The sequence below is a fragment of the Ambystoma mexicanum genome, chromosome 3q (assembly GCF_040938575.1).
Source record: "Ambystoma mexicanum isolate Mex_15411 chromosome 3q, UKY_AmexF1_1, whole genome shotgun sequence".
Classification (NCBI taxonomy): Eukaryota; Metazoa; Chordata; class Amphibia; order Caudata; family Ambystomatidae; genus Ambystoma; species Ambystoma mexicanum.
Window position 1 is genome coordinate 254214073 of NC_090926.1, and position 1112466 is coordinate 255326538.

The 1112466-nt window shown below is 46.8% G+C and overlaps 2 protein-coding genes across 7 annotated transcripts in view; one reads left to right on the forward strand and one right to left on the reverse strand.

The window, feature by feature from the left end:
* The window catches only part of BAZ2A (bromodomain adjacent to zinc finger domain 2A), a 2136751-nt gene extending 2088237 nt beyond the window's left edge, over positions 1–48514 (forward strand). For all 4 annotated transcript variants that reach the window (XM_069653682.1, XM_069653683.1, XM_069653685.1 and 1 more), the window contains one exon: positions 41397–48514. In XM_069653682.1, the coding sequence (XP_069509783.1) occupies positions 41397–41565 (169 nt within the window). In that variant the 3' untranslated portion in view covers positions 41566–48514. The remainder of the gene's footprint in view (positions 1–41396) is intronic.
* Positions 48515–244244: 195730 nt separating this feature from the next.
* Positions 244245–746462, reverse strand: RBMS2 (RNA binding motif single stranded interacting protein 2). Of its 3 annotated transcripts, none has more exons than XM_069653686.1 (15): positions 746362–746462; positions 512946–513121; positions 442719–442777; positions 428252–428343; positions 377938–378095; positions 351630–351709; positions 347898–348007; positions 346984–347030; positions 316524–316617; positions 297190–297240; positions 296922–297032; positions 279023–279088; positions 271132–271209; positions 270549–270639; positions 244353–244648 (listed from the first exon to the last, which is right to left on the reverse strand). In XM_069653686.1, the coding sequence occupies exons 1-14, from the start codon at positions 746425–746427 to the stop codon at positions 270556–270558; spliced, it is 1272 nt and encodes a 423-aa protein (XP_069509787.1). In that variant the 5' UTR covers positions 746428–746462; the 3' UTR covers positions 244353–244648; positions 270549–270555. The 3 variants fall into 3 exon arrangements, with proteins under 3 accessions (XP_069509789.1, XP_069509787.1, XP_069509788.1); XM_069653687.1 differs by having other exon boundaries at positions 244512–244648; positions 512946–513118; XM_069653688.1 differs by lacking the exon at positions 279023–279088 and having other exon boundaries at positions 244245–244648.
* Positions 746463–1112466: the final 366004 nt, after the last annotated feature.

Genomic DNA, 1112466 nt, shown 5'->3' on the forward strand with positions numbered 1-1112466 from the left:
CCCGTCCCCCTCCCCGGCGGGAGAAGCTCTAATGCGGAGGGGCTCAAGGCTGCTGCGACCCAGGCCTTGGGCGCTGCGTCGACCGTTCCCCAGGTCCCGGGGAGTCCCGGCGCGGTCCCTGATCCATCCCCGGCAGGAGAAGCTCTAATGTGGAGGGGGAGAGGCTCTAAGGCAGCCCGGGCAGGGGGCTCCAGGCTGCTGCGACTCCCGCCCTGGGTGCCCACCCCGCGGCCCGGTGGCAGTGGTCCCCGTGCCTCCTCGGCGGGAGAAGCTCTAAAGTGGAGGGGAGCTCTATGGCGGCCCGGGCCAGAGCTCCAGGGAGGCGGCCGCGGGCTGCTGCAACCTGGCCTTGGGTCCTACAAAGGTCCCCACGCCTGGCGGGGTCCCCATCCCCCCCCCTGGGAAAAGCTCTAATGTGGCAGGAAAAGCTCTAAGGCGACCTGGCCAGAGCCTCGAGGATGGCCTTGTCGGTGTTGGCCCACACCCATGTGCACCTGCCGGCTACAAGGTCCTTTGCCAGGCAGGCTTGGGGCCCCACAGGCACTTCCCGTCCAGGCCCATTGGTGTGGGCGAGGAGAGGGCCTCCACAAATGGTGGGACAGGCCCCCCAATAGATGGGGCAGTAGGGTTTGGGCACCCTGGGGGCAGATTGGCGCACTAATGCGCCAAGCGAAACACCGAAACCGTCGCCAACAACAGATGTCATACCTTCTCGCGTTCCCACAGGTGTCCCGACGAAAAAGGCACCTCACATGTGTGGGTGCACCTACCGGGGGCGCAAAAGGAAAAGGGTAACCAGCTGGTAACCCCAAGCCTTTCGCCACAGCACAATTTGTTCATGTGGGCAACCTACAGATTTGGGCCTAGGGTGTCGAATCCAGCAAGGAAAACAGGGAACCCCCAAAAGAGGACACCCGTGCGAATGCACCAAGGTCTGACTTGCGCGAAGCGGCCCAGAATTTATTACCCAGAACCCCAGACAAAGTGAACATTGTGTTTTTTTCCCCACCAAATATCACACTTTGTCAGGGATTGTGGCTAATAAAAACTGGGGCAATTTGCTCAAGGCATACCTCTGTGGATTCCCACGGGTGTCCTCTTTTGGGAAAAGCCTGGGGTTCCCTGTTTCCCTTGCTGGCTTCGACACCCTAGGCCCAAATCTGCAGGTTGCCCACATGAACAAAATGGGCAGTGGCGAAAGGCTTGTGGTTCCCAGTGGGTTACCCTTTTCCTTTTGCGCCCCCGGTAGGTGCACCCACACATATGAAGTACCGTTTTCATCGGGACACCTGTGGGAACGTGGGACGGTAGGCCATGTGTTGTTGGGGGCGTGTTTCGATGGGTGAGCCAAGCGAAATGTGCGGAAAATGCATTTTATTCCCCACATTTCGGTCTTTGCGGGGGTGTCTGGGTAATAAATTCTGGGGCGATTTGGACATATCATACCTCTGCGGATTCCCACGGGTGTCCTCTTTTCGGAAATGCATGGCGTTCCCTGTTTTCCCTGGTGGCTTGGACACCCGAGGCCCATATCTGTATGTTGTGCCGGTCGGCAGAGAGTCTCAAATTTCGGTCTGAAAACAGACTTGGGGTTACTTGTGTTTTAGGCTTTCCCTTTGGCGGCCAGGTAGGTGCACGTTAGGGAGAATTCTCTGTTAAGGCTAATTTCCCAAACCTAGCGAGTCCCCCAGCAGCTTTGCTGTATTTTTGGTGTTTATTTTTTTCTCCTGCTAAGAGTGAGACTCTTTCTCCCACTCTTAGACATGATTTGAGATATCCTTTGACTTTGTAATGTGTTTTATGGGCTATGGGGTCTTTTACTCCATAGGGTTTCATGTAGTTTTGGTAAGTGTTACACAGCACCCTCAGTGAAGTAACACAGGGGTGTCATAGTGACCCCCAAACATAGACTCCATACCCTGGGACTGACTACTGTCTCCCAGGGCATGTAAAGTCACCATTGACTTTACTAGTCTTAAATTGTGAACAGAACCAGTACAAACCATCATATTGTGGAAGTACTGGTAGGGGTAATTAGATTGCCCCTGGGTCTGTTTTTCGAGGGGGCACTGTGCAGTCCCCCCTCATCGAGTTTCTGGCTGGTGGCAGTGGTTACCACGCAAAATATTCCACTGGAATATTTCCTATGGGATTTTCCCATTCATTTTAAATGCACCACTTTTTGGTGCAATGTTAAAGATACTGCTGGGTTATTTATTTAATATTTATTCCCCGGTTGGGTCTTTTTTCCAGGACTCGGTTTTAAAATGGCGTTTGTGTTCGCCTCTGTAACTCCAACCCAAGTCGAGCCCTTTGTTCCACTTTTTGGCGGGCTTCTCCACAGAAGCCTCCAAAAGTGGTGCCACTCTGTCTGGGTCTACAGGATGTGTGGGAGAGGGGTTTAGGCACGCTGGACTGAGTTGCCTCGGCAACCCATGTCGCACTCTTGTGTGATTGGCCCAGTAGTGAGCCGCCCGGCTCACCACTTAGCATGTTTGAGTGACAGCTAGGACTGATGAATGGGGGTTTTCTGCATAAAAGCAGGGCTTTGCGGACTGGAACTTCAGAAGTCGCCACAGGACCAAAGAATCCGAAGAGGGAGAAGCTGAGCCGACCTGCAACGATGACACCACCGGTGGAGCCTTGCTGAACCGTCTCACCACTTTCCAACGACAGAGAAGATCTTCATCCCGGAGAGTCTTCTTCCTCTGAACTGGTGGGGATAACCAGTCCGCCCTCTTTTCGCCTTCCTGGATCTTCTCGTGGTTGAATCACCCATGCCAAGCACCCCGGCGGCCGGCTAGCAACGCTTCACCACTACCGCGAATAAAAGGGTAGTACCTTTTAACCGGGAAACTCCTCGGCTGGTTTCTTCCCTGGCAGTGCAACGACCTCCAGCTTTCCTCCACGTCGAGACCTTCTCTTCCTCTGGACGAAACACCAACTTGCACCCGCTGCCAGGAACAACTGCCCCCGCTGGAGCTTTCTCACCATTTCAGGTACTGTGTCCCACCTGGTCTCCCTTGCAACAGACTGTTCAAGGTGTCCCGTAAATCCTTGACTTTCTATCCTGGGGTGACTTGGGACCTACCAACTAGCTTTTCCTGACTTGAGCCAACCCTTCCTGAACTATCTGCAACGACTCTTTAAATTACTATTCAACTGTGTGATCTTGGACACATTCCGTCTTGCTCTCTCCAAGAGTGGGCCTGGCCTATGACTTCCTTGCTCCTCAGTAGACTTTGCCTTTTCTGACTTGCTCTGGTTCTCTTAAAGTGTTGGTATTGTGTATTTTCCTAATTCTGCCTTTTTCCTTCCCTTTTTAATTAACTTGTTGGAGTGCCATCTTAGGTTAAGCACTCACCTCTGCCTGAAAATAAGTGGTGTTTTAACTAAGACTTGTTCAATAAGTAATCAGGGATGTATATATATTAATAGTGACTGTGTTTGAACTTGCTTGCCTTATTAGTGTTAGTGTATTTTACAAAGTGTGTTTTTAAATAAATAATTATATACTTTTATACCCAAGCTCTGGTCAGTGTTTGCTTGTGCTACTGTATTTTAGTACCTATCTTGTATACTCTATATACTGTCTAATTCTTCTTGAGAGAAGTCTGGCTGCTCAGCCACAGCTACCAGACAAATCTGGGTGGTACAGGCTGCTACCAATTGGGTTTACTGCCAACACCTGTAGTCTTAAGCCTTTTGCAGTGGTCCCTAAGGGAACTGCACAGGTTTCTGCCTAACAGCAGTGGTCACAGTCCTTCGGCAGGATGTCGGACCCTGTTCAAGTGCTGCCCTTGGTCGCTCAGGACCTTCTGTGGTGGGCCGACGAAGGCACTCTGATGAGGGGGGCTCCATTTTGGCTACCCTGGCCAGAGGTGACAATCGTGATGGATGCATCCCTCACGAGATGGGGAGCTCATGCCAACGAGTTGGCAGTCAGCGGTCGTTGGTCTCCGTCAGAGTCCAGGCTCCATATCAGTCTGTTGGAGCTGAGGGCCATCAGGCTTGCCCTGAAGGCTTTTCTGCCGACTGTGCGAGGAAAGAATGTCCTCATTCTGACGGACAACACAGTGGCCATGCGCTACCTCAACAAAAAAGGGGGTTCTGGTTCTGGCCATCCAGCAGGAAATTTCGATCTCAGCAGTTCATCTGGCCGGAGACGAAAACGAGACGGCGGACGCTCTGAGTAGGCCGAGCGCAATCTCACACGAGTGGGAGTTGGCTCAGGAGATTCTCCTGGAGATCTTCGCCTTTTGGGGGACCCCTCAAGTGGATCTCTTCGCCTCCAATGTCAACCGGAAGTGTAAATGATTCTGCTCGCAGGAATTTCCTCCAAGAGGAGCCTTAGGAGACGTGTTCGTGGTGGAGTGGTCCTTCCCACTGCTGTATGCGTTTCCTCCAGTCCCCGTCATCCGCAGGTGCTGCAGAGGTTACGGAGGTTCGGTTCCCGGATGTTCCTCATTGCTCCGGCATGGGCACGGAGGACGTGGTACCTGGACCTTCTCGACTTGTCCATCTGCCCTCCACTTCGTCTTCCCTACCGAGACTATCTGCTCTCACGGGAGGAGGGTCAGGTTCTCCATCCAGAGGTCCGATGGAGACCTCAACCTTCACGCTTGGCTTCTGAAAGGTTGAGGGATAAGGATTGGGACCTCCCTGAAAAGGTGATGGAGGTGTTGCTTTCGGTCAGATGGCTGGCAAGTGCCTGTACCGTTGCCGTTGGGGAAAGTTCTGCAACTGGTGCAGGGTTAAGAATGTGGATAATTTTTCATGTGACTTTCCTGTGGTTCTGTCTTTTTTGCTTTCTTTAGCCCACAAGGGCCTGCAAGTGGTTACCATTAAAAGGTTACCTGGCGGTGCTGTCCATATTTAAGCGCTCGTCTGAGGAGTGTTCTTATTTTAAAATCCCTTTAATTTCTCAGTTTCTGAAAGTGCTCACTAATGTGTTCCCTCCGTCACCTTTCCAGGTGCCCGGTTGGGATTTGAACCTTGTTCTCAAGTTTCTAATGGGTGCTCCATTTGAGCCTTTGCATTCTTGTCCTTTGAGACTGTTGACCCTTAAAACTGTATTTTTAGTTGCGGTCACATCCGCTCGCAGAGTGAGTTACAGGCACTTAGTTAAGCCCCCCTCACTGTGTTTCATAAGGACAGGGTTGTCCTTAGAGTTCGTCCTTCCTTTCTTCCGAAAGTGATGTCGGAATTTCATTTAAGCCAGAAGGTCATTCTTCCGGCGTTTTATCCTCCTCTACATCCTGGTAAGGACGAGGAGAGGCTCCATAGGTTAGATCCTAGGAGAGCTTTAAGTTCCTACATTTCACGCATGTCCCGGGTCAGAGTGGATGATCAGCTCTTTATAGGTTACGTTGGAAGGCGGTTGGGACAAGCTGTTACTAAGCAGACTTTGTCTAGATGGATTATCTTTGCAATTTCTGAATGTTACCGCATGGCGGGTAAGGACCCTCCGGTAGCCTTACGGGCCCATTCTACTAGGGGTATGGCTGCCTCTGCTGCCCTGCAGAGGGGTGTTCCTATTCGTAACATCTGTGAAGCAGCCACTTGGGCTTCGTGTCCATACTTTTGTACGACACTACTCCCTAGATTCTATCCATGGGCAGGATCTGGCCTTTGGCAAGGCGGTCCTTTACTCTGCAATTTGATTGAGCATTCTAAATTTCTATATTCTACATTCTTTTTCCCTCCTCCACATGTTGGTACTGCGTTGGGAGTCTGTCATAGATATGGAATACGTCGGAGGACCCAATCCCCTTGAAGAACAAGTTACTCTCTTACCTGGTAACGTTCTTTCGATGGGATGGTCAGACGACGTATTCCATATCGCTCCCTCCCTGCCTACCCCGCTACAGAATTTCTTATGTGATTGCAGCTTACGTTTCCGCAAGGCTTTCTGTGGTCCTACTGGCAGAGGATTGGTGCTACACGTTCTGGGGATAAAACTACAACTGAGGCTACGGGCGTCGTGCGTCCTACTTATAACATCCGGTGACGTCGGCTTGACGGAGGCCCTCGAGGACAGCGTATCGACGTCATCGACGCAGGACATAGACGCCGAAAGATTTTCTGAAGCAGCACAGCTGTGGTGATTACTGTCATAGATATGGAATACGTCGTCGGACCATCCCATCAAAAGAACGTTACCAGGTAAGAGAGTAACTTGATCTTCTGTGAAGAGATTATAAAGAACACGAAGACCAGGAGAGCTTGTGAGCGGAATTGGCGCAGCAATCAGAATTCCGAGAATGAATCCCTACAAGGATGCTTCTGCCTGTTATAAACAAGCCATTATTCTGGCAAAACAATCAGATTATAATTTCAGGATTGCTAATGCGAATGCTTTGACTCATTCAGCCTTGTGCTGCCTTTATATTGTACATAACTGTAACTACCTTTTTCGACTTACCATCCACCCCTGTGCTGCTTTTGCATTTTACCTAATTGTAACTATACCTGTATCTCTGATGTAGCTCCTTGTACCATGAGGCGTGGCTTGCCAGACTATGCACATATCAGATTGACCCTGTATATCTGTTGTAGCCCCCGTACCATAAAGCATGGCTTGCCAGACTATGCACATACCTGATTGATCCTGTATATCAGATGTAGCCCCTGTACCATGAGGCATGGCTGTGTCAATTTATACTTCACAGGAACTACCTGTATGCTGCAACCCGTATGATTGGGCTTGCACATTGAAGAATGTTTAACTTTGCATTTACTAGCAGTGTGATGCCTGAATGTTTTGTGTGCTGCTATAGATGTGTAAATAAATGTAAATAAATCTAGCTTGAGGGAACTTTTCTCTACTGAAAGAACTAGAAAGGAAATAGACCTATTATCGTTAATAACAACCTTCCTAATTTCTCCTCTAGGCAGGTCTTCAAAGCTGAGGTTTTTAAGATTGTTAAAAACATGAAGCCAACGTCATGTAAAGGCAATGTTTGTCTTGCAGATATCTTTAAGGAAAGCCATAGATACACAAACCCCATGGATCATAGAAATTGGAAATTCCTCCTTTTTAGCACCCACCCTACAAGTGGGCTTAACAGAGGCATGGATAACATCATTGCTATAAAAAAAGACTCATTGGATCCTGCTGTTGCTAGCAACTATCGTCCAATTACAAAGGCTCCTTTTTTGTTAAGTCTTGGGCCGAATAGTTTACATTCAACCTTCTGGAAACGCACAATCTGCTGGACCGGCGTCAGTCTGGCTTTTGTGCTAAACATGGCAAGGAGACGGTGCTTTTAGATGTCAAAGCGAATATTTCTGCAATTATTGAGAATGGCCATACTGCTCTTCTCATGTTACTTGGCCTCTCAGCTGCCTTTGATTTGGTTGATCGTGCCATTCTGGTCAGTCGGCTTGCTGAGGTTGCCAACATGTCCAGTAATGCCATGTCTTGGATGGAGTCCTTTCTTAGCCATTGCATGGCCAGGGTTTTTGTGGATGACTTCAAAGCCTGTCCAGTCTCACTGCCCTGTGGGTGCCACAAGGCTCTTGCCTCTCATCAATATTATATAACATATATACACCTGTCGCTTGTTCGATCTTTTGGATGCTCTTGGTGTAAGCTATACCAACTATGCTGATGATACCCGGATCATCCTCAAACTCACAGGTGATTATGTCCGGAGGGATTCTGAGGCTATTAATCAGATTTACACTACAATACAATCTTGAATGGCTGTCAACTTGCTTTCCCTGAATGATAAGACAGACGACCTGATCTGGGGGTCAGGTCCGTGGCTGAAAGAATTGGAGCCTTGTTGTAAACAGTTTGTGATTGCTGGCTGTGCTATCTCAGTGGTGTCGTATTTCAAAACATTAGGCATATATCCAGACTCCCAACTGTCTATGCAGAAGCACACACTTCATCTAAGTTCTACTTGTGCTTATGTACTCAAATTGTTGCTACAGATTAACCATTATGCCTCATCGCCCTCCCAGCCTAACCCTCTGACTGTGGGTGAATTCTTTGATATACTTCTCTCTTTCAATGCCCATGCAGTTTATTTAATCCTCAAGTCGGCTGTGCAGGAAGAGGGGAAAAACTAAAAACGGAGGCATTGGGAGCAGTGCATGCTATTTATACTATCATGAAGGCATAGCACCCTCTGCTTTTTAAACACTTTGAGACTGCAAAGCAGGATAGGGATATATCTAAGATGAGAAATCTGTGTTAGGAACATCCAGTCGAAAGAACATTAATGGGTTAAGTAATGTGTTCTTTGTGGGCACCAGAGAACGAGGCCAACCTATTGGATCCTTCAGAAGATGATCAATCTGGGATAGATGATTGGAAAATCTGTTGAATGTTCCAGTAGAACTGGAATCCATGTTTGCATCATCCAGAAAGCTTCTACTAGAATAAACGGAAGAGGATGAGAAATGCATACTGTCTCAGCACCCCAATTATGTAGAAATGCATCTGACCCCATTGCTAGGAGATGCTGCTTCCAAATGAAGAACAGAGAAAGTTGCATGTTAAGTTACGATCCATCTGTAGTGGTTCCCAGAGCGAATTTGGGTGGGTGAAAACATCTCGATCATAGTTGCTGACATCTAAGAAGTATTTGAAGTTCCAATCTGCTACACTGTTGGGCGATCTCAGAATGTATTGTGCTGTCATTAAAATATCTTTCCGGGCAATAATGCTAGAAGGATTTCACCAGCTCTGCTAAGAGTCTTGAAAATGTGCCTCCTAGATGATTTCTTTAGTGCACTGCTGATTTGTTTTCCATCTGCAGCAGGAAACGGCAGTCACGTATGTCCTTGGTGAGTGGCCTTGTTGCAAAAGAACCTGACAAGAGCTCTAAGCAATTTTTGTGAATGCGATGTTCTTCCTCGGATCTTTTGCCTTCGGAGGAGACTGTTTCACAGCTGGCTCCAAAGCTTGCACTGCTCACGTCAGTTCTATCAGCATGTCTTGTGAAAACATGAATATGGCTCTTCTATCTGTGCTTCCATGTGATGGAGCCACCAGCACAATTCTACTCCCACTTCCTGCTACAAGGAAACCTTCTGCAAATATGACCCCCTTCATCAAAAATGTGAGAATTATTAGTCTCGCCATTGCGTGATAATGGATTGACCTTGGTTAGATGAGGTGACAATAGCTATCACTTTCACAAGCTGCCTGAGTGAGAAAACTATTTTCTTCAACAAGAGACACATCTCTCTTGAGATTACATACTCTGCTTTGGCAGCTTCAGAGAAGAATACCACTTCCTGCATGGGAGACAACCTAACTCCTGTAGAGGAGAGACCACCGTTCGGACCAGAAATTCCAGGGTATCTTTATCCTGAGACATGTGTGAGTAGCCAGGAATGAGACGCAGACACAGAATACACATGGTTTTTGGTTGTAAACTTTTATTAAAATCGAGAATGGGTTGGAATATGCCTCACTATACTTAACCTAGGAGGTATTTCCCTACCACAACCAAAAACAATGGTTTCTGTCCTTTGTCAAGATGTCCAATGCAATTATGTCCTTTGTCCATAATCGTATTCTGGCCCTCACATTCTAAACTAACTCAAAGGTGTAAAGGATATTTTCTCTGATTCTCAAAAGTTTTTAAAATGGACAAGGTTTATAGCTCTAGGGAATGGCTCCCTTCCACAGCTTCCATTTCACCAATATGCAAAGGTGCAAGCAATGAATAAGCAAGTTCCTTGTAACCCAAAAGGGTAACTCCCTTGGTGTGTTCACAGTTCCAGGGAATTGCTCCAGTAGCCAGATATACCTCCTTATATTCAAGACAACTTAAAATCCCAAAGGAATGGATCCTCTTTGGGTTTCTCTTTCCAATATTTGCAATTTGGGTGTTGGCCCCAGACTCGCAGGTCACCTGGTATACTCCCCTGCCAGATTTTCTCTCCACCTTGACAACAGCTCACCATCCCAAGGGCATGGGTCTCCCTTGAAATCCTTTTCCATTGTAGTTTATTACACACCTTTTTACTTTGCCTGGTGTATTCTCCTGCCAGGTCTTTGATACAGTCTTTCAAACATTTACCTTTCCGTGGTATACTCTCCTGCCAGGGTTTCAACACTTGACCTTGCCCGGTGTGCTCTCCTGCCAGGACTTCTGTGTAATTTTTCAACCACTTGACATAGTCTTTCTCAAATGCTTTACTTTGCCTGGTATACTCTCTGGCCAGGGCTTATATGCAGTTATCTTTCCTTTTGCCCACAAAGTGATGTTTGCCCACTGTTGGCTTATCACGTACGGTTTCACACAGTTCATCTCAACATTCGTACTTGTATTTTTGTATTTCCTCTTTTCAGGTTTTGGCCCAGTGACCATATGTGGTATTGTTTAAGATCGCCAGGGGAAGGCGCCTGGCAAGGGTTTCGGCTTGTCTGTGCCTGCCTCCCTCCTCCATTCCACCCAGGTGTTGAGGGGGCTGCACTCTGTGGCACTAGCATCCAGCATTGACCGGATTGAAGCCTGATGTCACGTTAAGATGGCCGCTGCCATCATCCACCAGCAAGCACTGGATTTGAGTTGGGAGGAGTGCCTCCACCCATCTGTTCTGACTGGCCAGCCACCAGCCTGCTTGCAGGGCCTGCCCTCAGCCGGCAGACGAAGCCGGCTCATTCCACCGGGGAAGGCTGCTGGGCAAGGCCATAGACCTGTCTGTGCCTGTCTCTGCAGGTATGTGCTATGTTCTTTATTACATCCCGGGGTCACTATGTACATTCGCTATCTAAATGCATCGTCTGTGATTCCCCATATGCACACCTCGAGCTCTGCCTGGGCGGACTCCGCCATATTCTCTATCTTTCTGCGACACGTTTGCTTGTGCTGCCCTGCACCCTCCACAACTCATGCAGTTTCTCATTTGACGTCCGCGCACATTAACACACCCGATGCTACTACACCCCACGCACCACCATTGGTGCTCTACTGGTCTGCGCACTTACCTGATACAAATCAGTTAACCCTGTACGTTGATCTCATTTGCCTATTACCAGACTTCATATGAACTCTACTCGCAGCCATGCATTGTAATAACATGTATCCTGCAGCCTTGTGTGAGATATACAACTTTACCTGCACTGTAACTTACCGGATGGACCTGCTGCCCTGTACTGCTGATGCACCATGAACCTGCCTACATCATACCTGATTTTCCTGAAGCATTGCGCTGGAATTATCTGTTAAATACTTGATTGGGCCACAGCCCTGTGCTGTTTAGCAACCCTCCTATCTTGTCCTTTTTCAACATCCTGCTGCTTATCAATTGCTCAGCAGCTTTTTTGCAGCCTATGTAACATATTTGATCTCAGCCAACGACCATTACTGTAACTTGTTTTTTTTAAACATTGTTTCTGCCTGATGCTTAATTGGTAACATACCTGCAATGACTGTACTCTGCCCCTATGCCTTGCTACTCCTACTGTGTCTCTCATGTTTGCCTATTTACCAGAAGTAGCTCCCTGTACCATGAGGCGAGGCTTTTCCAGTCTGTTTATACACACACACTCTAATTTATTTATTTAATATGCACACAGGGCTTTACATATAAAAACATCATACATAAACTCCAATTTATCATATAAACACCAAGATTACCTCAGATAAAATTGAATATATATAAAACTAATTAAAACAAGGTGCCAGCAGACAATTCCGTTAAAATAGATAAAACAAATTCATAAAACGTCATCATGTGGAACATCAGATTCTGATCATTTACATACAATAATGCTTGCCATGTGTCATACATATTTGCATCCTCATAACTAATAACATACACCTTCAGATATTTGCCTCTTAGGAAATGGCGGCTCTCGCAGTAACATATAATATGTTCAGCTGTCTCTGTGGTTAACATCCCACATAATCTGCAGTGTCTCAAATGCCTAGCAATACACAATTTAGCCATTAAAATCCCCAGCGTATCTTGCATATTAAATTTAAATAAAAGATATTGCCTTATGGTATTAGTCTGGATAGGCTGCTTGATATTTAGGCTTTACCAAATCTCAAGACCAAAACTCCAAGAACAGCCCACAATTTGATTTGGTCGCAAGATTAATCATATCACATTCTTTAGAGTTTTCAATAGACGTTTAGTCTTGGTGTGAGTATTTTGCCACCACAAGTGTGCATTCTCTTTATCCCATTTAGATTACACGCTACCCATCACTGCTTTAGTACAAGAGTCCATCATAATATTTTTTTGTCTCAATACCTCTCATTAGTTCCACAATAAAAGTATTATTGAAGTGCATAATTTCACATATAACATTGCTATTTCATAATCTAAAATGTCTGTAGCACCCATAAGATTACACTCTAATAAACGATATTCTCTGGGTAAGTATTTGGGCATTCTAAATAAAATCTTTAACAATTTTGCCTCAAACTGGTTCTTTTCATTGACAAAATTTGCCCCCCATATTTCCGCAGCATAACGTAGACACGGTAGCACTTTCGATGAATATAGAAGCAACATGGTGTTGACTGAAAAACTGCCTTGTTGGCCAATACAATAGTTTATGGACACAACAATTTTCATACAGTTCAATTTTGTATCTATCCAATGTTGTTTCCAACTAAGCTTCTGGTCAATTATCACGCCTAGATATTTAGAACATCTTACTACTTCAGTTTGTTGATCCATAATCATCCATTTATAATGAATAGACTGAGGACATTCAGCTTTACCTTTAAATGGTATGATTTAGTTTTACTGATGTTAATACTTAGACTATTCACTCTTGCAACATTTTCCAAGGCTTTCAATTTGGTTTGATCTAGTAGCAGAAGATCATCTGCATAACCCAACCATCACAATCTCAGGGTGCCTATTTTGATATCATCTGAAATTATGGCCTTTAGGTCCACCATGAGATCGGCCAGGTACAAGATGCATAGAGTGGCTGCAAGAACACAGCTTTGCTTAACTCCTCGCAGACCTTTTATAGGATCAGATAACTTTCCTTCATTATCAAGGCGTATTGTCACATTTGTTTCCATGTATAATAGTTGGATCATACTTAGTAAACTCATCATGATTGTGTGTCCGCTCCATCTCATCTACAGATGGAGTGGAGACACTCAGCGGGAATGAGTCAGCACATGGGGACAGCAGCAACTCTCCACAGCCATAGGGGGCACCATGGCCGTTGCAAGCATTGCCATGAACCCCATGCGCAGTCGGTTCACAGTCCATAGTACTCGCCACAGAGTCACTTGTATACCCTGGATTTGATGGCAAATATCCCTTCTTTAATCTAATCTTTGCAATGGCACTCAAGGACAAGACCCTCTGTATTAAGACTTCATTTCTTGATTCGCCATGCATATCTGTGCCATTCAGAGGTAGCAGGGCATTGGTTGTCGCACTCTGTGATCTTTCGCTCCCCATGCACACACCACCTTCGATAGTTACGCCATTATTTGTCAGAACATCCTCATCATTTATAGAGACGGTTACACATGAGCACTGAAGTACCTGAGAAATAGGTTTAGAGCTTATACAGGGTAGACTTGCACAGAGGTCCTCTTCAATTTAATTGCGAGAGATGTCTTCCACATTCACAAGACTTGCTGTTACATCATTTTTATGCTCTATAGTGATGAAAAGTAATTTTGGCTAGTTTTGAATCTGGAAGCAGCCCTGGATGACATATCACTTTGCGTCAACAAACTCTACTCGAGCGTAGCGCTCGTTCTACTGGGAGAACCTCAGAGGGCATCAGCAGGGGACGACAGGGAGCCTTAACCACATGTAGCGTGTTCATATTAGCAGCTGATCTCAGTTCCATGAAGAGACCACACACAGTGTTTGCGAGTCGCGGCTCGATGAGACACGAGCACATGAGCCAGCAAACAGCAGCTGCTTGGCAAACTACTTGCTGAAAGCGCGCGCGGCCCAAGGATTAATGGGCTTCTGGGAATTTGGGGGCAGGGCACCGAATAATAACACCTAAAACAGGAGAAATGGGGTCAAATATTAAATATATTAGTATAAAATACAAATCTAACTCCGTCCACTACATAGAGTCTCAGGAGTAGTAAATGGGGACTTTAATTTTTTGGAGAACTTGAAGTGTACCTTTGTCTTCGTATCCAGTATGTCAGCAGTATAGCGACGTCCCAGCAAACAGCCGCTACTTGGCAAGCTACTTGCCGGAAGCGCACGTGCGCCGCAAGCGCATATCCCAAGGATTAAATGAGCTTCTGGGAATGTGGGGGCGGGGCTCCAAATAATAACACTGTTGTTTTCGTATCCAGTATGTCAGCAGTACAGAGATGTCCCAGTGAACAGCAGCTACTTGGCAAGCTACTTGTTATGTCTAATTATGTCTCATTTGTTTGTCTGCACACCTGATGTAGCCCCCGCACATGAAAGCCGGTCCGATAGCACAGCGAGTAGAGTGCTCGCTTTGACACCTGCAGGGTGATTTGCAGATTTATGTGTGCGAGCCAAGCTCCCAGCAAGAGATGGTCCCTGTACATGTGGATGCCTTCCATCTTGACATGGCGATAGACTACCCACTTGACTTATTGAGGTTGCGTAGATTTACAACAGAGCTGACCTCTTTTCTGGAAAGCAGTATCTGGTTGCTTATGAATCCTCTGGAATTTGACCAGCCGTAACGATTTCTTCCTTACAAGGTTTTGCATCCATCTTGACGGCCATGATTTCTTGATCGGCCTGAAAGAAATACATTGCAATGGGGTGCCTCGCTTTTCTGGAGGCAATGAGAGGGGACAATTCTAATTGATAAACCCATGTAGTCTTTTACCACGGCATCGCCTGATAGCAGATCCTAATTGTGTGCAAAAAAGCTGTGTGGTCGCCTACAGCGTCACATACCCTCCTGATATGAGCTGAGGCTGCTTGGCGGCTCTGCTCCATCCTCTGTTCCAAGTTCTTTTGGTACTGATCGGCTCCTCGTCCAGTCTGAAACCATCTGTCCATGTGATGCCGACCGGCAGAGCAGCCTCTTTTTCTACCCGCTGTTTGGGGAAAATCTTGGGCACAAACACTCTTTTCGTGGAGGTTTGGGCCTCCTCAAGGATTGTATAGGTACCTAGTAATTTCAATAGTTATTTAGTGAAGGTTTACGCAAGCAGCAAACCTTGTGCATCTGGACCTGCATTTGATGGTTCCATGTCACCGAATCGGGTGCCATTTCACCTACGTCTTTGTTTTTAGGGCGTACTTTGCATTACCTATGAAGCAGACTGCTCTTTGTGCCCAGCCAGCCTGAAGATGGAGGATCCACAGCCTCTCCTGCATTCTTTGTTCTCTCTGCAAGATCCAGAATCTTTGTAAGGGCACCGGTCTGGTCCAACAATTATTTGTATGGGACTTTAGTGCTTTGTCTCTACCTCTCTTGAAGCCCCTCCTGGATTTCCACTTTTTCACATCAATGTCTAGGGTTGCAGTGACCTTCCCCACGATGCATGCAAGGCCAAGGGAACTGCTCACACTATGTTCCTAACCTCCATGCAGAGGTGAATGGACTCCTATCATGAGGTATTCCAACACTGTGGGCGAAAAATCCCATTTCGCCTACTTTGTGAATTAGTCCCTCTGTTTTGTTTATGGCCTCATTGTCGTCTACCTTAGCCGGCAAGTAGTCATCCTCATGTTCTTGTCAACTATCCTTTGTCTCCACCAGGAGATTCTCTATACTTAAAACTCATCAGAGTCAGCACTCTTTCGACAAACCTGCTTCAAGTGACTCCATTTTATCCTTTGAACAAGAGGGCCTAGAGTTGGGGCACTCTTGTTAATCCTGAAAAAAAGGCCTTCAGCCTAGTGAAGCATCTATTGCCTCTGAGTTTAATATTTTACATGAGGCATAGAGACAAGAGTGTACAGCAGGCGATAAGTGGGCCGATACTAGTGGGGCAGTGGTGTGCATAGCATGTTTCAGTGCTAATTGAAAAGCCATGATTTCGTTTTGGACTTGAATACGTTAAAAGAATCTTCAGATCTAATGGTGATGGGGAGGGCATTCCATAGCTTGGAGGCAAGGACAGAGAAGCTTGTACCCCCCGCTTTTTGCAGTTTGAACCTAGGGATCGATAAACAGTAGGTCTGGGCGGTTCTTTGAGGCCGGGTAGGCGCATGGTGGGATAGCCGACTGCAGAGGTACGGGGGGGCCTTGTTGGCCAAGCATTTGTGTGAGGGCTAGAGATTTCAGCGAGATTCTCTGTTTGACGGATAGCCACTGTAAATTGGTTCTAGATTCAGAGATGTGGTGGTTACGAGGGATGTTTAAGGAAGCTCTGATAGTGTTGTTCTGGGTGATTTGTAATTTATTCATGTTCTCTTGACTAGTTCCTAAGTAGAGGGCGCTACCATAGTCAATTTTGGACATAATGAGGGTTCTGGCTAGTGTGACACTATTCGGGGTAGTCAGAAAAGGCCTGCAGGCTGCAATGAGTTTGCAGGTGTATGCAGAAGCTGATCTGACTGCATTTGTTTGTCAAGATAAGGATAGAGTGGTGTCAAGGTAAAAGCCTAAGGTTTTTGTGTCTTTCGAAACTTGGATTGTGTTGCCATCAATGATGAACGACTGGTAGTTTGCTAAGGCGTTGCATAGTGCCCAGGATGGAGGAGCTCCGTCTTGTCGTCATTGAGGCAAAGCTGGTGTTGTGCCATCCAGGCTTGGATGACCAGGCAGACGTCATTCAGGGCCTTGGTGTCAGCTGAGTAGTCTCCAGTAATGGGAATGAGTATTTGGGTGTCGTCGGCGTAATTTGTGTAGGAGACACCCAGATAGTCAAGTACATCAAAGAGAGGTTTAGTAAAAACATTATAGAGTGTGGGTGACACAAGAGAACCCTGAAGGACGCCACAGTGAATTGGGGAGGGATCTGCAGCTGCGGACTGAGAGAAGACCTGCATAGATCTATTACTCAGAAAGGATTTAATCCAGGCCGTTGCTGACTGAGTGAAGTGGGCGGCAGAGTGGAGGTGCCTGCATAAGATTTGGTGATTGACCAGATTGAATGCCGCAGAGAGGTCGAGGAGAAGTAACATGGCTAGTTTACCCTTGTCCTTCAAGACTTCAATGTGTGTTTTGAGATCTATTACAGCCGTCTCTGTCCCGTGTCTGGGACGGAATCCAGATTGTCTGAGACCTAAAAGATTATTAGATTCCAAATGCTCTTGGATCTGCAGGTATGCAGCATGCTCTAAGATTTTGAGTAGGAACGGGACAGTAGTTATGGGTCTGAAGTTAGTAGGTATGCTTGGGTCTAAGAAAGGTTTTTTTAGCAGTGGGATCACCCATGCATCCTTAAGGTTGTCAGGGACAATACCTGTTTTAAAGGAGGAGTTGATGAAGGCCGTAATGAATGGGGCCAAGTCGTGGGCAGATTCCTTAACGATGGGAGCGGGGCACGGATCACCTTGGCAATTGTACGTTTTGATCCTCAAGATTTTTTTTTCCACCTCAGCAATTGTGAGTGGTTGAAAAGGCAAAAGGTTTAGAATTGGGCAAGTCAGGAGAGAAGGCCCCTACAGGGGTGGTAGGGCGATTGTCCAGTTTCAGGCCATCTTGTTTGTCTTTAATTTTGGATTGTAGCATGGAGATTTTATTCAGTAAGGCTGCCTGAATGTTGGCACACCATTTACTATCTTTAATGCAGGTGTCGGCGGGGGGGGCTGGAGGTTCAAGGTCTTTTAGGATCTTAAAGAGTTCCTTAGTGTTGTAGTCAGCCTGCAGGATACGGTTATTGAGGGAGTCTTTTTTTGCAGCGATAATGGCTTCTTTGTATGTGAGCGATGCAAGGAAGAAGACGTCTGTGCATATCAGAAGGGTGACTTTTCCAGCGATTTTCAGCGCAGCGTTTAGCTTTGCGGAGCACTCTTAACTGTGGTGTGAACCAAGAGTTCAGGTGTGCACGTGGTTTAGCCTTCTTAAGTTTGATGGGGGCGATATAGTCTATAGCGGTGAGCATACTACGGTTGTAGATGACTGCTAGGGCGGTGGGATCATTGCAGGAGTCAGTGGCAGCATTAAGAGATGGGAGTAGCAGAGGCAGGAGTTTCTCCTGCGTTATGTCCCTTTTATTTCTAGTGGGGAGGGCTGGAGCTATCAGAGTCGGGACACGGGGGGTGGCTTAAATATTAAAAGTGATGATGTGGTGGTCGGACCATAAGCAGGGGGTGTTGGCAAGGACATTAATATTGCAGTTGGAGTCGGCTAACCAGTCAAGGGTCCTGCCTTTTGTATGAGTAGGCTCTTGAATGTGCAGGGTGAAACCAAAGTTGGTTAGGGCGTTCTCCATGTCCAGTGCGATATGATCTTTTGGGTCGCCAAGTCCCAAATTAAAGTCGCCTAGGATGATAATTTGAGAGTTGATTTTGTATTGTCGAGGAGGAGGGTGGATATTTCACCAACAAAGGAAGGTGCAGGGCCTGGGGGCCTGTAGATAAGGTGGAGGGTGGCTGTTTGATTGGGCGTTAGTGAGAGTTTGACTGATAGTAATTCCGCTGACTCAAGTTTGGGGTTGGTCGACACTCTTAGATCAAGATTGTTTTTATGGATGATGGCCACGCCACCACCTCTGGCCTGGGTAGTGGTGCGGTCGCATCGCGTGATACTGTAGTCAGGTGGTAAGGCAAGGGTCAGTGATGGCAATAAAGTCGAGATCTGAGGATGTGATGAGGTCTGCAATGTCTAGTGTGTGCGCTGGAAGAGATCTGGCGTTGATAAGGGTGCCCTTGATGAGAAGAGGTTTAGCCTCTGTAGTAGAGGATTTGCTGTTAGTGGTTGGAGGGGGTGAGCACGGTGGTGTATGTAGTGTTCGCTTGGAGATGTTACTACGAGTAGGCCGTATGCGGAATCTAGTGCCTAATCTCTTGTTTCTGAGAGATAAAGAGCACGGTTGATTCGGAGTAGGTTTCCTAGCAAAGTGTTCCAACCAGAGGGCCGGGTCATTAAGATATAGGTTGGTGAGGTTGTTAATGTAGTGTGGGCCTATGGTGGTGGTCACAGGACCCATTGTAGGGATCTCACTGGGCAGAGTCAGGTGGAGAGGGCTTGGGTGAGTCAAGGAGTCAAATGGCTGATTGTCAGCCGTGGGGGAAGTGTGAGTAACTGAGTGGCAATGACTTCTTGAGAGGACAGAACGTGGTACAGTATAAGGAGTGCCCTAAGGAGCATGGTGGAAGTGCACAACACCTAAGTGCAAGATAAGTCACACCGGGTGGCGGAGGAGGAGGTGGGATCACACTGACGCTTAATCGCTGTAGATGAGATAATGAGCACAGGCTAAGAGTGCTGACCAAAGGTAAATTCAATTTTACTGGGAAGTGTAAAGCAGGCTAAATCAACATTGCTAGTAGGATGCAGCAATAGGTAGGTTCGACTTTGCAGATGGTGTGCACTAATGGGCAGGTTCAGTTTTGCTAGAGCAGTGTGTAACAGGCTAAATCAACATTGCTAGTAAAATGCAGCAATAGGCAGGTTCCGTTTTGCTAAGGTAGTATAAAACAGGCTAAATTAACATTGCTTAGTAAGATGCAACAATAAGTAGGTTCGAATTTGCAAATGGTGTGCACAACTGTCCATTTTGGCGGTATTTGGTACCTCGTGTACCTGAATGGTAAAAGGCACATAAAAGTGCTCCTTTTGGCAGAATTTGTACTGATCACAGTGTGATGAACTCCTTAGCGAAGGCTGATATTAGTAAACTGGCAGCCGACTGGAGCGGATGAGGAGTCAGTGTCAGAGCAATACTAGGGCTTATTGACAGAGTACTTGTGACTTGGGACGCCATAGAGTACGAGTACTTAAACATTCGCCATATAGGAATAGGTTGTCCAGAGCATCTTACATGTTCCAAGGTGGCTGAACTAAGTATGAAACAGAAATTGGCGGTACCGTAAGCAAATATTACGGCGTATGCTGGGCTTCAGTGTACAAAGACCTGCTCTAGTACATAAACACCTAGATTGAGTGTAATCAGGGAAATGGGGGAAAGAAAATACATCAGATTGATGCTTACCGACTGTCCAAGAACACGTTTATATGTGGCTGATCAAGTTTGTTCGGAGGGATTTAGGCTGTTGGTTGGCAGGAAGAAAGTTGGGCAGGGGTCCTGGCCTCGGCCTATGACAGTTCTCTGGACAGGGGCCTTCTACGCTGGCCTTACACGAAGCCCGGCTTCGCCTACCGGTCGCCTCGGATTGGCTTCGTAGGCGCGGGGAGCACCAATCAGCGGTGCTATGATGCGTCGTGGATCTGCTGGCAATAGTGGGCAATAATCGACTTTTGCCAAGAATGAGGGATTTTATGAGCAAAATAACTCGCAATATGGTGGGCCAAGCTTCCGGATGGCTTTTTTCGAAAAGCCGTCTGGGCCAGGCGCCCTGGTGGAGCTACGTTTTCTGATATTATACACTATATCAGCCTTGTTAATCACGAGTTGAGCGTCCACGTTAGCAATAGGACAGGTTGCATGATTAGCCCAATGAACATTAGCATACAGTGATTCAGAATATTGAGTCCAAACCTCCTCTGGTACTGCATTAATTTGTGTCACAGATCGTTTATCAGCATGTATTGTCTTTATCAATCCCGATACCAAGACAGAACTTTAGACGCTATAGAATACAACATAACCCGGGCATCTTTTAGTATCATTTTCAGCTTTACGCTGTTTCAGCCAATTTTTATATCTGTTCTTGAGCCTAGAGATTTCTCTAGGTTTTTCAGCGATATGCATGGTCATCAAATTTCGAATTTATTTTCTAAGGTTGGTCTTGTAAATTCTAATCTCTTCATCATACACATGTTAATGCACTTTATTTGTCACCAAACTTTGATATGCATTCTTTTTAAATAGATGAAGAATAGCAACATAATCACCATCCTGGTGGTGAATATGCGGTTCTAAGATGTCTTCAGGGTAAGTTACTGCTACCAATAAGTCATTCAAAGCAGAGGGCATCAATCTAAATCGATTGCCTTTAGATGTGATGGCTAGAGCCGTATTATACAATTGGGCTTTGTCCCGATTAATATCAGTAGGCCATTGCCAATTCAAATGTAGAATATTATGATCGCTCTGAACTTGTTCAATGACTTCAAAGGAACTCACCATGGCAAATAAACTGTTATCAACATATGCATAGTCCATCAGTGATGAATAGTTACCTCGACGCCAGGTGAAGTGAGGCAGAATATCACCCTGCACAGAACCATTAACCAAGTATCTTTCAGTTTTCCACTTTTGTCATCAAGATCTCCGGCTATTATTATATGGCTTATATCAGGAGTTTTAGCAATAAGATCAAAGCAAATATCCATGTCTCTAAAAAAAACAACTGTCTTTGATACTAAGATGGTTCCAATAAAGATTCAAGCAAGCAATAATCTTATGTTTCAGAGTGATTCGGACTAGCTGAATGTGGCCATTGGGGGGAGGCCTAAGGTTCTAAAATCAGGCCACCAGGCGTTTTAACTGCTGTTATAAAGCCAGCCTTCGGTCTCCCCCTAGCTTGATTAGTTGCAGCAATTAATGACACTTGATGGTTTTCCCAGGTCGGTGCAAAGTCGAGCCACCCTTCTTGTAAAAAAATGATGATATATTGAGCCAGAAGGGACACAGAGGTCGAGATCAAATGAACATGACCCTCTGTGTTCCAAGAGGCCAATTGTATTGTTTGCTTGGCAGTATCTTTGCTTAGATATCATTCATTCAACAAAGAGCCAGTTGGTGGATAAGATACGGACCGGGACTGATTTGCATTACTTGTAATGGGTGCTTTCATCCAAGATTCACCCTGCACCAATCCTTGCAGCATTTGGAGGTTAGCATTGCCCACAAGCGGCGTCTCAGATGGATTCAGAAGGAGAAAGCCCAGTTGATATATTTCGGCTCTCATTTGCCAAATTGCATGCTTGACTAAACTTGAAATCATCCATATCTTAACAACCGACCGGTCATAATCATGAATAAATTCTATTTGGGCAATATCGCCAGTCTAGGTGCCCTGTAAGCCAGGGATGTTATTTAGTATGTTTAGTACAGACGACCTATTTAAGTCATATAATCCAAATTCACCACCTCTACGCTGTAGTATTAGTCTGACATGAGTCATTGCGTTTGTCATGTTGATTCATCCAGCCATGCTTCATTTCCGGCTTCTTAAACTGCGGAAGGCCAACAGGACCTGCTTTGGGTACGCAAGATGCGGGTCCCAAGATGTTATGAGATCTCTGTGCTGGAATTATGTTAGGCTTATTATCCCATAATGGCTTGGGATTTTCAAGATTTTCAGTATACATTTTTAGATTAGGACTAGAGTAAGGGCGGGACATGAATATTCCCATTGATTTTTGTATCTCCTCACGCCTGCTCTCCAGTGTCGTTAACAAACAATCTTTCATATGGTTTATCGAAGCTGGTGTGGTATACTTAATCATACCTGCTTGGGGAGCAGGTAAAGTCCTTCGCAACAAGACTGGTTCCTCAACTTTGGCCATCTCATCTACTAGATTGTCCAAGGGGGCATATTGTAGATCTAGCTTCGTTGGTAAGATAGACTCGTTGTTTGTCAAGTTTGTTTGGTGTAAGCTTGTCTTATTTCGTGATAACGTTGCATATTTTCTAACTATAGCCGCACCCTTTTCCTGGACCCGCTTGTCCGGGAGAGAGAGTAATTTAACAAATTGCCTAGAGTTTTTACTCTTTTGCATTTTGGTTACTTTCTGATGTTTGTTTTTTTTTGTGAGTACCAACTTCATACTAGATACATTACTTTTGGTCTGAGCAGTAAAGATGTTGTACGTCGGGTTGTTTAGGGGCACCTTTATGATATGAAGAGCTTCACTCGAAACTTCTACAGAGATCTTATCATGCAGCTCTGTTATTTCATCAGCTGTGCCTTCCTGCCCTGCCCTCAGGTTTGAACGGTTGGTCGATTTATTTCACAACATGCCGCTTTTGGTTTTTCTACACAATCAACTGTTAACTTTTGGGACATCTTCGTACACTGTTTCCATCATGTAAGGGGCAGGTGATCTCTCCACGTGGGGCAGTTAGGACGGAGACTGTCACAGGTTTGTCCAAAGGATTTGGCAATTACCTGCTTTCTAGCAGTTCCCGTAATAAAAAAAATGTTTGGTCAGTTAGCTGCGAGTCTAGGGTTTCATACAGTTTTGCCAATGGGAATAGTGCAGTATTCATGGCTTAAAGAGTAGTTTCAGGAAATAGGGACATTGGGTGCACAGGGGAATTCTGGAGTGGTAAGGTCTTGTGCTTTATCTGCCACGGGGTGGGTTGTGTAAAAGAAATGGACAAAACCGAGGATTCATGAGGTGAGTCAAGAAACATCACTGGAGATTGCGACAAATGCTCGCAATTTTGTTGTTCATTATGTTGATTTAGTTGATTGCCACTAGTATTGTGTGGGGAAATTCTCATTGGTAACAGCGTTGTTAATAGACCCTTGTTGGCACAATTCTGTAAATATTCAGTTAAATCTACTGGTGGAACAATTTGGGGCAGCACTAATTCCATATGAATCTGAGCAACGATTACAGTTTTGGTTCGAGCTGGAAGGGCGTAATCACCCAGCAGATTAGGTTCTGCAAAAGCTGCTAAAATGGAATCTGACGGAGTGCATAAATCAACCCAGGGCACCCGTGGTGCTTTATCATTCACATCCACGATGGCGCGGGTACAAATATGGAAGGAGGGACTAGCACCTCATTAGATTACCCCACGCTTTTAGGTGCCGATATAGAGGGACATTAAGGATTTCCGGATATCAAAGGTATTCGAAGTGAGCCTACAGCATGACGGCGCTCGTTGAGGTCAATTGCGAGCATGGCTTACACGCTTGGGCGTATTTATTTTCAAATTTGTTTATTGGCATTTTCAATAATATCAAACAAGTTATGTGCAGTAATGCCTTACTCAAATAGCAATAGCCATGTGTTTAACTTAACGTCAAGAAAATACAAATACAAAACAAAACAACCATAACTGTCTCCATATTCTGTTCGTATCACATAGCGCCATCTGCTACGGGGAGGGTGGGAACGAAGGGGAACCATCTGGTAACTTCAAAGAGGGAGGGCTTCCGAAAGGTCTCTGTCGTCTGCAGCACTTCAGCTGCTGCTGGCTTTATGGTAGGTCCCTCATGGGCCTATTTTGAGTTCCAATTCAAGGGGGTTTGTCATCCGAAGGGTGGAACATGTGTCTGGTGAGTTCCTTCCATGCCTCAAGTGTCATACTGGAGTCATCCGTGGATCTGGCCACACAGTCCTCCCATGCCACGGTCTCGGCTAGCACCCATTGTTCAGTCTCTTTGTGCCATAGCTTGAACTGAGGGCCCATAGGTTTTTTCCAAGCCATTGCAATAGTTCTTTTGGCCAGTATGCACGATATGTCCATGAGTCTTGTCGCATGCTTGAGTTTGGTTGGTCTGGGGTAGGTTCCCAAGAGGCACTCCTCGGGTGTCCAGTTATATTTGCTCAGGCCTGCTTTTTCGCAGGTTTGTTGAACTTTCTCCCACAGAGACCTTGTTTTGGGGCATTCCCATAGCATGTGGATCAGATCCGCTTTTTCCCCCATGCACCAGTTGTAGGTCGATTGTGCCTGGGGATTGAAGGTGGCTATGCGGCACAGGGTCAGGTAAGTTCTATGCAGAATGTTTAGCTGAATCTGTCTGAATCTATGATTCCTGGATACCGCTTTGGGGAATGTAAGAGCTCTGTTCCATTCCCCTTCAGACATTTCCCGGCCTATGCCCACCTCCCATTTGCTTGTCATTTCCATACTCCGAGGATTCGGCATGTCGATCAGTTGGCCATATATTTGCGATATGGGTCTACCGCCCTCTCCTAAGTTGTACATCAGAGTGAGGAATGGGTCAGTAGCTGGTTCTTCAGGCCACGAGTCCCATCTGCGTCGGGCCACAGCACGGGGTTTTTGATACCATAGAAATTGGCCGGTATGTATGCCCTCCATTTCCTGTAGCGAGGTGAACTCCCTAAAAGTGTTCTCATCATACAGGTCTCCCCAGGTGTAGACCCCTTCCCTCTCCGAAAGCCTGATGTGTTTCAAGTCAGAAAGTGTTGTGCATAAGTCTGCGATCAGGGGAGCTTCTGGGGCATAGGGGTTCCGTGAGTTAGTGAGCGTTTTTACCCTGTGCCAAATTTTTCTCCCTTGGTCAGCCAAAAAGGGTAAAGTTCCCAGCAGTTTGGACAGCGCCCAGACCAGCTCTTTCAGATGGAATTGGGGCAGCATGGCCTGTAGCAGTGGTGTTTCAGATGTGGGTTCATCATCTAGCCATTTGGTCACAAAACTAAGCTGTGCTGCTAGGTAGTACCTTTCCAGATTCGGAAGTTGAATACCGCCTTGACTATATAGTAGGGTTAGCAGCTGCAACGCTATCCTGTGCCTTCCTTTCTCCCATAAGAACTCTCGCAGTATGGTCTGAAGCAGTCGGAAGAAGGGTTTGTGTATATAGTAGTGTACATTTTGGAACCCATAAAGGAATCGTGGGAGAACGATCATTTTGATTATCGAAGCTCTGCCCATCATCGAAAGGGGGAGTTTCGCCCAAAACGTCATTGATTTGCGTAGAGCTGGGAGCGCTGCCTTTCTGTTGCGTTTGTGCATTAACTCGGGGGGGGTATGCATTATGTGCACTCCAAGGTAGCGGAATGACGTATTTTGCCACTGGATCCCCACCTCAGGGAGTGCCTCCAAATTCACATCTTTCAGGGCCGCCAGGGGGAACATACAGGACTTCGACTTGCTAAAGCGTATCCCAGAGACCTTGGAATAATTGTCCAATACTTCTAGCATGGTTGGTACGTTGAGATGTGCGTCCCTGACGTATATGAGAACATCATCCGCATAGAGTGAGATGATGTGGTCCACGTCTCCCAGCCTTATGCCTGCATCGAAAAACTGCTTCCTAAAGTAGACAGCTATGGGTTCTAGTCCCAAGATGTAAAGCATTGGGGATAATGGACAGCCCTGCCTAGTCCCCCTGCATATATCCCAGGCCTCCGACACATGCTTCCTAGATTTTACCCTTGCCTTAGGCTTAGCATACAAGATGTTAATCCACTTGATAAACCCGGGGCCAAAGCCAAACTCCCTGAGCACTTCCACAAGCCACTCCCAGTAGATGGAGTCAAACGCTTTAACTGCATCCAGAGACAGCAGTGCGTATGAGTCCTTGTCCTCATCGGTTTGCGCTATAATATGTTGTAGCCTGCGTAGGTTCATGGATGTGTTGCGACCTGGTATGAAGCCGCACTGATCTGGGTGAAATATATCCCCTATTATTCTAGACAGCCGTTTTGCTAAAATCGTAGTCAGGAGTTTAACATCATAGTTTAACATTGCAATCGGGCGATATGAGTCACATTGGTCTGCCGGCTTGTTGGGCTTGAGGATCGGGATCACAAGCGTCTCCCTCATACTTTCGGGTAGTATCCCTTCTTCGTATGCCTCCTGGTATACTGCGTGTAGTAGGGGGGTCAGGGAGGACTCATATGTTTTAAAAAACTCTGTGGGTAACCCGTCAGTGCCAGGTGCCTTGCCTGTGGCCAGGGATCTAATTGCTTCAGTAATGTCTACGGGTGTGATTTCTGTTTCAAGGGAGTTGGCTTGTTCGGGGGACAGCCTAGGGAGCCCCATCTCCTCTGTTTCTACCAACCGTTCATGGGGGACCAGCTCCTCATGCGAGTACAGGTGTGTGTAAAAACAAGTGAAAGTGTCATTTGTACCCTGCTGGGTGTAATGTGTGTTCCCTTCCTCATCCTGTAGTGAGGTGGTGGGGTGTTTGGGGTGTTCTTTTCGGCAGAGCCAGGCCAGTAATCTGCCCGGTTTGTCCGCCTCAACATGTGCTCTGTTCGTCCTGGCAGTATAGTCAAACTTTTCCAGCCTGTTCCACGCAGTTATGTTTCTCTCTCTTAGTTTTACAAGCTCCTCCTCTCTCTGTTGGTTATCTACGGGGGGTTGTTTCGAGTCGTTCAGTTTGCCGCTCCACTAGGTCTCGTTCTTTCCTGAGAAGCTTCTTGATACCTCCTGCCTTTGCGATGATTTCTCCCCTGGTCACCACCTTTAGAGCCTCCCACACTGTGCTATTGTATGCTACACTACCGGTGTTAACTTCTAGGTAGGCATCAAGGCTGGGTCCTTCAGGACGTCGGTAGGCATTTTCCACATGGGAATGGGGGTCTAGGTCCTTTGTGATTCCATGTCATCAGGAGCGGGGAGTGATCCGAGATAGTCCTCCCCAGGTATTGTGCTCCCTCCACTCGGGGCAAGTGTTCCCTGTCTGAGTATATAATCTAGTCTCGTGTGTAGCTTATGCGGAGATGAGTAGTATGAGTATTCGCGTGCTTCAGGATGCTTTTCCCGCCACACATCAGCCATGTTCAGCCTCCTCCCCAACATAGCGGTCAGTGCTGCCGTAGCAGTCGATAGGCCTCCCAGCTGTGGTGTGGACCTATCCAGCATTGGGTCGTGCACACAGTTAAAATCTCCCCCCCAAATAAAAAGATTGTTCCTATACTGTGCAACTATGGGGTACAGTGTATTCAGGTAGGGCGGTATATTATTATTAGGGAGATAGGAGTTCATGATGCACACTGCTACCTGTTCAATGAATCCCCAAATTACGACAAACCTACCTTCCGGGTCTATCTCTGTTTTGTCCACCCGGAATGGGAGCTGTGGGTGGATCCAGGTGTAGACCCCTCTTGCGTATTTAGAGTAGGTGGTGCCAAATCCCTGTCCTCCCCAATGCGTTTGTAGTTTGGTCACAGAGTCCGTCGTGCAGTGGGTCTCCTGCAGTAATGCTATCATTACCCCTTTTCTGTGCAGGTAGGTTTTAATCTTGTTTCTTCGGAGATAAGTCCTCAAACCCCTTACATTCCATGTCATTATTTTTATGGTGGTCGCGGCCATAGGGGTTCAGTAACGGATCTGTTGTCCCCCCCTCTCCATGTCCCTACCGCACCTGGGCTTGGACTTACTATCCAGGGGTCGGTCTGCGTTTGGGTTGGGGCACGAGCCACCTCCTTTCCTCCTTCCCTTCCTCCTCCTCCATCAGTGTCACTTGGAGACTTATTAACATTAACAATCCTCATTCTAGTGAATGAAGGCAACAAACCTTTCAACTCAGAACTGCCCCCAGCAGTTGCCTCAAACTTGCAGCGCTCGGGGGCACCCGATCCTTCCAGGCCTTTCCGGGCCTCCTGGTGCGGGTGGTGTGTCGGCAGTCGGCCTTCACGTGTTTCAGGGGGGTGCGTCGGCTTCGTCGTTGTACGCATGGGTCAGTGCGCTCCTGCCCGTCGTAGCATTCGTGGAGTTGTAAATCTCAAGCGGTCCGGTGTTCATTCGGCAGTTGCGCGAACCTTTATTCTTTCCTGTTGCTTGGAGCATTCAGTGGCCTGTGACTTCTTGCGCAGTGCTTTCCTTATCTGCAAGGTTGTTGTCCTCAAGCCACATATTTGCCGCCGCCGGGGTCTCAAGGAAGATGGCTTTCCCTTTGTATAGTACCTTAAAGGCACGGTCTAGTAAAAAATGTTATTTAAAAAATAGATAGGCAACATAAAAAAAAATACTAGCATTCTCTTTTTTAAAACTTCCTATGTAAAATTTTGAGCTATTGAAGCTCAAAATTCGCAAAAGCAAGCACACGGGCGCATCCATTTTGTGAAATGGATGCCCTCCTGTGCTGGCTTTTGCGGCACTAATGAAGGAAAAGCCAGCCAGCTGTAGTAAACAAAAGCTACCGCTGGGTGGCTTTCCCTTCATTAGTGCTGTACGCGGAGGACGGGGGCCGGAGACCAGAGCAGGAAAGCTGCAGCTGAATCTCGGTAAGTGCTATTTATTTTTTTTTTTAAATTAAGCACTAGCTGCGTTTTTTTTTCTAAGTTTTCCGGGCTGGAGGAGCCCGGAAAACTTAGAAATAAAACAGCAGCTCTAAAAACGTTGTATTTATGTTTGCGGTCGCTTTTGAAGCGACCGCTAACATAAATACAACGCGGTTGTGTTGGAAAACGCTGCGGTTTTTCTTTCCAAGTTTCTCAGGCTCCTCCGGCTCGGAGGAGCCTGAGAAACTCAGAAAGAAAAACCGCAGCGTTTTCCAACACAACCGCGTTGTGTTTCTGCCTGCTGTGGCTATCACTTTCGGTCTCCGGTACTCCCAGAGCACCGGAGACCCAAAGTGAAAGCCACAGCAGGCAGAAACACAACGCGGATGTGTTTACATGCCGCGTAGTGTTTCTGCCTACAGCTGATTTCCCATTTGGGGCTCTCGGGCTCCCCGTGGGGAGCCCGAGAGCCCCAAATGGGAAATGCTAAATGCTGCGTTGTTTCTGCCTAAATCTGCTTTCCCATTTGGGGCTCTCGGGCTCCCGGTGGGGAGCCCGAGAACCCCAAATGGGAAAGCAGATTAAGGCAGAAACACAATGCGGTTGAATAGCTCAAAATTTGACATAGGAAGTTTTAAAAAAGAGAATGCTAGTATTTTTTTTTTATGTTGCCTATCTATTTTTTAAATAACATTTTTTACTAGACCATGCCTTTAAGGCAGGACGGGTACATTAGCATGTACTTAAGGTTTAGTTTGCGAATGAGTTCCGTGTTCGCTGTACCGCGGGGTTATAGTCTGGAAAAATGACTATTTTGGCGCCATGTTTGGGCGCGGTCGGGAGCCCGGGGAGTGGGGGGGTCTTTTACTGTAGTGACCTGTGGGCCCGCTCTACCGAGAAGCTCTGGGTCAGTTTGCCAGCCCCAATTTCTTGCAATAGCATCGTTTCTACAAATTCAGTTGGGTCAGGGCCCTCCATATCTTCTGGTACCCCCAGGATTCGAGTATTGCCGCGACGGGCGCGCCCTTCTGCATCTTCTGATCGCGCTTCTAGCCACGCTACTTGCAATTCAAGTTCTTTGACCTTAGATTTAAGTTCTGTGGTGGTGTTAACATTGTCTTGCTGCGTTGCCTCCGCTGTAGTCACCCTTTCAGTAAGGTTACGGGCATATTGTCTCATCAGTTGCATGTCCGACTTGATTTCAGCAATCCTGGTTTCGATGGACGTTCGTAGCGCTGCTATAGCTTGTAGTACTTGCATATTTGTGGGATCGTCCTCCTTGGCCGTCGGGTCGTCTGCTGCTTCTGTTCCCTCTTGTTGTTTAGCCTTGACCGTGGTGAAGGAGTCTATGGTCGTGGTTTTTAGTTTACCTTTTGGGGGGTGACATCTCTTGCCTTTGAGTTTACTCCACGACCTATTCCCGTTCTGCGGGGGATGTTTATGTAGAGTCGATTGTGAAGGTGACCGCCACTAACGGGGAGTCGTCAGCTTGTGGATGTCCCAGACTCGGCTCCCGGAGTGAACCACCCGCCGTCTACTTCCTCAGAGCCTTCTCCGTGTCTCTCGTAGTCTCCCGCCAGCCAGCACCGTTCGGGGCCCCTCTTCCTTGCTGCGTGCGGGGGGTCCCGGCAGACGGCGCACCCAGCGGCCACGCACGGAGGGTCCTCTCCTCCGTCTCCTCCTCTCTGCTGCCGCGGGGCTCCCCACCCCACGGCTGCGGCGACCGCGGCTCGCAGTCATGGAGGCAGAGAACCAGGTTGCAGCCAGCAGCGGGGGTCGGTCCTCCCCGGGGTGTCGACGGATTGCCAGGCCGGATGCGGCGGCCCTCACTCTCTTCCCTCCGCAGGCTATCCGCTCTCCAACCGTGCGCCTCATATAGGAACCGCGGGCGCCGCCATCTTGTTGGACGGGGGCTCCTCTCTGCTCGCCTCGAATAACAGTTATATTGGTCCGATTTTCGTGCAGAAACTTCGTCGTGGGTAGGAAAACGGTTCTTCTTCTCGTAGCTACTTCAAGTATGCTTATTCAACTTGAGTTAGCCGAACAATTCGGTCCGTTGTAGGATCTCGGGCAGGAGCGCAAGGAAAGCACGTCCTCACACCATGCGCGCTGGCCACGCCCCCTACACGCTTGGGCGTAGTATGAGTCTGTAAAACAATCGGACAACGGCCCTACAAACGGCATATTAGTCCGAAGAGTGTACAGTTTGGCCATTAGGATTACTAAGTGACCAAGTGTATATCCATTTTATTAAAAAAAAAAATCAAGCAATAAAGTATGAACAAGTGGGAATACCACAACTGTGTTTGTTGTTAAAAATGCGGCTTTCCCTCCACACCTCCAGCACGATCAGCAAATTCAGCGCTTACGATGCCCTTGCTCGAATGCGCGTGCGCGGGGCTAAAGTAGGGCTGCTGGGAAGGGGAGGAGGAGCCGAAGCAAACACTACAGGGGAAAATAAAATAAACAAACAAATGATTTAGGCGCTGGAACGCTGGATCCACACAGAAGGCAAACTCTGCTTAAAGTCGTGCTGAAGTACCGTGATTGCAGCAGTTCTAATGTTCAAATCCAAGGTAGATTTCAAAGTCTGCACGAGGAGCAATCACCACAGCCAATATCAGCACAATCATCCCTTTCGATGCCCTTGCTCGAATGCGCGTTAGGGTAGAATTGTATTTTAGGGGTTCTGCAGCCTCATTTAATGGGATGCCTACTCTTTTTTGCTTTTCCTCATTTCTTTTTGGGGGATTCTAATTTACATTGGTGGTCAAGCTTAAGTTCCCTTGCCACTATATCCCTTATTAACTCCTTAAAGGTATATGGTCTTGAGCTGCCCATTAGAATCCCAGGCCCATGGGTGCTCCCTTTAAGTGATAACCTTGTTCCAAACAACCATGAGGCTGGCCTGAAAGGGCCATTCTGCCCACATCGGCTCTTTGTGAGCCCAGTGAGGCAGTATCCATATTGGTTTGAAATGGTCTATACCAGTCCCTGATACTGGCCTCTCTACTACACTTGTTGTGGGGGATGAACTGGGTGTTTGTCGGCCCCAACCTGATTGGCTGCCCACTAAAGCCTTTGCTTTAAACCTCCTAGTTGAATTGGTGCGCTGCCCCTGTGAATGAAGGTACATATAGGGCAAACCCTGTTCCTGCACTCGGTTCTGCCAGATGTGTATAAAGCGAGCAGGTCTGCTGATACGTCTTGCCATAGCAGTGAGACTGTGCTCTGATTTGCATTCTCAACTGCTGCGCACCCTTTCCGCGTCTTCCTCGTCCTGCTGCTCCTGCTCCTCCTTTTCTGCCGATGTAATGCTTTTCATCTAGAGACTGTTATCCGGTCTGTTCTACTGCAATTTACTGCCTTGATGTTGGAAGCTGCTGTGGCCTGGAACTGTGTTGCAACCTTGAAATGCAGCCAACTTGTCCTGCTTTGGGGGCTGTTTTTGCTGGTGTCCCATCCACATTTGCCTGCTGAGCTGCCGTAATCTTCCATTTGTAGGTTCATCTGTCATCTTGGATCCATTGCAGTCATTGATTCCACCTCTGGATGGTGGACCCCACTCCTGTGAAGGATGATTGTTCATTTGGGCTGGCGGGATCCTCATTGTGTCAGGGATCCAGGTTTCCTGGTTCTTGCAGGTTTTTATTTTTCCTTCAAGTCCCTGGGGGACCGGGCTCTTCATTTCATCCTGTACAAACAAGCATTCACTTACCAGGTGTTTGTTCTCCCCTGGATAGTGTAGTCCAGGATCCAACACTGTAAGTACCTACCTCTGGGCCATTGGGTGGCAGATTATTCAAGATACTCACCCTCAGGGGTCCCCATGGTCCGTGATTGTCTGGTTCTGCAGATCCCCTTTAACCGCATTTCCCCATTGGTCTGAAATCTGAATCGTGCTGTTTCTCTGCACCTAGGGCTCCTAGATCACAAACCCTTCATGGGATCTCTTATTCTGGGTCTCCATGGGTGTTTCCTGGGTTCGATTTGCTTTCTTCTGGGTAGCTATGGGAAGGAACTCTGACTTACATGGCATCTCATCAAAACCACAGGAAAGCCTGCAAATGTTGTCCTGTTGTTTTCCTATAGGGCGTTTTTCTTAACACTAGAACCTTTGGCATTGTCTGGACTCCTAGCATTTGTCAAGGTTCCCTCCTAGATTCCCTAGAGTTCTCCGCCAAGCCTTGGAATGTTATTGACTCCCTACAATGTGTTAGGCATTTTGAAATCTATGTATTACACCCCTATCTAAGATATACTTTGTATCACAAAGTGCTGCTGCTCTTTCTCTCCTTGGATCATAGAATGCCCTTCTGGGTCTCACTAAAATATATCTTGCACTTTGGTAGCCCTCCTGACTGTTTATCCTACTTGTCCTTAGACTAAAGTGGAAAACTGTAGCTAAGTTCTGTGTGCTACTCTTGGATCCTGAGCATGATGTAATTATTGTATATTGCCTAGGTTCTACTCGCCTCAGAATGTCTGTATGTTGTCTGCCACAAGGTACGGGGCTTGCATGAGTCAGTAAGGCCTTAACTGGCCATTTATTCTTTTATATTTACACTGTGCAGTGCTGTGTGTTCTGTTTCACCACAGTGCTTATTTTGGCTAACAGATGTTTTATGTGTGATCTTGTAATAAGTGTGTTTTTTGCAGTGTGGTGTATTCTTGACCTCCCTGTTAGCCTTCCTCAAGTTTGACTGCTCTGCTACAGCTACCATGTCAGGGTTTGATCTTTCCTTGTAGGTGACACACGGTTATACCGTTGGGATAGGTGGTTACACAGTCCTCACAAGAAGGATGTGCAGAAAAATCTCACTCACACCTAGCTTCAGTGCTTGATTGTCGTCTCCCAGTCTCAAAGACATTGGTGGCATGTTTTTTAGAGGTGAGGTTGTGTGCTCAATTATTAGACGGTTTAACTCTGAAGTACATCTGACTTCAGTGCCCTTTAAAGTTGTGGCACTGTCCCCTGTTTCTGGATGTTTTAGGCCTCTTTGCTATCTTTAGGGTGAGGTCAGGCATGCACCAATCTCCGTCTCAGTGGCAGACCGTTATTTGGGGTGTTTTTTTGACCAGTCTGCCACTCCCAGCCATTTATCTGCCATGATGCGACTTCGGAGATGCCCCGTCTTTGTACTTTGTAATAAATGGAGGGCGACTGACTTGTGGACTTTCCTTCACTTTTTAGTCTATGGTTAGTGTCTTCTCAGGGCCCTATTTCTCCAGCATGGGGTCTGGCATGGATTCACATGCTCATGAATATTCCCCGTCGTCAGGCTGGGAATCCTCGGTAAAGAAAAAATCAGTTTCCGTTTTGTTTCTGAACTGTCTTTCTTAGTAACCAATCACTGGTCTCTGGGTCATACTGCCCCCAGGCAATGACTGCCCTCTCCCTAAGCCCCTCCCTTGGCAGCCATCCTCAGATTTATACTGCACGTTCATGTGTTGGGAGTCCTCGTGCTATAGCTCCCGAGCTTTTACTGCTTTTTGCGATTTTTCTAAGCGTTTAATCTCATTTTTTCAGTCAATCGAGCCTCAAGCTCCACCGTTTCTACTTCTGATCAGCGGGGACCCGTTTCGGAAGTTTCTACACCCCTCAAGGGCAAAGTTCTCATCGAGTTATGCTTCTTGGAGGATTCCAGAAGACCTTGAGGCCTACCCCGTGGACATGGCTCAGGACAAAGGAAACTCTACGCCTGGATCCAAGCTGTTCAGGAACTGCCCTGGATGCGGATTGCAAAATGTCTTCAGGGAGGACGAGCATTCTAGATGCCTCTATTGCCTGCACAAAGACAAAACGCATGTGAAGAAGGACTGTGCGTTTTGCAAGAACATGTCGGAACGGACCATGAAGGATCGGCGTATCCGCCTCACCAACTGGGTGGAAGGAAAGAGCCCAGCAGGTGAGAAGAAGAGGTCCGAGCGGTCTTCTAAGTCCTATGAGGGCGCCCCGGGTGCGGGGGCCTAAAAAAAGGCTAAGCACTGCGAGTCCGCGGGCACCGGGAGCGCCGAACGGTCGGGCTCCTCGGCTGCCAGGCAGGGCACGCTTTCACCGACGCCATCAACCACAAGCCAATGCTCTGGCTCAGGGAAGAGGAAATCGGAGAACCTGGGTAAACTTCTCGAGAAGCCCCGGTCGATCCCGACAGAAACAGCCGAGGGCGAGCGAGGCAGTGACCCTCCCCCCCAAGGTGAAGGCCTCAAGCGCGCCTAAAGTCGTGAAGGTCTTGATTCACCCGGCTAAAGCCTCTATCTAGGGAGTCGTGGTGGCCCTGGCGAAGCCTGTGGAGGCTACCCCAGTGGAGGCGACCTTGGGGCCCAGAGTTTCCCTGCTACCGCAGAGGGAATTCCCTTTTCAGCCCATCAATAAGACCCCCTTGAGAACCCCAGTGGAAAAAGAGGGGGGGCGGTGGCCATCATGGACATGAATTCAGCCTCCGAGGAGGAGCTGGCTGGGGTCGTGAAGATCCTCAACGAGAAGTTCAAGGAGGTCCAGTCCCACGGGAGGGATCCCGACGAGGCGGACGAAGAGAGCGACGGTGGTGGCGATGAGGTTCCCGTGGAGGCAGAGGATTCCACTCCCCAACCGTCGCGCCCGTTGCAGCCGGTACCCGAGCCTCAGGACAACTCGGGAGCCATCTTGATGGGGATCCAGGCCTTATGTACGGAGATAAGGACCAGGTTGCCCTTACCCCCAACGGACGATCCAGCGGAACCTGGCCCGTCAGGGAGCCCTCCAAGCAAGAGGAGGAGAGTTCATCCCCCCCGCCCTTCCAGCCTTCGCTGCCCTCGCAGCCTTCATCTCCCTCCCCTTATCCTAGGGAGGACACGGAAACGGAGATGGCCACGACGGGGACGGATGCCGACGGTGGTGATGACGGGTTGGACCTTCCATCACCACCACCACCTCCTCGGGCCTCCCCGCCCGACGAAATTGGCTCCTTCCACGCCATGAATGCCAGGGCATCCGAGCTCCTCCCACTCTGACCCGAAGAACAGAAGAAGGAAGGTTTCCTCTATCAATGGCGTGAGGCCAAAAGGAAGACGGTCCTCTCGGTCCCGTTACTTGACGACATCTGGGGCGAGGGGCTGTTGCTCCTGAAGAACCCATCCACGACCCCTGCCAAGAGAGACTGGTATGAGAAGTAGTACCGGGTCCCTGATTCTGCCCCTCTGTGCCTTAGGGCTCAGTCGACTCCGGATTCAGTCGTCTCGGTGGTGGCCTAGAATAAGGCGGCAGGGGCTACGGCATCGTCTTCCACCCTCCCTCCCCCCAGACGGTGAGGGGAAGAAACTGGACGCCATGGGGCAACGGGTCATCCCGTCAGTGGTGACGATGATTAAAGCGGCCAACGCCTTGGCGATTGTCGCCCGTTACGACAGGGAGCTTTGGTTTAAGATAGCTCCTCTGCTGGACTTCCTCCCAGATGACAAGTGGGCGGAGGCCCTAGAAATCTTGCAGGAGGTCGAGGTGTCGTCGGACCACGCCATAACAGTGGCCACTGACATTGCTGACACTGGCTTCCGCCAGTTGGGCAACAGTGTTTGTCTTCGACAGCGTGGTTGGCTCAAGGTGACCGATTTCCACCAGGATGTGCAAACCAGAGTTTTGGACATGCCCTTCGACGGGAATAACCTATTTGGCAAGACAGTGGACGAGTCGCTGCAGGCCATCAAGACCGACAAAGAGACGGCCCGGGCCTTGGGGGTTTTGCAGCAATGACGGCTGCCCTTTCGGAACTCCGGAGGCACGCAAGGTGCCTCCAAAGGATTTGGCGGTGGCCCCTCGACGTACCGCCAGGCAGCCCGCTCCTCGTCGCAGGAGGCCTACAGAGGGTGCAGCAAGTCAGGAGGATCTTGTTGTTTCCAAGGCGGCAAGGCCGCTGCCAAGCAGGACTGAACCGGCCACAGCGCCGGGCCCCCACCTGAGCACCCCGGTGGGAGGCCGGCTGGCAAAGTTCGTCAGCGTGTGGGAGTCAATCTCCACCGACAAATGGGTGCTGGACGACCTGGCCCGCGGGCACACTCAAGTTTCTAAAGAAGTGCCCCCGCATTCCACCCATGGCCAGGAAATAAAACCACGCCCCCCAACTGCTGCTGAAAGTAAGGACGATGCTGAAGAAAGGAGCCATCGAGCTCGTCCCAAAGAAACTCCGGGGCTCCGGAGTGTACTCACGGTACTTCCTCGTAAGAAAGAAGACCGGCGGCTGGCGGCCCATCCTGGACCTTCGTCGTTTAAACAAGTACATCAAGGCCCAGAAGTTCCGGATGGTTACCCTCCAGCACGTGCTGGGGCAGCTGGAGAAGGGCAACTTCCTATCGTTGCTGGACTTGGAGGATGCCTACTTTCACATCCCCATTCTAAAAGGATATTGAAAGTTTCTCAGATTCGTAGTACAAGGATTGCACTACCAATTCAAGGCCCTTACCTTCGGATTGAAGTCGGCGCCCAGGGTATTCACCAAGTGCCTAGCACCTGCGGTGGCGCAGCAGCGCCTGCAGGGGATCCACGTCTACCCCTAGCTGGACGATTGGCTCATCCGAGCAAAGACAAGAGAACTCGCAGTTGGGCACACAGCGAAGACCGTCCAACTGCTCACGGACCTGGGTTTCTCCATCAACTTCACCAAATCCCACCTGGTTCCGTCGCAGGTCGCACTGTTTCTGGGAGACAAGCTCGACACAGTGGCGCGACTGGCCTCCCCGTCGGAGGAAAGGACGAAGGCCATCATGGGCAAGGTTCAGCGGCTGTTGGCCATGGATGTGGCCAGGGTGCTGTTCCTCGACGCCCGGTGGATGCAAGCGGCGGGCAGCTTCAAAGACACGATCCTGCTCAACGAGGCCTTCCGCCGCGCGATCCAGTGGTTGTTGCGCCCAGGCGCATCTGGCGGCGGTTGCAGACTTCCAGACCCCGGCACATCAGGAGACGGTGACGACGGATGCCTCCCTGGAGGGGTGGGGAGCGCACACCGGAGATCTCCACACAAGAGGCCTTTGGCTCCTGGAGGAGAGGTCACTACATATCAACATCCTGGAGCTCCGAGCCGTGTTCTGGGCTCTCAGATCGTTCCTCCCGTCCTCCAAGGGCAAGGTGGTGAGGATCATCACCGACAACACCACCACAATGTTCTACATCTGGAAGCAGGGAGGCACCAGATCCCCAGCCCTATCCAAGGAGGCACAGGATCTGTGGCACTGGGCCGTCGCCCAGGGGATGTTTCTGGTGCCCTTCCACCTGGCAGAAATAAAGAACACCATCGCCGACACACTCAGCAGGGAGCTGCGCTTGTGCCACGAGTGGGAACTGCGTCAGGATCAAGTGGATCTACTCTTACGACGATGGGGAAATCCCCAGATCGACCTATTTGTGATGGCGACAAACACCAGTGCCGGAGGTTTGCCAGCAGGTTCCCCCAGCCGGGGAGCATGAGCGATGCCTTCTCATTCCCCTGGGACGGCCTGTTCCTGTAAGCGTTCCCACCGTTGCTGCTGCGACTCATCAACCAACTCAAGAGGTTCCGGTGCAGGATGATCCTCGTTGCACCGGCGTGGCCGAGACAGATCTGGTTCCCGGACCTTCTGGACTTGTCAGCGTCCCCACCAGTCAAGCTGCCAACGTACGCGGATCTCCTCACCAGAGAAGGAGGCGCCATCCTCTATCATGACCCGGAGTCGCTGATCTTGCAGGCCTGGCTTCTGCAGCACTAGAGTTTGGAGGGTACGATATCCCGGCGGACTGCAAGGAGGTACTTGCAAAGGCCAGGGCGTCCTCAACTCTCAAGTGCTATGAACACAAATGGAAGAGGTTTTCTGTCTGGTGCGGCGCACAGAAGATTAACCCTTTGCGGATTACGGCCCCTCAAGTGCTGCTGTACTTATTGTCGTTGGCCAAGGTTGGGCTGGCCCATGCCTCCATCAAAATCCATCTGGCTGCTATCTCCTGCTACACCAGAACTCTGGGGCGCTCATCCCTGTGGTCCCATCGCCTGGTGAAGGTGTTCATGAAGGGACTGTTCCGATCGTTCCTGCCGGTGAAGGCTCCGGCCCCGGCATGGGAGCTTAACGTGGTGCTGACCAGGCTCATGGGGCCGCCATTCGAACATCTGCATTCCGCACCGTTGAAGTTCCTGTCGTCTTGTGGCCATCACCTCCGCATGACGAGTGGGAGAGATCCAGGCCCTCTCGTGTAAACCTCCATACCTGACTTTCCACGAGACGAGGGTGGTGCTGAGGACGCACCCATCCTTCATGCCCAAGGTGCCGTCGGACTTCCATCTCAACGAGCCCTTTGTGTTACCTGTTTTCTTCCCATCGCCTTTGTCGCCGGCCTCGAGGACTTTGCACTCGCTGGATGTAGCTAGAGCGCTGAAGTTCTACGTGGACCGCACAAAGAGTTTGAGTTTTCGGAAGACATCACAGCTGTTTGTGAACTTTGGACCTGTGAACCAAGGGAAGGCCCTCTCGAAGGCTTCCATTTCCAGTTGGATCTCCGGCTGCATCATGCTTTGTCACCGGTTGGCAAACTGACCGTTGCCCGGCCGTCTGAGAGCCCATTCGACCAGAGCGATCGCTGCTACCACGGCGTTCCTATCTGGTGTGCCCCTGCTGGACATCTGCAGGTCTGCTACGTGGAGGTCGACACCCACCTTCAGGAGATTCTACTGCATCGACCGGGATTCCAGGGAGGAGTCCAGAGTCGGCCAAGCAGTGCTGTGCAACCTGTTCGCCTGAAGGCGGGCCTGGTGAGGAGGTAAGAGATGCTTAATGTTGAGTTGATGAAATGCTTAATGTTGAGCCTTGCCACCTCCCGTGGTTGTGCATGTGTACTGCTATGTATTCTTGTATTCATGAGCATGTGAATCCATGCCAGACCCCATGCTGGAGAAGGAACAAGTTACTTACCTGTAACTGTTGTTCTCCAACATGGGTCTGGCATGGATTCACATGTGAACCCTCCCTCCTACCCCTCTGCGGCTCTTCACTTGGTCCTACTGCCACTTTACGTGCTACCAAATCTGAGGATGGCTGCCAGGGGAGGGGCTTAGGGTGAGGGCAGTCATTGTCTGGGGGCAGTATGACCCAGAGATAAGTGATTGGTTACTACTAAGAAAGACAGTTCAGAAACTAAAGTGATTTTTTCTTTACCGAGGATTCCCAGCCTGACAACGGGGAATATTCATGAGCATGTGAATCCATGCCAGACCCATGCTGGAGAACAGCAGTTACGGGTAAGTAACTTGTTCCTTGTCCAAGCTTGAGTACTTCTAATGGAGCCGACTCTGTGCTGTTCAATTTATCCTTAGTCATAACATAATAATAATAATAATAATAATAAGCGTAATAAAGCGTAATAAAGCGTAATAAAACATAAGCGGCCCGGCACTGCTGCTTTCAGCTTTTTGACGGTTTGGGCTTTAACATTGTGCATGTATGACAGTCCGCCCTCTTTATGGTCCCTCAGGAGTTTGCTGTTATACACGCTGTGTGTATCCACCCAACGGAACTTGGAGTTTAAAGTGGGTGTTCTACCCTTTTGGGGTAGGAACAAGCCTGATTTGCATATGGTTTTGCCCCTTCTGTAATGGCAGGCTGAAAAACGATGGTCTGGAGGGTTGCTCAGAGCTGTCCCCGTGGTTATGATTGATTCAAAAACCTTCCAGCCATAACCTTTCTGTTTTGCTAAAGTTACCCCGAGTGGGACAGGTATGCCCAGATGTGGGTCCCGAGTCTGCCAGGCCTAGAGACCCAAGCTACTGCTCACTGATGACTCAAAACAAGGCTGAAACATGTCTGGGGATGCTTGCGGTCTTGTGCAGAAGGCATGTGACCTAGCAGTTCGGGTTGGATTGCCCCCTTTGGGGTAGGACTAAGCCTGACTTGCAAATGGTTTTTCCCCTTCTGTAATGGCTTGGCAGGCTGAAAATCGATGGTCTGGAGGGTTGCCCAGAGCTGTGCCTGTGGTTATGATTAATTCAGAACCTTCCAGCCATCACCTTTCTGTTTTGCTAGAGCAATAGGTATGTCAAGACCACTGGATTATATTTAAATGCCTGATATCAGCTATTCTTCTGCATGACCCATCCCTAAAACCTCCTCTTGCCAGGTCTCTGCAGCGTCTGGGCATCAACCTTTGACGTTGAGATTGGCTTTTGGTTGGCGTCGCCGTATTTTTAAAAATAATGTTCTGCTTTTACTTCTGCTATCATCCGATGGCAGGAAAAAGCAACTGAGGAAATGAGCACCACAGGACTTTGTGGGTATCTGCATATATAGTATAGTGATAGTGTAATAATAAAGCCCCTGTCGACGGCTACTTTTACTTGTAATGCTCTGGACCAATTACTTGGTTTGCCGAAAATGCATAGCATTTGCATCTAAACCGGTTTCCAATCCCCAGCAATATATATGTATATCCTGCACACTCCAGTATTCCCCTTCATGATATGGTTTATTAAATGTGCCTGTTTCTCATCCACCTGTTAATCCACTGTCACAATTGTCATCTCATTTTGCCCCTACACTACAGGTATTCCTGCTGTGAAGAATTTGCTGCTGATGCCATGCTCGTCTTCAACAACTGCCAGATGTTCAATGAAGATGACTCTGAGGTGGGCAAAGCTGGCCTGGTCATGAAGAGTTTCTACGAGAGCCGTTGGGATGAGTTCTATCGTGGCAAAATGCAAGAGAATCATTGAGAAGCAGGGGTTAGGGTTGAAGCCCCCTTACTATGAAAAAGAACTGCTGGACATCCAACCCTAACCTTTCCCTCACTGTGTGCCCTCTCCAAACGCTGACCAAGCTTCTTGTGCGACTGCACCATGGATAGCCCTGTACTTTGTACACAAAGAGAGCTTTTACGCAACCTCCTGAAACATTAAGGGAGGGCACAGACTTGCCCGTTTGGATGGGTTGGAGGCTTGAGGATTGTCAGAAAAGTCAGGCAGAGACTAAGTCATCCCTTCTTGCCTTACCCACCAGAATGACTCTTTGAACCAAGAAGCTTTTTATGGCCTGTGGGCACAAACAAAGGTTTCCTCTTATTTTATTTTTAAATTAAACAAAAGAAATAGCTGGGAATATGTAAAATAGCAATAGTTCATAAAATCAAAACAGGAAAATGACAAAAAAAAACATGTGACGCTGTCTCCACTCTTCTCTGCTAACACTTTAATGGCCAGTTGCACCGGCTTTCGGGGGTTGAAGAAATGTACACCTTTCCGCTTTTCTTTTGCTCCCCTCTTCTCAGGATAGCAGCCACTACTGTTCTTTCTCTCGCCCCATGCTTTTCTTCATAGAAAACCACAGTGAATTAGTGACAACCACTTTTCTGGTGACCTCTCCAGAACTTTTTGAAGAGAAACTTTTCAATCCATCGCTTTTCTGGTTTGTCCGGTTTCCATAGTTTGTTTACGTTACTAAGCCAGCGTAGCCTAATTTTAAAATGTGCCTATCGTTGTTTTCCTTCTACCTACAGTTTGTTGTGTTTTGCTTTATTTTCTGCAAAGCACAGAACTTTCTTTGTAGTATTGAAACATATAATGTTCCAGAGAGATTTAAGAGTTGAACATTTTTGCTAACATAATATTCCTTTAGTTGTGTGCTTTTTGAAGTCAGGTTAATGTTGACAAAGCAGTCTCAAGTCAGGTTTCATTCTGATCTTATTCCTGAAGTGATGTTTCTTTTTAACCCAGGTTCCTGAAATGATGTCCGCCTAATGGCAGGATTCTGGGGTTGGTGTCACAAACTCCTATCGTATCACTATGGCAGTGTCACAGTTTAACCTGAGGTACATGATCTATCTGCTTTCTCTACCCAGTGTCCACTCTGTTATCTCTCTTCAAGAATCAGACTTCCTTCTCCCAGAGAAGTGAGAGGGCTTTTTGTTTTTCTACGTGTATAGCTTTTCATATTTAAAGCAAAAGCTTCAATGGAAGTAAACCTAAAAAGGTAGTAGGATCTGCCATTAAATCAATTAGCGCAAACTAGTAAAAGGCACATTTTGAGTTAAGTCTAGAACTGTGCAATAAAAGCCCAGATGCGTTAAACTAATCACAATCTCTTGAACACGTTTTGTAGTCCTTACATCTTGAAACAGGTTGGGTTTATCTACAAGTTGTTCCTTTTGAAGAGCTGAAAGGCTGCATTTTCATATACAGTAGACGTGTGATGAAAACGCTGCCTTTTTGATGAGGAGACTAGGCATTTGCCATGCTGCTCTTCTTGTTTGCTCCTTCCTAATAAACCAGGTCGCAAAGACTGCACTGGATTCCTCTGTACATCTCTAGTATCCTGCTATCACTGTAGGGACGACAGGGTCTGCAACCCAGAAACTGGGCAGCAGCTACTGGAGCTGTCTTTCTGGGCAGTAGCTGTTCAACCAAGATAATTCTTTTTTTTTGACTAAATAGTATTTATAATGGGATGGATATCTACTTGGAGAATCAGTTAACAAAAACAAGTCAGTTATAGAGAAAAGAGTAATGTACGTGTCCGTCCTGGCCCCGAGAAATCTCTCTGGTCCAGTGTTTTATGGTTATTTTCAGCAATTCACATTCATAAGAAGAAAAAGGTAGGATTCTCTTCTTAACAATCCTTCGCACTTTGCGGGTTTCATGCTAGACAAGAACCATATTTACATGATTTGTTGGGGTCTACAAGTTTTTACATGGCACTGCTCAATGCAACCCTTCCTATAATTACTGTAGATTTGCCTGCAAGTCATGCTCAGGATTTGAATATTTCTTAATTACTGAGACGTATGCAGGTAGACTTTGTCAAGAGGACTTGAATGATGCAAGGCCTAAATAAGTGGCATTACATAGCTAAACCCTCTGACTAAGCATATAGATTTCGTCTAGGTTTGGGTCTGGAGGACAAGCTCTCTTCCATCATTAAAATGAACCGGTAGGTCTGATGATTTTCCACAACTACAGGTGCACTACACAGTTCATCTTTTTGAATGTCGTTTTCCTCTGAAAACCACTGTAGGTTTAGTTCTCTTCTGCTTTTGTTTGTCTCTTATAGGAAGGCATGCTCGGTCTGTGATCACTGGAATACGGTTTACTTGGCAGGAATTATTTTGCCTATCTAAACAGGACAGTTTGCTGAAGTCTGCTAAAGATACAGCTGTGAGAAGCTGTCCATTCTATGTACTTACTGTGTTATTGAGAGCAAAGCTTGCATGAGATGGAAGGGGTGATCCCTGAATTCAAACGTGGGTGTTTGAAAACTAGACATGGCATAGTTATACCTGCATTTCATTTCTCTATGTGCTCACTATTACATTAGAATGAGGGTCTTTGTGGTTAGGTCTTTGTGGTTATGTTGTTGTATTCAAACGTTATTTCACCCATAGGGGAGGAGTTTGGCAGTTTAAAATGTGTTGACCCCATTCATTTTCTTCTTGCCAACAGTCATGTACACGCAACATACCCTCACCGTCACAATCTGGGGTGTATGCAAGTAGTTTAATGTTTTGAAAAACCTGTAAACCGCTCTGCTGGCGGATGCCTTTGATCGTTTGGGTATGATTTATTTATTTATTTATTATTTTAGCAAGTTTCGCTGGTATTTTGGCAATTCATGCCATTGTTGATGCCATCTTTCGACATGGGTTGATTCAAGGGTAGGATTGTTCTTTGTGTGAAACTGTACATTGCTGTTTGGTCCTGATTTTCTTTCACTGCACTCCGTCTATTTGGGATCTGAATGGCGTTGATGCAGATGGCCTTGTGTGTTTCCTGCCTTGATGGCACACTGGCCAGGTTCGCCACACCTTACGTTCCACATGGCGCAATCTGCAATGAGTGCCATGCAGTTGTTATTGTCTTCAGTTAGGAAATTACACAGTGCTTAACCACACACAGGACATTCTGTGATGTTGCATTTTCTTTTTTTCCTGTGTTTGGTTTCTGCTCATATTTTGAGAAAATTGCTCTCTAAGCAAAATGGATATCAAAATGATACATTCTAAACTTACTGTGCACATGTACCATTAGTCAGAAAGCAGATTTGTAGGAGTTTGTATCTAAAAATCCCTGAAAATTCTCATATTCCACAAAGCAACATGGATGCCTTCAAATTCTCTGTTGGTCTTTTCACGCCTTTCAGAGGAAAGCGCCCCACCCAGTACAATCGTAATAAGGATAATATGGATTGGCTCCTTTAAGCCCCATCGCTAAACTAATGTTGCCACACCAGTTTATATTATTAACTCTTATAAACACCATATTGTTTGCAGCTAGGATTGGCCAATGTGGTGGTATGTGTGGGGCAATTATACATTACAGCATGAATTTTCCCATCTGTTTTGTTTACATTTCCATTTTTTTCAAGCATTGTGTCCGCAAGATTATCCTTGGAATTTGTCATTTTTCACACTTGTATAGTTCTTTAATTATGTATGGATTACGAGAGGTATGTGTAACGAAGAGTATATGGAATATTCATTCAAAATAGATGCTTCTTGTAGTTGCAAAAACCTGCTGTAAAAAGTATGCCATGACTTCTAGACATACTGTAAAATACTGCAACAATCTGTCAGATTTCCAAATCCAAAAAGCAGCATTTTTCCATTTGTTATGGATGTGTACAAAGGGTGATTTTTAGAGAGCTGGGAATGTGTTGACTGTTACTTGAACGCAGCAGCCAGTGTTCGAAGGCGGTCTTCATCAGGAGATCTTCTTTCTCTTTCAGCATCCCGGAAGGCAATTCAGTAACTGTAAGAACCCACTTTACTTCTTAAATATGTATTTCCTTTTGCTACCATACTTTCCTGTTGAGTATCTATTTTCTTATTTGGGCACTCAAAAGGTTTTTGTGTGAAAGATCAGGGAGTGTTTAACAGCTACATTGTGCTGTGGATTTCCTTTATTCTCTTCACTTTTCTGACTTGATTATGCCACTACTTCTCCATAAAAAAAGCAAGTGCTGTTCCGGTTCTATGTAGTTTTCCTGTTTTCTGGAGGTCGCCGATTTTTTCCGGTCATTTTTTTCCGGTCCTCAGAAAACGGGAAAGGGACATCACTGCTTGGCTTTCTTTTCAATTCCGGAGTTCCCACCTTGCTCCCTGCCACCCCCCAAACGCCCCTCCTCATATGTTTTGTCACACTCACGCACATACAGACTTACCTCTGACTCCCACAGTTCGTCCTCTCGTTCTTGCCGTGCCTTTTTGCGGCGCAGGGGCTGACAGTTTGTTTTAGAAAGACTGCTCTGTGCGGTCACAGAACTGTCTTTCTAAATCAATCTTTTTCATTGTTTTTTTTATTAATAAAGTTCTTTTGACCTAATACTGCTATTCCACCATAATCCTGCCTGGGATCTATGTTTAGTTGGACCAAAGCAATGTTTCAAACTGTCCCAATTCCACAATAGACATCTGTTATCTTGCCCCCAAATTGTGTGTTAGTATGCAAAAAGACTGCATCACTGTTGGTAGTCTAGACCTCCTTGGCTTGTATTGAATGGATGCTTAATGTAGTGTGGTCATGCCCATATGCTAATGCTCTGTAACTCCGCTATTACAGTTTGAAGTATTGTTTACTTGATGATGAAGCTATAGTTGTTTACAACGGGTTACCCAGTGAATGGTGGTTGCTTGACACTGGTAGCTAAAAAAGCTTGAGCTCTTATTTTCTCCCAACATTGGAATACGGCATCCTGAGTCAGCTTTGTGACATCTGCATGAGAAAGTGGGAGTTCAGGGATTGATTTTGTTTTGCATTAGCACCAAATTCTCATCAAGAGCACTGAATATAATCTTTGGTGGGATTGTCGGGCTGTGCTTGTGTTGTGTTCGGACCCAGTGAAGATGTAAGGGTGTTAGGAAACTGTGTAGTCCCCTCCATTACCGCAGCAAAAGTACTTCCTGTTTCCTGGTTTGGGTAGCCTTTTTTTATATAAAGATATATTAAATAACCTCATACCTTTCGTTTCCCCTTTTAAATAGAATTTGTTTAAAAAATACACTGACTTTATTACATGCATAAATATTTATATTTTATGTAAAGAAAACGGCGCTGTAACAATTGTTAGAAAATGTGTTTCATGTTGTTACTTTCTTTTCTTCAGTATTGCTCTTCTTGTGGGGGGGTGGGGTTGTTTCTACAATGTCGTTGGGAGTTTTTGTTTCCGGACTTAAGTTCTTTGGGTTTAATCTTTGATTCCTGTTTTGCTTGTTTAGTGCCCATGTTGGGACTAGAAAGAATAGTCGTTTGGCATTCCCCAAAATGCACAACCCTTGATTGTTTTCATTTACAGGGACCTCACAGATAGCGATGGCTTTTCTTTAGTGCTTCAATCAAAAACGATAGAACGCTTTACTGCCTCCCCATCCCCAAAATGTACCTGTGGTGGACTACAAACTGTGAGACGTGTATACTGGAACATTTGAAGATCACCATTGTTTAACACAGGAACCGTTTATGAGTACATTTTGCCACCATGGACAGCCAACTCCAAATAATTGGAATTGAAGTCCATAGTTTATTTAGAAATTCTTCTTAGTACATTGTGGCATCTGTAATCCTCTGTTTTGCTCATTTTTTGCAATGGCCTGTGAAAGCCTCTGAAATAGTGAGATGGGATTTGAAACGAAGGCCATGATTTGCTAGGTCTCAATGTGTCATCTTGTGAGCCAGACTTGAGCGTGTGTGTTATCAGTTAGAATAGTTTAAGATTAAATGGGTGTCTGCGTTTTCAAATAGGAAGAGTTGTTATAGTAATGTCCCCACAATTTTCGAGTGGTGACAAGATTTTACTGGCAATTGTTCAGATTGTGAAGGCTTTAACTAGCTGTGATTTTAAGATCCAAAACCATGTAGCAACAATTAAACATCAGAATGTTTAGACCGCGACAGGCCTTATGTAATCAGTATTAGAAGTACAAGTAAAACGGAAGCCACTTTGCTTGCTAAGCTCCTTTTGAGTATACACAAATTAGACCAGGCAGCGGGTTTCACAAAAAAGGACTATGCATCCCACGAGATTGCATTTCTCAGCCTGTTCTCTCAGCCCAGTCTCTGGTTTAGAATAAAGATAATAATGAAGCTGTTCTGAGATGTGTCAGTTTGCTCCAGGTGAGAATATTTGGTGTCCCTGTGTGGTTTTTAGTGCTGGAAAACTCATTTAAGTAACACATGTGTCAACACAGCACATGGATTTTATCTTTTCAGTTTTGTCATGTTTTGGTTAGTTATGCCATCTGTCAAATAAGTGTTGAATTGGAACTTCCTTTAGGATAGAGCTTTTAAGAGAAAGGTAGGAGTTGGGGGGACATAAGGGCATGTGTTTGCTAACAGGGTGGCACATTCTTCAGAGTCAACCATTGCTCCTCCTCCCAATAAAATAGTCTACTTTCTGTTTCCATCTCATCACAGAATAAAAACTTGCTTTTCTGTCACCAAACATAGTGTTTGTGAACTTTTGATAAATATGTGTACAGTTATTTTTTTCTTCTTTTTGGTGGATTCAAATTGTCTTTATATATTTTTAGGACCAATCACCTTTTTAAAAAAAGATATTAAAAAAAGTAAGTTCTGAGATGTTTATCGCTAAGTGTGATGTCCCCAATGTGCACCCCTGGGCTGTGCTTGGGCAGTTCAATAAACAGAAACACCTTTGTACAAAAAAGAAATGACCATCTGTGTGTGTGTGTATCAGTTTTTTGTGAGTGCCCAGTGCGGTGCTGGCAGTCCGGATAAATTGAGTTTCTTCGTATATTATGATATGATATGGCATTTATAACGCACCTGTACACAAGTGTTTCTTGCAATAGTCTTCGTATTTACAATGTTAAAATGTGTTCCTCCCGTCTGAAGCACAATTAATGGTTTTTAAAGCTGCATATAACATTTTAAAAACCTCCTTTGGTGGTAAGTAGAGGAAGAATGTTTTTGTTTGTTTTATAATGCAAATTTTAATATAAGGCTTCAATTAATGAAGGCCATTAATAGCAGGAACATAAACGCCAAAATCTAAGCTTTCCCAAAGTAGCATGGTGCAATGACTAATTAGTGAAATCCTGTTCCTGTAATACTCCTCAAAACATTACCACATCCGATAGTAAAACACAGAATGAGTCATAATTTTCACCACACAATACAAATATTTTATCTGGCTCTGACATAAAATTCAACCCATGCATTCTAAAAGATGGGCCCACGACCTCTTGATGAAAGCTTCCCCTTTTCATGGTATTAGTTTCCCCATTTTCTACAGCCAGTCATCCACCAGAAGAGGTTTGTATGATTTTCAGTTCCACAAAATCATAATTTTTTCCTACTGCCACACGTTTTTTGATCCACAGTCTTAGATGTGTCTTGTGAACTTAGATGCCAGATAATAAATGGAATAAGTTGGGGTTCCACTTTAGGTGAATGTCTGTTCCCAGAACCCGGTTGGCCTGTCAAGGACTTTCAGACCTGTTCAGACTTTGCCACATGTATCATGGGTACCCTTACATCCCTTTCTCAATGTCTTACTCCCAACATGTGTCAGGGTCATTTAACTTTGCCCTCTGCATGTGTTGTGGCATCCAATGTAATGTGAAAACATTTTTTGCTGCCTTAGCTTGTCTGACTTGTAAACATTGATTTATTTCATACCTTTCAGAATATTTATGCATTGTGATGATTTTATTCATAGATTCAGCTCTCTACGTGTTCAAGCGATTCACAAACCGGGTTATGTTGTTTGCCTTCAGATATTTGTGTATTATATAAGAGGAGTCTAGCTGAGTCTTTGTTGGTAGCAGTACAAGCAGAGACCCTTGCTGGTTCACGGAGAGAAGATAGAGTATTTCTTCCCATTTCATTGAAAGAAGGCAGAGCAATTTCATTAAGGACTTGCTACTCCGCGGAGCGGCACAGAATCTAGCTGAGTCTTTGTGTGTCTTTGTGGGGCTGAGAGCAGTGTGCGGTGTGTGTCATCCGCCGAAGTTTGCTACACTTGGAGAAACGAGATGGTGGTGAGCTGTTTGCACTTGCAACCCCCGTCTTCAGCAAGAAATGCTTAACAACTAAAGCTGCCCCTACTTCCTACATGTGGCCGTGTTCATACTGAGGCTCTAGATTTATGAAAGTGACATTTGCGTAACTTGAAACGGAGCCCAGAAATTAACGAGCCAACCTTATTTCATTAGTGACTGTAACTAATATTGCCCTTGTGTGTACTTGAGGCGAAACATACTTACCTGCTTGCTGGGAGTGACTGTTGGCCTATGCCTTTGAGCTCCCAGCAGCTGGCATTTTCAAGTAACTTTACAGGTTTGGACTCAGCCCTGTACCGTGCGGTGCGACTGTGGGCTTGCCTTTGAGCACCCGGCGGTACCTTAAGTTGAGCGGCACGTTCTGTAAGACGTGTGTGCCTGTTGGCTTGTGCATCTGAGGTAGCAAGCCTGGACAGTAGTGAGAATTAACTAGTACATTTGTAATTGTTTGGAATTCTTTTATTGAACTGCATGGTGTGCTGGTGGTCACGCTTGGTGGTCGGTCATCTAGCAACACTGTTATTTTCACTTTGTTATTAACGGATGCTGGTACAACTTCTAAGCACTAACCTGAGTTACTGAAACAACTAGTCGGAAAATCCACAATTGTGTAGACGAAGCGAAGTACAGGAAGAGATGATTTTAGGTTTGTGACCGCTAGCACACCTGTAGTAAGGCCATGCGCAACTCAGCAGATAAAGAACCACTCAAAATTAAATTGACGAGCATATACATGTTACGGGTCGGGTATGCCTTCAAAAAAGGAGGTGCTGAAACTGGTTGAAAAATTAAAAAGCACCCCTATGAAATCTTACACGACCAACAAAAACACTAAAACAACTCTGGCTCGATCCCGTGAGTGGGCAGTGTCACTATCAACAGACATTAGGTCTTTCTATGCCGCAGACCAATCAAAAGAACCAAGCAAACCAGCAATTAATACAAATGTGGCTGATGGAACAGAGCCGTTACAAGCGCCTGAGCAAATAACCAATATGGTTCCTCCAACTAAGACATCTAATATAGTATTAATAGATTTAGATTCCCCTAATGTGAAAGGAACCCTAAGTGACCAGACGATGGCAACGGCGGATTTGAGCATCAGGTCTGTGCCAATAAACGAAAAGGGAACGACGGAGGAATGTGAGGAGTCGCCCAAAAGGGAAGCACAACAAGAAGCCGAGAATCTGCAAAACCATCAGAGCATGGAACCAAATGTACCTCTATGTATCACAACAAAAACGGCTCAAAATGTAACAAACACCACATCTAGAGGAAAAAGAAACGAAACGGGACAAAACATTCATGACTGATAATTTACACAGTACAGCTTGCGCAAAGCAGATGAAAAGAATGCAGACTCCCCCTCAAATAAATACAATTGTTAAAGGAAAAAAGACACTCCACTTTATCGGAATCCCCTTTAATGTGTGACCAGACGTCACAGAATTCATTGGTTCTTTCAATTTCATTTTCAAATCAGACACCAGAAAGAGCCTCACAGAATAAAGAGTAAACATTGCCACTCAAATGTCAATAATACAGGCTAATTTAGTTGAAATCTCTCTACGAGCAATTACATCCTTGACTAAACTGTATGAATCAATCGATCAAAAACTGATTGAACAAAATAGCTTGCTGAAACAGCTAGTGAACGGCGACAGAAGAAAGCTGTTCCTCAAGTCACAAGTCAATGAACAAGGATTAACTTGGCGTCAAACTGTTTCAGACAATAATACCAACTGCAGAGCCAGGAAGAAATAGAACTGCAAGAGCCTTCAGCCCAAAAACCCACTACACCGGAAATATAATTAATAGAGATTGATGTGAGAAAAACCAAAGAAGCTGAACGCAAAATGAACTACACAATAAAAAATAAACCAAAGGATAAAACAAAAACATTAAGCATCAAAGTGGAAAAAAACCAAAGAATATGAATTAGTTGGCCAATCAGCGCCCTACAAACTCCAGACAATTTTTCAAAGCTCGAACGACTCCGAAATCTTGTAAACCTAACGCTATAACTCAAATAATGGAGAAATACAAAAAAAGAGCAATATTAAAAAACTTAATTGCAAATAAAAGATTACCCAAAGTGGTATTCAAAGAACCTCTGGGCGAGTTACCAGAGGAGATTGAGCTGCAGAGACAACCTTCGGAGCGAGATTTACTCTGGACATCTACTCAACAGAGAAAGGAGAGAGTAGTAGACAAGGGTGAAAAAGAGAACGAAATGGTGGTTACCTTAGAACAAAGAAGAAATGAGCTGGAGAATCTTCGATATATGGCAAATGTACACAGTACTCAAATCAACAAAAAGAGGAAATCCCAAAGAAAGTCTATAGGAAACAGATGGTGCAGAGTAACAACAAAAGTTACCCGAGCAAGCAATTTCAACAAAAGAACGAAAGAAGCATGCCAGGACAAGTAATTACAAAAAATAAAACAAAGGGAGATGAACAACTCCATAAAATTATCATACAGACTAGAGGTGGAAGCTTTCCAAAATACCATCTGAATAGAGCCTCTATATTGAACATATTTGGAGAAATACACAAATTGGAAGATCTTGCCTCGACTGATATAAACAGAGTGGACTTTCCTCAAGCGCCAGACCTCACTGTAGCTATGCTACATATCAAATCTGACATTGTTTTAAATACGATTTGGCTTGCCAAAAGTGCATTGTGGAAAATGGGATTTGACATCACACCGGCCTTCCTGTCTCAGGAATCTCAGAGGGAGGAGAATTTATATTCCCCAACCTGTGAAGAACAACAAAAATCTATAACAGAGGAAGTTGACACTGAAACTGACTTTGGAACACAGTGACTGTTTTAACAGAAACAAGTCACAGAGAGAAGAATGCATTGTTTACAAAAGCAAGATCAGATTTTAGAATAACAAAATACTTAGAATCTGGTAATGCCAAACAAACGATGCAATGCCCAAGTAAAAAAGAAGCAAGTTATATTTAAAGAAACTGACCTAAAAAGACGTTTTAACAATTAACTAACCAAGGATTAACTTTGTTCAGCTGGAATACTCGTGGTCACAGCCACCTGGTAAACTCTAAACAAAAATTTGCACCAAAGCGATATCCTTTTACAGGAGACCTGCTTACAGTCATTCCGGTATGGCACCACTTCATAATCATATGCGCCCCTGCGGTAAAGAAGACACGTGGGCGCCCTATGGCTGGTCTATTGGCTGCTGCAAAAATCTCCTCAGAATGTAAAATTGAAGCATGGGAACAACCCAATGATAATATCCAGCTAATCAAAATATACATACAAGAAAAAACTCTTGCAGTGATTAATATATATTGGAATCACTTAAGCATCCAAAGTAAGGAAGTTTTTGAAACTATTGAGAAATTGATGGACAAGATTTCCACTGATCACACGATCTATGCAACTATCATTGCAGGAGATTTGAACATTCAATGTTTAAGCATGAAAAAGAAAAAGAAAACTTCCAAAACCCGCAGATGGACACGACTAATGAACGAGAGAGGCTTCATCATAGCCAATGGTACCATTGAAACTGATATACCTCCTGCAGCCACATGGATGAGAGGTACACAGAGTAGCATCATAGACTACATATATCTGGACAATAGGATGTTAACTTATTTTGAATCCTTTAAGGTCACAAAGCAAGACACTAGTGATCATAACCAACTTGTGCTGAAATGGTCATGGCCCTGCAGACCTGAAGAAAATCAGTGGGTGAAATACTCTGACTGTCACGGTAACAAACGGACGTAACCGCCTTAATTGGTCTCATGAAAAAGGAAAAGAAAATACGGGAGTGTGCGACTATGTAAAAACTTTGCAAATATTTAAACAAGCACCAGGGGCCCATACGAAACCTACTTTTAAGAACAAGAACCTTTTTTATAGCAAAATTCAGAACCGGAAAAGGCAACTCTGTAGAGAAATAAGAAATGTGCGACTGTTGCCACCGTTAGAAAAAGCCACTTTCATAAAAAGGTTAACAATTATCTTCAAGAACTGGATTACTGGCAGGAAAAGTATCCTGTATCAAAAAAACAGTCAATCCATGGTACAAGTGGTAAGGAACAAAAACTTGAAGGAGATTTGGGAGTTGCTCAATTTTGACAGCAGAAAGGAGCAAATGTCAATACAGATCAACAGCGTTTCTGAAACCTGCTGAAAGACTCATCTTTCTACCTCAATAGAAGAAGAGCAATTTTGTATTAATAAACAATGAAACTAATGGACACCATCTCTCTTGACCGTCAAGACATTGAAATATTGATAGCAAATTTGAGTAATTATCGAGCCCCGGAGCCAGACGGGCTTTCAAACTTCACATTGCAGCAAGATTCTGAGACATGGGCTGGTGTGATATTTGAAATTTTCAGGAAAGTGCTCAGTCTTCAAATTATTCCGACGACATGGCGGACTTCTATAATTATCCCCCTCTTTAAAAAAGGCAATAGGCAAGATCCCATTAACTACCGGCTATAGCCATACTGGATGTGGCAGGAAAGTTATTCACGAGTTTGATTATGAGGGAGTAAAACAAATGGCTGACGGAAAACAACCTTCTTCACCCATATCAAACTGGCTTTAGGAAACGCCTGAGCCACCTCAATTAACTTAATGACCATTGCAGCCATAAGATCACATACGGCCGAAACTAAACAAGTTCTATACATGGCATATGTAAACTTTAAAGCTGCTTTCGACTCAGTTTCACTGAACAAACTACTGAATAAACTGAAATCAGCAGGCTGCCCTGAACAACTGTAACACTATATTCATCAGTTGCACCAGAAAACGATGATTCAGATAAGATTAACCCAAGAAGGCCACTTAACAGAACCCATTAAGACGTACCGCGGCCTGAAACAAGGTTGCTTGATGAAGGCTATTCTGTTTAATTTTATTATTTCTGACATGACAAAGGAATTTGATGATACAAGAGCTGATGCGCCTTGCTTAGGCACTGCTGTCAAAAACTCTCGTTGGACTGCAAAATCTCCTTAACACCTTAGAAAATTACACCCAAAGAAATGATTTGGTGATAAGTGTCCAGAAAACCAAAATGCTATATATACATCTGAGGAAGACATTAAGGAAAAAGAAAACTAATAAATGGTTCTTGGAAAACAAACCCCTGGAAGAGGTGGATGTATACAAGTACCTGGGAGTCAACATAGGCAACGGTAATAAAGATCAACTCTACCAAGAGGACATTCGAGCTAAAGTAAGCCATGCCATATCCCAAACAAAAATCATGTTACATGAATATGGAAAGTTTTCAATTGAATCGGCAATCATTTTTTATTTACCAAAAACGGTTCCTATAGTTTTATATGGATCCGAGATGAATCTGGCCAATCGAGATCAATGGTTAAAAATTGAAAGCCGATTCTGGAAGTCTGTTTTTAAACATGCCTTATTCTGTGCCTATAATTCAACTGTGGTATGAATTGGGTTTACCATCTTTGTACGGAATGCACAAGTGGAGGATTTGCTCTATGTACAGGAGGTTCATGGAACCCGAGCATTGTCCGACGGTTCCCACGATACTAGCTGAGCACATGAAAAAAGCGGTTCATCCTTTTGCCCAGGCCTCGCGGAAAACAACAAAGCAGACTCTAGAAGAAGCTGACATAAAGGAAGAAATGCTCGTTTTTAATCCAACACGTGCTAAAAAAAAGATTCTTTTGTGCGATTGGATTAAAACCATGAAGAATGAAAAAACATACAAATGTGGCCAAATGCCATCTCTATTGATAAGAAGTTGAAAGTAACAGAAGGTTATCTGCTTAAAGCTCCGAGTGCACACTACCGACAGACCATCTTACGATTTCGGCTAAACATTCTCTATACTACGCCGGAAACAAATAAACTTTAAAGACAGTAGTTACAGATTTAACTGCGGTTGTACGGCAGTTGAATCCCTTCAACATTTGATAACTGAGTGTCCTAAATTGGGAGACAAGAGAACTCTATATTTGAAACATCTGTTTGAGAACTGCTTTATAACCACGCCACAGGAACTATGGAACTTGATACTCCTGACAAGAAATAACAGGATCCAGATGGCTATTGTAAAATGTGTTTGTTTTCTTAATTTGACATAGTTCAGCCGAACGGTTAGAAACATTTAGAGATATGTAAATATATTTTTTAAAGATTTATACAAAATCAAAAACAAATAAATTAAAAAAAAGCTGTTGAGCAGAAGACAATTACCCAAACAATCTGTTACGGAGGACAGTGTCCCCGTCACCCTCCAAGAGATATTGTGGTTTTTTTAGCAGGGCACTTTTTAGAAGAAAGAAGCCCATGTGGAATTTGCAAAGTCTGTATTATATGATGATTTCAGGACACTTGCATCGTATAATTGGTGGATATACTCAGTCTGTCAATCATTCCAACTTTTTCTCTTCATCATCCTCCCTCCAACTTTCCACACCAGTTGTGTAGGACCCCTGTTTGTCCGTATAGCAAGCCTTCTGCTATATTACACTCAGGTGCTGAAGATTATCTAATCAATTGTGTATGTGCTTGTTCCCACAGACTTCAGATGCCGCCCAACTTTCTCACTAGGGACACAGTCCAATTCTATGTCTACTCAGTCTTGATTCTCACTGGCATCTTTCTGTGAGAAACATTTCAAATGCGATAAAACTACTTTTTCTTGAACGGTTGAGTCGTACAGTCTGGACCCTCCCAACTGAACTGATTTTTGTAGTCTGTACCAGGAAAGCAAAAGTTGCTCCATGTCACAAAGAATGCCTGACATTATTTTCCACCTTTCATAAAGTTTTAATATCGTACTTGAGGACCATGCAGTACTTCCACGAGTGCAGCCCCAGGTTTATTTTTAATGCACTTGTACTTTTGATTTCCAAGTCTGTCATTAATTGGCTTATGGAATTTTTGGATGTTGCCATGACCTTAGCTTTGGACCAGTTGAACCTCTATCTAGCAAAAGACCTTCCTTAAGTACTTGACAGTTTGTATGGCAACATCACATGTACAGATTGTCTTGGCCCAGCAGCATACATCTGCAACTCATACGACCATTGTCTAATCATCATTTCTTTAGCATCAGGGTTTTCTGTAAGAGCACAGGCTAACGTCTCAACTGCCAAATGTATTAAGGTCGGGGATAGAGAGCAATCATTTTTTATTCCTTTTTTCAATGGTGAAAGTTTGATTACTTTTCCCACCGCTCTGAAGAGTGTACACTAGACAAACAGTTTCTGCAAGTTTAATAGTCGTATCCGGTTTAGGTTTGGAGGCTGGAATATCCATCTGAACTGTCCCTGAATTGATTTCACACTTCTGTGTCGGAACCAAATTCAGATCATGGTTAACACACAGATTGGTAGCTTCCACCCATTGGATTATGTGCTGATAGAAACTATGTCAATCAGGATACTTCCTTATCCCCTACCCCTTTTCTCAACCCCGCGACCAGATGGGTTTCAACGCCGCTCAGTCTCCGCTGCAGAAAGACATATCGCTGGAGGGAATTGTGGACCTCTTTTGAAATAGTTTCTTTATACATGTTCAGGAAGAGCAGCCATTTCAATTCTCTAGTAGGAGTTAGGTCGTGGAGGATCCCTGTTATGTTTTCCGTTTCGAAGATCTCGTTGGCCTTCTGAGACCAATTTTTTTGGGCGGGAGCTCCTCTGCTTTCCATCTCATTGTGAGGCATACTCCTGCAGGTAGTAACAGGTAATGGGGCGTGTGCGGGAGCCGCACCCATCTGTCCTCTATCTTTTCTAGTCCAAACAAGATCAGCCAGGGATGGAGATTCCGCATCACCCCTTCTAACTCCTTAATGCGCCCCAGGACCTCCTTCCAGTATGCTTTAGCTTTCGAGCATGCCCACTACATATGCCAAAAGTCTGCCTGTTCTCCGCATCCTCTCCAACATAGGGGACTTGCCCCTCTGAACATTTTGGACAGACGCATGGGGTCATACTGTCATCTGTAAAGTAATTATAGTCCATGCAGCTTATATTGCTATGAGATGGCTGTTTTGTGGGCGTTCCTGCATTGCTTAGTCCAAAGATCTTTGTGAATTGGGCCACCCAAATCCCTTTCCCATCTCTCTTTGAGTGGTGTATTAACGTTGGAAGTCTTGGCCAGAAGCATTAGATATAACTGCGAGATAAGGCCCCTAGTTGATGTGGCCTCACTGCGTATTTTTTCCAGTGGTAGGTCGTCTCTCTGCAGGCTCTTTCCAGTGCGAGGACATCAGTACCCCCCTTTAGCGTCAAAAACTGCTAAATTGGAATGGGATGAAGCTTTAGACCTGCCTCATGCTGCTGGGGGAGAGGCATACTTCTCTTTTCATGAACTGACCCACTCTTTCTAATCCTGCCTCAAACCGAAGCATTTGGGTTCGAGGATTCTCGGTCTGATTGGCGGGCCCAGATGTGGCTCATTGGGGACGGCTATGTTATGTGTCCCTCCATTTCCACCAAAATTTCATTAGGGGACCTAGTATTTGGTGATTTATCGCCTTGTTTGGGAATGCTTCTTTTGGGGCCCATAGCCATTTGCCTGGTGTCACCGGCCTCAATATGTAGTTCTCCAAGTCCACCCACTGTTTATCTTTGTCTCCCCTGAGGTGTGGGATCAGGGCTCTAAATTGGGCTGCTCGGTAGTAAGTATAGAATTGTGGAAGTCCCACTCCCCCCCACCCCCTTTTCCTTGGGCCGCGTTAGAGTGTTGTATGCAATTCTCAGTTTTTTCCCCTGCCATAAAAACTTGTAAAGTTTGATTCTGAGTTCGTTAAAGTGAGTCTTGAGGATTTCTATCGGGAGTAATCGTAGAGAACCCTTGGTAGGATAGCCATCTTGATCGCATTGAGACGCCCCATCCAGGAGATTGTTAGTTTTCCCCACCTATTCAATTCTGTGCTTAACTCTAGCATAAGCGGGGGGAGGTTGGCCTCATAGAGGTCTTTTGCTTCTTTTGTAATATTGATGCCTAGGTATTTCAGCATTTTTGGAGCTATTGGGATTCCCAGTCTGGTCAGTCCCTCTTCGATTCCATCCTTAGGGACATTATATGGAAAGACGATGGATTTCCCTATGTTGATTTTTAATCCTGCCCATTGCCCATATTTCTTTGTCTGGACGACTTTGGGTATGGGGGTCTTCGGGTTGGAGATGGAGAGTAGCATGTCATCTGCGAACATTCCCATCTTATATTCTTTGTTCCCAATCTTAATTTCCTCTATACCTGGGTCGTTCCTAATATTATTTCCAAGGGGCTCTATGGATGAAGCATAAAGGAGGGGGGAGAGCAGGCAACCCTCTTTGGTCCCTCTTGTGAGGCTGAATTCTCTGGATATTTTCCCATTTACTACCAGCCTTGCTTTGGGCAGCTCGTAGATTGCTTGTACCCCCTTGAGAAACCACTCCCCGAATCCCCCGTTCTGCAGTGTCACCCAGAGAAATTCCCAATCGACCCGTTCAAACGCCTTCTCTGAATCTAAACACAGCAAGACCTATTCCCCCTCCCTGTCCTTTGTGTGCTCCCATTATGTTCAGGGTTTTGCGCATAACATATGTGCCTTGCCTACCTTTTTATAAAACCTACTTGGTCTGGGTGAATCAGTCGGGGCAGTATTCCCTCCATTTGAGTTACCAATGCTCTTGTGTAGATCTTTGCGTCCGTATTTAAGACGGATATTGGGTGATGTGAATTACAACTGGTGGGATCGTTTCCGCTCTTTTGTATGACTACTATATGCCTTGGTGAATGAGGCAGGGGGGCCTTTCCTGTCTCCCTTATGGAGTTAAATAGTTTGGTCATGTGTGGGGATAGCGTGCTTGCAAATGTCTTATAGAATCCCATTGTGTACCCGTCTTCCTCTGGAGTTCCGCCTGGGGGGCGGGGGGCTTCTAATTGCTGCTTCTATTTCTTCTGGGGTAAATGGGGCCTTTAGGGTGTTTCTTTCTTTCGAGATGATGTCCCTCAGCCCTGTGCCTCTAATGTATTCACGCATCACTGGTGTTGGACCCGTCTGTTCACTTTTGAAGAGCCTCTCATAGTAATGTGCAAAGTGGTTAGCTATTTCGTCAGGGGACGAGGCTATGCGACCTTCCTCCCCATGTAGCTGCTCCATCCATCTCTCTGCTCTTTTCTGCTCTGTAGGCTAGCATCCTGTCTGCTTTGTCCCCCTTCTCATAACATTTTTGCTTTAGGAATTTCAATTTCTGTATTGTGTGCCCTATTCCCAGCTTTTTCAATTCCTCCCTTAGCTCCATCTCTTGGTATGCCCCTCTTGGAGCCTACATTCTCTTTTCTTTCGTGCCCCTTCTCTTATTAAGGCCCCTCTCCATGTTGCTTTACCCGCATCCCATAATGTGAGTTCATCCACCTTCATGTTACTGTTGTTTGGAAATATTCTTCTACCTCTTTAGTGAGCTTTTTGGCAAAGATCTTGTCTTTCCATAGATGTTTGTTACACCGCCATCTAGAGTCGGTCCTATTTATGCCTTCCAGCTCGAGGTCCATGGTGACCATATCATGATCAGACCAGCCCACTACTCGTATTGGGCTGTGTATCATTCTTGACCTGTGTTCCCTCTTTACCAGAATGTAATCTATTCTGGTGAAGGTTGTGTGAAGAAGAGAAGAACGTATACCTCTTAGTGATTGGGTGGATGGTCCTCCACACATCAAGGAGGGTCCCCTTTTCTAGGATCTGTTGGAATTTGCCTCCGACCCGTTGATGCACCTCTCTACTTCCCGGCTTTGTCCCCTACCTGTCTGTCTGCTTGAGGATCGGCCCATGTGTTAAAGTCCCCACCCACTATAAGTATCCCACTGCTCCTTGTTAATATGGTGGCACTGGCTTTTTCATTGAAGGCTTCTTGGCCCTGGTTGGGGACGTAGACTCTTGCTAAGGTGATTTCCATCCCTTCCCATTTCCCCTGGACCATCAGGAGTCTGCCTTTCATCAGTGAGTGTACTCTAGGTTCTGTCAGTCAGATGCTTTTGTGCAATATCAGGCCCACTCCCACTTTTTTCTGCGTGGCTGATGCCCAGAAGGTCTGTCCCACCCCTTTTCCTCTCAGCAGCCTCTCTTCCTTCACTTTCAATCTTGTCTCTTGAATAAATAGGACGTCTGTTGCTGCTCTATCGAACTCTCGCACTTTTAGGGATCTTTTGCAGGTATGTTTAACCCCTTAACATTTAATGTTCCCACCCTTAGGAGGCTGCTTCCCTTCCTTTCCCCTAGTTTCCCTTCCATTCTCAGGTTGCTGCTTTTCTTTTACCCTTTCGTCTTTCAAGTCCCTCCTTTCTGATCCCATGTGCCTCCCTCCTGTTTTATTCCCTTGTCCCAAACCCATCTGTTAACAATAGCGAAACTGAACCGCTCTCCAACATGTGAGTACCTTTACATGGTACCTTTTTAGGGAGACGCCGTCCTTAAACTGAGGGCACTAGGGTGGAAATTCCCCATTGCTGGGGGTTTCTTCTTCTGTTACATTTGTTTGTTTTAGTCATGTTGTTAGTTTGCCCCTCTGCGTGAACCAGTTCTGTAACCTTCCCCCTGGTTCACGGTGGCTTCAGTGGTGAGGGGGAGTTTAGCTTCATGTACTTCCTGCCAACCTTTCTTCTTTTACGCCTTTGGGATTGTGAAGCTATTTGTGTTGATCTGGGGGAATATGTCCCTTGTGGGCCTTTGAGCGGTCTCGCCTCTGCACTTTCTGTCAGATTTTGTAGTATTTGTTTCACTTTTGCAGCTGTGGTGGCTCTGTATTCTTCACCTTGCACCTCGAATGTTAGCGCAAAGGGGTATCCCCACCGGTATCGAATTCCATTTTCTGTGAGGCATGTGGTGAGCAGTCTGCATTCTCTTCTCCGTCCCAATGTGAGTCCTGACCGGTCTTGATATATTCTCACCTTGTAGTTTTGGTATTGTATCTCCTGCATCTGTTTGGCCCTCAGGAGAATGTCTGCCTTTTCTTTATATTGTAGGAATTTAATCACTGCTGAGCACGGGCCTCCGTTGAGTGCTCTCTCTCCTCTATGGGCTCTCTCGATGTGCAGTGCTTTCCCTGCTTCTGCCTGGCAGAGGCGGTTGACAATGTCCTGTGCCCTTCTCTCCACTTGAGCTGGGGTCTCCCCAACGGATTCTTTGAGGCCCACTATCCGTAGGTTGGTTCTCCACTCTGTTTTCTAAATCGTCAATTTTCAGCACAAGTTCCTCTTCCCTCAATTCCATGTCAGTTATCCTGGCATTTATCTTCATCTCAACCATGTCGGCGTTGATTTGATTATGTTCCAGGTTTTCAACCTTCTCAAGCATGGGGTCTGGCATGGATTCACATACTCATGAATATTCCCCGTCGTCAGGCTGGGAATCCTCGGCAAAGAAAAAATCAGTTTCAGTTTCGTTTCTGAACTGTCTTTCTACTAATAACCAATCACTGGTCTCTGGGTCATACTGCCACCAGCCAATGACTGCCCTCTACCTAAGCCTCTCCTCTGGCAGCCATCTTCAGATTTTTACCGCACGTTCAAGTGTTGGGAGTCCTCGTGCTATAGCTCTCGAGCTTTTACTGCGTTTTGTGATTTTTAAAAGACTTTACTCTTATTTTTTCGGTCAATCGAGCCGCAAACTCCACCGATTCTACTTCCGATCAATGGGGACCCGTTTTGGAATTTTTTCTATGCCCCTCAAGGGTGAATTTCCGTTGAGTTTTCGCTTCTTGCAGGATTCCAGAACATCTTTGAGGCCGCCCCGTGTGGACATGGCCCAGGACAAAGGAAACACAACGCCTGGATCCAAGCTGTTCAGGAGCTGCCCTGGATTGCGGATTACAGAATGTCTTCAAGGAAGATGAGCACTCTCGGTGCCTCTACTGCCTTCACGACGACAAATCGCACGTGGATAAGGACTGTGCGTTTTGTAAGAATATGTCCGAACGGACAATGAAGGATCGTCATACTCGACTCACCAACTGGCTGGAGGGGAAAAGCCCAGCAGCAGGTGAGAAGAAGAGGAAGTTCAAGGTCTTCTAAGACCTTTGAGGGCGCTCCGGCGATGGGGGCCCAACAAAAAGGCAAAGGGATGGTTCGGGCTCCTTGGCTGCCAGGCAGGGCACAATGTCACCGACGCCATTAACCACGAGCCAACGCTCTGGCTCGGTGAAGAGGAAGTCTGAGAACCCGGGTAAGCTTTGGGAGAAGCCCCGGTCGATCCCGACGGTGGCAGCCGAGGGGGGGGCGAGGCGGCGACCCCCCCCCCAAGGTGAAGGCCTCAGGTGTGCCCAAAGTCGCAAAGGCCTCAGTCGAGTCATGGTGGCCCTGACGAAGCCTATGGAGACTATCCCAGTGGAGGCGGCTTCCGGGCCTAGAGTTTCCCTGCCACCCCAGAGGGAATCCTCTTTTCAGCCTATCGATAAGACCCCCGTGAAACCCCGGGTGGAGAAAAGGGGGGGCACGGTAGCCATAACGGACACAGATACCACCTCTGAAGATGAGCTGGCTGGCGTCGCAAAGATCCTGGACAAGAAGTTCGAGGAAGTCCATTCCTACAGGAGGGATCCTGACGAGGTGGACGTGGAAAGCGACAGTGGAGCCGACGAGGAGCCGCGGACCGTGGAGGAGACAGGGGACCCTACTCCCCAGCCGACGCTCCCGTCGCAACCTATGCCACAGGACTCGAGCAATCTTGATGGCTATGCAGGCCCTGTGTACGGAGATAAGGACAAGGTTGCCCTTACCCCCAGCAGATGATCCAGCGGCGCCTGGACCGTCAGGAAGCCCGCCGAACAAGCGGAGGAGAATCCATCCTCCCCCTCCTTTCCAGCCTTCACCTCCTTCCCCTCCACCGAGGGATGAGACGGGAACGGAGACGATGGGGACAGACGACGGTGGTGACGGGACGAATCTCCCATAACCTCCTGCCCACCCCTCCAACCCCCCTGACGGAATTGGCTCCTTTCATGCCATTATTGCCAGGGCTTCGGAGCTCTTCCAACTTTGTCCCGAAGAACAGAAGGAAGGTTTCCTCTACCAACGACGGGAGGCCAAGATGAAGACCGTCCTCTCAGTACCGTTGCTAGACGACATCTGGGAGGAAGGACTGTCGCTACTCAAGAACCTGTCCACGGCTCCTGCGAAGAGGGACCAGTATGAGAAGAAATACCGGGTCCCAGATTCCGCCCCGATGTGCCTGAGAGCTCAGCTGTCTCCGGATTCAGTCGTCTCCGCAGCGGGCAAGAAGAAATCAGCAGGGGCGACGGGATCAACTTCCACTTCCCCACCAGACAGCGAGGGGAAGAAGCTGGATGTCATGGGGCGACGAGTCATCTCATGGGCGGCGACGACCATCAAAGCAGCCAACACCCTCGCGATCGTGGCACGCTACGACAGGGAGCTGTGGTTCAAGATCGCTCCCCTCCTGGACTTCCTCCCAGACGACAAGAGGGCGGAAGCCCTTGAAATCCTGCAGGAAGGCGAGGTGGCTTCGGACCACGCCATCACGGTGGCCACGGATATCGGCAACACTGGTTTTCACCAGATGGGCAACAGCGTTTGCCTTGGCCAGCGCGGTTGGCTCAAGGCCACCGATTTCTGTCAGGACGTGCAGACCAGGGTACTGGACATGCCCTTCGACGGGAACAACCTGTTCGGCAAGGCAGTGGACGAGTCACTGCAGGCCATCAAGGCGGACACCGAGACGGCCCGGGCCTTGGGTTCTCTCCATCAACAATGGCCACCCTTTCGCACCCCCGGAAACAAGTCTCAAGGTGCCTCCAAAGAATTTGGTGGCGGTTTCTCGTACCGCCAAACGGCCTGTTCTTCGTTGCAAGAGGCCTACAGAGGCTGCAGCAAGGCCAGAGGACGTTGTCGCCAAGGAGGCCAAGGCCTTGACAAAGCAGGATTGAACCAGCTGTGGCGTCGGGCCCCCACCCAAGCACCCGGTGGGAGGCCAGCTGGCAAAATTCGTCAGCGTGTGGGAGTCCATCTCCACCGACCGTTGGGTGCTGGACGCGCTGGCCCACGGACACACTCTGGAATTCCAAAGAAAGTGTCCTCGTCTAATGCCTGTTGCCAGGATGGAAAACCACCTACCACAGCTACTTCTGGAGGTACGGGCAATGCTGAAAAAGGGTGCGATAGAACTCGTCCTGAAGAGGCTTCGGAGTGTACTTGCGGTACTTCCTCGTTCGAAAGAAGACTGGCGGTTGGCGACCCATCCTGGACCCTTGTCTTCTAAACAAATACATCAAGTCCCAGAAATTCCAGATGGTCACCGTTCAGCACGCCCTGGAACAGCTAGAGGAAGGTGACTTCCTGTCGTCGCTGGACCTGGAGGATGCCTACTTCCACATACCCATACTCAAAGGACATCGAAAGTTCCTACGATTCGTGGTCAAAGGACGACACTATCCGTTCAAGGCCCTTCCCTTCCGATTGAAGTCGGCGCCCAGGGTCTTCAAGTGCCTGGCACCGGTGGCGGCGTGGCTGCGCCTGCAGGGGATCCACGTTTACCCCTACCGGAACGATTGGCTCATCCGAGCAAAGTCAAGGGAACTCGCCATCGATCACACAACGAAGGCCGTCCAACTTTTCACTGTTTCTGGGATTCTCGATCAACTTCGCAAAATCCCACTTGGTACCGTCGCAAGACGCCCTGTTCCTGGGAGCCAGACTCGACACAGTGGCTCGATTGGCCTCGCCGTCGGAGGAAAGGACGAAGGCCATCCTGGGCAAGGTACAACGGCTGTTGACCATGCACATAGCCAGGGTGAGGTCCATCAAGTCCCTACTCGGCATGATGTCATCGTGCATCTACCTCGTGCGCCTTTGCAGGTTGTGGATGCGACCACTGCAGGAGTTCCTAAACGCCCGTTGGATGCAAGCAGCAGGCAGTTTCGAAGACAAGATCTCCCTCAACGAGCCTTTCCGCCAAGCAATCTGGTGGTGGGGCAACAGCGCGCATATAGCGGCGGGTATGGACTTCCAGACCCCGACACACCAGGAGACGGTGACGACGGATGCCTCCCTGGAAGGATGGGGAGCGCACACCAGAGATCTCCACGCAAGAGGCCTTTGGCTCCCGGAGGAGAGGTCACTACACATCAGCGTCCTGAAGCTCCGAGCTGTGTTCTGGGCCCTGAGGTCGTTCCTCCCATCCCTCAAGGGCAAGGTGGTGAGGGTCTTCACCTACCACACCACCACGATGTTCTACATCCGGAAGCAAGGGGGCACCAGATCACCAGCCCTATTCAAGGAAGCGCAGGATCTGTGGCACTGGGCCGTTGCCCAGGGGATGTTCCTGGTACCCTTCCACCTAGCAGGAGTAAAAAACATTGTTGCCGACTCGCTCAACAGGGAGCTGCACTCGTGCCACAAGTGGGAACTCTGGCAGGATCAAGTGGATTTGCTATTTCAACGGTGGGGCAATCCCCAGATAGATCTTTTCGCGACGACGACAAGCTCAAAGTGGCGGAGGTTCGCCAGTAGGTTTCCCCAGCTGGGGAGCATGGGCAATACCTTCTCATTCCTCTGGGACGGCCTGTTCCTGTATGTGTTCCCTCCTTTGCCATTGCTGTTGTGACTCATCAGTCAACTCAGACGGTCCCGGTGCAGGATGATCCTCATCGCACCGGCGTGGCCGTGGCAGATCTGGTTCCCGGACCATATCTGGACATGTCAGCGTCCCCCCGTCCCCCCCGGTCAAATTACTGACGGACGCGGATCATCTCGCCAGGGAAGGAGGCGCCAACCTCCACCACGACCCAGGATCGCTAAACCTGCAGGCCTGGCTCCTGCAGCACTAGAGTTCGACGGGTACGATATCCCGGCGGACTGGAAGGAGGTGCTTGCAAAGGCCAGGGCGTCCTCGACTCTCAAGTGCTATAGACACAAATGGAAGAGGTTCTCTGTCTGGTGCCATGCACATAAGATTAACCCTCTGCGGATTACGGCCCCTCAAGTGCTGCAGTACTTGCTATCACTGGCCAAAGCGGGGCTGGCGCATGCCTCCATCAAGATCCATCTGGCAGCTATCTCCCGCTACACCAGAACTATGGGGTGGTCATCTCTGTGGTCTCATCGCCTGGTGAAGAGTTCATGAAAGGACTGTTCCGCTAGTTCCCGCCGGTGAAGGCTACGGTCCCGGCATGGGAGCTCAACGTGGTGTTGACCAGGCTCATGGGGCCGCCATTCGAGCCTCTGCATTCGGCACCGTTGAAGTTCCTGTCGTGGAAGACAGCGTTTCTTGTGGCCATCACCTCTGCACGACGAGTGGGAGAGATCCAGGCCCTCTCCTGTAAACCTCCATATCTGACATTCAACGAGACGAGGGTAGTACTGAGGACGCACCCCTCCTTCATGGCCAAGGTGCTGTCACTTCCATCTCAACGAGCCCTTGGTGTTACCCGTTTTCTTCCCGTCGCCGGCTGAGAAAACTTTGCAGTCACTGGATGTGGCTAGAGCTCTGAAGTTCTATGTCGACCGCACGAAGAGTTTTCGGAAGACATCACAGCTGTTTGTGAACTTTGGCCCTGTGAACCAAGGAAAGGCCCTCTCGAAGGCTTCCATTTCCAGATGGCTCTCCGGCTGCATCATGCACTGTCAACGGTTGGCAAACCGACCGTTGCCCGGCTGTGCACGAGCCCATTCGACCAGAGCGATCACTGCTACTACAGCGTTCCTGTCTGGTGTGCCCCTGCTGGACATCTGCAGGGCTGCTACGTGGAGGTCGACGCACACCTTCACGAGATTCTACTGCATCGACCGGGATTCCAGGGAGGAGTCCAGAGTCGGCCAGGCAGTACTGCGCAACCTGTTCGCTTGAAGGTGAGCCTGGTGAGGAGGTAAGAGATGCTTGATGTTGAGCCTTGCCACCTCCCGTGGTTGTGCATGTGTGTACTGCTATGTATTCTTGTATTCATGAGCATGGGAATCCATGCCAGACCCCATGCTGGAGAAGGAACAAGTTACTTAGCTGTAACTGTTATCAAGCATGGGTCTGGCATGGATTCACATGCAAACCCTCCCTCCGACCCCTCTGCGGCTCTTCTCTTGGTCCTACTACCACTTTACGTGCTACCAAATCTGAAGATGGCTGCCAGAGGAGGGGCTTAGGTAGAGGGCAGTCATTGGCTGGGGGCAGTTTGACCCAGAGACCAGTGATTGGTTATTAGTAGAAAGACAGTTCAGAAACGAAACTAAACTGATTTTTTCTTTACCGAGGATTCCCAGCCTGACTGGGAATATTCATGAGCATGTGAATCTATGCCAGACCCATGCTGTAGAACAACAGTCACAGGTAAGTAACTTGTTCATTTCCTTCAATTCCCTTCACTTTGTCCGTGTGTAGGGCTTTTATTTCTGCCATCACCGCTGCTATGTCTTCCTTTATGGATGCCTGCCCCATGTTGGTATTTGGCCTGGTGATGCCCCCTTCATTCTGACTCTATTCCCTTCTGTATCGCTGCAGGGCTTCCAGTCCTTTCGTGGGGATGCCTTGCATTTGTTAATCTTGTCCTTTTGCGTTTCTACCCTGCAATCCGCTTTGCGTAGGTTGTTGATCTCAGTAGCTCTGCAGCACTGCGTGCGCCGTTGTTTATTTCTGGGATGTGTGGGAGCCGGTTCACGGGTGGGTTTATTCAGTTTCCCCTAGCATGGACCTCAGCTGTTTTTAGTCTTTGTGGAGCCCTGGGCGTAATGCTTTACTCTTTGTGTTGAGGTCCTTCTCTGCAATATTCTTGAATATGGTACCGCTTTCTGGCCTTTGTGTGTCTTATGGGGGGGGGCAACTTTGAGCTGCTCTACTTTCTCCTGTGTGTATATTCTCCTCTTACTTTCTCCGCCTCTCTTTTCTGCCTTTGCTCAGGCTTTTGGGCTCCCCTATGCGTCGCTCCTTAACCTTTTATCGCTTTCAGGGGGCTGTGGATGATGCTGTTCAGATTTTCCCCTTGTCGCCCCGCTTTTGTGTTGGCTTGGCGGTTCACTTCTATGGTCTGGGTTTATGGGGCTGACCCCTCTTGCTGTGCTTGTTGCTGGGGCGGACACTATTTCTGGCCAATGGGGCCTTTCCTGGCTCTTTACTGTTTGCAGCAGCTCTGAAAATGTTATTTCCCCGACTCTCCCTTTGCTGTCACACTTCTATATGGGCTTATGTGCTCCATTTTCCTGCTGTAGACTGCGTGGCACGCCCTTCTCCTTGTGCCTGGGGCTGTAAGGGAGGTTGCTGTGCCTGGCTAATGCTGCAGTTTGTGGAGTTGTGCCTCCCCCTACTTAATGTTATACTTCTCTACTTTCCTTTTGTGGGGGGGAGGGCACTGCCTTCTGCTGTCCTCTTCTTATGGCCCTTATCCCTAATTATCCATGATAGGGGGGGGGCCCTAGGTTACCTGTTTATCCCTCCTTCGAGTCCTGCTACCCGTCCCATGGCGTGGCACTCTGGGGCAACCTCGCCTTGCATGTGCGCGGGACTTCCGGCAACGTGTGCCTTTCCTGTGTCCTACTCCGGGTGACTGCTGGGCTATTCGCCATGGGGGCGGAGCCCTTTGCTCCTCACCGCTTCCGCACTTCTTGCTCTGAGATTTCGGATGGTTGTAAATCAATCGATCCCCTCAGTGGGTGCCGACACTCCCAGCTAGTTCTGGGTCCATTTATGGGCTGCCTCTCCTTGCTTCCCAGCGTCTGCTGTGGGGCAGCTACCTTGGCAGCGTTGAGCTGAGCTCACTTCTTTCGGCTGTGGTGCCCTCTCTTAACTTCCCCGCATGGAGGTTCTTTTATGGTTCTCTCGGTGCGGGTCGCTGAGATCTTTGCGTCACGGCAGGGCGAGAAGCCCCTCCCCCAACATCCACTTGACTCCTGCTCTTGGGAACCCGTTGCTGCCGGCCGAGCCGCTGGCTGGGGACCACTTCCAGTGCTGTTTTCTCGGGAACGCACATGCTGCTTAAACAATAGACCCAATCGCTTCCCTATACTTTCTTTATTCTTTTATGGCTTTGCTGCCGCAAATTGGGGTACGGAACTGCTCTTAACTTTCTCTTCTTTCCCCCGCCGGCTGTAGCACATTAGGCAGCCATTGCCTTCCGCGCCCCTGTTGGTCTCCCGCTAAATTCGATTTTAAACAGCAGCAAGACAGACAAGACGTGCACACAGCTAAATTCGATTTTAAACTGTAGCAAGACAATCAGGATGTGTACACAGCTACATTCGATTTTCTTTTTAGGTCAACAGGTATAGCAGCACAACATTATAGGGGTGTAGTCAGTGGAGGTGAAAGTCCAGGAAGGAAGTGGGTGTTATGGTTTGGTGCTTTGAAACAAAAAGAGAAAATGTCAAGAAAGAAAAATTCCTTCTGTAGATAGTTTATAGAGATCTGTCAGGAGAGCATGATGCAGGCAGCGTAGAAATAGTCCACACTTACGTGATAGCTGAAGGGGCAATCACATAGCCCAAGAGCACCTGGATATGGTCCCCAGCGTCCTGCTGCATATTGAGGGGCTGGCAATAGTAGTGGGGCCCACAACGACCTGTCAAGACCGGTCAAGGAACAGACTTAGATAAGTGCCTTTGATCGGCGGCCTCCTGGTGCAGCAGATTGGCTCAAGAAGGCAAGGGCAGCCAATGGTCATAAGCAGGCTGAAGCCAGAAGAAAAGCATCATGCCCTAAATGGGGCCAGCCACCTTGGAAGGGCTAAGAGCGGAGTGCCAATGCAGGGGAATGAGCCCTATCATGCATACAGATCTGCCCGCATGCTCAATGAAGAAAAGACGTTGTGCAGAGTACCACAAACACAAGTGTGTTTGTACGTTTCATTTGTTGGTGATATTTGAAAAGTATAAAAACGCAGCAAATAAATGCCCAAATGCAGATTTTACAATCTTCAGCTTTTTGTGTAGTGTAGACGGTGCACGCCCATGTGTGAAGCCACAGATAGGCTTTCCTTCTTCATGGAGGTTCGTGAGCCAGAGCAGAAGAAATGCAGGCCTGTTGGAGCACGTGGTTCAGCTGTTTTCAAGGCAAAGATCGGCAAAGAAAGGAACTCCCCAGGGCCTCGATGAGCGACTTTGATTGGAGAGTGATTTTTTTAAAAAAAATTTTATTTTAACGTTTGAATGACACTATGATGCATTTGTTCTTATGCAGATTGAGCTTACTGAAAAGAGTGTGAGGGTGCCCTTATTGTGGGTTCCAATATATTATCAATGGAAGTTCAACATCCTCTTTCGGGCAGAAATGTAGCAAGGTTACCGGGCACTCATCTGTTTTTTCTGCAGATTGTTTCAAATGCTAGCACTTCTTTTTCAGACCATCTTTTTCATGATTTGAATGCCTCCTGTCCTCCCCTTTTATTATTAGAATGTTTCAGCTGCATAACTGTGATGTCCTACAAACTACTGGAACCCTGGCAGGTCCCTGAGCATTTTAAGGGCTTTGAAGGTAAACGCAGAATTTAGCGTGTGGGTAACTCTGCCCCCACCTGTCAAGGTAGTCTGTGTCCCATCATGCGTACTTCCTTTGCTTCATACAGTCATTAGGAAGATTTTTCTTTTAATGCTGGGCATATTTGTTCATACTTTTGAATTGCCCCGTTTATATTTATATTTTGCCTCTTTCCATTTGTTCCTGTTCAGTGTCCGCCTGTCCACAATGGGCCAAAAGGCAATACCCTAATGTTATGAACAGGTTGCCCCCACTGATTGCAGTGTGCTCCCAGCTAATACACCTGATGGGGATCAGTCTGCAACCAGTACCATCTTCTACCTGCAGGGCTGTTGATCTGTCATCTTCAGAGCCTCTGTTACTGTGGGCAGAAGGATGGCACCTTCATTTCAGTCCTTTGGATGCCATGAGGGCATCTGACTTAAAAGCACTTTTTGCCTTCTATGGACTTAACAATAGTGTGATCTGGGAAGGAACATTGTAAATCCCTCCCCTCAACGCTTCCCATTACTACATGTCATACCAGGAGCTGGAGCCACTGAGAAAGAGGAGCTGTGGCAATATAAAAAAGTTGTAGTTGTGTTTGAATAAGAATGTGTGATTCTTCAGTTGCAAAAGTGTACGCTCCTACCGCTGATATGGCACGGATTAGGAATTCCTTCCCTGAAATCACACAATGAATGGAGGATGTGTGCTTTATTTAGAAAATGTATATTAGGTCTCACATCTGACAGACTTCTCGGCATTTTAGCACAACATCTTCTAGCTCAGAATCATGCCTTCACCAAGAGTTGGTTTAATAGTGTTTTCCATATTCTAGCCGACGCTTCCATTACCCTAGACTTAATTATACAGAATCCGAGCCGAGCTAAAAAAAAAATCTTTTTATATGACTGGATAAAAACTTGCAGTCTATCTTTGAAGTACAAGGATTTTGACACTCGTGTCTTTGCTATTAAAGCTTTGCACACAACAGAACTTTATCTCCTGAAATGTCCGAGTTCCCACATTAGACAACAGTATCTCAGATTTCACTTAAACCTGTGGCCAACCGCGGATTTGTTGGCAAAAAGAAATCTGATTCCAAAAGATCAGGCTCATTGTCGCTTTTGTCTAGACAAATCACAAAGAGAGACCCTGGAACATTGCATTTTATTTTGTCCAATGCTAACTAGCCAAAGGATAATCCACTTCACAAAATGCAGCTTGAGTAAATATAATTTTATTTCAATGGACACCATTTGGTCCTATATAACCAATAACCCAGACTTGGGAATGAGAGTGGCGATTATTCATTATTTAGAAGCCATCTTTCCCAGAATTTATTCTGAAGGTTAAGTTTATGTATCTTAAGCTGATCACTTTTCAGTGCATTGCATTTAGTGATTTTATTAATATGCTATCGAGCTTTTATTAATCTTGTTCCAACTCTCCTAATGAAATATGTATTTTAATTATTTTTGTAAATTGTAAACTATTTTGTATTGCTTCATTTGTACATAGCAAAAGGAAAAGAAATTTGAAAGGATGATGATATTATCCATATCAAATAAAAACAAATAAAAAAAAAAGTGTGTGTTTTTATGGTGGATTTCTAGAATCTGGCCTGGTGAAAAATTGTAGGAGGCCACCCTAGTTATGATGACAGGGAGTTCCGAGAGGTTAGCCAAAACTCAATCAAGGAACATGGAGGAGCAGTCTTTGCTTGGTCTCAAGAGAGTGCAAGTGGGGTCACAGGTCCTCAGAGTCCACTCAGTATAGCACACATAATTCATTTTAGACAGTTCTAAAAAAGTCATTTATTGTAGGCCTCATGAATTAATCCAATGGGGAGTATTATCACACATTACTCTATAATACAAATATATGCAAACACCGTAGGTTTTCCTAATAAATATCAGATAACTTAATTAAGCAAAGCAAAGCAGGTAAGTAAGCTAGATGCAGAAAATGATAGGAACGAAATCACAAGAGCAATACCACAACTTGACAAGTCCAAACCCTAGGATGAATGTGTCCTGGTGGCCAAAGGTCACAAGGATCAATAGTGTTTCTCATTCAGAAAGGATGCAATGGGCTTGTGGTGGTGATGGTTTCAAACTATTTCAAAGTGATTCAAGAATTTGCCAAAAGAAACGCAAGTGTTCTCCCTTCTTCCAGACCCCAGGCTAACCCATGGGCAGGATAGCCGACCGAGGTTTAATGACCAGAGGTGAGTAGAGTAGAGTGGAGATAGGCGACAAAGGAGCTTGTTCTCAATGTTATCCAATGGAGGCGCAGGGGGACAGGCACACTGATTTTTATTTAGCCCCCTCCAATTTTTCCAGATGTCTTTGTGGATCGTCTGGAGATCGTGGGGGCTCGATCTTCTGCCATTGGTTCTAGTGAGAGGTGCCAAGGAATTGCCGGTTGGAGGATGTTTCTGGTTGGCCTGTAACGCAAGATGCAACCCTATCAGTGAAGGAATGCAGAATCCACTGGATGGAGGAAGGCGAGTGCCAGCGATGGTCACTGATTGGAGGCGACATGCGTCCTTCTAATCGCTGCCACAACAGCTGCTCCAGGACAGGTTCCTGTGAAGGTGGAAATCTGAAATTCGGGGAGAAGGCCACTTGTGGCACAAGCTGGCGACCACCAAACTTCTGCACTCCAATTTGGAACAGTGACCGGTCTGGCGAGTGTTTTGCTTTTCAGACACATGTTATGACACATGTTATGACCTCACTATTACCCTATTACACGGACTAAAAGTTCTTGGGCTCTGAAAGGCAATAATGTACACTTGGTTTTATTTTTGTTTACATATATGTACTGCGCTCCAATGACCCAAAGGCTTACGGGCGCCAACAAAAACAAAACGGACAAACAGAACAGCTCGAACGCTGCCTTGACAGATTAAACACACACACACACGCCTAAGTGCACTATGAGGTGTAGCCTGAAAGTCCATTTTAATAGAAAATAAATATTTTCAATTTCTTTTTAAAGATTGCCACTGACTTTAGTTCCCTAAGATCTGCCGGAAGAGCATTCCAAGCTCTGGGGGCAGCGTTAGCAAATGAACCCAAGAGGGATTTCGTAGTTTTACAGCTTGGAATCTTTAGTTGATTAGTATTATTGGATCTTAAGACTCTTAAGTTATTCTTTGTAGCCAGTCGTTCCATTAAATAGGAGGGCATAAGTTCAAGGCAACATTTTTGAGTGAACAAAAGTAGTCGGAACTGAATTCTGGCCTTCCCTGGAAGCCAATGCAGGTGTTGCTTAGCGTCTGAGACATGGTCTCTCCAGATGAGTCCAGAGACTACCCTGACTGCACTGTTCTGAATCACCTGAAGGCATTTACAATCTAATTGTGCAATGCCTATAAGCAGGCTGCAGCAATAATCGAGCTTGGAACCGATAATTGCCCGTGCAATTGCCTCTGCATTCTCCTGTGAAATAAAAGGCCAGAGTGATGCCAAAAGTTTAATGTAATAAGAGGACGCAGGGACCAGCCCACTAATCTGTGACCTCATATTAAGGTGTAGAGGAGGAGCCACGTACCCCCACCTCAACCGTTCCGCCCCCGTTTCCTGTATGTTGGAAACCACAGTATGTGACATACACAGAGCAGTTGAAACGACAAAGACCAAAAGGAATCCTAGAGGCAAAATTCCCATTGAGGATACCATACCTGCATACAAGGAAATATGATGGTTGTTTAAATGAGATTCCTGAAGAAGCAGAGCAAATAAATGGTAAGGAAGAATGGTGACGTCACCAACCATCACCAAGTAAACGTCATACAGAGCTGAACTGATGTACCTAGAAGAGATTCAGAGCCCAGAGAATGCAGATATTCTATAAGGAATCAAGAACATATCGAGGATAAGTGACATCTTGGGATCAAGGTGAAGAAGCTTATGTCACAGAAACAGGTGAAGACATCAAGCTGCGTTATACGTGTACAGATGCAAAAGAAATGCAAGCAGATGAAGTAATATTGAGGCTGGCTTTATAGTGAATAGATTGCGGCAAGCACATATATATATATATATATATATATATATATATATGTATGTATGTACAAGTAAAGGATGGATGTTTCCACTATGCATTATAGCAGTTCTGGACTTTAGCAAGAAGGCAGAGAAAGCCTCATTTCCAGAGTGTCGCGGTTAAAAAGCTAATTGAATTACAAAGTTTATCTCAGCAGACAAGGCTGGATGAGCCAAAGAAGCCAAGGTCTTATCAAACTGTAGTAAACTGACATTGGATACAAATCGTGTGAAAGAACAGAACTCCTGTTCAAAATGCATGACCAAAACAAGGAAGACGTCGGAGGTCTGTTAGAAAATAGTATTAAAAAGCACTAGAAGCTCGGTTCCATGGTCTCCAGTCACATGGAAGGATGAAGTTTGACAAACGATATGGTCACACCTACGTACGAGGGCAGAGTGTGCTTTCCCTCCCTGAATTTCTCAGAGCTAAGAACACTCTCAAGGCCGAGCTTCAAAGCCTAATTTACAGTAGACCACTGAGGTAATGATGGATTGATATGCTAATTGGTGAAAAGCAATGGTTAAAGCAAGCTCACCAGCCACCTGGATGGCCAGCCTGCATGCTGATAGACATAGGTGGAAAAGTACTGACGGAGGTTAGAGTGCCAACCAATTGTAGGGGACCACGTAATTAGGGGTCCTATAGTTGTGTAGACCAATGAGACGTTGTGTATTTAGTGAAGTTCATAGTGGTCATTTTTAGGGGACGGCTTAGTTTCCCCACCTGATAAGTAACCAATCACGTATTCACACTTTATTAGACTAGTATGGATCGTATGTTCACTCAGACCCAATCACCCATAATCGTAGGCTTTTGTAGTTTGCCACATAGGATGACGTTAGTACATATGTAGGTTAACGTAATTGATGACGAGTTTTGTGTATAAAATCTGTTTTTCTAGAATGCATTGAGTAAGAGGATCGAGCGAATTCGTTGATGTTCATTGTACTCCCTGTTTTAGATAATATGATACTATCTGAGTCATTTTGATTATTAATGTATGAATACAAATCTGCATCCCCATCCATCTACAGGCTAATTGCTACTCACCTTGTATCCAGTTCAAAGGTTCTGGTCAAGAATTATGCCTCAAGTTTATACTTTACTTTGCACCTCGATTTTGCAGTCTGCAATAGAAAAGCTTTTATATTGTGGTCCTCAGTTTTGAATTTTCTTTGATGAACCAACCATTATGAGCTCAGTATTATCTTTGTTGTGCATCAGCCCATTTTGAATCATCCATACTTGGATGATATCATGAACCAGGTTAACTTTGCGGTCATCCTCCTCATATATTCCCGTGAGCGGGGTGACACATTGCGTGTCATCCGCATGATTCCTGAAACTGATCCCATTACTTTCCAGCATATCAAAGAACGGGACCATGAAGAGGTTATACAATGATGTAGAAACGCAGGCTCCTTGCAGTACACCTAAGACCATTAGTTAGGAAATATTTGGCTCTTTACAGGCCCTTTATTCACACTTCATAAACATTGCTATAACTGTAGATTAAATGCAACTGGTTATACATGAATACATGGACAAGAACAAACATAACAGGTATACATCAATGTTAGGGCAGTTGTAGGACAATGCTTAATCTCAGCCATGACAACACTACCCAGTCCCAAGGCAGGTAGGCAGAGAGATAACGTCTTAACTAACGGGGTCTGAAGCGTAGCGTCCTCCCTCTCAGCGAGACTTCCACAGCCGGGGTTCTAATTCTCTGTCTCCTCATTGGGATTCCTCTCTTCTTAAGGGGGACAAATCCCTGCCCCTCATAGGTCACTTACTGCCTCCGGCCGAAGGACATACAGCAAGAGTGGAAAAATCCAGACAGTGGAAAAACCCTGCTCTTCTCCCGCGCTCTCGTTCCCAGCACCACTTATCAATGCACCTGCCCTTCTCTGACTTCCCTCTTGGTTTGTCCTTTACCGAACAATACGCAAATTATTGTACACAGTGAACTCTCTACTTCGTGCTAAAATATTGCAACCGCTGCATAAGTCATGTCTTCCTCCTAAATGAGCTCGCAGAAATGTAGACTTTGAATGGATTGTGTCCTCCCACGTATTCCTCATCTTATGATAATATATCTCTCCAGTTTCGCTGCTTCCGAAAAAAATTTCGACAGAGGGTGCTATATGCAGTGGTGTCTAGTCGATGTCCCTCATGGGCCTCTGTTGACCTCCTCATCAGCATAAACGGCGCATGCAGCGCCCGTTGGCTTTAGTTCAGTTTTTCCAAGTTTACGCTTCGATCAATTACAGCACGCTTCAGTTTTTGTGAGAAAATGTCTTCTTCATCTACTCCTTCGACAGCCAAATCGGGTTTTAAAAAATGCCACGACTGCGGCTCGAAAATGTCGATTACGGATGTTCACCGCGTTTGCCAGTGGTGTCTGGGCACCGGGCACCGTGCCGAAGACTGTGGGTCCTGTCGGGCCATGACAGAGAAAGCTCTCAGGGAGCGTAGAGGTAAACTTGCGGTGGGGAGGTTAGCATCGAAGTCCTTTTCGAAGCGGAGAAAAAGACTGGTGAGTCCCAGGAACGACTCCTGGTGCAAAATGTCCAAAAGGTCCCGATCGAGGCATCGATCCCGGCAATCTTCGTCTTCCTCAAAGAAGGCAAAGCAGAGACGCCATAGGTCTCCTTCAACCTCAAGCGATTCCTCCACAGAGGTAATCGGATGTCAGACGAAGTCTGATTCCCCCACAAAGTGGGACACATTTCCTTTGGAGATGTTGCAAATTTTCAAGAATGCGGCCACAACCCCCTCGAAAGAAATGCAAAAGAGCCTTGCCCCAGTTGCTCCGAGGGACGACAGAGGGAAATCGAAGGCTACAACTTTGAAATCGAGCTCAAAGCCAGTGTTAGTGTTGAGAAAGTTCTCGATCCGACAAGAAGTAGTCGAGAGTGTCGACGAGTCGAGAGCCGAGTCCTATTTTGGCTTTTACAAAGAAAAGCACAAGGCGTTGAAGGGCTCAACTTTGCCGACTCCATCAGAGTCAGAGCTATTGACATCTTCAATGACTACTTCGACATTGACGAAGTCATTGGTTCAAGACCAGGTTTATAAACCTGTACCTAAAAATATATATATATATATTTTAAATCTATGTCTGCAATTTATGAGGAGGACCAATCTTCTGATGAGGGTCCACCACCGTTTGGTCTGCAGTTTGGCAATGTGCCAGAAGAACTCATTTCCGACGAATCAAGACTGAGAGGATTTGTATGACAATCTCCAGTCAGCTAGTTGCTTAGATACCTCGCCAGAACTAGAATTTGGCCGGCCTGACCCCTCTGAACATGCAGACACATCCTACAGAAAGCTAATGGGAAAGGTCATTAGGTTTATGGGGGGAGGGGGTGTAGGCCTACTCCATCATATGAACAAGATGACATGATGGACATCTTGGACCAGGGTCCTCAGAAGGACCCGATTTTACCATTCCACATGTCGCTGAAGAAAAAGGTTTCTGCTAATTGGGAGACCCCGGAAGCTATGCCTGCAGTTAACAAAAACTTTGCAAGGAAGTACAGGCCTTCCAGCAGTGACCCAAAATACCTTACCACGCATCCCACTCCTGAAAGCTTGGTAGTTCAGGCAGCTACATCAACCAGACAATCAGCTTATCCTTCCTTTCCCCCTGACAGGGACGACAAGAGGGTAGATGCCTGGGCACGTAATGTTTTTACTGCAGGCAGTATGGCCTTAAAATCTACTAATGTGACTTGCACATTGTCTAGACTCACGTTTACCCTATGGGACTGTGTTGCTATGGCAGCTGAACACATCCCAGAAGGCGAAGAAAGAGACGGCTTCCTGTCGATTATTAATGATGGTAAAGAGGCAATGAGTGAATGCCTACAGTCGGGTTTGGATACTGCAGACAGCATCAGCAGATCCATGGCTGCTAGCACGGTATTACGCAGATTTGCGTGGTTGAGGAAGTCTGGGGTTTCACCAGACGTGCAGGCAAGACTACTCAACATGCTCTTTGATGGCTTGAGGTTGTTTGGCAGCAAGGCGGATGAAAGTTTGGAGAAGCTGAAGACCTCAAAGGCGGCAGCTAAATCCCTTAGTGCCGCAATTAGGCAACCCTATTCGGGCTCATCTTCCTGTATGGGTAAGTCCTTTTGTTTCTACTTCTCAATTGGAAGAGGACAATCCGGACAGAGGGGCCAAAGAAGATTCCCTCGTGGTGGACGAGGAAGGGCTGCTAAATCATCCCCAGCAGCGACATCTGTACCCTCAGCCGCTTCTAAGCCACTCTGAGGCCTTGACCCACAAGACCCCGTGGGAGGCAGACTTTCTCAGTATATGAACAAATGGTAGGGCATTACTTCAGATGCATGGGCACTTGAAACGGTAGCCCAAGGTTACTGCCTTCCTTTTCAAAAAAGGCCTCAGGATCATCCACCGGAATACAACTGTTAAAATTCCAGATCTGTTCCTTGTGCAGGAAATGTTGATCCTGCTAGAGAAAGGTGCAATAGAACATGTACCTGTAGCAGAGAGGAACAAGGGTTGGTACTCCCTATATTTTCTAATCCCCAAAAAGGATGGAGGATTGAGACCCATCTTGGACTTGAGAAAATTGAACCAGTTCCTCAGGAAGAACAAGTTCAAGATGATTACCCTTTCTCAGATCCTTCAGGCTCTCCAACTAGACTGGTAGGTATCATTGGACCTTCAGGTTGCTTACTTTCATGTGCCAATCCATCTGAAGCACAGAAAGTACCAGAGGTTCACGGTGGGCGGTTCTCATTATCAGTTTCGAGTTCTGCCTTTCGGGCTGACCTCGGCCCTGAGGGTTTTCACCAAGTTGATGGTGGTGGTGGCAGTGGGTCTCAGGACAGGGGGGGATTCACGGCTATCCCTACCTGGACGATTGTGATCAGGGCTTGTTCACCAGAGCAAGCCCAGGAACATCTCAGCATAAAATGCCACTCGGTCCACAGACTGGGCTTCTCCCTCAATTACAAGAAGTCCCATATGATACCATCCCAAGGACTCCAATTTATTGGAGTAGTCCTGGATACTTTCTCGGGAAAAGCCTTACCACCTGAGGTGAGAGCTCAACACATTCTGCAGATGGTAACAAAATTCCAAAATTCTCCGTGTCTTCCGCCCTTCAATTTTCTGAGCTTGCTCGGTATCATGGCATCCTGCATTTTCTTGGTGCCAGAGGCCCGCTCAAGAATGAAATCCCTTCAATGGGCTCTCAGGACTCGGTGGTCCCATTTCTAAGGAAAGATGTTGGACCACCTGCAAGTTCCGTGCAGAGTTGCTCAGGACCTTCTGTGGTGGGCTTGCAGAGACAACATCCTAAAGGGAGAATCTTTTTGGCAACCATGGCCGGAGATAACAGTAGTGACGGACGCCTCACTCACGGGAGCCCACACCAATGATCTGACAATCAGCGGTCATTGGTCACTATCGGAGTCCAAACTACATATCAACCTGTTGGAGCTGAGGGCAGTCAGACAAGCACTGAAAGCCTTCCTGCCGTCTGCACGGAGAAAGAATGCCCTGATAATGACGGACAGCGCAGTGGCCACGTACTACCTCAACAAGAGAGGTGGTGTAGGGTCACTACGCAATTCAAGAAGGAATCACTATATCAGCAGTTCACCTAGCTGAAGAGCAGAACACGGCTGCAGACGTTCTGAGCAGGCCGAGCACAGTCTCCCATGAGTGGGAACTAGCTCAGGAAGTCCTTCAAGAGATCTTCACCCTTTGGGGAACCCGTCAAGTGGATCTGTTTGCGACCAGTGTCACCCGGTAGTGCGAACAGTATTGCTCCAGGGAATTTCCCCCAAGAGGAGCTCTAGGAGATCCGTTTGTGGTAGACTGGAATTTTCCACTCCTGTATGCGTTTCTTCCAGTCCCCGTCATTCCTCATGTGATCAGGAGGTTGAGAAAGTTTGGGAAATCCATTATCCTAATTGCTCTGGATTGGGCCAGGAGGACGTGGACTTAGACCTTCTGGACATGTCCATCTGCCCTCCAATACGTCTTCCACAAAGAGAGGATCTTCTCTTGCAAGAGGAAGGTCGGGTTCTCCATCCAGAAGTCAAAACACTCAGCCTACACGCATGGTTTCTGAAAGGCTGAGATACAAGGATTGGGACCTCCCGGATGGTGTAATGGAGATTTTGCTTTCGTCCAGAAGGCCAGCAACTAAGTTTATATACCATTGCCGTTGGAATAAGTTCAGCAACTGGTGCAAGAATTAGAATGTGGATCCATTTCTATGCTACACACCTATGGTGCTCTCCTTTCTGTTACATTTAGCCAATTTGGGGCTCACGATTGGAACCATTAAGGGCTACCTAGCAGCGCTTTCCATTTTCAAGCGCTCCTCTGAGGAAGATTCACATTTTCTTTTTTAAACATGTTTATTTTTGATCGACACCCCAGAGAAAAGTACATTACAACATATTCTTTCATGACACTCTATGCAGCTCATTGATCATCTCCTCCCCCATCCACCCCATTCCCGTCCCCCCATAGTTAACATCCAAATCCTGCTCTTCTGTCCGTTGTATCATCTCCGTGCTCCTTGCCGTTAGAGCGTTTGCTACCGCTCGTGGCTTAAAAGTTAGTGCTGGATAGCTCTGGTCATAGTCTATTACAGGGGACCAGATGTTCGTGAAGCGGTGAAGGAGGCCTCTGTTTGCCGCTGTGATCTTTTCTGCGACAAAGATGTCCCAAAGTTTCAGCCACCATAGGATCATCAGGGGTCCCTCCGGCGATTTCCAGGTTCGTACCACTGTGATTTTAGCTGCCAGGATGAGGTGAGTGAGGAGGGTGGCACTTCTACCCGACCTTGGGTATATGCCTGGAAGCGGGGCTCCTAGTAGGATTGATTCTGGCTCCAAGGGCAGCTTTATCCCAGTTATGTCTGCTATGGTGGCGATGCATTGGGCCCAGAGGTTTGCAACCACTGGGCAGGACCACCACATATGGATGAACGATCCCTGTAGGCCGCATCGACGCCAGCATCGAGGGTCCAAGGCTGGGTTGATACGGCATAGTCTAAGTGGCGGGTAGTACCATCTTAGAAGTAGTTTATGGGCACACTCCCGATTAGTGATGCAGAAGGAGGAGGCCCGAGTGCAAGACCAAATGTCTGACCAGACCTGGTCTTCTATTGGGTGTCCTAGGTCTGTTTCCCATTGGTTCATGTAGGTTGCTCTAGCGACCAGGAGATTTGTCTGCAACAGCTTGTACATCGCTGAGATGCACCCTCGGTGTGGGGGATCTGCGATTGTCAGCTCTGTAGGGTCTAGATCTCAGGTCGCTGCCTCGCGTGTTGTTGGATGGGAACACCAATGCCGCAGTTGCACGTATGTGAATCTGTCTGTTTCCGCCAGGTCAAAGGTGTTTTTGCATTGTTCAAAGGTGAGTGGCTGATTCCTCTCAAAGAGCTGGCTTAGGGAGCTGAGGCCACCGGCGATCCAGTTCTTAAAGTTCACTAGGTGGGTTCCTGGGGAGAACGCTAGGTTATGAAATACCGGGGAAGCTGGGCCTAGGCCTCTAGGGATTCCCCTCTGTTTACGAGTCCATTCCCAAGCTTTTACAGTCTGCCTAGTGGAAGTGAGGCTGTTCGGCCATGTTCTTCGGAGGAGGGGGGAAAGGTGCAGGAGGAAGCGGAGAGGGAGGGGTAAGCGGGATTGTTCAATCTTGACCCATCTAGGTCTGTTCGAGGTTATCGTCCAGCCCACAGTGAGCGCCAGCAGGGCTGCAATGTGGTATTTCTGGAGGTCTGGGACTCCTAGGCCTCCCAAGTTCGGATTGCTCAGCATCGTCTTGAGCGGGATCCTTGATTTTTTACCTTTCCAGATGAAGCGTAGTACCTTCCTTTGGAGGCGCAATAGTGGGGACCGGGGTAGCAAAACTGGAATGGCTGAACAGGTGTAAAGCAGGCGTGGAAGGAGGTTCATTTTACATGCCGCTATACGGCCCAATAGTGAGATCTCCTGCGAGAGCCAGCGATTGAGGTCCTCCTCCCAGGTCTTGAACAGTGGTTAAAAGTTCGCTTGGTAGGTATCCTCCGGTCGGGCTGTGATCTGTACTCCTAGGTAGGGGATGGACTTTTCGCTGAGCTGGATCGGGCAGAGGGCTCTGAAAGAATCCTTATCTTCCTGCTCCAGTCTCACCCCCAGTACCGATGATTTCGCGAAGTTTATCGCGAATCCTGAAACTTTACCAAAGCGATGAATTTCTGCCAGGGAGGACCTCAGCGATTGGGTGGTGTCCGATATGGTTAATAACACATCATCCACATATAGTGCTATTTTATGTTGAGTGAGGCCTACTTGGAGGCCTTTGATTCTGGGGTTCAGTCGGATCCTTTGGGCCAGTGGCTCCATAACCAGGGCGAAGAGCAGGGGAGACAAGAGGCATCCTTGTCTGGTGCCGCATGATAAGGGGATTCTACTTTGTCAAGGGCTTTAGTCGCATCTAAAGCTAGCACAGCCAATTTACGTGCATCTCGTTGAGTGACTTCGACCAGGTTTAGGACCCTGCGGACGTTGTCTGCAGGGGATCTATTCAGTACGAATCCTGTCTGGGCTGGGTCGATGATGTCTGGGAGCACTCTCGCTAATCGGTTGGCCAAGACCTTTGAGTAAATGTTAGCGTCAAGGTTTAGTAGAGAGATAGGTCTATACGCTGTGATGTCTCTGGGGTCTTTTCCCGGCTTCAGGGCGAGAACCGTGATCGATTCCTGCATGGATGAGGTGATGGACCCTGAGGTAGCGAAGGAGTTAAAGAGCGATGTGAGGGGGGTCACCAGCTGCGAGCAAAAGACTTTGTAAAAGCGGGTCGAGAATCTGTCTGGACCCGGGGCCCTTGGTTTGAGACTTTTGATGACTTTGTCGACCTCTTTGCTCGTGATCGGGGTCTCCAGCTCGTCTCGCACCGTAGTGGCGATCCGGGGAAGCGCTGCGTCTCGCAGGTACGAGAGCTGCTCCTCAGGTGATCTCGGGGAGGCTGTCATTGTGTCTGTGAGGTGAGTGACTGCGATGTGTTGCTTGTCTCCCTCTGCGAACTGGACTCTGCCCTGGGAATCGCAGAGGCCTAGGATGGAATTTCTCTTTCTGGTCTTTGCCAGTTTTTCCACCAGAAATGTGTTGGCCTTGTTCCCTTTAGCGTAGTAGCTCTGCTTCGTTCTGGCAGGAATCTGAGCTGTCTTCAGCATAATGTGCTTCTAGCTTCTTTCAAGCTATCTGCAGGGCTCGATCGGTTCTGGGCGTCCAGTTTTTTGCTTTACATATAGCTTCTGCTCTCTCTGCGTCCTCCTGTAAGACCTGGCGAGTCTGGCGCTTCTTTTTGTGGTAGGCCGCTCCTTGGGAGATTAGGACCCCTCTCACAACCGCTTTCATTGCGTCCCACATGTTGGCCGGTGAGGTGTCCTCGCTCTTATTTTCTTTGAAGTAGTCTTTGATGGCTTTCGCTACCACATCCCTTAATGACATGTCATTCAAGATCGGGTCGTATAGGGACCACTTGCGTTTTGGGAGCGGATCAGGGTCATGGGCTCTCAATGTTAGCATGACAGGGGCATGATCCGATAAGATTCTGGGACCTATGGTCACCTCATCGGTGTAAGCCAGGACTTGGGGGGGAAGCCAGCAGCAGGTCGATGCGAGAGTAAGTTCTGTGTACATAAGAATAGAATGAGTAGTCACGGACCTCCGGGTGTAAGACTCCATGTATCGACCACATCTAAGGTGCAGAAAAGTTTAAGCAGAGCTGTTGCCACACTGAAGTCTTTACGAGCAGGGGGGTGAGATTTATCTTTGATTGGGTCAGGGGCTCCGTTGAAGTCTCCCGCTATTATCGTTTGACCCTCCACGAATGGCCAGAGGACATCTTCCAGAGCTGAGTAAAACTCTTCCTGTTTATCATTCGGGGCGTAGATCGAGATAAGGGAGTATAGCTGGCCATAGATCCGGCATTTAATTGCTACGAAGCGGCCATCTGGGCAAAGCAAAGTGTCTAAAATTTGTGGTCTACGTGTCTTAGCGATGAGCAAAGCTGCTCCACCTTTTTTGGTGCCGTTCGATGCCAGGAATTGTAACGGGAATTGTCTGTCGCGGAGCCTAGTGAAATCTGCTGGAATCAAGTGAGTTTCTTGAAGGAATACGACTGATGCCTCTTCGTTCTGTAGATGCCGTAGCATAGATTCCTCTTGTGCGGCCCGTTTAAGCCTCCGACGTTAAGGGTTAGGAACTCACTTTCAGGTGTGGTTGAGGCTTTCCTTGATGGCTGGGGTGGGCTCTGTGGGGGAGTCATGAGTTTCAAGCATCCTCCAAGAGCTTGGTGACAATGCGGTTCTCTGGTGGTCTTGTTTTATAACCTCTCCAACGGGAGAGCAAACTGAAACGGGAGGGTGAACATGGATGTGTGTGGGGGGCTGGGGTTTTCTGTGCGACCTTCTCCACTGCCAACAAGGCCAAAACTGTTTTTCCCCACCAACAGGGCCGGGGTAGAACCATTGGACTTGGTTCGCCTCCAAGGGTGAGTTGGTGACATACTCCTCGGAGTGGGGTGTGGGCCGCTCAGGGCCCGCGGCATAATTATGTTCCGCTTTAGTTTCAAGATCGGGTAGATCACGATAGAGGGGTATGACTGGGTCATCGTATCCTCCGGCGTCTCTGTGCTTTAGACCAGGATTGTTGTTGCTGTCTTTGGGGTGATTGGTCCGGTTCTTGTGGCGGGAGATGAGGACTGGAGGAGAGCAAGGCCTCCGGGGAGTTTGGATGCAAGATGGATTTCGCGTCCTCAAGATGGCTGATTTTGAGCAGGGTTCCCTGGTATGTGAATTGGAGAGTGGAAGGGAACAGCCATCGGTAGCGTATCTGCTGGCTTTGGAGGAACAGGGTCAAGGGCTTGAGGGCTCTTCTTTTCTGAAGGGTCATCAGGGAGAGATCCTGGAATATCTGAAGTGGGCTACCCATGAATGAGAGCTCATCCTTGGTGCGGCTTATCGCCGAGATGGCCTCTTTAGTGGCATAGAAATGGACTCTAGTGATTACATCCGGGAGGCCATCTGAGTCTACTCCTCGCCTCGGGTGCAATCTGTGGGTTCGGTCCAGGACGAGTTGAGCTTTGTCCGTGAGCGGGAGAAGGGCCTGGAAAAAATTGCTTATATATTCTGGTAGTTCTCTGTCTTGGACAGACGACGGGACCCCTCAGATGCGCAGGTTATTCCGTCGTACCCTATTCTCCAGGTCCTCCTGTTTAAATTCGAGCACTTCACTTCTAGTCTGGAGCGCTTGAATCTCGCGTCGCATTTCTATTAGCGTTGCGTCATGGCTCTGGGTTAAGTCCTCGACTTCTCCTAGTCTCTGTTCGGCTTCTGCGAGTCGTTGGTCTGTCTGTTCTAGACGTGTGGTGAGCTCGGTCATGCAGGACCTAAACTTAACTTTGATGTCCTGCATGAAGGCCACGATGTCATCTTTGGTGGCCAGCTTAGCTTGTTCTTCCGGGGCCTTCTGTGGGGTGAGCCTAGGGGGAAGGTCCAGCTTCTTTGCCTTATCCGGCGCTAGGAGCATGGTGGAAATGTCCGAGGACTTGGGTGTTTTAGCGGGCTTCGACATCTTGCCAGTACATGACCCTGGGGTTTCTTTTCCAGATGGGTCGCAAAGGGTAGGGGACTGCCTGCCAGGGAGCTGATGTTTCGGGCTCTACACAGGGCTGAGATCCGGGATATCAGGGTGACGGTGGGCAGGGGCGCCCCAGGAATTCGCCAGGTGGCTGGGCCAGCGGAGGATCGAGATTTAGGCTTCTATGGCCGGGTGTCCGGGTTCCTCTGTCGTAGCTGGGATGGTGTTGGGGGAGAGGAAGCCGGAATTCAGCTACTTATCAGGGACTCAAGTGGTTCACCCCCGTTGGGCCGAGTTTAGAGCAAGACCTCGGGGCCCTCAATTAGTGAGTGCCTCGGGAGGCTGAGTGCTTCGCTCACTCCGCAGGGCCGATGCTTATGGGGGATGGGCTCACCTCTCTTTTGTCGCCGCTCTCGGATGCCGCAGTTCTTCCAGTCCTCGGTTCGGATCTGGCTCCAACGCTACTCGCTGGTCAGCCACAGAGAGGGGAGCCCTTCGTTTTCACGGCTCCGTCCACGTCAGTACCCTGGAAATCTTCGGAGCGAGCCGCCGGTGACGGGGCGAGGAATCTCTCCTCTCAGCTCCACCTCCTCAGCAGGTCCCATTCTTGAAAACGTCACTGCCTGACTGCGAGCGCGGGGGAGTTCGATCCATTTCAGTGCTTAATCGGGGAATAATGGAGCCTTACTGCACATCGGTGAGTGCCCCAGCATATCAGCTTGCCATAGCTCCATCAGTCGATTCGATTCCATTGTCGCGCCTTGAAACACTTGTGTATAGGCGCGTTACAAATGCCATATCATATCATATTATTCGCTAGTGGTTGTTTAAATGCTAAATTCCGCGGCTCTCGGGCGGAGGCCCTCAGAGAAGCAGCCGCATCGCTGGCGCTCCAGGCCATGTCCCCCAAGATTCATATTTTAAGATCCCTTTAATTGTCACATTTTTGAAGGGCCTTACTAATGTATACCCACCAGTTCCATTTAATATTCCTGTTTGGGACCTCAATCTTTTATTAAAGTTTTTGACATGTATTCCATTTGAGCCTTTAAATTCATGTCCTTTAAGGCTCTTGACATTAAAAACTGTTTTGCTTATCGCAATAACATCAGCCCGCAGGGTAAGCGAGTTGCAGGCTCTTTCTTGCAAACCACCTCACTCCATTTTCTATAAAGACAGTCACTCTCAGGGTAAATCCTTCTTTTTTACCGAAGGTAGTCTCCGACTTCCACTTCTCACAGAAAATTACCCTGACAACTTTCTACCCACCTCCTCATCCAGGAAAAGAGGAGGAGAGGCTACATCGACTAGACCCAAAAAGGGCTCTAAGTTTTTATATATCCAGGATGGCTAAATTTTGCCAGGTTGACCAACTTTTTATTAGATATACTCGTCCCAAATTGGGTTTTGCAGTCACCAAACAAACAATATCCAGATGGATTATCCTGGCCATTAGCGAATGCTACAGACTAGTGGGAAAGGACCCGCTAGAGGGCCTAAGGGCTCATTCCACAAGCGGCATGGCAACCTCTGCGGCTCTTCAAAGGGGTGTCCCAGTAAATGATATTTGGTCAGCGGCCACTTGGTTATCTATTCATACTTTTGTGAAACACTACTGTCTGGATTCTTCCTCCAGTCAGGGAGGGCTTTTTGCAAAAGCCGCCCTCCATTCGGTTGATGATTAGTTCTAGTTAATTGGTACTCCCTCCTCCAAATTATTACTGCTTTGGGAGTCTATCATAAGATGAGGAATATGTGGGAAGACGCAATCCATTCGAAGAACAAGTTCCTCCCACGTATTCCTCATTGCCCCTCCCAGTCTACCAGCTGTACAATTTGTGTTATTACGCTCTGTGTTTTCTCAGAGCCTACGGTTTAGGGTACGCTTGGTAATTCCTCTTTGGAGATAAAAAGAAAAACGGAACTGACGGCAACAGGCGCTGCGTGCGCTATTCATGCTGATGATGACGTTGACGGAGGCCCTCGAGGGACATCGACTCGACGACACTGCATACAGCGCCCTCTGCCAAAAAAAACATTCTGAAGTAGCGAAGCTGGAGAGATATATTATAGTAAGATGAGGAATACGTGGGAGGAAGAGCCGATCGAAAGAAAGATACCAGGGGTAAGTAACTTGTTCTTTTATGGCGGTTTGGAAGTGAATGTCCAAAATGGGTGCGCACCAGCGCCATGTTACATGTTATTTAGCTCATTTGTGCAAATGCACTACGGTGAGGTAGCCCACAAAGAAGCTGGGCAGTCCATGGACACTTCCAAAGGCTCTGAAAAGCTGCAGAGGTGCAAGGCTTCACTGGGTTGGACACAGGAAGGGATGCTGGGCCACCTTAGGGGTCATCTTCATCAGGCTGATCTTCAAGGGATTCTTGAATCCAGTGTAGATCTGAAGAACATCTGCAGAGGTCCTCTTTTCATCCATGATTCGAGCCGTAAGCAAGTCCACTCCACCAATGGTAGGGTTCTGCCTCATTCAAACAGCCAGGAGTTGTCCAATCGGGGACAACTACTGGTTTCACATCTGCCCCAGTAGTGGACTCTCTAGCACCAAAGATGTGCATTTGTACTAGACAGTCCCACCCCCCTTCCTGGGTCGTACACATACAAAGGTTCACTAGCCTGCGAAAGGAGCAGCTTTCCTCTGTAAGTGCATGACGTAATAAGGACTTTCCTGACCTCTGAGGGCAGGAAGGCAGCCAAACTACAATATAGCCAAAGAACAAGCGAAAAGTAGCCATATACGGTAAACACGAATCTGGACACCAAAAAATAATGCAAAAACAGTACATGTTTAAATGCTGCCACCAGCTTGTCTTTAGGCACATATAAATATAACCAATGTGTAAAGCTAGGGCGATAGCAAACTATCCCCATTGCACTGCATTGTAAGATGCTGTGTGCAAAGTTACAAATGTAAGAATTAAAAAAGGGAAACAATTTCCCAGTACTGATAGTCTGATGAACTGATCAGTTTCCCCATAACGTGAGCAAAAGGCAAGGAAAGTGAAGGCTTTACTCCCTTCAAAAATTAAGCACAGAATGAAAAAAATGGAGTTCAATGCGAAACTATGGGGGGAAAGTTACAATAAGAAAATCTTTTCTAACGTTTTCGTGTGTGTGATGTGCGCATTTAGGGGCGGGAAGGGTGCACAGCAGTATTGGGGAAGAACGTAAGCCTTCAGTGAATTATGTGTTTAACCTTGGCAGTGAGAACTACGTGGGTGGGGGCAGAACCTAGGGCAATGCAAGCCAAATGTGGTAGACTAGTACTAGTGAGAGCCACGTGGGATAGAACTGGAGAGGTCGGTGACAATGGGGCATGCCAGGAGTAATGGCACCTGGCATCCCAAGTAATGGAGTAGACAGGTATCAACATGAATGTATGAGTAACCAGTTGCCTGTATAACATCCATGCCACAAATATGTGCAGAATGTCCTGATCGAAGAATAGGCCTCAGAACCTGCAGGCCAGAAAGTGGACATGGCATAAGCACGTTAGAGACTGAAGCAAATTGATCTAAAATACTATGTGGCGTAGCTTCAATGCCCCGTAATTCAACATGGAAACATCATATGGCCAACATTTCAGCACCTAAAATATTGACTCCCAAAAACCGGAAGAACCACAAAGAAAACCAGGGAACATGCATGAGACGGAAAATGTTAATGCAGCAGGAACTAGAGGTCTAAGAGGATACAGTCGATACTCTTCAATCCCAATTCTGTCACTTCACTACCAAAACCATTACTTTTCAGAAGGCATTACACAATCTCAGCCTGTAGTTGAGGGTGAAAACTATAGAGTCCTAAAAAGACAGGCTACTAACCCCATAGAGGTACCTTGTAAAGTACAATGATTACAGGGCTGCACACCACAGGTTGAGGAGGAAGGTGAGCCAGAGTCCACCTCATTACTTTTCAGAAGATGAGCACATTGCTGATGAGGAGCACAGTGTTTGAGATGGTGATCAAACATTATACCAGGCAACTCCTTGGACAGCACAAGTAGATTCAGTATAATGTATTATGAAGAGGAGGATGACCTAGAGGTTCTGGATGAAATGTTAAGCACTCCTCGCGCACAAAACCTTTTGATACCATCCATGAATCTAATTGCAACACTATGGTTAGGTACTATGCTGCTACCATAGTCAGTAAAAAGCTGTACAATTGAAAATGAAGATGAAACTAGCAATAGCAAGTTCCAATTTGTTTCAATTATTGCCCGATTCAATTATGGTCACAACTGAGAAAGCAATTTCATAGCTTCTTTGGCTTCAGTTGCTGGTCCAGATTGAGAGATCAAGAGGTATAATGTTATCAGATCAGATGTGAAAGAAGCTAGCGCCATTTGCATGTCATGTGTGCTATGTTGCTTCCGGGGCCCCTCAAGTTGATGCCTCTCAACGTAGTCATTCTTTTTTTTTTTCTTTTTCATTCTCGAGTGCCCTCTGATGGTGTTAATTTTGGATCCTGTGCTATCTCCAGTCCTCTGTCCCAGCCCTACCCCCTCATCCAGCTTCCTTGTCTGTCTTCCGATGCTTGATTATCAGGTTTCCTCGCCCTACTCCACAGACTTGCCCTTGTTTTCCCTACTCAGTCTTGGCCTTTCTATGAAGCACCCTGCCCAGTACTGTTTTGTAAGGTGGTCAGCTGGTTTCATGACTATTGCCCCCAATGTTGTATTCGATTGTTTCGAACCCTATTTGCTCTCATCAATCTTTGATCTTTTCTGGTTGTTCTTCTTTGATTGGGAATTAATCTTGGAGTTGCAAACGTTTGTTTCTTTTTTCTTAGATTTCCTGGGCATTGAGGGACCTCTGTGTGCTCTCAGTGGTATTGCTCTTGAAAATCCCATACCAGCGGGATTGTTATGTCCCATACTTTCACTTTCCTTACCTTACCTTGTGCCTGCATTATGTCGTATAGTCTAGGTTTTCTCTGTTTGTTTTGTTCCTGGATTTACCACTTAGTCACTTTAATAGGGAATGTTATTGTTCTTTTGCTGGCATACCAAGTTATTCTTTTTGATTTTATGTCAACTTACTGTGTTGTTTTTTCATTTGGTAGCATCTTTAGGCTGCTGTTTCCTGCAGACCATCTGTGCTTTCCATGTACTGTAAGGTGGTTGACATTCCCTTATAGTGGTGAAACAGTTCAGGAGGTTTGTGTACGCTGGCTACTAGGGGCACATTAACTGCATCCAAAGAGGTGGCTCATTGAAACCTCTTTGGCTGAACATGCATTCCATTTAAGTCATGCATCAACTTGTCTATCTCCCGTAATGCTTATAGCGTGAGTTATCTACCATTGTATGGTGGGAATGTGTCAAGATGTAGGAGTAAGTTACAGTTCCCCAGCATTGGATCTTTTAAATTGATAGATAAACCCTCAATAAAAAATGAAAAGACCTTTCCCCTAGGAATATATGTTACCATCATGTATTAGCCTACGTTAAGCCTTTTCTCTAAGGTCATTTGGGCTTGTTTTATCCCACCACCACGTCTGCTGGCTTATTAGATTCATCCCGATTACCTCAGATTCTGATCATACATGTAGCTGTAGGAAGTCCCTTTTTGAGCTCACCTCTGATGTTATTTTCCTGGCATTGAAAGTCAAGGATTTTAGCTGCCCTGTGGCAAGAGCGGTCTTGTGTGTACACACAATGCAAAGAACAGGTGCAGTGTTATCAAAATGACAAAAATAAGCCATTTCAAGCCCTGCACTAAATGTGGTCACAGAAATCTGCCTGAGGATCCAGGAGAGTGTGTGTAGTTGGTCCTCTACCAGGAACAAAGCGTCCCTTAATATGTAAGCATCCAGAGGATGGAAAACACAACCAGCACCCACTGCATCTGAGACTTGTCATTTGCTGTCCCAGATATTAAGTATGCAGACAGTAGACATCTTTGCGCCTAACTGCTAAAACTGCTGTCCGCTCTCCCCACCATGATGATGCCTTTGCCATCTGGCTCAATAATGCCTAGGTCCGCAGTACTATTGTCAACGTCCCCCCTCATCAACATAAGACCTGAAACGTCAGGCGCATTATCATCAGTACCAATAAACATTGGTCCAAGATGGTGAAGTCACTAACCTCATGGATGTTGGCATCCATTCCTCCTCACCACCAGTGAAGGCAGCTAGATTGCCTGACTCTGGAACAACATATATTACACATTCAAAAGCCATCAAAGTGCAAAACAAGTGTCTTTGTCAGAAAACAAGTCAAATAATGTATACAATTTATATCAAAATTGATGATATTAAAACTATTTTAAAACCACAATTCTCATTTACAAAAGTTGATTTCTATCATTCTCGAGAGGCTTATCACATAATCACATATTACAAATTACAGAATTGTTTCAAGAAATTGATTTTTGATGTTCCAAGCATTGAATATCTATTTCCCCATGTTCAAAACATCAACCGATGTACACTCTGTAAGAAAACGGTGTCTTCTGCCATCCTTCTTATCCCTAAACTGTAAAATGGGGCCAGCCATTTCCTCATTAGACTTCTATATAAGGGGCAAAACAACATAAAACGAGTCTATGATTCACCTTCATCCAGGCAATAAATACATTTATTAGGATTGGTAGGTTGCAATTTTTTAGGCTAACTTCATCACAAAGATTCTCGTTGAGGCAAATAATCCAGTCCAAACATAGCTCAAAACCCCAGGGTTCTTCATATAAAAGAGAAGACATTTTTTTCCCTAGCAAGCTATGTGAAAAGAAATCCACTATAACGCACAAGGCAAACGCGTATTTCACTTCCCTGGTATCTGTGCTGGTGACAATAACATTTTATTCCACAAATCTCCCAAACCAAGTTTAAAAATATTATTTTAAGACGTGTAATCCATTTCCAATTGGAGCCTCCTTCTCATTCTCTAAATACCCCAAAAACATTTTGTGTAAGGATGACTCTACTTTTGAGTTGAACAGATCCAGCATACAAGCGACTCTTCGTACTGGATTGGGTGTAAGTCCAGTTCGGCATAGATCGGAAGGATTGGGGTGCCCATTGACGAGGGAAGTCATTTCTTAATGTATTTTGTTCTGCCATCTCCAAAGACTTGAATGAGATATGACTCCTTAATTCAGCTCCATATTGAGAAGTCGACCAAGTGTTCACTTTATGTACCTCATGGATCGGCTGGATCACTGATTGCTTGAAATCATCCATGTCACCCCAATCTTCTAGTGCAAAATTCCTTCACTTTGTTATTGACATGAAATAGTCAAAACTATTTACCTGATGAATGCGGGTGCCAAATAGTGTAAATGACACTTTGAGAATCTTAACTCGATGATAAATGGAAACAGTTTTGAATAAATTAACTACTAAATCAAACTCTTTACAACATTTTTCCAAAACTTGACATTGACGTCTTTGGGCCATCAGAGATTTAGATAAAAGGACAACGCCATCTGGATACGCCATCTGGATACGATAGAATGCAGAAAGGAGAGCCATTGATTTTTGGTGTATCACACACAAGATCTTGTTAATATTGAGCTAGTCCGTTAATATATAAAGAAAATGAAAGTTAGGAGAGGACCCAGCCCTATCTGACACCAAATTGGATGGGAAACGGGTCTGTAAACTCACCACTGTGGCCAAGATGGATTATCATAATATAAAGATTGAATGGCTTGTAACAAGGCAGACGACATCTTATGATGTTCTAACCCTTTCCACAAAGTCTGCCTGTTCACCCCATTGAAGGCTGTTCTAACATCAATGAGTATGATATAACATTTTTTTTAAATAGTCAGATTATGCATAACTGTACACAATAGGAATACTTTATTGTCCCCTTGCCTTTCCTAAATTCACTCCCCCCTCCCCACACCTCCGTTGTAGGGGAGAGGGAATGTCATGCTCTTCAACCCAATACTCCAGGCGCATCAGCGAAACCGTTGCCAAACAATCTATTTGCGAAATCGGGCAACATCCTATCTCCTCTCTTAAATAAAGGTACTGCGATTGTTGTTCACCAACTTGAAAGTACCACATGCAAATACAGTGTTAAAAGAGGAATCCATATCAATGGTTGGTTCCTAGTCATTGCATCGAATTCCTACCATCGACATACGATTCCATCTAAAAAAAAATGCATCGAAAAAATTGCATCGAATGCGTTTAAAAAAAATGATTTTAATGGGGGTTGGGGAGGCAATGCTATTTTTTCGATGCTATTTTTTCCATGGTAAGGCATTCGATTGTATTGCATTCGATGCAATGACCAGATACCCAATGGTTCATTTTGAAACAAAACGACTGAACTGTTACCAGCACCTGGAGATTTACTTGTGTTTTGAGATTTAAGCGCCAGATCCACCTCTTTTTCACTAAGCACCAGACCAGAATCTAAAGAATTATTCAATTACAAACCAATGTCCTATTATTCATGACACTCAAAGTGCTAATTGATGCGATATAAGCAATTAAAGTGCTGGAATCATACAGAAACGGTTTTATCACAGCCCCTGTATATACTTCATGATTTGCAGAAAAACTACAAATGGTATTTTGATCTTGAATTGATCCAGGTTGTTTTTGTGAGAACCCCTTGATGAATACGATGCAGGAAAGGACCCCTCTAGGCTTCCCCGTGCAACCATTCTTCTTAGACCCAAAAGAGTGCGGACTCTCCCTTCATAGAAGAGCGATAGGAATAGGAAACTGACATATTGCTTTATGGTTCAGCATGTGGCCCTTCCAGAGTAAAGTGAGGAGAATGTTCCGAGAATTACCCAATCCAGGGAGATCCGCCATGGGGAGTACCCTCACCCTACCAGAATGACCCCTTGGGCAATTGCATCAGTCGAAAGATGTAAACATTTCCGATCTGCACAGGGGTACCCCATGTGAGGATTCCATCTAGTAAATCTTCCTCATACAAAGAGTGACAGTTGCCTTTGGCCTTCAGGTGTGGAAGCCGGGGAAAGGATATGTGTTTACGTTTGTGATGGAACACGATCAGAGTCATTGCAAAACCTATTCTTAATGTGTGGGAGGAAGGTCTCCAGACCTACAGAACAATGACTTCAGCCTGCTGGCCCCCCCTGAATGAAGAAGAAATATAAAGCAAGGGAATATGCATTGATGCGCCACAGAGGCCTCATCTCGCCCCACCCCATAGTGGCTACTGTAGCTTAGCATAGATCCACCGCCCAATTGATAACTTCTACCTCACTGGTCTAGGAGGCCAGTGAAATAGAGAGCATGTGCTACAAGATGGGCTTCACAATCACAGTGTGCAATGTGAAAGATGTGACTAGTCTATATGAATGGGGTCAATGAGAAGGAGTGACCAAAGGAAGGTAGAAGAGGATTTGGAAGAGGGCAGGTTTTCCTCCAACCATGATAAACATAGCAGATAAAACATGTGCAATAGACAAGTGGTCAGGGGGCACTGTTGGCTTGAGATGTACGGATTTTAGACCTAAGATACAGGCCACAGTGCAGCACCACCATTGCAGTTGGGACCATCTTTTGGGGAAACGTGTGCACACTGCAGTAGCATTTGTTAACTGATGAGGACGCTGCCACAAATCTGGGATCTATTACGTAGTCTTCTTATGTACCCCTTTTCAAGCAGGTCAATGAACATACTAGGGAGGCACCTCACAATATGTAAGCACACAGCAGACTTTGATAGCCCAGCAGCAGTACAGATGCCAGCACCAGATGCCTCAAAAAGGACAGCAGGGGAACGTATCTCACTCGACAGGGGCAGTTGACAGCTAGGTAAATATAACTAAGCAAATGCAAGCCTGATTCCACTTTGAGAGTGTCCCTGCAATCTCAACATGTGCAAGACTGGGGGGCAGAATATCCCACTTCCCCGCAGTTGGAGAAGATCACTTCAGACCAATGAGTGTTCCAGATTTGAAACATGATGGTTTGCAAGTGTGGTACCGGTTGTTGGGGAGCACAGAAGAACGAGGGTATATTCTCACTACTTAAAAAAGAAATTGTTTCTGTTAAATGCTATTCTTACCACTCCGGTTGTCATCATGTATTTTACTGCATTGAAATGCTCCTTATTGCTGGTCTTTGCTCACAAAACTTTCTGAATGTGGATGCTGATGTTATTCCTATTTCAGACCATGATCCAATGTGGATTGAGGTATCTGTCTTTCTTAATACCTAAATCCAACTACTGGAAGATGAACACTGCACTGTTGAATGACACTGAAACTGTTGGTAAGATTGTGAAGAAAGCAGAATTTGTTGTAGCTGTGAATTGGTTTCCAGATGTGTGCCTGTGTGTGTGTGTGTGTGGAATCAACCTGGGAGGCTTTTAAGTGGTCTCTCCGGCAAGAGGAGTTGGCTGATAGAGTGTGAAATTAAATTGTTGCAAACCGAGGTTCAACTTTTTGAAAGATGTTATATGTCAAACCCGACTACAGATGCTAGTGATGCCTTGGTCAGTAAAAAATATCAACTTAAGCTGGCCAACAAGGGGGCCTCTTCGGAGAGAATGTCCCTAACCCCGTCCAAACTCTGTTTGTCTGCGAATAAGCCGACTAGGGAGAAGTCCGTAGAGGACTCATCGAAGCTGGCTACAGACCTTGCAGCATGCCAGGTCAACAGAGTCAAAGATGGCACCATTGACGAAAGCAAGGACAACCGCATCGTCGACAAAGTCAACAATGTACACGGCGACATCGTTGAAGGAGAATGGGTCTGCTAAGGAAGTGTCGACCACACCACAGGTGTCCTTACCCTTGAGGTGATAAACGGCTGCGGAGGCAGCGACTAAGACGGCGGCCACTCTGGGGTCAGTGAAAGACTCGGCAGCCACACAGACCCAGCAACTTCCTGAGAAGAAGACTGTCCACTCCAGTGGACCAGCAGGCTGCTTCGCACAAGCCTGAGCAGATCTACTCAAGTATTGAGGACAATTAGCTGCAGGACGATATCTATACAGATCACAAAGGGTCCCCTGCTTGCAAAAGAGGAAGTGTCAGCCCAGATCCTCCACTGCTGGGTCCATTCACCCCTAGACATAGGGATGTGTCACTGGACATTCTAACGACCCTGCACACACTGGTCACAGAAATCCAGCAGAGGATGCCTCCCGAACCTAAGCCTTCACGGAACATGCAAGAGCCTCCGAGGCTAAGATCCTCCCTGTGAAAGAGAAAGGCCAAAGGGGGCGCTGGCACTCGCCATCATCCGACTCCACCACCTTGTTGTGAAAAGACACCACCCAGAGCCACAGCCCAGCACAGGGGCACGGACACAGCACCACGGCTACATGCACCGAGAGCGACATTATTGCGGCTGGCAGGGGCACCTTGCATGTGGATGACCTCCATAGGGCCTCCCCACCCGACAGAGTTGGATGCTTTCATTCCATCATGTCAAGGGCCTCTGAGCTGTTTCAGTTAGTACTGGAGGAGACCAAGAAAGGCGGCTTCCTGTACCAACTTTGCGAGTCAAGGAGAAAGACCATCATGTCTGTTCCCTTCCTGGACGACATCTGGGCGGAAGGCCTGGCTCTAATGAGAAACCAGAGTAAGGCCCAACCAAACGGGACAGATTGGAGAAGAAGTACGGGGTTCCAGATTCAGCACCAGGTGCTTAAGGTCTCAGCCCTCGCCTGATTCAGTGGTCTTGGCTGCAGCAAGGAAGCACTCGGCGGCGAACCATTCATCGGCAGCCATGGTACCTCCAGACCAGGAGGGAAAGAAGCTGGATGCAATGGGCAAGAGGATAATTTATACAGGAAAATGGCCCAAAATGTCGCCCTCACAATTGCGACGGCCGAAATGTCCTATTTTTTTTTTTAACACCCCCTTTACACCACGTATGTGGGGTGTTATGGGATATTATAGTAATATGGGAGGCTGCGGGCAGATCTATGTGGTGTAAAGAGGGTTTAATTCTTTTTTTTTATGTCTGCATTTTCGGCCGCCTCAATTATGTGTGGTTGCAGTGATCACATATATCCTTTATACCGCAGCCTCTACCATTAAGGCAGCTAATACCCTAGTAATTTTTTCCCAATATGACCGGGAATTATGGTTCAAGTTGGGTCTGATTCTGTATTGCCTATCCGAAGACGAGAAGGTTGAGGCACTATAACTCTTTCAGGAAGGGGAAGTGGCCTCAGCTCACGCCATCACAGTGGCAGTGGACATTGCGAACACAGGCTTCCACCAGATGGGGAACAGGGTGTCCCTGCGTCGTCAAGGTTGGTTGAAGAGAACAAACATCCGGCCAGATGTGCAGACGTAGGTGCTGGATATGCCGTTCGACGGGGAGAACCTCTTCGGAAAGGCAGTCGACGAGTCTTTACAAGCAATAAAGACCGACACGGAGATGGCGCGCTCCCTGGGAACTTTGCAGCAGCGACGGCTGTCATCCTTTTGCTCTTTGAGAGGAAAACCAGGAAGATCTTCAAAGGGTTACACCCTACCAACAACCTTCGTGCTCCTCCACTCAAGAAGCATACAGGGGTTGCTCTCAAGGCAGCAGAGGACAGCGGCGGTGCCGCCCACAGGGCAGAGCTCCAACCCACAAGCAGGCCTGAACCGGCTGTGGCCTCAGGCCCCCCACTTACGCACCCCGGTGGGAGGCTGGCTGTCAAAGTTCGTCAGCGCGTGGGAAAAGATCACCATGGAACGATGGGTGCTGGATGCTCTCGGACAGGGGCACACCTTGGAGTTCCAACACAGGTGTCCACGTATTCCGGCAATTCAGCAACAAGAACACAGACCACAGCTTCTGCAGGAGGTGCAGGCCATGTTACAAAAAGGGGCAATAGAACCCGTCCCCCAGCATCTCAGGGGCTCTGGAGTATTCTCCAGATACTTTCTGGTTAGAAAGAAAACAGGGGGGTGGAGGCCGATCCTAGATCTTCGTCTCCCCAAGTACTTGAAGTCCCAAAGGTTCTGGATGGTCACGTTGCAAAACGTGCTCGGCCAGCTGGAGCAAGGAGATTTTCTGACGTTGTTGGATCTGGACGATGCCTACTTCCACATCCCCATTCACAAGAAGCAATGCAATTTCCTACGTCAATGTTTAAGTGCTACAGACATTAATGGAAACGCATCTCTGTGTGGTGCCGGACTCAGAAGATTATCTCTCTACGTGTCACGGCTCTGCAACTTCTACCATACTTGCTTTCCTTGGCCAAAGCGGGACGGCTCACGCTATTAAGGTGCATCTCGCCGCCATATCCAGGTACACCAGGTCCGCTGTGCTCACGGGCTCATCAAGGAGTTCCTCAAGGGAATCTTCAGGACTTTCCCACCGGTGAAGAACCCTACCCCAGCTTGGGAGTTCAATGTTGTGCTTATTAAGCTCATGGGAGTGCCCTTCAAACCTTTGCATCAGGCCCTGCTCAAGTTTCTCTTGTGGAAGAGCACTTTACTCATGGCCATCACCTCGGCCAGGCGGGTCTGGGAGATTCAGGGCCTGTCTTGCAAGCAGCCTTACTTGTCTTTCCACGCTTCAAAGGTGGTACTACGTACACACCCCACCTTTATGCCAAAGGTAGTGTGAGAATTCAACCTCAACGAACCTTTGATGTTACCCGTCTTCTTTCCGAATCAGTCGTCGCCAGCGGAAAGGGCCTTGCATTAGCTGGACGTTGCTTGTGCCTTGAAGTTTTCCGTGGCACGAACAAAGAATTTTTAGAAGACTCATTTGTCAACTTTGGACCGGTAAATCAAGGAAAGGCCTTGTCGAAGGCTTCCATCTCCAGGTGGCTCTCTGGCTGCATCATGCACTGTCATCGACTGGCTAGCAGGCCACTGCCAGGCCGGCTGAAAGCCCACTCCACCAGAGCCATCGCAGCAACAATGACTTTTGTCAGGAATCCATCTACCAACATGCAGAATCGGATATGCTGCAGGAACTCTGGTGTGGCCTTGCTTTCTCTAGATGCTGAGAAGGCGTTTGATCATATTTAATGGGGCTTCCTTTTTGCATTACTGGTAAGCTATGGATTTGGGACTGAGACTTGGCAATGGATCTTGTTGCTGTATTTGAAAACAACGGCTGCAGTTAACACAAATAGCTGGTCCCCTGACAGTTTTGAACTAGGTCGGGGCACAAGGCAGGGCTGCCCTTTATCGCCTCTGCTCTTCGTGTTAGCGATGGGACCACTGGCTGTGAGGATTCGTTCTGACAAGGAGATAGATATGGAGATGCACTACAGAAGGTGTTGATGTATGCCGATGATATGCTACCTGTGCTACGGGGCCTGGAATCTTCACTGCCGGCTTTGATGAGGCAAATAGAGACCTTTAAATCATTTCTGGCTATAGAATAAACTGGGCCAAGTCCAAAGCCATGCTGGGCTCCACCACTTGCACCAGGGCATGTGTCACCAGGTTTGGGTTGCGCTGGTGCCCGGATAAAATGAGCTATTTGGGAGTATGGTCCACCAATGAGGTCCGTCAGATGTTGGATGTGAACATGTGTTGCATAACTGCAAAGTTGAAGTTGGAATTAGCAAGATGGCCCGAGCTGAAACTGTATCTTAGGGGGAAAGTCAATGCCATTGAGATGTCTTCTGCTCGGGGCGCTATTCAGCGGTGAACGGATGCAGACATGAGCCTCGCAGGCTCTGCTGAAGTTGCCGATATCCTGTTCCAAATATCCTGATCCTGAGTCACCTAAGAGCGAAACTAGCACTGCTGCTGAAGCAGATACATCGCCACTTTCTGGGCTTGTCTGGGAAGCCAGGAAGCCCTGTAAACCCAGCCTGAAAGTGGGCTGCGGTGCGAGTGGCCTGGTGCCATTTTGGAAGTGTGGCCGAGTGAGTAGAGGCTGCTGCCGTTGCTGAGTGACCCCGCTGCGAAGTGCCCACCGCAAACCATAGGACAGAAGAGTACGGAGTGCGGCGGTGGGTAAGAGCTGAGCCCAACTGTGTGCCTGTGGCAGCAAGACCCATCTTTGGTTGATGAAGAGCGACCCGGCCCGCCGAGGGCGACCCCGGGGTATAGGGCGCTGCATGTCCTTACACCCACCAACACATCTGGCAGAAGACTGCCGGAGGTACTGGACGGGATATGCATCCAGCCCCGCCAAACTGCTCCAAAGAGGAAAAGCGAAGGTATTCGGCCAAGGGATGGTGGATCGGGCCTGTGGGTGCAATCACAGTTGGAGTGCAAACTTGACATACAGCGCGGCCTGGGGTCTGTGGCCAGGTGAGCGGGACGTGGCAGGTGAAGGTAGGGGCCTTCCCCTGAGAGTGCCGGTCCTGTGAGGCACCAGCCCCACATCCACCACTGACGCCGCTATATTGTATTACCTGGGTTGTGGCAGTGAAGCCTGTCAACCGCTGTGGCGGCCAAGCACTACTGGGAGATTCTAGCAGCACAAAAACCCGCTGAGGCGGCCCGGCAGTGCAAGTGGCATTGGAGCGCAGCACAAGCCGGGTCTGCTTCATGATTGCGCAACCTGGGCAGCAGCGGTGAGATTCACGTTGTGAAAATGCAGCTTGGCGTTACTCTGGCTCATACATTGAATAAGAAATTGAAGCGCTGCCTCAGTAAACCACCCAGGCAGCTGCAGTGAGGTTTGCAGATATGTGCTACGACCCAGTGCCACGAGGGATCGATCGCACTGCATGGAGCTGTGCTGTGTGGCTCCAGCATGCTGAAACCAAAAAAAGTGAAGCTAAGTTGAGATACAGGAGCCACAGAGAGGACATACACATTGGGACGTCAGCATGGGCTACGATCGACATTGGTGGCCACGCACCCTATAAAAAAGTGGAGGATGTGGGCTGCGGTCCCCTGGGACTATAGTCCTTTGCCTTGCTGGGTTGGATCTGGAGGCTACAGTGTGGGGCCTCTGATCGGGGACACTGCCCCGCAGGAGGACAGCCATGTAATGAACCAGGTGATCAGACCAGTGGACACAGTTGGCAAATACCACGGGCATGGCCAGTGGGTAAGATTGGGGAATAGGTTGGTGGGTGCTTCCCGGAAGCGCTGGAGGTGGGTGCGCAGCCCATGGACACTGGAGGCAGACGTGCAAGTCTTAAACTATCACTGGCTACTGGGGCAGGCAACGTCTGAGGAACACGTCCCCCTGGGCCAGGCACAGTTGGAGGAGTGAAAGTGAGAGGGACATGCGACCGGGACAGCACAGGCTTCCCTGAACCAGAGGTAACGGAGGTGTGTGGAGGCCACCGAGCGCTGGCAGTGATTAGCAAGGACAGTAGGCGTGGAAGGGGTTGCCAGTGTGTGCAAACCACAAGAGACCTCATGGCCAAGGACAAAGCCAGGAAGGGGGGACCCCAAAACAAAATGGACCAATACACAGTGAGCGCCCCCCCCCCCAATGCTTCAATTCATACCCAGAGGCAGGCAACAGGGGATACCCAGGAAACCCAGCTCTCCCTCAAAGATATTATGCGAGACATCGGAGAGTCCAAACATCGTTGGAAAGTAAAAGTCGACGGCCTTGCATCGTAAATGTCCTTTCTGAGCCAGGACTTGCGGAAGCTTTCCACAAGGGTTGGGGAGGCAAATGAAAACATATCTCCGACTCACAGGCACGCTGAGGCGCTTGGAAAAATAAATGGCCACAGTCTCCCAAAAAACTCACCCAGCTGGAGCAAAGGGCAGAGGAGAGCGAGGGAAGATCTAGATGTAACAACCTATGGATTCTCGGGATGCTCGAGAAGGAACAAGGTTCCAGTATGGAGCTTTTCCTGGAGAAATAGCTGGTGGATCTAGTCGCCCTTAAGAAACTGCTGCAGATGGTAATTGACCCATAACTTACTGTACTGGGGAGAACCCTGGCCAGCCCATAGAGCCGAGGTTTGCTCCGGAGTACTTTAAGATAAGATAGCTGTGCCTTTGAGATGGATGGGGGTGCAGATTTATTACTCCAACACCAATCAATAAGGACAACTCAATGGTTTGGCAAAGGGAGTCAGTTTAATGACAAGTACAAAAAACAGGGAGTCATGGAAATCAACAGTGTTGCGATAGTCCGTCTCGCTTCAACTCCAACGAACTTCATACAAACAGTGATATTTATACTCAAAACTCATCACAATTGACGTATAACACTGCAATTCTATTGGTTAGGTAAAGGTAATTTAATATAGGTACTATATCTGTATATGGTAACAGAGTGAAGGGATTGGATAAACACTATCAGGTGGGTGTCTAAGCCCGTCCTTCAAACATGACTACTGTAGATGTCACTAAGAGTACGACGTCCCATTGCTTCTGCGATCTATAGGACCCTAGATTCTTTGGTCCATTCTGATTGGGTTGTATTCAACCCCATGCATACATTTCCACTTTACTTAGCAGCACGCAGAATGGTCAGCCAGGTGCAGGGTGCCTTACGATTTACCCGTCCTTCCTTCAATCAATCATTACTTTAGTGGCTATGTGTCAATTAGTTTGCTGTGGTTGGTCACGTAACTGCATCTTGTTGTCTGAAAAAGTTATGATACCTCTGTTTGGGCGGCTACCAAGCGTATGTGTGAACCCGTGCTCCTTCTTGCTCGGATGGTCACGTGCTTCTCTCACCGTGAATTTGCCGAGTTTCTCTCAATTTGTGATTTTAATTCTTATTTGGCTTGCCACCTGCCTACGCCTCCTTATCTCGACCTTCCAAAAACAGGATATTCTGTCCTTAAGTTTCAATTATGTGAAGCTACTGTTCGTTCCTTCTATTGGTCTGACCTTGGCTCTTCCTGGTGCACGTTGCATCTGCTGAGTTTCGATTCAGCCATCTCTTCTCATTTTAGCTGGAATACGAATCTTGTCCTGTTTGGCCTCTAGTAACCTGAGTTGATTCTGCTTTTTGTGTAAAGTAGACTTGCAGTTATAATACTTTGCTTCTTTTTGAGGTATATTATGTACAATGGTGCTTGCCGCTCTATTCTTCTACTGTTTTCTTAGCTTTCTTGCGGTTACAAGCATATGTACAGGCGTTAGCTGGTTGAATGTCTTCATCCTGCTTACAGCTTAAGCTTCTTTATATTTCAACGTCGTTCTCTTCTTCTAGGTTCACGATATCCTTATTCGTGGCATTTCGTCTATTGTTATCCTTGAGTCGTCATATCTCCTACCTGCGAGTCCGTCCGGGCCTTCGTGACGTCACCATTCGTCTTCCATCAAGGCCTTTTTGGTTTCTTCCCTGACGGTACTTAGGCAATCTTCATTTCGTCTTATTTGCTGGTAGGGTTTTCTCAATGGATACCTTACTGTCAATGGTTTTCTGGGTATTGGTACTTCAACAGGTGTTGTTCTTCTGAAAGGCACTGGGCAGAGCCCTACTCCGGCTCTCTGCTGGTTTATTTGCTCATCATACATCACGTATTTTGGTGTGAACATTCCTGATACTTCAAAATGGGCGATGGGAGTGCAGGCTTTATTTGGGACCTCCTCTACAGTTCAATGGCCAAAGGATCAGGCTTTTCCCAGATTACAGCAAGGAAGTGCACAGGGCCCGCCAATCCTTTGACTCGGTTAAAAAGAAGCTGGCATTCATGGGGGTTAAGTATGCTCTCTTCTTCCAGGTGCATTTGAAAGTATATCATGAGGGGACAGTTCAAAGTTTAATAACCCTATGCAAGCATGGAGCTGGATGGAAGTCTGGATCCTGTTGATCCCTGGACCCAGACTACCAAAGAGAAGGCCCAGAGTGGAGGTGGGGGTGGAAGTGTCTACGATTATGTTTGACTCGCAGCCTACGGAGCAACATGATGAAGTGGCTGGCGAGACGGACTCCGGGGGCCCCGGCTGAACTAAAAGCAGGAACAATTGTGTCTCAACTCAGTAAGTGCAGGGAACGGGAGTTGGCTTGTTTGTGGGGGTCATGTTTGGGGAGTTACGCAGTGCATGAGAAAGTCTCACATGCATACGGGCGACGCCGGGAGTGAAAAGGGGAGGCAGGGGAGGAACGGACTGGGGCATAAGGCACATATGACAAGGTTTCTCTGGGATGATGGCTCATAATGGGAAGGTCTCGCTGATGACGTGGAATGTCAACGGGCTATGTTCAAGTGTTAAGCGCAGACTGGTGTTCCAATTTCTTAATAGGCAGTCCCCTGACAAAGTATTTCTCACTGAGACACATCTAGTAGGAACAGAGCGCACATTTTTCCTTAGATCCAATTACAGGGTGGCATTCCATGCAGGTTTCTCAGGGGATCCCGGGGGACGCTTATACTCCTGCACAAAAGGATCCCATCTTAGCTTGGAGAGGTGAAGTCAGGCCCTTGGAGGCACTTTGTTTTGGTTAAGGGGAAACTGTGGGGTACCACTTGCGGCACGGTGGCGGTGTATGCGACCTCTCTGCTTGCGCCCGACCTTCCAGAACTTCAGGGGCTCATCCTTCAAGGCCACACTGATGTATGGGTGTTGGGGGAAAATATAATAGGGGGCACTTTAACGAGGTGATGGACCGTGGTCTAGACAGAATGCACGTTGGCACCAGGAACCTGGCACTTTGCACTAAACTGTGTTTCACTACTGCCCTATGCAACAGAAAAGGGGTAGTCACTTTCTTTTTTCCTCTGGGGTTCATGCCTCCAAGTCGAGGATCAACAATTTTTCTGTCCCATCCAACATAACCTATTTATTTGTATGGGTTTAAATAAACCTTTACAAAAAAGTAAAATCAAACATAAAGTTTGTATAACAAGTACAATTTGAACAATTCAACGACAACAACAATATAGAAAATGTAAAACTCCACATTATGAGAAAAAGAGGCCAAAAACAAAGCATTCCAACAAAAACTATTGATATCATAAATCATTACTCATACATACTAAAACAATTTAGTTAAGAGTTTACAAATATTGGAAAAGATTTTCAGTACTGCCAACTTCAAGGACACAGATTTTCCATGCAACATGGACCCCCATTAAAGATCCAAATGTACTCATTCTGTAGAGCTAACAAATTTGCTAAAATATTCAATCCGCTGGGGTCTCAAAGATGTACAATATAGTAATAAATGGGACTGCGTTTCTTTATCAGATGTACAGTTACAAAAACGGCAAAAAGGCTTCACGATTTATTAAAGAGTACAAATTCCCTTCAGAATGTATATAACATTTCCAAAAAAGGGACAATCTACGCCATACAACTAAACTCAGAAGAGAATGCAAACCTAGTTCATATCCAATGGCACTAATTGGGACACATTTTGGAAGAATATAGATCGATCACCATAGCAAGGCCTCCAAGGTACACAATTCGACAAAATCCATTCTGTAAAAGAGTTCCAAACCATTGCTGAACCTAGGTAGGATCTTTGCCATACAGAATTTGCAAGTCAGAATAACAGAAAATGTATCACATTTAAAAAGTAAAAAGTGGCTGATTCTGAGTCGGGAAGTCTGGTAAAGAAGTGCTGGTATCCAAGGATACCAGCACTTTACAGGAACGCCTGACTACAGGGTTGCCGGTGGGGCACATATGCTTACCTCCAGCTAAAGGCTGGAGGTAACCCAGGCGCCCTACCGGCAATAAAAGCCCTCATTACCGCCACCAACAATCCTGGTGGCAGTAATAATGGCAAATCCTCTCATGGAGTCCAGTGACACCATGAATGGGGATTTACACAGCACTGCCAGCACTCGTAATCCGGCGGCAATGCCACGGGACCGAGTTCCGGAACCGGTAACAGCCTTTGCCTTCTGGCATCTCTACCGCCAGGATACCGGCAAGGTCGTAATGAAGCCCAAAGTTCCTATAAAACACTTCTTTGGTTTAGTAATAATTTGGAAACCTAGATATACCATACCATAGTGTAGGTTTCATAAAGTTTTCCAATGCCAAGTGTCCAAGAAAAAGCCTTGGTCTGCTTATGTTTACTGAATTGCTAAATTACTAACTTGCGAGGATTAATACAGAGATTATTTTGTTCCATATAATGATTAAAGGCCACAAGAATCCTCTGGAGTCCAATAGGAGTGTGGTCAAATAAGAGAAAATCAGCATATGCTGACCATATAATTTGTACCCAGCACACCCTTTGTGGTACAAAAGAAGCTGCAGCAAGAGGAACTCCCACATCGGCTACATTAATGTAAAAAGACAGGGAGCCAATATGCATCCCTGCCCAAGTCCATGTTCTATAGGAATGGAGCGAGATTAGACTGTCAATATTCATCATTACTTGAATACAGGACCTCTCTTGTAAATGTGTAATAATGCTCAATAGACCATCAGGTAAACCCAATTTAGCAAGTTTCCTCCATGTCGGATGGTCAACTTTATCCAAGCCATGGAAAGATCCATGGAAGCTAAATAGACCAGGAAGGAGGTTCCATTCCAGGCAAGATGTTGAAGGCTTCGAAGCAGGTCTCCACCACAATCAGTTCCCATAGATTTTCTAAACCTGCTCTGGTACGGACTAAGAATATTATAGTTATGACACCACTCTTCTGTATGCTCCAATAGCAAGGCCACAAATATTTTTGAATAGAAGGATTAGAGTTTACAATCAAACGCTCAATAGCTTCTTCGGACACAGTTAAAGTCCAATATCAAATGTCATCACTGCAGACTCGCTCTGTGAATGGGTCTTAGTCTTGTATAATACAGAAAAATTATTGCACCAAGTTTCTTCTGGTATTGAATTAATTTGAGATACCGTTTCATTAGACTCCATACCATTAATTAGGGACCAAACATTCAAATTATTTTGCTTATTTAATGCATCGAGCATTGCCTCCCCACCCCTTCAGTACAATTGATATCTATAGTGCTGCAACCAGTTTTTTAGTTCTGTTTAATTGTCTTAATGCCTTTACATAGACATTTTAGGGGCTGCCTTAAGCGTATTTATCTCCTTACGCCAGGACCTCTTAATTTTTTGTACCAAGGGTTCAAACTTGTGACGATGTTTCCGAGTGTTTTTCCGCTTCGTTTAATAGCAAGCCAAAGAACCCAGCACAGATTGCAAGTAAGGATCAAGAGATAACACAGTAGTATAAGTATGGAATTTGGTCTCCTAGGAAGAACCCTCAAAGTCATCCAAAATAAACCTATTCAATTTAACAGAAAGCGAAGTAAGGTAATGATCTCTCTCCAATATGGAGTTATTCCCATCAAATCGTACACTCAGCATTCCATGATCACTATATGCATTTGGTAAAATATCCAACTTGGAGGCTATTGCACACAAATTATTAGAGACATATATGTAGTCAATAAGTTGAGACAGAATTACCCCGGCCCCACGTTTGGGCCTATAAATGGTCCTCATATGATTTTTGAGCCTTCGAAATTGTGATGCCACTTCTGGCCCTGAAAAATGTTCCTCCTTGATATGCACAGATATTTACATTGATCTCCCAGGGGATCCCCCCACGCAATACAGACTTATCAGCCAAGTTCACTTATGCAAGGTACTCGATATCAAGAGCACTACTAGATTGACAGTCTGCGTTAAGATCTCCTGCGACTATGGTGTCCCCTCCCGGAAAACATGTAAACTAGGCTTCAAGGGTTTTATTTAAAAGGCCAAGAGTGAGATCCATGTTATCAGTAGGGTTACTATAGATGTTCACCAGAAGTATTTTCCTACACAGTGTCCCAACATCCTCTTAGATTGCCATTGCAAGTGTGCGCCTTGAAACATTCCATTGTTCACAAATCATCTGGCCCCTACCCATCTTAATGGCAATGAACAAGCCCCCCATGGGTCGGCCTCTAAAGACCCTGAGAGGTGGGCTCAGTAATAACAACATAACCATCAAACAGCGGCATGCCAACCATCCAGATCTAGTGTAACAAGATGATGGAGTACGCTTGAAGGTGAGAACAAGGAAAAGGATCCGAACAAAGCAAGGAAACCCCTAGTATTCCAGGACTGTCCTTACTAAAGAGGACCTTTTAGATCCTTTAGTTGTGTGACAGCGTCCTTTAATGAAAGCGCCAACCAATGCCAATTAGTATCCCCCTGATCCTTAGGCAATGGTAATATGGGGGAAGTGTGCTGTTCATTTAAAGCTATCTGCTGGAAACCTCCTTTGACCCCATATGGTTGCAAATGAGACCAAGTCATAGCCCAGCCAATGAAAGTTTGGGGCTTCATTCAGTAAGATCTAATAGACTATGCAAGCCGGAATCGCCAGTCTTACATAGTTGTATCTTCTTAAATGGATGAAGTCGACTAGTTTAATGTCCTTAGACATAATAAGTCTTAGGGCCGGGATTTCATTGAAGAGGGCCAGTAATTTCTTTGTTTAGAGAGCTTGGTACACCCTCAGCAAACATGTAATTGATTACCAAACTTTGTTCTTCAGGAAAAGTCGGATCTCTCAGATATTGATCACTATTTGCCTTGTCCTTAAAACGGCTTCCTTGGTAATATTACTAGGTGACCTATTTCGGATGTGCTACACCAACAGGGCACCTTTCAGTTTCCCTGAAGTGCTTCCCCTAAAAGAACAGGGCACCTTTCGCAAAAACCTAAAAACGTTTCTATTCCGCTGAATGTTAACCAGCATGCACAGCTATGCTTGCACTGTAACCATAGCAAAGCACAACTCTCTGACCCTCTTGTCTCGTACCACCTATCAATGTACTATGGCAACCGACTGTTACTCTATAACTATGTATGTCTAAGCTTAAGTCTGCTGTAACAGCGCCACGATGCCTCAGGGCAGTTCTGCGCGCTTTATAAATGCAAATAAAAAAATAAACAGTTCTCCCCATTGTAGTCCACCCTAGAATGCGAATGAGCAGAGGTAATGGAACAAAACGTTTTCACTGGTGGTTCTTCGGTCAATATGGATTCACAATCTTCATAAAGTCTACTGCTGTTAACCGCATAGTATACAGCCTTTGCATTCCTGATATTTTATTTACAGTAAGATTATGTTTATCTTTTTTTCCGTGTTCTTTAGAAACTTTATCTGCAGCTCTGCTCGAATTATGATCCATAAATACACCACTATCGGAATTAGAATCTTTGATGGGAGAGCATGCAGCTACACAAACCCAGAGGGTTCTCAGTGGTGACTTGCAAACCCTCTTTGACTTTTTTAGATTGGATACAAATTTCAAAAACAGACAATTTTGACTGATTCCTGACAGCCTTTCCTTTATGTTTCATGGCATCAATTAGCTTTGATTCTGGATCTGCCAGTACTGAAATCAGGACCATGTCCACCTGAACCCACTGCTCCCTTAGATTTTTCAGGGGGCCCTGCCCCAGCATAATGGATGTGGAGTCTATCTCACAATCTCCTTCTTTTTGTTCAATCATCAATACATCCTCCTCCAGATGGGTACTCCTGCAGATGGGTACAATCCCTTAGATAATTCTTGCTAGTGTGCAAAGGAATTTACATGAAGACCTGTTTATATTCCGTTGCGCATTATTCCAATGATTTTTATTCTTCCTAGATTTTTTTCCCTTTGAATTTTTACTTGTTGGGTTCTCTACATGAGGAGGTTTCTCGGTCTGAAGCTCACCGCCGCTCAAGTTAGTGTCTTCAGCGGAAGCCCCCCCCCTTTTAGTTGGTTACAGCCCCACACGGAATCAAAGCTGTAGCTAGGATGTAATTTTCTCTCAATGGCATAGACATTAGTCTCAGTAGCTTGGGATACAAAGGTGCCGACCAACTAACCAATTGCGGTAGATATGTGGTCGTCCAATGTGCCCTTCTGAAATGACATCAGGGAGGCCAGATATATGGATATTTGGTCTGTGAATTCAAAATAGCAATAAAGTGAGCGGAAAGATCATGCTCATGATCTGCAGAGTAACGAGCCAATCTCTGACGTAAATTCTCCAGCCCCTTCTTCCCACAGGTGTTCAGATCATGTCAACATAGACACTTTACCTGTTGTGAAGAGGTGGCATGGTGTTCAAAAAGGAGTCAATCCCTGGCTCAGCAGTGCGGGTAAAGTATCACAGGAATCTTTGCCAATTTTCTGATTTTGAATTGCTTGGGTTAAGGCCCCCAAGTCTTCAATAGACGGCAGATTGGAGCTGCAGGTGTTTTGTCATGCCATGCATTACTCGTTACATTCACCACGCTGCAATTTGCCTCGTCCATGCCTTCAGGCTCCTAGATGTTATCAGCCTTAGGAGACTGAAGAAGGGGCAGGACCATAGCACACAATAAACTGTCGCTTCTATTTGAGAAAAGTAGCAGTGCGGCTAATTTTTCTTTTTAGAGAAGATGGCTCTCTCCTTCTTTCTCAATTTGTACACATAACAGCAGAGAAGCTACCAGAGTTAAGATTATGAAGACCACATACCAAAATTTGTTAAATGTAAAATTTAGAGAAAAAATACGATGCCGACCTTAACCGCCCCAACGACGCAAGCCAGCAAACAGCCAAACATCACTCAGAAGGCACTCTGGGACACGTGCACGCGGATGCGGGTGACCTGTGATTTTATAGCTGTGCTCGGCTGACTTGTGGGCTGGGCTGATTTCTTAAACCAAAAAATGTATGTAACTCTGTAAATATAAAAAAAAACCCAGAATAAGGTATCTTGCCAAATATAGTTACAAAAGTCCAAGTATCCAGCAGGTCCGGAGAGTTTCTTAAATACCTCACTGCAAGGGACACAATAAAAAAAAGTCCTTTCAGAATACGGAAAACAGCGTGGAGCAGCCCAAGGCAGCCAAACAGCACTCTGGGATGCGCGCCCATCCAACATAACTCATAGGCTGTTGTCTGCTACGTTCTTGGCCAGAGGGATATCAGACCAATCCCCACTAGTCATTGAGCTAAAAAAAGGAAAATCCAAGCCCACTGGGCGCTGGCACCTAAACACCTACTACCTTGGTTACTTGGATTTTTTGAAAGATCTGTCTACCAAAACTGAGGAGTATTTCACTATAACTACAGAAACTGTTGACAGCCCTTTTATCCTCTGGGGGGGCTATAAGGCTACACTGTGGAGGGGGGGGGCTCTCATTGGTGGTAGATAGGTACAGGAAACATGCAAAGGCGGTGGAGGAGGCAGAGAGGGTGGTACGACAAACAGAGGAGTAGTTCCTTTCCTATGAGTCGCCGGAGGCAAGGTTGGCATTGAATACAGTGCAAGAAACACTAGACAACGCCAAGGAGATGCACTGGGCTAGGCAAGGCCAGATACATGTATCAGGGGACAAGATGGGTAAAATGTTGGCCTGGCTGGAGAGAAGGGACAGGAGTCGCGGACATGTGCGGGTTATACAAGGCCCACAGGGGAGGGAACTGACTGCTGATGCAGGCACTGCAGGTGCCTTCTCCCAATTTTATGAGACACTTTATAATCCCTTAATGGGGTGCTTGGCAACAGGGGGGGTCTGATACGCTGGATCTGGTGCCTCTTCCAAAACTCACCATTCAGCAGGCTTTAGGTATGGAGGCAGACATCTCTGAGGAGTATATCTCTACTGCACTAGCACTGGGACCCAATGGTTTCCTGGTGGAAGTATGGAAGCGACTGGGGGAGAGCGAGTCGTCGGACCACTGCATAGCCTCTTCATGCAGTGCAGACAGGATGGGTATATCCCACCTGATCTCAGAATGGCTAGCATAGTGGTTCTCCCGAAGCCTAGTAAACCTCTGGAACAGTGTGCTTCCCATAGGCCGATATCTTTGATAAACGGGGAGGCCAAGTCCCTCGGCCGGGTTCTGGCTAATCGCTTACTCAGGGTAATCGGTTCTCTGGTTCACCCAGACCATTGCGGGTTCATGCCTTCCAGATCCACGCGGATAAACCTGCGCAGGGTGCAACTCGCCATAGGCTTGGCTGCCGAGACGTCGGATCCACAGGGTCTCCTGGCAATAGAGAAGGGATTCGCTCTGGGAGATCATGGATTGCATGGGGTTTGGGGGAATTTCTTGTCCTGGGTCCACCTGCTCTACACTTCTCCTGTGGCGACAATTAGAGTGAACATAGTCTCTTCTCTGACCTTCTCCCTCGGGTGTGGCACGAGGCAGGCACACTTTACCCACTATTGTTTACGTTGGCCATAAAGCCACTTGCGAAACAACTAAGAGAGAGCCTGAAGTGGGTGGGATTCAGATGTCCATGGTGGGAGGAAGAAAGGGTCTCCCTCTACGGGAACGATCTCCTAGTCTACATGACAAACCAAGGAGTTTCATAACCCGTATATTAACGCCATACTAAAGCTTTAGCAGGCTAAAAATCAGTTAAAAAGTTGGTTCTTTTTCCGGTCAAGTGGGGGGGTGGTGACGATGGGGTTCCATGGGATTGCCCTACACAGTTGTGACTTTGGGCTTCAAATGCCTGGGTATTCATCTAAGTCCAAACGTATCAGATTTCTCCCAGCTTAATCTCTCCCCCGTGATGAACAGGTTTGCACTGGATATAACGCAGTGTCAAACGCTCCCACTGACCTTGTTGGGCAAGGCGGCTCTCTTTAAAATGCTAACACTTCCCAAATTTCTTTGTGTCCTGCAGTACTCCCCCCTCCCAATTCTTAGGCAAGTTTTTACAGAGTTTGAGGGATCCCTGTGCAGGCCACTCCTGGGAGGCAAGCAACTGCTGGTGGCATTCAGGACACTGCAACAGTCAGTATGGGAAGGGGGTATAGGCTTGCCCAATCTTACTGGGCAGCACAGTTAGGGGTAGTAAATGACTGGCTGCATGGGGACCGAGAACTTCCTCACATTGTTATTGAGCATAGAAGGATGAAGGGACGGACAACTGGACAGGTATTGTATGGGGGGACAAGGAACACAGGGGCTCTCCCCGGTTTGGTGAGGCAAATAGGCCAGATATGGTTGGAAGCGCATCAGGACATTGGATGGGGGGGGGGGCAGACCGACCCTAGATCATCCCATCTGGCACAATGCTCACCTGACTGAATTTGCTAAAGGTGGGACATTTCGGGAGCTGGGAGAGCAAAGGATTGTCGCCCTAGCAGATGTGGTGCAGGTGGGCCGACTTTGCTCATTCGAGATGCTGCAGGGGAAATTTGGCCTGCCAGTAAGGCAAATGTTTCACTATGTGCAAATTGCCCCATGTCATGGGTGCCAGTTTCCCTCTCTGGAAGGAATCCTGAAGCGCTCACCCCTGGAGGCTAACTTGTTTTTGGCAGGTATCCCCTCCAAAGTAACGTCCACATTGTACCAGGTGATCAAGGCCTTTGGTACGAAGGATATTACCAACCTAAAGGAGAGGTGGGATCGGGAGGTGGGGTGGTTGGAACCAGAGGAGTTGGTGGAGGCTTAAATGTTTCCAAGAGAAGTGGGAATTGCGGCCAGACTGCGGCTAATACAATTTAAGATACTCCACTGGATGTACTACTCCTGTACTGGCCAAGTGGGACATTGTTGTAAGTGATGCATGTCTCAGATGTGGAAGGTAGGGCAGCACCTTTATCATATACTGTGGCACTGAGCACAGGTCCAAGTCTTCTGGGGAAAATATACATGTAAACTGTCTACCGTTGTGGGTGCTCAGGTGCCTCTTGAACCGAAATTGGCTCTGCTGGGGATCTGGAAAGATGACGGGTTCCTGAAACACGAAAAATTGTTCCTGGCAGTAACAATGGGGCTTACCAAGAGATTGATTGCAGCATTCTGCGGCTCTGCGAAGCACCCGCGACTGAGCAAGTGGACTGCATAAGTGCACCAATGTTTATCCCTAGAGAAGAGAGTGTACATGGTGAGGGACTGCCCCAAAGATTTTTGAGAATATGGGGCAGATGGGTGAGGAAGGGCTCAGGGAGTATGGTAGTCTGTTTTGTTTCAATCCCGGACCTTTAAAATGGTGCAATCATACCGCTGGCGTCTACTGTTTTATTATGTTATTGCATGTATGTCACCCTGCTGTTGTATCATGATCAGACGTACCTATGTTTGTTTTGTTTTTTTCTGTGATGGCAAAATTAACAAAAAGGTGTGATTAAAAAAAAAAGATGACTTCTGCTATGCGTATCAACTATGTTCTCAGCAGGCTACCGCTGCATATTAAGGAAAAGTGTTTTTAATATATTGACAGCATGTTGCTGAGTTTTCTATGGGATAACAAGCAGCCTCGCCTGAAGCTTTGGAAGTTGCAGCTCCCCTGTGAGAGATGTGGTCTGGGAATTCCAGATTTTTCTATGTACCACCTGGCATTTTCTGTAATCCACCTGCTTTGATTCCTTGATGAGTCGCCTAACGAGTGGGTGAGGGCAGAGTCTGGGCTGAGCACACCACTGGCCTCTGAAGTTCTCTTAAAATCTACAAATGTGAGGGAGTACACAGCTTCAGCAGCAACTGATTTTTCTTAAGAAGAGCTTGGGGTAAATTGGAGGACTTCACAGAGGGACAAAATTTAGTTTGGGCTAGGTCTATCTGGCTATGCACGAGTGTGCAAATGGATTTATTTGCCTCACTGGTTTTTGTGTGGGGTGCAGTGGGTTGGGGACTTGGTCCCTTTTCAGACATTGTCTGAAATGATGGATCTCTAGGACTGTACTTATGATGAATACCATAAATTGAGGATGGAACTTGGCGGGGTGGAGGGTGATGTTCTTAGAACACAGTTGATGAGCCTAAAAGTTGCAGGTCACTGTGTACTAAACATGTCTAAGTTCCTGATGGCCTATAGGCGTTAGAATGAGCAGCTTCTCAATGCTTGGTCTAAGTCACTGGGCACAGAGGTGACAGCTGGGAGGTGGGAGAGAATGTGTGGTAATGTGGCTTTACATTCCTGAATCTTGGGTGAAATGGTGCATCAGGTTAAAACTCTGAACAATGTCTACTGCACCCCTGTTAGGATGTGTGTGAGAGAGATGGTTGACTTTGATGCTTGTTGGAGTTGCAGTCACAGGTTGGCTCCTTTGAGCACATGATCTGGGAGTCCTCCAAGGTGAGGTAATTCTGGCAGGAGGTCACTGTGACTATGAACCGTGTCTTACTGATGGACCTCGATTTTGACTTCCAAACTGTGATTTCGGGGGAGGCGTGAAGGCATCATGAAGCAAGACACGGACAACAGATTTCAAATTCAAACAGAATTGTTTTATCAACTCAAATGTCAGGATGGTAGAAGGCCTAACTTGCCCTATACTAAGGTGGGAATTCCCTACCTAAAAAAACTAAGGAAAATCCACGTCAGAATGTTCAGCTAAAAGTCTGGCTGTTACGCTCACCTGGCTCCCACAGAGGCGTCAATCTGAACTGGACAGCTGCGGTCTCCACCAATGTGACGCATAGGGCCGAGATGACAGACTGGACTGGCCCACCTAGTTTCGTTTGCTTAGCCCGTAGGAATATTCTTCTGTAAATGCAGAAAGGGAATTAACCACCAGTGGGACTGAGCGTAAATCCCCCCACCCCCGCTATTCTCTCCACAGATCACCTTTGATGTCCCCTCTTATAGTCTCACCTGATGGTTTGAAAAGATGAGCTCTCCATTGGGCATTGAGCGCAGCAGCGTGTTGATAACCAGTTGCTTCACTGGCTCGAAGGAATTGGTTCCAGAACAATATTGACTCTAAAAAGTATGTAGTTCGTAAGAGTTCACATGTCTGACTTTCACTCTTGTCCGATTCCATGCAGTTTGCTGCTTGACCCCAGCGAAGAGTTCCTTGTGGTAGGTGACGAAGTTCAGGTAAGGATTTGGCTTATCCTACACAGTTCAATAAAATAAGGCCAGAATGTAACCTGTGGCTTGCTCCCTTATTCAGGTGTGGAGAGAAAATATGAAGTTCAGGGAATAATGCCTCCGGCGGTAAAATTAGGTAAGTCTCCGGTGGAGAACTAAGCCGTGTTTTGGATTTCATTGGTTTGAGGAGAGAGACATGAAATATGGGGTGAATTCTCATGAGAGATGGTAACTCCAATTCCATGGCGACAGGATTGATTATGGACTTTATAGTATAGGGGCCGAGGTATCTTGGGCGAAAAGCTCTTGGCCCCTTCAGGGGAACATATTTGGATGCTAACCACCCCTTTTCTCCAAACTGGTAGGCGGGAGCTTCCTTCCGATGTCGATCAGCAAACAGTTTTTGTCTTTCCTTAGCCTTTGTCAGATGCTCTATTGCCTCCTTAAGAACCTGAGTGATGGTTTTATGCAAGTTTGTTTTATGGCTGGCATTTCCAGGGTATCGGGTGTATCAAATACTGATGTCCTCGGATGTCTTCCATGCACAGTGTAGAATGGAGTTTGCCCTGTGCTTTTGTGAACTGAGTTGCTGTATGCATACTCCGCTATCCAGAGTATATTTTTCCAAAAATCCTCGGACTGTTGCAACATACACCTGAGATATTGCTCTAAAGTTTGGTTGGTTCATTCAGTTTGCCCATCAGTTTGAGGATGATGGCTTGTGGACAACCGGAGATAAATTTTGTCAATCATACAACACTTTCTCCAAAAGGCAGAAACAAATTGAGTTCCGCGATCAGATACTAATATTGATGGAAATCCATGCAATCGATCAATTTGCTCTAGGAACACAGAAGCGAGAGTTGACGCAGTTGGGAGTCCCTTCAGAAGGATGAAATGGGCCGTTTTGGAGAATAAGTCCACAACGACTAATATGGTTTTGTATCTATTGCAGGGTGGAAGATCCGTGATGAAGTCCATCGACAGGGTATGCAAAGGTGCTGGCGGTACTCTTAGGGAATGTAGTAAGCCAGCGGGGTTCTGCTTCTGAGACTTGTGTTGTGCACATACGCCGCAGGTCTCAATAAATTGGGCAATGTCTTTTTACCAGGTTGGCCACCAATAGTTTTGTTTTACCTTATCCTGAGTTTTCGCTATTCCTGGGTGTCCTTCCACTAATGAATTGTGGTAATTTGTGATGATTTGCTTTTGCAGTTCTTGGACATATAATCATCCTTGGAAATACGGTAGATTGTCTTTGATGGTGTACTGGTCACCTTTTACCAGTCATTCCTGTTGTGTTGATTGATCCATCAGGGATTGCAAACTGGTTCTTTGGTCATCCACACACGTGGTGGCTTCTATTCTGGTTTGAATCCTTTCCTCTGGAATTATGGCCACGGGGTCGGATTCTGTAAAAGCCTTTTTTTCTTCACTCATGCGTGATAGAGCGTCTGCTTTTGCATTGTGTACTCCAGGTCTATAAATGATAATTAAATCGTATTCCACAGAAAAGAGAGCCCAACGAAGTTGACGCAAGGATTGTGCTTTGGCGGTTTTCAAGTATTGCAAGTTACGGTGGTCTGTGATGACAGTGACCGTATGTTCCGCCCCAAGAAGGTAATGTCTCCAGGCCTTGAATGCTGGTTTAATCACCAGTAATTCCTTATCTGTGATTGAGTAGTTCAACTTGGGGGCTGAACATTTGCGGGACCAGAATGCAACAGGGTTTAGTTGTACTGTTTCAGGGTCTCGTTGTGACAATACTGCTCCAATGGCTATTTTTGAAGCCTCTGTCTCAACTATGTAAGGTAGGTTTGGTGTTGAAGCACTGGTGCTGTAGTGAATGCTGGTTTCAACTTCTGGAAGGCTTCTTCAGCATCTGTCGACCAATGGAACTCTTGATTTTTCTTTAACAAGGGGGTAAAAGGATGTACAATTTGTGAAAACCCAGGTATAAACCGACGGTAAAAGTTGGCGAATCCGAGCACGCTTTGCACTCCTTTTGTGGATGTTGGTGAGGGCCATTGTAGGATTGCATACACCTTTCGTGTATCCATATGTACACCTTGTGGTGTGAGCATGAAACCGAGAAACTCGACGTCGGTTACATGGAAAAAACATTTTTCCAACTTGGCATACAATTGGTGTTGTCGAAGCTTCTCTAAGACTGCCCGGACATGGCCTACATGTTCTTCCATGGAATTTGAGTAGATAAGAATGTTGTCAATGTAAACAAGAGCGCAAACGTCCAGTAGTTCAGAGTACATCATTCATAAAGAATTGAAACGCCGCGGGGGCATTGCATAGCCCGAAGGGCATGACCTGGTATTCAAAGAGGCCGTACTTCGTGCGGAAGGCCGTTTTCCAGTCGTCTCCCTCTTTTACTCTTACAAGATGGTATGCTCCTCTTAAATCCAGTTTTGTGTAGATTTGATCATGTTTCATTTGGTCCAGAAGCTCTGGTATAAGTGGTAAAGCGTATCGATTTTTTACTGTGATCTGATGGATGGCTCTAGTTCTTAAGTCCCCCTCCTTTTTAGGCACGAAAGATAAGGGCGAGGAGGCAGGTGACTTGGAGGTGCGAATGAAACCGTTTGCCAGGTACTGATCCAGGTAAGTTCTAAAATGCTGATTTTCCTGTTCTGTCAGAGCGTAAATTCGGCTGCAAGGGATCTGGGCTCCAGGTACAAGATCTATTTGACAATTTTAGGGTCTGTGCGGGGGCAGAACGTTGACTTGCTCTTTGTTTTAAGACATCCTGGTAATCTTGGTAATCAAGCGGTAAGGAGCTGATGAGGCCCAACACGATTCCTGTCTTCGGTTTCAGATTGGTGTCATCTTTTTTGTAACACGTCGGCACAATCATGAGGAAATGTCAGAACTCGCTTTCGCCAGTCGACCCTAGGATTGTGGGTCTCCAGCCAGGGCATTCCCAATATCATCTGGAACTGAGGAGCACTGATGAGATCGAAAGTAATGTCCTCTTGATGCCCGCCCTGACACAGAAGCTTGACTTTCTCGGTGTATTGTGTCACCGGGCTGGATGATAGCGGAGCACTTTCCACAGCAGTGACGTTTTCCGATTTCTGCTTCTGTCAGAGAGGAAGGCCTATTTGGAGAGCCAAAACTTGGTCAATGTAGTTACCCACATGTAACGCTCACCTGATTCCCACGGAGGCGCCGGTCTTGGCAGGATGGTGTCTGTGACTCGAAAAGTGAAGTGCAGGACTCGATTGGCTTCCGGGGCTGAGCCTCTTCGCACTGTGTGTCTAACTCGAAGAGTGAGATATCTGCAGGTGAAAGAATATGGGGTTAATGATCTGGGGTTGTCGAGTATCTCTCTCCCTTTCCCTTCCTCGCTTTTCCGTGGAGCCCCAAGGTCAACGTGCTCACCTTAGATAGGTGAATGCTGGACTCTCCATCTGCGTCTGGTGCAGGGTGCCGTTGCCAGTTCCTTCACTGGGTGAAACGTAGGCCTCTTGACCTCAGAGGATTGCTACCGTCAACTGCACGAACGGTGAGTTTCCGGACACCTTTTAAGTCCTTACAGTCTTTAGGTGCGTGGGCACGTTAATGTGGAACAGGGCTCTGTATAATGCTTTTTCTATTTGTCTTGCAGGGCTCTTGAGGTAGAAGATGGTGTGAAGAAAGCCGAAGTTCGAGCCAGAGTCTTGGAATGACGCGCTTGGAAATGCGTAAGTAAATGCCGGTTGCCTGCTTTTCAAAAGCTCTCTAACTGTCTCTTTTCCCTTGCAGTTGTGAGTTCGGGGGTTGAAGAGACGCTGGAAATGCCGGAGTATTTGCAGGCGCCCTATTGTGGCGGGCGCAATGGCGCGTAAGTAAAATACCTGTCTAATGTCTCTTCTTTTGTCTTTCAGGTGCAGGATTGCAGCGTTGAAGAAAACCGGAATTCGCGGAGTGCCGGTAAGTAATTCCACACAGGAATAACTATGCTTTTGTCTTCACAGGCGGAGGAGCAGCGTGAAGAGATGGTAGCTGCCGATGGATCAGGTGAGGAAAGCGCTGCGCGTGAAGGTTGCCGTGCTAACCTGTTGTTTCTTGTCTTTGCAGGTGCTACTGAAGACTGGATACAGGAATGGTAAGCGTTTGTTCTTGCAGGTTCAGGATCGGAAAGAAGAAAACTGGAACAGACACGGTGAGCGTTCTGCTGCAGATGCAGAATAACGCGAAGCACGTTTCATCAATCGGGTGTGGTTTAAATAGCCTTGGAGTGATGAGGCGTCTTCCTCCACGGCCTCGCCTAGGTAAGAAAAGAGTTCCCGTTCCAGAAGAGTTCCAGTGTTGTATCCAGGGAGTGGAGCTTGCCCCACCCAGGTAAGAAAGTAGTCCCGGCTCACAGAGGATTCCTATGTGGCTGGTAAGTAAGCAGCATGGTCTGCTGCAGGTAAGTCCACACTGTCAGGTTTCCTTCCCCTATTCAGGCTATCTTTTTCCTCATTTAAGTTTCCTTCTCCTTATTTCACTTTATCCTTTTCAGATTGGCCTTGTGTGGGTGGGAAGTTTTCTATTATAGTTGGTTTGGCCTTAACTTGCTGACTCAGAATCCTGGTTCTGACCCAAAGCAAAATGGAGTCTCACAGTGTCAGCTCTGATTGGTTGGAAGACAATGCAGAACAACAATGAACATTCTAAACTGTCACTCAGTGCCTTTCATCATCAAAACCCCATCTGAGAGGACGTGTTTTGTGGCTGCTCCTGCTTTAGACTTGGGCCTGGTGGATTTTATCCTTCAGGTGTTAGCAGTTGAGTGGCTACTTTCTTGGGGGTTCCGGGAGAAGACATCAGTTGACAGGAATTCGTTTTTGAAGACAGGAGACTCAGAAAATCTTTATGAATTCGCTCAGGAGATAAGTGACTTTATTTGTACAGTAACTCTGTTCTTCCCCATTGACATTTTCCTTGAAAACATTTGAGAAAAGTTATTTTTTGTACTAGTACTATTGAACTTTTAAAGTTCGCGTGTGTTTTCCAGCGCGGTAGCGAGAGAATCTGTTTGTCGCGTGCGTCTTCAAGTGCGCGTGTGTTTCCCAGCGCGGAAGCTCGAAAATCTGTTGGTCGCGTTCGACTTCAAGTGCGCGTTTGTTTCCCAGAGCAGTAGCGTGAGAATCTGTCTGTCGCGTGCCACTTCAAGTGCGCGTGTGTTTTTCCAGCGCAGGAGTTCCGTAGCGCGAGGATCTAAGAATCGCGTGCGAATTCAAGTGCGCGTGTGTTTTTCCAGCGCGGGTGTTCTGCAGCGCGTGGATCTGAGAATCGCGTGCGTATTCAAGTGCGCGTGTGTTTTTCCAGCGCGGGTGTTCTGTAGCGCGTGGATCTGAGAATCGCGTGCGTATTCAAGTGCGCGTGTGTTTTTCCAGCGCGGGTATTCAGTAGCGCGTGGATCTGAGAATCGCGTGCGTTTTTATGTGCGCGTGTTTTCTATAGCGCTTGTGCTTCTATGCGAGAAAACTTTTTGTCGCGTGTGAACTAAAGAGCGCTTGTGTTTTCTGACGCGTTAATCTAAGAACCGCGTGAGATTATTGTCGCGCGTGTGGTTTCTAGCGCGTGTCCTTTTTTTTCCGCGTGTATTCGTTCGTGGGTGAACTTTTTGCGCGCGTTCTTCAATCCAGGAGGATTTCAACGAGAAGCTCATCTGTATGGACATAATTCTCACGTGTATTCTTCAAGGATTAAAAAACTCAACAGAAGTGTAAATAGTTTGAACAGCTTTGAGAGAAAATAAGAAAGAATCTATATAAGACAATCTAACTGGAGATCAGTGCATTTTGGAAAAGAGACAACGAACTAAGCTTTCCAGAATGGCTTCAAGTAAGAAGTTGCTATAAACTTCATGAGTCTCAAGTAAGAGAGATTTTCAGCTTCTTACAAACTTCTCTAAGAAATTCCAAGAGAAGAACCAGGTATGAGTCTTAATTATTAGTTAAGGATTTAATGTTTTCCCATTCATAAGGTTAGTAAGTAAATAAAGGAATTGTATTTGCTTTTCTTATATCCTCTGCAGGTTCAGCTCTGATTAGCCTTGACGCAGTCTGCCTGGTGTTGTTTTGTTATCCACTTCCCCCTTTCCCTTTGGGGTGTAGTTAACAGAGCTGAATTAAGATCTAGTTCTGGGAATTACATTTCAGGGGGATTGTCGGGGGTTCAGCAGCTTCTGCGGACACAGGACCTCTCAGCCTGACACACCCAAGCATCTTCATAGAAATTATGAGCCCGGCGCTTCCAGTGCCGGGACCAGTGACTTTGATGAGCCTGGTGCCACCGGCGCCAGGACAAGGTCCAAAAGGTCCCAGTGGGGACCGGCTGGTGCCTAGGATGAAGGTTAGGGGCCTGCTTCCAAGGACGTTGGGCTGGTCCTAGCTCCTTGGAAGCAGTGATCATGACACCACAGCTCCACAATCAATATATGCCTCCAAGGTATGTATTTTTGATGGTTGCTTGTGATTCACCAAAAGCACTAGAAGCACTAGATGTGATGTCTGTACGGATTCCTTTTTCATGCTCGACAAGGCGTTTCCAGAGTTGTTGTGTTCTTCTCCATCAGTTTTGTCTGTTGCCCCGACCGTTTTCTCGGGTGGTTTTACCGGGCAGTCCCAGAGGAAGTGACCTGCTTGTCCACAATATAAGCAAAGCTGTTGTCTTCTTTTTTCCCTTTCTGCTTTGGTAAGGGGACTTTGTTCGTAATTCACCAATTTGCATTGCTCAGACTGTTCATGTGGTTTAGTCTGATTCTCAGGAGGTCGTACATAAAATGACTGTCCCTCTGATCTAGCTCGATCCATTTTTCAATTCTGCAACCTATGATCGAGTTGTACCATTCAGGTCTATGTAGTCTGCACACCTCTCAGTTGGATTCACCACTTGTGCCAACGCATCCTTAAATTCTCCACGTAACCCTCGGTAAAAGAGTGTAGTCCTCTTCTCTTCTGGCCAGTTGGTCTGGGCTATGAGACGATTGAAGTTTGCAATATAGGTTAATAGATCGTGACTCCCTTGTCTGAGTGACAACAACTCGTCGTCCAGAGCTTGTCCTTGAGTATGACGGGCAAGCATTTTCTCCATCTCATGTTGGAAATTCCCAAAGTTCCGGAGTAAAGGGTCATCTTGATTTACCAAAGGTATAGACCAGTCCGCCGCACTACCTCCTAAATACGAGCGTACAAACACCACTTTGGCTTGGTCATTAGGAAAGGCTCCTGGTCTGCACAAGAAATGAAGGCGACATTGGTTCATAAATAAAGCGAACTTGTTTGGGTTGCCGATGAAGCGTTCGGGAGGGGCTAGAGGCACTGCTCCTGAGAACCACCTGAACTGGTGTTGATTGTTGTGGTGTGGAGGAATGAGAAGAATGGGTCACTCCAGGCAGTGGAACCTGTCCTGCTTGTGCTTGTAGCATTTGTCTTGCCAATTTGTCAGTTCTTTCTCGAGTTACAATAAGATCCCTCCGTAATGCATTGGTTTCACATCTTGAAGCATGTACTTCAGCCCGTAATTCCCTTGGTAAGAGGGCTAACTGATCTGTTTCTGAAGTTTCTATAACAGAGAGTATTAGAGGCTTTGAGTTCTGTTACGCTCACCTGGTCTCTGCGGAGGCGTTGGGGCACGGTTGCAGCCCTCCCTGGACTTGAATCACCCCCTTCAGGCCTCTCCCTCAGTAGAAAAGCTGTGAGCGGTGGTACGTGGTGTTACTGCTCCTGCGTGCAGATAAGAGTCTGTGAGTGCGCCAATCTGTGATTGTTGTACCTCTCGAACCCTTCACCCCAAAGTACAGTTTCTATGAGCATGCACCAGCCCATAAAGCTCACCTGTGAATTATGGAAGATAGGCTCTCCGTCCTGCTACTTCTGGAAGGGGCGCGTCGAATGGGATCTAGTTCCTAAACTGATCCCTGATCAGGATTAGTCCAGTCCAGCTGCGACTATGCTTCTCCTTATGATTGGTAAGTCTTTCTTGAGCTCTTGTAATGCTGTTCGTTCTGTTTAATGTCTTTATATGTTGCTCCTATTTATGCCCACAATAATGTCTCTCTTCTGTTTTCTTCCCTTAGATGGAAATGCGGCCTCAATGCAGCTGTGAGACGCGATACGCGGCCGGATGGAAGATGGATGCTACCGCAATGTTCAACAGCAGGTAAGTGATGGTTTAAGGAAAAGCACGAAGTATGGCGAAGCGCAACCTTAAACTGACTGTTTTTTCGATGTCTAACCTTGTCTTCTGTTTTTCCTTGCAGGCGCTGCTATCGACGAGTGAGCGTGTCGTGCTGCAGTGCCAAGATGAAGATTTCGGCGTTCCAGAAAGTGTAAAGATGAATACTTAATTCACCAAGAGATGTACATGTAAGAACAGCTTCCCCCAGTTGGTAAGTATGCTCACAGGAAGCAGGATGTCCAGGAAGCAGGATCTTCAAGGGTAAGTCTGACCTCAGGCGACGGTGAGCGTTATACTGCTTGCAAGTGCAGATTAACACGAAGCGTCTGTCTTGAGGATTGGGCAGCTTATATAGCTGAGATCGTGGGCACGCCCATTAGGGCTGGCTTACCAGCCACAACCTGCCACTCCTAGAGAGTGAGCACGTGCAAAGGCAATCCATTAACAGCCACACCCAAGAATACACTTGGGGCTGCTTAATGGATGGAATGTTCAAGGTTAATGTATCCTGCTTAATGGGTGGAATCTTCAAGGTTAATGCATCTGAAGTGCTATGTCCATAATAAAAGCTTTTTGGTGTTAAATGGATGTTCTTGTTTACTTTTGTTCATGTGGCTGGCGCCAAAGGCGCCAGGACAGTGTCCACCCAGGTCTCCTGTGCATGCGACCCCTGCATGCCTGTGCCCCTGACTTCATGACCATGACACCACCCTCAGGGTCGGGATCAAAAAGTGATGGCCTTTCCCTGGCCATCCAAGTGGAGGTGGTGTGAGGATACCCTCCGGTTTCTCACAGAGGATGTTCTTTTTGAAGAATTGAGTTATCCACAAGGGTACTGCTTTTTTAGAGCTGCCCTTTCTACTAAGAAAGTCATACTGAGGGATTGGAAAAGTGATGCGTTTCTCTAGGTCAGCTTGGATTGAGGACCTGTATAAAATGTCTCTGTTGGAGAGGGTGATTTTATTTAAGCAGAACAAATGTAATTTGTGTGAGGGAATCAGGAGTAGGTTTTTGGAGTTGGTGTGATTTGTTTGTTTGTAATGTTTTCTTGTGTTATTGTAAATAAGTTAATAAACATGTGAATACAAAAACAAAAAGAAATTGTTGATATTTAGCACCTGCATCTCTTTGAATTGTAGTTATTAAAGTAATTTCCAAATCAATTTAGACCAATGACTCTAAACAGATTGTCCAATCAACTGTCTACTTTTGTTCAAAGTTTTAATATTTGTGCTTAAGAAATAATAATGATCGATATGTAGTTCCAATTGTACATAGGAAGGCTCTCAGCCTCAGGCTTAATGTTACAAGTTTGTGGTTCCAATAAACTTCAAACGTAGTCCAGCACAAGTCTTGCTGCTGAAAGGAGCTTCTTCAGGGCCATGTGCAGTGTTGTAACATGTTGCCTTTAGATTAGTTTAAGAAAGTGTACTAACGTGGTTGTAGTCGCCTGCCCACCACCCTTCCCAACTACCAATGGTGGCATGAGTGGCCCAGAAGCTGAAGACAGTGGTGCAATGCATGATGATCTTAGGAACCTCATGTGGGCAAGGCAGCACTCATTTAAAGGCTTGCTTTACATGCCCATTAAGGGCACCATTCCACTTGTGGTGTGTCCAGTATCGTATCAACTGTCTTTACCGACTTCTTTTTTTTTTAAAGTGGTCACTCTGGTTGTGCACTGTTCTTTGTCGAGAATTCAACCAGTTTGGTTTAATGGGTATGCTTATGTGTATGTATGTTTTAAGATGGATTTCCAAAATCAGCCCATGGTGGGAAGATTTTGGGAGACTACCCTATTAATGGTAAATAGGGAAGAGCCTGAGATGCTAGCTAGCTAAAACCCAATCAAGTGGCTAGGGTTTCACACTGTGACTGCGCCACATATTAGTCGTAGATAAGATTTGTAAGGTAATGGGCCATCAAAAATGATTAACAGAAGCCAGTTGCGTATTTGAAAAACTCCCATAGGAGGCCCTTTTTAATTGTTAACACGTGTTTCGGCTATACCGAGCCTTTCTCAAAACAGGGCATATATCAATGTCATAGTTACATCTCTACAGGGCATATATCAATGTCTTAGTTACATCATTCTGATTACTTCAAGTACTCAACGTAAATAGTAGGTCCCTAGGGCTACAAAGAGTTCCACACAGAGTAACACTGATAACTCAGGTTAGATAGAAAGTATATAAAAAATAGTTATTTCTTAGGCCTTTAGTTACACACTTAGCATATAAAAATCACAGTACTTTGAAAATACGCCTAAGACAAGCTGGTGGCAGTATTATATTTTTACCATTTTTGTGACCTTTTTCTCGTGCACTTTTGCATTTACCGCAAATGGTCATTTTAGGGTGTGTGTAGGCATCATGAAGCAAGCCACAGACAACAGATTCAATATTTACATAAAACACTTTCATTAACTTAAATGTCAGGATGGAAAAAGGCCTAACTTGCCCTATGCTAAGGTGGAATTTCCCTTCCTAAATTAAACTAAGGAAACTCGTAGTCAAAGAGTTAAACTGAAGAATAGTGTAGAGGAGGAGTCAAGTACCCCCACTCCGCCCCCATGCTGCCTACATGTTGGGAGCCGGAAATTGTGACACGTTCAGTACCAGCAAGGATGCCTGTACCGCAGAAAATCATGGAAGCAAGGTATCCATTGAGAAAACCCTATATACATGCACGAAGACATAGTGTTCTTTTGGATAAAGTTCCAGAGGAAATGCGCATTTGAACAAGAAGGAAGATTGGTGACGTCATACAGAGCAGAAGATGACGCGCCTGGAAGAGATGCACGAGGCAGAAGAACATAGACATTCTATAAAGCTCTGAAGAGGAGATGGTAAAGATGAGCAACATTTCAGGCTCGAGATGAAGATGTGCATGCTACCGAAACGCTGAAGAATATGTAACTCAGTTTACACCTGTACAGACGCAGCAACGCAAGTAGACAAAGTGATCTTAAGACTGGCTACACAGTGAATAGTTTTGCAGCGATGCGCCAATATATAATACATAGGAATGTATAGGACCTGGATATTCCACAGTGCACTTTGAGCAAAGCTGAAACCCTGGGATTGGAAAGAGTTTTCAGTATGGCGCAGTTGGAAAATTACTGATGGCGAAAGAGAAATTCAAGAAAGGCTTGACTGGCCCAGCACCAAGAACACAAGGCCACCGTGAGCCTGGATGTCCATCCAGTAGTTACAATGAACGTGAGAAAGAAGCAAACTTCGGTTTGAGGTGGAATGGAAAAACACTGAAGGTGTCAAAAGTTTATCATTTAATAGAAATAAATTCTGCAAAAGGCTTGGAAATGCGGTCCCCCAGACACATGATCAGATCAAAATAGACTTTGGGTCGAGCTACACTGAAACCAAGAAGATACTCCCTTTATTTCCCAGGCACAGAGAGCCTCTACAAGGCCAAGTTCAAAGCCTAATTGACCGGCAGAGTGCAAGAGTGATGATAGATGTGGGGCTAATTGGAAGGGGAGGCATGATCACGCCGACCTTTCATGCACCTGGTCTGGTAGCCTGCGTGCTGCTAGCGTGTGGAATATTCCAGAAGGGTCCAAAGGTGCCAAACCAATGGTAGGGGGCCACGTATTAAAGAGCCCTATAGTTTGTATAACCAATGAAGTGTCGAGTATTAGTATGACATGAAAGATGATTTGCACTTGGGATGGGTTTAGTTGCCCACCTGACAGTAGAGACCCAATCACTTCCCCTGTCAGTATGGAACGTATATATAGATGTTCCTGTAATCCTATCACATCCCCAAGTAGGTTTTTGTAGTTTTCCAGGTAGTGTGATGTCAATTATGACGAGTTTGTTTCCTATAAAAGTTGTGTTTTTCATGATATACTCTGAGAGAAATCGAGCAAACGTCCGTTTATGTCCTTTGTAACTCCCTGTTTTAGATCATTGCAAATAAAACCGCACCCAGTTTTGCAAACTTCCTGAGTCAGTTTGGTTGTTGATGTTCGAGTAACTTCTGCATCCCCATCCATCTCAAAGTATTGCTACCTCGTTTTAAAGGGCCCTAGATCACTGGGTTCACATGGTAGCAGAGAGATGATGGTTCGAGGTCCGTCAACCCATTAGGCTTTTAAAGGTCTCGGAAATATCGGATGTCCTCCGCCACTTAAGTGGAGGACCGCAAGGCTTCCTGTGGATAGCGGCCACAACAGAATCTTGCAAGGAAACGAAGCAGTTGGGACAAGTCCCTCTTTCACAGAATTCCCCTCCCAGTTTCTACAGTCAGCTGAGCGGACCGAAGGCTAAGGTGGCCGGTAAGGAGGAGACAATACCGAGGGTCAGGAGCTGAAAAGCGAATGGTGAGTAGATTGAGAGCTGGCAAAAGCATAACTGTGTATTAAATGGGGAAAGTGATCATGGGGAAAAGAGTAACGGATGGTTGGTTGGGTATCTGAGTTAACAACGAAGAGAATCAAGCAGAAGTGTTTGGTTGTGGACGAGGAGTGATGCATAAATATATAAGCCAAAAATCCTAAATCAAGGACGTCTAGAAGGAATTGTTTTAAAATCCGTAATGGATACATAGAAGACAAACAGATAGATCTGTTAAAGAAAACAATTCACACTACGATCAGAGTAGTTATTAGGGGCAAGAGTAGCCACGAGGAGCGATGGCCGAAGTATATGTGGGCCGTCCAACCCCGTCGGTGTCTAGTCAAATGGTCGACAGACAAATGGTGGACACAATTTGGTCGACAGGACAAATGATCGAATTTTTTTTTTAGTTTTAGTTATATATATTTTTTTAGGTTTTCGTTTAGGGAAAAAAAGGTGTTGGGGGGACCCCCCCCCCCAAAAATAAGTGGAAAAAAAAAGAAATTCAACCATTTGAACTGTCGACCTTTTGGTGTCGACCATTTGTCCTGTCGACCATTTAGATTCGACCAGTTGACCTACAACCCCGTCCAGTCTGTCTTTTTGTATGTGTAATTGTATGTATTATATGTGATAAAGAAATGATGACATGTCAAAGAGCGACAACCTATAGATTGTGGTAAAAGGCTGAGAATAGATTATTTATTTAGTTGATAAAAGTATTGAGTGAATAGGTAGACTGAAGTAAAGTGAGACATAACGGATTGGAGCTGCGACTATTGGTGCACGCTCATATTGTATTTTTCTGAAAAGTATTCTCTTTGTAATATAACGGTAAGTATTGATAGTCGAGTGCGATTTGTCATGATGGAAGATGTTACTCCACTCATGCACCCGTGCAAACAGCTGCCAAAACATGCACCCAAGCTTAAACAATACAGTGCAGAATGGGTGAAGGGTATGGCAGATAAAATGTTCATGCCATGGCCACAAGGGGGATCACTGGCAAAAGCAGTTTTGCAACACATTACCACATACTTGCACGCAGCATACACAGGCAAGAAGTTAGAAAAAAGGTTAGCTAGCTTAGAGTTTTGGAAAAAGTACCAGGTGGAACGGGAAGACCCACCTCCTGAGGACTGGATTCTTAACCAGTGTAAAGAGGGGGGTGTCGAGCCTTCTGCTCCCACCACTGCGCCTGAAGAAAATGAGGATAGTACGAAAGATGAAGGAGTATATCCATTCATTAAGAGAGCTTAAGGCAGCAGCAGGATATAGTAATCCAACGCATGAGCCGCCTGCGTATAGCAGTGACAAAAATCCAGAATAAACTCCAGAAAGGGTTGTGATCTCTAAAGTCTTACGGGACAAAGAAAGAAGTGAACGACCAACTATGACTCTAGATACAGAACGAGAAATATAGAGATGGAAAGGAGAAAAAGACAAAATTGGCGAAATAGCGCTCTGTCATAAAACAAATCTTACAATCCACAACAATTCATCACACACACTTTTGGTTAGAATACAGTTTGAAGCAAATGTCAGTTTCAATTTTCAAGTTCATTTTCATAGTAGTTTCAATTTCTAGCACTGCTTTAATGAATTCATTAATTTTACTAACTCATCAATTCAAAAGAAAGTTCACATGTGTTCACAATTAATGCCAAATGCCACAGTCGAGAATGAAATACAAACCAAGGCTCATCCATGGTGAGGAGATAATACTTCGCCTTTTATAATAACAAAATCCTTGATACCACTTGTAATATGTTCGATGATATACATGCTATTTTGGTGCCAACATGACATCTAAGCCCTTCACAATATGCAAAGAATCGTTTAATAGCGAGAGGTCATCCTCAATTGTGTTCACAAGTCTCACAGTTGCTAACATAATGGTATTACACTGGTCCCACATACACCGCAACCAAACCATGTTGCGCTCAAAACTAGAATTGGATACCAAAAGGGATCCGAAGCAGAGGAGCCTTTGTTGCTCAAAGTGAGTACAATACATAAACAAGTGTTCAAGAGTTTCAGACTCCTCAGTTATGGAGCAAAACCTGCAGTGCTCCCACTTCCCCAGCTCTTTGTACCTTGACCAGTTCCTGATACGAGATCCTGTATGAATAAGGTCAAGGCGGAATCTCATATATGTCCTTCTGGTGTACTTATCAGGAAAACACAATAGATAGGGCAAGCAGGGAGAAATGGCATGTCTAAATTTGGCATAAATGCAAAATGATGAATAGCCTGTGATCATGTCAGAATTGCGGGCCCATGCATTCCTAAAGAACCTTATTTTAGCTTTCCCTGGAGAGTCAATTAGGTCCTGCTGCGACATGTTCAAGTTTCTCAAAATTGAAGACATGCGTAGCTTAAATTCGACAATGGATGCCGGATATTCTTCTTGGAGCATTGACCTAAAGTCCTCATAAAGAGAATTGACTGGAGGCGAGATAATTTTGCTAAATGAGTTAACCATACGCCAGTCACATTTGTCTGCCAAAGGATATAAGCCCAATTTGTGTAGGAGAATTGCATTGGGCAAATAACCAGGGAGACCTAAGACCCTTTTCCAGATTTTGCCCTGCAAAAGATTTAATACAGGACCCAAATTCAGCAGACAGGCATCCAGAGTGTACAGTAGGATGGACTCTACTTTCATGGTATAGTAGTGTAGCAAGGGCATGAGGGAATATCTACAATACCTAGAGAAAATAATTCTCATCTGGGCAGACAGATGGTTGAGCTTGGTGTCGAGTACTGTGCACCACTTGCCGAGAGACATGCCGTTTGATATATGGTAACCCAAATAGATAATCTCTTCCTTAATCATAATTGGTTGTAAATTTACGACATACTTGAATCTCAAGGGTTTCTTCTTTGTCGTAAATGCTATAATGTGAGATTTAGCCGAGTTAATTGTCAAATTATTAAGAACACAGTACTCTTGAAAAGTGTTTAATTTATTTTGTAACCCAAAGGGTACCTTATCGAAAAGAATGACATCATCGGCAAATGCCAGACAGTGCAAACGCAACTTGCCCAAGGTTACTGGAAAGGTATTGGTTCCCTCCCATATTTTCTTGATGTTGGCCAGGTATAAGTTGAAAAGTACTGCGGCCAGGTTGCAGCCCTGCTTCACACCAATTCCCGTCGGGATGCTATCGGATAACAGGCCCTCTGAGTTAATGCGAACCCTGTATGAAGTGTTTTGATGGAGTGCCGCTATTATCGCTACCAACTCAGAAGGGATACCATAAAACAGCATCTTCTGCCAAAGGCGGTTACGTAAAACGCTGTCAAATGCAGCCGATAAATCTAATGATGTCATATAAATGGTACCATTAGCCTGATTGCGCGATACTGACAGTAAGTGGGCAAAAATCGACGCATTAAGCTGCGTACCCATGGCCCTAGGAAAACCCACCTGGACTTTGGAGAGAATACCAGCGGCACTAACATAGGACTCCAGTTCACACAAGACAAGACGTGCAAAAATGTTTGCTGCCATGTCTATTAGGGCAATTGGCCTGAAATTTACAGAGCCATTTAAAGCGCCCTTTTTGTGGATGGGAATTACTATTGCTATAAGCCAAGAGGCAGGTATTTTGGCAGTTTGATGTATTAATTGGTAGCGAGGGAGCAGGTATCTGGCCCAAAAATGAGGGTCATCCTTGAATACACAAAGTGGCAGCCCATCGGGCACTGCCGCTTTTGAGAACTTCAACTGCGCAATTGCCCAGATTATATCTTTAGTTTCCAAGAACAAACAGGCGGAAACTTCAGCTGCAAATTAGCCGACTCCAGCCTTCTATGTTGTACCGGTAGGTCGTATTTTTGTAAAAAGAAATTCTCCCATTCAGGGCCAGAAATAGTCGCCACCATAAGCTGATCCACTTTACCTGTGGGATTTCTTAAAATGGACCACAGATCCCTGGTGTTTCTCTTGCACAGGTGTTGAATCATCTGTTGATTAGCAAGGTTGTGAGCAGCATGGCGCTACGTCTTCAACTTTGACTTAAAGCGAGCCACAATTATGTTTTTTTTCTCTTTTATAAATTGCTGAGCTAATAGCAGCGATCTCTGCCAAATGTATATGTGCAGCTTTTGGCAAATTATTACCAAGGCATTCCTTAGATAAACTCACAAGGTGCCTATGGATCATCTTCAGATTCAGTTCATTGATTTTTTCCACATTACCTGCAGATAATTGGTCGTCGTGTGACACCAACAGGTCCCTATTTACAAGAAACACCATTTTCTGACAAGTGCCAGGGTGCCATCTGACGGACAGGGCATGCCTGTCACTTTCCACCATTACTGCAGACTCCACGATTTCATATGGGTCAACCCCAATGTGTAAACACGTGTGCAACATTCGATGATCGCTCAGGCCCACATTCAAAACTGAAATGGGGTTGAGTAGTCCAGAGCATGCCACTGATGCGAGCACATAATCAATGAGAGACGAGGAGTTCCCGCGCTGCCAAGAGGTTTAATACTGTCTGTCGCAAGTGTAATCGTGTAGATACCCCAGGCTTAAAAAAAAGTAGCCCATCGTTTCCCTCTGCTAATGGCTTGTTGTGCATATGGTTTGGAATAGTAGTTTGGCAGAGTGTTGCTTTCTAGCTCCAAATACGAGTTCAAATCACCACCAATTAAAATTTCGTGGTTGGGGCAGAGCAGTGATGCATTGCCTAAAATTCGGTTTAGATCCACTAATGCTGAGTCCAAAGAGGCAGCGGTTGGATTCCAATAGATAGACAGCAAGAGCAGTGCATGAAACTTACGGCCGATGGTAGTCATTTCCACCACTATGCATGTCTCGGATTTGTCCAGTAAACGTGACGCCACCTTCAGGCCATATTTAATGATAAAAGCGATGCCACCAGATGGGCGCCCTGACTGAAATCGTTGTGCCGGAACATTAAATGCTGTGTAGCCGTCTAACACGAGTTCGCCTAACGCCATAGTTTCCTGCAACAATAAAATGTCAGGTCTATGTTGACTCTTGACCCGTTCATGCCATGCCTTGAGATTACTCACGCCGCAGCAATTCCAAGATGCGACGGTAATCCCGGACAGTTATGATTCTGAAGTTGCGGTTTTCATGGAAACCGCCACTTTGATCAAGGGCTCCAACCATGATAAACCACTTAAAGCCTGCGTCAGCGAGGCCAGTTGTTGTGTTAGTTCTTTGGCATGGGACTCAAGAGGGGCCGATGCTGGACCTTCAGCTCGTTCCATGAGTACTGGCGTTACAAAGTCCAGAAATGACCATGCACTCTCCATGTCCACAATCAAACAAGGGGAAAGACCCAGTAATTCAAAGTCATATGTAAAATCCAGAATCAATTTAGTTTTTATCTGTGATTGGACTCTACACAGCACTCTGATTATTGTGGGTTGCTAATTTTACTTAGTCCAAGTCCTTTGATGTCAGATTTCTTAACGACGGAATCTAAAAAAATGAGTTCATCAAAAAGGACCTGTTGATCCGTGCTAGGCCATTTATGTCTGGGTTACTGACCCATCCAAGTATTTGTTTCATATCCTTGGGGGTCTCTGAAAGGGACAACATATCGAAGGGGGTCTCCCCCAAGGGGACCTTCCGTGCTGGTTCGCCCTCACAGAGGTCATTCCTCGCCGGAACCAAAAAAGGCCCGGGCATCCAATGCCCTTGATTCATTCACCTCATGCACTACTCTACCCGAGGGGTCAGTTTCCTGTGCCACCGGATCATTGGGCTGACCCTCACTGTTTGATACCGAGGGCAAGAACTCATTACCGTTTTTGGAGAGGTTGCACAGTCCGCTTCTACCTGCGGCCGAATAATCACTTTGTTACTTTCAATGCTTGGGAAAAAGCAGTGAAGTTGAGGTTGTGACTTGGCAGATGGTGCCCTGGGGGGGATTAAGAGACGACACCTGCACGTTGCCACTTTTCAGAGCTTTAATCTGAAGATGTTTTTTACTTTCCTCATTCAAGTCTTGAAGATCTAGTGCAAGATCGTCCAGACTTGCACCCGTTTTGCTACTCATTATTGACATGGTTTCTATGGGAACCTGGTACAGTTCTCCGGGATACCTTTTTTGCCACTTTCTTCTGAGTAAAGTTTCCAAGGTTTAGGCGTTTTTGTGCTCTCAGGAAGGACTTCTTCGCCTTATGAGACATGAAGTGCCTTCCCTCTTGCTCTAAGTGACCCACATATGGCTCATATACCAACGGGAGAGCGAGAGACTCTGAGGTGTTCTGAGAGTCAATGATATCCGTCAGTGCAGAGGGACTGTCTGGCATTTGATCAACCCTACTAACGTGCTCCATTCCTCCACGTGAGGAGTCTGTGGATACAAGAGGTTGAGACTTCGCAACCATATTAAAAAGTAGTTGTTCTACCTGATGGAGACGATTGTGATGGAGTTTGGCTACTTCCAGCAAGTCGATAGGCCAACCCTATTTTCTCCTTGCAACACTTGCGAATACAATCTTTGTGGCAAATAGGCGTTGGACGGCCCGTTTTCCGTTTGAGTTCCTTGCGACCGTGAGGCAAAAGTAGAAGGAGCTGGTGTCACGATGGCAACAACACTTGCCATCATTTTTTCAAATTGGGCAAAGTAGAATGCCTTTGATTGCTCCTCCGCCAAAATAAAGCTTTCCAGTCTGGCCATCTTTTCTTTCATAAAGGCTAGAGAGCCCTGCATTTCCCTTAAAGAACAATGGGTTAGCTCGTGGCCCTTATCGAGAAGGTTAAGTATTCGTGAGATCACTGGGAAATTGAAACGGTCATTTGGGAAGGTGCCAGAGGGTGAATCCTCTGGAGTTGATGATGACCGTGTGTCCACTTTGGGAGCAGTAAGGCCAACATCATCATTACCCAGTGTAAAGGCATCCAGTCCGTGAGAGAGAAAAGCCCCAGTTGTGTGTGCATAGCGATCATGGGAGTTGTTGTAACCGGAGGATGTTCCCCCTCTCAATCTCCTAGCTGGAGTACCTGGTAGATCCCTTCCAGGTTCACTGAGATTTTTACAGCTTAATTCATCAGGGAGATGGAAGTGAACTTGAAACGATCTAGAGGCAGGTGAAGAAGGGCCCCGAGAGAGCCGCACACGTTTGCCTAATTCACTCATGATTGTTGGCGCAAGCATAGATGTATCTGGGACATGGGCAAAACCTTCATGTGCTTGCATTGGGGTACAGTTAATGTCATGAACATGAGAAACCTCACAGACCACCTCCCCATCGTTTTCGTTGGCTTCTTGAACAGAAAATGTAGGAGGATTCAATTCCAGTGGGGCCACTTTTATCAGTGCCTCCGTACCGGGAACCGGCCCCTCCACTTGGGGAGAGTCAGATGCCCCTTCTTGGTCTGGTAGAGCAGGCACCACATCAGACGATGTTGACATTGATAATAGTGATTTTTTGTTGGAAGGTAACAGGGGTAGGGTGCTATTAAGCAATTTGTTCCCAGTGTGCTTCCCAGGGACCTTGGGCGGGATACCTGACTTATTGTACGAATACGGCTTGTATGAATACCAGGTAATGCATTTTGGACTTTGCAATGCTCCTGCTGCATTCCAGTACTTTATGAATGATGTTTTGCAGGAGTTAATCGACGTTTGCGCCCTGGTTTAAATTGATGACATCTTAGTGTATTCTACTACAAAAGAAGCCCATGTCAGGCATGTCCGCTCCGTCCTTACTAAACTCCGCCAACATAAACTGTATGCTAAACTCGAAAAAATGATCTTTTCATGTCACCAAAGTGGAGTTCCTCGGTTTTATCCTCACACCAAAAGGTATCAGAATGGATAGGCACAAGGTAGATGCCATTCTTAACTGGATGTCACCATCTTCATTTACAGGAATCCAGAGTATGTTGGGCTTTGCAAACAATAGTGCATCCAATTACATCACTATTGAGAAAAAACAATAAAAAGTAAAGTTCCATTGGACCGAAGAAGCAGAGAAGGCCTTTCAAGAACTTAAGAAAAAATTAACTTCTGCTCCAGTTCTACGGCATCCTCACCCAGACCTCCCTTATATAGTTGAAACAGATACCTCTAGAATGGCTATGGGAGCTGTTCTCTCACAAAGGGACCCAGGAACTGGCCAGTTACACCCTGTGGCCTTCTGGTCATGAAAATTCTCACCTCCCGAACTCAATTATGCTATCACAGACAAAGAATGTGGCTATACAATCAGCTTTCAAGGCATGGCGACACTATCTCCTTGGTGCTAGACATACTGTCACGGTCATAACTGATAATCGGAACCTGCAATACCTAAAAACAGCAAAGGGCTCAATCCTCTTGTCTACTGTGGTGGGCTCTTTTCTTCGCTGAATATGACTGTGTGATCACCTACCGGCCAGGAGTCCGAAACGGAAAGGTTGACGCCTTGTCCTGTATGGGTGTTGATGAAAAGGTATACATAACTCCAGATCCAGTAGCCATCATTCCAGAAGACATACTCCTGGGGCTTACGACAACATTGACACAGGGTGAACTCCAAAACAAGATCCAACTCTTAATGGATCCCACTTTCTCACAAGAGTGGTGTACTCAAGAAGAACATTAGACCATTAAAGACCAGTTACCATATTTTAGGAACCGTCTATACTTGCCAAGTAAAGATTTGCAAGAGCAGGTTATTTTGTGTTATTATGACTCCCTGATTGAAGGTCTTCCTGGAATTGCCAAAACTCTAGCTAAAGTAAAACAAAACTATTGGTGGCCCACATGGCGTAAAGACATCATACAATGTATTCAATCTTGCGGTGTGTGTGCACAAAACAAGTCCCAAAAGCAAAAACCAGCTGGTCTTCTCCAAACATTGGAAATTCCTCTCACACCATGGCACCCACTGTCCCTTGATTTCATTGCAGATAAACCTCCCAGTCAAGGATTCAACACCATCTTAGTAGTTGTAGACTTGTTCTCCAAAATGGCACACTTTATTCCTTTTAAGGGTCTTCCAAATGCATCCAATTTAGCATAGTATTCCTGGAGAAAATCGTACGGCTATATGGCTTTCCATTGGTCTTGATCTCAGATCGAGGTAGTCAGTTCGTATCCAACTTCTGAACATTCGACTATCCACAAGTCATCATCCTCAAACAGATGGCCAAACAGAAAGAACAAGCCAAACCCTTGAGCAATACCTACGTTGCATGTTACATCAAGTGGAAAGACATTGGAAGGACTTGTTATGGATAGCTGAATATGCCTATAATAATTCATTACACACCAGCACTGGAAAACCCCTTTCTACACTATATATCGTAGACATCCACGTACTTCAGAATTGGATCTTCCAACCCCTTTGGAAATGCCAGCGGTTAAAACCATACATACGACTATTTTCCAGGCCTTCAAAGAAGTAGCAGAACATTTACTCCAAGCCAAGAACAGACCAAAGAAATTCGCTGATCAACATCGTAGTAAAGCCCCGACTATCAAATTGGAGTCAAGTTCTGGTTAGCATCAAAATATGTGACCATAAAAGGGACTCCGACCTTTCGTCCTCGAAATCTGGGACCTTATTCTTTTGAATCCATGATAAATCATGTGGCAGTTAAATCAGCCCTACCACCCACTATGCAGATTCATCCTGTGTTTCACGTATCACTCCTGAAACTGGTACAACCCGGTACTCGGGTTACAATACCACCAAAACCAGTATTAGTTGACAGAGAACCAGAGTTTGAAGTAAAGGTTCTCCTAGACTCAAAATACACCAGATCCAAACTATACTATACTACCTAGTTGATTGGAAGGGATAAGGCCCTCAAGACAGATCATGGGAACCTAGTGAATACATCCATGCACCTCGCTTAATTAAAAAGTTCCATCAGAATTACCCAGCCAAACCAGGACCAGGCAGAAGTGCCACCGTGAGAGGGGCCTTACGGGGGAGTGCTGTCATGACCCATGCCCCTGGCCCTCACTGGCAAGTCAGCCTTACAGTTAGGGCCAGGTCAAAGGCCTTAAAACCTCATCCAAGACTCTCTTGGAGTCAGTCCTGGCGCCTTTGGCGCCAGGCTCATAACCAGCATGAAGACCAACATTAGAATGGGACTATTTACTTGGGACTATTTAACTTGGGGGGGGTTCAGCCAACATGGAGGCACAAACATAGCTCAGTTACAAGGAACTGAGCTATGCGGTCCAGTCTTTTGTGTGTGGCAGGCCTGGGATTACCTTACCTGGACTACTTTGGGTGTGGCAGGCCTGGGACTATTTTACCTAGACTACTTTACCTGAAACTATTTAAACCACACCGAAAACAGCAGAACATGCTTTGCGTTATTCTGCTGTGGGCAGCGTAACGCTCACCGTGTACAGTTCTTTGATGCCAGCTTACCTGAAACCAAGGATCTATAGAGAACGAAAGAATACTACGAAACTTACCTGGAACAGTATCCTGTCTTCAATCCATCGCTGACTTCAGTTCCTCTCACCTGAAGGTAAGGACTCCATCATCCGGCACCGCATGCATCCTGGAATACCATAACCTGGAAAGAGGAGAAAGAAAGACAGCATTAGTAAGGGTTTACTCACGTTTCCTCCCGAATGAAGAAAGCCACACAATTCTTACCTGGGTAGTCATCGCCTGGTCAGTATCATTAGTGGAACATTATGGCGCTCGGCGAGGAACATCACAACCTGCAAGGAGAGAAAAGACACAGGTTAGCAATATAAAAGGCGAAACAGCGCCGCGCATCGCGCATTACTCACCGGACAACATTGCGCACACCGCGCTTTCGCCTACCGGCCCATGCTCATCTTCAAACTGCATGACAACACCAAAATACTTTTCCATACCTAAAAGGAAAGAAGCAAGACATTATTATTTGAACTAAACGGAACATAAGAACTACATATAAAGACTGTAAAGCAGCAAACCTACGGGGTCGGAGCAGGCCTGGATTCCCACAGTGGGGCTTGCACCAGTGAAGTAACTTGGTCGCTGCTCGCCCCCACATCTATGCACCTCTGCCACGAGGAGCAGGACAGAGAATCCACCTTTTACAATATTAAGGTGAGGAGAAGGCCCAAAGGGGAGGAAGGAGTTGAGGCCAAGGGAGGTGGGAAAACATAAAGACAATCTGGTATTGAAACCAGCTCTCCTATATTGCAGACCCATCTTTAAACAGAGACATTACCAAGGGACCGGGAGAGGGTTCGAGAGTGCAAATCATCCAACCAGGGCTGGGTGGTGTCCCCGTGGATACCAGGTGAGCATAACACGCTCATACAGAACAAATGGATGGGTGGTCAGATATTGCTCAAACTTGATGGGAGGAGCATTGAGGATGTACGGCAAGGGGAAGATCAAGAAGAGCAGGATAAAAAAGACAGGGAACAAGAGAAGCGATTAAAAGACAAGGCTAAAAAGAAGAGTAGACTAAGGCGAGAGCAACTTTATCAGGAAGAGCAGTTAAGCAAAGAGGAATGAGCGGAAGAACAAAGAAAATATGATAATAGGCAGAGGGCAATCGAAGAACGAGACCGGCTAGAAAAGATAGAAGAAGAGGAAGAGCAGGAATTCAGAGAGATAAGAATGCAAACATGCAGAGACAAAGAGGTGCACAGGGCAAATAAGAGGACAGACATAAAAAGACAGGAGGAGGAGAGGGTTTGAGACGAAGCAAAGAACCAAAAAGTATTCGATGAGGAGATGGAATGAAAGAGAATACAGAGACCATGCCACATTGATCGCATTGAAAGAGAGCTAAGAGAGACAATCCAGTGATAGCATCAGAAGACATAGAGGAGTTCTTTCCATCGCAAGAACTGATGCCTTGGCCCTCCAAGGTAAATCGAGAGGAGGACTTTGAGATAGGAGATAAAATTGACAACGCTTATCGAGAGATGAGGACAAAAGGGGAGTTGAAAAATAAGGGGAAAGATTATCGATTTGAGATTTCCCAGTTACAAGGTAAAGAGGGAAGCTCGTTTAGTTTCGAACATAGAGCTTTGTCTTCGGACGGTATGACTCTAAATAGAGACGAGAAAGAGGATAGCCACACAAGTTGGGGACAAGATATGTCAGACAAAGACAGGGAAACCTTCCGTGGGGAGGAGGGAGCTGGAGCATGCGGTTCCGAGGGATGATTTCCGACAGATAGAGGTTAGATGGTCGGATCTGGACCTACCTAAACCGAGGACGCCAGAGTTTGTGGCGCGGTCAAGTTGACCTAAAGGGCAATCCCATAGTGTGAGAGGGGACTCGCTACCATACGTGAGCAGATTAAGGTCATTGCCAGGAAAAAGGCGATTGGGAACCATTGTCCCTACTATGGATAGGCAGACGATGGAAGTCGATTGCGATTTTGGTATTTCACAGTTTCCCTTGTTAGAAAAAGGAGGGGCCAGACCGCAGCATATTCCATGGCCCCAAATGGACAAGGATAACCTAAGGTGCAAGCTCCCGTGTTTAACTTCGGGTGCCGGAAAATGGATTTATGAATTAGAAAAAAATGACAGGAGGAAACACGTTAGCTATAGGGGACATTAAGTGTCTTCTAGCAGCTATGCTTGAGGAGAGGCCTGATGACAGTTGGACGATAGCAGGATATGCAAGTGTCACAGCACAGAACACAGCGCACGATGGTGCACCGTTCAATAATTGTAGAGCGGCAGACTGGAAAGCGCTCAGAGTACAATATCCTGATAAGTCAGATATGGGCGCTATAATGGTACGTAAGATGGAAGATCCACTTGCTTGCATTCAAAGTTTTCAAGAGCAGTGGTCTTTGGAAACTCGAGAGCCGTGGGGAAAATCTATACCTGTATTTTATCATATATTATATCGGGGGTTGCCAGACTAAATACAGAGACAGCTTAAGAATCTGGTGGGTATGGAAGCAAAACTGTGGCCAGAAATACAGCTGACCACTGCCGATTGTTGCAAGAGAAAAATCAGAAGAAAGAGGATGCTAGAAAGCTTGAAGCAGCTAAGTTAGTGCAGAAGAAACTGTTGAAGTAAGCTATAGAAGGGGCGATGTTAATTAGCGGAGAAAGAACAGGATCGCAGCAGGTATGCCGCAGGTGAATAACCAACAGCAGTCTGATCAAGGAGGGAACGGATTTATGCCGAAAGGCAGAGGAGGCTTCTGTGGTAGAGGAGGCTTTCAAAATAAGCGGGGAAACCTTTAGAGTAATCAAGGACGTTTTCAGGATAGCCAAGGCGGTAATCCAGGCACGCAGGATGGGCAGGTTAGAAGATTCTCTCTTGTGTGTTGGACATGTGGAATGACAGGGCACATCGCGCAAACATGTGGGAGTCAAGGGTATGTACAGAATGGACAATTCTCAAGTGGGGGGACAGCTTGTCCTCCAGCATAAGGCCCACAAAGCAGGGACGGGCTTGCCCAAGATCAGACAGTGTATCCAACACAGGTACCGCCAGCACAGCAGGCTTTGCAACCACAGCAAGCACCACTGAATCTATCACAAGGGCAGTCGCAGCATGCCCCCATACAGAAACAGCTGAGCGGAAATACAGGACAGATATTGACTCCTAGAGTGGGGGGTGTCACTGTCACGGGAGGGAATCCTTTCACAGGTACGGGAAGAAGTATGCACCTGCAATAGGACAGCTCACTGGGTGACTTGATGTGTTTAGTACTATCTGTGATACCCAATCCTCAAGAGGAACTGAGGGGTGACATTAAGATAGGAAGAAAATCCTTTTCTTTTTTAGTAGACACTGGGGCAACTCGCTCATGTATACGTGAAGAAACATTTTTATTGTCTGGTAATGCCATGAATGCTCAAGGATTCTCAGGAGCTACAAGTAGAGTGCCTTTTACTGAGAAATTGCAAGTTTCTGAGGGAGAGTGTGACATGTCTGTTTAAATTGTTGTATTTGAAACAGACACCAGTTAATATACTGGGCAGAGATCTGATGACAAAGCTAAATATGACAATCTGCTTCACTGATGAAGGCATAGTGTGTTCAATGCCAGGAATGCATTATTTAAATGTGGGCAAATGTACCATGCCATTTACAGGGCAAATAGCCATTTGAGGAGCGCCATTAGAACCAGATGTCTTTCACTATGGGGTATGCATTTTGTTAACGTGGCTACCCCGTTTAGTGGGCAAGATTATCAGAATACCTGATAAATCTATGTTTAGGCCACAGATTCCCATGGACGAAGAGGGGGACAGGTTTTTAACTCTAAAGTTACAGGCAGCTGTAGTGCGAGCTGAGTTGGCCATGCTTGAAGGATTTCATGATGATGGCAGACCATGGAGAACAGTGTTTGCTATTGGGGAAGGTTATATATTGACTGATGTCACTGACGAGAATATGTTTAAAGATGAACAGTCAGATGAGGAAGTAGTGTTTGAGATGAGCATTACGTATTACGTTAAGAGACCAGACTTTATTTCACGCGGAAATCAAGCAGCAGACAACGAGGCAAAAAGGATTGCTTATTCATCTGACATAATGAGTTTTGATACGCCTGATGTAAAAGAGAAAGTTTTTGTGATGATTGTGAATTAAAGTTTTAATAATTTATCTAGGATGCAATTAATGGAAGTTCAGGCCCAAGCTCACAGGAAGAGAAAGACCTGTGGACACGGAGGGGTGTTCTTTATCCCCTTCCAAGGCACTGTGGCGACAAGACAGCACTACCCTGCGCATGTCACATGGGAAAGCCTCGCAGCAACCCTTGCGGAGGACTGGTTCGTACCGAACCTCTTCGAACATGTTGCTTTTTATGTAGTAAATTGCATCGTATGTCAAAGTTTACTGCTGGGCACACCTTGCGAACAGTTAGAGGAGTAATTCCTCAAGCAAATGGTCCTTTTCAGCATTTACATATTGCCTGTTGACATGCTGCAAGTCTGTATTGGATATAGGTATATGATAGTGGTGGTGTGCCCCTTCTCTATGTGGATCAAGGCCGGTCCATGCGCACATCCTGGCGGCACTTGTGCTGCAAGTTTTTTAGTCCGAGAAGTATTTCCTAGATGGGGAATATGTGAGGTACTAGATCAGATAATGGCCCCCATTTTGTAAATGTGGTTTTTGAGCAAATTAGCTCATTGCTTGGTATAAAACATACTTTTTCTTCTGCTTAACACCTGCAACCGAACAGGATATGTGAGCGACTCAATGGTCTGCTCAAAGAGAGAATAGCCAAATGGAAACTAACACTGTAAAAAAAGTGGCTGCATTGCCTGCCCCTTGCATTATATGCATTAAGAAATCAGCCTTGCTCAGACCACCGCCTCACACCCCATGAACTAGTTACAGGGAGGTGAATGAGAATGCCTCTAACTCCTCCATCGAGGATTAGGAGTGATGCCCAGACAACTTCAGAATTGTTAGGTGATGAGCTACGTGCGTACTGAATATGTATGACGGCTAATATCTCTGTCATTTCAGATAAAATCAAGCGGCCAGGGTGTCGGTCTCAGAACACAGATGGCGACCATACAGCAACCAAAATTCAAGAATTACCTGCACCTAGACATTTTCCGGTAGATCGTGTGTTGATCAGAAACTTTACATGAAAGTGGCACGAGCCCCGTTTCAGCAGCCCTTTCGTAGTGGAGGACATTTCTCCCTCAGCAGCCAAGGTCTTAGCACAACGAGCTTGGATACACCAAGGTAATGTGAAAGTCAACGCTGGAGAGGCCGCATCACCCCCAACCCATTCGGAAGCAAGTCAAGGTGAAGAAGTTCAGCTCGCGCAAACTAGATCGATGACGAGGAAAAAGGACACAGAGACTGTCCAGTAGACAGATACAAGAGTAAACGTGGTCTGTGGCTCCCTCGAGATACTCTTTGTAGTTGCTAAGCAAGGAGTGAAAAAGTTATTTGCTCTTGAGCCGCAGGAGCTTTGCTGGCATTGGACTGTGGAGTGCAAAAGTAAAATAGAACATGCCAGATCTGGATTTTGTGTTCGCCGACTGGAAGAGAGAGCAGTTTCCGGATTCTTTTGTTACTGGGTTTCTCTTTGGAGGCACCTATGGTTCTTACCGATGCTGATATACATAGGCTACTTCTTGCTGTCTTCATATTTATACTCAGAACGTCCCCTACTCTTGTTGGGAGGAGCACTAACATACGTGCTTTGCTCCAGGAGCCTAAGAATGGTCCGGTTATTAGATGCCTATTGGCAGCAAAAATGGAGCAGATTAGACTATTGCCTGAGCATCTTACTGGAGGTACAGATGGTCCTGTCTAACGATGATGCCCACAAACTACTTGCTATGATCTTTTTTCTATTTGCTTCAAGTTCATCCTTACCTTGTTTGGTGAGACACCAACACTTTTGTGTTCATGCAATATCCTATAAACCGTCCAGAAATCAGCCAGTTACTTGTGGAAATCATTGAGCAGATTCAACAGCTACCAGAGCATCTGACGAGTCTGCCTAAATAAAAAGAGTTTTTCCTTCCTTAAAAAATAATCACAGCAAACATGTTTTCTATAGAGCATATTGCAGGTCCAGATAGTGAGCAGAGTCCATGATGGGTGGAGAGGCGTCGATGGTGGAGCCTCATGTATAGGTGTATAATATATGCCTGTTCTACATTTATCATTGTTTTTCTGATTCACACTGTATATTTCATAGGTCCCAAGAAAGCAGTGGTTCCTTTGTTTCTTCCCACTCCAGTTACCTTGGCGAACTAGACATTGTGAGAAAGCCAAAGCCTTATGTAATTGTCCCTACTCCAATAGTTCATGAGAAGTCACCTATTTCTCTGACAAGTGTCCCTATGATTCCCTCAGTACGAAGAATGTATACTGATGTTTCATAATTTTCTTATACGAGCTCATTTGGCAAGAATGAAGCAGAGACCTTAGAAAAGTGCAAGGGAGAATGATCATGAATTGAATGATTATTTGGGCAGTACAGCATATTTGGAGAACATGTGGTACCAGCACATGAAAGAGGTGGGAAAGAAAACTTCTGAGAAGGATTGCTATGTATGTGCACTCCTGCCTTATGCTATGAGGAAGTCTAAGATATTCATAACTATTGAAATAGATGTTCAAACAGCTCATTGCCTCACTCGTCTTTGGTATGGGTAACAGAATGGTCAGCGCCAGACTACGATGATTATGTTCAAGATTTGAAGACAAGAGCGAGACCACACACCAAGAATCATGTGATAAGATACGAACAGCCTGGTTTGAAGGGAGGAGGAATCAGATGGGAAATCAACAGAAGACTTGGGGGTCAATTCATGGAACAAACGTGCCCCGAAAATCCCAGCGCAAGCAGGCGCAAGGAGGTGCAAGCGTGAGAAATCAACCGCACGTGTGCGATACAAGGAAGGCGCTGCGCTAGTTTCCCGCTGCTCGTGCACCAAATCCATGCATGTCGCACACGGGCACCACATCATCAAACAGCGTGCGCTACGCGCACAGCAAAAGCGCACATAGCGCGGCGCACGCAACAAAAGTGGGCGGAACAGTGGGCGTAACACGCGGAATGGGGAACAACGCGTGAAAAAGAAGGCGTAACTGGGGAAGTACTGCAGGGAACTACACGGAACGCCCACACTCACGCGAACTACTCGTATTCATGGATTCGAATACGGGAAACCCGCGCACGGCAAAAGACGCGCATAGGCGTCAACGCGTCCGCCACACGAAGGCAGGCGGAAGCGTCCCCATGCACAGTATAAAAGTGCGCGCAAACAACAAACACGTATATACAGCTACTATGAATGCCCTATTTGTTGCAGCACTGATCGTGGGACACCGCAGGAGGAGGAGAATAGCCAGGGCATGCATTTTCTCACCACGGACAAGCCTTTTTGGGATGCCTGACGACCAGGTCTACGGCAGGTATAGGGTTCCACCCCACATCATCCTAGACCTGGTCAGGGAGTGGGAAGATGACCTTACATCCCTACCCTTTGCTCCCAAGCATTGAGCCCCTTGGAGAAGGTGCTCAATGTCCTGCATTTTTTGGCCAGTGGGTCATTTCAGCGGACCACTGCCATAGTGGGGGGGGGGGGGGGGTCTCACAGGCCACGCAGTCACGCTGCCTACACCAGGTCTTGGCAATCATGACAGCGCGCCCCTCAGTCCGCAGGCGAATATACATGCCCAGAACACCCGCAGAAAGGCAGGCCGTGGTCCTGGATTTTTACAGGGTGGCACACTTCCCCAAAGTGCTCGGTGCCATAGATTGCACCCATGTGGCCCTACGTCCACCTAGGGCCACTGAGCACATCTACCGAAACCGCAAGCACTGGCATTCCATCAACGTACAGGTGGTATGCGATGCAAAGGGAATCTTCACCTCTGTCTATGCAAACTACCCTGGCTCCACCCATGACAGTTTCATATACATAATGTCCGCCCTGAGCCGGGCCCTGGAAGCTGGGCAGCATGGTGACACATGGCTCCTAGGTGACTACAAATGCCTGTGCACATGCATGCAAGTCACACACAGACAAACACCCAAACCCTAATAATCTCAACTATTATCACCTCCCCAGGGGACAGTGCCTACCCTCTGAGCAACCACATGATGACGCCAATCCGGAACCCCACCACACCACCCCAGGTAAGATACAACGAGGCCCATATTGCAACCAGGGCCATAGTGGAGCGCACATTCGGAGTGCTCAAGTCACGCTTCCGCTCCCTTGACCGCTCTGGCGGGCAGCTACTCTATGCACCCCCAGTAGTGTGCAGGATCATTGTGGCAGCATGTGTCCTGCACAATGTTGCAACACGACAGGGCGTACCGGTGGACATGGTGGTGCCCCCACATCTCCAACCACAGGCACAGGCGCTGCCCATGGGAGGGGATAGGGCATGAGGCGAGGAAGCCCGGACCCAGCTTGTGGCCACATTTTTCACCTAAACTCCCACCCCTGCGGAGTGCACACAGGCCTGGCACATACCAGGTGACAATCGATGATGACAAAGAGACAGTCAACTGTCACAACCTTACTACCCTGAGATTGTTGCCATGGAAGTGCCACATTGTGTGCATCCCTAGCTACTTAAACACAAGCTATCCTGTGTGACCAAAAGGCACACATATGATATATGATATGGCATTTGTAACGCGCCTATACACAAGTGTTGCAAGGCGCAACGAGGCAGGGAGGGGGGGGAACAAGGGAAGACAGACAGCGATCCTACTAGGCCAGGTCTCACTTAGATCGTGCAAGTGCAGGGGTAGGTGGAAGGGAAAAGTGCAAGGGGAAGGGGGGGAGTGCAGTACAGGGTAAGTAGAATAAAAAATAAAGAAATAGGCCAGCTGGTGGCAAGTGCAAAGGTAAGTGCAGACAAGTGCTGGAAAGGGGGGGCTGTAGGGATACAGAGACAGTCCCGCAGTGCAGGGGTTGCCAGGGAGGCAGTGCAAGTGGAGAGTGGCTGGGCCAGGGACCGAGGTCGGTGAGAGTGGCCCAGTTGCAGATTCAGTGCAGTTTCAGTGAAGAAATTAGCAAGGGAGAGGGTGAGAGAAAGCAGAAGCAAAGAGGAAGGTGTTGAGGTGCTTCCTGAAGCGGAGATGGTTCTCCTCAAGTTTCAGGGAGGCAGGAAGGCCGTTCCAGAGGGAGGCCCCTGCCGCAGAGAGAGATCTACCACCAGCTCGTTGCTTCGAGAAGCGGCTGACCCTGACATGCAAGGTGTGAATCACACACACCTGCAAAACAGGCCATGACCATCACTGTTATGTCACTCAAATCCTCCCAAACCACAACATGACATGACATGGCAAGCAATAGCCATACACCAACACAGTACCAATAAGGTACACATTGCCATGTGAAAAATGTAAATTGGCATCAGACAATGATGCCTGACATGGAATCAGATGAAATGACTGACCAACAACCTCCCACCCAAAATAAGTCATTCCCAAATGCATCACAAAAGTAGTAGACGCAACATAACAAAGAATGCCTGTCTACATGCACATTGTGCATTGCAAAATCAACACTGCAGCTTCTGTGTGCTGTGTCCAACTCCTGCAACACACTGCTCAGCGCACAGCACAGTGAACAGCCATTGTGTGATGCACACCCTGAGCATCACATCTAAGCGACAAACCACATCAAAAAGCAAAATAGGCATGTACAGGATCCATAATTGGTCACAGAACATGGGCTGCAGGGACACGGTGGGCAGCAGAAGGCAAACAGAGTGTACATGTGGATACCGAAGGGTGGTTGTACATGTAGTGCATCATAGTGCGAGTGTGCGGGTCAGCAAGGACATGCACTCAACATATGCATGTGCAATCAATTGACCATCAGAGTCCTCTACACATCACATGTGAACATTCACCATGTGCACACCCCAGCATGTCAAACCACAACTATCCCCTCACACCTGAAAGGTAAATACAACACATGAACATGCATTGATCAGCAGAACACATCATGTACATAGGATATCACAATTACAATGTCAGGGTTCCCATCACACTGCAGGTCAAGGCAACTATCAACAACAAAACACCCCCCTCCCTCACAAATGACTATGACCCACTGAACAACGGTACCTGGGTCATGGAGCCTTCAACCCTCAATTTCACCTGGCCACAGGATCACCCTTCCCCCTTCGTCACCATCTCCCACCTTGTGTGTTAAAAGTTGCCTGCACCCTCAGAGTCCACCTTCATTTGCAAAGACACAAAATCCAAGGCAGAAAAACGAACCAGAACAGCCTCCAGTAGATGACTTGAAGTAGCAGTACCTCGCAAAGTCCAAGTACTACCACAATGATGTAACAACCAAGGTAGCACAGTAAAACAATGTCACAACAGGATGTGAACCATGTGTGGTACATAACATAGAATGATGCACCATGAACGGATGTGTACTGTCACAGCTCCTGTGTACAGGCGCAGGAGTCGCACGAAACAACCAACCCCACCGTGGCCTGGGTGCCTGCAAGGTCAAACTCACACAGGCCTCTGAGACCCTGGTGGGGAAGGAGGGTCAGGGATATGCAGTTGGGAAAGCCGTTGGCATACTGGATAACTGGAATGAGGGGCAGGAGAGGGGAGTAGGAATGACATGTGAAAGTAGGGAATGCACTAAAATGGAGTACTTGCATTAACACATACACAATTATAACAAACTTGTACATCATTGTCAGGGCCTTCCGGAGTCCAGGCGCAGGAGTGGCACGAACCAACCACCCCCTCTAGGATTTTGGCGCCTGCAAGCTTGGGGCTTACACAGGCATCCGCAACCCCAGCGGGGAAAGAGGGTTAGGGAACGTTGGTTGGATAGGTACGGGAAGCAGGAACACCGGGTAGAGGGTACAGGGTTTAGAATTGAATAGGACTCGGGGTGATTATGGAAAAAAAAACATACCAAATTGAATTACACATTCATCCATGCATCAGTGCACCCCCCAGCAAGCATATGTAGAGCAGTTTGAAAGAAAAACAACAAGACACTCAGTTCTGGTTTTGAGTGCTGGCCTCCTGCCATGCGCACTCCCAGGTCCGGTTACAGGAGCACTTCACTGCTGCAAAGAGAGACACAGTTAATAATCTGTGCGTGCCCATAACACACAAACACACCACCAAATAATATAGCAACAAACTACTCTACAAACAGACAATCTGGTGTGGATGCTTCAGACCCATACGTAACATTCCTCCTGTGATGGTTCATACACAGTCAATGCAGTAAGTCTGGCGCCGGTGGGTGCGTGACAAATGGACCACCAATGTGTCACGATTCACACAACATGCAATGTTCCCTGGGTAAGCAGACAGACGCATGTAGCAGGGTATGACTTCAGAAAAAGTCGTGTCCCACCATGACCGTAAAAAAATAGGCAGTGCATGTTTCAAAATGTACATGGAAATGAAATGCACTGCACCCGAGTCTGTCCCTTGCTGTATGTCCCTGTGAGCTGCTCCTTTCTATGTCTCGTAAGGCAACATGGGTGATACAAGTGCCTCAATGGCCCATGGTGGACGGGAGGGTATGTGCCACTGCCCCTGCAGGTGCCCCAGACAACGTTACAATCAACTAGCCATCAGTCCACCAACACATCTGAGCTGTATTGTGTGCTTCAACACCAATATTCGTCCAAGCTCACCCTCAGTGCTGCTACTAAGCCTGCATGTGCAACTGGCCTGGTGGAAGCTTTGCTGTGTTGTGGCCCCCCTGTGCTGCTCACCTTGCCTGGAGTTCTAGGATGTATGTCTGCAATCCCTGTGCCTCTGCTTGCGCACACATGGGCATGTGGGCACCAACAAACGTGTCCAGAATCCAGACGTCCAATGGGCCATGTATGCTGGCAAAGGTGGTCTGGAGGCTCATCCCCCTGCAGAAAGGGCATGAAACACATGATTAATGCTTTAGAGTCATCTGTGTGTGTCTCTTCAGGCATCTAATTACTGGACCATGTCAGAGACGTACATTAGAAATCACACCATCAGTCCGTCTTTCACATCCAAAGTGTGGAACACACTATCTACGGCATGAATTTCAACAAGCACATGTACAGTAAAGACAAGAAACATGCTACACAATGCATAGCAATGAATGTACACATTAATCATGAAACACCCCATCTAGCAAAAGCAGAACAGTGGTCAATAATACCGCAATCATCCCCACTAGGGGTGTTAACACAAGTTACACAGCACCAGACATGCCACAGATATGACAGTCCAAAGCCCTTGTGTAATAGGCTGTTACACCGAACCATCCTTGCGAGCCCATGGATAAGGAAGGCAGGAGTGGCATATGTGAGTCAAGGACCCCAAGCAGCAAACACATACACAAGACAAGCCTGAAGGGCCCAGCTGGAACAGACAGTGGATGCTTTCAAAAGCCACAAAGCACCGCACCGTCACATGAAAGCACAATAGACAAGCAATTTTAAACTATATTAACTAATTACACTAACTATGAAAAACCTACATTACCTAATTAAACTAACTATCAAACAGAAACTTAACTAACTAAACTAAAAGAAAAATCAAAAATGGCCACATACGACCCGGGAGAGAGGGGAGGCACCCAGGAGGGGAGAGGTACAGGGTGCTGCTCAACACCCACATGCGATGATGCTGAGCCAAAAAAAAAACCTCCATGGGCTCAACGCCTGCACAGCCCGACTTATGTGGGAGATAGATGGTCGTCTGAGTCTGGCTCATCCTGGAAAGGAGGACGTGGCACAGTAGCCTGGCCATGCCTAGCTGCAGCTTGCCCCTCGACGGCAGCAAGTCTGCCGGACGGGTGAGCCTGGTTCTGTGTGGCAATGTGACGTAGGTCTGCATGCAGAACCTCACTTGATACACGTGCCTCCTCTTGCAAGGTAGCACGTGTAACACGGAGTTCCTCCTGCAAGGCCTGGCTGGACAACCGCTGCACCTCCCGGCAAGCCTGTAGCTCAGCCGAGATGGTACGCTCAAGCTGTGCAAACCTCTCCTCTGCCCGCTGCCTCTGGGACATCAGAAGGACACCAGAGTGGATTTGAGGGAAGCTTACTCCTCCCTCAGGGCATCCATGTGCGCCTCTGCGTGAGCAGCAATTGCTTGACGCAGAGACGACATTTCAGCCTGGCGTGCCCTGTCTGAGGCCGCCATGCCCAGCCTGAGCGAGCGGGCCGTGGACCGTGCCGCCTGCTGCTGGAGAAGCACCTGCCTAACAGGGGGGAGCACAGTTCGGGCCACATGCTCCATGCTCTCAGCGATGTTCTCCATTGCTGCCCCCTGCCGTTCTGAATTGGCAGTTATGTCTTGCTCCCACTCAGTATACTGGGATTGTGCGTGGTGACCGCGTTGCTGGGCTTGACCCCTGCGGGACCCAAGGACCGGGCATCCTCGCTGTGTTGGCACCGCCCGCGGCTGCACGACTACATGCCCCCATCGACGTGATGTCCCAGGCACATCAGTGACTGGTGTGGAGGGTGACCCTGCATCCCGATCCACCACAGGCGGAGAAACCAAGACTGGCTGATCCCTCAGTGCAGGTGTCGCGGACAGAGGAGTGTCCACATCAGAATCACTCACCCCTGACACATGGACTTGATGCTCATCCAACTCGACATGGACGTCAGAGTCGCCATCAGGGCTGGACTCATAAGCAGCCAGAGACAAGATGGACTGTAGCACTTGGGGGTTTTCGTGGCCTACCACCCCACGACCCCCACTTGTGCCGGGTTGATGTAGTGGTAACAACCCTGTGTCTGGCATGACAACACCATCCTCCGCCTCCATTGCGTCATCACCTGAAAAATAGAGAGAAAAAAGGTCACTACACATGTCAGAAGCACACAACACACACACACACACCGACAACAAACACATCAGGCAGACATGTGACACACAAAATAGAACCTGGCATGCATGCTGGGTCAACTTTGAATTGCTTCTGTGATCAGACCTGTTGAAAGGTGGCAGTTTGCATAGAAGTGGGTCTATGCAGTGCAGCAAACGTGTATATCACTCACTACCTACATGTACAAGGACTCCATGGTGTGTTTCAGGAAATGTGAAGGCAGTGCAAGGTCAAATTCGGGCATCACGTGCACTGTGCATTCAATGGATAGCATATCTACAAGCAAAGCACCCCTCCACCCAAGTACAAAAGCAGGGATGCCTAGCATGGTATCAAAAGGCTGACCATAGACCTGTGTATTGACAGGCAGTGTTGACTGGCATCAACAGCTTAATGTGATTCAAGTGACAACACTGCAAATGATGATGGGACAGTAAGCAGGACACATGATGAAAACTCTGGAGGCCACCCACGTGTGAAGAAGACACTACAACAGTCAGACAGAGTCATTGGCCATTAAACAGGCTGAGGCCTGTGACCCACACAGATTGTCAGACCCTAAACATGTGTGCAACGCAGTACTGAGCCACAGTTGACATGGGAAGGCTGATGAGATGCCATGCAATGTATGTCACCCAGGACTTGTATTACAGTGATCATCCAGTCAAGGACACATAGGGTCATGCGTGCAATGCACATGGAGCATGAATGGGCACACATGTCCCTGCGGGGCATCTGACCTATGCACAGTACAAGTGAGATACCCTGCATAAAGTACTAAGGCTGTACCACATAGCAGACGTCTGGCAGATTGTACGCTGGAAGTTAGCATGTACACAGGACGCATGAACAGGAAAGTACCCAATGGCAAGATTGAAGCAGACCAGTGCAAAGGTGGAACTGGGGTGCAGAGTGGCGGAGGAGGGGCAAGGGAGCATGCCTACATGGAGTACCCGCATGCAGGCAGAGGACACATGCACGTCAGTCATGCTATGACATTGTGCCTGGGCTGAGAGGAAGGTCACCCCACGCCACATGCAGAGGGGCCAGTGACCTGGAACATGGACCGGAGGGGTATACTGGTAACCAGCATGTGAGTAGGGTGCAATAGTGGTGATGCGGACAGTCCCCGTCTGCTCCACATGTCCACCATCCAGCAGAGCAGACATGCATCATGGAAGCATTGCATTACTTGCACATCAGAACCATGTACACGTCACATGTAGTGGAAATCATGCACAACACATCCCACAAGTAAAACGCACACGTCCTCAATAAACACGCATCAACACTCACTGGACTGGGCATAAAAGTCCAGCATCTCTCCCACTCATTCGACCGATTCAGGTGGTATGAACTCTGCAACGAGTGACTCATGCGGAGTGAGCTCTTCCTCCTCTGGTGCAGGCCCACAGCCAGTCACCAGAGTCAAGTTGTAATTTGAGGCAGGCTTAGCCTTAGCGCTGCGTTTGAGGTCATTCCAACGCTTTTTGCACTCTTGCGCCGTGCGCACCTCATGGCCGAATGAACTGACATGTTCCGCAACTTGCTTCCAGTGGGTGTCACGGTGGGCAGCCGTAGTCTGACTATTGGCACCCACTAGCATGTCACAGCTGTGGCCCCGCACATAGTCCACGAGGAAGTCCAGTTCCTGCTTGCAGAAAGGCTTCTTCCTCGACGTGCAGGAGGTCGTGGCTGTGTGTGGGGTCCCAGCCTGTGCTGCAGGTGCAACCTTCCTCCTCTTGGAATGTGGCGCAGACCCTGGCTGGCTAATGCCGCCCTGACCAGTATGGCCAGTGGGTTCGGTGGATTGAGCCAAGGGAGTGGCAGGTGGAGGGACGACCAAAGGCCTGACTTGTGTCAGTGGCAGCTGGGTGCCCTCTAATGGACCCTGCGCAGCAACATCCACTGTGGCAGGGTCATTGACCCCAACGGTCCTGGTTGGCAGACTCACAACCGGGGTGTTGTTGGGTGCATCTGCCCCTGCACTTGCCAACACCCGGCTGTTCGGGGCAGCAGATGACATAACTGCCCCAGGGACACGTGTCTTCGTCAGAGCAGCCCTGCATGCCCCTACGGTTTCCCTCCTGGCCTGTTGTAAATCTTCCAAGGGCTCCTCAAGTGCCAACGCAGCCTGCGCTGGCAGACCCTGAGCCTGGGTGGCGGTGTCCACAGCTGCACCTGCAGCTACCACTACCCTTGGGCCCGTGGCAGTCGATGGAACGGACTGCCGGGTCACACGGGCACCAGTGCCAGATGCAGAAGCTGCATCTCCCGGAACCGCAGGGGGTGGTGGCATGACTGCACCGACACATGACACAACATTGTGCTCAAGTGGCGTACCCCTGCCTCTTCCCCCTCTGTGGCCGCCCTGGAAACCCTGGAGTCCCCCTACTCCCTGGTCACCACAGCCACGTCCCCGAACACACCCGCCACGAGGAGTACGCCCAGCTGAGGCGCCCCTCACCTTTGCTGGCCTCCCAACCATGGCACAGATGGAGTAGTGCCAATGGGAGGTGTACAGCACAATTGACCTGGGCAATTGGGGTGAAGGGGGTGGGAAGCAAGATGTTAACAGCCCCCCTGCACCTGCAAGGCTGTATGTGACCCCGGTGATGTAGTGACGGGTCATGCAATGCTCAGGTACCCCAAAACTGCAGTAAAACCGTGCACGCAACCCTGCAGCCTACGTGCGTGGTGGCACCCAGTAACACGAATAACGCGTACGCGTGGGACACGTAGGCTACTATGACCTCGAAAATGGGTGCGATACACAGGGGCACCCGCAGTGGGAAAAATAGTGTGTGCGACTCACCGTCTGACTAGCGCGATGCAGAAAAACACGCGTAGCCAATACCCCCGCCAAAAGAAGAGATACGTCCTTGATAGCTGTGAAGTTGTGATGGCGCGCGAAACAACAGAAAGCAGCAACACACGTCGGTCTCCACGAAAGGCACGTACAACGAACTGCTGCCCCCGCTCACCTTTAACCTGGTCTGAGGGAAACACCCGCGCGCGTCACATCACTTACGCGCATGGGCCCTTTCCTCGGATTACACGCATTCACACGCGGATGTGCAGTTTTTTCACGTGCGCTGAACCACTATGCTAACGTCATGAGGGAAACGCCCGCGCTCGCCCCCGCGTGTCACATCACAGAGGCGCTTACGCTTGAAGGGCCTTTGGTCCAATGAAAGCACGTACGAGTGCTGACGCTCTTACGCGCTAGGGGCCTTTCCTCGAATCACACGCTGACGTGCACATTTTTCACGTGCCAAATCACTTCGTATCAAGCTGGCCATGTGTTCACACACGGAAGACCACGCTCCTGCCCAAAAGGCCGAATCACTGCCCCCCAGAGCCCCGAGCACGCTCCCACCTGCCATCTGCTGCTGCCTGACTGCCTGCTGCCCACGTGCCCTGCTATTTGCTGCCTGCACATCAGCCAGGGGTGCAGTTGCTGTGACCACCCCTGTTGGAACAGAAGACTCCCGACTGGGATACCATCGCTCCACAGCCCAGCCCCAGGACCCAGTTGCCCACCCACTCCTGCCTCTGGGGTTGCCATGTCGGGCACTACACCATCTGGCACCACTGGCAACCCCCAGCCAGAGAGGCAGAGGGCCACCAGCTTCACTGCCACCGAAGTTGGTGTCCTGGTGGAGCAAGTCCTGGGGCAGTATAATGCCCTCTTCGGAAGTTGGCGCGCCGATAAGGAAGGACGGACTCGGATCTGGACCGACATCGTGACTGCCATCAACGTGGAGGGGGTGGCAGTCCACGACTTCCAACATGTCAAGAAGCGCTGGGAGGACTTCAGGTCCAGGACCCTCAACAAGGCCCGGCGCCTCTTGAAGGCAGCGGATGCTAAGGGGCGCCAGGGCCACCTGTCGGAACATCAGATGAGGGTCCTGGAACGCATATGCCCAGTGCTCCAGGTCCTTGAGAGGCAGACCCGTCTGGAGTCGAGCGGTAAGTGCACATGCATACTGATTGGAAGCTGTGCTTGTGGTGGTGTGCCAGTAGTGTGCAGGTTGTACAATTGTTTTTCTAGGGCCATGTATGGATGTGTATGTACAGGGCTGTGAGGCAGACACATGCAAGTCCTTTCATGTGCGAGACACATGGATGGTGTATGTGTGGGTAAGCATGCAAGCCAAATGCAGATGTGTGAGCACACATGTTTGGATTACTGTGTATGTCATTTGGCATGGTTGTGGTGTCACACATGGATGTTGGTTCCAGCTGCATGTATCTGCATCGTTTACATGTGCATGTGTGTCTATTTGACAAGGGTGCAACAGTGATGCAACATGGATGCATGTGACACTGATATGTGGAAGACTGATTGGCAGATGTGACATGGATGCCGATCTCAACACTGCGACAGTTGGCGGAGGTGTACACATGCATGTAAGTGTGGTGGCGTGTGTGCATGTGTAGAGCACTCCCTGTGTTTCATGTGATGTCTGGCTCACCTTTGGCTGCTCATGCTGTTGTATGTGTATGGATGGTGCTGGCTGTTGCAATATGGCTTTGGAATAGCTCATGTGTGTGAGTCAAAATGACATGTGTGTTCGGGATTATGATGCTATGTCTGAAGTTTGACAATGCCACTCATGTACAACTGTCATGTGTGTATGAGTCCATTGTACAGTGCCCTGATGCCTGTGTTTTATTTCTCCCTGTCTGCAGCGTCAACTGATGAAGAGGGCGGAGAAGGTGCTGTGGAGCACAGCGGCAGGGATCGCACCGCCAGCCGGAGACGCAAGGCCCGGCTCCTCCCCAGGTTGTCATCTCGTCAGGGAGTGAGGAGTCCGGTGCTGTGTCCCAGGCCGCAGCTGCTGAGGGGAGGTCCAAGAGGCGGAGGTCGGAGTTGGACTCCTCGGCTGCAGAAGGGGGAGCTGAGACCCCACACGGCCTAATGGAGGAAGATGGCATGGAGTCATCCAGGTTGGTGGGGGGTTTGGTGGAGGAGGAGGCCGTGCAAGGGACAGAGACGGGGTCTGGAGGTGGGGATTCCACTGGTGCTAGTGGTGCAGTGCAGGACCAGGGACAGGAGGCAGCACAGGCCACCGCGGAGGTGCCTGTGTGCAATCCTGTCCCTGATCCTGTCACTGCATCATCTTGCACCAGCAGGGATGCCTACGTCCAGACCCGTTCTCAGGGAGGGGATTGGCTTACACCAACTGGCCTTCCTCTCCCTGCGGATGTGGCTATCCGGCACCAGGTTGAGCCTGTCCTAGGTGGGGTGGCGTTGCGTCAACGTGCCATGCGAGGTGACCTGCAGTCTTTTCATGAGGCGACTGCACGTCTTCTCGCATGGCTCGTTGACCGCGGTGACCCACTGGGACAGCTCACCAGGGCCGATTCCTCCTTTTCCTGGACCTTGTTCCGACCCCCTCCTCAACTGAACCCCCTATGCCCCAGTCATCCTCCATGCCATCTTCCCACCCATGTATCACCTGGGTGCCCTGTGGAGCTGCCTCTGAGCCTGCGGCCAGGCTGGTGGACAACAGATCCCTGCCACAGTCGGGAGTCGGACATCCAGCAGGGGTGGCCACCTCCACAACTGCACCCCAGCTGGAGGAGGATGTGCAGGCAGCAGGAGCCAGGGCACAGGCAGCGGCACAGCAGCAGCAGCAACAAGGTGGGAGCCATGATGGCTCGGGGCCTTCATCATCGGAGGGGCAGGCATTGGCCGGAGGGCAGGAGGACCCTGGACGGGAAGTGTCTTCCGTGTGGCAGCGGTTGGGCCATGCGATAGATGCGGAGCGGCAGCGGGCGGAAGAGGCACGGCTCACGATGGTCAGGGCGGAGAACTCTATGCATAGGGCCCTGAGGCAGGCCGACTGCCTCGAGGCCATTCGCAGGGACCTGGAGTTCCAGGTGTCATCGTCCCTGCGAACCCTCGGGGCCATGGAAGAGGACCGCCTCCGGGACATCGAGCAGGAGTTCGATGATGCCCTGGCCTGGGACATCAACATGTGAGCCGTTGGACTTGCCCGCTGCCCTTGTAAATAGTTATTTGGTTAGTATTAGGTTTCCTTTGGTTTTTTCTTTATTTTGGACCTTTTGAACAATGGACCACATTTTTGTATATAGTTTTTTTTATTAGGTAGGAGTTTTTGATAGGTTTCATTTCTTCAGTTGGGATCATGGACCCTGGATTGTTGATCTGTATATAGTTAACTGTTGGATTCTACTTTTTTGTTTGGATTTCCCCATGGAGCAATGGTTTTCACTTTTGTTTTGCCGTTGGATTTCATTTTTGGAACTGTGACTTTGGACACCTTTCCTTTGGATTATGATTTGTTGTTTTTCATTATTTTACAGACATGCAGCTTTTCTTTTTTAATTTCCATTGTCGTTTGTTTGATTTTAATTCCATTCATGTTGCTTTTAATACATTTTTTTCTTCCAACTTCGATGTGTGATATTATCTCATTTGTTTCATGCATGTCATGATATGGGTTTTGACATTCACTTGCACCCATTGTGTGTGTGTGACGACATGTGTTCATTTAGATACTTGGCATTGGGGTCGCGGAGGGGGGCCGGGCACGCCTGAGTGCCATCCAGGTGAGGGTCCTGGAACGCGTAGGCCCAGCGCTCCAAGCCCAGATCCTTGGGAGGCAGACCCGTCTGGAGTTGAGCGGTGAGTGGCCAAGCATTGCTGTGTGAGACCAGGCATGTTGCAGTGTGCTGGTAGTCTGATGTTTGCCTGTATGTGTGACATAGGCCATGTATGGATGTGTGTGTGTGCAGGGACATCATGGTCATGCATGTGAGACCAGTTATGTGTGAGCCACATGGTTGGTGCATGTGTTTTAAAGCAACATGGGGAGCTCTATGTGGAATGCACACATGAATGCATGGCTGTCTCTGTTCCTGGACATGGAGGGGGGGTGAGGAATGGGTGCTGATGTCATGTACATGTATGGTGCACATGTGTGTGTGTGTGCCTGAGAAGTGTGTGTGTTACTTTGAAACGCCATGGATGCATGTGACTTTGAAGGTAACATCTTGGTTTACAGGGGCCCTTCAACATGGATGTTGATTGCAGACGCCCGGACTGTTTCTGCATGTGTGCTGTGTGCATTCACCCATGTGTTGTGGAATGACAGGATGGAAGTCACATTTGACAGTGCCACTCATGTGTTATTGCTTCCTATCTAGGGTATTTTGTACTGTACCCTGATGTTTGTGTTCTATGTCTCCCTCTACGCAGCGTCAAGTGAAGAAGAGGCCGGAGACGGTGCTGTGGAGCCAAGCGGCGGGGATGCCTCCACTGGGCGGCGACGCAAGGCCCAGCCACCCTCCCAGGAATTACCATCATCCGGGAGTGAGGGGGCTGGTGCTGCGTCTGCCTCAACGGCTGTGGCGGAAGGGCCGGGTGAGCCCCCACAGGGGCTTCCAATGGCGGAAGACGGTGTGGAGACATCCAGGTTGGTGGTCTCCACAGAGGAGGAGGAGCCCGCTACTGAGCCGCTCATGGGGCCTGGTGGGGGTAGTACCACTGGTGCAAGTGGTGCAGTCCAGGGCCAGGGTCAGGAGGCAGCACAGGTCACTGCGGAGGGGCCTGTGCATGTCGCTGTCGTTGACCCTGTGACTGCACCATCATGCACCAGAAGGGAGGCCCCGTCCGCAGGTAGCGGAGAGTGCCATATCACCTGCCACTCCACTACCTGCGGACGAGGGGTCCCGCGACCATATGGGATCCGTCCTGGTGGGTGTCGCGTTGCGCATGCGTGTCATTCGTGATGACGTGCATTCTTCCTGGGCGGAGAATGCACGCCATCACGAAGAGCAGCGTTGTGACGTGGCACTGCTGGGAGGGGCCCTGGTCGGAGGGTTCCTACATGTGACGCACACTCTGGCGGACCTCTCCTCCTTTGTGAGGGCTATGCGCCAGTCGTTCTCCACATCGTCTTCCGGCCCAGATTCCACCAGGGCCCCCTGTGGACCTGGCCTGACCAACACAGCCAGCTTGGTGGAGATCCCATCCCTGCCACAGTCGGGAGTTGGCGGTCCAGCAGGGGTGGACACCACAACTGGAGACCAGCAGATGGAGGATGTGCAGGCACCATCGGACAGGGCACATGGACAGCAGCAGCAGGAGCAGGAGCAGGCTGTAGGTGGGAGCAATGATGGCTCGGGGCCATCAACATCGGAGGGGCAGGCATCGGCCGGAGGGCAGGAGGACCCTGGAGGGGAAGTGTCTTCCGTGTGGCAGCGGTTGGGCCATGCGATAGATGCAGAGCGGCAGCGGGCGGAAAAGGCACGGCTCACGGTGGTCAGGGCGGAGAAATCCATGCGTAGGGCCCTGAGGCGGGCCGAGTGCCTCGAGGCCATTCGCAAGGACCTGGAGTTCCAGATGTCATCGTCCCTGCGAACCCTCAGGGCCATGGAAGAGGACCGCCTCCGGGACATCGAGCAGGAGTTCGATGATGCCCTGGCCCGGGACATCAACATGTGAGCCGTTGGACTTGCCCGCTGCCCTTGTAAATAGTTATTTGGTTAGTATTAGGTTTCCTTTGGTTTTTTCTTTATTTTGGACCTTTAGGACAATGGACCACATTTTTGTATATAGTTTTTTTATTAGGTAGGAGTTTTTGATAGGTTTCATTTCTTCAGTTGGGATCAGGGACCCTGGATTGTTCATCTATATATAGTTCACTGTTGGATTCTACTTTTTTGTTTGGATTTCCCCATGGAGCAATGCTTTTCACTTTTGTTTTGCCCTTGGATTTCATTTTTGGAACTGTAACTTTGGACACCTTTTCTTTGGATTATGATTTGTTGTTTTTCATTATTTTACAGACATGCAGCTTTTCTTTTTTAATTTCCATTGTCGTTTGTTTGATTTTAATTCCATTCATGTTGCTTTTAATACATTTTTTTCATCCAACACAATGTGTGGTATTATCTCATTGGTTTCATGCATGTCATGATATGGGTTTTGACATTCACTTGCACCCATTGTGTGTGTGTGAGGGACATGTCTTCATTTACTTGCCATTGGGGTTGTGTCATGTAATTGGCATTTCTATGTGGGTGGATGAAATACTTGGGTGGGTGTTTGGCATGTGGAGACTGCCCATAAGGGCCAGGGATCGAGATTGTGATGACGTGTTGGCTGGGGGACATGTGTCGGGGCCTGTTGGCAGGTGCCCCGCACTGCTGGGGGGTGGGGGTGCAAGGGGACATGAGTGGGTGCCTGCTGGCAGGTGCCCCGCCCTGCTGGGGGGTGGGTGTGCAAGGGGACATGAGTGGGGGCCTGCTGGCAGGTGCCCCTCAGTGCTGGGGGGTGGGGGTGCAAGGGGACATGAGTGGGGGCCTGCTGGCAGGTGCCCCTCAGTGCTGGGGGTACAAGAGGACATGAGTGGGGGCCTGCTGGCAGGTGCCCCTCAGTGCTGGGGGTGCAAGGGGACATGAGTGGGGGCCTGCTGGCAGGTGCTCCTCAGTGCTGGGGGTGCAAGGGGACATGAGTGGGGGTCTGTTGGCAGGTGCCCCACACTGCTGGGGGTGGGTGTGCAAGGGGACATGAGTGGGGGTCTGCTGGCAGGTGCCCTGCACTGCTGGGGGGTGGGGGTGCAGGGGGATATGAGTGGGACATGAGTGGGTGCCTGCTGGCAGGTGCCCTGCACTGCTGGGGGGTAGGTGTGCAAGAGGACATGAGTGGGGGCCTGCTGGCAGGTGCCCTGCACTGCTGGGGGGTGGGGGTGCAGGGGGACATGAGTGGGACATGAGTGGGTGCCTGCTGGCAGGTGCCCCGCACTAATGGGGGGGTGGGTGTGCACGGGGACATGAGTGGGGGCCTGCTGGCAGTTGCCCTGCACTGCTGGGGGGTAGGGGTGCAGGGGGACATGAGTGGGACATGAGTGGGGGCCTGCTGGCAGGTGCCCCACACTGCTGGGGGTGCAAGGGGACATGAGTGGGGGCCTGCAGGCAGGTGCCCCTGACTGCTGGGGGGTGGGGCTGCTGGGGGTCATGAGTGGGGGCCTGCAGGCAGGTGCCCCGCACTGCTGGGGGGTGGGGGTGCAAGGGGGTAATGCGTTGGTGATCACTAGTGCAAGGTGACATGTGGCTTGGCTGGGGGGGGCATGCCCATGGTTGTTGGGCTGCCTGCGGGACATGCCCAGGGGTGCAGGGTAGTCCCCTGTGGTGTGGTCTGCCTGCAGGGGCCATGGAGGGTGTAGAGGGAACACCTGGGAGGACCCACACTGCCAATTCACGTGTAGGAATCCCCTGCACCCCCGAAATACACGTACCCCACTCGCACAGGGCTTATCGCGTGTGGAACTTCCCCACACCCCAGGAATACATGTACCCTGCTGAAATCGTGTGGTAATCTTGCCCGCACCCCAGAAATACACGTAACCTGCTGAAATCGCATGTGGAACTTCCCGCGCACCCCAGAAATACACGTACCCTGCTGAAATTGCGTGTTAAACTTGCCCGCACCCCAGGAATACACGTACCCTGCTGAAATTGCGTGGTAAACTTGCCCGCACCCCAGAAATACACGTACCCTGCTGAAATCGCGTGTGGAACTTCCCGCGCACCCCAGAAATACACGTACCCTCCTGAAATCGCGTGTTCAACTTCCCCGCACCCCAGAAATACACGTACCCTGCTGAAATCGCGTGTTAAACTTGCCTGCACCCCAGGAATACACGTACCCTGCTGCAATCGCGTGTGGAACTTCCCGCGCCCCCCAGAAATACACGTACCCTGCTGAAATCGCGTGTTAAACTTGGCCGCACCCCAGAAATACACGTACCCTGCTGATATTGCGGGTGAAACTTCCCGCGAACCCCAGGAATACACGTTCCCCGCTTGCTGTGTGCTGTGTGGCGGCCCTGTATACTGGTCCAGGGTTAGCGCAGCCCTTTGCGCTGGATTGGGGATTTTGATGGCTTTTCCTTGCGCGAGGGGCGTTCTTGGGGGCGTTACTTGCTGCTGCAGGGTCGCTGCGCCACTCTGCGCCGCGGCTGCTTTTGGTGGCTAAAATCCATGAATACGCTGTGCGCCGAAATGGATTTTGGCGCATGCGGCTGGCGCAGACTATCGCACGCGCACACTGTGCGCCAGCCGCGTGCGCCACTTGTGCGCTTAATTCTATGAATTACCCCCTCAATTGCAAAGGGAAAATCAATGAAGAGGTTCGAAGCTGTAAGGAACGAGGCCAGATGCAGATCTGGGGAACAGTGCTTTCTCCAGATGGATGGGAAGGAGGTGTGGTCATATGCAGCGGTATAGCAATAACTGGTAAACACAAACCAGTTATCAAACGAGCGGAAAATGAATGCAAACCTCTGTGGCCAAGGCCTGCAAAACTTCTGACATGGGTCGAAGACCGAGGAGGTCCACTGCAGATAGTGCCTATGGCTAGTGCAGAACCATGCTTCAGAAACAATGGCACATGAAAAGTTAAAGAAAATCAGCAATGTGGACGAATCTTTGATGTGCCAGGAATGAAAGACGGAACAGCAGTGATAATGGATTACTACTGGGTCTGTGGATCCAGAGCTTACATAAAGCTGCCCAGAGTTTGGGGAGAACAATGTTCTATAGTGATTGTTCATGTTCCAGCATTAGTGATCCTGTAGAGTGATTTGAGCATTGGTGAATTTCCGAAAGCAAATGCTCACCTGAGGAAGAAGAGATCTGTTCAGCTCCTGAATCAGATGAAGAGGGAGAATTATTTCTCAGCCAAGTCAATAGAAGCCTTTGATTCCATTCCCTATGAACACAGATTGTTTAGCAAGACTTCATTAATATTCACAATAATCTTCATGCACAGGATCCAGACGGAAGCTAACAATAAATGCTTACAAATAACCAGATTGGTGCTTTTGCAGACGATCAATACCACCATAAAAAGATTCAATGCTATCAAGGAGGAGCTGAGCGCCATAAAACTGATGACTCTTCAGAATAGATATGTCCTGGACATGATCACACCTATCGATGGAGGTGTTTGTGCCAAAATCGGATAATCATGTTGCATGTTTATACCTTCATGATGACGAAAATGGCACCTTGACAGAGGCCATAACGTTGCTGACAAACCTACATGTCAAGATAGAAGACGAAGTGGAAGACATTGGCGATGACAGCTGGTTTGGGTCAATCTTCTCATGAGTTCCACAATGGATGGCGAACATTTTCAAGTTACTTGGAGCCCTGTTGGTGATGATCATGTTTGGATTCTGTGTGATCAGGATAATAATCGCGCAATGCAAGAAAACTCCAAAGAAGGCAGTAGGAATGTAGATTGAGATTGATGTTGAATCAGGATTGGAAGCTAAGGAGCTGACAAATGAAGAAATCCAAGAATACGTAAAGGCCAGCATCCATGCACCAGAGGGAACAAAGTTCCTGTATGCTAAGAATCACAAGACGTATGTGGGGAGATGGATCTACTGCAGTCCCAATGGACAATGCATGCTTATGACCTGGAGTTTTGATGAGCATATGAAATCAGCAGGAGGCCCTAAAGGAGTCCTAGAGATATGGGTACCAAAGAAGAATTTCTTCAGACGAGGATGTCTTGATGTGAAAAATTATGAGAGAATGGTTGATGAATCACCCAGAGGGGGGAGTGTAGAGGAGGAGTCAAGTACACCCACCAAAAGCTCCGCCCTCATGCTGCCTATATGTTGGGAGCCGGAAATTGTGACATGTGCAGTACTAGTAAGGATGCCCGTACCGCAGAAAATCATGGAAACAAGGTATCCATTGAGAAAACCCTATATACATGCATATGTATACAGGGATAAAGTTTCAGAGGAAATGCGCATTTGAACAAGAAAGAAGATTGATGACATCATACGGAGCAGAAGATGACCCGCCTGGAAGAGATGCATGAGGCAGAAGAACATAGACATTCTATTAAGCTCTGAAGAGGATATGGTAAAGATGAGCAACATTTCGGGCTTGAGATGAAGATGCTCATGCTACAGAATCACTGAAGAGTATGTAACTCAGTTTATACCTGAACAGACGCAGTAACGCAAGTAGACAAAGTGATCTTAAGGCTGGCTACGTAGAGAATAGTTTTGCGGCGGTGCACCAATGTATAATACATAGGAATGTATAGAACCTGGATATTCCACAGTGCACTTTAAGCAAGTCTGAAACCCTGGGATTTGAAAGCGTTTTCAGTGTGGCGCAGTTGGAAAATTACTGGTGGCGAAAGAGAAATTCAAGAAAGGCTTGGCTGGCCCAGCACCAAGAAGACTAGGTCACCATGAGCCTGGATGTCCATCTAGTAGTTACAATGAACGTGAGAAAGAAGCAAACTTCTGTTTGAGGTGGAGTGGAAAAACCCTTAAGGCATCAAGAGTTCATCATTTAATAGAAACAAATGCTGCAGAAGGCTTGGAAATGCGGTCTCCCAGTCACATGATCAGATCAAAATAGACATTGGGTCGAGCTACACCAAAACCAAGAAGATACTCCCTTTATTTCCCAGGCATAGAGAGCCTCTACAAGGCCAAGTTCAAAGCCTAATTGGCTGGCAGACTGCAAGAGTGATGATAGATGTGGGGCTAATTGGAAGGGGAGGCATGATCACGCTGAACTTTCATGATATGATGGGTTATTTATAACGCGCTTAATACCCAGAGGTTTCTAAGCACGGACCCGGGCATCGAACCTGTGTTTTTCCGTGTCGTCTTGCATTCATGGCGTGCACGCTGCCGCTTGAGCTATCCTCCTGAGGTTTTCATGCACCTGGTATGGTAGCCTGCGTGCTGCTAGTGTGTGGAATATTCCAGAAGGGTCCAAAGGTGCCAAACCAATGGTAGGGGGCCACATACTAAAGAGCCCTATAGTTCGTATAACCAATGAAGTGTCTAGTATTAGTATGGCACGAAAGATGATTTGCACTTGGGATGGGCTTAGTTGCCCACCTGACAGTAGAGACCCAATCACTTCCCCCGTCAGTATGGACCATATACGTAGATGTTCCCTGTAATCCTATCACATCCCCACGTATGTTTTTGTAGTTTGCCACGTAGTGTGGCCTCACTTATGACAAGTTTTTACTATAGAAGTTGTGGTTTTCATGATATGCTCTGAGAGAAATCGAGCAAACATCTGTTGATGTCCGTTGTAACTCCCTGTTTTAGATAATTGCAAATAAAACCGCACCCAGTTTTGCCAACTTCCTGAGTTGGTCTGTTTATTGATGTTTCAGTAACTTCTGCATCCCCATCCATCTCAAAGTATTCCTACCTTGTCTTAAAGGGCCCTAGGTCACTGGGTTCAATATGTCTGTGTCAAGAACCTATCTTGCCCTCACCATTAATCAATACAATGTGTATGGATGTCAGCAACCAAAAGAAAGTGTCCAACATAATGTTCTGAGCGTTTTCCAGCTCTCACTTCCTTTCAGCTCCCTTCCCCAAAAGTCGCAAAGTTACCTCTCTTGAGGTCAGAGTAACACAGTTCCAACCAGTACTCTAGGTTCCGTTCCCCAAGTTCCAAGTAACACTGTTCTAAGCACCAAAAGGATCTTGGTCGCAAGTCAATAAAGAGTTCAAGTCTCAAGGTTCCCTTCCCCAAGGCTTAATTCCAGCAACAAGTCACATGGCTCTTTTCCCAAGACTTAATTTCAGCACAAGAAAAATATCCTTTTTCTCTTTAAAATTGGTTGTCACTCTTGTGTGTGCCTTCTTTGTATGTAGAAATTGTGACTCTATTGAAATAATCTTCAAGCTTTGTTTCAATAATTAGATTTCCTTTCACTTCAGGATACAGCACAACCTTTTTCACTTGTAGGTGAAGTATCATTCAATTTTAAGATACAGCATCTAGTGGTTTTAGTTGAAATGTAAGTTCCATTTTACTTCTGAAATTGATAGGTAACAGTTATGATATGATTTGGTAACGATCCTATGAGGCCTTGTGACATTCAGATCTTGCAAGTCCAGTGAGAAGTGCAGGGGAGAGGGTGTGGGGAGAAGTGCAGGGAAGGGGTTCGATGGGGAGTGCAATCAGGGCAGCAGGGCTCTGAGTAGGTGCGGGGACGGTAGAGGACTACACAGGTGCAGTCCCAGACCCAGAAGTGGTAGGTAGCCAGAAGGTAGTGCGGGGTGACTAGTCAAGGGGGGAGGGATGGTGTGGCCCCTGTGTGACTCTGAGGGCAACCACACCACCAGTCAGGGCAAGCAGACAGGAAGATTAGCAGGGGATGGGAAGAGAGAAGAAAGAAGAGAAGAGGAAGGTCTTGAGCAGCTTCTGGAACTTTAGCTGATCCAGCGCAAATCTGCTCTTTTCTGAGGTTTTCAAGAAATAAAGATTGCACTCAGTTTGATCTTCAATAGGCAAGGCTTGCCCCTGTTAAGATTTTCATTCAGTCCAATATTCAGTAAACACAGTTTGTATACATTTTGGTCTTCAATAAACACGGGTTGCACTGGTTAAGATTTTCCCCAGTTCGATATTCAAAATAAGTACATGGTTTGTATTTAGAATACCTTTCGTTCAACCTGTGTGTAGTATTCCTTTAAATAACTTCAATAGTAAAGTATAACCTTAGGAGACCTTCGAAAACATGTTTTCACCCACACGCGTCCAATCAGATGACAAGTATTCTTGGTTATTCAGTATTGAACAATGGATTGAATCAGAGACCTTTGAAAATGTGTTTCCTCAAACACGTGCCCACTCCGGTACAAAGTATTCCTTGAATAATTCAGTTTAGCACTTGTGCACCGGGTTTCTCACTAGATAGAAACTCACTGGTCGAGTTCAAATGCTTCACAGCAGTCCGGATCGTGCGGCCTTCGGCTCCTCAAGTCAGGGGTCTCACACCTGCCCCTCAGATACCCCCTGTATCCACGACTCAGCACAAGCATCTTGCATGAACATCAAAGGGACAGCCTCTCCACACAGCTCCCTTCTTAGCATGCGGTTTGCTGCACAGAGCCCCAGATCACACACCACACTTGCACCAGTCTCTTTGCTGCTGTTCCTGACACTTCTACACGCATAGGCTTTTGTCTTGTTTCTCATACTGCTGGTCCGTCCACCTTCTATACACCTGCAGCCCGTTAATAGGGCTGATGTGGATGTCCAATCAGCCCTGCCTGACCACAGTCAACGGGACATGCCTGACCTTTGCAGTTTCTAGCAGGCCTCTTCCTCGTCCCAGTACCAGAGTAGTGAATGAGTATGGTCTTCATTGTTCCTAGTTGCCTCTTTGTGTCAGTGCTGGCAAGTGTCAACTGGGGAGAATTTAGGGGAACTGGCTTATAGCAGCCCATGAAGATGAGAGAAGGGTTACATTGGATGCTAACTGGGAAAGAGGGATACCAAAGATCCTCCACCCAGGTGATCCTCCATCGCTTCTCTGCCACCGGGGGCAGGATCCAATAGTGATGGCCTTTCCCTGGCCTCCTGCATAGGGGATCCAAGGGGTTTCGGAGTGAGAATACACTCAGGTGTCTCACAGGTGCTAGCCACCTTTAGTAGCCATTTGTGGAAAATGCAAAAGTGTATGTGAAAAATATCACCAGAAACAGTAATAATCACATTGCTGCCTCCAGCTTGTCTTGAGCATATTGTCAAAGTAACCACAAACCCATTATATACAAAAAGTTATAAGGATACAAAGTATCCTAAATTAAGTGCGCGGTAAGGTGATGTGTACAATTGTAAAAATGCAAGAAACCATAAAGAGAGATATAAGGCCTCATTATGAGTCCGGCGGTAGCTGTGCCGGAAAAAAGGGCACGGCTGCCGCCTGAGTCATTCTTTTTCCGGCGCCCGGCAATAGGGATTACATTACGGTCCTGGTAATTCCTTATTTCCGGGCACCAGAAAATATTACCCCCATTCCCATTCGAGTCCCATTGGACTCAATGTGAATGGGGAGGACGGATGCACCGGCACCATTCATGAATGGTGCCGGTGCATCCGTCATGGTCTGCGAGCAGGTGCCTTTCTGCCCGCCAGGTCAGACCTGGTGGGCTGAAAGGCACCCGCTTGCAGAACTCTTAGTTCGTCGGTCCGGTAACGATGGTAGTTTACCAGCACCGTTGTTACCGGACCGGCAACCTTGTAATGACTGTTTTAGGGACTAGTCAGTTATCCCATAGGAATGAGCAAAACGGGCAAGGGAAGGTAAATCCGAAGGCTTTGGTCTCCTCCAGAAAGTCAGGACAGGATACAAAACAAGAAACAATGGGGTTCCCATAGGAATCTATCTAGGGAATGGTGCAAAAAAAAAAAAACATCTTTCCTAACAGTATGGGAAGGGAAGTATGGGGGTGTTGGAGTGGAGGTTGAGGGGTACTGAGGAGAGGACATGTGGAGACCACCCATAATAATGAAAATTGAATGAATTCTGGTCTAACAAAAGTGCACGGCCAAAATTACCATTTCAAAAAAAGAAGTTCAAACACTTAGAACCATCCAGTGTTGCTCACAATAGAAAATGGCAGAGTCCTCCAATGTTCCCCAGCAATGCCTGAACAAGCACATTTAAGGACTGGCATGACTAAAACAACTTGTTTCCATTCCTCTAGCGAAAGACTTTAGAATCATCTGCGATCTCTGCTTAGAATAATCTTGGCATACCACATTAACCAAGATCTTAATTTTCCAGTATTCTACAAAGTACCTTCTGCAGAAGTGGAGTGGTCACTGCACACATCGGATGTCAAGAGAAGTCTGAGTTACCACATAGACAGAACCAAATAATTTTTGTGATTTTTAAGAGGTTAGGCTGTTTCACAGGCCTCCATTACTAGGTAGATAGTAGACTATCTGATATTGCTACAAAACAGCAAATAAACGGTTGCTGGGCATGGTCACTGGGCAGTCTACTACAGGGGAATTTGCAACAACTATCTGTTCCCAGCACAACATGCCATCTAGCATATCTTAAATGTCAATATCGGTCGGTCATAGGGTCACTGCTGTCCCCCTTCTTAAATATTGGAATTACCACTGATCGCTTCAAGCAAGGGGACGAAGGGTCCCTGTGACTTGTTAATGGTCATTGAAAAGGCTAAACGTATAGGTAACTGTCTTCTTTTGAATTTGAAAGGCATATTTGTATCAGCTGGAATCAGAGGTATGCACATTATAAGAACAGTATCCAAGTTCCATCGATTACACAGGCCTCTATGATGTCTCTTTGTAGATGCATCATTGTCAACCATGTTCCATTAAAGAGTCCCTGTGATGGCATAAGATTGTATATGATATATGACACAGCGCCTATACACAAGTGCTTCAAGGCGCAACGAGGCAAGGAAGGGGGAACAGAGGGAGGACAGAGACAACGATCTTACTAGGCCAAGTGACATTGAGATCGCAGAAGTGCAGGGGAGGGGGGGTAAAGTGCCAGGGGAAAGGGGAGGGGGCAGTGCTGTACATGGGATCAAAACAATAACAAGACGTGCGGCCAGCAGATGGCAGGTGCAAGGGTAAGTGCAGACAACAGTTGTCCAAAAGTGTAGGAAGGGGGATTGTAGGGTTACAGATACAGACCTAAGTGCAAGGGTTGCCGGGAGGCAGTGTGGGTGTGCAACTGGGCGGGTAGGGACCTAGGCCCGAAATCAGAGGGTAGCCAGGTGACCAGTGCATTATCAGACATGAAATCACCTGGGGAAAGGAAGAGAGAAGGCAGAAGCAAAGAGGAAGGTCTTGAGGTGTTTCCGGAAATGGTTCTCCTCAAGTTTCAGAGAGGCAGGGAAGCTGTTCCACAGGGAGGCCCCAGCCAAAGAAAGAGATCTACCTCCAACTCGTTGCTTGGAGAAGCGACTGACTGAGGGAGTTGGAGGTGGATGAGCGAAGAGCTTGAGTAGGAAGGTATTCACAAAGAGAGAGTTGGAGGTATTGAGGACCCATGCCCCAGAAGGCCTTGTGGACAATGCAGAGGATCTTGAACTTAATCTTTGCAGCCATTGGGAGCAAATGCATGGATTTCTTAGAGACATCAGAGTTGTGAGGAGAATGTGGAGTCGACGATGACCCCGAGGTGCTTAGCCTCACAGGTGGGAGCAGGAAGAGAGCCAAGGGTGGCCAGCCAGAGAGTGACAGGAAAGGAGGGTGCAGGTGTGCCGATGAGGAGAATCTCTGTCTTACTGGCATTGAGGCAGAGATCGTTGGTGGCACACCACTCCTGGATAGCAGACAGTCAGAGATGAGAGAAGGAGAAGAGGTGACAGAGGGGAGCCTGAAAACGAGCTGAGTGTAATCCGCGTAGCACTGAAAGTTGGAGTAGTGAGCGGCAATGCGGTGGGCGAGAGGTACCAGGTTTTTGGTTTAATAGCCAGGAAGATAGGTTAGACCCCTGGGGAACACCACAGGTAGAGGGTGAGATATAGGAAAGGAAGGACCCAATGTGAACCAGAGAGAAATGAGGTCAGCCAGGCCATGGCCAGATCGGTGATACCCAGGTCATCATGGAGACGACTGAGCAGGATGGCATGGTTGACCATGTCAAAGGCAGAAGAGAGATCGAATAAGATGAGGACAGAGGGAAGAATAGAATCAAGGTTAGAGAGCAGGTCTTAACAGAAGTTCAGGAGAGCAGTTTCCGTGCTTCTGGCTGCTCTGAAGCCAGACTGATGGTCATGGAGACAACCAACAGGTTCAGTGTGAAGATTGAGCTAGGAGATGGCCAGCTTTTCCAGGAGTTTGCCCAGGAAAGAAGTGATGGAGATCGGGTGATAGTTAGCCAGGCAGGAGTGGTTGGCTGGGGGTTTCTTGAGAAGAGGGTGCACAAGAGAGTACTTCAGGGGGGAAGGGAAGGCTCCTATGGCAAATGAGTGGTTGCAGAAGTCAGCCAGGGCAGGAACGAGGGTGTCAATGTGGTCCTTGATGGTTTTGGCAGAACAGGGAAGAACCTGTTTTGATGAGACTTTCATAGATCAGACTTCACTAGAAACCTCGTCAGGGGAGAACAGAGGAAAGGAAGAGAAAGAGGGAGAAGAGGTGGCCACAGGTTGGCCAGGGGTAGATGAGAGAGTAGAGGGAGGAGCGGACGAGAGGGTGGACAGGATGTTCTGGGTTTTAGAGATGAAATGAGAAGCTAGGGCCTTGCAGAGGGCAGTGTCAGGTTTCCACATTATGTTCTTCACACTTTCAATGGTCTTAGGAAATGTGGGCGTTTCAGGCATTCATTCTGAAGAAATAGAAGTGGAGTTTAGTAGTTTAGTTTTAGTACTAGGTTGAGAATGGATTTAGTGTTGCAGCTTAAGGGTTAAAGTTTGTTTTCCTTAACTGTTCTTCATTCAGCTCTCCCAGGCCAAGATGGTGGAAATATTTTTCAACAGTGATTGGTTCAGACTTGTGTAGTCATCATTGTGTTGTCACTTGGAAATTTCAGTGTAATTCTAAACTGCCTTTCATTAAAGTTATCCTCTGAGTAGGTCATATAGTTGTTAGCTCCAGTAAATAAAGTTTTAAGTTTCCCATTTTAAAGTTGTAGATTATTTACTGTTAAGTTCTAGCCCAATCTCAGTATAGTAGTCGAGAAAGAAGTCTGAGAATTCTGCAGCAGAAGATAAGCCTGAGAAAGCCAGTTTGCTGAGCAACAGATCTGTTATGTCCACAGAATAGACTAAGCGAAGTGATCTTCAATTATCTACAGTTAAACTCGTTATCATCTGTATAGAGTTAATAATCTGAGAACTTGGAACTGTGAATTTAGTATGAAAGACTTGAGAAAGGGTTTGTTAGTATACTTAGCAAGAAACTATGTACTTTTAAGAAATGTATAGAAAGAAAGTTGAGTCATCTTCAAATTCATTTATTGCGTGTTATTTTTTGTGAAATCGTATTAACAGGGCGTGCGGATCAGAATCGCTGTGTTTTTAACATTTAATTAACTCCAGTAAATGTACTAACATTCGTTTTAGTTCTTGTTACGGAGCGAACTTACGGCGCGTAGAGTACAAAGGATTTATTGCGCACAAGTTAGAAAAAAGGACGTTACGACGTCACGCGTGCCTTGCAGCCATTTTGAATTTCATAGACTTTTTCTTTTCTTCGTTGCGCTCCGTTACATGAAGCTTTTGATGAAAGACATTTCTCTTGGAAAGGACGAGTGTTTTTGAGTTTAAAAATAAAAGCTGTCAAACAGATTAAGAGACTTCAAGGATAGCATAAGAGGTAATTAAAATGAAAAGATATTAAAAAAGGATTACACAGGAGTTTACTGAAAGTTTAGTAGTAACAGTAATTCTTTTTTGGGCAAATCATTTTAAAGTACTTGTTCTTCTAGAAGATAAAGAGATTGAAAAAGAGAATGAATTGAAGAGGAAAATGTTAAAGAGAATTTCAGTATTTACAAGTACTATCTGAGAAAATCATTTTAACAGTAACCTGCAGTCAGCACTAGAATTCATTCAGAAGCAGCCTAAAGCCAATCAAGCGTAGGCAACAGGTAACAAGAAAAGTTACTAATTGTAGAGAGTGTTTAGTCAAGTGGTTAGAATTATTATTTAAAATTGTACTTTCTTTTTAGGATCACTACTGAAAAGACCATTCCAGTCAAGACAGACTGAAAACATGAGCAGTAGAAGTTCCTGAGTTTGTTATTTTCCCCATTCCCCTTTCCCTTTGGGTTTGCCTGTCCAATAGTTTTATGGTAACTGGATTCTTGGGCTGGCAGGCTTGGGGGATCTGGAGGGCCAGCTTCACTCCTGCAGGATCCTACAGCATCAGATCCCTGACAGGCAGTCTAACACAAGAAGCAAGGCAGCGAGACCGTAGAGGGTTGCAAGGAGGAAAGTACCCTTGACCTCTAGAAACCATTATTTTCACAAGCCTTGGAAAGTGAGATGCCTAAGAACAGGAACTGAAGCTGAACAATCCTGCACTGTGCATCAAAGGTATCCGGGGCGCTCCTGTGTCCATAGCCCAGGCCGGGAGGAGTGATTGCTGCCATGGTACTGTCCTTGGCTCCTGCAAGAAAGCTGCGCCAGTAAAAGCAGCACAGCCGGTGAATCGGAGAAACTGATACGAAATCAACTTGTGTTTGAGCAAATGTTGCAAGTGGCAATATTGTATGAAGAAATCCACAAAGGACGCTGTTTGAAGTGCATGTAACGAGAGGCACGAACAAGTAGAAACTAAAGGAGTGAATTTACTTTGATAAAGCCAAATAGGATACTGTGTACAGAGTGGTCCAGCGCCACTTGGGTGCTCATTCGAAGGTCTCTCTTAGGTATCCAACTGAATGGCAACTGCATTGTAAAAAAAAGGAACTTTGTTTCGAAGTGGTCATGTGTCATTTCAAGCTAAACCCTATGCTCATTCACAAGTCTTTGTTAAGTATAAAGTTAACTGCAATTGGTCCGAGCCCAGCTAAGGGAGACTAATTGAGAGTGGAAAAGCGGTCTGAGCCCGTATGAGGGGGATCCGCAGTGAACCATGAGTCGCCCGAGAAGGAATATTTTTGCAACCTTAAAATAAAGGGATCTGAGCCCAGAAGAGGAGGATCCACCGTAGTAAGAAAAGGGATCTGAGCTGAGGGGGAGCCAGGGTGAGGCACCCAAATCACATAATAGTAAGAAGAAAATAACTTTGTTTTTGGAGGAATAATTCCCACAGACTTGGTTTTCATACCCCCTCCTGGGTGTTACATAAGATTGGCCCCAAAATCTGTCCTGGCTTGGAAGTTCGGTATAGACGTTCTAGCAGGCGTCATCGATCCAGACTTCCGGGTAGACATAAAGGTTCTCTTACAGAATCATGGTGAAATCCCATTTTAAGTACATCGTGGGGACCAAATTGCCCAAGGAATTCTGGAAAAAGCTCTATTTCCTCATTTTAAAGTAAGTGAACCAGACAAAACAGAAAGTGGTACCTTAGTCTTTGGGGAAGCTGATAAATCTTCTAACATCAAAGGGAGAAAGGGAGAAGAGCCTACCATCTATCCCAACTGGGCCTTCGCCCAGCGAAACGATCCAGCCATCGCTGAAGCTTTTTTACAAGCTATTCCAGGAGGAGAAGGCATAGAAAAGGGGAGCCCTTTTTTCTTCTTAAAGCAGGGGTTGCTATATAGAAAAGAAACATCTGTAGAGGGCTTAGGAAAAACACAATTAGTAATCCCGAAAACCCACCGAAAGATTGTACTAGAGATTGCGCATTCCCATCTGACCGGGCGGCACTTGGGATAATCCAAAACCCAGGCATATATCAGCAGTTTTACTGCCCAGGTTACCCACGCTGATATAAAAACCTTTTTTTAGACATGCAAAATATGTCAGAAAAGCAGCATTCACATCCCATTGCCTGCCCCTCTGAATCCTTTAACAATCATAGAAGTCCCTTTTTCAAGAATCGGATGGACATTATGGGATACCTAGAAACCTCTAGACTTGGCAACAAATATGTCCTTGTGATTGTTGACTACCAGACAACCAGATATCCCGAGACATTCCCTATGCAGAACAATTCCACCCAGCAAATTCTAAAGCACCTCCTATCATATTTTTCCAGGTTTGGCTTTCCTAGGGAAATCCTGATGGATCAAGGTTCAAATTTTATGAGCAAGCTCATGGTTGAAGTCAAAGAGCTACTCCATATTACGACCTTACGAACTTCCGTGTACCATCCCCAAACAGATGGTTTGGTAGAGAGATTCAATAAAATGCTTTAAATGATCCTAAGAATGTTGGTAGATAAAGATGGGAAGGACTGAGACTGAATGTTCCCCTGGGCACTATTTGCAGTAAGGAAAACCTCTCAGGCATCTACTGGATTCTCTCCTTTTGAACTACTCTATGGTAGAGAACCTACAAATGTCCTGAACATGCTCTGGGAGACCTTGGAAGAACGAGAAGAGGCACCCATTCCCTTCTCTCAAGCCACTACCAGATTGCGAGAGCATATGAGACTTGTTCGAGATCTAGTCTGTACTCATATGGAAAAAGCCCATATCCAACAAAAATCCACTTACGATAAAAAGGTGAGCTCAAGATCGTTTTCCATAGGACAAAAAGTACTAGTCCTCTTACCCACCTTGGAAAACAAGCTTGTCTCTAAGTGTCACAGGCCATATGAAATACTGGAATGAACGGGAACCTGTACTTATAAGGTAGCCCAACATGACAGGAAACATAAGGCCCATCTATATCATGTAAATCTCTTAAAAGAGTGGAAGAAAACCCATCAGCCACCCATGCCACCATACTATCCTGTTTGGTGCCAAAAGAGATAGACAACTTTGAATTAACTCCTCCAGAGCTATCTAGTCTACAACAAGAAGATTTAAAAGATTTAGTAACATTGTTTCCCGATGTAATCTCGGAGAAACCAGGAAGAGTAAAAGGCACCTATCGCTACATTAGAACACCTAAGGGAAAAATGGTTCATCTAATACCGTATAGACTCCCAGAAGCCTGAAAACAGAGTGGTTGAGGAAGTGAATAAGATGGTAAGAGCAAATATTATTGTACTGGTCACCAAACCTGACCATTCCTGGAGCTTTTGCATAGATTTCCACCTAGTTAATGCCATTTCTGACTTCGATGCTTATCCCATGCCACACATCGATGACCTTATTGATAAATTCGGAAACGCCACTTTTCTATACACCCTAGATTTAATTAAAAAGTACTGGCAGGTCCCAGTATATGGGCCTGATGAGGAAAAGACAGCTTTCTCAAAGTCCATAGGACTATTTCTGTTCAAAGTCCTCCCTTTTGGGTTACACAGTGGTCCAGTCACTTTCCAAAGACTTATGGACAAAATATCACAGCCCTACCTTGATTTCTGTGAAGCTTATATTGACCATTTTGTCCTTTATAGTAAAACTTGGGAGGACCACCTTTTCCATATTTTTACTATTATGATAGCCCTCAGAGAGGCTCACCTAACTGCCAATCCATCCAAATGCAAACTGGCCCAGTCAGCCGTGAAATACCTCAGCTTCTTTGTAGGGAATGGTAGTGTATAACCTCAACACGGGAAAGTGAAAGCCATCTTAGACACCCCTACACCTAAAACTAAATGAGATCTCAGAGCATTTCTAGGGTTAATCGGCTATTACCGTAGGTTTATCCCAACCTTCTCGGACAGGACAGCAAGGCTGACAGACAAACTAAAGCACGCTGAAGCCCAAAAAATGCATTGAACTGACGAGAATGATATATGTTACAACAACCTAAAACAAACCCTGTGCCATAACCCGATCCTGAAGGTGGTAGATTTATCAGAAGAATTTGTTTTGCAAACAGACACCTCCATTACAGGGCTAGGAGCAGTCGTATCATAAGTCTGCCACCGATTAGAACATCCCATCTTGTTTACGGGTTGCAAACTTTTCCCACATGAACAACATTACTCTGTGCTGGAATTAGAGGCCCTTGCCATTAAGTGGGCCATTATCCACCTTAGATACTACCTGCTAGGAAGACAATTCACACTTGTTACGGACCATTCTCCACTAGTTTGTATTAGCCAATGAAAGGACTCCAACCCTCAAGTCATGCAATGGTTGTGTGAGAAACCCAAAGGTGTCTCACCCGCTAGTCCCCAGAGATCTGTCACCAAGGTGGGTAGGACGCGTCCATTCCTATTGGATCCAGTTCCTGGGGGTGGACCAGTGCGGGAGGATCACCTGGGCAAGGGGTCTTCGGGGAGTGGAAGCGGGACACTGAAGGTTGAGACGAAGTATCGCCTTCCTTGTAACATCTTTCCCCATTCCTACACTATAGGATATTTAGAAACTCTACCCCTTCCCCCATTTCCCACGCAAACACTTTCTTACATGATAACAGACAACGGACTAACACGAGAGCCATTTACCTGACATGTCCCAACATATAGGTAAGGCAGTTTAACAATAACCATGCACACCTGACAGCACTTTACCTTCTCCACAGGGATAAAAGGTGGAGCATGAAAGCACACTTCGAACAAGGCTGAACGCACGAGGAGACAGCTACACTGAACCGGCAGATCAAATGAAGGAGAAAGGCAGCGAGATCGGGAATGACGACGAAGGGGGAACTGCCCTTGCCCTTCTTAACTCAGACCAGCGAAGCTTCTGAAACGGAAATTGTAAGACCAGGAGTTACAGCTGGCGTGCAGAGCAGTAGCTGTCAACAGTACACGGGGGCCTCCTGCATTAATAACACAGGTGGGGAGGCAAGCTGGCTACTGTGGTACTATCCTTGACTCAAGAGATCAGAGAAACCAACGGGTTCAGCACAGCCGGTGAGTCAGAGGAAGCTGATAGTAAACCAAACTGTGTTGAGCCCAAGGTTGCAAGTAGCAAAATTCTGAATGCAAGGAATGTGAAGATAAAGACATGTGTGTTTGTTTGAACTATTAAGAAAGCCCAGACAAGGGCCAGCAGTAGAGTGGCCAGGTGTCATAGGAGTGCTCATTCGAATGACTCTCGCTGGCCCCCTTTTGTTTTTGTGTTGAAACTGCGAAGACCAGGAAAGGGGAGGTGTGAAGTGTTAGAGTGGTTCTACAAGGATCATGACAAATCCCTTGTACAATCGAAGGTCTCTGATTCATTGCCAGGAGAAAGCTAGGGGAAGGGAACCATGCTTTCCGATAAGAATGTGAACTGTGGAATAAGACAAGTGTGAGCCCAACAGAGGGATGCAGAGAGAAAGCTAGGAGAAGGAAAACCCTGCTTTCTAATGAAAATAAGCAATACATTAACTGTGTTAAAGAAGGCCGTAGTGAACCTGACAGAGGGAGGCACATTTTGTAAGGAGGACCCGAGCCCCGCAGAGGGAGATCCTAGGGGTGAAGAGAAATCACCTAGGTACAAGAGTACCAAAGGAACTTTTGTTTGTTTGTCATTGTCAATCAGCAGACCATTCAGGGCAAGAGACATTTGCAGGAAAGAGACTTAGCCTCTGAAGGGTTTGATATTGTTGAACTGGAACTGTGAACTCCGTGCTGATGAGGCCCAGGAGAGTGCTGTGCTCAGAAGTCCCGCCTTGTCCCGTGCTTAAAACGTGGGGATGGGAGACCCAGCCAAACCATCCTTACTTATCATTTTGCTTTCTTTTCTGGTGAGCATTATCCCACATTCTTTTTGCAACATAGTAGTAAGGATTGGCAATAGGTTTTTCTTAGTATAGGCCCTTTTTATTTGACAAGACACCACTAGAACTGCCTTATTATTATGTGATGGTTGTAGCTTGCTCCCATCTTAGATATCCCACACTCTTTTTGTAACTTAGTGGTAAGGATTGGCAATAGGTTTTTCTTAGTACTGTGTAGTACTGTGATCACTTGTGTCCGTCTTTACTGTTGCCACCATGATTTCCTTACAGTTCTTAGACCTGCAACACTAATGTTTCACTGTGGAGCATCAAAAAAGGTAAAGACCAAGGGAATGTAGATTTTCTCTCCTTTTTCCCCAGTGAAACAGATGCGGTTACATTGCATGGGGGAACGATCCAGGGTCATCCAGGGGGCCAGGACACGGCCATCGCTATTGGAACCAGTTCCTGAGGGTGGACCAGTGCGTGAGGATCACCTGGATGAGGGGTCTTCGGGGAGTGGAAGTGGGACACTGAAGGGTGAGACGCTGTATCCCTTTCCCTGTAACACCTTTTCCCCATCCTACCAGGTAGGATACTTAGAAGCTCAACCCCACCAACCCCCCCTTTCCCGACACAAACACTTTCTCATGGACAGTTCATTGTGAGCGACAACAGACTAACACCAGAGCCATATTCTGACATGTCCCAACACCATGGTGAGGCAAGGTCAGGCAATTACTGAACATTACACACACCTCCCTCCCATTACACTTCCCCACACGGATACAAGCGAGGAAAAGCACATGAGGAAGCAGCAGTTCCAAGATGGCAGTTTAACACAAGAAGAAAGGTGCGAGACTGGGGAGGGTTGCAAGGAGGAAAGTACCCTTACATCTAGAAACCATATGATTTTCACGAGCATTGGAAAATGAGAAGCCTAAGACCGGGAACTGAAGCTGAACAATTCTACACTGTGCATCAAAGGTATCCAGGGTGCTCCCGTGTCGATAACCAAGGCCGGGAGGAGCGATTGCCGCTGTGGTACTGTCCTTGGCTCCTGGAAGAAAGCCACGCCAATAAAAGCAGCACAGCGGGTGAGCCAGAGAAACTGATACAAAATAAACTTGTTTGAACCAAGGTTGCAAGCAGCAACATTGAATGAAGAAATCCACAAAAGACACAGTTTGAAGAGCATTTAATGAGCGGCGCGAACAAGTGGAAACTAAAGGAGTGAATGTACTTTGAAAAAGCCAAATTAGATGTCGTGTACAGAGTGGTGAAGCGCCATGTGGGTGCACATTCGAAGGTCTCTGTTAGGTATCCAACTGAATGGTGACTGCATTGTAAAAAAGAAACTTAGTATCGAAGTGGTCCTGCGACGGGTCAAGCTAAACCCTGTGTACATTGGAAAGTCTTCGAGAAGTATAAAGTGAACTGCAATTGGTCCAAGCCCGGCTGAGGGAGACTAATTGAAAGTGGAAAAGGGATCTGAGCCTGGCTGAGGGGGATCCACGGTGAACTGTTAGTCACACGAGAAGGTATACTTTTAGGACCTTAAAATAAAGGGATCGGAGCCCATAAGAGAGGGATCCAGGATGAGGCACCCACATCACATAATTGTAAGAAGAAAATAACTTTCTTGTTTTATTTTGTACATCAGGCCCTCTGATTCAAGAGACTTTGATGATAAAATAGACTTGGGCACAGAAGGCCCTGGTGCTGGAATTGGAACTGTATTGAGAGAGAGAGAGAAGGGAGTGTGGGTAGGGGTTGACAGGGCCAGCGGGAGTGACGGACTGGTAGGAACGCGTAAGACTAACTATATCTTGTATATGTTGTGATATTATTGCATATAAAGTAGTTCATATACTGTTTGAGTTTATGTCTAGTGCCTTGCCATTATATGAAGACAACATTGAAAAATATCATAAGCAGTGGGTGGCAGAGATATAGGGGGAATGCTCCGTCCATAGCCAGAGCAGGGGACAAACAATAGGGGGATACTGGACCACATGTACACATTTCTGGCAGCCAAACATAAAGGTAAAACGCTCCAAAGGAAGAAAGAGATTCTACAATTATGGAAGATGGTGGAGGACATCAAGGACAATGATGAGTGCAAATCTAGGTGTGACAACAGTGTACCATCAGTGTAGTTAAGGTAGAAGTATCCAAGGACAAACAAGCACCTGTGCCCCCAGTAGGATGGTACCCAAACCATCCCACCACAGGATACATGAATCCAACATATGTGCCTTCACCCACCACAGCACCACCCCCATCCATGACACCACCCCAATACCAAACAAAGACTAACTGTTAGGCAGAAACCTGTGCAGTTCCCTTAGTGACCACTGCAAAAAGTTTAAGACTACAGGTGTTGGCAGTAAACCCAATTGGTAGCAGTCTGTGCCATCCAGGTTTACCTGGTAGCTGTGGCTGAGCAGTCAGACTTCTCTCAAGAAGAGTTAGACAGTATATAGAGTATACACATTAGGTACAATAATACAGTAGCACAAGCAAACACTGACCAGAGCTTGGGTATAAAAGTATATAATTATTTATTTAAAAACACACTTGTAAAAATACACTTGTACTAATATGTCAAGCAAGTTCAAACTCAGTCACTAGAAATATATACACCTCCCTGATTAATTATTCGACAAGTCTTAGCAAAGAACACCACTTATTATCAATACAGAGGTGAGCGCTTAACCAAGATGGCAATCCAATAATTATTTTAAAAGGGAGGGAAAAGGCAGAATTAGGAAAGCACACAATATCAACACTTTTAAAAGAACCAAAGCAAGTCAAGAAAGGCAGAGTCTACTGTAGAGCAAAAAGTTCATAGGCCAGGCCCACTCTTGGAGAGAGCAAGGCGGAATGTGTCCAAGATCACACAGTTGAAGTACACTTTAAAAGTCTTTGCAGATAGTTCAAAAGGAGTTGGATCAGTTCAGAAAAGTTAGTTAACAGGTCCCAGGTCACCCCAGGATAGGGAGTCAAGGATTTACGGGACACCTTGAACAGTCTGTTGCAAGGGAGACCAGGCGGGACACAGTACCTGAAATGGTGAGAAAGCTCCAGCGGGGGCAGTTGTTCCTGGCAGCGGGTGCAAGTCACTGCTTTGTCCAGGGGAAGAGAAGATCTCGACGTGGAGGAAAGCTGGAGGTCGTTGCACTGCCAGGGAAGAAACCAGCCGCAGATTTTCCCGGTTAAAAGGTACTACCCTTTTATTTGCGGTAGTGGTGAAGCGTGGCTATCCGGCCGCCGGGGTGCTTGGCACACGCGATTCGACCACGAGACGATCCGGGAAGGCGAAAAGAGGGCGAACTGGTTAACCCCACCAGTTCAAAGGAAGAAGACTCTCCAGGATGAAGATCTTCTCTGTCGTCGGGAAGTGGTGAGTCGGTTCAGCAGGGCTCCACCGGTGGTGTCGTCGTTGCAGGTCGGCTCAGCTTCTCCCTCTTCGGATTCTTTAGGTCCTGTGGCGACTTCTGAAGTTCCAGTCCCCAAAGCCCTGCTTTTATGCAGAAAACCCCCATTCATCAGTCCTAGCTGTCACTCAAACATGCTAAGTGGTGAGCCAGGCGGCTCACCACTGGGCTAATCACACAAGAGTGCGACTTGAGTTGCCGAGGCAACTCAGTCCAGGGTGCCTATTCCCCCAGCCCACACATCCTGTAGACCCAGACAGAGTGGCACCACTTTTGGAGGCTTCTGTGCAGAAGCCCGCCAAAAGTGGAACAAAGGGCTCGACTTGCGTTGGAGTTACAGAGGCGAACACAAACGCCATTTTAAAACTGAGTCCTGGCAAAAAGACCCAACCGGGGAATAAATATTAAATAAATAACCCGGCGGTATCTTTAACATTGCACCAAAAAAGTGGTGTGTTTAAAATGAATGGGAAAATCCCATAGGAAATATTCTGATGGAATATTTTGCGTGGTAACCACTGGCACCAGCCAGAAACTCGACGAGGGGGACTGCACATTGCCCCCTCGAAAAACAGACCCAGGGGCAATCTAATTACCCCTACCAGTACTTCCACAATATGATGGTTTGTACTAGTTCTGTTCACAATTTAAGACTAGTAAAGTCAATGGTGACTTTACATGCCCTGGGAGACAGTAGATAGTCCCAGGGTATGGAGTCTATGTTTGGGGGTCACTATGACACCCCTGTGTTACTGCACTGAGGGTGCTGTGTAACACACTTACCAAAAACACACAAAGCCCTATGGAGTAAAAGATCCCATAGCCCATAAAACACATTACAAAGTCAAAGGACATTCTCAAAGCATGCCTAAGAGTGGGAGAAAAAGAGTCTCACTCTTAGCAGGAGAAAAAAATAAAGCCCAAAAATCCAGCAAAGCTGCTGGGGGACTCACTAGGTTTGGGAAATTAGCCTATACAGAGAATTCTCCCTAACACCAACCCTCCCACCCCCCCACAGACTAAGGGAAAGGAGAATTTAATCCACTCCTGGATGAATCTCATACCTCTAGTCGATGACATACATCCTAGAGAGACCATCAGCATTTTGGTGGTGACACCCTGACCTGTGGTGAAATCAAACCCTTGAAGGCAGATTGACCATCTCAATAGTTTTGGGGTTTCCCCCTTCATTTGCATCAACCATCTCAAGGGTTGGTGGTCAGTCTGAATGACAAATGTAGAACCATACAAGTATGGCCTAAACTTCTTCAGTGCCCACACTATGGCAAAACATTCTCTTTCAATTGTTGCCCACCTTGTCTCAGGATCCTTCAGCTTTCTGCTGATGAAGCAAATGAGGTGCTCCCTACCTTTCTCATCCAGTTGGCTAAGGACTGCACCTATACCTACATTAGAAGCATCTGTCTGCACAATGAAAGTTTGGTGGTAGTCAGGAGCTCTCAGTACTGGTGGTTGGCAAAGAGCTTTCTTCAGGTTTTCAAAGGCCTGATTGCACACCTCATTCCATCTGACCTTCTTAGGGAATTTTGGAGAGGAGATTACATTCAGTGGAGAAGCTATGGTACCATAGTTCTCAATGAAATTCCTGTAATACCCAGTGAGGCCTAGGAAGGCTCTCACCTGGGTTTGAGTAGTAGGTGTTGTCCAATTTTGCACAGCTTCAATCTTACTGAGCAAAGGACTTATTTCTCCACCTCCTACCTCATGCACAAGGTAGACCACCTTACTCTGTCCAATCTGGCATTTGCTTGCCTTTATGGTCAGGTTGGCCTTTCCAAGAGCCTGCAAAACATGTCCTAGGTGGTTAACATGCTCTTCCCAAGAGTGGCTGAACACTGAAATGTCATCCAAGTATGCCATGCAGAAGTCCTTCATCCCAGCCAGACCTGATTTACCATCCTTTGGAATGTTGCAGGTGCATTCTTCAGTCCAAAAGGCATAACCCTAACTTGGTATAAGCCAACTGGGGTAGAGAATGCAGTTTTCTCCTTGGCATGGTTGGCAGGGCTATTTGCCAATAGCCTGACGTTAGATCAAATGTGCTGAGGAACTTGACTGCACCAAGTCTATCCACCAACTCATCTGTTCTAGGCAAAGGGTGGGCATCAGTCTTGGTGACTGCATTAAGAGCTCTATAATCCACACAGAATCTCAATTCTTTGGATCCTGCCTTTGGTACTAACACAACTGGGCCAGACCATGGACTAGTAGAGGGCTCTATTACCCCGAGGTCAAGCATCTTGCTGACCTCCCCTTTGATGTGGTATCTCACATTTTCTGACATTCTGTATCCTCTGCTTTTGACTGGCAGACAGTCACCAGTGAGTAAATCATGCTGGCCCCAAGGGGTCAAGCCTGGTGAAAGTGAGAACAGGGAGGCAAACTGATTTAACATAGATTTGCACTCCTCTTGTTGCTCAGGTGTCAGATTTCAAGAGAGATTTACTCCTTCAATCTTTTCATCCAAGGGTAAGCCTCTGAGGAGATCAGGGAGAGCTTCACTTTCTTCTTCCTCTTCTGTTGAAGCTAGAAGCAAGGCTCCTACTTCAGGCCTGGAGACATACGCCTTTAGTCTGTTGGTGTGGAAGACTCTGGGAGCCTCCTTGGGATTGCCCAAGTCCACCAGATAGTTCACCTCTCCAAGTTTACCCACAACCTTGAAGGGTCCCATCCATTTATCTTGCAAGGCCCTCTCCCTTGTTGGGATCATAACTAGAACTAGCTGGTCTTGAGTGAACTCAACGATGTTAGCTTTTTGATCATGCCAATGCTTGACCAAAGCTTGTCCAGCTTTCAGGTTATCACTAGCTTCTGCCATCATGTGTGACATTCTCCTCCGGAGACCTATCACAGTCACTCTGACTGGCTTGGGGGAAGGAGCACTCTCCAACCCCTCTTTAATCAGGGCCAATGGACCTCTGACTGGATGGCCATAAAGAAGTTCAAAGGGAGAATAACCTATTCCCTCCTGAGGGACTTCTCTATAAGCAAAGAGAAGGCATGGCAGTAGAAGGTCCCATTTTCTTTTAAGGGGATCTTCTAAAGCACCTATCATGCTCTTCATGGTTCTGTTGAACCTTTCTACCAATCCGTTTGTCTGAGGGTGGTATGCGGTTGAGAACTTGTAAGTAACTCCACAGGTTTTCCACATGGCTTTCATGTAGTGGGACATAAAATGTGCCCCCCTGTAAGAGATTACTTCCTTAGGAAACCCGGCCCTGGTAAAAATACCAAGGAGGCCTTTAGCCTCAGCCTGAGCTGTGACAGTCCTCATAGGAATTGCCTCAGGGTATCTATTAGCATGGTCTACTACAACAAGGATAAACCTGTTGCCTGAGGAGGTTAGAGGATCAAGGGGACCAACAATGTCAACCCCTACCCTCTCAAATGGGACTCCCACTACTGGGAGAGGCACTAAAGGTGCCACATTCTTGGAACCAACCTTACCAGAGGTTTGGCAGGTGTGGCAGCTCTTGGAAAACTTATCTACTTCAGCCCCCTTTTTTGGCCAATAAAAGTAGAGTGAGAGCCTTTCTTTGGTCTTCTTGAAACTCAAGTGACCAGCCAAAGGAATCTCATGGGCTAGTTGCAAGAACTGTTGTCTGTTTTCTTGGGGTACTACAAGCCGCTTGTAGTCTCCAGGTGCAGACTCATTCGGTTCACTGTAGAAGAGGCCATCTTCCCAGTGCAACCTACACTTCCCAGGCTCTTGCCCATCAGCCTGAGAAGCTGCCTGTTGGCGAAGTCCTTCCAGAGTTCGACATTCTCTCTGTCCCTTACTGAAGTCTGCCCTGTTGGGTCCACCTTCTGCCAGTAAAGACTGTAGCTCAGGATGGTCAACAGGATCCAGATCTCCAATGAGTTCTTGGCCTTCCACTAGCTCCTCTTCAGAGTCTAGCTCAACCACACAGGGTTGTACCTCCCTCTCAGCCTCAGCTGGAGGTGGAGTTACAGGTGTAACTTTGAACGACCTAGGGGAGGTCCTTGTTGTAAGCACTGGAGTGCTTGTTGCTGGCTGTTTCCTAGAAGTCTTGGGTTTCCCCTTTGCTTCTTGTTGTTCACATATAGCAAGTTGTAACTCCAGTGGAGTAGGAGTGATATCCTTCTTCATCATCTCCTTGGGAGTACCTCTCATGGTTCTCTCCCGTGCAAGTCTGGTGAGCTCCTGTAACCTTTTACTAGGGGGTCTGGGGGTACGTGACACTACTCCAAGAGTCTTCAGGTCATTTCCCAACAGAACCCTTCCTGGTACCTCACTTTGTATGCTGACAGGTATCTTCACAGTGATGTCATTACACTGGATGAGAACTGGTAATTGGGGAAGCATCTGCACAGGCCCTCCAGCTAACTTGGTGAGGCATTTGGGTGCCTTAGCAACGTCCTCTACCTGAAAAAATGATTTATCCACCACAGTTATGCTGGCCCCAGTGTCCCTAATGGCAGGAGTCTCCTGACCATCACCTGGACACTGTCCTTATAATACTCTTTAGTATTATCTGGGATGGAATTATATACATCTAAATTCTGCTGTTCCCACAACCCCAGAGACACTAAAGAAACACTGGCTGAGACTCCAATGGGATCATCAGCCAGTAGTAGAAAGTTTCCACTGGCCATCTATACTTCCTCCTCTGGAGCGAAGGCTAAGGAGACAGTGTGGACCCCTGAAGGTTTACCCTTACATCTGGGATCTCCTTTCACATGTTCAGGCGAGCTACAAACATAGCATTTACCAAATGCTTTCTGGAATGGTGGCTTGCTCTGACCTCCTTCTGGTTTGGCACCAGAAGGTACACTAGCCTGATTCAGTTTCCCTTGTGGCTTACCCTTATTGTTTTGTTTGGGGCCCTCTTTGGGATTGGAATTATTATAATTCTCTTTGGAGTCCTTTTTAGGCTGTTTCCCCTCATCCTTTTTCTGAGTTGCCCCAGAGTCCTTGTGAGGAGCCCTGTTGGCAACCCACAAGTCAGCAGCCTTAGCTAGTTTTCTGGAATCTAATTCCTTTGAATCAGCCAAGTGCTGTCTGCGCTCAGGAGAGCAGGCATCATAAATTGACTCCACCATCACAAGATTCTTCATTCCCTCATAAGTGTTCACCTTGTAACCCTTAATCCATCCCTCTACGTTCTTCAAACTTTCACTCACCCAGGAAGCCCAAGGGGTACCATCATGCTTTTTGAGGGTCCTAAACCTCTTAAAGTACTGGGACGGGGTCTTCCCAAATCTAGCCATCAAAGCTAGCTTCACACATTCATAATCCTTCTTATCCACCTCCCCCAACTCCATTACCACATCAGATGCAACAGGGGGGAGCCTAGAGAATAACCAGGGAAGTACCTCATTCCCTGAGATGTCCTGGAGCCCATGATTATACTCAAACATAGCCAACCAATCCAACACATCAAACTTAGGCTCATACATACCCACAATCTCTTTAGGCATCCGGGGTCTTTTGGGACTGGAACTTCTAGAGGATCCGGAGAGAGAAGCATTTTCAACAGACAATTTCTTCATCTCTAGCTCATGCTTGAGCTCAATTTCTCTGAGCCTTAGTTCCTGATTCAGTTCTTGGTGTCTTTGTTCTGCTTGAGCATTATGTTTTTTAAAATCCAATTCAAGTTTCATTTTCTCTAGTTCAAGACATTGAGGACCAAGTGTGGGACCTGGTAAAGGTCCAGTAGGTACAGCTGGTAGAGCAGACAGAGGCCTAGGGGGGACAGTCACAGCAGCATCACCCTCCTCTTCTGACTCTTCCTCAGGATTATCAATACTTTGATCAATATCAATGTCATTACTGTTATCTACATTCTCTGGGAGAGTGGGTTCCTCAGAACCATCAGCCAGACTTTTGTTTGCTAACAATCTTTCTATTAGCTCCATTTTCTTGCCTTTAGTCAGGAGATTCTTATTCTTACAGAGAACTCTTAAACAATCAGCAGTTTTTGTAGCAAGGGACTCTTGACTATAACTTTCCATAGTTGACAGGTTAGAAAATAAACTTTTTAGTGCTAAGCTTTGTGGTTAGTTGCACTAAGGTATCTATAATCACACTAAAATGTATACTCAATACAAATCCCACCGCTGTACACCAGTGTTAGGCAGAAACCTGTGCAGTTCCCTTAGGGACCACTGCAAAACGTTTAAGACTACAGGTGTTGGCAGTAAACCCAAATGGTAGCAGTCTGTACCACCCATATTTACCTGGTAGCTGTGACTGAGCAGTCAGACTTCTCTCAAGAAGAGTTAGGCAGTATATAGAGTATACACTAACACTGCAGTACCTTGGGATAGAAAACCACAGAAAGAGTGAGAGGAGGCTTGAGAGGCAGTGCAGGCAGAATTAGCAGTGCTGAGGGCCCTCAGTGAAGAAGGGAGCAACTCAAGGTGTGGACTAGACGAATGGAGGGCTGGGGATATCTTGTTCAGATTAGACAGCACTGCGATTAAGGATGTTCATATTAAGAAGGGAAAAAGTGGTGAACGAGGAGCAGGGAGCTTTGACTATAGGACAGTGAGATCAGATGTGGTTACAAACGGAGAGACACCATGGATGAAGTGGAGGATGAGGTGGAGGCTGTGGCAGTTACCTCACGGGTAGAGAGCTTGTGGGGTCCGGAGTTGAGGAACAGATTTGGGCAGGCAGCAGTGGCAAAGAAAAAGGCAAGTGGCGGCAAGAGAGCATGAAGGGGTGTGTAAACGCAGTTGCCATTATTGCATAAAGGCCCGGGAGGGCACAGTATGTCTCCTGGGCCCAGATGAACAAACATAATTTGATTCAAATGCTCCTGCCCCTCACAGCCGGGGCTGGGAAATGGATATACGCTTTTAAAAAGCTTTAGCCGTAGAAGATGTGAAAAGCTTACTCGTAGCAATTGTGGGAGATCAGACAGGGGATGTTTGGGTTAAGGCTGGGTACCCAGGAGTGAAAATAGATGACGATACACATGATGGGACACACTTTAATGGCATCAGAGGGCAGGTGTAGGTTGCAATCTGGCGGGCATACTCCGATGTCCTGGATTTGCAATCCATAATGCAGTACACAATGGGGCATGATGAAGACCCCACTTAATACATTATGAATGTTCTGAAGATGTGGAGGGCAGAGACGGGGGAACAGCGAGACCGCTTTTTTAATTTGTTATCAAAAGAGGATTGCCCAAGGAGGTAGAGAAAGCTCTTGATAAGACCTTTGGCATAGTTTAGTTTAGTTTTTTATTTGATAATGCGCTCCAAACACAGGGGTAGCCGGGTGCAGCAGTAACAAGATTACTTAGGCTTAGGTTACATACAGGAGATACATACAGAGGATACATTCCATGAGTTATTAACAAATGTACAGTACATGACTGCAAGAGGTACAAAAAGTGGGAGAACCTCACACCACAGGGGGCAATGTGAGAGTCTATAGTCACAATTCGGTCATAGCAGGTAATATATACAGGGAACCTGGTCTAGAGCTGAGGATCAAGTTGTTAGTCGTCTTTGGTCCAGAGCCAACTTTTCCCATTGCATCTGAATCTAGAATAGGGTAGATTAGCTCTCAGTGCGGTAGGGAGTGCATTCCAGGCCCGGGCAGCTATAACAGGGAAGCTTGCTCCGCCTGCTTTAGTTAGTCTGAATCTAGGAGTTTCAAGTAGGAGGTGGTTAGAGGCTCTGGTGTTGTCATGATCTCTGCTTCCAAAAGGTCAGGGTTTTCCCAACTCCCTTGGAAGCAGATCCATAACCCAGGTTCCGAGTGCCAACCAGTCCCAATTGGGACCTTTTGGACCCAGTCCTGGCGCCAGTGGCACCAGGCTCATAAATATGCCCAGTCCCAGCGCTGGAAGCGCCGGGCTCATAATGCTTGGGTGGACTTACCTGCAGCAGACCATGCTGCTTACTTGCCTGCCAGTTGAGCCTCTGATCCTCTTCTGTTTGGAACTACTTTTCCTGTTGGGTGGGGCTGGAGCCACTCCCTAGATTCAGAACACTGGAACTCTTCTGGAAGGCAGGAACTCTTTTTTACCAGGAACTCTTTTCTTACTTAGGCGTGGCTGTGGAAGGAGACACCTAAGCACTACAGGAGGCTATTTAAACCACACCCGGTGGATGAATCTTGCTTTGCGTTATTCTGCACCCTCTGCAGCAGAACGCTCATCGTGTCTTCTGCATCCGGTCCTGGGCCTAAGGAAAAAGGCTTACCATCCTGAATCCAGTCTTCAGCAACACCTATAAAGACAAGAAAGAACAGGTTAGCATTCCGGCATCTGAAAGGCAAAGGCTTACCTACTCTTCGTGCGCTCCGGAGGTCTTCACACTGCATTCCGGCATCTGAAAGACAAAAGCTTACCAACTCTTCGCACGCTCCGGAGGCCGTCGGCGCTGCATCTCGCATCTGAAAGGCAAAACAAGGTGCGTTTAAAGACATTGGGGAACTTTAATACTCACGTGCCATTACTCCTTTCCACATCTAACCCAGTGGGTATCCCGGCACCCTGCAGCCGCTCCGAACTTGTACCTGCAAAATAAAAAGACAGTTAGAGCGCTATGTGAAGCTGGCAACAAGCGCTTACTTACGTGCTTCCAGGCGCTTCTATTCATCACACAGGCTCCATCTTCAACTCACTTCAGCCCGTCATCCGCCATCGCCGGAACCCTGCAAAACAAGAGACATCATTATTAAAGACTTTAAAGACATTTGAGTTACTCGAAACTACCGTTCGTGCAGTAAACGACGGACAGCAGTCCTCTGAAGTCAAGAGGCCTGCGCTACCTATCCAGTGAAGAACCTGGCTACAGCACCCTGCCCCGAGGCAGATGGAGAGCTCGGCATTCACTTACCTAAGGTGAGAGCGTTAACCTGTGGGGGTCTACAGGAGAGGAGAAGAGGAAAGAGATAGGGACACCCCAATAACCCCAGTTCATTAACCCCGTATTTTCTATCTGCAGACATCTTACTCTGCACGTCAGGCATACAGGGCACAGAGGTCCAGCCCAAAGAGCCAATCGGGTGCTGCATATCACCTTTGAAGATACGGTAGTCGCCCAGTCAAGACCGGCGCCTCTGCGAGAATCAGGTGAGCGTTACAGAACGCAAAGCCTACCGCAAAACTCTCGCCCAGGCGCTATGGAAACCTCGGATACTGACCACCTAGCCCGGTTACTTGGAGAACTAAGGGCAGAAGTGCATGCAGCTCGTCAGGAAACAAACGCTCTAAGAAGGGAACTAATTATTTCCAAGGAGAGAACAGATGATCTTGCTAGACAATTGCTACAGTCACAAGCCGGACAGACCCCGCTACCCGCATCAGGGGCAAATCTTCCTTCAACATCCTCTATGAATCCAGTGCAGATCAACCTACCTGGGAATGTACCTCTGGCTCCGCCCGAACGATTTTCTGGTGACCCAAAGAGGTTTGCGGTATTTATCAATCAGTGCCGGTTGCACTTCTTATGCCGGCCAGCAGCCTTTCCAACTGATCAAGCTAAAGTAGCTTTTGTACTTTCGTACCTTAGTGGCAATGCGGCAGACTGGTCGATCCCTCTAGTTAATCAAGATGATCCGGTTCTCCATGATTTTCAAGCCTTTCAGCTTAGTATGGAAAAACTGTTCGCAAGACATGCACAGGGGCAGGCCTTGGACAATGAGCTTCTTTCGTTGCGACAGGGTAATCAAGACCTTTTGGCTTATATTGCATCTTTCAATAGACTAATAGTGGAAACTCAATGGCCTGAGGACAAAAGGATTACGCTGTTTTATAGAGGTCTACGTGGAGAGCTCAAAGACGTTTTAGCCCAAGTAGTGAATCCCCCACAAGACTGTTCGGATTATATAGACTTGGTCGTTCAAATAGATCACAGACTGCAGAACAGGAAGGCCGATCGTTCCAAGTTTGATGCTCGAGTATTTTCCAAACCGCCAACTCCTTCCAAAGCAGTAGACTCCGGGGAACCCATGCAAATAGGGGGTCTGAAAGGTCCTCTAACACAAAGGGAGCGGGAAAGGAGAAAACAGTTGCAATTATGCCTATATTGCGGAAACTCAGGGCACTTTCTTCGAGACTGTCCGGTGAAACCTGCCAAGAAGGCAGTAGGAGCTGCAGTTACCACAGTTACAAACTCTGAGCAGGGAAACGACCTCGCCCGACAAGAATAGAGGTCCTCTTGCCGAGCGTGAAAACCAGTTCTGTGACCTCGCATTTCGTGATACCTATGGTCCTCATTAGCCCTGATAATCCGGGTCGATTACATGCAATTGAAGCTTACGTCGACAGCGGTGCCATCGGCAATTATGTGGATCATGAAATGGTTTTGAGGATGAATCTAACTCTTTGTCCCAAGGCTGTAAAGGACGTCATTACTACGGTGGATGGTACGGAGATAGCCTCCGGGCCAGTAACGCACACCACTCAAGAGGTGACGCTAGTAAGTCAAGATGGACACCATGAGAAGATCGTGTTCGATGTGATCAAGGCCCCTCAGTTCCAGATTATTCTAGGAATACCTTGGTTAGAGAAACACAATCCTCTGATCGATTGGCGAGCAAGAACGGTCCAGTTTCCAGAATGTGTCTCTACCTGTCACCCTCCACCTGGTGTTGCACTGGCAGCAATTTCTTCAGAGACTCCCCAGTTACCTCCCGAATACCTAGAATACCAAGATGTTTTCCAGAAGGAGCAGGCTAACTCTCTACCTCCTCATAGGTCTTATGACTGCCAGATAGACCTGATACCTGGATCTACTCCTCCTTGTAGTAGAATTTATGCCCTCACCGAGCCTGAGAACCTTCACCTTCGACAATACCTGGATCAATACCTGGCAAATGGGTTTATTCGTCCCTCCAAGTCCCCTGCCTCTTCAGCTTTGTTCTTCGTTCCAAAAAAGGAAGGAGACCTTAGAACTTGTATCGATTATCGCTCCCTGAACCAGATCACCGTTAAGAATAGATATCTGTTACCTTTGATCCCTGAACTCCTGGACCAAGTCAGAAAAGCATGCATATATACAAAGCTGGATCTTAGAGGAGCTTACCACTTGGTACGAGTAAAAGAGGGCGATGAATGGAAGACGGCCTTCCGCACCAAGTATGGGCTATTTGAATATCAGGTCATGCCCTTCGGACTTTGCAATGCCCCGGCCGCCTTTCAATATTTTATGAACGATGTCCTCAGAGAGCTCATAGATGTGTGTGTTGTTGTTTACATCGACGACATTCTTGTTTATTCTTCATCGGAATCTGAACATCGGAAACACGTGAAAATGGTCCTCGAAAGATTGCGTCAACACAAACTTTTCGCTAAGTTGGAAAAATGTGTTTTCAAAGTGACTGAAGTTGAATTCTTGGGATTCATATTATCACCTGGCGGAGTGCGTATGGATTCAAAGAAGGTCGATGCAGTTCTCAAATGGCCATCACCATCCTCCGTAAAAGGTGTGCAAAGCATGTTAGGCTTCGCTAACTTTTACCGCAGGTTTATCCCCGAGTTCTCTCGAATAGTCCAGCCCATCACTGCTTTGTTAAAGAAAAACAAACGTTTTGAATGGTCTACCGAGGCGGAACAAGCTTTCCAGGATTTGAAGACTAAATTTATCTCTGCACCAATCTTAAAACACCCGCGCCCCGAACTCCCCTATATCGTGGAAACTGATGCTTCAAGCCTTGCCATGGGGGCAGTTCTATCACAAAAGGACCCGGTAACCAATCAGTTGCATCCCGTGGCATTTTGGTCCCGCAAATTCTCGCCTCCTGAAGTCAATTGCACGATTACTGACAAGGAACTTCTGGCTATTAAGTCTGCCTTTAAGGCTTGGCGGCATTATCTGCTGGGGGCCCGACACACCGTTACTGTGATTACGGATCACCGAAACCTGCAATATTTGAAAACCGCAAAAGCCCAATCCTCTAGACAACTCCGTTGGGCATTATTCTTTGCCGAGTTTGACTTCATAATTACCTATCGACCTGGTACCAAGAACGGTAAAGCCGATGCCCTTTCTCGGATGGGAGTGGAAGAACACTTGATCAACCCTAAACCTGTACCAATCATTCCCGAACAAAGAATTCTGGGCGTAATCACCACAGAATCCATAGAGGAAGTTAAGGATAAAGCCAGGCAACTTGTAACTCCAGCAGACATACAGAATTGGCACCTGCAGGGAAAGGACTTTGCAGTAAAGGACAACTTATTGTATTTCCAAGAACGATTATACCTACCCAGCACAGATTTACAGAAAAAAGTAATCTCTTGTTATCACGACTCTTTAATGGAAGGTCATCCCGGTATAGCCAAGACCTCAGAAAAGATCAAGCGCTACTTCTGGTGGCCGTCTTGGAAAAAAGATATCAGAGACTTTATAATGTCCTGTGGAGTATGCGCCCAAAACAAGAGTCAAAAGGAAAGACCAGCAGGCCTCTTACGCCCTATTGACATCCCACCTCGCCCTTGGCATACGCTTTCTATGGACTTCATCACCGATCTACCTCCATGCTCCGGATACAATACGATTCTAGTAATCGTGGACTTATTCTCCAAGATGGCGCATTTCATTCCGCTCAAAGGCTTGCCAACAGCAGCAACTCTGGCCCGAGAATTTCTCGAAAACATCGTCCGACTGCACGGTTTTCCTTCGGTTCTAATTTCGGATCGAGGTAGTCAATTTATTTCTCATTTTTGGCGAAGTTGCTGTCGGTCGGCTCAAATTGATGTGAGACTATCGACCAGTCACCACCCTCAGACCGACGGACAAACCGAGAGGACCAATCAAACTCTGGAACAGTATTTACGCTGCATGCTGCAACAAACTGAAAAAACTTGGAAAGATATCCTTTGGATAGCCGAGTATGCCTACAATAACTCTGTCCATTCGGGAACTGGGAAAACCCCGTTTTTTCTTTTGTACGGCAGTCACCCTCGAACCTCGGAGTTGGATCCCCTCCAAGATCTTGAAACACCAGCAATAGACTACCTGCATTTTACAATCACCCAAGCCTTTAAGGAAGCTGTTTCTCACCTTCAAAGGGCTAAAGAACAATACAAGAAAGGAGCAGATCAACATCGGAAGGAAGCCCCTCACTATCAAGTAGGGGATCAAGTCTGGTTATCCACCAGATATCTATCTCTAAAAGGGCCACGCACATTCAACCCAAGATACCTTGGTCCCTATTCCATCACTACCATAGTAAACCCAGTAGCGGTCAAGTTGGACTTGCCCCCGCGCATGAAGATGCATCCGGTCTTCCACGTCTCTCTATTAAAACCCGTGCAACCTCAAACCCGACTAACCAAATCTCCAAAACCTATCCTAGTTGATGGAGAACTCGAGTTTGAAGTCAAAAGCATTCTGGACTCCAAGATCTCCAAATCTAAACTATTCTACCTAATTGACTGGAAAGGCTACGGCCCCCAAGAGAGATCCTGGGAACCTGCTGAATATGTCCACGCTCCTCGCCTCATCAAAAGATTTCACCGAACATTTCCTGACAAGCCAAAACCCCCGGAGAAGCCCGGTTTGGGAGGGGCCTTGAGGGGGGGTACTGTCATGATCTCTGCTTCCAAAAGGTCAGGGTTTTCCCAACTCCCTTGGAAGCAGATCCATAACCCAGGTTCCGAGTGCCAACCAGTCCCAATTGGGACCTTTTGGACCCAGTCCTGGCGCCAGTGGCACCAGGCTCATAAATATGCCCAGTCCCAGCGCTGGAAGCGCCGGGCTCATAATGCTTGGGTGGACTTACCTGCAGCAGACCATGCTGCTTACTTGCCTGCCAGTTGAGCCTCTGATCCTCTTCTGTTTGGAACTACTTTTCCTGTTGGGTGGGGCTGGAGCCACTCCCTAGATTCAGAACACTGGAACTCTTCTGGAAGGCAGGAACTCTTTTTTACCAGGAACTCTTTTCTTACTTAGGCGTGGCTGTGGAAGGAGACACCTAAGCACTACAGGAGGCTATTTAAACCACACCCGGTGGATGAATCTTGCTTTGCGTTATTCTGCACCCTCTGCAGCAGAACGCTCATCGTGTCTTCTGCATCCGGTCCTGGGCCTAAGGAAAAAGGCTTACCATCCTGAATCCAGTCTTCAGCAACACCTATAAAGACAAGAAAGAACAGGTTAGCATTCCGGCATCTGAAAGGCAAAGGCTTACCTACTCTTCGTGCGCTCCGGAGGTCTTCACACTGCATTCCGGCATCTGAAAGACAAAAGCTTACCAACTCTTTGCACGCTCCGGAGGCCGTCGGCGCTGCATCTCGCATCTGAAAGGCAAAACAAGGTGCGTTTAAAGACATTGGGGAACTTTAATACTCACGTGCCATTACTCCTTTCCACATCTAACCCAGTGGGTATCCCGGCACCCTGCAGCCGCTCCGAACTTGTACCTGCAAAATAAAAAGACAGTTAGAGCGCTATGTGAAGCTGGCAACAAGCGCTTACTTACGTGCTTCCAGGCGCTTCTATTCATCACACGGGCTCCATCTTCAACTCACTTCAGCCCGTCATCCGCCATCGCCGGAACCCTGCAAAACAAGAGACATCATTATTAAAGACTTTAAAGACATTTGAGTTACTCGAAACTACCGTTCGTGCAGTAAACGACGGACAGCAGTCCTCTGAAGTCAAGAGGCCTGCGCTACCTATCCAGTGAAGAACCTGGCTACAGCACCCTGCCCCGAGGCAGATGGAGAGCTCGGCATTCACTTACCTAAGGTGAGAGCGTTAACCTGTGGGGGTCTACAGGAGAGGAGAAGAGGAAAGAGATAGGGACACCCCAATAACCCCAGTTCATTAACCCCATATTTTCTATCTGCAGACATCTTACTCTGCACGTCAGGCATACAGGGCACAGAGGTCCAGCCCAAAGAGCCAATCGGGTGCTGCATATCACCTTTGAAGATACGGTAGTCGCCCAGTCAAGACCGGCGCCTCTGCGAGAATCAGGTGAGCGTTACAGAACGCAAAGCCTACCGCAAAACTCTCGCCCAGGCGCTATGGAAACCTCGGATACTGACCACCTAGCCCGGTTACTTGGAGAACTAAGGGCAGAAGTGCATGCAGCTCGTCAGGAAACAAACGCTCTAAGAAGGGAACTAATTATTTCCAAGGAGAGAACAGATGATCTTGCTAGACAATTGCTACAGTCACAAGCCGGACAGACCCCGCTACCCGCATCAGGGGCAAATCTTCCTTCAACATCCTCTATGAATCCAGTGCAGATCAACCTACCTGGGAATGTACCTCTGGCTCCGCCCGAACGATTTTCTGGTGACCCAAAGAGGTTTGCGGTATTTATCAATCAGTGCCGGTTGCACTTCTTATGCCGGCCAGCAGCCTTTCCAACTGATCAAGCTAAAGTAGCTTTTGTACTTTCGTACCTTAGTGGCAATGCGGCAGACTGGTCGATCCCTCTAGTTAATCAAGATGATCCGGTTCTCCATGATTTTCAAGCCTTTCAGCTTAGTATGGAAAAACTGTTCGCAAGACATGCACAGGGGCAGGCCTTGGACAATGAGCTTCTTTCGTTGCGACAGGGTAATCAAGACCTTTTGGCTTATATTGCATCTTTCAATAGACTAATAGTGGAAACTCAATGGCCTGAGGACAAAAGGATTACGCTGTTTTATAGAGGTCTACGTGGAGAGCTCAAAGACGTTTTAGCCCAAGTAGTGAATCCCCCACAAGACTGTTCGGATTATATAGACTTGGTCGTTCAAATAGATCACAGACTGCAGAACAGGAAGGCCGATCGTTCCAAGTTTGATGCTCGAGTATTTTCCAAACCGCCAACTCCTTCCAAAGCAGTAGACTCCGGGGAACCCATGCAAATAGGGGGTCTGAAAGGTCCTCTAACACAAAGGGAGCGGGAAAGGAGAAAACAGTTGCAATTATGCCTATATTGCGGAAACTCAGGGCACTTTCTTCGAGACTGTCTGGTGAAACCTGCCAAGAAGGCAGTAGGAGCTGCAGTTACCACAGTTACAAACTCTGAGCAGGGAAACGACCTCGCCCGACAAGAATAGAGGTCCTCTTGCCGAGCGTGAAAACCAGTTCTGTGACCTCGCATTTCGTGATACCTATGGTCCTCATTAGCCCTGATAATCCGGGTCGATTACATGCAATTGAAGCTTACGTCGACAGCGGTGCCATCGGCAATTATGTGGATCATGAAATGGTTTTGAGGATGAATCTAACTCTTTGTCCCAAGGCTGTAAAGGACGTCATTACTACGGTGGATGGTACGGAGATAGCCTCCGGGCCAGTAACGCACACCACTCAAGAGGTGACGCTAGTAAGTCAAGATGGACACCATGAGAAGATCGTGTTCGATGTGATCAAGGCCCCTCAGTTCCAGATTATTCTAGGAATACCTTGGTTAGAGAAACACAATCCTCTGATCGATTGGCGAGCAAGAACGGTCCAGTTTCCAGAATGTGTCTCTACCTGTCACCCTCCACCTGGTGTTGCACTGGCAGCAATTTCTTCAGAGACTCCCCAGTTACCTCCCGAATACCTAGAATACCAAGATGTTTTCCAGAAGGAGCAGGCTAACTCTCTACCTCCTCATAGGTCTTATGACTGCCAGATAGACCTGATACCTGGATCTACTCCTCCTTGTAGTAGAATTTATGCCCTCACCGAGCCTGAGAACCTTCACCTTCGACAATACCTGGATCAATACCTGGCAAATGGGTTTATTCGTCCCTCCAAGTCCCCTGCCTCTTCAGCTTTGTTCTTCGTTCCAAAAAAGGAAGGAGACCTTAGAACTTGTATCGATTATCGCTCCCTGAACCAGATCACCGTTAAGAATAGATATCTGTTACCTTTGATCCCTGAACTCCTGGACCAAGTCAGAAAAGCATGCATATATACAAAGCTGGATCTTAGAGGAGCTTACCACTTGGTACGAGTAAAAGAGGGCGATGAATGGAAGACGGCCTTCCGCACCAAGTATGGGCTATTTGAATATCAGGTCATGCCCTTCGGACTTTGCAATGCCCCGGCCGCCTTTCAATATTTTATGAACGATGTCCTCAGAGAGCTCATAGATGTGTGTGTTGTTGTTTACATCGACGACATTCTTGTTTATTCTTCATCGGAATCTGAACATCGGAAACACGTGAAAATGGTCCTCGAAAGATTGCGTCAACACAAACTTTTCGCTAAGTTGGAAAAATGTGTTTTCAAAGTGACTGAAGTTGAATTCTTGGGATTCATATTATCACCTGGCGGAGTGCGTATGGATTCAAAGAAGGTCGATGCAGTTCTCAAATGGCCATCACCATCCTCCGTAAAAGGTGTGCAAAGCATGTTAGGCTTCGCTAACTTTTACCGCAGGTTTATCCCCGAGTTCTCTCGAATAGTCCAGCCCATCACTGCTTTGTTAAAGAAAAACAAACGTTTTGAATGGTCTACCGAGGCGGAACAAGCTTTCCAGGATTTGAAGACTAAATTTATCTCTGCACCAATCTTAAAACACCCGCGCCCCGAACTCCCCTATATCGTGGAAACTGATGCTTCAAGCCTTGCCATGGGGGCAGTTCTATCACAAAAGGACCCGGTAACCAATCAGTTGCATCCCGTGGCATTTTGGTCCCGCAAATTCTCGCCTCCTGAAGTCAATTGCACGATTACTGACAAGGAACTTCTGGCTATTAAGTCTGCCTTTAAGGCTTGGCGGCATTATCTGCTGGGGGCCCGACACACCGTTACTGTGATTACGGATCACCGAAACCTGCAATATTTGAAAACCGCAAAAGCCCAATCCTCTAGACAACTCCGTTGGGCATTATTCTTTGCCGAGTTTGACTTCATAATTACCTATCGACCTGGTACCAAGAACGGTAAAGCCGATGCCCTTTCTCGGATGGGAGTGGAAGAACACTTGATCAACCCTAAACCTGTACCAATCATTCCCGAACAAAGAATTCTGGGCGTAATCACCACAGAATCCATAGAGGAAGTTAAGGATAAAGCCAGGCAACTTGTAACTCCAGCAGACATACAGAATTGGCACCTGCAGGGAAAGGACTTTGCAGTAAAGGACAACTTATTGTATTTCCAAGAACGATTATACCTACCCAGCACAGATTTACAGAAAAAAGTAATCTCTTGTTATCACGACTCTTTAATGGAAGGTCATCCCGGTATAGCCAAGACCTCAGAAAAGATCAAGCGCTACTTCTGGTGGCCGTCTTGGAAAAAAGATATCAGAGACTTTATAATGTCCTGTGGAGTATGCGCCCAAAACAAGAGTCAAAAGGAAAGACCAGCAGGCCTCTTACGCCCTATTGACATCCCACCTCGCCCTTGGCATACGCTTTCTATGGACTTCATCACCGATCTACCTCCATGCTCCGGATACAATACGATTCTAGTAATCGTGGACTTATTCTCCAAGATGGCGCATTTCATTCCGCTCAAAGGCTTGCCAACAGCAGCAACTCTGGCCCGAGAATTTCTCGAAAACATCGTCCGACTGCACGGTTTTCCTTCGGTTCTAATTTCGGATCGAGGTAGTCAATTTATTTCTCATTTTTGGCGAAGTTGCGGTCGGTCGGCTCAAATTGATGTGAGACTATCGACCAGTCACCACCCTCAGACCGACGGACAAACCGAGAGGACCAATCAAACTCTGGAACAGTATTTATGCTGCATGCTGCAACAAACTGAAAAAACTTGGAAAGATATCCTTTGGATAGCCGAGTATGCCTACAATAACTCTGTCCATTCGGGAACTGGGAAAACCCCGTTTTTTCTTTTGTACGGCAGTCACCCTCGAACCTCGGAGTTGGATCCCCTCCAAGATCTTGAAACACCAGCAATAGACTACCTGCATTTTACAATCACCCAAGCCTTTAAGGAAGCTGTTTCTCACCTTCAAAGGGCTAAAGAACAATACAAGAAAGGAGCAGATCAACATCGGAAGGAAGCCCCTCACTATCAAGTAGGGGATCAAGTCTGGTTATCCACCAGATATCTATCTCTAAAAGGGCCACGCACATTCAACCCAAGATACCTTGGTCCCTATTCCATCACTACCATAGTAAACCCAGTAGCGGTCAAGTTGGACTTGCCCCCGCGCATGAAGATGCATCCGGTCTTCCACGTCTCTCTATTAAAACCCGTGCAACCTCAAACCCGACTAACCAAATCTCCAAAACCTATCCTAGTTGATGGAGAACTCGAGTTTGAAGTCAAAAGCATTCTGGACTCCAAGATCTCCAAATCTAAACTATTCTACCTAATTGACTGGAAAGGCTACGGCCCCCAAGAGAGATCCTGGGAACCTGCTGAATATGTCCACGCTCCTCGCCTCATCAAAAGATTTCACCGAACATTTCCTGACAAGCCAAAACCCCCGGAGAAGCCCGGTTTGGGAGGGGCCTTGAGGGGGGGTACTGTCATGATCTCTGCTTCCAAAAGGTCAGGGTTTTCCCAACTCCCTTGGAAGCAGATCCATAACCCAGGTTCCGAGTGCCAACCAGTCCCAATTGGGACCTTTTGGACCCAGTCCTGGCGCCAGTGGCACCAGGCTCATAAATATGCCCAGTCCCAGCGCTGGAAGCGCCGGGCTCATAATGCTTGGGTGGACTTACCTGCAGCAGACCATGCTGCTTACTTGCCTGCCAGTTGAGCCTCTGATCCTCTTCTGTTTGGAACTACTTTTCCTGTTGGGTGGGGCTGGAGCCACTCCCTAGATTCAGAACACTGGAACTCTTCTGGAAGGCAGGAACACTTTTTTACCAGGAACTCTTTTCTTACTTAGGCGTGGCTGTGGAAGGAGACACCTAAGCACTACAGGAGGCTATTTAAACCACACCCGGTGGATGAATCTTGCTTTGCGCTATTCTGCACCCTCTGCAGCAGAACGCTCATCGTGTCTTCTGCATCCGGTCCTGGGCCTAAGGAAAAAGGCTTACCATCCTGAATCCAGTCTTCAGCAACACCTATAAAGACAAGAAAGAACAGGTTAGCATTCCGGCATCTGAAAGGCAAAGGCTTACCTACTCTTCGTGCGCTCCGGAGGTCTTCACACTGCATTCCGGCATCTGAAAGACAAAAGCTTACCAACTCTTCGCACGCTCCGGAGGCCGTCGGCGCTGCATCTCGCATCTGAAAGGCAAAACAAGGTGCGTTTAAAGACATTGGGGAACTTTAATACTCACGTGCCATTACTCCTTTCCACATCTAACCCAGTGGGTATCCCGGCACCCTGCAGCCGCTCCGAACTTGTACCTGCAAAATAAAAAGACAGTTAGAGCGCTATGTGAAGCTGGCAACAAGCGCTTACTTACGTGCTTCCAGGCGCTTCTATTCATCACACGGGCTCCATCTTCAACTCACTTCAGCCCGTCATCCGCCATCGCCGGAACCCTGCAAAACAAGAGACATCATTATTAAAGACTTTAAAGACATTTGAGTTACTCGAAACTACCGTTCGTGCAGTAAACGACGGACAGCAGTCCTCTGAAGTCAAGAGGCCTGCGCTACCTATCCAGTGAAGAACCTGGCTACAGCACCCTGCCCCGAGGCAGATGGAGAGCTCGGCATTCACTTACCTAAGGTGAGAGCGTTAACCTGTGGGGGTCTACAGGAGAGGAGAAGAGGAAAGAGATAGGGACACCCCAATAACCCCAGTTCATTAACCCCGTATTTTCTATCTGCAGACATCTTACTCTGCACGTCAGGCATACAGGGCACAGAGGTCCAGCCCAAAGAGCCAATCGGGTGCTGCATATCACCTTTGAAGATACGGTAGTCGCCCAGTCAAGACCGGCGCCTCTGCGAGAATCAGGTGAGCGTTACAGGTGTGTTGACTAGAGGATTTTCTAGTCACCACACCAGCTGAGAGGATTTTCTAGTCTCCCTACATGTAGCTGAGATGTAGGGAGGTGCAGAGTTCTTCAGTCCTTTATGGGTGAGAGATAGTGTCTTGAGGAGGACTCTGTCACTGATTTTTAGCCAATGATGGTCTTTCCTGATGTTAGAAATGTGCGCTCTGCGTGGTATGTCCAAGGCTGCTCTAAGAGCGTTGTTCTGCAGTATTTGCATTTTGTTTATGACAGTTTTACTGGCACCCGCATATAGGGTGTTACAGTAGTCCAATTTGGACATTACTAGGGCATTGGCTAATGTGATGCAGTTGATTTTGGAGAGGTAGGGTCTGCAGGCCCTAATTAATTTGCAGGTGTAGGCTGTGGAGGAAGCCAGGGAGTTGACTTGTTTTTTTGAGAGATAATGTGCAATCAAGGTAGAAACCTAGTGTTTTTACCTCAGTTGCCACTTTGGTTATATTGCCATCTATGTTGAAGGCGAGGTAGTTAGGGCTGAGTTTTTTAAGGTTAGAGTCGGAACCCAGGATCAGTATCTCTGTTTTGTCGTCATTCAGGCAAAGGCCGTGAGAGGCCATCCATGCCTGAATGAGGAGATAAATCTTGTTTACTAGAGCTGTGTCTTTGACAAAGTTGCCAGATAGTGGTATGAGGATCTGTGTATCATCCGCATAATTAGTATAAGTTACCCCAAATCTGTCAAGTTTGTCGAAGAGTGGCTTAGTGAAGATGTTGTACATTGTGGGAGAGACACATGAACCTTGTGGGACGCCACAGGTGATTTGTATTGGGTCCGCTGAGGCTAGGGGGGAGAACACTCTCATCGTACGGTTGGCTAGGAAGGATTGTACCCAAGCTATAGCTTCACTTGAGAAGTGGGCGGCAGACGCTAGGTGGTTGCATAACACTGCGTGGTCCACCAAGTCAAAGGCCGCCGACAGGTCAAGGAGGAGGAGCATAGCTGTTTTACCTTTGTCCTTCAGCTCGTCGATTTGTGTCTTGAGGTCAATTAAGGCTGTTTCAGTACCATGTAGTGGTCTGAATCCAGATCCTAGAAGTTGGTTCTTCTCCAGATAGGTTTGGATCTGGAGGTAGGCTACTCTGTCAATGATTTTAAGGAGAAATGGGACCGTGGTGATAGGCCTATAATTGGTCGGGATGGCTGGGTTGGGAGTCTGTTTTTTAAGGAGAGGCAATACCCAAGATTCTTTAAGGTTGGTGGGTACAGTGCTGGATCTAAAGGAGCGTTGACTAGTTTATGGATGAATGGTGCTAAATCTCTGGCTGCATCCTTGATAACTTGTGCTGGGCAGCTGTCGCCATGGCAGTTCAATGGTTTATGGGATGATATCACCTTTTCAGTTTCCAGAATGGAGATGTTGGTAAATCTGAATGGTTCCAGTTATTTTGTGCGACTGTTGTAGGTGATTCTAGCTAATGGGTAGTATAGGTTCCAGTGGAACTCAAGGACGCTTTCTTCTTTGCAATTTTGGATTGTAAGGTGGTGATTTTATTAGCTAAGGCGTTCTGGATACTAGTACACCATTGTTTTTCATAGAAGTGAAAGGGCGGGCCAAGATACAGACTATAATTATACATCACTGTATGTGGATCAAAGAAAGAGAAAAGGAAATGGCACAAAGGTTGCAGGCTTAGGAAGTGAAACTGGTACAGAATACATTGTCAAAAATAGCAGTTGAAGGGGCGGTAGCAGCAGTCACCCAAACCGATGGCAATGGAATGGTGGATTGCAACCACAGTACCCAGTGGTACCAAATAGGTCAACAGAGTGGAAGAGGAGTGTTTTGAGGGGGAAGGAGGAGCAGAGGTGGATTGCGAGGGATGGGGCCGAGAGGTGGAGCAGGACGAGTTCAATGGTGGGGATGTGGGAAAATGGGGTCATTTTGCGAGGGAGTGCAGAAGCAGAATGGGAGTAGGGTACAATCCATACACGCCCACGGGCCCAATATGGCAGCAGCACTCCCCTGCAACCTTGATGCCCACATCTATACCATATGAAATACACCAAGCATACGCACTGCTACCACCTCGAGCCCCTCAGGCACAGTTGCCTGCCCTGCCTGGCACCCCAACACAAGCTGCACCGCCAAGTCAATCATACGGTGCCCCAATACCCGGGAGCAATGCCATTCCAAATGGGACAGTGACACATTATCGGGGAGTGAGCTTTCTGGGAGGCAACCCTTTCACGTTCCCAGGTACCAATACATATCCTGACTAGGACAGCCCACAGAGAGCTCCTGCGTGCCCCGTCCTGTCCGTGACTACCCACCCTTGTAAGGAACCCTTGGTGGGTGCTTAGATAGGAAATAAACAATTCATCTTTATGATTGAAATGGGGCCACTAAATGCATTAGAGTAATGAAACTTCCTGTTTTCAGGTGAAACGCTCGACACTCAAGACTTCTCTGGGGCTGTAGCAATGGTTTCATTTACTGAAGATGTTGTCATCAAAATAGGAGGCAAAGTGGAAACCTCACCAGTAAATATGTTGGGGCATGACCTCCTAAGTAAACCCAATTGGTAGCAGTCTGTACTACCCATATTTATCTCGTAGCTGTGGCTGAGCAGTCAGACTTCTCTCAAGAAGAGTTAGGCAGTATATAGAGTATACACATTAGGTACAAAAATACAGTAGCACAAGCAAACACTGACCAGAGCTTGGGTATAAAAGTATATCATTATTTATTTAAAAACACACTTGTAAACATACACTGGCACTAATATGTCAAGCAAGTTCAAACACAGTCACTAGAAATATATACACCTCTCTGATTAATTATTCGACAAGTCTTAGGCAAAGAACACCACTTATTATCAATACAGAGGTGAGCGCTTAACCAAGATGGCAATCCAATAATTATTTTAAAAGGGAGGGAAAAGGCAGAACTAGGAAAGCACACAATACCAACACTTTTAAAAGAACCAAAGCAATTCAAGAAAGGCAGAGTCTACTGTAGAGCAAAAAGTTCATAGGCCAGGCCCACTCTTGGAGAGAGCAAGGCGGAATGTGTCCAAGATCACACAGTTGAGGTACACTTTAAAAGTCTTTGCAGATAGTTCAAAAGGAGTTGGATCAGTTCAGAAAAGTTAGTTAACAGGTCCCAGGTCACCCCAGGATAGAGAGTCAAGGATTTACGGGACACCTTGAGCAGTCTGTTGCAAGGGAGACCAGGCGGGACACAGTACCTGAAATGGTGTGAAAGCTCCAGCGGGGGCAGTTGTTCCTGACAGCGGGTGCAAGTCAGTGCTTCGTCCAGGGGAAGAGAAGATCTTGACGTGGAGGAAAGCTGGAGGTCGTTGCACTGCCAGGGAAGAAACCAGCCGTGGAGATTCCCAGTTAAAAGGTACTACCGTTTTATTTGCGGTAGTGGTGAAGCGTGGCTATCCGGCCGCCGGGGTGCTTGGCACGGGCGATTCGACCATGAGACAATCCAGGAAGGCGAAAAGAGGGTGAACAGGTTAACCCCACCAGTTCAAAGGAAGAAGACTCTCCAGGATGAAGATCTTCTCTGTCGTCAGGAAGTGGTGAGTCGGTTCAGCAGGGCTCCACAGGTGGTGTCGTCTTTGCAGGTCGGCTCAGCTTCTCCCTCTTTGGATTCTTTAGGTCCTGTGGCGACTTCTGAAGTTCCAGTCCCCAAAGCCCTGCTTTTATGCAGAAAACCCCCATTCATCAGTCCTAGCTGTCACTCAAACATGCTAAGTGGTGAGCCGGGCGGCTCACCACTAGGCCAATCACACAAGAGTGTGACTTGAGTTGCCGAGGCAACTCAGTCCAGGGTGCCTATTCCCCCCCTCCCACACATCCTGTAGACCCAGACAGAGTGGCACCACTTTTGGAGGCTTCTGTGCAGAAGCCCGCCAAAAGTGGAACAAAGGGCTCGACTTGGGTTGGAGTTACAGAGGCGAACACAAGCGCCATTTTAAAACTGAGTCCTGGCAAAAAGACCCAACCGGGGAATAAATATTAAATAAATAACCCGGCGGTATCGTTAACCTTGCACCAAAAAAGTGTGGCGTTTAAAATGAATGGGAAATTACCATAGGAAATATTCTGGTGGAATATTTTGCGTGGTAACCACTGCCACCAGCCAGAAACTCGACGAGGGGGGACTGCACAGTGCCTCCTCGAAAAACAGAACCAGGGGCAATATAATTACCCCTACCAGCACTTCCACAATATGAAGGTTTGTACTGGTTCTGTTCACAATTTAAGACTAGTAAAGTCAATGGTGACTTTACATGCCCTGGGAGACAGTAGTCAGTCCCAGGGTATGGAGTCTATGTTTGGGGGTCACTATGACACCCCTGTGTTACTGCACTGAGGGTGCTGTGTAACACACTTACCAAAAACACATGAAGTTCTATGGAGTAGAAGACCCCATAGCCCATAAAACACATTACAAAGTCAAAGAACATTGTCAAATCATGCCAAAGAGTGGGAGAAAAAGAGTCTCACTCTTAGCAGGAGAAAAAAATAAACCCCAAAAATCCAGCAAAGCTGCTGGGGGACTCACTAGGTTTGGGAAATTAGCCTATACAGAGAATTCACCCTAAAACTCGCCCCCCCCCCCCAGACTAAGGGACAGGAGAATTTAATCCACTCCTGGATGAATCTCATACCTCTAGTCGATGACATACATCCTAGAGAGACCATCAGCATTTTGGTGGTGACACCCTGACCTGTGCTCAATGGTGAAATCAAACCTTTGAAGGCAAATGGACCATCTCAATAGTTTTGGGGTTTCCCCCTTCATTTGCATCAACCATCTCAAGGGTTGGTGGTCAGTCTGAATGACAAAAGTAGAACCATACAAGTATGGCCTAACCTTCTTCAGTGCCCACAGAATGGCAAAAATTCTCTTTCAATTGTTGCCCACCTTGTCTCAGGATCCTTCAGCTTTCTGATGATGAGGCAAATGGGGTGCTCCCTACCTTTCTCATCCAGTTGGCTAAGGACTTCATCTATACCTACATTAGAAGCATCTGTCTGCACAATGAAAGTTTGGTGGTAGTCAGGATCTCTCAGTACTGATGCTTGGCAAAGAGCTTTCTTCAGGTTTTCAAAGGCCTGATTGCACTCCTCATTCCACCTGACCTTCTTAGGGAATTTTGGAGAGGAGATTACATTCAGTGGAGAAGCTATGGTCCCATAGTTCATAATGAAATTCCTGTAATACCCAGTGAGGCCTAGGAAGGCTCTCACCTGGGTTTGAGTAGTAGGTGTTGTCCAATTTTGCACAGCTTCAATCTTACTGAGCAAAGGACTTATTTCTCCACCTCCTACCTCATGCCTAAGGTAGACCACCTTACTCTGTCCAATCTGGCATTTGCTTGCCTTTATGTTCAGGTTGGCCTGCAAAACATGTCCTAGGTGGTTAACATGCTCTTCCCAGGAGTGGCTGAACACTGCAATGTCATCCAAGTATGCCATGCAGAAGTCCTCCATCCCAGCCAGAACCTGATTTACCATCTTTTGGAATGTTGCAGGTGCATTCTTCAGTCCAAAAGGCATAGCCCTAAATTGGTATAAGCCAACTGGGGTAGAGAATGCAGTTTTCTCCTTGGCATGGTCTGTCAGGGCTATTTGCCAATAGCCTGACGTTAGATCAAATGTGCTGAGGAACTTGGCTGCACCAAGTCTATCCACGAACTCATCTGTTCTAGGCAAAGGGTGGGCATCAGTCTAGGTGACTGCATTAAGAGCTCTATAATCCACGCAGAATCTCAATTCTTTGGATCCTGCCTTTGGTACTAACACAACTGGGCTAGACCATGGACTAGTAGAGGGCTCTATTACCCCGAGGTCAAGCATCTTGCTGAACGCCTCTTTGATGTGGGATCTCACATTTTCTGACATACTGTATCCTCTGCTTTTCACTGGCAGACAGTCACCAGTGAGTAAATCATGCTGGCCTCAAGGGGTCAAGCCTGGTGAAAGTGAGAACAGGGAGGCAAACTGATTTAACATAGATTTGTACTCCTCTTGTTGCTCAGGTGTCAGATTTGAAGAGAGATTTACTCCTTCAATCTTTTCATCCAAGGGTAAGCCTCTGAGGAGATCAGGGAGAGCTTCACATTCTTCTTCCTCTTCTGTTGAAGCTAGAAGCAAGGCTCCTACTTCAGGCCTAGAGACATACACCTTTAGTCTGTTGGTGTGGAAGACTCTGGGAGCCTCCTTGGGATTGCCCAAGTCCACCAGATAGTTCACCTCTCCAAGTTTACCCACAACCTTGAAGGGTCCCATCCATTTATCGTGCAAGGCCCTCTCCCTTGTTGGGATCATAACTAGAACTAGCTGGTCTTGAGTGAACTCAACCATGTTAGCTTTTTGATCATGCCAATGCTTGACCAAAGCTTGTCCAGCTTTCAGGTTATCACTAGCTTCTGCCATCATGTGTGACATTCTCCTCTGGAGACCTATCACAGTCACTCTGACTGGCTTGGGGGAAGGAGCACTCTCCAACCCCTCCTTATTCTGGGCCAATGGACCTCTGACTGGATTGCCATAAAGAAGTTCAAAGGGAAAATAACCTACTCCCTCCTGAGGGACTTCTCTATAAGCAAAGAGAAGGCATGGCAGTAGAAGGTCCCACTTTCTTTTAAGGGGATCTTCTAAAGCACCTATCATGCTCTTCATGGTTCAGTTGAACCTTTCTACCAACCAGTTTGTCTGAGGGTGGTATGCGGTTGAGAACTTGTAAGTAACTCCACAGGTTTTCCACATGGCTTTCATGTAGTGGGACATAAAATGTGCCCCTCTGTAAGAGATTACTTCCTTAGGAAACCCGGCCCTGGTAAAAATACCAAGGAGGCCTTTAGCCACAGCCTGAGCTGTAACAGTCCTCATAGGAATTGCCTCAGGGTATCTATTAGCATGGTCTACTACAACAAGGATAAGCCTGTTGCCTGAGGAGGTTAGAGGATCAAGGGGACCAACAATGTCAATCCCTACCCTCTCAAATGGGACTCCCACTACTGGGAGAGGCACTAAAGGTGCCACATTCTTGGAACCAACCTTACCAGAAGTTTGGCAGGTGTGGCAGCTCTTGCAAAACTTATCTACCTCAGCCCCCATTTTTGGCCAACAAAAGTAGAGTGAGAGCCTTTCTTTGGTCTTCTTGAAACTCAAGTGACCAGCCAAAGGAATCTCATGGGCTAGTTGCAAGAACTGTTGTCTGTTTTCTTGGGGTACTACAAGTCGCTTGTAGTCTCCAGGTGCAGACTCAGTCGGTTCACTGTAGAAGAGGCCATCTTCCCAGTGCAACCTACACTTCCCAGGCTCTTGCCCATCAGCCTGAGAAGCTGCCTGTTGGCGAAGACCTTCCAGAGTTGGACATTCTCTCTTTCCCTTACTGAAGTCTGCCCTGTTGGGTCCACCTTCTGCCAGTAAAGACTGTAGCTCAGGATGGTCAACAGGACCCAGATCTCCAATGAGTTCTTGGCCTTCCACTAGCTCCTCTTCAGAGTCTAGCTCAACCACACAGGGTTGTACCTCCCTCTCAGCCTCAGCTGGAGGTGGAGTTACAGGTGTAACTTTGAACAACCTAGGGGAGGCCCTTGTTGTAAGCACTGGAGTGCTTGTTGCTGGCTGTTTCCTAGAAGTCTTGGGTTTCCCCTTTGCTTCTTGTTGTTCAGATATAGCAAGTTGTAACTCCAGTGGAGTAGGAGTGATATCCTTCTTCATCATCTCCTTGGGAGTACCTCTCATGGTTCTCTCCCGTGCAGGTCTGGTGAGCTCCTGTAACCTTTTACTAGGAGGTCTGGGGGTATGTGACGCTACTCCAAGAGTCTCAGGTCATTTCCCAACAGAACCCTTCCTGGTACCTCACTTTGTATGCTGACCGGTATCTTCACAGTGATGTCATTACACTGGATGAGAACTGGTAATTGGGGAAGCACCTGCACAGGCCCTCCAGCTAACTTGGTGAGGCGTTTGGGTGCCTTAGCAACATCCTCTGCCTGAAAAAATGATTTATCCACCACAGTTATGCTGGCCCAGTGTCCCTAATGGCAGGAGTCTCCTGACCATTCACCTGGTCACTGTCCTTATAATACTCTTTAGTATTATCTGGGATAGAATTATATACATCTAAATTCTGCTTTCCCACAACCCCAGAGACACTAATGAAACACTGGCTGAGACTCCAATGGGATCATCAGCCAGTAGTAGGAAGTTTCCACTGGCCATCTGTACTTCCTCCTCTGGAGCGAAGGCTAAGGAGACAGTGTGGACCCCTGAAGATTTACCCTTACATTTGGGATCCTCTTTCACATGGTCAGGCGAGCTGCAAACATAGCATTTAGCAAATGCTTTCTGGAATGGTGGCTTGCTCTGACCTCCTTCTGGTTTGGCACCAGAAGGTACACTAGCCTGATTCAGTTTCCCTTGTGGCTTGCCCTTATTGATTTGTTTGGGGCCCTCTTTGGGATTGGAATTATTAGAATTCTCTTTGGAGTCCTTTTTAGGCTGTTTCCCCTCATCCTTTTTCTGAGTTGCCCCAGAGTCCTTGAGAGTAGCCCTGTTAGCAACCCACAAGTCAGCAGACTTAGCTAGTTTTCTGGAATCTAATTCCTTTGAATCAGCCAAGTGCTGTCTGAGCTCCGGAGAGCAGGCATCATAAATTGACTCCAACTTCACAAGATTCTTCATTCCCTCATAAGTGTTCACCTTGTAACCCTTAATCCATCCCTCTAAGTTCTTCAAACCTTCACTCACCCAGGTAGCCCACGGAGTACCATCATGCCTTTTGAGGGTCCTAAACCTCTTAAGATACTGGGAAGGGGTTTTCCCAAATCTAGTTATCAAAGCTAGCTTCACACATTCATAATCCTTCTTATCCACCTCCCCCAACTCCATTACCACATCAGATGCAATAGGGGGGAGCCTAGAGAACAACCAGGGAAGTAACACATTTCCTGAGATGTCCTGGAGCCCATGATTATACTCAAACATAGCCAACCAATCCAACACATCCAACTTAGGCTCATACATACCCACAATCTCTTTAGGCATCCGGGGTCTTTTGGGACTGGAACTCTCAGAGGATCCGGAGAGAGAAGAATTTTCAACAGACAATTTCTTCATCTCTAGCTCATGCTTGAGCTCCATTTCTCTGAGCCTTAGTTCCTGATTCAGTTCTTGGTGTCTTTGTTCTGCTTGAGCAATACGTTTTTTAAACTCCAATTCAAGTTTCATTTTCTCTAGTTCAAGACATTGAGGACTAAGTGTGGGACCTGGTAAAGGTCCATTAGGTACAGCTGGTAGAACAGACAGAGGCCTAGGGGGACAGTCACAGCAGCATCACCCTCCTCTTCTGACTCTTCCTCAGGATTATCAATACTTTGATCCATATCAATATCATCACTGTTATCTACATTCTCTGGGAGAGTGAGTTCCTCTGAACCATCAGCCAGACTTTGGTTTGCTAACAATCTTTCTATTAGCTCCATTTTCTTGCCTTTAGTCAGGAGATTCTTATGCTTACAGAGAACTCTTAAACAATCAGCAGTTTTTGTAGCAAAGGACTCTTGACTATAACTTTCCATAGTTGACAGGTTAGAAATAAACTTTTTAGTGCTAAGCTTTGTGGTTAGTTGCACTAAGGTATCTATAAGCACACTAAAATGTATACTCAATGCACATCCCACCGCTGTACACCAGTGTTAGGCAGGGACCTGTGCAGTTCCCTTAGGGACCACTGCAAAAAGTTTAAGAATACAGGTGTTGGCAGTAAACCCAATTGGTAGCAGTCTGTACCACCCAGATTTACCTGGTAGCTGTGGCTGAGCAGTCAGACTTCTCTCAAGAAGAGTTAGGCAGTATATAGAGTATACACTAACACTGCAGTACCTTGGGATAGAAAACCACAGAAAGAGTGAGAGGAGGCTTGAGAGGCAGTGCAGGCAGAATTATCAGGGCTGAGGGCCCTCAGTGAAGAAGGGAGCAACTCAAGGTGTGGACTAGATGAATGGAGGGCTGGGGATATCTTGTTCAGATTAGAAGGCACTGCGATTAAGGATGTTCATATTAAGAAGGGAAAAAGTGGTGAACGAGGAGCAGGGAGCTTTGACTATAGGACAGTGAGATCGGATGGGGTTACAAACGGAGAGACACCATGGATGAAGTGGAGGATGAGGGGGAGGCTGCGGCAGTTACCCCACGGGTTGAGAGCTTGTGGGGTCCGGAGTTGAGGAACAGATTTGGGCAGGCAGCAGTGGCAAAGAAAAAGGCAAGTGGCGGCAAGAGAGCATGAAGGGGTGTGAAAACGCAGTTGCCATTATTTCATAAAGGCCCGGGAGATGAACAAACATAATTTGATTAAAATGCTCCTGCCCCTCACAGCCGGGGCTGGGAAATGGATATATGCTTTTAAAAAGCTTTAGCCGTAGGAGATGTGAAAAGCTTACTCGTAGCAATTGTCGGAGATCAGACAGGGGATGTTTGGGTTAAGGCTGGGTACCCAGGAGTGAAAATAGATGACGATACACATGATGGGACACACTTTAATGACATCAGAGGGCAGGTGTAAGTTGCAATCTGGTGGGCATACCCCGATGTCCTGGATTTGCAATCCATAATGCAGTACACAATGGGGCATGATGAAGACCCCACTTAATACATTATGAATGTTCTGAAGATGTGGAGGGCAGAGACGGGGGAACAGCGAGACCGACCGATCAGTTCTGCTTTTTTAATTTGTTATCAAAAGAGGATTGCCCAAGGAGGTACAGAAAGCTCTTGATAAGATCGTGGGCATAGTTTAGTTTAGTTTAGTTTTGTTTTTTATTTGATAATGCGCTCCAAACCCAGGGGTAGCCGGGCGCAGCAGTAACAAGATTACTTAGGCTTAGGTTACATACAGGAGATACATACAAAGGATACATTGCATGAGCTATTAACAAATTTACAATACATGACTGCAAGAGGTAGAAAAAGTGGGAGAACCTCACACCACAGGGGGCAATGTGAAAGTCTATAGTCACAATTCGGTCATAGCAGGTAATATATACAGGGAACCTGGTGTAGAGCTGAGGATCAAGTTGTTAGTCGTCTTTGGTCCAGAGCCAACTTTTCACATTGCATCTCAATCTAGAATAGGGTAGATTAGCTCTCAGTGCAGTTGGGAGTGCATTCCAGGCACGGGCAGCTGTAACAGGGAAGCTTGCTCCGCCTGCTTTAGTTAGTCTGAATCTAGGAGTTTCAAGTAGGAGGTGTTTAGAGGCTCTGGTGTGGTGACTAGAGGATTTTCTAGTCACCAGCTGAGAGGAGTTTCTAGTATCCCTACATCTAGCTGAGATGTAGAGAGGTGCAGAGTTGTTCAGTCCTTTATGGGTGAGAGATAGTGTCTTGAGGAGGACTCTGTCACTGATTTTTAGCCAATGATGGTCTTTCCTGATGTTAGAAATGTGCGCTCTGCGTGGTATGTCCAAGGCTGCTCTAAGAGCGTTGTTCTGCAGTATTTGCATTTTGTTTATGACAGTTTTACTGGCACCCGCATATAGGGTGTTACAGTAGTCCAATTTGGACATTACTAGGGCATTGGCTAGTGTGATGCAGTTGATTTTGGAGAGGTAGGGTCTGCAGGCCGTAATTCATTTGCAGGTGTAGGCTGTGGAGGAAGCCAGGGAGTTGACTTGTTTTTTTGAGAGATAATGTGGAATCAAGGTAGAAACCTAGTGTTTTTACCTCAGTTGCCACTTTGGTTATATTGCCATCTATGTTGAAGGCGAGGTAGTTAGGGCTGAGTCTTTTAAGGTTAGAGTCGGAACCCAGGATCAGTATCTCTGTTTTGTCGTCATTCAGGCAAAGGCCGTGAGAGGCCATCCATGCCTGAATGAGGAGGTAAATCTTGTTTACTAGAGCTGTGTCTTTGACAAAGTTGCCAGATAGTGGTATGAGGATCTGCGTATCATCCGCATAATTAGTATAAGTTACCCCAAATCTGTCAAGTTTGTCGAAGAGTGGCTTAGTGAAGATGTTGTACATTGTGGGAGAGACACATGAACCTTGTGGGACGCCACAGGTGATTTGTATTGGGTCCGCTGAGGCTAGGGGGGATTGTACCCAAGCTATAGCTTCACTTGAGAAGTGGGCGGCAGACGCTAGGTGGTTGCATAACACTGCGTGGTCCACCAAGTCAAACGCTGCCGACAGGTCAAGGAGGAGGAGCATAGCTGTTTTACCCTTGTCCTTCAGCTCGTAGATTTGTGTCTTGTGGTCAATTAAGGCTGTTTCAGTACTATGTAGTGGTCTGAATCCAGATTGGCGTGATCCTAGAAGTTGGTTCTTCTCCAGATAGTTTTGGATCTGGAGGTATGTTACTCTGTCAATGATTTTAAGGAGAAATGGGACCGTGGGGATAGGCCTATAATTGGTGGGGATGGCTGGGTTGAGAGTCTGTTTTTTATGGAGAGGCAATACCCAAGATTCTTTAAAGTTGGTGGGTACAGTGCTGGATCTAAAGGAGACATTAACTAGTTTAGACATGAAGGGTGCTAAATCTCTGGCTGCATCCTTGATAACTTGTGCTGGGCAGCTGTCGCCATGGCAGTTCAATGGTTTTAGGGATGATATCACCTTTTCAGTTTCCAGAATGGAGATGTTGGTAAATCTGAATGGTTCAAAGTTATTTTGTGTGACTATTGTAGGTGATTCTAGCTGATGGGTAGTATAGGTTCCAGTGGAACTCAAGGACGCTTTCTTCTTTTCAATTTTGGATTGTAAAGTGGTGATTTTATTAGGTAAGGCGTTCTGGATACTATTACACCATTGTTTGTCATAGAAGTGAAAGGTCGGGCCAAGATACAGACTATAATTATACATCACTGTATGTGGATCAAAGAAAGAGAGAAGGAAATGGCACAAAGGTTGCAAGCTTAGGAAGTGAAACTGGTACAGAATACATTGGCAAAAATAGCAGTTGAAGAGGCGGTAGCAGCAGTCCCCCAAACCGATGGCAATGGAATGGTGGATTGCAACCACAGTACCCAGTGGTACCCATGAGGTCAGCAGAGTGGAAGAGGAGGGTTTTGAGGGGGAAGGAGGAGCAGAGGTGGATTGCGAGGGATGGGGCCAAGAGGTGGTGCAGGACGAGTTATATGGTGGGGATGTGGGAAAATGGGGATGTGGGAAAATGGGGTCATTTTGCGAGGGAGTGCAGAAGCAGAATGGGAGTAGGGTACAATCCATACACGCCCGCGGGCCGAATATGGCAGTAGCACTCCCAAGCAACCTTGATGCCAACATCTACACCATATGAAATACAACAAGCATACACACTGCTACCACCTCGACCCCCTCAGGCACAGTTGCCTGCCCTGCCCGGCACCCCAAGACAAGTTGCACCGCCAAGTCAATCATAAGGTGCCCCAATACCCGGGAGCAATGCCATTCCAAATGGGACAGTGACACATTATCGGGGAGTGAGCGTTCTAGGAGGCAACCCTTTCACGTTCCCAGGTACCAATACATATCCTGACTAGGACAGCCACAGAGAGCTCTTGCGTGCCCAGTCCTGTCCGTGACTACCCACCCTTATGAGGAACCCTTGGTGGGTGCTTAGATAGGAAATAAACAATTCATCTTTATGGTTGAAATGGGGCCACTAAATAAATTAGAGTAAAGAAACTTCCTGTTTTCAGGTGAAATGCTCGACACTCAAGACTTCTATGGGGCTGTAGGAATGGTTCCATTTACTGAAGATGTTGTCATCAAAATAGGAGGCAAAGTGGAAACCTCACCAGTAAATATGTTGGGGCATGACCTCCTAAGAAAATTTAACATGACCATCTCTTTTACAGACCGGGGAATAATATCTGCTACTCCAGGAATGTGTGCTATGAGAGCAAAGGTAATTATAAATGCTAGAGGAGGGGAGGTGGTGGTTCGCGGCATTAATGTTGATCCTGATATGTTTATATATGGATTACAGTGTTACTTGATGCAGTGCCCCAGATTGGGAAGGCATGTTGGCGGATAACAACTGATTTTATATTCAGACCCATTGTGACCCCAGAGCCTGTGGCAGGGGCAATACTTTCACTGGACTTGCAAGGGTTGGTGGTGTCAGAGAAAAGGGTTGTTCTAATTGGGACCGATTCAGACGGGTGTGAATGGTGCACTGTATTGTGCATTGAACTAACAGTACCCCTAAGAGAAGTGACAGATGCAGAATTGTTTGAGGACCGGGTTGATGACGGAGAGATAGTGTTGGCTATTTACATACCCTGTGAGATAATGGTGCAATATCGTAAAGTACAGTACTCTGTGATGGCCCTTGTGACAGTGCCCTCTTTCACTGAAACTGATCTAGAATAGGTTCCTGAGAGGTTATGGACCACCGGTGCCCATGATATTGCCCTCTTGCAGGGGGGTGGCACCCGTTCAAATAACACTCAAGCAAGGTGCGGTGTTGCCCTGGGTGAAACAATTATTGGACAAACTGATCAAAGCACTTTCCCAGCCCTCTGTGATGGCGGTGGTTAAATGCACCACCTATACCAATAACACAGACAAAGTTTTACTTGGCAACACCGCTGGGGATGTAGCGGCCAAACAAGCCGCTTATCTCCCTGTACACATTATCTCGGAATATCCAGCAACACCACAGGGATGACAGCAGTTGCCAGCACCCTACACTTCGCTTCCCACAGCACAAATCATTGAAATACACGGTCGAGCACCACAGGAAGAGAACGATTTATGGCAGAAATGAGAGTGCACTCAGTCCCATACTGATTTATTATGGCGACAAGAAAGTACAGGTAAAGCTGTCATGTCATGTGAATTATTGCTGTTCGCCTTCGAGCAGCAGCACTGTCCTTCTCATTTGTCAAAGCAGCACATCACTGCAGATATACAGGAGACATGGTTTGTTCCCAATCTTCAGGAAATTCTTACTAAATTGGTGATAAACTGCATCACATGTCAAACATACAGTACTGGTCATACCCTGAGAACAATACGATGCACAGTGCCTCACCCTACTGGGTCCCTTCGGGAGCTCCACATTAATTACACTGACATGGGAGAGCGGTTCAATGGGAGTAGGTACTTAATTGTTGTTGTGTGTCCCTTTTCTTTGTGGGTTGAAGCTGGTACTTGTGCACATCCAGGTGCTAAATGCACGGCCAAATGTTTAGTGAGAGGGGTGTAATAGGGTTGCATAACCCTCTGCCTGGCCCTATCTCTAAAGAGGGGAGCACGCTCTACCATAAAAATAATAAATAAAACAGTTGTGTCAGTCAAAACAAAAAGGCCTATACTAAATAAACCTATTGCCTGCCCTTATGCTGTTACAATAAATGGTTGCAGAGCATGGGAAAAGGGTGTATATAAAGGAAAAATCAGGGTTCTAACATAAAAGTTCAAGATGGCTGAGTCATCTCTCCTTCCCACGTTAGACCACGCAGAGTAAGGCGGTCCTTGTAGGCAGGATGACATACTCAAGCTTGGGGTTTAAACAGTTCCAAAACGTGGATCGAGGCCCGTCTGGCCTTCCATGTCAAAGTCTCTCTTTTCCACTTCCAAATACTGTTTCAATAAAAGGTTCATGTAGGTCTCCGTCTGTCTGGCTCAGACCCCTTCAAAACACAGTTCACATGGGTCCCCCTCTGTCGGGCTCACACCTTTAAAAAAAAAAAAACAGTTCACGTGGGTCCCCCTCTGTCGGGCTCAGACCTTTCATAAATACACTTCAACAAAACTTACACGGTGCTCCCTTCCCCAAGCTTATTACACTTTGGATCTCCCTCGGGCTCAGACCACTTTCGGATGTCGAAATCTTTTGAATGTGCGTAGCTTTCTTTACAGACCTCCAGGACCATTTTCACTGAAAGTTCACTGTTCAGCTTTTTACTCTCCCTTTCTTTCAGGGTTAATTCTGCTTATGTCACTTTTGCAGTTCATTCACTTTATCACTACAAACAATGTACCTTTCACAGAGACTTTCGAGTGGGCTACTTCCTTAGCCGGACCACTCCGTTACTCAGTATCGCTGATTTTACAGCTGTCCTTACTTCAAAAATTAATTTGCAGGTTCGCCTTTCATTGCGTCTCATCCACATGTGTGCAGCCCTTACTTGCGATAAAATGTTGCCACTTCAAACTTTCTTTAACACCCACCGGTCTCGCAGGTTGCTTGCCAATTTACCGGCTGTGTAGGTTTCTTTCTTGGTTTTTACGATTCCCATTCATGAGTCAAGGTTGGTGCCACATGCTTGGCCTAGCCTCCCAAACTCAGCCGTTCACCCGGGAGGGTCCCTGGCGTCCTCAAAGCACAGTCCAGTTTCCTTGTTATCTCCAGGGATCTCCATCGATCGGGCTCGGACTCCCTCCTTAAAGTTCACACACATGTTTCCCCCAGCCGGGCTCAGACCCCTCTTTAATTTGCAGGTTTAAATGTCTTTGGACTTCAAGTCCCAGAATGCACTTTTCATTTTTGCTCCTACTTCACCAGCTCCCCTTTTGGCACTCTGGCGGTTTTGGGAGCAGCAAGAGCACCAGGGGATATTCTGTTGAGGTCAGGGTCCTATCACCTGTCCCTCAAAGGCCTGTACTTTTCTGCTTTGCCCAGGGGAGGAGCTCTAGTATGGGCACTGCCAGGATACATCCAGCTGCCCCTGGTTTTGGCTCCCTACAGTAGGTTCTCCGTCACCACATTGGTCCAACAGGCCTTCCAGGGTCTCTCCATCTCGAATTCTCCTCGTGGCCTCTGTGCTCCATCCGCATCCCCAGCTCACTCAGAGTGTGGCTGTGTGCTCTGTCTTTTATACTGTCTAGGAGAGTCAATTGGAATCAGGATTGACTGGTTGCACCTCAACCTAAAATAAAAATCCTCGGCGTAACTCTTGACCAGCTGCTAAATTTGAAATCCCACGTGGGGAATACGGTCTCAGCAGCCATTTATTACGTCAAACTACTGGCTTACCATCACCGTACATTTCACAAGCTAATGTAGAATCAATTGCATGAGCTATAATAGGAGCAAAAAATCGACTACTGCAGTAGCCTTCTTGTAGGAGTCAGCAAAGCATCTATTAACAGACTCCAAGTAATACAAAATGGTGCAGTGAGAGTTGTTATTGGGCTTTCCCATTGTGCTCATGTCTCAGAGGCTAGACGCTCTCTGCATTGGCTCCCAGTGGAGGCACGTATTACTGTTAGACTGGCATTTATAACCTTTAAATGTAGATTGGGCATCATGCCCTCCTACTTGCAAGACTACATTAGGGAAAAACCTAATTGTAGAACTCTGAGGTCGAGCAATCAGAATTATCTTTTATTGCCGAGATGCAGAACCAGGAAGGCTCAGACGGGAGCTTTTTTCAGTGCCGCCCCCTTGACATGGAACTCGTTACTGCTCACTCTGAGAGCCCACTCCTCCCTTCCCCTCTTTAAAAAAGATCTTAAGACCTTTCTGTTTCGTTGACCAGGCTACAGAGATCTAACCTTTGCCCTCTAGTTCTCAGCCTGGTGTCTGTGATGTGCTGCAATCAGACAATGGCACCCATTTCTTTAATGAACGCTTAAAGGAAGTGGAAAAAGAAGTTCAGGCGCGCACTCTAGTTCCCAGTCATTTAATCCTGATGTGAGTAATAACAGAGTTAAATCCCAACACAGTTCAAAAAATAACAGGGTTGAATCCCAGATGCAAATAGTCCAAACAATGTTCAAAAATGACCAGGGTTAAATCCCAACTGCTGCAGTTCAAATGCACAATAGTTCTACTCCTCCAAGTACTTTCAAGACTCAAACTCTCTTCAGGGAGAATGTGTTAGCAGTGTTCCTTTTCAGGTGTTGCTAATTACTTTTTCAATTTCAGTCTCAAGGGATTCTGGTTATTGTAGTGATGGCACATGTGTTTCATTCAGGAGACCAGGAACCAGCTCCCCTCCAAAAAAAACAAATCTTACCCAAAATTGGGGGAGGGGTGAAAACCATGACTATGGCTCTCCAAAGTGGGGGCATAATAACCCTGCTGCTGCTGCCTCTGGAGCCCGGGTCTCCTGCAACATTAAGTAGAAAAAGGATGTCAGGCGTGCACTCTAGTTCCCAGTCATTTAATCCTGATGTGAGTAATAACAGGGTTAAATCCCAACACAGTTAAAGAAATAACAGGGTTGAATCCCAGATGAAAATAGTCCCAACAATGTTCAGAAATTGGGACTATTTGCATCTGGGATTCAACCCTGTTATTTTTTTTTTAAAAAAATATGTTAATTTTGTTAGTGCAAGGGATACAAGCACCAGCTAATACCAAATGGCTGCCAATAGTTAGATACGAACTGATACAGCTGGTGAAAGATCCTGAACAAGGCTTCAATGCGATCAAGGTCAAATTTAGATCAATCCGGGTTGATGATGTTGCAGAGGCGGTATGTGCTTGATCTGCTTACAGCCAAGGAGGGGTGCATTTGTAAAATCAATAGGGGTCCTGCTGCACTTACGTGCCCCCAAACGATGCTGTGATTGGGTCTTTCACGCAAATAATAGAGGCCGTGCTCACCCTCGGAGAACATATGCATACAGAAGCTGGGATCCGGAAAAGTGACTGATTCAATTATCTTTTCTCATGGGCACCATCGTGGATGGGAGGAATCGTCAAGATACTTGTGCCAGTTGGGACTTTGATGTTGTGCTAAGGCAATCCCTAATAGTGCGAAGATGATGTTTGCAATTGGGTTAAGAAGTGCACCTTGCAGTACGAAAGATGGGCAGGTACAAACAGATGACCCAAATAAGCCCTGCATGGTGCGGATAGAGCAAAGTATTGATCCCCCTGGAACAGTTACCACAGCCCCATCAAATCCTGAGAACTATGTGGAACACTGGGTTGAAGGAGATGGGGGCTGTATATATCTTATGTGCACCCCAGAGCAGTACGCCCAAGTGGGAGAAAGTATGCGGTTAGTATGTAGAGTGTGGGTGCTCAAGAAAGGAATATGGAGGTATGAGGAGGCTGAACAAATGGCAAGGGAGTTTGTTAATATAGAATAATGAAAGGGGAGGAATGTTGGGAAGCAGGGGCGAAAGTTCCCGGCCCGCAGCGATTCATAACAAGGCAATTGTAGAAGGGGACACTGCAGGAGAGTTAGGCAGGGTGAAGGTGACCCATTCCTTAGGCTGCTGATGTGCCTCAATGGAATCAGTTCCCACTGGGACACTGGCTGTCCTAATTGGACAGCCACCCACCCCTTTCTGTATGCTGCAGGGAGAGTTTGCAGAGGAATGAATGGGAAATCTTGATAAAGAGTGAGGTTCCTGAGGCAGAAGGCAAGCCGACAACTGGAAAAGAAGATCCGAAAGCAGAGATATTGGCAGACCCTTCCAGTAACAGCAAAGAGACCATTGCTGTCCTGAACCCATTTTTAAATCTAAAGAGGAGCTCCGAAGAGGACGACTCCTTCCCTTTGGCTGTTGGGACCAACGAGCCATAAGACTACCTCCAGAACCAGCCATCCCCTGATGTGCTGTGACCTTTCAGGGCTGCAAACCGCAAATACCATGGGACTTCCCACCCAATTGCAGTGCATCGTTTTCCAGTGAACAAATCCTCCCATAACTTTAGTGAGCTCCAGTTGGACCTCCAGAGACAAGATCGCCCTCCCCAAAGTCCCTTCACCAGAGTGCAGAACTGCAATATCGAGGCGGATCAGCCGGGCAGTAACTGTTCACTGTTGGAGCTTTTAAAAAGGTGAAAAAAACACAGACGGATTACAAATAATTCCTTGCTGAGGGTCCTTTCTTGCGACTGCTTCTGCAACATCCCTTCCAGAATCCCTCCTTTTGTCACCAGGACAGGGGAACAGGAGACTGGGTCCACTGCTGCTGCACAGGATAGAATCCAGCTGCATCTTCTTCAATACTCCTAAGGTACTGTGGGGCTCAAGGTAGTACTTACCTCAAGCCGAATTGTCACTTCTGTGTCTCTGGAGTGCTATATCCAGAGGTTGTGTGTTTACTCATACCACTTGCCCAGGCCTAACAGCTTGTGCACCTATAGGGAGTCCTTTCCAAGGTCCCTATTCACTTTTTTTTTATACCACTAAAGCATTCTGCTTGAAAGTAACTCAAGTATCCTTTTGAGAGTTGCCTTTTCTGCTGCTGCATATGACTTTGCTCCCCTTTCTCAACTGACTTTGAAGAACTTTTGACTAGCTAGGGAATTAGACTCATTGAAAAGTATTACAAGATAGTAGAGTGCTGTTGCTAGTGCTAAATAATCCCTTTTCCTTACAACAGAACATTGTCTGAGTGACTTTACAAAATAAAATGATTTATCCTTGAATTGTGTTCACTGCTGGTGCAAACCACTACTATTGAAGTATTCACCTGAATGTTTTTCTTATGTTTTCTATTTTGCGTTGGCTAGTCTAAATAGTATTTACTTGCCTTGCCTTGTGTATATAACATACATGTATATTTTAATATAACTTCAAGTGTGTGAGAGGGCCTATGCATTTATGTTCATTGTACTTACCTACAGCTCACATCCTCCCCATAAGATAAGTCTGGCTGATCTGCCATTCTACCAAATCTTTGGGTATGATATGATATTTTATTTGTATCGTGCTCGTACACAAGTGTTTCTGAGCGCGACTAGGCAAGGGCGGGGAACAGGGGAGAACACAACACAACAACAACAACTATCTTACTAGGCCCAGTGACATTGAGAATGTGCAAGTGCATGGGAATGGGAAAAGGGAAAAAGTGCATGGAAGGGGGAGAGTGGAAAGTGCGGAGCAGAGGAGAGCAGATAAATAATAATAAATAAAAAATAAATAGAAAATGGCGACAATAAACAGTGGTAGTGCAGCCAGCAAGTGGCAAGTGCTGTGTTTAAGGCAGCATAGGGTAGTACATAGTTGGGGCCTGTATACCAAGGGATCGTTTTATAGAGTCTCACTTGCTGGTAAACATTCGGAAAACTCACCTAACATGGGGAACACTGGAGTAAATATTATCACCAGCAAATGAACATTAATGGAGAAGTTGAAAGGCACAATTTGTACAAGTCACCATAAATGAGAGGCAATGCAGTATAAACAATGAAGGAGTACAACTGTGTTATACTGAAAGAGCACATTGTAGGAGGTCCTGGTAAAAGTAGCACATCAGGCAGTGAGCCTTTGGGAGAAAGATAACTGGCAGGCGAGTATACCAGGTAATCCATTTTGAATCTGAGAAAGAGAACCTTGTAAGAAGTCCTGGTAAAAGAGACACCTCAGCAATGAACCTTTGGGAGAAAGGATCCCTGGCAAGAGAGTATACTAGGGGATTTGCAAACCCCAGAAGGATTCCTAGCAGCACCAGTAAATCATTCTCAAGAAAGTGTTGGGTGAAAGAGACATTTCTACTAATCTTGAGGAATAATTGTTTGAAAAGACACTTTCGCCATTCTTGCCATCTTTGAAATGTTGTTGTTTTACGACACTTTTGCTATTCTTCAAAAGACACTTTTTGCCATCTCTAAGAAAGTGTTGTATGAAAGAGACGTATTCTTCAGACACTTTTTTCCATCTCTACGAAAGTGTTGTATGTAAGAAACATGTATTCTTCAAAATACATGCCATCTCTAAGAAAGTGTTGTATGAAAGATATTTCTGCTACACTTAAGGAAGCATTGTTTGAAAGGGGCACCGTCACTATTCTACCTGCAACAAGTCAGGGGAAGGGAACCACCTTCTGAATTCAGGAATTGTTTGTTATATTTTCAAATTTGATTTTTACACACTTTTTGCTAAATCAAAAACAGAGACACTTATTATACACCTTTCATTGTTCATTTTTGGTGTGAGGGTTAGATACTGTTTGGACACAAGGACAGTTTGCATAATTTTGATGGCGAGACACACACCGATATTTAGTTTTGCTTTCCTAGGATGGGAAAAACTCTTTAGGATAGGGACAGAAAGGCCTGTATCCAACCCCTTTTCTTAAATAAAAATGTCTGTTGTTGAAAATATTGAAAGTTTGTGTCTGCCTCTTATTTCTGACCCCTCACAGAGTTCTACCTGGTGTGGGGATGGTAGAGTATAGTCTTCTGGGTCTAATTCTGTTTCCTCACTATCCCCTACAATCTCTTCCCCCGCCGAGTATATGTCCTCTTCTAACAGTTCCTCGGCCTCTTCCTGAAGTTGTTCAGGTTAGGGGAAGAGGGTACTGTCTTTTGGCTCTTGGGGCTGTATTCCTGGCTCTGTTCTCCCTTTCCCTTTTCCAGGAATCTGTCACAGATCTCCATGAAGCATTCCATCTTTCCCATGAGGAAATTAAACCTATCCTTCACCCAAGGGTTTCCCTGTGGGGTAGATTGCTGTGGGTCTATGAGAATATCTTCCTCCGTGCCAAAATCTGATCCAGTAGACATAACAGAAGAAAGTGTGCCTTTCCCTTCTGGGGATGAGGTTCCCCTACCATCTGATTGTGTAGGGTGTGAATATTGGCATTTAGTCGTCACATCGTTGGACATTTGTTTGGGTATCGTGATTTTCTTAGGTGCAGACGTTGGTTGATCAGACTTGGTCCTATGTTTGTGTGTGACCCGCCCTGTTCAGCCTGTTTAACCAATATGCCTTAAATTATTTTTTGGGAAGTATCTTAGATACTAAGAGATGCACACTGACAAGTACGTTAATGAAATATGTTAGAGAAATAATGCTGGGTACTGATTATATAAACAAAGAAAATGTGATAACCTTAAAACAGCATTTGAAGAAAGGGTGCAACATTGGGATTTTTGCAAGATTATGAATGACGTTGAAAAATGTACAACAGAAGTTCACACTGACTTATATGTAAGATCGTCCTCAACAGTATATCTTACATTTTCCATCACAAGTGATCAGATGTATGTTTTTACAGTTGAGGATGAACATTTTGCCCTGTTTCAACATGATACACACTACATATTCATGGTTAAGATGCTTAAAAGGAGAACTGGCAATGGCAATTGCAACAAAATTACGGATTTTAATAGAAGAACAATATTTTAAAAATAGAATGAAAAGCTTGCTAGTTAGCTAGTTAAGATGTTAAGATTGTTCTATGAAATAGTTTTATATGTACATTTATTTTATATTTTTCTTTGCATCTTTACTTGTATATAACCATATAATGTGTATTTAAACTAGATTGCACTTTAATACACAAATAATAGAGGTTAACCTTCACTAGAAATAACTATTCCTGTATTTTAACCCTTAAACTATGACCCAAAGAACACGAGTCTTGCGACTACCTATTTCCATTTCACTTTTGCTTTTCTAAAAATCTGTGTTTTAAAAATATTCTAAACATTTTCCTTTTAAAACAGGTGGTAAATGTCATGTTTTCTCTTTGAAGAAGTACAATGACCAAGTTTGATAAGTTATATGGTCATATTCAATTCTTGGCTGATTATTTGTGTTGTATGTGATTTAAAGTCTATACCTATTTTCCTGTCTGTCAGTTAGAAACAGGTAATGTTGAGACTCAACAAAGAACGGACCCTTATGGCAGCGTGCCTGACGAAAGCGAGCCTGTGTCCACGATCGGAGGTGGGGCTGATTGATGGGCGCTCTGTTAGGAAGGAGGACACTGGGAACCACATTATTTACTCGGTCAAGACAGTTAGAATATTCAACATCATCCTAGCTGCTGCCTGTGGATAATGTCCAGGCCAGATATTGGTCCGATCTTCTCCATTGTAGGTCAGAGGCATCAAGAGGAAAATCTGTTTACCTTTTAAGCAGTGATCATGTATCTTTCTCTCTGAAGCCCAAATAACGAAAGCAAGAAATTCAATAATTCAAAGACAGATGAACAATTTTATCTTTTTATTTAAAAACATTTTTTTCAAAATGACACATTTGGAGCTCTACACGATGATCAGGGGAAGAGTGAGAAAAGAGCGGCCCTTTCAGGTGAGGGAGGCAAGCAGGTGGGGGATGGGAGGAGGGAATACCAAACTAATAACATTTATTAAAAAAAATATTTTATAAAAGCTTTACAAACAGGTTCCTAAGTATAAATAAAATGGCATCCAGCCAGCATAAGAATAGAGACTGATTCTGAGGTGTTTATTTTGTGTGGTGTGGATTCTCCACGTTCTCTGAATGCCGTTTTCCTCTTAGATGAAGGACCCCTGCAATGAGCTTCTTTCTATGGATCGCTATAAAAGCAGGCGTGAGGAACTGAAAGGGTATATCACAGAAACAAAGCAACAGTCCGGCTGTAGCTCTCCTGTGAACCCCAAATCTAGGCCTCTGTGAGACCCCTATGGCCAACTGCGCCCTAATGCCAAACAAAGGGAGAGTGGGCCTAAATGTAAGATTTATGGGCAACCCAGTTCTTAATCCATGCCTACAGGCAACTCTGCCTTAATCCTGACCTCCAGAGACCCAACCCATGAATTTAGATTTCCATAAGACTTGGCCCTGAATACCGTCCGACAGGAGGCAGAGTCCTAATACAGACCTCCAAAACTCCAAGCTCAGAATGTAGACCTCCAGGAAATTGGGGGCCTTGGGAATTTACCAGTTAATGAGGACATCAAGGTGGGAGGAGAGAGAAGTATCTGGCTGCCATCTTTCATTTGGAACTTTGGCAGTGGACTTGTGGGGTGAGGGATGTAGATATCATGAGCCATGTGGTCCCCAAAATTCTATTTAGGCACCTGGGATGACAAAAGAAGATATTCAGGGCAGCGGAGTGTCATTCCGAAAGTGTAATTAGGACAAAAATCACCAACCCTTCATTCTTGATAGGTGGCAACCTTGGTCAAGTGGTGTATTGACTAACACTGGCGTAGCCACACCCTTCTCGCTGCTTCTGTCTCGTGTCTCATTCACTCATTATCCTTCCAAGATAGAGAACGAAATGCACAAAGACATTTGGAGAACGAGCTGGAGAGTGAGAGAGAGCCACAGAGTATGCTACTACATGGAGTTGCCAAGTGTCTGCTTGAGACTATGGCAAGACAAATAGACACAGAGGTGCACTGGGCTAGGCCTGAAAAGCATATTGCTGTAGGTTTCCCAGGAAACATGGGAAGACACTGAGCTGGTTCTACCTAGTCCTGTCCGCTAGGCGAGAGATGGGTTCTACCTGGATATTTGGGACTTGATTCACTGTGCCAAAACATGTTTTATTACCTCAGCAACGCCTTTGCCGACTCACAGGGAGAAAGCCAGGCTTGCATACAGATAACCCCATGCTAATGTGATTGAGCAGGAATAGGCAATCAAAACAACAAGCCTGTGTTCTAAATCCAAGGCAAGGAACATGCATGCATGTTTGTTGTCCTCCTTCCAGATTCATAACACATGCGCGTGTTTTCCCACACACCATTTACAGAATTATGCGCAGGATGTTTTTTTTTTTTTTTTTTACAATTGCTTGTTCCGCTTCCTCCGACCCATTTCATAACACAATCCATTTGTTTTGATTGACTTGTCCTGATGTCATCCCTTCTGGGTAAAGTGTCCTTCATGGATGGCTGGAAATAATGAAATAGTAACAGTTTGCATAGCTCTAATGGTAACTTCCCTCCACGCAGTGGCCGCCCAACTGCCCCATCCATCCCTTGCCTTACTCTTTGGCTCCGTCTCGGTCAAGAGAGTTGTCTGCTGTGAGGACCTAAATGAGTGGTGTTCGGTGGCAAGATATGGGGACAAATACTCTATGCTGTAGACAAGAAGAAAAAATAATCCTTAAGGTGCTGGGAGTGGGGTAGTTCTGGCTTTCTTCTAGGTACATCCCTCTGTACTCCTATGAGAGGCGACAAAAGTCTGTGACAATCCTACCGCATCCGGAAACTGTGGTGATAATTCTTAGGGACCTGTTGTTATTTCCAAGTCTGTCACACAGACTCACCTGAAAGGTCAAGTGGAGCAGCTCCCCAACAACTGCACCTTGAAGAACACCACCCCCACACAACAAAAAAAAAACATAAAAGCAAAAAAGGAAAAAAAAGCGGCAAATGCAAACATCTCAAAGGACCATTCACACCTCACTCTTTCCGTGGATAGCAGCAACAGAAAGTTTTGCAAACTATGGAATTCACTCAGAACTGTGTGTGCAGTAGCGGGAGCGAGTGGTGTGGTGGCGTCTGCTAATGGACGGCAGACCACCTGCACATTCCGATTTGGTTGTGTTCATTTGTACATCCTTTTCTTTTACATTTACGTCAAACATATTTTTGGTTCTATGAAGAGAAAGAAAATTCTCTGATGGTTTTTGGGGCAGGAGGGCATTGCTGCACAAGCTTATGAGGTAGATGTGTGGATGAAATGCAAGAATGATAACAACGGAACCGTAAAATGTTTAGTAGGCCAACCAGATAGCCGGGGTCAACTGGGAGATGTTGTCGGGTGGTTTGGAAATGAAGATGAGACTGCTGAATGGTGATAGTGGGTGGGGGGCTGATGCCATGCACGGTGGCCATACAGAGCCTAAAACACCTACTTTTTCCTTTTAAGTCTTGGCAAAAATATTTCAGTAGTTCAGCCAAACAAGAACTTTGTTTGCCTCAGTATTCTCCATTTTCTACTCTTTGAAATATCTGCATATATAAATTATTAGCAAGTGATGGCAAAACAGGCACAGCTCCTTCCAAAAGGCTTTGTGCTGACCAAGTTCACTGGTGGCAGTGTGTTCATTGCAAGGTCGTGGAGGACAATTCCTCTGTAATGCTAGAAATAATTCAGCCGCTGACAGTCACAACTTTGTGATAACTTGCCTAGCATGCCTGAAACATTCCATGGGTTTTTGCAAGAAGAAAAATGGACGGCGTTCAGGCGGAGACCAACTATTAGAAAAATGTCCCTCTGCCCTAGACGACTGAACTTAACTTCACATTGTTGCCCTACAAAACATCAAGCGTGGGGTGCTGCAGCAGATTCTGCTCCCACTAATACAAACGCCTGCTGGAGGACGGCTCCCATCCAAGCAAAGGAAATGGGAGTCATAATGCCCCTGTGAGGGATTTCCTCACCTAATTTAAGGCACCTCTCAAATTATTTAGGTGTATTCACGTAGGCGGAAGCATGTGACTCTGCATTTCAGGGGGACATGTATTGTACACACCCGTAGCTCAATGTTTGGACATGGCTTGGAGGGAAGTGATCCGTACAAACCACTTTAGCATGGACCTGACCTTAGGCACGTGCCATGGAGATGGATCGCAAGCCAGGTTCTCCACAGCAGAAGGTGCTGCTTGTTTTGTGTTTTTGTCTTCGGAACACACCGTTTAACAACATTTGTCAAGACAATGTAATGGCATTGACTACAGCAGGCCTTCTACTGATGATTTCGAGCATACCCCTCTTGCACATTGACCCATTTAGGAGCTTGCCGTAGCACAAGCATGAGGTCAGCTATAAGGCACACATTTACAGAGGTCTCTGAAACAATGATGGGATCAGCCTTGCCTTGGGTTCTGCTCTGGACAACTTTCTGGGGGTTTAAACTGCAATTTACGGATTTTTAAAGATATACATCTGTTTTTGTGGTGCAGAGCCATAAAACTAAAGTGAAGATGGGTAGGCAGTGACTGAAGCCAACGGATCCATTGTCTTGCCACTGGAATGTGCAAGCGGCAGCCACCTTCCCTGAAAGCTACGGAGCTCGGGTGTCCCACGGTCAGGTGTGAGTACATGCACATCGAGTCTACTAGTCAAGTTAGTCTCACAAAGCTTCCTTTGCATCTGGCAGGGCACGGACATCCGGTATGTGCAGTCTCGATGGCGCCCTTCCACGCATCGGGACATTCATTTAGGCATGTTGAGGTATAAGGTGGTACCACAGAACATGGATAAGCTCTACAGGAAAAGGCAGCCTTCCATTTTGTCTTATGCAGAGGATCTTTTGGAGTCCGTTGTGACCATTGCAGAACCTGAACAGTTCTTGCCAATATGGAGCAACCGATACAGTCGGGCTCAGCTTAGTCCAAGCATAAGCGTGTGCATACAATCTCTATGCCCACGTGTATGTCATTTGGCCTCTGTTATGCCAGGGGAAGTTCACTGATCCCTTGTACACCGTGAGGGATTTCCGTAAAGGTCCTTCCCTCTGGGCCAATCAATTCCCCGCAACCAAGCACGCTATTTTGGCATTTTTTGATGGCAAGAATGACCCATGTTTGTAATGGCTCTCAAAGCTAAACCCTTGTCGCCCCTCCCTGCCCCCAGCAATAGACACAAATCATCATCGTATTGCTACCAATAAGGGAAATGTGTTGCTTCCAGAAATATTGCTGCGTCCTCCAGCTACAAAGAATACAATTCAATCAAATGTAGCTTTTTTTTTTAAAAAAAAAAACACACACACACACTTCCAAAATATAACATCATAACATCAAAGAAAAAAAAATAATCAAAGGCTTTTAAAAAAAATAGAGCTGTGTAAAGTAAAATAAAATCCGACGCTTGTGTTTCTCTAAAACGGCCTCGCGGGCCCTAAAACTAACTTCAACTACCTGTAGCTTTTCCTCGCATTTGAAACTGTAAAAAATAAAACATTTCACATGAAACTGAATTAAACCTGAAAAGGAAACTTGACATTCATGCTAACATTTTGTTTTAGAAATATAACAATTAAGAGTTAACAGAGAGGCATCCAGACAGTGAATCGGGCCCTTTATAGACCACAGAGCCACAGGGGCGTATAGAGTCGATGTTGACCAAATCATACAATCTCTTATTGTGATATTCCCCAATTGTAATCCAAACGCCAAATTGTCATTTTTCACCTAGTTTCCCATTTAGTTAGTCAGTTTTTGTTGCAATGCAGTTCTTTTTGCATTTTTCCCCTTTTTTGCGCATCTGAAGAGAAAGAGAAGAGGTGACTTCAATCCATTTTTTTGCCCGGTCTAGTCTGGAGCCTTCTGAAAACACAAACATTGAAAATGGAGAGAACCTGGGAAAAGAGGGTAAGTAAGAAATACAAATCACTTTTACAGCAGCTTTGTGGAAAAGCAGCAAACGCTTCACGCCTCCCAAAAAATACAAAACAGAAAACAGTCAAACTCTGCTGCTGTCCACAATTTAAAAAGCACTGGAGGGGGACTCCCTTTCAAGGCAACCTGATCACTGATCAACAAATTCAAAATGATTTTTTTTCCTATTACCACTGTTCCTATTGCAAAATTCTATAGAAAAGGTTTGGGGCACAGTAAAAGAGGTACACCTCAAACAAGGAAGACGGTCCAACAAAAGACCTGGAAACTCTGGCTTGCAACTTCAAATAACTTTTTTTACTGACTTGGATTTCCCCTCTGTATATCTTCACAATGCAAGGAAGAAAATATTTTTTGGGGCTGACTGCTCCAAAGCCATTATCTCCACCCTCAGCTGTTCTTCTACCCCCGGACTCTGTTTGCCAGACAGAAGGGCGGATCCGAGGTTGAACCCTGCTTTGATATCATCAATAAAATACTATTCCATTGAGGGTGGTCCCTGCAGCTTGCTCTTATTGCATGTTTACATTGACCAGTGAGAGGGCTGTGCAAATGCCTTCAGAGGAGGGGGTGCAGCGGGAGAAGTGGGTGAGAAACATACATTTGCAAAATGATCAGGTTTTGGATGGTGTCTGTCCATCTACAGTTTAATAACTCAGACATGAGTTTCTGTTGTTTGGTGGAGAGCAGTTCGCAGGAAAAATTCAATCCTGGTCCACTCCACTGGAGTTTGGGGTTACAGCTCCCACTGTGACACATTATGCCAAGTCGCTGGGATTTCATTTGGACTACTGATTATCCTTGTAGTTACATCTAGAAAAAAAGCCCACATGGCCCAATATCAATTATCTTAGATACAGAGCATGAAGCCTTTCGTTCCGGGTGAATCTTTTTGATGTTTTTCAGTCCTGGGGCCTCATTACACGGAAGGCGGTAGCCATGGCGCTATTAGCGCCATGGCTACCCGCTTACCGCCGTCGGAGACCGGGTTCCCGGAATAGGGACTTACCAGCCTACTCCGACCTTTGCGGGACCGGTAAGCCCCTATTTCGGGAACCATTCCCCATTCCCATTTGAGCCCCCATACTGCTCAATGGGAATGGGGAAGGAGCAAATAACGGTACCGCAGTTTGCGGTACCGTTATTTGAACTGAAGTCCTTCAGCGGGTCCTGTCCTTAACGTGTGGTCTGACCACACGTTAAGGACGGGACCCGCTGAGGGACCTCATAGTAGGGCGGTGGGGATTATCGGCACCGGTGCCTTTACCAGTGCCGGTAATCCCCTACCGCCTTCCGTGTAATGAGGCCCCTGATCTTCACCCATGTGTTGGTAATGCCTTAATAGTTGAGTTGCGCTATCCAAGACCGCTTTGCGGCCCAGAAATGCTGCTTTCTATTCAGCAGCCAAATTAGTTGCAGGTGCCAGGAAATTGACTCTGTGTCTACAATTGTGAAAACCTGCTTTACTTTCCTTTTGAAGCTTGGATTCTTTTGTTGGGCGGTGTGATTTACAAAGCACTTTGTCTAGGTCCCTCTGCTTATCTGCCTCATGCAGAGTTGTGTCTTACCAGGCTTCAGAAGCTGCTGAAGGAAGGAGAATCTTGTTCTTGAGATCCGAGGGTCTGGAAAGCCCAGATCCCAAAAACAAGATTTCTCTTGTGTGGTGCAAGCTTGAGGAATAGTTATTTCACTCTGTTTAGCGCCATTCTTGATGGTTTTTTGTAAGGAAGTTTACACTTTTCTTTTCCTCTTGTTGATTTCTTTTGCATCTGGTGGCGTTGCATCCATTTACTTGTTACGTGTTTGCTGGGTAAAATGCATTAGAGGGGGAAAAATTGTTTCTGCTTTAAAAAAAAATGTATTAAGTCAGTGGATTGTGCCTCCTCTTTTTATGAACATGCATTTTATTTTGTAAACGATGCTTTTAAATTGATGCGAAAATTCCCTGTGGTAAGGTACACAGTCAACAATTGATTTCAATAAAATACATTTTTTACCTGGGATGTCTTAGGAAGATTTTTTTATGGGGGAACAGTAGGGTAAATGTATTGGTAAGATGGTATGCAATGGCGTCACAGATAAGGCCTTCCTAATGTTGGTTGCCGCACCAAAGCGTGTGTGAAAGCGAGGCAGCATGTGTCATGGGGGGGGGGGGGTTGCATTATCAACAAATAACTACCAAAGCCTACATATTCTTTCTCATGCCTATTAAGAGTGTGCAGACTTCCCTCTTGCCACCGTTAATGGTGGCCATGGCATTTTCGATTTCTAGCGGGGATAGAGCAGATCCAAGTCGTCAGGTTGCAAGTACCCCTTCATGACCTTAGTAGTGCAGGAGCAGAATTCATGAACTGGCTAAATAACCCTGTGCTTAAGACCCCTTCCCAAGTCAACAGTTATTACCTCCAACCCAAATAAGGAACAGGAGATCTGGGCTTCCCAGCAAAGGCCTGCACAGGCCTTCCGATTGCCTACTCTCGTCAGATATGCCTAGGCGAATCTTCAGCACTATCGTTTCGTGGCGATTCTGCTCCAGGCAGGTCAACCCTGGGTTGAAAACTGCACTGGTGAATTGATTCAAAGTCTGTTATCTGTTATCATTTATAAAGCGCACGTATGCAGAGGCATCTAGGCGCTGAAGGAGTACAGCAGGGCTTTTACGGCAGATATCAAGGAGTTAGAACAGATGGGTCTTTACAGCGCACCGAAAAGCAAAATGATTGCTTATGGCGCGGAGGGTGAACAGAATGGAGTTCCATCATTTGTCTGCTGCCACTGAGAAGGATCGACCACCAATCCGTTCAAAATGATAGCGCGGTACCGAAAGGAGGCAGGCATCCTGAGAGCAAAGCAAACAGGATGGTTGGTAGGAGTGGAATTTTTCCTGCAGATATTCTGCTCCTAGGCCATAAAAGGCTAGATGCACTATAGTGAGTTGGACTGTACCCGCAGCAGTACAGGTAGCCAGTGGAGTGAGCAAAGAACCGGTGAAATATGAGACCCACATGGAGTACTGCTTTTGGAGTCGTTGTAGCCGGTGAAATGGGTAGAGGGGCTGGGGAAGAAATAAAGATTTACAATAGTCCAGTCGGCTAAGGACCAAAGAAGCTGTCACCATGGGACGAACATGAACCGAAAGGAATGGTAGGACTTTACGTAGGATTCTAAGTTGAAAGAAGCCAGCCTTGCAAATAGCACCTACCCGGGCGCAGGTAGAAAGAGAGGAGGTGAATTTGAATCCGAGATTCCTTACCTCCAGCACACATATGGGGCAGAGACCAAGCTCAGGAGGCCAAAAGGCCAAGGACCAGGCTGGGATGGGGATGACAGGGTAGAAAGGGGACCGTAGGAGGGTTGCACCACCAGGACGTCTATCTTTTCCCCGGTAAATTTCAGTGAATTGTCGCCCATCCACTTACCCACCACTGCCAGGCAGCTCCTAAACTGAGACGCTATGACCGGCTGGGCGGAATCCAGCCGGACGATGATCTCAGTATCATCAGCATAGGAGTAACACCTGAAGCTATGGGCGCAGATGAGTAAAACAAGAGGCTGCATGTAGATGTTGAACAGTGCCGGGGACAAGATGGATAACTGGGTGACCCCAGAACTGAAAGTGATTTAAGATGTCGGAGTAAATGTATATTTTTTTAATGTCATTTGGGCAGTTTCTTTCATTGTTTCTCTTGTGTCCCTTTTGTGTTATCACATAAAGTTTCTCGGTTTTTGTCTTGTATATTTGAAGCTATACAATGATTATTTGGGTGGATGTAATAATTTTATGATGAAGATTTAATGAATGAAATGCACCATGTACCTTTGAAATAACTGTGACAAATGTATGGAGTTTAAATGTTTTTGTTTGGGTGGAACGTCACTATGCTTTGTTAGATCTCTGTCAATGTGGTTGTATTACTGGTTTTATTGATGTGGTCATAAAGGTATTAAAATATGTCTGATTTTTTCGATTATACAGATTATGCGGTTAATTCCATTTGTATTTGAACGTGGAGACGATTATGTTTTTCATGATGTGCTTTGTGTATTATTAGTAAGCAACATGATTTTTAGCACTAAGTGTTGTAGAGTAGGTTATGAGCTTGTTTAAAAAAGAGGATATTTATCATTTGTTTATATGTATATTGCACTTTCCATATTATGCACCTTATTGGGGAAACTCAGGTTAAAGCACTATGCACTTTGATGGAGTTCCTCCTGGGATAAGCACTATGCACTTCATACTTTTGATGAGCTTTTTTGCACTTTAGGTATTTGCACTTTAGTGGAATCGTTCCACTTGAGGTGCAATACATTGAAATGTGTCTGCATGTTTTATCATAGTTTCAAAATATATTTGTATGATATACCGTGTCCCTCTTAAATGTGTACATTTTAGTGGTATAGCACCATGGTATGTCAGCAGCTAATCTGTCTTATTGTAGACATTTGCATTAGGCTTGGACTGCTGTTAATATTAGGATGCACAGGGTCATTTTCGTTTTATTGTGTGGATGATCATGATCAGTTTTGCACTGAAAGCACTAAGCACTTTATATGTTCAGCATATTTATCCAACTTCGAGCCTTTGTGTTTATGTGCAAATTGTTGTATTGTTATAAATATTGGCGTTTGGTCATTATTAGATTGCCACATAGTTCTAAAATAGCCGACAGTTTTACATCCTATATGGCTGTGATAGACAAGGTCTAAACACTAATGAGGGACACAGATTGCAAATAACAGACTGTAATCAACCTTGTTTGTATTGTATATGAACAAGCAATGTGGTTGTTGCAAAACGCCTAATATCCAGCTTCATGTGTTTTCCCTGTTCAGGGATCTGCTAATAAAGCACTGTGTGCCAATGTTCTAGATGCAGTAGCTCCTGCCATTGATTGAGAGGTAGCGGAGTGCATTTGCCACGTGCTTCTGCGCGGTTTGCTGGCTTTTTGATATATATATATATATATATATATATATATTGGTTTGGCCAAGCGCTCTGCAAGCCTGAAACGTGTTACCCCCTTTTTTTTCCCGTGTACCCTGTGCATCCAAGTGATTTCATCTTGGTTGTTTCCTACATCGTTCATCAGCATCTCGAGACCCGGAGTGCGGTGCCGCCTGCAGATTTCTGTTTGTGATATATATATATATATATATATATATGCATGTATATATATAGGGAGAGACATATAAAAATATACCTCCACGGGGGGCAATAGGCGACCATTGTTTTTGGCAGTATAGTATATATATATATATTTGTCATATATATGTCATAAGCACGGTTAGAGCGTTGAAGACCAAGAAACGTGCTGGACCTACTACAGGGACCGCCCTCAATATTGGCTTTACTGACAGGAGAAAGAGTTTGAGGACTAGGGATTTGAGGTGTTGTGGGATCAATGGGCTGAAAGATTTATGGGCTGAGAGACTGAGCACTTGGAGATTGGGGACTAAGAGACCAGAGGTTGAAAGACAGAGTGGGAGGCGGTGCTAAGAAGAAGGGGCTACATTTCTGGGTGTGAAATACAATTGACCTTTCTCGATCATCCTTTCAGCATTTGCACATTGCATATGCGACCTGCCTTATCACCGTGTTCACATACAGTATTGTTTTTATCCTAATTTGTACCGCCTTTCAACTTGGAGGATAATCATATTTGCAGAGTAACACCATTTGGATAACCTTGTGTTGTTTTTGAGACCAGAAATGCCACAATAGCTGTAAAACTGGCTGTGTCACAGGAGAAGGAGCCTGGTTCTGTGCCAGTGATTGTAGACAATTGGAGCCTTTGTGATGGATGGAGTAAGATGGCATGAAGCATATGGAGAGCAGCTTTCATCAGGCAAGTGCCTGAAGGCCTTCTAGGGCATTGGCGGGGGAAGAAGTGTGAACAGGAGAGGATTGACGTCTAAATACAAATCAGGATACTCCAGAGTAGTCATGGCTGGAGCAGAGCCAATAACATCTCAGCCAAAAGCTTGACGTCCATCAGCCCATCAAGAAATGACCTCACTCCCTGAGAGACCAGTACACTGCCCTTGAGTAGGGAATGCCTCCATCACCAAAACAGCAGGCAAACCCCTACACTACACAGGAAATTAAACGGTCTAAATAAAAGGCCCCTTTTGATTTATAAATATAACACATGTTTAATTCATGTGTTGGGCATTTAGTGAAGATATTTGAAAGTTTGATTTGGCACAGGCCTAAGATCTGTGGGCTGTAATGCCACGGCAACGCATCAACCATATAATGTAGTCTTGTGGTGGCGTTTCGGCCCACAGATCTTAAGCCTGTGCCAATTCAACCTTTAAAACATTGATAAATATATTAAACAAGGATATAGATAAAGCTTCTGTTTTATTATATATTATTTTTTTTGCTCTACATGTTTATTATATTATAATTTTCTTGTTTGCTTTATTAAATATGTTACTTTGTGTTGCTCAGATTGTCAAATGCGAGTTATGTCTTCTAGTGGAAATGCTGAAGTATATTGTATACTAAAATAAACCACAATACTGATGTAATTGACTAAATGTGGTATATGGTTGCAATGCCTAGATTTTCTGTGAAACTATTATAAGGAAACGCCAAGTGCCAGATATTGCGCGTGTTGGGAGGGCCGCTGGTTTGTTTGAACAGATGTGTACTTCCTAGCTGCAAAGAGCCATACTTTGGCTCTGCTCTCCAATTGTATGTATTTCTCTCTTTTCCAAAATATTATTTTCTATCCTCTGACAAAGCATACAGCACTCAATTCAATGCACACATTTTCCAAAGCGCACAGAGACATTTAAGAATCCAGGAGCCAAACGTAATAGCCCGTAGAGGGCGGCTCGCTGTTTCGCACTTGCCTCTGAACGGAGCGGTTTCCTCTTCGTTGAAAACCTTGGGAAAACCAGCCTGCAGCTGGACGGATATTTAGGCATATAAGCACAGTGGCTGCTGGCTGGAGATCACGCCATACCATCAATGGATTTCCTTTTCTGGTTCACCCGATTCGCTTTAACCCCAAGGCTAACAAGTAGAACAGGTTGGACAGTTGGGGCAGAACCATTCCGGCCAATGGGTGCCAACGGCACAACAAAAGCTGTGCTGGCATTTTCTCTGATCGCAGACTGCGGCCATGTGTAGGACAACTACTAAAATCTTTGAATTTGACACCTACAATTGGTACGATGTCCTTTCATCGACACCCGTTTTTACGACGGGTGCTTTTACGTAGAGTTTTTGCCTTAAAGTCTATGGGCCTCATTACGAATCCGGCGGTAGCCATGCCGGAAATACTGGTAGTCTGCCGCCGGACCGGTAATACCATTCCGCCTCCGTGATTGCCAGAATCACCGGGGCATTACAAGAGACCCGGTAATTCTGGAGGCGGAATTCTGTACATTCTGTAAATCCCCATTCCCATGGAGTCCGACAGGACTCCATGGGGATGGGTACCATGGAAACACTGGTTCCGTCTATGACAGAGCCGGTGTTTCCATGTCCGCCTGCAGGCGGGTGGTGTTACTCCCGCCAGGTCAGACCTGGCGGGAGGGACACCTCCCGCCTGCAGGACTCAGAATCAGCATAAAAACACCTGTCGCAAAAATGGGCGTCGATGAAATGACATAGAACCCTACAATTAAAGGCAAGTGGAAATAAATAAAGATGTATGAGAGATTACTTATATTCTTTTTTGATTTTTTTTGCAGGGTTGGCGTGCTAACCTAAGTGATAGGAGCAGCCATATTATCTGTGTAATGAGGGGTTCCAGCAGATAGTGTATCAATGGCTTCTGCAAAGGGCAGTGTGGTTAGCGTGCTTAGGGCAGGGTGGGGTGGGTGTGGGAAATTAGGCGATCACGGGATACTGGGTGCTCACTGTGCAAGGGGACAGTTGTTTGCTGCCAGAGAAAAAGTTGTAGCTCCTCCTGGGTGAGAGAGTGGGGTTGGCTGGGAGTTGCGCATGGAGTACTTGCTGTGTGAAAGGATCCGTGTTCGTTGTGGACGAAAAGGGTGGTTTTCCTGTGAGAGAGGATGTGACAAACACTGTGGAAAAGGATGGGTGCCAACTGTAGGTGAATCAATGGGTTAGAGATCGAGTACTTGCTCTGGGAAAGGGCAGTGCTTACGGTGGGAGTCAATGGGCGCTTGCCGTAGGGGGAGGATGTTCTGAGAGCAAGTACCTGCAAGCCTACATACAATACAGGGTATTGGCACCTTGCCAGCAAAGTGCTCTAAGTTGATTGTGACGCAGGTGTATGCTGAAGTAGTCTCCCAATAGGACGGCCTTTTTTAATGGACTCAGGCATCTGGCACTTCTAATGCACTAAACGGGGTTCCATGTAATAATGTCCGTGCAAAAATGTCTCCTGACAAGAAAGTCGCAGTTTTTTACAGAGACATTATCACATTGAACATGCGGCATGCGGGGGACAGCCCCGCAACCCCTGAATTTTTCTTTTTTTTTTACAAAGGGAGCGGGGGACATCCCTGCAACCCATTCCCATGCATACTGCCACCATATATAATGTCGCCAATTGCTTTTCCCGGCAACATTATGTATAGGGACGTTATTACCTGATACCTTAAACAGATGGTAGCTGCACTTCTCAGTGCAGCTTCAATGAGCTAAAAGTACAGTGCTACCCTTTCCAGCAGCACTGCATTATCTTTAATCAGATATTACCTGCAGTTCGCTGTAGGTGTGCTACACATTTATTTGCACAATACCTGCTCTCCTATGTGGGCTGCTTTACTTTTAATGTGACATTGCATGTATCCCTGAGCTGGGTTGTTATGTAAACGTATCTGTGGGTAGCTGTATCTTTTAATGAGACCAGGGCTCCTAGAGGGTTTTTAGGACAATAACAGTCATTTTCAGCACATTTTCCATGCCTTTAAAGGGGCTGTCCCATTCCTTATCTCTAGTGCTGCTAAACCTTTATTTAATGTGAAGCTTCAGATGCTTCTGTGCCGGGCTATTACCCTTTGCAAGAACAATGACTACACAGCTGTGTGGGGCAGCTGTACATTTAATGAGACAGTACTGGCTTCTCTCTGCAAAGCTGTTGTACACGTATTTGGACAGCATTAGCACTTTGCATTAGGGTGCTACGCCGTTAACCATACCAGCAATTACCAATGGGCTGCTGAACTTCGAACTTGACAGTCCTGGCTACTATCAGGACACCACAGGCTCTGTAAGATGAGTTCCTGTGCCTAACTATTTGAATTTCAAGTGCTGCTGTTTTAGGTTAGGAGCCGCTCCTCCAAACTCCCTACCTTCTCATTTGCCAAACCATGTTTCATATCCTGCGGCAGAAAAAAAGTAATTTTAAGTTGCTGACTCATGTTAGTGTTATAACCTTAAAAAATGAATCCAACAAAAGATACCTCAAAGGGCAGGGAAGCTCATGAGCATACAATCTCCTGGCACAAAATTGATGTAGGGAGTGAAATTGGGAGTGATGAGGGGGGAGAAGAGGCCCAAGTACAAACACACAAAGTACCCCTATGTGATGGAAGGAAAATAGATTAAAGAAGAATTAAAAAAAAGGTTTTTGCATAATCTTTTTTCCCCTCCTCAAAAGCAACGAAAAGAGGAGGAAAAAATGTGAAATAGTTTGATGGTTTTGGGGGGAGGCGAGGGGTGTCCATTTCATTTCCCCCTTTTGCATCATGACCTCCACGTTTTTTTTCTGTTTAAATAAAAAAAATCTTGTTATTCTACGATTTACTGTTTGCTTAAAAAACAACAAAAAAGAAAAAAAGCGTTTTTTTCTCTTATTAAAATAGACTTCTGTTCTCCTTTTTTTGTTTTTCTTGTTTTGTAATGTTTTTGCTGTAGTTCTTTTCGGTCCCCCCCAAAAAAAGGTTTAGGGATTGAAGGATAAGTGGGGTTTTCGGAGAGGGTGGGTTGCGGGGGGACTCTGCCACTCCTTTGGTTCCGTGGTACGTAGAAAGTCTATTGCAGTAAAAACGGTTTCTCTTGCACGTGGAAGGGAGGGGTTCTCTGTTCTTTAGGACAACGCAGCGGAACGTGAGAGTCCTGGCCGGAGCTGGGGCCTTGTATGTCCCCGACAGAAAAGGGGGTTTGAGATCTGTGTTCCCAAAGAGACAAATCTGCAGAAAAAAAGAAAATGGCACAATCAGATCTACATTATTATTAGATTATTCTGTCAAAATTTAGACACAGATTAATTATTTAGAACTCCTTAACAATTCACAAGATGTTTACATTCAATAACAATTATTAGCACATGGATTCCATTATAGACCTCCTCTAAGCCAATCGAAATGCAGTCAATTATCTCTGGTATAGACCTAATTCCAAACATTCTTTCTGAAACAGCAGCCTGAATACATTCACTTGCCTTTTTATTTGAGTACTCCATGTGCTAGTAGGCTTATGGATCTCGGAAGGGGTCATGATCTCTTGACATAATGACCCCTCCCCAACTTATAGACCTTGGCTTTGCATTGGGCAATAACTTGGGAGTGGGCTTTTATCCCACTATGATGACACCTGCCTTGGTCTAAAAGGCTTAGTTATAATTTCAAATCAGCATTTTTTTTTAAAAAAGGACTTCAAATACATAATAAACAAATCTGTGTGATTTAATATGCTCATATCAGTGACACTCATTTTTGCAACCCAATCTTAAAAGGATGTTCATACATTCTGCACAGACAACAACTGTGACCCGTGACCAGTTGCTCTGCCCATCTCCAGTTTTCACACCTTCCAAGCCTCTACTTAGGGACTGTAGGCCAGCTCCAGGCAGGTAGCATTGAGTAGGCTGATGGTCAAGTGACCAGGCCCTGCCACTCAGTTGCTCAGCCCACCACCTATTCAATCAATCCTCCTTAGGCGTCCTCATCGCTGGCATCCTCAGCAAAGGACGTCCAAAGACTAAGCCCACACCTGTTTGTGCCTGTTCAGGCAAGGGCCTGACCCGCTATCCTGCATTTCACCCACCAACTAATTGCTACTACTGCTACTAACCTAAAGACATCACCATGTGTCTCTTCCCTCCAAAGACCATTCCCACTCTCACTAGGGTTCGAATGGCCAAGTGCCCTGGGCAGCCCCAGCAAGCTAATGTACCTCATCAATATTGCCCTTCTCCCCATCCAACACCCACGGACCACGTGTACACTCCCTCTCATGTTGATCAATGCTCGCTCAGCAGTCGCTCACGCAGCAGAGAGGATCGATCGCACTCCTGTGAGACATCACCTTAATATCAAGAAAAAAAATCGGTGCTGACTTTCTAAGTATTTTTTGGGTGGGCACAGAGTCACAAAGTGTTCAAAATTCATGAGTAGTCGCTACCCCGTCCTCCACCCACGTGCAGTCTGGGGATACAATTTGCCCGTTTTCAGAGTCATTCGCTTTTGAGTGGGAGGAAATTTAGGTGAACATACATTTATGAAACGTTTAACAATATGTGATGCCCTACCTAAAACAGAAGACAATGCTCTCAACAGATAAGATATTCTAACATACTGGTCCGGTGATGGTTTAATCAAACCCTCGCTACAATCTTCTAACTTGCCAAGCCACCCTTTCTCATTCATTACCTGCTTCGATTCTAGATGACACCCGCAGTTCATAGAGAAAAAAAGCAGATCCTTGTTAATTGACCTGCATTTGAAAGCACAGTTCTACCCATCAATGCTACAGAACCACTGTATTCTATAGTCTGGTATACATCTTCATCACAATACAAATGAACACACTTGGGCTTATGGAAGATCTAAAAAAGACTGGACCCCACATTCTCATCTGAAAGCAGAAACTGGCATCCCTGGTGGTATCTTTGCAACTGCACACTGGAACATCCTTTGTGTTAGTTTCAGAAATGTCGGTTTGCTATATGCCCACATTTCCATTCCATACAAGAGTGACGTAGCAGTCTTGGTCTGAAAGAAATATGTAAACACAAGCTCCTTAATCATAATGATGGTGAAATCTAACTAGGCCACCAAAGGTCTGATTAACATGGGACGTCATATTTTTAATAAAGCAGAGTACAGCCTTGTGTCCATAGTAAAATCTAGCCAGCCTACAAAGCATTTGACTAATATGTGCCATAACGCTATTTTACATTTGTAGAACACAATATGGGCTCCATAGCCATGGGAAAATCTAGCCAGCCCACCAAGAGTTTGATTAACATGAAACGTCACAATTTTTAAACAGGCAGAGCAGAAGACAAGCTCCAATAACTGTTGTAAGGAACTCATGGTGTCAACAGTCAAGACAGACACAAGTGATCACAGTTCAAGGGCACTTTTTAAACTGTACAATGTGTTAGATAAACGCCTACTCTAAACCTAAATCTAAGATGGGAGCAAGCTACGACCATCAAATTATAATAATATAGTCCAAGTGGAGTCTAGTCAAAAAAAGGGCTTATACTAAAATAAACTATTGCCAATCCTTACCGCTATGCTACAAAATAGTTTGGGATAGTGTTCACAAGAAAACAAAGATGTGTTCTCAAAATGATAAATCAGGATGGTGTAACTTGGGTCTCCCATCCCCATGTTTTTAGCACGGGACAAGGCGGGACTCCTGGGCCTCGCCGGCATGAGGTTACAGTTTGTTTCCAAAATATTAGGGCCTTCTGCGGACAAGTCTCTTTCACAAAACGTCTCTTGTCTCAGTGAACCTGATGTGTCACAACAAAAACAAAAGTTCCTTCAACAAATCTTCACAGGCGATTAGTCTTTGCCTTAGGATCCCCCTCTGCCGGGCTCCGATCCTTTGTACATCGTGGGCCTCCCTCTGTCGGGTTCACTACGGTCTTTCATTCAAATGATCAGCAGCTTGTAATATTCAAGAGTCTTAATGGTCTTTTTAAACAACCATTCACAGTGGGCAACCCTCAACCGGGTTCACTCTTGTCAACACAATGATCACAGGTGTATTATGCGTACCCCAATTCACAGGCATCCTCAGCTGGGTTCATGTTTGCCAAATGCACAGTTCACTTTGCTTTCTCACAATGCAGGATTCACTCTCGTTAGTTTTCCCGTTGGCTTCCCTCCGTCAGGTTCACATTTCTAACACAGTTCATGATTTTCTAATACAGTTCATGGTTTGCTCATCTCACCAGATAGTAGGGTTCCCTTCCCCTAGCTCTCTCTTGGCATCTCTCCGTCGGGTTCACACTTGCCACAATTCACACGACAGTTCCTTTAGACCCCTTAGGTTCTTCCTTTTATCTAAGTCCGGATTTCAACCCCCAGTCAGGCTTTCCTTTAAGCCTCGAGCCAGGCTTCCCTTTACTTTCCTTCTTTTCAATGTCTTAGATACTTTCGATTGTACAAGGGTTTTGACTCAACCCTTGTATGACCCCTCTGACTCCTCACGCTGGCCTCTCCTAAGGCCTCCTGGTACTTGTAGTTTCAACAAAGGCGACCAGTCAGAGTCCTTCGAATGAGCGTCCACGGGACGCCGGACCACTATGCATCCAGACCTTCACTGCGGTTTCATTTAAAAGTTCAAATACACAAGTTCTTTGTCAGAAGTTCTTTGTTCAAGTATGCTGACTCTGCCTGACCCTTGTTGGGACATGTCAGGTATACGGCTCTATTTCGAAACTGGGACACCGTGGCGGGCTTTCATCAGGAATTATATACCTCGTGCTCCCCCTGGGGATTCTTTCTACCTCCTAGTTCATTAACCCTCGCCCTAGAGGGGTTGGTAAATTCGGAAGGGTGAGATTTGTAGGGTTTGTGAAATGAATGGGAAAAATCTGTAAAATAATAGTTGGATGGTTTGTCGAGGGAAGGACCGGGATTATTGTCATGAAATGAATAGGGGGTGGGGTGTTGTGAGAGTGGTGGTGTTTGGCTAAAGCAGACTGGGAGTTCGGGAAATAATAATCAGAGGGACGGTGAGAAGAATGAGTGGGAGTACTTGGGTAGGCAACAGGAAAACAGGGGTTCTGGGAGATGCAGCTTCCCACGGCAGCAGGGTTTGGATTCATAATAGGTTTACCAGAGGCAGAGGGGTTGTTGGATTGTGGTATGGGAGATTCATTGAGTGGTAAGGAGGTAGATGTAGAGCAGCCTATAAAAGCCTCAGGGACTTCGTCCTCCTCGCCTTCTTCCCCAGTATAATATAGCGTCTCGCCTGGGGTGCTGTCCGAGCATAACCCTGGGTTCCCCTACCCAGGTGATCCTCCCTCGCTCGTCCACCGCCAGGGTTGGGGTCTAAGTGCGCCAGGCCTTGACCACCTGAATAAGGGATTCCCAAGGTCTACTTGGGAGAATACCCTCAGGTTTCTCACACTGTTAAGATGGATTTCTAAACTCAGCCCTGTGGACAGTTTCTGAGAGGCCACCTTTTAGGGAGATTTATCATTGTTATGCTTCATGCCCTCTCCTAGTAAGACCCCCCCAACACTTTTTGCTGGAACTCTGGACCTTTTCTTAAATCCTGAATGAGTGGAGCCTTTTTCCACTCACTCAATGGCGCTTTTCCTTTCAAAGCACCTTGTTTGTGGAACCAATTACCAGATCATTTGCGTAAACACAAACTCCTTGCAACATTCAAGAAAGAGCTTAAAACCTTTCTTTTTACATAAGGTCAGTATTAGGGGTAGTGCCTTTGTATGCCTTACCTCGTTTAGCCAGATCTTCTTAGGTTAGCTTTAATTGGTCTTCAGAAGAGTAAGCTGCGTTCACAGGTAGCCATAAGTGTCTTGTGTGTCCTGTCCTTCTGTTTAGCGCCTTCATACCTGCGGGCCCATAGTGCGCTATATAAATACCATGTGATGTAATGTAATGTAAATCATTCTTGTGGGCTGTCTTTTGGAACTCTATGCTTTGTATTTTACCTGTGCTAGGAAGCCTGCCTGCTCCATAGCTCTTAGAGGCATCTGTATTTTACTATTGCAGCACACAGCTCCTTTTGGGCAGTGTTGCTGGGGACCCTTAGGGTCCTCCTTTGAGATTCGTTTTCATATCCTCAAGCAACTACCGTTTTTATCTCTCCTAAAACTTTATAGCCTGAGAGATCGGCACACACCACCTTAAGTGGAGTGCTAAGGGGATACCTAGTATCCCCCTTCTCGCTGTTCCTGTGACTTTTAAGTCACACAGACAATATCCCAGTTATGGCTGGTGGCAGTGGACGTGTTCTACCAACTATTGTGTAATTTGTATAACACAGGCTATGTCCATAGCCCCGATAGTGCACAATAGAGGCACCCAAGTACAAACTTGGGGTCCCTTTTCTTTTTTAGTCATTACTAGCGTGGTTGTTCTTTGTCAGCCATTCTTCTACCATTCTGGGAGGGGGAGGCCTGTGTGTGTGTTTTGCCTTTGGTGGGAACCCTTGGGTGTCCCCGCCTAGGCTCCAGAGTGTCTGGGCAGGCAAGAAGTGGGAAAGGACGTTTCCACCCTCCTTGTCCTTTGTCTGCCAGAGTGCCTGTATAGGACCGGCTCTCACAAAGGGTCTGGTTGTCCTGATTGGACAGTCAAATGCCCCTTTCTGTAAAATGCTGAGAGATTGCAGAGGAGTGTGTGTTAGAACTGTAGTAAAGGTGAGACTTCTGGAGTGAAAAGCAAGTTGACCATTGGAAGCTGAAGTAACCGAAGAAGACAACCAGAGACATCTGCAGACCCTTTGCAACACCGTAAAGTGACCAGTGCTGTCCTGACCCCATTTTCTGTGTGACAGTGGAGCTCCGAAGAGGACGACTCCTTCCCTTTGGCTGGTGGGAACGGCCAGTCCCAAGAAGAATTTTGATTTGAGCCATCTCCCGAGGTCCTGTGAGTTTCCAGAGTTGCAGAACCCCAATGCTAGGAGATCTGTTGCCCATTTCGATTGCATCGTTGTGGAAAGGCCGAATCCATCCAGTCTTTGCAGAGCCCTCAAGGACACTCCATAGATCCGATCCAACATGCCCAGCCCCCCTCATCAGAGTTGTCATCAGAACAAGGAATCCGGAGGTCGGGTCCACAGCTGCAACATTGTGGAACATCCAGCATGAATATTCTCTTCTAACCTAAGGTACTGTTGGGAAAAATGTATTGCTTACCTGATTCCAGAAAGTCGCTCCAGAGTGTTGGAGTGCACAAAGAGGTATCCAGGGTAACCCCCTCTTACCTCTGACTCAAGCCACTGCTTTTGTCCCTTTAGACAGTCCTTTCTCAGGGTCTCCAACATTGGTTAAGTCTTCTTGTATTTTCTTTCCTAGAGACTAGAAAGTATCCACAAGAACCTTTGATTTCTTCTGCTTTGCAAGAATTTAAACCCGATACGAACAGCCTTTTACCCAGGGTTGCGCTTTAGACTTTAAAGGACTGGCTCTGCTGTGAAACTGCCCCTGATACCTGAAGCTCTACCAGGATAACACCAACCATTTCCCCCCAAAAATCACTATCTTATATGTGTATGCAGACTAAATGCAATTACCGCAATATTTTGTGGGTACGTGGTATTAGCGATATAACTGTCAAACTCCTGTAACAATTATACGTGTTCAGCAACTACCAACTAAGAAGTCACTATTTGAAAGTATTGAAAAGTATATCGGCGTGCGATAGTTTGATGTGTATTTTATATTGACCCTGGGGTAAATATAATAAATATATATTTTAATGTACATTTAAATTTAAGTATTTCTTTGATGTACTTTATTTACTGAGTACAGACTGATACTAAGAGTTGGGGATCTACAAACCAGAGGGATAGCTTACTAAAGTCTTACTATCAAGTAGTATTTCAGGAAGGAAGCTCCCCTAACACCACCCTATTCGGGAAGTGTGACTGAACAGCATGGCTTAGACTTTGGTGGGCGTGAGTGGTGAAGGGTTCAGTTAAGCGCACACAGAGCACTCTTAATAATACAAATTTGGTAGAATGTATAAGACTACATTAATTTGGGACTTAGACAACTCTTAGCAATGAAATGCCACAGGTAGTAAACACACTAAAACAGTCACTAAATATGTATTCACTGAAAAAAAAACATAATAACGGTGCGGTTAAATTGCTCAGATTTAACATAACAAAACGCTTGGAATTCAGTGGGTGTGGGAAGTTATGACCAGCTTAACTCAGCAAACTCCCGTTGATGTCCCCCATAATGCCATGCAACCCATAATGTCATTGTGAATCCCTTCTTCTATAATATGTATGTGTTCATGGGCTTTGCAACAGGAACATGCCGGGTTGAGCTTGTCATGACTTTCCACATCTGCTGAATTGCAAGGGTTTGTAGGGTTAAATCTGCGCAACTTAATTGCACCTTTACTAAGGTTTTATTCAGTGAATTTCAAGGATTTTGTTATACCATAGTTTTTTTTTTTTACACAGGCCACTAGCCATGGCCTTTGGTTGTGTCCACTGTATATTTTAAAACACTAACAAGCCACTAGCCATGGCCAGTGAGCCAGCGTTTGCCCCTGGCCACATTGCACAAATTCTTTGAACACTTTTTTTTTAAAAGTGTTTTCCTATAACTGCGGTTATATCAGCAATGAACTACAAATAACCCTTACAATTTAGAACATATTCGCTGTTATTTTACATGTGACACTCTTTTAATGTGACAAAAGAACCCTGAATATGCAAAAATGTTCGAGCTCTAAACTTGGTCCCCAGCCCCCCACCCAACTCCCCAATATTTCACATACTGCCCTTTTCTCCTCTCTCCACCTCTAGCCTTTTCGGCCATTCTGCCATTTCATTATTTTTCTTCCTCCAAATGGCATTTTTTTAACTTTCTGTTTTAGGGCAACCTCGAATATTACCCCGAATATTTGCGAATATCTCTGCGCATCGGACCCCCAAAAAAGGGCAGCTTTTTCATTTCTGGAAAGTCTCTGCTGCAATGCACCATGGGAGATATAGCTATCATTTTGAGAGAAGCGGGCACCCCCTTCTCTGTAAAATATTTTTTAAACTACTGGACGCAATAACCCCAAACTCCTCACCCGCCGCCACCACTGGAAATCGAGTCAACTTCATGCCCAAGTTGTTTTGTACATGATCCAATTCCATCCAGCGGTTTTCGTTGTGTGCTCGAGCAAAACATTGCCCTTTTTTGTCTATGGGAAAATTAATGGGGGCTGTGATGCCATTGTAGATGTCCTGGGTGTTAGTCTTAGCAGTGAACGGTGGTGGCGTGAGTTATGGTTGCTTAGCTTGCCATAACTGGTGAATTTTTGAGGTTTTTTGGTTTACTAGTAACCATAACGTCCCTTTAACAACGTTTTTTCATTGAATTTCATAGGTTTTTATTAGTGCAACTTAACCGTAATGTCCCTTTAACAAAGTTTTTTCAGTGAATTTCATGGGTTTTTATCAGTGCATGCTATTTTCCTACAACTTAATAATATCATACCTACCCCAATATAGCAACATTTATGTCCAATTTACAAAGTTTCATCTTAAAAGTCTGCCATTCCCACCTTCTGGCATCATTTTTAACACTTCTATACACTTTTTGCAACTTTTTCCACTGTTTTTGCGTCTGTTGATGTCCGCGAACGTCTGATGGCATTGCAGACATTCCGGACAGTGTCACGTGACCATGCACTCGAGCGTGGCATGATGACGTGTCCACAAATGCGTGCACAATTTGTGATCGGGTCCGTGCTTAGAGGACAGTTCGGAACTGAATTTTCTACCGATCTAGGAACTTTCAAACTCAAAATGTACCTTTGCAGAGCTCCTACACCTATTCTTACTCATTATCCATTAACAATCTAGTACAAAGCAAATACTTGGAAGAATATTAGCAAAACTGCTATTTATCTTAGAAATAGCATCAGCTATTGTCGTCCCTCCTCCCCAAGAGCCACTACCACCAGCTGGAGGACCCACACAACAATAAAAAGCGCAGTACTTCCGAACACAATGAAGATGACCAAGAATATGAGTTAGAGAAAGTGCCTTCCTCTAGCACCCAGAGAGAATCATGGGTGTGGCAGTTCTTTACCACTGTTGGGAATGTACCAAAGTGAAATGCACTGAAATTTGCACTCAGTCGCGTACTACCTGGACAATACTCCTATGGCACCACCTCCATGCACCGTCACACCAAATCCAACCACTGCAATGCTCTCAGAAAGTTTGTTCCTTTCTTAGCAAGTAGTAGGCTGTCTTCCTCCACCTCATCTTCCTCAACCAATTCTGTAACCACGCAGCCTACTTCTGTGGGACAGAAAATCTCAGCAGCTACCTTGCAAGCAATAAAAGAGCCTGTTTTGGTCCATATCATTCGAAGACAACATTCCTCTGTATATACTGCAACACACCACTCTGCAGGGGGAAGCAATTTCAAAGTGCTTTGGAAGCTGTAATCAAGGAGCATGAGAAACACTGCCCCTCCCATAGAGGTAACACATGCGCAACATCTTCCCCTGTCTACCTGCCCTTCCATATTAGTGCTTGGTGCCTCTTCCCTCATTTCCCTCACCACCTTACGTTCTAACCTCTCCTGCAAAAAAAGAAAATACAGCAAACTACAGCAAAAGGAATGTTCCTTTAGGAACCACCTTTCACAGTTAAAAAATAGAACTAAAACAAATATCTTATAGACTTCATCTTCTTTACATATCTCGGTTAAGTACATACACTCAATAAGATTTTGCAACATTTCCATAACCATTTTGTGTTATGCTAATGGGAATAATGTAGCGTTCAACCCCCATTCCAGGGACTGGAACGGGGGATAACGGGCCGGCCCCCAAGTTATCGGCCCAAGCAAATTGAGGGTAGATAATGAGGGCTCCAGACCCTTAACCCCCTGTTCCAGCCTCTGCAATGGGGGAAGAAGACTGTTAGCTTCCCAAAGCGGTAACCCGTGGTGCTAACAAAATAAAGGATTTTTCTTCCTAGAGCGGGACGCTCCGTACAGAGCCCCTCTTCCCTTTCCATGGCAGCCTGCAGAAGGCGAAGAGAGAACCCTATGACCATAGTACCACAAGCACCATGTTTTTTCCCTTTCAAACCTATCCCACTTTTGAATAACTTTACCACACAGCCGGTCCAAGGTGAATGCAGCCACTTTAACTCCATTTGTCATTTCTCGTGGTCATGGCCAGTAGCCAGATTGTCCGGGTCATGACCTTATGTCATGACCCAGACAATCTGCCCACTGCCCATGGCCACAGTCTATATACCTCATTCACCAAAAGTTTACCACCATTGTTTGTACCTACATTATGACACTTGTCAAAAAATACAACACTGGCATATTTGAAAAACCATGCTTTAAGGTCCTCGCCAATGCTCCTTACATGGGTTTGCTAAAAATCAGCCCATGTTTTATTTTTTCAAAAGTGTCAAAATGTCTGTAGATACAATAGTAATATAACTTAGCCCCCACTTGACAAAACCCATTCAGACTTTACACAAACATTCAAGATTGGGTCTATAATCTTCCTGGAAACTTTTGTCAACATTCGTCAAAAGGCAACAAAGTTATAAACCATTTCAAAATGTTGAGACCCCCCCTCTAATTTAGCCCCCTCTTGATGAAATCCCACCAAACTTTACAAAAACATTTATATCTAGATCTAAAATGTTTTTGTAAACCTTTGTGTAGATTGGTCAAATGGCACCACATTTATATGCCTTTACAATATTTTGGGATCCCCCTCTAATTTTGCCCCGTCTTGACGGAATCCCACCAAACTTTGCAAAACCATTCAGAATCAGGTACAGTTTCATTGAGTGGCGCCAAAGTTATAAGCCATCCAGAAACTGCTTTTAACCAACCCTGTAATGCAGAAATAGGCATAGAATCCAACATGGCGGGCGTTTCCAAAAATCTGACGCACTTCATGCTTTTCACCATCCAGTGGGCGCGTCCGATGTCCGCGGACATCACGTCGCCCTATAGGCCAATTGGATGCCCGTCCGCAGACAGAACAAGGAAGTGGGTCCGCTTACCAAACCCAGATTTCACAATTTATTTTGTACCTGCGTTTTCTTAAAGAAAACTACTGGATGGATTTACACCAAATTTAGAAAAGCATGCTTTCGGAACCAAGCCACCGCTCCTGCCGCGAATTTGGTGAAAACCTGTCCAGCGGTTTAGGCTGTAGACATAAGCAAAACGTTTTACCCATTGAGTCTATGGAACAAAAAATATGTCTTTGCACCCCCTTGACGAAACCTCACCAAACTTACCATAAAATTCAGAGAGGGCCATATACTTTTTTTTTGCAAAGTTTGGTAGGATTCGTCCAGGAGGAGCAAAATTATAAGCCGCCCAAAAAGTGCTGTAGTTATGGTTAAGTTGCTCAACCCATAGGAAGAAAACTTTTCGGGCAGCTTATAACTTTGCGTCCCCTGGACGAATCCTCACGAAACATTGCAAACAAAGTATATTGCCCTGTCAGTTCGGCCTGCAAGTTTGGTGTGGTTTCGTCGAGTGGGGTGGGGGGTGCCAAAGTTATAGGTGGGGGTCCCAAAATATACTGTAAGTGTAGAAAAGCAAGTGAATAAAGAAATAGTTGTCAAAGTATTCATTACTTACCTGGTTCTAACAGGTTGAGAATAAAGAAGTTAGCAAACAACATGTAAAACCTTAGCACTAAGGTACTAACCTAAAAAAGTACTTCCCTGGCTAGAATAGAAGGGGCCAAGTGGCTTTAGTATCACATGTCCCAATAAGTCTTTTCAGGAGGTTTGGAGTCTCTTTAGGAAGATTTGATCAATGCTTGAGCCAACAAGAAGTTAGCAATTGTTCCAAAGTTCAGGAAAAACATGCAGAAAGTCTTTGAAATACTCTCTCCCAATACAACCACCTTAGGGAAGACCGAGGGGAGGATAGCAGGCCAGAAGGCCCCCGTTCAAGGCTAAGCAAACAAGAGGTAGGGATATGATTTTAGACCCATAGAAACCTCTGGAGACGGGGGGGGCAAAATAGGTATTTTCACTTGCCCCCGTACTCCAAACAACTCAGGACCACCATGGAAGTTCCAGAAGGGCCGTCTGGATTTGTGCCTTGGTTTTGATGGAGGGAGCACAGTTGCCTCGACTGCAGAGGTTAGTTTGGATGGCGGATTTTGGGTTCAGCTAGATCGTGCTTCCATACTTTCATAGATTGGTACTGGATACTGGGCAGGTGGTCACCCAGGACACACAGACTACTGGACCACCACTGCAACTATGACCTTGGAGGACTCCCAGGGCGGGATGCAGGTACAAAACAGTGATAGCCACTTGAAGAAAGTGGCAGGAGGTGACCTTTGTGGTGGAAAATAAAGAAACTGTACCTGCAAGGCCCAGCTTCTTTATTTTTTGTGCTTGAGAGCTGCAACTTCAGAGAAATGCTTCTGGTTCCATAATGGAGGATATGCACAGTCTAAAGGATCAACTCAGGGGAACGTATGGCTGGCCCATAGGATGGTTCTGGGATTGTTCTTAGTGCTTCCAGCAGCTGGATCTTCAAGCAGGGGTCAGGGCTGGCTGTTCCCACTGTTTGAAGGGTTGAAGTATCAAATAAGGGTTTCTGGAGATCCGCAGAGAGGTAGAGCTTTGCTGTGCAAGTGAAGAAATTAATGCCGGTGATCTTCCAACAACAACTTCCAGATCCTCAGACAGCTGCTCTCCTTCTTGAGATTATTGGCTCATTGGCTCCAACGATGATCTGAAGAATGGCTGCAAGAGTACCCCTTTTATCCAGGACCCTTTTATCCAGGACCCCTTTTCCACCACAAAGGTCACTTGTCCCCAACCCATGAATGGCAAGGATCTAAACATTAAAACTGGAACAGGCTGCATAATCCTGGACAGCCTGTGGCCACTGCATCTGCCCAGCACCAGACACACCTAGCATGCATGTGGTAAAATGCAAAAGTGCACGTGACTATTAAACAGAAAACAATACATAACATAATGGGTGTATTTGTATAGTGCACGTTCACCATCCAAGGGGCATCTTGGCACTATTGACAGATAACAGATGTTTATTGTTACCCAACTTAATGGTACTCATTGTATCGACCTCAGAAGGATGAGGGCTGAGTGGACGTGCTGAAATTCGAACCTGGGACCATGAGGTCAAACACAGGTCCCTGTAGTGAATGCATCAGCCCACTGAGCCACAGACCTGGCAAAGCTATCTACTGCCATCAGCCATCTTGGACATATCATGCAAGTACCCACAAAATACAAAGTTATAGGGACACAAGGTATCCCTACCACACTTCACATAAGGTGGGGTGTGCAGGAAAGATAAACACCCAACTTTACTGTGGAGAATAGATAGCCCTAGAGACTGATCAGTGCCCCCCAAAATAGATGGGCTTAGCAAGGTAAGTGGAGCAAAAAGGCTTCACTTCTCTCCAAAAGTCACAAAAGGTTCAACGCAATAAAATTAATTGGGTGTCCCATTGATGTCTATGGACATTCTAACTGTAAGAATGAAAACCTAGCCAGGCAACCAACTGTTTGACTAACATGGGACATCACCTTTTTTACACTTGTAGAGACAAAGCCAGAGCCCTAAAAAGTACAATCAATATAATATCTCCATTTATTAACCAATGGAATTGTGTGTGCGTCTGGGCACCCATTTCCAAAGTACACCTTACCATTGACTAGATATAACACTAGCCATTTCTATCTGCTACACCCATTCTAATTATTGCTTCAGATAATTTCAGTTAAATCAACAGTAATCATGGTATCTGCATACGTTGGATTACAAATCTTTATGTCCTTTGATTTCAAGGCATCTCTACCAGCTTTGGGGTATTTTGTCACCAAACCCCTCATCAGGCCTCTGTCACTGCACCCATATGAACTCAAATCAGGAGATTACGTAGGGTTGAGAATATCCCCAGCTTGACAAGGTTTAATGACAGCATGTCTCTATCGACAGTGCCAAAAGCCTGAAAGTGATCCAACTAGGCAACAAACAAATGCTTGACCCCGCGGGCCTCTCACATATTTCGACACCTATTAAAACAGTTTTTCTAAAGTCCACCTATCTAAGACTTTATAAGACTAGCCCTTGGGCAATACAGAACTCCAACTCTTAGTATCAGCCTGTACCACTCAGGCTAAAGTAGTAATGGCAGAGCAGTCAGGCTTATCTTAGGAGGGAAGGAGGGCTGTAGGAAGATACAAAGAACGTGTAGCATACATATGGTCCAAAGAGACATGTATACAGTCTAAGACTTATGTAAAAATAATGGTTTATTTTAAATATACACAAGCAAAGAGAATTCTTTAGAAAGGTAAGCACTATCATAAACAATGCACACAATATAAAAAACAACGCAATACTTCTGGTAAATAAACCACAATATAAAAGACTTTTGGAATAGCAGTATGCAATTCAAGGTACGTAAAACACACTTTGTAGTAAAATATTTCACTTATTCTGTTTCAGGAAGGATACAGTTACATTACCAACCTTAGCAAGTAAGTGCTTTGCAACATATGTAATTTATTCTAATTGAGGAATAATATAGTTACAGCACCAACATTAGCAAGTGAGTGTGTTAACACTTGGAAAAGTTCCTCCACAGAGGCCTAATGCTTAAGCATTCCTTCCCTAATCTAGACATGAGTGCTCTCAGAGGCAGAAGAGGGCACTGGTGGTCCAGTGGCCAGCTGTAGGAAAGTCAGAGTTCCAGAGGATTTCTCATGTAACAAGTAAATACAGTACTTTGGAGTTGGCAAAAGGGTTCAGGGACTTCGTAGAAGGCTCCCTGAATGCGCACCAGTGTTAGGCCTGGGCAGCGGTATGGGTGACACCCAAATGTGTAAATCACCACCCTAAGCATACAGGAGCAGCACAACGACTCTGGGTAAGTATTACCTCGATCCCCACAGTACCTCAGCAGCGAAGAAGATGATGCAGGCGGACACCCTCACGATGCAGCAGTTACAGGACCCGGTCACTGGATTCTTGGTCTTCAGACGAAAGAAAGGACACTGGAAGGGATTTTGCAGTAGAAGTTGAGTGGAAAAGCTGCCAGCAAAGGATTCTTTGTTGCTACTCGCGGCTCTTTGATTTTGGTGCCTTTTTGAGGACAGCAGAAGAACAACGGTTGTCGGCCAAATTATTCAACTCGCTTTCTCGGGTCAAGCACTCTTATGAGGGGACTTCAAGAAGTGGACTCTTGCCTCTGGAGGTCCAGAAGGAGTCCACCAAAGTTTGAGAGATTCTTTCTTCAGAAGATGATGCACAGCACTCCGCCTCGAAGTCCCAGGGGACTGGCGGTGTGTACCCCAGGAAGGTCACAGTTTGTTGTGGGATGGCTTGAAATGCAGGTCTTCTTAACACAGATTGTTAACGCAGGTCCAAGGGAAGGAGTCTTCTTCTTCGGGACTCCTCCGTCGCATGAAAGAAAGGGTCAGCACAGCAGCAGTCACTAAGCAGGCATCTCTGGTCGTTGGAAGTAGCTACGACCGCTTTCTTCTCTTCTCTTCTCCCTCATTGGATTTTGTTCCAGTGGTTGACTTGTCTTCAGCCTCAGGGTCCAAGCCATTTATCCAGGAACCCAGCCAATCAGCACTCATGCTACATTCAGTTGGAACTGGTTTCAGGCAGGCATGCCAGAAGACAAAGAACAGAGATGTTTCAGACTCCTCCTTCGTTTCCTGTCTTCACAGACACTCTGGAGTTTCAGCAGGCCTCAAAAAGGATTCCTGCCGAACACATAGGTCAAAACAGGACCTCCCCAACCCAGCACAGCTGAAGAAGGAACAAGAAAGCACAAGCACACAAGAAATTATGAAAAAAGAATGCAGCCACCATTTTCGGTCAATGGTAACCCTTCTGTGAACTACCAGCGCTGTGTCCTGCAGGTCAAAATTACACAAAAGTCAGTAAAACACGTCCACCGCCACCAGCCATTCAGGTATGACTGCCACTGTAACAGAAATGTTACATGAGCAGTTAGACAGAGGATACAGTGTAACCCCTCAGCACTCCACATACGGTGAAGTGTGCTGATCTTGCCATATAAAATGTAGATGGGGTACAAAAATATCCCTCTATCATTGGGACCATTTGTTCTTACAAGGAAAATAAAAAGGGAAGCCCAAGGAGCTCCCCAGCAACACAATGCTGTGTGCTGCAAAAGGAAATTATCGATGCCAATAAAGTTATAGGAAAGTATGACTCTAAAAATAAAGTGTGTTTCCACTCCAATAGTTAGAGTTAAAAAAAGGGTGAGTGGGGTAAAAGGTTCTCACTCACTCCGGAACATAGACAAACAATCGACAAATCCAGCAATAAGTGCTGGGGGGGGTTTCACAGGTGAAGATGATTTGGCATAAAATGAAAAATATACACTAACAAAACTGGTATATCGAGGCGAAGCAGTGGTTCACAGTTGCCAACATCTCCCAACATGGCTCCTATTGTGCCGCTCACCTAGACCCACTGCAGCTTGATACTACCTTTATCTTGGGTTGTCTGCAGAGGAGGCTAGTGTGCTAGTCCTTCAATCATCTGGTCTTTACTCTTTGCCACCGGAGACCAGAACCAGTGGCTAGCCAGACCCAATCCTGACCCGACATCTTACCTCTGCACCCACAATTCCTGGACTGTTTTTGTCTCAGCTATCATTATGAGCTGTTGTTACAGAGGCTTTTGACCCCAATCCAGTCCTACAGGTTATCCTGGCTCCATGTGCACAGTGCTTTCTATGCTTCTCTGGCCACTACTGTTGTATGCTTACGAGCTAGAGCCTCACTCTGCAATCCTCCTTCTCCATGTCTCTGATACAGGAACCTAAGTACCTCTTCTGGTGGAGCCCCACAGACTTTGGGGCCTGATGGTACCGTTTCCCTTGCAGCTATGGTCTGTAAGCAGTATTGACTTGCCTATTAACTATAACCGTGAGATAACTATTTTGTTTATACCATTAAGAAATATGGCCAAAGTTCCTGCAACTCCTGAAACTCTGTAAAAGTAACCATACCGTTTGCTCACCTATACACTGCCATTGTTCCTTTATGCCCCTTGGGGAACTTGACCTTGCAGAGCAATCATGATAGTTTAATGTGGTCCTGTGATTATACATGAATCAATGCAATGTACTGCCAATGTACCTTCTAAAGTAGCTACACTTTGCTCGACTTGCCCATTTGTTCCTACTGGTTTCAGAGGTACCTTGGGTACTTTTTAGACCCAGTACAACATATACCATATTTTACACATGTGATACTGATTTTAAAGGGCTTTGAGAGTGTTGCATCACTGCTACTCACCTCTAGGGATCGTTACCAAGTATGCAGTAAAAACAGCGACTGTTTTTCTGTTTGTGAGTTGGGTTTTGTATAGACTCTTTACTGTTTTTTCTTGAAATACATTACATTATCCTTTACTTACCTCATAGTAAATTTGATCTATGGTTATTTAATGGAATGCTTACATTAAATAGTATGTATTGCTTCTCCTGTGGCCCGATTCATCCTTCTGTGTCTTTGGATATTCTGCTCCGCTGCCTGTGCTTCTCCATCCTATTGCTTGCCAGTACCTACCTGCGTACTGCTTGCCAGCTTCTTCTTCTATCGTCTCCGCTGCCTGCCTCCAGAAATTCTTTGCCTCTTACTCCTGCTTGTTGATGAAGTCGCCACCATCACATTTTGTGGCGTCCAATGTTTTTGCCTGTTGGCTTTTTCCCAGGGACTAATTGTCCCCTAGGTCACCTGGCTCTCTGTGACCTCAGAGGTCAAGGTGGCTTCTGGGACAGGAAAACCTTATCTGCAGGACATTCTCACCAGAGGCAAGGTAAGGGGCTGGGCAAATTCCTAAAGGTTTGCGACGTCCACCTTCATGTGTAGTAGTTATGCCAGATTTCCTGGAACAGTTACAGGAATTGGTGATTGCGGTGCGAGCCCTCACCGCAGAAGTGCAAGTCCTGAAGTCTGTAAATGCCACAATAAAGCAAGACATCGCAGCTAGGCAACGAGTGGAGTCTGCCTCAGGGGTAACCTGTTTTGATGGCAATTCAAAGACTCTGTGTTAGGGAGATGTCTTACTTTTTGCCAGACTTCTCAAACTTTTTTCTTTCTATCCTGATTGAGGGGAGCCTTTTTCCCCTCATTAATTCTTATTTGCCCTGACTTTTGGAACTCTGTTCTTTGTTTATTTATTCATTTATATAGGGCACCAAACCCAAAGGCATCTGAGCGCCATGCATAGTTTACATTTCTGGACGTTGAGATTACATTTCAGGTAATTACATTATGGTACGATTCACATGATTATTTCCTAAACATTACATTTCATACACTAAGGCATACACAGAGTCATTTATTTGCATTTTTTACAGAGCTAGGGTATAGCTAACCTGGTGGTTCAAGTGTTAGACCTCATGCACAAAGAACCTAGTTTTCACCTTTCTGAAGGTCCAGAATGAGGGCGTGTTGTTTTATCTTTTCTATGGAGTCTGCTTTCCTCCATAGCTCTTTAAAGGCATCTGTGTTTAACTTTTGCAGCACACACCACCTTATGTGCAGTGATGCTGGGAACCCTTTGGGTTGTCCTTTAAGAGTCTTTCTCTATCCTTAACAACTACTGTTCTTAAGGTTAGAGGGATACTTTGTATCCTTCCTAAAATGTTATCCTATGAGAGATTAGCACACACCACCTTATGTGGAGTGCTAAGGGGATAACTAGTATCCCTCTTCTCTCTGCTTCTCTGGCTTTTGAGTCACAGGGACAACCTTACAGTTTCTTTTTTTTTGTAATTTTTTAAAATTATTTTAAACAACGCACCAAACATTACAAACAATTAGGACTTCCATGTTTAAGTTTTACAACATTACATTACAGAGTACACTCTTCTGTCCTTCCCCCTCCCAACCCATTAACTCGAGCCCCTGTGTCCATATCATCAGCCTGTTCATCTTCAGACGTATCCGCTGCCTTTGTCTCTTCCATGTCATCATCACTATGGTCAGCCTGGGAGGGACCCGCCATCGAGGCCACCAATTGTCTCCATGCTATCAGGGGCCCCACCTCTCCCCCCCCCCCCTGCTGACCGCCTCGTACCAGGCAGCCGTTTATGCCTCTGCCCACTTCGTAAGGTCAGTCCACCACATCTCAATTCTAGGCCTGTAGGCTGCTTTCCAGCCCATTGCAATCCTCCTTTTGGCCAGGATGTAGGCCAGGTCCTTCATCTTGCTAATGTACCTCAGGTTGCGTGGTCTGGGAAAGCCCCCAAGCATGCATGCCCAAGCTGACTCTACCTCCAGCGTGATCTCTTTCTCTGCCAAGCGCATTTTCATTTCTGTCCAAAACTTTCCCACCTCCGGGCAAGCCCAAAACATATGTAGCATCCCCGCCTCCTCCTCCCCACACTTTTTTTAAAAACAATTTTTATTGTTTTTATTTTCATAACAAATACACCAAACATGGTAACTTTTTAGGAGGTACATGATCAATATCAAACATCACATTATACAGTATCGTTTTCCGTCCTCCCCCCTCCCTCCCCGCGAACTCGAGCCATCTCAGCCACATCATCTACATGAGCATTTTTCGGGAATCTCTGTGTTTGTTGACTCATCTGGGTCTTCTGTATCATGGTTGACCTGGTGGGGGTTTGCTATTGAGGTCACCAACTGCCTCCAGGCTATCAGGGGGCCCACTTCCTCCTCTCCCCCCTTGGTGACAGCTTCAAACCATACCGCAGTTTCTGCTTCCGCCCATCTCAAGAGATCCGCCCACCATATCTCCACTCTGGGCCTGTGGGCCGCTTTCCAACACATTGCGGTTCTGCGTTTAGCCATAATATTGGCCTTGTCCTTCATTTTACTGATGTGCTTTGAATGACGTGGCCTGGGAAAATTCCCCAGCATGCAAGCCCATGCAGACCCTGCGTCCAGTATCACTCCCCCCACAGCCATTTTCATCTTTATTTCCTCCCAGAATCTATGCACCTCAGGGCAAGCCCAGAACATGTGCAGTAGTCCTGCCTCCACCTCCTCGCACCCGGGGCATTTTTGTACAGCCGAGCCTCCAAACCTAGCTATTCTACTGGGAGTCAGATAAGCTCTATGGGTAACCTACAACTGAATCTGCTGGAGTCTCGCATTCCGGGACATCTTTTTATGGTACCTTTCGGCTCCAACCCACTGACCTTCTGTCATGTGTTCCCCCACCTCCTCTTCCCAGTCATGCCTCAACTGGAGCAGCTCGGTCCTCGCCCTCCCCCTCAGGAGCTCATATATCCTAGATATTTCGTGCCCACCCTCCGAGACATCATACATCGTTTCTATGGAGGCATCGGGCTCTTCCTCTAGCACAATCTCAGGCCACCTTTCTCTCACCAGTTTCATGAGCCTGGTATAAGTAATGAATTGGCCTCTATGCACCCCTGTTTCCTCCTGCAGCCTCTGGAATCCTAGCACCTTCCCTTCTTGCCATATGTCTCCAAGGGTGGCCAATCCCACTGATTCCCAGTATCTACGGACCGCCTCTAACAATTGGGAGTCGTCCCCGCATAGCACCGCCAGCGGGACCTGCTGAGAAAGCGGATCTGGGTCACCCAATGTTCTCCATGTCCTGCGCCAGACTTTCCAGCCCAGCTTCAATAATCCCCCCAACCTCGCTATTTTAGTTTTATGCAGCCATACTGTCTCCCTCAAAAAGTAAGGCGCTGATTCACCTTACAAAAGCCTAGTTTCTGTCGAGTATTCCGTAGACAACCACCTAGCCACATATATAACAGCTGTCCCGCTAAGTAATACAGCTCGGAATTCGGCAGGTTTATGCACCCCTTATCACATGTGTTCTTCAGTTTCCACAGGGCCACCCTATTCCTGGAATTGCCCCATATGAAGCCCCTGCACATGCCATGGAGTTTCACAAAAAAGCGTCTAGGGATCAAGTACGGGACATTCACGAAAAAGGGCAAGAGTCTGAGCAAGACCACCATTTTGAGTACAGCTGCTCTCCCCATCATGGCTAGGGGTAATCTAGACCAGAACGCCATGCTATTCTTAACTCCCTCCAGCACTTTCTCTGTATTATGTTTGTGCTCTGTCTCTATTTTGTGGTAAACATTTACGCCCAGATACCTGAATGTCACGGTCTGCCAGGGTATCTGCAAAACGGGCAGCCTCTCCAATGGGATACTCTTATACCTTCCTAGGGGGAACAAACTAGACTTCCCGGGGTTCACCGATATACCCGAGAGGGTGGCGTAACGATCCATCACCTCCAACACATATTGCAGGTTCTCCTCCGCGTAGCGCAAGTAGAGGAGCACATCATCCGCATACAATGATATCAGGTGTGTGCCCCCTGTTGTGCGGATCCCCACTTCCCCGTATTGTTGCCGCAGGCATATAGCCAGCAGCTCGAATGCCAGGATGTATAACATGGGTGATCAGGGGCATCCCTGTCTGGTCCCCCTGCTAAGTTGCCATTTATCTGAGATTGTGGTTCCGGTTTTAACTCTCGCCATTGGGGTACTATATAGCATCTGAACCCATCTAATGTATCCTGGTCCCATCCCGTACCCTTTCAGAGTCGCTTTCAACCACGCCCACCGCACTGAATCGAAAGCTTTAACCGCGTCCAGCGACACGATAGCCAGCTCGCCCAGGTCTCCCTCAGTTTGATCAATGATATGGTGTAGCCTCCTGTGGTTGTCTGTGATGTTTCTACCGGGGACATAACCCGTTTGGTCTGGGTGTATTAACTTGCCAATTACTCTCTTTAACCTATTGGCCAGCACTGCTGTGAGTATCTTGCTATCCTGATTGAGCATAGACAAGGGTCTATAGGATCCAAATTCCACGTCCGGTTTGCCTGGTTTCAGGAGCGGAATGATCACTGCCTCGCGGAGGGACGCCGGCAATTCCCCCCGCTCATAGGCTTCATTTAACATAGCCAGCAGTGGCTGGAGTAGCTCCTGCTTATATGTTTTATAAAACTCGCTGGGTAACCCATCCGGCCCGGGCGCTTTACATGTAGGCAGGTGTTGGATCACCGCATCCAGTTCGTCCGCGGTGATGGGGGCGTCTAGGTCTGCTCGTTCTAGATCATCTAGGGTGGGCAGTCCTATATCCTCTATCGTATCCAGTATTTCTTGACTCATATCTCCTGTGTCCTCGTATAATTGTCTGTAATACTTGAGGAACACCTCATTTAGCCTCTCCTGAGTATTTTGGATTTGGCCTTCCGCGTCCCTAATCTCTCTGATCACAGAGGGTGGGGTCTCATTCTTGTATAACCAAGCCAGTAACCTACCCGGTTTATCTCCCCCTGCATGCAGCCTCTCTGTGTATTTCTTATAGTTTAGTTTGCATAATCTGTCCCAAAGTTAGCTACAAGCTAGCTGTAGGTCCTTTATTTTAGCGCTATTTGCGTGGGTGGTCCCCTCATTTTGTATCAGGCCCTCCAGCTCTCTTTCTGTCTCCTGCAGTTCCCGCTCGATACCCCCTTGGAGCCCTTTGGATTTAGATATAGCTACCCCCCGCACCACTACCTTAAATGCCTCCCATACTGTCCCCACAGAACGTACACTGCCCGTGTTAATTTCAAAGTATTCCTCGATGGCCTTCCTCAAATCCTCTCGAAATCCCGCGTCCCGTAGAGCCTCAATTCCGAGCCTCCATGTCGGGATCCGCGCTCTGGGGGGTTGATGTCGCCACTCTATGACCAGAGGCGAATGGCCGGAGAGTACCCGGCCCTTGTATTCCGCTCCCACCATTTCTCCCACCATCTCGGCAGATGCGAACACATAATCCAGCCTTGTGTGCAGGTCATGTGGCGCCGCATAATGCGAGTATTGCCTATTCATTGGGTGTAGCCTTCACCACACATCCTCCAGGCCGAGGTCCAACAACAGTGTCCTCAGCGCTGTATCTGCTGGCACCGGCTTTTCTGATTTGTCATCTGACCTATCTATCCTGGGATTCAAAGTGCAGTTAAAGTCCCCTCCCCACACCATCGCGCCGCCCACCAGAGGGCTAATTTTACCATATAAAGACCTAATACATGCTGCTGTATCATGGTTAGAGGCATACAAGTTTATGATATTCACTTCTCAGTTCTCCAGGAGTCCCGCCACCACCACCATTCTGCCCTCTGGGTCTATTGTCGAGCTAAGCAGCTGAAGTGGCACATGCGGTGCCACCCACGTGATCACCCCTCTTGCATATGCCGAGTATGTGGCCCCTATGGTTACCCTTCCATTTCCTCCTAATGACCTCCAACTTCTCCTTGGTGAGGTGGGTTTCCTATAGCAGGGCTATCCCAATCTGCATCCTCCTTAGGTACATCATCACCTTATTGCGTTTTAGATAGCTATTAAGGCCCCACACGTTCCAGGTCACAATTCTAAGATTACCCGATGCCATTGCTTTGTTCGACATTTCCATGTAGTCTCGTACACCGTCCCCGTCTATTTAGGCTCATTCTCCCCTTCAAACCTCCCCTAACTACAAACACCCCAAACACCCTTAACACAACAAACTCCCCAACCTCCCACCCTCCCCCCTCTCTATCCCAACCCAACAGCACAATCCGCAACTGTAACTGTTGCCCAGCTCCATCTCTGGATCTCAGGCACCCCGCATCTAGCTCTTTCCGGCCCTTGCCTGTACTCGAAGCTCCGCAGGGTGAGGCCGCGCTATTGGCTAACCTACCGCAACTACCAATAATGTTCGGGGGGTAGGGTGCTCTCGCCCTGCCGCTCCCATCTTGCATCAGTTCAACCGCACATTGCTACACAATTTGTGTATGTATACGCGCTAGTATATTCCAGTTCCTTAAGTTCGTTACAGTCAATGGTATACCAGTCAGATATCAATCCTACTTAGTGGCTCCCCTTAGCCTTAATTTTTATCATAAGCGCTGCTGGGGTGCTCACTCTACGCCATCTCAACATAGATACAGTTTCCCAGTCACTTATCGTGTTTCTCTTGAGACTGCTCCGTATCCCGTTCCGGGCAGCCCTGCAGGTCCAGCCATGTTGTTGCTTCCTCTGGGGTCTCAAAAAAATACATTTTACTCTTGTGCAACATCTTCAATTTCGCGGGGTACAAAAGCATGTAATTTATACCAGCCATGCGCAGCCTCCTTTTGATCGCCACGTAGCTGTACCGTTGCCTCTGGACCAGCATTGTGTAATCAGGATACGCCGTAATAGTGCTTGAAGCCCTTTCAATCGTTCCCCCTTCACGGAAATATTCCAGTATCTTCTCACAATCTTTGTAGTTCAGTATTTTGGCGATTATCGCCCGTGGGGGGAGCTCCAGGTTTCGGCTTCCTCATAAGGGCTCTGTGCGCACGTTCCACTGCAAATCCTTGCTAGAGTTTTTCGGCCCCTATTTCTTGTAGGAGTAGGTTCTCAACGTAGTCTGTGAGGTCTTGTCCTTCTTCCCCTTCCGGCAAGCCGACCATGCGGATGTTATTCCTTCTTGCTCTCCATTCCGCTTCCTCCGCCCGGTTCTCTAGGTTAGCTACCTGTTGTTTCAGCACATGAACCTCCTTAGCGTTGTTGGTGCTAGTGTCTGTGTTGATTTGCACTGCGCTCTCCAGGCTGCTCGTTCTCTCCGCTAACGCCCTAACATCTTGCCTTAGCAGGGTGACTTCTATGCCTACTGTGTCTATTTTAGCCTCGAGTGAAGTGTGCAGGTCTGAAATCACTGTCCCCCATGAATCTCTCAGCTCTGTGATGGCAGCTAATATTTGGTGGTTGTCAGTGCCTACGGTGCTTTCCTCTGACGCTGTCAGGCCTTTGGGTGCTATGGCCGCAGGAGACTGTTGTGTTTTGGCAAATGCCTCCATTGTGGATTGCTTGTTCTTGCTTACGGCCCCTCGCCCCGCCATCTTGCGGCCTGAGTTATGCGCCTTATGTTGCTTATTCTCAGGTGTGTTGATCCTGCTCCTCCGAGTTGGTACGTCACCAGTGCATCTCCCCGGGTCTGGGGCAGCTATCCCAGAAGAGCCCCGGCACAAACTTGCGTTTGCTGGGCTATTCCTGGAATGGATTGTGTCTTCCCACGTTTCGAGTTGTCTTATTTAGTCTTAGAGGCTCCACCTTCCCTTGTTATGATCACCTTGTCTGCCAGGCTCTTTGCATACTGCACATCACTGTTTGGATCCACAAAGTCTCTCTTACATCTACGTCCGCTAGGATTCACTCTGTATCTCGTGCCTTACTGTAGTGGCATCCACTCCTTACCCCTTTAACTCCACAGGGGTCATCTGCTCATCCTCAGCCCCTTGGAGTATCCACTGCTCCCACTGCTGCATTTCTCCTGGTCCCTCGGTGCAATGTAGCATTTTCTTGCTACCAGTTCAATTGTCTTAGATTGTGTCCTCCCGTAGCCGTTTCTACCAGGGGCTCATTTCCGACACTACCAGCCGTTATCACTCCATAAGCAGCCTTCATTTGCCTCTGCTGCCATGCTGCTTGAACTCCACGTTGTGCTTGTTAGCTCGGCTCACACGTTCTATTGTCTCCCGTGCAGCTGTCCCGAGCTGCCGTATCCAGTACAGGCCTCAGCTTTTTGCCTTGCGTCGAGCGCCCGCAACAGTGTTTCTTTAGATATCAAACAATTCCTTATATGAACTTTTCTAATCCTTTGAACAACTTTAACAAAAAACATACTTAGCAAACTTTTCATAGAACCACCCTAAAAACAGTTATAGTTCAAAAACGAAATAAGTATCCGTAACGGCAGTCATCTTGGATTAATTACATCACAAGGTCCTCTGTCGCAAATTCAGACAAAACACCTGGTAGTAGATGATTGTATGCTTCATTATCAATGCATGCCCAGTAGGCATACCCTCCCTTCATTCATTTTCTAACAGATGCCCCTTAACTACATGCTGATCCCACGAGCTTTGCCGGACAGCATAGCAGATGATACTCTGGAGCCGACTGATGATGATTTACGATAACTCTCTGCTATGAGCACTGGGTGACATCTACCTGACAGATATTAAATGCTGGAAAGACTGACATTATTATTTTTGAGGAGATTAAATTGTCCGGCTAACTTCTTTTGGCCCAGTACCCTTCAGGAAAGCATGTACATTATTCATCTTACCCCATGTTTACTTGCTGTACTGGTAGGAGTAGGCAGCATGTTCAGAGGTGTTTTCCATGGCGACTTGCTGTGGCTGCTGGCCGCTGCTGTCCTGCGCATGAAGGAAAGACAAATATAAGTTGTAGAAGCACACAGAAGCCACTCACAAAAAGGGAAAAAGTATGGAAGAGGAGAATGGCTGATGGAGGGCAGGATTCGGCTGCATTGACAATGCAGTGCGCAGCTATCCATGGTGGATTGGCAAAGCTGCATGTGGATTATTAGTACTGAAATAGCATGGTTGAACCTGGTCAGGATCGAGATGCAATAGAGGAACCGTGTATGGTTCACATCATTGGACTATCAGCAGGTATTGAGGTCCACTGGACGAGCTGTGTGACTGGAGCAATACCAGAAGAGCATGGCTTTTTGCCAGTCTGCAATGTGGTCCAATGGCACACCTGTTGGGCCAGAGTACAGAAATAACAGAAAGTGCTGCAGGTGATTTCATCACTGTTAGGGTGAGATCTCCATCCTTACTGTGATTGGTATAGATACATGATGCTGGCCGGGCCATCCGGGACATACAAAGGGACTGACTTACCTCCACGGAGACACTGGAAGGCACAGGTGTGTACTGAGGGATGTATGTCCCCTGCATAGCTGCGGCTGCAGGCAGGTACTGTGGAGAAAAAAAGAAGAGTTGATGGAGGTCAGTCCATGCTAAGACTGTGGGGCTCGCAGGGATGGAACCCACAATAGAGGTGGCGAAAGCGCAGACGGGGGGAGTGTTCCATCGAGGAGCTCAGACTTGGAGCGGGCCTAGGGATGGGCCATCTTGCCTTGCTGTCACCCAACAGAAAGATGCATTGCCACAAAGACTTATTTCACTCCACATTCTGAGGTTTTGGCACCATAGGCCTGGAGATTTGAGAAGACATCAGAAAATGAAAGCAAGCGATGAACATGTACATTCTCTGTGGGGACTATCACTGGCAGCGCTAATAGATTTGATATTAAACAGACTGGTTTCAGTGTTCTTTCTGTGGGTTCGGTGTCTTTTACTGGTGTGTGCCACTTATCTCCTTCAGCCTGTCCCTCTCCAAAGGGCCCCTACGTCCCAGCACTCAGAGGAAGAGAGGCTGTCAAGAGAGCGAGAAAGAGAGAGCTAGGGCGAGAGAGATATTAAGGGAGATTTGATCCCTACGTGATGGTGTGCAATGGCTCTAGGGCTTGATATTTACTACCACTTACGATTCCCACTCCATTCTACTGCAATGTGTGTTCTTGGTGTTGTCTCGGACTCTGCATTTACATTTGTAATTGGTCTGTGACTTGTGTGATCTTCCCTATTCCTCTGACAGGCTCTGCTATTTATTGCATCCAGGAAAAGTGGCCATGATGGTTGATCCCTAGGAGATGGTGTAGAAAGGGAATGGTGCTCTGGAATCTTCTGTCTGACTGCATCCATAGTGAAGCCAGCGTCCCATCACACCAGTGCACAGAGGACCGAGCGAGAGGAAACACACAACTTAGTAAAAGAGTGAAGGTAGCCAACCAGTGGACTCCTACTTCCATTGCTTGTCACTCCGGGGATGTTCTTGACAGCAGGGCCTTCTCTACAATATCTATGTAGAGAATGACCTACGTTGGGTGCTCAGTGGAAGAGGAACATGTAGCTACAGCACCGGGTTCTTCATCGCCCTTTCTGAAAACCCCCTGCAGACTCACCCTGCTAACTTATTCTAGGGCAATTCTTTCCAGCGTGGTTCAGGACAATACCAGAGTTGCTCCCCACCCTGCGTCCCCCTTTAAACTCTTAAACTGAGGCAATGACGCTTGTTTTCTGGGTTTGTAACTGTGTATACTAGATTGTGGTATGGACGTCCCCGTAAAACATTTGTAAATTAGTCTGACATTGTTTAAATGTCTACATGCTTTGATTCAAGAAGTGGGTGCAGTAAAGATGCCGCGATTGTGCCTCTGCAATTCACGGCAGTCTCTGCCTTCTCACCGCTCCGCTCAGTGGGTCTGTTAGAGCAGGCGCGTGGCTCACCCGGCACAACCTTCTTCCAGGAAAATCAGATGAATGCCGAAGCATCGAGTGCAAGACCCATGGCGTTCCCAACAGAAAATCGCAATATAATGCGACAAACTCAAAGTATTAACACTGGGATACTGCCTTCAATTATACCATAGCAGGGTATTGCTGTAATAATTCAACCCTTACTTGCAAAAGGTCCAGCATTATTGCAGCGACTGCACTACAATGCAAACAACCAAGGGCATCGTGATAACAGGCCAAATCCAGAGCATTACTAACGGAATACTGTCTTTGAGTTGCAGCATGGTGCGTATGCCACACTACACGGCATCGGGGGCTCGGAATGCGGGCATTTCACCAGCAGATAACACCCATTCGAAGCCATTTCCTGTGCCACACCTCTGGGGTGCTAACAGGCATTAATGGCGAGGTCACAGGGCTCCACTGACCAATAACGGTCCAGCAGCCCGAGTTGATAGGCCCGAGGCCCAGTGCTTTCAATGGGAATAAAAGAAGCGCAGGTACTCGCCAAGCTAGGAAGCCGGACATTCCGGCATGGCACCTTGGGCACAGGTCCCTCTTACGAACACCCTATCGTTTGCAGGCAATGCCCAGCGAGATTAAATGACGTGCCACAGAGCACACACTGAGCATCTGAGATCTTTTCACACAAACTTCCAGTTTGTTGCTATGCATTGTGTTAAGAAAGTTTGAATATCTATATTAAATGAGACTTTCTTTTTCATGTATCAAACTAGCAGATGATCATAGCTGTAAGGCTAGTTTTAGGAGGGGACGTTTATTATTGCTGGCTTTCATTGCCTAATGAGAAATTCGGTAGGTAACTGGAGCTGTGTGCAAGATTTCAGTCAAAAACGTTCCAGCCCAACTGCAATTACTTAAACATTTACATATAAGAATAGGCACTGCTAATAACAAATAAACGACTTAAAAAAGTAATTTCCCAGGCTTCCCAAATACCTGCAAGTGTGCCCAGCCAGAGAAGCAAGAGTGCCAATGTGTAATGTGAAGCGCCTGGGCCCACAGAAGGATGGTCACAGCCCCCTCTCCCTTACCCCCCTGCTGGCGCAAAGGTCTGGTATTATGTGTGCCTCATTAAAGTCCAGTTGCCTGCAGGCCCGCGGGCGCTTTACACATGCACACATAAATGCACCCCCCCCCACTGTTATAGATGTTGGCGCATTTTAAATCTCAATATAACCCAGTAAATTTAGAAGATGTGGTAACATTTAAGAGACGCATTTGAAGAGGGGTTGGCTGGGTTGTAACTTTGTAAGCTCTCCCATAAAGGATTTTTTGCAAAACATGTTTCAGAAGCTTGCAATTGTAAGACATGTTGGCACGCTTTGTTGTCCAAAATAAACATGACTTTGAAGAGAAGTGTGATTCTGAGAGGGGTTTGTTTGGGCATTTTCCACGCAGACCAAAAATGAATACATATAGTCACCAAATGCTCCCTTTCAGAATAAAACGTTCATTGTAGGATCATTAAAATGCCCCCCAAAACAACAAGAACGTGCCTCCAAAATACGACTGGGCATTCCATCTTTTCATGAAATGCCCAAAGATGGACATCCAATGTTAGCCCTGAATATGAGCATCACGTGACCCCCAGGAGCCACGACCTGCCTCCTAACATATCTCCCCCAGCCCCCACCGCTTCGATTCTTTCCAGTTCCTCGCCCCAAGGGCATCAGTCCCATATGGGCCGGATTTATCTTTCGCTTTGAAGCGTCTCGCTTTATTAGCACTGCTCGCACTCTTGCACTGCCCACCTCTCTCGACATCTCGCCCTGGACCCCTCTGTGAGCCCCTGTATCTCTCTCTCTCCTCCTCAGCCTATGGCTGCTCCTTAAGCGAGTATTTACCACCTGCTCGCAGCTCATCCAGGATATTGCGGGGGCGCCTTAGAAATGGGGCTCCCTCCCAGATGCTTGGGAACGACGCCTCCAATTAACCTCAGCCCGCATAGACAATGGCGGGGGTTCATGTGACTCACAGTGCAAGCCACGGGTAGCAGAGCCCTGGGTTAAGGCGCAGTTACACATATGAAGGGATTCTCTAAAGGCGTCGTTTCTCAGGTGGAAGGGAAACGTGACTATGATAGGGTGGAACCCTTAAGGGAGAAGAGCTCAGGGGCAACGCGCTGGCCTTCGAAGACGACGCGGAGCACCGCATGTTCGATCCCCAGGTTCGCGCATATAAACCTCTGGGTATATTAAGCCGTTATAAATAACCAATTACAAAAAACTAAAAATAGTGCATTGTCTAAGCAAATATAAAATGAATTAGGATTCATGCAAGCTGTTTCTATTTCTTTCATTTACCTAAAGGTAACTTTTGTGTATCCTTTGTAATGCCCTGCAAGGGCCGAAACCTTCGTTTACAGCTAGCGGCAGTGCTTGTTGTATTTTGGTGGCATGTGTGTGCCAGCTCGACCGTTTCAAACGTGGACCTTTATCGCACGGCTCTAATGGTTTCCACTTTAATACCTTTGAAAAGAGGAAAGGGCGAGGCTGTCCCCTGGGTGACATGTCATCTCTTCAGCAGGCACACCAACTTGCTGAGTTACTCTAGAAACGTGCAGATTGGAATTAAGCTGCAACATTGAGAAGCGTGTGGGCCAAAGGAAACATGAAAACAATGCTGAGCGCCAAGTAGTCGGGACACTACACAGTAAGAACACCCCTACCTAACGCAGCAGAAAGTCATCACATTTCCATGCATGCCCGCTACAGAGTAAGGACAGCCCTACCCATCACACTTCCATGCATGCCCGCTACAGAGTAAGGAAAGCCCTACCCAACGCATCACACTTCTATGCATGCCCGCTACAGAGTTAGGACAGCCCTACCCAACGCACTAACGCAGCAGGAAGTCATCACACTTCCATGCATGCCTGCTAGAGAGTAATACCCAACGCAGCAGGAAGTCATCACACTTCCATGCATGCCCGCTACAGAATAAGGACACCCCTACCCAGCGCAGCAGGAAGTCATCACACTTCCATGCATGCCCGCTACAGAATAAGGACAACCCTACCCAACGCACCAGGAAGTCATCACACTTCCATGCATGCCCGCTACAGTGTAAGGACAGCCCTACCCAAAGCACTAACGCAGCAGAAAGTCATCACACTTCGATGCATGCCCGCTACAGAATAAGGACACCCCTACCCAGCGCAGCAGGAAGTCATCACACTTCCATGCATGCCCACTACAGAATAAGGACACCCCTACCCAACGCACCAGGAAGTCATCACACTTCCATGCATGCCCGCTACAGTGTAAGGACAGCCCTACCCAAAGCACTAACGCAGCAGAAAGTCATCACACTTCGATGCATGCCCGCTACAGAATAAGGACACCCCTAGCCAGCGCAGCAGGAAGTCATCACACTTCCATGCATGCCCGCTACAGAATAAGGACACCCCTACCCAACGCACCAGGAAGTCATCACACTTCCATGCATGCCCGCTACAGTGTAAGGACAGCCCTACCCAAAGCACTAACGCAGCAGAAAGTCATCACACTTCGATGCATGCCCGCTACAAAGTAAGGACAGCCCTACCCAACGCATCACACTTCAATGCATGCCCGCTACAGAGTAAGGACACCCCTACCCAACGCAGCAGGAAGTCATCACACTTCCATCACACTTCAATGCATGCCTTCTAGAGAGCACCTCGCTGATCAGGAGCCCTGCTCATCTTGGCGGAGGGACTCCCCATTCCAGAATCTCTCCGACTAAGAATAATCGTATTCGTTTCTCAGGTGCTGTTTCGGAGGGCGGCGGTAACACAGAGCATTTTAGCAACTCCCTTGTCATTGTTAGGTGGCAGAGGGCTGCCCATAAAAGGAAGACGTTGGAAGCTCAGGCAATAAATATTGAGTGCTGATGCTGTGAAATATGTTCAGTAGTCCAGCCCCAGACCACACCGGCTCAAATTAAATAAGTAACCATGCGGTCAAAAGAAATGTTCCGCTCCTGTCTCCTATGCAGGGTCGGCGCTAGGCAAGTGCAGCTGAACTTGGCCTCACGCTCATGCACCCCTCCACCCCCAGAGGCTGACGCTCTTTTTCTCTGGGAGAAAGAGGGTCAGGCTCTGTGAATCTCCAGCCCTGTAGTCAGTGGCGGATCCTCCTCGGCCAGGGCTGGCTTCTTTCACAATGTAAGCGCGCATCAAAAGAGGGTGGGACTTTCGTTCTCAGGTGCGTTTACATTGTGAATGAAGCTAGGCCAGGGGAGAAGGATCCCAATCCCAGTGCCTGCGGTTCCAAAGCTCAGGCTGATTGTCATTCTCATGCAAGCCACACGCAGCGTCCAGAACTGGGCTGCCCGTGGCGTTTAAATGACCTTCAACATGCCCCTTTCTCATATCCAGCACACCCTTTATTTGGCACTGATTGGCTGATTACCTTAGCAAGAAGGTGTTCACTTAAAATAAAGATGCCCTTTTAAAGGGTTGTCCTGATGTCGAACATGAAAAAAGATTGCTTTATATGAGTAGCCAATGCTCTTAACATCTTGCACAGCAGCCTGCTGGAGGTTTCTGACAAAAGTAACCTTAATACTTTTTTTAAAATTTTTTTCAGGCTTGTAATATTTTTCATTGTGGGCCTTATAGCTTTACATTCAGGATGTGGAAAATAAAGCAACAACAATATTCTTTTGCTTTAACATGTGTCTCCAGGGATTAACTCATTGTAATGTTGTTATAATATGTGATATGTGTATTTTATAAGTAAACTCAGGGCCACATGTGAGAAGGCCATGAAATTCCTGTTTTTTTTCCATTTGGATTCTGGGACCTGTAGTTTTATTTCCTCCCGTTTACAGTTTAGGAAAACCTAAAAGTCCCAAAATTCCAGGGAAAATCAGGACTGGATGGCATTCTCGTGCACAGCCATGAGAAACCTGAGAGCGCTACAAGACATTATTGTAGGCCTTGAAATTCAAACTTTAAATATTTGTGCGAAGTGGAGCTTGGTAGGTATGTGTTCAAGTGGTTAAACTGTGCATGGGTTAACATCACAGCTTCTCTGTTTAACCTCGGTGTGTGATCCTGGGCAAATAATGTAATGCCTTGTAGTATAGAGGACTCGCCTCAGCAGAGCCATCATTAACTTTGTTCTCATTCAGCTGCCAGTCACCAACGTGGCATGGGCCATCCAGAGTACTGGCCAACAGTGAACCAGTTAAACTTTTTGCTATGACCTGTTATGCTATGTTATTGAAACTTGCATGGCACATAAACTACCATAAAAAAGCAAGTGTATATGTTCGTGTGTTGTGGTAAAGGGGCAGGTAGACGACAAGAAAGTACCAATATACTCAGTGTGCCATAAGTCAATATGCATACAGCCATTAGGTTAATGTGCCTTCTGCTGGCCACATGTTCCAACCCCCTGACGTTTCACTCTTCTGAGTTCTGGTTGGAGTGATGTCACTTCCTGTGATGTGATATATGCAAATTAAGGGGCCCACAATTAATTTGCCACACTTGGCCCCATAATTCCTAGGGCCGGCCCAGATCCCTTGGGGCCAGAGCCTCTGCTCAATATGCCACATAATCATCAGCCTGAACTCCAGCTGACTATGTCTACAGCACTAGCATATCCTTACCGCAACCACAGCATTTCAAATGATATTACCTTACATCTTGTACTGCAGTTCACAATCCACAGCTTTAACACAGATATACTGCATAAAATTTGCCATGTCCACATCATGTCATGGAACAACAGCATTTCTGTATACAGAAATGTCCAAAGCAAAGCGCCTGACATGCAAACACTGCACATAATGTGCCAAATCCACATCAGTCGCTGTGCTCCTCTATATCCATTACGTAGGAACATGACTGTACACTGTGCTAAATGCTCTGCACTGCCACGGAAATAGTGTACCACTGTGTGGCATTACCATAGTTATATGTGGTTACAATGTGCCAAAGCCCCAGCACTGTAATACAACAACAACATCAACCAGAAAAACACTGCAGCAGGCTAAAAGTGGGCATATGCCTGCTCTGTGGCTCAGTCATGGCAGAAATCAATGGGGGGCAGCTGACTCAGCCGAGAAGAACATTCTCCGGTACTAAGATGGTACTAAAACTGGCGACCAGCTAAGCCCATGGCGGGGTCTTCACCCTGGAGGGAGGGTGGAGCATGTGTGAGATGGTGACAGCAGCTGCAGCATTAAGTCGGATGCTGCAGAACAGTGAGAGACAGAAAATAATGCATGGGGACAGCAATGGGGTCTAGTTCGGCCACCGTCACTGCCATACAGAATCAGTTAATGTGAAGTGGCACAGTCTGTACGATCGATTGCTTAAACTGATTACATTCCCATCGCTTCAGGGTGATGTAATTTATTCAGGACCCTGTCGACCCCCAACAACGTTAATCTGCACACTTAGCCTCCTTACTTGGAAGCTGTGACTTCTCGCCAGTTGCCAGAAGTAATTTCCCCGTGTGCCGTCATGATCCCTTCCCTGAAATAAACAAGAAAATAGACATCAGGGCTGCAAGGACGCTCACGCTCGGAAACAAAAACCCAAGAACAACGGAGAGAGGGGGCATGAAAACAAGGTTGCTAAAACAGTACAACAAACATCACATTACCCGCAACAATATTGCACGGTTTGACATCTGTTAATGATTCACAAAATGCATCTCGTTTTTCTCAAGCTCTAAAGTGTGGGCCCCTATACGGATGCGCCCAGGATGTTTTTCTGCGATATAGACTGGAGGCCCACAATACCCCTGTGTATTCACACAACAGTTAGTGTGGCATTTTCTCATTTTTTTAAAATTATAAATATGTAAAACCTACAGATGTATTTCTACCACTCCCTTGATCTCATTGGGGGCGGGAGGGTTGGATGTGACTCATATAAATCATTAACAGATATACAGCTTAAAATCCTTGGTTACCGGCAAGTACTGTTTCAGTTTTCACAGTGAGTCTGTTATAGGTTCAGACACCATGCATAGACTTCAAAGTAGCACTATCCCCCTAAAACTGGAAGAGGATGTGATGTAGAAGTGATGGGATACAGAGTTTTAGGAACTGCCTAAATAGTGTCTATTGTTTTATGAATGTGTGTATAGATCTCCATGTTGCTGCTCTGCACATGTCCTGTAAAGGAATGCTTTGCAAAATAGTAGTAGGAGTGCTAAACACTTTTGTCCTCGTTGAATGTTTTTTTGGTATATATATAGAACAAGATATTACTGCTGGATGCGTGAAAATCACGAGTGATTAAAACAGATGAGTGCAGAGAGGATGAGTGCGTGGAACGGTTAAGTGCGTGGAGCGGGTGAGTCCGTAGAGGGGGTGAGTGCGTAGAGGGGAGTCCGTAGAAGGGGTGAGTGCATAGAGGGGGTGAGTGCGTAGAGGGGGTGAGTGCGTAGAGGGGATAAGTGCGTAAAACAGGTAAACGCATAGCACGCGTGAGGGCATAAAGCGGATGAGTACCTGGAGCGATCAAGTGTCCAGAGTGAACTGACGCGTCGCATAGAGCCAACGAGCACGTAGAACGAACAAGCACTGACGCATTCAGTACTGATGAGTACGTAGAATGGATGAGTACATTGAGCTACTGAATGCGTAGAGCGTGAAGCAGACAGGAGTGCATGCCTGGGGCAATCAAGAGTGCATACCTGGGGCAGTCAAGAGTGCATGCCTGGGGCAGTCAAAGTGCATGCGTGAGGCAGGCAAGAGGGCATGCGTGGTGTGGACAAATGGACAGTCGTGTGGCAGACAAGAGCGCATGCGCGGAGCAGACTAGACCGCGCAGGGCGGACCAGAGTGTATTTGGACCTGACTGGGGTGCATAGAATGGATAGCTGTTCACGGTACGGACTGGAACGCATAAATACTGCGTGACGTATATAGTATGGTTTAGAATGCAAAGAACGTTTGAAAGAGCATATAACTCATCATATCACACCACCATGCTTACTCTCTCCTTTACATCACCACTCAACTAGAACACAGAGATACTATGACACCATTCGGTATAACTGTTCTCATACCAAAATCTGCCGCTCACCCAACATCATTCTAAGTTGACACTGCTGGTCTCACACCCCCCAGCCAGGCGTTCTCCTCAGGCCTAACGCAGCCGCAGCCGTTCTGGACAAAACCTGCCTGAACGAACAAATTCTCCTGACCTCTCAACCACCACACCTACCGCTAAGAAGCAGCTACTACACGGATATCGCACGAGCTGCACACATACCCGGTGCTCACACGCACCTTTTGACTCTCTCTACTCTCTCTACTGATTTGAACTTCGGTTCCCAAGGGCGTTCAACCTACCAGCACCTTCAGACCATACCAATGGTATATAAGGCGCTATATAAATGCAAAATAACATAACATATCAGCTCTTTGTCTGCCTGTTGGGTGCAGGACGTCTGAACGTGCAGTACAATTCACCTGGCAATCCCGGTCTTTGATTTGAGATCATACTCGTGAGGATGGCTAAAGGCTACAAAAATGGTGTACACCTCTGTTAATTGCTGTTTTTTTAACCACCTAATACAGTACACTGGGGCTTATTACAAGTATGGCAGTGCAGGAAATAATTGGTATCAGAATTACTGCCACATTTCCCGCACTGCCATGCTACAACTAGGGCCTTGGAGTGGGGGATTTACCTCCAGCACTATGCTGGAGGTAAATCCTCTCACTTTCTGCTGAAAATTGGCAGAATTACTGTGGCGGTAATTCCACCAAAAATGCCACATAGAGTCCAACAGACTCAAAAAATGGGGGTTAACTCTGCCACTAATCTGGTGGTAATTCCGCCAGACCAAGTGGCGGTAACAATAATTCTATTGGGTGGTATTACAGCAGACTTACTGCCGGAATACCACCCAACTTGTAATGAGGCCCACTGTCCTTACATCTACAATGTGAGATTACCATTTGAAGAACAAGGTGGTTCACTGGAAGATGCTGGAAATTCAATTGCTTGATTCAAATAAAAAGGTGAGGCACATTTTTGTCAAATTGATGAGTGTTCTTAACAGTACTTATTCACCCTAAACACGCTTTAAACGTTGAACCACTGCCCAAGCATGTGACTACCATGCTGTGCATAGTGAGATTGTAACTATCAGAAAAGATACTGTGCATGACATTTCTTTCATACAGCATAGGTTCAAATGGCAGACTCCTCAGTCCTGTCCAAACTAAATAAGATCCTTACTTGAAGATGGATATCCAGGAAGAGTTGATGCTTTGATGGCGAGTCCTTAAAGAACCTTATCCCTTGGCTTTTTTAAGAACTTAATTCCTTTGAACTTCAGATGTGCATGCCAGTTTGAAATCGGTTAAATTAGGGAGACCTGTCAGTATATCTTCGATGTTTTTAGTGTAACTTTGCACACATTAAATGAGAGATCTCTTCTACATGTCAGAACAACATCCCCTTGATGTAGGTCTTCTAGGTCCCTTATTCAGGATGTGATATCTCTCCCATCTGTCATGCGAGTACATTGTGTTGTAGTAGCAGAAGCATCTCCAGTGTACTAGAGGAGCAAGGCAGCCTCGCTTTGGCTGGAGCAATGCTCTTCACTGCCTTTGAAGTCCTCTTGCAGTTTCTCACCACCTGGCAAATCAAAGGGACTGGAACACAGCATCAACAAACTACTGTTGAGAAGTGGGGTTGGGGGGAAAGCGTATGCACATCTCTCTGACCAGTTCATTAACAGAGCATTGCCTTTGGATTTTTTCTGGGGACCACGACGCATGGGGGATCATGGGTACAGTAGACGTCACACTAGGGATAATATTACAAACACGCCCAGTCAACATCCTTTTTTCGAACTTCGAAAACAACATGTGCAAGGCCCTACTCCTACCACCAGATGTTGGCCTATGCAAAGTATGCGATTCTAAGCAGATCCACAAGCCTCAGAAATATTGTTACTATTTTGTGGGTGGAGTCTCTTGTGTGTTTGGTATTATGTCCTTTCCAGTTGGTCTGTATGTTGGTTGCTGCAGCCTTGAAAGGACTACCCCTTGGCACCTATTGATTATGGTCTTCCTCAGAGAAGGGCAAGGCGCTGTTGTAAGGGTTCCATAGCTTTAGCTGCATCTGTTTATTTGTTCATATGTTCCAGGGCATCAAGCACCTCTTTAGCAGAATGATTATGACATATGCCTCGATAACAATAGGTCAGTTTGGGACAGTTTTGTTCGGCGTCCAAGACAATGGGCTGCGTGATTCTGTCTTTCCCTACTGATATTTAATAATTAATGCAATCCGAAATCCATTTTATTAAATGTTGTGAGTTAGATCAATATGCATTTCCATATGCATGTGCTGATGACACAGGTTATATGGCTATAGAAGGGTATGACAAAAGAAAAGCTTCAGGGTGCCGCCACAGCATTCCTAATTGGCTCAGGGGAAAACTTGCTCAAACGCAACAAAATTAGGAGTCATATCAGGGCCCACCAACAAAAGAAATTTATAAAGATAATCTACCAGTTTGGATTCCCTCTCCCATTCCTGAGGTGACATGTATACGCTTCACTCGGTTAAAGAGCTTGAATTTAATTTTAGTGACAGCTTCACCCCGTCTTACAGGCACAGAGGTATTGTCGAGGCTTGCTTCAGTCCATTGAAACAGATCTGGAGTGCCTTGCATTTATTTCAAGAGAAATATGGACTCCTATGCGCAGTGGAGTAGCAAAACCTACATTTCTCAGAAATCTGAGCATGTAACAGGAAAAGTGAGCAGTTCACTATTTCTTGGTGAAAAGCTGTACCCAGTTTAAGACCGTGGCATTATTTTAAAATATGTGCAATGAGAAACACAGGCCTAACTGACATTAGTACCCGGCGAGAGTAAAGCAGAATGTAACAAAGCGGCCGGGATTCCAGCCGCTTTGTCCACGGCGGGGGTCGTGGCAGCCCCTCAACCAATGAGGAGGTTCGAAGCGGGGCCATTCCTGCTGTGAGCCTCCACACGGCTGGAAGCTGCCATCGTCCCCCGCCGTGGAATCGGGTACGTTTTAAAAAATATATATATTTTCCCTGCCTCCTTCCTCCTCCCACCCCACTTACCTTCTTTTCTGTCATCTTTCGGGAGCAAACGCGCTGGGAACAATTCTGTTCCACCGTGTCCGCTACCGATGGCCACCATGGAAAGGGAAAACGGACTCAGTTTTCACTTCCCGGCGGCCATTTTCTCTGTGTTTTTTTTCTGTCCTGAAATGCTGCAGCGTTTCGGGGGGGGGAAAAAAAAAGCTTTTAGTACCCCGGTCTTGGCCCGGGGTACTAATTAAGCAATATGCCCCGAGCGGCGGGGCATTACCAAGTCAGGTAATGCCCCGGAGCCCATAGTTATAGGAGTTATTGTTGCTTGTGAGGGATTCTTTCTGGAAAAAAAAATGTTGAATTGATTACAATCAAAGGATTATGACTTTAGACAGTAGTTATATTTTTAACTACAATTTATTGAAGTGATGATCACTAATTGAGTCATATTCAAAATCATGTATGGGAATGGTGTATAGTGCTGCAGTTTAATCCGAAACGAGGATTGAAAATGTGAAACGATAATTTTGTAAACATGAGTGCAACAAGTCGACTTTGAGCACATGAATAACTGGCCCGCTGCTTACAGTCTTGTCAAAGGGCAGACTGCCAGAGCAGTCCAGGCCCAACTCTCATGAGGGGAGCAGGGTGTTTAGATGGTACAGCAAATATGTTGATAAATACACAAAAAAAGATTGTCCACACAATATATTCCAAGAAGAATACAATATTTATATATAGAAGGAAAAAGAGCAATATCACTAGAGTTACAGGTCTTATTTGTAAGATCAATGTGCAATTCAAGCAACACGAGTTTAAGGTCTCTAAAAGTTCATGGCAGGTCTGGATGGACTTTTTCAGAGGATGAAGGGAACTTTTACACAGGGAAGCAAGGCATTTTCTCTTTTTCAGAAATGGGGGAAAAGACGAGTTAATGGGACAAGGCTTCATGAAAAACTGTGTTCTATGTGGAAAAGGTCTCACCTTTGCCAAAAGAACAAGCAGTTGAATTCCCAATTTTCTAGTTGGATCTGAGGTATGGCAGACTCATGGATCTGAAGAGGGGACCCACAGATGAGGGTGAGGATGAGGATGAAGAAGAAACCATCTAACGACGCCAGAGGGGGGAAAGATGAATCCTAATTTGTGGGAGCCAGTGCAGCTGCTGTGTGCAGTTCCAGGGAGGATCCAGAGGTGAAGTGCTCCAGAGACCTCTGATGGATTATTGAAGATTCTTCACCAACAGGGCACCCTAGGGAAGAAGGATTATAAGCAATTTGTCCTAAGGGCCACACCGTAGAGAAGTTAGGGGCCGCTGAGTCTTTGGATTGCAGGTTCGGCGATGCAGTCGCATGACTGTGAGCATGTCCAGCAGTCATTGAAAATTGCCTGGTCGTCTGCAGAAAAGATGTGCCTGCTTCTGGGACAGGCGATGAAGACACAACCAGTAATTACCGGGGGATGGGGCCTTTGTATAAGTGAGGTGATCCAGCTTTCCATACCAGGGGTCCTTCTTCGTCACTGCGGAGTGTCGTAGGTCAGAAGAAGTAGGCGGACAAAAGGATGCCTTTTTTTTTTAAAACTTCCCTTTTATTGATTTTCATTCAAAACAAAAATTGACAAAACAACAAAGAATGCAACCAATGTCAAAAACACAATGTCTGTTCTTTGTTCTCCCCCCACCTCTATGCAGAAACATTCCCAGAACAATATCTTATAAAATCCACTGGCCCTCATTAGGACTCCGGTAGAAAACCATGGTGCTATTAGCACTATGGTCGATGCCGGAGTCCGCCATGGCGGAATGGGGAATTACCACCCCATTCCAAGGTTGGCGGGGCGGTAATTCCCCATGCCACCATGGCCCTTCCCCATTCCCATTTTTGCCCCATAGGGCATAATGGGAATGGGGAAGGCGGTGAGTACGTTATCGCAAATTGCGGTACCGTACTTACCTCGAGAGTCCCTTTGCGGGCCCCTACTTTAACGGCTGGTCTAGACCAGCCGTTAAGGTCGGGTCCCACAAAGGGACCTCGTAGTAAGGCGTTAAGGGTTTAACAGCGCCGACACCTTTTACGGCGCCGTTAACCCCTTAACGCCAGGGTCCTAATGAGGGCCACTGACCACATAACAAGGCTGCGGCATAACACTTGGTTTCTTGGTTTCTTAACAACTGAGGGGGTTGGTGAGCCGAGGGAACATCTGGGCAATGCCGTGAACCACACTTCCATTCACATGTCTGGTGGGGTCTTCCCTGGGCATTAGTACTTTATATTTTCCCGAATTTGACCTGAAACATTATTCATTCCCCTCCCATCTCAGAGCTCCCTCCGTGTAGAGCAGCCGTGATCTTCTCCATTAAATAAAGATCTCTGGCCTTAGCAGCCCATTCTCTCACACCTGGTAGATGCTCCCTCTTCCAGTGCACTGCCAAGCACACTCTCGCCGCTGACAGGATGTGCACCATATGTGGCAGTGTCCTACAATGTCCTCCTCCAGCTTCCAGGCCAAAAACAACTAACATGGGATCCAAACTACGCTCCACCCCATCCACCTCCTTTATCCACCCCAGGACCTCGGACTGATATATCTGCACCTCTGTTCAGTCCCACCACATGTGCCAGTAGTTTGCGTGTCTCTCACAACTATGCCAGCTGTATGGACTCACTGTCGGAAACATCTTAGAGAGTCGGACTGGGTCATATTGCGACCGATGTAATAGTTTGACCCACTGTAATTTATATTGACAGGTTACAGAAGTCTGAAAAGCTCTCTTACACATTTATTGATACAAGCAAACATCTATTTCCCTCCCCAAGTCTCTTTCCCATTTGGCCCTCAGCCTCTCTGTATTTCCACCGCTTGCATCTACCGACGATGCATACAGTAGGAAGAGGAGTCCCTTCATATCACTGTGAGAATATAATATCTTCTCTGTCTGGGTGACATCCCTTTGTACAGCCAACTTCCATTTGCCTGCCATCAACACCCAACTTCCCGAACTGTAAAGCGGTCCCCAACCTCTGTATAGCAATGAATCTCCCATCCACCCACAATTGTCCAACTCTAGCCAGGCCTGCCTCAAACCAACTTTTGTATCTCTCTGAGTCCGGGATATCATCCTGTATCAATGGAGCCCACAAGTGACTCATTGGGGATGGCCATGTAGTTTCCCCCACCATATCTTGCCCATGTTTCCCTATACTCCAAATCAGACCCAATATAGGGTGGTCCCGGATCCGCCGTAAAACTCTCTCCCTCGGAATCCTATAACCATTTCCAAACTGTCACTGGTTGCAAATGCTAATTCTCAAGATACACCCATTGTTTATCTCTATCATCCCTCAGATGGGGGACCAGCACCCGCAGTTGTGCCACCTTATAACATAGAGACAGGTCAGTAAACCCCACTCTCTCTCTATCTTTAGGCAAGGTCAGGGTGCTATAGGCCATCCGCGGTTACCCCCCCCTTGCCAGAGAAATCGAAGCATACGACCCTCTGCTTCCCGCAGCATAGCCTCCGGGACTGAAACGGGTAACATCTGGAAAAGGTACAATATTCACAGTAGTTCATTTTAAGGGCATTCAGCCGTCCCATCCAAGAACTAGTTTGCCTCCCCAAATTGTCATTTCCCCATACAGTTTTTCAAGTAATTGGGGATAGTTTGCCTCATACAATTCTTTCAGAGACCTAGTGATATTAACCTTCAGATAACAAATGCGATCCAGGCGAATCTCCATCCCAATGGATTGCAAGGTCGGTATATCTCCCTGGCCATTGTCATAAAAGGGGAATAACATTGATGTCTGCTGATTAACACGAAACCCAGAAAAAGTTCAATTTCCCTCTATTATATCCAAAGCGGTTGGCACTGACATGTGGGGATTCCGCATGTGTAACAGGATATCATCTGCATACATCCATAACTTAAAGACCCTTCCACGCACCTCCATACCTTCCACCTGGTGGGAACCCCCCAGTTTTTCGCTAGCGGTTCCCGAGATAATGCAAACAACAGGGGTGGCAGCGGGCACCCCTGCCTTGTCCTCTCTCTGGAGCCCAAATTCCTGTGAGAACTTCCCATTTACCGCCACCATGTCCCGTGGGGTCTATATATAGTGCTTTTATCCCCTTACGAGTCTTTGTCCCAAAACCATACTGGATCATGACCGCCTCTAAGAAAGACCAATCCACTCAATCAAAGGCCTTTTCGGCATCTAATGATAGCAATGTAGGATTTTGCTCCTTCTCCGATGCGAAATCCATGGGATGTAGGGACTTCCTCAATGTATCCGCCGCCTTGCCTCTTCTGTATAAATCCCACCTGGTCTGAGTGTATCAAGTTGGGCATAGACCTCTTCATTCTAGCAGCCAGTATTCTCGCGAAGATCTTTGCATCAACATAGAGGATGGAAATAGGACGGTATGACATACAAGAACTCGGATCTTTCCCTTCTTTGATGATCGCTGATATCAGAACCTAACCAAACAATCTCGGGGCTTTCCTTGTGTCTAAAATAGAATTATATAGCTGCGCCATGTGACGTGCCAGCAATGTCCCAAATGCCTTATAAAAACCAACAGTATAGCCATCCTCCCCTGGGGCCTTACCCCACTGCATTCTACTGATAGCTATCAGAACTTCCTCCTGTGTAATCAGAGCCTCCATCCCTGCAGCTACCTCCAAACTCAGCCTTGGCAAATTAATCCCCTCCAGATACCCCTTTGAGTCATCTGGATTTACCTGCTTCTCAGCACTGTAAAGGCCCTTATAGAAGGATACAAACTCTTCCTATCCGGGGTGTAGGCTGTCTTTCCCTGTGGGTCACTAATCTTTTCTACCCATCTCTCTGCCCCCGTATTCTCGCTGCCAGGATCCTATCCATCTTACCTCCTTTCTCATAATATTTCTGGCATAGGAATTGCAGTTTCTTCACCACTTTGCCAATCTCCAAGATCTTAAATTCTTGTCTCATCTGCTGAGCCTCCCTTATCGAATCGTCTTCCAATGCATGTCTCCCAGCCCCCAGGGCCATCATTTCCCCACAAAGCTTGGTTACAACAGTGCCTGCTGTCTTTTTTTACTGTCACTCCTCCCCGATCAACAACCCCCTCCATGTTGCCTTTGCTGCTTCCCAAACTGTACAAATGTCCACCTGCGCCATGCTATTAAAGTGGAAGAACTATGTGATTGGTTTCCGTATCTCCCTCCGAAAAGCCTTGACTTTCCATAACGTATCATTACACCACCATTTGAAGTCCTGGACGTGCAGCTCCGCCAATGAGAATTCCATCTACACCATATCATGGTCTGACCATGCCACATGATATAATACACAGGAGATAACCCCGTCCAGAATCTGCCTATGCAGGGACAAATTTGCGTACCATGTAGTGGGGAAAAGAACATTTACCCCCTCACAGTCGGGTGTAAGTGTCTCCACACATCGACCATTCCCTGCTGACCGAAATATTCCTAAAACCCCGCCCGGATCCGTCCCCCTCTCAGACAGTCCCCTTCCTTCATTGCTGATCTATCTAGTCGAGGATCACTGCACATGTTCAAATCCCCACCCATTATCAGAGTACCCCTGCTCTCTCGACAGATGTGCAGCTAATCCTCTTTCGCCTTGATTTGGGCAATACATTGTAGCTACTAGATTGCTGTCCCAGCTATAGTGCCCGACATCACTAATGCTCTACCATCTGATCCTCTCCATACACTTGGGTCCCCCGCACGCAGCCTCTTGTGGAGCAAGATGACCACTTCATCTCTCTCTGTGTTCCCAGATGCCCAATATAGCTACCCCATTTGACCACTGGCTATATGATGTTCATCCCCATCCAGCATCCTCGTCTCCTGAATAAAGAGAATATCCAGCCCGACCTTCAAAACTCCCTAGCATAATGGAACACTTTGTGGGAGAATTTAGAGCTTTACATTGAGCGTTCTTACCCTCAGTCTTTCTGTTCCCCTACCCTCATTCCTACCTGAGCCATAAGTGCCTTAACTACAACAACAACAAAAAAGTTCAGTGGAATAAACTTCATACATTTGAACCGTGGTTCCACACCTGAACCCCTTCCCCAAACCCCAGCACCCACCCCTTTCCCTCCTGCACTAGCACCAACACCTCCCCAACTGTTCCCCTCTTAAGATGCCTATTTGTGAACGGGCCACCATAGATAACTTACCCACACCCGCTCCTCACTGTACAACCCCTAAGACCTCGCCCTTATCACGACTCTTTAGTTTGTAACTAGGCCACGTTCTAGGCCCCAACCACCCTCCTCACACATTATCCTCTTTCACTTCAACCGTGAGGGGGTATTCAGTCTCTTATACTTTCTGGCCGCCCCCTTATGTGGAGGGTGGCCCCCAACATGAGCTGAATCCGCTTTTGCGTTCTCCATCTCTTGTCGCTGGTCCCCCTCAGCTCCATCTCCCTTTAGGTGTTATAAAACCTGCTGGGCCTCTGGGCCAGTAGTGACCCTAAAGTGCATGTTCCCAATCTCAAAAGACAAGCCGAAGGGAAAAGACCATCGGTAGAGGTTTTCGTTCAGCCACTGCGTCAACGGGCAGCAGTCGCTGTAACACTCCAGTGTGAGCCTGGAAAGATCCTGGTAAATGAGGGCCGTGCCCCACTCAAATTAAATATTTCCTAGGCGTTTTGCCTTCTCCAGAACCACCATTCTCTCTCCATACTTAAGGAACCACACCACCACAGATGTAGGACCCCTCCCTCCACCTCCATTACTCAGTGTGCCCGCTCCAACTCTACCTCTTTCCCTCTGTCTGATACAAAGCATTGACCAAGTCGTTAATCATCTGGGTCACATCTCCTTTAAACATAAAATGTGGAGGTATTCTCCATGTCGTCCACTTTAAGAAGGGTGTCTTCCTCCCTAGTTTTCAAGTGCAAGAATATGGCCTTATATTTCATATCCCTGAAATCTGTTTGCAGATGATAGTTCTCAATACCTTCAATCTTATCTTCCTGTGTCCCGACACTCCCTTTCAGATCCATTATTGAGGTTTCTATGTCACTCCTGATGGTCTTTATTGCCTGTAATATATCCTTAATGTCTTCCCTTGTTAATGGCGGCTGACCTCCTTCTGTTACATCAATCCGATGTTGCCCTGAAGTTTCACTGCCAGCCATTATTGGAGATCATCCAAACTTCTGTAGGGCTTGTATCCCACTAGCTGGAGTTTCTTCCAGTTTGGCCAGTCTCTCATACCCAGATCTTCCGTCCTATTCCTCCAGGCGGCCTTGGCTCACCGATACCCTGCTCATCAAACTCTGGCCTGTCACTTTAAGTAACCTGCTCCACCCGACCTCTATAATAGGACCCCGTCCTCTCTGAGGTTTCTTGATGCACTATTCTCAGCTCCCTTTCACCTTCCTGTACTTGTCGCTCCTCCTGGTGTTCTCTTCAAGGTCTCCACAACCACTGTATGTCAACACCAGGCCAGATCAGAGGGGATTTTCACCTCCGTTCCTGGTAACTTCTCACTGTCCAACTTGCCCACCTGCACCCGAGTTTCTCCTGCACGCCTCACTGCTCAGGCACCGTTCTACATGCCGCTCTCCTCTCCTGCCTGATGCTTCGGCCCTATCTGCCTCCTGACCTGGGAGGGTACTGTTCCCCAGGTTCTCTCATATGGCCCACAGGCCTATATTATCCACCAGTATGGTGGGCCTTCGCCTCGCCACACACTTGGGCCATCCTTCTATCTGGGGTCGATATGTGCCGCTCTCGAGGCCGGTATTGCAACCGGCTCCACTTCAAACATGGGCTATATTATCCTCCTGCTCAGGGTTGTTCCCCAACCCGGCCAGGGACACTTTACTCTATTCCGGTAATCCTGCCACCGTTCTTATGGCTCTCGTCACACCCTGGCCGCTCTCTGATGTGCTATGCCACCTCTACTGGGGTTAAATCTGTAGCGGTTACCCCTATTTGGTCCAAGGACAACTTCACAGACTCAGCACAGGCAGCCTTGGCTCTAATAAATGCTGGGCCGGGATCATCTTCTCTACATCCCATCCAAGCCTGCGTTGTGCTGTTACAGCTCACTGCTCTTCGCAGGAAACAGTCCTGCCGGTCCAATAAAAGTTAAAGACACTGCAGCAACACCTCCACTTTCCAGTGGGTCAGTGATCATGCCGTCGCAACACCTCCAGGGAACGAGTCTCTTCACAACTCCGGAGCGGAGTATTTCGGAGCTTGTTAGAGTGCAGCCATCTTGGTTCGCGCCACCTGGTTGTCTCCAAGATTGGCATTTTTAAACAAGACTTTATTGAAATAATAGAAAGAAGTCTTATTTATCCCTATACAAAAGGGTGGTGGGTGGATTCCCTACCTAACAAAAATCTAACTATGCTGCTCATCATCAGTGATGTTGTCCAAATCAAAATAGGCTGTCCTCTATCCAAAAACTACCTACGCTGACCCCACCACTAAAGAAAAAGGTCCAGCAAACAAAAAGGGGTCCAGGAGAATGACTTCCTTCTCCTGGACAAAGTTACTTAGCCTTAGTATCTTATCTTCATATGGTTCCTTGTGATAGTCTTAATCACCCCCTTTAGTTCCTTAAGGGGACTCTTCTAGCCTCTCTTACATGTCCATTGATACTTGCGTCTCAATGTTCTGTGTTTCTCTATGTCAGAATCTTGCTCCTTTCCCCACTCGGTTTCGGTAAGTGTCTCTTTATCTCTTTTCCAGTCTTGACTATGTTTTAATCATACCGCTGCTTCCGACTGTTCCTCCTGATAATCAGAGGTTTTTGCTCTAATCGGACCTGCAACCAGGGTCCCTTCCTCCAATGCTCTTGTATTTATTCTATACTCTTTCCTGCTACTGGGACGAGTGCCACCAGTCTCATAGTCCTCTTGACTGACTTTAGTTACTTTGCTATTACTGGGACGAGGGAGATGCTTCCAGTAGTAGTCTTGATTTTCTTTACTGGTTTTCCAGCTACTGAGCTGAGGGAGATGACTCCCAAAGTCTTCTGGACTTGTTTTAGGGGTTTCTCAATTACTGAGATGAGGGAGATGACCCATGTACTGTTCTTGACTTGCTTTAATGTTTTCCCAATTACTGGGACGAGGGAGATGACTCCTGTACTATTCCTGACTTGCTTTAGTGTTTTCCCAATTACTGAAACGAGAGAGAGGACTCCTGTTGTACTGTTGACTTGCGTTTCTACCTTCTCTGTGCCCCTGTCCCCTCCCGGGTCTCCCGCAGTTCCCATTCCCTTTGTCTTCATGGGTCGGCATCACCGGTTCTTCCTGGGGTTGCAGGCTTACTTCAGGCTGGTAAACGCTCACAGCGTTTCTTGCTTAGTCTTTCTGTGTTTCTCCGCGGCATCCTCTGCTCGGCAGTCTCAGTGTCGTTGGAGGACTGCATGGTCTACCTCCTCGAAGTCATGCCACCACATGGATATTCCAGACCTTCATGCAAGTTTGCTCGCTGCTGGCTTCTGGACTGCTTTTCCTTCTGCTTCGCCACATCCTCTTGACTGAGGACCAACCTGCTTCCACAGGTCTCTCTCTCCCGGGTGTGAGCTTCCCGGGCCCCACCTGCTTGGCGTTGGCTTCCCCTTCTTCAATTATTATACAATCTTTTTGGGCCCTACCCACGGGAGGATTCTTGACTTTCTTCAGTCTCCATGAAGTATTCTTCATTACTCCCTAGTTCCAATCTTCCCAGTGATGTATGTCTCTAACTGAGGAGTGATCATTATTACTCCTTCACTCTTCTTCTTCCCAGTATGATTGGATTCTAACCTGTTGGAACTCTTTGGGCCTCATTATAAGATGTGTGGAATGGGTTTAACGGTGCCGGTAATGGTGCCCCGGCGCCGTTAAACCCACTCCACACTATTACGAGGTTCCCTCGCGGGACCCGATGTGGACGTTTGGTTTATCCAGACGTCCATAGCGGGTCCCGCGAGGGAACCAGGGAGCTAACAACGGGCCCATTATGAGTGGGCCTGTTAGCTGCCTCCCCATTCCCATTGAGCCCTATGGGGGCTCAAATGGGAATGGGGACGGACCGGGCCCGGGTTCCCTGAAGGAGGAATTACCGGTCCCTCCATACTCGGAATAGCCCGGTAATTCCCCATTCAGGGAACCCGGACACGATTTTGGAGACAGCCATGCCGTTATTAAGGGCATGGCTACCTCCAAAGTCGTAATGAGGCCCTTTGTGTTTCCTTCACTCTTCCTCTTCTCGGTGGTTGGGGGTTCTAATTGAGTACGGGAAGGGACGTTACAATAGTTTGTTCAGGTTGAGATACTGATGATCTAAGGGCCTCATAGGAGACAGTGTTAGGGAGTTCTGTCACGGAACAGGAGCCAATAGTTGGATTCCACCCCAGGCATCCCCAAGCACTGAGGGAGGGGTTTCACACAAATTATGTAATCCACATTATCCCCAGACAGAACTAGTTCACAATGCTGAAGCCCCATCTGAGGGAGACACACACTTTCAAGAAGAAGAAAAACAGGACTTGTTTCAGTAAACATAATCCAGCAATGATGTTCAGGTCTTAGAGCAGCTCATAGAAGTGAGTAAGTACACAGAGGAGTGGTATTAGTGTACTCATGCACCCACCTTGAGTCTAAAACCAGGACATTTAAACCAGATATGCCTTCTGAGGACCAAAACGTTTGTCAGTTTTCTTTTGTAGCCTCCACCTAGTGATGCTTTAATCAATTCCTAGAGATAAATGCTTTCCTTCTGTCCTATTTATCCCCTATTGTTTAATTTTGTTAGTAAGGGAACTCCCTTTAGCGAAAGGGTTAGTGAGGCAATTTACTTCTAATGTATATGAAACTACTTCTAAACATGTCCTCTGGTATAAGTCGTCCTCCTTGTTCGCCACAGGTAACATAAGATAAATACCAGCTATACCCCACAGGTGCAGCCAAAGAAGCAACCAACCCCATTTAATACTAGAAGCTCTTGCAGGTTTGAGACCCCAGACATCGGAGAGGGATGGAAGCAGAGCATGAAGGACACAGTGCAAGTCAATGTTGATACTTGGTTGGGGTGGGCCTTTAACACCCCATCATTCCCAGACCAAGGCCACCCTGACAACGAATATGCCAGGTTTCAGGGACAAGTATTCACAGTGCTAGCCACTGTGGATTCGGCTCAGGAATGGTGGGAAAACCGGAAAGTACAGGACTTTATTTGTTTGACCAGTCTGGGAAACAAATCTGGTTCTCAGGGGCAGGAACTGTTCACCAGCGAAGACCCAGATGGATGAAAAGAGGAATAACCTGTGCACCCAAGAGGATGACCCCACCAGGCAGAAACTGCACAGGTGATAGAGTAGGCACCAGGAAGAAAACCAAGGAGATATGCTCAGCTCTAGAAGCAAGACAGGGCAGGCAGCCAGCACCGACTGGTCCCTCGATGGCAGCAAGAAGTGGAGGGGACCCAGGACTGTCCATGGTGAAGCTGAGGTAGAGCAGTGGTGACCTGTTTGGGCAAAGGAGGATTTCTAGCTACAAGTGCTCAGTCCAGGAGGATGTTGCATGGGGGCAGCACAACAACGGGTAGAAAACAGTCCCAGGATCAGACAGGCAGCAGAACCAGCAATGAGGACTGGGAGGAGGATGAGGAAGAGCCCATCAGCCTTAGAAGTCACTGATAACAATGCCAAAGGAGCCACAATGTAGCCAAAATGGTCTAATCAGTACTTTGGCACTGCAAGCCCTTTGTGGCAGGAGTTCTCCAGCAATTCAGACAAGAAACCAAACAATGCCATGGGGCTGCCATGGATACCAGTCACTCGTGGGCTGGCGTAAGCCAATTCTCCAGTCACGCAAGTCAGAAATATAAAGGTCTTGGCAGCCAGACAATTAGCCTGGCCCTATAACTAGTCCACCTATGCAGGGTGTGCATTGGTGGAGTGTCTATGGCTGAAAACCAGGCTAACCCTGTTAAACCAGTTTATCAGGTGCAGGGCTGGGCTTAGAGTGAGCCTACATCAGCACAGCAGGCATTTTCAGCCTGCTTCATGGACCACACAGAACAATAAATGAGTACCCCAATTGCTACCAAATTGTTGCATTGGGCTACCAATGCAGCAAAAATGACTGCACCCATCGTGAAGCCAATACTAAATTACAGCTGCCACTAGCCTACTCCACAAGATAGCTGTATGATGATAGAATCACACTGGGACCAAAGTCAATGGGGGTGTTTTGGCACTTGCAGTGTCAGGAAGGATACAGATATCTTATCAAACAATATAATAAAAGGCCAGATGTATGTCCGATGCAGAAGCTTCATCTGTTGTCACTGCTAGAGGGAGCTATTGCCTTAGGATACATAGAAAAAATGCCAATTTGCTTAGCTTCGCCTGTGGTCACCGCTAGAGGGCGCTGTTGGCTTAGGTTATGTAGAGACAATGCCAATTCGCATAGCTTCGCCTGTTGTCACCGCTAGAGGGAGCTGTTGGCTTAGGATATATAGTGGTCCTACTGTGTCAATGAAAACCTGCACTTTGGCCAGTGGACATGGGCCTGTACACTAGTTGTGTTACTGCTTAATTAAATAAAATGAAAAGAATGCAAACAACTCGCCTCTGTGCCACTAATAGAATCCAGACTCTCTGTCATGATTGCCTTGGAAGAATCGACATTGTAACAGTGTTTAGGCTTCCAGATTAGACACACAAATGGCAGCCAGAAGAGCTTGTATACCACTTGTGTGAAGCATAAATGACTTGCTCTTACTCCAGAATTACTATGCATGGCTGGGATTGATCCATTCACTGAATCCTAAAATGGCACTGGAGAGATGTATTGTATGTATTTAAGAAAGTGCTCAAACCAGCCTCCAAATACAGAATGCTGGAGTGGGGGGATAAAATATACAGCGAACAGCTGGGACTTATAAGAGACGAGAACCAGTCTTGGTGCCGTAGGTGGTACAGAACAGGCAGACACAGAGTCCATCTGGGATAGAAAATAAACCAGATCATGATAAGCATTTTTTGGGGGTGAATGTGTGTTTTGGGTGAATGGCAACTTTTCAAATATTTTACCACATTTTTTACAACACTTTTTTACCACATAGAGGTAGATGTTGAAATTCGACCAAAACACATGGCTCCTTTTTTTTTTTTTTTTTTAAGATAGGCGAGGTCAGGGGCTAGCTCCTTACAAACCTACACCAGTCGCCCTTGCCCAGCCAGTCCATTTCCTGGGAACGATGCTGCTCTGGGGGTGAAGTCTCTCTTACCGTGCCAGCACTGCTGAGGGACAAGTGGCCGAGCTGCTGGGTCAGGGGCCCCATCATCGAGGTTGGCTGGATGGAGATCGTGTGGTCCATGCTGGGTGTCAGCACTGTCCCCTGCAGATGACAAGACAGGTGTTGGAGAGGAACCGAGAGCGCCTTCAGTTTGCAGTAAAAGGGCTCGAGGAAGTTCGGAAACCCTACATGGCGTGTGGACCTCCCAGCCTGAATGGGCCGAGGAGTCTCTTGAGTACAGAACGGGAAGAGGACTCACCGTAGGCTGCATGAGGTATGACTGGTGGTGCATCCAGGATGGGTTGTGAACCTGAAGAGAGACAGAAAGAGACATTTTGTGCTGAGAAAGAGCAAGCGACAAAGACCTAGCTCAAAATGTCCACTTTCAAGAAAGTGGAACAGGTGTGCTATTTGCTCGTTAGAAGGTTCACACACAAACAGATGGCAAACACGACTCAACCAGTGTCGCTTTTTGATCTCAGGCGCTCAAGCCCCCATTGCTCGTTATAACAGTTTCTCTCCTCCCGCTGTTATGTTAATTGCAGGAGAGGAACAGACTCACACCTATGCAAGAAGGATTACTGCTGTGCCAGGGATGGCTGGTCAATCAAGGGGAACGCTTACGAGCGGAGCAGGGTAGTATTCGACATAGTATATAAACAAAACAACATTCTATAAGGGAAGGCCCACACACAGATTTTATTAAGATATGACTTTTGGACTGTAAATAAGACAATGCAGTAATTACCGTAAAAGCATTTCTGATGGTTGTATCTGCTTAGATTCACATGCTGTGCATAGTCCGACATCCAGTGGTCACTGCAGAGTATTGCATTTTGTTTTTGTAGTCGAAAAGGGGACGTCGACAAGGCGTGTCTGTAACACTATCCCTCTAGTGACGTGCATTGTACCCACAATCCCTCACGCGTCGAGGTCCCTCTGTTTGTATTTTTTCTGTCCTGAGGGAGCCTATTAGACGTGAGTGAGTACAGAAAAGAGAGAGATAGATAAAGGATGTCTATGTTCCTTCCATCCGAGCGGAGATGGGCGCATGTGAATCTAAGCAGATACAACCATCAGAAATGCTTTTACGGTAAGTAATGCATTGTCTTCTGATGTTTGTTAATCTGCTTAGAATCACATGCTGTGCATAGACTAGCGAGCAGTACCCGGAGTTGGAGGTGGGTTGTGAGAAGGAACAGTAGAAAAAAGATGTCTTAATACTGCTTGTCCCACCTGGGAATCAGATCTAGTGTGGGCATCTAGACAGTAGTGTTTTGTAAAGGTGTGTACAGAACTCCAGGTTGCCGCTTTGCAAATGGACTCAAGAGGGACATTTGCAATGAATGCTATGGAAGCCACAGTCCCACGACTCGAATGTGCTCTCGGCTTGAAGGGTAGTTCTCTCTGAGCAAGAGTGTAACAGAGAGTGATGCATTGGACAATCCATCTAGATATAGTGGATTTTGAAACTGCATCTCCTTCTCTTCCTGCTGCCACTGAGACAAATAACTGATTAGTCTTTCTCGGAGGTCTAGTTCTTTCCATATAAAACATGATGGCTCTGCGCACAACTAGTGTATGCAGGCTCCTTTCTCCTAAATTTGAAGGGTTTTGAAAGAACGTTGGTAGTTCAATAGACTGGTTGACATGGAATTTAGAAATAAATTTTGGTGCAAACCTAGGATGTGTGCGTAGAACCATCTTATCTTTGTGAACTGTTACAAAGGTGTCTAGTATAGAGAGCGCCTGTAGTTCACTCACTCTCCTAATGGAGGTGATAGCTATTAAGAAAGCAGTCTTAAGAGTGAGGTCCTTAAGGGATGCCTTGTGCATGGGTTCAAAGGGTGAGCCCATAAGCCTGGTAAGTACCACGTTTAGATCCCATCCGGGAGCTGGGTTGGCTATAGGAGGGTGTATCCTCTTTACTCCCTCCATGAAGGCTTTAATAACTGGGACTTTCCACCATGACACTTTGAGTTGAGAAGTGGTGTATGTGGAAAGTGCAGCTAGATGAACTTTAATAGAATTAAAGACCAATCCTGAGTCTAATAAGTGAGTCAGGTAAAGAACAATATGTGTGGGAGAGCAGTCAACAGGGTTGATGCTCTTATTCCTACACCAGATGACGAATCTCTTCCATTTGCTAGAATAGCAGTAACGAGTGTTAGGTTTCCTAGCCTCCCTAAGAATGTCCATGCATTTTGAGGGAGTTGTAAATGTCCAAATTCTATGACCTCAGGAGCCATGCTGCTAAATTCAGGGTCTGTGGGCATGGGTGTAGCATTCTGCCCTTGTCCTGTGACAGCATGTTGTATGGGCAGGGAAGTTTCACTGGAGGAGATAGAGACATCTCCATCAACTGAGCGAACCATGGCTGCCGGGCCCACATTGGGGCCACTAGTATCATGGTGACTGGTTCCTGGTGCATCTTGTGCACTATCTTGTTGAGAAGGGGAGTCGGGGGGAAAAGCGTAAACAAATTTCCCTGACCATGTTATCCAGAGACCGTTCCCTTTGGACTGGTTCTGAGGGTATCTGCAGGCGTAATCTTGGCATAGGGAGTTCTCCAGAGTTGCAAACAAATCTATTTCTGGGAATCCCTATTGTGTGAAAACGTCAAAGACGATGTCTTCTTGTAACCGCCATTCGTACTCTGCAGGCAGAGGGAAGTCTCTGCTGAGTTCGTCTGCTAGCAGAATGAGTTCCCCTGGTACATGTTGTGACAACAGGAACATGTTGTGTTTGAGAGCCCACTTCCAGATGTTCTGGGACAGCTTGGACAGTCCTGGAGAGTGAGTGCCCCCTTGCTTGTTCAGGTAGTGCATGGCTGTGGTGCTGTCTATGAGGACCATCACTGTCTTCCCTTGCATGTGTGCCTGGAAAGTCTTCAGTGCTTTGAAGACTGCTAGCAGTTCCAGAAAGTTTATGTGTTTGGACGCTACACTCGGAGTCCAAACTCCGTGTGCAGTCTAATGGGATAGGTGAGTCCCCCATCCTGTGAGGGATGCGTCTGTGGTTAGAGTGGCCTCCACTGCGGGGGTGGCGAATGGTTTCCCTATTAAAAGGTTTTCCTTCGACCACCACCGTAGTGAGAGAACCAAGGCCTGCGAGACCACCACTAGATCGTCCCATTGTCTGCTGGCCTGACACCACTAGCTGTTGAGCCACTCTTGCATTGGGCGCATGCGCAGATGCGCGTGAGGTACCAAATATATACATGACGCCATCATTCCTAGCAAACGCATTGCTTTGCGTACCGTCACCTCTCGACCGGCCACATATTGAGGGATCTGAAACAGCATATTTTGGACCCTCTCGTTGGAGGGGAAGACGAGGCTGTCCTTTGTTCGAATTAGAGCCCCTAGGAATTGTTTGATCTGGCTGGGGTCTAGGCTGGACTTCTTCTCGTTGATGGAGAAGCCCAGTTGGAACAAAAAGTCTACAGTCTTTTGGGTATTTGAGAAGCATGTCTCGTAAGAATCCCCTGTTATGAGCCAATCGTCGAGGTAAGGGTATACTGGGATGGACAACCTGCGCAGGTGGGCCTCCAAAAGTGGTGCCACTCTGTCTGGGTACCACAGGCGGTGCCGGAGGGGGTTTAGGCACACTGGACTGAGTTGCCTCAGCAACTCAAGTCGCACTCTTGTGTGATTGGCCCAAGTGGTGAGCCGCCCGGCTCACCACTTAGCATGTTTGAGTGACAGCTAGGCTGAATGAATAGGGGTTTTCTGCATAAAAGCAGGGCTTTGGGGAGTGGAACTTTAGAAGTCGCCACAGGACCTAAAGAATCCGAGGAGGGAGAAGCCGAGCCGACCTGCAACGAAGACACCACCGGTGGAGCCCTGCTGAACCGTCTCACCACTTTTCCCGACGACAGAGGAGATCTCCAGCCCGGAGAGTCTTCTTCCTTTGTCTGGTGGGGATAACCAGTTTGCCTGTCTTTTCGCCTTCCTGGACCATCTCGTGGCCGCCTTGCCCGTGCCAAGCACCCCGGCAACCGGAATACCATGGGTTACCACTACCGCGAAGAAAAGGGTGGTACCTTGTAACCGGGAAACTCCTCGGCTGGTTTCTTCCCTGGCAGCGCAACGACCTCCAGCTTTCCTCCACGTCGAGACCTCCTCTTCCTCTGGACGAAACACCGACTTGCACCCGCTACCAAGAACAACTGCCCCCGCTGGAGCGATCGTCCCATTTTCAGGTACTGTGTCCCGCCTGGCTTCCCTTGCGACAGATCGTTCGGGGTGACAGTAAATCCTCGACTTTCTAACCTGGGTCAGCCTGGGACCTGTTAACTAACTTTTCCTGACTTGATCTCAATCTTTTGTGAACTATCTACCAAGAATCTTTGGGCCTGGCATTTGAACTTCCTTGCTCTCCAATAGACTTTGCCTAACCTGCCTCACTGTGGTTCTTTGAAAAGTATTGAAATTTGTGTGCTTTCATAACTCTGCCTTTTCCCTCCATTTTTAATAACTTATTAGAGTGCCATCTTATGTTAAGCGCTCACCTCTGTCTGAAAATAAGTGGCGTTTCTCATTAAGACTTGTCTAATAAGTAATCAGGGTTGTATATATATATAATAGTGACTGTGTGTTGAAATACTTATCTCTTTTTGTGCTAGTGTAATTTACAAGTGTGTCTTTAAATAAATAATTATATACTTTTACACCAAAGCTCTGGTCATAGTTTGCTTGTGCTACTGTATCTCTGTACCTATTGTGTATACTCTATATATTGCCTAACTCATCTTGAGAGAAGTCTGACTGCTCAGCCACAGCTACCAGGTAAACCTGGGTGGTACAGACTGCTACCAATTGGGTTTACTGCCAACCACCTGTAGTCCTAAATCTTTTGCAGTGGTCCCTAAGGGAACTGCACAGGTTTCTGCCTAACACGGAGTCCTCTCCATAGCTGAGGATATACATACGAGTGATAATGACCCCGAAGGAAAGGGGGGGGGAAGGAGAAAGGCATTCTTATAAAATAGAAGAAATGTCCCACAACCCCACTCTCTCTACTGTCTTAGGTCGGCGAGGCCAGGCCACGTGTTCGGCAGCGCCGAAGGATCTCCTCCGTCTACGTCACTGCTGTCGAAGTTCTTACTCGGCAGTGAAACAGCTTTGCAGGTTCAACGACGAAGGAGGGAGGGTTGAGTAAATGTTTTTGCAATTTCTCTCGAGGAGCTCCGCGTTAAGGCGACCAATATCTGGGCGGAAAAAAACAATCTGAGGGACATCGACGTGTGAGGGATTGTGGGTACAATGCACGTCACTATAGGGATAGTGTTACAGACACGCCTTGTCGACGTCTCCTTTTCGACTACGAAAACAAAATGCAATACTCTGCAGTGACCACTGGATGTCGGACTATGCACAGCATGTGATTCTAAGCAGATTAACAAACTTCAGAAACTGATTTATAGGTTGCAGGTAAGAAAATCTTTTGCAGAATAGTCTTTTGAGTGTTCGAATGCCATGACCCAACCAGTTAGGATCACCTGCCATGTCCAATGCCAAGGACATTAACTAATTTATTGTGGTGAGTTTTTCTATCAAACCTTACACAAAGTAACAATTAAGAAACATTAAGCCTTTCACAAAAAAGGGAAATTGGCCGGTATCCCGGCGGTAAATGCGCCAGGATACCGCCCAAAGCTAATAGCGGTACCGCAACTTGGTCCGGCGTTACTAGCGCCGGATCCCGAGTTGCGGGATGGCGGGGCAGTAAATCCCCATTAGCATTGGGTCCAATGGGGCATGTTGAACGCTATTACCGCAGCGCAATTTAATTGCATCGCAAATGGGCGAAAAGGGGCAAGATTTAACTCCACCCCAAAGCTGGAGGTAAAGATCCAACTTTCCGCCCAAATTCGGGATTAGGTGGAGTGGTAATGAGGTGATAACGCTATTACCGCTGCATTTTTACTGCTGTGCCCAACCCGTGATGAGGCCCAAAGTTCTGTCCGCAAACCACCGTTTAGAATTATAAATGAGTAAAATTCTACTATATTAAAAAATCAAAGATCTTTTAAGATAAACTTGGCTCCCGTGCAAGATGAAGATTCATCAGACGACAACGTTTGATCACTATGTCTAAATAAGAGCTGCTGCCTTAAACCTGCAGTTACTGCACATGGAGTCCAAAGAGGCTTCAAAGTTTCAACCACAGCTATCTCCAAGAGAGAGAGAGAGAGAGAGAGAGAGAGAGAGACAGAGGGTGAGAGAGAGACAGAGAGAGAGGGAGGGAGAGAGGGAGAGAGAGAACGAGAGGGAGAAAAAGAGAGGGAGAGAAAGAGAGAGAGATAGAAAGAGAGAGAGAGAGAGAGAGAGAGGAAGAGAAAGAGAGAGAGGGAGGGAGAGAGAGAACAGAGAAAGAGAGAGAGAGGGCGGAGAGAGAGAGAGAGGACAGAGGAGAGAGAGAGAGAGAGAGAGAGAGAGGACAGAGAGAGGACAGAGAGAGAGAGGACAGAGAGAGAGAGAGAGAGGGGACAGAGAGAGAGAAAAAGAGACAGAGAGAGACAGAGAGAGAGAGAGACAGAGAGAGAGACAGAGACAGAGAGGGAGAGGGAGAGGGAGAGAGAAAGAGAGGACAGATATATATATATATATATATATAGAGAGAGAGAGAGAGAGAGAAAGAGAGAGAGAGAGGTGTGTTTTTTTAAAATTTAATTAAAGCGGAAAAACGTATGTTCTTGCAAACCGTCAGGAAGCCTTAATATGTACGGTTGAATGGTACCGCAGTATAATTACATCGCCAGTCCAGTAAAGGATATGACAAGACTTGAAATCAGTCGGCTTAAGGGAACTCAAAAATCTGTCATTAAATGAGTATTGCAGGGCATGATCCAGAGTGAGCTGCTTCTCCAGGTAATGTCTGGCGTATTTTAATTGCAGCAATTTTCAGTGCGGCTATTTTAACTGTGGTGTTTTCCTCCCTGGACGTTTTTGTGATTTATATATTTATTTTATTTGGAAGGTCTGGGGAGGGGAGGGCTGGAGGGTTTCCCCCCAACTCCTCGTCTAACCCACCACCTTACCCTGCCACCAACCATCCCCAACCCCCCTACTCCAACAGACAATACATATTTTTTAAAAAAAAACAAATCATAACAAGCCAAAAACGGCAAGGCTGACAACACGGTAACCGCCAACTACATAGTACAACCTATGCCTCACTCGACATGAATTATTTGAACGTATGAAGTCAATTTCCCAATCATGGCAGAGTTATACATCGACCTTGGTGCTCATTTTGTTCTAGCGGCTTGCATGGGGAGTTAGCGGCTTGCATGGGGAGTTTTCATGCGGATCCACTAAGGAACTCCCTATGTGATCCACCAATCTAGCAAACCAATACAGAGCAAACCCCGGTGAGGCACCTAGGCCATACAGAATTATTGCTAGGCCAAGAGAGACTGCCATGCTGCGTAGCAAGGTTACTAAGCTGCATAGTAAGGGGCATCATTGCATCGAGTGTTCGTTCGTGTAGAGCCACATCCGTTTTAGAGTTTGAAATCATAAAAACGAAGTGTGTGGCCTGACATCTTTCTTCAAGAGAAACCATGCCAGTGTACCAGACACAATGACGTTACATTAGTTCTTTTGTCTTATAAACTTTGCAACTGTCGCTTTCTTTGTAACTATGACTACTAGGCAGTTATCCCTTGAATACATACACATTGCATGCTAAGGATATAAATACTTAGCATTGTGGTGATGCAGGTACGCTTTGGGCCTCATTACGGGTGCGGCAGAAATTCCGCAGAATTACCGCTAAGGCTGTGGTGTCTGGCAGAAGTAACATTGTATCACAAATTGCCGGGAGCATGCAAACACTGTTGGCGGTAACAGTAATTCCGTCTGGCAGAATTACCACTAAAAATCAGTTACAGACGGTAATACCGCCTGAAATCGGCAGAATTACCGCTACCACCTGCACATTCAGCGATTATTCTGCCTACAGATTTACTGTCATCACCCGGAATGGGAAGCCTGCCGGGGGCCATCTTTAAAAATGCAATTCACTTTCAATCTTCCATTTCCTAGTGCCATTCGGAGGCAAGAGTTGGCAGGAACAGGTCCCAGGAAAAGGGTAAAACGAGGATGCCGGAGATGAGGCTGAGGAAGCACAAGTTCGGTGAGGGTGAATTTCAGGTGCTGGTGGATGAGGCTTGTGCACATGGAGAAGAGCTGTCTGGAAGCAGAGGAAGGCTGCCTTATAAGCAATTATGCGTGGCAGTGGCCATTGCCCAATGGGACAGTGAAGACTGCGGCAAGAGAGGAACGACCTGAAGGCAAGGGTCCACAGCCTCTTCGCCAGGCACAGTTGAGAGACATCAGCCACAGGAGGTGGCACCGCAGGACCCCTCGCTGTGACTCCATGGGAGGAAAAGTCCAGCTCAATCCTCCACACGGAAAGGATAGAGGAGATTGGCAGCGCCGAAATCGCAGCAAGCAGCCAAGGGGATGCCAACGAGTCCTTCAGTTCCCACTGTCATGTGAATACACTGGCCAAAAGCATGCGTCCCTGGGCATGGATGAACACAATAGTCAGGGGAATGTCCCACCACATGACAATCTGTACAAAGGCACAGAGACTACACACGTGTGCAAGGAAGGTGGGGTACTGTTGTAATGCACATGCACTGTAGGGGAAATGTGCATTTAAAGCCATGGAACCATGGGAAGCACCAATGTGTGCTATGAAAGTCCATGTTACAACGTGAACCCCCTTCACCACCAAAACAAGCCATAATGGCAGGGCAACAGGTAATGCGCCCATGCGTGTTCTGTGTACACCCTCAGCAGACACTAACCACATCTTGCATGATCTGTACTCATTGGAACAAAATGTGCGTAGGATGACCATACTTGTTTCGCTAGCCCACTTACTAGTATGCATGATGACCTGACAGCCAACAGTTCCAAGGTCGACTCAGGCTGAAGAGGCGGGGACCTCCACTGCCCAAGAGACCTCCACCGCTGGCAGTGCATCTACCTTCACTCCTGCACAGGCTGGCCATGAAAGTAGCGGGAGGAAGAGCAGAGTGTGGCGCCAAGGCCACATGCAACTAGCCCCAAGTCAGCTTTGCAAAGTGCGGAGACATCCACTTACCCCTCCACCTGCTCTGCAGATGGCACAAGAGGTACTGCGCATGCTGCTGCAGCACCCCATCAGCTGCGACTGCCACACCACAGCCAGCCCCTGTGAAGATGCCACTCTCACACCTGCACCCACCATCTGCCCCCTGACCTGGGTCAGACTGCCATTACCAGCACCAGGCTGAGCCTGACACAGAGACTGATGCCACTCCAGATAATGTGGATGACACAGACTTTAGGTTGCGCCGCTGCAGCCCTAGCCCTCTACAAAGTCTACAGCCTGTGCCACAGAACGCACTGGCTGCAATCTGGGTGAGGCTGGACACCATGCGGCAGCGGCAGGTGAGAACTGAGAACCTTATGGACCAGCAGGTGCAGTACCTTCAGGCCATCAGCGGCAGTGCCTAGGGATCATCCAGGAGGATTGCCAGGTCCTTGGACCGTCAGCTGTTCCTGGCAACTGCTGCCATCACATCCGATGGGCAAAGGATAAGGGAGCACAAGGAGGGCATGTCCGCCTTTGCTGATTCAATGCATGCAAGCATGCTCCTTACAATGCAGCATATCTGGGGCCAGGAATCTGAGCCTTCCACCTCTGTCAACCCTACGGCGGTGTCATTGCCTGGGAGCCCAAGGTGGCGCTCACTGCGCAATCTGGCCCATACAGTGCCCGAGCATGCTGGCAAGGGCAAGAGTGACATGAAGTGACATGATACCACTGGGTATCACTGGGCACAAGGTAGGTGGGTGGCAAGGGCTGTTGGGGATTGGGGAGGTGGGTGGCAAGGGCTGTTGGGGATTAGGGAGGGGAGTGGCAAGGGATGTTGGGGATGGGTACCCACCGCAGCTGATAATTAAACATATGTTTACTAGAGGAAATTCAAGGACATTACTTTTTTTGTCAAGTTGATTTGTTCAACATCTGCATATCTACTTAAATGTGATGTATGTGAAAAGTAATGTGTCTAGGAAAACGTTTCTATTGGTTCCTTCCACACCAGACGTTTGTCTTTCTCCCACTCAATGTGCGGCAGCACTGCATCTGTGGACAGTGCATCATTGTGTGCTGGGGTGGCATGTCCAAATCAGGGGGCATGGGGACATTTCACCTGAAGCAGATGTTGTGCAGCTTGGCACAAGCAACGTATGGGCTACCTTCTCTGGCCTGTGCATCAGGGCCCCTCCAGTACAGTCCAGGCACCAGAAACGTGCCTTCGGCAGGCCAAAGATCCACTCAATGGAGAGTCAGGTCCAGATGTGTGCCTCATTGTAGGCCACCTCCTGTGGCATACATGGATTGCACACAGGTGTCATTAGCATAAAAGCTGGAGGTAACCAGAGTCACATGAAAGATCATAGGACAGATATGCCGGTCAAAGTGCACCGAGGATGCGCATCTTGTTACATGTCTTATTGAAGGACTCTCTCCTGAAGTTATGCAGCATTTGTGCGCCACGGTTTAAATTCCCAGTAATTCAATGATGTGTGAAATACTATGCGGATACATTTGCATTATCATTAGAGATACACAATGCACACACCTCACAAGCATGTTGTGCCAGACACGGCCTGTGACAGGATCTTAAATGTGCATGTTGTCTGTGTTGGGACTGTGGTGTGTTGTGCAGCCAAGCAGTGCCCTGCTGGGTTATTTGTTTTACTTGTGCATGCTTATGGTTGGCTCATTCCTGCCAAAATGGATTCAAATGGTTTGTTATGTAAGTACCATCAGTGTCTGGCATGTTGCTTTGTCATTGTGCAGTGTCAAATTGTTGCATTGGCTGTGTAGGTATGTGTGCCCTATGCATTAGGGTTCCTGTAGTCATTTTGTCATGCAGGATTTACTTGTTGGGGCATTATGCATTGCTGTCATGCTACTGCATAGTCCTGCTGGGCCTAGTCCTGTGGGTTGGTGGTTGTCATTTGTGGCTTGAGTGGTCAGGCAATGCATGTACGAGGGCCTGGACAGGGCATGCATTGATCAGTGTAGTGACGTACCACCTCCCCCCCTTTTCACTGCATACAACTGGTGTTGCGAGATTGTATTGTGTGAGGGCACTTGTACTCACCCAGCATCCATGTCAGTTGCCCTCTGTGCTGTCAATATGCATAGGCAGGATGGTGTTACGGAGGACCATGGCATCGTGGGTTGGTCAATTGAAACGCGCAAAGCAGTCTGCTCTCGTCAGCGTAGCACTGCACCAGCCCCTTCATGGAGTGGAACTGCTTCCTGTTGCAGTATGCCTCTTCGGATGCCTGGGTGGCAAACTGCGCTACATGGTTGCAGTCAAGTGCAGTAATCACATTTGACATGTGGGCTGCTGCGTAGACACATGCCCTTGTGGCATTTATCTGTGGCAGGGTGGTGGGCAGGGAGATGTGCTGGGATGCATGGCACAAGAATTTCTCCAGTACCCGCACAAGCGCAAGTGTACAAGCGGGCTGGAACATGCCATGCAGCATGCCCACAGTGTGCTGGAAGATGCAACTGGCAAGAAAATGTGGCATAGACATGCATGTTTTATTGACGGCTGATGGCGGCATCTTGTTTTCAAGTGTGTTTGAGTCAGGTGGATTGGGTGCACCCGTGACTTGTTTTCCATCACCTGTTTGCATTTAACTCTACCTTTTAGGTGCAGGTAACTGCAGTGTGTTTTTGGCGGTATCTCATCTTCTGATGCAGCTGAAACACTGGTTTACATAATGGTGGTAAATCCACCTGATATTGGCGGTGATTCCACTGGCAGTAATTCCACCAGGGCTAATTCCGACGGCGGAATTAGTGCCAACCTCTAATGCGGCGGTATGCTAAAAGCGGCAGTCATTCCGTTATCGCCACTTTTACCGTATACAGCTGAATCCGTAATGAGCCCCTTAGTCTGTAGATCTGCCACCCTTGCAGCTTCTTGAGAAGTCTGTTCCTGCAGCAAGCCATGCTGGGAAACTGCTCCAAAGACACTACACAAGGCAGCCACCGAACTTCCAATTTGGAGCACAAAGGTGATCATCACTTTACGAGCCCGGGTACCCTTCTACCCTACACCTCTGACCACTTTGGTCTAGCCACCAGGTTATACGCTTCTATGCCAAGCTGCAATTCAATGGCATTGGCATATGCACAGGGGGAATAGCTGGGAGGGTGCGAGAGTCATGGAATGAAGAGTAACTGAATCACTGTGAAGGTAGCATCGTGTTACTCTTCTGTCCAGACGCCCGCCCTCCTTCCCACCCTACTGGGACGCATTACACAATCGGAATTTTACTTGGGTGGGGACAGAATATGTCGGGTGGCTTCAAGTGAAAGGTTATGCAGAAACTTCTGGCCAGACGAAGCATCCAGTCTGGAAGAAACATCCAGGGAAAGGGGCTGACACAGCATCTGGGGAGTAGCCTACGCGCCTGCTGGAAAGAGCTCAGCAATGGGCACAAGCCTTCGGAAAGCTACGGATGCTGCCGAAGACCTAGTGCAATATGCACGTAGTATCCCGCCACACAATCTAACCAAAATACTGCCTGACCAGAGGAAAGGTCTTAAATACTGCCCGACCAGTGGAAAGGTCTTAAATACTGCCTGACCAGAGGAAAGGTCTTAAATACTGCCCGACCAGAGGAAAGGTCTTAAATACTGCCCCACCAGAGGAAAGGTCTTAAATACTGCCCCACCAGTGGAAAGGTCTTAAATACTGCCCGACCAGAGGAAAGGTCTTAAATACTGCCCCACCAGACGAAAGGTCTTAAATACTGCCCGACCAGAGGAAAGGTTTTAAATACTGCCCGACCAGTGGAAAGGTCCTAAATACTGCCCGACCAGAGGAAAGGTCTTGAATACTGCCAGACCAGAGGAAAGGTCTTAAATACAGCCCGACCAGAGGGAAGGTCGTAAATACTGCCCGACCAGAGGAAAGGTCTTAAATGCTGCCCCACCAGAGGAAAGGTCTTAAATACTGCCCCACCAGAGGAAAGGTCTTAAATACTGCCCGACCAGAGGAAAGGTCTTAAATACTGCCCCACCAGAGGAAAGGTCTTAAATACTGCCCGACCAGTGGAAAGGTCTTAAATACTGCCCGACCAGAGGAAAGGTCTTGAATACTGCCAGACCAGAGGAAAGGTCTTAAATACTGCCCGACCAGAGGGAAGGTCTTAAATACTGCCCGACCAGAGGAAAGGTCTTAAATACTGCCCCACCAGAGGAAAGGTCTCCAATACTGCCCCACCAGAGGAAAGTACTTAAATACTGCCCGACCAGAGGAAAGGTCTTGAATACTGCCAGACCAGAGGAAACTTCCAAGTCCTGGTCGCCTTCAAATGATGGAGTTTCTCTTCTGCCTGTGCATTGTGTGACCTTTGTTGAAAAACAGATAAATGGTTCAAATGAGAATACGACCTGGCTTTCTCCCTTCTGACAGAGGTGACTGTTCCCAAAATAAATGCTCCCGGACCGGAACTCAAAGACGGGTGAGTCCCTAGGCTACAACTGAACCGAAGACCCACTGAGGGGGATAAATGGGAAACAGGCCATCAAAGTAGCGCTTAGTGCCTACATTGTGCTTGGAGACCCCATTCTCAGCTCAGTTCAAGCAGGCTGCAATAGCTGATAGATGCGGTTTGCATGGGTCTAGTCCGGTGCTGGCCAACTGTACCATGAAAGGCATGATAGGGTTAATGGAGAGAGGTAGATGATTGACACTGTGATCCGGGCTCCAATGATAGAAGCGCATCCATTTGCTTTTGAAGCAATTCCTGGTTGAAGGTTTCCTGGCTGCACACATAACTTGAACCACGCTCTCAAGCTTAGCAATGATGAGGGGTGGGGTGTGGGTCAATCCTTTCTCTTCTGACAAAAGGTCTTTCCGCATGAGAAGATCCAGGGAAAAAGTAACAGATCCGAGAGGCACATCTGCAAGGCCTTTCCAGATGGGGTGCTGTTCCATAGTTCGTTTCTTTGTTCAGACAAGGTTATGGGGTTTTCTCCCAGCACCCCAGGTGGCAGCACCCTGACATGCGCACTGTCTGGTGCCGCTGCTTCCAAGCCTGCGTATTGAGGGGCATTCTTTAAGGGAGAAGTTACGCAGACCATCCCTCGGTTTGCCTCACAGGTTCCACCATCATGACAGCAGAGTGAGGGTTGCAGGCTCTGCGCTCGAAGCTCCCTGCAGCTCACCCCTGTGACACTGATATGATGCAAAGCACTAAGTTATTTGCTGTAAGGTTAAGTGTCTTCTTGTCGCTAAGCTGAAGAGAGAAACATCTTGTAGGAATGTTGCCTTATTCATGGTGGGGGGGGGGATTCCTTTTGATGCAGCTTTACAGCCAGCATCAGAGGGCTCGTTGTGTGGTAGGTGACCCATTTCCAAGCCAGTGGTCTTGAGCTGAAGGCAAGGGCCTGTAACGAAGGCAAAGGCCACCTAGCCCCCAACAGAGCCTGACGGTAAGGCCTCTAATCGTATCAGAGCTTAACAAGGGGGGTTTAGGTTGGGGCTGTGGGGGTTAGGAAGCCTCGCCTTGGGCTTCCTGTGACCGCCAGTTCATGTCTTCTTGTCCAGTGCTCCACGTGCACTGGAAACCATGAGAAGAACCAAGAAAACGCCTGGAACACAGGCTTCTTAGAGCCTGGATTCTATAGTTTCTGATTGTCAAAAATGAAGAAAACATGCTCTCGTTCCGTTGTGTTGCCCTCCTCAGGAGGTGTGCTGGCGTGTAATAGCCAGGAAGACCGGGTTATCGCCCAAGTGATTAGGGACATTATGAGCCGGTAAAGCCCAAGGGGGATAGTTATGAAGCCGTGTTTATAGCCCATAAACACCCCTCCGCCCCCCGGCTCCTCTGAATAGGGCAAAAATGCCTAAATATATTGCTAAATATGCCTGGGTGGTTGCTGTGGCCTGGCTGCAGCTGCACACAGAAGGAGCCTGGCAGGAACGTCAAATGCACGCAAGGGCAGAGGAGCAAGTGAAAGAGGGCACTGAGGGAGTGAGAACCAACGCCGACACGCACAGGAAAGCCGGGCGGCCCAAAAGAGCAGTGCAGAGGAGGAAATGGAGGCTGGCAGACGTTACAGGAAGTCCGATTATAAGTGGGGTAAGAAATCGAGGGGACGGGGCTTATTTGGGGCGCGGCTTTCGGGATGGGCATGGCCTGAAAAGTACACAAACCATAGTAAGGTACGCAAACAAATATATAAATGCTTACATTTGTATAATTATTAGTGTGCCTTACTATGGTTTGTGTACTATGCAAGCCATCTTTTATAAACACAGAAATATGTTACATATTTCTATGTTTATAAAAGATGCTTGAAAAGTAAACAAACCATAGCAAGGTACGCACATAAATATAATGCATTTATATATTTGTGTGCGTACCTTATGGTTTGATTACTTTTCAAGCCATCCTTTTTAAAGATTTTATGTTTGTAAAAGATGACTTGAAAAGTACACAATTCAATCCATCTTTTATAAAGCTTTGACGACGGACAAAGTCTGAGGCATCTTTCTATAAACACAGAAATATGGCACTGAGTTCACAGGTTTGCCAAGGGTCAAAGACGCCTCAGTGACCCGGGGAGGGGGAAACAAAAGGACACTAACTTCCTCTTGTGACCCCTTGTGTGAGGGGTCACAAGAGGAAGTTACAGTGACTGAGAGAAGTGCCAGCCAGCCACATCGGTCAGTTACTGACACCTGTGGCTGGCTGGCACTTAGGTCAGTTTGCCTGACTCGAAAATGGCGGGCACATCTCCCGTCGTGGCTGCGGCAGGGCCCAAATTCAGCCCCACTTTTTGTGTCCCCGGACTTCTGAAAGCACTGCAGGAAGGGCAAAGTGAGTGACAGGAAAATAATCTGCGGAATATGTGGGAATTTTCGGGCTATAGCAGCTAGTACAACCCACAGATTGTCCAATGGCAGCTCAGCATGACACTTGCAAGGGTTTTTTAAATTGTTTTTAAATATTTTCCTTTTTTGCAAGCTTTACGAGCTCTATTTCTTTCGGGTCAGAGTGAAGTTCTTCATCGCACGAGTTTCAACCTGCAAGAACCTCCTCTGCGCCGCAGGTTACTGACCACTTCACATGCCCAGTGTGCTTATTTGAAAGTATTAACCTAGTTGATAGTCATTTTCCTAAGGAGAACTGGTCTCGTGACAAACAGAAGTTACCAACACAGTGATTGTCTATCAATAGGAACGTCCACCTTTACTCAGGGAAAGGCAATTATTCATTTCCAGACAACCCAAAAAACGAAGTAAATCATCTGTTCCTGGTTATGCCTGAACCCGATGTTAAAAAAAAGAAATCTATATATGAAGATGTGTGGCGGATTGTAGTTTTCGGGTTAACGTGAAAGCACTTTTTGTTTCAGAAGTAGCCACTTGCGATGCCCAATTTCTTTTTAATGAAGAGAAGCTGCAATTCTGGAGCGAAGCACTAGGTGGCAGGCCTGCACAGCAAGTGAACCCTTAACAGACTTACGCTGCAGAAACAATTACTGTTTTGTACAACTGAAAAGATGCATTCCCCAATAATATCTTCACATCACACAGCTGCCCAGCTTTGCACTCCAAATGTTCTATATACAAATATGTGACTTGTAGCTATTTAAGTACTGGAATGTCTAGATGGTAATCATGACATGTGGCACTCGTAGTGTGTGTACATGCTAGTGGAAAGTGTTTGAAAGACAGAACAATGGTCCAAATGTGTTCCCATAGATAGCCTTTCATCATTTGCTGCAAACAGATAACATGGGCGTGTTGCAACACCCAGATAACATGGGCGTGTTCCAACACCCAGATAACATGGGCGTGTTGCAACACCCCAAAGAACTCGGGGTTCATAGGCAGTATAGCAGGGCGAGTTTCCACCAAAATGTGCTGCCAGTGTGCATCAAGATTTTTAAGGGATAAAGATCTATACATCAAATTAATAACTCCTGCCCCAGATTTTAGAGTTGAAGCCCCATTCCAGACATAGGCAAGATCATTCCAGACTCCAGTGGTGGAATCCAAAACCATACTTAGGAAACGCCCCATCCCAGACTCCAGAGGACATGTCCCATCCCAGACTCCAGAGATATGTCCCATCCCAGACTCCAGAGGACATGTCCCATCCCAGACTCCAGAGGACATGTCCCATCCCAGACTCCAGAGATATGCCCCATCCCAGACTCCAGAGGACACGCCCCATACCAGACTCCAGAGGACACGCCCCATACCAGACTCCAGAGGACATGTCCTATCCCAGACTCCAGAGGACATGTCCCATCCCAGACTCCAGAGATCATGTCCCATCCCAGACTCCAGAGGACATGTCCCATCCCAGACTCCAGAGGACATGTCCCATCCCAGACTCCAGAGATATGCCCCATCCCAGACTCCAGAGGACACGCCCCATACCAGACTCCAGAGGACATGTCCCATCCCAGACTCCAGAGGATAAGTCCTATCCCAGAATCCAAAGCATAAGTGCCATCCCAGTTTCCATAGCCTACATCCATCCTAGGCGCCACAGCCCACATTACCTCCCAGATAGCAGAGGAAACATATCACCCCAGACTCCACATTATAAGTCCCATCCTAGGCTTCACAGAGGTCACATTACAGACTCCACAGCATAAATTTTCAGCAAAAGTCAGGCCCCAGATTCCTGTGCACTATTTCGACCCCAGACTCCTGAGCATAAGACAGATGCTGGACCACTAAGCATACATCAGATCAATACCCCTGCGCATAAGTCAGTTGCTCGACCACTAAGCATACATCAGGTCAATACCTCTGCGCATAAGTCAGATGCTCGACCACTAAGCATACATCAGGTCAATACCTCTGCGCATAAGTCAGATGCTCGACCACTACGCATACATCAGATCGATAACCCTGAGCATAAGTCAGATGCTTGGCGACTAAGCATGCATCAGATCAATACCCCTGCGCATAAGTCAGATGCTCGACCACTAATCAGATCAATACCCCTGCGCATAAGTCAGATGCTTGACCACTAAGCATACATCAGATCATTACCCCCTGCGCATGAATCTGATGCTTGACCACTAAGCATACATCAGATCAATACCCCTGCGCATAAGTCAGATGTTCGACCACTAAGCATACATCAGATCGATAACCCTGAGCATAAGTCAGATGCTTGGCGACTAAGCATGCATCAGATCAATACCCCTGCGCATAAGTCAGATGCTCGAACACTAATCAGATCAATACCCCTGCGCATAAGTCAGATGCTTGACTACTAAGCATACATCAGATCATTACCCCCTGCGCATGAATCTGATGCTTGACCACTAAGCATACATCAGATCAATACCCCTGCGCATAAATCTGATGCTCGACCACTAAGCATACATCAGATCAATACCCATGTGCATAAGTCAGATGCTTGACTACTAAGCATACATCAGATCAATACCCCTGTGCATAAGCCAGATGCTCGACCACTAAGCATACATCAGATCAATACCCCTGCGCATAAGTCAGTTGCTCGACCACTAAGCATACATCAGGTCAATACCTCTGCGCATAAATCAGATGCTCGACCACTAAGCATACATCAGGTCAATACCTCTGCGCATAAGTCAGATGCTCGACCACTACGCATACATCAGATCGATAACCCTGAGCATAAGTCAGATGCTTGGCGTCTAAGCATGCATCAGATCAATACCCCTGCGCATAAGTCAGATGCTCGACCACTAATCAGATCAATACCCCTGCGCATAAGTCAGTTGCTCGACCACTAAGCATACATCAGGTCAATACCTCTGCGCATAAGTCAGATGCTCGACCACTAAGCATACATCAGGTCAATACCTCTGCGCATAAGTCAGATGCTCGACCACTAATCAGATCAATACCCCTGCGCATAAGTCAGATGCTTGACTACTAAGCATACATCAGATCATTACCCCCTGCGCATGAATCTGATGCTTGACCACTAAGCATACATCAGATCAATACCCCTGCGCATAAATCTGATGCTCGACCACTAAGCATACATCAGTTCAATACCCCTGTGCATAAGCCAGATGCTCGACTACTAAGCATACATCAGATCAATACCCCTGCGCATAAGTCAGATGCTTGACTACTAAGCATACATCAGATCAATACCCCTGTGCATAAGCCAGATGCTCGACTACTAAGTATACATCATATCGATACCCCTGCGCATAAGTGTGGGGCAACACTTTTTGGACGATAATTTAGATATCTGGATCCTGTCCAAAGGGTCAGATACCAAACTCCTGTGCACATGTCAGAGCCCAGATCTTTGATCAGAAGTAAGATCCCAAAAGTGTAATGCGTTTAGCTTCTCAAAATAATCGATATAATGTACCAACTGATGCATATCTACAATGGGCGGAGCCAAATAGACTGGGCCATACCAATGATCAGCAGGTCCTCATGCCCAAACCCTAGTGAGGGCGCAGGAGAATGCTGTTCACATTGCTACCAGGAAGTAGCAGTCCCTTTACCTGGTAGGAAGACACTGGGGAAGGGAGGTAGGGCGAGAGTGCAGTCTGTGCAATCATTCTGTTTGGGGTGAGGTTGTATGGGGTGCTGTAGAACCTGAAAGAGAAGAAAAAGCAGTCACACACTTAAGAACAACGATGCTTAAAAATGTGTCAGTCATTGACAAAACAACCCTCAACCCCTGCTCTTCATTCAAGGTAAGGTCTTAAAAGCCATGTTGTTATTCTCAGGTGTCGAATTGGTAAAAGGTATGAGTTTTGCAAGTGTGTGCGTGTTGCGAGTAGGTGCGCGTGCACACGTAGTCACTGTTTCTAAACTAGGCAATCCTTAAGTGTTCCTAGAGTACTTGACCTCAGACACCATGTAGGTGGGCTAGCTCACCTAGTGCTATCCCAGGCCACGTACTGAAAGCCAGTCCTACCACTTTGAATAAAGGAATTTCCACACAGGGGTATTATGAAAATAGGCTTTCCATCCAGTAAAAGGTAAGTAAGCAGTTAATGTATATTTTTGGGTTTTTTATGTTTGGTTTTATTACAAACCTTTCATAAACATTAGACATCAATACATTATACACAATAAGAAAATCAAATTAACGTCCATCCTTACGATGAAAGTCTTAAAATCTTTACAATCGCATAATCCCTCCTCCCACCCAGGAAAAGTCATTTACAATTTTAAAACTTCTTCCAAAAATGTAATTACTGCAAGAATCCACGAGATATTTTCTCAATTAAAAACCTATTCCACCATTCATCCCGCGATAGCGGGGAAAAATCCTACCCAACCTTCTGCGCATGCTTCATTCTTAGCACTTCCAAACCAGGACATTCCATTATCAAATGTTTAGTTGACTCTGTTATTTCCATTCTAGTACAATATCTACAGAACCCCTCTGATCAGATCTCACTCTTCTTTGCTCTCCACGCTGCCAGTCAAATGTAACCTGTAAGAAGGAAGGCATCTTTTTCAGCCGATTAATGGCCTCTGAGGCAGCCTCCCTCCCCAGATGAGGGCACTCTTTAGCTGGATAAGATAGTTGTTTCACTTGGATCTCCTTTTTGCTCTGGGGAGGGATATTAGCCTCTGGCAATCTATCAACTGTCTTCCTCATCGTTGTTGGCAAACTGGAGGAAGGTGTAATCTCAAAACCCAAGGTTAAAAGATCTTCCATTGCTTCCAGTAGAGTAGTTCTTACCAACCCAGAGCATAAGTTAAGCACAACCCAATCCAATGCGTGTTTCATTAACACATTGTACAAGTTTCATGTCCTCTGATTTGACGTTCCCCAATTTAGGAGCACAATGAAGCAATTTTAGGATATTATCCCGTTTAAAATGAGGCCATCTCTGGACAGAAAAATCATGTTTACAGTTACTAAGTGAACTGAACTCAAAGGCATTTGGCTTGCTACAGAAGACTGTCAGTGAAAAGCAGTGTCTTTTCCTCTCCCCTCTACTTTGTTCACTGATTTGTCCTGTTTTTCATCTCACCAGCGCTAGTCTTTTTGCTTCTGATGGGGAAATAACTATTTTGTTGGCTCAAGGGACAAAGGACTCTTTCTGGAGTTTAGAGTCGGGGCGAGTTTTCCATAGACGTATCTGAACTATCTGTTTCCATTTGTTCCTCTATCCAGGTATATGTCATATTCTCCTTTTCGTCCTCTTCTTCTATCATCTCAGAATAGGTAGATACGTTTTCTAAGGGGATATCCTCAACTTCAATCCCCTCATCCACACCCACTTTATCCTGGCCTTTAGGGATGGACAATGTTTCTTTTGCTTACAAGCGGAGGATCCGTCCACACCTAGTTTCGGCTGGATAGATTTTTTTACTTCTGGTGTTGGGAGATTCCTTAAAGATGATCGAGAGCCACTAGACTTCTGCTTTTTTGCTCCTTGCTTAATCTTCGATTTCTTTTCCATTTGATGCCTTCCCTTGTGATTGTTCCTGGTCCCCCGAATCCCATAGGCAATTTTAAACAGATGAAAGAGCCAGGAACAGCTGTAGGCACAAGGTCAGTTGTTCCGCTTTCAGGCCTCCTCGTTGGAAGTTGGACATTTGTCCTCTTACTCTTTGGGTTCAGGGACATCTTCTCAGGCGGAGGCGATCCCTCCTCGATCTCAATATGCTCCTGCCTCCTTAAACTTTGGCCCTTTTTCTCCTTTTCCTGAAGATCTTTTTCCCGTGCTTCTCTTGACCATGACCATTATCATCATTGTCTTGTCGGCCACCTCGCCTCTGGCCAGGTCAAAGAGCCTTGCTTGCCATTGCGCAGACAATTCAGCTTCTCGATCCAGCCGAAGCTGGATAGCTCCTAAAAGAGATTCTACGTCTCCCATGTTTGTAAGGATCGTTCACAAACGAGCTCCCTTATCCTTTACAGTCTCATACAGGGACTCATACAGCTTAGTGAAAGGGTTTAAGGTTATAGATAATGCAGCCATCACAGTATTCTGGATTTGAACCAGGGGGGAAGGGACATTTGTTGGTTGTCATCAGATTCATTAGTCATGACGTGGGAAGTGTCTCCAGCTGAGGTAGAGGAAGAGGCAGTGGAGGTTTGCTGTGCATCTACAGTCATCCTTAACTGTTCTCCTGATGACAGTTCTCCCACGTCTACTGATGCACTGACCGGAGATAGATGGCGATTACCTTCCTTCCCCGGCTTAACGGCGTCAGCTATTTCCAGTACAGTACTCCCAATCAGCTGTTTCCTCATAGATGTCCCATCGGTGTTGGTACTCCGAGCATTAGGGCTTGAACAAGTTTTGGAGTCACTCAGCCTCCTTTGCCAATCCATAGTAGATTTAATGTCCTGAATATCACGCTGTAAGCGAGCTTCCAGACCAGCATATTGAATTTCCAGAGGATCAGCGTAAACACCCACTTTTGCTGGCTCTCGTCTAAGTTGCTTCGTACTGGACTCAGACCCCTTAAGGCATTCATATACTTGAGACTCCAGGCAAGCAAATACCTCTTCAAGAAACACATTATCTTCACTGCAGTCGATAGACCCGTTTATTGGAGGCAAAACTCCCTCCTCCACCTCCCTCACTGCCTGGTAACCATCCAAATATTCTGAGTATATTGTCGTCGCTTTAAAACTCCCTCTCCTTGGTTGAAACTCATTGATCAAGTCTTTCTTTGGTACCGTTATGAGGGGAGCCAGTGTGTTTAGTCGGCAACCTAAAAGCACCCTCCTGTGCTTTTTCATCAGGCCTTCTGAGGGGCTCTGAGGGCACCTCCCACCCTGATGCCAATAGCGGATCACCGTTCAATGGAGGTAGCCGATTAGGAGCCCCCGGCTGAATTTCAGCTCACTGGGTAGTCTCATTTAGACTGAGCGAGTCCTCGTCTCTTATCTTGACTTGCCGGCGGGTGCAGGGACCGTTAGCCATAATTTGGCCTTCCGAGTTACACAGCCTGTTAGGCTGAGCAGGTCAAGACTGGAATCACAGGGAATAGACAACTCAGTTAGCTGGTGTACTGAAACAGGGAGGGTGAGGGGATGGCTATAACCACCCAGCCAATGACCAAAGTCACAATTTTTCAGCCGTTCACCTACAGTGCAGCCCTTAAAGACTCTTACCTCGCCAAGCTTCAGTCTCCCAGAGTAGCACGCCTTGCTGGAGTCCTCCCTTTCGGTCTTTCCAGTCTACATGGACTGCACAGACTGCTGCACAGCTCACGAGAACAGCTCAGCAGCACAACTCAGCCCTAGGCTGTGGGTTTTGTAGGGTGACTCCGCCTCCTGGAAAAAGACTGAGAGCAAGGACAGACTCTCTGCACAGACTGCAGCACACCTCAGCAGCACAACTCCTGTATAATGTATATTATACGTGAGTACGGTTTCAGAATATCTCTCTGTGTGTTGCTAGATCTTAACCCTATTTTTTAGGGTGAAACACAAAGTCCGATGTCAACGGGGAACAATGGGTTACCACGTTTGACAGGTGACACGCTAGTATTCAAATTGGCTCAAATGAGATTCAGTATCTCATAGAAAAGGGTGGCAGAGATGGCCAGGCTTCTGATTGGCTGAGCCGATACTGGTTCTCATTTTGCGTGGACCACAATGATAAGTATAGGTCTCAATATTAAAGATAGGACTTTGCTTTGGGTCTAACGATGGTGCTTTCCCAAACACCAGCTAAATGGAGAAATTACTAATGGGTGGCAGGGAGAGCTGTGTCCTGGCAAGGTCAGGGGTCATAGGCAGGCATTCATGAGATCCAGTGATCTGGCAACAGACGTGGCGCAGCTCATTGCGGTCTAATCGCAAGAAGGACTTCTGCGAAGCCACAAGTAATGCTCCTTTACTAAAGATAAGAATAATACTGACGTTGGAGTGCTGTGCACCTGTCTGGTTACCCAAAGGTGCAGTTTCGGCAGTACGAGCCGCAGCGATGGTCAAGCCAAGACATTTCTGTTAAAAGATTAACTCTTTGGATTCCTGATCAGATTCATTCGGGTTGTAGCTAAGTTGTATAATTCTGGTAGAAATCACAGATTTCCGGCTCTGTCAGTTGTTGAGGCTCTCCTTTGTTCCACTGTTTATTTTGGATCTGCACAGGGATGGGTCAAAAAGGCTTTTTGTGAGCAGGGGATTTACAGGGGCTTGCAACTCAGCTGGTCATGGGAAAATCGCTAGTTCGTCGATTACTCTGATCTGCAAACCTCGAGCAGAGGTGTGCTCTCAGAACAGCGCGTGAAAGACTGGGAGGACCAGCAGCGCTTGCCCCGAGTCCTTCTTCTAGTTTGGTGTCGTCTTCTGTGGTTCAGGACCTGTCAACATATTAGACACGGTTAGAATGCAGACCGCCAGATTATACAGGACATTGCGAGTTATGGGGTGGGGGTGGGTGGGGCAGAGTTACTCCATTCCCAATCACACGCTGCATTCTTTCAAGTATTTGGTTGCCACCCAATCAGTGAAGTGAAGGGGTGCCACATTCAACTTATTCTGGTTCTTCCTGGAATTTGACATCCGGTGTAGATTGAGGCTTGATGTCCGGGCAGCATTCACAAACAGGTCATATCCGGTTCTGGCAACTATTGCTCTATGAAAGCGATCGGGGCAATGGCCACACATGGTTAACATCCGTGTCCCACCCACACTCCCGTAGGAACAATGTCTGGCTTCTGCACTCTCCTGGATTTACTTCAGAATTCTCTATAGCAACACCCGTGGGCACAAGTGGCTCTGATCATATGAATAGGCTGCTGCCAACCAGGGGTGCCCACACAGCCAGCTGTGCAAGGGGACTCACGCAGGGGACAGGATGCTGTAATGCATCTTCACAATGAGGAACTTGGGAGCTCTCAGGGGGAGGGGGATCCAACTGATAGCCACATCCTTGATGAGGATCTCAGGTGAAGGTCCACCGGAGAAAGCTTAGGTAAACCAAAACTATGCAGAGGGCTGACCAGAGGCTTCGGGAGGAACTTTCAGTCTTGCATCGATATATACACATGAAGCGGCTCAGAGCCATCAGGAATAAGCACAACAATGACCCTGTGGAATTTAGAGCAATACCACAACAGGGATCCCATGCGTGTAGGCTTAAGCCTAGTACCTACCCATGCCAGAAAGGGGGAATTAAGAAATAACAGGGATGTCCTAGGTTTTTCAAACCCACTTGTGCCCCTTTCAGCCCCCTCTGCCTACCCAACGCAGAACAAATGCTTACTGAGAACACCCTAGTAACTCTTTGTCATTGAGTATTGATTTGGTCATGTTCTAGAGTTCTCTATGATCTAGAGCCGTCATCGCTTTCAGTGTCGCGTTTGTCCGTATGTCTGAAGGAGTGTGACGTGCTAACTCTGTTTTGCTGAGTGCCTAGCCCTGCATCTCCACCCTGTAGCTCTACATACAGTGGTCTTTCATGTTTTTTGCATAATGGCACCTGGCATGGCATGAATCACATGTAGCTTGTCAAGGCTTTACTGGTAAATTAACAACACATTTGTGTTTGGCCACTTTTGAATTATAAAGAAATATATGGATAAAGACAGCTGGCTATTAAACAACCTCTCAAATGATTTTGCTGGTTAGCAACTCAGTTCATGGCCCATTTTAATGCTAGTAACACTTGAACCTTACTTCACAGGTGTAAGAGGATTCAATTCAACACTACAGCTAAGTCAATGCCTAGTCTGGGATACTGAATGGAAACCCTTATTGATATATCTTTATGTCCAGTTCATGCGTTCTGGATGACTACCCCTATATAACACCCCTCTCTTGGAATCCCCCTGACCCCACTGAGCCAAGAAGTAGTTCTGTTTTGCAAGTTTAAAGGTTTATTTGATAATTTAAACAATATATATATATATATCACGCTTTATAATAAATTAATAATTGAATATCACTGAATCTGAGCAGTAATCAATAATGGATAGTCTGGCACTAGCACACTTGTGAATAGGAACAGAAGAATAAGGTGGTAGAGAATGCTTTATATAAGTTCAGATGGATGTAATGTTGAATGAAAATGCAATACAGAAAATACTCAATATGATTTCAACAAAACAATGTAATCACTTTTCTCTGGCAATCCCCTCCCCCCTTTATGCAATGCAAGGCAATGGAAGGAAAGCACACAGTTCTCAGAAATGCAATCAAATGTAATTCAGTTCACCCCAGCAAGCTTAGACTACAGAAGTTTGAAACACAGGCCCAAAATGCTTTTATATGTGCTGGCAATGAAGTGAAAAATATGCTAAAATGCTTTTAATTCCCTCTTGAGGTTCAGGGTGAGTGGTATCAAGTTAATATTAGTCCAGGCTCACTCTAGCAATGATTCAGGGATGGTTCTTAAGAGGCAAACGAAATTTTAGCAAGGAAAGCAAGAACTGCTGTTTTCACACGTGGAGAAATTTGCAAATCGCGGCAAATTCGCGAGTGCGTTTTTCGCGATTGCGGCAAAAGTGTATGGAATAGGAATGCGGTTCTAGGTTCGTTGAAAAGCCAAGATTCCCAGCTTTCAGAGGAAAGTTACTGCACGTCTCTAAGACAAACGGTCACGGAGATATGAGCGATATGGTAAAGGTCGTTTTTCAGATTTGAAATTTTAAAGTTCAAAAAGACAAGTGACAGCTAGCAACTAGAAAATGACAGGTGACAGTTTTGCAATTCTACTTAGATTAAAATAGCTTGGATTAGATTATTTTAACTAAGAGATTGGTTCTGCACAGTTCTGCTAGGTACTCACAATATATTTAGAAATAGAATGGGCCTCGCCACGGATCTGGTCAGGTTTTAGACTGGACTCTGGTCTGGTCTCGGCACTTCACAGTGATCTGGGTCAGCTCTCTGGTTCTGCTAACAGTGGTTGGGGTCAGCTCTGCTCTTTCTGGGTACAGCACTGCTTCTGGATCTTTCTGCACAGCTTTCTCTGGAGATTGATGGATTTGAAGTCTGGATCTCTGGATGTGGTATGGTCCGGCAGCATGCTCCGCAGCAAATGGAATTGAATGTTCCTATCTGTCCTGTCTGTCAGCTTTTATGTGTTTTGAAAATGGGTGGAAAGGCTAGCTTCCTAGGCCCTACCCCTCTCCACTTGTCATTGGCCACTTCATCCTCTTCCCCTTGATTGGGGGAATGAAATGAAGTGTCATCATGATGAGGTCTGTTTATGGTACAGAGAACCCACCCCTGTCAAATTGCACACAATCTATATTTTGACCCAAAAGACAGATTTGCACAGGTACACATTTGTTTAAAATTACATGCACCCATCACATATCACAGGAGGTATACCCTGTCCAAATCTGCTCTTCCTGGGAGCTTGCATTCAGAAATGGCAACATTTGCACTTTTTAACTGGTTTCGTAATATCGGACATTACCCCAAATTTATACACATGTGCGCAAGGAGTATGGACATTACTTGATGAAGTGTCAGATTTTTAACATGCATACATTTTAAGTAATACCCTCTTAACTGCTAGCTTGCCCCCAGATCATGCCACCGGTTCTAAAAACCTCTTAAAATGTGGGCAGAAAAATCACAAGAATTATGGTATCATTTAAATAATTATGACAAGTCCGTACTATGAGTTATTCATCTTTTTCTAAAACCATATTCTGGCTACAGGGGTGTGGTTTCCCCCCAGCACAAGGTTGAATTTCTGGTTTTTCCAGTTCTGCCAAGCCAGCTTGCTCTCACAGGCAGTGCTCCTCCCCTTTTCTTCCAGGACGAAGCCACTTTTACGGCCCCCATAATAAAACATTTGCCTGAGTCAGGACAGGGCTTTGTTCAATTTCCTGCAGAGCCCAGGTAATTCAATCAGAGAAGTGTCATATCCCTTTTGGTGGGAGCAGCAAAAGGGCAGCTAGGCCTGGGAACACAGCTGTTGTGCAAGTCTCATCTCCTGTCGGGGGTAGCTGGTGGGCAGAATTCAGTTCCTTAAGCCAGGCCCCAGCTAATGTCACTTTTAGTTACCCAGTTTTCTGCATTCAAATAAAATTAACCATTTTTACATATGCAGCTAGAATGCTGATTCTAAGTTTAAAACTATGACATTTAAACAATTGCAACCTATGTGACACTCAAAAGTAGGTCACTCATTTCTTTTAAACATTTAGATTGTTAGTGTCTTCAGTCCAAATTTACTTAAACTGCTGAAATCCACAGCTCAGCCAGTCTTGTTATAAACCTTCAAGTCACTTTAGAATATAACTTTAGATTGTATCCACCTCTCAGTAAGTCTTTCTTTGGCCTGCTTTGGGTTCATTTATTCAGTTTTACACACAAAAAAAAGTCTGGTGTTGTTTTAAAACGCCGGCTTTCTGTTAGTGGTGAGTACTGGTAATGCACCCATTTTTGGGATTTAAGAAAATGAATTCCCCACAATTCTAGGTTGCTTTTGGCAATCAGCATTGCCATTCCCAATGGTTTCAGACTACTGTGTGGGTAGTCCAATGGTGGTTTTAGGCAGTGCCCTTCTGTGCCCATAACATCGGCTAAATGGGTGGCAGCCTATTCTTCATGCACTTCCCTGGGCATTTTCTGGGAATCTCTGGCCATCATGATGTTTTCCATGTCAGTACTGCACAGTTTTGAGGTAGGGCTCGGATGCATGGATAAAAACATCCCACAAGCCCCCCTCTTGCGATGGCCATTCTGTTTCACTGATGGGACTCGCAAGACCTGGGATGTTTCCTCATCTTCTTCCAATAGATGGCACAGTTCAGCATCTTTTCCTCCATCCGGTACTGATCGATCGGTTCTCCTTGCCGGTCCTGATGGGAGTATTGGGCGGTACCCTGGGCCCCTTGCGTCTCTGCTCCCGGTCTCCGGATCGGCCTCCTTGGCCCGTCTCCAGGTTTTCTTTCTCCTAGGACGACAAAGGAAGAGCGGCAATACCTATTCATGGACATTTCTCCCCCACCATTGATATAGTGGGGTGGCATATAAATTTATAGTCAAAACATATGAGCATGCACATTTCTTTTTGCATTCAAAAACGAAAACACCCACATTGAGAAAGTCAGAATTTGATAGGCGATATGTAGCATCTTTTAAGTTAGAACTGAATTAATCTGAGACAGTACCCTCTAGGATTCCAGAGGATTCCTCCAGTTGTTGCAGAGTGTGCCTGGGATGGCAACACTTCAACTGGTTAATGTGGACCCACTTGTCTTCCCCCTCTGCCAAACCGCCTTTGGGGATGCGGATCTTATAGGCCACAGGGGAGATTTTCTCTATAATCTCAAAGGGTCCCTTCCATGTAGGCATAAATGTTCGCTGTTTGGCCTGGTTCCTTTGGAAATTGTATAGATAGACCCGGTCCCCCACTTGATATTCCTTCCTGGAAGTCTTCAGGTCATAGTGGGTCTTCATGCTATCAGCTGATCTTTCTAGATTCCGCTGAGCATAAGCAAAAGCATGTTGAAGGTGTTTCCTTAAATTCTCCACATACTCATGAGTTGTGGAGGCATTTATCAGTGTCTGCTCTTGGGTCCTGTAGAGCAAATGCTGCGGAAGCACCATCTTGCGTCCAGTCATCAACTCGAATGGTGACATTTTGGTTGCAGATGAAGGGGTAGATCTGATGGCCATTAGGACCAGAGGTAATCGGATATCCCAACTAGGCCCAGAATCTGCCACAAACTTCTTTAATATGCTCACAATGGTTCGGTTATATCTCTCTACTGCCCCAGAAGAAGCTGGCCGGTAAGCAATATGCAACTTCCTTTTGACCCCCAGTATCTCCCACATCTTTGTCATCACTTCACTGGTGAAGTGGCTACCTCTGTCCGACTCAATCCTTTGAGGTAGACCCAAACGGGAAAAGATGTGGTTAATCATCAAGGCAGCTGCCGTTTCTGCCTTGCAGTTTGGGGCTGGGAGACATTCCATCCACTTGGTAAACAAGCATGTAACGGTCAACCTGTACTTGTTTCCTCTAGACGAGCGAATCACAGGGCCTACAAAGTCGATTTGTAAATCTGACCATGGCAGTGTCATCCCCCTCTTTTGGAGGGGTGCACGGTGCGTGAGGGATGATGGCTGAAATTGTGCACACACAAGACACCCCTTCAAGTATTGGTCGAGGTCCTGCCCCATGTGTGGCCAGTATGCAACCTCTCTTAAGATTTCCAATGTTGTGTGAAACCCCCTATGACCGGCGGTGGCCGCATCATGGGTGTGACTTAACATCAGGCTTCGGAATGAGGTAGGAACCACCCACTGATCGTGGCCAGCTTTGGATTTCCTTACCAGCAAACCATCTTGGATCCGGAACATTTTTGGACATTTCATCAACACCCTTAGGTCCTCTTTCCCAATGTAATCGGTATCCGTCAGGGGAAAGTTCTCAGGGTCCTCAAGCTGCTGGTAAAATTTACCAATTATTGGATCCCCCTTCTGAGCGGTAATCAAATCAGCATCAGGGGTCTCCTTACTCCATTGTGCAATTGAAAGGTCGTTGTGAGCATTTGTCTGGGACCTAGTGATAGCAGTGACCTGGATTTCCCCCAACAGGGACTCCATCTCAATTAGATCCCCTTGGATGGCCCCGGTTTTGGCCAGCTGATCAGCTACGTCATTTCCAGTTTTGTCTGGTCCCTCTACTTTGGAATGACCCTTGATCTTTTTCCAATAGATGGTCATCTCATTCGAGGTGACCAGATCATCAATGTTTTGGATCAACTTCCCATGTTTCAAGGGTTTGTTGTTAGCACATAACATGCCTCTGGTTTTCCAATTAACCAGGTGCTCCACGAACCCGTTCCGTACATAATCCGAATCTGTGATTATGACCAGTTTGCGGAGTTGATGCTGGACAGCAGTGAGGATGGCCTGATGCACAGCCATGAATTCTGCCACCCGACTACTTCGGGGACCAATTTTGTATCCAGCGAGGGTTCTGGGGACTCATTCACCCATGCATTCCCTACGCCGGCCACCAGTTCTTTCTCCCCGTTGTTGTCAACATGGTACGAGCATCCATCCACATAGACAGTGGGCATTCCCTCACACTTGTCTTCTTCAAAGACTTTGTGTGGGGAATTAAGGTATGCCTCCGTGTTGTCCTTGATTTTTAGACTTTCGTCCTCGAGACAGTTTTCTCTGGCACAATCATGCAAGTCAGCCAGACCTTGCGCGAGGGGACTCTTCTTGTTTTGGCCATATCTGACCTCCACAGGAAAGCCTTGCATTGACAGAATCCAGGAAGTAATTCGGGAATTACTCACATTTCCGGCCCGGATTCTATCACTTTGGAGATATTGCAGAGGCTGGTGTGGAGTCTCCACTATGATGTGTTCCCCCTGGATAAAGGGGCGGTAATTCTTCAATGCCCACACCATTGCCAGGAGTGCCTTCTCACAATCGTTGAATTTTTCCTCCACAGAGGATAAAGTTTTGCTCGCGTAGGAGATTACTTTATTGACCTTGTCATGCTTTTGGTATAATACTGCTGTCAAGCACGTATTAGAGAACCCCGTCTCCAGGAAGAACTCCTTGTTTCTGACAGGGTAAGCTAGGCAAGGCACTTGTGAGAGGCTTCTTTGAGTTGTTTTACTGCCTCGGCTTGTTCTGGACCCCATTCCCACTTGACCCCCCCTTCAGGAGATGAATCAGGGGTCTGGTGATCTCTGCGTAGCCCTCAATGAACTTTCTGCTGTAATTAGTCAGTCCAAGGAGGCTCCTTAGTTCCCGCAGAGTTGCGGGGTCTTTCAGTTTCTGAAGTGCTTCCACTTTCTTTTCCTGGGGACAGAGACCCTGAGGAGTAATCTCATGCCCCAAGAAATTAACACGGGTTCTACACCACTGTGCTTTCTGAAAGGAAAGTTTTGCTCCGGCGGCCCTCAACTGCGTCAGAACATAACGGATCTCCGCTATGTTTTCCTCCACAGATGAACTTTTGATGAGGACATCATCTACATAAGCCAGGTTACCCCTCGCACCCAGGTCGGGCATGGCCTTATGTAGGAAAATATTGAACTCATTACCGGAGTTAAGGTATCCAAAGGGAGTCCGGGTCCATGTGTACTGCTGGCCCCCAAAGGTAAAAGCCAGTTTGTATTGGTCCTCCCTGCTGACAGGCACGGTCCAGTATCCATTGGTCAGGTCTATTGCAGTGAATACCTGTGACCCCTGAATCTGGGCCAGCCCTTGGTCAATGTAGGGCAGAGGCCATCGGGAAGTATGGACCCGTTTGTTGAGCTCCCTGAGGTCGGCGCAGAGTCTCCACTGGCCGTTTGGCTTCAATATTCCCGGCACCGGATTATTGAAGGTGCTGTGGACTGGACGGATTATTCCCCGGGACTCAAGGTTCTTAATTATTTCAGGAAGGGACTCCATTGATGCGAGAGGCAAGCGATATTGCTTCACAAACACAGGAGTCATGCCAGGGTCCGTGGGGATTGTTGTTGTGTGGATGTCGGTGCGACCACAGTCATATGAGTCTACCGCAAAGAGATCTTGGAAATCCAAGAAAACTTGTTTCAACTTTTGCTTTTGTTCCAGAGTCACACAGGCATCAGTTAGGTTGACTCTCTCTTCCACCATCTGCCTGAAGCCTGGAAAGACTTATGGTTTGGCTATCTCAGCGGCCTCCTCCAGCTGGGTGGAGAAGTCCCTGGTCAGAGTGCTGATTTGGACCGGAGGCTTCAGGTGGGAAAGCAGCCCTCATGGACCTGGAAAATCACCTCATCCCTCCTGAAGTCACAAGTCACATCTTCCTTGCCATAGGGGCAGGAAGTGTACACCAGGAAGTTCCCCAAATACCGGGTAAAAATCCTGTCTGGTGTTGTATTGTCATCACTGTCACTGTCAAAGCAGTCCTTGGGGATTGGCCCTAACAGTTCATTACCTAAATCTATGGAAAAATGTGGGTCATCAACCGCCATTCCAATAATGGTGCCTGCGGCTAGAGTAATACTTTTTAAGTCGCTGTTATCCACCTCTATTAGAATGGTGTCATGTTCTATGTTGACTAATGGAGTTGGGTTTACCCCCAACCCTTGCTGTTGGAGAGAAGCGTTTAGATGTATGTAAGCATCAGGGTTTTGCAAATATTGTCCTCTTTTAACTTTCACTTCCAGGGAGAATTGTCGGGTCCTTTCCCTCTTTGATCTGAATTTCAACTGCATAAGGTAGCAATTGAGCTGACCTAAATGCTTTTTCTGGATCATCAAAGCCCATGGGATATCTGCTAATCGGGACCAAGCTTTGAAGTTTATTAGGTCCAAACTAATGGCAAAGCGATTGAGAATGTCACTGCCTAAGTAAAAAGCGGCAGTGACGTCTCGCACGACCCAACAATTGTGGACTATGCTCTTGTTGCCAATGGAGATTTTGAGCATACACCTGCTTGGCAGGAGATGTTTGGAATTGGGTGCTTCCAGGTCCATTTCCCATTTGTCTATCAGTTTGAATGTGGGAATGGCTGGATCTTTTGGGAGTTGGCGGAACATGGCTTCGCTGATGAAGCTCTTACCGTTGTTCACACACACTCGAGCGAGAACAGAGTCCTTCCCATCATTTAACTGAACAGGGATGAACAACTGCTCTCCAATTTGCTGAATATCAGCCAGGCTCTGAGCTGATTTCACATCTTTCTGGACTATAGGAGTGGGAGTTTCTGATTGTGGATTGGTAAAGAATTTCAGGGTGTTTCCTTCCAGTGTGGAATACCACCTTAAACTGGAAGGAAGGTTGATTTTCAGAAATAGAGAGGACCCCCCATCACCAGTCTGTTGTCCTACTGCTATTACTGTCACGTCTGGAATTTGGTTGTTCTGGAAGTGAAATTCTACTTGGTCAGATTTTTGTTCAACCATGTGGCAGGTGCCGTTTAAACTAACATGGTTGACACTCTGTTTTAATCTTATGGGTCGGCTAGTCTGGGTCCAGAGGACCTTGTTTACGCAATCTATTAGGGGTGACAACCTTCTCAGGAGGTCATTCCCTAGTAAACAAGGGGTTCCCTCTGGAGTCACAACTATGACCGGGTGTTTCAACTTGTGTCTCCCAATTTTAATGTCCAAATCTGCCGTCCCCTCGACGGGAATTTCCTTCCCGTCAAAGTTCTGGAGTTGTCCAGGAAGTGAGGTGAGAGGAATTTGGTAATTCCCTCCCCTTCCTGCATTCAGTTTGTCAAAGGCCCTTCTGGACAGAAGGGTAGCTTGAGATCCAGTGTCCACCAGTGCCAAAATTGTACCCTGCCCCTGTACTTGTACCGGGGCATAATATCTTCCCTCCTTCTCCTCAAGGGGGCACAGATAATGCACATTTTTGGACAACTGGCGGGCTAACTTTCTGGTTTTGGACATCGCTAGTGAAGAGATTTGGGCAGAATTCTGTGGAGAGCCTTGGGAATCTGAAAGAAAAAGTTGGCAACTGGAGATCAGAGCCATTGTGGGTTCCCCTGGTTCCGGTTCTGGGACGCCCCGCCCTTTTTGGAGGCAGTCATCAGGATGGGTTTGAACCAGGGGATTTTCTTGCGGTTGGTTCTGGGATGAGATGGTGGGCGGCGGTAGCTCAGTCTCCACATCTCCCCAGTCTGGATTTGCATCCCTAGGGACCCATTTTTCTTTGGGAGGAGTTCCCCCCTCTCTGAAGGAGAAGATCCTTTTCCCAGGATCCTCTGAGGATCCCTCTCCCTCAAATTGGAAGATCTGTACCTCCTCCTCAAACTGTGTCTGTTTGGGTCTTTTGTTTCTCCTACCCCCCCTCTGCTCCTTAGGAGGCAGACTTTCAGGGGCAAGAGATTTTGTTTCCGGTTCCTGGGTTTCCAGGGGCTGTTTACAAGTGAGGAAGGAAGCTTCCTCCAAGGCTTTACACCCCCCTTCCCTTTGTGCCTCCTCCCTGGGAACCAGTGAGTTATCGGGGTGCTGCCCCCGTCATTGTTCTGGAGCACCAGGTCCAGAGTTGGGTGCGTTCTGCACCGGCATGCCGATCTGAGGGTTCTGCTGAGCCCTCAGTATGTGACCCAGGTCCCGCGCCATGTTTTGAACCTGGCGCTCTAACTGGGAAACCCGCTCAGGCTGATACGGGGCCTGTTTTCTCCCCTGGGCTGATCCCGGGAAGGGTAGCTATCCCTTCTTTGGTAGTACCCCTGGTTGGGAAGATTTGGATACCCCTCCACCCTTGGCCTCCCCTCTCCCGGATTCGGTTGTCTGGGCTCAGGGAATTGGGGAAAGAAGGGTGGAGGATTTTGGGGCTGGAAGTTGGGTGGATACCTGGGAAGAAGTTCTGCCCAGGGTTTGGTGAGTTTCTGCCCTCCTGTGCGAAGTTGGGAGGGAAGTTCTCTGGGTTAGGTGCTTGGCTGGATCCCCCCCCTTGGGCTGGAGGAGTCCACACATAACCCAGGATGGGTCTGTTTCCCTTGTAACGGGGGCTTACATAATCAGGAGAGCGAGGGACCCCATTTGTGGGGCTGCCTCCCTGGCTCCCTGTCTGTGACTGGCCCGAGGACCTTCTGGGCCTAGCATTATTAGGTGCAGGTAGGTTTTTAGGCCCCCCCCATCTCCAAATTTAAAACGGGGGTGACCTTTACCTCTGCCACCTTGGCAGCAGCAGGGGTGTTGTTGGCTTTGGGGTTTTTGGGCGCATTATTTTTATTTTCTATTGGCTTCTGCACCTCATAGATCCGGGTCGCCTGTTCAATGACCCAGTCTAAAGATCTTTTCTCGTGAAAATCCCTCACGAGCTGGGTCATTATGTATTTGGGCAAGGCATGGAAAAACGTATTAATAAATTCTCTGCTATCCGTGCGCACCCTTCTTGTGGTCTGTGCAAAAGCACGCTTTAACTCCTGCACAAACTCTTGTGGGGCCTGATCCTCCCCACATTGTAAATTGTAGGCTGCCTTGCTAGCCTCTTGAGGATTTCTATGAGTAGAAAAATGTTTCAAGATGGCCGCCTTATAGGTGGACCATCTTAAATGATTTTGGTCCTCCAGCCCCGCAAAGAAACTGGAGTATTCCGGGGAGAAGGTCCACTTTACATATTGAATACAGCTTTGGCTGTCCTTCAAATGGAAAGTCTCCATCATTTGCTCAAACAACTCTAAGTGCTCCCAAACAGAATACTTGGCGTTCTTATGATAAGGCGTGATGACACTCCTGATTGCCTTAATATGCTTTAAGGGGTCCTTAAGCAAGGCCCTTTTTGTCTTATTGGCCCTTTTGGTCCGGGTAACCCTGGTCCATTCATCTTCTGACTCAGAGGCACTGCTCCCAGAGGTTCCCGTCTGTTCTTCCAGGTTTTCCCAGATTCTGCGAGCCTGGGAATGGCTGGCAGAATGTGGGGACCTGGTCTCCTGTGACCTTTACCGCTCAGAGGAGTCTTCAGATCCCTCCTTGCTGCCAGGATTTGATGGGTACCCCCCCCCCCCCACTGACCTAACTGGGCAGAGGTTTTCAGGATGCCCTTAATGGGCCTACTCTCCTGGGGTTCCCCATTAAATTGCACTGTGCTTGGGTGCCCATACCCGGATGCTCGCCCCTCCATTCCTGGGTGGTGCTGGCCTATGAGCCCCATGCTTCTGGCTGGATAGTAATCTGCCATCCCTGTGGCCCTGTGCTCATGTGCGCCAGGGGACATGGGGATGGCAGAGTCCAGGGACTGAGAGAGAAAAAGGCCTCTGGTACTAGGGCTCCTGGGGTTATGCTCAGGAGTTTCTCTTTCCCAGCGAACCTCATCTCTATCCGCCCCTGCTCCCTGTTGCAATGCAAGAGCCTGCGCCTTCAGTTCCTCAGTTAAGGCCTTACTAGACTCTATCAGTCTCTCCTGCATCGCTACCTGTTGTTGGAGTCTATCATTGTGCTGGCAGAGAGCCTCATTCTCTCTCTGCGTTTCCTGATTGGTCCTGGAGCACTGGGCCAGTCTTTGCTGCAGGAGGGTTACCTCCTGAGCTGTGTCCCTATTGGCCTGCTCCTGTCTTGCCAGAGCCTCCTCCACCCTCCTGGTGTGCTCTAGCAAGTCCTGGTGTTCTTTTTGGAGGTCACCCAGTCCCTGGTGGGCCAGGTGATTTTCTTCCATTTTTCTCCTTAAGTGCCAGACTTCCTGGCCTAAGGTGTCCCTTTCCTGACCAAGAGCTTGAATTTGTGACGCCAGGTCGTCCCTTTGCCTTTGGAAGGCACCAGCTTTCTGGCGCTCCTGGTCAAACTCTGCCTGGGTATCCAGGTCTTTCAAAATCAGTTTATTGCTCTCTGCCTTCTCCCTATCTAGGTGGCTTTGCAGGGTGACTACCTGCTCAGCACATGCCCTATTGAAGTCTAACTGTTGCTCCAGCTTTTTCTGGCTCTGCAGTACGGAGTCCAAACCTTCTTGGTGCTCCTTCTAAAAGGCCAGAAATCTGGTATCCTGGTCAGCCTTTTCCTGTTGCAGGATGTCCATATCCCTCTTTATTTTAATGATGTGCTGTCTACTCTCATTTTCTGACTTCTGGCTCCCCTGCAGCCTCTGCTCAGAAGAGACCAGGTCAGATTGGACCTTCTCTAACGCCATCTGTCGCTTATTCGCCAGATCTTGGCTTTCAGTACATTTATCCTGCATGTCTCCCATATATAGGTACAGGTATGCCGCTATCCTAACCATCTTGTCTTGTTCATCCTTAGCTTTAGGAGCCATGTATAGTTCACTCAGGGCCACATGTAAGGGACCCTGATCTCTCCATATATCTGACCCTGTTTCCGTGACCTGTTGCGTGATGGCCTGCAACCAGACCATGCGGTCCTGGTGAGTCCACTCACCTCTCACAAATAACTTATGTAAGAAGTGCTCTCTGGCTATTTTCATGTCTACTAAGGTCGTCATTCTGGAATTTGAGTTCCCTCCTGACTTACAGAAGTTTGTATTTTATTTTTGCAAAACAGACCTTTTCCTTAGAGCGTTCCTTTGAGGAGTGCTTTACAGCATAACACAGCGTGGTGATCCGACCGGATATGTGTATCTGGTCAGCTGGCACGCTGTATTAATCTGCACAAATGGTAGATCTAACCCAAACGTCCCGCTCGAGCCCCCAATTTGTAAGAGGATTCAATTCAACACTACAGCTAAGTCAATGCCTAGTCTGGGATACTGAATGGAAACCCTTATTGATATATCTTTATGTCCAGTTCATGCGTTCTGGATGACTACCCCTATATAACACCCCTCTCTTGGAATCCCCTGACCCCACTGAGCCAAGAAGTAGTTCTGTTTTGCAAGTTTAAAGGTTTATTTGATAATTTAAACAATATATATATATATATCACGCTTTATAATAAATTAATAATTGAATATCACACTGAATCTGAGCAGTAATCAATAATGGATAGTCTGGCACTAGCACACTTGTGAATAGGAACAGAAGAATAAGGTGGTAGAGAATGCTTTATATAAGTTCAGATGGATGAACAAGGCAATGGAAGGAAAGCACACAGTTCTCAGAAATGCAATCAAATGTAATTCAGTTCACCCCAGCAAGCTTAGACTACAGAAGTTTGAAACACAGGCCCAAAATGCTTTTATATGTGCTGGCAATGAAGTGAAAAATATGCTAAAATGCTTTTAATTCCCTCTTGAGGTTCAGGGTGAGTGGTATCAAGTTAATATTAGTCCAGGCTCACTCTAGCAATGATTCAGGGATGGTTCTTAAGAGGCAAACGAAATTTTAGCAAGGAAAGCAAGAACTGCTGTTTTCACACGTGGAGAAATTTGCAAATCGCGGCAAATTCGCGAGTGCGTTTATCGCGATTGCGGCAAAAGTGTATGGAATAGGAATGCGGTTCTAGGTTCATTGAAAAGCCAAGATTCCCAGCTTTCAGAGGAAAGTTACTGCAAGTCTCTAAGACAAACTGTCACGGAGATATGAGCGATATGGTAAAGGTCGTTTTTCAGATTTGAAATTTTAAAGTTCAAAAAGACAAGTGACAGCTAACAACTAGAAAATGACAGGTGACAGTTTTGCAATTCTACTTAGATTAAAATAGCTTGGATTAGATTATTTTAACTAAGAGATTGGTTCTGCACAGTTCTGCTAGGTACTCACAATATATTTAGAAATAGAATGGGCCTCGCCACGGATCTGGTCAGGTTTTAGACTGGACTCTGGTCTGGTCTCGGCACTTCACAGTGATCTGGGTCAGCTCTCTGGTTCTGCTAACAGTGGTTGGGGTCAGCTCTGCTCTCTCTGGGTACAGCACTGCTTCTGGATCTTTCTGCACAGCTTTCTCTGGAGATTGATGGATTTGAAGTCTGGATCTCTGGATGTGGTATGGTCCGGCAGCATGCTCCGCAGCAAATGGAATTGAATGTCCCTATCTGTCCTGTCTGTCTGCTTTTATGTGTTTTGAAAATGGGTGGAAAGGCTAGCTTCCTAGGCCCTACCCCTCTCCACTTGTCATTGGCCACTTCATCCTCTTCCCCTTGATTGGGGGAATGAAATGAAGTGTCATCATGATGAGGTCTGTTTATGGTACAGAGAACCCACCCCTGTCAAATTGCACACAATCTATATTTTGACCCAAAAGACAGATTTGCACAGGTACACATTTGTTTAAAATTACATGCACCCATCACATATCACAAGAGGTATACCCTGTCCAAATCTGCTCTTCCTGGGAGCTTGCATTCAGAAATGGCAAAATTTGCACTTTTTAACTGGTTTCGTAATATCGGACATTACCCCAAATTTATACACATGTGCGCAAGGAGCATGGACATTACTTGATGAAGTGTCAGATTTTTAACATGCATACATTTTAAGTAATACCCTCTTAACTGCTAGCTTGCCCCAGATCATGCCACCGGTTCTAAAAACCTCTTAAAATGTGGGCAGAAAAATCACAAGAATTATGGTATCATTTAAATAATTATGACAAGTCCGTACTATGAGTTATTCATCTTTTTCTAAAACCATATTCTGGCTACAGGGGTGTGGTTTCCCCCCAGCACAAGGTTGAATTTCTGGTTTTTCCAGTTCTGCAAAGCCAGCTTGCTCTCACAGGCAGTGCTCCTCCCCTTTCCTTCCAGGAGGAAGCCACTTTTACGGCCCGCATAATAAAACATTTGCCTGAGTCAGGACAGGGCTTTGTTCAATTTCCTGCAGAGCCCAGGTAATTCAATCAGAGAAGTGTCATATCCCTTTTGGTGGGAGCAGCAAAAGGGCAGCTAGGCCTGGGAACACAGCTGTTGTGCAAGTCTCATCTCCTGTCGGGGGTAGCTGGTGGGCAGAATTCAGTTCCTTAAGCCAGGCCCCAGCTAATGTCACTAATAGTTACCCAGTTTTCTGCATTCAAATAAAATTAACCATTTTTACATATGCAGCTAGAATGCTGATTCTGAGTTTAAAACTATGACATTTAAACAATTGCAACCTATGTGACACTCAAAAGTAGGTCACTCATTTCTTTTAAACATTTAGATTTTTAGTGTCTTTCAGTCCAAATTTACTTAAACTGCTGAAATCCACAGCTCAGCCAGTCTTGTTATAAACCTTCAAGTCACTTCAGAATATAACTTTAGATTGTATCCACCTCTCAGTAAGTCTTTCTTTGGCCTGCTTTGGGTTCATTTATTCAGTTTTACACAAAAAAAAAGTCTGGTGTTGTTTTAAAACGCCGGCTTTCTGATAGTGGTGAGTACTGGTAATGCACCCCTTTTTGGGATTTAAGAAAATGAATTCCCCACAATTCTAGGTTGCCTTTGGCAATCAGCATTGCCATTCCCAATGGTTTCAGACTACTGTGTGGGTAGTCCAATGGTGGTTTTAGGCAGTGCCCTTCTGTGCCCATAACATCGGCAAAATGGGTGGCAGCCTATTCTTCATGCACTTCCCTGGGCTTTTTCTGGGAATCTCTGGCCATCATGATGTTTTCCATGTCAGTACTGCACAGTTTTGAGGTAGGGCTCGGATGCATGGATAAAAACATCCCACACAGGAACACCATCACTAGAGTACAATACATGAATATTACCTTCTTGAAGATAGTGCATACCTATTAACTCCAATACACAGGCATCATATGCTAGAAAGGGATACAAATGAACCAACAGTCAAACACTCTGTGCTCATGAGCTATTATGGGTGGAAAGAGACCTCCTTGCTCAAGCCTAAAACCCGCCTAGGAAGGGATATTAAAATAGACCTCTAGTTACAAAGGCACAAACAGCAAATAATGCTTTAAACAGGTTTCCACAGCTGGCTTACTGCATAGGAACATCAGGCTTGCTTGCAAAACAATGTAGTTTGTATAAACCCCTCCACCAAATGTAAAGCATATGTATGCAAAGTATGCATTAGCAATATTCCATTTCAGACAGTGTTTGTAAACATCAGCCATTGAGCATGTCGATATATTTCAAAATGTCCACCTCACAATGTCAGTCTACGAATCAGTCAAATCTATGATAGACAATGTAATATGGGTCCCCCACTTACAAAGCAGTGGATTGGTCTGTGCCCATCTCTATCCAAAAGACATGCTATAAATCAAAATGCAAGTCTATAAGAAAAGAATAACGTTTGTCAGAGTGCCCAAAGCGGCCTCGAGCCGGACCAAAAAGGCATCTGCATTACTGCAATGAGGTTTCAGTCATTTCCATCAAGCAGCTTACCACTAGGTCAACTCCACTCATCTGTTTCACCTCGTCAACTTCAGTGAAGAAACAAAAGGTGAAGCAATTTATTGCAACAAAACCCATGAAATTGGGCAGGGGTTGGAAATGATGACAAAATAAACATGGCGTCCCCTTTGTGGACGTGATCAATGATGTCATTTCTAATGTTACTGTTTATGCCACGTGTAATAATATGTATGTGCTCATGGGCCCAGAGTGAAAGTTGTCGTCGCTTCCAAATCCGCCAAATAGCATTGGTATTGTTGCACTACATTGTTTGGTCTTAACGGTCTCTCAACTAAAGTGTTTTCACTGACTTTCAAAGGTTTTCTTTATGCTATATCGTATCCCACCTATAATAGTAAACAAACATGGCCACCAGTCCATGGGCCATTGCACAGTTTGCACTGATTACAATTAAAAGACCATGGCCCACTGTCCTTGGCTAGTGGCTACGGAATATGGCTTGTGGCCCATATCCTTGTTAGTAGTAATCATGTCCCATTGCCTTCAGTTGTGGCCCCTGCCACTTGGCACCAATTAGGGTGAAATACTGTGACCCACTGGGCATGGACTTTGGCCATGGCAATTAGCCAAGGCTTCTGACCACTTTCCACCAATTAGGGTAAAAGGCCATGGCCCACAGCTTTGCCCCCTATCCCCTTTTGTAGAAACGTACTATGCACCTCTTGAATACCCTTTGGGATGCTCCCTGCACCCATTAGGGTGTAGGAACATGGGCCACTGGCCTGTATCTACCTTAGTAGTAAATAACCATGGCCAGTGTCCACAGCTTACAGCAGTGCCCCCTGCTACTTTGCACCAAGCCAGGTAAAACACTGTGCCATGGCTGGCCTTCCACCATGACTGCTTTCTACTCTCCACCTTTTAGAGTAAAACACTCTGGCCCACTGAACAGTGTTTCTCCTTTTTTTGTTTCCCTTCTTTCCTGCCCAGAGGATTTTCCTCCAAGAGTTTCCCGTGGTAACAAAGCCATGGAGTAGACTTCTCTTCGAGTGGGACATTAAAAGTGTTAAGTGTAGAGCATTCCTATATGCAAAGTGCAATTCACCTTGCAATGCTGGCTTTAGTTATAGGACTGCCTTCTTATCCCACAGCAAAGGGAATAAAGAACTAACTTGGCCTTTGTGTTTTGTTGGTTCTACCAGTGTGGACCATAACAGCCCTACATACATCTAACCTATGCAAAGCCCTTGCCTGTGGCCTTTTAAAGAATTGCAGGGAGTTCAATGCAAGGACTGGTTAACATGCAACTCCAATAAGCATTGCAGAGCGAAGCATGGGTGAGTTCTGCAAAAGCACAGTGTCTTTGTTAATAGTGACAGAATGTTTGTCAACAGAGAAGGCCTATACTCCTAACTGAAGTGCTTGCTGTCAAATGGCGCGACGGTGTTTTGATGAACATTGGTGAATATGTTCAAAAGCTGGAAGTATTTGCCTGTGCAAAACAGTGTTTAGGGCCCAGCAAAGAGCAGGTTTAGCCAGCGGCGCGTGAATACGTTCGACTCCTTCCATAAACGCTTTAACAACCAGACATGTGCACCACAAGACCAGACTTTGTGTTGTGATATGGTGTATGCGGCCAAAGACACCAAATGTACATTTAGGTCATTATACAGTAGCACTGAATCCAACAGTCATAGCAGATAGGAACCGCATGACGTCTTAGTGCCGTGGCCTCTAGTGGGTTAATAGATCTGTGTTTAAACCAGATAGCAAAATGTTTACACTTATTAAAATAGCAGGAGCACACATTTGGCTTGCACGCGTCTCTGAGAAGATCCATGAATCTGGGGGGGTGGGTGGGGTCAGCTGCAAATGACAAAACTCTGCTGCCAACTGCATAGTGTGTGGATTCGGGCATGTTATTTGTGGCCGTTGTTAAGTGAGCATGTTGTGTGTTGACTGGAACTTGATTGACAGGGCTACTGCCAAGTATAACAAGTGCGGATACCCATGTTGGGGAAGTTATTATAGTTAAGTGGTCCCAAAACTTTTTTTGGCACTACTCTGTGTAATAGTGGTGTTAAGGGGAAAAGTGTACGCAAATATCCATGTTATCCATAGCGTATTGACCTTCTTCTGGATACATGGACATGCCCCTCCCCTGGTAAACGTGTTTGTGAGCTCCTGTTCCTAGTCCCCAGTGGTGTTGCTACTAAACTGATCTGTTGAGGTAGTCTGCTGGATAGTGTTCCACTCCCGGAATGCACAGCCTCTGGAGCCAGAGTCACTGTCTTATGTAGCAATGCCAGGTCTTGATGAATTGGTTGGCTGGCGTGCAGATCCAAGACTGAGTGCATCGTAAGGTGACTGTTGGTCATGAAGCAGGAGACTGAGTAGATGCCAGTGTTCAGTTTGTGTTGAGATACTTCTTCAGGGCTTGCAAAATCTCATCGCCCACTCACCTAGTCGAGGGGATTTTAAGAAAGTGGATTACCATTTCATTGGTACTCGACCTTGCCAGTGAGTTTAGGGATGTGCAAAACTTTTATTTGATGTTTACTGCAAACAAACTTTGCATTAAATAACAAAAGACGTTTTACTATGTGTGGTTGGCCTCTGGGAAGCAGCAATGCGCCAAATATGAAGTGTGCTTATGGTAACATGCACCATTAAACAGAAAGCACTTTTAAATTTTGTCACATGTCCCATCGGGCCAAGTGCATTTTGCATAGGTCTACTATGTAGATTAACGAACTCGACCTACAGGTCTAGTGGAATTTTTAGGAATGTGAGAGGCCGGTTCCTCTGCGGCCCTCTTCTGGAACAGTGTTGCTACCTCTGCTCGAAGTGCAGGTGATGGTTTTGTTTTTCTTAGTGGAATGCTGTGAGGCACTGTGTGAAATTCCATGTGATACTCATGTTTGGCAGTGTCTAACACACACTTGTCAATGGTTAGGTTCCCCCATGCAGGGGCATAGAATGTTATCCTACTCCTGATGGGGAAACATGGCTGGGAACCTGGTAAGTGAAGTCATGGTTCAGAGTGACTGCTCCTCCCTGCTGGCGTTGCCTCTGGGCTAACCTCGTCCTTTGCAAGTCTGCTTGTACTGGCTTTGATATGTTTGACTCTGCTGGAACTATTGTTGTGAGTGGCCTTAAGCAACTTGGACAGCTGGGACCCCCCTTCTGGCTTACATTGAGGAATTCCTGCCTAGCATCTCCCTGGGGTCAATTGTAACTGGCCTTTAGTGCAGCAGCATTCGCGATTTAGACATTGTATGCAGCAGTAGCTGTCACATTCCTGCCCACATGGAACAGCCTTATGCTATACTTATCCATTGGTACAACAGCCGGGTAGAGCTTGGCGCACTGTACCTCTTGCGCGGCTTTGTAACCACTAACAACTCAGGAATTAATTGTCCACGCACAGTGCTTTAAGTGGGGTAAAAAATTGAGGGGGGGCCCTCGTTTGGGGGCGTGGCTTCCATTGCGGGCGTGGCCTAAAAGTGCACAAATCATAGTAAGGTGCGCAAACAAATATATAAATGTATTTGAGCATTTAAATATTTGTTTGCGTACTACTATGGTTTGTGATTTTTCAAGCCTTCTTTTATATACATAGCAATGTTACATATTTCTATGTTTATACAAGGTGGCTTGTAAGTGCACAAACCATAGTAAATTACGCACACTTGTGTGCTTACCTTACTATGGTTTGTGTACTTTTCAAGCTGCCTTTTAAAAACATAGACATTTGTAACATATGTCTATGTTTATAAAAGACGGCTTGAAACGTAGCCATCTTTTATAAAGCGTTGAGGACGGACAAAACCCAAGGTGGCTTTGTCCGTCGACAAAGCTATATAAAAGATGCCTTGAATTGTGTACGATTCAAGCCGTCTGTTATAAACATAGAAATATGTCTACGTTTATAAAAGATGGCTTAAACGTACACAGTTGAAGGCATCTTTTATAAAGCCTTGGCAGAGCAGAAAGGCGCCTCGGGCTCAGTGATCTCTGCTTAGAGCAGAGCTCACAGAGCCCGAGGTGTCTTTCACCCTCTGCGAACCCGCGGGCTCCGTGATCTAATCTGCAGATTAGATCACGGAGCCCGTGGGTTCGCTGAGGGTCAGTGACCTGGCGAGGGAAAAATAAGGGACTCTAGCTTCCTCTGATGGCCCCTCAGATGAGGGGTCATCAGAGAAAGTTACAGTGACTGACGAAAGTGCCAGCCAGTCACAGCAGCGCTGTGCCTGGCTGGCACTTCTGTCAGCTTGCCTGACGTTAAAGTGGCGGGCGCATCTCTCGTCGCGGCTGCGGCCGCGGCGGGATAATGTGTCCTGCCATGGCGTGGTGAGGACGGGGGGCCCCGGCAGGGCCCCGGCTCAGCCCCACTTTTTGGAGACTGCCGGGGCCTGGCCCCGGCAGGCCCCGGCCCACTTAAAGCACTGTCCACGCATAAGAAGTGAGTCAAGAGGCAAAATGTGCATTTTTTTAATCCACATATTTACTGGCTTACTTGTAGTCAGTGCCTCCCTGGAGGCGTTTGATTGACACTGAGCTGATTGGATAAGAGGCATGTGCTGTGCAAGAGGTTTGATCTCCTGCAGTGCATGCTCTATGGGTCCTGTTGAACGGTAATCTTAGAGCAGACGGCTGCCACGTTGAAGCCTATGCTGTATGTGCACTGGTCCCCAGGGTTCCATGTAATAATGTCCCTGCAAAAATGTCTCCTGACACAAATGTCCTTATTTTTATTACATGGAACATGCGGGCGACACCCCCGATTTCTTTTTTTTTTTACAAGGGGAGCAGAGGACATTCCCGCAACCCGTCCCCGTACATAATGTCACACATATAATGTTGCCAATGGCTTTTCCTGGCGACATTATGCATGGGGACATTATTATAGAGCAAAATCATACAAAGTCATTTAAGTTACGCATTCTCTGATATGACCTGTCCCTAAAATGCTGGGCTTTGAGTTCTCCTCTGCGGACCGTTGTTACCGTAGAATGGTGCTTCTTCGATGCTGATAGCACTAGATGTCTTTTCTCGTTGAACCAGGTCGACAGCAAAGGACAATATAAATACCTGCACATAAAGTCTATAGATAGCATGACAGGAACACCCCAGCTGATGCCTGCTTGTACTTTAGGATATTAAAAATGCATAGTACTCTGGACCTGTCACTAGATGGTGGAATATGCAGAGCGTGCAAGTCTAAACAGATTCACAAGTGCCAGAAATATATATGAGAGCATATAAATATTATAGCGAGGCAGTCGCCGCAGTATAGCTAAGGTGATTGCCAAGATCCATATGAAATCCAAAAATTCTATTGTTAATAAAATTCATTTTCTCATATAGAAAAAGTCACATTTTTGCACACCGAAGCGCAAAAACCGCTGAATGGAATTGGACCAAATAAAAAACAACTTCGGCACGAAGCACAGACTTCATTTCTGGCAGAGGTTTGGGGTTATTCTATCCAGTAGGTTTTAAAATATTTGACGGGGAAGTGGGTGCCCCCTTCTCCAAAAAATATAGCTATGTCTCCCTTTGTGTTTTGCAGCAGAGAGGCTGAGAGGCTTTTCAGAAATGAAAAAAGAGCCATTTTCCCCCAAAATTCTACTGCTAATACCGTTTGACTTGCTGGATGGATTTGGATGAAATTTTGCAAATGAAAAGTTATTAAGAAAACAAAACACCACAGTTTTCAGACCATTCCTTTTCCCATAGAGAAAAACTGAATTTCTGAAAATCTGTAACACGAATACCACAGGGCAGATTTGCACCAAATGAGAAACAACTTGGGCACAGAGCAATGACTTAATTTCCTTCACTGGCTTAGGGGTAAATCCATCCAGTATTTTTTTTATATTCGAAAGGCTAGGGATACATTCTCCTACCCTATAAAGTCTTCACTGGCTCCTGGTTGCTGGACGGATTAAAGTCAAATCCCTCTGTATCATCCACAAGGCTTTCTGGGGCTGGGGACCCCACTATTTGTAACTCTGTCTTACTAAATACTCCCCTTCTAGACCTCTGCGCTCCACTGGCACCAATTCCTTGTGTGTAATCGGTTCGCTAAGCAGAGGGCAGTTGGTCGATCACTTTACTCAGCTGGCTCCCTTCTTTGGAACAGCCTCCCCCCTCCTTCTTCGTCTTGAGCAGGGCTTTCTTAAATTCTGGAAGACCTTCCTCTTTACCTCCTCCTTCCCTCCCTCTCTCCCCTGCTAAGCACACAGCAGCTTGATTGGTGTGCAAGGTCCTTATACACCCTCAGGGCCCTCACCTCGCACTCTGTATCATCCCAGATGATGTCTCTCCTCAGCACTTGCCTTGGCCCATCCTCCACCTTTGGAGGCTTGCACTACCTAAACAGCACTTCACCTGCTGCCCACCCACAAGCACCACAGCACCTATCCCATTACCTCTCTCTTCTGCACTTGCATGTCCTGAACACTCACAAGGCTTAGTAGGTTCGACTTCCCCTCCCCTTTGTATTCTTATTTATTATTCTTATGTATTGTAAATGTAATTGTTCTATCATCCCCTGACCCCTCCATGTTGACCTGTGGGTGCTTTGAAACATTATTTGTTTCCTGTATAAGTGCCTAACAAGTGAACAATAAATAAATAAATAAATAAATGCCGCCCTGCTGCTTAAAACCCTTAATATCGGCCTTGATGCTTTGCAGCAGAGAGGCTGAGCGAGGCTAATAACTTTGGACTTGCTGGAAGGATTGGATGACATTTTCCCAGCAAAAAGGAGATCAATCCCCTCACCTCTGAATGGACATTTCGGGAACAATTTGTTAAAAAATGAAAAAGTTATTAAAAAACATCAAAACGCAGTTTTCAGCCTACTCCCATTAATTTTCCCATAGAGAATAAGAAGTGTTTTTGAACAGCTGTAGGGTGAAAACCGCTGGGCAGATATGGACCAAATAAGAAACAATTTTGGAACAAAGCACTGACTGAATTCCTTTCACTGGTTTGGGAGTAAATCCATCAAGTCGTTTTTTAGATATTCAATAGACACATGGCATTGCCACCTAATCCTTAAAACCTTTGTATCGGCCTTGGTGCTTTGCGGGAGAGATGCTGAGAGGCTTTCCAGAAATGAAAGGACGCCATTTCTTTCTGCTCGACGAAAGTGATTCCCATGTATTACCGGAAGAATCTGCACATGAAAGATCTCACAATGCTATTGGAAGGAGGAAAAAGGATGCCAGCAAACCTTGGAATGAACTGTCCCACAAACGTACACAGTCTAATAACGTTTTCGACTTCAGAAACAGACTCAAAACTCTTCTGTTTATGTAGTCACTCCTTTGGGAACACAGATTGTTTTGAACGAAGCGCTTAGATGGCCTGGCCGTAGGCGCTATATAAATACCAATAGCAAAAGCAATAATATCATGCTAGGGGTCGGCAGTGGCAAAGAAGACATCATCTGAAGTTGGGGAGCAAGTTACGGGTAGAACATTTTCAGTTTATCTGAGGAAGACCGTGGGAGTCGCAAGACGCGCTTGGAACAAAACGTGTGTCACACGAATCAATGAGTGGCAAGGAGTAATGGGAGAGGGCTAGGGAGGGAAAAAGCAATTGAGTGGAGTGAGGGGACCTGTAAAAAAGAAGGGGGGCACATGTTGAGTACCTGTGAGGACGTGGAAGACTTTCTAATTCAGAGGCAAGAATCTGTGAACCGCCACCCTACTGCAGAAGTTTCTGTTATTGGAAATGATTACAGTGAAATTACCACGGGAATAAGGCAGTCACCAGTGATGCAATCTTTGATGTCATCATTGTGGGGATACGCTGCACAATTGCCTGAATTGTCTACTGAATGTCAAGGGTTTTGTTGTGTTACATTTTCACCTTAACGTCTAACATTAATTAATAGAGTTATGGCGATCGGATTTAATGCAACAAAACCCCTGAAATTCAGCACTCCCATTTCAAGCAAGTCCACCTTAGCTATAAGCCTCCTGGTGCGCAGCACATGACCATAACGACGACACACGTTTTTGGGAGCAGGGGTCAGCCACTTCTCTGTCGAACACTACTAAAACTACTGGACGGATTTACCCCAAACTGGCCAAGAAAATTAAGTCACCTCTGAAAAAAAAAGGAGTCCTCACCCCGAGAATCCATTACATGTTTGGGCGAAGAAGTGGCGCCAGTTGCTAGGAAGACCACTCCTATACAGAAAGGGGCAAAGGCTCCGCTGCACAAGAACTCCCTGGAGATCAGAGCTATGCCACCCTGAAAGCTTGGAAACGCATATGTGCATTATCCTGGTAAAGGTATTGCGATTTCAGAACTGCTCTCTAACAAGATGCTGAACAAAGCAGAAGAGGGGCGTCAGTAGTACCTTGCACAAAAGCAAATGCATAAACACACGCAGCGCGGGTACTCACCCATTTTGCAAGGCCGTCGTGGGGTCGTACGTCAAGGTCATGCCACCCTGTGAGGATCGAAGAGACAAAAAGAGGTCATGGACAAAAGGATGGCTGCGCCTGCTCCGGCCCACGCCAGATTTCATAAAACACGTTGCTTCACTTTGTGGAGCGGCGAGACTGCTGGGCCAGGTTTTCAAAGGACAAGATTTTGGAGGTCGGGGAGAGGGTTCCTCCCGCCTGGATTGGCTGTTCAAGTCTGATCTATGTGTGCATTGGTGAAAATGATAAGGAAAGAATGTGGGTGCCTTTCTCAGAATTTGAGGTGACTCGTGTTCATGGGATTAGCGCATCTCGGGCGGGAGAATTCCCAATCCAACCCGAGAGCCAGTTACCTGCTTCCCTTCATCTTTACTGTAGGGAACAAGACAGCCCTGTGCCAGTCTCCCTCCTCTGTTACCATCCCCTGTTTCAGTGGATGGCCCAGGGTGCTGTGTGTATAATGTGCAACATCACAAGTGTACAGCTCCCTTTACGTTATCTCACTAACCCCTCACAACTTCCCATGCCAAAGTCTTGCCCCGCCAAGCCTCTCCAGCTATATAACCATCCCTCTCATCTTAAATTCTCCCCTTCCCTAATGCTGCACCTTGGCTCTCCCACATTAACATCTGTGCCTGTTTCAGGATCGGGAGGATAGCTCAGGGGCAACGCGTTCTCCTTGGAAGCAAGACGACACAGAGCACCACAGAATCGATCCCCGGGTCCACGCTTAGACACCACTGGGTATTACGCGTGTTATAAATAACCAATCATTTCATATCATTCATATCAAATCATATCATATCGCCCATCCCACCTTCCCTGCCTCCCCAACATCTCTCCCACGGCACTCTCTTGCACCCTCCCTCGCCCAGTGCCCCAGCTTGCCTCACCGTCTCTCCGTCCCGTGACCACGCTCGACCGTTTTGGAGGTATTTGCCCTGATTTTGACGTTTTTTCTGCCCTCCGTCAGCAAACTTGCACAGCAAGGGATCTGGAGGCGCTAGGGAACAAAGACAAGACAAAGTTACTGATGACCGACAGAAGCAGCCGTACACACTGTGGTAGGATGACTTCCCTCTGCCCCGTATTCTGCCTGTGAGAGTAACGGACCCACAAGCAATGCAATAAGGATTCTAGGAAGTCCTCCTGGCAGTAATCGTGCGTGGGAGGAGGCTGCTGTCAGATACAGTAGAACACATTCAACATGTATTGAGGGAGATCCCACCAAAGGTGTTTTGAAACTATTGCTTTATGTACTGTGTAGAGGAGTAATCCGTTGCGCATGTTACAGGTTTTTAAACAGTTCGAGAATGAGTCTTCTAGTGTCCAGGGTTTGTGACTCAATGGGTTTATGTGTTGGACATTTGTATGGCGCTTATACACAAGTGTTTCCCGGTGCCACAAGACAAGATAGGGTGGGGGGGCATGGGAATCAAAAAAGCAGAACAGTTATATTGGCCTCGTGACAATCCTACCGTGCAAGTGCATGACAAGGTGGCAAGTGCAAGGGGGAGGGGGAAGTGCAAGAGTGGGGAGCCCCCTAGGGTGGGCGCGGGCAAGAGCTGGGTGGGCCAAGGCTCAAGTGGCAGGGGAAGCGGGGGGAGGACGAGTAAAGGGCCTTTGGGATAATCAGGTATGTAGTTACCCCTTTCGTTACTTATGGACATCTTATGACGTGAATCTGCTCATGCAGGAGTAAGTGTCCGAATGAATGAGAGAGACAGAGTGGCTTCTGATTGGCTAAGCAAGATTGTGGCCCGGAGGCTGCAGTTCCACCAATGCGAGGCATAGGCACAATGTTAGAGGTAGGACCAATGGCAAGTCTAGGAAGCAAGATGGGTAACTGGCCCTCACACCCTGTGAAACTACCATGATAACCAACACATGCTGCCAGAACGGAGTTTAAACAGCGATGGTTCCAGTGGTGACAACTAGGTGCTGCAGGCAGGCTGATTGATAGAAGCCCCCCAGGAGAGGGCACTGGGCCAAAGAAGAGATGCTCTCCGGCTAGAGTGCAGTGCAGAGGTCTGATTGGTGCAGTCGGAGCCCAGAGGCCACCGTTCAAGTAGGGTTTGGATTCTGCAGAGTCCCCGCAGCACTTTCTCATTCTTGGGCGCCTGTAACTGGCTTCTGCATCTCTTTCGGGTGCTCAGTGTGTCCAGGCCAGGTAGTGTTAGGTGAAGGGGGCGCCACTGCCAGCTTGTCAACTGCCTCTGGTCTCGACAAGTCCGGTGCCCGCAGACACTGGCAGAGCTTCGATGCCACTGAACTTGGCGGGATGCAGCAGCGGGGCTTTCTCAGAGGTAGACCCCAGGTAAGGGTATAGCCTCCCAGGCTACGCGGGGACATTGGGAGTGGACTGTAAACTCAGCTTCCAATGGCAAGGGTGCATCTTTTCAAACTGTTGCCAGGCAATCACTCAGGGTGTGAATGCCAGCCCGGAGCACCAGACAGCCCGGCTATAACCCTGGGAATAATAATCCAGAGTGAAAATGGAAGCGGGGGAAAAAAAACGAATTTTCTACTGAAATTAATGTGAACAGTAAAAATGAAGACACTTTAAATTAAGATAATAAAAATAACTAAATGCGCTTAATGTAATTAATAGTAATGTATGTAAATATGTCCTATGTAAAGCGCTTTAGATGAAAGCGCTATATAAAAAACATGAAAACAAATTATTAGTGTGTGAACCATCGCCTATTCCATACAACCTTCTTGGTTGCATCATCTTACTCCCCGTTTGAAGATTTGTAATGTGCTGCCGAGGAAGGGCCACATGAGGGGATTTTTTTGGTCAGGACCAAGTGCCTCCAGCTTCTCGAGGGTTTAGGAACCACCCCCACAGTAGCCGTGAACCCAACACGTTGAGCGACCCCTATGGGCGAGCGATTGGAATTTCCGGACGCCCCTTTGTGAGATGTAGGCTACGCGGGAGCTTGTCGGTACACGCGGAAAGCGCGATTTGCTTAGCAGAGACCGGGCAAAGGGCACCATGGAGACATCCTCGCATCGGCTCTGCCCAACGGTAGGGCACTCCCTTTTGATAAGTGTTCATGACCAATCTGATCAGGATCTAACGACTTTTGGGCCCGTCTTTTTTCGGGGAATCAAATTTCGATGTTATAGCTGTGCTTAAATCTGGTAAAGTTATAAAATTGTAAACTGACAAAGTTTTAACCAATTTATTAATTTGAAAGCATGTCATGAGCTATATTTTTAGGATACTTTTTATGTCATGGTTGTATGTTTGTCGGTTCCATTTTGTTCTAATGAATTGTGCATATTGTAATTAATTAATTTGTATATTTTCATTGGAACTGATTGTAATTGTTGCGATTTGTGTAAGGTTTATTATGTTTATGTTTATTTATTTATAGAGTGCACCGGGCCGTCAGCCATCTAGGCGCTTGAAAGGTTTACATAGTTACATATACATGGTTACATGTGCATAGGTAGGATAGCAATACAATGTGGGGCAGCATACATAGACAGTTACAGGCATACGTGAATAATGTATATACAGTCCAGTTAGAGGTCAGGAAAAGTACAAAATATACATATATACACTATAGATTAAGGTTGTCAGTGGTCATTTGCGTGGTTAATAAACCATGAACACAATTAATAAATAATAAATAAAGCGATTTGTTTTTTTTCCCTATAGAAACACATTCTGTGCGCATGTTCTAATATTGTGCTTTGGGTTTCTTTTAGATTTCGCAGTACCAGAGAAACCCCCATCATGCCATTCTCAGCATAACCCCTCAAAATGTGGGGCCAGGCAGAGGCACACTCAATGTTCCCAAGAACCATGTAAACATTCCGCTACCCTCCTCACACCAAGCCGATTACAGCCAGGAGATCGTTTCTTTTTGGTCTATTCTATGATTTTTATAAATTGCATTTCAAAGTTGGAACACTTCTATTTTACCGAAGCTATTTTACCTCTTCATTTTCAGTGTTCTTGATTTTTCCTGTGTGCCATCCCCAGAAATGCTATTCACTAAGCAATCACACATCCAGTGCTGACCTGCTGCTGCTGTGGGAGGTCATGACCGGATATGGACCCACGTGTTTCCTTGCACCCAAAGGAAACATGAATGAGCCCTGACAACGTACAATCCCTGACTAACAGAGAGGCGCCCTCTACCGGATCGCTTGGGGAACAGCATCATGTTTTCCAACTCCAGACAAATACACAAACAGGAGGGAAGTAAGTGGCCACCAACCGAAGGGAGAGCAGGCAAACTATGCAAACTGACCTGCAAAAAGCAACGGATGCTTGTTGGACAACGTAACCCCGAGAGGCCTATGGACTCTCAGGGGACACGTCACTGAGCCCTGCCCCTGACGAGTGTTTGGATTAGGACACATCTGGCGACAACGGCCTATACAACATCAGTCAGGACAAAACAAAAGCTGCATGGGGATGTTGCCAAAAGGGCGAAGCAAGAGATGAAGTGGAGGAGAGAGGAAGCAGAGGGGTGTGGAAACGCGAGGACATGCAGCGAGAGGAGGGGTGCCTGGGCATAGCGGGTAGAACGTGCACAGGCAGTGAAAGGGAGCGGAAAAGTGCAGACACAAGGGGAGGGGGCACTAATTGCGGGGTGCGCCATTACCTGGGATGCCTGGAAGCGTCTTGATGTATTTTCCATTAAAGTGCGCAATTATAGCTTCACATTTCTCTGTCGATTCCATTCTGTAAAAAGAAAAGAGGTCACGAAATAGCATCTCCAATGGCAGCCACCCACCCTCATACCGGTGCGCAGACTGCGAACTCCCACTCCCTGACCTCTACCCCAATGTCGCAGATTCTTGGAGACCGCGAAGCTTCTCAGGGCTATAGGGAGCACCCCCAAGGCGAGGCCTTGAACGCCTGCGCGTCTTAGCCTGCAAGCTGCAGCTGTGCCCCCCCACCACCATGGACTCCACGCAGTAGGATTCCGGATTGTGTGAACAGAATCAAGTCCAGAAAAAGTCAATGTGCCTTTCCTTAAGTAAATAAACGTGTAATGCACACGCTTTTCTCACTCCTGAGGAAGCGGCAGCATAGTGAAACATGTTGCAATACAAATAAAAACTGTAGAACAACAACAAGCGAAGAAAAAGCAGACATGTTGGCCTATCTATCCATTCTAACAGAGAGGGAATTGAGTGAGTGCAAGATCCTATCCCCAATCTTTGTATCGCCTGCGCAACAACACAGCGATTGGGCCAGCTCGCGCAGCAACCCTACCCCCGCCCACCACACGCTGACGTAGGCACGGGAAGCACCTTTTTGCTTCATAGCCACACAACACAGTGGAATAGCTTCTGGATCTAGGAGCTGTGGAAGGCCTACAGAGGGAGTTACCAACCTGCAGCTCCCCACATGCTTTGCTCTTTGAACCCCACTGGCCCTCAGCATTGACCCATGCTGCTTGGGTGATGGGAGGTGCATGACAAAACATCTGGCGTGTCCCAGGTTGCAGACCCCTGGACTAGAGGAGCGGGGGCATGCACAGGCTGTGCTTATATCAGCATGTGTTTACACTGTAAATCAGTCAGCAATGCAAACAACGACCATCAGAGCTCAGCACAGTGAAATGGCTAGAGTTTTGCATAGCATCAACACTGCCTTTCAAGGCAAGCTTAAAAGTAGCAGGAAGGGGGTTCTTAAGATTAAAGGGCCAGGTGTAATGTTTTGCGCTCAAAATCAGGTGGGCCGGGAAAGGCTGCTGGAGGATCTGACAGGCTTCCAGCCACCCACGAGTAGCACAGCACCCAAAATCGGATCCGCTGTGTTACCCCAGACGTGAAGATGGTCCCGGGGGAGTGCCTGGACGTCTCGCACTTACACGAGGCCTGCAAATGAAAGGTAAATGACAGAGCTCTTCATTCTTGCCATGTTAGGCTTGAATAGCTCAACCTGTCCTCTTATTAGTATTAGTATTTTTGTTAAACCTTTATTTAGAAAGTGTTTGACATCACAACAGGAGTAAAAAGGACAGCAGCGGCAGAATGAGAAAATACACTACTTTTTCTGGACATTGGCAATTGCTTTACGACGATGAGAACGCAGCTAGTTGTGAGTAGAGTCTTGGGAACCAATAGGTGGCAATGGGAGTAAAGGGGGGGGGCTCATCTGTCAGTGGTTGGATTCTCAACATCTTCTGTACTCGCTTATGCTGACAGTAGGTCGTTTCGGAAGGGTGGCCATATGCCCACCCGCTTACAGTTTATAGGCTGTAGTGAGAACCAGAGTTCCTCTATGTCTGACGGCCATGTGACAGCCCGCAGCCATTGGGGCACCGTTGGGCAGGTGGGACGGAGCCAAAGCATCAACACGCAGTGACAGCTAACAACATGCATAGGCTTGCCAGTCTCCAGAGGCCTCCTCCATATTGTTCGTATTGATGAAACAAACAGTTGGCTGGGGTAGGTCTAGTGTGCAGTTCAATATAACTGACATGGTGTCGAAGACTCCCGCCCAGCATTCCCCCAGCATTGGACAGCTCCAGAGCGTGTGAAGATATGCCGCCGCCTCCATGCGACATCTGGGGCATGAGGGGTGTAGTGGAATCTGTGTAATACTTTCACTTGTATTAGCCGAAAAAGAGTTGAGGGACACAGCTTGGGCCTGCTGGCACAGGGATTCCCAGACATCATCAGTTATATTTACTGCTAAGTCTCTTGACCAGGTTTCTCTCAGTTTCTCTAAGGGTCTACAACCTCAGTCTTGTAGTAAATCATAGAATTTGGCCTCAACCCCGTGCATAGAGGTTCCCCTCATGATGGTATCTAGCAGTGGCTCATCAGGCGGCTTCACCGGGAACGTAGTCCAGGGTCTTTTAGTTGCACGGCAGAGGCCAGCGTATTGCAGCCACTGTAACGACTGTGCAGGGGTTTATCTAGGTCTCGAAATGCTATGACGGATCCCAAGCTGTAAACGTCCCCCATCAGTATGTACCCATCTGTTGCCCATTGATGTGCATCTGCTTTGCTTACCGTAGGGAGCGTTGGAAAAACGTTACACAGCGGCAAGCCTCTATGGTATGGTCTAGGCATATTTAAACTTTTTGCTATTTTACCCCATGCTTGAGTTGTCGCAGCTACTGGGTCATTTGTCTTCAAAATCTCTGCTGTATGGTGGTAATATTAGTGAGCGTATATCACGGGCCCTGGCAGCATATCGTTCAATTTTTAGGTGGGAATGTTGTGCATCAATGTCAAACCAGTAGGCTGCGTAGAGCGCCTGTGCCGCGATCCAGTATCTCTCAAAGTCTGGGATGGCTAGGCCCCCTCTTACACAGGGTCTCGTCAATGTGTCCCATTTAAGTTGTACCGCATCAGCATGCCACATGAAACCATTAATTGCCGTTTTTCGTGCGTCAAAAAACACAGCTCCTGGCCACAGTGATATATTGAGGAAATAGTAGAGAATCTTGGGTAGGATAAGCATTTTGAGTAGCAATACTCAGCCTGCTATTGTTTTTGGAAGTTTTGCCCAGGTTCGCAATTTAGTGTGTAATTGAAGTAGGTATTCGCCATAATTGCGGGTGTACAGAGGGGTCCTGTGCCAATTACCCACAAGAATTTGATTTCTAGTGGAAACCAAGAGAAACGCATTAGGTCTGGTGGAGGTGTGGTTGCGTCAGTTAACGGGAACAGTTCAGACTTTGCGCAGTTGACACAGAGCCTGGACATGGTTCCAAAGAGAAGGATATCGTGCATAATTGGCACCAAGTGTCTCGCTGGGTTGCGTACAAATAGCAGTGCATCATCCGCGTACAACAAGATAGTTTCTGGTTTTCCTGTGAGTCTGATTCCCCCTGCGCGTGTTTACAAAGGATAGCGTCTGCGCTAGCGGCTCCACTTCTATGGCGAACAGCAGGGGTGATAACAGGCAGCCCTGTCGGGTTCCACCGTATATATTGATTGGAGCAGAAGGGGTACCATTTACAGTTGCGTGTCTAATAGTTTTATCCATGATATGAACCTTGGCCCAAAGTTGCATTTTTCTAATACTGCCCACGTGAATTGCCAAGGTACTGAGTCAAAGCCTTTTTGAATGTCAAGAGCTGCAGCGACTGCCTGTACCTTCGGATCTACCTGCACCAGGATTTTGAAAAAGTGTCTTAGGTTAAGTGCCATGGAGCAGCCAGGGACAAATCCAGATTGGTCTGGGTGAATAATATGCTAAATGTAGGGGGCCAGGCGCAGAGCCAGCACTTTAGCACAGATTTTAACATCTGAGTTTATGAGAGAGAGGGGTCGATAGGACCCGCACTGTAAGGGGATTTGTTAGGCCTATGTAAGACTGTAATCACTGCCACACGTAATGTGGGGGGGAATTGGGAGGGGGGAGTATCCCTGATCTACAGCCTTCTGACCATATAGCCGATAGTTCATGAGTGAAGTGGGACTTAAAGTGTTTCAAAAACTCCATTGTTAGGCTTTCTGGACTGGGGGCTTTGCCAGTTGGGAGGGCCTCAATGGCTCGGGATATCTCCTCGGGAGTGATGGGGCAATCAAGGGTTACCTTGGCTTCTTCGGAATGTATTGACACCAGGAGGTCATCCAAGTGTGCATTTATGTCTGAGAGGGTCACTGTTTCAGAGTTAGCAAATAACTCAGTGTAGAATGCGTGGAACACTTGGTTCACTTCTGGTGTGGAGTGAACCAGCGTCCCCGATGCGTCTTGTATGGACGGGATATGATGGCTGCCCTTTGCCTGCTGGACCATCCTGGTTAGTAATCTGCCAAGGCGCGCGCTCTTGCCATTCCTCGCTAGGCTTGGGTTATCTAGAAATCTCAATTCCCTGTCCGCATGAGCCCGGAACCTATCCAGTTCCGTTTTAATGTCTCTGAGGACGGAGCTATTAGGCTCGAATGCTTATGCCTGTTCCAGGTGACGTAGGTAGGTTTCGCTCGTTTATATGTCTCTCGTATTGAGTTTCCATTGCCAGGGCTACACCGTGTACATATGCCTTAAAGGCTTCCCAGAGGGTTGCCCCCTTTATCTACTGTGCTGGTATTTAAATCGAAGTATTCGTCAATACTTTTTGCCATTTCTGTCCTGAATATGGGGTCTAGTAACGATTGTGGGTTGAAACGCCACTCCTTTCTTGCTTTCAGCACCTCTCCCAGTAACAGATGTATTGTGACGGGTGAGTGGTCAGAGAATGTCCTGGGTAGAATATTGGTCTCGTCTTGGTGATTTACCAGCGTGTCAGATATACACCACATATCGATTTGGTAGTTGGAGTCGTGAACTGTTGAATAGTACGAATATAGCCATGCCGTCGGGTTAATCGCCCTCCAGACGTCGACCAGGCCCATTTCTCTGAAGCCTCTTTGCAACACCTGGCCAGCATTGGTCAGTTGCTGGGGCTTAGAACCAGATCTGTCAAGGTTTGGGTCTATTATTGTATTAAAATCTCCCCCCCATAGGACAGGTACCTGGGGATATAGTGCCACTAGGTCTATCACCTCTGTATAAAAGTTGGGATCGTCAATGTTGGGGCCATATGTATGAAGTAGTATTATCTCTTGACCTTGTATCACTCCATGCAGTTGTATGTACCACCCCACCAGGTCTAGGTGTGCCTTTATGTGGGTGTAGTGTATGGACTTATAGATTATGGTCATTGCCTCTCTGCATTGAGTCGAGTACAAGGTGTAGTAAAGCTGCGGGCACAGTTTTTGGCAAAGGCTTCGCTGCACTTGGCCAGTGCACGTGTCTCTTGCATAAATAGGATTTGTACTTTGTGCCATTCTATATATAGCTGTAGGTGTCGCCTCTTAATCGGGTTGCCCAACCCCCGTACATTCCAGCTCATAAAGTGAATTGGTTTAGTTCCCATTAGTTTGATTCGTAGTATAGTAATTAAACACCATTGAGTCTGTTGGTAAGCACATCTGTAAGGTTACAGCCCAGCAATCACGGTTGCTAACAATGATCACGAACATGTCAAACACATTTTTCATAACTATCCCATGACTTTTCTTCCCTCCCCATCCCTCTCCCAATCAGAGAAATTACTTCCCCATGGTGAACACCCCAACTACCTTTGCAACTCTGCATGGGGGGGCTGTTAGCCGACTGCTTCCTGTCCCGGCACAGCTTGCCCTTGCATCTTTCTAATATGGGTAAAACATTTTCCAGTTGCATAACATTCAATGCAGTAAGTGGTTATTGGATTACATAGTTAGACTACATAGTTAAGGCGGAGTGGTACCACACAGGTCACATCCGCCTTTTGCAATATTTCTATTAGGATCTGTAAGTGAGAACTTCAAAGGGTTACAGACTTGCGATTAGGGTCCCCCTGGAAAGTGTTCATCCACAAATCGCATGGCTTTCTCAGGCAAAGTGAAAGTGAAGAAGTACACCTTGTTGTCATGCTCAATGCGTAACTTGGCAGCATGGCGTATTTCACATTATGTTCATGGAGGTTGCCATAAAGGACTTATGATCCTGTTGCACTGATGCTGAGAAGTACGGGTATAGGTCAATCCTGTTGGAGCCTAATAGTAGTTTGCCCTTGCGGCGCAGAGCAGCGTGTCTCTATCACGATAGTTTACCACACGGGCTATTATCAGGCATGGGGGGCTCCGGGTTTGGGTTTAGGGACCAGCGTGCGATGGGCCCGCTCGATGGCAAAGTGTGGTGACATCTTTGGGGTATCTAGCAGTGACATCAGTGTATGTTCCACGTAGTCTTCCACCGGTCCCTCAACGTTGTCCTCCGGTATGCCAATTACTCGCAAGTTGTTGCGACAGGATCTAGATTCGAGGTCTTCGTTCTTTTTGCCGATGGTCTGGACTTGCTTTGAGAGTGCGGCGACATCTCCCCTAAGGGTCACCACCTCGTTCTCCATCATGCCCATTCTGTTTTCCACTTCCGTGATGCGTGCATCAGTTTTGTCCGACCGGGATTTTATGGGGCAGATTATGCCACTCATGTCATCCAATTTGGAGTGCAGTGTGGTGAACGCTTCTCGCATGTACTCCATCATGCGGTGGAGTTCGCTGGGGTCTTGTTGGTCGGTCCCACCACCAAGGGACTCACTTGTGCAATAGCCCCCTGCACCACCCTGGATGGGGGCTTAGCGAACATATTAATGGACCTCTGTTTTTTCCCGGCTCCCTTAGTCATATTGGGAGAGGGGGTCTTTGCGCAGTTTACTGTGGCTTTCTGATTGAAAGTGTATAGGTTCTCAGGAATAACTCAGCGTCGGGCTGTTGGTATGCAGAGGAACGTGGCGCTGCGTGCAGCCAGAGATGCATGGTGGCTGCATTTTTAGGAGGTCCCAGAGGTCTGCTGAATGATGTATGGCAGCGTTTTATGGGTTGCCGGGTGGTTTACGCAGGGTAGGTGGTCTGTCTCCTCTGCCCCGGCACTCCTAGCTGGTTCAGTAGGTAGCAAGAACCGGAGGCAGGGGGAAATCGCACAGGGCCACGCGCCGTATTTGGTCATGGAGGCCTGCAACCATCTGTAGGCTAAAACCTTAGGGTAGGTGGGAGCAGCCCCATAGGTGTGCGTGGAGGCGGCAGCGGCTGAGTAGCATAGCGGGCGGGTCAGGGGTGTGCCTGTATCCTGAGGCCTTCACCGGCAGGAGGATGGCATCCCGCGGGTAGATCCCAGTGTGTTCCAGGCAGGCAGGTCTTGGGGCAAAATGTCTTGGCTGATTTAGTCCAGCAATGGGGGGGCCGCCGCTCACTGTTGTCGTTGTAATCGGCATCAGCGAAGTTCCTCCCAGCGGCTCGAGGAGGTCCAGCAGTGCGCCACGGCCAGCCACGGGCAGCGTCCCCTGAGTTAAAAGCAGTGAGCAGCAGTGCCGCGCGGGGATCGGCAGGGGTCTGCCTCGGCTGCTTTGATGCAGAACATTTTCCTGAGTCTGGAAGTCCGCGTCCAATGTTTATTTCACCCTGGAAGTCAAGATAATTGCTGTGTAATTTTGCTGGGCTGTAGAGCTTTTAACTAAGGCGGGCAACTTTGTCAAGCGCAACAGCACCCACCTGTCCTCTTATTTTCTTTAAAAGCTGAGAGAGATTGGGAAGGAAGGACCGCCTAAAACCATTCCAATTAGCTACACATTATTTACGCTCAACACTTTTTTGGCTTGACATCCGTGTTACAAGTCTAAATGCTTTGCCTAATTATATTAGCATATAGTAAAATCCAGAAACGTACTTGAAACTTTATATTTAATAAAATAAAGAAATGGGCTGACAGATGTTGACTCCATAGCGCACCTGTAACAAGATCCACTTGTGTTGCCAAGTGGAAGCCCCGGTGTTCGTCCATCGGTACTTACACTTGATGTAAGTGTAGTGTACATGCATAACCTAACCTGCTGTGCCTCACTACTGATTGGTGTCCCATGTATGTTGCATTGCTCTTTGCCTGATATGCCCACATTTGCTGCAAGCCTGGTATCTGCGTTGCCTTTTGTACCTCTGCTATGAATGTGCCCACTCATTCACTCAGTACTGCCTAGACTGCCGCATTGCTACAACTGTGCCTTGTGACCTTTTTGAGACCCTTTTGGTCACCTACCATTGCACCCTGTGACCTATCCGAGACCCCTTGGTAGCTTGCCACTGCATCCTGTTACCCATTTAAGACCCTTGGGTCACCTGCCTTGCACGTTGCTAACTACTCTAAGTCATGCATTTTAGTTCATATTGTGATTCTTGAATATCATGATCCCCTCGCTATAACTAGCCACCCGCAATCTATATTGCGACATCCTAGCCAGACATCCTAGCGAAGTAAGGGAAGTAAATTGAACCATTTAACTACTCTAACTACCATGTGTAGAAACCTGACCTCCCTGAACCTCCTAACTACAATCATGGCCTTTGCTACCTACAGCACTAGCCCCCCCACAGACAGAAACCTGAGACTTAGGGCAAGACTACCTTGCATTTATGAACCCAAAAGAAATAGCGCAAACAATACTGTTAGATCCACAACTATACAGACGCACTTGGATAAGCAAACTCAAGCCACGAAACCCTCAACTCTGACCCCGAATTCCACTCACTTTCATAAAAAGAAACACCCGAGTCGAAACAAGCACACAGATAAATCTGCAAGCTATCCTATTCCTAAGAAAACTTTATCACTTACTGGAACCCTTATCAACAACAGATCCATGGTAGCCCATGCAACTGAAATTGCTGACATACTAAACAACAGCAGCATCGACCTCCTTGCCGTAACAGAAACATGGCTCCACGAGGCAGCAGGACCCTCCCTGATGCTAGCCGTACCTGACAATTACCAGATCCACAGAGTAGATAGACCCAATGCTAAAGGCGGTGGCCTAGCCATCATCGCTAAAACTACTTTGCCTATCAGACTCACCACCTCATCTCCCTGTGCTTCCCGCGAAGTTCTCTCAGCAAAATTGCAACTCTCTAATAACCGCACGCTAACTATTCACTTGATCTATAGGCCCCCAGGTCCCTTGGGAACCTTCGAAGATGACCTTACCACCCTTATAGCTAACAATACCGAAAATCACTCGCAAACGCTGTTGCTGGGCGACTTTAACATTGGCTTCAATGAGCCAGATAATAAAAATGCCCTCTCTATAACAGGTATCCTAAACGACCACGGCCTTACCCAAAAAGTCCTCACCCCACACATGTTAAAGGTAGAACCCTTGACTGGGTATCTGAACTTAACTGCAACATAGTCATTACTGACATCATCCCTCAACCATGGACCGATCACTATCTAATAAATTTCACTGCCACACTTGACCTCCTCAGCCCAAAAATTATCAAAATGATACCACCACTCCCCACCAGAAGTAAAAAAGACATTACTACAGAAAAACTCATCCCCCTCCTCCTGCCCACTATTAATGGCCTGAAGAACAATACTGACCCAGACACACTAGTAGACACCTTTAATAAAGCTATGTCTCATGCACTAGATACTATTGCACCACCTAAACTACGCAAAGCTAAACAAGAAGCCCACCTTAATGCTTGGTTCACACCCCAACTTAAGGACCTTAGAAAGCAGAAACGAAAACTCTAAACTATCTGGCGCAATTCGCCTACTGACGACAACAAAGTTAACTTAACCCAATTCACCAAATATTACAAGACAGAAATTATCAATACAAAAAAAATGTATTCAATGACAGAATTACTAATGCCAAATCTAATACCAAGGAACGTTTTGCCATCCTCCGGGAAATGGAATCCCCCATCCAACCAACTGACACGGTCCCCAAGGACAAGATATGGTGCACTAACATACAGAACGCCCTATCTAATAAAATGTCCACCCTCCAGCTTAAAATAACTAATAAAAAGGACGCCCTCTCTCCTACTGATCAACAAGCACCTCTAGTGACTGAACCTAATACTATACCCCCTTTTAGCTTCAAAAATCTCCATCATCGACACTGAAAAGGTTATCCTCTCACTGAAGCCTTCCAACTGTAAGGGCGACAGTTGCCCAGCTCAAATAATAAAGGACGCAGCCAGAGATTTAGGGCCTCATTACGACTCAGGCGGTAAGGGTTTTACGGCGGCGTAAACAGCGCCGACCCTTACCGCCCGAGTACGAGGTCCCTTAGCGCCATGGCGGATTTAACACCTGCTTTTAGCAGGTGTTAAAATCCATGGCGCTAAGGGACCATGGAGTTAATTACGCCACCGTAATTTACGGTGGCGTAATTAACGCCTTCCCCACTCCCATTATGCCCTATGGGGCAAAAATGGGAATGGGGAAGGGTAAATGGGGATTGGGGACTTACCGCCCCGCCGACCTCGGAATGGGGCGGTAAGTCCGCCTACCACCATGGCGTAAACATAGTTTACGCCATGGTGCTAAAGTCACGGCCCAGGCGGTAACTTACCGCCTGGGTCGTAATGAGGCCCTTAGCCCCGTTTATCTCGAAGCTCATTAACTCCTCTTTCAAATCCAACACAGTGCCAGCTAACCTAAAAGAATCCTGGGTCCTCCCCCTTCTTAAGAAACAAACCCTTGATCCATCCATCCCAACTAATTATAGGCCTATCACCACTGTACCTTTCCTACTAAAAATCATCGATAGAGTAGCCTATCTCCAAATTCAAGATTACTTAGAAGCTAACCATCTACTAGGCTCGCGCCAATCAGGCTTCTGCCCTCTCCATGGCACTGAAACAGCCTTGATAGATCTTAAAACTAAAATTGAGGAATTCAAGGATAGTGGGAAAACAGCGCTGCTACTCCTACTGGACTTGTCAGCAGCTTTTGATTTGGTGGATCATGCAGTTTTATGCAACCCCCTCAAGCTCGCTGCCAATTTCACAAGGGAAGCTATAGCATGGGTCCAATCCTTTCTAGCCAACCGGAACATGAGAGTCTTTAACACCTCTACCTGTGCCGATCCCATCCAAGTTACATGTGGAGTCCCACAGGGCTCCTGTGTCTCACCCACTATGTACAACATTTTCACCAAGCCATTGTTCGACAAGTGGGACAGACTGGGCGTCACCTACACAAATTATGCAGATGACACCCAGATCCTCATACCCCTTTCGGGCAACTATGAAGTGGACCTGGCTATCGTGAATAAAATATACATCCTCATTCAGGCATGGATGGCCACCCATGGCCTCGGCCTGAACGACGATAAAACTGAAATCCTGCTCCTCGGATCAGACCTTAACCTAACTAAACTCACCCCGGACTATGCCTCATTTAACATCGACAATAATACTATTAAGGTTATGCTAGAGGTTAAAACTCTAGGTTTTTACCTCGACTCAGCTCTCACCCTTAAAAAGCAAGTGAACTCCCTCGCCTCTACAACCACTTACACGTGTAAACTCATCCGTGCTGCCAGACCATTCCTGTCCAGTGCCAGCTGCCTCACCTTGGCCAATGCCCTTGTCATGTCCAGACTGGACTATTGCAACGCCCTATACTCAGGTGCAAATAAGTCGGTCATTGACAAACTCCAGAGATTACAAAATAATGCCCTAAGAGCAGCTTTGAATATCCCACGTAGAGAGCATATCTCCAAACACCGGACTGAGGCCCAATGGCTAAAGATAAAGGACAGAATCCTCCTTAAAACTATTTCTCTCACATCCAAATGCCTCAACAATCAAGCACCCCCCTACCTAGCTGAAAGAATCAACTGGAGACCCTCAAACTGACTGACGAGATCTGCCAACACCTTCTTACTTAAGTCCCGAGATTCAAACTTACCACAGCGGGTGGATCTAGCTTCCCTGTTAGAGCTGCACAATCATGGAACATACTCCCACCTGACCTCAGACGCCCATTACCCTACACTAGATTTAGATGTAATGCTCTCAAATGGCTGCACAACAATGATATGTAACAATATTCACCCTCATCTAGCTGATCATGCTATACATATGTTAAGACGGTATTCGTCTATGCTTACCAATCTTGATCCTATATGTACTGTATCACTTGTATCATTTGTTGTAAGTTACCTCTGTTTTGTAATAGCCTGTGTCAGGCACTGTAACTAAGTTTCGAGTCTACTTGTATTGTTGCGCCCAGCTGCCCAAGGGCTTGGAGCGCATTATCAAATAAACAAACAAACAAACAAACAAACAAACTCTCTTCAGATAGGTCTCTCACGTTATTGCATAGTCAGCTAGACCTTAATAACTCATGCCCCGTGTTGTCAATCTTCAACAGCAAAACTAGTGTTACAGTAATTTGACTTGTACCTATAGGTATGAGCCTGGCAAGGGTTCACATGCGTCGCACAGAGTAACAAGGGGTGGACTGGAGGTAGAAGGCGGCAGGCCCCGCCTCTGCATCCTATTTTGCAATTGAGTCAATACATTATTGATTTGCAAAAACAAGTTCTTAATGCCACCTTGATGCTTAAATATCTCCTATAAATAAATAGTAACAATAAAAGAGGCTGTTGCTCCTAGGTCCAGTTTGGACTATACTCTTGGCTTGTCATGAGTTTTCCCGAAAGTTGATAGAAGAAGCAAATGCATGACACAAATCATCTGGCTAGGCGCAATTTCACAAAAAAAGATTATGGAACTGCAGCACTAGTGTCTCTTTGTACCAAAGAACTCCAAAATCGTTCTTAATCAATTCTGAAACTGATAGCCTAGCAGCATTGATGCGCAAGTGCACATAGGTGCTGGCGTTCTGCCCCTGCCATTTCACCACCTTATGGTAGCATGCACCTATGTGTATCAGTGCACATAAACCTCTTTAAATACTAGATAATACACGTGATAAGCATCTACTTCTGAAATATCACAAAGAAAAAGTAACACTTTGACATTAACTCATCGGATTACATGCTGTATTCATATTAGTTTCATGTTTCCATCAGAGCTCTATCAAAATGTTCATCAGGCAATTAAAAGATGTAAACATACTCAATATATATAATGTTATTAGTAATATGTTCCACTTATTTATGAACTTCCCAATTGCATTTCCATTTTACACTTAAGTGTCCAACTGAGCTCAATTTTGGTTTCGTCAACGATTGTTTTGTTTATTCTATCTATTAGCCCGGCCAGTTATCTGTTGTGTGTGCCGACACGTGTGTCAACCACTGATCTTTCTCAAGGCCTACAATACAGTCATCAGAAATGCATATTATGTTTTCATGTTGTCAAATAACCATTAGAAATCATATCTGTATTTATGAAAATGCTACATATTTCAAAAATAAGACATTTGTTTTCCTAAATAGTCCAGCCTTTCATACTTGTTTGGTAAACAAATTCAAAGGTAGGAAGAGAAAGGAAAGATGTTTTCATTATATATTAATTTTAATTAAGGAACTTATTTAATAATTGTAATTTATGCTCTATTTCATATTAACATGTAGTCTTACCACGAAGATAGTTTAGTAGGCCTTTTTGTTAAGAACTGTCTTAGTGCCCATATCATTGGGTTCCTTGACTTGATTTATCCAGGACTGCTCTATAGTACCTATAAAAAGATACAGGGAACTGATTACTTTAAGTAAACGAATAACTGTATATTTATCACAAATTGTGTACTTTTGAGTTCTTTCCCATATTAATATGTGTTGATATATCTTATCCACTTTCCCATCTTCAAATGCAAAGTTCATTTCTATGCATGCGTCTTTCTTTTTATGTGTGCTAACATTCTTTCCAAGTTTATATAAACAAATGTTATAGAAATATATAATTATTAGATAATCACTGAAAAAAACGTGGTTAAAGGGACGTTATGGTTTCAAGGAAAAATCAAAAATCCAAAGAAATTTGCCAGTTATGGTAAGCTATGCAACCATAACCCGTGCCACTGCCCTGCACTAACACTCGGCACATCAAAGATGACATCACAAATGGCATAATTGATGAAATCACGTATTCGATGCAGTTGTTTTTGTTCAGTGACAGTGAGAAATTTAAGCAACAGACTTGACAATGTCATACTGCACTGAACATATAATACACAGATTTTAAAGGTGCTGCACATGTGGACCTTAATCTTGTGCTAGATTTGTAAGGTACTCTCTTTAGGGTTTGGCCTGAGCTCATGATGCACATACATGGAACAATAAGCAGGCTGCAACACACAATACATTCTTTATACATGATGATGAACTCTAATCTTAGTGTCATTTTCTGGTCATGGTATTTGTTTCCTCCTTACTAGACTTTGCCTGTATGTGCCTCCGATTTGTATGCATTGATGCTCTCCATATATATTTTTGTACTAACACATGTGTGTAGTCATTCTTGTATAGTTAGGTGTTAATTCCAAGTTTAACATTAGTCAAGATTCAGATAGCCTTGGACTTATGATTCTACTGGCCAAACATACCAGATTAAAAATACTCTACTTCTATGGCCCATGCTGCAGCCATTGCCTATGTGTATGCATCATTAGATTGCTGTATTAACAACACAACTTCAATAGAACGTTTCTGTTTCAATAAGTACATTTTGTAATACACGGATTAGTACATGAGATGTCTCCCGATCACCTTTAATATGTTGCTAGCAACACTCTAAACAGAAGCCCTTGTGGGGACTTTCCATAAGAATTGATGTCATATGTGATGGAAGGTTGCCCAGAGCAATGCCAGTAGTTCAGATTGATTCAGAACCGTCCACCCATCACTTTTGTGTTTATAGTTTGTCTCACTATGTGAGAGAGGGCATATGCCCAGACGTGGGTCCCTTGCTCGCTGCGCCATAGGGAACCAAGCTGCACCTCACTGAGGGGGCACAACAAGGGCGAAACATGTCTGGGGTTGCTTGCGTTTCCGTGCAAGGGGACCTGGCCTAGCCGTTCGGGCTGGGCTGCTACCATTGGTGGCAGTATCGGACTGATTTGCATATGGCTGAACCCCTTTTGCAATGGCGCAGACGGGCTAAAAAACAGTGGTGTGCAAGGTTGCCAAGAGCAGTGCCAGTGGTTCACATTCATTCAAAACCTTCCACCCATCACTTTTGTGGTTATATGTCATCAATGATGTCATCAATGATGTCATCAATTATGCCATTAGTTATATCATCGTTGATGTCCTGGGTGTTAGTCTTAGGAGTGCCTGGCGGTTGCACGAGTTATGGTTGCATAGCTTATATAACTGGTGAATTTCTTTGGCTTTTCAAATTTTACCATGCAACCATAACGTCCCTTTAACAACGTTTTTATCAATGAATTTCATGTTTTTTTTGTTCAGCTTAAAAGAAAGTCCCTTTAACAGAGTTTTTTATACAACTGTCATATTCATAGTTGTTTTTTAAGTGTACTTAACCATAATGTCCCTTTAGCAACCTTTTTCACTGAATTTCAATGTGTTTTTTGTAAGTGAAAATGTTTCATGATATTACATCACTGTATATAAGTTATTAATAGTTCCTCTTTTAACATCTATGAAAGGATAATAAATCAAAGTTTTATCAGTAAAACACAGGACAGATTTGCAAAAGCATGCTTTCAGGTCTTTGCTCGTGCTCCTGGCGTGTGTTTGCAGCAAGCCCATCCAGCACTTTGGGCTATACTCGCGAGCAGTATTTTTTTCCCCGTTCAAGCCTATCCCAATTTTGAAAGGTTTGCCACATAACCCGTCCCTGGTGGCCATGCCCCCTTTACAGGCACCAAAGTTATATCACAATCTTTTTTACCTACATTTTGACACTTACAAAGCTGTATCCGCAAACAGAATTTTTGTCCGCATTCAAGCCCACCCTGATTTTGAAAATATTGGGACACCCCCTACAATTTAGCACCCTCTTGACAAAATCCCTTCAAACTTTGCACAAACATTCAAAGTTGGGTCTATAATCTTTTTGCAAACCTTTGTGCAGATTCGTAAAACGGCACCAAAGTTATAAGCCATCTAAAAATGTTGGGCCGCTCCACCTCTGATTTTGCCCCCTCTTGACGAAATGGCACCAAACATTGCACCAACTTTCAGTCAGGTCTATAATTGTTTTGCATTATTTTGTGAAGTTTTGTTGAATGCTGACAAAGTTATAAGACATCTAATTACTGCTCTTCATCGACTCTGTAATGCAGACATATGCATGGATGTCCTCGAACATTTGTTAAGTTCGAGAACATCACAGCAATGTCTCCAAATATCTGAGATGTTCGCGGACATCAGAGAAGAAAAAAACACCTGATCTTTGGCTTTTTCTGGACATCCTTTCCCATCCTCATCACCCCTATCCTCGCCAGAGATTGTTTCATTTGTTTGACAAGTGTAATGTTGTCTTTTTTAAATATGTTTTTACTGCAATGTTTGCGTACTACGGGCACAGTTCGCAAATCCAACATGGCGTCCGTTTGAAAAGTTTTGATGCACTTCGCATTTTTTTTGACCAATCAGCAGCCACGTATGATGTCCACCAATGTTAAGCGATTCCCTGATTGGTCTGTAGGCATCCAGCGAAGCAAGTGCGTGGATCGGACAGAGATATCACTAATTTTCTTGGCCTACATTTTGGCCATTTAAAAAAAAATTACTGGTTGGATTAACACCAAATTTGCAAAAGCACGCTTTCGGACAGATTGCACACAACTTTCTTGCGCAAGTTGTGTGCAATCTGTCCAGCGGAAATCTGTCCAGCGGTTTGGACTGAAGCCGTGAGCAACATTTCTTCCCATCCATGTCTATCTGGATTTCAAATGTTTTGGGGACCCCCATAACTTTGCAACCCCTTTATTAAACAGCACAAATCTTTGCTAAATGATTCTGAGTTTTTTGTAAACTTTTTAATTGCAAAGTTTCGAACGGCGCCAAAGATATAAGCCACCCAAAAACTGCTCTTTGTATGGGCAGAGCAACTTAACCATAACTACAGGGTTGCTACCGCAGACCCTGTAATGTTGCCTAACCATTCAACCGGATGATAGTGTTAGGCACATAACTATTTAATATGTCAGATTGTATGCACATTTAGTATGTGGTTGTTAATCACCCACGCTTTGTACAGCAAAAGTATCCTCCAATCTTTGGCGACCCGCATGCATTGTAGCCGCCATTTTAAATGTTAATTATGATGTAATTGCATGGGCTCGTGGTGTCAAGTCATCATGTAGGAGAGTATATTGCTTTATTTAGTTGACCACTCTACTAGAAATTTGATATATACTATGAATAATGATTTTTGGTCATGAAAACATGTTCAGTCTATCGAAAGGTTGTGTTAAAAAACATATTACAATTAATCAATTAAAGTGTCTTGTTCCAATGTGACTCCGATGCATATGCTACAATTGTGTTTTGTTCTATACATTATACCGAGGTATAGTAGTCTATGCTTGTTTGTTTAGGCTCAGATAGAAATATTTGAGCATAGGTACAATTTGTCTGCATAAATAATTCATTTGCAATGTGTATTTTTGTTGTTAACCCTTGTAGTACAATATGTTTCCTTATAACAAAATATTCTTAATAACCAATTCTCAAAAGTCAAAATTGTTAAATACTAATATAGAGGACAAAATCTCCCATACCTGTATCTAGCCTATATATCTTGCTTATATTCCATCATAGTCAAAGCATAAACATAACATAAAACATAAAAAAACATGATACATTAACATCCACAAACTAAATGTGAGTACAAGCTGTTCTATTAAATAATGAGGTGCATAACACTATAATCCCCTTGTATGGGTAGGTAATATATCCAATAATTATATGTTTCTATAACCTTTGTTTATTGAAACCTGGAATACACGTTAGCACACAAAGACAGAAGCATACATAGAAATGAACTTTGCATATGAAGATGGAAAAGTGAATAAGATATATCAACGCTGTTTAATAAGTGAAAGACAACTCAAAGGTACCTAATTTGTGACAAATATACAGCTGTTCACATACACAAAGTAATTGGCCCCCTTTATCTTTATATAGGTAGTAGAGAGCAATCCTAGATAAACCAAGGTAAGGAGCCCAATGATACGGGAACTTACACAAAAAGGTCTACTAAACTATCTTTGGGGTAAGACTACCTGACAGCGAGTTGCGGGTCTTCCCCTTCAACACTAACACCTCCACAGCCACCTGCGTAAACCTACTCAAACAGTCGCAGGATCTGCTCCCACCTCACCCACAAATGAAGTACAAATCATAATTATTAAAGAAGTTCATTAATTAAAAAATATATAATGAAAACACACTCCCCTTCTCTTTGCACCTTTGAATTTCTTTGACCAGACAAAGCAAAAAAACAGAGCTATTTCTGTTGAACAAATCTTTAATTTTGGAAAGAGTGAACATTTTCACAAATTAACATTTTTTTATAGTTATTTGACAACATGGATGAATAATATGTATTCCCAATAACTGTATTGTGTGCCTTGAGAAAGAACTTTGGTTCGAAACACACAGTGGAACACAAAACAGAGAGAATGGATAGGATCATAGAAAGATATAAACAAACATATTTAGAGAAGAGACGAAAATTGAGCACATATGGACAATTCTGCTTGAAAACTAAATGTAATAGGGAAGTTAATAAATAAGCAGATCAAATTTATTAACAACATTATATATATTTTCAATGTGTTTATTTCAATTTCATGATGGACTTTTTGCTAGAGCTTTAAATAAAAGAAGAAACTCATGTGAATACAATGGGCCTCATTACGACCCAGGCGGTAAGTTACCGCCTGGGCCGTGACTTTACCACCATGGCGTTTACGCCATGGTGGTTGGCGGACTTACCGCCCCATTCCGACCTTGGAGGGGCGGTAAGTCCCCAATCCCCATTTACCCTTCCCCATTCCCATTTTTGCCCCATAGGGCATAATGGGAGTGGGGAAGGCGTTAATTACGCCACCGTAAATTACGGTGGCGTAATTAACTCCATGGTCCCTTAGCGCCATGGATTTTAACACCTGCTAAAAGCAGGTGTTAAAAGCACCATGGCGCTAGGGGACCTCGTAATTGGCGGTAAGGGGTCGGCGCAGCTAACGCTGGCGTGAACCCCTTACCACCAGGGTCGTAATGAGGCCCAATATGTTTTTAGATTAATTTCAAATTGTTACTTTTTCTTTGTGATATTGCAGAAATGTATGCTTATAAAGTGACCTTGTTTAATTTTTTGCATGGTTTATGCGCACTGACATGCAAAGGTGATATGCTAACATACGTCCACTTCACAATACCTTATTCTTAATGCCGCAGTCAAATCCATATGCATAATTCTTCAAGGAGGTCTGTGCATTTGGTCTCCATTGGGGATTTTTGGCAGAATTACCACCGGTGGAATTATGGAGTGGTAATTTCACCCATTTTTGGATGAAAAGTGGAGGATTTACCTCCAGCATCAAGCGGGAGGTAAATGGTTATTCCACGTTTGGCGGTGTGAGAAAAGTGGCTGCTACTTTTTTTTCACACAGCGCCAGCCTGGTATTGAGGGCCTTAGCGATTCAAGCATACAACCCTTTCTTCACAGGTATATTTGTGAAGTATAATGATTTGTGGTCATTCTTGTTTCCAAAATGCTCTTTGATTTTATGCAAAGCAGCCAGGAACTTTCACTGGGTCAAAATTGCTAATAAATAGGGATCTGAGTTTTGGCCGAGTCGTGGGTGAGGTGGGAGCAGATCCTGCGACTGTTTGAGTAGGTTTAGGCAGGTGGCTGTGGAGGTTTTAGGGCTGAAGGGGAAGACACGCAACTTGCTGTCAAAGTGGGCTCCTACAGTGCGAGTGGACTGGGTAGGTATTGCATTTTTCCAGTGAGGAGAATGCTTTGGGGCCATTGAAGGAGGGGAAGAATATTGCCTATGTTTTGGCAGGGTTTTGCATTGGGTGACGAATCGCTATTTAATGCCGGAAGGCAGAGCGGCAGTTCATGGAAGAAACTACGAGGAGGAAGAAGGAGGCGGCGGGGAAAGATGTGATGGAGCTGCTGAATGGGAAGAAAATGTAGCCGAAGAAGGTGGCGTAAAAAGGAAAGTGGGCAAAGGACGTGGGAAACTGCCTCAGGGTTCCGCTTGTCTATAGAAGGATTAAATGAGACTCGCAGGATGAGAACCAGAAGTCAAATCTAGAGAGACATAGGCCGGGAATTGTGTGCAGAAGGGTATTGTGTGCCATCTTGCCAAAAGCCGTAGAGATCAAGAAAGACAATGGTGGAGAAGAAGTGGTTATTGTGGCAAATTAAGTCTGTTGTCGCCACTGCAGACTTCAGAATGGCAGTGCAAGCCCTGGTCCTCGCCTACCTAGAAGGCGGCAGTGACTTCCGAGCAGGCATCCCAGTAGCCACCCACATTGGATCCGAAAGATATACACCATGGTGCAGGATGCCTCATTGCCGACTGAAAAGAATGTAACCACATTACCCGCACCCTAAAGCAATGACACTGCTACCCCTCCCTGTCTGCACCATCTGCAGGACAACTTGTATCGCCTACCAAGGGAACTTTATATACCATGCCGATAGGCAAGCCATCACGTGGGGGTGTCGGGTAATAATATCGCCATATATATGGTCGCCTTATCGCCATATATATGGTCGCCGTAAATAATATCGCCGGGAAAATGTTGTGGCGATATTATTTGGGTGACCATAAATATGGGGGCAGGGGCAAAAAAAAAAAATTTGAAAAAAGAAAAAAAATCAAAAAATAAAGGTTTGGGGGTTGCGGGGGTGTCCCCCGCATGTTCCATGCAATAATGTCGCCACAAAAAACGGCCATTTTTCGGTGATATTTTTGTATGGCGAGATTTTTGTGGCGACATTATTACATGGAACCCTCTGGGGCCAATGTAAAACCAGATGATGCAACATCGCCATAGGGAAGAGGACCAAGAAATGCAAAAAAGAAAAACAAACAGAAAACAAACCTTCTCCTGCACTGCACCCGAACTTGCCAATTCACACCTGGCCCCATCTCTCCTGCACACCAGGAAGTGCTACACACTGTATTACTGACATTACTTCAACGAACCAAGAATTCCGCAGCCTGACAAATCTCCCCAACTCCCCGCATGCGCCCCCTTCCTCTGCCTGCCCAACAATCACCCGCCGGCTTCACAAACCACTAGTCAGAGGATGGAGAGGGCGGGGAGATGAGTGGGGCTCCAGGGAGGTAATGGAAGGCGGCGGACGGAGGCTGAGAACGGCTTAAAGGGAAGTCCTGGTGTTTGAATTTTGTGGCTAGAAACGTGAGACGTGGTTGGCCAAGGGGTACGGACTGGCTCCAATGTTTGCGCGCGTGTAGACGGAAGACTGAAGCGCTTTGGGTAGCTGCATGGGTGGGTGGGTGTGCACAGAGAATAGAGCCAGAAAGTAAGGATTTTACAAAGTTGAGGGCTGATGAGAACAAAAAGAGTGAGAGTTGGTGGACAGTGAGCAGTGCAGGTGTTTGCAAATAAGCTCAACATCCAAAGTGTAAAGGCTACTTTCAACTGCTGTTTGTCGCTCCTGCATGAATACTAGCAAGTGAAAGGTGTAGCTTTCTAGGTACTCTAAAATGACTTCAGGTAGTCAGGCTCGGACTGGCCTATGGGGCAATAGGCCCATGGCCCAACCAAAAACCCAAAATGCTGGTGTGGGCCCGTTTTTTTGGTCAAAGTGGCCCACTTTTTTCCAATTCGGGCCAATTTGATTAGTTAATTCACACTGTGGCTAGTAGATTCTACCAGTGTTGCTGAAGAAATATTCTTTAAAATGCACAATTTGCATCACACTTTATCAAAAAAGTCACCCTTGGGCACTATTCAAACAGTGTCACAAAAGGAATGAAAACCCATTTGCAACTGTGGGCCACTTTCTCATTGGTGCCTGAGACAATTTTATGGCCCAGTCCGACCCTGGTGTGTGTCCTGTTGGCACCACTTCACGCCAGTGATACTGTGACTTTGCTCGTGCAATAATAACCATGGTAGTTTGGTTACTCCGCGGGTTGACGTGCATGCCACGACGGGTACCCACACTCGTACATGAGCGCAAAATAAGCATGGTCTTTTTCATGATTATTGGAACAGTTGCACTGCTGGTACTTTAAGAAGTTGTTCCGGGTGTACAGATGTACACAAAGTTTGCCAGATAATACAGAGTAAAAATATTGAGGAAAAGGTATCAGAAAAAAAAAAGAGGTCATGATCCGGCCATGGTAGACTGTGATCTGGACACGATTTGGGAGAGTCCATGCCCAGTGCCTGGCACTAAAAACGTACGCCAATACACACATTCTCGAATGCCTGACTGCAAAATGTCTGCTAGCCGAGACACAAAAGCCAGGCACTTCACCTGCCTTCTTTATGCAAGCCTTCATCGCTGCACATCCACAGCATTCATTTGGCTCAGAGGTGCCCACAGGAGAGCCAAACCTAAAAAGGACTCAGCAGTTCTGCAATACTGCGCCTTCATTTCTGAATTAAATGCAATGATGGATATATACAAATAATAATTGGTGTTTGATATAGCACCACATAGCCGTAATCCAAGATTCAGGCCGTTGGTAATTGGCGTTATTAGCTAACATCATTATTACTCACATTTGTGTTACTCAATTTGAAACCGGTGGGGAATCAAACCCTTGTCCATCCAAGCAGCAGCTCGTTCTCATCTGACCATCTATTTGCAGGTATGCCAATGAGTTGATACCATGAAATCTATTTTATTATTTGATTTGAGTCCTCAAATATGTTTGATACATGTTAACAGCCACACACGTTTCTTAAAAGCTTTGAGGATGATTCAACACATAGCCACTAGATGGCACGATTACACAAAACATGTGAAACAAAGCATATTCATGCCGGTACACCCCGTTTTGGCGCGGCCAGTTCGGCGACGGGATGTTTTGGCGCTGGGATGTTTTGGCGCGCCAGTACATGCATATTCTCTATGGCATATGGGTTCTCGGTGCCTTATCTACCTGCAGCAGCTTCTCGAGTGCCGAAATGTTCTGTTCTGTGGTAGGAATGTGAGATGCCTACAGAAATGGTCTGCTTTGCGACTGGTATGTTCTCTGCTCCGCTGTCTTGCACACTGCTGCATCTTGTGGGTAGTTCTGGCTCTGGCGTTTTACCACTCATTACTCCCTGGACAGTGCTTTTATATGTGTGGTCTATGTGCATGTAAACTGCCCTCTTGCTCACTTTTGTTCATTTGCGCATTCCTTTTTCAGTTGTATTCCTTGGTTCCTGGATGGATTCTGAGGAGACAGGGACGTTGCTTGACTGCATATAGTTGTTTTGCTTGCTCATTGTGCTAGCATTGTCAGGGCTCTGGGCTGTGCTGAGCCGTGTCCCCAATTTGGCACATGGAATTCATGAGGTGCAACCGAGCAGATTGGACACCCGCGGCTGAGATTCACCTATGCCTGTTCTTCTTGGTGTGGGAAAATATGCATTTTGAGTTTTTGACAGGTGGGTCCAAGTTGGTTGTAAGGCGGCCTCTACTCTCTGCAGCTGCATCCTGGAGAGCTGACCTGGTTAATAGTGTCTGATGTCACTTTGTCGTTGGATATGTAATTATCACTGTAAGTTTGTTTTCAGGTGCACTCCTAGGAAATGCCACCCAACAACGAACCTACTGGCAAGAAGGGAGATCGGTGAGAAACTTTATGTCCTCTGATCTAGCGCCCCTGTGAAGCCGCTGCATGTGGCTGCGGGAGCAGATCATTCCGCTGCGGGCAGTTTGGTGCGGGCTGCTGCGCCAAACCAGCTACTGTGCCGAAGCGGCCGCGCCAAATCGGCCCATGCCGAACCAGCTGCGCCGAAATGTCCTGCTCCGTATTCATGCTGCAAAACCAACGATGTAGTAGTCTTTCTACCATTACTATTTAATCTCCCTTCAACTCCTATAGTCTCCTCCTCTTTATTTCCCGAAATACTATTTGTGTAAAATATGAAATGAATTGCATCGACATGGTTATACGGTTGTTGCCAACAAAATAAAATCACCTAAACATACACGGTGAGCCTTTGCATCTAGTTAGGTAAACGTGATTGTGTAACTGTACACACATCATATATATGTATAGAGAACGATAGATATCAAGACATTGATGTATGTATACACGTACTTCTATGAGAGACTACTCCGCCTCTCATCCTTGTGAGATCAAAAAACGTAGTACCTTATAGCGCTTCGAAGTCGGAGGAATCCGACATGAAACTCCACTTCAGAATCTGATATTTCATTACCATTACAAAAGCGCTAGTTCCTAGCATTACCGCATAAAGCGTCATGTGCCATGGCGTGTCTGTCGCTCATTCCCCCAGCCCCCCTTGCACTCGGTGTCTGGAGAAGTGTTCATCCTCCCCCTGGCAGTCAGACACTGGTGTCTTCCCACTCCCGGTCTGTGCAGAGAGGCTGCACACTTAGCTGCTGTTTACCTGGACTCTGCCCCAGGGGATGCTACCCCCTCCCCAACCCCCATCCATGTGATTATTCAACTCGTTCCTGGAAAACATCCCTCAGGAGGCTCCCCGAGCCTGTGTGGGAGGGTTCTGCGCTCACACTTCCCCTGCCGGCCTGGAGCGGGAAGGGAGAGAGGGGGGGGGGGGGGGTTGAGGACTATCGGTGTGATATGACATATCTGATAAGGAGACGGGACTCATGGCATTCTTTTAAACATATTTTATACGCATTTCATTGCATTTCTTTGATAATCATGGTGATACACTGGTTATCATCAACCCAATGAACTGAAACCAAACGTGCACAATAAAAAGGACCGAAACCAGAGTAGGAAATGGGCCGGAACAAGACGCAGCTAAATTGGCCTTGCCAAGCGCGGCCGGAGCTCTGCTCTCTACTGACACCCAGGGGCTAATTCAGGGAACTCACAGATATGTCCTCCAGCTGAGCTCTTGCGGCGCACTTTATGGCGAGGAGGGAACTGAAGGCAGAAACAGCCAGAGCCTCACAGTCTGTTTAACGGGTGTCCAAATGGATGGTATGTATTTCTTGCAAAATGCCCACTTTTTTGTTAGGGTGATTATTGTGACCAATGAAAAGTGCACAGTCCAACTTCCATTACTCGCGCAAAAGAGTTACTCGCTGAATCGCTATCAGACATGTTTCAAACTTAAAAGTGTGGCCATTCTTGTCTTCCCATATATAATGCACTTTGCTTCTATGCAAATTGCCAGACTTGGGTTCTATTAGGCCCTGTGTTGCGACACCTGGGGCCCCACCCCTTCCCCACACCCCGCCCCTAAGCAAGAGAGTGTGACCCGGAGTACATGTTTCCCATTTCCAGCACGTATCGATACATAACCCCTCCTCGCCCCGAATCCTTTGGCTTTCCATCCTTTGCCACCAGCTCATTCCCTGCCGTGCCCGTCCCCCCTCACCACCAAAGGTGATGGGCCGTGTCCAAAACCTGTGACTCCTGTTTGATCAGGGAGGCAGGTCCCCTCTTCTAGCTCTGCCCCTCAATTGATGATAGGGTCTCCAGATGTATTTCTGCGGGCACCCCCTTTGCCAATATATACTAACTGCCCCGTCCAGAAAGAAGCCTTCCCCCCATGCACAGAGCCTCGGTACTATGTCCCCATCACAGTGAACTGCAAGTTCCCTTTCGGTGATTAGGGAGCCAGTGGCCATAGACATTTAGTTTGCCTTACAGGATCAGACTCTGGCCAGGCTCCCAACGCTCCCAGTTTAGGATCTGCCTCCTTTTGCTCTTTTTGTTACTGGGAATGGGCTGGAACAAAACAGAGAAGTGCTCTGGCAAAAAATATCATGCCGGAGCACTGCTCCATCCCACAGACCCAGGCGTCACCACATGACTCACCCAGGGGCCAGCACACGACCCTCCCAGGTCCCCAAGCAGCCCGCTTTGAGAGGAGTCGGCAGGGAGCACGAACTAGTCTTCTGAAAGCAGTCTGCTCGTTACATTGCACGGACAAGTAACCCGTTTTTCAAACGAGCTTTCGGTACTCTCAGCACTGCAGGCAGAAACTGCCAACGTCTCACATAGAGGGTTTGAGCTGTCGAAACTAGTATATATGTCTTGCTATTGACAGACATCTCTCTATTAGGATGAATATTGTGACCAATCAAAACAGAAGAGTCAATTATTCACTTAAAAGGGTTTCTTACTGAATCACCACAAGACATGTTTAACATTTCAAATTGGGGACATTATGATGTTCCCATAATGCTCTTTGCTTTTATGCAAATCGCTAGGATTGGGTTGGTGTTGCGCAACGTGGACGGGGTCCACACCCCTTGGCCCCGCCTCCTCCTTCCCACAGCCCCGCCCCTCCAAACAGGTGACAGTTCCCCCAATACCTTTTTTTCATTTCCAGCACTGACTGTTAAAAATACTGAAGATTACCTATAGATCACTTGTGCAAGATATATAATGGCACAACACAGGTTCGCTACTGAATGAAGGATGGGGTTTAACCCTGGTTAATCTGACCAACTCTCCCTTACATCACAGCCTAATCCCCATTTTCCAAAACGAAAACAGCGCATGAATATTGGACTGACCGTGCAAAGCCCACGCCCCGGCTGGTTCCGCTGGCGTCCCGCAGGATCCGCGTGGAGATAACCTGTCCGAAGGGCTTCAGCATCGCCTCCAGCTCCTGCTCGTCCATCGTCACCGGCAGATTGGAGATGTACAGGTTGGTCGGGTCCTGCTCCTGTTGCTGTGGAAGCAGTGACATGAAGGTCAGAGTTCAGAAGAAGCAGTGATGAGTAATGCAACCACAAGACACAACTGGTATGGCAGTCTATGCGCAATTTTAGCAGTAGCTAATGTGCAACATCTTCCCTCAGGAGTTCCACAACAACACATGCCTCTAATGGTGTGACCCTGTCACCCACCAGCAACAGCTGTACCCCAACAGCATCACCCTCTCACCCATCAGAAATAAATCTACTATTGCCCCTAAGAAGTGTCACTCGATAATTTAATAGTACTCTTCGCCGCCATGACGCCCGATCAAACGCCTTTACCATGCTATAACTCACCGGGAACAGCCTGACCCTCGCACCAGGCATCCCAAGGGCTGGGAGATATTTAGCTTCTGTTTGTAGCCTAGAAGATACTTGTCTTGATGGCAACAACTACCAGGCATTTCTCTTGGCTCCCTAGTCCAACTGGTGCCATACAAACATAGCTGTGTGACATATCTCCGTGTCTAAAAGAGCATTAGGAGACCCCTGGAAGACAGGCAAAGCAGAAAGGGGCACATATAATGGACTTAAATGTATATAGTTTGCTTCCTGCGCGCACGTTTGATAGGTGGCACGCAACGTATTCGCTCCTGGTTCCCGGGAGGTGTTTCATGCTGACTGTGAGATGCCAACCCCCGAGCACCCCAAAACCTCACCCTGCACCCTCTCTAGCAGCTTCACACGCCTGCTCTTCAAACCAATATTTCAATCCCTGGAGGGACCACCTCAAGCAGTGTCATGTCACAAATGACAGATAAGTCCCAAACTCTAACACCCACCTCAAATGGTCTCACACAACCACTCACCAACACCATGCCAGGAGGGCAAATTCCACCCTTAAACGCCCATTCCTACCTAATGGTGAATAGTTTCGAGGGCAAAGCGTTGGTCTCTGGCGTGAGAGCCGCCTATAGTCCCCAAGTCCATATCGGCAGCAGGGCTGGCTTATTATTTCCTCTTTCTGGGGTTAGTAACTCAAGTACCACTGAATATGGAGTGATAATCTCACTGCCTAGAACCTTCAGTGCATGGCACGCTTTTAAGAAACACAATATCATTACACTCACTCCTCCCCTGATAGGAGTGGGTAAATTGCTGACCTTGGACGCTAGGGACCCAGCTTTGGCACACAACCAAAAATAGTATGTGCCACAAATGGTAAACATTGATAACGAAAAGACTCCAACACAGGACACTGTGTCGCCAAGTATTGCCGCCATGACTTAAGGTCTCCGTCTCTCCTAAACTGGAGTCCCCGCACACCAACCTGTTCCAGGAGCAAAGCCTCCTCCTGGAGTTCCTGCCGCTATAGTAACTGTGGTCCTTAAAGTTCCCTGTGGCTCCCTGGAGCGAGGACCCGTCTGCATAAACGCCGGCGTAGTAAGGTTACCATCAGAAGATGTGTTACAGGAGGGTATCTCTTCAAAAGAAGCAAACATAATATGTGCAATACATTATATACATTATTTAAAGCTATGACGAGGATAGCTGAACGGCACAAAGCAACACAGGTTCGAGCCCCGGGTCCGAACTTAGAAACCTCTGGTTAATAAGCGCATTATGAATACGCAACTAAGACATATTCCTGTAACAGCGCCTTGATGCCCCCGGGCTGTGTTAGCGCTTTAAAAATGCAAATAAAATTAAAAAAATAATTTGAAATAAAATATGGAGGAAAAACAGTGGAACATTTCTTCTCCCTGTTTGATGACATTTCCATATGTGATCTCTAGAAATGTATTCTTAAGACTAACTGCCTCATCGCGAGTTTGACGGTAACGCTATTACCACTGCATTTAAGGGTCTGCCAGATCACAGGCTTGGCGGATTTACCCCCAGCTCTGAGCTGGTGGCAAATCTGCTGCAATTTTGCTGATTTTCAGCGCTATTACCACCGGCGGTAATAGCGCCGAACATTCCCCATTGGGCCCAATGGGGAATGGGAAATTCCTGAATGGGCCCAATGGGGAATGGGGACTTACCGTTCCGCCAAACCTGTGATCCGGCGCTAATAGCGCAGGGGGGTTTGGCGGTAGGGCTAACAGCCCCGGCGGTATTAGCGCCCAACGCGTGATGAGGCCCTTACCCGACACGAGAAATCATCTCAAATAGATCTAAGAATAATGAAATCTTAAATTCTTGTCACCTATGCCAAAGTAATGACATCGAGACATTGTCATTTGTGTATGGAATGTTCAGCACTGGAAAACATTAATAAACCTACTGGTTCATGAAATTCGCTTATGATGAGATCAGAGGAAGGGTTTTTGGCTTCGTATATTGGCAGGCAAACAAATTGATACTGGCCTCAACGTTGTAAGAATATTTTTTCGGGATATAAAATTATAAAAATAGAAGGTCGATCTGGTGACCTTAATTAAGAGATTGACCACCTCGAGAGCGCCTGGCCCAGATGGCCCATCGAATATCACGCTAAGAGAGAATCCAGATAAATGGGCCCTGATTCTGCATTTGGTGCTTACAAATATACTCCCAAGTTCGTGGAAAACTATTTAATTGAAATATCAGAGTCCTCGGCGGTAAAGACGTATATGACTATCAACACTGCATTGGACACCAAAGCGTTCCTATCGCTCAAGCTCGCCCAAGGTCTTGGTAAAAATTGCACTTAGCACTTTAAATGTCCAATGCACTGGGTCTAGCTGCCATAGTTCCCCACTGCTATGAAGCATGTGGTATTCTAGATTAGTTTAATGGCTAAGAGTGTAGTGTCTGTATTGTAGTTAGTTATAACTATATATATGGAAGGTTTTGTGAAAGGTTTGAATTATAAACTGTCACAATAAATAATATATGTGATAAAGTGCCCCTCTCGAACGTTCTAAGGATTTTGCAAGTCACCAGGGATTTCTGTGACCAGTGAAATGAGTGCAGACGTCGAGTTCCTTTATAAGGTAGCAGAACTCTGAGGTGACTCGCAATATACGTTTTATATAGGGTAGGGGGTATGTTACTCTTTATGATACATGGCATACATGTCCCACCCCCTTAATACCTGGCCTCTTGCGTATATGCAGCAGCAATCAATCAATCAATCAATCCGTGCAGGATCTGTTGCGATTGGAAAAAGAAATAATATGCAGCCCGCCGTGTGCTGCAGAAAAAGAGTTTAAGCAGTTGAATAAAATGCATCTTAAAAGCATGCTCGTTTTGTGCTTTAAAATCAGCAATAGCCTGCAGAGTCTTTCTCTCATGTGCTCAACTCCAGCAGCGAATAAGATACACGGCTCCCGACTGGTTCACAGCAGTGACGCGCCCTAGAAAGCGATTGGTCAAGAAAGGAATATCGAAAGCTTGTCAGAGATGGAATTCATCTGTGTTGGCTCAGACAGCAGGCATCGTGACGTCACAACCGAAGAGTAATAACTGATTACTGAGCGGCTGCGATGTCGGTTTTTTTTATTACAGGAATGTAATTGTAATGGGTTATTTATAACAAGCTTAAAACCCGGAGATCGAACGTGTGTTGGTCCGCATCGTCTTGCTTCCAAGGCGAGCTATCCTCCCAAGATGCCACACGTTGCCGGTAATAGGAACAATATTAATCGGCTTTTATACAGGTATTGCAGACTACCATGTCCATGTATTATATTCATGTATCTACAGAAGAGACGCCCACATAAAGAAATGTTGGGAACAATACTTACTGGGCAGTAAAATATAACTTACCACATATATACATATAAATGCCAGGATTTGCAGTTGTTGCCAACAGGGGCAATAATGCTAGGAAATATGGTGGGCGATAAGTGGCATTGACTGCCAAATGTCCATATCCGTAGCAGGCGTCATAACAGTCCGACAATCCAATATCCACCCAAGTTACCTGACCTCGAGTGACCTCAAATGAGCTGTACAGCGCCCGCCCTCCCCCACCCCCTTTATAGAAACACAAATGCAAATCGAAGAAGCCATGTGGCTTTCTGCAGGTGCCATGATTCTAGACGCTGTGGAGCATTGCAAGGGGCATCACGGGGCGGTGCTGGAATCCAGTGTAAGGGCCCGCCCCGGGACCCCCATGCGGCCAGAAGTCCACCTGGGCAATGCAGCTGTGCCAGAGGTGTGCAGTGCAGTCTCTGGGGCTGGGAGTGGGTTGGCTCCCTATACTACACAATTCAGGGTGCGCCTGCCAGTGTGCAAACTTTATCTTGAAGAAAAATGCTGACGTCCCCTAAAGTCAACATCCAACCCCTCTACAAATAGCCCCAGCGAGGCGCCAGCGAAGGGCAAGGGTGAAGTCAGTGCATCGTATAGTGTGGGTGACACCGTGCCGCTGTCTCTACTAGCCCTCGTCTGACCAGAGTGGATGGCAGGCGTAACACAAGGCCTGGCTGGGGCATGCCACGCCCCTCGTGGTACACACCCCAGCCACACAGGAGAAGAGAGCTAGTGAGATCTTCCCCAAAAGCCCGTAGAGTAAAACAGCCTCCCAGCTCCGAGACAGCAGCTCTCCTCCTCCTGTTGAGCACAGGAGGGCGCCAGGGCCTTGCAACCATTTCAAGTCGTATAGGCTTCCACACTTTGAAGGTCTGGGGAGGCCGTGACTTCGACATAGCTGCCCTGCTGGCTGCCTTTCTCCCCTCTGCTGCTGTACAGAGTGCACTATACATGCCCCTTGATGACCCGCAATCTACATGCATTGGTTAGCCGAGGGCTCACCTATACAATCAGGCTGTGGGTCTGAACAGATCCACGAAGAAAGACACAATGGCAGCATTATCTTGACCTAATAGACGTGTAAACCAGCCACGGAGAAGTTAAGCATGTTGTGGATCATTAGAAACAAAACACAAACGTTCCCAAGTGTTCTACCAATTCCTTATTGTGATAACTGGAGATTCTTGCGATCCGCAGGTAAGTGACTCATAAGTACTTTATTAAGTTACATCCAGCAAGTGATTTACAAATAAGGGAAGGCCCACTGGTGCCCACCACCCATGCTGCTTCCAACTGCCTGCAGTGGAACCACCAGGCTAGGGCATGTCACTTTCACACATACACATGATCCACACATGACAGCACTCACTCAAAGTCACCCACACTCAGCATCAAGCCACAGAGAGCAGTTAGGAGCACACACACACAACACTTATTATATATTAACTACTGTACAGGCCTGTGTACAGGGCCCAAGTGCAGGCCATTAACACAGTAGGGCCACTACATAGCCTAATTCGACAGCTCCCTCTAGCGGTGACAACAGGTGCAGCTATGCAAATTGGACCACTATATATCCTAAGGCAACAGCTCCCTCTAGCAGCCTCTACTGCGAATGGCGGCATCGGACAAACATACAGCGGGTCTTTTGTTATATAGTAAGATATACTATATAAACAGATACGTGCACCGGAGAGGCAAAATTGCACCAATTTTAACTGCATGGGGCCCCAAAAAGCAGATATTTTGTTTTCCCTCTGCACTTTTGAAAACCTTAAAAGGCACAAATACATTTTTGTTGCTGACATATGGAGGTGGGTTTTCCCAGCTGAAGGTAAGAAGACCTCATACATCATTTCGAAATGGGCCCTTGTGTCTCTTCAGCCTGCCCCTAACTCAAGCCAATTCTTTCTTTTTTCTATCTTTACCGTTACCTCTCCTTCTCTTTCCCGCTTCACCCTCTCTCTCCCTGTTCCCACCCTGTCTCTCCCCCTCACACACTCGCTCTCTCATTTTCTACCACTTCTTTCCTGTCCTCCTCCCCGTTGTGGATCTTGCCAGTCTTCTGTCTTTTCAACATCTGCCAATGGCTTCCAGTACTGCCCATCTCTCTACCCCAATTTCACTGTCCTTTTTTTCATTGGCCCGTCCCCTCTTTTCATGATTGCTTATTCCCTGTCCTCTCTATCTCTTAGTCTCATGTCATTCTTTCAACCTTGTTTTCCTCACACTCTCTCTTCTTCTCTTCTGTCTGTATGTTCCTGTCCCATGACACTACGTCCCTTTCTACCAATTCTCCATACATGTCCCCCTTAACCTGCTTCCTCCTCTCTCTCTCTACTGCTTTCCGTGCGATCACTCTTCTAGCACTCCCCTCTATCACTTCATCTTAGTCATCTCCATTTCCACTAAAATAGCTTTTTCCTCTAGTCCTCCTCCTTCTCTACCCTCCTTCCTTCTACACCTCACTTCAATCCTCCTTCCACATCGACCTCTTTCTGCACTTGCACGCTCTCCGTGTGTCCCCAATCTGTCTCCCCTCTTCACTCTCTGTGCCCTCGCCCATTCATCGTAACCATTCTTTCCCTCCCCCATCTACCTTGCCGTACCTCCCCCCTCCCTTTTTCATTCCATTCCTGACTATAGTCTCTTCCTCGCTCCTTAGTCCTTCCTCTCTTTCTATTGCCATCCGCTCCATCCTGTTTCGTTGCTTGATCTTTCTGTAGCCGGCCTCTCCCTCACCCTCGCTTCCTCTTTCTCCATCCTTCTTTCTCTTATTCATTCAGGTTCCTGCTTCCCCTCAATCCCTCTGGTCCATCTCCCCAGTTTCCCAGCCTGCCTCCACCCCGGATGTACAAGCGGGAAGATAAAAATATAAAGCTGAACATATGTTTCGGAGAGCCGGCGCGGCGTGAATTTGGTGCATCAGAAGGCCATCATGGACCCTGCAACGTTCCCAGCCCCAGGGCAGTGCTGCGACCCTGGAATCCAGACAATGGACAGAACGATAGTAGATCACCCTCAATGAGGTGATCTACAAGTAATAATCATTATATCGGCGATCCTGATAACGGCCTCTGTGCCTTGACAGCCGGCACCACTCACTGAGGGCGCTATTGTGAATATGGTGGCAACGGAAAAACACGTGGTATTTTAAACCCCGCCCAGTTTTAAAAGATGGCCTAGTTATGAGCTGGGAATCCACTGGGATATTAACGGCATGAGGTACATAGAAAGCACTGCATGGGTCGAATGAGGTGTTTAAAATACCGCCAATGAGGCCACGCACACATCCTCCTTGAGGTGAATACACATGGTGCCCAGAAGCTCCAACCCCTTGCAAGTCCACGGGTCTTCTCTACAGCCATTACACCACTAGCGAACTGTGAGGTAGACCCAGCCTGGGCCTGAACGAGTGACCTGCAGCTCACACAGGGGGGGGTTCTGTAATACAAACCATGACCCCCACTTACAAGTGAATCAATACCTTTAGAGACCACTGTGCTGTTGGATCTCAGTGAACCCAGTACATAAAGGATAAGTAAGAGTGCGGCTCAACGTTGCGGGGCGTGCCATATGCAGAGATACAGGTTTCGCTTACTCCTTCCGATGTACTCCCCATAAATGGCCCCCTGTGCCTAAGTGCCTACTAGAATACAAGTGTTTTGCTCTTCCTGCTTTCTTTACTTTCGCAACCAAGAAGGCCTAACTTCACATAAGGTTATGTCACCTGTGCGTTTACATAGTGCCTAACTGCCATTGGTTTGGCCTCGAAGAGCTGTGGTCACTTGACCTTCAGTGGATAGTAGTCTGAACAGACATGAAATAAAACAGCCATCAATACATTGTATGGAAATCTGATTACCGAAAAGTGTGTTGAATTAAGGGCAGAGAAGGCTAGCATTATAGTAGCCGAGGTTTAAGGAATGTATGATGCAGCGTCTAGAGTTGTGCTGGTGAAATGTAATTTATCAAAGCCAACAAAAATGTAAAGGCTCTGGGTTACTATAATAATAATAATTTAGCATTTATATAGTGCTACGAACCCTCAGACATCTGAGCGCTGCTTATACCCATGGTGTGTGGTGCTCATTTATCAACCTCAGAAGGATGAAAGGCTGAGTTTGGCCCTGCTGGGATTCGAACCTGCATTGGCAGGCTCTGCACAGATGTCAAAGCGAGCGCTCTACTCGCTGTGCTATCTGACCGGTTACAGTTCTGGGGGGGAAGCCTGCCGCTCACGATCATGCACTCCAACTCTTTAAATTACTGGAATACGGACACAGGATAGTGAAGGGACGTGCACAGGATCACACCATGTGCTCAGATGGGGAAGCTCGGATTGTAGGCCAGCTCTCCAGGCTCCATAGCTAAAGACTTAGCCACTGGGCCAGATCATTTCCACATGTCGAGAGCAAACATCTGCTTCTAGACCCTCCTGGAAACCCCTGGGCTCTGTCTGTGAGACAGACTGTGTGCAACGGCTTAGAAAGCGGATGCAAAGGGAAGGAGAGTTACGGGGAAGTGCGGGTTTGGCAAGCTGAGATGATTTCTACCATGACTCAGAAAATGCCATCAACAGACAAAAACATGTTTTTCTTTCACTTGCAGCGCTGGGGGGTTCTTCAAACGAGATCAGTGGCAGGGCGAGGAAATGAAGCCCTCACACCAACCAAACGTGTGGCGGTGCACGTGGCGGCATGAGAAGCGACAGGGAAACAGCCAGCAGGCTCCAGGAGGGCTCAGTCACCTGGAGGCAGGATTGACACTCAAGACAAAACGACAGACCCTCAATGGGAAGAAGTTGGCCAATGCCCAGCACCAACGGCAGCCAACTTGGGCTTGGTGTAGGAAGAGGCATATCTAGGCGCTCTAATCGCAAATTCGATGCAGAAATGACATCCCCTCCGCCCCCCACAAGTGGTTAGAGGAAGCACTGCAGACGTTTTACAAAAAAATCCTCCCTACCCCGATTGGCACCCTCTGGCCTTGGCTTGCATGGCCTTGGCTTGCATGACTCTCGGCCTCAACTATTGCATGACGTCTCTAAACTAGACCTTTCTGGAGGCAAATGGCGGGAAGGTGGCGAGGTACAGCCAAATGGAGATCTAAAGCAGGCGCAGAAGAAGCCGTGCTTTCCCCAGGACTTTACCTTCCAAGGTTAATTGTTTACGAAACGCTCAGCGTTAGTGAACTACTTCAACCTTGACAGCCAATGGCTGCTCACTGTGATGATGAGAGATAAGGAAGTACAGACAGTTTATCCAATCGGATTCGTGCCGTGATGAGCAGGGACGTCATTTCACCAAAATGGGGGTAGCGGAAGTGACATCCCACGACCCTTGACTTCTGATGACATCACAGGAAGTGATGTCATTTGACCCCACCCAAAGTGATATCGCGGGAAGCGATGGAACTCGACCTTTCACCCCTTGACAAAACAGGAAGTGGCATCACATAGCATTGTTCCTAAGTACAGTACGAAAAATATGGTTATGATATCACTATAATGTGATGTACATTTCATACAAAAATGGATCGCCATATGTATCGTTAGGATCAGTGTGTATAGACCCATATTACCAAATTACTGTGAATGCAAGCAGACGTCCATGGCCCAATGATAATGATGTGTTATTATATAGCACTTACGCTTAAGCGCTTTGTATAGAAAAAGTATACAGCCAATATCGCCCAACCTGTGTAGGTACTCATTTATTGATGACAGGCTGAGTTAAGGTGTTTAAGAACATACTAAATCAGTGACTCACCCCCTGAAGTGTGCCTGAAATAAACCCTTAATGAGTCTAGCAATTATTGTACAGAATTCCAGTAAGACACATTATTTGGTATTCCTATTCTTTCTTCTTCTTCTTTTTTTTTTTTAAGAGGCCTGAACAAGAAAGCCTGCCACTCCAGAAGTAAAGAGTCACATGGTGCTGGCCACAGCCCAGGAGCTTGCATTCCAAAAAACAAAAACAAAAAAATAAACACTTTTTTTTCTTCTTTTCTTTTTTAGGGGTAGCAAGGGAGACCACAGGGTTAGCAAGGGAGACCCCAGAGGTCGTATTTGCGTCCTCTGGCGACCCCTAAATGACATCCCTGGTGACAAGGCCTCGATTTCCGGCAGTAGGTCCGGACCGCCAGGAGAGTCGGGCGGGCTCCCTGCCCTGCGGTACCAGGTCTTTAGGAGCCTGATGATGATTTGTAATCATAAAAGCTAAATACGACAGAGTAGGTTTCAACAAGGGTTTACAGGTGAATGGGTGACATTATAGACAACGAAAGCGGCGCACGTGAACTATCTATGGCTTGTGCATCCTGGCTGGAAGTGCAGAAGACGTTTTCACTGCTGTAGCCAGTGCCCCCCCCTTGCGCCACAACAACTTTGCTAACAACTACAGCCGTTCTAGTGCCCTGCAGGAACGCACCGTGTCCGCTTACTCCTCATTAGTACCCGGCAAGGGTCAATCAGAATGCAACAAGCATTCTGATTGGCCCTCGCTGGGGCATTACCCGGCCGGGAATCCCTCGCACGCACGTACGTAAGTGCCTGAATTTGTTCTCGGAGGGGGGCGTGACAGCCCCATAGCCAATGAGGAGGCTCGAAACGGACCAATCCCCGCTCTGAGCCTTCCCATGGCTAGAGGCTGCCTTCGTCCCCCGCCAGGGACTCAGGTATATTTTTTTTTCCTTCCACCCTCCTCCCCTGTAAACGATCCCCACCCCGCCCCCCACAACTCCACTTACCTTCTTTTTCTTCTTTTCTCAGGAGCGAATGCGCTGGGAACACTTATGTTCCCAGCGCGTCTGCTCCCGATGGACGCCATGGAAAGGGAAAATGTAGTCCGCTTTCCCTTTCCCGGTGGCCATTTTATTTGACTTTTTTTTTCTTTGTTTGTTTCGGAACAGAAAAAAATGCAATTAGTACCCGGGTCTAATGGGCCAGGGTTCTAATGGCAATAAGCCCTTAGATGGCGGGCCAATACCACCCGTGGTAATGCTCCCGGGGCCTGCAACTATGGGCCTTGGGGGCATTACCTGGGGCGGTATTGGCCCTCTGTCTCGGGGCTTATTGCCACAGTAATGTGCACAGCCCATGTCAGGTGTGAGATGCAGGCAGTGCCAACATTTGAGTTCACCTGGTTTTGCATTCCGATTTATATATTTTAATTTTATCCATGTAATAAAACATATATGTTCAAGAATACAGACGGCAGCACCAGGTAACAACATTTGCGTATTAGAGGCACCGCAACAAGGCATTGTACAGCTGAGGATTTAAAGTAATCTACCGCTGAACAGTCCACCTGCCCTAAAACTTAAGTAGGGCTAGGCTTACAAAGTGACATGGATGGGGAGATAAAAGTAAGGAATAGAAAAAATAAACAATCAAAAAACCAGTGCAAGCTATAAATCGAGACAAGGTGAAGGTAAGGTAGTATCAGCAAGGTCCCGACTAGTATTGTAATACCGAAGACAAGGACACGGCTGATAGACTGGAGTACACGTTTGGCCTGCATATCCAAGAATAGACCCCAGATTGCCTTGAATATGTCCGAGTCCCCCATGTTCTTATAGATGACCTTCTCTAATGTTGACAAAGTCAGTAAGTCATGTTATGTTATTTCATTTCTAGAGCGCCAAAGCCCAAAGGTATCCAGGCGCTATCACAGAACATTCAGCAAGTATGGAAGGAATACTTTTACTCCAACAGTCTAGTTTTCAGCAGTTTTCTAAAGACTAAAAGATCCTCCTCCTTATGGAGACTCTCCGGCAGTTCGTTCCAGGTCCTAGCCGCCTGAAACGGGAATGCACGACCATTGCCCCGAGCTCTTTTTATGCAAACAACTTTGAGAAAGCACGCCTGAGCAGAGCAGAGATTTCTGTTTGGATGATGGATAACTACCTTTTCTTTAAGGTATTGAGGGGCGAGTCCAAAAACACATTTATGACATATTGTCAGTACTTTAAAAGAGATCCTTGCGGAAATTGGGAGCCAACGCAGCTCCCTCCGAGCAGTAGATGTAGTTTCGTCCCGACACATTTGATGGACTACTTGGACGGCCTCATTTTGAACATAATGACATTTTTTGATGTTTTGTTTATTGGCCCCACTCAGTAAAGAATTGCAATTGTCCAGGAGAGGAAGTATTACAGCCCTGACTAGTTTGGTCCGATTATCTTTTGAGACTAATGGAGCTACCTGCCTTAAAACTTTTAATTCTTAGTTATTACTTTTTACAATGGCGTCTACATGGGCCCCTGCATTCAAACTGGCCTCCCTGTAAGTGCCAAGGGTTTTTACTTTGGATGCCACTTTCATCTGACTACCTTCGATCTCAAAATGTTCAAACGTTTGCTGCAGACTGTCTCTGGCATGTTGTGATCCATAAATCATCAGCTCCGTCTTTGTAGCATTCATACGCAACTAGTTATGTAACATCAAGCTTTGTATACTCTGGTAGGCCTGATTTAACTTATCTTGATCTGTTACATGGTCTGTTACATGGTTTCCACTCAACTCTACCAGGAGCTGGAAGTCGTCGGCATAATTTGTAAAAAAAAAGCCAAGTTCTTCCAATTTCCGACATAGAGGAACAATACATATATTAAAAAGGAGGGGGACAAACAGGCCCCCTGGGGGACTCCGCAAAGAATGGTTTCTAATTTGGATGATGAGTCACCCCAATAGACCCTTGACTTGCGACCTTCCTAGAAAGATTTTAGCCATCTAATGGCATTCTCAGAAAGGTCACAGCAAAATGTCCAGCAAAATGTTGTGATGAAGGAGATCGAACGCTGCCGATAGATCCAGTAATATCAGCAGGCCTGATCTGCTCTTCTCCAGCATGGACAGCATTTGCGTCTCGAGATCCAGCAATGCACTCTCGGTGCCATGGTAGCGTCGAAAACCTGACTGTTTCTTATGTAGGATGCCAGCTGTTGCCAAGTTAGATTGGAGCTGCATAGTTGCAACTTTGGCTACACATTTTAACAGAAATAACGTATTGGTAACAGGGCGCAAATTGGCCACATCCTTAGGATCTCAACCTTCTTTTTGGCCACATCTTTAAGAACTTGCCGAATGTTACCGGTTTTAAAAGTGGCATTAACAAACCTACATAAAAACAGGGCAAAAATGTATTTATGTTCTAAAATCAACTTGTACAGGAGAAGATCTCCTGGGCAGCTTGTTGGATGCATTTTTTTTAAATATATTTATGGTTTCTGCAATAGTCATCCTGGAAAACCCAAAGCCCTCGTTAGGTGATCTTGGACTTTGATCGCCTACCTTATTTTCCATGTTATTATGTGTAAGGTTTCCTACTTCCCTATTTCTGTCCGCATCAGGGAATTTCTGCTTGTCCAGCTCTTCCTTGATCTTCGTTTGAGCACACAAAAGTTTTTCTGCAAAAGCCTTTTGGACACGGGTACAGTCATTTTTTGTAGGTTTAATGGTCTGACTGAGAACTTTGGGCTTCTCCCAAGATCTAAACAATTTTAAAAGTTATTTTGTTTGATTTCCTGCTGAACTAATGCGATCATTAAAATAGCTGCTTTTTCCTTCAATAATTTTCCATAGTTTTTTTTATTGTTGGGACTTCTATCTTTCAACCAGGAATGTTCTGCCCGTCTTTTGTCAGCTTTTAGGAGTGCTAAGGCTGGGGAGAACCACTTTTGGCTGTTAGGAGTATCTCTGAAATTTTGCATTTTGAACGGGGCAAGAGTATCAAGCATGATCCTCAGATCATTATTGTAATGGGTTATAGAGGTATCTGGGTCATCTAAATTGTCTGCTTTCTCCAACACTTTATTTATGCAATCAGCTATATTGGCTGTCTCGACGGTCTGAAAGTTTCTGCTTTTGACTTTACGCGGGGGTTTGTGTTGTGCTTTAACTGGCTTCGGGAGTTGTCGGTGACAGGAGATGGACGAATGATCTGACCATATACATGGTTCAGTTACAACTTCTGTCAATATAACATATGCCCCTTCTCTGCGCCCTTCTGACCTATTGGGATTCCCTGGCCACAAAAACCCGAGGATAGGATCAGCTAGCAAATGTGATTACTGTGGCTCTACTGTATCTATTGACCTGTATAACCAGCACACTACTGTTTAAGCTCTGCACCTCTTTTAAGCTCAATCAACTACTGCAATACTGTCATGCCTCTTAAACTTGTTACCTGCACGGACGGCACACCCCTATCTTTACTGATCGCTAAGTACCCCATGACCTGTGACCCTATTTTGGCCTGGCACATTAACCCGCTGGTCCAAGATTTCTTCACCATCACTTCCAAAGGTACTGCCGCCGCTGGTCCCTATACGCTATCTTAACCAAATAAGCCTGATGTGCCTGACTTGATTTTTGTACAATGTGCACCCCGGCTTGTAGTTTACTGTACTGTTCCCACCGTGAACTTAACCTATTGCATGAGCCTAATGTATACACCCTCATTGTATTAACATGTTGATATTCATGTCTGTATGCCATTAATGATTCATATGCATAGCCAATCACCGCCACATAGAAGTAGCAGACTCCCCCACGGCCACATCTCACTCAATCCGTGATGACTCCGCTAGCTCCCTGCTCAACAACTCTCTGAACAATCACTCGGATTACCTCAACCACATACTAGCTGCACGCTCAGATGCTAATTACTCTCCCCATCATGATACATAAAATACCATATACTGCGCATAACAAAGGCACCCAGACCCTGTCTCTCACTACTGCGCTCCGCCTAGCCATCCTTTTCACCTATGCCATGTCCGTCACAAACATGGTACATACACCTCCACACCACCCTCATCCGCATATCACACCTTTAGCACAGCACGGCACTCACCTCCCACTCCATTAGACTATGACTTCACACAGTCACAGCCCCATAGTCCAGCTGCTAGACTTCATAGATTCAGAATCCGCACACTACCTAAACACCTGCCATGCTCACCCACACCGCTCCATCTAAGAAACTTCAGATTAAGCACTCGTACCTCACCTACACTATCTACTCACTGTAGCAAGGGCCATAACCCTCTCTGCCCGCAGATCCAATCTTCTGCAACTCTACCGAGCACCAAGCCACACATGACCTCACACATCGGTAAACATAGCACCTCACATCCAAAAATGACAAACTAAAACCGCACAATATCCACCTCTCAAATGTGCACTGTTGAATGTACATTCCCTCCCTACACATGTGTTAGAGATAAACTTAGCATCACTGACACCTGGCTCAATGAGGCCTCCTACCCAGCAATCTCACTAGCCCTACCTCCAGGTTACGCCATCCTTAGACAAGATAGACTTGATAGAATTGGAGGTGGAGTTGCCCTTATCTTCAAAGACTCACTCTCCATTAGGCTTTCAGACTCCAGCACCTGGGGTGGAAATGCCGACATCCTATCAGTTAAACTAATGCTTTCACCCAACAACTCAATTAATATGCATATCCTGTACAGGCCTCCGCCCCCCCCCCGCAGATTTCTAAGACCATCTCTCCCACCGACCCAGTAACAACATCAAAGAATCCTCAAAAATTCTATTACTAGGAGACTTAAACTTAGGCTACAATGACCCTAAAGATGATTCTGCCTCAGCTCTTACTAAAGAATGATCAGACCTGGGCTTCTCCCAAGGAGTACACTCTCCCACCCACTCCAAAGGCTGTACCCTTGATTGGGTCATGGATCACAACTGTGGATACAACATTGCTTCTAACACGGCCTGTCCATGGACAGACCACACCTGCATTGAATTCGACAACCCCATGTCCTCATGCTCCAAAGATCTCACCCACGCACCACCAGCCATAACAAAAAGTTCAAAAAAACTCAAAGCAGACAAGCTCTGACCATACCTGAACAACCCATGTCTAGCTCCCCCTTTCTCACAGGATCCTAATGTGTTAGCAAACATCTTCAATGAGACACTTACCAATGCTATAAACTCAATAGCCCCTCTAGAAAGTAAGAAAGAAAAACAAATCCTTCCATAACAATTTGTGGTTTTCGAATGAACTCCAAACGCTCCGCACACAAAAGCGTCAGGCACAAAAAAACTGGCAAGCCGACCCTAATGACTTAAACAAGAACCTCTTCAAACAAATAGCTCTCCATTACAAAAAACTATTATCACAGCAAAAGCTAACTCTTTTAACAACAGGATCTCCAAGGCCAACTCGCAAGTCAAAGAGATATTCACTATCTTTAATGAAATGGTCACACTTCCGGCTAGCACAGATGAGATAATCAAACACAAAGCCTGGTGCGCAAGCATTCAATCTGCAATGCTCAACAAAATGGACCTCCTCCAAAAATGAAATTCAAAACCACTGCAAAGCCCCCCCTAACAAAAATAATAAACCGCTCACTCAGGCGAAGCACAGCGATCCCCATCACGCCCAATTCGTCTTTAGAAACACTACCGAATCTGAGGTCCTCAATCTCATCAAACACCTTAAACCATCACTATGCAAAGGAGACATATGCCCCCCTAAAATTATCAAGGAATGTGCTAAGGACCTAGACCCCCTGGTTACTGCATTCATTAATGCTTCATTCAGAACAGGCTATGTACCTGACAGTCTCAAAGAAGCATGGGTACGCCCCCTTCTAAAAAAAAAAAACACATTAGACCCAGCGCAGCCCAACAACTCCAGGCCTATAACGACAGTCCCGTTCCTTCTGAAAATCTTGGACAAGGCAGCTCACAAGCAGATCCAATTTTATATTGAATCCAACTCCATACTAGGTAAAAGGCAATCTGGTGACCGTGTAGGGCATGGAACAGAATCCGCCTTACTAGACCTAAAAAATCAAATCTCCCAGATCATCGACAAAGACAAACCTGCCCTTCTCCTCCTCCTCGATCTCTCGGCAGCATTTGACCTGGTTGATCATAAAACCCTAACCACCCATCTCACCCAGGCAGCTCACTTCTCTACACAAGCAGCATCCTGGATCACCTCCTTCTTGGAAGGCAGAGCCATGAAGGTGTTCTCCAACATAGCAAATGCCGACCCCACAACCATACATTGTGGAGTACTCCAAGGCTCATGCACAGCCCCTAACCTCTACAACCTCTTCACTAAACCCCTTTTTTGACCTACTAGACACAATGGGTATAGCATATACTAATTATGCGGACGATACTCAAGTACTCCTACCACTATCTGGCTCCTACCACCAAGACACCACTGCCTTACACGACATCTATGCTACTATCCAAGTATGGATGGCCGTCAATGGCTTGTGTCTTAACGGGGACAAGACTGAAATCCTTATCCCCGGGCAGAAAGCCACAATAGCCAAGTTAAGTCACCAATACAACAACTTTAACATAGATAATTCCACCATCACAGTCTCTTCCTCAGTCAAGACACTAGGTGTCTACATCAATGCAAACCTATCTATGAACAAACAAGTTAGCGCCATAGCCTCAGCGTCAGCATATAGCATCAAACTTATCAATGCCATTAAACCCTACCTATCCGCACCTAACTACCTTGCAATAGCCAGAGCAACCATAGGCGCCAAACTCGATTACTGCAATGCTCTCCTGGCTGGCACATCCTCTAAAAACCTACACAGACTATGAACCACACAAAACAATGCTCTTCAAGCTGCCTTGAGCATCCCCAGAAGAGACCATATATCATAAACCAGACAAGCAGTGCAATGGCTTCAGGTCAAAGACTGCATTACACTTAAAATCCTCACCATTACGCATAGATGCATAAACAACACAGCTCCCACATACCTATCAGAAGCTATCTCAAGAACCGCCTCATCATGCCCTACTAGAACTCAGTAGACCAACCAGTTTCACACCCCCCACATACGGAGAGCTAAAGCCGGAGGGCTAGGCTTCTCATACATTGCATCTAAATTATGGAACTCACTCCCTGCCGTCCTTAGAGCTGAATCCTCCATCCATGTCTTCCGTAAAAAAGTCTCAAGACCACCTTCTTGAGCTAACTCCGTCAGCACACCCACTTCTCCCTAATGTATACTGTAATATAAATGTAATATAAACATAATGTAACCTCTGTACATATACCTTAGGGTGCCCCTTCCAAAGATTTAAATCTCCTAACAATACAGTTGCAGAGTAAGTCGATTGCAAGGGGGATAACACAATGATGAGATTTTCATTGAAATTTCCAGAATCTCCACGTGGCCTATAGATCAGTACGAGGTCTATGCTAAAATTAAAATTGGGTATCAATTTCACATGTAACATTTCATAGCCTTCACAATCTGTTTTAACCTCATAAATATCTAGTTCTTCCTTACATATAATGGCAATTCCGCCCCCCAACCCACTCTCACAATGTTTCCCAATAAAGATATACCCAGTTAGGGTTACTTGATCAATTGTGGGGCCATGCGCATCCGAGAGCCAGGTTTCCGTTACACACATAATGTCCACCTTATGCTCTTGAATGAAGTCGTGAACATCTACTGTGTGTTTTACAAGAGATCTTGTATTTAGTAGAGCTATATTTAAGTAAGAAACATAAAGCCGTGTAATTAATGGGCTCTTTGCTTGTAATGCTTCTTGTTTTATGATGTAAGTGGGCTGATGGTCAGGTTTGCATGGACTGTTCTGTGCTCGTGTTTGAAAGTCCTGAATCCAATCTTCGATTCGTAGACAGAGAGTTGATTTCCAAGCATGTCGAATCATTTTTCTTGCTAGCATGCACCCTCTAAACACCCAGGCTGGGTTTGCTTTGGGCAAGTCCCGTATCATTGTGTCATAGACCGGTAGGAACAAAAAGGCCACCATCAGTATTTCAGCTTCCAGGACAAGGTTTGTTCTCTCAGACACCTCTTTCCAAAATCCATGAGTCTTTTGACAGAACCAGACTAAATTGCTCAATGTTCCACTTCCAGCACACATCATATTCCTCTTGTGCATCCATTCAGGCATCCAAAATATCCAATGTAGAAGTTGGATTTGACTTGTCCTCGAGTTGCAATCCAATGATGCTAAGCGTATGTTGCGGCAACACCTCGTCCAACTGTCTGGTTTAAGGTCTTCTGCAATTTCTTGTGACCACTGTAATATCATCCTCACTTCCTTAACATGTTTAGTTGCCATAAGTTAGTATATCGTAGCTGCTGTACGGTCTCTAACCATACATGTTTCCACAGGAGACCCGCCTTCGTCTTTCGTTGATGAACAGACAATATCTCCAGCATCTTCGTCTAAGATTCTTCTCAACTGCCAATACGCTGCAGAGGTGCAATCTTGCCAATCACGCCGTAACCACAATTCTCTGTATCAGATCCATTTCCCATCTTCATTTGGGTCTTTAACACAAAGAATGCCGCCCAGATACCAATTGGACCAGAATATAGTCCTTCCCTGGGCTTTAAATTCATGATTTAAGAAAATGTATGCATCTAAGGAGACAAAGGGATTTGGACCCATTACATGCAATGCAGATGACCAGCTCTTTCTCAGGAATACTGTGCGAGGGCTCTTTGTAATTGTATTTTTGGATTTAGTAGACAATAAGTTGCTGGGTTCTAAGACTGATGATTGGTTTGATTCAGTCTTGGCGATATGTCAACTTCAGGGTTTTTTGCTGCATTATTTTTATATATGGGATACATTACTCACCATAATCCTATTTCTGGTGCTTGTATCTGCTTAGATTCACATGCTCTGCATAGTATGACATCTAGTGGAAGACGCAGAGTATCACATGTTTGTTCTCGAAAACAGACGTCAACAGAGCATGATTAGAAATACTAACCCTAGTGTGATGTGTACTGTACCCATAGTCCTTCACGTGTCGAGGTCCCTCAGATTGTTTGTTTCTGACATGAGGTTGCATGAAGTATAGCGTGAGTACAGATGTTGTAAAGCAGAAACAGAGAACCCAGAAAACATCTATGTAGCTTCTACTCCAGTAGGGGAAGAAAGGTGGACAAATGTGAATCTAAGCAGATACACGCACCAGAAATACGATTACGGTGAGTAATGTATCCCTTCTGGAGCTTGTGGATCTCCTTAGTTTAGTTTAGTTTATTATTTGTAGAGCACACCAAACCCGGAGGTATCAGGGTGCTTGCTTACATGAAAAGTTACAGGTACATACAACAAAGAACAGAGGACCTGGCTCAATGACCAGGTTACTTATCGATCAATGAGCCCAGGTGAGAAGGTTACATAATGACACTGGAATGTTACAGGTACATAAGAAGAACAGAGACATGGCTTGATGACCAGGTTACAAATTGGTAAAGAGGTAAAGTAACGATTGCAAAAAGATACAGTGGATGGTACAATGATACATAGGGATGAAACGGTGTTACAGGATAGGGGGTGGCAGGTCGAGAGGTTAATGTGTGGGCAGAATGTTTGTGGAGTCTGGGCTGTGGTGTTACACGAGCTGGGAGAAGAGCCAGGCTTTTACTTTGGATCTGAATGTCCAGAAGGAGGGTTCGGCTCTGATGGCTGGGGGCAGGGAATTCCAGTACTTAGTAGCAAGGACAGGGAAGCTGGATCCTACTGCCTTTTTTTAGTTTGTATTTAGGGATATTGAGGTAGTGGGATCTCGTGGGTCTGTCGGAATGGTGCCTGGTGAATTTGCCAGATAAGTATTTCAGGGCTGTTTGCGCATGGCATTTATGAGTGATGACTAATGTGCCTAGTGTGATTCTATCACGCACTGGTAGCCAGTGTGCATCCAGTCTGATGGCTGAAATATGGTTGGAGTGGGGGATGTTCATGGCTGATCTAAGGGTGTGATTTTGTAGCACCTGAAGTCTGTTTAGGTTCCCTGCTGAGGTACTTAATAGTAAGGTGTTACAGAAATCCAACTTCGATAGTATCAGGGCTTCTGCTAGCGTGAGGCAGCTGTTGGTAGATAAGTAGGGTTTGCAGGCATTTATCAATTTGTTGGTGTAAGCCGTGGCTGAGGTGCTAACTTGTTTTTTGAGGGAGAGGGTAGAACCTAGGTAGACACCCAGTGTTTTGACCTCATTGGCAACTTTGATGATATTCCCATCAATGTTAAAGGTCTTGTAGCATGTGTCCAGACTGTTTAGCCAGGCTGGTGAGCCGGTGATCAAGAGTTCGGTCTTATCGTCTTAAAGACATAAGATATGGGCTGCCATCTAAGCCTAGATTTCAAGGTAGACATTGATCAGTTTGGAATCTTCTTCATAGCTGCCAGTGAGCGTGATGAGGATCTGGGTGTCATCTGCATAATTAGTTTAGGTGACACCCACAGTGGATGGGAATTGGGTCAGCAGACGCTGAGGGTGCAAAGACCCTGGTTGTCCTGTTCGAGAGAGATTGGATCCAGTGTGCTGCGTTCGGGGAGAATGCTGCCGCTGAGGTTAAATGTTTGGTTAGGATCTGATGGTCGACCAAGTCAAACGCTGCTGAGAGGTCCAACATTAGGAGTATGTCGTGTTTACTCTTGCCTTTGGTTTCGTCCAATTGGATTTTTAGGACCAAGAGTGCTGTTTCAGTACTGTGTCTAGGTCTGAAACCGGATTGTCGTAAGCCAAGAAGGTTATTATCCTCCAAATGTTTCTGAATTTGGAGATAGGCTGCTCTATCTAAAAATTTTAGGAGAAACAGGACCGTTGTTGTTATGGGTCTATAATTGGTTGGTGTATTAAGGTCTAGGTTGTTTTTTTTGAGGAGAGGCATAACTCAGACGTCTTTAAGATTGTCAGTGACTGAACAATTTTTGAAGGCTGAGTTGATCAATGCAGTGATGAAGGGGGCTAGTTCTTTTGCTAGGGGCTGGGCAGGAGTCTCTTTGGCATTTTGAAGGTTTTAGTCCTATGATGATGTTTTCCACCTCTTTGATGGTGATTGGTGAGAAGTGGAAAGGGTGGCAAAAGGGGGATTGGGTGTCAGATAGTTTATAAGCCCAGATTGTTTTTTTTGTCTCGATTTTGGCCTGTAGTGATGCTATTTTGTCTGAGAGAGCCTTCTGGATGTTGGCACACCAGACACATGCTCTGCATAGATTAGCTAGCAGTATCTGGAGAAAGAGGTGGGAAGTTAGAAGGTACAGCGGCAAAGAGATGTTTTAGGACCGCTTGTCCTACCTGTGAATCTGCTTTAGGATGTGTGTTAACGCAGTAATGTTGTGTGCACCTATGGATGGAACTCCATGTAGCAGCTTTGTATATGGTGTCTAGAGGGACGTTTGCAAACAATCCTTTTTGGATAGGGAATAGCAAAGTTGTATGCATTTGACTATCCATCTGGAGATGGCGCCCTTTGATATGTGATCGCCTCCTCTACCATACGCTATGGAAACAAAGAGTTGGTCTGTTTTCCTTAGAGGTTTTGTTTACATAGTACAGGACCACCCTCCGTACATCAAGCGTATGGAGGCTTCTTTCTGCTGAGTTTGTTGGATTGTAAAAGAAAGTGAGAAGTTCTATGGACTGGGTTACAAGGAACTTAGAAATGAACTTAGGTGCGAACCTAGGATGTTCTTGGAGGATAGCCTTGTCCTTGTTTATGATGAAAAAGCAGTATTGTACCGATAAAGCCTGTAGCTCACTGACTCGTCTGATGGAGTTGATAGCTACCAGCAATGCAGTTTCATAGGTAAGATGCTTTAGGCTGGCCTTGTGCATAGGCTCGGAGGGTGGCCCCATGAGCTTAGAGAGAACAACATTGAGATCCCAACCCGGGGGAGGGTTGGACATTGGGGGGGGGGGGGTATAGCCTCTTTACCCCTTCCATGAATGCCTTGATGATAGGGACTTTCCACCAGGACACTTTGCTCTGTGAAGTGGTGTAAGCCAATAGGGCCACCAGATGTACCTGCAAGGAATTGAATACTAGGCCCGAGTCTAGTAAGTTAAGCATGTAATGTAGAATGTTAGCTGGAGAATATTTTAATGGGTTTAGTGATTGTGATGTGCACCATATCACAAATCTATTCCACTTATTAAAATAACAGTGCCTGGTGTTGGGTTTTCCTGCCTCCCTGAGGATATCCATACACCCTTGTGGAAGGTTTAAGTGGCCAAACTCTATGACTTTAGGAGCCAAGCTGCCAAGTTCATGGATTGTGGGCATGGGTGGAGGGATGTCCCCTTGTGTTGAGTCAACATGTTGTACGGGCACGGGAGTTTGATCAGTTCGCACATTGCCAGTTTCAGCAGATGTGGAAACCAAGGCTGTCTCCCCCACATAGGAGCAACCAGGATTAGGATTACTTGTTCCTAGTGCATCTTGTGCACTATCCTGCTCAGGAGTGGTGTCGGGGGAAAGGCGTAAGCAAATTTCCCTGACCAGTTCATCCACAGGGCGTTCCCCTTGGGTCCTGGCTGGGGAAACCTGTACGCAAAGTCTGGGCATTGAGCATTTAGCTTTGTGGAGAACAAGTCTAGTGGGGGGTGACCCCATAGTGAGGATATTCCGTCTAGGATATCTCTGTCGAGTAGCCACTTGTGTTCTTCTGGTAGAGGGTGTCTGCTTAACGTGTCTGACAGAGAAATGAGTTGCCCTGGAACATGTTGGGATTTTAGAAACATATTCAGCTTGAGTGCCTACCTCCATACATTCTGGGATAGTTTAGACAGAGTTAGAGAGTGTGTGCCTCTGTGCTTGTTCAGATAGGACATGGCTGTGGTGCGTTCTGTGAGGACATGCACTGTCTGACCCCAGAGATGTTGCTGAAAAGCTTGAAGAGCTTTGATGACTGCCAAGAGCTCCAGGAAGTTGATATGTCATTGGGCAGTAGCAAGTGTCCACTGTCCGTGGGCTGTGTGGTGGAGGTAGTGTACCCCCCAACCGGCGAGTGAGGCATCTGTAGTTAGGATCCCTTGGGCTGGTGGAGCGCAAAAAGGTTTTCCTTTTAGTAGGTTGTCCTTGGACCGCCAGCGAAGAGCCTGACCAGGGTTAGTGAAACAACCACTAGATCGTCCCACTGTCCGCTTGGCTGAGACCACCGTTTCGCTAACCACTCCTGCATTGGACGCATGCGAAGGCACGCCCTGAGGAACTAAATAAATGTAAGAGGCCATCATCCGTAGCAAGGGCATTGCTTTGCTTACTGTTATCTGGCGACCGATCTTGCCTGCAGCAGCATATTTCGTACTCTCTCGCTTTAGGGGAATGCTAGCTCCTTTCTTTAGTCTAGAATAGCCCCCCGAAATTGTTTTCTTTGGCTGGGGATTAGACTTGATTTCTTCTTGTTGATGGAGAAACCCAGATTCAATAGAGGGTCTATAGTTTTTTGTGTATGTAGTGTGCAAATTTTAGAAGATTCCCCGGTGATCAGCAGTCACCCAGATAAGGGTATACCGGGATGGACTTTCTGCACAGGTATGCTGCCACTAACTGAAAGCTGGGGGCTACAGGCTCCTAAAGGACATTATCCGTGCGGAAGTTGTACATGCTGTCAACAAACAACAAAAAGCACTGAAATAGATTTGGGACTTACAAACAAATGGAGACAAGAAACACTTGCAAACTGCAATTCGAAACCAGTGGTATATGTAATATGGCACCCCTGCAAAAAGATATATATCGGCAAAACCAAAAGGAAAGGAAAGACACGCATCACGGAACATAGAAGCTGCATTGAAAACAGGACACATGCCGCTCCCTTGGTAGGACACTGTAGAAGAGTTGACCTGGTCAGTAGTCATTAAACCTATCAATGATGCAAATCTGGACAAAAATAAATTATTAAAGAAAGAGAAGGAATTGATATTCTTAACCAAAAGTATGGAGACTAAACTAAACAAGAGACCAGATTAATGAGGAGCCGTGGAATAGAGGATCAATAACGTACCATTAACATTGATAAATAGCACAAGATCCTGCTGAGAGAGGATAGTGCAGTAGAACATTCAAAACATCATAATGAGTTTGTGCCATGATACCATTTGAACAATTGAATCTCTCCGATTGACACTCCAGCTACAAGTGGCACCATTACAAATGGTAAATACAGAATAGTAGAGTTACATACAGTAATGAGAGAAAAGACAGCAGAAATCAATAAAACTTGAGGTAAGAAGAAAGAAAACAGACTCTTTATGTGCAGCGAAGAGACATGACGTGGACTGTACTAGCATACCCATCTTGACCATAAATTAGAACTTAGTCATTGTAGGCACGGATCAAATATAACTAGTTAAACAGCTGAAGTCGAGTTACCAAGACGAGCTAAAGCGATGAGTTAGAAGAAAGTACCTACAAAATACATGACTAAGTATGCGCTGACATAGTACTAAGCACTACAGATTAGATCTGAGTCAATGTAGAACGGAATGAAGGCATACGTAAAAAGCCAAAGCCAAGTTACCAAGACAACAAGAAAACTTAAGCAATGAGCCAGAAGGACCTTTAAAACACGTGACAAAGAACGCGTTGACGTAGTGCCAAGTATGAAGGAGGTGGCCTTTAAGATCTAAGTTGCAACAACGCAGCAACGCGGAGCCTGATGTAGGGAGAGTAAAAAATCCCAGGAGGTCACAGACAGAAGCACTCGCCTTGGACGAAGGACGCCCAGCGAGATTCGAATTAAATGACCAGCCGGTGCGACTACGAACTCAAATTTGCCAGGTAAGATTATGGGAAGCCAACCACTTTTTCGGGTGATACAAGGTGGGTAGAAGATAGAAAAGACAGCCATTCACTAGAATACAGGGGAATAATGTGATCCCCCGTTGTATTGTTTCCTTTCTTTAGTGTGGCACAACTATTCGAACATAGAGAAAGCGCTGCAGAGGGAAGCCCAACAGGACAGCCAGCCTCGTAATGGGATGGGAAAAATGGGCACTTATAAAACCAGCGATTAAAAATGGCAAGGGACATGAAGTGCTGAGTGAGGAAGAAGGATTCATATAAAATGCCCCTAATTTGTACGAGATGTAGAAGGAGACAGCTACTAACTGTCCTCCTCCCAATTTGCTTCTCTTTTAGCAACCTGTACCGAGACAGAGGACAGGGAAACAATGAGAAAAATATTGCATTAAAGCCGTCTAGGACAGAGCGGCAGTGCCATCAGGCTGATTGTCTTCCAGATATGGTAGCAGTGGCTATTTTAGAGGTAAGATCAACGATCAAAATTCATTTATAATAACAAGATAAAGGCCCTCAGACTTAGAAAGGAGAGATATGCGAAGAAGGGTCTAAGTCTTTTCTCGCAACCAGAAAGTGACAATCAAGGGCCTTTATAGACGACGTTTAAGAAAGCGTAATGGAAGCTTTTCTGTGTAATAAAAGTTGGGTTCACAGCTGACTAGATGTATAATTGAAGGTTGTCAAGTCTTCACGAAACCAAACCTAGAAAGAGAGATAAGACAAGAAAACGCAAGGAGGCAGTCATTTCCCTTTCCCTGTGAATAAGACCCAGATTGCAATGTTGTAAGTTTAAGACAACTAGGCTGGTTATAACTAAATCAAGTCCTTTTTTTCACTTGCTTTTTTCAGGCAAACATCTGCACTGGCTCAGAAGTAAAAAAGAAGGGAGTGAGAAACAGGGCCCACCACCCCTCTCTGTTTAGACTAAAGGAAACTGTCTAGCCAAAAAAACAACCTGTACAATCAGTTGTTTTTTCTGTACACCCCATATTACTTTCCTGGTTAGAATGTATTCAAGTCTGAATGAGGAATGAAACATGTTGGCTATGAGAGGTGTGTTGATAAATTGGCTGAACGAGTAGGTTTCACGATCAATATCTGAGAATAAGGACTCTTCTGTGGCTTTCCTGATTTTGAGGTTGAACAGTAAAGAAGATCCGAGGAATTTAGCTCAAAGTTGATGTAAGAAAATGTTTTGTGCAGATTATAGAAATTGATTGTATTGACGTTTTTAATTGAATAATGCATATGTTGAAAACATCTCCTTAAAAATAAAAAAAATACAATATGCATTCTGTGATTTTTTTATTGAACAAATAAAGACATTTTTTTTTTTCAATAAACTGGTCGGATCTACTCATTGAATTGTTGGTGGAAGTACCAAGAACATTTTATTGAATCTACAGCTATGGAGAGAACTAGACGTTTTCCATGAAACAGAAGCTACTAAGGTGTTAGCCTAAAAAAGCAAGGGACCCTCTAAACAAAGTTTTTGTATGATATAGTGTTAAACCTAGAGGGATGTTTAGAGTGGTCCAGATAAATATTCCCTCGAGTCTCCCAAGTGTGTGTGAACCACTACTGTGAACACTCTTGGTGCTGAGGCAATGCCAAATGGGAGTACTTTGAACTGGTAGTGTACTGCTGCCATCTTGAAACGGAGGTATTTTCTGTGCGCAGGGTGCATTGAAATATGAAAGAATGCATCTTTCAAGTCCATTGTCGCCATGAAGTACCCCCATTTCAGGAGTGGAATCATCTCCTGAAGCATTGTCATGCAAAACTTCTGTGGTTTGACATATTTGTTTGCGGGTGCGCAGGTCAAGTGCTGGGCGCATGGTAAGGTTTTTTTTGGCACAAGGAAGTACGTTGAATAGATACCCTTGTTTACCTGGTTCGTAGGATGATTTCTATTGCGTCCTTTTCGAGCAGCGCCTTTATTTCCTCCAGCAGTATGGCTGTTTCTTCTGCTGTTAGTTTCTTCTGTCTTGGCGGGCGGTAAGGTGGTTTCTGAATCAACTTGATGCAGTACCTGCCTGTTATGGTGGACAACACCCATTTGTCCGATGTTATTACCTCCCATATTGTGTCGGTGAATTGAGAGATTCAACCTCCTACTGGAGTTGCATGGGAGAGGACCTGAAATGGCGTGCAATTGTTTGGGAGTGGCTGAGCCTCTCCCAGGTGAGGTTGTGCCTCTACCTCTGCCTCTTCTATTCCCTCTTTGAAAGCTGGTTAAGGAACCTTGGCCTTGAGACTGGTTCCAAGACGAGGACTGTCCTCCCTGAGAGTAGCCCGAGGAAAGTTGACTGCTCTGTCCCCAAAATCTTTTTGAATTTGGGGAACCCCGTTGGGAATAAGGTCTATTAGTCAGTTGCTCAAGGTACTTAAGAGTGTCATACTCGTCATTGGCACTCTTTAGGGCGTCTTCTACGGGCTTAACGAATAGGACGTTTGGTTCTACTGGCATGTTCAGGAGGGTTGCTTGGGTCTCTAGCTTAAACCCTGACTGCCTAAGTCAGGCATGCCGCTTAATGAGGGTCCCTTCGGCTAGGATGAGTCCCGCGTTGTGCTCTGCGTCAAGGTTGTTCTTCTGGATGCAGCTTGACACTTGCTTGCCTTCTGAAACAGTTTTAAGCAGTTGGGACTTCAGTGGTTCTGGGACGGCCTATAGTTGTTGTTTAAGGTCGTCCCATTTGTGGCAGCCGTAACTAGCTAACAAGGTTGTATTGTTGGCAATTCTTGTTTGGTATACTGCAGAGGAAGCTACCTTTCTCCCAAATGTATACATCTTTTTAATCTCCTTGTCTGCCGGGGCATCTGCTGACGCCAGGGGAGTGCCTGCCCTCTACCTACCAGAGAATCCGGTTTGAGATGGCTCCTAATGTACAGTGGGTCAGTGGGTGCAGGCCTAAACAACATTTCTATTCTTGGGTTGACCGGTCTTGTACGTCTCTGTACTGATTGCAAGAGAGGTATGAATTGTGCAGCTGCCTTTTTGTCCCCAGGATGGTTTCCACAAAGTCCTTATCGACTTGTGTCTCCTCCATGTCAATGTTGAAATGTTGCGCCGCCTTCAGTAACAATTTGTTATACTGTAGTTGGTTGTCAACTGGCGAGCCTGATGGTCGGGTGACTGTACTACATAAATGTCGTCATCGTCATCATCGTAGTATTGGTATTGATCCTGGCTATAGAGATCCCCCTGAGATCCTGATTGGTCAAAATAATATGGGTCTTGCGATGGGTCTTGATATTGAGAGGTATCTTGGGGTGCCAAGGCCGGAGTACCTAGAGCAGAAGTGCTGGGCTGTGGCTCAAGACGGGATTTCTTGGCAGAGGGTGGCTCTGCTGATGCCTCTGGCATGCAAGGCATCTCTGAGTACTGTTAACTGATCTGGGTGCCCACAAAACAGGACATTCGCCATTAAGATCAATTGTTCTGGTGTAAAACGACACTGTAGTGGGAAGGGCGAGATGACAGGGCCCTGGGAAGGGATGCCATTTTTAGTAAGGGTGGTTTTTTTAGGAAGGCTGTCTCTATGGCACGTAGCCGCAGAGAGAGTGTCTAAGGGAGTGGAGGACTCTGTCTGGGTGGCCTTGGCAGTTCATGGCGTTGGAATTTTGAGTTTTTTTGGTGACCTTACTTTTAGAAGAGAAGCACTAACATGTTTTTGAATTAGCGCTTGTATTTTCTGTGCTTTTTTTAGGAGACGCTGAGATGCCTTTCGACTGCTGTTTTTCAGCATGCGAGAGGAGGGACTTAATATATGCGGTGTCCGACCCAATCTTTTCTTTTGGTTTTCAGGAGCTGTAATAGGCGAAAGCATGCGTGATGGCCCAGAGGACAGTAAGGAACCTGAGGCTTTATCCACGGTCACTGCATGGGCCTCGACACTCGACGTGTATTCGAGAGTAAGCCATGGGGTATGTCTTTAACAATGTTATGCTTATGTGTGCCATGGCCGCCGGGTGTCTTCACCATCACAGCACCACCGGCCTGCTTCTCAGAGTGAGGGGTCTGCACTTGGGGTCCACAGATCCCGATCACCCTCAGCGTCACTCATGACTCTGTAACTGCCCTTGCTGGAGTCTTCCGTCATGTCTATGGAAACGTCAGCCTATATAGTATGAGCGGGCCAGATTTTCATCCAACAATCTTTTAGGGTTTTCGGCAGTGGTCGAAGTGTCTGAAAAGAAATAGTGGAACTATGGTCCCTGCTGGCCTGCCCTGCTACCCACAAAACCCATTGCTACGCCCCCTCCCACGCAAAATACAAACCCAGAAACAAACTTGCCTGCTGTTTAAGGGAATGCTCAGTGCAGTGCACTGAATTGCAACTTGCTTTCTAGACTTTTGTTTTAAAACAAAACCATTCTGGAACGGTTGCTTTTTAAAATAGAAGTATAAGAACAGTAAAACGTAATTTAAAAAAGTAGAGGAGCACCGCTCTCAACCGCTCCCACCCACTTCGACCACTGGTCTTCGCCCAGAAAAGCTGACAAGATTTACAATGCTTTTCGGCGTGATCCCTCGGGAGACAGTGGTTGCACCCGCGGTGCGTGTCTTTTCACGGAAATGAACGACAGCAGGAGAGACACCATTTAAAAGGGGTTTTATCCAATATGTATAAATGTGGCTGTTGGGCGAAAAGAGAAGAAAGGGGCTAAAAGGATAAACATTCTCTAAAAGGAGTCAGTATAGATAACCTCCTCCCTCTCTCCCTACTGTTCTGGGCCAAAGTCCGAAGAGACCTGTAAGGCCGCATCTGGGCGTTGATCGATCAGTCATGGACCCTGTGGGTGTTCGTCAGAGCCATCGAGCGGATGAGCAGTTGTGCGGCGATGCGAACAATAACATTCTACCAATATAACTTTAGTAAATCAAAGGCATCAGTCTAGAAGAGAACTCTGCATTTGTGATCGACTTCGATGGCAGAAAAAAACAACCTGAGGGACCTCGACGCACGAAGGACCATGGGTACAGTACACTTTCACACTAGGGATGGTATTACTAATCACGCCCTGTCGACGTCCATTTTTGAGTTTCGAAAACAAATCTTGTAATATTCGGCGACTTAACTAGATATCGGACTATGCAGAGCATGTGATCTAAGCAGAACCACAAGCTCCAGAAATAGATCTATGTCTCACAGAGTACGCCACATGATAGTTTGCGAAGTTAGGGACATTCATACCACCTAAATGCATCAGTAACTATAGCTTCCAAAGTGCTTTCTTTGGCGGTTTGCCATCCCATTGAAATGTCTGCATTATAGAATCGATGTTCTTGAAGAGATTTTTGCATTCTGATAGTTGCAGTCTTGCACTCATACTGGGAAAACGACATTTACCACAATGCAAAGTATACAACTCAACATTACATCGTACATCGTGATAGAATAACTCATCACTACGATAGGCACGCACCTCCATCTCACTGGGACATCACAACTCTAACTGTGTCGTTCATTCTGCAAGCAGTGCACTCCTGGAAATGTAGCCTTTGCTGACCTGGGGCTGGAGCGCAGTGCATACTAGGCTGTAGAATGACTGAAATCATGTAGCCAGAGGTCACGATAATCAAGCCATGCAGGTTTTTGGAAAGCCCACTACATCCCCCACCTCTTAGGACACTGCTTGCAGGCCGCTTTTCAATTTCTGAAACGAGCTCAACAATACATAGCAGAAATAAACCACTAGGTGCGGGGACTGTGCGTGTGTGGAGGTTGGGAGTCAGAAAACAGACCACTTTGGCTCTCCCCACTCTGAGCCATCTTTCCCACATGAAGTCACTACACGTCCCCTCTTTCTAGTGCCCCTGCTCGGTGCCAAAAGTTGCTACTTCCACTGAGAAGAAAGGGGCAGAAAACGGGCGCAGGCCCTCCCTGGCTGCGCCATGTTCTTCTCCTGGGCCGCTGCTCCCTCCCTCGCCTTCTGGCAGCCAACCAAAGACGAGAACAATGAACAAAGGTCGCGGGCCCAGCTGGGAGACGCTCCTTCCCAATGGCATTGCGCGATGAAGCCAAACTAACATCTGCGCACTGTGTCTGGTGGAGAGCCGGTCTGAGGGTGTGCGAGAAAGTGCGAGAGGGAGGCACGGGGGGGGGGGAGCACGAGAAAGAGCCACATAGAGGCAGGCAACATGGCCCTGTTTGTGTGTATGCACTGTTCCTAGCGCCACAGGGAGACACGCAGAGCAACGCGGGGCTGCTTGGCGGTGGGAGGGGGGTGGGGGTACGGGGTACACATAATGCTGCACCACTCTTTTCTGTACACAGTACACGGGTACCAGGGATCATATACTACAACGAGGAGGAGATCCAGACTGCAACATAATCCCTGCATTTATTTGGCAGTCAATTAATGATGGCAAGCGCCTGCTTGCTCACACACACACTTTTGAAGATGAGCACGAACGTTGTTTGCAATCGTGTGACTCACCCTAGAATATAGCGTTAAGAACACGAGTTATTATTTATGTACAAATACACATAGTGTGTTTCTCCTCCCTCTTTTGCTCCCCACTTTTAATTTACTTTGCATTTTCACCCGTTTCTATGTGTTTTGCTTTCTAGATTATTGCCAACTTGAGTAAATGAGTATAATTAGTTAAGTATTCACGATTCTCTGTTTTGCACTTTGCTTAGGATGTTGCAATTAGAAAGCAGCCAGAAGTTGGGATAGGAACAGGGAGATGGCACTAACCTGCAGCACATTTATTGTGCTCAACAGCGAGGCCACCAAAGTTGTGTTTAAACATGTGATGTGTATCTACACCAGCTGTCATTATTTACAATTCTACCCCAGGAAACAAGAACATCTTGCACTGATGAGAGCATGAGCTCGAAACACTTGTGGCAAGTTATTGGAGCATGATGTTACATCATAAAGTATGTGTAGTGGAATTTGTTGAAAACAGTAGAAATCGAGAAATACAACTTTTTGATGACAGCTATATACTAGTTACTTTGGAAGTTACTTATGCGCAATTTGTTTACAGGAATACTCAAGTGAAAAAGGCACAACAGCTTTGGTAATGATGCCTAATTATGGGTCATAGGTTTGGAGAAACCTCCTGGCCGACTGCCAACTTTGGCGAGGAACGGCTTTGTGGATTTTGCTAAAAGATTACCATGAGGGGAACCTATTCAGGGCCGGCTGAAGAATTGTTGCAGCTGGTGGACGCCCATTTCATCATAAAGTCTGGGTGGCAAGGCCAGTGCAAGCACTAGGCAAAGCAGGCAGCTGCCTAGGGTGCTGGCCAGCAGCAGGAGCTAAAGAGCAGTTTTTTCCCTCTGCTTTCATGAATTACGAAAGAGATGTAGATATATTTCAAACACAGAGCGCCCATTTCCAGGAGCCTCTAACATGGCTGTGAAAGCAGGGCCATTGTTTATTTATTTATATACAGGAAGGAACAATGCTCTTGGGATCACAAAAGAACGTACAATAGATAAGAAATCCGATTTGACAGGAAGTGACGTGATTCTTATAATGGGGTGAGTTTAAGTGACAGTCTGAGCAGGTTGTGGAGGGTAGTGAATGGAACAGTCACTGGGGACAATATATGGATGAACTTAAAAAGATTAAGGACAATCAACACTAAGCATTGTTAAGTGCAGGCAGGCAGCTGTGTTAGGGATGTGACCATGATGGATGAAGTGCTAGAGCGGAGGCAGAGAAAGTGAGGGACAGAGGCAGGTTAGAGTCGAGGGAACATTTTTAGCTAGAAGGCAGGTGAGAGGTAGGTTAAGAGGGTAACTCAGAGGCGAGGAGATAGGCTTTTATTAAAATTTTTGACCAAATCCGTGTGGACTGTTTCTCGGATGTCCGGGGAAGAGAATTCCATGCAAGCGGAGCAAGAGAGAAAGACTGGAAGCGAGAGGAAGCAAGAGAGGGCGAGGTGCCACAAGGGTAGTCAAGGAGGCAGAGCAGAGATTACGAGAAGGCTTGTAGACTTGGATAGAGGAGGACAGATACAGTGGGGCCTTACTAATGGATAGATTTGTAAACCAGGAGAAGAAATTTAAATCAGGCCCCGTTTTGCATTGTCAGCCATTCAGCCTGGTGACTGTACAAGGAAGTAGGTGTGAAGTGAGGGAGTTCAAAGAGAGTCCTGGCAGTGAAGGGAATGGATCTTGTCGAGATGACAGAAAGCATAGTTGGGGAGAACAAATAGGATGCTGGCACAGTAGTCCAGTTTAGAGAAGACAAGAGTTGTTAAGAGATGCTTATCTGTGTTGAAAGGAAGTATTGCCTACTGACACATTATTTTGAGCTGCACAGTACATGTAAAAGCACAAAGGCCTAGTACCAGGAAATGTTGCTAAAACAACTTGGTCAGGACCTGTGTGCGCCCACCAGTTAAGTCAAGAGTCATGGAAAAACACTCTTGGAACCTCTGGAGGCAAAGCATGGGCTGGCAAAATAAACCTCACCGGTAGGCGCAGGAGGGAGGTCGGGTAGGTGTAGGGGCCTCATGCACATTGAGCAAAAAAAGAGTCAAAGGGCGTTATCCACATAATCTCAGAATAGGTCAAAGTGTGCTGTGCTTCCAGCACATTTACTCTGAAAACTCTTCATTAGCATGAACAACCTGATGGATAGAACTTTTTAAGCGATGCTGACTCCACAATTTGTTGCAGCGTTTGCTGTCAAGCGCAAATAATGGGATACATTACTCACCGTAATCTTATTTCTGATGCTTGTATCTGCTTAGATTCACATGTTGTGCTTAGATTCACATGCTGTGCATAGGCCGAAATCTAGTGGAAGCTGCAGAGTATTACAGTTTGTTTTTTGAAACACGAAAAGGGGCATCGAACTAGGGCGTGCCAGTAATACTATCCCTGGTGTGACGTCCCATGTACCCATGATCCCTCACACGTGTAGGACCCTCAGATTGTATTTGTTCTGACATGAGGTAGCATGAGAAGTAGCGTGAGTACTGAGTATCCAAGCAGATAAGAAAGATAAGACTACAAGCACCCATGCGCCTTCTCTCAGAGGGGAGGAATGACAAGCACATGTGAATCTAAGCAGAAACAAGCATCAGAAATGCGATTACGGTGAGTAATGTATCCCTTCTGAGGCTTGTGGAATCTGCTTAGATCACATGCTGTGCATAGATTAGCGAGCAGTGTTAGAAGAAGGAGGTGGTATGTGAGAAGGGCCATGAGCAAATAAATGTCTTAGAACCGCTTGTCCCACTTGTGTATCTGTCTTGGAATGAGTGTCAATGCAGTAGTGCTGAGTAAAGGTGTGAATAGAGCTCCATGTAGCTGCTTTGCAAATGCTGTCAAGGGGTACATTTGCAATGAAAGCCAGAGTGGCTCCAGTACCTCTTGTAGAGTGGGCCCTTGGCGTAAAAGGCAGTGTTTTATATGAGAGGGAATAGCACAGTTGGATACATCTGACTATCCATCTAGAGATGGCATTCTTTGAGACACAATCTCCTTCTCTGCCTAAAGCTATGGAGACGAACAGTTGATCTGTCTTTCTTAGCGGTCTAGTCTTGTCTACATAGTAGAGGACCGCTCTCTTCACATCTAGTGTGTGGAGTTTCATCCTAGCAGAGCTTTTGGATTCTTGGAAGAAGGCCGGTAGCTCAATGGACGGGTTAACATGGAATTTGGAAATGAACTTGGGTGAAAACCTAGGGTGAGTGCGTAAAACCAGTTTATCCTTATGAATAGTAAAGAAAGGATCCAGAGGGGTTGGTGGAAAAGCATAGGCAAACATTCCTGACCAATTCATCCATAGGGTGCTCCCCTTGGAGCCTGGCTGGGGGAACCTGGATGTGAAATCTGGGCATTGCCTGTTTTTGCTTGTGGCGAACAGGTCTATAGTGGGGAAACGCCACAGAGAGAAGAGGTCTCCTACGACTTCTTCGTGTAGTGTCCACTCGTGTTCTTCTGGAAGGGGATCCCTGCTCAGAGCATCTGCTAGCGAGTTGAGATTCCCTGGGACATGTTGGGATGACCGGTAAATGTTCCGTTTGAGTGACCATTTCCATGTTTTTTGGGCAAGCTTGGACAGATTTGGCGAACGAGTGTCCCCTTGTTTGTTTAAGTAAAGCATCGCAGTTGTGCTGTCTGTTAGGATCTGCACTGACAGGTTGGATAGGAGGGGTTTGAATGCGCGACGCGCTCTGAAGACTGCCAGATGTTCTAGCGGATTGATGTGGTTCTGAGCCACTGTGTGAGACCAGAGACCCTGAGCTGTGTGGTGAAGGTTGTGGGCTCCCCACCCTGGTAGGGAGGCGTCTGTTGTGGCAACGGCCTGTATCTCTGGATCGTAGAAGGGTTTCCCCTTCGTAGGATTCTCTCTTGTCCACCAGCGAAGACTTTGTACTAGTGTTGGTGAAACTACCACTAGATCATCCCACTGACCACTTGCTTGAGACCACTGTTTCGCAAACCATTCCTGCATGGTACACATGCGCAGGCGCGCGTGGGGAACCAGGTAAATGCAAGATGCCATCATGCCTAGCAAACGCATCGCTTTGCGCACCCTTATTTGGCAACCGGCCTGATATTGAGGAATTTGCAGCAACAGATTCCAGATTCTTTCCTCTGATGGAAAGGCCAACCCCTCTTGGGTTTTTAGGACAGCTCATAGAAACTGTTTTGAGGTGCTTGGCACTAGGCTTGATTTTTCTCATTGATTGAGAAGCCCAATTGGACGAGGAGGTAGATTGTTCTTTGACTGTTTAGTCTGCAAATTACGGGGGTTTCCCCTGTGATGAGCCAGTCGTCCAGGTAAGGGTACACTGGGATTGCCTCCCTGCGTAGATGCGCCGCCACCACCGCCAGTACCTTGGTGAATACCCTTGGAGCCGAGGTTATACCGAAGGGCAGCACCTTGAACTGGTAGTGCTGGTTGTCTATTTTGAAACGCAAGAATCTTCTGTGCGCTGGGAACATTGAAATATGAAAATAGGCATCTTTCATATCCAATGTTGCCATGTAATCCCCCTTTTTTAGTAGGGGGATTACCTCTTGGAGTGTAGTAATGTAGAATTTTTGTGGCTTGACATACTTGTTTGCGGGGCGCAAATCTAATACTGGGCGCATTGTTAGATCTTTTTTTGGCACAAGGAAGTAGGTTGAATAAATAGCCCTGTTCACCTGGTTGCTCGGGATGAGTTCTATGGCATCCTTTGCAAGTAGAGTGGTGATCTCCTCGAGAAGAATTTTCTGGTGCTGAAACAAGTGTACCTTCTGTCTTGGAGAATGGTCGTGGGGGCGCGCTAATAGTTCTATACAGTATCCTGCGGACACTGTGGACAGCACCCATCGGTCCGAAGTGCTCCCCTCCCATGCGTGGGTGAAGGTGATAATGCGCCCCCCCTACTGGGGATGCATGGGAGGGGACCCGAAGCGGAACTTCTCTGTTTACTAGGTGGCGTACTACCTCTGGCGGGGCTGCCTCTACCCCTAGTGCGGCCTCTGCCCTGCCCTCTGGAGAAGGCTTGTGATGCTTGGAACTGATAGTTGCCCAATGAGGTTCCTTGATTCTGGTAGTAGTTGGAACCCCTCTGGGAGCTTTGGCCACAAAAGCGATGAAAACTATTATTTCCCCTTTGACCTGGGGGTTTATTTGTGAGTTGGCCGAGAGATTTTAAGGTCTCATACTCAACTTTAGCTGTCTTTAGTGCCTCTTCCACTGCCCTGCAGAATAGAACGTTCGGCTCTACCGGCATGTCTATAAGCATGGCTTGGGTCTCGGGTTTTGAACCCTGACTGCCTTAGCCAAGCGTGGCGCTTTATTACTGTGCCTTCGGCTATCAATCTTCCAGCATTATCTGCTGCATCAAAATTTGTCTTAAGGATGCATTCAGATACAGACCTTCCGTCTGCTGCAATTTGGGCCAACTGGCCTTTTAGTGGTTCAGGTGCAGCGGCTACTAGAGCAGCTACTTGTTCCCATTGATGGCAGTTATAGTTTGCTAAAAGAGTGGTACTGTTAGCAATATGTGCCTGGTAGGCTGACGTGGAGGCAACTTTCCTACCCAGAGCATATATTCTTTTGCTCTCTTTATCGGGAGGAGCTTCTGAAGAAGATAGAGGTGTACCTGCCCTCTTCCTGGTGGTTGTTACTACCAGGGAATCGGGTTTTAATTGACCGCTTATGTACATGGAATCAGAGGGTGCGGCCCGGAATCATTTTTCTACTCGTGGATTCACTGCACGAGTAAGATTTGGGGTTACCAGCGAGGGATCAATTCTACGCTGGATTGATTTTAATATTAGGATAGCCTGGGTAATGGCTCTCTTGTCCCATAGGATTTCGTCTGCGAGATCCCTATCTTATTGGACACCTTGTGTGTCTATTTGAAAATAAGCTGCTGCTTTAGCCAGTACCTCATTGAGGAGTGGCTGATTATCAATTGGTGAGTCATTCACTAGGGGGTCCCTAGGAATTGAGGAGTCAAGATTGTAGGCTTCCGCTTCATCCTCCTGTTCCTCTTCCTGGTCCTCGTCATCCCCATAATAAGAAACCCCTGTCTGGTCTTCCAGCTTCTGTGTTTCTGTCTCCTCTCCATATGACTCTGGATGGTAAGGTTCAATTAGCAAAGGGTCTGAAACCAATCCCTGCGCCGGAGCCTCAGAGCAGAGTCTTTTAGCAGGGGGCAGAGAGGCCTTGGACCCCCGAAGGGGCAGAGGTAGCTGGTGTGTATTTGCATAGCTATGGAAATAGTTAGGGTCTTTTTCATAGAAGTCTACCAAAAAAAGACATCCTTCTCATCACCCTATCAATGTCAGTTGAGTTCCATTCCTTGGAACTGGGAATTAACCTCTCCTGTTCTGGTTCCTCATCCATGCTCATATCGTGAGGAGTGGGAGGGACAATTTTACTCTTAGGAGTAGTGGGGTAGTGTCAGGGACCATGGACTTTCCTATCACTTTAGGAGCTTTCTGTTTTTCTTTATGGTGTTCTGAAGGTTTCCTGTGTTGTTTATCCCCCTTCCTGTGACTAGAGGAATGTTTTCCGGAGTGTTTGGGGGCTTCCGAGGGTTTCGACGCATCGCGTTGAGTTTCGGAGATGGTCTTTGGGAGTACGGCACCTTTTCCAAACGCAGATGGTTGGTCTTTGTCATGTGGCGATCGTGAACGGGAATGCCCAGAGGACACAGAATCGTTGGACTGCTCTCTCGGTGCCTTCTGTTGCAAATCGCTCGACACACGTGTGGAGTCACGGCTGGGGCTGATGTGTTTAGAGGAAGTGGTATGGGTTGCGCTCCTGCCGCCAGGTGTTGTCCCCATAACTGGGCCGCTGGCCAGTCCTCCGAGGTCGGGGCTTGCGCGTGGGTGTCTGAAGTCACCCCTCTGCCCTTGCCGTCCAATACGGCAGCGTTTCTGCCATCGCTGAATGACCCTTCGACGTCCATGGCCTCTAGCTGCCTGGCGTAGTGTGCCCAGCGCGTCGTCGAGCGGTCCTCAAGTGTCTTTGGCTTGAAGAGCTTACAAGCTTGACATGTAGCCTCGGGATGGTCTCGTTGGAGACACAGATTGCACGTATTGTGCTTATTTACCCAGGGAAACTTCCTGTTACACTTAGGGAGAATTTGAAAGGCGTACTCTCCATATGTGTAAATATGGCAGCGGGCTGTGTATATGTAGGAAATAAATGTGGGAAAGTTATGACCACCCCCCACTCTCCCTACTTGTACAGGGCCGAGGCCATAGGCCTTCCAAGGCCCGGGCCGAGGCCAGAGGCTTTCCAAGGCCCAAGGTCTGTCGTGTAGTTTTAGACGGCTGGTTCCCTCGATCTTTGCTGACGTCGATCTTCGGCGTAAGATGGAAGATAACGGGGAAAGTTTTTAACAATATTCAGGTATAATTGGCAAATGCCGAGGGAACTCTGCAACATGCGTCCGACTAGTATGACGGAAAAAACAATCTGAGGGTCCTACACGCGTGCGGGATCATGGGTACATGGGACGTCACACTAGAGATAGTATTACTGGCACGCCCTAGTTCGACGCCCCTTTTTGAGTTTCGAAAACAAACTGTAGTACTCCGCAGCTTCCACTAGATGTCGGCATTTGCACAGCATGTGATCTAAGCAGATTCCACAAGCCTCAGAAGTATATTTACATTTGCAACTTTAAAACTGCTGCATGAATAAATAGACTTTATTTTGGGCACACACATTATTTGAAATTGAAACGTCTTTTTATCTGCATTAATTCCCAGCTGCAAGCATGATCTAGCATTTCTTGGAAAGTTAACAAAGGAAGGACATTTTTCTGTGCTACCGTTAAAAGCAAAACTGAACCTTGCTAGACAAGCCTTGCTGTTTTTGCAGGTATATCTATATCCTGGGTCGGTTATAAATCCAAGATAAGCCTGCTAGCTGAGAATATGTGCACGCTGAGAGTAAATGCATAGCATTCATCCTGTCAAAGGTCTTCTGATGTTAAACTGCTGGTCCAACAATAAACTAGCAAAAATATTAAATGACTTGAGAATTGAAGAGTGTCATACTTGCAACTTAATGATGGAAAAAAGGTTTGAACCTCCAAATTGATGTCTTTTAAAGCAGGGACAGAGCGACCAATAATCCACGTAGGGTGATCGTGAACATAGCTGAAGATGGTGGTGATTTGCCAGCAGTGTACTCTTGCTCCAAAGGGCCACATATGCTCCAGCTAAGTTCCACTATCCTGAAGACCTGCAGCTTGGCTGACCACTACCCCGTCCTTGCACAGCCTGAGATTGGCACCACATCTGCGCTTACCACCCTATCTTCTGCCCCTGACACTGGCACTTCCACCCTCACACAAGTATGTCTGGTAATGAGCTATTGACGAGACAGAGTGCAGAAAGCAGAAAAATTTGCACAGTGTGCTCCCTGTACCTGCCCCACCCCCCAGCTAGCACGAGGTAACGGTTCTTTGAAAGTGAAACCTGTACTGTCGATCTCTATGCTATGCAAATTGTCCATTGAGCGAGCTTGCCCTGGTTCTGGCCATGCGGCACCTGTACTCGTTTATGAGGGAAACCTGCACTGTCCCTGCACATGCTGTACCTTTATCAGTGTGTGTGAGGGAAGCTTGCACTGATCGTATTGCGTCATAAATGTAGAAATCTGAGTGAGGTGTGCACAGGCTTTTGCAATTAGTTTCTCCAATACTGATGCACGTGTGCAAGTCTGAGGGAAACTTACACTGACCCTGGCATGCTGTGCCAGTACTTGCATGCACAGGGTGTGTGCTGACTGTGTCCATGTTGTGCCTCTTTGTGAGGGAAGCTTGCAGTGATTCTTCACAACATGAACGGCGTAAAAGCAAGACTTAATTTATATATTTAATGTCATGTCCAGTATTAAACGAGTATGTTTCTGTGTAATAAGACTGCCAACATGGGGCAGCTACTCGGGGCCCCCCTAGAGCCCATTTGAACTGACAAGCCTGAAAGGCCCCAACGCTGCCTTGCCCATCCTTTTTTGCATTCTTAGTGAGCAAAACGCATGTTTTGGGGCCCATGTCCTTAGTGTGGTATTCTTTACCGCTTACATCGTCCCTTCATTGCATTTGCTGTGCAGCATTTCCATTGGTGAGACTTTTTCATCTCGCGGGGCAGGGGTGCCCCCCCTTCACCCACTCCCGACTTGCCCGCATGTCCCCAGACTAATGTCATTGCACCGGTGGATTTGCACTCCGGTGCAATGACACCGACATAAAGATAGATCAGCATTTTTTGGAAGGATTTAACATTCAATGTATAATGGCTCGGAGATTTAACCAGTCCTCGGCCACGAGGCCCTGGGTGCCAAGTAGTTTATAAAGCTGAAGAATCCAAAGAGAAAAACAACCCAGAATCTCGGCTCTTACCATCGTCGTGTGCCACCTTTGACTTATGGTTGGTGAAAGGAAAAATACATCGTACCTATTTTCACTGTGTGATTTCAAAAGTGACATCACAATATCTTTACTCTGCATGTCTTAGAAAACCTTTGCAAAGAAACCAAATAAAACAAAGTGTGAACAGCACATTCGGCTAGCCACTTTGATGCACTTATTCGCACGTATTGTAGAACACGTTTGATTACATGATCTACTTTAAAAACCCATTGCCATTCCTGGACTAATATACGGATCTACGTGATTTCGCCGACCTATTTTTGGTCGTGGTACTTTTCATCGCCGGATTTTACATCGCCAGAAACCCTGTTTTTGGGGTTTTTTTATTCGGGGGGGGGGGGTCCCCATTACTATTATAATAATACCCCAACCCCAACAAAACACCCCCCAAAATAAAAAATACAAAAACGGGGTTTCTGGCGATGTAAAATCTGGCGATGAAAAGTACCACGACCAAAAATAGGTCGGCGAAATGCGTGTATACCCTAATATACATCTTCTGCACGCACTCGTGTTGTTTTGCACTCCCCCCATTCAAATCAATTGAAATGTTTTAAGCACTGTAGCAGAAACATTCAGCAGTTAGCAGGAGACACGCCGCTGCTCGGGCTGCTCTCACAGCGGCCGCCCCCTATAGTGCCCCTTGCCAGCAGCAGAGTGTTGCCATTCCAACAGATAACTGATGCTGGCAGAAGTCTTGGCACAGGCTCTGACAACACTGGGCCTGTTTATTTTGGTGCCAACAGGCTGCCTTCTGCTTCCGAAAGCAGAGAGCAGAACTGAAGAGTGATGGCTGGAAGGGTTTGCATTAATCATAACCACAGGCATTGCTGCGCGCAACCCTCCCGACCATCACATCCCAGATTGCCATGCCATTACAGAAGGGGAAAGACCACGTGCAGCCAATTAAGATGTTAATAAAGGGGGCTTGCAAACGTCAGCAAACCTAAAATGGTGGTCTGATGAGCATTTACAATCTAGGGCCAGCCAATCAACCTATGTATGGAATCTAGGTCCAGCCAATCAACCTATGTATGGAATCTAGGTCCAGCCAATCAATCTATGTATGGAATCTAGGTCCAGCCAATCAACCTATGTATGGAATCTAGGGCCAGCCAATCAACCTATGCATGGAATCTAGGGCCAGCCAATCAACCTATTTATGGGATCTAGGTCCGGCCAATCAACCTATGTATGGAATCTAGGGCCAGCCAATCAACATATGCATGGAATCTAGGTCCAGCCAATCAACCTATGTATGGAATCTAGGTCGAGCCAATCAACCTATGTATGGGATCTAGGTCCAGCCAAGCAACCAATGTATGGAATTCATATCTTTGCTCCGCTTATGTCCCCAAGCCCAACTACCAACGTAGATATATTTTTCTGTGTTTCTTTTTGTTGCTTATTCTGTAAAAAACAACAATAAAAACAAACACTCAACGGATTTACATCAAACCAGCACTTGAGCGTAACCTGGAAAAATGCGAACCTACTGCCCAAATTTGGTGTAAATTCGTCCGGCCGTTTTTTGGGTACAACTGACAAATCATTTTTAAATATTAACTACTTTAAGGGAAACTTAAACCCCTGGATGTCATTTGGGGGTTGCCAGTGGTCGCAACTGCGACCCCTGAGGTTTCCCTTGCTACCCCTGTAGTCTCCCTTGCTACCCCTAAAAGAAAGAAAAAAAAAGAAACAAATATATTCATTTTGTTTAATATTTCTTTTTTTTTTACATTGAAGCTCTTAGGCTGTGGCCAGTGCCATGTGGCTCTTAGTTTCTGGAGAGGCTGGAATTTATGTTGAGGCCTCTAAAAAAAAAAGAGGGGGTTCTTTGAGCAGTTACCCTAAATAAGAAAGAATAGGAATAACAAATGATTTGTCTTTCTGGAATTATATACAATAATTGCTAGACTCATTAAAGGGGTGAAAGGTCGTGTTCAATCGCTTCTCATGATGCCACTTCAGAGTGGGGTCAAATGACATCACTTCCTATGATGTCATCAGTGGTCAAGGGTCATGTGATGTCACTTCCACTACCCCAGGCCTTTTGGTGAAATGAAGTCCCTGCTTAAACCACTTGATTTTTAGTGGTTTGAGAACCACAAACTTGCATGGGAGTTGAGTCTGCCGCCACGAAAGGCCCGAAAAAATGTTTTGCCACTAGTGGAAGGCACCCGCAGGGCAGTGAGGCATGGTTAACATGGCTCTTATTTCCAGCCTGCAAATAGGAGAGAAAAGATCTATTTTCACTGCGAGCATGTCCAGTGCCCAAAATAGAAAGGAGAATGCAGACTGCGCAAACAAAATGTTTTTACTTCACATTTCTGGTGAAGGCGGCCACGCCCGCGCCAGAAACGCAAAACAAAACACTTTCCACATGTGGATGCTGCTTGCCTGCCTGTTGCAAATTAAATAAGGAGGGGGAAGAGAGGCATATGAGTGTGTTGGTGGGAGAAAGGGAGACATAGTGCTGCCAAGGGTAAGGGAGTGACACAGCGATATTTTAGGGAGTGCCTCTTTAATCCCAGGCTTATTTAAACGAACCCGTACTCACCTAGTGCTAGTAACGGCTGCGCAATCAAGGCCAGCTCTTAGGAGGGAACAGGATGGTTAAGATACAGGGACACAATACTCCTTTATTTATGTATATCAAACCTACGAAGCGGCCAGCCGCCCAGAGGCATCTTGGCACTGCCTAAACAAGTAGAAGAAGAAAGCTAGATGAGATAGATCTTCAGGGATCTTCTCGAGGACACATAATCATCCATCCTCCAACCCTGGACAATCTGAAGCGGGGGACTGCCACCAATAAAGCTCCCGCTAAGCGGGGCACATAGAACTTAGCCTGCAGATAAGCTGCCCTGGTCCCATTCAGCGCACGAAAAACCACACAGTGACTTAACTTGCACGTGCTTCGTCCACCGGCAACCAGTGGAGACTGCGTAACACCAGGGAAATATGGGCCCTGCACGGAGTGGAGGTGGCCACACGGGCAGCAGAGTTTTGTAAAATGTGTTAACGCAGAATCAGATAGGCTGGCTGCGCCAGAAACAGCGCATTACAGTAATCTAAAGATGATAGCACTAAGAAGGAAAGTGGCGGTGCCCACCACCAGTAGCTCATTTTACTCCATGTTCAGTTTCAGCTAATTAGAAGACATTCACTCTCCCACGGCTTCCAAGCATTTCTGAAGCCTGACAGCCGTCTCTGGTACCGGCAAATCGAGGCAGACCAGGATCTGGGTATCGTCAGCATAGGCATAGCCTGAGCGGCCATGGGAAGCGATGAGCTCTGTCAGTGGCTGAAGATAGACGTTAAACAGAACGGGAGAGATAGCGGAGCCTTGAGGGACCCCACAAGAAAGTGCAGTACGGGCAGAACGGAAGGGCGGAAAAGAGAGGTACTGAGAACGATCATATCAAAAACAAGAGAACCAGTCAAGCACTAGCCCAGAGTGGCTGGTCCCAGCGTGGCAACTCAGCATGACAGCATGATCGGTGGTATCAAAGGCGGCTGACGGGTCAAGCAGCATCCATGGGCAGGGCGAAAAAAAGAAGATTTCTCCAAAAACGTGGTCAAAAGATGGCAGACCCGAGATTCAAGCACCTTCACTCCACTTGGTTAAGTGATGTCCAGATTGAGACGTTCAAGAAAATATGCTTCATCTTTTGTAAAAGACAAGTAACAGGTTTGTGCAGGTTACGGTTCTGTAAGTTTGTCGGCTATTTTTCCAGTCGGGACTCTGCTGGCTAGGGTCACTCACAAGTCAAAGATTAAGCAGCTCCTTCAGGAATAACATTGGATAGTTTGGACCTCTGGGATATCATTAGGGATTTATCCACCCAATCATGAGTTAGCCCAAAGGAATGAATGGGCTAGACTGAACTGTTGTCATTGTCGTGTGGGACACTGGTTCTGATGCTGCGGTCCGCACAGTCTGAGGTAATTAGCTCGATGACAAAGATCTCTGTAGTGCAAAAGCTAGGACCAGCCTTGGGAAAGATTCGGCAGCTTTCCAAAGCACATCCAATCCAGGAACCTGGATGCGGGAAACGGTACTTCTATGTATTAGTATTTTTACAAATTTTCTGTGTTTACCCAGAATATTACAACACGTTCCCCAAAAAACTCCTGGTGCCTTGAGTAGATACCAGTCTTCAGAGTGCACTTTTACACCTTTTTAGGTTTATCTTGTCTGTACTTTTACTGTAGTTATTTTCCTTTATGAATATTCACCTCTATGAAAAAAAGTCTTCACACCTAATGAAAAATATTAAGAATAATACCCATGAAAAAAGTAAATATATTCCCAAATATTTTGATTGAGGCATTGCCTTTGTCCCTGCCCGGAGCCCTCCGTAGCCACCAGATGGGCACACCGGCAATTGCCTGTGGTAACTAGGAATGGTGGCGGGTCGGCCATGAGAACCAGCAAGGTGCCCAATAAAGGGCATGGTCAGTGGTGGGTCTTTGGAAATGGCAAGGACATCTGTCCTGCCCTGAAAGCTTGAGCCAGCTAATGTGCAAACTTGGTATAGCTTGCAGCCATGACCAGTGGCTACTTCCCCAGTAACCTCTGAGCCACCCCATAAACCAAAAAGGCAAGGCCTGCTGAGCCATATACAGTGGCCACTTTGACCAGGGCATTCCCAGCCCGAGCTTCTCCACTGGGCCAACTGACCATGGCCACCAGCCATGCCGAGTCATTACCTGGATCAGGACAGGCCATTTGGTCATTCTCAATGACTTTGAAAGCCTCCCAAGACGGCCATTGGCCAAAGAATATTGCCCCCCGCCCGCCTCACCCCACAAAATGGATACCGCCAGGTCTGCAGCAATCGCCAGTGGTGACTTTGGCAGGGACACAGCTTTGGTTGAGCCCCATATTGGCCACTTGCCACCATGGCCTGGACCACTTGCCCCCTGAAGGGCCACTTGTGATGGCCAGCAGCCCTTTTAGCTATAGCATGGCTTTTTGCTGTGCCCCAGGCCCTCACAAGCCTTTCGCTTTGGCCAGTAGCCACTGTGTCCCCCAAAATGGCCATTAACCACTTAGCTTGGTGCATGGCCTTTGGCCATGTCATGTGCCGTATCTCTCCCTTTGAAGGGGAGTGTGAAGCACATGCCAGGGCTCGGACCTGGATGCAGTCCATGAACATAGTGGTGGACCATGGGCTATGAGTGGTCCGGGGAAACACCTGGTGGCCCACAGACCACTGCAACCAAACAGCAGTTTCTTAAAAACATTTTGGGGGCATCTTGAGAGGTCGGGGGGGGGGCAGTAGGAATCTCATGGACTGCATTTTGTGGCGCGGTTGGGAGGCTCTACGTGACCCTGCCTGCAGATGTTAATGTTAATGGACATTTGTACCGTGCACTATCACCACCGAAGTGGTCCCCTGGCGACTCTGAAAAAGGGGAGGAGAGCAGGTGGGTTAGTGGGAATAAGCTGGAAAAGTGCAAGAGAGCAGTGATGTGCTGTTGGCAGCCTCAGCCCTGTCGGTCCGTTGGCTGGGCTTGGGGTGTTTTATGGTCCGTAGTCGTCGTGTGCTGTTGTGCAAGTCTATGTGTGGTTCGTTTTGTTGTTGCATTGTTGTGAAGTTTGTGTGGATTGCTGCGTTTTAGGCTTGTGGTTGTCTTTGGTTATAGTTTGAGAGGTGTATGCAGAGGGATGGAATTGTTAGTTGGTTGGTTAGTTGGCATTGCTGTCCTGGCAATTGTGGGATTCCATCTAGGTGCGGTACATGCTAACAGTCACATTTCTATCTAGATGCGACGCAAGCTAGGGTTCAGAATCCTGAGTGTGGTGCATGCTAAGAATCACATTTCTAGCTAGATGGTGAATGGGCTTGTGGGGGAGATTAATACAGAGGCACTGGGAGTAACAAAGATGACAACAGAGAGGGGAAGCAGCTGCCAGGTTCGTATCCGGGCCAGTCAGGGATAGCAGAGTTGCTGGACCCCCCTAGCCTGAAAACAAAAGGACGGCACACAAAAAACAAGGTACGCCCTCATTCAGGAGTTAGCAACGGCTGGGTGTCAATATAACGCAGGCAACCCCATTGTCTAGAAGTGGAGTGAAGTCATGGCGATGCCGAGCCTTTCAATGTTCAGAGTGGACCTTCACATTAGGAGTTCGATTTCTGATCCAGCAAGCCTCAGGAAAGTACAGATGCTGTACTTACTCCCTGTCCCAGCTGCGTGTCTTGTAGCAAATCATGCGGATGGAGGCTGTATTCCAACATTGGATATAGGAGTGGCCCACTGTAGGAATTGGAAAGGATTGCAGCAGGGCAGGGATCCAAGGGATTTTCCCAGGGGGGCGGCACATTGTGAAAGCTGAACTGCAATGGCCCAATTTGACACATAAGATGAAGAGCTTGTAAGCGGCAAGTAAGGGACGACACGACTTGAAATCGTCATTGCAGTTGGTGCGATAAATCGTCTCGCGGAAGCAGCTGGGAGGTTTCCCTTACTAGAAAGGGCCTCATTAAGGTCACCTTGGTGCTGTAACCCACCCAAAAGCTGGTTGCACTGAGTGAGGGGCTGTCTACCTTTTTTTACGTGCCCGTTGCACTTTTCCCAGTATCTTTGCCAGGATTGGTTTGGTGACAGAACATTGATTAACAGGAGAGTGGTGAATCTTACTGGTTTTCAAAGGTTGGATACTATTCCTTGTTTCAGGGATATAAAAGCAACTGAAGTGAGTGAGGGATGTGTGGGGGCGGGACATGTCTGGAGCCCACCCAGGATTTAAGAGGCGGGGGCACCGCGATGATGCCTGCCGCACAGATTCCACCCCTCATGGTCTTGACCTGATGGGGACGCCGTTTATGGGAAGGCGCTACGGCACAGCACAGAGATTTAGGGTATGTTGGTTCAAGTGGACGCTGCATCCGTTCTTTTGAGTGGTTGTTGGTCTCCAGTTCTCCTCTCCAGTGGTCTGCTCATATGCTGTTAGTGTATTTTTATATTTAATTTTGCAGACGTAGCCAAAAGCGGGAGTGGGGGGTGGTTGGTGGGTTAGTAGGAGGGCTATGTTGGGATTGTCTTCAACTAACATGCAACTATCGGCATGAAGAGCCATCCTAAACTTAGCCTATGGGTTCTAGAACATCAAATAGACCTTAATGGGATTTTTGGTACCAAACCGCTATCCCAGTCCTCAGTTACAGCCGCCACAGAGAGCTGCTCTTCTCACAGTCTACATGCAGGTTAGAGAGGTCCACTGCATCAGAATTACACCGCAGGCTCACCTTCGCCACCTGCGCATGCTCCACACCCCACCACCATCAGTCTGCAGACTCACCTCCGCCACCTGCGCCTGCTCCACACCCCGCCACCATCAGTATGCAGACTCACCTCCGCCACCTGCGCCTGCTCCACACCCCGCCACCATCAGTATGCAGACTCACCTCCGCCACCTGCTCCACACCCCGCCACCATCAGTCTCTAGACTCACCTCTGCCACCTGCGCCTGCTCCACACCCCGCCACCATCAATCTGCACTCACCTCCGCCACCTGTGCCTGCTCCACACCCCCCCACCATCAGTCTGCAGACTAACCTCCGCCACCTGCGCCTGCTCCACACCCCAACATCATCAGTCTGCAGAATGACCTCTGCCACCTGCGCCTGCTCCACACCCCGCAACCATCAGTCTGCAGACTCACCTCTGCCACCTCCGCCTGCTCAACACCCCACCACCATCAGTCTGCAGACTCACCTCCGCCACCTGCGCCTGCTCCACACCCCGCAACCATCAGTCTGCAGACTCACCTCTGCCACCTCCGCCTGCTCAACACCCCACCACCATCAGTCTGCAGACTCACCTCCGCCACCTGCTCCACACCCCGCCACCATCAGTCTGCAGACTCACCTCTGCCACCTCCGCCTGCTCAACACCCCACCACCATCAGTCTGTAGACTCACCTCCGCCACCTGCTCCACACCCCGCCACCATCAGTCTCTAGACTCACCTCTGCCACCTGCGCCTGCTCCACACCCCGCCACCATCAGTCTGCAGACTCACCTCCGCCACCAGCTCCACACCCCGCTACCATCAGTCTCTAGACTCACCTCTGCCACCTGCTCCACACCGCAACATCATCAGTCTCTAGACTCACCTCCGCCACCTGCGCCTGCTCCACCCCGCCACCATCAGTCTCTAGACTCACCTCCGCCACCTGCGCCTGCTCCACACCCCTCCACCATCAGTCTGCAGACTCACCTCCGCCACCTGCTCCACACCCCGCCACCATCAGTCTCTAGACTCACCTCTGCCACCTGCGCCTGCTCCACACCGCAACATCATTAGTCTGCAGACTGACCTCCGCCACCTGCTCCACACCCCGCCACCATCAGTCTCTAGACTCACCTCTGCCACCTGCGCCTGCTCCACACCGCAACATCATCAGTCTGCAGACTGACCTCCGCCACCTGCGCCTGCTCCACACCCCGCCACCATCAGTCTGCAGATTCGCCTCCGCCACCTGCGCCTGCTCCACACCCCGCCACCACCAGTCTGCAGACTCACCTCCGCCACCTGCTCCACACCCCGCCACCATCAGTCTCTAGACTCACCTCTGCCACCTGCGCCTGCTCCACACCCCGCCACCATCAGTCTGCAGACTCATCTTCCCCCTTCTGCGCCGCTCCTTGGTCCACTACCATCACACGTCAGTCTTTCCTTCACCACCTGCACCGGCACCTGCTCTCTATCCCATCACCACTGCACTGCACTCTCCATGGCCATCTGCACCTGTTCCCAATCCCACCATCGTTGCAATGTAGAACCATCTTTCACAACTGCACATGCTCCCCGTCCCACCACCATTGCACTGTAGACTCATCTTCCCCCTTCTGCACCGCTCCTTGTCCCACTGCCATTACACTGTGGTTGTTTCTTCGCCATCTTCACCTGCTCCCCATCCCACCACCGTTGCACTGGACACTCACCTTAGCCATCTGCGCCTGCACGCCGGTTGCCTTCAGGGAGGTCACTGCCTTCTGCGCAGCTGCAGGGCTATCGAAATCTACGAATCCATAGCCTGAAAGAGATAACAGATAGCCTGAGAAGGGGTACATGCAAAAGCACCTTCAAGCGCAGTCCGGAAAAGCACTCAGCATATTCAAGCGCAGTCCAGAAAAGCACTCCAGACTGAGCTGTTCACAGGTGGTGCTTTAACCGCACCTGGATGAGTTTATCACCCTCTGACTGTCCGTACAGCTTTCAAGTAACATACAACATCTCTGCAGCAGGTACATTAACCCAATGAGCTTTCTTACAAGTTCCCATCGTCAGACACCTTGGGCAAGTCTTGGGCCCATGCACTTTATAGCTTCCCCGGAACAAGGTAATGGGGGTAGAACAGAGAAGGAGTGAAAAAGAGACAGGGGGTCTCATTATGAGTACAAAATTCAGCTAAAACGGCCAGTACTACCGGCTCTGGCATGTTTTCCAGACCCGGTTCCTCCGAGTCTGCCGGTAGGGGAAGTGAACAACCGGTGGGCCTGACCTACCGATAGTTCAGGCCCCTACCGGCAGAGAATTCACTGAAGCACCGGCGCCGGGGTCCTACGAGACTCCATGTGAATGGGAATTTACTGTTCTGCTGCCACCCTTAATATCCCAGTAATATTGGGATATCGGGCGGCGGAAATGGTAAGCCGAGATTGCAATCTCATAATCAGGCCCAGTGAGAGTTAACAGAGGCAGAATAGAAAAAAGTGCCAAATGGACAGAAAGGCGCACTAGAAACAGCACAATAGAGATTGGAGCAGGGAGGAGGCAGTGGGGGATAGCAACAGAGAAGAGGACTCAACAGAGTAGAAACAGATATAAAAAAGGGGAGGAAAGCAGACAGAAAATAAGTATACTGAAAGGGAGAAGCCTACAAAAAAAAGGATGAGCGATGGCGAAACAGGCAGAAAAAAGTTAGAAAAAACTGCAGCTAGGTGAAGTATTTGGCAGAATTGTGCTTGTGATGACAGACGCATGAGACTTGGGTCACAATGTAAAGATCAACGTAGGCTAGAGGTCCACCGCAGAACCCCGCCCTCAGCAGCAATGGCAGACTTTCTTTTTTTTCTTAAAGTAGAGCCTAAGAAATGAATCAATCTGCTCCATTGTATGTTTGATGCTCTTTGTGGCAAAATAGAAACGCGTTTTCTTGAATCTGTACTATGAATGCATGTGAAAAGGATATGAAGGCTGATCCTGCCAATTATCGCCCCATTGCACTTTTGGATGCTGATAGAAAACTGTTCTCGTCCATTGTACTTAATAACCCCAGAGGATGGGTAAAGGCAAATGCCATTTAAAATAATTTTCAGAGTCGTTTCCGAAAAGGCATAGGAACTAAGCAACACGGATTGTTTTGAAAGAATTACAATGCTTGGCTCGAAGAACGTCATCCCTCATTTTTGTGGCTATGATAGACCTGTCCCTGGCATGCCACAAAGTAAACAGACGTAAGCAATGTCAGAAGTTACATAAGTTAGGTTTTCCTGACTCTCTTGAGTATTTTAGTCGAGCTACATACTAATACTAACTTGCTGGTTGGTCTAAATTCCCAGGGTCGACTATCTTCTCTCATTTCAACTAACCAATTATGGCAAGGCTGTATCCTTAACCCCATTTTATTTTATTTATATTTGGCGGACTTGCAGGAGCACCTTTTGCCTCCCCAAAAGTGAATTGAGTATAAATGTATCATTTGCTATATGCAGACGATGTGATCTTGGTGGATACAACCAACCTCAGTTTACAAAGACTTCTCATGGCCTTCCAGCATTAGATGCATGGAAATGATTTGGTTATAAACACTCAAAAGACTAAGATCTTGCAATTTGTTGGACCTAAGGACGGGAAGTTTAATCATCAGTGGTGGCTACAGGGAGAGAAACTAGAGATTGTGAACCATTTTAAATACCTGGGTTTCATGATCTACACTAGTGCAACGCAGATGCAGTTAGAGGGAAAGGCTGGCCAACGGCGGATCCAGGCGAAATATTTGAATAAACTATGTGGAACATTTTCAATAAATGCCTTGATTACATTTTACGAGGCAAAGGTGGCTGCTGTATGGGGTGGAAATTTACCAGGAGCTTCTGGGCATCGACTTTTCAAAAATTGAGCTATGATCTGACGTTATGTCTTAGGCACTCCCAATTGTGTCCCAGTTAGCGCATTGCGGTTTGAATTGGGATCACCTCCCCATAATTTCCGTGTCCTATCGAGGAGGCTAACGTTATGTAGAAACATCAAATGACCCCCTCCAAATTCCCTCTACGAGTTGATTAGTAGTAATGACATATCTCACACCTCGTGCTGGATGAAAACACGTGAAGCTGCACTCATTCCTAGCAGTCTACCCTGGGAAAGGATACTTGAAAACTGGGACAGAGCAAAGAGTGCTTTAAGACTTCAAGATTAGTGTGAGACTTGTGAGAATGCTAAATCCTACCAAATGTATTAATTCAGCATCAGAAGCTAGGTATGAGAAATTCACATTTCACACAATCTCCGTCCCCTGGCTTGAGGAATATCGTGTTGAGATGTTGACTGAATTTAATTAAGAGCTGTAAGTCTTGAGGATTCGTTTTCAGGGGGAAAGAGTTGATCTGAGGCGTAGATCTTGTAAGGAGGATAATGAGAATTTTAAACACGTGGTTAGGAGGTGCCCTATTTTAATGAATATCCAAATAATATGTTTTGGCGACATTTTATGTAATCATGCTACTGTGGTCAGAGAAAACATATCGCTGGTAATTCATTGAAGTTGTCCTTTGCTTTAATGCATTTTTTTTAACACAGATCAATTTTAATCCATTAGGTATGTTGTACTTTATGTCTGTGTAACGTTTTTTTTGTTTTGTTATCCGTTTGAGGTTCTTATAATAGATTGTGTCTAACTTCCAAACCCTAACTTGGGTTTAAGTTTTAAGAAAGTTTTAACAATGTGGATTTTTATAGTTTATGAAAAAGTGTTATTTTGTATGTGTGAAGTTCCTTGAAAACCATGAGCACAATACATAACACACTCCAAAAATGGGGACCATCACCACCTTACCACCACTTGTAATCCTGTGGTAAACCCACAGAAGAAGTGGTGGTGACGGCAACATATTTTGGCAGAAATTCAGTGGAATTATCACCGAATTACTGCCAAACTCGGACTGAGGCCCATAATCTGGAATGTGTATAGACCTGGAAGCTTGAAGAGCGACACATGCAGCAGAAGGGGAAAAACGAGTTCAGAAATGCCTTAGCCAACATACCTGGTTCCAAAAAACTGGCAATAGTTTCTTCGCGTTGATGAAAACAAGCCTGAATTATTCTCATTTTTGGCGACAACTGCAGCAGACACTGATACAAACAGGTCATTACCACAACCAATACCAATGTGCTTTGTATAAATCCTCGCGATGTCTTGAGACTGGACTTATACTCACATGACGAAGCAGACACCCAAAACCTGCTCCACTTGATAGATGCTGGGCCGAAAGGGTATAATAAAGGCCTCATGCCAACTTTAGACAACGACATTGTAAATCCAGCCATATCATCGGCACACCCTCTGAACATTGATGAACTATGGGTTGCTTTTGATTGGGAAGAACTTTCCGGTTCTTTACTGCGCATGAGTTAGCAAGAGCTCTGGCGCCCGATCACTATATCCCGTTGACAATGTTCCACCCAATTACCGGCTGCAATACCGAGTCCTTTTTTGGGGACAGAGGCAAAAGAACTGCTTGGAACACCTGGAATACATTTGGAGACATCACCTCAGCATTCTATACAGGGGCCTGCAGGCCAACTCAAGAGTTAGTGGAAGAAGCGCTGTAGCCATTGGAGAGATTCCTAGTTATGCTGTATAGCCATATCAGCAGCGATGAGCATGATAATGAGGAAAGACCGCAACTGCAATGTAGAGCAACTGACCGTCTGCCGCCACATGGGATGCGCTCATTCAGCATATCAAAATAGTTACATACCAGGCTGGCCACGGCTGCCCCAAATGATGACTGCATTACCGCAGCTTCCCTCGCCGAGGAAATGGGGATAGAAGGAGAAGATAGCAGTCGATAGGAAATATGTTGCACAGCCCCAACAGAGGTTACACAAGCTTGTAGGAAACTCATACGCTGCGGCTTCAAAAAAGGCTGCATGAGACACTGCAAGTGTCAGAAGGGGGAGAGAATATTAAGTGTATTTGATTTTTTTAAAAAGTATTTACTTTAATAGGAACAGTAATGACAACTTTGTTTTTACATGGAATAAAACTAACGGCCACTGATTTTTGGGAAATTAACGGTTTCATTGTTCTCTTTCTGTTGACCTCAAAGTCTTTTTTTCTTTTCTCTCCAGCAAAAACGGTAAGAAGCGTGCAGTGGTTCTGACAATGTAAGGATGACCTTGCGCAGTTAGGATTGGCTGCTCCCATCTGCATGGGTTTTACATCTGGTGGAAGGAAGAGATGTGCGGGTAAATTGAACATTTACTAAACACAGTACAGGAAGTGCACCCGACCCCAGATCCCCCGGGTCTTATGTGCCAAATGTGCCCTAGAGAGGAAATATTATGCACCCACTCTGTTGTGGAGTGGCCATTGCCAGGGACCCCTCCTGTGCTGTAAAAAGGGATGTTCTTTCTCTGGGAACCTTGGTACAGGTAAAAAGGCAAGAGCTCCTTCAAGTTGGTCCCAGGAGAATTTGAAGGAGGTGTTTGTGATGGAGACACTTACACCAAGTATGTCCATCTATTGGACTGGGGAGCAGATTATCTTTGAATCTAGATGCAACTTTCACAGGAAACTGACAGATGCCCAGCGCTTGCAAGATGCACCTTCAACTGTTCTTTGGGTGACACATCCATGTTCTCTGTTGTTTTTCTTCCTTCTTTTTAGGTCTGGCTGGAGTGAACTTTGCCTGCTGCCAAAAAGAGCTAACGAAGATACATAAGAGAGGAGCACAGGTGTCAGTCAGCTGCTCGGTCATGATTAACTAGCACACCCTTCTCAAACCTCTGTTACAGCAGCAACCATTCTGTAAAGATCACTGGAGCTGTTTAAGATGGTGAGAGACTTGTGAAAAAAAGTTCTGTTTTCATGCTGCCTGGCACATTGATTTTTTAAAGCATTGTGCTGTTAGTGTAACTGTCTGAAATATACTGTTGAAATATACTTTTGAGGGCATGTTTTTGTTGCCATACTGCTTTTACAGTCCAGTGCTGTTTGCACTGTGCTGTCTGGCACAAGTAAGGCATGGCTAAACACTGCTGAAAATATTTTGTGACCACAAAAACAATGCAACATTGCCCTCCCACCACCAAGGACTAGAATAGCTGATACAGCTAAAGAGAAAGGCCTGTAACAGAAAGGAGAAGCAGGCAAACTCCCCAAGGATTTTCAAAACGGCTTGTGAGAGCACAGGATCGGCCATTTTGTTGACGCCAGGGCTATTGTATAAATTGGTCCGAGATTTGTAGCATATTGCCTGTAAGAGCTCCTTAAGTCTACGTTGCTAAGTACATTGATTTGCATCCATCTTTGTGCTGCATGTAGAAGTATTCTTATCCTATTGTGAAAGGAGCAGGCTGTTCCATGATGCATGGCCAAGCAATGACAAATATTTGGCAACAGGGCCATTGTGATGTGTGTGTGTGTATGCCACCATTTTAATCTATGCACCACAGCGTTGTACAGGAGTACACTATCAGAGGCTTTAATATGGACCCTTGATAGGTTGGGCACCAACATTGGATGTACAAGGAGGTTGTAGGTGATTTCTTAGAAAATATTTCACCTACTGGAGATTTCACTGATCAATTTCACAGAAAAACGAAATTAACTTTTTACTTTTTCTACTTTATTTTATAATGTTGGTGGAGACCCCCCACACACCCCTCACCACCCTAACATAAACCCTTACCCCACCCCCCACCTATTATGCATTACACAATTACCAGTTCCCCTACCATTTTCGGTGCAATACATTCGGTGAAATCTCATTAGGTGAAATGGCATTCGATGAAATCTACGTTAACGTTACAAGGATGCAGAACTGTGGGGTATTGGTTGGAAAATGCGAACTGGCACAGACACATCTCTACAGCAGTCCAGTACCACACATGAATCCGTAGTTTCGCAAAAGTAATGTAGCCGCAGACAAGCTACCATTTTGTAACTTTTGTCCAGAAACACTGGGCTATGAATTTGTGCTTCTTTGAATGTCACAGGTTTTTACACCATCCAAGTTAATCCACTAGTGCATGCCTCCAGTAGGCAGCCCTGCGCACGAACAATAGATGCAAGGGAGTGCAGTACCACAATATGTTCATGGGGGGTGCAGAGCAGTCTGGCATAAGTATTAGGAAGTATTACTGGAGAGCTTCCCCTACACGTAAAGGGACTGGGCTAACAGAACAGTGTAACAGTGGGGTTCCTAGCGGAAGAGTAGGTCTATTTGTATTATTACCCCAAATCACTTACCATCAAATGGAAGCTGCCCTGGGCAGTCCTCCCTACTCATGTAATAAATACATATACCAACGTCCTAGTGTGCTGAAATCATCACTACATAAAAGGTATTTATGAAAAACATCATCATTTTGTCAATCATTGCAGACATAACTCGTGTTACAAATCACACATATCGGCACCAATGCTCGAAGTCCTTTAGTTATATGGCTTCATTCAATGTTTGAATGCATCAATTTACCATATTCCCAAAGTGAGGTTGGGTAAATCTACACCTCGTTGGGAAACGCAAGTCCAGCGTTTCCCAACAATGTATGTGAGCAATGATTGGCTAGATTAGTGTGTGGCACAGGATTTGATCATTTCGTTTTTATTCACATATGCACAAATGTCACTTTCACTGTTTAAGTATATGTCATCATAACTGATTTTGTATGAAAAAAGTATGCTTTCAATACTACAAATGACAAAATGTTGATGTTTTTCATACATACTCTTTATGTATTGATGCTTTCAGCACACTAGGTCATTGGAATATGTAGTTATTACATGAGTAGGTAGGACTGCCCAGGGCAGCTTCCATTTAATGGTAATCGACTAAGGGTAATAATACAAATAGACCCACTCTTCCACAAGGAACCCCGCTGTTACACTATAAGTATTAGGAAAGCAGTGAACAATAGGCATGCCTCTTTTCAGCCTGTCATGGTGAAACATTAGTTTCAATTTTCTGCTTCCTTATTTGTCTTAGGCTTTGCACGATCTTGGTTGCAGATGCATTAGTTGAGCAGTTGTAGAAGTGATGTCCTCGAACAGATTTGGAAAGCACAAGCGCACGCACGCACGCACGCACGCACAGAGAATAGGGACACAAAACATGGGGGGACTAGGGGTAATGAAAGAGAGAATTTGCTACTGACGAATCCCACCCTAATCCAAACCAAAGTACAGTATTTATGTGTGCCTTTAAGGCTCTATGTGCATTGCTATATCTACTTCATGCATGCCAATATTAAAAATATAATTACTCTGCAAACTGCCACTTATACACATATTGCACAATCTACATTGATCATTTCAAACAGATGTTTGTTTCCAGCTGGCCTCTTCTCTTTTACGCACGACAGCACATTCATTACTCTAGAGTCTAGGCCATCGTTACCCACCGGGGATAGCACCCCCACCCTCACACACGCAGAAACGGAGCAGCATGTGGAAGATTGCCGGGAATTCCTACCTGCTTAGTTTAAATTGTAGGCCGATCAATTTGCAAACTCCAAAGGCCCCTCCCGTGCCCTTCTCACGGATAATTGGGTATCAGCTAATTGGCCAGGCAGGAGACAGACAGCCTTCACGTTTCAAAGGCTGCAGCAGCCAATTTTAACTCTTGTGGTTTACTGGAGTCTTTAGGACAGCAGATGATCAAAGAAAACTATTTCAGTCCTTTCACCCTGCATCCCCTGTTCGGGAAAGTCAGGAGGATAAGTGTTCTTCTAGCCCCCCACATCCTCCTCCCCACTCAAACGCTTCTGGTTCCAGTGCACCTACCTGAGTGTCATTTGAGAATGTCAGAAAGGAAATACATGAACTTAAGGGAGTGATCTTTGGTACAGATAAGATGTATGCTATATCCAAATCAAACTCTCAATAATGGGGTACTGAACTGAACGGTGTATTCACATAGACACTTTAGCTGGCGGGAGTCCTTGTAGTGATGGCTGGGCAGTAATGCTCTGCCGACTTTCAAAAACAAGCCAATTTGCAAAGCTAGCCTTATTGGCTTTGCCAATGCTTTTTAAATGTCCTGTCCATGGTGTTTCTGCTCTTCGAGTGAAAGGCTGGAGTCACTGGTGAAGGGGAGATGGGCCTGTGTTACAGACCTTACGGGGCAGCTGAACTGTAGGAACGTGAAGCTGCCCATTGTGCGTTCCTTCAGCTGGAAGAATCTGCAGGCAGGGTGGACTGCTGGAGAGTGGTGGTTTTGTCCTGTCAACTCAAGGGCCACCCAAGATCTTCACTGGGCCCTTGGGAGGCTGCTTGTGAACATCATCTCCTTCCTTCCCTGGCTCCAGCCTGTCCACATAGCCACCTGTTAGCTTTCCGTTCCTCCCAGCGCCTGGCTCTGACCTTCTTGGGATGGAAAGGAAGGTGAGCTGTTATTTAAATGGTAAGAGAACCTTTGCACTCTGGCTGGTCTGCATGAGCTTGGGGGTTTGTGTTGACTTCTGTTGGCACACTGCAGTTTCCCTAATGTGCACATACACTTAGATGAAACATGCTATCCGCCCAAGATACTGGGTTGTCTTCATAACCCCATGACCTGGATATTTCCCACCACTGCTGGCTTCTGAAACCTCTTCCCCCCTTATTTTCCCAAGACTTCTCTGTCTTCCTTCTTTTACTTTTGGAGTCAGTTTGCCCTCTAGCCCGGAACAATTACTGCTAAAATATGGCCTCCACATTGCTCTTGACCACATTCTAATACATTCAAATCCTGGTGTGTGTCTGCCACAATCGTGGCCTTTGCTCTGCCCTTGCTCCATGACACATTGATGTTTAGCCTCAACACTCAACTGGTATGGACTCCAATTCACACCCTGCCAGGCATCACCCCACTCTTGCGTTAGCTCCCAGCACTGATGTTGAGCTTCAACCCCTAATTGCTCCTTGCTGCAATACATTCCCCCACTCCCAATACATCTCCCCTCTCTTATATTAGCTCCCACCTGTGGTCTTTTTGTGCATCCGGACAACACAATAATCCAGCCAATTTCATTATTTTCAACTCATCTGATCTTCTTTTCATATAGTCTCTCCTTGTGCCACTTGCGCAATGTAATGTCCTGCCTTTGGAATTATCCAAAGTCCTTTGGTTCCTTTGCCCCTACCTCAATGTAATTTGAGAATGTCAGCAAGAACGATATGAACTTTAAAAGAGAGCGACTCTTGATACAGATAATATGTATGCTATATTCAAATCAAATTCTCAATAAAGGGGTAAAAATTCGGAATCTGGGAAAATATGACTCTCCAGATTCCCGTATTTGGAAAAACCAAAGGCCCATGCTAGAGCTACCATACAACATTGAACTGCAGTGAGCAGCTGATCCCAGGACTGAAAGCCTTAACCCCTGAACTCCGAAAGAGCTCCACTCCAGTTTGTATTTACATTTAGTCATGATTAACCTTAGATTACTGCTCCCACAGTATTGTGTGCGTAATGGGGAGTGACTATGAGGTGATATGTCCCTTCAGGGGGGTGAATGGTGGGTGATTAGGAAGGAGAGGGTTGCATATAGCCATGTGCAGTGGGGAGGAATTACTTCAAGCAGGCCATTGCATGATGCATTTTCTTTCACTCTGTTTCTTTTAGTCTTAATAGCACAGATCTAAAGCAGAGATTGCTTTGGGTCACATTATTTGTATGCTGGTAAGTATAGGCTACACTTTTGGAGGGTGACAATAAATTTATACTCTTTCTGCTCAATATGTTAGTATAACGATTTATATATATATATATATTGTCAGGTTGGTTTATTACATCATTTATGCACGTTTCACACAATCTCACTAAAATGGAGCTTAGTTTTGCCCTGTATTTTTTTACTTTTCACACGCCTGTCACATTTGTCTCATCACCCCACCCTTGTACCTTCTCCATCGCTCCGGCCACTGACCCCCTCCAGGTGGAATCCCCAAGTAACTTTTTCCATTCCCAGAAAATGACGCTAACCCTAATCTCAGCTCTGCTGCATGCCAATCTGAAGTGCACACGGAATGCCTACCTACTGTTTGCAGAGCAGCAGCAGAGACGGATGAGCATTTGCTTAATCGGGAAGGGGCAGAGTTATGATGCAAAGGAAGAGCATGAATAACTGGGGTCCTGGAACAGATCAGCGATTTGTTGGAGAAAGAAACAGGTCTGCATCATTTCCGGACGCGAAAATGAAAGTACTGTTGCATATACATTTGTCAATGAGATCCTACCTGTTAAATCTAGCAGTCTGCCCAATTGGCATGGGAGGCAAGCTGCAGGGCCAGCATGTGGTTGATAAGCACAATATTTAAATTGTTAGCCATTGAAGCATTTGCATAATTAGCTCGTTGTGACTGCTTGAGGCCATGCAGAATCCACATAATGGCGGCCATGGAGCTTATAACGTTCTTATTTTTTCTTCTAGCTTTGTCTTTGACCTCTGAACCTAGGCTATGTTCTTGGCTTCAGCAAATCTTCCACCTTGCCTCAAATATAAACTTGTGGAGTGGAAGATAAATATGAACAAAATGTACAGTGTGCAGTGCAGTGACGTGCCAATTATATCGTTTAGCGTTACGTTTTCCCTTGTGGGAGCTTGAAATCTTTTGGTTTCCATCCTTCTACAACATTCCGGTATAGACTCCTTTGGGATCAGTGGTCCAGAAAATCCTTAATCGCCTCAAATGGGATCAGCACCTCTTCTTTGGAGATTTTTCAGCCGATACATGTACAGGTTGTATATTATACTATTTTATCTGCCCACCCCTCCTCCCATGTCCTTCAATTTGTTTGCAATGACTCATTACCTAAACCCTCCATAGTATTTATTATGATAACCCTTAAAATGCTGGACCTAAGTTTCAAAATCACTTGCATCTTGATGCTTGTTCCTAGTAGGTTAATCAGATGGGATCCAGTCTCACAAGAAGATGGAATGCAATGATTAACGAAAGTAAAAAATGACCCTCCCCCTTCCTCAAGGAACATAAATGCTATTCTCTGTTGGGGAGCAAGGTCTCCTCCCATGCAGAACTGTTGCAGGATATTTTATGGAATTGCAGGTTGGAGTTGTATGTTGCCTTGTATTTAGCTGTACAGAGTTAAAAGTGTTGGAGTTGGATGACTATATGGTGGACAAGTGAGACAGGGGAGTCTCCATGCGGTCGGGCCTTCTTCCCATGCTGCTCTATTGAGCACGTCTGCAGACCCAGTGTGGCCTTCTCTTCCCAAAAGTGGGGATCAGGACTTCCCAGAAAAGGTGTCACTGAGATGCATGTTGGTGAAAAGGTGGCCATGAGCCTATCAAATGGAGACTGACAGATCACTGCCTTAGCCTTGGGGAACAAACATAATATTTGCATCATATTTGCAGCATTGCCTCCAGGTTGCTCAAGGCAAGCTCATTTTGTTAGAATTGATGTCTTCTCTGTCTTTCTGTACTGTTTGGCAACGAGTGGCACCAGACTGTCACTTATGGCCGGCAGTTGCTCACTGTTTATATAATTGCCACACCATTAGCGTGACGTTATGCACCTATTCTGCGCTGCATCTGGAGGTTATGCCATGAGGTCGTGCAACACCTTCTTTTTCTCTCACATTCTGGGCTAAGATTTTCCGGGTGCGTGTTTGTTTTTGTTCTATAATTGTACCACTTTTTATAGTGCGCTATCCTATGTTTGTTTTCTCCCAGGTTATGGAATACTGATATGCTTTACCACAGTATAATTAATATTACTATACTAGCACACTACATCATGCAGATCAAGCTGGATGTTCATTGATTAGCTTCACCAGTGCAATATATTGCCAAGCATTCATGGTATGTAAATTGGAAGAATCGTAGCACATCCCATTTCTGCCTATACTTAAGGTTTCCCTTCACATTCTGTTTTTACAGCCCACTCCTGACTCTGCTACTTGCAAACAGGCTGGTCAATCCCTACATTTGTGATCCGAGATAGGTTTTCATGTCAGTAATAGCAAACCCACACAGATTAGCCTCCCAGGGTCTGCTTGAGCACATCCCAAGCCGAGCACATAACCAGACAATGCTTCTTCGAGATTACCAATAGGAAGCCGACTTCATGAAAAACGTCACTAACAGAGACGCGATATGACTGGCATCCCAAATCTGCACTCTCTCTGCCATCTTACCTTGGGATCAACATGCATCCAAATGCAGCAGGCCAACGTCCACAATTCTAAGTGTGGCCTATGCAAGTCTTCAGGTTTCGCATAGGTGCGGTCATGCTAACATTCAAAATCCTATCTAGATGCGACGCAGGCCAACACCTGAAGACTTGCATAGGCCACACTTAGAATTGTGGACGTTGGCCTGCGTCGCATCTAGATGGGATTGATTGAGGGACGGCATGCCCGCGCCTGGATGAGACCTGAATGTTGGCATGTGCCACACTTGGAGTTGGGAACACCGGTCTGCGTGGCGTCCGGCTAGAGTTGTGAGTGTTGGCATGCCCACACTTAGACAGATTTCTAAACACTAGCCTGCGCCGCATCTAGATAATACTGTGAATGTTGGCATGCCCACACCTAGATAGAATTCTAAACTTTGGCCTGCACCGCATCTAGATGGGATTGTAAAGGCCAACAAGGGCCTCACTTAGCCAAACTGTGAATGTTAGCATGCTAAAGGTCAGGTAACCCACTAACCAACATAAGATCAAACTCTGCATACTTATCTCACTAAAGAAACTCACACAACCATCTCTCGCACAACAAGCCGCACGCGCTTCACAACACTGCAACAACACATAAGCCGGAGCAACAGCACACGCGGACTGACAGCGATCCAATACCTGCACGAAAGCTCAGCACCCGGTGTACACCGAGTTGAAGCTGTCAACAGAACACCACTCCTCTCACTATCCTACTCCCTCGTCACCTTACTAACCCATCCCACCTTATCATTTACAGATCCGCCAGAGCACCTGGGGACCAATTCCGTTGGTGATGGCGCACAGTACAAATACCTTTAAAATCCTGAATTACCCCCATCCTCTCCCTGTACTGCTACCTCCAAAGTAACCATGCGCCACGTGGAACCCTCAACCCCTTCTTTCATGAAAACCTGCCTCTTCCACTTCCTCTGATACACCTGGGAAGAATTTGGTTTCTCTACTATCTGGGCATTGCTGTGTAAAGTGAGGTAAAGAGGGGCAGGAGTTCTGATCACCACCACAGAGATGTTGGCGAAGTGAATGAGCGAGAGGCAGGAAAGACAGAAAGAGGAGTCCTGCTCTGCTCCATTCTCAACATGCGGGTGCTGGTTGCGCATAGTAAGGATGGAGTCGTAGCACCCAAGGATGCTTCAAGGGTTGCGACCTGTGTGCTTAGAGCATGCCCTGGAATCCCTTCCCCATCCCTTTGTGTCAATGAAACCCTCTCTGCAGAGCTCCCTCTGGCCTTTGGGAAGAAACTCTAGCTCATAAAATACGCAGACTCCTCCACGTTACAACAACACCAACCTTCTGCAATAAGCGGGCGGATGGCTTCAGTGGGGTTCTGGATCCAATTCAGGATAGCTTTAATGGCTAACAGAACATCCACTGAATTGGCAGTGAGAATTGGAAAACTCCAATTATCTCCCAAACAACTGGAACCAATATCTTGGGAGTGGGCCAACGTACGCTCTCACAACCCCTTCTCCATCCGTAAGATCTTCAACCGACTGGGATTTTTCCAGCAGTCTGCAAGGGTTTTCCAGATTGTGCAAAGCCTTCCGCCAGAGGTCCTGAATATACACACCTTCAAAATTAGTGCAAAACACGTTTTTCAATTTGTCTGTTTTGATAGCATTTCTGGTGTGTTTGATTATTTCATGTTTGGTTGTTACATTTCCATACTGCTACCTTTGGTGTGAGCAGGGCCAGCCAAGGTGCAAAATAAATGACGACTTGATGAGGATGGGAAAAGGGAATCAACAAAAAGGTGGGTAAGAAATAGTTGCAGATACACAGTGCATGAATGGGAAAGAACCAGAGAGAAATAGAGAGGTGGGTAGGCAGAGCAAGATGAAGGGATGGATAAAGATGTGACGTAAGAAAGGCAGGCATGCACACAGTGCGGGAATGAGCACCTTGGTACACTTCCTAGAGGCATCATTTGGACATGGACAAAATGAGGCACAGCGGAGGCACATCAGCCCACAACCAGACACAACACTCACCTTTGCATTTATTGGTGGTCTTGTCTAAAATGGCTTTGGTGGAGACGATTTTCCCATACCTGGAACGAGACAAGAGATACTCTGTGATCAAGACAGGTGGGGGAGGGGAAGGAAAGGCAAAGGGTAAGGTACAGAGACACGTTGAGTAGTGGGCTTGCCGGGGCACGAGGCTAGTGCTACCCCAAGGAGAGTTAAGCTTTATGAAGTGGGGGATTCAGTCGCGTGGTAGTTTCTGCTGCGCTTCATTTCAGACTAGGATACTATATTAGAAATAAAGCTTTGGCACAAGTAATGTTTGTGCTTTTCTTATGCAAAACAGTGAATTATACTTCCAGCTGGAATTATCCAATGCCAATAAGCTAAAATAGTTAGTACAAAAAACAGAGTAACTTTATCCTGGCAAATGAAGAATACCTTTTTCCTTTAGTCAATCTTATGTAACAAATCAATCTTATCTTAAATTGGAACAAAAGATATCTAAATTGAAACAAAACAGGCCAACATGTGTTTCACCACGTGGACATCCTTTTGATTAATTGACTACCCACGCTGAGATTTTTCAGGGCTGAAAATTAATTATCGTTAAAATTAGAGTTTGTGTCGCCTCTCAAATGTTTGTCTATATAACTTCAGCTATGTCTAATTTAATCTTCAGTTTATAATTTGTTCTTTAGTTTAGTCAATGTTTCAAGTTCTTTTTATGCCATTCCTAATCATTCTTGTTTTCATATTGCTGTCTCTTTCACAACATATTACATTCAGTACTCAATCTCTTTTCCAATTCACAGTAGAAAAGCCCATTAACATGACATAACATATGTGATCCATGCAAGATGATATATGCAGGCAGATACCCATTTGTTATATTGGTCTGTGAACAGAAAGCAGCACACCTCAAACATTTAAATAATGACGCTCTAAACAACTGTGCTCATCTAGATAAAAGAATTATAACAATTTTGAGTGCATCACCACCGCCCCCAACGTTGATGCAAAACGTCGCAAATGAATCAGGGGAGAATCAGGCCACTGAGAGCCTGCTCACACCTTCCAGTGGTTATGAAAAAAAAACACAAAGACATTTAACAGTTCATAATAAATGGTCAATATAATGTTTTTCCATAAATACTTCCATTTATTGTCTGTTCATCAACATTCAATGATAATATTGCGACTCGGTCCAATTTATTAATGTGCAAAGCATTTTGGACCACATGTCCTTTGCTCAAGAGCAGAAAACGGCATGACTATTAATATAATATAATCAAACTCAAATCAAACTCAAATTCATAACCAACACTGGTATACATAATCACCATTCAACCGATAGGCACCACAATCCAAACATTATAAAATAAAATAAAAAATGAATTGTTGCAATAGATTATTTATTTTATTTATTGCATTTGTTATATGCCCAAACCTTGAGGTGTCACGGCGTAGGTCACAGTAAACTTAATTTTCTGGTTACAGATTTATCTAACTTGATTTCTTACAGCCAACGAGTGAAAGTCAAAGGTCATATCCAACGGAAATGGCCTTTATCTTGTAATAATGGTTTTGAGATTACTAAAATCAACATATGCAAGGGTAAAAAGGAGGAAAAAAATCAAAGGTGGAAAAAAACTAAGAAAAATAACAAAGACACCAAAACCAGATGGACATCAAGGATACCCCACTCTTTATGTCCATTTCAATTAGTATTGGACTTATCAAGCATCTGATATCTTCAGTTGGCACTACCAAAAGTTAAATAGTTTGCTTTGACTTCAAATGTATACCTTGCTTTTGTGCATATTGCTATGAATTAAAGTTAGTACCACAACATGAACTATTTTCTAGAAAGACGGATAAGTCCTGTTCATTTGTACCAATATTTACTTCTGCAAATCACCAACGTTTCCCATGCATGAGATTTCCAAGTGTGAAGAACAGAACCAAATGACTAATTTCTACAACTTTGGGTAGTTCTAATAGGAAAGTAACAACTAATTGTCATTAACTATTTTTATAAATTAGGACAGCTTTGAAACATACATGATATTGGTTTGTTTACAAGTAAGGTACGTGCGGTTCATTATTTTCTTTGGTAGAAACTTTGATATGATGTTCAAGTTAGAAGTGTAGATTTTCTCTCTAATTGTCAGAGAACAACAAGAGTTTACTCTTGCAAGGAAGGGTCTAGTAGATCCTTGAAATGCGCTGAGAGCATACAGCATCTACACAGCATCTTTTGAGGTTTGTTGATAGCTTTTGAAACTTCTTGTCAGTTATTTTGTTTAATGGTGTTACAGTAAATAATGTGAATGTCATTTGTTTTATAACAATGGATTACTATTCAAAATGATTTACTAAAATTAATGTTTATGACTTAATTTTTACAAATTGTTTGTTATAATAATGTAAAATGTTACCACACTATTACTATTAAGCTATGATCAAATAATGAATTTGGTGAAACAAAATATAATATATCATTCAGTCACTATATGATCGTGCGTTTAAGCTAGTTATATATTTTCTGATGGTAGACACCTCTAATGTGATTTTCTAAGGCCCAGTTGCTAGGTCCCCAAATTACCTTGCTTCGATAAATATATTTACCTGATTATTGCTTAGATACTTATACGCTGTGTGGTCCCCAAGCAGTGACCATAGATCATGGGTAGTGTCTGGAGTTAAACCTAAATCCACACATCAAAGAAAACCCAAGAAGTAGACTGTGAAAGTTGAATTTAGAGGCCCCACTGATTGGGTAGCCACCAGAATGCAACCTTGTGATTGGGGCCTGGGATACTTCCCTAGATAATATATACCCAAAAAGAGAACACTCTTTGTTTTAATACCTGGGGATGTAAGACGGCAGCCCAAAGACCGATTGTGAGGCCCTTCCCAGACGGATCTTGGCAAGCGCTACCCACAGCCTGCCAAGACCTTTCCTGATGGCAAAGGTCTACCCAAGTAAGAGAGAGAGTGAGAGACATCTGTAGTGGACCACAGGTGCTCTGACTGCTTGAAGAGTCACCCAAACTGCATAAAAAGTGGCACGGCACCACCAGAACACCGGAATGGCCACTAGTGACCATCCACTTTTAATTGGACTCGATAATTGACTGGCCTTGGCCAGAAATTGCCAAAGATACTCAACCGCAAGGTTCCCAAAACTTGTCTCTTCTTTGAAAAGACTACAGAGTGGCCCCGAAGGAAGCTCCTGTGTTCAAGATTGACACTATAATGAACAGAGAGTATACGATTGCCAGGGGGGGCCGCACAATACAAGGACCAGTATTCTGCTCTCCTAATCAGAGCAGTGTCCATCTCTCTGACATTTGTCTATGAAAGACAGCGCTGGCTGAGTGAAAATATATCCTATAGCACCCTAGGAGCACACATCGATACACGTGTTATATTAAGATACAGTTTGACCTTAAACTTTGAGATTCTAAGTGATCCGACCGCGGCTGATTTTGCCACGGCCGGAAAGTTTGCATGAGAAAGGTGCGACCTACCAAAAGTTTGCACCTTTCTCATGCGAACACACTTACATACTTACACCCCTGCAGTCTTTCTTTTCTTTTTTTTGTTTACTTACCTGCAATGCTACCACCATAGGTTCGAACTTTTGGTGTTAGAACCTTTGGTGGTAGCATTTTTCAGGCTTTTTGTACGGTCGGACCTTTTTTTCGGTCCGATCGTACAAAACCAACCTTGATGCCGAGCTTACCTGACACATAACAGCCAATTACTCTGTATTCCTGTGGACCCCACTCCCCTTCCTAAAAGCTAGCCTTGATCGTTTGAACACAGCTATCACAAGGTGAGCGAAGGCAAGATTAAGGATAGCCTGTTTGCCTAGGTTTGGGAAGGTAATGCCAGGCGCTAAACATAGTACTGGGAGTTCATCCTAACATTGGTCCTTGCCAAGAAAGCTACCACACAGTACATTAAGTAATAAAGGGCACAGCGTGCTTGTGCCTCCCAGGCATACAACTGCATAGATATAGGGAATTCAGGACGAAAGAAGATGGCCCCTCCTATGCATAATACAGTACCATACATTACAGGCAATCCAGGGCCCAACCAGCCTGTCCCTCCCAGTTACCATGCTACGATACAGAGCAGGGAAGCCAGGGCACAAGCAGCCTGCCCCTCCCAGTTACCATGCTACCATACAGAACAGGGAAGCCAGGGCCTAACCACCCTTTCCCTCCCAGTTACCATGCTACAATATAGAGCAGGGAATTCAGGGCTCAGCCAGCCTGCCCCTCCCAGTTACCATGCTACCATACAGAGCAGGTAAGCCAGGGCACAAGCAGCATGTCCGTCCCAGTTACCATGCTACCATACATAGCATAGCAGGTAAGCCAGGGAACAAGCAGCCTGTCCCTCCCAGTTACCATGCTACCATACATAGCAGGCAATCCAGGGACCAAGCAGCCTGTCTCTCCCAGTTACCATGCTACCATACATAGCAGAAAAGCCAGGGCACAAGCAGCCTGTCCCTCAGTTACCATGCTACCATACAGAGCAGGGATGCCAGGGCACAAGCAGCCTGTCCCTCACAGTTACCATGCTACCATACAGAGCAGGTAAGCCAGGGCACTAGCAGCCTGTCCCTCCCAGCTACCATGCTACCATACAGAGCAGGGAAGCCAGAGCACAAGCAGCCTGTCCCTCCCAGTTACCATGCTACAATACAGAGCAGGGAATCCAGGGCCCAAGCAGCCTGTCCCTCCCAGTTACCATGCTACCATACAGAGCAGGGAAGCCAGGGCACAAGCAGTCTGTCCCTCCCAGTTACCATGCTACCATACATAGCAGGTAAGCCAGGGCACAAGCAGCCTGTCCCTCCCATTTACCATGCTACCATACATTACAGGCAATCCAGGGACCAAGCAGCCTTTCCCTCCCAGTTACCATGCTACCATACATAGCAGGTAAGCCAGGGCACAAGCAGCCTGTCCCTCCCAGTTACCATGCATTACAGGCAAACCAGGGACCAAGCAGCCTGTCCCTCCCAGTTACCATGCTACCATACAGAGCAGGGAACCCAGGGCCCAACCATCCTGTCGCCCCCAGTTACCATGCTACCATACAGAGCAGGGAAACCAGGCCCAACCAGCCTGTCCCTCCCAGTTACCATGCTACCATACAGAGCAGGCAAGGCCAGGGCACAAGCAGTCTGGCTACCATACAGAGCAGGGAAGCCAGGGACCAAACATCCTGTCGCTCCCAGTTACCATGCTACCACACAGAGCAGGGGATCCAGGGCCCAACCAGCCTGCCCCTCCCAGTTACCATGCTACAATACAGAGCAGGGGATCCAGAGCCCAACCAGCCTGCCCCTCCCAGTTACCACCCTACCGTACAGATCAGGGAATTCAGGGCCCAACCAGCCTGCCCCTCCCACTTACCATGCTACCATACAGAGCAGGGAAACCAGGGCCCAAGCAGCCTGCAATCCCCCGTCCCCCCAGTTACCATACAATACAGGGAATTTAGGGCACAAGCAGCCTGTCCCTCCCAGTTAACATGCTACCACACAGAGCAGGGGATCCAGGGCCCAACCAGCCTGCCCCTCCCAGTTACCATGCTACAATACAGAGCAGGGGATCCAGAGCCCAACCAGCCTGCCCCTCCCAGTTACCACCCTACCGTACAGATCAGGGAATTCAGGGCCCAACCAGCCTGCCCCTCCCACTTACCATGCTACCATACAGAGCAGGGAAACCAGGGCCCAAGCAGCCTGCAATCCCCCGTCCCCCCAGTTACCATACAATACAGGGAATTTAGGGCACAAGCAGCCTGTCCCTCCCAGTTAACATGCTACCATACAGAGCAGGGAAACCAGGGCCTAAGAAGCCTGACCTTCCCCCTAGCACCCCCCCCTTTCAGTTACCAGTCTACCATACAGAGCAGGCAATCCAGGGCTCAGCCAGTCGGTTGCTCGCAGGCATGGTGCAGACATGTTAATTGCCTGTAGGAATAGCTTTGTAGCTCAGTGTCTTTCATAGATTCGCAGGCTGTTTTGCCAAGAGTTTGGAAAATGTCTGCAGGATGTATGTGCAGCCTCCTGGCGCGAAACAACTCTGAACGATGCTTTAGATTCTAGGGGAACTCCCAGATTGAGCAACCAGGTTTTGTTCAGGTTCAAATGTAGAGGCGCATAACCCTGCCACCTAGTGGCTGGTCAGACAAATACACGAACAGACGCTTTTAATTTGCAAATTGCAAAGGATGCACCAACCCCCACTTTTCATCTGAGCTGATCAACTTTCTGTGGGACGCTGGTAGCACTTGTCAGAATAGCTCTGATCATAGGGCCAAAATGCCACCGAAATGGCGGTAGTGGTGCCTCTCAGGAGCACTTTACATTACACCAGATTATTGTAATGGACGGTGCGAGCATTTCCTATCAGCGCTGCTATACTTTAGATGACACTGCGTCACCATTTCCAAACAAGCGTATCACAATTCTATCGGGACAGGCCAGCCCTTGTCAGCAGGGCTTCTCCAAATTTAACGAGATGGTCCTAAAATGTATTAGTAGGACTGCAATACTCTTTATGGGGGAGTCCGGATACTCAAGGCAGTCTCCGTAGAGATGCAGGGTTTACATAGGCATGCAGGCTGCACTCTTCCATCGGACCAACCATGCAAACCAGAATGAAACAGAGATGAGAGAGACCCTTTTCCGGTCAGCCTTGCCAACACATGCAACAAATTCTGCGCTCACAGCTTCACTCAAGAAACTCGTGGGCCGGACTCAAGTCACCCGCTCAAACGCCTGCCTGCTGGTTATCAAACACAGACAACACCCTATAATTATACCATGGAATATAGAACAGTAAGATCTCGATGGCAACCAACAAATGGCCACTCTCGAACCAACGGCAACCTGGAACGGTTCAGTCTTGCCCTAACTGCCAATAACAGGACTCTCCATTAACTCCAAACTTCCCCTCCCTGCCCCAACTACATGACTCGCCTCTCAGCTACCGGCAGCACCTTTTCTCTGCGCACAAGGAACCCCACGCGCACAGCAGCTTAATGATTACCAGCACCACATTGACCACAGCGCAGCACCACATTCACCACAGCGAAAAACTCATTGCATGACCCGCTAACCCTTTAGCTCCATCACAAAACCACACACCAGCAGCAGCCCTGGTGCCCCAATGCGGTCATCAAATACATCTTGACCCCTCGCCCCCACCCCACACATATAACAAATCCTCGAGTGGCACTGCCAACAACCGCACAGAACCGTACCAGCATTCAGGACTCGGGTTTCCCATCTGCCAGCCTCCCATCTTCTATTGCAGAGCCAAGCCCAGCAAGGCCGCCGACATGGCAGAGGGGCTCTATACCAGACCCAGTTTACCAGTTTACCCTCCATTACATCACTGAACTGGGGTGCTGCACACAGCTATAGATTACACACTGCACCCAACAACCTCCTGCTTGCCTAGTGCGACTGATCGCTCTCAGCCATACCACTCACATATTCTGCTTCAATAGATGCAGACTATACAGACACCTGCTATCTCCTCCATAAGCCCCTGATACGCCTATGGATTCAAATAGACACCTACAGGCCATGTACTGAAATCCTGTGGCACGCACAGCCACACACCCGCCGGGCCCACCCAGCTCCCTCCCTCAAGAGGGAAATAAGGAGGATGGAATGGGACTGGGATTGACAAAGGAAAGGGGATATTTGTATTTATTTTATTTGTATTGCGCACCTGGCCGAGGGGCATCTGGGCGCATTTCTTAGGGAGGGTTAGCATGGGAGGTACATAAAAGGCAGTGGAGGTCATTACAACCTTGGTGCTAAGGGCACCAACTTTACCACCATGGTGTAAACTATGTTTATACCATGGTGGATGGCGGATTTACCGCCCCATTCCAAGGTGAGTGGGGTGGTAAGGAACAAGTTACTTACCTGTAACTGTTGTTCTCCAGCATGGGTCTGGCATGGATTCACATGCTCATGAATATTCCCCGTCGTCAGGCTGGGAATCCTCGGTAAAGAAAAAACCAGTATCAGTTTCGTTTCTGATCTGTCTTTCGTAGTAATAACCAATCACTGGTCTCTGCGTCATACTGACCACAGCCAATGACTGCCCTCTACCTAAGCACCGCCTCTGGCAGCCATCTTCAGATTTGGAAGCACGTGAAGTGGCAGTATGACCAAGTGAAGAGCCGCAGAGGGGTAGGCGGGAGGGTTCGCATGTGAATCCATGCCAGACCCATGCTGGAGAACAACAGTTACAGGTAAGTAACTTGTTCCTTCTCCAGCATGGGGTCTGGCATGGATTCACATGCTCATGAATAAAGAATACATAGCAGTACACACATGCACAACCACGGGAGGTGGCAAAGGCTCAACATTAAGCATCACATCAACTCAACATTAAGCATCTTACCTCCTCACCAGGCTCACCTCAGGCGAACAGGTTGCGCAGCACTGCTTGGCCGACCCTGGACTCCTGCCTGGAATCCCGGTCGACGCAGTAGAATTTCGTGAAGGTGTGCGTCGACCTCCACGTAGCAGCCCTGCATATGTCCAGCAGGGGCACACCAGATAGGAACGCCGTGGTAGCTGCGATCGCTCTGGTGGAATGGGCTCTCGGACGGCCAGGCAGCGGTCGGTTTGCCAACCGGTGACAGCACATGATACAGCCGGAGAGCCATCTGGAGATGGAAGCCTTCGAGAGAGCCTTCCCCTGATTGACAGGTCCAAAGTTCACAAAGAGTTGTGACGTCTTCCGAAAACCCTTCGTGCGGTCCACGTAGAACTTCAGCGCTCTAGCTACATCCAGCGAGTGCAAAGTCCTCTCAGCCGGCGACGAAGGCGACGGGAAGAACACAGGTAACACCAAGGGTTCGTTGAGATGGAAGTCCGACGGTACCTTGGGCATGAAGGAGGGGTGCGTCCTGAGCACTACCCTCGTGTCGTGGAAAGTCAAGTACGGGGCCTTGCAGGAAAGGGCCTGGATCTCTCCCACTCGTCGTGCGGAGGTGATGGCCACAAGAAAAGCTGTTTTCCACGATAGAAACTTCAACGGGGCCGAGTGCAGAGGCTCGAACGGAGGTCCCATGAGCTTGGTCAGCACCACGTTGAGCTCCCACGCCGGGGCCGGAGCCTTCACCGGCGGGAACGATCTGAACAGTCCCTTCATGAACTCTTTCACCAGACGATGAGACCACAAGGACGTCCGCCCCGTGGTTCTGGTGTATCGGGAGATCGCAGCAAGATGAATCTTGATGGACGCGTGTGCCAGACCAGCTTTGGCCAGCGTCAGCAGGTACGGCAGTACTTGGGGAGCCGTAATCCGTAGAGGGTTAATCTTCTGTGCGTGGCACCAGACAGAGAACCTCTTCCATTTGTGTCCGTAGCATTTAAGAGTCGAGGACGCCCTGGCCTTTGCAAGAACCTCTCTGCAATCGGCCGGTATGTCGTATCCTCCAAACTCTAGCGCTGCAGGAGCCAGGCCTGCAAGTTCAGCGACTTCGGGTCGTGGTGGAGGATGGCGCCTCCTTCCCTGGAGAGTAGATCCGCGTCCGCCGGCAGCTTGATCGGCGGGGACGCTGACAAGTCCAGAAGGTCCGGGAACCATATCTGCCTCGGCCACGCAGGTGCGACGAGGATCATCCTGCACCGTGACCTCTTGAGCTGGTTGACTAGCCGGATTAGCAGAGGCAAGGGAGGGAACGCGTAGAGGAACAGGCCCTCCCAGGGGAACGAGAAAGCATCGCCCATGCTCCTCGTCTGGGGAAACCTGCTGGCGAACCTCCGGCACTTGGTGTTCGTCGCCGTCGCGAACAGGTCGATCTGGGGTGTGCCCCACCGTCGGAAGAGGCGATCCACCAGATCCTGCCGTAGTTCCCACTCGTGGCACGAGCGCAGCTCCCTGCTGAGTGAGTCGGCGATGGTGTTTTTTATCCCTGCCAGATGAAACGGCACCAGAAAAATCCCTTGGGCGACGGCCCAATGCCACAGGTCCTGCGCCTCCTTGGACAGCGCTGGGGACCTGGTTCCGCCCTGTTTCCTGATGTAAACCATGGTGGTGGTGTTGTCGGTGAAGATCCTCACCACCTTGCCCTTGAGGGACGGAAGGAAGGACCAGAGGGCCCAAAACACTGCACGGAGCTCCAGGACGTTGATATGCAGGGACTTCTCCGTCGGGAGCCAGAGTCCCCTTGCGTGCAGATTTTCGGTGTGCGCTCCCCACCCTTCCAGGGAGGCATCCGTGGTCACAGTCTCCTGGTGGGCAGGGGTCTGGAAGTCCATGCCCGCCGTCAGATGCGCGCGGGTGCCCCACCACCGTATCGCTCGTCGGAAACTCTCGTCGAGCTTGATCCTTTCCTCGAAGCTGCCCGTCGTCTGGATCCAGCGCGCATCCAGGAATTCTTGCAACGGGCGCATCCGGAGCCTGCACATGGGAATGAGGTAGATGCAGGAAGACATCATCCCGAGGAGGGACTTGATGGACCTCACCTTGGCCGCGTCGGCCACCAACATCCGTTGCACCTTGCCCAAGATGGTCCTGGTCCTCTCCTCCGACGGGGAGGCCAGAAGGGACACTGTGTCGAGCCTCGCTCCCAGAAACAGTGCGACTTGCGCGGGCACCAGGTGGGATTTGGCGTAGTTCACGGAGAATCCCAGGTCCGTGAGGAGTTGGACGGTCCTTGCCGTGTGGACCACGGCGAGCTCCCTCGTCTTGGCGCGGATGAGCCAGTCGTCCAGGTAGGGGTAGACGTGAATCCCCTCGCGGCGCAGCTGCGCCGCCACCGGTGCGAGGCACTTGGTGAATACCCTGAGTGCCGACCGTAGTCCGAAGGGAAGGGCTTTGAACTGGTAATGACGCCCTTGGACCACGAATCTGAGGAATTTTCAGTGCCCCTTTAGGATGGGAATGTGGAAGTAGGCATCCTCCAAATCCAACGACGATAGGAAGTCTCCTTCCTCCAGCTGACCCAGGACGTGCTGGAGGGTGACCATCCGGAACTTCTGCGCCTTGATGAACTTGTTCAGACGTCGCAGGTCTAGGATGGGGCGCCATCCTCCCGTCTTCTTCTTCACGAGGAAGTATCGCGAGTAGACTCCGGAGCCCCGAAGCCTCTTTGGGACGAGTTCGATGGCGCCCTTTCTGAGCATCGCCTTTACCTCCAGGAGAAGTTGAGGGACGTGAAGTTCTTTCCTGGCCACTGGGGGGACGCGCGGGCACCTTCTTTGAAACTCGAGCGCGTGGCCCCGGGCCAGGGCGTCCAGCACCCAACGGTCGGTGGAGATGGATTCCCACACGCTGACGAAGCCCGCCAGCCGGCCTCCCACCGGGGTGCTTCGGTGGGGGCCCGACCCCACGGCCGGTTCAATCCTGCTTGGACGCGGCCTTGCCGCCTTGACCTCCTTGGCGACGACGGCGGGGTCCGCTAGACTTGCCTCGTCCTCTGTAGGCCTCTTGCGACGACGAGCGGGCCGCTTGACGGTAGGAAGCGAAACCGCCGCCGGAACCTTTGGAGGCGCCCTTGCCTCCGCCGCTCCGAAAGGGCATTCGTCGTTGCTGCAGGACTCCAAGGGCCCTGGCCGTCTCAGTATCCGCCTTGATGGCCTGAAGGGAATCGTCCACTGTCTTCCCAAACAGGTTGTTCCCGTCGAAGGGCATGTCCAGGACTCTGGTCTGGAGGTCCTGCCGGAAATCCGTAGCTTTGAGCCATCCACGACGTCGAAGGCAAACGCCGTTGCCCAGCTGGCGGAACCCAGTGTCGGCGATGTCCGTCGCCACGGTGATGGCGTGGTCCGAGGCCACCTCACCTTCCTGCAGGATCTCCAGGGCCTCCGCCCTCTTGTCGTCCGGCAGAAAATCCAGCAGGGGAGCTATCTTGTACCACAGCTCCCTGTCGTAGCGAGCCACGATAGCCAAGGCGTTGGCCGCTTTAATCGTCGTCGCTGCCGACGAGATGACTCTACGTCCCATAGCATCCAATTTCTTTCCCTCGCCGTCCGGCGGGGAAGTCGATGTGGAGGCCGCACCCCCCCCCGCTTTCTTCCTGGCTGCCGCGGAGACGACGGAATCCGGGGTAGGCTGCACCCGGAGGCATAGGGGGGCCGTGTCCGGGACCCGGTACTTTTTCTCGTACCGGTCTCTTCTAGCTGGCGTCATGGAAGGGTTCTTGAGGAGGGAAAGGCCCTCATCCCAAATGTCGTCCAACAGAGGCACTGCGAGGACCGTCTTCCTCTTGGCCTCGCGCCGCTGATAAAGGAAGCCTTCCTTTTTCTTCTCCTCAGGGCAGAGTTGGAAAAGCTCAGAAGCCCTGGAGATCATGGAGTGGAAAGATCCGATCTCGTCGGGCGGAGAAGCCCTGGTGGGAGGCGACGACGGAATATCCTCGTCGTATGCCTCGTCGTCCGTACCCGTCGCTGCCGTGTCAGTCCCCGTATCATCCCCTCGGGTGGACGGGGAGGAGGGCTGGACGGGGCGCGACGGTTGAAAAGGAGGTGGTGGATGGATCCTTCTTTTCTTGGTAGGGGGAACACCAGAAGGTCCCGGTTCTGGATCCCCCGACGGGAGAGGTTCCTCCGTCGGTAACGGTAGCCTCGTCCTTATCTCGGAGCATAAGGACTGTATGGCCAACAAAATGGCCGCCGAGTTGTCTTGCGGCGTTGGCAGAGGGGAATCCGACGGGCGAGCAGGGGCCCCGTCGGTATCCTCGACGATGTCGTCGTCGTCACCTGCGTCGGGGTCCATTCCGACGGGCTGGCCTTCTTCCACGCCTAGGCCGTGGCTTAAGACCTCGATCAGCTCCTCTTCTGAGGTTGAGGCCGAATCTACGACGACGCCCTGCCCCCCCTTCTTCTTCCCCACGGAGGGTTTCACGGGGGTCCTATCGATGGGCACAAAAGAAGACTCCCTCCGAGGAGGCAGGGAGATTCTGGGCCCTGAGGTCGCCGCCACTGGTGCAGCCTCCACAGGCTGAGCCAGGGCCGCCGCGACCGTTTCGATAGAGGGCTTGGTCGGATGGATCAAGGCCTTCACCACCTTAGGTGCGCTCACCGCCTTATCCTTGAGGGAGGGGGCACTGCCACGCTCCTCCTCTGCCTTAGAGCTCGACCGGGGCCTCTCCAGGAGCTTCGCCGGGTGCTCGGCCTTCCTCTTACCCGACCCAGAGCGTTGGCTCGTGGTTGATGGTGCCGGGGAGGGTGCGCCCTGCCTGGCGCCCGTAGAGCCCGACCGTTCGGCGCTCCCGGTGCCAGCGGACTCGCGGTGCTTGGCCTTATGTTGGGCCCCCGTCGCCGGGGCGCCCTCAAAGGTCTTAGAAGACCGCTCGGATTTCTTCTTCTTCTCGCCAGACGGGCTCTTACCCTCCAGCCAGTTGGCGAGACGTTGATGGCGGTCCTTCATGGTCCGTTCCGACATGTTGCCGCAAAACGCACAGTCCTTCTCCACGTGCGTCTTGTCCTCATGAAGGCAGTAAAGGCAGAAAGAGTGTTCGTCCTCCTTGAAGACGTTCTGCAGCTGGCATCCAGGGCAGACCCTGAACAGCTTTCCGGGCGTCGAGCTTCCCTTCTCCTGGGCCATCTCCGAGACCGGGCCTGAGAAGCTTCTGGAGTCCTCCGAAGTGTAGCTCGACGAATCTTCACCCTTGAGGGGCACAGATGAATCCGACACGGGTCCCCGTTGATCGGATGTAGGATCGGTGGAGCTTGAGGCTCTTTTGACCGAAAGAATCGAAGTTTTTTTGTGAAAAGCGCGAAAAAATAGCACTAACGCTCGAGAGCAATAGCACGAGGATCCCAACACATGAACGTGCGGTAAAAATCTGAAGATGGCTGCCAGAGGCGGTGCTTAGGTAGAGGGCAGTCATTGGCTGTGGTCAGTATGACGCAGAGACCAGTGATTGGTTATTACTACGAAAGACAGATCAGAAACGAAACTGATACTGGTTTTTTCTTTACCGAGGATTCCCAGCCTGACGACGGGGAATATTCATGAGCATGTGAATCCATGCCAGACCCCATGCTGGAGAAATCCCCATTTCCCATTTTCCCTTCCCCATTCCCATTTTTGCCCCATAGGGCATAATGGGAGTGGGGAAGGTGCTAATTACGCCGCCGTAAATTACGGCGGCGTAATTAGCACCATGGCGGGTTAGCGCCATGGACTTTAACGCCTGCCAAAAGCAGGCGTTAAAGTGGGAATCCGGTGTTAAGGGTTAACGCCGTCGTTAATCCTTAACGCCGGGGTTGTAATGACCTCCAGTGAATTTACAATAATGCCAATATGCAGCAATATACAGCAGAGTACAGCACATTTACAGTTATTTACAGCGAGGCAGAGTGTCATGGGTAGGGAGAGGTATCAGCGAAAAAAGGCACAGTTCACTACATAGGGTGGTGTGATAGCATGCAGTGGACAAGAGATAATGGCGGTGCAGCAGTTTATGTAAGAGAGGTAAGAGAGGTAGTGTGGTCCTTTGTTCTTAAATGCGAGATATGATGGTTAGCACTAATGATGACATAACAGTATAACTTATCACCTCATGAAGAGTTCCTAAGCTTTGTAGACATTAGGCCTCATTATGAGTGTCCCATTCCAGTAATAATGCTGGAACAAATGACGGTAATATCGGATCCAGCATTTTTACCAGACAGACACACTCCGAGTTTGCCGGTAGGGGCAGTGAACGTCCAGCAGGCCTGACCTGCCAGGAGTTCAGGCCCCTACTGGCAAAGAAGTGCCCCTATCACCAGCACCGGTACTACCAGTGATTGCGGCAAATCCATTCCATGGAGGAACTCACTGCCGTTGTCGCCACCCGTAATTACCCGGTAACACCAGGTTATCGGGCGCCGGTAATGGTGAGGTGGGTTTGCCGGTAACCCGCTGGTATTACGGGCGGGTTACCGGCAAACCGGCAATGACCCCCCCCCATTGTCCAAGGGACGTACCATGAGCCTTGACGGTGGAGTTAAAGGCCAGGGTGCAGCAAGGGCATTTAATAAGGTACTCCAGCACATAATGCTCAGTTAGTGCCGAGGGTGTGGTCTATAGAGCTATTATGACCCACATCACTTTGCATAATATGTTATGTTATGTTAATAAATTTGTAATGCGCACCTGGTACCCAGAGGCTGATGGGCGCAGACTAACAAACATGAAACAGAACTACATATACATCAAGATCTAAAGCAGTCCATGGTTAATACTGACACGGGTCTACACGAAGAGCAGTGTTTTCAGCTTTTTTTAAAAAAGTTCTGTTGAAGCCAGAGTTCTTATGTGAGTAGGGAGGGCATTCCAAACTGTAGGAGCCGCAACTTCAAAGGACCCTTGTCTTGTCTTATTGGTCTTGTGCCGAGGAACCACAAGTATGTTCAAGTTGTCTGATCTCAATGACCTTCGCTTGTCTTTCATGATTATGGCTTCCTTCAGATACGATGGCATTGGACCAACAATGCATTTTTGAGTTATCAGAAGGAGCCTGAACTGAATTCTTGCTCCAACTGGTAACCAGTGGAGACTCCTTCTGGCCTCCGAGACATGATCTCTTTTTCTCAATCCCTTTACTACTCTTACTGCCCCATTTTGGATGACCTGAAGGCGATGAATCTCCGACTGAGGAATGCCCACCAAGAGACTACAGCCATAGTCTAATTTTGAGCCAATAATGGCTCTAGCCAAGGTTTCTGAGTTTTTTTCAGAAATAAATGGGCGAAGATGGCGGAAGAGTTTGAGGAAATAGGAGGCTGACGAGACGAGACTATTTACCTGCGCCTTCATGTTTAAGTGTCTATCCAGACATACGCCCAGCGTCTTAACCTTGGACAGTGTATTAATGACACAATTGTCCAGGTTAATGTTCTTATATTCCTTGACTAGTTTGTCCAGTTTGTTTGGCGACCCTACCAGAAGGAGCTCCGTTTTTGGCACTATTCAGGGCCAGTCAGTTAGCTACCATCCAATTTTGGATCTTCGCATAGATTCTATTAATGGAGGCTTCATCCTTTTGATGTATTCCTGAAATAGGAAGGATGCATTGCGTGTCATCCGCGTAGTTTGCAAACACGATCCCCTCCTCTTCCAGAATCTGGAAGAAGGGGCTCATGAAGAAGTTATAGAAACACGGAGACACGCATGCTCCCTGAGGAACTCCATATAGTAAGAGCACGGGATCGGCTTCTGCTATTTCACTGGCAACTCTAATTTGCCTATCCTTTAGAAAGGATGTTACCCATTGGATGGCCTCTTCAGAAAATAATGCATTCTCTTTTAACCTGGTGGACAGAATCGAATGGTCCACCAGGTCAAAGGCTGCTGAGAGGTCCAGAATCATCAGTAAAGCAATCTGACCCTTATCCATACCCTGAATTGAAGTATATATAAGCATACATAAGTTATTAGTATATAAATCCACCTGGACGATTGCTGGGAATTGGCTGAAGGTACAGTACACGCTGCCGGTAGCCTTGGAATGTAGTGTTCTGAACAGCTGCCGGCCATACATGCCAACATGAGAGCTCTACAGGTTTGCATAGCCTGCAGATTGTCCAAAGGGAACTGTAAATCCACATTCAAAGGGTTATAGCAGGTGTTATGATTATCCAATGTAATGGTACTCCATTTATTGACCATGGAAGGATCAAGGACTGAGTCAGCCCTGATGGGATTTAAACTTGAGAAGGGAGGACTGGCCCCCATGTCTGAAGCAAGCACTTAACGTGTGAACCATCTTTCGAGCAGTACAATGTTGTGGGGTTATCAGTCTGGATGAAAACTGTCTTATTGGAGACCAACATCTCATACGACTTCAGGGTAAGTGACGCCATTCTCAGCTCCAGGAGGTTTATATGGAGCTATTGCATCATGGGGCTTCACTTGCACTTTCTTCCTGGGCGCGAGTTTCAACAGCATGTTAAGGAGGCAACAGTACCAATGGTAAAGTGCGGTTTTAGCTGTTGGTGGAACGCAGAAATCTCATAAGGGCTAAAGCTTTAAAATTGAGAATTTGTTAAATGGACAGAAATGACCACTAGACCCTCCTCCGCCACTTTCCCCAGGGTCCACTTGTCATTGAGCTATTCCTGCAGTAGGCACATCAAGGGCAGTTTTTATTCCATATGGTACCCAGGGCAAAACATTAAAATGCGCCCCCCCCTCCCTCATGCCCATTACCAGGTTTGCTGCCACTCTCTGCTCGCCTCCATGCGCACACCGGCTTTTTGAGCACCAATCCCTCTCTTCGATTCCAACCCAAAGGTTTGCCCGTGCTCCATAGCATCAGGCCACCAGCCTCCCCGTATCAAGCTACCATAGCTTCCAACTCCCCGAACTAGGCCAGCTGAGCTTTCACTGTCAGCTGCATTATCAGCCTCGGTACCTCCACCTCTATAGACCTGGCCAGCTGCCCAATTACCCACCTCCATGCTTCCCACCATCCCAGTACCAAACACTGCCCACATTTCCAGCTTTCTAATCTACTCTCCTTGCAAGCCAATGATCGACTCCATCTTGAAATTGGGTGATTTTTTTTCTAATGATTGTCGGGCAGAATTTTGGGAAACGTATCAGCTGGAGGTGGCTGGGTGTAAAGTCAGAATTGGTGATGTTACAAGTTATACGGGCAGATAACATGGAGATCAAAGGGACTGATGTAATTATAGTCACTTCCGATACTTGTGGAGAAAAACAAATCTGATTTGCTGTAATTCTATCCATTTTAGTCGAAGGAGGTTTGGCCTCCCCACATCGATTTCAAATCAGATTTGGGGAGGTTGCTGACCAATCAGAGATTCTTACGAAATAAGGAGAATCTGTGTTATTGTTATACTAATTCGCAGCAACTTGGTTTAAACCTGTCCATTCAATGGAAATGTTGGTGGAAAGCCGCACTAAAAGTCAATCAGGAAGACAACCATGAACCCAGGGGGGTTTGCAATGTCTGCCGGAACCAGCCAACTTTAGCAAACCTAGGTTCACCCCATTACCAGCACTATTCCCAACTTCCACACAACCTCAAATCACCCAGTCCACTATCACCAGCCTGCAAGCAGCACCGCTGCCACGACACCTGGACCCTTAACAACACCAGACTATGAGTCATTACTTCCTCTATCACCCCCTCCATGTACCATCCACGTCCCGGTTACCAGCCCCCTAATACCAGCACCCTGAAAGCCCCAAGTAACAGTCTCCCTCCATCAACAATCTATCATAGTGTCCTCAGTGTGATGATTTACCAGAATCTTTCAACCTAGGCTGGAGGCATGGCAAGGTCTACAGTGCCCCTTTCATTGGGTACACACTCGCCCACATCCCTTTCTTTGTGTAGTGGAAAGGATAAGATGTATAACAGCGCTCCCTTTTAATCTGCACCAGCACTGTACAAGAGGCGATGGGTAGCATCCCTTTCAGTTTGTTCTGGTAAGAGAAAATCGCTCAACTTCATGAGCAGTCTGGCTCCCTGTGTGCTTGTGTGACCCTGGGCAGCGCTCCACCCATTATTTTCCTTCTCGTCAGAAATTGAGGCCTCTTAGAAATAGGCTTGCGCCTAGCTTATACTGAAAACAAATACATGTGCGATAAACTGTAAACTGTATGTGTGTCGATGCAGCGTGCAAAACTGGGTATGGTGTTTTGGCGATTCCGAACATTGACTACTATTACATTCATGGGCACCAAATTGACTAGAAACTGCCCTGCCAATGTCTACCCATTTCTCCACGAGGCATACGTCAGGACCATTCTGCGTGCAATTCTCTGTGCAAAAGCTGCTCTTAGCTGAAAGTAACATAAGCAGGATCACGCCCCCCCCCCCGAGAAATCTAGGAAGTGGGGGTACTAGTGAGGGCGTCTACACCAGACTTTGCTCTGCCCTCGTGCCTGCACCTGTAGGACACCCAAGAACGAGTGAGTTACTGAACATAAAGAGGTGGGTCAGGGGTTAATCGAACCACAGCTGGAGCCTATGGACGCTGCATTAAGGTCCAGCTGCAGAGTGGCCTAATTCTTCAGGCAGAGGAAATGTGTTTTTAGGTACTTTTGAAACCTGGCGTAGTAATCTGGAAGGAGGCCAATACGAATCATTATTTGTAATTAGCGATCGATCTCGCAGTAGGAAACACTGCGGGTGAACAGGCATCGCCGTGAAATGTAGTGTGTTCTGCAAGTCAGCAATGTGTAAGGGCGGAAGAAGAATAGGGAGCGGAGGCGGCCACAGCAATCGCTGCAGATGTGGCCGAGCACAGCACGATGTCGCTCGGGGAGCGGCACCCTAATGCCGAAGTGATAGCACGAGCTTGAGAACATGTAATCTGCCCGCTTGGAAAGTTTGCAGAACAAGTGCCTGCACCTGGGAGAGGAAGGGGAAGCCTTGGAGGGCAACTCCGCCGGAACAGGCTCTGCACAAACGCAGAGACTCTGCTCAGACTTTGCAGCCGTTTCTGAGCAAAGATAAGGCTTCTAAGCTTTCATTGTTACCTTTGGAAAACACCAGGCACGTACAAGGCCATCAAGCCAAATATAGCACCACTCCTGTCGGAGTAAAGAGCAATTGAAGTTGGGAACGAGAACACCAACTGCAGCCGTCTGTCTTTGTTTCGTCCGTGGTGAGATCCTGCAGGATGGCTGGATGACAAAGACGGCCACCACCAAGAGGTGCGTTTTTATGCCCCCAAGCAGCGCAAAACTTAAAATAAATGGTGGCCCGGGGTCAGAGACCCTCTCTGGCCCACATAACATTGCATCGCGTCCCCCAGGGCAATCACACCCGTGAGAGAAATTTCCCCTCCCAGGGCAATTGTGCTCCCCAGGGCAATTGCGTTCCGGGCATCCGTCCTCTTCGCCCCGGCCAAAAAACGTGCCTGGACACATCCTGTGCAATCTCGCTCGCGGCACTGAGTGTATGTAACATGCCATTATGCCCCGCAGGACCTTACATGCCCTCACTGTCAGACTCGCTGCCATCTGGAATCCAGCAGATCCCTAATCCGGCTAGTAAACTGTTTCCTGTCACTCTGCTCCCCCTCCAGCCCAACTGGCTTGCAATTGCCTACACCACTGACACAGGCCTGGAAAGCACTGATAAAAGAATGCAGTTACTTCAAGCATTTTAGAACAGGCCCCACCCCGCAACTCTCTAAATGCCAATCCCACCGTTATAAATACGACATCACCAAATGCCATATCTGGAACCTTTTTTCCAGACTATGTGCAAGTAAGGAAGGGGCTTCCCTCAGTCGCCGCTCATTGTGGTCCTCTGAGGTGAATTGTGATGTTCCTTTTTGCCTTTTCCGTAGTCTGAGGGGAATATCTTAAGCCTATTTCTCTTTCCAATTGGATATTACTGAACAAGATGTTCATATCAGCCATCTCTCTATCCACAGTTCGTACACGACCGGCTTTCAAGAGATGCGTTGGTTGTGGGAGATGTGTCTCCACTGCTGATCTGCACCTACATTCAATGCCCCTTATACCTTCAGGCTATAGCTCGAGTTCCAGACCAATACAAGTTTTATTCCATCTACTTTGTAATTGTAATTGCTTATTTATAACACCCTTAATACCCAGAGCTTTCTAAGCGCCGACCCGGGGATCGAACGTGTGTTGCTCTGCGTCGTCCTGAGCTATCCTCACAAAGCTTGTAATCCCCAAAATGAATAGGAGGCTGAGGGTAAACCCATCGTGGAGTTTTACTCTCGTGATCAGTTTCTAACTCTGGAACTTGCCAGATGGCATTTTTGGCACAGATTTAGGAGGCGTTGCAGCCAGATGACTGGGTGTCATCAGCAGCTTGCATATTCTGATCCAGGAAGAACAGAGGATGCTTCTATGTTTTGCGATAAACAGTGTTCGTTGCCAGTAAAGATGCTTTCCAATTGGCCTGACACAACTTCAAGGGTACCGTTTGTTAGATTTTTCCACAGCCCTCTGGCAAGGGGTGTGAAACCGTCTACCCTAATGGCAGGGGTCCAACCAAAAGTGAGACAAAACTCTTTCTAGCTAGCTATGGGCGAGCAGTCAGGCTTCACTCAAGGGATGAAGGCTGGTGGACAGGTATAGTTGGTCCCGAAAGAATACCCAAAAGATAACAAGGTATTACCCAAATTGACCTTTTACAATTAACCTTTTGTCCTAATTGGCCTAATTATAGTGGTCCTAATTGACCTTCTGCACAAATGACCTTTATATTATTTTAGTTTTTTTATATACGTATTGGGTTGGTTTTGGATTAAAAATAATATAAGGGGATTGGGTGGAGGGTTTGCAGGGTTTTTTGGATTGGGTGGGGGTTGCGGGGGTTATTCCCTTGCACATATGTCCTAATTGACCTTCTAAATTAGGTCAATTCTCCTGAAGTCAATTCTCCTGAGGTCAATTGTGAAAAGGTCAATTAGTATACAACCAATGACAATACACAGATAAACTGAAAATATATACTCATTATGGGGTTGCATATAAAACACACAAAGTTCAAGTACTTTAGTTTCAATAACCAAGAGCAATATAAACAGTAAAGGCCTTGGAGAGAACCTTCCCACTCCTAAAATAAATGTCTGGTACGGCGTCCTTTCGTCGCGGGATGTTTTTTTGAGGGGTTTTTATCGCGGTAAAATACATCACGCGATGAAATGACATGGAACCAAATGTCTGACCTAAACCTGGTGGTCAATTCAATACATATAAGGGTCAACAGTAGGGAGTAAAAGGGGAACCCTAGAAATCAACAAAAGTCATTTTCAGGACCAAAAAAGCCAATGCATTAAACAGTCACTGTAATCCCCACAAGATCTAGTACACAATAGAGCAATTACTACACATGTAAGACCATATACTCAGTATAGTACCGGTAGGGAGAGAAGGGGTTAACACTTCTAAATCATGCCCCAGAGGGCCACAAAAATTCTGAAAAGGGTTAGACCAATAATGCCAGACCTACATGATCTCTTCACCATCAAAGATGGCCTTAAGAACACTCCCAGAGATGGCTCAAGGGTCTTTATTAAAATCTTTTGAAGGGCGCTCATTGCTGTCCCTGGCTCTCTTGTCTTAGGTAAGCAGTGCCTACCTTAGCCCAGGCATCCAGGCTTCCCTGGTTACTAGATTCCACCTATGTATCCCTACAATTTAAATACTCCATTGCTTGTATTGAGATCCTAAAGGCTATCACTGTGTCTATATAATTTCGCTCAGGGACAGTTTTAGGCTAGTTTTCATGTTCTTGTTAGCTCTAAGAGATGTATAGGGATGTGCCTTGCAGACACTCGAGCCCCATTTGGAGCTCTTCCTATCACACCAGATGCTCTTCTCCCTATGTGTCTCTACTCTCCTTCTCGTCCCGCCATCTGTTCCCTCTAACTCCTCCACCCTGTTCTCCCTTCTCATCCGTCTTCATTATCTTTCCCTCCGATGTGTGTCTCCCTCTCCTAGTCTACTGCCTACTCCACCCTCCGATGGTATGTCCTCTTTCTGCCTCTCCGCACTATTTCCTTCTGCATGCTAATTTTCCGTCTCCCACCCCCTACTTCCACCCCGACACTACTTCTACTCCCCCTCCACACTTTTGCTCCCACCTTCACATCACTGCTCACCATACTACTGCTGCCTCCTCCACACTACTACTCCCTTCTCCACACTATCTTCTTCTCAGTCATTTTCCTTTCACTCTTTCAATCCCCGTCCAGTTACTCCCTTTGCCCCTTCTAACACACTCACTCACCTCATGCACACAATAACCACACAGTAAACTTGCTCTCCTCAACCAATTCCTCATCTTTTCTTCTGAACTCCCCCACACTCCAGTTCACCATCCTTCCTCCTGTTGGTCTCTTGGTCTGCCACTTCCCCCTCCTCTGGCCCTATCTGAATAACCCACACCTTCCAGTTTCCTGTTTCCTTTCTTATCCCCTTCACCTTTTCCCATTGGACTTCTTGCCCTAACCAATCAAGTTCTGTCTTCCCTGCCTGGGAGGTGTTACAATGGCCATTGTTTATTTGAAAAAAGATGGTTAAGCCCTGCCCCTTTCTTCCGTGTGGGGATGTCATGCTCCAACAATTGGCGAGTGTACCAGTTCGTGTTGGTGGGCCACATTTCGGCGAATTCCCAGGTAAGTGTCAGACAATTGGTTGACGCAAGGCGATCTGCGGCAGAATTATATAACGTTCTTTGTGGGGGCTCTGTCACTGCTGCTGAAGCGTGGCGTATGCTGCAGATTCTTGGGGAGGGCCGCGTTCCTTGCGGATGCCTGGATCCTCTCTCTTGAATCGCTGGTTTGTTTACCACTCTTGGTGCATAGAACTCTGCTGACCGGAGTGCTGGTTCAGTAGGCTATGATGGGTTAAGCTCTTCAGGGGGGTCCACCCGGTATCACCATATAATTCTGCGGTCTAAAATACTGAATTTGAAGATGCTGACATCTTAACTGTGCATTTTGGCACAATTATATAGGGGTCGCAGGGGGTGTAGATAATAAGTAATTTAAGGGGAGCATGGAGGACATGCGGGGGGATAGGTGGGTCTTCTCCGACATATAATTGTGGTAAACAAATATTGACATTTTAGGATTCTGCATTTTCATTTGCAGTATTCAAATAGATCTGTCTACCCATGTTTCTGAGATGTGTGGTTGACAGTAATGATAGAAATAAGACTGAAAAGCATTTGTTTTCCAAGGTATGGAGTGATACAAAGTGGTCTCGTTCAGATACAAACAGGCAATTGGGGCAGGGGATAGGAATTGGGCCCCTCTGAACTGCCACCATCCCTCTCTGGAGTAGAACTGGCTTCTACCCTGGGATGCCTCCTACCCCAGGCTAAGAAGGGTTCCCATCCCCTTGTGACAAGGTCTGTTTACTGACCTTGTCACATCACATACTAGAAATGGATAGATACAACATAAGAAAAGTCAGATATAGGGCCTCATCACGAGTTGGGCGGTATCCCGACTGGGATACTGCCAACTTTATTTGCGTTAGCGCCCACCCGTCTGCGGTATTCCTGCTGAATCACAGATTGGGCTCTAAACGTTACTCCCCATTCCCCACTGGGTTCATTGGACCCAAAAGGGAATTTTTGGTGCAATAACCACCTGGAAATTGCGCCGAAAACTTTAATTTTTCTGTCGTGTTTACCCACACGCCAGACTCGAGATTGGGCGGAGTGGTAAAAGCACTGGTAACACTGTTACCGCTGCATTTAAGGGCTACCGCCCAACTCGTGGTGAGGCCCATAGTAACCTAATAAACCTAATACATTTCAATAGGCAGGATATGCAGTGATTTTTTTAAATTAATATCAGTAACAAATTAGGAGTAAATGCCAAATTTCCTGTTTTTGGAGTAAAACTCCAGGGATTCATGGGTGGCCAAGTTCAGGTAAAATCCCTTTTTATTTACTTTAACACAAATCTAGAAACCTGCATAATCAACAGAAACTAGCCAACAGTCAACAAACAGCAGAAACAGCAACACTTGTTCAACCAACTAAAACACACAGACAAACCCTGCGTGAATGCCACACTGGCTCCTGAGTGCCCGTTTCCAAACCAACTCAAGATACTCAGAGAAAGATACCAATACCTAGAATATAACACTTTCAGGCACCGCTAAAACTTTAGAAGAACCCCTACCCTTCTTGTTTAGTAACAGAAATCCAACATAGAACACCAGCCCGCTACAACTATGAAGAAGCTCCATACCTCTCAGCGCAAATCACCCCCCAATGCGCTTGCACCCGAAAAGGAAAACTTTCAGGGCCAACCACTGACCCTATCGACTAATACTCAATTTCACCACCTTAATCACCACAACAAAACCCCAATTAGCCACCTGTACATTGCAGTTTAAAGACCCCCCGTTTTACTAACAAAACCACCAGGAGGGGAGCGGGTCGGGGCCCGATAGCTGATATTTTGGCATTTTGGAGGCTACACCAAAACAACCAAGATAACAGCCTTCAAAATGCAGAAATATCACATAGAACGAGCTACTGCTGCTCTTGGCTCTGATGTGACAATTACCTGCAGGTGTACTGTAATGGGATACCTGGAAGACATGTGGCCATGTTGGATTTTGGTCAGGTAATACAGCTGCCAATAGAATGACCCTGCCTGACCCTAAAATGGTGACACAAATTGCAGCTTATTTACAGAATGTTTCTTTTGCCTATTAAAAGGTATATTGGAGGCCAAGCACTGCTGCGAAATGTATACTTGTAAAGTCTATGTTGCAATAAAGCAATGTTTCTATTAAAACAAAGGAAAACGCACCCTTTTCTTCAAAAGTGTGCGCCCCTGCCACATCCACCAGTTTCTCTTGTGCCTTCAACACCGCACCCTGAGTGCCAATCTAGAATTGTCAAATGAGCCTGTTTAAAATCCTGAATATGCTACTGTTCCCTGGCATATGCTGAATTGTGACTTCCATTGAACCCATGGTTTAGCAAGCACTTCCGACATCTACAGAAATGGAGGAGGAAGTGCCACCCCCTACAGATCACAGCAGGACGTGCAGATGAGTCTCGGGTTTAGAAGGCAGGTCGCGTTGCAAGAGAGTGACAAGTGTCGCTATGAAGACTAGCCAGGATGAGGATACTAGAGTCATCATGACGGTTGCCGCTGTGGTGTGCAGGAAGTACGGAAGCAAGAGTTGAAAGCAGGTAACTTTATTGGCTGCTCCAAGAGTATGGATAGCGCCAGCATCTATCTTCGGCATAGCTTGGTCCGCTTATACTTTGCTCAGTGCATCTCCACACACACACACGCGGCACGCCTATGGGATTGTAGGCTTTGCCCACAGGAGTGGCACAGAGGAGGGGGTAGATAGTCTGTGCAGAGGTAACGCAGGTGCAGGACAGGAACAGTAGCCAGGACGGAAAGGACGGAATGGTCGCAATGAGGAGAGGGGAAGCAGGGAAAGATAGGCCACCAGATTCAGTAATGAGTCATGCAATGACACGAATTCCAGGGACCAACCATCCTGCGCCTCCCACTTATGAGTCATACAGAAACAGGAACCTAAGGGCCCAACCAAACTGGCCCTCACAGACATGAGTCATGCACATAAAGGGGGTGTAGGGTAACACCGGCATGCACCCCTGTTATGAGATATATATACTATTTGGTATTTCTCCAATAAAATGTTTTTGGTGAAAGCAGACTGAGTGCTGGCAGGCAGTTTCTCTGCACACCCCGGGGCTCGGCTATTTCTGCCTCTCTGCTCAGAGCTCAGGGCTATTTTAGGAGCTCTATGAGCTGTGGGATTGTGTGTCTTCCTGTCCAAGGGCTGCCCATGCTCACTGTGGGAGCTCTCTGGCAGCAGGATCCTTAAAGCCATTGCTTTCTGACTGCACTGCTGAATGACACTCCAAGGCAGGCCGACACGCGCAGGCAGAGCCACACCCACAGGCAGATGCACATCAACACACATAGGTACACAAACATAGACTCCCAGAATTATAGGACCAGAGACGTCCACTACAGTGTGACATGCAGCTCAAGAAATGCACCAAAAGAGCACAGACACACTCACACACATTCATGGAGATTCACACCTGAAAGACACATGAAATAGGCACACACACACAAAAACACATACGATGGTACACACGGAGTAATGAACACACCATCCAACAAAGGCGCACGCACACACACACACACACACACACACACACACACACACACACACACACACACACACACACACACACACACACACACACACACACACACACACACACACACACACACACACACACACACACACACACACACACACACACACACACACACACACACACACACACACACACACACACACACACACACACACACACACACACACACACACACACACACACACACACACACACACACACCTTCCCCCCCACCCCCCCTCCCTCCCTCCCTCCCCCTCGTCCCAACACAGCAGGTTTCTGCTGACTAAAAGGCTGTAAAACTCAGCTCATATGATCCTTCAGTACTCTCAATGCTTTTTCCCTATTGCTGGTCAACCATGACTATCTAAACTCCAACATAGAGTGCTGGTCTCCCACCTTTATTTTAATTTTATGAGCTTGTATTTCGCACACAACTAAATAAAATATTTCTAGGTGCTGAGAAAGAGGAGATGGGGTCCATGGGAGGTCAAAAACAGGTGTTAGGGTAGACGACATAGCTAGGTTAGGGACAGTATAGGACTGGGCGAAAGGTCAGATCTTTAAGAGTTTTCTGAATTGTAGCTGCGAGTTGGCATGTGTAACGGAGGCATGGTATCACAGGTATGAAACTGACACAAGAGGTACAGTTTGTAAAACCTTTATTCAATTTTCGGGGTTTGGAAAAACTCCTGCTTTGCCCTATAGCTATGATGGGAGTACCATCAAGTAATAACGTAAAATACAGTCTCAGTCAGCCTCTGTCAAATCACAATGGCCTATAATAACAAAACATAATGCCTGCCCTATCTCTCATACAAAAAGCGTGCAAAGGGGAATATGTATGCAGAAGAAAATCACTGTTAAAATATAAATAATCAGTGTGGCTGAGTCAGCTCTCCTCCCCGCATTGGACAGCACGGAGAAAGGCAGCCCCCGTAGACAGTATGACACACTCTGGCTCAGGTTCTCAAAACAAAGGCAGGTCAAAACGTGGATCGAGGCGCGCCTGGCCTTCCACGTTAAAGTCTCTAATTCCAGCTTTCACAAGATCTTTTGCAGTTCAACAAAAGGTTCACAGTAAAACAAAAAGTGTGCGTAGGTCTCCCTCTGTCGGGCTCGGACCTTATAATCACAGCACTTGCAGGGGTTCTCTTCCCCAAGCTTCATTCACCTTCTTTAGAGGTTCTCTTCCCGTAACTTATCACGCTTTCGGTCCCCCTCAGTGGTGCTCAGAACTTTTTGTGATGTCGAAGAAATTCCAATGTGCGAGGCTTTTACTAGAGACCTCCGCAGGACCACTTCGACTTTCCCTTCAGGTCACACTCTTGTGTTTTTCGCCCCATTGTCTCTTGCTCTAGGTAGTTCAATATCATAAGCACAAAAGTTCAACATTCACCTTTTTACTTCACTTTTTTCCGGGGTTAATATGATTATTACGCCTTTTAGAGTTCATTCACTTTGCCACTTTATAACAAAACATTCCACCTTTCGCAGAGACTTTGGAGTGGGCTACTTCCTTTCGCCGGACCAATCCGCTACTCTCTATCACTGGGTTCACAGTTATCAGTAATTTAAAGTTCACCACAGGTCTGCCTTCCTTCGCGTCTCATCCACACGCGTGCAGCTTTCAATTGTGAAATATAATGTTGCAGCTTCAATCTTTTCTTAACACACACCAGTCTTTCATGTCGATCCCCAAATCAGCGGCTGTGTGCATTCCTTTCTAGTCTTTACTGTTTTAATTCACAAGTAAAGGTTAGGACAACAGACTTGGCCTTGCCTCCCCAACTCTGTTGTATACCTGGGAGGGTCGCTGGCACCCTTGAAACACAAAGCAGTCTTCTTGTCTGGGATGTGGCCTTCTCCACGTATCTTTCACGGCTCTTTGGAGGCAACGGCCCCCTGCAAGGAACTCCTGGGTTTCTCTAACCCTTGCTCTCATCCCTCTGTCCGTTGCTTTATTCCAGTAGGTTCGCCTTCACCCGGAAGTTCAGCTCCTTCTCGTGTTCCACCTTGCACAGAGTGTTTCTCTGTGTTCTGCCTTTTATCCGTGCGGGGATCTAATGGGTATCAGATGTATGTGATTAAAGTCAAGTACCTGACTTTGCCTGACCCGATTAGCGGCACATGTCCAATGAGATGCATAAGGGTTAGCCTTTTTACTTTCAGTCACCCTCTTCCTCATCCCAGTGTTTGTGTAGAAAAGGGGTGGAGGGAGTTGGGACATTGGAGAATCCTATAAAATTGGATGGGTCATGGGTACGGGAAAGGGGGGAATAACGCGTCTCACCATTGGACGCCTCACTCCCACTCCTCGAAGACCTCTCACCCAGGTGATTCTCCCGCACTGGTCCACCCCCAGGGTCTGGATCCAAAGGCGATGGCCATGCCCTCGCCACCTGAGAGAGAGATCCCCGGGGACTAGTAGTTGAGACATCCTTTGGTTGCTCACACATGGCAGATTTGAAAAGGAAGAGTGTTTTAGAGAGGAGCTGCCACAGAAAACGTTCTGTCTCCAGTGCTGCAGCGTTTATATAGGGACTGTGGTGACTTAATTCCCTCATAGGCTTGTGCTAAGTCATGTGCACGTGCGCCATTCAATACCATCCATGACTCCCGTCTCCATGTCTCATTGCGTACTGTGCCCTACGTAAGCGCGGGCTGGCACCCCTGAACTCCATAACAACTGGCAACAAGGAGTTTGAACCCGGCGTGCTGGTGCACACCCTTACATGCGCACGCCTGACGGTGCGCATTTCTGGTCGGGTCTTGCCCGACAACCGTCAGCAAAATCCTGCAGCTGGCGGGCTCATACTGCCCGAGTCCCCGGAGTGTGCTGCAAGAAGATATGACGGAAAAAAAAAGATGAAGTGAACCTTCGGCCATGCCGGCGAGGTCCCATTGCAGATAGGCTGGTGCTGCTGCTGCTGGAGAGCCTGGAGCATCTCTACAGTCGAGAGAGATGAAAGCTCCCGTCGAGAAATCCATGAAGTCAGAGGCTGCAGCCACGCCATGGCAGGTGAAGTAAGACCGCACTACAGGAACGAGTGACTCCCATCCAGGCGAGAGATGGAGCGGCAGCAGCTGCGGTGGGGAATACCGTACCATAAGTGAATGCAGGTTCTCGCTGCTGAATGGAGGGAAGCGGTGCACTGCCACCAGCAGGTAAATCATGCAGAGCCCCTGCCCGGGGAGCGAGTATGAGCGGCATCCACCGCCACTACGAGAAAGAACACTCCTGCTGAGGGGAGAGCAATAGACGTACAGCCACCGCCACAGGATGAATAAAGTGGCCTCTGTTGCTGCACAGGGATATGACTGCTCCCGACCGTGGAGTGTAAAGTGGCGGCCGTGACTGCATCCCTGCGATACCTTCTGTGGCAGTGAGCTGAAAAGAACAGTTTCCCAGGTGTGTAGTGCAGTGACTGTAATGTGTTGTTTTAGAGCTGTGATCATGCAAGTGCCTAATGACGAAAACGGGCACCGCAATAAGGTGGCGACCTGCATGTTCTACATGCTCAAAGAGGACCCAGCAAAAGCTGAGCTTCCGTCTATTCCAAGATGCTTAAAATTGATCCAGTGTAAGCGAAGGTCAGGCATGCTTCACCCATCCTGGACGGATAAAGTATGCAATGGCCAGTGCCCATTGACTGGGTTTTTAAATGAATGTGTTGAGTGTTTGATATCTTGTGACCCATTGCCAATCAAGATGTATTTACCTGTGTACCCAGAGGAAAGTCATGTTGGCTGAACATTTCCCCTTGGCATGGGATGTTGTGACTTAAGCCCCTCCTAGCTCCTGCTAAGTCACGTGCACAGTGACACGCGGGAGAGGTGTCACCATGTTAATAAAAGGCGCACATGGTGACGATGTGCGCCTTTTATTAACATGGTCGCCCATGCGCCAGTCGATACCATCCATGACTCCTGCGTCCGTGTGTCATTGCACACTGGGCCAGCCCAAACACAGGGGCAAAGGGCCTGCGCCCAGCAGAGCCCTACGTAACAAGGACACTGCCAGAAGCATCCTGGAGGTGGCGCACAGGTGCAGTAGGGATTAATTTTGATTTTCAGGTAAATTGGCCACACAGTGAAGTCACTTGAAGCACAGGAAAATACGTTTAAGGTGAGGCCGTGCTTTACAAGGAGCAAGTGGGGTTCATGCAGGAAAGCAGTTAAAAGCGAGTGTATTTGCATACCTGCAATACACTGGACCACTGCATTTTACACCAGTTGTTGTCTCTTAATTTCTTAACAAGCAAGTTTGGCTTGGAGGCTATTAGTGTAATCTAGATGTGAGCTGATGAGCGCGCCGACATTGTAGCATGTTTGTTTTACGGGAGGAGGGCAAGGATTTTCCAAATTGATTGAAGTTGAAAAGTCATGATTTCACGACAGTTAGGTTAGCATCCCCCATGACTGCAAGGTTCTCGGCTTTTGATGAGCAGGAGGTGGCGTGCCAAAGAGGGTGAGATGCGATGAGGTGTCTTGTTGTGTGCTTAGCAGATGTCTAGGGCCAAGAAGGAGACATTCTTATTGATGCCAGCTGGGATTCAGGCCTCAAAGCATGAAAGGCATAGAGACCGATTTTGGACCAGCTTGATGTCAGAGAAGTTTCACAGGTAGATTTGTAGCTTGTTGGCATAGGATTGAAAGTGTATGTTTTGGCTGTGAAGGAGGTCCATGAGAGGGTTCATGTAAATGTTGACGCAGGGAGGTGTGATAAGGGAATCCTGGGTGTCTCCGTAGGGGACTGTACAGGGGGACGAGGTGAAGACTGTCGAGTGTAACTTGTTGGAGGCGGTTTGACAGAAAATCATTAAACCAGTACAAGAAGAGGTCAGAAGGTCAGATACGTCAGCCGGTATTAAGTGAAATGGTCTTTTTAATTTTTTTCGAAAATTAAAAAGACGGATTTAGAAAGACCACTCTGAGACCGCTCAGAGCGGCCTTTCTGAATCTAACTATCATACTCCTGTCACACACGAGTGCGCGCAGGGGCTGACGGGCACCGTCGACCCAGAAGATGGAAGCCTCGGGTGAGGAACGTTAAGTGTGTGTGTTGTGTATGTATGTTGGGAGGCACGTTTGTAGCATGGGAAGGACGGGAGTGGGTGGGGCGAAGGGAAGTGTAGGTGTGTGTGGGTTGAGGAGGAATGTTTGCTGCGTGGAAGTGGGTGGGTGGGCGAATAAGTGTGTGTGTGTGTGTGATTGTGTTTGTGTGCGTATGAATTTGTCTGCTGGTGAGGGGGAGCTGGCGGGGGTTAGAGAATAAAGGTCAAGGTGTGGAGGGGACAGGAGAAGAAAGGGGGATTCGGGATGAAATTCCTTCACCTTAAAGGGTGAGGGCAGGTGAGGGACGGGTTAGCAGAAGGGGTTCAGTGGGGGGGTGAAAGCCCCCTGAAAAATTATATTATTGAATATTGAAGGCCGCACAAAATCGGCCAAGAAAATCGGTCTTTTTTGACTGAGGCCTTCAATATTTGACAATATCACATGGAACCATGTCAGCCACATCCTCCAGTCTCTCTCCGAGACGGGACTGGTTAACTGCATCGAATGCAGTGGACAGCGCAAGAAGAATGAGTAGGGAGGGGCTCCATCATCTGCACCGGCAAGGATGTCGTCGCAGACATTGACCAGCGTGGACTCAGTCCCATGTATGTGTCTGAGGCCCGAATGAAATGTGTCCAATGGGGAATTGTGTTGGATATGGATTTGAAGTTGCTACTTGTTCCAGGATTTTCTAAATTCAACTAAGGCTAGCAATGGGTGGTTAGTTATGCAATACAAGGTGGCTTAGCAAGGACCTTTCGAAGGGGGGTGATGAAAGATTCTTTGAGCGCATCCAGAAAAAGGTGAGTTAGTGGCATGGTCCATCAGGGGCAGCAGGGCAAATATTGTTAGTTTCTTTGGCTGGCTTAAATCTTTCTACAAAGAGCAGCATCTTTTCAGATTAGACAATGGAGAAGTTGCAGGTTTTGGAGGTGCAAGGGTTGACAGTGGCGATGGCAGTAGAGAAAGAGTTCTTAAACTATGATGCAGATATGGTGTTGTCAAATTTGGTTACTTTGGAGATGAGGAAAGAGTTCAACCTCTCGCAGGTATCTTGCGAGTGAGGAATGGAGGAACGAGCGCGCTTATCTATCGTTAGAAAGTTGATGAATTGAGAGAGCTCCGTAGGTTGGTTGATGGATTCACGGATTTGGAGAGAGAAAAATATGTGTTTGAAAATGGCTTTGAGGTGCTATTTCCTGGTTAGTTGGCAGTGGTATATTTTCGCCACCTGGCTTCCGGTTTCCACCTTTAACTTACCTATAATTTAACCATCTCCTGGATCCAGGTTTCCGTACTGATCATGACACTGGCCGCTGGCAGGGCTGGTATCTTTGCCTTTGTAAAAGAGCTCTTGCTCAACGGGATAAAACTTCTGGACTTTACAGTTATTGCGTCGGAATTACTATATACCGCTCATCAGGAGTAGGTTGTCCGTTAACCTTATGAGATGGGTAGCTGGCGGGCCTGTGCCATCATCAACTCCTCCTGGACTTGTACCTTGGTTATGCAAGGCTACATGTGGGTTATACTAGGCACGCCCACTACCACTCTACAATTAAACCTGCTTCTTTCGCATCCCCACCCAGTAACTCTAGGCCAGGCACTTATGCAGAACTGTTGACAAGTCCTCCAGCTTGTAGTGATTGTGAGCACATGAACAGGGACAATGGGGGCAATGTAATGGTGTACCGGCTGCACTGGTATCCTGCCCAGTCTGCTGGTGGCCTCATAGTAGACCACGTCCCTCACACGCCACCATAGCCATTTATGGCAATACCAAAGGCATATCTATCATCGTGGCCATATTGGGCTGTGAACTACCGAAATTCAAAGCAATGTACTTTTCATCCAAACTCTGTGTTTTTTAATAGAATGTTGAAGATTGTCTTTGCTCAGTTACTTTGTCTAATAATGATCTGTATGCCTCATGATAGTCCCAGCCACCCTGTGATGACCTTTGCTGGACATCTGCAAGTAGCTGCTTCACGTTGCAGCAGTGCCGGGGCGTGCACTCCTTAAGGGGAGGCCTAGGATCCATCACCCGAGGGAGTGGAGATACTGTCACTTTAGTGCACCACCTCAGCCCACTGGAAATAGCAAGGAAATGAGGCCAGACATCACATGGCACAGAACATGGTGGCATTCAACTAGGGCACATCAGGGGGTGCACGTTGGCCTTCAAGATTCCTTTCTTGTGCTAGAAGACCGCTTATCTACTTTACGTAAAGTCATCAGTGTGAAACGCCACACAATGCCACCACTGTCTGTGAAACTCATGACCTTGATGTGTCTCATTTCATGCAAGAGGATGTCAGATATTATAGCGATAGAGGTCAGTAACAAGTCCTTTTCATCTTCGGGGGTGACCTTTCACGTTACCACGAGAACAAAAAACGGGAATAGATAAGTGACGTAGCAGGCGTTCCCGGATCAGCCGGAGCTGTGTCCAGTGAAATGCCTGTTAGCTTATAAAGCTATGACGGTACAGATTAGGTCACTGGAGCAGTCCCGGCTACTTTTAGCTTTATGGAATACATTCAAGGCAATATTCTTGGCTATGCTAGCCAGGTGGGTTCGTTGGTGCATGCAGCAAGCAGGCATCGATATTGAAGCCCACTCGACTCGAGGCGCTATGGCGTCCAAGACCTTCAGCGAAGGGGCCCACCTAAAAGATATCATGAAGGAAGCCGATTGGCCTAACAAATCAGTCTTTAAGACCTTCTACTTTAGGCCAATTGAGCAAGTGTCTATGCTGGTGGTAAGTGAGCTTTGAACAAGCATAATCTGAGCCTCCGGTCTTCACATAGAATTCAGATTTTCCTTACTTTCGTAACAGAAAGTCATAATTCTATTAAAGACACAGAGGCAAAGTATTATCCCACCCAGGCAATCGAGTAGGCATACGCATGTGAGCGGCATTTGTGGTGCAAGCGCATTTAATCATGTTGTGATTGCCGGCACTGTGGTTGGCTTTCATTCGGTGTTGGTACATTCTGTTTGTTTACATGTAGGTACAGAGGTCAATCCGACATGCTTGTGAAGCAGCAGGATAGTATTTGTTGGATGCAAGAGTGTTTACCTGTTGGGGTGCCAGTTTGGTTACAGAGGTAGCAGAAGAAAGAGGGGGATGTTCAGTCAGTCAAATGTCTAGCCTCAGGTGGAGCAGGACTGGATGGTCGTGTCACATGGACTTAAACACCCTATCAAGTCTAAACTACAAAAGACATGGGGCCTGATTTCGAGTTGGGCGGTAAGGGTTAACGGTCACCGGTAAGGAGACCGGTGCCATTAAACTCTTTACGCCCAATTCTGAGGACCCTTAGCGGGAGCCGCAAATGACGTGTGGTCTGACCACACGTCCATTACGGGTCCGCTAAGGGACCAGGGCGATAATAACGGGCCCGCTATTTGCGGGCCGGTAATTACCGCCTTCCCCAGTCCCATTGAGCCCTATGGGGGCTCCAATGGGAATGGGGAATGGTTGGTTGAATGGGGACTTAGCGGGTCCGCACAAATGTCCCGGTAAATCCCCATTCAACCAGACCGGAGCCGGTTTTGGAGGCAGCCATGGCGCTAATAGCGCCATGGCTGCCTCCAAACTCGGAATGAGGCCCATGATCTCCTCTGGATGTTGTAGTTTTTGCTTGTTTCGTATTGTTATACAGTTGTTTTAAGGCTGCTCGAGAAGTAACGAGTAGAGTTGAGCATAATCCCTATAGTGGTTGCAACCTATACCAAAAAGAAACTAGGGGGCTCATGCTTCACCACTCTCACATGCCAACTTTGGAATTCACTTTCCCATGAAATTAGAACAATCCAAGGCTTTCCTCGATTTTAAAAAAAACAATAAAACTTGGTTATTTGCTTACTTAAGGGGAAGAGAACTAGCATTTTTCAGAAATCTCAGCATCTAAATTTCAGCGAGGCTTCTGGCCTAGACTTGTTCCGTTTGGAAACATCTCTACACATCACACTAGCAGCTCGGGACATACATAGGTAAGCAACAGCGGATGTCACTTCTGGCTGAATACCCAAGGCACTTACGATATATGGCCAATGAACTGGAAATGTGGGCGCCATGATGCCAACCGTATTTACTGCACGTTCAATCATGTTTAGAAATATCTTTTTGTTGAAGTAGCCCTGCTCTGGCTCGTTTTCTTTTGGTATACAGAACAAGAACATGTTTCTTGTACAGGGTGTCTAGGTTGTCTTATTCCCCCTCCCCGTCCCCTACTAACACACACACACTCTCAGCCCGCCTAAGCATACCCTCTACTTCTGGTGCACACTCCCATATTGCATGGGGTGACCCTAGAAATTGAGGGTTCATAAATGTTTTTTGCTTCCACATCCAGGCAATGGAATCAAGGATGCATGCCTGACATTACACAATCTTAAAGCCTTAGGATAATCTCTTCTGCTTCCCACATCCCTGAAGCATGTGTATACCATTTCTTGTCCCATCTGCACGAGGCCACCCTGGTAATAGTTCGTGGTTGTGAGAGATTCTGTGTTAACTCTCCTTATCGTGCCCTCTGGCACTCATTCTGCACTCAGCCTACTCTTGGGTCTGACGTCACTGGGCTCGGTATTCCCAAATCCCACTCCGGCTATCTGCGTGATGCAATTCATTATGAGTTTTTGGTTTAGAAGGCCTTAGAACTCCCAGACACCCCTACGCGCATAAAAAGGCTCACACTTCCGCACCCTTTCAAACTGCCTCCACGAATGTTGTTTTGCCAGTCAATATAGGTACCTCGAGTCCCTTCTCTTAACCAGATTTTCTATTGGTCATAACACCAAATCCTACTGCACACATCCCACTGATCACTATCTCTTACCCTTAACTTATGTCTTCCTTACATGATATGTTTTTGGGTTTAGTCTTTATGGCCCTCATCATGAGTTGGGGGGTAGCCCATAAATGTGGCAGTACCGCTATCACCACCACATTTAAGGGTTGGCCAAATTATGAGTGTGATGTAAAGTCTGGACTTGTACTTCCATCTTTTTGCTGGCTGTAAATATCTAATTTTCCACCCCTTTTCAGCTGTATTCAGCACTATTTCTGCCAGTGCTATTACAGCCGGTGGTAATTGCACCAAAAATCCTCATCGAGTCCTGTTAAAGAAATGGGGAATTACAGCCTTACCACTACTCGTAATCAGGCACAAATTGCGCCGGACCGAGCAGCGTTAACGCTATTTGCGTTGGCGGTATCCCAGCGGTATTACTGCCGGGATACTGCCACGGCCATGATAAGGCCCTATGTCTTGTCTCCCACTTTTACCGCCCCCCTCACCTTGGACATTTTTTCTTTTCAGCCGACAGACCATGGTCTGGTTCCCACCCTGAGAGGAGTAACAATTCGCCTGTACATGGACATGGCCTGGCGCTTTGAAACCACTATGGTGGCGATGTGGTTAGTATAAAAGAATAAAATAACATAACCACCTACCGTGAATAACAGCTTTTTATCCTTTAAAGTGTTCAAAGTGCACCCGATTGCAGGTGTCTCCAAGGAGATTCCCCTCTACCTCTTACTAGCAAGACCCAACTTGTTCCAAAATCTTATGCTTCACACACAGATGCTGGCTCGTAACAACCCCCCTCCCACCCTCCCTCCCACAAAACACATGCCAATGTGTGTCCTAGGTTTCTTAAAGAGACCTGTAGCCTGCTTGCCAGCAGCTCCTCGATGCAGCCCTTGCTAGATGGATGGACTGACCCATAGGGCAATGCCCGAACCAGAAACGCTAAATGCTAGTGCGGGACCATTTTTGGGTCAAAGTGGGACACTTTTTTCTGCCCATGTGGGCCAGTTTGATATGTTACTTCACCATGTGGTTAGTAGTTTTGATCAGTGTTACTGAATAAGTATTCTTTAAATTGCACAATTTGCTTGTACATTTCATAAATCGCAAATAAAAAAATGTACAAAAAAATGCACCATTTGCATCACATGTTATCAACAAAAAAAACTGGGTACAACTCAATCAGTCTGTCACAAAAGGAATGCATTGCCATTAGCAACTGTGGGCCACTTTTTCATTGGCGCTGAGACAATGTTATGCCCCAGTGTTCGCTCGTTTCGACACAGCACTAGAACCCTGCGCTCCCTACTTGACTCCCTCCAAAAAGACAAGGTCGTGCCCCTCCCGACCTAGCCCCCTTTCCAGGACCAGTGTGCCCCTGGCCGTGCGGGACGTCTTGCCTAAGCGGTGCTCCCCGCCTCTGTTTGCACATGGATTGCACTGGAGGCGACAGCATGCGTGATGTGTGCAGCATAAGCCCATGAGGGAATAATAAATAAACGAGCTTGCGCGCTCATCATATGAACTCGCCCACCGCTCATCCCTTGGGGTCCTCATTTCATCTCTTATTTTTCAGCGCCACAGGGTCGTGGAGGTGGCGGGGGTGCGTACAACATAACACAATAAAGACATGTTTTACCCCCTGAAAAACCCATGTCAGGGAATGGCATCTAACAAAAGGTGTATTGCCACTATCCACTTCTGCTACACACCTTTCATCAGTGGTGGACATGGAAAAAAAGGGGATCTCGCACGGGCCAGGGTGGGGCAGAGTTTGGAGGAGGGGAAGGAGTTGGCATTTGAACTCCGCTCAAAGGAAATGTTCAAAATAATAGTTTTTTTTTAATGGGGCAATTTCTTTCATGCTGCTTCCTTCCAAACTCCACACTGTATATTCATTTCACTATAAATCTCTTCCATGTTGGAGGTGCACCCAAAATACTGTTGGTAATGCAGGGATTTTCAGTACATAAAGGGATCCATAAATACTGTTGGTAATGCAGGGATTTTCAGTACATAAAGGGATCCATAGTACGCTCTACAGTTAAGGCTAGCAGGGGAGCTCAGCAGGTTGAGAGACCATTGCTCAAATGATATATATTAAAAACTGGTTGTTAATCGTATGATTTATTCCTTATAAAACAAGTGCTACAAAATGTGTTTGGCCAGGGCATGGGTTGGGCTGGTCGCTTGCTTATATTCAGGGAGGAGGCGGGGGTATTTCTGCCTCTGAAGTGAAAATCAAAAGTTGGCACCCATGAAGCCAGTTTAATTTCCTAATAACTGCTGCCAGCACAGCAGAAGCATGTATTTGTGATTAAGCAGTTTGACAAGTATAAAGCATCTTTATAAATATAACCTGTGATAAAACACAAAGGGGCACACAAATTACAGTATTTGTGTGGTAGTCTGACAAAAAATAAAACACATTTCAAAGAAAACTAGTGAATGCAAGTTGAAGCAGCGTTTTTGAGTTTTGAAATGAATTTTATTTCCTATGAAAGTGTAAGATGCACGTTTGGAAAACACCAGTGTGTCCAGCATGTAGAAGGACTGCTTTTACCAGTGATGGCCCCCACCCCAGTGACAGTCATGGTCCATTGATTCCCATGGTGTCCCAGAGCTTGCAAACATGCAAATGACTGCTGGGGAAAGGAACACAGGGCAGATTAGACCACTGAGGCTCCAGCTTCCCCGAGGGAAGCTGGGGGCGCAGTAAAGCCTTGCCAGGGCCGAGGCAGGCAGGGTCCAAGATCCCGCCGAAATATGCGATGCAGGATCTCGGGCCCGGCAAGAGACAGCCTACTGACCAGAGCTGCCTCACAGCTGTCACGAGGCTGGAGACAGAGAGGCCGCGGGACAGGAACATACAGGGACACGCAGGGCGGAGGGCACACACACAGTTCGTAAATAAAGATCACCGGAAACGTGTTCTGGGCAGAGGCGGGCACGCATGATTCGCAGACGCTCACAAATGCACACTGGCAGTGCACATTGGTTGGAACAGAGATACTAAGACACATGCAGAAAGCAATACAATAATGCACTTTTGGCAGGGAGTCCAATCGTTAGAACACAATGCTGCCATCCCGGAGGTCAGGGTTGCAAGTAGATCAGAGCAACGCTGGAAAGCAGTCCCCAGTGGCGAGCGGAAGTTTCTGGACGGTCGCTGCCCCTACTCCTTCCTGTACTCCACCCAGGCTGTGCTTCCTGTACAACACAGGAGGAAGCCCGGAAGGAACTAAGTGTTCCCCAAGCTCCCAGAGCAAGGACAGGGTAGACACAACATGGCTGGTCAGCACGCAACGTTACGATCTGAGCCCGAACACAAACAACGTCCCATTAAAAGTATTGCAAGCCAGGCTGATGCAGCATTGCTGAGAAATCTTCGTAACAAGGGGTGTTGCTAGGTCTGGAAAAGATCCGGGGTTATGCTAATTTTGGGACTGTCGAGACTGGGGGCTAGCTAGACTTTTTGGTTGTAACCCCTGAGCTTCCATCCGGGGCTACAACCAAAAGATCCAGGGCTATACCCCCCTTAAAAAAGCCTCTGTTCGTAACTGTAGTGTTGAAATCTGCATAGCTACAAGAAAGAAGTGCAGTGATAATGTAACAGTCTTAAAATCTACTATTTCATTATCTCAGCGACGAATGTCGACAAGCTCTTCGGCTAATCCTGAAATGATTTCAGCCTGTAGGGCGTAATATGGCGCGTTCATGTTGTGAACAGGCACTGCAGTGTCACACTCCACGGAAGGCCTATTCTGCACACCACCAGGAGAGGCAAACAGGGCTCCAAATCTGGAATGGGCACATTGCATCTTGTAATGGAACATAGCAGTCAATGTAATAAGCAGCGAAGATGAGAAAGAGGGTAAGGATTGATTGGGTATTGAGACTAGAAAAACACGATGGAGATCCCCGCTCAATCGCTGGTGGTGATCCCAAGAGAAAGACTCTGCGGAGGGTTCCCATCCGCAAAGGCTCTAAAGTCAGTGTAACAGCAGGGTGTGAGGATCTAGCCGAGAGCTGCTAAAGCTAACACACACTTCAAGTCTGGTATATTTGGTGAGCTCCCATCTGCATCCTATCACTTTTAACTGAGGGGTTGGTGGGGGTTTGGTAATCTACCTTTCACCCTCTCATCTGCCAAGGGACACCTGTAACCTTGTTACTGTCGGTATTTAATCTTTGGAAATGTTGGGGTCTCCCTAGCTACCACCCAACAAAGAAGCCTTTATTTTGTTTTATTGTTAAAAAGCTTAGACCTAGCTTGAGAGGAGTGGAGTGCTAGGTTGTGGGCAGACACATTTGGGCTGGCATCTTTTAACAGTAGCGCAGTACTTTGAGCTGCATTCTGTGTGTCAGTCTGTGCATCCACTCGGATTAGTCCTTGGGAGCTGTTGTCGAAAAAGTCATGCTTAAGGAGATTTGAGAGGATGGGTGTGTGACAAGAGAAGGATTGTTTACAGGTGTCCTCTTTGCGGACTAGTCGTGTTTTGATATGGTTAGCCGACTTGCCTGGACGCAGAGTGTGTACAACCAGATATGTGGAGCTTAGCCACCAGGTACGCAGTTGTGCTACTACTCGTGACTGCTTTGCAGATGATACATGCAGTTTTAGGTAGTATCCTGGCCTGGAGAGGAAGCCAATGTAGTTTGCCTGGGATGGAGGTGATGCTGTCAAATTTCCTCATACCATTATTAAGATGTGCTGCCCCATCAGCACAGCATATCCCCTATCAATGTGTGAGATCACAAAGACCTGCACCACGGTCAGGAAGTACTGCGGAGGGAGGACGCATTTGATTTTGCAAAGGGTGGAGATTTGGAACCAGGCCGTTTGGGCCTTCTTGGGTATGTGCTGCTGGAAGGACAGGCTGCTGTCAATGGTGAAGCCTAAGGATTTTGCTGAATCTGAGAGTTGCCGATCCCATCCTTCTAGGTGCATATTCCGGAGTTGCCAGACAGCTGCCATAGGTGCTCTTGGACTACTATGTTGGTGACTGGTGTAGTATAATAAAAACTTGCCATGACTTGAAATAACACAACACGTGCTGCAGATGGGTGGCTAATAAAACAAGTACAAAAGCATGGACAATGGAAGCCACATCAATGTGGCCATCTCAAAGGGACCTCTTACGCCACCCAAAAGAGTTTGGTCTGTAAAGCAGAGCTATAATCACGACTGTTCTTAGACTATTCTCTGACTCTGTATTAGTCGTGGTGAAAAAGAAAAAAAAAATACTAAAATGTATAGCAAAGGAAAGTTATTCTTGCCACTGAGACTTCAGTGGCATGAGGCAGAGTGACCCGTAGAGGGCATCCAAGGTGTAGTCTGTCTGCACTGTCCAATTGAAGGATGTTTGGTTGGCGAAAACCTAAGGTGGACATTCTGGTGCAGCCATTTTAGTGCCAGCCATTTTGGTGCTGTACCGGCACAGATCCCATTTAAGCATGCTGAATACTGCATTTATTAGTGTTTAGGCTGGCAATGTATTTAATCAAACAGTAACATCCCGGCGCAGATATATATGTCCCTGCGCCCCGTTTGCCGCCAAAGACGCCACTCTGAAATGGGTGGCGCCATTATGGCTGCGCCCAAAGGCGGCGTACTCAACAAACTCTGTGGTAGAAGGCATCCATACATTGGAGCGCCTGCTGGCTGCATTTCCATTCTCATCCTCCTACAGCGGTCAAGAGGAGGGAATGGCCCCTTCACTCCACCTCCTTTCAACACCACTGCCCGGGTCTGACTGTCAAGATATAGGGCGCTGCATTACCAACCATGCCATGCGCTACACAGGAATGGCACAGTGCCACACGCTGTGAGGCCTGTGCCACTGTCTCTTCCCAGATGGGGATCTATTGCCTATGAATATAGAGTTTCTGGCAAAGAACCAACTGGTTTTGGGACAGGGAGGCACCGAATCCTTTTCACTGTTTGTATGACTTGTATTGATTGTTTACGTGTGCTTTTCAATCATTTTAGCTCTGGGGGGCAAAAACGTACAGCTGGCAGAATCGCTACCATGTGCTTTTTGTTTGTAAATGCGCAAGCGCCCTTGAATTGAATGGTCTTCCCTCTTATGCGACTGCTGCTCAGAAGAAGGTCCGAGTGAATGGACACGACCAAGTCTTCACCCCCCCCCCCCCGGAAGTCCCGCCCACCGACCCAGCAGCACACACGCGCACACCGGTCCGGTTCTAGAGGTATTTACTCTGGCGGCATTGTTGACAGAGAGTACAGCCAGAAGTCGCCTGAAACCCGTGCCCCGACTACAGGCACTGTTTTCACAAAGGACCTCTCTGGTTTCACGCTTGCCGTCGCCCCCACGGAGCCATTCATCTTTCATAGGCAACGTGCTGCGATGTTGTGCCAAATACAGAGGGGAGTTTACAAATGCTACGTAACATAATACGAAATACGCACCAAGTTAAACAGCAAACAAGTAATAACTATTCACGTGCTAAAATACACTATTTATGGGCGCTACTGCTGCCCAATTTAATAGTTCCCATGTTACTGATCTCTGAAAGGTTGTTTCTTGCAAGAATAATGAAACTGTTGGATCTGGTGTAAGAGGGGTGCGTACAAAAGGGGGGCGGCACTGCAGAAGGGGGAAGGATGTCGAAAAGGACACTGGTCTAATTAAGGGATGGGTATCCGTCTTATACTCCAATAAGGGGAAAGAAAAGACGGCATTGGATTTTGGATGGGACAAGGAGGGGAGGAGGTGGGGCCTGGGGTTGAGGGCTAGTTCTGTATTTTGCAAATGTTAATAAAAATGTATGTCGAAATAAAAAAGAGTCGGTACCGCCAGGATTAATCGGTTACCAGTATGCTGTTTAAAGATGTCTGCGCTAGGTGCGGCATGGCTATCTGCGTATGCCAAGACGAAGCTCCCACGGCGTCTGCATACTCGATGGCGGGAATGCGAAGCAACGTGTGGTGATGTGCGAGGCACGCCTGTCAGGGGTGAAGCAAGGACAGCTCTGCAGAGCACGCTGCCATGTGGGAAATTACGTTTCTACCATTTGATGGTGTGGGGGAAGGGGACGCGCCCACGAGGAGGCTGGTGTCACCGTTTACACACCGGGGCGGGACCTCTCCGTTAAACATTACACCAGAGGCTTTCCTGTAGAGACCGTTAAGTGCTCACTCAGCAGAAAGCCGTTTCTTGGAAATGAGAATTCACTGCAGATTGTTTCGCTCTCCACTTTCCCTTCTTCGCTTCCTCTCCCCCAACTCCTCCCTAGTTCCGGAATGTTCCAGGCTGTCAGAGACGTTGCTGGCACTCACCTGCCCGTAGGGAGTAGGGCACCATGCTGAAGCGGCCTTGGTGATGGAGGGAAGTTGTGTAAACAGTGCGAGGAGCACACATGGCAGCTTGCCCCAGTGGGATACAGAATCGTGGAGTAGGGGAGTGTGAAAGAGCCTCTAAGCCCAACCCACTGGCACACCACCCAGTGAGAAATCTCCCAACTGACTGGACAGCTGCAACATCAGTTACATCACAACCTTAAACTGCCCGAATTTTTAGCAAATGTTTCCCCAGCCTTGCTACTGGAAAATGTTCCCATTCTACAGATCTTTCAGAATCAGCTGGTGTGATTGGGTCTGCCCAAGACCCACAAAACCTTCAGAGGCAAACGATTCTGATGTGAACCCGACTTTGCACTAGTCCTGTAGTTCTGTCAGGAAATCACCCTATTTCGTTTTAGACCATTTGGCATCGGGTTGCTGCAGTCAGAGCTCCCCCCACCATTGCTAAAGGGGAAGATCTTACGCAGGCTTAAGCTTTATTAACATGGCTTTGTGACTAGAAGGGTACATTAATTGGTCTCTGAAAACTGGTAGTTCTCAGCCCATCAAATTACTTTAGCTCTGCTTGGGTTAAATGTAGTAATATGAATGGAATCCATACTTTGCACCACCGCAATTTTCATGATCTCCAGGTGCACTGGTGGATCTGAAAAGAAAGAGGGGCAGAGGTAGGTTTGTTAGTGGGAGGACAGGGAGAGTGCTTTTGCTGTTTTGTCGGTAGTTTCAGTCCAGGAAACTTCGTTGGACTTGCTCCCAGGTGGTATGGGTTGGTGGGCGTGCAGGTGTATGAGTCTGTGTGAGTCTGTATAGTGGGCTTGGAGTTGAGCGGGTCGTGATTGTGTGAGTTCTTGGGGGAGGTTTGCATTTTGCTGTATGATGTTGTGGTAGCCGTGGGTGGGCATTGTATTTGGTGGGTGTGTGGTGTGTTTGCAGGAATATGGAGATTTTCAGTAAGGGTAATGGCTGGAGGGGGAGATCCCTATGATGATATTGCGCAGATGGCTTGGTGTCAAGACTGAAATCCGTTGTGCAGTGATTAGCAATATTACACTTTCTTTTGCTTAGCCGGCCCAGTTCGGTTGACTTGGTCTTGGAGTCATGAAACGGGACCCCATAATTCGTGGTGTACCTCATTGTATTGAGGTTGCAGGATTCTTTTAAACTGTGTTTTGGCATTTGTGCCGGAAAGACAAGGAGGCATGCTTTTAGTGATTTCCTGAAAGTCATATGTTCCTTTATTGTGTGTATTTCCTTGGGGAGGGAGATCCAGAGTTTTGATGAGTAATATGAGAAGGCGGATGCACCGTATTTCATTTTCAAATATTGTTTATGTTCAAGAAGTATCTAACTGCTGAATCTCAGGGTTCTTTGTTGGTCGTTACATGGAGATTTTTTCTTGCAGGAATTCTGCTCTGTGGCCAGGAATTGCTCTGTGGACGATGCAGCGTGTTTTGAAGTAAATCCTTTTTTCGACTGGTAACAAGTGCAGCGATCTTAGTGCTGGTATAATATGCTCTCTCTTACCGAGTCTCAGGAGCAGCATTACTGGTGTTCTGTATCCGTTTCAGTTCTTTGGTAACGTAGTCTGGCATTCCAAAGGTAGATGCTGTTGTGTAGTCTATGCTTGACATGACGAGAGAGATGATTGTGAGCGTTCTGTGTGGGAAGGTGAGAAAGGGTAGTAACTGTTTGATTGTAAATAGACGGACAAAGCAGTTCTTCCCTACTGTGTTGACGTGGGGTTCTGGAGTTAGGCAGAGATTTTTAACTTTTGTGGATGCTTCCGTGGGTTTCCCATTTTGGGAGGCCATGGTATGTGCTATTGTATGAGCTGGTTGTTGGGAGTGATCATCATTTCTGTTTGGCTAGGTTGAGTTTAAGGCTGTTGCTGCTCATCCATCCCTTAATTTGTCAGAGGTAGTTACTTCGTCAGGGTACATTCCAAAGGGGCGACCAGCTTCATTAACCTATTATTATTATTATGGTATTTATTGAGCGTGGACCTAGCTTCGAGAAGCAACAGAGCGCTTTACAGAGGTGTACACCAACACAGATACATAACAGAGCGCTTTACAGATGTGTACATTACAAATACATAACAGAGTGCTTGTAAGTGGTAACAACAGAACAGATATACAGCAGGGCGGTAGGATGCAGAGGGGGACAGAGGAGGGGTACAGCTCTACCAGGTGGCGAATAGCGTGCTAGGGTCGATATGATGGCCTAGGTGTTGAGGAGGGGAGACTCCTTGAAAAGGTGGGTCTCGAGTTCTTTTCAGAATTTTAGGAGCGCCGGGGCGAGTCTGATGTTGATGGGGAGGAGGTTTCATAGTCTTGGGGCGTAGGCAGAGAAGGCTTGTTTTCTGGTCCTTTCTTTTTTGCAGCAGCGGATTTCAAGTCTGCACGTGTCCTGGCTTCTGGTGGTGTGCTGTCCGCCGGAAATGCAAAGTTTCTCCTTGAGGTAGCTGGGAGACTTGAGGGCGACTGCCTTGTATATGATGCAGCAAGACTTGAAGGGGATTCATGCGTGCAGTGGGTGGAAGTGAAGGTCAATGAAGGCCAGGGTGATCTATTAAAAGAAAGAGAACAGCGTGGACTTGTACCTGACTGCTGCGTACTCAGAAGAATGCACATGTTCTTTGTAAGACAACTATCTTTTAGAAGTGTTACTTTTGTCAACAGCATTTTAACATTAAGCGAGATTATGAGTTTTTTGGGACTAACCTAAAGTGTAGCAATTCGGGGTGTTAAAATTGACTTGTCTGTCAAAGCTCGAAATGGAAAAATAAAAACTCTGTGGGACTGTGTAGGAAGGGTAGTGTCCAGAGGGGTAGAGTCATGGCAGTCAAGTGATATGCTTTAAAAAAGTTTAAATAACAGAACTAAAATACATTTTTTGTTGTTTTATAGAGATGAAGGTAAATCTCCATAAATCACAACGTAAAGCAGAAGACAATACCTGTCAAACATTGCTTACCCAATAATCGTTTTTCTGGAGCTTGTATCTGCTTATAATGTCATGCTCTCCATATTCTGCCACCTATTGGTTAGTCTGTAGGATTACAAGTTGTAACTTCAAAGAGAAACATGGGTGTTGACAGATGTTCCTATTGTATTATTCCTATCTGTGCAAGCACCTACAATGCCCCTACGTACCCAGACCCGCAGCTGCTTGTTTTCCGTGTGATAAAGTTGGGATTGTGTTATGCCGCGTCATCCATGCTCCACAATGGGGAGGCTGGGTGGGCCCATGTGATTATACACCAATACAAACTTCAGATAAACGATTACTGGTAAAGTAAGGTTTGCCTTCTGGGGCTCATGAATGATGCAGACCTGCCTTAACAACCCGTGTATTACCTCGTGTCGGTTTAATCTATACAGTAGCATTTTGTAAATGTGTGTACTGAATTCCATATTGAGGCTTTGTAAATAGGCTCTTTTGTGACTGTATAGGCCATCTTTCTTGACAGGACTGTCTTTAATATGGACTTAAAACAGGCTTCAATAATGTGGGAGAGAATGGCGTCTGCACAGGTAGGTAATCCGAAACTTTTTGTTTCACAATAAATGATGCAAAGTTCCAACAGCCTGTGGCAGTCCTTAACAGTGGGCAACCCTGATTCAAATGATATGATTGTAAATCCACACATTCTTGTGGCAGACTAATAAATAAATAAAAACCTTATCTGGTTTGATATGGAGATTAATGGAATACATAATTATACTGGCCAAAACCCCTTTGTTGTAGTTGTATTGTCAACCTTTTTTTTATTGACACACTCCACTGTAAGAGTTTTGTGCACTACTGTCTGGGCCTGACTTTCACAGAAAACAAACCATTTTGGTACAGCGCTAGATGCTCCCTTTTGTTCTCTCTTGGAGGGCGTCTTACCTTCCATAGAGGACAGGATATATGCACATGGCGTTAGCTGGAATTCAAAGCTTCAAAGGAAGGCACTGCCAGGGCAATGGAGACTTCATGCCACGGTGGTTATTACTGGAGTCTTTTTGATGTAAGGCAAACAGAGGCGGAGGAGTGGGGTTAGACTAGACCAGGAAAGTAGTAATTGACAAGAGATTTCCACCATCTTGGGAATTTCATAAGGCACTCGCGCTCCATGGGCCCCCTACCCACTTCATGCAGACAAAGCACTTTGGGAATTACATCACCAGGCAACTTTTGTTGCAGCAGCCAAGATCAAGATTGGTCCATTACAGAGGGGTGGGCATGGCCCAATCTGCTATGGCAAAATGACTATATGAGGTGGTAAGATTCCTCCCTCGTTAGCTGAATAATTCTTGGATATCAGAAGGTTGTTTCACCTAGAACATTATTAGGGGCCAGTCTGCCCAAAGTCCTCTGTCATAGAGGTGAAGAGAAAGATATCAAAAGGAGGAAGTAAGACCCTCCCTCACCCACTTCAGAGGACCATCTGAAGTGACCTGCTGTCTGGAAAAGGCCTGCCTGCTGCACGCACACTGGTAAACAGGATCCTACTTACCAGAGGTGGAAGCCTCTGCAAGGGCTCTTTGGCAATCGTGAAGGGAGGATAGCTCAGTGGCATTGCGCGGGTCTAGAAAGCAAGACCACGCCGAGCAACACTGGTTCGAATCGCGGATCTGCGCAAAAATAATAAAAGTACAAAAAACAAACATACAAAAAAAGAACGAGTGCGCTATAAATACCTACATTTGCACGATCCGAATGTACAAGGACTAGTAGGATCGTTCCTCCGTCCCCATCCCCTTACCTTGTTGCGCCTTAAGACACACGTGAATAGGCGCATTACAAATGAACTATTACATTACCTTACCTTTCTAGCAGGAAAGGGTAGAAGAATTACTTACCTTGCCCTTAGAGATCCTAGGCGGGATCCCCAGAAGCCAAGGAACATCTCTGGGCTCAGTGTGCCACATCAAACTGCATTATAAACAAACTGCCACATTGAAGACATTTTTGAGGTGCCACAGGCCCCCCCGATCTACTACTTCGACCCACTGACTCAACCATCACTTGCCTGTGCTCCAGCCATCTTCAAGATGTTTGCTGTTGCAGGAACGCATCGATCTCCTGGATCTTGCCAAACTTACTTGACTGCTTCAAGCCGCTGACTCAACCATCACATGCCTGCACTCCAGCCGTCTTCAAGACAATTTCTGCTGCAGAACCGCATAGCATCTGTTGGACCTCATGTCAGGATTCAAGCTCACTGCTGGTCCCTTTGGGACCAAAGGAGAAGATGGCAGCATGGGTGCATTGCTCCAGAACGCTTCTAGGGCAAGCTTACTACGCTGCCTAGTGTTCCAGCGAGGAAGGCTCACCTCCTATGGTAGCAGACAGCTTCCCCGACTGTGAGAAACCTGAGAGTATTCTCATTCCTACTCCCCTTGGATCCCCTGTGCAGGGGCCAGGGAAAGGCCATTGCTCTTGAATCCTGACCCTGAGGGTGGAAAAGCGAGGGAGGATCACCTTGGTAGAGGGTCCTTGAGGATTGGGAGTGGGGTGCCCTTGGGTGAGACAAGGTATCCCCCTTTTCCTATTCACAACCACCCTAACAAAACTCCCCCAACCTTTGTGGGCGATATTAAGCCAGTTCCCCTCAATTTTCCACATGCAACACTTGACAGTACTGAGATGAAGAAGAGGCAACAAAGAGTGATGAAGACTTCACCTTTACACCACTTTGGTGCTGAAATGACGCTCCTGTACACAGGTGTTTCTAGGCACAAGACAAGGGAGGGAAGACTGAGGGAGGACAAAACAAACAATCTTACTAGGCCTTGTGTTATTCAGATCGTGCAAGTGTGATAAGCAAAGTGCAGGGGGTGATGGGTAGGGGGAAGTGCAAGCAGGGCAGCATTGCTCTCAGTAAGTGCAGCCAGGACAGTGCGGCTCTTGGTAATTGCAAGGAGTCAGGGAATTGTAGGGTTCAGCTACTGCCCATATGTGCGCGGTAGGCTCGGAGGCAGAGCAGGGGCTACTGGTCGTGGGGAGCCTGGTACCCAGTGAGACTCTTAGGGTAGCCAGGCAACAAGTCGGCGCAGCAGACAGGTAGGTCAGCAGGTGACAGAGAGAGAGAAAGCAGAAGCGAAAAGGAAGGTCTTGAGCTGCTTTCCGAACTTCTGGTGGTCCGACTCAAGTTTGAGAGAGCCAGGGAGGCTATTCCAGAGGGAAGTACCTGCAGAGGAGAGAGATCAAACCCCCACTTTCTGCCTGGAGAAGCGTCTGACCCTCAGAGCTGGAGATGGCTGAGCGAAGGGCTCGAGAAGGAAGGTATTTAGGAAGAAAGAGTTTGATGTAGTGCGGGCCCCGGCCCCAGAAAGCCTTATGGACAATGCAGAGAGTCTTGAACTTGAACTGGGATGAAGAAGATGCCTGCAAGGAACTGTGAGGGTCAGACATGCCCCTTTAATTGTGGTCAGGCAGGGCTAATCAGATCTCCACACCTGCAGCCTGTAAAGGGGTTGTGGTCAGGCAGGGCTAATCAGATCTCCACACCTGCAGCCTGTAAAGGGGTTGCAGGTGTATAAAGGGATAACAGCCCAGCAGGGCAGTGTGCAACAGGTGAAGCAACAGGGAGACCTTAGTGTGGAGGAGCAGCAGGAGACCCTTCTAAAGAGGCCGCCATGGTAGCCTAGGAAAAGGAACAAGGATGCCGGCAAAAGTCCCAGAGGACTTATGGGACCCGGTGTAATCGGCTACATAATCCCTACAAGCCCGGGAGCCTCCAAAGCTCAGCACGTGCAGCAGGAGCTGCTGAGGAGCCAGGAATGCCGAGGACGCTGTCTGCACCTGGAAACAAGCGTCAGAGGTGTCGGTGTGAAGAAAGGAACACACGGCGAACGAGCGCAGCGTGCAACAGTGGGTTTTCCTGGTTTCAGGAGGCAAAAGGAAGTCGCGGGAACCACCGGGAGGATGCAGGGAAGGCAGGCGAGTGTCAGAGAGGCTCTCAGCACCGGGCAACTCCTAAAGGACCACAAGTGAGTAACGTTCTATGAGAGTAAACAATTAAACACATATTGAAAACCCAATGCATACAGAATACCAAACTTAATATAACTTGAACATTGAAATAAAACCAGTGCATATTGAATGCTGAATTAAATAGCAATTTAACATTAAAGCAAACAAATGTACATTGAATCCTGAACTTAATTAAGCAACATAAGAGAGCATTGAACTTTGAACTGAAATTGAACTTTAAATATATGTGGCTCAACAAATTAATCCCAACCTTGAATGCCAATACATTAAAGGCAGAGGGAAGCCAAAGAGTGAACTTTAATGAGTAAACACAGTGTGGGGAGGCTACTGGTGTCGCAAGGGGTGTGTGATACATGGTGGTAGAGTCACAAGGTGATCAAGGAGAAGCCAGAGGGGCACAAGAATACATCCCAAGCCAAGAACTCAATAAAAGTAATCAAGTGACTTGGTGAACAGAAACAAGTGCCAAGTACCCTGTGTGTGTGGGCTAAGGAGCCGCAGGCCACTGGCTGCATGATCTGTGATGGGTGGACCGTGTGGTCTGACATCTTCGCCTAGACCAGAGAGCCCTGAATGGTGAAAGCTAAGGACACTGTAAAATAAGGCCAACGAAACCACTGCAAAGGAGCTGGCGAGGCAAACCAGAAAAAGAGTCAGGTTGACCTGGTGTTTTGTTAAAGACTTCTGAAAAGACTAAGACAAGTGTAAGTAAAGGCATTGAAGTCTTGAGGAAGAGAATACTGAGACCTAAGGGGTTACACTTGTTGTCTTGGGACCGGAGTCTCAAGACCCCTTTGTTTTGGATAGTGTTATTTGAAACTTGGGGAAGGGAACCCCAAGGATTGGTTCTGAACTATATTGCCTTGAACTGGAGAAAGGTAAACTTTGAGACTTTTTCATGGAACATTCTTATTCTTGGGGAAGGGAAGCTGGAAGCAGCTCAGAACTTCAAGGTAAACACTTTTTCTTTTGACTGTGACATCCCTACACATTGGTGAATTGTAGTTGTGAGGGGAAGGATAGGTTTTGGACACAGACTGACTTATAAGTTGAACTCTTTGACTCAGACTTTCCTTGGTTTCATGCAGGTAGGGAAATCCCACCTTAGCATAGGGCAAGATAGGCTTTCAACCATCTGGACATTTAAGCTTATAAATATATTTTTGTTTTAACTTGTGTTGTCTGTGTCATACTTCATGATGCCTTCAGACCCTGTGATTCCCTGCTGTACTTCATGCATTGCCTTGCTGCTCTCTGCCTAGCTCGCTTTAATGTCTCCCTGGAGTGCTCTGATGGGTCTTGCTCCTTCCCCTGCTGCTTCTCCTCCTGACTCGCCTCGGCACCTCTCTGATCCCGAGTCGCTGCAGAGTATCGCTCTTGCTTCCCTCCTGTGTGTGGTCATCCTTCCCTTCTTCCATCCCCTGCTCAACCTGCCAGCTTCCCACCTCAACTACCTTCTCCCCTGGATACCTCCACATCTGTATGCCACTCCAGGCAACATCACAAGCTCCATGGACACAAACCACAACAACTGCCTGGAAGATACAGTGTTTTTTACTGCTCTGTTTCTTCCCTTTTATAACTTCTCTTTGTGGGTCACCCTGGGTGCCCTGTGTTGTTCTAATCTCTAAGGCACCAGGGTAGCTCATTCTAGGGACTGCTCCGACCTCTTCTCCTGACGCCAGTCCCAAAGAAAAGCAGTAAGTGGGGAAAGTGAGCGGGAGAAGTCCCAAGAAAATGACACCTCGCCAACCAGACTCAACCACTTTGAGCTACTGACTTGACCATCGCCTGTCTATTGTTAAGTTGATTTGAGCCAATCGTCGCTACAGGAACATGCCCAGTCGGTGGACCAAGTTAAACCGACTTGAATGTCTTGATACCAACTCAATTTATTGAAAAGAACCAACCTCGACTGTTTTGATGCAGATTGAACTCACCGAAAAGCACCCGGAAGCCCAGCTGGACTCCGTCAAGCTATCCAAAAAGAAGATGATGGTATATTCAGTGGTCCTGCCTTGAGACTCGGTTTTAAGGGCCCTAGTGACAACATAAGACCCTTCTCGATACCTTCCAAAAGATTACCATTGAATGTGACCATTGCTGTAGAAACTGTTGAATATCTACCCCTATCTTCAGACCCAATGTTCCCCTGTTATCCAAAAGTCTGTATGTTCTTTGGCTTCCTTTCCAGGGTTGAGTTATTAGTGTTTTTATGTTTTTAGTTTAAACACTCCTATTTTTATAGAATCTTGCTGGGTCATTCCCTATTTTGGTGTCACAGTATTCTTTTATGTTTGGAAGCCTATTTGCTAGCTCACACCCATCCTGAAAAGTAAAGCTTGCCCTCATCCCATGCTACCTGAAAGAGTCGGAGGAGGTGAACCGTTCATGTTGTGCCAGTTTTACCCTTATGAATAAGGTCACTGCTGGTTAGTACTAATGTTGAAGCTGAGTAGAATTTTAGAAACCCCTACTCATCCCTGTACTCATGCAGAACAGTAGTCATTTTGTCACTTTATGTACTTTTGTGAGTTTGTGAGTTGCTGCTCAAGTGTCTCAAGATTGGCCCTTAAGTGCATCGCCTTCTGTCAGAGACGGCTGGATGGTACCATGTTTGGACTTATATGTACATGTGGCCTTTCCTAAATGGTGGCCTTGCGTACCAGGCTTTTTATTTATCTCAGCAGCAGGGTTTTCAATGCCAGGTGCTTTGGTGCCAGTGTGCTGGGCCTCGTGGGTGGAGGGGTTTTGCGTTTTGTTTGTAGTACTGGCCTTTGTCAGTTGGGCAATATCCACCTTTTGTGGGTCATACAACCCCCCCATCCCTACTTTTTGCACACCATGAGGAGTTTCCGAAGCTGACCTTGTGGGGTGCTTTTTGGAGAAGGGGGTGGCTGGCTGGAAACCTTACCAGTTTTGTTTGGTTGTGTAGCTGTGGCTGACTCTGTGTCTTCATGTCGGTTTAGACCCAACTGATCCCCCTCCCCTTTTGACTCGTCGGCTACAATTTTCAAAGGACCCTGCCAGTGGAGTAACTTTGCTGAAAATGTTGGGGGGGGGGGCATGACATCAAAATGAAAGGGCCCCCTGCCAAATGAGTGGGACAGAATGGTGGGCCCCAAAAGTTGGGGGGGACAAACACCCTTGTCCCCCCCCTAAAATTACGTCCATGGACCCTGCTGTCTCTGAGGAGCCTTAAGCTTGATCATTTAGCAAGAAGAGTAGGCTTTTTTGTTTTGGTCCCTACGAAGGCAGTGTTTATAAACTGCATGGTTACACCCTTGGGAAATTTGAATCACACTTTGGACAAAAAAAGAAGTTATATTCCACTAAGGTCGGTAGACCAACAAATTATTCGAACATGTGCTTGAGACATTCTTAAATACAGCCCTTCCCTAAGCATCGAGTCTAAGCATCGGGTGTGGGGGTCAGGAATATCCAGACATGTATTTGGTGCCGAATGGATGCCTCTGTATTAGTCAGCCAGGACAGTGCAGGTTTTCAGGTCAGTGAAACAAACTTTTCAATCTGGTTATCCACTGCTACTCCTGCAACCACTTGATGACGGAAAAAGAAAACAATCTGAGGGTTTAGATACTACGGGGCATTGTGGGTGCCTCCACACATAGGATCACAGTGGTGTGACAGGAAGGCCCCAGTCAGCGCCTAAAGTAAACAAATTGTAATACTCTGAACCAACCACTAGGTGGTGGAATATGCATAGCATGCATATGATACCAGTCGCAAGCCAGAGCAGGACGTTTTGGCGCAACCGTTTGGGCACGGGAGGTCCTGGCGCGGCCGTTTTGCCGCAGGTCCCGTTATGGTGCGCCTGGTTCACTGCGGCCAACAGGACGCATGGACCTATAGGCACGAGTATGTTTCTCAGCACAGAAAGATGCCATCAATAGGACATATACTCCCTATACTGGTCTGAAACAAATGTGACCCCCATTCCATGCAGTGTCCTATTAATGCCATGTTTTTCTGTGCGCTGAAACATACTCTCGCCTAAACATGGCGTACTGGTGGAATGTGTTGAAGACACTGCACTGACGCAACACTCTGATAAAGGCAGCCACTGCACATGCAGACCCAAGGCCGCCACTGCACGAAGACAATGACAGACTGCAGGCCACAGACCGTGCTGCGGTCACTCCAGAGGCTACACAGCAGGCCGCACACGCACTGCGCATTACATGAAACAACTCCAGCTGTCTGTTTCAGTGTCCTCTCTTTCTCGGACCATCCGATTCCCGCTCACTTGCTTGTTAGCTCCCTCAGGGATTGTCACTCTCCTCGTTTTAATGCATATATTGTACCTACGGCCGATTGCGCGTCATCGTTGAACTATCTTCACCTTAATTCTGATAAAACCGGAAGTTATGGTTTTTGGGGTAGCTCAATGTCCATGGGATACTCTGTTCTGGCCTTACCGTTTGGGATGGTGCCCTGGACCAATTTCTACGCGAACAAAATTGGCTTTCAAGTTAACACCGCCTTATCGTTTGTACCGCAGATTAATCAAGGTTTTTCCTCTTGCGTTTCTGTATTCGTCTTTTGAATCAAGATTGGTTGTGTCTTTGTCTGCTACTATTCTGGCTGCCTCTGCTTCTGGGAAGCAATAGGTTTGCAGCTGGGTGCACTAACATGTTTGTGTAATACGGTGCAGTGATTCCAATCTAGCCATAGACCCAATGAAAGAATGTCTGAGCAATGGGGAAAGTTGTTATCGTGACATAATGACCCCATTGAGGTCTATGAGGCTATTAACACTTAGCGGTAATAACACAATATGGTTTGGAGAAGGGGCATGCACCCTCCAGACGGAGGTAATCCGCTCTGCATTGGACGGTTGCTCATTCTTGACTGTAGTGCTATGGGAGGGACTTCCACCCTCCAGATTGAGGGTATTCCATGTTACTTTGGGATGTTGCACGTGCAGCAGAATGAGAGACTTGCGCACTCCAGACGGATAGCATTGCATGTTAGTGCCCCGCAGGAGGGACAGGCGCGCACAAGACCTGAATGCACGCTCGGTTTCCACCCTTACACCTGCTTTGATTTCTAGATTTGCATGCACACAATGCATGTACACTATGGATTGATTTACTATGAAAATGAGCTTAGAATGATAATAATTAGAAGCGGTGGCAACGGCTCCATCTGGTGCGCATAATGTCCCTTACTAGAATAAGATGCAATGGGCAGGGGACTACAGTTGCCATCATTACTTGTCTTTTTTGGTGTCATAACTGACGCCAAAAATCATATCGAAGCCATTAATAAACAATTTGCCACTTTCAAAACCAAAACCTTGATGAAAAAAACAAATAAACTACAAAAAGACATTCAGGAATTCAAAACTGAGTTAATCTACCCCTACATGACAGAAGATTATTCAAAAAATCCAATCAGCCAGGGGGCACACAATCGGGGAGCCAGAAAGCAAAGAAAAGAGGAGTAGCCTTTTCTGGATCAAGCAGTAGCTCATCCAGTGGAAACTCCAATCCGAACTATAACTCATATCAATCCAATCAATTTGGCCAACCAATACCATATAATTATCCCCCACCACCATTCCAGCCACCTTTTTTAGGACGAGGAGGAGGAGGATGGGGGCCCCCACCCTGGAACCCAGGCTTCCAAGGGCAATACAGACGCCCCAGGCGACGGAGGAGATAGATTTAGTGGACAACCAGGGTCTCCTAATTTTCAATCTAGCCAAAGTCCAACTCACCACGACACAAATTTCGGTACTATCGAAGGGTTTATCTTTTGTGCCATCTGAAAACACAGATTGGTACACTACTGAAATGGAGGTACGCAGATTTTTTCGAACCATTAGACTACGCACCTTTTTTAATGCCCATGAAGTCAGTGAAGATTTGAACGACACAGGATTACATCCAAAATCCACTTTCACTCCTTCTGAAAACCAAGTACCCGCTGACCTAACTTTTGAAAGATGTGTCCTGCGAGACCTAAGCATTTTGAGTAAAAAAAGGCATATTAACAGAGAACAGAACATCTCTCAGGCAGAAAGAGAAGCCTTGACTGAACTAGCAAACAACTCAGAGATAGTGATTAAACCCGCCGACAAAGGCGGGGTATTATTATAATGAACTCCGCTCAGTACCATCACATCGTAATGGACCTGCTCAATGACACACAAAGCTATAAGCTTTTAAAGAAAGATCCCACGAAGGAACTGACCATTGAAATTGCTTCCATGGTGTCCTTCGCTCTTGAAAAAGATTGGATCTCGGAAAAAGAATCCAACTTTCTCGACAACACAGGCGGTAGAACTCCTTGCCTGTACGCATTACCCAAGATCCACAAGAATCCAACCAACCCACCCGGTAGACCCATAGTGTCGGGTTGTGGCTCGATTCTGGAATCACTGTGTAAATTTGTAGACTATTTTCTTAAACCCATTAGCATCACAACAGAATCCTACATTAGAGACACAATGCACACAATCCAAATGTTTGAAAATTTAGATTTTGACCCTCAAAAACATATCTTGGTGACTTTAGATATTAAGTCACTGTACACGAGTATTCCGCAACAAGCAGCAATTGATTGCGTATATGAATATCTCGTTGAAACCAACAGAGAAACAAAAGCTCTGCCTGAATTCATCATTGAAATAATGACTCTTGCCCTCTGTAAAAATGTCTTTGAATTTGATAAACAATTCTATTTGCAAACTAAGGAGACAGCAATGGGGGCAACATTCGCCCCAAGTTTGGCCATTTTGTTTATGGCCAAATTTGAAAAGAATTTCATTTTTAACCCTGTTAACTTATGGAAAGATAACATCAAACAGTGGCGGCGCTATATTGATGATGTGATCTGTTTATGGGAAGGTACCGAGACACACTACAGAACTTCTTTGTCTGGCTGAACACTTGCAGTACAGACATACAGTTCACTATGGAACACAGCAACATCATGATTCATTTTCTGGACTTAACAATTGGACATTCCCAGGGTAAATTAACTTGCAACACTTTCCGCAAACCGACGGATTGTAACACCTTACTCCATTTTCAGAGTAATCACCCCAAGCACATTAAGGAGAATTTACCCTACGGGCAATTCCTGCGGTTACGCAGAAACTGTACGTCCCTAGAGGACTTATCATGATGCTGATCTACTCAGCAGGAGGTTACAAGAAAGAGGGTATCCCCGGAAGTTGGTGTCCCGATCTTTGAAGAGGGCACGCGTCACATGCCGGGACTCACTCCTCACTCCCAAAGCTCGAGAGGAACCCCAGGACCAAATCACTTGTGTGGTTACGCATGGTCAACATGCTTTCCAAATTAAGAAAATCATTCACAAATACTGGTCCATTGCAGGACTATGTCTTCCTGATCAACGTAAATCAAGATTCGCGTATAAAAGGGCAAGGAACATTAAAGAACATCTGGTGCACTCTATGTACATCAAGAAAACACAACAAAGCAACTTATGGAATCTAAGACCACTAAAAGGGCACCACCCATGCGGGTCGTGTTCAGTCTGCCAGTTTACGCACAAAATTCAACAATTTCAAGTGGGACAAAAAAAAACCTGGTCTCTTAACGACATCTCTAACTGCAAGACTAAGCAAGTGCTGTATTGCATAGAATGTCCCTGCAAACTTCGGTATGTCGGGCAAACTATGCGTAGCGTAGGCACATGGATCTCGGAACATCGGTCACGGATTAGGTGCAAAAACCTCACAACCCCCTGGTACAGCATTATCTGGATAAAAAACACATCACACAAGACATTAGATGGTGGGTCCTTGAAAGAGTGCGGGATGGTCCCAACATTCAAGGACGACTGCTGACCCTTGAATGCAGATGGATTCATAGATTGGATTCGGTGCAACAGGGCCTCAATGAACAACAGATTTTTCCATCCCAGTGAGAGCCAGTAGTTCCCGGCACACTCTCACTTTAAGACATCATTCATCTTTCTGTGAGCACATTAACCACCCTCACAGATCCAAGAGGGTTTTTTTGCCCTTCTTGTGGTATAGTCCTCCTTTGGACTTCCACATGGTAACAAAACAGATTTAAGCCAGAGGAAGGGGCACAATCGATATCCAGTTTGCCAACTACCAAGTGGGAAGATCCTTCTCCCGCATTTTGAATACTCTATGACTAGCATGATTCACTATGATTAAATATTTTTGTGCCACAACACTGATTTGTGGCTCTATATTCTTATCGAGACAGATGCAGATCATAGCTCTGTTCCTCCTGGCTTTGACTCCCAATCGGGTGGAGGCTAAGTCCACCACGATTGGTCCGGAGCCGTACACCCACCGGCTCCATTTCCACAATGGCAGCTCTGAGTGACGGCGACGCCTTCCAGACCGTAGCACTACATTGGCTTATTACACTTGTCTGCGGGGGCCCAATTTCATTAATGCAACCCCGTACAAGTGCTATGGCACCGTCTGTCTCAGGCCGCAGCTCATCTTTACCACGCGACACCCTATCACAGGGGCACATTTCCAGCAGTCCCAGTTCGCCTTACCGTCTCTGATTCGGCTTTCCCACAGGACTTGCAGGGCCTGCACGAATGGGGGACTCCGCCCCCATTGACGCGACGCACCTCATAAACTTGGTTCCGCATTCTCGCATCTGCAACCAATCAGGCTCTGCCACGTAGTGCGCTCTCATTGGCCACCCAGCACACACACCTTCCAGAATAATATATGTCTTGGTTGCAGCCGCCGCTGACCACCAGACATTCGTTACAGCACAGCGGGCGGGCGCTTCATGAACACACTCACCCACTCTGACAGCACCACGATGACAGTGCTTCTTGAAGTATATCCCAGGTAACGCGGGCTTTCGATCGTTTAGCCCAGCATTATGCATCTGCTCACTTTCGAGCTGATGTAACCGGGGAAAACCTTGTCCCACTAAAAATATCCTTCTGCTTTTTACATTAGGATGTACGGGATTTTTTCGTTCAGCCTCTAGAGCTCTGCTCCGGCCATACTCACGGCTTGGTTCCATTCCGGTGCACCCCACGACCGGCATCCGTCACCCAGGAGTCATCCACCTTTTCCGCCCAGGTACATTTGGGAACCGCTATCTTTGGAATTCTCTCCTTTTCCCTAAACATGAGCAGGCCATTTCACATGGTACACTGTTCATGAACGCAAAGCAACGGGGGCCCGGACATAGCCCGGGGTTCCCTCTAAGCTCAAACTGTATCCACCTGTGACTTTAAAACACATAGAGTGCGAGCATGCCCAGCTCTGACTCCCCCTTGTTTGCCTCCACTGTAGAGCAAGCCGTCCATTTGGCTACTCGAGTTCAGAGACTGGTTCCAGCCAAACCCTCTCACATTTAGTGACACAGCAGCGCTGATTGCCCGGCTCGACCTGTCCAGGGAGCCTGCCTCACAAGCGAGATTCATGACAAGTTTTCAGTGGTGAGTCAGGCATATTTTTCCCACCACCACATTAAATTCTAATACCATGTGTTTGCTTCCTTGTTACTGCAATTCTGTGCCCTTTTTTTTATTTAATGTTTCAAACAGAACCACACACACGGTTCTTTTTACACAACATAGTTGTGGGTACTACTTAACCTATTTTTGTCCAGAAAGAACTAAGGTGTTGATACACAAGAGTCTCCTATTTATTACTCTTTTCTTGTGTTTGATTTTTGATTTTTTATTACAGGGGCCACCCATTTGCCCTGATGAAGGCGGTTCATGTAGAGTAATACTGATCCGGCTGATGCATTTGGAGCTGGATACTTCCTCCGCCGAAACGTGTTCCTTATGCAAGGGGGACATTTGCACCAATAAGTACTTTTGGGGTCTATGGACTACTTACTGCCAGGCCTACATTTGATACTAAGAAAATTTAGTACGGTCCCCCTGCCACGTTGGCACCTGTAATATGAGATGCTTCAGGCATCTGAAAGGTGAGAGGCTTTATTGAATACGGTGGATGGGTAGTACCCTACACCTACCCCTGCACTGAAGCATGGTCCCTATGATTTCACCAGTGATTTATGCCATGTTACATGATCAAGGACTTCAAACTGATATGTACTGAAGCAAAACTGTGATTTTTGATTTCTCTATTCATTTATGTTCAGACTATTTGATTTTTTCACATGCAAATTGTCTATAAATGTTTTCTTGTTCATGTCTGAATGCTTTTAATTTTAATACAAACCACGTTTATTCACAATCATGGTTGTATGTGATTCTTCTTGTTTAACCTCTTTCTCCTTTCTGGACATTCTCATGGGGTATAAACTTAGAGTTTTTTCCTATCAGTACCAACAATACCAGGATTCCCATTACTAGGATATAGTTGATTCATTCATTGACAACAAGTGGGAACATACCTGGCCAGTAGCAGTACTAACTCTTCTTGGTTTTTGTATTTTTTATGCCCGAGTCTGCTACGTGTCACGAAGGGCGTACCGAAGCTTTCTGGTTACATCATTACTTGTCTTTTCACGTTGCTAAAACCATTCATATGCTTTAGAATCCGTGTAACTGGCAGTGGTGCCGTAACTGGCAGTGGTGCCGTAACTGGCAGTGGTGCCGTAACTGGCAGTGGTGCCGATGCGTCGTTTCTCTTTTTTTTGGGAACAGAGGCCTGCATTTAAGCCAGGTTCCATTATGCACTCTAGCTCGCACGCGCTGAACGCATTAACGCAGGCAGGCCCATTTGGCACGAGGGCCGTTTGCACATAGGATAATGATATGATAGTTTATTTATATAGCACTCATACACAATGTGTTTCAAAGCGCTTCAAGGCAAGTGGGGGAACAAAGGAAAATACAATGACATTCTTACAGGCCATGAACAGTAAGGATGTGAAATTAACTATCGTACTCGGCCTGACGACATTTCAGATAGTGCAAGAGCTAAGACATAGATAAGGAAGGGAGGGGGAGAGTGGGAATGAAATGGAAACAGACAGGCGACTACCGTACTAAGCCTGAGCTGAAGAAAAACAAAAGGTGAGGGGTGCAGAAAGGGAGGGGAGGAACAAAACAAGTGACTATCGTACTAGGTCTGACAACATTTCAGATAGTGCTGGGGGGGTGAGAAAACAAGTAAGGGGAGGGGGGAGGAGACAGACGAGGTTGCTAATATGCTAGGTCCAGGGACAATTCAGATAGAGTAAGTGCATAGAATAAAGTAAGGGGAGGAGGGAAGGAGATAGGAAAAGGGAGACAGGGAGAGGAGGAGTGAACAGAGAGTAAGCAGTCAAAAAGAGTGGAAAAGCAAGAGGGGAGAGTGACTACAGTTGCAGAAATCAGTAGTAACACATAATGTTGCAAGCCAGGAGGATACAAGATGAAGATGGGAACAGCATGATTCAGGGCTACCATGAGTACAAGATGCAAAGGAAGTCCAGCATGAGTTGAGAAAGGGTGACGCACCGTGAATCAATGAAGTCCATAAAAATCAAATCCAGCATTGGCCACAAGACGGTGATGGTGAAACAAGAATGTATCAGGACAGACTCCTGCAGAAGTAGGCTGGACGGGGGAGAGGGGTGGGGTATTGGGGGAGCAGGGTAGAAGAATCAAGCAAAACAGGCAACACCTGTGTGCGAGAAGGGTGGTGGCACAAGAGAACATCACGAGGGACCAGAGGTGGGATGGCCTGTGGGGACAGAGGGGGTAAACACATGTTGGTGCATGCTTACCTGCTGTCTGAGCAGGGGTTCGGGCCCTGGGTCCTCCTGGTCAGAACAGGTCCAAACAGGAATTGCCCTTTTCTTCGGGTTCTTAGGATTGAAGAAGAGCATTTTTATCAGATTCTAGACCTGGGGAAATATGCTGATTTCCTACACTGCCGACTGCTGATTATGGGTTTAGATTGAAACCAGCCCTTTTGTGTACGAGTTATATCTCTTCAGAGCTGAATGAATGTGTCCATTTTAGTATTCTAAAATAGATTTTCAGTGGTAGTCTATCTATGTTCTGAACCGTCAGACAAAATCTTAGGACTGAGATATTTATTAAATGCAGTCATTTAAAAAGTGGTAATTGCTCAAATGTTAATGTTAAACAATATTTGTACCGCACACTATCACCACCGGAGTGGTCCCCTGGCGCTCTGGCGGATCTGAATCAAAGGGGGTAGGTTAGGCGTGTTAGTAGGATAAAGTTTGAAGAGCAAGGGAGCTGTGGGGTTCTGTTGGCAGCTTAGTTTCGGTTAACACCGTTCGCCAAGCATATTGGTGTGTTATTGTGTTCCGAGTCCGTCGTGTGCTGTTGCTTACGGGTCTGTGTCGTGTGGTTTTTGTTGCGATGTGGTGATGTGCGTGCGCGCTGCTGCGGTTTTAAGAGGTTTGGGCAAAGCAAACCTAAGGGCCTGACACTTTTATAGGGTCTAGCCTTGCATGCTGCTCTGTGGAGTTACAGCCCCCTTTCCGACCATACTGAATGAAAATATAACAAAACAAATGCCTTGATCTGACCAAATAATACATTGCTGGACTTGTTTGTTTTGTTTGTTTTAATATTTGAAATGCGCGCCAGACCCGAAGGTATCAGGGTGCAATAGGCATCAAAAAGGTTGTTCAGCTTAGGTTACATTCCATCATCTACTCCATCAAAACCAATGACTTTATTGGAGCCAAATGGCTCTTTGAAGCCACACCTCATTATAATAAACTCTGGCTTTATAAACACGTGAATTCCTGCTTCCCACTTTGGTATTTTGCCTTTTGATTATCAAAAATGTTACCTTTCTCGTTCTGTATTCCCATCTTATCCTAGTTGCAGTTGTTTGCATCACACAATCTGGTCCCCCCAACAGTGATAATATTTCAAAAATGTTATTGTTGTCTATGGATAACCACAATTTAAGCATGACAATGCCATTCATATTACGTGTTGGTTTTTTAAGAAACTAGTGGGATCATGAGCATTGAGCCGCTGATATGATTCTTGGTCACGATCTTGCTATTAGATTACTTAACAGAAGCATTGTAACAGCGTTTCAATCTATAAAATATGCATCCCTCACACAAGGCATCTTCCTAGAGGAACTGAAAATGGGATAGACCCTCGCCCTGTTGAAAAAACCCATACAATACCTGGGCAACTACCGCTCCATCATGCATCTCCCTTTTCTAGGTAAATTGATCAGGAAGACGGCCGGTATCCAGTCACACGAAGGGATCACTCAGCACAGCTGTCACGGGACCATATTCTAACCACAATGCGGCACAGAGACCAGCACCATCCAAGTTATCGATGAGCTTTCCACATCCTGGCCAAAGTGCACCCTGCTTACTCGTCCTACTCGACCTCTTTGCCGTCACAAATATCATTGACCTTAAAGCCCTCCTCAATGCCTCTCGACTTGCATGTGCTTTGAAGGAACAGTCTTGCAGTGGTTCGACTCCTATCTCTCCGACAGAGAGCAACGTCTACTGATGGGCCCCAAAAGATCCCAGAACCACTGAATAACGTTTGGAATTCCACCAGGCCCAGCTCTGTCCCCTTTTGTCATCCTCATATTTTATGCTGGGGCTCACAGCTCTGCATCCCTTCAGCCTGGTCTACTTTTGTGCTCAGTACCCAGAGATCCCCAGTAGACCATTTATTCCAGCTCTTCTCTTTCCTTGTCGATACATTCAGGACAGTAGTCTATGAAGGTTCACAACATAATATTTAATATTTGCTAACCTACAGTGAAAACTCCTTCAGGGAAACCATAATGGTTGCAAAGGAAAAGCCATTGTTAAGAGTGATTTACTCTGAAGGAGCAGCAAAGCATTCACCCGAGATGCCTGCATTGCTTCAGGTTTATTTTATTTTTATTTGTTTATTTATACCGCACCGAAAGTCTGAGGCATCAGGGCGCACACAAAGTTTAAAGCCAAAAGTAAGAACACCGGACAATGCAGAAGGAAGAAATGAAATAGAGTGATGAAGATTTATGTAAAGAAGCAAGTTTCAAACGTTTGTCAAATTGGAATGGGTTGAGTACCTGTAGCAGAATCAAAGGCAAGTTATTCCATGCTTTTGGAGCCAAAGTGACAAAAGATCTTCTGTTGCCCAAGGCGCGTCTTGCTTTAGGACATGCGAGCTGCCCAGTACTTGAGGATCTTAAAGTTCTACTTGGTTCATATTTAACCAGTCTTTCGGCTAGGTAGGTGGGTGCAGTACCGTGAATGCACTTGTGAACCAAGGTAAGTATCTTGAACTGTACACGTGCTGCCACAGGCGAAAGAGATGCTAGGGGGTCCTCCAATGATAGAAGAAACATAAGCACATAATCATGAGCCTGAGAGCCATGGAGGGCCCCTTTTTCCAGATGGCCGTCAGCGAGCGCGATACCCTGCGATGTGCTGTCAGAAAGTCGAGCGTGGGCATTGCACTTCACAATAACCAACTCAGTAGGTAGCAGAATCGCATTAAGCAGGGCTTCAACATAGGGTGCATTTAGAATGGGAGTACCTTGTGCAGGTAATCTCTCTTTTTCCAGAGGGTCCAGAGTTGTGTGATATACCAAAAGCTTAACGTGAATCAATGTATATAGTGGCTGTGCATCGTGTGGCAATCGTGCAAGCCTGTGTAAGGACAATGAGATAGGCAACTTGTGCCGATCGTACTGATGGGAGATGAAAAGCTTTGAATACTTCAAAGGAGGTGCAAACGGCAAAACCTACCTGTATACTCCTGTTTGAATCTCTAAGACAAAGTCCTTCAACAAAGAGAATGAGGTCTGTATTGGGGAGGAGGATATCTCTGAGGTCTGCTCTTGGTGATGATACAATGTCAACTGCTGCAAGGCAGTCATGTGGGTGACCATCATCTGGTGTAGGATGGGGGCAGGCAGGGTTGAGTGGGGCTTATCTGATGAGTAATATTGGTGGCAGAGAGGAGCAGTTTTTCATATTTGGTGAGACGTGCAGCAGATAGGTGTTGTGTTTTATCCCTGAGGAGGAGTGCTAATACAGAGTGTGGTACTGCTAGGTGTATGTGGTGTGCTAGGGCGATGTAGTAAGCTTTTACAAGCAAGGCAGCAGCAGCTACCTTTCTGAGACATTTGAGAAAGACAGAGGCTACATGGTCTAACTGTGAGCCAAGGGTGTTGTAGGTCCCTGTGCTTCTGTGGGAGTACACCTAAGGCATACCCCACTTTCTCATCATTGAACACAGTGAATGATTTAGAGTAGTCAGGAAGGACAAGTGTGGGAGCAATGGAGACGGCAGTCTTGATCTTGGCGAAGGGGGTGGGAGCAATGGAGACGGCAGTCTTCATCTCGGCGAAGGCTGTGGAAGCATCAAGAGACCATGTGAGTTTGTCAGTTTGGGAGTCATGTAGCTTCTTTTGCATAGGTGCAACCGTGCAGGCATAATCAAGGATCCAGGGGCGACAAAAATTGCTCATCGCTAAAAAAGGAGCACAGCTGCAATTTAGTGGGGGGCATGGGGCATTGTAAGATACAGGACACTGCTTGTTTACTTTGTGACTTTTTTCTGACAGGGGGAAGAGCACTTCGGAGTCGGTGAGGGAGATCTGAAAGGAAGATGATGCCAACAGTAGGTCATCCATTATTTGGATCATAGTGAGCCCCCCGTCAAGGTGACATCCTGGAGGTCTTCCTGCAGAATCTGGGTGAAGAGAGATGGGGAGTCAATAAAGCCAATTGGAGGGGACCTGTGGGTGAGCCGACATCCCTTGTAAGTGAATGCAAAGAGATACTGAGAGTCCTGGTGGATGGGGGACAGAGAAGGCATAGGCAAGATCAATGCAAGTAAAAACTTCGGTGTGAGGCGGGATACAGGAGTGAATGGTCACAGGGTCCAGAATGTATTAGTGCCTTATTAAGTGCTCATAAATCGTGAGCAAAACGGTATTTGCCTGTGCCCTTTTTCTCAATGGGGAGCACCAGAGTATTGCACGGGTTAGTGGTGTAGTAAAGGATGCTCTGATCAATGAGGGAAGAGATGGCAGGTTTGATACCTTCCTCTGCTTGAGGTGATATTCTGTACCGGGAAACACGTGGGAGAGGCACTTCTGGATTGAGAGTGATGCAAACATGTTTAGCAGAGAGAATGTCTCCTACCACATTGGCATGTGCCGCCCAGAGGGCCACTGGCACTGAGTCAATAAGGTGCTGTACCTGTGTAGCTTGTGCGGGTGTGAGTAGTGAAGGAGGCTCCGGGTGAGTGGGCTGTACGAGGAGAAACACACATTCAGCTTGCCTAGATTGTGGAACCTTTAGATAAATACCATTAGAAGAACAATAAATGGTACAATGCATCTTGCATAGCAGATCAATACCTAACAGATTTGCAGGTGAGCAAGGGTTTAACAGAACGGCATGGTGTTCAGTGATGGGGCCAATGGAAACAGACAATTAATTTGATACCAGGTGTGGGATAGTGGTGCCAGATATGCCAACAGCAATGACAATTTCTTTTGAGACATCCACATTTGGCAATTCCGCCGCTCGAAGCGTGGTGTGCCTAGCACCGGTGTCAATCAAACAGTTCACTCTACTCCCTTGGATGACACATTTAAGATATGGACCAGACCGGTCCAGTGGTAGCAAAGCAGCAGACAGCATGGCAGGGCACCTCTGGCAATGTCACTGTGGACCATAGGAGATCAGAATGTCCTGGTAGCCCCCGTTAGGAGAAGGAGGAGGTGGTGTGGGTGTAGGGTAGCAATTAGAACTGGTAGGAGGAATTAAATAGTTGTGAGGAGTAGTGGGACCATATTGCCATGGTCTGGAAGGTTTGGTAGGACATTGCTGGATGAGATAGCCCGTCTGCTTACAATATCTGCAGAACAGTTGCCATGGCAATGGCGGCTGGGCAGGCAAAAATGGGTGTGCAAAAATCCGTTGAATCTCTATGCTGAGCTGTGGCAGCATGCACGTCTGTATCATGCTGCACTGATACAGGGAAGAGGGGGTCATGGGCTGGAGGTGCCTCTGCGAATGCAGGGGCACTGCTCTGCTGCAATATGGGACACCAATATGTTTCTCTATTTGATTGCCACAAACTGTACAATGCCTTGTAATCCTAAATATCTCTCAGCTGATGGCACAAAAAAAATAAATGTTATGCACACGATAGCTTGCGCCACTAATTTGTGGGGATTTCATTTGAGCTCTACACCGAAGCCAGCAAACAGCGCATAGAAACCAAAACAGACAGACCATAGACAAACACGATGAATGCGCTCGGCATAGCTGAAACTCCCAGCCGCACAGCTATCTACTCAGTTACATACAAATATAAACCATAAAACGCCAGGACGTGTAAGGAGAGGGAGCGAGAGAGAGAGCATATACGACATGGCAAATCAACGTTAGTCAAAATAACGTGCAGTGCGGAGAAAAACACAGTGACAGAATATAAGTGGAAGGGTGTGTTTACTATTCAGTCTGAGGGGAATCAAACAGGTTCATGGCAGTGCCCTGCGACTGAGATTTCCTGTGGGCCACTTCTCAATCACACCGCCGAGTTTGGCAACTTCGCAGATAACAGGTGTGCCACGCTTTTAACAGCACCTTCTGGTATGATGAGGACCTTATGTAGTCGGCCTGCAGTAGTGGTAGATTGCAGCCCCCCCAGAAAAACTCCTGCACAGTCCTGGCCAGAGATGACGGCACCATTTCTGTGGTGGCCAAGATAAGGCCACTTCTCAAGGCCCCCCCCCTGCCCCCTCGGCCACCCTCAGTTTGCAACAAATAAGGAGAACAGACACAAACTGGTGGTAAACTAAGCTTCTTGTATTATATAGCAAATACAGAGTGATCAGCTGATCAGCAGGACAAGTGTTCAGGCAGTCGGAACACAGAGCTCTCTAGGGGCCCACCCCTGGAGTGCCGGTTACATAGCATATCAAAGGAAAACACTAATATGTTATAGTACTTTATCAATGGGGGGTATTACTAGGCACGATATTGCAAACATTTGGCAAGCACTGTCGACATCTCACTTGTGACTGTGACGCAGCCCTGCGGGGACATCGTGTTGTATAATAGATATGTGGCATTCACAGAAACCCTACTGTTATCTCTCATATATGGGGCTAATGCTATACTTGTAGAGATTAAGCAGAAGAGAAGGTCTGACGTGTCCTCTGCCGTAGGAGTGGTTTGGGCCTGTCCGGGGTGCTGCATGCAGATGGAAGATCTGAGGCCTAAATGTATGAGAGAGACAGCCTAATGTAGTATACCATAGCATATCATAACAATCCTGCATAGCATAGCAATCCTGCATAGCATAGTTTAGCAATCCTGCCACATCAAAGGTCACTTTAACCTCCTTGATGTCATCAGGCACACTAGTATGTAAGAATGAGGAAAATAAATTGAGAGAATATTTTGATATTGTTCTGAATTAATTTTGTCTGGATAACATCCCCAGAACATGAAGTGGGGCATAGTTTTCTCAGGACATATTCCATCTCAAGCACCATTATTGAATGAAATGAGAATTTGGTGAGGTGGGATAGATGTTTAACACCTGAGAAAGTTTTACCCATCAGAAAATGTCTCGTCTGAGCAAGAGACTGAACGAAAGGCGTTGTTTACTTTATCTGCAAAGGCTTGTTGAGCGCTAGTACAGTCTGCAGTGGATGGAGTAAACGGTTGCTCCTGTGCTTTGGACTTCACTAACGATCTCATAATTTCTCTGGGTTAATTATTTGGGCATTTAAGATGTTTTCTTTTGCTTTGTATGTGGCCAATTTGTAGGTTTTTGCAAGGTCCTTCCACGGTAATTTGTTAGCCTCTGTTTTATATTTTAGCCAGAACCTTTCGGCCTGTCGCTTCATTTTTTTAAGAACCCCTAGATCCAATGTAAACACGTTTTAATGACATGGGCCATCCCCAATAGTCTTTCATCTCAAGGGAGCTAATTAGTCCCATTGGTCAGTCAGGACCGATTGATAAATAGTGGCCAGAATGTCTGGGAGGTCTGCGTCCTTGGTGACTTTCAATACCGCCTCAATTATTTGCCAACATATAGGATAGTGACATGATGAAGACAAGAATAGAGTCAAGATACGTAGCAACAAACGTAAAAAGCTCTCAAACGGCAAAGGAAAAGAAAGTAAGATGGGAAGTAAAAGTGAGAGTGGAACATAGGGGAGACAATGTTCAATAAACGGTAGTGAAAGAGAAGAGAAGGAGGAATGTATGACTAGAGCAAGAAAAGAAGATTTTGACAGAGGACATACTGTGGAGGGGAAGAATGTGTAGATGAAAGGGTAAGAAAGCCAGAAGTAGAGGGGAGTAGAGGTGGGTACAAGAGGAGTGAATAGAGAGATTACAGATCGGTGAAGAACTGGGTGTGGGCAATGAGTAGAGAGGCCTAAAGATGTACAGGGCGGAAGTCACTTACGGCTGACAGAGCTTGACAAGGTCCTGATCGGTGGTGCCTGGGTTCAGCCCGCGGATATAGAGGTTGGTTTTGCTCAGCTGGTCGCCTCCGCCACCGCCTCCACTGCTGCTGTTGCTACTGCTGTTGTTACTGGGACTGGGTGGAGCCATCAGCTGAGCTTGCGATACATAAGGCTGCTAGAAGAAAGAGTAAAGAAAGGAGGCTTTAGAATCAAGTATCTAACAACTATAAAAGAAACAAGGTATGGAGACATTGAATGGCCGTAGAGAAGAAGTATGGAGGCTGTGACCATTCCACATAAGTATGTCAAGGAGGCTGCAGTAATTGCAAGGAGCCCTGAGCTCTTCAAAAGAGACAAAGCACTGTGATTGGGACCATCCAAAGAAAGACAGTTGTTGAGGTCAGGATCGTCCCAAAAAAGGCAAGGCAAAGAGATTAAAATTATCGCAAACAGATCTAGCATGAGAGCACTGGCTGTCCTGTTGAGATAAGGATTGGAGTTTTGCACTATTCTGAAGAGGCAAAGCCTGGAGGCCATACACTTGGGAAACAGATCAAGTGTGCATGGGTTGTCCAAAGAGGTAATATATTACTTGGTGGTGGTAACAGTGAATGAGTTTAGCTGCAATTCTGCAGAAAAATCACAGAATTGTAGCCATACTTGTAATGAGTCCCAATGTTTCAAAACACAAATAAGTAAATCACATTCAAGTGAATAAAAACGATTTCCTAAAAGGTAATTATGTATACATTCAATGAACAAAATTGTTGGATGCCTATAAACTCCCCACCTCCCAATATACTACCACCATATGGGGGCTTTGATGCACAGCCCTTATTATAAGTTTCCTAGTGTATCTTGCACAGTAGTTACACCACCACAAAGAGATCTTCCTACAGGATCACACTGTCTGTTTGTTTTTTTTGCTTATATGGCGCGCTGAACCCTGAGGTAGCTAGGCACTTTAGGCGTGTGGAGAAGTTACATACATACAGATATAGAAATAAACTCAGTTATTCACAACGGTTGATTCCCGTCTCCATCTTACTACCATCTTATAGACATGACAAGGGACAGTTCTAATAAGACAATGATCGGGGATCAAGACTAAGGGGCAATGTCTGGAGCCAGGTACTGTCAAACGAGATCAGGTATGGACACTGACTGCCATAGTTATTTTATTTATTGGGTATTCATAATGCGCCTATACAAAAAAGTGTTTTGAGGCGCAACAAGAGAAGAGGGTGGGGGAACAGGGAGGACAAAACAAAAATGATTCTACTAGACCATGTGACATTCGGATCGTGCAAGTGCAGTAACGAGAAGTGCAGGGGGAGAGTGGAGGCGGCGTGGGGGAAGTGCCGGTCAGGGCAGAAGGGCCCATGAGAAAGCAAATGCCAGGGGAGGCCAGGTGGACAGAGCCAGGGGAAAGCAGAGAGTGCAGGTATTGCAGGGGGTGGTGGGGGGGACCCGGAAGGGCAAGTGCAGGATGAGGGGGGGAGGAGTCAGGGGAGACCAAGTGCAGGGGTAGACTGGACTAAGGGCCTGGTACCCTCTAAGACTCAGTGGGAACCAGACAGCCAGTCAAGGGCAGACAGGCACATTAGCAGGGGAGGGGGAGAGGGAAGGAAGAAGAGAAAAGGAAGGTCTTGTGAAGCTTCCGGAACATAAGGAGATCCAGCTCAAGCCTGAGAGGGGTAGGGAGGCCATTCCAGAGGGGGGCACCTGCAGAGGAGAATGATCTACCCCCAAATCATCTGCTTGGAAAAGCGTCTGATAAGCAGAGAGTTAGACCTACACGACCGAAGGGCTCTAGGAGAGAGGTATTTAGGGAGAGAGTTGGATGTAGCGGGGTCCCAAGCCCCAGAAAGCCTTGTGGATGATGCAGAGGGTCTTCAGCCTGATCCTCGCAGCAACCAGAAGCCAGTGGAGAGATTTTAGGGCTGGAGAGAGGCAGCCCCTGGGCTTGAGGCCAAGGATAAGTCTTGCAGCCCTGTTCTGGATTAGTTGAAGGGGACGAAGGGAGGAGTTAGGCAGATTGAGGTCCCATGCAGGGACATACCTGGGGTCCAGGACTAGCCAGCCGAGACCAACATGGGGCCCAGCTTAAAGATTCTTGTCATGGAGACCTGGGCCATACAAAAAATATAAAGAATAGAGCTAAACAATATCCTAAAAAGGCGAGGAAACAGGAAATTCAAAAATAGGCAAAGCATGGGGACCAAGCCTTTATAAAAGATGCATGGCATAGAGACCATTTCCATCATAAAGGGTCCAGGCGTACACAAGAGACCTAAAGGAGCAAGAGATGGGCCCAAGAGCATCCAACAGAGGCAAGGCGGCAAGACACAGGACACAGTAATGGTGTTAAGGGTAAAAGAATGATGACGTTGACGATCTTTAAGACAGCCAATTTACCATCCCTTGCCTGCATGCCTTTTGTTTGAGAGTCAAGGCTTGATGACCTCAGCTGCCTTAACTAGTTATGAATTTTTTCTTAGAAATCACTCGGAAAGCAATTTTCGCTGTTTTTTTTCAATTCATTTAGCAGGTGCAGTGAAGTCATTTAGCAGGCGCAGGGAAGTCATTTAGCAGCTTCAGTGAAGTTATTTAGCAGGCGCAGTGAAGTCATTTAGCAGCTACAATGAAGTCATTTAGCAGCTTCGGTGAAGTCATTTAGCAGGCGCAGTGAAGTCATTTAGCAGCTACAATGAAGTCATTTAGCTGCTACAGTGAAGTCATTTAGCTGCTACAGTGAAGTCATTTAACAGCTTCTGAGAAGTCATTTAGCAGGTGCAGTGAAGTCATTTAGCAGGCGCAGTGAAGTCATTTAGCAGCTACAATGAAGTCATGTAGCAGCTACAATGAAGTCATTTAGCTGCTACAATGAAGTCATTTAGCTGCTTCAGTGAAGTCATTTAACAGCTTCTGAGAAGTCAATTAGCAGGTGCAGTGAAGTCATTTAGCAGGCGCAATGAAGCCATTTAGCAGCTACAGTGAAGTCATTTTGCAGCTTCAGAAAAGTCATTTAGCAGGCACAGTGAAGTCATTTAGCAGGCACAGTGAAGTCATTTAGCAGCTACAGTGAAGTCATTTTGCAGCTTCAGAGAAGTCATTTTGTAGCTTCAGAGAAGTAATTTAGCAGGCGCAGTGAAGTCCTTTAGCAGGCGCAGTGAAGTCATTTAGCAGCTGCAGTGAAGTCGTTCAGTAGTCGCGTTCCTGTTTCCAGGTATCAACAGCCATGAAATGGGATCTATGCCCAAGTGGCTCTATCGGTCAGAGTGCCATTTTCAGGCAGCCCACACCTCCTGCTAAACCGCCCTCCTCCTCCACCTCCCTTTCACTGTGCTCCAGGTGCTGTCCTGCTTACCTGTTCCCCTATTTACACTCCATAGGCCACCAGGGTGAAGTGCAACATGCTTTTGCACGTCGGCCCACACGCAAGGCTCTTAAGTGCATTGGGCAATTACCCTAGTGACCTCCAGACTGCAAATGATAAAACCACCTTCTCCATGGGCACCCTTCCATGCCATTTATAAAAGAGATGTCAGCCAATGGATGGGCCTAGAGACGGTACTATCTTCTTTTCCCACTAGTATGACAGGTCAGTGGCAGCCTTGAGGCAGAAAAGCGTGCTTTGGGTGAAGTTCTGTGCTTTCTATGTTGGACCTGTGTGCAGGCTTAAAACACATACCTCTTTGTCCCAAGTCTGTCAATCTGGGGACCTGTATTTCTCTGAAGTGCACAGGTAAATCTGTCCATGTGTTGCAGTGATTCTAACACACTCCGAAGCCTCAGGGGGCATCAGTGCTTGGGGCAGCTTGGCATCGGGGCTGGGCCCAGCCCAGAAGCACATGCTTGAATATCATCCAACAGGTTAAGCAGCGTAGTGAGGCCTATCATGTTCTTATCCCTCCACTTCAGCTGACATGCTTGGATCTGGGAGTCTTTCAAGGAGAAGTAGTGATGAAATCTTTGAAAGGGAGCTGTCAGGGTGCAGGGGCTACTCCGGCTCAGAAAAACTTTATTGTTCTTGGCACTGTAGGCCGTCCCCATCTTGAAACCGGAAGGAGTCTAAGACAGGGAATCCCTGCAGTTTTACACAACTGAGCAAAGGTTCACTCCTAAGTCAAACCCAAAAGATAAGGTGCCAAGATAGTCTCTTCTCAACAATTACAACACTGTGAGGGACCTTTTCATAAAGTTCATAAGGTCCAGGGAACTGTCCCATCACTCACAGTCAGAAGCGTACTCCCTCTTCCTGCTCGTCTGCGCTTATGGGTTGAGTATGACCACCTCTGCTTCCCCATGTAGTTCCTTCAGACGTTGCAGTGTCTCCGCCCCAAGCTTTAGGTAGAAGTAGAACTTATCTTCCACTTCTAGACAGAGCTAACTGGTTTTGGCAGTTTCGACAGGCGAGTTTAAGAGTGCTCTGGCACCTCTCTCTCCTAGGGTCCTGACCACTATCTTCACAACTCCAGTTCTGGCCCTGATCCTCGTTGACGACAGGCCACATGCTTGTTACTCGCCAGACCATGGGCTTCACCACTTCAGATCTTGGTTTCAACCGTAACTTGATACAAGTGTGCTCTCTTGTACCTTTGTGAGCTTACTAGTTATAGCCTTGCTATCCTCCTGTACATTCGCTTGACGTTTTCCTGCAACTTCCTCTTGATGTCTGAAACTAAGCTCCTCCTGATGTCTCAATCAAGCGTCCTGCTGATGTCTCAAACTACCTTCCTTCAGATGACTCCAGCTGACTGTCTCTAAAAATGAAATGTCTCATTTATATCTCACTTCATGTTCGATTCCGGCCTCTAAGTGCAAGACCGAGTATTGCCCCTGAGCTGTCCTCCCATCCCGTTGTTCCAACCAATCTCCTTATGTCATGCTCATGTCTCCAACCTCCTCTTCACAATCATTCCCCACTCTCCATCTCTATCCAAACTCCAGCTGCCAGCTCCGACTCCAAACACCAACAATGACCGACTATGACTCTGGGCTTACATAGCCCTGTCAGCTCTCCCCTGAGGTTGGGTTTTCTGCCAGGGTCTGCATCTGAGGATGTGAACGAGTGAGGGATTGTGGTGGGCTGCACTTTATTGATTTCCCTGTGATTACTTTAGAACTTCGGGAAAAGCCAATCCTTTGGATTTTACTTTCACCAATTGTAGGGATGTTGCCACTCCAGGCTGTCCTTAACATTCTTGTTGTCTGCCATCTACTTGGAGCCTATGCTGGCGCTCCAAGGGAGCATCAACTGATGGTGAGCAAAGTTAAGCGTTTTTTAATGTTGTCCCATTTTCCTGTGTGACATCTCGGTGCTTGCACTGCAGGGAACATACTGCAGTGAAATTAATGTGGAGTCTTTTTCTGAAGTGAACCCACTATGCGATTCCTACCGGAAAGTGTTGTGTGCCTCTGATGCATAAACTGAGTTGCTGCACGAGTGCCATAAGAAAATGGGGTGTGCCTTTGATGTCTGAGTGTACTGATATGAATCCAATGGAGTCATCATGCATTCCCCAGCGGTGACCTCCTCCCATGTGGCCTGGGGAAGGCAGGCACTATCCGATCCTGACCCTGGGGGCAGTTACACGAGGGAGGATCATATGTTAGGATCATATGTTAGGAGACAACTGCTGGGGAGGTGTTATGACTTCATTGGATGAGTCAGAGTGTTCCCCCTTTTCCCATGAGGAAGATCCTCTAATACCAGAGTTTTTAATGGCCTATTGACATTCTAGGCCTCACCTTTCACACAAACACCCACAACTCACACATAACACCTTTTGTTTCTGATGCGCCTTTATGTGAAATCCATGAAAAAAAACTATTTAGAAGTTAAAAGTCCAGAGGGAAGCATGGAATCCAACTCCCATAACCACCAAGGTACTGAGACGAGGAGGAGGACAGGGGAGTTTGTTCAAAGTGACAGGAGTTTGAAGAACAACATGCAGACTAGTTGTTTTTTGAAAACTTCAATGACCGGGACATTTGAAGATGGCAACCACAGTATGCGAGAAAGTAGTGCATGGAGCCATGCGGGAGGAGACGTTGCCACCAACGCTGAAGCTCATGAACTCAAAGTTCACCGACGGGGCTGGCGAAACGAAGAAGGCTGCGAGGACAGGAGGAGAGACACTGTGTGCAAGCAAGAAGGGCAGTGGAGACGCTGGGAGCCGCGCAGGAGCTCCTGGAGGTTGGGCTGATCGCTGAGACAGCGTTCTCCATCCTGGGCCAAGTGGGAAAGCTGGCATGTGACCACGGAGCTGCACAGGATGCTGGAGGAACGTCTGCACACTCCAAACTGGAAGGCAGGTGAAGGAGCCACACCGCAGAGGGGCGAGTAGCATCGGAGATGCTGGAAGGAACCAGTGAGTCTGCCCAAAGCAGCTGGGGACCGCGGGGCATTCCGACAAGCGCAGCAACAACTGTTTGAATGGTACGAGATTGCTGATGCAGAAAATATACCAAGTTTGTGTAAATGCAGTCAAGGCAAAGTGCAGATTCAACACCCAATAAGAAGAACGTTTGAATGCAGACAAGGCACAGTACAAAGGCAAACCCCAATCAAGTAAAGATGCATGAGATGCCAGTGTGGGGGAGAGGTTTTGAGCAAATATTACCATAGATAGATATACCAAACACCTCACGGTATATGCTATTGTGGTACATCAAAGAACTATGAAACACATAAGAAGTCCTGGCAGGCGAGTACACCAGGCAGCTGAAATTGTATCAAGATTATTAGCAGGGGAGTATACCAGGGAATATGTGAAACCCTAAAGAGAAGTCCTGGCAGGCGAGTACACTGGGCAGGTAAAATTGTGTAAAGATTCCTGGCATGGGAGTACACCAGGTGATCTGCAAAGTTATAAGGAATTCTACAGAAAGACAGTTGGAGAACATTTTCTTTTTTTAACAAGAACTTTGTGAGTCCAGTGAAGACACAAAGGAACTGTTAACTGAAGAGACACCTTTTCCATCCTGCTTAATCCAGGGGAAGGGGACCACCCTCTGGATCCAAAGGACTTTTTACCTGGGAGAACATTTTTTCGTTGGAATTATTCTTATACTTTTGGTTTTGAACACGTTTTTTGTCAAAATCTAGTTAAAGACATTTCCTTGCACCTTTTGTTGTTTAGTTTATAGTGTGAAGGTCAGGTTAGGAAGTTTTGGATATAAGGACGGCTTTTCCATTACTGACAGCTTGACACAGACAGATTATTTGCTTTAGTTTCTAGGTAGGGAGGTTCCTATTTAGACTAGGACTAGAGGTGTTTCCCCAACCCATTTTTGTTTAATAAAGTGTCTTTGACTAGAATTATAACAACTTTGTGTCCGGCTTTCATTTCTGACCCCTCACAGGACCCATTGAGTGAGTGTCGAAGAAAATGAATTCCTTTGCTACATTTTTTCCTTTGGTTACCAAGTTCAGTACTCCTTAAGGGACAGTCTTTACAAATTCCATCAGGAATACATAAAGTACTTTTATTTGGGAGCGGGGAGCATAAGATTAATGATTGCATTTTGCTTTAGCTCCCCTGGTTTAGGAGCTATCTACCTTAATGGGACTGTACCCTTAAATGGCCTCATGAGACAGTTGTGACTAAGAGTGGGTGACCAGGGGATCCACCCCATAGCACCCATGGACCCATCATCCGCTATCCCGGGAGGAATCCGGCCCTGTGGTCATGCCACTAGATTTCTTGAGAGTTAGGTTGCAGACTTCTTCATGGGAGTCATTCAGTGTTCACATTGCTGCCACATTTACATTTAGGGGGTAAATGAAGTCGAAGGAGGGGGCCATGGAAGAAGTCAAATATGTAGATGATTTTCCAAAGAGCTTAGCACAGGCCCACCAGGTGCCTGTCTTTTCAACACCAGTGGAATCCCAAAAGGGATCTGGCAGGGTGGGGCACTGACCTGTAGAGCAAGAAAAGGGCGCTGAACCTAGTCGAGAACATACAAATTAAAGACCACCCTTTCTATAGATTGTCCTCAGGGACAGTCAGCTATCCTGCCCATAGAACAGGACATTCAGGGCCCCATTAAATGTCCCTATAAGAGGTGTAGGGCCCAGGGCCCCATTAGAAACTCCGATGCTCATCCTGTTTTATTCAGCTGTCTGAACCACGACTTTCTCGAACATGGCAGCATGCTGCAATATCTCAAAGTGCTCATGAGCAGCATGTTGGTGGTATATACAATATTTTTTTTTTTTTAAACTTGACTTACTCCCAGTAAGGATTCGTCTTTATTCCTGATCATTCCCTTGCTCACATACTTCACATTTTGATCTGTATTACCTTTTAATCTCTGTGAGGAACTCATGGTGACAACAAGTAAAACAGACACACACAAGTGATCACAGTTCAAGGGTGTTTATTGAACAATGAATGCTGTGTGCAGGTTGGAAAAACACCTATTCTAAAGCTAAATCTAGGATTGGAACAAGCGTTAACCATCAAATGAAAAATAAGGCAGTCCTACTGGAATTGTGTCAAAATAAATATGCTTATACTAAGAAACCTATTGCCAAACCTTACAAGTAATACAAAAAAGGGGTGTGGGATAGTTCTCAAGAAAAGAAAAAAGTGTTCTTAAATAATATGTCAGGATGCAGTAGCTTGGGTCTCCCTGCCCCACGTTTTGGACATGGGGTAAGATGGGAGCTCGGAGCACAGTAGAGTCTCTGGCTTCTCCAGCATGAGTCAACAGTTTTAATGGCAGCTCTCAGGATACACTATCGAGCTTTCAGCTATCAGGGCCGTCGAGGGCCAAGTCTCGTCTCACTTGAAAGTCTCTTGCCTTCGAGGACCTAACGTGTTCAAATAACAGAACAAAAATTCCTTTAACAAATGAAAAGTTTGTTTCCAATGTTTCGCTGGGCAATGGGTTCACCCCTGCATCCCCCTCTTCTGGGCACTGACCCCTCTTGTATTGTATTCCACAAATCTTAATGTCTTTTTAAACTGTTCAATCACACTGCTTCTTGGGACTTTAGACTTTGCTTCCATTGTTTCTTCTCACTGCAGGATTTACTTCCCTTTCTTTCACTTAGTTTGCAGATCGAAGTCTTTCGATTGTACTGGGATTTTGCTTGACCCTCAATATGGCCACTTTGATCTATTCCACTGGCTATCCTATGGCCTTCTGGTATCTGTATTTACTTTCATATGGGGCTCGAACAGAGTCCTTCGAGTTAGCACTCACGTGGTGCCGGTTTCCCTCTGTAGCTCGTCTCCCTTTCTATACTTGTTACAGTTCTTTAGAAAGTTAATGCTTGGCTTTTCTTCTTCATTAGAGTCAAGGCGGGTACCACGGTCGCAGGAGTTTCCCTCACTCCTGCTTGTTGGTGTAGGCTTACCCCGGGTACTGTTGACATCTGCTTTCACCTGATATAGCTTGATTCTGCAGTATCTTAGAAGGCACATTCCATCTGCAGCCTGTATCTCTTAGACTTTAACTCTGTCTTCAGATGCTCCTTGTTTTTTTCTGGGAGTTTCTATTTGTCTGTTTTTGTCCTGTTGTCTGCGCCTTCATGCCTGCGGGTCTATAGCGCGCATTATAAATGCCTTGTAATGCAATGTAATATAAGATACTTGTGCTATTGTTCGCGGTTTCAGGCTCTCTTCCACGAAGGTTCCATGGGTCTGGGACGAAAAGTGCAAGGCAACTTTTCTCCTCGCCACCCTCTCGATTCCTTACGCCTTTCTTGAACTGCAGCGCCTGATTAGCCGTCTCGTTGTGCTTTCTGCCGTGCTCATACTGTGCTCTCTGGCTCCACCCTTTATCCCTGTGGTGAAGGGAAAGGGCCGTCAGGCGTGTGCAATTCTGATCAATTGCCTGATCCTTGTATTGGGACATGTCAGGTAAACGGCTCCGGTGTTAGTCCGTTGTCCTTTGTGTTGGATAAGGAGGTGGGGGGTGGGGGGCAGTGGTTTAGAATTTCCTATGTGAAAGAAGGGAGAAAAGGTGTCGAAGAAAGGGCGATACCGCGCCTCGCCTGTCGGTGTCCCACTCACACTCCCTGAGGACCGGTCATCCAGGTGATCCTCCCTCACTGGTCCACCCCCAGGAAATGGATCCAATAGCGATGGCTGTGTCCTGGCCACCTGGATGACAGATCCCCAGGGACTAGCTAGGGAGACACCTTCAGGTTTCTCACACTCTCCCACTGCTGTAGATTTCCCAGTGTCTGCACATTGTTTGGTGAGTGTGTTTTCAATATCTCTTCTGACTCATCACTATATCGTCTAACTACAATCTAAGGAGCAGGGGAGACCCCGACCCACACTGCTATGGAGGGCACTTTGCTCACAACGGATATCGATAAGCTTTGCATTCCATATGATTAGCTTTCAACCGCGTCTGCATCCCCAGTTTTGAGGCATGGCTGTACTCACTGTAGGGCATCAAGTGGACATCTGTCCACTGCTATCGCCCCTCTGGGCTATACTTTGACTTCCACTAACATTAAAAAAAAGATTACCGACTTCTTCCAGCATGAAAAGAGTACCATAGATGGGGGTGATCCCTCTGACTTACCAACTGGCTCTCCATTGATGACAGAAGCTCCTATCAAGCCTTTGCTCCTGTCGGCGGTGGGGTTTGTGACTTCTATTTACTGTGATCTGCATATTGTTACAGAGTGCCCGGCCTCAGAGGCATTTCTGGGACATAATATTCTGGATTCTTTGCTGGCAACTCCTGCACTGTCCAACTCTCAGGTTAATAATGTACCTAACAAATCAGCGGACTCGTCAACTCTGTCAAGTTCAATGGAATATTCACATCATTCAGTGAAGGAGCCAAGTTCTGCCACCTTAGCTGCCCTTAACTTCGTACTGAACTCTTTAGTAAAACCTCTTGAACCAATTAGAGCCGAAGTAAAAATTCACTCGACTCAATTAACTGACATTCAGAGTGATTTGGTCTCTTTGGCGGCACAAGTCTTTTTACATGTCCAGGCCCTTGCAGTAGCGCTGGGCTCCCTAATGGCATGTAATCCTCAGCCACCTCCCTGCGACATTAAAGGGCTAGTTTCCCCGACAGCATCCAATCCTCAGGCACCTGCCTGTGACACCCGATTGACTGAAATAAATCATCATTCCTATGATTGTGACACACCCCCTCTCCAGAATTCCTTGAGGTATTTGCAAGGTTAGGCTCCATCATATGTATGGATGACGACCCAGTCCTAGTTGCAACAACAGCCCCTGTCTGTCAGAGCAAAACTGGCCGGAGGAAGCACCAGAAAAAATAATAACAAAGATCTGGATTGCCAACTGAAGAAAAAGAAAAATCAAAAGAACCAGAAAACAAATCAGAGCTACTAATTAAAATGCATTAGATCATTAAACGTGCCAGAATCTATGGTCTATAATGGTTTGGCCAAGCCTGACACTTCTTCCGGAAGTAGGCAAACTCGTGTCGCCCCAATCTTCAAGTCCTCCACGCGCTCCAAGCATAAGAACTGTGACAACCGAGCAACAAGAGTTTGCCAAATGGAGCTTTTGGGTCATGAGCTGCATGAGAAACCTTTAGTGCAGTCTGAGCCTAAGACGATAAGTGTCTCTAAAGCTGCTCAGACTGAATCAGAGTGAGAGAGTCACAGTCGTTCGCTTGACCAAGCAAACAATAATTTGACATGGATAGGATGGTTCCATGTAATAATGTCCCCACAAAAATATCACCATACAAAAATATCGCCGAAAAATGGCAGTTTTTTGTGGGGCCATTATTGCATGGAACATGCCCCAAACCCCATATATATGGTCACCCATATAATATCGTCACAACCTTTTCCCGGCGATATTATGTACGGCTACCATATATATGGGGATAATATTACCTGATACCAATATGATTTAATGGGGCCGGATTGGTGTCAGCTCAGAAGCCCTCGAATGTTGGTACTTGTTCATCAGCAGCTTCTTCTAAGATTGAGCTTGCTGATATGCAAGCTCAACACCACACTGTCTCATTCCAAACTATTATTGAAGAGCGATTTCACACTGGTTTTAATGATAACAAGACATGTTATGCCATGGAAGCTATGTTCCCTTTAGAATGTAATATTTCTTTGAAATATAGCACCATACTTCCTATATTACACGACATTCCAACGGTCAGAATTGTAATTCATCTTATATCGCCTTAGTAGACTGTTTTGATGACACTAGGGTTGATATTGTAGTAGTCACATTTTCCTCTAGATTGATTAGAGTATTTATTTTGTCTTCAATAGATGACCTAAGGCAACATGGATTTGATTTTTATATACTAAATGGGAGGACGGTGGCAGTACAAACCATTGTAAGGAATGCTTCATGTTCTATGACTATTTTGTGCACTACTGGACAACACAATAATCGATCCTTCATCGATGGATTGACACAAATCAGAAGATTGGTCTTGGTTAGCAGAGGCCTTGGCTCGGTCAAGTGCTAAGGAAGTACCAAGGGGTCCAGGATTTTAGCATCTGTACCTGGAACTACAAGGGATTTAAACCTTTGTTTAGGGACAATAGCATCTGCGCCAGTTTAAGTGTGCATGAACTAGTGATTCTGCAGGAGACCTTTTTTTTTTTATAGAGTTTGGGTGGTTTCTTTACTTTTACACAAAATGCTGTCGAGGGAACCAAAGGAAGATTAAGTGGGGCGTACTAGCGGCAGCTCATTCAACTTGGGTTCAAGAAGCCTCTGTTTGGAATTTGGACCTCCAGGGAATATTTGCTGTTGAAAATTTGATCAGAGAGAGTTGGAAAAAAATATTAGCGATTAGTCTTTAAGGTAAATTACTCAGAAGTGGCACTAGAATCATTGTTTGACAAATTAGCAAAGACCTTCTTGTCTTGGGGGAAAGTTGGTAAGCAAGTAGTCTTTGTATGGAAAAATGTGGGGGGAAAATGTTTTCAAAACTGGAATTTGAGGTAAACATTTGTTGGAAAAAAAGACCTTATGACTTGGTACCGCAACAACTGGTCATCTCGGATTGATTTTATTGTCACTTCTGAAAACCTATGGTGGGATTTAATTAATTTTGAAATGATTAATGGTGCCCCTAGTGACCATCATCGCTTATGTGCTACATTTAGGGACATCATACAATCAAAGTCTTCTGTAGTCTCTGTTGGAGTTATGGTCTCTGGTAAGGTCCCTGCACATTATCCATAAGTTTCATAATCACATTAGTAATCTAATGGACCCCCAATAAGAATTTTGTACCCCTATGATATTCCCAGCTTTCGTCAAAAACTCTAATCTATAAAAAAAACAGTGCCAAACAATTACTCAAGACCGTGGCATTTTAAGAAGGAGGCACGGGAATCTAAAACATCTCTAAGACAGACTCTAAAATGGATTAATAAGAGGTTTTTACATTGAGACACTAAGTCAGAACTTCTACGAAAAGCAAAACAAAAACATAAAACAAGGTAAATTCACTCTGCCATCAGTTGAACCAGATCGAGATTGCATGTGTTGCAACCAAATCAGATGTAAATGATCAGAAAGTTGTTAATAACGTGAATAATTTTCAATCATTGGCCCATCCCAATCTAATTGCTGAAATTAGCTGGGTGGACCATTTTGAGAGACTATACATGACTCCAGTGTCTAAGGATAATAATTTCCTGGTGCCTGGGGACATGAATGGTCTCTTTGGTCTAGCTTGGAAGACACTGGATCTCTGATTTAAAAGAGTAGCACATCTGGAGCTCTCAGCCCCAATAGGTTGGGCAATTTGCTTTTTAAGGATAATCCTAAAATGTGGACAAAGTTATTATATGATCTTTTTAAAGCCATTTTGCAACAGAAACAGATGCAAGTGACTTGGAGATTGGCCCAGATTGTCCCCATAAATAAGAAGGGGAACCAGGATGATCCCCTCATTTATAGACTGATCGCTCTGCTAGATGCAGATTCGAATATCTTTGCCTCTCTAATATTGAGAGAGTTACAATCATGGGCAACTCGCAGTGACATTTTAAAATGCATTGTTTTTGAGAAGGTGTCGGCACCTCCTTAGCTGGGTGCGTTATTGATACTATTCAGAGAATGTCCTGGGAAAAATCAACACCTGCTATTTTTGTTGCCACCATAGACTTGTCCATGGCTTTTGAAAGAGTGAATCTGGGCATTCTATGGTAGAAGCTAAGACATTGGGGGCTGCCAAATAAGGACTAAATATACTAATTCATCTGCACTTAGATTCTGTTTTAAAAGTTGGACTAAATATGGATGGCGTTTTTCACTCAGGAAATTCTGACTTATCAGGGTCTTTGCCAGTTGTGTATATTGGCCCCGTTTTTATTCAATATATATTAAGCAAACTTGTGCCAAACATTGAAAGGAGCGTTGTTTATTAACCCTAAGATCCATGGTTTTAAAATGTCATGGATCTCGTATATGCAGATGATTGTAAATGTTTTGGGCACCAATGTTCATTAACTGCCTTCCAGAATTATCCTAATATAAATTAATTACTATTAACAAGCCGTTTTTTGGCACACCCTAGTAAAATTGCTCTTGTAAAACACTTGAAAGAAAAAGGTGTTTGACTTTTCAAATGAAGCATTTTAATTGTAGATACGCAACGTTTAAAAGTTTTATGAGACAAAAGTCGTACCAGCGATTATTTATGGCTTGGAGATTTATCACTCTCTTTTTGATTATGATTTCACTCTCATGGAAGGTATATTTTGGAAAGAAATATTATCTTTATCAAAGTCTATGCCTATGGCTGCGATACGGCTAGAAATTGGACTAGCTCCCTTAAATGTGAGGGTTCTTTGGAAATGTATCCTTTTATTTTTAACATTAGACCCGCCCCACTGGGCTGGGTAGTTATTTGAACATTTCAAATTAAGAGAGCGGAATACAGTAAATTGTCATATTACTAATTGGATCTCACAGTTGGAAACCTGAGGTTTTGATTATTTGTCGGTGATACAGAATCACACTCACCGCTAAAAGCAATTTATGGCGGAATGACTGGTGCCTAACCCGGGATGGCTTAGTACAATATAAAAAAATGCCTGATTTACAAAGAGTGAACAAGAGGCTCGGAGTGTGTGCGCTCCTTGTCAGATTTCCGTCAAGGAAATTTGGTATTACTATGTTGTGGATTAGGCTGAATCTGCTACCTACGAAGAAAAATTGTTTTTTGTGGAAAAAGGTTGACTGTGAAAATACATTAAGTCATCGTTGTGGGAGAGAAGTGGAAACGTATCCTCGGATGTGAATCCTTAGAGGAGCAACGATTAATCTGTTTTGATTATTTTGATAAGGATTCACTTATCTGTCCTAGGAAAACCCTCTGGGATCAATTACATGATTCTACTTCTTGGTTGCTACGAAAGGCCCTGTACCAGATCCTGCTCAGAACAAAATGGACTGAATTTTAATTGCAGCATTTTATGGACTGGTGCTATGAACTTTTTATGAGTTTTTTTTAGGAGTCTGTCCTAACGGAACATTTTGCATTAAGACTTTTATGATGTGTATTTATGTAATTCTATGCATTGTATTTATGTTGCAAATTGATGAATTGAACATTTCTAATTAATGGTTTGATCCGGAGGGAGAGAACTCCAAGGATGATGGCAGTCTTCTGCGTCTGATGATCGGGAGGTCTGCATAGCAGACCAGTGCAGAGTAGAGCTGAGAGGAGGAATGAATGCAGAAGGCAGCCGGGAACTCTGTCGCACAGTCAGATGGGAATGCAAGACACCGGAGAAGCTGAACAGAAAACACCAGCCAACTCAGGAAGCCCCGGCAGCGTGCCCTAAAGCCCAACAAGGTAAAGGGTAGCATGGGAGACCCGGAGGGGACGTGGGTGGCTTTTCAAGAGGGCGCATGCAGTTGTACCTAGGCCCCTTTGCAACCATAAAGCTTGTGCGGCAGAGCAGGGGCAGAAAGCCTACAAACTTTCTCCTCATTTCCGTTCTGCAACAAAGCCCATTGATCACCACTCAAGGGTCGAGGATCCCAAGTACCATAAAAACCCGAGAGGAAGAGTGCCTCATGACAGTGGTGGAAATAAACCCACTAACAGCCAAAGGAGGGTCAGGGACCCTAAACAAGATACAAGTCTTCTTCCTTGTGGCAATACTTGGGAGTAGAGTGAACCAAGTGGGCTAGTTCAAACAAGAAGAGAAACCAAGGTCTGGGGCCCAACGCAAGAAAGGAATACAGGTCATCTTTCTCATGGCAGTACTTGGAAGGGAAGTGAACCAAGTGGGCTAGGTGAAAGAAGAAGAGAAGCCAGGGTCACAGACCCTCCTAACACTCAGAGTTGGGTGTTGTGAAGTCTAATGAAAAGAAGACATGGGGAAGGGAGTCATTCCCCCTGGTTGAAGGAACTGATAACACGATACCAGGAGAAGGGAGTCATTCTTCTGATAACCCGAACCAGAAGTAATGTCCAAAAGGCCTGGGGAAGGGAGTCATTCCCCAGGGCTATCTGAGACTGGACGTCATGAGAAGGGAGACAATCTCCTGGCCCACCAAGAAAGTATTGTGTGGAACTTTAATGGTCTGGGGAGGGGAGTTATTCCCCCGGGGTATCTGAGACTGAACGTCAGGAGAAGGGAAACATTCTCCTGGCCCACCAAGAAAGTATTATGTGGAACTTTACTGGTCTGGGGAGAGGAGTTATTCCCCCGGGCTATCTGAGACTGAACGTCAGGAGAAGGGAAACGTTCTCCTGGCCCACCAAGAAAGTATTGTGTGGAACTTTACTGGTCTGGGGAGAGGAGTTATTCCCCCGGGCTATCTGAGACTGAACGTCAGGAGAAGGGAAACATTCTCCTGGCCCACCAAGAACGTATTGTGTGGAACTTTACTATCAGGGGAAGGGAGCCATTCTCCCTGACAACGTGTGAGACACAAGACAGTTCTAAGATTTGGGAATTGCTTTAACAAACCAGGAGCCATAATCCAGGAGAAGGGAGTCCTTCTCCTGGGGCCAGAACAGTACTGCTTTATTCTTTAGTTTCTAGTGTAAGGGGCAGAAGTAAGGTTTTCTTGACACAGGATGGTGGGCCCCTTTGAGTTGACAGACATCCTGAGAGACACCTTATTTTTAGTTGAGGGAGCGAAACCCCTCTTAGGAATAGGGACATATAGGCTTTCTCTTGCTTTCTTGTTTAAATAAAAGTCTTTAGCCCGAAACATGCCGCATTTGTATCAGCCTCCTTCTTCTGAACCCTTACATATCTCATTTATTTGTCACGTTTTCTATTTCACCTTTTCTTGGTAAACTGGTTAAAGCTTTGTTGAGGCATTGTAGAGCTCAAGTCAGTAACCTATGTCAATGTGATAAATGTTATCACAGATGCAAGATTTGGCGAACACAGCTAGAACTTTTGGCACGCATACCATACAAGGCCAGCTGAGTATGCTGGAGGCATATGGTGTGTATGGGATGGCGGTGAGATGGGCACAGCATGGTCATGAGGTGGATTTATTTGAGGTATAGACTGGTTATCTTGTGGGCAACTTTGGCAGTTGGTATTTGTGCTTTGGATGGTTAAGATTGGGCACTGGTTGTGCTGTTGTGGGCGTGCTTATTGTGGGCATGGAGTGGGGGAAATGGGGATTATAGGGTGGCCATAGGGTAGCACCGAGTATGCAGAGAGGGCACAGGCTCGTGAAAAGTGGGTACAGACAGGGCAAAAGTTTGTAAAACTGTGGGCATCTACTATGCACAGGGAGGTGTGGTTAAGAGCTAAGGGAGGGAGATGCTGGATCTCTATTGTCATAACACTTGCGGCTGCAGGCCGAAACCTCTGTCAACAGCCCACAGGTCTGTGCTAATAATAAAGGCAAAATCCCTGTTACTTGATAGTAGCACCTGCATCTAAGGGTGTTATGGTGATTAACACTCCGTTCACCGGTGCTAATGGGTTCGTAAACAGAATTGCACAAGGAGTGCAGCCTCAAACCTCTAAAACGAAACCCCACACAAAGATGGACGGCATGGAAATGGCACGGGGGGATAGCAGCCCCTTTCTGTTTTCAATGGTGGAAGAGAAGCTTCCAGATAGCTGCCTAAATAGTGCATCTGCCAGTGGTTCTTCAATAATGGGGTAAGTATAAGGGACACAGGGCAACCTTGCCCAATTCCCCTCTCCACTCTCTGGCTCTGCGATACGTGTGATTGCGTTTTGACTAGCCTTTGGCTCTGTATACAATAACGTCACCCATTTGATATATTCCAGTCCTATATTCGTAGCCTGCAAGGTGCAAAATAAAAACTGCGACCCCTTCGAGTCAAACGATTTTTCTGCATCAAGAGACACGATACCATATTCTCCACTAATATCACTAACCTGAATTATATGTGGGACTCTCCCTATATCATCGGTGGTGCTTCACCCTAGAATAAATCCACTGTGATCACTGTGTACCAATGTTGCCATATGCGGTTGCAACCATAGCGCCAGAAACGTACAGAGTATTTTAGAATCTACATTGACATGTGGTCGTGGTCTGGGCAATGCACATGCTAAGCGTTCCTTTCCAGACTTGGGCAATACTGTTACAAAAGCTTCCTGCAAAGACTGCCGTCACCTTGTGGGGTCAGCAAATCATATTAGTAGCCCCTCCCCTCCCAGGGCGTTGGTCTTTACTCACAGCATGAATAGGAGCGCGATTGCCCAACCGGCGCATCCAGCCTCTCTACTACTGGAGGTTGAGTGCACCACTTCTGATAGAACATTCTAGGTACTTGGTTACTTTTAGCTTGTGAACATCAAATATGACCAGACTCTCTCCGTATGTTCGTGAAACATTGGCTACTATCTTGGTTGTTTACAAACCAAGTCAGAAGCAGCGGTCGAAGTGGGCTGAAGCGGTTGGGAGCGGTGCTAAGTGTTATGGTCTTAAACTTTTATTTTAAAAAGAACCCGTTGCAGAATAGTTTACTTTTAAAATAAATGTGTAGGAAGAAGTTTAGTCTTGCACTTCCTTGTATGTTGTGTCTGGCTCTGGGGCACACAGTTGCTGGGGGTACCTAGCAAGACAGTTGATGCCGCGGACACGTGACCTCCAGATAACAGGGGGCCTATTAGGACCGGGATCACCCAGTCACACCACCGTCCAGCAAGGAAGACAGAGTTGCCATGCAGGGGCCCTGCTGTCAGGGACCTAGTAACAGGGTCGCCACGCAGGCGTTCTGCTTTCAGGGAGCGAGGAACAGGGTTGCCACCCAGGGGCCCTGCTGTCATAAAGGGCTCTGCAGGGATGGCTCTCTGCCTGGAAGGCCATGGTGGCACAGCGCAGAATAACGCACACAGCAGGCGGGAGTCTGCTGGAATCAACTGACGAGCAGAAAACTACGTGTCCCTTTTATCAGGGGCATCACATGGTGCACGCCCACGTGACACTGCACGAGCCCTCACCGTTACTTAAAGTGGAGCACACCACAGTGCACTGCAATGGAAGTTCCCTTAAATAGCAGATGTGCTTGTTTGGGGGTTTGGATTGTGTGTGGGAGGGGCTGTGTCAATGGGGTTTGTGGGGAAAGGGGGAATCCGAGCAGGCAGGAGTGTTGCTAGGTCTGGAAAAGTTCCGGGGCTACACTAATGTCGGGGCTGACGAGACTCGGGGCTAGCTAGTCTTTTGGTTGTAGCTTCTGAGCTTCTATCCGGGGCTACAACCAAAAGATCCGGGTTTATAGCCCCCCTGATTCCCCCTGGCAACGCCTCTGCCAGCAGGCAACCAAGTTCCACTACTTTCTTTCGTACACTTCGACCACTGGTCAGAAGCCTACCCGATTTCTCACTTAATTTGTTTCCTATTCATAAGGTTGCATCGCTTTCGGTGTTTCGACATGCTGCTTCCTTACTTCCCTAATCACATATGTGTGATCTGGAGTAAGCCCTTGGTCTGAATCCAATTACCCCAGCCTGTCCACTAACGGTTTGAACTTACCCTGCAGTGCACCCCTGACCTTTACCAATTTGACAATAGAGCACCCCTCATAAATACTTTGAAAGTGTCCCATGACATCCACTTGAAAGTTGTCTATGATTATTTTTAAATCAAAATAAGAAACAATAGGCCTCATTCCGAGTGCGGCGGTCTTCCAAGTGTGGCGGTCCGGGAACAAGGGTGCCTGCAGGAGCTGTTGCGCCTTGCAGGGTCAGACCTGCTGGCCACAACAGCCACTGCTGGCAGACTTTTCACAGAAGCATTGGCACCGTTAGCAACAGTGCTGATGCTTCCGTATCCCCACTCCCATGGAGTCCTATTTTTTTAAAATATTTTATTGGCATTTATATAAATACAACACAACCATCAAACGGTAACACAACAAACAAACTAAAACAAATTAACTAATTAACTACCACAGTCTTCGTAGGTCAATATATTGTTCGTAATTGTGGAGGCGGGCGAGGGGCTGGTGTGCGGCACACCCAAGTTCACGGGGGCTTGGTTATCAGGTTGACCATTCTTAGGGTAAGTCACAAGCAAATCTCTAGTGAGGGTGAAAGCTCAGGGGGGTTTGTGGTCGGAGGCAAATTGGATGTCACGCACCAGGGCCTTCCATGAGTCTAGGGCAGTGGTATTCAAACTGTGGGTCGCGACCCCCTAGGGGTCCGCGGGTGCATCCCAGGGGGGCCCTGAGAGCTCAGCATGAAAAAAGATTTTTTTTTTTTTTTTTTAGATTGGAAGAAATGGGCAGGGGTGGCCCACATGGGCGGGCTGAAGCATGAAACTGTCTCAGGCAACAATGAAAAAGTGGCCCACAGTTGTAAATGGATATTCATTCCTTTAGTCACAGACTGGGCCTCATTACTACTATGGCGGACCAGTAACAACGGTGCTGGTAAGCTACCGGCACCGTTGCTACCGTTCCGCCATAGTAAGAGTTGTGCTCGTGGGTGCTTGACAGCCCCCGCCAGGTCTGACCTCAGCTCGTCGGATGCACCGGCACCGTTATTAACGGTGCCGGTGCATCCGAGCTCCCCATTCCCATTTGAGCCATATGGGGCTCAAATGGGAATGGGGATCTACCGGCACCTTCGAAAGGGCAATTATCATGTCCGCCTAACTCGGCATGACCTAGTAATTGCCCATTCGCGGGTGCCAGACCCGGATGCAACTCCAGTGGCAGCCGTGCCGGTTTTACCGGCACAGCTACCGCCAGAGTAGTTATGAAGCCCACTGTTTCAATAGTACCCAAAGGGGTGCTTTGTGTTAAAATGTAAGTAAATTGTGATATATTCAGCAACAATGGTCAACATTACTAACTGCATAGTTAAGTAACTCATCAAAATGGTCCACATTGGCCAAAATGGTGGCCCATTTTGATTGGCCCAAACTAGCATTTTACATTTTTGGTACAGGCATTGCCCTATAGGCCTGTCCGAGCCTGGCGGCTCATCCATAATGGCAAGAGGCGCCCACCCAGTGGCCCCTCACCCATTATGGAGGAGCTAAGGAGCCAGCCCAGTGAAACAGTGAGCACTCCCTCAGCTGCTTTATCCAGCTAATAGAGTGCTCCTGGGCTGGCTGAACTGTCAAAGGGAAACACTGTTTCCCTTTGACAGTTCAGTTTAGTTCCCCAGCCGCACATGCTCACTGAGCCATGCAAGTGCTGGGGCGTTTTGCTTGGCCAGCATTGCATAGCTCATTGGAAATGCTGGCTGGGGCACTGCATGTCTGTATGTCCGAGGGGGAGCTCCTGCGCCTCCTCGCACATACGGACAGAGCATCTGGAGCAGGCCGTTTCAGCACCCACACACAGGCCAATGCAGAAGGTACGTTTATGTTCATTGTTTTTATTTAAACATGTGTATGGATGTGTTATGAGTGAGTGTATGGTGATGGATGCTCATGTGAATGATAGTGTGATTGCTGTATGAATGTGCAGCGCCTTGCATATACACATAATCATGTTCATTGTGTTAGGACCAGTGGGGCCCAGGGGACAGGGATGGTATCTTTTTACCGGACATCTATCATTCAAAACCCTCTGCCTTGTCCACAAGGCTTTCTGGGGCCTGGGTCCAAAATACCTTCAGCTATTCCTCCGCAAATACCTCCCCTCTCGAGCTCTTCACTCCTCTACCTCCAACTCCCTCAGGGTCAGTCGTTTATCAAAGAAACGAGCTGGGGGTAGATCTCCATCTTCGGCTGGGGCCTCCCTCTGGAACAGCGCCCTGCCACTCTAAAACTTGAGGAGAACCATCTTTCTTCCTGCACTTATCAGACCTACCCTGTCTGCTGCCTTAAACGTAGCACTTGCAAATTGCTGGCTGCACTACCACTGTTTGTTGCCTTTATTATTTATTTATTGTTATTTATCTGTTTCTCCTCTGCTTCGCACTTTCCACTTCTCCCCCCTTCCATGCACTTTTCCCCTCACACTTGCGCGTTCTCAATGTCACTGGGCCTAGTAAGATCGCTGTTTTATTCTCCTCTGTTCCCCTCCCTTGCCTTGTCACGCTCTGAAACACTTGTGTACGAGCGCGATAGAAATAAAATATCAATGCCTGCCCCCTGGACTCCCAGCAACAATTGCAAACTGTTTGGCTATTTACCCATTTTTTGTTAAAAGTATGCTCTACAATGCAACATTTTAACCTATTATTTAAAAAGAAATTCACAGGGGGAAACCCCCCCGAACCTCCCCTTAATGCCCCTCCACTTAAAAAAGATTCACCAGCCGCCACTGGCCCTCAGACTGTGTTGGGAACGGGATGGGGGAACCGAGGGACTATGGTGGGAGCACAATGGGCGGGAACCATGGGATAGTGATGGGAGCAGAGTGGGGAGAGCCCTGGGTGTGGGTTGGGGTGGGGAGAGACCAGCGACTGGGTAGGAGTGGGATGAGGGAGCCCAGCGACTTTGATGGGAGCAGGTGACGGCGCGCAATATATACTGTCCATTTGGCATTTCTGGGGGGTCCCGACCTGCCCAAATTTTGCTCAGGGGGGCCCTGGCCAAAAAAGTTTGAAGACCACTGGTCTAGGGTGTCGTTGGAGTCATCATCGTTTGAGCGGGTTCCATCCTGCCAGGCCCTGGTCTCTGCCTCCGTCCACTTTTCCAGGTCCATAAGCCAACGTCCGTGCCTTGGGCCCCTTGGGGATTTCCATGCCATTGCAATGGAACGTTTTACAAGGATGCAGGCTAGGTCCATCAGTTTGACCAGGTGTTTGTGTTTGCTAGGCCTGGGATGAGCTCCCAATAGGCATTCCTTTGGGTTCCACTCATATCTCGTGAGTCCCGCTGCGGTGCAGGTACGTTCCACCATGGACCAGAAATTTGCTGTTTTGGTGCAAGTCCAAAACATATGGACCATGTCCGCTTTGTCATTTCCGCACCAGGGGCAGTTCGGCGGTGCACGTTTGTTGAAGGTAGCAACTCTTAATGGGGTCATGTATGTCCTGTATAGCACGCTCAATTGAACCTGTTTAAATCTAATGTTCCTCAACACCTCCTTGGGGTATAGTAGTATTCGCTCCCATTCACTGTCGGTTAGCGCGATCCCTAGTTCGGATTCCCATTTCTGTCTCAGGGACGCGCTTTTCGGGTTGGGTCTATCGTTTAGTTTGGTGTACAAGCGGGAGACCGGTTTCCAACCGTCTGCTAGATCGTACATCTCCTGGAGGAGGGGGTCCGGTGGGGGTTCTTCTGGCCAGTCAGGCCACTGTGCCTTTACTGTCCGCTTGAGGCGGTGGTACCACAGGAACTGGGTGTTCGAGATGCCTTCGTTGGCTTGTAGCGATTCGAGCTCTCTGAAGGTGCCGTCTTCAAACAGATCTCCCCATGTATAGATTCCGGCTCTCTCCCACCTCCTGGCTGTCGCCAAGTCCGCCTGAGTTTTACACACATCCACCAGGATGGGAGTATTGGGATTATAGGGGTGTTGCAGTTGTCGAAGGAAGCCAATTCTGGCCCATACCTGCCTGCCCAGGTTGACAATCATGGGGACTCCAGAAGTTTGTTTCGTCGGATTCCAAAGCATTTCTTTAGGGAACAGTTTGGGAGTCGGATGTCGCAGGAGCCCTACTTCTGCTGAGAGGTCGTCAGAAAGCCATTTCGTTGTGTGGCTGAGCTGCGCGGCTAGGTAGTACCTTTGCAGATCGGGTAGTTGTATCCCACCTTCTTTGTACGGGAGCGTGAGTGTGGGTAGGGAAATCTTGTGTCTAGACGACCCCCATATAAAGTCCTTGATCAAAGAGTCTAGTTTTTTGAAGAAAGGAGGTCTGATGTAGAAGCATACGTTCGTGAAGTGGTATAAGAGACGGGGGAGAACTATCATCTTGACTATTGCCGCTCTACCCATAACTGCCAGTGGTAACTTCGACCAGAAGTTCATAGATTTACGGAGGGCTCTTACTGCTTTTTCCGTGTTGTGATCGTGCGTGAGCGCTGGGGTATGGCACACCTCGATTCCCAGGTATTTGAACTGCTCTGGTTGCCATTGTATCCCAACATCTGGGAGGTCGGGCGCAACTAGACCCCTGAGTCTGGCCAGTGGAAACGCACACGACTTTAGTTTGCTGAATGTTATTCCAGAGTATCGAGCATAGTTGTCGAGGATGTCCAATGCGACTTGTGCATTGAGCTGGGGATTGTTCAGATATAGGAGGACGTCGTCCGCATACATGGATATTATGGCGTAATCACTGCCCAGCTCAATGCCCGCGTCGAAGTGTTGTGTCCTGAAATAAGCAGCCACTGGCTCCAGGACCAGTATGTATAACATTGGGGATAGCGGGCATCCTTGCCGCGAGCCCCGCTGTATCGGCCAGGCTTCGGACAATATCTTGCCAGTCTTCACTCTCGCTGTCGGTGTGTTATACAGTACCTCGACCCACTTTACAAAGCTCTCGCCAAAGCCGAATTCTTTTAGCACTTCGATCAGCCACTCCCAGTAGATTGAATCGAAGGCTTTTATGGCATCCAAGGAGAGCACCGCTAGGTCCTCGTCCCTATCATAGGTCTCTGCCATGATGTGTTGGAGCCTCCTCAGGTTCGCGGTGGTGTTGCGTCCCGGCACAAAGCCGTTCTGGTCCTCATGAATCAAGGTTCCAATCACCCTCGCCAGCCTCTTAGCCAGGATTGTCGTCAGGATCTTGCAGTCGTAGTTTAGCATGGCAATCGGGCGGTATGATTCACAGTTATTGGCGGGTTTGTTGGGTTTGAGTATAGGGATGATAATCGTCTCTTTCATGGTGTTGGGTAAGTTTCCGTTTTCGTATGCCTCCATATACACCTTGTGGAGGGTCGGGAAAAGGGTCGCTTCGTACGCTTTGTAAAATTCAGGCGGGAGCCCATCGCTCCCTGGGGTTTTGCAGGTGGTCAGCGATTTAATCGCGTCTGTCACGTCCTCTATAGTGATTTCCGCATCCAGTAACTCTCTTTGGGCTTCCGTCAGTCTTGGGAGCTCAATCTCGGCCAGTGTGGCCTTTATGTCGTCCACTGGTATTTTGGTGTCGTGGGCGTACAATCTGGAGTAGAAGGCCGCAAAAGCTGAGTTGATGTCTAGCTGCGTCCGGTGAGTTATCCCCCTTTCATCGGTTATTTCGGTTGGGAGATGTCTTGGGAACTCGCGCCTACATAGCCAGGCCAACATTCTACCAGGCTTATCCGCTTCTTTGTGAGCTCTGGCCGTGTAGGTCGCGTAGTCAAATTTGGACAGTCTGTTCCAGGCCAAAAGGCACTCCTCCCGGGTGCTCTTTAATTCTATTTCGGCGTCCGGCTTGATATTGATTCCGGATTCCAGGTGGGTGATCTTGTTCTCCAGTTCCTCCAGTTCCAGTCTAAGGAGCTTACGGATACCACCGGCACCTGATATTACTTCACCCCTTGTTACAACCTTCATGGCCTCCCATAGTGTGTTCCAGCTTGACACTGAGCCTGTGTTAATGTCTAGGTATTCCTCAAGTTTGGTGCCAAGTTCCTCCCTAAATGCGTGGTCTGTGAGTGCTGCGGGTGGCATTCTCCATAGGGGGATAGGCGGTCTGGGACCTCTCGGGGCCCATTGCTCCCATGGAGTCCTATGGGACTCCACTGGAATGGTGAGTTACCAAACCCGCTGCCTGACTTCCCGCAGCGCCGAGACTTGTAATGGGACAGTGGCACCGGGAAGTCAGGCGGCGGATTCAGTGTTTCCAGGTCAGAGGCAACCCGCGGGTGGCACCGCGGGTTACTGCCGACCTCGGAATGAGGCCCAATATCTTTATGTATGCCCGCCTCAAACCTTACATCATGCAGTGAATTAGCTCTCAACCTCCACCACGGAACAGGGCGATGACTGCAGATCTTAACAATCCTTTCAGAGGTGAGTGGTCTGTAGTAACTATAGCTACAAACATGTGTTTTGGAGAATTTGTGACAGTGTGCCTTCTTGACAAATATGTCATCTGATCTATGAGTAATAACAGTAAATCCTAGCTTCAGAATAGAATTCTGCAGTCTACAGACAGCTACCATTTAAAGCTGTTTCAGGAGGCATGCAGTGCTCGCACTGATATTACCCTGGCATTCCTCACTGCATTCAACCTACCCAGACGATTATTGAACATACAACTCAAGTCTCCGGTGCATCAGGTCATGACCCTGCCGCGGGAAAAGAGGGAGATTAGGGACCCCATTCTCTGAGATCCCAGTATGTGCCATGTTTTATTAATGGTGGCAGGCTCTGTCACAAAATGCCACCCAGCACTTTTCCTGGCCAGTGTTCTTTCCCTCATTTTCAGGACCACAACTCCCAAAGGGCACTGGAAGCAACCAGGAAAAACCAGTACAGAACCAAACCAGCAGAAAACCAAAACCGCTGCAACTAATTCGGACTGTGAACCGACACCACAACCAGACAAAATCCAGTGCCCCAGAACAGAAAATACCTACTGTGGCAGCAGAAAATGAACTTTCAAGCCCACACCATGCAAGAGAAACAACAGAGCTGCCATTAAAGACTGTTACAAACACCATGCTGAAAAATATGAGGGGGCTAAGGTTTTTTTCAAAGCCTCTCATGTGTGCAACCCAATCACTGGCACTGGGGAAAAGGCAGGCAGGGAATGGATCAGAGAGTCAGGTGGGTGCTGGAACCAGTATAAGGTGTAAGGGGAGTCAGAACCAGCAGAGCCACAGCATGAAAGGAGACAGAAGGAAAGTCAGAGTGTGTGTTGTTTGGTTGCGGTCAGAGGAGCAGCGGCAGCCCGAGTAACCAGGTAGAGGGAGGACAGTTGAGGAGTGTGGAGGCGGATTACTCCAGCAGTGGGCAAGGTGACGTATTTGTGAAGGAGAGTAGTACCAGTTTGTGAGAGTGACGCAGTGAATAAGAGTGTTTGTGAAGCTGAGGGTAGTAGTGAGGGAAGGTTGGGAGACGGGAATAGGAGAGTGACGGTATTAGGAAGAGGGTGAGGATTTTGGGGGAGAGGAAGGATAGTAAAGAGTGGTGTTGGAGTGGGATGCAAGGGGAGAGAGTAGATGAGTGTGGTGGGAGTAGTAGTGTAGAGAAGAGAGAGTAGAAGTAGTGCAGAGAGGGTGTTCTGCTAAGACATGGAGGACATTTACAGGAGCATGGCACCTCCATCGTCAAAGCCGAAGACTTTTGTGGACCGTACCAGACTATTTGCTGAAGAGATCCTCCCACCAAGGTTCTTCTGGATCCGAATAAAGCCCCTCACCTTGATGACTCTTTTACGACTCCAGTGGAACGGTGGGGTGACGGGGGCGTTTGGTTGCTGTAGAGGTATACTGCCCTGGAGCTGATACTTGCTCTCTTAGGTGGCTGTCCTATGTTTTCACCCGTGGCATGTAAATGTTATGTATTTTTCATCAGTGTGGTCCATTACTTGTTGATGCTGTCCCACTTGTTTCAATAAAAAGAAATTAAAAAAAAAACTAGTGCAGAGAGGGGAGAGTAGAAGTATTGTAGCGAGAGAAGAGTAGAAGTATTGTGGAGACCGGAGAGTAGAAGTATTGTGGAGACAGGAGAGTAGAAGTATTGTGGAGACAGGAGAGTAGAAGTATTGTGGAGACCGGAGAGTAGAAGTATTGTGGAGAGAGGGGAGAAGAAGTATTGTGGAGAGAGGGAAGGAGAAGTATTGTGGAGCAAGGAGAGTAGAAATAATGAAGAGCGAGGAGAGAAGAAGTAATGTGGACAGGGCAGAGTAAAAGTAATGTGCAGAGGGGAGAGTAGAAATAATGTGGAGAGGGGAGAGTAGACATATTGAAGAGTGAGAAGAGTAGAAGTATTGTGGAACGAGGAGAGTAGAAGTAATGTGGACAGGGGAGAGTAGAAGTAATGTGCAGAGGGGAGAGTAGAAGTAATGTGGAGAGGGGAGAGTAGACATATTGAAGAGCGAGGAGAGTAGAAGTAATGTGGAGAGGGGAGAGTAGCAGTATTGTGGAGAGGGGAGAGTAGAAGTAATGTGGAGAGGGGAGAGTAGAAGTATTGTGGAGAGGGGAGAGTAGAAGTATTGTGGAACGAGGAGAATAGAAGTAATGTGGACAGGGGAGAGTAGAAGTAATGTGGAGAGGGGAGAGTAGAAGTATTGTGGAGAGGGAGAGTAGAAGTATTGTGGAGAGCAGTAGTAGTGTGGAGAGGGGAGAGTGGTGAGTAAGATCGGAGTGCGGAGGTAAGCAGTTGAGAGACAGAGAGAGGAACATCAGTGGGATAGAGAAGGAAGTGCCAGGGAGTGTGTCCAGAGAGGGTGGGTGAAGTATGAGGGAGGAGAATAGGAAGAGATAAGGGAGAGCAATGGAGACCTATAGGGAGAGCATGGAAGGATAAGAGCCAGTGGGGTCTGAGTGTCTGGAACGCACAGTCCCTTATGTTATACAATCTTTTGAGGAACTGATGACCTAGATTGTTCCCAGAGGGAGTTAAGATAGAGAAGGCATTTGCCTTTAGGCCATCAGAACACAGACAGACATATTTTAGACAGTAGGGGTATTACGGATCACTAGAGACCGTCCTGGGGTTGTGTGATGTCTAGGCTAGTGAGAGAACCTCCCTTACTAGATGAGAGAGAGGGACGGCCCTTAGCAAGCCCCCTGCATTTTTCAATCTCTAAAAGTTCAAACTGAAGCTGTTGGAAATCAAAAACAAACAAAACCCTTGAATGTTCCTGGAGTCTCTGTGAGTTATTAAGGCGACCTGTGACCAGCACCTATAAGCACCCCACCCAACACCCTTATAAACGGGATCTGAAAAAACATGCATCTTCTTGAGCAGGGGCCTCTACACTTACCATGTATATCGTGCAACCATCCAATGAACCGGTCAGCATTACATATGGACCATCAGAGTCCACTGCCACCCGCAAAACAGCACGCGAGGCACGACTGGGGGCTCCCGTCCTCTCCACCACCTATCACGTGAAATTAATTCTTCTTGGAGCTAATGCGTCTTCAGTAAAAATAATAGATGTAGGGTGTGACGTCACAGAAAGGAGCCAATCCAAAAGGTCTTAGTAAAACGCCCTCGTCCTGGAATGTTCCAGGCTAGCACATGCACTTCCCCCATTTCTTCTCATCTCATCTGCAGTGTCCTTAGAACCTGCCCCACCAATGCCATTTAACATGGACCAAGAAACCAACCCAACCTTCCATTTCCCCTCTACCCATCAGACCTTCAATCCCATTGGGTGTACCAACAGGCGTGCCATAAGCAGAGGTGTATCCGCTGCTCCCTGCTTCAGGCCAGGCCACCACCCTCCCCACACATGCTACAATCGGCAGCTAACTTCCCTTGAGCCCAATGTCTTAACTCGTGTGCAGGGACACACCTGTGAAAGCTGCCACATGAGCGCATGCATCCGCACCTCAGGCTGGCCTTCACGGCCTCAGTCGCAACTCAGAGGCTGGGCTCCGGGAAGCCCACACTGGGGCCCTAAAGGAGCCACCCGGTGGGTGGGGGGGGGCTTGGGGGGCATGTGACCTTGAAGCACACGATAAATGGAACCCAGAGGACCATCTTAGTCTCGGAGACACCGACCCCTTGAACCCGACAACGTGTTCCTTAAGTTGAATGCGGACAACATCCCCCGAAAATCACACCACTCCGTTGTGTTATGCATGTACAAACTATCGATGGTGGTCGCTGTCAGACACTACACCTAACCAACCCCAACAGCCTCCATGGTGCACACCAGGCTTGCCGCCACTGCTGTATCCGCTGTCCTCTGCAGCATCAGGACCTGCAGGGCTCAAGCCCCACTGCGGTATCCGCTGTCCTCCACAGCATCAGGACCTGCAGGGCTCAAGCCCCACTGCGGTATCCGCTGTCCTCCACAGCATCAGGACCTGGAGGGCTCAAGCCCCACTGCGGTATCCGCTGTCCTCCACAGCATCAGGACCTGCAGGGCTCAAGCCACACTGCGGTATCCGCTGTCTTCCACAGCATCAGGACCTGCAGGGCTCAAGCCCCACGGCATCGCACCATCCTACTTGTGGACCTTCAAAATCGCAGCATCCCTTGCAACATCTAGCCAAGAGCCCCGGCCATACAAGTCACGCGTAGCGCCCTGCGAGGGTCTGCCTTCCCTGCCACAACCAGACTTACCCGCTGAAGCCTTTAACCACAGTTATCCTTCTGTATTGATCCCGCTTTTTAAATCTGTTCATTATCAGCTCTCCTTGTTAGTTTGGGCTATTAGGTGGCAGAGCCGCCTACCAGCCGAAAGAATTGCTTTTGAGTACAGATGGGGAGAAATGGCATTTGAGATGGGGCACAAAGCTTGAAGTGTTGTTTGGTTGTTTGCCCACCGATTGACTACCCGTGCCATGTTAATCCTCAAAGCCCATCCCACATAGTTCCTGCCCTCCCTGCCCAAAACACCTGCTCATGGAAACTCTTTGAGCTCACTTTAAACAAGCCTTACCATCAATATGTGCACTCGGAGTGCATGCCGGTGTTTTTTTAAAACAGTCTTCTGAGAGTTAATCACTTATTTGGAACAGTAAACGAGTTCTTGGTGCAATAAAAATGTTAACAGGTCGGCCTTCAGCCATTTCATTTATACGCACTATGCGTAACCTTCACTAAAGTCCTGTTAAAAACGAGCATTGGCAAAGCCAACAGTTTTGTAACGTGAATAAGTATTAGGTATTTGCCAGGCACTGCTGTTAGATGCATATGAACTCGCAACATTTTGCACCCACTACCATTAATTAACAGTTAATACCACTACAGCAGTGCCTGGCAAGTGCCTTTGCCCTGCCTACGTAAATGCCCAAACGGTTAGCATTGCCAATGCTTGTTTGTACTTTCTCCCAACATTTCAGTTTAGCAAATAACGCAGCCCTCTTATCCTTGATATCTAAAATGGAGTTGAAATGACTCTGAAATAGTTCTTTAACTGTCCAAATCTTTGACTTGCTCTGAAAGCACATATCCCCTCTGTTTCTCCAAGTGCTTTCAATATTTAGCCTTCCTGTTCAGCCGCTTTCCCTTTGCCTATAAACTGAAATGTCCCCCCCCCCCCAATAAATATGCTGCACTGGTTGCACAGAAAGGCTCAAGTAATATTTCCAAGTTGCCTCTAAACGTCTCATCAGTGTTGCCATGAGTGACATGCCCATGGAGTGGATCTATGCGATTACTGCGACCCCCAGAAGTCTGACGGCCGAAAATGGCCACTTTATTTTTTTAACCCACTTTACACCACATAAATATGCAGGGGGAGCCCCCAAAACCCCCATACTTCTATTATATCCCATACCCACTCCCACATATATATGTGGTGAAAGGGGGGGGGGTCAAAAAAGTCTGAATTTTCAGCAGTCTGAGTTTTGGAGGTGACATTTTGGTATGTTTCCCATGGAGCGCTCTCGATCTTGTTGCTCCCTCCAAGGTCAAAGCAAGCGATGTACCTCATGATCGTAGAGCGCCATTTCATCAATGTCGAACACACCGATCCATCTCTTATGTCTTAAGTCATTTCTAGAGCAGGATTCACGGGCAGGAGACGAGAATCTATCACGACATTAAGGGAGCCATGTCCCCCAGGCACCCAGTGAAGCATTTGTCTTGATAATTGAGTAGGGTTCTCCTTGAAACTATAATGTTGTCCATCCCATGTGGGGGGCACGTGAAGTATGACATTGCGAACCCCGAGGACTCTCCTCAAATATCTTCCTTGTCACCAATCAGTGATTGGGATGTCTCACATAAACCCTAGAAGAAACGGTTAGGGTTGCTCTTGTGGACTGGGGTATCCTCAATACCAATCTCTGCCAACCTGTGCGTCTCTTGCTGGTTGGTCACAACTCTATAAAGACTTTGAATATTACGGGTACAATAACCCCAAAAGGAAAGTGCTGGCAAGATGAGCGTGAGCATGGATCAACAGAACACACAGGAGTCACACAAAAGATTCAGCACTCTTTATTAACAGTGTCAGGATGGGAGGGGAGAACTCCTCTGGGTAACAAAGGAATGGTGCAATGGACAACAAAGGATCATTTGGTAAAGGTGTTCAGGTGCGATACCAAGGTGTCTGAAGGGACTACCTACGGCAACCTTGATCTTTCCAAGTTTCCTGGCCCAAACTTACAGTCGCACAGTGGCCAGCCCGCGTCTTGACTTCACAACCTCAGATTCAGCGCCCAGCTTACTTCTGGTCTTCACAGTGTCAAGGATACGGCAGCAGCAATGCTCACCTTTCGGCTTCTCCTACCAACAAATGCTTATCAAGTTGCAGCTAGCCCCATGGGCTACTATTATCCCCTTCAAAACACTCCTTCCTACAAGCAAGTCTTTGCTTGTTTTATTTGGCTGTGACATTGTAAACCATCAGCCACTGACTCGCCCTCCTAGTTCTTGGGTCTGTCCTCTGCCCATACCTGAGATATAGCCCTCCACAGATTCTTAGGTGTTCCGCTCAAGCTAGTGCCACCCAGTGTTTCAGATACATCCCTCAACAGGCTCATCGCTTGGTCTCTGAAGGCTTTCACACAGGTCTCTCCCAGGATCTGGGTCTCTCCATCAGACTGCTTCTTTCTCTTGTCTGCTCCCAGCTCCACCATTTTACTGTCCGGTGGAAGTTGTGGTTGCACTGCGCTGCCCCAGTGCTCGGAGCAATGGGTTCCCAGCGTCCACTGGCCTGTTTGCAGCTGCCTGGTGAACCTCCAAGAGATGCCGTCCCTCTGGCATATGCTGGTGGCGGATGGTGCGGTGTCTCTCTGAATGGCAGCGTGGGACTCCTGGACAGCAGTTCCAGCGCCTCGAAGACAGTTCCCTCCGTTACATGGTGAGCACCACTCTGTAGTATTGGCTTGAGATGAAAACAAGCCTTCTCAGAGGCCAAGGCTTGGGCCGTGCTCTCGATGGGGCATGTGAAGGAGATAGTGAACGAGAGCAGGCGAGTATATGCTGGGCCTGGGGCCTCTGGGAAGCTCACCTTGAATGCATCCTTGAGACTGATGGATTGCTGGCTTTGGGAGAATGGCACAGCTGCCATCACAGAGGAAAGCTGCAGGCTCGGTGGAGGGGCTCTAGGGAAACCACCAAATGCCACCACACGGCAGGTGGGCATCCCTAGTGCCCAGATCTCCTCTCAACCAAAAAAGAGGCCTTTCCCAATGTGACTCTGTCAGCGTACAGATGGGGTATTATTTTTTATTTGTTTATTGTTATGTTCGTATTTAGTTCCTAGAAACTTCTACAACTGTTACACATTTTTTTCATAAAATTCGCATTTAAATTCATTAAATTCATCACAATACAGACATGTATAGGCAATTCAGTAATGTTATATATCATTTTCCAATACAGACATTTCTGATGATTTAATGACAGCTTGCCATCAAATTCAAATTAGCCGTTCAGAGAGTGAACAATGTGGTGTTGACTATAAACTATATGCTGAGCACCCCTCATTATCTCAGACATATCATACAAAACATTACTTCTGTATGAGCAGGTCTGGTATTTTTGTTTATCATTATTGTTGGTCAAAGAATTTCACAGCATGTAGCCAAACACTATGTAATGTGATGTGCACTGTTTCAGTAGTCGTGTTTATGAGCCAAAAATGCACATGGGGTATTATCACAGGAGATGCGCCTAAGGCAAGGAAATCGTTGAAACACGCTGAACAAGAAATAAAATGTTGCGCTCTCAGGCGGCCCCCTGCGAACCTCCGGATGGGTTAAGGGAGTATGTGTTCCTTCATTCCCATCTTCTGGCTTACTGAGCGTCATTGTGCTGTTTCTGCATTTCTGAGGCATTCATGGCTGTCTGGTGGGCTGGCCTGGCCGGGAAGTGCCGACTAGCCTTCGCTTGGGCCCTCAAGGCGAGTGAAGGCAGTTACTGACCAGCTCCGCCCACCGCAGCAGGTATTGATGGCAGTAGCACACGGGTGATGGCAGTAGCACACGGGTGAGGCTGAGTTGCCGGTGTGGGAAAAGTCTCCGCAAGTTTTGGCTAGGAAGGGATTGGGCGAGGGCGAGCGGAAGGCCATGGTACTGTTGCAGCTTTCCTCAGAGGCCGGCCCTGTCAGGTGGGAGTGGCCCTGCGCAGGCGGGTACGCAACAAACAGACACTGGCACGACATCAGAGCGGGAGACTGCCCTTTGCAGGCTTTTCCCGTATCTTTATAACCTTGCCCATGTGACGTGCGTCACATGGACATCACAGGTACCAGCTCCGACAGCGATCAAAGACAGCTGAGAGGCATGCAATGAAGAAGATTCCAGGTACCAAATGACATACATGTCAACATTCTGTGACCAAAAATCTGTAGGAATCTTAAAGTTTCAAAAATAGTCCGGGGAGGAGGTAATGATAGGAATAGGGCACGTCGGCAGCCCATTGTCATTGAATGAGCCCGCCGCTGCGGGTGCATTCAATGACAATGAGGCGCCTGCCACGCCTTCTGCCACCACGCCAGCTCGGGGGAGCCCTTGAAAGACTCGCCCGAGCTGGCGTGTTAAGGGGCTGATTGGCGCTTTTTGTCAAAGGCACCCGTGGCGGAGGGGTGCATATAGCACGCCGCCATGGGCGCCTTTTACATCAAAAGCCTGCATGCTGCGCCTTCTCCCTCTACGCCAGCTCGGGGGAGCCCTTGAAAGACTCCCCGAGCTGGCGTGGCGGGGTCTAATGGCGCCCTGGGGGGCATGTTGCCCTGGGCGGTCACCTGGCTTGCCCCACCTAAGGCCGGCTCTGCACCAGAGGATGCGGATCATGCTGTGCCGGGCTTCAGGCAGCCAGGACAAAAAATCGGTAGGGTTGACAAGTATGAAATGAGACTCTCTGCCAAGTACACGGATGGACAACGGTGCCGGAGGAACATGGAGTGAATGAGGACGTATCGGACCGCCCAGAACAGAGGAGAGCGGGCAAAGCGGGCAGTTACTGGCAGGTTCAGCGTGCGTTCCGGTTCCTGAAAGGTGGCGCATTCGAAGGGTGATAATGCAAGGTGGTATAACTCCATGTTGATATGATCACCACTTGTAAATCAGAATTTAGCTTTGCCTGTGGGTTAGTGACCAGGTCAGTCCTTTTCCCAGCACCCATCTCATGGGTAGACAGAGTATCACCCCAGTGTAGGGAGGAACTGGGATGAGCCTGTCCACATTTGGTAGGACCCGGGCGTGAACTGGGCTTGCGGCGGGGAACCAGGCTTGCAAAGGGCCACTCGTAGTTAAGTGGCAGAAGATGCAACCTGTGGAAATGAACCACGTGCTAACGTGCTGGGCAGCAATGAAAACTTATTTTTTTAAGTTTGTAACTCATAATGAGAACTATTTTATTTTGTGTTGATATCCAAGGACTAGACACAGGAATGTGGCTAAAATGTTTGTAATAAACGAAAAATGTCAATAAAAATATAATGAGAATTGTGATGGCCAAGATAACGCTGGAGTCCAAAAGCGCTGCAATTGGGGGCAAATGGCGGACTAGATTAACTTGGGGCTCTTTGTCATAAATCAAGGAAAAGACGGGAGGCATTAAAAACAAAATAGGAGCCCGGAACTTCAAGACTTCCATGCATTGAGCAGTGTTTAAAATAAGACGAGCAGCCGAGTAGCCTTCGAATTATTCCTAAAAATGCTAATGGTATTTTATCTTCATTACAAGTCCACATAGTCCTTCCCCTCCACTTCATGTAAAACGCCATTGGATCGTTTGCCTTCCGTTCTGTTCGATGACTTGGTGACCAAAGGTCGGAGAATCCTGCACACTGACCTCCATTTCATTTGTCATGGAAGTAATTTCCTCACCACATTTTAACCATGAAAGTGTTTTAACTTCCCAAAAAACACCGAATGACTTCCACATTTTTAGTCATGGAATTCTAGGACTCCTCCCAAAAAGTAAACCGGAACTGTGCAGGTACTGTGTGAGCCAGACTGGTCCACACCAGACAAACATGAGGTGGGTGCATGGACCGCACCTTCCAAAAATGCATAGGGCTGTTAGATATGTCCTCTCAAAAAATTCACATCACCTTCAGAACACCAAAATAAAAGGTTAGAATCTTACTGCTCGGCAATAAATAGGAGGTGGTGGGGGGTTCGTTTCCGCCTTCATGATTGCTCCACAATGACTAGAGGAGAAAGTGTAATAATGTGATGAAGGACCCCACTTTGATGTCAGCCAAGAATGAGGCCCCGACTTTGATGTCAGCCAAGAATGAGTCTTAAGTGTGCTTCCAGGACAGACACACTTAAATTTAGCTGGGTTCTGTCCCCAAATTGCATTGTATGATGTTCTAGACTGCATTAATAGGCCTCTCTCCCACTATACAGGTCTCTCAAATTTAGAGGGGGTTCTGCCCCAACTTGCATTTTATGATGTCTAGATTGCATTGATAGGCCTCTCAAATCTAGCTGGGGTTCTGTCCCCAAATTGCATGGTACGATGTTATAGGTTGCATTGATAGGCCTCTCTCCCACTATACAGGTCTCTCAAATTTAGCTGGGGTTCTGTCCCCAAATTGCATTTTATGATGTCTAGATTGCATTGATAGGCCTCTCTCCCACTGTACAGGTCTCTCAAATCTAGCTGGGGTTCTGTCCCAAAATTGCATTGTATGATGTTCTAGATTGCATTGATAGGCCTCTCTCCCACTATACAGGTCTCTCCAATTTAGCAAGGGTTCTGTCCCCAAATTGCATGTTCTACACTACATTGATAGGCCTCTCTCCCACTATACAGGTCTCTCAAATTTTTAGCAGGGCCCCTATCTCCAAATTACTTTGTATGATATCTAGATTGCACTGATAGGCCTCTCTCCCACTATACATGTCTCTCAAATCTAGCAGGGGTTCTGTCTCCAAACTGCATTGTGTGACGTTTAAATTGCACTAATAGGACTCCCTCCCACTATACAGGTCTCTCAAATAATCTAACTGCGCTTAGCTCAGTACTCTATCAATCCCAGAAACCCACCACAACCTAACTCAATTAAGTCCTATCCCAGCAGACCGTTAACACCCTAACCCCCCCCCCCGACAGTGCACCCTTAGGAAACACACCCTACCTAACTCAATTAAGTACCATCCCAGCAGACCATTAACACCGTAACCCCCCCCCGACAGTGCACCCTTAGGAAACACACTTTACCCACCAACAGGAAAGCAACACTGAGCCACAGAACACCCCAGCGTATCCAGAGAAGGGAAAACCGAGGGCACTGCGACTGCACAATGTAGCATAGAGGACCAACTACCTTACCACGCCTGCATTTAAACTGGAAAATGGCCTGACCCAGAAAAGGATGCCGAGAAAGAGAACAAGACCGTGCAACAAGAGACGCGAACACACAACGCCGACAGAACCCACAAGAAGCAGCTCCACTGGAAGGAAACACGCCCAACACAGCCATAACCGGAACCAAATCCACAAGAGAAAAATCCTTATACCTCACACCTTACCTCGCAACAAACACGGTACACCAACACCCCAACACGGAAACCTCGAAACATGCAAAGAATTTCCTGAAACACGCGGAAAAACGATGGGAGCACTCAAAAAGAGAGTGGGAGGGCTCCGATCCCATCACACCTTACATCACAAGAACAGAGGGACAACATCGTTTTCCACTACATCCAGCACAATACGGCGAAGCACCGACAACCAGCAATGCTACCTCCCACCCAACAATAGGACTCAATGAAGAAAACACTGCTGATCTCCATCCAAACAGCATCACAGCAGAAACACCAAGAATAATCAGCCCTGTTACCAACTTACTGGACCGCTTCAATGAAGAAGCAGCCATCGCCGTTCAAAACAAAATCTCACCCAGAGAATCCACTGTAATCTAATAAACGCAAGGTCAATGTCCAAACACTCAACTGAAATATACGACCTCCTATCAGAAGGAGGCATAGACATCCTATTTATAACCGAAACATGGCTAGACGAAAACTACAAGATCACCCTCAACAACTGCCTGCCTGAAGATGTCAAATGCATCCAAACAAACAGAAAATCCAAAAGTGTGGGGGGGGGGGGGAACTAGCGATTATCCAATGGCCATCAAAATGGAAGATCCTGTAAACCTCGAGAAATGCGAATCCTTAATACTACGACTTTCAGTAAACCCCAAAACTAACCTGAAATTCATACTGATATGCAGATCACCACCCTACGATGCGACTTTCACAGACGCTTTCATGGAAGTAATCACCACCCTAGCCATCAAGTACAATCATCTGATCATCCTCGGAGATTTCAACATCTGGTTCGACAAAGAAACCACAACCACACAAAAATCCTTAACCGCCCAACTAGCAGCCATGAACCTACAACTAGTCAAAGGAGCAACCCACTCAGCAGGGCACACTCTTGACGCAATCTTCGCCAACAAGGATCTCATCACCATGGCTCCCCCAATCCAAATACTCTGGAGCAACCACCTCATCATTCCATTCATAATCACAACGACCGCTCCAACAAAAAAGCAACAAGAAAAACGACCCATCATGATGAAAAGAAATTGGAGAACCATAAAAAACTCCAACCTAACCGAACTCCTAGAACTCAGCAAAGCACAAGCATCAACCATGGAAGAAGCAGATCTAGACAAAAAAGTTGTCCTACTTCATACCTGGATCGCAACAACCCTAGACGACATCGCCAAAGAAAAGCCCTTCACCCCATCACGTAAGAAAACCACAGCAAAGTGGTTCACCCCACTACTCAACGCCATGAAAAGAAAAAAACGAAAACTAGAATCTGAATGGAGGACCAACAACACCTCTGCAAACAAATTGAAATTCCTACAACAGATCCGCTCATATGAAAAGGAAATACAAAAAGCGAAGAGGAAACATTACGACAACCGAATCTTCAGAGCACCAAACGCTCGGAAAGAACTATTCAAAATCATAAACGAAATAAAAAACCCACTGGGCTGCAACAACACGCCTACTCCATCGATGAAACTCTGAGAGGACCTCGGAGACCACTTCAAAAACAAAATATCCTCCATCCAACACACCATTCAAAACCAACCAAGCGATCACAGCACAAACCCCACCGACACTGACGAGGAACACGCATACAAGCTACGAAACTTCCCAGAAATATCAGTTGAGGCTTTCGTCAAACTGGTAAACCAAAGCAACAAATCTCTCCTGAAGACCCCTGCCCCCCGGACATATACAAAACAATTCTCAAACAAGGAACCCCCAGGAATACCACAAGAACCTCCTCAACCTCTCAATCTCAACAGGTAAAGTACCACAGGCCTTCAAATCAGCCTACATCAAGCCGCTACTCAAAGACACAACAGGAAACGTAGAGGACTTATCTAACTATAGACCCATCTCCAACATACCGTACATAGCCAAACTGCTAGAAACGTACATCTAACAAACAACCCAAGAATTTATAGAAGAGCATTGTCTACTAGACCAGGCACAAGTTGGTTTCAGACCTATGAGAGAAACAGAATCAGCTCTCCTCTCGATATGGGAGGACCTAAAAACAAACGCAGACTCGGACAACACTACCGCCCTGATCCTCCTCGATCTGTCTGCAGCTTTCGACACTGTCAACCACACCATCCTCATAAAGAGATTAGAAGGACTCGGGATAACAGCCACTGCCCTACTATGGATCAAATCCTTCCTAACAAACAGAACAGAAACAGTATGGGTGAACTCTTTTAAATCAAAACCCAGAGACTCCACGTGCGGAGTACCACAAGGTTCATCCTTCTCCCCGCTGCTATTCAACATCTACATGTACCTACTAATCAAACTCATCAAAAAACACGGCCTGACATGCTACAACTACGCCGGCGATACTCAAATAATCTTCAACATACAAGATACCTGAGAAGAAAACACCACACTAGAGAATTGCCTTTGTGACATATTCAACTGGATGAACCTCAACCATCTCAAAATCAACCCAGGCAAAACAGAGATAATGATTGTATCAAAAAAGGGAGGAGGCATAAACTACATCCCCTGGCCAAGAGAGCTCGGCACCATACCAGAACCATCATCAACTGTAAAAAACCTAGGGGTCCTGATGGATAACAACCTCACTCTAGAGCCACAAGTAAACTCTGTAATCATGAAATGTTTCTTCCTCCTGCGAGCAGCAAAAAGGATCCTACCATTCCTGTCATTCGCCAACAAAACACTTACCATCATCACTCTGATCATGTCTAGAGCAGACTATGCCAACAGCCTATACCTGGGCATGCCTGAACGAATTCTAAAAAAACTGCAACGCATACAAAATGCAGCAGCCAGACTCCTTCTCAAACTACCCCGAAGAGAACACATCAGACCCGTGTTAAAAATACTACATTGGCTACCAATAAAACAGCCAGTAAAGTTCAAGTCCATGTGCATCAAGCACAGAGCAATACACAAACAAGGTGCAGAATTCCTAAGCGACAAACTACGCCTACATCAACCGACAAGAACACTAAGATCAAGCATCGACATATGCCTGGAACCAAAACCCTACAACAGAAAAATACTCGGAGGATCGTCTTTTTCCCAACAGGCACCCAAAACCTGGAATGACCTACCTAAGAAAATACGGAACACAACAAACCACCTAGCATTCAGGAAACTCCTCAAATCATGGCTCTTCACAGGGTAACCACAACGGAGACGCACCAGAAAACACAGACATTAAAACAACGATGAAAATAACTCCAATCCCGGCCACTCTCAATCTGGACAAACACTCAAACCAAAGAACTAACCACTCGATAGAGCATAAAATACCATGGAAAATAGCCACAAAAGGAAGACTCCAGAGACTGATCACATACTTAGACCCAGATGAAAGCCCTCAAGTGACTCACCTACTCGCACATACCGGACGCACCATATCCAGACCGGCAGACGCATTTAGATAGAATTGAGAATATTAGCATGGCCACACTTGATAGAATTGTGGACATTGGCCTGCGTCGCATCTAGAGGGGACTTTGAATGCTAGCATGCCCGCCCTCAGATAGAATTATGAATATTAGCATGCCTACATTTAGATAGAATTGAGACTATTAGCCTGCATCGCATCTAGATAGGACCATGAATGTTTGCATGCCCGCACCTAGGTGAAACCTGAATGCCAACATGCCCACACCTAGATAGATTTCTGAATATTAGCCTGCGCCGCATCTAGATAGGACTTCGAACGTTAGCATGCCTGCACCTATGCGAAACCTGAAGACTAGCACAGGCCACACCTAGAGTTGTGGACATTGGCCTGCGTCGCATCTAGATGAGATTGATTGAAAGATAGCAAGCCCGCGCCCAGATGAAACTTGAATGTTGGCATGTGCCACACTTGGAATTGTGAACACCAGCCTGCATAGCATCCAGATAGGGTTGCTAGTGATAGCATGCCCACACATGGACAGATTTCTGGACGCTAGCTTCCGCCGCATCTGGATGGGACTGTGAATGCTGGCTTGCCCACACCCAGATAGAATTCTAAACACTGGCCCGCGCCGCATCCAGATAGAGTTGTGGGGGTCAACGGGTGCCACACTGGGCGAGAACTGCAAATGCCAACACGCCAAAGGTCAGGTAACCCACTAACCAATATAAGCACAAACTCTGCATACTTATCTCACTCAAAAACTCACACAACCATCTCTCGCACAACAAGCCGCACGCACTTCACAACACAGCAACAACACATAAGCCGGACCAACAGCACACACGGCCTGTCACCGATCCAATACCCGCACCAAAGCTCAGCATCTGGTGTATACCGAGTTGAAACTGCCAACAGACCACTCCTCTCACTATCCTACTCCCTCTTCACCTTACTAACCCACCCCGCCTTACCTTATCATTTGCAGATCCGCCAGAGCGCCTGGGGACCAATTCCGTTGGTGATGGTGCGCGGTCAAATACCTTTAACATTTAACATTTAGCCTGCATACGCGTCGTTGTAGGAGGTGACGGGTGATACAGGTGTTTGCCCCACCCCCAACTTCTGTGGCACACCATTGTGTCCCACTCATTTAGCAGAGGCGCTTTCATTTAGATGTCATGCTCACCCACACCCCGATTATTTTGGGCAGTTACTCCACTGGGTCTAGGAATATAGCCTGCCAGGTATTGTCCCTGCCACCTGCACAGGCCCGCCCTGGCGAGCAGCTCCCAGCCTGCGGAGTGTTCCCGGCGGGATCTTCCTCCTTCACCCGCGTGCCAGGGTGCGGGCGAGCGCTGGCAGCAGTCACAGGTCCGATTAAACCATGTGTATCCCCTAACTCCAGCGAGTCTGCCTGTCCGAGGCATCCTGGCACAGGCTTTCGAAAGGATGCGAGCGAATGAGTTCAGCACGTGAGCAGCAGGACAGTCAGACACACACACACACACACACACAATACACCCGCCCACCCTACCTAGCTCTACCTAACTAGGTTTCCCGTGCCACCTGTCAGCCAAACCTACCACGCTTGCTGCACCCTCTCTATTATTTACCCTCTGCTACACTTCTAATTGCTCAAAGATGCGCCATTTTAAATAAACAAACTGGCTAAACAGGATGGCCAGCATTATCAGGATGTCGATATTAAAAGGTCTGTACATGCTTTTGTTATTAAAATTCATAGACGTGTAAATGAACAATGATGCAGTTGTCAAAACTAAAAATAATATACTATCTGCACATACATGCTTGCATGTATTATTTTTAAAAAAACACAGTTCGTTGCTTTCCAGAAATGCAGAATATGATTTTAACATAAAGGGTCAACACGTGCTTCAATGGAAAATTTGCTGGTCAAGAGTTTCCATCCCCAGCCCTGTCTTCCTCGGGAAATTGTCCCGAATTGTGACAGTTCCATTCTGAATATAATGAGCACGGGGGCGATTTGGGGAGTCGTTTCAGAAATCCGTATGCCTCAAGTTACACCCTGGTCACTGTTGCTACTGAGAAGCGGACAGACACATGCGCTCCGTCCAGGACAGATGCAGGTATGCCCATCAACATCTGTATAATGATGGCTGGGGAAGATCCGGCATGGGACGCACCTGAAGCGTAGCTTCTTCAGACTCGATCTGATTCTCAGAAGGGATTTTGTTCAGAGAATTTGTTGAGACGGGATCCAGAGTCGGCCTGCGCAGTTGTTGGCTGCTTGTGCGGAAGCAGCAGGGCACGTGCACTCAGAAGCTGTCAACAGGGATGATGTGGGTTAAGTGGCCAACGGATCTGAGGGCAGGCTTCTTCCTGTCTTAGGAGACAGGGGTTGGCATGTTGATTCCTGTTTGGATCAATCAGAATCCGGTAAAAGGAAGGGGTAGTCTGGACGCTTGGCACACGCTGTGAATAAGTAGCCACGAGCCGTGCAGAGGCTACACACTGCACAAGATGGGGAGGCAAGAGTGTGCTGCAGGGCTTCTTCAGCCCCTCAGATGGTTTTAGGTCTTCAAAGATGCTGGTGATTTTAATTCTGATAATGGTCAAAAAGGTTTATGTTTTCATTGCTTCAAAGATCTTGATCGTTTCAAGCAATATCAAGATGTTGACAATTTCTGCTTATTTGAGGATATTGGCAACTTCTGCCCATTTCAAGTCACTGATCCTTCTGGTTGACCATCGAACGAGTGCACAGGGCCATTTAAATACATTGGTGGGTTCAGGGCCGTGTTCATGCTCTACAACGATGCAGATGCTACAGCCAGTAGGGACGTGATCATGTGCCTTTAGTCACTGGACGCCCGGCCCAATCCTGACGTTGCCCACTTTCTGCCCATTCTGCTGGCATTCCTCTTTCATGTGAAGCCCTTCAAAGATTTGTATTTACGTTATAAGAGTGCCAAGTTTTAAAGTAAACCTTTCATACTACTTAAATAGAAAACACACAAAACGATAGACTATGATTCACCAAACCACACTACAATTCAAATATGAGCACATAAGTAAGATGCCGCTTGTTCTGAAAACGAGCCGAAAACCCCAAAACTGAAGGGGACAAAGAAATCTCAAGACCTTACAGACAATGGAACCAAAACACTTCAGGATGCACCATTCCCCGATCACCCAGAAATTCTCGATCTGCGAATAAAGCTCTATATTCATCACAGTTTCAGTATTGGCCTGATCCACGTGTATTGGCCTGATCCACGCGTAATCTACAAGTTCTGTCTTGTCGCGGGGATACCCGTTATAGCCTACGATATCTCCCAAGAATCCAACAAAATGAGGTGAAATAGCACATTTCCTACACACTTTCCAATCTGGGAAGAGCTAAAGATAGGACTGTAAATGTTGGGTGCAACACTATCTAGTACTCCAGCACCATGCTTTCAGTCAGCAAATATATGTAATTTCAGTACCCATTCCATTCCATGAACTTCGATTCATGTATCCGACATTTGACAAGCAGGTCAATAACCTACTTAATATTGTGTATGGGAGAGGGCGGCTTTAAAGCTGTTGGAAAAACCACCCATTATATGGTTATTACCAACCTTAATGTCGTCTTTCAGTTCACCCAATAATGAGGAATCCTTGTACTTGCTAATGTCAATGCTTTGAACCATCATTCCAGCTTAAGTTAGAGCAGAGAATGAGGTACTACCTAAATCTGCTCTGAGTTACGGAATCTATGCCCGCTTTTGCAACCGCATGGAGGGCCAGAATGACCTTACAGCTTATGAAGCCAGACCTCAGTAGCTCAACCCCAACCCTCTGCCCCATGTAAGTTTGCAGGGCAAATCTTTTGCTTATGAGCCTCATCAATTCAAGAAGGGAATGACCTCCAAAATGATCATTACATTTATGCACCGCTGCTGTTAGCAGGAAGGCAATATTTTGTATGTCTCCTAATTTCATTTATCGTCTATGAGCAGACCGAAATGGCTTAATATCCCAACTGCAATATTAATACCAGGGCGTTCTGCATGGAAAAATCAGCCGCAACATTGGTCCCAACTTTAGTAATGTCCACTAGGACGAAATCTTCGGTGAAGGCCATCCACGTACTATGGTTCTGGCCTTTCCTCCAATGGAAGTTTGCCATATTAAATAAATCAGTGGTGTGTTTAGTATTCCAAGCCAAGCCTTCATATAGAACAAACCAACACCTCACTTTGTTCAGATTCAGGGAAACTTTAAGAGGTGCAGGAAAAATTGAAATCATTGGACCTAATCTTTGGAATAACCTCCCTGTTGCCTTCGGAACAATAAGTAGCTACAAGAAATTCAGAAAAGGGCTCAAAACACTGCTCCACTCCCAGGTCAACAGGACATGCTCGAGGCACCTGTCAAAGAATGAGGAATGGTTTGGCAACTTTCATGTGCCACAATTTAACGCAAACAAAAAGATGCTGAAGGAAATGCGTTCACCTGGGTGATGCCAAATGAGTTGCATATTATGCGGTGCTCTCTGCCGTGTAAAATGCAACACACACACACACACTTGTGTAGCTAATCCGCATTTGCAGCCTCTGCATGTCATCGTTCCCAAGCTGCAACTACAGTCCGAGCATTTCCTGTTTTGCAATGAAGTTGCTACCCCACCATGATTACGATACTAATGGCCGCAAATAACCCCCAAACACTACATGCCTGCCCCGCAGGATAGGCCCCTTTCTGATAGCACAGTTCCCAATTTACAACTCCAGTCCTAATCCTGCATTCCTGGACTTCTAGCCTTGAATTTATAATGAGAGAACAGAAACTGAAAGTGGGTACAGGAAGCAAGGGGTGGTCTCCGCCCGGCTAAGCCAGTTGAGAGCTCTGTGGGAATTAAGGCCCTTGGCCTCGGCAGCTCTTGCTGTGTAGCCGCCAGAATCTGAATCAGGCGGGGCCTGTTTCCTGTAAAGGCAGATGCATGCAAGGACTTTCTGCTCTAAAGCTCTCTACACAGGGGTCTGCAACCAGCGGCTCGCCAGATGTTTTGGACTACAGCACCCATGATCCCTCACCATTGACTATGATGGTTAGGGCTGGTGGAAGTTGTAGTCCAAACAATCTGGAGAGCCAAATGTTGCAGACCCCTGAAGGAACTTGGTGGCCAGGCAGCTGTGAGGCATTGTCGCAGGAAGCACAACAGAGAGCCCAGGAACATGCGTCTGCAGTGCTTTGCTGGTGTGATGTAGCAGACATATTAGACCGTGTCCCTTGCAGTGCAGCAGGAACTGCAGGCCAGATAACTTCTTGCAACCCAAACACCACTCATGGTCCTTATTTACTAGACTAAGGCATTCTGAGAGATGCACAGTTGAGAAATGGTTCCATGTCATATGTGACAACTGAAACCAGTCAGTTTGCCTTTTGGGCTAAACACCCCATCATGCAAAGCCAGAAATGGCTCAAGGTGACAAGTGGCGGCGCTTGTCAGTTTTTGAGATACAGTCCTGATTAGCTTCTACTAAATAATCTTGATTTACACGTCTGATAATCATGGTTTGTCTGAAATCCCAGTGCTGGAAACGAGGCGCCCGGATTGCACGGAGTCCCCTGGCTGCCGTCACTGCAGGCGGAGGCGGACGCAGCGTGGCATCGAAGGCAGCACCGCGTGCACGGCAGGCGCGTGCTGCGGCAAGATCTCGCGCCCTGCAGCAGGGAAGGTCTGCTGCTGCATGGGCCGCGTCTGGTGCAATGCACCCTCGCGATCCCATGGCCCGAGAGGGTAGTTCACGCTGTCCTGCTCCTTCTGGGTAAATGCAGCAACACACGACCCAGAATGCACAGACATTAAAGCAGCATGCCACTGGTTCTGTGATGGCAAGTTACTTAGCATTACTGGTCATTACCTGGGCACAATGCCCTCCATTGTACGATTTGTCAGCGTGAAAAAGCGAGGGCAAATAAAAACGGGTCATTCCGCAAAGGAATGCACGTGCAGTAGTCGTTCAGAAGGGAACTTTTGTTTTAGATATACAGTATAGACAGAGAAAGAGAATACCAGTATGATACTGCCAGCATTTGCCCCAGAAAGAACATTTCTGTCATGGCGTTGACCAACTATTACCAGTATTTGCTCCTGTAATGACACACCCGTGGTGGCCTTGCCCAACATGCAAGCAATCTCGGGAGGATAGCTCAGGAGCAACGTGCTCGCCTTGGAAGCAAGACGACACGGAGCAACACAGGTTCGATCCGTGGGTCTGCACTTAGAAATCTCAGGGTATTAAGCGTGTTATAAATAACCCATCATATCTTATCAATTGCCCATGTAAGAATATGCAGAGAGACTGTTGGGTGCTCCGAAACGGATGTCTTTCTCCTATGGCTATGCTTTATGCAGGCTTTGAAATGGAGGGGATCTGGGAGCTATGTAGCGCCTGCTTGTGGACTAGAAGAGCCTGCTTATCTTGACACCAACTGCTGTCAGGAGCTACTTTTGGCTCCCCAAGCCAGCTGATGCCGAACAAATGCATCAATGTGAATTTAACATTTAAAGTATGTGGGTTCACAAATAATGGCCAACATGATAAGCCTCATCTCATGTGGAAGTTAGATTTCAGGGAGGCTATGTACTAGCTCCTCGTTTCCCAGTGGCAGCTCTTGGTCACTGGTGAATGCTGGATACCCAGGAGCTGCTCGTCGTTCCTGCTTATCCAATCTTAAATTCAATCCCTGTTAATGTAATAGTGTGCAAACCCTGACACATTTTTCAGAGTTAAAAGCTATTCACTGGGAATAAGGGTTTAATTTAAAATGTTAAAGTGTCAATTTACAGTTCCTTCTCAAAAAGTGCTCTTATTTCACAAAGGGAACTTGGAGTTCAATGTAGACTCACTGGGAACCACAGAAACGCGGTTTACTGACAATTATTAAACAGTCACTGACGTCATAATACCACATGGCTATAAAATGAATGTCTCAAATGGAACTAATAAAAGAGGAGCCCTCGCATACAGAGAGACACTAATGATATCCCAGCTGGACACACCTCTCTCTAGTTCTGAAATGTTGGTCAACAATAGGGAGTCCATGACAGTTGTTGTGGTCTCCTGCCCTCCTCGAGCCAACCTCGCTTTCCCGCAAAATGGGAAAGAGGTGCTGCGTAGTATAGACATCTCAATAAAAATCATGCTTCCAATTGGGGATCTTAACCTACGAATCCGTTAAATAAATGATACAAATTCCAAACTATTCACCCAAACCATGAACAATCTGGGTTTTAAACCCTCGATTAACAAGCCTGCGTGAAACGATGGGCATGCCATGGACATCTCCTACTCTTTTGAGCTAGATCTCAAACAGACCACACACATGGAACTGTGATGGTCCACAAGTATGCCCAGACGTGGGTCCTGTGCCTGCTCGGTCTAGAGACCCAAGCTACTCCTCACTGATGCCCCCCAATGAGGCCAAAACATGTCTGCGGTTGCTTGTGGTCTCGTGCAGAAGGGATGTGATCTAGCAGTTCGGTCTGGACTGAGCCTTTTGGGGTGGGACTACGCCAGATTTGCATATGGTCTTTACCCTTCTGTAATGGCTTGACAGGCGAAGAACAATGGTCTGGAGGGCTGCCCAGAGCAATGCCAGAGGTTTAGATTCATTCTAAACCTTCCAGCCATCACTTCTTTTGTTTTGCTGTAGTCACCCCGAGTGGGACGGGTATGCCCAGACGTGGGACCTGTGCCTGCTGGGCCTAGAGACCCAAGCTACTCCTCACTGATAATGGCCAACGAGGACAAACCATGTCTCGGGTTGCTTGTGGTCTCGAGCAGAAGGGATGTGACCTTGCAGCTCGGGCTGGACTGCCCCATTTGAGGTGGGACCAAGCCTGATTTGCATATAGCCTTTGGCAGGTGAATATCGATGGAGGGTTGCCCAAAGCGATGCCAGAGATCAAGATTAATTCTAAACCTTCCAGCCAACACCTCTTGTTTTGCTGATCACCAATAGGCCCGCCCCTTATGTGTGTCATCTTAAATTGACATAATCGCACTGAAATTCACGGCAACAGGCAGCAATATAGGATCCTACATTTCAGGCTGTACATATCAAGTGTAATAGACACAGATAAGTATACAAATCAAACATAATATACTAAATAGCTGCAGCAGAGGTAAGGTTGTAAATAAGGTATTCTATAAAATACACTCCGTCATTTCCCTCATACAGTTGCAGATGGTGAAGCAATGGCCTTAGAGCAGAGACACTGGTTTGCTTCCTGAGACTGGCCTCATCTGCAGGGAATAGGCTATGTTATTTTCCTTTCCTCTAATAATCGAATGAAAGGGTTGTTTTTTGTAGACACGATAATAAAAGATCAGATGGAGGAGATTCCATATCAGTTGGGGAAGGCATCCTAAGAAGGCAGGTTTTCTGTGATGTTAAAGATGTGCGTTTAGACGAATGTAGTGACCTCTGGCAACCACCCACCTGCCCAGCCTCTTTGGCCATGGCACTCAGAGCTGGGGACCCCACCCCCAAATCTAAGACAGTGAAAATCTAGCTGTCAACCTAGACCTCGATATCTCCATAGCTCCTCAGTTCAATTCAGTGGCCAAGTGGCCATGTTCTCATCTGATCTTCTCAAATTCTGAGGGACATTTCCCCCATTTTGAGCTTTTCTCACCAAGTAAAGGCCCCCAAAGCACTTCTATTTTCTCACCTAGATTATGCAAATGTCCTCCATGCAGGTGCTTTGAGTTGCTACTTCATGAAAGGTAGCTAAAGCTAAACTTCAAAGGCTGTTGCCGCACGTATGCTCCACCTGGGCTCGCCAGGCCACATGTCGCCAGTACAGGACGGGCTGCATGCGCTTCCGGGTGCCTGCGGCACCTGTTGCAAAGCTCTATGCATTGCCCAGCAGAAACCACAGGACTCTGCAACTGCCAAGCAAGACGCAGCCTCCGCTCCAAAACCCATCCATGAATGGAGATCCTGTGCATCTCAAAATCTCGCCTGGCCGGCGCTTCTTCCTCAGTCCACACTGCCAAGCCTGGGACCTCCCTCATCCATCCTCCTGGGTCAGCATGATCAAGGACCTTCTCTCCTTCAGGAACATCCTTAAGATCTGGCTGTAGACTCCCTCTGGGCTCTCAGGACATCAATCTAGCTGCAGCCTGGACACTGCAGCCCGGCAACAAGAACCTACACCCCAGCTATCATCAGGCAAACCAACTAAATACACTTACAGTGTAATCTGAAAGGACACACAGCAGTGAACATGAACACTAATGATAATCCTAATCATTACTACTTACTTGCTCCTTGGCACATGGCAATGGAGAATGGCTCCAAGGCTGACAACCTTCAGGCAAGCCTACAGCACTGAGAGGTTGCACCAGGGGCAGGTGGCAGATGGGCATGTTATACATTCCAATGAACAAACTCCACCCATTTCCATTCATGGATGGGTTTTGGAGCGGAGGCTGCGTCTTGCTTGGCATTTGTCGAGTCCTGTAGTGTCTGCTGGGCAATGCATAGGGCTTTGCAACAGGTGCAGCAGGCACCCGGAAGCCCATGTAGCCCATCCTGTACTGGCGACATGTGGCCTGGAGGGTGCAGCAGGCACCCAGAAGCTCTTCCTCCTTATCCTCCACCCCTGTTCATATCCTTTCCTTTCCTCCCTCCAATCTTTCTATTAGTCCCACAGCTCATAATCTTGGGCTTTACTTTCATTCCAATCTCTCCTTTGCCCACCATATTTCTCTTACCTCTCGTTCCTGTCGTTTCCATCTTCCTAATATTTGTAAAGTCTGTCCTTTCCTCACTTTTTCCTCCTTGCGTTCTTCTTCCCTCTTTAGACTCAACGTTCCCCGTCCCCCAAGTGCCCAGCCCCGTTTCCGATCTTTCCATCTTCTTGCTCGTCTACACTGGAATGCTCTCCCACCCTCTCTCCGCTCCATTACGGTCTACTCTCTTTTTCGCCTCTCCTTGAAAACCCACCTTTTTCAATATTCCCGATTGTCGGCTACCAGGATTGATGTTTATTGCCTATCATTCTTTTGTACAGCACTTTGTTTTTAAAATGTACAGAGCTTTGGTTTAAGGCGGTTTATAAAAATAAATAAATTAAATACAAATACACCCCCTACACAACATTGCTTTGCTTTCTGCCCCTCCCTATACCCCCTATTGTTTTTATTTCACCGTTCATTTGTTCATTTATTTTTATTGTTCATTTATAACGCGCTTAATACCAGCTATATGTTTCTAAGGACAGGATCGGGATTCCAACCTGTGTTGCGCAGCGTTGTCTTTCTTCCGATACAAACGCGTTGCCCCTGAGCTATCCTTCCTCCCCTTCACTTTCCTTCTGGCTCCTCATTGTACCTCGACTTTAACTGTGCTCCATAGCCCCATCACTGGTCTACCTGTTCTCCTGCTTGCCCTGGTATAGTCTCTTGTATCTCATACTACCTCCTGTTCCTCACAATAACCCTGTTCCTCAGAGTGTTCCCGGAAATTCACTGTGCTCCCAAACCACCTCAGCTCCTCTTCTGCTCATTATACCCCCTTGCCATTAACTGTGATCCGTGCTCCTCACCTTAACTGTTCTCTCTGCCCCTCACAAGGGTCTGTGCCCCTAGCTCTGCTCATTGCCCCTCACAGTGCAAGCTGTTCTCCATCCGGGTCCTTGCAGCCTACTTGACCGCTCCTAGTAGTGTCCCCTGATTTCTCAAAGTTGCCCCTGTCCCACACAGAGCCCACGGACCCTCAGAGGGCCCATTATCCCTCACTGCGGCCTTGCCATTTGCAGTGCCTTCTGTCCTCACAGAGCCTTCTGCCCCTCACAGTATCCCTGCCCATCACTAAGTGCTCAAACTTTCATTGTGATCCGTGCCCCTCAATATGCCAGTTCTCCAGGCTCTCATTTTAGCCTGGAGTTAAATTGTGCTCTCCACCTATCCGTGTTCTCCATGTTGCGTTCGGTGCTGCCTGCCACTCGCTGTAATCGCTGCCCCTTCCCCGGTCCTTACAGCCCACCCTCGCGAGTGTGGTGGTGTGCCCTGCCCCTGATAGTGTCTCCTACCCATCTCACGGCCACCTGCCACCCAGAGTGATCCGTTCCTCAGCCAGCTCCTTGCCCCACATTCGGCCTTCATCTCTTGCTTCCTCTCACAGACCCCCACTGCCTCTCATCTGTAGTGACCCTCTCCCTCATAGTGACCCTCGTGCTTCAGAGCCATGCCTCTGGCCTTACACATTAGCCCTTCAATGTTGTGTTTCGCATGAACTAACTATTACTTATAATGCCTACACATGGCCACACATAACAGCTATAGAGCCAGACCTTACCTGCTCAATAGTGGCCAAACTTATACTGCCCAGCGGGCGGCGCACCATACTTACACTTATTTTTTAAAAAAATGATTTACTGCATATTAGTTTAATTTAAAACTTTTGCTAAAGAAATTCATCTAGTGTCCAAAGACAGACTCCAGAACGCCGTTCTGTTTAAAGCTTCTGACAGGGCGTTCCAGATTCCTCGTCTCACTTTGCATCCACTCCCTCGTCAGTCGAGTGAGGTGCTTCTCGTATGCATTTTACAGCTGCTGTTGATAGTCTGATGTTCTGTCCTCTTAGCAGCCTGGGCCACCAGTCTCCAGCAGACAGTGCTGTGAATCCTTCTGGAAACCGATCAAAGCACTCAGTGCTTAGCGTTGTCAGAGCCTTGCCTTCCGAAAAAAGGTGGCAGAGGGTTTCAGTCTGCCCATCAGTTCTACAAAATCTGCAGTCCTTATAAACTTCCTTATAAATGATGTGTCCAAAATATAGCGCCTAAGGATAGTCAAAAACAGCTACTTTCTCCTCCACAAGACCATACTGCCGCTTGGGAATCCATTTGTCATTATACACGTTGAGACCATTCATAGACTTCCTGATAGAAAGGACATTTCTATGCTGTCTATACAGCAAGTGTACATGAGCCCACCATAATTTTATGTTTTCACAAAGCAGAGGCCCAAACCATTAACCTTGCCAATGATTCTTTCCAGACAGGGAAAATATTGTAAATGTGCTTCTCAGTCCCCAAATCTAAAGAATGTTTCCAATATTTGGTCCTTTAATGTGCTAATGGGCGACCTTCACGAAAAAAACATCTTAACAGAACAACTAATTATTGGTATCATTTTCATGTATCCGCTCATGTTTACAGATAGCAGCAGCAGCAGCAGTAATTCCAAGCTGCTATTACACAGGTAGGCCCTGGTCACTTGGGTTCATCGTTAAGGGGCTTGACAGGCAATCAACTGATGGCTTAGAACAGGCAACCTGTGGCTCTCCTAATGTTTCAAACTACAATTCCCATGATGTCTGGCTATTGACTAGGCTTGTTACGGATGATGGGAGTTGTAGTCCAAAACATTTGGAGAGCCAAAGGTTGCAGACCCCTAGAACATACATGCTTTATGGTAAAGTAATATTTCTGGATTTTGCATGCTAAAGGAGGGATTCCCACCACACCTGTGCGTGTTAATGTAATATTTGAATAAGAGGTTTTTATATCGAACTCATAATAAATGCATTCGCCCAAATGTAACATCTCAAACTCCACGCCCGAGTCTCCTTGTCAACCACTTAATAATGTCTTTCTGTCTTGTTCTGTGACCACTGTGATTTTTCCGAGACAGTCTTGCTCCTAAAAATCATAAAGACCCATTGACCGGAAGTGTAGGCCACCCTGTCGGGTGAATTGGCTGACCTGTTGGTGAACTCTTCTAGCTGGAAAACATTTTCAATGCTCGTTATCCCGATGCCAACCGTTCGCGCAACAATTCTTCTAGACACCCAGGGTGCATTCGGATGTATTACAGGAGTGGCGGCAATAAACGAAGCCTGCCACTTCCGCAAAGCTGTGATTTACGACATGGCAACAGCCTTGCCAAGGGCTGGCAAGGACTGCATTCGGAGGCCAGAACACCCATCCTGCACCAGCCAATGATGCAAGCATTAAGGGTACCCTTGAAGGTGCCGTTAAAGCCCACAGCACACACACCCCATCCCATTATGTACATTGTAGTTCTCAGACGGCAGCACCACTTTTCTAGTTCAATGAAAGTTTAAGAAAACGTTATTGAATTAGAAAAGTGGCAGTCTTTTCAGAAACGCTTTCTAAGCCACTGGGGCAAAGATAGATTATAGCAGCTTTTGTTTCTGGAAAGAAAGAAATGTCCCCTCTAATATTTCCACCCATCTCAGAATGATGGTGTCGGAAACTAGAGGGGAGAAAGTCGGCTTTCCACGGTATATCTGGCACAGGCTCTGAGTCAGGCCCAGGGGTTTGGAAGCAAAGCCTCACATTCCACCCTGCTAGGGAACAATCAGGCCCAGGGTTATGGAAGCAAAGCCTTGTACACATTTGGCACATCATTCCACCCGCTAGGGAAGGATCAGGCCCAGGGTTATGGACCCATAGCCTTGCACACATTTGGCACAGCATTCCACCCCGCTAGGGAACGATCAGGCCCAGAGTTATGGAAGCAAAGACTTGCACACATTTGGCACAGAATTCCACCCTGCTAAGGAACGATCAGGCCCAGGGTTTTGGAAGCAAAGCCTTGCACACATTTGGCACAGCATTCCACCCTGCTAGGAAACGATCAGGCCCAGGGTTATGGAAGCAAAGCCTTGCACACATTTGGCATATCATTCCACCCCGCTAGGGAACGATCAGGCCCAGAGTTATGAAAGCAAAGCATTGCACACATTTGGCACAGTATTCCACCCTGCTAGGGAACAGTTTGCGGGGAGAATGTTGGCTTTCCACGATATATCTGGCACAGGCTCTGAGCCAGGCCCAGGGTTTTGGAAGCAAAGCCTTGCACACATTTGGCACAGCATTCCACCCCGCTAGAGAACGATCAGGCCCAGGGTTATGGAAGCAAAGCCTTGCACACATTTGGCACAGCATTCCACCCCGCTAGAGAACGATCAGGCCCAGGGTTATGGAAGCAAAGCCTTGCACACATTTGGCACAGTATTCCACCCTGCTAGGGAACAGTTTGCAGGGAGAATGTCAGCTTTCCACGGTATATCTGGCACAGGCTCTGAGCCAGGCCCAGGGTTATGGAAGCAAAGCCTTGCCCACATTTGGCACAGCATTTCACCCCGCTAGGGAACGATCAGGCCCAGAGTTATGAAAGCAAAGCCTTGCACACATTTGGCACAGTATTCCACCCTGCTAGGGAACGATCAGGCCCAGGGTTATGGAAGCAAAGCCTTGCACACATTTGGCACAGTATTCCACCCCGCTAGGGAACGATCAGGCCCAGAGTTATGAAAGCAAAGCCTTGTACACATTTGGCACATCATTCCACCCCGCTAGGGAACGATCAGGCACAGGGTTATGGAAGCAGAGCCTTGCACACATTTGGCACAGAATTCCACCCTGCTAGGGAACGATCAGGCCCAGGGTTTTGGAAGCAAAGCCTTGCACACATTTGGCACATCATTCCACCCGCTAGGGAACAGTTTGTGGGGAGAATGTCGGCTTTCCACGGTATATCTGGCACAGGCTCTGAGCCAGGCCCAGGGTTTTGGAAGCAAAGCCTTGAATACATTTGGCATAGCATTCCACCCCGCTAGGAAACGATCAGGCCCAGGGTTATGGAAGCAAAGCCTTGCACACATTTGGCACATCATTCCACCCCGCTAGGGAACGATCAGGCCCAGGGTTATGGAAGCAAAGCCTTGCACACATTTGGCACAGAATTCCACCCTGCTTGGGAACGATCAGGCCCAGGGTTTTGGAAGCAAAGCCTTGCACACATTTGGCACAACATTCCACCCCGCTAGAGAACGATCAGGCCCAGGGTTATCGAAGCAAAGCCTTGCACACATTTATGATCAGGCCCAGGGTTATGGAAGCAAAGCCTTGCACACATTTGGCACAGCATTCCACCCCGCTAGGGAACGATCAGGCCCAGAGCTATGGAAGAAAAGGCTTGCACACATTTGGCACAGCATTCCACCCTGCTAGGGAACGATTAGGCCCAGAGTTATGGAAGCAAAGGCTTGCACACATTTGGCACATCATTCCACCCCGCTAGAGAACGATCAGGCCCAGGGTTATGGAAGCAAAGCCTTGCACACATTTGGCACATCATTCCACCCCGCTAGAGAACGATCAGGCCCAGGGTTATGGAAGCAAAGCCTTGCACACATTTGGCACATCATTTCACGCGCTAGGGAACGATCAGGCCCAGGGTTATGGAAGCAAAGCCTTGCACACAATTTGGCAGAGCATTCCACCCCGTAAGGGAACGATCAGGCCCAGGGTTTATGGAAGCAAAGCCTTGCACACATTTGTCACAGCATTCCACCCCGCTAGGGAACGATCAGGCCCGGAGTTATGGAAGCAAAGCCTTGCACACATTTGGCAGAGCATTCCACCCTGCTAGGGAACGATCAGGCCCAGAGTTATGGAAGCAAAGCCTTGCACACATTTGGCATATCATTCCACCCCGCTAGGGAACAATCAGGCCCAGGGTTATGAAAGCAAAGCCTTGCACACATTTGGCACAGTATTCCACCCTGCTAGGGAACAGTTTGCGGGGAGAATGTCGGCTTTTCACGGTATATCTGGCACAGGCTCTGAGCCAGGCCCAGGGTTTTGGAAGCAAAGCCTTGCACATATTTGGCATAGCATTCCACCCCGCTAGGGAACGATCAGGCCCAGGGTTATGGAAGCAAAGCCTTGCACACATTTGGCACATCATTCCACCCCGCTAGGGAACGATCAGGCCCAGGGTTATGGAAGCAAAGCCTTGCACACATTTGGCACAGAATTCCACCCTGCTTGGGAACGATCAGGCCCAGGGTTTTGGAAGCAAAGCCTTGCACACATTTGGCACAGCATTCCACCCCGCTAGAGAACGATCAGGCCCAGGGTTATGGAAGCAAAGCCTTGCACACATTTGGCACAGCATTCCACCGCGCTAGGGAACGATCAGGCCCAGAGCTATGGAAGAAAAGGCTTGCACACATTTGGCACAGCATTCCACCCTGCTAAGGAACGATTAGGCCCAGAGTTATGGAAGCAAAGGCTTGCACACATTTGGCACATTATTCCACCCCGCTAGAGAACGATCAGGCCCAGGGTTATGGAAGCAAAGCCTTGCACACATTTGGCACATCATTCCACCCGCTAGGGAACGATCAGGCCCAGTGTTATGGAAGCAAAGCCTTGCACACATTTGGCACATCATTCCACCCCGCTAGGGAACGATCAGGCCCAGGGTTATGGAAGCAAAGCCTTGCACACATTTGGCACATCATTCCACCCCGCTAGAGAACTATCAGGCCCAGGGTTATGGAAGCAAAGCCTTGCACACATTTGGCACATCATTCCACCCCGCTAGGGAACGATCAGGCCCAGGGTTATGGAAGCAAAGCCTTGCACACATTTGGCACATCATTCCACCCACGCTAGGGAACGATCAGGCCCAGGGTTATGGAAGCAAAGCCTTGCACACATTTGGCACAGCATTCCACCCCGCTAGAGAACGATCAGGCCTAGGGTTATGGAAGCAAAGCCTTGCACACATTTGGCACATCATTTCACCCGCTAGGGAACGATCAGGCCCAGGGCTATGGAAGCAAAGCCTTGCACACATTTGGCACATCATTCCACCACGCTAGGGAACGATCAGGCCCAGGGTTATGGAAGCAAAGCCTTGCACACATTTGGCACATCAATCCACCCCGCTAGGGAACGATCAGGCCCAGGGTTATCGAAGCAAAGCCTTGCACACATTTATGATCAGGCCCAGGGTTATGGAAGCAAAGCCTTGCACACATTTGGCACAGCATTCCACCCCGCTAGGGAACGATCAGGCCCAGAGCTATGGAAGAAAAGGCTTGCACACATTTGGCACAGCATTCCACCCTGCTAAGGAACGATTAGGCCCAGAGTTATGGAAGCAAAGGCTTGCACACATTTGGCACATTATTCCACCCCGCTAGAGAACGATCAGGCCCAGGGTTATGGAAGCAAAGCCTTGCACACATTTGGCACATCATTCCACCCGCTAGGGAACGATCAGGCCCAGTGTTATGGAAGCAAAGGCTTGCACACATTTGGCACATCATTCCACCCCGCTAGGGAACGATCAGGCCCAGGGTTATGGAAGCAAAGCCTTGCACACATTTGGCACATCATTCCACCTCGCTAGGGAACGATCAGGCCCAGGGTTATGGAAGCAAAGCCTTGCACACATTTGGCACATCATTCCACCCCGTTAGGGAACGATCAGGCCCAGGGTAATGGAAGCAAAGGCTTGCACAGATTTGGCACAGCATTCCACCCCGCTAGGGAACGATCAGGCCCAGAGTTATGGAAGCAAAGCCTAGCACAGATTTGGCACATCATTCCACCCCGCTAGGGAACGATCAGGCCCAGGGTAATGGAAGCAAAGGCTTGCACACATTTGGCAAAGCATTCCACCCCGCTAGGGAACGATCAGGCCCAGGGTTATGGAAGCAAAGCCTTGCACACATTTGGCACATCATTTGACCCCGCTAGGGAACGATCAGGCCCAGGGTTATGGAAGCAAAGCCTTGTACACATTTGGCACAGCATTCCACCCCGCTAGAGAACGATCAGGCCCAGGGTTATGGAAGCAAAGCCTTGCACACATTTGGCACAGCATTCCACCCCGCTAGGGAACGATCAGGCCCAGGGGGTTATGGAAGCAAAGCCTTGCACACATTTGGCACATCATTCCACCCCGCTAGGGAACAATCAGGCCCAGGGTTATGGAAGCAAAGCCTTGCACACATTTGGCACATCATTTCACCCGCTAGGGAACGATCAGGCCCAGGGTTATGGAAGCAAAGCCTTGCACACAATTTGGCACAGCATTCCACCCCGTAAGGGAACGATCAGGCCCAGGGTTTATGGAAGCAAAGCCTTGCACACATTTGTCACAGCATTCCACCCCGCTAGGGAACGTTCAGGCCCGGAGTTATGGAAGCAAAGCCTTGCACACATTTGGCAGAGCATTCCACCCTGCTAGGGAACGATCAGGCCCAGAGTTATGGAAGCAAAGCCTTGCACACATTTGGCATATCATTCCACCCCGCTAGGGAACAATCAGGCCCAGGGTTATGAAAGCAAAGCCTTGCACACATTTGGCACAGTATTCCACCCTGCTAGGGAACAGTTTGCGGGGAGAATGTCGGCTTTTCACGGTATATCTGGCACAGGCTCTGAGCCAGGCCCAGGGTTTTGGAAGCAAAGCCTTGCACATATTTGGCATAGCATTCCACCCCGCTAGGGAACAATCAGGCCCAGGGTTATGAAAGCAAAGCCTTGCACACATTTGGCACAGTATTCCACCCTGCTAGGGAACAGTTAGCGGGGAGAATGTCGGCTTTTCACGGTATATCTGGCACAGGCTCTGAGCCAGGCCCAGGGTTTTGGAAGCAAAGCCTTGCACATATTTGGCATAGCATTCCACCCCGCTAGGGAACGATCAGGCCCAGGGTTATGGAAGCAAAGCCTTGCACATATTTGGCACATCATTCCACCCCGCTAGGGAACGATCAGGCCCAGGGTTATGGAAGCAAAGCCTTGCACACATTTGGCACAGAATTCCACCCTGCTTGGGAACGATCAGGCCCAGGGTTTTGGAAGCAAAGCCTTGCACACATTTGGCACAGCATTCCACCCCGCTAGAGAACGATCAGGCCCAGGGTTATCGAAGCAAAGCCTGCACACATTTATGATCAGGCCCAGGGTTATGGAAGCAAAGCCTTGCACACATTTGGCACAGCATTCCACCCCGCTAGGGAACGATCAGGCCCAGAGCTATGGAAGAAAAGGCTTGCACACATTTGGCACAGCATTCCACCCTGCTAAGGAACGATTAGGCACAGAGTTATGGAAGCAAAGGCTTGCACACATTTGGCACATTATTCCACCCCGCTAGAGAACGATCAGGCCCAGGGTTATGGAAGCAAAGCCTTGCACACATTTGGCACATCATTCCACCCGCTAGGGAACGATCAGGCCCAGTGTTATGGAAGCAAAGCCTTGCACACATTTGGCACATCATTCCACCCCGCTAGGGAACGATCAGGCCCAGGGTTATGGAAGCAAAGCCATGCACACATTTGGCACATCATTCCACCCCGCTAGAGAACTATCAGGCCCAGGGTTATGGAAGCAAAGCCTTGCACACATTTGGCACATCATTTCACCCGCTAGGGAACGATCAGGCCCAGGGTTATGGAAGCAAAGCCTTGCACACATTTGGCACATCATTCCACCCCGCTAGGGAACGATCAGGCCCAGGGTTATGGAAGCAAAGCCTTGCACACATTTGGCACATCATTCCACCCACGCTAGGGAACGATCAGGCCCAGGGTTATGGAAGCAAAGCCTTGCACACATTTGGCACAGCATTCCACCCCGCTAGGGAACGATCAGGCCCAGGGTTATGGAAGCAAAGCCTTGCACACATTTGGCACATCATTCCACCCCGCTAGAGAACTATCAGGCCCAGGGTTATGGAAGCAAAGCCTTGCACACATTTGGCACATCATTTCACCCGCTAGGGAACGATCAGGCCCAGGGCTATGGAAGCAAAGCCTTGCACACATTTGGCACATCATTCCACCCCGCTAGGGAACGATCAGGCCCAGGGTTATGGAAGCAAAGCCTTGCACACATTTGGCACATCAATCCACCCCGCTAGGGAACGATCAGGCCCAGGGTTATGGAAGCAAAGCCTTGCACACATTTATGATCAGGCCCAGGGTTATGGAAGCAAAGCCTTGCACACATTTGGCACAGCATTCCACCCCGCTAGGGAACGATCAGGCCCAGAGCTATGGAAGAAAAGGCTTGCACACATTTGGCACAGCATTCCACCCTGCTAAGGAACGATTAGGCCCAGAGTTATGGAAGCAAAGGCTTGCACAGATTTGGCACATTATTCCACCCCGCTAGAGAACGATCAGGCCCAGGGTGATGGAAGCAAAGCCTTGCACACATTTGGCACATCATTCCACCCGCTAGGGAACGATCAGGCCCAGTGTTATGGAAGCAAAGCCTTGCACACATTTGGCACATCATTCCACTCCGCTAGAGAACTATCAGGCCCAGGGTTATTGAAGCAAAGCCTTGCACACATTTGGCAATTCATTCCACCTCGCTAGGGAACGATCAGGCCCAGGGTTATGGAAGCAAAGCCTTGCACACATTTGGCACATCATTCCACCCCGCTAGGGAACGATCAGGCCCAGGGTAATGGAAGCAAAGGCTTGCACAGATTTGGCACAGCATTCCACCCCGCTAGGGAACGATCAGGCCCAGAGTTATGGAAGCAAAGCCTTGCACAGATTTGGCACATCATTCCACCCCGCTAGGGAACGATCAGGCCCAGGGTTATGGAAGCAAAGCCTTGCACACATTTGGCACATCATTCCACTCCGCTAGGGAACGATCAGGCCCAGGGTTATGGAAGCAAAGCCTTGCACACAATTTGGCACAGCATTCCACCCCGTAAGGGAACGATCAGGCCCAGGGTTTATGGAAGCAAAGCCTTGCACACATTTGTCACAGCATTCCACCCCGCTAGGGAACGATCAGGCCCGGAGTTATGGAAGCAAAGCCTTGCACACATTTGGCAGAGCATTTCACCCTGCTAGGGAACGATCAGGCCCAGAGTTATGGAAGCAAAGCCTTGCACACATTTGGCATATCATTCCACCCCGCTAGGGAACAATCAGGCCCAGGGTTATGAAAGCAAAGCCTTGCACACATTTGGCACAGTATTGCACCCTGCTAGGGAACAGTTTGTGGGGAGAATGTCGGCTTTTCACGGTATATCTGGCACAGGCTCTGAGCCAGGCCCAGGGTTTTGGAAGCAAAGCCTTGCACATATTTGGCATAGCATTCCACCCCGCTAGGGAACGATCAGGCCCAGGGTTATGGAAGCAAAGCCTTGCACACATTTGGCAGATCATTCCACCCCGCTAGGGAACGATCAGGCCCAGGGTTATGGAAGCAAAGCCTTGCACACATTTGGCACAGCATTCCACCCCGCTAGAGAACGATCAGGCCCAGGGTTATCGAAGCAAAGCCTTGCACACATTTATGATCAGGCCCAGGGTTATGGAAGCAAAGCCTTGCACACATTTGGCACAGCATTCCACCCCGCTAGGGAACGATCAGGCCCAGAGCTATGGAAGAAAAGGCTTGCACACATTTGGCACAGCATTCCACCCTGCTAAGGAACGATTAGGCCCAGAGTTATGGAAGCAAAGGCTTGCACACATTTGGCACATTATTCCACCCCGCTAGAGAACGATCAGGCCCAGTGTTATGGAAGCAAAGCCTTGCACACATTTGGCACATCATTCAACCCCGCTAGGGAACGATCAGGCCCAGGGTTATGGAAGCAAAGCCTTGCACACATTTGGCACATCATTCCACCCGCTAGGGAACGATCAGGCCCAGTGTTATGGAAGCAAAGCCTTTCACACATTTGGCACATCATTCCACCCCGCTAGGGAACGATCAGGCCCAGGGTTATGGAAGCAAAGCCTTGCACACATTTGGCACATCATTCCCCCCCGCTAGAGAACTATCAGGCCCAGGGTTATGGAAGCAAAGCCTTGCACACATTTGGCACATCATTTCACCCGCTAGGGAAGGATCAGGCCCAGGGTTATGGAAGCAAAGCCTTGCACACAATTTGGCACATCATTCCACCCTGCTAGGGAACGATCAGGCCCAGGGTTATGGAAGCAAAGCCATGCACACATTTGGCACATCATTCCACCCACGCTAGGGAACGATCAGGCCCAGGGTTATGGAAGCAAATCCTTGCACACATTTGGCACAGCATTCCACCCCGCTAGGGAACGATCAGGCCCAGGGTTATGGAAGCAAAGCCTTGCACACATTTGGCACATCATTCCACCCCGCTAGAGAACTATCAGGCCCAGGGTTATGGAAGCAAAGCCTTGCACACATTTGGCACATCATTTCACCCGCTAGGGAACGATCAGGCCCAGGGCTATGGAAGCAAAGCCTTGCACACATTTGGCACATCATTCCACCCCGCTAGGGAACGATCAGGCCCAGGGTTATGGAAGCAAAGCCTTGCACACATTTGGCACATCAATCCACCCCGCTAGGGAACGATCAGGCCCAGGGTTATCGAAGCAAAGCCTTGCACACATTTATGATCAGGCCCAGGGTTATGGAAGCAAAGCCTTGCACACATTTGGCACAGCATTCCACCCCGCTAGGGAACGATCAGGCCCAGAGCTATGGAAGAAAAGGCTTGCACACATTTGGCACAGCATTGAACCCTGCTAAGGAACGATTAGGCCCAGAGTTATGGAAGCAAAGGCTTGCACACATTTGGCACATTATTCCACCACGCTAGCGAACGATCAGGCCCAGGGTTATGGAAGCAAAGCCTTGCACACATTTGGCACATCATTCTACCCGCTAGGGAACGATCAGGCCCAGTGTTATGGAAGCAAAGCCTTGCACACATTTGGCACATCATTCCACCCCGCTAGGGAACGATCAGGCCCAGAGTTATGGAAGCAAAGCCTTGCACACATTTGGCACATCATTCCACTCCGCTAGAGAACTATCAGGCCCAGGGTTATTGAAGCAAAGCCTTGCACACATTTGGCACATCATTTCACCTGCTAGGGAACGATCAGGCCCAGGGTTATGGAAGCAAAGCCTTGCACACATTTGGCACATCATTCCACCCCATTAGGGAACGATCAGGCCCAGGGTTATGGAAGCAAAGCCTTGCACACATTTGGCACATCATTCCACCTCGCTAGGGAACGATCAGGCCCAGGGTTATGGAAGCAAAGCCTTGCACACATTTGGCACATCATTCCACCCCGCTAGGGAACGATCAGGCCCAGGGTAATGGATGCAAAGGCTTGCACAGATTTGGCACAGCATTCCACCCCGCTAGGGAACGATCAGGCCCAGAGTTATGGAAGCAAAGCCTTGCACAGATTTGGCACATCATTCCACCCCGCTAGGGAACGATCAGGCCCATGGTAATGGAAGCAAAGCCTTGCACACATTTGGTAAAGCATTCCACCCCGCTAGGGAACGATCAGGCCCAGGGTTATGGAAGCAAAGCCTTGCACACATTTGGCACATCATTTGACCCCGCTATGGAACGATCAGGCCCAGGGTTATGGAAGCAAAGCCTTGTACACATTTGGCACAGCATTCCACCCTGCTAGAGAACGATCAGGCCCAGGGTTATGGAAGCAAAGCCTTGCACACATTTGGCACAGCATTCCACCCCGCTAGGGAACGATCAGGCCCAGGGTTATGGAAGCAAAGCCTTGCACACATTTGGCACATCATTCCACCCCGCTAGGGAACGATCAGGCCCAGGGTTATGGAAGCAAAGCCTTGCACACATTTGGCACATCATTTCACCCCGCTAGGGAACGATCAGGCCCATGGTAATGGAAGCAAAGGCTTGCACACATTTGGCAAAGCATTCCACCCCGCTAGGGAACGATCAGGCCCAGGGTTATGGAAGCAAAGCCTTGCACACATTTGGCACATCATTTGACCCCGCTAGGGAACGATCAGGCCCAGGGTTATGGAAGCAAAGCCTTGTACACATTTGGCACAGCATTCCACCCCGCTAGAGAACGATCAGGCCCAGGGTTATGGAAGCAAAGCCTTGCACACATTTGGCACAGCATTCCACCCCGCTAGGGAACGATCAGGCCCAGGGTTATGGAAGCAAAACCTTGCACACATTTGGCACATCATTCCACCCCGCTAGGGAACGATCAGGCCCAGGGTTATCGAAGCAAAGCCTTGCACACATTTATGATCAGGCCCTGGGTTATGGAAGCAAAGCCTTGCACACATTTGGCACAGCATTCCACCCCGCTAGGGAACGATCAGGCCCAGAGCTATGGAAGAAAAGGCTTGCACACATTTGGCACAGCATTCCACCCTGCTAAGGAACGATTAGGCCCAGAGTTATGGAAGAAAAGGCTTGCACAGATTTGGCACATTATTCCACCCGGCTAGAGAACGATCAGGCCCAGGGTGATGGAAGCAAAGCCTTGCACACATTTGGCACATCATTCCACCCGCTAGGGAACGATCAGGCCCAGTGTTATGGAAGCAAAGCCTTGCACACATTTGGCACATCATTCCACCCCGCTAGGGAACGATCAGGCCCAGGGTTATGGAAGCAAAGCCTTGCACACATTTGGCACATCATTCCACTCCGCTAGAGAACTATCAGGCCCAGGGTTATTGAAGCAAAGCCTTGCACACATTTGGCACATCATTCCACCTCGCTAGGGAACGATCAGGCCCAGGGTTATGGAAGCAAAGCCTTGCACACATTTGGCACATCATTCCACCCCGCTAGGGAACGATCAGGCCCAGGGTAATGGAAGCAAAGGCTTGCACACATTTGGCACATCATTCCACCCCGCTAGGGAACGATCAGGCCCAGGGTTATGGAAGCAAAGCCTTGCACACATTTGGCACAGAATTCCACCCTGCTTGGGAACGATCAGGCCCAGGGTTTTGGAAGCAAAGCCTTGCACACATTTGGCACAGCATTCCGCCCCGCTAGAGAACGATCAGGCCCAGGGTTATCGAAGCAAAGCCTTGCACACATTTATGATCAGGCCCAGGGTTATGGAAGCAAAGCCTTGCACACATTTGGCACAGCATTCCACCCCGCTAGGGAAGGATCAGGCCCAGAGCTATGGAAGAAAAGGCTTGCACACATTTGGCACAGCATTCCACCCTGCTAAGGAACGATTAGGCCCAGAGTTATGGAAGCAAAGGCTTGCACACATTTGGCACATTATTCCACCCCGCTAGAGAACGATCAGGCCCAGGGTTATGGAAGCAAAGCCTTGCACACATTTGGCACATCATTCCACCCGCTAGGGAAAGATCAGGCCCAGTGTTATGGAAGCAAAGCCTTGCACACATTTGGCACATCATTCCACCCCGCTAGGGAACGATCAGGCCCAGGGTTATGGAAGCAAAGCCTTGCACACATTTGGCACATCATTCCACCCCGCTAGAGAACTATCAGGCCCAGGGTTATGGAAGCAAAGCCTTGCACACATTTGGCACATCATTTCACCCGCTAGGGAACGATCAGGCCCAGGGTTATGGAAGCAAAGCCTTGCACACATTTGGCACATCATTCCACCCCGCTAGGGAACGATCAGGCCCAGGTTTATGGAAGCAAAGCCTTGCACACATTTGGCACATCACTCCACCCACGCTAGGGAACGATCAGGCCCAGGGTTATGGAAGCAAAGCCTTGCACACATTTGGCACAGCATTCCACCCCGCTAGGGAACGATCAGGCCCAGGGCTATGGAAGCAAAGCCTTGCACACATTTGGCACATCATTCCACCCCGCTAGAGAACTATCAGGCCCAGGGTTATGAAAGCAAAGCCTTTCACACATTTGGCACATCATTTCACCCGCTAGGGAACGATCAGGCCCAGGGCTATGGAAGCAAAGCCTTGCACACATTTGGCACATCATTCCACCCCGCTAGGGAACGATCAGGCCCAGGGTTATCGAAGCAAAGCCTTGCACACATTTATGATCAGGCCCAGGGTTATGGAAGCAAAGCCTTGCACACATTTGGCACAGCATTCCACCCCGCTAGGGAACGATCAGGCCCAGAGCTATGAAAGAAAAGGCTTGCACACTTTTGGCACAGCATTCCACCCTGCTAAGGAACGATTAGGCCCAGAGTTATGGAAGCAAAGGCTTGCATACATTTGGCACATTATTCCACCCCGCTAGAGAACCATCAGGCCCAGGGTTATGGAAGCAAAGCCTTGCACACATTTGGCACATCATTCCACCCGCTAGGGAACGATCAGGCCCAGGGTTATGGAAGCAAAGCCTTGCACACATTTGGCACATCATTCCACTCCGCTAGAGAACTATCAGGCCCAGGGTTATTGAAGCAAAGCCTTGCACACATTTGGCACATCATTTCACCTGCTAGGGAACGATCAGGCCCAGGGTTATGGAAGCAAAGCCTTGCACACATTTGGCACATCATTCCACCCCGCTAGGGAACGATCAGGCCCAGGGTTATGGAAGCAAAGCCTTGCACACATTTGGCACATCATTCCACCTCGCTAGGGAACGATCAGGCCCAGGGTTATGGAAGCAAAGCCTTGCACACATTTGGCACATCATTCCACCCCGCTAGGGAACGATCAGGCCCAGGGTAATGGAAGCAAAGGCTTGCACAGATTTGGCACAGCATTCCACCCCGCTAGGGAACGATCAGGCCCAGAATTATGGAAGCAAAGCCTTGCACAGATTTGGCACATCATTCCACCCCGCTAGGGAACGATCAGGCCCAGGGTAATGGAAGCAAAGGCTTGCACACATTTGGCAAAGCATTCCACCCCGCTAGGGAACGATCAGGCTCAGGGTTATGGAAGCAAAGCCTTGCACACATTTGGCACATCATTTGACCCCGCTAGGGAACGATCAGGCCCAGGGTTATGGAAGCAAAGCCTTGTACACATTTGGCACAGCATTCCACCCCGCTAGAGAACGATCAGGCCCAGGGTTATGGAAGCAAAGTCTTGCACACATTTGGCACATCATTCCACCCGCTAGGGAACGATCAGGCCCAGGGTTATGGAAGCAAAGCCTTGCACACATTTGGCACATCATTCCACTCCGCTAGAGAACTATCAGGCCCAGGGTTATTGAAGCAAAGCCTTGCACACATTTGGCACATCATTTCACCTGCTAGGGAACGATCAGGCCCAGGGTTATGGAAGCAAAGCCTTGCACACATTTGGCACATCATTCCACCCCGCTAGGGAACGATCAGGCCCAGGGTTATGGAAGCAAAGCCTTGCACACATTTGGCACATCATTCCACCTCGCTAGGGAACGATCAGGCCCAGGGTTATGGAAGCAAAGCCTTGCACACATTTGGCACATCATTCCACCCCGCTAGGGAACGATCAGGCCCAGGGTAATGGAAGCAAAGGCTTGCACAGATTTGGCACAGCATTCCACCCCGCTAGGGAACGATCAGGCCCAGAGTTATGGAAGCAAAGCCTTGCACAGATTTGGCACATCATTCCACCCCGCTAGGGAACGATCAGGCCCAGGGTAATGGAAGCAAAGGCTTGCACACATTTGGCAAAGCATTCCACCCCGCTAGGGAACGATCAGGCCCAGGGTTATGGAAGCAAAGCCTTGCACACATTTGGCACATCATTTGACCCCGCTAGGGAACGATCAGGCCCAGGGTTATGGAAGCAAAGCCTTGTACACATTTGGCACAGCATTCCACCCCGCTAGAGCACGATCAGGCCCAGGGTTATGGAAGCAAAGCCTTGCACACATTTGGCACAGCATTCCACCCCGTAAGGGAACGATCAGGCCCAGGGTTTATGGAAGCAAAGCCTTGCACACATTTGGCACAGCATTCCACCCCGCTAGGGAACGATCAGGCCCAGAGTTATGGAAGCAAAGGCTTGCACACATTTGGCAGAGCATTCCACCCTGCTAGGGAACGATCAGGCCCAGAGTTATGGAAGCAAAGCCTTGCACACATTTGGCACATCATTCCACCCCGCTAGGGAACGATCAGGCCCAGGGTTATGAAAGCAAAGCCTTGCACACATTTGGCACAATATTCCACCCTGCTAGGGAACAGTTTGCGGGGAGAATGACGTCTTTCCACAATATATCTGGCACAGGCTCTGAGCCAGGCCCAGGGTTTTGGAAGCAAAGCCTTGCACACATTTGGCACATCATTCCACCCTGCTAGGGAACGATCAGGCCCAGGGTTGTGGAAGCAAAGCCTTGCACACATTTGGCACAGCATTCCACCCCGCTAGAGAACGATTAGGCCCAGGGTTATGAGAGCAAAGCCTTGTACATATTTGGCACAGCATTACACCCCGCTAGAGAACGATCAGGCCCAGGGTTATGGAAGCAAAGCCTTGCACACATTTGGCACAGCATTCCACCCTGCTAGGGAACGATCAGGCCCACAGTTATAAAAGCAAAGGCTTGCACACATTTGGCACAGCATTCCCTAGCACAGCATTCCACCCTGGTAGGGAACAGTTTTCATAGCACTGTGTCCTTGTGCCATTTTGAATAGCTAGAACTCAAAAATTATTTTCAGCACTTTTTGCGAGACATAAAGTGTCACATATAACGTATAAAACAATTAAAATGTGTATTTCCGCAATAACCAACCTTTTTTTGTAAAATTGCCAAAACCTTGTCCCAAGGTGTAAATCTGTTTTCCCAAACTGAAGCCAAGTATCATCAATATGCCGACTCGTGGAACAAGCAAACATGTTTTCCCCACTTGAAACATGCTGTCACCCTTCTATGAAACAGGACATGACTAAATCAAACTCAAACTGAAGTGTCCTAAACCAAATATAAAAACCTCCAAATCCAAAGTGGAAAACTGTGTCACAGACTTACAAATTGTTTCAAATGTCTCTGGTGGCAAGCAGATAGGAGGAGCCTGCTTCGTATACTACTTTGCTTTTTACAGAAGCAAAACCAGTTCTGATTTAAGCTCCTGAACTCTACACAGTCTTAAGTCGCCTTTGCTTTTTGGTTACCTACAGTAGGTAAACACCTATCATTCAGATTCCTTTGCAGGTTTAGTAACAAGGTCATATAACAAATTCTCCACAATCTTTTCAATTGTGCCCTGATTAAAACGGATACAGTTCTTAACATATATTAGCATCCGGGCGGGGGGAGCCAGCCAATCAGGTAGCTAGGAACCAGGCTTGAACCGCTGGTGTAAGCCCGTGGTTGAAGCCGCCTAACGGCTGGCTTCCCCCCGCTGCCATCTCCCCTCCCCCCACCGTCCACTTTCTTTTTCTTTTTAATCCCCTCACCCCTAACTTACCTTATTGGGGCAGCACTCGCTGTCGCAGCTGCATCTTCCTCTCTGCGCAGAACGGCCGCCATGGAAAGGAATGAGGGGCTCTGTGTGGAGCACCACCTTCCCTTTCCACGGTGGCCATGTTGGTAAAGGGTTTTCTTTTGTACAACGGGACGCTGCATACGTCCTGTTGTAGGAAGGAAAATCCTTTTTTTTAGCACCCCGGGTTGCCAATTTTGGTAACCCGGGTTGCTAATGGCCTTAACACCGTCCTCGGCGGACTGGATCGGGTGTTAAGCGGCCCCAGGTCGATAACACCCGATCCGGCCCGCCGGAGAGGGTGTTAAGGCCACAAGAGTATAGTACTGGGTCACAACTGTAACTAATGCATATAACATCTCAACTCCCCCAATCACATGCTAGACAATGTCATGTGTTAACTACATCTTCTAAAGTGTCAGCTGCAAGCATTATCACATGCTATTCTCTGTAAGGACTGAGAATCATCTGCACCTCTCCCTGTTTCCATTTTACAATTGCTACTCCATATTTAGAATTATATCCCCACACACATATCCCACCATTCCATCCAACAAAAACAACACCATAATCAAACAGGCACTCGACAAAATGTCACCCCTCAAATCACAAAAACCCCACAAGGATCACCACAAACCATGGCTCAATAGTTCCCTCCTTGCTATCAAGCAGGACGCCATGTGCCTAGAAAGAGCCTGGCAATACAACCTATGGCCTGCAACCAGGACACCCCTCAGACACTGCTGCAGCAAATACAAAGCAGCCGTACACAATGCCAAAGCCACTCATTACCTCCAAGAACTCTGATCTGACACCAATCATACACAGAAACGATGCAACATTGTCGAATCCTCACTAAATCAACATCCACAACCCTATCCACTGCAGTATGCAACTCATGCATGGACTACTTACACTCCAAAATACACAACATCAGGCAAGCACTCGCCTCTGCTCTGCCACTCCCACCGCTTGCTCCCAAACATTCCAACACATGGGACACCTTTCAACCCATCGACACACACACACTCATTAAACTCACTGGCAAAACAAAACCGGCACACTTCCCGGATAATGCATAACCACTTGAAGCCGCATTCAATTCCATCACCACTCTCCCTCCCCAGTGGCACAACATGATCAACTCCTTTCTCTCGCATGGTACTATGCCCTCTGCACTCAAATCTGGACATATCTCACCTCTCCACAAAAAAACATCTCTCAACCCCACACTCCCCAAATACGACAGCCCCCTTACCATCCTGCCATACCTCACGAGAATCATGGAAAGCTTTGTCCCTACGCAACTGCAACACCACATCACTATAAACAATGTCCCCAGCTCCTTCCAATCTGGCTTAAAACCTGGACACAGCACAGCGACTGATACATTTCCCACATCCTCTGAATTTCAAGGATTTTTTAGCGTTAAATTTGATCACCTTACTGTCCCTTAACCAAAGTGGTTTCCATGAATTTACCATATTTTCTTCAAGGGCCAATAGCCATGGCCTTCAGCTACACTTCACATCCTTGATGACCTCCCCAATATCACAGACCAAGGGCACACACCACTACTCGTACTCCTCGACCTCTCTGCAGGCTTCGATACCATTGATCACACCATTCTACTAGACATCTTCGCCCACAAGATGAAACTCTCAGGCACCGTCCTCGAATGCTACACCTCACTCCTTACCGACAGTACACACTTTATCTTCATGCCCCCTCATCGATCCATTTTTACTGCTCTCCTCGGGAGAGGTAAACTGGTGCCAGACTACTTTACCTTCTGCCATTATCAGCTTTCCAACCACTTACTGACCTCCAGTCTGTTATGTTTTAATTTCAGAATGCATTGACTTCCGTTTGATGAAGATTGTTGATACACTTTCAAGGAACAACCACATTACTATTAGGATTTGACCTACCTTTTAGTCTAACATTCAAAGATATTTTCAATCTTTGTTTGGAAAGGTAACTTGATTTGCGTGACCATACAAGTCTTATTATTGGAATTGTACATTGAAGAAGCATATCTTCTAAAATACTGATTTATTTACTCTTTATTTAATACATTTGAAACTTGTGCTCCTGATGAAGGGATTGTAGCATGCCGAAATGCATTGAGCTGAATGCATTTTCTGCCTGAAGACAACCTATTGATGATCATTGGATTTTTTAAAGAAAAATGAATCTATTAATTTGCCAAAACTCTTTATCAAGTATATGTTGATTCTAACTCAAAACTATTCGAACTGTAATGGTTCTTTCCCTTGGAATTACAAGGCATAAAATAAGCAGTGCCACATAGTAATTTGCTATGCAGTTCTGCAGTTCTGTAGATTTGCTAATCAAATGGGCACTTGTGTAGCAAAGTTAGCTATCTAAGTTGCCCTCTCCTATTAAATCACAGCTCACCCTGCATTCCTCTCTCGTCCTCTGTGCTCCCTTCAATCTCTTTTTCTCTGGCCACAAGTGCTAATTGAGAGAAAGTGCAGCAGTAATCATCTCCGCCACTAGTGCCAAAGGCTAGGCAAGAATTTCTTTATTTTTCAAATAATTGCAAACCAGAAATAATCGGGATGATACTTTTACCAAGCTTTCAATATCCTGTCTGGCAAAGACCACTATGTGTAACTTTGTTTATTTTTAAAAGACAATCTCGTAATTCCATTCCTAAAATGTAAGTTGTTACATAATGCATAATTACAGTATTGATACTGTAAAACACTGCATCATCTCCAGTAAAGTTTAGGTTGGTGTTCTAAATTTCATAGTGTCAACTACATTTAATTTTGTTGGGGAAGATGCATCATATTGACAAGTGAACACTTGAAAATGTACATGATCACATGATCAAATGCATTTGATGGCAAACCTTGTTCTATAAACTGCAGGTTGAATACATCTTGCAACTGGTGCTCACATGAGCGAACCCATACTCCTTGACATTCTAGCTAATCACCCTGTTGCTTTATACCAGGTACCCTGAAAGTGAGATGACCACAAACTACAATATTCCACCTAGTTCGCTCAGTTCTCTGCCTGCTTTGCAATCCACTCTGCTAAGTCTTTATTGACTCTTACATAACGAATACACTATAAAAACTAGATGCTTATGCAAACTAGTGATCAATAGTTCCATCCAATCTGTACAGGTCTACTGCAATACCAAACACTGTAGTTGGCCTCCTGAGCTCGCTTTGCTTTTATGATTGTATTATATATTGCAACCTGCAGGAGACAGCTGGCCTAACAGTTTTCAGAGCTTTTTTTGTCTGATGTATGTGTGTCCATTCATGCAGCTAACCTTCTACATTTTACAGGCACTCATATAAGGCAGGCACTCATATAAGGCTTGCAAAGTCTTTTCACCCACTCGCATAGTCAAGTTGATTTTATGAAGGATGAGTAGCTTTTGCAAGAGATGTTTGAAACTTTTATTTAACATTTACTTTGTTTGCAGTAAATGTCAAATAAAATGTTAAAGGTTTCACTGTGCATGGCAGCCACTGGGTGGCAGCAGTGTTCTGAACATAAAGTGGGTTTGTAGTGACATGCACTGTTTTACAGAAAGCAGATTTTAAATTTGATGCCCTCCGTTGCTTTGGGTAGAGTGCATTTCTCTTAGGTTAAATAGGTAAACTAAGTAACCCGACCTGCAGGTCTAGCTGAAGATTTTTCAAGGCCTGACTCCTCTCACTAATGTCTTATCTCAGAAGTAGGCAAAACTGCTGTCTTTTTGCTCATTTCATGTCTTAGGTACAAATAACTTCTGGTGACATTAAAAATATGAGTACAAAATTGCTAATCATATGGGTCTGTTTGCTAATCAAAAAAGATTTTTTTGAAAACTAATTTATGCCTTGAATGATTTGAAACACCTAAACTATTCGAAAATACTAGTCGATACTGTGCCAGGATTGTTTCTTCTCCCATGTACCTCTACTGTCCAAAGAATCGATGCATTTTCATTAGATATCTCTTATAACAATGGGTGTGGTTTTAGGATTCTTTCAATCCTGCCATACCATAACAGAATCATGGTACGCTTTGTCCCTACGCAACTGCAATGACACACCACCACAAACAATGCTCTCAACTCCTTCCAATCTGGCTTTCAAACAGGACAAAGCACAGAGATCGCTGTACTTCACATGCTCAATGACCTCCACAACATCACAGACCAAGGGCACACACCACTACTCGTACTCCTCAACCTCTCTGCAGGCTTCGATACATCGATCACACCATTCTACTAGACATCCTCGCCCACCACCGGATGAAACTCTCAGGCACTGTCCTCAACTGGCTCACTTCATTCCTTACTGACAGGACACACTTTGTCTCCTTGCCCCTTATCGATCAGACCCCACCCCAGTGAAGAATGGGAACCCACAAAGCTCCTCCCTGTCCCCACTCCTCTAAAACCTATAGGATGAATTCCTTGCATTTCCACCAAAATGCAGACGACAAAAATATATTTCTAAATCTCATCCCCTTCACAACTCCACACCCTCAAAAGCTGTTTCTCCAGCATCACCAAATAGATAGTCACCCACTTCCTCAAACTCAAGCCTTCCAAAATGGAATCTCTCCACATCCACCCCCAACCCCATGCATAAACCCGACCTAACACCCAGAATCCAAGAACCTGCCATGGACAACTCAAGCTTGCAGCAAGGCTAGCTTGCAGCAAGGCTTGGTAAAGATTAGGGTAGTCGTTATCCTTGTCGCTTCATAAAGTGTTGGTCTAGGGAGTGATAGACACCAAAGGAAATAAGCAACTTCGAAATAAAAACTCACAACCGCTTATCAGTCTGCTCTCAGACAAATTGACACAAAACATACATTCCAGTTCTACAGTCACAATCAATTCTCCACCTCATTCACTCCCCGTGGCCAGATCAGGATACTGCACCTCTCTCGGGGGTCCTAGGGGTGTTGGTAGAACCCAGTCAGATGGTAGTGCAGATGTCGCCTTGCCCGTTGTATGCTGCGACTCTCTTCAGAAGAGATCACACCGAGTAGGATAAGACTGAATGCCAGGAGCAGAGAACCTGTCTACATGCCCCCACCTTGGGCTCTTACTGGAGGAAACACCTCTCCCAAGTAAGAGTGGGGGACTGCCCCCACACACAGTCAATCCTTTGATCCCTATACCCTACCAGCTAGCAAGGACAGAGTTAGGTCCAGTCAGTCGTCACCATCTGGTATGCCTACTTTGCAATGATCCAAGCAATGCCATCTTCCATGGGGGTATTTTGGATCTCTGCCACCCCCTCCCCCACAAGCACCTGTTGGAATGGGCCCTTCATACCTCAAGCCCGGGATTGCTGGGAACTATCACTTCTTGCACCCTTTCCTGCTCCAGATACTGAAGGCTGGAGGGCATCCGACTACCATCCCGCCCAAAGCAGGATCATCCCTTCAGTCACCTACAAGTAGATCGACCTACTGCTTGTTATGTTATGTTTATTTATACCGCACACCACTACCACCCAAGGGCAGTCTCCAGCTGCTCACGTAGTTCTGCAAGAAAGAGGACGGGGTTGGTTAGTAAGGGAAGAGTGATAGGATAGGTCCAGAACCAGGAGAAACTGGCGTATGTGTGTATTGGTTTTCAGATGGTTGGTTGCGTGCGCTGAGGTTATTGTATCAGTACGGGTATGGTCCAATGCCTGCATTGTTTCTAAGTGACTGTTTGTTCTGCTGCCTGACACAACAAACCTAGATAATTCCAAGAGCAGGGACTCTTAGACCAGGTTAGCACATCCGCTGTGCCAGTGCAACATTACACAGCAAGAAAACACCCAGGAGCATCAAAACATTTCTGAAATGTTTCCAGGAATGTAATATGCAATTCTTGGAGTGGGACCCGGGATCCAGAAGCACTTGGTTGTGGCTTTTAGGAATCTTGGAAAATTATAGTTCAGCTGAGCACTCCAATCCCCTCTTTCTTTAAAGCCCATATACTAACAATTCTCCTTCTAAAAACGGGACGTTTTGCCATTACACCCCACTCTAAAAAACTGCCTTGGTACTCTGGGAGTACCTTGCCAGGCAGCCATCTTCCGCTTTAAATGTTCAGCACCATTATCTTGCGTTTTCCCTCTATCCCCACTAACCAAGCTCAACCCCCCTCTCTTTTAGATCCACTAGAGCTGTATAAAACCCAATTACATAACATTATACTCACGCATCCTCCCTTTCCGGAAACAGGAGTGGGGGAAGAGGTAGGGTGACCAGATTTAAAAAGTAAAAAACCGGGACAGGGCAACTAACATAATAGTAGGACTAACTCTTGAAAGTGGCTGTCAAGGCACTACACTTCAGTAGCGTTTGGAGGAAAATGAGGTTTAAGTGTTACTGTTCAAATAAACACATATTATAACTAATTTATCACAAACTAACACTATCTTCAGTTGTAAAATGCAGCATTTCTTCTGTGTGAGATTGTGCATTCATGCCTGTCAGCTATAATGACCGACTACCAAAAACCGGGACCACTGCAGTTTCCAATGGAAAAGTAATCTTGAGAAAAGGGAACAGAGCACCAAAAACCGGGACAGTCCTGGCAAAACCAGAACATCTGGTCTCCCTAGGAAGAGGCTGACGTGATCTTAAAAGAGAAATGGTCTGTTGGGCCTGTGCCAGGGATGTAATTTCACCAAAATTCCAGAGGTAGCGGAAGTGACATCAAATGACCCTTGACCTCTGATGACATCACAGGAAGTGATGTAATTTGACCAGACCGCGAAGTGACATCACGGGAAGCGATAGCACCCGACCTTTCATGCCTTTTATGACCCTAGCAGTTATTGTATAGAATTCCAGAAAGACAAAATGTTTGATATTCCTATTCTTTCTTATTTAGGGTCACTGCTTAAAGTGTTACACTTGTGGAACTCCCTGTTTTTTTTTTAAGAGGCCTCAACAAAAATGCCAGCCACTCCAGAAACAACAAGCCAGAAGGCACTGGCCACAGCCCAGGAGCTTCAATGTAAAAAACAATAATGATTTTTCTTTTATTTTGTTAGGGGTAGCAAGGGAGACCATAGGGGTAGCAAGGGAGACCACATGGGATGTTTGTTCCTTCACATACAGCAGCTAGGATAGATACTAGATGTCTTGCACTTAAGAAACAGCAACAAGTCACTGAAATAGGAAGTTTGACTTGTATTTTACAAAGGATAACTATGCGAGTTGGTTTGAGAATGTATGGAAGTGTTGTGTTTTATTTAATCTGAGGGCTAATTGCCTTCCAATTGCATCAGTATTCCATGCACTTGCGCATTCTTAATGTCACTTGGCCTAGTAAGATCGTTGTTTTTATTCTCCCTTGTTCCCCTCCCTTTGCTTGGTTGCGCTCTGAAACACCTGTGTATTAGCGTGATATAAATAAAATATCATCTAACATCATATATTAAGTAAATGGAAATACAAGACTAGACATACGCTGCCCCCAACCAGTACTTGCAATAGCACCACACTTGGAGACTTAGCACACTTAATTATTTGGTTCTATAGTTAAATCTTTGAGGGAAAAGTATCTAGTTCCGATCCTAGTGTGGGTGAGGAGCCTAATCTTCGAACAATCGCTGATACAAAAATAATTAATACTCATTACATATATTGCATGCTTAAATTGAACGAGAATTAATTTTGTGGGACAAACATTCTACTGCATAATTCGTTTCTTATTGCTTCTAGCTATTTATATTCTGTGTATGTTTGTATTTTTCTGTTATCTACACTGCATGTAATTTTTATTTATGAAGGTTTTTAACTTTCAAATAAAGAGTTAACTAGCATTGTTGGCAGATAAAGGAACGGGGGTGCAGGCAAATAAAGAGATCTGCACAGAGTGTGGAGCCAGGATAAAAACTAAGGCCCCCTGGGACTGTGGCCAACCTAGCCAAGTAGAAGCTAGCTGACCTCTTGGAAAAACAATATGCTGGTACCTTGGGGCTGTGACACATCCAGTCATGCACACCTCCCACCGCAGCAGAAAGGCTCCCTTTTCCCACTGCCACTTTCGGGAGCGCAACAAAAGAGGTGATGGCTGGAAGGTTTGGAATTAATCTTAACCTTTGGCATTGCTCTGGCAACCCCCAGACCATTGTTCTTTGCCTGCCAAGCCTTTTGTAATCAAAAGGGGAAAGATCATGTGCAAATCCGGCTTGGTCCCACCACAAAAGGGGCAGTCCAGCCCCAGCTGCTTGGTCACATCCCTTCTGCGCGAGACCACAAGCATCCCAAGACATATTTCGGCCTTGTTGGGCCTCAGTGAGCACTAGATTGGGTCTCTAGGCCTAGCAGGCACGGGACCCACCTATGGGCATAGCTGTCCCACTCGGGAGCTGGGCAGTACAAGAAAACCATGGTCCTATGCCTCATATCTCAGCCACGGAAAATAAACAGGTCGTCTTGACTCTCAATCTTGTACAGATCTCACTCCTCATACAGCTATCTAAGCATTTGATGGAAACACCTGGCATATTGTGCAAGTATTGGCCATCCAATGGCAACACCTGGCAAACGGTGTGAGAAGTGCACCTGGGCATATGATACTAGAGCATGTCCAAAGTGAAAATATTTCCATGTAGAAAAGCCAAAACTACTGGCTTTGCCAATGCTCGTTTTACACCTTTGCAAGTGGTCTCTCAAGTTCTCTAGATGGTGCATTAATTTGTGCGTCTGGACTGGGCGTGGCTTTAATCTGTATAGTGTGATCGGGCTTGTCTTGGTGGCAGCAATATAATAATGGGTTTCTTCTGCAGCAAAGGATCCCATGCATTGGCAAACCTTCAGTAGATCCACGGCGTTGCACTGCCAGTGTGGCAACTGGTGGTGTACGTCTCTTGGCTGTTTGCTTTGCTGAATGACAGAGTGAAAGTGACATGGACTGTGAGTGAGAGGGACAGGTACGTGTGTGTGTGTGTGTCTGCTTCCACGGAGAAACAGACTTCTGTTGCTCCCTCCAGATATTTCCTTATTGTTATGATTAAAGTTGTGACGCCGTAATCATCTAAGTGACTTTATTGTCCTTAGTTCAGCACTTCCAGGGGAAGACAACATGACACGATGGGACGCCAGACACCGAGCTCCCCACACCCCTTCCAGTCACCTCAATCAACAACTGCCAAACTTGAAGCCGGCCCTAACATTCCACCAGAGCCTACGATGGCATCACATAGATGGCGCGAACGCCCCAATTACGACACATCCTCCTCCCTTACACACAGCAACACAACGAATGCACGGAACATTGACCTGCAATGAACCACACACCATGACAACATTAACACTCCAACACTATCACTAAGTGGCCAACTAAGCAATAGACCTGAAGCACAGAGGAAGAAGAGACAACCTTCACTGAACTAACCACGGACCTCACCCAACCGACCAGAGCAACGGCATCACAATATAACTGCAACACAGTTCCCAACACCACTGAATAACACAATAAGAATCACCAAAAACTACCTAACACCAAGCAGCTAACCGAGCACACCCTGCCTATCTCAACTAATACCTTGAACAACCCCTTGCCCATGCAAATCACAAAATAAATAAGGATAATATCCACCGGAATGGAGAAGGGACCCAGGTATCCCCCAATCTGTCCCGTACTACATGGACCTTCAAGGACCAAAAACAAAAAACAAAGCACAACCACCAGTCCTAAGCTCCACCTTAAGACCCCAGGCCTACCACACCTGGACACTCCACAACCCACCAAGGGGGCACTTAACTAACCAACCTAAACCTGCAAGCACCTACTCCTTCCGCCCTGGTCTGCCCCCCAGGGCCTTAGGCCTGCCACGCCTAAGCACTAACCAGCTCACCACAAGCACACCCAGCACTTCCAACCACGTAAAAAAACGGGAACCCTGCTGCACACCATCGCACCCAGTCAATTCATAACCACAACTAATAACCAGAAGAACACCCAAAATCCTTCACACTCTACCATAACACCCCATTAACCCTCAATATGCCCAATTAAATCCAAGCAACTCATATAGATGGTAAATCGCCCTTACCACTTAAGGCTGAAGACCAACTACAATAAACACCTTTAAGAACAATCAAAAATGATGCCACTAAATCCAACACCACAAATCACACCAAGCCATAAAATCCGTTGTGGCAATTTCTCAGCCACTGCAACTCCACTACTCCACTAAAACATATGGTAAGACTCCCATAATAGCAGTTGCAGAAATAAAAAAAATAAACAAAAAAACAACCTTAGTGGCAACCACCATAGGAACCATAACTACACTGTCAACAGATGCCAAAATACCAAAAACGCCCTTGGGTAGCCACCACCTGAGCCACCCCTCTATTGTGACACGGCACATCCCTGCACCAGCCAACGAAAATACCTTGGAGCAGCTACTAACTGAGCCACCACCCCCATATGTGACACGGCACATCCTTGCTCCAGCCAATAAAATACCTTGAAGCAGCTACACCTGAGCCACCTCTCCACAATGCAACATAGCGCACCACAACGCCAGTCAAACCGGCAATTCAGCAATCCCGCAATGTTAAGCAAAATACATACATCTTACATTGCCACACACTCTGCTCCACACTACCCAGACCTGCATGCAGCATGTAACTTCAATAGAACAGATATATTCGTTAATATAACAGATATATTCATTAATAAAACAGATATATTCATCAAATAAACAGATATATTCATCACCTTCCCAGTGTTGCCCCACACCATGGCACACATCCCACGAAAGTTCGTTGTAGATACCAAGTCCCATGTTCAAAGTCCCAACAAGATTACTTGCAATCTAACAATCTGCTAGGCCTTCGACAATCCGGATTTCGTCCCAGACATGGGACGGAAACTGCTCTAATAGACCTAAAGACCCAAATCGAGGTATTGAAGGGTAAGGGCAGACTTGCAATGCTACTACTGCTTGACCTCTCCGCCGCATTTGATTTGGTCAACCACCAAATCCTATGCAGGCACCTCCACTCTGCCGCCAACTTCTCGTCATCTGCTGCGGCTTGGATCAAATCCTTCCTGAGCAATAGATCTATGAGTGTCTTTGCCCCTTCTGCAGCCGCGGATCCCTCCCCAATTCACTGCGGCGTACCCCAGGGATCTTGCGTGTCACCTACACTTTACGTCTTCACGAAACCACTCTTTGATGTGCTTGACTATCTGGGTGTCTCCTACACTAACTATGCGGATGACACCCAGATACTCATCCCCATCACAGGTGATTATCTAGCTGACACCAAGGCCCTCAACGACGTCTACCTGGTCATCCAAGCCTGGATGGCCCAACACCAGCTATGCCTGAATGACGACAAGACGGAGCTCCTGATCCTGGGCACCGCACAACGCCTGAGCAAACTAGAGCCGCCCTATCATTCATTCACTATAGACGGTAACATCATACGAGTCTCAAAAGATACCAAAACGTTAGGTTTCTACCTCGATGCCACTCTATCATTATCCCGACAAATAAATGCAGTCAGATCTGCTTCGGCTTACACATGCAAACTTATTGCAGCTTGCAGACCGTTTCTCACCACCACCAACAGTGTCACACTAGCTAGAACACTCATTATGGCCAAAATTGATTATTGCAGTGCTCTTTACTTAGGTACCAGCCAAGAGAACCTGAATAAACTCCAAACCACCCAGAACAATGCCGTACGTGCCGCCCTAAACATCCCCCGTAACCACCACATCTCAGAATCTAGAACCAACTTAAAGTGGCTACCTGTCAAGCAGAGAATTTCACTAAAAAACATTGGCCCTCACGCACAAATGCCTGGCTAATAATGCGCCATCTACCTCTGCAGTCGATTGTCTCGTCACTCGTCCTCCCGACCTCTAAGAACTGCCCAGACTCATTGTCTATCAATCCTGAGGTTTAAACTGCAAAAAGCGTAGGGTTCTAGCTTCCCTGTCTTAGCCTCCAAACTATGGAACTCCCTCCCCGCTACAATCAGAGCCGAAATTTCATTCAACACATTCAAGGCCAAAACCAAATCCTGGCTTTTTGACCAGCATTAAGACATGTTCTTGCCTCTGGCTTACTTATCCTTGACCGCTGACATTTGGTACGATTTATTCCTGGCATATCCACTGTTAAGCCGTAACGGCATTGTAACTTCTGTATTATTGTAAATAGAAACTCTGTTAATATCTCTTTCAATGTAATTTCTGCTTTTTATCTGTATATATGCTCTTTTCTCCTGTAACCTGTACAAATTGCGCCCTGATGCCTCCGGGCCTGCTGGTTTGCGCGTTATAAATAAACAAATACAAATACAACAACCTTACCCCTGTTTGACAACAAGCGCTGACTGGACCCTCGGCAACTCCCTAAAACATAGTAAAACTAAATGTGTCCCAATGAATGTTCAGGGATAAACCTTAACTGACCCCGCACCTGAAAAGGAATTAGCACGTTAAATACAGTAAGCCATTTCGTTTTTTTTTATTTTTATAAAACGACCTAACACCCGCGGCTACCACATATATATATATATATATACCACATGCACACACGACACAGGACAGCAGCCGCCACAGCTAACACCCCCGAACCCTGGGACCGAAATACCCAACCCCTAAACAACGGGCCACACACTAACATAAACGTGCACACAGAAATACAGGCCAAACATAAAAACATAACTACGGCCCAAACAACACCTACCTTCCGAGGTCACTTGAGCAATCATATTCCGATAATCCCTCCACCAGGATCCTCACGCCTCCCTTGTATATCCCCAAAACTGTTCCAGAAATCAGGATCTTCGCCAGCTTCCCCTCTGAGGTGTCCTTGGACCGAAAGGTCACGATCCAAACAACCATGGACAACGCCTCCAAAGCACCAGCACGTTCTCGCCGACCTGCTCACGGAACTGTGCACCGACCATTGCCCAGCACCTCCATCGCTGCAACACTCCTTAGCCGTTTTGGTGTCCTCAATGCGCGCTGCCATACACACGACACCGACCATGGCCTCCATTCAGAGTGACAATGCCCTCCATGACCGGCAACATTATCTTCATGCACTGCGCCCTGTAGACACCTTCACAGTACCAGCTGTTGATCGCACACCTGACTGGGACAGTCCTGGGCACTGCAAGTCCCAGAAATCACCGGAGCAAACCACTTCCGGAAACAAACGGAGCCGCTCCCGAAAAAAAAAAGCTCCACTACGGACCTCGACACTCCTGAAGGGTGACGCCCCTTGACTGCCGTTTATTTATTTTATTCCTCCGCCAATCAGGACCAACTGGTATCCAGAATTGCCTCCCCGCCCCTTAACAACATGGGCGGTACATTGTCCTGTTGGGTGAACCGCAGCTCCTCTTGGGCACCATGCAGAGCCAAACCGTACACTGGCTTGACAAATGAAGCGCAGGGCTTCCTGGCAGCGCGGTTGAGCAGAGCCGAACTGTAAGCTCCTCAGCTCCAGGGTGTGGGGACAACACCAGGGGGGACGGTGTCCGGCTAGCTGCACCCCCCCACAGCAGCGGTGGTACCGTCCATTTCAAATCCTCATCGCCAGTGTTATGATTAAAGTTGTGACGCCGTAATCATGTAAGTGACTTTATTGTCCTTAGTTCAGCACTTCCAGGGGAAGACAACATAACACGATGGGATGCCAGACACCATGCTCCCCACACCCCTTCCAGTCACCTCAATCACCAACTGCCAAACTTCAAGCCGGCCCTAACATTCCACCAGAGCCTACGATGACATCAGATAGATAGCGCAAGCGCGCCAATTACGACACTTATCTAGTGCTGCCACTTATTTTGTTAGATATCCAGGGGAACTTATGTGTAGGGATCTCGCGAGATCACGCGCCATGGCGTAGTCTCACGAGACTTCCCGTGCGACCTGGCAGGACCCGCAAAGCGCGCCAGGAACGTGGGTGAAGGCGCCAATGCTACGGAGCAGAGTGCGCTCCCGGCACTCCTCCTATTGAGGTACAAAAGACTACCTAAGGACTGTAGACCAGCCCCAGGACACCCCTGTCCCACACACTTGCCTCATGGACATATGAGGAACCCTTGTCTGAGTTGTTGGCTGTGTGTTACTACAGCAAATAAAGTTGTTGAATTCTGTTGGTTCATCCTCTCATTATTATACTACATTATGGTTTCTGGATATCTGCCGGGAACTGGCCTATAGAACTGCAGGAAGCCACAGATTTCTTTGCAGCCTACACAGGAATCAAAGGCACTCCTGTATTTCTCCACTACTTGATAAAAGAGAAGCGGGATGTCACAAATACAGCAGGGATTGGGGTCGCGGATTCCCAACTACTCCAAATCCACATAGGATTCCTCTAAGATGTTATCGTGCCTGGCACGATATTGCTTTCTATTAACATTGAGATTGAATGTATGAGTCACGACCATAATGCCTCAGAATGATCATTATCCGTTTTTAGTACGAGTTATTACCACATCACCCAGGTGCTCTTAAATTACACTGCCATGTATATCAGGAATTCATCTTGATTGGATTAATGATAAACGCCAGTGGCGATGTAAAGATTACATTTGGAAGCTAGCTATGGAACCTATCATATTCTACATAACTAGTTTGCCACACCAATATGGCCGCCTCCACTACTACATGATACAACTACACTATTATTCGCTAAGCCTGAAATGCAACTTCACTTCATGTGACTAATCGCAAGCAATTTAGAAGCTCCGACATCCACGAGCGACTTCTAAAGCGACAGCTGCAACAGCGAGAAGTACGTGAACGCCGGTCGGACAGTGAAAAGAAGCACTGGAGTAAGTAAAGGCGCCCAGATTTTTGGTGAACATTAGTGTAATTAGTAAAAACAAATGAGTGACAGTAAATTATACCCATGTCCCTGCAGAGCCACAGACATCAATAACAGGAACGTTAGTCCGAGGCAGTCTCGATTAGCAGAAGCGAGGCGCCATCAGAAAACAAAAGTTTCTTCTAAGAAGTAAGTTAATTTAACAGTAGCATGTATAACTTTACAAGCGAATAACTATTCATAAGTGCCTGTGAAGTTAGACAAGGTATACATATGTCATTGTAGGGTCACAACCAGTTTAATTGATCCTCGATACGTACACAACCAAAGGCAGCAATCTTCTAAAAGAAACTGAGCACATCAATTTATGAGAAAGGTGTATATTGAGAAATCAGCGTAAAAATAATTGCTGCAGATGTCATTTTTTCCACCAACACCAATTAGTATAAATCGTAGTGATGGACATGATCTGTTTATGTTATTACAGAACAACTGACCTTCGAGTTTGTATGCCACCAAGCAGCGCAACATATTGTGCTGTTAAAGGATGTTTACATTGTCGAAGGCTAATTACAGTGAGTACTAAGACTATATACTGTTGAAATAATAATTCAGCAAATGTATCACAACCCTAATTTGTTATATATAGATATATTACGATAAAAGTTTGCATTTATTTATTCATTTCCAAGGAAGAACCATTAGAGAAATGAATCTTCTCGATCGCTATCCTGAACCATGAAAGCCATGATGGTAAGCGACCTTAACATTAATTTAAGGCCACATGTTTTTAAAGAACAGCAATTCATTCGAGCGGTTTTGTTTGTTTACAACACAGGAACCAACTACTACCTTATGAATTAACACTGCAAATCCAGCAAAGAAATACGTTAATCACAGAAGATTCCGTCCCAGAAAAAGTGTTTAAACCTGTCTAAATCCAGACTGGTTGGATTACAGGAGAACAGCACATAAAAATCCCGTGAAGAAGTTCCAACAGTTAGAGCAAGAGACCCATTGGAATGAAACATGTTGGGTTACATGAACAGCCCCACTCAATAGGCTGATTAGTAAATTGACATTAGTCTAAAGTGCGTTGTCTGCAACCGTGAAGATATACACATAAACCAGACAATCATCACAGGTTTGTATAATTTTTGTTGCTGTTATAATACCTTATTTAAGAAATATTCTCAATGATTGTGTTATTTACAAAAATGAAATCCGTTTTGTTTTATTAGACACAAGTCACTTTGGGGTGCACTGGACACCGGTGTTAGTCTTTTTTGAATAATCATGTTTCTATGTTCATGAAGGAGAGTACAAATTGAATTCTTTTGACTCTATTGATACTTTATTGTTCATTTATACATTTCATATTCATTATGTTACACTTGTATTTCTACTCATCATAAGCAAACTACAAAGTAGTACCCTGTAAGTGTGATATTGGGATCTCAACCCACCACAAAGAGTGCATGTGAAAAGGGCAGTCCTGAATGGATTATGTGGGACTCGCTATACGAGATGAGCCCATTTGCAAGGCAATTTTAGATGGCTGTCTACGGAACCACCAGCATGTGGGGGCCAAGTGGCAACCGACTGGCACTACAAGCAGGCAACCTGGCCTCACTGCAGGGGTTAGGTGGTTGGCAATTGGCACTTCATCTGAGGTGGGATAAATCCATGCACCAGCCAGCATTGGGATGCTTGGTGCGGTGGCAGCAGATGCAGGGATGTGGGACAGAAACCTCCAGTCCTGAAGGGGCTCCAGGCGGCCTTTGAGGTATGGGGGCAGTCACAGCCGAGAGCAATGTCTCGGAAGTAGATGACTGGTCTGACACAGCACCTCGGAACATCCACCTACACCCTTACAGACCAGAGGTAGTTCACAAGGGCAACAGTGACAACCCCCCCAACCTCACTGGACTTTCTGGATCTCTACAGCACCGAGGAAAAATCCTTGGTTCTCCCTGCTGGGAGACACCCTTCACCAGCATGTACATAGCCAAGGGGAGGATCAATCAAGAGGAGGAATCAAATGGGGGTAACTCGAAAGAGAGCCAGTCCTTTGCAAGCGCCAGTCCCTACACAGCAGAGGGCATGGGAGACAGCCCAAGATGCGGGGATCAAACCGATTCTCAGAGTGCAAGATGAAGAAAGAAATGCCAATGAAACTTTAGGATTGCACTGGGCTGCAAGCGCAGTGCACAAGTGGCGACTACGCAATTCCAAACACTTTCTTTTCATATAACCGGATTAACGACTTTGGAACCGCTTCCAGTACAGAAACATATGTGGGGAAATCACGCTCCGTGGCAGTTTTACTGAGGAAAAGGCGGGACTGCTTGTATGTCATCAGAAGCTAGCTATAGATTAATAGTTTCTATGGAGGCACTGCTTCGTGGCGTGTAGTTCTGAAGTTGTCATCAAGATGGCTACAAATGAAAGACATGAAATTGTCAATATCGCTGGATTTTATTCAGGGATTTTAATTTATACGGTCTCGTTTGAAAGAAATGGTTGTGTTCAGGAATGCGTTCGTGTTCAAGAAATACCCGTACTCAACATTTAAAATGATGCAGGATTACATGGCAACGGTGGGATCTTTGTTGCAAATCAAGTCCGTTAGAGGCAGTGACTAAAATGCTCACTTTTCAACAGTGGTAGCTATCACTGGGTATTTCTTTGGACTCAACTAACATACTTGCTCTGGGATGATGGCATACTATATGGCAGAAATTCGTGTTTTGAAACAGTCGCATCCTGCGATATAGGAAGAGTTAGATAAAGGAAACTGGGTTGTGAGGAAAACTAACATCCACTGTGCACTGTTAGAGCCAAGAAGTGCTTGAATATCAAAACAGATCTATATAGGTTTCTAGAGGTTTGGTATAACCCACCTGCAAGCTATTTTCTAGCAGTACTCGTGCTTGGCCATATATCCAAACAGACATTGGGCATGGGAGGTGTACCAGAGCGACCAGCATCACACAAACAACATTATCACTCTAAAGAAGCAGTAACCGGGGAGGATATTGCAATATACAAGTTACTATTGAATGCATTGTCATATAATGGACCTGGAATTGGCAGCATTGCTTCCAAGGCAGTTTTCAATGACAAAAGAATTTGGTAATTTGCATACTCTTGGTATCAGATTGTATGAGGACTTCAAAATACAGAGACTCATCCCTGAAACTAGGACCATGAATTCATGGGATTGTATTCATGAAGCACACAATGAATTTAAGTTCAAGAACAAAGAAGAAAATAAAAATAAAAGGACCAGGTACTAGTACAGAACTAAGTAAGTTTACCATTTGCCCGACTGGTCCTTTGCTGATCACGATCACAGTGTCACGTAGATTTCTGTGAGCATTGGAGCGCAATGAATTCTCTGCTGTACCAAAACCACGGTTTACTGATGATAGAACTATCCATATATGCCAGCAAAAAAGTAAACTGGTCAGAATCTTGAAGTCAATCTCGCCACCAACTTAATGCAACAGCGCAAAGAGAAAACGAACAACTCCATCAACGGCAATGACCAATACTCCACATGAAAGGATCTTATCTATTGCAATTGTTGAGATCATGGCAGAGGTACACGCTATGGACGCGTCAAAAGGCATTAGTGTTTGACAACTACAAAGAAAACTCAATCAAGAGCATGGCAAGGCATACAGAGGATCCTGGGCATTGTGCCAACCCACTGCAAAAACATGGATGGGAGAACAATAGCCAGCATCACTATGAGGAAGCCAAGTTCACACATTAACACCAAAAAGGAATGAACTGCGGTCCGAGCACTAACAGTACTTTAGCATGTACAACTGGCCTGAAATACATGGTAGTGGCATGGTGTACAGAGGTGGGCACTTCGCATTGTTCTTTGGGCAGTCTTAGTAGAACAATGCACGGTTGATTCCCAGCTAGGTTTACGCTTCATAAATCCCACGCATACGCAAGAAGAGGTACACAGAAAAATTATTCTTCGTGCCGTCAATGCCACAGGCAGAGAGGAGCTACACAACTCTATATTTGCACAGGACACAGATGTTTTCATGTTTGCTATGAGAAGGCACCCAAACACCCCCTCCCCCTTTCAGTCTTACTAAGTGCCTACTGCAAAACACACTGTTTCAATTGCAGAGATATTCCTTTCACTGCACTCCTTGAAGGTTTCTGCATTACCTGCGTTTCACACCTTGTCCGGATCAGACTGCACAGATACTTTGTTAGTAAAAGGTCAAGTGTAATGTGACAGACAGCAAAGCATTCACCACAGCCACTGATGGCGCTTCTCTGGTACAAGCATTCACTAGGAACACAAAGAAAAATCCTGAACAAGCACTGGGTAAACTGGAAGCGTTCATTTGCCAAATCTATCAGTTCCGAACCAACATAACTAAACCTGTAAAGCCGCGCTGGACTATGTTTCTAATAAACAGATGAGCTGGGAACTCAACCTTCAGTGCAGAAACTCAACTAACAGGTCATGTCCTGGAACTAAGATGATCAATCACAGCCGAATAGTCCATCTCCCAATGCATAGGGATTGAACATGGAAGAGAGAGAGAGGAGGCTCCCGTTTTCTGTGCAATGCCACATGCTCCAGACCCCATTCTGCAGATGATAACTTGTTCATGTGTAAAGAACACATGCAGTCCACCACGAAAATGTTTAGCAAACAACATACCATCTACAGACAACACACATGTTTCAGTAAGGAGGAGAGGATCAACTATGTGATAATGGCTCTCACTCTCTATCAAACTTAGCAGACTGTGACAGTGACGATGATTTCAGCAAAGATTATGTTGATCACTGCTAGGGACCTAAAGGTCGATACGTAATTGTTATCTCAAAGTCAGTCCTTTACGCAGCTCAGTCATAGTATATAATCCTATTTCCCAATCAAAATAAGGTAGCAATAGCTAGGTTTTTTTTTTAATATTGGTAGGTTTTAGTTCCTGATAATAATCCAAATAAAAGTACAAATGAGGCTTCATAATTTAAATATGGACTTTTTGAAGTACCATCAATTTCAGAGTAAATGCTGTTAGAAACACTTTTTTAATCTGAAAATAGCCTTCAAGTGAGTTCTTAGAAATTAAAATCTGTCCATTGATACCAGCTATTGGGCCTCATTATAGGCTTGGTGGTAGCTTTGTAGTAAATCTGCTGAGATACCCCCAAACGGAATTAAAGTTACCGCCACTTGGCCCGGCAGTATTAATCGCCGAATTACAAGTGGCGGTGGCAGTGTTAGTCCCCATTTATTTGGGGTCCATAGGACTCCATGGGGCATTTCGGCAGAATGACCACTGATGTAATTCTGCCAAAATCGCGCAGAAAGTTGGTGGATTTACCTCCAGCTCATAGCAAGTGCGGTAATGTCGCAGTATACGATAATACCGCTGCATTTAACCAGCACCGCCCAACTCGTAATGAGACCCATTGAATAGTTTATAAACCTCATTGGCGGCTATCTTGATTATGCTATCAATATAACATGCATACACTGTGTGACATCATGCAAATTATTATTCTGATGGAAATTTCTGATCACACAAGACCAGTCCCACGTTTTTCTCACTTAAACTGATACAAAGTTACAAATGTGCCTCTTCTCACTCTATCGCTGCCAATCTCTAACACACTCTCTTTCTCATTCTCTCTCCCAGACTCACACACATTCTCGCATTATCTCTTTTCGGTTTAATTTTAGCACTTTTTTTTTGCTTTTTCATTGTGCATTTTCCGATTTCTCTCTTAACGCCAATCAGACCTTCCTTCTGTTCACCCCTGATTGACATTTATCTTCTTGTTTCTCTTTTCTTCATCCCCACCCCATTTTAAATTGTTCTTTATTCTGCCTTGGTACACATTTCTCTTTTCCCTTCTTTGCTCCCTATTATTTGTCTCTTTCTTTTCATCATACAACTCTTAATTACTTTGGACATCATTACAAGTGTGGCAGTCCGGAAATAAGGGTGCCGGTCGCACCGTACCGTCATAATTTCCGAACCGCCACACTACAACTCTGCCTTCCTGGGCCATTACGCAACGTCCCCGGTAGGCAGAGTTGTCATGTAAGCACCAGCACCATTAGCAATGGTGCTTCCTTGTCCATTCACCTGGAGATCCATAGGACTATAGGACTCCATGTGAATGGGGACTTACACTTTCCGCCACCTGATATCCCGGGCCGCCGGGACTTGTAACGTCCCCTTGGCACGGGGATCTCAGGCGGCGGAAACAGTGTTACCGGTTCGGCGGCAACCCGCTGGTAGCACCGGTGGGTTACCGACAAACTTGTAATTAGGCCCTTTGTCTTGCTTTTCGTCTATGTCCAGTCAAGCTTTATTTTAAATGTTTATTTTGAATAAGCGCCGTAGGCAAGATATATGGAAAATTAAGAGGGGAAACGAAAAAGCAAGGTGGTCAAGTCTTACAGAAAGAAAGACACCTTGGGTAATAATACCCTTAATGGACATTAGCGGCCAATCACAATGTTTAAGGGCTCTGACCAGTCAACTGTGGCAATTCTAAGGAATGGAGTACGGACATGTATTGCTCATGACCTTTCCAGTTCAAAAGCGCTGTGGAAGAGGGTGAGCTCTAACTACCTGAATGACATCAGTTAGTCTGCTACATGCTTGAGGTGGGTTTGCAGGGCATTCAACATGCCTGATCCTTGAATGTGTAGCATGTGGCTGCCATAGCATGTGTATCTTGTGAAGCGGCTGTCGAGAAGCTTGATGGGAAGATTGGACAACCTCAAAGAGGTAGAAAGGTATATGGACACGCAAGCCTTTATACACACCGCAGAGAGTCAGTGGAGGCCTTCAGGACAGATGTGATGTGTGCACTGTAGAGCCCATTGTAACCATGCAGCAGGCCTGTTACTTGGCCGGACGAAGCGGGCGGCTGCCCGGGGCGCATTTGCCATGGGAGGCGAAGTTTCACTTTTGGAGGCGATTGCCTGTGGGCGAGTAGAGGGCAGCAGGTGCTGCCTCTGCCTCTCTGACCCATGTAAAGTTATGTGTGGCTCTCTAAACACGGGGCACCCTTTTGTTGTAGTGTTGCACCGAAATCTTTTGCGATGGTTTCTGGAATCCAGCCCTATTGATCAGTCCTCCAGCACCAATATGTTCCCTTCAGATGAAGTAAGTGTATGTATGCTTTATGAATAATAATACAGTTTAAAGAGAGAGGGTGGGAGGGGCTACACGTTGGTTTGAAAGTGTGTTTAGATTCCGCTGTGGAGACGACATAACTGAATTGATTTGCCCATTAGATGTCTTCACAAAACCAGTGGTGGTTTCTTAGTATTGTGCACACAACACAAACACTTTTGGTGCTTAAATAATGATTGCTAGAATTGGTCAACTCAATGGTGGTCACTTCATTAGCCTCAATAGAGTGGAAGGCTGTGGTTCAAAACTGACCTATCGTTACGCACAGAACCGATTGCTAGCGAGCACTCAGCAGACAAAACCATCTGCTGGCTAAAACACTGGTGCTCTATTAGAATGGTCCTTTGCAGGGCATACTGCGGTGCCTGCAATGTTGCCTTTCCTGGTGCTTCTTCTGGTGCTTTGTTGCCAGGCAGATAGCCTTTGCTGTCCTTCTACTGCTGTTCTGGCTGGCCCTGTACGGGCCCTGTTGCAGTTTAAGGTGCCACTTCAGGGGTCCTGCTGCAATTCACTGCTTTTGCTCGGGTCCACTGTCGTGCAAAGAACCCTATGGCCGTGCATTAATTTAAAGCACAAGTGCTGTTGGGGCGCTGCTACAGCTCAAGATGCCCATCTCCAGCCCTGGGACAAAGTTTTGTGGGAGTAAAATTGAACTGTGTGAAACAAAAGGGGGGAGGGGCGGTGCGTTTATGAATTGCTTGTTTTCCTAAAGTGGTGAATGTGTTGGATTGCACACACGTTCATCGTGTACTGCGACGAGGGCATGAAGAGATATTCTGCAAACATAACATGACATACCCTGTAAATGTGGTGTGTGCAGCAAGCATGAAAATTATTACACACTGTTGTGCGAATTACCGTAGCTCTGCCCATGACTGCTACATATGCCAGAGCCATACCCTACCTGTAATAATAAGATGTCTCCCACAGGAAGGTGGATGGCTGGTGGGTATGTGGAGCAGTACAGAGAGTTTAGTTTGCATGTGATTTATGCATGTCCTTCATTTACAATGCTGCAGGTCTCTCAACTCAAACCAGGGCTGTTGATACCCATTCTCAACCCACCCAATGCACCAGAGGTCAGATACAATGAGACCCACTTAAAGACCTGGAATACTGTTGATTATATGGGTCTCTAGAAGAGGCAGCTCAGATGTCTTAAGGCACAATGTCACACTCCCATTTTCCTGCAATGAAGATGAAGAGATGAGGAGGAGAAGAAGACGTAACAGGAGTAGGCAACAACCGTGACGGAAATCAGTGTGATCAAAATGAGGGAGTGGCAAAGTGGGATGCGCTAGTGAACAATGTTTCTTAATTAAAGTGATCTTCCGGAACAGTGCAAGTGCACATAACGGCCAGCACCACAGGTGCACATGGAACATCATTCAACAAACCCAGCACCCATGCCAGGCCTCAGAGAAACACATTTTCTTTTTAGTTCCAGGTACATTTTTAAATGTTATCAAAATACAGGGATTACAGGGCCAGGAGGCAGGGTATGGGGAAATCAATAAGGAGCAGAGGCTTGGTGGGGCGGGGGGAGATGTGGGGAGGCTGAGAGGTGCAATAAATGCTTTTGCAGCAGCAAAGTCAAGGAGAGTGCCCTTAACATAGACAAAAAATTGACACAAATCTTTAAAAATCAAGACCAGTATGTACTGTTTGTGTACTCAGCTTTGTCTGAGGAATTACTGCAAAGTTCTTGAATCACAATGTAATAAAACCTGTTTCATTTGTATAGCAATGATTAATTGACGTTTGGTAGGAGTTACTTAACCGTGGAGTGTAGTTAGGTAGGGGCGCGTGTCATGCACGGTGTGGGGGGGGCGCATTTTTAGAGTTTCGCCCTGGGCACCAAATGGACTAGAAACTGCCCTGCCACGCAGCACAGCGTCGGTGCGCTTCTTAAGCATAGACCCGCGTGAATGGTGTAGCACTCGCCTAGCGAGCAGATGGACGAGGGAAGGCTCAGTGGTATACGGTGGGATAGTAAGAACACCACCTCTGGAACCTTACAAGTCTGGGATGGGGCACCAAGCTTCTGTGGACGGTTTACGTGTGGCGTGAAGGGATGCTCATCATCAAACAGTACACCAGGTGTTGTGTCTTCTTTGCCGGTGAATGTGAGAGGCTTGCCAGTTTTTGGTCCATTCAGGCAGAGCTTATTGTAAATGCATCCAATTATGGAAATGCACCCAGCATTTTCTTGGGGTCACAGTTCACCTTCTGCAAATTAAGCTCATATGGAGTATCACTGGCATACATGTAGAAGCCGATTTTGGGCGAGAGTGGCCATGCAAGTGTTGAAGAGAATCGCTAAGAGGGCCGATGTTTGGGGCACACCACAAGACACACAGGTAATTTTGAGGGCCGATGTTTGGGGCACACCACAAGACAGACAGGTAATTGTTGATGCACATGGACCCAATTTGACATGGTGGGTCCTTCTTGAAGGGTAAACCAGTTCAAGCAGAGCTGAGTGGCAGTTTCCAGGAATCCTAGTAAAGCACTTGAGCAATGCCCTAACGTTGATGGTACCAAATGCAACCGCTCGGTGCAAGAAAATGAGTGCGCAAATGTAGCCTTTATATCACCTTTTAGTCTCATACCTTCGTTCTCCATTTCCCGTGCTTCTCTTTGTAATTTGTAATTGGTTATTTATAAAGCGCTTAATAACCAGAGGTTTCTAAGCACAGACCCGGGGATCGAACCATTGTTGCCCCTGAGCTATCCCGCCTTTCTATGGAGTGCTTTTTCTTTCACTGTGCCTTTTAAATTTTTGTTTGTTTTCTTTCACCTTCTTTGTGTTTTTCTCGGTCTTTCTTCCAATTCAGTCTGTGTCTTTACACTTTCAATCTCTTGTACATTTTCTGTGGTTGTCCCTTTTTTCCTTCTTTGTTTAACCATTTTCTATTCCCCCCAGTTAGTTTCTTTCTTTTTCTGTTCTTAAGTCTTTAGGTCAGTGTTTTTCCTCTATCTCTGCCCATTTCTGTTTTCCTTCCATCTCCCTTCCTAGGTTTTGCTGTTTTGTTATTTGCTTTTTCTTAGCTTGTGTGTGTTTCTCAATACATGTTTTACATGCTTGATCCTTTCTGCCTCTTAACACTAGTACCCTGTCTTCCCATATTTCATCTGGTTCCTTGTCATCCACCTTTTTAATCCTCCATCATTTTTTTACTTCGAGCCCTCCACTTCTTTGAATGTTCCCTTTGCTCTGCCTCAGCCAGACCCCCTTTCTTTCTTGACCTTAGATCGTGTGAGTCGTTTTTCTACTCTTCTCTTGTTCTTCACTCCGGCCTGGGCGCCTTCTCCATTCACTGCCAGCCTCCGTGGTCCCTCGGCAGAGGAATGTTCCCTTGAGCAGGTATGCGGAACATCTCTAGTGGCCTTGGCCTGCACCCTCCCTGTCCCCATTGTACCTGCCTACCAAAGATGTGAAAAGCTGCTCCCAGGCCAGGCCCAAAAACATCTACGCACAGGGCGACGCCTTGCGACACACCCGCCACCTAAGGGTGGATCCCGTCCACCTGCATTCTGCCACCCGAGTCTCTGCCTGGTTACGGGCAGGTGAGGCGTGCCCTGTGGCACCTGCGAGAAGCAACGCTCACCAAAGTCAAGTATAAGGCCTCGACCTAGGGAGAAGATGTGGCCAAGTGCTTGAGTTACCAGCATTTTAAGTGTGAGACCGATACTTGATGCACTGTGTGGTCTTGGGCCAATCTCTCCTTGTGCCCCAGTTACCTTCTCCACCAGAAGTGTGAGTGCTTAGAAAAATACTCACGCTCAGAGTTGTATTTGTTCATCAGAAGTGGAGCAGCACAAAACATTAAACTGTTGTAGTGGGCCTGTGATAGCCTTAGGGAGCCATGTGGTGGGCGATGGGCTCAGTTATCCTTCCCTGCCCTTAAATTCAGGATTTCTCCAAATACTGAGATCGGGACCTGGTGTATGCCTGACTCTGCCCCAGTGTAGCAGCCAGTAAGCACATCTGTTTCCCAACAGCCTGGCAGTTGCACATGCTGCCTTCACTGCTCCTAGTGGGGGGCACCTCCATGTCATGAAGATAAGTACATGCTGAGCCTTCCCATGTCACATAAATGCCTTCCAGAAACAGGATATATGCCCTCTTTTAAAAGCAAGTGAAACATGTCCTTTCGCCTCACCCCTTCTTTCCAGCTGCCTACAGGTTGTCCTTCAGGGTGAACACTCTCTGTAAAGCTAGCACCAAGCACCTACTTAGTGCTTAAATGGCACTTGGCAAATCCCCACATCACACCGCCCTAGAATCGGTCATACAACTAGAGTCCAGATGGGGCGTCCAAAACTGGGCATAATACTTCAAATACATGCCCCAGAGCTGCAGCCCCGTGGCTAAGGGCCTTAAGGCCAAGGGCGGCTCCAACAGAGGCGGTTCCAAGAAGTGTCAGCAGGGGAAGCAGTGGCCAGCCATCAACCATCATCTTCAATGGGCCAGTAAGGTAGGAGTGGCCTGGATCAGGAATAGAGCAACCACTCTACCCTAGAATCCGAGCCACTTACCAAACCCATAGCAAACAAGGTGATTACTCCCCAGCGCATCTCTCTCTCCCTCACCCTCAACTTAGACAACATTTAATCACTATTTAATACTGTACCAATCTGACCGGCTAGGCACTCTGTATAGACCTATACAGGTCTCTCAAATCTAGTAGGGTTCTATCTCCAAATTGCATTGTATGATACTCAAATTGCATTAATAGGCCTCTCTCCCACTATAGAGGTCTCTCAAGTCTAGTATAGGGTTTTAGGTCCAAATTCCACTGTATGATATTGAGACTGCATTGATAGGCCTCTCTCCCACTATAGAGGTCTCTCAAGTCTAGTAGGGTTTTGGGTCCAAATTCCACTGTATAATATTGAGACTGCCCTGATAGGCCTCTCTCCCACTATAGAGGTCTCTCAAGCCTAGTAGGGTTTTGGGTCCAAATTCCACTGTATGATATTGAGACTGCATTGATAGGCCTCTCTCCCACTATATAGGTCTCTCAAGTCTAGTAGGGTTTTGGGTCCAAATTCCACTGTATGATATTTAGATTGCATTGATAGGCCTCTCTCCCACTATTCAGGTCTCCCAAGTTTAGCAGGGGGTTCTGTCTCCAAATTGCATTGTATGATACTCAGATTGCATTGATAGGCCTATCTCTCAAATCTGACCAGGACTACTGTGTCCAGACTGCATTAAGTGATATTCAGACTACCTCGATAGGCCTCTCTCCCATTATTCAGGTCTCTCGAGTTTAGCAGGGGTTCTGTCTCCAAATTGCACTGTATGATACTCAGATTGCATTGATAGGCCTCTCTCCCACTATACAGGTCTCTCAAGCTTAGCTAGGGCTCTCTCTCCAAATTGCATTGTATGATACTCAGATTGCATTGATAAGCCTCTAGCCCACTATACAGGTCTCTCAACTCTAGTAGGGTTCTGTCTCCAAATTGCATTGTATAATACTCAGATTGCATTGATAGGCATATCTCTCAAATCTGACCAGGATTACTGTGTCCAGACTGCTTTAAGTGATATTCAGACTGCATTGATGGCCCTCTCTCCCACTATACAGGTCTCTCGAGTCTAGTAGGGCTTGGGTCCAAATTGCACTGTATGATACTTAGATTGCATTGATAGGCCTCTCTCCCACTATACAGGTCTCAAATCTAGTAGGGTTCAGTCTCCAAATTACAGTGTATGATACTTGGATTGCATTGATAGACCTGTCTCTCAAATCTAGCAGGGCTTCTTTGTCCAGATTGCACCAAGGCAGTAAGTCCTATCTGCGCTCCTCTAAGTCACTCCTCAACGAGTGCATGTCCTTCCTAAACCCACATGGCTAACTCACCGCAGTGAACCACGTTCAGGGAAACGGACACTAAAGAGAGCCACCGTTAGCGCCCAACTATATAACTATATAACCCATAATCACCTCCCATACACCCACCTAGACAGCGACTGAACGAATTAGGCAACATCAGCCGGAAATACTACCTAAAGACAAAGACTAAAACCGGTAGCGGACAGCATCACACCAAGTTCTACACCACAAGGCAACCAGACCAAAACAGTAACAACGGGACATTTGCAAACAAACGAAGACTAAACAACTCAGAATCTTATAATGCCGCGCAAACGACCCATCCCGAGGGAAAGAAAAGATGAAAGAAGATACACTCCAGAACTGCAACTAAGAACCGCAACAACAGAACACACCCCCACAGACAGGATCAAAAATCGAACAAACACTGAGAGAAGAGACAAATCCCTCTACCTAACTCTATACCTCGCTGAGAACTGCTCACCAGACCAAACCAATGCAACGCTCGAAGCAGCAAAATTAAACAACGTAACAAAAATCACAAAGAAGGATGAACAAAACCAGAAACAACAAACACACGACCAAAGCAATAACACCTTACACCACAAAAGCTAGAAGCATTTCCAATCGACAAACACAACTCCTGGAAGACAAACTTTTTGAGGAAGCCGACAACCCGAAACCTACACCTGAACAAGATCAGAAGATGACCCTAACAAGAAAAGCCAAACTAAACTACACCTCCAAACTCCACTGTAATCTAATTAACGCAAGATCCATGTCAAAACACTCTACAGAGATCTTCGACTTACTTGATGACAACGGCTTTGACATCCTATTCATCACAGAAACATGGCTGGACGGCAACTACAAAATCACACTCCAAAGCTGCCTTCCAGCAAACTTCAAATGCCTTCAAATAAACAGGAAAACAAAAAAGGAGGAGGCATCGCAATAGCATTCAAAGAGCACCTAAAAATAAAAACAGACAAACCACTCAACATCCTCAACTGCGAATCCATGGTCATACACCTAACAGCGAGCGTAAAAACCAACATCACATTCATCATGGTGTACAGACCACCAACTTATGATGCATCCTTCGTCGACAACTTCATAGAAGCCATCACCAACATAGCCATCAACCACGAACACCTAATCATCCTGGGGGACTTCAACATCTGATTCGAAGACAGTCACGCCAACTCCCAAAACTCACTGATTGAAGAACTCTCCACCATGAAACTACGACAACTAGTAAAAGGGGCAACACGCTCGGCAGGACACACCCTGGACGCAATTTTCGCTGAGGAAAAACTCATCACCACGGCACTGCCGATACAAATACTGTGGAGCGACCATCTCATCATCCCATTCGTGATCACTCTGCCTACTCAAGTCTGCACCCAACCTCCTAAACTCACAACCACCACAAAAAGAAACTGGACGTCAAAGAAAGCAACCTATTCGAACAACTGGAGTTAACCAAATCCTCAACTATAGAACTAGAGCTAGCTGACTTAGATGGGAAAGCAGAGATATTACACAAATGGATTGCAGATACAATTGACAAGATGGCCCCAGAAAAACCATTCACACCATCAAGAAAGAGAACAATGGCAAAATGGTTCACCCCAATATTGGGCACCATGAAAAAGGAAAACAAAAAGATGGAACTGGAATGGAAAGAAAACCATTCACACCATCAAGAAAGAGAGCAATGGCAAAATGGTTCACCCCACTATTAGGCACCATGAAAAAGGAAAACAGAAAGATGGAACTGGAATGGAGAAAAGGATACAACCCAGACAGAAAAACACTGTTCCAGAAACAAATCCGCGCATACAAGAAGGAAATTCAAAAGGCTAAGAGAAGGCATTATGATGACAGAATCACAAATGCCACCAACACTGAAAAAGAAATGTTTAACATTAACGAAATGAGAAACCCACCAGGCTGTGACAACACCCCAAACCCCTCGGAGAAACTCTGCAACGACCTGGCAGACCACTTCAAAAAAGAAATTGATGACATCTGTCAAACCATTCAACAGAGGCCAACCAACAGCAACACACAACCAAACGAACCTAACTCAGAACCGCAGCACAAACTCAAAAACTTTCCTGAAATATCAACAGAAGCATAAGCAATGCTGGTAAAACACGGCAAGAAAGCTGGTTCACCCATGGATCCCTGTCCCCCGGACATCTACAAATAAATCCTTGCACAAGGAACGCCATCAGAATATTACAGAAACCTTCTAAATATATCACTAGCAACAGGAACCGTACCCAGGATCTTCAAATCAGCCTACATCAAACCACTTCTGAAAAACACAAGCGGCGACGTAGATGACCTCTCCAACTACAGACCGATCTCAAACATCCCCTACCCGCCAAAACTCCTCGAAACCTACGTATACAAAATAACCCCAGAACAAGTTGAAAAACACCACCTACTAGACCAAGCTCAAGTCGGCTTCAGATCCACAAGAGGAACAGAAACAGCACTACTATCCATCTGGGATGACCTAAAAACGAACGCAGACTTCAACACAACCTCAGCCCTGATTCTGCTCGACCTCTCTGCAGCCTTTGACAAAGTTAGCAATGACACCCTAACCAAAAGACTAGAAGACATAGGCATAACAGACACAGCACTACGCTGGACTAAATCATTCCTAGCACACAGAACAGAAACCGTATGGATTAAACCCTTCAAATCCACCCCACGAGTTAACGACTGTGGAGTGCCACAAGGATCCTCACTATCACCACTGTACTTCAACATCTACCAAACCCCAGTTATCAGAATCTTCAACAAACACAACATTACATGCTACAACTACGCAGATGATACTCAAATCATCTACAAAATCAAAGACACCCAAGCTGATCATTCAAACGTAATCGACTGTCTAAAAGAAGTCTTCAACTGGATGAATGCCAACAACCTGAAAATCAACCCAGGAAAAACTGAAATCATGATCATATCCAAAGACCAAGAGAATGAAACCGCCATCCCGTGGCCAACGGAAATGGGAACCGCACCATCACCATCTAAGGTAGTAAAAAATCTTGGAATCCTGATGGACAACTCCCTAACCTTAGAACCGCAAATAAATGCAACAGTCAAGAAATGCTTCTTCCTCCTCCACGCGACAAGAAGAATCCTACTTTCCTCTCCTTCACACACAAAACACTCACTATCGTCGCCCTCATCATGTCAAGAATCGACTGTGCAAACAGCCTCTACCTCGGAATACCAGAATACCTCCTGAAGAAATTACAACAGATCCAAAATACAGCAGCCAGACTACTTCTCACACTGTCCAGAAGAGACCACATCACCCCTGCCCTAAAAATACTACACTGGCTCCCAGTAAAACTTTGTATCACCTTCAAAACAATTTTCATAACACACAGCGCAATCTGTGGACAAGGAGCAGAATTCCTACAAAAGAAAATAACAATCTACAAGCCAACGAGACCCCTCAGGTCAAGCAACGAAATCTGCTTGGAACTAAAACCATACATTAAGAAAAAGCTCGGAGGCACCACCTTCTACCACTTAGCCGAAAAAACCTGGAACAACATACCAAAAGAAATAAGAAACACCAGGGATCACCTAAAATTCTGAAAATTACTAAAAACCTGGCTCTTCAATACCACAGACTAAAACCGAAACAACAGAAATTAAAAAGAATGACTAAACCGGAAAAGACAGTGAAAACCTCCCAGAACCGACTAAGAAACATCGACGGCACCTGGACGGATGATGCCGGACAGAGTGGAACACAGACGACACCCATGGAAACTGAGTCAGCAACCCCAGCCAATCCTAACCAACATCTTCAACCGCCCCTTAGTTGCTACTATGTACCACTGGCTTGTGGAACTGTCGAGATACTACCAATCACCACACTAACTGAGATGTGGACACTGGCAGGTGCACTGGCCATATAAGTGGGAGTGAGGAGCATGTGGGGTTGTTGGGGAGGCTGGTGAAGGTGGCAGCGAGATGTGAAAAAGGGCCTCAAATGCAGAACGGGCCCAGACCTAACCAGTGACATAGGGTGCTCACGCACCCCATCTGGAGAGATTACGCAAACCCAACTTTTCAATTCAGGATAGAGATGCCAACTAACCAACTCTACTAACAATTTCATCCTCTGCGTTCACTTCTCAAACTCCAAACCAAACACAACCACAAACCTACAGCACAACAAACCAAACAAACTTCACTACACTGCAACAACAAAACAAAAAATCACACATAGACTTGCACAACAGTACACGACGGCTACCGGCCGCAAACACCCCAGGCCCAGCCAATGGACCCACCGGGCTGAGGCCGCCAACAGCACATCACTGCACGCTTGCACTTTTCCAGCCTCCTCCCACTAACTCACCCTCCCTCCCTCTTTCAGAGCTGCCAGAGTGCCAGGGGACCACTCCGGTGGTGATAGTGCGCAGTACAAATGTCCTTTAACATTCGCATTAACACAGTAACTCCATCTAACAACTTAAGGCGAGGTTAAATGCCTGAGACGAACCATGCTGAACTGGGCACAACATGTAATGCGAGAACAGGCTATAGTCCTGCAAATCAGGCCTTTACTACTAAGCACACCAGCCAAACTGGAAACAATAGTTCAGGTATTGGACTCTCAAAGAGTTGGACACAACCCTCTAGCCGTTACCACAACAGCAGTTTTGCAGAGTGGAATAGTGCCGTACTTTATTTGCTCATAATGCTTTTCCCAATAAACCCATAGGTAGGACTGCTCTTCCCGAGACCTTTACAAATGTATATCCCCTGAACCCTCTCCTCTTTGGATGACTTCCTGAACTTCTTAGCTGGGGCGCTGTCTCCACGTGATTACGTTCCTCTCGATACTAAAGAGCCCATGGTCAATATCGGCCGAGATATTGCCACAAAGCAACAGTCTCAGGGGCTCATTACAAGTATGGCAGTGTGGGAAAAAATTGGGGATAACAGAATTACTGCCACTTTTCCAGCACCGGCATGCTAGGAGTATGGCCCTGAAGTGGGGGATTTACCTCCAGCGTTATGCTGGAGGTAAATCCTCACACTTTTTGCCAACAATCAGTGGAATTACCACAGCGGTAATTCCACCAGCGGTAATTCTGCCAAAAATGTCCCATAGACTTAAACAAATGGGCATTAACTCCACCACTTCCGCCAGACCAAGTGGCGATAACAGTAATTCTGCTGGGTGGTATTCTGGAGGATTTAGCGCCGGAATGTGGCCCAACTCGTTATGAGGTCCTCAATCCTTTCGGTCTGCAAACAAACACAATGCAGCCCGTTCACATATTTTAGGACAGAATTAGCAAATTATTACTGAAACAACCTTGTGTTAACACAGTCACTAAAATTCTAACCTGATTACTAAATTAGGTTCAAGTGAGGTCAAATATAAGCTCTGCATCATGCTCAAGTAAAGTCGAAAAGGGACCCCAATTTAAATACACTTTCAAGTGAGGCCAAAGCTCCGAATTAGATCGACTCAACTCTGTGTGGCAGCTGACTTGCTAAGCTCGGATCTAACGAGGGCAAATCTGAGCTGTGAGATGAGATCAAAATGGATCCACTCGGAGCCCAAATGTAAGTTCAAGTGAGGCCAAAGCTCCGAATTAGTTTGACTCAACTCTGTGTGGTACCTGACTTGCTAAGCTCGGATCAAATGAGGGCAAATATGAGCTGTGAGATGAGATCAAAATGGATCCACTCGGAGCCCAAATGTAAGTTCAAGTGAGGCCAATGCTCCGAATTAGATTGACTCAACTCTGTGTGGCACCTGACTTGCTAAGCTCGGATCAAATGAGGGCAAATCTGAGCTGTAAGATGAGATCAAAAAGGATCCACTCGGAGCCCAAATGTAGTTCCAGTGAGGTAAAATTTGAGCTGCAAGTCAGGTCAAGGTAAAACCCAAACAAAAGTCTGATTTTCAAGTTACACACAAGTGATGTCAAGGAATAAATTAGTTTGCAAAAACTGATTAGCAGAGATTGCTAATTAAATCTTTCTTTATTAGCAAACAAACCCATTTGATTAGCAATGTTGAACTCATATTTTTAATGTCACCAGAAGTTATTCGTACCCAAGACATTAAATGAGCACCAATGCAGCATTGTTGTGTACCAGGGTGGAGAGAGAGCCCTGAGGGCAAGAGACAAATGCAGGGCGAGATGTGCTTTCATTGAACAGGGTACCTTAGATAGCTAGTTTTGCTACACAAGTGTCAATTTAATTAGCAAACCTACAGAATTGCATAGCAAAATGTTATATGACACTGCTTATTTTATGCCTTGTGGTGTCTTGTGTAAACTTCAGTTGAAAGCAAAGTCCCCCCTCCCCTCCCTGGCGTGAGCTCCCTGTGTGACCCAAAAAAGGAAACTACTGAGTGTAGAGGAAGTGAGGTCAAATCTCAACTCTGAGTTAAGAAGGCCTTCATAGGGAATAACGATTGAGCTCTGCAATGTCAATTGGCTCAAATTTGAGCTCCGAGTAAGGTGTTGAGGGGGTTTTAGTGTCGGTGTTCATCTGATGGAGGCAGGAAGGACTCAAGGACCCCCAGGACGCGTGAGTACAAAAGGATAAGGTTCTTTAATATGTTTCAGGTATCAAGCTAGTAGGAAAAAGGGAGCCCAGGGAGGCATTTTTCCAGCTAGGCTGCCATAAACTGGATGAGCAATGGTCACTCATGGAAGCACAGGGCACTCCAGGATCCATGGCATTCCACATTCCCTCTAGGGTAGCTGGTGCAAGCCCATGCTTAAGGGGTCAACTCTTTATTATGATCAAGACATAAACCAGTTCAAATATCCAGTCTTGGACGGGTACAAAAGGGCTCACAGCGAGCTTCATGCTGTATTTCTTTTGCCCCTGGCTGGACTTTATGCACGGCTTGGATTCAAGATGTCTGATTGGGCAAGTACGCGTAAGCATTGAGCTCATCTTGTTTCCCTCTTCCACCTTTTCACAATCGTTCACACAGTACATAGCACAGCCATCCATGCCATGATGGAATTCTTCTTTTACGAAGGCAAGGGAATGTGCAGCTCAGCAAGTGAAGGGTGGAGGGGTAGAATCTGTATCAGAAGTTACTGTAGTCTATATACAAAGGACTTTCCTTGTGATGTGGGGCGAGCTGTGAGCTCTCTTTCCCATAGTGCATCCCCCATACTCTAGTCTTCTGTTATCGTCCCTCTTTAGTCCCCCCGCCCCGGTTTTCTTTTCATCCCTTGATCTCATCTCATGTTTCTCCTCTTCCCCATAGATTCTCTGCATCTGTGCTTTGACTATTCCAGCTCACTGCAGTATGTGGTCGCCTACATTCTTGTTTTTTTTTTCTCTGCTTCCTTAATATAGTTGCTTTCCCTCATTTTCTTTCCTTCTGACCGTATACAGCTTGCTGGGGTTTCCAATTTCCCAAAGTTCAGGACTTTTTCCCCATGTTGTAACCACACTTCTTTTAGATCCCATACACAACAGGTTTTCCAATCCTTGCTACTGTACACTTAATGCAATGGCCCCCTACACACTGCCCTGTTGGAACCCCACAGTGACACGGCACTCTAACCCCCAGCAATGAGCACTCTAACGCCGGAACATAAGGACTGCATTGCCAGATCCCAAACACTGCTGAGACAGACCGCGAACACTGCGGAAGACCACAGACACTGCGCTGTGCCAGGAGGGATGACGTTCAAGAAAGAGCTAGCCAACCCGTGCCCCAAGACATCATGCTTGAGGTTGCTGGAAACTACGGCTGAGACTATGGGCCTCATTCCGAGGTTGGCGGTAAGGGGTTAACGGCGCCATTAATCGTGCCGTTAACCCATTACCACCGCATTACGAGGTCATTTAGTGGGTCCCTCTAAGGGAGGCTGGTTTTACCAGGCTCCCTTAGTGGGAGCCGCTAAAGGACCAGCATGCTAATAACGGGCCCGTTATTAACGGGCCCGTTATTAGCATGCTCCCATTCCCATTGAGCCCTATGGGGGCTCGAATGGGAATGGGGAGGTACCGGGTCTGGGTTCCTTGAATGAAGAATTACCGGGTCCTCCAAGGTTGAAGAATTACCGGGTCCTCATTCGAGGAACCCGGACCCGGTATGCGGTAAGGAGGTAGCGATTGTGCTAATAGCACCATGGCTACCTCCAACCTCGTAATGACCCCCTATGTCTCCATGCTGCTAGGGAGAGAGTACCCGGAGGAATGTGTGTAGATCTTGGCTGGTTGGAAGCCCTATTGAGTACAGGTATCCCTTGACTTTTGTATTAGACTAAGGGAAAAGTAAGATGGAGATCCTGTCCTCTAGACAGTGGCAGTGTGCATAAATACTGAACAGCGACTTGCACAGCAGGCTGGTGGTCACATGCCTGGAGTTAGATGAAGACTGTTAGTGTCCACTGGAGGCAGGACAGGCCATTGGCGGCACTGCAGAATAAGTGTGGGCAACAGCAGCATGGAAATTGGCTGTTCACTACTGATTCAGCTTGCCCAGATCATTAGTGCAATGCGCAGAGGCGTGTCCAGCACCCAAGTTAGTGTTGTTCGCACTCAGTATCTGAACACAGCTTTGAAGTGTATCCCGTCTTGTTCATATATGAAAAGACAGACTGCATTGCGCTGCCTGGCAAAGTGATCGGCACCCTGCGGCCGAGTTCCCATTTATATCCAGGGTACCAAGATACAGGTTTTCCCAGTGGGATGGATTAAGCGTGGTCTCCAGTCGGCGCACTGCCCTGCGCTTCGGAAAAACTGGTGCTTCCTTTGGGACTTCGGTTTTGAAGAAACTTTTAAAAGGTACCAATGCACATTTTTTTTGTATAAGATCTGTATAATGTTCAATCACAATTAGACTCTTTCTATCCTGGAACGAGGCGCCCAGTGTGTCCCATAAAATGTATGCGTGTGTGTGTGTGTGTCCACCTTTGTCATGAACACTGCAAAAGTCAAGATCAGAATACTTACACAACGCACCAACAACGTGTCCACGACAAGCCGAAGACACTGCAATGACTGATTATGAAACCAGGAACAACAGACCAACAAGAGAGCAGAGATGAACCTGCCAAGTGTACAACGTGAATACACTTCCTACTGCTGGTTTCCCTTTTACTTTAAGGGGTCTCCGTTTTCTGATGTATTGATCAATACAAAAAAAGGTTGCATCTCACATGAGTTTTCATGAATACTGAAAACACATCTAAAGTAGGCTCTACGGCACAAGCAACAGCGGTGGGGCTGACTACCAGGCTTGTACCAGTTATGAAGACCATCTATCGTAGGAACCGATGCAAAGGTGGTCCTGACCCCAAAGCAGGTGCCCGCCATGCAGAACCGAGGGGTGAAGCCTACCTAAGGGCTGGAACGGCCGACCGGAGCATCCCTGAACCTAGAGGGGAAGCAGGTAGCAGCTTCATGGAGCATCCCAAACAGAAAAGTGAAAACAGCAGATGGAAGCACCCAGGTAGACTGGAGGTTGTATACTAATTGACCTTTTCACAAATGACCTCGGGAGAATTGACAATTTAGAAGGGTCTTGGAAAGAAGTTTGCCTAATATGGCAAAACAAAGGGGAGGGGCAGAAGAAGGAGCAGGGAACAGAAACAGAAAGACATATGGAGGGACGGACAACAAGTTTACCTGGTAAACCTGGTCTACACTACAGTGATACACGGAGTCTTCAGTGACACAGGAACAGTGCGAGGAGAGCTGCGGAGAGCTGCGGAAACCAGGGTGTATGCCCAAGAGGAGGCAGGCAAGGCAGAAGGAGGAGCATTCGCCAACAGCCGCTGCCAGTGTATGCCAAAAGCGGCCGTCAAGAAGTATTGACGGAGAGGACTAAATAGCCGCAGAGTTCCGGCAAAGGAGAGGAGACCCGGTGGCAGCTACATAACCCACAAGTGGCTGCCGGAGTGAGGGCAGTGGAGTGGTACACAGAGGAGTGTGGCAGCACAAGGTGATGGGAACGAGCATGTTGCAAGGCACACATGTTCCCTTCCCTGGCCTCTAAATGGGTGTACGCTGCGTCCATCAGTGATTCATTGGCTGTGGAGACACCTGCGGCCAGCCTGGCCGGGGATTCCATCATTACCCCTCCCCAAAGGAATAGGCTTCACTGGGTGATGTGCATGAAACAAGCGTGAAGATCTGTAGGCTTTGATGCACGTGCCAGGGCCGCAACCCTTAGAGTGATCGAAACTCTACCCCATACCCTCTACGCCTGGAACCTAGGATGTGCTCTACTACCAGGAGTCCAGAATTCTGACAGGAGCCGAGGGGACAATGAGCCATCCGTGTGACGGCCCAGCTGGTTTTAGAAGCGACACATGCCAGTGCTTTGGTAACTAGCTTCGGAGCCAGTGCAGATACCACTTTCATAATACGAAATCGACCTGAAAAACAAGGTTTTAGTTTCTTGAGCGATTGTGGAAGATTGATTTTCTTGGACGAGAGCCACACTAAATCATACAAATTGTATGGAGGGGCTGTTCTCCTCGTTTTGTTTGTTTGTTCTTGTAAAGCTCCTTGGCTTTTTGAACTTTGTTGTGCACTTCTCCTATTCTACAACCCCTGTGCAGCTAGTACAGGACTAGCGGATGGAGCATGTGCAGGCGGGGCTTGGGATGCACTCCCTTCAAGCAAAAAAACGGAGATACAATGATGGTAATTATTGTACAGAAGTTAGGCCAAAGTAAGCAAATATGTTTACGTGTCCTAAATACGGTTGTTGTCACAGTGTAAATCTTGTTCAATAACCTAATTCACCCTTTCAGCCTGTCCATTAGACTATGGATGAAAAGCAGTGTTGTGAGAAACTTGGGACCCCGACACTCTTCCTAATGCATGCCGCAACTTGGCTGTAAATGGTGGACTTCGATGGGAGATCATCTTGTTAAGGAGACAACATAACTCAACTACATTTTGGATGAAGTGGAACGCTAAGAGTCTCTGCCGGTGCTAGCTTGCTTAACGCAACAAGGGAACCCATCATGGTGTAGGTATCCATAATGGTTCAAATGACCATCTTAGAGCAGGGAATTCTGTCATAAAATTCCTCAAAGTGATCTTTCTACAGGGTCGGGTAGCTTCCTGCACGAATTGAAAGAGACTCGTGGGGTCCTGAATAGTGTTTTTGTGTTGAGCACAGGTGGTACAATCATCTTCGTATTCTTCAATGTCTTTGCATATATGAGACCACCAGACCCACCCCTGAACCATTTTGCAGGTCTGTTTGATGCCAGGATGTTCTCCAAAGGAGAAATTGTGGCACTACTGCAGGAGTTCTGCCCACGCATCTTTGGTCGGAGCATCCAATTGGGCGAGAAATGATCATATTCCGCTGAGGTGGGTTTTTGCATCTGGATACTGCTAGAGTAAGTGTAACACCCAGAATCGGTCAAGTAAAGGCAGATTAAAGGACTCTTGAGGAAGTGGGGCCTGATCTTGGTCAGGAGGTAGGGGCTGGTTGTGGAACAATGGAAGACTTGTCCCTGCAGAGACAACCCCTCCGCGTGCCTCTGGAGCTCTTAGAGAACTCAGCTTTGGAGTTCTCTTGCCACATGGATCTGAGGTTGGCCTTGATTTCAGCCTAAAGGGTGGCCAGCTGCTGTAAGGCGGCATTCAAGTCCATTAACACAAGTGCGTTTAAAAACTGTTCAGAGCAGACTCTCTAGAAGTCACAGAATCCAGACCCTCAAGTAGTGCTGCATTCCAAAGAATAGAGGGGGGGAACCTACCTAAGGGCCAAGAGCATCAACAGGGATATCTCTGAACAGGAGGTAAAGCACTTTTGTCTAAAACCTGAAGAACATGTCAGCCTAAAAGCTTGCTTTGATTTCTTGTTATTGGTGTCGCCTGCCATAACCGCCCATTTTGTTCCACTAACTCGCTGACCATTCTCCAGTCCACTTGGTGACCCTTCCATCCGCTATCCACCACTGGCACTGTTGAGTTTGGGATCCTCTATCCAACAGCTACCAGCAGTTGAATGGAGGATCCCAGGCTGAAGGTTGAGAGCAGAGGATGGAAGGATCTATGGTAGACTGGAGCATGGCTAGAGAGTTAGTGGGGCAAGGTAGGAGGTTATGTCGGGCAACATCATTAACCGGAGAGAGCGAAGCTGACAATTTCTTCAGTCTTGGAAAGAAGTTCACCTAATATGGCAGAGTGAAGAGGAGGGGCAGAGGAAGGAGCAGGGCAGAAAAACAGAAAGGCATAAGGAAGGGCAAACAGCAAGTTCACTTGGTATCCTTGGTCTACACGCTTACACACTGACAAACTCATAAATGCTTGTCAGCTAAGAGTCTGCCAGAAGCAAGAGCCTAGGAGAGGCGAGAGAGTGCGAGGAAATGGAGGCCACCTGTGCCAGAAGCTGGCCCTCTGAGGTAATGAATAGAGGAAGGCTGCCCGAGACCAACTGGCAGAGGCAGAACCCAGGAGCTGGAGCTCGTGCAGAGCAGTGGAGACCAAGAGGTGGCCACAGAACTCTTGAGCGGACGCCAGAGTTCAGGCAAACAAGAAGAACACAGGAGCAGAACGCAGAGCAGTGTGCCGCCCCCAGCGGCAGAAACGAGAAAGTTGCAAGGCACAGGAGCTCACACCCAAGGCCTTTAAACAGCCCCAAGCTGTGCGCGTCAGCGTGCCCCTGGCTGCTGACCACTCGCAAGCCCACATTCTGCAGAAGCACACCACAACATGCACTACAGCCAACCAATGCAGAAAGGGCTTGCTTAAGTAAGCACACTTTCCTGGCAAACCATCCACTGCAATGCAGGCAAATTGCAAGAGAACACAGATTTCTTCTGGCCATGCAGCAATGGGCATTAACCTTCGTTTCTGGCCAGGTGGAGGCAGCCATGTTCTCAGCGATTTACTGTTAGAGATTGTCATTTCTATTTCAATGTTGACATTGCTTTAGTTTAGTTTTAGGGACAGTTTGCTCCTGAAGACATACAATAAGCAGGATAATACTTGCGACGGATCTATCAGAGAAATAAATCCCATAATACCCGAACCTTGCAGTTGTGCTTTCCCAATAGAAATGCAGGACAGGTACCAGACTACAAAGGGACCACTAAGACTGCACGAGGCACTCAAACTATATTCAACCATGCACCAAAAAGCCAAATGTGTAGAAGCGACAGCTCCGGAGGTCCAAGTGTTACTCCAGCAAAATACTCTGTACTATACAGAACTGTAACATTTTAAAAGAAAGCACAGATTGCAAACAGGATTTTCACACTCAACAATATTTCCAGGGAACTGTTTAAAGTTCACGATGAGCTTAAAGCCACAATGAGCTTCAGTGGGTCCGTCAAACTATCCTCCCATTTCTGTAATAATGTATCTAGTTATTTCAATGACAAAGGAAATAAGATTAAGGCTGACACCCATTAAAACAAATTCTGAACTGTTCGGTGTGCCAGTCCTCTGCTAATGTCACTCACCCTATCCTTACCAGTTTGACATGTTTCATCCTTTAGCTACTGGCGAGTCTGATGCTCCATTGGCAAAGGCCAGACCCCCAGGTTCACCCAGAGATGTTTGTTCAACAAATATTACCAAGACCATACATCCTCTGGATGCAGTCTTAATCAGTAACTGTTCAGATAGACTGCTATGAACTGGCATTTTATCATTTGAATTTAAACATGAAGTGGTGTCATGGGCGTAATTCTAGGGGGGGACAGGGGTGTTTGTCCCCCCCAACTTTCATGGCACACCATTTTGTCCCCATTCATTTGGCTGGGGCACCCTTTCTTCACATGTCATGTCCCCCCCAACATTTTCAGCAACGTTACTCCACTGAGTGGTGTTGCCGCTTTTGAAAAAGAACACCACTCGCCCGATGGATCCAGGACATTTCCGTCCCACTTCCAGACTCCACTACTTGGAAAAGCGTCTTGACTCTGTAGCATCCAGCCAATTGCAAGACCACACACAAACGCTAGGAATCCTAGTACCTCCTGGCACTGAGCCGGGTGGTCTGAAAGCAGATGGTAAATGGAGGCAGGCTGGCGTTGGTCTTTTTAGATCTTTCAGGCCCACCAGACACCTTTGATCAGGTGATGCCATCTTACTGGGTTGTCAAATCAACTATGGCATCACTGCTAGCCCTGGCACTCCACTGAAAACAACTTAAATCAAATCTCTCAGACAGCTCCCAAACAGTGGCACTGGAGTCATTTGACTCCTCGCCGCACTCTTGTGGTGTTCCCCAAGAAGCGGCTCCTTCATACTACTTTCAACCTGGACTTCCAGTTACTTGCTAAATTACTCGACTGCTGTGGAACATAGTTCTACACATTACGTAGACGTTACGGAGATCTCACCATCACCACCAATTCTTTTTCCCACTGTATCTCATCTCTGTCGTCAGCAGCTAGATGTGTAAAAACAGACTAAAACGTATAGCATCAAAAACTAAAGATTTTGGCATGTGGAGCGGAATGCGTTCAGGAGAAAATCACCATCTACAAACCAACACGAAAACTAAGATCCAGCAACGACGTCCACCTCGTACACAAGCAATACTCAAAGCAAACATTTGGTGGATCTGCATTTTCCTGCATAGCAGTGAAATTCTGGAACTTGCTCCCGAAGGAAATACGAACGACAGAGGATCACCTCAAGTTCAGGAAATTATTAAAGGCATGGCTCTTTAACACTCCAAGCTGATGAAAACTTTGGAGGAACAAATCATCCACCACCCCACAACGCAAGAGGCTCCATAAGACTGGACCTCTCAAATTCTAACACGAACACACCAGGAACAACACTAAGCAAAAGAGCCAACCCATCACAACAAACACAAACAGCCCCAACCAACGCTACTAATATCTAACCCTCAGCATATCCACCTCATGACACAAACCTCAGATACAAAACACTGAAACTACAAACAACTCTTCCATCGCTCCACAACACCCAACACCCACAGGAATACTTGCATACAACACACAAATGTCAATCTACCAAATCATAATAGCACACAGTGACCGGTTTTTCCCAACTGCAGCTACCAGCAGCATATCAAAGCTCTTGTGCGCGTTTACCTCTTTACCCCACTAACCTTTGAAACTCCCTTCCTTTTCAGGTCCACCTGAGCGCCCGGAGACCATGAGAAATGGCAGCGGTGTACGGTAGGAGTCCCGATAACATAACATGCGGGCAGAGTAACACCATATAGGACACATCTATTTTTGTCCCATGTCATACCCCATTTAACAAGGTCTGCCACTCTCGGGTTGATTCTTGATAATCAATGTGCTATGACATCACAGGGTAAGCAAGCTGTTGGAGCCTCTTCTGCCCCACTGAGGCAGCTAAGGAAACGACTCCACTTTTTTTCTTTCAACCATTGGTTCTTGCCCGCAAATTAATGTATTACATCCAGGATAGGCAACTGCAAGGCAGTCTATATGATCTTGCTGCAGAGAGGATTACGTTGAAGGTGCTTATCAGACTGGTCCTACATTGCTTTCCCAAAAAGAAAAAGAATCAGTCGCTTATTGGAGTTTTAAGCCTTTTACAGCTCGACAGGCCACAATGCGTAAAATGGGGACAACATTCCTCTGTATCCTCAGCCACAGTTCTTTGGAATGCCATTCCATCTCACGTCTGGATACAAGAAAACCAGTCAAGGTTCAGAAAGTCTCTCAAGACTTTATTGCTCCCAGCTGTGCCATTTGAATCATGCAAAAACCTATAGCTTATCATAGTCTGCAATATAGTACCATGGTTCCCCTCTGGACTTAATATGTTAACGCTGAATGACTAATTAGCACCCTTGGCAGGGGAGCCAGCCAAACAGGAGGCACGCAACGCGGACTGGATCTCCTACTCTAAGTCCGCATTCCAAGCTGCGTGATGGCTGGTTCTCAAGTGCATGACCTGTATTGCAGAATTGATTTCCATATGTAATTGGGTATTGTAACACAAGCTGGGGGGATAGCTCAGGGGCAACACGTTTGTGTTGGAAGCAAGACAATGCAGAGCAACACAGGTTCTAATCCCAGTGGTGAGCTTGGAGACGGGTCACCAGTATTGAGCATGTTATAAAGGATTCATTTAATAATTAGAGGCTCGAAAATTGTCATTGTTAACATTCCTGTGTCTGCATACTCTTCGCCAATGGCACCCATATTATTGTGCTTGTGGGTCGCCGCACTACAGGAAACACGGAAGAGATCAAGCAATTGGAAGCTAAACACCTCAAAATGAATAGCAGGGAGAAAATCCTAGAAGAGGCCCATTCTTTCATTAAACGTAATCGCGCCAGTGAGGTTGGCGCCTTGATGGGGTGCGAACTCCGCGAAGTATTTACGGGCAGCCTGCCAGGATTCATAATGCAGATGACAAACTTCAGAGGACAAAAGAGGAACAAAATTTGAAAACTTGGAATGGAAGCTTAAAACACTAGAAAGTGACTATGCTATGTAAGTCCGGCACTACACGGCAGGAAATCGTGAAGAAGAAATAGGCCCTTAACACAAGACCGTCTAATGACACTGAATGCGAGCTCTTCAGAGTAAGACAAACAGACAACGAAGAAAGGGGAACTGTGGTTGTCTATTTCCAAAAAGGCGAGACAGTAGGAGGGCTGGACTTCTTGACCCAATTCCCCCCCAACCCCCCAATCAGAACAAGCGCGAAGCACAAAGACAGGCAACGCAAAACAACTCAGTGCACGAGGGGTGGCTGGCTAAGGGAGTCCAAGATCAAGCCCAAGGGTTAGATGCTGGCTTTTAGGTGATGTGAAACGCATCTGAGACTTAACCGAAACAGCTGCCTGGAGCTGAAAGAGGAGACGGTTTTGACTGGATGCACCTGTGCAGAAAACTAGGAACTGTAAATGGTCGCAGAAACCAAGAGAATGATACTAGAATGCTCTGGGGACAATCCAGGCAACTATCGGGCATACTCTTCGCCAACGGCACCCATGTTATTGGGTAGCCCCCACAATCCGGATGACCAGCTACTGGCTGATCGCTTCCACCGTGAGCATCTGATTTTAAGATGGATAAACTTCTGCCTGAATATCAAATTGACATCCCAAGGCATGGGGAAGGGGAGTAGGTATGGGGAAGGGGAGTAGGCATGACGGATCCAGATGCTCAATAGAGTTTACTGGACCCCAGAGGGAATGTCACGAAGACGGATGAGCGAGGGATCCGTTAGTTGGAGGTTGGTAGCCCAGGGCCGTGGGAGGTTCCGCCCACTTGGGAATAGGGCAGTAGATATAGGGAACAGCAGATCGAGTGAACACTGCCCTCGCTCAGGAATTCCCTTCCTCCTTCTCGCTCTCTATCCAGGCTGGTGGCGCTTCCATCCACCTCGTTCTGCATCATGGGAGAGCATGGCTGCCAAGAAACGTATGCGGAGGAGCTTTGACAAATCCAGAACCCCTCCAGAGCTTCATGGTTGGATAAAAGCAAGCCTTAAACCAAAAGGGAAGGAGGGGGCAGTGTCTGGAAGCATGATCCAGGTGTGCTGCCGTGTGTGATTGAAGGTTGTAGGCTATGCAGCGCTTTTCATTCTATTCTGCAACATTTGCAGGGTTCCGCTATTCAGGCAAAAGTACAAATGTCAAGCTGCAATCTACTTGTCAGGCATTAAAAGTCATTCGCCATCTCAGTTCGCCACATGCCCACAGCACGAAATGGGCCTCATTATGGGTCCGGCGGCAACTGTGCCGGAGATACCGGCAGGTTGCTACCAGACCCGTAAATATTTACCAGCGCCTGACTTCCCGGTGCCACTGGTAGATTACAACCCTGGCCACCCGGAAAGGCAGGTGCCTGTAAAATGTTCCCCCTTCCCATAGAGTCCCATAGGAATGGGGATACAGAAGCACTGGCACCATTGTTAATGTTGCCCATGCTTGCGTGATGGGTCTGCCTACCACGCCCGCTGAGCCCGGTAGGTCAGGCCGACCTGTAATATGCCGGTCCGGAAACAACAGTGCCGGTAAGCCTTGTTTCTGGACCGGCAGGGTCAGAATGAGGCCCAATGGCTTCCTCGCCAAGAGTCAGTAATCACTAGCCAATGGCGGCTAGTGCACATTGTGAAGCCCGATTTGCCTCCTCTAGTGCTAGCAGGCAACACATTATGATCTCAGTTAATGTAGGTATTCCTCCCGAATTCGGCAACGTGCCAGGCACTTTTTGTACAAGTTCAGCGAGTGTTTTTCTGCCATCGTTAGACGGTCAAGGCACAGTATGTTGTTGAGTTACGTAATGTTCTTTCTGGAAAGAAAAAGCAAACCTTTGACCACATAATGAAGGCCTCTTGGTGATGAGAGCTATGCAGTCAGAAGCTACAAGCCCTGGATTCTGACAGCTATGCCGGGGAAGCACCCAATCAAGGCAGGCCAAAGATGAACCGTCCTGCGTCCCGGGCAGGACGTCTGGCCTGTTTGCGCTGCATCTGCCAGAGCCAGTGGCCAGTGTGCAGGGGGGGGTGGAGGGAAAGCAGCACGTGCACTTGCCGGCAGTATGCAGCAGCTAGGACAGCAAAGTCAGCACCTAGTCCCAAGCAGCAGTGAGATTGCTGTGTGCTGCAGCGTTCCACGCCACTGCTTTTTAGTATGTGTCATCAGGCTGCGAGGGGCTTCCCAGTGTGGCTGAGGTTTCAGGAAAGCAGTCTTCTTTCTGGCCCAGTGCAACTCGGGTGCTGGAGGGGGCTGTTTGTGTCTACGCCCCATATACTCGGTTTTCCTGCGCAGTTCGCCGTGCGTATAGGTGCTCTAATTCCGCAGTTTCCCCAACTACTTTCAATGTCCCTGCATTTTTCCTTTTAGCTTTCAGGCTACTTAGTCTTTCCTACACATCTTCCTTGAGTTCTTGGGTTATTGGCTACTTCTGGGAAGCTATGGTTGGTCCTCAGCAACCTGTTTGTTGGCCTCTAGTGGCTGCTAAAAGTGTTCCTGCTCTTTCACAACCCCCCCCCCCCCGCCGCCGCCCTTCCCCCACCCCCTTCCAGTTGGGCTTCCCCTCAAACCCTTACCGAATGTGCTGTGTAGCTGAGAGGTAATTTCCAGGCTATTTGTATTTCTTGCCTGTTTTATGTTTTCATCTATGCAATCAACCATGCAGCAAATACACAAGGCATGCAATCCTTATATCACAGTAGGAATGTGTGCTTACTGTAGCACTTTATGCCCAATTGCTCCCTTCTAAGCACTGTAATAGCACGCATTATTATTACCCGGGTCAAGGATACTTAATTTTTCGACCTCAGAAGATTAAAGGAAGGGCTCATTCGGGCCAACTATGGGGTTAGAGCTTGCCAAATGCATGCTGGCCCCATTCCTAAGGCGAGTGTCTGATTCATGAGTTATCCAGCCAGAATAATAGCAGGTCAAGCTAAGGGCCTCCAGTTTCTACGGTGTCAATGTGAAATGTACTTTATTTTGATGAAATAGCACTTTCTTCATAAAAGCATACACAGAGAAAGATAACAAGTCCATATATAAAACCTAATCGACAGACAAAATCTAATAAAAAAGCTAGAAAAATATGACGTATTTCTCTTTGAAACGGAGAACTGCACACACGTGTATCTAATTAATACTGCTTGCTTACTGCACACAGATAGTCATAGAAGGCCACTTGCTGATCATAAAGTAGCAAAAGATGGCGGCCCACATTGCGTATTGGCAGACCACACTGACCTTAAAATGCCACCGCCTCCCCCACACACCCAACCACCACCTCTCCTACACACACACCCAGCCACCGTCTCCCCCACACACACACCCCGGCCACCACCTCCCACAAACGCCCAGCCACCACCACCTCCCCACACACTCCTAACCACCGCCTCCCCCACATACTCCCAGCCACCACCTCCCCCCACACTCCCACTCACCGCCTCCCCCTACAAGTCCCTAGCCACTGCCTCCCCCACACACCAGCCACTGCCTCCCCCAAACACCTCATCCGCCGCCTCCCCCACACACACTCTCAGCCACTGCTTCCCCCACACACACCCTCAGCCACTGCCTCCCCACACACACTCTCAGCCACCGCCTCCCCCACACACACCCAGCCACCGCCTCCCCCACACACATCCAGCCACTGCCTCCCCCCACACACATCCAGCCACTGCCTCCCCCTACACACATCCAGCCACTGACTTCCCCACACACACCCAGCGACTGCCACCCCACACACTACAAGCCACTGCCTCCCCCACACACACCTAGACATTGCCTCCCCCACACACACCCCAGCCACCGCCTACCCCACACACACCAAGTCACTGCCCCCCCACACACACACCCAGCCACCACCTCCCCCCATCCACCCAGCCACCACCATGCCCCACCCACCCAGCCACTACCACCCCCACACACACACGCAGCACATTTTTCATCAGACTGAAAGCTGGGGTGGAGTGCAAGAGGGTGACACATTTGTGCTACTTCTAAGTCAACATTTCTCAGACGACAAAAAGATTCTGGGTCTGTTTTTTTTTACAAAGAGCAAGCTTTAAGGTTTTCAGGGTTTAGGGCTATAGGACTGCCCTGACAGTAATTTAACCTGTGACTGTGTTTTGCACCTAGCAGGGAGCATGTACTGGGCTGCTAGGTGCTGTGGCTGGCTTTACGCCACCCTCCTTTGTTTCCCAATGGATATGATACGTTGCATGTTCTATTGATGGTTATACTAACAATGCTAGATGAATCAGTTATATGATATGATGCGATAAGTAATTTATAACTCGCCTGTACACACATGTTTCTAGGTGCGACAAGAAAAGGAGGGGGAAACTGAAGGAGGACAAACAACGATCTTACTAGGCCTTGTGCCATTCAGATCGCGCAAGTGATCAGTTTTGTATTTATGTTTTGCCACTGTACAGCCTTGAAAAAGGCCATAACTGCTCGAAACACGTGTCGGCTAGCCTAGGGCATAGATCTTCTCTGCTAGAGTAGTGATTTAACACTAATATCAATTGACTGGTTATATTAAAATGAAGCATTAAGGTTGGGATCAGCGCAGTGTCTTTGGTGTATCATTTTCTATCTTGTGGCCACAATGTATAGCTACGTCATTTCCCATGGTCGCACTTTGATTCCTCCTGGGAGTTGCGTCTGGTATTCAGTGCTCAGGCTCCTGCACGTGCCCTCTGAGTTCTGCAAGGGGGATGGGCGGGGCTGCTTCCATTTTCCTGGCCTCTTGCTCGTTGGAAGCGTGCAATAGGTAGGAGTAGAGCTAGGTAGCTGTTTCTGTGGTGGTGGTGCTGCCGGGCGATTGGAATACAATGGCCTGTGTATGGGGGTAACCTAGGTGTTCGGGAGGTACAGTGTCTGTTGAGGCAAGGCCTGGGCACACCCTGGAGTCGGTATGTTTGGTATAATAAGATCTCTCTTCTTCCTTGCCTCGCAGCAGTCACAAATCCTTACCCTAGCAATGCAAATTGACCTTCCAGTTGTTCGTCTGACAGACAGGACATAACACCTTGAAATGAACAGGTCATCCTCATCTGCTGCTTGTTTGGAAGTAAGTGTTGCATTTGGTGTGTAGGTGTATGCATGTTTTGGGGGGGGGCGGGAAGGGGGGACATTTAAACCTCTGCCACCTTTCTTGAATACACAGTAGTCTGAAAAGCATGCATGCTCCCCTTGGTTCTCAATGGAAACCTCTTGAAGGATAAAGTTGATTGAAATAAAATACATTTCTCTTTTTTGCAGAACCCACGACTGCAATCAGGCGCAGTGGGATAACTGGGCAGCATGTATTCCAGGCCACATTCCTAGATTCACTGAGTGGCTTCGCGTTACCCATATCCTGCGATGTGCTGCCTGATTGTGCGATGCATCGTAGGACCAGACGCCCTCAGCCCTCTGCGGCCACATGAAGTGCAGTTAAGTGCTTCATAAAGTGCCACGTGGCCTAAGAGAACATCTTGCCCTCTGCTGCTGACGATGCTTCACTCAGGAGTAGGCCTTGAAACAGATTCTCGTGTGTGGACGGGTTTTGAAGCAATCTGGATTTTCGTCTGCTACCCAAACACACATATCTCCTTCTACTGGCACAGTGTCTAGCCTGGGAGTCTGTTTTGGTGGAAATTAATTTGTGCTGCTATAGGTTTAAACTTTATTTGTTTCAAGCTTGTAAAGACAATACAAGGGAAAACAAGTAGCCATTACCAACACTATAGCTTCACGCACGTGCATAATACCTCAACCATATATGGCAATAACCGTGAAAGTCCACGTCAGTTTGGGGGTAGGGGGCACAGCACGCCAAACCACCTGCAGCCACATCCGGCACTGTATGGCGCCTCTGGCACGCACCACGAAGGTCCAACAAGGTAAGACCAATCGATCATGAAGGCCGCTCAAAGCTTCCATTTAAGGAAACCCAGCGGGCCCCGACCAGAGGAGCAGACAACCCACACTTTTCAAGAGTATGTCAACTGGACTGCGCAACACATTTGGAGATACTGAATAAATAATAAACCACTCATTTCAACATTATGTCAACGAGGATTCAGGATCCATTTAAATATGCTGAATAGAAAACGAAGGAGGAGGTGGGGCTGAGACTCTCCTAATGAGCGGTCCTTTCACCTTGTGTCTTCTACGAGGGCCCCTTCATGGGAATGGGTCTCGGCATGTTTTCTGCCCCTTCCGCCTCCCATAAAATATATTCCTTCCCTTTCCATGACACTCTAAGCTTGGCAGCGCAGAGAAGGCGCGCCTTGACCCCACGGCCCAGAAACTCTTTCTGAACTACATTCAGGGACTTTCTCTTGTTTTCCATGTCTGGTGAGAAATCCGGGAAGAGATGAATCCTGTGCTCTTGCAAGAACAAGGTGCCCTTTGCCACTGCCGCCTGCAAAATTCTGTCTCTGTCCCGGGAGTCACTGAGTCGCGCCAAGAGCTTGGGACCAACCACAGACGTCTGGGCTGCTTCAGATGTAGCAGCTTTCAACCTGTAGCATTTGTCTAGGTAAATTGGGTCCTCCACCCCCTCAAGATTGAGAAATTCAGGAAGCTAGGTGGAGACAAATTCTATTGGGTCTTTGCCCTCCATTCCGGAAGGAAGACCTGTAATTTGCAGTTGAGGTGCCAGCTGTGCACTTTCCCAAAACTCCAGTCTGTTCTCCATTATTTTGTTACCTCTCACTATCGACTCCACTTCATGTCCGGTTTTCTCTGCCAGGGGCAGGGTTTCCCCGCACTGTTGAGCCAGCTCGCTGGTCCTCCCTTACAGAGTGGAGGTCTTTATTTCTCGTTGGGCCACCCTCTCTGTCAGCTTGTTAAATGTACCCTCCAATCTGGGCATGGATTGCTCTATGCAACTCAGCACCGCCATGACAGGGTCCTTAAAGCTTGCTCTTTGTAAAAAAAAACAGACCCAGAATCTTTTTGTCGTCTGAGAAATGTTGACTTAGAAGTAGCACAAATGTGTCACCCTCTTGCACTCCACCCCAGCTTTCAGTCTGATGAAAAATGTGCAACCACGTTGGCCACCACGGGGTGTACACAAATCAGTGTTCTCCACGCAGGGCTTCTTCTTGGACTTTCTAGCTGCCATGTCCCTGTGTCGTAGTTACAGAAATGCAATCCTGCTCTTCAGGGTGGTCAGTCCTCGCCTCTATATCGCCACGCACAGTGGCTATAGAGCACTCATCGGTTACAGGACCACAGGTATGACCCAGGCCCCGGGCCGCATGAAATGCGGAACGATAGAGGGTCTTGGAGTTTAGGCGCGGGGTGGGGGAAAATGGTGCAAAAGCGTAGGGAGGGGCGTCAGAACGGCGCCACAATAAACAAAAGCCCAGGAAGGGCAGGAAACAGCACCTGGGAAGGTGCAAAATATAACAGCAAGGGGTCAGGGGGGTAACCCGGCCACCCCCAAGAAGAAACAAAAGGCCGGGGGGGTATAAGTAAGCCAGGAAAAGGAGAGGCGGCACAAACCAGGTAAGAGCTCACCTCTCTCGGGTAGGCTCTTAGTGCCTGGATAAAGGGAAGGAAAAATGTTTGCTCTTGCTGGCTCACGCATTTTTCTACCTCTCTGATTTCGTTCTAAACGCAGTGGCTACGAGTCGCCCAATGGTGCCGGAGCAGGAGCGACCCAGAAGTACCAGCTGCAAACGAACAAAGGACTTTCGCCGTGGTCAAACGAGAAGCGTGGCTGACAGAATTCAGACGAGAAGGATGGCGGAAGGAAGAGCAAAAAGGGCCCAAGAATTCTCAGAATGGGCGAGAAACGCAGAGAAGGAATACAGGGCACAATGGGTGCTGGAGATAATGCAGAAAGAAGAAAGGGCGAAGACAACGTCACCTCTGCTGTTCATAGAGCCCAGCAGCAGCGAAGGAGAAGACGAGGTACCGCAAGGACAGAAAAGGTGAAGAGCGGAGTCGAAGAGCTCAGAGGAACAGACAGAGGCACCGACCAAGAGAAAGAAAAAAGATAAAAAGATAAAAGATAAAAAGAAAAGGTACTGTGGATAATAATGTGGGGAATAAAATCGTAAAAATGTTTAAAAATTGCGTCACGGTTTCGGGTAAGTCGCCCAGAACCAATGACAAGAAGAGCAGACGGGGGAAGGGATCCAGGGAGGAGCAGCAGGGGAGTTCCTCAACCAAAGCAAGCAGTGATGACGAAGAAAGGGATCATCTAAGGGCTTGGGTAAAATGGAGAGGAGTGGTGAGCAGGGAAAAACAGAGAGGGGAGGGGGGGCAGGGGCAGAATCCAGGGAAACCCCGGTCCCGGCACCACAAGGTGCACCAGTAGAATCCAGGGAAACCCCGGTCCCGGCACCACAAGGGGCACCAGTAGTCCCGGTGCCGCAAGGGGCACCGGCAGGGCCAAACGTAGTGGCAAGGGACACACCACTGGGGGCAGCACCGACGGTGGCAGCGGCAGAAAATGGGGGGCCACTCATGACAAAATATGGCAGGCCAACCATGGGTAAAGACGCGCAGGGCAGGTCAATGAAAGCGATGGCTTGGTACATAAATGACAAAGTAAAGGAAAAAATAGATTGTCAAAAGAGGGGGATGAATGTGGCCCTAGAGGACATGAAGGAGGACGAGAAAGGTTTACTAAAAAAGGGGCCAGTAGTAAGGAATTTTGACAACTGGATGTCGGCCTTCACCATAATGTCTACAATTATATTACAAAAATTCCCGGAAGACGGGGTAGCATTAGTGGCGTATCAACAGAGGGTGCTGAAGGTACATGCAGCGTTTGTGAGTATGATTACGAGTTCAGAAAGGAGATGGACTGCTTTCCGGATATGGGTTGGGATGAAGAAAACTTTAATCTCTACATATTTAATGTGCTAAAGGAGAAATGGGATTCCAAGGAGCGGAGCACAGGGGGACAGCAGAGAAGGCAGTATTGGCAGAATGATTACAAAGCAGATTATAGATACAATAGCAGAAAGTACAAATCCAGCTATGACAGAAATAGAGACCAGAGTTTTCGGAGCAGAAATTATGGGTCACAGAGAGGGTGGCAGAGACACACAACACAGGGGGGGCAGTGGGAGCACAGGGACAACAGGAGCAGAACCAGGGCAATGTAGGAGTTTTGAAAAGGGGGTACCCTGTAGCTGGTGATGGAAGTGCAAGTTCAGCCACAAGTGCGAGGGATGTAAGGGTGACCACAGCAGCTCTAAGTGCACAAGGGCCGCAGCTCCAAGCGGCAGAAGCGATGAGAATCGGTAATAAGAACTGGGGCGGGAAGGGGGCCACGCCGGTACAAATCGAGAGGATGGAAAGGTGGCTCCAGAAATACCCAGACCAAGAAACGGCAGACCAGATCAGACAAGGCTTTAGAGAAGGTTTTAACATCCTGTTTACCGGGCAGGGAGCGCAAGACATTCCTAGGAATCTAAAGTCGGCAACCGAGAACAGAGATATAGTGACCAGTAAGATCAGGAAAGAGGTAGAACTGGGGAGGGTGGAGGGCCCCTTTACGGCCTTACCATTCGAAGAATGTATATGCTCTCCACTAGGGCTGGTGCCAAAAAAGGAAGAAGGGGAATACAGGCTGATACACCACCTATCCTACCCCACCGGGGGCCTCAGTGAACGACGGCATTGGCCAGAGCGATGCAACAGTATCATATTCAGACTTCGAGGAAGCAGTAGAACTGGTCAGGAAAGCCGGAAAAGGGGCGTGGATGGCGAATGCAGATATTAAATCGGCATTCCGCCTGTTGCCAGTCAACAGCAGATCACAAAGATGGTTATGTATGCATTGGGAGGGGGAATACTTCGTCGACAAATGCCTCCCGATGGGGTGCGCCATCTCATGTGCATATTTCTAGAGGGTAAGTTCATTTTTGCAATGGGCAGTAACAGAAGAGATGAGGGAGTCCTTGATGGTACATTACCTGGCCGATTTTGTATTCGTTTGGCCCAAAGGTTCAGAGCTATGCAGGGCAACCCAGGATAAATTCCTGGAAATAACAAGCGAGTGGGGTTTTCCTCTGGCGGAGGAGAAAACTATGGGCCCAACGCAGATTATCCAATTCCTAGGAATAGAAATTGACTCAAACAAAGGAAGGTGTCGGATCCCGGAGGACAAGGTGACGGATCTGCTGAAGACAATAAAGGAATTATGAGGGAAAAACAAAGCGACAGTGAGAGAGTTGCAAGCGCTAGAAGAGTCATACCACAGGGGAGGGTGTTCCAGAGAAGTATTGAGCTGAAAACGAGAGGTGCTACCAAGGGGCACCACAGAGTCAGGCTAGGGGGAGGAATCAAGAGAGATCTGGAAGTGTGGGCAGAATTTCTGAAATGCTTCAATGGGTCGGTGATATGGCGCTCACCGGTGAACGAGGAAGGTAAAAGGGTGTTGTTCACCAATGCAGCAGGTGGCCTGGGTTTTGTTGCAATACTGGGGAAAGAATGGTGCGCAGGCAAGTGGCCAAAAACATGGCAGGTGGCGGAATGGACAAAAAACATAATGCTGCTCAAGCTCTTCCCGATATGTGTTGCGTTATGCGCATGGGGGGGAACAGCTAGGAAACAAGGAGTTGGCAGTATGGTCAGATAACATGGCGGTGGTGCACGTGTTAAACAAAGGAAGTGCGTCATGCATGATACTGTTGGAATTAATGAGGGCAATCACACTGGAAAGCCTAAAAATGAATACATGCATAAAGGCGAGGCATATCGTTGAGGAAGCAAATGTGGTGGCTGATGCAATCTCTCGCTTTCAGTGGGAGAAATTCAGGGAGCTGAGACCGGACACCGACAAGGAAAGAACGCCCATGCCGCGGATGGCATGGGTCCCGTTGGAGGCACTAGAAAGGAAAGCACTGTTGGCCACAAGGACGGCTCAAAAGAAGTGGGAGAAGAACGGAGAAAGGAAAGGGTCATTGACAAGCTGACCAGGAACGCCCTAACGTACAAAACGGGTAAGCAGTACGAAAAGCATGTAAAAGATGTGTTGGTGGAAACAGGTGTAAAAGAGGTGGAAAAAAATTCTACGGAAAAAATTTGTGAATTTCTAGAAGGGGCATTTGCCAAAGGGAAAAAGAAAAGCTGGGCAGCAGCGAACCTAGCGGCGGTGGTATATACCACAAAAGTGGCGGGCATACCGGACCCGACCGACAGCGCTAAAATAAAATACGCTATGAAAGGATGGGCGAAATTAGAGGGGAAGAAACCGGATAACAGAAGGCCGGTAAATTTTGGGAAGTTGATAATTCTGTTAAAAGTACTGCCAGACACATGCAGCAGCACCTATGAAACCGCGCTGTTCAGGGCAGCATTTGCGCTAGCATACTATGGGGCTTTCAGAGTAGGGGAACTGGTGGCCAGTAATACGGTGGCAGGAGACGGCCTGGCAAGGAAAGACATTAGTATGGGTAACAAGGGGATGTCTATAATGCTGAAGAAATCTAAAACAGACCAAGCGTGGGAGGGGAGAGCAACAGATCTCAATTGCATCAGAGAGAAGGACCACTGTCCCAGATGCATCACCCAAGAATTCCTAGATCTTCGACCAGAGGTTGACGGACAGCTATTAATACACAGGGACGGCAGCGCACTCAGCAGGTACCAGTTTCAGGCGGTATTGAAACAGGCGGTGGCAAAAGCAGGATGGGATCCAGCCGAATTTGGAACACACTCTTTCAGAATAGGAGCAGCGACCTCTGCATGGGCGGGGGGCCTGGGAGCAAAGGGGGTGAGAAGAATTGGGGGTTGGAAGTCGTAATGTTTTAAAAAATACATAAGGGAGGAACTGATATAACACTTATCTTCCCTGTTTCCATAGAGGCTGGACCCTACAAATCGGCATGGATAGTGGGGCACTCTTTCGTGACCCGGGCAGGCAGGTGGCTGGAAGAGGAGAAGCAAGGACTACATTTCAGAAACACAATTACATCCTGGTGGGGCCTCCCGGGGATGCACTGGGAGGACATTCACGACAGGCTGTCGGACCGGATAGGTTTCAGGGACCCTCCCCCCCACCCCCACTGAGTACCTAGTTATACATCTCGGAGGGAACGACCTGGTGAGCACAAATAGGGGTAAATTGCAAAGGAACATTTGCGAGTCACTGCATAGCATAGCCCGCAGCTGGTGGAAAACCGAGATTTTTATGTCGGAAATAATACCAAGAAGGGTCTCGTATGGGGCACAGAAGAGGCACGCAATCGAAATAGCCAGAAAGAAACTAAATAAATCAGTAGAAAAGTACTGCAGGAGCACAGGGCTGCACTTCATAAGACATGGTTTACACCGGAGCAATCCGGACATGTTTCACCAGGATGGGGTACACCTATCAAGGAAAGGGATGGGGTTTTTTTCCGACAACATTTTTAGGGCACTCCAAGAACGAGGTTGTAGGTAGGTTGCTTTTGGGGGGGACCTGAGCGGGCGTAAGGAACACCCGCTCAGGTGTGGCGGCATGTGCCAAGGAACTATGGCCCAGGGATAACAAGGACTCAGGAGGAGCCTTGGGCAACTTCGGGACTGGACACAAGGTGCCCAAAAGCATATGGCAGTGTATTTATTTTGTTGTGTTGTATTTTCTGTAAGAAAATAAAATGCCTACGGCCTACAACTTTTCCATACACATAAGTTGTCTGTGATTTATTACTTAGGTAGGGATCTGGTAAGAGAAGCAAAGTGAACCCACACTACTCAGCCTATGACCCAGGCCCCGGGGTGGGGGCCTTTCGCAACCATGTTGGCCACCATGGGGTGTACACAAATCAGTGTTCTCCACGCAGGGCTTCTTCTTGGACTTTCTAGCTGCCATGTCCCTGTGTCGTAGTTACAGAAATGCAATCCTGCTCTTCAGAGTGGTCAGTCCTGGCCTCTATATCGCCACACACAGTGGCTGTAGAGCACTCATCGGTTACGGGACCACAGGTATGACCCAGGCCCCGGGCCGCATGAAATGCGGGACGATAGAGGGTCTGGGAGTTTAGGCGCGGGGTGGGGGAAAACGGCGCAAAAGCGTAGGGGAGGGGCGTCCGAACGGCGCCACAATAAACAAAAGCCCAGGAAGGGCAGGAAACAGCACCTGGGAAGGTGCGAAATATAAAAGCAAGAGGTCAGGGGGGTAACCCGGCCGCCCCCAAGAAGGAACAAAAGGCCGAGGGGGTATAAGTAAGCCAGGAAAAGGAGAGGTGGCACAAACCAGGTAAGAGCTCACCTCTCTCGGGTAGGCTCTTAGTGCCTGGATAAGGGGAAGGAAAAACGTTTGCCACCCAACCCACCCTACAATAATAACAGAAGAAGAGGGGTGCAGGCAGGAGCCGGTACGCCGAGTACTCTCTCGGTACACGGTTTAAAAAAGAAGGAGCAAGCAGAAGTAAGAACGCCGAGTACTCTTTCGGTACACAGTCCAAGAAAAGAAGGAACAGGCAGAAGAAGGAACGCCGAGTACTCTTTCGGTACACGGTCCAAGACACGTCATAGGCGGCATGTACCCAGGAACGAAGGCCCAGGGATAACAAGGACTCAGGAGGAGCCTTGGGCAACTTCAGGACTAGACACAAGGTGCCCAAAAGCATATGGCAGTGAATTTATATTGTTTTGTTGTATTTTCTGTAAGAAAATAAAATGCCTACGGCCTACAACTTTTCCATACACATAACTTAGGTAGGGATCTGGTAAGAGAAGCAAAGTGAACTCACAATACTCAGCCTAACTTGTATTGGTCTAAGGCAGATTGAGGCACATGCATGGGTGGCCCACTGGCCCCCTTAGGCACGAGAACCTCCCCTACCCCACCCCCAGGAACGTGTGGAGCGCAGTCAGTTATCCGCACCTGTGGCCACCGCGTGAGCTCTGCTCCTCTCTCCTCTGTACTTCACCCCACCACTGCAGCATAACTCGCTCACACGGGATCTGGTTTCCTCTGCCGACCGACAGGCGTGCATACTTCACTCGGCTGCAGTGACAAGGAAACACTGATCACTCTCTCCCTGGTCTCCGCCTGGGCTGCACGGCTCTGAGCGGCAAGCAGTGTGCCTTCCTGTGAGGATCCCGACCCTCGCCCAGAAACCGGGAAAATAGCCCCGCCTCGGTGCACCAGGAGGGTGATGTCACTGCTATCCTCCGGACTGGAGAGGCACGCATCCGAGATGCACTCATGCCGCCTCGCCCTGGTGCCGCCTTCAGTCACATGTGCCTTGGCAGTTTTCTCGGCTGTGAGGCGACCAAATGGTCCATTACTTCCGCCTCCCGATGGGAAGCACAGCCTTTCCCGCATCTCTGCTCCGCGTTTCCGCTCCATTTCAACTGGGCCTAGCATCCGACGCTGAACTTCGCTTTGGCACCGCCATTTTGTCGGAGCTCGCGATGGCCCCTGTTGCTATAGGTTTTAATCAAACCTCGTCAGCATTTATTTTTAAAGGGGTTTTGAAAGGTTACCAATAGCCTAGTACCTACTGCTCAAATCACCAATTCTACTGCTGCTGGGAAAGTACCCATTCCGAGGGTCCGTTGTGTAGCAAACTAATTTGTGTTTTGAAAGTTCTTATCACAATCCTGCTTGTGTTTTTAAATGGTTTGCAAGTGTATCATCTTCCCCGCTGACAATTTCTCTTGAGTTTCAGCCCCATTTTCTTCACTTTGGGCGGGAAGTTCTGTCCTGCTTCTTGCCCATTATTAGACTACTTGGAAATCCCATCACCCCCACAGCATTCGCTTCCCAGAGATTCAGTAGAATATACCAAAACCATTCCCAGGCATTAGGCTGATATCGTCATTGGCAAAGGAAGTTTGGTGTTGCTTTTGCCCCCCACCACCACCAGTACATTTCCTTCCTCTGTATGTCCAGTTCAGTGCTGTATACAGAGACGGTTGTCCAGTAAACTGACATGTTTCCAAAAGTTCATCTGGGTTCACCCTACTATCGCCATCCATTAGCTAGGCCACGGCAGGTCAGGAAAGTGGTTGAAAAGGGGTGGTATAAATGTACATTATGGCGGCAAGGGCCCAGCAACCACTTGTGAGGGGTCCAGTATCCACAGGTCCGCAGATATCCCTAAAGGTTTCTTGATATGGCCTGATGACTACTAGAGTAGCAGCTCAGCAAGGAACCTACGTGCTGATGGCCACCGTAACCTACAAATGTCTTCAGGGTCAGGCACTGATGCCTACTAAAGAAGTGGCCATTCGGGGCCGAGAGGCCCTCCAGTGCAGATCTTTGGGTGCACTAGGACTTGCCATGTTGACCTGCAGCCTCAAAGCACCTCCCTGCTCCTCAGCCTCAATGCCGGGAGTTAGTCGTAATGTGGCATAAAGCAATTTACAAAAAACAAGCATATCCTACTAAGTGGGGATAGTCCTGTAACACGTAGAGCCATCTCTGTAACAGGAACGCTCAGCTCTGCAGCTACGGCACTCTCAGAAAATATACTATCGGGATATTACACTATTCCCTCTCATTGCAGCAGTCCAATGCCACTGTGTGGGGATGGCCCACAAACCCGGCTACTCTTCCCATGTGGGGAGTCCGTCTGATTTGCCTTGCGCACACAGTCCCCTCTGGGCTCACCGAAAGTCAGCTGAGCATCCTCAGACTTCTAACCCAGGCTCTGTCAAGTTACATTCAGTAACACCTAATGGACAAACACACCTCCACGCTTCAAGGGAACGTGTGAGCACATCTCAAGCCCATCACGCAACCGCTCACTGCCTAATTTCAGTACTTCCCGATCAGCAGTGGTAGACGCGTACCCAAAAAAGTAGTGGAACTGGCACTGCGGCGGGGGACCGAGTAGGAAGGAAGGGCGCAACGTGCAACACATTTTCCAAGGGTTGCAGCCAGGCTGGTTGACATCCAACTGAGTTGAGACAGATTTCAGTTTAGCTGTAACTGATATCCGCTGGTAAAGTGGAGAAGCGTGCTTTCACTTCACAAAGAACCGTTCCGTTATGGTGAAAATGGTTGCAAACAGTAGTGGAGCTGTAGTAGTAGAACACTGCTCTTGCTCACTTTGACCACTGCCGATCAGTGCTACACCTGCCCACACAGGCCCACTGTTTGCGGCAGCATCAAGCATTTGTCCTTTTCTGGTTAGCGGTACTTATGCTTTGGTCATTCTAAACCGACTCTATAGGTACATACATTATTAAAACACCATCCCTACCCCTCACTCCCTTTCCTTCTTGTACCAGTATTTCATGTGTGTTCAGCCTTTCTACAAGTTTGCCATGTACCCTCCTCTGTTGCCCTTTTCTATTTCATAGCAGGCAAAGGTGTGGATACCCACGGCAGGGCGGCAATATTTATTTATTTATTAGCATTTATAAAGCGTGCAGCAGGCCGTAGGCATCGTGGCGCTGTTACAGACAATCGTTAATGGTTGCATAAACACACTTAGTTACAGGACAGTTCAGACAGTCGTTGTTGGTTGCATACATGTTTAGTTACATGAGAGTACATAATACATACTCTGTTACAAGAGGCGTGCAGGAGGGGAGGAGGATATGTGAGGGGAGACGGCTGTGTTAGTTGAAGAGTGTGGTTTTTAGCCCTTTTGCAGAATGCCGCGAGGGAGGTCTCAGCTCTGAGTGCGTTGGGTAAGGCGTTCCATAGTTTAGGTGCTAAATGTGGGAAGCCAACCCCTCCACCCCGCTTTAGCCCTTTTGATGGGCGGGATGCGTAGCAGGTTCTTTCTCCACTCCCGCGATTATACGATGGCGACTGACACAGTATTAAAAAACTCTTTAAACAAAGTAACAAACTGTTGATTGGTTTTATAATGCAGTATTTACGTTGGGGTCAGAAATGAAAAATGGAAAACACACTGTCACATTTCCCACCCTGGGGAACATTTGCTACTTTCAAGAATGGAATTTCTGGCCTCTCTGCGGGGCTGGTGCATTTTTCCTCTGTGCGGACTAGAGATGTACGCACACCCTCCTTACTACAGATGCAGCTCCCAGGGCGAGGCGAGGTTTAAGAGTATCATACTAATGTATATGGGACACAAGGCTGATGGGGCTTGGAGCCCCTCAGCCATACCAGGTGTCGAAGATTAATCGGCAAACTGTGCAGTCACTTCCTTTGCACTAGAACAAGGCCGGCCGCCTTTAAAAAGTGTTTTAGGACAACATACAGACTCTTTATCATTCTGTGCATTTCAATGTTCGGGCATATGTCAGTTCACGTTTAGTGCAGTTGTGCATGCTTGTCTTTCAGCAACAATTTACTGACTTTTTAAGACTAACAACAATTCTGCCATGTTTTAAACGAATTCTGCACGCCCCTCAAAAGAATAAAAACGAATTCTGCACGCCCCTCAAAAGAATAAAAACGAATTCTGCACGCCCCTCAAAAGAATAAAAACGAATTCTGCACGCCCCTCAAAAGAATAAAAACGAATTTTGCACGCCCCACAAAAGAATAAAAACGAATTCTGCACGCCCCTCAAAAGAATAAAAACGAATTCTGCACGCCCCTCAAAAGAATAAAAACGAATTCTGCACACCCCTCAAAAGAATAAAAACGAATTCTGCACACCCCTCAGAGGAATACATGCATGATGCCATAGGCTTTAGCACCACTTTGCCACAGAACGTTGCACTTTTATGAAAACTACAATAATGTGTAAACGCAACAGTTGTGGCCTTTGTGTAGACATGGGGTAGGCATTTGCCAGGCACAGGTATTATTGCATTTCCTGGTCATATAATGACAATAGCTGGAAGGGGGTGGGGAGGGTACCTGGGCACTAGCCCACTTCTATCCAATATTGACACAAGTCAACACTCTTGGCTTTGTCCATGCTTGATTTAACAAGCCTTCAGTGCAAGTAACAGGTGTGAAGAGACACAGATTGCTTGTATATCAAATGGCTCAAGACACATATATCACTATTGCAATATTATTACACCAAGAACACATTTACAGCTGAAAATAAGCCATTCGTTCTCAGGAGACTGTTTAGACGTAACACTGGCAGGCCCTGCACAGCACAAAGCTTGTTATTACTGATTGATTGTTTCAAGGCACCACAGTAGGGTGTATTTTGGGCTGGTAGTCGGTTGGTATGGCCAGAGGGAGCTGCATGACCTGGGGTGTTCAATGGGTGGGTTACAAGGGTGAAAAGAAGAAAAAAAAAACACCCTCAAGTTGTTTGTCCATTCTGACATCACATCTCCCTCATATCTGTACTCCCTATGCAACAGTCCCGGTTTATAGGAGGCACAAAAGCACCACACACATAGCCAACTAAAATGTGTGCACGCATTTAAATGCACTCCTCATGCGTTTTCAAAGTACTTGATCAAATGTAACCAGCACGCACTTGGAATCGTGCAAACGGTAAAACAGTTGATTGAACACGTTAAAATGGGCGTGTGCACTTAAAACATGATTCAAACGTGAACATTACTTCAAAACCTCATTGCATGGACTCAACAAGATTGCTTCATAATTATAGGAATAATATATTCGGGGCATTTAAAAAAATACTTTTGGACAGCTGTGAACACGAGTAATTACGACCCATTCACAAAAAGCTCTCTGCCGTTTTTTGTGGCCATTATGCGTATTTACATGACTACTATTAGTTACAAATTAGACTAGTCCCGTGTATACAGCGACCTAATTTCAAACCACCGCCAAAAGTCACTGTTCAGGGGGAGCGCCACCCGTATGGAAACGGGCAGGAGTGCATGAGGTATCTCGTGCGTTTGGAGGGGGCTCGCGCTGCCCCCGCATGCCCTTAGTTTCAGGCATGCGGAGTAAACCCCTCGCTTGCCCCAGTTGGCTGCCGCCATTGTCTCCGTTCACGCATTCCTGGCATTCCGAAGCGGAATATGCGGAGCCCGGGGGAGAACAAAAATAGGAGGACAGGAGGGGCCGGAAAAGAGCAGCTTCCTGGGACTCGGATTCCGCCCTCATCCCCTCCGTCTAAACTCCACACAACTCCGGCCCTTCACCAACGCTGCGCCGCGCCCTCCCTGCACAGCGCTTCCGCCTTCTGGCCTTTCCCGCTGACCCTCCCTGAGGTGGCGCTGGCTGCCCCCTACCTGACTTCCTTCCTTACAGCCCTACTAAAACTGTAGCCAAGCCAACCATGATGCACTTCCTCCAGCACACCACATCCCTCCACCTCCTCCCATATTTTACCCAGACCTCCTCACTGCACCACCCTTCCATGCCCACTGCATGTAGCCCCTTTACGTACTTGCGAAGCCCACTCCCGCTTTCTGCACATTACTCAATGTATAGCCCCTCCAAGCACACTGGGCACCTTCCACTCCCACAGGCTCTCTACGGTCGGCTGGAGGAACCTTTATTGGGGTAGCCAAAACACTGAGCGAGTAATATGTTATGGCAAAAGTTCTTGTACCGCTCACTGTTGAGAACTGCGTGATTTTTCCGTCACGGAAAAGTCAGTGACAGAAAAGTTTGCATGGGAAATGTACGCACCACCAAAGGTTCGTACATTTCCCATGCGAACAAACACTGCAAATCACTACATACTCACACCCTCACCCACACCCACAACACACCTACGACACCCCCCCACCCACACCCCCAACATAAACAAACCCTACTTGCCTTTTCTTCACGCTGAATGCCTGTGGCGCCAGTTCCCTTTCACTTCCGTGAACGGGAACCGGCGCCACAGGGTCCTTTTCTTTTAAAAAACATTTTTTTATGGGCAGATGCAGGGGTTCCCCCGTAACGCTGCTCACTATGCTGTAATGTATAGTGAGCGGGTGTTGCAGGGGACACCCCCGCAGCCCCCGTTGTTTTAGTTTTTTTTAACTTCCCTACAATGCATGCCACCAAAGGTTCAAACTTTTGGTGTTCGGACCTTTGGTAGCATGCATTTTCGGACTTTTTGTACAGTCAGACCTTTTTTTTTTTCGGTCCGATCGTACAATTCCCATTATTGCCCTGGTCTCTTGATGCTCTAGCGAATATACAATGCAAGGGGGGTTGCTGTTTTTTTTGTAGTTCAATTGAGCAGGTGAAAGAGCAAGAGAGCTTTGATGTGCAGTTGGCAGCTTCAGTTTGGAGAAACTGGACATTGAGCGTTGGTGCGTTTTCGGTCGGTAGCCGTCATGTGGTGTTGAGGTGAGATTGTGCATGGTTTGGTTTCATGTTGCTGGGAAAACTAGGGAAACTGCAGCATCTGTGGTAAGAGCGCAAGAAGCCAGGGAAAGCAGACCACCAGAGCTCAGCGTATTGTGCTCTCCGTTTTAGGCTCCTAAGGCCTTTCTGTGTCTCCCAAAGGTAGGGTCCCCAGGAGGAAAGATCTTGAAGCCATACTAAGCCCTAGCGGTGATAACGAAAGAGCATATATACACACACACTGACATGCAGTGTTGTCGCTAGAAGTTTACTACACCGTGTGCCTCTGCGTATAGGGGACCCACAGACACCCACCACCCAGGCCTACACGCTTCAACTGCCTGGAAAGGAGCCAGCTTTGCACACACACACATTCCAACCACTCCCTCAACAGTCACTCAGTGACTTCACTCGCTCATGCATACAGGGAAAGGGGATATCCCCGCCTCCCTTTTTTTTCTCTCTCGAACAGCAACACCATTACTTAGCAAATAACTGCTGAGCGTGAAACCTTGGACGCTAGTAAAGCAGACAGCCCGCTGGCTGGCCACATGTTTCACCTGACTACTTCATGTTTTGTCAACACGCTGAAGCCAGCTGGCAAACCATGTCCTGTTAAGTCCTGGCAATCGGTGCACAAGTCATTTTGCATTCTGCACGTTTCATAGGTAATGGCTACTAGTACCAAATTGCCATATGACGTGAGCATAAAAGCCAAGACTGGTTGATTATTTCACACCGGCCGTGGGACCATTTTAAATCCTCCCCAACTTTCTTACAGTCTCTGTGGTAATCTTAAAATGCCGCCTGTTTTTGCACCTACCATATGGCAGGTCTGTTTGGGTATACCGCTGGCATTAGTCCAAAGGAAAACTGCCAGCGCTACGCCCCTACATTTTACAAGGTTTAACAACGTCACTAAAGTCTGCTCAATTAATCGGAAATAGACGCTTCAAGTTTTCTTCCCGTACAGAGATGAAACACAAGCTCTTGCCTTCCTTAAAAGAAACCATTTTTTAATGAGAATATTTTTAAAGAGGGTGCATTCCTTACACCTTCTCACCACCTTTGCAATGTAATGCATGAAAGGTACAGGTATGAAATTTGGCATTTATAACGCGCCTATGTTGTTATGTTATAGCATTTGTATAGCGCCAAGGCCCTAGGGCGTCCAGGCGCTCACTTAGAATAAGAAACGGAGGCAGCAGTGGTAGACGCCTATACACAAGTGTTTCATGATGCTGTATCCCCTTCGTGTTATGTTACGTTCCTCAGCTTTTATACTGTCCCAGACACCACCAGTGTGGTTTACAGCGGTGAGGTATTTGAGTATTAATGACATGTTCAGTAATGTTCATGAGCCACTGCTGTATACAGTCCATTTCCACGCTCAAAACAAGGGTGGGAACGGAGAGCTATTTCGTTCTAAGAGCGTGCAAGTGGATTTTTCGGATATACTGCTACAATATTACAGTAAATCCCCTACCGCTAGTATAGTGGTACTGCTGTTATTGGGCTGCTTTTTCAGAATACCACCAATTGTAATGCAATGGTAATTCCTGGCGATGGGAACCCACAAAGAAAATCCACTCTGAGGCATCACCGCCCATGTATAAGTCACTTGCTTGTAATCACTTTTGGACACAAGCATGCAGTTTATTTTTGTACATAATGTGCAGCACATTTGCCGTTCGCAAAAAAGTTGAACACGATCGATCATTCCATACCAAACAAGCAAAAATGCACCATGAAAAGCCATCAGGAATAGTTCTTACCATAGCAAAGCTGCGGCCAGAAAGGCAGGTTAGGCCTGGGGGCAATGGTAGTGGGGTCTGCGCATCATGCTACACCCCGTCTATGCCCCTGCTGACATCTTCCCCTCGGTTCGGAAGGTGCACAGTCCTGTTTTTCTTTGCATTCTGGGATTTGTAGTCCGGGCTCCCATTACAAGCCTCAAGAAAAAACAGGCCAAGCAACACCCGAATGGAATATGATATGTATGCAAGAGGGACATTTGTAACGTAACTGAGAATTTAATTTGGCCACTGGTTTGCACTAGGGTGGGGGATACTTTGAGAGTAAGAAAGGAAAGATTTGGAAAAAAACGTGTTTTACCAGATTGGTCTCGAGTCCACCTCCCACCCTGTGGCTAGTCATTGAACAGTGAGGTATGGGGGAATTCATTCCGTCAGACCTACTCAGCAGATCAGGAACAATCGCTCTGCTCCAGAGTCATGTCGTATTGCACAATAAACGCGGCATACTGTACTGCTGGCCTCCTGCCCCTCCAATTAATTAGGCAGTCTCTCAGGCAGCTCCATCAGATACAGTCCCACCATGAGGCACACCCGCCCCTCTGTTAGAGTAACCCAACGCCCAATCAATCAGGTGCACTGTCTTGTATGACCCCACACCCCCATATGGCCCTGTCCACCACACTAGGTATTCCCTGCACGAAGCACAGATAAATACATCGGATATACGTGATTACACCGTAGTGCAAAATTCAGAATTCGCAAATTTTAAATTCGAAATGTGCGCCGCAGTGTAATCGCACATTGGATTACCTGCATCCCCTTACCTGCTCCCTGCCTCCTCCCCCTACTTACCTGTTGGTGGCACATAGCCAGGGGCGTTGCTAGGGGGGGCTAACGGGGCTATAGCACCTGGTCTTTTGGTTGTAGCCACAGATAGAATCTCAGGAGCTACAACCAAAAGACTAGCTAGCCCCCAGTCCCAACAGTTCCGACATCAGCATAGCCCCGGGTCTTTTCCAGACCTAGCAACCCCCCTGCACACAGCAAAGTGTGCCGCCGACTCCCGCGTCTCCTTGCAATGCCAGTTCCCTTCACGTACATGGATGGGAACCGGCGCCGCAGGGTCCTTTTTTTCTTCTTCTTTTAAACAACTTCATTTTGTTGAAAGCGCGGGACACCCCCGCAACTCCCGATCCCATTATAGCGAACAAGGGTGCGGGGGACACCCCCGCAACGCCCGCTCCCAAATCGTTCGAGATTTTCGGCTGTACGAAAAGTTGGTACAGCCGAAATTCGAACAATTCTACCAAAGGTTTTTTTCTCTCTATTATACGGCTACCAAATACATCCACTACAATTGCCCCAACAATATGATGTGGAATTTATAACGCGCCTATAAACAAGTGTTTCAAGAGGTTACAAGAGACAGAGAAAACAGAATTGACAAAACCCACAGATTAGATTTTTTTGTTGTCATAGGATAGGAATTTGCCAGGCACTGGCAAAGCTACTACCTGGCCATAAGATGGTAACAGCTGCAAAAGGTGTGAGTGCCCGGATATCTCCTAAATGCCTATCTGATAACTAAAATTCATATCAAAAGCCTATGAAAAGAGGGCAGGACTAAAGACACAAAGGGGGCGTTTCCACCTGTCAAAATTGACTTGAAGAGGAAAGGGAGCCCCATCTAATACTGAAGCTTAACTGCTGGTTTTGCCAGTGCCTGTTTTTACCAGGATTTTAGTACAAAGCCAGGCATACTGCTTAGAAATGAAGTGGCTTGAGTCACACTTGCATAAGACATTTTAATAAACCAGCAGCTCATTTATAGCTGTAATTAAGCCATTAGCGCTTGGAAGGCTACTTTGATGTACCCTTGCAGCACAAAGCTTTATATGATCGCTTGGGAAAGCTAGAACAAAGCGCTCCCAGGAAGAAGGGCAGGTACTCGATGGGAATGTCTATAAGGTTTAGCATGGACATGGGCAGTCAATGGGCGGGGAAAGAGACTAAAAAGAAAAATCACATGCTGTGTGTCCCTCCTAACATCCCATTTTCCTTCTAGCTGCACTTCAGTGTAATAGCTTCGACTAATAGGCGACCCGTTAGTACCACTTAGTAGACAAAACTAAAAGATCGACAAAAGAACAAAAAAAAAAAAACAGTGAATGATAAAAGACAATCGGCCTCATTACGAGTCTGCGGTAACCATGCCGAAAATTCCGGTAGGTTACCGCCGGACTCATATTACCATTCCCCCTCCGTGATTGCCGGAATCACCGGGGCATTACAACCCCAGTGACCCGGTAATTCCGGAGGCCAGAAATCAGTAAATCCCCATGATGGGGACCATGGAAACACCGGCTCTGTCTATGACAGAGCCGGTGTTTCCATGTCTGCCTGCAGGCGGGTGGTGTGGTGGCGGATTTACCACCACCATTCTTTCCGGACCGGCAAGGTCGTAATGAGGCCCATTGAGAAATAGGACACAAATTAATACAAAAGCAAGCTAGAAAAAAACAACAGTATTAAAGAGAAAGCAAGGTGCAGACAATGGGAAAGAGGGACAGAGAAAGCTAGGAAGGATAGGCAGGAGGGAAAGAGATTTGTATATACAGCAGGTGAGGTGGGGAAGTAGGGGGTCGAGATAGCAGAGGAGTTATCTTTTCGGAGGGAGGAGGGATGGAAGGGGGGTAGAAAGGAAAGCGATCCAGCACATGGAGAGAGGAAAGATGTATAATTGTGGGAGAGGGGCAGAAAGGAACTCACAAAAGGGGAGAAACGGCGGCCCAAAATGGCAGGAAGTGAAGGACAGAGACTGAGAGACATAAAGAGGAGGGGCGCAAGTGTGAGGCAGGAAGTGAGGGACACACAGTGAGAGACAGAGGAGGGAAGCAAGTGAGAAGAAGGACGTGAGGGACAGAGTGAGAGACATTAAGAGGAAGGGAGCGAGTGTGAGACAGGAAGTGAGGGACAGAGTGACAGACATAAAGAGGAGGGGAGCGAGTGTGAGGCAGGAAGTGAAGGACATAGAGTGAGAGACAAAGAGGAGGCGAGAGAGTGTGAGGCAGGAAGTGAGGGACAGAGAGGGACAGACATAAAGAGGAGGGGTGCGAGTGTGAAGCAAGAACTGAAGGACAGAAAGAGGGACATAAAGAGGAGGGGAGCGAGTGAGGCAGGAAGTGAGGGACAGAATGAGAGACATTCAGAGGAGGGGAGCGAGTGTGAGACAGGAAGTGAGGTCACAGAGAGTGAGAAACATAAAGAGGAGGGGAGCGAGTGTGAGGCAGGAAGTGAGGGACAGAGTGACAAACATAAAGAGGAGGGGAGCGACTGTGAGGCAGGAAGTGAAGGACAAAGAGGAGGGGAGAGAGTGCGAGGCAGGAAGTGAGGTACAGAGAGAGACACATAAGAGGGGAGCGAGTGTGGGAGACAGCAAAGGACCGACTGACTGTGCATGAGAGACTGTTTCCATCTAGGCTAAATGGAAAAGCTGGACTTGAAGCCCCGCCCCCTCTGCATAGCCCCCGCCTCCACTTACCACACCTCTTTTATGTCTGCTAGGCAAGGACTGGACCATTTAGTTTATTAAGTCATAATATTGTTGTATGTTTTGTGTGTGACTTAAAAAAAATATTTTCAGACTTTGCCTCCCCCATGCTGTGCTTTGGGCGGGATGGCTTAATTTTTTCCTGCAACGTTCAGGTTTGCTGGACTATCACACTTTGGTTATTCTGGTCCATCATTTTCTTCCGGTTTGGTTTTCTCTGTTCTTTTTCTGTCCTGTGTTGCCAACATTTCTAAAAATGTACCAACTCATTAATTATTTTTAAGTACTTGTGTGTAGGCGCTGCTGAAATGAAATAAACAAACTTGCTAATTATATTTAGGAACCAACTATTGGTATGCACATGCAATGTTTGTGTTTTCTGTGTCGCACTAATGATAATGATTCGTTATTTACATGGCAGAAGCACTGCACATGGAACCTATTAACATACAATTATCACCTAACGAAGTTGGTATTCATGTATCGACCCCGGAAGGATGAAAGGCTGAGTTGGCCATGCCAGGATTCGAAACCTGTGACCTGCAGATCACAAATTGCAGCAGTGAGTGCTCAACCCGCTGAGCTATCTTACATACTACAAGCGACATCTGACGCTCCAGACAACGGTGAAAGCTGCATTCATACCAATGCAATTCATTTACCACTTAGATCAGAAATGACAGCGTCCATTTTAAAATAGTTTTATCAACAGCAATGCACACTTAAAATGTCCTTTAAGTACAAAAACCAATAACAAATTTTGTTAAAAACACATTCTTCAACTATACAATTGTTCAAACGCCCCATTTTAAAATATGTGCTCACTACACAAAACAGGAGTAGCATGTATTTAATAATACTGAACATATATTTAATGTCTTCTCCCTTTCAAATGTCCGTGTTCCTTCCAGCATCTAGCCTTCAATTCAGGGCCAATATGTACCGGTTAATACATTCACGATCGCTTCTTAATGTATGCCAGAGCCTCCTATAATTATAACCGGCTGCCCTTCCCTCTGAACAGATACTGCAAGTGCTTCACAGGTGGGGGGAGGGGTGGGGCGGGTGTTGCGCACCTGCATTGTTTTATCTCGCGACGAGCAAGTGAAACCATCCACGACTGAGCAGCACTTTTAGCCATCTTTGGCAATACACAGGTGACTGTGAGGAGTCATGCGACACCTCCTGGCTCTGGAGGCCCTCTAGCTGCTTCCAGCAGGCCCCATAGCTTCTAGCAGCGTGCTGTATTTTGGTGTCGATGCATGTGTTTGTCCTGCCATCCTTGAGTGTAAGTAGAATGTTGGTGCCTGGGTGTGATTGGCAGCCCAGGAGTATGCTCTCTAACCTTGATTCTAATCTCCCCTCTGTCCTCATCTTACTCGATCTCTCTTCTGCCTTTTGCCACCATGCCATCCTGCTCAATCGTCTCTGTGGTAACCTGGGTATCACTGACCAGGCTCTGGCCTGGCTGACCTTGTTCCTCTCTGATCGAACATCCCAGGTCCACAAGTGCCCTTCCTTTCCTCTATCTGACTCTCTACCTGTGGTGTTCCCCTGGGGTCAAACCTCTCTCCCTGACTATTCAACCAATACCTGGCATCTCTCGCCCACCGCATTGCCGCTCTCTGCTCCAACTTTCAGTGCTATGCTGATGACAGCTCGTTTTCAGGCTTCCCTCTGCCACCTCTTCTCCTTCTCTCATCTCTGATTGTCTGTCTGCAATCCAGGAGTGGTGTGCCGCCAACAAACTCTGCCTAACTGCCAGTAAGACAGAGATCCTCCTCATCGGCACTCTTGCACCTTCCTTTCCTGTCGCTCTCTGGCCGGCCTCCGTTGGCCCTCTTCCTGTTCCCACCTGTGAGGCTAAGAACCTCGGGGTCATTTTCGACTCCATACATTCTATTTCTCCACACATCTCTGACGTCTCTAAGACCAACTACCAACTGCACCTCCTCAGAGGTATTCTTCCTTTCCTCTCCTTCCCCCAGAAGCTCACTGTCTCTAGAGCTCTGGTTCTCTCCATGCTGCACTACTGCAACAGCCTCTTTCTAAATCTGCCTGCTTTTTCTCTCCACCCTCTGGACTGCAAGACTTGCCCTTTGCTTCAAGCCCAGGGATCGGAACTCTACAGCACTGAAATCTCTGCATTGGCTCCCAGTGGCTGCAAGGATTAAGTTCAAGACCCTCTGCATTGTCCACAAGGCCTTCTGGGGCCTGGGTCCTCAATATCTCCAACACTCACTTTGCAAATACCTTCCCACTCGAGCTCTTCGCTCCTCCACCTCCAACTCCCTCAGGGTCAGTCGCTTCTCAAAGCAATGAGTTGGTGGTGATCTCTTTCTTCAGCTGGGGCCTCCGTCTGGAACAACCTCCCTGCCTCTTTGAAAATTGGGGAGAACCATCTCTGGCTCCGGAAGCACCTCCAGACCTTCCTCTTTGCTTCTGCCTTCTCTCTTTCTCCCTTGCTGATCTCCTACCTGATACTGCACTAGTCCCCTGGCTACCCTCTGATTCGGGCCCAGGTCCCTGCCCGCCCAGTTGCACACCTGCACTGCCTCCCGGCAACCCTTGCACTTGGGTCTGTATCTGTAACGCTATAGTCCTCCTACTTGCACTTTTGGACATCTGCTGTCTGAATCTTATCTTTTCACCAGCCACCTGCTGGCCGCACATCTTGTTATTGTTTTGATCCAATGTACAGCACTGCCCCCCCTCCCCTGGTACTTTTCCCCTTCCGCTTCCCCTGCACTTGCGCTATCTCAATGTCACTTGCCTAGTAAGATTGTTGTCTCTGTCCTCACTCTGTTCCCCCTTCCTTTCCTTGTCACGCCTTGAAACACTTGTGTATAGGCACGTTACAAATGCCATGGCAAACATTCTGAGAGTGTCAGTTGGGGGCCTTAGCTGGAAATGATGACGATGGATAGTGGGTGGTCATATGTGTGTGTGTATACACATATTTATGTGTACGTGTACACACACACACACACACACACACACACACACACACACACACACACATTTAGTTAATACAATTTACTGCAGCAAAACCCAGGAAATTCAGCAAATGTGGGAAGTGACTTAACTTGGAGTGCCTATCGCAGATGTCCACCAGGATGTCATTTTTTATCTCATTGTTAATCCCTGGTTTGATGACACACATTTGCTCATACATAGAATAAGGGGGGGGGGGACTCTGAGTTAAGATGTTTGCCACTCCCCCTTCCCCCAAACACACTGAATTTCATGGGTTTTCTTGTGGTAAACTGGATGATCTTAACTCTGTAATAACTTAAGGAATTTGAAGGGTTTTGATATGCTATATCTTCTGCAGGGCCATTGTCCTTTTAGCACCAATTAAAAAACTGATGCCCGTTCCCCTGCTTACTAAGTAACCAGATCCCAAGGGCCATCCCCTTCGGCAATGGCTAGTAGCCACATCCTTTTGCCATGTCCACATTACAACAATAAGGCATAAAGACCACATCCCGCGACCTACAGCTATGACCCATATCACCCTACCCGTAGTAGTGGGCTGATATTCCTGCTGAAGCCCATATCCCCATCACTCAGACATGGCTTGTATCCCCCTGCCTAGTAACTTCCCAGATCCCACTAGCCATGGTGTTTGGCCCTGGCAAGTGGCCACAGCCGTTGTCTGTATCTGCATTGCAATCCTTAGTCAAAAAGAGCATGGGCTACTGGCCATCGCCATAGCCGTTGGCCGTGTCCAATGCCCCTGTTGCACCAAATAGGCTAAAAGACCATGGCCTATGGGCCAGGCATCCAGTCGAGCCCATATCCACATCATAATTAAATTATCAAATCCTATCCGCCTGTACTAATGTTGGTGGTCCCCTGCATGTCTTAGCATACATTGTGAATATAGTCTTCCACTACAACTCACCATGTACCCCCTCCTCCTTTCTAGGTCCCCCCTTTTTTAAATCCTCCCTGACCCTCTCCTATGACCCGCTATCTCTCGCATTATTTTTCCAAGCACATCTTGCAACATTTTCCACAGAATTCCTGCAGAATCTCCCAGTAAACCAAAAATGGCATGGAATAAATGGGCTCCCCAACCCACCCCCATCTTTCTCAGTACATGCGGTCCTCTCTCCCCATCCCCAACTCTACCCAGATATGTATTGGTTATTTATAATGCGCCTATACACAAGTGTACATGAAACTACCTCTTTCCCTCCTCCAAATATAATGTTTGGCACTTTTCCTTTTTGGCTTCCCTCAGGATTACTACGGGAATCACTGGCTTCAAGGAAAAATCATGGTGGCTTTTCACTTCTGAAAAGTCTTACTTATTCAATGCACCATGGGAGATTGATAGATGTTTTTTGGGTCTTGGGGCATCCCATTCTCCATCAAATTATTTAAAAACTACTGCACGATTTTACCACAAACCAACTAAAGGTACATCTACAGTGCCTTGTGCCCAAGTTGATACTTATTTGGTGCAAATCCGTTCAGCGGTTTTCATTCTGTGCGTTCGATGGAAGCACCATCTTGTCTATGGGACAATTAATGGGAGTTGACGAAAGCAACTTTTATTTGCTTAATAACTTTAGAACCGTTTAACACAAGTTTCTCAAAATTTCTAGTTTGGCGGGGCCTGTGACGGGTATTTCATTTGTAAAATTTCATCCAGCGTGTCAAAAGTTATTAGCAATAGAATTTTCAGAAAAAAGTCAATGCAGACTAGTTTTAGCTTAACTATAGGGTGGCAACTACCAATATATATATAATTGTCAAGAGTAACAGCATGCTATACGTGTAAGTAACCTGGATTGCCAAACAAGTGGATCGCAGCTGATCTCTGCCTGGCTGGACTCCATCAGTACCTTTCTGTGATTACAAGTGTCTCTTATCCCTAGACCGCTCCACATTCCTGAGTTTTTTTAGTACTAATACTGTGAGCCAAAAACCAGCGGTCACAAGATCAAAGAAGTGCTCCCAGCATGAAGTGCTGCCTGCATGAAGTGCTGGCTAGTGCGGAACCATTTAAAGCACTGGTACTATGTAAAGCAGTTCCCATCAATGGAAACGTTTCTTTGCATGAAGGCCCACACGTTTTTGAATTGAGTTTTTTTGCAAAGTGCCATCGGAGAAGTACCTTTAGTTAGCTACCCGGGAGTGGCACAGCAGAGGCCCCCAGAGCGAGTTACAGGTCTAAGTTACCAGGGTAGCAATGCACTTTGTGACTGGACCTAGAAAGTTCTGCCAGTCAGCACAAGCCTTCTTACACTTCCTGAGCATCTCTCTCAAAAAGAAGAAAAAAAAAAAGAATGTGCACATGCCTTGAACCCCATTAGCTGGATGCCTTAACTGGAAAGTATAGAAACTTGGACATAACATGAGCCTCCCAGCTCTTCTCCACAGTCTGGGTGACTGAGTAGGGCACTCTCGCGCGGGTCACGTACGCCGCACAATACTCCTACTCAACTACTGGGTGCAAATGAGAAGCGTCATCTTGGCACAGCTGGGCTACTGTAATATATGTTGCTTAGGAATGAGGCGATTTGCCCCAAGGTGGGGGCCGACTCTGTAGGTAACGGCCCGCCGCCCAAGTTAAGGGCTCAAGAGAATGTAATGACCACTACGGGTGGTGCTGAAGGAGGAGCAAGATAAATATTCGACCTTATTTACCCTCTTCGTCCATTGGGATCAGGGTCTACTTACAGTGATCAAAATACCAACTTGGCGGAATTAAGCCCATGAAGGCCCCACACAAAAGTTTCAGTCTTTTGTTCAGAGTGTCCTCTCCATTTTGGAGGGACCCCCCGCTGACCGCTCTGCTGCTCGGTCCCATTACCCCCTTCCCTCCTGCCCCTCTCACTGGTTCTATGATTTTTTTTTCGAAAACACTATCGTGGATTTTTTTACGTAACGAAAACAGCGAAAAAAAACACCCATTTCTTTTTTCTATTTTGGGGGGGTGCCCCTCAAGCCCTCCGTTTCCCTTTGAGTTTAAGGCACCCCAACCCCCCTCCCTACCCCTTGTATCCCCTTACTCCACCCCACCTTGTCAGGTTGCCCACATCGTTGTGTGGGCGGACCCCTGTTGGGTCCCACAGGACATGACGTCCCGGACGTGATGTCAGGGGAAGGGGGAGGGACGAGGGAGGTTTCGGCAGTTCAGCCGACGTTGTTAATAAAGCAGGTTGTGCAAAAGACCCGGCTCCTGCGTATCATTCCGGCGTGCGCCGAATCAGCCGCCTGGGTCCCGCTTCAGAGCAAGCGGAGACCGAACACTGGCGACGGGGCCATAGGATTGACGGACGACACGAGGCTGAAAAATACACTGTTGATGGCAGTAGGACCAGCGGTAAGAAACATCGCGGGGGAGTTGCTGGACGTAGACACCGTCACATATGGGGAACTACATGCCAAGCTGTCCGAATACTTCGCACCGCATACAAACGTGGATTATGAGCGCCACATGTTCCACACAACAAGACAGGAAAAAGGGGAGTCCATAGACAGTTTTGTGATGCGACTACGCATCAAACTGAAACATTGTGAATTCCATAGGTACTCCAATGAAGAGGCGCTCAGGTCCCAAGTGATAGCTGGATGCCTCTCACAGCCTTTCCGCAAACAACTGTTACAGAAACAACGGTCACTAGAAGAAATTCTGGCGCTGGCCCGCATGGAAGCAGCGGTGGACTCGCAACTGGACAACCTCGGCAAGGTGTCCATTCACCAACCCAGTGACAACGCGGAAGTAATCAATAAGATATACACTCACCCAAGTCAGACCAATAAACACCCCGATGCCACGTGCTTCAAATGTGGCTATGAATATCCGCACACTGGTACATGCCCGGCCATAGAACAAAAGTGTGCCGCGTGGGGGGACTGGACCATTACAGGGCCATGTGTAAGAACGCCCCGACCCACTCGACGCCCAAACACCGATACCAGGAAAGGCGCAGGCCCGCACCACAGAGCCCGCCCAGGCCACCAGCGGACAGCGAAAGGCGGCGTAACAGGAAAGAGGAAGCCACCTTCGCACCCACACCGCTGGTCGTGACACATAAGAAGGGTTCTCTGGTCACCGCACAAAGAGGTGACCACTCAACGATAACCAGGAACAGCTCGCACTTCAAACGAGTCAGAAGGGCTCCAGCAGGCCAATGGACCTGGGACCGAGATAGCAATGAGGACAGACCACGCGAAGAAGCATATCAGGGAGACGGAGAAGAGTCAGAAGGCAAAGCGCCCCGCTCCCCACCCGCCAGGGAGGAACCGACCCCGAGTAAGACAACACGACCGCAGAGGAGTCGCATGAAGCCGACGCGACTCATCGAGGAGATGGGGTAAGAAGGGAGCCCCTCAACTAACGTGTTAAAAAGGGGGTAGATGTCAGGTTGCCCACATCGTTGTGTGGGCGGACCCCTGTTGGGTCCCACAGGACATGACGTCCCGGACGTGACGTCAGGGGAAGGGGGAGGGACGAGGGAGGTTTCGGCAGTTCAGCCGATGTTGTTAATAAAGCAGGTTGTGTAAAAGACCCGGCTCCTGCTTATCATTCCGGCGTGCGCCGAATCAGCCGCCTGGGTCCCGCTTCAGAGCAAGCGGAGACCGAACACACCTATTTAAAAATAAAATCTGTTTTTTTAAATCCCTCTCTGAAAGTGTTTTCGAAAAATCACTGAATACCCTTTTCACTTACCTGTGGTGCCCTCTGGCTGCTTTTGTTCGCAGTCTGGATGCAGCACACCCGGAAACCCCACATACAGCATTTTGCGCTTCTGCACACAACCTTTTATACGTCAGGCTTCGGATTCGCCGCAAACAGACTCCGAACAGTTCATTGTTGGCTGGATGCCGAGTTCTTCTAGGTGTACCATGCAACATTTGATGAGCTAATGCACAAAGGGACATTGCTTGCAAATTAACATTCCGCCTTCTACTAGGGCGCCCGGACAGCTTCTGCTTACTAGGTTTCCAGTGGCAGGAAGACATTAATTTTGGCCACTCCATGCCCATGGGGTTTTCATTGTCATTTTCCCCTGTTTGAAACATGCTGTTCCTTTTAGCCAAGGTGGGTGCCTCTTTGTACAAAAACAGAAAGACGCAGGAAAACTCTATCCCCTGGACCAGAGTATTATCATGAAGCGAGGGGGGCGTGGCCTGGAGCTCATGGCGAGTGGAAGCTGAGTCGCCGTGCTCCGGCCGAGGCGCCGTTTCCAGATCCTTTTGCCTACTTAAAATCGCACCTGGGATAAAAAGAATCGGTTCCGAGGAGAGGGGAACCGAGCCCGGACACGCTGCAGGGGTCTTCCCCTGGATCCGGGCCCCCGAGCCCAAGGATTCGGCCCGATAACGGGCCCCCCCCCCTGGCGGGACCCAAGATGGCGGCCATCTTACGAAACTAATGTCGCAGGAGAACTTGCAGCCAAACCGACCTATTAACCTTTGCTGCGACTGCATCGGGGGTGAGGAGCCTCTACCTCTATCCGGCCCTGCTGAGCTGAACTAACCAGACCCCCTGGCCGGGGAAACCAAACCGGGGCTCAGACCCTCACCACCGAGCACGGCCCCGGCCATCGACAACAGACGACGGTGGCGGTGGGGAAAGCGCCGGGCATGAGCGCGAACGACCTGACAAATACCCCACTGTACACCCTCTTGAAAACTTGAGCCTCGACCACCCTGCTTCCGACAAATAACCCCGGCGCCTGTCTCCACACGATCGAGTGACGCCAAAATGGCGTCCAGGAACAAGACAAAGGCAAGCACCATGGACTCCTACGTGTCCGCTAAAGCGAAGACTCCCCTGCAGCCAAGCGCTTCCACTCCTGAATCCCCCCGAGCGCAACCAACAGGTTCCCCAGAAAACCAAGCACAAGTTCTGGAGGCGATTGAGTCATTGCGTGCGTTCATAGACATGAGAATTGGGGAGTTCAAATCTGAGCTGCAGCTGGTGCGCCAGGACGCCCGCAACTTGACGGAAAGGTTGACCTCCGCCGAATCCACCATTAAAGAGATGTCGGGAGACACAAAGGAGCTGAAGGCCAAGGTGACGGACCTAGAACGGAAGGTACTCTCACTTGAAGCCAGGGCCGAAGAGGCCGAGGGCCGAGCCAGACGCGCTAACATCCGAATACTGGGGGTACCGGAGGGAAGCGAGGGCCCGGATCCGACGGCCTATGTGGAATCCCTGATACAACAGGAGGTGGGCGCAGGAAAGCTGACGCAGGGATTCTCGATCGAAAGGGCGCACAGATCGCTGCAGAAGAAACCCCCGCCGGGCTCGCGCCCTCGCCCTATAATTGCTAAAGTTCTGAACTTCCGAGATAGGGAGATTATCCTCCGACACTCCAGAGAGGAGGGCCCTATCGAACGCAACGACTCCAAGATCACGATCTACCCTGATTACACCCCGAAAGTCCAACGGGAGAGGAATTCATTCGTCCCGATCAAGGCTCGGCTCAGACAACTGGACCTAAAATATATGTTGCTCTACCCCTCCAGACTAAAAGTGATCCACAAGGGCAGGGCGATCTTCTTGGAATCCCCGGCAGCGGCGACCATGTGGCTAGAGGACAACAATCTGGCAGCGGACAATGACTCTCAACTTTCCGCGAATTGATGAACCCCCTCGCCCGATGTGAGGATGTCATATACTCAACTAGGACGTTGGGCACTCGACCTAAGAAGAAGGTAACATCACTCAACAGTTTGCAAAGATGAAACGGCCCTCGCTCGGCCCCCGCCGGGCACAGGGCCCCACCCCCCACGAACAGAACAGGTCAGGCCAGTTGCCTGCCCGACCTTCCTCGTGCCCGATACCCGGATGGGTCCAGACGGTACGAGAGCGCCTGAGCACCCGCAAGACTTTGTCGTTGCTGGGCGCACCAGTTTTAGTTTTGTTATTTGTTTTTGTTTATACCACAGCCCTCAGACTACTAATGAAGCAGAAAAATGGGCCCGGAGGCTCTTGGGGGCGGTGGATGGGACATCGCCAGACCCTGAGGGGGACAATGTACCGCCCGGAGGCGCGGGAGGCGCGGAAGATGAGGCTGAAACAATAACTCTATGGCGTCCCAAATCAAGGTGATGACGTGGAATGTGAGGGGCATGGGCACGTACATGAGGAGGAATCGGATCCACTCCTATCTGCGTAGGAAAAAGATATCAATAGCAATGCTCCAAGAAACCCACCTCACGGACGAAGCAACGGCCAAACTCTCTGATAAGTGGGGAGGTACTGGGAAAGGGGCGCCTTATTCCAAATTCGCCAGAGGAGTGTTCACGTGGGTGAGCCCAACTGTTCCCTTCCACCTGTTGGGCCACGAAGCCGATAAGGAGGGCAGATATCTAATAATATGGGGCACCATCGATTCCATACCGGTGTGCCTGGTGAACTCATATTTCCCGCAACAAGGAATACCCTCACACCTCGCAATGCTCACTGCCAAAATCATTCCCAGGAGAGAGAGCGCTTTCATATGGGGTGGCGACTTCAATTCGGTCAGGAACGGCGCTCTGGACAGGTCGGACCCCCCCCGTTCCCCGAACAACCTCGCGTCTAACGCGCTGAACACGGCAATAGAACAGCTCGATCTGGTGGATATTTGGAGGGAACAACACCCCATCGAGAGGAGCTACTCCTATTACTCGGCCCCCCACAAGGTCCACACGAGAATAGACTATCTGTTCATCGATCGTGCGCTGGCTCAGCAGGTGGACGACACACTTTACCTAGGTAGAACCATATCGGATCACTCGCCACTGACCATGCAATGGATCCCTAGAGGACCCAGGCCACCAATCCCGCTATGGAGAATGCCACCCGCAGCACTCACGGACCACGCATTCAGGGAAGAACTGGGTACCAAACTCGAAGATTATCTCGACATTAATATAGGTTCAGTGTCGCGCTGGAGCACACTCTGGGAGGCCATGAAGGTTGTCACAAGAGGCGAAGTTATATCAGGTGCCGGAGGTATTCGCAAGCTACTGAAACTGAAACTGGAAGACAGGATCACCCACCTTGAATCCGAACTCAACAATGCACCCGACGCCGAAACAGAGCTGAAGGACATCCGGGAGGAGTGCCTATTGGCATGGAACAGACTCTCCAAATTCGACTACGCGACCTACATAGCCAGAACTCACAAAGAAGCGGATAAGCCTGGTAGAATGCTTGCCTGGCTGTGTCGGCGCGAGTTTCCAAGACACCTCCCAACCGAAATAACGGATGAAAGGGGGACGACTCATCGGACGCAACGAGATATCAACCAAGCTTTTGCGGCCTTCTACTCCAGGTTGTACGCCCATGACGCCAAAATACCAGTGGACGACATCAGGACCACACTGGCCGAGATTGAGCTCCCAAGTCTGACGGAGGCCCAGAGAGAGTCATTGGATGCAGAGATCACCGCTGAGGACGTGACATATGCGATTCAGTCGCTGACCACTTGTAAAACCCCCGGGAGCGATGGACTCCCGCCCGAATTCTACAAAGCCTACGCTGCGAACCTTGCCCCGACACTCCACAGGGTCTACATGGAGGCATTTGAAACCGGGACCTTACCTGACTCCATGAAAGAGACAATTATCATCCCTATACTTAAACCTAACAAACCCCCCAACAACTGCGAATCATATCGCCCGATTGCCATGCTGAACTATGACTGCAAAATTCTGACCACAATCTTAGCTAAGAGGCTGGCAAGGGTGATTGGAACCTTGATCCATGAAGACCAGAATGGCTTTGTGCCAGGTCGCAACACTACTGCGAACCTGAGGAGGCTCCAACATATCATGGCGGAGACCCACGACCGAGATGAAGACCTCGCTATACTCTCTCTGGACGCCATAAAAGCTTTTGATTCCATCTTTTGGGAGTGGTTAATTGAAGTACTAAAGGAATTTGGCTTTGGAGCGAGCTTCGTGAGGTGGATCGAGGTACTGTACAACACCCCGACAGCGAGGGTGAAGACTGGAACGACGATGTCTCAGGCCTGGCCGATACAGCGCGGCACCCGACAAGGATGCCCACTATCCCCAATGTTATATATACTGGGCCTGGAGCCAGTGGCTGCATACTTCAGGGCACAACATTTTGACGCGGGCATCGGGCTGGGCAGGGACTATGCCATAATATCCATGTATGCGGATGATGTCCTCCTGTACTTGAATAACCCCCGGCTCAACGCACACGTCGCGCTCGATATCCTCGACAACTACTCCCGATACTCCGGAATAACATTCAGCAAACTGAAGTCTTGTGCGTTTCCGCTGGCGAGACTTAGGGGCCTGGCTGAGTCAGACCTCCCAGACGTCGGGATACGATGGCAACTAGAACACTTTAAATACCTGGGAATTGACGTGTGCCATACCCCAGCTCTCACACATGACCATAACACGGAAAAAGCTGTTAGGACCCTTCGCAAATCCATGAACTTTTGGTCGAAGCTACCACTGGCGGTAATGGGCAGAGCCGCAATAGTCAAAATGATAATTCTCCCCCGCCTCTTGTACCACTTCACGAACGTATGCTTTTACATCAGGCCGCCTTTCTTCAAAAAATTGGACTCTCTCATCAAGGACTTCATATGGGGGTCCTCCAGACACAAGATCTCCCTCCCCACTCTCACGCTCCCGCACAAAGAAGGTGGGATACAACTACCGGATCTACAAAGGTACTATCTGGCCGCACAGCTCAGTCACACAACGAAATGGCTTTCTGATGAACCTTCGTCGGAAACGAAGCTCCTCCGTAACCCGACTTCCAAGCTGTTCCCCAGGGAGATGCTTTGGAACCCGTTGAAACAAGCTTCAGGAGTCCCCATGATTGTCACCTTGGGCCGGCAGGTGTGGGCCAGAACCGGTTTTCTCCGACACCTGGAGCACCCCTACAATCCCAGTGCCCCCATCCTGGCTGACGTGTGCAAGACCCGCGAAGACTTAGCGACAGCGAGACAATGGGAGAGAGCTGGAATCTACACATGGGGGGATCTGTTCGAAGACGGCATGTTCAGAGAACTCGAATCCCTACAAGCCAATGAAGGCATTTCAAACGCCCAGTTCTTGTGGTACCATCGCCTCAAGCGAACGGCAAAGGCACAATGGCCCGTTTGGCCGGAGGAACCCCCACCGGACCCCCTTCTCCAGGAGATGTACGACCTAGCAGACGGCTGGAGACCGGTCTCCCGCTTATATGCCAAGCTGAACGACAGACCCAACCCAAAAAGCACGCCCCTGAGACAAAAATGGGAATCCGACCTGGGGGTCCCGCTCACCGACGGCGAATGGGAGCGAATACTTCTATACCCCAAAGAGGTGTCGAGGAATACCAGATTTAAACAAGTCCAGTTAAATGTCCTATACCGGACATACATGACTCCGCTAAGAGTTGCAACCTTCAACAATCGTGCACTTCCGCACTGCCCCTGGTGTGGTAACGACAAGGCGGACTTGATCCATATGTTTTGGACTTGCACCAAGACTGCGCACTTCTGGTCCATGGTGGAATGTACATGCACTGAGGCGGGGCTCACAAGATACGAGTGGAGCCCAAAGGAATGCTTGCTGGGAGCCCATCCCAGACCCAGCAAACATAAGCACCAGGTCAAACTAATGGACCTTGCTTGCATCCTTGCGAAGAGGTCCGTGGCGATGGCATGGAAATCCCCAAGGGGCCCTAGACACGGACGTTGGCTCAAAGACCTGGAAAAGTGGACGGAGGCGGAGACTAGGGCCTGGCAGGATGGCATCCGCTCGAACGATGACGACTCCAATGAAGCTCTGGACTCATGGAAGGCCCTGGTGCGTGACATTCAATTCGCCTCCGACCACAAACCCCCCTGAATTTTTGCTCCTAACAGAATACCGCCTGTGACTGGTTTCTAAGAATGGCCAACACCATACCCAGCCCCCCACGACCACGGACTTGCTGCACACCGAACCCCCCCCTTCGCCCCCCACCACGGACGATACATTGCTCTATGAAGGCTGTGGAAGTTAAGTAGTTAATTAGTTAATTTGTTTTCAGTTGATTGTTAAGTCACTGTTTGTTGTTTGTTTCGCACTTTTACAAATTCCAATAAAATGCTTTTAAAAAAAAAAAATCATGAAGCGAGAAGCTGAAGAAATGTTCAGAGAGCAAAACGATGTTGCTTACAAAAGTATCAAAATGTTTTTATTTACCATAATACCAAAAATTTCAAAAAAGTCATTAATTGACTTTTTTGAAATTTTTGGTATTATGGTAAATAAAAACATTTTGATACTTTTGTAAGCAACATCGTTTTGCTCTCTGGACATTTCTTCGGGTGCCTCTTTGTAGGCAGGAACTCTCCTCGCCTGCCGCTGCCACATCATTGGCATTATTCCAAGGGTTGACAACATTTGTTATGGTTCCACTAGCACCCCGAAACACAGGGCCGAAACGAGGGGCTTACTTTTCTGGCCTTTGAAGTGGCAAGATAAAAGGACCATGCCAGATGGTGTTGGACAAAGTGGCGCTGCGTGTAGCAGAAATGGAAGAGACAACCTGGCAAACGAGCCACCATCTCCGGTGAAGATACAGCAATGTTTGGGTAGGTTGAACTTTACCTCCCCCCTCATGACAGAGGCAAGGGAATTTGCCAGGTCTGCAGGGACTGAGTAGCAACACTACCACAGGCTCACCGCTCCGGTCTGAAAGAGGACCTGTGAACCTGGAGCTCATTCTTGAATGAATGTAGGTTCTGGAAGGCGCCATAGGCATCAAGCTGCGAGTTACAGTTGGTTACTGATGTATTGGGTCAATAAAGTTTTGGGGTCGACCTGGGAGAAGCATGGTGCAGAGAGTATTAGCTTATTGCTAGGCCAAGAAAGGGCAGAACAAACAGCACAGCAGCTCTAGTGTTGCTCACTATTACACTGGCGCTTCTTGTGGGGCAAGCAGGATTGGGCAACGGAAGGATGCGTTTCTGGTCTCACAACATAGCCGGGGAGAAGTCCATCGATTTACAATTAGCATCATATTGTAAAGCATTGGGGGTGCTAAGAAGTGTATAGCATAACATTAAGTTTACACATATCCGAGGTACTTCCTACACTGCCGCGGACGCCCCTGCTCGTTTTCAATGTGGGAAGTTTCTTAAAGTGCGTCACATGGCCTAGAAAGGAGATACCTTCATGACGGATGGTGAAAGCTGGTGTCACTGGTCTGACGCCAGCGGAACCGGGAGAGCAAGCACTAGTGTGAGGGGCAAGGACCACACACCAGCAGAACCACAGAATGATCAGAAGCCTGGCGGAGCAAACAGGTCTGGCCCCTCAGGGCCCTAGAAGGGTCGGTTGGTGAATTTGCAGGATCAGCGAGGAAAAAAATGGAAAATCGAACAACTGAAAGCATTGCCACTTGGAAGCACTGATAGTTTTTGTACCAAATTGCAAGGTGTGCAGAAGCTTCTTAGTGTGAGCCGATCTGAAAGGGTGGGCCCGAGTGCAAGGCCTAGTCTCCATTGTATTCCTCGTACTGAAAAAATGTGCTAGGAACATTGACAGAAATCTGTTTCAACACGTTTGAGGTTACACTGTTCACAGGGGCATCACCTTCACCTTCTTTTGAGCTACACGTGTGGGCTTGGCTTGTAACAAAACACATGTGCCAGGAACAGCATCAATGGGGAAAGACAGTTTACTGCGCTGCAGATTTTGTTGAAGGAGAATTGGTCCCAATTTATTTTGACGAATTCTGCTGCATATATATGTGGGGAGTGGGTTTAGGGAAACCATTTTTATCGTAGGGAATAAAGGGGTGGGTGCGAGGTCTCCCCCTGCATATTTCTGTGGCAAAACCAACCTGTCAAAAAACATGTGACCTATTCTCCCACAACCAAATGTATTCGATGTAATCACCCGAGACCAATGTACAATGGATTCCTATGGATTCGCCTGCAATTGCCAGGTCAAGAAAGTGGCAGATTCCATAGGAATGTGTTGGTTTTGCAAAGAAATTCACTCAGAGCGCAAAAGAAGGTGTCAGACGCGCGGAACGCATTAGACTGTCTTTAGTACCTGTTTTATACTGCAGGACTTGGGAACTGGGCCCCAGGATAGTAAAATCGCCTTAAATGGCCAATGGAGAAACTGGGCGGCGCTGTTATTAGGAAAGGCCCTGAACCTAGCAGCACGGCCTCAGTGGAATCGGATGCAGTACCCTGGCAGCCAAGCAGCGAACACATTCCCTGTGACGTCGTAACTAGAAAAGGCGCCTTTAAGTGGATGCAGAAAGGTTCCATCCAGGCTCTAGCCCTCCCAAGTTCAGCAGACGTCAGAGCGACAAAGGGTCAGTAGCAAAGACAGGGCCAACTGCACAGAGAGGTTTCCACATCAGTAGGCTTCTGAGGCAAGGCTTCTTGCAGAGGTTGACTAATGGAAATACGTCACGAGTCTCTGACTCAACCAGGAGCATGTGGCTGCGCCTATACCAGGAGCACTGCTAGACCCACCCGGTCTCTGAAATGTCTTCAGTGCTGAACTGCACATGCGCAAATCGAATGTAAAAACAAATCCTGCATTTTGTTTGCTCTGCACAGCATGGATTCCAATTATGCTGCCACAACATCCCCCCCCCCCCCCCCCCGAGCTTTGGCATCAATTATGTGTGTACACTTGCCTTCCGCTACATCCAAGCCCCAATGTGATCTCTGCCCTTTCCGGCACTCACGAGACTATCACCAGTAATTCCGTCCCCGTACCACTATCCACCCGGAACCGCTTGCAACATCAGACAGACACTTACCTCAGAAGGGAATAGTTTCTTACCTGTAACTCCATTTCTCCAGCATTGGTATCTTTCATGGATTCACATGCTTAGAATATTCCCCGTCGTCAGACTGGGACCCCTCGGTACACATATATAGCCTTTTCCAATAGGAAAAGTTCTGACACTTTTGTGTCCTATCTACGTCCTTTTAGGACCCGCCTACGCATGCTCCGTAGGCCGTCTCCGTATAAGAGGCCCGCCCCCGCGGTTCCCCTTCAGATTTCGGCCCCTCCAAAGTAGGAAGGGTTAAATTTATCAATTAAATACATTACATTCCGGGGAGGTTGGCGGGCGCATGTGAATCCATGAAAGATACCAATGCTGGAGAAATGGAGTTACAGGTAAGAAACTATTCCCTTCTCCAGCATTGGATCTTTCATGGATTCACATGCTTAGATTAGATTGTATAGCAGTAACACTTGAGACGGCGGTAAGAATGTAATGTAATATACCCTCAACATACTACACAATGCATATGTACAGTAGGAATAAGTTACCTCATATAACCTTACCCACATAAAATAAACTGTCATTAAAAAGGTAGACAACAGATTCTCCACAGCGTGGAGCTTACCTTACTGAAACATATGGCGCAGGACAGCTCTTCCCATCTGCACCTCGTCCGCATGCTGCCTGGCAAGGCAGTAGTGGCGGGAAAACGTGTGGGGCACTGACCATGCCGCAGCTTGCCATATATCCGTCAATGGAATTCCTGCCCATAAAGCTGTTGAGGAGGACATCGATCTTGTAGAATGGGCTCTAGGATGTCCTTGCAGTGGCCTTCCGGCCTTAGAGTGACAAAACGCAATCATCGATGAGACCCATCGAGCCAATCCTTGTTTATAGATTGCTTTTCCTCTCGTCGACAGACCATACGCGACGAACAGTTGTCTAGTCGACCTGAATTCCTGTGTACGATGTAGGTAAAATTTCAGAGCCCTCTTAACGTCCATGGTATGAAGAGCTTTTTCTGCTGCCGATGATGGTGTGGCGAAGAAAGTAGGGAGAACAATGGACGAGGGTTTGTGATACACTGTCAGAACTTTTGGGACGAACGTAGGATTAGTTGCCAGGACTACTTTGTCCTTAAAGAATCTTAGGTATGGCGGGTCTACGACCAGCGCTTGCAGTTCTGAGATTCTTCTAGCTGATGTGACAGCAATCAAGAATGCCAACTTCCACGAAATGAATTTTATGTTGGACGTGGCCATAGGCTCAAAAGGCGGTTTCATTAAGCCTGCCAACACTGTGTTGAGACTCCAAGTCGGGGGGAAACGTTTTTCCGGGGGAAAAGCTCGAAATAAACCCCTCATGAAGTGTTTTACAAGTCTGTCGCTAAATAGAGGAGACGACTGCCTTTTCCTTGTGAACCTCGAGATGGCCGCCAGGTGCACCTTTATCGATGTGAAGGATAATCCCCTCTCCGCTAAGAGGAGCAGGTAAGGTAGAACTTGTTCCGGCGTCACCGACAAAGGTTGTAGGCCCTGTTGTCCCCTACACCATTCACAGAACCTCCGCCACTTATAGGAGTAGGATTTGTTTGTAGAAGGGGCTCTAGCCGCTTGCAGAATTTTTTGACAATCCTCCGAAACGTCTAAAGCACCGAACTCCGAAAAGTCAGGAGCCAGGCTGTAAGGTTGAGACTATCCGGGTTGTGATGCCACACCGTGGCTTTTTCCTGGGATAGTAGGTTCGGGGCTTTGGGAAACCCTATGGGATGTTCCAGCGACAGGTGAAGCAGGTCGGAGAACCACGGTTGCCTTGGCCAGTATGGTGTCACTAGAATTACCCGGCAATTGTATCTGCGTATCCACTGTATTGTCCTCCGTATGAGTGGGAACGGGGGAAAAGCATAGAGGAACATGTCCGTCCATGGAAAGGAGAATGCCTCCCCCCTGGAGCCCTCTTGAGGCCATCTGCTTGCAAATTGCTCGCATTTCTTGTTGTCTTTGGTCGCGAAGGCGTCCAGAGGGGGGTGACCCCATTTCTCGAACACTTTCATCAAGTGAACTGTGTCCATTTCCCACTCGTGTATCTGGGCCATGCTTCTGCTGAGGGAGTCTGCTTGGGAGTTCCTCACTCCTGGAAGGTGATGAGCCATAATGGAAATTTCGTGCTTTAACGCCCAATGCCATGTTTTCTGGGCTTCTATGGAAAGAGTTCTTGATCGCGTCCCTCCTTGTTTCCTCAAATAAAACATGGCCGTTGTATTGTCGGTCAGTATTCGTACTCGCGAGCCCTTGATGTGTGGTAGGAATGCCTTCAAGGCCCATCGTACTGCTCTGAGCTCTAACACGTTTATGTGTAGGAGTGACTCCGTTGGAGACCAGCGACCTTGCGTTTGGAGAGCACCCATGTGAGCTCCCCATCCGGTTAGGGACGCGTCCGTGACTATGGTTCGCTGAAACTCCGGCTCCTGTAGGGGTACGCCGTTGTTCAGATTGTGGAAACTCTGCCACCACTGAAGGGTCCGAAGCAGCTTGTCGTCGTCGATGGTTATCTTGTCTGACCACGATCCTTGAGCCTGCGTCCATCGGTCCACGAGGAATTCCTGGACTGGCCTCATGAATAGGCGACAGTTCTCCACCAGATGGATGCAGGATGCCATGGCCCCTAGGACCGAAACTTATTTTCTCACTGAGATCTTGGTGTTTCGCCGTAGTCGACATGCTTGTTGATTGAGTCTTGAGGTTCTGTCGAGAGAAGGTTTCACTAGCCCTAACCGGGTCTCGAACTGTGCCCCCAGGAATACCAGTGATCTCGATGGCTGCAGAGAGGATTTTTCGAAGTTTATGGCGAATCCCAGCTGTTGTAGAAGCTGCATGGTGGCTTGTAAACTTGTGTTGGTCGACGCTGGGGAGGATCCCCTTACCAGCCAGTCGTCGAGGTATGGGTATACATGGTGGCCTTGCTTCCTTAGCCAGGCCGCTACTGGAGCCAGGCATTTCGTGAACGTTCTGGGGGAGGTCTTGAGCCCAAAAGGAAGAACCGTGAATTGGTAGTGAGTCCGCCCTATTACAAATCTTAGGAATTTCCTGTGTTTCCGACACATTGGAATATGGAAATACGCGTCCTGTAAATCCAGGGACACTAGAAAATCCCCCTCTTGAACGGCGCGGATCACTTCCTGCAGAGTGAGCATCTTGAATTTTAGGCTCTTTAAAGACTTGTTGAGATCGCGTAAGTCTAAAATGGGACGCCATTTGCCGTTCGGCTTTTTTACGACGAAATATCTTGAGTAGACTCCTTGACCTCTCTGTGATGTTGGAACTAATTCTATCACGCCCTTTGCTAACATGAGTGTTACCTCTTGTTGCAGTATCTTCAGATGGGAATGAGCGGTGAACGCAGGTGGAATTTGCGGAGGGCTGTGTTTGAATTGTAGAGAGTGTCCGTTTCTTATAGTATCCAGCACCCATTGATCCGTCGTTATTCGTTCCCATTCGTCGACATATGCTGAAACTCTTCCCCCCAGAACGGTGTGTTGTATGTCACTGCTGATCTTTATTTTGCTTGTCTCTCGACGACGACGACGGATATGATGGTCTTTTCCTGGAAGTCTGGAAGTTCCGGCGACGGTTTGCCGTTTGGGAGGCACGTCTGTAACCCTGGGAGGGGTAAGCTGATCTGCCAAAGGATCTGTCTCCAGATGCAGAGAATCTTGAATTACCTGAAGCCCCTCTAAAGGGACGAAAAGACTTGTAGTTTCTGCCACTCTGGAGGGCACCCAATGAACGTGCCGTGTCCGAGTCCTCTTTCATTCCCTTTAGGGCTTCGTCCACCTTCTCACCGAAAAGAAGGTCTCCCTCAAAGGGCATATCTAAAACTTTGTATTGTACTTCTGGCCTGAAGTAGGTACACTTAAGCCGTGACTGTCGACGTAATACGACCCCATTATTGACTTGCTTGAAGCCTGACTCAGCGAGGTCCACCGCAATGTTTATTGCGTGATTTGAGGCTTCCTCACCTTCTCGGACGAGTAACATCGCTGCCTTCCTATGCTCTTCCGGAAGATGATCAAGCAACGGAGCTAGCCTGTGCCACATCTCCCTATCGTATCTGGCAACAATTGCCAGAGAGTTTGCAGCCTTTACTGTGGTCGCTCCCACGGATAGCACTTTTTTGCCAAAGGCATCTAGGCGTCTCGCTTCGTTCTCAGGAGGAGTCGTGCACTTGTGCTGGGCCTTCGCCTTCCTCGCCGCTGACACCACAGAGTCTGGCGTTGGTTGGGAGGATAAACACTTGGGGGTAGACTCTGGAGCCTTAAACTTTTGTCCAGGCGTCCTTTCACTGCCAGCTCTGAAAACGGGTGACGCATTGTCTGCAACCCCTCCTTCCATACATGGTCTAGTATTGGTATCGAGAACACAGACCTCCTTCTCTTACCCATGTTGTCGAACAAAAAACAGTCCTTTTTCTGTTCTTCCTGGGACAAACCAAATTCTTTGCATGCCTTCTCCATCATAGAATGGAATGACGCAATGTCGTCCGGAGGGGACGGGTGAGCTGGGCTTCTAGGGGTTTCCAACTCCACCTCTGACTCCCAGGTTGGATCCCTGGAGGGGGATGATGAGATATCCGACATGACTCCCCTGTCAGACTCCGAATCTGGCAGCTCACCTTCCTCTTGTGCCAGCGCTGAGATTGGCGTGCGTAGGTGCGTCGGTTGACGGGACCGGCTCGTCGACGGGTGACTGTGGTAGGTTTGTCTGAGGTAGTCTCTGGTCCAACGACTGTAACAACGACTGAAGCGTGGACAGAATTTCCAACGACAAAACAGATTGAGGATTGAGAAGAGGGGCAGATACCGGTATAACGGATCCCCTCGTCGACGACTTGTCAGCCACTCGTAGCCGTAGGTCTGCTGGGCCAGCTATTCTCTCATTCTCGTCCTCCGAGGACAGCAACACAGCCTGTTCTTGTAGTAAGGTATCCGGGGGGGTCGGATCGAAAAGTTCAGGCCTCCTGTAGAACCCGCGTCGACGAGGCCATCGTCAACGTCGTTGTCGGTGGGACGGTGGATGCCACCTGCGTAAGTGGCAGGGTGGATGCCGATGACTGGGCCGTCGTCGACGACGGTGAGTTAGCAGGTGGTTTTGGCGGTCTCGCCTTTTCCACACTTGGCTTGCTTTTACTCGACTCTCGACTCGTGGTCGATCTATGATGATCGCCCGAGGAGGATTTCCTTTCCTTTTCATGCTTTTTTGATGAAGATGATTTCTTTGACGAGGAGTCTCTAGTTGAGTGACTTCCAGACGACTCTTTTTCCGTCGGTCGAGATTTCTTCGCCGGTGGTTCCGACGAGGTAGCGCGGCGTGATGTTTTCGCCGATTGTGTGGTGCCTACCTCCGAAGGGGGGTATGCCCCGCTCCATCATTCAGCCATGCCACCAGTCGTCGACTGCGGTCTTTGAGGGTTTTTTGAGAAAACCCTTTGCATATGTCGCAGTTATCCGCCGAATGATGAGGGTGGAGGCAATATATACAATCCATATGTCCGTCCCCCTCGTAAACTTTTTTCAAGCCGCACGTCGCGCATGGGCGGAACAGCGCTTTTCCTGACCCGGAGGGCATTTTCTGTACTCAAATTCCAGTAATGCAACCTTGTACAAAATAGTCAGACAACGCGAGGAGATCCCACTACTTTGGAGACGGTTGAAATCTGAAGGGGAACCGCGGGGGCGGGCCTCTTATACGGGGACGGCCTACGGAGCATGCGTAGGCGGGTCCTAAAAGGACGTAGATAGGACACAAAAGTGTCGGAAGTTTTCCTATTGGAAAAGGCTATATATGTGTACCGAGGGGTCCCAGTCTGACGACGGGGAATATTCTAAGCATGTGAATCCATGAAAGATCCAATGCTGGAGAAGAATAGGGTCTTTCTCCATGATCAAATGCAGGTGCAATGATGGTAAGTGGGTGTGGGAACCTGTCTGATACCCAGTGGCTGCTTGTGGTCTTGTGCAGAAGGGCGTTGACCTAGCAGTTCGGGCTCGACTGCCACTTTTGGGGTGAGACCACGCCTGGTGTGCATATGGTCTTCGCCCTTTCTGAAAGTGGTGGCAGGTGAAGAACGATGGTCTGGAGGGTTGCCCAGAGAAATTTCCAGTCGTTTAAGATAGATTCATTCTGCACCTTCCAGCCATCACCTCTTTGGTTTTGCAATGATGGTAATAACCTGCATGGCCACAGGATCCACCCACCTTTGCCCTTAGCTTTAAAAGGAAGGGGCTTTCCTTTCTCCTGATTCTTCTTACTCCTAAGTTCCCCGACATTCGCCCCCGGGCCCCATCATTTACAAGTTCTTCCATATCCCTCCACTAGACTGCCACAAACGTAAATATGTAACCAATGCAATGGCAAAAGCAAGGAAATACAAGGGTCTCCAAAGCAAACAAATCCAAAACCTACACGCGTGCCCTTTTCCCAGACTGGGCTAGTCTGTGCATCAGTTCCAGTTTGTTAATTACATTAGACCAGAAAAGCCCCAGCATGGGTCAAGGAGGGACCGGGTGCACCAATTACCCCCCACCCCCCGGGTACACACAATGTTGTGTCTCCGGAGTATAAGAAATCTGTTACACAAAGAAACATTGAAGTCTTAGCTCTGCGCCTTTCAACAATTAATGAATTTTAGCATGGAGCTCTCTCCACGTCCTCAGTTCTATCTTGTCCTGTTAAATACAGTAGAAAACCTTTTTTCCAACATGTCCTTAGGAGCCTGCTTTACACCAGTCAGGTAGGAGCAAACCCTGGACACACACATGTCTTTTGTCACCCGCACACCTGGATTTGAATTGTTGCCTTAATTCCAATCTGAGGATATTTGAGAGATTGGGATGAAACTACAGATTTGTAAATACTTTAAGAAAAGCTTTGGTGCCCAATACCACACTTTACGTAGGTCAAAGCTGTACATTTTGTGTAGCCGGGAAAATGAAAAATTGCAGGAAAGTATTTGCAAGATGTCAACTAACTTATTAATAACAAAACGTTTTAATGTAACCCTGCAGACCTACTTTAACCTTATAAGGACCCCCCTGTGAGAGCTAGGATATACCACTGCCGAAAGATTGGAATTACTAAATCTCTCTGTCTCTAAAGAAGTTCATCAGTCTCTTAACAACTTGAAAAGAACTGACAGCTGGGTCTGTGGCTCAGTAGCCCGTGCTTGACCTCTTAGTCACAGGTTCAAATCCCAGCAGGTCCACTCATCCCTTCATCCTTCCGAGGTCAATAAAAGGAGTACCATTTAGTTGGATAACAATAAACATCTGTTATCTGTCAATAGCACCAAGATGCTCCTCTGGGGGTGAATGTGCGCTCCATACATACACGTTAGGTTATGTTAATACGAGTACTTCACTAGTTCAGGGATTTCCCACCCTACATGATCTAGTGGTGGAGAGTCTGGCTCTGTTTATCCTGCTGGCTGTATTTTCACTTAATTACATTTTTCATTTAATCATTTTTCTGATGCTTGTATCTGCTTAGATTCACATGCTATGGTAGTCGCAGAGTATTACATTATTTGTTTTAGAAACTTCATAAAGGGACGTGGAAGGGGAGTGTCAGTAATACAATCCATAGTGTGACGTCCACTGTACCCATGGTCCTTCAGGTGCAAAGGTAACTCAGATTGTTTTGTTACTGACATGAGGTAGCATGAAGTGTAGCAGGAGTACATATGTAATAAAGCAGATAATAAGCGATAAAGACATCCATGCACCTTCTACTCCAAGAGGGGAGGAAGGGTGGACGCATGTGAATCGAACCAGGTACAAGCATCAGAAATACAATTACGGTGAGTTATGTATCCCTTCTGAGGCTTGTGGATCTGCTTAGATCACACGCTATGCATAGACTAGGCAGCAGTATCTGGAGAAGGAGGTGGGTTGTGAGAAGGTACGGCAGCAAATAGATGTTTTAGCACTGCTTGTCCCACATGTGAATCAGCTTTAGAATGCGTGTCAATGCACTAATGCTGAGTAAAGGTATGTATGGAACTCCATGTAGCTGCTTTGCAAATGGCGTCTAGATTGACGTTTGCAATAAATGACAAAGTAGCTCCTGTACCAATGGTAGAGAGAGCTCTTGTTGTGAAAGGCAGGGTTTTATTTGATAGGGAATAGCAGAGCTGTATGTATTTCACTATCCATCTGGAGATGGCGTGCTTTGAAATGTGATCACCCACCCTGCCAGGTGCTAGGGAGACAAAGAGTTGATCTGTTTTTCTTAGCGGTTTTGTCTCAGCTGAGTTGGATGGATTTTGAAAGAAAGCAGGTAGTTCAAGGCATTGGTTAACATGTAACATGGATATGAATTTAGGTGAAAACCTAGGGTGTATTCTACCTTGTGGATAACAAAGAAAGGTTCTGGCACTGACAATGCTTGTTGCTCACCAAGTCTTATTGCGGTGATGGCTACTAGTAAAGCTGTCTTGTATGTTAGGTTTTTGAGGCTGGATTTGTGCATAGACTCGAAGGGTGGACTCATGAGCTTTGAGAGTACAACATTAAGATCCTAACCTGGAGGCAGATAGGACATGGGGGGGGGTAAAGTCTCTCTACTCCCTCCATGAAAGCCTTAACAACAGGGACTTTCCACCAGGACACCTTGTTCTGTGAAGTGGTGTATGCGGACAGAGCCACCAGGTAAACCTTGATGGAGTTAAATACTAGGTCAGTCTAGTAAGTGGAGCGTGTAGTGAAGAATGTGTGATGGGGTACATTCAATAGGATTCAAATCTTTTGATCAGCATCATATTACAAATCTTTTCAATGTGTTGAAGTAGCAGGGCCTGATGTTAGGTTTGCATGCCTCCTTGAGGATATCCATACACCTTTGAGGTCATTTTAAGTGTCCAAACTCTATGTCTTCAGGAGCCAGGCTGCCAAGTTCATAGACTGAGGATGTGGGTGGAGTGTTGTCCCCCCATGCTGGGATAGCATGTTGTAGGGGCACAGGATTTTGATCGGTTCACACATCGCCAGTTTGAGCAGATGTGGAAACCAAGGTTGTCACACCCACATTGGAGCAGCTAGAATTAGAGTAGCTTGTTCTTGTTGCATCTTGCGCACTATCGTGCTCAGGAGTGGTGATGGTGGAAAAGCGTAAACAGATTTCCCTGACCAGCTCATCCACATGGCTGTCCCCTTGGATCTGGGTTGGGGATCTGGGCATTGTGCGTTTAGGTTTGTGGCGAACATGTCTAGAGGGGGATAACCCCAGAGGGAGAATACTTTGTCTAGAATTCCTCTGTTGAGTTGCCACTCATGTTCCTTGGGTAGAGGATGTCTGCTTTGATTGTCTGTCAGAGCATCGAGTTCCCCTGGAACGTGTTGAGAGACTAGGAACATACTCCGCTTGAGTGGCCACTTCCAAATTTTTGGGGATATCCTGGACAGACTTGGAGAGTGTGTGCCTCCCTGCTTGTTTATGTAAAACATGGCAGTGGTGCTGTCTATGAGGACTTGTACCGTTTGACCTGTTAGATGCAGCTGAAAAGCTTGTAGGGCATTGAGTACCGCTAGTAATTCCAAAAGGTTGATGTGGTTCTGGGCTGTGATCTGTGTCCACAGGCCATGCACTGCATGGTGAAGGTAATGGGCTCCTCATATCGAGAGTGAGATGTCTGTTGTGAGTATCGCTTGGACTATTGGATTGTGAAAGGGTTTTCCCTTAAACAGATTTTCCTTTACCACCAGCAAAGTGCTTGTACTAGGGTTAGCGAAACAAACACTAGATAGTCCCACCGACCGCTTGCCTGAGACCATTGTTTCGCTAACCACCCATGCATTTGGCGCATGCGCAACCGTGCGTGTGGAACTAGATAAATGCATGAAGCTATCATACCGAGCAAGCGCATTGCTTTACGTACGGTTATTTGGCGACCAGCAAGATAATTAAGTATTTGCATTGCAACTGTATGTTCTGAACTCTTTCGTTTAAGGGGAGGACTAGCCCCTCTCTTGTCTATATGATAGCTTCCGAGAAGTACTTGGTTTGGCTTGTGGATGAGCTTGATTTTCTTTCTCGTTGATTGAAAACCCCAAATGAAACAGAAGGTTGATTGTTTTTTGGGTATTCAGCTAGCACATTTGAGGGGATTCCACTGTTATCAGCCAGTCGATCGGATAAGGGTACACTGGAAGTGATTGTCTGCCTAAGTGCGCCCCCATTACCGCCAATGCCTTGGTGAATACCCTTGGAGCTGAGGCTATGCTGAAGGGTAGCACCTTGAACTGGTAATGTTGATTTGCTATTTTGAAGGGCAGGAATTTTCTGTGCGCTGGGAAGATTGAAATATCAAAGTATGCATCTTTCATATCCACTGTTCCCATGTTGTCCCCTTGTTTTAGCAGTGGGATTACTTCTTGTAACGTTGTCATGCAGAACGTTTGTGTCTTGACATATGTGTTTTGCAGGATGCAGTTCTAGGACAGGGCGCATTGTAAGGTCCTTCTTTGGCACAAGGAAGTACATTGAACCGATAACCTTGTTTACCTGGTTTGCCGGGCCGATTTCTATAGCACCCTTTTCCAGCAGTGCTTTGACCTCTTGTAGCAGAATGCGTTGTTCTTCCTGCGTTGTTTATCTATGTCTTTTTGGGTGGTTGGATGGTCTCTGTATGAGTTCCATACAATAGCCCCCGCCACAGTGGATAGTACCCACTTGTCCGACGTGATCCCCTCCCATGTGTGGGTTAATTGAGAAATGCAACCTCCTACTGGAGAGGCATGGGAGGGGACCTGGAGTGGGTTGTCATTGCTTGGGAGTAGGAGGGTGGAGTCTCTGGTTGAGGAGGCTCTGTTTCTACTCCTAGGCCTTATGTGCCGCTGTAAAGACCGGTAGGGGGTGTCTGTACTTCCGCTCTCTATATGGTAGAGGAGAGGCACAGCGGACCCCAGCCAAGATTCTCTATAAGGTAGCAATGGACGAGCAATCAAGGCCTAGCTTCTCAGGAGGTGATGCGGGCTGGTTCCTAAGTACAGTGTAGTCCCCGAACCCCCACAAAGGAATGTCCACACACTGTATTACTGAAAACACAGTCTTTATATAATTAATGTTCAAAGGTATGTACACGATCACAATAACGCACTTTGTACTTGGAAGTCAATAATGATAAATATATACACGTCTAGAGTGGTACCACTAATGTTATCAAATCTCATTAAAGTACATCAACTGTACGGTTAAAATGTCACACAGATCAATAACGAGTAAACCAGCAATAGAGATAGGAAGGAACGCAAGATGGTTGAAACAATAGGCAGAATACTGACCCCTACCGCTAGGCACAGTTCTGTGTGGAGATCCCCCCACCTGGGCAACCTGTAAATAAAGATATATAGCACAAGCCCAGTCCAAATGTTCAATAGTCTTACTTCTTCCTGTTAAGGTTTTACCCCCCCAATGTACCTGGTGGAGTAGAGTTCTCCGACGATATACCGACCGATCCTTCTTGAGTGCCTCCCTTTCAGGCGGGAGCCACGGATCGTAGAGAGGTGTCGGGGAACTTGGCGTTCGGTGTCGGGGAATCGACGGCCCTTCTTGAGTGCCCTCCCTTTAAGGCGGGAGTCACGGGTCGTCGAACGTCCGACGGTGAACAGGGTGAACTACGGCAAGGAAGTGGCAGCTTCGTTCCCAGCGGTGCTCGTCGACGACAGAGCGTTGGCGTCCTGCAAGGAAGAGGCGTGCGGGACACCTTGGTGACGATAGTTCTGGACCGCAAAGAGATGATGAAGAACTGTGGCCCAGCAAGGGCGTCGAGTCGTCGGCGTCTGCGGTCTGTAGGTGGCGGGAAACCCACCGGTGGATGCTCCTAGGCGCATCGACAGTCGGGCCTTCTCCAGCGGGAGACAAGCGGGTGACGATGCAGACGAGAGCGTCCGATGATCAATGGAAGTTCTTAGGCAAACGGGAGCACGGCGGCTCCGGTCGGCGACGGCGGTCGTCGACAGTGGAGGACAACAGTCCGGGTGCTTCTCCTTGGAGTTCCGCAGCAGTCCCCGTATCGGGTCGGCAGCCTGTCGAAGGTCTGTCTACCAGGGAGCGTTGGCAAAGATCCGCTGTGCACGATGGTCCCTCGTAGCTCGGGAAGAGGGCGCCTTACCAGGTCCTCTCTGGGTCAGTCCTTGGAGGCACAGCAGCTTTCAGATTGTGAAGGAGAGCAACAGAAATTCTTCTCGTCCAGCAGGGCTTCAAGGCCAAGCGTCAGTTAATCCAGTTACTCATCGTAGTGGACTTCAGTTTCTGAACACGATTCCTAGCAGTGAGAGGTCCCCAGATATACTGTTGATCTCCCATTCATTCCGCTGGGTCACACTCAAGCATCCAATCACGACTACGGGCATTCATGCAGGCAGGCAGCCAATCAGGCACACAAGGTATTCAGGCCATTCACTTCTCTCCAGACACTCACAACAAGTTATGTGTATTGGGACAAGTACCAAGCCATTCAACACTCCAAGCTGCATTCATACCGGTTTCGGGCAGGGTTGTCTCAGTCATTGTGTCAACCACCAGATACTAGACACCCACAACACAGAATACATATTCTTCACACACTCTATTCACCCAGGTCCCACCCACAGGAGGTACCCACAACATACATCACCGGGAAGGGTCCAGCTAGTCTGACTGGGCCTTCACAACAACACCATATATAGCACTTCCATCCAACAGCCAGTCAGGGGGAAGGGACAGAGTCAGGGCTTCCCAGGACTTTGGGAAAACAAGGTAATGAGTAATAGAAAGCAAGAGGCCACCAGGGCCATCTTGTTTTCCATCAGGAATCAACTGATCCCAATGGCAGGGCCGGGGTATCCCAAAATGGAGGATACTCCGCGCACCTGTCAAATTCAGCATGGAGCTGCCACCAGCCCATACCCTGCTCTGTGGGCCACCCACAGGTGCCCAAAAACATACATTAGGGGCACAGGGTTGTACCCCCACCCATGGGTGCCATAAGGGTATCCCACGAGTCCGTTCACCAAACCAAAAGAAAGAGAACTGCACCACCAGGAGTCCCACATGAACTCCTGCGTGGAAAACACGACAGAACACACGATGAAAAGCAGTAAAGGACAAGGATACGGAGGCCCTGTCCCTCCGATGCATTTCCAGCATCACAGCCGCCTTTGAAAAAATTCTGCTGGGAGGACTGCCCCTGCGAGGAACCCCCAAGATGATGTCTGTCCAAGCTGTTCCAGGGACTTAAGGGCGTTGTGCTCTTCTTTAGAACTTTTCGGTGCGTCCTCGTCTGCTTTCCCAAATAAGGCATTCGGTTCTATTGGCATATTGAGTAGGGTGGCTTGAGTTTCCAGCTTAAAGCCGGATTATCTTAACCATGCATGGCGCGTAATAAGAGTACCCTCTGCTACTATACAGTCTGCATTATCTGCTGCATCCAGATTATTCTTCAGGATGCAGTTGGCCACCTGCTTACCCTCAGCCACTGTGTTCAGGAGCTGTGATTTAAAAGGCTCTGGGACAGAGTTGATTTGTTGTAGTATTTCATCCCATTTATGGCAGTTGTAACGCGCCAAGAGAGTGGTGATATTAGCTATTCTTACTTGGAAGCTACTTTCCTGCCTAGTCTATATATATCTTTTTGCTCTCCTTATCAGGTGGGGGTTCAGCAGAGGCTAAGGGAGTGCCTGCTCTCTTTCTTGTGGTAGTTAAGAGAGAGTCAGGCTTTAGTTGACCCCTAATGTATAAGGGGTCAGAGGGGGCAGGCCTGAAAATGTTTTCAATACTGGTGTTAACGGCCCTCGTAAGATTGGGGTGATTAGAGAAGGCTGAATGCGCCTCTGGATGGAATGCAGGAGTGGTATAAACTGTGTTGCAGACTTAGTATCCCCAAGGATGTCCACTTGTGCCTCTTGTGTATCGATCTTGAAATGTTCGGCAGCCTTTAGAAGGTGCTCCTTATACTGCCGCGGATTATCCGCAGGGGAGTCAGCCACGGGTTGGTCATGGTGGTCCGGAGATTGTATGATGGTCGTCGTCACCATAATACTGGTCCGTGTCATATAGGTCCCCTTGATCTGTTAGTGAACCAGGGCCTTGAGAGCCTGGAATGTCAATGTAATAGAGATCCTGGGAAGTGTCCTGCAAAGTGCATGGCTTGGTGGTGTGTAGTCGTGGTCCTTTGGCAGCAGGTTGGTCTTTAGCTGCCTCCCCTTCTGAGGGCCCTTGGAGGTTGGACAGTTGATCAGGGTGACGATCAAAGAAGTCTACAAAGCATGACATTCTTTGAATAATTTTGTCACATTTTTCAGGGGTCCATTGGGCGGAGCTTGGAAAACCTGTGGGAGCAGGGGTCGAGATACTCTCCGATGTAGAGGATAGTTTATGCTGCATGGCCCCTGAAAGGGTATCCCTAGAGAGATAGGGCTCCTTAGATTGTGAAATAGGGGGCGTCGAAGATTTAGAATTTTTTCGACATCATGGACTTAAGCAGAGTGTCTGGGACATGTTTTTTAATAAGGAAAGGTGGCAGCCCAGCGATGGAAAAAGGAATAATAGGGAAAAAGGCATTCTCTAAAGGAAATAAAGTTATGACCTCCCCCACTCTCCCTGCTGTGAAGGGCAGAGGCTCGTTGAGGCCTAAGTAGGCAGCAACCAAAGATCGTCGACGATGAATCCGTCCTTGAAAGCCGGCACTGAAGTTCTTACGGTGGTAGAGCTGTCGAAAGGAAAGAAAGAAATCTAACTCTTAAAACTTGTATAATTAAAGGCGTTAGCCAGAAAGAAGGAACGCCGCAACTTGCGTACCACTATGATGCTGGAATAAAACAATCTGAGGAACCTCGACACGTGAAGACCATGGGTACAGTGGACGTCACACTAGGGATAGTATTACTAACATGCCCTGTCTACATCCCTTTTGAGTTACGAAAACAAATAATGTAAAACTCAGCGACTACTAGATGTCGGCCTATGCATATCATGATCTAAGCAGATCCACAAGCCTCAACAATATATATACAGACACACATACAATATACAATTAGGTTAGCAGGACAAATCACAATTTTCAAATGATTTGTCTACCTGACCAAATTCAAAAGGTAAGTAAGTACACATCAGGTTTTACAGTTATTGTGTTAAGGTTTGTGGGTGCTGCTTCTTGGTGTGATGTGTGTGTGCATGAGCTAATTTCACCATGTTGTTGAAGTGAGAGGTGTTTGGTATGCCAGCCCTAAAGATTTCAAGTTCCCAGAAAATAACCGGGCATGATGAAATTTCCTCGCCCCGTGGCATGACTGTCTGTTAGCCACATTCACAAAGCACTTTATTCCTTACTCACCAAGAATGAAATATCACTCGCTAATTACTTCAGCAGTAGCCACATACCGAGGGGCCAATTTGGTCCCCTGGGTATGTGGTTCACGTGTAGTTCATTGGGGCTTAGAAAAAACAAAAGGAAAGGAGTATATGATTTGTTCAGTTTTAGGAAAGAACTTGCCATCTGTTGTAAAATGATGAAGACAGGATTTTATTTTGGAGTACAGTGTTGTACATGCTTGAATAAAGATTTTTTTAAATGCTTGACCAGGAACAGGCCTTGCAACACAGTGTACCGTCAAGCATGGACATATCTCCCACCCTCCCAGTATTACAGCATAATAATCGAATGTTCCCTTAACCCCAGCTGAACTAACCCATCAGCTGAATGATCACAGTGAGTAAACAACATGAGGCCGAAGTATCACTTGACACCGTCCACAGAAGCAGCAAGTGCTTTGAAGCGAGAGCAAGGCAGGGTTCACCAAAAGACCTCAATACAAAATACACTAGCTGTACTAGTGTAGACTATGCCAATCTAGCGCCCTCTCCCTCTTTTTCATTCCCTATCACTCATTTTGCTTATCTCTTTTTCTCCCTCTGTCTGCACATTTGTGTGAGGTCCTTGCTGAGCTCCCCCACTCCTCCTCTCCTCAGTGTCCTGGGATGTGAGGGAAGGAGGAGCTGAACCGGCAAGCGGGTCTGTTGCTGTTCAAAGAGCCTTGCTGTGTTTTAGTAATGTTTGTGGTGTTGGATGTTAGAGGTAAGAAATATCTCTGGCTTTTGGACTTGTGGGGCTGAGATGGCGACCCAAGGCTGGAGATGGAGAGTAACAGGTAAGACTACAATTTGACAGTGGCTGCCAAAACAAAATGTGGACTTCAGTAGCTATGGGGCAATAGGGGGTTAAACATAGGATGTTCTCTAGTGTGTAGTGTCATCTCTTTGTTAGCGATTGCATAAGCTGGGATGCTAATGGAGGTCACCTACATTCCAAACATTATTTGTCCAACTGCATGTATTGTTATTCTATGTTAATAGGCTTTTGTACTGCACCAAATCACTACTGGAGTAGGCATGGCGTGGAGCAACATATTGCGAGATAGCCAGGGATATCCGGACCTTAGTCTCCTGAGGAAATACATTCAGCAAGCGGAAGATAAGAGGATGGCAAAGCGGGAAATATATGCAAGTCCGCCCTGTTAGGTGGACTATGGTGCTGCAAAAGAGAGCAGGAGCATGTGTTCTTAAGTGTTATAAAGGGGCTGCACCTCCAAGGCAGACTTGGAGTATTGGAGGTTAGTACACCATGGATGCTTGAAGGGCTCGACAGCGTGCGTAGGCAATCCTGCAAATGTAGCGGCTAAATTGCCCAGGCATCTTTATATGCTGTACCCCAGTTCCAACAACAGACTCTTAATCCTGGGACTGCCACGCCTGACCAGTTTACATTTGCAAGTCTACTTCAGGTATACATTATGGCCTGTGTCCTGAGTGCTGCTCGCATGCATTTATTTATTTTGGTGTTTTGTGATATTGCTACGTACACCTTATGACTGCTTCAAAGCGTTTGACGTTTGAAATGAATGTAAATGCAATTAATGTAAAATGGCATAACGAAGCATGACTTAAAACAACCAGCCATAATACAACCTAACCAGCTAGTTTAACAAAACCAGCATCATGTCCCAAAAAATAAAAATGAAGGGATCAATAAATACATTTAAAAAAAATGAAAACGAAAAATGAGCAAAATCTCTTTAAAAAGTATTTTTCAAATTTGGTTAGAAGGTTATGCAGGGCACAAAGCGATGCCTGTTGTCACTGGTCCAGTTCAAAAAGAGGTGCTAAAGTCAGGACGAGGGATGGGCTGGAGACGACTGTGGTTTGCTGGTTGGCAATGTGGGAAGGGACGCTCTGCCTCCGGCTCCCCTACACATGTCAGACAAGAACCAGGAAAAACTATGCCTGCTTCCCGTCTGCCTGCAGAGTGGGAGTCAGAGGCCTGGATTGAAGACGGAACATCGAGTCCGGCGGTCTGAAGCAGGTAAGAACGCCTTCTTAAAACGTGTATATGTATGGATGGGTATATGCATGTGTGCATGTGAAAGGTGTGTGTGAGTGTGCATGTTGCGTGAATGACAATGCAGTGTGCGCGAATGTTCTGGGTGGGTGTGCATGTGTAGAATGCAGTGTGAACGTTCTGGAGGCACGTGCGAGTGAATATGAGAAAGCGTTAATGGGTGAGTGACGGGTGGGTGAATGGGTATGAATGTGATTCTGTGTGCATGTTAGGTGCCGGTGGGCTCAAGAGCACTGCTGACATTTCCTTAAAGTAACATAAACAGTCATCAAGTTGGCTTTACCCAAAAAGGCCAGTAAAACCTGATATTACACTGTTAGACTGGCATTTGTGTACAGCTAGTCTAGCCATTGCCTACTGCAGCATGACATTTTATTTACTCGGCATCTATGACAAAGCAAGCATCATATTACATGTCTAGAATGGCCTATTTGGTGCAGCTATTTTAGATATATGTTCTTATTGTGACTGCATTTTTAATGGCAAAGCCAACAGGAATATGTTCTTATGTGGGAGTACTGGCATATATTGGCAGAGTCAGCGTGGACAATGCATTATAGTTTAATTGCTGGCCTTATGCGCAAAGCAAACATGAGTATGTTCTTATTTGGAAATACTGGCATATATTGTAGGTAAATGCATCATGAAAATGCATTGGGAAATGCAACTGTACACTGTTGGTGACTTGCAGCTATTGGAATTTATCATAAGTTACCCAACAAAACCGATTGCAAACTGTCTGGCTTTTCACTCTATTTTTCACAGAAGGTGTGCTGTATAATGCACCATTTTCACCCATTACCCAAAGAATTCTCAGGGGGAGTACACCCCTATGCCCTGCAAACTCCCTTTCGTTGGTTCGGGGTGGCTCGCTGCGCTCCGTCGCTCTTGTATATTTGTGGAAAATATTGACACCTCTCCAATTACAAAATTCACTACCCGCCACTGGTGGGTGGTACCTTTGGGTGCCAGGGGCCAGGCACTGCCTCTTGTTTCTACGCTAGCTGAAAGATTTAAGCTTTGATTAAAACAGATACTTAAATCTTTCACCTAGTGCAGTGTGCCCGCGCCCCGGTAGCAGCATGATTCTCATGGGCATTGCCCATGCGTGGTGGTCCAAGAAAGACCAAATGTGGCATGGCCCATGCTTTGTTGAGGAGCTTGGGGTGGCTCAGAAAAAGACTTGCAGGGGGACCTCCAAATGTTGTGATATGCCACTGAAGAGCCTTTCCATCATTGGGCAATTTGACACTTTGCCAGCACAAACCCCAAGTACACAGGTTCAGTTGCGTGTCTACCCTTCGTTTTAACAGGGGTCCATCTTAGCAGACACTTCCACTTCCACTGAGACTGCCAATGCACTACCCCATCCCAGAATTCATGCACAATTACGCAGTGCCACTACATGTGTTTAAAAGACACCAGTGCAACCATGCATCGTGGACAATTATTTTGCATATTAGTAGGGTGCTTTTCTTTAAGACTTCCGGAGTAATGCATGCCCATTGTACCACCTTAAACTGTATTAATTTAATTCACATTTGGCATCAAACCAGCCAAACATTTTGACAAGCCTGCACCATTCAGTGTCTTTCCGAGTGGTGCCCATGTTCCCTTTCCATTTTCTTCTCACTTTGCTTATAGCTTTTAGCTTAAAAGGCTCACAAGCTTTGTACAATGCAGTCATTTGTGTGTCCGCACTCACTAGGGATAGGATGACTTTCTTGATGCATAGTAGGTTCTGCGATTAATCCAATGGAATCATCACGGATTCCCAGGCAATGACCTCCTCCCATGTGGCCAGGGGATGGCAGCTGCTACCTGATCCTGACCCCGAGGGCGGCTTTATGAGAGAAGTTCACATGGGAGAATACAACTACTGAGGAGATGTCATCCCCCCTTTCCCTATGAGGAAGGACATCTAATGCCAAAGACCTTAATGGCCTATTGCCAGCTGTTTGTTTCCCCTTGTAGAGGAAGTAAAGAAACATCTTCCCATTATTCTTTAGGTCAGACTCCCACCTACGACTGGAAAACACAAAGCTCTAACAAAATGTGCTTCTGGTGTACCTTTATGTAAAACATTTTACTGACTTTCTTTTCTTTTTCCTTCTGCCTTTCTCTTCTTTCTCTTGACTTCATTAGTTAGATTTTATTGGCTAATTCATTATTGTTATTATCCAGTTGCATGATATGCTTCTGTTATATTTTAATGCCGGGTATTTGACTGGTTATTGTTATATTTTATTAGTTTGTATTGCAAAATAAAAACCCTATTACCCCTGTGAAACTGTTCTCTCATATAAAACCACTGGAAAAGACTATCTAAATACATTGTACATCCAATGACCACAATGGACTAGACCTCCCATAATCACCCAAGTACTGAGACGAGGAGGATGAAGGAGTTGGTACACAGAAATAGGAGCACAAAGCTCAATGAGCAGACTAATTGTTGTACAAAATCACCAGTGCTCGGGACATTTAAAGATGGCAACCGCACTAATGAGTGTGGCAGTGCAGGAGAAGACATTGGTTCCTCTGCAAGGGTTTACGGGTGCGAAAGATACATACCAGTGTGGCGGAGCAGTGGAGTCTGCCGAGACAGAAAGGGAACCGAAGTGTGCAAGCAGGAAGTGCTGTGGGGATCCCAGGAAATGCAAGAGAGTTCCTGGGTGCTCGGTAGCTTGAAGAGGCAGTGTTGTCCATACTGGGACCTGAAGGGAAGCAGGCGAGTGACCGCAGAGCCACAAAGGAAGCCAGAACGATGTTTGTACGATTCAGAGTGGGAAGCGAGCAGCAGAGCCATGCCGCAGAGCACGAACAGGACCAGAGAAGCTGGAGAGAGCCATTGAGTCAACCCAAAGCAAGTGAGGACTCCGGGCGTTCCGGCAACCGCTCCAACGCAAATTTGAATGTTATGAGAAACTACAAGAAGATTGTTTGAAAGCAGAAAAGGCAAAGTACAAATCCAAACCCCATTAGATATGAATGTATGAGATGTAAGTGTGGGGCAAAGTTTGAGCATACATTACAGCAAACAGCTATACCAAGTCAAGAAAGCTATATGCGGTTTTGCTGATACAGAAGAACTGTAAAACACATAAGAAGTCCTGGCAAGGGAAGGATACTAGGCAATTGAAACACAACAGAAGTCCTGGCAAGGGAAGGTTACCAGGCAACTGAAACATAAGAGAAGTACTGGCAAGGGAGTATACCAGGCAATTTAAATCACAAGAGAAATTCTGGCAGGAGAGTATAACATGTCTTTTGGAAAGCTACAAGAACTATTAAAGAAGGACAGGGTTTGTTATGCAAAGAAGAAACTTGTGTGAACCTGTTGACTATCAGGAGTATTGTGAATCAAGGAGAGACAAAAATGAACTGTTAGTAACGAGGCATTGCCATCCCATTTAAGAATCCAGGGGAAGGGAACCACCCTCTGAATCCAAGGTCTTTTTCCCTTGAAGAACATTTTTGGGGAGCTATTATACATTTTATTTACAAACACTTTTTGCTAATATCAGGTTGAAGACATTTCCTTTTCTGCTGTTTTGTTTGCAGTGTGAGTGTCAGGAATGGAAGTTTTGGACAAAAGGACAGCTTTTCAGTTATTGACATCCTGACACGGACAGATCCTCCGTTTTAGTTTTTTAGGTAGGAAACTCCTCTTTAGAATAGGGCCAGAGAGGCATTTTCCCAACCCATTTTCCTTTAAATAAAAGTAGTTTCCAAAAACGTGACAAGTTTGTGTCCGGCTTTCATTTCTGACCCCTCGCAGTTCCTTTGGAAACCAAACTGAGTGCCGCAGTTTTAGCATATTCTAAAACGTGTGTCCTACCCAGTCCTAATTTGCACTGAATGCATCAAAGCCCACAAACTGCCCTCTGTGATATAGTCTGTCCTTCTTTTCCATTCATAAACTGCCCTGCCCAATCAACAACACAGGTATATACACCTTAGTATACTCTAGAATTGGTGTGTTTTTAGCCAAACCGCATGCTTCATCATTATCGGGGCTATTAAAGCTTCACTCAGTGTGGTGAGGGAGTCCCTGGCATGCACATCAAACTATGGAACCACATATTGGGAGTAACGACGAATATGCCTCAAAACCTGGTGCACGTAAAACACCTTGCTCATATGGCAATTTCAGTATATCAAGAGTCACTGTATGTTATTCCAAAACAGCTTCAGTAATGTCAAATCGACAGCTTTTAAAAAAAAACACACTTTTGTAGCTATTGGAGCAGTTTGAAAAACATAGAGCATGGTAGGTAATGTTATGTTATGTTAAATGTTCTTATACTGCGCACTGTCACCACCTACGTGGTCCCTTGGCGCTCTGGCGGATCTGTAAGGCAAGAGGGTAAGAGGGGTGTAAGTTAGTAGGACTGAGCGGGAGAAAGAGCAAGGGTGCTGTGATGTACTGCAGCTTCAGTTCGGTTTACACTGTTCGCTGAGTGTAGGTGTGTTTTTCGGTTAGAAGCCAACATGTGCTGTTCTGCGAGTCTATGCATGTTTTGTTGTTGTTGTTGCAGTGTGATGAAATGCATGCACTTTGCTGTGCTGTAGAGATGTGGTTGTTTTTAGTTCAGAGTTTGAGAGGTGCACGCAGAAGGGTGAGTTTTGTAGTAGGGTTGGTTAGTGGCGTTACCTTGTCCTACCCCCACTGTTTTGATTGACTGTGGCCTGAGTCCCTTCCCATGTCGTATATTCTGGTGTGCTACACTTACCACTCCTATGTTGTGTGCAGATACATAGGTCCTCAATGGGCAAGATCTTGTCCAATGAAACTCATCCAATCAGTGACATGGGAAATTTGAGCCACTAGACAACCAACCTCCCCAATCCATCCATAAACTTTGTTACATTGCTCTCATAAACCTCATCCCAGCATGCGCGCACCATAATGCCCAGATAAACAAAGCCTTGTGGTAGTAAGTGTAAATCTTTCTAATGGAGCACTCTCCGTACCTGGCATTGGCTGCATCAGTGATGTCTCCCATTGTATCTGCAATCCAGAAACTATACTAAATTTGTCAATCTTTTCTAACATCCCCGAAAGGATGATAGTGGGTCACGAACATATACAAAATGTCATACGCACACAGTAAGATAACACACATTTGACCCGCAATACAGAAACTCCTCTAATCAAATGTACTCCTCATTATGCAAGCTAAAGGCTCCATCATCAGCATCAGCACAAATAATAATGGCGAGAAAGGGCAGCCCCGTCTTGTGCCTCTACCTACCTACCTGCCATCTATCAGTAAAAACTGTTTGTCTTGATCCTGGTCGGGGGCTCAGTATAGAGCAAGGCCCCCCATTTCATAAATACAGGGCACATTTTAAACCTTTGTACACATATGCCCAGTCTATACAATCAAAAGCCTTATTTGCATCCATGTTTACTACTGACCATTGCTTCTGAATCACCTGCATCCGCTCCATCAGTAAAAAAAGCCTGGGTATATAAGACACAGTGTTTCTCTTGGAGGAAACCCCAGACTGATCCTCATGAATACGTCTGTTAATGACCATTACAAACTTCCTTGCCAGACCTTACTCATGATCTTGTCATCCACATTTATCATGGCCAGTGGCCGAAAGGAACCACCGTTAAGCGAGTTCTTACCAGTCTTGGGGAGCACTACAACATACACTTCACTTTGAGACTCTGGTAATCTAGGTCTACTTCGGTCTTCATTATATAGGCCCAGCAGTTTGGGTGCCAATATATACGTGCTGTAAAACGGCACTGGGAATCTATCTCCCCATAGTGTTTTTCCGCAGCCCATCTGTTAAATAGCCCATTTCACCGTCGCTAATTGAAAGGGGAATCCAATAATTCCGCTTCAATCAGGTCAGTGTATGGCAATCTAGCTTCATCGAGCAAGTCATCGGTATGTTCCAGATCTGTCCTAATTTGTTGGGTGTATGGAATACAATGCTTATACCATCTTGATTCCTAATTATAGTCTTGCTTCCTGGCTCTCTATTGACAAGACAGGCCAAAGTCCTGCCAGGCCTGCCGCCCCCGACATGCTGCCTTGAAATATAGGTCCTGTAATCAAGCTAATCCAATCACTTAATGGCACTGTATAGTTCCCACTCTCCAGAGCAACCTCTTTAAGTAATTTGGGAGCTCTAGTTGCCTTTTTCTCTGGATCCCCTAGGGCATACTCCTCCCGTGCAGCTTCCTTCAGTAACACCTTCCCCTATCTACAAGCGGTTGCAATGCATTTGCCCCTTATCATAACCTTAAAAGCCTCCCGAATTGTAGGAAAAGTGTCAATTGAAACCTTATTAACAGTGAAAACGTAATGATTGCACATCTGACACTTTCCAAACATGTGGCATTTTCCAAAGTGCTCATTTGTAATCTCCACATCGATATGGGGCACTATCCGCTGTCCAGTTGTAAACTACTGGCAAGAGGGCATGATGCGACAATGACCTGTCAAAATATACAGTGTTACTGACCAAGAGTACCGAAGACCTCTTTATGATCATATTATCAATTTTACTGTAGGACTTATGTGAAGGAAGGAAAGCCCTGGGTCCAGGGGACTCAATTGCTGGCAAACCTTTAATAGTCCTTAATCGTACATCATATTTAACAAATTCTTCGCAACTATTCCCAGCTTCCTGCCAGAAATCTTTCTAGGGTCCAACTTCCTGCACAAAATGCAATTACAATCCCCCACCCACAATATGCGATAATCCAAAAACATGCACAATATAACAGCTCCCGCTCTATAGAACACGGTTTCATCGTTATTCGATGAATATGTACATAGCAGACACGTGGGCTGTCCAAGCAGTCTTGTCACTACCCCGCCCACCTGCCATTCCGGCCTTGTACCCTTCTGTCAATCGCAAAAGAAATACCATTCTTAATCGATATAAGATAACTCGCTATGCTGATGAGGACTACATTATTTTATAGTCCTTTCCCATTTGCTGCCCAACTTACTGCGTTCTTCTGGGGTCAGGTGCGTCTCTTACAACATCAAACTGTCTTCTCTGGATAGAAGACCATATTCTGGCATTTTTAACCACTCTGTTAATCCCCTTCACATTCCATGTAAGAACTGGTAATTTGGTGATCCCACAATCCTTCATTTGTGTGTTCCTGCTGGGACACCTATTCCTAAATCTAAGGACACAATGCACTGGTCCATCTTAACCAGCTGGATCTCGTATCTTTTCTTGTTTCGTATTCCAAACACAATGATCACATTCTTTCACCACCTGTGCACCCATCACCCAAACGTAGTTGTATGAACGAGTAACATGTGCCTGAATACACAGCCAACCCAATTCCAGCAATAGCTGCCATTTCAAAAACTGCCCCAAAAAGCAAGAGTCCCTCCTCTCTTCCCTAACTTCTAAGTCTTTGCACAGTTGCTGTGATTCCATTTGTATTTTGTATTTGTTTATTATTTGTATCGTGCACCAAACCCTGAGGTAACTGGGCGCTTATATACCTGAAGATATTATCACATTTAATGTAACTACCAGTATCCCAATCATTAACTTGTGGAGCCTCTGTGCCGCTTCTAGCAGCTTGTCACCCATGTCTCGGGGAGAAGCCTGAGAAAGGAACAGCAACTCTCAATAATGAAGAACCACAAGCTATACAACTGCACTCAAATTGTGTATTCATACTTTTTGTCACATATTCGAATACCACACCTCTATATATCTAACAGAATACATATCACCACATTGTTCTGTTATATGGCAAATCAGTGTAAGTAAATAAAGAATCCCACTCTTCCAACCCATCCCATTAAATAATACTTTCAATGTAGTGCTGCACAGCAAAGAGGTAATAAAAAATTGCCTCTTGCCATTACATTCAATTCTCAGTCTAGCAGGGGCAACAAGGCAACCCTCACAAGGCTAAGCTCCACTAGAATAGCAATTGTAACCAATATGGTTAACGTCAGTCAGGGATCCCTGGTCATTCCAACAGTAGAGCAACTAAAAGAAGTGTGTAAGGCCAGGAGTCTCCCTGTTAAAGGAAAGAAAAATGAACTAATTGCAAGATTGTTGAATCATCGAGGTCTGGGTAGTAGGCCTGTCACACCTACTAACCCAGGAAATGTGGAAAATTATATTGGGGATGATAATTCAGAGTCTCAGAGGCAGAGGAGTCTCGGAGAGCCCCTCTTTGCCTCAACAGGCCCTTTTGCCTCAACCTTTAGCCACTGGGACCCCACAAGGTCCATCACTGAGTGCTGTATTCCTTTAAAACGCAGCTGTCACTTGACTTCTTCAAATGTTCTTGGAAGCACTGAAACTCTGAAGGTTAGGAAATCAAAATCTGGATCCAACCAGATTCTGTTCCGATTATACTGCAGCATCCCCTGTTTATGCGCTTCTGCCAGAAACCTCACTTTGTCCTGATATCCTATCAGCCTGATCATGATCATTTGAGACAATGGGCAAGGTGGTTGACTCTGAGTAGGTGTTCTGTGGCCTCTATCCACTTGCACATCCTTCAAGTTCACATTATTCTTGAACAGCAAGGGAAGGAGCCTTTTGATAAGTGCCCCCATGTTCCCTTTCTCTGTACCCTCAGGCAGGCCATGCACATGAATATTACTACGCCTAGACCTGTCTTCCAAGTCACTGAGCTTACTCGCTTGCCTTTTGATCAGTCCTTCAAGCTCTTCCAATTGCCCACCCCGTGTTCTGCTAACATCTTTCTGTCCAGAAATATTTTGTTCCGCCTCTGAAGTACGATTTCACAACTTATCCATGTGTGGTCTCATTTGTGTTAGATACTGAATGAGAATACATGGCTTCAGGATTTGTTTATTGCCCTCCAGTATGAGTTGTTTTAGGTCCACGTTGACGGCATCACCTTCGGTTGCCATTTTACCAAGCACGTTGGTGACAGTCACTAATTTCAATGATCCTTCGGAGAAGCTGCCACGATCAATTTTCTGAAATGTTGTACTTTTCTTCCTTCCTTTGGGGATTGCCAATTCACCAACTTCAATGTATAAGTTGTAAGAAACCAGAAGGTGTCTCACCCACTAGTCACCAGGGATCTGTCATCCAGGTGGCCAGTTCACAGCCATCGCTTTTGGATCCAGTTCCTGGGAGTGGACCAGTGCGGGAGTATCACCTGGATGAGGGGTCTTCGGGGAGTGGGATGCTGGATGGTGAGATGCGATATCCCCTTCCTTATAACACCTTTACCCCATCCTACCAAGTAGGATATTTACGAACTCCACCCCCACCCCTTTACAACACGAACACTGTCTCACGGACAGCCCGCTAAGAGAGAAAACGGACTAACACCCAAGCCGTATACTTGACGTATCTCAATACAATAGTCACGCAAGCTCAGGCAATTAATGACCATCACACACACCTGACTTCCATTATGCTTCTCCACGCAGATAAAAGGAGTAGCACGAGAGCACAGTCCAAGCGAGGCCAAGCACATGCGGAAACAGCAGTTCCAAGATGGCAGTTTAACAAGAGGAGAAAGACGGCAAAACAGAAGGGTTTGCAAGGAGGGAGCTCCTTTGACCTTTTCGACAAGGAACCATTGCTTTCTTAAGCCCTCAAGATTGGAAAGCGTAAAACCAGGAAAACAGGCTGAAGAATCCTGCACTGTGTGTCGGAGGCCCTCCCGCGTCAAGAATCAAGGCAGGGAGAATTCTCAGCCACTGTGGTACTGTCCTTGGCTCCAAGAACAAAGCAGCGTCCATGAAATCAGCACAGCCAGTGAGTTGAAGAGACCGATACAAGACCGGTCTGTGTTGAAGGCAAGGTTGCAAACAGCAACGTTGTATGGCGAGCGCTGGAACGAACATTGTTTGAAATACGTGTGGTAAAAGATGCAAGTAAAGTTGAACTGCTGATGAGTGATTGAACTTTGAAACAGAGATAGGATACCTTTTGACAGAGTGGTCCAGCACCACGTGGGGGCTCAATCGAAGGTCTCTGTAAGGTATCCAGCTGAAAAGTGAAAGAGTTGTAGAGAATTGTGAATCAAAGTGGTCCTACGATGGATCATGCAAGACCTGCGAACAATCAAAAATCTTCAGAGTTGATACAGTAAAGAACATTTGTGGCAAAGTTGATAAAGTTGGTCCGAGCCCAGCAGAGGGAGATCAATTGAAAGCTTTGTGTTAAAGTGGATTTGAGCCCGACAGAGGGGAATCCGGGATGAAGCGAAAATCACCTGACAAGGTTTTGTGTTGATGTGGGTCTGAATGTGTACGTGTGAAATCCTAAGAAGGTGGGTCTGAGCCTGGCGGAGGGGGACCCGGGGTGAACAGAAAATCACCTGAGAATTTGTACATGTGAAACCCTAAGGAGAAAGAAACTTTAAGAACTTTGTTGTTTGTTGTATTGCATTAGGCCCACTGAAAAAGAGACTTTGAATGGCAAAGAGACTTTGGCACAGAAGGACATGATGTAGAAGTTTTGAACTGCACCCTCGTGCTAGAGAAGTCAGAGATTGTGCTAAGCTTGAGTGTGCCACCATGTCCCGTGCGTAAAATGTGGGGAAGGGAAGCCAAAGGCTTGAATATCCTGACCTGTCATCTCTTGAACACTTCTCTTTTGCATAACATTGTTTCCCACACTATTGGTATTTAGAAGTAAGGATTGGCAATAGGTTTATTAGTACAGGCCATTTCATTTTGACAGACACCACTAGGACTATTATTATTTGATGGTCGTACCTTGCTCCCATCTTTAGATTTAGGTTTAGATAGGCATTTTTCAAACCCAATTGAAATTCAATAAACACCCTTGAACTGTGATCACTAGTGTCTGTCTTGCTGTTTGATACCATGCCTTCTTTACAAAGCGCTTTGATGAAGTGCATCTTCTTGCACTGCTCCAATGACTCCAGGAACAGCAGAACTATAGATGTTCAATCGAAAGAATAACCAATCCCTCAACATCAGTGGACAAACCACCAGGTCACCAGATACAGCCACCCATCCGCAGTTGACATGGCTCCTCATATAGCTCCTCCCAATTCTGAAATTCAGTGCCATGGTCTACTTTCCTTCCTCCTAGTGCATCACACCGAGTCCACCTGGGGGAAGTTCCAGCACAAGGGGACAGGTGTTAACGGAACCCCGTGCCCCAGTCTGCATCCGCCAGGGTGGCACAATGACTCTCCATGCCACAATCCTCCTTCTTTTCCCACGGTGCACCAAGCCTCCAGAGCAGGAAGCACAGGTACAGGTCAGCAGGGCCATGCGGGCGAAGGGGGTGAGAAGAAAGGACAGCGCTGGTCCCTCTGGCTCGATGCTGGCAATGGCAGGGAGCTGTTAAGCCCTCAGCCCTGCGTGCAGCCCCTGCTCTAAGTGCCAGGCAGGAGGCTCCCACCAGCCCCCCGCCTCTCCACAAGGCCATCTGCAGTGCCACTGAACCCTTGCTCTCTCGCCCCCTTTGCTACTCCTGGAAGTGCTGCTGCAAACGCAGGTCAAGTTCTCCCCCCCTGCAATGGGGGGCACCACCTCAGCTCAACAAATTATCTGCACGCCCTCACGAGCCATACCATTCTTGTAGTGAGGAATGGTGAGAATAGCACGGACACAGAACACACTTTTATGTTGGGGCGCAGCAGACCTGCAAAAGGTGAGTCTTATCGGTCACCCGTCTTTATCCCTCCCCATATCCCTGTTCATTTTAATATTGTTTTCCCTTAGATTTAATAGGTCCATGTCCTGCTGCTAAAGTGTCTGGGCTGATGACTGTTATCCTAGGCATATTGTGATGTGTATTGTTGCTGGCCCATGTGCCATAAGGTCATGGTGTGCACGATCTCTGAATCGGTGGTGGACTTCAGCAAGGAGCCAGTAATGACATTATGGTACTTCTGGTAGCCTAAAGAAGGAGGCACAATTTCAGGTATTTCCAGAAGTTCAGGTTGTCCTCCTGCATACAAGGTCACCTAGGCATAGTGTTCTAGAGCTTAATGGGCATAACCGCAAAGAAGGACATTTTTCGTGTTACTGTGGGAATGTTTCTCATACTGCATTGGTGGATCGAGCATCTTGACAGGAATACATGGGATGAACCTCTTTAAAATTACTTCTGTGCACCTTCCGTGGATGGCTCGGTGGCAGGGTTGTGAACTGGATCCGGCATTTGACTGGAAGCCAGTGAAGGGCCCAAAGTGACGGTTAATATGCTCACATATTTGTAGCTAGCTACTATGTTATTGTACTTTCAGGAAAACATTTACCAGATAGTCTAGGTGGCATACGTAGCAGCTGTTAGCATCGGGCAGTTCTGAGAGCACCAGTGTGAGGACCACAAGGGTTTTTCCTGGTAAACAATAAGTATGGCATAATGTAATACATCAATCTTAAGGCGGAAGAAGCAGTTTTTAGGCGAAGGGAGTTCTCCATAAAAATCCTAAGGTTTTTGACCATTCCATTGGGCTGAGGAAATTATCCTACCTCTTCTGGCCATTATTTGGGTTGAGCTGGTGTTCATCCAGAATTGTACGAAAGATAAGCTCCTAGCTAGATTTGTATGGCTATTCAGCCCTGATTTAGTTTCTAGACGATTTGACCATCATCTGATTCTGCATAGTTGTAAAAGAGAGCGACCACTATAACTGTGGGGTGACGGAATGGAAATGTGTGGGGTAAAAGGTGTGTTCGAAGATGCCTCTGACGTACATCTTTAAAGAGGCACCGAGGATTTGTGGAGGAAGAGTTTTACACTGGAGGGAGGATGAGAAATGTCCCTTTGTCCTATGCACTATGTCCTCGGGATGATCAGCAAATTCTAGTGGGCAAAGTGGAAGTAGCAGGAGGATAGCGTTAGATCACATCCGAGAGCTACTTGGGGTCAGTGACCTTTGGGCATGTGACATGCTTACCTGGAATAATACGTTATTGGCCAGACCTCTATTGAGTATTTGGTGTACCATTTGAAGCAAATAAATATCCAGATATCCAGATGTCTACAAATAGAAACAACCAACTTTGGTCCTCAACAGTGAAAGAAATAGAGAACCTCTAGTTTTAGTAACTTAATTCCTAGCACCAGTTCATTCATGACCTTTCCTTGGTTATCCATCCCATTGCATTCCTGCTCAAGAAAAGGAAGGCTTTCTGATCTTCTGCAGCAAAGGAAGAGCTGCTTAACCCGTGAAAGAGGGCATTCATCACTATTCCCATATTCCATTGTCCTAACATGCCTATTCCATTCAGTGCAGAAACAGATGTTTTTAATGGAGCGATCGAAGCAAACTTCCTGCTGGGTGACTATTGTACCATGAATACTCATCCACTAACCTACTGCTCTTAGACATCAACTGAATTCTGAACCAAACTACAGATGATAGTTTAAAAGAATCTTCTGGAAGTTAAGGGCTTATACAATTACAATAACAGTATTTGAGAGTCATCCGGTAGACGTAGCAATGTCTTCCATGTTGACTGCAGTTTGACTTTGCCGTTCAATGTGAACAATACTGCATGGCAGGGCAGTCACTCCTTCTCATAGTGCCACCATAAGGTTATTTACTGTGCAATCGAGATGTCAGGACCACACCTATGTGACCATGGCAAGAAAGGGGCTTTGTTCCAGAGTCACTCTTGGTGCAGAGCATTTGAGCTCCTGAAAGACGCAGAATCCAAGCGCATGATATTTTGGAGGTTTGACAAGGATGATATCATATAGTGATACCTGTTCAGTGCGTGCCCAGGTGAAAGACCCCAAGCAGAGACCACTGGCATAGTTAAGAGCATGGTAAATTCTGTCCAGACTGAGGCAGACCTCCTTAATGCACTATTACCAAAACAGGACTGTTAGGATGGCCTGGTAGCTCTAGTGGGCTTTTCTAATATATACTCATTTTATTGGATGCCCAATGGTAATTATGGTGAAATAATGTGATTCTCATTTTGTTTAAACAATTGTTATGTTGCTTTGACCAAAGTATTCTCCGACAGTGTTGTGCAGTAAATTGCCACCTTCCAGGAGGTTATTTGCCAGCAAATGGGCTATTTATGTGTGCTGTTTGCTGTCTGGGTGTCACCCTCAGCCCCGTGGATAACTGAGTGAGCACATCATGCATACGCCAAAAACATCTGCTATCCGAGTCTCACAAGGCTCTTGCTTCCAGCTTGCTGTTCGCCTTTGAGGTTCCTTCTGATTGCTTCCAAGTGTCCCTTGCGTTTCCTCGCCAGGTTTTCAAAGGTTTTTATACCACACGAGCAAGAACTTTTCTTCCCTTTGCCAAAAATGAGTTGATTTTTTGGTAGGAGGGCAGAATATCAGGTCGTTTGGGGCCAGCCAGAGACACCACCTCTGGTCTCCTATACAAAAAACACATGGTGAAGAAAACAGAAGTCTCCATGGGCCCACGATGGGTGTGAGATCGACCAGATAATAAAACAGGGTTTATGTGAGAGATGTCCAGCAAACCTATCCAGGCCCTGCTCCAGAGACTCCAACACAACTGACCAAAATCAGACCAGCGTGTGTTGTGCCAACATTATGGGAACCGTTCAAAACTATTTCTGGAGACCCAGTAACCACACAGCATAGCTGCCACTGCAATGTTTAGATTTCCTCACACACACACATCTTGAAATCCAAAAATGTGCTGAGGAAAGTTAAAAAGGATCCAATTTTACAGACATTGCAAGAACATGGAATTGAAGAAAGAATCTCACTAGCCGTCCACTAAGCAGACATGGAGGGTTGGAGAGAGAACTTCACCCAACATCTTATTGGTTGAATCCATTTAAAGTGCCTAGAGCCGCAAACTGATTATTGAAACCCCCCTCATGGGACTGTTGCATTTCTCAGTAAATATCCTTGAAACCTGCACTACTATCAATGAACAAACCAATACCATCTCCTTTTCCTTTGAGCTGAACTCTTGTTGGGTCTAAGACAGGGAAGCAAATCCTACAATCACCAGCATATACTCAGACTCCCTCAACTAATCCAACCCAGTCTGCATCGACCCCACACAGACCTCCGTCTAAGTCCTCTCAGACCCCAACACTCTCAGCACATATTGAACCCTCGCATAACGAAGACCATCTATTCCACGCCAATCCAGAAACGATAGCACCTCTCCCCCAGACTCAGTGACGGTTGTGGGAAGACATTTGAAACCCTGTCCCTCCAAATCATGTACAGTTTGCAAGTAACTCTGACGTTTCTTTCCCATCTGGGGACCCATAGAGCAGCGTCACCCTGAAAGTACCCAATGTTTCCAGCTCAACCGAACCCACCGAGACACATAGCCTAATAACCCATATCAACAACCCCTTGATAATCGCAAAATGCCCTCCTACACCTCAAAATGAGTCAAATCCAAAACAATGCCTAACTAGAAAAGACTCCAAAAGCCTCTGTGGGCAGAAAGGATATCATGCCTTCAACAAGAACTCTGGCAATAAGGCTCACACCACAGAGGACCAGTATACCCAAGTGGCTTGACAAAAGGTCTTTTACCTTTTTAGTACATAGACCATAGAGTTCAAAATCATGAAACCGTCCATGCTTCAGAACACTGACACTGGTCTACTCAACACCATCCAAGTCTGATTTCATCTTCGCTGCTGAAATAAAACATGTTCACCAACAGAAATGTTGCTCTTGGATGATGTCATTCCACTAAGCCACACCATATCATCTAAAACAGGGAGTGCAAGAATTCAGGCAAGTAGTCGTGCTCTGGAAATAAGTGCACGGAAACCACTGGCATTCCCATTACAGCGATATAGTTGTTTGATCAAACCTAGCCATTCCATCATTGTGGTAGTCGCACACTTGACGCTGAGAGACAATTTTCCTTATTGGTGGCATTCATCAACCTCACTTTGCAATAGCATACCTCATTCCCATCCCCATCATGAAAGACTTCAATCTGTTGGTTGCCAATCAAGATAACAACCATGTCATGTTGCTGGGTTTCATTCAGACTGTCCATCAATAATATTGTGGAACTAGTATTTCCATATGAGATTAGCCTCCACACCCTCCGATTCCTGCCCATATGGCATCACTTGCTGATGAACATACAAGTGACGGGACTCAGGTGTCCACCTTCCTTGCAAAATGTCATTCTCCAGGCCCAACTACAACAGCGTCCATAAAATAGTTAACCGGACTTCACTGGTGTGGTCTATGCAATACAAGCCACGCTTCAAACATTAACTATTAGTCCACAGCTTCTGACTTATCTTCATTTGAGACATTAGTGCAACGTTAAATGTTATCGCCCCATACAACTCGGAAAATAAGAATGAGCCACCAGGTCAGCGAGGCAATGGTTCAACCGGTACCTCAAGAACCAAAAACTACTGACCCGCCAGGAAACCAAGGAATACTTTAGAAATAAATTCTCAAAATACCTTTCATGAAGAAGTCACAACATATTACCCATAATTTCTCTGCATTCTACCTGACCCAATCCTAGGAAGAAGAGTTCCAACTCAATTTGGAAAATACAAGTGGTGACTTGGAGTCCTTCTTTACAGTTTTCAAATTTTATTCAATTAGACCAGAGTAATTATTCACTGTATCTGGTTGAAAACATATATATCTCAATTAGCAGAAACATATGAAACAAACAACAAATATAAACTTAAACAAACAATAAATACAAAATCATAAAAAATACTGAATATGAACACATGACTGGTTTCAGAAAGAATGAGAGGAGTAAATGCAAATAATGTACATACATTTCTAGATAGCTTGGTTCTTTCCAATAATCTACAATGCCTATCGCTACGGCCCTTGCTAACTAAGCTTTACCTCTCAAGTAACCGTAAAAATGGTCTATGGACCTAGTCATGGGACCGGGGTCTACGTCTAAGACAGCTCAACAAGGAGATATGAGCTGTTCTGCCACGCTGTTGGGTGTTGGAAAATTCAACAGCTGGCTCAACTTCGGTGGCTTCGATGGTACAACATCCGGCCTTCCTCAGGACCAAGATTTTATAAGAAGTGGATCCTGGTGAAGTCTTTCAACATTTTGGGGAGTGCCTCTTAACTTGCAGTAATGCCTAAATTCACAGTAGTTACTGCTCTGGTAAAGTTTCTTAGTTGCACTGTGTCTTAGTAAACGTTGTTTCTAAGCGTTATGGTTGTTGCAATGGGGACAGCATGCAGGTCTCTAGCTGCACTCAAGAAGACCTCTCAAACAATTCTGGGCTCTGCACTCCCGAGCGAGCCCTATGTCTACCGCTCCTCAGTGTGTGCCTGTAGCCTGGTCGTAAAAGCAACAGAGAGCAGTACCTCACCAACCTAAAAGAGAATGCAAATGCTGTAAGCGAATATTGCACAAATCAGAGTATGGGACTGCTAGACTGCAATGCAAAATCCACACGTGAGGTTGCCTGGGGGAGGCACATAAGAGCCAACAGAGTCCATTATTAAGCTGCTCAACAACTTGAACAATTAATGTGAATGAAGTGCACAAACTCTGCCACAAAACCTCTAATCCGGTGATCAAATAGAGCCTGCCCATTGCCTACCTTGAGCACAGCAAAGGCATCCCGACTTTCTCCGGCACACGGATGTCGAAGATCAGAGAGGCAATATTCATTGACCCCACTCATCTGACCCGCCACTCCCCACCTTGCCAGCCCCCATTTCACACCTTCTTTTCCTCTTCCAAACAACTGAGTTTAACCAAGGTCATGGAGTCTGCCTGTAAATGTAGTATGAAAAAGTGAATGGATTAGTAAGGCAGCTCCTTAAATAACTATCAGGGACTATGATGTACCCAAGGCGGTAAATAGTACAGTGGGTCTGATTTTGCCAACAGCTTCACTCAGTGGCCCATTGTAAGCTGTTAAAATATCTGAATGCATACCCACGCCCTAGGTTTTAAGCACCCTCTTCAGTGGAACGTGTGATATAGAAGTCAAAAATGGAACCACAAAAATGTCTTGATTCCATCAAATTAAATGTTATTGAACAGTGCTGACATGTATTGGAAGAATATAGCAAGAAATATCGTCATTCTGAAGGAGGTCTGGCCCCGAACTGGAAGTCGCTAATACCGAAGCTTACTTTGGTACATTCATAGAAAGATTTAATTGGCTCATCGAAGAAAACCATGATGTGGTATTGTATTAACCACAGATGGATAATGTGTATTATTGTTATTGTACGATTATCAGTCTAGTCATCCATCTTGTTTGCTTGAATGCAGTATCATGTCATGATGTATGATTGTGTGTAAATGTGTTTAGAGTTGATTCATTCATAAATAATATTTTGGTACCTTTGTGTAAAGGTCAATTACACATATAAAATATCCTTGGGCTCAAGCCCCATGTATTTCTTGATTTTTGAACTGTTGTCGTTTTATATTCGTGATTAAAATACCTTTGCATAAATGTGAAATGTGCAGATTTTGAAGGTGCTTTAGGGAACCTCCTTTCATTATAATGGTAAACATTATTTTGCCTGATGTTAACTGTACATACATTGTAGTGGCAATGTAGTATATTTGCACAACATAAACTTTGTTGTGGTAAAACAATTCATAACATGCCGTTAAGAATGTGTAAGGGCGCAGAAGTAAGACTCGGATACAGAGGCGTCATGGTGATTATTAGAAAAATAATTTCAAGTGCAAAAAGGAAAAGAAAACCTTATCTCGCCCTGACTCTAAGAGGGGTTTCGCTGCCTCAACTGAAATAACTAGTGTCAGAATGTCCAATGCAAAAGGCCCTATGTCAGAATCCTAACGCTGTCCCTCACACTCCAAGTTTAAACTATATGAAAAGAGGGTCTTTCTATCCCAAAGAAACCCGTTCCACTGGACAAGACAGTTCTGTAATCTTCATGGGGGAAACTCCATCCCCTTGATGGCCCTTAGCAGGCTTCTTTTCTGCCCCTGGAACCGCAACCCTGATTGACAGACCTGGCTCCTTTTCATCCGGCACAGTTGTAAAAACAAAAAGGAGTTTGGATGTGTTTCCAAACTGGATTGGGTCCTTGACACTGGTTGGCAGATTTGATTTCCTCTCTACTAGGGACTGCGACGAAGGAGAAGAACACCCTTGATGCCCTCCCTTGACTTGAGGAGAACCATCTCCGGTTCCGGAAGCACCTCAAGACCTTCCTCTTTTCTTCTGCCTTCGCTCCCCTTCTCCCCTGCTGATCTGTTCTCTCTTGACACCGTGCACCTGGCCACCCTCTGTCCTTCGGGCCCAGGTACCTGCTCATCATGCCACCCTCCCGCACTGCCTCCGGGGCACCCCTTGCACTGGGGGTCTGTATCTGTACCCATACAGCCCCCCCTTTTCTTCCTGCACCGACCAGACCTACCCTGTCTGCTGCCTTAAACCTAGCACTTGCAAATTGCTGGCTGCATTACCACTGTTTGTTGCCTTTATTATTTATTTATTGTTATTTATCTGTTTCTCCTCTGCTTCGCACTTTCCACTTCTCCCCCTTCCATGCACTTTTCCCCTCCCCCCTCTCCCATGCACTTGCGCGTTCTCAATGTCACGGGGCCTAGTAAGATCGCTGTGTTTTTCTCCCCTGTTTCCCTCCCTTGCCTTGTCACGCTCTGAAACGCTTGTGTACGAGCGCGATGGAAATAAAATATCAATCAAACAATCAATCTCCCAAGCTGTGGTGGGTCCCTGTCTCTGGTTGGCAGACCTGGTTTCCTCCCACCAGGTACTCCGATGAAGAAGAACAGCCTGGATGCACTCCCAAGCTGTGGTGGGTCCCTGACCCCGCTTGGCAGAGCTGGTTTTCTCCCACCAGGCACTGCGAAGAAGAACAGCTTGGATGCACTCCCAAGCTGTGGTGGGTTCCCGACCCTGGTTGGCAGACCTGGTTTCCTCCCACCAGGTACTGTGACGAAGAAGAACAGCCGGGATGCACTCACAAGCTGTAGTGGGTCCCTGACCCCGCTTGGCAGACCTGGTCTCCTTCCACCAGGCACTTTGACGAAGAAGAACAGCTTGGATGTTCTCCCAAACTGTGGCGGGTCCCTGACCGTGGTAGGCATCACATACAGACTTGACTTACTCACCTGCCAAGTACTGCATGTACTGTATCACTTTCAAAGTTCTCTTTATATGGGTGCGGGTTTCCGTCAATACTCCCTGGGACTTAGTTCACTTTTCTGCCAAGTATTATTCACCGGATTAGGCTTTCTGAATGTCTTTTGACTTTTGTTAGGGTCCCAGATCCACTCCCGTGGCCCTATGAGTTTACTTGCCCCCTTAACTGTATTTGCCACTTTCTAGGGCCCCCAGCACATACCCCCTCGTCTGGATACCGTGTTTTGTGGTCCTCAATCTTCTCAGGATGTCCTCTGTGCCTGCCGTTAGAGGTGGGGCTTCCCCTGCTTCCTTCTCTCTTTTCCAGAGGTCGCTGTCTCCTCCGTACCTACTTCACCCTCGTTGGTGTAGGACCGTTCCTCCACGGGTGCCGACCTTCAGGGATGCCAAGAGTGTCTTTCCTGCTGCTCACTGCGCTGTCCATGCACATCGGACCAGCTTCACAGTAACCCTCTCCTTGTTCGGCTTCCCGGTCTGCACTTCTTTTTCCCTGAGAGTTGTCCGTCTTGTGGTTCCTCCAGGGCGGGCTTGACACTTCATCAAGTCATTCTTTGCTTTTAATGCAGCTTCTTCCAATCAGCTGTCGAGAACCACTACAATGTGCAAAGTGGTTCTGGTAAGTATTCTGTACTGCTCCACGCCTCCTCCTCATCCCAGCAATGATATTGCAACTCACTAGAGATCTTCCTCATCTCAGTACTCTCTACTTTTGTTAGGCTACACAAATACATGGTATATGAGAGCAGGGGTGGAGAGGGAGGAGGTGAAGGAGAGGTGCGTGTCATGTCCCGTTTTCTCCAGCGGTCGTTTTGGAGTCGATGGAGGAGAATATGCTCCTTGTTTCCTGGTTTTTCCCATCCTAGCCGCCAGTGTGCCATGCAACGGTCTAGTGTTTCGGGAGGAGGCGAGCCAGCTGGAGAATGCTGCACCTGCGGCATCTGACAGCGGTGGGAGAAACGTTCAATTACAGGGAAGACCAGGGACATGGGGTGTTGCTATCCTTCAGCTGTATGCTGAACTCTGCTCTGTTGCGCCTTTTTTCGTCTGCTCCATGAATGAGCAATCAATATAGTCCTTCACTTACCTGCAGCTGTTCTCTTCTGCCTTCGAAGACCATCCTTCGCAGAGGAGTCTACACAGTCTTTACCGCTATGCAGGACTGCAGCGTTTTCTACCCAATGTGCGTTTCCCTGCTATTTCTGTGACTCTGAAAAATTCACTTGGGGATAACAGAGACGTTAGGGGGGCTCTTATAAGCATCACCACTGACTGCATCTGAACAGGTTAAGTCTACTGTACAGCAAGGATCTGGTTACTGCAATATCTAACTAAGTTGTCAGAGGGGTTGTTCTAGGGAGGGGGGCTAGGTTCAGGTGATTGGCAGGCTTGCTGCATTCTGTTCAGGTCGTCGCTGGTCCCATAGGGGATCCCCACCCACATGATCCTCCTGCCGAGTACCACCCCCAGGGAGACTATCAGGGAGCAGCCTTACCTCCCTGGCCATAAAGGAAGGGGCTCCGCTCTAGGGAAGAAGGGACGACATCTGGGGATTCGTAACAAATGGTAAAACATTATGGAAGATATACACTGTTATAGCAGGCATGTAACGTTAGGAGTATTAAAACCTATGCTCCTTTACCTATACTACTTCCCCCTCTATCATTCTTCATCAAGTGGTATTTGTAAATCCCCCAAGAAACAAGGCTTTGGGAACTACTGAAAGAGAGAGAATGCTGGGGATTTTGTTCTGACCGGGGTGCAAGAGTTAAGGAAAGTTCAGACAGAAGTCTACTGTCCCCGTCAGTTTCTGGTCAAATCCTTTGAAGGCAACGAGCCCTGCTTACAGACTTATATTTGAGCCATGATCAGTGGAGCTCTACAGCTATACGTATAATAAATTATAATTGTTTTTTATAACCTCCTTAATACCGAAGAGGTTTCTAAGCTCTGACCCGGCATTGAAACCCGTGTTGCTCTGCGTCATCTTGCTTTCAAGACGAGCATGTTGCCACTGAGCTATACTACTATTCTGTCCTCTGTCACAGGATACCTTCTGTGAAAACCATGTGGTTGTTCCGAACAAAGCACTGTTCAAGCTATCCAGAAGACACCTGATGCACCAAAAAGTGCTAACTACCTAAAGAAGAGTTCACTGTATGCTAGTGGAACCTACTCAATTTCTCTGCTCAAGTTGCATTTCCTGTCACCACCGCGATTAAGCGAGCGAGAAAGGAGGTAGCATCCCCTCATAGGGCCTTGGCACACTCTACATAGGTCTACAGCGGTAGTATTGACAGACATATCCACAAACTCATATGCTTCCTTGGGACCCCAGTTCCAGATTTTTTTTGGAAGACTTCAGCTGCCAGGTTACTGTTTGTGTATCTTTCAAAGGCTTAAAAGGATCATTCACTAACTTCAATACAGGTCAAATCTTTCAGCTGGACGTTGGCTGAAATAGAGCTGATGAGTTTATGATTCTGGGATTAGAAACGGATACCACTTAGAAGGTGTGAAGAGATATTGAAATGTAAAATTGTATGGGTCCTTCTTGCCACTATGTGCTATCTATTAATGTTCATGCTTACAAAACCTTTTAAATACACTCAGAAAGAGCAATAACACTTTTCTGGTGACTTGCATGACTTTTCTATCTACTTGTACTCAGAAGTGCTACAGAAGAATTGTTGGGTTTTGCTCAACTTCTTTCTCAACTTCTTCTCATTTTAGAGGGGTGGATTCTGGAGTTTGCCCTAACACCCTGGGTGTAGGCACTTCCAAAGAAATTTAGGTACGACTATGTTTATGTATAATGTGCATCTGGCACCCACTGGCTGTCCCCACGTACTCAGAGGAAGGACATTGGTCACAGCAGCTCATTCCCTGTTTGCCAGACAAGTCGCACCTGAGGTACTATCACTCTGAAACTCCAGTGCCAAGCTACACGCCTCCAACATAATGGTGTGCCACTTTCTAGCTGCACCATGCTCAATCGCATGGATCACGGAACGTACGTGTCAGAGTAGAACCTCAACAATCTGACAAATGATTATGGCATTAATCCCCCATTCCAAGGGCTGAAACGGGGGTTAACGGCCCGGCAGCCCAAGTTATTGACCAGAGCAAAGCGAGGGCTGGAACCGGGGGTTAATAGCGTTAACCCCCGGTTCCAGCCCTTGGAACAGGGGCTTAAAGCTATTAGCACCCCAGGTTGCTAAAGCAGCAACCCGAGGTGGTAAAAAAGAAAGCATGCATCCTGTTGAATGAAGGAACATCCTTTACAAAGATGGCCACCATGAAAAGGGAAGGCAGGGCTCTTCCCTTTCCATGGCAGCCAGCTGGAGCCAGGAAGAAGGAGCAGCAGCCGTAATAAGGTGAGTGGGGGGTGGGAAAAGGATTAAAAAAAACAAAAAAAGAGGGGAGGAGGGAGAGGGGAAGATGGTAGTGGGGGGAGCCAGCCGTTAGGCTGGCTGGAACGTGGGCTTGCATTGGTGGTTAAAGCGGGCATTCCTAGCCACCTGATTGGCTGGCCTCCCCTGCCCAGGTGCTAATACCTCTTATGGGATCACTGCACTCTTGAAAAAGCCTGTAGCTGAAAATCATGAATCTTGACAACTATGGCCCAATTGAAAACTTGCAAGATCCGGCTTAGGGACGCTACTGAACAATTGCAAGAATTATCCACTGTAGTGGATAAAATAAGTTGTCCCGAGAGCCTGCAGATTCTACTCTGCACATTCCAATCCAGCACCTACATGGTCACCTTTGGAGTGATTCAGGGTTCTTCTTTGCCCCAAATCTGTAAGTGAAAATTCGACCACAGGTGAACTTCACTTCCTTCATTCTCAGATGAAAGTCCTTAATGCTCAGGCCTACTAATGGCCGAAGGGATAACCTAGGCAGGCTGAAATCATAGCAGTCTGAAGCTTGAATTCAACAGGGAGGGGCGAAGTTTCCCTTTACCCAAACACAGTAAAGACGGAATTGTTCTTGAGTGGTTGCACCCCCATCCACTGGGAGCAGACCCTTTTGCAGAGCAAAAAAAGTCAAAAGCAGTGGTCATCCTATTTGATGGCGAGAGGTAATTTGGCCCCAGGAAAGTGTGGTGTTGAAAGGCGCATTTCCATGTTGTTCTGTCAAGGAGGGTTCTCAAGCTCCTCCAGAATAACTGTCTGATTGCTGCGCCATCCTATACACTTGCCTGCACCAGAGGCAAATTCAGAAACCGCAGAACCAAGCTACCATTTGTCTAAACCTAAAATAAAAAACATGACTCTGGGAACCCTTAATTATCAACTAGCAGAACTAAGAATTAATATGAAGGGTGTATGAGATATAGCCATGACCTTCTGGAACAGGGGCCTTAATCATCCTCATATAATAGCCCCATGGTCCTCGTCCACTAGAAACCTAAGGTCAGGTAATGCAGCACTGACATGCCATGAGTGAGAAACCGGAGGGTATTCTCCCTAGTGGACCTCGAGAATCCCTTATTCAGGTGGTCGGGGAAGGGCTGGCGCTCTCAGATCCTAACCCTGGGGGTGGACGAGCGAGGGAGGATCACCTGGGTAGGGGAGCCCGGGTTTATACTTGGGAGAACGCCCCAGGTGAGAGGCGGTATGACATCAGAGAGGAAGAAAGAGAGGAGGACGAGATCCCTAAAATCTTTATGGGTTATAATACACCTGACTTGCTTCCTCCCATTAAAACTACCGCGCCTAGATCCAACAACCCCTCCATGCATAACCAATCCTCTAAGGTCCCAAAACCAGTTGCACCCAAAAAGTATATGTCCCAGAATCCCTGCTTCCAGGTTACGTACCCGAATAATCCCGATTCTTCTTATCCATATCCCTCTGGTTATTCTTTCCTGACCACCCAGTATACATGGACTAAACACTACTGTTCCGATAATCCCTCCTGTTTCGTTCATGATAACAATCCCTGTTACTCACCGGACGGGAAGTAAACCAATCGGTGGCCGGAAGACACAGGACTGCACTATTGATTGAAGAGCTAGGTCGGGGCCTCCAACCTAGCCTCCTCTCTGTGAGGGCACAAGACCTTTTTAACGATATGACCCTCTGCTGGGTAGGACCAGGCAGATGGACTGATCGCTCAAAAGGGCGGGGAGGACACGCCGCCAAGAACCCAGCTGTAAAGGAAAAAACAAGAGGTGAGCAATTGGAACTTTAAGAAGAATCCTTTCCCTTGATACTTCTTTCTAGTAGTACCTGAGCTATGCCCTCCACTTGTGTAAGGCAACCGGAACCACCTATAAGTAAGAAAGGAGAATGTAACCTATACTAATGATAGTTGTCGCTAGACTACGAGGTATAGAATCATAAATTAGAGAACCCTTACCACGGATGTTGTTGTTGAGTCTGAGTTATCCCAAAGGAGTCCAAAAACGGAAGTGCAAAATAATAAACGGGGAAGGTTAGTTAGGGAACTAAACCCGGGCGGAACGAGGGCCGCGCTAGAGTCGAGTGGGTGCACTCTCTGCAAGGCGTCCCTGTGCACTATTGGAGGATGTCCAATGGAAGTCTGATTGTGGAGATGATGGGAACAACAACCATAAGAATTGTAGGTGATGGTTTCGGTGACAGGCAAAGGCAGTCCGTGAGGGAGAAAAAGAGGTCTGGTACACAGGTGAGTAGTTTTCCAAAATCGGCAGGCAGAGGCAGACCGTGAAGGAGGAAATAGGTCTGGTACACGGGTCAGTAGTTTTCCAAAATCGGCAGGCAGAGGCAGTCCGTGAAGGAGGAATTAGGTCTGGTACACGGGTAAATATAGTAGGATCGAAGACGGAACTTCTAAACACCGGGATGCAACTTTAATCAGAAGCAACGATTTTCCCGGTTGTGCGGTTTAAATCGGGAAGGGGAAAGGCGGAACCGGACGAAACCGAGGTTCACGCATCATCGCCCATCTGCTGAGAGCGGGAGGCGGAATGCTGGGAATCGTAGTTCAACTCGCCGCAGGGCGCCGCGGAGTTAGCCAAGGCCACTAATTTCCAGGGCAGTTGCCAGTGGGCGTAGAATGGATTTGCAATGTGACGCATGCCCTTCCGAAGGGCTATAATCCTCCTCCGTGCCTGCCGAGGCGTAACAGCATCCACCCCCAAAGGCGGCACCACCCCCCTACGGGCATGAAAGCGGCGAAGCAGGGCCGGAGCATGTATGTTAGATAAAGGCTCCCAAGATCTATCCTCAGGGCCAAAACCTTTCGAGTCAACCAGGTAAAAAGGACGACCCCTCCGAAGTCGGAAATCCAGGATATCTGCCACTTCGTACTCATCATTACCATCCACCCGCACCGGGGCCGGGCGTATTAGCAATCGCATGTTGGCCGGACAAGGCTTCAGCAAGCTGACATGAAACACAGGATGCAGTTTCCAGGACGAGGGCAATGAAAGACGTACAGCAACTGGATTCAAAACCTTAGTGACAGAGAAAGGTCCCACGAATTTGGGTAAGAGCATCCGTTTTCCAGGCATTCTCAGGTTGCGTGATGACAGCCAAACCTTCATACCTACACGGTAGTCGGGTGCCGGTGCCCGATGTTTGTCAGCGAATTTCTTAGCTTTGGCCTGAGCATGCAGCAGGTGTTGACGAACGACCTCATGAATGGACTTGAGGTCCCGAACACACGCATGAGCCGCTGGATTGTCAATTGGAAGATCAGGATCCAGGGGTAAGGACCGTGGATGGTGTCCGTATAGTGCAAAAAAGGGTGATACACCAGAAGCGGCATGCAGAGAATTGTTATAAGCAAATTCAGCAGGTGGTAACAACGCCAACCAAGATGACTGGAAACGAAGTGTGAGGCAGCGCAGATATTGCTCGAGAGTGGCGTTGAGCCGTTCAGTCTGCCCATCAGTTTGTGGATGGAAGGCCGAGCTGAACCTGTCATCAATGCCCAAGGATGCCGTCAGAGCCCTCCAGAAACGTGATGTAAACTGCGGTCCGCGATCTGAAACCACAATAGAGGGCAGACCAAAGAAACGAAATACGTTCCTAAGGAACAACGAGGCCAGAGTTGGAGCAGAGGGCAAACCCATACAAGGAACGAAGAGTGCCATTTTTGTGAAATAATCAATTACCACCCAGATGGTATCAAAACCGTCCACAGGCGGCAGGTCCACGATGAAATCCATAGAGACCATGTACCATGGTTTGTGAGGAACCGGGAGTGACTGTAACAAACCCATAGGTTTAGACCGGGAGACCTTACATTGAGCACACACAGAACAGGAGGCCAGATAACAAACCACGTCCTGTGACATAGACGGCCATCAGGCCCAACGCCGAAGCAAGTCCAGAGTCTTCTTTTGACCTGGATGAGCCGCCATCAAAGAGTCATGGGATAAAGCAAGGGCTTGGAGACGTGCTTTCCCCGGAGGCACAAACAGGCGGCCCTGAATATAAGGAAGTCCTCGTACCACATCAAGGTTTAGGACTACACATTCTTCTTTATGTGTATTCACCCAATCCGAGATTAAAGAACGGAGCAAAGGGCGTGGAGTACATGCACATACGACCCTAGAAGGCAGCAGAAGAGGGCATTCGGGTTTGCTTTGCTCCGAGTGAGAGGGTAGACGAGACAAGGCGTCGGCACAAACATTGAGACGGGCTGGCCTATATGTGATGGTGAAATTAAACTGGGAAAAGAAGAGGTGCCAACGGGCCTGTCGGGCAGTGAGACACTTCATTGATTTGAATGCCAATAGACTCCGGTGGTCAGAGAAGACAGTAACCGGATGACGGGCCCCCAATAGATGATGTCGCCATTCGGCGAAAGCGTCCTTGACTGCCAGCAATTCCCTTTCCGTGATAGGATAGTTGCGCTCGTAAGGTGTCAGTTTCCTCGAAAAGAACGCCACCGGATGGATCTCACCCGAATCCTGACAGGGTTGCGACAGAATAGCCCCGATGGCCGTCCCAGAAGCATCAGCTTCCACAAAAAATGGCAGGAGCAGATCGGGATGTTGTAGCACTGGCGCTGAAGAAAAGGCCGCTTTTAAGGTCTCGAAGGCAGATTGCGCTTCTGGTGTCCATCGGTATGGCTTTTTTGAGCTAGTTAAAGCCGTCAAAGGAGCTGAGATGGTAGAAAATGAAAAGATAAAGCGCCTGTAAAAGTTCGCGAACCCCAGGAATGACTGTAGGGCTTTGGTTGTAGTAGGGACAGGCCATTCCAAAACTGCCTTAACCTTAGACTGGCTCATCCGGATACCCCGGTTGGTAAGGTCATAACCTAGAAACTCAACCTCCGATGAATTGAAGATACACTTCTCGGCTTTGACGAAGAGATGGTTCTCTCTCAGCCTTTGTAAGACGGAACTCACATGTTGGGTGTGTTCACTCTTGGATGAGGAGTAAATCAGTATATCGTCTAGATAGACCACAACAAACCGGTCCAGACAATCGTGAAATACATCATTCATGAAGGCTTGAAAGGTGGCCGGGGCGTTGCACAACCCGAAGGGCATCACTAGGTATTCGAATAACCCATACCGGGTCTTGAAGGCGGTTTTCCACTCGTCCCCTTCTCTTATGCGGACTAGGTTGTAAGCACCCCGCAGATCAAGTTTGGTAAAGATCACGGAGGAACCCAGTTGGTCCAAGAGTACTGAGATCAGGGGAAGAGGGTACTGGTTCTTGACTGTGATGGCGTTTAATGCCCTATAATCAATACAAGGGCGAAGGTCACCCTCTTTTTTAGGAACAAAAAACAGTGGAGACGCTGCCGGTGATCTCGATGGTCTGATGAACCCCGTAGCCAATGCCTTGTCAATATACTCTTTTAGCACTTTGTCTTCTGGCAGTGTGAGCGAATAAACCCTGCCGGCAGGTATTTTATCCCCCGGTACCAGGTCGATAGGACAATCATACGGCCTATGTGGGGGCAACTGTTCTGCTCCACCTTTATCGAAGACGTCCCGAAAAGAAGCGTATTCCACAGGGATGCTAGGTTCAAGGGCATTGGTAATTGCACCAATCAAGGCCATTGAGGCCACCAGGGCTTGACAGGAAGTGCCGGAAATGCTACTAGTCTGAAAACAGCTTTCGTTACAGACAGAGGAAGGAAACTGTACCACCTTCCTGGCCCAGTCAATGTCAGGATTGTGATGTTGTAACCACGGAATGCCCAAAATTACACAAAGCTGGGGGGCCTTAATTAGGTCGAATGTGAGTGTTTCGGTATGTCCATCGTTCGTCTGCATACCGACGAGGGACGTACTTTGAGTAACCAGACCCGAGACCAGAGAAGAGCCGTCTACCACATGTACGGCTTCAGGTTGTGGTTTAGAAACCACAGGAACGTTATTGCTCAGGGCATAATCATAATCCATATAATTCCCAGTAGCACCGGAATCAATTATAGCCTGAGAAGAGAAAGAACAGTCAGTTGAAGTGGTAAATACCACTGGCAGACTGACAGGCACGGTAACTGCCATATTTGAGTCCAAAGATAATACCCCCGGCATAGGGACTCCTGCTATCGCCGGGTTCTGGCGTTTCCCACATTCTTAACGGGTCTCTTTGGACAATCCTTGAGGTGGTGCTCCGACGAACCACAGTACATGCATAAATTGTTGGATCGACGGTGTTCACGTTGTGCAGGAGACAACGGACCGCGTACCGCCCCAATCTGCATAGGCTCAGAAGAAGCAGAGGAAGGAGGGTTAACAGAATCAAGGGGAAGGGGAACTGGAGTCATATTTTTCCGTTCTCCCTTCCGTTCAGATCTTCTAGCATCTATTTGTAGTACTAAATCAAGTAACTCCCCGAATGTAGTAGGAATCACCGGCACAGTAGCAAGGATGTCTTTTAGCTCCTCAGACAATCCTTTGTAAAATACCGCAGATTTCTTTTCTTCCGGCCAATCCGTCTCGGCTGCCAGCTGATTGAACCTAGTGAGGTATGTAAACAGGGAAGACGTACCCTGGCGTAAATTCAAGAATTCTAGATCCGTGGCTTGTGACTTGTACCGGGTATCGAATACCCTATTCATGGCTGTAATAAGAGCATCACAGTCATACAAAACATAGCTATTGGATTCAAGCAAGGGATTAGCCCAAGCTGCCGCCGTCCCTCCTAGGTGCGAAAGGATAAAGGCCACCTTTGTGGTGGGATTGGGAAAGGCCGAGGGGCGGCAAAGAAAATGCAATTTGCATTGGTTGATAAATGTCCGGTACTGCTTTGGGTCACCCGTAAAGCGTTCCGGAGGAGCCAACGGGAATTGGGTGGCCATCAGAACAGGGCCCGAGGAAAACCCAGAGGCGGAGGCCGAATGGGTACCGGAACCTGAGGCAGTAGCACCGGACGGATCAATTCCCAGTGTCTGGGGTGCAGGAAAGGGCCTTATGTTGTCAATCCGTTGGTGTAAGGCATCATGTGCGGCAGACATGTCTGCCCGTAGTTCGGATACCAAATGAACTAAAGTGGCCAACGGATCCGCTTCTTCCATGGCTTCTGATTTTGTTACTCACCGGACGGGAAGTAAACCAATCGGTGGCCGGAAGACACAGGACTGCACTATTGATTGAAGAGCTAGGTCGGGGCCTCCAACCTAGCCTCCTCTCTGTGAGGGCACAAGACCTTTTTAACGATATGACCCTCTGCTGGGTAGGACCAGGCAGATGGACTGATCGCTCAAAAGGGCGGGGAGGACACGCCGCCAAGAACCCAGCTGTAAAGGAAAAAACAAGAGGTGAGCAATTGGAACTTTAAGAAGAATCCTTTCCCTTGATACTTCTTTCTAGTAGTACCTGAGCTATGCCCTCCCCTTGTTTAAGGCTACCGGAACCACCTATAAGTAAGAAAGGAGAATGTAACCTATACTAATGATAGTTGTCGCTAGGCTACGAGGTATAGAATCATAAATTAGAGAACCCTTACCACGGATGTTGTTGTTGTGTCTGAGTTATCCCAAAGGAGTCCAAAAACGGAAGTGCAAAATAATAAACGGGGAAGGTTAGTTAGGGAACTAAACCCGGGCGGAACGAGGGCCGCGCTAGAGTCGAGTGGGTGCACTCTCTGCAAGGCGTCCCTGTGCACTATTGGAGGATTTTCCAGGGCAGTTGCCAGTGGGCGTAGAATGGATTTGCAATGTGACGCATGCCCTTCCGAAGGGCTATAATCCTCCTCCGTGCCTGCCGAGGCGTAACAATCCCGGTCATTCCTGTCTGTCTCACAATTCCTATCAATCTCACCCTTTTAAGTTTATCAAATCCCCTGGTGCAAAAGCTATCATTCCATATAAGACTGTTTCCCCATCCTACCCCACAGAACACAGAAATTCTACCTTTCTCCTTTTCCAATCTGCACACTTTCTTACACTGTAACAGACAAAGGACTTATGATAAATCTGTTTATCTGACATGTCCCCATGCAAGAGTCAGGCAGAGTCAGGCAATTGACCTAAATCACACACACCTGACGGCTCTTTCCTTTCCCCACAGGGATAAAAGGTGGAGCAAGAGAGCACAAGAAGAGCAAGGCAGACTTCACGACGAGACAGCTATCCAGGCCCAGCAGTTCAAGAGGAGGAGAAAGGCGGCAAACATCGAGAGGCTGACAAGGAGAGACGCAACCTTGCCCTTTTTGACTCAAGCCTGCAAAACCTCCAGAGAAGGTATTGTAAGACCGAGGACAATAGCCCAAGTGTGCTGCAGCAGATGTGAATGGTACACAGAGCGTATCGACACTGATAAGCCGGAGCGAGAGAGACTCCTGATTCCGTGGTGCCGGCCTTGACTCCAGTTAAGAAGAAAGCCAAGCGGTTCATCAAAGCCAGTGAGTCAAAGGGAGAGCCGATAAGAACCCGGCTGTAGTGAATGAAAGTCTGCAAGTGACAAATTGCGCATTAGATCTGTAGCTTATGTCCAGGGAGTTATGCTTGCAAAAAGCTAATAGGAAGGCCCATGTGGCAGCTTTACAGATTGCCTTACGTGATACATGCCTTTGAAGGGCCACTGCCATGCCCTTTGCCCCAGTTAGGAGAGCATGAAGACCCGCAGAGGGAATCTTACCCTGCAATATATAGAACATGAGGCAATCCATCTGGCCATCGTTGCCTTTGGCACCCTCAAAAGTGGCAAAGAGACGGTACGAGTACATTTGAGTCCAATGGAAAGTGACAACAATTCTTGGATGTCTCAAATTTCTGGAGAACTTTGGGAATCAGAGCGTCTTTCAGATATCCTTCCCCACTCTCTGTCGGAGACAATGAGCTGGCAGTTTCTGTTTGGTTTGCTTCTTACACACAGAGATCCACCAGTGGAACTGCCTCAACAAGGACCTCTCTCTGTACTTCCCACTCGTGGTTGGTGCGGAACAGTTTGCCTGTTCGTTGCCTGTTTCTGCTACATCGGCAGGGTTCATTCCCAAATATGTACTGTCAGGGCACACAGTGTGACCGAATTGGTGTGCTCCTGTGTGTTTATGTAAAACATTGTGACTGTATTGTCTGGGAGGATCAGCACCCTGGAATCCTTCACCACAGGCAGAAACGCCCGAAGAGCTACAGCCACAGCCTTCAACAGCAAGAAGTTCATCAGGGTTGTTTTATAGTAAAGTCTAAATTGCTTTCCGGGAGACCCCCAATGTTAGCGCTTACATCGTGTGGGGGTCCCCTGCATGCAATTTTAAAAGTGCACAAGGCCTAGGCTAGAGGGAATGAGCAAAAGCCAAGTGAACTTGCTTTTACTCTTTCATTTTCAGATTTTTCAGCTGATTGGTCTTGACCAAGTGCAAATCTGGGGCATATTCCATAGGAATGGATTTGTTGCACACCTGCATGAAAAGGTCATGCAGGCATACAATGAAACGCACTGACTTCATCTCGGCTCCGTGACCCTCCTCCGCCTTATCACTGAATCACAATAGGACAGAGGTAAATCACTCATTCCCATTAAAAACCAGGTCTGCTGCATGTGTTCTGCTGATTCCACTCCCTGCCAACTGTCACGAATCCAGAGGTCCCCCGGTGTGGCCCACAAGCAGGAGAGTGTGGAATCCCTTGTCATGGTTAAGTGATGTGTAATATCTTCTAAGAGGGGGCCCCATTAAGAGGTTCCTCCATCCGACCACCAGCAGGAATCCTCTCAGAGCTAGGCAAAACGGAAGGAAAAACGTCCTGTCAGAGGCAGCTGGAGAAGCACCACCGGTGACTGACACTGTCACTGTGGAAGAATGGTGCAGCCCAGTGGTGGGAACGGTGGAGGCTGTGGAGCACCTTGGGGGGGGGAAGTTGGTGTGCAGGACCTGCCGTTACCACAGGCCCCAGAAAGGCCACAGGTGAAGACCCAGTAAGTGGTGCAGGATGGGCCTCAGGACACATTCCAGAATGAGACGACCCTCTGGAACTATGTTCCCCATATGAGCCTTCACAGAGGCCAAAGCCCTTCAGACCGAAGTATGGTGACAGCTCCGTAGGCCCCTCTGTGTAATCACCCAGCCACCCAAGAGGCCTAAGAGTTTAACCTGATGGAGAGGCGGCTAGCCCCGATAGGCTCAGACCCAGACCTCCCAACCTTGTTGATCCAGGAAGGAATTGCCTGGTTGGGGTGCCGAAGAAAAGAGGGATTTATTTACCTTCTCAATGGTCACAAAGCTCCAAAGGCGGTCCGATCTCCTGCCACCACTACAGTCAGTGATTCAGTGAGCTCTTAGGTGCCCCAGAGGTGAAGAGGGCCCAAACACTCAACACAGAACATGAGAATCCGCCACTGAGAAGGACCTGCAACATCAGGTGCACACAGAAAGCCCAGCTTTACTCAGCATGCAACGGATGAGAGCAAGGGTGAGCAAGGAGGAAAAGAAAAATACCACAGGGAAGCAGGGGCTCAAAAAAAGGAAGGAAGCTGTGTCAGGGGTCCGTCCTGTCTAATGCAGAGAACGGGAATGAGGGGGCGGAGTGTGGGGGGGGGGAAGAGACAAGGGCGTTGCACTGTTCTGCTCCTGCAGCCCGCCCCTGCATGCACACTGCATGCACATTCTTCAAGAGGGAGGCTCGCGTTGCTCTGTTAACGCTGCAATCCGGTTCCCGCTCAGTGGGACCTCCCCATAAGCAGAGGCATTGTTATTGGGGGGCTGACGGGGCCATAGCCCCGGGTCTTTTAGTTGTAGCCCTGGATAGAAGCTAAGCAGCTACAACCAAAAGGCTAGCTAGGCCCGAGTCCCGACGGTCCTGACATTAGCCTAGCTCCTGATCTTTTCCAGACCTAGCAACACCCCTGCCCATGAGTATGAAGGGAAATGGACAGTGAGTAGGAGTATGTCTTTTTTGGTATGGGTTATCTATTATTTCGTTGAGCAAGGCTATAGTGGGCTCATATGCAGCTTTCTTTTAGCAGCTATGTGCTGCTGAGCGGTGGCATTCTGGGTGGACATTATGTGCATTTTCATTGATGCTGAACGAGTGCCCTTGCCCACTCTGTTGCCAGTTTGGGTGGCTTGTGGCACACAGGTGGGAGCGTACTCGCACTTGCCTGCTCGGCCAAGCACATACGCGAGTGCGTGCACCTGTCGCCCAGAGGCCCAGGCATATATTATTTTATTTATTTATTTGGATTTGTTAAGCGCCCCACGGCCCAGGGGCATCGTGGCGCTGTTACAGAATATTTGACTTGGTAACAAGCTGACAACAGTGGTTACAGGCATAGATCATGTCTATTTGCGATAAGTGTATGGAGTTTCATGGTTACAGTGGAACAATGTGAGAACAATTGTTATTAACAATAACAGACAGAGATGGTGTTCCGTGGTTACAGTGGAACTGCTTACTTATTGTAGGGGGTAGTATTGGAGCATAGTTTAGTTGAATAGTTTGGTTTTTAGCGCTTTTCTGAATGTGAGTAAGGGTTCTTCTTTTCTGAGATTAGGTGGCAGTGAGTTCCAGGCTTTAGGAGCTAGGACTTCAAAGCTGGTACCACCAGCCTTGGTTCTGTTGAAGGTTGGGACTGAGAGTTGGTTAGAGTATTTGTTGCGTTTAGGTCTGTGGGATGGAGCTTGGTGTATTCTTTCCACTAGATAGGCTGGTGCTGTCTCGGCGAGGCATCCATGTGTGATCGTGAGGGCTTTGAACGTTATGCGATCTTTGATCGGGAGCCAGTGGGCCTCTTTTCTAGCCTGGGAGATGTGTTCTCTCTTAGGTATGTTGAGGGCTGCTCTGAGGGCATTGTTTTGAGCGATTTGCAGTCTGTTAATGTTGTTTGTGGAAGTGCCAAGGAGTAGGATATTGCAATAGTCCAGTTTTGCTCCGATTGTGGCTCTAGCGATGTTTAGTGGGCTGCATGGACGTCTTGCATGCCCACACACAGTGCATGCATGAATCCCAGGATCAGCCACTGCCTCTCTTTGGGTAGGGTCTATCCCAGACAGGAACGTTTGATAAAGCTGGAGAGGTGCAGAAAGTGTGGAATATTATTGCAAAGACACAAGGCACACTTCCTGAGAGGCCTGCATGCGGCTGCAGGGTTAACCCAGCAGCATCAACGGCAGGCTTCGGCCATGGATGCCAACTTCGGCTGAGTCAACTGAGAGCAGTTTGCATCTAGAGCCTCTGGGTGCACCTCCATATCACTGATGCCCAGACCATGCGCAGAGCAAATCCTGATCACCACTTGTACATCTGATAGGATCTTCAGAACAAGAGCCATACATACCTAGCGCAGAACTACTTGTGGCCAAAATGCCATCTGGCCTTTCACTAGTAGAAAGGTGCCAGCAAACCATGAGATTGCTCCCATAATAATCACTTTTCTAAATGTGCTAATAATTTGATACAGGGCTATATAGGCCTTGGAGGTCATGCCAGGACAAACTAATCAACCTTTTCCATACCTCTCGCTAAGATCTCTAACATGGTGGAAGGAGCTAGGATAACAGGCCAGCAGTAGAGCCGAAGGACCAAGGGAATGGGAAAAGTGTGCCCTTTTATAATGGCAGTTTATGAAATGCAAACTGCGCTTTGTCCATGTAGTGAAGGCGCAGCACCTTAAAAAATATTGATCCTAAATTGGTGCAACTGTCCGGTTCAGAAGCCTGGTAACCCAGGGGATGTTGCCTGGTGACCCACATGTGAAAAAGATGCTGGAGATAGGTGTGTCTACAGGCGACAATAAGGGCCAAACCTCCGTGAGACTTGTCTTCTGTTTTAGTTTTTGTCCAGATGCCCCTTTGATTCGGGCGAGAGGCTCCAAAGTGTGTATGCCAGCTTTAATCACAGACAGGACCCAGAGGGGTGAGGGTGGCATAAACAGCTTAGACTCTGGAACCTTCTCCCGGTCAACGTCAGACTTGCCCCATGACTTCTACAGTTCAGGAAAGAGATCAAGACCTTGCTCTTCAAGGAATGGCTCCTCCTTCGCACCTAAGTCCACAAACCCTGCACTCCCCAAACTACCTAGGACTCGGTGATCTGATCCCCAATGCCCCCCCCATGCTGCCAATTGCCAAACCTCCCCTGTTAGCTCCCCAAAGCAGCTCAGCGCTAAAAAAGTCAAGAATAACAACAGTTCTGGGAGCAACAGATTTTCAATTAATAGATTAATTGAATAAAGGTTGCTTAAGACAATCATGTAACGCCACATTGAATCTTACGAAACACCCTCTAAGGACCAACTCCTCATCCCACTCTTTTTGTCATTACTTGGTACGTGGGCCCCATTATGCGTGCCTGCCATTCTTGACGAGTCCCAGCATGCTGATATAGGTTTGCAGACATAGAGCGAGGTTTGTAATGGTGACCCCTACCTATGACTTGCCCGATTCCTTTGCCTCATCTATCCCTTCTTATCCAAAGTCCAAGGGGCACTTTCCTGGTCCCTCTGATAGGGCGGAGAGCTCCCCCTTGTGGCCTGCACCTTTACTGGTCTCTAAGGAGGGTCCCACGAAATTCGGGACATGCAAAGCCCTTATTCAGAGACTTTGGTACTAGAAAGAGATACAGGGCCGCAGAGGCTGCTTTGGCATTACTATATTTTGAATTCTGTTGCTTGTGAAGTGCTTAATGCAGATCTTGTCCACATACTCAATGTCCTTTACTCCTTGACAGACAAAGGAAGACCGTACCATTCCGAGAATACATCAAACTCAGCTACCTCTTCAAGCAATGCGTAGATCCCAGATACCTTGGTAGGTGAGCATCTGCTGGTACAGTGGCTCCCCGAAGGTATCGAAGACAAAACAAAAGAGGTGATGGCTGAAAGGTTTAAAATTAATCTTAACCACTGGCATAGCTCTGTGCAACCCTCCAGACCATTGTTGATCAGCCTGTCAAGCCATTACAGAAAGGGGAAAGGCCATATGCAAATCAGGCGTGGTCCCGCCCCCCAAACGGCACTGCAGCCCGAACTGCTCGATCACATCCCTTCTGCACAAGATCACAAGCCACCCCAGACATGGTTCAGCCTCATTGCATATCAAAAGTCAGGTGTAGCATGGGTCTAAAGGCCCAGCAGGAGTGGAACACACATCTGGGCATACCTATAACACTTGTGGTGACTAAAGCAAAACAGAAGGGTTGATGGCTGGAAGGTTTAGTTTTCTAACTCTTGGTTTAGCTCTCGGCAACCCTCCAGACCATTGTTCCTCAGCCTGCAAAGCCATTACAGAAAGGGGAAAGGCCAAATGCAAATCAGTCTTGGTCCCGCCCCAGTAAGGGAACTCCAGCCCGCGTGCTTGGTTACATGATTTCTACATGAGACCACAAGCAGCCCGAAGGTATCAGACAGATTACCACATCCACTGCTGCTATGTTCTGGAAATGTACATGTCCCTGTCAACAGACTAACCATGTAGTTAGGATTGGTCTCTTGCAAAACATGTTTTTAATGCGAGAGCTATCAACCTAATAGGTGGAGCAGGCTCCATGTACAGTGCTATGTTTCAATTAAGTACAGGAACTCTAGATTAACATTATGATGTCTCTAACGGACATTCCTAAACCAGCTCAAACTGTGTGAAATAAAATGCCTTAAAGCCAATAAGCAGGCCACAGACCCTAGGTCATGAACTCTCAACTATTGTTTTCTGTTAGGATGTCTCGCATCCCAGTATCCTCCCCTATGATGGCTAGATGGATCAGGGACATTATGGCCACTGAGGACATTGCACGAACGGCCTTTAGTGTAAGGCTTAGTTTGAAAAGCATTCTTTCAGATGGTAGGAGTCATTTTGGAATCACTTCAAAGGCATTTGTTGTCAGGCTGTTTGATAGGTTTTCGTTGAGTTTCAAAAGCAACCTTTAAGCTAGCATATTATAATGTACCTAGTTCTGAAATAGAATGTAGATATTACCTCCTGGTGTATAAAACCAGCAACTATCAATTTGGAATCTTTGCCCGCTCTTGTATATGTGGACTTTGTAGACATGTGCTGGAAGCCTGTTTGGGAGGATAGCTTACAAGGACTTATTAGTAAAGCTGTTGATAAACTTGAACAATGGGATTGGTACAAAAACTATGTACACCTTGCTAAACTCACTAGCTATCGAAACACTGTGGATCAACTTAATCATAACTATAAAACCCCACAAGGTGACATCAAACGTTGTGCCTCCCCTGAACTGCGCAGCTTTATGCTTTTGTTAAGAATTGGTAAATGACCAGTGCTAGCCTTCGACTGGGCCTGAGCATGGAGTTCCGAAGGATGTGAGGAGCTGTCGCTCTTGTGGCCTTGGGTCTAAACCGGAGACTGCGCAGCATGTCCTGACAGAGTATAAAGAACATGGTTCCTTATATATAAAATGCCTGTGGCCTTTTCTCTTCTTTGATCCGAATAATGTTAGGACCAAGTCATTTTAGTTGTATTGCTTAAACTCAGGTCAAGTCCATGCATGTCGCACTATTTAATGTATGGAATGAACTTCTTAAATTGGGAATGGTAGGGAAATATGTCTTAGCGTCTTACCTTAAACGAACTGGGACGATAGGCTCTTTTGGCCTTAGGATGTATTTTATTTTTTATTTTGTATATTTACAAGTATTTTATTATCTGAATGGTGTACTAAAGGATGGATTGAGTGCTTTGGAGCTGGTTAGGCCTATTTAACCTCCATCAATTATGAGTCATCATGAATTGTAACGAATGTACTATGTAGCATGTATAAGATATTTGTTTCTGCATATTATATTTGCATATGATGTCTGAATTAATGTATTCAATTAGATGATTGTTTTTGTACTTGTATTTGCATATTATCAATTGTATGTATATGTTCTGTTTATTTGTACATTATGATAAATGGCTCTTTGAGCAATATCACCTGCACTTGCACAATCTCAATGTCAGCTGACCTAGTAAGATCGTTGTCTCCGTCTTCCCTCGGTTCTCCCTCCCTTGCCTCGTCACACCTTCAAACACTTGTGTGTAGGCGCGTTATAAATGCCATCATAATACCATAATTATAATAAATAAATAAAGAGGATTTTTATTGAATTAAACACACAAGTATTATTGCACAGTCTGTTGTACGATATTGTTGGATTATTAACTGCCAAACATTTTTCGGAGTATGTGTCTGTATGCGAATTGGACATATTAAGAATGAAGTTGCATGCAATTTCCAGTTCCTATGATTAACACTCACAATGGGCTCTCCTCTAGGAGGCAACCAAAATGACTTACTGAAGGGGTCTTACATAAGGAAGGAATAGCAGTTAGATTTATTTATTTACATTTTTGTGTACCACTGGCCCTACCCAGAGGTTCTCAGAGCGCCTTACAGGATTCAAATATTTGTGAGAAACCTGAAGGTGTCTCCCTGACTAGTCACCAGGAGCCGGTCATCCAGGTGGCCAGGACACAGCCTTCGCTATTGTATCCAGTTCCTGGGGGTGGACCAATGAGGGAGGATCACCTGGATGGGCGGGGGGTCTTTGGGGAGTGGAAGTGGGACAACGGGCGAGAAGCAGTATCCCCCTTCTCATGACAACTTTTCCCCAAACTTCCACATTGGATACACAAACACTTTACCCACCCCCCCTTTTCTGATGCAAACACTTTTGCATATTACAAAGGACGACAGACTAACACTCGAACCATTTACCTGACATGTCCCAACAGCAGGGCCAGGCAAAGTCAGGCAATTGACCTGAATCACACACACCTGACAGCCCTTTCCCTTCCCCACAGGGATAAAAAGTGGAGCACGAGAGCACACTACGAGCAAGGCAAACCGCACAACGAGAGAGCTAACTCAGCACAGCAGTTCAAGAGGAGGAGAAAGACAGTGCATACCGAGAGGGTGACAAGGAGAGAAGCGACCTTGCCCTTTCCAAACAAGGCCCGTGAAACCTCCGCAAAAAGAATCATAAGACCGCAAACAATAGCCAACGTGTGTTTCAGCAGATGTCAAGGGATACACCAGACCCTCCTCCACTGATAACCAAGCCGGGGAGGGATGCTGGTCTCTCTGGTACCAACCTTGACTCCAAAGAGAAAGAAAGCCAAGTAGTTCATCACAGCCGGAGAGTCGATAAGAAACCGAACTGTGTTGAACGAAAAACAGCAAATGGCTAATTGAAATGTCAAGGTTTAAAAGAACTTCCTATGAGAAAAGGGGGAAACCAGCAACAGAGGAGTCCGTCACCATGTGGGTGCTCACTCGGGAAACTCTGTCCGATTAACCAATTATTGAAACTACCATTACCAGAAGGCCTTTGGAAAGGCAAGGAGGGGGTCATAGTAGTCATAGTGGGGTCTGGTAAAATCCTCTGTACAGTCGAAAGTCTTTCCCCAACAGATGATTGTGAAGCTAAGGGAAGTGAATCCTGCATTGTAAGAGCTGAATGAGAAATGCACGATTGACAAGAGGGAACACGAAAAAGGGATTCCGGTAAAAGGAGGTGAAGTCTAAAGTCCCGAAATACAGTGTGTTGACAAGAGTGAACCCGGCCGAGGGATGTCCACAGTGAACTGTTTGAAAAGACATTAAGATTCATGAAGAATACAAAGAAGATTGTGTTGAAAGCCATAGTGAACCCGGCGGAGGGAGTCTAACAATTGAGAAGGGTCCGAGTCTGGAAGAGGGTGACCTAGGGGTGGAAAAGGCATCAACCAATGTATATGTGGAAAAGGAGCTCTTTGTTTATTATTTGAATACATCAGGCCCATGGCGGCAAGAGACATTTTGATAGAAGAGACTTAACCACCGAAGGCCCTGATTGCTGAGAGCGGAACTGTTAGCTCGTGCTGGCAAAGCTCGAGCGTGTGCTGTGCTACACTTGTCCCGTGCTGAAAATGTGGGGAAGGGAGACCTCAAGTACCGCATCCTGACTTATCATTTGTGAACACTTCCTTCTTTCTTATGAACATTATCCTACACTTCTTTTTGTATTTAGCAATAGGTTTTTTCTTAGTATAGGCCCTTTTATTTGACAAGACACCACTTGAACTGCCTTATTATTATTTGATTGTCAAAGCTTGCTCCCATCTTGGATTTAGGTTTACATTAGGCGTTTTTCCAACCTACCTTTACAGTTTAAGGAGTCCGTCACCATGTGGGTGCTCACTCGGGAAACTCCCTTGTACTGCGATCACGTGTGTCTGTCTTTACTGTTGCCACCACGAGTCCCTCACATATTGAAAAGGTGGAGTTCAAAAAAGAAGTTACAAAATGTTAGGAAAGGATGGGAAGATTAGGATAGGGAAGTGATAGCAGTGGAAGGGGGTAGGGTTATGTGGGGGAAACATGTTTGTTTTGAGGCTCTTTCTGAAAGTGGTGATGGAGGATGCAGTGGCTATGTGGAGAGGTAGGCTGTTCCATGCCCTGGGTGCCCATGTGTAAATGTTTGTTTTATGTGCATGTGAGTTTGCAGAGTGGAATGTGTAGAAGGTATTGGCTGGTTTATCTGGTGTTTGTTTTGGGTGATGGGTTTGAGTTTGCCGTTAAGGTAGGATGGAGTTTTGAGGTGGATGGCTTTGAATACAATGCAGAGTCCTTTGAAGGCAATCCTTTGAGGTACGGGGAGCCAATAGAGCTGGGAAGAGCAAGGGTGATGTGTGAATGTTTGGCTCCTGCATTTTGTATCGCTTGCAGGGGGCAAGGGTGTTGCTGGGGAGTCCGATGAGGAGAGAACTAGTGCTTGGACTGAAGTGGGGAAGTCGTCAGGAGTATGATTTTGCATAGGAGGTGTAATTGTAGATTGCATGTTTTGGGGCCAGTGGCTATCTGGTGTATGAAGGAAAGGAGGGGGATGAGGGTGAAGGCAAGGGATTTAATAGATGTGGGGAGGGATATGTGTGGATTGTCTGTGTCGAGTTCTTGGATCCAGGGGGTCCGGTTGAATTTGTGTCTTGGGGGGCAGATGAGGAGATATTCCATTTTGGAAGGGTTGAGTTTGAGGAAGTTGGTGACCATCCAGTTGGTGATGGTGGAGAGACAGGTTTTAGGGCCTAGATTTTGAACTTCTGGAAATGTACTATGTCTTGAATTTGGTATATCTTATGCCACTGAAACTAAACCTAATGTCACCACCCTTGGGAACTGCACATGGCCCATGAGACGCTCACTGCTGCCCAAACCTCCTATCACACAAAGAACAGTCTCTCACACTGACCTCTCAGTACTGCCTCATAGTCCTACAAACAAAGCAGGATTGTGACTGTCGCATGACCTAAAGTATTCCAACATACAGAACTTGTCATTGACATTTCTGTTACTAGCCAACAAGCAATGGGACCTTTCCTCCAATAAGAGACCCTCGAGCTCACTTTAAAGAGCTAGTAATTTAGTGGCGGTGAGTGTTACGTTACCACTGCAACGTAAGCAGATTCCCACTGCCAAATTGTGGTCAATTGCACAGTGGAGTGCAAAACTGGAGGGGCACAAAGCAGTGTACAAGCGTGTACACCACCTTTTGCCCAGCACTTTTGTAGTCTGCCATGCAAATGAAGTAAACGTTTTCCCATGTATGCATGGCAGGCAGCATTTACAATGGTTCCCTACGGGGTCTGCTTGCTTTTTGCCGGTATCGGGATCCCTTGCATTTGCACCTGCATGCAGGTGGAAAATGCTGGAGGATTTGTATGGCGGGAGGAAGGGAGCAGCAGAAATGCAAGTTGCATTCTGTCACTCTTCTCCGCCAAACAAATTCAGGAAAATGGAGCGTACTATTAATGAAAGGCATACAAACCTTAATGATTTGACATCTTTAATTAACTTTAGGCTCAGCTGATGATGAAGCCCCCTTTGACTTGGGGAGTTAACACTGGTGAATTTATTCCACCCCCTCACCCCCATCAACAAAAGGACCAGAGAAAAACGAACTGCACCTCTGCACTCTCTCGGCTATGTGGAAACAGTGCTACCAGTATGCAAGGTGGAAGCGTCGAGTGCATGGTGACCAATGAAGTGTTAACGCTTTTCTATACTTCTACGTGCTTCATGGTTAGGGGGTTTATTGTAAAGTGGTTTAGATGCTCGCCTTCGATAACAGAGCAGTCATGGGAGCTGGGCTCGGATCGCAACTCCCCCAACCACATTTTGAATTGGCCTTTTTTTTGTATTTTTGTGTTGCTTTTGTCTACCTGCTGATAAATGGAACTAAAAGAGACATAGGTCATGTGTGGTTGAAGCTTATGTATAATGCATTGATCAATTTGCCTAATGCTTGCTGCAGCCTGTACAAAATTGGTAGTAGTCTGTCTCCAGATCTAAATGCAAAGGTTCAGAGCCCCTTGACATCCGACACCATTCTTTAGTTCCTTCTCCACAAACAGTTGCACCTTTGAATGCAAAAACATGCTTCTTTATTGAAATGTGTGCTACTGTTTGGGACGCCTTTTTTAATTTCTTTCCTTTGAATGTTGTGATGGGTTTGAGTCACGTCAGCGCCCTTGGCACATTACAATGCCAGAGTCACTTAGTGTGCAAAGACTTTGTGCGAAGAATTCTGCATATTTAATTTTGCATGCTTACATCTCTTTTTTTCCACTCATAAGCTACACTTCTGAATATGCAAATGGTTTGTAAAAATGTGCACTTATGTTTGGGAAGCCTTTTTTAATTTAATTTCGTTTGAATTTTGGGTTGGATGCTGTGGGTGGGAGGATGCCCCACTGATATTGAGAAGTTAAACTCCTGTGGAACGCCCCTTACCGTCCCAGGCCTCTTGCAATGCATTGGCAGGTGTTCACTTTACTTTAATAATTTATACCGCGCAAGCCATGGACCCGTAGGCTTAAGGGGAAAAACTAACAACAAATAGGCAGATGAAATCCGAGCGGGACAGAGGAAATCAAAATGGGACAAGTTCAGTTGAATAGCAGAGTTTTTAATTTCTTTCTAAAGAGTTCAGTAGACATTAAGCCTCCGAGTTCTGGGGGGGGGAGAACATTCCAAGCTTGTGGAGCCGCATACTGAAAGGCTCCTTTTGTGGCTTTAATGGTGTTACATCTAGACGGGGCCAGCAGATTGGTGTTACTGGACCTAAGGAATCTCTCATGTATTTTTTCTTTGAGCAGGTCCTGTAAGTAGGAAGGCATCCTGCCCCGTCAACATTTGTGGGTGATTAGCAGCAGGCGATATAAGAGCCTTGATTCGACTGGAAGCCAATGCAAGCCTCATCTCGCCTCTGAAATATGATCTCTCCAAGCTGTACCAGTAACCACCCATACAGCGCTATTCTGAATTAATTGTAATCGATTACAATCCCCTTTGTTGATGCCATACAATAGACTACCGTAGTAATCAATTTTGGCACCCACTATAGCCCTTGCAATGGTCTCAGCATTGGACTGAGAAATAAAGGGACGGAGATGGGCCACATGAGCGATTACTGTCTACTTGGGATGGAAAATATCAACAGGCACCAGGCATTGATGGCTGTACTTAAGAAGCTGCTCTATCAAAAAGCTCAATTACAGACTTTTACATGCATTGTCTGCCACTACCCCCACCACCTCTAAAAGCCCTATATTTGGAGGTTAGCATACACGTATTCGTTGTGCAGTGCAACAAATAAGCAACTACACCTACAGTACCTGCACAGCCACAAATCCTCATGCCAGAGATGAGTGCTAAACTGAGGGAGCTTATTAGCACAGGGTATTCCATTACGGAATTCAATCAATGGCTCATCTCCAGAGATTTCCCTCACATGGTCTTTCATCTACTAAGGAGGGTTCATACATTTTTTACAGTACTGTATACTCTACCTGGTGGAGGGTTTTGTACTGTATCCTGTAGAAGGTGGGGATGCCCATACATGCCACCCATCCCCAGTGAGGAGTGTAGACTCACCATTTCTTAGATACAAGCATTTATATGTTTCATACTGTTGTGCTTTATGCCTCCTTTCCCTCTCCTAAAACAAACACTCATTCCAATGCAAGTTAAAGGGCCTATGTGGTTCTCCCCGCTTCCCTCTCAAAATTCCTGTACATTAGTTGTTTGTTGTACTTTTAGGCACCTGAGTGAGATCATTGACTCCTTGATTAAGGAAGATAATGAGGGAACTGTGGTCTCTCTCTGCTCATTACAGATCAAAATTTATAAATGGAGTCACCTAGGGTGCTTGGTGAGCTCTCGGTTGAAAAAGGCAGACAACGACGTGAGTGAGACTTTTCAGTTGTCCCGGCCAGAGTGTTCTGTGGGTTGTATTGGGTTTATATCCAATATTTGTACCGTACACATTTCCCCAATATGAGCCATTTAATTCCAATCTATAGGCACTTATCCAATCCTGGTTTTTGCTTTCCTTTCGGGGCATGTAATTGCACTAGTACAGAGGAGGTATCTACAGAAATTACCTGGTAAAGGGCCTTTGGCTGCGGTACCCCGCTAACATCTGCTTGCCCTTTACATTCCCCGTAGTCTAGGAGTAAATGAAGAAAATAAATAAACTCCTCAGGGGAAAACTGCCACTGTGATACAAGTTTCAACCAGAGGGATGTGGGAGTTCCAAACTGAGTCCAGAAGAGAAGGGCTTGAAAGGCTCTGCAGAGAAAAAAAGCAGGAGGGGGAAGAAAAAGGGCCAGTTGCGCAGCGAGAGACAACGGTTAGTAGCAGCAGGTGTGAAGACTAATGCGGGGCACTGGTGGCAGGGAGATCCCCCGTGAGCTGCAGTGGCATGAGCGCTGAGCTGTAGAGAGAGCCCTGAAATGGCAGGAGCCGCAAAGACAATGCAGCAGTCAGGGAAACAGGGCAGGAATAGGGAGGCAGAGAGGGGAGACACATAGGAAGCAAAGGGGGAATAAGGAGCGAGGCGGAGGGGCGCATGAGACTGCCGGCAGTCCAACAAAGCAAATCCAAACAACAATATGCAAGGGGCTGGAATGGGACTTACACGTGTTCCACTGATGAACGTTGCCAAGCAACACCTTAACATTGCTCCCAGTTATCTATCATCCCATCCACTCTCTAACAGGTTAGTCCTTCGTTTAGGCTTCCACCTAAGGTCTAAGCATAACGTGTATTTTCATAAACTAACATATTTTATCCTTGGGTCACTTCGATGTTTTACTGCCCATTGTCCATCTTGGACCGATTTTCCACCCTTCTTGTGGTCCTTGTCCTGCCCAGTTCCTTTTTTTGCTTTTCCCCTGTTCCCTGAACCCAGACAGCTACAACCTAAGGAGATATAAAATAGGGTTCTATGTTCATTTATCGACATGCATGTATATGTTGTGATTTTGCTATGCATTGTCAATGTCTGTGTACAGTGCAATAACAGTGTGTTTCTGTTCCATTCTAGGCTGTCGTCTATGTTCTGTGACATTAAAGAGGAGCAGAGGGAGATGCACTCGAAACAGTGAATCGGGACAAGCAAGGACTTCGAAGACCTGTTGTTCACAGATGAGACATCTATTGCGCTTAAGCGCCTCAAAAAGGTTGGGGTTTCAGAACAGTGCTCCTGTCCAGTAAACCACAGCTAAAGCCTCAGTTGAAAGTCAATGAATAGAGGGCCAGTGGGAGAGAGAAGAGCCTTATTCAAGGAGCACATTTTCAGTGTCGCACCGGCAAAGGTTTGATCCCCAAGACACCTAAAACCTAAGAATGATACACGACAACGATCCAAAACATTAATCGACTGCAAGTTGTATGGAGAGTCATGGTCTTTGCTGGATCCCCAGAGGTGAAATCTGGTCGATATGGTTTGGGTGCACTTCAAGGGATATTTGAAGCAGGTTGATAAAACCATGAAAAGGGCAGAGCTAATCAATGGCATCAACAAGTTTGGTACCTAAGCACGACACTTGCAGCCGGACATTTGCCCATATTAAAACGGCCCTACAAGTGGCAGTCCTAAGGAACGGGGCAGCCATGAATATGAATGGGTGCATTTGGTCTGGATTTCATTACATATCCTATGAATTTGATCATTGTCATTTGCTTCCAATGTTGATGAAATAAAAAGAATACATACTCATTTATCATTCTTGCCCAAGAGCCATTTTGGGGTTAAGAGGATGGTGCATGGGGTGTGCCCCCAAAATTCAACCTCTCCTTTTACAACTAAGCCGATAATACCCAAATTATGCTAAAAATTCCCAAAACAAGCACCATGTCCTGACCTTGAAGCATGTCTCAGTGATATTGACCAATGGATGACAAGTAACCACCTCCTTCTGAACCCTGATAAAACTGAAATCATGGTGTGCGGAAATACTGCCCTTCTCCCGCAACTGCTCCCATGGTCCCCCTCTCCTTGCCCCCGCCTTCCAAAATAGTCAAAACCCTTGGCTGCACTATGGACTCAGGCCTAACCCTCTTCCGTCAGATCAATAATGCATCAAAATCCTGTCACTACCATCTCAAACACCTTAGACGCATTTTCCCTTACCTTACCTATCCCAACAGACTCGCCGCTGTTATGTCTATTATTATGTTGAGACTCGACTATGCCAACTCCTTATACCTCAGAGCATCTGCATACCAACTTAAACTCCAAAGAGCCCAAAATGCTGCCTCGAAACTCCTTCTCGCCCTGGGACACAGAGACCACAGCTCCCCCGCTCTACGCACCTTCCACTGGCTCCCTGTCGGACGAAGGGCCACCTTCAAAAAACTATGCATTACCCACCGAGCAGTGCACAAGACCGGGCCAATGTACCTACAAGAGAAGATAAAAACCTACCACGCACCCTAAGATCAAGCACTGCCCTCTTACTAGTGATTCCAACCTCAAATTGTGCCAGAATTGGAGGATCCGCCGTCTCAACCTTAGCCCCAACTCTGTGGAACTCACTCCCCCCACACATTCGGCACACCCAATACTACACAGCATTCCGCAAAGCTCTAAAAACCTGTCTCTTTCCATAATGCGATTAAGACCATCTAAGTTTGCTGAGACCCTGCAACCTGTAGACAAATGTTCACGGAGATACCGAGCAATGACACCTCTGAAGGTGACTATTAAGTCACTAATAAGTCACACTGAATGCAGCAATCGCAAAACGTGTAAATGAAATTCAGAACAGTGGGCTCGTAAGAATACAACCTCCACTCCAGCCACTCGCCTCTCCTATCGCTATGCTCACTCTCTACTCTACATCAACAGACAATAGCGCGCAGCTACACCCCTCGATACGTTTCGCCTAGCTGCTCACATACGAACAATACTCTATGAACACCTCAACATCCTGCTAGAACGCAGCTATACCTCATTAAAGATCGGCCTAGCTGCACACATAGGCATCCTAGACAGGCCTAACGCAGCCAGAATCCAGTCTCGGAGACCAATATCCTGACTGCACACACTCAACTGATCTCAATGCCACCACACCTAATGTTAGGATGCAGCTACCATCAGGCAATCGCATCAGCTGCGCACATATTGAGTGCACCCAAGCACCCTATGATACCCTACTCTCTCGAATGACCTGGACTACGGTCCCCGAGGGCGTTCAACCCACACGCCTTGTAGCTGTGTAGTGATTGTAACACAAGACACTATTCAGTCTATGTATTTTTCTTGATGTAGTGTATGTCAGGTTTTTTTGAGGAAGCCTTTATGTTTCTATTACACTTGAATTAGTGGGATCAACTATAACTACTCTAGTGGTGCCCACCCCTTCCCTTTGTTTCCGATGCTTACATTTCCTCTTTCGTCCTCTTCGTGCAAGGTTCCACATTTGCAAGATGTTCCTATACAAACCGACTGCAGTTAGTACCGACTTTTACCAGGGGCTAAAAACAGGCAGAGCCTGGTTTTATCAGCATGAAAAAGTCACTTATGCATAGTAAAAAAGGGACATCTGTTCCGTGCTCCCGCTCTACCTCCAAAAAATATTAAATGCCACAGAACAGAAAAAGTGGCGTTAAGGCAGGTAAAACACATCTTTAGTACCACGTTTTGCAGTCCAGGGACTGCGAAAATGTGGTCCAATGTCTTCATACAACAGGTGATAGCAGTACGGCCTGGGCCTATCACATCACATAAAGGCAAAGGGAGAGGAACCCAAATCATAAGTCTATTGTCGGAAAAGCCTCTGAGAAGATGGATCATAAAAGATGCAACATGGATGACTTGCCTGGATGACACTGAGTAAGATCACGTCCTGAAGGTGCTCTGGGAGCCACCCGGAAGAGGGAACAAAAGAGATTCAACTGGAAATAAAAGCAGCGGTGGTCAGGGAGATATCTGGGTAAGGGGAGCAGAAGGATTGCGAGTGAGCTGTGCAGGTTTACAGGAGGTAGAGTAGCAATTAACGAACCACATGTGCGAGGAAGAAGACTGTGAGTAAGATACCCAGGGGGCAAGGGAACAGACATACCTAGATGAAGGCAAGAAAAAAAATGAGTTTGATGCGCAAATGCAGGGGGGTGGGGCAATAATTGTGGATGGGATACCCATGGCCAAGGGGTCAGATGGTTGTGAATGAGATGAAGAGGAGAATGGGATGGGGCAACCTGCTCCACGTAACTACTCTCAACTCTCGCTCTGCTGTCAAAACATTCCTCTGACATCTGCCACCTCCTCAAAAACCTTGACCTGGGTGTCCTCGCTCTCACAGTGAGACATGTTTCACAGCCAGCTCTGTCACAAGTTTTAACACTCTCCTCCGTGAGTGCTACAAGATCCTCCCCGAGCCCAGAACCAACCAGCCTGGAGATGGCGTAGCTCTGGTCTTTTTGAAATGGGTCCCTGCTTCTGTCATTCCTACGCAGGCCTGCTTGTTTTCTTTTCTTTTCTCTCTCTCTCTTTCTCTCTCTCTTCCCCCCTCCCTGTTCCCCCCCCCACCTGGACAGGTCACACTCTTCCTCTCAGAATGGGCTGGCCTGTTTTCTTCCCTCCTCGCCTTGACCGCTGAACTTCTCCTCTGAGACCTTAACATCCACCTGGATGCTTCTAATCCCTCTTCTGGGCTCTTCCACAACCCATGCAACTCTCTCCCTTTCCAGTCTACCCTCTGGTCTGACACACTCAGCTGGACACACCTTGGATGTTCTCATCTCCTCAGATATCCCCCCTCTCTAGTCCACTCACCACTCCTCTCTCTTTGACTGAACACTTTGTGCTCTCCTCTCAAGTGAAACTTCTTGCCCCTCAAGCAAAGTCTACCCCAGCACTGCTACCTTCCTTCTCGGGTTACTCGACCTCTGAAGCGAATGTCAGTGGACGCCTTTGGCTCTACATTCTCAGCTCCTCCTACTCCAGTGGCTAACTTGCACTCTAACACAGCTCTCTCTAAACTGCATCTTTCTATCTCCAACACTCTGGACATCCTTGCCCGTCATGAGAATCCGTCTGAAGACTACCTCCACGTAAAACTCAGGTACGTCTCTGATCCCGCCGTCCTGAAACGAAAGTGCAGGTAGGCTGAGAGGAAGTTGAGGGCATCAGGCACATCCTCTGACAAACTGGCCTGCCGCCTGCTCCAAAGGCATTACAGACTCTCTCTCTCCTCTCCAGGGAGAGGGTCCATATCTAAGCCCGTTTCTCTACGGCCTCTAACAACACGGCCAAACTCTTTAAAATCTGCAAGTGGCTGGTCAATCCTACTGCAGTCTCCACCCCTCCTGTTCCCTCCCAGGCCCTCTGTATGGCTCTGGCCTCCCATTTCACCACTAAAACTCAGGAAATCCTTTCCTCACTTTCCTCTCCATATACCTCTCTCAGGCCACCTCTCCCATTCCTCTTCTTTTTTCCTCCTTCGGTCTGACAACACCTGCAATGTCTCTAGGCAAGTCCGATCTATGAAAGTGTCATCCAAACAGGTGCTCCCCTGCTCCTCCAGAACCATCAAGGACCACATTGCCACCCTCGCTCCAACCTTGGCCGATTTCCGCAATTACTCTTTCACCACAGGATCTTTCCCTTCCTCCTCAAGCACTCCCTTGTTGCACCCTCCTAGGAAAAGCCTTCTGCCGGTCCTACATGTCCGGCAACTATCGCCCGATTTCTATCACTCCTTTCCTGGGCAAACTCCTGGAAAAGCTGGCCTTCTCCCAGCTTACACTCCACACTGAATCTGTTGGCTGCCTCCATGACCAACAGTCTGGCTTCAGAGCAGCCAGAGGCATGAAAACTCCTCTCCTGAACACCAGTGAAGATCTACTCTCTAACCTCGACTCCAGCTCTCTCTCTGTCCTCATCCTCCTTGACCTTTCCTCTGCTTTCGAAACAGTCAATCACGCCACCCTGATTAACAGACTCTGTGTGAACCTGGGCACCACTGATCAGGCACCAGCGTTGCTGACCCCCTTCCCCCTGGACCATTCCTCCCAGGTCCAACTTGGGTCCTTTCTCTCCGCCACCTCTCTCCACATGTGGTGTCCCCCAGAGCTCTATCCTCTCACCCTGGCTCTTCAATGTCTATCTGGCCCCCTTGGCCCACTTGATCTCCACCTTCTCTTCTTGCTTTCAGTGTTATGCAGATGACACTGTGCTCTCTTTCAGGCTTCCCTCAGCCTCCTCTCGTCCCTTGCTCATTCCTGTCTGTCTATCCATGATTCAGGATTGGTGCAACTCCAAAGATCCTTGCCTTAATGCTATTAAGACAGACATCCTGCTCATTGGGACCCTAGCTCCTGCTTTCCCTCTCTCACTCTGGCCGCTCTCCTTGGGCCCTCTAGCCTCGCCTTCATGTGAGGCACTACACCTTGGCGTCATCTTCGACTCCACTCCCCTTCTTTCCTCACATCAGGGATCTTGCCAAAAAGGCCCACTTCCAGCTGAACCTCCTTAGATGTATTCTACATTTTCTCACTTTGACCCCAGAAGCGCATGTCTACAGATCCCTGGTTCTCTCCAGGCTGGACTACTACAACAGCCTCTTTCTCAATCTGCCTACCTCTACTCTTTACCCTCTGCAACTAATCCAGAACAGGACAGCAAGACGTATCCTTGGTCTCAAGCGCAGGGACCGTATCCCTCCAGCCCCAAAATCTCTCCACTGGCTCCCAGTTGCTATAAGGATCAATTACAAGACCCTCTGCATCATCCAAAGGGCTTTCTGGGGCTGGGGCCCACACTACATTGAACTCTCTCTTCCGAAATACCTTCCTTCTAGAGCTCTTCACTCAGCTACCTCCGACTCTTTGAGGGTCAGACGCTTCTCCAGTCAGAGAGTGGGGGGTAGATCTCGCTCCTCTGCATGTGCCTCCCTTTGGAACGGCCTCTCTGCCCCTCTCAGACTTGAGCCAGACCACCTAAAGTTCCGGAAGCAGCTCAAGACCTTCCTTTTCTCCTCTGCCTTCTGATTCTCACTCCCTTGATAACCAACCTGTCTGCTGCGCCGACTAGTTGCTTGGTTCCCTCAGTGTCTCAATGGGTACCAGGCTCCTTCCACAACCAGTCTTCCTTTGCACTACCTCTTGGCTTACCGCACACTTAGGGGTGGTAACTGTAACACCTACAGCCCCCCCGCCCCACCTCCGTTCCCTTACAAAGAGCCGCGCTTCCCTGGCTGCATGATGTATCTTCTGGTGGTATCAACTACAAGCAGGACACAGGAACCACCAAGGAGCCAGGGTTATAAAAGGTAAATGCTTCTTTATTGGTTACAGCTTAAGTAGGAAGGTGAGAATAAGGAGATCGATGGCATGCTGCCTCTGCCCTTGGCTCTCTCCCTGCAAGTCCCTAACCTTCAGCCTGGAACCCTCTCACTCACCACCTTCCATGCCTCACACCAACATTCCAAGCTCCACCCACAGACCCACAGCTCTCATACCAGATATAAACCATACATTTACTAGGATACAACACTGCACTTACTCAGAGCCAGGGTACCCTGATTGCACTTTCCCCTTCCTCTCCTTCCCCTTCTATCGTCACACTTGCACGATCTGAATGACACAAGGCCTAGTAGGATTGTTTGTCTTGTCCTCCCTATGTCTTCCCTACCTTGTCTTGTGGCGCCTAGAAATGCTCATGTACAGACCCGTTATAAATGCCATTTATCATATAATGAATATGAGCTTTTTTTTATCATAAAGACTGCTTCCCATCAGGCAGTACTGTAGCCGAGGTCCCCTTTATGGAAGGTGCTGCTGCTCATGCATTGGGCTGATCACGTGACATGAGCAGATCATGTGGTGTGGCGAGTGAGACAAATGCATACCCTGTTAGTCCCTATTTCCTTTGTTGGGGATAGTGCCCTGATTTTAGAATGCAAAATAGCAATGTATTCCGCTCATATGGAGCCATGTCTTTTTCAGGATTAACCTGCAGGCCACGACCACTCTGCAAGCCACCAATGGCCAGTGCACCATGACCTCTTAACAAACAACAAGCATAGTGTAGTCCAAGACCAGCCATCAACCTAAGGCCACCTAACAACCTAATATCCCCAAAGTTCTAAACTGATAAAGAGCTGGGAGCTACTTGCCCAGAGGAGCCTGGTTAACCTGACATCAACAGCTACCAGGAGCTACTTTTGGCTACCCCGGGCAACTGCTGACATAAAAACATAAGTATGTGATGCAAATATTGTGCGTTTGGGAACGTGCATAAAGAAAATGCGTGACACTTCTAGATGACATTTAAAGCAAAACAGATCACATATAAAGCACAGAATGATATAGTTTGTATATCACGCAGAATGTAGATTCTCAGCATGCTATGCACTAGCTCCTAGTTCCCCAGGGGTAGCGCCTGCTTAGTGAGTGATGGCTGAAATCCAGGAGCTACACTTACTTCCCGCTCATCAAATCTTTACTTCAAACACTGTCACCCACCAGTCAAAGGCCACCCAGAAAGCAGCCAGCATGGCAGGGCCATCCAATATGCTACAACAACCCTACAGGCCAAGATCACATACACACTACAACCACCCAATATGGCAAGACCAGACGGGACACAATGGTAGCCTGGTATGCCAGGAGCACCCAATAAGGCATAAGCATCGGAAACATCACTACCACCAAGCGGACACGACAGACATGTCAACACATTGACTGATGGAGCCCAGATAAAATAGGTTTGACAATAATTCGAAAACAGAGATGGGAAGCATTGAGGAGGGGTCAGAGAGGACAGTGCTTTGAAATGTGGTTGATTTCAAGCACAATGAATGGTTTGTTTAAATAGCCAAGTAAAATGCAAACAAGCACTCAGAAAATCGAGTGTTTCTCCAGTGCTAGAAGGCTGCCATGCAATGAAGTCCTTTCACCTCCCATTGAGGATTGCTTTCCTCAACATTGTCTATGGGCAAGGCAGATTCAAAACATTGTCTGTGAGGCTCTGGACATCAACACAGAAGAAAGGGCCTGCAGTAAACTTTCTTAAGTACTTTGATTCACGCTCACAACACACATAAAAGACCTTGGCCAATCCAGCCCATTGGGCCCCATATAAGAAAATGTTGGTGTAACTCAATTATCTTAGGTCTCTTGGACCCATGGAAAGGAGGGTCCGTGCAGCATTGCATAGCCAAGCAGCGGGTTATAACCACCAACCAAAAATTGTCCGAAGAAAAAGACGCAAGAAAATAAAAATGGGGATGAATGAATGTAGAACCTTTAGGTGCTTAGTATTAGCATGGTTGGTGGTTATAACCCGCTGCTTGGCTGTGCAATGCTCCATGGACCCTCCTTTCCATGGGCGCAAGAGACATAAGATAATTGATTTACACCAACATGTTCGTATATGGGGCCCAATGGGCTGGATTGCCCAAGGTCTTTTGGTTCCTCGTTCATTCATCCCCATTTGTTTTTTTGTTAAAGATTATTTGCCAGAAAAATGCATCGAATATTTAAATGTTTTTATTTGGCGGGGGCACGCCCCCAAAACTCTTCCCCTATTATGTATCCCCTATACAACAACCCCCTAACCCGCATATGCCCTTACTCTCCCCCCTTCATATTTTTCGATCTTATTTTCGCCAAAAAATGTTGAGCAAAAAGGGCAGCGAAAATAAAAAAGGGCAATGTTCCATGTCATTACATCGACAGTGATTTACTACTAAGTAATTACTTCCACATTTTACATCAAATGTTTAATTTTTTTATTTTGGACATCTCCCATATTTCTTCCTCTTCATAACTACCCCTGCCCAAAACCCTCCCTGCCCTCTTTTTACTGCTTAACCTATAATTATTAATATGTTTCAATGTCATTTCAAAGTAATAATTTTTTAGTAAATTACCACGAAGTAATTAATGTCGAGGAATGAACGGGATACCCTTAAACATCAATACTCCGCAACCAATCAGAACATTATAACCAGTCAACAAATCACAACACTGGGCACATCATAACAATGTATCCTATTGGCACACTGAAACCATCCAACACTCGATAGATAGCAAGCCAGCATACCATCACTACCCAGCACTCCATAACCTGTCAACACAGCATAAACACCTAAAACCCAATGGCGAATTAGCATGCCATAACCACCAAAGACACCATATCTACCCAACATTTAATAAACAATCACCACACCATAACTAACACAGCATTACCATTCAAACTGCTTTAACAGACCAGCGATCCATAACCAATGAGCTTCCCCCTACCGCCAACACTCAAACACCACACAACACTCCATAAGCAATCAACACGTCATAACCATCCATTGCACACCTCAAGAAATCAGCAATGTCATTACCGACCAGTATGCTACTAACAATGAGCACCGCCTTATTAGTCAATGCCAAATAACCGATGAGTAGTGCAGAGTTGTCTAGCATGCAATTAACAACACGCACTTCATGGTTAATTTGCATTATGTAAAGAATTAACACGTCCTTACCAATCAGCATATCACACCAAACTAATAAATCGTAAACAATTAAAAATGTGTAACTTAATCGCTATCAATAGTCACCATGGTATACCAATCACCACACCTTAATTAATAACTGTGGCATAAAAAATTATCGCTCTATAACTAATCACCCAGACATAAGTAGCTAACTAGTCAGCAAACCAACCAGTCAGCAAACCATAAGGAACCCGCACGTCATTGCCAATGTTCACTCCATAATCCAGGGGTCTGCAACATTTCGCTCGCCAGCTGTTTTGGACTTAAACTCCCATCAGCCCTAGCCAGCAAAGTCAATGGTGGCAGATCAGAGGGGATGTAGTTCAAAACACCATGGGACCTTAATGTTGTGGACTCCTGCCATAATCATTCACCGCACACCCTGACCAATTCACATGTTCCATTCAATCCACACAAGATACACACCAGTAATCACAACATTACCTATCAGCATCCCACTGCCAATCTGCATGAAGTACTAAAGGTGTTTATTGTATATGTATTGTACATAAAGCATGTTATGTCCAGGATACATGACACACACAGCAATCAATACAAATAAGAGGCAGTCTCTGGGTATGGTGCCGTTGCAATAGGTGTGTGTGCAAACTCAGCCACCTAAACCAATTAACATATTTTAACCATACAACACTCCACAACCAATCAGTAAACCATAACAGGCCTTCACCAATTAGAATGTCATACCTAATCAATAAGTCGTAAGCGGTCACTGTGCCACAACCACTCTCCATGCACAGCCATTCAACACGGCACAACTGCGACAATGTCTGCTCTAAGCAACATGCACCAATCAAGGAACCCCTAGTAACCAACCACCAGATCATAAGAAATCAAGTCATCAAAAGCAACTGTCACAACAAATCAAGACATAAGTTACAGCATAGTAATTGGTTATCACCTCGCCATAACAAACTTATGTTATGAGAAATGCTACGCCCTACCCAATCATTGCGCGTTAACAAAAAAACTAATTATAAGCACGTGCTATACCATAAAGAATTAATGCAACAAAACAAAAAAGCAATAAAAAGGTACATTGCAGCCAATTATCAGACCATAACCCACTGTCACAAAATGTGCACTATTGACTAGCGATGTTTACTTCTTGGCAAGAAAGAAGGGGGCGGTGTGTAATTTTTTTTTTATGGGTAACTTGTAGCTTGCAACTTGAATGTTTGCACCCTGGTCATATCATGATCAATTACTGAACAAAATGCAATCAAAGAATCATACCCACTGTGTCATTACGAATCAGTGCATAGAGTCAGTGATCTCAACACCATACCTAATCAGTAAACCATACCCAGCAGCCACACTACTGGCAATCACTGTGCCGTAAAAAACAGATATATCGTAATACAACGTCATGCCTTGACATGCGGACTTGCGTGGAGTGGTCCACCCCAACAACAGTACTCAACATATCATAACCATCCATAATGCAAACCGTCCTGGCCCCTCTACATCACGAACTTCCCAGTGCACCACAATCATTAAAGCTTGGTATGTGATGACACCCGGTAGACCATGAGCAACCAACCAGCTGGGCATTACAACCCAGTCCAAAAAGAAGATAATTAATAAACAGCATTACCAACTTGCACAGCCAACCCACCCAACTTCCCACGACCAGCAAAATCCCAAATGACATGAACATTTAACACAGTTGACCATCCGCCTTTAGCGGCCATGTGACATGCCATAGCCTCCAAACACAACATGAGCAACCAGCATACGAGAATGCAATATGCAACGACTACCCAGCACAACATGCGGGCCCGGACCCCCATGACAATCCAGAAAGCGATCAGCAGCTAAATCTAATAACCAAACAATATGTTATGACTATCAGAAATTGAATAGTCACCCAGCAGCTCTAACTTCTTGTCAATCACCATAACGGCACAATATCTCTGCATTGCCTACGCCTCTGTTATGTTGTGCCCACTTCGATTACCTCTGCTCCCTCGCCACCCATGTACATATTGAAAATGCACAACCATCCACCACCCAAGTGTCACTGTGTGACCAGTCTGCATCTCCTCATGTTGCCATTGCATCAACATTGCTAGTGTTTCCTCCCCTTAAGCAGTGCCTCAAAATGATCGTTCTCCTCCCTGGCCTTTTCACAGGGCTCAGGCATGAATCGAAATGCAAGAATCTGAAGCCCCCAAGATTTCTCCACAGCCTTCTTTCTTGGGATCAGACCCCCAATTGAAAACACATGACCTCTTCCACCAACACCACCTAGGGTGTGCACGCCCTGAACTCCCCCTTGCACAGCCTCACAACCCTCAAGATTATCAGGGACCCTCTCGTCAGGCTGTCGGAAGGGCCAGAGAGACAGCCTGTGTGTGGCATCAGCCCAAAGTCCCCTGAATGTACACAGACGAAGAACATCCCGGCCCCTCTGGATTTGCAATAGTCATGAGAATAGTTCGTACCACTCTGCAGCAATCAGGGAGGGTGTTCAACTTGTATTTCCTGTTTATCTTTTAATTCATTTTCGAACAGGAAAACCCATACAGGCGTTTGGTGATTTGTGGGGAGCTTTGTTTCTACGTAGCTGGTATTCCTACCAAAAAAACGCTATCCGTGTCGGTAAAATCCTGGCGACATTACCCCTCCCCACCCTTCCACTAGAAAATATCACTGATTCATAGAGGGTTTGTTAAAAGTCAGAACAACTTCACGACCTCCAGATGACAAAGTTGATTTGAGAGGAGTGCCATTGGGCTGCCCCTCTCCACCCGTGGAGCATCTGTGTACACTCTCCCCCACCTCCCTCTCTACCCTCGCCCCCGAGGGCAGGTACAGGCAGGCGATCACAAGGGTAGAAGGCATCACCTCTCAGTTGTGCCCTGCCAAGGGCATTGTAGGGGCTGAGAGGGGGAGGGGCTGTGGGGGGGGCACAGGTCTACGACACCACCCTCTGGCTCCCCCCTTACCTTCTTGTGGCTGCGGGGGTAGCTGAAGGAGGCGATCCCTGTCCTTGGTGGTACAGACAACAGCATTTTCTCTGTAAGGCTCAGGGAGGCTGGGGGAGGGAGGGAGGGGGGCAGAGAAGGCCAGGGCTTGGGTGGCTGACGTCACCAGGGGAAGACAGCCTGGAATCCAGGGGGCTGGACCGAGCCGCCGGGTCCTAAACACCACCAGATTTGGCCCATCTTCCTGGGCGCAGGGAGGCGGGGGTCCGGTGGGCGCAAGGAGGCACATTCTTGGGCAGTATAGCTTTTGCTCTGATCTCTTCCCCTCTTAGCGAGATTCAGAATCAGTGACCCGGAGAAAAGGACTTCCGTTTGCCTTTAAGATCTACTCTGGATGAGTTTCACGGCTTCCTGGCACTGCTTAGCATATGCAGTATAGTACATATTACATACACGACCAGGGGCACCGACTTCTGGTTTTTCAGGGGGGTACTCGGCGCCCCTGTACACTACGATACCACAGGGCACTGTACAAAACTCCACTGTATACTATGCTATACTATACACCGCCATGCAATAAGCTACCGGGCTGCTAATAATGCCCAGTAGGGTACAACGATACACACTGTCATATACTGCAACATTTCTACTCCTACGTCACAGACAATGGCCTGCAGTAATGGTTATATGATACACGACTAGTTAATGCATGACAGTACCATACACTATGACAGTACACAAACTACAGGACGATGCAGCATGGCACTGTACTCTACGTGACACCGACATACAACACAATACAATGCAACCCATTACAATGCAGTATGATCCATCCCACCTCAATGCGACCCAATACTATTAGCAAATGTGTACACTGAACATTGGTGCTCGTGACATTGCTCACTCAGAAACACAGAGGCCAAGAAACGAAGATACGAATGTGCAACATAGGCACAGCCTACCACCCTTGCCACGAATCTTGCACGTGACAATATGAGTAAAACATTGGTGAAGCGAAATTGAATGCAATTTAATGGTACCCAATGTATTGTCTCAGGGAGGACGAAGGGATGTACCTGCGCAAATGATGACAAATAACATGGCATCCTGATTGTTATCATCTAGCAACCCCTGAAATGACATTACACGTGACATCATGAATGATAAAGTGGCATGATCTGTGACGTCATTTAGGAAATGGGGATGAATCACAGATCCCTTCTTGAAGGATGACACTGGACCCATCAGCAGGCTCCTCAAAATTTGTTTTGATAATCTGATGAAAATTGTATCCAAAGTAAAAAACCGTGCTGGGTTGGCAGCAAGATCTCAAACTGAGCAAATCTACCAGTATGGGGTAGCCTTCTTATATCATCCTCCAGCTGTTACTGAAAGGCTCTCTCTTTATTGATAGAAATGATCTTGCTGGTGGGTCGGCTCTTTGATAAATTCAAAATTAGTCATTCATTATATTTAGGTATTCCCGATTAGCAACTTTACAGACTGCAAAAAATACAGAATGCTGCTGTTCCTCTAATTTTTCAAACTTCCGGCTGGGAGAAATGTCCCTCTTTGTTGATCTCTACACTAGATGCCGGTAAAATGCACAATTCATTTTAAGGTTCTTTGCCTATCCTTCAAATGTTTCCATGGTTTAGCACCTTTGTATCTTCAAAACACAATCCATGCGTACAGCCCTGCAAGATCCTTACACTCTAATGATAAGATGTTCTTGGCTATTCATGCATCAAAGTTCATCCACAAAAGAGATTGTAGGTTTTCTGTAGCAGCCCCAATGTTATGGAACTCCCTTCCATAGAATATTGAGGAGTTATTATATTTCTATAATTTATAGTTGCACAACTTCTTGCAGTTCTGTAAAGCTATCAAGTCCTGTCTTTTTCTGTTAACTTCAATTAATGATTTAAAGGAAGAACAGAAGGCAGTGTATCATGCCTTAATGGAGTTAATTTTGTCAGTGGCATGTTGCAAATCCAAATTCAAAATTCAAATAAAGAATTCATATATACTTTTTAAAAATCGTCCCTCCCCACTCCCAGCTGGAGCATACAGAGTTCAATCCTACCCATAATCCTTCTTTGTTCAATACCAGAGGAGTTGGGGCAGTCAGAGTTCTAAGGTGGATGAGCAGGGTGTAGGTACAGTGATGAGGAACAGTAAGGCTATGAGTAATAAAGATTACCAGTAAATAATCCTAGCAATACCCTTGCACCACTCTTCTTCATCTCAAACATCCTGGTTATCTTGCAGAAGATGTCTGAGTGAAGTGACATTTCTTCGGAAGTAAAGAAGATCCATTTTAGGGAATTCGCTAAGGTGTTTGCTACTTCCCTGAAGGAGGACAGCAGGGTTAACTCTGCCAATGGCTCAAAGGGCAATGTTTATCTGCTCCAAGGGTCTTATTTTGCTCTGCCCTGGCAGTTTACGTATTCCAGGGCTGTGGTATTTTATGATCTAACCTGGATTGGTAAGCTTGTGACCTAGGTAGCAAAACATTGCCAATCTCTGACAATTGTTTCCAGCTCCCATGAGTTGTTAGACATGGCGTTCTATTAGTCAGTCCACAATTCCAGAGCTCTATACCCCTACTCCCACCCAGGAAGGCACTGTAGCCACTGGGACTGGTGTCTGTAGTCAAGAACCTTGTGGGCGGTAGGATGAGTGGGAAGCCCCCTTAGAGATGTCAGGGGCAGTGCTTCATTTGTGGGGGTGTTTTCAAGGCCTCAGCCCTACCACTTATTTTTTTAGTCCTGGCACTTTCTGTCAGTCAGTAGTAGCCACACAAAAAGGAAGAACAGTGTGCACTGTCCAGGTGTCTCTGCATTCTGAGTCTGCTCATTGTAATTCATGAACCTGATGACCCACTCCTTTATCCCTCACATATTTGATTTAAAAGTGTGTACTGTGGTCCGAAATTCACCAATGATAAGCCAACCCTACTTAAAATTGTCAGCTGTTTCCCTTGAGAGCCTTGAACCAAAGAGGTGGACCATCTGATGACAATAATCAGTTTGATTCAGAATTAAAGAAGCTGTTGCCAGAACACTTCACCCTCATGACATATAAATTGATCCACAAATTCCACTAACTCCAGGTCTCTCGATTCCACCATGTGCAATAGAGGAATATTAATGTTAAATCTGTTTAAGGACTGCAAAAGATTATCTGGAAATAGTAATACAGCAGAATTTACCTTCCACGACGGCTCTTTATTCAGAAATTGACAACATAGATTTTTTTCCACCACTGCCTACAGCAATATTTCCCTCTGCTTTCACCCTTTTGTGGATTACTTCTATTTTTCTATTTTGTCTTTTATTTGTCCAATTGTCTGTGATTTTAAGCTTATTTCTCTCCAAATTTAAGTTAGTACTCCACTTGTCTTGTAATTCTGAGCATCTTCAAATAATGGTGATCCTAAAATACTTTCATTTAGTTGTGCAGTTAAAATCAACATTTTAACTACACAAGCAGCGGTGGATACATCCTATACATGTTCGGTTCAGTTTATTATCATATCGAAATTGCATCACACATAAGACATACAAAATAAAAACAACAATTCATGATTTCTTGTCATTTCTAGAACAATAGATGATTAGAACCATTGCCGTTGTCTCTTGCTTGGGTCTAGCAGAAACGCCATAAATAGGCCCCAAATAACCCAAAATGAAGCGGTCCGAATAATCTGCGGCATTCTAAGGAGGGAGCACATCTCCCATGCTAGAAGAACCCTCCATTGGCTGAATGTGTCGGCAAGAATAAAATTCAAGGCTCTTTCTTTGATATTTTTAATATGACACCTGTCTGGGGTAATTTGTAAGTGTCCTTGCTTTGTATGCTCATTGAGGTCTTCAGTCACCCTCACCCCTCTTGAGACTTAGTCTTGACTACCTGACATAGCTACCCTGATTGGTCTGGCTTGTCCAGAGGTTACCCTGTTCCAAGAAACTAGACTGGCCTTCTGAACCTCTGCCACTCCAAGTCAGAGTTCAGAAATCCTTCTTAACACCTGTCTATCTCAAGGAACGAGCAATCCTATATGGCTCCCTAAAATCACTCTGCTCGAGTAATTGTGGATACTTAACTGCACCAAGATGCAAAAGAACTAGAGGCTCGGGCGATCCTTTCCTGCCCTGGCAGCACAAGCTTGGAACAGGCTGCCTATGGACTTGCACCTCGAACCAGGGTATCTTGCGTTCAGGAAACGTTAAAAAACGTTCCTATTTGAATAATCTTTCCCCGCGCTGCTCCTCTGTCCCCTTGCCTCCATTCTTGGTAATTGCTTTATGCGATGATTTATGTTCTTTCCTGTCGTTTTCTTGGTTTTCTGTGTTCTTGTAAGCACCCTGATGCTTGTGGGCTTTGGTGCTCTATAAATAAATAAATAAAATAAATACCATCCAGTCACTATACGCTCTAGCACATCAGAAACATATAATAATAATACCTGACATGTCAATTTAATATAAACTTTAAAAATGTTAATCATGGGGCCAAGTGAATTAATTTTGACCTTCTTATCCAGGCTACATAGCCACTGGGAAAATGGTGACCATGTCCAATGTTCTGCCACAGATCAACATAACTTGCTCCATGCTTCTAATAGCATGAAAAAAAAATCTGGGCTTCAAGTATAGTTTTCTGAGATTGAGGTACTGTGGTCAAATTGACAAAAAGTGAGTTTCATTCTCCCGTGCTGTTTTGCAATGGCAACACGCATCATTGGCACTCCTGTCCCACTTGTGCTGGCGTCCCGCTAGAGGCAGCCTCAAGCCTGAGCTACATGTATAGCTGCCTCACAAACTTAGCCTTCAATACATCTGGCTAATTCTCATAGGCTAGCATATCTCTAACTTTGTATTCCAGAATGCACTTAAAGCTACTGTACTTTGGGTTTGCACAGACAATAGATCGTGTTCCAAAGCATGGTATTTACCTTTAATGACGTTTTTTCTATTTACCTGAATTAATTCGGAATGTTGCCAGTAATCTTCATGACGCAAGCTACTGAGACTTTTTCTAATGTGTGTACGCCATGGCACCCAGGCACCCAGGCTCGTGATAGTATATTCCTCAATGCGTCTCTGCATGTAATGAGAGCAGGATTACTCTCTATTCTCATCTAATAAAGCAATGGTGTCATGTTAACCCAGCATTGTATGCTGTGCAGGTCAACTTCTACAAGTAGAGGGATCGTGGGTGCTGATGATGAGAAGCCTGTGATTCTTTTAAGGAAACCGTTCTCTATCACAGTAAGTGCTCTACAATTCATCTGCCCTCATAATTCGTCTACATAGAGTGCCGCTTGTCGGGCCTCTAGTCGGTATGCTTATTATTATTATTATTATCATTCTATATATTGAGCGCGGACCTAGCTTCGAGAAGCAACAGAGCGATTTACAGAGGTATACAACAGTACAGATGCAAAATGGAGCGCTTTTCAGAGGTAACACCAGAACAGATATACAGGGGGGGGGGGAGGATACAGAGGGGCACAGAGGAGGGGTACAGCTGTACAGTGTGGCGGGGAACAGAGGGGCGGACAGCATCTAGCAAGACCGGTGTCGCTGGCAGTGATGTGATGGCCTAGGTGTTGAAGAGGAGAGACTCCTTGAAGAGGTAGGTCTTGAGTTCTTTTCTGAATTGTAGGAGCGTGGGAGCACGTGTGATGCCGACAGGCAGGAGGTTCCATGGTCTTGGGGTATGGCAGAGAAGGCTTGTTTTCTAGTCCTTTTTTTGCGGCAGTGGATTTCAAGTCTGCACGTGTCCTGGTTTCTGGTGGTGCACTGTCCACTGGAAATGCTGAGTTTCTCTGTACGATAGCTGGGTGACTTGAGGGAAACTGCCTTACAGAGGATGCAGCAACACTTGAAGGTGATTTGTGGTAGCCAGTGAAGGTCGATAAGGGCTGGGGTCGTATGTGCATAGACTCTTGATGAGGCGAGCGGCCGTGTGTAGGACACCTCTCAGCGGCACAAGGGAAGACAACGGGAGGCCTTCAAGGAGGGCATTGCCCACATACAGGTGGGATAGGACCAGTGCTTGAGCAGTGGATCTAAAGCTGTCCAGAGGTAGGAAGGGCTTGACTTTCCGCAGGAGGGAGAGCTAATACCAAGCTCTCTGAATGTTCTTAGCCATGTGTGTCTTGAAGGAGAGTCGTGTGTCGATGTGGAACCCGAAGGACTTGGCACAGGAGGTGAGCTTGGGTGTGAAGCCCTCAAGGTTCATGGTTGATAGCCAGGTCTGTATGTCAGGGTGTTCAGTGTTTTTGGTGAGGAGTAGGAATTCGGTCTTGGAGGAGTTGAGCTTGAAGTATGCACTGGACATCCAAGACTGGATCAGCAAGTGGCAGGTTTTGAGCCTGTGGATGAACTTGATGGAGTCGATCTTGATGAATAGCTTTGTGTCTTCAGCGTATTGGTCGATGTGGATGTTGTGTGTGGCTAGGAGGGCTCCCAGCAGCTCCAATTATAGATTGAAGATCACTGGCGAGAGGATGGAACCCTCTGGATTCCACAGGTGACGGTCAGTATTGGCGACCTAGAGGAGTCCACCTGAATAAAATGCTGGTGGTTGGCGAGGTTGGACTTGAACCAGCATAGGACAAGGTTGCTGATCCCCATGAGGCAATGCAGTGTTTCTGTGAGTGCCTGGTTGTCTGGTGTGCCGAAATCGTCCAAGATGTCGAGTAGAACCAGGAGGCAGAGGTGGTCATCGTCAAGGATGTTGAGGGTGTCGTCGACCACCTGTATGTTGCTGTCTCTGTGCTGCAAATGGGTCTGAACCCAGATTGGTAGGTTTGTAGGAGATTGTTGGTGTTGATGTGTTGCCGCAATTGCACACCTACCACTTTCTCGATCTTTCCTAGGAAGGGAAGATGGGTGATGGGTCGATAGTTACCTAGTTTGTCTGGATCCAGTGTGAGTTTCTTTAGTAGAGGGAGGATATGTCCTGTCTTTAGGGTCAGTGGGAAGGTGCCTTGAGATAGGGAGATGTTGATGACTTCCAGGTACTTAAGGAGAGCTTCTGTGGGGAGAGTTTTGGGGATGGATGCTGGGTGGATGTCGTCTGTATATGATGTGGCTTTGAGGGTGTGGATACTTCGCAAGGAGGGACATGCGGTGGGTCTGTGGATGCAGAGCTTGTGTCTATGTGCTGGCAAATCTTGCTGATTTTGTTGATGACAGTGGATTTTTCAATGGAGTGTGGTATGGCAGGGTTTTATAGGTGGCGGTTTGGCGGAGCGCTTGACTGCTTTGAAGAAGGCTCTGCTTTTGTTGTCGGCTTCTGCTATGGTGTTCTGGTAGTAGGAGACCATGGATTAATTGATTAGTTGTCTGCGGGTTCCTCGGAGTTCCTTGAGGAGCACTAGGCTGGATGTGATCCTGGATCGATGCCAGGTTTTTTCTTGTTTCCTGAGGACTCTTTTGCTGAGGTTGAGTTTGTGCGTGTAGCAGGGTGCTGATGGGTTCAATTTGGATTTGTGTTTTTCCTGAGGCGTGTGTTGGTCAATGGAGGCTGAGAGGGTGCTGTTGACTACTTCCAGTAGGGAGTCAAAGTTCGGTTGGGGGTGTTCGGTCCATGTGAGGTGGAGGTTGGCAAGGTCTTCCGTGAGGGCTTCCAACAGAAAGTTCTCGAAGGACCTGAAGTTTTGTCTGATGTGTTTCTGCTGGGAATGATTGACTGGGGTTGTGTGCAGGATGTTGAAAGGAACAGACAGGCGGATGGACCAGTCAAGTGGGAGAGGAGAGTTGTAGTGGAGGGAAGGAAGGCAGTGCAGTGATGATTATGTTGAGGATGTTCCCTTTCTCGTGCATTGGGTCTTTCATGTGCTGTGTGAGGCTTAGGGTGCCGAGAAGGCTGAGGATAGCTTCCTTCATCGGTTTGGTGGCCCTGTTGCCTGGGATGTTAAAGTGGCCTAGGAAGATCTTGTTGGTGTGCGTGAAGGACATGGTGGTGACCAGGCCGGTGAAGTCACTGATGAAGGCAGTGTTGGGTTTGGGTTGTCTATAGAGGAGCTGCAAGGTAGGTGTGTCCGTCGGGGAGAGCGGAAAGTGGCAAAAGAGGACTTCAAAGGAGCCAATGTTGTCGGCGTCAAGTCTGGTGCAGGTCCACAAGGTCTTGTGATTGACTGCGAGGCTTCCGCCTGTCTTGTTCGGCCTGTCTTTGTGTTGCATGCTGTAGCCATCAGGGACAAGTACGTCTAGGATGAGGGTGGAGGTGGGTGTCAGCCAGGTCTCGGTGATGAAGATGGCGCCATGGTCGTGTGTAGTGATGAGGTCAGTGATGTCTGCTGCATGGGTGATAGCTGAGCGGAGGTTGGCGAGCATTCACTTCCATGTTGTGGATGGTGAGGGTGTGCTGATGGGCTTGAGGCTGATGTGGGTGAGGTTGCTGTGTTGTTGAGACCATGCCTTAGAGGAGCGATATTGGTGTTGCCTGGTGATGGTCGGGATGGCCTGTGGGGATGGAAGGAGAAAACACATGTCAGTGTGTGCTTACCTGTTGTCTGAGCAGTGGTTCGGTCTCTGGGTCCTTTCGGTCCAAACAGGTCCAAACAGGAATTGCCCTTTTCTTTGTATGCCCTTCACTTTTGACACCCTTGACATGAGAGGTAGGAGCAAGAAAGGAAGAGGCAGGACTAAGAAGATGGGTGGGTCTTAGGCCATATGACCTAAATCCACTTGCAATTTCCCATCAACTGCAAAGGAAAAGAGGCTACAGAGCTGCCTAGGTAGGGAAAAAGGGCGGCAGAGCTGGAAGGCACCAAACGTTTAGCAGTGATTGACAGGTGGGTGGGGATTATCCCACGTGACATAGATCAACTTGCACCTGCTCACCAACTGCAAAGGAAAAGAGGCTGGAGTGTTGTTTAAGTAGTGCAAAAGGACGGCAATACAGGAAGGCACCAACAGTTTAGCAGTGATAGATAGATAGGCGGAGCTTAGGCCACATGACCTACATCCACTTGTACATGCTCACCAACATGCTTCATTGGAGACCTTCAGCACACCATCACCTTGAGCTTTTGTAAACTTCATAATGCCCCACTATACCTTGCTAGAACAAGCCCGGATTTCTCCACTTAGTTGTGCCAAGTCCCATTTGCTCACACTCTCAAACCTGGATAATTGGAGAAATGTACTTACTCTATCCTTTCACCTTCCAGGGTCATGGAAATAATTGGTTTCCTTTTCCTTCTCTTTGTAATGACCATGGTCTTAGACTTGGGCTATTAATCTGCAGGCCATTTTCCTTGCAGGATGGTTTCAATGCTATAAACTGCTTTTCTAAGCCTGTTGGCGTAAGAGAGACAAGCACTGCATCATCTGCAAACATTAGGGTTTGGTATTTCTTCCCAGCCCGAGTCCTGGTATCAGTTGAATAGACAGCCATTTTACAATGACCTGGTGATCATTTTGGGGCCAGGAGGCAGCCTTTATGAGCACCTTTCTGTATTTTGATCGGCCGAGAGGTTTCTCCATCCAGGCCCCATCTCATAGACGGGGTGTTACCATTATACCGCTTTAGAATAGCAGATAATAGTGATGTTGGTATTTCTAATATGCACAAAAGTTTCCATAATTTATCTCAAGGAACACAGACAAACGCTGTTCTCAAATCAATGAATATTAAATAAATATTCATTTTTCTGGAAACTATGTATTCTTCTATTAGAAAGCTTAGTCTCAGGCATTGGTCGGCTGTGCTGACTCACCCTGAAAGCCTGCCTGTAAATGATTGATCAACCCTTTCTTCACAATCCAAGCTTCCAGGTGAGTAAGCACAACATTTGCAAAGACTTTTCCCCCTGAGTCCAATGAACAAATTAGGTGGAAATTATTGAGATCCTCAAGGCCCCCCTTTTAATACATTGGCACTATTTCTGCACTAGTCCATGATTTTATGATTGTATTCATTGTTCTGGCATTAAAAAACCTGATGCCCAGACTCCAGGTTCTGATTTGTACAGATCCATAGGGATTTTGTCAGGACTAGGGACTTTACACCTTTTCCTAGGCAGAAATAGCGACAAATACCTCAGCCAATGTAAATTAAATTATCTCATGGTCTAGTAAAACCTAGGGCTCATGTTCCAAGTGGCGTAACATTCGTTGGAAGCATAAAAGCCTTGACGCCTTCCATTAATGTTACCCCACATTTTCAATCATTTGTATGGGTAGAGGAAGGGCGGAACGCAACTTTAGTATCCACCGCTCCCTTCCTCTCTGCCATACAAATGCTCCAGCATCTACGCCGGCATGCATTTTCATGCTGGCGCAATTGCTGGTGATCCCTATGAAGTCTATGTATAAAGCAGCCGGACCCCATAGGGATCCATTGTACATGCTGCCTGCCATGCATGGCAGGCAGCTTGTACAATTACAATTAAATATTCCCCGGCATGCTTTACTCACTTTGCAATGCGGAGTGCAAATGTGAAGGGCAAAAGGATACGTGCCTGCTTGTACACCACCTTTTGCCATTTACATTTGACGTGCAAATGATGAAAATGTGGCATCAGGGATCTGCTTATGTTACAGTGTAAACGTAATGGCTCCCTGCCGTCAAATTGCGTTTTATAGAAAATGAGCTCCATAGTCTCAATAAGGAGGGGTTTGTTGGTCTCTTGAAGAATCCTCGCAATAACGTTTTAGGAAATAATTTGCTCAGCGGTCTCTTTGAATACTGAACTAGTGATACTCATATTGAAGGAAAGCGAGAGGACAAATATTGTACCCAATATTGCCAAGTAAACAAGGGGCAATATTTGAACACGCTTGTAAACAGCATTGCTAAAGTAAAGAGGCAAGATTGTAACCATCATTGCCAAAGCAAAGAGGGGTCACATTTTGAACAGTGTAACCATCATTGCCAAAGTAATGAGGGGCAAAATTAGAAAAAGTGTGTAACCTTCATTGCCAAAGCAAAGAGGAGGCAAACATTGAACGGAATAACAACCAGCATTGCCTAAACCGGAGAGAGGCAATTGTAAATAGAAGAGGATACCGTTACCCTAACAGTCTACCAAGAAGGAGATTATCTGAAAGGCAAGATGACAACCAGCATTGCCTAAGCCAAAAAAGGGCAATAATAAACAGAAGGGGAACAGGTTTCCTAAAGAGTGAAATGCAAATAGAAGACATTACCAGCAATTCTATTGCAAGACTGGAGGCGAGCATTATGCTTCAACTTCATTTATTACTACTCTTCAGCAGTTTCAACAACTATAACCAAAACAACAACATTGAAATGTCCCAAGTGACTTTCCCACTTTTGAACTACATATCCCATAGTCTGTGTAGTCCTTCATACTCCAGCTCAGCTATGACCACTTCCTGTCCCTGAGCTCCTCCTCTTCTTTTACTGCTCTTCAAGCAGATAAGTAATGTTTTCTTACTCTCCATGATTATAGCAGAATTGGTATATCATTAAGGGGATAAGTAATTAGAAAGCTTAGAGCATGCACGCGTAGCTTTTACAGCGCATTATCCTAGGCTACACAATAATAATAGATCGTAACGTTAGCCAGACTATGCGTGTACAATGAACACACCTTTGCGTTGTACTTGTATTTAGCCGTGCCGCGTAGCACGTTCATTGAATTTGGTGTGGACTGAGGAGATTCCTATGCGGCCGTTTCTGATATGCCGCTGTGTCACTTAGAGAATTCTGTCTGGACCAGCAGACTGTAACGCTCACCTGATTCCCACAGAGGCGCAGGTCTGGCTTCGAGTGCTGATGCTTCTTCAATGGTGAAGCGCAGGACTCTGAAGATGGACAGGAAGGGCCCCTCTACTCTGGCTTCTCTGGCTCGCAGGAATATTCCCCTGTGCGTGAAAAGGGAGTATTACCTACTGACTGAGTTATGCTCAAGCCTCCCACTCTCTTCCAACCCTCCACGATACCCTTCCACGATTCCCCGTGAAGTCTCACCTTAGGGTCAGGAAGGATGAGCTCTCCATCCTGCTTCTGATGCAGGAGCGCATTGAAACCCAGTTGCTTCACTGGATTGAGGATTGATGGGAGTTCAGGCAGGCTTGACTATTCAGGTAAGGCGCTGTAAAAGTTCTGCTGCAAGTTCAAAAGTCCAAGCTTAAAAATAATGTTCATTGTCATGTTGCAGCAAGCGCTAATGCTTATGTCTTTTTCCCCTTAGGGGCCGGGGTTCAGAATGGCGGAGATATGGCGCTGACCCGAAGTGAAACGTGCAGTTCCAGTAAATGACAGGTAAGTTCTGGATGAGCGCTCGGGTAATGTCTTTGCATTTGCTCATTCAATGTCTTTGTCTTTTTTCCCCATAGGGGCCGGGGTCCGGAAAATGCCTGGAAGCGGCAAGACCCGAAATGAAATGGGAATGACCCAACAGGTAAGTCTTAGAAGGATACTGAGCTTTTCCTATTCCTTTCCTTCTCTCACCTTGTTCTTGTCTTTTTTTCTCTAGGCTCTGGGAAGTGGCTGTGGATCCGGATGATCGCTGCTGAAGATGGAGGCGTCCAGGATAGGTGAGAGAAATGCAGCGCTGCAGCGATCGTAGCGAAATGCTTTTAAAAATTATGTCTTCCTTTTCAGGATCGTCGGTGTGATGTCTCCGTGGTGCTGATTTAGCAGGTAAGGTCTTTTGTCTCCCTTTGCAGGTGACCCAGGATACTGACCGGCGTGGCTGAGGTCCAGATGCAGGAGCTGACACGGTGAGCGTCCAGCTGCGAGGAGCAGAACAACGCAAAGCGTGAGTTGCTGATCGGGTGTGGTTTAAATAGCTTTGGAAGGAGTTCCAAGTGTGTATCCTTCCACCGATCAGGTATGTATCCTTCCCCGACCACGCCCGGTTGGAAAGTAGTCCCACAGGTAAAGTAGTTCCATTCAGGCCTCAAGAGGGCCTGGATGTAGCAGCATGGTCTGCATCAGGTAAGTGCACATTAAAACACTTGAACACATGTCTAGCTTTATGAGCCTGGCGCCTAAGGCGCCAGGACAGGGGTCCAACATGAGCCTGGCGCCTACGGCGCCAGGACTGCGTCCAAAGGGCCCCAGTTTGGGCCCGCAGGCACTCCCCTGGGGGAAATGATGCCTGCCTCTGGGGTTGCTGGGTCGGACCTGGCTCCTTGGAGGTAGGCATCATGACACAGACAGAAGAGCCCTTTCGGCGCGCTGTCCCTGTGCCGCATATCCGGCACCTTTGGGGTTCGCCAACGTCGCGGGGCTCTCAGCAAGGACGCAGTGAGATCCCTCGCAGGCCCCCACCATTGAGGGGGTGGAGCAGGTGGGCGCGTGTGCCGACCCCTGTCCCCCACCTTTGCAGAGGCGGAGACTACGCCAGAGCGTAGCATTACGCTCGCACTCGGAACACCGTAGAAGGCTCCGGCCCCCACCCTTGCGTGGGCGGAGTCGGCTGCACTCACTGCGTTCGAGCCGCGTCGCGTTTCATCTGCGACACGACTTGGAACACAGGAGTTGTTCGAGGCAGCGCCGTAACATTGGATAGTTACAGTGCGCGCAGAGCAGAATAGAGACATTAAGGATCTCCACGAACTTGTAAAGCATAAGCAGCCTCACAAAGAGGATAAGAAGGGTACTGCTAAAGCAGAGAGCCATACCCTTCCAACTGACAGACTGCTACAGAGCAGCAGAAGGAAAGGGATGATCATAAGCCACCACAGGCAGAAGAAACTATATTAAAGTCCGGTGCAGCCACAAAAAAAAAAGGGGGTTTAAGACTATATCAGACATCTACCAGGTATTAAGGCACACAGCACACCCTGATCATGTCGTAATTCGAATGGAGCGAGGAGGAGCAGTCGCTTGACTTGCCCGCCAGCTTCAAGGAAGTGCTGGGGAATTCCCTAGTAGATGCAGAGGCATTAGGGGCCAAACCCCTTCAAGAAAGGCTGGGGACTTTAGAAGCAATGCTCCACCAGCCTAAAGAGAGCACCTCGAGGACAAACAGCTTGCCCATTGAACCCTCTGGAACAGGATCTAAGGGGAGTATTCATGCCCGCAAGAAGATAGCCTCTGCAGACCCCCAGGGCCCTATGGAAGAGGCGAAAGACAAGGCCCCGGAGGTCGCCGACGCCTTTGCAAAGCTGAAAGAGGCCTATTTGCAGCGTCTGGCAGTGCCGGACCTCATGACCCCCACTCCTGGGGAAGACAATGAAGGAGGAGAAGACCTAGGAGTCGGAAGAGTCAGGGGAAGAGGATTGGGCAAAGCCCAGCGGGGGAAAGAGAACCCGTAAGGAAAAGCACCTTGAGGAGGAGCAAGATGACATGTTTGATCCGGAGTGCAGTCGCAACCGGAGATCTTCCGACTGGCAGCCGTCCCCAAAAGTAGCACAATATATGACAGCCAGTCTGAGAAAAGCGCTAGACAAGGAGGTTAGGCAACGCCTCCGGGCAGAAAGCCCTCACCCAGACCTGCCAGGAAAGGTGGCCGAAGGCCCCGAACTTGACCCCAAGATGCTAACCTTTGGCTCCAAAACTAGCAAGGACCCCCGGAAGAGCATAGACAGGTCATGGAAGAGCTGCCAGGAGAAGGTCCTGGATCTAGCTGGCCCTCTCGCCAAGATCATGGACTTGGCAGAAAGAGCGAGAGGGGGAAGAAGTGGACCCGGATGCCCTGGCAGGTTGGGCCCAAAGAGCCGTTTGCCTTTTGGGAAACGCTAATTGCGTGATTGCATCGGAGAGAAGGAGAGGGCTACTGCTGAAAATAGATGATAAACTGAGCGACCTAACATCTTACAAAGCGGGAGAAGCAGCTCAGGGTCTGCTGTTCGGAGAGACCATCGGCAAGGAGATGGGCCGCTTTGTGGGCACATACACTTCACTGGAGAAAGCCCAGGCATCTATTCGAAAGATCTTCCCGCACAGAGTTATTGCCGGGACCGGTCGTTACAGGGGTCGCTTGACCGGTCATCAGCAAGGAGGAAGGAGACCCCCTAATCAGAGAGCCCAATACTGGGAGAACAGGCAGCAGGATATGTTCTTCCCAGCCAGAGGTCGTAACACCAAAGGGCAAAGAGGTAGAGCTTTCAGACGGGGACAAGGATTTACACCAGGTAAGGATGATAACTTACCCTCCAGTGGGAGGAAGAACAAGTATGTTCTGGCAAAACTGGTGCGCGCTTTCCAGTGAGGCCTGGATTTGGCAAACCGTCGGAGGTCTGCAGATAAAATTTGTGCAGATGCCAGTGCAGATGAGAATGCCTCAGCTCCCGCGCCTAGCGAAAGCAGAGCAAGAATCCCTGAATACCGAGTTAGCGCTGATAGCAAAGAAAGGAGCCATATAAAGGTGTCCGCTTGCACCGAGTTTTATAAGCAACATGTTTCTCGTGCACAGGAAGGAGAAAGAACGCCCAGTTATAAACTTAAAAGAGTTGAACGGATGGATAGTATATCATCATTTCAAGATGGAAGGGATCCACCAACTCAGAGACTCCCCGAGAGTGGGAGACTGGCTGACCAGGCTAGAATTGAAGGATGCCTACCTGACAATCCCTGTACAGAGGCAGTTCAGGACTTTCTTAGCTTTTCACTGGAAGAAACAGCTCTGGCAATTCAAGACGATGCCTTTCGGGCTTGCGTCAGCTCCTTGGGCTTTCAGCAAATTGATGAAACCCGTAGCAGCAGCCATTCGAGAGAAAGGCATAAGATTGATAATATATCTAGATGACCTCCTGCTTCTAGCAGAGGATCCAGAAACTCTGAAATACCAGACAAAGTGGGTCCTAGATCTGTTGCAGCCCCTAGGCTTCTTAATGAACATAGAAAAGTCGGATACCAAGCCGGTTCAAAGACTAGATTTCCTCGGTTTCGTGTTGGACACAAAGAAAGCCACGCTGGAGCTTCCGGCAAGGAAGATCCGAGACATCAAAAGGGAGATCAGGATGTGTCTGAGGAAGAGAGTGATCTCTCTGAGAGTCCTAGCGAGGATAGTGGGCCTTCTAGCAGCATCCATACAGGCCATTTTTCCCAGTCCTTTGCACTATCGAGCATTACAAAGGTTGAAGATAAAACACCTCCAGCAAGGACTAAAATATCATCAGGCAGTACCATTAGATCAGGAATCAGTGGTGGAACTGGAATGGTGGTTGCAGAATATGGACGCCTGCAATGGGCGTGCCATATTCGGGGATCACCCAGACCTGATCATAAAGTCAGACGCCAGTCGTTTAGGCTGGGGAGCATGATGTGGAGAGTTACGGACAGGTGGAAATGGAGCGAAGAGGAGCTAAATTTACACATAAACTGCCTGGAACTTCTGGCAGGCTCATTCGCAATAAAGACTTTCACGAGAGACACAGTGAAGTCGTGCGTTCTGCTGAAGATGGACAACATCTCGGCAGTTCGGTTCATAAACCTAGGCGGAACAAGATCCAGAATGCTAGCAGAGCTAGCAAAGGAATTTTGGCATTACTGCCTGCAGACAGGGACATCAGTGACGGCAGAATACCTGCCCGGAGAACTGAATGTAGTAGCAGATTGGAATTCCCGATACCTCACAGACTCCAGCGACTGGAGGTCGGATCCTGCAGTGTTCCAGATGCTGGAGCAGAGGTGGGGCCCGATCCATACAGACCTTTTTGCGTCGCGCCTCAACGCGCAGACACCCAGCTACTGCAGCTGGAGGCTAGACCCAGACGCCAGCGATAGAGACGCATTCCTACAGGACTGGTCAACAGGGATGCATTATGCATTTCCCCCGTTCATGATGCTGAGCAGAGTGCTAGCGAAATGGCAGAGGGAGAGAGCAGAGCTAGTGCTAGTAGCACCCTTGTGGAAATCTGAAGTATGGTTTCCCAACGCTGATGGGACTTTTGATGGATCTGCCGAGAGTCCTCCCCGAAGGAGAGCGACTGCTCACGGACCCAGCTGGGCAGTGTCATCCTCTGAGAGTGAAGGGGACACTCCCGCTCGTTCAGTGCAGGATATATGGAAGCGATAGGAACTGCCAGGCATTTTGATGCAAACTGCAAGCCTCATTGCAGAATTCTGGGCTCCATCGACTAGGAGGAGCTACGACGCGGTTTGGGCCAAGTGGACTAGTTGGTGCCGAAGGCGAGATATTCATCCCATTTGAGCACCAGCAATACTAAATTTCCTAGCGCAGCTCTTGCATGACGGGAAAGCGTTCCGCACCATAGGAGTGTACAGCTCAGCAATCTCAGCGGGGCACTTACCAATCGAAGGAGTCCAGGCAGGTGAACACCCGGCAGTTTGCAGGCTCATCAGAGGAGCTAGATTCAAAGTGCCGCCAGAGCCTAAATACAAAGTTCTACGGGACGTGACAATAGTGCTACAACTATTAGAGAGTTGGCCAGCAAACAGATATCTATCTTTCAAGCAGCTGTCAGGCAAACTAGCGATGCTGCTATGTCTCATATCTTGTAAAAGAACATCGGATATTAAAGTGTTAGAGATTGATAGGAGGACATTCGGGCCGGAAGGAGTGACCTTTGTAGTAGTACAAAGGACCAAGACGGGCACTGCTACGGTGCACTACCCATACTTTCCGAATAACACTAAATGTGTGTAGTTAGCTGCATCAGGGAGTACAAGGCTAGAACAGCAAAGAACAGAGCAGTGACTACGAAGCAATTGCTAATAGCACGCCTGAAGCCTTTTCATGCTATAAAGACAGCTACCATCGCGAGATGGGTCAGGGAGATAATGCAAGCAGCGGGGATTGATTTGCAGCGATATGGGGCACACTCCGTAAGAGGTGCAATGGCGTCCAAAGCATATACTATGGGAGTACCCTTACAAGACATTATGGCAGCAGCAGATTGGGCGAATTACCGTACCTTTAGGGAATTCTACTTTAAGCCTGCTGACAGTATAGCAGCGACTGTGTTGGGACAGCTTTAAACAAGCATAATGCTCTGCTCCAGTCTTGCAATAGAATAAAAATTACCCCTGCTAACTGCGCAGGGAGTATTAATTCTATTAAAGACTAGGAGGCGAGCATTTGATCCCACCCAATGTTTGTTAATCATATATGCTGTATGTATATATTGACGTGATAATATGATAACAAACTTAGACACCACCCTGATATTTCTGTTTATTTCTTTTAGGGGAACAGCAGAAGAAAAATTGAGCAAGGTGTTTGCTAAGGAAAAGGCGAGAGCGCAGTGGAAGAGTTAGCATCCAGTTGGGGCAGAAGTCGTCCTCGCTCAGTTGGCAGGACGAAAAAACTTAATGGTTAAAGTACATTGAGAGCGTAAAAGAGAGGAGGAGCTCAGGGACAGGAAGTGTTCATAGCTGAGCTGGAGTATGAAGGACTACAGAGACTATGGAATATGTAGTTCAAAAGTGGGAAAGTCACTTGGGACATTTCAATGTTGTTGTTTTGGTTAAGGTTATTGAAACTGCTGAAGAGTAGTAATAAATGAAGTTGAAGCATAATGCTCGCCTCCTAGTCTTTAATAGAATTAATACTCCCTGCGTAGTTAGCCGGGGTAATTTGTATTAATTGATGTAATAGTAGGAACCCAAAGGCAGAAGCAGAAAGGCCCTCCTTGTAGAAGTTATCAAGGGGGAGAGCAACATAACCTGCATGACAGGTGACAAACAAATCAGTGTACCAAAAAGCACCAATGTGTACTGTAGCATTATGAAAGAAGTTGTGTACTGTATCCCTATAAAAGAAGTTGTGAATCTTAATGATGTTGAAAGTCAAAGAATTTTCTAGAGTGTGAACCAAGCCTCACTACAGTACTTGTAGTAGCGGTAGGAGTGTTATCCAGGCAGGCGAGTATACCAAGAAAGGGACTGTTAGTGGTTAGTCCTGGCAGTTTAGTGGATCAGGAAGAAGACATGGAAGTGCTGCATTGTGGTGGAAGGTTGTGGTGAAGGGAACGTGGCAATGCCACTAATGTGTTATTAGGATGAACAGTGGTAAAACCATCCTGACAAAACATTATTGTTGATGAAGAGGAAATGTGGAAGTAGCTGGTCTTCAAAGATGAGAAGTTATATTCAAATGTTGACTGAAAGTGTGACGACAGAGGCCTTTTGGTTTATTAAGGAAGAGCTTGTGGACACTTTGACAATTATTTTGAAGAGTTTTGAACCTTGTTTAAAAATTAGACACATCAAGTGCCAAATGAAAGACTCATGGACTGAAGGAACTTTATGTTTCAAGCAGAACTTGACTATTGTATGGAACATTCTTGATTGGAACTTTGAATTGGAAAATCCTGCATTAATCCTGGGGAAGGGGATCGGACCCCGGTTACAAGGATACCTGGCTCTAAAGTTTATGTTTGAATATAACTGTTATTTTATTGAGTTTGAACAGCCATATGATACCTGTCTGATCTTGTTGCATGTATACATTTGAGGGACAGATACCTTTTGATATTAGAGTGTTTTCCTTTACTCTTAGTTTAATGGGTGGGGAAATCCTTATTAGTTTAGGGAAAGCAAGACATTTAACACACCCTTGTTATTTCATAAAATGTCGACTTGTGAAAGAACTCTATTTGTCAGCCTTGCATTCTGACCCCTCACAAATAATTCTGCAGAAGGTGAAAGTTCCAAGCACAGTGTCCAGCACATTATCTAGCTCTAGGAGACGGAGATATAAATCAAGTCATTGGGCCTCATTAGGAGTGTTGCGGTAAGGCAACAATGGCGCTGGTAGTGCTACTGGCGCCGTTGTTACCTTGCCGCAACATTCTGAGTATGCTCGTGGGTGCCGCTCTGAAACGCCTGGTCAGACCGTTATTAACGGGACCGTTGTTACCATCCTGCCCATTCCCATTGAGCCCTTTTAGGACTCAATGGGAATGGGCATGTACGGGTCTGGGTCCAGCGAAAAGGAATTACCAGGGCCTCCAAAGTCAGAATGGCCCGGTAAGTCCCCTTTTGCAGGACCCGGACCTGAGTTTGGAGGTAGCCATGCCCTTATTAAGGGCATGGCTAATTCCAAACTCGTAATGAGGCCCATTATATTGGTGCAATCATGGTAACCTAGCTATCCTGTTACCACACATTCAGTGATGTTTTTGATGATACAACAGGAGGGATTTTACCCCCTCACCATAGTCTTTAGGGGCAGACATATCTGCAAACAGGGGCTGTACAGCCACATATATGCATTAAAGAAAACGTAAATGAATAATTGGACACCTATTTGCATGTGTGCATTGAAAAGGGGTTTAGCCGCCATTCAAAGTCCCCAGTATCCTCTCCATTTATATTTTGATGGGAAGAAAACAGGGGACTTTTGGTCATCTATTGCTTACCAGTTGTGACGATTTGCCAGGTATGAACACTTCTCGTCAAGTGGGAGTCCTTTCCCATGAGGCTAGGGAGGTGGGCCATTAACCAATAGTCCCCCTAGGGGTGGTTTAATGCAGGAGGACCTCATGGGGAGGGATTCCCCCTCTGGGGATAAGCAGAACAACCTTGGGGACTACCCATTGTATACTGCCACATTCCTTAGACCTCCCTCCGTTCCTCCTAGGAGTGGTTTAATGCATGAGGACCTCATGGGTAGGGACTCCCCCTAGGGGATAAGGATGACCACCTTGGGTAGCATCCATTGTATACTGCCACAAGCCTTAGACCCCCTCTCCCCCCATTTCAAACCATTAGAATGAAAGTACATCAATGTATTTCTGTAGTGTCAGGGGTATATGACAGAAAGTACTAGGATGAGGAACAGCACAGAAACATGAGGATTACTGACTGTCGTAGTACTGAGACGAGGTGGCTCACAGGAAGCATGAGGAACACCCAGGAGCCATTGACAACAGGTGTTGACGTTACCCAGTGACAGACTAAGACCCATAAAATAGAAAGCGAAGAAGGGCTCGCAGTCTTCACCTTCCCTCCACGTAGGAAAATCCAGGAGTTTGAAAGTCACAGGCGAGTGGCTGAAGGAGTCGCTGCCGAGTCCTGTGTTGGCAGGACCAAGCCCAGCGGGAAACAAGCAAGGCAGTGGCCCGACCTCCAAGAGGAGGTGGACCGCACAGTCCCTGAAGGGTGCAGAGACTGCAAGAAGTCACAACACGTGGAGCCTCTGCAAAAGTAGTGACGAATTAGAAGACGGCAGGAAGTGGGAAGGAGACCGACCCCAATCCATGAAGAGACTGAGGCCATGCGAGTGAGTTCCAGAAGGTGACAGGAAGCACGGGCAGACCGGTAGGGATGTGGGCGGAGGAAAGAGGTCTCTGCTTGATGCTGCAGCAATCGTGAGGGCTAGCAGAGGGCCATCAAAGGTCCAGGACACCAACAGAAGGGAAGAGTGCATCTGAAGAAATCCTCCTCATACCAGTGATGGAGATAAAGCCACTGACCACCAGAGAAGGGTCTCTGACACTAACAGAAGGAAAGAGTGTATCAGAGAAAATCTTTTTCATGCCAGTGGCTGAGATAAGCCCACTCATCACCAGAGAAAGATCTGGAACCCGAACAAAAGGAAAGAGTGCATCCTAGGAAATCTTTATTGTACCAGTAGTGAAAGGGGCCCCTAGGGGACCCTGATGTCTATGGAAACAAGGTGAGTCACCACACACGATAGAGATGCCACGATAGAGGTTGTATTCCCAAAGCTAGGGTTTTATTGCAAAGCAAAAGTCTCAGTTGGCCAACTCGGTCTCAATGCCCCGTGACATGTATCTCTAGACCTCGTGGGACGCAAGAGAGCGAATTACGTACATCAGTTACATATATACAAAATGCATATCAAACAATCAGCTATGTCATGGTTAACACCCCTCTTCATTGGGTTTCTTTGAACTTGGTGTGACGATGGACATCTCCGGCCACTATGACACCTTCAAACATCTATTCTAGGAACAATTTGCAATTTGTGATGTGTAGGCATCTTTTGGTTATTGAATAGAACATGGCGCTTCTGTTCTTGGAAGCGAGCTACATGCAGAGGGGGTTACATTCCGGACCTTGCTATCTATCAGGTGCTATTCACGTCCTGGGAGCCGACATGCTCTTAGCGGGCTCAGCAAAGGGGGGTTGTTAGAAAAGCATAATTCAAGCCTTTAGCGGTATTATTCTAACATATTCTACCATATAACGAGACTGGCTGGCAGCTGTGAAATGATTAAATGCCCTGCGGCTCTGCTTCAAGGCACCATTAAGGAGGGAGCCGGGCATTCTTCCTGGCGCTGCCTACGTTTTTGTTTCAGTGAAACTCTTGTTATCCTCTCGGCCCTGTGGCCTTGTCCTTTACATATACAGACAGCATTGTTCCTCAGTCGAGCAGTGTAAGCGAAAAATATACTGTGAAGCAATAGGAACAGAAAGCAATGAGCAATGGTTAGAAAACAAAATGGCGATTCTTGTTACATCAAAATGGCTGTTCATTAGAACACTTGAAAACCTATATTCTGTCGTATCGTGCATGAAACGGTTTGCCCACAGCCACCAAAATATGTTTGCGGTCTCGAATTAGATTTCTAGCCTGACAAACCCTCCTTTGGCCGTATACCAAATGTCTCATCTATTTATTGAAACCTCCTCTAGTGATGATGAATCTGAAGTACTTATGTCTGAATCTCGCATGCTATCGTGGTCATCATTGTCTTCAGTAATATCTATTGCCATCAACTCTTTCATTACTCTCATCTCATTTGGGTCTGGGTTAGTTCGATCATGAGGTTGTTTTTTCTTTGTTATCATTTGCATGCATCCTTCCGTACATCCCTCAGTTACCTCTGCACAAACTATGGGTAAATAATGTATACAACAACAACACATTAGGAATATTCCGAACACCACTACTAGTATCAAGATCAGCTTCCATCCCCAAGATCGTAGTATTCCCCAAAACCAAGATCCTATTTCCCAGCTCCCTTCTCCCGTGGGGAGTTCAGAGCTTAGAACGTGCATTTTCTTTATTGCTTCAAAGATCGTGGGGGAATAGTCATCGACATAAATGAAACATGCTGATCCCACTATTTTGCAAATTCCCCCACGATCAACCAGGATTACATCGAGAGCCATTCTATTTTGCAGCGTCATTAACCTGATTCCTCTTTCTTCCAACGTCATGTTGAATAATATATCTGTTGTTGTGTTTATTGTATTCTTTAGGATTCTGGACAATTGCCTTATATAATAGGAGTTCACTATCTGTCCTAAGAATCTAACGAATGATTTTGCTACATCAGTTGCTATTAAAACACCTTTGTCAGTCCTTTTGACTCTAGTTCGGGATAATTTAGCCATGGCTGCTGTTTCCAAGAGGAATACTCCTGGGAACAATAGCCCAAGATAACATGTACCTCACCAGTTTCTGGGCAACCAAGGGTATGCTTTCTCTCCACACATAAAATAAACTGGATCACCTACGTATACTGGTTCTATTCCCCATTTTAGTACCACCGTATTCATACAACCAGTATATGTTCCGACCGAAAAAGATCCTTTCTTTTTCAGGCAAAACGGGACAGTTCTTGGGCTATAATTCACTGTGTAAGATGGGGGAATCACATCTTTGTTCCCTTCTGTTCTTGCACGAAACGTCATTACAGATGTTTTTTCTGGTGGGGACAATCTATCTCGTCTATTTTGTCGTGTCATTTTACGTGTGCTTTTCCTTGTGGGCTCTGGGGTTATTACTTGTGTTTTATGGAAAATGGAACAACCCACAGGCTTCATTATTATCTCCTCAAACTCATTCATGTTGGTTCTGTCTAATTGACCCGTATTACTCTTATTCCACTTCCCATAGAACATTGCACCTAAAGATGTACTACATGCAGAACTTAATGGTAACGGCTGCACATACCACCCTATTCCTTTCCCAGCATGCTGTGGTAAATGGGCACATACCCAGCAGTTTGTTTTCTTCAGGATTGCATGTGTCATGTTCATGATTAATAATAATGTATTATTCCCAAAACCTTCCCTGTGTTTTTCTTCCATTGGGGGTAGGGTATAAGTGATCACCTGGACCAGGCTTTCGGTAGTGGATATATTAATTATTGGTAAAAATATTTCTAATGGGTGTATTGTTTCTACCCACCATAATATTAGGGCTGTTAATATTGATGCTACCACGCTCATAAAGCACATTATTATCGTTAGTGTCAGCATACAATTTGTTTTACCGTGCGTTTTTCTTAAAGTTATAGTCTTTATAACTGACTAATTTTCAGCAGTGCTGGTGCAGGAGGAGGCTGGAACCGGTCCCGGCATGTTTCTCGTCGTCCTTCTTCTTCCTTATCACAGTCCGTTGTGGATATCTCTCTTCGTCGCGTTTGCTCTGATGTCTATAAGTTCAATGAAATTCTCCCAGTTCAGTTTTGCCTGTCCTTTTTTGTTTTAGCCTGGATTCGATTATTCGTTTTTAGGCGAGATCACTTGTCTCTTTTTATACTGCTCAGAGGACCTTTGATCAGTTTTCGCCTCAGTATCATGCGCGCCCAGCTTGTTCGCTCTGGTTCCGGACACATGTACTTTTATGATCGCACCGAGGAGCCGCGAGTCTTGAATTGTCTGACTTGCACAATTCTCACACTTCTCTCCTCTACACCCCTGGTTCCTTCTCCGTCCATGAGCTGAACCACAGGTTGACATAAACACCAAAAGAAAAAGAATGCAGATCACCTTGTCTTCCGAGGCCGCAGGTTGTATTTGCCTGCTCCTGGTATCATATGATCCGTGAACAGTGCCGGTGCACTTTCAGATTCAGGCTTGAAGTCAGCCTGCAGGGCTTCTGCAGGTGCTGGTGTGTGCCGCGCCAATAATGCAGATTCGGTCTTTGGCGTGCTGGCAAGTGCTGGTGGGCGCCAAAGGGGTACATGATTTGTTTCTGCTGGTATTTGCAAGGCAGATTTCACATCGGTCAGCAGTGATGCCGATTCTGCTGGGCAACGTTGGGGCACTCTTTGCCCTACCCCCTCTTTGGCAATCGTCTCAGGCTTTGCTTTGAGTTTCACACCATGTTTTGGCAGATCAGGTGGCTGCACACTGGCAACAGTTTCTTTTGTCTCTGCGACCGCTGTCTTTTCCCAGTCATCGGTGTCAGGCAAGACTTTCAGTGCAGTTGGAATCTTCTTGGCATGGGTGGCATGGATCCACAACTTCCTTCCATCCACCCGGATTGCTGTTTGCGTCGCCAAAAGTACTTGATAGGGCCCGCGCCACCTGGGTGCTAATGATGACTTTCTTTTGAAGTTTTTTAGCAGCACCCAGTCTCCTGGCTCCAGCGCGTGCCCCGGACCGGTATACCGCACGGGTAATGGCTCCTGCACCTGCTGATGAATCAAACGCAATTTCTGCATTAAAAGGCCACAATAAGTACTAAGCACAGGATGTTCTATCTCACTGAGTCGTTTTGGCTGAGGTGCGCACCATACATTTGCCGGCCTCCCCATTATGATCTCGTATGGGGAGAGCCCAGTTTTAGCCTGTACAGACGTACGCATGCATAATAGTGCTATTGGTAATGCATCCACCCAACTCAACTTGCTTCCCACACAAATCTTGCTAATCTTTGATTTAAGTATCCCGTTGTGCCTCTCCACAAGACCGGCAGAACTCGGATCCCTTGAACTGTGGAATCTCTTATCAATCTGGAGACCTGCACATATCTGTAACATCACTGCACCCACAAAATGTGGTCCATTATCAGACCATAGGACACGGGGCAAGCCAAATCTGGAAAAATACTCCTTCAACATTACTTTTGCCGTACTCATCGCTGTGCAGTCTTTTAAAGGATATGCCTCCACCCACTTACTGAATGCACAGATTACCACCAAGACGTATTTTAAGTTTTGGCACCTTTCCATCTCTATGAAATCAAAATGAACTACCTCAAACGGCATGGAGGGCGGGCCAAAACTTCCTGTTGGTGTCACTGTTCCCTTTCCTACATTGTGTTGTAAACACGTGATACAGTTCTGCACCAACCTTTCTGCATTATTTTTTATGTTTGCATTCTGCCATACAGTAGAAAGGTGCTGTATCATTTTCTTGGCACAGATGTGCGTAGGACTGTGGGCCATTGTGACCATTGCAGTCACATATGAATTTGGCAACATCCAGTTTCTAGTTCCCTTGTCCACCCAACAACCCTCCAAATCCAACTCAGCAGATCCCTCTGCCCATCCCTGTATTTCATTGGCCGTAGCCTCGGCCTGCATTTCTTTTACAGTCGCAACTCCATCTTCTATCATACAGGGTACTTCCTCTGTCTGAACCGTCATTATCTTGGTATTTAAATCAGTGGCAGTTTGTTTCGCAATCCTGTCTGCAAACGCGTTTACCTCTCCTATTTTGCATGTTACTTTTTTATGTGCCTCGCATTTCACTATTGGCGCTTTGGAAACGTGAGTGCAGACAGCAATCGTACAATCAAAGGGCCATGTTGAATTCTGGCACCATGTGATGTCAGAAAACCTCTCTCAGCCCAGAGCCGTCCAAAGTTATGAACTACTCCAAACGTGTACTGACTGTCCGTATATATATTCACGTTCAAATTTTCAGAAATCTCGCAGGCTCTGGTTACTGCTATTATTTCTGCAGCTTGTGCTGAATTATAGGGGATTCTTTTACTTTCTACAACACTCTCTAGGGTAGTGATAGCGTATACAGCAGTTGTCGTGCCATCTGGTAATTTAAAACATGAGCCGTCACAAAATAACTCTCCATCCGGCTCTTTCTGTGGAATATCACTTAAATCCACTCTCCCCTTGGTTTCTTCCTCAGTGACCATTAAGCAATCGTGGGGGGGTGATTCATTCTTCCCAATTTCTGTTATGGTTAATGGTATTAATACTGCAGGATTCAAAGCGCTACACCTCATAATTTGGATATGGGGCGCAAACAAGATAATCTCATATCTTGTCAATCTAGCAGAGGCGAGGTGTTGCGTCTGTGTCCTATTTAATAGAACGTCTATGGCATGTGGTACCATCAGAATTAAAGTGTGCCCCAATACCATCCCTTCCGTTTGTTTCACTGATGCAGCAGCCGCCGCGACAGATCGCAAACATCGTGGTAGTGCGCGCGCTACAGGGTCCAGCGCAGATGAAAAATAGCCGCACGGCCTATTTCTTCCATCTTGTTCCTGTGTCAAAACCGCCAATGCACATCCTTCACTTTCACACACAAATAGTCTGAAAATGTTCTTATAGTTCGGCGTACCCAAAACTGGAGCCGAGCATAATGCAGTTTTCAATCCATCAAATGCTCTCTGACATTCCTCATCCCACTGCAAAGGCATAACCGCATCCTTTCTAATCAAATTCACTAATGGTTTCACAATCAACGCAAAATTGCCAATCCATTGTCGGCAATATGAAGCCATGCCTATTATGGCTCTGACTTCTTTTTGTGTCTTTGGAATAGGCATACAAGAAATACTTTCTATGCGTTCTGGCGTTAGTATTCTCCGTCCTTTCGAAAGTAGGTAGCCCAAATAAACTACCTCCTTTCGATTATACTGAAATTTCTTCAAACTAGCTTTATCTCCATGTGCCGCTAGGTGTGACAGTAGTAATACAGTGCTTTCTTTACAAATCTCTGCTGTGTCTGCAGCTAGTAATAAATCGTCTATCTATTGCAAAAGTACACAACCCACGGGTAATTCCAGCATGTCTGGACTTTCTGTGTAACCTTGTGGAATCCGTGTAAATGTAAATGATCGTCGTCCTAATGTGAACGCGAACAAGTATCTACTGTCCTTGTTGACTGGAATACTAAAGAATGCGTTCTTCAAATCTATTACACTAAAATATTCTGCTGAAACAGGTATCATTGTCAATATTGTAGTGACGTCTGGCACTAAAGGAAATTGCTGATGTACTACCTTGTTTAATTCGCATAGATCAATTATGAAACTGTATGGTACCTCATTACCTCCTTTTTTATAAACCGGAAGGACCGGGCTGTTACATGTACTGCCTGTTATTTCCTCTATTACACTAATTTCATCAAATCGGTAACAATACTCTTCAATCCTTTCTCACCTTCAGCCGAAATTTTGTATTGGGGTATTCACGGTAGGGTAACACCTTCTTTTAAAATAATCTTTACTGGCTCTATCTTTAAACATCCCACATAGTTGTCATGCATTGCCCATATACAGGTTGGTACTTTACTTAGTTCCCCTGGTAACGCTTCGGACATGAATTCTGACACAGGGGCATCGTGTGGCCATATCGTTAGAAACACTCCGTCTGCCGTGCAATGTATAACAGAACCTAGTTTTTTCAACAAATTCAATCCCAACAAATTGTCTCCACAATTGTCTGTTAGAAGGAAAGGGCAATGTTCAGTGAATGGTCCTATGGTAACTGGGACTGGTTTGGACATTGGGTTTATGACTGGTGTACCTGCGAACCCTACAGAAATATTCTTTTGCCCTGACAGTGGTATATTTGGAACCAAGTGATGGTCTATTGAACACTTCTGTGCTCCTGTATCTACAAGAAAGCGGTGTTCCTCATTCCCGACTCTCATTTCTACGTAGGGTCCTCTCTGATTCACGGGAATAGACACTGGTTCCGACCCCTGTCCTGGGCTGTCCTATTGGGGAAATAACACATCGTCCGATGTGTAATCATTACTATTACTGTAATACGTGTTTGGCTGTGTATCAAAAACATTTCCACTCTTCCCTCTATTTCCCCCATTCTGATTTCCATATTGTTGATTTTGCTGTCCCTGACTCTGGTTTGGGGCGTTTTGGTTTTGGCCTTGGTTTCGATTACCTCCATTATTATGATGCTGCTGCATACTATTCCTATTTGGTCCATTCGCTCCTGGGTATCCTCTATGCTGTCTCCTTTGACCAGACCCATTTCTGTTCTGTAAATGCGGGCATTGCGCTCGCCAATGTCCTTCCTCTTTACAATATGCACACTGATTCGGTCCCACTGTTCCCCCATACATATTCGAACTACTCCTCACTTCTGCGTTCCCTCGCCCTCTATTATGTCCTACTACTTGCTGCATTAATACCAGTGTCTTTAGACTTACCCTATCCCTCTCTTCTTTTTCTTTTCCTGCAGTCACTCTGCGCTCATAATATTGGGCCATATGCAGTACTTCGCCCAACGTTTTTTCTTGCCATGCACTCTCTGATGTCATTATTAGATCCTGAATTGGAAGTCTTAACCCCCTCACATATTTGTCAACAAATAACCTCTTCCCTGCTTCTGAACCCACATCCTGCCTGCTGAAGGCTGTGAATATTTCTTCAAATCTATTAAAATAATCTGTAGCCAACTCATCTTTGCCTTGTACACATGCAGTCAGTTTGTCCCATTGGATTCTTTTCTCTGGAACAATTGTTTTTAACTTCTGTACTATACGTGCTGGTAATGCCACCAGGTTCGGTCCTGGTGTTCCTCCAACCGCTTTATTCCTATCCTCTATCATCAAATCCGCCCATGTGGCGCCAAAGGCAGTTGTGTCATCTACCTTCCTTATTTGTTTCCATATATCTGCTGGCAGGATCACCGGGAATATTAGGTCTATATCACCCATGGTAAGCACGGATGACTGTAGGCAGGACTCTTTCTTATATCCGGAATCGTCTGCTTTATGTTGTTCACCTCTTGTCTGGAAAAGGGAACATGCACGTATTGGGCGGTGTAATGGGCTGGTGTTACCTGCGCCACTACATTTCCCGCTGTGGGAACCTCCACTTTGGGCACAAAGGTAGGTGGGACCTCTCTCATAGGGAATGCCCCACTTACCGTCCCTCCCCTTCTCTTAGATGCAACAATATTCCCAGATCCAATGATAGGGCTGTTTCTCCTGTTCCTCGTTCTAATGCTCTCCTATATACTGCCATTATTTCAGGCGGGCTGGCCTTATCGTTTTTTATATCTTTGTCTAATAAGTATTCAATCTTCGATTGTAGAGCTTTTCTTTTCATAGGCATGGAATACTCATCAAATATCTTGTGTATCTCCATTGTGGGAATACTAGGATCTGACATCCATCTAGACGCTTCTCGCATACATACTTTTAACTTGTCGCCCCTTTGTATTGATGACATCGAATGTCGTCACTGTAGATATGGCTCTACAGTTTCCTTTCTATTTCTCCCAATATCTTTACTCCTATATCCGGGTGCAGTAAACATTTCGGCATAGTCATTATCTAATTCATCCTTTAACTCAAAAAGTCTATACACATGTTCTCTTACTTCTTCATCCCTCTCCCTACAGCGTGCTAATGCATTCAGATCTAACAATCGCTGCGGTGGTAATTTCCCAATTAGCTGTTTCCATCTCTCCACCAAATATTCACCCATGCATTCCAACACTACCTGTCTTTTGTTGCTTCTACGAAAGTCATATATCGAAGCCAATGTTGCCGTCCCATCATTCCCGTCTATATACATTGGTGCCTGTTGCGGCAATTCCACCTTCCACTCCTTGCTGATTGCGCTGCGGGTTAACCTTGTGCACTGCCGTTGGTCAGTCCCACCTCTTGCCCCCGCGATTTCAACTTCAACCCTGGGAGGAACGGACGGTACCGAGTCTGTGTCTAAGGCGGGAGGTGCGGATGGGACAATGGGAACAGCGAGTGTCTGTTGTGGGCCTGGTTGGCTAGTAGGAAGTGTTATGTGCGCAGTCTGTGGCTGTGGGAGGGCTTGAGCTACCGGAGGGGGAGCTTGAGCTACGAGCGGAGTCTGGGCAATAGTTACTAACATATCTGGTCTTTCTTCTGATCTTGGGCCTTGTTTTGTATGAGTGAATATATTTTCTATCAATTCACCTGTCATGTGTAATTCTCGTTGTGGGTATATCTTTTCTAAATTCAACTGGTCACGCCTGCCTGCCCTTCTTAGACTCTCAGTCCACTCCTCCTCTTCTTTTTCTTCCGCTACCTCACCTTTTGATTTATGCCTGCGCTCATGCTTTGCTCTGCTTTTAAATCGGAGCATTGCTTCCTTTCTCCAGTCTTTAATAGTTTCAAATGCCGCAGGGCGCCCTTTCTTTCTTATCAACACCCTTTCCAAGTTATCTATCCTCGCCATCTCAAATCTACCATTAATCGGCCACTGGTGGTCTTGTTGCTTTCTGGTTTGCCTATGCCAAGTCTCACAGAATATTATCGCACTCACTCCATACTTCACATACATCTCATACGCCGGCGTTCCCCCAGGTGGTACAATTTGGCCATCTTCCAAAGATTGTCTACCACAGCGGAAAAACCCAGCTAAGGCGGACAATACCCCAGGCATGTTTCAACCTTCCCCTTGGTTAATCAACCGTGCCTAGGGTGTTTGATTTTGCAAAGTCAACTCTCAACCAATATCAGGATGCTATGAATCGGGGAATGACTCACCTGATAAATCAAGTCGTCTGTATACTGACGCACCAAAGGACGTCGTGTCTGCGTTTCTTGGCTTCTGCCTCGTTTTGGAACCCTCGCCTCCTTGTTCTCTAGCCAGGCATGTCGATCAGGGATCAGATGTGTGCAGATCTGCAAAGGAGTCTCTCATCACTTTTACAGGGCGCCCCGAACACCTCTTGATCCTGGCTCGATCGTCCCGTCCTCGCCGTTCTCTGCCTTTCTCAATTACAACGTTACGTGAAGGAATAAATGGGGGAAGGTCCCTATTCGGGCGCCATCTTGAAAGGGGCCCCTAGGGCACCCTGACGTCTATGGAAACAAGGCGAGTCACCACACACGATAGAGACGCCAGACACGAGGTTGTATTCCCAAAGCTAGGGTTTTATTGCAAAGCAAAAGTCTCAGTTGGCCAACTCGGTCTCAACGCCCCGCGACGTATATCTCCAGACCTCATGGGATGCAAGAGAGCAAATTACTACATCAGTTACATATATACAAAATGCATATCAAACAATCAGCTAAACATTCATCTCTTCTTATTCTTTTGGACCCGTCTGCTGCGTTCAATACTGTTTACCACTCTACTGTTTCCCTGTGGCCACCGCACCTCCTCCCTTCTCTGCCTTTGCTCTTCCCCCTCTTCATTCTCCTCTACCTCTGGCCTCCCTGCGGCCACCTCTCCTCCTCCCTTCTCTGCCTTTCCTCTTTTCACCCAAGAAGGTTTCTAGACAAGTCTGATCTATGAAAGTTTCATCAAAATAGGTTCTTCACTGGTTCAGTGCATGGCAGAGGGGAGGGGGAAGTGCAGTCAAGGCAGCATGGCTTTGAGTAAGTGCATCCAGGGCAACGCAGCTCTGGGTAAGTGCATGGAGACAGAGGGGCTGTAGGAGTTACAGTTACAGCCCTTAGGTACATGATAGGCCAGGAGGCAGTGCAAGGATGACTCATCATGGAGGAGCCTGGTACCCTGTGAGGTTCTGAGGATACCAAGCAACTAGTCTGGGCAGCAGAAAGGTAGGTTAGCAGGGAAATGAGAGAGAGAAAGCAGAGAAGAAAAGGAAGATCTTGAGAAGCTTCCAGAACTTCAAGGGGCCTGGTTCAAGTGTGAGCGGGGCATTTCCAGAGGGAGGCACCTGCGGAGGACAGAGGCCTACCCCACACTTTCTGCTTGGAGAAGCGTCTGGCCCTCAGAGAGTTAGAGGTAGCTGAGTGAAGGGCTCAAGAAGGAAGGCATTTAGGCAGAGAGAGTTGGATATAGTGAGGACGCTGGCCCCAGAAGGCCTTGTGGACGATGCACAGTATCTTGAACTTGATCCCTGAAGCCACCAGCAGACAGTGGAGAGATTTCAGTGCTGGAGAGATGCGGTCCCTGGGTTTGAGGCCAAGGTTAATCTCACAGTCCTGTTCTGGATAAGTTGCAAGGGGCGAAGAGTGGAGTTAGGATGATTGAGAAAAAGGCTGTTGCAGCAGTCCAGCCTGGAGAGAACTAAAGCTCTAAAGAAAGTTGAAAGTAGGGGAAAAAGAGAAAAGGTAGAATAACTTTGAGGAGGTGTAGTTGGAAGTGAGCTTTGTTATCAAAGTCTGTGATGTGAGGGGAGAAGGAGAGAGTGGAGTCGAAGATGACACCAATGTTTTTTGCCTCACAGGAAGGCAAGGGTAGAGGGCCTAAGGAGGGTGTCCAGAGTGAGAGAGCAAATGTGGGATCAGGGGTCCCAATGAGAAGGATCTCAGTCTTACTGGCATCGAAGCAGAGATTGTTGGAAGCACACCATGCCTGAATCGCGAATAGACAGTGAAGAATGAGCAGGAAGGAGAGGAGGCTGAGGGAAGCCTGAAAAAATGTTGGGTGTCATCTGCATTACATTAAAAGTTAGAAGAGAAGTTGGAGATCAGGAGGGCCAAATGGGCCAGTTAGACATTGAAGAGCCAGGGAGAGAGGATAAAAGCCTGGGGACACAAAATGTGGAGAGAGAGGTGGTGGGCAGGAAGGACCCAAGTTGGACCTGGGAGGGTCGGTCCCGTAGGAAGGAGGTAAGCCACGCCAGAGCCTGATCAGTGATGCCCAAGTTCTCAAGGATTCGATTGATCTGGGCGGCATGATTGACCTTGTCAAAAGCAGAGGAAAGGTCAAGGAGGATGGGGACAGTGGACGAGCTGGAATCAAGATTAGAGAGCAGATCTTCACACGAGTTCAGAAGAACAGTTTCCATACCTCTGGCTGCTCTGGAGACAATCAACAGATTCAGTATGTAGTGTAAGCTGGGAGATGGCCAGCTTTTCCAAGTGTTTGCCCAGGAAAGGAGTGATAGAAATCGGGTCATAGTTTGCCATCAGTTAGGATCGGCAGAAGGCTTTTTTAGTAGGGGGTGCACAAGGGAGAACTTGAGGAGAGAGGGGAAAAACCCAGTGACCAAGGAGTGATTGTAGAAATTGCCCAATGCTGGAGCAAGGATGGAAATGTGGTCCTTAATAGTTCTGGAAGAGCAGGGGAGCACCCGTTTGAACAACACTTTCATAGATCTGACTTGTCTAGCAACATCATCAGGTGTTATCAAAGAGAGGGAGGAAAGAGGCAGGGGAGAGGGAGAGGCGGCCAAAGGGGTCGCGAGAGATGTGGGGAGAGAGAGAGGAAGAGGAATGTGAGGAGAGGATGGCAAGGGCTTCCAGCTCGATGACAGAACAGTGCCTTCCCCAGGGAAATAGTTTCCTTCTTATGTAGAGTATTGGATGTTCTAGGCCATCATGATCTTCGGAAAGGAAGGCTCCTAATCCCGCTAGTGAGGCATCTGTCTGGAGGATGAACTCCTTCGACAAGTCAGCTACTTTTAGGATATAGCTCTGACAGAGGGTGTCTTTCAAGGATGAAACACGCCTTGAAACACATTGTGTTTAGGTGTGTTATAAATGCCATATCATGGGGGGCGCTGTTGTGCGGCTAGCAAGATGGCCGTGGCCTGAAAGCGCTCCAGCAGAGACTCAGGCATTCGGCATTTAAATCAACACTAAAAACAGGTTGCCGTGTTGCGGAGACCTGGGGAAGTGAATCGAAACACCTGCTGCATGAGTTGGTGGGAACTCGGAGCCTGAAGTCGGTTTAATCTGCACTTTCTGTGATCCTGCATTTTGGCGCATTCCCATCCCCCGTCGGTGGTTCCTGACGCTGAAGGAGAGGCTCAGTGTCTGGTGGCCGGCTGTGCACGTCCGTTTCATCCTCCCTCTGCCCAAGGAGTGCTCGGCGGGCGTCCCTGTGGCTGGAGGGGCCTTTGTGTTCAGAGACCGGCGCTCCGGTGCCCGCCGGGTCGGGAGATCTTCGGGTCCTCCGCCTCACCACCTCGCCTGGGGGAGGGTGGGGACACGGGGCTTCTGCTCTGGGCGGGGGCTCCGGGGTGTTTGGAGAGGCCACCCTGGCTGCCTGCCGGCTGGTCCACGCCATCCCGGGCTGTGGCGGTGCCTGGGGCTGGACGATGGGTGGCCACCCGGATGGTGTCCACGGCCCCTGTGCCGCCCTGCCTCCTGGCCTGCCTGTGGTGCGGTGCGGGGAGATTGAGAAGCCGGAGCTGCGCCAGAGACTCCTGGCGTGCAGTGAGTGGGGGCTACCTTTCAACCACAATTGCTGGGGTGCCGGGCCCCCGGTCAGCAGTGGGCGAGCTGCCCTCTTTGATGGCCCCCGCATCGCCTTGGCTGATTTGCATGGTGTTGGAGACCCAGCTTGGGTCTTTGTGTCCTTGTTCCAGTGTCGGCTCTCTGAGAACTGTGGCAACACAGAATTTTTTTTTCTTTTTCTCTCCATCGTAACCAAGCTTGTCCTTCCTTTGGCTTGAGGGGTCCCAGATTGGGTGGTTGGGCTGCCACCCCCAACGCTTTATAGTCCCTGCTCCTTCCGCTTGGGATCCTCCATAACTTCTGGCTGGGTGTTACTCACTCCGGTCTGGCTCTCCGGGATCCTTGCAGTCAGAGGCCGCCCTGCCACCTATCTCTTGGTTATTCGTGGTGTGGGGTGTTGGGGGAACACCGGAGATCTTGGTCTAATGGATTATCGGTTGTTATCTGTGGGTGGTCTCAGCTTCTCCCCCTGATTCAACAGTTCCATAGCCCCCTGACAGCTTGGAGCTTGAATCCCTGCCCCTTGGAGGGGGTCTCCCATAATGGGAAATTAGAAGAGACAATCAAAAATGGAACAGTATGCCAGGCCGGCCCCGTCGCCGCAGGGGGATGAGGCAGACCCCCCTCAGCTGGATATTTTGTCCCTAATTAAAACTTTGATGGTGCTTAAAAACAGCACGGACAACCTGGGGGCTAGGATAGATGCGCTGACCTGCAAAGTTGACATCTCTGCGGTCCAAATTGAGAAACTGTGTGGCAGGATGTCAGAGGCGAAAATAGCTGAACAAACTATTAAAAAGGTGGTAGCAAAGAATGACGATTTAGAAGGTTGTCGAGAAGAAACAATATAAGGATAACAGCAGTAGCTGAATCTACCCCGATAGATAATATGGAGTTATTCATGAAGAAACTGCTCAAAGAGATTCTTGATAACCCACCATTTACGGATCTGTTTATGGTGGAGCGGGCTCACCGGTCCCTGGCAGTAAGGCCTCCCCCTGGTGCTCACATATTTAATTATCGAGATCGGGATATTCTGCTATGGTCTGCACAAGACAAGGGAGACCCTCTGGTGGGGAACTGCAGCTATTAGATTCTTTCCGGACTTCAGTCAGCAAGTTCAGGATCTAAGGAAACCCTTTCAGGCAGCAAAAAACGCCCTGAAGAAGAAAAATGTCTGTTACTCAATGTTGTTTCCTGCCAGACTCAGGGTGGTGTATCAGGAGAAAACCTTGTTCTTTACCTCTCCCGAGTCGGCGGAGAGATTTGCCTCTGAAATATCAGGCCGGGTGGTCTCGCCTCCTCATTCTCCACAACTGCCCCTGGGGCCAGTGTCTTTTGGGTACACAGTTTTTGCAGACCCCTGGCTCCATTAGAGGATGCCCAGGTCACCGCTTGATATAAGTTGTTTCTTAATTTGTGATTGGTAATAACAAGCAACATGATATATGTGGTACACAAGCCTCTTGCCTAAGGGAGGCATAGCGGCTGCCGGCACCCCCCCAGGCCCAGCGGCACTTGTTCGGGGCAAAGTTTGGTAGCTGATATTATGTGGGAGGGGGGTGGGTTTTGTTGGCCGGTAGGTTGGTGTTTATGGTGTGGGAGGGGGGAGGGTAGGGTATGTTGGGGTCAGTTGGTTGTGTTTTGTTTTTTGGGAGGGTGGGGAGGGAACCTTCTTTCAGAACCATGGAATTTTGTGCTTGTCATATATTTCTGAAATGCTTTGACTATTATGTACCAGATGCATCGTCCGTGGTTAGATATTGGGACAACACCCACAATCCATGCATAATATGACCCTCCCTCAGGAGCGGTTAGCTCCGGTAAGGTCCACTATTAATTTGCTCACTTGGAACATCCGGGGTTTCACTAACGGAAAAAAGATGCACTTAATCTCCAACTACGTGAAGACCCATCATGTTAATGTTTTATGTGTGCAGGAGACTCATTTAGGCAGGGAGTATAAGCTCCCCCCCTTGGCAGGTTGGGGGGTTCATAGGTACAGATCATCCTATTCCACTTACTCCTGGGGGGTTGCAATTTATATACACCGGTCGTTGGAATTTTGATTGCATAAACAGGTCTCGGATGATGAGGGCTGGTTTTCTCCTGGTGGCTGGGGAGATTGCGGCATGGTCTGTCCTTATCATAAACATATATGGTCCCAATTATGACGCCTCTGAGTTTTTTCAGACATGTTCTGAACACATAAGGCTATTCCCGGGGTATGAAGTGGTATTGGGGGGGACTTCAATTTGGCCCTTTCCTCCCAGCTAGATAGGTCCACGTCATCCCAGAGGCCACCAACCAGAGCCGCCCTAAAGTGGCAATCTATAGCTGAGGATAATACCTTGACTGATGCGTGGCGGATGCAACACCCTAACGACCGAGAATATAAATTCCATTCCAGTGTACATGGTAGCAGTTCCAGAATAGATTATCTGTCCCCCGGGTTAGTCTGTGGTTCCAGCAGGGCAGAAATACTTCCACGTATTCTGTCGGTCCACTCCGCAGTGGTAGTACAGTTTGTGGGTCCGCCTCCCCGTCCTGGGCACCTTAGATGGAGGTTTCGGGCGCGGGCGCTCGAGGATGTGGGGTTCCGGGAGGAGTTGGACAAAGCCATCTCGGAGTTCATTCAGCTGAATAAGGATTCGGTCCCCAGTCAGGGGGTGGTGTGGGAGACCTTTAAGGTGTTCCTTCGGGGGGGGTGTATCGCGCAGGAGGGGGGTGTTTTGAAAAGTATTTGCAGTGCCATCTCATCTAAGGAAAAAGAAATTAAAAGAATGGAGATGCTCCAAGCCGGGTCAGACTCCCCCACGCTTCAGGCTGAGTTGGTGGCCAGAAGGCAGGAGGTCCGCCTACTAATGGAGAGTGAGGATAGATTCCTGGGTGACCCTATCGCGGCTGCTAGGTATGGGGAGGGTGATCGTCCAAGTAGGAGTCTGGAATGGGCCATTAGACAGGACTGGCATTTGGAACCCATTATAGAGGTTGAATCTTCTGAGGGAATTCCTGTTAGGGAAACGGGAGGGATCAAGGAGATTTTCTGGCAATTTTATGAAAGGTTATATGCTACTCACTGCACTGCAGGGCATGATGATATCGCTCAATAGCTTGACAGGATTGTTTTAGGCTGGCTGGAACCTGAGCTTGGGGCACTTCTTAATGTTCCCCCTACAGAGGAGGAGCTCCTCAAGGTAATCAATTCACTCCCGCTTGGTAAGGCCCCTGGTACGGACGGTATCTCAGCGGAACTGTATAAAACATTCCCGGGCCTGCTTATTCCTCATCTACGTGATATGTTTGAGGAGGCGTCCTCCTCGGGGATCCTCCTGGAGTCTGTTAGAACTGCTCTTGTTACGGTGTTGCTTATACCTAATAAAGACACCAAGAAGTGTTCGTCCTATCGGCCACTGTCGCTGATGAACACCGATAATAAGATCCTAGCGAAGTTGCTTGTCGATCGGCTCCTCCCCCATCTGCCTGCCCTGATCCACCCTGACCAGGCTGGGTTTATACCAGGCCTCTCTACTCAAAATAACCTGCGTAGATTGTTTACCCTAATGCATAATGTAAATCCTGAAGTCCCTATCGCGGTGGTAGCCTTGGATGCGGACAAGTCTTTTGATTCTGTTGAGTGGCCTTTTCTGTTCGAGGTTCTCCGATGCACTGGTATTGGCAACCAGTTCCTATACTGGATTTGCCTACTTTATACGGCCCCTCGAGCTCTGATCTATACCAATGGGATCCTGTCAGCTCCTATTTACCCGACTCGGGGTACTAGGCAGGGTTGCCCTTTCTCCCCTCTCTTGTTCGCGCTGGCAATCGAGCCTGTGGCTTGTGCCCCGAGGGAGTTTCATTCCCATCGTGGTGTGATTATTAGATCATACACATCTGTCGTTTCCCTTTACGCAGATGATATGTTGTTATATGTCACAAATCCCCAGGTCAATTTGCGCCCCACGATCGACGAGATCACCTCATTTGGTGTCCTTTCTGGCCTCCAGATAAATTGGACTAAGTTTGAGGTGCTTCCGCTTACGGGGGGAGTGATCCCCTCAAGATGTGGGGGAGGCTTTTGCTTGGAGCCCGCAAGGAATTCGCTACTTGGGGGTGAGGGTTTCTACATCCCCTCTAAACTATACGAGGAAAACTACATGGCAACTCTTCGGCACTTGGGGCATAGGGTAGATATATGGATGTCTCTCCCAATATCTCAGGCTGCCCATATTTCTTTGTCCAAAATGGTGATCCTGCCGAAATTATTATATTTTTTAGCAATGTTCGGATCTGGCCACCTGTGGCTTTTTGGAATCGTATAAAAACTATGATGACTAAATTAATATGGGTGGGGAAACGACCACGTATTTCGCTGAGTACACTGTGCAGCCCATGCTCTCAGGGAGGTCTGGATGTTCCCAACCTCTTCTTATACTACTTAGTAGCTCAGATCCAATATTCCATATGGTGGTGGTGGTCCCCCACGAGTAATCTCCCTCATTCACGACTTGAGCGTGCTACCAGCCAGCCTGATGACCTTAGGGGCCTACTATGGACTGCCCGCGAGCGCCATTTGCGAACAGAGGGACAGCCTTTGGGGGTGACCCTTAGGGCATGGGATCAGTTAGTAAAGTGGGCGGGGTTGGGGCCCTGGTACTCCCCCTCGTTGGCCATGTACAGAGTTTGTAATATCCCTCTTACGCATGAAAATATTTTCATTCAACACTTCCGAAACCTTCAGATCCACACTCTGGACTCCCAAAGTGCAAAGCGTTTGGTTGGCATGGCTTCTGTGGTGGCTAGAACGCTGGTGGGGCGGGCCTGGGGTTCGGCTGTAGCCCCTTCTGTATGGCTTTGGATCAATATTATATCGATCTGTGAGCGCAGGGAGACATTGTACAATGAAGCGCTTCCATGTGGCAGTAGACCCAGAGACTATTGGGTGGCTTTCAGAAGCTATTTGAACAATGAATCGGACCATACAGGTATATCCCCAATACGGGGTGGTGTGGAGTCCACTCTACCTAACCTTTCGATTTTATAATTTGAACTTTCAACATGACTAGCCTACTTGAAAATTTGGGGATGAATCTAGAGTAATAGCCAATTAGTCCTAGAAAAGCCCTAAGATCTTTCTTCATTCTGGGTGTAGGGGTGGCTAGAACAGCTGTAACCTATTCTTGTTGTGGTTGTACCGTGCCATTTCCCCACAGAAAAACCCAAGTATTTTGCAGTAGATTGAGCCAATTTGCATTCTTTGGGATTAGCTGTTAATCTGGTGGCTTTTAAGACTATCATGATGGTATATAAATGATAGAGAAGATCCTCCCATGTCTTACTATGGATCACAATGTTGTCTATGTAGGCCTCACAAAGGTTAGAGTAAGGTTGCAAGATTTTATCCATACACTGTTAGAATGTTGCCGGTGCCCCTTGTTGCCCAAATGGGAGGACTTTGAAGTGGAACAACCCTAGAGTTTTAGCAAAGGCTGTTTTTTCTTTACCAGGACTGTACAATGGAACCTGCCAATAGCCTTTGGTAAGGTCTATGGTAGAAGGGTAGACAGCGTTACCAATGTGGTCAGTACGATCATGGATGCGAGGGATGGGATAAGCATCAAAGACTGATATTGCATTACCTTTTGAGAAGTCAACACACAATCTCAAGCTTCTATTCAGTTTAGCTACTAGCACTATGGGGGAAGACCAGGGACTGGTGGAAGGTTCATTAATATTAGCATCTAGCATTTACTTGACTTCCTAGATGATGGTCGCTTTCCTTGCCCCAGGTAGCCTGTAAGGTTTTAGGTGTGCCACTTTGCCCTCATGGGTGCGGATATAGTGGTAGAATCCCATGACCCTCCCTGGCTCCTCTTTAAACACATCAGTAAATTGGCTGAGTAGGTCAGATCTTGTTTTGATTGTTACTAAAATCCAAAGGATGAGTTCCTTTTTTTCAGAGTCATCGGGCAATAAACATTCCAAAATACTGGTAGTTGACTCTGTGGTGTTTTCTTTGCACTATTTAAGGAAATTTATATGGTATACCTGGGTTTTCAATCACAGGTCAGATTGGGAAATGTTGTAATTACAGGGACTTGTTTGTTCTAGTACCTCATATGGTCCAAGCCATTTAGATGTTAGTTTATTATGGGAGGTTGACAGCAAGACTAGGACATTTTGACCTACTGAGATACCGAGAAAGAGCGCAAGGTGACCTTTCGATTATATGATGTTTTCTGTTGTTCTTGTGCTTTCACCATAGGGGTTTGAACTAAAGATCTTACCGCAGTCATATGTTCTTTAAAACTGTGTGTGGTTTGCAAAAGTGGAATTGGGGCTTCCTCTCTTTCCTCCCAGGGTTCCCTTAACATGTCTAGGATGTCTTGGGGTTCCCGTCCATAAAGTAATTCAGACGGGGAGAAGACTTTAGAAGCTTCAGGGATTTTCCTAACAGCAAATAATGCCCACGGTACCATTTCATCCCAATTCCTTTCATCCTGTTCCACTAACCACCGTAATATTGTCTTTAGTGTCTTATTAAATCTTTCCACAAGTCATTGGTTTGTGGATGGTATACTGAGGTTCTAAGGGTGGTAATATGCAATAGTTGTTTCACTTCCCCCATGAGCTTGTTCATGAATATAGAGCCTTGATCCATTAAGATTTATTTAGGAAACCCTATTCTTGAGAAAAAGGGGAGTAGGTATTTCAGGATCTACTGGGATGTATTGGCTCTAAGGGGAAAGGCTTACCATATGGCATAGTGTACTATGACCAGAATATACTTATTCCCTAACTTTGATGTTTCCAGGGCAACAACAATATCCATAGCAATCAGGGAAAATGAAACTTCAATTATTGGGAGTGGTTGTAAGGATACTAAAGATGGCATATAGGCCCTGTTTTTTTTGCATATTTCACAGGGCTGTATAAAGGTCTTAAAATCAGCATGAATCCCGTGCCAATAGAACATATGCAGAATGTGGGCCTGTGTCTTGGTTTGTCCTAAATGACTGACTTAGTTGAGAGTGAGCTATCTCCAAGACCTCCTGCTTATGACTTTTGGGTATAACTAACTCTGTTCTAGCCAGGCCCTCTGGAGTGGTGTCCCCTCTCTACAATAATCCATGATTTAAAAAGAAAAAGGGTTCTCCTTGCTCATGGCCCTCTCTCTCCGGACTGACCTTTAGGAAGGCTTCCGCTAACAGCGGGTTGTTTCTTTGGGCAAAGCTAGGTCAGGAAGGGTTTCCGGTTCTTCCTCCCTGACTCTGCAGGGCTTGGGTTTTTGTGGGATGTCAGGTGGTTCAACAGCTTCCACAACACTACAGGTAACTTGCTCTGTTACCTCTCTTCCGGCCTCTTCCCTTACCCTAGGAAACATTGCCCTCTCAATCAGTTTCTGTGCAATTTTGTTCCCTTGTTGGATCTGAAAGGGATCCTTCCCATGATTCTGAAGTTATACAGTTATGTCTCTCCTGAAGTCCGTATATTTTACCCCTGCTAATACAGCTATCCAATTCTCCATGCTAACCCCGACTTGGGAGCCAGTCTGATGTATGTATGTGGTGGTGGAATCAAAACCAGATCAGTGGGTATCAATCTTCTTTCACCTGGGGGAATTACTTCTTCCCTAGAACTGCAAATGTCAAACCCAAGAGAGCCTTCTATTGGCTACTGAGGGGTCTGACGCTTTGGGACTTAACTATTCAAACTTTAGGGTTCCCCAAGTTGTATCGGTTTAGTCAGATCCCACTCTGACACCATTTGTGAAGGCATCGGGAAGTAGACACAGACCAACTGAGGAAAGTTTGGGCTACAAACCTTTATTAAAATCGCAATGAGGTTGAATAAGGCCCTATGCTAAGGTGGGAGTTCCCTACCTGACTGAAACTAATGGTAGTCTGTGTCAGGAAGTCCAAAGTAAATGTCTGTCTGTGTCCACGTGTCCCTAAACCTAGAAACAGGCAGGAATACATTTGAACAACAGAAGAAGATTCTAGGTCTTATTTATCAAAGAAACCTTTGTTTGATGTTCCTTTTTTCCTTATAGTAAGTAAATTGTACACTTAATTCAGACAACAAAAAACAGTTCTAAATCCAACAGACATCGCACCATTAGCAAAAGAAGGCTAAAAAATCAGGGAACACTTATAATGTCAAAAAGTACAAGTCATGTACTCAGTGGTACCAATCAACCCATCAACCACTCATTCACACTAAATACTAAAATTACACAAAGCAGACACATAATTATCGATGTAATGTTTCACAAACTCATTTCTTTTGGTCCAGAAGTCAGGGTACCCAAGAAGATTTTTCCTAGGACCCTGTAGTTAGCTCGTCCCAACCGGTTTTGACTTACAGGGATTTCACACCATCTTCATCAGGGGAGTAAACACACACAAAAATTAAAATATATATGAAGACAGACGTCCATAAGGGCAGTATCTATGTACTAAAAAAGCTCTATTTACAAAAGCCATACCTTACAATAAGTGGTATGGGTATTAATAAAAAGGGATTGTGGGGGACAGGATTTTTCCCAGCTTTCGCGTTTTAGTCTTTCATCAATATCACAAAGTGTAACACTTTCAGTTCAGAATGTACAAGCTTTTCTTGACAGTCAACCATAACATTATCAATGAGTTGGGTGGCTTCTTTTAGTTGGGTATATTCAGTCTCTGCGCAGTTGTGACCCATTACAGGTCATGCATCAAGCACACCTTATTGGATTCTCTTCCATAGTTACACTGCTTCAGCTCAACAGTGGCATTGGATGTACATTCTTGCAGTCCTTTTCAATAATTACCTCCTAGGAATGTGCATCCTGTTCACAGGCATCTCAATCACTTTAAAGTTCACTGCTTTTCTGGTCCTTCCACGGCCTTCCTAATTTCAGTACAGTTCGGTATTTACAAACTGCCCCATTAATTAATTTCAACCTCCACGTTATCGTAGTCAGCACTCATATGTACTTTACATATGGCCCAGCAATCCCATTGCCTCCACTGTCTTTCGCTCACTCGCAAGTGCTCCGACCGGAATTCACAACACTGGTCGCACCACAGCATCCCAGTCATTCAGCTTGACTTGATTCACAGGGTACATTGTCTTTGTGTGCTCTCCTACGCTTTGGTTGGCTCTTCGTGGCTGACACTGCTCCCGCTGCTCTTCCAGGGTCTCCGACACCTCAGGTTACAGGCGAGGGAGTCCTTTTGACTCCAGGATGTCGGCAGCCCGACCCTGCCACTGGAGACATTCCGAAAAAAAACTGCTACACTCTGCTTCCACTGCAACAACTCGGCAGCACCTCAGTGATTCGGATTGCGTCTCCCTGCCTTCACCTCCAGCTTCTCCGTCTGCAAGCGTTCCACAGGCGAATTCCTTAGCCTCACCTGAGCGGGCCATTTATACCACCCCTTTGGCATACATTGCAGCCCATTCACTTTAATTGCACAACGGTCTTGGTCCTCGTCCATTATCACTTATCACCCACGAAGAAGCATCAGTAAATCTGATGATTTGTCAAGGCTCCCACATTATCTCCATACAATTCATGGCATCGATATTCAATCATATTGTCAAAATATTCCATCAGAGACAAAAAGAAAGCAAAAACAACATTATTCACGGGTGATGGTATGCAGGAAATCCCTTATTTACTCCTAATTAGAAATTACAAAGAAAGGGTTAAGGATGTGTCATGATTCAAAAATTGCTGGATATCCTAGTACACAAAAAGCACAATAATTAGTCCAGTGAGCCTTGTGGTGGCCTACATTATTAGTTCAAGTACAACAATATGTTCAAAGGCATGCTGAAGGCACCACCAGCAAAAGTGACAGAATGAAACCGGCAAGTGGTTTACGAACGCTACCATGGGTAGAACTGCACAAGGTAAAAGGTTATTGGTTGTTACCGTTCATTTAAGAGGATGGGTAATTGTATTCCTCCACAACAGACTATGCACAGCTTCTCAATTAGCTACAGTATTCCTTATGGAAACCGTGTAATTATAATGATGGGTTTCTCACAATTGTACTATCTGATAGGTCAGCATAATTCATTTCTAGGTTTTAGACAGCATTCTGCAGGATAGTGGTGATGAATGTAAGATTGTCATCCAGTCACAACCCCCAGTCCAACAGACAAACGACACGTCTAAATTGGAGGATTGGTCAAATGCTTTTTCTCTCACTCCATCATGGAGTACTGATTGGATAGCCATCCATTGGTCGGCGGAATTTGCATATACTAACACATCCCATTCCTCTACAGGATTTTCTACATTCTTTGCAGTGGGGGACCACCCCCCTAGAATGATACCGTTACATATCCAAATAAGTGAAAATTCCACAGTAGCTAAGTTACCATATGCATTATATAAAATAGGGAATACAGTAATTGAGCATTAAAAGATTCTAAACTGACATATAAACGGTCTGGAGACCTCAAGAGACGCCCATCACCTGACTGTCAAGTGGGAAAACGAGCCTGCTTGATGACTAAAAATGTAATATAGGGACCTCTGAAAGTTAAACCAATGGCGCAACACACCTTATCAGGTGGAACGTATCGTTGGCCCACTATCAGTTAGATTGGTTTTGCTAAAGCATCTAAACGTGCCCCCTTTGGTTCCACACGGCACTACTCAACGCTGCAACCAAAGGAGCACGAGTAACAGAAAGCCCACCCCCCTATCAATAATCAGGAAACCAGCATATCTTGTCAAATGAATATTAGTTTGCAGGAGAGTACAGGGACAACTAAAGTATCTAACAGATTGGAAAGGTTACGGGCCACAGAACAGGCCTTGGAAGCTTGCAAGTCAGGTGAATGGTCCCTGTCTTGTAGGATGTTTCCAAGCCAGACATCCAGAGAAGCCTGGTCCAGAGGAGGGAGTTTTGCTGGGTGAGCAGAGTGGGGGTGTTCTTGTAGCTACATTCAACGCCATAGATAACACCAATACCAAAAACAATATTGGGGGAAAGCAAGGAGGAGTCCGACACAGACACAAAAGGGATTAGCATGGAGGAGCCCATATGGCTTTCATCCCCGCTGTGGGGGAAAGACATGGCCTTTAACGGCCCACCAGCCTGAGCCAAGGTAGGCTTGAAAGAAAGCCCCAAATACTACCTCTGTCGGCCATCTGTTCGTCTCCTTTGTGGCCTTCAACAATCCTTTAAAGTTTTCAGTGTCTGCTTGTAAAATAATTGCCAACAACACATTAGGGGTTTCTTGCCAATGGGTGAATCAGAGCGGTGTAAGTGATCTTTAGACGCCGGTCTGATGTCTGAAATAATGACTGACTGGTTTATGGACCATTTTACACCAAATGTGCTACTGGCTGCTGACTTTCATTGACACGCTTTGCCTGATGATACAATTGTGATTCAATTGTGAAGCTGGTCTCAGAAGGGTCTTATGGGTGCACTTTCACTCGGCTTGAGGCTTCTCCACAGTTTATGAGTGCATGCCGCATCACAACAAAGAAGACCATGCATGGCACAGGGGGCACAGTAAGTTCGGCATTGATTATATTGTAACAGAGCTTCTCATGGACACTTGTCTTTTGAAATAATCCTCACAGAGTTATGTGACCATTCCAGACTCATCCTAAAACTGGGCTTCCGTGTGCACTAGTGCGAGAGTTGATCTTACAATCAAATTTTGGAGATGGGTGTTTGCGAGAAATAAATAAAATGGCCCGAGAAAAACTCTTACAATTACTAATTCACTGTTGGGTTGGCAGCTTTCTGCAGGCTACAGGGAAATGTGAAGGAAACTGCATCCTGGCTGCTGTAGTGATACAGCAACATTGTGACCAGAAGAAAATAATGGGGAGGGGATTCCAGACTTGGGGGTTTCTCTGCAGGGCCTTTAGCCCCCACACATTACGACAAACACGTTGATTACAAGGAAAAAGAGAAAAGGGAAGCACTGCGAGAGATGAAACGACAGCAAGAAGAGCTTGGTATCAGTTTAGAAAAAGAAAGAACTCAGATTGCAACGCATGCCAAAACCTGGCTAAAATCATACAAGTAAAACACTGGGATACTGGAAAGCCAGGTCATGCTTAGGACAATTAACTAAAATAAAGCTGCCTCTTTTTGGTAACTCGTTAGCAATGAAGCTGTCCCCCAGAGCACTGTGCTTACTAAGTGTATCTGGGCTGAGGCTTGGTCCATGCACTTGGTGATGAGCTATAGATCCTCCTTCTTCTCCTCAATCTATAGGGCGTGCACAATTATTAGCCTTCAAAGAGGCCGTTAGATGAGCATAACGACTGAGCAAGAAGACATACAAAATAAAATGTTATCATTAAAAAGGTCCACGGCCCCAGGACCAAATGGGCTCTGAAATTTAATTTTTTCAAAAAGATCCGGACATCTGGTCAACAATCCAGTGCATTCTCTTTGGGAGCGTTATACGAACTTTAGTTAGTGGGAAACCTATATTATTGTGCATATTTTCCCAAAAGTTCTAAAAGATAAACCAAATAATTATCAGCCCATTTCCTTGTTGGACGATGAGAGCAAGGTTCAAGCCTCTTTGGTTTTAGGCGATCTGGTGTCATGGTCCTCGATTGCTCGCAACCCTTCAACTTTCAAGTTGGATCTAGAAAAGGAATCATACAGTCATGAATGGTTTGATATACTCCCTTTCACATAACACAAGTGTATATAAAGGTTGAAATACGTGCAAAAAGAACTATTGTTTTAATAAAGTCAGCATTTATCCAACAATGTGGAAATAAGTGTCAAAGCAAACACAAACATACTTATAGCACAACATATTTGAAAGAAGTACCAGTACATCAAAAAATAATCGCACATATAAAGTGCATACATTGACCACCAGGAGTCTCCCAACAAAGTGCAAACTGCCTAACGAAAACAATTGAGACAAAAGTCATTTATAGACAAAGTGCAATGTGCTGAATCTTAAAACTATAATCTAGGACTAATCATTTTCATTTAATAGTGAGAGACAAAATGATCAAATTCACAGTCAACTAGAGACAATTCTACTTATGAAGATGTGTTGTCTTCTATGCCATGCTCATATAGGGGCGTCAACTCATCATCCCTATCCTAGTTTCAACAAAACCATGTCCCAATCAGGACTTGTTTTCCTCAGGACTGGCTTCATTTTCCTCAGGACTGGCTTCATTTTCTCAATTTTCCAAGGTTATCTCCTGCAACCTATAATTAAGAATACATGAATTCACTGATGTGTGTGTTGAAAGGACTCTAATTAATTGCCTGTAGAACATGAATAAATGACACACTCACTATATCAAGGCTCTCTGATAAATATCGGGCCTTTTAATCAAATGGAGGAGACTACAAATCACGGCATAAAAGTAATGAAAGTGTTCCATGTTTTGACACCAACCTTATTATCCTCTAATGTAAGGAATGATCATTAAAAAAGCACTTACAGAAATATGTAGTGAGTGCGTAGCCCATCCAATTCTGCCGCTTTCCAGAGATGTAAACTCATATTATGCGGCCAGTGTTTGATATAGTCCCTTTGCCAGAGGGAAGCGTGAACGTCTAGATCCCCTTTGTACTGGCCAGCAGGGGTGTTGCTAGGTCTGGAAAAGATCTGGGGCTACACTAATGTCAGGACTGTCGAGACTTTAGGCTAGCTAGTCTTTTGGTTGTAGCTCCTGAGTTTCTATCCAGGGCTACAACCAAAAAGGGCTATAGTCCCCTCACACCCTCACACCCCTTCCTCCCCTGCCCTAGCAACTCCTCTGCAGGCCAGCCTTGACTTAACAGCAGCCTTTGTCCGGGTCAATAGGCAAATTGGAGTGTGATGGAGGGCCTGTTAAATATCAAGTAGGTCTAAATAACGAGGGCAATGTTTCAGAGAGAATCTCTCGGGTGTGTGGTTTCATGGAGGCTTTGGAAACTATAAAACGTCTCAATATATATTGTCCAGGTCTACATCAGAAACTGACACTGGTTGCCACAGAAGGTTTTTGGGGACGCCTCTTAAATGGTCAACAGAACTCTTTAGCGATTAACTTAATCAAATTCTGTACGCATATTTTTAAATTTGTTAATGAAATATGTGAAGTAAGATCACGTGTTATTGTGCTTTTACTTCTAATTATGGATGCTGCTATTTTTTGCTATGTGTGTATTATATTTGTCCCTTTTTCTATTGTAGAATATATTTTAATTGTGTTGTAATAAATCTGTGTACGGTTTTTTTAAACCATACCACAATAAAACATGTTCTTTGAAAAAGGTAGATGTGGTTTACTGTTGTCTAGGGTTCCCTTGTTCCCTCAACCCCTTATCCTTATATGTGTTGTGCCTACCACCGGGCAGTGAGCATACCTTTACCCTCGGTGAGTGGCCTCGTTAGGAGTTTGGCAGTAAATCCACTGATTTACCAACAAATCGTTTCACACTATTGCCACTCGGTCCAGTGGCATTACCACTGGATTATGAATGGTTGCTCTGCAGCGGTGTAAATCACCCTTTCTGGAGGCCATAGGAGTCCATGGGGATTTTTGTGGATTTACTGCGAGCAGAAATTCCCCACAGTAAATCTTACGATTCCAGGAGGTAAAGTGGAGAATCTACTGCCAACCTTTTGCTGGAGGTAAATCCTCCACTTGACCTCCACACTTGGAATTTGGCAGTGCAGTAATGCAGATGTAAAGTGGTGGTTACAGAATTGCCACCACTTTAGCACCCTAGTTATTGCACAGCCAAACTGATAATGAGGCCCACTGTGTTTTACTATGTTATATATTTAACCTAAAGTACGTATTTAATCTTATAGATATTCTATGTGTGATTTTAAAATGAAGCGTATATTTTTCAACAGGTTCAGTATATTTTCTTAGGCTAATTGTTGGGACTAACTGCACTTAACTACCAGCCTATCTCTTCCCTTAAATTAGGACTGACCTCTCTGCCACAGCCAGCAGTTTAGAGAGGTTGGTTCTTTCTTTTGTTTGGAACCCCTGCCTTGCCTTTAGATCAGATGGTTTTACATCCCTCACCAGAGGAATGTGGACAAACCTCCCTAAGAAGCATCAACAACATCTTTAGGAGAGAAAAGAAAATCTCTCTTATTGACAAGATTTGGGGGAAGTTTTGCATTTGTACTAGACTCTGTTTTGATTTCACTGTGAATCTGGAGGGTTGGGAGATTGGGGGGGCGTATACCAATTTTAATGTACATAGTTTTGTTACAATTTGTAATTGATGTATTTACTTTGATGATTTGTTTTATGCTGAATGGATTTCCTATTTATGAATTCTGTATCTGAATAAACGAAAAACAATAATTAAAAAAAAACATCTTGATGGTCTTGGTACACCACTAGGAGATTATAAATAACTGTCAAAAAGGTTTTCACACTTGGCTCAGTTTCTAGGGAGGTGAGCACTTTAACAGGCACAATTGCTTGAGGCATTGAATCGTCAAGGGGCTCAGAGAAGATGACCTGTAGTTCCTTCCAGTCAATTGAAGGATCATTCTCTTGTAACCAAGGCACCCATACGATCAGCTGGAAGCGCTGGGCAACAATAGCATCAAAGTAAATGTGTTTCTTGGTGGGAAAGAGTTCTCCACATAGCCAAAGAGCTAATGGGAAAAGAAGTTAACACAGAATCATCAACCAAATGAATTGGTATTGTTTGGTCTTTAGTCAGGAGTGGGATTGTGTGGGCGGTGGCACATTCAGTGTGAATAAAATGTCCTGGTGTTCCACTCTCTAGCATGTTACGTATTGGCATCCACTGTATATCCTTATTGAGGTAAGGTAACAGATGTAGATAGGCACACCCATTCTGCACAGTAGCACATAACAGTGGGGCGCATAGGAGGCAAGCCTGAGTTTTTCCCGTCAATCCTCTGATGAACCTTTAGGTACATTGTTGCACAGCATAGCCCACTTCTCTGCAGTAAAAACGTACGTTCATCTTTATTCTTCATCCCCTTTCTTCGGGTGCCAGAGCCCCACTGATGCTACCTAATTGCATTGATTCTGATCCCCACCTGTGTCTCCAGGACTGTCTTGTCTGGGAAGGAAGTGATGGGTTTCATACATGCGTCTCAACCCTCTTCGTCTTTCCGACATTCTTTGACTTAAATGAACCACCAGATTTATGAACTTATGAAACTTATTAGGAAGACAGACAACCTGGTTTAGGGCATATTTTAGGTCATATTTAAGACCACAATACAAACTGTTACCTAAATGTCTTTAGTCGACTTGGTCATGTCGACTAGACTCAAAATTGGAAAAAATATGTCACAGGTTTTTGGGGCCCTTGCCCTATATTGATACGTTGGGGGCGCACTGATTGATATGCACATTGTCTATGAATTCTCTATTTGGAAAGGAGAATAAATTCATCATAGTGGTTTAAGATTAGGTCAATAGTTTCTATGTATTGATTGGGCCAGACGAGCCTGGGTATGATCTAAAGTTTGCAAAAGAAATGCTACCGCCGCTGAGTCAGTTAGATCCATACAATGTATCAGCCCAACATTTTACAGGCCATGGAAGAATGGGAATTGTTGGTGCTATCCCATGATTCTCAGGTGAGCAAGGAAGAGGGGCTGGTGCGGTAACAATGGTCTGTCGACTCATACTTGCTCCTCCATTTGAAATAGTTCCCCAAGAATTCTTCCCTTCAAATCCCCTTGTCAGATGGTCAAGTCAATCCCGGACTGCTAGGGCTGCTTTAAACACTCACTTATTTTCCTGTTGAGAGATGGTCTCCTTGTCCACATCATTTCAAAATATACAATTTGTGTAAGAAAATTCCTTGATGCTGCGAGGTCAAAACAGTTATGTGCACTCTAGTAGCTCCCATGAACTTCAGCAGATGGCAAGATATCGCCCAGGTGCAGAGAATATGCTAAATCCTGACATTAGCGTAGCCCCGGATCTTTTTCACACCTAGCAACACCCCTGAAGAAGAGAGAGGAAAACTAGAGGGAAATAAAAGTGAAAACACCTAAAGAGGCAGCAGGAGACCAGGTGACCTTACTAGCATTAGGCCCCAGTTGGTCCAGGAAAGAATTCAGAGGTGGGAGGAGGTATGAGATGGTGAAATCTGACTAGGGATCAGCAAGGTTACATCAGGAATGGCCAGGAGGGGAGCATACTGGAGACCAGACCCCTAGAAAAGGGAGGCAGTCCAGGGAATCAATCCCCTTATGGCACAGTCGAAACCCTGAACGAGGGTACCGCAATGTGACAAGACCTACGTCAGCCCCGCCAAGGGAAAGATCCTGAAAACGTTTCTGCAGTATCAATAGAAGAGGAATTGGGAAATTCGCAAACCTACAGCCTAAAGGAAAGGGTTCCATGTCTTTTCATCTAAAATGTTTCATCTAAACATTTTTCCATCGAATATTTTCTAACGAAAACATTTTCATCTGATGCATTTTTTTTGGGTGGGTCCCCCCATTCCCACGTTTAGGACCCTTAAAAACCCAACCCAAACATTTCGCAAACAAAATTAACCTTTTACCCCACATACAAAAATGCATTCGATTAACATTTTTCCGTTAGAAAATATTCGATGGAAAGATGAAAAGACTAGATACCGAAGGAAAAGACCAGAGTCATCCACTGGACTGTGTAGGAGGGTCAATAAGAGGTCCAGCAAAGAATAGTGCAAAACATGTCCTTTCTTTTGAACACAGTTTGATTCAGAGGCAGCCGCCTGTTCTTTGTGGGCATTTTCCCGAGATACTCTAGCCTATACTGCTTGAGTTCCCTCCGCCCCTCTTCAGGGGAGAAGTGGGTACAGCCCAACCCACCGCCCCTTTGCTGAACGGAATTGCCCTTTAATTAAGACCTTCATGAGAGTGCTTCCAGACGCTTCCACAACTCACTTCTATCCGAACCACCATATTAGCTTTGTTTTCACCAGTAACACTCCTGTCAAAACAACCTACTCGGCACACTCTGTGACGTTTGTTTGCAAATGGCCAACCAAGATGCTTCCTAAATTTGGTGAGGTATCATAAATGAGGTCATAAATTACAAAGGAAGATGTCTTTTATTTGCATGTCCAATATTTCATGTTACCGTACTGATGCTGCATTTCAAAAAGACATTCGTAACACACACAGGAAACACACTGTGAGAATATGCATCTACTTCCTGTGTGCGTTTCTATGTGCATGTGTAACCCACAAACATGTGTATTTCCATTACTCGGACCTACTGCTCTGGTCGGAATTGTAGATTATTTTTTCTGTACTTTAAAGTGAATATCTCAAGTTTGGTTGATCCACTTTCGAAATTCTTGCTGTGTGCACCAGTCCAGGGTAAGAGCAAGCCCTATGCCAAATATCCTGCCAACTGAAGCAGAGCATTTCTAGTGACGTGCTCAGAAACATGCTTTTTTTTTTACTTTGTTCAAAAAATAATGTAAACAAGTATTTCTTTTGCACATTGATTTTTTTACCTTTCTGTGGGGCCGATTCTGAGCTAATGATGAAAAGAGTGTGGAAATACTTCATTCTCTCCTCCAGTTTCCAGCACCACCATTCTGAAGTGGGTGGAAGTATTGGAGGGAAGATGTCACGCTTTCCAGCAGCAAAAGCTTAAAATCACGCGATGTGGGAGAAAAATGTGCTCCAGTGGCATTGCAACCATTTCTTAAAAGACTGCCACTTTTCAAATTTAAGAAACTTTTCTTAAACTTTCATTAAACTAGAAAAGTGGCGCTGCAGTCAAAGAAATGCTAAAGTACTAAATGCTCAAGTGTGAAGTGGGGTTTAATGGCAAAGGTGCCATATTTTAACCCTTTTTTTCATGGTAAACCTGTGCTGCTGGTAGGAGAAGCCCCTCCAAGTGGCTGCCCTGCATTCCTAATGGTAGGACTGTTGTCAAGCCATAAATCAGGCACATGCAAAAGCTGAAGCTTTCAGGTCCCTGCACCGCAATCTTTCCTTATCAGAATATGGTTTTTGTAAGTAATGTGTTCCTCCTTCATGGAAGAACACTTTCTTACGTGTGCATGCACCTCTGAATCGGCTCCTTTGTCCTTTCAAGTTCACCAAATTTAGTATGTGTTTCAAGGTGGTCAGAACAGTTTGTTTGCTAAATCTGGTGAATTGAATTGCCAAATGTTGCCAGTCCACTACTATTCACATGTGTGTGTTTTGATGTTGTCAGGCCAGTTTGTTTGCCCAATACAGGGCCTGATTCTGGGCTGCATATAAAATAAGAACAGTATAATTCCATAATGCAATGACACTTTTCTTATTTGCTCCATATTGTAAGCCCGATTCTGATCTTGTGATGAAGGCAGCGACGAAAGCTGACATTCCCTCATTCAGTTTTCAGCACCTCCATTGGAGGGAGCTTTCAAGCAGCAAAAGCTGTGAAATGTATCCTTTTTATAGAAACATCTGCACTGCAAGCATTTCTTAAAAGACTGCCAATTTTCTAATTCATTAAAGTATTCTCAAGCTTTCAGTAAACCAGAAAAGTGGTGCTGCAGTCTAGGAAATACTATTTTAATAAAGGGGAAACGTGTGCAGTAGAGTTAACCTGGCACCACACACGTGCCATATTTTAGCTCCCTTTTTTGACATGCAAAAAAAACCAAGCTTTTGAAAGGAGAATTCCTTTGCAGTGCCTGCCCTGCATTCCTGATGGTTGCTAGGGCTATCAAGCCGTAGATCAGACAAATGCAAAATTCTAAGCTTTCATGCAAGGCCATCACATTTTCACTTTGACAGAATATGGTGCTTTTAAGGAAAGTGTTCTTCCTTCATGGAAAGACACTTTCCTATTTTTAAATGTACCTCAGAATCGAATCCTATGTATCAATATAAATGTAAGCACATCTGGGCCTGATTCTGAGGTGCATGCAAAAATAGGGAAGTGTTGAGGCTTGGCCAACCATATGTTTTGGTACATTCGAATGTACATGCCAAAATTGTTGAGGTTTCTTGAACAGTATCACAATTTAAAAACATACAGACACAACCAATAAAATAATCATTTCTGCAGTGTGACCCGAGAGCCCCATATTAGGGTCTCTACAACCTAATCCCACATGTTGGGGTGGGGGTGGATAGGGGGCTGAGGATTGATGACCCAGCCCACCTCGAACAAAGTATACAAACATTATATTACTAATCCATGCCTACCTCCATGAAAACTTACCACACAGAAAAGGTCTACCTGGAGCCACATTATGCCTGAAAGGGACCCGCTTCCAAAGGTCCTGTTGCTGCTGCCTCCCAGCCTGTGATTGTCAGGAGGATGAATATTTGATCCTCCTATTGCTGGGGCTGGTTTTGCTGATGCTGTAGAGCCACAGACGTTTCCCTTTGAGGCATTTTGGTTTCATGGAACCACTGTTTATGCCCTGCTCCTGGTGTTAGGTCCCTCACTTCCGCATTGTAGGGCATATCGGGGATGGTGTGCAGTGCCGCTAATGTGCAGTGATAACGTGTATGGGAGTGTGTGTAGGCCAAGTCCCGCGAGATGTCGGGCTACCGGCTGTCTGTCTCAAGACCTGGGAGTGGTTGCACCCGCGGCTCCCTGCGTACCGGCATTCGAGCACAGGCCGTGCAGTGAGCACCCCGACCCGGGGCTCTTCCTCATAAGAAATAGGAGCAGACAAGCCTCCAAGCCTGAGAGCCTTCTTCCAGCTTCTGTATATATGTATGTGTCTTTGCATGCTCAGGCACGGTGAAGCAAGTGTGTGCTGTTCAGCAGTGTTACAATAGGTCAATACATTAACTGCACATCAGCCTAGCGTGTTCATTCCGATCACAACAGAGGGGCCTGGGCAAACCTTCTGTTTCTGACGCCCATCATTTTGAGGTCAGACGGCTCCACCTGTGGTTAGTCTGTCATCTGTACTACCAAGTAGCCACATTCATAGTGAGCATGTGATCTAACTCTCCTCCCTGATGGCTACAAGATCCTCTCAGCACCCAGATCCTCCCGGTCCGGTGGGGGGGGGGTAGCCCTGATCTTTCCTGAGTGGATTCCTGCCTCTATTATTCCCACTCAGACCTACTTCTCTTTAGAATGCCTTGTCTGTAGGCTTTCACTCTCGCCTCCCTATTCTTTTACTGTGGTTACCATCTACCAGCCTCCTGGTCAAATCACCTCATTTCTCTCTGAGTGGGCAGACCTCTCCTCCTCCCTCCTGGCCTCTACCACTCAACTCCTCCTCCTCGGTGACCTAAATATACATTTAGACTCTCCTTGCTCCTCCTCTGTACTCTTCCATGACCTCTGCGACTCCCTCTCCCTGTCAATCCTTCCCTCTGGCCCGACTCACTCTGCAGGGCACACACTCGATGTCTTGATCTCCTCTGACCTCCCCCTCTCCATCCCTCTGACCACTCCTCTCTCCTGGAGCGATCACTCCCTCCTCTCACCTCATCTCTCCCTCTCTTCCCCCCAAGCCAAGCCTACCCCAACACTGCCACCTACCTTCTCGGACATCCGGCCCATGAAGCGTGTGTCAGTTGAGGCTTTTGCTGCCACTTTTTCTCCCCATCCTCCACCTTTGGCTGTCTCTCATCCTGATACAGCCCTGTCTCTGCTCTACTCTTCAATTTCTGATACGCTTGATGCTCTTGCCCCGGTCATGAGGATCCGTTTGAAGTTCAAAGCCAAGTGCAATTCATGGTATGACTCTGACCTAGCTACACTTAAACGTAAATGTAGGGCAGCTGAGAGGAAATTTAGGACTTCCTGTTCATCCTCTGACAAACTGGCCTGTCGCCTGCTACAAAGGCAATACCAACTCTCTGTCCTCACCAAGAAGAGAGTCCACATTCAAGCTCGTGTCTCTGCGGCATCTAACAACTCGGCCGAACTCTTTAAAATCTGCAATGAGCTGGCCAACCCTGCTGCAGTCTCTACCCCTCCTGTTGCCTCCCAGGCTCTTTGCAATGCCCTTGCCTCTCACTTCATTAAAAAAAAACAGGACATCTTGTCCACCCTCTCCACCGACACTCCTCCTCTTCCCTCTCCATCTGTGCTTGCTGATCCTCCTTTAGCCACCCTCCCACCATCCTTCTCGTCCATTTCTCTTTTCACCCCTGACAAGGTTGCTAGACAAGTCCAATTTATGAAAGCCTCTTCAAAACAGGTTCATCCCTGTTCCTCTAAAACCATCAAGGACCACATTGACACCCTCGCTCCGGCCCTTGCTGATTTTTGCAACCACTCTTTTGCCTCTGGATCCTTCCCCTCCCTTCTGAAGCACTCCTTTGTGCATCCTCTTCTCAAGAAACCCAAAGCTGATCCTTCTTGTCCAGCTAACTATCGCCCAATTTCCATTACTCCCTTTCTTGGCAAACTCCTGGAAAAGTTGGCCATCTCTCAGCTTAACCTTCATTCCAATTCTGTTGGCTGTCTCCATGACCACCAGTCTGGCTTCAGAGCTGCCAGAAGCAAGGAAACTGCTGTCCTAAACATCTGTGAAGATCTGCTCACCAACCTTGACTCTAACATTCCATCTGTCCTCATCCTCCTCGATCTCTCTTCTGCCTTCGACACGGTCAACCATACCATCCTGCTCAACCGTCTCCGTGAAAACCTGGGTATCACTGATCAGGTTCTGGCCTGGTTGACCTCTTTCCTCTCAGATCAACCCTCCCAGGTCCAACTTGGGTCCTTCCTTTCATCTATTTTCCTCTGTACCTGTGGTGTTCCCCAGGGGTCTAACCTCTCGCCCTGGCTTTTCAACCAATACCTGGCAACTCTCGCCCACTGCATTGCCATTTCCTGCTCAAATTTCCAGTGCTACGCTGACGACACAACTCATCTTCAAGCTGCCCTCTGCCACCTCCTCTCCCTCTCTCATCTCTGATTGCATAACTGCCATTCAAGATTGGTGTGCCGCCAAGGAGTCTGAATGCCAGCAAGACGGAGATCCTCCTCATCGGCACACCTTCACCATCCTTTCCCCTCACTCTCTGGCCGGCCTCCCTTGGCCCTCCTCCTACCCCCACCTGCGAGGCTAAGAACCTCAGGGTCATCTTTGTCTCCACCCTTTCCTTCTCCGCCCACATCTCTGAGGTCTCTAAAAAGTCAAATTCCCGACTGCACCTCCTCAGAGGTACTCTGCCTTTCCTCTCCTTCCCCCAGAAGCTCATGGCATCTCAAGCTATGGTTTTCTCTAGCTTAGACTATTGTAACAGCCTCTTTCTAAATCTACCTGCCTCTACTCTCCGCCCTCTGCAACTTAAACCTAGCACTTGCAAATTGCTGGCTGCATTACCACTGTTTGTTGCCTTTATTATTCATTTATTGTCATTTATCTGTTTCTCCTCTGCGCCTCCGCACTTTCCACCTCTCCCCCCTTCCATGCACTTTTCCCCTCCCCCCTCTCCCATGCACTTGCGCGTTCTCAATTTCACTGGGCCTAGTAAGATCGCTGTTTTGTTCTCCCCTGTTCACCTCCCTTGCCTTGTCGCGCTCTGAAACACTTGTGTACGAGCGCGATAGAAATAAAATATCAATCAATCAATCAATCAATGTTAAAATACCCACTAATGGAATAATTGATACCACACAGGAGACAGACATCTTGGCTTAAGACAGGTCTAACGTTGAGGCACACAGGAAGCTAGCATTAGGCTGGCGTGTGTGTATGGAAGATCTGGACATATGACCAACCTGAAGGTGTTGCAGACCATTCGAAATGATGCAGGAAAGGCCGCCTTGAACAGAGCATGTCTCTGAAGCAAGAAGGTCTCTCGATGGGCTCCCTTTTAGACAGAGACTCTGGCAATAATAATAATAATAATGACAGACAAATGTCATTCCGAGAAGGCTCTGCTCTGCGTTACCTGTCTGGCCTGCTTAAAGAAGCCCCCAGGTCAAAGTAACTGCAACCAGATGATGGTAGCAAGCTTTTTCAGCCATGATTTAAGTTGATGTATTTTGTTGGCACAAGCTTTGATGCTTGTGCACCGAGTGCTTGGAACAACGTGCCGCTAGCCCTTTGTGCAACACATGGTGTTATCTGATGTTAAGAAGGCAGTTAAAACATTCTTCTTTGATTCAGAGGAGTGAGAAGTTCGTGTCTGGCTGTATCTAGCCTCTGTACCTCATGATCTTTGCCTGGATTTGGATTAGAAGCTGCCCTTTCCCTGAACTCCCTCTCTTGTTTTTAGTTAAAATGTTAAATGTTAAAGGTATTTGTACCACGCACCGTCACCAAAGGAATTGGTCCCCAGGCGCTCAGGCGGATTTGTAAATGATAAATGTGGGATGGATTAGTAAGGTGAAGAAGGGAGTAGGATAGTGAGAGGAGTGGTGTTCTGTTGGCAGCTTCAACTCAGTATACACCGGGTGCTGAGCTTTGGTGCGGGTATCGGATCATAGTCAGTCCGCATGTGCTGTTGTTCCGGCTTATGTGTTGTTGCAGTGTTGTGAAGTGCGGGCGGCTTGTTGTGCGAGAGATGGTTGTGCGAGTTTGTTGAGTGAGATGAGTATGCAGAGTTTGAGCTTATATTGGTTAGTGGGTTACCTGACCTTTACCATGCTAACATTCACAGTTCTGTCTGAGTGTGGTACTTTTTGGCCTTCACATTCCCATCTAGACGCGGCGCAGGCCAGGGTTTAGGACCCCATCCAGGTGTGGTCATGCCTACATTCACACTTTATCTATATGCGGCGCAGGCTAGAGTTTAGAGATCCGTCCAGGTGTGGGCATGCTAACATTGACAACTCCATCCGAACACCACGCAGACTGGTGTTCACAACTCTAAGTGTGGCACATGCTTGCATTCACGTTTTTCTAGGCGCGGGCATGTTGTCCTTCAGTCAATCCTATCCAGATGTGACGCAGGCCAAGGTCTATCTAGGTGCGTCTGCCAGTCTGGATATGTTCGTCCGGTACTTACGAGTGGGAGAGTCACTTGAGGGCTTTCGGCTGGGTCTAGGTATGTGGTCAGTCTCTGTAGCCTAACTTTGTGGATATTTTCCACGATGTCTTATGCTCTTTCGAGAGTTTGGTTCTTTTGTTTGAGTGTTTGTCCAATTTGAGAGTGGCCGAGGTTGGAGTTATTTTCATCATTGTTTTAATGTCTGGGCATTCTAGTGCGTCTTCGTTGTGGTTATGCTTTGAAGAGCCATGATTTGAGGAGTTTCCTGAATGCTAGGTGGTTTGTTGTATTCCGTATATTCTTAGGTAGGTCATTCCAGGTTTTGGGTGCCTGGTGAGAGAAAGACGATCCTCCGAGTTTTTTTCTGTTGTAGGGTTTTGGTTCCAGGCGTATGTCGGCGCTTGATCTTGGTGTTCTTGTCGGTTGATGTAGGCGTAGTTTGTCGCTTAGGAATTCTGCGCCTTGTTTGTGTATTGCTCTGTGCGTGATGCACATGGCCTTGAACTTTATTCATTGTTTCAGTGGTAGCCAGTGTAGTATTTTTAGCACAGGTGTGATGTGTTCTCTTCTGGGTAGCTTGAGGAGGAGTCTGGCTGCTGCATTTTGTATGCGTTGCAGTTTTTTTAGAAGTCGTTCGGGCATGCCCAGGTATAGGCTATTGGCATAGTCTACTCTGGACATGATCAGAGCGATGATGGTAAGTGTTTTGTTGGGGAACGACAGGAACGGTAGGATCCTTTTTGCTGCTCGCAGGAGGAAGAAACATTTCTTGATTACCGAGTTTACTTGTGGCTCCAGAGTGAGATTGTTATCCATCAGGACTCCTAGGTTTTTTACAGTTGACGATGGTTCTAGTGTGGTGCCGAGCTCTCTTGGCAGGGGATGTAGTTGATGTCTCCTCCCTTTTTTGAAACAATCATTATCTCTGTTTTGCCTGGGTTGATTTTGAGATGGTTGAGGTTCATCCAGTTGAATATGTCACGAAGGCAATTCTCTAGTGTGGTGTTTCCTTCTCGGGTGTCTTTTATGTTGAAGATTATTTGAGTATCGTCGGCGTAGTTGTAGCATGTGAGGCCGTGTTTTTTGATGAGTTTGATTAATAGGTACATGTAGATGTTGAATAGAAGCGGGGAGACGGATGATCCTTGTGGTACTCCGCACGTGGAGACTCTGGGTTTGGATTTACAAGGTTTCATCCATATTGTTTCTGTTATGTTTGTTAGGAAGGATTTGATCCATAGTAGAGCAGTGTCTGTTATCCGTAGTCCTTCTAGTCTCTTTATGAGGATGGCATGGTTGACAGTGTCGAAGGCTGCAGACAGATCAAGGAGAATCAGGGCGGTGCTGTTGTCTGAGTCTGCGTTTGTTTTTAGGTCGTCCCATATTGAGAGGAGAGGCGATTCTGTTCCTCTCATAGGTCTGAAGCCAACTTGTGCCTGGTCTAGTAGGCAATGCTCTTCTATGAATTCTTGGGTTATTTGGTAGACTACGTTTCTAGCAGTTTAGCTATGTAGCTTGTTTGCGTGTTCCTCGTCTGTGTCGGTGGGGTTTGTATTTGTATTTGTATTTATTTATTTATAAAGCGCGGCCAGGCCCAAGGGCATACGGGCGCATAAGTTAGATCTGGTTACAATTGCAGTTGAAGACATTCAATAGGGTTACGTTACATTGCAGTTACAGATGGGTACAAACTTAGTCATGCAAATGCATATATACATAGTCTAGTATAATTATATTAATTACAAGAGTGTACAGTGACAGTTGATCATGATAGGATCAGGCAGTTAGGCTGTCATAGAGTCCATGTTGTGAAGCCAGCACTTGGTGTTGTGTTTAAAAAGGTTAAATGACGGTTCTGCTCGCAAAAGTGCAGGTATTGTGTTCCATAATTTGGAGGCTTGTACAGGGAAGCTAGCACCACCCGAGTTGTGAAGTTTAAATCTCGGTATGGACATAGTGTTAGCTTGTGCAGCTCTAAGTGGTCTTGATGAAGTGTGAGGTGTAAGTTGGTTGGTGAGGTAGGCTGGTGCAAGGTTGGCCCTAGCTTTATGTGTGAGGGCAAGAGTTTTAAGGGATATTCTGTGCTTGACTGGAAGCCAGCGTAGCTTGCGTCTGGTCTCCGAAATGTGCATTTTTTTGGGGATGTTGAGGGCAGCTCTAATGGCATTATTTTGGATTACTTGTAGTTTGTTGATATTCTTGTAGCTAGTACCTAAGTAAAGGGCATTACAATAGTCTATCTTGGAAAGGACTAATGCTCTGGCAAGAGTAATGCAATTGGGTGAGGAGATGAATGGCCTACATGCAGTGATCAACTTACAGGTGTAAGCGGCTGATGATGCTACTGCATTAGTTTGTTTGGAAAAGGATAAGGTGGCATCGATGTAGACCCCAAGGGTTTTGGTGTTATTTGACACGGGGATGAGGTTGCCATCAATGGTGAAGGAGTTAAATGCAGGATTGAGCTTTTTGAGTTTGGCGTGAGTGCCAAGGATGATCAACTCGGTTTTTTCGTCATTGAGACATAGTCCGTGAAGTGCCATCCAAGCTTGAATTACTGAGTAGATTTCATTAAGGGTTATGCTGTCTGTTTCGTAGTTCCCCGAGATAGGAATGAGTATCTGGGTGTCGTCCGCGTAATTGGTATACGTGACACCCAGATAGTCAAGGATATCAAAGAGGGGCTTTGTGAATATATTATAGAGTGTCAGGGACACGCAAGAGCCTTGCGGGACTCCGCAGGGTACTGGAGAGGGTTCAGCAGAATCAGTGGGAGAGAAGACCCTCATGGTTCTGTTCTCCAAGAAGGAGCTGATCCAGGCTGTGGCTGCGTCTGAGAAGTGTGCTGCAGTTTTCGAGTGGTGACAGAGTGTTTGATGGTTGACCAGGTCAAAAGCTGCTGACAGATCAAGCAATAAGAGGAGTGCAAGTTTACCATTGTCTTTCAGGATTTGGATCTGGGTAGTGAGATCTATTAATGCAGTTTCCGTGCCGTGTCTCGGTCGGAAACCTGACTGCCTAAGTCCTAGGAGATTGTTTGATTCTAAGTAGGCCTGTATTTGTAAGTAGGCTGCTCTATCCAATATTTTTAATAAGAAAGGTACAGTTGTTATCGGTCTATAGTTAGACGGGTTGGCTGGATCAAGAGTAGGTTTTTTTAGGAGTGGGATGACCCACGCATCTTTTAGGTTATCAGGCACTACTCCAGTTTTGAAGGAGGCATTGATGAGGTTGGTTATGAATGGTTCCAAGTCGTGTGCTGCAGCTTTGATGATCGGGGCAGGGCAGGCATCACCTTGGCAGTTAGATGGCTTAAGTTTCCTGATGATGTTTTCTACTTCCCAGATAGAGAGGGGTGAGAAGCTGAAAGGTTTAGAAGTTGATTTAACGGTAGGTGATTTGTTAGGTATTTGTTTGTAGTCCGGGTCAGCAAGTAGCAGGGATTTTTTTGCGTTGATTTTAGATTGTAGGCGAGCTATTTTATCTAATAAGGCCTTCTGAATATTACTACACCATAGTGCATCTGTAACACATTTGTCTATGGGGGCAATGGGGGATTCAAGTTCTTTCAGAATCTTAAAGAGTTCCTTTGTGTTGGATTCCGCTTGTATAATCCTTTTGTTATATGTGTCCTTTTTAGCAATAAAGATGGCTTCTTTGTAACTAGAGGAGGCAAGGGTTAGTTCAGTCTTATTGGAAGCTGTGGGATGTTTCTTCCAGTGTGACTCTGCGGTTCTCTTAGCTTTGCGTAATTCTCTTAGTTGTGGCGTGAACCAAGTGTTGAGGTGACGCTGTGGTTTGGGTTTCCGCAATTTTAGTGGGGCAATGGTGTTCAGTGCTTTAAGTATAGCCTGGTTGTAGATGTCCACTAGGACTGTAGGGTCGACCTCTGGGTCGATATTGTTCAGGATGGGGAGTAGTATAGGTAAGAGTTTGTCAGGTGTGATGTCTTTCTTATTTCTCGTGCTGGTGGCTGGGGCGATGATAGGCGCCGGGTGAGGTGTATTGGCTTTGATAGAGAAGGTTATTATGTGATGATCAGACCAAATGCATGGGTCATTGGATAGGAGGTCAATAGGGCAGTTGAGGTGAGTGATCCAGTCCAGTGTTCTGCCTTTGATGTGAGTAGGCTCGTGAATAATGTGCGTGTGACCCAAATCCGATAGGGTGTTAGCTAGGTCATGGGCGTTAGTGTCTTTAGGGTCATTGAAACCAAGGTTAAAGTCTCCAAGTAAAATCGTTTGAGAGTTGGGTTTGGTGTCTATGGTTATGAGTGATGCGATGTCCTCTATAAAGGAGGAGATGGGACCTGGTGGTCGGTAAATAAGGTGTAGAGATGCCGTGTGGTTAGGTGATAGCGGTAGCTTAATGGACAAGGATTCAGCTGAGGGGATTTGAGCGTCCTGGATGACTTTGATGTCGAGTGTGTTTCTGAATATGAAGGCAAGTCCACCTCCCTTCGTTTGAGTGGAGTTTCTGTCGCATCTAATAATGGTATAATCATTGGGTATAGCAAGGGCCAGGGATGGGCCGGAGGCAGCATTGAGCCAGGTTTCCGTGACTGCGAGGAAGTCGAGCTTTTCGTGGGATAAAAGGTCAGCGATGTCGAGAGCATGGGCAGGAAGAGACCTAGCATTCACCAAAGCTGCTTTAATGGGCTTGTCTTTATGGGAAGATTTTTCAAGTGGTACAGGTAGGTCGTGTAAATGGGTAAGGGCTGACTTGGCTGAGTCAGTGGTCAAGTTGGCAGGGTTGTGGCCAGTATGCGAATGTTTCATGCTGCGGACTCTTAATCTAGAGTTTCTGGATAAGATGCTGGGGTGGTGGGTACATGGGAAGGTGGGTAGGCTAGTTCTAGAGTTCAATCTAGTGTTTCTAATGGCCGTAGTACAAGGTTGGTTAGGTGTTGGTCTGGTAGCAAAGTGGCGTATCCAGAGTGCTGGATCATTCAAATACGGGTTAGCAGGTGTCATGGTGATAGGCCACGGGGTGGTGGTTAACGTGAGTAAGCAGGTGTAAGTGTCTTGATAGGGAAGTGGATTAGGTTGACTAGTCCAACATCTAGTGTAGATATACAGTAGGTGAATGACAGCAGATAGGCACCAATACATGATGTGGGCAGTGTTGCTAGTAAGCAAGGGTTGCAAATAAGGTATAAAGGCGACCATAAGGCACAACACAAATCAATCAAATATGGTCTTGTAGGCGACATAAGGCACAACACAAGTCAATCAAATGTGGTCATGTAGGCGACCATAATGCACGGCACAAGTCAATCAAATGTGGTCATGTAGGCGACCATAAGGCACAGCACAAATCAATCAAATGTGGTCTTGTAGGCGACCATAAGGCACAACACAAATCAATCCAATGTGGTCTTGTAGGCGACGTAAGGCACAATACAAATCAATCCAATGTGGACATGTAGGCGACCATAATGCACGGCGCAAGTCAATCAAATGTGGTCTTGTAGGCGACCATAAGGCACAACACAAATCAATCCAATGTGGTCTTGTAGGCGACGTAGGCACAACGCAAATCAATCCAATGTGGTCTTGTAGGCGACCATAATGCACGGCGCAAGTCAATCAAATGTGGTCTTGTAGGCGACCATAAGGCACAACTCAAATCAATCCAATGTGGTCTTGTAGGTGACCATAATGCACAGTACAAGTCAATCAAATGTGGTCATGTAGGTGACCATAGGGCACAACACCTAATGTAGTGTAGCGGCATCAAAGTACACAGTAGTGCGTAGGCTGAATAGGAGTTAGGCATCGCCTGGGTTTGGGTAGGAAAGCCTAGAGTCAATGACAATAGATATAGGGTCTAGTGGGACCACTGGCTGATCCGTGTGTCGTGACAATAGTTGTTTGATAAATCTTAGCCATAATATAATACATCATACTATGTAGATATCACAGTGATCGAATGTTGGTAGGTCATGCTCCTTTGGCAAATACACCTCAGCGGGTAGGTTTTGTCTGATTACGAGCAGTGAGTACATTCACACATTGCCATCACATTAGGGTTGTGCACATGCATACAGGACATGTGTCAATCAGGTGAGGTTTAGCATTAAGAGCAAGTGGATTGTTCATGAGAGTATGCGACGTTATGTTTCTTAATAAGCATGCGCTTTACCCAGATAGACTTGCGCTTAGAGAACGATAGGCAGTAACGATGAAGGGTATAGCAAAGCTAAATTTTGTAGGCCGTGCCGGTCTTAATACGCAGCTTACCGTCTGTGTGGAGCGGCGCTCAAAGTTAGTGTTTGTGCCGATCGTTACTCCAGGTTGGAGGTGCGATAGCTGTATGGGGCATCCAAGCGGTGTAAGAGGTGGTCTAAACAGGTCTGCTACCTGGCATAATCTGGTAGTCTAGTCCTGGCGTCCCGGGGCGAACAGGGGAGGAACAGGGCCTTTCCCCTTGGGCCTTCTCCCGATGCCGGCTTCCGCCTACCGGTGTAGGGGATTGGCTGAAGAGAAGTCAGGTTGCTTAGCAACCAAAGTCAGCCTCGTTTTCGGGCCGCGCTGCGCCCGCCATTTTGAGGTCAGGCCGCAAGAATCGGACAAAATGGCGGATCGTCGCAGAGGATGTGTGCAGGTACACAGGTGGGGCTCTGGTTGGTAACAAGGCTCGTAGGGCAGGCTCAATGAAGGTGAAATGAGGCTGATTAGCAAAGAAATCACCTCACCAATGCTGTGGATTCCGTGGATGCTGCTTCGTGTAGGTCAGGCAGCACGAGGGCATGTGCGGCTGGATGCCTGTGTGGGGCAGGGGAGGGCTCCAGCCCTCTCACCCTTCTAGGCGAGCAGGTGCAGCTGAGTGGGGCTCACTGGGGAGGAACAGGGCCTTTTCCCTTGGGCCTTCTCCCGATGCCGGCTTCCGCCTACCGGTGTAGGGGATTGGCTGAAGAGAAGTCAGGTTGCTTAGCAACCAAAGTCAGCCTCGTTTTCGGGCCGCGCTGCGCCCGCCATTTTGAGGTCAGGCCGCAAGAATCGGACAAAATGGCGGATCGTCGCAGAGGATGTGTGCAGGTACACAGGTGGGGCTCTGGTTGGTAACAAGGCTCGTAGGGCAGGCTCAATGAAGGTGAAATGAGGCTGATTAGCAAAGAAATCACCTCACCAATGCTGTGGATTCCGTGGATGCTGCTTCGTGTAGGTCAGGCAGCACGAGGGCATGTGCGGCTGGATGCCTGTGTGGGGCAGGGGAGGGCTCCAGCCCTCTCACCCTTCTAGGCGAGCAGGTGCAGCTGAGTGGGGCTCACTGGGGAGGAACAGGGCCTTTTCCCTTGGGCCTTCTCCCGATGCCGGCTTCCGCCTACCGGTGTAGGGGATTGGCTGAAGGGGTTTGAGCTGTGAACGCTTGGTCTGTTTTGTATGGTGTGTTGGATGGAGGTTATTTTGTTTTTGAAGTGGTCTCCGAGGTCCTCGCAGAGTTTCGTCGATGGGATTGGCGTGTTGTTGCAGGCCGGTGGGTTTTTAATTTCATTTCTGATTTTGAATAGTTCTTTTTGAGTGTTTGGTGCTCTGAAGATTCGGTTGTCGTAATGTTTCCTCTTCGTTTTTTGTATTTCCTTTTTATATGCGCGGATCTGTTGTAGGAATTTCAATTTGTTTGCAGTGGTGTTGTTGGTCCTCCATTCAGATTTGAGTTTTCGTTTTTTTCTTTTCATGGCATTGAGTAGTGGGGCGAACCCTTTTGCTGTAGTTTTCTTGCGTGATGGGGTGAAGGGTTTTCCTTTGGCGATGTCGTCAAGGGTTGTTGCGATCCAGGTATGAAGTAGGGCAGCTTTTTTGTCTAGGTCTGCTTCTTCCATGGTTGATGCTTGTGGCTTGCTGAGTTCTAGGAGCTCAGTTAGGTTGGAGTTCTTTATGGTTCTCCAATTTCTTTTTATCATGATGGGTTGTTTTTCCTTGTTGCTTTTTTGTTGGAGCGGCCGTTGTGATTATGAACGGAATAATGAGGTGGTCGCTCCAAAGTATTTGAATTAGGGGTACCGTGGATATGAGATCCTTGTTGGCGAAGATTGCGTCAAGTGTGTGCCCTGCTGAGTGGGTTGCTCCTTTGACTAGTTGTTGTAAGTTCATGGCTGCTAGTTGGGCGGTTAGCGATTTTTGTGTGGTTGTGGTTTCTTCATCGAACCAGATGTTGAAATCTCCGACGATGATCAGATGATTGTACTTGATGGCTAGAGTAGTGATTGCTTCCGTGAAAGCGTCTATGAAAGTCGCATCGTAGGTTGGTGGTCTGTATATCATTATGAATTTCAGGTTGGTTTTGGGGTTTACTGAAAGTCGTAGTATTAAGGATTTGCATTTATCGATGTTTAGTGGGTCTTCCATTTTGATGGCCAGTTGTTCCTTGTGGATGATCGCTAGTCCCCCACCCCCTCTTTTGGATTTTCAGTTTGTTTGGATGCATTTGAAGTCTTCAGGCAGGTAGTTGTTGAGGGTGATCTTGTAGTTGTCGTCTAGCCATGTTTCGGTTACAAATTGGATGTCTATGCCTCCTTCTGACAGGAGGTTGTATATTTCCGTTGCGTGTTTGGACATTGACCTTGCGTTTATTAGGTTACAGTGGATTCTCTGGGTGAAATTTTGTTTTGAGGTTATTTGTTATTCGAGTTGGTAATTGTCTGTTCATGAAGTTTCCGCATTGATGTCGGTAGGGTGAAGAACGGCGACAGCTGCTTCTTCATTGAAGTGGCCTAGTAAGTTGATAACAGGGCTGATTAGTCTTGGTGTTTCTGCTGTGCTGCTACTCGGATGAAGGTCAGTGGTGGTTTCTTCATTGGGTCCGATTGTTGGGTGGGAGGTGGCGTTGTTGGTACTTCGCCGTATTGTGCGGGATGTAGTGGAAATCGATGTTGCCCCTCTGTTCTTGTAATGTAAGGGTTAATGGGGTCGGAGCCCTCCCTATTACCCCTCTGTAGTATACAGATAATTAAAGCTGCTGTAGCACAGATTAAACAGAAAATGTCTACAACCAGCTCACCTTGACAGATCAATGGCTCCAAATGGAAGGACCAATGCAGCTGGGAAGGCTTCCCTGCGAGAGCCCTGGCCTCTCCACCCAGGCTAAAATGACCCAGGGGAAAGGGCAGGACTCCCAGGGAAACCCTCTAAGGGAAGAAAACCCTGGACGAGTTCCACTCGTGCAGATCGGGAAGAAGTTTGAAGAGTAAGCGTCTCCGAAGGCAGAACCAGGATGTCACTCGGGAGGCTTCTTCTAGGTACACGGGAGAGGAAGAAAATAGAAGAAGGTTAGAGGAGAGATCAAGGGGAAAGAAGAAAATGGGAAACAGACAGTAATCCTCTCACCAACAAAGGAACCAAGTTGGAGGAATAATGTTCAGTGCTGTAGATCGGAGGAGTAGTGAAGCTTAGGGAGACTCTGGAAGGAAAGCAGCAAGTAAGAATCCTAATCGAAAGGAAGGGGGAGCCCTCATGGATCTGAACTTACTCTAATGGAATTCTGGCAGGAACAGGAATCCAACAGGTCTTCCAGCGATGGCAGACTGAGAAAGAGGTGGGAGAATGCTGCAGTGTGAATCTGGATAGGGGATGCAAAACAGGGTTAGAAGGCACAGTAAGCACAAGAGGAATTAATTACCAGAAGTGAGAAGGAGGTCTCAGAAGCGAACTCACGGAGCGCCAAAGGCAGAAGCGACGTGAAGCACTGTCCGCTTCGATTCTGGATAAAGGATCACGTGAGCAGTTGGCCGTACGTCAAATGAACGTGTAACAACTGGACCGCTACAAGCAGAATGGGGAGAATCACGGTCATCCATCTTGGAACTGTTCGTAAGTAGAGTGCCGCACAAGCGGGTCCGTGCCCACAAAGACCACTTGCGGCGATGTGTAACAGTATGCCCCCTCCTCTGGGAGGGCGCCCCGGGTTTACCCGGATGAAGCAAAAAGAAACGCCGCACCAGACGAGGTGCGTGAACCCCAGAAGCCGGCTCCCAAGTTCTTTCCGCAGGCGAATAACCCTTCCAGTCGATCAGAAACTGCAACCGACCACATCGGAAGCGTGATTCACAGATAGCCGCCACTTCAAACTCGGGACCACTGTCTGTGAGCACCGGAGGTGGTAGAGAACCCCCATTTTGGTGAAAGCGATTCCGCACCACCGGTTTGATCTGAGACAGGTGGAAAACCGGGTGGATCCGAGACCAGGAAGCCGGTAAGGAAAGTGTGACAGCAGCCGAACCTATCTTTGATAGAACTTGAAATGGTCCAAAGTACCTGGGAGACAGTTTAGATGGAACCAAATGATGAGGAAGGAATTTGGAAGCCAACCAAACCGAATCACCGACGGTAAGTTCCATAATGTCACGACGGTGCAGATCAGCATTCCTTTTTGCTCGATCCTGAACCTTCTGTAAAGACTGCTTAGCCAGTTTCTGTCCTTCGTGGATGACAGCAATTAGTGAATCACCACCCGGGCAGCCAGAATCAGAAGGTGACACATTCGGATCAAAGGATGGATGATATCCATAGGAACAAAAAAAAGGGCTGGTCTGGAGTGCCGAATGCTTGGCATTATTGTATGCAAATTCTGCAAACGGAAGCAGTTCTACCCAGTTATCCTGTGCTGCTGAAATAAAGCAACGTAAGTATCCTTCGAGGGTTTGATTTAACCGCTCGGTTTGACCGTTAGTTTGAGGATGGTATCCGGAAGAGAGGGTACGTTTGATGCCCAGAATACGACAAACATGTTGCCAAAAGAGAGAGGTGTGCTGGGGCCCTCTATCCGACACTATGGTATCTGGCAAACCATGGCGAGAAAAGATATCAGAGAGGAAGACTTTCGCCATGAAAGGTGCACTGGGTAGTTTTCGTAAAGGAGTAAAGTGCGCCAACTTGGTGAAGTAATCAATAGTTACCATGATCGTAGTCTTGTTTTCAGATAGTGGTAGATCCGATACAAAATCGGTTGAAATGATTTGCCAAGGCCGGTCTGGAATGGGCATTCTTGCTAATAATCCCAACGGCGGTGATCGAGGAATCTTGGCATGAGCACATATTTTGCAGGCTGCAACGTAGTCCCGGACGTCAGATCTCATGGATGGCCACCAGAAATGTCGTTGGATGAGTTCTAAGGTGGAGAGGACGCCCGATGTCCTGCAGCTCGTGAGTCATGTCAGATCTTTAACACCTCCAGTTGTAAGGAAGAGATGGGAATCAGTACTTGAGTACCATGAAAATAATATTCGATTTCCTTGGTTAAATGATGGTTAGTTGCAAGTCCTTCACAAAACGCTCTGTTAAGGTTGGTGGCCGTCCGTACTTCTTGAAGGAAATCGGTCGAAACTGCAATGAATCGAGCATTGGAGAACATCTTTTCAGAGCAGAAAGAGGAAGTTGGAGAATCCTTACGGGATAAGGCATCCGCTCTCAAATTGTATTTGCCAGGCCAGTAAATAAACTTAATCCGAAAGGGCAAAAAGAAATAAGCCCATCGGGCCTGCCTACTATTTGTGGTATAAGCCTTCTGAAGGACTTTGAGGTTTTGGTGATCCGTGCGCACCCTAACTGGAAAAGGAGATCCCAAAAGTAAATGTCTCCATTCCTCGAAGGCGCGTTCGATAGCCATCAGTTCCTTCTCAAGAACAGAATAGTTTAACTCGGCAGAATTGAAAGTCTTGGATAAGTATGCTACAGGTCTTTCATCCCCCTGTTCTGATAGCTGTAATAGAACGGCTCCCAAAGCATTCGGAGAGGCATCCGTTTCAACAATGAATTGTTTGGATTGGTCAGGGGTGATCAAAACGGTTTCGGAAGTAAATATTTTCTTCAACCTGTCAAATGCCTTCTGAGCCGATTCATTCCAGGAAAATGAGACACCTTTTTTGAGAAGTCGAGTCAATGGAAGTATGATTTCTGAGAAGCAAGGAATACATTTCCGATAGAAATTAGCGAATCCTAAAAACCTCTGGATGTCTTTTATCCCAGCAGGTACAGGCCAGTCCACTAAAGCTGAAACCTTTTTTGGATCCATGGAAATTCCCTGGGAGGATAACACAAACCCTAGATCGGTTACTTGTTTCTGGTGAAATTCACACTTGGAAGCTTTACAGTAAAGACGGTTTGATTTCAAGCGTTCTAGTACAGTATTCACATTATGAATGTGATCCTCCTGGTTGTTAGAATAAACAAGGATATCATCAAGATAGATGATAACAAACTGGAACAGTATGTCAGCAAATAGATGGTCCATGAACCTCTGGAAGATAGCTGGAGCATTTACCAAGCCAAATGGCATGACATGGTATTCAAAATGACCAAAAGGAGTACGAAAGGCGGTCTTCCATTCATCTCCGGGCACGATACGTATGAGATGGTACGCACTACGAAGATCCAACTTAGTATACCAAGAAGCCCCTCGAACTGCTTCCATGATGTCCGTAATGAGTGGCATGGGATACTTGTCAGCTGTGGTTATTTTGTTGAGTCCTCTATAATCAATACATGGATGGAGTTCATCCGAGTCTTTCTTAGGAATAAAGAATAACGATGCTCCCGCTGGTGACACAGATTCAGTAATTAGACCATTCCGTAAATGGGTTTGGGTTGATCAGGAAGTAAATCAATGTGACAATCATCCCTTCTATGAGGAGGGAGAATAGGAAATTCGGGGTTTTCAAATACCGATCGATATAGCATATGACAGTCAGGAATCTTGAGTTGGCTTATGGAGGATACAGCAGATTTGAGTGTCTCTTCGGAAGGTATGCGGATCCCCACTGACTCTTGAGAAAGACAATGATGGACACAATACTCCGATCCTAGAAAAAGGGTTCCAGCTGACCAATTTATGAATGGGTTGTGGAGTCTCAACCAGGGGAGCCCTAACATGATAGGGTAATGGGCGGTCCTAATGACATCAAAGACTAGGGTTTCCGTATGACTTGCCAGCATGCAAGTGAGCGGAATGGTCTGTTCTTTAATGGGACCAGAACTTAGAGGACTACCATCCACTCCCTGAATGGGAGTGACAATAGTTTTTGGCACCTGAGCGATTCTGTGTTTCTTTGCCCACTCCACATCCCCAAAATTTCCAGCCGCTCCGCAGTCAATCAAAGCAGGGATTCCTGGTATGATGTTTTCTGATAATATAACAGACAAAGAGACCACCACCATGGACTGGTGTGTTGGAGAATTATCAAGAGACATACTTGTCTGACATGGGGAAGAATACTTCTGTACGCTTACCGGTCTTCCCCTAACGGTAAGGCTTTGAGGTTTCCCAACTTCGGGTTCGGAGAGCGGCGTGGAGGAACCAAGTGGCAATCTTTCAAAACATGAGCGGATGATCCGCAGTACATGCACAGCTTTAAAGTCCTTCTCCTCTCCCTTTCAGTAGCCGAAATCGGTCCTCGAACGGTCCCGATTTGCATGGGTTCATCGGTCTGAGTAAAAAAATGTTGGGTTCTAGGGGTAAACTCTAACTGAGGTCGTGTTCCTTTGCTCTTTTTTCTCTCGTATGTCCGTTCATGCATACGGTAATCAATTTGCATGGTTAAAGTGATCATATCTGCTAAATTAGCGGGGCGAGGGACCTTAGAGACCTCATCCTTGAGTTCATCCGTTAGGCCTCTCCGAAAAAGCGTGAGAAGGCCTTCATCTGGCCAGCCCAGTTCGGAGGATAGTTGTTTGAATTGAGTAAAGTACCAAAGTAATTCTCTGCTTCCTTGTTTTAGATCGAGGAGCCGTTCTTGCGTGGCAACCGAAATTTCCTTCCTACCGAACATGGTTTTGAGGCTGTTGGTGAAGGCGGAGTAGGAGTCAAGGATTACGTTGTTGGAGGTAACTAACGGGGTAGCCCATGCTAAAGCACGCCCGGAAAGATGTGAAATAACATAGCCCACCTTATCTTTAGCGGTAGGGAAAAAGCGAGGTTTGAAAGTGAATTGGATAGTGCAGCTGTCGAGAAATTCTTTTAATTTGTATGGATCTCCATCGTACATAACAGAATGTAACGACGACGGGGGAGTGTCAGAAAAGGCTCTAGCTACTTGATGCCATAGTTGCGCATTGTCCTGTTTTAGGGATTGCATCTCTAAGGACATGGTCTGCATAGCCGCCATTAGCTGCTGCATTTGTTGTTCCATTTGGGACATCGGCTGTCAATATACTGGCGTCGCTTACTATTATCCCTCTTTAGCATACAGATAATTAAAGCTGCTGTAGCACAGATTATACAGCAAATGTCTACAACCAGCTCACCTTGACAGATTGATGGCTCCAAATGGGAGGACCAATGCAGCTGGGAAGGCTCCCCTGCGAGAGCCCTGGCCTCTCCACCCAGGGTAAAATGACCCAGGGGAGAGGGCAGGACTCCCAGGGAAACCCTCTAAGGGAAGAAAACCCTGGACGAGTTCCACTCGTGCGGATCGGGAAGAAGTTTGAAGAGTAAGCGTCTCCAAAGGCAGAACCAGGATGTCACTCGGGAGGCTTCTTCTAGGTACACGGGAGAGGAAGAAAATAGAAGAAGGTTAGAGGAGAGATCAAGGGGAAAGAAGAGAATGGGAAACACAGTAATCCTCTCACCAACGAAGGAACAAAGTTGGAGGAATAATGTTCAGTGCTGTAGATCGGAGGAGTAGTGAAGCTTCGGGAGACTCTGGAAGGAAAGCAGCAAGTAAGAACCCTAATTGAAAGGAAGGGGGAGCCCTCACGGATCTGAACTTACTCTAATGGAATTCTGGCAGGAACGGGAATCAAACAGGTCTGCCAGCTATGGCAGACTGAGAAAGAGGCGGGAGAATGCTGCAGTGTGAATCTGGATAGGGGATGCAAAACAGGGTTAGAAGGAACAGTAAGCACAAGAGGAATTAACTAGCAGAAGTGAGGAGGTCTCAGAAGCGAACTCACGCAGCGCCAAAGGCAGGAGCGACGCGAAGCATTGTCCGCTTCGATTCTGGATAAAGGATCACGTGAGCAGTTGGCCGTACGTCAAATGAACGTGTAACAACTGGACCGCTACAAGCAGAATGGGCATCCATCTTGGAACTGTTCGCAAGTAGAGTGCTGCACAAGCGGGTCCGTGCCCACAAAGACCACTTGCGGTGATGTGTAACACTCCCACTCTCTTGTTGAGCGCCCCCATCTTTTTCCGCGTGTATCAGGAAATTCTTTGCATGTTTCGAGGTTTCCGTGTTGGGGTGTCGGTGTACCCTGGTTGTTGCGAGGTAAAGTGTGAGGTATAAGGATTTTTCTCTTGTGCATTTTGTTCCGGTTGTGGCTGTTTTATCCGTGTGTTCTTCCAATGGGGCTGTTTCTTGTGGGTTCTGTCGGTGTTGTGTGTTCGCGTCTCTTGTTGCACAATCTTGTTCTCTTTCTCAGTGTCCTTTTCTGGTACGGGCCATTTTCCAGTCTAGGTGCAGGCGTAGTATGGTAGTTGGTCCTCTATGCTGTGCGGTTCGCAGTGACCTCGGTTTTCCTTCTCTGGATACTCTGGGGTGTACTCTGGCTCAGTGTTGCTTTCTGTCGGTGGGTAGGGTGTGTTTCCTAAGGGTGCACTGTCGGGGGCGGGGTTAGGGTGTTAACGGTCTGCTGGTATGGGATTTAATTGAGTTAGGTGGTGGTGGGTTTCCGGGATTGGTAGAGTACCGAACTAAGCACAGTTCGATTATTTGAAAGACCTGTATAGTGGGTGAGAGTCCTATCAGTGCAATCTAAGCATCACACAGTGCCGTTCGGAGACAAGGCCCCTGCTGAGTCTGAGAGACCTGCACAGTGGGAGAGATGCCCATCGGCGCAACCTAAACACCAAACAGTGTAGTTTGGAGACAGAGCCCTTCCTAAACTTGAGAGACCCGCGCAGTGGGAGAGAGGCCTATCAGTGCAATCTAAACATCCTACACAGCAATTTGGGGAGAGAGCCCCTGCTAAATTTGAGAGACCTGTATAGTGGGAGAGGCGCCTATCAGTGCAGCATAAACATCATACAATGCAATTTGGAGACAGAACCCCTGCTAAACTTGAGAGACCCGCACAGTGGGAGAGAGGCCTATCACTGCAATCTGAACATCCTACACAGCAATTTGGGGATAGAGCCCCTGCTAAATTTGAGAGACGTGTATAGTGGGAGGGAAGCCTATCAGCGCAACCTAAACATCATACAATGCAATTTGGGGGCAGAACCCCTGCTAAAATTTGAGAGACTCGCACAGTGAGAGGGAGGCCTATCAGTGCAATCTAAACATCATATAATGCAGTTTGGGGATGGAGCCCCTGCTAAATTTGAGAGACCTGTGCAGTGGGAGAGAGGCCTATCAGTGCAATCTAAACATCATACAGTAAGTTTAGTCCCTGTTTCTGTTTGTGTTTATGTGCGCATTGAGGCCTCTGGGCGTGTTGTGCGCAATAGGTAATAAATGATAATATTACTCTGATGGCATGCAAGCCATCTTCACCGAGCGCATGCAACATCCACGCCACAGTTCAAATGCTCAAAATGGTGGGCCAGCTTCATGGCGCCTGAAAATGTAGAACCCAAAAAAGACATGACTTCAAACCACCGCAAATAAAATGCATTTCCATGGTACCTTTTGCATGTTTGAGCAGCGACTGGAAAGTAGTTTGTGCATCGTGTCCAGTCAGGTTCTGTATCATCCACTAGGAGCAGACAGAGCGTGACACCTGCCAGATCAATCATGTCCTCCCGCCATTTTGAGGGGATCAAGTAGATGCCGCCTAATCGGGTGATCTTTTCTGAAGACACTGCGCAAATGCTAACCAAACTCTGACCACAGATATAAGTAAAGTTCGCCGGTGGAGAGGACAATTCAGGATCCGCGAAGCAGGCCGTTTTGGTGGGGCGCATTCTGCGCGGCTACTTTGCACGGCTAGTAGGGTGCAGGGATCCATGCTGCATCGAGTGGTATCTGACCCTTGGTCTGTGGTCGTCGAGGCCCAGCATCTAGCCACGAGACCAAAAGACGCTTATAGTTAGCACTTGTTTGTGATGTGGGTTAGTGTCGGGCCTTGAAGACTGACGACCAAGGTCAGATACCACTGAGTGCAGATCAATTGTTTTACTTTTGGCTATAAGGTGGCGCTTTCGCACCACCTATAAGCCGAAACCAATGCATTCGAATACAGGTAGGGAGAGATGGCATTTAAGAAGGGACACAATGCTTATAGATGTTGTTTGGTTATTTACCCACTCATTGACTCCATGGCCATGCAAATCCCTATGGCCATACCAACCCGCTTCCTGCGCTGCCCAAAACACAATAGGTTTTCCTTTAGCCACTTGATGTATAAGTGTGTTGTTCACTGAAGTCCTCTGAACAACAGTAGCAACGTCAACAGTTTCGGATCATGTATGAGTTAGATACAGGGTCGGATTGGCCCCTCGGCCGAAATCGTCCCTGGGGAGTGGGGAATTTGAAAAAAAGAAATACAAATGTTCTATTTATTTTTTTTCTTTTCAAAAAGCCTTTCTTCCTTCTTAGGTCGATAAATGAGTACCAACACAGGTTGGGTGATATTGTATGCATATTTGTTCTATAAAAAAATAGCTTAAGCGTAAGTGCTATACATTAACATATTATCATTTGGCCTTGGACGTCTGTTTGGATTCACAGTAATTTAGTGTACTTCGGGAGAATGCTATTTGATGCCACTTCCTGTTTTGTCGATGGATGAAAGGTCGTGTTTCATCGCTTCCCAGGATGTCACTTTGGGGTGGGGTCAAATGACATCACTTCCAGTGATGTCATCAGAGGTCAAGGGTCATGAGGCGAGGGGTGGGACACTTTTTTGAGGCGAGGGGTGAGCCACTTTTTTTTTTGGGCGACCGGGCCTATTTCTTGTCCCAGTCCGACCCTGATTAGATTTGCGTTTGCCAGGCACTGGCACATTTGCCCAGGTGCGTGCACCATTTGCCAGTTGGTACCACTACGGCAATGTCTGGCAAATACCTTTTCTATATCTACACAAAAGACAAAACTGTTGGCACCAATGCTTGTTTTATATGCTTGTTTTATATGCCAAGATTGAGGGCCCATTTGGCAGGATGGCGATTTAGGCACCGCACAGCTGCAAAATGTCAGCAACTGCACCTAAATCACCATTGTGCCGAATGAGCAGCGCCAAGTTGTCTGTCATTCCACTGTGGCCATGCCAAAAGGGGCTCTGCGGCCACAGTGGTGCGGCAGTGGCCGCGCTGAAAGGCTTGCACCAAAACAGGGCGCACTGCAGGACCCACCCTTGATTCTGCTATGCTAGTGTAGCGGAAATGCAAGGGGCCTGTCTTTCATTTGCTGGCGGTGGTCAGCAACCGGAACACAAACCTTGTGACCAATTAGAAAGTCAGACTGGTTCGTAAGCTCTGTTATTAATTTCAGCCAATCATTGCACACAGAAAATGTCATCCTCCCATTGAATAACATTTTTGGCGTGGTTAACACAGACATTTTCTTTATTGCTTCCTAAACTAGGCAAAATTCTACCGAATCTAGAGGCCAAAAAGGTGAACAAATAAAATATTCACTGTGAAATGTCCCTTTGCATTAAAAAAAAGTAAAGGATTCTCATTCGGAACTTATGAATACATAACGAATCCACAACTCTAAACTGAAAAATTACTTTTGAGCTGTGCTATACAATTTACTGTATTTCATTATAGATCACAGTATATTGAACATGAGCCTCACATTTTTTCCTCTGAAAATATTATTTAATTTTAAACTGGTACAACCATATAACCACAAGACAAATTTCTTTGTTTGCATTTTGCCTTCTGTTTATGGACTTAACTGCAAATCATTAATAATTATTCAAATACAAAATGTTTACTTGGATAAAGGTGAGGGTGTTGTGTTTGCGACCCTTTAAATTTCTGTTTCATTGCATATTTATGTATTTATTTATTTATTTATTTATTTATTTATTTATTCTGAACACTGCACTTTCCACCCCATTTCCCCTTTCCCTGCTCCCCTCCCGCCAGCCTCCTAGTTTGCCTTCCCACACCTCCCATCTCGCCCCGAGCCTCTGATTGGGTCTAAGACCCCCCCCCAGACAAAACAGTGAGGGTGCACTCAACCCTGTTCTTGCTGCTAGGCACTTTGCAGCGGCGTGCCCATGGTGAAGTTTTTGGGTCTGTGACCCTTTAAAATCCTTTTTCTTTTCATATTTATTTATCCATTTATCTAGATCACTGCGCTTTCTGCGCAATCTCCCCGTGCCCTGCTCCCCTCCCACCCGCTTTCTGGTTTGCCTGCCCCACCTCCCATCCGGCTCCTGCGCCTCTGATTGGAATTAGGAGCCCTCCAGACAAAACAGTGAGGGTCCACTCTACCCTGCTATTGCTGAAAGGCCCTTTGCAGCAGTGTGCCCAAGGTTAGGTTCTTGGGTCTGTGTCACTTTAAAAACCTTTTTCTTTGTGTATTTATTTAATTATTTCAGATCACCACGCTTTCGGTGCCATCTCCCCCTGCCCAGCTCCCCTCCCGCCCGCTTCCCGGTTTGCCTTCGTCCCGCCTCCCATCCTGCCCCCCGAGCCTCTGGTTGGGACTAGGAACCCTCCAGACAAAGCAGCAAGGGTGCACTCGACACTGTTTTTCACTGCTAGGCACTTTGCAGTGGCATGCCCAAGGTGAGGCTTTTGGATCTGCAACCCCTTAAATCCTTTTCCTTCCCACATTCATTAAAAATAAAAAATCGAATCACAGTGCTTTCCACACCATATCCTCTGCTCAGCTCCCCTCTCGCCTGCTTCCTGGTTTGCATTCCCCCCACCTCCCATCCAGCTCCGAGCCTCTGATTGGGCAGTGATACCCTCTTAATACATCCTCCCAGGGCAGCTTGTGCCGGGGCAGCCAGTCAGCTAAGGGCCACGAGGCAAAGGGTAGCTACTGTCCAAGCAGCACCATTCCATGTTTGCCCATGTTTGCCTGGGACGCCTGCCGCAGTCAACCAGAAGCGACGGATAAGGTAAGCTTGGTGTGGGCAAACACCACCATTCTTATTACCTAGTATCATCCAGCCTAATTGCGTAAGGTAAGCCACTCAGTCTAAGTGTGTAAGATAGCTATACGTTATATGGAGCCTAAATTACATATAGAAGCCATACTTCACATCCAAACTGTCGCCATAGCCCTGTTATATTTTCCTGCTGCACTCAGATATTTTGTGTTGAATGTTGCCACACCCTATAACTAGCCATTGTAAGGAAATACGGGCAGGCAGCACAACCGTTATTGTGCTCCAGAAATCCAGCCACTCTTACTCTACTGCTATCTAAATGGTGCTAAAATAGTTACTCTCTGAGTTGAACTGTGCTGCCCTCCATAGTCAGCCATTGTGATACACTTCATAGTTAGGGACTGAATTGTGGAAGGAAATGTGTTGTGCCCAAGTTTATTTTGGGGGCATGAAATGTATTACAATGGACATATTGAGAAGATTAGCAATGTGTCACATTTGGTTAGATTGTGAAGATTAGCCTTCCCTCACATTTAGATCGAATTGTGAAGATTAGCCATGTGTATCATTTAGATGGAATTGTGAAGATTTGCCATGCATCACATTTGCATAGAATGTTGAAGATTAGCCACACATCTCATTTGGATAGATCTGTAAAGATTAGTCTTGCATCACATTTAGATTGAATTGTGAAGATTAACCATGCGCCAAATTTAGATACAAATATGAAGATTGGACATGCGTCACTTTTTGATAGATTGTGAAGAATAGGCATCCGTCACATTTAGATAGCATGATGAAGATTAGCCACACATCACATTTGGCTAGATCTGTGAAGATTTGCCTTGCCTCACATTTAGATAGAAATGTGAAGATTAGCCATGCGTCACATTTAGATAGAATTGTGAAGATTAGCATGCATCACATTTAGATAGATTTGTGAAGATTAGCCACCTAGAAGAACTAAATACCAGCCAATTTACACATAATCACACAAATACATACCCAACATAACTGACATTCACATACAACAAACAACCTATGCATTGGGCCTCACCCTTAAGGATACAACAAGCCAGTGCACGCAATCAACCCATCTGCAACCCAACACACACAGACACCAGTTTTTCGGGGTTCTGGGCCTGTCCTATCCCTCTACCCTCACAAACCAACCCAGTCCTCTTTCTTGCAGAGCCACGAGAGTGCCTGGAGACTGCCCTTGGGTGGAAGCAGTTTGCGGTATAAGTCAACATAACATAACATAAAATGAGAGCATGTTTGGTAATTGTGAATGTACAATTGCACTCATTAAGTCAATGTCCCTCCTTCTCCTCCCAGCCTCTCCGGTCTCTCTTACAAGAGTTATTTATTTCCTTTGGAGGTATAATACCTTTTACTTACCCATAATCCACTGTTAAAAATGTTTCTGACCCTTTGACCGGAACCGTGGATTATATTTCTCCAGGTCAGGCCTTTGCGGAGCAGCAAAGTGAGCCTCTCTGGACCTCTAGCAAGGTGAGGGGGTCCAATTGATTAAATAAATGTGTACCGTGTGAGTATTTATTTATTTTTACATGTTTGAAAGCACCCAAGCACAAGGGCATCTAGTATGCTCTCAGGCCTCCTGTGGTGTAAGTGGGCCCAACTGAGCAGTGCCCAGGAGCAACGCTCTTTAATAAGCACAGGGACGGATACATTATCTGTGCCCGGATTGACTTGTTGAACATAGTTTCATTCCTTGCTTCATGGCTTGAATGACACAGAGGCTTTTCTTCCAGAAGCTGCAGAAATTGATGACATTCTGGCCAGTTTAGTTGCCAGATCCTTCATCGTGGCAGAGGAGTCGGCCCTAAGGGATCTAGTGGACAGAAAATCAAATACAGCCCTGAAGAAAGTCCATGTGGGTGTTCATCTGGACCTTAGGGCAAACGTTTACGGATCCTAGAGAGCTAAAACGGTTTTGTGAGGTTTGAAGAAGCTACATTAGGCCATGAAGGATGGTGCAGATTGCACACAAATCCGGCCCGATATGTAGAAACAAATAGAATTCCTATGAGACTCCGCTTATGACAGTGTCTGGGGTACCTTGATGCAATGGGGCAGGTATTTTTGCCAGGTGACATATCCACAGCAGAAACTGGAAAACGGAAGCATCACAGAAGGCTACGGCCCTCAAAATTGCTTCTGAGGCAAACAAACTATTTGCGTCTCCTTGAAAGACAAAGCCAATACGGTGTTCCGGCCATACAAGCATGCAGACAGATCAAGAAAGAAGAGCACCTCTACAACATCCAAAACCTTTTCTAGTACATTAGTAAGAATTAGTCTTATTGTTTCTGTGGGATCATTGTCCAAAAGTAGGAAAGTATCACCATCACTCAGGAGATTCATACAGCTTGTTACATATTTGCCACATACATTTAAAGAGATTGTGTTTAGAGTAAAAAAAAACAAGCGTGAGCGTTACGTTACGAAAATGTCAATATTAACATTTTCGATATGACGTTATTGCGTCAGATGTCCGTGACGTACTATATACAGTGGCCATTTTAAGCTGCATGCGTAATGCGCAGCAGCTGCATTGGTTACAGTCAGAGGAATAAGGAACCAGTAAGCTTTTACAGAGTAATCACACCAGACCTGCATTCTGGTATGTATTGTGGACTTACCTTATAGTGCAAGATCAGTAATCCTATTATCCTGATCTTTTCTAGGGAATGCCTGGAACATTTGATATTCGAGAGCACGGCACAAGCATCAATTGAAATTAATGCAAGAAACACCAATTAGTGGTGAGCAATACATGTAGGCTATCAGCTAATAACATTGAGTACAGATGTTGTGCACAATTCATACTAGTAGACGGCTAGTTACAGTCTCTATTATCATATTGGACAGGTGTAACAAACAGATCGGCTCCTGATCTACAATTCCTTATGACAGAAGTAAGGCATATGCCAGTGTATACGCAATTAAGGTACGCCCTAATAGACAGTGATATTTTTTGATATTTTATATATATTTTGACAATTGTCTTGACATCTGTCAACACATATGCAACACAGGTTATGGAGCCTCCTTATTGGTATTGCAGCATTTGAATCTGGACATATTATTTGGCTTCCTGAACACATTACAGAACAGCTGTTACTCAGCAAAATTGTACCAAGGTAATTTAATCATATTACTTTTATTTGACTATACACTCACATAATAGGTGACTACCTTATGTAAGCAAGAGCTATACTAATGAACATCTTATTTGTGGTAATTTCTGATAGGTACGAGTTGACATCTCAACTGAGTTCCGTGGAGTTAACGGACTTGGATATAAAATAAGGAATCTTTCTACCTACCTTGAATACGGAAGTCAACCAGGTGTTCAGTCTTTAATGATGAGTGTGTCCCGAAACATTCTTTTACAACATGTTAATTATGTACATAATCTCCGGATGCATCACACATTGTGAAGAAGTAGAATTCCCCAAAAGATATTTGCTCCTGAGGAAGGGCACAGCCCAAAACGCATAGAGCTCAATATTTTAATGTACTGATAAAAAATTCAGATCTATGCCGCATCAGATGTCTTGTTTTTGTAAACAAAATGTTGATGAAGCAAATCCATTGTAAATAACTGATGTTGTATTATCAGTCATATATACCATTAAGATTGACACAACAAATAGATTCATCATTGACTGATTAGTTCAGTTTAGAAGGTGTGCAGGGGACGGGAGTGCCCATTACCTAAGGACACGTTAAATACAAGTGTTACATTGACAGCTTTCCGTGCCAGAGCTGTGCTTTTCTCTCCTGCACCCACAAATCCATCAGACATTTAGTAAAGTTACCTTTGAATCTGGTGTCCAGGCCACAACTAAGTTTTTACGTTGTTTGGTCGGTGTACCAGACAGAATTTTGCTCCCCCCCCTCATTGCAACCTGATCAGGTACTTTTATTGGAGGGAATTGTTGTTTGCAATTGGCAGGACTCTAAGGAAGGTCTCTTGGATAGTAAGAGGCCGGCCATGGCATATATCAACTGGTAGGTGGGATCAGTGTCATCATCCCTCAACTCCTTATCCAGGGAAATAGGGACATGGGAAGAGATACATCTAAGGTCCTTGAAGACAGTTCACACCTGGGGGATAGAGAATGCTGAGACAATCAGACTCAGCATTGTATTCACAAGTTCTCCCGAGTTGTCCTTGTCAGAATGAACCTTCTCAGAGATTGCCAAAGGTTTGGACCCCCCCTAACACAGAACTGTTTGCCTCTCTGAGATCAGCAAGGATGTTCAAGGTTTCAGACACAAGGGCCCTGAGAGGTGGGTGCATTGGGCCTGGAATGGCTTCATGGGTTTCTGTATGCCTTACCTTGATGCCCCTGATTCCTAGAGTAGTCGAGAAGATCAGGGAGCTCAGATCTGAAGTGATTCGAGTAGTTTTCTGTTGGCCTTGAGGCAGTTGGGTTCCCACTCTCTTACATCTCCATTCTCGGGCTGTATGGAGGCTCCTGAGATGGCTTTGCCCTCTAGAATCCAGTCAGGTTTCAGGGGTGCACATAATGCAATGGTCAGTCTGGCAGTTGAGAGGGTTAGGTTACTGGCCTTAGATTTGACTGATTAGATGCCCACACTGAAGGCATACAATAGACATTGGTAATTGTTTTGAAGTGGTGGGGGAGGCCCGATATATCCCCTCTTTCCTGTGGTATACAGGCAGTTCTGCCGTTCCTGTGGGGTGGGTTTCACAAGGGGTTGTCAGTATCTTTCATACAGGCCCATTGGTCCACCCTAAAAGCTGTGAAGGGTAGACCAAAGAGCAAAATGGAAGGGGGAGTGGTAATGGGCCGATTCTAAAGAGATCGACATATTCTAGTCCTCTTCCATGTAAAGGCGCACCTCCATGGGATTTTCCCCTGGTGCTACGATTCCTTCAGGGCCCTCCCTTTTTACCAATGGACCAAAGGGACGTATAGTTCTGAGCAATTAAGACAGCCTTTCTCATTGCAATTATCTTAGCCCAAAGCTTAGGGGGATAGGAGTTCTGCTGTGTAGACCTCCCTTTCTTTGGGTTCGGCATTGTGCACTTGTCTTAAAATGTGACCCAATGTTTCCCCCAAAGATTGTGTCAAAGCTTCATAACTCACAAGATGTGGTTCTCTGTGCTTTCCTTCAGGACCTCAAGACTGCAGAAGAATAAGCTGGGCATTCCATCAATGTAAGAAGAGCCGTCCTGTGTGTCCTCATAGGACTGAGGACTTTAGTGGATCTGACAGTGTTTTGGTGACTTTGAGGACAACAGTTGTATTCAGACACTTATCTTAATGGCATATGAGCCATCCAGATTGCCCATACCTAAACAAATGTAGGATCGATTGATTGAAGCATGGCAGTCTAGTGGATGAATCCTCAGGGTGTTTCCCCGCAGGTGATCTATATGTCAACCCTCTAGGTGGACCAGTATACCTGCATTAAACACTACAGACTGAATGTAGACGATGCCAGGGGTGGGTCCTTTGAAGTGTGGGTGCTCACAGCTGGGATGGAGTGATTACCAACAGTGTAATGTTTAACAAAGGTGGTGATGGGATACACCTTTGCTCAGTGACAAATGGGTATTTCATTGGGTCCCTTCCACAATGCACATCACAGTACACCTTAAAGCCAAGTACTGGGATGAGAAAGAGGGACATAGAGGTTATGCCCTGATTACTTATCAGTAATCTATATTACTCCTAGTCCTACTCTTTCTCGTCACAGTACAGGTGCCCAGTGCCAAGAGAGAGAGCAGATCCGCAGGTGATAGGGGGAGCGAAGGCAGAAGCAAAGAGGAAGGTCTTGAGGTTCTTCCAGACCCGGAGATGGTTCTCCTCAAGTTTTAGATCGGCAGGGAGGCTGTTCCAGAGGGAGGCCCCAGCCAAAGATGGAGATCTACCCCCAGCTCATTTCTTTGAAAAACGGTTGACCCAGAGGGAGTTAGAGGTAGAGGAGCGAAGAGCTCGAGAGGGAAGTATTTGCTGAGGGATAGCTGAAGGTATTTTGGACCCAGGCCCCAGAAAGCCTTGTGGACAATGCAGAGGGTTTTGAATTTAATACTTGCATCCACTGGGAGCCAATTTGGAGATTTCAGGGCTGGAGAGATACGATCCCAGGGCTTGAGGCCAAGGACAAGTCTTGCAGTCCTGTTCTGGATAAGTTGCAGAGGGCAGAGAGTAGAGGCAGGTAGATTTAGAAAGAGGCTGTTACAATAGTCCAACCTAGAGGGAACCAGAGCTTGGGAGACAGTGAGCTTCTAAGGGAAGGAGAGGAAAGGCAGAGTTCCTATGAGGAGGTGCAGTAGGAAGTGCATGCAGGCATGTGTGATGGTTTGCTATGGGAAAATGTGTTGCACGCTACAAGCTTGCCTGGTTATCATACAGGTTATGAGCGCTATTTGGTTTCTTAACATTGCTTCACTTTAAAGTCAAAGTCGAGTCTTCTCGAGTGTGAATAAACTGCTGTTTATATATTTGTTCCTTGTGACTGGTGTGTCTTCATTTCTTCGCAGTAGCCTCCTATTTCTGGGCTTACAGAATGGCGCTCGGAACGTGGGGCTCTTACGATCAGGACCCATTGCTTGGCGAGGACAGAGAAGACAGAGTAGACGGACTGAGATCGGAGTATAGGGGGCCCCTACACATCATGAGATGCAATTCCTCAGCAGACTGCTGCTTGCGATCTCCGGATGTCACGCTTCACCCAGAGGTCCTGACGGCAAGATACCCGGACTAGATTGGTTGCTTTGATCTTTGATGGGAGATGTTTCCTCCTTTGGAATCAGGTGAGTCTGTTTCAAACCGACAGTGCTGCCTGATGTTGATTTGAGATATTTTGAACGCGTACAAATATTGGCCTGGTAGAACTGCTTGTTTAGACAATCCAGGCTTTAGTAAATTGTCATCCCGTTGGGCTGTAAGACCATATATGGAATAAAGGCACAATAACCATATTCTAATGACATGCCAGTCGTGAATTTTGTTTCCCAAACAGGTCTGGTTTATTTTCAGAGTATCTCAGTCGGCCGACCGGGCATCACGACGTGTGTTCCCAGACACCGTGAGAGGAGAGAGAGCGAGCCGCAGTAAAGCAGTTATATATATACATAATACATCATCATTCTACAGTATTATTCGGTCTGCCCCTATATGTGACATACAAGCTAGGGTTCGGTAATTAACAGTAATGCACGTAACGTCATTCAGTGTAAACATTAGTATTTCTAGCCGAGGCTGCAGAGACAGTTTTCTGTTATGGGGAACAAGGGGCAACGGCACAAGGAAGGATAGCATGTTCTAGCAGGAAGACATTCCAACCAACGTTATCTGTTCGCTGCGCTCATGGGCTAAGGATCAGACAGTTCTGAAGCAGAGAAACACCATCCTCTGTGAAGGAGCACCGTTAGTTGCATATAATTCTCATTTCACTGCCTTTTACAACAGCACGTGCAGGACAGGCTGGCACCTGGAGTTCTAATTAGCCGCAGCTTTTTTACAGCTTCAAGGCTTTACCGAATAAGAAAACAATGTATTTCTGCAGGGTTTCACATTCCTGTCTACGTTAGCATTCAGAGTTCAAGCCATGGCCTTGCGCCGTGTGTGGGTCTGAAGCACAGAATATGTTTGCAAAGAGTTACTGAAAAGAAAATGTCAGGCATTTACAAAATGGACTCCGAATGGCCACATTCAGGTTTCATAGTTTGCAATGTTTTTCACATGATGCGATTTGCTTCTGGCCAACATACTATTCATAATATTCGGGCTATGCGATTACATTAACAGTTTCACAAACCCTCCTTTTGGCCTTAAGCCAATAACATCATCATCCGAACATTGCGTCCTCATCATACCAAGTGTCACTTTCGAACTACCCAAGTCGCTATCATAATCATTATCAGAGACATTGATTGCCATAAACTCTTTGATTATTTCATTTTCATGTTTCAGATCACCATTTATCATATGAGGTGTGGGCTTCACAATCTTTGTACTAATTATCTGTACACATTCATTTGTAATCATAGAGCAAATGGCTGGCAAACATTGTATGCAACAACAGCAGAATATGAAGATACACTACAACTCAGGCGTTAAGGGTTAACGCCACCGTTAACCCTTAACGCCTGATTCCCACCTTAACGCCTGCTTTTTGCAGGCGTTAAGTTCCATGGTGCTAAGGCACCTTGGTGCTAATTACGGCACCGTAATTTACGGTGCCGTAATTAGCGCCTTCCCCACTCCCATTATGCCCTATGGGGCAAAAATGGGAATGGGGAAGGGAAAATGGGAAATGGGGATTTACCGCCCCACTCACCTTGTAATGGGGCGGTAAATCCGCCATCCACCATGGTGTAAACGGAGTTTACACCATGGTGGTAAAGTTGGTGCACTTAGCACCAAGGTTGTAATGAGGCCCACTGTCATGATTCCTGCCCCTCATGTCCCCAGCCCTCCAAGATGTCAGGATGGAGCCAGGCCACGATCACCTACATGGCCCTCAAGGGCCTCTCCATCCCTCCAAAGACCAACTTGGAATCAGACTTGGCGCTTGTGGCACCAGACTCACCCACTCCCATAGGATAACATTGGGGATTAGACTTGTAGTGCATTGATGGGGACAAGATGGATGCCCCCACATATTTTGGTTCCCGGAACTGCATGTGCGGTCTAGTCTTTTGGGTGTGGTTCAGCCCAGAGACACCTGGGATATCCAGAGACTATTTAAGGCACACGTAGGCTGAGAAACATGCTTTGCGTTTTCTGCACCTGCAGTGTGACACTCACTATGTTCGGATCGGTCTCCAGTAGGCCTGCATCTTTCTTCTGCGCTCAGCTCCTGCAAGAACAAGGACACTGTTAGGAACAGCCTTACCTTGCGGCGCTTCTGCCCATCATTCATCGCTCCTTCTGTTCTGCGGGCATCTTCAGCGGTGTCATTCCCATCCCGGCACGCCGCTTCCTAAGGAAAAGGGAAAAGAACAGAAAAAAGGCATTAGTAAGCATTCTGCAAATCTTCGCTTATTTTTAAATACTGTACGAGCGTCAAACGCTTACCTGAATCCCAGCCGCTCTGGGGGAACTCTGTCTCCGGAAATTCTCATCCATCTGCAAGAGGGAAAAGACACTCTAGGTTAGCGTGGAAACATCTAGAGGCGCTGCATACCGCGCTTATCCACCGCATTTGTTCTTCATAACCGGCATCCACGCTGAAAACATCGCGGCACCTAAAAGACACAGAAAAATAACTCAGTTCAATGCAAATACGAAAGGGGTGCATCGCGCATCACACTCTCACTCTCCTTCAGCGCTACTCATCTCAGCAGCACTCCGCCATCCCCGGACGCCGGCCATTATCTAAGGAAGGAAAGGAACGAAGTTAGAGAACTGTTCAATCAATCCGCCCCTGTGCTGAAAGCAAAGCAGGACGGAGAGCACATTATCCAAGAAAACAAGGTGAGCTGTGGATCAAAGGGAAGGGTTGGACCCCGGGGAAGAAGGGGTTCAAGCACACAGAGACAATAGGGAGATAACTCTACCAATCCTGTGTTTCAGGCTCAGTCTCCAGTCGAATAGCCTCCAGGGAAGGGTTCGAGGTCGTAAGAGGTCAGAACAGGCTGAGTGACATCCCCTTGGATACCAGGTGAGCGTTACAGATACTAAATGTCATAACCAAAATTGCAATTAGTTTCCATCCCCAGGTTCGTAACAGTTCCCAGAACCATGTACTCAAATTTAGATTCCAGCCACCTGCGGGAACATGGATTTCAGAAGTTAGAACGTGTAATTTCTTAATTGCTTCAAATATTGTAGGGGAGGAGTCACTTACAAAAACACAGCATGCTGATCCCACTAATTTGCATACACCTCCACGGTCAGCCAAAATAATATCAAGAACCATTCTGTTCTGAAGTGCAACTAATCGGATTGCTTTCTGTTCCAGTGTCATATTGTAAAGTATGTCAGTAGTTCCATTTGTTGTTTTCTCCAATACCCTGGATAATTGTCTTATATTTCATGAGTTTATTGCCTGTCTTCAAAAAGGTATAAAGCATTTAGCTATGTCCCCAAAAATGTGCCCAGCAGCATCACCTCGGCGTGGCCTGGATCTGGATATTTTTTCTATTTCAGAGGTTGCATGAGAAATACACCAGGTAAAAGTATCCCTAAATAATAGGTACCTTCCCAGTTTCTAGGTAACCATGGATAAACTTGGTTCCTGCACATGAAATAGTCAGAACCACCTATATATAATGGCTTCTCTTCGTGCTCAAGTACAACAGTATTCATACATCTGGTAAATGTTCCCAAAGGGTGGGAACCTTTTTTATGCAAACAAAATGGAACAGAATGTGGACTACGGTTGGTAATATAGGAGGGAGGCATAGCATATTTGTTTCCAACCAGAGCCATTTTGAAAGTAATTAGGGACTGGTAAGGCCTAGAGAGTCTATCAATGGGACTGGTCGATACAGTGATCATTTTGCTTCTATTTGTAAACACAGAACAACACAAAGGTGTCAATACCAATCTTTCGAATTAATGTATGTTCGTTCCATCAAAGTTTCCAGTGACACTCTCATTCCAACTCCCAAAAAATAGAGCTCTTAATGATGTATAACAGGCAGTACTGAGGGGTAGAGGATCTATATACCAACCCATTTCTCTTTCCCCATGCTGGGGTAAATGCGAACACACCCAACAATTAGATTGATTTAGGATAGCATGTGCCATATTCATAATCAGTAATAGAGTATTGTTATTGTAACCTTTTCTGTGTTTTACATCTCGTGGAGAAAGAGTGTAGGAAAGTACATGAGCTGGGGTCGTCATAGTGGGAGCATTGACAGTGGGCAAAAGGGTGTTCATGGGATGTATAATTTCTAAGTACCAAAACATTGGAATTAGTGTAGATACAATACAGATAGATATGATAAACAGGAGCAGTTTAGTCTTCGTGGACCATGTCTTTCTCGAAGCAGATTCCATGTCAGTGTCTATAGTTCTATTAATTTCTTCATCAGCACAGGCGCCAGCAGGAGCGAATACAGGCATGATCTATAAGGGCTTATTTCAAAAGTTTCTTACTTTCTGTCGAAAAAGTCTCCCACGGAACACAAGTTTAATCAGCAGAGTTCAAGCAAGTTCAGTTCAGCCTGCTTAAGATGGCAGCAAGCTGGTGTTTACCTCAAAGGCTCTGAAAGGCAGGATCAAGTATCAATATCAATTTTTCATAGTGTTGGTACCTTTGCCCCCGCTTGTTCACACTAGGTTGCAAAGCCCTTCACTTTCAATGATAGCACCGGGAAATCGGTTGTCAGAGCTCTCATCTGATACAGCTCATACACTCCCTTTCCCTAGGCCTCCATTTCCAGCTCTGTCCGTGAGCCAGAAACAAAGGCTGTTTACAATTATTTCCAAATTTGCGGATGCAGATTGTACTTTAAAGCTCCAGGTACAGTTTGATCAATGAATAATGCACTATCATTGTTTGCAGCAGATGCAGAAACAGTGCCAATCGGCGATGCAATTGGTGATGATGAGGCAGCAGCTGAACAATGTTGAGGTAACACTGATGTTTCAATTTTTGTTGTAATCTCCCCAGGCCCCTTCTCGGGCTCAGGAAGTAGTTCCAGCTGAATTTCGGTGATGTCTTTGTGATCAATCAAGGCTGGTTTACTCTGGAAGTCAGGATCTTCTGTTTTTTTCTCATGTGGCAAAAGAAACTGAATTCTTTTGGTGTGTGTTGCATGAATCCAGTGCTTTCGACTGTTTTATTCGAACTGCAGCTTGTGTGGCCAGTAGTATCTGGTACAGTCCCTTCCACCACGGTGCAAGCAAAGTTTTTCTCTCAAAGTTCTTCACTAGGACCCATTCCTCCGGTTGCAGACAATGTCCTGAGCCGGTGTATCTGACAGGAAGAGCCTCCTACACCTGCTGATGAATCAAACACAAGTATTGAGTCAACTGTTTACAATGTTCAGTAAGTAGCGGATATTCTATATCCTTCAATCTTTTTGGACGTGGCACATTCCATACATCGGCTGGTCTTCCCATTATTATCTCATAGGGGGAGAAACCAGTCCTTGCTTGCACAGATGTGCGCATGGACAATAAGGCTAGTGGTAATGCATCAAGCAATTTCAAATTACTTTCGGTGCATATTTTTGCCAGCTTATTTTTCAAGATACCGTTTTGCCGTTCCACAAGACCGGCACTCATCGGGTGTCTGGCTGAATGGAATCGTTTATCAATTTGGAGGCCTGCACAAATCTGTAATATCACGGCCGCTATAAAATGTGGGCCATTGTCTGACCATATGACACGAGGTAGCCCAAGCCTTGGAAAGTATTCCTTTAACATGGATTTCGCTGTTGACATAGCTGAACAATCTTTCAGGGGATAAGCCTCTACCCATTTGCTAAATGCACAGACCACTTCAAGGACATATTTAAAGTTGTGGCGTCTCTCCATTTCTATGAAGTCAAAATGAATGACCTTAAAAGGCATTGAGGGAGGACTAAAGCTTCCTACTGGTGTCACTGTTCCTTTTCCAATGTTCTGTTGTAAACAAGTAATTCCATTTTTAACCAATCTCTCGGCAGTTTTCATAATGTTGTCATTGTACCATACAGAATCAAGGTGCTGATAAATCTTTTTCGCACATATATGTGTTGGACCATGGGACATAGTAACCATTGCCATAACATATGCATTCGGCAACATCCATCTACTGTTTTCTTTGTCTACCCAACAACCCTTGGGATCTAATTCTGCTGGACCCTCAGACCATTGTTTTATTTCCCCAGGAGTGGCTTCTGCTTGCATTTCTTTAACAGTCTCAATTCACTCCTCTATCATGCAGGACACCCTCTCTGTTGTTTCAACATACATTATTGTGTGCAAATCAGTGGCAGTTTGTTTCGTGATTCTGTCCGCAAATGCGTTTCCATGTCCTACGTTACATGTTATCTTTTTATGGGTATTGCATTTCATTATTGCTAATCACTTGGGAAGCGCAAGTGCTGACAACAGTCTCACTATTAAAGTGCCATGTTGAATCTTAGTTCCATGTGACGTCAGAAAACCTCTTTCAGCCCATAATCGGCCAAAGTTGTGGACCACCCCGAAGGCGTATTGACTGTCAGTGTATATGTTCGCACTAAGGTTTTCAGAAATTTCACATCCTCTGGCTAAAGCTATTATTTCCGCAGCTTGTGCTGAGTTATGTGTGATTATTTTGCTCTCTACAATAGTTTTCAGTGTAGTAATGGCATAAGCAGCAGTTGATATGCCATTCGGTAATTTAAAACAGGAGCCATCACAAAACAGTTCTCCATCTGGCTCTTTCAGGGGTATATCCGTTAAATCAATTCTTCCTTTTGTCTCTTGCTCAGTAATAATTAAGCAATCATGTGATAATTGTTTCTCACTCACTTTTTCACTTGGAGGGGACAATAACTTGGCCGGATTCAAAGAGCAACATCTCTTAATTTGACAATGCGGGGCAAATAGGATTAATTCATACCTTGTTAGTCGGGTGGATGTGAAATGTTACATCTGCGTTCTATTTAAAAGAACGTCTACTGAATGGGGTACCATCATGGTTAAAGAGTGACCTAAAACCATCCCCTCAGTTAGTTTCACTGACGCGGCAGCAACAGCAACAGCTCACAAGCAACATGGCAAAGCTCATGTAACAGGATCCAACGTGGAAGAGAAATAACCACCTGATCTATTTCTGCGCCGGTGTTCCTATGTCAAAATAGCCAAAGCACATCCATCGCTTTCATGTACAAACAACATAAAACACTTCTCATAATGTGTCATGTCCAAAACCGGAGTTGAGCATAACACAGCTCTGAGCAGGTCAAAAGCTTTTTGACACTCCATGTTCAATGGCAAAGGTAAGGTAACATCCTTCCTTGTCAATGCCACTATGGTTTTCACAATCATAGAGAAATTGGGAATCCACTGCTACAATATGAAGCCATGCCATTTAAAGCCCTGGCTTCCTTTTGCGTATTTGGAGTAGGCATATCAGGGATGCTTTCTGTACGTTCTGGTCTTCTTCCCTCCTTCGATAGGAGGTAGCCCAAATAGGCCACCTCCTCTCGACAATACTGGAATTTCTTCAATGATGCCTTGTGACCGTGTACCGCTAAATGTGTCATTAGTAAGACAGTGCTTGCTTTGCAAATGTCTTCTGAATCTGCTGCTATAAGCAGATTGTCAATATACTGCGATAATATGCTGCCTGTCGGTAACTCAAGCATATCTAGCTGTTCCTTTAATGCTCTACTGTAAATACTTGGACTTTCAGTGTAACCCTGTGGAATACGTGTGAATGTGAATGAACGCCTCCCTATGGTAAATGCAAACAAATATCTACTGTCTGGATGAACGGGAATACTAAAAAACACATTTTTCAAAAAATCAATGACACTAAAGTGTGATGCAGAATCTGGGATCATAGTTAAAATTGTAGTGACATCGGGGACCAGCGGAAATTGTGGAGCAACAATTTTGTTCGCAGCGCGTAAATCAATTATAAAATGGTAAGGGATTTCCTTACCTCCTTTCTTGTAAACTGGAAGAATCAGACTATTGCAAATACTACCAGAAATCTCCTCAATTACATTTCTGGAAATTAAGTCAGACACAATGCATTTCAAAGCTTTTTCACCTTCAATCGAGATTTTGTATTGCAGATTACACGGTAACGTAATTCCTTCTTTCAAAATAATTTTTACTGGTTTACTTTTAAACATCCCACATCATTATCATTTACTGCCCATATATGAGTTTGTACTTCACTCAATTCAGTCGGTAATGGCAGAGACACAAATTGCAATACAGGAGTTTGTTGTGGCGAAATCGTCAAGTACACTCCATCAGAATAACAATAAATGACTGCATTCAATTTCTTCAATAGTTTCAATTTTCCCCACAGTTTGTCATCAAAAGAAATGGACAAGATTCCGTGAATGGACCTTATGTGATTGCCACTGGTTGTGAAACTGGACTAATTACTGGTGTACCTGAGAACCCTACTGAAACATTTCTATGCCGTGACAGTGGTATATTTGGAACCCGCTGATGGTCGATCGAACATTTCTGTGCACCTGTGTCCACTAGAAAAATGTGCTCCCTATTCCCAACCTTCATTTCTACGTAGTGCCCTTTCTGATCAACGGGAATAGATACTGGTTCCAAACCCTGCTTCCGGCTGTCCTAGTGGAACAGTACATCATCAGATGTAAAGTCTCCAGAGTAATGTGCATTGGAGGGATTATCAAACACATTTGCACCATTCATGGTGTTCTGTTGTTGATTCTGATTAACCTGATTATCCTGAAATTGTGACTGCATCTGACTTCGGTTCTGGTCCGCTATTCCTGGACGACCTCTAAACGGTCTTCTCAAAATAGTCCCATTTAACCTCTGTAATTGCTGGCACTGTGCTCGCCAATGGCCGTCTTGTCTGCAATAGGTACATTGATGTATACCTATCGGACCCCCTTGCATGTTGGATGATAATGCAAATTGGACTCTAGACAGTGTGCTTCCTCCACCTCTATGACCTTTGGCTACCTGCTGCAGTAGCACTCTTGTTTTCAAATCTCCTTTCTTCCTTATTTCCTTATCCTTTTCTGAATTTACTCAGTTCTCATAATATTGGGCCATATGTAATACTAAACTTTGTGATTTTGCTTGCCATGCGCTTTCAGATGTTATTATTAATGTCGGAATTTCCGGTAACAATCCTCGCACAAATTTATCAACAAATAATCTCTTCACAGGTTCGGTACTTAGATCATGACCACTAAAATCTGCAAATACATCATCAAACCGGTTAAAAAAATGCATCGCTCCTTCCGATTTGCCTTGTAGACAAGCAGTCAATTTATCCAAAACTATTTTCTTTTCATGCACTAAACTTTTCAATTTCGCTACTATTCGTGAGGGCAAAGTTAAAATTACTTGTGGAGGTTTCTCCCCAGCCTTTCTCTCACTATCAACTCTGATCAAAGTTTCCCATGTATCGCCTAGCATTGGTGCATCATTTATACTTCTAATTTGCTTCCATATGTCATCAGGAAGAATCACAGGGAACAATAAATCAATGTCACTCAGTGTAAAAACAGATGAATTTAAAACGGATTCAATTTCCTTATAAAAACCAGCACGACTTTTCCTAATGTCAGGGAACGTCTATTTTATAGTGTTCACTTCTTGCCTAGAAAAGGGGACATGTACAAATTGTGCGATATAATGGGCTTCTAACGTTCACGTTGGAATTTGTCCTACGGCAGCAACTTCGATTTTCAAAACAAACGTGGGCGGCACCTCCCTCATAGGTAATTGCAAAGTAAAAGATTCTACATCTGTGTGACTATTAAGCAACAAAGCCAAATCAAGGGAAAAAGCAGCAGTTCCGGTGTCAGACTAAAATGCTCTTTTATAACTCGTCATCAAATCGGCAGGACAACAAACTTTCTTCTTCATGCATTCATCCTGTAAATATTCCACCATAACCTGTAACACCTTTCTCTGCATTTCTGGTGTGTATTGACTAAACGTATCATGCACTTCAAACAGGGAAATGGTGACATCCGTAATCCATCTAAGCACATTTTGCGTACAAATTCGTATCTCTTCACTAACAGGTTTCAACGGCGGAAGAAATTGTTTCTGGACATATGACATGTGCGGTTCACGCTTACTCATTATATCTTTATGCAATCATTCAAGTTCTCCCTTACACACAAATGTTCGCCCTACATGTTCTCATATTTTCCCCGCATAATCTTGCGAATTGGAAAGGACAATCAAATCACACAACTCTTGCGGTACCACTGTATCAGTTAATTCACTCCATACCTTAACAAGATAATCTCCCATATATTCTAACAATACCTGTTGTTCACCAAGGCCTCTATGATCAGATATGGAACTTTGCACAGCCACTTCATTGCCATCATCAATATACGTCTTAGCCTACTGTTTTAGTTCGTCTATTCGTTCCTTGCTAATTGTACTACGAGTCATTCTAATACGTCCTCTTTCAGGCCCCATTGGTGCAAAACTGCCAGCTAAAGCGTATAACTCATGCTCTGTAGGAGGTGGAGGAAATGATGTCATGGGTGTAGATGGGATGGTTACTGCAGGTGCAGATGGAAGCGTGGGAATAGCAACAGGAAGAGACACATAGGGAGGCGGTGCAACTGGGTCAGTACTTGGATGAACATTTCTTCGTTCATTTTAGTATCTTATTTATCAATTCGTCTGATGTATGCAGATCTTGTGAAGGACATATTTTCTGTATGTCTAATTGGAAGGCCCTATCCATGTTCCTAATGGCTTCTGTCTGCTTCTGTTGATCATGCTCTAGCGCTTTCTCTATGTTTGACATGTGTCTATGTGCATGTTTCTCTCTACTCTTCAAGCGTTGATTTGCTTCCTTCCTCCAGTCCCTTACAATGTCGAACGCTGCAGGTCTGGCCTTTTTCTGTAGCAAATGGATTCCAAACGTTCTATACACGCTAGTTTGAAGCTCCCATTATTCGGCCACTATTGCCCCTATACCGTATTTAATGTACATATTTTATGCTGGCGACCCCTCGGTGGCGCGGCCTGGCCAGTTTCCAAAGACTGACTACCGCATTGAAGAAATCTCACTAGACAGGAAGACAATGCCCCATGCATGGTTAACTCTTACCTCTTTCACCTGGGCGTTTGTACTTGCAAGTGCAACACTCAACCAATATTAGGACGTTTAGGAATCAGGGCACGACTCACCTGATCAATCAATTCGTCTCTCAGGACTCAATTCACCCGTATACAGGCGCAATCAGGAATCATCACAACCATGTGTCTGGCACAATTTGCCTTGCTTCCAGGATCCTCGCCTTGATGCTCTCTGGACGCCGCTCGTCGATCAGGGATCGGCTGTGTAAAGATCTGCAGAGGAGTCTCTAATGACTTCTGCAGAGGCGCCCCGAACACCTTCCGATCCCGGTTCGACAGCTTTGTCCTTGACTCATCCTTGCCTTCAATGTACACGTTGGTGCATCACACGGAGGGTCCCTATTCGGGCACCATTTTTCTAAGACCATATATGGAATAAAGGCACAATAACCATATACTAATGACACGGCAGTCGTGAATTTCGTTTTCCAAACAGGTCTGTTTTTTTTTCAGAGTATCTCAATCGGCTGACCGGGTCTCAACGCCTCACGACGTGTGTTCCCAGACACCGTGAGAGGATAGAGAGCGAGCCGTGGTAAAGCAGTCATATATATACATAATACATCATCATTCTACAGTATTATTTGGTCCACCCCTACACGTGACTTACAAGCTAGGGTTCGGTAATTGACAGTTATGCACGTAACGTCATTCAGTCTAAACATTAGTATTTGTAGCCGAGGCTGCAGAGACAGTTTTCTGTTATGGGGAACACGGCGCAGCGGCACAGGAAGGATATCATGTTCTAGCAGGAAGACATTCCAACCAACGTTATCTGTTCGCGGCGCTCATGGGCTAAGGGTCAGACAGTTCTGAAGCAGAGAAATACCATCCTCCGTGAAGGAGCACTGTTAGTTGCATATAATTCTCATTTAACTGCCTTTTACAACAGCACGTGCAAGACAGGCTGGCACCTGGGCTTCTGATTAGCCACGGCTTTTGTACAGCTTCAAGGCTTTACCAAATAACAAAACAATGTATTTCATCAGGGTTTCACATTCCTGTCTACGTTAGCATTCAGAGTTCAAGCTATGGCCTCGCACCGTGTGTGGGTCTGAAGCACAGAATATGTTTGCAAAGCGTTACAGAAAAGAAAATGGCAGGCATTTACAAAATGGACTCTCAATGGTCACATTCAGGTTTCATATATTGCAATGTTTGTCACATGATGTGATTTGCTTCTGGCCAACATACTATTCATACTATTCAGGCTATGCGATTACATTTACAGTTTCACAGGGCAGCACTTTGTTGTAGGGGAAGACAATTGAATGATTTGAAGCATAGTCAGCCAGCGCCACCGCCAGGGTCACCGGTGTATGATATGTTCATAAAATATGGTATAGGAGCTATAGTATTTAATACTATTTGACATCGTCAAACCAGACATGAACCAGAACTTCAGTGGCTGAAATTTGGGAGTTTTGAGATAGCGAGAATTGGGCATTTGCAAACTGTATTGTTGCAAAAGAAAGCGAGACCAGCAGCCTTTGATGTCGTTAGGGATTGACGGAAGGAAGCCATTCAACACCTTAGAAGCAGAGAAAAACATGCACGTAAACACACTACATAGGCTGGTAAAGCCTTAGCACAGGACTAACAAAAAGAGGAAGAGGCCATAAGAAAGATGGATAGGGGTTTCCAATTGGAAGTACAGAAACTATATCCGTCAAAAGATTTGCATGCATCTAATGAATTGATAAATAAATTGTTAAATGAGAGGAGAACGTCTCCTACCGCACCACCTCCATATGTATTGCCACAGCCACAAGCACCACAAGGGCAACCAGCATTGCCTGCACCAGTTACACATGCTGATAGATTTCCGTTGCCTCCCAGTGCACACGGCTTACTTTTACTTTCATTACCGACTACTTCTAGCACTCCACTGTTGACACATGACGATACTGTTAGCGATCAGAGGATTGTAACTCGTAGCACAATATCGCCTGCGCAAAAGAGGGAATTAACGGATTGGGCAGAAAAATATATAGATGGGGAAACAAAGCAGCAACTTTGCATTCGCTATAAGATCATGGGGTATTCTCGAACAAAAGCTATTGATAGAACAAATGGGTTTTTACTTAGCTGAGATTTGGGGTGATTAAACTGATTCAGATGTACCTCAGGAAATGCAGGATTGGAATTTCTTTGCTCGTACTAGATATACCGCACTGAAAGTGCGCCACCATGTGTCGAAACAGTTTTTTTTATAAACATGCACCAAATAGCATTAGGCGAAGGCACACGACTACCATTGTATGTGCAGAAATGATTTTTGCCTCCATCAAAAACAGTTAGTGAAGAAACGCATATATGTACAAGAGACGCTCTTAGATGGATTTCAGACGCCTCCATTACACCTATTGAAGTACATGACACATTTAACCAATATTCTCTGCCTATGCAGAAGAAGGTATTACAAGTTATGGTAGAATATATGCAGGATGAATGTTTGAAAAAGAATTTGTGTTGTGTTGCTGACATTATGCTAATTTATAAGCGTGCGTTTTCTGCTGACACCGTGCTAACCTCATTGTCACTCGATTCGGCTTTACTCCTTAATAAACGCTCGGACATTCCCACTATGCAATTGCCTATGAGGGAGGTTCCTCCAACTCTTGTCCCGAAGGTACAGATACCTGCTGCAGGGGGCCACCTCCCATGACTATTCCAGCCCATTACATTTTACAATTTGTTCATGTTCCCTTTTCACACCAGGAAGTAAACACCCTTAAACAATCGATTCCAGATATTAGAAAGAATCCTACACGATTTTTACAAAGAAATAGAGTCAGTCCTGAATTCGTCGGTTTTCACCTTAGGTGACATCGATTTACTGTACCCTGTAATTTTACCGACAGATGTATGGAAGAAAATTAGCACCATAGATGATCAACCTGCAATGGGAGATACTTGGGTTGCCCTGGAATTGGCTGATCGATCTAGGAACGCTGGAGAAAAACGGCTGCAGAGCATATTAATGTAACTGAATCGCATAGTGACTAAACTTAAAACTTTAATGCCTGAGAAGAGAATTATTTGGGATAAATTGACCACGTGTGTGCAAGGAAAGACAGAGGGAGCAATTGAGTTTTTTAATAGGTTTGAACAAGTGTTTTCAGATTTTAGTGGTCAAGACTTAAGTACGGAGCCTGTAAAGAGATTATTTGTTGACAAATTTGTGCGAGGATTATTGCCAGACATTCAGTCGCAGATCACTGCTTCTGAAAGTGCATGGCAGGCGAAATCTCAATCAGAGGTTTTACACATGGCTCAGTACTACGAGAATAGAGTTAATAATGAGAAAGAGAAGATAGAGAAGAAGAAAGGAGATTTAAAAACTAGGGTACTTCTGCAACAGGTTGCAAGAGGAGCATGGGGTGGGAATAATGGGAATACACAATCGAGAAGCCAGTTCATGCCACAAATAGGCCCAGTACATATGAACCAATGTGCCTATTGTAGGCAAGAAGGTCGCTAGAGGGCACAGTGTCTGGCCCTAAAGCAGAGAGCAGCGAATGGAACGATCGGTAGAAGATTGAGAGCACGCAATGGCATGCCTGGTCTGAGTAGGAATCAGTTTGCGCAATATCAACAGAACCAGCCACAGGATAATAATGCAGGTAATCAGGGAGGTCAGCAACAGAATACTAGCGAATGGAACGATCGGTAGAAGATTGAGAGCACGCAATGGCATGCCTGGTCTGAGTAGGAATCAGTTTGCGCAAAATCAACAGAACCAGCCACAGGATAATAATGCAGGTAATCAGGGAGGTCAGCAACAGAATACTGGTAATACAAATACTTTTGACACCAATTTGCACTTCTATTTTACTGAGGATCTCACATCTGATGATGTTTGTTTCGCTAAGATAGCCTGAAGCAGAGTCTGGAACCTATTCCTATAGATCAGAAAGGACCCTACGGAGAAAGGTGGTAATAGAGAGCATGTTTTTCGAGTAGACCCCGGGCACAGATGTTTTCCATTGACCATCTGCGGGTTCCAGACATCCCACTGTCAGGGCAAAATAATGGTTCTGTAGGGTTCACTGTTACTCCAGTAGTAAGTCCGGTTTCTCGACTGGTACCGATAGCTTTGGGTCCATTCACTGACTCATGTCCATTTTTGTTGACTACAAATTGTGGTGAGAATCTTCTGGGATTAAATTTGTTGAAGAAATTGAATGCAGTGATTTACTGCTCGCTGAATGGAGTGTATTTGACCATTTCACTGCACCTGAATTCCACTTCACAATTTGTGACTTTGCCTTTACCAAGTGAATTACAACAAGTGCCTGTGCATTTATGAACAGTGAACGACAACGATGTAGGGATACTGAATGTTGAACCTGTACGAATAGTATTAAAATTCGGTATTGAATTGCAACGTATTCGGCAGTATAATGTATCTATAGAAGGTGAACAGGCGCTTAACAGTATTGTTTCCGATTTAATACATCAAGGTATTATTGAAGAGATTTCTGGTAGTACATGTAATAGTCCGGTCCTGCCTGTTTATAAGAAAGGTGATAATGCTTTATCCAACTGTTTTGTTATTGATCTTTGCGCAATTAACAAGGAAGTAGCACCACAGTTCCCCATTGTCCCTGACATCACCACGATCTTAACTATGATTCCTGCTAAGGCTACACATTTTTCTGTAATCAATTTGAAAAACACATTTTTTAGCATACCTATTCATCCAAACAGCAGATACTTGTTCGCATTTTCACTGGGAGGATGCTCTTTTACTTTCACGCGCATATCACAGGGATACACTGAGAGTCCTAGTATTTACAGCAGAACACTTAAAGAACAACTCGATATGTCAATATGCTTGAATTGCCTTCCACTTGCACATTGATACAGTACATTGATGACCTGCTTCTAGCTGCAGATTCTGTGAACGCTTGCAAAGAGGGCACTGTTTTATTGTTGAAGCATCTAGCTGAGCATGGCCATAAAGCGTCTTTGAAAAAGTTCCAATATTGTCAACATAAGGTCGCCTATTTAGGCTATCTACTGTCAAATGAGGATAGACGGCTTGCACCTGAACGTATACAAAGCATCTCTGGCATGACAGCTCCAAATACGCATAAAGAAGTTAGGGCCTTTATCGGCATGGCTTCATATTGTAGGAAATGGATTCTGAATTTCTCACTTTTGATTAAGCCAATGTTGGCATTAACTAGGAAGGATGTAACTGTACCGTTACCTTGGGATACAGATTGTCAAGAAGCTTTTGATCTGCTCAAAACCGCGTTATGTTCGGTGCCAGTTTTGGGCACACCAAACTATAGAAAGGAGTTCATTTTATTTGTGCATGAAAGAAATAGATGTGCCTTGGCTGTTCTTACACAGGACCATGTGGGAAGAAACAGACCATGCGGTTATTTTTCCTCCACGTTAGATACTGTTGCATGCGCTTTGCTGAAATGTCTTAGGGCTGCAGCTGCTGCTGCCGCCTCAGTCAAACAAAGGGAGGGTATAGTCTTGGGTCACTCCTTGACTGTAATGGTACCTCACAGTGGATGTTCTGTTAAATAGAACACAGACTCAGCAACTCACATCTGTTAGACTCATGACCTATGAATTGATTCTATTTGCACCTCACATCAAAATTAAGAGATGCTGTTCTTTGAATCCGGCTGAACTGTTGCCTCCTTTAAATGAAGATTGCACTGATAATACGTCTCATGACTGCCTGTACGTTGCTGAACAACTTGCAAAAGGCAGAACTGATTTAAGTGATACACCATTAACATCACCAGAAGGAGAGCTATTCTGTGATGGCTCTTGTTTTAAACTACCTGATGGAACTTCTACTGCTGCCTATGCTATCATCACTTTAGACAACATTATTGAAAGCAAGAGAATTCCACACAACTTTGCCCAGGCTGCGGAGATAGTTGCCTTGAATAGAGCTTGTGAGATATACCAAGGGCTTAGCATTAACACATACACTGATAGTCAGTATGCCTTTGGAGTAGCTCATAACTTTGGTAGATTGTGCGCTGAAAGAGGATTTTTAACAACTCATGGTACAAAAATCCAGCATGGTCCCTTGATAGTACAACTATTATCTGCATAAGCCCTTCCCAAACAATTAGCTATATTGAAATGCGCATCACACCAGAGGTCGACTGACGACATTGGAAAAGGAAATGCCTTTGCAGACAAAGTAGCTAAACAAACTGCTACTGACCCACACTCACGTATGTGTGTGTTAGATTCTGCTAAATGGGTTGCGGAGACTGGGATGATGGAGGAGGGTGTAAGGAGTGTGAAAGAGATTCAGGCTGAGGCTCAGAAGGAAGAGATTGAATATTGGGCTTCAGGACCTGGAGTATTGGACAAGGAGGAATGTTGGGTAGATCGGGGAGAACAGAGATGGATGCTGCCCAACACATACATAACAGCGATAGTTACTATGGCACATGGACCAGCACACATTAATGCAAAGAGTATTTGTAAACACTTAGACACAGTTTGGTATAACAATACCATTGCCAAAGCTGCAGAACAATTAGTTCAGAACTGTATGATTTGCCTACAACATAACATTGGTAAGGGTACACCAGTACACAGAGGTAGTTTTGGACCTCCCGCTATGCCATTTGAAGTGATACACTTTGACTTCATCAAGACGGAGGGATGCCAAAACTACAAGTACGTGTTATCAGTGATATATGCCTTTAGTAAATGGGTCGAAGCTTTCCCTCAGAAGGATAACACTGCCATGTCAACTGCCAAAGTAATGCTAAAAGAGTATTTCCCTAGATTTGGACTACCCAGAGTAATTTTGTCCGGTAATGGACCACATTTCTATAGCGGCTATCATACTACAGGTATGCAAGGCGCTACAAATAGATAAGAAATTTCATTCAGCGAGGCATCCACAGAGTGCCGGTTTAGTGGAACGTCATAACGGTATCTTTAAGAATAAACTGGCAAAATGATGTGCACATAGCAAACTGAAATGGCCTGATGCTTTACCGTTACCCTTACTGTCAATGAGGGCAGCGGCACAGTCTAGAACAAGACTTTCTCCTGGGGAGACCTGCTAATATATGGAATGCCCCCAGACCTAAGATATGATGTGAAATAGAGTATCTGCTATTAACATATTACTGTAATCAAATGACTGAAAACCTGCGTTTGATTCACCAAAAGGTTCAAGCTGCTTTGCCTGAGAAATACGAAGGACCTGGTCATCACATTCAACCGGGGGACTTTGTTTTGGTGAAGGACTTTGAGAGGAAGTCCTGCCTTGCAGCTCGTTGGAAAGGACCATATCAGGTGCTACTGGCTACTCAGATGGCTGTTCGAGTTGAAGGAAAACACCATTAGATTCATGCAGCGCACCTGAAACGAGTGCCCTTGCTTGTACCCTGTGACAAATGGGTTAAGGAGGGGGCTAATGATCCAGATTGCAAAGATATGCCTTTGAATGAGGGCACCCATTTTGATCCTGGGTAGAATTCTGAGCCCAAACAAGCCGAGAATTCTTCACTTTCTTCAGATTCTGTTTCTGTATTCATCAATCACACTGTACCTGGAGTCACGAGGTACAACCTTTGACAACGGATATAGTTATTGAATTACATTTTTGATAGATTAGGAAAGTGTAGTTTGAATACTGCACCCAAAAGAAACCTACAGCCTTCCCTCCAATTCCCCTAAAGATGGTTCAAGGAGTTCCAGAGGGGGACAGGGCAAAAAGAAGCCTACAAGCAAGATCGGCCACGTGGTCAAGTGCCACCTACGGATGAACTTAGAGACCCTGTTTCAGTGAGTCTTCTTAACAGACACTGAAAACTATGCCTATCTTTGGGGCACGTAGACACAAGGACATGGATAGCATTGCTACTGGAAAGCCCATATCTAGGGGGCTATGGTCAACAAAGGAGAAATTAATAATAATCACACTTGCAGCTTGTGTTGTGATCATATTAATACCTGTATTATGGTACGTGGAGAGTTCACAGCCACTTAGTACACTACTTGTTACTGCCAGCACTACTTTGTCTCCTCTCTATGTACATTCTCACACCCTTCGTCCACTTGATTTGAAACATCGAGAAGGGTACCATAATAACACGCTCATACAGATTATGAATGCTACACATGCAATTCTGAACAAGACTAATTGCTGGGTATGTTCTTATCTACCACAACACAGTGAGAAAGATTTGGGATGGAATATCTATCCACTTCCACTATCGACTTCGTGCTATGCATCCTTTAGAGCTCTATTCTTTAGGAAGTGGAACGATAGTGCCACTGGTAAGTTCGATGGGACAAACATCAATGAATTCGATCAATTAGTTTTGCTACCCATAGAATGTTCTGTCTTTGCAAATAAGAGTACGACAAATATTGCCTCCACTGGGAGCACTGATAAACATGCTAGACTCTATCAATCCATGATCTCATTTAAAATGGCACCAGAAGTAAACAGGGAAGCAATTCCTCCATCTTACACCATTAACCATGATCGGGATATAGTACCATTTTGTTTGAGAAAAGAAGGTTCCCGGTATATGGGCACATATGATAAATGTGTAAACACTGCTCTTTTGGTAAATGAAAATAGGCCCTTATACATTGGGGGACCTATTTATTTTGTTTGTGGAAAAGAGGCCTATCCATGGTTGCCTAAAGATTGGAAGGGGACTTGTTATCATAAACCCCTGGAGATTGCTGCCAGGGGTTTATGTCAAATCCACTGCAGACATACTAAAACATCGCCCCAGGAGGGGAATAGATGATGATGCCCCCCTCCAGGTATTGGGTGATGTAGCAAAAGCCATGGTTCCTTTTTGGGGCCAAATCATTAATTCACAAGATATTAGGAGATTGGCTACAGTATTAGAGAATGAAACTACTGACATCTTGTTTAACATGACGTTTGAGCAATTAGATTAGTGGCTCTTCAGAATAGAATGGTTTTAGATGTCATGTTAGCTGAACGTAGCGGTGTATGCAAAATGGTCGGGTCTGCCTGTTGTGTGTACGCACCTGACTCCTCCCCCACTGCGTTCCAAGCGATAAAACGACTGCACATACTTTGTACTGAAGTTCACATTCCCGAAGGGGATTGGGACATAGGAACATGGGCCTGGAATCTGCTAAAAACCTTGGATTGGAAAATCTTCTCAGCGTTTGCTATTATCATTGGGGGTAATACAGTTTTTCTGCTGTTGTATCCAATGTCTGCCCATTTTAGGTTCTCCACTAGGTAATTGTTGTTCTAAATCCCTAATGAAACTAAGACCTGGTCCTCATCTTCCTGTAAATGTAACTAATGCTTTGATAATGCAAGAAGCCACTATCAAACCGTGTATGTCTATCAATATAGATGACAGTGCTGACTCTGGTTGTTCTGATAATGACAATGATATATGGTCACATAATTCTAGCAATGTGTTGGCTTAGACCAAAAGGAGGGTTTGTAAAATCAGAGATATCTCGCATTATAATGTTGGCTTAAGCACTTACACATTGAACCATGTCATTGTGGTTTCCGAAACCGCCATCTTGGCTGATTTGCTCTCATTTCTGAGTTTTCATTCTGAACGCGGTGAGAACTCACAAAGTCACCACTTCAGAAGCTTCCCTAAAACATGCCCCTGCACAGGAATGTTGAAACCGCTGAGCAAGCTGAACTCTGTAACAGAGGAGCCTTGAAGCACTGGCACAAACGTAGCTAATCTGTAAATCACTGTCTTCCCTGACTCTCTTGTTTTCCGCAGCTAATTGTGAATGTGCGATCCAGACAATTAAATCAAAGCACATTTCACAGCATATTCTGTTTCGGAATGATCAAGCTACTGAGTAGAAATACAGACTGACCTTTTAGTCTAGCAATAAAATAGATAAAGTAGCGCGAGGAATGTTACCTCGTGCTGGAGAACACAATATCCTCCCACACCCCTCTCCGCTTTGCTTCCCAGACAGTAAATAGTCTGCAGGGTGACATGGAGTGCTTGAGCACATATTGCCGTGGTAAACTGCCCACGTCCATAGGTCTGTAGGTCACAAACCATTATCATGTGATGGGCTAGTCCGAATCCGACATGGTATTCCAAGATGCATAAAACACAACTACACCCACACGGTTTTGCTCACTTTTCCTATGCCTGTATGTCATGCATTGTCAAAGTCGAGTCCGCTCGAGTGTGAATAAACTGTTGTTTATATATTTGTTCCTCGTGACTGGTGTGTCTTCATTTATTTGCAGTAGCCTCCTATTTTCGGACTAACAACTTGTCTCGCTCACACTATTCTGTTCTTCCTCAATATAGTTCCCAGAGTTCATCAACAGTTCTTTCTTTCTCTTCAGATGTATGCTTTAGATTTTGGTATGTTTACTTAATTTCACTGAATACAATATCACTGGCTTCTCTCTCTCATCCTTTGCTTCCCCTGTGCATATTTCTTTTCCACTTTTTATACCTTGATTACATTTCCCTAAATGTAGCATCAATGTCTTTCTTTTCTCGTACAGTCTCTTTTTCTCAAAACACATGTTTTTGGTTTACTCTTTCAGTGACTCAATGTGCTGTATCCTGCCAACCAGTCATGAGCCTTACAACGCTTACCGGCTTTCACACTTGACAGTACTTTCCTTTTCCAAGAGTTCCATCAAGCATTGCTTGTTCTCATTAGATTGTTCTTCTCCTCTGAGCCTTTCTCTGCCTCCTCATCACAGACTCTGTGCGACTTGTTGAACAGCCTGTCCCTGCTCAGATGTATTTAAGATCAGCACAGTCCTACCCATGCGCCATATGTCTCCACTTAAGTCTTTGTAGTGGGTGTCTCAGCTTCTCTCAGGTCACTCAAAGCAGTTTGCAAATTTGGCTTAGCTCCAAACCAGTCTCACAGCGATTTTATTAAGCTCCGCTGTTTATTGGATTCTCCCAATAGGTTAAGGTTCATGTTCATTTGGTTTAGCTCTGCACTGGTGTCGCTCATCAGCGTTTGGTTCACCTTCATTCGGTTATACTCTACACCAGTCCTTCACAGCGGCTTGCAATTCACCATAGCTCTGCACCTCACTTCCTACTTGTAGCAGAATCTTTGCCACTTGCCCACTGATTTATCCACCTCATTTCCAGGTGCCGGCCTCTCTCTTTATAGATTACTTTATGGCTTTTCTCTCAACACCATGGAAATAGAAGTGCCACAGACTTTGAGTAAAGGACCCATACCATGCACGTATTTCTCTCTCAAATGATGTTGTACTGGAAGTACCGAGAGATTTGTATTTGTAATTTCAAATCATAATAATAATCTCTTAACATAGGGTCTCTAAAAATTTGGTCATAGAAATTTCAGGGTGGATGCCGGTGGCGAAGGGATCCACCTAACTAACCTGATCACATCAATGACATGATCCAATATGATTCTAGGTGCTATCTTGGTTTCCGAAAGATATGGCCTATCCGGGAGTGAATTTGGTGGACAAATAGTGACTATAATCTTGATCATTAGAATAAGCGAATCTCCATGCATCCATCAATCCCAGAAGCCACAAAAGTCTGGCTTGCGTTACTTTATTTTTGTAGTCAACCTGGGACGGAATAGAGGTCTTATCCTTTGAGGGGTGGGTTACTAGATTGAAGTCTCCGCCTGTAATCATGGAAATCCCCCCTTGTTTGGTCTGAAGACAATTGTCATTTCCTGTATTTATTTTTGCTTGAGGAGTGTGGCTCGCCCAAATCATGAAACAGTTTAATCTGTCCATCTGGAAACTGAATAGGTGAGTTCTGTCTCACTGCTTTCATTATATTCCTCTTCACTGTATCAACATGTACTCTGGTGAGCATATTGAGTGTCCGCCTTCTCAAGCAGCCTGATCACTCCTTTGGGTCTGATAGGTTCTATCATGAGCTACCTCTGCACTTTCTAGTAACTGTAATAGGATGCAAAATAAATCCTTGGCAAAAGCTTGTAGATTCTCATTTGTGACTGCTTGGGTATCCCTCGAATGCTTATATTATTGCACCTTGATCTGTTTTTGCAATCTTCTTGTTTTGGTTGCAGATGCATGCATTGCACATTCATCACCTTGACCTTTTCAGCTGGATCTGCTAACTCATGGTTTTGATCAAAGACCGCATGATCTGCTTTGCCGATACTTTTTTACATGGCAAGCACTTCTATGTCCAGCATTGCTCCCTTGTATCTCCTTCTTAATTTCCATGAGTAATATGTTCAAATCCTTTTTAGTTTCCACAGCATTTGGCTTGTAGGAGGTATGTAATTCTCTGTGCACCTGGCAACTTCTGTTATTTCACCTTGTTTTCTCTTTGCCATAGCTCTCATCATTGAGAGGATATCACCTCCCTTTAGAGGCTTTGCCATTTACACTGCCATGTTTGTTGTCGCAGGCTTAAATGTGTTTTTGTACTCAAACTAATTTTGCACCGTGCTCCTCCCTATATTAAGCAATCCCAGACAGAGCACAGGGAGGACAGACCCCTGGTTGGGCTGGAAGGGTTGTTCATTTTGGGACGTGCACTTCATGCAATTTCCCTTAGATTTATTTGAGGCTTTACCTCTGTTTAATGGTGGGACATGCGCCTAGTTATTTTGTGGTTGCCATCCACTGCATTTGCCTCATTATTCTCCCCACATTTAGACTTATAAGTTCATCCAAAGATCAAGAGACAAGCCTTCCCAAGTCTGCCAGTAACCCACAGAGTTCTATTATTGCACTAGTTCTTGCGCATTGAGATTTTCCTCCCCATTTGGCGATGGGAGTCACAGCTCCCTTTGGCAGCACAGCATGCTGGGAGATTCCCAGTCCCTGGCGCTCCCTCTCCCACCATCCTACTTGGTAGATTAAATCTTGGTTTCACTGCTCTCAAGGTTCAGGAAGCCCCAACCGCTTCTGTGGAGTGCTGTTTAGGCTGCTGTGTCTTCCTGTCTGGGCAGCGCTGTCTTGGCTGAGCCTCACTAGTTTCGGAAGGCTTTGTATCACCTGCTTCTAATGAGTAAATTTAGAAGCTCCAAGCGAAGGAGGTCAGCGATTGCCCAATGCTCCTTACCGTATTTTCTCCCCCCCCCCTCTGGCACTCCTGAGAACAGCTGTGTGAGCGATCATAACCCTGAGCCCCCATAGCAAACTGTAGAAGCATTTTACATGTGTCTTGAATTCCATCCAAGTGTGGTGCATACTAACTTTCACATTTCTATCTAGATGCGACGGAAGCTAGAGTTAAGAATTCCATCTAGGTGTGGCACATGCTAACATTCATATTTCTATCTAGATGCAACGGCAGCTAAATTTGAGAATTCCTAAGTGTGGTACATACTAACCTTCACATCTCTATCTAGATGCGACGCCAGCTAAAGTTTAGAATTCCATCTAAGTGTGGCACATGCTAGTATTGTTACACCTGTCTAAAGGTGATGCAGGGTAATCTTGACTGTTCTCTATATGTGTGTCACTAGTTAACATTGGTTAGCACGCTAGTGTGTAGTGGAATGCAGCATTTATAGTTCAGCCAAGAATGGATTTAGGCTGGTGGTCAAGGAGTCTCTCTAGGTACGCAGGTGCAATTCTGTTGCAGTTTGCTATGGAAGGTAAAGTAGAGTGACAAGGGCCTTCTGGAGTAGAGTGATTGCTCTACACCCCGCCCATGCCACACTCACGGTTTTGTTGGTGTCTGGCTTCCTTTGCTTCATCAGTGGACACCTGCAGACACATCCTGGAGCCGCCAATGCAGGAGCCGCCCTTTGCCTTGGGGGCCCCAGCCGCGTGGGCCGCCGGGCAGAGGGCAGCCCAGAAGAGATCCAAGATAGGGAGGGGCACCCCAGGGGCCCACGCTTACCTGAGGCCTGGATGGAAAAGGCTCAGGAAGCGATGGTGCAGCGGGCTAGACCCACGCCTGCATCGTTGTGGAATTGACCAATAGGAGCCAGGCGGAGGGCGAGGGAGGTGGGACAAGGCTGGGGGAAGTGCGGCTGGAGCAGGGAGGCCGCGAGGGACACGCTGGGGGTGCAGGACCATATGATGGTAAAAGGGGGTCATGAGCACCCCAGAGGCGAACACTTACCTGAGGCCTGGATGGAAAAGGCTCAGGAAGCGATGGTGCAGCGGGCTAGACTCACGCCTGCTTCGGTGTGGGATTAACCAATAGGAGCCTGGGGGAGGGGGAGGGAGCCGGGACAAGGCTGGGGGAAGCGACGGCTGGAGCGTGGAGGCCGTGAGGGAAACGCTGGGGGTGCAGGACCATATGATGGTAAAAGGGGGTCATGAGCACCCCAGAGGCCCAAGCTTACCTTGGGCCTAGATGGAAAAGGCTCAGGAAGCGATGGTGCAGTGGGCTAGACCCGCGCCTGCATCGGTGTGGAATTAACCAATAGGAGCCTGGGGGAGGGCGAAGGAGGCGGGACAAGGCTTTGGGGAAGCAGTGGCTGAGCAGGGAGGCCGCGAGGGACATGCTGGGGGTGCAGGACCATATGATGGTAAAAGGGGGCCATGAGCACCCCAGAGGCCCACGCTTACCTGAGGCCTGGATGGAAAAGGCTCAGGAAGCGATGGTGCAGCGGGCTAGACCCACGCCTGCATCGGTGTGAAAAAGGTAACTGCTGCTAGCAGTTTGTACTTAGGCACATCTTAAGTAACCAATAAACCCCTTTGAGTGTAGTCTAGGCTCATACAAAAGAAACCCCATTGCACTGAATTGGAGGATATATTGTAAAATGTTAAAAAGTTGCCCAAACAGGCAGCAAAGTCAAAAGACTCAGGGAAACATGTTTCCCAGTACTCGGTCGGAAAGACTAGTCAGTTTCCACATAACAATGAGCAAAAGGCCAGTGGAGTGAAGCTGAGGGCTTCACTTCACTGTAAAAAGTCAGGACATGGTGTAAAAACAAAAGCACAAAGTTTGGTGGTCCATAGAATATGGAGGGAAATGTAAGGAAGGCATGTTTATCAGAAGCATGACAGACACAAGGAGTATAATCCAAGGGTGTTTATTGAACAGAATATGGGTGAGAAAAACGCCTAATCTAAACCTAAATCTAAGATGGGAGCAAGCTACGGACATCAAAATAAAGAAACGCTGTCCCTTGGTGTTGTGTCAAAACGAAATGGCCAATACTAAAACGATCTATTGCCAAATCCTTACTCTATATAACAAAAAGGTGTGGGACAATGATATGTATAACAAAAGAGTTTAATGAAAACTAAAATGTCCAAAAGGGTTTTGGCAGTTCAAGACTGCTTAAGTAATACACTGCCTTCCCCACGTTGCATCACGGGACAAGGTGGAACAGTGGCATGACTGTCAGCACCCCTTGAGTCTATAGGCATCAGGAAGCCGTTTCTTCCGAAAAGGCAGGATCCCTCGAATCAATGGACCTCATTCTGAGTCTGCCGGTAGTCATGCCGGTAAATACCAGCATGGCTGCCGCCGGATTCATGAATTTACCGGCACCCGGCAATGGGCAATTACCGGGGCATTCCTAGTTGCCCTCTTTATGGTTATCAATTAGAGGATATTTTTTTACCTTTTGTAATGTTCTGTCCTTTTTACTTGCCCATTAGACAACGCACAATCTTGCCAGTTCTACGCAGATGAATTTTGTGCAATGCTGCCCAGCCTTATTCTTTCTTCTGAAGGCAGACACTCCATATGTGGCTTGGGCATTGCTTTCCATTTTAAAGGGAGCTTTGAATGTAAGGAAATGTTGTACAGCTCCCATATATACAGAACCTAAAACATCAAAGTGTTATGGTCCCGTATGTAAAGGTTTATTCTGAATGTGATGTCCATTGAATTTTGTTTATGGGCTGACATTTTCTATTTTGGATACAGATGCTTTGCTAGTGTCCATAAACAGGCAAGTAGTTGTTTTGAATGACATCTATTTAAGTACTTTGCATTCTGCAAATCAATGTAGGACCTACCATCTCTGTAATGACCGGTAGGTACTGCGTGCACATTTTGCATATATTGTTGGTCTACATCCTGTGATGAAATGTTCTTTTTGATCTGCTTCTCTGTTTTTTATCTTTTTATTTGTATACTTTCTAAATGCAATGTTTTAATTCATTCTTTGTAATAATTGTTGACTTTAAAAAAAAAAGAACCACTAGCTCAAAAACTCAGGGACGATAACAGGTTTCATGGCTATCTTTTCAAATTCACAGGATCTGGTTGTTTGCCGACATCCTTTGTTTAGTGCGAAACACACATATATCTTTTCCAGAAATTGCTCAGACTCTGCAGAGCAATGGCCAAGTTTTGGGATTTAATACAAACCTTCAGAAATCCCTCTAAATATCTCTGAACACTCTTTAACGTCCACACACCACCAAGGGTTTTAACCTTTTTTTTAGGCCCAGGACCCCATTTGTTATTCAGATATAAAACTCTCCTCTTCCTCGCAAACATTGTATAAAGGAAATTTTCCACCTTTATTAAAAGATCTTTTTGTAAATCTAGTGAGGTGGCAAACATTTACCTTGTCTTGTTTCTGAAAAATAACCAGTATATTACTTAACTTCTGCCATGATTACTTTAAGCTCTTTAGACCTTACCAATTCCACTACTGCCAGGATTTGGAGGATACATGCAAAACAAATGATTATCCTACATCTGTTCTCAAAAAAGGGTTTCTAGAAAAGTAATGATGTGTGCGGTAGAACACAGTGGTCTAGCAGTCCGGGACATAGACAGGTATATTGTTGCATCCCAACTAAGAGTTTTGATTGATTGGGTCTCTACGAGTGAAAGTAAAAAAAACGTAAGTTCATACAGAGCGGGCTAGTTTTGCGATACCCTAACATAATGTATACTAGATACCCACAAATATACCTCAGACACACAAACGATGTCAAAACTGCTTTATGTGCATTCCCAGTGACACCGATTTTTCAGAATCCAGATTTCGCGCTAGGTGTGGATACAAATATTATAAACTTTCTATCTTGCAAGATGAAATTCAGTGAGCAAGAAAGATTCAGATCCGGCATTGAATTCCCCATCCATTTATGCATAGGGGAGAAAGTAGAGAATTATCACCAATCAAGTATTTGTTCGATTCACACCCATCCTGTAAAGTAGTGTCCACTATGACCAAACAGTTTGAAAATATAGACTCATCTCATCATACTTGGAAGAGCTGCCCAAAGGTGCAGGTATTATGGGAAGATGTAGTTCGAAATATTAAAAATACTAGCGGTACACCCGTGTTGTACAGGTCTGTAGCTGACATGCACGTGGAGGTCTGCTATAGCCTTATGTATGCTTTATTGTGTCATAACTTCCTATTTTGAAAAATCGCTAAATCGTCAATATTCCGAAATCGCTGATACTGATAGCACAGGGACCCCACCCTGTGCAAGACAAATGGGCGGGGTTGGTATCAGCCTACCAACGTGGGGTTGGAGCCAACAATTGCAAAATCGGCAAACTCCTGAAATCGCCTATACTGATGGCACAGGCCCGAACCCCGCCACAGGGCGAATGGGTGGGGTTGGTCAAATTTCACTATCGCCAGTACTCCCCAGACTGGTATGGTGACCTTGGGCCAAAATGTCAGCCACCAACTGTTATGGGGGCGGAGCCAACCCCGAACATACAAACACACTTTCACAAATATATATATATAGATAACTGTCATTGGTATTCCTATGGATCCCATACTGTTATTGTTGTGAGACCCAAGCGCAGATCACACGTAACCCCTTTGCACCTCAGTGGAAATGATTATAGCATATCTACTACCAAGTGCAAAATTGATAATAGCCCAACACATGGATGTTTGTAGACAGTTGCCCCATCGAAATATGGTGGCAGAAAATGTTGTCGATAGTCATCATGGAGAAAAAAACAGCAACACTGCATGAGAAGTTTCACAAATATTTGGCAGTATGGCAGTATGGTACCCTTTTCTGACAATGTTATCTCCCGAACCAAGCTTAGTGTAAGTAAGCCACGATAATTATGGTCCTTTTCCCTTATTAAGGTGGTTAAAGGCAATACTTACTTGATCCTGATTGTAACTGACAATACTTCCACTTGAAGGAGTGTATGAGTGTAGTAGGAAGAAAACGTATTGCTTCACATGCTTCCTGTTCTTCATGACACCTTTATAAGAGCTTTACTTCATTCTGTCAATGATATCTGTTAAAAGCTACAGGTGTAAGCTACTGCTACGCAGCCAACGTAACTATAACTGAAAAATCATATATTTATGTTTTCCCTCTCCCCCTTCTTGTAAATCTTTTGAAGGTTCTGGTTGTGTTACAAAGTTAAACTGGGCATATGGCCAAGTGTTCAATCTTTTGGTATATTCTTAAGTTCTCAACTTGTTCTCAACTTGTTTTCGCGCTCTGAAACACGTGTGTACGAGCGAGATAGAAATAAAATATCAATATCAATAAGCATAATAATAGATATACAGTTAAAATCTTGCTGGTGATCTTGTTATAGATGTTAACATCTAATCTAGTTGACGTTATTTTGAAAGTATTGACCGATATGCAAAAGTTTAATGAAACTAGTGTTAAAAAAGAAACCCTCAAATAATTAGTTTTGTTTTTAAACGAGCTCCACCAGAGAACTTTGGGGTTGAGAGGTGACGACTGACCTTAAGCAGCATGCAGAGTGTCCACCTGCCACAGGTTAACTTGATTTTACCTGGAGCAGTTCCCCCTGCTGCAACTTAAAACTGAAAATGGTAATCTCTGAAGAAGGTACATTAGTTAACTGAGCTAGTGAAATAGTGTGATGATATACTCTAGGTTTGAGGAGTAGAAATGCTGCCTGCCTGTTCATGAACGAGGCTTAATGCTATATGTATATTGTGTGGGGTAGAGCTTCTGTTTCGCTGGTGTAAGAGAGACAGGCAATTATTTACAAATATGTATTTGATTGGTTCTATGCCTTTAGACTGCCCATTTTAGGCCCCTCGAAAAAAAGACTTGGATTTGCCTCTGAAATGCGGGATTTCGCTTCCATTGGGGGGTTCACCGCCAATACCCTGCGTTCCTTGCACCTCCACCCACTCCTCTTCCCTGCCCTGCTACCACCGTCATTAGCTCCATGTCTGCGCAACCCACCCCAAATTTGTGTACACTCCTCATTCTGCTTGCCACATAACTGCTCCCTGATTTCTTTGTTTCGGCTCCAGTGCGAGACGTGCCATCTCTACCCGTTCTTTCTGCTATTACACTGAAGACTTCTCTTGGTGGCGTTTCTTTTAGAGGCAGTCAGGCAGCACCATCTAAAGACTGTACACCATTTCATCTAAATGTCTCATGCATGTCTCTAACTTTCTCTCTAATGCTCATCACTCCAAACTCTCTTCTGTACTCATCCCCTTGGATCTTTCGGCCGCTTTTGATACTGTCGACCGCTCCTCGCTCCTCACTCTTCTAGATTTTGGGTTTTACAATTCTGCTCTTGCTCCGATTGACACCTACCAAGAAGGTTGATATTTTAAAATGTCTTCGAACTCACAAACCTGTGAAATGACCCCTCTCCCTGCACTTCAAGGATCCGTCTTAGGACATTTTCACCCTCTACAACTCTGCCCTAGGAAGACTTATTTTGTCCTCTGGCTATCACTATCACCTTTTTGTTGATGACATTCAGATTTGTTTCTCCTTTCCCACCTTGACCACAGCCATCTCAGAATGGATTATGAACTCTCTCACTGCAACTCGTCACTGGATACCTCTCCTTTGCCTCAAACTGGACTTTTCAAAACCGGAAGTCATCTTTCTCCCAGCTTCCAATGATATCCCTATGCTCCCCTCTCCTATCTCCTTCCCACCTGACCTTCTTTCTCCGTCACCCAAGGATCGCAATCCTGGGGTCCTCTTTTATAGCGACCTATGACTATAACAATTCATCACTACCACTGCCTCTACTGTTTGTTTTAACCTCCTCAACATCCAGAACATTTGTCGCCCTCTCGCTAACCACTCTACAAAAACTCTAATCTTCTCTCTTCTGCTCAGCAAACTTGACCAATGCTCAAGACTACACCTGGGCCTTCCTCTCTGCTCCTTCCTCCCGCTAGACAAAGTCCTCAACATTGCTACCCACACTCTACAACTTACCCAGATCCTCCCTCACTTCTACCTACCGACAACATGCTGGTTGGCTCTCCGGATCTACGTGAAAACATTGAATCCATTACTGTAAATCCGATTTCATCGACTCATTTGTGTGCATTTTACCGGTAATTAATGTGGGGGATACCCCATGCCCTCGCAGCCCTCCTTACATCCCCTCTATGTTATTAAATACTCAAACCCACCCCCCTCTATATTACGATGAAATGCGCAGAAAACGGATCAGCGAAATCTAACTCACAGTAATAGGATCCAATGATTTGCTATGATACTGGCTATCCATGCACAACTCTCCTCTTTTCAAGTTCCTTTTTCTAGTAAACAATGCTATCAATGGTGTTGCTCCTCAGTACATGTCTGATTGCATTTCAGTTTACTCACCATCTCTTTCCCTCCGATCCTCTTCTGCACTCATCCTCACAGTCCCATACCCTCCCTGTGCCTCCTCTCACTTTCTCTCTCTCCCCCTACTCGGCACGCTCCACTGGCACCCACTACCCATAACAATCAAAACCAGCCCAGGCGTGAATCTCTTCAAAGCTCGCCCTAAGCTTCACTTACTTTCTAAAGAGGGAGCGTGCCCTGCCCTCTCCCGCATCCTCTAATGTGACCTCTAATAATGTCATTGTTTATATTTAAGCCCCCTTAGGTTAATGTTACCTTTGTAAGTGGCCTGTTTTCTTAAATACGTACGTGAAGAAGAAGCCTTATAAGCGCAGAAAACACCAGATGGACAATTGCAACAGCAAAGATTTTAAACTTAGCACTTGAGAAACTAGAAGCACTACAAGCCTAACAAAAAAAGTGAAAAATTACGTGACACGCTACCATTCTTCGTCTTGACATTTTCACAACGTTCCTTGTAAAAGCCTATATATGGCTACACACAAGTAAATAAAAAAATATTCAAAAATAAGTATGTTATTCTGTTTGTTTTGTTCTTGGTTTATGTCCCACTTTTTTACACACTCATAAAATTGGTCACCACTTATTCTCATATTTGTGCTTTTGTACTGGCACCCTTCGTGGGAACCCCTCAAACCTTTCCTGGGGAGGGTTGTGCTCGCTTGATTGTTGAACTATGAGGCCGGTATACAAGCCCTACTAGTTTCAAAGTTCACCAAATGGCACTGGGCATAAGAGCAGGACCTGCCTTCATCTACAGTCACTCCCACTTTGACTTCCAGGCCCAGATTCTAAGGCCGTCAGCGTGCCCTACATCACGGCACCCACTCTGTTCTTTCTATACTTCTTGTGTTCTCAGTAAACACAGAAATACAGCTTATCCTCAAACCCTGCACCTTATTTCCATTGCATTCAAGCATGCAGTCTCCACTCTAAAAGGAATTTGCTTTTTATGTGGTTCGATGCCACCTTATTTTGTCAGTCCATATTTTTTTGTTTGATTATTGTAGCAAGAAAACCTGGTGACTTGTTAAAAGGCCTTTTACCTCAATGGCTGTTGATTCGCCCTATGTCCAGAGGTGGCCTGGCCAACAGGGAACTCTGGAGATTTTCCGTTGGGCCTCTGCATCATGGGTATTTATTTTCAAATATTCTTATGGAAAAAAGGTTGGGCTTGCTCAAAATGTGTAATATGGGGCTACTTTGAAAATTATTTCTAGGACCTCTTGTGGTTCCCAGTCCACCCTTGCCTATGCTCTCCCAGGCCAGCCACCAATCTCAACATTCAACCACCTAATGCTCCACCTAAATCAGATTTGCATGCAGCAGTACAAATGGTGGGTGGCACCCGATAATTCGGCCATGCTACCCCTATTTTATTTGAATGATACTGTTTACCATCGCATGTTCCCATTCAGTTCAAGCTAAGTTTGCACAGCTTTCAAGGCACTCGTCCTGTCCCGCCGCTGCAGAGCCACAGAGAGTAGGACATCAGGAGATTGTATTAAGAAACGCCATCTTGTGAAACTGCCTAGGCAATCTGTGTCAGCTGCAGCTCCGCGGTTATGACATTCTCTTACCTTGGTCCTTTGCTGGAATTCCAAAAACGGCTGTAAACCCCCACGTCCAAACTTCTATTCTGGTTTATTGTATTATTTTTATTTGCATTGTATTAGCATTTGTCTTTAATCGGAATTTAGATGAGGTGTTATTTTTGGTATCTATTTTTATACAGCACCCAGCTGACACCGGGAAAGAGGGCGTCTTAAAAGAACTAAATAAATAAATACATTATTGTCTTGAAATGGGACCTGCCTGGTTCTTGATGCGATGCGGGGACAGGTGTGGCGCATTATGCTCGCACACCAGACTCCACTTCGAAGCTTTTCTTGAGCAAACAAAAAGCAGCTGGAAGCTATTCTAGAGGGAGCGGTTAGCAAGACAAACACCGGCTATTAGGAGCACCCCCTGGGGGGCAGGAGTAGGGCACACGCAAGTGAAGTGCGGAGGCAGGGATGCCCGGCCAGGGAGGGGCACGGTGCCAGCGTAAAGCAAACGGGGGAATGGAGGGTTCCCCTACCCAATTCTACGTAAAAACCATACTCCTCGTCCTAACTCCATTTGTGGAGGTCTTTACTTGTCTCAATTCCTATGTGTGTCTCGCTCTTCCTGTCCATTTTTATTTGTCTCACTCCTCCCCCACCAACACTCCAGTCATGTTCTCACCCTCTCTTTTTAGGTCCTTCTTTCTGAGGCCTTGGAATCACGATGACCCGAACAATCTCTGTCAGTGAGTCTAACCAAAATCTGAATATAATGGTTTACTCTTAAGTCGATAACTTCATATTTAATTGTTACACTAATGCACAAATCTCTGAAAGATGCTTGTCAATCACAGACTGATGTTGCCCCGTTTTGGCAGCAGTATTGTGGTGTACAAATGTTTGGAGGTTCTATGAACTCCCAATTTTTGCAGATAAGGCGCAGATTTTTACAGAGGATAATATGATATGTAATTTACAACACACCTGTACACAAGTGTTTCTAGGCGCGACAAGACAAGGGAGGGAAGACAGTGGGAGGACAAGACAAACGACCTAGGCCTTGTGTCATTCAGATCGTGCAAGTGCGAAAACTGCAAGTGGAAAGGGAGGGAGAGTGCAAGGGAGGGGGGAGGGGAAAACAGGGCAGCAATGCGCTGAGTAAGTGCAGCCAGGGCAGCACATCTCTGGTAGTGCAAGGAGAACAAGGGACTGTAGGGTTACATTTACAGCCCCTAAGTGCGTGGTAGGCCCAGGGGCAGTGCAAGGGTGACTGATCAAGAAAGAACCTGGTGCCCAGTGAGACTCTGAGGGTAGCCAAGCAACCAGTCGGTACAGCAGACAGGTAGGTCAGCAGGGGAGGGAGAGAAAGAAAGCAGAGGAGAAGAGGAAAGGTTTGAGCTGCTTCCGGAACTTCAGGTGGTCTGGCTCAAGTTTGAGAGGGGCAGGGAGTCCACTCCAGAGGGAGGGACCTGCAGAGGAGAGAGATATACCCCCCACTCTCTGCCTGGAGAAGCGTCTAACTCTTAGAGAGCTGGAGGTAGCAGACCAAAGGGCTCGAGAAGGAAGGTATTTTGGAAGAGAGCGTTCGATTTAGTCTGGGCCGTGGCCCCAGAAAGCCTTGTGGACAATGCAAAGGGTCTTGAACTTGATCCTTGCAGCCACTGGGAGTCAGTGGATAGACAGTCAGGAAGGAGAGAGAGAGGAGAGGAGGCTGAGGGGAGCCTGAAGGAAAGCTGAGTGTTATCCGCATACCAATGAAAGTTAGAGGAGAAGGTAGAGATCAGGTGGGCCAAAGGGGCCAAGAAGAGGCTGAAAAACCAGGATGAGAGGACAGAGCCCTTGGGAATGACACAGGTAGAGAGAGAGGGGGTGGAGAGACAGGAACCAAGTCAGACCTGGGAGGGGCAGTCCAACAGGAAGGAGGTCTGCCACTGCAGGACCTGATCCATGATGCCCAGGTTCTCACAGAGTCGATTGAACAGGATGGCATGGTTGGCTGTGTCAAAAGCAGAGGAAAGATCAAGAAGCATGAGGACAGAAGGAATGCTGGAGTCAAGGTTAGAGAGCAGACCTCCACGGGTGTTCATGAGAGCAGTTTCCATGCCTCTGGAAGCTCTGAAGCCAGATTGATGGTCATGGAAACAACCAACAGATACAGCGTGGAGAGTAAGCTGGGAGATGGCCAGCTTTTCCAAGAGTTTGCCCAGGAAAGGGGTGATGGAGATTGGGTGATAGTTTGCCGGGCAGGTAGGATCGGAAGATGGCTTCTTGAGGAGGGGGTGCACAAGGGAGTGCTTAAGGGGAGAGGGGAAAGTTCAAGTGGCGAAAGAGTGATTACAGAAATCGGCCAAGGCTGGAGCGAGGGTGTCAATATGGTCCATGATCGTTCTGGAGGAGCAAGGAAGCACCAGTTTGGAAGACACTTTCATAGATTGGACTTGTCGAGAAATCTCATCAGGTGTTGTCAGAGAGAAAGAGGAGAATGGAGGAGGAGAGGGACAGGTGGCCAATGGGTGGCTGGGAGAGGAAGAGGAGATAGAGGAAAGGATGTCCTGAGGTTTAGGGGAGAAGTGAGACGCCAGAGTCGTAAAGCGGGCCTGGGAGGGAACAGGAGAGGTAGAGACTGCAACAGGATTGGCCAGTTCCTTGCAGATTTAAAAGAGTTTGGCCATGTTGTTAGAGGCCGCAGAGACATATGCTTCAATGTGTGCTTTCTTCTTGTACAGGACAGAGAGTCTGTATTGTCTTTGAAGCAGGTGGCAGGCCAGTTTGCCAGCGGATGCGCCCGAAGCCCTCCACTTCCTCTCAGCCACCCTGTACTTGCGTTTCAGGATGGCGAGGTCGGAATCATACCAAGAGTTGCACTTGGAGGTAGACTTCATCCAGATTCTCATGACAGGGGCATGGATATCCAGGGTGTTGAAAATAGTAAGATGCATATTAGAAAGGGCAGTGTCAGGGTGTGAGTCAGCCACAAGAGTAGGAGGAGCATAGAAAGTAGAGGCAAAGGCATCCACTGACACACGCTTCATGGGCTGAATGACCGAGAAGGTAGCTGGCAGTGCTGGGGGTGCGGGGAGCTTTGCCTAAGGGATATAGATTTTCAGATGAGAGGAGAGTAGAATGTGGTCAGTCCAAGAGAGAGGAGTGGTGAGAGGGTTAGAGAGGGGGATGTCTGAGGTGAGGAGAACATCCAAAGAATGTCCAGCAGAGTGTGTCGGGCCAGAGGACAGAATGAAAAGTGTTGCAGAGGTTGCGGAAAAGCCAAGAGGAGGGATTAGAAGCATCCATGTGATTGTTGAGATCTCTGAGGAGGAGAAGTAGAGGTATGGAGAGAAGAGGAGAGGTTGGCCCATTCAGAGAGGAAGATGGTGGCCACCGTTAGATAGAGGCCAGGAAAGATAGAGAGCCTGCAGACCAGGCATTCAAGAGAGGAGTAGGCCTGCGTAGGGATTACAGAGGCCGGGACCCACTCTGGGAAGATCGGGGCTACTCCACCTCCAGGACGGTTGGTTCTGGGTTCGGAGATGATCTTGTAGCCCACAGGGAGGAGAATGTCTAAACTTGTGACAGAACTGGCCATAGATCATGTCTCAGTGAGAGCAAGACATCTAGGTCGAGTGCTTCGAGGAGGTGACAGATGTCAGAGGAGGGTTTGACAGCAGAAAAAGAGTTGAGTGTAGCGATGTGGAGCAGGTTGCCACATTTGAAAGACTTCCGTGGAGCGGTACAGGCTTGAGGTACATCCTGTGGAGGTCGTAGAGGGGACCGAGGGTGGGCAGAGGAGGAAGATGAGGGTACCAGAGAGGTGGAGGAGGGAGTAGCAGGAGAAGGGAGGAAGTGGATAAGACACAGGAAATGCCTATCAACAAGGAAGAGATTGGCTGAGGGCCCTGAACCAAGATGGTGCAGTTCAGATAGACATTAATGATGGTCTTGGAGGAGTGGAAGAGGGCCAAGAAGACCTCCCACCTAGTGCCATCGTTAACGGGAGAGGAAGAGAAAGGAGAACATGACTGCTATAGGGCACTATATGATATGCTAGAGGCAAAGCCACTGTCATAGGGCACCCTATGCCACCCCAGAGACAGGCTCAATGCCATAGGGCAATACATGCTGCTCTGGAGGCAGCTCTACTACCATAGGGCACCAGTATGGTTTTGATGCAGCACCATTACCATAAAGCACTATATACTGACCTGATATCAGCACTTTTGACACGTAGGAAGAACCTGCTGCCCTCTATGCAGTGCAACTGCCATATCATATGATATGATGTGGCATTTATAACACGCCTGTACACAAGTGTTTCTAGGCACGACAAGACAAGGAGGGGGAAACAAAGGTAGGACAAAATAAAAAACTTACTAGGCCTTGTGTCATTCAGATCATGCAAGTGTGGGGAAGAGAGAAGGGGGAAGTAAAATTAACTCACAAGTGCAAATGCAGAGTGCAAAGGATCACACCCTTTGTTAATCCATGGCTACTGGGATTTTAACACACTATGCAAATTAGACACCTGACCAGCAAATTAGACACCTGACCAAATACCGTCTACACTCTAGCTGGGATACATATTTAGGTTTTGGCATTCAAGAAAACAATCATATAAAGTTTACTTGCAAAGTTCAGGAATCATATAGAAAAGCAACCAGACATTAAATACATCCATATTGAAAGCACGTTAAGCCAAAAGAGTAAAATTGCAGCTTTATTTTACATATCTTAAAGAGGCAAACACAAGTCCCAGAATGCAAAGTAATACAGCACTGAACAATCTCTTCTGTTTTACACCACTTTACTTTCAGCACTCAAAGACATGCATGTTAGCATGCATTTTCCAAAATTAGCAAGTGCTGCTCTCTTCAAAATGGGAAGGGATGGGGAGGAGCCAAGATGGCGGCAGTGCAGGAGCTTCCTTGCTGAGCTCCGAGGATGCAAGCTCTGTTCGGTGGCTTTGATGGTGTGATTCTGCCTGAGGGGAGGCTCACGGGATGCCTGATGGTTCTGGGAGGGGCTCCCCCTGCAGTTTCCATGCACCACGCATGACCAGTTTCTCTGGAGGAGGCAGCCATATCCGGATGTTCAGGATGGAGTGACGGGTTGACATGTCTCGTAGAGGAATGGGGACTAGACGCTGAAGTGTGGCCGGCATGTTTTGGGAATGTGGTTGGGCTGTTGAGAGGTGTTGCGCGGATGGCGGATGCGTTTGGAAGTGGCGGGTAGTTGGCGGAGCTGGGGACGGGGTGTGAGTTGGTGGGGGGCGTTTGTTTGCGGTAGGGTAGCTGTTGGTGCGGATTGGTTGGGTGTGGTTGTTTGCGGTTGGGTGGCTGGTGGTGTTGAATTGGGGGTAGTGGTTGTTTGTGGTTTGGTGGCTGGAGATTCGTGTGGAAGTGAGGGTGTCGCTCGGGATGGTCGCGGTGGGTGGGCGGCAGCGCACGGTGCCTCGCCTGAAGCGAATGTGTAGGCGAACGGGCTGGGGTCCCGCGGGTCTGCGCGCCGGTCTCCGGGCTCGCTGGGTGGTGTGAGTTTGGGGTGTTGTGACTGTTGGTGTGGATTGGTGGGGTGTGGTTGTTTGCGGTAGGGTGGCTGGTGGTGTTGAATTGGGGGTAGTGGTTGTTTGTGGTTTGGTGGCTGGAGGTTCGCGTGGAAGTGTGGGTGTCGCTCGGGTTGGTCGCGGTGGGTGGGTGGCGGCACGCGGTGCCTCACCTGAAGCGCATGTGTAGGCGTACGGGCCGGGGTCTCGCGGGTCTGTGCGCCTGTCTCTGGGGCTCGCTGGGTGGTGTTTTGAGTGGTGGGGGGGTGTGTTTGCGGTGGGGTGGCTGGTCGTGTTGGTTTGGGGGGTGTGGTTGTTTGTGGTTGGGTAGCTGGTGGTTTGTGTGGAAGTGTGGCCTGTGTGTTGATTGGTGGGGTTGGTGCACATCATCCTTTAGGATGGGGAAGCGCCTTCGTGGGTCCGCCCACGCGTTCAATAATGAAGAAGAAGAAGAAGGCAGCCATATCCTGGAGCGCTGTGTGTGCCGGCAGGGGAGGTGTCTAATGAGTCCCGAGAGATCGGACCTTCGATGGCGGTCTTACCCCTTGCTTTCCTACTGAGGGACTTGTGTCAGGGCCGAATGGAAGAGGCCGACGGACGAGCGCCCCTGCGAAGCAGCAGGAGCCATACTAGAAGTGGGCAGCACTCCCTACCTCAGGAACTGTGGACCAGAACGGGAAGCGGACATCTTTGCCAAGACAATGCAGCCTTAACCCCTGGGGGGCTGAGACCCATCCAAAGACACTCAAGGACAGCTCCACTGTAAACCAACTGGCAGGCCTGAGAGAAGGTAATACAGAGCAGTCGACAACCCACAACAAACTGTACAATCTTAGTTCCTGCCTTGTATCTAGTAGGCTTTGTCTCTCCCACAGCCCGTACTGTGGCTAGTATAAGAAACAGAAGGCAGAATAGCTACCTGGAAGAGCAAGAAAAAAGATAAAGGGGCAGATGCTAACTTTTTTCACTGTATGGTAGACAACAGAGCTGCAAACCGGCTCGGTCTGCATCACCATCTTGGGATCAAGTACAGGCCGCATTAGGGCGTATTGAGAGATCGATAGCGCGGATGGACAACAAGTTTAACAAACTTAGTGAAAAAGTGGCACAATTGGAAATGAGGACTGCTACGCTCAAGCCGAGAACCGCTGAACTGGATTAACAATCTGCCCAAATATCCCCCTTGGAGCAAAAAATGGGGAGTTAAGTGAAAGCGCTAGTCAAGAGTAACACGCGGACGGAATCCCGGCTTCCACACCTCAGAGTTCTTTTAGTCTTGGCCCTGAGGCGACAATCAGCAGCTCTGTTTTATCCGCATTGAAGGCAAGCAAACTAGTTACCATCCAGGCCTGGATTAACTCATAGATGGAGGATGATAGCACAGGGGCAACATGCTGGTCTTGGAAGCAAGACCACGCAGAGCAACAGAGGTTCGAAACCCAGATCCGCGCTTAGAAACCGAACTCTGGTACAGTGTTAGGCGCTTTATAAAAAAAACAATTAAATAAATGAATGGCCAAGGAGTCCTGTGTATAGATGCCCGATAACTCAAGGACGACCTGAGTGTCCTCAGCGTAGGCGGTGCACTGTACACCCAGGTCATCCAAGAGAGAAAGGAGGGGCATGACATAAATGTTGAACAGCGTGGGAGAAATACAAAACCCCTGTGGAAACCTATAGGTGATGGCAGCTGTTAAGGAACTGGCATCATCCGTAGCAACTCTTGCATTCCGAGGCCCCAGGAAGGATGCTATCCATTGTGTTGCCATGCTGGAACATGCAGCCTGCTCATCTAACCTGGTCACCAACAAAGAGTGGTCGACCAGGTGAAAGGCCACTGAGAGGTCCAGCAGCATGAGGAGGGCAGACTGACCTTTGTCCACAATGCTGGCAAGATTGGACCTAAGATCCAGCATGATGGTCTCAGTGCTATGTCTAGTGCTGAAACTTGGCTGCCGTGGCCCAAAGATGTCATTGCTTTCATTTATTTATTAATTAGATATACATCTAGCCAATAGGCTTTGTATAACACATAAACAGACAACATATATACACAAAATCTAAAAACATAATACATTTCCAATATTTCCTATACAATACATTTTAAAATTGCCACAATCTTCAGATAGAAAACAACAATAAAATATATCAGATTAATATCATTTCCTCTCATAAAAAGAATCCATTGATCAGATATGTCAGTCAACACAATGCCATTATTATAGGATTTAAAACACGTGGTTCGTAGTTCATTTAAGCTTTCACAACACATAATGAGATGGTGAAGGGACTCAACAACATTTACTCCACATAGACGACAATACTTTGACGTAAGTGGAGACCCCATTTTGACACAATTTGTCTCTAATGCAACAGTCGAGTTAAATTTCATCATAAGGTAAGTGCGAAAAGTACCTGTGTTGGGATAGGCTATAATGTATTGAGGAGACGAAACTCTACTCAAATACTCATCTAAAAACCAGCCACTGAACCTTTTAGATGCTAAATTTACCGTATTAAGTTCATGTCAGTAATCATGGACTTTTTTCTTAAGTCTCATTTTGAAGGCAAGTAGAGACATAGTTCCTGGGACAGACCCATTAGACCACATGCGATGGAGCCTTTGGATAATACCAATTGTACCAATCAGCACATTACCTTCAAGACTAAGGTAGGCTTTGACATATAGGACAAAAATTGTATTAGTGGAAAGTGTCACAGCTTTCTCATACGACAAAACGCATTGACAAATATATGCATACAAATAACTTCTGATGTTAAATTCCAAATATAGGTATTCAACACTCACATTTCGGGGTAGACGCAAGAGTTTTCTTAAAAGTTTGGATTCAAAAACCACGCCACGTTTGACAAACTTGTGGCCCCATATTTCAACAGCATAGAGGAGCATTGATCTGATTTTTGACAAGTAGATATTAAGAACTGCAATGGCAGAGAAACAACAATTTCTACCAATAAATACACTCAGAGCATTTGCGGCTACGGTGCAACGGCTTTTGATTGAAGACCACTGTTCATCCCAATTCAACCTTTCATCAATAATAACACCCAAATATTTGTAAGATTTTACCTGTTCAACTTTTTTAAGGGCTAGGTTCCACGAGTGTTTCTTAGTTCTACGTTTATTTGAAAAGACCATTATCTTACTCTTGTCAATATTAATGGTCAATCCATTTTCAGAGGAATAAGTGACCATGGAGTCAAGCATATGTTGAAGACCCGCCGGAGTGTAATCCAGTAACAGCAGGTCGTCAGCATAGGCAAGCCAACCAATAGTCACACCATTAACTCTCACGGGATTAGCCTCTGGGATGAGAAATGCTTTCATCATATCTGACAGGTAAAGGTTGAACAGGATGGCAGCGATCATACAGCCTTGCTTCACACCACAACTAGTGGCCATGGGTTTAGAAAGTTTACCAGCCGCATTAAGTCTTATGCGTACAGAGGTCTCTGAATGTAGTAACATAAGCATCTTTAGGAGACCTTGTGGGATCCCCCATGAGCTGAGTTTTTTCCAAAGTCTATTTCTAAGAGACAAATAAGAGACAAATGCCGCAGAGAAGTCGATGTATGCGCAATAGACATTAAGATTGCGTGTACTCCAGGCATGCTCAATCGATGATGTGAGTAGTAGTAGATTGTGTGTGGTGCTTGATTTGGCACGGAAGCCAATTTGGTTGGAGGGAAGAATATTGTGTTCACTAATCCATACATTAAGTTCCTGGAGCAATACCTTAGTAAAGATCTTAGAAGAAACATCTAACATAGCCAACATTCTAAAGTTTGCCGGGTTGTTCCATGACCCTTTTTTGTGCACTGTTAGAATGTGGCTTGTCTTCCATGATGGAGGTATTGCACCAAGCTTCCCTATTTGTTTGAATAATAGCATAAGTGCAGCACCCCACAACTCAGGCTGCTTTTTCAGAACTAAATTACAGACCCCATCAGGTCCAGCTGCCCGGGAATTCTTAAGATTTTCAATAATCTTGACTATGTCGAGTTCGGAAGATTGACAATCCCATATAACTTCAGGTGGTAGAGAAATATTAGCATCTAATTCGACTTTACCCAGTGTACCATTTATATAATAGGCCCATACTTCTTCAGTAATACAATTGATTGTCAAATCACGTTTTTTGTGTTTCCTGAGCAGGTGCCAGATACCTTGATTGTTGTTAGACAGGGCGACCAATGCGATTTTTTTCCACAAGTTGGTTTCACATTTGCGTTTGTGCATTTTAAGCCAATCTTTATAGTTCTTTTTAAGATTTTTAATATGGCATGCAACCGCGAACTCTGTCAACAGAGAATCATTGTTTCTTACTACATCGCGAATTTCCTTACGTAGGTTCTTTTTTGCTTCATTAATCTTTTTGTCATTCCTAAGCCTACGCGGAATAACCATATTGGAGCGTTCACCAGATGACTTGTATTTTCTACGGTCACCCACTTGTTTCTGTATATTATGCATAATCTCAGTAAAGTTTTGCAAGATTAAATTACCAGCATTCATGCCAGACACCCCCTCCTTAATAAACTCCGGTAGTAAAGTAGATACAAGTTGGGATACATGCTCAATATTACGACTGTGCCAGACAATTCTATTATTACCTTCATTGATGCTAAGCATCCCATTTTCATCATAGTCATAGCTCTCTACTTCTTTTCCTGGAGTAGCAAATAATAAACACAGGGGTAGGTGGTCGCTCTCATCTCTTTCAACAACACCCATATCAATAACGAAGTGAAAACCATACTGATTGGTAAAAATATAATCAAGTGTGGCTGCAGATCTACCCTCCACCCTAGTGTAGTTCATAGGGACATCACTGGGAGTTAGGCCATTAAGTTTCACAAGATTATGAGTCTGTATTACATTTAACCATTTTTTGCCTTGTCTATTGGACAACGGGTGAATTTTAGATTTAGACGAGACGCTCAACAGCTCGTCCGATTGGCAGTAATCTCCAATTTTAGAATTCAAATCACCCAGAAGCCATAAAGGGTAGCAATGGTTGTATAGTTTCAACACAGTATCAACCGTCATAATGTTCTTTGCCGTATTAGCCATATTAGGAGGATCATATATGTTGATGACAATTAGAGCGACCGACAGCCAACTTATTTTAGCTACTAATACATGCTCGGTTGATAGTGAGAGTTTCGTTATCATCCATGGTGAATGCACAGATATCAACAACCCACCTTTCGGACGGCCAAGGGGGCCCTTAGAGGCAAGTTGATGAACGGTGTTCCTATCATCTATCTGTATTTCCACAGTCAACCATGTTTCCTGAAGTGCGATGATGTTGAAGAGTGCCATACATTCGATCAAGCCCTCGTCCTGGAACAAATGCGTGTGCCCACGGGTATTCCAGGAGTAGAGCAACTGCAATGAATCTGGTCATTTGCGAGATTCAGCAAAATGGGTCTTGAAACTCAGAGGCAACCATTGCCAATAACCTTCAGGGATGGCATCAGTATTGTTTGTCACAGTATTAGTGCCTTGAATAGGCGGACGTTTCTCATATACCGCACTTGCTTGTGAGTTGGCAATAGGAACAAATGGGATAGTAATGTTAGGCCTCTGATCTACAGTGCGATTGCGCGTTTTTACAGTAGGTATAAATACTTTATGGATAGCATAGCCAAGACGCAATAGCTCAACTTCAAAACCCATGATATAGTTCAGAGTAGCTTCAGTTTCAAAACACACATTTGTAATGTATCGATTCGGAAGTTCAAGTTGATCAACCAGACAGATATCACTGGAGGTGATTACCCTTAATGGAACAATGGTTTTGAATAGGCTCAATATCGCAGCACGGTTCAGAGGGGAAGGGCACTTTTCCATATGAACTAACGTAATTTGAAGAGCTGATAGCCTTCCAGTACCATCCCCACCACTGCCAATGTTTGCGTTGGATAAAGAAGCATCTACAGTGTTTTTTAAAACCCAGGCATCGGGTAATGTGGATTGATTAGATATCACAGGCATATTGGTAGGTCCTGTTGCCTTTGACGGCCTTGTTAATGGCTCAATTGCCATTACAGAAGACTGCAAGGATTCTACCAGCACACAATTAGATTTTGGAACAATCTGGATATTATTTGAGGGCAACTCATTGACCCGAGTGATATCAATTACTTGGTCACCGATATTCACTGCTTCTTCTACAATGGGAACTTCTGACCCAATCACAGGGATGGCATTTGGTAATCCATCAGCAAATCCGATGGCTTGGTGTTTGTGCTTTTTAACAATACGCTTACTGTACATAATGGCCTGATGGACGGTACTAGGTTTCCTTTTGACCAGGGTAGTCTTTTTCACTACAGTCGCACATTGACCTTTAACGTTTCTCTTAACATGTACTTCAGGCAGGGTTTTTGTGGGAGAAGTACTACGCTTACTTGCACACACTTCACAACGATGCTCTTTCAATGAGGAATGAATTAGTAGGGATTGGACATCGATTTTAGTTTCTAAGTGTGCACATTTTTCAAGTAACATCGTGAGCAAATTTTCAAGGGCATTGAACATTTCATCTGAATTCATACTTGAATCCACATCATCATTTACACGTGAACCTTCACCATAGTCAGTAATAACATTGTGAAAAGAGCAGTGTTTTTCCTTAGGTGATGACATAGTGTTAAAACAAAATATAGATGGGATCTCAACGTCAAAGCCGCCATCATTCTTCGATACGGGATTGCCATTGGGAGCAATAGGATTATCAGGTCCCAATGATAATGCCATTTTAGTTGGCGGAGTATAGAACATTGGGGTAGGAGCGACCTCAGCTAAAGAAATTTCAGGATCAATGCCCATGTACTCAATATCTAGTTCCTCAAGCTCGGAGATGGATATATCAATAGTGCTCGTACCATTATTAATATGGCTCCTATGAACGATAGCGTTAGTACTACCATTGGCAGGTAAGCCACTAATACTTGTAGCCCCAAGCGTTGCGATAGTAGGGTTAATGGCGCTAGAGCTGGCGAGATCAGGCACAAAATCATCAGCATTAGGGTCAAGATGACTAGGGATGACACTAGGATTGGCATTATTGTTACAACCCTTAGCCTCAGATAGATCCTCACAATTGGTATTCGGGTGGGCACCAAAGACATCGCAAAGGAGCTTGGCACTCACACATCCAAGGTCACTTGTCAGGTCAGACACTAAATCAACAGATGCCATATTTCGAAGTTCCTTATCACTGGGCACATGCTGTGTCTTTATGGTAGGGATAGTGGTTGGAGTTTTTGCAAAATAATCAGTAATAGGGTTACCCTGAACAACACCTTTTTTAGGGCGTGTGATAATTTTCGGAACACATACGCGCCTATTGCGCAAATTTTTGTGCATAGCAATTTCATGATCATAATCATCCATTCCTATGTATCAGTAAGGCGCACAACAATAGCTAGCAGGAACAAATGCAATCCTATATCAATCTAATTACAGGACAAGAAAAAGAGAGAGAGAAACAATGCAAATGCAAGGTTAAACGACTTAAACAGAGCGTTAATATGTGTCACTGGCTAAAACCACACCTATCTCAGGACACACTGACTACACAGAGCACACTAAGCTCAGGGCACAGAGCCCAAAGATCAAATCACAATCACAAATCACAGTATTCAAAAAGACCAAAATGCTTAGAGTACATTAAAATTGAGTCCCTTCAGCAAGACACAGTAATCAAAGAGAAAAAAAAAAAAAAACTAAAATAGCAGGCTTTCATGATTACCGTGACGATTAAAACTGGCAGTGATGCAAACAATAGTACATAAGAAATGTATTCTGTTAACATTAGATTTCCAGCCACAATCGACTCACCCCAAAGCTGCTACGAACATAAAACGATGTTCAATCTTAGCCGTAACAACACGGGGGGGAGAGATAACAGAGCCTTAGGGCAAGCGCTGTGGCTCTTGCACGCTTGCAAAGCAGCCAAACAGCACAACAGCCACTTCCGAGCCACTTCTCGGAGCGCGCGCGCAGGAGCGCGCGAGTGGCGAATTTTGAAGACTCGTGGAGAAAAGGGGTGTGGCCAAATCAGCACGAACACAGCAACTGCAAATAGGAGCCTGGAAGTCACGGAGCGTTCTCCCCAGCACAACAGCCACTTCCGAGCCACTTCTCGGAGCGCGCGCGCAGGAGCGCGCGAGTGGCGAATTTTGAAGACTCATGGAGAAAAGGGGCGTGGCCAAATCAGCACGAACACAGCAACTGCAAATAGGAGTCTGGAAGTCACGGAGCGTTCTCCCCAGCACAACAGCCACTTCCGAGCCACTTCTCGGAGCGCGCTTCAATAAACTCCTGTATCTGGATGCATGCCAGACGGTCAATGATCTTCAGGAGGAAGGGGACATTAGTTATTGGACTGTAGTGTTTAGCTATTGATGGGTCAAGGTTGTTCTTCTTCAATAGGGGTGTAATCAATCCTTCCTTTAAAAGGAGAGGGATGTAACCTTTGGTGAAGGAAAGATTAATCAGTTTAGTTGCCCATGAGGCCAAAACATCAATGGTGTTCTTGAAGACACTAGAAGGGCATCTGTCACTGAGACAGAAGGTGGGTTTCATTTCAGCTATGATGTTATGTATTTTGGCTTCGGTGCATTGTTTAAATTCAAATTTTACAGGTGGTTTTTTGTCTTGGAGTGATGAGGAGCCAGAGGGGGCAGGTTGAGGATTCCCAGTGTTTAAGAGCATCTCTTTTTGGTAAGGATTGCTTGTTGGTGTCTGGTGGTTTTGGAGGAGAATTCGTCATGGACCACCTGTCACCAAGCACAGTCTTTATGGGTGCTGGTTTACTGGCAGATTTTCCTTCAAATTCCCTCAGAATTAAAAAAACTCCCTTGAGCTGGATTTGGCGTGGGCAATCCTGTTATTGAAACTGGTTGATTTTGCCTCAACAATGGCTAATTTGCATTTTTTTACTGATTGCTTATATGCCAAGAGGGTATGAGGGGGGGGGGGGGTTTCTGCCATTCCCTCTCTGCAGCTTTTTTCGAGTGGCTGAGTAGCAAGATGGCTTCCTTGAACCCAGAGTTTCTATTAGATTCGGGTGTCATTAGTTTAAATTTTATCCAGGAGGCTTTCACAGCCTTCAGGAGACTCATGGGCAATCATATGAAAGTTAAGCGGTTTGTTAATAAAAAATGCTACTCCCCCACCTCTTTGGACAATTTAGTTAAATTGACCTTTCCACTTGGAAGAAAGTGCACAAGACAAATGAGCATTGGCCTTTCAAATAAATTTATCAACACCAGAAAAATAACAGAGAGGAGATTTTATAATAAATACGCTGCCAAAGTATGAAAGGAGCCCACCTTTTAAACCCAACAATTTATGGTGAAAACAATATCCAAATAAGAGACGTGTGCTTTGATGTCACTTTTATGTAGTCTTGAGGCTGTCTGCACTGAGAACATGACAACCTTGGGGGAAATCCTAGTAGTCGAACAATTGAGCAAGCAAACTTTTGTTTTGAATGCCGGTCTGAAAAGCACACAAAGGAGGTTGCGTCTGCCCTCTGAAAAAAGTTGGGCAGACTCTGTCCACTCACATGTATCCTCGGCTTGTGGCCTCAAAATCAGCACTGGGCCAGAGCTAGGGAAATAACCTCTCCATTCTCCAGGACTGCAACCTCTCTTGCCACATCCTGGGCAAATAGTCTCGGCTCACTTGCTCTCATCCTTTCCCCCTCTAAACCCCACTTTTAGCTTTCAACAATACTGAAGATGAGTTGAAAAATACACAGACCATAATAAAGTGCTCCCACAAATATATAAATCCTTACAGAAAAAGGCTAGGTAAAAGGTGTACAATTGTGGCCTTATTTCCCCCACCTTGAGTGAAAGACTACAAATACCAGAATGCAATTCAGCAGACCACAAACCATTGCCTGTGGTTTTTGAAAATGTACTTTCAAGACATAGACTCATACCATAAGGTAATGTGTGAAAAGGTTACCTTTTGTATTTTAATGTTTGACAAAAACATGCTTCATAGATAATGTGAGAAAAAATGCTACATTCTACAAAAAATAAATGCTTTTTGATGTGTTAAATATAAAAATGAATAAGGCAGATAGTTAAAATTTGTTTTGTGTGATATATGTATTTGTAATTGTTCTGGGGGACGGCATAGATTTATTTAGCTAACTGGTGTTTTGTGTCCGTTTTCAAAACTAAAATGCCCCTCTGCAGTTCTTAACACAGAAACTTTAAGAACGTCTTTTGCAAAAGAAAGTTCTCTTAAATGAGGCACCGCATGCAAATCGTTCCACCCTTTAAATCCTTTGCTAGAAGAAAGAAACGGATCATCACTACTTACAGGGCCCACAGAGTCTGCTGGGCCTTTGGGAGGGAGGTAGTTATCTCTGAAGCATCATAGCAGGAGGTTCAGAGGTAGTGACATAGCACAAACTTTGGGCCCACACCTGTGAGCCATGCTGAGGGCCAGCCCGCCCCCTAGCTCTGCAACCAATCACGGGTCGTGCCAGATTCTGGCTGGCCTAGAATACCACGCTTGCGCAATACACACATTCATGCTGCTGCAGGGGTCGCAGCACATTACTCTAGGTGAAAGATATACATATGTATTTTAATGCATTATACAGCACACTTTCTGAAAAAAACGGGCTAAAAAGCCAGAGTATTTGCAATTGTTTTGTAGGGTAACACCAATCCAAAAATCCAATTCATGCACGTCACCAACAGTGCACAGGAACATAAATGCTTTCATTAATGTAATGCTTTGCTATTACAAATGCCATGCCACAATGAAAACATGTTCAACTGGCTTCACAGTGTTGACCATTCTAACCACGTAATAACATACAGTAAAACATGCCATGCCACATTATGACTTACCTTACCTTGCCTAGACTGGTTGTACCAAAATGCCAGTTGAAGCAATAACACTTATCATGGTTATTTGATCACAGATGGCCAGAAAACAGCTAGATTGGCAGCCACTAAATGCCAGTCTAGCCAGCAAATTACACTTACCTAGCTGGACTGCTTTATCAGAGATGCCCAGTTAAAAAAAGTCAAGCCAAAATATGAAATGATTAGACTGGCTGCACCAAAACGCCTGTCTAGCCACTAACAAAACATATCATGCCTGCTTAGCCTGGGCATGGATGCAGAATTGCTGAACGGAAGTGGCAGACCATGGGTTTACCCTCTCACAAACTGGCCTGCTGCCTGCTCCAAAGGCAATATCACTTCTCTATCTGCTCCAAAAAGCGGGCCCACATCCAAGCCTGCATCTCTGGAGCCACTAACAACACGGCCAAACTTTTCAAATTCTGCAAGGCACTCGCCAATCCAGCTGCAGTCTTCACCTCTCTCCTCCATTCCCAGGCTCTCTGCACTGCTTTGGCCTCCCATTTCACATAAAAAACCCAGGACATCCTGTCCTCACTCTCCCCCACTCCGGTCCCCACTCCTCTACCTGCCCCCTGCCTACCTTGGTTCCTCTCCTCCCACCGCTCTCACTCTGCTCCCTCTGGCCCATAGCGCATGATGAGGTCGCTAAAGTGGTCTGTTCTATGAAGGTCTCCTCGAAACAGGTGCTCCCTTGCTCCTCCAGAACCATTAAGGACAGCATCTCCTCTCTCGCCCCGGCTCCTTTGCCACTGGCTCTTTCTCTCTATCCCCCATGCGCTCCCTTGTGCACCCTCTCTTAAAAAAGCTGTCTGCTGACCGCTGCTGCCCAGCTAACTACCACCATATTTCCCCCACCCCCTTCCTGGTGAAGCTGCTCCTTCCCCAACTGACCCTCCACACTGATCTTGTTCGTTGCTTTCATGACCATCATTCTGTATTCCAGGCATCCAGAGGTATGGAAACTGCTCTCCTGAACACCTGTGAAACCATGCTCGCAATTCTTGACTCCCACTCTCCCGCTGTTCTCATTCTCCTCAATCTCTCCACTGCATTTGACACAGTCAACCACTCCATCCTCATAAAACGACCCCGTGACACCCTCAGCATCACTGAACGGGCACTGGATTGGCTGACCGATTTTCTCACTAACTGCCCTTCCCAGTTGCAATTGGGCCCTTTCTCCTCCACTACCTCACTCTCTACCTGTGGCGTCCCCCAGTGCTCTATCCTATCACCATGGCTCTTCAATATCTATCTTGCCCCCTCTTGTCCACCGGATTTCCTCCTTCTCTCCGCATTTCCAGTGTTATTTCGATGACACACAGCTTTCCTTCAAACTTCCCTCTACTACCTCCTCTTCTTTCTCTCTTATCCCTGACTGTGTGTCCGCCATTCTGGCATGTTGTGCAGCTAATTATCTCTGTCTTAATGCTAGTAAGACAGAGATCCTTCTGATCTGGACACCTGTGCCCTTTTTTCCTTCTACCCTCTGGCCACCCTTCTCCCACCATCTTGTCAGGCCATAACCCCAGGGGCGTCTTCGACTCCACTCTCTCCTTCAGCCCTCAGATCATGGATCTTACTAAGAAGTCCCACTTCCAGCTCCACCTCCTCAGAGGCATTCTTCCTTTTGTCACTTTTCCCCAGAAGCTCAATGTATCCAGAGCTCTGGTCCTCTCCAGGTTGGACTACTGCAACAGCCTTTTTCTCAATCTCCCTCTTTCCTCCCTATGCATCCTCCAGCTAATCCAGAATAGGACTGCAAGACTTATCCTTCCCCTGAAGCCCAGGGACTTTATCTCCCTAGACCTAAAATTTCTCAACTGGCGTCCGGTGGCTGCAACGATCAAATTCAAGACCCTCTGCATCATCCACAAGGCCTTCTGGGACCTGTAACCTCGCTATCCCCAACTTTCCCTATCTAAATACTCACATGCCGGAGCCCTACGCGCCTCTAACTCCAACTCTTTGACTGTCAAATGCTTCTCCAAGCAGAGAGTGGCGGGCAGGTCTCTCTCGGCTGGTGCCTCCCTTTGGAACAGCCTCCCTGCCTATCACAGACTTCAACCGGACCTCCTCAAGTTCCAGAAATTGCTCAAAACTCTGCTGTTCACCACCTCTTCCCTTCCCTGATAATCACCCCACTGCCACTGTGACTGGTAGCCTAATCCTCATGAATCACACAGGATTCCAGGCCCTCTTCCCTAGTCGATACCAGCAGCCCCTTCCCCCCAACTGCACTTCTTGGCGGCTTTGCATCCCACCCTGGGAGTCACCTGCATAAGAACTTAGCCTGATGTTCTCCCCCTTGGCTCCCCTTAGCACTTCACTCCTGGGCCCTGCATCAGCACTTGCCCATTCGTCTGCCCCCCTATCTCCTGCACTTCCCCTCACTGCACTTGCACGGGCGAACGCCACAAGACGTACTAGAACCATGACTGTATTGACTGTTTTTGCTATCGTTATTTTTCCCCTGTTCCCTTCCCATTTACCCATGTGGCGCTTTGAAACATGTCCAATACATTTTCTTAACAATACAAACTCCCACCTACCCCCCACACATCCTCTCTCCTGGGCCACCCCCACCCCAACCCCCAAAATCAGCTCATCTGCCCAGAATTACCTCCACGTCCCTCTTCCTCATCCCACTGCTTATGTGTGAGTCACCTTGCCACATAGGTAAGTACTGGGACGAGGAAGAGTGGGAGTAGGAGTAATGAAGATCACATGTAACTAAGCCAGGCATTACCTCCATGTCCCTCTACCTCGTCCCAGTACTTGTGTATGAGGCACGGTGCCTCATACACAAGTACCTGGACAAGGAAGAGTGGGGCTAGGAGTAATGAAGATGACCAATAAGTAATCCAGACATTAAACACAAGCACACACACCATTCACCATACACTCACACACTGCCAGCCAGACATACATTTATATGTCCACCCTTTCACCACACACTCAAAGAGGCACACACCGGCAGCCACCCATCATGCACTCACTCATTCACACACATTACATAATATACATACACAGACTTACAAGCACGCACACATCTTTTTTACCAAAATACATGTTCTTAACTTTTTGAATCCATTGGTCCAGGGAACGAGGCTCCCTGCAGCAGTGAGGAACGCTTATTCCCGTTATGTGCAGAGGATCTGGAGGTCTCCATGTCATGGGGTAAGGAGAGCCATTCGACTTCAAAAATAAATTATTTCTTTTTGAAATCACTCTAACTTCATAAAGAACTTATTTCCATTATAAGAACGAACCATAATGGAAATAATTGCTTTATGAAGGCAGAGTGACTTCAAAAAGATTTTTTTTTTTTTTGAAGTCATAGGGTTCCAACCCCACTCCCTGACATGGAGGCCTCCAGCCTGGAGGCTTCCATGTCAAGGGGTGAAGGGGAGCCCTCGAACTTAAAAAATAGTTTATTTTTGAAGTCACTCTGCCTTCATAAAGTAATTATTCCTGTAGCAGAAATAATTTATTCATGAAGGCAGAGTGACTTAAAAAATAATCTATTTCTTTTTTAAGTCCGATGGGGCCCCCTCCCAGGACATGTGGCGGCAGAGAGGCTGCGGGTTTCCCGCTATGCCATTGTTGAGAGGTAACAAGTTGCCTCTCTCAGACAAAGTCCTGCTTTGAAACAATATTAGTATAGTCGAGACAGGCACTGGTTCCTGCAGGGCTCCCCTAACAACAGGGCCCTGGGGCCCCACACAGGCTGTTTATGCCTTGGGCCGGCCCTGATTTGAAGGGTGAGCTCAGATCAGGGGAAAGGGTTCATTGACGTGCTGTTTTGGTGGCTCGTTGGCTCGGTTGCTGTTGGCGCTGTGGGTGGCTGTGTGCTCGCCCCAACTCCCCCTCTGTGCTGTGTTATCAGTGTCCTGGCAACACAAGAAAAAACTGCCATACTTGTTGCCTTTTAGAGTTTGTAGTTAAATCAGTGGTCACATGCTGCCCCCATAGCGCTCTCTGTGATGTTTTGAGATGCACGTTGTCCGAGCGGAATGCACCAAGTGCAGACCTGCTCCATGCTACATCCGTAGACAAATGGACCAGTATGAAGTCCTTGTGAGATCGAACATCATGGGCATCGTATATTGACATATAAGGTCCTTGTGCTCAGGAGGGAATAAGCGCCAATCCAAACTGGGTAAATTTGCCACACAATTTCAAAATCTGGAGGCCTCTCAAAACACTGGTGCTGTATTGGGAACATAGAGCATGAATATTCCAGTGGCCCATACTGGATTCCAAGAAAGGGCAGAGAGGATATCTCAGGGGCAAAGAATTTGTTTTGTTAGCAAAACAACTCTACGTAAAACAGGGTAGAAAGTAGCTTAGAAAGTAGTCTCTGGTATTAATCGTGTTATAAAAGGTTCATTAATTAATTAAAGCAAGCCACCTCCGGCGGGAGAAGCAAATCTAAAAGAAATCCTTAAAGGCTCAATTCTGTCCCATGATCATGACGCCCTATTCAGCAGAACTAAAGCCTTGCAACATAAATATCAGGAGCAACTTTGTGGGCTGTGAAAGCATCATGAAGTAGACAAAGACAACAGATTGAAATTTGTACTCAAAGGTTTTATTTAACTTACAATGCAGGATGGAGTAAGGCCTTCCTTACCCTATGCTAAAGTGGGATTTCCCTACCTAAAGAAAACTAAGGATAGTATGTCTTCAAATCGTATACTTGCCCTCACAACTAACTGTATACAATGTGTAGGGATGTCAGCTTCAAAAGAAATAGCGTTCAAAATAAAGTTCTGTGCTACTTCCAGCTCTTGTCTTGTAATCAGTTTCCCCTTCCCCAATTTCAAAACAGTTCACAAGATATTGGGGTTCCCTTCCCCAAGAGTTCAAGTCTTCCAGTTTTTCAAAACAATACCATTCCTTGGGACACTTCCCAGCTCGCTTGTCATCGGTACTTTTCACTGGTTCACACAGTCTGTTTCTTGACTTCAAAATCACATAAGCGGCTGTTGCAAAACACAAGCTTCTTTGTTGATACTTTCATGGTCCATCCATTACAGGTCACGCTATTGATACCCTTTCTTTTCTGTTTTTCATCAACAATTGTCTACTGCATTCCTTTGTCAGTGAAGCTTGTCTTTTTCATCAGTGTCACACTCTTCCAACACTTTACTGCGGCTTGGTTGGCCACCATGCACTTTGTTACACTTTCTGTATTCTTCTGGCTCTTGCTATTACAGGTTTTCCCTTAACCAGCAGTTCCTTGAACTCTTTTTGCTTTGCCCACTACTTGGTTTCTTATCTCATATGCTTCTTGGTATTCTCTTGACTTCAGGGTCGGACTGGGACAAGAAATAGGCCCGGTCACCCAAATAAAAGTGCCCACCCCTCGTCTCACGACCCTTGACCTCTGATGACATCACCAGAAGTGATGTCATTTGACCCCATCCCAAAGTGACATCCCGGGAAGCGATGAAACACTACCTTTCACCCCTTGACAAAACAGGAAGTGGCATCACATGGCATTGTTCCTAAGTACAGTACGTAAAATATGGTTACAATATTACTGTAAAGTGATATATATTTTATACAAGAATGGATCACCATATGTATCATTAATATCTGTGTGTATAGGCCCATATTACCAAATGACTGTGAATGCAAGCAGACGTCCAAGGCCAAATGACAATATGATATTGTATAGCATTTACGCTTGCGCTCTTTTTTATAGAACAAATATGCATACCATATCACCCAACCTGTGTTGGTACTCATTTAACAAACTAAGAAGGATGAAAGGCTTTTTGAAAAAAAAAAAATATTCTTTTCCCCATACCATCCCAGGCATGGCCAGAAACCGGCCCCCACTCCCCAGGGACGATTTTGGGCCGGCCGAGGGGCTAATCCGACCCTGCTTGACTTTGCCACACTTGTGTCTCAAACAATGAATTCTGTGGTATCTGCTACTATTCACAAGTACTCAAGTCTTGCCTTTGTTCTGTGAGACATTCAAAGGTGCTTATAATGTCTTTCAATTAGTTTGGTATTCAAAAGTATCTGTTTAAGTCTTCAAAAGTGCTAATAACAACCTTCAGTTTGTTGGATTTTCTAAAGAACTTGTTTCGGCATTCAAAATTGCTTTTAAGCATTTTCTATTCATTCAGTATTGAAGAGAGCGTGTTTCAGGCCCCCAGAGTGCCCCAGTAGGAGTGTTTTCCTGTTTTCATTCACTGTCTCAACACTGCAGCTCCCTTTGGCTTCCCTCTGCTCCTCGCACTGCTTTCTGGCTTCCGGTAACTCTGCTCTTCCTTCGCGGAGGTAATAGAGAGCACTGATCACTCTCCTGGCCCTTGCTTCGGCACCCCATATCTCCGACTGCGTGCCCCAGACCCTCTTACGGCCAGCCTCTGCTGTTGCGTCCCTATCTCCTGCTCGACACTGCTCCTGGCTCCTGTGTCTCCCTTCCTCTTTCACAGCCAGCTTCTCTCCAGCCCGCTTCTGCAGCCCGCTTCTGTGTTCCCCTTCTTGCCGTGCGCTAGTGTTTTTATACTCATTGGAATTGTAAAATGAGCACAGGTGTGGTTCATTAAGTTCAATTGACTGACCATAGTGAAACTCATTCACTGGACATGCCTGGCTGGTCCATCGGTACAACTCCATAGCCCTCTTTGGGGATATCTGAATTGAATGAAGTGCGCATAACTCTGTTTTCATTCTTCCTCGTCCTGGTACTTGACTGATATATGTCTGTATTAGCAATATAAGGCTGACAATTGTTTTATTTGTTTTATTTATTGGACATTTGTATGGTGCCTATACACAGGTGTTTTCAGGTGCCACAAGACAAAAAAGGGAGGATGCAAGGGGACTCATAAGAACACAATAACAAAGATACAAAGAACTGTTATATTGGCCTTGTGGAAATCCTACAGTGCCAGTGCGTGAAAAAGGTGATAAGTGCAAGGGGGAGGAGGGTAGAGGGGGAAGTGCAGAAGTGGGGTGTTCCCATGGGTGGGGTTGGGCAAGTGCAGGGTGGGCCTAGGCGGCAACTGCAGGGGGGTGGGGTGGAAGAGTGAAGTGGACAGGTGGACGAGTTGCGGTAGTCCGGGAAGGGGAGCCCAAGGGCATTTGATAGCAGAGGATGCTGGTGGGGACTGTTTGGGGGGTGCCCTGGCCCTTATATGACTCTGAAGGGAAACAGGCCCCAGTCCAACGGCAGATGGAGAGTTTAGCAAGGGAGGGGGAAAGGGAAGGAAGAGGAAAAAAGGAATCCAGAGGAGGTGCCAGCCGAGGAGAGGGATCTGCCTGCCACTCTCTGTTTGGAGAAGCGTTTGACCTGCAGAGAGTTAGTGCCATAAGACCGCAGAGAAGTATTTCGGGAGATAAAGCTGGATGTAGTGAGGTCCCAAGCCGAAGACAGCCTTGTGGATGATGCAGAGGGTCTTGAATTTGATCCTTGCAGTCACTGGGAGCTTGTGGAGGGATTTTAGGGCTGGAGAGTTGTGGTCCCTGGGCTTGAGACCAAGGATAAGTCTTGCAGTCCTATTCTAGATCAGTTGGAGGGGCCGAAGGAAAGAAAGAGGAAGATTGAGGTAGAGGCTATTGCAGTAGTCAAGCTTAGAGAGAACGAGGGATCTGGAGACACTAAGCTTCTGGGGGAAGGTGAGGAAAGGTAGAATACCCTCAGGAGATGAAGCTGAAAATTGGACTTCTTGGCAAGTTTTGTGATGTGTGGAGAGAAGGAGAGAGAGGAGTCAAAGATGATCCCAAGGTGTTTGTCTCACACGTGGCTGAGGGGAGGGGACTCAAGGAGTCTGGCCAAAAAGTGAGGGGGGAAACCAGGAGCAGGCATCCCAATGAGAAGGATCTCTGTCTTGCTGGCATTGAGGCAGAGATCTTTGGGAGAGCACCATATCTGAATGGCAGTCAGGCAGTCAGGTATGAGGGAGGAAGAGGAGAAGAAGGAGGAGGGCAAAGGCAACCGGAAAGAGAGCTGTGTGTCATCTGCATAACACTGGAAATTAAGGGGAGTAGGTGGAGATCAGGTGGGCCAAAGGGGCCAGGTAGATGATGAAGAGCCACAGCGATAGGCTAGAGCCCTGATGGATGCCACAGGTAGAGAGTGAGGTGGAGGAGAGAAAAGGACCCATTTGCCCTTGGGAGGATCTGTTAGATAGGAAAAAGGTAAGCCACGCCACTGCCCTGTCCGTGATGCCAAAGGTGCCATGAAAATGTTTTATGAGGATGGAGTGGTTGACAGTGTCAAAAGCAGAGGAAAGATCTAGGAGGATCAGAACAGAAGGAGTGTTAGAATCCGGATTGGATAGTAGGTCTTCTCAGGTATTCAGGAGGGCAGTTTCAGTGCCTCAGACTGTTCTGAAACCGGACAGGTGGTCTTGGAGGCAGCAAGCCTTTTCAGTGTGGAGGCTCAGTTGCGGAATGGGCAGCTTCTCCATGATTTTACCCAAGAAAGGGGCAAAGTCATTATCTCACTCAAAAGAGGATGTGTCCTGCTAGTTGATCTCTTCCTCGTCCCATTGTTGAGGGGTGTTTTTGTGGGACATTTTTGAGGGAAGACAAGGGAAAGGGCTGACAGTAGCCTACAAATGCCTGAGGGATAGAAGCTTTTTTCTTTAATGGGAATGGGGCATACCATGTCGCACCTAAGGATGTCCACTCCCCAGGTTCCCTCCACCCAAGTAATGCTCCCTCACATATCCACCTCCCGGGGTTAGGATCCAAAAGTGATGGCCTTTCTCGTGCCACTTGAGAGGAGGATCCAGGGGGAAAAGAAGTAAGAAAGCCCTTAGATTTCTCAAATACCCTTCCCATATGAAAACGGCCTCCCTCAGAAGGGACTGATGTTGTAGCGCTTCGAGGGTTTGCCTCATATTGTAATCTATTCTCAATCTAAAAATAAGATAAATGGTGGATTCAAAGCTAGAAATCTATGTGCTCTTGATCACCCTCAAATTCTATCTAAAAATTTAATCTAGTAATAAAATATGTGCTAGCAGCAATCACACTAGACCCACAAGCCTATCCACCTAGGTTGGCACAGATAAATGTAGAAATTGGAGGTACGGGATGGTGATGCGCTTCACACCAGTAGTAAAGTGAAATTGATGTCAATCACTGAATTGTGAAAAGTAAATATATTTTAGTTCAAGTTGCGAACAGCCGACAAGTGTTTCGACACGCTGGTCGTTTTCAAGGCTGAATAGTTAAACAAAAAGAATATACAGTATTGTTTGAAAACAGAAAACAGTGCCCACATTGGGTATGATATCACAATGTGATAGTTATTATGTAAAAGCACATTGGGCCATGTGAAGTTAGAGAATTCCATTGGTAAATAATACAAGCAATAAAGATGCAATTAAATGGGCAAATACAATGTAAAAGTCAAAAAACCATACCACTTTTCAGGTTGAGGGCTGGGAAAACAGTAAATTCAATGTTGATCAGAAATTGCAGGACAAAATCATATGATATCTTCTGTTTTCAAACAATACTGTATATTCCTTTTGTTTACCTATTCAGCCTTGAAAACGACCAGCGTGTCTAAACACGTGTCGGCTGTTCGCAACTTGAATTAAAAAATATTTACTTTTCACAATTCAGTGATTGACATCAATTTCACTTTACTACTGGTGTGAAGTGCATCACCATCCCGCACCTCCAATTTCTACATTTATCTGTGCCAACCTAGGTGGATAGGCTGGTGGGACTAGTGTGATTGCTGATAGCACATATTTGATTATTAGATTCAATTTTTAGATAGAATTCGAGGGTGTTCAAGAACGCATAGATTTTTAGCTTCGAATCCACCATTTATCTTATTTAGCATCTTTTTTTTCGACATGTTCTGTGCCTGCTGAAATTCACCTTGTCACCATGACCGAATATATGTCTAATAGAGACGGAGACAGGGCCGCAACTTTTTCTCCAAGAGGTAGCACATCAATGCTTTCAAAAGCAGTTATACTTTAGCTGAAACTTTGAAACAAAAATGTATTAAGTTAGAAAGACTTTCCAAGAAAGAAATGAACAAGTATTGGGAGCAAGCATCCTTAACTAATTATTTGGAAAATTATATAATTCCTAGGGGGTTACGTATTCTTACATTCCCAAATTTTGATCAAGAGGAGGATGCTGATCTCGCAGAACAATGGGTTAACAACCTTAATTAGAGCTCTAAAAATATGCTAGAACTCCTAATACTGCATGCTACTCGTGAACATAAAAGGGTAATTTTCCAAATCAATACCATTAAAGAGGAAATTAAAAACACGTCTAATGCGGAAGAGACCAAACAAAAAAATTATTAGAAAATGCACGACATCTTGATTGAATACCAAGATGAGATCAAGATGCGCAAATTTAGAACGTTTTTCCGTGATGATAAAGATTACAGACAAGATAGAGTTTATACTTTTCAACCGATTCGGCGCATTTGTTAACTGGAGGGTCGTGCTACTTGCACCATCGTTGTGCTGTGATTTTTACTTGCATTTATTGACATTCAGGTATGATTTCCCAATGTCCACTCCTTTCACTTTGGCATATTGTACTCATTGCTAACGGGTCTATTCATGGGAATCATTTTTCTCTCTCCTCATACGACACTGGCCATAATTTGTAATTGGTTCGATGAGATTTCATTACTACTTTTCGAGAAATTCAATCAATGAAAGTTAATCCTGTTACCACTTATTTGTTGCATGTTACACACTGGTGAGTTAGACCTTTCTTATCCATCAGGTGGTCGCTACCAGGTGCTTTGTTGGTGAATCATGGGCCGCCTATAACATTGGAATTAACTTTTCATCATTGAGGGTTCCAATATTAGATTTCTTTTTCTCACTATTATCATTTTTAGTTTTGTACTAAGGGGGTCTAAATCCTCTTTTGAATTATTGCATTAGACTGAGGTGTCATATTATGTTTTCATAATTCAATTTTCTTTTCATATGATTTTGTCCTGCAATTTCTGATCAACATTGAACTTACTGTTTTCCCTGCCCTCAACTTGAAATGTGGTATGTTTTTTTGACTTTTACATTGTATTTGCCCATTTAATTGCATCTTTATTGCTTGTATTATTTACCAATGGAATTCTTTAACTTCACATGGCCCAATGTGCTTTTACATAATAACTATCATGTTGTGATATCATACTCAATGTGGGCACTGTTTTCTGTTTTCAAACAATACTGTATATTCTTTTTGTTTAACTATTCAGCCTTGAAAATGACCAGCATGTCGAAACACGTGTCGGCTGTTCGCAACTTGAATTAAAAAATATTTACTTTTCAAAATTCAGTGATTGACATCAATTTCACTTTACTACTGGTGTGAAGGCAATCACCACCCGCACCTCCAATTTCTATATTCTTAATCTCAGTCCAGTCCCATAGAGCATTGTCTGCTTCCAGTGTATCTTTTCACCAAGTGTTAGATGGAAAAAAAGAGGGTTGGAAAGGAATGACTTTGTGTAATAATGATGAAAAATTAGGAAAGTCAGTTCCGATAATAGTTTCTTCCGGTAACCCCAGGATAATGGTAGAAAGAAAGTTGGTAGTTATACTTTTACTTGAATGGGGACATTTGCTTTAGGATACATTTCCCGGTCCCCATGTAGGCATATTATCTTTGCGAGGGAAGCTCCCTTCAACCTTTCAGGGGGAACTAGGTAAGCCTAGTCAAACTGCAGTAGGTTTACTACCAGAATCCACGAGGGCCTGTACTGGGATTCCATTAACCACTGCTGGTTTATAGGTGGATTGAGCAGATGTGCCACAAAAGAAGTTACTTTGGACTTCTATCTCCTCAATTTTTTCTCGGTAGTCTCATTCTTCCCACATCATACACCCAATCTCCCTGGGTCCCTCTTTTGTGTTTAGGGGCCAATTTCCGGCTAAATATCCTGGCTTTTATGGGAAAAGCATGTCAAAATGTGGGGTTTTGTTCTAATCTCCTCCCTCTTTGGTTCTTCCCAGGGTTTGGAGTCTGGTCTCTTCTCTGGTCTTACTTTATCCCCACTAGGTGAATCCCGGAACCGGTAAGAGGGCTCTACCCTTTCTTTAGGGACAAAAGGAGGTTTAGGATGGCCTTTACTTTCCCTTCTCACCTCAGGTTTAAGACGTCGAAATCTCTGTTGGCATCAGAGACCTTTTGGGTGGCCTCAATGGCTAATGAGAGTGTATATCTGTTTAGTTGTAGAACAGCCAGCTGGAGTGACAGAGGTAAAGAATTAATAAATTGTTCTAAGCTTAAAGCTTCCAATACCTCTGACAGTGTTTTTCTTCCTAGTCATAATGACAAGGTGTTTTTAACCCGTTCTCCAAGCTCAACCGGTGTTTCTCCGGGACACAATTGTACATTTCTGAAATTTTGGTAGAAATTGCCAGTTTGCCCTACCAGTTGTAAGAGCCCTTATTTAATTTCAGAGAAAGAGGGTGTTTCTGGGAGATTCAACAGCTGGTATGATATTTGGAACTCTCCTTTTAAAAGAGGTCCCAAGTAACAGATCTTCAATTTACCTCCCCAATTGAAATGAATGGCTAATCTTTCAAAGTTCAGAAAAAGATTTCTAAATCCTCTCCCTCTTTATACGGCTGTAAGGCTCCCTGGGGAATATGAGGCTTAGTCTTTGTTCCTCCCCGATTTGATAGTTGGCTAACCTGGTCACTACTTCCTCCAATGATGTCATTATATCTTGGGAGGACAAGGTATTACTTGAGCCTTCTCAGATCCATATATAGAGTAGAATTCTGGCTCCTCAGTGGTGCCAGATCCTATGTCAAGTTCCCCAGAACAAACTGAAATTGACTCCTCTGTTGTTAACTCTGTAGGAGGGAAAGGCGAGTAAACAGAAGAATTCCCATACTCTAATTTCAGTGGCCTAACACTCCTGGTCGAATATAGGTTCGGATTCTCTAACTGATAGCGTGATCTTGTCCCTGTTTTTCAAAAGATATGTTGTCAAGGGAACAGTGTCCAACAGAATCTGGGATCCATAAAACAAGTCTTGACACTTAACTGGTAGATGTAACTGTAAGGCAATTGCTCTTTTAAGTGCTGATACCCTATCCTGCTGCTGAACTTTAACATTAACATCCTTCCCCTCTATTTGCTGGATTACCAACCACATACGAGTCCCTGAGTTTGTATCAATTGAGTGCATCCCACCCTTGGCACCATCTGTGAAGGCATCATGAAGCAAGACACATACAACAGCTTAAAAATTCAAAACAAACACTTTTATTAACTTAAATGTAAGGATGGAAAAAAGGCCTAACTCTATGCTAAGGTGGGATTTCCCTGCCTAAAAAAAACGAAAGAAAGTCTGAGCCAAAGAGTTCAACTGAAGACTCTGTCTATGTCTGTAACCTATACTTGCCCTCACAACTAGCCTTACAATGTGCAGGGATGTCAGCAACGGAAAAAAACAGTGTCCAACATGCCGTTGTTAGTCTCTTCCAGCATGCAGCTTCCTTTCAGCTCCCTTCCCCAAGTATAAAACAGTTCCAGGCAAAAGTCTCCAAATTACCTCTCTTGAGTTCAGGTTGCTACAGTTATAACCAGTCCACAGGGTTCCTTTCCCCAAATTCCAACTAACACAGTTCCAAGTACAAAAGCGTTCCCCTGCCCAATACTTAATTTCAGCAGCACAAAATTATCCTTTGTCTTTTTAAAGTTTGTCACTCTTGTGCCTTCTTTTTATGGTTGGTTTTTCATGTACAAATTGTAGCTGTAGCTGTAACTTCAAAGTTTTCATTAATTCTGCTTTCAATGTAATTTTCTGTTATATTGTGTTTTCACGTCATTAATTTTAGAATACATTTTTTTCGACCAACAACCGAAAGGGTAGAAGGACTGCCGTCACTATGGCGACGTCAGTTTTATTATCAATGCGAAGCGCGGCGTCTGTGCTCGCTTCCAGACGCCGACACTTTGTGAAGGAGACCAGCTCTTGTGAGGTAAGCTCCAAGCCCTTCACCTTAGCATTAAATTGCTTTCCAAATGTATTCGTGCTAGCACTTTAGTGCACCACAAGTAGTATGACACGAAATGTGCGTTAACTACGCGCTGTCAGGAAAACAACATTCCCTACTACTGTTTAGCCAAGTTTGACTACTGATTACGTCTAGCTATGTGAACCAATTAATATGGTTAAATAATACATAATTTCAGCTTGTATATTGTATATTTAAGGGAACAGTTGTCTTATCACAAAGCTACCAGAATATATACATTTCAATGTATAGAAATAATGTAAAATTGGCTAATCAGGAAAACCAGCTGAGCACTACGTTGCTGATTAGATTTGACATTAGTACCAGAGCACATATATTGTAACTATTCGTTTGGTGCACAGTGCTCGCTAACAACAGACCAACGTCTAACCAATATCTCAAATGAGTATGTTCACGATTGGGTATAATTCTTTAACAGGCGGGATTGATCCCATGAAATTCACCACCCTATTTGAAAAAGTGAACTATATCTCTCACCAATTAGGTAAGCAATCTCTCCGTATTTTAAAGACACCAATACAAATATAATTTGTATACATAAAAAATCTAACGATTTGTTTCTTTTGCTCTCTCTCTTTTTTGATGTTTTCTTCATTACTCCTAACAATCCTTCCCCTTCCCCCTCCTTTTGATCTCTGTCTCACCAATTAGCCCTGATTGAAAAAGGCGAGTGATTCGCCGAAACATGTGTCTCTATAGGGCAACTGTCTGTTTTAAATATACTTCATGAAAATCCAACAACCCTTTGTACTATCTTTATTGTATGGCGCTTGACCTGAAGTGGAGCAGGGTTCTTTCTGAGCCCTATATACTTACTTATACTTACCGGAGTAGGGGGTCTATCACTTCGTCACTCCACTGTTCAGCTGCCACCTCTGCTTATCCAGCGCAGGACACTGATGGTTGATATTCCAAAACACCCCCCACTGCTGTACTATATAGAATACACCATACACTTGTTTGACTTGGATTTAAAGTTTAATTTAGAATTCTGCATCCAATGGTTTTAATCGAATTTAAAGTTCCATTTTACTTCTGTACTTAATATGTAACAGTTCTGCTCTTTGTGAAGTTGTTTACTCAGTTTGGCATTCAATGTACATTGGTTGTACTTGTTAAGGTTTTCATTCAGTTCGGTATTCAGTAGGCACGGGTTGCGCTCAGAGCACACTTTCCATTCAACCAGCTGTATAATATTTCTTTAATTCACTTAATTCACTTCACACGAAATGCCCAGCATTCAGAGACTTTGAGAACGTGTTTCCTCCAGCACGCTACTTCTCCGATACAAAGTATTCCTTGTATTTTAATATTTGACAATGGATTTAATCAGAAACCTTCGAAAATGTGTTCGCTCAAACACGTGACCACTTCGATACAAGGTATTTCTCTAACAGACAAGTTCAAATGCTGCTCACGCACCAGGTTTCTCAATTGCTAGAACCTCACTAGTCATGTTCACAGGCTTCCAAGCAGCGTGGATTATACGGCCTTCTGCTCTTCAAGTCCGGTGTCCAACTCCTGCCTTCAGTCACTACTGTGGTGACCTCCTGACACAGAGGAACGATCATCTTGACGACAGGGAAAAGGGACAGCCTCTGCACACAGCTCCCTTCACAATATTAGGTTTGTTCCACAGAGCTCCAGCTCCTGTGTCACACTTCCATAGACCACCTCTCTCTGCAAACCTCAGCGATTCATTGTGGTTTCCAATTAAAGTTCCCTGCTGCTTACACCGGCCTTCCTGCTTCTTCTAGTGTCACCCTCTTTGCTGGTGGGCTGCTATCTTTTTACACACGCACAGCCCCTTGACAGGCTGCAGGTGTGGATGTCCAATCAGCCCTGCCTGACCACAATTAAAGGGACATGCCTGACCTGCACTTCTCTTAACATGCATCTTCCTCGTCCCAGTAAAAAAGTGGTAAAAGAGTTTAGTCTTCATTGCTCTTTGTTGCCTCTTCTTCGTTTCAGTACTGTCAGGGTTTACATGTGGGGAAACAAGGGGAACTGACTTACAATAACCTATAAAGGTTGGGGAAGTGTTGGGTTGGTCGTCAGTAGGGAAAAGGGGATACCATGTTTCACCTAAGGGCACCTTATTATTTCTCATCCTCCTTCTAAGTCTTCTAGGCTTGTCATTTTTCCTAATGCTATTGTGACCAAAGAGAATGGGGTGACAATATCCCACAAAGGTTTCTGGTAATAATGGTTCATCACAAAATGGAAAGGGACAATACCGATCTCACCCGACAACCCTTCCTTCCTATTTCCCAAGAACCCTGCACCCAGGTGATCCTCCCTCGCTTCTCCACCACCAGGGTCAGTATCCAAAAGCGCTGGCGTTTCTCTGGCCAACTGTGCACAGGATCCAAGGGAAATAGATGTGAGAAAGCCCTGAGGTTTCTCACACAGGTTTAAAGCTAATTAAGTAATTTGGTCCTCCAGTTAAGAGACCGTTTCAAAGAGGTTGACAACACCCATAGCACAGGAAATAAAGAGCAGCATGGCAACTAGTAATACCCTGCTCTTTCAATAACGGATATTTTTTGTTTTTCCTCATGCTAGAGCACAACAACAAGTGTATATTAGTTTCAACAGCATCAGTAGGAAAAGGGCATCAGGTGTCTTTCACTCTTACTTAAGACCAAATACCAGATACAGAATTAATAGGTAACAGATGAAATCTTAATCTAGTTATTAGATAGTGCAAGCTAATAAAAATCAGAGTTTAACACATAACGCTAAGTTAAATTGGGGACCATCATTTCTTCAATAACTCTAATCCACAACATCTGCCCGTATTTGAAATACATCCTCTACTCCCATGGCAGTACTCTCCGATCCACCAATGCAGAGCTCATTCACGGCCAAAAATCAATAAGAATATCAAGGTGGAAAAGGCCTTCTCCAATCTCAGTGCTCAACCCTGGAGCTCTCTTCCCATCTCCCTCTTCCTGCAACCCAACCTCTTCAGATTCAGGAAGGACCTCAAAACCTCCACTTTCCACTGTAACCGCTCCTCCTCTCACCTTCTTGTGCTCCCCTCTTGCAATCACGCTCGGAGGGCACCAGTGACATGCGGTACAGTGCAAAAATAATAATTAATTAAATACAAGTCTACAAATTTCAAATTGCAAGCTACTAGCCAAACATAAAAAGCCACTTGGCCTCTCAGTTCTCCATTTCCACAAAGCACACATTTTCTTACTCGCCAAGCGACAATTGCCAACCACCAATGACAAGTGGCCTGGGTAAATCCTGATGCCTGATAACTATAAATGGTCACAATAAAACATACACCGCACAAACATACTGCACAGTAGCAGACCTTCCAAACCACTAATTCCAGCCCAACCCCCAGCAAATACTGTCCATTGCACATAAATTGGCATTGATCATGTGATACCACAACAGGATTGGTTCTAGCTGCCAAACTGTCCTCTCGTCATCTTGTTGCAGTGGCTCATGTATTACCTTGCACAGATGTCTAAAGTGAAGGACGGAACAAGAGGATGTTAATGCACTGTAGCCTAAGGTTACATTTTCATCAGGCAAATCAGGGACAGGCTGAATCTATGTGAGTTGCCCGTGCTTTCAAATATACTGTATCTGTGCAACCAATTTAACACTCCTACTCCAAAACAAGCCTTTCACAAAATTCCATATGCCTCAATGAGATCACACCCAGCAAATCTTTGTCATCCTCCCCATAAAAACATTCACTGCACTGACTCCAACTTGAGGTCTGTCGATTTCAAAATTGATGTATTTTAGTAAATTGCCGCTCTGCACTATCCCAGTTTACTTATTTTTCATGATTGCCTGTACTATGTAATCCTAGGTTGACAATGGTCACAGATAGCATTAAGAATATCCAGTCTCCAAAGAATGATTTAGGTGTTTTTATTTGGTATAACTCTGGAAGCTTGCTGATATGTGATTGAAATAGGGCACACTGAGGTCCATTCCACTCTCATTTTCCGTGGGCTTCCCACCGCACTAGCCTAGGCTTCCCTATCCTCTGGGTTGGCAGATAGAGATCAGTAACACTGACTATCTATACGTTTGACTGGAGTGATGGCCTAAAGAGCTCAGCCTTTTCTATCTTACTCCCGCCAGGATTTTCTAGAGATGAAACTATCCTAACAGCTTCCCAAGATGTCTGGTTTCAATGCAATGTGGTACCTCCTGAACTGCCCAGTACCTTGTACTCAGTACTTCCATGCCCTTTTGTTCCTGCCCCTGGTGTGTTTTTCCTCAATACACTATTTCACTCCCTCGTACTCCATGCTTCCTTTCTCTGCACTCCCTCCTCCTGGCCCGCCAATGGTCATAAAACTATAACTAACTCTTCCTTTCTTTATAATCTCTCTGCCTCAGTCTACTCTCTTCTCACCATTCTATTGTACTCGACAATCCCCTCTTTTATACTGTCAACTCTCCTTTCCCCTCTGCTGAACTCTCCACTCCCCTCTTCTCTTCCTTCTCTCCATTCTCCTCTCCACTCTCCTCACACCTCTATGCTATTCTCCACCTCTCCTACTACTTGCATTCAAACTTTTCACTCTCATACACTCTTTTCACTCTAATTCACATATTCTCGGGTTGTACTGCATTCCACCATTCATCCTCCGCCTAGTCTCTTGGTCTGCCTTCTCTCCACCTGACCTCACCCGAACAACCCACACTCAGCACTTCATACCTTCCCTTTTTTAAGGACTCTTTCCTTGGTTCTAATTTCTCCCTTCCACTGGCTGCAGCGCTCACCTAATTCTAGAGAACAAGCTGTACCTGTCTTTCCCCTAAGAGCTGGGCTATACAAGTGAAATGCTTTAAAATGTCCATTCAGCCTCGCTCCTTTTCCCAGTACGGGTCTGTTAACATTCTGTGCTGGCCGCTTGATAAGCTTCTCCTCTGGCCAATAGTTTTCGTTTCACTGTGGCGGAGTATCTGTGTTTCTGATGTGCAGAATGCTGTTTCCTTCAGCTTCTTTGTGTCTCGCTGCATCCCTCTCTCTCGCTCTCTTGGGCCGGGTAGATCATTTTCTGCCACAAGGGTTTCTGTCTTTGTAGTCCTGTAACGGAAAATAGAGACTACTGGCCAGAATGGTGTATGGCAGGCTTTGGGTGATTGATAGTGATACACTCCACTTGTAATTTAGCACAGACAGGGTGGCAGATTCTAGCCCCCTCTCCCCCCAACTCCCTCCACTGACGTCCCTCCTTGGCCAGGACTGGCTCAGATAAAACCCCTGGTGGGCCCTCTGCTCCAGGTTGAGAGGGGTCACTATGCCCCCTGACAGGATCCACTTGACCCTGTCAGACAATCTGACAGTGTATTTTCATTTTCCACAATCCCAGCAGTTGGCAGATACGGGTGCTAATGTAAAATATGAAAATACATTTATATAAATATTCTCTGGGCCTCATTACGACCCTGGCGGAGAACCATGGTGCAATTTGCACCATGGTCCATGGCGCTAAGCTGCCAACTCCGCCATGGTGGTTGGCGGACTTACCGCCCCATGCCGACCTTGGCGGAGCAGTAAGTCCCCAATCCCCATTTACCCTTCCCCATTCCCATTTTTGCCCCATAGGGTATAATGGGAGTGGGGAAGGCGTTAATTACGCCACCGTAAATTACGGTGGCGTAATTAACAACAAGTCCCGTAGCGCCATGGATTTTTCCGCCTGCAAAAAGCAGGCGTAAAAATCACCATGGCGCTACGGAAACTCGTAGTCAGGCGGAGAGGTACGCCATGCACTACGCCGGCGTAAAACCCTCTCCGCCAGGGTCGTAATGAGGCCCTCTGTTTTGTTTCTGTAGCACAATCAATGTGTGAAGGGACAAACCGGTACAACACTTATCTGTCAATATGTTTGATTATCATCTTCACTGGGTGCACCTTCGCACTGGTGTGATCATGTAGAGAAGAACGTGTGAGGGAAATCCCAATAGTGGCAATCCACTGTTGGATGTCTGTAATAACCAGCACTACAAAGCTTGTTTAGCTTGATGCTCGTCTCTGGGCTCATTCATTTAGGCCAGAATGAGGCCCTTTTGAATGAGCCCCTTTAAATTGAATATAATGGTAGGAGAAGGGGCACATGGGGTGCGCACATGTCTGCGGTATATTTGTTTAATAAAACACTGTTCAACATGCAGCCATGAAACCATGAAGCTTTGGCATCGTAATCATAGCCTGCTGACATTTTTCAGCTTGGGAAGACTGATATCGGCATGTGCAAAAGTATGAATATCTTGCAAGTGGTCACAAGAGGGTAACATCTAGAACAAGGTTGTCCAACATGCGGCCCGAGGGCCGGAATGCGGCCCTCTAAGCCATTTTATGTGGCCCTCGAAGCCCAAGAGCACAGACAAAGCATTAGGATTACTTTTGTACGTTTTGTGTTTATTTTATACGCCGCGAGCGTTGTGGCTGCAGTTTCAGGGTAGGAATTTTAGTCCACACGCATTACGATTTCCATTGGCTGAGAAACTGGTTACCATGCAAGGCACGTTGTAGTAGTGGAAATAAATAAAATAAATAACTGCCTTGAATGGTAACAGTATTTCCATTGGCTGTTTCTCAGTCAATGGAAATCATAATCACGTAATGTGTGTGGGTGGGTGGAGTGACGGAAACACAGCGCCACCTTCACACATCTGCGCTGCCGAGCCCAGGGCAGAACCTGCGTGAGCCAGCAGCTCAGCCCAGCCCAGGTTCACAGTGCTACGTGCTGTGCATACCGAGGTCTAGTTCTCCTTGCCTCCGGGAAGTACTGCCGGCCATATTTTCCAATGTATGTTTGCGGCATGCAGTGCTTTTGAGCCTCCGAGCCTCCGAGATACTGCTGGCCAGATACACCGAAACACAATTATCTGACCAGCAGTATCTCGGAGGCTCAAAAGCAGCGTGGGCTACCTTAATGTTTGAACATTCCGCCTTGGGAGGGAGGGTACAATTTGCATCACTTTTTGAAAAAAACCTCCCCCTTGGGTACTTTTCAAATTGCATCACAAAAGTAATGAATTCCCACATGATTTTACTGCATGTGCAAATTAATTCCTTGCCAAAATGGCTAGGCAACACAATCACGCCATACACACAAAAGCAGAACAGCGGGTAAAATGCCTGGGGCTCTATCCAGTTTTTGTTTTTGCAACTGACAAGTGCTAACCCGGACGAGGCAAAACAGCCCTTGGGAGGTGTCCGTGCCCCTGTCGGAGGAAGGCCAGCTGCAGGAGTACATTTTCAGAGCGCATAACACCGTAGCCCACCAGATCCAAGACACTGTGGGCTTTACAGCAGACACCATGAGGTCAATTCCCTCTCCGGTTCCTACAACATGGCCCTCAGCTCAGCTGGAGTGATCTGAGTACCGGTGCACCAGCCACCCCTGGGAGGTGGGAGAGGAGGGCACCCGGCCATGTCTAGTTCTTCATACTCTCCCTTCCTTTGAATTCATGTTCAAAATCTTTAATTCTCCTCATGCAATCTCATTCCTAATCATCTACCGCCCCCTGGCCCTGTCGGCTCCTTCTATGAGGACATTGACTATCTCCTCAGCCTCATTTCCCCCAGCCCCACTCCACTACTTGTGCTTGCCGACTTTAATCTCCATCTCTCTTCTAACCCTCCCTCCTCTCCTCTCTTATCCATCCTTGACTCCTACCTTCTCTCTCCCCTCCCATCCCCTCCTACTCATCAATCTGGCTCCACTATTGACCTAATCTTTACCTCCTCTTTCACCGCCTCTCCTATTTCCACTTTACCCAACTACCTATCTGATCACTCTTTACTCTCTTTTTCCCTCACCTCCTTCTTCTCCTCACCCTTCTTCTTCCACTATTGACCTAATCTTTACCTCCTCTTTCACCGCCTCTCCTATTTCCACTTTACCCAACTACCTATCTGATCACTCTTTACTCTCTTTTTCCCTCACCTCCTTCTTCTCCTCACCCTTCTTCTTCCACTATTGACCTAATCTTTATCTCTTCTTTCACCGCCTCTCCTATTTCCTATTTCGCCGCTCCCTCTGCCTTCTCTCACCTCTTGACTCCATCTCCTCTTCTCTCACCTCCTTAGGCTGGCTCTCATTTCACTTCCAGCTCAAATTAAGTTCCTCTGTCTTGTCTTCAAATCCCTCTATGGTCTTGCCCCCCACCTACCTTTCCTCCCTTCTAACTTTCTATACCCCTTCTCGTTCTCCCCACTCTGCTGATCTTTCTTTTCCTACACTCTACTCCTCCACCACCCTGCGCCCCCTCCCGTTTCCGCTCTTTCCAACTCCTCGCTCTTCTCTAAAATCTTATCTTTTCCATTCCCCTCCCTAACACCTTTCGCTTCCTCCCCTATTTCTTCCACCACCTCATCACTCACCTCCTACTCCCTCTTACTTCTGTACTTCATCACCCTCTCCTTCCTCTCTACTCCCTCCTACCGTATCTCCTGCTCTTATCTAGTCATATTCTTTCCACTCTTCTCCCTCACACCTTCTTGCCTCCCCTCTTACTTCTGCTTCTACCTCCACTCATACCTCCCATTCCCTCTCACACCTCTGTCCCTCTCCACTCTCACCTTACCTCAGCAATAATGTAAATCGGTCCTTGTACTGTTTTCTAGTTGTGATTCAATTGCCATTTTATGCTTGTTGTATATTTCTTGTTACTCATGTAAAGCACTTTGGATTAAAGTGCTATATAAATTCAATCAAATACAAATACTTTAAGATTGTGCTCACTTTGCGTTTCTTCAATTAGGTTCACCTTTGGGTGATCGCTTTTCCCCATTTTATCTGTTGAATTGGATTATGCTTCTTTCATTAACACAGAAGTAATGAATGTGTATTACAGAGATAAGCTGCCATATGTATTGGGCACAACACTGCACAGACAGCATTAATCATTAACACAGAAGTAATGAATGTGTATTAGAGAGATAAGCTGCCACATGTATTGGGCACACTGCACGGGCAGCATCAATCATTTACACAGAAGTAAGGAATGTGTATTACAGAGGTAAGCTGGTATATGTATTGGGCACACTGCACATGCTCAGGCAGCATCAATCATGCTTTGTAAAGGACAATGTGGGCCTACATTGGGAACAGCTAGGATAGACATGTTGCTACAGAAGCATATTTTGGGCACAACTAGCAGGATAATGTGTTACATCAGTGACAGTGCTGTCTTACACTGTGGACACATAGATCATTAAAATGTGTTGTGTTGTAAAATGTTCTTGTCTGCTGTTGGTGACATGGAATTTTCATGTTCCCCTTTAGAACTGATTGTGAAATTATGGCTTTTGGTCAGTTTTTCTGCCGTAAAATGCACCATTTCAACCCCATATTTGAAAATAAATTCTTGGAGAGGGAACCCCCCAAACCCTCTCTAGATCCTTATAGCTCCCTCGGTCGCCCCCACTTTTTCAGGAAAATATGAACACATACACACTGAAAGAAATCACAAGCACCTGACCTTGTATCATTTGATGGAGGGGCTCCCTAAGATACTCACTGCCCCTGACACCAAAAGCTATTTTTGGGACTGCATTGCCGCATCACTGCCTGCTATTGCGTCAAAGGTCACACAAGATCGCTTTTTAATAAACTGCTTTGGGTGAGGTTGTTGACATTTGGCTCGCCGGCCCACTGGGTGACAAAAAGTTAATGCTTCGGCCCCACAGTCAAAAACGTTGGACAAGCCTGATCTAGAACTATCACAATCTTTGCACACAAAACAATCAGGCTTCTGCAGCAATCATGAAACCGAGAGTGCCCTCCTGGATTTGCAAACACAGATGCTGGGCACCTTGGAGAACAGTACGACAGGATTGTAGATTGATTTTTTGGATCATAAACGCCTGCTACACACCTTGCCCGATACAGAAAACTGCTCCGAGAATCCTGGGGGACTGCTTCATCTGAATCATCATACTATGGTGTGCCACAAAGCTCTTGATATGATATGATAAGTCATTTATAATACGCCTGTACACAAGTGTTTCTAGGCGTGACAAGACAAAGGAGGGAAGACAGAGGGAGGACAAGACAAAAGATCTTACTAGGTTTATGTCATTCAGATTGTGCAAGTGCGAGAATGAGCAGTGCAAGGGGAAAGGGAGGGGGGAGTGCAAGGGAGAGGGTAGGGGAAAACAGGGCAGCAATGCTCTGAGTAAGTCCAGCCATGGCAGCGCAGTTCTTGGCAGTGCAAGAAGAACAAGGGACTGTAGGGTTACAGTTAGCCACCAAGTGCATGGTAGGCCTGTAGCCAGTGCAACAGTGACTGATCAAGGAAGAGCCTGGTACCCAGTGAGTCTCTGAGAGTAGCCAAGGAACCAGTCGCTACAGAAGACAGGTAGGTCAGCAGGGGAAGGAGAGAGAGAAAGCAGAGAAGAGGGAAGTTTTGAGCTACTTCCGGAATTCCGGTGGTCCGATGCAAGTTTGAAAGGGGCAGGGAGGCCATTCCAGAGGGAGGCACCTGCAGAGGAGAGAGATCTAACCCCACTCTGCCTAGAGAAGCATCTAACCCTTACAGAGTTGGAGGTAGCTGAGTGAAGGGCTCGAGAAGGAAGGTATTTCGACAAGAGAGCGTTGGATGTAGTGCGGGCCCCGGTCCTAGAAAGCCTTGTGGACAATGCAAATGGGCTTGCCTGCCCCCTGCGCTATTCAACATGTATCTTAAATCCCTATGCATCCAAATGGAACAAATAGCCTTGCAGTTCACAGATTACGCAGAGGGTATTCGGATGACAGTGGAATTAGTGGAAACTACCCTCAGGACTTAGAAAAACGAAACAGTGTATCAGGGCCATCTTAAGCAGTTTTGGGGCCCTGGGTACGGACATCTTTGGGGCCCCCCTCCACCAAACCAAACGAATTAAGGGATCAAGAATAACAGTCGCACCCCCCACCCCCACCCGTTGCGCTCACAACCTAAAGGTTGATATGCTGTCTCGCAGCATAATAAGCACGTTTATTCCCTTTAAGTCCCCTTACCTTCTTCATTCTTGCTCTAATCAGAATGATAAACAAGTAGCATTTGAAGACCAACATTAGCAGTCTACGAATAGGTTACTGCTTAGTGCATACAGGATAATTGTTATCAAAAACATCCAGGAAGGTGTGCAGCCTGTAGTATTAATGCAGGACCATATGTATAAGGTACATGTCACCCATAATAGACAGAGAACTCACATTAGCTGCCTCACAGAATGCAAAAGTGCTCATGGATGGACAGAGGAGATCAATTGGAAGGAAGGAGAACACTACACATACTGTAGCATGGATAGTGGATGCAGATTAGAAGCTACCAGAAAGGTGTCTTTATCCAGACAGATTGAGATTAGAAGTGGGATATGGTTTTCAAATTGTGTTGCCATTAGATATCAAAAGGAACAAATGCCTGTGGTGTGCGATATAAATATGCTCACTATTAAGGTGGAAGCAATCCTATAGCCAGTGAAACCATGAATACATCTATTATAAAGATCATACCATGAGAAGGAAATCACTCTGAAGGGCTGACAATTTTGAAAGGTTTAGGGACTAGCAATATACGATTAAATGAGATGCCCAGGATCACACATTGATTAAGGCTGAAGGGGTGAAGCTGGGATTTGTGCCAACACTGCAATTTCTGCATTTGAACACTTTCTTTTCCAGTTCTTACCATTAACTAATACAATCTCATTTTATCAAAATGGACTTGGAATGTACACAAATCACATTACCAAACATGACCATTTTTAACAAAATATTATAGAAGGCTTCTATGCAAAATGGGAATGGTTCTAGCTTCATTCTCTCCATCATCAAAGGAAGTATATAAGTACCAGCATACCAATTGATGTGATTTAACACATTTAATCTCGGTTTCTGTTTTGTATTTTAAAGCTTTAAATGCTTCCAAAACAATGGCTTGTGACATTTTCATTTATAAACGTGCATAAAAAGCTTTGACTTTTACCAAAAAGCTAACCGTTTTTTGTGTCAAAAAAGTAGACCTTGAAATATGCTTGCCTAAGGGCTGCAACATCTGGTCCGCTCTCTTCTGTCTACCACCCCTTCCACTCAAATGGTCTACATAAGAAGAAAGATCAAGTAATGGGCTAAACGATGCCAGAAGCATGAAAGAAGGCAAACCTCACAGAAGACAGCAAAGTAATGTAAGATATATTAGATGATTTGACCAGGATCACTGTATCGTCTGCTGGCAAAGCCAGGATACAAGCATGAACGCTTTTGTTCCATAGTCTTGAATTTGGATACTCATTCACCTCTTGGACTAACAGTTTATGCCATCGTTGGAGGCGATTGCCTAGGTTTTACAACACCTCATCATAACAAACCAATTTCTAGACCTTCACCATATGGATGACATGTTAGTTTTTATGGCATTCCCTATCTGGTACAGGTACATTGCTGATACCAGCAGATGTGGTTCTGCAAAACCAAGTACATATGCATCCAGTTTTATAAACTTCAGACATAGGAAAGGCTCAGCCAGCCTTGCTGGAAAATGATATTCTAATTTTGCATATGAACACATATCTTTGCAATGGGTGCTCCACACACGGAGCTAACTTCTGAACCATTGTCACACTCAACTTATCAATATGCATTTCACTGTTGCCTATTGCACATGATCAACATAATTCCCACAGGAAGGAAAGAAGAGTATGGAACACACAAACTATGTATACCACAGTGAACTCAGAAAGAAATGCATGATGAATTGATCAAGGCAGAATGTACTTGTCAAAATAGAAAGGCAATGGGTTAAAGGACTCAACAGCACCCCATAAAATATCCTGATGTGTGCTATTTAAGATTGGTTAACAATGTAATCTTACTTCTTCAGATCAGGCAGCCTTTTTGGGGCCCCCTCCATGGTGGGGGCCCTGGGCAAGTGCCCCTTTTGCCCTTCCATGAAGACGTCTCTGCAGTGTATACAGCTGTATTCAAAATTGGATGACTAAAAATTGGCTATGCTTGAATAGCTCAAAAACAGAACTTAAGATCTACTGATCCAAGCAAGCCAGGGCCAAACTAGGACAAGAATATAAGGGGTTTGAAGTGGAAGGTTGTCAAATTCCCAGCCAAAATTAAGACCTTGGGGGTCCACATGAAAACCTCCCTGGGTGCTGACGCCCACATAAACGCTGTGGTGAAAAACGTTCAATATTATTTAAAGATATTGCAACAAATGAGTCCTGTGGTTACTCGCAAAAACAGTGTACCGCTAGTTCGGGCGATTTTCAAGCCGAGATTGGATTATTGCAAATCCTTGCTATGTGGGGCCTGTAAGGAAAGTGTAAAAGAATTGCAAAATATTCAAAATGACAAGGTCAGGTTTGTATGCAATATCCCCAAGAAGGAACATGTGACCATGCTACGGCGAGAGCTTCACTGTTACCAGGGGCCGGAAGGGTTTGCTTTAAGGTTCTTACCTTGGCTCAAAAATGTATTTTTGGGGAAACTCTCCATTACCTGAAAGAAAATTTGGCTGAGTACAAGCCACAGCGTTCCTTGCGTTCTAGTACCGCCAATCGGCTTATAGTCCCCCAGGTCTAAAGAATGAGGGGCAATGGAACATCATTCCCAGTGCTGTCTGCCCAAGCCTGGAATGATCTCCCCATGGACCTACGTCTGGAAGAAAGACATTCTAGTTTCAGGAGATGCCTAAATCCCTCCCATTTGAATAAAACTGACTGAAAACCCATCTCCTCATTGTTGTGTCTCGTTTAGCTGATCGGCATTGGCGTTGTATAAATAGATAAATAAATAAATAAACAACCCTGCACCCGACCCAAATCAAGAATTAAAATGGAGAGAAGAAAAATAAAGAACGAGGTACAGTACTTTTAGAGTCAAAGCATGAGAGAATGTTTTAATACTTGACCGTAGCAATAGGATGGCTTTTTGTTTGAATAGATAGGAAAAAGACAGCATCGGTCGTGACTGAGCACTGAACTGTGCACACTTTGCATGGACCACTGGTGTACAGTATTGCCAATAACACATATAATATTAGAAGTGTAGAGCATGTCTTATTCTGTTTCTGCTGTTTGCAGATTATGCTTTGACTTTATAAAAGCAACAAAATAAAATGTATAAAATAAAAAAGCCATTAAATGAGCTCATCTTATGTGAATGTAGTAAAATTAATTTGGTACAGTAAAAAACAAACAAAAAATAATAAAATCAGTGTCTGGTAGAAAGGAGGTTCAATCTTGGCAATTAATGTGGAATGGGAACTGTCAGCTTTCACTTAACTTTTCCCTTTGCACATCTAAGCCCCAAGATGATTTGCATACTGTATTAACTATGGCACTAGTCAACTTAATTAAATTCTGTACTTCTGTAATAAACACAATTTAAAAAAGCCAATTCCAAAAGGTCATTGGGGCAGGTGGTATTTGAACCCAGCTCACACGATTGACACTTTTTTCGGAGGGCCGTGCCGTATCCATTTGCTTATCTGATTCTGTGTGAGTGAAGTCCCAGAAGCAGAGCTTCACTATATCCCCATACATCACCACAGACTCTGCACTAACGTGCGCCTCAGCATTACTATCTATATGGGATGATGTAAAAACCAATGCAGACTCTGTCACATCAGCACTAATACTACTAGATCTATCAGCAGCCTTCGACACAGTCCATCATGAAACACTCATCAAAAGACGCAGAGATATTTGGAATCGCCAACACAACACTACTATGGTTAAAATTCTTCCTAGCAGAAAGAACAGAAACAATGTGGCTAAACCCCTTCAAAGCAGCACCTCGCAAACCAACCTGCTGAGTTCCACAATTCTCATCACTCTCACTATTGCTCTTCTACATCTGCATGACCCCTCTCATCAATCTCATTAAAAGACAAGGGGCCTCATTCCAAGGTCGGCGGTAACCCGCCGGTGCCACCAGCGGGTTGCCGCTGTCCTGGAAACATTGGATCCACTGCCTGACTTCCAGGTGCGACCGGGACTTTACAAGTCCCAGCGGCGCGGGAAGTGAGGCGACAGATACAGTAACTCCCCATTCCTGTGGAATCCCATAGGACTCCATGGGAGTGGGGAGACAGAAGCACCAGCACCGTTGCTAACGGTCCCTGTGCTTCCGTGAAAAGTCTGCCATCAGGGCAGTTGCGCACGGCAGGTCTGACCCTGCCAGGAGCAACAGCCCCTGCAGACAAACTCGTAGTGTGGTAGTCCAGAAATAAGGGTGCCGGTAGGCTTACTAGCACCCTTGTTTCCGGACCGCCACATTTGGAACGAGGCTCATGGCATCACTTGCTGCAGCTACGCAGACGACACACAAATCATCTACAAAATCAACACTAGTGGAGAACAAGACCAAGCCCCAACTCTTATCAACTGCCTCATAGAAATAAACCATTGGATGGGAACTAGCAACCTTATACTCAACCCGGACAAAACAAAAATCCTGATCACGGCCAACGACCCGTCAAACCAACACAGAATTCCATAAACTAGTGAAATGGGAAATCGACCAGAACCGTCCAAAGTGGTTACAAACCTAGGCATATTAATGGAAAACTAATTAACACTCAAACTGCAAGTCAACACACATACACACAACCAAGATACTACCTTTCTTCACCTTCCCACATAGAGCACTCATCGTCATCTACCTCTTCATTTCAAGAATAGACTACGGATGGCAAAAGCATCTATCTCGGTATGCCGCACTACCTCACCAAACAACTACAACTAATACAGAACCCAGCAGCAAGAGTACTCCTCAGACTCACTAAGAGACAACACATCACACCAGCACTAAATACCCTACATTGGATGCCATTCAAAAAAGAATCTTCTTTTAAAAACTCTGTGTAACCCACAGAGCAATTCATAGCCAAGCAGCACAATTCATGTAGGGGAAAAATTCCATCTCCAAACCAATCCGAACAGTAAGGCCCAGCATCAATATTCACCTCAAAACAAAACAATACTCAAAGCGGAAATTTGGTGGATCAGCATTCTCCTGCATCTTGGCAAAACTTTGGAATTCACTCCCAAGGGAAAGAAGAACAACAGAAGACCACCTAAAATTCAGAAAATTGCTAAAAACATGGCTCTTTAACTCACTGAGCTAAACAGGATACACTGTCAAAGGGAAACAGCCAACACAACACAAGAGAAACACCCAAAACAGTCGAAACCTAATCAACCAAAACCTGGATACCCCAACTAAAGAATATGAACCCTGCCAGACCAACATAAACATCGCATAGAAGGGTACAGTCCATGAACATCATTAATTAACACCACTAAAAACGTTCTGATATCCTGCACACTCATCCTCAAACATCAAACAAAACACACACAAACCGCTACCGAGGTAGAAACCTAAAACCGCCAAAAAATGCACACACCCAACTAAGCACTAAACTCAACACCCCACAGAATAATTAACCAATTACACACAAATCATCCCACATGCACTCATACAATAAATACGACCTAATCCCTACCAACAAAACAAACACAGTGACCGGTTTTTCCGAACTGAAGCTACCAACTGCACATCAATGCTCTGTAGCGCTTTCCCTCTCTATCTCACTAACCACACATACATCCTTCCTTTTTAGATCCTCCACAGCGCCTGGGGACCATGAAAACTACTGCAGTGCATGGTATAAATCACAATAACATAACACATGTTAGGATATGTCTAATAATCACCTTCATTTTGCTGTGCCTAGGAACGGATATTGGCACCAGGAGTGGGCTCAATGCTGTCAACTTGCACATGGCTTCTAGTGAATTTTCTCAAAGTGGCTTCTCTTTTTGAGATTACATCTACTGCTAAACCTAATTAAAAAGTACTGCTTTCCCATTTGATTACCTCCTCTCTAGGTATTCTCTCATCTCTTTCTAGTGAAGAGTGTTGCTGTAACCTGTGTTGTGTCAATATATTTCTGCCAGCCAATGTACAAGCCAGATTGTCTATTGAGGGCTGTTTATTGGTTCTTAGCCACTTCCTTTACACTGATAGAGTGAGATATGACCACAACTTCATCAGTTTAGAATGCCAGGTCTACCTTCCAAACAGCTGGGGCCCCGGTCTGGTGCATTGCCATTTGTGAAGATTGAATAGGAAGAGGTCATATTTTTTTTCTTTTGCCAACCTTTAGTGAGGTGCCGTAAATGCTCCACTATGGAGCAGGAGAGTTGCATATGAGATGCAGGAGAGTTGCACATGAGATGCAGGAGACTTTGAGATGTGGGGAGGGATGAGGGAGCAGAGCACAAAGGAGTACATGTGCCAGGGTGCACAAAAAGAAGGAGAGAGCAGAGACTACCACTCCACACTCAGTATAGCATTCACAACAACTAGCGACGAGGATAAAACAAAAAGAGAACAACGTGTCTACATACTGGCAGTGAGACGCTGTCCTTCCGTGTGCACCACACGTCCTTTCCACTATCTGGTGTCCTTTGGCAAGGGAGCCGTCCTTGCTGTGCGTGACCGCCAGCATCCTTTCTGGTGACCCGTGCCGGCACCCCTGCTGATACTGAGACCGCTGAGGAGTCAGGAGGCTTCACGGGTCAGCCAAGGTAGGAACCAGGCCAGCAGTACACGGCATGCGCAACCTTCTTCAAACGCCAGCACCGTTAGCATTACAGCTGCAAGCCCAGCCCACTACAGCCCCGAATTTGAAAAACAGAGAGAAAGAGCCACACAGGCCGTAAAGCTGCTCTTGCAACACCAGAACCGTTACTAGCACGAACAGGATCACCAGCCACTGGTGCTCCATACTGCCCTTTGGAATTCATCCATGGTTATAAATTCCTGAGTTTTGCCTTCAGGGTTCCACACATTTTGATTTGTTTTCTGTGTTGTTTTCCAAATAAACATTCATTTTTTTATTTGCGTTTTTTGGATTTTGCAACTAGTTAAAATGTAGAGTATTGGACCTGGACCGATAATAGTCGAAGATGACGTCGTCAAAGGTAACTCCTATTTTTTTTGGGGTTCGGAGGTCTGTTTCTATGTGTATGAACTCCGTTCCTCAGTTGATTAAAATGGCGATCCCTTCTTGATACTGGGATCGGAATGCAATCTGATGTAGGGATCTCCCTATCCGTATTTGTCTACTCAGGTCGCAAGAGAAGCCAGAAGGCGGCCGGTTTCAGTGGTATAGATATGAATGTCACCACTTTCTTCAGGGCTGGAGACATGCAGCAATTTTGTGTGCGGTCCGATTTCTTCTTGTTGAATTGGCTGAATTTCTAGTATTCAGGACTAGGAGGTCGCCCTGTGTGGTACATGGGGTGGGTTATGGGAGGGAGAGAGAAACAGGGGAACTTCCTGCTAACATTCTCAAGTTTCCATCCAGCAAGTCTGAAGAATAATTTGCATTAGGAACATGTCCCACAGTTTACCTCAAAAAGATGAATGGATATGGAGTCTACATCTTACCCAACAGAGCTGAAAAAACTCCCATCTATCAGGGTCCTGGATTCGAGCAGGTTTTATTCCTTGCAATGTCCCGAATCCAAAAAGTTTAGCAATTTCCTTGTACACCTACAGAGAGAATATTCTGTAAGTTTTCAGATGGAACACTAGAAGAACTGCCATATCACACTAGTCAAACATAATAGTATAATAGCAAGGTACATTAAAAACTAGCTCAATTATTACACAGGTCAGCTCAAGGTGAGCTTGACCTGGGGTGCACACAAGCCCAAATAGACATCCTCAATGTATTCCCCAATTGGTCGCTATTTGTACAGCGAAAAAATGGAAAGTGCTCTAGCACCGACGTTTACCTCGGATAATAGTAATTGACACATAAGAAACAATTCCGTAACATTAATGTTCTCGAGAAGGATGCTTATTAGTGGCCGTCTAACTGTTCCCTAGTGCAATCGTGGGTGTCAGGACCTCCCCCAGGGCTATGCCGTGACCAGCATTTAGAAAAATATCTACTAATATCATTGGCTTAGTCGACCACGTTATACAGACGTGCCTTGGGCAGCCCTCATTTAAAGAATGAAGCAATGCGGGCATGTATATAGGCAAAAAAAGTCAGCGTAGAGAAGTGCTGTCTATGCTATATCAGCAGGGTGTCGTATCATCGCTTACCTCCCAAACGCTGAAAAAACCGGAGCAGTCGTTCCGCAGCCAGCATTCAAACAACAGAATGCCGTTCTCAGAGCTGTGTTTGTGTCTAGCCGCGATCGTGTGATCCGCATGGCATGCCGGCCACGATCGACAAGCCATTAGGTCAGCCCTTGGAACTAGACACCAGAAAGGGACCAGCACAGGGCGTCCATATTAGAATGGTGTGTGGTGTACGGGGCTTGTAAAGGTAATGCTATTTGCCAGAAAAACAATAAAGAAATAAAGAAATTAAGAGATAAAGAAATAGAAAGGGAACTCGAATGTGAGCACCCACATCTTAATATGTATGTGGGTATAAATATTTGAACTGAATTGTGTAAATCGGATAACTCGACCCCAACGAGGCAAAGTTCCTGAATTGACAGGGTCTGGGGATGTGACCAGAGAAGAATGTAAAGTACTAGTACTGAATGGAAATCTGAAGAGTGAGAGTAGTACTGATCCCAGCCTGTGAGACGTCATGAATTCTAAAAACAGATAATGCAGTGTGTGCACGTAATGCAGGCATTATACAGGTCTGACATTATGTGGATCTAATTACATGCTGTGTACAGGTAGGTGGTATATGAAGAGGCAATGTGTACAAGTGGATGAGCACACTTCAAAACACAGAATTGGTTATGTAAGAGTGAAATGTTGATTGTGTATGAACAAGAAACCCATTCATCCTTATGCAGTTACTTACAATCAATTAGACCTCAATACACTGGGGACACTTATCAAGGATTCTCAGAAATATATCAAACAACTATATCACAACACCAAAAAGCAGGGAGAAAAACTGGTGATTAGAGAGTTGCAAGAGTTTGCCAGCACATGGATTTGTTTAATCCTTCCACGTCTGTTCTCAGTCTGTATATCCACATCTGCTCATGTCTGAAAAGCAGATTGTGGATATTTCCTCCTCTTGTGGGTATCTTGACCTTTTTCAAAATTGTCCATTGAATGTCTGTGGGGCTGTGTTTATTCTCTATGTAGGGTTCTACTATTGGTGCCTTGATCTTCTTTGTTCGTATACACGATGTAGACTCCATATCCATCCTTTTGAGGCAAACTGTGGGACATGTTCCTAATGGCATTTTCCCCTGTTTCTCTCTCCCTCCCATACCGTGCCCCATGTACCACACATGGCGACCTCCGATTCCTGAATACTAGAGATTCAGCCAATTCAGCCAATTCAACAAGAAGAAATCAGACCGCACACAAAATTGGTGCATGTCTCCAGCCCTGAAGAAAGTGGTGACATTCATCTCTATACCACTGAAACCGGTCGGCTTCTGGCTTCTCTTGCGACCTGAGTAGACAAATACGGATCAGGGAGATCCCTACATAAGATTGCATTCCGATCCCAGTATCAGGAAGGGATCGCCATTTTAATCAACTGAGGAACAGAGTTCATACACAAAGAAACAGACCTCCGAACCCCAAAAAAATAGGAGTTACCTTTGACGACTAGTCATCTTCGACTATTATCGGTCCAGGTCCGATACTCTACATTTTAACTAGTTGCAAAATCCAAAAAACGCAAATAAAAAAATGAATGTTTATTTGGAAAACAACACAGAAAACAAATAAAAATGTGTGGAACCTGAAGGCAAAACTCAGGAATTTATAACCATGGATTAATTCCAAAGGAGAAGTAATAACAGAATAAATGTGACTCAAATTCGAGTGTGATACGACGACAGGGAAGATTCGAGGTCTTGATTCCCAATTCAGGTTCTAGTTTTGTGGATACCTCTCCTTCGGACAGCCAGTGCCTGTGAACCTATGCCAAGTGTGGCATTTTTTCGTATCTAGCTCCTAGGTACACACTGGCCCAGCTGGACATTTCTTTCTTCCTATTCCCCCTCACTCCTGCCCCCCCCCCCCTTTCCATCCCGTGTTGACGACAATCTCCAAGACCCAAGACATTCATTAATATGGCAGAGGCAAGATATCTGACTTTCGCAGAAGACCTGGTTGAGAATATTTTGGTGAATCCATCCATCCTAGGCACAGAGGGTATACCAGAAGCAGGAAGCAGCGGCAATGAGTGGAATGAACTTGAAATTCTGAAAAAACAACTCATCCGTACAGAGTTGCACGACACCATAATGACAGAATACCTACGTGCACATGCGGCCCCTATGGGATTAATAATCAGAATTGAACCTAGGATATTCCTTGAGCAGGTCCAATTTAGAAAGGACTGGTCGTACATTTCTAACAAATGTACAAGAGACTGGCTGATACTCATTATAAGCACAGCAAAGACGGTCTCAGAGAAAATGATGAAGGAGATCCAAGAAAAACAAGATACCCTAAAAACAGCCACTGCCATTGCTATCTACAAAAAGAGTATTGAAGATCTCAACGCCACAATGAAAGACTTTAAGGATTTCAACCTAAACAAAAAAGTTGGCAAACTAAGAAAAGATCTTGCAAGCTATACACAAGAAACAATATACCCATATATCACAGAGGCCTATTACGAAGATCAGAGCCAACCATCTGCACAAACTGGCCAACAATATAACCAGTACAACCGAAAGTGAATACAACCATGTCCAATACCGTCCAACTGGACCTTCTCCAGCGGAAGTTCAAGTGGAAGCAACCAGAGCCTAGCATCATCAATGGCTTCCAAAATACACCCAATAGCAATGCCCCCACAGCACCCCAGTTTTTTCATCGAGGCCAGGGAAAAACAAAGAACAGGGGAAAGGGACAATGGAATGCCCAATGGCAGAATCAGTCACCTCGTGTCAAACGCAGCAAGGGACGGGGATGGACCGGCGCCCCGCCCTAAAAAAACTTAAACATTTCAAAAAATTCAAAAAAGAAAATGGTGACATGGCAGATGGATACTGATAGGATTATGCAACCAAATGTAAACACAATGAGAGAAAGATACAGACCAACCCATCTGACACAACCACCTATGACTCAGTTCACCCCTTCCTGCGTGACGTCTCTGGTCAGGAATCTTTCCAAAATTACACTTAGACAGGAACAACATATACTGTTGGAAAAAGGATTATCGTTCATACATACCTCTCAACATGATCCATTTAAAACCAGGATCAAGGCAGCGCAATTGATCCAAAAGATAAAGCTCAAACAGTATTTTGGTACATCTTTGGAAACTGAATCCCCGAAATTGGCAGAAAAATGTGCCACAGATCTAAAAAACAAATCAACCTTTTATTCACCACCGAATGGGATCCCTCCAGAATCTATTACTTTTGAAAAAGCACTTTTCAAAAGTATTGAAAAACTTGAAAAGGAACAACACCAGGTCTTTAACAATTTCTCAAAGAAAGAAAAAGATGCCCTTAAGACACTGGCAGAGAATGACCAGATTGTAATAAAACCAGCAGACAAGGGGGGAGCAACTGTAATACAGGATGTGGAAGACTATAACTTGGTGGTTCGAATCCTATTGGAAGATCAAACTAGTTACAGACAGTTGGGAAAAGACCCTATCGAGGATATCCAGAATTTGATCCAACCCATCCTGGAGGAAGCCATCGCTGAATGCCATATTAGCCTTAAAGAATATGAGTTCTTATCCCCAAAAACATCAAGTAGACCAGCGTTCTACGCTTTACTGAAAATTCACAAAGAAAAAACACCTATCCCAGGAAGACCTATAGTATCGGGAATAGGATCAGTTCTGGAGCCACTTTCAGAATTTGTGGATTTTTTCTTAAGACCTAGAGTGAACAAAATGCGCTCATATTTAAAGGATACAACAGCGGTATTACTCCTTCTGAAGAATCGGCACTTTGACTCCAAAACCCATTTCCTTGTCACTCTGGACATCGAATCATTATATACACGAATCCCCCAAATGGCCACTTTACAAGTAGTCAACAACATCCCTAGAAGCCTGGATCCACCTTTGGAGACCCCAGTAACCCTGATCATGCAACTGGCGGAAATAGCACTCACCAAGAACTATTTTCTTTTTGAACAAACATTTTTTGAACAAACATCGGGTACAGAGATGGGCGCGACATTTGCGCCCAGCCTCGCTAATCTGTATGTAGCAGCATTTGAGGAGGATATGATCTACCCTGACACGAATCCCTGGAAACCCATTATAGAACTGCGGTCACGCTATATTGACGATGTTCTTCTGATCTTTAGAGGCACCGAATTAGAACTTGGGAATTTCATGCTTTGGCTCAACGAACAGAACAGATATCTGAAGTTCACGGAAACACACAGTGAATCTAAGATGCACTTCTTAGACTTACAATTTGAAGTACGCAACAATACCATAGCTACTTTGGTTTTCAATAAACCGACTGACAGGAACTTCCTGCTAACATTCTCAAGTTTCCATCCAGCAAGTCTGAAGAATAATTTGCCGTTTCGCCAATTCCTAAGATATAGAAGAAACTGTTCAAACGTTATAGATTTTGAGTGGCAATCAGAACAGCTGGCAAACAAACTGAAGATGAGAGGATACCCAAAAAGAACCATCAAACAAGCGAAAAAGAGAGCACGTAACATACATCGCGATACCACACTAGAACAACATGCCAAAACTAGAAGCTCTGAGGACAAAAATACAGTGGCCTATTCTAAATGTAGGAGAATCAAACCTGGCTACTCCACAGTTCGCCATGAAAAGGAATACAAATTTGAGAGACTCCCTTGTAAAAACTTGTAAAGAAAAGCGCTTGCCTGTCGAGACCCTCTGGAATCAAGAAAAACCAACAGGACATACCCCATGTGGATCATGCAGTGCCTGCTCTGGAACCACTAGAACAAAAAGTATAGCTATCGGCTGGCGCTACCCATGGACACAAAAAGAAATAGCAAACTGCAATACTAAAAATGTTATCTACCTGATCACATGCCCGTGTGCTTTGAGATATGTAGGAATGACCACCCGTCCAATTAAAACAAGACTGGCTGAACATTGCTCCTGTATACGAACAAAGAAGATCACGGCACCTATGGTAGAACACTACATAGAGAAGAATCACAGCCCCACAGACATTCAATGGACAATTTTAGAAAAGGTCAAGATACCCACAAGAGGAGGAAATATCCACAATCTGCTTTTCAGACGTGAGCAGATGTGGATATACAGACTGAGAACAGACGTGGAAGGCTTAAACAAATCCATGTGCTGGCAAACTCTTGCAACTCTAATCACTAGTTTTTCTCCCTGCTTTTTGGTGTTGTGATATAGTTGTTTGATATATTTCTGAGAATCCTTGATAAGTGTCACCAGTGTATTGAGGTCTAATTGATTGTAAGTAACTGCATAAGGATGAATGGGTTTCTTGTTCATACACAATCAACATTTTATTCTTACATAACCAATGCTGTGTTTTGAAGTGTGCTCCTCCACTTGCACACCTTGCCTCTTCATATACCACCTACCTGTACACAGCATGTAATTAGATCCACATTATGTCAGACCTGTATAACGCCTGCATTACGTGCACACACTGCATTATCTGCTTTAGAATTTATGACGTCTCACAGACTGGGATCAGTACTACTCTCACTCTTCTGATTTACATTCAGTACTAGTACTTTACATTCTTCTCTGGTCACCTCCCAAGACCCTGTCAATTCAGGAACTTTGGCTCGTTGTGGTCGAGTTATCCGATTTACACAATTCAGTTCAAATATTTATACCCACATACATATCAAGATGTGGGTGCTCACATTCGAGTTCCCTTTCTATTTCTTTATCTCTTAATTTCTTTATTTCTTTATTGTTTTTCTGGCAAATAGCATTACCTTTACAAGCCCCGTACACCACACACCATTCTAAGATGGCCGCCATGTGCTGGTCCCTTTTTGGTGTCTAGTTCCAAGGGCTGACCTAATGGCTTTTCGATCGTGGCCGGCACGCCATGCGGATCACGTGATCGCGGCTAGACACAAACACAGCTCTGAGAACAGCATTCTGTTTGAATGCTGGCTGCGGAACGACTGCTGCGGTTTTTTCAGCGTTTGGGAGGTAAGCGATGATACGACACCCTGCTGATATAGCATAGACAGCACTTCTAAATTCTGACTTTTTTCGCCCGTATACATGCCCGCATTGCTCCATTCTTTAAATGAGGGCTGCCCAAGGCACGTCCGTATAAAGTGGTCGACTAAGCCAATGATATTAGTAGATATTTTTCTACATGCTGGTCACGGCGTAGCCCTGGGGGAGGTCCTGACACCTGCGATTGCACTAGGGAACAGTTAGACGGCCACTAATAAGCGTCTTTCTCGAGAACATTAATTTTACGTAATTGTTTCCTATGTGTCAATTACAATTATCTGAGGTAAACGTCGTGCTAGAGCACTTTCCATTTTTTCGCTGTACAATTAGCAACCAATTGGGGAATACATTGAGGATGTCTATTTGGGCTTGTGTGCACCCCAGGTCAAGCTCACCTTGAGCTGACCTGTGTAATAATTGAGCTAGTTTTTAATGTACCTTGCTATTATACTATTATGTTTGAATAGTGTGATATGGCAGTCCTTCTAGTGTTCCATCTGAAAACTTACAGAATATTCTCTCTGTAGGTGTACAAAGAAATTGCTAAAGATTTTGGATTCGGGACATTGCAAGGAATAAAACCTGCTCAAATCCAGGACCCTGATAGATGGGAGTTTTTTCAGCTCTGTTGGGTAAGATGTAGACACCATATCCATACATCTTTTTGAGGTAAACTGTGGGACATGTTCCTAATGGCATTTTCCCCTGTTTCTCTCTCCCTCCCATCCTCCCTCCCCCGCCCCATGTACCACACAGGGCGACCTCCTATTCCTGAATACTAGAGATTCAGCCAATTCAACAAGAAGAAATCGGACCGCACACAAAATTGGTGCGTGTCTCCAGCCCTGAAGTAAGTGGTGGCATTCATCTCTATACCACTGAAACCGGTCGGCTTCTGGCTTCTCTTGCGACCCCAGTAGACAAATACGGATCAGGGAGATCCCTACATCAGATTGCATTTCGATCCTAGTATCAAGAAGGGATTGCCATTTTAATCAACTGAGGAACGGAGTTCATACACAAAGAAACAGACCTCCGAACCCCAAAAAAATAGGAGTTACCTTTGACGACTAGTCATCTTCGACTATTATCTGTCCAGGTCCGATACTCTACATTTTAACTAGTTGCAAAATCCAAAAAACACTAATAAAAAAATGAATGTTTATTTGGAAAACAACACAGAAAACAAATCAAAATGTGTGGAACCTGAAGGCAAAACTCAGGAATTTATCTCCTTTGGAATGAATCCATGGTTAAGTAATAATAGAATAAATGTGACTCGAATTCGAGTATGATTCGACGACAGGGAAGATTCGAGGTCTTGATTCCCAATTCAGGTTCTAGTTTTCTGGATACCGCTCCATACTTCCCAACAAGCCAAGAGCTTCTCCGATGACCAGTCGCATACACCATACACCACCAGTGAATACCAGCACCCCAGCAGCATAGGAGGAGAGGCCAAACACCAAGAGTTCACGCAGACCATCACCGCTCAGGACACACAAGGGCAAACCAAGGGCCCTTAACATCCCCTGGCCCCAGCAACACCCCCACGCTAGAGGCCAGGCATATCCTCTGATAAATTGCCTGCTGCTTGCTCCAAAGGCAATACTGGCTCCTTGTCTGAACTAAGAAGAGAGCCCACATCCAAACCTGCATCTCTATGACATCTAACAACTCTGCCAAACTCTTTAAAATCTGCAAGGAACTGTCCATCCCTGATGCAGTCTCTACCTCTCATGTCGCCTCCCAGGCACTTTGCACGGCCCTTGCTTCTCATTTCATCTCAAAAACCCAGGACATCCTGTTCACCCTCTTGTCCTCTCTTCCTGTTCCCCCTTCTCTCCATGCTGCCTCTGGCCCTCCTGCAGCCGCCCCCTCCCTCTTTCTCTTCCTTTCCTCTGTTGTCCCCTGATGAGATTTCCAGACAAGTCTGATCTATGAAAGTCTTGTCAAAATAGGTTCTTCTCTGTTTTTCCAAAACCATCAAGGACCACATTTACACCCTTGCTCCTGCTCTGGCTGACTTCTGCAACCTCTCCTTCGCCTCTGGGCCTTCCCCTCCCCTCTGGAGCACTCGCTTGTGCACCCTCTTCTCAAGAAACCCAAAGCCGACCCCTCATGCCCGGCTAACTATCGCCCGATCTCCATCACTCATTTACTGGGCAAACGCCTGGAAAAGCTCCCAGCTTAATCTACACACCAGTTCTGTTGATTGTCTTCATGACCATCAGTCTGGCTTCAGAGCTAACAGAAGCACAGAAACTGCTCTCCTGAACATCCGGGAAAACATACTCTCCAACCTCTAACATCCCATCTGTCCTCATCCTACTCAATCTCTCTTCTGCTTTTGACATGGTCAACAATGGCATCCTGCTCAACCGTCTCCGTGATAACCTGGGTATCACCGATCAGGCCCTGGCCTGGCTGACCTCTTTTGTCTCCGATTGACCCTCCTAGGTCCAACTTGGTCCTTCCTTTCCTCTATCTCACTGTCTACCTGTGGTGTTCCACAGGGATCTAACCACTCTCCCTGGCTTTTCAACTAATACCTGGCACCTCTCACCCACCGCATTGCCGCTCTCTGCTCCAACTTTCAGTGCTATGCGGATGATACTTAGCTCACTTTCAGGTTTCCCTCTGCCACCTCTACTCCTTCTCTCATCTCCGACTGCCTGTCTGCTATCCAGGAGTGGTGTGCCGCCAATGATCTCTGCCTTAATGCCAGTAAGACAGAGATTCCCCTGATCAGCACACCTGCACCCTCCTTTCCCGTCACTCTCTGGCTGGCCTCCCTTGGCCCTCTTCCTGCTCCCACCTGTAAGGCTAAGAATCTCCTGGCCATCTTGGACTCCACACTCTCCTTTTCTCCTCACATCTCCGACGTCTCTAAGAAGTCAAACTACCAACTGCACCTCCTCAGAGGTATTCTTCCTTTTGTCTCCTTCCCCCAGAAGCTCACTCTCTCCAGAGCTTGGGTTCTCTCTAGGCTGAACTATTGCAACAGCTTCTTTCTTAATCTGCCTGCTTCTACTCTCCGCCCTCTGCAACTCATCCAGAACAGGACTGCAAGACTTGTCCTTGGCCTCAAGCCCTGGGATCGTATCTCTCCAGTCCTGAAATCTCTTCATTGGCTCCCAGTGGCTGCAAGGATTAAATTCAAAACCCTTTGCTTTGTCCACAAGGCTTTCTGGGGCCTGGGTCCACAATACCTTCAACTCTCCCTCCTTAAATACCTTCCTACTCGAGCTCTTCGCTACTCCACCTCCAACTCCCTCAGAGTCAGTCACTTCTCCAAGCAACGAGTTGGGGGTAGATCTCATTCCTCTAATGGGGCTTCCTTCTGGAACAGCCTCTCTGTCTCCCTGAAACTTGAGGAGAACTATCTTCAGTTCCGGAAGCATCTCAAGACCTTTCTCTTTGCTTCTGCCTTTGCTCTTCATCTCCCCTGCTGATCTGTCTGCTTCGGCACCGGGCACCTGGTTACCCTCTGATTTTCGGGCCCAGGTCCCTGCCCACCCAGCCACATACCCTTGCTCTTGGGTGTATCTGCAACCCTACAGTCCCCTTACCTACACTTATCAGACACCCCTTGTCTGTGCTTTAACCTTGCACTTGCCACCTGCTGGCTGCACTACCTGTTGCTGTTTTTATCCTGTTTTCAGCATTTTCCACTCCTCCCGTCCCCCTTGCAGTTTCCCCCTTCCCTCTCCCCTGCACTTGCGCGTTCCCAGTGTCACTGGGTCTTCTAAGACCATTATTTTGTCCTCCCTTGTTCCCCTCCCTTGCCTCGTCATGCTCTGAAACACTTGTGTATGAGCGCCATAGAAATAAAATATATCGTATCATATCCACGCACACGCCCCACCGACAGAAAAAGGGACCAGACGCCCAGCACACGCCAGGGTGCCTGAATTCCAGCAGCCAAGGTAGACCAGGCAGGAGGACAAGATGCGCCCCTATACACCACTAGCAAGGTTGAATTCTTGAGGAAACCTGCCCCAAGCTCCAACCGCAGACAGATAGAAGACCCAGATGGACGGTGTGGGTTCATGACTTTGCCGGTTTCATCAAGGTGGCAGGGGGAAAAGAAGTCCCTGGTATTGAAGGACATATTTACGAACTTAGCAGGGACGGAGATAAACAGCATCATCGAGACCATCCCGTCTGAAGACCGGAATACCTACGAAACACTTGTGGCTGCCCTGGACAAAAAGCTGGTGGTACAACCAAACAGGGACTATGAACGTTGTGTGTTCTACCAATGCCACCAAGCATCTCACGAGACGGTGGAGGAATTCATTGCATGGCTTTGCCAAAAACTCATCCACTGCCAATTCTCAGCTTTTTCATATGACGAGGCGATCCGTCTCCACGTCATAGAAGGGTGCCTGTCGACAGTACTCCAGAAACAACTCCTGAAGAAACCGCTAACGATTGACGAGGTGATAGCGATGGCGAGAGTGCACGAGAGGGTGGAAATGCAGGCTTCTGCAATTGAGAACAAGAAAAAGAAAATGGACAGAGATGACACAGTGGCAGCTTTTACCAGTGGCAGAGACAGGGGGAAAAACACAGTAGACCACCAGACACCGCCAAGAAGACCACAGAGAGATGGATACCTGCAGCTGAGACCGGGGCCATGCACCCAGAGACTGTGGTACCAATGCGGTCAGCTTTTTCCACACGCAGGGCCATACCCGGCGATGACCCAGAGGTGTGGTACCAATGCGGTCAGCTTTTTCTACACGCAGGGCCATACCCGGCGATGACCCTGAGGTGCTCCAGGTGTGGGAGAGAAGGACATTTCCAGGGGGTCTGCCGAGAAGGGAGACCATTCCGGCCGACACGCTAGCCACAGGTGGCACAATTCAATTGGAGACTGCCCTACAGACCAGCACAGCTCCCCTGCAGTCGAGGCAGGCCCAATCCTACCCAAAGCAGAGAAGAATGGTGAGGGCAATGGAACAAGGCCTGGAATACAGCGAAGCCTCTGTGAGCGATTGACTGACACGATCAGAATACCATGGAGATACCTAGGGCTATCTGGATGACCCGTACGCCAACTGGGATGAGTTCTCATACGGCAATGACCCGGAATTCCCAGACGAATTTGTGAACCTCATTTGAGGGCACAAGACGGCAGTGAGGCACCCAAGGTACTGGTGATGATGGACACAGTCACACACGCTTTTCTCATCGACACAAGGGCAACTGTCAACATTATGGGGGAACAAGAATTCCTGCTCACAGGGAACACACAAGAACTGCTACTGTCCAAATCAAGAATTTTTCAATGGGTACCTAGCGTACCGCTCCCGTCGATAGGTGAATTTGAATACATGTTCTCTTTCAAAGGCAAAAGGATCGACACCACCATTCACATTCTACGAAGCCCAGTCCAAGGCAAATGTCTATCGCTCTGCAGAGACACTTGGCCTGATCGACAACAATATCATGGGGCGACGGGGTCCACGCCATGTATATCACCTCTGGTCGTAATACCCAAGGACGACAACAGACTGCACCACTGTGTCGACATGAGGGTGGCAAATATCGCCATAGAAAAGAGAGTGACGCCCGGTACCCAAGATAGCGGACAGGATCGTCAGCTTAAACTGTGAAACGAAGTTCTCGAAACAAGACCTCAACCAGGGGTACCATCACTTAGAGCTGCACCCCGACTCCGGAGGGATCACAACATTTGCGTCCTACGATGGCCACTTCCGGTACAAGTGGCTGAACTTTGGAATCTCCTCCGCCACAGAGATTTTCCAGGAGACCATCAGGCACCTGCTCCTCCCTGTCAAAAGGACGTTTAACTACTCAGACAATATCCTGGTGTACGGCACCACGCAAGAGGAGCATGATCAAGAATTATTAGAGGTTTGCAAAGTCCTGAAGACAGCGGGGCTCACCCTCAACTGCGACAAATGTAAAATCAGCAGAGAAAAGCTAAGGTTCTATGGCCACATTTTCTCCGGGGAAGGAATGCATCCCGACTCAGAAAAGGTGCGCGCCACCAATGAACTACAGGAGCCCACCCACGTGGGAGGAGTCAGATCTTTCCTTGGGATGGCGGGGTACTGCGCCCGATATCTACAAAAATATGCCATCACCACTGAGCTTCTACAACGGCTCCTGTGGACAGACGAGTCGTTCATGTGACCGAGAGAGTGCCAGAGGGCATTCGACACGATCAAAATGGAATTGGCAAAAGCAACACATCTGGCATACTTCAATCCAAGATGGCACACGGAACTGGTGGTCGATGCCAGCCCAGTCTGCCTGGGAGCCATCCTGGCACAGCACAAGAAGCCAGATGCCTCTGCGAGCTGTGTGGTAGCATACGCAAGTAGATCACTATCCTAGATGGAGAGCGCATATTTGCAGGCAGAGAAAGAGAGCCTAGCAGCAGTGTGGGCGTGCAAATACTCTCATCACTTCATAGTTGGGAAGAAGTTCATCCTCATTACAGATCACCAGGCCCTCCTATCACTGTTTGGCAAACCAAACAAGAATACCCACAGGATCGAAAGGTGGGGATCCGCCTCCAATAATACGATTATACCATTGTACACCAACCAGGAGGTGACAGCAATCTGGCCGATTACATCTCAAGACACCTGGCAATGACAGGTTTAATGCCACGGGGGGGTGATGCAGAATACCTATGCTATGTCACAGAACAGGCCCGACAGCCCGTGCTCTCCGTTGAGGACATAGCCAGGGCAATGTAGGCCGACCCGTCAACTAGATGGGCCAGGGAACTCACTGTATCAAACAAATGGAGGGACTACAAGAGGTTATCGCGCCAATGCGAGGGAGTGAACAAGCTGGAACAGGAACGCATGTCCAAAATCAGCACAGAACTAGCAGTGACTGAACAGGGGATACTGCAGAGAGGATGCTGAATAATCATCCCGGTGGTCAGTCATTTTTTCGAAAAAAAAAATGTCGAATGACAATTTTTTCGAAAAAATAATGTCGAAAAAAAAAAGTCGAATTCCGTTTTTTTAAATTATATATTTATTTTGGGGTCCGGGAGTAAAAAAAATGGGTAAAAAAAAAAAAAAAAAAAAAGTGGGGTTGGGGGGAACCCCCCCATTTGGAATAAAAAACGTATTCAAAAATTGCATTCGAAAAAATGACTATAAACCAATCATCCCGTCATCTCTTCGCAGAGGAGTGGTACAGTTGGCTCACGAAGGGCACCGAGGGATAGATGCAACAAAGAACCTACTCAGGCAATCAGCATTGTTCCCTCTCATGGACCGTGGAAGACACAGTGAGAAATTGCCTCCCATGCCAATGTGCAGCCAGAATCGACCCACCACTTCCTCTGCAATCGACATGTATCCCTGAAGAAGTGTGCAAAGGAGTTGCAATGGATTCCTAGGGGCCATCGAAACAGGGGACTACCTCTTGGTAATCATTGATGAATTCTCCAGGTTCCCCATTGTGACACGCACGCCGTCCACAGCCTTCGCCAAAATCGCCGGAGTCATTGACGAAGTGTTCAGCGAGTGGGGCATCCCCGCCACCGTCAAGACAGACAATGGATGCTGTTCAGCGGTTACGAGTTCCAGAGGTTTACGAGACATCTAGGGTTCAATCACTGGTGAATAACCCTGCTGTAGCCATCAAAAGAACCATACAGAAGGCGACCATTGAAGAAATGCTGGTCCAGCAAGCCTTGTGCCGCATGCTCTGCCACTACTGCAACACGCCACACTCAGTGACCGGAGTTTGTTTGTTTGTTTATTTATATAGCGCTCCTCACCCAAAGGTATCTGGGCGCAAGTTTACATGTTACATTTGAAACACACGGCTTAATATGTTGCAGTTAAAATACAGGTACATTACATTACAATTTGTAGGTAGATCCTTTCACAATACAGTTATATAGAGCATGCAGAGAAGGTGGCAAATACATATTTGTACAGACAGGTTGGTAGTCATCAAGATAAGTTACTCAGTAGATATCAAGAGAGCCGTAGAGTGGAACTCAGAAGGATAGGGATCTGACTCTAAGGGCCTAGATTTCTTGGAGTACCACCCAGAGACCTGGTGAGGGCATACCAAGCCAGGACATGCCTACCCCAAGGAACCAACATGATCCAGAGGGAGCCGAAAGATCGAGTAATGTTGGAAGTTAAAGTGAGAGCACGGAATGTGGTAGGCAAAGAAACGGCAATGGCACGGACCGACCGGACCTGGAGCGTGAGGGGCAAGGAGTTTGATGAAGGAGAAGAGGTGCTGGTAAAACAACGTGTCCAGAGAAAGACAGACGCCCGATATGACAGCAACCCCCTCAAAGTGACTGAGATAAAAGCAACTATGGTAACGGCCGCCAATGTACAAAGGGCTTTCACAAGGAACACGTCATTTTTCAAACACTTTAAAACGGATGAAGACACTGGGCAAGAGACAAGGACGCCAGGAGAAGAAAGAGAGGAGAGCGAGGACAATTCCCCAACTCAAGCTGGAACAGGATACGGAGACATGGCAGAAGGTCAGCGTAGGCGAACCATCAAGAGGCCATGCAGACTCATTGAGGAAGAGTAACATGGCCGTGCAGAGATATGTGAGGGGCAGGTGCTGTGAGGGAGGAGGTGGCAGCAAGCAAAGGGCTAATGGGAATGAGATCCCAGAAGCCGCAAGGAGGAAGACGGGGCAGATGTATTAATAAAGAATTATGAGTGGAACGTATTGTTTCCTCCTTGAGCATATATGAGAGATATAGCATTCACAACAGAAGTGTGCCCAAAAGGGGATGGCTGAAATGTCACTTTAAAAACTACAACCTACACATTTTACTGCCCTTTTCGAGTGCTGTGACATTTTCTTTATCCCCTCCTCCCATGCCAAAAAACTGGTTTAGTAAATTGCAATATGTTAACTTGGTTATTCCATGCACTACTTGCAACAATGCGTTTCTCTTTTTGGCCTTTCTCCCATTTTAGGATCGTTGCAGCGCGATCACAACAGGGTGCGTTCAATATGAAGGTGTTCTCAAGAACCACAATGGTGAAGTACAACGTGTGACCACTAGCTTAGTCAACGTCACTCAGGGGTGCAAGAACTCATGTTGAGAGTGAGGCTAGGGGGGGGGGAGGGGCACTCCTTCCAACCCCAGTTGTGTGGGAGGGATGTTACGCAGAAGTATCTAAGTGAAGAGGTGATAAAAAGTGTAAGTTGAAATATAAATCTGATCTTTAAGTGGCGTATTCCTCACTTGGGGCGCAGCTATTACGCCGGCTCAGTATAGGAAACCAAAGCTGTGACGTTCATGTTAATGGATCACCTGTAAGAAAACTCCTTCCTAATAAAGCAGCTGTGGATCTACCCACTCAAATACTCTCTATACCTGTCATTTCATGAGGGTTGGGAGTGAGCCGTGTGGAATCTGCGGGGGTGGTATATATGCGTATGGTTAAGTGTTGGCCAAACTGCCAAGGATTTTGGTTTTGCCGAAGGGACATGTGTGGGCTGTTGCCGTTAAGAGATGCTCGGTTGACGTGCATGCCACCTGCACTCAGGCCTGCTTATCAGAATACCACCATGAAGAAAGAATGCAGAGGAGAATTTGCTACCTTGGCACCCACTGTGTGGCCCCGACATACTCAAGGCACAGACTAGTCTGGTCGAAGTGAAGGAACGTTTTTGAAGTAGCAGTGCAGGAGCTGTAGGACACAACCACAGGGTTCAAGATTTCTTAATACAATATCCTGACCACTAAAGTTTGGTGCTTTGGGTTCTTGATTGCTTTGAGTTAAGGATTACTTTGGCATGTTTGTTCCAGGATTGCTTGGGATTGCTTTAGGTCCAGATTTGCTGTGGAGCTTTTGGCTGAGGATTGTTTTGTTGCTTTGGGTTAAAGATTGCTTTCGAGCTTTTGCTTCAGGACTCAGTTAGTATATTTGTTTCAACACTGCTTTGGGCTCAGGTTTGCTTTTGAACTTTGGGTTCATGAGCTTTGGGTTTGAAATTGCTACTAATTTCTGAGGTAAGGATTGTATTAAGGTTTTGTGGGATAGCACGGGGTACCTTTTGGGACAGAGTAGAAGGTGGTCAGATGGGGTTTGTATGTCTTCCATTAAATAACTAGACTACATTTGGAAAAAAACTGCATAGCTGATAGGTGAAGCTATTGTGATATAGAAGTGTGATGTTCAGCGGTTATACTGTCACTTGGTTATGTACTTATACTGATGATACAAAGATGTGATTTCATAACCTCCCCACTGACCGTCACTCCAACTTACTGTCACAAGCTTGCTTCTGGGACCAAGAAATATCACCAGGACAAGTTGTTAATGTTTATGTTAATGTTGACGTTGAGATTGTGCCTTCACTTCAATTGCTCTGTTTAATTATTATTTACGTAAACTGTTTGGAAACTGATTTTAATGCTGACTGTTAAAGTGTGTTACTAATTGGGAAAACATTAGTGTGTTTTTATTAGACTTTGGGCATTAGGTTTTTAACAAAATGAAAGCTGCTTTATTTTGCTTTACTGGCGCATAGCATGCTAGTTGGAATTCTGATTAGCAGAAGAGTCTGTCTTCTCTATTACCGGGACAACGCGTCATTGTGCGCCCTTTCAATCCTTACTCTAATGGCATAAAAGTGCTGCAGGGATTGCAAGCGCGACTGTTAAGAGTGAGATTCTACTCTTACTAGTCAATTGCTCTGTTTTATTTTTTGTTTACATAAACAGTTTGGAAACTGATTTTACTGCTGACTGTTGAATTGTGTTGCTGATTTGAAAAATGCTAGTATGTTTTTATTAGACTTTGGGCATTAGGTTTTTAACAAAATTAAAGCTGCTTTATTTTTCTTTACTGGCGCGTATCGCGCTAGTTGAAATCCTGATCGTCAGCAGAGTCTGTCTTCTCTGTTTTTGCCGAAATGACGCATCATTGCGCATCCTTTCAATCTTTTCCTTCAAGGCATTGTAAGGCACTCAGGGTCGCAACAGTGAAGACAGACACAAGTGATCACAGTTCAAGGGTATTTATTAAACTGTATGCAGGTGGAGAACACCTGATCTAAACCTAAATCTAAGATGGGAGCAAGCATCGACCATCAAATGAAAACTAAGGCAGTCCTAGGGGCGTTGTGCCAAATAAAAAGGGTCTATACTAAAAAACCTATTGCCAAACCTTACAACTAATACAAAAAGAGTGTGGGATAGTCTTCAAGAAAAGAAAGAAGTGTTTGCAAATAATATGTCAGGATGCAGTAGCTTGGGTCTCGCATCCCCATGTTTTGAGCATGGGATAAGGTGGGATCATAGAGCACAGCACACACTCAAGCTCTCCCAGCACGAGATGACAGTTCCGTTTGCAGCTATCAGGGCCGTCGATGGCCAAGTCTCGTTTCTCTTGAAAGTCTCTTGCCTTCAGAGTCCTGACATATTCAACTAACAAGACAAAAGTTCCTTCAACAAAATGAAAGGTTGTTTCCTGGCTTTACATATGGTGAGGATTGTTCACCACTGGGTCGCCCTCTTCCAGGCACTGACCCTTGTTCCTATCGATATCAGGGCATCAGTGGTTGTGTTTCCTAGTTCCAAGGGGCTGATAGGTTCTCAAATGACAAAACAACAAACAACCACAAAGTTCCGTTCTATGTATTTCTAGGGTGATAGATTCACCACTTAGTCCCACCCTTTTGGGCGCAGACTCCACTTTGCTTTTAGCCTCCCTCCACCGGGTTCACTATGGCTTTTCTCGGGTGATGGATTCACCCCTGGATCTCCCTCATTCGGGCTCGGATCCCTCTTGACTGTTGGCCTCTCTCCACCGGGTTCACTATGGTTTCAAACAATCTTCTATTGTTCTAGTACAAAGTCATTTCAACAGTTCGCTGTGAACCTCCCTTCCTCGGGTTCACTTGATAAGGGTGATAATGACTCACCGCTGGGTCCACCTCTTCTGGGCGCAGACACTTCTCAATTTCCAGGCTCCCTACACCGGCTTTTCTTGTTCACGATTTTCAATGTCTTTATAAACAGTTCCAGTGGACATCCCTCTGCCAGGTTCACCTTTGTCAACCCACTGTTTCTTGGGACTTTAGACTTTGCCCCCTTTTCTTCAACATCCCTCCACCGGGTTCACTCTAGCCAACTTCACATTTGCTTTCAATGTCTGCAGGATTCACTTCCCTTGCTTTCTCTCATGCAGGATTCACTTCCCTTGCTTTCGCTACAATTCTTAGATCAAAGGCTTCTGATAGTACGAGGATTTTGCTAGACCTCCTGTAGGACCACTTTGACCTTTCATGGTGACTCTCCTACGGCCTTCTGGTATAAGTAGTTTTCGACTTATGGCATAAACCAGGGTTTCTCGAGACAGCACCCACGTGGTGCAGGTCCCCTCTGCAGTTGGTCTTCCTTTTAACAAATTCACAGTTCTTTGAGCTTCTCTCAGTATACCACTTTGCGACTTTCATTCAACACAGCCCGTTTCTTATCGGATCTCCGTTCGACTCACTGGCTGTGATGAACTGCTTGGCCTTTCTTGTATCTCGAGTCAAGGCCAGTACCACGGTCGCAGGACCCTCCCTCACTACGGCCTATCAGCGTAGGCATGCCCTGTGTACCATTCGAATATCCTACGGGTTAGAGAGAGGAAGAGGTGTTGTATGGGAGTATAGTTTTCTTCCTAGGGGTTTGGGTAAGTTAGGAAGGGTGAGATTTGAAGGGTGTGTGGAACAAACAGGAATGACCAAGATTATTGTCGGAAAATAAACAGGGGAGTTTGTGGGAACGATAGTGTTTTGTCAAGGTAGATTGGGCGTTCTCAAAAGAATAATCAAGGGGACGTGAAGAAGAATGACTTGGAGTATTCAGGAAGGAAACAGAGAAACAGGGATTCTGGGGTATGTGGTTTCTAAGTGCAACAGGATGTATAATGGATTCACCAGATGCAGAGGGGATGGTGGATTCAAGAAAAGGAGATTCATTGGGTCAATTGCTCTGTTTTATTATTTGCTACGCAAACTTTTAGGAAACTGATTTTAATACTAACTGTTGAACTGTGTTACCGATTGGGAAAATGCTAGTGTGTTTTTATTAGACTTGGGGCATTAGGTTTTTAACAAAACGAAAGCTGCTTTATTTTGCTTTACTGGTGCGTATCGTGCCAGTCGAAATCCTGATTGGCAGCAGAGTCTGTCTTCTCTGTTGCCGGCGCAACTCATTATCACGTGCCCTTTCAATCTTTTCCCTCACGGCATAGAAGCGCCAGAGGGAATGCACCTGCGACTGTTAATGGTGAGTTTGTGCTCTCACTTAGCCAATTGCTTTGTTTTATTATTTTTTATGTAAACTGTTTGGAAAATGATTTTAATACTGACTGTTAAACTGTGTTACTGATTGAAAAAATGCTAGTGTGTTTTTAGTACACTTTGGGCATTAGGTTTTTAAAAAAACGAAAGCTGCTTTATTTTGCTTTACTGGTGCATTTCGTGCTAGTTGAAATCCTGATTGGCCGCAGAGTCTGTATTCTCTATTGCCGGGACGACGGGTCCTTGCGCGCCCTTTCAATCTTCTCCCTCACAGCATAAATGTTCCAAAGGGAAAGTATGCATAGCGGACTGGCGCAGCGGGCGTGCCTGCAGCACCTCGATGATGCGCTAAAGGCAAGCCCGTCTGTACCCGCCCGTGACCTAGATTGTCCTTGGGCCCCAATAATTTGCCAAAATGAGTGTTTGCTCTCTTTGGGCAGTTAATGTGGGATTCAGTTACGATCAGAATGCATTAACGGATTTGTCTCCTTCTTGCACTATTTGGCCTCCTGTGTTCTGGAGGTCTTTAGGAGTAGATTTTTAGGCTTCTGTTGAAGCAGCTGAACGCAACACAGGGCGGATGACAGATTGTGTTGGTCAAATTAGCTCTCTAAACTTTTTATGGCAACAGAGTGAGGCACTGAGAGGGATTCTGATCAATTCTAGGTCTGCTGTGGCTCACAGTGATGATATTCATTTTTGTTAGTGGATTTGGCTCTGGATTTATTGTGCCTGACCCGAGACGTGGTTTACTCCTTCCTCTGGCCCTAATATTCTTCAGACGCTGTCTCCCTGTATAGTATTGTGCAGGGTGACAGGGCTGCACCCAGGTTTGGGGGTGGACTTGCCCTAGTTTTTTTGTCATCAATTAAATGCACCATTATTCCTCTCATTCAAAATTTGCAGTGTGAAATTTTACTGGCTAGATTACAGCTTTCACCCAATATCTCAGTGCATCTGCTGTTGGTATATCAGCCACCATCTCATTCAATTGTTAATTTGTGTCAGAGTTTGCTCAACTGGTTGCAGATCTGTCCTTGGTTCATCTTAAACATGTTCTCATGGATGATTTTAACCTGCGGCCTAACAATTGCGCTGACTCTTCTGCTAAGAATCTAGTATCCCTCCTTGTCGATTCTTTATTTCATCTATGAAATCATCTCCCAACATATAATTTAGGCAATACTCTCAACTCGTGTCACATATCCTTTTAAGCCTCTTCCTGTTCTGTGGTCTGACCACCTTTTGCTGCCTTTTTCTATTTTGGCTGGAACTCTGCGTCCTACTATGAGAAATAGTTCTCACTTTAGACGCCACTGGGGTAGGATCAGCCTGAGTGCTATTGCAACTTTGCTGATTCCCTTAACGCAGAAGGGAATTGAGGTCAGAAAACAGGATCCCTTTACCACGCCGCTAGATGCTATGACTGATACTGCCAATGCTCTAGCCCCTCTGAAATGATCTACTAGTCGGGTGAAACCCTCGGCATGTGGTATTCAGATACTCTTAGGGTGTTTAAGCAAGTCTGCGGTCGTGCAGAACATAAATGGTGCTTGGACACTGAGATTAGTGCCAAGCTGCTATATAAATTGCCTGTGTCAGAATATCAAGCGGCTATTAAAGGTGCTAAAGCTCATTTTTTTGCAAATCGTATAGTTACAGCCCCCTGTTCGACTCTGGTACTTTTCCGGGTAGCAAAGGAACTCTCAGCGCTGTTGCGGCCAGTGGATGAGACTTTCCATACACAAGCTCAATGTGACCCGTATCGGGTTGTTTTTTTTTGGTGAAATTATTTATAAGATCCGGCAGGCCATTTTGGCCGTCCAACCTGTCTCCCTAAATAGCAGTGACTCAGCTTTGCCCACCACTGAGAACAACTTAGTTCCTTTAAATTCTCACCAGTCACTACGAGTATTTTCTCGACTGCCCTGTCCAAACGGAAGTCTGCCTCCCCCATCGACCCTATTCCCTCATCTGTTATTCAGGCCCTTCCAAATGAGACCGTTATCTTATTTACAGCAGCTCTACACCACTCCTTTTTGGCAGGGTTAATTCCCTAGTGTTTAAAACATGCAATTGTATCGCCATTACTTAAGAAGATCCAGCTTGATCCTTCTCTGGTGGATAAATATCGACCAATCTCTCTCTTCCCAGTTTTTATAAAATTGATGGGGGCTATTGTTACACCTCAATTCTCTCAATTTCTTGAGGACCATTGCCATCTTCAACAGTTTAAGTTGGGATGCTGCCCACTTGTGAGTACGGAGAGAATGATGATTTCTATCCGTGACGACATAGCTTTGCTTCAGGATCGCAGAGAGGTCGGAGTTTTGATTCTCCTTGACCTCTTTGTGGCTTTTGATACTGTCGATCATGGGATACTGGTGCAGAGTTTGGAAAGGATTGGCATTACTGGCTCCCCCTCTTATGGTTCTCCTCATTCCTGACGGACCGTTTCCAGACTGTGTCACTTACCCCATTCAAATCTCTCACTTCTGATGTCTATCAGGGGTCGGCTTTGTCCCCCCTGTTGTTTAATCATTATCTGCGTCCCATGCCCAATCATATTGCTGACCTTGGAGTGACCTTTTACACCTATGTTGATAACATGCAGATACGCCTACGCTTAAATGCCCCGGCAGAAGACCCTCCCTCTAAGCTGAGGAACTGCCTGTCTTAGATTGGAGACTGGATGGCAAGGAACTGGTTAAAGCTCAATGGTGACAAATCTGAGGTCCTGGTTGTTGGTTCTCCCCCTACTGGGACCTCATGGAGTGTTGACTACTGGCCAGTGTCTTTAGGGCCTTGTCCTGAGCTGGTACGGGTGGTTAAGAGTTTAGGAGTGAAACTGCTCGTGTCTGGCTCTAGGGAAGCTCAAATCTCTTCTGCGAATCAGCTTGGTTTTTATTAAACTGAAAGTATTAGGGAAAGTTGTTCCTCTTCTTCCACCAGAGTCCCGGACTATGGTGTTACTTCCTGGATTATGAGCTCTGTTGATTATTGGAATGGAATGTATTTGGGGCAACCTGCTGCTCTGCTTCAGCGCCTGCAGATTCTTCAATATTCGGCAGCTAGATTGGCTCTCGGTCTAAGAGGCTTTTGCATTCCTTGTCCCTGCCTTGGCAGCTGCAATGGCTTCTGATCAGATGCCGAATTAAGTTTAAAACACTCTGCTTGGTACACTGCACCGTTCATGGTACAGGTGCGGAATACCTTTGCGCTAAACATACTCTTCATCAGCCGGGGAGATTACTTTGGTCTTCCTCTCAAGCTCTGCTTAGTATTCTGTGGTTTCATAGGAAACAAACAGGAGGATGATCTTTTTCTGTACTGGCCCCAACAATGTGGAATTCTCTTCCGATGGAGCTCCGCGAGACCGCTAACCATCTTTTTGTAGGAATTTGAAGACATATCTTTTTGAGTTATGAGTGAGTTCTGAGTGAGTCACGTTCATTCCCATAACAGTTGTGTGTCAGCACCTTGATGCCTTTGGGCCACAGTTGTGCTCTATAAATCTTAATACATACATACATATCCTTTATTAGGAGTTTTACTACAAAGTGGGGCAGCTCAAAACAACGTGGGATCTCCCTAAACAACAGGATGGTCTTCTCCAATAAAATAAAAGTGAGAATGTTTTTCCTCAACAGGGATGAGTTACTTCCTGGGCAGGAACCCTCCCCTGTCCAATGTGTCTAGCGCAGGCGGAGAATGGCCGGGCCCCCGCAGCATTAGAAAAGGAAGTCGCCTCAGAGCAGTTACAGCAGGGTTGTTTCACCCTTCCCTGCTGTTTGGGCCACTAGGGTGCTCCAAAACCTTTTTCTTCTTCTTGGACTAATCTATATGCAGGCTTTCTGAGAACTCATGCCCCACAGTGTACTCTATTGTAGATTCTTGTTCATAGGCAGGTTAGTGAAGGTAGCAGCAGGGAGCAGTAGTGAGGGATCTCTTGGTTCTGGTTGGATTCCCTTCTGGTCCTTGCTTTTGCACCTCTCTAACTCATTGAAAACACCCTGGACACGACCTGTACCTCCTCCCACAATATGGCCTTGTCCAGGGCCTACCAAGCTGTCCAGAACTTGCCTGTTCTTACTAGCTCATTTCTTCCACTCATGCTGGCCTCCTTCCTGGTCATCTGATGTCCCTGTCTCAGTTATCCTCTCTTGCTCAGAGGTTATTTCCTTAGTCTCTTTCAAATCTCCTTTAGTCCTCATACTCCCTCCTCCTGAAGGCTGGCCTGCTTGCTTATCTAAACAGTCTGTATATCCTTTTGATGTTACTTCCTCCCTGCATTATCTGAGTCTGCTATCTACATTCCTCTTCTCACTAGCTTCTCTTTTACACCCTGTGGTCCTCTACTCTCCTGGCTTGATGTTATTTTCCCATCTTGCCACCTTCCTTCTCCTGATGCTGTTGCTTCCTCCTCCACTCTTTATTAGTATCACCTCCATGGTCTCTCCTTCTACTTCCAATCATAGTAGCTCTGCCTGTCTGCTCACCCTCTTTGATATCACCAGCTCCTCCTTTAGCTTAATCCCCACTGCTATCCTCCTCTGAGGTTATCACCTCTTCCAACTGCTAGTCTCCCACTATCTTCCTCTGTACACCATCTCCCTTTAATGTTACCCCCTCCTCATTGACCCTCTGCACTCACTACCTCTTTTTGTTTTCCTCCACCTCGTCAGGTCTGTGTTTTACATCACTCTCCAACCTATAGTTGGCTTCACCCCGCTCCTGGGTGCGTCTCCCAGTGAGGTCCCGCACGTGTGGTTCTGCGTGGTTTGTATCTCTATGCGCAGATGGGTTGGTTTTGGTTCGAGTGCCCGGGCCGGGTCTGTAAGTTGCACCTCTGCTATTGTGGATCTTACTTTTTTGTTCTTGACTTTTCTGGGCACTGCTGGGGTTGCTCTGCGTTCCATGGCATTGGCAACGGTCAATGAACGTTCGCGCGAGACTGGGCAAGTTTTGGAGATACTCTGGTTTACTGGGTGTGTAAGGAATTCGGTATATTCCCTCCTTGGCAGGAGATACTCTCTATGGAGAGGTTTGGGGTAGTAAGGTTTCTTCCCACACTGAACTTTCAGCATTTGAGCAGTTGTGAACCTTTAATGCAATGTCTGTGGCCCGCAACATTCCCTTCTGGTCACTCATTGCCAGGGAAAATTGCTCTTTGTGGCATTGGGAGAAGTCGTTACAATGGGCCTCATTACGAGTTTGGAGGTAGCCATGCCCTTAATAAGGGCATGGCTACCTCCAAACTCGGGTCCGGGTCCCGCAAAAGGGGACATATCGGGCCATTCCGACCTCGGAGGGCCCGGTAATTCCCTTTCGCGGGACCCAGAGCCGGTGCGGGACCCAGAGCCTGTACGTCCCCACTCCCATTTGAGCCACCATAGGGCTCAATGGGAATGGGGAGGATGGTAGCAGTGGTACCGTTTTACGATCCTGTACAGCTTGCAGGTGTGGCTCTGCACGCCTGGTCTGACCAGGCATGCAGAGCGGCACCTGCGAGCAGCACTCGTAATGTGGCGGCCCGGTATGAATGGTGCCAGTGCCATACCGGCACCGTTCATGCTGTGGCTGCCACTATCTTGGCCCTCCTCCCACTCCCACCTGCAAGGCAAAAAACCTCAGGGACATCTTCGACTATGCACTCTCCTTCTGCCCTCACATCTCTGACGTCTCCAAGAAGTCACACTACCAGCTGCACCTCCTTAGAGGTATTCTTCCTTTCCTTTCCTTCCCCCAGAAGCTCACTGTCTCCAGAGCCCTGGTCCTCTCCAAGCTGGACTACTGTAACAGCCTCTATCTAAATCTTCCTGCCTCCACTCTCTGCCCTCTGCAACTTATCCAGAACAGGACTGCGAGACTTGTCCTTGGCCTCAAGCCCAGGGATCGTATCTCTCCAGGACTGAAATCTCTGCACTGACTCCCAGTGGCTGCGAGGATTAAATTCAAAACCCTCTGCATTGTACACAAGGCCTTCTGTGGTCTGGGGCCGAAATACCTTCAACTCTCTCTTCCTAAATATCTTCCTTCTTGAGCTATTCACTCATCTGCCTCCAACTCCCTCAGGGTCAGTCGCTTCTCCAAGCAACGAGTTGGTGGCAGATCACTCTCTTCGGCAGGGGCCTCTCTCTGGAACAGCCTTCCTGCCTCCCTGAAACTCAAGGAGAACCATCTACGGTTCCGGAAACACCTCAAAACCTTCCTCTTTGCTTCTGCTTTCTCTCCTCCCCTCCCTTGCTGGATTCTGACTAAATTGCACTGGTTACCTGGTCACCCTTTCTGAACTCTGGCCCACGCCCCGTCAACTGCCCACCTGCACTGCCTCCCTGGCAACCCCTGCACTTGGGGACCGTTTTTGTCTGTATCCCTTCAGTCCCCCTTCCAGCACTTATGTCTGCTCTTCCTTGCACTTGCCACCAGCTGGCTGTTTTATGTGTTTATTTATCTCATTTATTCCACTTCCCATGTACTGCACTTTCCCCTCTCCCTACCCCCCGCGCACTTTTCCTTTCCCCCCTTCCCATGCACTTGCGCGATCTGATTGACACCTGGCCTAGTAGGATCGTTGTCTGTCCTCCCCTTGTTCCCCCCCTTGCATCGTCACGCCTTGAAACACTTGTGTATAGGCGCGTTATAAATGCCATATCATATCATATCGTAATGAGGCCTAATGTCTAAACACACAATTTCTTTGATAACTATATGAAACCTATTGCCTTAAAGGCAAAACTTCCTCTTTCTGTGTCATGAATTTGGGTCTGCTGAGGAGGAGGTTTTGGACTCAAGTGGGCAGGGAGTGTGTCTGGGTTACTCTGCAGGGCTTCCCAATTGATTTGGGCAGGGGAAAGGCTGTCAGGCCTAGGTTGTTTTAATGAACCATGGGGTTGGAGTTGATCTGTCCCCAGGTGTGGCACTGTGACTGTCCCCTGCCATGTGACCGTGACCAAGGTGAGGTGCCTCGGGCATCCTGCCCATACATCCGCAAGGTGTAGTTGGCTGCCCCGAGTACCCACCTTGCTGGTCCTCAGAACCAGGCTGGGAATTTCATCACAGTTCTTAAACTAAAGCTGTGCTTATAACTTTAACAAAAACGTGTTTAAGTAGCTAACAATGTTACATTTTGGAGGTAAAAGAATAGCAAACAATCATAAATAAAATGTATGTTGCCCAAAGAAATCCTGACATGAATAAAAGTGAGTGGGCGGAAAGAAGTGAGAGAACATAGACAGAGATTGCTGAATGGCTACAAAGCAAAAGAACAATAAGAAATTAATTAGACAAATATTTTGAATTTCACAAAATGATGACAAGGAGGTTGGTGATCTTATTTTAAAATAAGTATGCTTACAGTTGAAAGGGATTCTGTACATCCTTTTCAACCGATATCCCGAGCAAGTAAGGAGCCGCACGTTGAAGAATTGCCTGGTAGCTTCTAGTACAATTTTGCAGTTTTCTGTATCAAATGAACACTTTATGCAAAAAAATGTTGTGGTAGAAGTTGCAAACACCACTGCAAAGGGGAGTAAATAAGTATTAGAATAACAAAGGATGGTGGGTGGGAAAATATTCTACAGGTGTTTCACGATCGATTGTATGTTGTGTGCTCTTAGGGCAGTAGGGAATGTTATCCTGTGTCTAATGCAATACCGGCGGTGCAGAGTGTGCCGTGACATCATCAGACACAGTCAGGATGGGGAATGTGGAATAAGAGCACATAAAAAGCCAGACTGTCTAGGGTCAAGCAGGGTTGCTCTAAGGCTTGTTGTACATTTAAGAGAAGCAGGGGGCTTCATTCAGGTCTATCCTCATCTATCACACTATCAAGTCCTGATAATTAAACAGCCTCCTCCTTGCATTGCACATTGGGCACATGGATTCACAATTGTTGGTTGCACTTGGTCATGCTATTATTGTATTTGCGTAGAGCTGGCAGTCTCATCTGCCTTGCTTTAGGGCGTGCCTTTCCTGGTGACTCTGGGGCTTCCAGGGTTTCTTCATTGTAATGTAATGTGAATTGAATTGTATAGCGCCCTTCTGCCAGTAATGCCAGCCTCACTCTGCATGGCTGTGTCCAAGCTGTACTCTTTTTTGAGTGCCATGAAGTGGCTTGAATTTCTAGTTAATGGGTGGTACGATCACTGGTTGAGATCATGGTTACGTTTAAGGTGACCGCTATCCAGAGTCGAGCTTCATATATCAAACATAGCCTGTTTGTTGGGTGATGATTCTTCACCCGCAACCTCTCTCCAGGGGTAGGTCACTGTCAGATTGCGATGCCTTGGACTCTCTTTCTGATATTCCTTTCCTTTCACCCCCATTGTTGCAGATTGATAAATGATAGGCAGGTTGTCGGCAAGTGTGGAGGGAGTCATTCTGTATTCCTGAACAAACTGATGGTGAGCATGTATTATGTACTGTCCCTCTAATTAGTTATGCAAAATGTCTTCTTCGCTGAGCTCAAGAGCTATTGCACATCTCCATTCTGTTGTGGCCCGCACAAGGTCCTTCATCACAGTTTATTCCCATTTCTTGGAATGGGTCGGGGGCATTGTCTGATACCACCAACTCCGGGAGACCATGGGTGGCAACTGCCCTTTCTAGAAATGGAATCAGTGGCTGAGCTGTTGTGGATGGTGTGAATCCCGCCTTTGGGTATCTAGAGTACTCATCTATGGGCACAGGAAAGTGGTCATTGCTTCCACTGTGCCAAAGGACTCTACTATGCAGGGGTGTTACAATGATAGGGGGTTGGTTGGGTCTGCTGGAGGCCTGGCATCAAAGCCGTATACCCACTGTAACTCCCACCTTGATTTCACTGTACAGAAACCATACCTTCTCAGGAAGCTAGGTAAGCTTTCTCCTATCACCCCCAGGTGTCCAATGACTTTGCCATTCCCTGCTAGACCAACTACTGTGTCTATCAATGATGCTGGTACCACTATCCTTGAGTTGAGTAACACCCTCCTTTTCCTGCAATACTGACAGCTTACTTTTATACTTTCAAGAGACTTTGAATAGCTACATGGGCCAAAGGTTTATGATGGATCTACTCTCCGCCCTCTGCAACTCATCCAAAACAGGACTGCTAAATTGTCCTTGGCCTCAAGCCCAGGGATCGTATCCCTCCAGCACTGAAATCTCTGCAATGGCTCACAGTGGCTGCAAGGGTTAAGTTCAAAACCCCCTGCATTTTCCACAAGGCCTTCTGGGACCTGGGGCCTCAACACCTCCAATTCTCTCTTTGTAAATATCTTCCTTTGCGAGCTCTTCTCTCCTCCGCCTCCAACTCCCTCAGGGTCAGTATCTTCTAGAAACAATGAGTTGGTGGTATATCTCTTTATTAGACTGAGGCCTCCCTCTGGAACAGCCTCCCTGCCTCTCTGAAACTTGGGGCGAACCATCTCCGGTTTCTGGAAGCACCTCAAGACCTTCCTCTTTGCTTCTGCTTTCTCTCTTCCACTCTCCTGCTGAACTCCTGACTGAAACTGAAACTGCACTGGTCACCTGGCTACCCTCTGATAACAGGCCCAGGTCCCATCCCCGTCAGTTGCACACCTGCACTGCCCCCCTGGCAATCATTGCACTTGTGGTCTGTTTTCTGTATCCCCACAGTCCCCCTACCAGCACATGTACACTTGATGTCTGCAATTAACCTTTTCACTTGCCACAGTTGGCCACACTTTTTTAAAATTGTTTTACTGTTGATCCCATGTACTGCACTGCCCTCTCCCTTTTCCCCTCACACTTTTCCACTCCCCCATCCCCTGCACTTGCGCGATCTCAATGTCACCTAGCCTAGTAAGAACGTTGTCTCTGTCGTCCCTTTGTTCCCCCTCCCTTGCCTCGTTGCGCCTTGAAACACTTGTGTATAGGTGTGTTTTAAATGCCATATCATATCATATCTGGTGGGCTTGGCAGTCATTTCAAATTTCGTACTTCACTTTGTCTTTGACACAATTGTATCCATTCGTTGTCATGAGTTGTTTGCACCATCTCATGGATCAAAATGGCAACAGGGAATGCTTCCATGGTAATGAGCGATACATTGTTTCCCACCATGCAGCCATTGTTCTGTCCCTGGTTGTTACTGCCCCTAGGTAGCCTGGCAAATAGTCCACTGGGTTGTTCACTCCTGGTCCATAACCGAGTTTCAGCTCTTGTCTGAGAAATAAGAACATACATGTTAGTACCTACTGAAATGTATTATTCACTGATGGTCTCAACTGTACATTTTTCACACTTGGACCATTGCGCTCTCAATCCCCTGTGTAAACAGAGAATAAAATGGGCTAAGTCGAACCCTGTGGACACACAGTCTTCCATATGCAAAGTGAATAGTGAGGAATTCATGCTTATTCTATCAAATGGACATCCCCCAGGTCGCATAATCTTAGCCTCACAGAAAATTTGGGATACCATGTCGAATATCTTCCAAAGGGATTTCAAAACGGGGAGAAAGAAACTGGAAACTTGGTTTGACGAATCTTGTCGGTCAGCACAGAAAAACCTTAAAACGATCCTGGTTGCAAGAAATAGTACCCGGCGGGACATAATTGCCACTAGGGCGCATTACAAATGCGCCCTTGCCACTAGGAAGTCCAACCTAGATGAGCAAGCCTGGGAGGAATTACTCCAGGCTGTACAGTCACGAGATTCCAAAAAACCTTGGGAATTTGTGGCAAATGGGCCCCCCCATAAAAGATTGAAAACATATAAAGAGAACACTAAGTGCTCTGGCTTGGTCTGACCACTTTAGCACCCTATATAAAGCTCCCCCATCTTCTTGCTATGATGGTGCATGTGGTTCTTCCTTGCGTTTCACAATGAAAGAGGTAGAGTTGGCCATAAGCAAGCAACTCCCCAATCGCGCCCCCGGGCCAGATGCTATCCCTGCTGATATCTTTTGTAATGAGGTGGACCTTTGGGGTCCTTTACTGACCAAGTCCTTTAATGCCTATTTAGAACTGGGCACCTATCCGGCAACATGGGGTCAGGCTATAATTTTTCCCATTTTCGAGAAGGGTGATCCTGGTAGCCCTCTTTCTTATCGTCCAATCTCCCTCTTGGACACCTCATTCAACATTTTTGGCAGGGCAGTTTCGGCACAGCTTGAACAGTGGATTTCTGACGCATGGGTACTCACAGAGACCCAATATGGGTGCTTCATCAATAAATGTTAGGGGCGAGCCACTATACTTGTCCTTCATGGACCTGAGCACTGCATTTGATAAAGTAGACAGGGCGATGCTCTGGGCTGTGCTCAGGTACATGGGCTGCCCGGAGGATCTGGTTAAGGTGCTCCAAATAATCCATGAAAACACATCAGCTTGCGTGAGATTTGGTGACCAGGGACAGTGTACAGCTTTTCCCAAGACCTTTTTGGGTGTTCGCCAGGGTTGTGTTGTGCCACCGGTGCTTTTTGCTTTGTATATAAATGATGTATACCAGGCCCTCGTTAACTCTAATCCAGACTTCATTAGAATAGGAGGTGTTCCCCTACCTGTCCTAGGCTACGTCGATGACATGGTTCTTATAGCACGTACCCCTATAGCCTTACAACATCTGGTGGAAGTTTACACTGAATTTATGGACACTCAAACTCTCAGTGAACTCCAAAACAATATATATATCTGCCGTTATGGCTTGCAGGAGAACAGGCGTCAGACTTCTCAAGATGCTGAGGATATTGAGTGGTGGAGAACCCATTCCCAGGGTCACTAGTTTTGTATATTTGGGAATCTGCTTTACCAAGAATTGGCGAGGGTTTGGCCATGTGGACAAACAATGCACGAGGATGAGACAGGCCTTGGGTGGTATATCCCGTTTTCAAAATGATTGTCTAGGGCATCCACTCAAGCTTATCCTTGAAGTCTACAGGGCACAAACCAAAACAGCCACTAACTATGGGGCTGCACTGTGGGGCATTGAAAAGATTCCAGGTATCGAAAAAGTTGAGAATAGTTTCTTTAAAAAACTACTTGGGCTTCTGCAGTCAGCGCCAAATTATGGCATTTGGAACGAGGGTGCCCCCATATTGGTGATGAATGGTTACTGGCCCCCCTTGCACATTGGATGGAGTTATGGTCAAATCAGAAAGCCGTTCTTTCACATAAAATCATAACTGCATTGGTGAAAGGTCCGGCTGCCAAGAAAATACTGTGGCTCATTTATATTGAGAAATGTATGAATCTGTTAAACTGTGCTAGCCTCCAGCCTTTCTGACTCTGTGTGTCGCAAGGGCCCACAAGCAATTGTATACATCCATCCTTGAGTCAAACAGAGAGTCTGTTGCACTAGGCACTTGTGCTAATAGAAGGCATGTTGTTTTAACCATTGCAGACACTATCCAGCCGTACTTGTTATTTAGTAATAAACCTTATGACCGTTGGGCACTTACAAGAGGGCGATTTGACTGTTTATGGCTGGGGGCCCGAACAAAAAACTGGTCTCACAATGCTCAACCTCAGGCTTGTCCTTGCTGTCACTACTCTGTGGAGGACCTTTTGCACTTTGTGTTGTTTTCCCCAACGTATGTGGATTTAAGGAGGAAAACACTTTTGCCATTAATGAGGTCAGCTGGATTGTCCCAAGCCAGACCAGCCCTTTGCTATCTACTCTCAGCTGCCACGCTGCCAGTGGCATGGGGCTCGGTGGACTATTTGAGAAAGGCCTGGCACAGGAGAACTAAAGTCATCTCTCAAAATTTGACTGAACATTGACAATCTAACGACTATTCAGGCATTCCCTTGGAGGATATTAATCGCCATTCACATATTCTACGAGCTTCCTAGTTCCTGTTTGTGAGCAGCACAGAGGAGCCTAGGGTGGCCTGGAGTGACGGACCGAAGCTGGAAAAACAGGTAAGAAGGATTTTTTTTTTAAAAATGTGATGTGTATTTTGCATGTGTGAAGTGCTTGTCAGATGTATGTATGTGCCATGGGTCAGTGAGTGGTGGGTGAATGACAAGAAATGTGATAGTCTGTGTGCTTGAATGTTCTGGGTGGGTGTGGGCCTGTGTGGAGAATGCAGTGACAGGGGATGTAAGAGAAGGTGTATGAGTGAGTGACTGGTGGGTGAATGAGTAGGAATGTGATAGTGTGTGTTGAATGCTGTCACAGCGTCTCCTCCATGGCCTCCCTGGTACAAGTGGAGACTACGCCACCATTAACGCTCCTCCACGTTTTCCTTGTGATAAGGCTTAGTGGTCTATTCATTCCCAAGATGGCCGCCAACACCCGGTTCTTAATCATTCTGGCTCCGGCACTCTCTGCGTTGCAACCCTTCTCCTTTGGGCCATACGCTTAGTTTTTTCCTCCTATGAGCCAACGCTCTGCCTTCCTTCCCTTTCCTCTCTGCTTGCCTTTGACTGCATCATTGCCCGCTCGCTGCTTCCCGCTGTCTCTGCTCAGTGCTTCTCTCATCCTTGCCATCTCGATCCCCTGTGTTTCTCCCCACTGCTTTGCTGCTTTTTCTCTTGCATTGGTGCTTGCAGGATTCCCTCCTGTATGGTATTGGTCTTTGTTTGTTACTCGCCTGTTGAACACTGACTTGGACTTCTACTTTTGATCTGCTGGACAACCTCCAACTCCTAGGTTTTATTTTAGCCTTGTGGCTTTTTCCCCTTACAGGCGGCTCCCGAAGGGGGCCCTGTGCTCAGACACTTGCTCTGTTATCAATCCCCTGCTGATCTGGCATAGTGGCTTTCTACCGTGGTGGACCCTATCTTCACAAGGAGAGAAGAACACCATGTAGAAGAAGAATGTAAGTATTCCCCAGCGAGACCCTTCATCTTCATCATTTGAAGCGCAGATGAGGAGGAGGAAATGGGTTTTGACAGTGTGCAACACCAGAAGATAAGCATGGCTTCGGCCAAACAGGTACAAGAACTGCTGGTGGCGGTACAAGGGCTTACCCTGGAGGTACAGACCCTAAAGACAGTGTAGAGGAGCATCCACATGCCTCTGCAGGAAGTCCCACACCCGACCATCTGTATGCTGAAAGCCTGAAATTGTGCCCTGCTTAACCCCAGCAGTTGTGACCATTCCATTGCGAATCTCCGAGAAAAGGTGTCCATTAAGAAAACCCTATCAAATCTATTCCCGAAGAGATGACAATCTAATGGAAGAGCGCCCAAAGGAATATGAAAATGAGAGCAAGAGGAGCTGGTGACGTCACAAAAGACGAGCGTGATGCACGGAGAAGACTGGCTGAAGACGAAAACATATGGCCATATAGAAACTGATGACGAAATTAAGAATCAAGTGAACTTTGAAATGTGAAAAGAATATTGCATGTGTGTAAAGCACTGCAGAAAATTCAAGCCATTCAAAACCTGTATAGATGCTGTGACACAAGTAGATCAAGTAATCTTAACGCTTAATCTTAAATCAGAGCCACCATTATATAGAAGCTTGACATCAGTGTCACAAATTTAGTAAGCCTAGACCCATGGTGAGAAGAGCTGAAAGCTGTCTCGCAGAGAGGAATTAGCTGGGATTGTTGAAGAGTCTGGAAGGGCTGTCTGGCCTGGTGTAAAGGATGAAGCAGCCAAGACTGGTTATCTATTCTTGAAGGCGGTGAGCGTGAGATGCTGAATCATCCCTTGTTAAGGTGTAAGAAGGAACACCACAAGTGTCAAGTTTTACTCATTTAAGACAATTAAATGCTGCAAAATCGTGGTCTCCTGTCATGTGAGCTAATAATGGAAATAGAGTTGGGCAAGGAGTTCCAGAATGACGATAGTGCATGCTCACACTCCCTTATATTCCCAGAGACAAGAATACACTGCAAGGCCAAGTTCAAAGACAATCTTCATGGCAGAAGGCATGGGTGATGAGAGATGTTGGGCTAATTGGGTGGGGAGGTACAGTCAAGTGCATCTTCTGGCACCTGAGGTATGAGCTTACGTGTTGCTAGTGAGCGGAATGTTGCAGTCTGGCACGAGCATACCAACCAATTATAGAGGGCCAGATAACAAAGGGCCTTATAGTTTGAGAGCCAATGATATACTGTGTACCTAATAATGATGAAGATGACTTGCACAAGAGGTGGACATAAATTGCCCACCTGACAGTAGATATCCAATCACAACCCAACCCCTTGTAGAAAGTATACTTAGATGTTTCCCTTGAATGTATCACAATCCCTCACAGGTTTTTCTTATTTGCCACGTAGTATGACATCACGTATGACACATTTTCACTATATAAATGTGACTTTTTGTAAAATGCATTGAGAGTTTGTGAGACGTCCGTTGATATCCATTGTAACGCCCCGTTTTAGACAATTGATAATAAAACAGCCAACTTTGCCATCTTCCTGAGTTGGTTCGATTATTTGTTGTAAGAGTTACTCTGTTTCCCATCCATTGCATGCACGCCTTACGTTCACATGGTAGCAGAGTTCGATGGTTCAAAGATCCAGACTAGTTCAGCTCCAAAGTTTCAGACAATCAGGAATCCTCCGCCATTAACCCGGAAGATTGCAGGATTTCCTGTGGGAATCTTGCAAGAAGAACCGAGACGGTAGGCAGGTTCCACTTTGATGAAATCCCTGGCTGTTTTCCACAGGCACTCTGCGGACCGAAGGTGAACTGGTCGGTTGGAGGAGGAGACGATACCGAAGGCCTTGAGTCAATTAACAAACAAATACTGGGTAGACTCAGGGGAATGGCAAATTAAGGGCATGGGATTGTGATAATTTTGAGTAATGGGAAATATTGTGTGAAGACAAAATAGCACCTAGAGTCCCGGCTCAAGGGAGTTTTCAGAAAGAGGCGTCTCAAACTCCAGTTGGAGTAGAGTGAAATATATAACGCACAAACAGATTTGTATAAGGTGACGTTTCAAACCCTGAAGTCGAACACGCTGCAGTCCCCGCCACAGCTTCATAAGTGCTGCCTGCCTATCCCAAGAACTACTTCTAAACCGACAGGATCCTTGCATCATGGGGAGTTAGAGCCCAGAGGCGCGTGTCCAAGCCAGCAAGGCCACCACAGTTTGCCTTATCTGCAATACCTAGAAATATGCCGGCAAGTGCATTGAAGCCACAATCATTCAGAGCCCACACCTCATTCCAGCTCTGTTCAAGGGAAACCTGCTAACACTTGGCCCCAGAAGAAGGCTGCCAAACAACTTAGCCGAAACGTCAATGGTCACCATGCCCCCGTTGGGACAACTTTGAACTATGACCATATGAACTTTTACTTGCTTCATCCTGACGTCGAACAGCTTTTTGGTCATCCCTCCAAAACCAGGCTATAGCGGACCCTCATTTTTTAAGGTCTTAACTCCAAAACAAAAGTGGTTCATTTCATTAGACTCCTGTACGCCAGTCACCCCGCCACCACACCAATAAACCCCTACTAAGCCGGCCGAGTCCGTGGTACTATGGTGACACTTTTATACCAAAGATATCAGTGGTCTTTTTGTTGTTGAAAAAATACCAGCTGTAACAAGCTTTTTTGATGCTAACAGCACCCATTGCATGTATAATGAATGCACAATTTATGGACTAATATGAAGCAATATTTAGCCAAACTATGCCAGTGTGGGTACTTGCTTTGCAACTGACTGTATGTATTGATTTGTTTTCACATCTTGCATCAGAACTTTGTTATTTGCACTAAATTGTATTCCTTTTTCTAAAAAAATATATATATGTAGTCTACATGTCTAGCCAAATTAAAAAAGGCAGCAGTAGCTTTAAACCCAGTGGTGGGATCATTCCTTTCACAGTGATACAAACTTGTCAATGGTGTTGCTGTATGTTTCAGAAGGTTTAAAATAAATACTGCAAGAAATTATTGCAATCACAAATGCTTTGAGGACTGGACAACCACCCTGTATATGACAGGGTATTAAGACAGGCGAGGGAAAAGAAAAAGTGTGATCACATTGTTTTTATTAATGGGTAAAGTCGATTAAGTCTCTGTGTTGTTTGTTGTGTAAAGATATTGAAGAATGATAGAAGTTGTGAATTCAATGAGAAATGAATTAAGGAGCTATAAGTAACTACCTAGCGAAGTGGTTGGTACCAATCCAGACGTAGGCAGAGCTAATTGAGAAATTAGAGGCTTGAGTGGCGATTCATGGTGCACACTCATATTTGTTGTTTTAAAGATATTGAAAAAGTGGTGAGTTAAGCAAAGGTAAAAGGGTATTTCATAAAGTCTGCTAAGTATTGACAGTCAATTGAGACTTGTCATAATAGGAGACACTCCTTTGATGCACTTATGCAAGACATTGCCAAAGCACCAAACAGTATACAGGGTAATTCATAGAATTTCGCAGAAAAGTGTCGCAAGCGGCTGGCGCAGAGTGTCCGCGTGGGATTGTCTGCGCCAGGCACGTGCGCTAAAACCGATTTCCGCGCACAGCGTATTCATGGATTTTAGGCTCCCAAACCAGCCGTGGCGCAGAGAATCGCAGCGACCCTGCAGCAGCGCCAGTAACGCCCCGAAGAACGCCCTCGCGCAAGGAAAAGCCATCAAAATCGCTAAATCATCGCAAAGGGCTGCGCTAACCCTGGACCAGTTCACCGGGCTGCCAAACAGCAAACGGCAAGTGGGGAACGTGTATTTCAGGGGTGCGCGGAAAGTTACACACGCGAATGGGCTAGTGCGAGCAGGGTACGTGTATTACATGGGTGCGCGGGAAGTTCCACACGCGATTCCATCAGGGTACGTGTATTTCAGGGGTGCGCAGGAAGTTACACACGCGATTGGGCCAGTGCGAGCAAGGTACGTGTATTACATGGGTGCGCGGGAAGTTCCACACGCGATTCCATCAGGGTACGTGTATTTCAGGGGTGCGCGGGAAGTTCCACACGCGATTCCATCAGGGTACGTGTATTTCAGGGGTTCGCGTGAACTTACTCACGCGATCGGGCCTGGGGGAGCGGGCTACGTGTATTACAGGGGTTCGCGTGAACTTACTCACGCGATCGGGCCTGGGGGAGCGGGCCACGTGTATTTCAGGGGTTCGCGTTAATTTTCACACGCGATCGTGCCTGGGGGAGCGGGCTATGTGTATTACAGGGGTTCTCGTGAACTTTCTCACGCGATCGGGCCTGGGGGAGCGGACCACGTGTATTTCAGGGGTCCGCGTTAATTTTCACACGCGATCGGGCCTGGGGGAGCGGGCTATGTGTATTACAGGGGTTCGCGTGAAGTTGCACACGCGATAGTCCCAGTGCGAGCAGGGTACGTGTATTTCAGGGGTGCGCGGGAAGTTCCACACGCGATAGTCCCAGTGCGAGCAGGGTATGTGTATTTCAGGGGTGCGCGGGAAGTTCCACACGCGATAGTCCCAGTGCGAGCAGGGTACGTGTATTTCAGGGGTGCGCGGGAAGTTCCACACGCGATACCAGCAGGGAATGTGTATTTCAGGGGTTCTGGGGAGTACTACACGTTAATTGGCCGTGTGGGTCCTCCCAGGTGTACACTCCACAACCTCCACGTCCCCTGCAGGCAGCCCACACCACGGGGGACTACCCTGCACCCCTGACCATGTCCCGCAGGCAGCCCATTCACCATGGGCATGCCCCCCAGCCAACCCACATGTCACCTTGCACTACTGATCAACAATGCATGTCTCCCACCACCCCCACCCCCCGGCAGTGCAGGGGCAGCCTCCACCAGGCCCCCACTCATGTCTCCCACCACCCCCACCCCCCGGCAGTGCAGGGGCAGCCTCCACCAGGCCCCCACTCATGTCTCCCACCACCCCCACCCCCCGGCAGTGCAGGGGCAGCCTCGACCAGGCCCCCACTCATGTCTCCCACCACCCCCACCCCCATGCCACCATGGGCAGCCCACACCAGGCCCCCACTCATGTCTCCCACCACCCCCACCCCCCTGCCACCATGGGCAGCCCCCACCAGGCCCCCACTCATGTCTCCCACCACCCCCACCCCCCGGCAGTGCAGGGGCAGCCTCCACCAGGCCCCCACTCATGTCTCCCACCACCCCCACCCCCGGCAGTGCAGGGGCAGCCTCCACCAGGCCCCCACTCATGTCTCCCACCACCCCCACCCCCCGGCAGTGCAGGGGCAGCCTCCACCAGGCCCCCACTCATGTCTCCCACCACCCCCACCCCCCTGCCACCATGGGCAGCCCACACCAGGCCCCCACTCATGTCTCCCACCACCCCCACCCCCGGCAGTGCAGGGGCAGCCCCCACCAGGCCCCCACTCATGTCTCCCACCACCCCCACCCCCCGGCAGTGCAGGGTCACCCTCCACCAGGCCCCCACTCATGTCTCCGCCCACCCCCACCCCCCTGCCACCATGGGCAGCCCCCACCAGGCCCCCACTCATGTCTCCCACCACCCCCACCCCCCGGCAGTGCAGGGGCAGCCTCCACCAGGTCCCCACTCATGTCTCCCACCACCCCCACCCCCCGGAAGTGCAGGGGCAGCCTCCACCAGGCCCCCACTCATGTCTCCCACCACCTCAATCCCCCTGCCACCATGGGCAGCCCACACCAGGCCCCCACTCATGTCTCCCACCACCCCCACCCCCCTGCCACCATGGGCAGCCCCCACCAGGCCCCCACTCATGTCTCCCACCACCCCCACCCCCCGGCAGTGCAGGGTCACCCTCCACCAGGCCCCCACTCATGTCTCTGCCCACCCCCACCGCCCTGCCACCATGGGCAGCCCACACCAGGCCCCCACTCATGTCTCCCACCATCCCACCCCCCGGCAGTGCAGGGGCAGCCTCCACCAGGCCCCCACCCATATCTCCCACCACCCCCACCCCCCGGCAGTGCAGGGGCAGCCTCCACCAGGCCCCCACTCATGTCTCCCACCTCCCCCACCCCCCGGCAGTGCAGGGGCAGCCTCCACCAGGCCCCCACTCATGTCTCCCACCACCCCCACCCCCCTGCCACCATGGGCAGCCCCCACCAGGCCCCCACTCATGTCTCCCACCACCCCCACCCACCGGCAGTGCAGGGGCAGCCTCCACCAGGCCCCCACTCATGTCTCCCACCACCCCCACCCCCCTGCCACCATGGACAGCCCACACCAGGCCCCCACTCATGTCTCCCACCACCCCCACCCCCCTGCCACCATGGGCAGCCCCCACCAGGCCCCCACTCATGTCTCCCACCACCCCCACCCCCGGCAGTGCAGGGTCACCCTCCACCAGGCCCCCACTCATGTCTGCCCCCACCCCCCTGCCACCATGGGCAGCCCCCACCAGGCCCCCACTCATGTCTCCCACCAGCCCCACCCCCCCAGCAGAGCAGGGGCAGCCTCCACCAGGCCCCCACTCATGTCTCCCACCACCCCCACCCCCCGGCAGTGCAGGGGCAGCCTCCACCAGGCCCCCACTCATGTCTCCCACCACCCCCACCCCCCTGCCACCATGGGCAGCCCACACCAGGCCACCAATCATGTCTCCCACCACCCCCACCCCCCTGCCACCATGGGCAGCCGCCACCAGGCCCCCACTCATGTCTCCCACCACCCCCACCCCCCGGCAGTGCAGGGTCACCCTCCACCAGGCCCCCACTCATGTCTCCCCCCACCCCCACCCCCCTGCCACCATGGGCAGCCCCCACCAGGCCCCCACTCATGTCTCCCACCAGCCCCACCCCCCCGGCAGTGCAGGGGCAGCCTCCACCAGGCCCCCACTCATGTCTCCCACCACCCCCACCCCCCGGCAGTGCAGGGGCAGCCTCCACCAGGCCCCCACTCATGTCTCCCACCACCCCCACCAACCCTGCCACCATGGGCAGCCCACACCAGGCCCCCATTCATGTCTCCCACCACCCCCACCCCCCTGCCACCATGGGCAGCCGCCACCAGGCCCCCACTCATGTCTCCCACCACCCCTAACCCCCGGCATTGCAGGGTTACCCTCCACCAGGCCCCCACTCATGTCTCCCCCCACACCCTCCCCTGCCACCATGGGCAGCCCCCACCAGGTCCTCACAATCCCCAATCATGTGCGTAATGGTCAGCCTCCACAGCCAAAAAGCCCTACCAAGTAACCCATTCACCCACATGGAAATGGAAATCACATTTTACACCCCCAATGTTCATGAAGCTAATGAACCCATGTCCGTCACACACTTTTTTTGAAATTGAATGGGAAAACACACAACATGACATGCATGAAACCAATGAGATGATACCACACAGTGAACTATGCCAACAAAATTGTATTGAAAAAAATAAATAATGCAAAATAACGAAAACTAACTACAATGTAAATGTTAAAAAATAAGCTGCATGTCCGCATAAAAACACAAAACAGGAAATCCAAATCCAAAAAAATTTAGTCCAAAGTCAAATGTAAAAAAATCTCCATGCAAGAAAGAACTATGTACAAAAAAAACAAGGGTCCATGAGCCCAACTGAACTAAGGAAACCTCCTTAAAAACCTACCTAAATATCAACTATATACAAAAAGTGGAGCAGTGTCCGTCGACTCCAAATCATAATAAGAACGAAAGGAAACCTAAAACTAAACAACTATATACAAAGGCGGCGGGCAAGTCCAGCGGCTCACTCTGTGGTGTCCCGGGCCAGGGCATCATCGAACTCCTGTTCGATGTCCCGGAGGCGGTCCAGTTCCATGGCCCCGAGGGTCCGCAGGGACGACGCTGTGTCCTCCTCCAACCCCCTGCAGATTGCCTCGAGGCACTCGGCCCGCCTCAGGGCCCTCCGCATGGAGTTCTCCGCCCTGACCATTGTGAGCCGCGCCTCTTCCGCCCGCCGCCGCTCCGCACCTATGGCGTGGCCCAACCGCTGCCACACGGAAGACACTCTCTGTCCTGGGTCCCCCTGCCCTCCGGCCGATGCCTGCCCCTCCGATGTCGAAAGCCCCAAGCCTTCATGTCTCCCGCCATGTTGCTGCTGCTGCTGCTCTGCCTCTGCCCGTGCACTGCCTCCTGCTGCCTGCACATCCTCCGCCGGCTGGGGTGCACTTGTTGATGTGGCCACCCCTGCTGTACCTCCGACTCCCGACTGTGGCAGGGATGCCTCCTCCACCAGCCTGGCCGCACCGTCAGAGGCAGCTCCACAGGGCACCCAGGTGACTGATGGGTGGGAAGATGGCACAGAGGACGACTGGCGCGTAGGGGGTCCAGTTGAGGAGGGGGTCGGAGCAAGCCCCATCAGACAGCGGAATCCGGCCTGGGTGACCTGTCCCAGCAGGCTGACGTGGTCAACGAGCCATTCGAGATGACGTGCAGTCTCTCCATGAAAAGACTGCAGGTCACCTCGCATGGCCCGTTGACGCAACGCCACACCAGCCAGGACAGGCTCAACCCAGACCTGGATGGCCACGTCCGCAGGCAGAGGAAGGCCAGTTGACGTCAGCTCATCCCCTGCCTGAAAACGGGTCTGGACGTAGGCATCCCTGCTGGTGCAAGATGATGCAGGGACAGGATCGGGGAGAGGATTGCACACAGGCACCTCCGCGGCCGCCTGTGCTGCCTCCTGTCCCTGGTCCTGCACTGCACCACTAGCACCAGTGGGATCCCCACCTCCAGACCCCGTCTCTGGTGCTTGCGCGGCCCCCTCCTCCACCAAACCCCCCACCAACCTGGATGACTCCGTGCCATCTTCCCCTGTTGGGCCCTGTGGGGTCCCAGCTGCCCCTTCTGCTGCCGAGGAGTCCAACTGCAACCTCCGCCTCTTGGACCTCCCCCCAGCAGCTGCGGCCTGGGACGCGGCACCGGACTCCTCACTCCCCGACGAGATGACAACACGGGAGGGGAGCCGGGCCTTGCGTCTCCGGCTGGCGGTCGGTTCCCCGCCGCTGTGCTCCACAGCACCTTCTCTGCCCTCTTCATCAGTTGACGCTGCAGACAGGGAGAAACAAAACACAGGCATCAGGGCACTGTACAATGGACACATACACGCATGACAGTTGCACATGAGTGGCATTGGCAAACCTCAGACATGTCATCACAATCCCCAACACACATGTCATTGCAACTGGCACACATGAGCCATACCACAGCCATATCGCAACTGCCACCACCATCCCTACACATACAACAGCATCAGCAGCCAAAGGGGAGCCAGACATCACATGCAACACAGGAAGTGCACCACACATGTACACACACCACCACACTTGCATGCATGTCTACACCTCTGCCAAGTGTCGCACTGTTCAGACGGGCATCCATGTCACATCTGCCAAACAGGCTTCCACATACCGCTGTCACATGCATCCATGTTGCATCACTGTTGCACCCTTGTCAAATACACACACATGCACATGTACACAGTGCTCATACATGCAGCCGAAAACAACATACATGCCTGACATCACGGACATGTCTACTTACATACACATTCATCCAAACATGTGTGCACGCACAACTGCATTTGCCATGCAAGCCCACACACACAAGCACCATCCATGTCTCACACATTACAGCCCTCGCAGCATGTGTCAGGCCCATGGCCCTGTACACCCCCACCCATACTCGACCCCATACAAACAGACGTGCAACCGCCACAATGGCGAATGATCACCAAACGCACTGCTCACAACCAGGATGCATGTACACTCACCGCTCGACTCCAGACGGGTCTGCTTCTCCAGGACCTGGACGTGGAGCGCTGGGGATATGCGTTCCAGGACCCCCATCTGTTCTTCCGACAAGTGGCCCCGGCGCCCCTTGGCATCCGCTGCCTTCAAGAGGCGCCGGGCCTTGTTCAGGGTCCTGGACCTGAAGTCCTCCCAGCGCTTCCTGACATGTTGTAAGTCCCGGACTGCCACCCCCTCCGCGTTGATGGCAGTCACGATGTCAGTCCAGATCCGAGTCCGTCCTTCCTTGTCGGCGCGGGAACTTCCAAAGAGGGCATCCAGGACTTGCTCCACCAGGACACCAACTTCGGTGGCACTGAAGCTGGTGCCCCTCTGCCTCTCTGGCCGGGGGTTGCCAGTGGTCACAGATGGTGTTTGCCCCAACATGACAACCCCAGAGGCAGGAGTGGGTGGGCAACTGGGTCCTGGGGCTGGGCTGTGGAGCGATGGAATCCCAGTCGGGAGTCTTCGGTTCCAGCAGGGGTGGTCACAGCAACAGCACCCCTGGCTGATGTGCAGGCAGCAAATGGCAGTGCACGTGGGCAGCAGGCAGTCAGGCAGCAGTAGATGGCAGGTGGGAGCGTGCTCGGGGCTCTGGGGGGCAGTAGTTCGGCCTTCTGGGCAGGTACGTGGTCTTCCGTGTGCTTACGCGTGGCCAGCTTGGTACGGAGTGATTTGGCACGTGAAAATCCTGCACGTCAGCGTGAAAACCGAGGAAAGGCCCTTAGCGCGTAAGCGCGTCAGCACGCATACGCGATTCTATTGGACCAAAGGCCCTCAGCGCGTAAGCGCGTCTGTGACGTGACCCGCACGGGTGTTTCCCACACAGCACGTGATGACAGACCACACGTGGAAAGACTGCACGTCAGAGTCTCATAGCGTGTGATTGGTGGAAATGGCCGTACACGCAGAAGTCACAAAGCGTGTAATTGGTGGAAATGGCCATACACGCATAAGTCTCAAAGCGTGTAATTGGTGGAAATGGCCCTACACGCAGAAGTGACAAAGCGTGTAATTGGTGGAAATGGCCCTAGCGCGTACACGCCGCGTAAGTGACGCTGGACGTGTGGGCCTGTATAAAAGGTACGTGTAGAACACCATTTCCTTGTACGTGCTTTTCGTGGAGAGCGAGTGGGTGAATTCTGTACTTCTTGTTTCACACGCGATTTACTTCACGGCGTTTCAAGTTCGTATTCCCTGTTACCTCTGACAGATTTTTCTCTTTTTTCTCTTTTACTGGTTTACCTGGGCCTGTTCCCTCAAACAGTGTTCCCTTCTACTGTTGTCCTGTCTCCTCAGACAGCGTACAAATCTTCTTTTGGCGGGGGTGTTGCCAACCAAACACGCTCCCTTTTCACGCTCTTTTACCTGGCAGACGGTGAGTCACGCACGTATCTAACATCTGTGCTTGCCCCGTGTGTAGCCTACCCCTTCAGAGGTCATTCTAGGTTGCGTGTGACACGCATACGTTCATTCTTGTGTTACTGGGTGCCACAGCCCTCTTTCTGCAGGTTTTTCTTTCTGCACACGTGGTCTAGGAGGGGTTGCGTGCACGTCATCTCCCTTTTTTGGGGATCCTGTGCGTAGCGTGACCCGTCATCTTTCCCCAGGGGTTACAATCAGCCTTGCAAGAGCACTAGGGTACAATTACCATCTGGTACCCAACCCCTTTGACCCCCAATTGCCCAGGAGAATAGTTTACAGCCACTCCCATACGCACATCAACATCAGTGCCATGGTTGGGAGGCGAGGATTCCGTAAGGGTGGCAAAGGTGGAAGAGCCACAAGTGGTGGCCGTGGTGGATCCGGTAGAGGATGTGGTCGTTACTTGCAGGGTGAGTCTGTCCCCCCATGTGTGGAGGACCAGTCAAGGGCACTTATTTTCCCCCCACCCCCCGTTGAGGCTGATGTGGCTGACACCATCCATGCTCAGCCCTTGTTGGACCAGCCCATTGTGGCACCAGACCTGGCTGACTCCATGGCTGACTTCCAGGTCAGCAGGCCTATGACACGTGCGCTGGTGCACGTTGATGTCACCATGCCACGTGCATCTGGGGCAGCAAGGTCATCTGCTGCACCAAGTAGGCAGGGCGGAGAGGCTGCAGGGGCAGCTGCGGCTCCATCCACCCCAGCCCTCACACACCCAGCCCGGACAGTGTCGGTCCTAGTCCATGCTGCTGATATTCCCCCTGACACCATCACACTAGAGCCAATGCCTGCGCCAACTCCCATGCTGAGTGTGCAATCCCACACTCCTGATACAGAGTCCACCAGGGCTCCTGCCCCTAGTGTCCAGAGCGGCGCAGGACACTCAGGATCACCACCACCTTCCAAGCGGAAGAGGAAGAGTGCTCGTCCGGCACAGGCTGATGCCCCAGACACGGCTACACAGTCCGGCCCGTCCAGGAAGCCCAGCTTCACAGATGACAAACTGAATGCACTTGTCGAGTATGTGTCCGCACATGACAACGAGATGGTCATTGTTGCAGGATCCAAGACCACACCTGCACAACGCCAGGCACACTGGCAGACCGTTGCGGACATCATAAGTGCCCTTGGAATCGTGAGGCGCACAGCCAATGATTGCTATAAGCGCTGGAATGACCTAAAGCGCAGGGCAAAGAGTAAGCTGGCCTCAAGTCATGCCGCAACTCTAGTGACTGGAGGTGGGTCTCCAGTAGTAGACATGGAACTTACTCCACATGAGTCAGTCGCTGGGACCTACTTCACGGAGGAACAGATCCAAGGCGTGGGAGATCTCCCTGATTATGAGGCATTGTCCGGTGAGTGCACATGCATGTGTGTGTCATCCATGTGCATGTTGTGTGTGAGGGCTTCTGTTTGTGTGCCAGGTGAGAGTGTGTGCGCCTGAGTCGTATTGGTCATCCATGTGCTTCATGCAATACATCCTGCGCAGCTGCATTTGGCCATAGCTGTATCCCTTCTGCCAACAGTAGACATGTAGGCCAACTGCACGCCAGTTGCCCTTGAAGTGTCACCTTGCCACAACATTGTTGCAAAATTTAGCACTGTTAATTTAGTCAGATATTTTCCATTCCACCACTTTTACTAGGCATGTCGCAGTCCTCTAGTCACATGTCTGACATGGCTATGGTAAAGTTGAGTGACTTTGTTACCTGGATATCATTTGTTCAAACATGTCCCTGTGCAATTGCACCATTTCGGACTGGCAGCTCCAGGTGAAGAATCTGACCTGTTAGAATTAGAAAAGCTATTACATGCGGGAACTGGACAGTATGCATAGGTGCTGCCCTCCTCTCCATCTTCACTCAATAGCAATGGTACATGCCATCTGTGTGATGGCATGTGTGTTTCACCTGCCAATCACAGGCCAATGTGTGATGCCACTGCCAGGCAGCATGCAGAAAATGTGTTCATCTTCAATCTTGGTGTCATCAGTGTGTGCCATTTGCCTGACCTTCATACGCAGTGAGGGTGCATGCATGGGAGGGTTTTAGTCATGTGGGACATGTGTCAAACAAGTACTGTTTCTCTTGCTTCTCAGCCCTCATTGTGTGCCATGGTGCTAATGCCTGTTTCCATTTCTTTGTTTTTATGTCTTTGCAGGGGAAGACGCACCTGATACTGCTGGGGTTGTGGAGATGGTGCAGACCCAGGAGGGGCCCGAGGGCCGACCAACCACCAGTGAGGGACGTGGTGTGGTGGTGGGTGAGAACCCACAAGTGCTGCAGGTCGTGCTCTCAAGGGGTGTCTCTGGCTGCACCTCCCCCGAGCTGTACTCAGGTGTTGATTCGGATGAGACCTACGTGCCGTCGCAGGTGAGTGTTCCAGGGAGGGATTCTGTTCTGTCTCACCCACCTGCACCAGGGTCAGAACCCTCAATGGGGATGTCAGTGTTGGCAGCTACGCCTTTGGTGGTTACGGATGCAGGGTCACACTCCGCGACATCTGATCCTGTTCCTGGGCCAGCAGATCAGAGGGGGAATGCAGTCCTGCAGCCTCAGGCAGTGCCGGCACAGCAAGGCGCAGTTCGCCTTGCCCCAGACAGGTGCGGTGCCCGCCGATGTGGTGGCCGTACGCCACCTGGCAATACGGCATGGGAGCAATCCATTTACGGTATGGCAACCCAACAGGCAGCATCATCCGAGATGATGGCTCAGGCCATGGATAGGGTGGTCACTTCCATTGTCCCCCCTGAAAGGCTGATGGAGCGACTAGAGCAGGCAACCGACACCATCTGCCAGTCACACAGGGAGGACATGTTGGGGTCCAACAGGGACAGGCGGGCGGCACTGGCGACTCTGCAGGAGGCCATCTCCATTGAGTCCCAGGGCCACAGGGAAGCCCTGAGGCAGGAGCTCCTTCACCTCCAGACGACTCTTGTTGAGCTTGAGGCTTCAACACACCAAAGGACAGAACAGCAGCTGGAGCGTCTCACCCGTACGCTCTCAGCTGAGATGCAGGCAACGAGGGCGGAGGTCCGGGCATCCCGTGAGTTGTTGCATGGGGACCTCCGCACACTCATCCTCCAGAACCAGACCTACCACACCCGCATGCTTGCAGCCATGGAGGAGCAGACTAGGGCCTTGCGTGGGCTGCCTCCCATAGTGCAACCACCTCCGGATGCAGCTGCACAGGGTGATAATAGCGACAGCAGTGATACTCCCACAATAGGGTAGCCGTGTGGGCCATGAGCCCATGGAGGTGTTTTATTTTCCCAGGATCCACGCAGGTGGGTTCTGGTGTGCATCCTGTCCTAGGACCTCCTGGGTGGCCTCCCCAACCCCCCCGGGCCCTTCAATGGCCATTTTTGTTTTTTATTTTTATTTATTTATTTATTTATTTTTATTTCTTTTATTCACAATTTTTTTGGGACGATTTGTTGGCTTCCGTGGTTCCTGTGGGCATACGCTGCATTGTGGCTGGGCACATGCAGGCTTGTAATGTATTTGGTTCAGATGCTTGGGTTTGAGTCACACACACCCCTCCTGCTTCCCGTTTCCATGGGCTTGCAAAGGGTGTGCCCAAGTGACAGTGAATTACACAGTGACGTTGGACTCCCATGAGCTGTGTGGGCAGTCTGTAGTCAATACTGTGTATACATTCCTAGTGCATATTGCTGTTGTGTTGTACACTGCATGTTGCATTGATGTGTAACTCATCTTCTGTGTCTACCTCCCAATTTGCAGGTCCCTTCCTCATGTCTACACAAGGACCTCTAGTCTGGAGATGTGGTCCATGTTGGCAGCAGTGCACCTACAACTCTACAGGCACCAACACTGCACAGTTGGTAGTGGTGGGAGTGCAGCCATTTCCAGGTGGTGAGACTACTGATATTATACATTAGTGATGTCATGTTAATGGTAGTACGTGCTCAAGTTTGTTGTTGGTCCCGCATTACTGTGGGCATTTCAGGTGTTGCAAGTTTCTAATAGGGACACTGTACATAGTGACACTAGTGTCATGTTGTGGGGATTACTTTGTTTACGTGCAAATAGCATGACATGGCACGGTGTGTCGTGTGGCGGTGCTGGGGTTGGATTGGCTGACATGGCACTGTCCTCTTGTTGCATTTTGCAAGTGGGTATTCATTTCAGCTGCTTGAATGTGTAACTTCACAAAACTGCATTGGTGGTGTCAGTGTGGGTAGGGATGCACACATTGTGACACTTCCAGGTGAACAATCTCAGGCTGATATGGTTTTCACGGTTCTTTCTCCAGACATTCAGGATCAGTGTCAGGTTGAGTCATCATTGATTGTCAGATGGAATGTGCCAGGGCAGTGTGCACTCCACAGGGGTGTGATTTCTATGTGAAGTAATTAGCCACTATCTGTGTACAGGCTGCCTCCCCCGTGCCCTTTCCCCTCCCATGCGCAGCGGCTGTCCATGTGGTTGGGGATGGGGGGGCACCACCATGTCCATGGCCAGGCCCCGGCGTGTTGCAACGTTGTGCAGGACACATGCTGCCACTATGATCCTGCACACTACTGGGGGAGCGTACAACAGCTGCCTGCCAGAACGGTCAAGGGAGCGAAAGCGTGACTTCAGCACTCCGAATGTGCGCTCCACTATGCCCCGGGTTGTAATGTGGGCTGCGTTATATCTTACCTGGGGTGGCGTGGTGGGGTTCCGAATTGGCGTCATCATGTGGGGGCTGAGAGGGTAGGCACTGTCCCCTGTGGAGGTGGTGATTGGTATCATTGGTGGGGTTGTGACCTTGCTCAGTATCTGACATGCATGCATGTGCAGTGGCATTCATACTCACCAAGCAGCCATGTATCGCCATGCCGGCCAGCTTCTAGGTCCCGGCTTAGGGTGGACATTCGGTAAATGAAGCTGTCGTGGGTTGACCCAGGATAGTTGGCATATACTGAGGTGATGATTCCCTTGGCATTACATACTACCTGCACGTTGATGGAATGCCAGTGCTTGCGGTTCCTATAGATGTGCTCAGATGCCCTGGGGGGACGTAGAGCCACATGGGTGCAGTCAATGGCACCTAGCACTTTGGGGAATCGTGCCACAGCGTAGAAATCCAGGGCGGCAGCATGCCTTTCTGCAGGGGTTCTGGGCAGGTATATGTGCCTGCGGACTGATGGGCGTGCAGTGATGATGTTCAAGACCTGGTGTAGGCAGCGTGACTGGGTGGCCTGTGATACCCCACCCAAAATGGCACTTGTCCGCTGAAATGATCCAGTGGCTAAGAAGTGCAGTACATTGAGGACCTTCTCCAGGGGGCTGAGTGCTTGGGAGCACAGGGTGGGTGATGTGAGGTCGTCCTCCCACTCACTCACCAGGTCCAGTATGATGTGTGGTGGAAACCTGTACCTCCCATGCACCTGGTCATCAGGCATCCCGAAAAGGCTGGTTCTGGGTGTGAATATTCTGGCCCTGACTATCCTCCTCCTCCTCCTTTGGTAGGCCACGGCCACTGCTGCTAGGAACGGTATGTTCATCCTGGGTCTGAGCTAGTTATTTTGTTAGCGCGCAAAATAATGCGTTGCGCGTGTTGTAGGCGAGCGTGTGACCCGCGCACCCCTGAAATCCAGTGCCCAGTCCAATAGCGTGTGGAAATTGGCGCGCACACCGGGATACAGGTGCGCTGACGTACTTGCGTGTGTAAGTGTCCGCGCACACCTGATATATACGTACTTAGGCCAATCGCATGTACACGCACTTTTGTCCAATTACACGCGATGAGACTCTGACGTGCTGTCCAATTACACGCGATGAGACTCTTACGTGCAGTCTTTCCACGTGTGGTCTGTCATCACGTGCTGTGTGGGAAACACCCGTGCGGGTCACGTCACAGACGCGCTTACGCGCTGAGGGCCTTTGGTCCAATGGATTCGCGTATGCGTGCTGACGCGCTTACGCGCTAAGGGCCTTTCCTCGGTTTTCACGCTGACGTGCAGGATTTTCACGTGCCAAATCACTCCGTACCAAGCTGGACACGCGTGAGCACACGGAAGACCACGCTCCTGCCCAGAAGGCCGAACTACTGCCCCCCAGAGCCCCGAGCACGCTCCCACCTGCCATCTGCTGCTGCCTGACTGCCTGCTGCCCACGTGCACTGCCATTTGCTGCCTGCACATCAGCCAGGGGTGCTGTTGCTGTGACCACCCCTGCTGGAACCGAAGACTCCCGACTGGGATTCCATCGCTCCCCAGCCCAGCCCCAGGACCCAGTTGCCCACACACTCCTGCCTCTGGGGTTGTCATGTCGGGGCATACACCATCTGTGACCACTGACAACCCCCGGCCAGAGAGGCAGAGGGGCACCAGCTTCAGTGCCACCGAAGTTGGTGTCCTGGTGGAGCAAGTCCTGGGGCAGTATGATGCCCTCTTTGGAAGTTCCCGCGCCGACAAGGAAGGACGGACTCGGATCTGGACTGACATTGTGACTGCCATCAACGCGGAGGGGGTGGCAGTCCGGGACTTACAACATGTCAGGAAGCGCTGGGAGGACTTCAGGTCCAGGACCCTGAACAAGGCCCGGCGCCTCTTGAAGGCAGCGGATGCCAAGGGGCGCCGGTGCCACTTGTCGGAAGAACAGATGGGGGTCCTGGAACGCATATCCCCAGCGCTCCACGTCCAGGTCCTAGAGAAGCAGACCCGTCTGGAGTCGAGCGGTGAGTGTACATGCATCCTGGTTGTGAGCAGTGCGTGTGGTGATCATTCGCCATTGTGCCGGTTGCACGTCTGTTTGTATGGGGTCGAGTATGGGTGGGGGTGTACAGGGCCGTGGGGCTGACACATGCTGCGAGGGCTGTAATGTGTGAGACATGGATGGTGCTTGTGTGTGTGGGCTTGCATGGGAAATGCAGTTGTGCGTGCACACATGTTTGGATGAATGTGTATGTAAGTAGACATGTCCGTGATGTCAGGCATGTATGTTGTTTTCGGCTGCATGTATGGGCACTGTGTACATGTGCATGTGTGTGTATTTGTCAAGGGTGCAACAGTGATGCAACATGGATGCATGTGACAGCGGTATGTGGAAGCCTGATTGGCAGATGTGACATGGATGCCCGTCTGAACAGTGCGACACTTGGCAGAGGTGTAGACATGCATGCAAGTGTGGTGGTGTGTGTACATGTGTGGTGCACTTCCTGTGTTGCATGTGATGTCTGGCTCCCCTTTGGCTGCTGATGCTGTTGTATGCGTGGGGATGGTGCTGGCAGTTGCAAAATGGCTGTGGTATGGCTCATGTGTGCCAGTTGCAATGACATGTGTGTTGGGGATTGTGATGACATGTCTGAGGTTTGCTAATGCCACTCATGTGCAACTGTCATGCGTGTATGTGTCCATTGTACAGTGCCCTGATGCCTGTGTTTTGTTTCTTCCTGTCTGCAGCGTCAACTGATGAAGAGGGCGGAGAAGGTGCTGTGGAGCACAGCGGCGGGGATCCGACCGCCAGCCAGAGACGCAAGGCCCGGCTCCCCTCCAGTGTTGTCATCTCGTCGGGGAGTGAGGAGTCCGGTGCCGCGTCCCAGGCCGCAGCTGCCGGGGGGAGGTCCAAGAGGCAGAGGTTGCAGTTGGACTCCTCAGCAGCAGAAGGGGCAGCTGGGACCCCACAGGGCCCAACAGGGGCAGATGGCACGGAGTCATCCAGGTTGGTGGGGGGTTTGGTGGAGGAGGGGGCCGCGCAAGCACCAGAGACGGGGTCTGGAGGTGGGGATCCCACTGGTGCTAGTGGTGCAGTGCAGGACCAGGGACAGGAGGCAGCACAGGCGGCCGCGGAGGTGCCTGTGTGCAATCCTGTCCCCGCATCATCTTGCACCAGCAGGGATGCCTACGTCCAGACCCGTTTTCAGGCAGGGGATGAGCTGACGTCAACTGGCCTTCCTCTGCCTGCGGACGTGGCCATCCAGGTCCGGGTTGAGCCTGTCCTGGCTGGTGTGGCGTTGCGTCAACGGGCCATGCGAGGTGACCTGCAGTCTTTTCATGGAGAGACTGCACGTCATCTCGAATGTCTCGTTGACCACGTCAGCCTGCTGGGACAGGTCACCCAGGCCGGATTCCTCCGTCTGATGGGGCTTGCTCCGACCCCCTCCTCAACTGCACCCCCTACGCGCCAGTCGTCCTCTGTGCCATCTTCCCACCCATCAGTCACCTGGGTGCCCTGTGGAGCTGCCTCTGACGGTGCGGCCAGGCTGGTGGAGGCGGCATCCCTGCCACAGTCGGAGGTCCAGCAGGGGTGGCCACATCAACAAGTGCACCCCAGCCGGCGGAGGATGTGCAGGCAGCAGGAGGCAGTGCACGGGCAGAGGCAGAGCAGCAGCAGCAGCAACATGGTGGGAGACATGAAGGCTCGGGGCTTTCGACATCGGAGGGGCAGGCATCGGCCAGAGGGCAGGGGGACCCAGGACAGAGAGTGTCTTCCGTGTGGCAGCGGTTGGGCCACGCCATAGGTGCGGAGCGGCGGCGGGCGGAAGAGGCGCGGCTCACAATGGTCAGGGCGGAGAACTCCATGCGGAGGGCCCTGAGGCGGGCCGAGTGCCTCGAGGCAATCTGCAGGGGGTTGGAGGAGGACACAGCGTCGTCCCTGCAGACCCCTCGGGGCCATGGAACTGGATCGCCTCCGGGACATCGAGTTCGATGATGCCCTGGCCCGGGACACCACGGAGTGAGCCGCTGGACTTGCCCGCCGCCTTTGTATATAGTTCTTTGGTTTTAGGTTTCCTTTCTTTCTAATTATGATTTGGAGTCGACGGACACTTCTCCACTTTTTGTATATAGTTGATTTTTAGGTAGGTTTTTTAGTAGGTTTCCTTAGTTCAGTTTGGCTCATGGACCCTTGGTAGTTTTTTATACGGACATGCATGTTTTTTTTTCTCATTCACATTGTTGTTAGTTTTCTTTCTTTAGCATTCTTATTTAATTTTTGAATACAATTTTGTTTGCATACTTCACTGTGTGGTATCATCTCATTGGTTTCATGCATGTCATGTTGTGTGTTTTCCCATTATATTGCAACCATTATGTGTGACTGACATGGGTTCATTAGCTTCATGAACATTGGGGGTGTAACATGTGATTTCCATTTCCATGTGGGTGAATGGGTTACTTGGTAGGGCTTTTTGGATGTGGAGGCTGTCCATTACGCACATGATTGGGGATTGTGAGCACCTGGTGGAGGCTGCCACTGCACTGCTGGGGGGTGGGGGTGGTGGGAGACATGAGTGGGGGCCTGGTGGAGGCTGCCCATGGTGGCAGGGGGGTGGGGGTGGTGGTAGACATGAGTGGGGGCCTGGTGGAGGCTGCCCCTGCACTGCTGGGGGGTGGGGGTGGTGGGAGACATGAGTGGGGGCCTGGTGGAGGCTGTCCCTGCACTTCTGGGGGGTGGGGGTGGTGTGAGACATGAATGGGGGCCTGGTGGGGGCTGCCCCTGCACTGCTGGGGGGTGGGGGTGGTGGGAGACATGAGTGGGGGCCTGGTGGAGGCTGCCCATGGTGGCAGGGGGTGGGGGTGGTGGGAGACATGAGTGGGGGCCTGGTGGAGGCTGCCCCTGCACTGCTGGGGGGTGGGGGTGGTGGGAGACATGAGTGGGGGCCTGGTGGAGGCTGCCCATGGTGGCAGGGGGTGGGGGTGGTGGGAGACATGAGTGGGGGCCTGGTGGAGGGTGACCCTGGATGCTGGGGGGTGGGGGTGCAGGGGGACATGGGTGGGGGCCTGGTGGAGGCTGCCCATGGTGGCAGGGGGGTTGGGGTGGTGGGAGACATGAGTGGGGGCCTGGTGGAGGCTGCCCCTGCACTGCTGGGGGGTGGGTGTGGTGGGAGACATGAGTGGGGGCCTGGTGGAGGCTGCCCATGGTGGCAGGGGGGTGGTGGTAGACATGTGTGGGGACCTGGTGGGGGCTGCCCATGGTGGCAGGGGGGTGGGGTGGTGGGAGACATGAGTGGGGGCCTGGTGTGGGCTGCCCATGGTGGCTTGGGGGGTGGGGGTGCAGGGGGACATGAGTGGGGGCCTGGTGGAGGCTGCCCCTGCACTGCTGGGGGTGGGGTTGGTGGGAGACATGAGTGGGGGCCTAGTGGAGGCTGCCCCTGCACTGCTGGGGGGTGGGGGTGGTGGGAGACATGAGTGGGGGCCTGGTGGAGGCTGCCCATGGTGGCAGGGGGGTGGGGGTGGTGGGAGACATGTGTGGGGGCCTGGTGGGGGCTGCCCATGGTGGCAGGGGGGTGGGGTGGTGGGAGACATGAGTGGGGGCCTGGTGTGGGCTGCCCATGGTGGCAGGGGGGTGGGGGTGGTGGGAGACATGAGTGGGGGCCTGGTGGAGGCTGCCCATGGTGGCAGGGGGGTGGGGGTGGTGGGAGACATGAGTGGGGGCCTGGTGGAGGGTGACCCTGGATGCTGGGGGGTGGGGGTGCAGGGGGACATGAGTGAGGGCCTGGTGGAGGCTGCCCATGGTGGCAGGGGGGTTGGGGTGGTGGGAGACATGAGTGGGGGCCTGATGGAGGCTGCCCCTGCACTGCTGGGGGGTGGGTGTGGTGGGAGACATGAGTGGGGGCCTGGTGGAGGCTGCCCATGGTGGCAGGGGGGTGGGGGTGGTGGTAGACATGAGTGGGGGCCTGGTGGAGGCTGCCCCTGCACTGCTGGGGGGTGGGGGTGGTGGGAGACATGAGTGGGGGCCTGGTGGAGGCTGCCCCTGAACTTCTGGAGAGTGGGGGTGGTGGGAGACATGAGTGGGGGCCTGGTGGAGGCTGCCCATGGTGGCAGGGGGGTGGGGGTGGTGGGAGACATGAGTGGGGGCCTGGTGGAGGCTGCTCCTGCACTGCTGGGGGGTGGGGGTGGTGGGAGACATGAGTGGGGGCCTGGTGGAGGCTGCCCATGGTGGCAGGGGGGTGGGGGTGGTGGGAGACATGAGTGGGGGCCTGGTGGAGGCTGCCCCTGCACTGCTGGGGGGTGGGGGTGGTGGGAGACATGAGTGGGGGCCTGGTGGAGGCTGCCCATGGTGGCAGGGGGTGGGGGTGGTGGGAGACATGAGTGGGGGCCTGGTGGAGGGTGACCCTGGATGCTGGGGGGTGGGGGTGCAGGGGGACATGGGTGGGGGCCTGGTGGAGGCTGCCCATGGTGGCAGGGGGGTTGGGGTGGTGGGAGACATGAGTGGGGGCCTGGTGGAGGCTGCCCCTGCACTGCTGGGGGGTGGGTGTGGTGGGAGACATGAGTGGGGGCCTGGTGGAGGCTGCCCATGGTGGCAGGGGGGTGGTAGTAGACATGTGTGGGGGCCTGGTGGGGGCTGCCCATGGTGGCAGGGGGGTGGGGTGGTGGGAGACATGAGTGGGGGCCTGGTGTGGGCTGCCCATGGTGGCTGGGGGGTGGGGGTGCAGGGGGACATGAGTGGGGGCCTGGTGGAGGCTGCCCCTGCACTGCTGGGGGTGGGGGTGGTGGGAGACATGAGTGGGGGCCTAGTGGAGGCTGCCCCTGCACTGCTGGGGGGTGGGGGTGGTGGGAGACATGAGTGGGGGCCTGGTGGAGGCTGCCCATGGTGGCAGGGGGGTGGGGGTGGTGGGAGACATGTGTGGGGGCCTGGTGGGGGCTGCCCATGGTGGCAGGGGGGTGGGGGTGGTGGGAGACATGAGTGGGGGCCTGGTGGAGGCTGCCCATGGTGGCAGGGGGGTGGAGGTGGTGGGAGACATGAGTGGGGGCCTGGTGGAGGGTGACCCTGGATGCTGGGGGGTGGGGGTGCAGGGGGACATGAGTGAGGGCCTGGTGGAGGCTGCCCATGGTGGCAGGGGGGTTGGGGTGGTGGGAGACATGAGTGGGGGCCTGGTGGAGGCTGCCCCTGCACTGCTGGGGGGTGGGTGTGGTGGGAGACATGAGTGGGGGCCTGGTGGAGGCTGCCCATGGTGGCAGGGGGGTGGGGGTGGTGGTAGACATGAGTGGGGGCCTGGTGGAGGCTGCCCCTGCACTGCTGGGGGGTGGGGGTGGTGGGAGACATGAGTGGGGGCCTGGTGGAGGCTGCCCCTGCACTTTTGGGGAGTGGGGGTGGTGGGAGACATGAGTGGGGGCCTGGTAGAGGCTGCCCATGGTGGCAGGGGGGTGGGGGTGGTGGGAGACATGAGTGGGGGCCTGGTGGAGGCTGCCCCTGCACTGCTGGGGGGTGGGGGTGGTGGGAGACATGAGTGGGGGCCTGGTGGAGGCTGCCCATGGTGGCAGGGGGGTGGGGGTGGTGGGAGACATGAGTGGGGGCCTGGTGGAGGCTGCCCATGGTGGCAGGGGGGTGGGGGTGGTGGGAGACATGAGTGGGGGCCTGGTGGGGGCTGCCCCTGCACTGCTGGGGGGTGGGGGTGGTGGGAGACATGAGTGGGGGCCTGGTGGAGGCTGCCCATGGTGGCAGGGGGTGGGGGTGGTGGGAGACATGAGTGGGGGCCTGGTGGAGGCTGCCCCTGCACTGCTGGGGGGTGGGGGTGGTGGGAGACATGAGTGGGGGCCTGGTGGAGGGTGACCATGGTGGCAGGGGGTTTGGGGTGGTGGGAGACATGAGTGGGGGCCTTGTGGAGGCTGCCCCTGCACTGCTGGGGTGTGGGTGTGGTGGGAGACATGAGTGGGGGCCTGGTGGAGGCTGCCCATGGTGGCAGGGGGGTGGGGGTGGTGGGAGACATGAGTGGGGGCCTGGTGGGGGCTGCCCCTGCACTGCTGGGGGGTGGGGGTGGTGGGAGACATGAGTGGGGGCCTGGTGGAGGCTGCCCATGGTGGCAGGGGGGTGGGGGTGGTGGGAGACATGAGTGGGGGCCTGGTGGGGGTTGCCCCTGCACTGCTGGGGGTGGGGGTGGTGGGAGACATGAGTGGGGGCCTGGTGGAGGCTGCCCATGGTGGCAGGGGGGTGGGGGTGGTGGGAGACATGAGTGGGGGCCTGGTGGAGGCTGTCCCTGCACTGCTGGGGGGTGGGTGTGGTGGGAGACATGAGTGGGGGCCTGGTGGAGGCTGCCCATGGTGGCAGGGGGGTGGGGGTGGTGGTAGACATGAGTGGGGGCCTGCTGGAGGCTGCCCCTGCACTGCTGGGGGGTGGGGGTGGTGGGAGACATGAGTGGGGGCCTGGTGGAGGGTGACCCTGGATGCTGGGGGGTGGGGGTGCAGGGGGACATGAGTGAGGGCCTGGTGGAGGCTGCCCATGGTGGCAGGGGGGTTGGGGTGGTGGGAGACATGAGTGGGGGCCTGGTGGAGGCTGCCCCTGCACTGCTGGGGGGTGGGTGTGGTGGGAGACATGAGTGGGGGCCTGGTGGAGGCTGCCCATGGTGGCAGGGGGGTGGGGGTGGTGGTAGACATGAGTGGGGGCCTGGTGGAGGCTGCCCCTGCACTGCTGGGGGGTGGGGGTGGTGGGAGACATGAGTGGGGGCCTGGTGGAGGCTGCCCCTGCACTTTTGGGGAGTGGGGGTGGTGGGAGACATGAGTGGGGGCCTGGTAGAGGCTGCCCATGGTGGCAGGGGGGTGGGGGTGGTGGGAGACATGAGTGGGGGCCTGGTGGAGGCTGCCCCTGCACTGCTGGGGGGTGGGGGTGGTGGGAGACATGAGTGGGGGCCTGGTGGAGGCTGCCCATGGTGGCAGGGGGGTGGGGGTGGTGGGAGACATGAGTGGGGGCCTGGTGGAGGCTGCCCATGGTGGCAGGGGGGTGGGGGTGGTGGGAGACATGAGTGGGGGCCTGGTGGGGGCTGCCCCTGCACTGCTGGGGGGTGGGGGTGGTGGGAGACATGAGTGGGGGCCTGGTGGAGGCTGCCCATGGTGGCAGGGGGTGGGGGTGGTGGGAGACATGAGTGGGGGCCTGGTGGAGGCTGCCCCTGCACTGCTGGGGGGTGGGGGTGGTGGGAGACATGAGTGGGGGCCTGGTGGAGGGTGACCATGGTGGCAGGGGGTTTGGGGTGGTGGGAGACATGAGTGGGGGCCTTGTGGAGGCTGCCCCTGCACTGCTGGGGTGTGGGTGTGGTGGGAGACATGAGTGGGGGCCTGGTGGAGGCTGCCCATGGTGGCAGGGGGGTGGGGGTGGTGGGAGACATGAGTGGGGGCCTGGTGGGGGCTGCCCCTGCACTGCTGGGGGGTGGGGGTGGTGGGAGACATGAGTGGGGGCCTGGTGGAGGCTGCCCATGGTGGCAGGGGGGTGGGGGTGGTGGGAGACATGAGTGGGGGCCTGGTGGGGGTTGCCCCTGCACTGCTGGGGGTGGGGGTGGTGGGAGACATGAGTGGGGGCCTGGTGGAGGCTGCCCATGGTGGCAGGGGGGTGGGGGTGGTGGGAGACATGAGTGGGGGCCTGGTGGAGGCTGTCCCTGCACTGCTGGGGGGTGGGTGTGGTGGGAGACATGAGTGGGGGCCTGGTGGAGGCTGCCCATGGTGGCAGGGGGGTGGGGGTGGTGGTAGACATGAGTGGGGGCCTGCTGGAGGCTGCCCCTGCACTGCTGGGGGGTGGGGGTGGTGGGAGACATGAGAGGGGGCCTGGTGGAGGCTGCCCATGGTGGCAGGGGGGTGGGGGTGGTGGGAGACATGAGTGGGGGCCTGGTGGGGGCTGCCCATGGTGGCAGGGGGGTGGGGGTGGTGGGAGACATGAGTGGGGGCCTGGTGTGGGCTGCCCATGGTGGCAGGGGGGTGGGGGTGGTGGGAGACATGAGTGGGGGCCTGGTGGAGGGTGACCCTGGATGCTGGGGGGTGGGGGTGCAGGGGGACATGAGTGGGGGCCTGGTGGAGGCTGCCCATGGTGGCAGGGGGGTTGGGGTGGTGGGAGACATGAGTGGGGGCCTGGTGGAGGCTGCCCCTGCACTGCTGGGGGGTGGGTGTGGTGGGAGACATGAGTGGGGGCCTGGTGGAGGCTGCCCCTGCACTGCTGGGGGGTGGGGGTGGTGGGAGACATGAGTGGGGGCCTGGTGGAGGCTGCCCCTGCACTGCTGGGGGGTGGGGGTGGTGGGAGACATGAGTGGGGGCCTGGTGGAGGCTGCCCCTGCACTGCTGGGTTTCGACATGAGTGGGGGCCTGGTGGAGGCTGCCCCTGCACTGCTGGGGGGTGGGGGTGGTGGGAGACATGAGTGGGGGCCTGGTGGAGGCTGCCCCTGCACTACTGGGGGGTGGGGGTGGTGGGAGACATGAGTGGGGGCCTGGTGGAGTCTGCCCATGGTGGCAGGGGGGTGGGGGTGGTGGGAGACATGAGTGGGGGCCTGGTGGAGGCTGCCCCTGCACTGCTGGGGGGTGGGGGTGGTGGGAGACATGAGTGGGGGCCTGGTGGAGGCTGCCCATGGTGGCAGGGGGGTGGGGGTGGTGGGAGACATGAGTGGGGGCCTGGTGGAGGCTGCCCATGGTGGCAGGGGGGTGGGGGTGGTGGGAGACATGAGTGGGGGCCTGGTGGGGGCTGCCCCTGCACTTCTGGGGGGTGGGGGTGGTGGGAGACATGAGTGGGGGCCTGGTGGAGGCTGCCCATGGTGGCAGGGGGGTGGGGGTGGTGGGAGACATGAGTGGGGGCCTGGTGGAGGCTGCCCCTGCACTGCTGGGGGGTGGGGGTGGTGGGAGACATGAGTGGGGGCCTGGTGGAGGGTGACCCTGGATGCTGGGGGGTGGGGGTGCAGGGGGACATGAGTGGGGGCCTGGTGGAGGCTGCCCATGGTGGCAGGGGGGTTGGGGTGGTGGGAGACATGAGTGGGGGCCTTGTGGAGGCTGCCCCTGCACTGCTGGGGTGTGGGTGTGGTGGGAGACATGAGTGGGGGCCTGGTGGAGGCTGCCCATGGTGGCAGGGGGGTGGGGGTGGTGGTAGACATGAGTGGGGGCCTGGTGGAGGCTGCCCCTGCACTGCTGGGGGGTGGGGGTGGTGGGAGACATGAGTGGGGGCCTGGTGGAGGCTGCCCATGGTGGCAGGGGGGTGGGGGTGGTGGGAGACATGAGTGGGGGCCTGGTGGGGGCTGTCCCTGCACTGCTGGGGGGTGGGGGTGGTGGGAGACATGAGTGGGGGCCTGGTGGAGGCTGCCCATGGTGGCAGGGGGGTGGGGGTGGTGGGAGACATGAGTGGGGGCCTGGTGGGGGTTGCCCCTGCACTGCTGGGGGTGGGGGTGGTGGGAGACATGAGTGGGGGCCTGGTGGAGGCTGCCCATGGTGGCAGGGGGGTGGGGGTGGTGGGAGAGATGAGTGGGGGCCTGGTGGAGGCTGTCCCTGCACTGCTGGGGGGTGGGTGTGGTGGGAGACATGAGTGGGGCCTGGTGGAGGCTGCCCATGGTGGCAGGGGGGTGGGGGTGGTGGTAGACATGAGTGGGGGCCTGCTGGAGGCTGCCCCTGCACTGCTGGGGGGTGGGGGTGGTGGGAGACATGAGTGGGGGCCTGGTGGAGGCTGCCCATGGTGGCAGGGGGGTGGGGGTGGTGGGAGACATGAGTGGGGGCCTGGTGGGGGCTGCCCATGGTGGCAGGGGGGTGGGGGTGGTGGGAGACATGAGTGGGGGCCTGGTGTGGGCTGCCCATGGTGGCAGGGGGGTGGGGGTGGTGGGAGACATGAGTGGGGGCCTGGTGGAGGGTGACCCTGGATGCTGGGGGGTGGGGGTGCAGGGGGACATGAGTGGGGGCCTGGTGGAGGCTGCCCATGGTGGCAGGGGGGTTGGGGTGGTGGGAGACATGAGTGGGGGCCTGGTGGAGGCTGCCCCTGCACTGCTGGGGGGTGGGTGTGGTGGGAGACATGAGTGGGGGCCTGGTGGAGGCTGCCCCTGCACTGCTGGGGGGTGGGTGTGGTGGGAGACATGAGTGGGGGCCTGGTGGAGGCTGCCCATGGTGGCAGGGGGGTGGGGGTGGTGTCAGACATGAGTGGGGGCCTGGTGGAGGCTGCCCCTGCACTGCTGGGGGGTGGGGGTGGTGGGAGACATGAGTGGGGGCCTGGTGGAGGCTGCCCCTGCACTGCTGGGGGGTGGGGGTGGTGGGAGACATGAGTGGGGGCCTGGTGGAGGCTGCCCCTGCACTACTGGGGGGTGGGGGTGGTGGGAGACATGAGTGGGGGCCTGGTGGAGGCTGCCCATGGTGGCAGGGGGGTGGGGGTGGTGGGAGACATGAGTGGGGGCCTGGTGGAGGCTGCCCCTGCACTGCTGGGGGGTGGGGGTGGTGGGAGACATGAGTGGGGGCCTGGTGGAGGCTGCTCCTGCACTGCTGGGGGGTGCGGGGGGTGGGAGACATGAGTGGGGGCCTGGTGGCGGCTGCCCATGGTGGCAGGGGGGTGGGGGTGGTGGGAGACATGAGTGGGGGCCTGGTGGAGGCTGCCCATGGTGGCAGGGGGGTGGGGGTGGTGGGAGACATGAGTGGGGGCCTGGTGGAGGCTGCCCCTGCACTGCTGGGGCGTAGGGGTGGTGGGAGACATGCATTGTTGATCAGTAGTGCAAGGTGACATGTGGGTTGGCTGGGGGCATGCCCATGGTGGATGGGCTGCCTGCGGGACATGAGCAGGGGTGCAGGGTAGTCCCCCGTGGTGTGGGCTGCCTGCAGGGGCCGTGGAGGTTGTGGAGCGTACACCTAGGAGGACCCACAAGGCCAATTCATGTGTTTTACTCCCCAGAACCCCTGAAATACACATTCCCTGCTGGTATAGCGTGTGCAACTTACCGCGCACCCCTGAAATACACGTACCCTGCTCGCAGTGGGCCAATCGCGTGTGTAACTTCCCGCGCACCCCTGAAATACACGTACCCTGATGGAATCGCGTGTGGAACTTCCCGCGCACCCATGTAATACACGTACCCTGCTCGCAGTGGGCCAATCGCGTGTGTAACTTCCCGCGCACCCCTGAAATACACGTACCCTGATGGAATCGCGTGTGGAGCTTCCCGCGCACCCATGTAATACACGTACCCTGCTCGCAGTGGGCCAATCGCGTGTGTAACTTCCCGCGCACCCCTGAAATACACGTACCCTGATGGAATCGCGTGTGGAACTTCCCGCGCACCCATGTAATACACGTACCCTGCTCGCACTGGCCCATTCGCGTGTGTAACTTCCCGCGCACCCCTGAAATGCACGTACCCTGCAGAATTTGCGTGTGGGACTTCCCGCGCACCCCTGAAATACACGTACCCTGCTTGCACTGGGCCAATCGCGTGTGGAACTTCCCGCGCACCCCTGAAATACACGTACCCTGCTCGCACTGGGCCAATCGCGTGTGTAACTTCCTGCGCACCCCTGAAATGCACGTACCCTGCAGAATTCGCATGTGGAACTTCCCGCGCACCCCTGAAATACACGTACCCTGCTCGCACTGGGCCAATCGCGTGTGGAACTTCCCGCGCACCCCTGAAATACACGTACCCTCCTCGCACTGGGCCAATCACGTGTGGAACTTCCCACACACCCCTGAAATACACGTACCCTGCTCGCACTGGGCCAATCGCGTGTGGAACTTCCCGCGCACCCCTGAAATGCACGTACCCTGCAGAATTCGCGTGTGGGACTTCCCGCGCACCCCTGAAATACACGTACCCTGCTCGCACTGGGCCAATCGCGTGTGGAACTTCCCGCGCACCCCTGAAATACACGTACCCTGCTCGCACTGGGCCAATCGCGTGTGGAACTTCCTGCGCACCCCTGAAATCCACGTACCCGGCCAAATCACGTGTGACACTTCCCGCGCACCCCGGTATACACGCACACGTATTTACTGTCAGCGGGTCTGTGTTTGTGGGTACCCCTTTGCACGTCATTTGTCCTGGAGGGCCACAGTATAGGACATTCATCATGGCAGTATATAGGTGCTATTTGTTGGCGCACCTTTTGGCGCACATTTCTTACAGCCGCAGAGACGCTACCGCCTGCTTTCTTGTGGCGGTCGTGTTTGTGCCTGTGCGCTGGTTTGAGTGTGCGCTTTTTTGCCCTATTCTATTCCATGAATACGTGTTGTAGGCGAGCGTGTGGGCGTTCCTCGCACTTGTGCCCTGTACTTCCCCCGTGACGCCCACGTTTTGGCAAGTTGTTCCCCATTCCGAGTGTTACGCCCGTGTTCCGCCTACTTTTGTTGCGTGCGCCGCGCTATGTGCGATTTTCGCTCCGGCCTGTGCGATTTTCGCTGTGACCTGGCGCACGCTGTTAGATGGCCTGTGCGCCAACGTGCGCCGCGCACTTTTTTATCGCACATCTGCTGGTTTTCTCGCGCACGTACTTCCATGAATCGATGTGCGCTGCTTTTTGTGCGATTTTTGCACTTGCACTGCGATTTTCGCTATTCCACTGCGATTCGCACATTTTTGCCCACTTGCGCTGCGCTAATTATTCCATGAATCGGCCTAATAGTTCGGAATGGGTAAAAGGCAGAGCAGAGACAATATTCATGCCGTGGCCACAAGGGGGATCACTGTCAAAAGCAGTATTTCAACACATGCCCACATACTTGCACGCTGCGTACACGGGGAAGAAATTAGAGAAAATACCAGCGATTCTAGAGCTCTGAAAAATGTACCAGGAAGAGAGGGAAGATCCACCACCTGTGGAGTGGATGCTTTGTCAATGTGAGGAGCAAGGTGTTGATCCTTCAGCTCCCCTTACCTCGCCTGAATTGAAAAGTGCTAGTGCGGAAGAAGTAGGGTTGTATCCTTTAAAGGAACTGTAAGCAGCGACAGGGTATAGTAACCCGATTTACGAACCGCCCGCTTAGAACAGTGACAGTCGCCCAGAGGAGATTAAGAGAAAAGACGAGATCTTTAAGATCATACAAGACAAAGATTGAGCGATCGAATGTATCAACAGAAATATAAAGGGAGATCAAGAGTTGGAACGGGGAGAAGGATAAAGCTCACAAGGTAACGCTCATAGAGAACAAATGAATGGGAGGACAGGTATTGCTCAAACTAGATGAGAAAAGCATTGAGGAAGTTAGGCAAGGAGAAGACAAGGACGAACAAGATAAAAAAGACAAAGAATTAGAGAAGAGATTGAAGGAAGAGAAGCATAAAAAAAGAGCAGGTAGCGACAAGAACAGATGTGTTAGGAGGCGCAAGAGAAAAAAGAACAAGCAGAAGAGCAAAGAAAATATGACAATAGGCAGAGAGCAATAGAAGAGAGAAGAGGAAGAAGCACAGAAACTAAGGGATAAAAGGATACAGAGACGAAAGGAAGAAGAGGAAAGAAGGCAAGGAGTGAGAAGAGAAGAGCGAAGGCAAGAGGAGGACAGGATTAGAAGGGAGGCGAAAAAGCAAAGAGAATTAGACGAAGAATTAGAACGAAGAAGGAGACAGCAGCATCTTGATATTAGCCTTATTTGTAAGGAACCAGTAGGGCCAATCCCAGCAATACGATGGGACAGAACAGAAGAGTTCCTTCCATTAAAGGGAGCAAAGTTGGGGCATCTAGAATAGCATTAGGAGAAGAAAACTTTGATGGGGGAATCATCGCAGACAGGATTGATAAGGCTTACCAAGAATTAAAGGAAGGTAGCAAATATGGAAATCGAGGGAAGGGGGACCCATCCCTAGCATTTCAATCATGAAGCAAAGGAAGAATAAAATCTGTTCAGTCTCGAGCATAGAACATTGTCCTTAAGCAGACTGAACTTATACCAGGTTGAAGGGGATGATAGTGACATTTCTTGGGAATGAGACATGTCAGACGGGGGAAGAAGGAGGGAGCGCATGCACCCCGAGGGAAGCCTGCAGATAGACAAGGAAGTAAGATGGTCCGATCTAGAACAAGGATAGGACGTCACATCCCATAGCATATGTAGAGCGTCCCTGGGGATGATCACATAGTGATAAGGGAGAGTCACTGCCATATGTGAGCAGTTAAGGTTGCTACCGACAAGGAGACGGGCAGGCATGATTGTCCCTGCCATGGATAGGCTGACGATGGGAGAAGATTGTGGGTTGGGGTTTACGCAGTTTCGCTTATTGGAAAAAGGCTATTGCATGTGTACAGGTATGCATGGAAGATAAAATAAGTGAGAGTGCACATTCTCACAAAGCCTTGCCTCATGGTACGGGGGCTACTTCAGGTATGTAGGCAAACATAAGTGGCAAAATGAGTATGAGTGCACCTTCTGGTGGAGCCTCGCCTCACGTATGGGGATTACTTCAGGTATGTAAGCAAACATGAGTGACAAAATAAGTGTGAGTGCACATTCTGGCAGAGCCTCGCCTCATGGTACAGGGGCTACTTCAGGTATGTAAGCAAACATAAGTGACAAAATGAGTATGAGTGCACATTCTGGTGGAGTCTTGACTCATGGAAATGTGGGCTACTTCAGGTAGGCAAACATGAATGTGGTTTGTTAAGGAGGTTGGGCGGGGGGCCCTCAGAATGGCTTGCAGGGTGTCCGTCAAATTATGTGCTACACCACTAATTGGGATCTGCTCGCCTTGAAAGCATTGAAGTGTGATGTGAATGGTTGAGAGGGGCCGCAAACCCGACCAGGACCATGCTCTGGTGTAACACTGTTTAAGAAAATAAGCACTGAAGACGGAGTCTCAGAAATGAGAACGCCATGGAGTGACCCACCCCTCCCCACTCATTCTTGGAAAGGGCTTGGTGCAAACTATATTCATGGGGTGATCCTGTGGGTTTCATTGAATAACGCACCTTGCACAAAGAGCTTTGAAAATCGTACCCCGTTAAAAAGGATTGAAGAAGAATCATGTATCAAAGTCTAGGACATTAAGGAGTTATGCCCGGCTCTGGGTTGTGGGGGACAACATGTGGTTGCTTGTCACATAAATGAAAGGTAAATGCACACAGAGACAGATGGCATCAGCTTACAACCGCACAATAGGTTTCTTCTGTCGCAGCGGTAGCTGACTCATGGATACATTTATAACCAGGGAATTCTGTTGATACTAAATCGTGGTCAATAATATAACTCAGGCCTTGCTCGTGCAGCATTTTGCTCCTGGGTAAACCGACAGCAGGCGCCTCACCAGGTCAGTGATGTTTTGGCTTTTTTAACATATCAATACCACAGATAACGAGTACTTCTGTGTCCATTGATCTATAGATGTTGCATACACTAGCTGTAGCCTGCATTAGAGATTTTGTTACCCTGTTACAAGTACTCCATTATGTATGTTTTACATATAGGACCAGTGTCAAATCTGGAAAATGACATTCCCCAAATCTGATCGTGGACAAATCACGTCTCCCTCTGTGCCTCAGTTCTTTTATCTGGCTGAAATGAGACAGCCTGGAAACATTGGTGTTAGACGCATCTGAAGGTTGTGTGCTATCACTTCCTGTGATGTCACTTGGGGGTGGAGGCCAAATTACATCCCTTCCTGTTATGCCATCAGAGGTCAATGGTTGTGTGATGTCACTTCCGCTACCCTAGGCATTTTGGTGAAATAACATCCCTGGCTCATTGCGAGTGCGCCGGTCTGAAAAAAATGCTGGTAAATCTGGCTCCGGCTATTTTACCAGACCGCACAGCTCAAGTCTGCCAGTGGTGACCACAAATCTCCCAGCAGGCCTGACCTACCAGTAGATCAGGCCCCTACCAGATAAAGGCCTGTATCACTGGCACCGGTAATGCTGGGGCCAGTGATTCGGGAAAATCCCATACCATGGAGTCCCTTACTGGTTCTCTGCCACCCATAATATCCTGGTGGCCTAGTGTTGTTCTGGTGAGTGTTTGAGCCGGTTTGGTGGATAGCATCGTTTTTTTGTGATGAAAGGTGTTTATATTGGGTGGTGCTTTGACTGGTATAGACCTCTGAGCATTGTCAGCTGAGTATGTTATTTCCTCTTCTTTTTTTCATCTGGCATGTTTCTTGTAGGGCGATTTCTACATTTGACTGGCTTTTTTTCTGGAAGAAAGGAAGCATTCTTGTCTTGGATGACACGTTGGGCTATCAATGTTGCCTTGACATGGATCATGGCTTTGACTGGTATCTGCTAAAGTGCTGGCTGAATTAAAGTGCAATGCAACGGAGTACCCATGTTTTAGGTGCAAACACATCTTGCAAAGTAAGGGCTGTGACAAAGGAGAGTCATAGAGTCATGAGGTGTTAAAGGTGGTTCTGATGGCCTGGAATTGTACCGACAATGCTGCAACCCTTCCCTGGTATTCTGAGAGCACTGAAAACTGATCATATATTTTGGCACACAATGCCCCCCTTTGTTATTGTGGAAGATATCTGTCTTTTGTTCAGCCTGACTTATGTGAGACACCAATTCAACTTGGGAAAGCATGTGCAAACACAAGGATTTGTAAGTGTACTATAAGTTAGCACGCCTCCACTGACAGAAAAATAATATTAAGTAGAAGGGCTTTGCCGTCTGCATTTTTCTGATAGGGATTCAACATGCCCAGGTTCACCATGACACTGTGGAAGGCTCAAAGGTCTGACCATGGCTGAGCCGTAGACCTTAAGCACTCTGCCCAGAAGCACAAGCCTAGTGTTCATGTAGCCATGACATAAATGAGGAAAATAAACAAAATGTGAGCTTTTTTGCAAAATTGGCAAATTTAGATTTCTGACATACAATCCTTCCCATATTTTGCTGGGGGCCTAGGCAAGTAATGCATTGAGCAAATTCCAGACATATCCCCTGGCGCTGAGAACACCCGTCCACCAGCTAGCTCTCCTTTCTGCTCTGCAGCCCATAGAATACAGTTGAGTTCCATGGTAAATTAGTTCAAATTGTACACATAGTGCCTTCAACTTTTCTATTTTTAAATTAATTAATTGATTTAGTATAATGTTCATAATAATATGATATTTCATAAAATTTCAGCAACAAATTAATGTAAAGAAATCCAACGAATTCTCATTAACATTGTAAAAGATCCAAATCTTAATATTGAATCACCTCTGCGCCTGTCAATTAAAACATATGAAATTCAAAATAATTAATATAAGTAACTAATTAAAGAAAAGAGATGGGGTGGAGCTTACTTGCTTGATGTACTTAATGTGTCCTTTTGGCAATAAGCAGAATTAGCCACCACAACATTTAACCTGTCCCTGTTGTCCCAGAACCATGTAAGGTCGACATTTTTCAATGTCCCACCAGCGTCGTGTCAGATGTTGTATCATAGGTTTATCAACTGCTGTCATGAATTTAAACCATATCAGCTCATGATCAATGTTGTTAACATCACCTCCCCCGTAGGCCGACAGATGTTTTATGCGTAAGGCATCCAACAAACTGCGTCAGTAAGTATCTAACACTTTCCACACAGTTATGCCAGCACAACTGGCACTTTCTCATATATATCTTTCTATTTTTGATCTAGTGCCAGTAATTTCCCTAGACTAAACCATGTTAAATGTAATCCTTAAATAATCTCTTCTAATGCATTGATTGGGGAACTCTGAGATTTATCCTGGTTGGTGGCTTGGTTTAGGGATGAATTGTAAGTATTCTCCAGATAGTGTCTTAGTTGCTAAATCAACCATGTTTTGCTCGCGGCCAATGAGCTTAACATTTCTCTCGACCAAGGCTTTGACGTTACGCACAGGCAAACAAACGACTAAGTCATGTGGGTCAATAAACTGCTTTCAATGTCACACTTTCCTCATCAAATAGCTCATGGAAGAGTGTTTACACTGTATAGGATCCCCAAAGTAATTGCGCTGTATTAATGTATTGGGGTTTCCATTTGGTATTTGCTAAGAAACATATCTACGTTGCTTAACCATGAGTGTTACAGAGGGTGTGGTTAATTCTGAGCGTCGTTTTACTGGTACACTCTTGGCCAAGCATGTAATTGCTCTCAGACAGTAAAGTTCCATTTTGGTATGCTCTTTCTGCTTTCCAGGAGACCATATTCTAGAGCCATTTAATATTGTAGGTAAGATTCTGATCAGATAGATCTCTCTCAAAGCTTTTACTATGTATCCTGAGTTGCGCTTTGCAAAAGATGTTAGAGACACCATTAATTGTTTAATGGCTTTCCATGTAAACTCAATCTATCGAAGCAACAACGTTCTGATGGCTATCAATATCCCAGGAGACTCATACTGATCAACAATCCCAACTAAACTACAGTTTCATTTCGAGTTTAATCTCATACCTTTCTTGTCCCTCTCACTAAAGCACAATATCTGGGTTTTAGCGACATTGATTACTAACTGGTTCTCATATGTATATTTAACAATAACGTCTAGTCGGGATTGTAACCCTCTAGGAATAGTTTCTAATGATGTATGGTCATCTTCGTAACCAAGCCATTTAACTCTCCATTGCCCCACTCTAGGTGGATAGGCGCTGGAGTCTTCTATTGCATCAGCCATAACTGCCAAGTATATTGAAAAGATTAGGAGCAAGAACACAGCCTAAGGCCCGTATATGTGGGAATATGGCCACTGAGTTTGCTGGGAATATCTGACCCTTACTTTGGTTGGGTCATGTAAGGCAATAATCGCTTTCAGCAGTCCGGGTGGAAGTCCCCACTTGTGAAGTTTGTGCCACAGCCTGTTATGATTCACTGTATCAAAGGTGGTGCTGAGGTCCATGAATGCTGAGCATACCACCTGTTGATAAGCAGCTCTTGCTGGTTCCACAGCTGTAAACAACGCATTGATCTCAATTAATGTAGAGAACCCCCTCCTGAACCCTGTTTGGTTAACAGGGATAATGTTGTTATTATCATACAATTCTTGTAGTTCTAGAAGGAAGCTGAATATTTTGGCATGGGCATCAAGCATGGCTAACAATCGATAGCTCTTAGGTTCAATATGTTGTCCTCGCTTGTATACCGGGATGATATACTACTCACCCAGCTTTCTGGAATTTGACCCTCCTTGCTTATGTTCTTAAATAAAGTTTGTAGTATGCATCCCCAGATTTCAGAATTATCCTTCACCAGATGGTTACAAACACAGTCTGGGTCAGGGGCTCTAGAGACACTAGTAATCTTACTAATGGCAGCAGCATTTTGCGAATATCTCAACGTTATTATGCCTTGCAAATCATGAGGCAGATTGTTCAGAGGCTTAGTGCCTAAGGGGTTGTTAACGTGGCATACTCAACTATCGCATGTAGCCCCCTGCGCTAACCTATGGCCAGTCCTTTCACCATAGCCCTTACTGAGCATCTTATCTATCCCTAGCTCTCATCTCTCAGCTCTCATACAATATATTCCTGGCAAAACATTGTTTGGTGTTGCAAACGAGATAAGGAAAAACATAATAATATTTCCTAATTAGTCTATTGTAAATTGTTCAGATACCCCATAACAGATTTTATAAGAAAAGAAAAAATATGTAAAGAAAAGTGTTATATGTAAGGGACCAATGCACACTTAATGTGGCAATGTACTCTAAATATACTCTAATGAATTGTTACGGTATATGGTGAAAGGTTCTTGTCTAACTTTGAAATATGTTGTAAGTGATCACATGTTTTTTTAAATGTGTTTTTAAACATTTTGAAGTAAGCTAAATAAATAAAATAAAGTATGTTTTGTAAAGAAGGTTTTTTGTCTAAAGAGGAGTACATTCTACTACAGATCGAGTAGTTATGTGATTTAACTGCCTGGTGTTCATGAATGGTTTATAGAGAGGGGTAGTCGATCTGTCTTCTTCTTCATATTATCCTCCAGAGCAGGCCCCCAGGGATCCGCTTTGCTCCTTCATTGGACTGCAATATTAAGATTGATTTTATCAATTTATAATGACCAAAACCCCACTTGGGAACCCAGCAGAATTCATTGCGTCTGTGTGCAGATAGAACCAAAAATGTATCATTAACGAGAAGGATTGAATCAGTGAATCAAATAGACAGAGAATAAAGTTAAGAGAAAAGAAAGGTTTTCAGATTACGCCAAAATATTGGCAAGGTTTTTCCAGAGGTGGCGTCCCATCACAGAGAATCACTGGCCCCTCTTGAGGTGTAACTCGAAGGAGGAATGATTAATGATGTAGCTTTGCTGGTCTGGGAGGCTGTGAACATTTATATGGCTGCATTCTTTGCGTAAGGTACTGAGGTATGCGAAGGCATCTTGGAGTAAGACACAGACAACAGATTCTGACTGAACAATAAAAGTTTATTAACTTAAAAGTCAGGATGGTGGGATTTCCCTACCAAACCAAAACTAAAACAAGTTCAATTTAGGAATCTGTCTGTGTCCAAAACTAATCTATACAATGTGTAAGGATGTCAGCAACCAACAAAACAGTAATAAACACAAAGTTCGGAGCTCTGTCCTGCTCACAGCTTTCAGCTCCCTTCCACAAGTATAAAGCAGTTCAAATACATGTCTCAGGATTGTCTTAAACTCAGATATAAAGTTAACCAATACTCAGGGTTCCCTTCCCCAAGATTTGCTTCCAATGTAAAAAGATATTTTCCAGCTTTCTTAAAGGTCTGCCCCACACTTGCGCCCTGTACATGTGGTTGGTCTTGGTATAAAAATATCAATTGGCAGAAAGTTGTAGTTCAAACATTTATTAGACTTCATCTCCAAAGTTCCATTCAATCTGGAGCCCAAAGTATTATAGGTTCACTTGAATTAAATTAGCTTGTGATTGTTAAACTTCTGTTTAAAGTTCACATGTAAATTCGAAAAGAAATTGTGCTTGTAAAGGTAATTTGGAAGTTGCACTCACAAAAAGGTATTATAGAAATTGTGCTTGTGAAGTTCACCTGGAAGTTGCATTCACAATGTATTTTGGTACGGTATTCGTTTATGTCTGAATTTCATAGGTGTTCAAGATCTTCATTCAGTTTGCACTGGTGTTATGGTTCACTACATAAGGCTTTGAATAATGTGCCCAGCACTCAGAGATGTTTGTAGTAATTAGTAAAGGCTTCATTTATTTCATCTTGGTGTTATAAGTCTCTATATGGTGCTTTTATAATGCGCTCAGCACTCGAAGACCTTTGTTACATTTGAAGACTGTGTCATTCATTTAGTTTCTTTGTTAGAAGCTTGTGAAAGTTGCCTTTGTAACGTGACCAGCACTCAAAGGCTTTTGATAACGTGCCTTCTCATGCACGCGACCACTTCGATAAAAAGTATACTCATTTGTTCAAAGGTTAATGAGGATTTCATTCAGAGACCTTCGACAACGTGACTTCTGCACACAACCAATCAGATACATAGTAATCCTCCATGGAACTTCAAACACTCGCACAACGGGTTTCCTTTCCCAAAGAAACTCATTGGTTGCTTCTTTTGGCATTTCTGCAGCGTGGACTACTCGCCCTTTGATCCACAGTTTCAGGACTCCTTCTTCTGCCCCTTGTGCACTCCTGGATCGCCTTCTGATTCCAGGATAATGAGCACTGCGATGCCATGAAAAGCGGCATTCTCCAGGCACATCCTCCCTTTGATTTTTCACTCTGTCCCACGGAGCGCCAGCACCCGGGCTGTACTCCTGTGAACCGTTAATGTGCTGCATGCACACAGCTTCCCGCTGCTTTCTCTGGCCTCTCCGCTGCTGCTCCCTCAATGCCACAGCTTCTCTTGGTGCAACCTCTCCTGCTTCGCCTCCACCTGCAACTAGATTGGGCCTTTTAAACACATGCAGCCCCCTAACAGGCTGCGGTTGCTGTTGTACAATTAGCACTGCGTGACCATCATTAAGGGGACACGCCTGACCTCTACTACTCTCAGCAGGCCTCTTCCTCGTCCCAGTACCAGAATGGTAAAAGCACCTGGTCCTCATTGCTCCTAGTTGTCTCTTCTTCGTCCCAGTACTTCTAACAGTCACACATGAGGAAGTCAGGGGAGTTGAGTCAAAATACACGTGGAAGGCGGGGGAAGGGTTGGGTTCATCAGTCGTAGGAAAAGGAGAATAGCATTTCTCTCCTAAAGGCATGTCTCTCCTAAAGGGTCGTCACAGACCCTCCACTTAGATGATCCTCCCTCGATTGTCCACCCCCAGGGTCGGGATCCAAAATCGATGGCCTTTCCCACACCTGTGCAGAGGACCCATGAGGAATAGGAGTGAGAATGCCCTCATGTTTCACACAGGTGCTAGACCATGGATATATCTGAATACCATGTCTGAATACCAAGCAGAGTATCTTGAAAGGAGCATCTAATTATCAGATACAGAGGAAAACTTATCAAGATGGAAGATGAGGTGAATAGCCACATTTTGGGCAAATTGAAGTTTGTGCAAAAGGTGTTTGGGAGGTTTTATGCACAGAGCATTGGCGTAGTCTATGCGAGAGTTGACCAGAGCACCAGCCACTTTGGTACATTCAGAGTGATGAAGGTATGAGACGGTACGTCACAGCAGAGACTGAAAAAAGACTGTTTTGACTAGCTTATTGACTTGTATGTGAATCTCATTTCAGGCTCACAGATTGCACCAAGCATTTTAACCTTGTTGCCAAAGGAGGCTGGGAGCCCAAACAACTTAGAAGACAAAGGATGGCATAAGGGCTTGCTTAGTAAAGGGTTGGGCCCCAAAAGCATGAGCCCAGTCTTGGTAGGGTTTATTTGAATATTATTGCTGGTCAACCAAGGTTTAACCTCTGCAAAGCAGAGATGAAGCTTTTCAGAAGTGTGCTGGGGGCAGATACCTTTAGAAACAGTGGATATCATTGGTGTGAGTGATACTGAATATTATAGCTCTGGATAAGAGCCATTAGATTCAAAACAAATATAAAAAGAAGGGATGCCAAGGATGATCCTTGTGGGGATACCACAGATTACAAAGGGGAAAGATGGCGTACATTTTGAATCTTTAGTATTTAGGTTCTCCCTGAGAGGAAACTCCAGAACAACTCCTGACCTGAGCCAGTGAATCCAGCTGCAAGCCATGACAGAATAATAGAATTGTCCACCAAATGTGATGGGCATGTCCAGTATGTATAAACAAAGACAAGTAACCCTGATCGGAGTGAAGAAGGAGGTTGTCTCAGACAGGAACCAAAGTGGTATCTGTTCCATGTTGAGAATGAAAACCAGCCTGGAACTGATCCAGAATTGAGTTGTACTACACAAACTGCGTCAGTTGCAAAACTGTTACATTTTCAAAGATCTTAGACAGCCAGGGAAAGGCAGCTATGGGTCAATATCTACCCAGTTCCAAAGCCTCCAAAGGTAAAGTTTCTTAATCAAGGACGTAATAATGATGTACTTTGCAGCCTGTGGTACAATCCCTTGGGAAAGGAACAGGTTGACAAAATTAGTGATGTCGACTTAAAGCTGTCGAATTAGCTTGGGCGGCATAAGCTGATAACACATCAATACTAGAGCAAGTAGATTTATGTTTGCCCAGTAGGGAAGGTCCTAATTCCTTCAACACATCTGTAAAGATGAATGGATGTCTGTGTATAGGTGATGATTGTGATTCTGTAGAAGCCTGGTTAGTTTTGAAGGTTTGAAGGCTTAAGTAGATCTTGTAGATCGTGTTGATAAACATTGAATCGACTGAGGTTTCCAGTGATTGGGCATAACAAGGGGGATTAATGAAAGTGTTAACAATTGAAATAACTTGGCCGGATTATTAATAGAAGAGTTCATTTTGGCTTGTAAAAAGGATGATTTGGCTGTAAAAGTGGCTTTTTTTAAAGCTTAGGCTGCAAGCTGTGTGTGTGACGTACTTCCTGAAAAAATGAAGCATCCCTCATTTTACTTCACACTTTTTCTGCTGCTAATAGTGGTTTTTAAGGAATACCAATAATTGAAGGCTTTTCTGATGTGCAAGGGAGCTAGAGAGCATGCGAAGCAAGTCGCTGTTGAAGCAATGATTGACATTGTTCATGAAAGGGGTTAATGGGTCATTACCAGAATTCGGTAAATTGGAGGGTAAAGCATCTGAGCTAAGTTGTGATAATGCTCTTTTGAACCGTTGTAGTTTGGCTGAAATAGGGTGTGTATAGTTAGTGTAGTGCAGGCTTTTAATTACAAAAAATCTAGCTGAGTGATCGCTGCAGGAAATAGGAAGAGTGCCAAGAGGGGTTGAGTCAACATTCCTGGAGAAAATCACCTCCACGCGATGGCCTTCCCTTTGAGTGCTAGAGGAAGTATGGGATTTCAGAACATGATAGGCTAGTACCTTTAGTCATTTCTGATCGAAATTGATATCCCTGCTCTAATAAAATACAGGTTCCATTTGGTTTGTCTTCTGCCCCGTCGATGGGCCAGAGGATGGAAATTAGATTCAAGCCCAGTAAAGTGGAACATCTGGGGTACAGCATGTCTGAACAGCGCATCACACTTAAAGATAGTTTGGTGGTGTCCATTTAAGGATCCTTCACAGAAGGCACACAGGGATCAGCATTGCTCTTTCATGGGGTAGAAATAGTAAGATGCCCCGGGAGCTATCTTGCCGTGTCTCGGGAGGATAGCTCAGGGGCAACGCGCTCATCTTGGAAGCAAGACGGAGCAACACTGGTTCGATCCCCGGGTCCACGCTTAGAAACCTCTGGGTATTAAGCGCGTTATAAATAACCAATTCCAATTACTAGTTTAAGAGACCTGAACTTCTGTGAGCACTCCTCAAGAAAGGATCACTGAGTGGACCGACTAACGTGACAAAGCTTTTCGACAAATCAAAGATGGCATCATGGTGTCACCCCATTCAGACACTTAAACCCTTTAAGGTCAATATGCTAACAGTTCACACCAGTGCCCATAGGTTGTGGGCTATTCTCATGCAGAAGAAAACAGATTTGGGGCCATTTGGCTCATCTGCATTGAGATCACGGACTGATTCAGAAGCCATACTCCAAATATAATGTGAGATGTTGGCCTGTGCATGCATGGGCAACAAAACCTTGTCTAAAATAAGTTTAAATCAGGTTGGTCTCCTCCCAGACTACAATCTGCACAGACTTCAATCTGTTCAGTCTTAGACTCACTGCATGGGGCATGTAAAAGGCAACATCTCACTCGCGTGAAGCCAGCAGCCCATTTGCAAGGTTTTTCCTTCTTAAACATGTGGCAGGGTGCAGAAACAACATGCATGAAGGTTGTCCTTGTCGTCTTCTGGCGACCAATATTGACACCCATGACTGGAATAAGGACAAGTGTAGTGGCAAGTGGTACCAATGCTACAAAACTTGCAATGAATATTGAGACACATAAGGGTAGTCCACTGAACAGCATTTGGAAATGGACCTTCAGCCAGACTGAGTTTTGATACCTCCAGTTGAACTGATAGGAACGCTCATTAGCCTGGACATGGCGCTCACAAAAGTGCTAGTTGACGGAGGCATATTGGTATCCTGCATTGGTATGCTGCCACAGATAGAATAGTTAAAATACATGTAGCATGTGTGCTATGTGAAAGGAGAGATTGTGGCACCACCAGGTTCAAATATAGTACAAAGCTAGTACATAAATAGTACCACATTGGTATTTAGTGCACTCCAGAAGCTACATGGCCCAGTGCAGATATATATAGAACCAAGTAACAAATAGAGGGATCTCCTCCAGCACTGATTGATCACTTGTAGTAATAACTACTGCAAAAATAATGTGTGTCGATAGAATACAATGCTTAGTCCTTTATCATAATCAAGTACTTTAATGTAGCTCCGTAGCTGCGTCTGCTTAGATTCTTGAGAGCCAAAAAATGGCCAATGATTTTTGACCCAATCCTTCATCAGGACAACATCTAAAAATAACTAAAAATACAAAGTATAACCATGGTAATCCCTAATTAAAGACAGTGGTCAACATTTAAAAAAACATAAAACTTTAACAGAATGGATAAGATACCGTACCTGACACGGAATGGAGGCAGGAGATGCAAAAGAAAACATGTAGTTCCACAGGAGATATAGAAATCGAAAAGTATGTCACTGATCATACGTAATTTATTTATTTAATTTATAAAGCGCACAAACAACCCGGAGGCATTGAGCTCTGTTACAGGTACAAGTCAGGTATAAGTCAGGGAGGGACACTTAGTCAAAGTAGTAAGGTATTGGTGGAAGGAAATGGAGCATAGGTAAGGTTTACGTTGGTTACATAGAGACATAGGGATTTCATACATACATTGGTTACATAGACACAAAGGAATTCCATTCATACATACTAGTCATACTGTACAGGTTGACGTTTGAGAAAATAGCTGACTAGATGGTGGAGAAGGGCAGTTAGGCGAAGAGCTGGGTTTTGAGCAGGGCCAACTTCAGCACTTTTGGGGCCCTGGGCACAGACATCTATGGGGCCCCCCTCCACCAAACGAATTAAGGGATCAAGAATAATGATCGTGCCCCCCAGCCCCACCCGTTGGGCTCACAACCTGTAGTTTGATATGCTGTCTCGCAGCATAATAAGCATGTTTACTCCCTTTACTGCTCTAGTGCATACAGGATAATTGTTATCAATAACATCCAGGAAGGTATGCAGCCTGTAGTATTAATGCAGGACCGTATGTAAAAGGTACATGTCACCCATAATAGACAGAGAACTCACATTAGCTGCCTCACAGAATGCAAAAGTGCTCATGCATGGATAGAGGAGACCAATTGAAAGAAAGGAGAAAGCTACACGTTCTGTAGCATGGATAGTGGATGCAGATTAGAAGCTACCAGAAAGGGGTCTTTATCCAGACAGATGGAGATTAGAAGTGGGATATGGTTTTCAAATAGTGTTGCCATTAGATATCAAAGGATCAAATGCCTGTGGCGTGCGATATAAATATGCTCACTATTAAAGTGGAAGCAACCCTATCGCCAGTGAAACCATGAATAAGTCTTTTATGAAGATCATACCATGAGAAGGCAATCACTCTTAAGGGCTGACAATTTTGAAAGATTTAGGGACTGCCAATATAAGATTAAATGAGATTCCCAAGATCACACATTGGTTAAGGGCTGAAGGGGTGAAGATGGGATTTGTGCCGACACTGCAATTTCTGCATTTGAACACTTTCTTTTCCAGTTCTTACCATTAACTAAAACAATCTAATTTTATAAAAACGACTTGGAATGCACACAAATCACATTAACAAACATAACATTTTTTAAACAAAATATTATAGAAGGGTGCTATGCTAAATGAGAATGGTTCTAGCTTCATTCTCTCCATCACCAAGGGAAGTATATAAGTACCAGTATACCAATTGATGTGATTTAACAAAGGTAATCTGGGTTGTCTTTTGTATTTTAAAGCTTTAAATACTTCCAAAACAATGGTTTGTGACATTTTAATTTATAAACGTGCCTAAAAACCTTTGACTTTTACCAAAAAGCTAACCGTTTTTTGTGTCAAACAAGCAGACCTTGAAATATGCTTGCCTAAGGCCTGCAACATCTGGTCTGCTCTCTTCTGCCTACCACCCCTTCCACTCAAATGGTGTACATAAGAAGAAAGATCAAGTAATGGCTAAATGATACCAGAAGCATGCAAGAAGGCAAACCTCACAGAAGACAGCAAAGTAATGTAATATATATTAGATGATTTGACCAGGATCACTGTATCGTCTGCTGGCAAAGCCAGGATACAAGCATGAACGCTTTTGTTCCATAGTCTTGAATTTGGATACTTATTCACCTCTTGGACTAACAGTTTATGTCATCGCTGGAGGCGATTGCCTAGGTTTTACAACACCTCATCTGAACAAACCAATTTCTAGACCTTCACCATACGGATGATATGTTAGTTTTTATAGCATTGCCTATCTGTTACAGGTACATTGCTGATACCAGCAGATATTGTTCTGCAAAACCAAGTAAATATGCAGGCAGTTTTATAAACTTCAGACATAGGAAAGGCTCAGCCAGCCTTGCAGGAATATGATATTCTAATTTTGCATAGGAACACATATTTCTACAATGGGTGATTCACGCACTGAGCTAATTTCTGAACCATTGTGGCACTCAATTTATCAATATGCATTTCACTGTTGCCTATTGCACATGATCAACATAATTCCCACAGGAAGGAAAGAATGCTACAGAGTTGTGCCGTAAGGAACACACAAACTATGTATACCACAGTGAACACAGAAAGCAATACATGATGAATTGATCAAGGCAGAATGTACTTGTCAAAACAGAAAGGCAATGGGTTTAAGGACTCAGCAGCACCCCATAAAATATCCTTATGTGTCCTATTTAAGACTGGTGAACAATGTAATCCTACTCTTCAGATCAGGCAGCCTTTTTGGGGCCCCCTTCCAAGGTGGGGGCCCTGGGCATGTGCCCCTTTTGCCCTCCCATAAAGACGTCTCTGGTTTTGAGGGCTTTGCGAAAGACCCAGTAGGATTTCACAGCTCTCGGGGACAGGGGGAGGTCATTCCAAAGCTTGGCAGCGCGATAGGGGAAGCTGGACCCTACAGCTTTACAGCTCCTCATTTTAGACACAAGGAGTTTGTCCAAGTACAGGGTCCTGGTGGGTCTCATGGAGTGTGCTTTGGTGATTCTTTGTGTGAGGCAAGGCGGTGCTGTATTGGAGAGGCACCTGTGGGCAATGGAAAATATTTTAAAATTAATCTGTTCCTGGATGGGCAGCCAGTGAGCTTCCCTTCTGGCATTGGTGATGTGTTCCCGTTTCGGGATATTGAGGGCTGCTCTTAGGGTGTTATTTTGTACAACTTGAATTTTTTAATATTACCAAATTACCAGAATGTATGGCCATACCCTAATGTACGATGGAACAGACTTATTGTATCTTAAAAAACAGTAAATAGTGCAAAAAATTAGGGGTAGGAATATTTCAATAATGGCACTGACTGTGCAAGGTCAAGGCAGGCAACAGCATTAGCTGTAAAATGAGAAGTAAATAGTGACTATGAAACAGAAAATCGAAGCATCTAGAGAACAAATAACACCATAACAACATGTAGAAAAATACACACAATCTTGAATAAAATCTAAAAAATGGTTGAAATACTTTCTCATAATTAGGATGACTGCCCAAACTGTAAAATAAATAAAAAAACATATGTGAAATGATATTGATAGAACAGAGGAACCAAACCTCACTTGAAAAGAGTGTCACAAAAAATTCTAGATTTTTTAAAATATGGAGAACACGCTTAAAAAATAGGCATTTCAAAAGAATCGCGTGAATGCAGGAACATGATGATGTCGCCAAACAACCAATGCTAGGACGTCATCAAATGTCAGTAGCACCTCAAATGAACACTGAAAAGATATAACACAGGTACAAAAACACAAGAACTCATAAAATAACAGTCGCAACCCATTATATAGATTTTTTCACTATGATTATCAACAATTAAGGAAGACTTTCTAATTGGCCTAAGGTATCAATATTAGTACAATATGATTTCCTAGAACAATTGGCTAATAACATGAATTCACAATTGTAAGACAAACAGCAGTAAGGAACAAAAAAATAGAAGTAAGGAATAAAAAATATGTTTTACATTTAAAGGAATGGTTCGGTCAAAATTTTTTATTGCCCCGACGGGTCGGCTATGTGTTTTTAAGCCTAAGTCGCTCGATTTTAGAAAAATTTCCTATGGACCTTACCCGAGTTTTCGTCCATTAAACGCACGCGAAAACAGGCATCAGCGAGCTGCCATTTTGTGATAATCCTATCATTTCCCCCATCGCCCTGGCTGACCTGCTTTTACGGCACTAAATCATATCCCCCGCCCCTGAGCCTGTAATCAGCAGATGCGTACCGTCTATTTCACAACGCCATAGCACGTCTCGTGTCAACATTCGCTGCGCTTCATCTAATGACGTGTCGCCATGGAAATGGCAGGACGCCTCTTTCCTCAATAAGTATAAACAGACCGTTTCACAACACACAGCAGCAGATTTTCAATTCCATTCCTCTCTCTGTGTTACTTTGAGTATTCTGTGACTCGTTTCTGTGCTCTGGTCAGCTACCTTCGTTGCTTGTAGGACATGTGAACAGATACCAGTACCACCGCTATCAATTATTTTAGTTTGTTTAACACACAATGGCTACAATAATGCCCTACATGTACAAGCCCGAGTATACAGAGGAGGAACTACTGGAAAGGAAAACACGCAAAAACGATGGGTCTTCGGACGGCAGTTAGGAGGACGATTCAACAGCTGAAGAGCCTGGACCTAGTCGCATGGACGGTGTTTCCACCTGGTGCACATGCAATCGATGCGAGCTAATGCCAACCGAGGACGAGAACTGCTGCTGCTGTGAAAACTCGGGATGCGTGGCCTACATTTCGGAAGGCGAGCCACGACCGCAATGCATCACCGAGCTGCCAGACTTCAGGGCAGCCTGCCTCACACGGTCCGTGTTGAGGATAATGATGGTGCTTATGCACGAACTTCGCGCAACTGTTCGTCCTCGTAATCCGAGTAACGAGTAAGTATGCTCTGCTTGTCATGCCACTACTATTTCATGGTCTTCTACTATATCCAAAATTACATATACATATCATTGTAACGCACGAAAGTCGCTCAATAGTGTGCAGTGTCTAGATAGCATTTGTCCGAGCAGAATGCCATTAGTTACAAGAATTGTCATTGACAACAAACGTTTATTAAACTTATCTTGGTCATTTATAAACAGTTTGTTTCATGCCTTTTCACAGGTGGTACAGGCTGGTGGCCTATCGTTCCTTTACATGGTAGCTTCACGGGAGGCTTGGACACCGCGTTCGAAGAGTGATACCCGCCTGTGCCGTTCGTGCCATAAGAGAAACGTTCCCGAGTGACAGCGGTCAGTACAGGGGATTTTCTCTCGCTGTGCTGCAACCTGAACTGTACAATGTTTAAAGTCTTGTATTTTTGTGTCATCAAAATAAGATACAAAATAAAACCCCACATATATTTTAACAACGGTTGTTTTTGATTTTTTAAATGAATCAAGTGTGTCTCCATTCAAGGATGGACTTCAGACATCTGTGCTCGGAATGGGAGAAGTTCAGGTTGCTGTGAAGCGTTGTGGTCACTATCTAAGCTAACATAATATATTATCAATAATGCATGCACTAAATAACACTTGTTCAAAGTCTTTAAGTCGGTTATGTCTCTATAAAAGTCACACATATATCTATACTATCAATTAACATTGGATTATACAGGCCTTAGGTCAAGGGTCTTGACCACTATAATACACTGTTTGAAGTGTGGGTCTGTGCTCACAAAAATCTCCGGTATGTGGCATTTGTTATTGATAGGCAACGATATACTGCAGTAGGGGTCTAATGTTAGTTGGGGATCTGCTAGGTGGGCATCATGGCGTGGTCAGTGGTCTGGCACATGAAGAGAATACCTTGCAGGGACACAGGGTTAGAATGGCAGTAAGTTTCCACTGGCGAGGGTGCGTGGGCAAGGGCACGTTTGTGGAGATGAACGAGGTATGTGCTTGGTTCAGGCCGGTTCACATGCAGGACCGTGATCTCAGAGGAAGAGTGATGTGTTACATTTATTAGCTGCTGCAAATACCTCTGGAGTTTCCCAGTCAGAGTGGGAACGAGGGTGTGGGCCATGTGCTCTGCATGCTGTACTATCGCAGTGAGGCCTGGTCACCAAGATGGAGTGGAAAGGGGGTACAAAAATGGATGCCCCGTGTCCTGCTCAGTGTTCCCATCTGCGCGAATGTCATCCAAAGTTAACATCACATAAGGGCAAGTGGCGAACCCACTACTGGAGGCACTTGGTACAAGTTTCTACTGAGAAGTAAAGGATGAGAGGGGCCTGATGGCCCCTCGCTCCCACACACTTGCCTGCACGCCCCAGGCCTATCTATCCCACCCCCTTTATCAAAGGCGGTTCGCACCCGGGGATGAGCGCTGGCATGGGGGGCTGTCACGGGCGCAAACGGCCAAGGTGCCAAACAGCATGTACACTTCAAAAGGTATCCCACGCCCAGGGGCCATCGCTCACATGGCCTCCTCAGACCCTGTGTCTCCAGGCATGCCTCCCCTGAGACAGGCTGCCCCCCTGCAATCCACATAAGTGTGTCTCCATTCAGCAGTCTTCCTGTGCCTTATCTGCACGCCCCAGGCCCATCCATCCCACCCCCTCTATCAAAGGCGGTTTACACCCGGGGATGAGCGCTTGCATGGGGGGCTGTCACGGGCGCAAACGGCCAAGGTGCCAAACAGCATGTACACTTCAAAAGGTATCCCACGGCCAGGGGCCATCGCTCACATGGCCTCCTCAGACCCTGTGTCTCCAGGCAGGCCTCTCCCGAGGCAGGCCACCCCCCTGCAATAAACATAATACCACGACATACACACGTCATTCATTCACAAACACAACCCTGTTTCTAATACTTTATAAACCACTTGATATGTCTCATGAGAACATCTTTGTGCTTTGCAAGTCAAATCCTGAACCTTCTACCTGAGAAGCACTGAGATCTATGCTAATCTGCTCGTCGCCGTGCTATCTGTGACCGCTTCGAGCAAACTCATCAGTGTGCTACCTGTGGCCATCTACCTGTTCTCCTGCAACATACTGCTCGGCCTGCTGAATCCAACTGTTTGTTGGTCAAGGTAAGGCCATGTATCCTAGTCATATTTCGGTCATTTTTACATTTCAATCTATTTGCTATTACAGTACCCAATAGAGCTGTGGTCATTGGTCTCATTGCTATTGACTTGAGTTTCAATTGTTATGCTATCAATAGATCTATTTATTTTCATCTGTGTCAATTGTCATCGAATTGCATCCTTCGGGGGTCCAGTCCATAATGTAAGCATGTTTCCTTTTCGTGCAAGACAGAACATCCAAGGGACGAGTCACATGTTCAGAGTTTAGTCACATAATTTAAAAAATGTCTGTAATTTATGCAAATACTAAGCCGCACATGATGAACTGGTATAGTTGCGGCGACCAAAACAAACCTTGCATTGAGCATGCTATGGTTCATTTACTTTTTTATGACATTTTTATTCATCAAGGTTTTATAATAATCTTGATATTTAATTTTCAGCATTTTCAACAATGCCTGTCTGTTCGATTAGCGGTTGCCCTTTGAAGACCCATGCTAAATCTGAAGGCACTACAATGCATGTATTCCCGAAAACTGTTGATCGAATAACGAGAATGGGTCAGACATTGCGGATATCCACTGGATGAGCTGGAAAGTAGAGTCCAACAAGTCTTTGAGGACAAGAGGGCTGATCGATACTGCATCTGCAGCCGGCACTTTCCCTCGAACATGTACACCACATCTTGGGTAACAAAGAAGAATAAACGGTGATAGACACGAAAATTGCTCGCAAACGCTATTCCCACTCTATTCGTCCACAATCCGCCACTGGTGAGTCAAGTGTCCGTTTTTAGCTTTAGGCCTTGCGGTAGTGTGTAGGTAGCCGAATTTACATTGCAAATTTAAATATTGGCATTTCATTATCAAACAATAATTTTCCTTTACAACTTCTTGACTATCCCTTGAATCTGAAGCAAGAACATTCTACTTCCGTCACGTGCTCGCAGTTATCAACCACTTCTGGCGCGTATCAGGTAATCATACTTGGCTATTCCGCTACAGACTTATTTTATGCATGGTAAAGGAAGAGGTGAGGTGGTAATGCGCTTTGCACTCAACACAGTAAGGCACAATGATAAGATTGTTGATGCTTTAATTGAAACAGAAACAGCCGACACGTGTTTCGACACGCAGGTCGTTCTCAAGGCTGAATTAATTTTGTGTACACAATACCGAAAGCAAATTATCATAAAACAAAACACAATTGAATATTGACAAATACATGCACAAATTAAGACAAATCAAGGATAAATACAAAATAATAATACAACAACCAACATTAAAGGTCATAGATATTACACATATAGAGATATGTAAATATATTAGCGTACCACATACCCGAGTTGAAGAATGGAGCAAAGGAAGCGAAGACAGTTGCAAAGAAGAGAAAACAATATGGTAAAACAAATAAAAATATAATACTAAGTAATGAAGTGTACGGTACTGTAACCATGAAATATATTGACATGCATTAAGAACTCCCTGAATATATACATCATTAGAATATATAGTGAGGGATAGCTGAAAAACCCCATAGGATGCACAAATCACCGGAGCCACCACTCGTGCACAGCAAGCACCAATCACCTTAATAGCAGTAGTGTAAATAACAACAAAAACACTCAAATCTAGTAGATAACCCATCAAAAGGTGGATGGAGCAGAAGACATAAACAGAGCTACTCCAAATCCAGTGCAAGCAAGCATGCTAGTAAAATAAGTAAACCACTTACCAAACGTAAGTCAATTGTACTAGTGTATTCCTAAACACGCTCTCTGTGCTGGTATCCAAAGAAAAAACGTATGATATAAGGACCCGAGTCATAAATCAAAACAGATCAAGAATAGACATATAATATCCCAATGAAACCACATACCTAATGGAACGTTCGAGTAATCAAATGGGAAACTGGTAACCCGTGCCAAAAAAGTGTAGACGCCACAATGGCAGTATCAATATATAACCTGTAGAAAAGTTGAAATAGTCATAACTTGCCACACTGAACCTAATAGCAGCAGAGTATATAAAACGCGGATAGTTATATTTTCACACAAAATGCGAGAAAGGTAATGCAACAATGACCACAGAAAACTTACTCGTATAATCGAGCATCCAATTGTAGAAGGGAATTCCCAGAAAGCAACCATCTTACTAAAGCGAACGTCACAATGTTGACCAAAGCGGCGTAGTACAAAAAATATGTTGCACCGATGACGTAATAGGTAAACAATCCAAAAATTGGCGCGTAATAGTGCCGTAGGACAATGTCGCACCAGTGACATCATAGGTAAACAACCATGTAATGGCGCATGCAAAGTAAAACGTGTGTGGGATAAATGAAATAAAGCGATAACGGACAAAACGATTAAAGGAAAGGGAGCATATTATTGCTGGAAAATTGCACGATTGACAATTAGGACAAAATAGAATGTCAAAGCATTAGTTAAACATTAATGTTATGAGAAAACCATTACTGGCGCATGTAATAAAGAGAAACAAAAGTATAAAACAATATGATAAGTGACAGTGCTTGCAAGCAGGAGCAGAAAGGGCTCCGGTGTGGTGCAACCAAAACCTGCCATATCTTATATTTAGTTAGGCGATCCCATACATAATGGGCTTGACTGCGCTTAAGGAAACAATCAAATCAACTCCTCAGTAAAATAAGCCATAATATTACAGAAAAACAGACATCTCATGATCAGTGTTAAGACCTCGTGTTGTACATCGTAATAAGCAAATAAGTTTAGCCTCCATTTGGCGTAATTTAAGTCGGAGATTGCTGTCCCTTTTCCCACTGTGGGGCTTCATCAGTCCAATGAAATGCAAATCAGAAATGTGGTCCATCTGATGTTCCAATTGCCAGTGAATGGCCAAAGGAAATTTAGGTTCCGGCATTCTAAGGCTGGCCAAATGCTCTCTTATTCGAATTCGTAGCTGGCGAATTGTACTGCCCACATACAATTTCTCACAAATACAAATAATGGCATAGACTACAGAAGTAGTCTTGCAGTTTATAAAATCTCGTATGACAACCCGTGAACCAAAATCATCAGAGAAGACTTGACATTGTGAATGGGCCCATGGGCATTGATTACAATGTCCACATTTATGGAAGCCAGCTGGTTGCTGTAGCCAGGTGGAAGTCACTGATTTGTTGTCCAGAAAAGAAGGACTCACCAAATGTTTGATTGTAGGTGCTCTGGTATAAGTAAATTTGGGTTTGGGTGTCAGATACGGTTGCAGGTCTTTATCTAGTCTCAGAATATGCCAATGTTTGGCTACCATTTTGTACAAAAGTGAAGAGTCATCGGTAAATGGAGTAATGATAGAAATATATGGAGGGTGTACCTTGGACTTGATTGGATTATTCAGGAGATCACATTGGCTGACATGAGTAAATTTAGAATATGCTTTTTGAATAATAGTACTCTTATACCCTTGTTTGAGGAATCGCTGATTAAGGATATTACATTCTTTTTCATAATCTCTAGACAGTGTGCAATTTCGTCTGGCCTTATCAAATTCACCCATTGGAATGTTGTCAATAGTGGCACGTCGATGATTACTCTGAGCAGCCAAGATTGAATTCACTTCAGTGGGTTTTCTGAAGGTACTGGTGTACAAGTTGTGTAACGCTCACCTGATTCTCGCAGAGGCGCCGGTCTTGACTGGGCGACTACCGTATCTTCAAAGGTGATGTGTAGCACCCGGTTGGCTCTTTGGGCTGGACCTCTGTGCACTGTATGCCTGACGTGTAGAGTAAGATGTCTGCAGATAGAAAATATGGGGTTAATGAACTGGGGTTATTGGGGTGTCCCTATCTCTTTCCTCTTCTCCTCTCCTGTAGACCCCCAAAGGTTAACGCTCTCACCTTAGGTAAGTGAATGCCGAGCTCTCCATCTGCCTCGGGGCAGGGTGCTGTAACCAGTTTCTTCACTGGATAGGTAGCGCAGGCCTCTTGACTTCAGAGGACTGCTGTCCGTCGTTTACTGCACGAACGGTAAGTTTCGAGCCATTCAAATGTCTTTAAAGTCTTTAGTAATGATGTCTCTTGTTTTGCAGGGTTCCGGCGATGGCGGATGACGGGCTGAAGTGAGTTGAAGATGGAGCCCGTGTGATGAATAGAAGCGCCTGGAAGCACGTAAGTAAGCGCTTGTTGCCTGCTTCACTATGCGCTCTAACTGTCTTTTTATTTTGCAGGTACGAGTTCGGAGCGGCTGCAGGGTGCCGGAATACCCACTGGATTAGATGTGGAAAGGAGTCATGGCACGTGAGTATTAAAGTTCCCAATGTCTTTAAACGCACCTTGTTTTGTCTTTCAGATGCGGGATGCAGCGCCGAAGAGTAGGTAAGCCTTTGCCTTTCAGATGCCGGAATGCTAACCTGTTCTTTCTTGTCTTTATAGGTGTTGCTGAAGACTGGATTCAGGATGGTAAGCCTTTGCCTTTCAGATGCCGGAATGCTAACCTGTTCTTTCTTGTCTTTATAGGTGTTGCTGAAGACTGGATTCAGGATGGTAAGCCTTTTTCCTTAGGCCCAGGACCGGATGCAGAAGACACGATGAGCGTTCTGCTGCAGAGGTTGCAGAATAACACAAAGCAAGATTCATCCACCGGGTGTGGTTTAAATAGCCTCCTGTAGTGCTTAGGTGTCTCCTTCCACAGCCACGCCTAAGTAAGAAAAGAGTTCCTGGTAAGAAAAGAGTTCCTGCCTTCCAGAAGAGTTCCAGTGTTCTGAATCTAGGGAGTGGCTCCAGCCCCACCCAACAGGAAAAGTAGTTCCAAACAGAAGAGGATCAGAGGCTCAACTGGCAGGCAAGTAAGCAGCATGGTCTGCTGAAGGTAAGTCCACCCAAGCATTATGAGCCCGGCGCTTCCAGCGCTGGGACTGGGCATATTTATGAGCCTGGTGCCACTGGCGCCAGGACTGGGTCCAAAAGGTCCCAATTGGGACTGGTTGGCACTCGGAACCTGGGTTATGGATCTGCTTCCAAGGGAGTTGGGAAAACCCCGACCTTTTGGAAGCAGAGATCATGACAGTACCCCCCCTCAAGGCCCCTCCCAAACCGGGCTTCTCCGGGGGTTTTGGCTTGTCAGGAAATGTTCGGTGAAATCTTTTGATTAGGCGAGGAGCGTGGACATATTCAGCAGGTTCCCAGGATCTCTCTTGGGGGCCGCAGCCTTTCCAGTCAATTAGGTAGAATAGTTTAGATTTGGAGATCTTGGAGTCCAGAATGCTTTTGACTTCAAACTCGAGTTCTCCATCCACTAGGATAGGTTTTGGAGATTTGGTTAGTCGGGTTTGAGGTTGCACGGGTTTTAATAGAGAGACGTGGAAGACCGGATGTATCTTCATGTGCGGGGGCAAGTCCAACTTGACCGCTACTGGGTTTACTATGGTAGTGATGGAATAGGGACCAAGGTATCTTGGGTTGAATGTGCGTGGCCCTTTTAGAGATAGATATTTGGTGGATAACCAGACTTGATCCCCTACTTGATAGTGAGGGGCTTCCTTCCGATGTTGATCTGCTCCTTTCTTGTATTGTTCTTTAGCCCTTTGAAGGTGAGAAACAGCTTCCTTAAAGGCTTGGGTGATTGTAGAATGCAGGTAGTCTACTGCTGGTGTTTCAAGATCTTGGAGGGGATCCAACTCCGAGGTTCGAGGGTGACTGCCGTACAAAAGAAAAAATGGGGTTTTCCCAGTTCCCGAATGGACAGAGTTATTGTAGGCATACTCGGCTATCCAAAGGATATCTTTCCAAGTTTTTTCAGTTTGTTGCAGCATGCAGCGTAAATACTGTTCCAGAGTTTGATTGGTCCTCTCGGTTTGTCCGTCGGTCTGAGGGTGGTGACTGGTCGATAGTCTCACATCAATTTGAGCCGACCGACAGCAACTTCGCCAAAAATGAGAAATAAATTGACTACCTCGATCCGAAATTAGAACCGAAGGAAAACCGTGCAGTCGGACGATGTTTTCGAGAAATTCCCGGGCCAGAGTTGCTGCTGTTGGCAAGCCTTTGAGCGGAATGAAATGCGCCATCTTGGAGAATAAGTCCACGATTACTAGAATTACCACAACCTCGTATTGTATCCGGAGCATGGAGGTAGATCGGTGATGAAGTCCATAGAAAGCGTATGCCAAGGGCGAGGTGGGATGTCAATAGGGCGTAAGAGGCCTGCTGGTCTTTCCTTTTGACTCTTGTTTTGGGCGCATACTCCACAGGACATTATAAAGTCTCTGATATCTTTTTTCCAAGACGGCCACCAGAAGTAGCGCTTGATCTTTTCTGAGGTCTTGGCTATACCGGGATGACCTTCCATTAAAGAGTCGTGATAACAAGAGATTACTTTTTTCTGTAAATCTGTGCTGGGTAGGTATAATCGTTCTTGGAAATACAATAAGTTGTCCTTTACTGCAAAGTCCTTTCCCTGCAGATGCCAATTCTGTATGTCTGCTGGAGTTACAAGTTGCCTGGCTTTATCCTTAACTTCCTCTATGGATTCTGTGGCGATTACACCCAGAATTCTTTGTTCGGGAATGATTGGTACAGGTTTAGGGTTGACCAAGTGTTCTTCCACTCCCATCCGAGAAAGGGCATCGGGTTTACCGTTCTTTGTACCAGGTCGATAGGTAATTATGAAGTCAAACTCGGCAAAGAATAATGCCCAACGGAGTTGTCTAGAGGATTGGGCTTTTGCGGTCTTCAAATATTGCAGGTTTCGGTGATCCGTAATCACAGTAACGGTGTGTCGGGCCCCCAGCAGATAATGCCGCCAAGCCTTAAAGGCAGACCTGATAGCCAGAAGTTCCTTGTCAGTAATCGTGTAATTGATTTCAGGAGGCGAGAATTTGCGGGACCAAAATGCCACGGGATGCAACTGATTGGTTACCGGGTCCTTTTGTGATAGAACTGCCCCCATGGCAAGGCTTGAAGCATCAGTTTCCACGATGTAGGGGAGTTCGGGGCGAGGGTGTTTTAAGATTGGTGCAGAGATAAATTTAGTCTTCAAATCCTGGAAAGCTTGTTCCGCCTCGGTAGACCATTCAAAACGTTTGTTTTTCTTTAACAAGGCAGTGATGGGCTGGACTATTCGGGAGAATTCGGGGATAAACCTGCAGTAAAAGTTAGCGAAGCCTAACATGCTTTGCACACCTTTTACGGAGGATGGTGATGGCCATTTGAGAACTGCATCGACCTTCTTTGAATCCATACGCACTCCGCCAGGTGATAATATGAATCCCAAGAATTCAACTTCAGTCACGTTGAAAACACATTTTTCCAACTTAGCGAAAAGTTTGTGTTGACGCAATCTTTCGAGGACCATTTTCACGTGTTTCCGATGTTCAGATTCCGATGAAAAATAAACGAGGATGTCGTCAATGTAAACAACAACACATACATCTATGAGCTCTCTGAGGACATCGTTCATAAAATATTGAAAGGCGGCCGGGGCATTGCAAAGTCCGAAGGGCATGACCTGATATTCAAATAGCCCATACTTGGTGCGGAAGGCCGTCTTCCATTCATCGCCCTCTTTTACTTGTACCAAGTGGTAAGCTCCTCTAAGATCCAGCTTTGTATATATGCATGCTTTTCTGACTTGGTCCAGGAGTTCAGGGATCAAAGGTAACGGATATCTATTCTTAACGGTGATCTGGTTCAGGGAGCGATAATCGATACAAGTTCTAAGGTCTCATTCCTTTTTTGGAACGAAGAACAAAGCTGAAGAAGCAGGGGACTTGGAAGGACGAATAAACCCATTTGCCAGGTATTGATCCAGGTATTGTCGAAGGTGAAGGTTCTCAGGCTCGGTGAGGGCATAAATTCTACTACAAGGAGGAGTAGATCCAGGTATCAGGTCTATCTGGCAGTCATAAGACCTATGAGGAGGTAGAGAGTTAGCCTGATCCTTTCGGAAAACATCTTGGTATTCTAGGTATTCGGGAGGTAACTGGGGAGTCTCTGAAGAAATTGCGGCCAGTGCAACACCAGGTGGAGGGTGACAAGTAGAGACACATTCTGGAAACTCGACCGTTCTTGCTCGCCAATCGATCAGAGGATTGTGTTTCTCTAACCAAGGTATTCCTAGAATAATCTGAAACTGAGGGGCCTTGATCACATCGAACACGATCTTCTCATGGTGTCCATCTTGACTTACTAGCGTCACCTCTTGAGTGGTATGCGTTACTGGCCCGGAGGCTATCTCCGTACCATCCACCGTAGTAACGACGTCCTTTACAGCCTTGGGACAAAGAGTTAGATTCATCCTCAAAACCATTTCATGATCCACATAATTGCCGATGGCACCGCTGTCGACGTAAGCTTCAATTGCATGTAATCGATCCGGATTATCAGGGCTAATGAGGACCATAGGTATCACGAAATGCGAGGTCACGGAACTGGTTTTCACGCTCGGCAAGAGGACCTCTATTCTTGTCGGGCGAGGTTGTTTCCCTGCTCAGAGTTTGTAACTTTGGTAACTGCAGCTCCTACTGCCTTCTTGGCAGGTTTCACCGGACAGTGTCGAAGAAAGTGCCCTGAGTTTCCGCAATATAGGCATAATTGCAACTGTTTCCTCCTTTCCCGCTCCCTTTGTGTTAGAGGACCTTTCAGACCCCCTATTTGCATGGGTTCCCCGGAGTCTACTCCTTTGGAAGGAGTTGGCGGTTTGGAAAATACTCGAGCATCAAACTTGGAACGATCGGCCTTCCTGTTCTGCAGCCTGTGATCTATTTGAACGACCAAGTCTATATAATCCGAACAGTCTTGTGGGGGATTCACTACTTGGGCTAAAACGTCTTTGAGCTCTCCACGTAGACCTCTATAAAACAGCGTAATCCTTTTGTCCTCAGGCCATTGAGTTTCCACTATTAGCCTATTGAAAGATGCAATATAAGCCAAAAGGTCTTGATTACCCTGTCGCAATGAAAGAAGCTCATTGTCCAAGGCCTGCCCCTGTGAATGTCTTGCGAACAGTTTTTCCATACTAAGCTGAAAGACTTGAAAATCATGGAGAACCGGATCATCTTGATTAACTAGAGGGATCGACCAGTCTGCCGCATTGCCACTAAGGTACGAAAGTACAAAAGCTACTTTTGCTTGATCAGTTGGAAAGGCTGCTGGCCGGCATAAGAAGTGCAACCGGCACTGATTGATAAATACTGCAAACCTCTTTGGGTCACCAGAAAATCGTTCGGGCGGAGCCAGAGGTACATTCCCAGGTAGGTTGATCTGCACTGGATTCATAGAGGATGTTGAAGGAAGATTTGCCCCTGATGCGGGTAACGGGGTCTGTCCGGCTTGTGACTGTAGCACTTGTCTAGCAAGATTGTCTGTTCTCTCCTTGGAAATAATTAGTTCCCTTCTTAGAGCATTCGTTTCCTGACGAGCTGCATGCACTTCTGCCCTTAGTTCCCCAAGTAACCGGGCTAGGGGGTCAGTATCCGAGGTTTCCATAGCGCCTGGGCGAGAGTTTTGCGGTAGGCTTTGTGTTCTGTAACGCTCACCTGATTCTCGCAGAGGCGCCGGTCTTGACTGGGCGACTACCGTATCTTCAAAGGTGATGTGTAGCACCCGGTTGGCTCTTTGGGCTGGACCTCTGTGCACTGTATGCCTGACGTGTAGAGTAAGATGTCTGCAGATAGAAAATATGGGGTTAATGAACTGGGGTTATTGGGGTGTCCCTATCTCTTTCCTCTTCTCCTCTCCTGTAGACCCCCAAAGGTTAACGCTCTCACCTTAGGTAAGTGAATGCCGAGCTCTCCATCTGCCTCGGGGCAGGGTGCTGTAACCAGTTTCTTCACTGGATAGGTAGCGCAGGCCTCTTGACTTCAGAGGACTGCTGTCCGTCGTTTACTGCACGAACGGTAAGTTTCGAGCCATTCAAATGTCTTTAAAGTCTTTAGTAATGATGTCTCTTGTTTTGCAGGGTTCCGGCGATGGCGGATGACGGGCTGAAGTGAGTTGAAGATGGAGCCCGTGTGATGAATAGAAGCGCCTGGAAGCACGTAAGTAAGCGCTTGTTGCCTGCTTCACTATGCGCTCTAACTGTCTTTTTATTTTGCAGGTACGAGTTCGGAGCGGCTGCAGGGTGCCGGAATACCCACTGGATTAGATGTGGAAAGGAGTCATGGCACGTGAGTATTAAAGTTCCCCAATGTCTTTAAACGCACCTTGTTTTGTCTTTCAGATGCGGGATGCAGCGCCGAAGAGTAGGTAAGCCTTTGCCTTTCAGATGCCGGAATGCTAACCTGTTCTTTCTTGTCTTTATAGGTGTTGCTGAAGACTGGATTCAGGATGGTAAGCCTTTGCCTTTCAGATGCCGGAATGCTAACCTGTTCTTTCTTGTCTTTATAGGTGTTGCTGAAGACTGGATTCAGGATGGTAAGCCTTTTTCCTTAGGCCCAGGACCGGATGCAGAAGACACGATGAGCGTTCTGCTGCAGAGGTTGCAGAATAACACAAAGCAAGATTCATCCACCGGGTGTGGTTTAAATAGCCTCCTGTAGTGCTTAGGTGTCTCCTTCCACAGCCACGCCTAAGTAAGAAAAGAGTTCCTGGTAAGAAAAGAGTTCCTGCCTTCCAGAAGAGTTCCAGTGTTCTGAATCTAGGGAGTGGCTCCAGCCCCACCCAACAGGAAAAGTAGTTCCAAACAGAAGAGGATCAGAGGCTCAACTGGCAGGCAAGTAAGCAGCATGGTCTGCTGAAGGTAAGTCCACCCAAGCATTATGAGCCCGGCGCTTCCAGCGCTGGGACTGGGCATATTTATGAGCCTGGTGCCACTGGCGCCAGGACTGGGTCCAAAAGGTCCCAATTGGGACTGGTTGGCACTCGGAACCTGGGTTATGGATCTGCTTCCAAGGGAGTTGGGAAAACCCTGACCTTTTGGAAGCAGAGATCATGACAAGTTGTTCATTTCGATAAAGATATGCAAATCCAAAAAATCAATTTGATGGGTATCACATTGACCTGTAATGGAGATTCCAAAACAATTGGCATTAGCATAAGTTAAGAAATCATAAAAAGAAGCTTCAGAGCCTTTCCAGATCAGAATGATATCATCTATGAAACGTCGCCACATTACAATATTAGGAACAAATAAAGCTTGATTAAATATATGAGTTTCCTCATAAAAGGCCATAAAAGGGTTAGCCAGAGAGGGAGCAAATTTAGCCCCCATGGCCACACCCCTCAACTGCAGATAAAACGGTCATTAAAGATGAAAACATTGTTCGCAAGCACAAATTGCAAAAATTGCTTAAGCATAGATACATGGTCAAGATGAGATGCTGAAGTGTTCCTAAACACATAATCTATTGTCTGCAAAGCTAAATCATGAATAATATTGGTATAAAGTGCAACATGATTAATATTGGTATAAAGTGCAACAACATCAATTGTGGCCGGCAGATAGTCTGATTCCCATGTAATGGCTTGTAAACCTTGGAGAATATCACGTATATAAGATGACATTAGTACAACAAAAGGTTTAAGAGCTTCATCCAGATACTTGGACAGGCCTTCAGTAGCCCAATTAATGCCACTCATGATGGGCCGAACTTCAGGTAAAGCCTCAAAAGGTTTGTGGATCTTCGGAAGAAAATACATGGTCAGTATGGTAGGGTCAGTATTCAACAAAGATTGTTTCTCATCATCAGTTAAAAATCCTTTGCTATGCCACATATCAATTAGCTCTATGAGGTCTATAACCACACACTTAGTAGGATTGGATTTCAGAACCTGACAACAACCAGGGGTATTCAGATGTTTACAGCCCATGGCAATGTAGTCAGATGTATTGAGAATTACAATATTACCACCTTTATCTGCCTCTTTGATAACAATATCTGGGTCATCCGCTAAGTACTGTAAGGCTTTCTTTTGGTTGACTGTAAGATTGCCTTTGGTATATGATCTATTCTGCTTATCCAAATATGTGAATGTCTAGGGTTAATGCTTGATTAAAGGTCTCAATGACATTTGAGGGGTGCAGAAAATTGAGGGGTGAATTTAGACTTGGTTTTAAGTTCCTTAAGATTCAAATGCAGTGGATTAATACTTAAGTCTTGTGCAACATTAGGCAGTTGAGAACTGGTCTCCTGATCCAAAGCAACCAAAGTCTCAATGACATTTAGATTCTCAATGGTGAAGGAACTGGGGGGGATCAGGTTTAGGCTTGGGATTATAGATAGTAACTTGGGTAGCAAAAAACTTTTTCAGTTTTAATTTCCTCAGAAATTTAAACAAATCAATCTGGAAATTCACAAACTTAGTACCAATACTAGGAGAAAAAGATAGACCTTTACCCAATACAGATTTTTCATCATGAGTCAGAATACGATTTTAAAGATTAATTACTAAGTCTGGATCCACTATAGACCCAAATGTTTCTTGGAACGAGTTAAGATCCCTGGACGGGTTTGTGTCCTCGTCTGAGCGTCCGCTGCCGTTTGCCCCCCTCCTGCCCCTTGTGTGCTTGGTGTAGTTGGAGTAAACACAGTTGGATTGGTAAATCGAACTTGTTTGGTGTTGGCAAATCTGACGTTGCCCTTTTTGTAACGTCTGATTTCGCCTAAAAAAAGTTTCCCTTTCAGATTTGAAATTACACCAGATTGAGTCTCATTCACATCTGATTCGCTTGGTTCAATTTCCGAATCAGGATCAGAGCTAGCAGGAGTAGTGTTAATTGAGGGTGGACCCTTGTTTGCGAGCCCACAGTGTTTTTCTCTTGTTTTATGCATGTCAAGTAATAGTTTGTATGTATCGTGTGATTATTTTACCAATTGTTTGGTTAGTGTTTCCCATTGAAATATACACCTTAGTTGTCGTCCCCTGGTGTTTGTTTTCAGTTATAATTAGTGTTATCCATACTAATGCAAGTACTGTCTTTCAGGGAGATGCTGAAGCGTCCACCACATTGACAACAGCCCTAGATGTTCTTCAGCAGCACGAGGTATGGATACTGACATCTCAATCGGCCGTGATCATCAGGACTGGAACACTTGTCGTTTGGTCCATCTTCCAGATCACCAAAAATCATGGAATTATTCAGGATATACCAATGAACCTAGTACAATTTTGCAAGTGCTCACTAAAAAAGAATATATATGATGCATCCCAACTAAAGATAATGCAAATTCAACTCTTCATTCATCCTACCAGGGATGACAGAGTCAAGTTTGTCAATCCAGTAAACATCACATTGTTCAAGTTTCTTAGAAGGATATTGCAATGAGTTAGAGCAAATGAAAAATCAGGAAATTTAAGAGGGACACGTACAACTACAGGAATGATGATATGTATACTTGGATGGGAAAATATTAAAACTTAGCTTGTATGTCCAAACAAAGTAGTTCCTCAGAATTATCAAGTTCTGATTCAGACAGTATAACAATAAGGTCCCCACAAAAATGACATAGGGCCTTCATTCCGAGTCTGGCGGTAACCCTGCCAGTGCTACCGGCGGTTTGATGCCATACTCTGAATAATTTACCGACACCTGAACTCCCAGTGCCACTGGCTCATTACGAGTTTGGCAGCCGGGAAGTCAGGCGCAGGTATATTTGTTAATCCCCATTCCCATAGTGTCCTATCAGACTCTATGGGAGTGGGGACACGGGAGCACCAGCAACGCTAGCAAAGGTGCTGGTGCTCCCGTGAAGAGTCTGCCTACCGTGGCCGCTGCGCCCCGGCAGGGTCCGACCTGTCGGGCACAGCAGTCACGACAGGCAGACTCAGAGTTTGCCGGTCTGGGAAACAAGGGTGCCTGTAAGCTCACCGGCACCCTTGTTTCAGGACCAGCAAACTCCTAATGAGGCCCATAGTATTGCAAGAAGAGAACAGCCATAAGTGAGCAATATCCCAATGGAAGCCTCCTATTGATAAAGTAGGCCCACGGTTGTTGAAAGGTCTGTGTACCTGGGAGGATGATTTTAATTAGATGTGTTTGGTGACTAGAAGCCAGAGGAGGATGGAAAGGGCTGGCATAATTTGGTCGAGGTGTGCTCTAGTTCTCTTCCTCCAGAAGATCCCCCACTGCATCATCTCTGATAGCCTTTGTAAAACTATTCCGAATGGAAGTGTCTCCAAAGTACTTCACCGCAATGACAATGGTGATTTACCTCATGCGGTATGGAATCACCTATAGTAGAGCATCAAAGCGATGCTGGAAATGGCTTCAGATAAGGACAAAAGCGACAAAAATATCGATTCATAAGGAACGACAAAGCAATTCTGAAGATCATACAACAAAAGATATCAGAGGGATGCTGGGACACACGAGGAATGCAGGACAGAAAAGAGATCAATGGAAGCACTGCAGTGGTTTGTTGACCATGAACTGTAAAAAGTCTCCCATCCCTTTTCCCACAAAGGTAGAGATAGGGTCAGCCAAGGTCAAAACATGGGCTCTGGCCTGACCCTCCTTTCAGGTCAGTGCCGGCCCAAATCCAAGGTCAACCACAAGCCCCCCTTGCTGCCTGCGTATCCCCGAGTTCATATTTTGTTTAAAAAAAATTAATATGCTCCTGACGTCATGCGTGCACGTGTAGGAGCCTGGCTGCCTGTATTGCCACCCCACCTCCACTCATTGATTGGCTGGGGTTGGACAGGAGCATTTCACTGTTCCAGGAATGGCGCGGCATGGAGCAAGGAGCAGTCTGGTGGTACATTTGAAGTATGTTGCTGCTTCAGAAGGTAAGTGAAACTCTTCTGGTGTTGGCCACCCTTCCCTCCCCGAGAGCGTCCCTCTCACGTAGCCCCTTTCCCTGCACCATCCAAAAATCATCAGCGTTGTCCTCCTACACCCTTCCTATCCAGCGCTGCCATCCCCTTTCTGTCCCCCAGCCTCCATCCAACATGCGATCCAACAAACACTGCACTGTCCCCCGCCAACATCTCTCTCTGATGGCCTCCCTCCCCCACACCAATGAACAAACACTGCTCTGTTGTCGTCCCCACCAACATGCCCTTCTCCCTCCCCTGGCATCCCTCCCCATGCCATCCAACAAACACAGTGCTGTCCCCCTTCATCCTCTTCCAGAACCCCCTGGCTTTCCTACTCCCAGACCATCCTAAAACCACCAGAGCTGTCCCTATCCACACAGAGCCAACACTCCCTTTACCCCAGCCACTGTTCACATTAAGAAACCACTGCCGCTTTCCCTACCTTCTCCCGCTCACGCCCCTCTACCCTGCATCACCACAATCCCCTTTTCCCTGCCCCAGCCTCCCTCACCTGAGCCATCCAAGAAACGCAAGCGCTGGTCCAACCACCCGAGCACCGCCATCTCATTTTCGACCCCACTGTCTTCCCAGCACGTGGCCATTTTCTTGGCCCAGCTTGTCTTTGACCCCTACTCCAAACATCACACGTTTGTTTACTGAGCCGTGTAATCAACTTTGCTCCTCCACATCACTTTTCCCGGGAAAGTATGTTCTCACCTCTCCAAAGCCTTAGGTAGACAACCTACTGTCTCATCAGCAAAGGGAATGCATGTAAACCCCTTTTTACCAACAGAAGCAGATGCATAGCAATTCACAATATATTTGAAGGATCCATGTATATAATGCGATACCGTAGAATGGAATCAAATTTTACCTACTCAGAAGTCTTTGAATTTATTTTTCTTCGAATTGGTTAGGTAAGTAGGTACATTTTAAAACATAGATGGGGTGGGATAAGGGGATAAAATGAGGTAGGGGAAAGTGGGGGGTCTCCCCCTGCATAATAAAAAAGAATTCGAAGAAATAAAAAGAGACGATTTTTCCCTTAGGTGAAGTGGATTCGGTGAAATCACGGACCTCCTATATAATGTATGGTGCACATTATATAAATTGATCCTTCATAAATAAACTGATGCCACTAATTGATCATCCGGAAACCCAGCCAGAATTAATCATTGGATTGGGGTGTTTATTTCCCGGTGCCAGATTCTGCGCACACCGTCGTTCTCATGGAGACCTATGCGAGAACAAAAGGAGAGCCCCCGCTAGACGTACCACAGAGAGAAGGAGATTCTTTTGATTGGAAACTCCGAGAGTGATCTCTGTATTGACGGAACACCAGAAAGATGCATAGAGCATTGTTTTCTAAACATCATTGATTGCACGCGGGGGACCGCCAACTTTGGCACTAACGCGCTGTTGGGTATCCTGCATGCAAATGGAAATTATCACGAGGCGGAGAGGACAAGGCATGAGTTAAAAAAAGGTGAACTGACTTGTACTCTTCCATTTTCCTCTCCGTCTCGTAAACAAGTAAACGCCGCCTGCAAATTATGCTTTGCAGGTACTCTTTACTAGTGGATTCCTAGGGAATCCACCAGATTTTGAGCAGTTCCAAAACCGAGGCAGATTCCATACGCATCCATTCGTTTTACATCTGTGTGACAATCTCACGCAGGCCTAAAATTAAATACATTGACAGGAAGGAGGAGGTCAGCACAGCCGAGACCTTATGTCCACATCTTACCCCTCCTCCGCGCGTCATTGCTCCACAATGGGGTAGACTGTTAAATGTAGGTGTAAAGGCATTGCACCTGGCTTTTTACAACTCATTTGATGCACTGTCTCAATCAAAATGAGGGCCAGAAAGTTCTCTGGGGAATGTATGTGAGTGTGTGACCCTTCCTTCATGAATCTGGGAGAGCGAGTGAAAGAGATACTGAGATATATATCATAAGGTGACATCATGCAGGATATCAAGTGGATTTGCGGTGTCTGCAATTTAGGGAATGCGCAAAGTAGTCTGGTGCTCTAGATACAGACCTAAAGCAATCTGAGATGAATCACCCCTGAGAGACTGATGCATTCTGGGAGTAATAGCCCAGCCACCCAAGGTTTCTGGGATGGCTGCTGGGATGGAAGTGTGCAGTGCAGGCTAGGGACCGGGCATTAGCACGCAGAGTGACAGGACATTGGAGCCAATGGGATCCCTGACTAGAGAGGGGGAGAGGTGTTCCAGATGATGTGGGCAGCATACAGGAGAAAACAGGACAAGGATAATAAATTAAGCAACATTGTGAATACGACCAATGAAGAGAGGGAATGTGGACAGAGATAAGAGAATAGTAGATGGGATGCAAGTGGTGAGTAAAAAGCCATTGCCACTGATGATCCTGAGAAGCAGCACAGCAGACATTTTGACTTCTAGATTTGTGTTGAGACGCTTCGTCCTCCAACATGCATAAAATAAGGGAAGAGGAGCGCCTCTGTTATCCACCATCCACAATTTCTTCTTCTTAGGTCAGCAGAAGGAGGGGCTCCTCACAGGCGCTCCTCTGTTCATCATTGGTCAGTCATGTGCCCAGGACTAAGAGAACAATCCCAGGCTCAGCGATCCTACCACGCCTCCTCTACTCAGACTCAACTGCCCTCTTATCTCGCGTGCGGAGAACTACCGTCAACTCCAGACTCAATGACGCTAATGCACTCTATTGTTCTCCCCAAATATCAAATGATTCAGAGCAATGAAGCCGGCAGCCCGAAAAAACCCTGAAATCACTGGATTCTGGTGTTCCCCATGATTCATAATGAAAACCCCTCTCTTCCTAATCCACGGAAGCATCCATGGAAATGCTACTGAAAGTCTGCAGAGCAGAAAACAATGCTGCCACACACCCGAACCCTCCCCCTTTGCGTATCCAATAAAAGCCCTCTGCATATTGCATGCACTATCTAGCTGTAGAGGAGGTAAACCCATTTAAGTCTGCGGGTCTCAGCTATGGACCGCATTCGAAATTAAGCCAATTAGCCAACCTTCAGGTAAAAGCCAAAACTCATAGTTCTGATCCGTCTGTCACAGTTACCTCTGTAACCAGGCGGTGTCTTCGGACGACTGAATTTGGAAAACAGCAACACACAAGACTTCCATTTATTATTTAATTTCTTCAATCGTTCCCAGTTTTGTGTCAGCGTAGGAAGATGTCCCTCGCCTACTCGGTTCAGAGTCTTTCCGACCAGAGCGGGGAAAGGTCCTTCAGAAGTTGAGTTCTCAAGCCCTCAGACGAGGGAGATTCTCCTTTCAACATCTGACCTGAGATGCATCCTTGGAGATGAGAGAAGAGGAAAAAGGCAACCTTGGTCTCTGCTCTGAGCTCTGCCTTCCAGGACAGAGGTTGCAGTAATGTCCCTGGATTGGCTCTTTTGCGAGTCCTTGCCCTTCCGGGTCAGGGAAAGGAGGGATCAGTCCCTCTGCGGGTCTGGCACTGCCGGGTCAGAGGCGGGACATGTCATTCTCCTTCACTGATCTGGACTCCACTCCAGGTCAGAGGAGGGTGCAGGCCCTGGGGCTCTGTTTGGGGCTCTACTTGCATGTTATCTGTACAGAGGTTTTCCGATGAATGTCACTTCACTGGTACTGCTGGACTGACACATGTCTCACACTCATTTCCTGGACTCTTGAGTGTCATTTGATTCCAATATCAATGTATTTTTAAATGTTTTCGTTCATGAAAAATATTGACTTTAAACACTTGTAATTTCATCTCTTAATTCTAAATGCACCCAGGGCTCGAGACCTAAAAAGAAAGTGGGGGGGGGCTCTGGTGCACGCAGTTGGGAGTGACGTCACAGGCAGTGAACAAACTGAAAGACATTTGCATAATTCATTTTAAGATGTCTTTCCCAACTCAAGAAAGTCCACAGGGGAAAATAAGCATTTCCCAAGAGAACAAGATTTTTTAAAACATTGCATGCTAAATAGAAAAGTTTGAAGAAAACTTGTCCTGTACACAGAAGGTTAATATGAGTCACGATGATCTGCACAGAGATACTTATGGTCTCGTGGTTACGTTTCTTGCCTCACCGCCATGCGACCCAGCTTCACTTTTTATATCAAAAATAAATTCATTGAAAACACACACGCGAGATGGCATCTGCCCCCTGAAAAAGGTGGGCGGAGGCCGTCCACCTGCGCGTTCCCTCGACTTGAGCCCTGATGCCACCGTGTCCCTGCTGTGCAATGTTTCGAGTGGAGCTCTTCCTCAGGTGCACGCGGCTGCCACTGATCGATTTCTTCTTGGCAACATGTTCCCTTCCCAGATGCTGTTCTGCTTTGGCTCACTCCTGACTGAGGCCCCTGCTGTCTGGAGAGGGGCTTTGGACTGGGTTCAAGAAACTTTGTGTTCAGCACAACTTATCTCTGCAAGAGGGACGCGCAGCAAAGATTGGAGGGACGCCAAGTTTGGGGCGAGGGAGGCCTGACAATCTCAGCTGCCGAGAAGCAAAGAGCAGTGAGCGGGGATGTGGAGATCAAGGATACGGGCAGAGAGCTCGAACGAACTCCCTGTGTAGGGCCAGTTACGAGAAGATTTGCAACGGCCATTGCAGCAAAAGCCATGTGGAGCACTCAAATCTGCCTACCTCATGACAGAAAATGGCATCAATCTTTGATACACAAAAGCATCGGTTCTACGTTATTTCGCCGAACGAAATTTCATCGTGGGACTTTTCATCGCCGACCCTTTCATCGCCAACATTTTTTTAATTTTATTTTATTTATGGGGGGTTGCGCCCTCCAAATCCCCCCCTTACTTAAATAATCATACCCCAACCCGCACAAACACCCCCCCTAAAACATTTTTTTTCAAAAAAATGTTGGCGATGAAAGGGTCATCGATGAAATGTCCCAGGTTGAAAAATACTTCGACGAAATGCGTTTATACCAAAAGCATCATGGGCGCTACATCATAAGAAGTTGCCAGGCGTAAGCCAAGAGACAAATAACTCTGTAATGTGCAATGTATGAATGGTCACTGTGATTATTATATATGGAGAAAGATTGCTGTCTATTTATCCAGGATAAAGCTGTTTTCAATAGTATAGACAGTGACAATAATGACCTTTTGGGGCCTCCCTATTTTGGCAGATATGACCCAGTGAGATAGAAGGATTTGCCCAGGATCCCAGAGGGGTCATGCTTGGGGTCTAGCGGATTGGTAAACACGGTGGTGATCCGTGGGATTCTCTTCCATTTGCCAGGCGAAGTTGGGAAGCAAGGCTGTCTTTGCATGCCCGTCTGCCTTTCCCTCTTCTGCCAGGTGACTGCAGCTGCATTGCCACCAGCATGCATGTTCATGCTGGGGCTCCTGCAATGGGATCCACCAGAAATTAGAACCTGGTAAAAGCAGGCACATTCCATAAGAATCCATTGTAAATGACTCCCGCAATCCTGATCTGCTGGTGGAAAGGTGACAAAATGCACATTGGGGAGATTTTACACTTAAGATTTTACACAAACAGACCTGCCCCAAAAGTGCAATTTAGAATTTAAATAAAAAATACCCTCACACACTTAAGTTCAAAAGTAAAGCCAGGTTTTAAACCCATATCGTCACAGCTATGGTTTGCAAACTACACATTAATGTTTGGCTTACACATGCCACAACAACACTCCTTTATAGCCATGACTTAAATTCAAAAGTTCACAAATGACGTATAAAATCAAACAAACAACAATATAAATGCTTATAGAGGCAAGTAAGCAATGAGCAGGATTGTAGCTGTATTTTTCCAGTTAGGTTGGGGAAAATAATGTGTGCCTTTAAAATGGTACAGGTTTTATAACTCTGCTTCTAATAACGAAAGATACCTAAATAGGTGTAATAGGGTTACCTGATTGTAGTCACTCTTTGGCACAGGTATGCAGGAGGCCACCTGACATGCACCTCAGTTGGCAGCATGTGCCAAATCACTTCGTTCATTATTGACAGCAATCACCCTTCCTGGCAATATAGCAACAAAAAAGCACAAGTAGCCTGGCATCCCCTAGTATTCCTACGGAAGCTAAACCCCCTCCTGCCATGTGAGAATTGCTGAGCCCCTGCTATTCTCGCACCTTGAAGGAGGGAAAGCCCTGCTCAACAGAGACCTGACCACGCACCCGGCCCTACCTTAGGCCCATTCAAAACATTGCTGCATGCCTCATTACCAGGAACTAAGAAATGTGACCACATCTCGTGCATCCTCAGAGTATTGCTACCATTCGCCGGTCCGATAGCACAGCGAGTAGAGTGCTCCCTTTGACATCTGTGCACAACCTGCTGACGCAGGTTCGAGTCCCGGCAGGGCCAAACTCAGCCTTTCATCCTTCTGAGGTCGATACATGAGCACCACACACCGTGGGTAATAATAAGCAGCGCTCAGATACCTGAGGGTTCGTAGCGCTATATAAAAGCTACATTATTATTGTTCTCAGCCAGGGTACTCTTAATAACTGCCCGTATCAAATAAAAGCCACTTACTGCCTGAACAGCACCCTCCGTAGTCACAGAACCTGTGGCTTCAAGTGGGAACCAGGCCATTGCGTGGCGCAAGACTAAACTGGCATACTAAGAGAAAACCAGGAAACAGGCCTTCTATTGCTGTGCTCCAGCCTATTGGAACACCATCCCGGTTGCAATCAAGACAGCTCCAACACGCCTGCAAATTAGGAAGGAAATCAAGATACTGCTCTTTAGGGAACACTTTGGAGACACTTAGGACCTGCGACTCCCAGATATATGCCACCCCTGTAGTGCGGGATAACTAAGCTACTGCAACCACTCCTTCCACCAACTTCTATAAACTCCAAATGACTTGTACAGCCACTGCTCAAGATAAGAATTTGAAGTAGGGGTATTTTAAACCCTATTTTTTAAAGTTGAGAATGAAATTATTTTTTGGTGAGTCAAAAAGCAAGTCCCGTTCTCAATGGGAGCATTTAATAAGCAAATAGAAATATGGTTTAAATGTAAAACAGATTTTCTTTTAAAATAAATATCTGCACCAAGTTATTTGTGCACATTAAAAGATGAAGTTTTACCACTTCTGAATAGGCAACAATGATGGTAGAGCTCCTTCCTGTGGCACTATATGTACTATTGGTCCAAGCATATCCATCTTAGTTGTACCTCCGTTACCAAGTATTTGTCATTTAAGAGCTGGATCAGTCGTGGTTTTAATAGCTTCATGGGCACCCCGGAAAGAACTCCGGCTTGATGTGATTGTGATCTGATGCACCTCCATGAGGTGGGACTAATGGATGAAACTGTGCTTGATGGCTATACCGTCATACAGCAAATGGCATCCCCGAGTGTGGATGGGCGTCCATCGGGTGGCCTTGCCACAGACATTACCAATGTGGTGTTAAAGAACTATGAATTGGTGTCTGATACCACTTATGGTATCTTAGCTGCGAAGGTGTCCCTTAAGAATCAGATCCTCAATAACTCGCTGCTGATGACATTTATTGGAATTCACGAGGGAATGAACTGGAAGTCTTTTTAGGAAGGTTAGCCGATATAATTGAAACCTTCCTGAGGGAAGATGATGGTGTGCGTGTTTTGATATCTGGTGATTTAAACGCAGACTGTTTATTTGGAATGGGGGTTGAAGAAGAAAGGTGGTGTATGGATCCGGGCACTAGAGTGTATTCTGAGGGTAGAACCTGAAGTCCATTTCTTTCCTTGTGGTACTTGAAAATTGCTAATGGGCTAATAGGGGGCGATGTTCATGCCCAGCCGACCTGGTCCAGTGATGGAAAAACCTCCTTTTTGGACTACCGGGTACTGTCTGAGCAATTGTTTTTTAGCCTTTCCAGAAGTCAGGATATTCAGTACTGAACTTGGTGATCATAACATTGTCTCAGCAAAGATGGAATTTTCGGTGGCAGGTGTGATGGACAATGCATATTCAAATTTGGAGGTGAATCCCAGTAGTAACCGACTGGCAAAGTGGATTGGGGATATAGCTGGCTTTCGAAGAGGGCGTACATTTGTGTTAGACAATAGTCTGGATGAACAGATGGCAATGTTTATCACCAGTAGTTTTCAATCTTTCAGTGAGTGGTTTGATCGGCCTGGGAGGTCTTCGAGCAGATATAAAACTAAGTTAACCCATCCTTTTGATCCTGTTATCCAGGAGAGGAAAAGAAATGATGAAGGGATATCAGTCATGTTTATAAGGGCTTAGGGTCAGTTGATGAATGTAGGGATTCAATTAGGTACATTGGGCAGGTGTATAAGAATTGGTGCAAGAGCTGTAAACCTTTTCAGCTCCAGAAAGAAGGTGAAAAAATGCTCCTTATTTTCTGCCAGAAAAACTCACCTAACTTCTAGAGTGTGGTTAATGGTTTATTCAAGACCAAGGAGTTTTCACAGAGTTATCCTATTTCTGGAGGTCAATGGAGTGAGCATTTTACAATAGTACCCTGCGAGGGTCAATCAGAATGTAACAAACATTCTGATTGGCCCTCTCTGGGGCTTTACCCGACCGGGAATCCCTCAGCCGGGATTCCTATCCTTTGTTCCCAGCAGGGGGCGTGGCAGCCCCTCAGCCAATGAGGAGGCTCGAAACGGGGCAATCCCCGCTCCGAGCCTCCACACGGCTGGAGGCTGCCATCGTCCCCCGCCGGGGATTCAGGTACGTATTTTCTTTCTCTGTTCTCAAAAGAACGGTTCTGAAACACAGTTAGGGATACAATACTTCTTGCTCTGTGGACCTATATATTCTATATACAAAAATAAGTCCTATTTATTATTAGGGTGTCACCCTTCACTCTTCCCACATCAAGTGGAACATTTCAATAATTATCACAAATTTTATTAGTCATCAATTAACATATTTCATAAAAGACAATCATAAAAATGATCATGATACATAAAACACATAAAAAATGGTAAAACAACACAAGTAGAATCACCATAAGTGCATCATAGTCCAGTAATTCTTCAAAGGATCAAAAATGTGTACCCAACTGACACTTTGATTCCATTGCCTCACTACTTTCAGCTTATTTCTTATTAGTGTATCTAAAAAAACCCGCCTTGTACAAGTTTCTGTCCTTTTTAAACAGCAATGTAGGACATTCTTCAGGGGAGTGTGTCTTGTGTCGAACTTTAAAAATCTTCTTTAGTGGGGGAGAGTACCCTCTCTTTCCTTGTAATGACTCTGAGGTCTTTACTGGTTCTTGCTGCAGATTCCCAAATTCTTATAGGAATTCTTGCTCTTCCTCCTCTTTATTCTAAACAATGGTCTTCTCCCATCTACTTCTTTTGGTTTCTTTCTACAATAAACTCTTAGTGTTCTGGTGAAAGATTGTCACCTTGTGCTTTTAGATGCTGCATTCCACAACACTAGGCCTTTGTATCATTGAGTATTATAGGCCTCCGGTTCCTTTTTAAATTTTGCCAATTATCATGTAGCTAGGATCTGGGGCAGATCCTCCAGGGCTGCTGGGCCAAATGGGCTCTGTAACGTAATCTTGAAGAGTGATGTTGTTCTCTGGGCATGGTGTTGTATATATTGTGTTCATATTTCCTAACAAATAAGACCACACTGTAAAGCTGGAAGCAATCTATAGTAAAAAACACTTTATAAAAAGGAGGACAGAGGTACCCAGTTGAGCTGTCAGCCCATCTCTCTTTTAGATAGCGAGAGTAAGATCTTCGCTGCCCTGGTTCGCAGAGATTTGGAGGCTTGGGCAGAATCTGCAGGGCGGCTATGGAAATTCCAGATGGGTTTCCATAGGGGCCTCTCAACAACTCTTAACAGATTTGTTGTTACATGCTTGCAGGAAGGAGTGTGTACATCTGGAACGTTTGTGTATATGGCAACAGTCAGATTACTCGTAGGCTTTTGTCTGTGCCACTCGGTCTTTCATTTGGTCAAAATGAGAAGGTTGGAATATTTCTTCATCCCTCCTCTCGATACTGGTGCATTTGCACGAATAAAGCACATTGAGAGTGAGATTGAACAGACAGGAGGCATTGATAGAAAGTTTCCCTACCTGTCAAGGACTTAGTCAGGGAATGCGTCCTTGCCCCCTATTTAATCTCTACTTATTAGATCTGGGGGATCATTTACTCAGTACTGCATTTGCGCCACCTAGAACATCGAGGATACCTGTTCAATACCTGACTAACGCGGATGATGTGGTGCTGCTCGGGAGTACTCAGGCGGGCTTTCAGGGACAACTGGTATCAATAAGATATTTTTAATTGAAGAATGAATTATCAATGAAAAGAAAACCACTGTTATGTAATTCGGCAGGAATACCAGGAATAAAATGGGGTTTACCTGGGCCCTGCAGGTTAAGGTCTAGCACACGGCCTCTAGCATAGCCTACCTGGGTTTCGTGTTAGATCCATCCCCCAGCATGGCCACTATTTTGTCCTGCTTAATGGTCAAGGCTCATCAACTTGCGGCACAGAGGAGGAAGATCCACACAAGGTAATGTTGTTTTTCCATCTGCCCATTAATCGACTTTTACTGAATGAAAGTTATACCTTCACTACTATACGGTATGACTTGAGTGAAACATCACTCCCAATTGACTGTGCATGGGGGGAAAAGTAGGGTCTAGAAAAGGGCCCTTAACCTACGGGACTCTGTACCCATTGAAGCTCTACGATTTGAGCTCGGTCTGGGATCCCTGCATTGCCATTTGAAATGGAAGATTGTGTTGGAGTACCACACATTATTGGATCTTCAAGCAAAATCTTTGAATGTGGACCTCTCTGACGCAATGATGCGGATGTCTAGGAACCACTGAAGGTATTTGAAAATGTGCGAAATTGATCCAGAAGGGTTACGAGCAAACTGCTCGTATTTCGATTTTTGACTGTTGGGCAGTTAAGAAAAGATTGTAGAAACATGACAGGCGACAGACAATCGTGAGGATAAGGGAGCTAACATTTTACAGGAGCCTGTCACCACGTGATAAGCGACTGGGAGCGGTACCTTCATACTTAGTAAAGTTTCCAAAAGCCTATTGGCATTGTCAATTCCTGAGGCTTAGGTTAAACTTGCTCCAGACGGGAGGAGTACGTCGTATGGGATCGACAGCAAGTAATGACATTGACGGGCACTGTGGTAAGTGCAATATGGAGGGAGTGCTACAGACAAGGGAGCACATTACAATGGCCTGTGGGTCTTTACAGAAGGAGATCACAGAGTAGTTGGGGCCTTACGTTCCTGATTTCATGGACTCGGATTTCAATGAATTGTTTCTTAGGTTAACAAGTGGTGAAGATACCTCCCTGACAATTATTACTGTTATATTGTTGAACCATGCAGGCATTGTAAGACTTCCATATTAGCACTTAGCAATATATGAATGTATTTATGCTTGAATTTGAATTGATAAGGTTTTAATTAACTTGTAATTGATTATATGTTTTATGTCTTATTCCGTAGATTTTGTACTTTGCAATTTTGTGCTCTGTAAAGTGTTTTAACTTGTGTGTAGATTGTGTAAGGATGCCTTGTGCATCTAATGTCACAATGAAAAAAAAACCTGTCCATGTAGGTGTTTGGATGAAAGCAGGGGGCTTACTGTGTGTCTGTTTCCATTTTTTTACTCCCTATTTTTATTTATTTATTGGCAGTATTTGCCTTTTATTAGGGAGTAAAAGTGGCAAGTACACCGCTTAACTGTAGGGATGTGCACAGTGCTCTGTTGCTTTCAAAGTTGGCCTGTGCTCCATTTACCCAAATGCAAAAAATACTGAAATACATATTGTTTCTATGCATATTTAAAGGTTCTACAAATACATAACAAAAAAGCTGTTGTGCATGTCAAAAAAGTATGTACCATTGAAATTAAGTAGGTGGTCTAAAAAGTGGAGCACATTTTGTGAAGACTCAGGTTAACTGTCCTGAGAGACGGCCCAGATTTTACGAGCAAACTGAAAATATGCTCAGGCTTTAACATGCAAATGCTACCATTGCTGTTCATATCACACTTACTTGGGAGACAAATTGACACCATTGCCCACCCTGCGTTTCAGGAGGGATTTTAAACTTACCTCCAGTATGGGAGAATGGGGGCTTGGTAGAGAGTTGGCAGTTCATCGCAAGGCAATGGGCGGACGTTAAGTACTCCTCCCTCTGTGAACCTGTCACAGCCAGCACAGATGGTACAGCTCAATGGATTCCTTCCTAAAAACGTGGTCCTGTGGCAGGGATCCTACAGGCCTAGGCCACAGAATGGCAGGGCAATCCCATGCTAACACAGATAATAATGACTTGGGCATTAGGATATCACACTGTACAGCTATCTCTCGGTGTCATGGCACAAGTACTAAAACTAAATGTGGGGCTAGTTAGCAGAAAGAACTTACAATACCATAGGAATTGACATCAAAGGATGGGAAGTAACAGCAAGGCAGTCCCTACCCCTTTTTAGTTTTGGCTATTAAGTGGTGCAGGATGCTACTTGGATGTGAAGAGGGTCACATGGCATGTGGGTGTTGTTTGTTTTTTACTCACCCATTGGCCATGCTAGTCCCTATCGACATTTACACACCCTATCTGGACATGGGCCTCATCACGAGTTTGGCGGTATCCCCAGCGGTATTACTGCTGGGGCTATTAGCGTTACCGCCAAAACCCCGTCGCTAATAGCACCGGATCACAGGTTTGGCCCCATTCCCCAATGGGCCCATTCAGGTATTCCCCATCCCCCATTGGGCCCAATGGGGAATTTTCGGCGCTATTACTGCCGGTGGTATTAGCGTGGCAGTAATAGCGCTGAAAATCGGCAAAATCGCAGCAGATCTGCCCCCAGCTCAGAGCTGGGGGTAAATCCTGCCAAACCCCCAATTTGGCAGACCATTAAATGCGGCGGTAATAGCATTAGCGCCGCATTTGAGGGTTCCCGCCAAACTCGTGATGAGGCAGCATGTCTTTGTTGCAGCTATAAATCAGCTCCAGGTGTACAAGAACACATTTTATCCAAGTGTGCCTTTATTCACTTGATTTATAAGCATCTGTTCCATGCACTGAATTCCTGTTAAAAACGAACATTGGCAAAGCCAACAATTTTGCCTCTTCTGTAGGCATCAGATAGGCACTTGCCAGGCACTGCCATAACATGCCCAGGTAATTACATCATTGGCCAGCTGCTGCATTTTATGGTGAGGTAGTACCAATAAGGAAGGACCCAGAAAATGTGAACTCCATGGCTAGACAAAAGCCCCACCTGTTGGTTTTGCCGATGCTTTTTGTAAATGGGGTGTACCTGGCCCACTTCGGACAAATTCATTTGATTGACAGTGAAACATATTTTCTTTTCTTATAAACAGCAGTATAACAAATACAAGAAAAATGTGCATGGACAGTAACTGCAGAGGAGGAATTGTTGAATTCTCACAAACCGACTAATCTTATCAAAGTACTGACCCCTTTTCTCATCATTCTCACTTATTCCTAACAAGAAATACCAAGCCTGCAAGTGATGTTCCTCCCCTCTTGGCTTTTAGTTGTCATTTTGAATGTCTGTAATGCACTTGCAGTATTATTATCCCTTCATAAATGTGGGACTATAAGTACCAGAATGCAAAGCGATGTGAATTTCAAAGGCAGAATTAGCTGACCTGTTTACACCTGACCTCTTAAGATCTCGTTAAACACTTCTAATACTTTGAAGCCTTAAAAGGAACCGAACTACTCATCCCTGCTTTTAGTCATTCTTTGGTACATTTGGAAAGTTTACCACTATGCCGATGAGATTAAATGTCCAGTTTAGCATAACAAAACATTTGTATCCATGTGTCAAATAAGCAGTCATCATCTAAATAACGTAAACATAGCTTTGAATATATTCCTAATCAGTTTTTGTTTTCTTGAACGCAAATACATATTGAGCAGCCAGTTGGGACTTTTGGGTCTGTGGGCTTTGCTGCACATGCGCCATTGATCATAACAATGGATTTTGAAGCAAACCTGGACAGTAAATTGGTCACATCTTGATCGGATTTAAAAGGAATTGCACAGGTTTAGGAGAACACCCCAAGGAATGTTTAGTAAAAGGGTACACAGTGATTTCATATTCTCGGAGTGGAGTATTTTTTATATAATTGCACCAGTTCTAAAATATGTTGGGAAGGGTGTTAAATGGGTTAAAAAAAATATCGAGTACCTCCGATGTTTTCCCCGGCGATGAAATCACATACAACCTGGTAAAAGAAGTAGGAAATAATGTATCTAAAAAAAAGACTCTTCCAGTGGCATTAGTTAAACAGGATACAACAGGTGCTTCCCCCTCCACCAAAGCAAACGTGACCACCTCAATGACAACTGGATGGCTTTTAAAGGAAGCTGGAGCATGATAGCCAAATGTTAGTCATTGCAACATATCAAAGCCCCAAAACAGGTTCTAGTGGCCACGAATACATTTGACAAACCACCCTGCCCCCTCACTGGCCAATTAGGGCCAATCCTCCAGTGACACCTGTCACAGGCCGAGGGATCGAAGGATAACTCAAGACATCAATCGTTTTCAAACCAAATGATTTATTTTTTGTTCGTACACAGAGGCGGGAGCAAGGGTATCGGTCAAAGACAAAATGAAGATCCCTCCCCATAGTATAGCGAGGAGAACAGCACAGGTGAGAGACGTGTTCAACAAAACCCACAGTAGTACCGTAGGGCTGTGGTCCTAAGTCCAGGGGATCTACTCTACAGCTGTTCGCATCCAGGGTCCGGCTGTCTTGGATGAATCGCTTAAAGTTATATAGTACCCGGCGAGGGTCAAGAACTTGTTAAAAGCAAGCTCATTGGCCCTCACCTGGGCCTTACCTGCCGGACAAGGCTCTGACACTGCGGCGTCCCAGAGTTCTGGGCCGCCATGAAGTCCCTTCCCTGGTGGGCATTTATTATTTTTGGGTTTTTTTCCTCGAAAAAATGTGCAGTGCCATACAACGTGCCGGGGTACTAATGGCAATACAACCCTCGGAGGGGGGCATTACCGGTAGGCTTCATTAAGTTTTGCTCAGGCTTCTAAATATGGCCATAGGGGTATTACCCTACCACTAATGCCTCCCCTCTTCGGGCTATATTGCCAAAACATAGTTCTCTCTGGTTCTGATGGTCCAGGAACCTTGTGTAGCTGTCAATGGCCAAATGCTGGCCCTCAGGGCATGGCCGCTTGGCTTTCAGATGATCGATGATTTCTTCCTCATCTGTTCCAGGTCGATTTACAGGCTGTATTATTATTCCCCCCAGTCGATGATGATGTGTTCATTGTGTGATATAGCTAGGAACAAGAGGAACACCAGGACAGTATATCTGGTTTAGCAATTTAATCAGGGATATGCACAATGGTCAACCAAAATGGTTAGCCTGCAGTGCCTGGCCCAAAAAAAGCGAAATTATCTGACAGGTGCTTCTCCTGGCAAGTTGTTTCCTTGCCACTAGTGGCTGCCAGGCCTCCAGACTATGGCATCAGAGTTCTACTCTCCACAGTAGTGATAAGGTGACCTCACCTTCCAGCTATAATACAGCAAGGTCTCTGTTTTTTTAATGTCTTCTCAGTCTCCTCACGTGAGTCTCTTTCTCCAGTTACCTGTGGATGCCAGAACCTCCTCTTGGTTCTGGCCTTCATGTTTTTTAGTCCTCAAAGTGTAGGGGATATTGTCCCACCTCTCTCCACTCTGGTGTTGAGGGCTCACAGGGTTAACAACCCCTCTCTGTCCCCGCCTCTAGATGCAGTCTTTCTTGGATCTTGTATCACAGGCTATCACAAGTCCAGAGGTGGGGTTGGTATGTCAGTGTCAACCGTGGCATAAGAAGCTAGAGAGAGAGAGCCCTTGATCCACTGGGACACCCAGGGAAACTGGACCTGCTTCCCCTTTCTAAAATGCTGGTATTCTCCCTACCCCCTCTCATTCCTCAGTAAGCCCTCCTGGCTCAGGGTTTCAATGAGCCCTCTTTGCTTTCTAGTTTCCTTTCTGGGCTTTCCAAGACGTACAAGAGCCAGAGCTCCGGCTCTATTTTCCACTCTTTCTTTATTTGGCCCTATCCTGTGGTGCTTCATTGTTTTAGCCCCGCCAATCTCTGGGATCAGGTCAACAATGCTCTCCCCTTCTCTGGCACTTGCACACTTGCTGCCTCGCAGTTTAGGTCCCACTGGTTTCGCCATTGCCTCTTTAGCACATCCTTTATTTGTTGGCCAATTATGGTTTTCTATCAGGGAAATCTGTGTCCCCTTGTTCTTCCCCTCTGATCCTCCTCTGTCTCGAGCCTCCCTATGTCTTGGATGTCCTCCTCTGCCCCCTGTCAACTCCTCCCCTCCAGCATCCACTGGTTCTAACTTTCCTCAACTCTCCACCTATGACCTGCACCCTACTCCATTCTCTCCCTGCCAAACCTCTCCTTCTGCTCATGCATCTCACCGGCCTCCGACTACATCCTTCCCGCGATACTCTTGCCTTCCTCCTCCATGGATCCTTCCTGCCTTCCTGGTTGCCGCTCTTTTTCCCTACTTAAGGAGCCATCCAGCCTCTTTTCCTTTGCAGATGGGGAGTAGGTGCAGTTGGATCTTGGTCACCTGGCCTAAGCCCTGCCCACCTGGTGCCTTCCTGGTTGCCGCTCTTTTTCCCTACTTATGGAGCCCTCCAGCCTCTTTTACTTTGCAGATGGGGATCAGGTGCAAGTGGATCTAGGTTACCTGGCCTAAGCACCATCCACCTTCTTAGCCGTGCCTCTTCCTTCCTGCTCTTAACTCTTCAATCAAGGGCGTCTCTCGCCCGGGCGTCCGAAGTGAAGGGCAGACGATGAAAAGGGAAATTCCTGTTTCGACCTGTTCAGACCAGGAGGATCCAGGGCCCAAACCCCTGCTCAGACAGCAGGTAAACATGCACCAACATGTGTTTACTCCCTCTGTCCCCACAGGCCATCCCCATCCCAATGGTCCCCTCTTGATGTTCCCTTGTGCCTCCCCTTCTCGCACACAGGTGTTGCCTGTTTTCCTTGATTCTTCTACCCTGCTCCTCTTCGCCGCCTCCAACCTACTTCTGCAGGAGTCTGTCCTGATACATTCTGGTTTCACCATCACCGTCTTGTGGCCAATGCTGGATTTGACTTTTATGGACTTCATTGATTCACAGTGCGTCACCCTTTCTCATGGTGGCCCTGAATCATGCTGATTCCATCTTCATCTTGTATCCAGGCTTGCAACATTACGTGTTACTACTGAATTCTGCAGTTTCGCTCTCCGCTCTTGCTTCTCTTCTCTTTTTGACTGCTTACTCTCTGTTCTCTCCTCTCCCTTTCTCCCTTTTCCTAGCTCCTCCCCTCCTCCCCTTACTTTCTTCTATGCACTTAGTCTATTAGAATTGTCCCTGTACCTCGTATGATAGCAACCTCGTCTATCTCCTCCCCATCCCCTTACTTATTCCCCACATTCAGCACTATCTGAAATGTCGTCAGGCCTAGTACGATAGTCGCTTGTTTTGTTCCTTGCCTCCCTTTCTGCACCCCTCTCCCTCACCTTTTGTTTTCTCCGGCTCTACCAGAAATGTCATCAGGCCTAGTACGATAGTTTCCATTTCCTTCCCACTCTCCTCCTCCCTCCCTTATCTATGTCTTAGCTCTTGCACTATCAGAAATGTCGTCAGGTCGAGTACGATAGTTAATTTCACATCCTTACTGTTAATGGCCTGTAAGAAGGTAATTGTATTTTCCCTTGTTCCCTCCCTTGCCCTAAAGTGCTCTGAAACACATTGTGTATAAGCGCTATATAAATAAACTATCATACCATATCATCATGAACATTCCCTCCTCTAACTCTGTCCTTTCCCTGACAATCCCTTCTTCCTCTGTTTCTGGAGCGCTCCTTGCATTCAGCTCCGTTCAAACTCCCTCAGTCCTGATCTGTCCCCCCTTTTAGATACAGGCAATTGAGGGGATTTGCGCACTAAAGGTTTCATTTGGGACCCCTGGCACTATTGTTGGTGAATGCACTGTATTGATTTTGGCCCGATGGCCCTCCCCCTGACTGTCTATGTCAAATAGTATTTGGATTCCTTGTCCTGGTCCCATGGCTCCCCTTGCCGATGCAATAAATAGGGAACTCACAGTTTTGTAGTTTCCTGATTCCACCATGGCTCGCCTGTGTCCCATGTGTGTTCCTTGGCTTCTTGTCATGGCCGCATTGGGTTCCCCTTCTACATGTGGGCCCGTCTCTGGGTCACACTGCTTGGTAACTTGGGTAAGTTCACAGTTGTGCCTGCGGTTTAGCCAGTGCACTGTGTTTGCTTGTAATCTTGCCTTGCAGCCTTTTATGTCTACTTTGACAGACGAGCTCATGATTCACTGGAGCCCTCTGTAGTGTTCAGGGTTTGAGCCTTTTGTTCTGCCGCCACCAGGGGAAGGGAGTTTACGAATGGCTGGGTGAGGAGGTTAGGAATGAGTGAAAGGCTCTGGAGCAGGGTTGTCCATCTTCAGGTCTCGAGGGCCGCAATGCTGGTGAGGTTTCAGGATATCCCTCATTAATATTCGTGAGAACAAATTTTCATACATTTAGAATCATGGTATGCATGAATATTAATGAGGGGTATCCTGAAAACCTGACATGTTTCTGGCCCTCGAGGCCTGTAGTTGGACAACCCTGCTCTGGAGGATCCTCCACAGTCTGTCTCTGGGGTTCACATCAGTGAATAGGCAGCGTTGCATGGCCCTCAGAGGCCATCTCTCCCCATTCTCCGGTCTCCCCTCTGTGGCTTCGTCACACACCCCAGAAATAGTGCCAACTCCCCTCAGAAATGCACTTTCCTCTATCAGAGCACAATAGCCCCTTTAGCACATCTAAATGTCACCACACAATTGTCTCATGCTATCAGTGCACACATAAGCCTGAACCAGCAAAATAGAAATATCACAAAGTAGCCTCAGTGCATTCATTTATCTTCTCAAATGCCCCTTCTCATTTGCAAATCTAGACATTTCTGCTCAGCCGCTCATATTCCCATCTAGCTTTCGGATGTGTGTTTGTGAAGCGTCAAGCTTTTTCATTAAGATCTCTATTTGGATCTCTTTCCAGGGCCTGATTAATGTTGACAGAGGCGTGGTTGATTTCGCAGGTGGCAGTGCTTTGGTGAAGATGCTGAATGGGATGGAAGGGTGGTGTCCTCGGGGTAAGCAGACTGACCAGGAGACAATGGTGAAATTCCCATTAGAGAAGACACCAGCCAAGATGTGCCCAGCTTCGTGGATGTGGTCTTTAACCAGATGTTCCAGTGTGGTGCAACAATGTTTGCACAGTTTTCCTCTTTTTCCAGCCAGATGTTGAAATCTTCAAGTATAGGGCGATGTTGGTGATCTTCAAAGAGGGCACTTAGTGTGGGCATGTATTAGGTGGTGGAGATTGGGAACAATGAGTCGCAGTCTGTGATGTTGTCAGGATGTGGTGTTTCCGCTTTGATGGAGTCTGTATCAACAAATACATTTGCTCCTCCTGTCTTGGATGTTTTGTTTGCAAATTTGACAAGCTTGTGGTGATGGTTCCATGTAGAAATGATGATTGGTCCTCTGTGGGAAAGGTTTCTGGGATAAAAAAAGTAGGTCTCTGTTCTTGCAGAGGTGATCATAGAAGTCACAAAAAATGTTGGCGATGGAGCGGGCAGTATTGATGAAAAGGCATCAGGTTCCAACTTTTACTTTGACACGTCTTTGTGTAGAGGAAATAGACCAGGTTGTTCCTTTCTTGTTTGTGGGCTTCTGAATAGTCTGGGTTGTTACATTCATCTTTGAACAGGCTTAGGAGTTTTTTTGCAGGGTCAGGTTGGTAGTCACTCCAAGTCCACCAAGGATCGGCGGGGAAATGCTGCTTCGTGTTGTGTTGACTCCTGGAGTGAGATGCTTCTGGTACTTGGTCTGTTTGGTGGTGTTGATCCAGCAGACAAGGATAATTTCACTTGAAGATTGGTGTGGCTTCTTATGTTCTTTGTTAGCCTCCGTGTGTTGTGTTGATGACTTGCAGTGAAACCTGGCCATCTGTGGCTAATGCAGGGTGTCGTTTGACAAGGTATCACGAGAAGAAGGCCATCATGGGGGCTACAGTTATCTTCGCTCTTAGAAAACATCATCATTGTTATGATGGGTTTAAAAACGAATTAGAACCCGGCAGGGGGAGCCAGCCAATCAGGTGGCTAGTAACCGCTGCCATCTCCCACTTCTCCCCCTTCCCCATTTTAAAAATGTTTTAATCCTCCCACCACCAAACTTACCTTATTGCGGCGGCACTCGCCGCCGCAGCCGCATCTTCATCTCTGCTCACAACGGTCGCCATGAAAAGGGAAGAGGGCCACTTCCCTTTCCATGGTGGCCATGTTGGTAAAGGATTTTCCCTCGTATAACGAGGCGCTGCGCGCTTCCCGTTGTAGGAAGGAAAAACCTTATTTTTTTAGCACCCTAGGTTGCCACTTTGATAACCCAGGGTGCTAATGGCATTAACACCCGATTCGGCTGGCCGGATCGGGTGTTAACGCTACATCAAAAGGTTTGTTATCTGAAAATACCTCTTCTACTCTCACATTTCTGGGGAAAGTGTTTTTTAATGCTTTCTTAAACCCACCATACTATTGATGCTATTCGCTAAACATACCCGAGTGCTCCAATCACAGTGAAATCAGAATATATGCACTGATGATCCCTAATGAGGGTGAAACACATATGCGGTTGTCTGCATCCTTGAGAGCTGTCTATCTTGGGTTGATAAAGTTATTGTGACAGGGTAACCGGGTGGAGATGCAAAAAGAGGCAGACACACAAGTAGCTGTGGGTGAGACAAGAGGAATTATTTTAAAAAAAGGTAACAGGAAGTGACTAGGAAATGATGTCTTTTGTCAAAAGTATAAAGAAAAGTCTCTCACACCACTTCGACTAGTGGGGTCACTCCACCCCAACTCGAGTATCCAACAATTCACCCTAGCCTCTGTCTTCCAACTGTAGTTTTTGCATGGTTCCTAAACCCTCGTTGATTGCGTAAACAGGAGGGCGTTGCCTGACCAGTGCACCCTGGCTTGGATAGGTTGATGGGTCTACACCAGGCAGTCCAGAAAATGGGTGAGCTTTGCCAGGATCTGTTTCCTTCCTGGCTGGTCTCTGAAGATGGGGTCTGGGATGTTCTTGGCCAGATGACCAACTGCCTGCCCCATGATCTCCAAAATTCTACCTTGCCCCCCATGCATTTGCACCATTTGTTACCACCAAACCCCCTCCCACCCTGAACTCGTCAACTGGAATCTCCCTGTTCCCTCTGTCTAGAGATAAAACTTATCTCGCCCTCTAGCACTTTCCACTCTACTACAGGTGTTAAGGGCCTCCACCTAGTCTCTCCTCCTAAGGCTGGGACTTCTTGATGGTACCTATTGTCCAAACTCCCCACCAGTCTCTACATCTTGCAAATAATTTGCCTCCTCCACTCTCTAACAACTCTCCACCTGAAGACATCTCTCTCTGACACCACTGTTCTCTAAACTCTCCCACCAGAGTCCGGACTAGAGCTCTCGCCTCCTCCTTTCCTCGAAATGCTCCCCTTTCCGGCATCTCTTCACCGAGCACCTTCCTCCAATTCCGATTCACCCAGGAAATGAGCAGCAAGTGGTTAACTGCAGACGGATTACAATCTCCTCAATGTGTGAATACAAACTTCAAACTTTATCTGGAAACTTTGTGTAGCTCTAAAGAATCCTCCCCTGCGCCTCCCCCTGGCTCCCTTGTGCTCTGAGGGGAGTAGGATGTCTGGAGTTGGAAGGCCCAGCAGAGATTCTCACAGACAGCCCAAAATGGTGCAGCCGAAATGCGGCCCAGCATGTCTAAGCTAATCACGAAACTTACTCTCTGAGGGACAGGAGAGATCCCCAGGAGGAGAAGGGAAAGGAGAGAAGAGACAGGTAGAAAGATAAGGGATACAGTGAGAGTTTTATATGAACTGTAGAGAGAGACGAGGCGACAAAAGGATTAATAACAGACAATTAGGAAAGAGAGAGAGAAATGGCATTCAGAGAAAGAGGTAGGATGAAATAGGGAGCATAGTCAGAGAGAGCAATGGAGACCAGGAGAGGTTTCCAGGTAGACAACTAAAGGGTACATGAAGAAGAATGGGATGTGGGGAAGAGCAAGTGATGCGCAGATCTAGTGGAACACAAACAGAACATTGATAGAACATAAGAGAGTGAAACATTTTATCCTCGAGTGAGTGAGACCTTTTTCTCACTCTCTCATGTATTTTGATCCGATTTGGATTCTGTATTTCCTTTGTTTTTTGAGTCTGGCAAACTCCATAGACATCTACATTTTGTAAGGTGACACACAGCACCTTCAGTGCATTGTCACAGAGAAATCCTTTACATTGCTCTTAAGGTTTAAATACCTTCTCTTGGATGAACTGCTGTTCCCAAGAGTAGTAAAGTGCAATTTACTTTACTTACCTTTTTCCTATGTAAGTCCAGCACACCCCATCCTATGTGGAGTGCTGGGGAGTTACTTAGTAGCTCCTTTTCCTACTTACTCATGTAAACCTTTTTATGTTAACCTCAGTACTTTAAATGGCTGGTGGCAGTGGTTTAATGTTCCTACCATTGTGCTTTTCTACTGCAGGCTGACTCCCTAGCTGCAGTGTAGCATTGTATCAAAATGGCCTCAGTCTTCTTTTTTTGCCATTTCTTGTTTGTGAGGTCTTTCTTAGGTTTTACAATGCGCGCCAACCCAGGTTTAACCCTTTTGCCTTTGGCTGGCTTCAGCGGGTTGAGCGCTCGCTGCTGCGATCTGAGCGTGATCGGCAGGTCGCAGGTTCAAATCCCGGCAGGGCCAACTCAGCCTTTCATCCTTCCAAGGTTGATAAATGAGTACCAACTTCAGTTGGGTGATATTGTATGTAAATATGTGCTCTGTAAAGTGCTTTGGATAAAGGCGCTATATTAATAAGACATCTTTATCATTACTGAAACCCGCCTCTGGCTCCAGTGTGTCTGGCAGGGCAGTAAGTGAGGGAGGTGTCTGAAACTCCCTGTACTTAGTCTCCTTGGTTACCTGAATGCCCTCAGTGCTGATTGGCTGACTGGCTGTCCTCGCTGGACAGCCACCCTGCTTTGAGAGTGACAGCTAGGCTGTGCATGAATGGGAGAAACCTGCAGAAAAGGTGAGGCTTCTTGGACTGAAGAGAGAGTCAACCACTGGAAGAAACAGCCGACAAAGGAATCATGAAGAGAAGCGTTGAACTGCCCAGTTAAGCACTTCTGCTGTGCTGAAACTCCTTTTTAGAATCGACTAGAGAAGCTCCCGAGTGGACAACTTCTTTCCTTGGGTTAATGGGACCAACTAACCCCAAGACGAACTTTGCTGGAGGACATTCCCCAACTGGATGTACTTCTTTGCTGCTGCTGGAACCGAGTGCCAGGGGTTGAGAAATCCGTAGTGGAGTGCAACGTCTTTAAGCTCCAGGAAGATTCTGAGGACCCTCCGGAAGCAGGACAACCCAAGCCTGAGTCACCTCACCAGAGTGCTGAACTCAAGGAGTGAAGAAAGTCCTTCCAGCGTCCAAGTTCCGCTGTGGTGCTATTTACCGCTAGCTGAAACTGCAAAGTGCCACTGAAGTGAAAAGAGCCCGTAGATGCCATCGACCTTTGAACTGCTGTGCAGGAGTCCTCCAGATGTCCTCCCTCTTGTCCACACGACTGAGGCCCAGGAACACAGGATCTGCAACTCTGCAACCAGGAAGGAAGCCAGCTGGATCCTCTTCTTCTAACCTAAGGTACTGTTCTGACCAAGGGGTACTTACCTCTTTGTCTGTAGCTTGCGTGTCTCAGTTGAGATTTGCAGTAGCTGACTTTCTATAGTTGTTCTAGCTCTAACTTTTTCACAAGTGTAACAGCTTGCGGCCCAACAGTGATTTTCTACAACAAACTCTCTAACTTTATGCAAGACTTTTGTGCTATCTAAGAAGTGCCTCAGCTCGATAGACATTGTTCAAATTGACATTGGCTGTCATGGCTCCCTGCAGACTCTTCTAACCCATTGACTTTGATTCCAACTTTCCCTCACAGGTGATACATTGGTTTTTAACTAATATTGCTGGGAAAGGTTTTTATTTAGGCTTCATTTGGGGATTTTAAAAGTGCTCACATGCTCTGAGAACCTGTTAACCTTTTTTCCTTCCATTAACCTTTCCTACTTTACAACCTCAGAAAGTTACAAAGTATATAAGTGACATATAAATGCCAATACTGTCCTAGTAATTGAAGTCAACCCAGGGTGTAGGAAGAGTGTATGAAGCATCTCTAAAGAGTGTCTACTTGCTTTGCCTTGATTCTGAGAAAGTATTCTGAGGTGTATTTTTATTGTTGCACATTGCCCTTTTTAAAGAATGCTTATTTAAAACTGAGCGTTACATAAATAAAGAATTATTTTACTAGAAAACCTTGTGTGTAAGTGTTATTTGGATACTTGTATGTGTGGATTTCGATGCTACAGCTTTACAGCGCACATTTACCCCTCTTGTGATAAGTCTGGCTGCTCAGTCACTCTACCAACTTGTGTAGTACAGACCTATACTGATAGGTGGGTTACCTAATACCAAGAGGACAAGACTGGTGTAGTCTCCCACAGGGTTACTGCATCAAATCATGCCTAACAAGGTGAAGCCTGCAGATTACCCACTGGGGTAGGTGGATATTACTCTTTAATTATTTATGGAAACATTTATCAACTGAGTAGCACAGGCCCACCATCCCATTCCGAGTTGAAGGAGTGAAGCAAAATCCTAGAGTGCCAAGTCAGGTGGTCTCTAGGTTGGAGACTCTGACACAGGGTGCCCTGACACGGCCTGGTATGAAATCGCGCGGACCATATTCACAATATTGGAAACAAAGCGTAAATAAACTCTATGAAAACTTCTAAAAGAGCTGCTCAGGAGTGTGCCATCCCTTTCAGCAACAGAATTACACCCACAAGCACACACACATTTGTTAAGGATTTCAATCAGGCGACGCACACCTTGATCTCAGCCTAGTATGCAGTGCACAATTGAAATGCTTATCTCTTTATATTGTACAGATTCAGTTTGAGATGGCACACAACTCGTATCACACCCCCTTTTCAAATACCCCAGGTCACAATGGACCATGAACCAGACTAATTGGTAAAATGCAATATTTATTTATTTTAAAATTCAAAATAAATCATACAATTTTTAATATGGGGCAGCAATCACCAATGGGGTGATAATTACAATGAGAATGTAAACAATACACTTTGTTTAACCTTCCAGTGGAACCTATACAAAACACCAGGGAATAGGAGCACTTTTGATTTAGGAAAGATAGCACCCATGTTAGGATTTCCCCCGGCAATGTTCCCTCAACCCACAAATAATCCATTCTGAATGGATGGAAACACACAGCAGGTAATCAGGAATAAGAGGCAGAAAATGGAATCCAAATCCGAACTTCCCTCACCAAATAAGAGTGGAAAACGGATTTTAAACCCCCTGCAATGTTATGAAATGACACTCGGAAATGAACAAATAATTAATGAATGTGCGGTTAAAACTCTAAGGTAAATACAATTTCGCACTAAAGCAACAATGCATAGACACTAACAATCACAAGCAATGGATTACCAAGAGCATACCATTGAAAACTGAGTGGAAAGTTCAAAACATGTTGCAGCAAAATGACACGTGTAAAAATGTCATTTTCTTTCGATTTCCGTGTAAATGCACCCAAACGGTTTTTAATAAAAACGGGTGAAATACCCTGATTTGCAGTGCGGTTATTAGGTTGGGCGATAGTTATATATCACAGGGACACTCTAGAGTTGAAAATAGGTCTCTATCTATTAAACTGGATGAGTTATGCAAGATATAAAAAAGTGTGCTTTGAGCAAAATTAAGCCGTGAAATAGGAAAGGAAATCAGTTGTGACAAGAACAGTTTTACTTTAAACTAGAGTATTCAGACTAGACCACCAAAGATGGACACAGTAAGATCCAAGGTTGATTCGCGACTTCAACCCTGTCATCCCAGCGCCCAACCCTGGCGGAAACCAGTCCAATCACTCGAAATAGGACTAATGGTTTAGGATTACACAAGACAAAATTGAAAAGAGATGGCGCTAGCACTTTAGAAAGTCGTGTGTAGGGTGCACAGATAATTCTAACAGTTTTAACAAGTTATCAGGACAAGGATAGGATGGCTTAGAGAGTGGATAAGGACAGAGGCAAAACAAGATAGGCTATGGGTTTCTACGGGGTAGGGATTATACTCACAGTGCACTTTTAGTTGGGGGATTTTGGACTGTCAAAAGGTTCTAGTCACCACACGGCTGCACACCTTGCAAAAGACAACAGCTGGGCTGTTCTGGTCACCGGACAGCAATGCTGGTCACTGGATGGCACAGGTACCTCTGGATGCAGTTAGTGGGCAGCAAGCCAGGCTGGTTCAGGATGCTTCCCAAAGAATACCACAGCTTTCCCCTTTTTAATGGGAGATTAGTGGGTTGATTCTGGATCAATGGCCTTGCTGGGAATAGGATCAGCACTGCTTAGGTTTTGCAGTGGGCCCTGGAGTACGGTCAGCAATGCTTTGGCCTTGTAGTTGGGATCTGGACTAAACAGGATGAATGAAAAAGGAACGGAACGCCGGCACAGGAAATTCAGGAAGAATCTGTGTAGAGTCCCATCAGGGACTCTTTATATAATGCATAGTGACATCATCAACTATATGGCTGGGCCGGCTTAGCTAAGCACGCCTCTAAACAACTGTATTGGACAATCAATGTTCGCTGCCTGCCCTAGGAGGTACTCAGTTTAGGAGGTTGCATTTTATGATGTAAAAGGACTTTCCACAGACCTTTTTGACAAAAATCTGTCATAACAGAATTTACACATTTGTACAGTTGTGGCATATTAATAAATTACATAATCAGGTCACATATTTTATGTAGAGCACAGCCGTCCAATCCTGAAATCCATGAGACATTGTTTCACCCTTCTATTAATTTTTGGTAATTTTGAGTATGAAATATTCAGCCTAAAATTCCACAACTTCATACACATGTGTGGATTATCATAAGGGATGTAAGTATACAAATTTGTATTGGCATCACAGATACTTTCCTTGTAATCCCTGATTCTTTGCCATTTCTATTCCCAAGGTGTCAGTGACTTCTACAAGGTCTCAATTATACACAAAATCACGTTTAAACTGCAAAAAGCTTACATTTTTACAAAGTCTTGCTGCAGAGATAAAAGTCCTTAAAGTTTATTTGTAAAATAGTCTTTGGAAGCAAATGGCAATCCTTTGTCCATCACTGGACCATTTTCATTCTCTTCAGCTGCCACCAACTGTCATTTCCTCCAGAGCAAGGTGGGGGTTTTTCAACTTGATTGAAGGTTTATTGCCCCTTCCCCACTTAAAATGTCCTTGCCCTGGGAGGTCCATTGTCAGGGGTTTCAGCCCAGACTAGATTCTATCCAACCTGGTAATTATCATTGGAGTGTTAGTATCTGCTGAGAATTTTTATGGTGGTTCCCTTCCTCTGGGGAAGTCTTCTTGGCTCTTGGCTCTGCCAACTGGCATTACCGGGTTTTTCAGAGCTTGCAAACTCCAGCCTAGGTGGTACAAAACCTTTATTTTCTTATTTTGGGTCCTGAATTAAAACAAATCTGTGGAATAAAATAGCCCATGTGTGTATTATCACCAGCAACAAAGCTCCTTCACATTGCTAAATAAGGCAAGCCTTCATTCAACAGTTTCCTTTTAAACAGGCATTTTTCTCTATCAGTTTGCAAATTTGTATACACGTGTGGTGAAAAGCAGGCATTTCATTTTAAATTCAGTTTTGCAACTCCCTCTTGAGTCCCACACTGTCTTGCAGCTATAGTTATTTCTTGTATGCAGGAGTTTTGTTTTGAATCACAGATGCTTTGAAATAGACATGGCTCAGATAGCAGGAGTTCCTTTGAATCACTGAGCTTTGATACTTTTGTAAAGAAATGGACGTGTTTTCCCATGCGGGAAAAGTGAAGCTCCTTGTTGATTTTTCTCAGAGTTGGTTTGACAGGGCCTGTCATTCAGGAATCATGATTGGTTTTGCTGAAGCACGACGAGATATACTGGGCATGGCAGGGCCTTATTGATCAAGTGGTTTAAGAAAGGACAGATGACAATAGCGTAAGAGCAGCATTTTTTTTAAAGGTCAAAAAGCCTCCTTTTTAAAGGGGATTTTGGGTCTGCAGCAAGACAATGCTGCGTTTTCACTTTATTCCTTTGGTATATGTCAGAACACACTGGCAAGCTCCTTCAGTGTGCCCCCTTGTTCCATCCTGCCCAATGTGTGCTTGGCAAGACGGTGTAGCCATCTGTTTGTTGCTGCAAAACGCAGTTTTAAAGCCATGGTGCTCACAGGAGCCAGCACAACCAATTTGCGGTTTCTGCGCAAATGCAGCTTGGTTTTGGAAAAATTTGTCGGTTCAGTGGGTCAATGTAGCCCACAGATCCCCCCCACCCCGACTCTTTTGAGATCCTTCTCGAGGGAGAGTAGGGCAAGGTGGGCTTCATCGCTCAGGAGTCCTTCTTCCATCAGATAGCGGAATGCCCTGATCCTCTCGCTGTCTCGTTGGAACGTGGAATGACACCCACAGCTTTCCATGCCAGTACACGGTCGTTAGGCACACACAGTTATTCCCTGCTGCACCTCTTCTCTCCTGTTTCCCCGCTTTCTCAGACTTGCTCCCTCTCTTGTGCCTTCCTCTCTCCCCCAATGTCCATTCACCCTTCAAATGCCCCCGCCTCACGCCTCAGCTCGTCCTCACCAGTACCTCAATGGGTCCTGGTAGAGCTGCCACCTATCCTGATTGTTATGTGTAGCCTTTAATTATTTGCAATGGTACATTATAATCCCGTCAGCGTTTTCCTAGCATTGTTTTGACCGTTTGCCATACATACCCTTTAACTAGAGTAATGTTGATCAGAAGGGTAAAGTAATTGTGAAGTAACAAGTATGCTGTCTAGTGTAAAGTCTAAAGAGGGACACGTAGGGAGTGTTAGGAGTAGGGAGACCCACAGGGAGGAATAGTTTAACGATTCCGTCCCCGGGTACAGTTAGAACGCCAGCTCAAAAAACCTGAAGCTGTGTCATCTCTGTGTATGGATCACCTGTAAGTGATCACCTTTCAACAAAGCAGCTGCAGCTTATGCTTTCCCACCTGAACATGTGTGTAGTGTCCTATTTTTTTATTAGGCTGGCCCTGGACATTGATAATCGTGCTTTATAGAAGTTTATTGGGCGAGTGAAGGGCGTTACGTGGCATACCGCGAGCAGAGTATCTGTTTCACAAATCAAGAGTTTTAAAGACCCTCAATGTTAAATAATAAATGTTCTGTGATTTTTGTCTGAAATCCAAGCAGTACCACTGCTACCCGTAAGTATTAGAATTGTCCTCAACATGTTTTATTTATTTTTTAACTGCTGGCTGTTCTGAAGAAAATGTAAATGAAAACCGCTATACTTAACATACTGTGCTGGCCTTTTGTGATAGGGCCTGGGGCAACGAATGGGGACCTACGCTGCTTTGGGAAGGCATGATATAGACAGTGTACCTGTTTACTTTAATGTGTACTAGTCTACTATACGTGCAAAATGGTAATGTTTCCAATGTGGAAAGTCTCAAATCGTGAACCTGTGGGGCTGGGGGGTCTGTTAGAGTTGGTAGTGAGCACAGAGTAGTTTTGGTTTGGCTTACATTTAGAAAGTAACTGCGTTACAAACAATATGGTCCATGGACAAGGGAGCATGGATGCTCAAGCTAGCTGGTTCATGGGCCGTTTCTAATGATGGCCACTAACCACAGCCCCGGTGAAGTGAGCCCAGCATGGAGCGGAACCCGAAGATTAGCAAGGAGGTGTGCCCCCGCTGCATGAGGGAATATTAAATGAACGTTAACAAGCTAACGTGCTTGTGAGAGTGGCAGATGGTACACGTCCGATGTGGCGATGTCCCTTACAGTCCTGCAAACCAGAAGCAAAAATGGGCATGTTACAGATGGTCTAGGTACACAAAGATTTTTTGGGCCCTGGCACTTATTATTTTTACAAATTAAGCACTGGTGGTAACGTATTTTATTTAAAAACTTAGGAAAAGGGTTGGAATTGCTGAAAATATATGGGGCCACTATGAACATTATTTTGCAGGGACTCTTTTGGTCCCCACTCCACCGCTTTGCATTAGTCAGGAGCCCCTGCAACGGTGAACCTTTCTGCTTGCTTTCCACGTTTCACGCTTCTATGTTGTTAGATTGGCAGTTATTTTTCCGATACGTTTTTTGCCGACATTTTTTTCTCAAAAATACTCACCGAATTTTAAAACAAATATTAGAAAGGGCCCCCAAACACCCCTCTCCTATTATTTACTCCCTATTCCCCACCCCCTACCACTTATATATGCCCTTACTCACCCGCAGACCCTACATTTTTGAATATTTTCATTGAAATATTTTTGGCAAAAACGAATCGTAAAATATACTGGCGATGTAACAAAGTCGTACCCGTTTCGCATGAGCACGGTGCTAGCTTATGCACCGGGTGCTTCTTTGCAAGCAATAGGCAAATAGGGCAGCAAGCTCGCAGTGCAGGCACTTGCCCCACTGTCTGTTCAATGCAAAGTTAAGTTCACTAGAAAACGGAGCCCTCCGACACCACAATGAAGGGAATGCCTTTCATTTCAAATGCCGGCTCGAAAGAGCTGTCCAGTTCCTTTGCGTTGCATGTACCTCCAATGGGTCATCATATGCACTGCCTATAAAACCAGCTATTATGAGTGACTAGTTGACATGTGCCATAGAAGTCCATGCCAGCCTCTTGCCATTTACTCCTAGCCAGGCACCACCCTTTCATCGATAGTATCCAGGGGGGAAAGGCGAATAGCGGTGCTAATCTGGCAGTGGCAGGCTTGCCAGGCTATTTTTAATTTGCAAACTGCCTATAGTTCGTATAGAATCTCCTGAACATAGCGCTTCCTACACATTTCACTTTTAAAGCTTGCTGTGCTGAGCCCCCGACCGTGCTTTTTGGGGCCTATAGAGTTTGCAACAGCTGGAAGTTTCGGGGATAAAGAGGATGGCGCGACTCCACAAACCTAGTGCCGCGGAAAGCAATGCATGGATTATCTGTGATCCCCTAACTGCGTCCTTGACAAAATAGGGTAATGACAGACGGTCATATCCAGACAGGAGATGGAGGAGCAAATACTGAATGGCAGCAAGCCTGGTCAGAATGCACATGCCAGGCACATCAAAGTGAATGCAAACATGAATACAAGACTCCAGAGAGAAACAACATCACACGTGAATAAAAAGCAGCACACCATTGAGTGGCAGGTGTGCATACACAGAGCAATGAATAGCACTGGAACACAGTGTGCAGGGTTGTATTCATATAGAGCCATGATACAAACATGGAATGGTTTTTCACTTGTACTTTACAGTGCAATGTCTATTTTACAGCCCAGGTGGGCTCTTTTCATCAAAGTAACAGAGTGCATACGATGTTCAACCTTTATCTCACTTCTTTAATTGTAAACATGTTCAAATGTACGACATAAATGAGCTCAGTTTCCTTTTACACACAGTTTATATCTTTTTTCAAATCAACTGTCACAGCAGGGCCCGCTCTTGCTGTGTTCTGGGCCACCCAGGCGGTAAACCAGTCAGCTGGCAGAGTTTTGGCACTTCAACACCTTGGATGACATAGGACTACAAAGTACTGACAAGGCTGGGGGAGAACCATTTTTAGAGCTAAACAAGGTTTTTCATCAAAAGACTTTATATACAGCTTTCAGGATTCCTGCGTTAGCCTCCCACCTTCCAAGACCACTGGCGCCAAGCCGACAAACAACCCCATGCAGGCGCAGTCAAAACTAATATAATGAGGAGTTTTTTGAGTCCAGAATGGACCTAGTTTAAAAAAAAAATGTAAGGCAGAGTAAACTTATTTACAGCATATTTGCACTCATGCATGCCAGACAATGCTTGAATACAGACAACACACCCCCAAACCCCAGGAGAACTGTCTAAAATGGTGCAGAGACATCAGGAACAGAGGCATGCAGAAATTCAATGGCAAAAAGGTGAGACTCCTAAATGTGGTTAGAGGTACCGAAATTGAACTAAATCACAGACATACATCACACTGTCAAAGTGAGTACATCACCACCTATTAATAGCAGGGGGTACTGCAGCTGGGTTAAACAAAGCTCATAAATCAAAGCATATACATATGTACATGAAAAAAGAGGGAAAACAGTGTGAAACCAGGGCTGCAAAGGAGGGGATCTGCCCAGGGCTTGTAAAATACTCACAAGTATAACTCACAAAATAACCAAAGAGACAGACCAAGTGGATGTGGTGGCGGGGAGGGTAGGGAACCACGACAGAACCATTGTCTTTCATGCAGGAGCAACAATAAATCTTGCAAATAATGTGCAAACTGAATGGTATACATTACAACACTCCTAATATCAAAATGACACAGCACAATGAACAATTAATGAAATTACGCAATGTTTCCCGAGTTCATGAATGAAATAAATAAATGCACATCCCAGAAACTGTCTAACATCCTGCAGTTAGTCGCTGGTGGCCGGGCTGCATCTTCCTCAGGGGGAGAAGTGGCCTGTAAGGAGATATAGGCCTATGGAGAATGGAAAGAAACATTGTGTCATTTTCTGACACACACTGGAGAGTCTAGTAAACAGGATCTAAGTGATGGGCTGGGCAGTAGAGCTGCAGCACTGGACAATTCCAGCCCGTTGACATGAATGCAGCCCATAGAACAAAATGACGGTACATAGCAGATAATGGCTGTCCATAGGACGCATTGCAATTTAAAAGCACAATCTAAGTGAAAGTGTTTTCTGCATCCCAAATTTGTTTCAGAGTTCATATTATATTAGACTTTTTTGTTCTGGGGGTCCACCTTCAGACGCACAGTACAAATGGCCAATTTCCCAAAAATCCAACTTTGCAAGGCCTTGGGACACTGGGGGCCAGGTGCCAGTCTTAGTACCAGCCTCTATTTGGCATGAAACCTCCCATGCTCAGCCTCTTCTGGGCTGGAATCCATATTCATACCCCATCACATGGGGGGTGAGAGGATCCACAGACACATTTATATCTAGCACAAGGGTTAACACAAAGCACCCAAAAGATCCCAGATCTGTAGGGCGAACTAGACAGAAACATGGTGGCTACAGCAACATGTCTCAGTTTATTCAAATATCTCACATGCATGGCTTGGTGCTGAGGGGAGCTTAGTGGCTTTTACACACAAGCTCGACAGTGCCTGCATTCCTGTTGTACTACTCCACACTCCTTGCATACCAGTTTCCCTTCTGTAGGCAAATTGTGGGGTGACTGTTCCCCCTCCAACCAGGATCTACAACAGTGTTCTCTGCCAGTGGTTCAGATTTATTCAAAACCTTCCACCCATCACCTCTGGTTGGCTTGAGTGGCTGTGGGTTCTTGCACAAGTATCATGCCTCCCGTCAGGCAACTCTCAGACATCATGCATCCTTTCTTCCTTGGCAGAAAATCATTGTCATCCAAGAAAAATTCAAAAGCTTTCTTTGCGTGCCTTGGCAGAGAATCCTCTGTTTCCAAGCACGGCGTTATGGACGAATCAGAAGGCTTCCTGGTAGTTCCAGTCAATCAGTGAAGAGGTTGAGAACTTATTTTGAACCTCAAGCATACATTTCAGCATAGGGTTAAGGAGAACACATAGGGGATCTGTTCCATAGAGCTGTTACCTGAATGCAAGGCGTAAAAAACTAGAATAAGGCTTTTGCACCTTGCACTCACGCCACAGTTCATTTTCAAGCATTTGTATGGCGGAGAGGAGGGCCGGGATGTAACTTGCATTTCCGCCTCTACCTTTCTGTCTGCCATACAAATGCTGCAGCATTTGTGCCAGCATGGATTTTCATGCCGGCGCAAATGCTCGGGGCAGTCCCGATAGGGATCCATTCTACACGCTGCCTGACATCTGAGCAGGGCAGGGAGCATATACAGTTACAATGAAACCCTCACCGGCATGCTTGCATGCCAGGGAGGGCTCAAGTGTAATTGTGAGCGCTGCTTGCCATTAAAGCATTGCAAGTGGCAGTCAAAATTAAAAGTAAGCGCAACCTGGCATTCTAGCATGGCAGGCAGCATGTACTCCCTTTGTATGGCAGAGTGCAGAAGTGCAAGGCAAAAGGTGGCATACACAGCTGTATGCCGCCTTTTGCACTGCACTTTTGCACCCGACTATGAAAATGATTCAAATTTGGCGGCGGGGATCCATTTGCGTTGCAGTGTCAACATGACGGCTCCCTGCAATCAAATTGCACTTTTAAGGAACATGGGCTCCATACCGGTTTCCTGTTGGCTATGCAGCTTCAGTTTCAGTAGCAGCCAATCAACACCCAAGCATTCAAATTCGACAATGCTTTGCTGTTCATAGAAGAAGCTGAATATTTTCTAAATGTTTTACATTTGCTGACGTTTTGGAGTTTTTTCAGTAATATTAAGTGGGCCTGCTCTGATTTTGCCCTTCCCATGTCTCTCTTAGTTTCTAGCTCGGCCAGGAGGGATAAAGCCTGCAATCGTTCATGTTCAAAGTAGTTTATTGAAGAAGGCGAAGGTAATACAATAATATGGCCAATGCAACCAGTGGCGGATGGTACATTTTGTAACTGGAGGGTTGTAGATGTATGTGCCTAATGTGCAGGAGCGACCGCTCGCAGTGAGGGAGCCCAAGTAAAAGGAGGAGGGTTTAGGGGGTATTCTCCCCCAAGAACATTTTTTAAATAATGGGTTAAATGGTGCATTTTACAGCACTTTTTATGAAAAAAAAATAGGTAAAAAGGCACAAAGTTTGCAATCAATTTTATATGGTAGCACATGAAAAACCCAATAGAAGCAAGTCACCAACAGTGAACAGGACCATTTTCCAATGCACTTTCATGATGCCTTTGCCCACAACAAATGCTACTATATAAAACATGTATGTACTGGCTGTGCCCTACATGTTCAGGCATGTTGCACCAATATATGCCAGTATTACCATATAAGGACTCTCAGACAGTAAAGAATGTCCTGACACAGAAATTAAATATATCCTATACCATACTTTCTTAATGTGGCAGGCCATTTCTTGATCAGTGTTATTACCTGGCTAGACTGGCCTACATACAATGTTTTTCAGTCTAGCCAGGTAACAGCACTTCCAGGTTTGCTTTACGCTTGATGCAAATACGCCCCCCGCAGCCCCCACTCCTAAATTTAGGGGTGGGGGCTGACACACATAAACAACATTTTCACCCACACATTCACACACCAATAATACAATTCCTTGCATGTATGCATTCATACAACTCCTTGCATGCATGGTTCATAAAAACAAACACACCAACATACATGCATACAATCCATACATGCATGCATACATACACATTTCATTAACAAAATACGTATCTTACCTGCATGCACACTCCAAATGCGCCAGCGGAGCGCCACCATAGGGATGACCGGATGGCTCTTCCCTCCTCTATGCAGCATAAACACGCTGACTGATAAGAGAGGGCTCCTTTCCTGTGAGACAGCAGGTCTATGCTTCTAGCGCAATAATGGGAGGTGGCAGGGCAGGGGTCCAATGCCCCGCTTCCTCGCATTATTTTGCGAAATATTTGCTGAGGAGCCCAAATGGTTCCACATACGAAAGGCCAGAAAAGTGTGTATTGGGGGATGCGTCCCATCACCCATAAGGATGGTCCACACTGAATACAAGAATTGTGCATCCACGAAAGAATCAGGCCTGCACGCAATGGTAATGCCGCCTTCCATTTCTAGAGCATTGGAGCAAAACAGTAGGAAGTGTAATTAGGCAAAATAGAGTCAAGGGAAATAAGTAAAGATAGAAAGAAAGAATGGCGGGATGCAGCAATGGACCAAGGCAAGTGCCAGCTCACCTTGGGATGCTGCCAAGACATCCTAAGGAGGAAACACTGCCACTGATCAGGTACATAGCACATGGAAGTATCCCCAAGTATCTAGCTCATCGTGTTGCTTGAACTTCACCTGCTCCAGATTAGACCGCACAAGCAAGACCTCAATACACATTTCTACAGTTGGTCTCACCACCGCTTTCCAGAGAAGCAATATCTCAATCTAACCCATGCACACGGCTCATTATAAGCCACCACTTCCCAAACGTTGCTAAATTATCAAGACACATTTGTATTTTACAGAACCATCCCCTCATCCGTTAGTAAGCTGTTGTCCAACACAATTTGTACCCACTCCAACCCATCCGCCCAAATTGGGAAACACTTTGGCAGCCCCAAAGCAAATGTAACCGGGAGCCTGGCACCTTCTTAGTTTGCTGTCTGTATATCCAAGCTGGAGCATTTTGGTTGGTGCCCAATACGATCTAAATATCATCCTCTTAAGCCTATATCTCAATTACAGATCAAGTTTCGAATAAATAGGAACTGCAAGTTCTCTTCCACGGTAGGTATGAGAGTTCTACAGCAAGTTTCTTGCTCGACCCGTCTAATTTTCCCTTCTCCTCAATCCGTATCAGAGGCCCACTCATAGTTAAGCCTGAAAGAGATGATGAAGAGATAGGGGAATATCAAAACACCTATAAACAAACAGGAAACTAGCCAGACGACCAGCCATCTGCTTTAGCCTGCCCTCCAAGAGGTCTTGCAGTCTCATACCTTGCCCCCTCCTCAGTCTGCGTGCTATATTAAACTTCAAGGAATTCAAAATCCCCCATCTTTTCCAGACTTCACAGGGATGGAGGATGCCCACTCTGACCCGGGAGGGCCAAAACAGCTTTACATTGCCCACAGTCAGATCTGGATATCCATAAATCGGGGAGTCCCCGTGCAGATAAAGATTCTTCCCGATTGATTAAAGGCATTTCGGCCAGATGGGGACTGAGCAGACCCTCATCGGCAGGGAGTTTAGTCTCTTCAGGGGTTTGTCCATTGAGATTAGCATGTCTTGGAGGTATGAAGCATGGATCTACCTTTCTATATGCCACCAGTTTGAAGTGTGTGGCTTGACCTGCAATAACCGTGGTCTCTTGTCTCTTAAACCGAGTGCTGTATGGAAGTCCAGAATATCTGCCAAACCAATATCACTATAAGTGCCTTTCTTTCTTAACATCCACTCTGGTACTCTGGTGTGCGTGCCCTACCCCATAGAAAGTTGTTGAACAGCCATTCCACTCATAGTACATATTCCGTCAATAGTGGTAAGGGGAGCCACTGTAGGACATCTATTGCCTACAGTGAAATGGAGGGAGATCTTCAGGGAGTTCACTCATGCCCATAAGGTCAGGATGAGATTTTCCCATCTTGCAAGCTCAGTCCTAATCCTTTCCGGCACAACCAATAGGCAGACTGACTTCAGATCCTCCACGTTGTGCACATGTTTTATGTGAGCTCTTTTCCCAACCAACAGGCACACCTTTGAAACTAGGAAATCCTCAGACTCAGCCCAGTTCACGGTATAACCAGAGACAATTGAGTGGGCATCAATCAGGTCCAATAGTAGGGCTCTCGCCTCAACAAGGTTTTCCTGTGGGACTATCCTGTCATCGGTGTAAATCAGAACCTTACGCTTTTCCTCATGGTCATCTAGGCCATAGATGTCTACTTTCTGCCATATATCTGCAACAAGTGCCTCCGTTGCCAAATTGAACAGAAGGGCCAATAGCAGGCACCCCGGGTCTGGTTCTTCTGCACAGAGGAAAGCAGTCAGATGACCGTTCATCCAAATTCTTGCCTTAGCATTCAAGTAGTGGGTATCAAAGGGGTTAATGAACCAGTCACCCAAGCCAAACTTCCTCAATGCATAGTGTAGATAGGCCCAGCCCACCAGATCAAACGCCGTTTTGGTGTCATGACGTACCACTGCTGCAGGAGACCAATGATCCCTATAAAGCTGCACAAGATTAATAGTGGTGCAGATTCTAATGTCTGTCCTCCCTTGATGTAGTCTATTTGTAAACAATGCAACAAAATTGCCAGGAACTGTACACTGGCGACCACTAGCACCTTAGCTAAAATGTTTACATCCACGTTTAGCAGGGAGATTGGTCGAGAGTTGTTGCACCTAATTGCCACCTTCCCAAGCTTAAGAATAAGGGTAATTGCCTCCTCTTACATAGTGTCAGACAAGCATATGTCCAATACACACGCAATAAAGAGCCAAGTGAAAAATGTGGCGCTAGCCTGTCTTTGCAGTGTCTTCTCCCGTCTCATGTCATCTATTGCTGTGCATATCTCTTGTAGTCTGATAGGCTCATTCAGAGTGCCTCTATCCAAATCCATATGAGAGGGGAGACCAACATTTCGAAAGAAATTGCCAAGGACTGAGGATTGAGGGGTCAGCAACAGATCTCTTAATAAGAGGTCTTCATAAAAGAACGCTGCAATATTCGACAGAATAGCCATAACTGGGGGTACACCCTACATATGATTGCATCTATCTTGTCACCCTCACCCCACCTCACCCCACTGTTTTGATAGCTGCTTGGCCAGTAGTTGTCTGGATGTGTCTCCCTGCTCTCATTACCACCAGAGGGTATAAAACACTGCCTTCTCTGCCTATGAAGAGTACTGGGAGGGCAGCTCCTCTCCCAATCTTTCCAGCCTTTTTAATCATTCCTGATCTTAGATCAGGCATAAAACTGCTCCACATCCCTGACCTTTTGGCATAGCTGTTCTAGAGTCTCACCACCCACCCGACCCGAGTGCAAGGAACAGCTGACACATTCTCCTCCCACCAATGCCTCCCCCACTACCCGCATATGGGCAGAGCCCTTGTTTTCTTAAAGAAATCATCTTGCTTTCCCCATTACTCCAGATCACAGAGGAATTGTTGACCAGAAACAGGGCAATAATCCATCTTGGGCTGCCTCTGGCCTCTTCCTCAACATGAAGTGCTAAATGTAGGTCAGAGACAGCAATCTCTGTGACTGCAACATTATTCTCATACTCAATCAAGTTCCTGGATAAAAGGATATTATCAATACTGGAGAATGAGTTGTGTGCTTCAGAGTAAAATGTGTATTGCCTCTCAGAGGGAGGGCGTGTAAGCCAAATACCACAAAGACATACTGGGGTGGATCATGGCTCGATTCGCCCACAGTGCCTCCCCTGTGAGAAGATCCCCACACCACCCAACACCAGGTAGAAATCTCCACCCATGATTACACTGGTACAGTGTAGGTGGGACAGATCCATGTAAAGCTGTGCATATTTGCTCAGGGGCATACATGCATCCCATTACCCATGTACTGCCACCTATGGCCACCTGAGAAGGACATGGCTTCCCTCGCTGTCCCGAAAAGTCTTTATAAGTGTGTGCCACAGATCCCTTCTCAACAATATCGCTCCTCCGCTACATTTACAGTTGTAAAATTTGATATTTCAACAGTTTAATTTTTGTTATGTATGTAGTCTTTGCTGGTCTTAAACAGGTGTGTCTCTTGGAGCATAACCAAGCCTGCCTCGAACCTCTACAAGTATGTTAAAACCATCTTCCTTTTAATTGGGGAAATTAACCTCTTAACATTCCATGAAATCCCTGATAGTTCTCTTGGGCCCATCTGTCAAGGCAGGCCAAATCGCATTTCAACATACCAAAGAGTCACCCATGTCACACACATCACTCTCATGCAAAACATTTGCCAACCAACGACAACTCAAGCCACATACACATGCCGCCCCAAAGGAAAGGTCAAAAGTCGTGCAAAAATCAGAAAGACACAAGATACACAAAATAGCAAATATAGGGAGAAAAGGTTGTAGCATATAGAAACATTCCAAAGTGGGAAAGTCCATAAAAACATGGCCTAGCCTGAAGCATATAATATAATAATGCCCCGACCATCATGCATATCAAAGGGAGGCCCGTCCCTCTTTCCCCATCACCTTCACCTATATAACATTCCCCAAACCATCTATCATCCCACCACACTCAGTCACAGAAAACCGTGTATCAGCACCAATCAGATGTTAAGGTGATCCCACTCACCCTCCTGCGGCCCCCCACAAAGCCCCGAATGGTTCCAAGCATCTTCAAGGATGGCAGTACACTAAGCCTCAATGTCCATGAAACAGTCACAGTGAGTTATGAATAGCAGTCAATGCGTCCAGATTCGCGGTTTGTCAGCAGAGGCGAAGACAGGGTAGGGCCTGAGCGGGCAAGGCCCACCCAAAATCTGTAAATACCCATTCAGCAGGACTGTGTGGGTATTTACAGATATTAATGTCACTGCGGTGGGCCCAACTACCTTAGAATCAGGCTGCACTTGTTTGACAATCCTGGCTACGCCTCTGTTTGTCAGTGCCACAAAGATGGTAAGAGAGTGGTGGTACAGGGTCCAGGACAGCTGTGTGACTCCTTCCCTGCCTCCTCCATCTGGGGCTCCCCCCACTGTGTATTTCTTATGAGCAAGCCATCCGTTGCAAGTGCAGTTGCTGATTATGGTGGGTGGGGTGCGGAGTCCAGTTCATGCGTGTCATTCCTCACCCCGCACACCAACACAGCACATACCCGCTTGTGGCCGAGCATTTCCGGGAGGACTTCATTAAAAGGGTGGAGGTCGCACCATGAAGTACTGAAGAAAGCCATCAGTGGATGAGACATCTAAGTTCACGCTCCAGGACTGCAGCGCTGCTGTGTGGCTCGTAAGTGTGGGGTCTATAGGCCACCCGGGTTTCCACTCCTTACCTATTTCTAGGACAAGATAAAGCAGAGTTCCTGCAGGTCTGTTTCCTGTGCCTGTCTTGCTGTCAATGGCCGCAACAGCAACCATTAGCAGTGTCATTTTGTCTGAACCAAAATTGAAGAGGGAGGATAAGGAAAAATATAATGCCCTATTCAGCCAGGCAACCCTCCACTATATCTAGTGAGGCAAAGGGAAAAACAGCCATGCGCTCATCAACAAGATCACAAGTTGTAAACTCAACATGACAAAGAGGGGTGGGAGGACAGGCTCAAAGGATATTGACACACATGCAAGCAGGTGGGCCAAGTGAGGCGTTCTGGCATTCCTAGGTACAGGCTGTTCGCATAGTTGATCCTTGATAATACTGTGGAGATGACTGCAAGGGTTCTTTGTGGGAAGGAGAGGTAGGATAGGATCCCTCTAATTAAACGCCAGAGCTAGAAGCATTTCGTTGCTATTGCATTGACCTGTGGTTCTAGTGAGAGTCTGTTGTCCATGAGTATTCGCAGGTTTTTTAACATGGCGGATGCTTCTGTTTGGGTTCCCATGCCTGGTGATCAGTTCAGTTGTGGGTCTTTTGCGTTATCCTGGGGAGATCATTATTTCTGTTTTGGTCGAGTTTAGCTTGAGGTTGTTGGTTGTCATCCAGGTGTATGTCTGTGAGGCATATTTTGAGGCTGTTGTTCAGATCTTGGGTTGAGGTTATCTTGAAGACGAGTTGGGTATCATCTGCATAGTTGTAGGCGGTTAGTCCGTGCGTTCAAATGAGTTTCATAACGGGAGGACATGTATATGCTGAAGAGGTGTGGGGAGAGGCTAGAACCTTGTGGTACGCCACAGGAGATGTTTTTGGTGTTAAATGGTGGTAGGCAGGCTCCTTTTTATCGTGTTAGTGATGAAAGATTTTTGCCATTGTAGAGTGGAATCTTTTATTTTGCATTCCTCCAGTATGTGGATTAGTGTTGTGTGTCTGATAGAGACGAAGGTGGCTGATATGTCCAGTACTATAAGGGCTGATCGGGAGTTTGTTGTCTGCATTTATTTTTAGGTCATCCCATATGGATAGAAGTGCTGATTCCATTCCTCTCAGGGTTCTGAAACCAACTTCCGAGTGGTCTAATATTCCACTCTTTTCTATGTGGTTGAGTAGGATTTTGTAGATGTGGTTCTCCAATAGTTTCGCTGGGAGGGCAGATTCGATATAGGTCTGTAGTTGGTGGGATCTTCCGCACTTCCTGTTTCTGTTTTTATGAGGAGCTTGATGTATGCTGATTTGAAGGTTATAGTTACTATTCCAGTGATTAGGGATTGGTTCAACAGTAGCTGGAAGTAAGATGCTGCAGTGCTGTGGTTGAGGATTTCTTTATAGATGCTTGGAAGGCATGGATCATTGGGGGATCCGGCGAGGTTGGTGTCTTTTATTAGTGTGGCAAAATCTTCTTTAGCTATGGGCATGAATTGGTCGAGTGTAGCTGTGGTTGGTGGTGTGATGGTTGTTGGTGCTTCTGTGTCTTTTTTTATAGTTGAGTTGAATGGGATCAAATGGTGATCATTCTATATGATTGTTACCAGTGGGGCGGGCGTCGAGAGTCCGTCCCTGAAAGAAATTCTGGCCAAGGTGTGTCTGGCAGCATGGGTGGTTCTGTTCACCATTTGCTTGAAGTGGAGTATTCAGGAGGGTGCTGAGGGAGTTTGCTGTAGTTTTGTTTTCTCTTTCAAACCAGATGTTGAAATCCCCCTGGATGATTATGTTATTGTTATAAGTGAAAGGTTTAGCAATGGAGTCAGTGAGCTAGTGGTTTGTAGATCAGGAGGAACAGTACAGTGGCTTGGTCAATAAGCTTGATGTTTATTAGGAGGGATTCTCAGTCTTCTATGTCAGTTGAGGGTAGCGGTGTGGCGCACATGTGGTCTTTGTGCGCTATTTCAATTCCACCTCCTCTTTGGTTTTCTCTGTTGGCATGCATTAGTATGAAGTTGTCTCCTATGGCCTTTTGGGCGATTGCCTTTTAATTGTCCGATAGCTGTGTCTCTGTGAAGAAGAGTGCATCAGTGCTGTCCTCCCTTAGGAGGTCATACATTTCTGTTTTGTTTTTCTATAGATCTTATGTTGAGTAGGCTGCAGTGTAGTTCATGTGTTTTTCCTTGTTTGTTGTCGACTATCCTTTCTTGTGTCTCAGTCGGGTGGTATGTGTTGGGTTTTCTTTTCCTACGGTTCTCTTTTGGATGATGATGCTGTTCACAGATATTCTGGTTGGGGTCTCTGTCCCTTCGTTGAGGAGCTCGATTAAGTTGACGGATGGGCTTTCTTGATTCTGGTTCATGGTGGAGAGTTGATTGTACATGTGGGCTTTTTTCCAGTCTTTAGTTTAGTTTACTTTATTTGCTTATATAGCACACCAAACCCAAAGGTATCTGGACGCTTTCACTTGAATGACACAACAAATGTTACAGACTGGTAGAGACAATACCAGGACAGGTGAACACAACTTATGATAGACAAAGTGCAATGCAGAGCGTAAAAAAGGTCACTTTTGTTACAGATCAAGTCGCATAAGTTAACCTTGACAAAAGAATAATATAGACAGCTAGATACAGTTGTAATGGGCCATTACGTTACTTGTGTTACAGATCAAGTCGCATAAGTTCACCTTGACAAAATAATGATATAAAACAGCTATGTACAGTGTAGTGGGTCATGCTATAATGGGTTCACGGTCTAGTGTTGACTACCTAGCTGAGGGAACCATTTATACAATGTAGTCAGATTCTCTGTGTAGAGAATGAGGAGCACAGCGCCATTAGGTACGCAGGGTGAAGAGCCAGGATTTTACTTTGTTTCTGAATAGTAGGAATGATGGTTCAGCTCTGAGAGCTCGGGGTAAGGAATGCCAAGTCTTGGCTGCAAGCACAGGGAAGCTGGACCCCCCGGCTTTGTGTAACTTAAATTTAGGGATGTTCACGCAGTGTAGGTAGTTGGCTCTGGTGGATCTAGAGGAGAGCTTTCTGCAGAATTTATCAACTAAATATTTAGGGGTCGAATTGGAAAGACATTTGTGGGTAATCATGAGCGTTCTGAAGGTAAGCCTATCTCATACGGAGAGCCAGTTAACATTTCGTCTGATTTGTGAAATATGGTTGGAGCGGGGTAAGTTCAAGGCCGATCTAAGGGCATTGTTTTGAAGCACTTGTAACTTGTTTAAGTTACGCTGGCTGGTGCCTAAATATAGAGTATTACAATAGTCCAATTTGGAGAATATTAACGCTCTGACTAGTGTGAGGCAGCCGTTAGTGGACAGGAATGGTCTGTGTGCATTTATAAGTTTGGAGGTGTATGAGGTTGCTGAAGCTGCAGCGTTTACTTGTCTGGAGCTGGAGAGAGTGGAATCCAGATAGACACCGAGTGTTTTGGCATCCTTGGCCACTTTGCCTTCAACATTGATGGGTCATGTTTATTGAGTCGTTGCTTGGAGCCGATGAGCAGTAGCTCAGTCTTATTGTTGTTCAAACATAGACCATGTTTGGCCATCCAGGCTTGATAGAGTGGTAAGAATTTGCGTATCATCCGCTTAATTTCTATAAGATACACCCGGGTTGTCGGGATGGTCAAACAGGAGCTTTGTAAACATGTTATATAGGGTTGGGGAGACACATGAACCCTGTGGGACTCCACAAGTGATAGGAGAAGGTTCTGCCGAAGCAGCGGGTGCAAATACCCTCATGGTACTTTCTGAGAGAAACAAGTACACCCATGCAGCGGCTTTGTTGGAGAAGAATGCTGCAGTGATTAAGTTGAAAGTTAGGATGTTGTGTTCGACTAAGTCGAAAGCAGCGGAGAGGTCAAGCAGGAGTAGAATGGCTGGCTTGCCTATATCTTTAGCTTCATCCATCTGAATTTTTAAGTCCAGAAGGGCTGTCTCAGTACCATGTCTAGGTCTGAACCCCGATTATCGTAGGCCTAGAAGATTATTGGCATCAAGGTGGTTTTGTATTTGGATGTAGGCTGCTTTGTAGGCTGCTTCATCGAGTATTTTCAGAAGAATAGGTCTATTGTTTATGGGAATGTTAGGGTCGAGGTTCGGTTTTTTAATGAGGGGCATGACCCAGGCGTCTTTAAGATTTTTTGGGACAGTGCATGAGGCGAATGAAGAGTTGATAAAGGAGGTGATGAATGGCGCAAATTCTTCAGCCCCTTCCATTATAACTGTGGCAGGGAAGATATCGCCCTGACATCTGGAAGGTTTGAGGCTTGCTATAATGGATTTGACTTCTTTAACAGTGACTGAGGTGAATTTGAATAGGTAACTCGTGTATTTAAGTGGGGGGGCTTTAGATGTATTGGTGGGGGCTGAAGGGGATTCAATTGGTTTGGCCGTTGTAGCAAGGCTGAGTTTCTTATCTTCCATTTTTGTTTGTAGTAGTGCGATTTTGTCTAGGAGGGCCTTTTGGATGTTGGCACAGCAGAGGGCGTCTTTAATGCACATTTATGGTGGGGTGATGGGTGACTCAAGTTCTCCGAGCATAGTGAAGAGCTCTTTAGACTTTGATCTGGCATTGTGAATTCTGTTATTGAAGGTGTCACTTTTTCTTTTCAGGATAGTGGTTTTGTAAGCATTGGAGGCAGTGACGAAATTCTCCTTGCTCTGGGCAGAGGGATTTCTTTCTCCATGTGGCTTCTAGGCACCTTTTAGTTTTGTGTAGTATTTTCAAGTCGGGAGTGAACCATTTATTGAGGTCTACTAGAGGTTTAGCTTTTCTCAATTTGAGCGGGGCTACGTGATCAAGGGCTTGAAGTAAGATCTGGTTGTACAGATCCGCCAGTTTGGTTGGGTCTGCATCTGCATTATTATGCAGGATGGTGATAGGCTGGAGCAGGGGGAGTATGTTCTCTAGAGTGATTTGGTGGTTGTTTCTAGTTAGGGATGGAGGGAAGTATTGATCGCCAGGTTGGGTTCGATTGGTGTCAAAGATCTCAAAGGATATCATGTGGTGGTCAGACCAGGCGCACAGCGAATTTGAGAGGACTTTAGTATCACAATTAAGGTCTGCTACTGAATCCAAGATTCTTCCTTTGGAATGTGTGAGCTCAGAGACCCTGTGTAGGAAGCCTACGGTGAGGGAGTTTTCTAGGGCAGTGGCATTAGCATCTGTGGAGTCCTGTAGTCCAAGATTAAGGTCGCCCAGGAGCAGAATTTTGGAACTAGGTTTAGTGTTCTGGGAGAAGAGGTGTGAGATGTCTTCCTCAAATGAGGATAAGGGGCTAGGAGGTCTGTACAGAATGTGGATTAGCAGTGTGAGAGAGGCTGATAAGGGGAATTTGACTGAGAGGAGTTCTCCAGAGGCGATAGTTTGGCTATTAAATTGTTTGAGACCTAGTATATATATTGGCGATGTTGGCAACTCATCCACCTCTGCCTATGGTTCTGTCAGCTCTAATGATGGAATAGTTTTCCGGTACTGCTACCATTAGGTAAGGTCCCGCAGCTGGGTGGACCTACGTTTCTGTGACCGCTAGGAAGTCTAAATGATTGGCAAGAATGAGGTCTGCTATATCTAGCGCATGTGCGTTTAAAGACCTAGCATTAATTAGTGCTCCTTTGATGTGAGAGGTTTTGGCGGTGCTTGATTGGTGTAGGATTATTAGAGTTGATGTGGGCATTGTTGACTGAGTTACGTTTCGTCTTTGGGATAATGAATTGTTTAGTATTTTTGAGAAAAGTGCTGGAGGACAGTCTAGCATTTCTATAGGTAGTAGGACAAGGTATGAGCGGCGTGGGCTTGGAAGTGTATTGCAGTATCCATTGGGTCGGTGTGAGGGGGTAGTTATTGTTCTCTGAGATTGCAGGGTTTAGGGCGAGCACAGAGCTTGGAACGAGCGTGGGGGGTACCTCCGTGAGTACTTTCATTCGTACTTTGGTATTGAGGACTTGTAAGATGGAGGCCATGATGAGAATGGCTACCAGCGGGCTAGCAATGAAGTGAACAAGTAAGGGGTGCTAGCTGAGGATTCTAGGGATGGGTCACAGAGCTAATAGGAGCAATTCAAATGTAATGGGAGTATTGAGGTTCGTATCAAAAGGCAACTGGAAAACACTAAAGCTACGTTAACAACAGTACCTTGTAAAAGAACACAATGCTAACAACAGGATTCTAGTGATACAGGCACAATACAGACACAGTACAAATAGTATTTCCTATGTAATGAAAACAGTGATATTAATATCAGAGGCGTCTGGCAGAAACATGGAGGTCAGTATCATACATATGTGTATGTCCTAGGCTATAACAGTGCTAACAGTGATTCATGTGTGGTGGTGGCGGCATCGGGAAACGAGTCAGGGGCAGCTGGAAGGTGCTAGCACAGAGCTAACAGTAAGGTTCTAGTGATAAGGACACTATACTAGCAATATTTCCTATGTAATGGAAGCAATGAGGTTAGTATCGAAGGCAACTAGTAGAAGCTATCACAGTGTTGACATTCGTTACAATGCGGTAGTTACATCGCCATCACTATTAGGGGTAGTTGATAATAACATGGAGGTATCAGTAGACAATAAGCATAATGGCAATGTTGCATAGTAGTACAGGCAAAAGTAATACAAGGTGTGCTATGAGAAGGCAGGCAGTAATACCATTGGTACTGGATCGCGGAAGGAGCAGTTGATTGGTGAAGAGCAATGCTATTTGACCAACTGCAGGGTGCAATAAAGTCGCAGCTGGTGTATTAGTTGGCTGAGTGGCACAGTTTGAATAGGGATAGAGCGGATTTCAAAATAGAGACGGGAATCTGCGTTGAAGTTAACTTCGGGGCACGGGGACGTTGTATAGTCTTGTTTGCTCAGGGCAGCGGGCAGGCAACGGGTGGCAAGGGTACCCTTCGAGGTGGAGAGCATGAAATTACAGGCGAAGGCGCTCGGTGAAGATGGTGATGGACTACAGATGCGGCACTGATGCTAGGGGTATGCTGCGTGTAGCTTTGGCGCAAGTCGGAATGGTTCGATAGGGCTCTTACTCTTACCATAGGGTGTAGCTGTTTTGTAGTGTCTCTGTCACAGGCAGGGATCTGAGGTGATCCAGTGGTGGGTCAGATGGGCACAAGGGGCAAGAGAGTGTTCCTGTTGAGTAGAGTGAGTGGGGTAGTCCTCCAGTCCACCCGGCTCCGACAGGCTCAGGACAGGAGCCTTGCTCACAGAGCCTTCCTCGGTGGGCTGGCTGCATGCCTCCCGGTTCGGTGAAAATAGAAGCTAGTAGCCAATCACTGGCCGGTTGAGGCTGGTAGCAGAGTGCTAAAATCGGGCGGCCATCTTCAATTTTAAAACCACGGCGTGCATCAGGCTAAAACCACACACTATTCGTGCTGGGATGCACTAGGCAGAAAATATAGGTACAATCACACGCTGTGCGGGTGGAGGATCAAGATATGAGGAATTCTAGCAATTTAGCATGAATTGCATTTCAGGTGCAACGATGCAGCGAGAGTCGATCTTATTATTCTCGTGGCTTACCAGTCGTCAAGTGAAGGCTGCAGGAGGGCAGATGTGCTGGATGGGGTCAGGATAGCTCCTGCTCGATCCTGTGTGGCGCCCGCAGCATAAAAATGCAATGATGGAGATCAGGGCTCGGGACAGGAGCCTTACTCACAGGGGCTTCCTCGGTGGGGCCGGGTTTGGTTATGTAAGGGGCGTGGAAGGATTGGGATTCGAGTTTGGCTATGATTCTTGTTGTGGTCTTACAGAAAATGGCGTTCGAGTTCTTGGCGTTCTGTATGTTGAGGAGTGAGGTTTGGTGTCAGGTTTGGGACCAAGTTTGCTTTGGTCATTGCTTATGGGTTGTTGGGGGTTTGTGACGAATCCCACCCTTTCCATGCAGCCAGGGTGGTGAGGCCGCTACCCAACAGTCCCCCTGGGGGTGGAGCTCAGTCGGAGGATCTCATGGGGAGCGAGGCCCCCAATGAGAGTAGTGACCATTTTGGAAGAACGCAGTATCCATTTGACCCGCCTACCTTCCCTTAAAACCCTTCACTTCTCCCCCCACCAGGTATCTAATGGCAATGGAACTCCTTACCTCCACACTTAAGAAATGAGCCCTCCTGCGCAGCATTCAAACGACTGTTGAAAATGTGGCTGTTCAATAGGTTTGACTAACACTCTAAGCATGAACTGTTTCCTACTTTGCCCGTATTACTTCCTACTAACGCAATGATCTGTAAAGCTTTTACTCTGTTATTACCCTGTACAAAAGCTGTGATACCTGTGGGCCTGGGTGTTACACAAATGTTAAAATAAAATACATAAAATAATATAGTACTGGAATGAAGAAGAGCCCAAGAGTAAGGAAGATCAATACTAAGAACCAAGACATGCGGTCTGGTCATTCGAATTCACCAATTGGCCAGATGTCATTTAAAATGAGAGAGGGAGCAGAACAATGGCATCTTCTATCTCTCGGCACGCACCGGGAGCTCAGCAAGCTGCTCGAAGGAGGTCAGACCAGAGAGGCAGGCAGAGGCAGGGAGAGAAGTGCATCTGCAAGGACCCCACGAAGCAGGGAGCCTCCCTTGGATGAGGAAGTATTCTCGAAGAAAACAGGTGTTGACTGAGCGCAGGAACCCCACTTTTGGGCTACTGGAGAGGATCGCGAAGAGACCGCAGAAGGCTCCAGGTACCTGGAGAAGCCACAGAAGATACTGGGACTACCGAGAAGCACCGGAGGGCAACCACCAAGACCCTGGAGGTAAAAGGGTGGCTAAGCCCCGGGTTGGGGAGACCTAGAGAACACAAGAATCGCTAAGTGAAGTAAGGCCTAACACATGTGAACATTTGCCGATGCACAGCAGAAAGGTGAGGTGGGTCTGGGACCCACACTGGGAAATAACCCAAACAGTATTAAATGAGAAATAAAAACTTTACATTTACAAATAGAGCTCACAAACCTTGGCAGGAGAGTAAACCAAGGCTGTGGCGTGAAGAGAAATTAGATAAAGAGAACTCTGGAATTAACCAAGTGAAGGGGGTCTGGGACCCACACTGGGGAGGTGCACCCCAAACCATAATAAAGAGGAATATGAATAAGTGCACAAGTGACTCAGAGGCCTTGCTAGGAGAGTAAAAGGGATCAACCCCTTGAGTCTTGTGGAGCTTGTGTTACTTTTCTACACCTTTCTGGGAACTTTTGTTTTGATGTGCAACGCTGGGCTGCAGACGGACAGCCAAGAGACATTTCCCTTGTCACATTACACTAAGTTTCGCTTGTGAGGAACTCGTTCGGATTTGGACACAGGGCTGCGTACTTTACTTTGGACATTCTGACACAGACAGCTTCATGAACTAGTACGGTTGAGGCAGGGAAACCCCTCTTAGGGATAGGGATGGTTAGGTGTTCCTCAACTCTCACCCAGTTTTGTTATTAATAAAAGTTTTTGCCAACCAAAATACTTTCTCTTGTGCTCGAGTCTTACTCCTACACCCTCACAGGTTGTTTATCGGTTGTCTATTTTGCATTGAGGTAGGATTGTAGGTGGAGAGGTAGCACAAGATGTACTCTGTTTTTGTTTTTTTCTTGTTTTGCATCCTTAGTCTGATTAGTGGTGTCCTCAGGGGATTTTGGGGTGTTATGAATTCCACTGGGGTGTGGTTTCCTTCGGTTTCTGTTTTCCTTTCTTGTTTCTTTACCTTTCTTCTGACGTGGCATGCTTGTGATCTACGTCTGTTGTTCTCGGGTTGGGTTTGCGGTATATATTCCAAGGTAGGTGCCCTCCTGGATGACTTTCTTTACTTGGAATTAGTTGTGGGACCATCTGCTGTGGAGTACAGTGGTGTCTGCCTTGCTGTGGCTGTAAGTTGTAGCCTGTTTCCGAGTCAGATTTGGAATGTGGTACATTGTAGTATATTCCAGGGGCAGATGCCCTCCTGGGTTGGTTGTTTCCTTGTTTCTTTTGTCTCCTTTCTTTCTTTAGATTGGTCTGTTTTCGATGCTCTCCCGGTTCCGTTTAGATCGGAGTGCCTCGACGTACAGTTGCGTCTGCCTCGCTGTGATTGTTGTGTTGTGCCTCTGTTTTGCCTTGGCTTTCTGATATGTATATATTTGTATGTGGTGATTGTATCTCGGACTCAGGGTCTCATGGGTCTCGGTAGCCTCCAGACGCTGGCGCCTTTATTGCTGCATGCGGTTTGCAGTGGCGAAAGCCCCTCTGTGGTGTCTGTATTACCTTCTCAGTTTCCTTTGTTATGTTCCTGATCCCCTTGTGTTTACGAGTAACTTATATTGGCTTTGTTCTCCCAAAGGTTTTGCTCTTCCCTTGTGGGGTCTTTTGTAGCTGTCTGCTTCACAGTGGTGAATAGTAAGGTAAGTGTTGCTGTGTAGCCATTGTATTGGATATCTGGAAGTGCATCTTCTTTTCCATAACATCCCTTCTATAGTCTGCAAAACCTTATCTTATGGTTGCTAGGGCTGCATACTATAATGTGAAACTCTATAGCTCTCTTGAGTAGCATTTCCTTGACAGAGAAACAAAGGAACTTAAACTTTCTTGGGAGCTATGGTTATGTGCCCAGGGGACCTAGGAGCAATCACAATCATAAAGTACTGGTGGTAACTGGAGAAGTTTAGGAAGGGTCCCCAGAAGGAAATCAATAGGACAGCCTTTTTTTCTGCCCCCAAAACCAGGAAATACTGAAGTTGTTGATCCTGGAGAAAGTTTCTTGCTCTGAAAGTGCACTATTGATTTTCACTAGATGTGCAGTCAGTGCCTGGACAGAACTTTCTAGGGCAAAAGTGTGATTCTCCCCTTTAACAACCCACTCTTTTAGAATGTCTGTGTATTGCATTTGTTGTTATGGATCTGGGCACTCACCATCGTTGTGCTCTTTGGGTCTTTTAGTGGGCACCAGGTCCTTTGGGCCCAAAGGGTAAGTCATCCTGACCAGGGGAGGACTCGGTCTCACAGGGTAATGCACAGAATCCTTATGCTGCCATCTCTCGGGCTGCCAGTTCCAGAACAAACCATAGTGCAATCTTTATGTAGTTCTTGTAGCCCATCGTCCCCCAGGGTATCCTACTCAAAGTCAAGCACCCTTCCTTTGCCTTTCAGCAGTGCTTTTCTCAGGGCAATTCAGTACTCCAGCAGTTTTGATGCATCCAGCTGCAAATGCCATCATTTAACTCCATTTGATTTGTGATGACTTGTGCAGTGTTCTTTTTGAGAAAAGCCTTACGCTTGGCTCCAGCCTACCATGGACAGTGAGTTGCTTTGGCGACTTTAAAAGAGTCTCTGATTCAAATGCAACTAATCTACACATTTCTTTGGTGTTGGATTCGTTATTTCAGGATTTTGAATTCCAGAAGGGTTGAATGTTAGAAATGCACCAGATTACAGAACATGAATAGTGTCTTAGTGCTTAAATTATCTGTGTTATTGTTTCCCAACTGAAATTACTGTACTCATATCACCCTCATATGGATTGGTTGTCCTCAGGGGCCGGGATCCCGGCGTGTTTTCAGGATATCCCCTCATTAATATTCATGAGGAAAGATTTGCATTTAGAATAATTGCATGCAAATTCATCTCATGAATATTAATGAGGGGTATCCTGAAAACTCAACATGGATCTGGCTCTCGAGGCCTGGAGTTGGACAAGCCTGGAGCGTGACTTGGCCATGTTAGATTCGGGCCTAGGACCGGCAGGATTGCCTGCTAATTGTTTCTCATCAGCTCACAATATCTTTGTAATTACTTTAGTGGAGAACCCTGCCTGTGTGCTGGCCGTTCCCACCGTCACCCGAGCAATGACAAGGAGCATTCGAGGAAATCCCTCCAAGCCTTTCTTGTGGCAACCATCCCCAACTCCCAGTTCTGTATTATTAATAAATAGCTGTATCTCCTAATTGTCTCCACGTCTCTTCTTTCCAGGTGGGCCTGAAAAATAACACATTCAGAATGAATAATTAAACAGATATCAGTGAACTATGGCTTCTTAATGTCCCGATGTGCAGGTCCCTTCTGAGAAACATGGTCCAGGATAGAGATATTTGGCTTCTAGAGGTTCATATGGAAAATGCATGTGCTTAGACTTGACTCACTCGGGTGGTTAGTGCGATGATGTCAGATCCTGAGGCGCATTTGTAGACGTACGGTTCAAATACATTAGGCAGAGGTAAATTGAGAAGTAGCAAGATGGCCTCACAGCCAAGAAGTCCTGATGAAAAGCCGGGAAGGTTTTGCAGCGCTGTCCCAGTGCTTGCTGTCCTATCAGAAACTCACCTGACTTGTGTCTGACTCTGCCCCAGCCGCACTGACCTTACAGAAGCAACAGCCTGCTATGTGGCTGAGCCCATCCTGTGCCTACTGCTTATATGGGAGCCTGTACGACCGATGGTACCCAAGCCGCACCAGCCTTTTGTAGCTCCCAGCCTGACATGGAACTGGCGTTGTTCGCAGTCCTCCTGCTCCATAAGAGGCACTAACATGTCAGAAAGTTTCCGGATGTCCCCATAGATCCGTCCAATCCTGCGTGCCACAGTCCACAGAGCTGAGTTGATAGAGCCACCTGCTGACGCAGCCTAGTATTGTGGGGTGGAAGGAGTGATTCAGCTTTCAATCATGTTTAATTTATATTTACTCCAAATCCCTTTTATTTTATTTTAGGTTATGTATTGTGTTTTATACAGCACTCTGTCTTCATATGCACGGTCTCTCTGGCCCATGGGATATGCACCAAAAGTGGGTTGTGGTCGGGTAGGGACAGAGCGACAATTCAAGAAGCAGGGTTCTGTGTGCTGGGATCTTTAGATGATTTGTGTTGAGAGTACGAGTTTTGTGAATCCTGGAGGGAGCTTTGTGTGAACACAGCACAAGAATCTGTGGTCTAGCACTGTGTTATACAAGTTGGTTGGGGAGTTGTGGAGTTGTGATGGTCTTGGTGTATAGTGGAAGTGGTGCTCAGTTGCAGTGTGTGAGTGGCTTGTTCGAGGGGCATAGTATATGGTGAAAGTTAAGAATTAGAGAGGGTTAGTGAAGACCAGAGGCAGCCGTGACCTTAATGGGCACTCAAAGTATCATAACCAATAACACAATTCAAACATCTTAAGAGGGGATCACCTAATAGCAGATCGCAGTGGGGGGGGGGGCACATAGTAGCAAAAGCCAACTGGGTGGATCGCCAAGGTGCAAAATCGCATTGGGGAAATACAGAGGAGGAACCCCCACACTGGCGAACACCTCAGAATGAAATGACAGTGGGTGAACATTTGGGAGGAAAACACATTAGGGAGACACCTAGTATCAAAATCACATGGCGACAGCACTTCCAGTCAAAACTGCAGCGTGGGAACACCTAGGAGCAAAATCACAGTGGGGGCACACCTATGTGCAAAATGACACCAGGGGGAAACCTAGGAGCAACATACAGAGAACAACTCTAGCAACATCACACCAGGAGAGCAGCGTAGAGCAAAGTCGCAGGGGGGAACTCCTAGGAGCAAATTACAGGGCAGCAACACTCGGGAGCATAGCACACTGGAGAAACGCCTAGAAGCAAATTACAGGGCAGCAACACTCGGGAGCATAGCACACTGGAGAAACGCCTAGAAGCAAATTACAGGGCAGCAACACTCGGGAGCATAGCACACTGGAGAAACGCCTAGAAGCAAATTACAGGGCAGCAACACTCGGGAGCATAGCACACTGGAGAAACGCCTAGGAGCAAATTACAGGGCAGCAACACTCGGGAGCATAGCACACTGGAGAAACGCCTAGAAGCAAATTACAGGGCAGCAACACTCGGGAGCATAGCACACTGGAGAAACGCCTAGAAGCAAATTACAGGGCAGCAACACTCGGGAGCATAGCACACTGGAGAAACGCCTAGAAGCAAATTACAGAGGCCTAGAATGACAGCGTGGACCAGGAGTGGGGTACATTTATTGTGATGCCCCATATCTGGTCGGTGAGCAGTCTATGCCTGGGCCATGGGGGTGGCAGGAAAGAGCCTGCGTGCTATTGCAAACAGGCTCCAGCAGCTGCCTGAGAGGTCTCAGTTCACAGTGAGGGGACACAGTATAAAATAAATGAATATAGATACGCAACATTAAATATCATACAAAATATATGCAAGATTAACCTTTTCCTTCTCTTATTTACAGGCTCATTCAATGCTTTGAGGCAGCCCAAGAGATCTTAGAGGATATGCAAGTAAGCAACAGCAGGATAGCACGGGAGCAATGCGCTACGACGCAGAGCAACACAGCGTTATAAAAAAACAAATATAATAATAATAACGTTATGCGCTTTATTTCCCGGTTTCTATGAATATCACCCGCTCTGCCTTTGAAGCATGTTGAATTGTGGAATTGGCTGTCTCAGGGCAATGTGGCAGTTAGACATACTGACCATAAATGTGCAAATTGACTCCTTATTCCACCTTAACATGAAAAGGTTAGACACTGGTAGGCAAAGAGAGAGGTGTGTGTGTGTGTGTGTGGTGCCCCCCACCCCCTGAATATATCTTTAGCATCCCTGACAAATGAGCATGTCATTTGCATGTGAATGCATGTTATTCAGTGTGCATGTGCTCTGCATGCAAAGTATAGCAGAGCCCACAACTGTGATCAATTGCCCTTGGTGTTGATAGACTAAATTATAATAGCCCCTTTGACACTGCAAACCATAGAATACAGATAAGGCCCACGAGAAGTTTGTTCAGCAATCACAGCCATAGCATGCCTCTCTGCGCCTGAATGCTCTGCATTGCAGAGCTAGTGTAATGACTTGAAACGTTATAAATGCCATAGCATATCAGTCGTATTGCTATTTGCATGTAATGTAATGCTCTTGAAGGTGACGAAGGGAGAGCGCAGCGAGTGGAGGAGGCACCCCGATAACCGGGGCAGGGGCCTTCCTCCTTGACGCTCTCTTGCCCCTCCCCCCCAGGGGCAGGGGAGAGGGCGGCAAAGGAGCCAGGGGAAAGGGCGCCAAGAGCCCGGGAAAGCCCGCGAAGGGCAACAAAGGAAGGAGGCGGGGCTTGGGACATAAAAGCGGCGGGCGCCCGGCGCAGGAGCACTTGCAGCTCTTCCAGCAGCCGGGCGCCCGCCAAGAGTGGAGGACTTTGTTTTCTTTCCAGTGTCTTTAGCTTCCAGCTCCTGGTTCGTTTGATTGTGAAGGAAGCGGTCGGCGGGAGCGGTTCCAGAAAATCCAGCCCAAGAAGAAGTCCGGTCGTTGGTGAAGCCGGAAGAGTAGTGGTATATTCGGGAAGTCTACAGTCCGGGATAAGGTAGGCGTGGAGTTGATGGGTGGCGGCAGGCGCCTACCCTTGTCGGGAGCCCGGGAGGCCCAGGCATTTCCTCCACCGAACTAGGAGAGGTTAGGAGCAAAGGGCGGTGCAGGGCGCCGGCTTTTGCCGCGAGGCCTAGGTGCTGCAGGCATTCGCCCCTAACAGCACATCAATGCATGGGGGGGCCGCCAGCGCGGACCCGACCTAGGTTGCGACCGCATGGCTGCAAGGCACCAGGGTGCGAAAGAGACGACTCGGGGGCAGGGGTCTGACGGCCCTAAAAAAGGTCTGGGAGGGAATGATGTAATTAAAAGGGGAAGTGTCACCGTAAGGAGACATGTGGGAGCGCCTTGTAACAGGGGCTACCAGTAAAATGCTATATGTACGTGATACGGGGCAGTTGTGTATGACCAAAGCGATCGTTGAGAATTTCACATGGTGGGCGGGCAGTTTGCCCAATTGCATTATGGTAGTTGCAGTTTCGGCTACCCCGAAGGGGTGTAGCTTAGTGGTGGAGCACAAGCATCGCAGGTATGAGGTCTCGGGTTCAATCCCCTGCATCTCCAATTTTCAGGGCACCGGGTAACTTACCCACTGTTGGGCGCAAACGGGGAGATCAGCGTTAAGAGGGCGGAGGGGAGAAGCACGCACAACGCATCGTGGGAATAATAAACAGCGCTCGGGTACCCGAGGGTGTGTAGCGCGATAGAAATGCTGAGTTATCGGCAGGTATGCACAGGGGCACGCACAAGGCAAGGCGACATTGGTTAGGGTTCTGACCCCGGTGGGGTACTCGGGGGAACGAGCTGAAACTTGGGTGCCACAGTGCCCTAGGGGCCTTGGCACGGAACACCGCTCTATCTTCGAGCCCTAGGCACGGGCGAAAAGTGCAGAGAGTGTATAGGGTGTTATATTGGGTGAGAATGCAAGAAGCTCGAGTATTGCGTGTGACCAGGAGAGACACAGGCATGCAGCAGTCGGTTAGTCACAGGAGGCACAGCGTGGGGGGGGGTGTGGGAGACCACCCGGCAGGGCCTGCCTTCTGACGGGCCCAATATTTAACACAGAAGTGCGCTTTAGACGCGGGGCCCGTTTATCGTATGGCCAGATATGTGGTTTAGAAAGGGGCTTCTGGGTCACAACTGAGGACGAGGATAGTGAGGGAAATCACCTTTCAGCCAATTAAGGAATGTCCTCATTAGCCACGATTGACCACAACGAAACTCATAAATGAAGGGGGACAGCTCTGTGCATTCGCTAATCGCAGCAGAGAGAGGCCAAGGAGTGAATGGACACGGAGCGGGGTGGTGTATTCCAGTGGTGATACCCGAACCCAGGGCAGTCGGTGAAGGGGCATCCAGGGATGTGTACGATCGCCCGCCTCGAGAATTGCAACTCCCGAGTCTGCCCCGTGCAGCACAAGGTGCTGTGAGGAGTTGGCTGCAGATTACAGCAAAGCTGCAGGCGCTCAACAGCAGCCGCACCGGAGGGCCGAGGGCAGGAGCTGTCTCGGTACCGCACCTCCTTTTAGGGAAAAACAGTAGAAAACAGAGACAGCCCGCTTATATTCATATTATACTATCAGAATGAACATAATATTTAACATAATATAAAGTATTGTAATCACCGCAAATGCATATCCCGGGCGTATGGGCCAACAACTGGTCCGGTAGCACAGTGGGTAGAGCGCTTACTTTGACATCTGTACAGAGCCTGCTGATGCAGATGCGAACTCCGGCAGGGCCAAACTCAGCCGTTCAGTCTTCCAAGTCGATAAATGGCCGCCACGCACCGGGGATAAGCAGCGCTCAGAGGTCTAAGGGTTTGTAACGCTATATATATGCTAAATTATTATAGTGGCCCGTGGCGGGCACTGTGCATCAGCGAAGAGGAGTGTTCGCTTTTAAGCTGGATGGGGTGGCCCGGCTACGGTGGTAGCCAGGCAGATGGTACATATATGGTTTAACATGTGTTATAAGCAGGTATGATAAGTAATGGGCTTGGCTGTGAGTGGAGCTATGTTGAAGGGAAATTGTTTTCTGCACCGGTGGGGGAAAAGGAGTGTTTTCGATGGTATGGACGGCTACGGGGGGTTGTTTCGTGACGGAACCATGCAGAGTGTAAAGGTGCTTTTCAGTAACAGTGAAGTGGGTGCCCGATCACATGGGGTGGTTTGTGGCAGGGATATGGGGAAAGAGAAGGGTTCATAGCGGTAATTTTGATTTTGTTGCCCGGTTGCAGGCTATTGTGAGTTCAAATGGTGAGGTAATTTTGGTGATTTATTGCCGTGTATTCAAGTTACACGCTGGGCTTATGACCGTTTGGCGGGCTCTCATGCTTCAGGCGAAGTAGTAAATCGTCTGCAAGGTAGAACAGGTCAGCAGGCTGCGGTAAGAGTGTAATTGTGGGAGAGATCAAGGTGTGGCAATGGATTAACATATGAATTGCGTGGGCGTCGGCAACGCATGCTCTTGTAAAGTTGAAGGGGGCGTGTCACTCACATAGGGCTTTGTGGGCAGGAAGAGTAGGTGCTGTGGCGCCTCGCTTCTGAGCCTAGTATGGGTACGGTTGGGAACAGGCAGTGGCCGGCAAGGCTACGCCGGCTGGCGGCATGGTGCAGTTACAAATGGAATGTGGGTGGATGGCAATAGCTTAGCGCCAGGGGGACGCTTTAAAGTGTGGGACACTTTTTGGAAACGGTTAGGGGTAAGGTTTGAGCAACAGAACAGTTATGAAAGTAACGGCAAGTTCCTTAGGTGCGCCAACAGGGTCACTGCAAGGTGGATGAGGCAGCAGCAGCTTCAGTTAATGGAGCTTTAAACAAGGGCAAGGGTCATGCAGGGTAGGGGCTGCTTGCGGGTAACCCACAAGGGCATGCGCCAGCGGGGCGTGGGCAGGTGGCTGTCGGTGATGGTGCACAGCGGTATACACAACGGGGGGAACTACTAGGGGACAAAAGAGAGTTTTGACAATGGTGCCAGGAGAGGTTAAACTGGAGCCTGAGGGGTTTCTATCCCGTGCATTGAGGTAACGGCAATTTAGCCACTACTTGGGACAAGAAAGCAGCACGGGTAGTGGCTCATAGCTGAGTAAAGATGTAGGGTCAAAGAGAGCATATGCGCTAAAAGCTGTATCGCTAAACGTGTGAGGATATTGTGATTGTATAAAAGCCTCTTTAACAAAGGAGGGGGTGAGGTGTACAATGGGTATAGTACACATAGTCGCACTGCAAATTCAGATTTGTACGACAGGTGAAGTACACAGCTTGGGGGGGTTGACTCCCACGATGGCCAGAGTTGATTTAGTGTGCAAGGAACTTGAATTATGATCGATTGGGCGCAGGGGTCGCTTTGAGTGGAGCAACATAGCGCCAAGGGGTGAGGACAAGAGGTTGTAGGATGAGCAGGGACAGGCTCTGCTCGATCCCACCAAAGAGCATTACATTGCCTTGCCAATGAAGGGTTGGGCCAAACAGGTGACAAGTAAACCCAACGAGAGACGGCCCATAGATGTGGGCAAATTGCACGAAAGGAGCAGGAGCTTAACGGTGGTGCGTAGGGACGATTACGAAAATGCATTGTTCTCAGCAGCCTTCACACTGGCATTTATGGGGCTTTTAGGGTAAGCAAGTTGGTGCCAGCCAACAAGAAGGGTAAAGGGGTAAGTTTCCTTAGGAGCGGTGACATAGGGGTACAGGGAGAGCGTTCATACATATTTCTGAGGAGATCCAGGACCGAACAGACGGGGAAAGGCAGAAGCATTGTGTTAGGGGGTACCCGGGACAGTCCGGTTTGTCCAGTAGGATGCGTAAGCAAGTATTTGAGTTGGAGAATTCACACGGGGGAGGAAGCGCCTTTTCTAGTACATAACGATGGTTCAGCGTTAAGTCTGTTTCAGTTTAAAAAGGTGTTGGACATGACGCTGGCGGAGGCAGGGTTCTCGAAAGGAGATCATGGGACGCATTCCTTCAGGATAGGGGCAGCCATATCGGCGGCAGGAATGGGCCTGGGAGCAGAGGTAATCAAGCAGATTGGGGGCTGGAGGTCCGGTTGTTTTAAGCGGTATGTCAGGCCTGAAAAAATGTAAGTCTAACGGTCCCTCCCTCCTATCTCCTCGCAATAGCATCGAAGAAGGGAAGGCGACGGTCCGCCTGGGTGGTGGGCCACTCCTTTGTGTCAAGGGCCAGGGCAAGCTGGACAGCCAAGCAGGAGGTGTTGACCGCCGGGGAATACAGGGTGCAGTGGCACGGAGTGCCGGGTATGAAATGGGCACAGCTACAGGGGCACATGCGCAGACTCCTGAAAGAACATCGGAGGCCCGATGTGTTGGTGGTACACCTCGGGGGCAATGACTTGGCTGGTCTGGGGAGGGGGATCTTGCTCAGGGAAATGATGTCTTCATTTCAGGAGCTATCGGCGGAATTGGGGGACACGGAAATCGTGTGGTCTGAAATCATCTCGAGGCTCGAATGGAGGGGTGCCGAGAGTCGGGCAGCCGTGGAGAATTCAAGGAGGAAGTTGAACTGGGCCATGGCTAAGTTTTGCAAAGGGAGAGGCTTTCAGCATATCAGACATGGTTTGATCAATCTGAAAAACAAGGAGTACTACTTGAAGGACGGGGTGCATTTGTCGGAACAGGGAATGGATCTGTTTTTCTGGAACATCTGCACGAAATTACTGGAGTTATAAGCTAGGAAAGGGGGGAGCCACGGTGGGCGGTAACCCACCTTTGGCGTGGCGGGTTGTGGCAACCTATGATAAGACAAAGACTCCGAATGAGCCATTGCTAAACCGGAAGGGGCTTCGCCCATTCTAGACAGCGCCTCCTGGGAGCCTAAACGGCGGGGGTGTCTGGCGGTAGCAATTGGGGCTCAACTTCCCCCCAACAAACGGCGCTCCCCCAGTCCGCAAAGACCTGCAGGGGCAGGCGGTTTCTCAGACTCGAAGGCCTTGGGGGAGTTGTGCCTGCAATCAATATGGAGGTAAAGGGGGAAGCAGGACGAGGAGCAGTCGCCACACCTTTTGGAACTAATTTTTAATACCTGTTTGCAGTGGTTATGTATATGTAAAAATAAATCTGCGGCCTTGTTATGCCAAACCAAAGGAAATGTCTCATGCAGCACCTTACTGGAGGGGAAACGAAAAGGGGCTGACAAAATGAGTAATTTTGGATACAAACGGCATAGCTATTGGACAAATGCCCAGGTTATTGTTTTCATGTTTGTTCAGACTCTGGTCTGCGGAATGGCAACTCACCCCACAGCGCTTTGAGGTCACAGCAATGGCAGTCAGTAACATAACATAACATAACACGTGGTGCGCTTGGCCATATGCAGGTACCTTCATGCTAAGAGCGCAGTGAGGTTGGGCTTGAAATGGTTGACTGAGGGACTTGGGCTTTTCGAAAGCAGCTGCCAAAGAACGGAGCCTGTTCTCTACCTCTCGCGGGCTACTCAAAGAGTTCCACGCTCAACAAAAATTAAGTTTAGTTTCCGGTTTGACACTTACTGAGATTTGCATTTTTAAACCCGATTTCCACATGGAACACTTAGCACTTGTGTTTGTGGAAAGCACCTCAACGCCAAGCAGCATGGGTTCAAACCCCGGCCCTGTGCTTAGATGCTGGACTATCATGGCATAACGTGTGATAAAATAACCAGTGGCGTTGCTAGGGGGTTCTGGGCGGTGGACAGTGCCCCTCTTCTGAAGCCCTGTGCCCCCCACCTAAGGGGAGCAGTGACCATGTTCTCTGTTCCTGCAGTTATTTGTGACACTCACTGAGACAACCGTCTGCAAATCACACAGCAATACTCCTTTTGTCTCAAAGCAAGTAGTGATCAAGCAGCTTGCAGCCCCTCCCATCACAATGTAGCCATGAAACTGCCAATGATGGGTCATTAGTCGCTGAATGGTTTTGTGCCTGCATTCTGATAGGAGGGGAAGTGCAGTGGGGCATGGGTAGTTGGTGTGCACAAAAGCCTAGCTACAGGAGTGCTTGTGACATCACACATTACCTTTCATAGGCGGCCCTCCCTTTTGTCTGTGCCTCCCCTACTTTTGTCTTTGGCCCCCTCTGTGCCCCTCCTAAATTTGATTCCTGGTGACTCCACTGAAAATAAGCCAGTTTATTTATTTGAGGATCTCTGAACTATTATAACTTTAATGCCAAAATCAGTGACAAAATCTGATAACTTTCCAGAATTATACATCAGGATTTTCTAAATAGAAATGGAGTAGGTAAAGTAGTGGCTCATACCACTACTCCTGTACCAGAAAGACGGTGAGACGGTGGGTTTCCTGAGATGCCCACTTTTATACAACTTCAAAGGGCCTACCTCCTCCCCCATGATGCTGTGTCATGTGCTGAAAGAAGGAAGACAGGCAATATTGCATCCCTTCGCATACGTATTTTTTTTTATGAAGTTGATTTTACAATTTTGACCCCCACCTTTGGATGTAGGTGAACATTTTTCGATTGTTTCGGTCCAATCTGACCTCATAATGATGCAGTATTCACCTCATGCAGCATTCCCATGCACAAAACGTCTCGGACCATAAGCAGGCGGGTTCTAAAAACGGTGGCTAGTCCAATCGGCCTGTTTCTTTTTTGTGTTTACCGTTGCAGCCGAGTTCATAACGAGGCCCTCTGTGATCGCTATCTGCTCTTGGGCCGAACCATAACAACTTTTTTGGCAGCATTCCAAAAAAGGAAAGTCTGTGGAAATATGCATTGGGCGGCGGAGAGGAGAGAAGTTCACCCAAACAGCTCGAGCATGGCCGAGCAGCACCTCCAGGAAAACCTGGAAAGCCCGGCTCCCTGCTCTTCCAGGAAACCAGGGCTCGCGCTTAAAGGAGCCGTCAGACCCAAAGCCACTTTCGAAAACTGTAACCGACGACCAGGCAAGGAAACACTCAACCCCGCCCTGCTTTTCTAGATCTCTTTCACACTTCTCAGAGGAAATCAGTCAGGCAAGCCTTTCTGCTGTGACAGAGTCTCGAGACGGTCTGGCGTGCTGCCAGTTGAGCCACCCCCTTACTTAATTTGGAACGAGAGCAGACTGGGAGGGTACATCGGGAGCAGGGCGGGATATGTGAACTAGAGTGGGAGTTAAACAACTCAGGGTAAGTGAACCAGAGGGGGGAAGCAACAACCCATGGCAGATGAACGAGAAAGGGGGTTGGAAATTACCCAGGGTAGACGAACTAGGGGTAGGGGACTGTACAAACAAGGGCTAAGTGAGCATGGGGGGGGGGGGTGGCTAAACCGAAAAACAAACACTTGAAAGTATGTAAAGAAAACACCTCAGTCATTATTTGTAAGTCAGAAACAATCACCTCCTCCCCCAAACTGCGATTTTGGAGCTGAGATCAGCACTTTCAAGGAACAACATAGAGCCATCGGACCATTTCTGGAAGGTTCCACAAGACTTGGGGCCTCATTACACGGAAGGCGGTGAGCCATGGCGCTATTAGCGCCATGGCTCATGCCGGTAAAATACCGGCACCGCCTTGCCGGAAAGGGGATTTACCGCCCCATTCCAAGGTTGGTGGGGCGGTAAATCCCCCTTCCGCCATTGCCCTTCCCCATTCCCATTTCTGCCCCATAGGGCTCTATGGGAATGGGGAAGGCGCTAATTACGGCACCGCAATTTTGCGGTGCCGTAATTAGCTCAGAGGTCCCTTAGCGGGTTGGTTTTTAACGCCTGCAAAAAGCAGGCGTTAAAGCACCAACCCGCTAAGGGACCTCGTAGTAAGGCGGTAATGGTTAACGGTCACCGTTACCATTAACGGTGGCCGTTAACCATTACCGCCTTCCGTGTAATGAGGCCCTTGGACTTCTTAACGCTTCACAACCATCAAGAACGGGGCACTCTCTGGGAGTTGCTCCATCTGTTTGCAACCTTTGCAGAAAGGCTTCTGCATCTGCTGGAGGCTCCATATAGAATGCTTTTTGTTTAGAAGGGTGGCAGGCAGATGCTGCAATCACAAGGGCAAAAATCGACGTCGTCTGACCATCGAGGAATTGCTCATATCCAGAAAAAGGAGGACTCAACAACATTGTAGTCCCACTCTCTTAGGTTTAGCCACTTTCATAACAGTTCTTCACTACACGCTGCATCCTTGGAGACCGACGCCTCTGTAAGCCCTGTGGTATCCCGTTCTTCCCCAGTTTAGTGGGCTGGCAAGCCAAAAGCCCTCTGGATCCAGGAAAGGTTTCCCAGTCTCCTGGGTCTTCAGGTGTCTGTGAAAAGAAACACTGTAGAATATCAACACCTAGTCTAGGGGAGGAGCCAAGTACCCCCCACCTCAACCACCTTGCCCATATTGCCTATATGTTGGGAGCCAGAGTGTGAAAACCGTGCAGTGCCATTGGGAATACCGATACCTAGGATAATCCTGGAAGCAAGGCTCCCATTGAGAAAACCATACCTGCATACAATAAAATATGATGGGCAATTTAATCAAGATTCCGCAGGAAGCGGAGCAAATGAATGACCAAGATGAATGGTGACGTCACACAGAGTCGAGCTGACATGTATAGAGGATGCAGAGACAAAAGAGAATGAAGATATTCTACAAGGCATCAAGAAAGTATCAAAGATAAGTGACATCTTGGGATCAAGGCGAAGAGACATGCTACAGAACTATTAAGTCATTTTATATGTGTACAGATGCAAAGAAACACAAGCAAAGTATTCTTGAGGCTAGCTTTATAGTGAATAGATTGCGGCAGGGGCCAACGTATATATATGTATATGGACAATTGAAGGATGGATGTTTCCTTTAAAAAGAAGACCTAATTCTTAGTGTGTCGCAGTTAATGAAAACTGAATGAACAAAGTGAATCTCCGAAAAGCGAGGTTGAATGAGCTAAAGAAGCCAAGGTCTTATCAGGCTGGAGTGAGCTGACATTGGATACAAATAGTGTGAAAGAACAAAACTCCTGTTCAGAAGGCATGAACAAAATAAGGAAGACCCCAAAGGACCATTAAAGAATAGTATTTAAAAGACACTAAAAGCTGGATTGCATGGTGTTCAGTCACGTGGAAGGATGAAATTGGACGAACAAGATGATGACACTTACGCATGAAGGCAGAGCGTGCCTTCACTCCCTAAAAATTCTCCAGAGCAAAGAACACTCCCAAGGACAAGTTCAAAGCCCTAATTGACAGCAGAACACTAAGGTGATGAAGGATAGATATGTTAATTGGTGGGAAGCTATGGTTAAGATGAGTTCACCAGCACCTGGAAAGCCAGCCTGCATGCTGCTAGACGTAGGTGTCAAAATACTGACGGAGGATAGAGTGCCAACCAATTGTAAGGGACAACGCAATTAAGGGTCCTATAGTTTGTGTAGCCAATGTGACGATGTACATTTAGTGACGTTCATAGTGGCCATTTTGAGGGGAGGGCTGAGTTCCCCATCTGATGTTAAGTAACCAATCACATAGTCTCACGCTTTTTGAGTTGTATGGAACGTATACTTAGAGGTTCGTTAAGAGCCTATCACTGTTACTCGTAGGTTTTTGTAGTTTGCCACATAGGATGATGTTAGTAACACGTAGGTTAACGTCAGTGATGATGAGGTTTTAGTATATAAACTACGTTTTTTATACTACTCGTTGAGTAAGAGGATCGAACGTGATCGTTGATGTTCGTTGTACTCCCTTTTGTAGATAATTGATATTAAAACAGTTATCTTTTTGTCAACTACCTTAGTCGTTTTTATTATTGATGTATGAATAGAAATCTGCATCCCCATCCATCTCCAGGGTATTGCTACTCATCTTAAAGTGCTGGGTTACCCAGTTCACGTGGTAGCGGAGAGGATGGTTTAAAATCCATCGACATAAGTAAACTTTGGGGTCCTGGCAATATCGCACGACCTTTGCCATTCGGCTAAAAGGACGTGAAGCTCCCTGTAGATAGTGTTTTAGTTTAATTGCCAGTCTTGCAAGCAGAGTGTGACGGGTCCCCCGGTTTCAATGGAATCCTCTCCCACGTCTACATGAAGCTGAATGAACGGAAAGTTGAAGAGGCAGTAAAAGAGGCATACGATCCATAGAGTCGGAAAGCGAAAATGCAAATGGTGAGTAAAAACCGAGCAAGGTGGCAAAAATTGTATGGGAAATGTGTGAAGAAAAGTGATACGATAAGGGGAAAACGAGTAACGGAGGGAGGCTGGGGTAAAATCGTAACTTGAGAATAAGAGTGTTAAAAATTGAGTAGAAGATTGACTTGAGGAGAGGCCAAGCAATTAAGAGGTATTGTGAGGAGATACCACGTTAAAGAGTATGCCCTGTGCCTGCATTTTAAAGAAAGTAACAGAAGAAGCTGTGCCTAAAGCCCTTTTAATACGGGTGATGTAGAAAACGGATTTGTTTAAAGATGAATCTAAGGAGGACAACTTAAGCTCCGTAGGAGTATTTTTAGAGAAAAGATTGTAAGAGATAAGAGATTTATGTGGCCGGTCGAGTATGTCCGTTTGTCTGTTCGTTTTATGTGATTGTGTATTTATGACTAAATAATAGATGAAATTGATTAATGAAAGAGGAGAAACGAGAGGTTGAAAACTTTATTGTTAGAAAAATTGACTTGATAGTGTTTTTATTTACTAAGACTAAAGTAAAAAACGTAATTTAAAGGGTTTTGAGCCAGCGATGATTGGTGCATGCTCATATTGTGTTGTTTTTCTGAAACGTACGTTTTGAAATCTGTGACAAGTGAAAGCGAGTATTGACAGTCAAGAGTGATGAGTCAAAAATGGAGGATGTTACTCCACTTGTGCACCTCTGCAAGCAATTGCCGAAACATGAACCCAAGCTTATACAGTATAGCGCAGAATGGGTTAAGAGAACTGCAGACAAAATGTTTATGCCGTGGCCGCAAGGAGGGTTACTATCGAAGGCATCCCTGCAGCATATGATGACATATTTGCATGCAGCATATACAGGAAAAAAGCTAGACAACCGACTAGCAAGCTTAGAGCTCTGGAAAATGTACCAGGAGGAGAAAGATGAGCCACCTCCTGTAGATTGGATCCTCAATATATGGAAAGAGGGGGATGAGGAGCCCTCTGCTCCCCCCACCCCGCCTGGATTAGAATGCGAAGGTAAGAAAGACGACTGGTTGTACCCATTGAGAGAGCTTAAGGCAGCAGCAGGGTATAGTAACCCGGCATATGAGTCGCCTCGCAAAGCAGCGACGAGGGCCCAGAGAAAACTACTGAGAAAGAAATAATCTCTAAGGTACCAAAGGACAAAGAGAGACGCGATAAGGAGAGAAGGGATCGAGCAAGTACATCCTTAGATATAGGAAGGGAAATGAAGAGATGCAAGGGAGAAAGAGATCAAACTGATGAATTAGCACTTCTACAGAATTAATGGATGGGTGGTCAGATTGTACTCAAACACGATGGTAAAAGCATCGAGGATGTAAGGCAAAGGGAAGATTGTGACGAACATGACAAGCAGGATAAAGAAAGGGAGGACCGATTGAAAGAAGAAGGGGCGAAAAGGAAAGATAGACAAAGACAGGAGCAGCTGTATCAAGATGAGCAATTGAAGAAACAGGAGAGAGCAGAAGAGCAAAGAAAACATGATAACAGACAGAGGGCAATTGAAGAACAGGAAAGACTAGAAAGAAAAAGAATAGAAGAGGAGGAACAGAAATTAAGGGATAAAAGAATACAAAGCCGAAAGGATGAAGAGATACGAAGGGCAAACGAGAGAAGGGATATGAAGAAAAAAGAGGAAAATAGGGTGAGAGAGGAAGCAAGGAAACACAGAGAGCTTGACAATGATGTAGAACGAAAGAGAAGGCAGAGAGCATGCAATCTTGATCGTATGGAGAAGGAAATAAGGAATCCTTATCCAGAAGTAGCATGGGAGGATATAGAAGAGTTCTTCCCAGAATACGAGTCATTGCCAGGCCCGTCTAGAGCAAATCTAGATGACGAGTATGGCTCTAGAAGCTTCGGGAAAGCAATCGATAAAGTCTATCATGACATGAGAGCCAGGAAGGAATTAAAGGGGAAGGGAAAAATGATTGACTTGAGAGTACGCAGCTGTACGACACAGAGGGAGCTTCATGTAATATTAAGCCCAAAGAGTTCTCTTTAGATAGACTGACTCTAAACTGAGATGAAGAAGAAAGAAGTTACACAAGTTGGGCACAAGAAATGTCAGATGAAGACAGAGACAACTTCTGTGGGGAGGAGAGACGTGACACATGTGGTCCTAAGGGATGTTTTTCAATGGATAACCAAGTAAGATGGTTGGATCTGGTTTTACCTATACCTAGGGCGTCAGAATCATTGATGCAGTTAGAGGGACCTAAAGGGCAACCCCATGGTGAGAGTCGCCACCTTATGTTGCTGCCAGGAAGAAGGCGGTGTGGGACCATTGTCCCTACTGTGGACAGACAGATAATGGGAGATGAGAGTGAGTTTGGGGTTTCACAGGTTCCCTTGCTAGAGAAAGGGGAGGGGGGTGCGGACCACAGTATATACATTGGCCCCAGATGGACAAGGATAATTTAAGGTGCAAACTCCCAAGTTTAACTTCTGGTGCTGGGAAATGAATACACGAGTTAGAGAAGATGACAGGGGGAAATACGTTGGCTATAGGGGACATTAAGGGTCTCCTGATCGCCACACATGGGGAAAGAGCTCATGACGTTTGAACGAGAGCAGGATATGCTGGTGTTACCACGGTTAACACTGCCCATGATGGAACATCGTTTAATAACCGTAGAGCGGCAGTCTGGAAAGCGCTTAGAGTGTTGTATCCAAACACATCAGATATGGGAGCTATAATGACAAAAAAGAAGCAGGAAGGGAATGACACGCGAGGCTTGGGGAAATTCTATACCTGTGTTCTATCATATATTGTGTCAAGGGCTGCCAGACCCACTACAGAAACAGCTCAAGAAGTTAGTGGGTATGGAGCGAAACCATGGTCAGAGATCCAGCTGACCATCGCGCTTTATTGCAGACTCTTGCTGGAAAAGAATCGGAAGAAAGATGATGCTAGGAAAGGTGAAGAGGCAAAGCTAGTGCAGAAGAAATTATCCAAGTATGCCATTGAAGGGGCAATCTTTACTAGTGGAGACGAAACTAATTCACAGCCAGTAGAAAACATGCCACAGATGAATAATCAAAGGCAGTTTGAACAAGGCAATAATGGATTTGCACCACAAGGAAGGGGAGGATTTCGAGGAAGAAGTTTTCAGAATAATCAAGGGAATTGGCAGAATAATCAGGGACATTTCCAGAACAATCAAGGTGGGTTTCAAAATATGCAGAATGACAATCAAAACATGCAGGATGGCCAGGTTAGGAGACTTTCTCCTATATGCTGGGCATGTGGAATGGTAGGGCATTTTGCTCGCATATGTAGAAATCAAGGGTTTGTGCAGAATGGTCAATTTTCAAGAGGGGGGGCTTCAAACTCACCTGCGTATTCACAGCAGAATGGGGATGGGTTTGCTCAGAATCAACCGATGCAACAGGCACAAGCGCAGAGAATGCAGCAAGGTTTGCAGACACAGCAGTCAGCAACAAATCTGCCACAAGGGCAGTCACAGTATTCACCCATGCAGATACAGCAAAGCACAATCATGGGACAGTTAATGACTCCTAGAATAGGGGGTATCACTTTCGAGGGAGGGAATCTTTTTACATGAACAGGGATGAGGCAGTATCCATAATTGGACAGCTCCCTGGGACACTTGATGTGTTCAATACTTTAAGTGACAACGAACCCTCATGAGGAACCGAGGGTAGACGTCAGCATAGGAGGCAAATCTTTTTAGTTTTTAGTGGACACGGGTGCATCACCCTCATGTATATGGAAATACTCAAGGTTTCACAGGAGCTACGAGTAGGGTTTATTTACTGAAGAATTACCAGTCTCTATAGGGGAGTGTGGCATGTCCGTGCCATTACTATATTCAAGGCAGACACCTGTCAATATATTGGGTCAAGATTGAATGACCAAGTTGAACATGACAGTTTCATTCACTGATGAAGGCATAGTGTGCTCGACACCAGGAATGCATTATTTAAACGTGAGTGAATTTATTATGGCATTTGAAGGACAAGTGACCATACGAGCAGTTCCGTTGACCAGTTTTTCATTATGGAGTATGCATTCTGTTGACATGGCTACCAGGCTTAGTGGGTAGGACTGTGAGAATACCTGATGAATTTCTATTTAGACTAAGGATACCTATGCTTGAGGAAGAGGGATGAGTCTTTCCTTTAGAGTTGCAAGCAGCTATAGTAAGAGGAGAATTAGCTATACTTGATGCAGTTGACAATGAAGGTAGACGATGGTGCACAGTAATCGCCATCAGGGAAGGTTACAGATTGACTGACGTCACTGATGAGAATTTGTTTAGAGATCATCCATCTGATGATGAAGTAGTGTTTGAAATGAGTATTACTTTTTGGGTAACAGATATTAAACGAGAGGTTCCTCAGAAGATGATGACAGCACAAAAAAAACGCCCCGAGTATTTTGATGAAGACATGGCGAAAGTGCTTGTGTCATTATGGACCACAGGCCCCTATGACGTAGGCCTATTGAAGGGGGTTGGAGAAGTGAAGATTAAATTGAAACCAGGAGCAATTTTACCTCGAGCACGACCGTATCCCATTTCTCAAGAGGCAGATGAAGGCATTTTCAAGATGATTTCCACCATGATGGAGCAAGGTATCTTAGTGACGTCAGAGTCACAGTGTAATATGGCAGTGTACCCTAATAAAGAAATCGAAGGGGGGTGGTGGTGTTTAACCCAAGACCTTCGCCAAATAAACCGGATTGTAGAAGCCAAGTTCCCTCTAGTTCCTAATCCTGCTACAATCTTATGTAACACACCTGTTGGAGCACGATATTTTACTGTGATTGATTTTAAAAATGCATTTTTCTCCATCCCATTGCATAACAACTCACAAGATCTGACATGATTTACATTCAGACAGACTAAGTTAAAGAGCATGAGATTGCCTCAAGGGTACTGTGAGAGTCCTCCAAATGGACTTAAGTAATATTGATCAAGAAAGCGTTGTGTTGCAATACGTAGATGACATTTTAGTTTGCAGCACTTCAGAGGAAGAGTGCAGACGTGATTCTGTTCAGCTGATGATTACACTTGCTGACAAAGGATATAAAGTTGATAAAGAGAAGTTACAGTACTGTCAACAAGAAGTGTTGTATATAGGCCAGTTAATTTTGCATGAAGGAAAGAAGGTTACTCCTGAAAGGGCTGAGGTTATTTTGAAAACCATGAAGCCACACTCGTTAAAACACATACAAAGATATTTGGGACTATGCAGCTATGTTAGAGCATGGGTCTTTGACTACAGTTCATACATAAGGCCCTTATTGCAGGCTCTAAAGAAAGCACAGGCAACTCTGGAGAAGATTGTGTGGACCAAGAAAATGGAAGAAGAGGTTGAGGAATTGAAAAAAGCAATTTGCACAGCTCCAGTTTTAGGGATTCCCATTTATGCTGAGGAATTATTTTCATTCTCGCACACGGATGGCACTGTTATGACAGCAGTCCTCACGCACAGAACCAAGTTGGGGTACAAGCCCCTTGCATATTACAGTGGGATTCCAAACCCAGTAATGAGGGGTCACTTTCCTTGCAAACAATCTTTGGCAGCCGCCGGGTTCGCCATTGAGAAGTCTGCAAGCATTGTAATAGGATGCTCTATGACGCTATTTGTTGAACATGCATTGTTTGCCATTCTGGAGAAACAGAAAGGCACGCTGACTTCTCAAAGGGCTTCTGCCTATGAGGTAGACATATCAAATCCGGTGATTAAAATAGTCCGATGCAGAATAGTGAATCCTGCCATGTTTATAGCTGAACCACTGACAGAGGATGAGCATCTGCATAATTGTGCGAACTATGAAGAATTCTATGATGAAATCCCAAGGATAAAAGAAAATGCTTTGGCAGAGGCAGAAATTGTTTTTACTGATGGTTCTTTGAGGATCAATGAAAATGATGGACAGAGATGTACATACTGGTGCCGCTGTGGTGAAGCACACAACCAAAGGGGAGTTTCAGGTACTTGTAAGTACACGACTACCACCCCATTATTCAGCACAGGCTGCAGAGTTGTTGGCACTGATAATCGCGCTTGAGAACCACGCAGATCAGGATATAACAGTGTACATTGACTCTGCCTATGTGACATTGACAGTACACGCAGGGCTAGCACGTTGGAAAAGGAGGGGCTACCTCAGAGCGGATGGCACTCCAGTGCAGCATGCCACCTTATTGGACCGGCTTATTAAGGCACTACAACTCCCAGTAGGCATCGTAGTCATTAAATGCAGAGCTCACACTAACAAGCCAGACTTTATCTTACGTGAAAATCAAGCAGCCGATGATGTAGCCAAGTGCATTGCATATTCAGATAATGTAATGAACGTTGATACGCTTCATGTAAATGAAAGCATGGTGGTAATGCTGAGTGTGTCAGAATGTTATAGTAATCTGTCTAGGACACAATTAATAGAGGTTCAAGGAGAAGCACCTCAAGATGAAAAAGACTTGTAGATGCAAAGAGGCTCTTCTTTAAACCCCTCTGAAGCACTGTTGCGACAAGACAGCACTGGTAAACTGGTGATGCCTGTAGCCTTATTAAGGATGGCATTGGAAGAGCTACACTACCCTGCGCACACAACTATAGAGATCCTCGCTGCAACTATTGCAGAGGACTGGTTTTTACCAAATTTGTTAGAACACGTTGCGTTCTATGTAGTGAATTGCATCGTATGCCAAAAGTTTACCGCTGGGCACATACTGCGCAGTTAGGGGAGTTATTCCGAACCTAATGGCCCCTTTCAGCATTTGCATATCGACTTTATTCGAGGTTGATTGAAGCTGGTCTGTGTGCACACCCAGACACCACCTGTGCAGCAAAGTTTTTAGTTTGAGAAGTGTTTCCTAGATGGGGAATATGTGAAGTATTAATATCAGATAATGGTCCTCATTTTGTAAATCAAATCTTTGAACAGATAAGCTTGTTGCTTGGTATAAAGCACACGTTTTCTTCAGCCTATCATACACAAGGGAATGGGATCTGTGAAAGGCGCAACAGCTTACTTAAAGAAAGAATAGCCAAGTTGAAGCTTACCTTGAAGAAAGGGTGGTTGCATTACCTAACACTGGTATTATATGCATTGAGGAATCAACCAGGTTTGGACCACAATCTCACCCCCATGAGAAAGTGACAGGGAGGCGAATGAGGACACCCCTCACGCCTCCATCCAGAGTTAGAAGTGATGCCCAGCTGACTTCAGGAATGGAATGGAGTTAGGAATGGAGTTAAGTGATTACCTTACTTGTATGACTTCAAGTATCTCTGTCATTTCAGATCAGCTCAAAGGAAAAGGATATGGGACAGTACAAACACAGAAGGTGATGCTTCAACAAGTGGATTTCAATAACTTTATCTTCCCAAATGATTCCCCGGAGATGCAGTCTTAATCTGCAACTTTACAAGAAAGTGGCATGAACCCTGTTTCAACGGCCCTTTCATCATGGAGGACATCACCCTGTCTGCAGTCAAAGTGCAGGGCAGACGTGCTTGGATTTTACTTGGTGACATAAAGATCTGTGCTGGAGAGACCCCTTCACCCCAGCACCCACCCTTCAAAAGTGAGCTTCGGGGGAGAACCTCAGCAGGTGCAGACTAGGTCTATGATGAGGAAGAAGGACGCAGAAGCTGCTGAATAAAGACAAAGAGTTCATTGGACTGTGGCTTGTTTCTTGGACATTCTTTTCAGTCATTCGTAAAGGAGTTAAGAGAAGTTATTTGGTTTTGAGCCACAGGATTTTTGTTGACATTGGACTGAGGCAGGCTTAAGCCTTGATAAGAAGAAAATATGCCAGATCTTGAGTTCATTTTCGACAACTGGAGGATGGAACTGTTCCCTGATTCATTTCTGACTGAGTTCCTGTATATTGCGTGCATATTCCGCGCTTGTGGGGAGAACTACTAGCATTCACGTTTTCATGCAAGATCCTAAGAACGGTCCGATCGTAAGGAGATTGCTCACTCCGATTATTGAGCAAGTTCTCCAGCTTCCTAAATACAATGGGGAATGTGCAAATGCCCCTATCAGCTGACAATGCACACAGACTGGTCATTTTAGTGTTCTACTAACTGACTGAAGAATGTCCACAAGCTTGTTAATCGACACACAGATGTTCGAAAATTTCTGAGAGACCCGAGAAATAATGCAGCGCTTAACGAAATTTTGAGAGATATCATAGTGCAAGTGAATACATATTCTGAGCGAACACTGAGATCTAAGTGAAACTTTCCTTCGAGGGACAGATCGGAGGGTTGCTGGCAAAAAATAACTTTTTGTTTCATACTGACAGAAAATGATCATGTCATCTGGTGATAGACCAATTCGTGGCATCCACTGGGAATTTGTGTTCATCGTCCAGTAATCATACAGCTAGTCGAGGAGAGTTACAAAATCGAGTCAGCAGCTTCCAGAAATAGTGAATAATGTTGCCCTAAATAAAAATCTGTTTTTCCTTCCTTAAAAAAGAACAATGGGCAGCATTAGTAGCAATATCATCATGCCAGATCCTGAGAGACGTCCACGTTGTATAAAAAGTTATTGCTGCAAGTGGTCGTACTTATGCGTTATTTATGCTTGCATTTTCTTCATAATAATATGGCTCTCACTTACAATGTGCACATCATACTACATAGATGTAAATGGAGCAAAGACTCCTGTGAATCTTCCTAAACAGAAGGAGGGTACAGACATGGAAACTACTAGGCAGCCTAGACCCTATGTGGTTATCCCTGTTTCAAGGAATGAAGAAGAATCACCCGATTCTGTGATTAATGTTACTAACCACCATTCCCATGCAAAAAGTGTTATAGAGATTATTTCCGGGCATCAGAAACAAGACCAACAGGCGAAACAAAGAAAGAGGTTGTCAAAGAGTGAACCTACACAGGTAACACATTTTTTTTTCTTTATTGTTTAATCAAAATAAGATTTTACAATACATTATTTCTTTCAGCATTTCATCAGATGATCATCGCAAAACAGGACTTTGATACTTTTGCACAGTTTTGTTGAGGCCGTAACAGGCTTCGACGTTGTATTTCAGTTTCGCTGAATGCATTGGGTTAGAGACTATTTATCTGCTTGGTGACCGCCTTTGTCATTTAGTAGATTGGTCTCAATGTGTTCGATCATTTTGGCCAATGCAATTTGCCATGTAGTTTTCTCACCTCCTATCAATCGGCACCACCATGTGTCTTCTTCGGCCAAGATGTCAAAGCCTGCCATTTGTGATAGATATTTTTGCCGGATGGCAGTTGTGGCTGGACAAATCATGATCAGGTGCCTTAAAGTTTCTTTTGATGGATAAGGATCGTGTTTACAAAAGCGGCAGCCATTAGTTGATGTCTGTCCTCGAATATGCAGAATCTCTGTTTTGAATAAATTCAGCTGTGCTCGTAAAATTAAGTTTGGTGCCTGTCTGCTTGGGCATTGATTTACATAGTTTTGCAACTCATTTCTTTTTAATGTGTTGCTAGGTAGATGGAGAGTGAGTTTTAGTTTTGCGGCATTGTCTATCGTGGAGGCCCAATCATTGTGTTTTATTTTCCTTAAAATTTTGCATGGGTTAGTTATGAGTTCTTCCTGATTTGACGCGATATTATTTAGAACCACTTGATTTTGGTCTTGCCAGGTATTTAGCATGTTACAGTTTCTGCTGTCCATTTCCCATTTTAACAACCTAAAAACTTCATTGTCATGGGCCATTCGACATTTTCTGTACAACATAATGGAATTGAAGAGCACTGTGCATTCTAGTGATAACAGACTTAGTTCTCATCTGATGGCTGGCCCTGGTGTTGAATTTGGTAGGTTCAGCACTGTGTGCCAAAACAGTGCCTCTAACTTGGGCCATAGTTGTGTTGGTATCGTGGGCATTGCTTCAACGCCATATGTGACTGTCGGCACCACCTTCATTTTGTAGAAATTGATCGTTGGAACCAAGGAAAATTTTCCGAATTTGCCATCGATGACTTTGGTTTGGGCAGCTAGTTTTTTGATCTTTGAGTAAAGTTCTGCCTGCATGGCGGTTTCTTTTCCTGAGCTGTCCATAATCACTCCTAGGTATTTGAATTGGGCAACAGTCTCAATGCTGGTTTCTCCCAGGTGCCATTTGAAGTTGATTTTTTGTTTTTTCTCACAGTTTTGGTGAATAATAACCTTCGTTTTGCTCGTATTGATTTCAAAGTAATTATTTGTAGCATACACTTGAAGAGAACTGAGTTTCCGCTGGAGCCCTATTTCTGTCTGATCAAAAATTGACAGGTCATCTGCATACAAGAGATGACTGATCTGTCGTGGACCCAATTTTGGTGGACAGGCCCTGGTTGAGTCGTCTATGCATTTGATGTCGCCGATATAAGTGAGAAAGAGTGCTGATGCCAGCGGGCACCCTTGTTTTACACCTCGTTCACTGTGAATTTCGTCTGATAGCCCGCCTTCACGATTCAGACGTACTCTCAGTGAGGTGTGGTGGTGTAGTGCTTGAATAGGGGCGAGTATGGCTTTAGGACACTGCCAGGCTTTTAGTCTGTCCCATAATACCGGTCTCTCCACCCGATCAAAAGCTTGAGTGAAGTCGATGTATACAACAAACAGATGGCGTTTGTTTTGTAGAGTCTTAGCTTTTAACGTGCTGCATGCTAAGATGTTGCTGGTCGTACCTGCATTTTTCTTGAAACCGGCCTGAAAGGGATCGTTTCATTTGGCTCCGGCTGCCCATTTTTGGAATTTGGTCATGAGTAATGAGGCGTATACCTTGCCCATTACATCGAGTAAGGCAATCGGTCGAAAGTTCTCGGGATTTGTTAAATTTCCTTTCTTGTAGATTGGAATGATTATGGCTTTGGTCCATGATTGTGGGATAGATTGTGTTTCAGTACACCAGCGGAAGATAGCGCTCATTAAGCTTGCCCATTCTTTGGGATGGCTTTTTAGTTCTGCGTTTGAGATGCTGTCCGGACTTGGAGCTCTGGAGTTTTTTAGCTTTTTAATGGTGTCAAGAATATCTTCTTCTTTTTCTAAATTAATCCACGTTAAACCATATTCTTGTTGCTCTTGCGACGGAGGACTTGCAGCTGATCGAAATACTTTGGTAAAGTGCTTTTCCCAAGTAGCTTGACAAATGTTGTTTAAAATATGGTTGTCTAGCGTTTTGTCTGCGTCACGTATTAGCGTCCAGAAATCTCTGCTGTTGTTGGTGACAAGAGCTTTGGTTATGTGCTCGGCATCTGCCTGATGTAATTTGTGCCTTTGAAATCTTACTGAGTCCTTATACCTTTTTTTTATATCTTTGATGTCATTTAACACGTCTGTGCTAGCGGACTTACGAGCTGCTCTTAGCGCTCTTCTGTAATCGCGCCTTTTCACGACAAGTTCTTTGTTGTAGACGTGTTTAGTGTTTTGATTAGATGCAGACCCATTTCCCCTTTTTTGGAGGATGTACGGGATCATTAATGATTGATAGTCGATACCATCAGTACCTGCTGAGTATCTGTTTTCATTTTACTTGTTTGTCACTTTGGTGATATCTGAAGAATTTATTCTTAGCCTTGTGCCTTGCGCATTGGGCACAATTTGGGTGGTGAATTTCAGATTCTTATTACTTTTTAAATTCCAAGCAGTTTCGAGCAGGTTGTGGTCGCTCGTTGATGTACGACGCACCATGAAAGATTTGGTAATAAGGAGTAATGGCTGTGAAACGAAGATATAATCAATGGTTGTGGCTGCGGGTGGGCGCTCCCACGTCGGTATTCTGTCCGATGCTGGAAATGCATCATCTAGGTTATAAAGCCCTTGCGATTTACTAAACTTTAGCCATTATTTGCCTCGTTGTGTCGATGCCTGATAGGCTGCCGATGCTTTCTTTGACTCTTTGCAGATGGCATTTAGGTCTCCACACATGAACACAGCGGTGGCGGGATGTTCGGTCGTGACTGCAACGAGCAGATTTTCACACAGATCGATGAATCTTTCTGCAGTGATTATTGCTGGGTTCCAATATAGATTGACTATGATGACATGTCTTAGTCCTGGATTTGAGTTAGACGTGTCTTGCAAAGAGACTAGTACTGCTAGCAGCGATTGGTTTGCCTAAGCGTTTTCTCTACTTGAACTCCGGATCCATTACGGCAGGCTGTCAGCAAACCTGATGTTGGACGCCCTTTGCTTCACATTTAAATGCACCCAGCCCACTGACAAATGTTCCTATGATTGGTCCAGTAAGAAGAAACTATGCTGACATAATTCATGAAATAATTATAGAAAGTCACAAGAGAAGAATGAGATCCAAGAGGTATGCCAGCGAGGATGACTATGAATTAAATGATTACCCGGATAGTACAGCACAAACAACATATGGTATCAACATATGAAGGAAATGGGAAGAAGAACCTCAAAGGAGGAATGCTTTGTATGTGCACTCCTGCCTTACATTATGAGGAAATCCAAAATCTTCATAGGTATTGAAATAGATGTCCAGACAGCACTTTGTATTTCACACATAGCACTTTGCCGCACAAGAGGCCAGTTCATGGGCCAAGATGCCTATCTCAAATGGGCAACTGAATGGACAGATCCATATGAAGATGATTATGTGCAGGACACCAAGACAAGAGACAGAGCTAACACCAGGAATCAGGTGATCAGATACGAGAAACCTGGAGTGAAAGGAGCTGGAATCAGATGGGAAGTAAAAAAAAGACTTGAGAGTCCAGGAAAATCTGTAGAAGATGTTTGAAAATGGAAAAACAGAGGCCAAATGCAGATCTGGGGATCAGTGCTTTCTCCAGACAGATGGGAAGAAGGAGTAGTTATCTGCAGAGCCTGGGTAATAATTGGATTCTATAAAGAGACAGTTGACATAGTGCAAAATGGATGCAAGCCATTATTTCCAAGGCTTGCCAAGCTACTGACCTGGGTCGAAGATAGAGGAGGACCGTTGCAGATAGTACCTTTGGAGAGTGCAACGTTGTGCTTCAGAAACAATGGTACAAGAAAGGTTTGAGAAAATCAGAACTGTGGTTGAATCTTTGACATACCAGGAATGAAAATTGGAACAGCAGTGATCATGGATCACTATTGGGAGTGTGGAGCCAGACCATATATTTGATTGCCCACAACTGGGGAGGACTTTGCTCAATAGTGAATGTTTCATGTTCTAGCGTTGGTGATTCCGAAAAGCGATTTGAATCTTGACAGCTTCCCAAAAGCAAATTGTTACCCGAGGAAGAAGAGGTCTGTGGAGCTGATAAGAAGAATGAATAGAGAGAACTATTTCTCAGCCAAGCCAATAGAAGAATGAATAGAGAGAACTATTTCTCAGCCAAGCCAATAGAAGCCTCTGATGCCATTCCATATGAGCACAGATTGTTCAGTCAAACCTCTTAAGTGTTCACCTTGATCTTTATGCCAAATATCCAGGTTGGAGCAAATACCAAATGGCTGCAGATTACCAGATGGGAATGGCTACAGACGATCAACACAACCATAAAGGGGTTCAATGCTATCAGAGAAGAGATGAGAGCCATAAGACTGATGACTCTCCAGAACAGATATGTCTTGGACATGATCACAGCTATGGATGGAGGTGTTTGTCCAAAAATCGGAGAATCATGTAGCACGTTCATACCTTCTCATGATGACGAGAATGGTAACTTGACAGAGGCCATAGACATGCTGACGAAACTCCACGGCCAGATGACAGATGAAGTAGAAGACATTGCTGATGAAAGCTGGTTTGGAAACCTTTTTTCTTGGGTCCCACAGTGGATGGCAGACATTTTCAAGTTCCTTGGAGCCCTGATAATAATGATATTGCTTGGATTCTGTGTGATCAAGATCATAATCTCACAGTGCAAGAAGACTCCAAAGAAAGCCACAGGAATGAAGATCATGATCGATGTTGAACCAGGATGGAAGGCCAAAGACTTGACAGATGAAGAAATCAGAGACTTTGTGAAGGCCAGTATCCATGCACCTGAGGGAACAAAGTTCCTGTACCCGAAGAACCATAAGTAGTATGTGGGAAGATAGATCTACTGCAGTCCAAGTGGACAGTGCAGGCTCATGACATGGAACAAAGATGAGCATGTGAAATCAGCAGGAAGCCTGAAGGGAGTCATAAAGATATGGATCCCGAAGAAGCTTTTCTTCAGACCTGAATGTCTGGATGCCCAGGATGATGAGAGAGTGGTCGATAAATCACCCAGAGGGGGGAGTGTAGAGGTGTAGCCAAGTAACCCCACATCAACCACCTTGCCCATATTGCCCATATGTTGGGAGCCAAGGTGTGAAAACCATGGAGTGTCATTGGGAATACCAATACCTAGGAGAATCCTGGAATCAAGGTTCCCATTGAGAAAACCATACCTGCATACAAGAAAATATGATGGAGATTTAAACAAGATTCCGGAGGAAGCAGAGCAAATGAATGGCCAAGATGAATGGTGATGTCACACAGAGTCGAGCTGACGTGTTTAGGGGATGCAGAGACAACAGAGAATGAAGATATTCTACAAGGCATCAAGAAAGTATCAAAGATAAGTGACATCTTGGGATCAAGGTGAAGAGACTTATGCTACAGAACTGATGAAGATTCTAAGTAATTTTATACGTGTACAGATGCAAAGAAACGCAAGCAGATGAAGTATTCTTGAGGCTAGTTTTATAGTGAATAGATTGCGGCAAGCGCCAACGTGTATATATATGTATATGGACAATGGAAGGATGGATGTTTCCACTACGTATTATAACAGTGCTGGACTGAAAAAGAAAGCCTCATTCTTAGTGTGTCACAGTTAATGAAAACTGAATTAGCAAAGTGAAACTCAGAAAAGCGAGGTTGAATGAGCTAAAGAAGCCAAGGTCCTATCAGACTGGAGTAAGCTGACATTGGATACAAATCGTGTGAAAGAACAAAACTCCTGTTCAGAAGGCATGAATAAAATAACAAAGACGTCAGAGGACTATTAAAAAATAGTATTTAAAAGACACTAACAGCTTGATTGCATGGTCTTCAGTCATGTGGAAGGATGAAATTGGACGAACAAGATGATCACACCTACGCATGAAGGCAGTGCGTGCCTTCACTCCCTAAAAATTCTCCAAAGCAAAGAACACTCCCATGGACAAGTTCAAAGCCCTAATTGACAGCAGAACACTGAGGTGATGAAGGAAAGATATGCTAATTGGTGGGAATCTATGGTTAAGACGAGCTCACCAGCACCTGGAAAGCCAGCCTGCGTGCTGCTAGATGTAGGTGGAAAAGAACTGCCGGAGGATGGAGTGCCAACCAATTGTAGGGGACCATGTAATTAAGGGTCCTATAGTTTGTGTAGCCAATTTGAGGGGAGGGCTTTATTGCCCCACCTGATATTAAGTAACCAATCACATAGTCTCACTCTTTTAGACTAGTATGGAGCGTATACTTCGATGTTTGTTAAGAGCCTATCACCGTTAATCATAGGTTTTTGTAGTTTGCCACGTAGGGTGAAATTAGTAACATGTAGGTTAACATCAGTGATGACAAGGTTTTAGTATATAAGCTACGTTTTTTATACTACTCGTTGAGTAAGAGGATCGAGCGTGATCGTTGATGTTCGTTGTACTCCCCGTTTTAGATCATTGATATTAAAACAGTTATCTTTTTGCCAACTACCTGAGTCGTTTCGATTATTGATTTATGAATAGAAATCTGCATCCCTATCCATCTCCAGGGTATTGCTACTCATCTTAAAGGGCTGGGTTACCCAGTTCACGTGGTAGCGGAGAGGATGGTTTAAAATCCAACGACCTTAGTAAACTTTGAGGCCCCTGCAATATCGCACGACCTTTGCCATTCGGCTAAAAGGACATGAAGCTCCCTGTAGATGGTGGTTTAGTTTAATTGCCAGTCTTGCAAGCAGGGTGTGACAGGTCCCCCGGTTTCAATGAAATCCCCTCCCACGTCTACAGGAAGCTGAACGAATGGAAAGTTGAAAAGGCAGTAAAAGAGGCGTACAATCCAGTCTAGACACGTAATAACATATTACAGTAAATCATGCCAGGCCACATTAAGACATACCTAGACTGGTTGCACCAAAATGCCAGACTAAGCAATAAAACTTACCATGGTTATTTTATCACAGATGCCCAGAAAAATATGCAATGCTGCAGTAAGAAATGGCTAGACTGGCAGCACCCAAATGCCAGTCTAGCCAGGTAATTACACTCAGCAGGACTGCTTTATAAGAGATGCCCAGTTAAAAAAAGTCAAGCCAAACAAAGAAATGATTAGACTGGCTGCACCCAAATGCCTCTCTTGCCACTAATACCACATACCACATATTATGCCTGCTTTGCTTGAACATGGATGACCATTACGATTTATCGCACAATCCCTGTCCCACCCCCCACACATCGTCTCTCCCTCACACCCTCTACCCCAACCCCCAAAATCAGCTTCTAAGCCCAGAATTACCGCCACATCCCTTTTCTTTGTCCCATTGCTTATGTATGAGGCGCCTTGCCTCATATGTAAGTACTGGGATGAGGAAGAGTGGGACTTGGAGTAATGAAGATTACAGGTAACTGAGCCATGCATTACCTCCATGTCCCTATACCTCATCCCAGTACTTGTGTATGAGTCAAAGTGCCACATACACAAGCACTGGGACGAGGAAGAATAGGTCGAGTAATGAAGATTATCAATAAATAACCAAAGTATTAAACACAAGAAGTGGTGCCACACCATTGATCTGACTGGGCATCAGCCCTTCCTCCCATCCCCCACCTTGCAATTTAGGGCTATGTTGACTTGACCTGGCTGACGTTGCTGGACAGAACAGGACACAGATGTTAAACGGCACCTGGGTTTTGCTGTTAACAAAGGCCCAGCAATTACTAGCGTAAAGCGTTAGTACCTGCATTCAAATGCCTAATTCTTTATGCAATTGAAATCTTAATGTTTTAATCTTCAACTCTCCCTTCCTAAATATCTTCCTTCTCGAGCACTTCGCTCTTCCGCCTCCAACTCCCTCAGGGTCGGCCGCTTCTCCAAGCAACGAGTTGGGGGGAGATCTCTCTCCACAGCAGGGGCCTCCCTCTGGAACAGCCTTCCTGCCTCCCTGAAACTTGAGGAAACCATCTCCGGTTCCGGAAGCACCTCAAAACCTCCCTCTTTGCTTCTGCTTTCTCTCTCCCTCTCCCTGGCTAAATCACTGAAACTGTACTGAATCAGCAACTGGGCCACTCACCAATCTCGGTCCTTGGCCCAGCCACTCTCCCCTGCACTGCCTTCCTGGCAACCCCTGCACTGCGGGACTGTCTCTGTATCCCTACAGCCCCCCTTCCCAGCACTTGTCTGCACTTATCTTGCACTTGCCACCAGCTGGCCCTTATTATTTATCTTGTTCATTACTTCCCCTGTACTGCACTTTCCCCCCTCCGTTTCCCCCTTGCACTTTTCCCGTCCCCCCTACCCATGCACTTGCGCAATCTGAATGACACCTGGCCTAGTAGGATCGTTGTCTGTCTCCCCTTGTTCCCCCCTCGCTGCCTCGTCGCGCCTTGAAACACTTGTGTATAGGCGCGTTACAAATGCCATATCATATCATATCATATCAATGTGGGTTTAGTACTTGCATGCCAAGGAAGTGATTGGAAGGGTAGAGAGGGGACAGGAGACCGCTTATTCTCACAGCAGTCCATAAGTGATTGCTTTCAGACTTACAGGAGAGGGTTAACTGCTTGTAACATTGAAGCTGCACTAGAATAGTCTCATTAGAATGCATAAAGTTTGGCCCACCCGCACCGCCCGTGAAGTTAGCTCTCCCAACATTAACAGAGTTAGCACCCCCCCTGAACACAAGCACATACACCATTCACCATACAAACACATGCACACCCTGCCACCCATACATTTAAGTGTGTCCCCTTTCACCAAACAGGCACACCCAGGCAGCCACCCATACATTTAAGTGTGCACCCTTTTACCATACAGGTATACCCAAGCACACCCAGGCAGCCAACCATACTTTTCAGTGTGCACCCTTTCACCATACAAGCACACCCAGGCAGCCACCCATACATTTAAGTGTGCACCATTTAACCATACAAGCACACCCAGGCAGCCACCCATATATTTATGTGTGCACCCTTTCACCATACCGGCATACACACCCAGGCAGCCATCCATATATTTAAGTGTGCACCTTTTCACCATACCGGCACACACACCCAGGCAGTCACCTATACATTTAAGTGTGCACCCTTTCACCATACAAGAACACCCGGGCAGCCACCCATACATATAAATGTGTACACTTTCACCATACACTCGACACGCACACCCAGCTACCCATACATTTAATTGTGCACCCTTTCACCATAGACTCACAAAGGCAGCCACCTATACATTTAAGTGTGCATCCTTTCACCATACACTCACACACGCATGTGTCATGGGGTTGAGGAGAGCCCCATTACTTCAAAAAGAAATGGTTAGATTTTGAAGTCACTCTACTTCATAAATACATTATTTCCATTAAGGACTGAACCATAATGGAAATAATTTCTTTATGAAGGGAGAGTGACTTCAAAAAGAAACTATTTCTTTTTGAAGTCATAGACCTCTCCCACCCCATGACATGGAGGCCTCCAGCCTAGAGGCTTCCATGTCATGGGGTCGGGGGAACCCTCAGACTTCAAAAATAAGTTGTTTCTTTTTGTAGTCACTCTGCCTTCATAAAGACATTATTTCTGTTACGATGTAACAGAACTAATGTCTTTATGAAGGCAGAGTGACTAAAAAATACAAATAATAATATTTTTCAGTCCAATGGGGCCCCCTCCCATGACATGTGGTGGCGGGGTCCCCCACACTACAGGGGGAACAGGGACCCCCATTACACCAGTAATTTGACAGCAGGTGGGACCTCCTGGCCCAGCTTAATAGTGCAGGAGATATTTAATTATTTATGTATTCGCATTTGTTGAGCACACAGCAGAACGAAGATATCGTGGCGCTAGTTACAGTGTTGCTTATACTTAGTTACATACAGTTCATGTCCGTGCAGTTACATTGGACGAAATATACTTTTTTTTTACAGATATGCGAAGAGCAGCAGGAGCACATGAGAAAGGGGTTAATTGAATAGGGCAGTTTGGAGTTTTTTTCGGAAGGAGAAGAGAGATGCATTAGCTCTGAGGTCAGTAGGTAGGGAATTCCAGAGTTTAGGTGCGAGGAAGGGGAAGCCTATGCCTCCTGCTTTAGTTCTGTTGATGCGAGGTATTGCTAGTTGATTAGTGTATTGTGCTCTTCTCGGTCTTGTGGAATGAGATCTACCTATCGTGTCAGATAAATAAGAGGGAGCTGTGAGGTTGATGCATTTATGGGTGGTTGTGAGAATTTTGAAGGAGATACGGTCTTTGACTGGGAGCCAATGAGCTGCCTTTCTGGCTTGTGTGATGTGTTCTCTTTTTGGTATACTGAGGGCTGCTCTGAGAGCGTTGTTTTGGGTTGTTTGGAGCCTAGATAAGTTGTTTTTGGAGGTGCCGGCTAGGAGCGCATTACAATAGTCTAGTTTGGCTCCTATAGTTGCTCGGGCGATGGAGAATCAGTTATCCTTGGTTAGGAATGGTTTTATTGCGTTAATGAGTTTAGTACTCAGTGCTGAGGCCGAGACTATGGCGCTAACTTGTTTGTCCATAGATATTGTGGCCTCTATGTGAACCCCTAGTATATTGACTGATGATAGGACTGGGATGATACAATTGTCTATGTTGAAATGGATGTACAGTGGGTTGAGGTTGGAGAGGGTGGATTTCTGTCCTAGAATGAGGATTTCGGTCTTGTCCCCGTTCAAGCAGAGGCCGTTAGTAGACATCCATGCTTGTATGGTACAGTAGATTTGCTGTAGGGTAGAGGCGTCTTGGTGATAATTCCCTGTCAGGGGGAGGAGAACCTGCGTGTCGTCAGCGCAATTTGTGTAGGTGATCCCCAGTGCGTCTAGTTTATCAAATAGTGGCTTGGTAAAAAGATTATAGAGCGTGGGGGCAGTACAGGAACCTTGTGGCACACCACAGTGGATGATGGAGGGTGCTGCATGTGCTGTGTTAGAGAACACTTTGATAGCTCTACCCTCTAAGAATGATGTTATCCAGGATGCTGCGTCATTTGAGAAGTGTGCAGCGTGTGTCAGGTGACTGGTGAGTGTAGTGTGGTCTACCAGATCAAACGCAGCTGAAAGGTCAAGGAGAAGGAGGAGAGCTGCTTGCCTTTGTCTAGGATGTTGGTAATTTCGTTTTTTAAGTCTAGAAGGGTGGTTTCAGTTCCGTATCCCTTGCGGAACACAGATTGTCTTTTTCCTAGGATTGCGTTCGATTCAAGGTATAGTTGAATCTGTTTGTGGGCGGCCTTGTCAAGTATTTTCAGGAGGAATGGGACTGTGGTTATGGGTCGGTAGTTGTTAGGGTTAGCAGGGTCTAGCGCCGTTTTTTTTAAGAGAGGGCGTACCCAGGCCTCTTTAAGGCTGTCTGGGACTATGCCCGTTTTGAAGGATGCATTGATGAAGTCTGTGAGAAGAGGGGCGAGTGCTTCTGTGCAATCTTTGATGATTTTAGGGGGGCATACATCACCCTTGCATTCTGAGGGTTTGAGGTGCCTGAGGATGTCAGTGACCTCGGCTTCGGAGATTTCGGTAAAAGCAAATTTGGGCATGTTTCTTACTTTTACATTAGGTTTTATCTGTGCATGCGCACTTTGCTTTGGTAAGGTATTGAAGTGGTGGGATATTTTGTTTTGGAGGAGGTTTATTTTTGTAAGCATGTCTGATTGAATGCCTGTACACCATGCCTCGTCTTTGACGATCTCATCCGGGCATGTAGGTGGTACGGTTAGTTCTTTGAATATATTGAAAAGTTCTTTAGAGTGGGAGTTAGCATTGGAGATGCGGTGGTTGTAGGCTTCAGATTTAGCAAGGAAGATTGTGTCTTTGTATTTTTTTGCTATGGATTTGAAGTTAGCTTTTGTGGTATCGCAGGGGTTAAACTGCCAATTTTTGAGCGATAAGCGTTTGTCTTTGCGCAAAGTCTGGAGTTCCTCTATGAACCAGGAATTGGAGTGGAGGGATTTTTTTTCTCTTTTGTTTTCCAATGGGGCAAGGGTGTTGACAGCCATTGTGATCTTGTCTTTGAATATTTCTGCGAGGATGTTGGGGTCAGCGGAGAACGGGGCGCTAGGCATGGCAGATTGAGGAGTGTACTGATATTGTCAGCGGTGAGTTTTTTGGCACTTCTGGCTAAGGTCGCCGGTGCTTTGGTAGGCATTTTAGCACTTAGTGAGACAGGGATGTCAAATAGGAGAAGGTTGTGGTCTGTCCATGGGAGGCTAGTATTGGAGGTGATGGCTGTGTTACAGTTGTGGTCTATAATCCAAACTAGGATGCGTCCTTTAGCGTGAGTAGGCAAAGTGATCTTTTGAGAGAAGCCTAGGTCTTGGAGGTCTTTGGCTAGAGAGATAGCAGTTTTGTCCTTAGGGTCATTGAATCCTAAGTTAAGGTCACCTATAAGTAGTGATTTTGTGAATTTTTAAGGTTGTTTCCTAGGAGGTGATTGACTTGACCTATGAAATTGGTAGTTGGGCCGGGTGGATGGTATACGGTATGAATATTTATTGTGCTATTTGGAGAGAGTGCTAATTTGACTGATAAGATGTCAATATTTTCTTCCTCTTGGTGGGGTAAGGTTCTGATAGAAAGTGTTTCTTTGTGAATAATGGCTACCCCCCCCTCCTGTTCTGGCTATCCTATCTTGTCTAAGGATGGCATACCCTTGTGGTAGGGCTAGTGAGATGGCTGGGCCGGAAGCTTTGTTGAGCCAGGTCTCTGTGATCGCGAGTAAGTCTAGATTTTGGGTAGTTATTAGGTCATTTACTTCTAATGCGTGGGCATTGAGTGATCGTACATTGATTAAGGCGCATTTGTATAGCGTTGGGCAAGAGGTTTTTGTGGGTATGGTGTGGGTGTCTGCTTTAGGTACAGAGGTACATTGAGAGTAGGAGTTACTGCTAGGTGTAGTAAGTGTGGGTTTGAATTTGTGGCATATAGAGGTATTATCATGGTGGTGGAGTGTGTGCACTTTAGAGGTGCGTGAGCTAAGTCTGCAATTTCTGTGTGGTATGTGTGTAGGGGTGGCATGGTGGTGGATAGGGAGGGTGTGGGCTCTGAGTCTGTCTAATCTGAGGCTGAGGTTAGGTATCATTGCTGAGTTATTTGGAATGTGTGAGGGCTTGGGCAAGAGGTCCATCGTGAGTCTTCGATGACGCGAGGTGATTTGATAGTGGTGCTTTAACGTAGAAGGGTGAGGTGTGGTCATAAGGGTGAGTAGCAGGCTAACTATGCAGGTGAGGACGGGCGAAGAGTACATATTGTGTGCAAGTTCGTTTTGCTCATATGCTCGGGGCATGTATTACTGTTGAGCGAGATACAGATTACACAATATTGGCCTGGAGGGCAGAATGCACAATACACTATATTGGCCTGGAGGCTGGGCTGTGGCAGGTCACACGTGGGTCATAGGTGGGTCACAGGCAACAAAATGCAGAGCCTAAATGTGATATACAGTGAGGCATAGGGTACTGGTGGCAGGATGCAAAAAGGCAGCAGTGTATCACAGATACAGTAATCATGGAGGATTTCTATGCAGGAGAGCATAAATGCCTAGATTCTAGGTATTACACAAATGGTTAGAATCGAATGGCAGAGTAACACAGCAAAATGGCTAGATTCGAATGGCAGAGTAACACAGCAAAATGGCTAGATTCGAATGGCAGAGTAACACAACAAAATGGCAAGATTTGAGTGGCAGAGTTTCACAACATATGGCTAGAATCGAGTGGCAGAGTATCACAACATATGGCTAGATTCGAATTTATATGGGCACACTATGGAATGAAGGCTGATATATTTTTTTTTTTTTTAGAGATGGGGTAGGCATAGGCTGGAGGTTGCTGGGAGGAAGTCAATAGGGCCGGAGAAAAATGCGTAGCATTGGGCTGGCAGGGGCTAGTGGGGGTAGAAGCATTTGCAGCAGTCCATCTAGCGCTCGGGAGCAGAGTATAGTGCAGATGGTGGCCGAGGTGCTCACAATACGGTTTACTCAATAATATGCAGTGCTAGTGATTGCCATGCTAGAAACACTGTACCTTGGGGGTGACATCCTGGAGCAGGTGGCACCTGTGCACAGAGAGGCAGTGTTTCTGGCAGGAGGCAGGGACCGGCACAGGACAGGCTTGGACAGGTGGTGGCCTTTCCGACGCGGGCCTTCACGAAAGTGGGCCGGCTCACGCCTCCGGCGTCCGATAGGTCCAGATGAGGGGCAGGGCAGCCAATCTGAGTGCGGCCAGCAGACGGCAAAGAGGACTGTAGGAATGATGGGCTAGGCGGCCATCTTCGAATGGTAAGTGCCTCGTGGAGCCCAACGATGGTGCTTAGATCTGCACTGCTAGTAAGGCAGATACAGGCTGTCCTGAATGTCAGATAGTCCTGAATGTAATCTTGTTAAGCAACGCAAGTTTATTAACAGGTAATTTTCTTGCTAATGCGTCTGCCTTCGGGGTCTCCATGGGAGAAACACAACTGAATCTAATTTTTTATTAGGCTTAGGTTGCTTGCGTCAGTATTGCCAAGTATAGTTGTGCCAACCCTATTGGGGTAACGTTCAAAGTGTATTTGTGTCTGGACGGCACTGTCTGCAACAGGTTGGGGGATGACTAACACCTTACTAGTCAGATTAAGCCAATATACAAGAAAATTAATCTCCCCACAGTTGCACGCTCAGTGCCTTGTATTAGAATGTAGCATATCCTTCGCTTTGAGAATGTGCACTCTATATTGGCCTCCCTGAGCTGTTGTGCTGAATTCTGCAACAATTGCTCATGGCTGAACTGCAACACTTTGTGGAAAGTAATGCTTTGTTGGATCAGTTCGAACATGGGACAGCCGCGGCCTTGTTAACAGCCTGGGACGACATCTGTCTAAATGCCGATTATGGATACATTACACTTAATGTAATGCTGGATTCATCCACTTACCGGCCTGTTTAACCAACCAAGTGGGCATTTGGGACCTTGCCCTCGGATGAATCTGCTCTTTCTTCCATGAGAGAATGAAACTTGACTCCTTCCTGTCGTATAATGCGACAGCAAGTTGTGGAGCCCCTCAGGGATCCCCCACCGTCCCCAATTCTACTCCTCTGCTGAGGATTTCCCAGGTGTCCTTGAAAGGTAAAGGCTAGCAAACGGATATTGTGATCCTCCCTGGCTGCATGGAAGCAGAAGACAAATGGATGTTATCTAATGAGCTACCACTCAACCCCTGCAAAGCAGAAGCAGTGCTTCTAGGTCAGAAGAACCAAATACTGATTTGCCGCAAAACATGCCCTGTTTTGCATACCTATGAAGTTTGAAACTAAATTAGCAAGATGATTTAGGAATAATCTCTCAAATTTACGAAATCATAAAAATATTTTATTTTTACAAACTGAGTTTAAATTGAAGGATTACTCCTTACATCTATAAAAACCATTACCCTGATTTAGTATATATCCCTTATTTTATTTATTTATTTATTGTGTTACTGTTTATCCTAAAACCTTTCACAATACAAATCAACCTAGTTCATCTATTTACACCTTAAAAAGGAAATACCAATTATTGACCACAGCCTGAATCATTGGAATTCCCTTGAGGTAGGGATTGCAGATTGTCAATTGCCATGTTTACTGAAGTGGTAAAGGCAGCCAGCCGTTCATAGGATCTATAACAGAGCTGTCCAACTCTGGGCCTTGATAGCCAGAATCCTGATGGGTTTTCAGGATATCCCCTCATTAAAATTAATGCGGAAAAAATTGCATACTTTTAAAATCATTATATGCAAATTTCTAGTAAATATTAATGACGGGCATCCTAAAAACCCGGCATGGATCTGGCCCTCGAGGCCTGGAGTTGGACAACCCTGACCTATAACCTCTCAAGTCCTGACTCAAAAACAGTTTGGCATTAATCCCTCCACTAGCGGCCTGTACAAAATAACATTATTTTCAAGCATCTTTGCCTGGCTTTCAAATGTTCACACAGTTTAGCGCCTAAATATCTGGTGTAGTTGGCTCCTATAGCCATGGCTGCTCCCCGTGCTCAGAAAATGTTTTTCTCTTACAAGCACCTGAATCTCTGTTTCAATCCAGGGGCGGCAGATATGTTTCTGTTGCGGCTCCCTGTCTATGGAACGCACTCCCAGTTACTGTTTGCAAATTGGATAAATGATCAGTCTTTTTATTTCTCTTCTGCTGACTTTGGGGTTTTCTTATAGAAGGTGGAGCTCCCTTAGAGGTTGCACTGTGGTGCAGTCAGGGCCTCCCGTGGAGCATAATTAATCTACCTCACAAATTAGAAATCAGAAATTCAAATGAGAAGACAAATTAGTTGGCTGGAGCCGAATACCAGGAAATGATTCTACTGGTATCGAGCGGCTTTTATTGAGCCGTAATTTAGCCAAATACCTACTCAAGGAGGCAGCAAATAGAGAGAACGACGAGAGTAGGGCTGACAGATCAATGGATTCAGACTGAGAATTTTTTAGAGAGAGTAGAACAAGGAAAAGGGAAAACGAAAAAGAATAGAGTGTGAATGAGAATCTCCGTGACTCCAGCTCTGTAAAGATAAATAACAAGCATATGAAAGAGGTACGGGACAGTCTGGCGATTCACCCCAATGCTGGCAGCCTTTCAGGCAAGAGAACGGCAGGCAGGGAACTCAGAAGAAAGGGTTTTGTTGGAAATTTGATGTGGGCCACTGTCACAAATGTTAGGTGGTAAATGCACATATTAATGCAGTCTGTGTGGTGGGGGCCATGCCAAAGGTAAATGGAGAGGCATTTGCCAAGAATCAAAATGTCCCTGGTATAAATTCTGCGGGGTGGGCCCCCAGAAAGGGTAGGTTCCAAGATTGAAAACGGGGAAACCACAGGTCAGTCCACAGCTATCCGAACTGATGGCCTAGTAGACCGGTGGGAAGCACGAGATGCGGTTTGTGGACCCCCTTCAGAATTGAGGTACTCCCAGGAGCTCTTGCACAGTACCTTAACAAGGCGCCTCCTCCCAGAAGGGCTTTGTACCGACTTTTTGAACCCATACAAAGAGACCCTGGAAGCCTCACTAGAACTTCTGTGGCGACTTTGGAGGCGGCAGCGACTATAGTATGGGGGAAGAGGAGCAGGTGCACTTCTAGCTGAGGCCCATTTTAGGTAGGTAGTCAGGCTGTCATCAGTTCATCTGATTACCTACGTAATATTTGCTTTTTCATTAAACAAACATTACTACTATGACCCCTGCACGCGGATGGGTTGTTAGAGTGAAAGTGGCTTGTATGGGGTTATTGATTGCCTAGAGGATACGATTTTGTTTTCGTAGGTGGGCGGTGGGAAGATGCAAGCGCCAGGCTGTGTCTTCAATCCAAACTATATCAAGGGATTGTGCATTTCGTTGGCCGAGGACAATTGCGAAGGAACCATTCCATGGCTCTTCTTTTGGGAAATTGAGATGGCCGAAGGAATCAAGAGGTTGCAGAATGGCAGCTTTAAGGAAGCAGTGAAAGTCTGTCTGGACAGCAAAACGGTGATGTAGCGGCAAGTGCAGTGCATTATCGGGCAACTTCACTTTGCCACCAGAAGGTTAGAGCCATAACGGCAGGAAGCATAAGCACCATTATAGAAAATTAGGAATGGGCATAAAAAACGGAATGTGTCGGGCAACTTCCTAGTGAATGCCAATGGTATATCACTATGGATGAGCACGAACACTTCCAGTGAGGACATGAAGCTTTATATAAGTGCGTCACAGATGCACGACTTTTCGTCTTGTGGGAATGTAAAATGTTGGATGCAAGTCCCGGGTCCTGTAAGGTTCAGTGGCAGTGACTCCAGTAGCAAAGTCAAGGGCCGGGATGTCAAATTGGTTCCTGGTGGAAAAGGTGATGGTATGATGGGCAAAGTTGGGAGAAAAGTCATAGGAAGAAGGTAGCAGGCTATCCGTGGCCATTGTAGAACGGTTCCTGCACAGCCTATACAAAGTGTACCAGGATGCTTTTTGAAGTGTTGTTGTTCCTGCTGCACATATATGTTGGAATCTTTGGGGACAACATTGGTGACTGAATTAGCGGCACCCAGATGCGTGGAGGCAGCAGAAGTATGGCTTGAGCTAGTTTTGAGGTGTGGGGGTTCCACCCGTGCAAGGAGCAGTTAGGAGGACCCTGGATCAACTATGACTGGTGAAGCCCAATAGAGTCAAAATATTGTTCCACGTCGCTAGGGTTTTTTCAGAGCAAAGACATTAAATGCCATCACGCAGTTTGTGCCAGAAGAAAATGAAATGGAATTTATTGTCTGGTCACAGTTTATTTTTGGAAATGTTAAGTTACTAATGGTGTCCGCGGCGCGACACGTGTTTCGGCCTTTGGCCTTCTTCAGAACTGGACAAATACTATTTGAAAGATAATTGAGATCTTGCTCGACAATTAGTGCAGGTTCCAATATTAGGGTATAATCCCCATACCTAATCCTTGGAGTTCCCTTCTCTTTGCGTCCGCGTTAGATATGTTTTCAGAGCAATGTGCCGGGCAGCAAGCTCTCTGAGGGGATGAGGGGATGTTATCCTGGTACCTAACTGTAAATTGAAATTATAGTGTTCACTATGCTGTAGTAGAGAGCGGCTAGTGGGAGCTGAGGATGACATTGATTTAGGAAGACAAAACAACTTAAATACTAAATACTTTAGCAACTCCATATGAAGCACATGGTGGCACCAACGTCTCAGAAAGGGGCAAACTCACTTTGGCCACTGAAAGGGCAGACTCAAACGGCGGTATCAAGCAATCACACCTTATGCACACGTGTGTAAATTATGTGGGACTCGTCTGCGTCCAGTGTGGGGGTATTGCCCCCAGGGAGCCCATTTACTGTATATGAGTCAATCTGTTTCAGTGTCCAAGTTTCTTTATGTGTATAGGAACTGAGAAGGGGTGCCCAAAGGGGTGTGGGAACGGGCAGTGGCTAGGCCTAAACGGGGTTGTGTGTGTCTATAAAGGAGACACGTTAGGAATTGGTGCCAGCGTTTAGCTACTTGAGCTTGAAGTTTGGTTTGACATCTGCGTGGAAAAGTCAGTTTATCCTGGTGGGTGTTCATGCAGAAGGGGCAACAGGGTTTAAAATGATGTCTGGCCCAAGTCTCGGGTGAATGCCAACTGCTCCTGTAAAGCAAGCCTATAAAGGAAACACGTCTCTAAAATGGTGTATGGCGAAGAGCTTTGGTTCTCCACAGACACCTTCCATCTGAATGAGATGGCCTTCGTTGGAAACGCCTTTATGGGTGAATCGGGCAGCACCTATGGCTGTGATACGCCGTTAAGGAGGGGTACTTGCTTCTGGGGCTAGGCTATAGGGATATTATACGCCCATTGTTAAGATATGTAGGCTTCATGATGCTACCATATCTACAGTGGCAGATGTTGAGAAGGCTTGGATTACTGCACATTGGCCAGGCATCTGTCTGTATGGGTGCCCTTCGCAGCACGATGTGGGATTAGTAGGATAACTAGGACATATGGATTAGTAGGGCACAGAGCCTATACAGGCTGAGCATGGTAATGAAAGACACACTCCAGCAAGGACTCTTTGACTGCCCCGATTTAGCTCAGAAATTGAACATGTTCATTGGTCCTTTATTCTAGGAATCGCTAATGATGACAGCAGGGAAAGAGTGAGAATTTCTCTTAAGCAGCAGCTCAGCCATGATGGGTACGTTTCGGCTCGATTCATGCACGGTTTGAGGCATAACTGCATCTTGCAGCCATAGTACCTTTAAATAACTAGATGCCCACGGTGGTCGCGATGGCATCATTTTAAGCATAGCTTCAACTAATTTTAAAATGTGTCTTGTTAATAAGGTACATGCATAATGGATGGTGCTGTCATTGTATGCAAAAACACAAACTCCAAATTACAAAACAAACGACCTAGCACAAAGACTTGCACTATTTTTGGTTGGCTAATTGTGTGTCATACGCCTGACTAAGGGTCTGATCACGAGTTGGGCGGTAGCGCTTAAATGCAGCGTTAACGGTATTAGTGCTGCTAATACCGCTCCGCCCGATCACAATCACAAAAGGGACCAGTAATAATACAGCCGGCTTTATTACAGCCGGTGCAATTACAGCCGGCGGTAATAGCGCGGTCTCCACACAGCGCTATCACAGACCTATCACCCAGGTGTCGGGGAATCAAGCCACGGGTGCAAACAATGCATACCAGAGGGCTACATAAGACCCACCCAGGCCCCAAACACACTTTCCAATACCATGCTGCCATTCTCTGCTGGAAGCTGTGACATGCAGTTGCTCTTGCTGTGCCTGGAGCTACAGATGCTGGACAACCAGGCCAGGGCACAGGGAGGGTGGGGGCAATGAGGAGTATGAGAACAGCCTCAGCAAGGCGTGCACCCATCCTCAGGGTTAGGCTATTACACTAGGCCCTCAGTGACACCCAGATGGTAACTGAGTACTGTCTGCGCAGGGCGACCATCACTGAGCTGCTGGCCAAAATACAAGACAAAATGGGAGCAAGATTGACATCCACACAGCCGTGCCCCCACTGGTCAATCTGGTGTATGTCCTGTGCCAGGTGCTGGATGCCCTGCTGCGTCACGTCAACCAGCACATTGCACTGCCCATCACCATGGCCCAGGTGAATAACATGAAGGCACGCTTTTATGCCACTGCACAAGTGCCCAACGTGATAACAGTCATCCCTACACCTGTGTTGTGTTGGTGACGCCCCAGGTGCATCAGGCAATCTACAGGAACCACAAACACTATCACTCCATGAACGTGCAGATGACTTGTGGCCCTGACCTTATCAGCCACTGCTGTGCCCGCTATCCTGGATCCACCCATGACTCCATGGTCCTACGCAACAGCCCACTGCTGGGATACATGGAGGCATAGAGGACAACAGGCCTGGATAGTGGGTGAGTACAAACCCTGCCACAAAGGGGGGAGGATAGACACAGGAAGCATTGCATGTCAAGAGGAGGCACCGGCAGCACCCGTGCAGCACCTGCACCATTGACGGGGCCGTGCAAGTTCACATGCACACATCCACCACACCTGGATCCACGCATGGTGATGGACACACACCGCTGCAAACACAATAACACATCAGAACACATTAACCACAATGCACCTTGAACGTGCTGCTGCACAGATCCACACAGCATTAACCAACAGCATGTCCACCCAGGGCTCCAGATAGGAATTAGAAGTGAGAGTATTCTACACGCTATTTCTTATAAAGTTTTGAGACAAATGATGTTTAGGGAGTAAACATGTAATTCAAATTTGCAATGAGAGTAATCCATAAGCGCACAAAAATATGGTTCAACTGGAAAGTAATACATATTTTTTTTCTGTCTAGTTATTCATGCACGTTAAAAAATAAATGCCTACTTCTTCTGATCAGGCAGTAATAATAGTAGCTCCCACCTGTGGCACTACATGCACTACTGGTCTAACCACATTCATGGAGCGGTGCGGGTGCAAGCCGGGGCACAAAGATCTAGGTGTCCTTTTCCCAATTAATGTTCAGAGTATTTGTACTCCTATTCCAATTTAATGGGAGAATTTGCTTATTCATAATGATTAAAAGTGGCCAATACACCCCTTATCTGTAGGGCTGTGTCAACCCATGCCACAGCTGTCTTTCCATGTGCAGTGAACGGTCAGCTGCCACAACAACACAGGGTGCATGTACAGGACAAGTAATGCATGGCATGATATACAACGGATGCACACCCATCACACATACACATTGCGTGGCCCTGATGTTCACAAGAATGCCCACCACTCATAATGGGCAAATGTGTTTAGTCTGCAGACCCATGCATGATACAAATGACTGATGTTATTCCACCCCATGCAGGTGACTCAGAATACCCGCAGCTGACGTGGCTTATGACCCATCTGAATGACCCACGAACACCACATGACCACGCCTACAACCATGCCCACAGTCGGACACACATCTGCATCGAACACACCTTTATACTTTTAATGGCACGGTTCCGGTGCCTAGATCACACTCGAGGGGCCCTGGTGCATGCCCCAGACAAAGTTGGAAAAATGTTATTGACGTGCAATGCTGCACAACATTTGCCTCAGGCTGAATGTGCCCCTTCCCCCCGACGCTGATAGGCAACACCCAGGGGAAGAAGATGAAGATGACAATGTGGCCAGAGGCAGAGCTGACACACACAGAGATGAGGTGAAGGGAGGAGACTGGCCCGACAGGCATTGATAGACAATTACTTTTAGCACAGTGACTTGACCCAGTACACAACATGCACATATTGAATAAAGAGCACCAGCACACAATCATGAATGACCTTGCATTTGTCTGAGATCAACGTGCTTTAATGTGAAAGATCCTAACCCCATGCCCCCTGCCCCCACCAACACCCCAGCACACAATCCCCCCAAACCCCACCCACCACCAACACCCCAGCACACAAACCCCCCGCCCACACCCAACACTCAGGCCAACAGTGCACAACCCATTCAATACGGCCATGCCCTCTTCTACTGAGCCCCAGCATCTGGGGTGAGCTGGTGCAGCTGGCACTGGGACCTGTGCCTGGGAGTTTCCTGTCCGGATTCCTCTGCGGGTGTTGTCGAGGTCGATGGAATGGAGGTGGCCATTTGTATATGCTGGCGGTGGAGGGCATTCGACTCCCTCATCTGCTACGCAAAGTCAGAGAGACGCTCGGAGAGCTCCCGCACCCTCTGGCCAAACCCAGTCAGGGATGCAGTCAGTTTTGACCACTTGCCTTGTACGCACAATAACACAAGGCAAGTGGCCCCTCTAATTGCCCGACTGATGGCCTTCACATGCTGATTGTGGGCAGTTGCAAGGCCCTCGATCCTGGGCTGTCGTGCCTCTATGACATCCAGGCACGCCAACACTGCGCCCAAGGCGGCAGTCAGGGGTGATGGGATGGGTGTATGTTGCCTGGTGGGGCTTATTTCGGGCTCCCATATGAGCTAGTGTCCACATCAGGCTCTGGGGTGTGGCAACATCAGCACTGTGCCTGGCCCTATGCCCTTCGGCTGTGCTCATCAGCACAGACTTGGCTCTCAGGTGGGTTGTTAGATCGCTGGGCATGGCTGTTGTCTTGCCTAGGGGCTATGGCTGCATGCTGGTCATCACTGCTGCGGCTGCTTTTCCTTCCCTCCTCCTGGGTGGTGTTGATTGGGGCTGTGACCTCAGCCTCCTCCAGGAC

What these genes read in the sequence shown, in the direction of transcription:
- RBMS2 (XM_069653686.1), bottom strand. Translation starts at nt 746,427, where the DNA reads ATGCTGTTGTCTGTACCACCAAGGACAGGGATCGCCTCCTTCAGCTAC. An exon ending in CCCTCAGCAGTGCTGGCACG is followed by an intron (nt 279,089 to 296,921) that starts GTAAGAGAGACT and finishes TGTTTATTTCAG; the next exon opens with GGAAGGGATCATGACGGCAC. An exon ending in CGAGAAGTCACAGCTTCCAA is followed by an intron (nt 271,210 to 279,022) that starts GTAAGGAGGCTA and finishes TTTTCTCCACAG; the next exon opens with TACCTGCCTGCAGCCGCAGC.